The following is a 1,153,433-nucleotide window of genomic DNA, read 5'->3' on the forward strand; positions in this document are numbered from 1 at the left end:
CGAGGCAACAACTGGAACCGAGGGACAGGACGGGGTCAGCAAGGCCCCCCGATACAGTGGGACAACGATGGCGGAGAGGTCGGGGAATGAAACAGGTCCGATTCCCACCGGAGGAACATGGCGAACGCTCGACCAGGCGCAAGAATTACAGATGGTAAAACCAACTGACACACCAATCTTCAACCTGTCATCACAGGTTTTCAATGAAGATGAGCTCAGGATCTTGAGTAAGGGCTTATCCTTTGTCCCTACAACTCCTCCAAATTGTTTCAACACACTAATGGAACTTTCTACATTTTTCCGGAAAATAAGATTGCGATTTTTCTTTAAGAACAGACCACCACCTAAGACTATATCTGTAACCGGTTTCAAGGTACCTTCTACATTTGTACCCTCGTCCAATACAATGAGCCATCGAATACTGGCATATGAAAGTATCATCACTGAAGAGGTCAAGACAATCTTGAGTGAGAAGACCTATGTGAAATACAATATTCGCAAGAAGGAAAGAACAGCGCTTGACACTCTTAAATCCAATCACAATGTTGTGGTGAAGCCAGCGGATAAGGGCGGGGCCATCATAATACAAGATGTTTCTAAATACAAGGAAGAAATCTGGCGTCAATTGAATGATGGTGTGAGTTATAAAAGACTAGCATCCGACCCTACGAGAGACCTGGCTGTGGAAATCCAGAGGGTGACACAAGAAGGTGTCCAACAAGGTTTCCTCACTGATCATGAATACCAGTATCTCAATCAGAGCCATCCCCGCATACCAACTATATATACATTACCTAAGGTGCACAAAGATATACACAATCCCCCGGGACGACCTATCGTCTCCGGATGTGGGTCCATCCTTGAGCCTCTATGCCGATACGTGGACTTCTTTTTAAAACCATTAGCTGAAGCCACTTCCACTTATCTAAGAGACACCACACATACCATTACTTTGGTAGATGGAAAATCCTTCAATCCGGATGAGGAACTATTAGTAACTTGCGACATTGTGTGGCTTTACACGAGCATCCCCCAGGAGGAGGCTCTAATGGTGGCCACTGCAGCCCTTGACAGTCGGGAAGCACCGGTACAAGTACCCACTTCATTTATAATTCTTCTATTGAAGATCGCCATGATGAGAAACTTCTTCATGTTCCAGAATGTATTCTATCTGCAAACGAAGGGCGTGGCAATGGGGGCAGCCTTTGCCCCTGACTTGGCGATTCTGTTCATGGCCTTTTTTGAAAAGACTTTTGTCATTTGTGACCATAACCCTTTTCGGCACCAAATACAACTTTGGGTGCGTTATATCGATGATGTGCTGCTAATATGGAAGGGCAATGACATTGAACTTAAACATTTTCACTCCTGGTTGAATCTACAATCATCTGACATCCAATTTACGATGCAATCCAGTAACAAGAAGATTGATTTCCTCGACATCACGCTAGTAGCAGAGGAAGGCACTCTGTACACTACGCTATTCAGAAAATCTGCAGAACGGAATTCTTTGTTGCAGTATTCAAGCAACCACCCACGAAGCCTTCGAGACAATTTGCCCTATGGTCAGTTCCTTCGGGTTCGAAGGAACTGCAGTAAAAAAGAGGACTATATGCTACAATCTGACATCATGAAGGAACGTCTTATAGAGAGAGGCTACCCTAAACGTTTAATCAAACGCTCTAGGAAGAGAGCATGGTTCTGCCACCGCAAAACACTCCTGGAACCTTCCGCACGTAATCGCCATTCAGAAGAACGCATGATCTGCGTAACAACTTTCTCAACGAAGAGCCATTCCATTAAAAAGGCAATAAACAAACATTGGGGTCTGATTGCGAACGATCTAGAGATCAAAAATGTACCCTTGCACGCCTTCAAAAAGGCGAGGAATGTGAAAGACTATGTAGTTTCATCTTTCTTAGAATGTCCACCAGAACCTACCTTGGCCTCCTGCTGGAAACAACCACCTGTAGTTGGACATTTTAGATGCGGTAACTGGAAAGCTTGCCCTTCAACCATCCAATCCAAAGACTTTGTTTTCAAAAATCATCGACATACACATAAAAGCCACACTAATTGCAACACCAAGAATGTGATCTATGGCATAATTTGCCCATGTGATCTCATTTATGTAGGCCAAACGCAGCAGCGCGTTAAAGCACGATTCCTCTCACATTGTAGCCGAATCAGATGTAAGGTACCTGGGGCACCCCTGGTTGAACATTGCTCTAAACAAAACCATCTGCCTGAATCATTGAAATGGGTGGTTTTGGAACATGTCATACTAGGTCCAAGGGGTGGTGATCTACCCAGCATTCTAAATGTCAGAGAGCTAAAATGGATGCATATCTTCAACTCTGTAGCCGAAGGTCTAAATGAATCTGAGAACAGTTTTGTGCAACTAGCCAATATTTGATTTTCTTTTTCAGGGTCATATGTTGAACCATTTGCATCTTTTCCAACCACATAACAGTATAACTGACTGAATGTTTTGGTTCCTGTTTTATAATGACACTGTAAATGTACTGCTTGAGTTTTCACTATCCTATGAGATAAGTGCACTCTACTCTGAAGATACGATATCCTTTGATAACAGACCGTATAAATGTTTAGAAGTATAACACATTAGGAACGTAAAGTGCTCTGTGTTTCCATTTGATTTATTTTTATATAAAAACAAATTTCATTTATTTGTAAAAAATTATCTTTCCGAACCAGTAATCGTACGAGTCTACACTATCCTATGAGATAAGTGCACTCTACCGTTTAGATACAACATACATGGGCCATGAGGAATATATAATTTTTTTTTTTTTTTTAAAGAAATGTGTGTCCTGATAGATCATAATGTATGAGTTGATCACGTATGGCCTAATGGTGTAAAAATATCACTCTACATTTAACATGGTAAGGTTTGTTGAACTTAGCTCTCACAGAGCGAAGGGACTGGTATCCCACGAAGAGGTTGATCTCTAATCAAGTTCTAAATAAGATTGTATTTCAATAAGGGTCGACCTCTAGTTTCACCCGTGTGGTGCCATTGAACCCTTTTTTGGATTAATCTTACAAACTTGAGTAGGCTAGAGTAACCAGCCCAAATAATCTCATGATTATTTTTTACACTTTGTGAAGCTTTGAATATCACGTTTATAAAAAACACCAGATGGGCGGGTGTTTTTTCTATCTTCATGATCCCCAGCGGATGCCCCGCCCCCTTCCTACTGACCAGGAAGTTAACGTTTAGACGCGAGCGGTGGCTGAGCGAGGAGCATCTTGAACACGTCGGATTGATTCCGGAGTGGTTCTACATTTCCAAGGTAATTAGTTCATCCCGGTTTCTTTGTTTTACGAATTTTGACAACACAGTGAAATCACTGTTCGGTCTATCAACCCGTGGTTGCCCTACTGTTTTACAGGAGGCTGTACAAATCATTTCAGATGCGGTCTACCTCCAGATGAGTTTCCACCTGTGGAGGTAAGGTTTCTAACATAGTCGCCCCGTTCCGTATTTAGTAAAAAGCACCAACAACCTAAAAGGCGTTTCCCTTATGTTTTCAGGCTTAACACAATAAAAACCAAATTTCTGCAGACCGATGCTCCCAGAACCTGCAGCCCATGTGAGGCAATCTCGGAACCACTATAATTTACAGGCAAGTTTCCTCCCCTTTTTTTCCACATATGCCTAGGCAGTGGTTACAATAATTACAATTTGTCTCCTTTCCATGTCCCCCTTACGTAGGTGTCCTCTAATTAAATTCTGGTCGTAGTAGCAAAAAGGTTCTGAACACTTCAAAGTGCATAGTTTCACAGAATCCATCCTGATTGCTCTCCAATCGAATCATAGTGGTAAGCCGGACTTAATGCACTATCCCGGTTTTTCAGAGTAAATAGAAACATAATGCCTCATTGATTAAAAACTTCGTCTTCCTATTTCAAGGTGACCTAATCCACAATCCTTTAAGAACCTGTACTGCATTGTCAAGATGCCCCGAGAACCCTCAGAGACTAGAGGTGAATTACAGACCACGGGTAGTAGGTATTTACAATCCTGATTTAGTTGGATTATTTATCTAATCATGTAACTGTTCGTGAATACTAGAGAAATGCTATCTCTCTTTTTTTCCAATCTAAGATGAGTAAGACCGCTGATATCGAGTGCATTTTTAGATACTGTTCTCACATATTGGACAAGATGTCTGCAATCTGAGACATCGTAACCTCAGGGTGTTATTGACTAGGTAGCGCTGACCTGACAAGCCTTTTTGTATTTAGAATTCTTGTTTAAAAACTGGGAATCTTAACACGTTTAGATGAATAAACCCCTCTCTTTCCTCGTTATTTACAGTTAGAAAATATCACTTTGACCAGGGAGAATTCATCTTCTGTTGATCCAGCCCCTCTCGCCCCCAGCGATAGGTGAGCTATCGATCCATTCTATGTATTCCTCAACAATATGTGTATTGTGTTTTCGACACAATTTGACAACACGTTTGTAAGTGTTTTTCAAAAAATCCGCCCTCCTTGTAACAATTAATAGGACAGGAGTGGTCTAACTGATTCTTTTTTAACTATTACCCAGGAGGTTGCCCACCCACAACTCCCTTTGTCCTGATGAAGACCCACTTTGTAAGGAACACACTCCTACTGTGAATCCGGGTCGAAACGTAGACTACAACACCAACAACCAACTCCAACCCCAAGCAAGAAATTGACGGCTTCAGCGGAGTTAGGCGCTTGTTCATCAGTTAATTTTTTGGACTCTTTACGAGCCTCATGATGTGGCCTTTGGCTTAAGGGACCACGTTTACACAGTCTTCAAATTGAGAATAGGACTTGTCACTGAATGAATCAGAACATCCTTACCCTATCCTTGACACTTCCCTCACTTCACCCCTCCCCGTTGTGAATGTGGGCACGCACATTTATGAAAATGTATTAAGTGTATTATGAATTTCAACCATTGAATAGGATGTATATGCAAATCAGAATTAAACTTTTTTGCATTCAATAGCTTTGCTCTTTGAATTTATTGAATATAAACATGAAAAGTTTGAATCATTTTTTTTGTGTCTAGGACCCCTTCCTTCCATACCTATAAATGTGCAGGGCTGCATGTGTGCACTGATAAATTTGGGGGGATGGAAGTTTTTTGGTGCTCTGAGGGACTAAATCATTGCTATTTTTAACTGTGGGCCAGATGTAGGTGGCCAAATAGCGAGCGCTATTTGGCTGCGAGCAATGTAGGTGAGTTTAAACCTGCTAGCAAAATAAGGAATCGCAAAATTGTGATTCCTTATTTTGCTCTTGAATTTAAGGAATCGCAAATTGTGATTCCTTAAATGCAATGTAAGTAGCACAAAAGAAAGTGCACTTTAGCCTTAAGGAATCGCTAATTACCACCAACTTCAAGTTGGTGGTAATTAGCGATTTCCTTTAAAAAACACTTTTTTGCTTTTTTTGAAGTGCCATATGGCACACATTCATGCCTTTATGGCATGTATGGGAGTCACATGTGCACACATGCACATTTCAGGGGTGCAACAGGGTGTCCTTTTGACACCCTGGCACCCTTGAAATAGTACCCACTATTTGTGATTCTCTAATAGCGAATCGCAAAAGGAGGATATTTTCCCATTCATTCCTATGGGCCTCCTAGCCCTTAGGAATGAATGGGTACGTATTCCTTATTAGCAAATCTCAATTTGCGATTCACTATTAAGGAATATTAATGATTCCCTGATATTTTAGTGATTCCTACCTACATTCAATTTTGCGAGTCCTTAATAGCGAATCGGTAAAATTTGCTATTAAGGATTCGCAAATTTGATTTTACCTACATCTGGCCTACAAGTTTGCTTTCTCTGCTTTACCTTGACCTGTATAGTTCATTTTTGCCCGTCATCTTTAAAGTTAGCCGCCTAGTTCATTGTGGCTGCCAAATAGAAGTTCTATAAATGAGCAGAGCAGCCATCTGCTCCCATTTGCGCCCGACTGGGAGTAAGGGCCAGGAACCCTGCCCATTCTCTTTACTATTTAGACTTGGAGCATCCCAATTTAAAACAGATCAGTCCTTTCCTTGATTGAAAGGTTGAAGAGACCTTGTGGAGAGCAGACTCACTTAGAAACCCTCCCACTGTGGAGTGTTCTCCGGTCCCCACCCTACCTAGTTCTCCTCAGTGCAGCTCTCCTCTGTTTGCCCTCTTAACAATTCCTATCATTCCGTGCACATGGCGCTCCTCAATACCAGGTATGTTAGTAAGCATAGCATAGTACGGAAATCTACAACTTGCTGTGGGAGAACTCGCTAGACCTGCTCTGGCTTAGATAAATCTTGCTGGAGGAGTCATCAATGTCTGATATTTTGGAGGCTTTACCCTCTTAATATATCAAATTCAATTATGGCTCTCACAAGAGGGTGGGAGTTGCCATTATTGCCCACTGCACCCTTAACTCATCTGTTGTGATCTGCACCTTCGATTCCTCCAGTGGACATTATGTTTGTAAAAATGCCATTTCCCTCTTGCTGTCTAGTGTTCACGGTTGTGCCGCTGCACTGCATGCCCAACTTTACTGACTCCTTATTTCAAGTAATATGAAACCTGAACACCTCACCATCTGTTGGGGATTGTAACTATTGTTATAACAACCCTCCTGCAGAATTCCAAGGACAAAGAGTTATTTGACCTCATGTCTTTATTTTCCTTGCAACAGGTCCAATTATTCACCTATGCTGAGGGGTATATTTTGGATTTGGTATAGTAACACAATACACCTAACAAGAAAGTTTCGGTCCTCTCTCACATATGGTCAGATCACCTCCTCATTAAATGTTAAGCATTTCTGAGGACTAGCACTGCATTGTGTAACATGTGCCCAAACACCTTCCACAAATGGAGCAGGGTGAATATCCAGGAAAGGGCTAGTACACCCCACAAACACATGTCCTGTCCCCAACCCCTTTGTTGAACAGACTTCTGTGGGCTTTTTCACTGGCTACATCACACTTGTGATTTGCATGTCCCAGAATGTACTTGAATGATGCAGCCTCCTTCTAAACAAGCTCTGTGGTTCAATGATGAATTGAAAGCGGCAAAGTTCACGGTACGCCAACTTGAATGGCAGAGGTGTAAGGGCTATCGCAGTTTAGAAAGAGACGGTTTTAGTGAGAGTTTGGGTATGTATAAAAGCTTCTTCTTTGCCATCAAATCCTCTTTTTTATTTTAACAGCATTAATTTAGCAGCACAACAAAACTTTTAAGGTATTGTCCCAATGAGTAACCCGGGAGATCGAACTCTCCCAAGCTCTGTGGGACACACTCAACACTTTGCTCAGGAAGAAAATTAAATCAATCAAGGATAACATTCCGACCGCTTATCGGCCTCAACACCCTGGGGAGGAAGTGGACTCTGGTGCCATTAATTCTCACTCCTTGGTTCAGTTTCCCGAGTTCCATTACAAGACTCTTATTTCTCTCATAGAAAAGGTTAAATCTGGGTCCCCACTGGATCCCTCCCCCGTATGGAAGCTCTGTCTATTATAACATCCAACACTCTGTTTGACCTTTTGAACAAGTCACTTGCTCAGGGCATTGTCCCCAATTGGTTTAATTCTGCAGTAATACTTTCCTTGCTGAAGAAGCCGGGAGATGATCCTAAGCTGCTAAAAAATTATCACCCCATTTCACTTCTCGCATATGCAGCAAAATAGTTAGAAATGTTTGCTACTCAGGAGCTAAGCAGGTTCTATTATTCATCCAACTTTCTTCATCTATTACATGCCGATTTCCGCCCAGCCCACAGTACAGAAGTAATGTTACTTACTGTCCTTGATGATCTCTGCTGGAAGTTGGAGTTGCGACATGTGTCCTTACTAGTTCTAGATCTAACGCCTCCCTTTGAAATTGTTGATTACGCAACTCTGCTGAATCATCTGAAGGTGGTCAGTTTATCAGATCAGGTTCTAAGTTAGATATCCTCCTTCCTAGTGAGATGCACACAGTAAGTGCCGTTAAAGATGTTGCCCTCTTCTAAGATCCATGTCACCTGTGGGATCCCCTAGGGCTCAGCATTACCTCCTTTGCTGTTTAATGTTTACATCTGCTCCTTGATCTCTGCAGTGGCTAGGCCTGGTTGTAGATTCCACAACTACGCTGACGACTCACAGCTCATCTTCCTGCTTCCTGCACAATCCCATCAGGAATTTCAATCTACCCTGAAGTTCATTTTGTACTCGGTGAGCACCAACTCCCTCAAGCTAAATGCTGATAAGACTGAGCTGTTTATTCTCAATCCCAGGATGGATCCCAGGGCCAACAACTACTGGCCCTCTGAGCTTGGTTCTCCTCCTAGACCAGCAGCCTCTGCCAAGAGCCTGAATATTGTGGTAGACAAGTAACTGTCTATGATTACCCTGATCAAGGCAGTGATGGCAAAGTGCTATGGCCAATTGAAATCCATTAGGAAGAATGCTCCTCTGCTGTCACCCTGTCATGTGATCACGTTAAGCCCAGCCAGGAACATCACAATTTGACATGTTCACATTTAAAGTTGACATCTTTTCTTGAATGCCGACATTTGACACACATTTATTTGCTGCTTATAAGGATAATATTTTATGAAATGACTTTGCATACATTTACACATCTTCGTAGGCATATTATCAGAGCCTTGAACATCCTGTACGAAAGCTAACATTCACTGCGCCAAATTATGTTGTTTATTATTTTTCGTTCAGAAACAGCTTTGTCAGGATAGAATCAATAACGACAGCCTGACTGGGACTTCAGCATGGCAACATGGGTGAAGTTTATTATAAAAACAACATTACTCCTTTGTACTCCTAGTACTAAGTAAGCGTGATTAACTCCCAATATCGAACCAATAACATGGGTTTAGGTCGGTTGTCTATCTTTTTTTAAGTTTTCATCTTAGTTTCTTTTTTTGAGGACTAGACTGACCTGTCTCCTGTTTCAATTATGTTGTAGATCTTGTAATCGGAAGGCACCTGACGAAGGGTCAAAGACGACCCAAAATGAATTGGGAAGTATCATTGGAGTGATTACAATGTAAACTGTTGAATATTGTATACCACAATGGATACAGAATGACATGGAACATCACAGCTAATTAAATATGATGATTGATGATTGAAAATGTGTAACTCATTGGAAACATTTTGCAGAACATTTAAAGTCTGGTAGAAAAACATTCATGTTTTGATGCTAAATGTGACCAGCAGCTAGGGAGTGGTTTTTCCGCACCTGGCGAACATTTGCTCATTATACTTTACACCTCTCTTCAGACACAGTGCCACTAACTGGGACGCAGACTATGAAATTGATTGTATGAGAAGGTTTAACTGATAATGAGCAGGAGTGCACCACAGTAACATAAACTTTAATGTTTTGAGGTTGCACATACGACCTGTTACCTTGCTTGGTTAGGGGTGCAGATGGGGCACTCTGAGCTAACCAGGACTAAGGCCATCATATCCTTATGGTATGCGTAGAATCAGTCTTGCACAGTTTTGACATTTATGTTGTCCAACAAATGCACAATTTTACTGAGAAAGTATGAACCGTATGACAACCCAAGGCTTTGAAAGTGACTATTGCAGCACTAATTGCATCCAACTTGGACTATGCAAACTCCCTGTATTTGGGTCTGTCTGCAACTTCTTTACACAAACTACAAATCATTCAAAATACAGCCGCAATGATCATTTGTGTAGTGTGTAGACATGCTCATATCTCTCCTGCCTTACTGAAGCTTCACTGGCACTCGGCCAATAAAGAGCTCTTTTTAAAATTAATTGTATTATTTACAAATCCTTTCATGATAAGGCTCCAGCCTTTGTAGCAAGCAGAATTAAGAGATATGTTCCTACTCAAGCTCTCAGATACTCGCATGCCAATCAGTTGCGGATCCCTCGGTTCAATTGACAAAGATTGGGGGCAGAAGCTTCTCTGTACTGGCCCCCGTCTTATAGAGCTCTCTCACTTCCTCGGACAGGCTGGAACCTAAATCCCTTAGGATCATGAAGCTTTTGGAGCCCTGGCTGTTCACGAAAGCTTATGATTAGCCTGAGCTCTCTCTACTTTCCCTACAGGTTGTTACAGCACCAAGGAACCCTAAGGTGTACTTGTGCTCTATAAGATTTCCTAACATAACAGCTTTGCATGCCATTTGTTAAAATATTTTAAATGCTTTTTGAAGATGTTGCTGTGAATGCTTATACATGCTCATATGTGAGCATCCATCTAGGAAGGGTTAATAACCATTTTAAGATGACAATCTGCCGATGCTACGATGGGCAGCACACAAAGCGTCAGGGGCATGGAGGGCCAAGATAGCGATGAATGGGGCAAGAAAGAGGGGAGTGTTAGAGACAGAGGATGGGGTGGAGGGGAGCAGGAAGGGAAATCACATAATCCCTTACAGGTACTACAATGAAAGGTCTGATTATTAACAGTTGTAGAATATATCCTCCAATCAAAACTCTCTGATATCGAATTTCTCCTGGGCATGACAACAAAGCCATCCAATCATTGGCAAGGGACTAACCCAAAGCCCACTCTAAGTATATGTAATTTATTGAAAATAATAAGTCTCCAACAGATAGGTAAAGCAATCTATAGCCAAGAACTTAAAAGGGATATGTTTGTAGTAGAGTCAAGTGCAGTCCAGAAAGGTTTATGGAGATTGTATGAAATACAATTAGACCTCCAATATCTGAACACATTTGTTAACATACTTGTCATCACATTGGTGAACTCAGGCTTAATCATCAGGGTAGCAAATTGAAGTATGCATACAGAGTACAATCTTTTACAATTCTTACAATTCTTCCTGGACGTCGCCTGTGTTTCCACCACGCGCTGTGCTTGAGCCCCTTTGTAGCCCTAGCTAACTTTCTTTGTCATGATCATGATTCGCAGCTCTACCTTTGGAATGTGACACACATAACTTGATTTCATTGGAAAGTCTAAACTGCTGCATGACCTTTTTTTATAGGTTACCTAAGACAGCACAGGAAAAAAATTGATATATAACTATGCCAACCACCTCTTCTTGACCATAGAGCATCCTACCAGGCTTCAGATACATAAATGATATCAGCCTCCTCTGAGCAGCACACGTTGGCAAATATTTACTAATACATGATGCACAATAACAAGCTGTTGTGGAGCCCATAGGACCTCGGTCAACTGAATGACAAAATATTTCAAAGTGGGAATGCAGCAACAAATAACTGTATGCATTAGTCTGGCCTGTGATGAGTGCAGCTTGAGAGGGATGTTTCTGAGAAGCACATGCTGGCAAATATTTATTAATAAATTATTCATAATCACAAACTGCTGCAGAGCTCATAGGTAGTGCTTAAGTTGAGCCGGTGGTATCGGGTGCTCGGCAATGGCACTTAATTTTCAACATACATTAAACTACATTAAAAATTACTATTACCTGCCACCCAAGCCATTCTTATAACTTTGGGGGGCTGGAACAGTCTGAATTGACACACTTGTAGGAGTGTGATGGTTCGTAGTTGTGTTGCTATATCCATTGGCAGCATCGCAGGGGCAATATGTGGTGCAAGCTGCAGTGGCCCCCTGACAAGAGCCCGGGCACATGTTTTTTTTTACAAATTAAGCACTGCAGTCATATGAGCTCAGTGAATGGTGTGGCAAAGTGGTCTGCCTTAGTCTAACCAGTGATAAGTGATACAGGGCAGGGCCGGGATTTGATACTATGGCCGATCTGTGAGCAAGAATAATGGAAAAGTGGGCGAATTTCGCCGTGCTCACGTGCCCCAAATTCAGTTTTAAAAATATTAACAAGCTGTCCCGTGTGTAGATTTGAACCGGTGATACTGAATAAGATGGAGTCACTTCTAAAGTTTAAAATGTCATTCCTTCCATAACATAGAATGTCTGGAGGTGGTGTGGGAATAAGTTTATGTCAAAGTTTCGGCTCACTGCCGACTACTTTGTCTCAGCTACATTTATGGCAGCCATCTTGCGTTCCTGCACGTTTATGGCAGTCCACTAAAAGGAACCTGTCCTGGCGTTAAAAGTTCAATGAATCAGTCCATTTATTTCCACGTATTTTTTTCAGTTATTAAATGCTTTCCTCCCGTTAGTAGAGGTCGATTTCAAATTGAACACATACAGTTAAAATTGATAGCAGGTGCATAAACATGGAAACTCACTCTCTTTAGACTGTCACGCGTGGCACTAGGTTCTGGCCCTGCCCTTGCTAAACGAGGCCCAGCCACTGCAGCCAGACATGATATATCTTAGCAGGACGTTAAACTACCACCTGCACGGCAGACGTCTCCAGTACAGACACGTTTGATCAAAGACACGCACTCAGAAAAGTTCCCTCATTCACCATTGATTTGTGGCTGTCTGTACCTCGTCGTCGGAGCTCCGCCCACGCGCTTTAAAGTCTGACCTGAAAGTCTGGTCCCCGGCCCAGCGTTCACGATACGCCGCCATTAGCCATGGCCACACGTACTTATTTCTGTCAGCCCTGGCGACCTGTTTTCCTTTACATAAAGGATTCCTGCCTGAAAAGAGAGGTTTCATTTAGCTGCTATTACGAGTGGATGGAATTCTGAAATGCAAGGTTTATTGGCCTTTCTCTTTCTGATAACTTATAGAAGAATACAAATTATACATTGAAGTTCATGCATTTGAGTAGGACATTTGCTTTACAAATAGGCTAATATCAAGCGTTGCAGTTGTTACTCTTGACTATGAGCACATGAAATGACACGAGAGCTTACAAATATGCATTTTAACAGGAACTTGAGTTTCTCTTTATAACTCTTTAGTAAAATGTCACAAAAAAGTACAAAAATATGTTATTCTGTAATAGCCTGGCAAGACCTCATCAAGATAAGTACATCAATAATATATTTATTCATTTGACAGAAGAATACAAAACTAAATGATATATTGTATTACAATCTGATGCAAGTTGGATAGTTTGGGGCACAGATGTGGTCAGTACTTGACCTCCAGCACATGGTGAGTGCAGAAGTCATCTCTGCACATACAATGTTTAGGGATGCTTGAAGGCATCTTGGCAATCCAGAGCGTTGCAAAATACCGAGTGAGATTTTCCATTCAGAGGGACAATCTTTCAGTGGTATATCAATCATTTGGGGGGGAAGGAACAAAGGGCCAGATGTAGGTAGCTGACCGGTATTGGGTATTTGAGATGTAGGGGCCAAATTTAAGGATTCGGCAATTTACCGAATCGGTATTTTAAGGAATCTGTAAATTACTGATTCCTGAAAATACTGATTCGGTAAATTACCGAATCCATAATGTAGGGAGCACTCAAGTGAGTGCATTTCTGAGTTAAGGATTCGGTATTTACCACCAACTAAAAGCAAATGTGTGCTTTTCCAAAAGTGCCATGTGCACCCATGCCCTATTCAGGGGTGCAACAGGGTGTCAATGTGACACCCTTGTAAGTCTTCCCCTATTACCGATTCGGTATTTACCAAATCGGTAATTCACATTCATTCCTATGGGCCTCCAGGCAAATACTGAATCGGTAAATACCGAATATTACCGATTTGGTAAAATTTACTGAATCATTACCTACATCACATTTACCGATTCCTAAATACATAATCGGTAAAATTCGGTATTTATGAATTGGTAATATGTGATTACCTACATATGGCCCAGAGTCTTGACCTGGAGTTCTTGATCGGCCAGTGTGGTGTGGAGGAGTGCAGATGGGGTGGAGGATTGGGCCTGGTGCTTTGCATTGTGGATTGTGGCAGCTTGTGTGCCTCCCCCCACCCAGTAGTGCCTGGAGTGGGGCCCACGTTGAGAGGGTCCCTTACAACAGTGTGATTTGAGGAGCAGCGGCAGTGGGGGGCAGCCCCCCGTGGGACCGCTTTGTAGGCCTAGCTGAGGGACTGAGGCCTGTGGGTCTTTTGCTGCTGGGTGCAGGGGGCCTACCGTCGGCCCTTAAGTCGACGGGTGGTGGGGCCCTGATCTGAACTGTGCTTCGTGCTGCTGGTGAGGTCGAGAGGGCGTGCTGGGTTGGACTTTTGCCCTGCCCCGAATTTGGTGCTGTGTGCCCTGACAGTGCGGTGGGGAGCGGCAGTTGGTTGTGGACGGGCGCCCCCGAGCAGGGATAGCTGGGCAGAGCACGTGGCGGGGCCTTGATGGTGAGAGTCCTGAGATCGAGGGAGGGCGTGGGGGTGTCTCCCTCGCCCAGACTGTGTGCCTCATATTGCAAGGAGGGATCAGGCTCGCCTATGTCTTGAAAATCAAGTGGATCGACTGCTATTGAACTTTGGTATCTTTCTACTTTGTCCTGACTCTGGATCTGGAACCCGACGGGAGTGGGCATCGATATGGCTTCCTGGTGGGCTGATACCACTTTTGCCTGAGCCACGCGCCTCGGCGTACGGACCTGTGCCTTAGCCGCCATGTCTTCTTCCAGGAACAGGAAAGATAAACCTTTGAAAGATCTCTTGCAGAAACAGATGGGTCAGCCCACTTCTCACGCAGATGCCAAATCGCTGCAGCTGGGGGATAATGTCATGCCGGCGACCAAAGCCTTTATGCTTGAGTTATTGTCAGCAATCAAAGAAGATATCTTGGAGCTTCGCTCTCAGCTCTCCTTCGACTTATGAGAGGTATGGCGAGATGTAGATGCCATTGGCGAGCTGGTGGCAACCTTGAAGGAGCATGACTTGAGTCGGGAGAATGATCTCCACCAGCTTCAGCAGGACGTCATTTGCCTCATGGAACAAAACCTGGATCTCCAAGCCCACGCTGAGGACCTAGAAAACCGGTCATGGCGTAACAACATTAGGATCCGCGCAGTGCCATGGAAAGTGGAAGGAGACGACCTTCGTGAGTATATTTGTGGGCTCTTCCGGCAGATCCTGGGGGAAGGAGAGGACCTAGAAATACAGTTGGATCGGTCCCACCATGTCGGCTTATGGAGAGGCGCTAAAGCCCCCCCACCAGACATTCTGGTGTGTGTCCATGACTTCCAGCTTAAGGAGAGAATCCTTCGCTAGGCCCGCGACCTCAACCCTGTGCAATTCCGGGACCATCAACTGGCGCTCTTCCAGGATCTTGCTGCCTCCACCCTTGTCAAGCGAAGAGAATTTAAGCCCATTACCAATCATCTGCGTGAGAAAGGCATCCCCTAATCATGGGGCCACCCCTTCCGACTTATCTTCAAACACCAGGGCAAGCTTCTGCAGATCCGTTCTCTGTCCGCTGCATATGATGCCCTGGGATTGGAGCAGCTCTCTTCCCTGCCAGTGCACGTGGAATCCTCCCCCCCCACCCCCGAGACGGCGCTGACGCTCTACTGACTGGCAGCGGGTCAGGAGGTCTCCCTAGCCTTCGAAACCAGATCTGACCACTAGCCTGATGGAGAGAGAAGTGGCGGTTACATCTGTGGCACAGGTGACTGATAACAATGGCGTCCCTTGAGCTATGTTCGAATGGCACTCGGTGGGCTCTTTTTTTTGGCGCCGGAGGAGGAAACTGTTCTGTGGAGAAGTAGTATCATCCCTCAACCCTTGTATGTTGGATTTGCCCTGTATCAGGTGCGTTACGATGTTCAGAATGGTGCCTCGTTCCCATTATTGTTTGACACACAGAACAGTATGTTGTCCTTGGACAAAGCCTTTGATTCTTGCGCTTTGTTGTGCACTCCTGCAATATGATCTAGGGAAATGGGTTTTGTTGGGGTTTTGGGGTTGTTTTGGGGGCTCTTCGTCAGTTCTCCGATAGGTTTGGCAGATCTATGGTCCATGGTCACTGTTTTCTTGCCCATCTCCTGCCTCTGACTCTGGACGACGAGTTAGCTGTCACTCCTCCACTGGGTGCTATGGGTAGAGATTTAAAAGTTGTGAGTTTGAATGTCAGGGGATTAAATAGCCCGGTCAAGCGCTCGGCCATCCTTTCCCTCTTGGAGAATGCAGCGAGCGATGTGTTTCTGCTTCAGGAGACCCATCTTCTCCTTAAGGATACTAAGCGGATGAGAGATAAGCGCTTCCCATTGCAACTGTGGTCCTCAGGCCCGGCTAAGAAAAATGAGGTAGCAATCCTTTTTAGCACGCGTGCGCATTGTAAAGTGCTTTCCCAAGTGGCTGAGGTTAAGGGTAGGTACCTGGCGGTCCGGGTCCAATGGGGAGACACGCAGATCACACTAGGGTCGCTATATGCCCCGAATGAATGACAAGAAACCTTTCTGCGGGTGGCCCGCTCCGAGGTTCTGACATCTCCAGATGCTTCGATCCTGGTGGGGGGATATCTGAATGTGGTGATGGATCCTGGGATGGACAGGTCTGAGCAATGATCGCATCAGGCAGGTGGCTGCTTGATGGTGGATTGCACGATGTGTGGCGTGTGCAACACCCTACTGAGCGCGATTACACCAACTACTCCGCAGCATACAAAACATATGCCTGTCTTGACCACTTTTTAGCCACAAGTTCTCTACTACCCTACTTATCTGCAGCAAATATTACCCCGTGCTCCCTCTCGGACCATGCCCTCATCTCGGTTCAGATTACCTTTTGCGGCAGACGCCCAACGCCCCCTGGGTGGTGCCTCCACGACTCCCTGCTTCACTCGGAATCGGTTGTTACCCGGATACGGGATGTTATTACCAATTATTATAGAAATTATTATAGAAAATGACCGGGAGGGTACATCCTTAGCGGCGGTGTGGGAAGCCTTGAAATTAGTGGTAAGGGGTGAGTTCATCTCGCTGGCAGCATCATTTGCGTGACCACGCAAAGCCAAACGGGCGGAATTAGATGGGGAGGTGGGAGCCTTAGAAGCAGTGCATAAACGGACAGGGCTTCACGAGTTTGGAGGGAATTGGAGACATAACGGCGCATGTTAAAACACTTGGACTTAGATAGGGCAGAGTATGCCCTCTTACGCTTGTGGCATAAATTTTACCTTAGTGTGGATAAGGGGAGGATGCTGGCCTACAGACTGTGTGCACGGACGCAACTCGCGGCTGTTCAGTCCATTAGGGATGTGCAGGCAGTTGAGCACACCACGGATGCCCTTATTGTAGATTCCTTTCACCACTTCTACCACTGCCTATATAGTGGGGGGCGACAAGCGCGGATGGGTAGGTGGGTTACCTTAGAGACCTGTAACATCCAGCCGCTGGTTAAATTGTTGGCCGACAATTTGGATGCTGCAATCCGCATAGAGGAGGTCATATCAGCAATAGCGCGTTTAAAGTTCAACAAATCTCCGGGCCGGACGGCTTCTCCGCTCTGTTTTTTAAAACTTACTGTGTGGAGCTGGCTCCTCTTTTAACACGTCTTTTCAACTCTTTCCTTGATACCGGGGAGGTAACCCCCTCCATGTCGGAGGCATCGATTACAGTCATTCTTAAGCCTGGGAAAGATCTGAAAGACTGTGGCTCCTATTGGCCGATTTCCCTTTTAAACATCGATGCGAAGCTCTTCGCGAGCATCCTAGCGGCACGCCTTAGCCCTCTGATGGACGATATCATTGATCCAGACCAGTTCGGGTTTATTCTGACGCGGCGGGTGGGGGGCTACAATACTAAATGGATCCTTCACCGTATAGATCTTGTCCACCACTCTCAAACACAGGCCTTTCTCCTTTCCATCGACGCAGAGAAGGCCTTTGACCTGGTGGACTGGGACTATCTATTCACAGTCTTGTGGGACTATGGTTTAGGGAATAATTTTGTCCGATGGGTTCAATGTCTCTATGCGGCACCTAAGGCGGCGGTGAGAGTTAATGGGTGTCGCTCTGCCCTTTTCCCCATCTCCAGGGGGACGCGGCCAGGGTGCCCCTTGTCCCCATTACTCTTCGTGCTCTATATGGAGCCTTTTGCCCAACGCATTCGTTCATATCCGGATATAGCGGGAATTAAATTTGGCGCCGACACCCACAAAATTAGTATGTATGCAGACGACGTTATTCTATCGCTGACTCAACCTCACTCCACCTTACGGTATCTGGCGACTGAACTTCTGGAGTTCGGGAAGGTGGCAGGGTTTAAAGTGAATTTTTTGAAATCGCAAATTCTTAATGTCTCTATCCCTGAAAATGAGGTCCGGGATCTCCAACAAGATTTTGCCTTTCAGTGGGTGAACTCTGATATTACATATCTGGGTATTCGGCTGACTTCCACTATTGCAAAAACGATCTCCCTCAATTATACGCTATTGGTAGACCAACCTACCAAAGCGCTCTCTGACTGGTCTCGTCTAAATTTGGTGGCGGTGAAGATGACTGTGCTACTGCTTATCCTTTACCTGTTTCAGATGCTCCCATTGAGCCCACCGCCCGGCGTCCTCCGGAAGCTACAGGGGCTCCTTAATAAATTCTTGTGGAGCAACAAGAGGCCGAGGCTCGCACTGCCACTCATCACCGCGCCGAGGATGGTGGGAGGGATGGGCTTCCCCCTGTTGAGTGCTTATTATCAGGCGACCTGTCTCCACTTAATCACAGAGTGGAATAGACCTCTGTCCAGCAAGCACTGGAATTTTATGGATCAGACAGTGGCTGGCTTCAATATTTGGAGGGAACTCTGGCTTCCGCGCAAGCACAGAGCATCGGGCCTCTACTTGTCGCCTGTAACCTCCCAGACTCTCAAGGTGTGGGACCAGCTAGCGCTGCGCAGGGGTTGGACTACGTTTCCCTCCCCTATGATCCCTATTGTGGATAACCCTGAGTTTCCGCCGGGGCGCGCATCCCCCGTCTTTCAGCGCTGGAGAGAGGAAGGCTGTGATGAGGGTGGGCTCCCTGTTTGACCTAGAATGCTTGATCCCCTTTTCCCAGTTACGCCAGGAATATTTTCACTTACCGGAGTCAGACGCTTATCATAACTCGCAGCTGGCGCACTGGGTAACCCAGCCCGGCAATGTCGCCCTGATGTCCTGTCCCTTATCCACCTTCAAAAAATGGCTCGTTTGCAAAAAAGATGACAGTAAGCTCATATCTGAACTTTACGCAATGATCCTTAAGCGCCTCACGAAGCAGAGCAGGAAGGCACAGGTTCGGTGGGAGACTGAACTGTGGCATCCTTTGACGCCCAAAGAATGGGAACACATTTTCTATCGCGCTCATCACACGGCCTCTAATACCGCGGGTGCGGAATCTGCCTATAAGTTAGTCGCTTATTGGTACATTACATTAGCGCGCATCAAGTCCTGGGATAGAACTGCGTCAGGCCTCTGCTGGCGGGGGTGTGGCTCTTCTGGTACTCTCGTGCATCTGCTGTGGCACTGCCCGAAACTGGTGCGCTATTGGACTAAGATTTTGGACAACATTGATGAAGTCTTCCAAATTGCACTGCCCCGGCCCCTGAACACACATTGCTGGGACTCCCCCACCCCAAATCTTTCCCATTGCGCTCGCTGAGGGGTAGACAGATTGCGTTAGCTTTGCTGGCAGCGCGACAGGTCCTTTTAATGCAATGGGGTTCCTCGGCTGCACCTGATGCACGCAACTGGATCCAGAGACTTTGGCATATTCTCGAAATGGAGCGGCTTTCAATTAGCATGGATGGGAAGGGGGCAGAATACGCAAAGCTATGGGGCCCATTTCTGCAGCTCCTCTCCAAAGAAATGAGGGAGGTCACTTGCCCAAAATATCTACAAATTTTACAGTTTATTCCGCTGGAACCAGCTGGGGCCACAAATGTAGTTTGAGCTGCTTTGAGGGATGCCAGACGACAAGGGGATGGTAGGATAAGAATGTAGAGACTGATGCGGAGGGGGCGCGAAGAGGGGGGAGTATGGGGGGAAGAGGTGGGTGTTTGTCTGTTTTCTTGTTCTTTTCCTGCTATAAAAGTTAACTGTGTTAACTGTTAACTGTCGTATACTTGTAAAGCGCACAGCTGCCCCAGCAAAGGGGCGTCCCGGCGCTGTATACCGCTGGGGAACCCGTCCTGGCTTTCCCTGTGGGATGGTCCCTACTGGGAATCCCCAAGGTGGAGCCAGGCATCCCCGGCGTTGATGGGGCCGTTGTGGAGATTAGGCAAGCTAATGCCCAGAGTTGCCGAGTGGGACCCCAGGTTAGAGTAGGCACCGAGGCGAGAATTGTCAAGTCCGCTGACCCTGGTCCACGACCCTGCCGCGTCGGGAATTGAACCCTGGTCCCGGGCCGACTTCTGCTCTCGGGTCTACTGCCTCTAACCAGTGAGCCACACCACTCCACTCCACTCCACTAAAAGTGGTATCTTAACAGTCGTTGGCCATGCCCACTATGGACTGAAGCTCCTCTACGCGGGGTCGCCCTCCGGGTTGTAGACCTGTACGCTGTGTACTGACCATACCACTACGCTCTGCCGGCCGAAGTTATGTAGGCAGTTGACCTGTGTCTGTGTTCCTATACCACGTAATAAAAATGATTGATTCTAAAAAAAATGCAATTCCAGTCAGTGACATTATAGGAAGTAAGGTAGGGTGATGAAAAAGCTGATGATTGCAAACCTTGTAACAAACTACAGAGAAATGCCATTCTCATGATTAATGATATTCAAATCCGAAGAAAAAGCATGTGTAAGTCAATTTCGAAATAAGTAAATGTATTCTATAAATTGTTTTCTACCAAAATAGTAAATGCCATTACTATGAAATTTTCAAATAAACAGTTTAGGTGGATTAGTTTCTCAGTATCGGTAGTATTGGTTTTTCCTGTGAAATCATATACTACTGTGTGTATGTGTATATGCGTGTGCTGCAGCTATGAAGACGGGAAAAAGGATGTTTCAAGGTTTGTTACATTAACTCTGGTACATTGCATAGGTCTTTTGTATTTGTGTCATTATAATATCACAATAGTTGTATTTTAGTGCATGATGTCTTCCAAGGGGTCTCAGTACTGTTGACATGTAAGAGAAGTTTATTGCTACACAATAGTGCTGATGTGCTATCACTACAGGAACGCTTTCCCTTGCGTGTTCTCATTTCTGAATTCTAAGAGTATGTGTGCATTACTGCTAGCACTTTATTTTGCCTCCTCCCTCCTTGGTGCGTTCCTGCTCGGAGACAAGCTAGGCTCAATCTCTCCTCACCCTCCAAAGAATAGGTTACCTGGGTGTTCTGTGCCAGACATGGCCCTATACTTCTGTCCACTACTCATTAAGACACAGTGTTAGTTCTTTGATGTATTCACTTTTGTGGCACAATGACATCTGATTACTGATTTATGGTTGTTTGTTTAGAAAGTGGGTGCTGTGTTTATGCCTTAGCTTGTCATGAAGACTTAATAGCCTTCCTTACACGTTCATTGCCTTTTATTCATGTGGTTAGATGTAGGCTTTTTCTTTGTTCACAAAGTAAAGGCATGCAAGACATATGTTTTTTTAAAGATACAACAAAAAAAACGGTCCTTTTGTGCATGTCCTATTTTTATTGCCATTTGACAAAGTTAAGACAAGATTATAGAAAGGCTTTCTTAAAAATGCAAAAAAAAATCGTTTTATCTTCAACCCAGTACTGGAGCATGTTGTTCTTAAACAACCCCTAAAATACTCTTGCTAACAATAACTACTAAACGCTAATTACTAACAGCCACTCTGCTTTGAACAATTTGCTTTGAATACACACCATGCCTTTTCTACTAACACTAAATGTTTTAAAGCATACTAAATCATGCCCTCAATAATTTTGCACAAACTCCATTATAAAAAAAGTATTAGCATCCTATTACAACTAACACCCTAGCATTGCTACGTTATACATACATTATTAATGATTTGTGTATGTGCAAACATGCTTGCCTTATTGTATAATACAATTATAACTACCTATCCTCTTTCATAATACTTTTCTATTACCTTTTAGACTCTACCCCGTTATTTTAGAAAACGTTCTTTTACCAATAAAGCAATTAACAGTGATTCAGAAACTAAATTACATAAATGTACAAATAAAAAATAAAAACTTTCTTAAAATCAACTTTCTGCAGTATGTTAAAAGTTGCTTGAGCAACATAAATAATTAGCAACATTTATTTGCTTTTGTATTGTTATTCAATCTTTTTGTGATACATCAGATACTACATATTCCACTGTAGTTGTAGCCTACAAAATAATAGCAATTCTCTTCACCGACATGTAATTCACATTATAAATGAGTGCCTTTAAGTAGAATTTGTGGGCTTTTTTACAAGTGGCATTACATAATTCATGAATGTTGAGAACACATTTGCGAATAAAATATCTTGCCAAGAGACATTTTCTGCTCGAAATAGTCTTGCAATACATTTTTATGCGAAAAGTACACTTGTACTGAATCAAGCCAATCCGAGATACCAGTAAACCACTTTTTGCTCTTGATGGAGCATGGTTTCATACGTTAAGAGACTTGCTTGGATTCAATCCTCTCGAAATTAATATGTAATCTATTAATCAACATGTTTTGTATTACTAATAATTGCACCACACAAATTTTCTAGCATCTAGGGGAAGCTTGCCTATGTGCTTTAACTAACAGTAACCCCAGTGTCTAAAAATGGCTGCCGAAAATGCCAAAACTGGTGGTGTGACGTATCTATGCTTTAGTGGCAATTTCTTGCAGCTGCGCACAAGTATTAAAGATGGCTGCTTCATGTCTCACATACTAAAGCACATGCTCCTGCTTTTACTAAACATTGTTCATTCTGCTTAACTATTAATGCTATAGTTAAAATAAATTAATGGGAATAGAGTAGAAATAAGTGGTATACAGTGCATCCATTTATTTTCGCATTCTAATGTGTTTCTCTTTGACTTTATTATTAGCTCGTATTTGGGCCTGAAGGGTGCAGTAAACTCCATTTTGGAAATCCCTGGTCATGCGCAGTCCAACACACAGAGCCTTGAAGACATGGCTTTGACAAGCTACCAAGTCCTGACTTACTTGTAATATTCCTGGGAAGATGACCGCCTGACCCCACAAGAGGAAGAAAATATGAACTGATCAAATAAATTGTGTACAATAATGAAACATTTATTGCCGGGTGGAATAAAAGTATGTGGGAAAATAAATTATGGGCGGGAACATTGATCTAAATTACTGAATGGAAATTATCTCATACTGGTATGGTGTGATGACCTCTCCTCGCCTTTCGGACCAATCAAATCAAGGGAATACACAAATTCGCAACACTGGGGATGGTACATTGCTCTGGAAATGGTATAACTAAGGTAGGCTTAGTTAGTTAGATTGTCCGACTTGTCACAGACCTGTCGCTTACACAATGTATGCTGAGGAAGATCGAGAGCAGTGGTGCTAGTCGAGCACTCTGTCAGAAGAATCGATAATTGCTGTGGGAGAAGAATCGATGTCCCAGTCTGTGTCCCAGTATTAGCTGCAGAGAGAGAGAGGGGTGTGACGCCGGCGTTGCACTTAGCTGTGGGTACCTGTCCTGTCCTGACCTGCATCTGTCCTGTCCTGATCCTCATTTGTCCTGATCTGAATCTGCACCTGTCCTGTCCCATTGGCACCGGATTAATCGGGAGCCTGGTCTTTGCCTCAGTCCGTGGCCAGGGTTGGTCTTCACACCATTCTAGGTAAATATAATCTGTGTGGTATGTCGTCAGGGCCGTTTCTACCATTAGGCCAGACTAGGCAGCCGCCTAGGGCGGCAAAAGGGGGAGGGCGGCAAAAGGGGGAAATAATTTTTCATATAATAATCAGGGCTGTTAATCACTCATAGCGCGAACGCGCTACTTGTGACGGCCCTGCTTCTTGTTGCTGGCCTGCCCCAGGAAAGACTGAACTAATCAAATTACGAGGGGCAGGCCTGTCACCTTTCGATTAGCCTCTTGGCGCATAGCAGACTCGGAGTGTTGTGGAGCTGAGAGGAGGAGTCAGGAGCATCAAGGCAAGGACTGGTTGGCCGATCCTGCAGCCTGCTTCTGTTGCACGTGGTGTGAGAGACTTTAGGTGGCATCCGGTGTATTACGGACATGGTAGGATTCATTTAGTGGTCGAAATCATGTCCACTTTTCCTTCTCTGATGCTGTCAGTTGCCCGTCTCTCTTCCTCTTTCTCTTATTCCCTCTTTTGCTCTCTCGCTGCTCCTCACTGTGTGTGAGGGAGGTGCACACGTTGTAAATATTAACGGGCGAGGCCTTTCTTGGCCCACTTTCTTGACATGGAATCTGTAGTGAGACGTGCAAAGCCTACAGCCGCTCTCTGCTCACTCCCTATCTCTACAGCAATTGTTGTGAAATGCCACCCTTGTTGGTCGAGGTGCCGGCCCTGTCTGTACACCAACGGGATAAGGGCAAAAAGGAAAGTTGAACAGTTGTTTCATTTCACGTCTCTTCCTCCCCTGCAAGGAGGTCTGTCTGTACCCCCGTGGCTCTCACACTCCCGGCCTAAAAGCTGTGTAAAGAACGGCAGGAGCATGTCTTGGGATGGTGGGCGGGGGTGACAAAATCGCATCTGCAGTCTGATCTAAATGTGAGAAGATAGGCGCGAACATGTGAGGTGATTAGTGTAGGAAGGTAGATCCCTGACTATGGTTGTCCCCAACTTTTTGCCTGGTGTTTTTCTGGTTTTCTGACTTGGTTGACCTGGGGCCCTGCTATTCAGGACCCCAGGCCCACTGCTCTCTCTGTTAAAATGGATTCCATGTACCCTAGGTACATATCCAATTGGATACTGAGTCACCTTATCAGACCCTGTACAGTATACCTTAGGTATCCAGGGCATAGGTGTACCCAGGGCCTACCAGGGGCTGAAGCATGTATTATGCCACCCCTGGCTGGCCATCCAAAACTGACACAACTGGCTGCTTGACAGCTGGGGCAAGGTGGTGTAATCACCCCTTGCTTTAGATATAGTATACCTATATCTAACCCTAAAATGGACACACAGATCTCCTATCAGTCACTCCTATGGCAGGCCTTAACAATCCTGAAGGCAGAGTGCTTGGAATCGTGTGAGATGGTGCTCTGGCATGAGCTGAGCCTGTCTGCGGCTTTCGGGATCTATCCCTTAGCCGTTTCCATGATAACGCATACCATATACTCTTAAGTGCATTATAATCCTCGCGGTTATATGCCAACTCTGGTATCGCTTTATCAAAACATGTCAAGTAAGGTGTCATACGAATTGGAATACTAACCCCTCGCCAATTCTGGCGACGGGGTTAGCATTCCACCCTTCTAGAGGGACATGACATGTATATAACCTGTAACCCCGGTTAAAGTCAGACATAGCCTCAGCTCCACAAGATGGATGCTGCCACCGAGACACAAGTCTGCTCTCCTGCTGCTGGGAGTCCTCCCAGCACAGGAGGCAAGGACAAAGGGTTTCCTGCCAGGGGCGGTGCCAGCACCGTCCCAGGCAGGATTTTGTGTATCCTAGGTAGGCAGGGCTTTAGAGGAAGGTGACTGCAAGTGGCACCCCGGTGCTCACTGTGCATAGGCCGGCTTGAACCAGTTCCAGGGGCACTCCAGCCCCTGATCTGGGGAAAGCCCGCCAAAGGAGAGGGGTGTAACCACCCCCCTCCTAGTCCCACCCATAGGGCAGGACTTAGTCGCGTGCCAGCCCCCTTTTGCAGGATAAAGGTAGGAGCAGGCCCCCTTCCAAATTAGATCAATCTTTGAATCCTGAACTGACTTTCTACGAGAGGAACTCAAGACTCTTCCTAAGATTTCTCCCTTGTGACTAAGGAGTAGTCACCCTGCAGCAGTAGGCACCAACCAAGCATCGCGGTCTGCTGTAAGTCTCTCCTCCGGATCAAGACTGCCCAGCACGACGAGAACCGGCTTCCCTGGCACCTCTGACCTCAACCTACATCATCAGCCCAGCTGTGATCCGTGGGTGTGACGAGACCTCGAGGGACCGGCCATCTTTGAAGACTGCACGACGCTTGTCCAGCACGACCACCGAGTGACCCTCGACTGAGTGCTTTGGGGTAAGAGAAGCCCCGACCCTGAGCAGCTTCAGCACCGAAGTTCAGCCCCCCTGCATCCACGAGATCTGCGTGGGGCCCTTCTGCTCTTTGCTGCTCACCGCGTTGTCCAGGTCACTGGCCCGTTGGCTAGTGACCCTCTTACGACGCTCCACGACGACAAACACCGCTGGTCTGGTTGCTCCAGACTGGCCCTTGCTTCCTGTGGAAAAGTAAATTTTGCCATGTTGTATGTGCCTACGTGTTCCCCATCTTATGCTATATGTGCATGATCGATATGCATGTATTCCCCTCTGATCGATTAAAGACGCAATTACAAGTTGTGTCCATCTCTAGTATGCCAGTTTCCACTCCTTGTGAAAGCAACGAATATTAAGCTTATGTAAACCTACGTTGCCACATTTTACAGTGTGCACGTTAAATTCATTGAATTGTCCCGTTTCTAGGCCTCAAAAGGGCCCAGACTCAGATTCAGCTCCTGTCTCCTGAACCCTCTCCGAGGAGCGATACAGCCCCCACCTGCATCCCTGACCCCTAGCTTACTTTCATGCCTCGCAGTGCCCGGCCCGGCCTGGCTCTGCCTCCCAGTCTGCCAAGAGTATGTTATGATTCTAGTTATCAGTCCGGCTCTCCTTCTCTGCATTCCTAAGCTACTGAATCGCATCAATAGTTTCTGTAATGGTCTAGCCTTTATGTCTCCATGTAAAAGAAATACTGTATTAATATTCATAGAATATTCCTCGCACACGCAATACATGTAGAATTATGCATGCACCAGTCTTAGAGTCTATTAGCTTTTGCCCTGATAACTTTTGGATTCTATCAACATGTACTCTAAACACCAGATACCAGATATGCCTTGGGTACATGTCGCTCTGACACTCCAGACTTTAGTCTCCTCTTCTAGCACAGAAGTCATAGCCCCAGTTCTCTCTGGTAACACGTCATTGCCCGTTTGCGCGCACCACTAGGTTAAAGGTCCCAGCTGCTCAGGTAGCCCCCTCCATGTTTCCGCCCCGTTTATGACACTTCTGTTACGTTTACATCACATGTCTATGTATACGCCCTGTACACGCCTTCTTGTTACATCATTTTGCCCTTATCTTTCGCGACTGCTACGAGTCACGCCTACTGCTACGCCTACTGTATTGAATGTAATGCAATTGTTTTAATATATATGCTGTGTACTGTTACTGAAAGTGGCCAATAGCCAATTAGCCATCCTGACTTCCCTTGTCCCTTCCCTGGCAGCTGCCATCCCGTACTATTGCAGGCTGTCCTGTTCCTGTCCTTATGCCTGATTAAAGCCTGTCGACTCAAGATACCTCGAATCCTGACTCTTATTTATTGAGCTACCTGTTTTATTGATTATATGAAAAATCGTACCGGTAATTAATTATTTATTTACCACATAATGGCGCCCGAATAGGGACCTGCCCTTTCCCCACGCGCCGGCGAAGCCACGCAGGCCCCCTGATCCTCTGCAGCCGTGACGGAACCATACCGTGCACGTGCAGATATTTCTGCTTCAAGTATCCCTCAGTCCCACGGAGGAGACGGAGGTTGCGGTCCAGCATCCAGACGAGGTGGTGTGGAACGCGGCGAGTCCCGACCAGAGCCCAAGCCGAGAGTCCAAGGTCCGAGGTATCCGGAGGCCCACCTGTAACTGAAGTCCGAAGTTCGTAGTCTGTCGTCGTAGCAGTCCAGTCCAGTCCGAGGCCTTCCGTTCTTGCTGCCCGGTGAGTACCGTTGCTGGGGTAGTATCTAGACAGGGTCAATTAATTTGTCTCTGGTCCGTGGGTTTGGGTACACAGATCCAACACGAAGTGTTCACCTAGGTGGACGCGGGTCCTGACGTGTCTCTTTATTGGACCGGTAAGTTTCGTGCTGTTTTAGCAGTGCATCTAGTAATACTAGTAAGTTCCGTTCTCGAGAAATTCATGTGTTCTGTTCTCAGTATATCAGGTAATATTCTGTCCGAACTGTTATTTTAAATGTTATTCCATGTGTTTTCAATGTCGTGGTATGAGTGATTTGTTTTCCCAGTTATTATTGTGTTTATCGTGTATTGTATTGTGTCCAGACTCCAGCCTAAACTATGCCTCTATTCTCGAAGTTACGTCAGTTAAAAACCAGAAAAGGGTTATTAGAGGAAGCAGTTCCTGTCCCGCCTAGGAACAGTCCAGGTCATTTTATGTATCATAAGCATGGCTTAAGTGCCATATTATATCTAGACTTATGGGTGGAGTACACCAAGGAATTAGAGGAGAAATATAGATGGCCCGTATCAGGTACATGGGATGCCGAGTGCATCATGCGAATAGAAGAAGCATTATGGAAAAAGAAATCCAGACAGTCCCAGAAAGATGCCATCGAGTTATGGCGCAAAGAATCTCATAGAAGAACCGAAAAACAAATCAGAAAAACAGAATTAAGTAGAGAATCCTCGGAAAGAGCCCAAGAAAGGGAATTAATCGAAGTAGGTGAACGAGTTAAAGCCGAACAGTCAGACAGACAGAGAAATGCCCTTATTAAGGGTATGTATCCTCTTCTGGCCGAGGGCTTGCCGAGAGCAACCCCGGAAGCACCATGTAATTTTCCGCCGCCATTAGTTCCGATTAAGTTACGTCACAAACCGACCGCAGCTGATATTTTTCTCTCGTCCTATTTGGACGACACAGTCCCAGCATATGCAAATCCTGTTCCGCCAGCTCCCGTAAATAATGTAGTTCCTGTTCCTCCAGCCAACGGGGCACCCGTTACAGCACCTGTTACGGTACCCCCGGTCCAGCCTACAGTACATGTACCCGCTACATCAGTCACTCTCCCAGCACGTACAATACCCGTCGACGATTCTAGTCTAGGGGCCACGGGGGGAAGTCCTCCTGGAACCCCGCATCAACACAGACGTGTAACATTACTCGAGCTACATGCACGAGCGTTACAGCGTTCGCCCAAACTTCAGTCAGTCGCAGATATCAAGCGAGCACTTACCGAATGCCGTTATGATCCGGTCCCAGGCGATGATGATATGGTCCTGTATTCATTACGTGTAAGACGGGTGACCGAATATTTGGACACCCTACCGAATATGAAAGGTTATTTAGACAGAATATATTGTTTCATCCGTACAGGAGTAGATCCAGGAAGTATTGGCGATGCCATGGTTCAAAGGAAAGTCGAGATTCAACTCATGCTTTTAAAGTTTCTAATTAATTGTTTAATAAGGGAACAAGATTATCCGGATAAAGATCCGGAAGAAATGAAAGTCCTGACCAGGTGGAGTGACCATATAGCCGAGGGAAGACACAAGACACAGAACTGTATAGAGAGTATGTACAAGAAAATCCGTAAGGAAATAATAAAGATACACGAGAAACGAGAAGCAGCACAAGTAACCGAGAAAGAAGACAACTCTTCTACTGAAGAGGTAGACGACGAGAATCCCTCCAGAATAGCGTATGTAGGTAGAACTAGACTTCCCGACCGACATTCATGCCTAGATCACAAGAAAGTTTTCCCTCCTCCAGCACCAGAACAAGGTTCTCTTGAGCAAGTATTTCAAGCTACCGATCATATTCTGAAATCGCGAATCGGTTATAGTGAACTTAGTACCATGCATGAACAAGAACTAGCCCGATCAGCAGTCCGATGGACTACTGATTCTATCACTTTTCCAGACGAAATAGTGGCACAAATGTTTCTGAAACTGCCCCCAGCCGAGCAGCGACTGGTGGGTATGTATATGATCCAGCACCTCATTACACTGTATGAGGGACAGCATTCTGATCCAGGTCCGTTACATGATGTTCTGAACGAGTTACTCCAGTACAGATGGAGAGGTCTAGGTACCGATTTAATTAGTATCATTCTAGAACAGCGCCACAAATATCGAACGTTTTTGAATCCGCATTTTGTTCATGTCTCACCTCCAGAAAGTAAATCATTTTACATAGATAGACAGCATCCGTTACGAGAAGTACACCCAGTTAGGACAGCGGGTGGAGAACTAGAACGAGTATTTGTCTACACCCCTATCACAAAGATGGAACTCTTAGAGATGAAAAAGTTAATTCCCTGTCACGACAAAGATCCAGCAGGGTTCCATCGAGAATTAAAAGACATGCTCCGTATGGGAGAATACACTTATCCTGATATCATTAAAATGTTAAAGGTCCTGTTGCCCGCAGGGGTATATGAAAAACTCAAGGAAAAAGAATGGGAGGTGGGAGAGAAAAAGATAGATTGGACAGCTTTAGAAGCTGAAGATAAATCACGAGTACCAGGTACCGGTCTTGGGGGTAAAGTTAAAGAATTGCCCGAGTTATTGATACAGGTTTTGCCAAGGTTACTAGCCACGAAAAAGGAAGATTGGGATGCAATCTCAGCTTGTAAACAGAAACAGGATGAAGACACTAGCGATTTTTATTCTAGATTTGAAAAATGTTTTATTATTAACAGTGGTCTGAAAAGAAGTAGTGAATCGTACCCTCATCTTTTTGTTACCAAACTAGTCGAGAATTCAAGTCCACAAGTTAAAAATCGAGTATTGAAAGTCGAAAGTAGTTGGCAAGCTAATACTCCGTCACAAATGTTACAGATGCTCCAGTATCACCAGAATAGAATCAGGGAAGAGCAAGAACACGAAAGGAGACGTATGAAAGACACAAAAATGAAAGTATTAGTTGCACAATCTGTTCCACAAGACAGTCAGAAGAGGGGTCCGAATCAAGCCAGTCATCCTGCAGCTCCCATTAAAGGGACATGCAATTATTGTAAACAGCCAGGTCATTTTATAAACGAGTGTGCAGTTCTGAAACACAACATAGCTACTGGTAAGACTAAAGAAAGACCACGTCCGCCTAGACATGAACAAGTTTCACAGACTTCTCAGCCACCACAGAATGCACAACAGACAGTTCCAGCACCGCAGCCTATTGCTGCAACACAGCATGTTACACAGCAAATGTACCAGTATGCTCAGACAGAGTATCCAGATTATCAGCCTTATCCATGAAACAGCCTAGAGAGGGAGGTAGGCTTGCCTCTCATCGAGATACCTGTAGATCAAGAGGGTCCCTATGTACACAGTCAAGTATTAGGGAAAGACAGAAAGTTTTTGATTGATACAGGGGCAAGTAGGACTACTATCAGTCATGACGAGGTTCCAGGGGCTCCGCTCTCAGGCTCTAAAAATGTTTCCCTTGGATTTTCAGGAAAGCCGATTGTTAATGAAATTCGAAACCAGTTACTCTAGAAGTTGGTCCATTGTCCCGAACTACTGATTTGTTACTCACAAAATCATGTCCAGAAAATTTGTTAGGCATTAAGACACTAAAAGAATTAGGAGCGGTAATTTGCTGCTCCCCAGAAGGGGTCCGATTGTTCCTAAGAGACTTTAAAGGTCACTATGTATTACGTGATTTTGATCCAAGATTATTGAATGTACCACAGCATTTATGGGCGCAAGGTCCAACTGATGTAGGTTGTATGCATATCACACCCCATCGTGTGACTCTCAAACAAGGTGTAGTTTTGCCACGAATCAGACAGTACAGATTGCCACCTGAGGCTGTAGCAGCCTTATCCAAAATTATTGACGAACTTATTGCTCAAGGAGTGGTTGTAGAAACTGACTCCAATGTATGTAATTCTCCTATCATTCCAGTCTTGAAACGTACTGATCCAAATGCACCCCCAGTATATCGATTAGTGATTGACCTTCGAGAGCTTAATAAATGTATTATTCCTCAGTATCCAGTAGTCCCAGATATTTCTTCCCTATTGACAGCCATTGATTCTGAAGCTACATTTTTCACAGTTATCGATCTCAAGAACGCATTTTTCAGTGTCCCCATTCATCCAGACAGCCAGTACCTTTTCGGTTTTTGTTTAAATGGAAGGAGCTATAAATTCACACGAGCTCCTCAAGGTTTCACAGAAAGTCCTAGTATTTACAGTCAAGCACTTAAGAGACAACTAGACAATATTCACATGCCAACTGACACTGCCCTGCTCCAGTATGTCGATGATCTACTGATCACAGCCCGTTCTGAACGTGACTGCGAGCGTGCGTCACTTACAGTTCTGTATTTTCTGGCCGAGCAGGGGCACAAGGTGTCCCCTTCCAAATTACAATTCTGTGTCCAGCAAGTGGTATACTTAGGACACTTACTGTCCAAGTGGGGTAGGCAGTTGACACCAGACCGTATCCAGTTAATAGCGAGTCTTCCACAGCCCAAGACACAGAAGGAGGTACGAGCTTTTATTGGCCTCACTTCTTACTGCAGACAATGGATTCCACAGTATGCATTTCTAGCCAAGCCACTGATACAGTTAACGACACAGGAGGCAGCCGTATCGACTGTCCTCCCTTGGACCCAGGAACATACACTTGTATTCAATGAATTAAAGAAAGCCTTATGCCAAGCACCTGTTCTAGCGACACCGAACTACAGTAAGCCTTTTACACTTTTTGTCACAGAACGTGATGGTACTGCATTATCTGTTCTCACACAAGATCAAGCAGGACAGTACAAGCCCTGTGCTTATTTTTCGAGCACATTAGATCCAGTAGCCCAGGCTCTGCCCGCGTGCCTCAAGTCAGTTGCAGCCACAGCTCTAGCTATCAGACAAAGTGATTCCATAGTGTTAGGACACTCCCTGACAGTACAAGTTCCACACTCCGTGGAAGTTCTTTTAAACCGAACACAGACTCAGCACTTGACAATTGCACGTTTAACAGGTTATGAACTGACACTGTTCCAGCCACACATAGAAATCAGACGCTGCAATATTCTAAATCCTGCTACACTGTTACCGTCAGTTACTTCAAATCCTGCCACACATGACTGTGTGGAAGTTGTTAACACTATGACAAAACCAAGACAAGACCTGACAGACATTGCATTACCTAATCCTGACCTGACACTTTATGTGGATGGTTCATGTATGAGAACAAGTACAGGAGAACTAGTAGCCGCGTATGCAGTGACTACTGAAACCGAAGTTATAGAAACACATCGTATTGACACCTTGTCTGCTCAAGCAGCAGAGCTAGTAGCTCTGACCCAAGCCTGCATACGTGCCAAGGACCTGAAAGTAAACATATATACAGATTCACGTTACGCATTCGGAGTCGTACACGACTTTGGAGTGCTCTGGCAGGAGAGAGGTTTCATGACTTCTCATGGAACCAAGATTCAGCATGGTCTCCTCATTCAAGCTCTGTTAGATGCAATACATTTACCGACAGCTATCGCTATCATGAAGTGCAAGGCACATACGAAAGTTACTGACATCATTTCCCAAGGTAACGATCTAGCAGATCGAACAGCCAAGCTTACAGCTCAGACTCCAGACGTTCCAGTTAACACGACACAGACACTCACTCAAGATCAGACTACTTGTATGACAATTAAGGACCCTACACAAGATATCATAGACATACAGTTACATGCTACTCCCGAAGAAATCAAGAAATGGTCAGAACAAGGAGGGGTCCAGACAGATCAAGGATGGTTGACGAAGGGAAAGGCCACATGGTTTCTCCCCGACTCTATGGTTCAAGTTATTATTAATACCGCACATAGTCCAGCACATCTGGGAGAAAAAGCTATGTTAGACAGTATTCAGAACCTTTGGTTCAACAAACATTTACGAGCTGCAGCCAAGCAGAAAGTCCGTACCTGTATGATATGTTGTCAGTTCAATCCAGGTAAAGGTGTCCCGGTGGAACAAGGTGGATTCCAACCTCCTGACCACCCTTTTGAAGTCCTCCAGATGGATTATATTCAGATGGAGCGATGTCGAGGTTTCAAGTATGTTCTCGTAGTTGTATGCGCCTTGTCCAGCTGGACAGAAGCATATCCAGTTCCAGATTACACAGCCGCGACCACTGCCAGGCAGTTGGTTCGTGAATTCTTTCCCCGCTATGGACTCCCTAGGGTCGTGTATTCAGATAACGGCCAGCCATTCTCATCTGAGCTTATGAAACATTTTTCCCTTCTGTTAGGGTACCAGTGGAAGTTCCATTGTGTACGCCATCCTGAAGCAGCCGGTCTCGTAGAGAGACATAATCAGACTCTGAAAATGCGCATTGCAAAAGTATGTAAAGAGAAAGGTGTAGACTGGCTAGTAGCTCTGCCAGTTGCTTTATTCTATATGAGGATGGTTGCACATTCCAGATCAGGTCTGTCCCCGTATGAGGTCGTATTCGGCCGCCCCCCAAACATGTGGGGTACACCTAGACCCCGCAGCATTACAGATGTTTCCAGTAATATGCTGACAGATTACCTAGCTTCCTTGATGTCTGCCCTACACTCTTGTCGTTCACAGGTTGCCGCCGCATTTCCAGACAACACCGAGGTGAAACCGCATGAAGTCATCCCCGGTGACTTCGTATTCGTCCGAAATTTTGATCGTTCAAGTCCGCTGGAGCCCCGCTGGAAGGAGCCTCAGATGATCTTACTAACAACAAGGACCGCCGTAAAGCTCGAGGGCAGGAAGGGGTGGGTCCACCTGAGCCACATAAAGAAGTTCCATGGAATACGTAAACAGACTTTTGCTAAGGACTGCCTTATTCCGAAAGACTGCCTAAAAACAGACTCTGAACTTGACTCTGAACTCAAAGTTCCCCTGTTAGAGAAAACTCCGCAACAGGAGTATAAACAGAAGCTCCGGTCTAGTAAAATAAGTCAGCCAGTTTAATTGTCTAAGTCCCTCTCGGGTGAAACGGTTAGACAGGTTCCTGACATGTATGAGATAGACCCCCACAGTGAGAGAGTTAGTCAAAACTCTAAAATATGTATTATTGTTCTAAGTTTTCTAATATTTTTAAGTCTTATGGTTACCTGCACAAGTTATGCTTTACATTTATGTTTTCCAGTTTCACATGTACATATGTTTTCTAATGATACAGTAGAGCACACATTTAGTGATCTGCCTCCTCACGAGCTATCCTATCGTCTTGCTATGCGAAATAATACATTCATCCGAATGTTGCACTATTCACACCAGACCAGCAATGCCACTAATTGTTGGGTATGTGGTCGACTCCCCCCTTTCCAGACACCGAAGGGAGTTCTGCCACTCTTTCCCTATCCGTTTTCACATAATGGTTCGTGTGGAGCATGGTCCACTTTAACATCATCCTCAACTGATATGTCCCTTCTGAATAGAACATGTTTTCCAGACAAGCAAGGTCTCTCCCATAGAACAGGGTTAGATCTAGAAAATGAAGTATATGATTTAGGTAATTATTCTTCGAATTTCATGGTCCTGAATGTTCAGTCAGATACTACTCCAGATTTACCTGCTATTTCAGTAATACCAGTCAAAGGCGAATTATGTGTCAGAAAGAATGGTTCCGCACATGTAGGACATAGTGATTGTACTACTACTGTCGAGTATAGTGACAGTGGGAAATCTATTTTCAAAGCCTCACGTCATTCTTATTTTGTTTGTGGTCAGACCGCATATGTTCGTCTGCCTCTCGATTGGGATGGAACATGTTACATTGCCTTCCTACTGCCACCAGTTTTTCTAGCCCCATCTGATTATCACAGAAACACGCATCTAGTACACATTAGACATAGAAGGGAGATCGAGTCCCCGATTGTCGATCAAACTGAAACTACTCTAGAACAGTATCAAGACTTTAATAAAGGTTTCTTCTTTTTTATAGGACCTATCCAGAATAGTAAGTTAATACGTAGGTTAACCAGAACCCTTGAAGCAGTAGTGAATGAGACTACTTATGCTCTAGGTAACTTAACCGAAGAGCAATCTGCTATGCGTTTTGTCGTGCTCCAAAATCGTCTCGTTCTTGACGTCATACTGGCCGATAAAGGAGGAGCATGTAGAGTCATCGGATCTAGTTGCTGCATTTTCATTCCAAATAACGCGCCGTCTGTTTATTCAGCTATAACCAGACTTCATAAAATTGCCCATCAGTTGCACCAGAATCCAGGCACCTGGACATGGTCCGGTTGGCTCTGGAGTATTGTATCTGCCTGGGGATGGAAAGTACTGTCATTCCTGGGTATTGCAGTAATGATCATATTCAGTTGCTGCCTCTGTATACAATGTGGCCCTGCGATTTGCGGCATGTGCGCTACCTCTTGTATTCCTAGTCCTAAGTCCCGTTCCAAGACAATTCGAGACGAGCAAATGATGCTATATGAAATGATAGATGGTATCATGAATATTGATGTTTCCTGATGGAAACGTAGGGCACAAGGAGGGAATGTGGAAAAGTAAATTTTGCCATGTTGTATGTGCCTACGTGTTCCCCATCTTATGCTATATGTGCATGATCGATATGCATGTATTCCCCTCTGATCGATTAAAGACGCAATTACAAGTTGTGTCCATCTCTAGTATGCCAGTTTCCACTCCTTGTGAAAGCAACGAATATTAAGCTTATGTAAACCTACGTTGCCACATTTTACAGTGTGCACGTTAAATTCATTGAATTGTCCCCGTTTCTAGGCCTCAAAAGGGCCCAGACTCAGATTCAGCTCCTGTCTCCTGAACCCTCTCCGAGGAGCGATACAGCCCCCACCTGCATCCCTGACCCCTAGCTTACTTTCATGCCTCGCAGTGCCCGGCCCGGCCTGGCTCTGCCTCCCAGTCTGCCAAGAGTATGTTATGATTCTAGTTATCAGTCCGGCTCTCCTTCTCTGCATTCCTAAGCTACTGAATCGCATCAATAGTTTCTGTCATGGTCTAGCCTTTATGTCTCCATGTAAAAGAAATACTGTATTAATATTCATAGAATATTCCTCGCACACGCAATACATGTAGAATTATGCATGCACCAGTCTTAGAGTCTATTAGCTTTTGCCCTGATAACTTTTGGATACTATCAACATGTACTCTAAACACCAGATACCAGATATGCCTTGGGTACATGTCGCTCTGACACTCCAGACTTTAGTCTCCTCTTCTAGCACAGAAGTCATAGCCCCAGTTCTCTCTGGTAACACGTCATTGCCCGTTTGCGCGCACCACTAGGTTAAAGGTCCCAGCTGCTCAGGTAGCCCCCTCCATGTTTCCGCCCCGTTTATGACACTTCTGTTACGTTTACATCACATGTCTATGTATACGCCCTGTACACGCCTTCTTGTTACATCATTTTGCCCTTATCTTTCGCGACTGCTACGAGTCACGCCTACTGCTACGCCTACTGTATTGAATGTAATGCAATTGTTTTAATATATATACTGTGTACTGTTACTGAAAGTGGCCAATAGCCAATTAGCCATCCTGACTTCCCTTGTCCCTTCCCTGGCAGCTGCCATCCCGTACTATTGCAGGCTGTCCTGTTCCTGTCCTTATGCCTGATTAAAGCCTGTCGACTCAAGATACCTCGAATCCTGACTCTTATTTATTGAGCTACCTGTTTTATTGATTATATGAAAAATCGTACCGGTAATTAATTATTTATTTACCACATTCCCTCTATCAGAGAAGCACCCTGGACCCTCCTGGTCCACTCCAGACGCCATTTTAGGTCCACCGCGTGGGCCTTGCATTTGCCAAGACTTGTTGCCCCAATCCTGGGTCCAGCGACGTCGACAGCAGAAACCTTCGTGGGACAGCTCGCACCTCCATCCTGGTCGCCGACAACGCCTCCTGGTCCGAGAGACTGCAGAGCCCAGCAGCGCCCACTCACCTGGTCGAGGTGACTTCGTCCGGTGCCACCCTGGTGCCCACCTAAATCACTGGCTAGTGATTCAGAACTTGGTCCCCTCTGCTTTCAGGTCTTCTTCTTCCCTGATCCAGGCTTGGATCACCACGAACTCCTTCACTGGCCACCTGCCAGCAACTTCTTTCTTCAGGCTCCTGGTTTTTCAACGAGGGTTTCCGACGCAACTTGAACCCTATGCAGCCGCAGCCCCTGGGTTAGGTAAACCGAGTACTCTGGTGCTCCAGCATAGTCCAACACCCTAAGTGTTCGGATCCACTCTTGTTTTCGACCCACCTAGTCGGGCTCGCCCGAGAACAGTAACTTTGCAATTGCTAGTATCCATAGACTTGTTCCCGCATCACGCGTGAGAGTTCCCACTCTGCACACGGCGTCCCTAGGTCTCCTGCTTCTAATCCAAGGGTTCAGCATTGTAGGCCTAGCGTTTCTACAGTCTAGAAAAGTATTACTTACCTGCTAGTAATTTTGCATTCCACTTCTTGTGTATATGGTTTTTCGTGCCCCTCGGGTACTTGTGTAAATTGTGCGACTTTTAGTATTTTCATAAGAGTTTTGTTGTGTGCTTAGCTCCCTGTCTCATAAAGAGCCAGGGTAGTCTTGTTATAAATAAATATACTTTATTTTTGATAACAACTTGTGTGGTGTCCTTTCACTTGGTGTTCAAGGGGTAATGTGATGGTAAAACAGCTGGCTTAACACGCCCTCTAGAATCTTAGCCTTAGACTGCTCGTATCCATGCTACTAGGATAGCTGGTCTATAAGGTTGACTTACAACCAATCATCAATAAGGGTTGTTTGGACTGATACAAAGTGCTCACTAGAAAAGTGAACATTATATATCAGGCCAACTTCTCACATTGGTGAGAAGCGGGTGGGATTTGAGCTTGCTGTTGTTTTACCACACATATCCTAAGAATATCATTTGAAAGATCACATAAGTACTAAGGTACATATAACTTAGCTTAGAATACTCTGAGTTCTACTGAACCAGCTGTTGTAGCTCCTAGGGCTTAGCACACCCTAAACTACAACTCAAGCAAGGGATCAGTAGGCAAACATATAGTGTAGGTAAGTGCACCACTTACACCTCACTAGAAAAGCATGTCTACCCATGGAGAGTCTTCAGAGACTCCCCTAGTGGTTATTGACCCTCCACAGGTCAAATCAAGATATGCAGCTCTCAGTTTCCAGGAGATGAGACAAGTGTGTACCTCCAGGAAACTGAAACAGGGGTCTAACCCCACCATTCCCTTTCTGATAGGTCTCTCACAGACATATGATGCTAGAAAAGCTTCTCAGTTAGATGGGAATATGCCAGCCTTAGAGGGTACCATTGGAGATCCAGACCTCCTTGACACTGAGAATGCAGTTGGGGATGAGGATCTAGAGGAACTCTCTGAGGGTGAGGCAAACAAGGGTCCTGAGTTAGTCAGCAGACTCACTAGGGCCAACTTAGACCTACTTGGGCAAGGATCTGGGGGACCCCCAGTCCTGACCCTAATGAGGCCTAACCTTGGAGTTAGAAGAGGTAGATCTCCTTCTAGGGACTCCAGTATATCTCTGCACTCTAATGCCTCTTCTCAGAGGAGAAGGATTTCTCCCCAGAGGAGATTGACTTCCCCTCAGAGAAGAGAGCATGAAGCAAGGATGAAGCAGGCTAATCTGAGGATTGAAAGGGAAGAACCTGCCCTGGTCAAAGAAAAGCTTGCCTTTGCTAGAGAGCAGCAGATGAGTGGGACAGTTCCCACTGGTGGCAGCAATCTCCCAAGAGATAAAGAGAAGGGTTTAGATACTAAACACCTGACAAAGATAGTGCCCCCCTTTAAACAAGGGGATGACATCCAGAAATGGATGGCTGCTTTGGAGAGGGCCTGCACTGTACAGTGCATCCCCCAAAGTCAGTGGGCAGCTATACTGTGGCTCTCCTTTGATGGCAAAGGTAGAGATAAGCTCCTCACTACTAGAGTTGAGGATGCTAACAATTACCAAGTCCTGAAAATACACTGGTTGATGGGTTTGGCTTAACCACTGAGCAGTACAGGTTGCTGTTCAGGGATACCCAGAAAACTCAGTCTCAGGATTGGGCTGACTTAGTTGATTGTGCCACTAAGGCTTTGGAAGGCTGGCTACTGGGTAGCAAGGTTACTGACTTCACAGGATTGTATAATCTTATTATGAGAGCGCAAGTCTTAAATAATTGTCAGAACCAGTTATTACACCAGCACCTGGTAGACTCTGTTCTGACCTCTCCACAAGAATTGGGTAAGAGGGCAGACAAATGGGTCAGAACCAGGATTAGGCCTAAGAACCAAGGTGGTGACCAGAAAAAGGAATCAACCAAGCCTCAAGAGAAGGGTGGGAATAAATCTGCAGATCAAACCACATCAGGGCCCCAAAAATCCTCTGAGGGGGGTGGGTCCCAGAATCCTTCTAATAACCAGAAGAAACCTTATTGTTATCCCTGTAAACAGGTGGGTCATTTGAAAACTGACAGCAGTTGCCCAAAGAACAACAATAAGGAGAACATACCCCCAAGTAACATTCCCAAACCTCCTGTTACTACTAGTAGTAATCCCCCAGGTGGTGGGAGTGCCCCCAAGAATTTGGGTGCATTTACTTTGGGAGTTCCTGGGGACTCTGGCCTAACCAGGTCCCCAAACTTAGATACTCTTGTCTGTGAGACTGGCATGGGGTTTTCCAACTTCACAACTTGTCCCAACACTTTGGGCAAGTACAGACAGGAGCCCCTCATCAATGGTATAAAAGTTGAGGCCTATAGAGATACAGGGGCTAGCATCACTATGGTGACTGAGAGTCTAGTCCCCTCAAGGCAACTTTTACCTGGTGCCACATACCAGGTGACCAATATTGATGGAGTACAGAGAGATCATCCCATGGCAGTGGTCAATCTCAGCTGGGGAGGTGTCACTGGCCACAAAAGAGTGGCAAGGTCACCAAACTTGCCTGTAGATTGCCTACTGGGGAATGATTTAGAGCTCTCAGCCTGGGCTGAAGTAGAGCAAGAAACCCATTCTAAAATGGTAAACATCCATGGTAAGGTTAGTGGGGCAGTGATAGCCACAGCCCCAGTCCAAGATGTCCTCCCTGAACAGGTCAGGAGGGCTGTGCCAGTCACAGCCCAATCTCAGACAACTTCCTTCCCAGAACAGGTTGTCAAGGCTGTGATGGTCACAGCCCACACCCAAACTGAGCCCCCTCCTGAAAAGGTTGGGAGAGTTGTGATGGCCACAGCTCAAACTCAGACAGATGATAGTGTTGTGAAGCCTGAAACTATGGATCACTCCACTTAGACAGAGAGCATTGAGGAGGAAGAGAAATCTCCCTCCCACCAGACTTTAGGAAAGGGTCAGCCTCCTCAGGGAACTGATCTGACCCCTTGTGAAGAAACTGCCACAGAGGTAGTCAGGCCTAGCCTGGCAGAACCCCTGATGTCAGTGGACCCTTCCAAGGTGGGACCCAGTCTGGAGCAGGTAACCTGCCCCTCTCTACCCTGCCTCAGTCAGCCCAGGGCTGTAGAGGTCAGGGAGGCCAGTGTTGGACCCCAAAGGGCCCCCTGTCCAAAAGAATCCCCCAATCAGCAGATTAAGGGCACTGAAGCTAGCAGTCCTAGCCAAGTGAAAATAAAACAAACTCCTGAGGGATCCCCCTTAAATTTAGTTAGGGACCTCCCACAGATGGACACTGTTGGGCACAGCCAGACCTGGGACCTAAGGGCCCCAAACCGGACCTGTCCCTCCAGTAAGCCAAACAGAGGGACCCAGCCTCCAGCTGTAGGTAGCCAGAGACTGACCCTGAGAGCCCAAAACAACTCAGTCTTGGAAAGAAAGGCCTCTATGGTGGAAAATGATTGGAGGAAGCTGAGCCCAAAATTAGTGGAGACTCACTTCAGTACTCCATTTCAGCACCAGCCTTTTACTTTGCCAAAACACACCACAGGTAGAAATTCCCTATGGTGGAGACCCTCAGATACCCTTAGGGTGAGGGATTGCTTAGTGGACCATGAGATAGGGGGTAACCATGCCAGTGCTGGTACTCCCTTATATGGCCACTCAGGCAATATAGGCTTACCTGGCAAGGATAGCCTTATCTCCTTTCGTTTGGGGGGGGGGGGTTATGTAGGAAGGTAGATCCCTGACTATGGTTGCCCCCAACTTTTTGCCTGGTGTTTTGCTGGTTTTCTGACTTAGTTGACCTGGGGCCCTGCTATTCAGGACCCCAGGCCCACTGCTCTCTCTGTTAAAATGGATTCCATGTACCCTAGGTACATATCCAATTGGATACTGAGTCACCTTATCAGACCCGGTACAGTATACCTTAGGTATCCAGGGCATAGGTGTACCCAGGGCCTACCAGGGGCTGAAGCATGTATTATGCCACCCCTGGCTGGCCATCCAAAACTGACACAACTGGCTGCTTGACAGCTGGGGCAAGGTGGTGTAATCACCCCTTGCTTTAGATATAGTATACCTATATCTAACCCTAAAATGGACACACAGATCTCCTATCAGTCACTCCTATGGCAGGCCTTAACAATCCTGAAGGCAGAGTGCTTGGAATCGTGTGAGATGGTGCTCTGGCATGAGCTGAGCCTGTCTGCGGCTTTCGGGATCTATCCCTTAGCCGTTTCCATGATAACACATACCATATACTCTTAAGTGCATTATAATCCTCGCAGTTATATGCCAACTCTGGTATCGCTTTATCAAAACATGTCGAGTAAGGTGTCATACGAATTGGAATACTAACCCCTCGCCAATTCTGGCGACGGGGTTAGCATTCCACCCTTCTAGAGGGACACGACATGTATGTAACCTGTAACCCCGGTTAAAGTCAGACATAGCCTCAGCTCCACAAGATGGATGCTGCCACCGAGACACAAGTCTGCCCTCCTGCTGCTGGGAGTCCTCCCAGCACAGGAGGCAAGGACAAAGGGTTTCCTGCCAGGGGCGGTGCCAGCACCGTCCCAGACAGGTTTTTGTGTATCCTAGGTAGGCAGGGCTTTAGAGGAAGGTGACTGCAAGTGGCACCCCGGTGCTCACTGTGCATAGGCCGGCTTGAACCAGTTCCAGGGGCACTCCAGCCCCTGATCTGGGGAAAGCCCGCCAAAGGAGAGGGGTGTAACCACCCCCCTCCTAGTCCCACCCATAGGGCAGGACTTAGTCGCGTGCCAGCCCCCTTTTGCAGGATAAAGGTAGGAGCAGGCCCCCTTCCAAATTAGATCAATCTTTGAATCCTGAACCGACTTTCTACGAGAGGAACTCAAGACTCTTCCTAAGATTTCTCCCTTGTGACTAAGGAGTAGTCACCCTGCAGCAGCAGGCACCAACCAAGCATCGCGGCCTGCTGTAAGTCTCTCCTCCGGATCAAGACTGCCCAGCACGACGAGAACCGGCTTCCCTGGCACCTCTGACCTCAACCTACATCATCAGCCCAGCTGTGATCCGTGGGTGTGACGAGACCTCGAGGGACCGGCCATCTTTGAAGACTGCACGACGCTTGTCCAGCACGACCACCGAGTGACCCTCGACTGAGTGCTTTGGGGTAAGAGAAGCCCCGACCCTGAGCAGCTTCAGCACCGAAGTTCAGCCCCCCTGCATCCACGAGATCTGCATGGGGCCCTTCTGCTCTTTGCTGCTCACCGTGTTGTCCAGGTCACTGGCCCGTTGGCTAGTGACCCTCTTACGACGCTCCACGACGACAAACACCACTGGTCTGGTTGCTCCAGACTGGCCCTTGCTTCCCTCCATCAGAGAAGCACCCTGGACCCTCCTGGTCCACTCCAGACGCCATTTTAGGTCCACCGCGTGGGCCTTGCATTTGCCAAGACTTGTTGCCCCAATCCTGGGTCCAGCGACGTCGACAGCAGAAACCTTCGTGGGACAGCTCGCACCTCCATCCTGGTCGCCGACAATGCCTCCTGGTCCGAGAGACTGCACAACCCAGCAGCGCCCACTCACCTGGTCGAGGTGACTTTGTCCGGTGCCACCCTGGTGCCCACCTAAATCACTGGCTAGTGATTCAGAACTTGGTCCCCTCTGCTTTCAGGTCTTCTTCTTCCCTGATCCAGGCTTGGATCACCACGAACTCCTTCACTGGCCGCCTGCCAGCAACTTCTTTCTTCAGGCTCCTGGTTCTTCAACGAGGGTTTCCGACGCAACTTGAACCCTATGCAGCCGCAGCCCCTGGGCTAGGTAAACCGAGTACTCCGGTGCTCCAGCATAGTCCAACACCCTAAGTGTTCGGATCCACTCTTGTTTTCGACCCACCTAGTCGGGTTCGCCCGAGAACAGTAACTTTGCAATTGCTAGTATCCATAGACTTGTTCCCGCATTACGCGTGAGAGTTCCCACTCTGCACACGGCGTCCCTAGGCCTCCTGCTTCTAATCCAAGGGTTCAGCATTGTAGGCCTAGCGTTTCTACAGTCTAGAAAAGTATTACTTACCTGCTAGTAATTTCGCATTCCACTTCTTGTGTATATGGTTTTTCGTGCCCCTCGGGTACTTGTGTAAATTGTGCGACTTTTAGTATTTTCATAAGAGTTTTGTTGTGTGCTTAGCTCCCTGTCTCATAAAGAGCCAGGGTAGTCTTGTTATAAATAAATATACTTTATTTTTGATAACAACTTGTGTGGTGTCCTTTCACTTGGTGTTCAAGGGGTAATGTGATGGTAAAACAGCTGGCTTAACATGCCCTCTAGAGTCTTAGCCTTAGACTGCTCGTATCCATGCTACTAGGATAGCTGGTCTATAAGGTTGACTTACAACCAATCAACAATAAGGGTTGTTTGGACTGATACAAAGTGCTCACTAGAAAAGTGAACATTATATATCAGGCCAACTTCTCACAATTAGCTGTTGTAACAACGCATTTTTTAAGCTTAAGAGGCTGTGGTGGCACCAGGCTGGTCAGGCCGGGAGTAGTCAGTGTCTAAAATAACTTTGCATTCACCAGGATACAGCCCTGTAGGTTTTTTTCCTACCGCTGGGATTGGGGTGTGGACGCTCTCTTCAAAGAGAAAGGGAAAATGTCCTGTAAGGGAGTTGAAAGGAAACCGGGATGGAGCATCATCTCCTCGTCCACTCTCACTCCGACTGTCTGGAGTTTAAGGACAGATTTGCAATGCCAACAGCCCCAGTCATGTGGGTGTCCCTGAACGGTTCCTAGCGGCGGCACCTCCTTCAGACCAAAATGGACCCAGCTCTCATCCATCCACCCTCCTAACTGCCCCTTTCTGTGGAGCGGGTGGCTGTCTATCTGGTCCTCCCAGCGGGAACAAACAGACAGGGGCTGTCATGGCCCAGGAGGTTAAAATCACACACAGCGGGACTCTGCTTCCAAGAGTAGTTGAGACACTGCCTCGTTCCTTCTTCCGTGCTCTGGGGTCCGTAGGAGGAGCAAGGTTGATCAGACCTTACACCATAGGGAGCAACCATTCTGCATCTGTATAGGCCTCGCAGGAGCGCGGGTGCTTTTAAAAAACTTTTTGCAATATAAGCAAGACTTTCCCTTTCAAAGCTTGTGTAAGACATTTCTGCTGTCAATCAAATCGAAGGATGTTATGGGAATCAATGTTCTTCTAATACGGCTATAGGTGCAGTAGGCAGCCAAATGCAGGCGTGTGACAAACACCTGTGGTTCGTTTGCTTGCGTAGTTGGTTAGGCCTTCAGTTGCTTCCGTGGTTGGCATGTGAGGGTAGGTAGGGGTTATATTACTCTTGTGAATAATTAGTAGTAAAAGGGAGGGGGCGGCATTTTTCAATTCTCGCCTAGGGCAGCAAAACACCTAGAAACGGCCCTGTATGTCGTTGTACTGTTTCCCTTTCTCACCCTTCCCAGGTATTAATGTCTAAAAGAAATCTCGTAATATATCTACATATCATTGCATTAGTTATTATTTTCCTGATTGAAAAGGTTTTAACTGCTCTTGTATGGACTCTGACATTTAAGACTTCGCTTAGATAAAGTGTTTAAAACTTCACTGAGTCTGTGGTTATCTATGAAGGTAAATGTTTATATTCTACTTAATATTCTAACACCCTTTTATCCCTTAGGACTTTATGTACAGGTGACAAGGATTGGTAAGTTAAAGTGTACAGGTATAAGTCCTAAAATGAATAAAATCCTGATAGGCGGAAGGTAAATGCAGGATTACCTGTTCAAAGTTTGTATGTTTATGGGCCCAGGTGAGTATGGTAATTGAGCAGGTAACTCCGCGAGCCATCAGTACTTCTTGGTAGCAGCATGATGGTTAGGGTTTAGTTAAGATAGGTAGTTAGAGTTAGTAGTATATTGATTTTATGTATTAACCAAAACCCGTTTGTATTGTTAAATGTTGTCTGGAAGCCCCGGGGATATGGACTAGCAGGTGGTAAATGGAAGCCACACTGCAGGGAGGTTACTTGCCAGATGAAGTAAGTGCGTAAAGTTAGGTAGAACTTGAAGCACTAGTTAGGGATTTCTTGTGTAAAAGTGAGAATAAGTGACATCAAAAGAGTTTGCTGGTGAAACTTTGGCCTTATATCACCTAGTAAGGGTAAGCCTGAAGGAGTAATAGGTTCTTTGATGCTTGTGTGACGAGTAAGTGGAAGAAATTTACTCATAGTGAGTGAAGGGTAAACGGAAGGGATTTACTCGCAGTAAAATAAATTATCTTTCCTTTGAATTTAGTTAATCAGGCACAGTAGCGAATGTTTCTATGTTGTTAATTAATGAATTTTGGATTCAAAAGTAAAAAGAATTAAGTTTTCGTATTACCTTGTAAAGGAGGGAGTCAGTCGCGGTGCTGCGCTGACGTCACTGGGAGCCGCGCTGGTATTGGTTGAAACAGCGGGTGTATAGTTGAGGTAAATTTGTAAAGGAGGGGTGAGTGCAGGAGCGTGAGAACCTGTCTCACAGGAAAAGCTGTGCAACTATTGGTTGAATTTATTTGAAATCTAATTGTTGATTGGTTCTTGAAAAATAGGAAATGCGCCAGTATTGGAAAAGCATTTAAGTAAACAATTGAGTCTAACTGCAAATAAAAAATGTTGGTTCAAATTATTTGTGGCATTTAGATCCAGCAGTTATAGGAAATCGACCCAATAGGAGGTACTTAGGTTTGCACAAGAACAGTACATAAGGGGTAGACCTCATATTATATACGGAGTAAAGAGAACAATGTAGTTTTTCCAGAAAATAAAGAATTATTTCAAAAAGGATAAAACCATTAAGACAAGAGAAGGGATTATTATTCCACCACAGAATACGCCCACGTCATGCATGATGGTAGAAAGGGTCTACCACACCTGTGTGTGGTTAGAAAACTGGATAGAGTACACTAAGGAAGACGGTATTTTGGCATTTCCAGAAAATGGTACCTTTAATGGTAGAATTTTGTACAATTTGAGAACGCGCATGAATGAATTAGATTCCAGACCTAGATTAACGCAGTATGAAGCACTAGAAGAATGGGAAACCAAGGCATTTAAGCGAGACAGGCCCAGAAGTGACAGAAATTGGAGTAAATTTTATCCCAGATTTCCCAGAGAGACAAGAGATAGGCAAATGAAGAAATGGAGACAATCCATGTTAGTGGAAGGATTGTATCCTGTATTATCTTTGGAAGAACCTTTAGGAATTAAAAGTAGAGAGGAAAGAAAAATCTAATGACTAGTGGTGATTCAGAAGATGATTACCGTGAGGATTTATTAACGAAAAATCCGCCACCTTATCATGAAGAGACAAATAGAATCAACCCTAGTGCTCCATTTTTAAAGCCACCTTTGATTCCCCAATTGGTACATGAGACCACATTAAAAAAGGCATTACAAGAAAAAGAAAGAGAAGCAATAAATATACAGAGAAGTGAGTTAATTCAGAAAATTGCCCAGTTGAATACGAGTCCTGAAGCCCTAACAATACCGGTAAATATAGGTCCTGTTGTCCCCTTGTATGGGGATAAACAGCCCTGTCCTAAAACTCCAGTTTTAGGACAGCCTGTACGCCTGTAGTGCAAACAAGAAAGGAAAACTTAATAGTTGATGACCAGGCAAGTGAGTGTGAATCAGTGATTTCCCTGATGGAATTATCTATAAGGGAACCTGTGGGTGGTTCAATCAGGAAAAGCACTGCGGGAGGCTCTAGAGAAGTACAGATGGAAACCTCCACATGAATGAGACATGCCACTGAAGTAACCCCAGAAGAAATAGAAAGGTGGTCCCAGGAAATAGAAAATCCAAAATCACAGCCAAAAGTATTAGACATTTTTTAATTAAGAGTCGAATTAGAAGAAATGATTGCTGGAAATGTGGGAGTGGAAAGGTTAAATACATTCAGTGAAGAAAAGGTGTTATTCATATGCAGGAGTATCACTTGAAATAAAAATACATTTCATGAGAAATTGATGAATTTGGCCTCTGACATGGGAATTGACATGGGTAAATCTAAAGTGTTACAGAATTACCGAGCTGAATTTTCTGACAACAATTTAGAAAACAAGAATGCGTCAGGATGAAAATTGCAAATAAAAGAATTATTGTTGTTGTTACAAAAATGGGGAGATTTAGACAGATGGAAAGCTAGATGGACACAGAAAAAGGAGGTAGCTCATGCAAATCGAACTGCATCTGAGTACTTAATAAAAAAAGAACCAGAGAAAGTGGAATGATTGTGCCCAATGAGAGAAGTGCCAGGAGGAGGGTATGTACATGTCCCATGGTCCCGAAAGGATATTTTGTCATTCACCGATGACTTCCCAAAACTTAGAGAGAAACCTGTTGAATGGTACAGGCAAGTCGAAAGATTTGTAAAGGTTTCAAAGGTATTGTTAAAAGATTTAGATGGTTTGTTTGACATTGTCGTTCCTGCAGATTTGTGGACAGAATGTAAAATTACAGTAGATTGGCCAAATGATGAGTATCCTAGAGACCCAAAGACATGAGCTCCGGCAGATGACGTCATGAAAAAGTACCATCAAGTAATAACTTACTTGAAAGGAAAAGTATTCCCAAAAGAGACAGATTGGACAAGTTTAGACAGAACTACCCAAAACAAAGATGAATCAGTGCATGCATATTATGAACACTTTTGCAAGTATTCAAGCAGTACAGTGGATTAGAGAACATTGATACCAAAGACATGACACATTTTATTTATCGTTTCGTGTCAGGATTGAGACCAGAAATTTCACAAATGATTAGAGATCATAAAATATGATGGCAGGCAAAGCCTGTTGACGAAATTCTTAAGTATGCAAAATATTGTGGGGATGGAATCGACAAAAGACGAAAGAATTTAGAAGAAAATGTATTGTGGGCACAGTTAAAATTGGCAGAGCAACAGGAACTTCAGTTGAGTCAGCAGAGAAATAATCAAGGGAAAGGAGAAGCTCAAGGAGAAGGAAATAGGGGCAGACCAAGAGGAAGAATGAACAGGGAAGAGGCCAAAAAAAAGTTTACCTGTAATGGGTGTGGAAAATTGGGGCATTGGAAGAACGAGTGTAAGGCTGTACAAAGTAATAATGTCCAAAATGAAAATTTAAATCCACAGACGCAGAATGAGGTGTCAAGGAAACAGCAGCAACAGGTAATACAAAACCAGTTACCGCTTGCCTTGCCCCTATGCCAGATTTTAGGAGTCAAGCAAAATACAGTGTGGATACCACAAATTGGGAGGCAAATAGTAAGAAAAACCCAGTGACACCACAATTTATTTTGCACTATACATATTTAGAAGAAGACAGTTACTGATGGTACCTGAGAGGGGGGAAGAGGAATGCGTACTTGGTGCATCCTTGCCGGTAGATCAGTCAGGTCCATACATTGAGGGAAAAGTTGAGGGAAATGATGTTACCTTTTTGTTGGACACTGGTGCTACCCGTTCTACTGTGAGAACAGCAGACATTCCAATCCTTCCCCTCTCAGGAGAAGCGATCCAAGTAGTGGGCGTTTCAAATTAGGACCCCTGTTACAGAACCCATGGAAGTAAGAATCGGCAATTTTAAAGAAATGCATAAGTTTGTTGTGTGCGACTCTAGTCCAGTAAACTTATTAGGTAGGCACTTATTGTGTAAAATGAACTGCACAATCTTTTGCACCCCAAGTGGTGTTGAAATGCAGACTCCAGATGAAGATGGAATACATAAATTAATGTTAGCTAAACAAGTAGCTGAAATTAAAAAGATGACCCTAAAAGATTTACCAGAAGAGCTGCAAAATACTGTAAATCCCGATGTATGGGATTTTACCGGAAAAGAAGTAGGGTTAATGGCAAATGTCGATCCGATAAAAGTAACAGTGAAAGAAGGTGCAGTTTACCCAAATACTCAACAATACAAAATGAGCCCAGAAATAAAAGCAGGTTTTGCAGCAGAAATAGAGTGTTTGGTTGAGCAAGGCATTGTAAAAGAAATAATGAGCAGTCCATGTAAATCACCTATAATTGGCATAAAGAAACCGAGCGAAAAATATAGGGTTGTGCAAGACCTGCGCCAAATAAATAAAATTCTCATCCCATCCAACACGAGATGACTGCATTGTTGACACAATTGCATTATTGAATCATTTGGCTGAAGGAGGACATAAAGTGTCACCTGAAAAGCTACAATTTTGCACCACATCGGTGAAATATCTGGGGCACCAAATAGAAAGAGATGTAAGAAGAGTAACATCAGAAAGGATAACAATAATTAGAAACATGAATCTGCCACAAACACAGAAGGAAATCAGGATGTTTCTCGGAGTGGTAGGTTACTGCAGGCAGTGGATTGTGGGATTTGCAGTCCTAGCTAAGTCATTGATACAAATGACAAAGAAAAGCGCGAGAGACCCAGTAGAATGGGACAAAGAGAGTATGACTGCTTTTCTAAAGTTACGAAACTGTTTCTGTTCAGCTCCAGCCTGATTGCCTGATTATTTGAAAGAATTTGCACTGTTCTGTGATGCACGAGACAATTGTGAACTTTTGGAAAATTTTATTGTAAGTAACACAACAAACACAGGTCTCTTAACCTACATCCACAGGGGTGGCCGGTTTCCGTTGAATAGGATAAGTCATAATAATCAAGAGTATCAAGCAGTACGGTACACAGCATGTCGCCAACAACCACTACGGGCCGGCCGCGTCAGAGAATCAGTGAAGGATCACTAAGATGTAATAGGTAGTAGTAAAACAGTAACTAATAAAAGTCCTACATTTACATTCTGCGGGTGAAATATGCACTGCACTCCTCACCAACAAAGCATGAAATCTAATACCCGAGTGGGGTCACTCAAGGAAGAACACAGTGGAAGTAAGGGGAGAGGGGGGCACAGGAAAAAAGGGGCACAACAGCATGAGAGCACATTCACAAGCAGGGGTTCAATAGCTAACATTAACCAGGGGAGTCCGTAAGGTCGCTGGTGCCTAGCCCCAGCTGTGTGTGTTGAGCAATGGTTATAGAACCGGTGGGTCATGTACAGGGGATAGAAGGGGTGGGCCCTTACGAAAAGGAAGGGGGGTGAGCCGGTCAGGCTTTCTGCATCAGTATCTATTGTTCTGGCTGACAGATATGTTGTCAGAGGTGACCAAATGTCACGCGGCCGAGAGGAAGAAGGCAACAGTTCAGCATAGTTGGACAACTGTTCTTGCCAATAGGTCATGTCGGCTAGCCATTCCTTAAATTTGGGGGCTCTCCCCCTGCCCCATCGGCACGCCACTCGTCTCTTAGCCATTAATAACACCAATGCTATATATTTTCGAGACGCCAGAGGTACAGGCAGGACATAGCCCAGTAGAACCATTAGTGGGGTAGCGTCTAGTCGTGTCTCAGTCATCTGATGTAGAGCCTCAAAAACTTCCTCCCAGAAGGCATTGACCGTCGGATAACTCCAGGCCAGGTGTAGCATGTCTGCGTTAGGTGCATGACACCTGTCACAGGTATCAGTGTCTCGTAGGCGAAACCGATGCATTTTGGCTGGCGTGTAATATATCCTGTGAAGATATTTGTAGTGTATAATGCGCAACCTACTACTAGCTGAAATTCGCCCAGTTTGGAGACAACAAAACTCCCATTGGTCATCAGTGATCTCAACCCCCAGTTCTTCACTCCATCTCGATCGGGCCTGCGGAGTAGACTGCACCTAGTGCTCCTGGATAGTGCGGTACAGTAAGGAGACTAGCTTTGTAGGAGTTTCGCGCTGCAGCAGTAAGTGGAGAGGTGTAAGAGTGCGGGGCTCTGTTGGGAAGTCCCCATTCAGCACTCGGATTCCATGCCAAAGTCGCAAGTATAGGAAGCTGTCTAATGACGTGTGAGTCAAGTTACGAAAGAAGTCGTCTAGAGTTCGGAATTGCCCATTATTGTATAAGGTACCCCAAGTAGCAAGGACAGCCCTCTACTTAAGGTTATGAAAGATCTTTTCTCGTAGTAGCGGCATAGCAGGGTGGTAGGCAAGCGGTAAGAGTGGGGAATATAGTGAGTCTGCTCCCATTTGGGTCATTATGCGACGCCACGCAGTGACCGTGGCATTCACAGTGTTCCGAGTACGATCACCAGGCAAGATTTCAGCAAATAGCATCCCTTCTAGTGGAATCGGGTGTGCAAGCCAATATTCAGCGGCTATGTGGGGCATAAACTGGTGATGCCACACCCAATAATATAGAGTGTGGGCTTGTGCGCTAGTGTAGTACAGTTCCAGGTCCGGAATAGCAAACCCACCAGCGGCGTAGGGCCTGGTGAGTATCGACCACTGCAAACGAGCCCGTTTTCACTCCAAACCAGCCTAATCAACTCGATCTTCAACATCGCGAAGAAATGGCACCCTGGGTGGTAGGGAATGTTAAGGAAAAGATAGAGCAGTTGTGGAAGTATGACCATTTTGATCAAAGAGGCTCGTCCAGCCATTGACAGCGGGAGTCTAATCCAACGGGTTATCTTGTCGGTGATGCGGGTCAGCGCTACTCCATAATTAAGCCGGAGAGGCTCCTCCTTATCCCTGGTAATGCCAATCCCCGGATAGCGGAAGTCGTCATCGCACCATTCTAGTGGATAATCTAAAGGGAAGCGTTGCGTCGAGGCTGTAAGGGGAAAAAGGCACGATTTCCCCCAATTAATCTGGACCCCAGATATGCCGCCAAAAATAACAAATTCCCGGAGGAGCTCATTAAGGTTGGTGCCGGGTTCGCGAACATAGAGAGTAATATCGTCGGCGTACATAGAAACGAGGATTTGTCGTATATGACATCTCAGAGCCATATCGTTATGTCGCTGTCTTAGCCTAGCCGCCAGAGGCTCAGTGACCAATGCAAATAAAAGAGGCGACAGGGGACAACCCTGCCGGGTACCTCGGGCGATTGGGAAGGACGTGGACATATGACCATTGATCAGCACCTTAGCGCCTGGCTGACAATATAGGAGCTTGATCCAAGAAATAAATATGGGGGGGAAGCCCATCCTCTGCATGACCCCAAACAGATAGTCCCATTCGACAGAGTCAAACGCTTTGGTGGCGTCAAGAAAGACCGCCGCCAGGGGGAGGTCGGGGGAGACAGTGTCTAGGACAGTAAAGAGCGTGCGTAAATTATGAGAGGTGGATCTCCCGGGGACAAACCCAGATTGGTCCGGCAACACTAAGTGGTCGAGCAATAAAGTCAATCTGTTGGCAATGAGCTTAGCCAATATCTTAGCATCACAATTAAGTAAGGAAAGTGGTCGATAGGAGCCACACATATGGGGAGGTTTGTCAGGTTTCAGGAGGGAAATGATAAGCGCTTCTCTCATGGATGGCGGAAGGATCCCCACCTCAAGGGATTCTTCGAAAACTTCGCGCAGAATAGGTGCCATCAGGTCAATGTAAGTTTTATAGAATTCTATAGCAATCAGGTCTTGCCTGATTGCATGCCCATAATGGCATCGCGGACTTCATCGAGCTCAAATGGCGCACTCAAGAATTCAAGGTCTGCGTCACTAATCCAACCCAAGGCCACATCTCCTAGGTAGGAGTCCAAATCCAGATCGCGCTGGCCGACACTCGTGTATAGGGTGGTGTAGTGATTGGTAAATTCATCCAGGATATTGGCGGTATCCCAGTATCTCACGACGTCAAGCCGTTCTAAGTCAATGATGTAATTGGAGTTGAGCGGGTGCCTACTCACATCGGCAAGCGCCTTGCCAGGGCGTTCCCTCTCTCCATAGCGACGTGCCACCCAGTGTTTTCCACCAAAGCGCACCTCCCTGTCCGCTTCTGTCATATATTCCGTTAGTGTCTCCCTAAATTTGCTTTGAGTAGCCCCATCTGGGCAACTGGATAGGACAGCTTCCAGCCCACGAAGCTCCCGCTCTAGTCTCTGGAGAGTAGAAGTGATGCTCTTTAGTACACCCGCTCCCTTCGATATGCACACCCCTCTAATGGTAACCTTGAATGCTTCCCGAATCGTTTCCACACTGTCAACAGAACCTTTGTTGGTCTCAAAGAAGGCTTGGATCTCATCTTCCAGTTCCATTCGGAAGACCTCATCTAGCAGCATGCGCGCATTCAGCCGCCATGCACTACGCGGGTATTCAAAGGTCGAGGGGGAGAGAGTGAGTAGAACAGGCGCCTGATCGGAATATGTCCTGGCTAAGTGCTGTGTTGCATTAATTAGAGGGCCCATACCTCGGGATACGAGCCAGAAGTCTAGCCGCGCCCAGGAGGCAGCATGCGCAGTGAAGTGTGTACCCTCACGCCGAAGAGGATAGACGTGTCTCCAAGCATCTAATAAGCAGTTATCAGAGATAATATCATGAAATGTAGCGGCAGCTTTGGTGCGGTGGTGTGGTGCAGGGTGAGATCTGTCAGTAGCAGGATCATACGTGACATTAAAATCCCCTCCCCAAATAACGTTGGTCGACCCAATTTCACTTATTTTATCCCATAGGGAAGAAAAAAATTCAGGGGAGTCTGTGTTGGGACCATAACAGCATATTAGCGTCACCGATGTCAGCCCTAGTATTCCCCATGTGAGACAAAACCTTCCCTGGTCATCAACCAAGGAACCCACTACAGCAAAGGGCACATTGTTCTTAATCAGTATGGCAGTGCCCCTGGCATAGGTAGAATAAGAGGAAAATACTCTGTGCAATACTCTGTGCATTGACCAGCGGGAGGCAAAGGCAGGGGCGTGCAGGGGGTTAAGATGGGTTTCCTGTAGCATCGCAATGTGTATGTGATGGCGGTCTAAGTAGGCTATGATCTGTCGCCTCTTTCGTGGGTCCCCAAAGCCTCGAACGTTCCATGTAAGGACATTCAGCGGTGTCCCCTACACGCCATCGTGCATATGGAATATTAATTGGAGCATGTGCAGCCAGAGCAAAGGCACAGTATGTAAGAGCAAAGGAAAAGTCACCATGTGCAGGGTATGATTTGAAAAAACACTCAGTAAATGCAGGAGTAGAAACCAAGAATGCGCAGAAGAGCGCAGTTAACCATTTACCACAACATTCATGCAATCCCATTACCCCCCTACCTCCCCACCCACTGAAGCATCCCAATTATGCCAGTACCATGTTCCCACCCCCCCACACTCCCCCCACCCCCCCAACAAATAGAACACCAACATTTTGGGTCTCACTAAGCTCATGTAGTGGACCATATCGGGGTAATGCCCTTAGGGGGCCGTCAAAGGTGGCGACACAACCTAACCTCCGTCATGCCGGCCAAAAGCTAGGCCCCTAGCAGGCAGTCAGAGGTGCCAGGCGTCAAAGTAATTAGGCCCATACAAGGTCATCCAAGACACCCCATGTAAAACAGCAAATGAGCCAGTATGTTCGGGAACTCGTAGTACAAGCCCCCATGTGGGCAGGGATCAGGTGCTCCCATAATAGAGGACCGCATACCAAAGGGGCCAGGAAACCTGCCTCCCATTAAACCCATCAAGAGGAGAGCCAGATCGTGCATCAACCACATGAGATCAGAGCAGACCACATTGCATCACACACCCCAAACCAAGTCCAAAAGTGCTCCCAGTCCAAAATAAAATAGTGCATGAGTCCCATATCCGCATCAGCCATTGGGGGTTCTGAGGATCTTCTGTGTCCGCCGCCTGCCCCGTCGATCTTTTCAGGAGTTTCAAAAAATCCTCCACCTGCTGTGGCTTCGTAAAGAACCGCTGCTTCCCCTGATGAGTAATCCGCAGCTTCGCCGGGTAAAGCAACGCATAGTCAATCTGTGCTTTACGTAATTTAGCCTTGACATCTAAAAACTTACGGCGCTCCTCCTGCACCATAGGAGTGAAATCAGGGTATATGGAAAAAGCAACTCCTTTATAGGCCAGCTCCCGCCCGCTGCGTGCCGCTCGCAACGCCACATCACGGTCTCTGTAGTTCAGGAGGCATGCTATTATTGGACGAGGGTGTCTCCAGGCTTGGGTCGGGGCACCAGCGAGCGGTGCGCTCGCTCCACAATAAATTGGGCCGAGAAAGCGTTAGTACCCACAGCCTCCAAGAGCAGCTTTTCTACATAATCCTCCAAACGGCCCGTGTTGGTGGACTCCGGAATCCCAATAAGGCGAATGTTATTGCGCCGACTGCGCGCTTCCAAATCCTTATTTTTTGCCGCCATGGAGCATAAGATGTTGTCCATGCGAGACAGCTGGGACGTGTGGGTGGCAGAGACATCCTCAGTGTCAGAGATACGTTGTTCCGCTTCTTTAAGCCTCTCATCGTGGCCATCGAGCTTGTGGGCAATGGCGTCCATCCGGGACGATAGTCTGTCCACTTTGTCGACGATAGTGACGAATCCCTGCCGGACTTCTCTAAGGATCTCCTGGACTTCAGAAGCAGGGGCGGGTGCCACCGCATCCTCCACAGCGCGGCCAGGTGGTTCGCGATCTCCCTGGCTAGGTCGAGCTGCTTTTTTTGCTGCGTCAAACGTGATCTTGGGCTGGCGCGTATCCGGTTTGCCCATGGTGTCTGACGGGTTCGATAGGGACCCCTGTGTGCTCTCCTCACCAGTGTTCAAGGTGGCAAGGGTGTCCGCGGAGTCTATGGGGCACTCAGGTCGCAGTGCGGAGGGAGAGAACGCAGATCCAGGATATGATCTCCTTACAAGGTGCCTATGCAAAGGCCCAGCCCACTCCGCTAGGCCTCTGGTCTACCGCCACTCCGGAGGCCACCATACAGTGCTATGTTCCTGACCGTCACTGCCAACGGGAAGAGACAGCGCCACCAGCACCACGCACTATACAAGTAGTTCTACAAGTTACGCAGTTCTGCTACAGCACAGAATCCAAATTGGCGCTGATGTGTTCTACTCCTCCAGAAAGCGCCGTAACGTTCCGGCGCTTAACAGCTGTTCGCCGCACTTTGTCTCCGCTGCTCCGTAGGCCCCCAAGTCTGAAGATGGGAAGATTGTGGGGGCGGGGGGGCAGAGTACTGGCCTCGGATACCGTCGGACAATCAGCACTACCACGTTTAAAAAGTGCTCCAGTGATGTCGCTCTTAGCCCGGAGCCCGCGCTGTTCAAGGGCGTGCATACACCCCCCCCACAGGGTTCAAAGTGCCGTACAGAGGATTGAAGCGGCCGCACTTTAGGTCTCAGGTGATTATTTTCAAAAGACGCGCCACTCTGCAGATCGGTGTCGGCACCAGAGGTCTTCCGCGGCTCAGTGCCCTCGATGCAATGAGGCCAATGTCCGACCAGGCTCACCTCGGGTTAGAGCAGGCAGCAGTAGCAGCGTCGCGGCCAGTCTAATGCAGCCTCCGCGACCTCGAAGCAGAAGTGCGGTTGATGCGGCCCAGTCCGCCTCACCGCAGCCACAGTGTCGAGTAGTCGCCGAGACCGGTCTCTCCGTACCAGAGGGTCTGCTGTCCGGCGGGGCACGCACTCTTCTTGCCGGTTACTGGGTCAGTTGAGCACGGAAGTCGTCGAAACTCGGTCTGCAGATGCAGGGCATTGGTATCAATCAATCGTGGGTGTCAGATTCCACCAGTCAGGCAATTTAAAAGATATTTAGAAGGATTAATTACGCCGGGCGGCAGGAGCTCGCTACAGTGCGCCACCTAGCGCCCCCCGACAATTGTGAACTTTCAGTTCTGACCCAAACACATGGCTTAATGCGACGTCCTGTGGCATATTTTTCTGCTACACTGGATCCCGTGGCATCTGCACTGCCAGGATGCCTGAAATCGGTAACTGCAACCTGCATGAGTTTAGAGCAGAGTGAGTCTATCATAATGGGACATCCTATAACTGTGTATGTTCCACACTCAGTTGTAATTTTATTGACGAGAACACGCACTCAGTACCTGACTCCTAGTCGGCTGATTAAAGATGAACGAGTCATTCTAGGTGCAGAAAAGGTGACAATAGCCAGTTGTACTGTCCTGAACCCAGCAACATTGTTACCTGATTCACATTTTGAAGAAGTAAGGGAAGAAGTCGAACATGATTGTGTCGACCTCTCAGAATACTGTACTAAACCACGCCCAGATATACAGGAAGAGCCATTAAAAGATTCCGAGTATGAGCTATTTGTAGATGACTCATGCATGCGACATGAGGAAGGAGGATTGAGTGCTGCTTATGCTGTGTGCACATTGGGTGGTATAGTCGAAGCATCCTATTTGTCAGGAGTCAAGTCAGCACAAGTAGCTGAATTGATCGCTTTAATAAAAGCTTGCATAATTGGGAAGAACTGGAAAGTAACCATGTACACTGATAGCCAGTATGGTTACGGGGTTGTGCATGATTTTGGCCAACTCTGGATGCAAAGAGAGTTCATGACTTCTTCAGGGACTGCTGTTAAAAATGGACATTTTGTAGAAGAGTTGCTTGAAGCGATTCAATAGCCAAAAGAAGTGGCTGTGGTCAAGTGTGCTGTTCACCAATCTGGAAAAGACAAAGTGACAGCAGGTAACAGATATACTTGCCTAGTGACCCAACATTGTGCCAAATACAAAATGGCAGTAAACAAGAAAATTGATGCAAGTGGAATCAGCTACCAACTTCTGTTGCTTGAAGGTGTAAGAACGTGGGAGGAAGTGAGAGATTTACAAAATGAAGTAGAGCAAAAAGAAAAGGAAGAATGGGAGAAAATAGGTTGTCAGAGAAGGGCTGAAGATGGTGTTATTGTTTACTTGGATGGGAGACCTGTGTTACCAGACTGTATGCTTGCTCCTATGGCTAGGATGTACCATGGAGAGAGACACATAGGTAGAGACGCTATGATTAGATTGTTCAGACAAACATGGTTTAATGCGAGGTTCAGAAATATAGCAGAGAGTCTTTGCCAAAGATGCTTAATTTGTCAACGAAGGAATCCTGGTACGAAAACTGTAGTTTGCCCCGGAAAGATTGGAAAAGCAAAAGGCCCATTTATAAGACTACAAATTGATTTCATTCAACTACCTCCTTGTCGAGGATTGAAATATGTCCTTGTCATTGTCTGCCTGTTTTCAAAATGGGTGGAAGCATACCCCACAAGGAGGAACGATAGCCTAACTGTAGCCAAACTGATATTAAGAGAGCTCATTCCTCGTTTCGGTTTTCCAGTAACGATTGAATCAGACCGAGGGTCTCATTTTAATAATGAAATAATTTGTCTAATCTGTAAAGCATTCCAAATCGAGCAAAAGCTGCACTGTGCATAATGCCCAGAGGCTTCTGGAGTGGTAGAACAACTGAATGGCACAAACAAGTCAAGATTGGGAAAGATGTATTAATCTACCCGATTGGAGTGGCCTGATGCTTTTCCTCTTGTTCTGATTGGACTCAGAAGCATTCCAGACAAAAACAGAGGCTTGAGTCCCCATGAGATACTCATGGGAAGAGCAATGCGGCAAGCTTGGGTACAGGACACAAGCTGATAAATATAACTGATGATTTAGTGCTAGAGTACTGCAAAGAACTGGCTGATCAAGTGCGTTCTATCTCTCACCAGGTTGGGGAAGATGCTGTGGCCAGACAATCAACTCCGGCGCATGATCTGAATACAGGTGACTGGGTAGTGATAAAGGAACACACCCGAGACTCTTTCCTAGCACCACGGTAGGGAGAGCAACACCAAGTAATATTGGTTACCACCACCACAGCTGCAAAGTGCAAGGGAATTCCAAACTGGAATCCACACGTCAGCCACACTAAAAGAGTGGCAAAACCTGATGAAGTAGAAGCTGAAGGTTGTACAGCAGAAGGTTCCCAAGAAGTCGATCCTGAAGTAGCTGATGAGGAACAACCGAGCACCAGTCAGGATGAATGGATTCCAGTAGTCGACATACCTGCAGAAATTGTGAGAACCCGAAGTCAAACCTATCTAGATAGACATAGTGATAGTGAGGATGAAACAGGAATAGAAGAACACACTCAGATTACAGAAATCAAAGCCAATAGTAATTCTGAGGAGGACCAGATAAGGAAAGGTCAATATACTCAGACATCCGAAACAGCCACCAGAACTCCTTAGTCTGAGAAGGGACAGACAGGTTTTAGAGCAAAAGTTCAGGCGGAAGACAATCACGAGATTAAAAGACATTAGCAGGACCAGATAGGTGTAGAAAAGGTGTTCAGGAAGAAGAAGGCGAACAAAGTAAAAGTCAAAATCAAATTCAGCAAACTCCTGAACAAGGTCAGATTAGTCTAGAAGAATGCATTCAGGCAGGACTGACAAAAATAAGCCCTGGACATGGTCAGATAGAGAGTAATTCAGAAGACAACAAAGTACAAATTGCGCCACAACTGAATGAAAATAAAGGAAAATCTGAAGAAAATCAAAGTACAGTGCCAGCTAAAAGACTCAAAAATGGAGATAAGTGCCCTGGTTTTATCAAAAGACTAAAGTTTCGCCTTAAAACAATAAATGAAGAACCAGAACAAGTAAATGAAATATCAAGCCAAGCTGGACCATCCACAGATAACCCAAGAAAGAGGCGTCAACTATTGAAAATACTTACTAATAAATTCAAAGGCCCTGAATGGACCTATGACATCCTTTAAGACTTTGAAAACTTAGAAATAAGTGAGAAAAGTGATGACAAATTAATTGTTGCTCAGATTGACGAAGAAGTTAGACCAACCTGAAGGAAATTCACAGGTTATAGTCTGTGTAAAAGTTACAAAGAGGCGTTAAGTCTCCTTAGTCAGCAATGGCTGATTATAATGTTGTTGGAAAATCAAAAAGAAATTGTATAAAAACATGTTGTAGAATATGCACATGTAGTATATTGATAGTACTTATAGCATAGGCTTAGGACTGACAGTAGCTGTACCTTATGTAATGAGTGAGAATAGACAAAATGACACTAGCACACATGGTGAGGAAGATAAAGTTAAACAAAACAGAATTAGAAGCACCAGAAGAGGTAGAGCTACACTATAGTAGAGCTAAAAACAAAACAGATCTAAACACATTTGCTAATCTATTAGTACATTATGTAGAAGCGATAGAAATTAGTGACTGTTATGTGTGCATGAAATTGCCCACGTCAGTAGCAGAAGGGGTTACCTATCATCATTTACCCCTGACATATGGTATATCATGTAGTATTTTAGCTACTCTATTTTAGGGAACTGGAAAGTTGCAGTATTATTATTCCAATTTTTATGTCATTTTTTCTGAAGTTCCTTTACGTAGACATCTGAACCCTGTCTTTGGTACTAGAGATTCAACACATTTTATGGGTGAATATTTTCTAACAATGAAAGCAATAGATATAGCTGAAGCACACAAAGGCAATTTAACATGTAAGCTACATGAAAATGAGAAAGTATTTTTGAATTTAGTAGAGAAAAGGAGACAGGATTTTCATAGAAAAGCCACTGGATCGAAACGTAAGATTCCAAAGTGGGCTGAAAGTAGTGAATTTACCAAAAATGGCAAGACTAATGCTGCAATGTTGCTGGACTTCCAAAAGAAAGGGAAATCTGTCTCCATGGAGAGAAAACAGACTATTTCAATAATATATTCATTGGTTCCAGTGAATGTGAACACAATTTCAAAGTAATCTGGGTTGGGGTTTTAAAGATGGAACTGAATCAGTATTTACTGGAATTTATTATATTTGTGGGAACAAGACGTATTTTAAACTGCCTGATCACTGGTATGGGAGTTGCTATTTCGGAATAGTATTCCCGAAGGTATATCATGTAAAAAGAATCACTGGAAGCAATGAAGAAAATAATGGACTAACACGAAATAAAAGAGCTAGTTTTGCTGAAATTGTAGGTGATATATTTAGTGCATTGATACCTTCAGTGGGAGTGGTTCTGAATACTCAAAGAATTTGTAAATTGTCCACAGTGGTGGATCGCTTATCAACTGACACTGCTGGAGGATTTTTGATGATCTATACCGAGTTAGTTGCGGTAAGATCAATGGTTTTACAAAATTGACTTGCTCTTGATATATTATTGGCAAAAGAGGGTGGAGTCTGTAGAAGGCTGAAAATGTAACATTGTTGCACGTACATTCCTGATGAAAGTGTCGAAATTGGGAAGTATGCTACAAATATTATACATCTGAAAGAAGAATTGAAGCCACTGGAAGTTGATAGTGCATGGAAAAGGCTGACTAATGGTCTTTCCTCTGTAGGTAGTTGGTTTTCTAACGTAGAAAAAAGTATTGTAGGTAGAATACTAATGCCAATAATGGGAATAGCCCTACTGATTTTAGGGATAAATTCTTTGCTTAGTTAAAATGTTTAAAATTTCACTGAGTCTGTGGGTATTTATGAAGGTAAATATTTATATTCTACTTATTATTCTAACACCCTTTGATCCCTTGGGACTTTAGGTACAGGTGACAGGGATTGGTAAATCAAAGTGTACAGGTATAAGTCCTAAAATGAATAAAATCCTGATAGGCAGAAGGTAAATGCAGCATTAACTGTTCAAAGTCTGTATGTTTATAGGCCCAGGTGAGTATGGTAATTGAGCAGGTAACTCCGTGTGCCATCACTCTTTTGTTTTAACACACTTTATTAGCAACCACAATATGACAAATGCAGTAACAGGGTGATTCAGTCTGTACAGTCTTTTACAATTATAACAATCCCCATTAAGCAAACCACAACAATATTTCCTTTTCAGCATAATACATGTTGTCAGAAGATAATCAGGCCCCACCCAAGTAGAACCAACGTTGTCATTTGAAGAATAGATAATTTACACCCTTATTGTCAGTACAATGGTGTGCATTTTTATATGTCTGACAGGAACTTATACAAAGCCCTACACAGAGCGCGCGCCATCACTCTTAAGGTGTAATTTTATTAAATAAGTATGGATTTTCAAAGAAATCTGCTGTGTGATTTCACATATTCATATATTTTGTAACTACACTTTTACATTCACTACGTTTGGGTACCTCATTTTCAACGAAGAGTACAAAATTCCTTCCTTTGCTGGCAAACATTATCTCAGGTTGGGAATCGCACCAGATGGCAGTTCGAACAAACGTCTACTATCCAATGATTTGCCCTGACTCTTTTTTTACATTTACCTCTCACAAAATAAATGTCATCTTTTGACTGCTTCTTATAATAGTCTTCACTGTGGTAACAGTTGCCCCTCTGCCTCGAAAACATTTAACATAAAACAAATAGGTAAATGCGGTTGTTCTCGATCCATGGTATTCCTACACATAACACAGAACATACATGTAATGGCGTTTGTTTTATGGTTGACCGTCCAACTGGTGGTGGTGTTTGCTACTAGTGCTCATATATTCTCCCTGTTGTGTCATACACCGTCTTGCCCTAGCTTAATAATAAGTTCCTAAATACTGGTGGCCCATAATAAAAAATGAAAAAAACCTGTTTGTAAAGAACCCCCACCAGAAATACTTTTAGTTCTAAAACGGAACAAAAGTGGTACTGAAAATCTGAGAAAGAAACTGTCTCTTTGCCATCTGAGCTCGCCTGAAGGCAAAAGGTGGACCTAATTCACAAAGACATTTGAGGCCTAGGTTCAAGGTTACTGCATAATCTACCATGACCTTAGATAACAGGAGAGGCAGGAGTAAATTCCGATCAAGGGTGGGTATAGATTGTGGCCCTGATTGTGAACTCCACGGTTTGCAGCATAATTAATGTGCCATGTGTGTGTCCATTCATTACTTTCCAAAATTCATTAAAGAGGCCGTTAGGATGTGGTGTTTCCCACTTGAAACTGCTCAATAGCTAAACTAACACCCATTACCAATTCAATTCAATTCAATTTTATTGTTATAAGTTGATAAAAACCATCACAATATTTTCAAATGATACATGTTAAAAGAAAATAGTAAAATTCAAAACAGAAAATGTGTATTTTCCCAATTTCCAATATACGCTGTTCCAGTTCATCCCTTTCTCTCAGGCAAGGTTATTTACTATCAAATCCTGCAAATGTCTTCAAAGTCCGCTCCACACCTGCGACTTCTGGGGGCATTCATGCGTGAATACTAGCAAGGGCCCATACAGTCTGGTCACTTTCAATTTGCTTGACCCCTTGTTTGTTTTTTACTCCCTTTTCGTACGTCTTCTGCTCTTTTTACCAGTCAATAGCGCATTTTACCTGCTTTTTCCCTAAACGTGCAAAACGGACCTCAATAATCGACCAAAAGTTGTTGGCATTCTTTAAAGTCCAGTGACACTACATGTGTGAGGTCCTTAAGTGAACCTTCACATTGCATGGCGGATTCATTACCCTTACTATATTTTTCAATTCTAGTTCTCTCTCCTTAATTGTAGATTATGCAGGTGTAAATCATTTGAGGGCTGGTGCCTTCCCTCCTTCTAATCTTCAATAGCGATGGAGAATGGCTAGAGAGACCTTGCCTTGAATATCACCCCCTCCATTTTGAGTGAGTCCTGCCTGCTCATGAGAATCCTGCCTAAACCTGTGAAAATAACCTTTAACATAACTTAATGAAATGTGCCTTGTTCTTGGTCTGGTTGTTTCTCTCTTCATGTGTTCAAAAAATTCCTAGTGTACAGGAAAAAAAGTTATTGTTTTGGTAACACCCTGCTACCGCCCCCTGCCTATGTTTGACCTGTCCACTTATGGAACCACATCCCATTTGCAGTGCCCTCTCAGCAGGAGAGGAACTCATTCAGGGGTCATGCACACACAAGGAATCGTGCACCAAGGAACAAGTAACAATAATGGCGGTCTTTGACTCTTCCCACTTGTCCCCCTGCGGAATGCACCACTGTAATACTTTGTCACAGCTGTTCTCAGAATGGATGAAATTGACACGGGTTTTCATCATTCATCCATCTTGATGACTGAAGCTATTTCTTCTTTAGTTCATATTGTGATTTCCGCCTTATCTTAACTTTCATTTCCCCCCATCCTTAAATGTCTCCCATCTTCTTTAATGAGCTGATCCCAGCTCTTCAGGAGATTATCAAAGAAGACTGTACAGTCTCTGTGCATGGCATTAGCTGCAATAAACAATGGAATAAACAGTTGCTCTATAAATGCTACAACACTGGGTGACTGCTTTGCGGCACCAACAGACGGCACCAGATCACAGGAGAGTTCCTCGGAGATGGTGATGTTGCTTGGACAGGGGGATGACCCACATGGCAAACTGCAAATTTCCCTGGTCCTTGAAAAAGCTTTGCACTGATGCTGTAAGAAGTTGACTATTTTTTATTTATTTATCCTTCTAGAGTGCTCTTTCACAACCTCTGCCAAAATTAAAGAACGTTTATTGTTGTTGGTCTGTACATTGATGTGAGGCTTCTGATCCTGTATTTTACCTTCTGTAGTAAACACCTGCTCATGCAGTTCTGTCACTTTCATCTTCACTGAGAGCAAGCCACACCTGAAACCTTCCACCCTGATGTTGCCTTACCTATTTTAGGGCCATATGTATCAAGCTCCCTTTACGCGATTCTCAATTTGCAATTTTTCGCGAATCACATTTTGAGAATCGCAAAACGGTATGTATATAATAAATCACAAAAAAATAGCGATTCCGTAAAAATCGGTTTTCATTGCGACACCCCAAATTGCGATTCCTTATTTTAAAAAAAATCACAATTTAGTGAAATTCGCAAATCTGAGAATCGGAAACTCCGGTGCAGCTTGATGACATCACAACCAGGAATCTTGATTACCCACCTGAGATTCTGAAGCACAATCAGAGAGAAGGAGTGGAGGTGAGGGAACTCTGCAGTGCTACAAACAATGGAAGACACTGGAGACATGGCCAGCCATGACAAACAGCAGCAGGGGGAAACACAGAGGAAGAGAAAACAAACGTTTTCAGAAACTGAGCTGGAGGTTCTCATCCAGGAAATGGTGATAAGCCATGAGCAACTCTTTGGTAAAAAATCACTCCGGGTGAGACATGCAAGCAGCGGATTTTCGTCAGATATCCAGCGCAAAGTGAACGCTGTTGGTGTCACACAGAGAAGCGTGAAAGATTTGAGGAAGCGCTGGTACAATATGCGCCAGCGCTCCAAGGAGAAGGTGGCTGCCAGGTTGGAGCAGGCCAAGAAGACTGGTGGAGGGACCTCCACTGCCACTGACTCCACACATCTAGAGGAACTGGTTGAGGGGACCCTGCTTCCAGAGAGCATAATGGGCATGGCTGACCTGGACAGCTCCGACCCCCCGGTACCTGGACAAGGTAAGAAGCATGCCATCACACCCCTGATACCCCCCCCAACTATCCCCACACACCCAGGAGTGACCTAGGGGCAGGATAAAACTAAAAGTCCAGTGCAGGTACACAAGCACACACAGCAATGTATTATGGGAAATGTAGTCACATGCACAGTACAGAGGTGCAGTTACACCCAGCCGGTCCCCAACAGCATGTGCACATCTGGAAAGGCAAATACAAGACATATGTAATCCCAAACAGTGATATTTAATACATGACAAGTGCAAGTCAGAACAGAAAATTAATGTGTGCTTTTACGTCCACAGCACCATCTGTAACACAGGCAACACTCAATGGAAGACAGGACGATTCCCCTAACCCACAGGCAGCAGGGCAAGAGGAGGAAACAGAGGAGGAGGACAGCCCAGTAATCCCTCCAAAACGCAGCAGGCGGAATGTAGGGCCACCACTGCCCCCATTGGAGGATGAAGGCCAGGACACCGATGGCGATGTCCAACCAGTCCCAACACAGCCAGAGCCACAACACCGTGCACGTGCTGATCCGATCCCGCCAGTTCCAACCAGGCACAGGGCACGTGCATCCACCAGTGCAGCAGACCCAGGAGAGGACACAGTGTTCGCTGGACTGGAGGGGCAAATGTTGCAAATACAGCGCCTGCAGGCAAAAAAAATAAAATCACTACAGAGGCAAATCAGTGTTGGCTTCATGGGCCTGACGGGTGCCCTCGAGACACTCTGTACGGAACTAAAAGCAGATCGTGCTGCTAGGCGCAGGGAAATGCAGCGCCTAGATCTGTACACCCCGGCGGTGAACCGCCTATCCTCAGCAACAGATGTGCTATCAAGGCGCAGCATCTGTATGCAGCGCCTTGAGGTGCCACACAACAGCCAGGATGTGGCAAGGGCCTTGGTACAAGTCACATCTGCTGTAGATGAGCTTTGGGCAGCTCACACTACTGGGCCAGGAGTCCTAACTCCCACAGATGAGGATGCACAATCAGGCAGGAGCAGTATCACCCCACCGCCCCCCATGGATAGGCGCCGTAGTGGGCATAACAGTAGGCCTACTGGGACGAGTGAGAAGGGCTCCGACCCGACAGCGCCACATTTGAGGTGCACTAACATGGACCACTATATGGGTGCAGCAACCCACTTTACATGGACACTTGCTCCTGATCAAACAATTGCACTGTGACAGTAACATGTGCTGGACATTGGGAGATACATTGTGTGGTACCCAGGCTGTGTGTGGTCATTCACCCTGAAGTTAAGGAAATAAAACACAGTCTCACAACTGATATTTAGCATTGTGTTGAGGTTCTGTGAATTCTGAACCCGTGGGTTCCATTTTGTGTATGGCAGCCATTTTGTGGTTGCCCTCACATAGGCCGATGATTGTGGCTGAACTAGTCTTTTAAGGACATGTACACCTTAGCTCGAGTTCATGCTGACTCCTGTTTGACCTGAGTGAACTGACCCTGTTGCCTGAAGCTGACCTTGTTAAACCAGTTCCTGCCCTTTAGCTGATCAAGATTAAGGATCAGAGCACAGGACATCATAAAGTTTTACTGCACACAAACATGCCTTATCCTACTTCTATCTGTTTCTGTTTCTTCTTTTAGGGTCTATTCACGTTATGGGTTGTGGTCCTTTTTATTATGGGTTTGTCCGGCTTGTCTAAAGAAGAATGTTGGGTTTGTTCAATGATTGATTATGGGCCGGACAACTGTAAAATGGGTTTTTCGTCATGCAATACCTTGCGTAATAATACCTATGATTGGACAATTGTAAATAGTGGGTGTTTGTCCTATTGGCTAATGTTTATCAGACCTTGCATGTCCATGTTAGGCATTTTTGCATGCTTGCAAAAGCAAGGACTGTCCCTTACTTTTATGCTGAGTTTTGTAACCCTGAGCATATATAAGGCCTCTGTTCGCTGTACTCCTCAGACTACCTCATTCAGTTGCTACGGCTTCTGTGTGATGTGGCCTCACTTATTAAATTTAATAAAGATGTCTTTTCATATTTTCAGCTTCTGTGCCAAGTTCTTTTTTCTATTAGTAAGTATTCCCTGAGAATGAAGACTACAGTTCTTCAAATCGCACGGCCAACGTGGGCTTCATCAGAGAAGTGACTATTTGTGGGAGAGATCTTGTCAGAGGACTGAAATCTACTGAGGAGGACAGAACAGGATTCTACTAAGGAGGTACTCTGTGCACAGGGATTCTGGAGATTCTTTGTTTCTGCAGCCCAGTATATTTCTGATCTTCCTGATTTTGATCCTCCACATGATGTCACTCCTGACTGAGAACCTTTTTGGCGTGAGTATTCTAAAAAAGACCGTTAGGTCATGTAGAACTTGACAGTTAGAATTTGGATAACCTTTTGATTAGTAAGAATAAGGAGTACAAGTGGGTCGCTCCCACGACTTTGTTTGGTTTCTTGGTTTTGATTTGGTTATTGCAATTACCAAAGCCGAGGGGTTGGTTTCTTGGTTTTGATTTGGTTATTGCAATTACCAAAGCCGAGGGGCTCCTATATTTGCAAGTATATCGTTTTTGCTAACCCCTCTAAGTTTGAAGCTATATTAGTGAGCTATAAGATGCCTGGTCTTAGCAAATTTAGGACTGTAACTTTGGAATTTAGGAATTTGTGTTGGCCAACTTTAGATATGTTTTGGATTTTGGATATGCAAATTGCAATTTGTATATGCAGGTAATGATGAGATTTTTCTCTATTTGGTTTTGTTGAACGGTGCACGTACGAAAAGTACATTAAGCACTACTTTGATTATAATATTTGCATAATTCTGCAAATATTTTTGGCATGCCTGTTTTCTAAGCTCACATGGAAAAATGTGTTGCTTTTTCTTGGCGGTACCATAGTGTGATGTGAAATTAATTAGCCGGCTCTCCTAGAAGGAATACTTAAATAGGTTTAAGTATACAAACATATTTCTTCCTTGGTGATTTTGTATCCCCAGGGAATTAAAATACGACATAATACAAAACAAGGATCCTTTGTTCTGCGCAATTTTATAAATGAAGATATGCAGAGTGATTTTTTGGTGTTCTGCCAGCCAAAGCTAGTGAATTGAGTGTGTTTTGGCTTGTTGGATATGCAGCAGTGTGTTTTTGCAGTCTTTTGGAACACTATTCAGAAGCGTTTCTTGTAAATATGACTTACAACTAGTAATTGCAAATAGTTTGGTTTAAGTACAGTCTGTGGGCTGTCCTTTGTTTTTGTTCTGAGTATTGATTTGTGGGTTAAATGTGTGTTTAAATGTCTATGTGGTTTTCCCATTAGTGCAACTTCGGTAAGTACATAGCGATGGCGCTATTTATGAATCAATCAATCAATCAATGACACTTGTAAAGCGCGCTACATACCCGTAGGGTCTCAAGGCGCTGGGGGGGGGGGGGGTGCCGCTACTGCTCGAACAGCCAGGTCTTCAGCTTCCTCCTGAAGGAGAGGTGGTCTTGGGTCAGGCGCAGGTCGGTCGGGAGGGAGTTCCAGGTCTTGGCAGCCAGGTAGGAGAAGGACCTTCCTCCTGTAGTCGCTCTTCGGATGCGGGGGACGGCGGCGAGGGCGTGGTTGGCTGATCGAAGGTGGCGTTTGGGAGCGTAGAAGTTGACTCGGCTGTTGAGGTAGCTCGGGCCTTGGTCGTGTAGGGCTTTGTGTGCGTGGGTGAGGAGGCGGAAGGTGATTCTTTTGCTGACGGGGAGCCAGTGAAGGTCTCTGAGATGTCCGGAGATGTGACTGGTTCGTGGGATGTCGAGGATGAGTCTGGCTGAGGCGTTCTGGATCCGCTGGAGTCTCTTCTGGAGCTTGGCGGTGGTACCGGCGTAGAGGGCGTTGCCGTAGTCCAGTCGGCTGGTGACGAGGGCCTGGGTGACGGTCCTCCTGGTCTCGGTGGGGATCCACCAGAAGATCTTCCGTAGCATGCGTAGGGTGTTGAAGCACGCCGAGGAGACGTTGTTGACTTGCCTGGTCATGGAGAGGGAGGCGTCCAGGATGAAGCCCAGGTTGCGTGCATGGTCTGTTGGTTTGGGTGCGGAGCCCAGGGCGGGAGGCCACCAGGAGTCGTCCCAGGCGGAGGCATGAAATGCATGGCTAAAGCGCGCCGTATTGTGTGTCCTGAGTGTTTCACCCCTGCTTGTTTATGTCTGAAATGAGCTCAAATGTGTGTTTGTGGTTTTTTATGTTTTCAGTCTATTAAGCAAAATGTCTAAATGCTTAAAAAATAAAATTAAAATGTACATTCACTAGGAATAAAAAGGCCCCTAAAAACGAATGGTGTGTTTTTGTAGAAAAACCAACTTATAGCATTTCTTCATTATTTTGTATTACAGGAAGACATTTCAATTAAGGGTTTCCTCTCTTTAAGCATGTTTGCATGCATATTCTTGGGTCTGTTGCTAAATAAAAATTGTCCTTTTTAGAAAAGAAAAATGTGGCGCCAAATTTTGTCATGTTTTAAGTTAGGCTTCTGTGCTTAGGCTTATAAATGAATGCGTCTAAAAATGATAGGCAAGGGATGCAGCTTGCTTTTATATGTAGTATTATCAAAACTGATTGGGTTTATTAAAAATAATTATTAAATTATGAAAAATAATTATTAAAAATAAGTGCTACAAAATTTGTTTTTTACTATTCATGAAGCTTAATGCTCATACTGTGACCTCCTAGCATTATAATTTAATTTGAGTTGTGTTGCACTGCATAATGAGGACATTAGCATATGACATCTCACTTAGCGCAGGCGAAAAAAACTCATTTTTCTAAGGATTTACATGAGATATGTCTAATGTCTAATATCTGTAATGTGTAAAGAACATTCTGAGGATGATTAATATGTAACATACTTATAGGATATTTATTTTTAAGTGCCCCAAATATCAAAGTCGAATTTGGCTATTTTTGCCATTTATAATAGCTTTTAGGCTTCAGTGAATGCATACATTTAGGTATAATACAAATTTGCAGGCTGTCCTCATTTGGGGTTTGCTTTTAAATGGCCCGGTGAGATTCATTTAAGGTTGATGAAATAAGTACCGTTGCAACAAGCACTTGTTCTAAAACTGGTATGTGTGTTATTAGGTTCTGTGAATTATTCACAGTAAATGTTGGTAAATAATCTGGAAACAGAGATAATTATTTAGCGCCTAAAAAGGAGACATTATTTTTCAAAATAGAGTGAATTATTGCAGGTTAGGAGGAATTAGGAAGGCCTTTTGCCTTTGTCAGCCTCAGAATGAGCAGAGGGTGGGGGCTAGTACAGCTGCAGAGGCTTGCTCAAGTCGCGCTGAGGTGTTATCTTTAGTTTCCCTGTAAACAATGGAAGGAGGCTGTCATGTTGACATTTGTGACCTTTTAAATTAGGGCCTTGTCTCTGTGAAATGCAGAATGACCTTGCTAAACAGGCCTCTAAAGGGAGGGTTTTCTGGTTTCTCCATAAGAACAGTTGCTTTTATTTGACAGAAAATGAGGTATTGCATTAAGTTTTACACAGAAAATAAGAGGAAGCTCTTTATTCAAATTTTGAAGGCTACATGCCTAAGTGCGAACGATTTGCCAATTAAGAATTATTTTTCAAAGTGGAAATTGTGGCACAAAGCTAACATGGAGTGTCAGCGAAAGAATTTTAGTTTTAGCTTAATGTTGCAAGCTGACCGACAAGATGGTAACAGTTAAGTAATGGAAATTTATTTTTTTGTCTGTTAATGTGTATGATGCTTTGTCTTCTGATTACAAGTTATAAAGGATATTTGTTTGTTATGAGAAATGTCTCTCTTTTGTGTGTTGTATTTTTTTCTCTGCTTCGGCCCGCAGATCATTCATGGATTGTTCTGGGTGATTTTAAGGCTGACAAGACACGTGAGTTTGGTTGGTTGAAAAAGGGATGTGTTTTTGCGTAACTCCTTTGGAAAGGAATGTTCAGGTGTTTTTCATGTTTGTGTATTTGGTCCTACCATGACTTGTTCTTGATGGTCTTGTATGTCAGAAGTGACATAGTAGATTGTATTGCCAGCCGATCACGACTGACTAGTGATCAGCTGTCAAAAGGAGGGTAAGGAAAGTAAAAGTAAGTGTGAGAAAAGTAAGAGAAGGTGTATAAAAGAAAGTGTAATTATGATTTTAAACCTGACAAATTAAGAAGGCCTGAATAGCGGGTTTTGAGCTGCAGGTTCACAGTGCATAAAATACAGGACTTGAAGTGTGTGTGTCACCGCTCATTCACATATGCTATTGTTTGTTTATTTTTATTTTTTTGTGCTTGATATACAGCAAGTATATCTGATGGCTTGACATGTCCGTTTTGTGCGTTTTTTTTTGCATGTTTTTTGTTTTATGTTGCTGCTTATGATACTATTACGAATTTACCTGTGTTGTGAAGGGATATACATGACGATGTGTATCCTGTACAACAGCTGGGTGAATTTGCGCTAAATTTCACAGATATGATATTTTTTCATCCTGTGAGCAAGACAGACAACACTTCACCAGTGCATGTCAAATTTGGCTATAATGGTATTTGAACAAAAATAAAAAAGATATACAGGAAACAAGGTTTCACCTACAGTTAGTCACGTTACTGCCCCCTTCCCTTAAGGAACAGGCAGCCCTAAATTTATGTATCCTGATTGGACGTAAGGATAGATTATAGATTTGTGACTCTTGTACATGGTGACCTAATTTCTATATTACATTAGTCAGTTTTGTTCTGCTTCCTAAGTAGTGTATGGCTTTGTACCATAAAGGAAACAAGGTTTCATTTTTGTCCCTGAAGAAGGAACTGGAACATTAGCTTAGATTACCGTATATGGTGTAGAGGCCAGCGGTAGAGCTAACATTCGTGAACTATTTTGATTTTTGTGTATCACCCCCCCACTTTTGGTGTTGTGTCACATGCTTGACTATCACCCAAAAGAAATTTCTTGTTCTTCCTATAGATTTTTCTTTCGTCACTTCTCCCCTGATTGATGTTGCATCGTGCCTAGTAATTGGGGATTTTAGCTGTGTCCTAGTCCCATTTTCCCTTTTCCATATTCCTTTCACCAGTTAGCCTTCTTTTATTGTTATTATTGTATTAGGTTCACACTTCCAGATTGCAGTAATGTACTAGGAACCCCATATTATGTATAAATCCCTTTTGTATAACTAGACTGGTTTTTTAGAATTTTCTTTAGGCCTACCTCGATGTTTTCCAGTCTGACCATCATGGTAATGATGGACTGGGTAACTGACTCAATGCTATTATAAGACAAGTTTTCACATTTTGATCATTAGCCTGTGTATTGCATAGTGTACTTGATGCACAGTTATTAAAAGGGAGGTATCTACATGTCCCTGATAATCTGTATCATGTGATTTCTCTTTTGAGATGTTCTAGATCAGGAATTTAGGAACACCTAGACTTAATCATTGAGAGAGAAAATGTGTTTACCCCATTAGACGATGTCACTATGTGTGAGGACATCCATTTAGATAAAATTCTCATATAGTTATCTACCCTTAGATGGTAGAGGATATGCTCTCATATGGAAACCCAATTGAAGAAATTAGAGGCACTGTTTTGCTTATTGCCTTTGTCTTTGTATTCTATGAGAATGACAGTGTGTTCTAGACCAGAATTGTCTCATGGCGTATGGCCGCTCCCTCGCAGATTGCAGGCCACCTGCTTGCAATCCTCTTGTTAAAAACAAACAGTTTTTGTACTAAATTGAAGGAAAATAACAAATGTGTCCCATTTCCTACGTCACTAGGTTCTGCAGGATTAAGTCATAATAACCTGTGGACCTTTGATGAAAAGCTAATTCCCATCAGTGACAGTCTCAGCACCCAGAAAAGCAGCAAAGCTGGACAGTGATCACCAGAGCACCATCCATGGTATCTCCAAAGAATCATACTTGCTCCATCAGACAGCATTGGACATCACAGAACAAGTTTCAGTGCAAAAGAGCAAAAGAGAAGGATTTCTGTTGTTTTGAGGCTTCAGTTTTCTCACCTGTCATGTGCTGGTAACCTCTGACAGTAGGCAGTCTATTGAGCCCCTTGGCCTGAGTTTTGGCCACACACCCCTTTTCCTTTGCTCCAGCGGAAGTGCAGTGCACCGGAGGATCCAAGAGTGGCAAAAGGCACTACATTATGGTGCCCATGAAAGAGCAGCCTGAGCGTTCTCTGACACTGGGTAATGAGTGTTGGAGCCTGAGAATGTGGACCCGGATCTGCATAAGATGATCTGTGCCCTTGATCAATGAAGAGCACACTATCTGTAGTGCCTGCCGCAGAGGAGAGATATTGGTGCACTGCCTTGAGACATTGAGACTTTCAAATAAGCTGCGAGTGTTTGCCAGGAGGGCACTCCAACGGATACTGAGAAGGACCATTTTCATGAAAGGCCTGAATGAAGAGGCCCATGCGGAAGAAAACAACAGAAGAGGATTTGATGAACAATAGAAGCCTGCCGGAGAGGCTTGGACGGACTCTGGGTATTTTCCGTGTGATTGCATAAAATGGGTTTTAGGAGACTGATTCTTATTGTTTTGCTGGCATTGTTTTAAAGTAGTATTCTGTTTAGTAAAAGCAGAATAAAATCCATTCTCTGTGGAAGAGTACCCCCTTTTTCACCTCAGAGCATTGATGAGGATCACCACTGTTTCACCTGAACATATAATAAGTTACTGAAATGCAAAGGAGCCATAAAAAATGTTACTAGTTAATTTTAGGATTTGCTTTCTGCTTAGAGTTGTGAAACATGATAATTTTGTTTGTAATAGTGGTCATTACTTTCTCCTGTTGTCCATATGTTCTTAATAACATGTTTTCTAGTATTTTTAAGCATGACGTTGTCTTTTGTGGGTTGGATTGTTTTTGCTACCCAATTGACATCAGTACCCACCTCCCAACCTATGTCTCTTCCTACTACCACTTCTTTGCATTCTTTCCATACTTTACCTGAACATGAACTGGTTAGGAGGTCGGAGTTTACTAATAATTCCTTTGTACAGCTTCTGCATCAACACCAGTTAGTAATGAACACCACTAATTGTTGGGTGTGTGGTCTTATGCCACATACTACAGATAGAGGTATTCCCTATTTGGTTCTGTCATTTAGTTACAATGGGTCTGTATGGGCATATCAGACGATGTTTATTTATGCCAACGAAGTCTATCCCTTGCGTTCCATGAAAGATAACTCGAGTAATAATGCCTTAGTGAAGGGAATAATGGATAATATTGACATCGATTCAGATACAGACTGAGTGATTGCCTATGTAAGGGCAAAAGGAGGATCTGAGGTTCTGTGAATTCTGAACCCATGGGTTACATTTTGTGTATGGCAGCCATTTTGTGGTTGCCCTCACATAGGCCGATAATTGTGGCTGTACTAGTCTTTTAAGGACATGTACACCTTATCTCGAGTTCATGCTGACTCCTGTTTGACCTGACTGAACTGCCCCTGTTGCCTGAAGCTGACCTTGTTAAACCAGTTCCTGCCCTTTAGCTGATCAAGATTAAGGATCAGAGCACAGGACATCATAAAGTTTTACTGCACACAAACATGCCTTATCCTACTTCTATCTGTATCTGTTTCTTCTTTTATGGTCTATTTACGATATGGGTCGTGGTCCTTTTTATTATGGGTTTGTCCAGCTTGTCTAAAGAAGAATGTTGGGTTTGTTCAATGATTGATTATGGGCCGGACAACTGTAAAATGGGTTTGTCGTCATGCGATACCTTGCGTAATAATACCTATGATTGGACAATTGTAAATAGTGGGTGTTTGTCCTATTGGCTAATGTTTGGCAGACCTTGCATGTCCATATTAGGCATTTTTGCATGCTTGCAAAAGCAAGGACTGCCCCTTACTTTTATGCTGAGTTTTGTAACCCTGAGCATATATAAGGCCTCTGTTCTCTGTACTCCTCAGACTACCTCATTCAGTTGCTACGGCTTCTGTGTGACGTGGCCTCACTTATTAAATTTAATAAAGATGTCTTTTCATATTTTCAGCTGCTGTGCCAAGTTCTTTTTTCTATTAGTAAGTATTCCCTGAGAATGAAGACTACAGTTCTTCAGTGTCATATTTTCTTACCTAGAAATAGTTGCATGTTATCTCATCTCACCTCTGGCGCCCAGCAGCTGCACCAATTACACCGGCTGGCATGCGTCCTGGAGCTGGCCCCTCCTCATCTGATGAATCCAATTCACTGAGCTTCACCAGGGTGCCTTTCCTGGTGGCGATGTTGTGCAGCATGCCACATGCTACCACTATCTTGCAACTGGTCTGGGGGCTGTATTGTAGTGCCCCTCCACTCTTATGTAGGAATCTGAATTTGCTCTTGAGTATCCCGAAGGTCCGCTCAATGGTGCCTCTGGTTGCTATGTGGGTGCTGTTGTACCTCTGCTCCCCAGCGTTGGATGGATTCAGGTAGGGAGTCAGTATGAACTCACGGACCGCATACTCACTGTCACCTGTGGGGTGGGGGGAATATGGTTAAACAATGTCCTGCACATGCTATCCGTAACTAGTGTATACATTTACCTAGTAGGTATCCCTCACCAAACTCCCCACTTGTGAGTCGACGGTGTATCCCACTGCGGAAGATGAAAGCGATGTGCGTGCTGCCTGGGTATTTTGTGACAATGTCAGTGATGATGTGTTTGGCATTACACACCACCTGTATGTTCAGGCAATGGTAGGATTTGCGATTCCTGACACATACTCATTCTGGAAGGGGGGTATATGGCGACATGTGTCCCATCTATGCATCCAATGACGTGGGAAATTGTGCTATTTGATAGAACTCCTGCTTGGTCTGGTCTAGTGCCTGTGGGGTGCTGGGGAAGTGGATGTGGTGATGCAGCCTCTGTACCATGGCATCAAGGAACGCGTAGAAAAAGCGCGACAATGCATTCTGTGACACCCCTCCTGCTGAGGCTATTACTCCTTGGAAACTACCTGATGCCAAGAGGTGCAGTGAGCACAGGACCTGGATGTGGGTGGGGATGGTGTGTGTCCTGCGTGTGGGGTGTTCAAGCATAGGTTTGAGTTCCTCAATTAAATCAAGGATGCTCTCTTCATCCAGCCTGTAGTTTGTATGTATGTCCTCCTCATCCGCTGAAACAGGGTTTATGCGCGCACGGAAGATCCTTTCCTGGCGTCTCCTCCTCTGTGCAGCAGGTCTGAGTCGCAGCCTCCTGGCTATCACATAAAGCCCAGCCATTGTGGAAAAGATCTGTTGCATTGTGGGACTCCTTAAATAGTTTGCACCTGGTTACCACCAACTCACACTTGGTGGTAATTGCGATTATTTCATACATTTCATTGAGATTTCTTAAAATGCGATTTTACAATTTGCTATTTTCGCAAATTGAAAATCGCAGTTTTAGAATTCGCATGCATATAAGCAGAATTATTACTTCGCAACTTTGGGAATCGCTAATTTTGGGATTCCTCATGCTAGCATTGCAAACATGTCACATACATCTCGTTTTGCGAAATTTTAATCGTCAAACACTGTTTTTTGCGAATCGCAGCATTTGTGAGTAAAATATTGTTTCATACATATGGCCCTAAGTCTCTGGCCACCTGGAAGATTTCATCATTCTTTTCTGATATAAGGATCTTTCAAAGCGATACAAAAGGGGGTGGTGATGGACGGAGCATCTGAACCAATCAAACACTCACACCCAGTCAACAGATTTGGGTTTAATCCGTCACCGTTCTTTAGCACACTCTGCACCCCCAGTTCAGACATGGCCATATGCAAATCAGTCTGACCCTGTGCCTCATGGGAACAGTCCAGCCCGAACTGCCAAGCCATGCCTTCCTTGGACCGAAAACAAGCTTCCTAGGAACGGTTTCTGGCATTCCAGCAGTCTTCAGCCAGGCTTGCTTGAATCCAGTGGCAAAGTGAGCAAGGGACTCACGTCTGAGCATACCCTGCCAACTTATGGCGAAAAAAGTGGTACAAAAGGGGGTGGTGATGGACGGAGCATCTGAACCAATCAAACACTCACACCCAGTCAACAGATCTGGGTTTAATCCATCACCGTTCTTTAGCCCACTCTGCCACCCCAGTTCAGACATGGCCATATGCAAATGAGTCAGACCCTGTGCCTCATGGGAACAGTCCAGCATGAACTGCCAAGCCATGCCTTCCCTGGACCGAAAACAAGCTTCGTAGGACCGGTTTCTGGCATTCCAGCCGTCTTCAGCCAGGCTTGCTTGAATCCAGTGGCAAAGTGAGCAAGGGACTCACGTCTGAGCATACCCTGCCAACTTATGGCAAAAAAGCGGTACAAAAGGGGGTGGTGATGGACGGAGCATCTGAACCAATCAAACACTCACACCCAGTCAACAGATTTGGGTTTAATCCATCACCGTTCTTTAGCACATTCTGCACCCCCAGTTCAGACATGGCCATATGCAAATCAGTCTGACTCTGTGCCTCATGGGAACAGTCCAGCCCGAACTGCCAAGCCATGCCTTCCTTGGACCGAAAACAAGCTTCCTAGGAACGGTTTCTGGCATTCCAGCAGTCTTCAGCCAGGCTTGCTTGAATCCAGTGGCAAAGTGAGCAAGGGACTCACGTCTGAGCATACCCTGCCAACTTATGGCGAAAAAAGTGGTACAAAAGGGGGTGGTGATGGACGGAGCATCTGAACCAATCAAACACTCACACCCAGTCAACAGATCTGGGTTTAATCCATCACCGTTCTTTAGCCCACTCTGCCACCCCAGTTCAGACATGGCCATATGCAAATCAGTCTGACCCTGTGCGTCATGGGAACAGTCCAGCCCGAACTGCCAAGCCATGCCTTCCCTGGACCGAAAACAAGCTTCCTAGGACCGGTTTCTGGCATTCCAGCCGTCTTCAGCCAGGCTTGCTTGAATCCAGTGGCAAAGTGAGCAAGGGACTCACGTCTGAGCATACCCTGCCAACTTATGGCGAAAAAAGCGGTACAAAAGGGGGTAGTGAGGACGGAGCATCTGAACCAAACAAACACTCACACCCAGTCAACAGATCTGGGTTTAATCTATCACCGTTCTTTAGCCCACTCTGCCACCCCAGTTCAGACATGGCCATATGCAAATCAGTCTGGCTCTGTGCCTCATGGGAACAGTCCAGCCTGAACTTCCAAGCCATGCCTTCCCTGGACCGAAAACAAGCTTCCTAGGACCGGTTTCTGGCATTCCAGCCGTCTTCAGCCAGGCTTGCTTGAATCCAGTGGCAAAGTGAGCAAGGGAATCATGTCTGAGCATACCCTGCCAACTTGTGGCGAAAAAAGCGGTACAAAAGGGGGTGGTGATGGACGGAGCATCTGAACCAATCAAACACTCACACCCAGTCAACAGATCTGGGTTTAATCCATCACCGTTCTTTAGCCCACTCTGCCACCCCAGTTCAGACATGGCCATATGCAAATCAGTCTGACCCTGTGCCTCATGGGAACAGTCCAGCATGAACTGCCAAGCCATGCCTTCCTTGGACCGAAAACAAGCTTCCTATGAACGGTTTCTGGCATTCCAGTAGTCGTCAGCCAGGCTTGCTTGAATCCAGTGGCAAAGTGAGCAAGGGACTTACGTCTGAGCATATCCTGCCAACTTATGGCGAAAAAAGTGGTACAAAAGGGGGTGGTGATGGACGGAGCATCTGTACCAATCAAACACTCACACCCAGTCAACAGATCTGGGTTTAATCCATCACAGTTCTTTAGCCCACTCTGCCACCCCAGTTCAGACATGGCCATATGCAAATCAGTCTGACCCTGTGCCTCATGGGAACAGTCCATCATGAACTGCCAAGCCATGCCTTCCCTGGACCGAAAACAAGCTTCCTAGGACCGGTTTCTGGCATTCCAGCCGTCTTCAGCCAGGCTTGCTTGAATCCAGTGGCAAAGTGAGCAAGGGACTCACGTCTGAGCATACCCTGCCATTTTATGGCAAAAAAAGCGGTACAAAAGGGGGTGGTGATGGACTGAGCATCTGAACCAATCAAACACTCACACCCAGTCAACAGATCTGGGTTTAATCCATCACCGTTCTTTAGCCCACTCGGCCACCCCAGTTCAGACATGGCCATATGCAAATCAGTCTGACCCTGTGCGTCATGGGAACAGTCCAGCCCGAACTGCCAAGCCATGCCTTCCCTGGACCGAAAACAAGCTTCCTAGGACAGGTTTCTGCCATTCCAGCCGTCTTCAGCCAGACTTGCTTGAATCCAGTGGCAAAGTGAGCAAGGGACTCACGTCTGAGCATACCCTGCTAACTTATGGCGAAAAAAGCGGTACAAAAGGGGGTGGTGAGGACGGAGCATCTGAACCAAACAAACACTCACACCCAGTCAACAGATCTGGGTTTAATCTATCACCGTTCTTTAGCCCACTCTGCCACCCCAGTTCCGACATGGCCATATGCAAATCAGTCTGACCCTGTGCGTCAAGGGAACAGTCCAGCCCGAACTGTCAAGCGATGCCTTCCCTGGACCGAAAATAAGCTTCCGAGGACCGGTTTCTGGCATTCCAGCCGTCTTCAGCCAGGTTTGCTTGAATCCAGTGGCAAAGAGAGCAAGGGACTCACGTCTGAGCATACCCTGCCAATTTATGGCAAAAAAAGCGGTACAAAAGGGGGTGGTGATGGACGGAGCATCTGAACCAATCAAACACTCAAACCCAGTCACCCGATCTGGGTTTAATCCATCACCGTTCTTTAGCCCACTCTGCCACCCCAGTTCAGACATGGCCATATGCAAATCAGTCTGATCCTGTGCCTCATGGGAGCAGTCCAGCCCGAACTGCCAAGCCATGCCTTCCCTGGACCGAAAACAAACTTCCTAGGACCGGTTTCTGGCATTCCAGCCGTCTTCAGCCAGGCTTGCTTGAATCCAGTGGCAAAGTGAGCAAGGGACTCACATCTGAGCATACCCTGCCAACTTATGGCGATAAAACGTTAAAAAAGGGGGTGATGATGGACGGAGCATCTGAACCAATCAAACACTCACACCCAGTCAACAGATCTGGTTTTATTCCATTACCATTCTTTAGCCCACTCTGCCACCCCAGTTCAGACATGGCCAAATGCAAATCAGTCTGACCCTGTGGGGAAACAGCCTATACAACGAAGTTTAAACAAAGACTTACGTTTACAACGAAGTCTTAACAACGATCCATGACTTTTCAACGACATACCGAACCACAAAGTCTGGAATCACGAATCTTCACCGAAGTCAGGATCCATGTTGACGTGTTGTTTGTATCCGGAAAGAATGTTAGGTACGTCACTTCTTTCTGCCTAACTACACCTTATCTGCACTTTGATTCGCCAGACTCAGAGTATAACTTCACTCATCTCCGCCCCCCAACTCTTATGTATTGAACAGTATTGTAAATGTAAATGTCTCACATTATTTGGACGTGACACTATTTTTAACATAATATATATTTAACAACATCGATGTATTTTAAAACGCACTGCTGAAAACATTTAGGATGATTGAAAAAAGAGAGTCTTGATGCAGTTTGCATTTTTCATGTTTGGTGGCACGACGTGGGAAGAGCTTCTTTTGGGAATCTAATGGCATTGTCAGGTAGAGGAAGAGGAAGTGAGGCAAACTGGCTGGCAGGCAACGAGAGATGAAAAGGCATGGATAAATAAAGATTTCACACTTTCTAGACATGGTGATAGATCGATCAGTCTCAAGCTGTTCATACTGCCATAAGCCATCTGTGGCCTAGGGTGGAAGTTGCAGAGGTGACTTTTATGATGGGGGCTTTTGTGATCTCCTCGGTGCTCCAACAAGGGAGCTGGGTCCCTTATTGAAGTGAATAAGTTGTCTCAATGTTGCCCTCAGGTGATATATATATAGATATATATAGAAAATAATATGTGTATAATATAAAATATTTTGTAGTTCGTCAGGTTAAAAAAAAAAGACTATACATTAAAATATACATAGTATAAAATATCAAAGAAATGGGTAAAGAGCAATGTAAAAATAAACTGTGGAAGTATTGTTATAACAATACTGCCATCTATTGGCCAGTCACAAAGTGATACTTTTTGTTGTCAAGGAAGTCATTGTAAAAAAAGTAGTGGTTTAGCATAGCTCGTTGGAAAGCTTTCGTGGATCAGGAAGTCGTGGTTAAGGCTGTAGTTGTTTAGACATACAACCGACCCTGTGCCTCATGGGAACAGTCCAGCCCGAACTGCCAAGCCATGCCTTCCCTGGACCGAAAACAAGCTTCCTAGGACCAGTTTCTGGCAGTCCAGCCGTCTTCAGCCAGGCTTGCTTGAATCCAGTGGCAAAGTGAGCAAGGGACTCACGTCTGAGCATCCCCTGCCAACTTATGGCGAAAAAAGCGGTACAAAAGGATGTTTTAGGCAGAAATCCCAACATCTGGCTTGCAGTCCATGTTCTTTCCCTGCGGTTATGTGTTTTCTGCCTCATTTCAAGTGCTGCTTAGGGACAGTTTTATCAGCCTGCCAGAGCCCATGTGATGAACAAAAAGTTACAGCGGTAGAGAGGGTTTGGGTGTGCCCCTTTCAATCATTGGTTCTTTGGTTTGACCCCTTTCAGCCCTCCCATTACAAAAGCGCTATTCGCATGTTGGATCTGCCCACAGGAGGATTTTCTCTTTACCATCATTAGGTGTATTAGTCAGCCTAAACAATGTATATTGTTAAGTGCATGGATGGTGAAGTGTCCGTGCACTGCACTGGAGGTGCTTCCTACTGCTTAATCCTACCCTACTCTACCCCTTACTTCAAATACTCCTCCCATTCCTACCCTAGTCTTAATCATATCACTGTTCCTACTGGCATCCCTAACACACTTCCAGCTCTACTCCTATTCAACCCCCTACACATTTCCCCATCTGTCCTTACTTTAACTTCTACTTCATATCCCTACCCCTACAACTACCCCTTGTACTATTATCAACATTTCTACCCATTTTCTCTTACTTATTCCTATAATCTTAAAATCCACCTCATATGTACAAATGCCTGTTCTTACTACTAAGTTATCCTACTCCTATTTCTACTTAATCATGCTTACTGAGAGGTGCTTCTCTTTAATCCTTCTCTTACTTCTACTCATACTCATATGCTTACTCCTACACTTACTACTGCTAACTCCTAAAATTACTCCTATGTTAATACCTACGTACACCTACTCTTGTTCCTGCATACTCCCACTGTCATTCCTACTTGCTCCTGCTCTTCCTACTCCAACCTTTACTGCTACTCTGATTTCTTACAATGAAACTCATATTCCTTTCCTCCTTCTTCTCTCAGCTATACAGACATTGAGGCTAATCTTCTTAACCTATTGAGTAACTAGGGTATTAGATGTGAACTTCAGCTAGATTCCATTCAACATTTACATTCACAAAACTCATATGGGTGCAAAAGCTCTTCTGGAACACTTTACTTTAGTTTAGTTTAGACAAGGTGTACCAAAGTTAAAGGCTTGGACCTTGGACAACGGTAATGATAACGCCTTGACAACAAATGCGAACTATAGAAGGTATCCACCATTGTAATGAAATACCAGGTATATTTTGACAATAGTCAACTTACCCCCGAACATCATTTTACCTGTGTATGTAAATTCATAACTTTTTCCATTAAATGCGCACTTTCCATTTTGAATAAAGAAAAAACGTTTCTCCGAACAAAAGCATTTTCTTCTAAGCATGATACAGGCACCATGCACCCATAAATTGGTTGAAATAGACCCTGGGCTAGTGGATTACCCAGTAACCTTCTGTGGCTATTTGACTTCTGACCTGCTAAAAAATGTCCATGGTCAAAGGTGTCAAGGTCTGGTGCCAAGGTAGGCAAAGGAAAGACAATATTTGAATAGAGTTGCCTGTGATCATGCATGTAGTCTGAGGATAAAAGGGATCTGCTAGAAATTAGGTTTCTGGTTGACTAGTGTGCGCACCTAGCCAGTTAGAACCTACCACTCTAGTCAGAGCAAGTAAGTTACATGCCAAAGATAACCTGTACTCACCCTCTGGTTGCTTGGTGCAGACCAGGATGGCTTATCATCAGAGGCAATATGGAAAGAATTTGTACATGCACACACCGTAACACAGGGAACACACTACAGAAAGTACTAGACACTAGTTTAGAAAATGGGCTATATTTATCTGAGTAAAACAGCACTAAAATGACAAAAACCTAACATGCACAAATCATGTTATGGAGTTCTCAATATTAAGTAAAGTTCCTAGAAAACTATCGGGTGGCACTTAACCAAGACAAATCCACATGTTCAGTCTGACCATGAAGGAATGTGGACTGGATAAGGAGTCGAGAACACCCCACACAGTAACTTGGATATGCCAAATATCAACAATGATGCAAGGTGCAAGGTGCAGTGTAGGTGAGGAGTAGCGTAAGCAGTTGATGCATCAGGGTCTTACCGCTGTGCAGGATTGTTGGCACTCGGGGATGGTGCATTGCACAAAGGAGGTGAGGCATCACTGTAGCAAGTGAGACGTCAGTTCCTGTAGGCAGTGCAGGGTCATAGAGCCGCTAAAGCTGCGTTGATGTAGGGGAGGTGATGCATTGGTTGCAGGTGTGATACCTTGGTTCCTTACTGCTGTGCAGTATCGATGAAGTTGGGGATCAAGCCGTGAGGCTTTGGTGTCACACTGGGCCAAAGCTGTGGCGACGGAGCTCGAGCGGTGCATCACGGACGCTGGTGACACGGTGCTCAGGACTCCTGCACTGGTGTTTCTTCAGAGGTATTGGTTGTCATCGAAGCCTGTGTTGTTAGTCATGGTCATTGTGTCGATCGGGGACCACGACTTCCGTGCAGGCAGCGGCACAGCATCAGAATTACAGAAAGGTGCTGGTTACAAAGTTGCTTGGCATTGGTTTCTTCTTGCAGCATGTACACTCACTTCCAAGGGCCTATGACCTAGAAATGGCACAACTTGGCAAATAGGCCTCTCAGCAGATGACTCCAGGGAATACAAGTGAAGTTTTTGAGTGGTAATACGTATATGTTATTACACAACCATCGCTCCTTGTATGTTGTTTCACACATATTTTTTCTATGTCAGGTGACAGTGCACAGGCCCCGAGGCCATGGATCCTCACACCCCACCAGTCTCCCATGAGCACTTGTAGCAAACCCCAACAACCTACGTGAAAGGCAGTATAATATGGAGTATAGGTGAACCAGGTTGATGAACGAGTGGACATTTGGACTCCTCAAATCCCACTTTAAATGCCTGCACAAGAGTGGGGGGACATTGCTGTATGTGCCGGAGACTGCTTGCAAGATTGTGGCAACCTGTGCCATACTCCACAACATTACCTGCAGTAGAGGCTTACACATGGAGGTGATGGAATTGGAATCTGAGGATGAGGTTCTTGGCCAACAGCAGCCTAGTGAGGCAAGCAGAGCAGCTGAGGGGAGAAAGTACAGGGACTACAAAGCCAGACATTACTTTGCATGGTAAACACAATACTGTCAGAAAATGCCACTGCAAGTAAATGATTGCTCAAAAGTAAGCTCCCTTTAATGGCACGGTTCAGCAAACATTGACAGACAACCTGTCCATCACACAAAAGCATGTTTACATTGAGTGAACATGTTGGTCGGTTATATCGCAGCCAACTGAAAGGGGAGAACAGAAAAAGCAATGGTTGAATTTCCCCCAGCACTCATTTCTCTGCCCCACATCCAATATGATAGCTGGTGCCACAAGGAGGTGCTGAGGTGCACCTGCACTCCGTCGCAGCAAATGGGCATTGAGGACAGATACGCTGCTGTGGCTTGTCTGGGGCCTCAGCACCCACCCCGCTGGCAATGTGGGCAGTTTGGATGGCATCCATGGCTGCTGTCATCTGGGTTAGGCCCTATGAGACATCCCCACTGTTGGTGGCCTTCTCTACCTGTAGGGCCACTGTGCGCTTCAACACGGTAGTGGTAGTCTGTTAGAACTGGGGGTCCCTAGTTGGCAGAGGTAGGTACCTTGTCCAAATAGGAACCCTTGCTTCTAGTCAGGGTACGGCGATACACACTTTAGATAACCCCTGCTCACCCACTTGGTAGCTTGGCACAAGCAGACAGGTTTAGCCCAAAGGCAATGTGTAAAGTATATGTACTAACACTCACCGAAACACAGTGAAAACACCACACATGGACACCACACCAGTTTAGAAAAATAAAATATCTTTATCTAAACTAAACAAGACCAAAACGACAAAAATCCAACATATAGATACTCAGTAGAATGTCTTCAAATAGGTTTGTTGCAAAAATAAACTTGAAGATGGTAGATGCAACACTTTTCTCTCAAAGTACCTTAGATGTGCAACGCAGAACAAACAAAGGGGTCGCAGAGAAGGCGATGCATCAATCCTTCCTGCGCTCCGGTGGCGATGGGACAAAATGGCGCCTCGATGGCTTGCGACGATCCGGTGCGATGCGATAAAAGGGCGTCTCTGGTGCGATGCGACAATGTGGATGCGATGCCCGCAAGCCCGGCGGCCGTGCCGCGAAATCGGTGGTTTCTTGAGCCGCGACAGGCCCTGCGACACGCTTCTCTGGTGATGCGATGGTGAACAGCGGTGACACACTTCCTTGGTGAAGCGATGGCGGATGCTACAGCGGCGTCACGCTTCTCCCTCATTGCGTTGCGCTTCCAGCTCCCAGCAGCAAGGGCCTCACACAGTTACAGGCACCTCAGGGCAGTTCAGAACTTCCAGCAAGGAAGTCAAGGTAGCTGGGGGTGAAGTCCTTTTGTGCCTGGGACTTCAGAAACTGTAGGCCAGCTCCTCTCAGGCCCTTAGAGTCTTTTCCTCAGATGGACACGGCACACAGCAAAGTCCTTCTTCAAGCAGGGGTCTATTCTAACCCTGGGTGTAGTACTACGCTACGCCCACCGGGTGGGCATAGTGTTGCCTACTTCGCCATTTGTGAAGTAGGCGTAGCAGGCAACACTACGCCCACCCCACGGGCGTAGCGAAGTTGCCCGCCACCCGCCTCCCTCCCTAAATACGATTCTCGCGAGAAATGCGCATGCGTGGGCGGCCGCGCATGCTCATCACTATCCAAGACGACGGCGCGAATCGCGCGATGCCGAGAGGGAGCCCCGGGGACGCGGCGGACAAAGTAAGTGGTTTTTAATCATTTCTAAAATTTTATTTAAGTATTTAGGGAGGGCGGGAGGGAGGCGGGTGGCGCGTAGTGGGGCTACGCGAAATGCGTAGGTGGGCGTAGTTTCTCGCCCACTTTGCGTAGCTTCGCGAAGCCCCACTACGCCAAGGGTTAGTCTATTCAGCCTGGTGCTGACTCATCCAGATTCCTGGAGCCACCCCAGCTCCTGTCACTCTCAAACCCGACAATCTATCCACAAACAGGCAGAGGCACACAGAAAGGTTGAACAAGAAAATAGCCACTTTCTAAAAGTGCTAATTTCAAACACAGGATTTAAAAAACATCCATCCTAAAAGATGTGTTATTAAATTCTGAGTTCAGGGATACCAGACTCCAAGTTTCTATCTTGCTCCTATGGGAATATATGCAGGTAAACATGTTACACAGCATTCCCCATTCTGTCCTATGGGCAAGATAGCCTTTCAATAGTGAAAAACAAAATTGGCAGTAGTTCACTATCAGGACATGTTGCCTACACTAGTACATGTCCTACCTTTTACATACACTGCACCCTGCCCAGGTGGGTACCTTGGGCCTACCATAGGGGTGGCCTAGGTGTGAGAAAAGGGAAGATAAGGCCTGGCAAGTGTTTACACTGGCCAGGTCAACATGGCAGTTAGCATAGAACCCAGCGGTGCCAGGGACACACCCAAAGTCTTCGAGTTCACCTGTCTTGGTATACAGAGATACAGAATACTTCTGGGTGGCGTCAGAGATCAAATTTATTAGCTGAAGCTAGTAACAGTAAACCAAGCGATACAACACGGTGTACAACTCAGGAGACTGCTCAATTTTCGTAGAGCAAGACATCCCTTTTTATCCATAATTTACTCATTACAAATGCACACCCACTGTGGCAAATACTGACGAATGAAATACATTTTCCCACACATTATTACATTCCAAAAAGCTCACTTTACATCGTACCAACCCACAAGTAATGTCCCAAATTCAATTTCCACAAGCCGGACAAACCCATAATTGAAAGCACTATCCATGTAATGAAAAGTCGTAAGGAAAGGAACAATTCAGATGTTGAGTAGGATAAGATATGTGCAAGAAACTAAAGCTAATGATCTCCTGAACATTGATTGGTAATCTTAGACAGCGATCAGCCAGGAAAATTGGCCTCGCAAAAGGTCAGTTTCAAGTGATGGCGTCAGTGTCCTGCAATTCACTCGTAAGTCGAAAAGGGCCTGTTAATGCATACATGAATAACGAGGTCCATGGAACTTTGTTCGTTCGTTTACCTCTACGGCCTACGTGAGGGCAACACAAAATGGCGTCACGAACAACGCAAACAAAATGGAGTCCGGTCCCGAAAACCACGGAACCTCAGACCCTCCTTTTGCCATTACGTAGGCAATAACCTAAACTCATGTCAATCTGAATCCAGGTCTATGTCTATTCTCATCAGGTCATCAAGGTGTTGCTGTAACATCATCTTATTATCCTTCGCTTCTCTCGGGACGGGTCTTCTCACACAGATTGTAGCACAAAGGCTACAAATGGCAGGACCACACTGGATACATAAGCAACACGAGAAAAGGATTGCTAAAGCCATACCAAGAAACATCAGAATCTTCCATCCCCATTTGGACAGCAGTTCCCAAATCCATCCAATCAATGACCAGTTCCCTTCGTCTACATGTATAGACTCAGCGGACTTATGCAACTTCAAGATGGCTTGGTACACTAGACCCGATAAATTTACATACCCCACCTCTATCTGCAAGTATAATATCTAAAACAAAGCGGTTCTGTAATGTCATAAGGCGATCCGCTTGAAGCTCAGCTGTAATATTGCTAAGGGCACCTGCAGTCTCATTTATAGTGGCCTCGACCACTCTCGTAAGCTGACGAATATTCCTGCTGTTAGCCATAGGACCCCAAAAGGGCACAAAACCCTTAAAGAAGTCTCCAGCTTCTTGTGGGACAGTATCTTTCGCATCGATGACACCTCTACCATATCTTGTCTTATGGTAATTGAAAACAGCGGTGTATGTAGGGGGAAACAAAAATGCCACATAACATGTGCCTGAAAAATCAGAAGGCAACCATGTATATGCTCTGTCGTAACAAACAAAATATGTGCCTTTAGCTGGCACGAACAGTGGAGATTTCTGGGATGTATAGACATAGGTGTGCACACACACACTCTTACCAAGCTGAGCTCTCGGATTCTGACCTTTACATTGCAGACAAAAATGACCTCGGTGGGGTACAATCCAAATAGGCGGAGACCTTTTTCGTCTCTCCTTCTCTGTCAGACTAATGCTATATCCAGTCTTGTTCCAACCAATATATGCTTGTACCTCATCCTTAGGGATAGCATTATACGCATCAATATCTCTGATCATATCTACTATTCCCTGTATCAAGCATTATTACTCGCATTATCTTTGACGGAACGTACAGGAGATGCTTCATTCGCATAGATAAACATTGCTTGGAGTGCCCATACTGACCCATTAGGCGAAAAAGGCAAAACCAAATATGACATTCCCTTATCTGTTGTATGTGGCATAAGACCACAAACCCAACAATTCGTGGTATTTACGACTAGCTGATGCAACATCTGTATAAACGAATTGTTCACAAATTCTGATCTTCGTGTCTGTTCATGTTCAGGCAACGTATGAAACTCATGTGGGGAGACAGTAGAAAGAGAAAGAGTAGGTTGGGAGGTAGATGCAAGCGTCTGTTGTTTAACATAGACAATCCAACCACCACAAGCTAACGTAATATTCAAAAGCATTAAAAAACACAGTATTAAAAAACATTTGTTACGAATCAATGTACACATTTTCATTTTAAAATCAATTCTCTCAACACCCTTATCAGACTCAAAAGACTCCATCCTCTAAGGTGCTGCTCACGGCTATTACCTTCTTCACTTAAGTGTGCGTCAAGATCGTACTAACGACCATGAACCACAGACTCTATGTCAATACGCGGCTCACCCCTTAAGGTTGTACCGCGACCCTGCAGCTGAGTCCGGATGGTGACTCGAAAAAGGAAAAAAAGGAAAAAAAAAGTCTCTTGATCTGACAAGGTGTAATTTACTACATAAAAAATTCAATTTTTATTTGTCCATTGATTCATTCCTTCTCGGTCTTAGATTGTAGCGCTCTTTACCAGGCACAGTTTGCTCTTGAAAAAGGATTTCCGGATTTGTTGTGTCAAGTTTCAAAGGCAAAGGCACAGCAGCTTGCAGAATGTCATCCTCGCGTTCTGACTGAGTCCATGTCAAATGTGCTTCACTAAAAGGTACAAATCTAGGAATTCTTTCACATTCAGAGTCGGCTATACCATCCCTCACCCACTTATCATACAGTAGGGGCAAATGAACTTTTTTACAATGGGTGGCATGCACCCAGTTTTTTTTATCAGCTACCCTAACTGCAGTCCTAGTGACCAAAAGGACCAAATGTGGTCCAGTCCATCTCGGTTCCAAGTTCTTAGCTCGTTGAAAATTCTTCGTCAAGATGAAATCACCAGGTTGAATCGTATGGCCTGGATCTGCAGTAGCTGTCGGCAAACTGTCATAGACCTGTTGGTGGAGAACACATAATTTAGCAGTCAAGTCATGTAAGTAATCCACCAACTTAGGGTACTCGATGTCACTATACTTCTTAGGCCTTGGCACACCCCAAACATCGGCCAGACAACCAAAGACGATTTCGTATGGGCTAAGTCCCACACGAGAATGCACTGTCGTCCTTGTTGACAAAAGAGCCAACAGCAAGGCATCTGGCCATGTAAGACCAGTGCTCGCTTGTATCTTAGCTATCTTCAGCTTCAAGGTGCCATTATAGCACTCGACAAGTCCAGCAGACTGGGGGTGATTCGCAGCATGGAATTTCTGATTAATACCCAAACCCGCACATACTTTCTTCATGATCTGACCCACAAATTCACTCCCCTTGTCGCTCCATACAATTCTCGGTAAACCATACCTAGTGAAATACTCCTTGAGCAAAACCTTGGCTGTAGACAAGGCAGTATTATCCTTTAGGGGGTAAGCCTCTATCCATCTGGAAAAGGCGCAAACAACCGCAAGGACATACTTCAAATTATTGCATAACTCCATGTGAATGTAATCTAACTGTATCACTTCAAACGGATAAGTTGGTGGAGCAAAATGACCAGCTGGAGTTGGAGTTCCCTTTCCAGGATTGTACTTCAAACAAATCATACAATGGTTTACCACATTCTCAGCACATTTCAGAATTCCAGCATTCTGCTATACTGGAGCCAACAACTTGCATATTCCTTTCGAGCTAATGTGAGCCATTCCATGAGCCATAGTAACCACTGGGAGCCCATACGCATCAGGCAACAACCATCGCTGGTGTTCTGACAATTCAACCCAACAACCCGTCGGACCCAACATACCCGTCGTTTCTCTCCAAACACTCACTTCTTTTTCCGTAGCTTCAGCCTGAATCATCTTCACACTTTCTATTGTGTCTTCACACATTCCACCAGCCATAACCCAATTAGCAGGGCCTGCAACATACATACGGCTCATCATGTCTTTCGCCGTTTCCTTCACAACTTCATCCGCAAACGCATTTCCTCGACCTACATCATCCACAACTTTCTTATGCGCACTACACTTCACAATTGCAATCTGCTTTGGGAGAGTAAGTGATTCCAGAAGTTCATTCACTAACTGCCCATGCTGAATTTTCGTACCATGGGAAGTAAGAAATCCTCTCTCTCTCCACAAACGTCCGAAACTATGGGCAACACCAAACGCATACTGGCTATCAGTATAAACATTCACTCGCTTTCCCTCTGACAACACACACGCTCTAGTCAATGCAGTCAACTCTGCTGCTTGCGCAGAATTCTGTGCTATACGTGCTGTCTCAACAACTGTATATAAAGTTGTGACGGCATATGCCGCAGTCGTTTCACCATTCGGAAGCTTGAAACACGAACCATCTACCCATAGGGTACCATCAACATTTGTAGGAGGAGTATCTTTCAAATCAACTCTAGCCTTCGTTTCTTCCTCTGTCAGAAGAAAGCAATCATGCTGTTCTTGAGCATCTGTCTCTACAGAAATCGGCAACAACGTAGCTGGATTCAACACATTACATCTCTTAATGTGAACATGGCTAGCCAAAAGAGTCAGCTCATAACCTGACAGACGTGCACTAGTAAGGTGCTGAGTCTTAGTCCTATTCAATAAGGTATCCACTGCATGTGGGACCATCACAATCAACGTATTATCCAATACCAAACCAGCAGACTGTCGGATAGAAACAGCCACTGCCGCTGTAGCTCTCAAACAGCTCGGCAACGCTTTAGCTACCGGATCTAACGTCGCTGAAAAATATGCACATGGGCGCTGCTTGTCTCCAAATTGTTGCGTCAACACTGACAATGCACGTCCTTCTCTCTCGTGTACATACAATGTAAAAGGTTTACTGTAGTCCGGGGTACCCAACACCGGAGCAGAACACAATGCATCACGCAATTCAGAAAAACTTTTCTGACATTCATCAGACCAAGGGAGAGGATACGGAGTATCTTTAAGAGTCAGTGCTAACAGAGGTTTCGCTAGTAGGGAAAAGTTGGGGATCCACTGCCTACAATACGAGGTGATACCCAAAAAGGCACGCACTCCTCTCTGTGTGGATGGCACACTCATTTGCGCAATCACTTGAATTCGTTCTGGGGTCAACTTTCTTCCCTCCTTCGACAAGAGATGACCTAAATAGGTTACTTCTTTTCGGCAATACTGTAACTTTGAAGGTGACACTTTATGATGAAGGTCAGACAAATATCGTAACAAAGAAAGAGTAGCCTCTTTACAAATCTCTTCATTATCAGCAGCGACCAGCAGATCATCAACATACTGGATAAGAGTAGCACCAGAAGGCAACACAAAACCATCAAGCTGAGTTTTCAACGACTGACTATAGATGGAGGGACTTTCACAATAACCTTGAGGAGCTCTCTTAAACCGGAATCTGCGGCCTCCTAAAGAGAAGCCGAAAATATCTCTACTTTCCTCGGCAATTGGAATACTGAAGAAAGCATTCTTCAAGTCGATAACAGAAAACCAAGCAGCTGAAGCAGGGATCAGAGTCAACAAAGCAGTGATATCCGGGACAACAGGAAACTGTGGCACCACAATCTTATTCACTTCTCGAAGATCGATCACAAACCGGTACACAGGTGGCTGAGAAGCATCAGTACGCTTAAGGACAGGCAGAACAGGACTGTTACACACGTTACCTCTCGTTTCTTCAATTACACCCTTCTCAACCAAATCATAAATAATCGCTGGAAGAGCTCTCTCGCCATCGCTAGAGATGTTATATTGCGGAATACGAGGTAGCCTAGCATTTGACTTAAGGGTAACAACATAGGGTGGAATCTGCAAGAGACCAACATCATTGGGACCTGTAGCCCTAAGCGTATCAGGTAGCGATCGTAATTCCAGTGGAAGGCAATCTTTAGACAAATACATCGGGGAAATCACTTTCTTACCCACTGTAAGATGTACTCCCGAAGGAGAGCAATGTAATGTCGCGTGCAATCTTTTCAGCAAGTCCAAACCCAACAGATTCTCACCACAACCAGTCGTTAGAATAAGGGGAGCTTCCAATTCACAACGACCAATAGAAAGGTCAAAGGACTAGGAACCAGATTACAAACTGGGGGGTCAGAAAATCCTACTGAAACGTTGGTCAAGCCAGACAAAGGTGAGCCAGGAAGTTTCGAGTGCATAATACAACTCTTAGTCGCACCAGTATCCAAAAGAAAAGGTTCTGCCACACCTGATGTAATCACTGCAACATAAGGTCCACTCTGGTCTACTGGAACTGACACTACTACCTTACTTTGCCCATGGCTGTCCTAACTGTCATTATAACCAGTACTCTCACTCTCGACACAATAATCCTCAACATAGTACTGGGCAGACTGACCGCTCGGAACATTCTGTCTGTCAAAATATTTTGCAGAATTTTGAGGGGGAAAGGAACGCTCATTCTGGGGAAACACACCACATCCCCTACCCTTGGAGCTTGTTGGAAACCACCACGACCTCTTTGACCAGATACACCATTCTCACGTTGTAGTAAAACCGGACAACTATTCTTGAAATGACCTTCCTCTCTGCAGTAAGCACACTGATTAGGACCAGTAAAGAATCGCAAAGCATAAGGCTCAGGCTTCTGTAACAATCTCTGAAACTGTGGACGTTGCTGAAACTGAGGCTGATTCAGACGAGGCGGATAAGCCTGCTACAACAGAACTTTTGTCTTTAATTCTTTAGTCTTCTTCTCCACTTTATCCTTCTCATCTTTATCCCTATTCTCATAATATTGGGCAGTAGCCAATATCTGGGCCAACGAAGAAACAGCCCATGAACTCTCAGAGTCCTTTAACTTATTAGAAAGTTCGGGAAGTAAATTAAAGACAAATTTGTCCACGAACAACCGTTGACCACCTTCAGTTCTCATGTCCTGACCACTATGATCAATGAACATTTCCTCAAACCTAGTGAAGAAATCAGACACACTCTCGTCTTTCTTCTGTTTGCATGCTGCTAACTTGTCCTAATTCACTCGTAAAGGTGGCATCATAGTTTTCATTAAATTAATAATCCTACCAGGTAATTCTGCAACTAAGGGCTCAGGTTTGGCACCTCCTACCTGCCGACCATCTGCAGCAACAATATTAGCCCACGTATCTCCTAATTCTGCCGCATGATTCTCATGACGAATCTCCGCCCACAAAGGTTGAGGGACTACATTACCCATCAACATATCTATATCAGCTAAATTCATAATACACGCATCAACTGTCTGAGACAACTCCTTGTAATAACCGGCAGGATTCTTACGGGGGTCAGGCAAGGTCTGCTTAAGAGCCAAGACCTCTGCTCTCTTCCAAGGAACATGTACCCATACTCGCTGAAAATGAGCCGGTTCGGCCACAATACCCTGATTAGGATTAGCAACAACTGACTCTCTCCATACAGGGGGAACCTCTCTCATAGGGTACTGCTTCACTTTCCTCCTAACAGAGGAATCAGGTTCGTGCAATGTCTGAGGCGGTAGTCTAGACCTAAAAACAAGTATCGTCTCTACGGCGTCTGCAACATCAGACTCCACTATCGTCCCTTGAGCAAATTCGGACTGAACATCAAGCACTTCCTGCGGAATTGGACTCAACTCATTATCTTCCCATTCCTGATGGAGAAAAGAACACATTACATCAAAAACATACCTTTGCTTAGGCGGCTCCCACTGAAAGAAAACATCCATAACCGCTGGCAAATTATACCTGGAAGCATTTAAAATCCATCTACGAGCCAACAAATCCAACACTGTCTGTTCCTCGGAACTAGGAAGCGGACTACGACTCTGCTTACGTTCCTAAACAGGGGCCATACTCAGTGACCCAAACAATGGAGACAACAGATTAGCAACAGTCTCAGTCATTCGTTTTCGAGCAGAAGGAGAAGAAGCAGACATAAGAACAGGAGAATAAGTATTTTGAGGCAAAAGAGGTGTAGGTACAAGAGCAGTAGGAGTCGGAGATACAGGAATGGAAGGCAAAGGAGTTTGAGGCAAAGCTAGTAGCAAAGCTTGCGACCCTAGAGTGGGTTGCGCAATAGGAGGCAACACCATCTGTGGAGCACCGGGTGGCTGAACAACAGCAGGAGGTTGAACAACAAAGGGTGGAACAACCGGGGGTAATGGAGGTGCAGAAGAACCCTGCATATAAGGGGGTGGCAATCTCAGTAGATGAGAGATAAAAGGATCTTTTTCAAGATCTTCAATTACTTTCGGAGGAGAAGACGGCAAGGTCGGATAACATTTATCTATGGCCATGCAATGCTGTCTATCTGAGACTTCACTCACTCGATCTTCTTCATCTACTTTAAACTGCCTAGCAGCTTGTAGTACTGACATATTCTTATCTTTCCTATCTCTCTTTGCTTGCTTAATTTCTCGATGTTTGGCTCCCTTTCGCCAGAGGCGGAAAGAGTCAAACATTGCCGGCCGGGCTTTCTTCTTAAATAGCGCAACTTCTAAATTATCTAAAATATTTAATTCGAAACTACCATGTTGGGGCCATCGTAAAACACCATCTTTCCTTGTATAGCGGACCCACACTTCATTATAAGTAATAGGACCCAGTCCGTGTTTTGAATAGAGCTCATAAGTCGGAGTTCCAACCGGAGGTATCGGACAGGAATCCTCCAATCGGGAATCCCTGTTGCAACCACAGCTAAACCATTTCCTAATCTTGCTAAGACCAGGCATTTATAGCTCACTAATCTAGCTTCAAACTTCAAGGGGTTATCAACTATTGATACACTCGTAAATATACGAGCCCCTCGGCTTCGACTATTGCAATAACCGAATCAAAACCAAGAACCAAAACAAAGATCGTGGGAGCGACCCACTTATACTTAACCAAAGTATCTGTCACGCCACCAGAAGACCGTCTATCGTCTTGCTTCACAAAGGATCAATCAAGGGTCCAAGACAGGGCGACAGTCAGGGCAGCAGTCCTTCGTAGCCGTCGGAAAGTGGGAAGCCTCGCAGTAAAGACTTTCGGTCCATGTCGACTTGCAGGGGTCGATGAAGTGGCGGCCTTCCTCCAGAATTTCCTCACGTGGCTCCTCACGATCCTCGGGCTTGGACCGGTACCGCTGAAGTCGCCCCACGTTGGGCGCCAACTGAAGAACCGGGTTTTCTTAGAACCCAGCGGTGCCAGGGACACACCCGAAGTCTTCGAGTTCACCTGTCTTGGTATAGAGAGACACGGAATACTTCTGGGTGGCGTCAGAGATCAAATTTATTAGCTGCATCTAGTAACAGTAAACCAAGCGATACAACACGGTGTACAACTCAGGAGACTGCTCAATTTTCGTAGAGCAAGACATCCCTTTTTATCCATAATTTACTCATTACAAATGCACACCCACTGCGGCAAATACTGACGAATGAAATACATTTTCCCACACATTATTACATTCCAAAAAGCTCACTTTACATTGTACCAACCCACAAGTTAATTATTAGGAATGTCCCAAATTCAATTTCCACAAGCCGGACAAACCCATAATTGAAAGCACTATCCATGTAATGAAAAGTCGTAAGGAAAGGAACAATTCAAATGTTGAGTAGGATAAGATATGTGCAAGAAACTAAAGTTAACGATCTCCTGAACATTGATTGGCAATCTTAGACAACGATCAGCCAGGAAAATTGGCCTCGCAAAAGGTCAGTTTCAGGTGACGGGGGTCAGCGTCCTGCAATTCACTCGCAAGTCGAAAAGGGCCTTTTAATGCATACATGAACAACGAGGTCCATGCAACTTTGTTCGTTCGTTTACCTCTACGGCCTACGTGAGGGCAACACAAAATGGCGTCACGAACAACGCAAACAAAATGGAGTCCGGTCCCGAAAACCACGGAACCTCAAACTGCCAACCGGCACTGCGGTGGCATGCCTGAGTTATCTCTTTGGGGCTACTCATGTGGGTGGCACAATCGGAGCTGCAGGCCCACTAGTAGCATTTGAATTACAAGTCCTGGCACACTCAGTGCCCTTTACTAGGGACCTACTGGTAAAACAAATGTACCAATCATGGATAACCAATCACAATAACAATTTATACAGGGAGCACTTGCACTTTGGCACTGATCAGCAGTGGCAAAGTGCCCAAAGCATCTAAACCAGCAAAAACGAAATCCAGCACAGTGTCAAAAATACAGGGGGTAGAGGATAAAAGGCAGGGGAAACCACACCAAGGATGCCAGGTCTAACACAGCCTGTGCAAGCCTCCCTATGGCCCATGTCATGGCATCCATCCTGGCACCTCTGCTCCGCTCCCTTCGCCTTTGCAGGCTCCTGCCCTCTGAGAGGTAGGTGCAGAGTTGGCCAACGACACATTCATTTTGGAGTCCATGAATGCCTGATTGTCTGCCAACGGCTGTGTCAAGCTGCTGAATCCCAGTGCCAATTTCCAGGAAATCAACTGCATTTGTTTTTGCTGTCGGTGCTGAACCTGCAGCATCGCCTCCTCAAGCCCACCATACACTGCCTGTTGGTTGGACATCTCCTGGGACCCAAATGCCGGCCTTATCTGATAGTGCCTATGCCCATTTAGAGTGGAGCGCTGTTGTTGGACCCTGCTGACTGGATGACAGCTAGGAGTGTGTGGCAGTCTTGTACCCTGGCCCTCTACTGCTGCGGGCTGCTGGGGGATGGGCATAGTGCTGGACTGGCCATGTGATGTGGTAGGTACACTCTCAGGCACTCCACTTGGGTCTTTGTCCATCTGGCCTTGGTCTTCTCCCTCATCTGCCGACCCTTCAAGTACTTCCACAGGTGTATCTAATTGAATGATGGCAATATCAATAAAATGTTATGCGTGACAACTATCTCATTGGTCGTTCAACATTATTCTATAAATATCTGACACTGACTACATTGTTTAAGTCTATGACTACATTTCCCACAATGCACTGTGTGTTTTTTCTACATATACATGGACGATCCAGATATGTCTGTGTAAGGTTGTGTTACATGCATGTAGGCACCAGGTTTAAGGGCAGAGAAGGTGGCATAGTAGAAGTTTTGCTCTTGGGGATGGTGGATGGGCAGATGTGTCCAGGGACCCAAATACTGCTACAGCCTTTGGACCAGGGTCTTCTCCATCAGTGCCTCCGCTGTTGAGGGTGGGGGATGCAGTTGAGGGACCACCTCCTGTTGCCCGAGAGTCCCGCAGGAGTGTTGCCACCCTTTTCTTAGCACGAGCCACAGGTCATAACACCTCTTACTTTTTATCTCGCCTGAGCATTCTGCCACTCCATCAGCATTAATCCTCTGCTGCACGTCCTTCCATAATTTTCTTTTCTGTGACTCTGGCACAGTCATGAAGGCATGATCAAAAAGCTGGTCATGATTAATGCAGCACTCTTCCTTCAAAATTTCTAGTTCTCTTTCTGAGAACTTTAATTTACTTTTTCTCTGCCCTGCTTCCTGCTCTCCCTGTTGGCTGGCCATTTCTGGTAATGCTTTGGCTGCTTTTTGGCTCCTCAGCTCACTCTGGGTGTGCAGTAGGTCTGTCCTCCTTATTCTCCTCCTGCTCTACTTGCTTCTCCTGGGCCGCATTCCCTGTGTTTGGGGTTGTTCCTCTGACCCGGGAAGCAGAAAGGCAATTGTTTTACAATGCTGTCGCAAATTGCAAACCAATAGTTTGTGCATATTTGATAGTTTTCTGTAAATTAGCATGAAGTTCAATTTCATGCTATTTTACCCCTTCCAAATGGCGAATTCGCAATTAAAAAAAAATCATGCATTGCATTTAAGAAATCTGAAATTGCGATTTCTTAAATGCAATCGCAATTTTAGAAATCCCAACATGGTTGCGATTCCTAAAATTGCGAAAAGCATGATGAATTCCAAATTAGTCAATTGCATTCGCAAACGGCCGAAAATTGCGATTCGTACCATTTGCGAATGCAATTCTGTTTGATGCATCTAGGCAAAAATGTTGTAATTAGGAAGCCACAAAATCTGGCAATCATACATGTTGCCCAGTGTCCCGTGTAAAACAGAGAACTCCTCTTTTCTTTCGGCCAGTTAGATTCGGGTACAGGTCTATTAAAAGTGGATGGATAAGCAAGCAAGTCTTAGTTGTCAACAGTTTGTTGTCTACAGTCTGTAAATAACTTCTGCATAGCTTTTTTAAAGGCAGAGTAGTTGTATACAACTGGATCACTGGCCTCTGGTTTGCCATGGAATTACATAGTTATATACTTGCATGTATAATGGTTGTGGCACACAATAATACTAAGACTATAATATTCAGCAGTCAGCAGCAAATGGGAATTTATACCTCTTACATTCACGTAAGACATTTCTGCTATGAGGGTTGCCATCTACAGCACACTATGATGCCACCCCCCCAAAAAAAAACATCACCAAAGTAACAGGCATGGAGCAACTGATGAGATATGTCACATATTGCCGGACAATTTGGAGAACTTTAATAAAGTTCACCGCTGCAGATCTCAAATATACATTCAGTCTGACTGCTTCTTAAGACACTCGGATATGGGATGATAAAAATGCCCATCCCATTAGATCTCTCCACTACTCTCTCCTTCCAACCATGCCTGCGCAGGACTACAGCTATACACAACATCTCAGACTGGACAACTCAGTGTGCAGTAACCAGCTCAGCAGACTCTGGTATTCGAAATACCATAAAGGGACATTGAGAGCTGTTCAAAGCATACTAGATACCAGCATACCAGCATACTAAAACCCATAAAACTGTGCGTCTGTCTCTCACACTACATCATCGGCCACACTCCGTCCCATAAGATGAAAACCACATCTGGGGGGAGGGGTTCCCCACACACGACATGAAAGCATTTCTCATGGGATAAAAACAACACACTCTACACTGTATAGCGTGCTACCCAGGCAACAAGTGCTGTGTGCCCTACCTAGGGTTAGTAAGTGCTATATAAATGCTACGATTTAATACAATACATATATGTACCATACACAAGATAGTACAGATAGGATTAAGGTCACATCCCTTGTAATTCACAGCGACCCCTTAAAACAAGTCTGTGTTTTCTTCTTCTTTCTTAAAGGCTGCAAAGGGTTTTCGGGATGCTTGTTTAATAAATTTAGTATGGCAATGCTTGTTTTCCTAGTGATTAGTAGATGAAGAAATTAAAAACCATGGTACCATATTATTATCTATCCGATAGCTGCGATCCAGTCCAGGATGAGTGGGGTTGAACACAAACAATCGCAAGGCCAAAAAGTTATCCCTGAACAACAGCAGGTCACTTGTTACTCTGCAAATGTGAAGCAATGCTGCCATCTAGTGTTATTTGGACATTTCACATAGGAAAGTTCAGTACCAAAAAATCAGAATATACATTGCCTAAAACATAGATATGGCTTGTTCCAGTCATTGCGTGTTTACTAAAATAAAATACACCTTGGAGACACTAACCCTGTGATATGCGGCAGGCGTATACCCAACCATCAGTAAAATGTGTCCAACCGTAAGCAACGAGTGTCTTCTTTTTTCGGTAGTGTGGTCGAGTGGTGGAAATTTGTGTGCCTGCGTGTAACCGAAATAGTATATTTGTTATACCCACTTTATTTTATATAGTTGCATTTTATAACTGGCAGTCAGTCTGCCATTTGCTTCTGCTACATATTTCATTTAATATATAAGACAAGTATTATAAATTAAATTAACAAGTTTCCTCTCAGTATGTCCGTGATGTTCAGCCTCGGGTTATCGGAAACACGGGAAAGGGAGTATACTCTTGACCTGTTGGTGAGTGTGAGAAGTGCTGCTTCAAATGGGCGTGTATGGAAGAAAGTGGGTTATTTGTTGAGAGGAATTAAGTACCGACCTCAAGAAATAATCACATTTCGTGCCAGGGTGCACCACTAAGGCCACTAAACAAACCTGAGCCCAACCCCCTGGAAGCTATGGCACAGAGCAGACAGGCATAACTGAGAGGCAATGTTTAAAGTATATATGCATTACTATGACAATACAGTAATAAAGTTGAAATGCAAAACAATAAACATCCCAAAACAAAATAAAACATAGAGTAACCAAAATGGCACCAAAAATCCAATAAGGGGAATCAGAGATATGATTTTTTTACTTCTAAGTAGCGATAAAGCCAAGAAGCATAAAATGCCAATGCTAGTCAGTGGTCACTGTAGAACAGGACCTAGGTGCAATTTGACACTGCCATGGAGCATGGATCAGATACACAAACCAGATTTTCCCTGGTAAAAAAAAAATACCTTCTGATATTAGTTCTTTACGTCCCAATCCACCACAGGAGCACATAACTCTCAAGCCCTCAGTACCTTAGGGAAGACACTTAGAGACTCACGGGGCTCCTGGCAGAGGCCAACAGGAGGATCCATTCTAGGTCCAGTTGCCACTGGTCAGCTGGGCAGTTGCAAGAAGCCCCTAAGGTCCGACTCCATTTTATGGAGGCCCTTACTCCATCTTAGGCAATGGAGGTTGCCATCTTCTCAATGTTAGACAACGGAAGTCGCCATAGTCCCTAATTTCATATCTGCCATTAGGCACATATGTTGTTTGTATATCTTAGAACAGTAACAGCGTCAAGCCATTCGAATAATGAATAAGATGCAACACTTTTGTCTGGGTCAAATGTCTACTTTCCTTCATGTTAAGGTTAAATAAGAACAAATATAGCTGAAATAGCTTAGTCTGACTTGACGCCCTTCTACCTCATATGTTCATAAGGAAATATCTGGTACATACAACTTGGTGCAAATAATCTATGTCAGACATTCCTAAACTTATGTCAGAAATTCCAATTTCTGATAAGATTTAGTATATAAGGACTGCCATGTGACCACTTGTCAGGAGAGATCCTTCACCCAGATTATTACACAAGATTTTGCCAGAGAGAGTCTCACCTACTGCCAGCACACTTCGCAGATGCTACATCTTGCCTGAAGCCTTTAAGCCTATATAGCTCAAGACTGCAGTGTGTGTTTGCCCTTCAAATAGAATGTCTTCATGCCTCCATTAATAAATACAGCCTTTGCTATCAACAAGGGCAGCACGTCTCTGCCTCGTAAGAAGCTCTAGACTGCAATTTACTCTGCCTTCCATGCTGTCTTAGTGTAGCACATAGAAGTAGGCTTTAGGGTGTTAGGTTTTAAATGATAATTTGACCATGCTAGAAAGGTTCATTTTATTCTTATTATTCATACCACAGGCCTTCTTACTGTTTTTGTAATGTTCTGTGTAGTTGTTTTAGATGTACTGAGAAACAGATTGTTCTTGCAGTAATAAATACTTTTTACTTAAAAATGTTCATTTTTATAGGCACACTGTGTGTTTGATATTGCGAATAACAAAATAGGTTGTTATTGTTACCATGGTCTCCCTAATCCCTTCATAGGGATAGTTAGTAACCCAAAAGTAATAACTTTATTCCAATAACACATTGATAAGTGTTCTACAGGGCTACAATAACCTGTCTTTCACATTAATTTTTGGTGCATTGAACAAAGTTCACCTGTGTCACCCATCGGTGTGAAAGCACACCTTATAGAAATGTGCCAAAGTCATAGCTTATGCAACAGCAAACAGAGTCCACTTCTTTGTCCTGGGTACAGGAGAGAGAGCAGGTCCATTCTTCTAGGCTCTTTTCAAGCCCCCGACAGCAGGTTCACTCCTCTTTTGATCTTCTTTAGGACCTAGAGTGTTCTGAAGTGGGTGCCTGTAGGTGCCACCTTTATGCCTGGCACGAGCTAGTGGGTAATAATGACCCCTGGGGTGCCCTAACCGATGGGGTAAAGGTACCTAGGTTAACCCATCCTACTTTGAACATTTTCAATGTGGCTTAAGTCTTTGGCCACATCAAAGTTGGACTCTGGGGTCTGGGGTGTGCATGAGGAGTGTACTATGATAATCCAAGTGTACTCCCACATCTAACACCAAACTCCAGTTTTAGGCAATCTCTGTACTCACAGCAACCTCAGAGACAGACTTCTGGTAGGACAAAGCTGCGTTTTCAGCAACCAGACAATGGATACACACAAATTGTTTTGGCATTCTGTTTCCCTCCTTTAAAGGGCACCCCCTATAAAGGACTTTAACTATATGCCTAATGGAAAACAACAGCAGACCTGTGAAGCCGGTCTCAACACTCCAGAAGGATCAGACACTGTGCTGTCAATAAAATCCCCCCACCCCCTTGTGATAGAGGCCAGTTTGGCTGGAGGGAAATCAGAAGTGAGCAGGCCTGGGTGTTAGCTACAGCTGCTTGTGACAGTGTAGGCCTCTTTTAAGTTAATCAAGTCCTTGGGCCTAGCCCACAGGCCATCCTGTCAAGGGCACAACAACACCTCCCCATACCCAAGGTCTTTTTGTCGCTGTCTTGGAAGCAACTTCCCACCTTATTCACACCCACTTAATGCTAATTACTGGCTGGCAGACGGGAGAGAGCAAAATACAGAATAAGTTACCAGGGACTTCAGGCAGAGTGAAGGTAACTTTTTAAATGTTATCTTTCCAAAATATTTAAAACACACCTAACTTCATCAGTGAATGGAGCTTGTAATACATACATTAAAAAGTCCGAAAATGTTATTTTCAACAGTTTGTTAGGCGGAGATAACATTTATTAAACCTAATAATGTATCTCAATGCTTTCTAATGGAATAGCCAATCCTGCTACAATGAAAGTAGCTTTGAGGTGCTAGTCACTGTAAGGATATACTTTAACCTTTAAAATGTTGTGCTATTAAAAAAATACCATGTACCCTGCCTAATTGGCAGTAAGGCTTTCTTAAGGGTGACTTATAAATATTTAAAAGAAGGGTTTTAGGCATGTCCAATTTTCAGTTTTGACCTGCACAGGCAGGCTACTGGTGGCAGGCCTGCCCTCATGTTTGCATTGTCACTGCAGTGGGTGGCACAGTGAGTGCCAGAGCCCACTGGTGACATTTAACTTACAGGCCCGGAGTACACTATGGACACCATATACTAGAAACCCATAGGTAAGTGCAGTATACCAAATAGGTTATACCAATTTCATCATGTTAAAAAGAGGAGCATAAGCACTTTACCAATGTTTGGTAAGGATAAAGTACACCGAATTATACAGCCAGCAAAATTAGGGACCAGCAAGAAGGTACTAAAAAATCTGGGGTGACATTTCAGAAAGGGAACATTTCTAACCATGTCCATGAGTTCCTGATAGGATTGTGAAAAAAGACAACTCTAATGATGTAGGAGAGGTACTTTTATTCCATGCCACCAGTCTTTCATCCTGAAAAGCAAATGTCTGCTTCAGAAACGTAACTAGCATTCTTTCCCACTGCTAGAGGTGGTCTTCCCCCACACTGTTTGCCTTCCCCTCTCCTGGTTGCTGAATTCATTTTTGTTGGCCTTGAGACCCTGTGCACTTTACCACTGCAAATAAGTTCGAAAGGTGCTTGTGCTCACTCCCCAAAACATGGTAAAACTGACTAACATCTGATTGGCATATTTAATTTACTTACAAGTCCCTACTAAACTGTACCTAGGACTGGCAAATTAAATGCTACTACTGGGCCTGCAGCACTTATCGTGCCATCCACGTAACTAGCCTCTTAAAACATGACCAAGTTCTGCCATTGCTGCAAATGTGCAGTTTTAAATTGGCAATTAGAAATGGCAAAATATACCGCTTGCCAGGCATAAATCTTAATACATACTAGTCATCCCTAAGGTAGGCCCTAAACATCCCTCAGGGGAGGGTGCTGTGTACTTACAAAGTTGCACATGTACTTTTACGTTTTACATGTCGTGGTAGTGAAAAACTCACAAATTCATGTTTCACTACTGTGAGACCTACCACTCCCACAGGATAACATTGGGTTAGCTTGTTACATTTAATAACTGACAATTTTGTTTGGGAGCAGGTAAAAATTTATGTTTGGTGTCTAAGAATTGTAATTAAAACCCTCTTTAATTGTAAAGTAAGAATTTAAGTCACAATTCTGAAAATTTTACTTTCAGAAAGTTGGCATTTTCTTGTCCAAACCATTTGGTCCCTGCGGCCTGTTTCTGAGGTCACTTGACCAGATGTATTTGGCAGGTGGCCTGTGTGTATTCTTCCCAGACAGCCACTTAATAGAGGGATTGGGCATCAAGTAGATGGGCCATCCTTGCAAGATGAGTGGCGGAGCAGTGCAGAACCCCACTTGCACTTCAGAGACACTGCCTCAGGGCTCACACAAAGAATTTCACACTAGCGTACTGTGACTGCAGACGACCTGGAACTAGGGCAGAGAGGCAGAAAACTACAGAGGTTTGTACCACTTCAAAGCTGGCACCAGATATAATATTAGTATCCTTAGACCCACTCTTCCGTTCAATTTTGGACCTGTGGTAGGACTCTCACAGGAATGTCAACAGGGGTTATTTTGATAGGTCAAATTTGCAGTTTAAACCTGCACAGTCAAGGAACTTTTGGCAGTTTTGGCCTCGTGTTTGCATTGTCACTGCAGTGGGAGTAGTGGATCCCACTGGTGACATTTAACTTACAGGCCATAGGTACACAGTAGATACCATATACTAGGAGCTCATAGGCAAGTTAAATATGCCAATTCCATTAGACCAGTTTCATCAGATGGAAAGGACGAGCACGAGCACTTTACTCTTGGCTGGCAGGGAGAGCGTACACAGAGTTATATAGCCAGCAAGCATAGAGTTCAGCAAGAAGGTTAAAGAATCTGCCTCAGCTCATACACAAAGATTCACACTGGCTTATTTTGACTGCAAGCAGCCTGGGACCAGGGCAGGGAGGTAGGAAAACCAAGACACTTGTGTGGGGGGTAAACTCCAGACGTTTCTCCCACTTGAAAGCTGGCACTAGGTATAAAAATAGGACTCTCACACCCATGCTTCAGTTTACTTGTGGATCTGCTGAAGGACTCTTGCAGGACTGCCCTTTTTCCTGTGGCCTGCTGTGTACTTCAGAGGACTGTCCTGCCGCACCAAGAGGACTGCCCTGCTGACAGAAGCCCTCCTGTACTCTCAGAGGACTGCCCTGCTGCTTGAGACCTTTTTTCCTGCTTGAAAACAAGACTTCCAGAGTGACTCCAAGGGCTAGTTGGCTGGCCTCCAGATTAGATCTTCAGGGACAGAAAAGGCTCCAACATCTTGAACCTGCACCTAGACCCAGCCTGAGCGAGACCTGACCATCCAAGTGGTACTCCTCCAGTCCGGGACCCTTGGAAGTGGTGCTAACGTTACCTAGATATCCCAAATCCAAAACTTGGTACTCTGATAACCAAGAGGAGACCAGGACCTGCTTGCTCGCTGATCTGCCTAAGGTACAACACCAGCTGGCCTGACTTTGCTGCAGCTCCCACTACGTTTTTCTCTGCAGCAAAACATTCTGTTCAGCAGCTCCTCACAGAAAGAGTATCTGGCCTCATGTAGCTCTCATCGGCTACAGCCTCCAGCTTTGTCCCGCTGGAGATTTTTGACTTCCATAAAAAAGACCGAACATAGAAATCTTCAATGAGACTTCGTCCAGTGTCTCCCCGATGACGACGCCTCCCCCTTGGATGCCGCCAGCTGCCTTTCCCCACTGAACTTTACCTTCTCTGGCATTTTTATCCAGAAATTCTTGTCCGAAGGTAAGTTGAGACTGGGCCCAATCCACTTTGTGTATTGGAAACCCGCTCCATCACGGTCGACCTTAACTTTTTACTTCGCCCCAGTCTCGGGCTACTAGATGTCTGCGGTTGACGCTTTGATCTTTTAGGTGTTATTTTTCACTTTATCCTTTAAAAATTCAGAACATTGGTTCAACTGATCAGATTTTTGAAATTGTGGTATGAAATAACTTATTAAAGTTTGCTCTATTTTTCTAATTTGGTGTGGGATTTTTCTTTTGTTGTTTTTTGATGTATTACTGTTTAAAATGTTCATAAATACTTCACACATTGCCTCTAAGTTAAGCCTGACAGCTTTTGTGCCAAGCTAGCAGTCCAGTGGGTTAAGCACAGGTTAATTCAGTGACTTTTTGTAGTTCACCCTAACAAGGATTGTGGCTATAGCTTGAGTAGGTTTACTCCCTTCAACCAAACACCCACGTTCTCACAACCACCATTCCAGAACATAAAACTTGGAGTTCTATTAAACAATAACTACACACATACTCCTTACAAAATAACATTTCAGCAAAGATAAAAGATAACAAATTACTTGTCATAAATGTAGAAGCACTAGTACAATGGGAACGCACAGAGTTATAAAGCTAGCAAGCATAGAGTTAAGCAAGAAGGTAAACAACTCTGCCTCAGCTCACACACAAAGATTCTCACTGGCTTATTGTGACTGCAAACAGCCTGGGACCAGGGCAGGGAGGTAGGAAAAGAAAAAACATCAGGCAATACAGGCAAACAAGGAAAGGAAGCCAGAAGTATATGCAATGAGTCATAAACATAGTCCTGAAATTTAACCTGAAACATTATCCTTGAAACACACAGCCATGTTTTTTTTACCATTTGTAGCACAAACCATGGACAACCCTCACTACAACCCTTCTCCTGCTTCCCAACAAGAGAAACATTCAAGAGGAGCAACAGCAAACAACTCATTTATTTGCACAACACAGACAAACCAAAATCCCAACCTCTGCACCAATGTGGCTTTGTCAATGGGAACTACTGAAACCTTATTCTTGTTCCAGACTTGCACAACCACTACACAGTTTCTTACTTCTTTAACCAGCCAAGCGCAGAGAAACAACCACCCATTTCTTCACATGAACCGTTTTTTGATTCTTACCCAATCCCCAACATTCACAATGAAGATTCTTCTGGAAACATTACCAGCTTTGGGACATCCGATCAAAGACATGTGCACATCCGCCACATTCCCAATTTTCGCATAGTTGATCAGCTTACAATCCATTCTCTCCTAATTTATATTCGAACCAGCAACTCTGCCCCTCATTAGAGTAAAAAGACAAACACTTAAATGAATATTGTATTGTATTGTATTGTAATTGCATTTATATAGCGCTTATTTCCCCTGACGAGGCATCAAAGCGCTTTTTCGGCGAGTAGCACACTACTCCGGGACCCATAGAGGATTAGTGTTGAATTAGTATAGTGAAACATGCAAGTACATTTTTAGTGGTGGATAGGTTAGTCAGTTATTTGGATTTGGAATGATAGCAGAAGGATAGAGGAGGACAAAGGTTTGTATTTATATAGCGCTTGTTGACGCACGCTATTCAGGAAGCCTATAAAGGATTAGTGGTGAATTAATATGGTGAAATATGAAGTAATTTCAGTGGTGGATATTAGTCAGTTACTTTGAGTGAGAAGAATAGCAGAGGAATAAAAGGGGAAGAAAGATTTGCATTCATATAGAACTTGTTACCCGTGATGGGTGTTGAAGCGCTTTTCTGGCGAAAAGCACGCCACTCCGGAACTCATAATGGATTAGTGTTGAAAATTAATATAGTATAAATATGAAGTAATTTGAGAAGTGGATATGTTATTCAGTTATTTGGGTAGTATATTAGTATAGTTGAATATGGAATTTGAGAAGTGAACATGTTAGTCATTTAATTTTGATTGAAAAGGATAGTGGAGGGAAAAAAGAGTGAAGGATTTTATTTTTTTAGCTCGTAGCAGTAGGAGGATGCTTTTGGATGAGTAAAAATGAGTTTTGGAGGGGAGGGGTCAGAGAGAAGAGTTTAGAAAGGTTTGTTTTAGGGGATCGGTATAGTAAAAAGAGGTGTCAGATGATGCAAGGAGGGGTAGAGTAGGAGAGAGTCTAGAAAGGGTTATTTTGGCGATCATAGTAGTGGTATGGGGTTTGGGATAAATGAGAGAGTGGACGTAGAGGATGTATTGATAGATGTATAGGATGAGAGATAGGGTAGTGCATTGGAAGGAGTAGTAGAAAGAAGTTTGAGATGAGTCAGAAGGTTGGGATAGAAGATATATTGAGCGAAGTATAAGCTGAGAAATAGGGTAGTGCATTGGAAATGCTAAATTAGAAGAAAGCGATAAATATATAGATCCATAAGTACATTGAAAGTATATAGATACATAAAGGAGGTAAGTATATGTAGATTAAAGATATTGATAAGAGGCACAGGATGAGAAATAGGGTAGTGCATTGGATATGCTTTTTCAGGAGAAAAGTAACAGACACACAGATCCAAGTACATGGAAGGTACATAGATGCACATGGAAGTATGTACATGTAGACCAAAGATGATTTTTATGTATTTATTATTATTTTTTCTCTTAACAACATAATATTATTTTACATGTTTATACAAAGTAATACACAAAGATAGGTACATATCTATAGTGAAAACAAATGATTATATACAGAGGTATATGCTGTAAATTTCTGTTTGCGTATGGTGCTTATGTGGGGAAGAGCCAAATCTTGAGTAGTTTTCTGAAGATAAGGTGGTTTTTGGTAGACCTTATGTTGGCGGGTAAAGAGTTCCATAGTTTGGCTGCTTGAACAGAGAAGGATGTGCCACCCATGATTGTTTTCTTGTATGCTGGGATTTTGAGGCGAGATGCTCCTTTAGAGCGGAGGTTCCTTTGTTGAATGTGTTTGGTGATTTTATTCCTGATGAAGAGTGTTTCTATTCCATGTATTGCTTTGTGGGTGATACAAAGCAGCTTGAACGTGGATCTTCTGGCAACCGGTAACCAATGCAGGGCTTTCAAGTCAGGGGAGATGTGGTCTTGCGGTTTGATATGCAAGAGTAGTCTGGTAGCCGAGTTCTAAATCCGTTGTAGTCTTTTCATAGTCGTTAAAGGTGATCCGTGGTAGAGGATATTGGCGTAATCGAGTTTGGACAGAACAAGGGAGATGGTAGCTTGGACCTTATGTGGAAATCCCAAATGAGGGAAAATTCGTGGCAGCATTTTTATAGTAGCAAAGCTTGATCTTGCTAGTTTATCCACTTGGGCATTCATCGACAGCTTGGAGTCCATGGTCATTCCGAGGTTTCTTACTTCCTTCGATACTTTAGGCAGTGATCTGAGTTCATCAGGCCATGCGGCAATCGGGTTGTAATGTTTCCAATCGCCACACGTGAGTATTTCAGTTTTTGAAGCATTCAATTTGAGATGGCTCCAAGTCATCCACTGATCCACGGTTCTGAGACAGGTAAAAATTGGTGATTTTCCAATGTCTTTGGGGCATTCCAGTTGAAGGAGTATGTGCGTGTCATCTGCATAGTTATAGCACGTGAGGTGAAATTCATTGATCAGTACTGGTAATGACTTCATGTAGATGTTGAAAAGCATGGGCGAGATGATAGAACCTTGAGGGACCCCTGCTTTTGTGGAGTGCGGTTTGGACGAGAAAGGTGGGGTATGGATGACATTAGTTCTGTTTCGAAGGTAGGACGCGATCCAGTCTAGAGCAGTTCCCTCTATGCCGGCTTCATAAAGTCTTTGTTTCAGAGTGTCATGGTCAACCGTGTCAAATGCAGCTGAGAGGTCCAAGAGAAGTAGCGCAGCAATCCCATTGCGGTCAACTGCATTCTTTAGGTCATCCCAGATGGCAAGGAGGGCAAATTCATTGCCTCTTCTCAGACGGAATTCTGTTTGGAAGTCTGAAAGTATGTCATTCTCTTCAATGAAGTGTAACATCTGGGTGAACACTGCTCTTTCTATCAGTTTACCCAGGAAAGATCCATTTGTAATGGGTCTGTAGTTATCAGGGTTCAGCGGGTCCAAGTTTGTTTTCTTCAGTAAAGGGCGTATGTATGACTTTTTGAGTTCTTCTGGAAATATTTCAATAGTTAAGGAATCGTTGATTCTTCTTCTTACTGGAGTGACAGCAGAGGTTGTTAAAAGAATTGTCTTGAAATTTTGTGGCGGATAGGGGTCAGAAGGGCTGCCGGCAGGCCTGCTTGCTTTGACCAGGTCCATAAATTCATCGTGTGCGATGTGTTGGAAGGAATGGAGAGGCTTGATTAGAACATTCTTGGATTGTTGTTTTGTACAAGGGTTAGTGCTGGTGCTTTGTTTCTGTTTTAAGTAAGAGTCCAACATGTCTGCTTTATCCGTGTAATGATTTGCCAGTTTGTCTGTGAAATCTTGAGTAACAGAATGAGTTCCTTCTAGGCAATTTGGTTTGCGAAATTCATTGAGTTTTTTATAGAATTCTTTATTTGCACATTTAGCATTTTGAATTCTGTCTGAATAGTACCTTTTCTTAGCTTTTTTGATAGCCGACTTGTATAATCTGTTAATTTTCTGTAGGTGAAGTTTGTCTTGTTTGCCGTCTGTTTTGGGCCAGGTACGTTGCAGCTTTCTAATTTGTTGTTTTATGTCTTTTATTTCTATGTTTCTCCAAGGCGCTTTTTTTCTTTTGTTCTGTTGTGTGGTTTTGAGTGGTATCAGGATGTCAAAAGCTTCCTGTAGCCACTCAAATAGATTTTGAACAGAATTTATGGTTTCCAGATTTGTACTGGATGTTAGTTGTGTTTCCAAGTGTTCCAAATTGAGTTTGTTCCATGGCCGATAGGTGGATGGATGTAAGGTAGTTTTAGGTGAGTCGCTTAGCGTTGTTTTATGTTGGAAAGCAAGCAAGTGGTGGTCTGACCATGTGACTGGAGTTATAGTTTGAAAGGTAACTAGTTCAGTATTAGCAAAAATGACATCTAAGATATGTCCAGCGGTGTGTGTTGGATTGTGGACAATCTGATGCAGGTTCAATGCGTCTAGGCCTGTGATTATTGTTTTTGGATGGGTCATATTGGGTTTATCAAACCAAATATTAAGGTCACCCAGAATGCATAGGTTGGAGTGTATTGTTATCAGGTTTGAGACTGTGTCTAGAAGTGCTTCTGGGAATGTTGTCTTGCTAGATGGAGGTCTGTAAAGGAGCAGGAAGTTACAGGAGGAAGACGGTGTAGGATTGCATCTTGTTAGAAGAGCCTCACAATTATTTATGGAGATGTTGTCAATTTTAGTGATATGTATTGTTTGCCTGAATACAACAGCTAGTCCACTTCCTTTTTTGGCTATACGATGTTGGGTGATTATTTGATAGCCTAGAGGAATTGCTTCATGCAGGACTGGAGCCATATTATCTCCCAACCATGATTCGGTTATGAATAGTATGTCTGGTTTTGCATCGGTGAGAAGGTCGTAGATGTGATGCTTGTTTTTAGAGAGGAATCGAGCATTTATTAGTAGACAGTTTAGTGAGTGGCCTTAGGTGATAGTGGGACTTTGTTTTGTAGAAGAGTGATCAGTATTGTGTGGGTTTGTAGCAGGTGTGTTTTTAGTGCTGGTATTAGCTGTATTAGGATAGCAATCGTGTAGCTGTTCTGTATCGTGTTCCTCATCCAGCATGCTAAGAAGGCATTTTGATGAGTCTGCGTGTGTATGAGTTGGAGATGGTGTTTGAGAGTGAGTTGGAGTGCTGTGTTGCTTTTGTGGTGTAACATTGTTGTGAATTAGACATGGGGAAGCAAAGTTGTGAGGTGTGGCATGTTTCTTATATTTTTTGTGTGTGTTTAAGGCGGAAGGTGTATGAGTCAGGGGAGGTGGTGCAGCATGTGGGTCATGTAGTAATGTTCTAAATTGTCAAATGGATGAGAGGCGGTTAGAAGAGAGGTGCTGTATTGCTGTATTTGTGTTAGGTGTGGTGGAAGAGTGAAAGCTTGTCATTGGAGTTTGTTCCTTTGTGTGGTTTGAAAGGTGGGTAAATGTTTGTATTTTGTGATGGTAAGTATTATGAGGTATTGCGCTTTGAAGATCTTGTTGTGCTGGTGTGTGTGATATGTTTTTCTATTGAGGAGTAGTGAAAAGGGGTGCTGATGTATATGTTTCATGCAAAAGGATTTGGTTGTATAGTATTGTTTCTGAGAGGAGGTTGTGACGTAGAGGGGGTGGTGATGTGTTTATGAGTAAAGTGTATGTTGTGTGTGGGAGGGAATGAAGTAGAGGTGAGAGTGTTTATCTTAGACTGGTTTGTTGCAGGAGTGACAAAGTGTGGTGGTGTGTAGTGTGTGTGTTGTGCGTTAGTGTTATTATGGTAGAAGGGAGAGGAGAGTGTTTGTTGGACAAATGATGGAAGGATGATTATATGTTTGTTAGTGATAAAAGGTGGTCCGTTAGATGTAATTACAGCAGGGAGAGTGAATGGGATGTAGTTATGTATGGTGTTTATTGGGGTGTTAGTGATGAGTGTATTGGTTAGTGGTATAGGATAGGGTTGTGTACTTTTTGTAGGCGATGGTGGATATGTGTGGTAGTTGGGATAGTAGGGTGTGTAGATGTGGTTTGGTTGGGTTTGTGGTGCATGCTGGTTCATTAATCTGTGCATAGTGGTGTGCGTGGTGTACCTTTGGTGTGAGTGTGTTGCTCTGTTTGTGAATGTGGATGGTGTAGGCTGGGTATTGCTGAGTGGGAAAATGGGCAGTCTTTCTGGCCCTAGTCCCGACTACTCTTGAACAGGCTCAAACAGGTAACTGTCCTTGTCCTCTCTGCCCTTAACTGGCTCAAACAGGTAACTGCCCTTGTCCGCTCTGCCCTTAACCTCGAAGCCCGGGCTGAGACGCCCTAATCCTGGCCTTTTATAGCCCTAGTAATCAGGTGACCCCTTCAGCCAATGGGAACACTAGCCCTAACAGTATCCAATCACAACACTAGCCCTAAAATCTAGAACCAATAGGAGACCAGGACCTTACAGCCAATCTTAGCCCTAACCCAAGCACCCAATCAGTTCAAAAACCCTGATCTCTACGTCCAATAAAGGCCCTAGCCCTACCAGTAGTCCCAACCGAAGTCCAAGCAAACAATGTCACAGGTAGCCCTAGTCCCTACTTCCAATACAAAGCCTAACCCTACTCTTAGTTCCAAAACTAGTCGAGCAGCCAATCACACCAGAAGCCCTAGTCACTACTTCCAATTAAAGGTCTAACCCTAACCCTAGTCCCACCCTACTCCCAACAACCAATAACATAGGAAGCCCTAGTCCCTACTTCCAATAGAAATCCTAACCCTAGCCCTAGTCCCAACCCTTCAACGATTGAATCACAGACCCAGAAACCAATAAGAACCCTCAAATACCCAACCAATGAGGACATTAACCTTAATCCAATAGAAACACCAGATACAACCACCAATCAGTGTACACATGTACCAACCACTAGCAGCCCATATAATGTCCTAGACACCTCAGACAAGGTTTGCTGGCAAGGGAGTTGGAAGACTCCTTTTTCTGTTCAGAATCTCCTAGGAGACAGACCGGCTCAATCCACACTTTAGACTACAGCAGGTAAAGGCCTCACTAACTTGAAATCTAACAATACTGTTTGAATAAAACTTTACTCCCTCTGCTGGCCGAACAACAAACTGCACCGGCCATGGTAAACACAATTTAAACAGCTCACAGAAGCACCCTCTGATGTAGAATATCCCTGTTCCTGTGGGGGGACAGAGGGGCTGGGTTCACTGGCTTGTGAACACAAAATGGTGGCTGGGGTGCACTGTTTTAACATACAGGTCTTAGCACAGAGCAAAGGAGAAATTTGGAGGGAAAACAGATTTTTCACCAAGGAATTAGAGGGATAAACTACAGAGGTTGGACTTCAAATCCCACAATTCAACATGTTAAATGGGAGAAATCATGGGAACACTTCCAATTGATCCCATTAACTAAAGCCAGGTGCAATTGAGTCTTTAAAACATGGTTAACTCTTTCAACTAAACCATTACTTCTGAGATGGTAAAGTCAATATCTTATATGAGGAATCCTAGCTAATTCAAGTAAACTCCTCATTCCAGTTGACACAAATTGAATTATTTGTCACAAGTTTGTCCGAGTAACTCTTCTCTCATGAAAGCTTCTGATAAAAAATAAATTTTGACAAATAATCAAAACAAGAGTAAAGTTGGGTATACTATCCAAATCACCAAAAGTACCTGAAATGGCTGAGGAAAGTTTACTCCATGATATTGCTGGTAGGCCTGGGCGGTGAACTCCGGTCTGTTCGCTGAGTTTTCCGCACCCTGCGGAGCATGCGGAGTTCTAAAAAACTCCACTCTGCAATGCGGAATGGAGTTTTTTCCTCGCTCACTCGGGCAAGCATGAGCAGGTAAATTCCAATTCTAGACCACCTCCCAGTGAGGTTTCTTAACGCAGGAGGTCACGAACGCTCGCATTGAGAAACCATCCGTTCGCACTGAGGAAGCTGCCGCTCGAGTAGAAAATCTACTTGAGCAGCAGAAAGAAGCAGAGCCATATTGCACTGCGCATGGTGCAGTTCGCGCTAATTTTCCAGCGTGGGTCAAAAACCCAGTGCTAAAAATCATCGCAAATAGCACAACCTAATGTCCTCTGCCAAATGGTAGCCAAAGTAGCGCGGCAAAGTTTTTGGTCACTTCTGTGAACTCCGCCCAGGCCTAATTGCGAGAGCCTCCATGGGTGTGACAGGAGAAGGCACATAATGTGTGTTTTGTCACTAAGGACACATGCGCTACTATCCTTTATATGTAATTCCACAACTTTGTCTATCCCTGGACACCAAATGCCTTCTATCACCCTACATTTCAAAGCACAAATACCTCCATGACCTTCATTTGCAAGGAAAGGTACTTTGCTTTGCATCCTTATATGCACCACTAATAACAATATTGTCTCTAAGGGCCATTAACCTTAGTTAACCCACAAGCATCCCGCCTAAACCTGATCAATTCCTCACTTAGGGCCAGATGTAGGTAATTCCGATTTACCTACTCTTAAATACCGAATCATACCGATTCGGTATTTAGGAGTAGGTAAATTGGAAGTAGGCAGATGTAGGTAATTTTTATTTTTCAATTACCGAATCTGTAAGATTCGGTATTTACCGATTCTGTACATACCGAATCGGTATTTCCCATTGATTCCTATGGGCCTTGAAGCCCATAGGAATCAATGGGAAATACCGATTTGGTATTTACAGAATCGGTAAATACCGAATCCTGGCAGGGGGAACGGGGTGTCACTTTGACACCCTGTAGCACCCCAATTGCAGGCTTGTGTGCCACGTGGCACACATACATGCCCTAAGGGCATGTATGTGTGTCACATGGCATAGGTGTACATGCACAGATGTGCATGTACACAGGAATTCGGTATTTTACCACCCAATAGGATTAGGTGGTAAAATAAGAAATCCTAAGGGCCTGTGGCACTGCAAACTGTGCCACCTACATATGGATTAACAGAATCGGTATATTTACCGATTAGGAAAAATACCGAAGTGGTAAATTTACCGAATAGGTAAATATACCGATTCTGTAAATTCTGAGCCACCTACCTGTCAAAAGCCAAATATCGGTGGGTAACAGCCGAAATCGGCCGTTACCGACCGGTATTTGGCTATCTACATCTGGCCCTTAAATCCTTAGGAAGGAGAAGTGTTATTTGATGATGCTGGTTAGGCTTCACCATGCAATACTCTCACAATACCCCAGAAATGGCCCTTGGATTCATAATATTAAATCCTGAGCTCAGTCCTGGTATAGTGACCAAGAGCAGTCAGGCTTTATTAGAGGAACATCTGTTAAGCATTTCTTAGTACCAATATGGACTATAAGTAATTGACACGACTCAAAAGAAATCAGACACCAAGTTATAAAAATAAACCGGATTTCTATATACATTTAGACACCAAAATAAATTAAATCAGATAAGTACAACTAGAGGTAAGAATTTTAGAAGCAATAATAAATTACTGTAAAACTTTAGCATTGCGGTCAATGGTAAATAGCACTAGTGACAATCGATCACTTGCTGGTCGAATTGCGTGGAACCCAAGGAGGGAAAGATGATGCAGGTTCCAGGACTGAGCACCGAAAGACAGTTCGATTTTACCTGTCTTGGGAAGCCCGGCTGCAGAGCTGTCCTGGCTATCCTTGGTGCTGAAGAGGGAGCCTCGGGGGAGCTGGTTTTGCTTCTTACTTGGTGTTGGTGGGGAACCGGGAGCAAAACCTCAACCACAAAAGTCACTGCTCATGCCAAATGAAGGTTTTGTGGAGTTCCCTCAAGGTGCAGTGTTGAGTAATGGTGGTGGTTGCTGGACTGGCAACCAAGAATCATTGGCTGCGGTAAGCTCAGCAGAAGGTATTTCAACGTCCGCAGGTCTGGAGGAAAGTTTTAGCCACACATGGTGATGGTAAAGTCAAGTTTGAGCAGTTTGGACTGCTCCTGCAGGTTGCAGTGGCAGGCCTCCCATCAGTAGTTTACTTGGGTCACTCAGGCTGGCACAAACAGTACTTAAGGCCCCAGTGACCCCTTTTACACCCATGTCTTAGGTACCACTGGTACCATATACTAGGAACTTATAAAGGGGTTAATGTCATTGCCAATTGGCATTACCATTTCACATATATCAGTTTTAGGGAGACAGCACTGGCAGTAGGGTCTGGTTAGCAGACTTTGGTGCACCTAATAATCAAAATGGGAACAAAAATTGTTGGGACACCTGCAAAAAGGCCTGTTTTCTTACAAATTCTTCACAGGAGGCCATCCCTTCACCACAAATTCAATCACACTATGTAACACGTCATCCCCTCCACACTTTCTAGCCACACTCTTTCATTTAAATCTCTGTTCTGAACTGATTGTGATTTCCATAAAAACCGTACCAACATTGCCCATATCCCCAGCTACTCCACAGTCCTCAATGGCTATCTAGAAAAGCAATCAGCTGCAAAATTATTTGCATCAGTCACAAGTTCTAGTCTATAATGGAATTCCTGAAGAAGATATTGCCACTTGGCATTGTAAAGAGTTGCTCTTCATCACACGTGGGTGCTGAAAAAAATCAACTGGAGGTCTTTGATCTGTATGTGAATTTGCCTTCCCACACAAAGCTTTTTGAAGATTGAACTCTCCACCTCAATGCCGAGGCCACCTTTTCTGTGGTTCAGTAAGCGGATTCCGTACCTCGCAATGCTCTAAATAGAAATGCCGTTATATCTTCACTTCCATTGTATAGTTTTCATTAACCCTGTTGCCAAACCAAAATAGATAGCCTCAGTTATTACTATACTCCTATCACTGGTACTGAAGTATTTCAATGGTTGGATAGAGACAATATCTTATTTGATCTGGTCAAAAGCCACATCACACTCATCACACCAAACATATTTAAATTTCTTTCTCTGTAAGTTATGAAGCACAGCTATTTTGGACACATTTTCCCCTCATATATCCCTTCAATATCCTTCTCAGTCCAGATAACTAACTAACATATCCACCACTCAAATTAGTTTCATATTTCACTGTATTAATTCACCGCTAATCCATTATAGGTTCCTGAGTAGCGTGCTGCTTGTAGAAAATGCGCTTCGGCGCCTCCCCAGGGATAGTAAGCGCTATATAAATGCTAACTTTTTTTCCCTCTATCCCTCTACTATCCTTCTCAATCCAAATAGCTGACTAACATATCCACCTCTCAAATTACTTTCACATTTTCACTATACTAATTCACCGTTAATGCATTATGGGTTGCGGGGGTAGCGTGCTACTTGCATAAAAAGTGCTTTGACGCCTCGTATGGGTAGTAAGCGCCATATTAATGCAAACCTTTTTCCCTCTATTCCTCCACTATCCTTCTCAATACAAATAACTGGATCACTGACATAATATAGAATGACAAAATATAGACTTACCAAAATATAGTCACCAAAATATAGACTGCCAAAATATCGAATTCCTATCTACAAACAGGTAAGTACAAAAATATCGAATCCAAAATATAGTCTGTAAAAAATATAGTCAGTCAAAATATCGATTTTTTTTAAATGTCTTAAAAGTAATTTAAAATTAATGAAATAATAAATATAATTAACTAAAACATACTTAAAAATACTCAAATAACCTAAAAATTAAGATATAATTAATTTAAGTTATTAATAAAAAATTTACAATATTTTACCGTAGGATAGCAGGAGGGTAACATTTCATATTCCCACTCCAGTGAGTGCAACAGTAGGGAAAGCGTTGGATAGCGTAGGGGTAAAAAATACTATTCCCACTCCAGTGAGTGCAACAGTAGGGAAAGCGTTGGATAGCGTAAGGGTAAAAATACTATTCCCACTCCAGAGAGTGCAACAGTAGGGAAAGCGTTGGATAGCGTAGGGGTAAAAAATACTATTCCCACTCCAGAGAGTGCAACAGTAGGGAAAGCGTTGGATAGCGTAGGGGTAAAAATTACAATTCCCACTCCAGAGAGGGCAACAGTAGGGAAAGTGTTGGATAGCGTAGGGGTAAAAAATACTATTCCCACTCCAGTGAGTGCAACAGTAGGGAAAGCGTTGGATAGCATAAGGGTAAAAATTACTATTCCCACTCCAGAGAGTGCAACAGTAGGGAAAGCGTAGGATAGCGGGAGGGTAAAAATTACTATTCCAACTCCAGAGCGTGCAACAGTAGGGAAAGCGTTGGATAGCGTAGGGGTAAAAATTACTATTCCCACTCCAGAGAGTGCAACAGTAGGGAAAGCGTTGGATATTGGAAGGGTAAAAATTACTATTTCCACTCCAGAGAGTGCAACAGTAGGGAAAGCATTGGATAGCGTAGGGGTAAAAATTACTATTCCCACTCCAGAGAGTGCAACAGTAGGGAAAGCGTTGGATAGCATAGGGGTAAAAAATACTATTCCCACTCCAGAAAGTGCAACAGTAGGGAAAGCGTTGGATAGCGGGAGTGTGAAAATTACTATTCCCACTCCAGATAGTGCAACAGTAGGGAAAGCTTTGGATAGTGTAGGGGTAAAAATTACTATTCCCACTCCAGAGAGTGCAACAGTAGGGAAAGCGTTGGATAGCGTAGGGGTAAAAAATCCTATTCCCACTCCAGAGAGTGCAACAGTAGGGAAAGCGTTGGATAGCGGGAGGGTGAAAATTACTATTCCCACTCCAGTGAGTTTAACAGTAGGGAAAGTAATGATTTAATATATTATTAAAAATAAATTAAATATCAATACCAATAAAACATTAATTGAAATTAATAACCAATTTAATATTATGTAATAATTAATTATAAATACAACTACATATTAGTTATTAAAAATTAATAACCTATTCATAATTATTTAACCACTAATTAATTTTCAATAACAAAAACTAATTAATAATAAAAATTAATACCAATAAAAAATTAACAGTAAATTAATTATCAATACACAAAAAGTATTTTTAGTATGTAAATAATTACAATTACATTACTTCCCACCCTATTCCCCTATAAACCCACATCCCACTACAGAAAATACATTAATACAATTATCATAATTATCAAATATTTAATTATTACAAAATAATTACTGATTAATAAAAATTAATTGCCAATTAATAGAAATGAATTACCAATTAAAAATTAATTAACAATAAATTTAAAATCAATACCAATAAATGAAAAAAATTATTGACTTAATTACAATTAAATTACTTCCCACCCTACTCCCCTATAAACCCACAACCCGCTACAGAAAATAAATTTAGAAAATTAACATAATTAACAATTAATCAATTAATACAAATTAATTGGCAATTAATAAAAATTAATTACCAATTCAAAAATAACAATAAATTCAAAATGAATACCAATAAATAAATAAAAATATTTAATTAATTATAATTAAATTACTTCCCACCCTATTACCCTATAAACCCACAACCCGCTACAGAACTAGAAAGCAAAATTTAATTAAAAATTATTAATAATTGCTAAAAATTTATATTTAATTTAATATAATTAAATTACTTCCCACCCTATTCCCCTATAAACCCACAACCCGCTACAGAATTAAATTAGGCAAAAATTAAATAACATAAAATTCATTACTTAAAATACATTAAACATACATTACACAAATTTATATACACTTTTCACACATATACTAACATACAAAACACTTTAAAAAAATGATATTATTAAAAAATCGATATATTTAATGCCTATATTTTTAACCACTATATTGTGTCCATTCGATATTTTGTCCATTCTATATTTTTACTTCGATAATATGTCCATTCTATATTTTGGAATCGATATTATGACTGTTTACCCAAATAACTGACTAGCATATCACCACTAACATTACTTTCATATTGTTGGACTTGGCCCTTTTTGCAGGGTCATCCTCGAACTTTTTACCTTCCTCCTGTATTTTGTCTGACCTGTTTTTGTTGGTTTTATGACTCTGGGTACTTTACCACTGCTGATCAGTGCTAAAGTGCATATGCTCTCCCTATTGTAAATTGTTGTATGGATTAGTGATTTCATGATTGGCTGGTTTGGTTTACTTATCGGACTCTAGTACAGTGCACTGAGTGTGCCCAGAGCTTGTGAACCAAATGCTGCTAGTGGGCTTGCAACACTGGTTGTGCCACCCACAGAAGCAGTCTGTAAAAGTGTGTCTAAGGCCTACCATTGCAGAGCCTATGTGCAGTCTGTTACTGTCATGATGACTGGGCAAGTGCACCCACTTGCCAGTCCCTAAACCTTCCCTTTTCTTCTTATCAGACATCCCTATGGTAGGCCCAAGGGCAAAGTGCATTGTAAGTATAAAGTAGGACATTCACTGGTGTGTGTGGCATGTCCTAATAGTGAATTACAGCCATTTTCGTTGTTCACTATTGCAAGGCTAGCTGTTCTCCATAGGCCAGAATGGGCAGTTTGATTATTACATCGTACAATCCCTACTGACTCAAAGAAAATGTAGAAATTTGAGTTTAGTATGCCTGGACTCAGAATGATAACATGCATCTTTTAGTGAAGATGGTTTTAGCATTCTGTGTTTGAAAATACCACTTTTAGAAAGTAGGTATTTTCTTGTCTACTTATACAGACCTGCCTCTGCTAGGTTGTGTATTGCTGGCCTGCCTCTGCTAGGTTGTGTATTCCTTGCCTGGTGTTTTTGAGTGACAGGGCTGGGGGATTCCAAGAGACAGAATGAGTCAGCCCAGTGGTGAATAGAGAGATCTGCATCTAGATGGGAGGGAGGAGTTGCACCTGGGACCTGAATAGGACAGTGACTGCCCCCCAACGTGCTGGCTCCACCCCCTGTGGTGCGTCTGATGTCTCTGCCCTGCACTGTGAAAGGAGAGACAGAATCATGTCAACAAAGTGCTCCAGGGCTGTGCTTTCCCTCCCCAATGCTGGCTCCACCTCCTGTGGGGCGTCTGATGTTTCTGCCCTGCACTGTGAAAGGAAAGAAGGAGTCATGGAAAAAGAGTGCTCCAGAACTGGTTTGGACTGGGCAAATACCCCTCTGCCCTCAGAGGACAAAGGATTTTGGGGTATAAATATTGGGACCCTGATCCCAAGAAATGAGATCACTTTTGGACTACAAGAAGAAACCTCTGCTGAGGAGAGGAACCTGAAGAAACTGAGGAGAGACTATTCCTAAGCTGAAGTACTGCTTAAGGGATTGGCCTGCAGTGGTTGCCTTACTGCCAAAGAGAGGAGAAATAACTTTTTGTGCTTTACTTTCAACTTGTGAAGGATCTCCAAGGGCTTGGAAAAGAGCTTGCCTCCTGCTGAAGTCTCAGGGACAACAGACTTCACCCCCCCTCAGCTCCCCCGAGTTCTTTGGAAGTGCCTGCCGCTGTCTGAGGGACTGCCTGTTGCAAGGAGCTGGAAGCGCGACTCAAGGAGGAAGAAGCGTGTCGCCGTTGCTGCTGCTGCCATCGTATCTCTGAACACGGGTGTCGCCGCTGGAGCTGTCATATTGCACCGCATCGGGAGAAGCGTCTCACAACTAAGAGGAAGCGTGTCACCGTCGCTGCTGATGCCATCGTATTTCTGAACAAGGGTGTCGCCGGTGTAGCTGTCGTATTGCACCGCATCAAGAGAAGTGTCTTGCAGCGAGGAAGAAGCGTGTCGCCATTGCTGCTGCTGCCATCGCATTTCTGAACAAGGGTGTTGCCGCAGTAGCTGTCGAATTGCACCGCACTTATCTTGACTAGAGGCAAGGGTCCCTATTTGTCACAAATACCTACCTGTGCCAACTAGAGACCCCCAAATCTAACACATATTTTCACTATACTAATTCATTACTAATCCTTCATGACTTCCGTAGTAGCGTGCTACGTGCCAGAAAAGCACTTCAACAACTTATCAGGGGTAACAAGGGCTATATAAATGCAAACCCTTTTTCCTCTTCTATCCCTCCACTATCCTTCCCAATCCAAATAGCTAACTAACATGTCCACCACTCAAATTAATTTCATATTTGAATATACTAATTTATCGCTAATCCATTCTGGGTTGTGGAGAAGTGTGCTACTTGCAGAAAAAGTGCTTTGACACCTCGTATGGGGTAGTAAGTGCTTTTTAAATGCAATCTTTTTCCCTCTATCGCTCCACTATCCTTCTGAATCCAAATAACTGAATAACATATCCACCACTCAGGTTACTTTCAAATTTTCACTATACTAACTCACTACTAATCCTTTATGGGTTACTGAGTAAGGTGCTACTTGCCGAAAAAGCACTTCAACACCTTATCAGGGGTAGCAAGCGCTATATAAATTGAAACCTTTTTTCCTCTTCTACTGAAGAACCGGGTTATTTAAGACCCAGCGGCGCCAGGGGCACGCCCAAAGTCTTCGGGTTCACCTGTCTTAGAATACAGAGACACTGGATACTTCTTGGTGGGGTCACAGATCAAATTTATTGGCTGCAGCCAGTAACAGAAGTCCTAGAAATCATCATGGTATGAGTTCTCAGGAGACTGCTCAATTTTACAAAGCAAGTCATCCCTTTTTATGCCAAAAATCACATTCCAGACAAATACCTAACATTTACAAACTGTCCAATCACATGTACCTACACCAGAGGTATCGCATGACGGTAAAACCCACTTTTCAGTTGCCCAGCCCATGATCAATCATCGGTCAAACCCAACATTCTTCTTTAGACAGGTCGAACGAACCCATAATAAAAAAGGGCACAACCCAGTCGTAAATAGACCATAAAGAAAGGAGCAGAAACAGGTGAGAGTAAGATAAGGCATATTTGTGTGCAGTAAAAGTTTTATGATGTCCTGTGCTCTGATCCTTAATCTTGATTAGCTAAAGGGCAGGAACTGGTTTAACAAGGTCAGCTTCAGGCAACAGGGTCAGTTCACTCAGGTCAATCAGGAGTCAGCACAAACTCGAGCTAAGGTGTACATATCCTTAAAAGACCAGTTCAGCCACAGTCATCGGCCTATGTGAGGGCAACCACAAAATGGCTGCCAAACACAAAATGGAACCCAAGGGTTCAGAACGAAATACCTAAATACGTAGTGAATCCATCGTTCTAACATGATGAAAACACTCATACTTGCCGCACTAACTAGTTACGGTTCGCTAATATCAAATTCGTAACAAAACCATGACCTTTATGGAACGGGTTCAGAATTCACGGAACCTCAGACCCTCCTTTTGCCCTTACATAGGCAATAACCTAAACTCACGTCAATCTGAGTCCAGGTCTATATTCATCAGATCATCAAGATGTTGCTGGAGCATAATCCTATTACTTAGTACCTCTCTTGGGGCAGGCCTCCTTGCACACGTAGTAGCACAGAGGCCACATATAGCAGGAGAGGACTGCACACAAAGACAGAACAGGAAAAGAATCGCTAAAGCCATCCCAATGATCATCAGAATCTTCCATCCCCAAGTGGATAACAATCCCCAAAACCATCGAAATTGAAATTGAAATTAAAATATTTATAAAGCGCACATACACCTCACGGTTTCTTGGCGCTAGGACATAAAACCAAGGGGGGAGAGAAGAACCGGCCAACTAACATGGGAAAGCTTGGGTGAACAAAAATGTTTTTAAGGATTTGCGGAATTCTGAGTAATGGGTGGATAATCTAAGGGAGGGAGGAAGGGCGTTCCAAAAGGTAGGCGCAAGCGTAGAGAATTTTGCGCCACCTGACCTCTTCTTCTTGAAACGAGGGACAACCAGAAGAGATTGTGAAGAGGAACGCAACTCTCTGCTAGGACAGTATGCCTTGATCTCAGAGGAGATAAAGTGAGGGGCTGTCCCTGCCCTTGCCTGGAAGGTGATACAACCCATCTTAAACAAGGCACGCTCCCGGATAGGCAACCAGTGCAGAGCTTTGACAGCGGGGTAACATGATAGGACTTGGACAGATTGTAGACGAGTCGGGCTGCCTGATTCTGCACTAGTTGGAGTCTCCGAAGCTGGTAGGCGGGGACACCGTTATACAAGGCGTTGCCATAGTCCAAGCGGGAGATCACCATCGCAGACAGAATAAGTTTGAGGGCACAGAAAGAAAAGAAACGGGACACCATACGGATAGTGCGAAGAGTGAGGAAGCACGAAGAAACAACTGAACTGATCTGAGAGTGCAGTGAGAGGTGCGCATTGAGTTTAATCCCTAGGGTTTTAACCGAAAAAGAAGGGGTGGGAGGGGGACCCAGGGAAGAAGGCCAAAAAAAAGAGGACCAGGGACTGGAGGAGCCTCCCGTCAACACCAGCTCGGTTTTGTCGGGGTTAAGCTTCAGATGATTAAAGCTCATCCAGTCCCTGATAAACAACATAGTAGAGTGAAAATTGTGAATGGACTCAGGGGAGGAGGATAAATTAAAAACCAATTGGAGATCGTCAGCATAGTTGTAGATGGTGACGTCCATCTGCTGAAGTGCAAAAATAAGAGGGGAAATGTACAAATTAAACAATAAAGGAGACAAAGAAGAACCTTGCGGCACTCAGCAGTGGACCAATTGAAGGGGAGCAGAGAAATTGGCCAAATGAACGGCCTGAGTGCGGTCCTTTAAAAAGGATGAAAGCCAGGCCAGGGCGGACCCCCTGATGCCAACCGCCTCGACACGGGAGAGAATGATGGAATGATCCACCGTGTCGAAGGAGGCAGATAAATCGAGGAGGACCAAAGCCTGGGGCCGGCCAGCATCCATGCCCTCTCTGAGGTTGTCCAGCACTGAGAGGACAACAGACTCAGTAGAGTGCGCCGGGAGAAACCCAGCCTGCCGAGAGGCTAGGCAGCCGTTCTCCTCCACGAAGATACTGAGCGTTCTAGTGATATGACGCTCCAAACTTTTACCAAGGAAAGGGAGGAGGGAAATGGGGCGGTAATTAGTAAGTGAGGATGGGTCGGAACCAGGCTTCCCATCAACGACCAATCTCCTTCGTCCATGTGTACAGACTCAGAGATCTTATGTAGCTTGGAAATGGCCTGGTACACTGTAGAAGCATTGTCTGGAATGAAAATGCAGCAGCTCGATTGAATCAATTTACATACCCCTCCTCTGTCTGCAAGTATGACGTCTAACGCAACTCGATTCTGCAACGTCATAAGACGATCCGATTGGAGCTCAGCAGTCAAATAACTAAGGGCACCGGCAGTCTCAACTATGGTGGACTCAACCACTCTCGGCAATTGCCGTATGTTCCTACTATTAACCATAGGTCCCCAAAATGGCAGGAAACCCTTAAGAAAATCTCCCAATTCTTGTCCTGAAGTATCTTCCTTACTGGAGACACCTCTAACTACTCTAGTTCTGTGGTAATCTGCCGCTGCAGTATACGTAGGGGGCAACAGATACGAAACATAACATGTTCCCGAAAAATCAGGGGGCAACCATGTATATGCTCTATCATAGCACACAAAATACGTACCCTTAGCTGCTAAAAACGGTGGGGAAGTCTGGGACGCAAAGACATATGTCTCAGTACAAACACTCTTCCCTAACTGAGCTCTCGGATTCTTGCCATTACCTTGCAGACAAAAATGACCACGATGGGGCACGATCCAAATCGGGGATGATTTCTCCCTTCGCTGCTTTTCACTCAGACTAACACCATATCCAGTCACGTTCCAACCAATATAAGCTAGTGTCTCATATTTAGGGATAGTCTCATAGGAATCGATTCCTCTAATCATATCTACTATTCCTTTCACTAGAGCACTATTACTTGGATTATCTTTCATAGAACGCAGGGGGTAAACTTCATGGGCATAAATAAACATCGTCCTATATGCCCATACAGATCCATTATAGCTGAATGGCAGAACCAGGTAAAGAATACCCTTATCCGTGGTATGAGGCATAAGAACACACACCCAACAATTAGTGGTGTTCACTACTAACTGATGCTGATGCAGAAGCTGTACAAAGGAATTATTAACGAATCCAAATCTTCTGATAGATTCATGTTCAGGCAAAGGATGAAAAGAATGCGAAGAAGTAGTAGTAGTAGGAAAAGACATAGGTTGTATGGTGGGTGCAAAAGTCACTTGGAAAGAAAAAACAAGATATCCCACTAAAAACATCGTTATGCTAAGTAACATTAAAAGACATGTTATCAAAAAGCATTTGCTACTTATTAGTCTACACAGTCTCGTCTTAAAGTTCATTTCTACAACAGCTCTCTCGATCTCAAAAAACTCCATCCTCTAACCGTGCTGTTCACGGCGGTTGGTTTTCTTCTGCTAAAGAATGCTTCTGTCAGCCCAGGGAACTCCCTTAGACCAACCAGAACCGTCGACCTTGCGTCTTCGGCTGCACACCCTAGTCTTTACACCGTGACCCTACAGCTGAATCCGGATGGTGGTTCACAAAAATATACCAAAAAAGTTTCTTGGCTGAGAGAGTTCAGTTCCAAAAATCAAAAAGGAATTATTCACTTTATTAGTTCATTGTCCCTAGGTCGTAGATTATAACGGTTTTTTCCAGGCTTCGTTTGACTTTGGAATAAGAGTTCAGGTTCAGTAGTGTCCAATCTTAGAGACAAAGGCACAGCTTCTTGCAGAACATCGTCATCTTCTTTCTCGGAACCTCTCCATACCAACTCAGCATCGCTAAACGGTGCAAACTTCGGCACCCTTTCAGTCTCGGAATCTGCAATACCTTCACGGACCCACTGGTCGTACGGCAGAGGCAACGGTGCTCTCTTACAATGTACGCCGTGGATCCAGTTCTTTTTCCCGAAAACTTTCACTGAGGTCCTCGTAGACAACAAGACTTGGGGGCCGATTATGATGGCGGACGGACTTGAGTCCGTCCGCCACCATAGAGTAGGAGGGACCGTCCGCAGGGGCAGCGGCGGTCCCTCCATACAGATTAGGATGTGACCGCCAGGGTGGCGGTCACATCCTCTATTTTTAACATTGCGGCGGGTGGAGCTTCAAGCTGCACCCGCCGCAATGTTAAAAATGCATGCACAGCATTTGCGTGCACAGAGCGGCAGGCACCGCGCGGTGCCTGCCGCTTTGTGCACGCAAATGCAGGGGGGTACCATAGGTACCCCCCATGTGCATCCCCCAACCCCCCTTCACCCAGGGGGCCCGCAACGGGCCCCCGAAGTGAAGGTCCGTATGCTTTTCCACGGCGGAAAAGCCGCCGTGGAAAAGCATACTTTTTACTCCATCCTAGTATGCTGGCGGTGTCTGATAGACACCACCAGCCATGTTACAGCTTATCCGCCGCGGTTGTAAGTCAACTGCGGCGGAAAAGCGGCGGACTGAAACCAGGACCCACCAGCCATCCTAATGTGGCGGTGGGTCTTTGGTGGGTCCGCAGAGGATTTTCCGCATCCTCCGGACCGGCGGTGGCTTCCGCCGGCCCGGAGGATGCGGAAAATCCTCCATCATAATGAGCCCCTTGGTGTGGGCCGGTCCAGCGGGGCTGATCATTCTTGGTTCGCTGAAAGTTCTTCACCAAAATCCAGTCACCAGGATTGAGGGTGTGACCTGGATCCACAGACGCTGGAGGCAATTTATCATGAACCTGTTGATGCAAGACACGTAATTTAGTCGTTAAGTCATACAAGTAGTCCACTAGCATAGGATAATCGATGATACTGAACTTCGTTGGCCTCGGCACTCCCCACACATTTGCCGGACGGCCAAAAACTATCTCATAGGGACTAAGGCCTATTCGGGAAAGTACTGTAGTTCTAGTTGACAAAAGTGCCAACGGCAAAGCATCAGGCCATCGAAGACCAGAGCTCGCTTGAATCTTGGCCAGTTTCAGCTTTAGGGTGCCATTATAGCATTCCACTAAACCAGCCAATTGGGGATGATTCGCAGCGTGAAACTTCTGACGAATTCCCAACCCTTCACACACTCTTTTCATCACCTTCCCCACGAATTCACTTCCATTATCACTCCATACCATCCTTGGCAATCCAAATCTAGGGAAATATTCTTTGACCAGGACTTTGGCAGCGGACGAGGCAGTATTATCTTTTAGGGGGTATGCTTCTACCCATCTAGAAAAGGCACAAACAACTACAAGGACGTACTTTAAACTATTGCACCTTTCCATGTGGATGAAATCCAATTGCAAAACCTCGAACGGATACGTCGGAGGCGCAAAATGACCAGCTGGAGTTGGAGTTCCCTTGCCAGGGTTATACATCAAACACACCATGCAATTCTTTACCACATTTTCCGCACATTTGGAAATTCCAGCATTCTGCCATACTGGAGCCAACAACTTACAAATCCCTTTCACACTAATGTGCGACAAACCATGTGCCATCATAACCACCGCAAGCACATACGCATCTGGCAACATCCATCTTTGGTGTACTGACAATTCAACCCAACAGCCAGTCGAATCCAATCTACCCGTAGTTTCTCTCCAAACATTCTTCTCACTTTCTGTAGCTTCAGCCTGTATTGATTTCACACTCTCAATCGTATCTTCGCACATTCCAACATCACCAATACATCTCGCAGGGCCTTCAACAAAAATTCGGCTCATCAGATTTCTTGCTGTGTCTTTCGCAACTTCATCCGCAAACGCATTACCACGGCCAACATCATCCGTAACCTTCCGATGAGCACTACACTTCACAATCGCAACTTGCTTCGGCAAAGTAAGTGATTCGAGAAGCTCATTCACCAACTGTCCATGCTGAATCTTAGTCCCATGGGATGTCAAGAATCCCCTTTCTTTCCACAAGCGTCCAAAACTATGAGCAACACCAAACGCGTACTGGCTATCGGTATACACATTCACTCTCTTTCCTTCAGACAAAACACACGCTCTCGTTAATGCAATCAATTCCGCTGCTTGTGCTGAATTATAGCTCACTCGTGCAGTCTCAACAACTGTGCTTAATGTCGTGACGGCATATGCTGCAGTCGTATCACCATTCGGAAGCTTGTAGCATGAACCATCAACCCATAACGTACCATCAGGATCCGGAAGAGGAGAATCTTTCAAGTCAATCCTACCCTTCGTCTCCTCTTCCGTCCTCAAAAAACAATCATGCTGTTCCTGACCATTCTAGTGCTGGGTCTCATACATTGTTATTGAGACGTCTTGAGTACCAAGTTGTGATATAGTTTGTATTGATGCTGTGAGAATGAAAGGAGTGGTATGAGAGTTGTTATTAATGTGCATGAGTGAAGTGATCCAGGGTGATATAGGATTTTTTTATGTGGTTGTTTTAGGAACAGTATGAATTGTAAGAAAAATATGTATCAATGAACATATGCACTGTAGGACTGAAGTCTACATTCTGTCATTTTCTAAATGGATTTATTTCAAAAAAAGAAAGAAAAACAAAAAATAATGAATAACTTTTTGATATAAATAAAAATGTATTTTTGAAATAAACCTTAGTGGCTATAGGTGTACTTTTTGAATTAAATTGATAAATTATGTGAAGTAATTCTTGTATGTAAATAATATGGTCGATGAGGGAAATTTTTGATACTATTGTATGTTCTTTCTCCTCTTTTTCCCTGACCACACGGTCTCATAGAGGGGGTCCCCAAACATTGCACCTGACCATCTGTATCCACAGACGTCGGCAACAATGTTGCTGAATTCAATACATTGCATCGCTTGATATGCACATGACTAGCCAAAAGTGTCAACTCATAACCCGACAACCTCGCACTAGTAAGGTGCTGAGTCTTGGTACGATTTAACAAGGTATCCACTGCATGTGGAACCATCACAATTAACGTATTATCCATCACCAGTCCAGCAGACTGTCGGGTAGAAACAGCCGCTGCCGCTGTAGCTCTCAAGCAACTCGGCAACGCTCTAGCTACCGGATCTAAAGTTGACGAGAAATACGCACATGGACGCTGCTTATCACCAAATTGTTGAGTCAAAACTGACAATGCACAACCCTCTCTCTCGTGGACATAGAGTGTAAAAGGCTTACTGTAGTCAGGAGTACCCAACACTGGAGCAGAACACAATGCATCACGCAACTCAGAAAAACTTTTCTGACTATCGTCAGACCAAGGAAGAGGATTCGGTGTATCCTTACAAGTCAATGCCAATAGAGGTTTTGCCAATAGAGAGAAATTTGGAACCCACTGTCAACAACACGACGTGATACCCAAGAAAGCACGCACTTCTCTCTGCGTACTTGGCACAGTCATTCGAGCAATTGCTTGAATTCGTTCTGGGGTCAACCTTCTTCCCTCCTTTGACAAGAGATGACCTAAGTAGGTCACTTCTTGGCAACAATACTTCAACTTAGAAGGTGACACTTTATGATGCAAGTCCGACAAATGTCGCAACAAAGAAAGAGTAGCTTCTTTACAAGTTTTCTCATCATCAGCGGCCACTAACAGATCATCCACATACTGAATAGGAGCAGCACCAGCAGGCAACACAAGAGAATCAAGCTGAGTCTTCAAAGCCTGGCTATAAATAGAAGGACTTTCACAATAGCCATGGGGAGCTCTCTTAAACCGGAAGCTTCGGCCTCCTAAAGAGAAGCCAAAAATATCTCTACTCTCCTCAGCAATTGGAATACTGAAGAAAGCACTTTTTCAAGTCTATGACTGAAAACCAGGCAGCTGAAGCAGGAATCAAAGTCAACAAAGCAGTAATATCCGGAACAACTGGAAACTGTGGCACAACAATCTTGTTAATCTCTCTAAGATCGATCACAAACCTGTAAACAGGTGGCTGAGAAGAGTCAGTGCATTTCAGGACAGGCAAAACAGGACTGTTACACACATTACCTCTCGTTTCTTCAATCACACCTTTCTCAATCAAATCATAGATAATCGCTAAAAGCGCTCTTTCACCATCGCTAGAAATCCTATATTGGGGGATGCGCGGCAATTTAACATTCGCTTTAAGTGTTACAACGTAAGGTGGAATTTACAAAAGACCCACATCATTAGGACCAGTAGCCCAAAGAGTATCAGGGAGAGAACGCAATTCCGGTGGAAGCCGATCTTTAGACAAATACATCGGAGAGATCACTCTCTTACCCAATGTAAGCTGTACTCCCGAAGGAGAACAACGTAATGTTGCATGCAACCTTTTCAACAAATCCAAACCCAACAAATTCTCACCACAACCTGTCGTTAAAATGAGAGGTGCTTCCAACTCACAAGGCCCTATAGAAAGAGACAAGGGACTAGAAACTGGGTTACAAACTGGGGCGCCAGAGAATCCTACTGAAACATTAGTTAAGCCAGACAAAGGTGCGCTAGCGCTGCACCAGTATCCAAAAGAAAAGGCTCTACCACACCCGATGTGGCTACTGCAACATAAGGCCCACTCTGATCTACTGGAACCGACACTACTCCCTCTCTTTGTCTATGGCTGTCCTAGCAATCATTATAGTCAGCATTCTCACTCTCAACCTAATAGTCATCAGCATAGTACTGAGTCGACTGACCAGATGCAATTTTCTGTTGATCAAAGCAATTAATAGAACTCTGTGGGGGAAAGGAACGTTCGTTCTGAGGAAACGCACCACGTCCTCTACCCCTTGACACTTGCTGAAAACCACCACGGCCTCTCGGGGCCGGCATACCACTTGCGCGTTGTCGTAAAACAGGGCACACATTTTTATAATGACCTTCCTCCCTACAGTACGCACACTGATTCAAACCCAAGAGTGGTCTGGGAGGAAAATACCCAGCGTTCTGTTGCGGTCTCTGAAACTGTGGAGGTTGCTGAAACTGTGGGAGTTGCTGTGACTCTTGCTGATTCGAGCGAGGCGGATACGCCTGCTGTAAAAGAACCTTTGTCTTTAAGTCTTTTGTCTTTTTCTCTGCTTTTTCTTTCTCGTCCTTATCCCTATTCTCATAGTACTGTGCAGTCGCCAATATCTGGGCCGACGATGAAACAGCCCAAGAACTTTCAGAATCTTTCAACTTATTAGAAAGTTCAGGGAGCAAATTAAAGACAAATTTGTCCACAAATAATCTTTGCCCACCTTCCGTACTAATATCCTGACCACTATGATCTATAAATGTCTCTTCAAACCTAGTAAAGAAATCAGATACACTTTCGTCCTTCTTCTACTTACATGCTGCTAACTTGTCCCAATTTACTCGTAACGCTGGCATCATCGTTTTCATAAGATTTATAATTCTGCCAGGTAGATCTGCCACTAGAGCTTCAGGTTTAGCACCACCAACCTGTCTAGCGTCCGCAGCAGCAATATTGAGCCATGAGTCACCTAATTCAACTGCATGATCCTCATGATGAGTCTTTGCCCATAGAGGTTGAGGTACTACATTACCCAACAGCATATCTATGTCGGCTAAATTCATGATGCATGCGTCAACTGTCTGAGACAATTCTTTGTAATAGCCAGCTGGATTCTTACGGGGATCAGGTAAAGACTGTTTAAGGGCCAAAACTTCTACTCTCTTCCATGGCACATGTACCCATACTCTCTGAAAATGTGCTGGTATAGCTGGGGGAACATCATTCGCACCAGCAGCTACCTCATCGCGCCATACTGGAGGAACTTCTCTCATCGGATACTGTCTCACTTTCCTCCTAACTGCGGAATCAGGCTCAAACAGTCGCTGAGAAGGGAAATCGTTTCTAAACGCAAGTACCATCGCAACTGCTTCCTCAATTCCGGGACCCACTATCGTCCCTTTCGCAAACTCAGACTGGACATTTAGCAATTCTACAGGGACTGAACCCAAATCATTATCTTCCCATTCCTCACGAAGGAAAGTACACATAACTTCAAAAACATACCTTTGCTTGGGTGCTTCCCACTGCTGGAAAACATCCATAACTGACTCTAAGTTATACCTCGAAACATTCGAAACCCATCTGCGAGCCAAGAGATCTAACACTGCCCGTTCTTCGGGACCAGGTAGCTGACTATGCATTTATTTACGTGCAGAAACAGGGGTCATACTCAATGACCCAAAGAAAGGAGACAAGAGACCAGTAACAGTATCAGTCATTCGTTGTCGAGCAGAAGGAGAAGCTGTCATAAGGACAGGAGACAAAGTATTTTGAGGTGATAGAAGCGTAGGGTTAGTAGCAAGAGAAGTTGAAGGTACAGGAGAATAAGGCAAAGTAGTTCCAGACAAAACCGATAGCAAAGTCGGCGGCCCCAGAGGAGGCTGCGCCGTAGGAGGAAGAACCAGCTGAGGAGGAGCCGGTGGCGGAACAGCAACAAGAGGTTGTGCAACTGGAGGTTGCGGAGGTGCCATAGCACTCTGTGCATAAGGGGGTGGTAGTCTCAACAAATGTGACATCAAAGGATCCTTCTCAGGGTCCTTCGTTACATTCTCAAGAAGAGATGGCAAAGCTGGATAACATTTATCAATAGCCATATTATGTTGCCTATCTGACACCTCAATTGCTTTATCTTCTTCGTTTTCTTTAAACTGCCTAGCAGCTTGCATTATTGATACATCCTTTTCTCTTTTATCTCGTTTAGCTTGTTTAATTTCTCGTTCTCTGGCTTCTTTACGCCAAAGGCGAAAGGAGTCAACATTGCCGGCCGGGCTTTCTTCTTAAATAGTTTAACTTCCAAATTATCTAGAATCTCTGTGTTATAGCTACCATGATGTGGCCATTTTAAAACCCCGTCTTTCCTAGTGTATCGGACCCATACTTCATTGAACGTAATGGGACCCACGCCGTGTTTAGAATGAAGTTCATAAGTTGGAGTTCCAACTGGAGGTATCGGACATGAATCCTCCAATCGGGAATCCCTGTTACAACCACAACAGAATATTCTCCCAAGTTTGCTAAGACCAGGCATCTTCGCTCACTAATCTAGCTTCAAACTTCAAGGGATTATCTACAATGATAGTTTCGCAAATATACGAGTCCCTCGGCTTTGGAAATTGCAATTTTCAAATCAAAACTAAGGACCAAACAAACTAAGAACCAAAGAACCAAAAACTAAGGACTGGGAGCGGCCCACTTATACTTAACTGAGGTATCAGTGATGCCACCAGAAGACCCGTCTATCGTCTCGCCGTACAAAGCATCACAAATGGGTCCAAGACAGGGCGACAGTCAGGGCAGCAGTCCTTAGTAGCGTCAGGAAAGTGGGAAGCCTCGCAGAAAAGACCTTCAGTCCACGTTCAACATGCCGGGGTCGATGAAGTGGTGGCCGTCCTCCAGAATTTCCTCACGAAGCTCCTCACGATCTTCAGGCTTGGACCGGTACCGCTGAAGTCGCCCCACGTTGGGCGCCAACTGAAGAACCGGGTTATTTAAGACCCAGCGGTGCCAGCGGCACGCCCAAAGTCTTCGGGTTCACCTGTCTTAGAATACAGAGACACTGGATACTTCTTGGTGGCGTCACAGATCGAATTTATTGGCTACAGCTAGTAACAGAAGTCCTAGAAATCATCACGGTATGAGTTCTCAGGAGACTGCTCAATTTTACAAAGCAAGTCATCCCTTTTTATGCCAAAAATCACATTCCAGACAAATACCTAACATTTACAAACTGTCCAATCACATGTATCTACACCAGAGGTATCGCATGACGGTAAAACCCACTTTTCAGTTGCCCAGCCCATGATCAATCATCGGTCAAACCTAACATTCTTCTTTAGACAGGTCGAACGAACCCATAATAAAAAAGGGCACAACCCAATCGTAAATAGACCATTAAGAAAGGAGCAGAAACAGGTGAGAGTAGGATAAGGCATATTTGTGTGCAGTAAAAGTTTTATGATGTCCTGTGCTCTGATCCTTAATCTTGATCAGCCAAAGGGCAGGAACTGGTTTAACAAGGTCAGCTTCAGGCAACAGGGTCAGTTCACTCAGGTCAATCAGGAGTCAGCACGAACTCGAGCTAAGGTGTACATGTCCATAAAAGACCAGTTCAGCCACAGTCATCGGCCTATGTGAGGGCAACCACAAAATGGCTGCCAAACACAAAATGGAACCCAAGGGTTCAGAACGAACTCCCTAAATACGTAGTGAATCCATCGGTCTAACATGATGAAAACACTCATACTTGCCGCACTAACTTGTTACGGTTCGCTAATATCAAATTCGTAACGAAACCATGACCTTTATGGAATGGGTTCAGAATTCACGGAACCTCACTATCCCTCCACTATTCTTCTCAATCCAAATAACTAACTATCATATCCACCACTCAAATTACTTTCATATTTCACTGTACCAATCCACCCGTAATAAGTTATGGGTTCTGGAGTAGAGTGCTTCTCGCTGAAAAAGAGCTTTAACGCCATTAATGCAAACCACTTTCGCTCTACCCCTCCACTATCCTTCTCAATCCAAATAACTAATTCACATATCCACTGCTCAAATTACTTTCATATTTTCACTATACTAATTCACTACTAATCCTTTTTGGGTTCAGGAGTAGTGTACTACTCTCCAAAAAAGCACTTCAACACCTTATCAGGGGTAGCAAGCGCTTTATAAATGCAAACCTTTTTTCCTCTTCTAAACCCCCCACTATCCTTCTCAATCCAAATAACTAACTACCATATCCACCACCCAAAATGCTTTTATATTTCACTGTACTAATTCACCGCTAATGCTTTATGGGTTCCGGAGAAGCATGCTACTCGCAGAAAAAGTGTTTTGATGCCTCGTCACAGGTAGTAAGCGTTGTATAAATGCAAACCTTTTTACCACTATCCCTCCACTATCCTTCTCAATCCAAATAACTGACTAACATATCCACCACTCAAATTACTTTCATATTTTCACTATACTAATTCACTACTAATCCTTTATAGGTTCCAGAGTAGCATGCTATGTGCCGAAAAACCACTTCAACATCTTATCAGGGGTTGCAACCACTATATAAATGCAAATCTTTTTCCCTCTTTTATTTCTCCACTTTCCTTCTCAATCCAAATAACTAACATATACACCACTCAAATTACTTTCATATTTCACTATACAATTCACCACTAATCCTTTATGGGTTCGGGAGTAGCGTGATATTTGCAGAAAAAGTGCCACAACGCCTCATCAGTAGTGGTGTAACACAGTGGTGCGGGGGGGGGCCTCAGAACAGTACTCTGGCTGGAAAGCTCCAAATTGAGTCCATATGGGGGCCCTCCATGTGCCTTGCTTGGGGACCTTACGTGTTGTTACGCCAGTGCTTGTCCGGGTAGTAAGCACTCTATAAATGCAATTACAATACAATACAATGCCATGCAGTGATCAGTAGGAGTGAACAGGTTCTTGTTAACATGTGCCACTGGAATGAAGCTACAGGCTCACTCGTATTTTCAGGATTGCTGTAAAACAAAATGCATCTCAGCTGCTATTTACGGAGTGGGAATATGGGGGGGCATTATAATTCAGATACTCTTCAACGTATTAAAAACGGCTTTGCACATAGGCTGCGGGCTGCCCATAAAAATGTAGCAACTTTCATCTGCCATGAAGAAATGTGCATATCATTTTTAGGGGACCAAATAAAACTGGTGCTGCTTTTGCTCTGGTTGAAATGTTGGGTAAATCCTGTGGCGAGTTTGACAAGACAGTGAATAGCTGATTGTTGGTCCCAACAAAACATGTCCAAGAGGCCCTGGGTGGCATATGTAAAAACATGCTTTTCTAATCTAGGCATGGTGTACCCTCACTAACATGAAAGTGAATTCGTAGATTATGTATCAAGGTCATAATGTTCCATCCAAAATGTAATCAATAACGGTTCATTGTAGATAAAGTTGATTTGTCACAGCTTGCAAGGATCTGAAAAATATAAATCCCTGCTCGCCACCTTAATAAGTATCCCTTTTTCTCAAAAACAATAACGGAGCAAAATGGAATGCGTTGGCTGGATTGTGTCTAATTTGAACAAAGAATAAGAATAAATAGCATATTTGTGATATACACATTGGCTATGCGTTGGACTTTGATTTTTTGCTGGTGCACCCATCCATTCACTATTCATGAATTAGGCCACTGTCTAATGTTTCATGCATACAAACCAATCTAGAAAATCGAACTCAATAAGAAAACTCCATTGCAGCCTCCACCTAAGGATAGCCTAATTACCAGATGTCCATGCAATGCAGCTCCCTCCCACTGGATGGCAGCACCCTGCCAGAAATCCGCCAACGGAAATCAGCTCCTTCTCGGCTATCTACTCAGCTATCTCTCACGGTGCTACAGTCGGCTAAACATCTCAATTACCCTTTTCATGCACTCGGCCGGGTATTCTAGAAACATTTTCACGTTGTCTGCCTGAGACAGCAAGGCCCGCCCACTGTCTACCAGGGCCAGGGGCCTGGACAGAGCTCCGACAACAGATATACAGGGGGCACAGCAGGTGCAGCTCGAGCGTCAGTCAGACCCTACTGGGGCCATCCATATACCTGCCGCAACAGACAGTTTAAAACTAGCAACAACAAGGCTATCTACACGTACACCTTTTTGTCTTTCTTCAGAGGGCCGTTTTGCCACGTTAATGCGCACACACTTTTATCCAATCAGGTGTTGTGATGGGTGCCCGTGAGCGAACAGTTTAGTGGAGGCAGAGACAGGAGGGAGAAAATGCAGTCGGGACAGAGGGCTTAGAGTGGGAGGACTGGAGGACTGGAGGACAGAGGTGACGTGTTCCGAGGTGTGTGTGTGTGGGGGGTGGGGGGGTGGGGGGGGGGGTAAGGTGTAAAGAAATCGTGTGCCTGAAATGAGGCCCGTCCGTGAAAATAGTGCACCCAGAGCAAGATGCTGCTGTATATGCTAGTGCCGGGCTCAAGGTATACATACCTCTTCCACAGCACCACCCCAGCTCCTGCCAGTGCTTCCCAATGCAGTGGCAGGATTTCACACTTACTATCACACTTAAACAAGTGTGAGATTGAGGAATATTGCAGGTCATACCAGGCATGGAACTGCAGGTTTTATAATTTTTGTAATACTGTGTATTGCAAAATATTAGTTCTGTGTTGAAGAAGATAGACTGAGAGAGCCACCATGTGGTTAACTCTCTTAAACAAGTGCCTGTGTTTAAAATTAAGTGCCGGTGCCGAGCACCGGAAAACACCAATACAAATGAAGCACTGCAATTGTCTGTAGTACTAGAAGCCTAGATGTATTTACGCATTGGCAGAGCCAATATATTTTGTTTTCGTGCACTGAGGCAGTTTTCGCAAGCGTGTTGACTAGCAGGCATTCAACACCCCGGGCAAGCAGCAGTCCGCGCGCCTCCACAGACTGGACTCTAAAGGCATCTAACAGTGTCTACCTGTGGCCGACTCACTTCATTGATTATGTGTCCGTCTGCGACTAGTTTCAGCATCGAGATGCCACCGTGTGGGTACCGGCAGCTACAGTGACAGCTGCTCTCTCACATAGACGAGGCGCAATATAGTCAGCGTCAATGCAGGTTTACCTCACACACATGACAGACACAGCACTGCATGCTTCACCGACGCACACAGAGGCTCCTGCTTAGACAGAGCAGTGCCTGCTTTCCTCACACAGCCGGAGGAGCACAGGCAACAGAAGTTGCTCGTGTGAAGCTGGGTTCAAAAAGTGGCTTAAAATGTGTTTCCAGCTCAATAGTTGTGTGTGAGGATTTAGGATGCTAACAGTGAGGTGAGGGGGGTGGGGGCGGATTGGGGGTTTAAGGCCATTGCCAAGGAACCAGACTTAAAAGGGACAATAGCTAAAAGGACCGTGTTTATGTAGTTAGCAGTGTATTCACCCAGCCGCAAACATTTATACAAGTTTATTGTGAACCACCATATCCTTCTTGTGAATGACAGCCTCAGCAAATGTTAGGCGTATCATAAACCCTTTCCCCTACAAGATCAACAAAAGCTCTGGCAGATGCAGATCAGCCATACTGTTTTGGACACTTCCTAATGCATATTATAAATTCAAAATGAGGATAGCTAAACCTGGTTTTGTTGAAATAGCAGAAGGACATGAGTAGCACTTGCATTTATTGACGCATGCCTTATTACCAATGACCCGATAGTTATCTCATAAACAGAGTGCGAGGACCAGTTGGGCACATGTGTGAGCCCCATGTTTCTTTTAAACAACTACTGTGAAACTTCCGTGGGGGGTGGGGAGGCATTTTCTGACGAGTTCTGATGTCACTTTCAGTGACCATTTAACGGAGAAGGCACGTTGCCTACGAAGGGCAGGACATTCTGAGGTGGTTTACCAGGGCCATAAATTCACAAATGGTAAATGGGTCACCCATTACCCATTGCCCATTGTGGCCTTGAGCGTAAGTGGGAATGTTATTTGCTATCCCAAAGGGCAGCTAAAGCTCTCTCTGTTATCTAACGAAAACAATTAAAAAAAAAAAGCTTTGCACTGTACTACACAAAGCTTGGAAAGTTTAAATAAAAATATATGAAGTTGCAAGCCAGACACTTGACACTTTGCACAGACATACACTGAAAAAGTGTTAAAATACAGAGTTTGCTTCCAGTCCATTACTAGTTAAATAACCTAATGTGTTGGCAGGGGTGTTTTATGTAGTATATGTAGTATACGTTTACATGTGTAGCATGTGGTGTATGGAATCTAGGTGTTGTTGGTGGCCGTGTAGTGCTATGTGCAGGGTAAGTATTGCAGGCGATGATGTTGTTTACGGTTGTTGGTGATATACGCGATGTAGTGTATAGGAGGATTAGGTTAGGATTAAAGCTGTTTATAAGTGTAGGGTGATATAGAAATCAATTATGGGCGGTAGTGTAGGATGTGGATGGTACAGCATATAAATGGTGGTGTAGGCATAAACCACGAAGGTGCTGGTGAGGTGGCATAGAGCATATGTTGTGTAGGTCAGAGGTGGTGGTTTAGGCTGCATCTGGAATGCAGTGTAGGTGATGGTGGATGGTGGAGTGACCTGTCTTACTCCTCTGCTTTGATCTCACTCTCTCTTCTTGCCTCGCTAGGTTCCAATTTCCCTTCCTCCCTCTTTTCCCTGCCAATTTTCCTGCGCTCTTTCCAGACTTCTATCCCCTTTCTAGTTGTCAGTGAAAACACACACATATCTTGTAAAAAGGGACTGAACAAAGTGAAAAGCTGCCTTTCTTAAATATGTGTGAAGTGCTAACAAGGTGTGAGTCTTTGTTTCCCCTCTGCTGCATTTGCTTCTAGGTGTGAGGCTTCTGACTGCTCCCAGGCAGGAGACTCCAACAAAAGGAGGCCTGATGTCCCCTCAGATTCAGCCTTTGTTATGAGCCCAGCAGGAGTCTGAACTAAGAAAGCCCCCTACCCGCCTTCACGGTGTTGTAGATCGAAAGCAGACAACGTGCAGGCGCTGCTGAATGTGTACCAGTGTTTGCAAATTACACCAGGAGGATTTCAGCATATTTTTAAGTGGGGCCCAACTTCTAGGCAGGGTGGACAACGTTCACCCTGTGAAAACAGTGGGTGGACGCAGTCTGTCAAGCGTGAGCACAGCAAAAGGAGAGCCCAAAACACTTTTACCCCATACAATTTCCATAGAAAAAATTTGACATTGATGCAGAAAAACCACTGAACAGAAATACACCAAATTTGGCAGAAAGCTAGATTATCCAGAAAGTGTGCTTTTAGTGATTTTGTGTAATTCTGTTAAGCTGTTTTAGAGAAATTAAGGTTCAAAATGTATAGATATCTTTTGCCACTGGACTACCGCAGGAAAATAAATTCTGATTGACTGGAGCCGTGGGAGTCCCACAGGACCGAGCAATGTGTTTGACGGCATCAACATGAAGAAAAATACTGCAGCTGCTCAAAAGGGGCTTGTGGGACACTCTCCCCAACCAAAGTCAAAACATCTATTTCTGTTTTAGTTCATCAGGGAGGGAGTCTATGACCTGTCGACTGCTTATGGGGTGTCGACCGCCCACAAGAGGTTGGACGCAGGGCACAGAAATTCACCAGTTATGCATAATAGACAAAAGTATAGCTTGCACAGCTGTGATGCAACGTTTATGACCTCATATATTACATCACTGATGATATCTGTAATTGATAGCGGTGCACATTACACCTATGTCAGTTTCTTATAACTGGTGAATTTCAGTGGGTTCTTTTTGGTTTTTAAGCAGATTTTTTTTAATGTAAGTTAATTTTTTTCAACTTGGCGACAATGACAAATGTAAAAAAACAATTTGCTTAGGTGCTTCATGTTTCGGGTCTGGTCCGCACTTTTCAGATCCACATGATCTACACGATAGATGTTATCTTATTTGTATAAGTATGGCATGCAACCCACTTGGGTATCCTGGTGCTGAAGCAGGAGCTGTGTGGGCCGAGTCTTGGACGGGGTTTGATGAAGAGCCAGGTCCTCAGTTTCTTGTAAAATCCAAGAACTAACGATGTGCAGGGGTAGGCCATTCCAGATTCTAGGAGCTAGGTAGTAGAAGGCACGACCATCTGTTCTGGTTCTCTGTATATGGAGGTGTGCACAAGTAGGAATATGGCTGAGCGGAGTTGTCTGGTAGGTTTGTGGAAGCTTATGCAGTTGTTGAGGTACGTGGGGCCAAGTTGTATAAGGCTTTGTATGTGTAAAGTCTGAAGAGTGTTTGTTTGTGGGTTGGGAGCCAGTGGAGCTCTTTGAGGTTTGGTGTGATGTGACTGTGGGGTGGGGTGGGAGGTTGAGGGTGAGCAGAGCCATTGGGTTTTGTATGGCCTGCAGTGTTCCGGTCAGTTACGCATTGATTCTGGCATAGAGTTGAATAGCTGAAGTCCAGCTTGCTTGCGATGAGAGCTTAGGTGATGGTTTTGCGAGTGTTTTGGGGAGCCATTTGAGGGTCTTGAGTGTGTGGAACAAGAAATGGAGACTGCTCTAACATGGTTGATCATGGTGAGTTGGTTGTTGATTGCTATTCCGAGGTTCTGTTTTTGGTTTGCCGGGAGGGTTGAGTGTCAGAGTTCAAAAGACCATCAGATTGAGTTCAAGAGCGATTTGTACTAAAGTTACTACTACTGTTCTGTGCTTTAAAATGATACACACATTTCTGATTTTAGCGCATCGTGCTTCAATTTAAACAAAATATGACGATTTGTGCTATGTAACTCCATATGGCAAGGCCATGATTCACCAAGATTAGCACAACATCACTCTGTGCAGGTCTTCAACTTTGTATTGCAGAAAAGTCTCAAATTAGATATGCACCAAAGACCCTTCATCTAGTATAATTCTCTTGGGCAGAAATTCACTCAACTGTTACTCGTGCCCTAGAAGTCATGGACTGGCATTACATCGATCAACCATGGGCAATTCATGCTGGTTTCCCTTTGCCTATTGTTTGCACCTGTTTTAATTTAGCCACAGGGCACGCAAAGCCGGGCCATGCTACTTTGCATGACTTTAGTTGATCTGGATTTGCATGTAATCCGGGGAGGCTTTGCACTAATTTTGACACATTACACCAACGTTGCATAAATTATCAGGAGTTGGGCTTAATCCTTTCCAGATCCTTTTACACGCGAACGTTGATTTATGCTGATGTTGGCTCCGCTAAGCATCCCGTGGTGCCACATAGCATCTTGTGAGAGCCCGCGCTACAGCAAAGCAAATTTTGACTTAGATATTTTTCCTGTGGACTGCCCTTCAATAGGGATGTTTGATTTATTTTCTCACATTTATGAAAAGTGCAAAACAAATGAGTCATTCAGTCTCAAGCATGAAAATTAGCAGAGTTTATCCATCTGATTTAGATTTGCGAACATCAAATTTTCAGTTATTTTTTTGAGTGACTCTTAATTGTGGCAAATTCTTTTTTTTTGTTTCTTACGTGCAATTCATCTTTTTACACATTGCTTAAAGCACCACTCATTTGCACTGATTAAAAAAGTTTCCATACATAATGTAATGGTTTGCTTCTGGGTGTAGCTTGGTGCTGTGGGTTATACCCGTCATCATTGGCCCTCAGTTACTCCATTGTCTTCAAAGGAGCTCTCAACATTTCAGTTTTCTAATAATATGCACAAGTCCCTTTTTTATCACACGTTGTAGGTGCAATATTATTTATGTGGTACTCTATCTCCAGCGAGCTATGTGTTTTCTCTGTTTCACCAGTCTGCCTGTATTTACCGATCTTTTGTGAATGTGTTTATGTTCCCACCGTGGGTAATCAACCCGTTTGTGTTTCTGTTTACACACAGCAATGTTTTCCTAATCTGTGTATCAATTTCGTGTAAAACAGGTGGGCATGCTTCGAGTGAACTCTTGCCTCACCTTGACCGACTATTTGAAATATTCCACACGAGTGTTCAAGGTGTACTGCGCTAGAAGCACCTCCTTCATAGGAACACAACCCTTTCCTGACACACACAAATACACACACACCCTCACTTAGATACACACAACTCTTTCCTACTGCATATACACATACTTCTCCGCAGTCAGAGACACAAAACCCCTTCCCACATGCACACACTGCTCCTCACTCAGAAACACAGTATTTCCTACTGCATATAGGCACACTCCTCCTCTCTCAGATACACACAGTGCCTTCCTACTGGCTATACACACACCCCTCCTCACTCAGATACTCTCAGACCCTTCATACTGCATATAAACACACTATCCACCTCACTCAGATATTCACAGACCATTCCTGCTGCTTACACACACTCATTACTTAGATATGCACAGCCTCTTCCTTCTGCGTATTCACCCAAACCCCCCACTCATAGACACAGCCCCTTACTGTTGCATATACACACTCTCCCCCTCACTCAGATACTCACAGACCCTTCATACTGCATATAAACACACTCTCCACCTCACTCAGATACTCTCAGACCCTTCATACTGCATATAAACACACTCTCCACCTCACTCAGATACTCTCAGACCCTTCATACTGCATATAAACACACTATCCACCTCACTCAGATACTCTCAGACCCTTCATACTGCATATAAACACACTCTCCACCTCACTCAGATACTCTCAGACCCTTCATACTGCATATAAACACACTATCCACCTCACTCAGATACTCTCAGACCCTTCATACTGCATATAAACACACTATCCACCTCACTCAGATACTCTCAGACCCTTCATACTGCATATAAACACACTATCCACCTCACTCAGATACTCTCAGACCCTTCATACTGCATATAAACACACTCTCCCCCTCACTCAGATACTCACAGACCCTTCATACTGCATATAAACACACTATCCACCTCACTCAGATACTCTCAGACCCTTCATACTGCATATAAACACACTCTCCACCTCACTCAGATACTCTCAGACCCTTCATACTGCATATAAACACACTATCCACCTCACTCAGATACTCACAGACCATTCCTGCTGCTTACACACACTCATTACTTAGATATGCACAGCCTCTTCCTTCTGCGTATACACCCAAACCCCCCACTCATAGACACAGCCCCTTACTGTTGCATATACACACTCTCCCCCTCACTCAGATACTCACAGACCCTTCATACTGCATATAAACACACTCTCCACCTCACTCAGATACTCTCAGACCCTTCATACTGCATATAAACACACTATCCACCTCACTCAGATACTCTCAGACCCTTCATACTGCATATAAACACACTATCCACCTCACTCAGATACTCACAGACCATTCCTGCTGCTTACACACACTCATTACTTAGATATGCACAGCCTCTTCCTTCTGCGTATACACCCAAACCCCCCACTCATAGACACAGCCCCTTACTGTTGCATATACACACTCTCCCCCTCACTCAGATACTCTCAGACCCTTCATACTGCATATAAACACACTATCCACCTCACTCAGATACTCTCAGACCCTTCATACTGCATATATACACACTCTCCCCCTCACTCAGATACTCTCAGACCCTTCATACTGCATATAAACACACTATCCACCTCACTCAGATACTCTCAGACCCTTCATACTGCATATAAACACACTATCCACCTCACTCAGATACTCTCAGACCCTTCATACTGCATATAAACACACTATCCACCTCACTCAGATACTCTCAGACCCTTCATACTGCATATAAACACACTATCCACCTCACTCAGATACTCACAGACCATTCCTGCTGCTTACACACACTCATTACTTAGATATGCACAGCCTCTTCCTTCTGCGTATTCACCCAAACCCCCTCACTCATAGACACAGCCCCTTACTGTTGCATATACACACTCTGCCCCTCACTCAGATACTCTCAGACCCTTCATACTGCATATAAACACACTCTCCACCTCACTCAGATACTCTCAGACCCTTCATACTGCATATAAACACACTATCCACCTCACTCAGATACTCTCAGACCCTTCATACTGCATATAAACACACTCTCCACCTCACTCAGATACTCACAGACCATTCCTGCTGCTTACACACACTCATTACTTAGATATGCACAGCCTCTTCCTTCTGCGTATTCACCCAGACCCCCTCACTCATAGACACAGCCCCTTACTGTTGCATATACACACTCTGCCCCTCACTCAGATACTCACAGACCCTTCCTGCTGCTTACACACACTCATTACTTAGATATGCACAGCCTCTTCCTTCTGCGTATTCACCCAGACCCCCTCACTCATAGACACAGTCCCTTACTGTTGCATATACACACTCTCCTCCTCACTCAGATACTCACAGACCCTTCATACTGCATATAAACACACTCTCCACCTCACTCAGATACTCTCAGACCCTTCATACTGCATATAAACACACTATCCACCTCACTCAGATATTCACAGACCATTCCTGCTGCTTACACACACTCATTACTTAGATATGCACAGCCTCTTCCTTCTGCGTATACACCCAAACCCCCTCACTCATAGACACAGCCCCTTACTGTTGCATATACACACTCTCCCCCTCACTCAGATACTCACAGACCCTTCATACTGCATATAAACACACTATCCACCTCACTCAGATATTCACAGACCATTCCTGCTGCTTACACACACTCATTACTTAGATATGCACAGCCTCTTCCTTCTGCGTATTCACCCAAACCCCCCACTCATAGACACAGCCCCTTACTGTTGCATATACACACTCTCCCCCTCACTCAGATACTCACAGACCATTCCTGCTGCTTACACACACTCATTACTTAGATATGCACAGCCTCTTCCTTCTGCGTATTCACCCAGACCCCCTCACTCATAGACACAGTCCCTTACTGTTGCATATACACACTCTCCTCCTCACTCAGATACTCACAGACCCTTCATACTGCATATAAACACACTATCCACCTCACTCAGATATTCACAGACCATTCCTGCTGCTTACACACACTCATTACTTAGATATGCACAGCCTCTTCCTTCTGCGTATACACCCAAACCCCCTCACTCATAGACACAGCCCCTTACTGTTGCATATACACACTCTCCCCCTCACTCAGATACTCACAGACCCTTCATACTGCATATAAACACACTCTCCACCTCACTCAGATACTCACAGACCCTTCATACTGCATATAAACACACTCTCCCCCTCACTCAGATACTCTCAGACCCTTCATACTGCATATAAACACACTCTCCACCTCACTCAGATACTCACAGACCCTTCATACTGCATATAAACACACTCTCCACCTCACTCAGATACTCTCAGACCCTTCATACTGCATATAAACACACTATCCACCTCACTCAGATACTCTCAGACCCTTCATACTGCATATAAACACACTCTCCACCTCACTCAGATACTCTCAGACCCTTCATACTGCATATAAACACACTATCCACCTCACTCAGATACTCACAGACCCTTCATACTGCATATAAACACACTCTCCACCTCACTCAGATACTCTCAGACCCTTCATACTGCATATAAACACACTCTCCACCTCACTCAGATACTCACAGACCCTTCATACTGCATATAAACACATTTTCCCCCTCACTCAGATACTCACAGACCCTTCATACTGCATATAAACACACTCTCCACCTCACTCAGATATTCACAGACCATTCCTGCTGCTTACACACACTCATTACTTAGATATGCACAGCCTCTTCCTTCTGCGTATACACCCAAACCCCCTCACTCATAGACACAGTCCCTTACTGTTGCATATACACACTCTCCTCCTCACTCAGATACTCACAGACCCTTCCTGCTGCATTTACAGAGACTCCTCCTTACTTAGATAGACACAACCTCTTTTTGCTATATATACATACACTCTGACTCATATATATAGAGCCTCTTCCTGCTGCATATACAAAGACCTTCTAACTCAGAATCACGCAGCCCCTTCCTACTGCATATACACACACTCTTCCTCACTAAGAAACACACAGTCCCTTTGTACTGCATACATACACACTCCTCCTCACTCAGAAACACACACGGCCACCAACCATAGGCCGTGAGGGCTAGGGGGCAGTGCTTAATTTGAGCCAGTTGCTTCCGGTGCTCTGCACTGACACTTAATTGTCACGTGACAGCCCACCATATGGTGGCGCTGTTTGTCAAATCTTGAGATGAGCTTAACAACAGTGTTTATTAAGTCAATATTTATCATAATAAGAATAATACCTGCTGATAATGCCATTGTTATAGCACTGGGTGGCCTGGAATAGTTCGAATTGTTACACATTAGAAGTGTGATGATTGGTACTTGTGCTTGTACTGTCATTGGCAGAGCTGACAGGGGCAATGGGTGGTGTGGGATACAGTGGCCTCCTGACAAGGGCCCTGGCACTTATTTGTTCACAAATTAAGCACTGCTAGGGAGCCCTGCCAGGGGCCCCCAAAGTCACTTTCCGACAGTCTTTCCGTGTCAGACAGGCCGACGCGAAATTGCTGTTGGAAACTGACATTGTAATCCAGACGGTGAAAACGCCGTCGACAGGGGGACTGACAGGAATACTCCACAAATCAGTCCGAACTGTGTAGAATTCACTGGCAGTTTACGTTCCAACCGTGTACATCGTAATCGGGTGGTCAGACTGTACACCGACAGAGTTGGTCGGAAGAGCTCTGACGCGGAAGGAAGATTCCGGCTGTCGGGCGGAGGCTTTCCACCCAATATCGTAATGAGCCCTAAAATGTAGATACCTGTAAATGAACTGTACACATTCAGCAGTTAGGAAAGCAGAAATTAACCACATTTTTTATAATTCTAAAGTGACGGAAACAAAGATTTGAATAGGATCAAAACAAATCAAGATGCTTTACTTGGTGATGCACAAATGACAAATATTCACTGAGGTCCGATTTCCACACACAATAATTTGGGTGCAATACAGGTTTATCAGTAAAATTGTATGTATGTGCAAATTTAGAGGCCCTTTCAAGCAAAATGGACTGCCTGTAAATGACAGTGTACTACACACCAGATGCTTTCATTACAATAGAAAATTGTGCACTTCATGTACATTAAAGATAGGTGAGCCGTGAAAGTTTGTTTTTCCAAAAGGTTGAGCCGCATTACATTAATACATACAGACAGAGGCGCAACTAGAGCCAAATTTCGGGGGGGGGGCTAAGAAAAAATTTCAGGGGGGGCTGGATCTTTAAGCAACATCCAGAGTGGAGCTGCAGGGGTGAAACAACAGCAAGGCCTCCTTAACATGCAAATGGTCTTTTAAAGACCTGTGAAGTGCTGAGGTGCGGCTGTGTGTGTGCCCGGGAAGCTGTCCCATCCCGGGCTGCCACACACGACCGGGGGGGGGGGGGGGGGGATGGGGGGGAGGGCTGGAGCCCTTTGAGTCCAATGGGTGTTGCGCGCATGCATACAGACATAATCCCAGTCCCCACACCCATCCTAAATGCACAGTACCCATACAAATTTGCTACCTCAAAAGCAACATATTATGTGCCAACGCTCACACAAATTGGCATCTTCAATAGACACTTAGATATATACACTGTACATATTAATGCACAAATACACACAATCCTCAAACAGTTGTACACACAAACACATTCATACACTCGCTTAAGTAACTCACACAGAAATACAACCCTCTTAACCATGCATAAATTAATCAGACCCACACAATGATAAACAGACTCACCATTTCACATAAACATACAAAGAGCTATACACTTCCTGCCATCAAACACGCAGGTTACGATAGAAATCCCCATGCGCAGAAACTCATTCGTATGCTGGCCCTATGCCCAGGAGCATAGCTCCAGAGATAGGGTCTGGGGTGATACATGCCCCATAAAAATGTATTCTGTAGTAAATAATTGGGTACAAGTGCTTTCAGTCGGGTACTGTGAGGTGTCTGTCGGATTTCACCTGGGATTTTTACATGCCCACAGTAACAAAAACACACATACTCTCTCCTATGTGTTTTGAGGACCTTAAAAAAGGCGATTAGTTTGAAAAATATTGTTTTTTAAGTACCCCTAACAATACACACTTCTGTGTCTTTCCACTGCCCCTTAAGCTGCTCTCGTTTCCCTGCTTCTCAAAAAATGATTTAACAAGATGTTCCAGCGTGACTGCTGGAAACTTTGAATCTCAGTCCCACCCCCATCATTATATTGACCAAGGTACGCCGATTCCCATTCACCCTACATTCAGCAGACCGACGTTCGTACACACCTCACACACACAAACCCACAATCTTTCCTCACACAAACAGGCCGCCCCTCGTGCCACACACACACCCCTGCACGTCTGTGTGTCTCAAGAGTTTGAATCGGGTCAAGGGCCTCGGGACACCGGCAGGCCTGGGAGCTGCAGGGAGCTGTCAGGTGCGGGTTTGAGTAAGTGGCCGCCCCCCGCCCTTTTCCTCATACTTGGCCAGACGTTCCTGCTCTGTGTTTATGCACCAATGAAGTCTGCCCTGTCCGTGAGAGCGCGCGGCGCACACCCCTGGCGCGCTTTGTTTCTTGCTCATGCAATTAAAATTGGTTCATTTTCTACACACCCGACGAGGAGGACGCTTCCGCAGCTGGGCGTGACTGAGGGCGGGGGGGGGGGGGGGGGGGTGGGGGTTGAAGACCACCTTCTCCTCCGTGTGGCTACCGCATGCCACGTGCCGGGGAGCCATGCTGGGCAGTGTGCAGCCATCCACAACGGCCAAGCAAGGGGGTGCGACACTGGAGGGAGAGAGGGGGAAACAGAGAAGAGAAAGAAGCAGGGGGTGGAGAGAGAAAGAAAGATGATGACTGACAGATATACAAAGAGAGAATGAGAAGAAGGAGACAGGAAGAACCAGGCTGAGGGTAAAGTTGACAGATTCAATTAAAGAGAGGGATAGAGAGCGGAAAAAAGACAGATGGGTAGGGAGAGAGGAAAACAACAGGGAGCGAAATATAAGGGAGGCAGCAGTAGAACGATGGAGAGCAGGGGAGAGACAAGAAAAAGAAGGGAAATAGTGTATGGAGTGAGAGCTGCAGGAAGAGATAGAGAGTAATAAACAGGGAACATGAGGGAAGAAAATGAGAAAGAAAGAAGCCGGATTAGTAGAGTCTGCCATAAAACAAGGAGTGCAGAGGAGGGCTCAGGACAGATGGGACGGGGAGGCAATGCGATGGAAAGAGAGAGTGAGTAACAGATGAGAGTCGGACAGAGGGTGAAGACAGAACGACTCAGAAAGAGAAAGTGCAGTGGAAGGGGAGAAAGTATCCGAGCTAAAGGGGGAATACGGGAAGGAGGATGGGGGAGAGCCAATAGGGGGAAAAGGTAAGGCAGAGGAACGAGAGAGGGGTGGGGGAAACAAGAGGATGAAACAGGCGGCGAGGCATGTACATAGCGAAATGTGAGGGAGAGAGGAAAGTCAGAGGGAGGGGAGAAGGAGTGAAACAGAAAGGAAAGAGGAAAAGAGTGAGAGGCAGAGGGCGACAGGTACAACTCAAGGAAAGAGAGAGACTGAGTACTAAATAAAGAGGTACGGAGACAGAGGGAAGCTGAAGGGAGGCAAGGAGACAGACACGGCGAGGGGGTGGAGGCAGGGCCAGGGATCCTCCTACCTGCGCGCCCAGACTGCCAGATACGCCGAGTGTAACCTGGGGAAGTCAGACAAGTAAAAACACATTGGAAGTCAAGGCTGCCCGCGCTAGGTGAATGAGCTCAGGGCTGGCCGGCTCTCCCCTGCACTCACCGCTGACACCTCTCCTCCCCGCAGGCGGACACCAGCCCGGGCGCGCGCTGCCCGCTGCCCTCTGCCCGGGTCAGCGCCAGGGGTCAGTGTCCAGCAGGTTGATGTGCCCCCCTCGGCCAGCCGATGAGTTTCTGCGACTTTTATGGCTCCTTCCATCCTCTAGATCATGCACAGAAACTTCCGGCAGTGGATTTTCTACGTGTTTCTATGTTTTGGAGTCATCTACGTCAAGCTAGGGTAAGTGACACCGGCTGAGAGCACTGCGCGTGGTGGCATTTGTGTTTCTTGTGAGAAGGCACAGCCCCATCGATTTTTGTGGCTTGGGAATTTGATCATACATCCCATTAAAGCTAGTAAAAAACATTCCCCGTTGAAATGAAAGTGCCTCTAAAGTGCCCACAACCATGTGTTTATGGCGATTTACAGCAGGGCTCCTACTCATTGTCTTACTGATGCACGTGCCTGTGACCCGGATATTATGTTAAAGCAATGCAGGGATCTCATGGGATGGGACATTCACTGAGTCCGAGGCTTTATGGAGACAGCTCTCGAAGTGCTCGCAGGGCAAGGGCTGTTAAAGTGCTGCCATAGACTTACCTGTCACTATCCTGGCAAAGGGTTTGCTTTGAAAGTGCTGCTAGTTTATAGGTCAGAAAGTGCTGTCAGGGAGCATATTTGAAAGTTTTGCCAGGGTGTAGGTCTAAACGTGTTGGCAGTGGGCCATGTTGTCTTAAAGTGACACCAGTTGTTAGCCTTTAAAGTGCTGCCTGAAAGAAGTGTCGAGAGTCAAGCCAGTTTGGTAACTCTGAACGTGGTTCCAAAGGACTTGGTCATAAACTGCTGCCGGGGCTTAGGCCTCAAAGTATACTAGTAGGCATGCTTCGAGGTGCTGCCTTTGGTGTGGCTCGTAAAAACTCGTGGGAGGCACAGCTCTAAAAGTGCTGCAAATTGAGTCATAATCAAAGTGCTTCAAGCAGCAATGCTCTCAAAGTGCTATAAGATGGAGCAAATCTCAAAGTGTTGCCAAGGACAGCTTTCATTGGACTGAGAAAGGGGCATCTCTCAAAGATCTGCAGAGGCACAACCTTAATGTGGTGGCAGAAGGCCTTGCATTGAGTGCTGCCACAGAGGGCTCTGAGTACACAGCCTGCAAGGGCGACCTCAAAGTGAGAAAGTTCAGTTAGGGTGCATTTGCAAAGTGCTACCAGCAGGCAGTTCGAAGTCTTACCAGTGACTGCTTTCTAAGTGCGGCAGGGAGATGGGAGTGAACAGCTTTTGTTAGGGATTTAGCCCATAGAGCACCCCTGGAAACATCTCTCAAAGTATTCCAGAGAGATCATCTCTCAAAGTGCTGTGACATTTTTTCTCAGAAAGCTTCCAGATAGACAGCTCTGAGTGGGACAGTGGAGAGCGCTAACAAAGTGCTGCCAATGAGTGGCTCTCATATTGCTTCTATTCAGTTCTTTAGGTATTTTCAGAGGGAGCAGCCCTCGAAGTTCTGCTAGGGTACACTTCACCATAAAGTGCTGAAAGAGGGACATATCTAAAAAAAAAAAAAACAAGCTAAAGGGAGTTGCTGCTCTCTATATGCTGCCGGCCTACAAGTAGGCAGATCTCAAAGTGGTGGCAGACTGAGCTTTCAAAGTGCTGGTGGGAGGCCGGGGTCAAGTTTCAGATAAGTGCCAAAGGGATGGTTCTTAAAGTGCCAATAGAAGGACAATGCTCATAGTGCTGAAAGGGAAGTAAACACTATAGGTTCTCCGAGATTAACGTTTGCACCCATACCCTTTCAACACACAACTGAGACTCTGCAAGACCTCTGCTCCTGTAGATGCAACTGTTTTAAACATTAAAGCCCTGGGACACTGCAACGAAAGCTAATTATGTCAGACAGCAGGTAGGAGACTTGTCACAGACCAGTGAGTGTGGAAAACGGAATCAGTGAGGGAACACAGGTCTAAAGCACGTGTATGGAAAGAACCATATCTGCTGCAGTCCAGCCCACTGGGAAATTGCTTGAGGCCCGTGGAGTGCAAGAGTGCTACAGGATAACTCACTGCAGGAATGTCACAGGGTAACCACTGCAAGAGTGCTACAGGCCAACTCACCGCAAGAGTGCTATAGGATTATTAATTGGAACAATGGAACAAGGTGCACCACTGCAAGAGTGGAACAGGGTAAACGATTGCAAGAGTGCTAAAGGAAAACTCACTGCAAGAACGGCACAGGATATCTCACCGCAAGACTGCTACAGGAAAACTCACTGCAAGAATGCCACAGGATAACTCACTACAAGACTGCTACAGGAAAACTCACTGCAAGAATGCCGCAGGATAACTCACAGCAAGACTGCTACAGGAAAACTCACTGCAAGACTGCTACAGGAAAACTCACTGCAAGAATGCCGCAGGATAACTCACAGCAAGACTGCTACAGGAAAACTCACTGCAAGACTGCTACAGGAAAACTCACTGCAAGAATGCCACAGGATATCTCACCGCAAGACTGCTACAGGAAAACTCACTGCAAGAATGCCGCAGGATAACTCACAGCAAGACTGCTACAGGAAAACTCACTGCAAGACTGCTACAGGAAAACTCACTGCAAGAATGCCACAGGATAACTCACTGCAAGACTGCTACAGGAAAACTCACTGCAAGAATGCCGCAGGATAACTCACTGCAAGAATGCCGCAGGATAACTCACTACAAGACTGCTACAGGAAAACTCACTGCAAGACTGCTACAGGAAAACTCACTGCAAGAATGCCGCAGGATAACTCACTGTAAGACTGCTACAGGAAAACTCACTGCAAGACTGCTACAGGAAAACTCTCTGCAAAAATGCCACAGGATATCTCACTGCAAGAGTGGAACAGAATAAACCCCTGCAAGCGTGGAACAGGATAAACCACTGCAAGAGTGGAACAAGGCACACCACTGCAAGAGTGGAACAAGGCACACCACTGCAAGAGTGGAACAAGGTACACCACTGAAAGAGTGGAACAAGGTACACCACTGCAAGAGTGGAACAGGGTAAACCATTGCAAGCGTGGAACAAGGTACACCACTGCAAGAGTGGAACAAGGCACACCACTGCAAGAGTGGAACAGGGTAAACAACTGCAAGAGTGGAACAAGGTAAACCACTGTAAGAGTGGAACAAGGCACACCACTGCAAGAGTGGAACAGGGTAAACCACTGCAAGCGTGGAACGGGGTGAACCACTGCAGGAGTGCTACAGGATAATTCACTGTAAGAGTGGAACAAGGTAAACCACTGCAAGAGTGGAACAGAGCACACCACTGCAAGAGTGGAACAGGGTAAACCACTGCAAGTGTGGAAAAGGGTGAACCACTGCAAGAGTGCTACTGGATAACTCACTGTAAGAGTGGAACATGGTAAACCACTGCAAGAGTGCTACAGGATAACTTACCACAGGAGTGGAACAGGATAAATCACTGCAAGCGTGCAACAAGATAACTCACCGCGAGAGTGCTACAGGATAACTCACTGCAAGAGTGGAACAGGTACACCACTGCAAGAGTGGAACAAGGCACACCACTGCAAGAGTGGAACAAGGCACACCACTGCAAGAGTGGAACAAGGTACACCACTGCAAGAGTGGAACAAGGCACACCACTGCAAGAGTGGAACAAGGTAACACTGCAAGAGTGGAACAAGGCACACCACTGCAAGAGTGGAACAGGGTAAACAACTGCAAGCGTGGAACGGGGTGAACCACTGCAAGAGTGCTACAGGATAACTCACTGTAAGAGTGGAACAGGGTAAACCACTGCAAGAGTGGAACAAAGCACACCACTGCAAGAGTGGAACAGGGTAAACCACTGCAAGCGTGGAACAGGGTGTGGAACAGGGTGAACCACTGCAAGAGTGCTACAGGATAACTCACTGTAAGAGTGGAAAAGGGTAAACCACTGCAAGAGTGCTACAGGATAACTTACCACATGAGTGAAACAGGATAAATCACTGCAAGAGTGCAACAAGATAACTCACCGCAAGAGTGCTACAGGATAACTCGCAGCAAGAGTGGAACAGGGCAAACCACTGCAAAATTGCTACAGGATAACTCACTGCAAGAGAGGAACAGGGCAAACCACTGCAAGAGTGGAACAAGGTAAACCACTGTAAGCGTGCTACAGGGTAACTCACTGCAAGAGTGGCACAGAGTAAATGACGGCAAACGTGCTACAGGATAACTCACTGCAAAAGAGGTACGAAAAAAATCACTGCAAGAGTGCTACAGGAAACTCACTGCAAGAGTGGCACAGAGCAAATGACTGCAAGAGTGCTACAGGGTAACTCACTGCAAGAGTGGTACAAGGTAAATCACTGCAAGAGTGCTACAGGGTAACTCACTGCAAGAATCGTGCAAGGTAAATCACTTTAAGAGTGCTACAGTGTAACTCACTGCAAGAGTGCTACAAGGTAAACCACTGCAAGAGTGCTACAGGATAACCCACTGCATGAGTGCTACAGGATTACTCTCTGCAAGAGTGGAACAGGGTAAACGACTGCAAGAGTGCCCCAGGATAACACTGCCAGAGAGATACGAGGTAAACCACTGCAAGAGTGCTACAGGATAACTCACTGTAAGAGTGGAACAGGGTAAACCACTGCAAGAGTGGAACAAAGCACACCACTGCAAGAGTGGAACAGGGTAAACCACTGCAAGCGTGGAACAGGGTGTGGAACAGGGTGAACCACTGCAAGAGTGCTACAGGATAACTCACTGTAAGAGTGGAAAAGGGTAAACCACTGCAAGAGTGCTACAGGATAACTTACCACATGAGTGAAACAGGATAAATCACTGCAAGAGTGCAACAAGATAACTCACCGCAAGAGTGCTACAGGATAACTCGCAGCAAGAGTGGAACAGGGCAAACCACTGCAAAATTGCTACAGGATAACTCACTGCAAGAGAGGAACAGGGCAAACCACTGCAAGAGTGGAACAAGGTAAACCACTGTAAGCGTGCTACAGGGTAACTCACTGCAAGAGTGGCACAGAGTAAATGACGGCAAACGTGCTACAGGATAACTCACTGCAAAAGAGGTACGAAAAAAATCACTGCAAGAGTGCTACAGGAAACTCACTGCAAGAGTGGCACAGAGCAAATGACTGCAAGAGTGCTACAGGGTAACTCACTGCAAGAGTGGTACAAGGTAAATCACTGCAAGAGTGCTACAGGGTAACTCACTGCAAGAATCGTGCAAGGTAAATCACTTTAAGAGTGCTACAGTGTAACTCACTGCAAGAGTGCTACAAGGTAAACCACTGCAAGAGTGCTACAGGATAACCCACTGCATGAGTGCTACAGGATTACTCTCTGCAAGAGTGGAACAGGGTAAACGACTGCAAGAGTGCCCCAGGATAACACTGCAAGAGAGATACGAGGTAAACCACTGCAAGCGTGGTACAGGGTAACTCACTGGAAGAGTGGTACAAAGCAAACCACTGCAAGAGTGCTTTAGGATAACTCACTGGAAGAGTGGTACAAAGTAAACCACTGCAGGAGTGGTACAGGTCAACTCACTGCAAGGGTGTTCTAGGCAAATGTGCTGCAAAAGCAAAACAGATTAACTCACTGCAAGAGTGCTCAAGGGGAAATCACCTCAAGAGTGGAAAAGTTGAAACCACTGCAAAAGTGGTACAGGTCGATTCACTGCAAAGGTGCTCCAGGCCACCCCGTTGCAAGAGTAATACAGGTCAACTCACTGCAAGAATGCAGCTGGTCAACTTGCTGAAAGTGTAATACATACCAACTCACTGCAAGAATAACACAAATCACTTCACTGAAATAGTGCTACAGGTCAACTTACTGCAAGAGTAGCACAGATCAACTTACTGCAAGAGTGCCACAGGTTAACATACAACAAGGGGGTCAAAGCTAGACTGCTGTCTACACAAGGCTCTGCGTGTGACTGCGTCAGCTCCATGCCCCAGAGAAGAAGGCTGCCTCAGTTTAGTTTAGTGACTGACATCAGTAGGGTCTCTCTCTACAATATGAGCAATTGAATGATATAACACCTGTTTCAACCCAAGGCGCTGCAATATGTGAGCACTTTCAGTACCTCTTAACGGGTGCACATATCCGTATTCCGTCACAGCACCCGATGCTCATGAGGGAATCTCAACACTGTGTGTTCATGTGACTTCCACTGCAAAAATCAGTTGTGAGAGGGAGACTGCCGCATGCAGACCCCCAACATCTACAGTGAAATCTCTGGGCTCAGGAGTGCGCTGCCTCGTATGTATGTGGTATTTCTATAGCGCAAGCAAACAGAGCCAAAAGCAGTGGAGCACTGCACAGGGTCGAAGACAAGCATAAAGTCAGTGAGTGGTAGGAGAGGTGGCTGTTGTGTGGACGGTTAGTGCCGTGGGATGTAGTGTTCTTTAAAGAGGTGCGTCTTCAACTCTTGCTGAATCTGAGCAGTGCTCCAGGGGGCTATGGTACTGCTCTCCAAATGGATTGAAGACATCCATACTCGAGTATTGTATTGTGGTGCAATGCCGACTGCTGCCAGGCAACCATGGCAGGAAGACCTATTAACTGGTGGCGCCCAGTGCGACAACCATTTTTGGTGTCCTCACACCTCATAACCACCTCCTCGGATTCTATCACGACCACCGGGCAAACATGCTCCTCATCTCTCCAACCTGAAGTTATTGCTAAACACAGTGCCCCCCTCCAAAAGTCAGCGCTCAGTGCGGCCGCACCGGTCACACTGCCCTAAAACGGTTGTATGTTATTACAACGAATTCCATTGCAACGCATGCCTTTACCACGCATGCGTTACAACGGAATGCTATTTCAACGCATAACCTTTTCCTCTCTTTGTTCGTGGTGACGTCGTACGTCGTTAAGAGGAAACGGAAGTTTCTTTCCGTTTCCTTTTAAACGACGCCGAGTGACTTTAGGTGAGTTTCTCTTTTTTTGGGGGGGGGGAGACCTCCCCAAGCCCCTTTTTTAATGTTAGCCTTTACCACACATGCCTTTACTACGTACCTCGTAGTAAAGGTATGCGTGGTAAAGGCTTTCGTGGTAACCAACCTGTACCGCCCTTCATCATTTGGGACAAACATCTTAAGGCTCACTGGAAGTCGCTCAGTGTGCGAGCACGCACAATAGTGCTCTAGTCGTATTTCATTCCCCAATGGTTAACATTGTTGAGGAATAGGTAACAGGGGTTGCTCACAAGCAGTGCAAAAATGTGAAATTAAACAAATTAATTAGATACAAACGGTGGTGGTGCCATTAAAATGGGGTAAAGGAAGGAAAAACAGTTTAATAGGGACCTTCCCTTCCCAATATTAAAAAACAGTGGAAGAGAGGTAGCTTCAACAAAGGGCCCAGAGGTCACCTACTGCTTCTTCAGGACCTATTTCATTCTACTGCTTGTAGTGGAATCATTAAAGAAAATAAAGTGTAAACAATATCACCTTCTGCCCTCCTGGACTAATCTTAAGGAGAGTGACGCCTCACCTCACCCGGCATCAGCGCAAGTAGCAAGGAGCCCCGCTCTGCCCGTCGGTACTCCAGACGTCCTTCTGGGCTGTCTGTGGGAGGTTTACACTTTATTTTCTTTAATGATTCCACTACAAGCAGTAGAATGAAATAGGTCCTGAAGAAGCAGTAGGTGACCTCTGGGCCCAAGGTAAACACTGCAGAAACATGTCGACCATAAGAACTGTCACGGTAGTTATTTGTTGAAGCTACCTCTCTTCCACTGTTTTTTAATATTGGGAAGGGAAGGTCCCTATTAAACTGTTTTTCCTTCCTTTACCCCATTTTAATGGCACCACCACCGTTTGTATCTAATTAATTTGTTTAATTTCACATTTTTGCACTGCTTGTGAGCAACCCCTGTTACCTATTCCTCAACAATGTTAACCATTGGGGAATGAAATACGACTAGAGCACTATTGTGCGTGCTCGCACACTGAGCGACTTCCAGTGAGCCTTAAGATGTTTGTCCCAAATGATGAAGGGCGGTACAGGTCGGTTGCCTGATGGGAACACTATCAGTAGGTCTGAGAGTGTCCAGTGAACGACTCTGGCTAGTCAATCATTCACACCTTTATACACTTATTCCAATCTCTTCTTTTAAGATATTGACCAAAGGCTGCTCTGTTGTTGGTAAAAGTTAAGATAGAGGGCTGTAGCATTTTGGTCGTAAAAATTCCCTCAGACCCCCTTTCTGTATGTAGTGTTTCGTGGTAACCACGCATGCGTTGTAATGCATGCGTGGTTAATGTTTTCATGGAAACAGCCGCGTTGTAGTGGCCGTTTCCCCCCTAAAACCGGTCATGCTTATCTATAACAGTTTTTAAGAGTCTTAAACCACAATTCCTGCTAAGTGCTGTGCACAACAATTGTTACTATTTTCCAGTTTGAGACACTCAAATTTCTGACCTCGGAAAGTTGGGGTGCCATATAAGACTTGACGGGATTCAAACTTGTGTCCTCCTGCATTTTTCATCATTAAACTACAGTCTTCTATGTACGTTTACTATGACTATATGCTTTCTACAACACCTGAATTCAACACACATAAATGAGCTACTAATTTCCTTCTTTTATTAAGCCAGCATTTCAACTTCCAACTCTGTAAAATGTCATTAGAGTGAGCGTAAGATAACGTTTCACTGTTTGTCAAGCTTGCATTTCCCTTTCACATAGTGTTAGGTTATACTTATATAAAATATTCTATCTGACAACACGATAACCTGTACCGTTTGGAGATCACTTACATATCCTTCAAGGTGTCGTAACGCCGCTTAGCAATAGAAAATTAGGAAAAACCCTCACATAACTAAACAACACTCTTTACCTCCTGATTAAAAATCTTTTAATTTTTTTTCGAAAATAAGCGTGAGGTATAATCCATCTAAGCAGCTGAGGGTGAGCATTCAATGCATGTGTAGCAAGTACTTTGTGCTGAGGGTGAGCATTCCATGTATGTGTAGCAAGTACTTGGGGCTGAAGGTGAGCATTCCATGCATGTGTAGCAAGTACTCGGGCTGAGGGTGAGCATTCCATGCATGTGTAGCAAGTACTCGGGCTGAGGGTGAGCATTCCATGCACGTGTAGCAAGTACTTGGGGCTGAGGGTCAGCATTCCATGTACATGTAGCAACTACTTGCGGCTGAGGTTGAGCATTCCAAGCACGTGTAGCAAGTACTTGGGGCTGAGGGTGAGCATTCCATGCATGTGTAGCAAGTACTTGGGGCTGAGGGTGAGCATTCCATGCACGTGTAGCAAGTACTTGGGGCTGAGGGTGAGCATTCCATGCACATGTAGCAAGTCCTCGGGCTGCGGGTGAGCATTCCATGCACGTGTAGCAAGTACTTGGGGCTGAGGGTGAACATTCCATGCACGAGTAGCAAGTACTCGGGGCTGAGGGTGAGCATTCCATGCACGTGTAGCAAGTACTTGGGGCTGAGGGTGAGCATTCCATGTACATGTAGCAAGTACTTGCGGCTGAAGGTGAGCATTCCATGAACATGTAGCAAGTACCTGCGGCTGAGGGTGAGGATTCCATGCATGTGTAGCAAGTACTTGGGGCTGAGGGTGAGCATTCCATGCATGTGTATCAAGTACTCTGGCTGAGTGTGAGCATTCCATGCATGTGTAGCAAGTACTCGGGCTGAGGGTGAACATTCCATGCATGTGTAGCAAGTTCTCAGGGCTGCGGGTGAGCATTCCATGCATATGTAGCTAGTACTTGGGGCTGAGGGTGAGCATTCCTTGCACATGTAGCAGGTACTTGGGGCGGAGGGTGAGCATTCCATGCACGTGTAGCAAGTACTTGGGGCTGAGGGTGAGCGTTCCATGTACGTGTAGCAAGTACTTGCGGCTGAGGAGCATTCCATGCACATGTAGCACGTACTTGTGGCTGAGGGTGAGCATTCCATGCACATGTAGCAAGTACTTGGGGCTGAGGGTGAGCATTCCATGCATGTGTAACAAGTACTTGGGGCTTAGGGTGAGCATTCCATGCACGTGTAGCAAGTACTTGCGGCTCAGGGTGAGCATTCCATGCACATGTAGCAAGTACTTGCGGCTGAGGGCGAGCATTACATGCAAGTATAGCAAGTACTTTGGGGCTGAGGGTGAGCATTCCCTGCATGTGTAGCAAGTACTTGGGGGTGAGGGTGAGTATTACATGCATGTCTAGCACCTATTTAAAGAACTTTACTTCCTGCTTTCCTGTATTTTGTGAAAATGAAGAAGTTTTGAGAGCTACACTCGACTCCTCACTGGCACAAAGGTCGTATGTGTCCGTTTCAAGAAGAATCTTTCCTCTATGTACAATGCATAAGGCCTTGAATTGGATTTATTTTTACCTCTGCACGATCGGCGTGAAGGGAACGTCGGTGACGTAGATAGTCCAGGGGGGTAATGCAGAACCCACCTTTGTAGTCAATTTTAGACTGCGCTCACCTTTTGAAAATGGTTTATCGCTTTAAGATATCTAGAAGCACGTTATCAATTCACTTGAAACTAGTGCCACTATAGACAGACTACTTTTTATGATTAAGTCAATTTAGTTTTACAATAAAACAGGATCTGATCTCATTTGATGTAGAGGATCAAGTGTTATAATTTTAGTCCTTCAGTGATTTGATTTCAGACTCTTGTCACCCAGCCATTGTTATCAGACACGTCACAAATTTATAAAAAAATGAGCTGTGTAACATCAGAGTAATTGTAAATCGTGGTGTGAAAGGGGTCAATCACTGTAAGTGCCAGTAGACAGATACTGAACAGGAGTGGGGACAGTGCTGTCTCTTGAGGGGGTCTATACTATATCTAAGCGGATAAAAAGTCAACAGGGAGGCGGAGCAGCAATCTGCGCACAAGCTTTTAAAAATAATTGAATCCATTTTAGAAGTGTGCAGCTAATGCCTGCTGCCTTAAATCCAGTGGGCAGAGAATAGGTTGACACAGTGGATGACATTGCCATTGAATCTAATAAAACGAGGGCCCCAGACTGTCACCATTCATGTCCATACGCAGAGCCTTCCAGGTAAGAGGCTATCACAGAAAAATATTGAGAATATCGAAAATATTCTGTCCAAAACAGCGACTACCACAATATTATGAAGCTGAGTATAGTTACTAAAGTCTAGGTTTACGGTGTACTTTTCAGAGTATAGATTTACTATTGCAGTATTCCAGTTGTGCAGATGTGGAATAAAGAATAATACATCTATACTTACCTATATCTACTTACCTTCATGATATTACGTGACTCAATATTTTGATCACAATATTTTGGCAGGGCAATATTTTTCTCCTCAATATTGTGAAATACAATCTGGGGAGAGACAATGGCTGACTCTCTACAACCGAGCAGTTTAAAATGTGCTTTAATAAGGCCTGGGTGGAGTTCATGGAGTTTTACTCTGCAGAACTTCGCAGAGTGCCGGAAAATCTCTACTGCATTTCACCGAGTGCCACTAGCGGCTGAGTCTGTTAAGTCACGCTGCTCGTCCTGATTTTTAGTGCTGGGAGTTTGTTCAGCACTGGAAAATCAGCACAAATGGCACTACGCCTCGTGCCAGAGGGTTCTGCTGTTTTCGGCCGCTCAAGTAGACATTCTACTTGAGCAGCAGCTTTCTCAACACGAGGTGCAGATTTTTCAATGCGAGCGGTCGCGACATGCCACAACTGTCTGCGTTGAGAAATCTCGCCGGGAGAAGACCTAGCGTGCAATTTTTTCTCGCGAGCGGTTGCCAACTTATCGTTGGTGAGCTGCTTGGAAAAAAACCTCAGTTCCGCGTCAGTTCACTGAGTTTTTGGGAAATCCGCTTGGAGCCTGAAGTGGGTAAAACTCTGCAAACTCTACCGGCGGAGCAGAATTCTTCGCCCACCCCTTGTTTTTATTCCATTAAGTATGCCATTAGATTAAATAAATAGCAGGAGTTGGCTCACAAGCAGCAGGTTAGGCAATGGCAAAAACAAACATAAATGGGCTGGACCAGCGAGGGGTGTCTATAGCAGACGCCCTTGCAAAGGAAGCCATTTCCTAATTCCCATTGAATTGATAATATTCTTCTCTATGCATCTGAAAGTAACTCGGAATCTGAGGTTAATTTACGGTGATAGTTGACATGTTGCTCTACCCCAGTGATCCTATTCCTCCGAGATCCTGTTTATCCGCATTTCACTATCCGTCTTTTGTGATGAAATAGACGGCGATGGTCTCACAAAACCCCTGTGTTGGCCTAGGGGTTCTTAGGCTGCCCTGACGGTTCTTAATTCTCGCAGAATTGTCCACTGTTCCATTCGTTGGGGATGAGTTTCCTCTAATTGAATGTCTTTTATAATGTAATTACAATGAAACGCATGATGGAGTCTTGCATTAAGCTAATGCACTGATTCGTCCCCATTCCCAACCTTTGTGTACTCCGTTACTGGTGGTGGGACTGGAAAATGCTTCTGAAAACTGTTATTACAAAGCAAAACATGACTGACACTGCTCCTACGGATGTGGATCATTTGCGCCCACCTCTCCTTCAACCACCAAGGTGCACACCCTTGCCAGCTTCCTTTCTTTAGCGATCAGTGTGGGCTGAAAGATGCGCCACAATGCCAAGATGTGCATCTTGCAACTTCAAGCAATTTCTAAAAATGTTTTCGACATCATAAAGTGCAAAATTGGCGAAGTTTAAACAAAAGGGATAGAAAAATGGGGCTTGCTAACAGTGAAAAAGTGTTCTAGCGGCGGTTCAGAATTATAAGCGGGCTGGCACTGCTGCTTGTTAGCCGTGCTCTGCAGTGCCCCACAGCAGAAAGTCCAACTACGGTGCCCTTGAAACACTAGTGCCACAAAAAGAAGCCACAAAGGACAAGTTGTTCCTGCTCCACGGTGCCAGTCTCTGACACCAGCTTCCAGGTGCACAAGGGATACTGGAGGCACTGCGGGCAGCATAAGTATCAGTTGCCACTAAGGTCGCCCTCCGACTCTCCTGGCTTGTTGATCCAGGTGACAATTGTTCGCTTGGATCTTACTAGATCCTTCAAAACAGGACCTCTCCAGTACCAGATTTGCGCCTATAGTTTTCCTCCACCAAACTTCATTGTTATTGGTGGTTGCTGTTGGCTCTCCCATTGTCACAAATTCTTATTTGTTATTCAGAGCATCTCAGAATTCACCAATCACTCGCATGTGGTTAATACAGTACTGCAAGCTCCTGATGTAGTGGAGCTTTTTTTGCCAAACTATAGTGATTAGTAGTGGGAAGGAATTTACATTTCACCCGCAAAGCTATTGGAAATTTACCGACTTTACTCTTCACAAATGTTTCAGTTTTGTAAACCTTGCAAGGTTACGAAGAAAAAATTGCAAGGTTTGTGGAGAAAAAGCTTCACAACTCCTGATCGCGATCTCTTATCATGTCAAACATTGTTTTGCTTACTATGAGTGCAAATGAAAGAGCAGATATTTCGTACAAGCCTCCGGTTGCTCCTCCCTTCCCAGTTCATGCTCTCACCCAGGGCTCGAGTCAGGATACCACGCGTGCGGACGGCGTCCCACCACTTATTTTACAGGGAGCTCGATAAATGGAGCCACACATTCACTCTTTGGACTCTCTGGGGCGAGATCAGAGCTGATTAAGAACGCTGCTAACGCGCTGGCTTCTCTGATGCAATCGCATCTAAGGGGTGAGCAAGGGGAGGCGATGAGTCTGATGGTTCAAGCCATCAAAGTCCCCCCACTTCTTTTTTTAGGACTTGTGCCCTGCTCTCACCCATAATGGTTTCTGCACCTGAGGCTGTGAGGAGGACCCCACAGGCATTAACGCCATGTTCATATCCTTCTATCAAAGCAATGGTGGCCTTGGCTGTTCCACGTGAAGGCCCCCGGTGCTCAAGAAGAAACTGAAACTTTGGAAGAAAACTACAATAAGCCTACTTTGTCCAAATATCTGGACAATGAAAACAGCTTTTCCAAAAATCACTGACTTTACAGCTTGCAATATCCAGCTCAATAGTACGCGAGGTGAGAGCACCTGCCTGGATCAAAAACCTCTTCTTCTCACATGGACAAGGAATTCTACTGGTTCACATTTCTGCGGCTCAGATAGACTGGTGCCAACGCCATCATGATGTGGCACAAATGACACATGTTGGCTGCTATGTCTCTTTGCTCCCCAAACATGTCTGTGAAAGAGTATATGTTTATACTCAACCTCTGTAAGAAAGCCACTAAGTAACAGCTGGTGATCCCCAGAACACGATAGCGACTAATGGATGGTCCACCATCTCTTGTTTCTCCATCTGCTGAAAGCGTTGTTGGAGTTTCCAGATTTAATAACGGAGGCTCTGAACTGCGCAGTCCCTTCTAGCCATCATTTTATGGTAAAATCTATTCAATTCCTCAAAGTACCGGATGCAGTAACAGTACAAAATAGGCATGGAAATGGCAACATTTCCAAGCTCCAACTTAGTAGTACTGCTCGAAGACTAATCTTTCCATCAATCCACTGCTGTGTTTCAGTATTGTGGTTGTGGGTAGTACTTCCTCTCCCACCTTACAGTTCAAAAGTAGATGCTTCAGAGGAAGATCTAGCCGTGGCCAAAGGACCAGAAAAGGTCAAGAGGTCTAAATACACATCCAGAGAACCCCCACCAACATCTTTCGTCAGTGGACATTTACTGCTCTCGTGGGATGGTTTCTCCCTCTGTTAGCCCCACTGTGCCCAGATTACCAAGTGTTCCAGGATTCTCCCAGTGGCCTATGACGGCTCTTCCCTAGAGCTTAGAATAGAACAATGCGTAGATTATTCTCAGTCACCAGCAATAACTAGTAATTATTCTAATACATATCCCACCCTGTTATTGTTTACCACACTGTGCTACTACGGACCTGGACTAGGCCTTCACCCTATTCTAATAGGAATAGCCCAGCCCAAACAACCATCGCTCACCTCCTCCACGTAGGAGCAGAAGTAGCCCCTCACAAGCTTCTGCGTTGTTGGGCCTCCTCAGCATACTTGAATGTGAGTTCTATGGTACAATGATCCCAAGGTCCATGTTGGCTCTCTTTGCAGTCATGGTATTTCTCTAGAAAACAAAAAAGTGACAAACCGCGCTTCCAACCACCACCATTATGGCCACCTTGCCTCAGTCAGCGTTCCAGGTACCTCTCGAGAACATGGGCCGATGTCTCATTTTGGACCCGTAGTGGTTCTCCTACTTTCTGAGAAAGCAGTGAGCTACCACCATCACAGTGTTCTACTAAAAAAGGAAGGGTGTAAACTACCCCACACCACTTTTAAATAACCTAAACAAGTATATCCTCTGCAGATGTTAAAGTTGTTGACTATGACGCAGTCCTTATATCTGATCAGTACATTTACTTGAGCATTGCTGAATGCAAATCTTCTTGTGAACATCTACCAGAACCAAAGTGATTCATCTTCTTTATTTTACTCATTAATCTATCTAATACAGTGCTCCACTGAAAGACAAAAGTGTTTCCCACGGAACAGAGTGTGTGACCCTAAGCTGCAGATTGGTTGCACATGCTAATAGGAGGACTACAGTAGTGTGTTGATGAGCAGTGTCATGCAGGGAGGAGAGGAAGCCTACGACCATTATTTCCTGACAATCAGAAGTGATAGGTCCACTCTCAGATGAAGTGGAAGGTTATTCTGGAGGTTGAGTCATGGAACAAAAAGGCGGTTCTGCTTGTCTTCTCTTTTCTGGCTTTGTAGATCTGAAGTCTGATCCCGTCTCTTGTGTTTGCATGAATGAGGGATCCTACTTCTTCTAACCAGCGTTTTATCAGCTATGGTGGTGCTAGTGGAGTCATGCTCACAACCAAGACCACAAATTCCATGGGCATGACCTCCTTCCTTTCTCAGTTCTATTGCTTTCAGAGGACATCTTCTCACCTGAACGTGTTAGAGCAGCTCACCAGAGTCCAGATGTTTTCTGATTAATGCAGCAGCCATATTCCTGCCTGTCACGTAGAAAGTGGGCCACCGCTCCCTCATCATTCAAGCATTATGCTCTTGAAGGTTTTTCATGATGAGGCAATGCAAAATGTGGCCTGGCTGTCCTAAGGACACTTTGCCTTATTCGTTGACTGTGTTTTGATACATTTCTTCTCTTGCATATCCATGTGTTCTAGATGCGACCAACACATAGGTCGGGAACAGGGCAGAGCAAAGCAGTGCTTAATTGGAGCCGGTGGTTTCCAGCGCTCGGCACCAGCACTTAATTGTGAATACTGTTGCTTTTGTCAGTCTGCTCCAAGGTAGTGCTTTCTGGCTAATTCCGAGATGACCATAACAACAGTTAATTATTAATTCAATACACATTAAAAATGATTATTACCTGCTGCCCAAGCCATTCCTATAGCTTTGGGGTCTGAAATAGTACAAATTGTCCCACTTGTAGGAGTGCGATGGTTAGTAGTTGTGTTGTTACCATCATTGGCAGCATGGCAGGGGCAATGTGTGGTGCAAGCTGCCGTGGCCTCCTGATGAGAGCCCTGGCACTTATTGTTTTACAAATTAAGCACTGGAGAAAAGGAATGGAAGTAGAATAACGGCTTCTATTAGTGATTCAAGTTCCAAATTGTGAGCTTTATCCTAACACCCTCCTGCCTACACATCTGCATCAGACGTATAGCCTCCTTTATAATAAGGGAATTGATGAGGATTCTCATCACATGGCTAAGAGGTGTAATGCATGTCCAGGTGCATGGTACCAGTCGCACTGGGTCTGGTAATAACAGCTTTCAGAGCCAGTCTTTGACACCACCTCTAGGTCGCTGGGCACCCACGGGAGGGAATAGGGGAGAGCCAAGGGACCTACAGATCTAGGGTCAACATGAAGTTCCCTTTATGGATGTCTCCCTTTCAGGATTTTTCACACCTTGGCCTTAATTTGAAATGTAAAGTGATTGTTCTTCCCTATCTAGGAAAGGTGAGATGTTTTAGTTTGCAATAAAGCTAGAAAAGGCCACGTGCTCTTGATGTCAAACAATTAAAAGAAGATTTACTTGCCGCTTTTATAACTACATTGTGGACTGCAGCATTAACATGGTATGTAGTTCAGCGCTTTCCACTCCGCAATATTAATGAGTGAACTGCTCCTACATAAGCCACCGTGGGGTGCAGCATTAACATGGCATGTAGTACATCTCATTCCACTCCACAGTATTAACCTGTAATGTAACTCATTGGGATCTGCTGTCTTAAGATGGGTGGTGGTGAAACTTCATTTAAGTCTGCAGCATTACACAGTGGGTAGTACTACTGACCTGTACCAGTCCGTACCTTAAGCTCCTACTGCTAGTTTGTTCCTGTGTTGGGGGCATAAGAAAAGTAATAACGTGTGAATTTGCATATCGGGCTGCATTTTATCAATGAATAACTGAACACCATTTGCAATTACTCACTGAGGAAATATGGACCCTATAAAAAAACAACTTGACACACTGTTGTAGGACTGAAACAGTGCACGTGGTGCAGCTTGGGCTTTGACATTTGGACAGAGTCGTAACTCTAGACTGGTGAGGGACAGTGCTTCTAGGGTGCAGATTTACAGTGCCTTGTGTGAACTGGACTGGTACTTTCTATCTTACTGTAGTGTGGAGCGCTATGCGAGAACTGCTGCAGTGTATCTCACAGCCTAGAGCATTAACAGTGCTCTTTAAGTGGCCAATAGAGGGGGTTGTAACACCCCGAGCTGCTGCAAAGCAGGAATAACGTGGGCATCAGAGGTTTACAATCCAATTGAGAAGATAGACGAGAGGTTTGCAGCATTTTACAAATGGGAAAGGGGGTTGTAACACAATTCTAGGTGACCATTACACGTGGGAGATGTATAAGGACGCTTCAGTGGTGTCAAAATGTGAAGAGCAAGTGACACTTGACATGTTTAACATTCCAGGTGGGTTTGAGGATACCTCTAATTCTACTGATTGGCAATAAGGATGAGTTACGTTTTGATTTTAAAAAAGGAACTGTGAAGGCTAAATGGACAGCCGCCACATCTTAGCTGTCTGTGTCCGAGTCTCTGCAAGTGTGTTAGCAGCTCTCTATATTTCGGTGTCTCTGTGTGGGTCATTATGTCTATATGCCTGTGTATGTATGTCTCTGTGTGTATGCCGGTATGTGTTTGTTTCCATATCTGCACTCTTGTGCACTTTTTCTGCGCTCATACTTGTGAGTTTAAATATATGTAATTGTATGTTTTTGTGTCTGTGTTCATGTCAGCTCTCTCTCCATTTCTGTGTCAGTGCATCTGCGCTTCGCTGTCAGCATACATGTTTCTGTGTGTCCTTATCTAGGCAGCTTTATACTTGTCGGTCTATTTTTCTGTCCCTATGCGTGTGTATGCTTTTCCATGAGTATTTGTGTATATGCCTGTGTTTGTATGTTCATTTGTTGTGTCTCTGAGTGTACGACTGCATGTTTTTGTCTCTGTCTCAATTTATGAGTGCATGTGTGTTTGTTTAGTTCCGTGTCTGTGTGCTTGCATACCGCAGTGTCTGAATTCCAGTGTCTAAGTGACTCTGTGCCTGCGTAACAAATATTCTGCATTTGTCTCTCATGTGGGTGTCTGTGTGTTTATGCCTATTTATATATTTGTGGGTGTCTGTATGTATGTGTGCCTTTATGGGTGTATACATAAATAGTAATTTGCCTCGGTGTCGAGAGACAGTTTGCCTTTGTGTTTCTGTTTGTCTGTGCCTTTATTTTAGTTTTAGTGTGTCTGCGTGTATGTCTGTGCATGGCCATTTGACTTAACAACTGTGCCTCTGTTGCTCTTTGTAACGGTGGCACTATTTGTTTATATTGCTGTCTTTTTCGATGTGTTTTTCTCTGTGATTACCCGCCTGTGTGTGTGTCTGTCACTTTATATGTCTGTGCATATCTGTGGGTGTTTGTATGTCTGCGTCCGTGTGTGTGTGTGTGTGTGTGTCAGTATGCCTGTGCTTCTGTCATCATGTATGCTTAACGTGCAACTATATGTACTTATTTACCTTTGCGGGGATGTGTCTGTGTGTTTGTGTCTCTCGTGAGTGCAACTGCCTTGGTATATACCTCTCTGCGCACGTGTTTGTGTGTAACTGCATGTGCGTCTACTTGTGCATCCGTGTGTGTGCTTTTCTTGCTCTCTCCTCTTCTGTCTGTCTGTCTTTGTTGAAGTCTCGGTGTACCTCCCTTGACGTGACTCATCATATGTTTGTCGCCGTGTCTCACGGTGCCTGGTTATGTCTCTGCCTGCGTTTGTTGAGTGCCCCCCTCGTTGTGTTTGTGAGGCTGTGTGCGCGTGTGCCGGGGACATGCCTCTGTGTTGCTGCGTGTGCTTCGCCGTGAGGGTGTGTTTGTTCAGTGCCCCCCACCCCCCTTTGTTGTGTTTGTGAGGGTGTGTGCGCGTGTGCTGGGGAGATGCCTCTGTGTTGACTGCGTGTGCTTCGCCGTGAGGGTGTTTGTTCAGTGCCCCCCCCCCCCCTGTTGTGTTTGTGAGGGTGTGTGCGCGTGTGCTGGGGACATGCCTCCGTGTTGCTGTGTGTGCTTCTCTGTGAGGGTGTGTTTGTTCAGTGCCCTCCCTTGTTGTGTTTATGAGGGTGTGTGCGCGTGTGCAGGAGAGATGCCTCTGTATTGACTGCGGGTGCTTCGCTGGGTGTGTTTGTTGAGTGCCTCGGTCGTTGTGGTTGTGAGGCTGTGTGCGCGTGTGCCGGAGACATGCCTCTGTGTTGCTGCGTGTGCTTCGCCGTGAGGGTGTGTTTGTGTCTCCCGGGGTGTCAGCGGGCGGGGTGATGATGCGAGCCCCTCGGGCACATCTCGGCAGAGCCGGAATGCCAAGGCTGCTCCTGCTCCAGCTCCTGTTATTTGATCACGATGATCTGACTCGTTATACTATTTGTACCTGGGGTCGCTGCCAGGTTTTTTCCTCTCTTACCTTGTTGCCCTTATTAATATCGCTGCTTGAGGGAGGCCGAGCTGTATTTCCACATTCCTAAGCCCGGGCCGAGTTGTTGTTACCTGCTATGCAGAAATGCTTTTCTTTTTTGTTTTTTTTTGTTTTCTACCTGCGGGATTTTGTTAGAACTAGGAATGTGCTGATTGAGTTCGAGAAGCCCCGAAAACAACCTCACCGGAGGACTGCTGATGGACGAGGGAGAGGTGGTGTGCTACCGGAGACCTTCCTCAGTGGGGATGCGAGTGGGAGGCGCTCACTGAACAGTGGCGCCGAATCTTTACTCGCACTCAGACCTTAAGGCAGTAGTCTTCAAACTGTGTAATGCCGGGCGCCCCTCAGTAATTAGGGACCACCAGAACGACAAACTCATTCATCACAATTATTCTAGAAAGTGGGCTGCTCTAAATATAATTAACAATTCAAACAGTCACCCCATGGAAAATGCCATCCAATACTTGATTGGGCCGAAGTACACCGAACGTACCACAATTGACTCACCATAAGTGTGAAAAGAAGCGTTTTATTGACGACAGGTGCACCTTACACAAACATAACCTTGGCCTTTGCCTTACAAAACTACCTCTAACTATACAAAATACATCTATGTATCCACCTCCCCCACCCCTAATGTTTTCCCCAAACACAATTGCAATTTATTTAACATCCCCAATTTAATCAATAACTTTTGCCCCTTAAAAATCTTTATAACCTGCTTCTCAACCTATCTAAAGATCTACCTACTTGATCAACAACTGTTAACCCTTAAACCCTGTAACCTCTCCTCTAAGTATAACCTACCTAAACTCATTATTACCTACCTGTCCCCAACCAAAAATGAAACAGTAACAAACTGGCAAAAATAAGCATCCGACGCCACTTAGAAATAGTCCTTATGACATTTCTGACCCCCTCCTTCTAGGCCTTGTCTAGGATAACGTCTGATATCCAGTGCAGATTTTAAAACGTCCTTTATCTGAATCAAATAAAACTCCATCCTGAAGCGAGACAAATGTACTCTGTCATCCCTGAAAAAATGTTTGGCTGAATACGTGTGGTCTGGATCATCCTCCTCCACATATTTTAACTCTGGGTGCGTCACCCTCACAAACCTGCCTCTTTACAAAACACCCTCATCTCCCAGTTTATCTTCCTCCTGGCCTTATCAATGGCCACCGGCCACTCAGCCCCTCTCCAATGTCTCCTGGGAATAAACTCATCCCAAACTACATAACACCCAAACCACTGCCTCTTTATGTCCCTCAAATCCCTCTTGATCTGCTTCAACAGAGACAACCCTTTGCAAACCACCAACTCATTCTCCCCTAAGTGAAGAAACAGTATATCTGGGAAAATGTGACTTCGCAGTAACTTATTCAAAAGAGGGAAGAGCTCGTGCCACCACATGCCTCCCTTCCCCTGCCCAGTAACTTTGAACAAACCCGGGTCCAATCCCAAATTTACTCCTTTTCCTTTGTTACATTTGTGTCTCTCCGCCCACTTTACAAAGGAATGCCCAACAATCCAGATAGTGATTGCCTCTGACTCAAGCCCAGCCACTGCACATGCAAAGACACATGTGTGAGAAAAAGGTTTACATGCCTTCTACTCCCCCCTCCCCACTTTGACGTAGCGTTTATAACAATCTGATGACCAACGTCCCATTGCTTCAACCTCTCCGAGCCGCACCCCAAACTTACCGCGTCTGAAGTCACCCCAATCCTGAAAGAGTGAGTGCCAAAAGCCTCAGGCACGTCCACTATTAACTGTAACGCCCGCCTCATCACCCAAAGAAGCTGCGCTGTCATGACTTCCCACCCTTATGGCCTGTAGAAAACTGGCCCCACCTCCCTCCTTACAACACCCTGCAAAAGGCACCCCCATCTCACCGGGCAGGTCATCAGATCCCCTCTAGCCCACAACATCACCGACCTCCCCAACACCCTTTGATCTGTCTTCGAGCACCTCAAGAAGATGGAAACTGCATTACTCCATGTTTCACACCCCTGTACCTCCTCCCAATGCAGCCCTGGGACCCCTTTCCTTCCCAGCAATTCTGATATGCAGAAAGCTCCACCGTAAAGCCAAGACATTAGAATCGAAAACAGTAACACCTCCTGTCAATCGCAGCACACCTCTGGCAGCACTGCTATCAATCTGCCTAATAACTCAATGGTCACTGGCAACCTAACCCGCTGTCCTCTACCCGACCCCCTGGCCCAACCCTCCATCAACCTTTTCCCCAGCTCGTCTGCCATTGGAGAATAACCCCACAGTAGCTTGACCATGAAGGATATTGCTGCCAGCTAAGCCGCTATGGTAACCTTCGAAAAACCCTTACTAATCAAGTCCAAAAAGAACTGAGAAACGTCCTCTTCCCTGGCCCAAGTCTCACTTCTTCTCTTCACACCTCCTTGCAGAAACTCCTGCCACGCGAGCACGTTGGCCTTCCTCGTAGAAGGGGCTAAAGACCCTACCACTAGTTGCAGCATTCTTTTTCTTCTACGGACCACATCCTGTCAGGCACCAGCGTCCTGTGGGTTTCCACCTCCGTGGCTAGCCCATGTAACCTCTCCCACTGCAAACGAGACAAAGCATCCGCAATGTCATTGTCTACAACCGGTACGTGCTTTGCCCTGAACTGAATGTCGTACTTCAAGCAACCCAACATGAATAATAAATAATAAAATAATCATTTTGAGTGATTACACGTAGGGTAGCTCTGAAAAGAGCTTTTGGTTCTGTGGCTGTTTTAGGTACCTACAAGTATGTCCCACACACACCCACACGCACACAACCCCACACCTCCACACCCACACACTCCCCACACACACCTCACACACACACACCTCCACCTCCACCCACACCCAAACACCCCGCACCCCCACACCGACACCTTACACATCCACACCCACACCCACACATCCCACACACACTCACTCACACACACACCTCACCCCCCCAACACACACACACGCACACACAGATACCTCATAGACACACCTCAACACATCCCCCCCACACTCCCCCACACACACACACGCACACCTCACAGACACACCCACACATCCCACACATACACACACATCCTACACACATACCCCCACACCCACACACACCCCACACACACCTCACACACCCACACCCCCACCTACATCCAAACACCCCACACACCCACACCCACACACACACCTTACACATCCACATCCCCACCCACACCCACATACCCCACACACCTACACACACCTATACACCTCATCCCCCCTCAGACACACACACACACACCTCACAGACACACCCCACACATCCCCCACACACACCTCACCCCTTCCCCCCACACACACACCTCTGACACACACCTCACACACACACACACACATGCACACACACACACACCACACACACCTCACACACACACACACACTCCTCTCACACACACACCCTCACACCCCACCCACACACACACCCCACACACACACCCACACATCCTACACACACACACCCCACACACATACCCCCCCACACGCACACACCACACCACCCCCCCCCGCACACACACACCACACACACACTCATTATTTTTTTATTTTTTTGAGGGGGTGCCCCACACACATACCCCGACACACACACACACCCCCAGCCCCCCCCCCTCACAGCCCCCCCCACCATACCTCATACACCCACGCCTCCACCCACACCCAAACACCCCACACACCCACCATACACCCCCACACCCCCTCCTACACCCACACACCCCCACCCACACACACCTCACTCCCCCCCACACACACACACCTCACAGACACACCCCACACATCCCCCACACACACCTCACCCCCCCCACACACACACACCTCTGACAAACACCCCCCCCCACACACACACACACACATACACCCCACACACACACACCTCACACACACACACACCCACACCCACACACACATTCCTCACCCCACACACACCCACACACACCCCCACACACACACACACCCACACACGCACACCCCACACACACACCCACACATCCTACACACACACACCCCACACACATACCCCCCACACACACACCCCCCACCCACCCCCCCCACACACACACCACTCACACACACACTCATTATTATTTTTTCTTTTTTTGAGGGGGTGCGCGCCCCGGTACACGTATCGGTACACGTACCGGTACGCGTACCCTGGAGAAAAAAGAAAGACAGAGTTTTTTTTAAAATGTAGCATTTTTATATAAATTGGAGGTAGTTCTGAAAAGAACTGTTTTTTTATTCTTATTGTTGTTTTATATTTTTTTAATTGTTTTTTTGTACCCCGCGACTTTAAAAAAAAAAGAAAACATTATTTATTTTGCCTTGGGGGTCCTTGTGGGACCCCCTGAGCAGGCCTAGGGGGTCAGGGTGTTTCTACTCTGGCCCCTTTGTGAGTTTCACACCTTTGTTTCACTGCTTTCTTGTGCCTTGGTTCGAACAAGGCACAAGATGGCTGCCAGGGACACCCAGTATGCAAGGGGAATTAGTTCCCCCTCTTCAAACATGCACGGGGGCTGCATTGCAGAGAGGTGTAAAAAAGGCTGTGGCCTCATTACACCTCTGTGCAATGCAGCCATCTGGCGCATACTGGAGGCTCCTGGTGGGCTAGTTGGCCCCCAGGGACCCCCATTATGCAAGGTGAATTAGTTCCCCCTCTGCAAACGCGCCAGGCGGCTGCGTTGCAGATAGGTGTAACAAGGGGCATAGCCTCATTACACCTCTGCAATGCAGCCCCCTGGCGCATACTGGAGGTTCCAGGTGGGCTAGTTGGCCCTCAGGGGCCCCCCAGTATGCAGGGGGAATGAGTGGGCCGTGGCTTAATTATACCTCTCTGCAATGCAGTCCCCTGGTGCATACTGCAGATTCCTGGTGGGCTTTCAGGTCTTATATAGTTAGGAATTAGCATTAAAAAAAACTTTGAAATTCACTGAAAAAAACATAGGTTTCAGGCCTTATATAGTTAGGAATTAGCATTTAAAAAACCTTTGAAATTCACTGAAAAAACCATAGGTTTCAGGCCTTATATATTTAGGAATTAGCATTTAAAAAACCTTTTGAAATTCACTGAAAAAACCCTAGGTTTCAGGCCTTATATATTTAGGAATTAGCATTTAAAAAACCTTTGAAATTCACTGAAAAAACCATAGGTTTCAGGCCTTATATAGTTAGGAATTAGCATTTAAAAAAACCTTGCAAATTCACTGAAAAAACCATAGGTTTCAGGCCTTATATAGTTAGGAATTAGCATTTTAAAAACCTTGCACATTCAATGAAAAAACCATAGGTTTCAGGCCTTATATAGTTAGGAATTAGCATTTAAAAAACCTTGCAAATTCACTGAAAAAAACATAGGTTTTAGGCCTTATATAGTTAGGAATTAGGCACAAGAAAGCAGAAAAACAAACGTGTAGAACACAAAAAGGGGGCAGGGTAGGAACACCCTGACCCCCTAGGGCTGCTCAGGTGGTCCCACTAGGATATTAATATATTTAAACGTTATCCGCTAATAGAATTAGCATTTAAAAAACCTTTGAAATTCACTGAAAAAACCATAGGTTTCAGGCCTTATATAGTTAGGAATTAGCATTTAAAGACCTTTGATATTCACTGAAAAAAACATAGGTTGCAGACCTTATATAGTTAGGAATTAGCATTTAAAAAAACCTTTGAAATTCACTGAAAAAAACATAGGTTTCAGGCCTTATATAGTTAGGAATTAGCATTTAAAAAAACCTTTGAAATTCACTGAAAAAACCATAGGTTTCAGGAGTTATATAGTTAGGAATTAGCTTTTACAAAACCTTTAAAATGCACTCAAAAAACTATAAGTTTTAGTGGTGTTATAGTTAGCTGGACATTTTACTCATACAAAACCATTGAAATTGCTCCTATATAGTTAGTTGTACTAAGTATATATCGCGCACCCGCAATCCACTGCTGATGATGTCACATATTACATCATTCATGACATGGTCAGTGACATCACTGACGACATCTCAAATGACATCACTGATGACATCACTGATGACATCATCCAGTGAATGTGGTTTGCTTCGTTATTTAAATATGCATTATATATATAGCAATTTGCATTGAAGAATGAGTGGATATATAAATAAATATTTGGATGGAGGATTTAGTAGCAGTGTAATTGACTGTTTACTTGACCAATTTATAATGTCTCACTAAATATAGTGGATAGTGAATATTTTCTAGCCTCATCTCAGACATCCCATGTTTTTCCTCTAATTTCATTCATGTTCCCTGTTGTTCATAATTTCATTTCCGTTACAAAAAAATCATTATAAATGCACATATAGTTCTGCATCTGTGTTCAAACCATGTGGAATCTCTGTACCTATTAAGATGATCATTCTAGATTACACTCTCAAAAGATCTAGTTCCCTATTTCCCCTTCACATATTTTTTGCCACATGTTTTACTCCATAATATTTCATACAATTCATTTCACCATTATGTTCCTCCCAGATGTGCTTTGCCGTAGCATATTGGAAATCCTGATTTCTTGTCGCTCGCAAATGTTGTAAAATGCAGAGTTTGAGTTTATTAACAGTACTTCCCACATACTTTTTACCGCATGTGCATTCCAGGACGTACACCACCAAATCCGTTTCACGAGTGATCCTTTGCTTAATTTCATTCATACTTCCATATATTGTTCCAAATTCTGTGGCACTCAATCCATGTGCACAAACTTTGCATTTGGCGCTTCTCCAAAATCCCTTTTTCCTATTTTTGTTAGCCAATTCGTGCTGAAATTTGACTCCAGATGTTCAGTTTTCGTGTAACTGTTAGTTAACAAATCTCCCAATTATGTTGTTATTCTATATGTTATGTTGGGAGTCTCAGATAGTATACTTTTGAAATATTCATCCATTTTGAGGAACTTCCAATTTTGTTTTAACAGTTCTCTTGTATCTCGATTTGCCATATCATAATCTATGGTGTATCTGACGATATCATCATTATCGGCAGTCAAGGCTTCCTTTGGTGTAACTAACAGCAGTGTCTCACACTTCTTTGCTCTTTGCAGAGCATCAGACAATACACTATCTGGGTGTCCACATGTTTTGAACCTTTCATATATTTCTGGTACTTGTTGATCAAAGGTAGGTTCCTCTGATCAGCCCCACCTGGCTCTAAGGAACTCCCAATAGGGGACGCTCCATTTCAATGATTTTGGGTGTCTACTGTTGGCATGTAAAATTCTATTTGTACTAGAGTTTCCTATAAAACTTTGTGCAACATTTCTTATATTCAATGTAGATCCCAATATCCATGTAACTTGGTCTCTTTATCTTGAATATCAAAAGTGAATTTGATATTCAGATTTTTGTTATCCAATGATTTCAGAAAATGCTCCAAATCAGATTTATCACCTTCCCAAATTATAAATAGGTTGTCTATAAAACAAACTCACAGGACTATCTGGCCATCTTCAATTTGTTTCCCTCACTTTATGCTATCTCCGCCTCCCACCAATTCATTAGTAGATTAGCGTAGGTAGGTGCAAATGAAGTGCCCATGGCAGTTCCCTGCACCTAAAGCACTTGTTATTAAATAAGAAAACATTGTGGTGGAGGCAGAATTCAATTATTTCTGTTGCATTGCAGAGTGTTCCAGGAGTGAGGCAGAGTGAGTCTGCAGGAAATATTTACATGCCTCAATTCCATCAGTGTGTTGAAGGTATGTATGTAAGAAAACTACATCTGCAATTGCCGAGTGATAATTAGACTTCCATGGTAGATTATTTATTCTATTCAAGAAGTCTAATGAGTCACATAGATAATATGGAAGGTTTTCTTCATATGGGAACATAAATATGTCAATAAATCTTGAAGTGTTCTCAAGTAGGGAGCCTATCGAACTCACAATTGGTCTCCATGGAGGATCTGTGATGCTTTTGTGCACTTTCGGGAGAAAGTAAATCATGGGTATAAGAAGATGCGTTGTCTTCAAGTAGTAGCATTCATCTATATCTAGTAGATTTCTGTCATACCTGTTCTAACATCATCCAGAAAGTCTTTTTGTATCCCTGATTTCGATTCAATGGGAGCAACTTATGATGATCTTTATTTCGCCTCAGCCATGCATTTTTCACGCTAAGTATCACAACTTTGCCCCCTTTGTTGCTCGTTTTTATTATGATTCCACTGTCTTGTTGTGAATCTATAGTGCTTCCCACTCTTCTTTAGTCATATTTCAAGGCTGATCTTTCTTTTTTATTTTCTTCCTTAAGCCTTTCAAAATCATTCCATTAAAATCTTTGGTCATCAGCTCCTGAAAGAAATCAATTTTATTTCCTGCCGGAAGTTGGGGGCAAAATTTAGACTTCAATTTGCAACCTTTTCCTAATGTTCCATCCATAGTGACATCCAAAGGCTTATACATCTTTAGATCTGATATGTCCTACTTTGCAGCCATGTCTTACCCTGAGGCTTCCAATTCTAAGCTCAAAAGTGAACATAATAGGCTCAGTTCCCTTTCTGCTATTTCACTAGAACTGGTCTATTCTCCTCCTTCTTCCCTCTTTGTTGTTTCTGTACAAAGAATTTCTTTAATTTAATTTTTCGCTGGAACTTGAAGAGATCTATCCTTGCATTTACAAGATTAAATATGGATTTTGGACAGAAACGTAGTCCTTTATTTAGAAGTTTAACATGATGTTCGCTCAATATTTTCGATGAGAGATTCACTATTAGATGATTGCTCTTTTCTTCTCTTATTGATTTTTGCGTCTTACTCCTCTACCTCTTTTTGCTCCCCTTTGACTTTCTTGTTATAAGGGGAATTCTTGTTCTTTGTTCAATCTTCCTTTTCCATCTTGTCTGGTGCTCATTTGGTAAAGCCACATTTGTCCCGAAAAATCTAATCTGGGAAATTGAGTTACAGGGTCCTCGGCCCCCGAACTGATTTTGGAGCTCCCAACACTAGAAGCAGTTGCCATTGCTCCAACTTCCATTGCATCCACTTTTTGTCTTGTATAGAGGTGATCAAATTCTCTGGCAAAATATCAATCCTTCCTTCTGCATAGTCTTTCTTGTAATGATCACATTTCTCTGCCTTCTTCGATTCCAATTCCAGTTCATCTTTTTCTTCATGTTAATTAAGTAATTAATGCATTTTTGATATCTTCTGTCTTTTGCACATTTTCCAAAGTGTTCTCTAATTCTTTAATTCATTCTATGGCTTTTGATAACTTCCTTTCTGCATATTGAATAAGTGTGCATTTCAGTTTGTTGGGACATTCTGTTGTATCATCCTGCCATTGCTTCAAAAGATCAGGGTCTAAGTCACTTAAAGTTGGAAGCACAAATATTTGTAGACCTCTCTTGGTATCCTTTTACAATAAAGGTATTTCATCAGGGTCACCATCACCCACCATTTATTTATTTCAGTGATCTTTGTTTACGCTATCACTTTTACCAGTTTCAGGGGTATTGCATCAGCTACTCTCAAGCTTCTTATGGTTTCATCTGTGTCATTATCAAATAGCTCTTTAATCTTCCGCTCACTTCTTGTGTGTCTTTCAGCCATTTTTTATTTTATACTCTACTGATTTGTGAATCTCAATTTCAAACTTCTCCCCTCACCTTTTATTATTTTTCACTATTTCCTCTTTTAATTTCCAAAATTCCAATTTCTATAATAGAATGCCTTTTCTTACTATTCTTTATACTTTGGGAGCAGTCTTGTAGGCATACATACACATTGGTGACCTTTTAGTTTTTTAATTCTTTGCACATTACAATGAGGATATTTGGTACGGGAAAACCCATCCGGGATTTGCAGAAGCCCCACTTTTCATTTTGGAGTATTGTTTGTTGCGCATTCACACTCCAAGGGTTTCTGCTCCACTGAGGTATTACCTGGGGTTGCTCAATTATTCTGTTTCATGCACTGTGAGACTGGTGTTATCAGGAATCGGGAGAAAGAGCCTGTTGCCTCGTACGTCTTCTCTGAGGCGTTTGCAGTTACGTTCCTCCTCCCCCTTTTACACCAGTCCCTCTCTCATTATTAGCCTTAAAAAATGTATCGACATTATGACCCCAGGCAGAGACAGTGATCACAATACTCCTGCTCTTGAAAACGAGTTGCTGAAGTAATCTCTGTCTTGCGGGTGTGTGCCTGCTGTGTACGCTCCGGCCAGCGATTACAGATATCCTTTGATCACCTCCACACCATTTCCCTCTACTTGTTGCTGGCACTTGAGAAATGCACAACAGGAAGAAAGGAAGACGGCAGCACAGCACAGGTTCCCAATCCTTTTGTTTATTTTTCCCTAAGTTGCCAACAAAGTGACCAATGCTTTTTAGCCATAGCCTTCAACAGGGTCATAAAGTTACAATAGTGAAAGTTGTGTACTCCTTGATTTCACTTCAAATAAACAACAACTAGACTGCTACCTCTCCTTAAACCAGTGATATTCTTTAGTCCATTTTATATCAAGAAAGAATTAGTTCTTTAGCCAAAACTATGAATGGTGAGGATGCAAGTTATAGTTTCCTTAGGGCATGAGTTATAGTTTCACATAAGTATAACACCCCTTGCACCTTTGTTTATTTTGAGTGAATGAAAGCGATACCTAGCTATAACATCAATTTAGCCTTTGTTTTTTTCAGTAATTTTCTAGGGATTTTTTAACAAACAGAAATATTTTATTACCATACATAAAGTCATCCTCCCGCCGTGCACAGCCAGGGGTTTGGCTGCAAGGCCTGGCCTGAGGCTAAGCCTTGCAGCTGAAACCCCTCCTTACCCTGTGCACCCACCTCTCTATGTATAAAGCACATCTATCATCTTTCTCCAAAAAATTATAAATACATTCAATCTAATGTATATTTCAATAAGACAAACAATGCAATATTTATTAATGTGGATAATTCAAAAAATATTTAACAATGTTTTATTAAACTACCTATCTGTGACTCTTTCTTTTTTACATAGTTTTAATTATGACATTTTGGGGGTGAACATGTGGAAATAAATAGAGATATATATCATGTCTCCGAGTCAACCTTTTAACATTTTTCTCCCCAAAAAATACAATCATAAAAACAACCACAGAAAGGCCTTGTATCTGGTATGCATCTTCAGGCCGTATAAAATGCAACCATACAACCACCCCTAGGTTACAATACAGTCACAGCAGTAGAGCAAAAGTTCCAGGGTGGGAAATTATTTTAAAATATGGTAAATTCTCTTGAGGCATGGTTTCAATGGCCCAGGAGACTTATTGGCTTTTTTTCGAGTGTGGCTGGGGCCTGCAGCCTCCACACAACATTATAAAATGAAATGTGATGGTGTCCCTGCCCCTACTAGGGATGTCATCAAAAACAAAATATATGTAAATAGCCCTCCCATGGAAATTTGGGGGCACTCCTTGAAGGAGTAGTGAAGAATAAGTGAGCGTCTGTTGCTACTAATTTATTATTCACTTTTTTCCTACATATTACATGTTTTCTGGGTGTTCTAGTCCCACCCGGATCCACCCACTGTTTTTTTAATTAGGAGGCTGTGGGGGAGCTACAGGCGCCTGAAGTCCCGCTGGCTGCCTACAAGCAACCATATTGGGCCACGCAGGAGAAGGCATCTGTTTTTTAATTTATAGGATGCTCAGGTCCCAACCCAGTGCACCCCATACCATTATTCTATTCAAGGGCCATGGTGGAGTGCCAGGGACCCTGCAGCCCCGCTGGCTCCATGTTCCTGCAGGAGCCAGCATGTTGTTGTTTGAGGAAGGGTGCCACGGGGTCCACCTGGGGGACCCCACTGTTGCTCCTACGTTGGAGGGTGGGGGGAGGCCCAGGGCCTCCACAGCTCCTCAGGCATCATGGGTACAGCGAGAACCAGTATTGCTGCCAGCCTGAGGAAGCAGTTTTTACTTTGCTCCTTTTTTGGAAAGTTTAGTGGATATTGGTTAAACGGCTGCAAAGTTATTAGCAACACAAAAAAGTCATTTCCTATGTAAACACGATCCTAATTATAACCTGAATTTCTACACTATGGAGGGCTAGCCTGTCTTTCTTAAATCTAAGTTTTTATCAGGCTAGTTGTGTTGCCCTTAATATATCTCGCGAGAATGTGGGATCTACCCCAGGTGAATCGGTGTGATCAGCACATCTCTAGAATATTTTGTTGGGTCCTCATCTACAGGTCCCATTGTCTAGTGTCTGTGTTGAGTATATGCCAATTGCATTTGATGATTTTCTTGATAGTGTCAGGTGCAACGTTATATGTGGTCACACACACCAATCCCTCTGCCATAGTTTAAGGACTCGGTTACAAATGCTTTGAGCCCAACCACTCACCCTAGGTTATGGGCATGTGGGTAGGATGATGAAGAAGGCCACAGGTGGCACCTGTGGTTGAGGATCCAACAAAAGTTTTCCTAGAGATGCATATATATATATATATATATATATATATATATATATATATATATATATATATATATATATATATATATATATATATATATATATATATATATATATATATATGTGGAAATCAGTACTGGACCGCAGGATGAGTGTCCACGTATGATTACTGCATTTAGTAGTGAGGACAGGAAACTTAAAGCTATACTAAAAAAGAATTGGCCTATTGTTCTAAGTGATTCAGAAAAGGGGGTGGTGATGAACAGAGTGTCTGAATTAAGCAGACCACTCTTACCCAGTCCAAAGATCAGGGCTTGATCCATCACCGTTATTTAGCTCACTGCCCCATCCCAGCTCAGAACCTGGCTATATGCAAATTAGTCTGTCCCTGGCCCAGTGCATCATGGGAACAGGGCAGACCAAACTACCAAGCCAATTCTTCACCAGAAAGGAGACAAGCTACCGGGGACCGGTTTCTGGCATTTCAGCCTCGTCGGCCCGGCTTGCTAGAATCCTGATGGAGCAGTGAGCAAGGGACTCATGTCTGAGTATACCCTGCCACACCTATAGTGGCCAAAAACGATTCAGAAAAGGGGGTGGTGATGAACAGAGTGTCTGAATTAAGCAGACCACTCTTATCCAGTCCAAAGATCAGGGCTTGATCCATCACCGTTATTTAGCTCACTGCCCCATCCCAGCTCAGAACCTGGCTATATGAAAATTAGTCTGTCCCTGGCCCAGTGCATCATGGGAACAGGGCAGACCAAACTACCAAGCCAATTCTTCACCAGAAAGGAGACAAGCTACCGGGGACCGGTTTCTGGCATTTCAGCCTCGTCGGCCCGGCTTGCTTGAATCCTGATGGAGCAGTGAGCAAGGGACTCATGTCTGAGTATATCCTGCCACACCTATAGTGGCCAAAAACGATTCAGAAAAGGGGGTGGTGATGAACAGAGTGTCTGAATTAAGCAGACCACTCTTACCCAGTCCAAAGATCAGGGCTTGATCCATCACCGTTATTTAGCTCACTGCCCCATCCCAGCTCAGAACCTGGCTATATGCAAATTAGTCTGTCCCTGGCCCAGTGCATCATGGGAACAGGGCAGACCAAACTACCAACAAATAACTTTGAGGAAATGTTCCACTTTTTATAGAAGTGGAGAAACTTTCTGTTATTCTTTCCCTAGATCAGACTTGTGCACTACATTTTCTATTGACTCCCTCCTAGTTAGGTTTCCTATTTTGAGGTTGAGCTAGTGACCTGGCTATCTATTAGACTGTATCTGTCCTCCTACACCATATGTATTTCCTTTTGTAACTGGACTGCGTGTTTCAACACATGTATATATATTTATATGTATATTTTTATGTATATGTTTTTTATATACATGTATATATTTTCTCATTGAGTGATATATTTATGATGGCTCCTATTTATTCCTTTATATCTTTGTATTGACTGTATATTCATAGATAGGATGAATTTCTGACTATTTATTATCAACTTTTTTTATTATTATCCTTCTGGATATAATATTCATTGGTTGTTTTTGTATTTATTCATTATCCATGAATTCCATATTAGGTTGTGGGCTTTTAAACTTTTGATATTTTTTTTACTGTTCGGTTTTAAGAGATGGATTTTACTCATTGATATTATACAGTTTACTTATCTCAGGGAACTGAGAAGTTTCTTATGTCTCGATGATTTTATCTCTTGATGATTGACAGTATTGCACTTTTTTCTCGCGTGTTTTGCACATGCATTTGCACATTTATTTAGCACTTTATTATCTATTGCTGCTTTGGCTAAATTTTGCACACTACCAAGTTATGAATTATAACAAGTTTCTTGCACCATTGCTGTATCAGTAGGCACCATCAGTATTTGGGTCATTAAGCAAGACCAAATTAATGTATTTATACAGTTATCTTTTGACCTGATTGTATGAAATGTATTTATTTGTTTCTTATGACACCTTTTTCTGATGTTTATTGAATGTTTGGATTTATCCGGTGATATTCATGTGTGCAATTTAGGCTGCAAAACGCTTTGCAATAGTATCTTTTTACTTTTCATTAGTCACATGGTAGATGATGTCATGGTGAAGGGGTGCACACCCAACACTGCAAATGCATATAAAAAAAGCATTCGTCTATTTCACTGTTGCAGCGTGATCAAGGGCAAACTTGCCTGAAACGCGTAGCTGGTCTCTGTAAGGTTGAAATAAAAACAACTTATGCTGATTCTTGGTGGTCCGTCTCCCTCGTTTGCTGGCGTGCGCCGCTGCGGCTTGAGACGCTGACAAAGTCGAGGAGAAGCTATATATATATATATATATATATATATATATATATATATATATATATATATATATATATATATATATACGTGTCCATACACACACACACACACACACACATTACTCTGTGGCAATCGTCATGTGATCAACACCGGTGTTTGCCGAAATGCGTTAAGGTAGACAATCCCCAATAAACCACTATTCAGGCACATCAATGGTGGCTCGTGGTCGTTTCTCTCATTTATCAGGAGTAAGCAACAGAGGTGGAAATATATATATATAGATATATATATATATACGCATCCATACACACACACAATCGCACTATGTAGTTATTTGTAAGTTACAGTTTCCATAGGAAGAACGTTGTTTGGTTTGCTACTAACTCAGTGTAGTTTGACAAATGTTTACACAGCGCTAGAAAAAAAATCATCCACCTCAGTTCCTTCCTGAAAAGTTTTGGGGTGATCCGTCAAGCAGGGACTGAGTAATAAAGGCGGTTCCAAACACTTTTTCCCATGCATTTTCCATAAAACTCTGATACAGGAAAACGACTGACCAAACTAAATGACACCAAATTTGGCTTAAAGCTAGATATTTATTCAGAGAAACATGCTTTCTGTGATCTGGTGTATTTATATACAACCATTTTAAAGAAATTAAGGTATAAAATATATAGTTATCTGTTGCAGCGGGACTCCTGCTGGAAAAAAAGTGGTAAAACCGAAAGCAAACTGTTTTGGCTGCACTTATAGGATTCAGGGACATTAGGGGTAAGGATACTTGGACCCCCCCCACCACCCCTAACCCGGCCCAAAAGATCCAGCCTAAAAATTGTTCAAGTTCACAACAGTCCCACAGGACTCCTATGGGAGCCTGTGGGGCCCAAAAAATATATAAAATGAAAATGTGCGGTGTGAATCAATGGCCGAAGGTGTGCGCAGCAAATTGCCAAGTCCCCACCTTTGGGCGTGCGGAACAAGGGGTTGGCATGAAAACGTATCGTAATAAGACATTACTTTACGTTACGTTAGTAAAATCATAAAAATTGACAGAAAAAACACTAATTAAAGTGGAGTTATACATGAAAAAGTTAAAAGAATTTAACTCACAATAAAAAAACATAGAAATTCACTGAAAAAGCACTATTGTTTAAAAAACATAAAGCCGAGGAAATTCTCCAATTATACGAAAATGATATAAGTGTAACTAGCGCTGCTGTGATGCACTGCTTGTGACCTCATATATCACATCACTGTTGACATCTGAAATCTATGGTGGTGCAAGTTATACTTATGTTACGTATAACATGAAAGTGCATGGTCTAGTTGTCAATCATTAAAAGCGATCATTGAATATTTCTTTATTTATTTGTGTTGGAATTGAGAAAGAGAATCATGGTACAGTTGAAGGCTGTCAGATGAAACTCCTTGGCAATGTTGGGGCTCTTATTTTTGAACTTGTGTGTCATAATAAACATCAATGATTTTCTGAACCCCTGAAGTGCCTCTGCAGTTCCTGTTTCAATCTATAAAGGAAGATATGTGTATGATGGGCATGTGCCCGCATGCATAACAGAAGGCATGTCAATGTGAGAATCATGGACAGACAACACATTGGCACAATGTGAAGTTGATGGAAAGACCATAGTTCTCTGCTGGCAAAAACAGAAGGACAGAAAAACAGAAGCTGCAGGTATAGATGGGTTGGGCAGGTTGAGTATTGCTTCCAGGGATCCTGGAGGGAGCGTGGGGAGGGGATGATTTCTGCTTGACTCTATTGGGTTTTTCTGTTGTGCTCCATAAAAAGATGAAATGATCCAGCGTAGTTTGCCCCACAAGGATGTATGGATTGTTACATCTTTTAATTGATAAGAATGGATGAATTTTAATCATAATTTAGATCAGAGGAGCATTGTGAAATCATGGATGACATATCGGATGATGTCTGAGGAATACTTATAAGGCAAGCACTTGGAAGTTATAGAATAACAATAACGGAGCGCTGGAGTGGTTTTGGTTCTAGTTTATTTTAGGAAAATGGCGGACAGGCAAAATAATACAGTTGGCAGCACAAGATGTGTTTAATTACACATGACAGTCAAGTGAAATTAAAAGGAGTGAGATAACAGGAAAGAGAACACGAAGTCAAATAAAAAAATTAATTGGGAAAAGTACAAGAATGTAACTCATCGTGAAAGATGACTTTGCAGAGGAAATACTTTGAATGTGACTGAGTGCTCAAGGATTGATAATAATGCGTATGCCCCTGTTCAATGATGTGGATATGGATTTATTAGAGGGATTGAGAGGGCTCACTGAAGGATGCCCTATACGTTTGATGACAGCACTGGTCAAGCATGACAAATGTAAAATGTATATTCCGGCAAAAAAATAAAGGGTCTTCTGAAAGAGATGAAAGGTGTTGAAAAATCTCCTGGTGAAACTTGAGAAGACCATGGAAAATCATGAAGAAGAAAAGAACAGGAAATCACTGAAATTCAAATGTGACAGTTTAGATTATCAATAAGACGGAATTTATACTTTCTCCAGGAAATATTAGACACTAAGAGCAAGGCAAATGATTGATAAGAAATTGAGAAACAATTCACATAACAGTGACACTGACATTAGCTGGAATTCAGGCTTAGCTGAGGATGAGTATCCCCTGAAAAAACAAACTCTTTTAGAGGAGATGAAGATGGTCCATATGACTACAAGACAGGGTGCTGTGGAAAACAAGGAAGAGGAAATGCTGGATGAGGAAGAGGAAAAAGAGGGCAGACTAAAGAAAAATATAGAATCCATCACAGCATAAGTTGTTGCTGATTAATATCCCATCATATAAGCTGTCAGATACACAACTGAGTGGCCGATTTCGATCTTGCTCGGATGGGCTCCGAATGCGATCCGGACGGAAAAAGTAAGAGCCGGATGCGTGTTTTCCGACCAACCCATACAGCTGTACGAGCAAGCAAGTACGATGTGAGAAACGCGAAATCGCTGACCAAACGGTTTCCGGGTCCGAAACGCTCCGTACGTAAGCAAATCATGCCGTGCAATGGAGGCGATTTCCAACCTAGCCAGTACAACGCATGAGTCGGACAGCCGGATTGAGTTGGAGCTTCCGATACATAAAAGCTCCGGGAACCCGTAGTCGTACAAGTCGATCACAAGGGGGGAGCCAAGGGTCCCCCCAACACATGCATGAACGGTGCGGGTGGCACAAACGCGTCACCACTACATGGGGTGCCCTTGTGCGCAACATACCTTTTTCGTCAATGGGAGCCTATGTACGCGTCGTACAACAACAGGCTCCTATTGACTTCAAGCGACCCGTGTCCGCTACGTTTGCATCGTACTCGGGAGCTCGGAGACCGAGTCTGTGGGAAAGCACTCCGGAACCGAGTCGGACAGAGTCCTCTCCCAGCGAAATCGGAATCGGCCCCTAAGAGTTTAGAATAGTGGCCTATGTTTCTGCCCCCTACAAACCCTCATTTTGTCAACTCTAGGATTGAGTTGTACAAGAAAATTTAAATTGAAAATATACTTTGAAACTAAATCTGGAAGGTCAACAAACACTGCCCAATGAAACAAACATCTTGCTTCACTATTGTGACCTTCCCTGAGCTAGTGGAATTGGACGATTTGGTATCTAATGGAAACAATCAAGATGTAGGAAGCACTGTGGAGAATGCCAACAATGCAATGGAGATAATGGGATTTGAAACAGATTGTCTCCTTTCTAGCAACCTCAAACCTAAGAGTAAGTTCTGCCCGCAAGAATTGTGAGCTAACAAAATTGGTGTATTCTATGAATGTTGAGGATGCTACTAAAGCTTGGAAGAGATGGGACAAGAAAGTAAACATAAATACAAAAACAAAATGGAAATATTAACTTGACGAGACAGGAATGGTATGAGTTGAATCAACTAAGAATTAATGACTCCAATATAATAAAAACCTCAGCCAAAGGTGAAAACATGTTATAATGGACAGGTCCCAATACTTAATGGAAGCAAACAGACATTAAAGAATATGGAACATTATGAGGTTTTAAGAACTAATCCTCTTAAAAGCATTGAGAGAGAATATCATCAGATGTTATCTGTATGGAGGGATGAAGATCCCCTGGATAGGGAGGAATACATTTATTTGAGGAAAACTCATACAGTGACACCTACAATATACTTCCTCCCTAGAATCCATACATTTCTAGAGAATCCACCAAGAAAACGACTGTGGGCTTCATCAGGGCTCTATTCGAGAACACCTTCGATTATCTACATCTATTTTTGGCACAAAGTGTTCTGATATTGCCTTCCTTACGTTAGAGATACCTAGGATTTCCTGCAAAAAATACAATAGCATTTCATGGAAATCTACATACATCAAGGTAACGATTAATGTTACCTATCCTTATACTTCAATTGACCAAGAGTATCAAATCCATGTGTGTCAATATTTTTAATGAGCACGTCATAGAATTAACTCCAAATAGTCCTTGATTGACCGGCTTGCTGAGCTAGGAACAAGGGGTCTTACTCCCAGCTTTCTAAAATACTTCCTATCAGAAAGAGCACAACGTGCTGCCATGGGAGAATTAATTTCTGACCAGTTTTGCAAGCCATGTGGGGTGCCACAGGGCTCTGCATGGAGCACTAAGCTTTTCAATCTTTACCTCACAGCAATTGCAAGAATTATCAAATCATTTGGATTTTCTGTGGTATTATATGCCGATGATATTCAAATAGTGGTACTGGTATCCAGCAATCCAGAAGACACTGCCTCAAGATTTAGCTCCTGTATGTTTCAGATAGGTGGCTGGATGAGGCTAAATTGCTCAACTCTGGGTAAATGGAGGTCCTTCTCTTAGGGAAAGACAACTCATTTTGGCCACCAAATTGGTGGCTTCAGGAAATGGGGCACTGAAAGTGAAGAGTCTGGGGATTGTCTTTGACAATAAACCCAACTATGAAGATCAGGTTAATGCCCTTGTTTCATCAGTATTTTTTTACTTTGAGTTATCAGGAAAATGTGTCCCTTTATTCCATTAGACCCCAAAAAAAGAGTGGTTACCACTCTTGCTTTAGCCAATTTGGATTATGGCAATACCCTATTTATGGGCATCCAGTAAAGACTTCTCCATAAACTTCAGATGCTACAGAATGCATCAGCTCGGCTCCTGTTGGGAATTCGAAAATATCAGTCTGTACCACAGGTCTGATTGAGCTAAACTGGCTTTCAATGGCAAAAAAATATCATTTAAGGCTCTTTGAATAGCTTTTAAGGCACTGCATTACAATGGCCCAGTCTATCTTTAGGACAGATTTCTCTTTTACACCCCATCCAGGAAACTCAGATCCTCTGAAGCCAAGCGTCTTGTGCAGCCCAGGGCCAAACAAGAATCTTGGGGTGGTAGGACTTTCTTTCTGTGGTTGGCCAAACTATGGAACTCTCGCCACTTTAATCTAAAAAACTATCCAAACCTCTTCCCCTTCAGGAAATCTGTTAACACCTGGCTTTTTAGTCACTAGCCCAGCACCTTTCTACACCGTTTTCTACCCATTGCAGAAGCAGTACCGAGACACTCCAGGGCACTCAAGCGCTATACAAAATTAAAAATAAAATAAAATCATATTCAGGTTGGAACTATGGGGCCCATTAGGATATCAGGCAGGTCGCCACCGCCATGCGGGCGGTGGCGATCCGCCCGACATCCTGGTCCGCCCGCCACCCGCCCGCCACCCATTTCCCCCGCCATATTACTATGGCGGGGGGACCGCGGCGGATGGAACGACCGTCCACCGCTATTCCGCCCCTGTCGCCTTGCGACCAGGGTGGAAAAGGTTTAATATGGTGGCTGTTTCTATCAGACACCGCCGGCCATATTAGTATGGGCTTTGGGGAATGCCTTTCTGTGGCGGCAATACCGCCACGGAAAGGCAGGTGGTCTTCACTTTGGGGGCCCCTTGCGGGCCCCCATGGTGAAGGCGAGGTGGGGGTGCACATGGGGGGTACCTGTGATACCCCCCTGCATTTGCATACACAATGCGGCAGGCACCACACGGTGCCTGCCGCTTTGTGTATGCAAATGCATCACATGCATTTTTAGCATTGTGGCGGGCGGTGCTGAGAGCACCTCCCACCACAATGTTAAAAATGCAGTATGCGCCCGCCACTGTGGCGGGCGCATCCTAATCTGGAAAGCTCATACATCCTACACCCCAAACAATCTGGTTTCAGGTCGGGACATTCGATGGAATCAGTGCTGCTCCATACCTCTGACACCCTCAAGTTCGCATTAGATCAGGGAAAGGAGGCAGTACTGATTCTGTTGGATTTGTCTGCGGCCTTCGATACTGTCTCCCATCACATTTTGTTGGACAGATTGAAGCACGTCGGTATAAACAGTAAAGCCCTCGCCTGGATAACATCTTTCTTGGAACACAGAAACCAGATTGTCACTCTTGGTAGCTACAAATCTGAGGGTAAATTGCTTTCTTCTGGGGTCCCTCAGGGCTCTTCCCTGAGCCTGACCCTCTTTAACCTTTACATGTCCCCCCTTCTTTCACTAATTGATTCCTTCAATATTGAATCAATTGGGTATGCTGACGACACTCAATTGATCCTCACCCTAGATAAACATTCCACCGCAGCAGAAGAAAAATTCCATCTCTGCCTTTCCGCAGTTATGAAGTGGATGGAAGCAAATCATCTCCGATGTAACAGCTCCAAAACCGAAATCATGCGGTTTGAAAAATCTAATGATTTCAATCCTACACTCTGGTGGCCCTCAAATTCAGACCCCCCGCCCACCACGGTAGACAGCGCAAAAAACCTAGACATTAAATTCGACCCCACACTTTCCTTTCATAAAGAAGCACTCGGTGTGGCAGGTATGTGCTTTCAAACCATAAAAACTCTAAGAAAATTCTTCGATCTACTACCCCTGCATGCTAGGAAGACCGTGGCAGTGGCACTTGTCCTATCACGCTTCAACTACTGCAACAGCCTATATGCTGGAACAAAAAAGACAGTGGTAAAAAGACTGCACGTAGTCCAGAACTCCACCGCAAGGTTGGTACTTGGGCTCCCTAAGCACGCCCCTTCAGCTGAGGCACTAAAGGCCCTCCACTGGCTGCCCATCCATAAAAGGATCCTGTTCAAAGTCAGAACCATTACACATAAAGCCATAAATGATACTGGCCCACTATACCTGAGAGCCAACATTAGGCACTACAAAACCAAACGAATACTACGATCTACCTCAGAAAATCTCTTCATCACCCCCAACTTCAAATTGAAAACCCGGGGAGGTAAAACCCTGGCAGCACTTGGTACAAAGGCCTGGAACACCCTGACTTCACAACTTAGGCACACCCGCAACGAACCCGCTTTCAGGAAACTCCTAAAAACGTGGATCTTTGCCACCCCTGACAATCAGATATTGTCACTAATATGACACCAATATGACTCTCGCTACCTCCTTTTACCGCTCGCCTCCCCCCTCCTTTCTTTCTCCTCATCCCCCTGCAATTTTCTTTCTGTTGAAATCCGTAAGCGCCAAGATGCTCCTTGGAGTGAACTTCGCACTATACAAAAAAAGCCATCATTCATCATACCCCCCACGGGACGCCCACCCTTATGGCGGGTGGTCCCATAATCCGATAGGATGGCGGGCGGACTAAGTCTGCCCGCCATCCTAATGACCCCCTACGTGAGAGAATTGGTCAATATTGGACATTATTATATTTGTCCTTGATGTAATAGTGCTCAAGATAAAATCCATTGCATCTTAGAGTTTCTAGAATATTCCAAGCCGTATGTGGAGTTGGAATGTATATATTATCTGAATATGTGAAAATAAAACACCCGGGCAAACAAATATACACTGGCAAAGTAACAGAGAACAAATGAATAAAAATTGCAAGGCACTGAAATTAGCACAATAATTTTCAATTTTTCACATATTTCATTGCCCTGACCCAGGAACTGTATCCTTATCAGGGGGTCCTTGTTGTTTCACTAAAAATATATTATCTGAATATAACACTGTGGTGATAGAATGCCTGAATAAGTGAAGATTACTTTAACTGTTAAAGCCCTTTGCACCTTGCACGTTCAATGTGGGCATGGATTTAAAGTCAGAGGAATGCCTCTTCTATGAATTTATGAAACTGAGGATAGACATGTCATTATAATTAATCAAGTTACGGCCCAATTGAGGAGGTCAGTATTCTTACATTGCGATGATTCACAATGCACTAACACTTAATGTTCCCGAAATAGAGTAAGGTAGACAAGACTTTAGTAGTTGGTTGCATAATGCACTAACACTTTAATAATGGATATTAAGAAGGTCATTATAATTTGATAATAGACAAGTTATATGGATGTGATAGTTATGCATTCATAAGAATTGGATGAGACATTAGATTCTTGTAAATGTGATAATTGTATGGCTAAGTTGAATGGACTAACAATCTTAGCTAATGCAATTTTGAATTGCAATAGTTGTACAATGCACGGACACATTAACATTTTTACACATAGAGTGTAAATATATTATACTATAAAGTATGTTTAAAGTGAAAAAGACTGTAGTAGTTGGCTGCATAGACATTTTAATAATGGATGCCTCAAAGTCCACAACTATATCATCATGAGAAAGACATATAAATGTGGCAGCCATGTGTCCCTTGGAAGTTGGATATGATAGTTGTAATGACTATCAAGAATGGCAGCGTACTGCATTTTCATCTGAGGTCTCACATATTTACATATTAATGAATGTGCTCCATACTATGAAACACATTGAACTCAAGTAGAAACCTTAGCACATTGGCTAGATTGATATGGATAATTGGAAATCTTATAATAGAAAACAGACAATTTGTTATTTGTAGCATGTGCCACTTTATACAGTAACTGTTATGCATATGATATTTGGACACCATATCTATGAACAAGGCTGCTATATTTTAGGACAGTTGTTACTTAAATAGGAGGCACTATCGGAATAATGAAATAACATACAGCTGCAACATACACAGAGGCTTTAAGTTGACTATAATGATGTGAGCAAACAGGGTGAAAACCTGTATACTGTGAAATGTGTAGCGGTTGCTGTTTTAGGAATGGTTGAATTATAAATATGATTGAAACACCCACTCGCTCACCCATACAAAAACTCACACACCCACTCTCTCATGTATACTATCTTTGACATACCCACTCACTCCTCTATGCACCACTTACACACCCACTCACTCACCCATACAGGCACACCCACAGCTACTTAACTTGGTATATATGTTTAACACTTGGTAACATTTAGAAAACACTCACACTCACTGAATGATGTCACCAGTGACCTCATTTGTGGTGTGATTAGTGATGTCATCACTGATGCAATTTGGGATGCCACAAGTGATGTCATCCATGATATCATGGGCCATGTCATGAGTAATGTAATATGTGAGGTCATAAGCAGAGCATTGAGATGGCATAAGTTATACTTAGTTACTGCAGGAGTTCCCTGAGAGCTGTGATTGCTATAGTGCTAGGCTGAGTGTTCCCTCACACTCACTGCACAGACATCAAAGCGTTCTTTCACTGTTCTACATCACCCACCACCACCCACCTCAGCAAGTTATGTTCACCCGCAGCATGACTATGCCTTCACTCACACTCGATGCTCCACACCATTACCAGAGCTGCTTGCATCTGTCTGACGAATGAAACATCCCTTCTATTGTTCAAATAGCTATTGCTAGTGATTATTTCCTGTGTTACTACCTTCCGCATCTCAGTGATGGGTACGAGGCATAACGCAGGCCCCTGCAGCCCTTGCATCATAGGCGGGAGTTGCAATTCTTCAGGAGGCACCCATTCTGCCATGCCAATGAATATCTGTGAAATATGGGAGCCTCAGGGGCCCCTCATTACATTCTGCAGTGGGCCCAAACCTTTGTTTTACCCCACTGGGTTGTTAAACCTTTGCTATTGTGAGTCTAACGAGGCTCTTGCACATCCCCAGCTCCTAGATTGGCTGGAATATGTAACTGACTGTTGAGATGGTTACTAGGTTTTATCCTCTCTTATAGAAACTATCATTGTTTGGGCATAGAACCTGCCTACTTCTAAATGTTGTGTTCATGTGTCACTTGGACCTGCCAGTTCTTTTCTAATATCACACATTCACAGATGCCCACACTGGTATTGTAACTTGCGCACCAGAGAGACTCAGTGAAGGAAGGGAATATAAGAGACACAGGGAAACAGTAAACAGTGATTAGAACATTCCAGTGCTCGTCTTTCTGTTTCTCCCTTTGTAATTGAAAAAATCCAACCCTCAGTGGGTGGGATGTTCTAATAACCTTATAGCCGTTATGCCTCGGGCTATGCCAGTTGTAAAAGGCCCTCTCCATCATCATAAGAAGCCCTCGTCTGTGACTCGCATCTATAAATCCGTTCAGGACCATTACCAATCAGTATAGCCTTCAGCAGCGGCACGTGCACAGGCAGAAACACTCATCGCTAGCATCTAAATATGCACCATGTAGGAGAATGGTAATGTAAGGGGCAGTTAAGAAGGTCTAACTGTTGTCAACTCCATCCATTACTCTGTTGTGCCTGTCTCGAGAAGCGCACCCTTCCTCCTGACACAGAAAGACAACACCTGAGTAGTGTGCCTGGGGCCGGATTAACATTTTTACAGTGTATGAAGAGCAAAGCTCAGGGGCGTCACAACAACCGGGAACGTCTGAGCATGCTGCAGTTTTGCAATAGCCTCTCTGTAGACTCAACCTACTGAGAACGCCTCTGTAATTAACAAAAACGGAGGTGAGCCCGTAGGGCATTGCACCGCCTGCCCTACGAGGAGCAACCGCCAATGATGAAGCATGACACTCGCAAGAGTGTGTGAGGCCATTAATTCCAACAAATTGGATACCCAGGGTAGCCCTCCACAGAGCACTACCCTTTCTTCTTTCTCTCCCCTTTATTGACCGTACCCTTCTTCTTCCTCAGGAACAGCCGAGTCCGTTTTTGTTAATTATTGTACTTTGGGGCTCTGACTCTGGCTGGACCTTCCATTCCTCCTTCCTGGAGTGGTAATCTGAGCCTTAGGATCAACACTTGATCCGTCTTCACCCCTCCCTTGCTATATAACGCCTCTGTAAGCCACAGAACATTTATCAAATGCTTTTTCACATTTTTTATCTGACCTGACGGAATTATTCAGTAGTTTTGACTTTCCTCGCCCTAAAGTATAGATGGCTAAAAAAGTGACTTACGAGGATGTTTTTCTCATTGGGGCTCTGAGTGACATCATAGACAGCTCAAGCTTTCCTCTCATTGTCTATTTGACGTCAGTCAGAACCTCTTGGTGAAAAACATCCACGTAATTCACTGTTACCCACTTATTATTCTAGATGTTAAGTCACATCTATGTAGGCACAGCTGAAAAACGTTTTGGTCTGTATTGATTCCATTTAGCTTTCTCAATGCTGTAAACTGAAAATTGGATAATGTTCATTGGAATCAGGTTAAAATGCAATATATTACTAACTAAATGCTACCTAACATAGAGGTTTGTGCATGTGCTGTTAGTGTCTGGAAAGTTAACCCTCATCCCCAAATGTGAAAACACGGTTCACTGACACATCGATGTAAAAAATATTGATGTAACAATATCGAATAAAAAATCTAAACAGCAAAAATATTGACTCCTATACTTAAACAGGTAAGTACAAAAATATTGACAAAAAAATGTCGATGTAAAAAATATAGATGTATAAAATATCGACTTTTATATAAACATAAAATAAAATAATATATATTAAATATATTAAATATTAAATATAATTTTAACAAAATAAAATTAATTAAATATAAATTTTAATAAAATATGACAAATAATCTCATTGAAAAAATAAACAAACGTGATAATTTAAACATATATTTACTTTGAAACAATTAATGAACTATTATTTTTAATTTGTGTTAACATTTTAAAATAATATAAAATATAAACATTTATATTAATGATTTATAATATAGAAAAACTATAATCTATAATAAATTAAAACATTAAACTATTAAAACATATTTAAACTTACATTTCCCAATAAAGGAAAATATTGGATAGCAAAGGGGTAAAAATAACTATTACCACTACAGTGAGTACAACAGTAGGGTAAGTGTTGAATAGCGGAGGCATTTAATTTACTATTCCAACTCCAGTGAGTGCAACAGTAGAGAAAGTGTTGGATAGCGGAGGGGTAAAAGTTACTATTCCTACTCCAGTGATAGCAACAGTAGGGAAAGTGTTACATATCGGAGGGGCAAAAATTACTATTCCCCCTCCAGTGAGTGCAGCAGTAGGGAAAAAGTTGGATAGCGGAAAGGTAAAAATTACTATTCCCACTTCAAAAAGTGCAACAGCAGAGAAACTGTTGGATAGCGGAGGGTTAAAAATTACTATTCCCACTCCACTGAGTGCAACAGTAGGATAAGTGTTGGATAGCGTAGGGGTAAAATGTACTATTCCCACTCCACTGAGTGCAACAGTAGGGAAAGTGCTGGATAGCGAAGGGGTAAAAATGACTATTCCCACTCCATTGAGTGCAACAGTAGGGCAAGTGTAGGATAGAGGAGGGGTAAAAATTACTATTCCAACTCCAGTGAGTGCAACAGTAGGGAAAGTGTTGGATAGCGGAGAGACAAAAATTACTATTTACGGAAAAACAGTTAAAATATATATGTATATATTTTTTAAATCTGGAAAGTAAATAAACAATATTTAAAAAAATGAAAATTCTAATATATTAAATATATAAAAAGAAAACATATAATATTAAATACATATAACAAAAAACCTACAAATATTATATAACATAAAATAACTATTACATTTAAAAAAACAATTAACTACAAAATATTTACAAACAAAAAAATGTATTAATACATACATATATTTAATTTATTTTCTATCCTATTGCACCACAATTAGGATGGGGTCCAATGTGAGCAGATGCCAGTGTTTTTGAAGGCCATGTATTTTTTGTGATTATTTTGAGTTTATGCGGTGATTAATTAAATAGTTTCTTCTTTTCTTAGTGTTACAGTTTCGGCTTGCAATAACGAGTTTCTACTGAGCTTTGCTACTTCCACAAATGTTTTATCCAGAACTTTCCTATCATAGCCCTATATTAGCACCTGTATGAAACTTTGCTCACACCCACATTCCAAACCACTGAACAGAACACCACAAGACCTGGCATGAATGTGGAATTTTACTCAAAACGCATGCTTTTGTTGGGTTGGTCTTAATAGGGTCAGTTTTTTTAGGTATTTTCTCTAGACAAACGTGCCGGTGGGCATATAACGGTCAGACACTTAGGCGCCTATTATGATGGAGGGCGGACTTTGTCTGCCTGCCACCGTAACGGTAAACAGGGCAGACCGCCAGAGGTGCGGCGGTCCCACCATGGCAATTAGGATGCGACCGCCACCCTGGCGGTCGCCTTCAGCTCATTTTACATTGTGGTGGATGGTGCTGTCAGCAGCGCCCGCAGCAATGCAAATTATGCATGTTGTGCATTGGCATGCACAACGTGACAGGCACCGTGCGGTGCCTGCCACCTTGTGCATGCACCACGGGGTCCCGTAACGGGCCCCTGATGGCATTCTTTGCATGCCTTTCCATGGCGGAGTCTCTGCCATGGAAAGGCATGTCACCGCAGGCATGCTAATATGGATGGCCGTGCCTACAAGACACCACCACCATATTTACTGCTTTTTCCAACCGGCTGGCAATCCGACCGGCGGAAAGGATATTTGGCGGGAGGATTGATACCGCCAGGCTGGCGGTGGCCACCGCCGGCCCGGCGGTAGCGATCCGACAGATATCCTAATGGGCCCCTTAGTATGTTGAGCCTTCTTTCGTACAGATCTCATAAAGGGGGGCATTTCAAAAGGGGGGCAAACACGTTTATTTGCTAAGAATACTAGCACTGAGTGACAGATCTTCAAAAAAAGTGGCAAAAGCTTGGAAGGATTGGTTTTTTATTGGTTTGTTAAGTTTTGAGCCAATCCATTGTGGGTGGGCTAAAGTTAAAGGGGGAGCAATTACATTTTCATTCACTTATAACTTTAGTCCATTTTATGAATCTGCATCAAATATTAAAGAAAACAAGTTACTCTTAGTGCAGATGGGTCTAGTTTTTTACAGATTAAATGAGAGGGTAAAGCTTCAGTGGGAAGGGATCAAAACATTTTTGATTTCCTGTTACCTTTGGCACCATATGGTAGACATTCACATACTTTGGCTGAGATTTAGCATGGTTAGCCTACTCTTGGTATTTGTAAATTCATGGAGCTACATCAAGGGAAGTCAAATGTAAAAAAAAGAAAGGGGGTATTCCTTTGCTATTAATATGGCCACTGTGTGACAAATCTTTAAAATATTTTTTAGAAGGTTTGGTCTTCTATCGGTATATCATGCTTTGTGCCTGGACATGGGGGGAAGAGGAGGGGCTCAAAATTAAAGGGGAGCAATACAAATTTCCTTTGCTTATAACATTAGTGCTTTTTGATGAATCTGCATCAAATGTGACAGACATTTAGCAAGTTACTCTTAGGTTAGTTATATCAGGTTTGATACAGCTACAACGGGTGGGATCGATTTACAAATAACCTTTGCACTATTTGATGGAGCTGCACAAATTGCAGCAAATGCTTAGCATGTTTAGTTCTTGTTACATGCAGGTGAAAGTGGTACATCATAAAAAATATCCCATGACATTCACTGAAAAAACCATAGGTAAATATCAGTTATTGTGCGTTGAGCAAAGAAATAAACATGCACTGAAGTTTAACCATTATTTAGTACAAGGTACAATGTATGCCATAACTCACAAACCCTGCCATGCTTAGTACACCATTTAGCCAGTGGCTTGGAAAAAGAAAAGACTGTCTAAACATGGTGGGGGCATGAGAAATGGTACACATTGTGCATTGCATGCTATAACTAGCAAATTTCAGAGCTTATTTAGTTTTCTATTCACAGAAACATATTTTATATTCAACTGTATGTGCCCAAGCACCAATCGTAGGCCAAACATGCTGAGCCTGATTTATCAAAGTGTTGCTTTGCCCTTGTGTCATGCAAGATAACGCAGGAGCAACACAACATTTAAGTCAGATTCATCAAGCAATTGAAGCCCACCTTGCATGACCCTGCAGTGCTTGGCAAATCTGGAGTAAGGCAAGCCAGCACAAGTCATTGTCTTGTGTTACTATGCCCCAGGGAGGCATTCCATGGGTGAAGCATGGGTTTTCCCACACATCCATCCATGGATTTTGATGCGCTCCCAGATAAAGCTTCAGTGGTAGACCTAGGAATGCGTCAAAATGCTATGTCTTCCCAGGGCGGTGTAATGAGGTCCAGTTGGGTTCACTGGCCAGTCATTCCTATTGCCAGTGTCTCAAACTTGTACAAGCATATTCCACAAGTACATACAGGATCTGCCAATGCCAAACTTTCCAGGTCACTATATGGTGGTATCCTGAAGGTATCATGAGGGGAGAGTGGCATACAATGGCGCTGAGAGGTTGAGGATTCCCCCTTATCTGGATACTGAAGTTTCTGACAAGCTTGACTGGACTGTCCAGCCATACCTCAACCTCCCCCTGCCCCCAGTCTAGAGAAGAATCAACTGTTCAAGAATACAATGTGCCATTGGTTGGCTCGAAACTTAAAATGTAATATCAAGGAATATAACAATATCATATTCGTCAGAAGGTTTGAGTGGGTTGGTCCTTCTACAAAGAACTTAAAGGGGGACTGTAAAGTGATTAATTGCAGGCATCCGAGTTTGGCCCATCTTTTGATCTCGTGCAACGTGAGAAAGCATCCTCTGAATGGCTGCTTCAAAGTTCTTCCGCTAGAGCCTTTTTTTAAAACCTCTGCAACCCAAGTTGCAGTTCAGGCTCTAGTGGTTTCCACCAATGGTGTGTGAGTCTGTTAGACCTCCTGTTTTAACTTCAAACTGATTCCTCCCCCTGTTGGACTTTGAGTGTATAGATTGACAGTCAAAGGATTTTACCGAACCTAAAGATATAGTAATGTTTTGCCATGTCCCTGTTGGTCCCTCAACTACAAACTTGCCTTTTGAGCAAGGCCCTGCTAGGAGGCTTGTTTGTTTGAATAATGGGGATATTCACTCTGAACAGCAGGACCCAACTTGGATGGATTTTATTACAGAATTTCACCTTGTAATGTTGCAAGAAACCTGAACCCTAGAGGACATTATCTGGGTTAGTTTTGAGAGATTTATTTTTCCAGCCATTGCCTCCTCTGGGCAGAGAGCGCAGGGAGGTCTTGCTGTTATGATTCATATTTCTAAGCTCCTTAACATTGTCCCTGTACTATAAACATAAAGGGATCCAGATTTTGTGGAACAAGTTCAAATTTTTAGGTGTTATCAGTTTTAAAATCAAGGTCTTTAAGCCTTTTAAACAACTTCTATGTGTTATTAAGTGGAGATTTTAATTCTAAACTGGGCTTCAACTCTACAAAGGTCTGACTTAGTTTTGATGACTGACATGCATTTATGTAGCACATCATTTGATCACAGAGGTTTGAGTTTGTTTATAGCCTTGTGTAACTCAGGTCTATCCAACGTGGTGGATATTGTGGGTAACCCCTATAATCAGCCTCCTACCTTTGTTGGTTGGATCAAGGTTCAATCATAGATTATATTTTAATTTCTAAGACTATGGAACTGTTTGCTCACTCAGGGAGTGAAAACTGTTATAGTGACTATAAACCTATTGAGTTTATCCTTAATATTCCTGATGGCGGAAGCTCATCTGTTTCTGCTGGTATAACTAGCCAGCCTCAGAAGGATAATGGACTTAGGTTAGGATGGATGTGGAGAAGCGTGGCTCAGTGGTTAGAGGTGGCAGACCCGGAAGCTGAGATCGGCCGTGGACCAGGGTTCGATTCCCCGCCTCGGCGGGTCTCGGGCTCAAAATTCCACGGACTCGACAATTCTCGCTCCGGTGCCTACTCGACTCACGGGGTCACACTGTGCGACTCTGGGCAGTAGCTTGCTTAATCTCCACTACGGCCCCTCGCGGCGGGATGCCTGGCTTTCACCTTGTGGATACCCTGCCGGGGTATCTCACAGGGGAATACCAGGACGGGTTCCCTAAGCAAGCGTCTTGATACCTTCGGGTGATATGTGCGCTATATAAGTCGCAATACATACAATACATGGAGATTAATCCATATTCCAAAGTCCTACCTTGTTGCACTTACGTTTTGGGTCTAATTTTAATTTATTAGTCAGAAAGTAGTTATTTTACTATTCAAATTACTCCTAATAACTCTCTGTCAGGTCTTCTTATCTATCGTCCTCCGGAGGTATAAAACAATTCACAGGTTCCCTTCTTGATACTATGATAACTGCAGCGGCGTCTGCCCCTAATTTTATTATATTAGGTGATCTTAATCTACATTTTGATGACCTTGAGGATAAGGTAGCAGCCAACCTCAAGCTCGATCTTAAATCTTTCGAGTTGAGCCTTATAAATAAAGTGGCCACTCACTCTAAAGGACATTTACTTGACCCAATATTTTCTAATATTTCACAGTTGGAGTCTAGTCCCCCCCTCCCATTGCCATGGTCCGACAATCTTCTAGTACCGTTTAGATGGAAAACGCACTCAGACCTACCACGCGTTACACTATCTCGCACCTTAGAGAGGGCCTGGTCTAAGCTTTCTGTTGAGAGTCTGACCCGGATACTTGAACAAACAGCTCCCCTGCCGGAGACAGACCCATTAGTGGCGGATGCAAACTTCCGAAGTTGGCTGAATAACTCTTTAGATGTGGTACTACCTAAAAAAAATCAAACAAAGAAGAGTAGTGTCTTTAAATCACCTTGGTACACAATGGAGCTTAGAAACATTAGAAAAACATGCAAAAAATTAGAACGCTTATGGCGTAAAGACTGGGCGCTGAATGATAAAACGGTGTATCGTTCCGCCATGAGGCTCTACAAAGATGCCCGGAAAAAGGCCCAGGTGGCCTTCTTTGAAGAGAGAATTAAAACCTCCTCCAATTCTTCCGGGGAAGCATTCAAAATAGTCAAAGAACTTCTCAGGGTACCCTCTCCCCCAATTAGGCAGGAGAGCTCTGAATTAAGATGTAACCAATTAGCTGATTTTTTTTTACACTAAAATTAAAAAAATCTTAGAAAGTCTACCACATAGTGAGCCAATTCCAGATTCCTATGATCATGCTGCTTCTTTCTCGGTCCCCTCACTGGATTCTTTTACCCATATATCTAGGGAAGACTTCTGCGTAGCCCAGTCCTCTATGAAAAGTGGCTCCCCGGCTGATCCTGCGCCTATGTATATTCTTAAGCGGATCTCAGATGTAATCGCCCCTTTAGCTACTGAACTTGTAAATGCCTCCCTCACTCGTGGTGTGGCCCCCCCTAGTTAGAAACGGGCCAGGGTAAAGGCCCTCTTAAAAAAACCTGGGCTTGATCCTTCTGATCTGGCAAACTTCCGCCCAATATCGTTGTTACCAGGCCTCAGTAAAAACACAGAAAGAAAGGTCAATCAGCAGCTCTCCTCCTTTTTGGAAAATAACAAACTGCTACGTAATTCCCAAACAGGTTTTCACCCGGGCCAGGGCACTGACTCTGCCCTGATAGCGGTAGCGGAAGAGGTGCATCTTGGATTCAGGGGGATCTGCAGTTGCAATCCTCCTGGATATAAGTGCAGCATTCGAGACGGTGGACCATGGAATTCTAATTCAGCGCCTCGCTAAAGTTGGAGTTTCAGGCATGGCCCTGCAATGGCTCTCATCTTTTTTGAGCAATCGATCATTTCAAATCTGGGAAGGCAGTGCACTCTCTAAATCTGTCCCCTCCAGTGTGGAGTACCTCAGGGCTCTTGATTGAGCCCTACCCTTTTTAACGTTTATATGGCCCCACTGGAGGATGTGGTTAATCCCTTTGGGATTAAAATAGTTACCTACGCTGACGACACCCAACTAGTCGTCTCGCTATCCTAACAAGAGATGTGCTCGGAAAATCTATTTGCCTGTCTCTCGGGAATTTATTCCTGGATGACCAACTCCCGGCTCAAACTGAATGGTGCAAAAACAGAGCTAATGCTCTTGGGCCACCAATTAACATCTTTACCTAAGTCCATCTGGCCTCCCTGCATGGGTGAACTCCCTGCCCCTAAAGATGAAATTAAAAGTCTAGGGGTATGGTTTGAGCAAGACCTAACCTTCAGGACGCAAGCAAAGAAAACAGCAGGTATTTCCTATGGCCTACTTCGATCTGTGCGGAAGGTCCTTCCACTCTTGCCTTATCTGTCTAGGAAGCTGTTAATCCAGGGGCTTATATTATCTAGACTGGATTACAGCAATGCCCTGTTCCTGGTAGCACCTGAAGCCACTATCAACACGCTTCAACGTGTTCAGAATTCGGCAGCCAGGCTGCTTACCGGCTCCTCAATAAGATCTTCAGCCAAGCCGGCATTGAGATCTCTTCATTGGCTGCCGATCCGCGAAATAATTAAATTCAAATCCCTGTGTATAACCCACAAGTTGCTTCAGGGGAGGGGACCCCCTATCCTTAGGAATCTTATTCGCCCCTACAAGTCCTCTTGATCTCTCCGTTCTGATCTTGGAAACTTGGCCACTGTTCCCAGAGTGATGAAAGTGCGCTCTGGGGGACGTCGCTTTTCGGTCAATGTGGCTACACTTTGGAATACTCTTCCCGCAATGATTCGAACGGAATTTAACCATCTGAAGTTTCGAAAGCTCCTTAAAACTTTTCTTTTTCCCAATGAGCCCTAATTAATGGTATCCTCTTCAGTTGTTTTGCTCTTGGTTCTGTAGTGCTGGGATGCTCTCGGGCAGCCATGCGCTTTACAAATCAAATTTCATTTCATTTAATTTAATTTCATTAGTTAACTGCTTATTAAACGTTAATCCCTTGCCCACTGACCTTTTAGATGCTTATCAGGTTTTAAGTCAATCTACCAGAACCACCTTGTAAGATCTTGTGAGAGCTAGAGGGGTAATCAAACCTGGATGGTTTGAAAAGTATTGCAGAATTGCTAATTGGAGATTGCGTGCAACCCTTAATGCCAGGCACAGAAACCAACAGCATATTGTAGTAGCCAGGCAAGCTTCTAAACAGACGATTAAGAACAGGAATCTAGCCATCAAGGAGGAAACATGTGAACGCCTAATTAATCTGTGTAGAGTACAGGACACAGGGGATTTTGGGCAATTGTAAATGGAAGGCAGGCATCTTTACCTTTGTCTGATGGGTTTGGTTCAACCATTAGCCCGGATAGATAGATAATTTCAAACAGATTTACTGATTTGGCCATGGTTCTATGGCAATCCTTATAGAAGGGGTCTCTCAGTTCACCCTGGAAGTCATTTTTGAGCTTGATGAGACTACCGCTGCTATACTGGCTAGTCCATCAAATAAGGTATCGGGGCCAGATGGGGTGCCCATTGATCTTTATAAGGCAAATATTCAACTATGGGCCTCTGTAATCACTAATGTTTTTAATGCTGCAGTACCTGTTAAGATTCCTCCTTCTTGGAAGACTGCAACCATTGTGCCTGTGATAAAGACAGGACCCCTGCTGCTACCCACCAATATTGTTGTTGGATTCTGTGGGCAAGATCAATCAATCACAAGACTTGTAAAGCTCACTACTTACCCATGATGGTCTCAAGGCGCTGAGGGAGAGGAGGGGGGAGTTGCCTCTCCTGGTCGAATAGCCAGGTCTTGAGTAGTCTCCTGAAGGTCAACAGTTCTTTGGTCTGTCGTAGGTTGAGGGGGAGGGTGTTCTAGATCTTGACGGCGCTGTGGGAGAAGGATCTGCCTCTGGTGGTGGTTCTCTGGATGCGTGGGACTGTGGCCAGGGAGAGATCGGTGGAGTGGAGGTGACGGTTGGGAACGTAGAAGGAGAGTCGACTGTTGAGGTAGGCTGGCCCGGTCTTGTGGAGTGCCTTGTATGAGTGGATCAGGAGTTTGAAGGAGATTCCCTTGTCAACGGGGAGCCAGTGCAGGTTTTTCAGGTGGGGGGGTGATGTGGCTGTGGCATGGAATGTCGAGGATCAGGCGTGAAGAGGCATTTTGGATTCTTTGCAATAGTTTGATGAGCTTGGTCGGGGCTCCTGCGTAGAGGGCGTTTCCATAGTCGAGTCTGCTCTAATGAGGGCCTGGGTGACTGTTCTTCTCGTGTCTGTCGGATCCACCTGTAGATCTTGCGGAGCATGCGGAGGGTGTTGAAGCAGGAGGAGGAGACTGCGTTGAACGCCTCCTCGGCCCCCGACATCGCCATAGCCATCCCGGACGGCTACAAAATCACCCGGAAGGACCGCGGCAACCAAACCGGGGGAGGAATCGCCATCGTCTACAGGAACACCATCAACATCACGACCATCACCGAAGACACACTCCCCGCCTCCAAACGCCTACACTTCCAGATTCACATCGACCCCAAGACCACCCTTAGAGGAACACTCATCTACAGACCCCCGGGCCCACGCACGCAATTCAGTGAAACCATCGCCGACTTCATCAGCCCGCATGCCCTAGCCTCACCAGAATACATACTCCTAGGAGACCTTACCTTCCACCTGGAGTAAAACAGCGACAACAACACCACCACCCTACTCGCCAACCTCGCCAACCTCGGACTCAAACAACTGGTGAACACCCCAACCCACATCACTGGCTACACGCTCAACTCCATCTTTTCCGCCAGCAACCACGTCTCCTTCAGCCACTCCTCCGGACTACACTGGACCGACCACAGATACATCCACTTCACCTTCAAAAAGAATACATCCCACCACCACACGCAGCAAATCCCCCGCAGACACTGGAGCAAAATCACCACAGACCAGCTCCTCTCATCGCTGAGCCAGAACCCACCAACAAACACCCCACAACCTCGCACAGTGGATCACCAACTGCGCCGATGACCTCACACCTCTGAAGAACCCCCCAGGCATGACCGGCTACAGGAAAACTCCATGTTTCACAGACGCCCTCATAGAATCAAAGAAGTACAGCCGAACCCTCGAAAAAACCTGGCGCCACGAACAAACTACAGAAAACATGACAGCCCTCAAGACCGCCACCCGCAAACACCACCAGCTGATCCGCACCACCAAAAGGACATCATTCAAAGAGCGTCTAGACAACAACACCCACAACAGCAAGGAACTCTTCAACATTGTCAAAGCATTCAATCTTTATTTCGTCCGATTTGACCATCAAAGATATACAATGAGAACACATTTCAAACGTTATAAATCATCAGGAATAAACAACAAATACATATTGTACAATATAAAATCGTTCCATTCTAAACATTTAATACTACTAGAGTGAGAACAGATAAAAGACCGTACATTTAAAATTTCTTAGACTTAAAATTAGGTGGGAACCTGCGACTTTAGGATACGGGTGCGAGTATGCCAGACATTGGTAAGGAATTTAGCTAGTGCAAACACAGTTGGACTTGAAACATCAGTTTTTAAAATTCTATACATCGGGAGATACTCCCTACAACCAAGGTTTCTAATAAGTGGGAGGAGCCAGTATTTCCTAGCTGCCTTGTAAGTTGGACAAAACAAGACCACATGTAAATCGCTTTCTTCATCACAAGTACATGCCGGGCATTGCTTGGTAGAGGGCGGTGTTGACCAGGAGCTAGTATAGGATCGCAGAGGCAGTGTGCCATATCTCCATTGGAGAAATAGCTTCCTGGCCAGCACGGGGGACATGGCGTCCAGAACCCTCTCCAGCCTGTATGAGTCCTTGCTTTGTACAAATACAGATGTTAATGACCCCTCACCCTGACAGTCCAAAGCCATAGCTAATTTCTGCTCGTGATAAACATTGACCAGTGCTCTCCGTGAGGTCTTTAATGAGGCATTAGCTGGATCGGACCAGAGGTCAGGGAGCCCCAGTCTCACACAGGACTTTTGTATATGTTTTATCCAGGGGATCTGTAAAGCTTTGGGGTGGGTTAGAAGCTCCCTCAGTTCCGCCCTATAAGTAGAAAGTTCTTCGCTACTCCATAGCCTTCGCCAGAAGACTATGGGTCTGAGGCCTAATTCATCTGCTATTGGTCTCAGTCCCAGGTCCATCCTCAGGGGAAGGAGCGGGCTGCTGGGCGGAAGTGCAACTATCTGTCTAATAAAGTTGTTCTCGGTTATAGACAGACTGCGGGAAGTTGTGTGACCCCAAAGTTCCGCCCCATACATACTAGCACCCCTGGCCTGTGCCTTGTAGATCTGGATGAGCGGCCCCAGCGGACGATATGTGGAACACTTCATCATCCGAATAATGCCCCCAGTGGTCTGAACAAATTTAAGATCAGCCCTAGTCTGGTGTGATCCCCAGGACATGGTTTCATTCAACGTTACACCAAGATATTCAAAGGTGGAGACTCTCTCTAACCGTGAAGATCCCAATAGAGGATTCGGGCGTAATTTTTGGGTTGGGTTCAGGACCATAAACTTAGTTTTTGCAGCATTGATTTCTAAGCCCCTATCTGTGCAAAAGGCCACAAATGAGTCAAGGATCCTCTATATCCCCATGGGGGTTTTGGACAGCAGCAGGGTGTCATCTGCAAACATGATTGCAGGCACCCTGCTGCCGTTCAACCTTGGGGCGTCAGTGTATTCAGTGCCATTTAGGTGGGCGATTACCCCGTTGAAAAAGAGGCAGAACAGGGTCGGTGCCAATACGCAACCCTGTCTAACCCCCCTGTCAACGGGGAATCTGTCCGTCAGTTCCCCAAATTTCCCGCACCTGACCCGGGCATAGTTGTTATGATGCAGTCTCTGTAAAATTATCAGGATATCCGGGGGGACCCCCATTTCGGCCAAAACACTCCAAAGTTTCCCTCTGGGCACCAGGTCGAAGGCGGCCCTCAGATCCACAAATATTGTGTATAAGCTGCCGCCTTCGAATATCGCCGCCCTCCAGTAAATAATGTTCAAACGAAAGACCTGGTCCACTGTAGAGACTCCCTTTCTGAAGCCCGCCTGGTACGGACTAAGGGCACCTGTCTCTTCTGCCCAGTCCTGGAGCCGGTTCATCAGTATCCTACCAAACAGCTTCTGTGGCACATCAATTAAACTGATTGGCCTGTAATTGACTGGGAGCAGGGGCGAGCCCTTTTTAAATATGGGAACCACCTCTGCCCCCAGCCATGTACTCAGAATTTCCATGCCACGGAGGACTCCATTAAACAGAACAGCAAGGTAGGGGGCCCAAACATCGGGCTCCTGCTTGAACAGGTCCCCTGGTAGGCCATCCAATCCTGGCGCCTTTCCAGACGTCAGTCCCGCTATTGCTGCCTTGACCTCCCCCACTGTTATCAGATCCCCGTCGTACTCAGCCAATCCATTACCAATGTCAATCAGGGTTTCTCCCAGCTCAGAACTATAGAGAGACTGGAAGTGTGCCTGCCACACCCCTGCTGCAATATTGGGCTCTATTGCCGAGTGGAGGCTCCCGACCCCCCGTTAACTACTCTCCAAAACATTCGGTGGTCTCTTGTTGCGAGGGAATTAGTTAGCTCCTCCCATTGGTTCTCCTCCCATTCAGTTTTAGCATGGGCGACTAGTTTTTTGTATGCCCGTCTACTTTCTCGTAGCTTCTCTCCTCCTAGTCCCTCCTTGATGCTTCTGAGAAGTTCTCCCTTTGCCTTCCTGCAGGCTGAGTTATACCATGAGGATTTATATTGCTGCCCCCTCCTCGAATTCTGTACCTTACTAAAGAGGTTGGAGGCCGCTCCCTTTATGAGGTCCTCGTGGGCCTGGTGTAATTTATCATGGGAATCTTTATTGCCCACGCCATTAGCTAAATCTCCCACTCTTTCCAAAATAGGGATTAATCCTGCATAGAGCCTCGGGAGTTTCACTTGGCTTGTGACTAGTTTTTCCCACCTGATTCTTCTCCTGTTGTTACCCAGTAGAAGTTCAGGTTTGTTTTCCTCCTTGGTTGTTATAGAGGCTTGAAGGCCGGGGTGGATGAGATCAAGTTCAAGGGCGTTGTGGTCACTATCTAGTCTCTCAGTGACCCTAAAGTCCAGGATAGATGGCCAATTCGCTATCTGTACAAGGGCGTAATCCAAGCGGGACTCTCTTCCCACTCTATTATAGGTGGTTTTGCTTGGTACATCAGACGTAATACGCCCATTGCAGGCTCTAATTCCATGTTTTAGGGTGAGGGCAGTGATCTGCAGTGCTACAGGGGTCCATGCCTTCGGGGGGGGAGCAGATACCAAAGGTACTGACCACCTGGACTCTTCTTCCATGGGGAATCCCTCTAGGAGGCCAGGCAGCGGCTCAAAATGGGAGTTTAAATCCCCTCCCACTACATAGGGTAACTCTCTTGGCATTTCAGCTAAATAAAATGAAAGCTCATCTATGGTGGAAGATTCCCTAGAAGCTCCCACTGGCCTGGAATAGATGTTTATCAGGGCAAGTTTCGCTTGGTTCGGCCAGGCCAATAGAACCACCAGGATATCATCTGATGGTACCGGTAAGCGTGATACCTGGCAGCCTAGGTGGGATGCCACCCAGGTTGTGAGTCCACCTGAAGGGCGACCCTTCCCCTCCCACCTTGCTGAGATGGAAAATGACAGGTAGCCCTGGTGCCTATGTTCTTCCCTTGCCCAGGTCTCCTGAAACATGCAAACATCCCCAGACTCAATGTAAGTTGCCCAGTCTTGATTGACCAGCTTATTGGCTAGGCCGGCCACATTCCACCAGATTAGTCTCAGATGCGCCGGAGCCGTGGCGGGGGGGATACAGGGTTGGGAGTGATGGAGGAGCCGGTGCCAGATGCTACACCAATTCCTACATCCTGACCATTGTCGGCAATAAGTCCAGTTGGATCAGAAAGTCCACTGAGGCCGTAATCCGAGGTCACAAGATTGGAGTCAAAGTTTAAGGACAGTCAATCGACCCCATCCAGTCCACTCAGACAATTAAAACGATTGTAGTCCAAAAAACATGTCTCCGGGGGTTGATAACCTGGACGTGCAGCATGTCCCCTAAATCTGGGTCTCCGTTCTACCGTTGTCCAGTTACCTTGTGGCAGGTCATGGTACATGCGAATGGGGGGAAAGAAGAAAGAGACTGGCAAAGTCTGTATGGTGGATTCCAGTGATCTATTTGACCCAGCGCAAATATACTGTCCCAGGGTCACAGAAAGACACCATAATGCAGTCCCCTGTTATTGTTTTTCTCGTCTTCCCCAACCATGGTACCCTTCTCACCATAATGATCTTATTGTTGAGATGGGCTGGGAGAGGTCTGTTCCAGTTCAGCCATTTAATGACTTTCCTCTTGAGTGATTGGAAGTTTTCACTTTCGCCAATTTCGAGAGGGGGGGGCACCCGCCAGAACCACCATAAGGTTGTTAGCTTCCGGTGGCAAGTCGGGTCTCCGTGGTCTCGGAGCGGGCTTACCAGGGAGTAGGGGAAAAATACTTGCATTCGGTGGTAGCCCAGAATTTGTACCAGAAGCTAAACTGTGGGAAACTGGGACTACTGTCTGTGGAGGTAAGATGTTAGAATTGATGGATGGAGTTGGAGCTGGGTTGGCCATAAGTGGCTGCAATGGGAGGACAGCAACAGCACCCAGAGGGGGTCCCGTACTGGTGGAAGGGTTTTGTATATTGGGGAAGGTTCCTATTGGTGGATTGGACTCGGTGGATCTGGTCTGTTTACTGGCTGAGACTTTCAGGCTGGTTAGGGTTGCCTCTAGGATGGTGAGCCTGATCTCTACTTTCCTCAGACTCTCGCTAATGGGCAGCAGGAGTGATCTGAGTAGGAATTCTATGTTCCCCAAAGATGTGACAGGGGGTACTATGTTGGGTGGGTTGACCCCTTGGTCACTGGTGGAGGCAGCGGAGATAGTGTTAGTACCCTTAGGGGGGGTAGCATTGCGCGCATTCTCTTTAGGCCTGTCTGACATGGGTGCAGAGTTATGTTTTTTTCCGAAATCAGAATGGGGTATCTTGGTCTTCCCTTGGCCACCCCTCATCTTCCTTCTACGCTTGTTAGGCGGTGGGCCGTGCACCTCTGCCGCGACAATTTGCTTAGGCTTGTTTTTCTTTGTTATAACTACGCCATGTGTTTGGGTAACTAAATCAACAGCCATGCTACTTGAAATTGGGAGTGGGATGACCTCCGTAGTCTGTTCGGGGTATGAGCCGGGGTTAGGAATGCTATCCCGTAATAGTAGGGGGACGCCTTCTTGGGATAATAAATCCTGACTACCATTAAGGCTACCATTAAGGGGACTTTCCTCTTGGGAGATAGGATAGGGGATTATATCACTAAGGGGCCTATTTTTCATGTGTTCAATAAAGCGGCGGCGCTCTGCCCTGCGCTTCTCCAAAGAGCTTTCCTTTCCCCCATCACCCTTAGCCGATTTAAAGTAGTTATCCAGAGTCCCGGTGTTGCCTCCCCCCGCTTTCACTGGAGTTCCGCCAAGGGCAGATGAAGGCATGTTCAAAGCCTTATTCCGTAAGCCGACTGCAATCGGGGAAAAGCAGGCGAAAGAGAGTGGGCCCAGCCCAGCCTCCTTGGGCCCCTGACGGCCACAGACGGTCCCGCCCTTGTCCCGGGCTTCTCCCGGCGCGCTCCCGCTCGCTCCCGCGAGGCGGAGGCGGTGATTGCCTTTAAACTCTGGTGCTGCTAGCTAATAGGTTGAAGGACAGGGGGGTGTGGCCAGCGGGGAGAGCAGCCCAGGTGTGGTGAAATGGGCGCGCAGGGGCTCCTGGACACTGGAGTCCCTGCCGGTGTGCTCGCAGCCCCGCCGACGCTCTCACCTGCCCGCGCCTCCTCTGGAACACTCCCACACAACCAGCCGCCACTGGCAGGCAAAGCGCTGCGGGACCCGCGAAGCGGGTCCGGCTAGGTTTTTACACGCTTTCCGCCGCGGCGTCCTCAGATGCAGGGATTCCACTTGAATAAAGTCTGAGACCCGAGGGTCAGGTCTGCTCGCAAAAGGTCCCCATTGTCAAAGAACTCTCCAACCCCAGCACCAGCAACAACGACATCACAGCATCGCAAGACCTCTTTCAACACCTTCGCCACGTTCCTCCACTGAAAGATCGCAGATATACACGACAGCTTCGGACCCCAGACTCCGCCTCCAGTCACCGAACCAACGACCCCCACCACCACCCTCAGCGCCTGGACCCCCATCAGCACTGAAGAAACCACCAACGTCATGAACTCCATCCACTCCGGCTCCCCCTCGCACCCATGCCCCCATCATATCTTCAACAAAGCCGACACCATCATCGCACCCCATCTCCGGAACGTCATAAACATCTTGTTTGCGTCAGCCACCTTCCCCGAGAGCTGGAAGCACGCAGAAATCAACGCCCTTCTGAAGAAACCCACAGCGGACCCCAAGGACCTCAAGAACTTCCGCCCCATCTCCCTTCTTCCCTTTCCAGCCAAGGTCATCGAGAAGACCTTCAATAAACAGCTGACTGCTTTTCTCGAGACAAACAACTCGCTGGACCCTTCCCAGTCCGGTGTTCGAGCCAACCACAGCACCGAGACCGCCCTCATCGCAGCCACCAACGACATCAGGACCCTGATGGACAACGGAGAAACAGCCGCCCTCATCCTCCTGGACCTCTCGGCAGCCTTCGACACCGTATGCCATCACACCCTAATAACAAGCCTCTTCAACACTGGGATCCAAGGAAAGGCCCTGGACTGGATCACCTTGTTCCTCTCCGACAGAACCCAGAGAGTCCGCCTCCCTCCCTTCCGCTCAGAAGCCACCAAAATCATCTGCGGCGTACCCCAAGGATCCTCGTTCAGCCCAACGCTCTTCAATATCTACATGAGCCCCCTCGGCGCCATCGCATGCAAACATAACTTCAACATCATCTCCTACGCCGACGACACCCAGCTGATACTCTCCCTCACCAGAGACCCAGCCACCGCCAAAACCAACCTACAGGAAGGAATGAAAGACGTCGCAGAATGGATGAAGCTCAGCCGCCTGAAGCTGAACTCAGACAAGACGGAGGTCCTCATCCTCGGACAATCCCCCTCTGCCTGGGACGACTCCTGGTGGCCCTCAGCACTGGGCTCCACACCAACACCCTCGGACCACGCACGCAACCTGGAATTCATCCTGGAGTCCACCCTCACGATGACCAAGCAAGTCAATGCTGTCTCGTCATCATGCTTCAAAACCCTGCGCATGCTCCGAAAAATATTCCGGTGGATCCCCACCGAAACCAGAAAGATGGTCACCCATGCCCTCGTCACTAGCCGACTGGACTACGGTAACGCCCTATATGCAGGAACCACCGCCAAACTACAGAAATGACTACAACGCATACAGAATGGCTCCGCATGACTCATCCTCGACATCCCTCGCCATAGCCACATATCCGCCCACCTGAGAGACCTGCACTGGCTCCCCGTCAACAAGAGGATCACATTCAGGCTCCTCACCCATGCACACAAAGCTCTCCACAACATGGGCCCCGAATACCTCAACAACCGCCTCACATTCTACACTCCCACCCGCCGGCTCCGCTCCGCCAGCCTTGCCCTCGTCATTGTCCCACGGATCCGCAAAGCCACAGCCAGAAGAAGATCGTTCTCCTACCTAGCCGCCAAGACATGGAACTCCCTCCCCGCACACCTACGACTGATCCAGGACCATCTCACCTTCAGGAGGCACCTCAAGACCTGGCTATTCGAGCAGTAGCAGCACCCCCCTCCCTTCAGCGCCTTGAGACCCTCACGGGTGAGTAGCGCGCTCTATAAATGTTTTTGATTGAGTGATTGATTGACTTGCTTGGTCATGGTGAACATTGTCGAGGATGACTCCCAGGTTGCGTGTGTGGACGGTTGGTGTCAAGGGTGCCCTTAGTGACGAAGGCCACCAGGAGTCGTCCCAGGCTGATGGGTTGGAGCTGAGAATGTGGATCTCCGTCTTGTCTGTGTTCAGCTTAAGTCAGCTGCACTTCATTCAGTTGGCGACAGCTTTCATTCCTTCGTAGAGGTTGGATTTGGCGGTGAGGGGGTCCTTGGTGAGGGAGAGGATCAGTTGAGTGTTGTCGGCATAGGAGATTATGTTGAGGTCGTGCTGTCGGGTGATGTGTGCGAGTGGAGCCATGTAGATGTTGCACAATTCGGGCTGAGGGAAGATCCCTGTGGTACGCCGCAGATGATCTCGGAGGCTTCAGATCGGATTGGGGAAGGCGGACGCTCTGGGTTCTGCCGGAGAGGAAGGAGGTGGTCCAATCTAGGGCCTTGTCTCGGATCCCTGCGTCATGGAGGCGTGTGCCTAGTGCGGTGGCAGACAGTGTCGAAGGCGGCGAAGAGGTCCAGGAGGATGAGGGCCGCCGTCTCGCTGTTGTCCAGCAGGATCCTGATGTCGTCTGTGGCGGCGATGAGGGCAGTCTCGGTGCTGTGATTGCTGCGGAATCCCAACTGGGAGGGGTCCAGGATGCAGTTATCTTCGAGGTAGCGGGTGAGCTGACTGTTGACGATCTTCTCGATGACCTTAGCTGGGAATGGAAGCAGGGAGATGGGCCGGAAGTTCTTGAGGTCGCTTGGGTTCGCCTTGGGTTTTTTGAGTAGGGCGGTGATCTTGGCGTGTTTCCAGCTCTCTGGGAAGGTTGCGGTCTCGAAGGAGAGGTTGATGACATTACGCAGGTAGGGTGCGATGGAGCTGACGGCTTTGTTGAAGATGTGGTGTGGAAAAGGGCCTGATGGGGAGCCGGAGTGGATTGTGCCAATGGTCTTGATTGTGTCCTTGGTGTTCACGTTGACCCAGGCTGCCAGGGGGTCGTGGTGCTGCTGGTCTGATGTGTTGGCCCTGTTGGGTTCGTCCGGGAGTCGAAGTTGTGGTGGATGTCGGCGGTTTTGCGGTGAAAGAAGGTGGCGAGGGAATCACACAGGGCTTGCGTCGGGGGATGTCGTTGGCGTTGAAGCTGGGGTTGGAGAGTTCTTTCACGATGCTGAAGAGCTCTTTGCTGTTGTGTGTGTTGTCGAGGCGGTCTTTGAAGGAGGTCCTCTTGGTGGACCTGATGAGGTGATGGTGGTTGCGGATGGCGGATTTGTGGGCTGTGCGGCTGTCAGGCATCTTCTCGCTGTGCCATTTGTTCTCCAGTTACCTGCAGGTGTGCTTGGATGCTAGGAGTTCCAGGTTGAACCTGCTGGCTCTCTTGCTTGTGTTTTTGTAGGTTGGTTTTTTCAGCGGGGCTGCGGTGTTGGCGCAGTCGTTCATCCATCGTCTGAGATTGCGGGCGCCGTCGTCGGGGTTGGAGGGGTCGGTTGGTGGGCTGAGTGCGAGGTTTGTCTGAAGTTGGTCTACGGTGACTTTGCTCCAGTATTATTTTAAATCAAATTGAGAATTGGACCCAGCAAAATGGCATCCTCGGTCCTGTACAACATGGTTTTAGGGAAGGATTGGGGACTCAGGAACAGTGCCCGAATTTGCATCTTATCATAGGCAAATACATGATTGCACATATTTAGCTTTTATGGTCTACGGTGACTTTGTTCCAGTATTATTTTAAATCAAATTGAGGATTGGACCCAGCGAAATGGCATCCTCGGTCCTGTACAATATGGTTTTAGGGAAGAATTGGGGACCCAGGAACAGTGCCAGAATTTGCATCCTATTATAGGCAAATACGTGATTGCACATATTTAGCTTTTATGGATCTTAGCAGTGTATTTGACCGTGCCATTTGCTCCAAGTTGTGGAGCATTTTAATTAACGTTGGCCTGTCCCTTCGTTTAATTTTTTATGTGTTGGACATACTTGGGTTAGTGACTCTTTATATATGGATCTGGGGGAGGATGCACTGAATGTTTTGGTTTGTATCGTGGAGTTCGACAAGGCTGTGTTTTGGCTCCCATTTTATTTTTGTTGTATATTAATGGTTTGAATAAATTTTTTGTTTCAAGGGGAAGGACATGCTTAAGGTGAAATCAACTTTTATCCGAGCCCTTCTTTATGTGGATGATGCAGTCCTGCTCTCCCGCACACCAAATGGTAGGCCTTATTGATGCCATTGTTAAATTTATGGGCGATTTAGATTTAGACACTAACATTGCTAAGACTCATTATATGGTCTGTGGTAGACAGAGCTGCAAAATTAGGCCAGCCTAAATCAAGGATAAAAACATTGCATGGGTTAGGGAGTTTCCCCATTTAGGAATCAACTTTGACTCACAGATTTGCTGGTTATCCTGTCTTTCAAACCAATGTTTGTGTTTTAATTACTCATGTAGGGTATTGTTTGTGCTTGCAGCGAGTGTTGGCAGTAAGCCCATACTGCCTTTGTCGGAAGCATGCAAATTGAAGTGTCTTCCAGTTCTGACTCATGGGGCTACCATACTGGGGTACTGCGATTGCTCCGAATTGCAGCAGGAGCGGAAACCGTTTCTGCAGCAGATTGTTAGGTGAAGACCAACTCAGTTCTCACTTTTTTTGTCCACAAGAAACTGAGCATAGCTTATGAGCTTATGTGGAAGATCACATCCATCTCCTTCAATGGATCAGCACACTGCATTTAATTGTGGCGTGATTTTAGACTGTCTAGACTGTGATCGTGGCCATAAGATTCTATGGCTAGATTATGTAAGGAGAACAGAAGATGCATTGGGCAGGCCTGACCTGTACAGTTCTCGATACCTGAGGGAAAATGGTGACTGTGCAAAGGTCAAGGAACAGTTCATGAGGTATTTCTCAGATGTAAGAGAGAGCAGGGCTTTGGACAAATTAACGTTGATAGATTACCAAGTAAAAAATGAATGCTGGGCCTGAGCCTTATCTCTCCATGGTGAGTAATACTTGGGAAAGGTCATGCTTAACACTGTTTTGAGCAGGCTCAGTGAGAAGCCATCTTTGTTTTCCGGCCAGTTTGAGTCGAGATGTATACTGGCCTATCCTTGTGATAAGATTTCCTTGCAGACACTTGTGAGGTTTACTTTTTTTTGCAGCTTTATGAACCCTTTCAATGTAGATATTTGCTGCACAATATTAAAGCGCAAGTTTTTTTTGCTAATAGAGACTGGCATTTTATTTCCTTCTTATGCTGACAGAGTCGGTTGTTTGTCATTCTGTACTGGCCTTTCTAAAAAGTGCTATGGCGTAATATAATGGATCTTTAGATTTTGTGTTTTATAGATATATTATTCATTTTAAATGTGTTATTTATTAACTGGATTCCATTTGATGTTATCATGTATTACTCTGTTGTTCTTTTATGATTGATCAAAGATTTTAAATGACACAAAGGTTAAAGTAACATTAGGTAAATTTGTCAGTGACAACATTAAAGTTTTAGGCAAAAAATAAATAAATAGATATTCACCAGTAATAGTTAGCAGAGGTAACTATAACTTGTGTCCCCGCCGTGCACTGCTAATGACCAAACATATTATATATTTCACAACATGTTCTATGACGTCATTTATGAAATCACTGATGACATTTCAAATTACCTCAAACCCAACCGTCCAAATATCTATACTTTTTATTACCTTGATATAGCAAAACCTACTGAATGGATTTACATGAAATCACACAAAGCACAATCTGCAGACCACGATCTAGCTTCCTGCCAGATTTGATGTAATTCCGTTCAGTTTTTGCTGTAGCCCTTCTTAAAGAAGTCTATGAAAAATGCATTGGGTTTTTGCGTTTTGGGAGCTTCTTTTTTTCTCGTCCCCTGCTTAACAGGTCATCCTGAAACTTTCCATGTGCAAACTAGTCATAGCACCTTTTATGAAAGTTTTGTGGAGATTTGCCAAACTGTGCCAAATTTATTAGCAACAGAAAAAACAATTTTCCTATGGAACAGCAGATCTAACTATAACTACCAAGTGGTGACAGGACTGAGACCAAGTAAAAAAAATAATAATAATAAATATATATATATATATATATATATATCAAACAATTCCTTTCACAAGAAATCAGAGGCCGGAGGTAGGTTTAGGGAAACATCTCGCTTTATTCATCAAATGTCAGTGGCGGCGGATGCATTTCGGCAGGTGAGCCTTCGTCAGCGCCTCACACTGCAAATGTCTTTCACTTCTGGACCCCGCCTGCTATCAAATAAGTGCTTGCAGCCAAGACTCCTCCCTCTGGTGCTGTAGGCACACCTGTGCCAGTTCCCGCTGGATCCTAGGAACTGCACTGCCCAGAAAGCACTGTAACGGCAGAAACTGGGTTGATGGTATGGGGGAGGAGTGTCAGAAAAATCAATTTGTGCAAGCTGCCGGCGGGTAGTGAAAGGAACAATCCATCCGATCAAAGTCCACGGATGTTCCCCTTGCCCCCCTCGTACTGCTACTGCTGATTACCTCAGGTAGGTGGATGGGAAGGGACTGCCAAATGCGAGGCAACACGTCCTGTCGAGATAGAATATCTCCGTCTGCCCACGTCCGCCTGAGGGTCCTGGCAGCCTCCCGCTATATCGATAACTCGATCGTGTACATGCTGCGAGCAGCCAGGTGCCAGAAGTAGCTTGGGCTCTTGACGTAGCAGGGCCTTCTGTAATGCATCTCCGGCAGACGCAGAATATATGGCAAACAATTTCTTTCAGAAGAAATCAGATGCCGGAGGTAGGTTTAGGGAAACATCTCGCTTTATTCATCAAATGTCAGTGGCGGCGGATGCATTTCGGCGGGTGAGCCTTCACCAGCGCCTCACACTGCAAATGTCTTTCACTTCTGGACCCCGCCTGCTATCAAATAAGTGCTTGCAGCCAAAACTCCTCCCTCTGTTGCTGTAGGCACACCTGTGCCGGTTCCCGCTGAATCCTAGGAAATGCACTGCCCAGAAAGCACTGTAACAGCAGAAACTGGGTTGATGGTATGGGGGAGGAGTGTCAGAAAAATTAATTCGTGCAAGCTGCTGGCGGGTAGTGAAAGGAACCGTCCATCCGATCAAAGTCCACAGATGTTCCCCTTGGCCCCCTCGTACTGCTACTGCCGATTACCTCAGGTAGGTGGGTGGGAAGAGACTGCCAAATGCGAGGCAACACGTCCTGTCGAGATAGAATATCTCCGTCTGCCCACGTCCGCCTGAGGGTCCTGGCGGCCTCCCGCTATATCGATAACTCGATCTTGTACATGCTGCGAGCAGCTAGGTGCCAGAAGTAGCTTGGGCTCTTGAGGTAGCAGGGCCTTCTGTAATGCATCTCAGGCAGACGCAGAATATATGGCAAACAATTCCTTTCACAAGAAATCAGAGGCCGGAGGTAGGTTTAGGGAAACATCTCGCTTTATTCATCAAATGTCAGTGGCGGCGGATGCATTTCGGCGGGTGAGCCTTCGTCAGCGCCTCACACTGCAAATGTCTTTCACTTCTGGACCCCGCCTGCTATCAAATAAGTGCTTGCAGCCAAGACTCCTCCCTCTGTTGCTGTAGGCACACCTGTGCCGGTTCCCGCTGAATCCTAGGAACTACCTCGAGCCACGCACCGCATGTAAGAGCGCCGGTACTACCCGACTTCAAAAGGACAAACACTCCGTCTCTGCGCAAGCAACAGGGCAGATGGCAGCCGCCAAGGACCGGACTTTGGCAAGGCTCCTGACAACCTGAAAGTGGTATGCCAGGAAATTCACGTCATTTTTTAACAGCAGCAAAAAATGAAAGGCATCACCCACCTGAGGGTAACACCATCACGGCAACCAGCACACTACAAGATCCAGCATGCCATTAAGCTCAGTCAGCCCGTGGGGGTGGCCACTGGATGGCGAAGACAGCTTAAAGGAGCCGAGCTGAATAGTGGACTGTTAAGCCTGTGCAATGCCTGGTCTCTTTCCCTGACGAAGGTCGAAGTGTCGACCGAAATGCATTAGAACCCGGCCGTGCTGCAACATGGAAAATAAATGGTTTTAAAGTGACGAAATTGTGTGCGGCTCACCTCCTTTCTACTTGAAAGGCCTGTGTTTGATGTTTAGAGGCTGTCCTACCTCGAGCCACGCACCGCCTGTAAGAGCGCCGGTACTGCCCGACTTCAAAAGGACAAACACTCCGTCTCTGCGCAAGCAACAGGGCAGATGGCAGCCGCCAAGGACCGGACTTTGGCAAGGCTCCTGACAACCTGAAAGTGGTATGCCAGGAAATTCACGTCATTTTTTAATAGCAGCAAAAAATGAAAGGCATCACCCACCTGAGGGTAACACCATCACGGCAACCAGCACACTACAAGATCCAGCATGCCATTAAGCTCAGTCAGCCCGTGGGGGTGGCCACTGGATGGCGAAGACAGCTTAAAGGAGCCGAGCTGAATAGTGGACTGTTAAGCCTGTGCAATGCCTGGTCTCTTTCCCTGACGAAGGTCGAAGTGTCGACCGAAATGCATTGGAACCCGGCCGTGCTGCAACATGGAAAATAAATGGTTTTAAAGTGACGAAATTGTGTGCGGCTCACCTCCTTTCTACTTGAAAGGCCTGTGTTTGATTGATATATATATATATATATATATATATATATATATATATATATATATATATATATTAAACAATTCCTTTCACAAGAAATCAGAGGCCGGAGGTAGGTTTAGGGAAACATCTCGCTTTATTCATCAAATGTCAGTGGCGGCAGATGCATCTCGGCGGGTGAGCCTTCATCAGCGCCTCACACTGCAAATGTCTTTCACTTCTGGACCCCGCCTGCTATCAAATAAGTGCTTGCAGCCAAGACTCCTCCCTCTGGTGCTGTAGGCACACCTGTGCCGGTTCCCGCTGGAACCTAGGAACTGCACTGCCCAGAAAGTACTGTAACGGCAGAAACTGGGTTGATGGTATGGGGGAGGAGTGTCAGAAAAATCAATTCGTGCAAGCTGCCGGCGGGTAGTGAAAGGAACCATCCATCCGATCAAAGTCCACGGATGTTCCCCTTGGCCCCCTCGTACTGCTACTGCCGATTACCTCAGGTAGGTGGATGGGAAGGGACTGCCAAACGCGAGGCAACACGTCCTGTCAAGATAGAATATCTCCGTCTGCCCACGTCCACCTGAGGGTCCTGGCGGCCTCCCGCTATATCGATAACTCGATCATGTACATGCTGCGAGCAGCTAGGTGCCAGAAGTAGCTTGGGCTCTTGAGGTAGCAGGGCCTTCTGTAATGCATCTCAGGCAGACGCAGAATATATGGCACACAATTCCTTTCACAAGAAATCAGAGGCCGGAGGTAGGTTTAGGGAAACATCTCGCTTTATTCATCAAATGTCAGTGGCGGCGGATGCATTTTGGCGGGTGAGCCTTCGTCAGCGTCTCACACTGCAAATGTCTTTCACTTCTGGACCCTGCCTGCTATCAAATAGGTGCTTGCAGCCAAGACTCCTCCCTCTGTTGCTGTAGGCACACCTGTGGCGGTTCCCGCTGAATCCTAGGAACTACCTCGAGCCACGCACCGCATGTAAGAGCGCCGGTACTGCCCGACTTCAAAAGGACAAACACTCCGTCTCTGCGCAAGCAACAGGGCAGATGGCAGCCGCCAAGGACCGGACTTTGGCAAGGCTCCTGACAACCTGAAAGTGGTATGCCACGAAATTCACGTCATTTTTTAACAGCAGCAAAAAATGAAAGGCATCACCCACCTGAGGGTACCACCATCACGGCAACCAGCACACTACAAGATCCAGCATGCCATTAAGCTCAGTCAGCCCGTGGGGGTGGCCACTGGATGGCGAAGACAGCTTAAAGGAGCCGAGCTGAATAGTGGACTGTTAAGCCTGTGCAATGCCTGGTCTCTTTCCCTGACGAAGGTCGAAGTGTCGACCAAAATGCATTAGAACCCGGCCGTGCTGCAACATGGAAAATAAATGGTTTTAAAGTGACGAAATTGTGTGCGGCTCACCTCCTTTCTACTTGAAAGGCCTGTGTTTGATGTTTAGAGGCTGTCCTACCTCGAGCCACACACCGCCTGTAAGAGCGCCGGTACTGCCCGACTTCAAAAGGACAAACACTCCGTCTCTGCGCAAGCAACAGGGCAGATGGCAGCCGCCAAGGACCGGACTTTGGCAAGGCTCCTGACAACCTGAAATTGGTATGCCAGGAAATTCACGTCATTTTTTAACAGCAGCAAAAAATGAAAGGCATCACCCACCTGAGGGTAACACCATCACGGCAACCAGCACACTACAAGATCCAGCATGCCATTAAGCTCAGTCAGCCCGTGGGGGTGGCCACTGGATGGCGAAGACAGCTTAAAGGAGCCGAGCTGAATAGTGGACTGTTAAGCCTGTGCAATGCCTGGTCTCTTTCCCTGACGAAGGTCGAAGTGTCGACCGAAATGCATTGGAACCCGGCCGTGCTGCAACATGGAAAATAAATGGTTTTAAAGTGACGAAATTGTGTGCGGCTCACCTGCTTTCTACTTGAAAGGCCTGTGTTTGATTGATATATATATATATATATATTACCTACTGGCGGTCGCCAGTAGGTATATACAGTTAGGATTTTTTCTCTATGGGATTTTTGAAAATTCTATGTCGAATAACTTTGGCGTTTGAGGACGGAATTGGCTAATATTTTCAGGAAAATGGCACATTTTGTTTCGGAGCAGCCCCTGAACATTTGGGGGGGCTTCGTCAAGGGGGGGCCGAGAAAAAAGGGGGGTCCCAAAACGTGTTTTTCCCATGCAATTTTCCGTAGGGCTGTTGGCCTCACTTTTAGCTCGAACGGCTGAATGGATTTTCACGAAACTTGGCAAAATTGTAGGGACTGGTAGCCCGATGTGCCTTTGCTAGGTCTCAATATATGTGTTCCAGTGGATTTTGAGAAATTAACGTTCAAAAAAATATATATATCTGTAAGCGCGCTCCGGGCAGCGCCCCGGTTCGCGTACCTGATGCGTAACGGAACTTCGCGAAGCGAAGCTGATTGGCTCTTCGGTGTCTGTCAACATTCTAAACAGTCCGGAGCGGCCGCCATCTTGTCTCTCGGTAGGATCGAGAGACAAGAGGAGGCCAAAACAAAGGGGGAAATGACCATAAGGGGGCATAGTAGATCCTCCCTGACCCCCTAGGTTTGATGTGGAGGCTTTAAAAGGGCCCGCGGGGCAAAAAAATAATAATTTTGTTTTTGTTTTTTTTGCTTGGGGAGCGCCCGGTAAGCGCACCGGGAAGCGGTCTGGGGAGCGTACTATAAGGAAAAAAGAATGATAGACTATGATATTTTGAAATATTATATGTTTATTGATTGTTCTTTTTGTTGTTTTTTTTGTTTTTTTAAATTTAAGTAGCAGTATTTATGATTATTAAATATAAATTTATTTTTGTGATTGTGCACAGTATACTATAAGTCTGACTTTACATTATAATCAATTTGGTACTAGTTTATGAATTACATATAAAAATGATTAAAGACTCAAACAATTTTTTATTATTAAATATAATTTTACGTCTAACATTTGACTGTCCGATATGTCTTCTTTTTGACTGAACATAACTTCCCACATTTGACCGTCCTCATATTGAAGTAAGAAATCCACAGATTCTACACATTGTAGAAGTTCATGGTCTCGTGATTCATCCATGAATTCCAAGTCAATGGGTTCAATGATTTCCTCATTGTTCATGTCTAGGACAATTTCAAAGGAAACGTTCTGTTCTCCTTCCATTTTTGTGCTGAAATTTGCATAAAAAATAAATATACCAGTAGAGATAGGGCATTGTTGGGTTTAAGTTCAGACAGGTACTTTTGAGGCGTGAAGTAGTACTATTAAAAAGTGCCTGTGAAAAAGCCTAAGTAAATTCATAATTATACCACAGAAATCTAAATCAATCCATAATTATAATAAACAAGCCTTTCTCAATGTCTAACTCTTACAGAGGGATAGTATATAACTATCTGAAAATGTTTTCAAATTTATAAAATAACATCTTACCTTTTAAAAACAAGTTTAAGTTGTGAGTGAAAATGATCTTGCAATGTAGTTCAGGAAGTAGTAGTCAAAATGGCTGTGTTTCTCTCTTTCTTTATATATATTCAGGTACATAACCAATCAAATGTCAGGTAAAAAAAAGTAGAAAATGAAAGTAACATTTTAATTGGTTGTCAATTCATACACTTCAGATGTGTTTTGTGAAGTAATTTACCTCAGGGTATTTAGAGAGGTCTACAGGCTAAATGGCTAAATGGAATTTCAATCAAATTTGTGAAAATGGTAGGGATTGGTATGTAGTATGAGCTAATCTATATTTGGTGAAAGTGTCTCCAGTGGTTTTTCTGTGAATTACTTTACCACCTTTTTTGAGCGAGCGCTTCCCGGTGCGCGCCCCGGTACGCGAACCGGCAGCGTTACGGGAGTCCTCCATTTTGTGTTTCGGTAGAATTAAGATACAAGATGGAGGGCAAATAATGTTGAGAATGGGTAGAAGGGGGCACGGTAGATGTATCCTGACCCCCTAGGTTTTCTGAGGGTGGCTGAGGAGGCCCATATGTGCGGAAAAAAAACATTTTTTTTCAAATTTTCGCGCGGTTAGCGTCCGGTGCGCGTACCGGGTAGCGCTCCCGGGAGCGTACTATGGTGAAAATTAGTGAAAAAAGTTAGAGTAAAATAATAATTGTGAGTGATCAGATGTAGGGTAGCTCTGAAAAGAGCTTTTGGGTCCTGTGGCTGATGTAGGTACCTACAAGTAGGTACCAATGCACAGTCTTAAATTGAGGATGAAAATTCTGTTCCCCTCATCTGAGAAGTGAACTCCATCTGCTCTGTAGATATCTTGCATGTAGTAACGCAAGTTATTGTTTTAGATGGAGCCCATTCCATGGTCTCTCATGTAAGCTGAAACAGACTTATTTACATGCTTCCTCGATTTCTCAATTTGTGGACAAAATTCGTTTGACCACCTCCATTTCTGTCTTTGGCATATATTTGAATATACCAAGGCAGTTTGAGGAAATAGTGCCATCAATTGCTCAAAGGTGTCCTTTAAAAGCATTTCCAGACCTACCCCAGTCAAAGTACCCAAGTCATTTCCTCCACAGTGCACAATTAACAGGTCAGGTTTTGGCAAATGCAAAAAGGTTTTCACCAATGGTATCAATTGGTGACATCTTAATCCTCTGTGGCCAATCCAGTTGATTTCTACATTTTGTAAATTGAGGTTGTGTAAATTTCTGTTATCAGCAAACCTTTGAGCCCAGTGGATATAACTATGTCCAACAATCCAGACAGAAAACATGGTGAGAGGAGGTTCTGCTGCAGTCAGATGAAGTGTGGTAATGAAATGGCAGTTGAAACAGTAGGAGTACGTAATGAAAAAAACTGTGGAGTTTCTGTAGTAATTAATCAGTAGCAGTGATTGGTGGATTTTGATTGCTGAAAACAGAAAGTTAGGGTGCATGGATGAGTTCTTTGAAAGATGTAATTTGAATGGTCAAGAAAAAATCATTTTATGAAAGATTGCACTGGATACGCAGGTGAACTGAGAGTTCAGAGTTCAATTGAAACATTGTTGTGTGAACTTGCAAACATGAGAGGTCTTTCAGGAGGTGGTTGCTATGGAAAAAAGGCAGAAAGGGCAGAGGGGGGAAGGGTGTTGATTTGAAAAAAGTGAGGGAAGAGTTTTGATTGGGTGACATGAGAGATATGTGTGATGAATTACAGCATTTCTGTGCCATTGTTGGTTGCAGCTTCTGGAGTGCATACCTTTTGCTCTGCTAAAGAAAAATTGGTGTGTGTCTGAGACTGTTTTGAAACTCAAAAAGTATTTGCTAAGGTGAGAAAAGATTCATTTAATTTAAATAGAGAATAGTATGCTTTAAGGAGAAAATTATGAAGAAAGTTGTGTATTTAAAATGTTGCTTTGTGTCAAGTGTTTTACAAATAGATTTTGTTTCTTTGAGTTACATAGCCATGTTACATAGGCATGTTAAAAGTGACGCAAAAATGGTGCAAGGGCCTTAAAAAAATGCTTTCATGTGTCTTAGGGCATTTTAAGTCACTTCCCCATGAATGTAGGTATATAATTACTTTACATGATGTGTTTAAAAACGTTTTTTGAAATCAATTAGGTTTCTTGATATGTACTGCTAGAGTTTCATAGGTTGCTTGGGGCATATTTACAAGGCCTTTGAGTTCCTTTGATGTTATTTTTCCCATTTTAATTTAAGACATTTCCTTGTGGTGCAAGGTCCTTGTAAATACGCCCCCATGTGTGCTTTGCAAATTTAGATTTTGATTCTTTGAGTTACATAGCCATGTTAAAAGTGACGCAAAAATGGTGCAAGGGCCTTAAAAAAACGCTTTCATGTGTCTTAGGGCATTTTAAGTCACTTCCCCATGAATGTAGGTATATAATTGCTTTACATGATGTGTTTAAAAACGTTTTTTAAAATCAATTAGGTTTCTTGATATGTACTGCTAGAGTTTCATAGGTTGCTTGGGGCATATTTACAAGGCCTTTGAGTCTCTCTGATGTTATTTTTCCCATTTTAATTTAAGACATTTCCCCGTGGTGTAAGGTCCTTGTAAATACGCCCCCATATGTGCTTGGCAAATTTAGATTTTGATTCTTTGAGTTACATACCCATGTTTAAAGTGACGCAAAAATGGTGCAAGGGCCTTAAAAAAACGCTTTCATGTGTTTTAGGGCATTTTAAGTCACTTCCCCTTGAATGTAGGTATATAATTGATTTACATGATGTGTTTAAAAACGTTTTTTGAAATCAATTAGGTTTCTTGATATGTACTGCTAGAGTTTCATAGGTTGCTTGGGATATATTTAAAAGGCATTTGAGTCCCTTTGATGTTATTTTTCCCATTTTAATTTAAGACATTTCCCCGTGGTGGAAGGTCCTTGTAAATACGCCCCCATGTGTGCTTGGCAAATTTAGATTTTGATTCTTTGAGTTACATAGCCATGTTAAAAGTGACGCAAAAATGGTGCAAGGGCCTTAAAAAAACGCTTTCATGTGTCTTAGAGCATTTTAAGTCACTTCCCCATGAATGTAGGTATATAATTGCTTTACATGATGTGTTTAAAAACGTTTTTTGAAATCAATTAGGTTTCTTGATATGTACTGCTAGAGTTTCATAGGTTGCTTGGGGCATATTTACAAGGCCTTTGAGTCCCTTTGATGTTATTTTTCCCATTTTAATTTAAGACATTTCACCGTGGTGCAAGGTCCTTGTAAATACGCCCCATGTGTGCTTGGCAAATTTAGATTTTGATTCTTTGCGTTACATAGCCATGTTCCATACAGTGCTCACCTTCTGCGTAGTCTTTGATATGCTAGACTCCATCTGCACAATGAGGTATCTAAGCAAAGGAAACACAGGTGATGTGATTGTGAAATGAGCAAAAGAAATTCCCCATTTTTCAATTACATCACCTGTGTTTTCTAACATTACGAATCACATTGTGCAGATGAGGTTTAGGCCTGTCCAGGGACACAGAAGAGGTCTGGCCTTTGTTCAAGAGTGCAGTGGACATGACTCACTTCATTGGTAGGCCTGCACATGTATTATCTCCTCTGTACTCTTCAATAAGCCTAAATTTCATCTGCAACCCTGAGTAGGCCTCACCTCAAACAAATCTCTGGATAGGCCTCACCTTATCGTCATCCTGAATCAATCATTTAAAATGTTAGGGGCAGATTTATGATGGCCGTGTGCCTCTTTTGCGCCGCTGTGAGTCACTTTTGTGACGCAGCGGCGGTGCAAAAGATTTGCTATGTTGCGACATATTTACAACTTGATGCATATAGGCAGATGTGTCATGCTGTAAAGTCCTGTGCCACATGAAACCGATGCAGCAGTGATGCAAAAGATGCACCATGTTGCAAGACAGGCCTCACTTCATCTCCAACAAGATACCGTCAGTTTAAACTGTAAACATTTAGGACTGTGTAGGGGGCATGGAGAAGCTGAATCTTCTGTAAATGTCAAAATTGTTGTATACAGTGCTCAACTTCTGTGTACTCTTTGATATGCTAGACTCCATCTGCACAATGAGATACCTAAGCAAAGGAAACACAGGTGATGTGATTGTGAAATGAGGAAAAGAAATTCCACATTTTTCAATTACATCACCTGTGTTTCCTAACTTTACGAATCACATTGTGCAGATGAGGTTTAGGCCTGTCCACGGACACAGAAGAGGTCTGGCCTTTGTTCAAGAGTGAAGTGGACATGACTCACTTCATTGGTAGGCCTGCACATGTATTATCTCCTCTGTACTCTTCAACAAGCCTAAATTTCATCTGCAACCCTGAGTAGGCCTCACCTCAAACAAACCTCTGGATAGGCCACACCTTATCGTCATCCTGAATCAATCATTTAAAATGTTAGGGACAGATTTATGATAGCCGTGTGCCTCGTTTGCGCCACTGTGCGTCACTTTTGTGACGCAGCGGCGGTGCAAAAGATTTGCTATGTTGCGACATATTTACAACTTGATGCATCTAGGCAGATGTGTCATGCTGTAAAGTCCTGTGCCACATGAAACCAATGCAGCAGTGATGTAAAAGATGCACCATGTTGCAAGACAGGCCTCACTTCATCTCCAACAAGATACCGTCAGTTTAAACTGTAAACATTTAGGACTGTGTAGGGGGCATGGAGAAGCTGAATCTTCTGTAAATGTCAAAATTGTTGTATACAGTGCTCAACTTCTGTGTACTCTTTGATATGCTAGACTCCATCTGCACAATGAGATACCTAAGCAAAGGAAACACAGGTGATGTGATTGTGAAATGAGGAAAAGAAATTCCACATTTTTTAATTACATCACCTGTGTTTCCTAAATATTACGAATCACATTGTGCAGATGAGGTTTAGGCCTGTCCACGGACACAGAAGAGGTCTGGCCTTTGTTCAAGAGTGAAGTGGACATGACTCACTTCATTGGTAGGCCTGCACATGTATTATCTCCTCTGTACTCTTCAACAAGCCTAAATTTCATCTGCAACCCTGAGTAGGCCTCACCTCAAACAAACCTCTGGATAGGCCACACCTTATCGTCATCCTGAATCAATCATTTAAAATGTTAGGGACAGATTTATGATAGCCGTGTGCCTCTTTTGCGCCGCTGTGCGTCACTTTTGTGACGCAGTGGTGGTGCAAAAGATTTACTATGTTGCGACATATTTACAACTTGATGCATCTAGGCAGATGTGTCATGCTGTAAAGTCCTGTGCCACATGAAACCAATGCAGCAGTGATGCAAAAGATGCACCATGTTGCAAGACAGGCCTCACGTCATCTCCAACAAGATACCGTCAGTTTAAACTGTAAACATTTAGGACTGTGTAGGGGGCATGGAGAAGCTGAATCTTCTGTAAATGTCAAAATTGTTGTATACAGTGCTCAACTTCTGTGTACTCTTTGATATGCTAGACTCCATCTGCACTATGAGATACCTAAGCAAAGGAAACACAGGTGATGTGATTGTGAAATGAGGAAAAGAAATTCCACATTTTTCAATTACATCACCTGTGTTTCCTAACTTTACGAATGACATTGTGCAGATGAGGTTTAGGCCTGTCCACGGACACAGAAGAGGTCTGGCCTTTGTTCAAGAGTGAAGTGGACATGACTCACTTCATTGGTAGGCCTGCACATGTATTATCTCCTCTGTACTCTTCAACAAGCCTAAATTTCATCTGCAACCCTGAGTAGGCCTCACCTCAAACAAACCTCTGGATAGGCCACACCTTATCGTCATCCTGAATCAATCATTTAAAATGTTAGGGACAGATTTATGATAGCCGTGTGCCTCTTTTGCGCCGCTGTGAGTCACTTTTGTGACGCAGCGGTGGTGCAAAAGATTTGCTATGTTGCGACATATTTACAACTTGATGCATCTAGGCAGATGTGTCATCCTGTAAAGTCCTGTGCCACATGAAACCTGCGTCAGATTTCATGTGAGCGTTTTGTTGTAGGGTGGCCAGTCATTTGCATGAAAGCCCTGTAAAACTAACACAGTAAAATTAAGAAGATTTCACTGAGTCACATTTATGGCATTGCTGAATCAAATCCTTACGCCTGTTTGAAACAGCATCGCTGGACATGGTTAAATAATATCTGCAAAATGTTACTCTTGTTAAAAAAAATTACAATTATAGTCTCTGAGATTTGTCTCTTACTCTGCAACATCTCATTGTTGTTCTCTTTCTTTAAAGATAACTACAACATCAAGCATGAGTGATAATGAGCAATCTGTTGATCTCGATATTATTATTGAAATTGTGATTGAAACATCAGTGGAAGTAGATCCCTTGGATGATTTAAATCCTGAGGATGATGAAGAACATGATGAGGATGCCGATTTGTCAGAATTGTATGACATAGGGTGGGAAGCTGACCTGCTTGAGCCTATGGAACTATAAACATTTATTTTTAAAAGTTACTGGAAATGAAAAGTAAACATGTAAACCGTTTCATTTAAAATTAAACACAACTTCAAAAACAGGTTGTGTGTAGTGTCTTTAATAAAATAGTCAAATATGCTCATAAAATTAGTTCAGATTCACATATAAAACAGCACAGGTCAAATGTAGAAGCATTCCATTTCTTTGCTACTATTTGTGACTACTAAATTTGCCAATGCACTAAAACTTATTGTATGTAAAAATGACAAGTAGTGTGTTAAATTTTTGACGACTGTTATTGATTTACTGTTTGGTAATAGTTGTTAATAACATTTTTAATTATATTTTACCACAGATTCAACTGCAGATCATTTCAAAAGTACATAATGCCATCTAAAGAATGAAACCGAAAGGCTACAAAACGTCAAAGACAGCAGCTTACTAAATGCTTGCAGCAGTCCTCTACAATAAAAACTCGTCAAGTCACCAAGAAAGCTCCGGGTAAGACAACGAAATCATTCCTAAGAAACATTTGTAGAAAAAAAAGTAGTACTACAGAAAATGTTTTAGTCCAGAAAAAGAGAACCAATTTAAACGGAAAGGAAAGGCCAATCAAAAATGTTACTGCTAGAGCAGGAGATAACTCTGTGCATGGTAGTAGAAGGAAAAATCAGTTTAGGGACATTCATAGACGAATGTTCCGCAACAGGATAATTGGCAATTTGTTAAAAAATATAAAGAAAGTGGTTTTTTATAAGAGAAAAAAAAAGTTGAGAAAATTATTGATCAGGCATTTGAAATTAAGCGAAAGTTATTTATTTTGATAATCAATAGAATTAGGAAGCTAAACAAGGCAATTTATGATTTCAAAAGAAATAGTAGATGGAAGAGAACAGTTAATCGTAGTAATTTTTGTGAAGTTTTTTCAGGAGAATGGATGCATAGTTCAAGTTGTGAGGCATTTTTTAATGAGGAGAGTTATTTCCAGGATAATGATTTGGTGTATGCAGTTGACACCAGTGGTCGAGCTTATGAGGTGAAAGATGGTTGTCCAGTTGAAAAAGAAAAACTTGTGACAACAGAGGCAGAAGAGGTGTTAGGTAATGAGGTTTTAGGTAGACGTCCTAAGGGACCAGTGTATATGTGGAAGTGTAGTAGTATTTGCAGTTTTTGTATTTGTGATTTTGTACGGACATTTAATAAGAAAACTTTAAAACAGAAAATGAAGTTGTTGCAAGAATTAGATCCTTGCAGAGTGAGAGAAGTGACAGGTTTGCATGGTCATTCACTGGCTTGTCTTTCCAGGAGAGTATGCCAGAGTGTTTTTCATCATTTCAGGATGCTAGCAGTGCATCATAATAAAGTGAGGAAATTAGTTAGAATGTTGTATTATGCTAAGAGTCCAGCAATTATGCTTAAACAATTATGCACTGCTCTTTTGCATGGTTCTGAAGTAGATGTGAAGAATATTTGTGAAGAAATTGAGTTTTGTTACTTTGCAAGTAAAGAGGAGTATGTTGAAATTGACCCAGAAGAAGAAGGTAATGTGGAAGATAGTGTACAGGTTTCCAGTACAGATAATTTTCAGAAAGAAATTGCCACGTTTCAGGTGAAATCAAGTGAGAGGCCTAATTTTACTTGTGTGTGTTGTCGACGCACTTATTATAAGAATCAGACTAAGTTAGTGGATTTATATGCAAAAAGTGAAAGTGAAAATAATAGTGAATGGAAGGATTTTGCAACATACTTGATGGTAGAAAATTGTTTTGATTTGGGATTGGATCAACGTGTGTGTACTTATTGTTGTAACAAATTAAATCAAAACCGGATGCCTGCTAGAGCGGTTCATAATAATCTGGAATTGGTTGAGATTCCTTCTGAATTGGAGGATTTAAATACTTATGAATCTATTTTGATTCAAAGTATCCATCCCTTTCAGGCTATTGTACGAATGGAGCCAAAGATAGGGAAATTGCCTCCATCAGATTTACAGAGAGGATTAAAGGGAAGAGTTGTTTATTTGCCTCTAGATTTGAAGAAAAACATTAATACAATTGGAGTAGAGAAAGTGGAAGAGGAACCTCTGGTTATCTTAGTTAATGGGGTTCCGACAAAGAGTAAGAAAATCTGGCAAGATTTAGTGGATGTTAGGAAAGTCAAAAAGGCAACATTGTATTTGAAGAAAAACAATAAGTACTACAAGAATGTATATGTTGCAGAAGAGGAAGTAAGTGAAGAAGAGGATAGCGATTTGTGTACTGGTCAAATTGAGAAAGTAGAAGCCTCTAAAAATGAAGAAATATATGAACATTATAGTGTTCATCCTTTGCATTCCAAGGAAGTCATGGGGAATGCTATTGAGCTGTTTCAAATGAAACAAGCCAAAGGAAGTCCCATTAGTGTTTGGGAGGAAAGTTTGGAAGCTCGGTGTTTCCCACAGCTATTTCCAACAGGTCAAGGAGGAAGATATGATGAGCGACCTGATCAAATTCCTGCTTCTGAATACCGGACTTTACGATTGTATGCAGAAGATCCTAGGTTTCGTCAATGCATTCCCTATTTGTTTCATCTACTGTTTGAAAGCGATCTGTCTGGACTGTCATATGCAGTGAACCACATCTTGAAAAGTGGTGTACAGATGCAAAATATCTCGGCAAGTGACTTTATGGATAAAGTCAATGTGCAAGACAGTATTTTGGATTCTCACCTGATTAATCTCATGGCGTGTCAGCGTGGTACTAATGAGTACTGGTACCGTCGTCATGGTGATTTAAAATGTATGCTGAGGAACTTAGGAACTCCCACATGGTTCCTCACTCTCAGTTGTGCCGAGTATGGCTGGGAAGATTTACTTGAATTTCTACGAGAGGCAAATGGAAACATTGAAAATATCGAATTCAAGACACCCGGAGAACTGTGCTCCTTGGATCCAGTGAATGTATGCAGGTACTTCAATCATAGATTTGAAGCTATGATGTCTTTCATCATGAACAAGAAAAATCCACCTCTTGGAGAGGTGTTGGATTTCTTCTGGAGAAAGGAGTACCAAGCAAGAGGTGCTCCTCATATACATATGCTGCTGTGGATCAAAGATGCACCCAATTTTGGAACAGATCCGGATGACTTAGTGATGAGTTTCATAGAACAGTATTCTACATGTGCTGTTCCAAAGGCAAAGGAAGACAAAAGCCTAAGAGAACAAGTTTTACGCTTCCAAAGCCATCGTTGTGGAAAGTACTGTCGTCGTAAATTCAGAAACAAGGACAAGTTCTACACAAAATGTCGTTTCGCCTTTCCACGACCGGTGATTTCTAAAGGAAGAGTGAACAGTTTGATGTCTTCACTGTGACATAATGTGATGAAGAAATCACCCAAAAATACGTACAATTTGAAAAGGAACGAAGAGTCCAAGTACATCAACGACTACAACCCAGTGATTTTGTCCATGTGGAATGCTAACATGGATATACAGTTTGTGGCTGATAACTGTATGGCTGTGGCTCGGTATGTGACATCTTACATCACCAAAAAAGAAAAGACAGAATTGAAGGATATGTGGGAGGACATTTCCCATGAAAAGAGCCTCAGTAAGAAGTTGTACAGTTTCAGTCTGAAGATGTTGTCGCATCGAGAAATCGGAGCTTACGAATGTTCTGACCGGTTGTCTTCAGCAAGTCTCTATGCCAAATCCAGGAGTATCATTTGGGCGAGTCTTGGTCTTGCTGCAACGCGTAATCGAGTTCTGAAACCTGTATGGGAAATTGAGTATTTGGCGGAAAAGGAGCCAAACAGTACAGATATTTTGAAGACCAACATGTTGGATACATATTATCCAAATAGAAGCAGTCACCTCGAGAATGTTTGTCTGTATGAGGTTCTACAAAATTACATATTCAAGAGGAACATCAAAGAAGATATTGATAAAGGAGTGTATGCTGTAATTGGAAGTGAGGGATGTCTGGTCAAGCAAAGAAAATGCCACTTGGTAAACCATCGAAAATTGAGTGGCGAATCTCCTGAAAGAAAAGAGTTTTTCTATTTAGCACTTTTGCAACTTTTCAAGCCTTGGCGTGCAGAAGAGGAACTGCTTGGAGATTTCCTCTGTTACGAAGACTCTTTCAATGCCGCCAAGGAGACCATAGAATGTCCTGTTTTTCCCAAATATCTAGAAATGTTCAATGCGGAAATCGAGCAGGAAGCAACGATTGCAGCCGAGATTGCTAGAGACAGTTCTCAGGACAGTCAGAGTTCTGTTTCATTGAGTCAGCATCCACTAGGAGGACCAGTTATCGAAAATGAAGCTGCCACTGCCATGATTGAAGTGGAAAGAGCCATGGCACATGCTCAGGAGGATGCGGTTAACTTAGAAGACTTGGAAAGACAACTCAACGTTGAGCAGAGGAAAATATATGACGAAGTTACCAACCAAATAGATCATGGATTAAGTCATGAGAAGAAAGAGTGCTCATGTACGTCGTTGAAGCCTGTCCGACTGTACGTGAGTGGAGAAGCGGGAACTGGAAAAAGTTTCCTCATTAAAGCAATTTCATGTTATTTGCAGAAAAGGACTGAGTCATCGCTGTCTTGTGTTGTCACCGCTCCAACTGGACTGGCAGCACATAACATTAAAGGTATTACTTTGCATCGTCTACTGATGCTGCCAGTGGAGCATGATAACAAATTACAATACCACAAGTTATCTGGAGATGCTTGTTGTGAAGTTTCAAGAGTCTTGAGGAAAATGAAACTTCTTATCATTGACGAAGTAAGCATGGTTTCCAATGTCATGCTTGCCTTTGTGCATTTGAGAATGCAAGAAGTTCTCAAAACAGAGTATGATGTGTTATTTGGTGGCAAACACATCATTGTTTTCGGTGATCTTCTGCAGCTGACACCAGTGAAAGGACAACCTGTGTTCAAAATGCTCACGCATGAAGATACCAGGAAGTGCCTAGGGAGTATTGGCAACGTCAATATATGGTTAAACTTCAATTATGCTGAACTGCGTGAAAATATGCGTCAAGCTAAGGATGAAGATTATAAGAATATTCTACAAGATGTTAGAATCGGAAAAGTGACCGAGCATGGGAAAGAAGCTTTACATGCACGATTACTGTCAAATTTGTATCCAGAAGAAGACGTTGTGCCTGAGAATATTTTTCAGAAAATTACTGAGAAGAAATCTGGAATATGTTTGATGCCAACTCTTGCAGAATGTGCCATCTTCAATAACAAAATGTTGCATTTAGAAAACCAAGAGATTGGGAAACTGGAAGCTATTGACAGAGTAGAGCATATGGGAGCAACAATTATTTTGTCTGAGAATTTGAAATCAAAATTGGATTCATTAGAGAAGACTATATCTAAAACTGCTGGTTTTGAAAAGACTCTGAATGTGTGCTTAAATTGCCGTATAATTTTAAGAAGGAATTTACATGTTGAAAGAGGTCTGGTAAATGGATCAATGGGTAATGTTGTTGATTTTGAGAAATACAGAAATAGAGATGGAATTGAATTTTTACAAATTAAATTTGATGGCATTGAGGAAGTACAGCTAATTGGTCGTTGCTCTGCTAGGTTTTTGCTTGTAAAAGACTTATATGTTCGCCGTAAGCAGTTTCCTGTTTGCTTGGCATATGCGGTGACAATCCATAAATCGCAAGGTTTAAGTGTAGACAGTGCATTGGTGAATATTGGCAGTTCTGTGTTCAAGGAGGGTATGGCATATGTGGCATTGTCACGAGTCAGAACTTTATCGGGATTGTACTTGATTGAGTGTGATGTCACAAACATTTGTGCGGATCTAGATTGTGTTAAGGAATACAATAGGTTAAGAAGAGAGTATGCGCCACATTTGCCTCAATATCCTTTGTTTGAGAAACGTGTGGTAGGCCGGAAACGAAGAAATGTGACCAATAGTAGAGAGGTTGTAGCAAAAAGACGAAAAGTCGATGAACCAGAAATTATAAGCAGAAAGAAAAAGGATTTTGTTGAAGATGTTGTTGGTTTTCAATTTGAAAACAGTTCTGGTGTCAACTGCTATGCTAATGTAGTGGTTAATGTTTTGTTTTCTCTAGAAAATTTAAAAGAAGAGATTGTGGTCAATTCGGATCAAAGATTTTGCAGTTTGTTGAATTCTGTGTTAGAGAAATGTAGCACTGATAGAACAAAAATAGAAAGTGTGCCTGAAATTCGAAATCTGTTAGACAAATGTTCAGGTCAAACGCAATTCTCTCAAAATATTCAGCAAGATTGTCAGGAGTTTTTAATGTATATGCTTGATGTATTGCAAGATGAAGGTGTAGAAGTAGATCACCTGTTTGGCCTTTCTTATCAATGGCAACATGACTGCGAGAACTGTAGGGTATCAAGTACTACTAGTGTAGACTCAGAAAAATTTATATATTTAACTTTGCCAGACAGTAAATCAGTGTCCTTTAATAAGCTAGTAAAAGCAGCTGATCACAACATGGAGTGTAGCCAATGTAAGTCTGAAATGTTGTCCACATTATTTATACGAACATATGGCCAGTATGTCATTTTAATGTTCCAACGAAGTAGGCCTGATGGAACAAAATTGACAACTTTAATTAAAAATTTTGTGGCTTCGCAGTTGTCAATATCAGGAAGGACTTTTGTAACTGCAGCAATTATATATCATGACGGTCCTTCAACAACATCAGGACATTACACAGCTTATTTGAAGTCTAGAAACGGCTGGTCATTCTGCAATGATTCTGTTTTAACTTTCAAAAAAAAATTGCCTTTTGACCTTAAAAATTCTTACCTGATGTTTTTACAACCAAAAGTTTAGGGAAAGAATCTCGGGATTTGCTCTGAGGAATTTCAAGAGGTTCTAATGGCTCCTACACTATTTGGCCTTGAGGATAAGTGTAGTACAGAGTCAAAAGTTATTTTTCAGTTTTAACTACTTCCTGAAAAAAAAGAAGGTTTTTTTACAGAAAGTGGTGGGCACGGATTAGTTAAAGGACAACAGAGTATTTCCCAAAGCAAACGGTGTTCTTACCATAACACTTGACGTCATGGAAAAATAACTGCACTTTGAATGAGTTCAGAAAAACTGTTTCTTTTAATAAGCTAATTCAAGCAGCCAATCAAAACATGGAGTAGAGGTAATGTAAGTCTGCAATGCTGTCAACATATTTTGAACAAACTTTTGGTTATAATGTCATTTAAAAATTCCAACTATATAAACCTGATGAAAATAAGTTTTCAACTTTAATTTCAAATGTTGTGGCTACACACTCGTTGATTTTAGAAAAAAAATTCTAACTGCAGCTATTATATGACATGATGGTCCTTTGACAACATCCACTTATTACACATCTTATTAAAAATATTCTTACTTTCTGTTTTCAGAAGAAAGAATTTAGGGTAGGTAACTGGCCTATAATGATTCTAGGGGTTGATATAATTTTATGTACGGTTTTAAATTGCTTTGTGATTAAAAGTGATGTAGACAATTAAATAATTGTAGTAGTCATAGAGGTAGTGTAAGTCTGCTTCATAGTAAGCAGTATCAGTGTCATAGGAAATGTGGAACATGAGTGAGCAAGAAGGGTAAGATATTACTAGTACAGGATTGTGAAAGTGATCTTGAACGTTTTCTTTCTGAAAGTTGTGGAAAAAGAAAATGACGGGATTTTCTTAGAAGAATTCCAAGAGTTATAAATGGCTCTTACACGATTTGGCGTTGTGGAAAAGTGTGGTAGAGAGCGAGAAGTCATTTATTGTATGTAACATATTTGTCAAAACGATGGAGCTTTTCTTTCAGAAAGTGGCGGGCTGAAAATAATAACAGCACAACAGAGGTTAAGCTGTTCTTAGGATATCCTTCGACGTCATGGAAAGTAAGTTAATTTTAAGGAGTTCTGATTTTTGATTGGTTATGTTATATGTTTTTTTTAAACACAATCATTTTGATTGTGTTTTTTTCCCCCGCTGATATATGATGAATACCTTCATGTCACTGTTTTTAGTGAAATTTGATAAATTCTGAGAACAGCAAAAATAAACCATTTAACATGTATAATTAATTCTGTACTTTTTGTATTTATGATATACATTTAGAACTGTGTAGGAGGCATGGAGAAGCTGAGGCTTCTGTAAGTGTCAAAGTTGTTGCATACAGTGCTCACATTCTGCGTAGTCTTTCATATGATAGACTACATCTGCACAATGAGATACCTAAGCAAAGGAAACACAGGTGATGTGATTGTGGAATGAGCAAAAAAAATTGCACGTTTTTCAATTACATTACCTGTGTTTCCTAACATTACGCATCACATTGTGTAGATGAGGTTTAGGCCTGTTCCAGGAGACAGAGGAGGTCTGACATTTGTTCAAGAGTGCAGTGGAAATGACTCACTTCGTTGGAAGGCCTGCACTTGTATTATCTCCTCTGTACTCTTCAACAAGCCTAAATTTCATCTGCAACCCTGAGTAGGACTCACCTGAAACAAATCTGTGGATAGGCCACACCTTATCAGCATCTAGAAACAATCATTTAAAATGTTAAGGGCAGATTTATGATGGCCGTGCGCCTCTTTTGCGCCGCTGTTCCGTCACTTTTGTGACGCAGCAGCAGTGTAAAAGATGCACCATGTTGCAAGATAGGCCTCACTTCATCTCCAACAAGATACCGTCAGTTTAAAATGTATATAATTAGGACTGTGTAGGGGGCATGCAGAAGCTGAGGCTTCAGTAAGTGTCAAAGTTGTTGCATGCAGTGCTGCACTTCTGCGTACTCTTTCATATGCTGGACTACATCTGCACAATGAGATACCTAAGCAAAGGAAACACAAGTGATGTGATTGTGAAATGAGCAAAAGAAATTGCACGTTTTTCAATTACATCACCTGTGTTTCCTAACATTACGAATCACATTGTGCCGATCAGGTTTAGGCCTGTCCAGGGAGACAGAGGAGGTCTGGCCTTTGTTAAAGAGTGCAGTGGACATGACTCACTTCATTGGTAGGCATGGACATGTATTATCTCCTCTGTACTTTTCAACAAGTCTAAATTTCATCTGTAACCCTGAGTAGGCCTCACCTCAAACAAACCCCTGGATAGGCCACACCTTATCGGCATCCTGAATCAATCATTTAAAATGTTAGGGGCAGATTTATGATGGCCATGCGCCTCTTTTGTGCCGCTGTTGCATCACTTATGTGATGCAGCAGTGATGCAAAAGATGCACCATGTTGCAAGATAGGCCTCACTTCATCTGCAACCAGAGACTGTTAGTTTAAAATGTATATATTTAGGACTGTGTAGGGGGCATGGAGAAGCAGAGGCTTCTGTAAGTGTCAAAGTTGTTGAAAAACTGTTTGTCCTTCAATCTTTTCCCTTGTCTTTTCTAATTTTTAAATACATGTTTTAATATTTTTCACAATTTTTGTTCTTTCTTTCACAGATTGAAAGTATAAAAATAACAAGTGACTAAGTTAACGACAATTATAAGGTAAATGTTTTGTACTCTTTTCATTACATTTCTATCACATTTAACTTCTATTAGTTCCACTGCTTCATTTCTTTAACCCTCAGTTTCCTGCCTTTGCTACTTCTCTCATTCCTTTCTCTATTACTTACTTACTCTACTCCTTCCACTCCTTTTCTCAGTCTCTCTGTTCTCATAGTTCCTCACTCCTATTCACTCACTCCGTCTCTATTACTCTCACTGTCTCTGACTGATCACTCTTTCACTAATAGTTCATTATGCTTTCTCCCTGTAGTTCAAGCACACTAAGGGGCATATTATCAACACAGGCAATAAAATTATCGCTGCTTTTATTGGCAGAAAACTGCCGCAAAAGCGGCTTTAGCGGCAGATTTCTGCCGATAAAAGCAGTCATTATCGGCAGAAAACTGCCGCAAAAGCGGCTTTAGCGGCAGTTTTCTGCCGCAAAAGCGGCTTTAGCGGCAGATTTCTGCCGATAAAAGCAGCGATAATTTTATCACCTATGTTGATAATATGCCCCTATGTTATTTACATTTCTTTGCTGTTTCAATCATTCCTTTTCTGTTACTTCTTCTTTTCTGCTTTCTGTTTTTTCTCTCTGTTATTCCACATGTTTTAATCTTATTTTGAACATTCACTCACATTCTCTAAGAAACTCTTGTTTATTATTCTTCAACTCTCCTTTTTTTCTTTCACTTCCTTATCTATTTTGTTTTTCACTATTATACCCTCTTCCATCTTTTCTTCGGTAAATAGATCTATTAAACAGTATCTCTGTGTTACTCCCTATAGCTGTCTTTCTTTTAACATTACTCTCTGTTTCCTTCCCTTATACTTACTCATCTTTTTTTTTAAAAAAAAATTTTTGTTTCGCTTCCGGTTCGCGTACCGGCGAGCGAACCGGGAAGCGAACCAAAAGAAATAGAGGTTGCCAGAGTGCTAAACATTTCAGCAATTATTTTATAAAGGGGAGGTAGTTCTGAAAAGAACTTTTTTTTAAATTATTTTTGTTGTTTTATATTTGTTTATTATTTTTCTGAATTTTTTTTTACTTTTTTTGTATTTTTTGAACGGTTTTATATTTTTTTTGGTTTTTTGGGGGGGGAAACGAAAACGATTCATTGTAAAGGGCTCAACAGGAGCAACAAAAAAAAAAGAATTTATTCTCTGGGGCGTTTCGGACAATCATGATTATCAATTGCTAAGTTGATTACATTGATGCTACTTTCTCTGTAGCAAATCAACTGACCGCAACGCACGCACACTTGTTTGATTGTCCCGAACCTCATCTGTATATTTGGGACCATGTCCCTCGCCTCTGGTCCCGTCACTTCCTCCACATTTGATCTTCGGGCCACAGGAGGGGGGTTGTCCTGCATGTCACGTAGCTGCGCAGCACTGTAGTTGATAGGGTGCCACCTCTCCATATGGCGATGCATCGTATAATTGCCATAACTGTATTTTTTATTTGTCCCTCTGGACAGATCTTTCTTGCATATAAGGCAAGTTACATACCGGGCATTCACTTTTTTTTGGCCCCGGGGATATTTAAAAAATTGCCAAATGAAACTCTCTTTGACACGGGACGTCCTAGGCTCTTCTTCCAAAAACTGCCTCCTCTCTTGCTCCTCTTCCTCTTCTTCCTCTTCTTCCTCCTCTTGATTGAGGATTACCTGAGGAGGTGGTCCTCTCTTCCTAGGAGGTGGTGGTGGTGGTGGGGGTGCACTAGCTGAAGCTACAACACTTGCCATTGCTAAGTGATGAAAAAAGGTCTTCCTCTCACAAAGATGAAAGTCAGAGTGAGGAAACAAGGAGGGGTTTTCATCATTTGGGAAAAAAAATAGTTCTGAACCAATGAAAAGTGTTATTTTTAGGTCACATGACCTAGCCTTACATCATTAGGAAACCAAAAGTGAAATGAACCAATGAAAAGTGTTATTAACAAGTCACATGACCTGTTATGCTTACGTTACGTGCTCTGCGCCGCGTCCCGGATCGCTTCCGGGAAGCTGCGCTTCGCGCCTCGCTTCGCGTACCGGAGCACTTCCGGGTGCGCTAACGCGACGCGTCATATGACACATTACGCGACAACGCGATACTTCGCGATTACGCGACGCGTCACAATGTTGTTTTCTAACGCGGCAGTTGCGCAAAGGGAACGTTTACCGGTTCGCGGACCGGGTCGCGGCAAGAAATTGAGCTAACGGGAAGCTACCCGGTTCGCGGACCGGGAGCGAAACAAAAAAAAATATTTAAAAAAAATACATTAAAAAATTGTATTAAAACATATAAAATATATTTTTCGATTTAAAGAAGAATACATTTTAAAGCTTTTGATATTTGCTATTAAAAAACCATTGAAATTCACTGAAAAAAACCATAGGTTATAGACCATATATAGTTAGGAATTAGCGTTTACAAAACCTTGAAAATTCACTGAAAAAACCATAGGTTATAGACCATATATAGTTAGGAATTAGCATTTACAAAACCTTATTTTACTCACACAAAACCATTGAAATTCCATTTATAGTTATTTGCACTAACTATATATCGCGCACCCGCAATCCACTGCTGATGATGTCACATATTACATCATTCATGACATGGTCAGTGACATCACTGATGACATCACTGATGACATCTCAAATGACATCACTGATGACATCACTGATGACATCTCAAATGACATCACTGATGACATCTCATTTGACATTACTGATCACATCACTGATGACATCATTCATGTGATAATACGATGAACTTCTTCAGACTCTAATATAACCTTAGATACACTCAGTGTAAACACACTCACAGACTGTCACTCATCCATGAAGTTACACACACACCTAGTCAGTCATGCAAAGAATCAATCACACCTCCATTTTCTCAACTATACAGTTATACACACCTTACTTATTCAAACACATACTAACACATATTTACTCTCATATACAATCCCGGATACAAGTTCACAATGATCCATACAGCCACTCACACATTCACTGGCTCTTATGCACAGTAATTTATATATGTCAACTCTCACATGTACTGTGTTTTACATATGTACTTACTTTGACATGTAGCACTGAGATATCCATTCACTCACCAATACACTCATGCACACAGTCAACCGCCCATACAGCTGTTTCCACATGCACTTTTGAACCCATACATCTAGTGAATCAACTGCTCACACATCTATGCACAGAGTCATACACCTCCCAGACACCCACACACACACTCAGTCTCCCATACAAATACATGGGCAACCAATCAATAACCCATATAGTTACTCATATAGCTACTGATCAACACATGCAGCAGTTTACAGAACAAAAGATATAATGATGCAGAAATTAAGACAGTTTAGTCACTAACCCATGCACTCAGTGAGACACATTTAATCACTCACTCATACAGTCAGTCATGCACCTACTAAATCCTTCATCCAGACACTTATAAATCCACTCATTCTTTAATATGTAAGACATATTTTAACTTTACAGAAACATACAGTCACTGGATGTTGTCATCAGTGATGTCATTTGAGATGTCATCAGTGATGTCATCAGTGATGTCATTTGAGATGTCATCAGTGATGTCATTAGTGATGTCACTGACCATGTCATGAATGATGTAATATGTGACATCATCAGCAGTGGATTGCGGGTGCGCGATACATAGTTAGTGCAACTAACTATATATGGAATTTCAATGGTTTTGTGTGAGTAAAATAAGGTTTTGTAAATGCTAATTCCTAACTATATATGGTCTATAACCTATGGTTTTTTCAGTGAATATATATATATATATCAAACAATTCCTTTCACAAGAAATCAGAGGCCGGAGGTAGGTTTAGGGAAACATCTCGCTTTATTCATCAAATGTCAGTGGCGGCAGATGCATTTCGGCGGGTGAGCCTTCGTCAGCGCCTCACACTGCAAATGTCTTTCACTTCTGGACCCCGCCTGCTATCAAATAAGTGCTTGCAGCCAAGACTCCTCCCTCTGGTGCTGTAGGCACACCTGTGCCGGTTCCCGCTGGAACCTAGGAACTGCACTGCCCAGAAAGTACTGTAACGGCAGAAACTGGGTTGATGGTATGGGGGAGGAGTGTCAGAAAAATCAATTCGTGCAAGCTGCCGGCGGGTAGTGAAAGGAACCATCCATCCGATCAAAGTCCACGGATGTTCCCCTTGGCCCCCTCGTACTGCTACTGCCGATTACCTCAGGTAGGTGGATGGGAAGGGACTGCCAAATGCGAGGCAACACGTCCTGTCAAGATAGAATATCTCCGTCTGCCCACGTCTGCCTGAGGGTCCTGGCGGCCTCCCGCTATATCGATAACTCGATCGTGTACATGCTGCGAGCAGCTAGGTGCCAGAAGTAGCTTGGGCTCTTGAGGTAGCAGGGCCTTTTGTAATGCATCTCCGGCAGACGCAGAATATATGGCAAACAATTTATTTCAGAAGAAATCAGATGCCGGAGGTAGGTTTAGGGAAACATCTCGCTTTATTCATCAAATGTCAGTGGCGGCAGATGCATTTCGGCGGGTGAGCCTTCGCCAGCGCCTCACACTGCAAATGTCTTTCACTTCTGGACCCCGCCTGCTATCAAATAAGTGCTTGCAGCCAAGACTCCTCCCTCTGTTGCTGTAGGCACACCTGTGCAGGTTCCCGCTGAATCCTAGGAACTGCACTGCCCAGAAAGCACTGTAACAGCAGAAACTGGGTTGATGGTATTGGTGAGCAGTGTCAGAAAAATCAATTTGTGCAAGCTGCCGGCGGGTAGTGAAAGGAACCGTCCATCCGATCAAAGTCCACGGATGTTCCCCTTGGCCCCCTCGTACTGCTACTGCCGATTACCTCAGGTAGGTGGATGGGAAGGGACTGCCAAATGCGAGGCAACACGTCCTGTCGAGATAGAATATCTCCGTCTGCCCACGTCCGCCTGAGGGTCCTGGCGGCCTCCCACTATATCGATAACTCGATCTTGTACATGCTGCGAGCAGCTAGGTGCCAGAAGTAGCTTGGGCTCTTGAGGTAGCAGGGCCTTCTGTAATGCATCTCAGGCAGACGCAGAACATATGGCACACAATTCCTTTCACAAGAAATCAGAGGCCGGAGGTAGGTTTAGGGAAACATCTCGCTTTATTCATCAAATGTCAGTGGCGGCGGATGCATTTCGGCGGGTGAGCCTTCGTCAGCGTCTCACACTGCAAATGTCTTTCACTTCTGGACCCCGCCTGCTATCAAATAGGTGCTTGCAGCCAAGACTCCTCCCTCTGTTGCTGTAGGCACACCTGTGCCGGTTCCCGCTGAATCCTAGGAACTACCTCGAGCCACGCACCGCATGTAAGAGCGCCGGTACTGCCCGACTTCAAAAGGACAAACACTCAGTCTCTGCGCAAGCAACAGGGCAAATGGCAGCCGCCAAGGACCGGACTTTGGCAAGGCTCCTGACAACCTGAAAGTGGTATGCCAGGAAATTCACGTCATTTTTTAACAGCAGCAAAAAATGAAAGGCATCACCCACCTGAGGGTACCACCATCACGGCAACCAGCACACTACAAGATCCAGCATGCCATTAAGCTCAGTCAGCCCGTGGGGGTGGCCACTGGATGGCGAAGACAGCTTAAAGGAGCCGAGCTGAATAGTGGACTGTTAAGCCTGTGCAATGCCTGGTCTCTTTCCCTGACGAAGGTCGAAGTGTCGACCGAAATGCATTAGAACCCGGCCGTGCTGCAACATGGAAAATGAATGGTTTTAAAGTGACGAAATTGTGTGCGGCTCACCTCCTTTCTACTTGAAAGGCCTGTGTTTGATGTTTAGAGGCTGTCCTACCTCGAGCCACGCACCGCCTGTAAGAGCGCCGGTACTGCCCGACTTCAAAAGGACAAACACTCCGTCTCTGCGCAAGCAACAGGGCAGATGGCAGCCGCCAAGGACCGGACCTTAGCAAGGCTCCTGACAACCTGAAAGTGGTATGCCAGGAAATTCACGTCATTTTTTAACAGCAGCAAAAAATGAAAGGCATCACCCACCTGAGGGTAACACCATCACGGCAACCAGCACACTACAAGATCCAGCATGCCATTAAGCTCAGTCAGCCTGTGGGGGTGGCCACTGGATGGCGAAGACAGCTTAAAGGAGCCGAGCTGAATAGTGGACTGTTAAGCCTGTGCAATGCCTGGTCTCTTTCCCTGACGAAGGTCGAAGTGTCGACCGAAATGCATTGGAACCCGGCCGTGCTGCAACATGGAAAATAAATGGTTTTAAAGTGACGAAATTGTGTGCGGCTCACCTCCTTTCTACTTGAAAGGCCTGTGTTTGATTAATATATATATATATATATATATATATATATATATATACACATATACATATATATATATACATACATATATATATATATATATATATATATATATATATATATATATATATATATATATATATATATATATATATATATATCAAACAATTCCTTTGACAAGAAATCAGAGGCCGGAGGTAGGTTTAGGGAAACATCTCGCTTTATTCATCAAATGTCAGTGGCGGCAGATGCATTTCGGCGGGTGAGCCTTCGTCAGCGCATCACACTGCAAATGTCTTTCACTTCTGGACCCCGCCTGCTATCAAATAAGTGCTTGCAGCCAAGACTCCTCCCTCTGGTGCTGTAGGGACACCTGTGCCGGTTCCCGCTGGAACCTAGGAACTGCACTGCCCAGAAAGTACTGTAACGGCAGAAACTGGGTTGATGGTATGGGGGAGGAGTGTCAGAAAAATCAATTCGTGCAAGCTGCCGGCGGGTAGTGAAAAGAACCATCCATCCGATCAAAGTCCACGGATGTTCCCCTTGGCCCCCTCGTACTGCTACTGCCGATTACCTCAGGTAGGTGGATGGGAAGGGACTGCCAAATGCGAGGCAACACGTCCTGTCAAGATAGAATATCTCCGTCTGCCCACGTCTGCCTGAGGGTCCTGGCGGCCTCCCGCTATATCGATAACTCGATCGTGTACATGCTGCGAGCAGCTAGGTGCCAGAAGTAGCTTGGGCTCTTGAGGTAGCAGGGCCTTTTGTAATGCATCTCCGGCAGACGCAGAATATATGGCAAACAATTTATTTCATAAGAAATCAGATGCCGGAGGTAGGTTTAGGGAAACATCTCGCTTTATTCATCAAATGTCAGTGGCGGCGGATGCATTTCGGCGGGTGAGCCTTCGCCAGCGCCTCACACTGCAAATGTCTTTCACTTCTGGACCCTGCCTGCTATCAAATAAGTGCTTGCAGCCAAGACTCCTCCCTCTGTTGCTGTAGGCACACCTGTGCCGGTTCCCGCTGAATCCTAGGAACTGCATTGCTCAGAAAGCACTGTAACAGCAGAAACTGGGTTGATGGTATGGGTGAGCAGTGTCAGAAAAATCAATTTGTGCAAGCTGCCGGCGGGTAGTGAAAGGAACCGTCCATCCGATCAAAGTCCACGGATGTTCCCCTTGGCCCCCTCGTACTGCTATTGCCGATTACCTCAGGTAGGTGGATGGGAAGGGACTGCCAAATGCGAGGCAACACGTCCTGTCGAGATAGAATATCTCCGTCTGCCCACGTCCGCCTGAGGGTACTGGCGGCCTCCCACTATATCGATAACCCGATCTTGTACATGCTGCAAGCAGCTAGGTGCCAGAAGTAGCTTGGGCTCTTGAGGTAGCAGGGCCTTCTGTAATGCATCTCCGGCAGACGCAGAATATATGGCAAACAATTCCTTTCACAAGAAATCATATATATATATATATATATATATATATCAGCATTCACATCAAGGCTTGTTTGTGTGCCTGATGCGTTTCGGATCATCTCTTTCCTTGTTCACAGGCTCAAGTAAACCTTGCAATAATGTTTGAAAACACTCTTATCCACATGCTCATTAGTGAAGTCCCTGGCATCCAGTGGGACCTCTCAGGTGAGTTAATTTTATATGCATGCTGGGACTTTAAGTTATAAGGCACTAAAACTTAGTGATATCTGCTGTTGCGTAATGTTTGCAAAATATCACTGTATTCCACGTTATTTTACATTAGTACTTCATAACGGTACATAACGATGACAAGGTATTATGTGATTGGCTAATGTTTTCTTTTACAAAAGTTAAAGACAGCCATGTTTTTTAGGTATACTTTGGCTATGTGCTGTGTTTTGTATTTATATATAGGTAAGTATTAGGTTTGATATTTTTACCAGACCTATTCCTTTATTAAATTGGTAATAGGTAGGGAAAAATATTTATACATTTCTGTATATCTAAAAACAAAATGTACAAAGTACTGCGGTACTGCTTCTGGAGTTCTAGGGTGCCTAAAATAAACAAACAAAAAAAAATATATTGAACATTTAAATATATGCTGTACTACCCTGTATGTTACAAATATTTTGTAGTACATTATATATTTTTTCTACATATTTAAATCTTCACCAAAAAGTCCACACACTACTGCAGTAATATCTACAAATCATGCACTACTTATAGAGTTTTTTTTATGCACAGTTCTCGCTGAATTGCTGTCAAATAAATAGAAAATTATCATTTAATTACTCCCAACTATTGACATTTTAATAAAGTGCTAGTAGGTAGGGAACACTAATAAAACCTACTACTAACAGATATAGCTAAGACCCTAACGGTTAAGGCGCTCGACCTCGGACCTGGGGATCTGGGTTCGAGTCTCGGTAACGACGCCAAAAACCCCCTGTGATTCTGGGCAAATCACTTAATCTCCCCGTGCCTAAAAAAAAAAAAAAAAAAAAAAAAATGTAACGTAACTGGTGCTATGTAAAGCGCTCTGATAACTGATTCGGTTCGGTTCTAGTTCGCGCTATATAAAACTCTGCAAAAAAAAAAAAAAAACCCAGAACGCAGCAAAATGCAGAATGCAGCTAAACTGTGCTGATAACGACATGACTGCTTTTTACACAGGAGTGGCTGGTAGCCCTTGAAATTGGTGGAGTTAGAGAAGTACCCCACCACTTCCCCCAAAAATAAAAACAAAACACCTCCTCTCTCTAAATCCCCAAGAGTAAAATACCCCTCCTTTCAAATCCCCCAAAATAAAATACCCCCTCCCAGCTGGGTGGGAGCTTCAAAGTGCACAAGTCACTAAGGCCGTCGCAAAACAGTCTGCAAAAGTGACATGCGCACTTTGGTGCATCCAGTCAGCCCTCCTTCAGTCCTCCTGTGATGCCAATTGGAAGCAGAGGACATGCCCAGCATGTCTCTGGGTTCATGCTGGTATTGCTGCAAAGCACACTGCTCTGATAAAAATAAAATGGCAATCAAATCTTTTCATTGCCCTTGTTTTCCTGCAAAGCTCGCAGCTGGTGGGAGGCAACGCCCCCGCCGCCTTTAAAAAGAAACCGCCCCTGGTTTTAGGGTTGGTAAATACTGCCATTAGCCAATAACATACTGTCTTATCATGAGTATGTATCGCAGTATACTCCAAACTTACCATGCAGAATATATAACTACACATTTTAAAACATATACCTTTAATGCTATTTACACTATTTACACATACTACCAAATATTAACATTTGCACATAAAATTGTATTTTCCTGCCACATTACATCTACATCCGTACACACACTTTCATACTATGTCCATTTCAATTACCACATTCAACTATATGCAGCTCCATTCTATGCCACTGCATTCTATGTCATTCTATTCTACACTATTACACTGTACGCTATAACACTCTAAGCCTCTCCATCTTCTGACATTCCAGTATACGCCACTTCACTGCATGCTCCTCCACGCAATGCTACTCCACTGCACGCTATTCCACTTTATGCAACTCCATTCAACAACACTACACTCTGTGCTATTCTACTGCATGCCACTCCACTGTAGGCCACTTCAGCATATAACAATGGACTGTACGCCATTCCACAGTAATCCACTCAACTGTACGCCGCTCTACAGTGCGCTATTACACTGTACATCACTCCATTCTATGCCACTACTCTGTCACTCCACTCCGCGCCAAACTGCTGTAGACTACTACACTCTGCGCTATTCCACTGTACAACATTCCACACTACACTCTACACCAGTGTTATTCCACTCTATGCAACTCCACTGTACTCTACTTCACTGTATGCCACTCCACTGTATGCTACACCACTCTACGCTATTTCACTGTACACCACTCTGCTCTACAGTACTTCATGCCACTCCTCAGTATGCTATTACACTGTACACAACTATATTCTACACTACTGCTCTCTACCCTGCTCCACTGTACAACACTCCACTCTACAGTATTCCACTCAACAACACTCCACTCTATAACACTACAGAGTATGCCACTCCACTCTACACCACGTCTGTCTATGCTATTCCACCGTACGCCACTACACTGTACCTCATTATACTCTACACCATTCTACTGTATGCTACACTGTAGGCCACTCCATTCTATGTTATTCCACTCTATGCCACTTCACTCTATCCCACTCCAGTGCACACTATTCCACGATATGCCGTTGTGCTACTCCTCACTCTGCTCTACGCTCATCCATTCTATAACACTCCATTGTATGCCACTCCACTCTACGGTATTCCACTGTATGCCACTCCACTCTAACAAACTCCACTGTACTCCACTCCACTGTACACCACTCCAATGTACACTATTCCACTGTATGCTGCTCAACTGTATAACACTCTAGTCTATGCCACTACACTGTACAGCAATCCGCTCTACACTATTGCCCTGTATGCAACTCCACTGTGCGACACTTCACTCTATGCTATTCCACTCCCTGTTAGTTCAGTCTCTGCCATTCCACTGTATACCGCTCTCATATAAGCTATTCCACAGTACATCACTTCACTGTGGGCCACTCCACTATATGCTACTCCACTCTACACTACTCCACTGTAAGCCACTCCACTGTACACCACTCCACCAACTTCACTGTATGCTATTGTGCTATATGCAACTACACTGTCCCTCACTCCATTATACGCTGCTCCACTCTATGCCACTGCACTCTACGCAACACCACTGTACACTATTACATTCTAACACACTACACTCTATGCCACCCCACTCGTCGCCACTCAACTGAACACTATTCTACTGTACGCCACTCCAATCTACGTCAGTCTACTCTACAACACTCCACTGTGCACTGTTTGATTGTGCTTCACTCCACTTTACAGCATTCCAATGTCCGCCACTCCACAGTATGCCACCCCACTCTCTGCCACTTCACTATACACAATTTCCCTGCATACAACTACACTCTACACCACTCAACTCTACGCTATTCGACTCTATGCAACTCTACTCTACCTCACTTCAATGTGCGCTATTCCACTGTACACTATTCCATTATACCACACTCCACTATACGCCACTCCACTATACACCACTCCACTCTATGCCACTCCACTCTATGCCATTCTTATCTACTCCTCTCCTCTCTACAGCACTCTGGTGTATGCCACTCCACTCCTCTCTACTCTACTCCTTTGTACTTCATTTCAGTGTATGCTACTATACTGTACGCTATTTCACTGTATGTTACTCTACTCTTTGCCACTCACCTCTTCATCGCTGTACTCCACAGTATTCCATTGTATGCGACTCCAGTGTATGCCACTTCACTCTACACCATTCCACTGCACGCTATTCCACTGTATGCTACTCTACTCTAGGCAACTGCAGTCAACGCCTCTCTACTGTACACATTTACACTCTACTACTCTGTACTCTATGCTATTCCATTCTATGTAACTCCACCCTACCACACTCCACTTTATGCAATTCCACTATATGCTACTCCGCTCTGTGCCACTCCACTGCACACCACTCAACTGTAAGGTATTGCACTGTACACCACTCCACTCCACTCAACGCACTCCACTGTACATTACTGCATTCTATGCCACTCAATTCTACACTATTCAACTTTATCCCACTCCACTCTATCACACTCCACTGTAAGCCACTCTACAACGCCATTCCACTGTATGCTGCTTCACTATACCCCACTCCAGACCACTCCACTGTACTCACTCCACTTTATGCCACTCCACTGTACGCTATTCCAAGTCTATGCCACTCCACTCTATAGCACTCTAGGTACGCCATTCCACTCTATGCTACTTCACTCTACGCTATTTCGGTGCATACTTCTATTTTTTATGCCACTCCACTCTACACCTCTTACCTCTACACAACTCCACTCTCTCCCACTCCACTCCACTCCACTCCACACCACTGTACCCTATTGCGCTGTATTCCACTCTACGCCACTGCAGTAAGAACTTCAGTCCTTCAGCTACTTCAGTTTACAACACTGTACACCCCTCCACTATATGTTATTGCACTGTACGCCACACCATTCTACGCCACACCCCTCTGCCCATTTGCACTCTAAGCCACTTCCCTGTGCTCGGCTCAACAACACTATACTCCACCTCCACTGTAACTTGCTATCCTCCACTGTATAGCACTACACTGTACAACAATGTACTCCTCTCAATGTCACTCAGCACTCTACTCTATAGCACTTTACAACACTCTTCTCCATTCGATCACATTCTACACAACGCTCTCTATTGTGCTCCGCCCAGTTAATATACTCTATTTTATGAGACTCTACTCCACTATACACAACTCTACTCCACTACTGCACTCTATGCCACTCCACTGTATGCTACTCTATACTACTCAACTCTATGACAGTCTATCCCAATTCACTCTACCATACTGTACTGCATTGTACTATATACTATACTCCACGCCACTCCACTATAAACACTTTCATCAATTCTGTGACACTCTACCCTGGTCATCTTTAGGACACTTTCCGACAGTCTACAACACACTAGTCCACTCCACAGTACCACACAACACTTTACTCCACTGAAAATACACTACTCCATTCTACTTGACTCCACAATACTGTACTCAGAAACTCTATACTACACTACACCACTCCACTGGACCCTACTACACTCTATTCCACTGCACAACACTTTACTCCGCTCAATAGCACTGTACAACACTCCACTCTACACCGGCCCACTGTACCACACTCTACTCCACTCTATGCACCTCAACTGTACAAAACTTTGCTACACTCTGTGCCACTATACAACACTGTACTCCACTCCGTGCCCCTTCACTGCACTGTTCAACCCTCTACTCCACTGTATGCACCTACACCCCAGTGTACAGCACTCTACTCCACTCTGTGACACTTTCCAACACTCTGACACACAACTCCACTATAATGTACAAAACAACAATGCAATTTATAACAATTTCTTCAAATCTGCACTACACCTGTGCACTCTAGTCCCCTCCACACTACTGTACTAGGCAACATGCCTCTACACTGTACAGCAATTTGTTCCACAGTATATACAACTCAATAGCCACACTACAGTAACCATAACATCCCATTATGCCATGCACTCTGTTCTAGCAAATGAGCCGAGTTGTGATGCCATAATTGTTCTTGTAAATACTCTTGTTTTACGTGGTATAAGCAACATAATATAAAAGGTTATAAGCAGTGCATGGAGAAGGCGTGAGTTATATTTAATGTAGGGTGGCTGCCAAGTTGAATATACTGTGCATGGAGGTGCCCAAGTTATATATAATTTTGAGGTGTTGCAAAAAAGGTAAATTAAAGGTATAAGTATAAATTTAGAAATGCAAATTTTTGTGTAGTTTAAGTTTGGTTTGTAGATAAACAATAAATTAATTTATATTAATTTAAAGTTTGTGCGTAAATTATATATCAAGGTATGACTATAATTTAGGAATTTGTAATGTTTCTGTATTTTAGGTTTGATTTGTATAGTTAGAAAGAATAAATAAAGTTTTCCTAACTATAACAAAGATTTAACATTGGGTTTTTTCATTGAATATATATATACATTTTTTTTAGTGAGGGAAGGGGATATGACTCATAAGACGGCAAAGCCTTGAGTGGGTCATGATGGCCCTCCCTTCCCTCACCTTTGGTAATAAAATAAATAAAATTGCACACAACCAAAGTGCATCTCCACCTATGTGTAATGCCATGCATTTCTTCATTTGTATTTGTTTTGAATAAAAAGCTACTTAACCAAAACCAGGAAGCAACATGTTAAATCTGTGCATTACGATAAAGTCACATTAAAGGGGCCTTCTAAATATCACAATGTTTGTTTGCCTTATAAAAGAGATTCCCTTTGTAAACCTACTAGTCCCTGATGTGCATGGCCTTTGTCCTATGCCGAACCCACTGTGGGTGGCTTTCTCCCTCTCCACACAGCCGAAGGCCATTTGCACAGTGGGGGTTGGCCACTGTGCTTGGTCTTCATCGAGGCCATGTGCCCAACACACTGTGGGCACCATTCCTTGCTGCACACTGCCAAAGGCCATGCTGAGTGGTGCTGGTCGCACTGCCTCTCCCACAGCCAGGCCCTGTGGTGAACTCTCCATGGGTGGTGCAGCTTAAGACATTTGGCCTCTGCCAGATTTATCACAAGCAACCAAACCACACTACAACCACTGAAGGCTCTGGACAGCAGGATTAGGTGCAGGAAACACACCCAACCTGCCATGGATGACCACATTCAGCTATGCCCATCCTTTGGGCAGTTTTGGTGGGGTTTGGGGACCCTAGTTTGGGTTTGCGAACCCACACAACTTTGTGGACCCTAGTTGAGCCTCTTCCATACTCCGCAGATCCAGAACCATGACCACATACTATGAGGGAGTTCCAACATAGGACCAGGATACCTTGTCAGGGTTTGCAACCTTTTAACACTGTAATGAGGAGACCTTTAGAAATTGATTCCGTTTTTCACGCAAAAACGTGCACTGCTTTGAATGGCAACACGTGCATGTTTGGCAATTCCCTTGCAGGAGCGAACTTTGAAACCATCTGTTTGTAATTAACAGATGGTTCCTGCTCGCTCCCGCAAGGGAAACAGGAGCAGCCCCCCTCCTCTCTCCCCTCCCCCTGCTGCCTCCTCCCCTCCTTGTTAAACTTTTTTTTTTTACTTTCAGCGTGAGGGGCTGTTTGTTTTTTCTCTGAATGCGCTATTAGAAACCTACAGTGCTGGTCCAAGATGGAGTAAGTTGTAAGATGTGTGTTTGATATTACAAACCAGCTAAATAAGTTGCCATGTGGTGTTTTGCCACTTAATTTCATCTAAAGTTAGGATGTCACACACAGCCAGACTAGGCTACTTTAGGACATCTGAATTTGCAAGAAAGCCTATAGGTGTTATAACGCCTTGTTCCCACCCTGTTACTTTCCCTTGACAGAGGTTACATAGAGGGTGGCGCTCCACAGTGCTAAGATTTTGTGGAACAGCACTCAAGTAAAATTTCAGCGATAGCAGTTTACTTGCACAAAAGATGCTCAGGTTTGCACCCCGGCAGACATATCATAAATCCGCAGTTTAGGCACTGATATGGGAACTTTTAAAACACTGCTTAGATCTAGCGCAGCGATCACAAGTCACCCTTGCGGATCGCAGAGAACTCATGCAAGTTCTGAGGGGCGGAACAGCCGTCGTCAGCGTCTGCTACTAAAACACTGCTTAATAAATAGATACACACACTTAACTATAACAGAAAGGAATGTTGGGTTCTGCCATCGAACCTTAAAACATGTTTTACTCAACAACTTTCAGTGTAACGTGAAGTAATCCGGTAGACAGGATTAATGTAAAGAAGTAGTTTATTTCCAGTAAACAGCTTATACATCCACAGAGCACAGTCCAACTCCCTGATACAGAATGTTAAAGAACAGAGGAAACATCACAATTCTAAAAGAATCTTCTAACTGAGAATACTACATAACGTTTATAAAGTGGGGAGCTGGTATGCTCGGTCCGTGGTCACGAGAACACCTGTCACCCAGCCGAATACAGTTGCTGTGACCTTAGCTGTTGGATGGGCATTCTTTGTGGGCCGCGCGCCCCCACACCTGGCTCTGTCTTTCACAGGCTTAATGTTTATTTTAGCTGTTTAGTAGAGTGCAGGCCTAGCTGCAAGGGGTGATACCACACTTTACAGAGGATGTTACTATTAACAGGAGCATTTCAGACTGCAGATAGTGTGTGGATTAAAATTGCAAAAACAAGGAAGAGAGGGACAGGGGCATTTAATTAGATAACGCTAGTTAGATCATTATACAGTGCTTAATTTGTAAAAATAAAAAAGGGCCAGGGTCCAAGTTTGGCGGTCACTGAAGTTTGCCCCACTCATTGCCGGGTCTGGTGGCTCAGTGGACTAATGCATCTACTGCAGGGGCCTGTGTTCGACCTCATGGTCACAGGTTCAAATCCCAGAGGGTCCACTCAGCCTTTCATCCATCTGAGGTCGATAAAATGAGTACCATTGAGTTGGGTAACAACAGACATCTGTTATTCAGTGCCAAGATACCCGTAGTGGTGAACGTGCGCTTTACAAATACACGTGTTATGTTATGTTATGTTATTGTCCCAGCCATAGCTGCCAGTAACAGTACCAACACATGTAATAACCATCACACTCTTACAAGTATGACAAACTATTCCAAGCCCCCAGAATTGCCTGGGTGGCGGGTATTAGTCATTTTAAATCTGTATTGAATCAATAAACAGCTACTGTTGTGCTTGTCGCTAAATTAGACAACCAGTGCCACCACCTGGCAGCCTGATATAAGTGCAGTTGTTGACAATTAAGTGTTGGTGCCGAGCACCGGAAACCATTGGCTCCAATTAAGCACTGATTCATTAAGCAGTTTTATTACGTAACATACATTTTGACTTATACATTGGCATTACACAAATGAACAATTTGATGTACAGAGAGATAAAGTGATTCGCTGGGACTCACATGTGCTTTCTCAAGTGTGGAGCCAGGAATTATAAGCCAAGTCTCGGAGTTCAAAAATCATCAGTTTAGCTGCTGTGCATGCTCCACCCTAGACTGGGAGAAGATTAACTACTAGACCTGATCTCCTGCCATTTTTGGGAGCAATTTAGCTACAAGACCAGAACCTCTTGAAGACTGTGAGCAGATTAGCTATGGAACCAGGATTCTTCTCATGCTGTGAGCAAATTAGCCATTAGGCCATATCTCCTGCCAGGTGGTAAAGAGATTAACTACAGACAGAAACAAAATTATGGCCATCTCTCACAAAATAACTACCTACAACCAAAACATTGATTGTGTGGAACACTTTCAAGACTACAAGACCTTAACAACTATCAGAAGTAATAAAGCAGTTTATACTCAAACCATTTAAGATATTATTCTAGAACAGATCATCAAAACAAACTTTTGCCGCTTTTAAAAATCATTACACCTCTTTAGCAATAGATTTCGATCACACAGTATTTACCCTAACCCTCTAAAAACATGCGCCAGATCACCCCTACTTTGAACAAGCACTGGCATAGCCAATAGTTCTCGCCCTTGGGACCTTGTAAATAAAAATAAAATCCTGAAGTGAATTACTGCATCCTAAATACGAAGTAAATGTAAACGTGAAGTCTTATACTTCTGTTTATATTTTTTTTACTTATAAGGTCCCAAAAGCGAGACCTATTGGCTATGCCAATGCTTGTTTATTTTGATATCAGGGGATATCTTTGGAGCCTCCCATCTGAACCAAAGGCTCAAGGAACATTCCCCTTATTGCTCCCTCATTTAAGTGTTTCAGGGCTGATGGACCACGTCACTGAGTCTTGTAATGGCAACCGTTACAGATTTTTCTGTGTTGTGACCAGCCAAGGAGCTGGCTGGTCGATGGATGCCAATTTGGGTCTGTAGAACTGATGTATATAACAGACGTAACAGCTCCAATTTTGCTTATTTTATTAAATTTGGGTTCATATATCTCTAACCTTTCATTCCCACCTGAAAACACTTTTAAAATGCTATTTTCTTGAACACTGCGAAATTGATCTACAGAAAACCAAACCAAGGAACTTCTTTGACTAAAGTTCTAGTTTCATGCCTAATTAATTGTAAATCCATTCAGTATTTTTCTGTATCACTGAGCAAAAAGTCCTCTAGAAATGAAAACAGGAAAGTCATTTTTTCACACACCCATTTTTTGTGCCCTTCTACAACCTTATGGATCTGTACAGAACTTACCATGCTGAACCCGAATTGGATGAACTTTTCTGGGTAAGTGTCATGCACATTTGGTCACATGGGGGCAAAATTATTAGGAAAACAAAAAATGCTTTTTCAATGGCAAATTCAGACTCTCTCTCTCTATATATATATATATATAGAGAGAGAGAGAGAGAGAGAGTCTGAATTTGCCATTGAAAAAGCATTTTCAGTGATATATATATATCACTGATGCCGTCACAGTTCCAAACTCAAACAGACGAGAGCAGACCCGAATCTTAGTGCAATCTTTAAACTTTTATTTCGCTTCCCCACACCACCGCCATGACCCGTTTCAGCCTCCCACGAGGTCTTGATCACACGAACGCGCTGAGAAAAGTACATTGACATTTAAAGTGACAGTGCTCATTAGCTTACTTTCACGTTTGACGTACTGATGGACATAGAAGAGTTGTAACCATTTGTTTAGGAAAAGGTTTGACAACAATGTATACATGCCTATAAAGGACTCCCATCAAGTGAAAACAGGCACTGTGCAAATATAAGCAATAAATATATAAAACCCAATAAATACAATTATAAATAGAGTTTTAAAAAAAATTATACTAATGTTAAATACATGGAGTAATATGTAAAAGCCAGTCAAGGAGATTTAATGTACATTATCCTGACACAGTCCCTACAATATGTATGGTCTTCACAAAAATGTGTACACTAGATAACATCCTAAATCCAGATGTATATCAGTTCCAATCAGTATACATGTTGGTTGATAACACCCAATATATATATATATATATATATATATATATATATATATATATATATATATATATATATATATATATATATATATATATATATATATATATATATATATATATATATATATATATATATATATATATATATATATATACACACACACAAGGTCCTAACTATAACTACACTCACGCAGAAGGTCCTAACTATAACTACCTACTGGTGACCACCAGTGTGTGTGTGTGTGTGTGTGTGTATATACATATATATATATATATATATATATAAATATATACATACATATATATATATATATATATATATATATATATATATATATATATAATAACTCTCTCTCTCTCTCTCTCTCTCTCTATATATATATATATATATATGTATATATATATATATATATATATATATGTATATATATATATATATATATATATATATATATGTATATATATATATATATATATATATATATATATATATGCTCTTCCTATGAAAACTAGGTCCTAATTATAACAACTTAGATAGATATCGATATTATTACCTACTGGCGGTCACCAGTAGTTTGTTATAGTTAGGACCTAGTTTTCATAGGAAAAGCATTTTTTGACTTGCCTATATCTTTGGCTTCGTTTGACCAATCTTCATGAAATATTCCCCAAAAAGTTGTCAACTTAGATTCAGTGTGTCATTGAAAGTTTGGTGGTGATCAGTGAAGTGTGGCCCGAGAGATAGGATCACAAAATAAGGGGACATTTGTAATGTTAATTCCCCTAAGAATGTGTTGTCAAACCTACAGCCAGAACCGCTGGACAGAATTACACAAAATTTGGCAGAAAGGCAAATGCTTTTTTTTATTTGGTGCAAATCCGTTCAGTAGTTTTTATGAAATTAAATACGAACAATATAGTGATATATCTGGTCGAGGATATTTAGTGGCAGTTTCGCCGTGAAATTGCGACCTGTTTGAGGTCAATCGCGAAAGCAAGCCTGCGGGCATGCTCTGATTCGCTGGACGTAACCTGAACAGAAAGTTATTGCGGTTTCACGGTGATCGTGGCGAAATTACAACGTGCTCGATGTAAACCGCTAAAGCGCACAAGCGGGAATGCTGTGATTGACTGGACACGCCTGAAAAGAAAGTTGCGGCTGCCATTTTATCAATTGGAAATGGCTGAACATTTCCGTGAAACCTCAGATAAGGGGTCAGGGTGGCAATACTCTGACACCATGTTTGAGAAATGGGGTATTAGTGACACAAGTTAAGTGGCCAAAATGTATATTTTTGATCACATGTGATATTTGCAACAACACCCTGACCACCTGCACGGACCCCCATGACCATTTCAGGGACGTTGTGACTATTGTGATGACACGGCAAATATTGGTGGAAATATAAAACGTACATATCTGTATTGTATACACTCGTTGGTCACTGTCACAGACTCCTTTACACACTCACAAACACAATCAGACACTTATACACCTATTCACATACTCACTCATACACTAATAGATCCAGACACATGCCCACCTAGATACTCATGCAGCCACTCAAATTCCCATTAAGGTACTCATGCACCCACTTACAGACTCACTCAGAGAGTAGTGCACCCATGTACAGACCCACTCAGATACTCATTCACACAGTCTCATGCCCACTTAGAGACTCTAACACCCTCTCACAGACCCACTTAGGCAGTCATGTACCCACTTACAGACTGACTCAGATACTCATGCACCAACTTAGAGGCTCACTCGGAGAGTCACACACCCAATGTACAGACCCTCCCAGAGACTCACGCACCCACTTACACACCTACTCACACACACTTGTATGTACTTACAGACCCACTGAGGCACTCACACACCCACTTGCAGACCAACAGAAAAACTCATACACCCACTCATAGATCCACTCAGACACTCATACACCCACTCACACACCCCTACAGTCACTCATACACTCTGTTAAAGATCCTGTCAGAGAGATATATACTCAGTCACTCACTCATACACTCAGAGACTCACACACCCACTTATAGACTCACCCTGATGTACACACACCCACTCACTCTCCCACTTAAAGACTTATGCATCCACCCACAGATCCACCCAGACACTTGCCCTCCCAATCACAGACCCACACAGACATGCATGTACCCGTTCACTTACTCACTGAGAGACTTATGCTCTCACTCACATACCCACTGAGACACTCGAACATCCCCTCACAGATTCCCTCAGACACTCATGCACCCACTCACAGCACCACTCAGACAATCACATACCCATACAGACACTTCCATACCCACTCACAGACCCACTCAGAGACTTATGCACCAAGTCACTCTTACACTCAGGGACTAATTATCTAATCATATAATCAATATCTAATTATAGAAAAAAATTAAAGGTTGTTATAGTTATGAAATACATTTATTTATATTTTTTTAATTCACTGAAAAAACCCAAAGGTTACTGGGACGTTATAGTTAGGAATTAATATTTTAAAAAACATAGAAAGTAACTGAAAAAAAGAAATGTTACAGGGACGTTATAGTTAGGAAATAGAATTAAAAAACACCTTAGAAATATACTGAAAAAACTCAAAGGTTACAGAGACGTTATAGTTAGGCTTACATTTCACTCATACAAAAACCAGAGAAAATCAGCAGTTATAGTCACGCCCCCGCAATGCATTGTTTTTGACCGCACATATTACATCACTCATGATATCTGTTCAGTGACATCACTGATGGTATCTCAAATGACATCACTGATGACATCATCCACAGAATATCTGATGCACCCAATCGAACCCCAATATAACCATTTATACACCCACTTCAACTTCCGCACTACCATTATCAAAACCATTGGCTCACCCATACTAGTACTTACACACCCACTCAATGATTCATAGGTCTACACACACATCCACTCAGTAACCCTTACAGCCACTCATACACCCACTCAACAATACAGCCACTGATATATTCACTCATACACCTATATAGGCACTCACACTGTCAGTCATTTATAGAGATACTTAAACACCTACTCACTCACCTATAGAGTCAATCACACAGCCACATACTCACCCATACAGTTATACATGCACCCACTCACTTATTCATATAGGGCCAGATGTAGGTAAATAGCATTTACCATTTCGAAAATACCGAATTTTACCGATTCGGTATTTTCAAATCGGTAAATGCTATGTAGCAAATCATTCTGTAAAAATTACCGAATCTTTAAGAATCGGTATTAACCGAATCAATATTTACCGATTCGGTAATTGCCGTTCATTCCTATGGGCCTGGAGGCCCATAGGAATGAATGTCAATTACCGAATCGGTAAATACCGATTCGGTAAAAGGGGGAAAACATTGAAGGGTGGCAGGGTGTCACTTTGACACCCTGTTACACCCCTCAATTGTGTATGGGTGCACATGTTGCAGACATACATGCCCTAAGGGCATGTATGTTTGCAACATGGCTCTGAAGCAATTTGCATAAAATTGCTTTTTGGGGTGTTTTCGTTATTTACCACCAACTTGTAGTTGGTGGTAAATAACGAATCCTAACATGGGATAAACACTCATTTAAGTGCTCCCTACATTAGGAATTCGGTAATTTACCGAATCGGTATTTCAGAAATCGGTAATTTACCGAATCGTTAATTTTGGTCTCTATATCAGAAAAGCCTATTACCAGTCGGTAACGGCCGAAATTCGTTAATTTCGTCCGTTACCGACCGGTAATAGCCGTCCTACTTCTGGCCCATAGTTACTAGCACATATTCACTCACTTATATAGCCACTGGCCCAAGAACACACTCACCCATACGGCCACTATTGCAGTCTCTCACTCACACATACAGTCACTCATACACTCCAACACTCACCTATACTGCCTTTCATATATGCAGTTACTCAGCCATATACCAGTGACACATCGGTTCACTCACTGACACAGCCATACACACACCCAGTCACCTATACAGCCCCTCACTTACGCAGTCACTAACCCATACAGCCTCTGTCTCACCCACTCACTCATACATTCAGGTAGTCACACACCCTTTCACCCTCTCACCCACTCACACAGACACTCATACACCCATAGAGGTACTCAGACAACCAATCAATCACCCATACAGCCACTCATGACCAACTCACCAACCCATACATCCACTTAGACATGAACTGACAGACTTATAAAAACATTCTCACAACCTAGTCACCCATACATTCACTGACTCACCTAATCACTCACTTATACAGTCAGTCATACACCAGCTGATTCATCAATACACCTTGGTATATATATTTAACACTCATAAACGTTTTTAAAACACTTAACATCACTGGGTGTCATTTGAGCTGTCATTAGTGATGTAATTAGTGATGCAACCGACAATGTCGTGAGTGATGTAATATGTGAGGTCATAAACAGTGCATTGCGGGGGCAGAAGTTATAGTTAGCTCAGCTAACTATAGCTGCTGAATTTCCTTGGTTTTGTACGAGTGAAATTCAAGCCTAACTATAATGTCTCTGTATCCTTTGTTTTTTCCAGTGAAAGACTATTATATGTGTGTGTGCGTATATATATATATATATATATATATATATATATATATATATATATATACATACACCAAGAGCGCCGAATACTGCCCGAATTTGGACCAAACTCTGATGTTTGCATAGCTCAAAGGTCAGTCGCGCAGCCACCAAGGACTGGACCTTGGAATTGGTCCCCACAACCGGAAAAGTGGTGTGCGGGGATTCCGTGACATCAAACTTGCAGCGTAACAACAAACGGCACTAGTAACTCTGTACAACGGAACAGAGGACTACATTCAACAGCATACTTTGAGGGAGAGCTAACCTTGCGAGGACACCACTAGAGGGCAGAAACCCTCATTAACAACAAAAGTGCTGGTGCAGCTGTTTCACCTTAAACTGCCGGGACATCCTTCTCCTTTGAAAAAGGTCAGAGAAATGACCGAAATGCATTAGGAATGTGATCTCTGCAAGTAGCAAATAAAAGCTTTTAATCACGGAAGGCGAGCGACTCATTTCTCCTCTGACGAGGAACCTGCTTCATGTCACAAGGCGTGGCCCTACCTCGAGTTACGCTCCCCCACCAAGAGCGCCGAATACTGCCCGAATTTGGACCAAACTCTGATGTTTGCATAGCTCAAAGGGCAGTCGAGCAGCCTCCAAGGACTGGACCTTGGAATTGATCCCCACAACCGGAAAAGTGGTGTGTGGGGATTCCGTGACATCAAACTTGCAGCGTAACAACAAACGGCACTAGTAACTCTGTACAACGGAACAGCGGACAACATCCACCAGCATACTTTGAGGGAGAGCTAACCTTGTGAGGACACCACTAGAGGGCGGACACCCTCATTAACAACAAAAGTGCTGGTGCAGCTGTTTCACCTTAAACTGCCGGGACATCCTTCTCCTTTGAAAAAGGTCAGAGAAATGACCGAAATGCATTAGGAATGTGATCTCTGCAAGTAGCAAATAAATACTTTTTAATCACGGAAGGCGAGCGACTCATTTCTCCTCTGACGAGGAACCTGCTTCATGTCACAAGGCGTGGCCCTGCCTCGAGTTACGCTCCCCCACCAAGAGCGCCGAATACTGCCCGAATTTGGACCAAACTCTGTTGTTTGCATAGCTCAAAAGGCAGTCGAGCAGCCTCCAAGGACTGGACCTTGGAATTGGTCCCCACAACCGGAAAAGTGGTGTGCGGGAATTCCGTGACATCAAACTTGCAGCGTAACAACAAACGGCACTAGAAACTCTGTACAACGGAACAGCGGACAACATTCACCAGCATACTTTGAGGGAGAGCTAACCTTGCGAGGACACCACTAGAGGGCAGAAACCCTCATTAACAACAAAAGTGCTGGTGCAGCTGTTTCACCTTAAACTGCCGGGACATCCTTCTCCTTTGAAAAAGATCAGAGAAATGACCGAAATGCATTAGGAATGTGATCTCTGCAAGTAGCAAATAAATGCTTTTAATCACAGAAGGCGAGCGACTCATTTCTCCTCTGACGAGGAACCTGCTTCATATATACATATATATATATATATAATGTTTTATTTTGTTAAAAAAAATTCATTGAAAAAACCTAAGCTTACAGAGACATTATAGTTACAGGATAGAATTTAAAAATCTTAGAAATTCACTGAAGAAACTATAACATGTGCTGTAAGGTAACTATAACTCGCGCCCTAGCCATGCATAATTTTCTCATTAATAATTTTAAGGCAAATGTTGCAGTGATATTATCAGTGATGCCATAGAAGATGTCATGAGTGATGCAGTATGTGGGGTAATTAGAAGTGCATGGTGAAGGCACAAATGGGTTTACACCAAATCTGTGAAAGGGTTCTTTCAAGTCCAAGAACTAGCTTTGTGCCGAATTTGTTGTAATTCCGTTCAGCAATTCGGGCTGTAGGTGTGTCTTAAATCCTGTGGGGAATTGTAAGGGGAAAATATTTTTAAGACCCCTTTTTTCTCAGTCCCCACTTGACAATCGACCACGAAACTTTCTGTTGTACTAGTTTTTAAAATTTTGTGAATATTTATCAACAGCGCCAAAGTTATTAGCAAAACAAACAACTCTTCTTCTAAAACTAGATCCTAACTTTAAGTTCCCACTGGTGACTATATATAATATAGCCTTTAAACAGTTCAACGATCTGTGCGCTCTCAGTGAAAAACCAAGCTCAGTACGATTCAGCGTTCACCTTCAGTTTATTCACAACGCGTTTCGCTTTGAAAAGAAGCTTGATCACGTGAATGTGCAAACCAATGCGGACAATAGTTATATATATATATATATATATATATATATATATATATATTCCCTTTCACCTGGTGAAACTGTGGAAGGAAGTCTGACGGAAATATATATAAAACATATTACGTGTTCACTGTTGTGTAGTTATAGTTAGGTTAGAATTTCCATAGAAAGAGCTTTTTTTCGTTTAACGAATATGTTTGACATATTTCACTGATCTTCACGAACCTTCCCCAAAAAATGTTCCTCCACCTGAGCTCTTTCCCTGTATGTTTTAAGGACATCCATAAAGTGGGGCCTGGGAAAAAGGCGGTGGAGGTAAAATGCTCTTTCCCCCATGCAGTTTCCACAGGGGAAATTAGACGATACACAAAAAAATGCTGAATAGAATTTCAGAAAGCAAGATCTTTACCCAGAAAGTGTGCTTTTTGTGATTTGGTAGTAATCTGTACATCCATTTTTGGTCAAATAAGATTAACAAAATAGCGATATCTGGATGGCTAGTACTGTGAAACTCCCACGGGACTTCAAAAAAGAAAGCGTTTTGATCGATAGCAAGGGTTTTGTTTTTCTCAGTCAGCTGGTTCTGTCTTGCAGGACCGAACCAGAATCTTATTGGCTGGCGGCAACATGAAACAAATACATGTGGTTGCTAATGCAGGGCATGTCATGCTAGTATGCCATTTACTACCATTGTTGAGAGATGAGAAGGGCAGCATAACACACTCTAAACTATGTGTGTATATCAAGAAAGAAAGCCCTTACATGCACTGAAATCACAGAACTGCAAAAATGCCTATATTAATTGATGTCACTATATTATATTTAAATACCTGATTGTGAAACTTCTGGAAATGTGTTTGGTATGAATGTGTCGGGTTTGAGCAAAGGCCATTTAATCGACCAATGAAAGAGTTGTTGAACGATATAAGTGGCAGGAGAGGAGCAAGGGCTGCTGAAATTAAAGGATATTGGTATTTGTTGAATTACATTCATGCGTTAGACTTAGGGCCTGATTTAGATTTTGGCGGACGGGTTACTCTGTCAGAACGGATGATGGATATCCTGTCCACCGAAATATAAATCCTATAGGATATTATGGGATTTATATTTCGCAGACAGGATATCCGTCACTGTTTTGATGGAGTAACCAGTCTACAGAAATCTAAATCAAGCCCTAATTTTGATCCGCTAATTGGATTGCTTTCTTCACAACCGTTTAACATGATTTCCAAACTGACAGACAATTGGCTAAACTCAGACCCCAGAGCAATAGAAGTAACAAAGGGATTACCATGGCCATGATGGAATTTGAGTATCAAAATATGTGTTACACTTTATGCGGGGACTCACTCTGTTTGAAAGTATATCTTTTTTGACAGATTTAAAAACTGAGGTTCAAAGAAATAAAGTAACCTGCCTAGAATCACACGATGCAGTCAAGTTGAGAGCCATGATCAGAATTTATTACCCTGGTCTCATGGGTCCAAAGTTGGCAACTTCTCATTAGACCACAACACATAGTGCAGTCACATGGTTTATTTGAGGTCTTGTAGGTGCACAATTATTCCTTGAGCCACTTTTCAGAAGGCGATAGTATCCATGGCGATACCGCCATGGAAAGGCTTGCATGGATTTACTTTGGGGGCCTGTTGCGGGCCCCTGGAGGGCTGGGGGGCTGCACTTGGGGGGTACCCATGGTGCCCCCCTACATTGAAATGCACAAGGTGGCAAGCACCGTGCAGTGCCTGCCACGTTGAGCATGGCAATTCATAACATGGCCTTTTAACATTGCGGAGGGTGCTGCAGCCAGCAGCACCCGCCCCAATGTTGAAAAGCCTGATGCGACCACTGCGGTGGTGGTCGCATCATGATTGGGGTGTCAGAACCGCCAACTGAATCACCCTCATAGAATGCAAAAATATCGACTCTCTATACCTAACACGTAAGTACAAAAATATTGAGAGAAAAAATATCGCTATCAAACACATAGTTGTACAAAATATCAATTTTCACATATATATATATATATATATACATATATATATATATATATATGTATAAGAAACTTATACATATTAAATATATATATTTTTAATTTATTTTAAAAAATGAATTAGATTTAATATACATTTTAATAAATATAACAAATAAACGTAATTAAAGAAGGGTAAACACACATACAAAATAAGAATATATATATTTACTTTAAAACAATTAATAACCATTTCACTTTAATATATATATATTATCTACTGGCGATAGCCAGTAGGTATATATAGTTAGGATTGTTTTCCATAGGGAAATCGCAACATTCTATTGGGAATAACTTTGGCGCCGGTTGAGGAATCTTCCTGAAATTTTCCTTAACTTTGCCTCGCGGCGCTCCGCTCCTTCCCTGAAAGTTTGGGGGGGATTCATCAAGCGGGGGCCGAGATAAAAAGGGGGGTCCCAAAACGTGTTTTCCCCATGTTAATTTCCATAGGGCGGTTGGACTCACTTTTAGCCCGAACGGCTGAATGGTTTTCCACCAAACTTGGCAAAATTGTAGGGACTGGTAGCCCGATGTGCCTTTGCTATGTCTCAAGATATGTGCTCCAGTGGTTTTTACGAAAATTAACTTTGAAAAAATATATATTGGGCTACATTGGGCTATATATATGTTAGAGCCCAAATGTAGCCCAATGTAGCCCAATGTAGCCCAAAGATGGCCACCAGAGACAAAAAAAAACAAATGTAGCCCAAATATCAGCCAGATGTAGCCCAACTATAGCCCAATGACAGAATGTCCCAGAGTGTTCTAAAGAACAACTAGAGCGCTAACAGTCTTACTTATGACAAAAGTATGGCACACCTGAAGTCATCTTGATTGGAATAAAGTGTTAACACTTAAAACATTTAATTTGCAAAAGAACAAAATGAGGGGGTTCATTTTGCCATAGAAATTATGATTAGTGCTGAAGAAAGAAAAATTAGGGCACATTTGGAGTGACTTCTCAAATCCTCTTATATTTCATTAAAAAAATTCTGATATGCAGTCTCCCAAGATGGCCACCAGAGACAAAAGAGCCCAAATGAATCCCAAATATAAGCCAGATGTAGCCCAACTATAGCCCAATGACAGAATGTCCCAGAGTGTTCTAAAGAACAACTAGAACGCTAACAGTCTTACTTATGACAAAAGTATGGCACACCTGAAGTCATCTTGATTGGAATAAAGTGGTAACACTTAATACATTTAATTTGAAAAGGAACAAAATGAGGGGTTTCATTTTGCCATAGAAATTTTATATATATATATATTCACTGAACAAACCATAGGTTACACACCAGTTAGAGTTAGGAATTAGCATTTAAAAAACCTTTGAAATTCACAGAAAAAACCATAGGTTTCACACCAGTTATAGTTAGTTGGAAATTTTACTCGCATAAAACCATTGAAATTCCCACGTTATAGTTAGTTGGACTCACTATAACTTGCACGTCTGCAATGCACTGCTGATGACGTCACATATTACATCACTCATGCATATATTTAAATATTTAAACATTACTCGCTAATATATGTATTCTCTAAGATACACTTAATAAGCCAGTTAACCAATCATTTTTTTTTTTTAAACACTGAAAAAACCATAGGTTTCAGGCCTTATATAGTTACGAATCAGCATTTAAAAAACCTTTGAAATTCACTGAAAAAACCATAGGTTTCAGGCCTTATATAGTTAGGAATTAGCATTTAAAAAAACCTTTGAAATTCACTGAAAAAACCATAGGTTTCAGGAGTTATATAGTTAGGAATTCGTTTTTAAAAAACCCTTGAAATTCACTCAAAAAACTATAAGTTTTAGTGGTGTTATAGTTAGCTGGACATTTTACTCATACAAAACCAATGAATTTGCTCCTATATAGTTAGTTGTACTAACTATATTTCGCGCACCCGCAATCCACTGCTGATGATGTCACATATTAGATCATTCATGACATGGTCAGTGACATCACTGATGACATCTCAAATGACATCACTGATGACATCACTGATGACATCATCCACGTGACAATCACATACACTTTTTCATACACTATTACAATTTTTCATCACTGTTTGTAAAATACAGAGTATCATATTTAAATCCATTGTCACAGCAATACAAGTATCTAAAAATCCACTCAGTGATTCATAGATGTATACACACATCTAATCACTTACCTATGGATTCACTCATACATGCTGTCAATGAACAATAGAACACTATCAAAAATACTTAAACATCTATATCGACATTAAACAACAGCACGCATCCTATTCACATATGAAGTCATCCTACTCACTTATGCAAACAATGGATCATACTTACATATTTACTTAGTAAAACACTTATACAAACACCACTTCTTCTAATCATTTAGATAGTAAGTCATACATAGGGGTCCATTAGGATGACGGGCGGACTTTGTCCGCCCGCCATCCTGTCGTAGTAGGGGACCGCCCGCCCTAAGGGCAGGGGTCCCGTGTGCAGCATTAGGATGCGCCCGCCACGGTGGCGGGCGCATCCTGCATTCATTCCATTGTGGCGGGCGGTGCATTCAGCACCGCCCGCCACAATGCCAGGAAGGCATGTCGTGCACTTCCATGCACAGCATGGCAGGCACCGCGTGGTGCCTGCCATGCTGTGCATGGAACTGCTGGGGGGTACCATAGGTACCCCCCATGTGCACCCCCCACCACCCCCGAGTCCTTGGGGGCCCGTAGGGTGCTTATGGGTGCTTGTGCTTGGGGGGCACAAGCAATCACCGCATGCCTTTCCGTGGCGGCATTGCCGCCACGGAAAAGCAGCTGCAGACAGGCATCCTAATATGGATGGCGGTGTCTGATAGACACCGCCACCATATGGTCCCATTACCGCCCCTGCGGCAAGGCGACCGGGGCGGAAAAGCGGCGGACGGTCTTTCCGTCCGCCGCGGCCAACCATGCCATGTTAATATGGCGGGGGGTGTTTTTAGTCAGGATGGCGGGCGGATTGCCCCCGCCAGGCCGGCGGTGGCTACCGCCAGCCTGGCGGGGGCAATCCGCCCGCCATCCTAATGGACCCCTTAGTGAATTATAAAATCATTATTACAAGTATACAGTTATCCATACAGTCACTCACACAATCATTGTGTCTTATGTATACTTATTTATATACAACTGACACATACACTGCCTTTTATTTTTCTAGTTTGTTGGACCTGTACCTTTGAGAAATATATTTGCTCATCACCACACCCATAAAGAGATTCCCTCACCCAAACTGTTAAAACATGTAGTTGTAACTTCATATATCTACTGAATCAACTATTCACACATCTTTGGACAGTCACACACCCCCCACCGAACCACACACACTTTCACACTCCCATACAAATACTCAGTTAACTAATCAATAACTAATATAGACTTTCACATAGCTAGTAACCAACTGTAGAATCAGTTTACACAACAACTGACAAAGTGATACAGATATTCACACAGTTTAGTCACTATCCACTATATGTAGTGAGACATTATAAATTGGTCAAGTAAACAGTCAATTACACTGCTACTAAATCCTCCATCCAAATATTTATTTATATATATCCACTCATTCTTCAATGTAAATTGCTATATATATAATGCATATTTAAATAACGAAGCAAACCACATTCACTGGATGATGTCATCAGTGATGTCATCAGTGATGTCATTTGAGATGTCATCAGTGATGTCACTGACCATGTCATGAATGATCTAATATGTGACATCATCAGCAGTGGATTGCGGGTGCGCGAAATATAGTTAGTACAACTAACTATATAGGAGCAATTTCATTGGTTTTGTATGAGTAAAATGTCCAGCTAACTATGACACCACTAAAACTTATAGTTTTTTGAGTGAATTTCAAAGGATCTTTAAAAACTAATTCCTAACTATATAACTCCTGAAACCTATGGTTTTTTCAGTGAATATATATATATATATATATATATGAAGGCTCCTCGTTCAAAAGAACGCATCACACTCACGGAGGTTGTCAGGTCAGTGCTTTATTCACAGCGGCATGCACAATGGCTTCAGGCACAGGAGAGAGTCTCTGATAAATTCAGAGACCAAAGTTCGTCTTGTTTGTCATCCGACGCGTTTCAAAGGTCTTTGCCTTCTTCCTCAGGGAAAAGACGAGCAGTGCTTCGAATGAAGCAAATCCATTTTATATGACACGCCTATTATCGAGCTGGGCTTTATGCCGCAATGTCTCATGGAAGTTGTAGTTCCGCAATTATTTGCAAGCGGTGTCTCCCGTTGTTGCCCTCAGCCGCTGTCTTCAGGCACTCACAGGGCACCTCCTCGCCAACCACGAGGCATCCTGTTGACCGGAGTAAGGTGCGGATTATTCACACATTCTTAACAGCCTGGATGGCTGTCGTTTCACGGCTCCGTGTCAGGGTGTCTCAATGGCGGTGCTCGGCGTGTGCAGTACTGCTGCTAGGCTCCAGGGTCCACCAAAGCGCCTATGCACTCTTTGGGGCGGGTGCAGTGAAACGGCGGTGGGTCCGTTAAAATATGAAGGCTCCTCGTTCAAAAGAACGCATCACACTCACGGAGGTTGTCAGGTCAGTGCTTTATTCACAGCGGCATGCACAATGGCTTCAGGCACAGGAGAGAGTCTCTGATGGATTCAGAGACCAAAGTTCGTCTTGTTTGTCATCCGACGCGTTTCAAAGGTCTTTGCCTTCTTCCTCAGGGAAAAGACGAGCAGTGCTTCGAATGAAGCAAATCCATTTTATATGACACGCCTATTATCGGGCTGGGCTTTATGCCGCAATGTCTCATGGAAGTTGTAGTTCCGCAATTATTTGCAAGCGGTGTCTCCCGTTGTTGCCCTCAGCCGCTGTCTTCAGGCACTCACAGGGCACCTCCTCGCCAACCACGAGGCATCCTGTTGACCGGAGTAAGGTGCGGATTATTCACACATTCTTAACAGCCTGGATGGCTGTCGTTTCACGGCTCCGTGTCAGGGTGTCTCAATGGCGGTGCTCGGCGTGTGCAGTACTGCTGCTAGGCTCCAGGGTCCACCCAAGCGCCTATGCACTCTTTGGGGCGGGTGCGGTGAAACGGCGGTGGGTCCGTTAAAATATGAAGGCTCCTCGTTCAAAAGAACGCATCACACTCACGGAGGTTGTCAGGGCAGTGCTTTATTCACAGCGGCATGCACAATGGCTTCAGGCACAGGAGAGAGTCTCTGATGGATTCAGAGACCAAAGTTCGTCTTGTTTGTCATCCGACGCGTTTCAAAGGTCTTTGCCTTCTTCCTCAGGGAAAAGACGAGGAGTGCTTCGAATGAAGCAAATCCATTTTATATGACATGCCTATAATCGGGCTGGGCTTTATGCCGCAATGTCTCATGGAAGTTGTAGTTCCGCAATTATTTGCAAGCGGTGTCTCCCATTGTTGCCCTCTGCCGCTGTCTTCAGGCACTCACAGGGCACCTCCTCGCCAACCACGAGGCATCCTGTTGACCGGAGTAAGGTGCGGATTATTCACACATTCTTAACAGCCTGGATGGCTGTCGTTTCACGGCTCCGTGTCAGGGTGTCTCAATGGCGGTGCTCGGCGTGTGCAGTACTGCTGCTAGGCTCCAGGGTCCACCAAAGCGCCTATGCACTCTTTGGGGCGGGTGCGGTGAAACGGCGGTGGGTCTGTTAAAATATGAAGGCTCCTCGTTCAAAAGAACGCATCACACTCACGGAGGTTGTCAGGTCAGTGCTTTATTCACAGCGGCATGCACAATGGCTTCAGGCACAGGAGAGAGTCTCTGATGGATTCAGAGACCAAAGTTCGTCTTGTTTGTCATCCGACGCGTTTCAAAGGTCTTTGCCTTCTTCCTCAGGGAAAAGACGAGCAGTGCTTCGAATGAAGCAAATCCATTTTATATGACACGCCTATTATCGGGCTGGGCTTTATGCCGCAATGTCTCATGGAAGTTGTAGTTCCGCAATTATTTGCAAGCGGTGTCTCCCGTTGTTGCCCTCAGCCGCTGTCTTCAGGCACTCACAGGGCACCTCCTCGCCAACCACGAGGCATCCTGTTGACCGGAGTAAGGTGCGGATTATTCACACATTCTTAACAGCCTGGATGGCTGTCGTTTCACGGCTCCGTGTCAGGGTGTCTCAATGGCGGTGCTCGGCGTGTGCAGTACTGCTGCTAGGCTCCAGGGTCCACCAAAGCGCCTATGCACTCTTTGGGGCGGGTGCGGTGAAACGGCGGTGGGTCCGTTAAAATATGAAGGCTCCTCGTTCAAAAGAACGCATCACACTCACGGAGGTTGTCAGGTCAGTGCTTTATTCACAGCGGCATGCACAATGGCTTCAGGCACAGGAGAGAGTCTCTGATGGATTCAGAGACCAAAGTTCGTCTTGTTTGTCATCCGACGCGTTTCAAAGGTCTTTGCCTTCTTCCTCAGGGAAAAGACGAGCAGTGCTTCGATATATATATATACCAATAACATAAAACCTAAGAAAAAAATTCTATTATAAATTAAACATTAAACTAGCGAAAGTGTTGGATAGCGGAGGAGTAAAAATTACTATTCCCACTCCAGTGAGTGCAACAGTAGGGAAAGTGTTGGATAGCAGAGGGGTAAAAATGACAATTCCCACTCCAAAGAGTGCAACAGTAGGGAAAGCTTTGGATAATGAAAGGATAACAATTACTATTCTTACTCCAGTAAGTGCAACAGTAGGCGAAGCATTGGTAAGCAGAGGAACAAAATGTACTATTTCCACTCCAGTCAGTGTAACAGTGGGGAAAGTGTTGGATAGCGGAGGATTAAAAAGTACTATTCCCACTCCAGTGAGTGAAACAGTAGGGAAAGTGTTGGATAGCGGAGGAATAAAATGTACTATTCCCACTCCAGTCAGTCCAATAGTAGGAAAAGTGTTGGATAGGAGAGGGGTAAAAATTACTATTCCCACTCCAGTGAGTGCAACAGTAAGGAAAGTGCTGGATAGTGGCAGGATAAAAATTACTATTCCCACTCTAATCAGTGCAAAAGTAGGGAAAGTGTTAGATTGCAGAGGGGTGACAATTAATATTCCCACTGCAGTCAGTTCAAAATTAAAAACAAACAAAATATTAACAACACAAAAATCACAAAAAATATATAAATATGTTACAAATTAAAATATAAATAAATGTAGTATTACATTTTTTACCTATTAGAATGTTAAATACATAAGACAAATACCTACCTACAAATATTATATTAAATAAAATAATTCTTTTTTTAAAACAAACCAATATTTTTTATTAGAAAATATTTAGAAACAAAAACATTAATTATTACATATATTTTGTTTTTTATTTCCTAATCTATAACACCACATAATTCGGAAACCACATCTACATGTTTTTTAAATGCACCTCCATAATTAATTACCAGAAATATTAATTAAAAAAACAATTAAAACTCATAAACATTAATTAACTTCCCGTACTTTACCCCTATAATCCCCACAACCCACACCTAAAATTAAACTGTAAAAAAATGAATCACACAACTAAAAATCTAATAGTATTTAACAACTAATTAAAAATTAAGTATAATCAATGTACTCACAACCCTTTACCCCTATAAAAGTAAAACCTATCCACAAAAAAGAAACAATTACCCTAATTAAGTATCATTTAATAATTAATATTAATGATCAACTAATTATTAATTAATTAAATATAAATTACGTCACACCCTTTACCCCTATAAACTCCACAGCCCACACCTAAAATTAAATACAAAATTTCCATAATTAATTTTCAACCAATTAATTATCAATAAACAACTAATTATTAAGTAATCAAAAATAAATTACTTTCCTACCCTTTACATGTATAAATCCCACAACCCACACCTAAAAAGATTACAGAATTACCATAATTATTTACCAATTAATTAATTAATATTAATTAACAAGCAATTAATAATTAATTAATAATTATTTACTTCCTACAATTAACACTATAAAATCTCAATTAAATAAATATCAGTAAATACAAAATAATCATTATTTATTATAATTAAATTACTTCCCCCCCTATTCTTCTATAAACATACAACACGCTACGGAACTAAAAAATGCAAAATTTCATTAAAATAAAATTGATAACTACTAAAAATGTAACACATTTATTAAAAAATTCAAACAATTCTTATACAAAAAATACATCACATACATTTAAATTATATACTAAAATACATAACACTAATTAAAAAATCGATATTTTAACCAACTATATTTTTGCAAACAATATGAATGACTTTTATTCTATTAAAAAATTACATTTCTGACCTTAAAATCGATATTCTTGACTAGGATATTATTGCTGTCGAAATTTCTGACTCACAATATGTAAAACTCGATATTTCTGTAGTTCGACATTTCCAACTCTATATTTTTTATGCACACCCCTGATTTCATTAGTTGTGTGTCCTTCATTTTTGTAGTGTTACGCTTACATTGGATGTTGCTCTGGTGCTCACGGCTCAGTATTTTTATTGTTTGACTTGTCATCCCCACATAGTGCGGCTCACAGTGGAAGGGTATCATATAGATGGAGTTGGTAGAGTTAAAGTTTGTGTGTTTCCTAATGATCCACACTTTTCCTGGGACAGGTTTAGGGCCTGATTCTGAGGCGTTTTGGAAAGCTTCCCAACCGAATGGGTTTGGGAATGGTTTCCGACTGAATGGGATCAGGAGAGTCCAACTGAACGAGTACGATGCATCTGGATGCTTCCAGATATAATTTGGTTGGACTCCCATTGACTTCAATGGGAGCCTTTGTTCCGAACGAATGCATAGGCTCCCATTGAAGGAAGGGCTGGCTGGGGAAAATCGGGCACCCTGTGGTGGGCACCCACTGGGGCCTGCCACACTGTGCATGGCTGTTAAGGGGGGACCCATGGGTACCCCACTGGCCCGATTGGGAAGGCTCTGGGTGCAGAGGGGCCACTACGGGCCCCCAAAGTCTGATTCCCACTGCGGATTCGAGTCGGACGGCACGATTCAGAAAGGCTGTCCAAATCCAGCATCATACTCAGTCGTTCTGAAGCACAATCAGTAGAGACGTACGATTCGGCTCTGTACGGCTCAGTCATTATAAATGCCGTCAGGTTGAGATATTCCTAACGTCTAACTTGCATCATACTTGGTCGGTCGGAAACCTTTCCGTGTCGGTTGGAAAGACACGTTCCTGATCCGATTTGGATAGAGCATATCCTGTTAGGAGGCCTTCCTAACCGTATCAGAATCAGGTCCTTAGTGTTTGTGCCGTGGAAGTTAATCACAAACATTGCAGTTGCCGCATGCATAGTGTCCCACTACATCTGGAAGGCCCTAGTTGAGGAGGACCATAGTCCATGCTTCTATACATCTTTTGAGGTGGGTGGACACCAAGATGTCTTTCATACTTCTTGCTCTTTTAAAAAAAAACAATAGTTTCTCCCATTTGAGCTTCCCTCTCTGTAGAATGTGCCAGTCTTTATTGATCACCTTCTTAACTTGGGTAAATATAGTGTTGAAGGTAGTGACACATATAAGAGGGATTGTAGTGCCTGTGTGAGTGTGGTTGTCTAATAGGGCTTCTGTGTTTTGATTTTGGGCTTATTTGCAGTTTGTCTTTATAATCCTGTCTGGATAGTCACGCGCCCATAATTTTTCTGTGAGGGATTTGGCTTGGAGATTGAAGTCAGTGGAGTTGCTACAGTTACTCCTTAGTCTTAAAAATTGACCGTAAGTTAAATTCTCCCTCAAAGTTCTGGGGATGAAAACTGTCAAATGTTAACATGTGTTCTTGTCTAGGTTTTTTATAATGTTTTTATCTGTCGTTTGCAATGTTCCGCGAAGATAGTCACATTAAAAATGTGATCGATTTGCTGTTCACGGTACACGTATGCATGAACTTGAGGTTGTTATCACAACTGTTAATCCAGTCCAGAAATGGCATTGTCAATGTACTTTCCCCCTCCCAAATTATCAGGATGTTGTCTATGTACCGCTTCCATAGCACTATGTTGCTTTTGTAAGGGTTACTGCCATGTAAGATGTACTTAGATTCAAAGTTAAACACATACTGTCCTGCTACACTCTGGGCAGTTATTTACTGTTCACAAAATGGCTGCTGCGAAATGTCACCAGAACCCCAAGATGGCAATATCGGACCATATTACACATGCTACATTTTCTTTTATGTTGGATGTTTATTTCGTGGTAGTTAGATTTAAAAAACTGAATTTCCAAAATGTAGTTAGCAATGGACACTCACTTCAATTAGAATAATTAGATGTATTGTTCATTGATACATTATTGATAAAACAATGGACAACAGTGAGTACCAGATGATTTATGTGATTCTGTGGCTGCAGTATTTTCCAAATAAGTGCGGATTTACTGCATTTGCAACATAATTGTCCACATAGTTTGCAAAATTTACAGATTTCACAAAAACGTATTTCTTGCATGCATCGATTAAAATAATTCTGCCAAAGAATGTGATGCATAATTTGCATTTTTCCTGCATGATTTAGAAAGACTTGGGGCATAATTTGGCCTTCCCTGCCACATAATCCTAGTAACCCTGATAATATTAACGTTTTGCAGACTGGCTTGGAGGCTGTCATTAAGATAATGAAATCCGTATTTTGCCGGCTGCCATGAAATAGCTCAATGTTTCTTGGTTTGCTGTAAAGTGTGGATTTTTATCCCACTGCATTTTTATGCACTAAAACTAGAAAAACATGTATTACATATATATTTCTGTACACTATCAATGCAGATGTGCAGAGTAAAATATGCTATTAATTACCATTATTGAGTGTAGGAAGGGCCCATGACTCACAGAGAGGAAGCCTTGAGTGTTTCATGATACCACTCCCCACACTCAGGAAAGGTAATAAATAGCATATTACATTCTGTATATACACTATACAGATGCTTACTTCAGCAGAAAGGGGTGGTGAATAGCTACAACATGGCTTTCCTTACTTTTTTTAAATGGCGTGAGATACTGTATGACTTTAAAATATGAAAACGACTTATATAAAGGAGAAATTGTTGGTCTAACTAGTTTTTTTTTACATTGGACTAGTCACTAGAGCGAACATATGGGCGCTCTGGTTGCCTAGGGGCAAATATGTTCCTGCCAACAAATTAATTTAGAAATTATATTTGGATTCAATATAAAGTACGACCAGCGGCGGGTGGTGTAAGGCTTGCTTGACAAGAGGGCTGCATAGACCGGGAGGTCGCACTGCACGCGCTGCTTACCGGGGTAGCACTGCTGGTTTAAACCGGTAGCTGAGTTTCTTGTGAACTCACACAAGTTCTGTAACAAAATGCCGCCGCTGCCGGCCCCGGAGCAGAGCGCAGATGTGGAGCGCAGATCAGAGTCAGGCTATTGTCTGCCCCGAGGAGGCGGATTACAGCAGGCGATGCCCAATGGCAGCCCTGGGTCCGGCACAGAGAGAGGGGCGCTCCCTGCCATCCGCATCTCTCCACAGCATCCTCATTCGTGCCCGAGCAGCCGCGGCGTTAGAGCTCCGACCACCGAGACATGACAGGCAGCAACCCCGCGCCAGGAGCAGCCCCGGCAGCACATGCAGCAGGAGCCGAAGCCAAAGGCAACAAGGAGCCTCTGCCCGGGGAGCTGGGACCGCGAGCTCCGGCATCATCCACTTCAAGCAGGGGATAGAAGGCAGCAGCAGCCTCCTGAAGCGGAGCCTGCGGGGACAGCGGCCAGCGCGGAGGCGGCGCCCATCAAAGGTGCCCCGGGAGGACAGCAGCGCCTAGAGAGCAGGTTTGACGGAACTTCAGCGCGAGCCTTGAAGGAACCCGGGCACCCCTCATCAAAGGAGCAATAAAGGAACTCCCTCTCTCCAGTCAAAGGGAGCGTCAGCACCCATCAAAGGAGCATCAAAGAAACTCTAACAATCCAATCAAAGGGAGCTTCAGCACCCATCAAAGGAGCATCAAAGAAACTCTAACACTCCAATCAAAGGGAGCATCAGCACCCATCAAAGGACCATCAAAAAGACTCTAACACTCCAATCAAAGGGAGCTTCAGCACCCATCAAAGGAGCATCAAAGAAACTCTAACACTCCAATCAAAGGGGGCTTCAGTACACCAAAGGAGCATTAAAGGAACTCTCTCTCACACACACATCAAACAGAGCTTCAGTTCATCAAACCAGCATTAAAGGAACTCACACACTCCAATCAAAGGGAGTTTCAGTCCATCAAAAGAGCATTACAGGAACTCCCTCTGCAATCAAAGGGAGCTTCAGCACTCATTGATCTAGGATTAAAGGGACTCCTCTCTCCAATCAAAGGGATCTTCATCACTCATTGAGCTAGGATTAAAGAAACCCACCCGTTGATGCGAGGGAACGTCAGCACCCATCATTGGAGGATTAAAGAAACTCACTCAAGGTCAAAGGGAACTTCTGTACCTGTCAAAAGAGCATTGAGGAACCCAGGAGCCCAGGCACCTATCAAACAAGGATTAAAAAACCTCTCACACTCCCATCAAAGGGAACTTTTAGCAGAATCCCATTTATTAATCTACGATTAAAGGATCACGCGCACTGATCAAAGGGAAGCTCAGCACCCATCGAACAAGGACTAACAGAACCTAGACACTCATCAGAGGGAATTTCAGCACCCATCAAGCTAGCATTGAAGAAACTCACACACCCCAGTGAGGCCTCATCAAACGAAGAATAAAGAACCCCAGGCTCACATCCAAGGGCCCTCCAGCACCATCAGATAGAGGCTGGGTGGACTCCGGTGTCCCTCAGAGGAGCACCGATAGGCTTACCGCATCCATCAAAAGAGGCCTAACAAACACTTAGCATGCATCGAATGCAACTAAAGGAAATTCAGCATCCAGCAACCTAGGATTAAAAGAACCCACACACACAGCAAAGGGGGTGGATGAACCCCAGAGACCCATTAAAGGGGGGCTAAAGAAACTCCAGCACTCATCAAACTGAATGGACTGCAGCATCCTTCAAATGGAGCTTACTGGGGCGCCTTTACCCATCAAAGAAGGCTGAAGGGAACTGTAGCAGCCATCGAAGTGGGACTAAAGGAACTCCAGCCGCCATCAAAGACGACTCAGTGCACATCAACAAAGGATTCACATGACTTCAACTTGCATCAAAGAGGATTCACAGGACGTCAGTCAAAGGAGGATCCACAGACTTCAGTGCCTATTAAAAGAGGATTCACAGGTCTTCACTGTGCATCAAGAAGGATTCACAGAACGTCAGCACACATCAAAGGAGGATTCACAGGCCACTGCGCGTCAAAGGAGGATTCACAGGCCACTACGCATCAAACGTGGGTTCTCAGGCCACTGCGCGTCAAAGGAGGATTCACAGGCCACTGCGCATCGAAGGAGGATTCACAGGCCACTGCGCATCAAAGGAGGATTCGCAGGCCACTGGGCATCAAAGGAGGATTCACAGGCAACTGCGCGTCAAAGGAGGATTCACAGGCCACTGCGCATCAAAGGAGGGTTCACAGGCCACTGCGCGTCAAAGGGGGATTTACAGGCCACTGTGCATCAAAGGAGGATTCACAGGCCACTGCGCATCAAAGGAGGATTCACAGGGTCGCAGGATCCATCAAACGATTCGCAATACTGGAGCACACAACTAAAAAGGATTACCAGGATGCCAGTGTATATCAAATGAGGATCCACACGACGTCAGTCTCCATCAAAGGAGGATTCACAATACTGTAGCACACATCTAAAAAGTATTAAAAGTACGTCAGTTGGTTCTAAGGAGGATTCACAGCCATCTGTGTCCATCAAGGGAGGATCACACGATTTCAGGTGGATTTCAGGTGGATTGACAATGCCTTGGCTCTCTTCAAAAGAGTAACATCAAGAGTTCAGCACTAATCACACTTGCGCTGGGTTTCAAGGAACTTCTGGATGAGGCCTGATAGAACTTCAACACCAGTGGAAGGGGGACTCAAAGGACTTCGCACTCATCCGAAGGTGATTGGCAGTGCCCTAGAGTGTAACCAGGGAAGGGTGGCCTTGGTTCGTCGTTCACACCAGTAGGGTTTGCAGTGCTTCAGCATTTACTGAGAAGGACTGATATAGCTGGGTATTTAAAGTTCTTGCTCTAGGCCAAAACCGACGGGAAAGCAGTCCTCAGCTAGGAGGGAATGAGGAATCCAAAACCCATCTAGGGTTGACTGAGGGATCACAGACTCAGAACAGAGTGAAGAATCCAGCGACCCGCTAAAAGAGATTGGGAGGTCCACCACCTACACTGAGGTGCTCGAGTATTGCAGCAAGCACCCACAGGTAGTTGACTAATCCCTCGCCTAGATAGAGGGAGGGTTTCAGCACCCAAAGAGAGGAGACGGAGGAATTCAGAAACCTGAGGGAAGGGTAGGGCAAGGGTGCAGGGCGAGGCAGCCGAAGGGTGAAGAGGGGGGTTGAGGTCTCTAACTAGAAGGACAGAGTTTCACCACCCAGACAAAGTGAGTGAAACCGCAAACAGCTTGTGAGAGAGGAGTTGAGCAGTCAGCAGCTAGCTAGAGGGAAGTGATACTTTCACCACCTGGACAGGGGGGTTGATGGTTCTGGTACCCACACCGGAGGGGGCTGAGAATTGTTATCAATCAACTAGAGGGTGATTGAGCATCCTGGCTCCTAGCTCGAGGTGCCAGGAGTTCACATCTCATACAGAGGGAGCAAAGACCCCACCATCCAGACAGTGGGTGTTAAGGAATCCATCATCATACCAGAGGTGTTTAAGGAATCTAGCATCCACCTTGAAGGGAGTAGGGAACCCAGCAGCCAGCTTGAGGTGGTTGGACAATCTAGCACCCAGCCAGAGGTATCTAGCATCCAGCCAGAGGAATCTAGCACTCAGAGGAATCTAGCACCCAGCCAGAGGAATCGAGAACCCAGCCAGAGGTTCATGAGGTGCCCAGCACTCAGCTTAAGGATCTGGAGGAATCCAGCACCCAGCTTTAGGATCTTGAGGAATCCAGCACCCAGCCAAGGGGTGCTTGAGGAATCCAGCATCCAGCTTAAGGATCTTGAGCAATCCATCACCTAGCCAAGGGAGTTTGTGGAATCCGCCAAGGGGGCTTGAGGAATCTAGCACTCAGCCACAGAGGGATTTGGAAAATGCAGCACCTAGCTAGAGGAAACCGAGAGATTCACGCCCCTGGGAGAGGGGGTTGAGGAATTCAGCACCTAACCACAGCGGACAGACCTAAGCCCTTCAGCGGACCGCAACTTTCAGAACCCACCTGGGGTAGATCCCAAGATTACAGCAGGGTCAAGTCAATGAGGATTGCCAGGAGACCTGTGCCACCCGCGGGTGAATGACAGCTCCCCACCCCCAGTCAAGAGCGGGTTGACACCGAGCGGACACTGATCTGGGGGTCGCCGGGAGCCCAGCGCTCCCACCCTCAGAGGGATATTGTTTTTTGCTGGCTGATGGAAGGGGCTCTTGACGGATGAGTCCAGACGGCAGCGTGTGCGCGCGGGAGGCAGCCATGATTCTCTTCTCCTCGCGCAGTGTGGTGCTGTCGGTCTACTACCCGCAGATCTTCCTCATCCTCACGAGCGGCAGCTACCTGTGAGTACCCCGCGGCACTTCTCTACTCTCTGCAGGGGCTGGGGTGAGACGCGCGTCATGGGGTGAGATGATGAAAGCCAGCGGGGCAGGCGTGGGGAGGAGGGTGGCACACGGGAGATGCATGGCGGTGCGAGATAGGGGCATGGCGGAGAGAGGTAGGGGCATGGCAGTGAGAGGTATGGGCATGGCAGTGAGAGGTAGGGGCATGGCGGTGCGAGATAGGGGCATGGCGGTGAGAGGTATGGGCATGGCAGTGAGAGGTAAGGGCATGGCAGTGAGAGGTATGGGCATGGCAGTGAGAGGTAGGGGCATGGCGGTGCGAGATAGGTGCATGGCGGTGAGAGGTATGGGCATGGCAGTGAGAGGTATGGGCATGGCAGTGAGAGGTATGGGCATGGCAGTGAGAGGTAAGGGCATGGCAGTGAGAGGTGGGGCATGGCAGTGAGAGGTAAGGGCATGGCAGTGAGAGGTGGGGCATGGCAGTGAGAGGTAAGGGCATGGCAGTGAGAGGTAAGGGCATGGCAGTGAGAGGTAGGGGCATGGCAGTGAGAGGTAAGGGCATGGCAGTGAGAGGTGGGGCATGGCAGTGAGAGGTAAGGGCATGGCAGTGAGAGGTAAGGGCATGGCAGTGAGAGGTGGGGCATGGCAGTGAGAGGTAAGGGCATGGCAGTGAGAGGTAAGGGCATGGCAGTGAGAGGTAGGGGCATGGCAGTGAGAGGTAGGGGCATTGCAGTGAGAGGTAGGGGCATGGCAGTGAGAGGTAAGGGCATGGCAGTTAGAGGTAAGGGCATGGCAGTTAGAGGTAGGGGCATGGCAGTGCGAGGTAAGGGCATGGCAGTGAGAGGTAAGGGCTTGGCAGTGAGATGTAAATGCATGGCACTGGGAGGTAGAGGCGTGGCAGTGAGAGGTAAGGGCATGGCAGTGAAAGGTAAGGGCATGGCAGTGAGAGGTAGGAGCATGGCAGTGGGAGGTAAGGACATGGCACTGGGAGGTAAAGGCATGGCAGTGAGAGGTAAGGGCATGGCAGTGAGAGGTAAGGGCATGGCAGTGAGAGGTAAGGGCATGGGAGTGAGAGGTAAGGGCATGGCAGTGAGAGGTAAGGGCATGGCAGTGAGAGGTAAGGGCATGGGAGTGAGAGGTAAGGGCATGGCAGTGAAAGGTAAGGGCATGGCAGTGAGAGGTAGGGGCATGGCACTGGGAGGCAGCGGCATGGCAGTGAAAGGTAAGGGCAAGGCAGGGAGAGGTAAGGGCATGCATTGGGAGGCAGAGGCATGGCAGTGAAAGGTAAGGGCATGGCAGGGAGAGATAAGGGCATGGCATTGGGAGGTAGAGTATTGTGATGCAGGTGCTGGCAGGGCTTGTGATTGAGCCAGGGCGGTTCTAGGCAACCCATTGATGGGCAGGAGGCGAGGGACAGGGACTGGGGCAAAGGAGTGATAGGCAGTGTCCTGGCGAGAAAGGGTGGGACACATAGGGCAGTGAGATATCAGGCAGTGACACGCAGGGTTGTGATGGGCAGGGGAAGGACGAGAAAGGAGTGATAATGTTCAGCAGAGCAATGACCAGCAGGGCAGTAGAGTGCCAATCAGACAGTGCAAGGCACCGAAGTGAGAAGCATGGCAGTGAAGAATAGGGGAGTGAAAGGGTTAGATTCAGGGGATGCACAGCAGGGCAGTTATGGAGAGGACAGTGAAAGGCAGGGGTGAGTGGGAGAGTGAATAAGGAGAGGGTCAGAGGAAGGGAGTGTGCATCATGGCTGGGTAGAACAGAGCAGTGATGGACGGGGCAGTGGAGTGAGAGGCCTGGCAATGACGGGTGGGGGAGTGCAGCAGGGCAGTGACGAACTGGGTAGTGGAGTGTGAGACAAGGCAGTGGTGGATATGGCCAGGAGAGGCTGTGATGGGTAGGGCAGTGAAGAAAAGGGAGTGCAAGGCATGGGTGTTGTCGTGGGGCAGTGAAGTGAAAGGCAAAGGCATGCCTTGAATCACTGAGACACACAAGAGTGGGAAGCAGAGAAGTGGGGGAAGCGAGGGGCAAGGGGGTGAATGGCGGAGGGGGACACGGGAGTGGAAGACGGGCAGTGAGAGGCAGTGGTGGTGTGAAGAGGAAGAGCGGACAGAGAAGACTGGAGAGCGATAACAGAAGGTGTACACCCGAATGCGGTGTGCCGGTGGAAAGTGCAGGGTGGTGTGACCGAGGGGGCATTGACACTGACGGCTGCGGGGGCAGAGAGTGGCAGGGGGTGAGAGGCAGAAGAGGAAGTGTGGCACCGCCATAAGTGGGAAACAGGTGGGACCGGAGCCGGACCTGGGAGGACAGGAGTAGGAAAGGCGGGGTGGGTGAAGCGGCGAGGGGCAGAGCTGGCAGAGGCTGGGTGTATGAAGCGGCGAGGGGCAGAGCTGGCAAAGGCTGGGTGGGTGAAGTGGAGAGGGGCACTGATTCCAGAGGCAGGGTGGGTAAATGAGAGGTGGGGCTGAGCTGGCAGGGCCAGGGTGGGTACATCGGAGGTGGGGCACAGCTGGCAAAGGCAGGGTGGATGAAGCAGCAGAGAGGCAGATTTGGCAGAGGCGGGTGGGGTGGGCGAAGCAGTGTGAGGTTGAGCTGGCAGAGGATGGGTAGGGAAATCGAAGTTGAGGCAGAAGGGGCAGGGTGGTGAAGCAGCGAGATGTAGAGGTGGCAGAGGCAGTGTGGGTGAAGCAGCAGACAGGTAGAGGTGGCAGAAGCAGGATGGGTGAAGCAGCGAGGGGCACAACTGGCAGAGGCAGGGTGGATGAAGCAGCAGAGAGGCAGATTTGCCAGAGGCGGGTGGGGTCTGCGAAGCAGTGTGAGATGGGGTGGCAGAGGGTGGGTGGGTGAAGTAATGAAACGCAGATTTGGGAGAGGCAGGCTGGGTGACTCAGCAGAGAGGTAGAGGTTGCATTGGCTGGGTGGGTGAAGCAGCGAGGGGTGCGGCTGGCAGAGGTGGGGTGGGTGAAGCAGCGAGAGGTAGAGGTGGCAGAGGCTGGGTGGGTGAAGTAGCGAGGGGCACAGCTGGCAGAGGCAGGGTGGCTAATCAGCAGAGAGGCACAGCTGGCAGAGGCTGGGTGGGTGAAGCAGCGAGAGGTAGAGGTGACAAAGGCTGGGTGGGTGAAGCAGCGAGAGGTAGAGGTGGCAGAGGCAGGGTTGGTGAAGCAGCGAGGGGCACAGCTGGCAGGGTGGGTGATCAGCAGAGAGGCACAGCTGGCAGAGGCTGGGTGGGTGAAGCAGCCAGGGGCACAGCTGGCAGAGGCTTGGTGGGTGAAACAGCTTGGGGCACGGCTGGCAGAGGCAGGGTGGGTGAAGAGCAGAGAAGCACAGCTGGCCGAGGCTGGGTTGGTGAAGTAGCCTGGGGCACATTTGGCAGAGGCAGTGTAGGTGAAGCACTGAGAGGTAAAGGTGGCAGAGGCTGGGTGGGTGAAGCAGCGAGAGTTAGAGGCGGCAGAGGCAGGGTTGGTGAAACAGCAAGGGGCACAGCTGGCAGAGGCCGAGTGATCAGCAGAGAGGCACAGCTGGCAGAGGGTGGATGGGTGAAGCAGCCGGGGGCACAGCTGGCAGAGTCTTGGTGGGTGAAACAGCTTGGAGCACGGCTGGCAGATGCAGGGTGGGTGATCAGCAGAGAGGCACAGCTGGTAGAGGCTGGGTGGGTGAAGTAGCCAGGGGCACATTTGGCAGAGGCAGCGTGGGTGAAACAGTGAGAGGCACAGCTGGCAGAGGCCGGGTGGGTGAAGCAGCGAGAGGTAGAGGTGGCAGAGGCTGGGTGGGTGAAGCAGCCAGGGGCACGGCTGGCAGAGGCCGGGTGAGTGAAGCCGCCAGGGGTGAAGCGGAGGTGAGGCAGAAGGGGCAGAGCATGAGCGGGAGATGCAGGGATGGGAGAAGGCTTGAGGTGTAGGACAGGGAAGACACGAGTAGAACAAACGGAGGTAGGACAGCGTGTAGTGTGGCTACAGGTGAAATGTCAAGATAGAGGAAGAGGAGCGAGGCAGGCGGGACACAGCTAGGTGGGGAAAGCGAGAGAGCCCAGGAGGGCAGGAATGAGAGCCGGGTGTCAAAGGGGCAGGGGTTTTCAAAATTATTGTTGGAGGCAGTGGTCAGAGAGATATGGAGGGCAGGACTCCCTGTTCCAGGGCTGGGAGAGCAGGTTCCCACTCCTGTTTCAAAGGTGAGACAGGAAGTGGAGGCGGGACTGCGTTCGGCTTCTAGAAAGTCGCCTTCTGAGAGAAGCGCAAGGTTATGGGAGAGCACCGCTCCCAGCTACAGCCTCTACCGTGTGATCTGAGGAACGCCTGACAGCAGCTAGATTTACAAAGCGCAGCTTCCACACCCTTTCCCCGACGGACATGGCGGTCGGGTGACCAAAGGGCCACAGGAGCGTCGCATGGCATGTGCACCAGGAGCATTCCTCGCCTTAGTCGTAAATCAGGCGCGAGGACCTCTCGCCTCTGCCCCCAGCCCCCCTCCCACCCCCCCCCCACCCTGCTCCCGGCAGACTGTATTTAGTGCACGGCTAGTCAAGCTACTGTACTGCTCGCTTGCTGTTTTTTTTAACTGCACATTTGTAAATTAATGTCATGAGCCACTTCCCCTCACATTTGTCTGTTATTTAGGATATTCCACGTTTTAGTGGAACCTGTTACAAATTAGCATGCTTTCAGAGACAAAGAGTGAGAAAATATGTGAGACCACCTGTCTCTCTTAATAATAGCTTATTTATACGGCGCTTTACACCACAGTTCTGCTGTTTCTAAGCACGTTTAAATAACAAAGGTTACTATTACCCACTCATGGTACTCTATGCACCGACCTTCAGGAGAATGGAAGGTTGAGTTAGCCGAGCTAGGATTAAAAATCATATGATCTGCTGATCACCAGGTTGCTCCAGTGCCAGTGTTCAATTTATGGACCTCTCTCTTTCTTTCTCTATCTCCCTTTCACTCTCTCTCTCGAAAGCATTGCGAGTAACTGTGTAATACGCCCAATAGTGCAACTGAGGTGATGTAATCGTTATATATTGTTCATATTATATGTTTGTTTGGGAGTAGTTATCTTGAAAAATCGGTTTACTACAAAATGATGCTAACAACTGACTGATTGGAATTAGAATATTTAGTCTTTGTTTACCTTTTATAAATACGTTGTTGACAAAACAATGGACAATGGTGAGGGCCAATAAATTAACACAATCTGTGGCTATATATTTTACTGCATAAGTATGAATCTATTATATTTGTAACATAACTTAACACATTATTAGTACATTTCACAAAAAAAACGTTGTTTATAGCTCAAATGGATGATAATAATGTTGTCAGGGAATGTGGGGCATACTTTGCATTTTTGCTTAATATTTTAGATAACCATGCCACATAATTTAGTCCACTATACCGCACAGTCCTTTAGCCCTGACAATAGGTAAGGTTTGCAGAGTCGTTTGCGGCTGTCATTATGATGATAAAACCCGTATTTTCAGAGATAACCAGGAACTATTTCAATATTTCATGGTTTCCTGTGAAATACGTGTTATTATACCACTGCATTTGTGCAATAAATGCACCAAAGCATGTAACATGTACGCGTCTGTGCATGCGTCATTTCAATCAATCAATCAATCAGTGTTAGTTAAGCACGACTACTCACCCGTGAGGGTCTTATTTGCCCCCTTGAAAGCATTTAATGGCTGGGAGCCATATTTGACTATAGGATAAGGAAGCTGGCAAAGGGCTTTGCTATTAGGGTTGGAACAGGTTCTATGAGTCACCACCTATGCTTTCCACGGGGTCAATTTAGCACTTCGACTGTTTGAAATGTGAGAGTAAATACATTTAGGAAAAACAATTACTTTTGGACCGAAACAATCAGCACGATAACACAGGATAACAAACAATATAGAAATAGCACATATGGTACTTGATAAACAGCCAATGTTATGTTTAACGATAAAAGAGCAAGTTTCAGAATTTATTTGGATTGTTTTTATAATTTTTTTAGTATAAAGATTCTGATAACTATATTTCTAAATCTTAATTACAATTCAAAATGACTTGGAGAGTTCATTTAATCAAAATACACATTTACAGTATATAAACAACAGTCAATGATGTCATGGCTATACAATTTAATAGATCCACTTCTACTGTTTGCACATGTCCGTGCGATGGTATTTCTGATTAAACTCTTCACACTTTATTTTCTTCTGTAATTATGATGACTTTTTACCCAAAAAAGTCATCGCACATTTCCAGGAAATATAAATTCACATAGTGCAGAATGGCTCTTGGTTTTTACAAATGTTAAGCAACAAGGATGTGTGCTACAGAATAGGATGTTTTTTTAATCAGCTGTTTACTGTCGCAGTTGTATGATGTGTTAATTACTTTGAACTATTTTGCATTTATCTTGAGCCTTTATGATTGTCATCTGACACTCAGATAAAGATTGATTGATGATGATGAACACAGTAGGATCAACTGACAAACTATTTGGTCTGCTTAAGAGCTCCAGTGATCCTCATTTGGAGGGCCTGATTCTTTATTTCACCCCTATGTTATGTCTTGATGTGACAAACCTTTTTTCTGAGCCTCAAAAATAGCCATCGACTCTACTCCACTTTAACAAGAGCCTACTTACGTCTAGTTTTGGAAAGTTCTTGTACTTGCCATCTATAGTTATGCCTTTGTCTTGAAACAGTGGGGGCAAACTCTTTCAAAACTGAACATTACTCACTCTCTTGAAATTATGGACGGACTATTGTAGAAAGTACTAGTATTTATTTAATTTCCGGCTGCATACTCGTCAAAAACAACGTAGGACGGCAGCAGTTTAGCCTTCATGAGCCCACCTAACATAGTTAAATTTTAAGAAACGTGGTAATTACATTCAAAATGTCAAGGGTCTGAGCTACAGTAGTATTTTTATGTAAGATGGTCGGTATCCCAGTGGGAAATTTTGACTGGCCATTGTTGAAGAGGAATAACTCAGACTGACTCGTCACCTTGTTACATACCACCTGACACCACCGTGCGCAGAGAATTAGAAAATTACACGGGTGGATAAAGTTAGATACCTGTGGTTTGACAGAAAGTACATATAACCCCCACAAAACACCACACAACTATTCATCTTAAATTATACACCCAAGGAAGGTTATGATAAATGGAGTGGTTATTTTGACATCATAAACACGAATGTGATAGAATTCCATCATAAATGATAACCGATTAATGAGTAACTGGTGGCACTTTGCAAATTGATCAGTTCCTGATGGAACTTCATTGGCTCTCCTGGGTGGCCCGCACCCGCTCCAAAACCGACTGCATCATTTCCAAAGCCATCCGGACCACCACCTGTATTTATCTTGTAGACAGGCTCACAGTCTCTGGTGGTTCTCAGCACACACAGGGCCAGAATGCAATAGGCTGCAGATTAAGAACAACAGGCCTTTTTCATCTATGCATCTGGGATCTGGAATAATATCCCTGTGTGCCTCGGGACCTCCCCAACGCTGCTCCAGTGCAGGAAATAATTTAATACTCACTGCTTTGAAGAACACTACATCACAATGCAGTAACCACCCACAACCCAGCTACCTCTACTCTCACTTGTTGACTTTATGCTTCATGTTGAAGCTATAGAGCGCTCTGCTGCCTTTTGGCTAGGTTTGCTAGGTTCACTCTCTATAAATACAATATCCATACATATATAAATGTATATATACATTCATAAATTTTAAAGTACTTTCTGCTTTATTCTGTGAGATGCTTGTCTGTAGGTTGTGCAGCATTTGTCTCAGTTCATTTTGACACATCTTTCTCAATCAGTCATTGTCACCATTCTCAGGTCTTTTCCATGATTGGACAAAATTTGTCTAGGTGGACAACATTTGTCTAGGTGGGCAGCACACAGCAATGTCAGAATGAAGACAAAAAAACTGTTGTGAACTTTAGATTTTGCCAACTTCTCACAGACTACCAAAGTGTTGGGATGCCATACTAATTGTTAAGTGCCTTAGAAAGGGACACTCCAACTATCTCCGTTTTTGCCTGTGGTATGGGAAACTCCCTGGGGTAGCCATAGTGTTTTACTGTATTTACTGTATGGAAGAAAAAGTGTTTCATAGAAGAAGTTAAGAGCTAATGTGGCAAAAAACCTTTTGGCACACACTTATGTGGAATGTCAAAAGTTGAAGAATATACTAGATGCAGAACTGCCTTCATGAAAAGCTCAGCATGTGTGGATCATGCTATATAATTCTCTAGATGTTCTTGAAGGTGCTGGAAACCATGAGTAGAAAGACAAAAATGCTGAAGAGGAGGTGACAAACATGATGAAAGCAACTCACTGACTTCTACTGCACTATAACTTGGGTTCCATGCCATGCACTGTGCTATCAATGATGTAATTTCAGATGCAATTAGTGATGTTAGTTCAAAACATTTTGTTTAAACTGACATTGCCACCTACCTATAAAGCCCCTTTAACCTTTGTTTTTTTCAGTGTAGCTCAAACGTTGTTTTTACTGTAAAGTACAATGGTATTGCCATACCTAACTATTATGTCACTTCAAACTTGTTTATCATAAAGTCACCATAAAAATGCAGTCATTTTAATTAAGGTGGACTTACTGGCCCATCAGAAGTACAAAATAGAAAAGGCAGGCCTATTGGCTTTATCAGGGGGTCAGCACATAAACATATATGAAGCAGATCTATTGGCTTTGCCAATAAAACAACAAAATAATTTATCAATAACTATATTCCTATGTATTACTTTGTACATGGCTGTGATTATTAATTACTGTCACAAAATTATTTAATATAAAACATTTTTATTCAAAGCAACCAAATACTTGTTGAGTCTCTTTTTTCTCACTCACCAGGCCACAAAAGGCAGTTATAGAAACAGCAACACAGTGTCCAAACACTCCAGTTGAAGAGCATACAGCTCCAGCTCAGAGTGCTTTAAAAAAGATGACAAGCTGTCCTGCGGTCAGATATTCAATGAACAAGGAGACTCACTGGCAGGCATTTTTAACATGTTCTTAGAGGGGCTGCTGCACTACCTGCAGCCCCCACATCATAAAAAAAAATTGATGGTGCCCCTATCCATTCTCCGAGGCAACACCAGGATCAAAAGAATTAAAATAAAACGATCCTGCAGGGCATTATGGGGTGATCCCTGGCGGAAGTAGTGACTATGAAATGAGCGGCTACTCTACTCATTTCATATTCACTCCTGAGTTTTTTTTTAATGTCTTTTTTTGGTTGGGTGCCCAGGTCCCTCCTGGGGCACCTAACAACTTGAGGCAATGTTGAGGGCGGTGGGAGAGACTCATAGCCCCACATACTGGACGCTCCTCTGCCAGTACCAACTCTGGATGCCGGCAGGTGCTGGTTCCATTGGTTTGCTCCCACCTGGCAGGAGCAGCTTTTGTTTCTGCTCGCGCTAGGTGGGAGCAAACCTATATTCCATGCCCGGAAGGCACAGGCAGACATTTACATTTCTATTCCCTGCCTGCCCTCTCCTGGGCATGAAACAGTACAGTATCATGGTGGGATGAGGTCCTCTGGGACACTGGCAGGATTCAGGCCCTGGGAGATGGGGTTCCAGGGGCCATGTTATGCGAGGCGGGTCCGCACCCCTCTCCTCAAATATATATATATAAGGTGTACCCCAGGGGATGAGGTCCACAGGGCTGTTAAAAGGCATGGGGTGGGGTCACACGCATCCTCCCCTATATTTTTAAATGCGCCAACCCTCTAGGCCCTGGCCCGACCTGGGGGACTTAAAAATTAAAATGGCAGGGTTTTATTTTTAAACAGTGCAGCAGATCCACTGTAGTACTGCATGTCTGCGGTACTGTTTAAAATAAAAAGCTTTTTTGGTCCCCACCTGGCAGGCAATGGGGGGCGGAGGGAGTCAGGGTATCCCTACATTGCCCACCTATATGTTTTTTTAATACTTTTTTTATGACAGTGGCTGAGCCCCTGATTCCTAAAATGGTCATAACAAAATCTTAGTTGATGTCGCAGTCAGCCAATCAAATCTGATCTGTTGGGTCCACAGATCCTCCATGGCCTGAAATATACATACAGTTTGAACCTTAATTTCTCAAACACAACTGAACAGATTTACAACCAAATCATAAAAAGAGCACTTTCTCGGTAAAGATCTTCCTTTCTGCCAACTTTGGTGTAATTCCGATCAGCGTTTTAGCTGTAGCTGTTCCTATGGATAACTGCATGAGGAAAATGTATTTAGGACCCTCCTTTTTCAGAAGGCCTGCTTGATAGATCACCCCAAAACTTTCCAGGAAGGAGCTGATATGGAAAGCTTCGTCAAATGGTGGCAACATTATTAGCAAACTGAAGACTGAATTTGTATGGAAGTGTGCCTAGTCCTAACTACAGCTGCCCAATGAAGACTACCTGCTAGGTAAGATATATATACTGGGACACCAAAATGAGTAATAAATGAGCGACAGTAGCCACTCATTTATTATTCACTGGTATTTGAAGGAGCATCCCATAATGAATAAGGCCCTGAGACAGCTTTTTTCTTTAATTTTTTTTTTTTTAGCTTCGTGGTACCCCTAGAATAAGGGGCACCACGAAGCCCTTTTTAATGTTCTGAAGGTGATGCAGGAAAAGAAGCAGCCCCTCAGCAGCAAAAACAAATAGGAAGTCCCCAAGGCCATTAAAATCATGACTCAAGATGGACTTATCATATGTTTTTTAAAGCACTCCTAGCTGGAGCTCTATGGTCTTCAGCTGTAGTGCAAGGCGCTCTTTTTTATAATTTCATTTTGTGAGTTAAAAAATGTGAAAAGAATGACTCAGAGACATGTTTAGTGTTATTGAAAAAATGGTTTTGTTTCTGAATCTTTCTTTTTTCAGCTCACTAAATGCAATAAAAACTTTATTAAAATGAAGACTCAGATTTCTTTTAATAAAAACTTTATTAAACATTTTTATAATAATCAATATTATTAAACATTGCATTGTGTGAATTCTCTCAGAATCACCAATATTTTTAATCTAATGTATATTTCCACATCTGTCAGCTGTTGTTTCTAAATAATGTTTATTGAGAAACAACAGCTGACGGATGCGGAGTAGCACTACCATACTAAGCTTTAAGACCCTATCACATGAAGGGCATACAGGAACCCTGTGATATATCATTCAGGCCTTGGTAGGCAGCATTATATCAACATTGGAGGTTATCCCCTAATGGTGCTGGAGATTCCAAGACGAAAGAAGGACAGTGAGGATAGCTGTTGTTCAAATCTGCATTTCGTATTGATCCTTATACAAGGATTTAAAAAAATATATTTTCTGGTGTTGGGAGAAGCATTTTATATTCCCCGACAAGGAGTTTCAGGATAGATGTGACTTCTGCACTTTGGTCAAGCTACTTTTTAAGATATCATCAGAGAGTAATATTTTTAGTCTTGATAAAGATGGTTTAAATCAAGATAATGCCATTGAAACGCGTTGATGCAACAGAACCATAGATATTGATTGTCTTTTGTACATCAGGGTCCAACACCAACGTTACCTCATACAGTTATGGTACCTTTATGACAAAGTGTAGTGTCTTTTTAATACTCTCATCTAATTGTCTTTGTTATTGAGTCTGTTCATTTGTTTATTTATAGAGTATGTTTTTTGATTTTTAACATTAACTATGTATGATTAACTTTTTTAATTTGCTACAATTGTTTCATATGCTTTTAATAAATTGATACATAACATTTCAAATATTTTTCTTGTGTACTGGCACACTGCTTTTTCAATTGGTACTGTATCCCCCATGATTGAATGTGTGTGATTTAGGTGAGTAGATGAGTGAGAGTTCTCTCAGTATTTGCCAACCAAAGGATATATTGTTATTTTGCTAGCTTGAACCCTAGTCCTTTGGTGCACCAATGGTCTCTCTCATTTTTTCAAATGAATTACTTAAATATACATTAGATTAAAAATATTGGTGATTCTAGGAGAAAGATGATAGATATGCTTCATATATATTGATATGCTCAACTCTTGACAAAGCCAATAGGCTCACTTTTTATATTTTGTCATTGTGACTCTGACAAAGTCACTAAGTCTGCCCGTGTACAGCCAAGAACTGCAAGACCAATCGCATGCTGAGCATGCGAGAAGGCCATGCGTGGAATGTGGTTGCTTGCCTGTGAGGGATTGGACCTACAACCAATCTCATGCCAAAAGACTGTGCTTGGCGGGGCTGGCTGCCTGCGAGAGTGGTTGGATGCAGGGCCTGGCATTTGGCTAGGTCCAGCAGGCCAACCCCATGTTGGACACAGGCAAAGGCTGTGTGGCCTAGTGTTGCTTGCCTATGTGGTGCTGGACTTAGGGGCTACCTGGAGGCCATGCACAGGGCCATGATATAATGTGGCACTGTAGTCAATCCATTGTGCCAAAATAGCGTTTTTTAAACCAGTGTCACGTAAATATATGAAAAAAGTGTCACATTTCCAGGTGCATGCTGCTCAAATAAATCGCACAATGCATATGCTGTCACGCTTCTGCTTAATACTTGCAATGCGGCGTTCTCAGAGAGAGGAAGACCTCCTCTCTCCTCCCCCTTTCTCAACCCCAGCACCAAATCTCCATGGCAATCTGGTGGCTGGTGCAAGGTTAAGCGGGTCATGCCCCTCCGTCAACATCACAAAGTTCCATTTACCGGAGGCCCCCAACCCTGCAAGGGGGGCTCTGTATGCAGGAATGGAAATCCTGTAGAAATGAATTGCAGCAAGAGGTCAAAGCCACAACGTCAACTTGGTTGCAAGAAGACTTTATTCGTCTCGTGACACAGCATAGAAGTCCACTCAATCTCCTTACGCGTTTGTTATGTTATGTTATGTTATGTTATAAAGCTTTTGTATAGCGCACGGCTACTCGAAAAGAGTGTCCCGGCGCTTTCCACCTGCAACTCAAGATAAAAATAACACAACACAGCAAAAATAAGAAAAGATCTAAACAGAAAACGGTGAGAACAGCCTAAAGATTAAAAAGCCAGGTCTTCAGGCTCTTCCTGAACTGGAACAAATTGGCAGTGCTGCGAAGCGTGAGAGGGAGCGAATTCCACAGCTGAGGAGCTTTGCAGCTGAAAGAGCGACCTCCCGCGCGAGCCTTCCTCACCCGCGGGACCACCGCTTTATAAAGGGATTCTGAACGCAATGAGCGGACTGGTCGATAGAAGGCGAGTCTCCGGCGCAGGTATTCGGCCCCAGATCCATACAGGGTTTCCGAGGTGTACCGCCTTGATCACAGGTGAGTGTAGTTTATACCCAGTGGTCACATGGCCCTAACTTGCAACTACGGGCCCCAGAATGCACCGACACTGCCATTTGTTGATGTGGCACTGTAGTCAATCCATTGTGCCAAAATAGCGAGGATTCGTCAAACGACGTCAAAGTGATTGGAAAATGAGAAAACGCCTGTCCTATGGAAACTAGGTCCTAACTATACCCTATAACTACCTACTGGCGACTGTATGCTCCAAGCTTCCCAAGCTATGGGCTGCACTCCAATGCCTGCCAGAGACTTCAAGCCTTCGTTTGGTATGGACAGCAACGAACCTCTGACACCAAGCGGCAAGTTCGTCAGCTCCTGACGCGTTTCGAAGAGAAATCTTCTTTATCAAAGGTTACTGCTGGCAAAAAATTATGACGTGCCCCAGGTCTTCCTCCTAAGTACTGCTGGATGCCACGCCCCCAAATGGGCTGATTACATCACGTGTGGGGCATTATGGATATAGAAGTCCTGGTTCTTTGAGCCCGTTGCCGTTGGTCACAGTAAAACACCCTGTATGGGCCCCAGGGACAGTCGCTGTCCTTATTCGTAGCCGGCACATTCGAGGCTCGTAAAGATGAAATACCAAGCCTATGGGCCCCCTGGTATGGGGTGGTGCAAACCCGGTGGCAGGGAAGGCCGCCCGGTAAATTGTATGCTCCAAGCTTCCCAAGCTATGGGCTGCACTCCAATGCCTGCCAGAGACTTCAAGCCATCGTTTGGTATGGACAGCAACAAACCTCTGACACCAACCGGCAAGTTCGTCAGCTCCTGACGCGTTTCGAAGAGAAATCTTCTTTATCAAAGGTTACTGCTGGCGAAAAATTATGACGTGCCCCAGGTCTTCCTCCTAAGTACTGCCGTATGCCACGCCCCCAAATGGGCTGATTACATCACGTGTGGGGCATTATGGATATGGAAGTCCTGGTTCTTTGAGCCCGTTGCCGTTGCTCACAGTAAAACACCCTGTATGGGCCCCAGGGACAGTCGCTGTCCTCATCCGTAGCCGGCACATTCGAGGCACGGAAAGATGAAATACCAAGCCTATGGGCCCCCTGGTATGGGGTGGTGCAAACCCGGCGGCAGGGACGGCCACCCGATAAATTGTATGCTCCAAGCTTCCCAAAATATGGGCTGCACTCCAATGCCTGCCAGAGGCTTCAAGCCTTCGTTTGGTATGGATAGCAACGAACATCTGACACCAACCGGCAAGTTCGTCAGCTCCTGACGCGTTTCGAAGAGAAATCTTCTTTATCAAAGGTTACTGCTGGCGAAAAATTATGACGTGCCCCAGGTCTTCCTCATAAGTACTGCTGTATGCCATGCCCCCAAATGGGCTGATTACATCACGTGTGGGGCATTATGGATATAGAAGTCCTGGTTCTTTGAGCCCGTTGCCGTTGGTCACAGTAAAACACCCTGTGTGGGCCCCAGGGACAGTCGCTGTCCTTATCCGTAGCCGGCACATCCGAGGCTCAGAAAGATGAACTACCAAGCCTATGGGCCCCCTGGTATGGGTTGGTGCAAACCTGGCGGCAGGGACAGCCGCCCAATAAATTGTATGCTCCAAACTTCCCAAGCTATGGAGCTATATGTATCCAAAAACACGATTGCTGCATTTTAGATCAGCCGGCACTCCAAAGGGTAAGTCACTCAATTATTTATTCAAGTGATGATTACATCAACACGTTTCAAAAGCTTCTCGCTGCCTTGTTCACGATCTTTTTTTATGTTTGCTTTTGGCAGGTACTAGACATGCCAATAATTCTCACTGTTCTCAACAGTAAAAAGTGCAAGTGCTTATTAAGTGCAATTGTATCTCAAATTGCCTCTTTGTTTGCCTCAACAATTCTAGAAAGTGCGAGTGCTTATTATTTCACAGTACTAGATCTCATATTTTAATATCTTTTCTTAAAGTGCTAGTGCATTACAGTATATTATTCCTGTTTAAAAACCCAGAATATAATCATATAATAAAAAAGAGAAGAACTCCATATTTTTTCTCTCTCCCTTATAACAAAATTTAAATAAATATATCTTTATCACAAAATAAAAAAGTAAATATATAAATACCCTTCATTCTTAAAAATCAGTATATGGAGGGATTAATTTGCACTTTTACAATGTACTTTTTTAAACTTTCATCTTTGCTTCATGACTTGCCTGCTCCATCCCATGCCAACCTTCTATAATAACATTTAAAAACAAATTCTTCTTTCTCATGTGCAGCAATTTTACACGGTTTCCAATATCATCTTTCCTCTAATTCAGGCACGTATACAAATCTTCATCAATATTTAATCCATAGGGCTCTTTACTATTGAATTCCAAAATAAAATAGGTTTCGAGTCTCCTAAATTCCTTTTCCCTGTCTACCCCTCTCTTCTTTTTGAGATTTCTGCTATACAGCTATACTGCAAGCTAGAGGGATTACTTTCATGGAATGTTTCTAGTGCCTAGCCACCGGGTATGTTCTATCCTTGTTAATTGTAACAAATATACTACAAAACTAGACTTGCAAGTTAGATAGCCTTTTACCGCAATAGTTTTGTTAAAAAATGTTTTAAAACACGTGCGGTTCAGCCCATGTTGACACGCCTTACACTTAAGACATTTCTTAAAACCCATTTTTTGTTGGAGCCAAGTAGTATTTCCTTTCTTCCTTTCCTGAAACTCACTCCTCACCATCAGATCTTTCAATGATTTTGATTTTCCAAATGTTATGTCAGTGTGTTTATTCATTTTCTGGCCCAGGACCGGATCATCCCTTATCAGATACCAATGTTTGTTTAGGATTGATCTAATTTCCTTGTGTGTATATATATATATAGATATATATATATATATCTATATATATATATATATATATATATATATATATATATATATAGATATATATATATATATATAACAAGGTATTCCGCTTCAATTGCGTAGTCCTACGCAAGCAAACAGACGAATACGGACCACAGTTTGGTGCTTGATTTTTATTTTGTGCAAGAGGTCGCCATAACGCATTTCAGCCCCCCCCACGGGCCTTGATCGCATGACACAGTGCAATCCTATACATTGGTTTAAATAGTTTGGATATATATATATATATATATATATATATATATATATATATATATATGAGGTATGTTGGATTCCCAACACCAGCAAACGCAGCAAGGCAGCCACGCACGCAAGCAGGAACCAGCGAGACCCTTGAAGGTGCAAAATTTTCTTTATTTAAATATAGCCCAGCACCAGTCCACCATGACGCGTTTCGGCTAGGGATAGCCTTGATCACATGTCAGCGTCAAAGGGGCTGACCACCTATTTAAAGTGCAAAAGGTGCCATCACATGTCATGGAAATCAAAGAAATACTCTTGATTTCAACGCCTCTTAAAACAATAATCACGGCATAAATGCCCGCGTAAGCACATGTAATATATACAGCAAATGCAATCATAATATAATATCAGTAAAATACATATTACAAATTACAAACACAAATTGTAGAAACCTCAGTGAATAAAGATTAAGTTGAATAAATATTCATGGCAACGGCTCGAGAAAACGTCTAAAATTTATATAAAAGTTAAAAGCCGAATAAATATAAATAATCATATTAGTACTTAAAAATCCAAAAAGCCACAGTTATGTATATGAATTACGACAAATAACTGCGGAAGTTACACCAGAACATATCTCTAAATTACTGTTGTCATGGATTTAATGCCCTAAATAGGTTGAAAGCTCAAATGAGCTATTATATTGACACTGAGGTTAAAAAGTGCTAGCTGTAATGTGCAAATAAGCAAAGAGTGCAAAAAACTAATCTGTGTGGCATTAAAGTGCTACCAAAAACAGAAGTGCAAAAAGGTCATTTCATAGATCTAAAAGAAGATCAATATACGAACTTTTGAGTCAAGGAGGGTCCAGGATGCAAGTTTAAAATTTCATATCTCTGGTCCAACTACAGTGCAAACAAGGCAATCACAGTACTGATAAGAAAAAGTGCAAATGCAAAGCGCGCACCTGGCATTCAACAAAATACTACAGATATGTGTGACAATCCTCCCCGATATTAAGCCCCTGCGGTGACTTGGTGTCAAGTGTTATGATATAACGTGTCTCTAATCTGCGTAACAGGGACTCTCTATCTCCTCCCCTCCTCTGGGGAGGAACACAATCTATCACATAGTATTTCAAAAGGGAGGCATCTTTCCCATGTGTTTTCTCAAAGTGCCTGGCTACTGGATAAGCCGCATCTGCATTGGTGATAGCACGCAGATGTTGAAGAATTCGTTTGTGGACTTGTGGCCTAGTACTGCCCACATATCTAAGCCCACAAGGGCACTCTAAAACATACACAGCAAACTCGGATTTGCAGTTGAGTTTCTGCTTGATTTTGATAGGGAAAGGAGAAAGTGGTGTGTTAAACTCACTTTTACTAACGCCATGTTTACAAGCTTTACAGGTGGAACACCTAATGAATCCCTTGCTACTTTCCAACCAGGAACCCGTAGATACCTCTGGGCTGCTGGAGACCAAGCTGTCTTTCATTGAGCGTGCCTTGCGATAAGTAATGCTGGGATATTTGGGCATACTAGAACCAATAACAGGATCGCTGGCTATTAGGGACCAGTTATCCTTGATGATTTTTTGGATACTTTATTGCTGATTACTATATCCAATAATCAACCGTGTCTCTTCACATATACTATGGGCAAGTGGCTGCTCACGTGCTACTCCTGAGCCCAGGAGTGCAGATCTTTCCATTTTGTTAGCCCTGAGTGTAGCACTATCTATGATTTCAGGTTTATAACCTCTTTGAAGAAAGCGAGCCCTACAGTGGGATTGGGCCAAACGACATTCCTCATCATCGCTGCAAATTCTCCTGATACGGAGCATCTCCCCGTAGGGGATACTCCATATCAAGTGTGCTGGATGATGACTACCAGCATGCAGCAGTGTGTTACCCGCTGTGGGCTTTCGATACAACTTGGTGTGGAGGGTACCATTCTGAACAAAAATTTCCACATCTAGGAACACAATTGAATGCGCACTGGTATTGCTAGTGAAGTGAATATTAAGATTATTTTCATTCAATTCTTGTATGAACTCATTAACTTCACTCTCAGTGCCATCCCAAACTAAAAACAAATCATCAATATATCTATACCAGAGTTTCACCTTGGTGTTCATGGTGGCTGTGTGGTTCTTCATGAGGACCTGCTCCTCCCAGTACCCCATGTGCAAACATGCGTAACTTGGAGAGAAGCAGGCCCCCATTGCCACCCCCCTGGTCTGCAAAAATAACTGATTGGCAAATAGGAAAACATTGTTCTCTAAACATATGGAAATCATATCAAAAAGCATTTTCGAATGTTCATGAAATCACGCTTCTCTCATTCCTAGAAAATGTTGGGTTGCTTTCAAACCATCTTGATGAACAATACTGGTGTATAACGAAGTAACGTCCATAGACACCAGAATGTAGTTAGAATTCCATTCAAAGTCAATGAGTTTCCTAAGTAGATCACAAGTGTCCAGGATAAAAGAGGGCAAACCTTTTACATGGTCTTGTAGAAAGAAGTCGATGTACTTGCTCATATTTTCCAACAGACTGTTACATGCAGAGATGATAGGCCTCCCAGGCGGCTGCAGGTAGTCCTTGTGCACCTTAGGAATGAAATAAATTACAGGAGTGACAGGATGTTCTTTCTTTAGAAATTTATATTCATCCATAGTGAGCAGGCCTTTGCTCCTCCAGGCCGAAAGTTTGATGTAAATTTCATTCCTGGCTTTGAGAGCATCTTGCACAGTAATACGCCTGTAACAGTCTCTGTCATTAAGTTGTTTGAGCGCCTCTTCCATGTACATCTTACGTGGCCATAAGACCACGTTGCCCCCTTTGTCCGATTGCCTTACCACCAAATGTTTGTTGGCTTTAAGCTTCTTTATTAATTTGTGGTACTCATTATCCTTGTGATAGTAACGTTTGGTTGCATTTGCATTCCTGATCTGTAAGTGCTTTAATTGTGTAGTAACAAGTTCATGGAAGGTATCCACATTATCCTTGATCATCATAGGGTAAAATTTAGATTTGGGTTTGAACGGTGTTTTGCACAAAGGCGGTACTGGTTCACCTCCTAAAGCTGTCTGACTGTTCATGTGCCTAGGGGATTCTTCCTCTTGGAGCTCAAATAGCTCTTGTGTTAATGCCTCACCTCTAACACCTGCTGCATTATCAATACTCGAATTGGTGCAAGCAGGGGCAATAACGTCATGAGTAGTGATTGGATTGGACAGTTTGCGTGTTGCATGGAATTTACGCAATTTCAGTTTACGCACATATTTAAATATGTCAATATATATATATATATTTTCAATAAGCAGTGGCCAAGAATTAGGACTGATGCTATTTTGTGAGAGTGTTTACCTTCCAAACCCACATTGACTTTTAGATGGGCTAAATAAATGAAAAGTGCTCTAGTAAGGAGTAGTCCAGAGGTAGCACCCTGTAAATCTAAAACGAATTGGCTTACCTTAAAAAATGGCTTCTACAAGTGCAGATCTTGTAGAGCATGTACGTTTGGTATTAATACATTTGAGTATGTCTCTGCTTTCATCCCCAAATTTATAATGCTGAATGGTGTTTATAAATGCAGGACCAAATTTGTGGTATACGTTCTGACTTGCATCTGTGATCTCCGGTATGTTGGGAGCTCTATGCTACAGGTGCTTGTAAGAGTTCGCAGGCACTTGAGGGCAGTAGTCAACTCTGACACAACCTACCCTGTAGCCAGGCATTTTAAAATGGAACACAACAATGATCTTAGTTGTCTTAAATACTTTGTAATAGGAGCCGTGCCACCTATGAGAACAGGAGGCAATAGGAAAAATTACTTCGGCGTCTAGACTCCAAGTTCATTTTGGAATTAGATTCCAAATCATGGGGAGGATTTACACAACTTCCTGTAAGCCCTTACTTTTTAACGTGATCTGCAACGATTAATATCGATCCATTTGAGGACTTTTATTAAAACCCTCATGTTCATCCAATGTCTAGATAGTTTAATGCTGTAGAGTTAGATTTTTTTAGCCAGTTTTAAGCATGTGCTTAATGGCTGTGTTGATACAAGTAATACGTTCTTTTCCCTCATTTGTATTATATTGAATTTATACCACTATGTACCATGCACGTTATGATATTCCCACCAATGCATTTTCAATTGACTTTTCAGACAGATGTAGCAGCAAAATGGCTGAACGGATTTACATGACATTTGGTAGGAATATAGATTATGGTGTGGAAAGGGTCCTTTTTGACATTTGATCTGAATTTGTTCAGTTGTTTTTTCAGTAAAAGGGACAAAACCTACTGGTATACTAGGCCGCAGTGTACTGCTGTAACTTATTGGTATACCACGGTACATAGCGATAATGAAACACAATATTGTTGGTTAATCATAGCCAGTGCAAATTGAAAAGGCAGCCATATTGTTTACACCACACTTTCTATTTGTTCTGTGGTTTTACGTGAAATGTAGCTTACTACTCTTTCTGTAAAAGAGGAAGAATGAGGCAGTTTAGGAAGTCTGTAGCGTTAGGGAAAAGGATTTGTATTGCTTTACACATTGTAAAAAAGGTTTATGATGTACAGCGGTACTTTTGCAAAATTACCGAGAAAGTACAATGTACCTATTGAAATCTAAAAAAAACTAAAAAATAGATATGAAAAAAGACACTCTAGAACACACCATTCCTCTCCATTCTAAGACACGTCACTCCACTCTACTACATGCTATTGTACTCTCCTCTCCTCCACTACCCACTCCTCCACTCGAAGACACTCTATGACATGTCACATGTATGACATGCCACTCCACCCTATACCCCTCCACTATACAGCACTCTACTCCACTGTTATCCACTAAAATACATGCCCTCCATTCGGACACACCATTCCACTATATGACATTTTACTGCACTCTATGATACGCCACTCCACTCTACTCATTTTTACAATACTTTACTGAGATCAACAACTAATATAATAGTATATAGTACATAAAACATCTTTTAATAATGACATCTATAGACTCAAAACAGTTTCAGAAATGAGTTAAAAAATGTAAAATCATTATAACAAACAAATTGAATCAATCAAAGTGTTCCAATTAATTATATTATATTTAAAATCTAAAGGCAAAATATAGCGAGTGCGAGGTTATGCAATCGACGGACAAATAATTAAAACATGAGTTAATTCTTGGATCCCATAGGTCACAGAGACCGATCTCCACTTTCGATTAAGACCAGTGCCTTTTATATGCTTTCAAATGTAATATGCCTAACCTGAGTGCTAAGATAGTCTGCCTAACTCCATGATCAAGTGAAAATGAAAGATACTATTGAGGGAGCATAAACTCAAAAATATTTAGTACGGAGAAAAATAACTTTAATGATTTACATTTGTTACTATCCTCCATAAAACGAAGGGCCTGAGTTTGGCAGTGTAGGAGCAGGCCGCCACGCCTGCGTCCCGTTGCCACACCACCAAATTTCACTGCCGCCCACCCAGGCCCGGACTGGCCGTTGCAGGCACCGGGCAATCCCCCGGTGCGCCGCAAGGGTGGGGGCCGGTTTTGGGTCCCTGGGGGACGTTTTTGTTACAGGGCAGTTTTTTCAGCGTTGCTGCAAAAACGGCCCTGTAACAAATTCGGCCGAAAACCGGCCCCGGCAAAGAGTGCAGTCGCACCCCCACTCCCCCTGTGGGGTGGGGTAGGGGCTGCCGAGCACTTTGCCAGGGCCGGTTTTGGTTCCCAGTCCGGCCCTGCTCCCACCCCCCAGATTGGGGTGTCTCCTTGTCTGGCGGGTGGTGGTTTGGTGGTCCCAGGGGTGTGCCTTAGAAAGGCACTACAATATGAATGCCAAAGCCCATTCCTGCATGACAGGGGGTGCAGGCATACAGGGGGCACAAAATGTGCACCCCAGTATGCCTGCAACCCCGTTCCTGCACGACATGGACTGTGAAGTCCATGCCATGCAGGAACAGGGGGTGCAGGCATACAGGGGGGCACAACAGAAGCCCCCCTTCGTATATCTCCTGGCCAAGAGGCAACAGGGGGCCCTGTTTCCTCAATGCCACAGTTTTCATGGCAAGCTCACCACCAACATATTAGAGCCTCAAACCACTGTGCCTCCGCCGCAGGATTCTTGATCCCTGGCGGTTGCAGCAGGCCTGTGACGGTGAGACCGCCACACTCGCAATGCATCGGCTGGACTGCCTGTATGGCGGTTCCCGACACGCCATCGCGTTTAGTGGTCCAAACTCATTAACAGTCCCTAAATCTTTGGGCACCTTTTAAAAGAAATGCTTTTAAGTTGCCAAGGAGACCAAGTATAAAGATATTCTAACTTAAACTGTAATTTTTCTTAGGACAAACCGAAGGTTTCTAGTCAATGTAAAATTCGTACTAGAATTTAGAAAATACTCTTGTTTTATCAAATCTCTAAGTGTACCTTCCAAAGAATGACACAAACTGTAGGTCTAACGTACAATGCTAGCCATGGCAAATGTGACAGAACAAATTATTGCTAATTTGAGATGTGAAGCCTGGACTGGAATCGTCTGGCTAACAGTTGTGATTTACACAGGGCCTTCCCTTTGTACAGGTGTAGGGAGGACCATTTCTCAATAGGAGTATGCTCTAATGAGCAAGTGAGTGTAGGCAAAAGCTTAACTTTAAAACATTTCCTATAAAAAATTAAAATGTCTCCTGCAGGAAACTATATAGAAGTTATTTAAAACAATGACCTGTGCTAGAGCCCTACTAGCTAAATGAGAAGGATGGGATTTGCTATCAAGATTTTGGGAAAACACCATTCCAAGGTAAGTGTATGCTTTAACTATTTCGACATTGTTTCCTCTGACCTTCCAAGAATAGGGACAACATGATTTTCTACCCTTAAAAACTAGAACTATCGTTTTAGATATATTAATATTTAAAATATTCTGCCCAGTAATGCTTTCCAAGTTACTCACAAATAATTGCAGACAAACTGGGTTTAAATCAAATAAAACCACTTAGTCAGCGTACATTAGTACGTGAAGGTCACAGCGTAGGGGAAAGCTTCTTATGTCCAAAAATTGAGCTGGTAGGTCATGTAAGTAGAAAGAGAAAAGAAGAGGAGTGAGGAAACATCCCTTATTAATCTATTCCCAGTACAGATTTTTAGGGTGAGCTCTTTGTTCCCCCCATCAGTACTCTACACAATGTATAGGAATGGAGTGCTATTATCACTCTCAGCAGCTTCGGTGGAACTCCCAGCCCCAGTAATTTTTTCCAGAGTAGGCCTGTCCACTTTATCAAAGGCAATGAAGTCTTTAAATGCAGTAGAAAGAATTTGTGACTTTCCAATTACGTACTTATAGATTAAAGTTTGTATGATCGCAATATTGTCTGTAACAGAATGTATGGGATGAAATCTGCTTGTCTGCACAGTATATTCCTTTTTGCAAAAACCTCGTCCTGCAGTTGTTCTAAGATACAACCCACAAAGGTTTTCTCTGTTGCATCAAGTACAGCAATCTGACTGAAGTCACTGGGAAGGGATTGTGAGCCTTTCTTATGAAGGGGAATATGATGCTGCCTTTCCAAGTATTCAGATCTTGAAGAGTTATTAAGCAGTACATTAAAAGATGAGTTAGGAATTCCCTCCCATCCTTTTTTATAACAATTACTGGGCCCATAGCTGAAGAAACTCTTGCTATTTTTTATTTTTACAATCACCATATCTTATGTTGGTAGAAAGACCTCTGCTGAGTTGTTCATTGTGGTCTGAAAAGCAGGTCGATTAATTTCTGTGCGAAATAATCTATCGCAAACATGTGTGTTCCTGTTGTAGATTGCTTTACTTTTCTTCTGCAACTATCTACCTATGTCTTCCACAACCCATATGTAAAGCGCTCTGATACCCGCTAGATTCATGTTCGCGCTATACAAAACTTTAACTAAATGAATAAATGAATAAATAAATCCAGACTGGACTGAAGATAGAAACTGTAGATGGAGGTTGTTTGGAGCACGTTTGTGCAGCAATCAAAGACCAAAAAAGTTTGGCATTCTTAGTTGCAGCTGCCTCCAAATTTTATAAGCTATTCTCCGATTTATGGAAAGGCATGTCCTTTTCCTTTCTTTCCAATGCATTTAGATTTCTTTCTTTCTGCAGCGGAGTAGTTCAGCAATTGGAGAGGAGGGAGATAATGTATATCTAGAGAAAAGTTTCTTAATAATGGAATTCAATTGGATAAAAACTACTTTTTTATCGAATTGTTATAGTTTTTCAACTCACTTACCACTGCTGTTATAAGAGATTCTTATTGGTTACTTTGATTTGCCATTTGGGGATTCGTTGAGAAATAATAGTTGTATGTCATAACTAGCAATTATAAAATCAAAAATGGAAGCACCAGAATTTCCTCTTCTTGTGGGAGATGCTGGAAAGTCCATTCAACCCTCCCATTCATTACGAATGCATTTATTCTGGCGAGCGATTCTAGCAGGATTATCCCACACGTACCTGCTTTGTATTTTTGTGGGGGGGGGAGGCTTTGAGAATATTCCAGGCTTGTTCCAGATCTTTAACCCTGGTCGATTTAATAATGCGCTCAAGATCTTTGCGTTAAAATCCCCCAGCAAGAGAATATTGCAATTATTACCCCCTCAGGAATAGAGTCTACCAATCAATTTAAAATCTTGTTATTTTACAGTCCAGGAGGAATATAAACATTGAAAAGGAAAAGGTATTTATGCTGCTTACAAAGAGAATTAGGAAAAGTTATTCAGGCACACCTTGTACATTGTTAGAGGGCATAACAAGAATCCTGTATTCCCAGTAAAGGCTAGTAGATAACAGAATGGCAAGACCTCCTTGTGCACGTCCTTTGGTGACGGGTTCAATGGGACCATTTACTATAAAGAATGAATCTAAAGTAAGATTTCTTGTAAGCCAGGTTTCCTGAAGACAAATGATCAAAGGATTCAGGTTGGGAAGAGTGGCAGCTTTTCCTTCAGAGAAACCAACCATGTTCCAAGATAACATTTTGAGGCTATTGCTAAAATGTTTTAATTAATTGCTCTAGTAAGCCAAGACCAATAAACGCCCTCATTTCTAGTTAAAGCTGATTCTCTTCTTTAGTTTTTCATTTGTCTACCATTTGGGCTGATGTGCACAATCAGAGTAAATCTTATGGTATGGACAATAAAATGGAGTTACTAAAAAGGCATATTTAGAAAATTCAGTGTCAGTGGATGTGAGTTCAAAGTTCAATGTGAGTTCTTCAAAATTGAATGTGGGATACTACGAACTTCGAAGCCCTTTTTATGTAAAATGTCGCTGTTTATTTAGATTATTGAAGGAATCAAATTTGTTTAAAATTCTACTTGCTCTAAAATTGGTTTATTTTCCAGAATAATCAGACATTACCATTGTACGACATTCTATGCAACTCCGTCTATGCCACTCCATGACAATTTACTCCACTCTACTATGTGATACACTACTGATTTTTCATATTTATTTGTATAACTATATAACTATATATATATATATATATATATATATATATATATATATATATATATATATATATATATATATATATATATGTGTGTAAATATATATATATAAATATGCACACATATATATGGGTATATATAGATTTAAATATATATATATATATATATATATATAAACATCTTTGAGTGTAGTTTACTGATCTAATATATATTATATTGAATGGTATTGTGAAATATACTCACTCATTGGTATTTTAATATTTATTCATTTATGGACGAAATATTTTAAAAGCAGTAGTTAAATTATTTCGCTATTTTTAAGTATGTTTTCACTGTCTATGCCTGGGTGGGAAAAGCCTGTGTGGACTTTCTGCATTTAAACTTGTAGATCTTTGAATGCACTATGTGATCAAGACCGGGTCTCCCGACAACAAAACAGGAACAGACCACTCGGGTGCATTTCAAATAAAGGTGCTTTATTCCTCTTTACTCCGGCAGCATGCCGCGTTTCGACCGGGGCGACCCGGTCTTGATCACATAGTGCATTCAGAGATCAACAAGTGTAAGTGCAGAAAGTCTGCACATGCTTCTCATATATATATATATATATATATATATATATATATATATATATATATATATATACATATATATATATATATATATATATTTTATTTTTTTTGCCAAAATCCGGAGTACACCATCCTGGATATGGATATATATATATATATATATATATATATATATATATATATATATATATATATATATATATATATATAACACAAAAAGGGGTAGCCCCTGTGGAAAGGACGTCCAGCAGACTCGTAGTTCAGTTCTTTATTGGCAGAGGCTTGCACACAGTCTGCAGTGAAAGATCGAGCATCATAAAATAACTGCAAAGCCAGACGCGTTTCAAGACTTTCATCTCTTCTTCAATGGCATGCTTTGTGAATGAAAAGGACAGCATTTTCCTGCACGTTTAAATAATCCATTCAGAACCTGCCCCAGTGGGCGTGGCAACTCCCTTGGCCTTTTGGTTCCTGTAGTGCAGGCAAGTTCAAACCCCAGTGGGTGTGTCCTTTGTCAAACAAAATAAAGTCAATATTTCCCTGTTGGTTGATGTGAGCAAACGCTGCATCACTGATTTGTTTTTTAGCCTTTACCTCTGAAAGCTGCTTTCCGATAATCACTGACACCATCCAGGTGCTCAGCTCGGACCCGCACAATAGCGGTGGTTCCTTTCCGCGGCTGAGCTCAGCCGCTAAATACAACACAAAAAGGGGTAGCCCCTGTGGAAAGGACGTCCAGCAGACTCGTAGTTCAGTTCTTTATTGGCAGAGGCTTGCACACAGTCTGCAGTGAAAGATCGAGCATCATAAAATAACTGCAAAGCCAGACGCGTTTCAAGACTTTCATCTCTTCTTCAATGGCATGCTTTGTGAATGAAAAGGACAGCATTTTCCTGCACGTTTACATAATCCATTCAGAACCTGCCCCAGTGGGCGTGGCAACTCCCTTGGCCTTTTGGTTCCTGTAGTGCAGGCAACGTTCAAACCCCAGTGGGTGTGTCCTTTGTCAAACAAAATAAAGTCAATATTTCCCTGTTGGTTGATGTGAGCAAACGCTGCATCACTGATTCGTTTTTTAGCCTTTACCTCTGAAAGCTGCTTTCCGATAATCACTGACACCATCCAGGTGCTCAGCTCGGACCCGCACAATAGCGGTGGTTCCTTTCCGCGGCTGGGCTCAGCCGCTAAATACAACACAAAAAGGGGTAGCCCTGTGGAAAGGACGTCCAGCAGACTCGTAGTTCAGTTCTTTATTGGCAGAGGCTTGCACACAGTCTGCAGTGAAAGATCGAGCATCATAAAATAACTGCAAAGCCAGACGCGTTTCAAGACTTTCATCTCTTCTTCAATGGCATGCTTTGTGAATGAAAAGGACAGCATTTTCCTGCACGTTTAAATAATCCATTCAGAACCTGCCCCAGTGGGCGGGGCAACTCCCTTGGCCTTTTGGTTCCTGTAGTGCAGGCAACGTTCAAACCCCAGTGGGTGTGTCCTTTGTCAAACAAAATAAAGTCAATATTTCCCTGTTGGTTGATGTGAGCAAACGCTGCATCACTGATTCGTTTTTTAGCCTTTACCTCTGAAAGCTGCTTTCCGATAATCACTGACACCATCCAGGTGCTCAGCTCGGACCCGCACAATAGCGGTGGTTCCTTTACGCGGCTGGGCTCAACCGCTAAATACAACACAAAAAGGGGTAGCCCCTGTGGAAAGGACGTCCAGCAGACTCGTAGTTCAGTTCTTTATTGGCAGAGGCTTGCACACAGTCTGCAGTGAAAGATCGAGCATCATAAAATAACTGCAAAGCCAGACGCGTTTCAAGACTTTCATCTCTTCTTCAATGGCATGCTTTGTGAATGCAAAGGACAGCATTTTCCTGCACGCTTAAATAATCCATTCAGAACCTGCCCCAGTGGGCGTGGCAACTCCCTTGGCCTTTTGGTTCCTGTAGTGCAGGCAACGTTCAAACCCCAGTGGGTGTGTCCTTTGTCAAACAAAATAAAGTCAATATTTCCCTGTTGGTTGATGTGAGCAAACGCTGCATCACTGATTCGTTTTTTAGCCTTTACCTCTGAAAGCTGCTTTCCGATAATCACTGACACCATCCAGGTGCTCAGCTCGGACCCGCACAATAGCGGTGGTTCCTTTCCGCGGCTGGGCTCAGCCGCTAAATACAACACAAAAAGGGGTAGCCCCTGTGGAAAGGACGTCCAGCAGACTCGTAGTTCAGTTCTTTATTGGCAGAGGCTTGCACACAGTCTGCAGTGAAAGATCGAGCATCATAAAATAACTGCAAAGCCAGACGCGTTTCAAGACTTTCATCTCTTCTTCAATGGCATGCTTTGTGAATGAAAAGGACAGCATTTTCCTGCACGTTTAAATAATCCATTCAGAACCTGCCCCAGTGGGCGTGGCAACTCCCTTGGCCTTTTGGTTCCTGTAGTGCAGGCAACGTTCAAACCCCAGTGGGTGTGTCCTTTGTCAAACAAAATAAACTTAATATTTCCCTGTTGGTTGATGTGAGCAAACGCTGCATCACTGATTCGTTTTTTAGCCTTTACCTCTGAAAGCTGCTTTCCGATAATCACTGACACCATCCAGGTGCTCAGCTCGGACCCGCACAATAGCGGACGTCCTTTCCACAGGGGCTACCCTTTTTGTGTTGTATTTAGCGGCTGAGCCCAGCCGCGGAAAGGAACCACCGCTATTGTGCGGGTCCGAGCTGAGCACCTGGATGGTGTCAGTGATTATCGGAAAGCAGCTTTCAGAGGTAAAGGCTAAAAAACGAATCAGTGATGCAGCGTTTGCTCACATCAACCAACAGGGAAATATTGACTTTATTTTGTTTGACAAAGGACACACCCACTGGGGTTTGAACGTTGCCTGCACTACAGGAACCAAAAGGCCAAGGGAGTTGCCACGCCCACTGGGGCAGGTTCTGAATGGATTATTTAAACGTTCAGGAAAATGCTGTCCTTTTCATTCACAAAGCATGCCATTGAAGAAGAGATGAAAGTCTTGAAACGCGTCTGGCTTTGCAGTTATTTTATGATGCTCGATCTTTCACTGCAGACTGTGTGCAAGCCTCTGCCAATAAAGAACTGAACTACGAGTCTGCTGGACGTCCTTTCCACAGGGGCTACCCTTTTTGTGTTGTATTTAGCGGCTGAGCCCAGCCGCGGAAAGGAACCACCGCTATTGTGAGGGTCCGAGCTGAACACCTGGATGGTGTCAGTGATTATCGGAAAGCAGCTTTCAGAGGTAAAGGCTAATAAACGAATCAGTGATGCAGCGTTTGCTCACATCAACCAACAGGGAAATATTGACTTTATTTTGTTTGACAAAGGACACACCCACCGGGGTTTGAACGTTGCCTGCACTACAGGAACCAAAAGGCCAAGGGAGTTGCCACGCCCACTGGGGCAGGTTCTGAATGGATTATTTAAACGTGCAGGAAAATGCTGTCCTTTTCATTCACAAACCATGCCATTGAAGAAGAGATGAAAGTCTTGAAACGCGTCTGGCTTTGCAGTTATGTTATGATGCTCGATCTTTCACTGCAGACTGTGTGCAAGCCTCTGCCAATAAAGAACTGAACTACGAGTCTGCTGGACGTCCTTTCCACAGGGGCTACCCTTTTTGTGTTGTATTTAGCGGCTGAGCCCAGCCGCGGAAAGGAACCACCGCTATTGTGCGGGTCCGAGCTGAGCACCTGGATGGTGTCAGTGATTATCGGAAAGCAGCTTTCAGAGGTAAAGGCTAAAAAACGAATCAGTGATGCAGCGTTTGCTCACATCAACCAACAGGGAAATATTGACTTTATTTTGTTTGACAAAGGACACATCCACTGGGGTTTGAACGTTGCCTGCACTACAGGAACCAAATGGCCAAGGGAGTTGCCACGCCCACTGGGGCAGGTTCTGAATGGATTATTTAAACGTGCAGGAAAATGCTGTCCTTTTCATTCACAAAGCATGCCATTGAAGAAGAGATGAAAGTCTTGAAACGCGTCTGGCTTTGCAGTTATTTTATGATGCTCGATCTTTCACTGCAGACTGTGTGCAAGCCTCTGCCAATAAAGAACTGAACTACGAGTCTGCTGGACGTCCTTTCCACAGGGGCTACCCTTTTTGTGTTGTATTTAGCGGCTGAGCCCAGCCGCGGAAAGGAACCACCGCTATTGTGCGGGTCCGAGCTGAGCACCTGGATGGTGTCAGTGATTATCGGAAAGCAGCTTTCAGAGGTAAAGGCTAAAAAACGAATCAGTGATGCAGCGTTTGCTCACATCAACCAACAGGGAAATATTGACTTTATTTTGTTTGACAAAGGACACACCCACTGGGGTTTGAATGTTGCCTGCACTACAGGAACCAAAAGGCCAAGGGAGTTGCCACGCCCACTGGGGCAGGTTCTGAATGGATTATTTAAACGTGCAGGAAAATGCTTTCCTTTTCATTCACAAAGCATGCCATTGAAGAAGAGATGAAAGTCTTGAAACGCGTCTGGCTTTGCAGTTATTTTATGATGCTCGATCTTTCACTGCAGACTGTGTGCAAGCCTCTGCCAATAAAGAACTGAACTACGAGTCTGCTGGACGTCCTTTCCACAGGGGCTACCCTTTTTGTGTTGTATTTAGCGGCTGAGCCCAGCCGCGGAAAGGAACTACCGCTATTGTGCGGGTCCGAGCTGAGCACCTGGATGGTGTCAGTGATTATCGAAAAGCAGCTTTCAGAGGTAAAGGCTAAAAAACGAATCAGTGATGCAGCGTTTGCTCACATCAACCAACAGGGAAATATTGACTTTATTTTGTTTGACAAAGGACACACCCACTGGGGTTTGAACGTTGCCTGCACTACAGGAACCAAAAGGCCAAGGGAGTTGCCATGCCCACTGGGGCAGGTTCTGAATGGATTATTTAAACGTGCAGGAAAATGCTGTCCTTTTCATTCACAAAGCATGCCATTGAATAAGAGATGAAAGTCTTAAAACGCGTCTGGCTTTGCAGTTATTTTATGATGCTCGATCTTTCACTGCAGACTGTGTGCAAGCCTCTGCCAATAAAGAACTGAACTACGAGTCTGCTGGACGTCCTTTCCACAGGGGCTACCCTTTTTGTGTTGTATTTAGCGGCTGAGCCCAGCCGCGGAAAGGAACCACCGCTATTGTGCGGGTCCGAGCTGAGCACCTGGATGGTGTCAGTGATTATCGGAAAGCAGCTTTCAGAGGTAAAGGCTAAAAAACGAATCAGTGATGCAGCGTTTGCTCACATCAACCAACAGGGAAATATTGACTTTATTTTGTTTGACAAAGGACACACCCACTGGGGTTTGAACGTTGCCTGCACTACAGGAACCAAAAGGCCAAGGGAGTTGCCACGCCCACTAGGGCAGGTTCTGAATGGATTATTTAAACGTGCAGGAAAATGCTGTCCTTTTCATTCACAAAGCATGCCATTGAAGAAGAGATGAAAGTCTTGAAACGCGTCTGGCTTTGCAGTTATTTTATGATGCTCGATCTTTCACTGCAGACTGTGTGCAAGCCTCTGCCAATAAAGAACTGAACTACGAGTCTGCTGGACGTCCTTTCCACAGGGGCTACCCTTTTTGTGATATATATATATATATATATATATATATATATATATATATATATATATATATGTATGTATATATATATATCCATATCCAGGATGGTGTACTCCGGATTTTGGCAAAAAAACTTTGCCAGCTGAGCTTAAACATGTGCTTGCGTCTCAGCCCCTAAATGTCTTATAAAAAACATACCCATCAGGATAAATGACTAGTTACTTAAGAACAGGTATGCTTCCAGGAGGAGGAGGTGAAAGAAATAGCCTGGGGCAACTGCCTGACAACAGGGTCATTCAGGCCCTCGTGGAGCAGGAGTATGGTGCTCCTGGCAGTTTAACCAATTTAAGCAGAGGTTGCTGCATCGCCTTGGTTGACCTGAACTTCCCAATTCCATCTAATGGCTCTGTTATCCTAATGTTTTATGGCGCTTTAAGGTGATAGTTTTCCAATCTTTTCTTTTTTGGTACGATGTTTGTGATTTTCCATGTGCTGTGTGGGATTGTTATACAGAGTGCAATATGCGGATGTGTGTGTGTGTGTGTGTGTAAGGCTCGTAGACAGAGCAACCAGAGTCAGAAAGTGCATCCTGCCTGCCAATGACTGAACGTCTGGAGCCAGATTCATGCAAGGTGGAGGCGGAGGAGAATCGCCACACTGCTCAAAAGAAAAAAGAAAATGATAATAATGTATCGTTATTATCATTGAAGTCTGTGGCTTTCGGTGCGGGCTGGCCAGAGCAGGGGGAGGTTTGGTTTGCACTCCTTAAGTGTGCATTACTTCTTGGCTGACCGTCTTGGCTGGCAAAACAGTCATGTGCACTTTGCATGTTCCCCACCAGGCTGCATTACACAGCCTGGTGAAGAACATGCAAATCCTCCCAGTCCTCATCTGAGCGCCGAACGACCAATCACAATGCTGCAATGCAGTGTTGGGGTTGTCTGAGGGGAGCTGCCACTTCCTGCTACCATCGAACAAAGGGAAAAGGAAGAGGACTGATGAGAGACGGCGGCCGGTCGGCCAGCCCAGAGAAGTATTCTTTTCCATTACCTCCCCTGCTCTCGACCCATGCTCCAGTCTGGTAGCAGCTGCTACTGTGGGCTGCAGCTCTGCCTGGCTGTCGGGGTAAAATGGGATACCACTGGTGGTGTGTGAAACTTGCGAGCAGAGGTTTATGGGGGCTAGATGGGGGGGGTTTGAGGCTAGTGAAGGAAGGCACCGCTAGTTGCTGCGCTTGCTCACTTCTGTGTGTTCCTGATCTTTGGCCTAAAATTTTATGTGCTCCATCCACTCCGTATGCTATCTCTGGTTTAAAAGGAGAGAGAAAACACTTCCCAGACCGAACTCAAGAAGACTGAAAAGAATCATTATAATTTTAAACTCCGTACTGTAAGCAGTTTCTGTACCATGATACTCTGCTGAGTACCACTCAGTGTTTTTCTGCATCACGAGTATGGGACCTTTGAAGCTGGTGTAGTAATACTCCGTGGAATTTCACGGGGTTACTACAAAACTCCGTGAAATTCTGTGGAGTAACATGGCTGGTGGAGTCACATATCCACCCGTGCCCCTCCCGCCTCCCCCCTCTAAACCCCTAGCCTGCCTTTCCGCTAACATTCCCCGGCCACCCGCCCCTCCCCCGCTAAACCCTCTTTCTCCCGCCCCCCTTCTCCCACGTAGTGTAAGGCCTGCACTGCAGTAGTGCTGGCCAGGACACTTATCGTGGCTTCTTCCTAGCCCAAGGTGTCCTGCTCCTGCATACTCATGTGGCTTCACTTGTCTTCCGCTGCACTGCTCTGCCGCTCTGGAATTAATTAACAGGAAACCAGGAAGAACTACAGTAAAGTCAGGCATGCCTTCACGAAGTACGACATGCGCACTGCAGTTCTTCCTGGTTTCCTGTGAATTAATTCAACCAGAGAGGCAGAGCAGTGCAGCGGAAGGCAAGTGGAGCTGCAGGAGCAGGCAGGAGCAGGACACCAAAGGTAAGTGCTACTCCGCTCCGATATGATTGCAACGGAGTGCGGAGTTTTAAAAATCCACAAACATTGCTGGCAGAGCAGATTTATCCACCCAGCCTTAATAATTAGTACCGTGCTGCACCCGCACGCGGAACTCTGTAGAATTCCACAGAGTTTTTCAGCGGCCTCTGCCCGGGCCTAATATATGTATGCTAGAAGGCTCAGTTGAAGGTTAAGTCTGGCTCCTCAGCCATTAAGGTCTCAAGGCGCTTGCGGGGAGGGTGGGGGGGTTTACAGGTCAGATTCAGAGCCAGGACTTGAGATACTTCCTGAATTGTGTCAGAGACAGGGAGGTCTGAGGTGGGGGGACATGGTGTTCCAGGATTTGGCAGCAAGGTAGGAGAAATATCTTCCTCCGTTCTTTGTCTTGCAGATCTGAGGGATGGTGGTGTGGGCCAGTTGGGCTGAGAGGAGGTGCCTGGTGGGTACATGGGATGAGTAGGTGGTTCAGGTATGCCGGTCTGGCATTGTGGAGGGCTTTGTAGACATGTGTGAGGAGCTTGAACGTAACTATTGTTGACAGGAAGCCAGTGGAGTTCTTGCAGGTGTTTGTAGATGTGGCTGCAGATGTTGAGGACCAGTCTTGCAGCAGCGGTCTGCATGTTCTGAAGTTTCCTGAGGAGTTTCTGGGTGGTGCCTGCAAAGAGTGCGTTACCATAGTCAAGTCCGCTGCTAATGAGTGTGTGGCCTCAGTAGGGATCCATCTGAAGTTCTTCCAAAGCAGGCGAAGAGTGTGGAAGCATGAGGAGGCGACAGCGTTCATCTGGTGGTTCATGGTGAGTGAAGAGTCCAGTATGATGGTTTTGTACATGGACAGTGGATGTGGGGGAGTTCCTAGCTCGGTGGAACACCATGCGTCTTCCCAAGCGGAAGTGTTGGGACACAGGATGAGGACTTCGGTATTGTCTGATTTGAGCTTGAGGGCAGCTGTCTATTATCCAGGTGGCGACAGCCTTCATCCCGTTGTGAAAGTTGTTTCTGGCAGTGGTGGGCTCATTGGTGAGGGAGAGAATCAGCTGGGTGTCATCGGCTTAGGAAACGATGTTGAGTCTGTGGTTCCTGACGATGGCTGAGAGCGGCGGGCTCAAGGAGGAGCCCTCAGGCACTCTGCAGCTGGCCTGGTGATCATTAAATACATTTTCATCACTTTGCCTAACCAACCCCGGTGCGGATGATTCTGTGCTGTGTCACCACATCAGTAGTCATTGAGTAGGTCTCTGTGGATATATAATATATATATATATATTAACCCTGGGTATAGTACTACGCTACGCTAACGGAGCATACATAGTTTGTACTAATTCACATTCTGCAAATTGCACATAGCACAGTACAAAAACTGTGCTTAATCACGTAGCGTAGCAGCTAAAGTAACACCATCCTCAGATGCTTTGATAAAGCAATTTTACATGCTAAAAAACATATAAACAATACACAAAAGGGAACTTTTTTAATGAAAACATTAGGCAATGAGAGAGGTGATGATTTTGGGGTCCCCCCTAACCTAGGGGGAGGAGCAGGCAGATGCCTTGAACACAAAGAGCATAAACAAAAAGCACATCTTGTTGAACTTCGGTGGTGGTCCCATCCTCTTAGGACCACCCCTAGCACTTGGCAAAGACCAAAAAAAAATCCCAACGAAAGGCCCTGCAAAGCATTATGGGACGAGATTAGCAGTGGGCAGTGAATATTATAGTATCCAATATCAAAATAATTCTACAAAGAGCTGCAGTTCAACTAGTCGTTACTAGATGTCCCTCACAAGTCAAATGCAGAAGCATTGAAATTATTCTTACATCAAGCTGCAGTTCCACTAGTCATTACTAGATGTCCCTCATGAGTCAAATGCAAAAGCATTGAAACCCTTTCATGAAGCATTTGCATTTGACTCGTGAGGGACATCTAGTAACGACTAGTTGAACTGCAGCTCTTTGTAGAATTATTTTGATATTGGATACTATAATATTCACTGCCCACTGCTAATCTCATCCCATAATGTTTTGCAGGGCCTTTGGTTGGGACTGTTTTTTTGCCAATAACTGTGATTGGGGTGGTCCTAAGAGGATGGTACCACCACTGAATCGTTCAACAAGATGTGCTTTTTGTTTTTAAGGCATCTGCTTGGTTCTCTCCCTAGGTTAGGGAGGATCCCAAAGTCATAACCTCTGTCACTGCTTGCTAATTTTTCAGTTTCACTTTTGTGGAAGTACTATATGCTCTTTAGCATATAAAGATAGAGATACTTATTTTATTATAACTGGCACTGTGCAAGATGCCATTTGCAATTATTTCACAAGTATACTACGTGCAGCTACGTGTAGTGCTATTACGCAAACTACGCCAAGGGTTAATATATATCTATATATTTCTGTTTCTGTTTACTGACAGAATATTGACCACAAAAATATAGAATACAAAAAAATGGACTCCCTATACTTAAAAAGGTAAGTACAAAAATATTGAGAACAAAAATATTGTTTTCAATAATATAGTTGTATTAAATATTGATTTTAACATATAATTTAAAATAATAAAATAACTAAATTAGATTCTAACATTTATTTATAAAAAATATATATAATTAAATGTATATTTTAACTAATACAACAAATAAACTTCCTTTAAAAAAGTAAACACACACACATACATATATATCCAATTATACATATATAAAAAATATAAACTATGTTAATTAATTATATAATTTTACAAATCTTAAATAGCATAATATTATCAAAAATATATGTAAACATATTAAAATATACCAAAACCATAACATTTAAAAAGGGAATAAATTTAAAATAAAAATTAAACACGTATTTTACAATTTAATTACAAATAAGTTACTCCAAATTATAATATGATTATTATAATAAATCAACCATATAAATATATAAATTACATAAAATAATTTATTACAAATTAAAATAAAAACATATACATTTCCCACATTAAAAATAATTTTTTTGTACTAAATAAATATAAAAATAATTACTCCCACCTAACACAACAAAAGTAACAAAATATTTTAAACCACACAAAAATAAGATTTACTATTCTGACTACAATAAATATAAAATTGCATAAAGTCCATTACAAAATACTACAATTTACTATTCCCACTAAATTTAACACCACAATAAAATGTATAATTAAAAAAAGCAATTCTTACAATGTAACAGTAGGCAAAGTGTTGGATTACGGAGGGGTAAAATTTACTATTCCCACTCCAGTCAGTTCAACAGAAGGGAAAGCGGTGAATTGTGAAGGGGTAAAATGTATCATTCCCACTCCAGTCAGTGCAACAGTAGGAAACACATTGGATTACGGAGGGGTAAAATTTACTATTCCCACTCCAGGCAGTGCAACAGTAGGAAAGCACTGGATTGCGGTGGGGTAAAAATTACTATTTCCACTCCATTCAGTGCAATTTTAGTCAAATCATTGGATTGTGGAGGGGTAAAATTCACTATTCAAACTCCAGTAAATGCACCAGTAGGGAAATGGTTGGATAGTGGAGGCATAACATTTACTATCCCCACTCCAGTCAGTACAACAGTAGGGAAAGTGTTGGATTGCAGAGAGGTAAAAATTAGTATTCCCACTCAAGTGAGTGCAAAAGTAGGGAGATTGTTGGATAGCAGAGGGATAAAATATACTATTCCCAATCCAGTCAGCACAACAGTAGGGAAAAGTTGGATTGCAGAGGGATAAAATGTACTAGTCGCACTCCAATAAATGCAAAAGTAGGGAAAGTGTTGGATAGCGGAGTGGTAACATTTTCTATTCCCACTCCAGTCAGTTCGGCATTAAAATCAAATAAAATATTGTCAACAAAATACAAATATTGTAAGAACAGAGTAAATAAAATATATACATATGCTGAAAAAAATAAAAAATGTATATATTTTGTTTTAAACTAAAAAGATATGATATAATGTTAAATACATATCACAAATACAGACAAATATTATTATAAATAAAATACAAACATTATTTTCCTACAAATAAATATTTTTATTTAAAAATCATTTATTGACAAAAACATTAATTATTACATAAATGTACTTCAGTTACTTCCCACATTATAACCACAAAACTCAGAACCTGCACCTAAAAATGATTTACATTATTAATATAAATATTCATCAACAAATAAATTTTCATTATTTCAATATTTATTATTTAATTATAACTAATATACTTCCCACAACATACGTCCACAAAACAAACACAATTAATTATTAAATTGATAGTGATTTAGTTCCCACCCAATACCCCTACAAAACCCACAACCCACATCTAAAATGTAAAAAAAGGTATTTGCCCAATTTTCATAATTATGAATTCAACAAATATTATTAATTAAAAAATAAATTATAATTCATTAAAATTAAATAACTTCCCGCCCTTTACGCCTCTAATCCCTATAATCCACACCTACAATTGAACTTTAAAAACACCTAATTATAAATAATATAAAACATTTTTACTTCCCACCCTTACCCCTATCAATCGAAACCCACATCCAAAAAAATGTACTTAAACAATTAAAATAATTATTAATTAATATTCATTATCAACTCATTATTAATGAATTAAAAATAAATTACTTCCCACCCTTTACCCCTATAAACCCCACAACCCACACCTAGAAAAATTAGACAATTACCATAATTAATTATCAATTATTTATATTAATATTAATGAATGATTCATTGAAATTAAATTAAATTGCTTCCCACCCTTTCACATATTAACTCCATCAAGTGCACCTGAAGAAAATGACAATTACCATAATTATCAATTAATGTATTAATTTTAATTAACAATTATCAATTACTTAAAAATAAATTACTTCCCACCTTTTACCCTTATAAACGCCACAACCCACACATAAAATGTACCCCCAAAAAGTTAAAAGCACTATTAACACTATTAAATATCAGTTAAATAAATCTAATAAAATAAAAATAAAAATAATAATTTATTATAATTGAATGACTTCCCATCCTATTCCCCTCTAAATCCACAACCCACTACGGAACTAAAAGACGCAAAATTAAAATAAATTAAATGTAATAACCACTAAAAATTAAACACATATATTAAAAAACATAAACAATACTTATATGAAAAATATTACATCACATACTTTTAAAATATACACTACAATACATAACACTAATTGAAAAATTCGATATTTTAAACAACTATATTTTGGCACAGATAATATATATATATATATATATATATATATATATATATATATATATATTTATATATATATATATATATATATATATGTTCAAGAATCCAATCCAACTATGTTCAGTTTGTTTCACTTGGAATAAATTATTGAGACTGAATCGGTGTGCAGCTTCATCCTCCCAGCTGGATTGGATTCTTGAACATTTTCGAGGGTGTTGTCAACCCCAGCTGGCAATGACACTTCAAGGGCAGGCTACGTAATCATCTGGTGTTTCGATATATATATAAACATACACACACACACATATATATATATATATATATATATATATATATATATATATATATATATCGAGATGCACCGCTTCTGGGAGAAGGGTAAAAGTAACCTAGAGGCCTGAGAAAAGGTTGATGAAACACTAGTATGACCAGAAGGCCACACTGGTGGCGTTTCAGCCTGCCCAAAAGGTATAGGCCATGGAACCTGCAGAGTCCAAAGCTCTCCAGGACCGCTAGACTGGCCCATGTGAGTTCAAGGAGAGGAAGGCAGTACACCTACCTGGTGTACCTCCATACCCGTAGGTACCAGCTAATGGTTCTCCATGTGAAACAATTGAAGCCTCACTTTGAGAGGTCCGAAGCATGAGTTTTGGTCTTGTTGAGTTTATATAAAGATACTTTATTTTTCTAAACAGGTGTGGTATCCATTTGTGATGTTATCACTGTATTGCTGTGTGTTTTCAGTACAAATACTTTACATGTTGCTTTTGGGATAAGCCTGTCTGCTTGTGCCAAGCTACCAAGAGGGTGAGCAGGGGTTATCTAGAGTGTGTATCCCCATACCCTGACGAGAAGCAACGGGTCCCTACTTGGACAAAGGTATACCTATCCTGAATGTTTTGGGGCAACATTTTGTCCCAACCCAAAGGCACAGCTTGCTGCATACTTATGCCAGCTAGAGACACCCAGTCACATGCACTCTCATGGAATGCTATTTTAAAAAACAAAAAATTAAATTCTTTAATTGTGAACAGTGGAAGGATATAAGTTATCCAGAAGAAAAATATGATAAAGAGGGTATGCTCCAGGGAAAGGACAGACACGGGAAGAAGTTGAGAAGCCACTGAATAAGTTCAAGGAAATGAGATTGACAATAAATGCAACCCATGATAAGCAATGCGTGGGCTCCAAGACCACTGTACATTTTTGGTATGGTCCTCAAGCGGTGTTTTGAGAACAGACAGCTAATATTTGTCTGCCGCTGGCATCACTTCATTTATGACCCATGCTGAATTTTAAATAAAAGTAATGTATTCCGAAATATAAGCTTAACCCCTGTGTCAGTATGATTCTATTGAGTTGCAGCTGGTCTAGTTCGAGCTTAAATTGAGTGTGGGGTGAGAAAGGTCGGACTGGCTTATAGGCTAATCTGGCAGTCCCCAAAAAGGCTAGCCTGACAGATAATGTGTGTGCTGTTTTTTTGGCTGTTTGTGGGCCTGTTTTATGATCTGGTGGTCCAGTTGTTTATCCCACTGGAAAAAGCGTGCCAGCATAATTTTGACACATTTTACATATACACAGTGGCGGCTAGTGAACTTTTAAAGTAGTGAGGCGTACTGAATTTAGTTACACAGCTGAGGGAAGGGAATTCACCACAGCGCTCATGCGTGCACCAGGGCCCGGCGGAGGGGGCATGAGTTACTGCTTCAGATAATCCATAGTTTCCTAATCAGAGCAGAACCATCTCTGGAACACGTGAATCATTCACGTGTTCCAGAGATGGTTCTGCTCTGATTAGGAAACTATGAATTATTTGAAACAGTTATTCATGCACCCTCCATAGGGCCCTGACCCCACGGCCGGCTCCCATTATCAGAAATTAGCACTGCACTGACCCGAGCGGGGACTAGCATGGGCCCGGGACTGTCACGGCCAGCATGACGGGAAGGGATCGTGCAGGGAGGGGGTGGGTGGGGATTCATTTAATTTAAATAAATGAAAAAAATAAGAAAATCTGACCTTGCCTCCGGGCCGGACTCCTGTGTTGCGCCACCCGCTCTCTGAAAACACGAAGCAGTAACAGGCAGCCTCCCTCCTTCCCCTAAGCCAATCACAACGCTCCAATGGCAGCGTTGTGATTAGATAGGCCGCCGTCCTAACAGGCGTCTTAGGGGAGGCCGTTTTTTTCATGCAGGCACCTACATGAAGAAAGTGGAGAGTGCTATGACTGGTTTGGCCGGCCCCAGGGTCGGCCAAAGAGTCAGCGTCCATAACATTGGGCTAGCCACTCCTCTCTGAAACGCCCACCTGCCCTCCCACAACCCGGCAATCAGGCATACGCTTCTGCTTTCTCGAACTGCACAAAAGCAGTGGGGCAACGCCCTGACACCCATGTGGTGGAACCGCCACTGCATATACATATGTTCTCAAAAGAATCACAAAAACGTGATGTTCTGCTAAGGGAGAGAACAGGGAAATCCAGAAATGAATATCCAGTGACAGAAATACTTAGAACATACCACCTCAAAGACACCACACCTGCGCCCAATTCAATCAAGCACACTCATCCTTAAAGCAGGCATTGCTCACACCACGGGTGCTTGTGTGCTGCGCGGGCGTTCTGCAAAGGGTCCACCTCTGAGCAGTACTGCGACCCTCGTCTGCCAAGTGAACACTAGGCAGATTTTATTTCCAAACGACTTTAATATCTGAAACTTAAAAAAATACGAATAAATGTAGCCATATTTCTCCAAACCCAGTAGGAAATTGCTATGCTGAAAAAACTAATACTAAAAATAGAGCAGCTATTGAAACAAAAGTTTGAAACCACACAGCAGATGCCGGGATGCTGGCGGTTTCCCTCGCTGTGTGACATAATTATAAGTTAAGGAGGCAGAAGCTTTGGAAGCAGAGTAATATTCATGAAAAGGCAGAGGGGCTGAAGGGCATGATGGGAAACGAAAAACGAATTTATGAGTAAAGGCCTGCACACCCTGTGCCTGCTGATCGTTCAACCTGCCCCTGGCGAATAACAAGGAGGCCAGGCTGCAGGTGTCAGCCTGCACCTATCCAGCAGGGGGAAGATGACCAAAACGTTCTACATGTACAATAATGGATTTATGCTATATGCAAGAGAAATAATAATTTAGCCCTTATTACAATTTTTTTTTTGCTTTAGTGCAAACCATTTACCAAAAGATTTGGTTTTTCTGCTGTGTTTACCAAATAAGGTTTCAAAATATCATCATCAGGAGTTTATTTCGGATTCAAAGATCCTTTAAAACTACATACATACATAGACTAGGCACATTAAAAGAAATAGTGATGAGCAGCTTTAAAACATAACACGTTAATAACATTTTGGAGTTATTTGTACAAACACTAAAAAAATAAAAATACAAAAAGTAGTTTACATTGCATAAAACATGTAAAATAGATAAGTGTAAACAGTGAATGACATTATGATAACCCTTCAGTCGAAGACGACAACAAATATATAAAATGCGTTAGCTAGTACTGTCATAATCTCTCTAGTGGCACCATCATCATATCAACATGAAGAGACCTCTACCTTAGCAGCTTGTGCCAATGAGGGCCTTCTAATGCAACACGTTACTTACTAGAGCATCTCACCAACCCCTGAAAGTGCCTGAACAAGGAGTATTAGATTTAGTACTCCAGAATAGTGGGGCAAATGTGACCTGATCAAAATAGCTGCCTGTCCGCTAAACACTCATGGTCGGTTGCCTCACTATGGTCCTTTTATAGATCAGCCATGCAGAGGCCAGAAATTTTGAGACACCAATATAGATTATCTGATCAGCGTACAACCTCATCAATCTTAGTGCGTGGTTGATTTCCTGCATGCCCAGCAGAAGACACATAGGTTTAATCTATTTCCTGTGATCAAAGACATAGATAGGCTGGGCAGAAGAAGAAGAAATATAGGGCTCCATTAGGATGGCAGGCGGACCCTAACAGGATGCGGGGCCGTCCACCAGGGGTGCGGTGGTCCCGCTTTTCCGCCCGGTAGGCAAACGGGCAGATTGCCTACCGGGCGGAAAACCGGCAGACGGTCTTTCCATCCGCCTGGGTCCCCACCGCCATCGTAATATGGCAGGGGTAAATGTTAGGCGGGCACTGGAGAATGGCAGGCGGATCACCACCGCCATATGGGCGGTGGCGATCCGCCCGACCTCCTAATGGGCCCCATAGTGTTTTTTTCTTCATGATTGCAGACTGGACATTGGGTACTAGTGCAATAGTGAGTACCCCATCTGATGCATAAGCAAATTATTTGACAGTGTACAGCTCCCCAGTTTGGTTTTCCTAATCTTTTCTTCCCAGAGCAAAAATTTCAGTTTCTCTTTAAGAGTAGGCCTGGCGATTGTGGGTGCCGAATCGGGTGAATCCCAGAGAATGGCCAGGTTTAGTTTGTAGAGCATTTCCTTAATGTGGGTAAGCCATGGGATCTTTCTAACAAGGCTAGGACACATAAGGTCTCTCGAGGTGATTCTATAGTGAGCCTATTCCTCCCTGGACCACATTCTGTGCCAGTACATTACAGGCCTTATTTTACAGAGCAAGGCAATTGGGAGTAGACCTGCATCTATACATTTTGGAAGGTCAGGGGACCTCTGAGGAAGGTTCAGCACAGATGTTACAAATGTAATTTCTACTACAGAGAAATATTTCTCTGATTCTTGACCACAAAGCTCCACGCCATATACTGCTGTACTCTTGGCCTTTGCATTGTACACTTCCACAGCTGTATAAAGTGGCCTAGTTGTGGTCCTCTGGAGCATCCTAAGAATCACCTTTGACTCTTGCTGTAATTTTAGGGAGCTCCTAAGTATGTGTGCATGCTCTGAAAATGTATTAGTGGGTTTAGCCCCCAAATAGGCAAATTGCTGCACTTGTTCTAGTAAAATCTCCTGGGCACTTATGTTTCTAAATATAATTTCCCCACTGCTCAATCCTGTTCCATCCATAGATATTCAAAAGTGTAGTAGGGTACCCGAATGCAAATAAGGTTTGACATGTCATTAAGGTGTAAATTAAAGTATGGTACAATACAGTACTAACAAGCATTTGCAATGCAATAGGTCTTGCATTTACTCGAGTTTAAGCTATTGGCATTGTAAATTACAGTGCCTGGTATTTTTGTTTTGGTTTTTAAAAAATAAATAAAAGGCATTGTCATTTACAATGCAATACCAAAGGGATTGATGGACGGAGTGTTTAACATTGCAAGCACTCACACCCAGTCAACTGATCTGGGTTTAATCCATCATCATTCTTTAGCTCGCTCCGCCACACCATTTCAGACATGGCCATATGCAAATCAGTCTGACCCTGTGCCTCACCAATCAATCAATCACCGCATTTCTAAAGCGCGCTACATACCCGTGGGAGCTCAGCTCGTCATGAGCACCTGAGCACCGTGCCTCATGACGAGCTCCTCATGAGCACTTAAGGTGTTAACTAAATGTGAAGAGGAGTAGGATTGGCAAATGCCTTGTAGTGGCTTGATAGCACCGAGGACCGCATAAAGCCGATAAACTGTTGCTGGCCCGGACCGCACCCTGCTACACCAATGACCACAGGGCATCGGCCGCTTGTTTTATTCTGCTACCACTGCAAACAGTTAGGGGAAGAGAACTCGTTGGCAGGCTGGCTCGACCCACGAGAATCTATGGGTTTAATCAGAAACATGCGGGGTGTTAATCTTCTATGACGACCTAGTGTGATTGGATCCCGTGTAGCGATATACACAGAGAGCGACTAGCGCAGCGGTAGAAATAAAGTAAACCAAGCACGTGCTCCAGATTCAAGTTTGACACCCTTCTAGGCAGCGCACTGGCGTCGGTAGCCTCACACATCAGGGCAGAAGGGAAGCCCATCAAAAGCTTTTGCAATCAGCGATTATATTGTCATGAGACAAGGTCTGCCATCGACAGCACACCATGCTGGACACCCCAGTCACTGTTAATATTACAGGACAGAGAGCATGAGAATGCAATGTAGATACAATCTGAAGAAGAACACAGTACAACATCAAGGCACTACACCAGGTTTTGCCAACGTAGATTCTACGACTATTCAGACAGCATTCACTGAAAGTTGGGACTTTAACATGGTGTGGGAGGGGGGATGGGATCGTGTACGAGTACAGCCAGATCGAGTAATAACTGCACCCCAGTACTGTTTGTATGGGATGCACTTTGAGACAGCAGAGGTTACCTAGCCTGTCAGGTCACCCCTCAAGGACGGCAATTGCAGCATTCAGCGTGGCACTAACCTAGGCCAGACTACCATCGCTTGCAAAAGTAACAATTAAGGATGCTAGCTGCCAGAGAGCCCCACAAACAACATCAGCATCACGAACAGTGGGCGTTGGGAACAACTAATCCTAGCTGTACCTGTCACCTGAACCATAGCACTTCCGTCATCACTTTTGGTTATATCAAATCCACACGTTATACCTTCAAAATCCAAGCGAAATGATGCTTCTACTGAAGTGGCAGGTTGGCATATACGACATACTCCTACAGAGCAGCAAATCCCTTTAAGGGAAAAAACGGAACTGCCAACAGTATGCTACTTCTACCTGCATGGTAAAGTCGGAAATCTGGAGTGCGGAACACCTCCTCCGTATTTTAAACATGTTTTCCCCTGTGTGGTTTTATTAAGTGTGTATTTGATGAGTCGCCTGGCCATGCTTTGCTAAGAGGCAATGTATGATTTGGGGAGTAGAAGCAAATTACCCACGGGTAACCACTTGCATGCCAAGGATGCTTACACTTTTGACAATCCCTGAAGAACCAGTCCCAATCACCGAACGCAGCAGATCCCACCCCCGATGGCGATAAGGCTGACAATTTCCTGGGCCGTGGGGATGGTACCTTTGGGTGTCCCCTCTCCCAGAGTCCGCTGTTTGTCTAGAGAGGCCAGACTGTAAGTAGCACGGCCCGACCGCCGCCCAACAAAGTTTCCTGTGTCTAGACCCCGCCTCTTCCTGGAACTTACTGATTTGCAATCCTCTTGACACCCCGGGGGACTGTCGAAGGAGCAATTCTTTCATAACACAAAATGGGCGCCCCAGGGTTAGAATGAGATGATTTTGCTATTCGTACTATGCCCTAATATTTGGGTCCTTGGACTACAATACTAAGACGCCCCTTTCTTTCTTCAAGTATTGGAAGGCGCCATTGACGTGTGACGAGACAAGCCAATGCTGTTTCCGATCCTTTCCCATCCCCATTTGAAACTATAAGCACCAAGTTTTAAATAAGCATTTGCAGTGCAATTGGACTTGCATTTATGCGAGACCTATTGCATTGCAAATGGGAGTGCGGGCAGGCAGGGGGGCGAGAAGGCACGAACAACTGGAGTACGGGGGGAAGGCACAGGAAGAAAATAGTGCTCATGCAACACTCGAAGTAAAGGGGCCAGTAACCATGGAAGGATACAAATGGCATAATGGAAGTCATAAGGAGGGACTAACAAGCCTATAAATCAATCGGAATGCAGCATTTACAATGGACAAAGATACAAGCCAATGAAAAAGATGGGTGGGGGAGTGGGTGTGGCTTCTCTCCTGTACTCGACCTAAAAATGAGAAGGATAAAATTATGTTTGAGGCAACATCTATTTGCTTTGTTTTGTACTGAGCAAACAGCAAAACAGTGAAGACATTAACTCCCTTTGTCACACAAAACTACTGAAAGTCGATCACTTTAAATTTGTTTCCAACCGAATATCACACAAAAAGGGGTTGCAAAGTAAATGTTGGACAAAGTTCCACCTTGCAATAATTTTCTAACATCAAGCTTCCTGGGGGACAACTGATTATATGTCTGGGATATTGACCACTCTGAAGTAACTACAATGAGATACCCTGGGCCTGATTCTGAAACTACACTTTGTAGTGCGAATAATAGTACTACAAAATTTATTTTTTGCCTATACTTATGGGTGCGAATTTCTCCAACCGACTGCTTTGTCTCAGAACACGTAAGTATAGATGTTAGTAATAAATGTGGGAGGGACACAGTTAAGAGTTGGTGAGAAAAGGGGTAGGCTTACTATTAAAGGGGATGGAGGGACATCAACGACCCACACAAGAGTAAGCTAATTACCTTGCTCTGGATGTTGGGACATGTAACTGACACTTTTGTAGTAAGTTTACACTCGGGAATTTATGAATACCAAAAGTAGCAAACTTACTAAAAAAACGTGCATACTTCTTCAAAAGTTTAACTTATATTTGTGAATCAGCCAGATAGCGTGAAACAAAACTTCCAGATAAACAAATCAATAAAATGGTGAAAAATAGCTTTTTCTCCTTTCGAGACCAGTGCAAATAACCTTACCCAAGGCCTGCTGAGTCTTTCTAGAAGAGGCACATAAATTAATCTACAAAGGTAAAAGATTGATTATGCTAACCCATGTTTTGGTTGGTACTTGCTATTTTGAGAACTGCTTCCAACACTCACCTTGACATAGACACTAATCTCCTTAAATCCATTCTACTGCTGTATTCATCGCCTCTGGGTGCGTGGGAGAATTTAAAAGTGCAGACTTTAAATGCGTTTTAAGTGAAGAAAAAGTCAAAACATAAATGTCTAGTTGCATATATATACCATCCCTCCTCCTGCTATGGCTTTTCCAGGCCTCAGAGAATGTTAAGATACAGGCCATTTGTCAAGGAAACTACTGCTTTATATTTTGTACGTTACAAAATATGCGGAAAAATATTCAAATTGAATGTACCTGTTTGACTCATTTTTAAGGGAATCAGGCCTATATAATCTGATGGGAAGTATGGCTGGCCCTACAGGATTAGCTACTTCTTGCAAAGGCAGAGCGAAGAGATAGACTGAGCCTACAAAGTTGAGCGGTGTAAGGGAACTTTGCAAAGAAGTGTAAAGTTCTCCAACGTTACCTCAGAACTAGTTTCACCCTGCCTGAACCATTCCGTGCAGACGTGTGTCCCTGCCTGACTAACGGAGTATCTTAGAGGAAATATCGCCCTACGAAAAATATCATGCCCAAAACACTGGTGACCAATATATCACGAAGGTAAGTAATCATAGGTTTACTGTACCCACCTCCACATATATGCACACAAACAATATATATATACAATATGACGATGCAGAGTTAAGAATCGTAAATCTACAGGTACATATTGAAACTTATCCTTCACAATATGTAGGTTCCTGATATTTAGGTCACACTATTTTTGTAGGGCAAAATTTCAGTCCTCAATATTCTAACATACAACCAGATCTAGGGATATGTGTTTTTCCTGTTAGACTTGCTTTATTCATGCATGGTAGTGGGATAAGACTGCTGTTCACATCCTCGTTGCATCTTTATCCTACTGCTAGTAGACTGGCAGCGGGGGAAACGAGAAGTACTTGGCACAACTAAAAAGAATGGGAACATTCCAGTTGTCACTAAAGGCCTCTTTTTGCCCCTTTTTTTTACTTTGCCAGCGTTGTGGCTTGCAAAGTTGGTAACATTTAAAAAAGATTGAGAAGATACAAGGCCTAGAACTTCGCCACATTGCACACTATTATCCCTGCATGGTCAGCAAGGCCGGTTGTGCTTGTTCTGCACCACAAACGTTGCACTTTCGTTTCCCCTCCCTTTGCCATCATGGGTTTACACATTCTTCTGGAAAGCTGTTTAGTCCAAAGCCTGCTTCTTTCATACACTCATTTTATCAATCTACTTATGGGATTAATTTCTATGTTTTCGTTCTTTCCTTATATCATCTGTCCACCCTCAACAAGTCACACCTGTAAATCGCTCCTTAACCAAACAACATTTGATTTTGTCTTTGGATCTTTTCAGAAGCTCCTCTCAGAAGTACTCCTGTTATGCTCTCAGAAGTAACCCTTGCATAATTTCCACTATTACGATGTCCTGTTAATTAATTTACACATGGCCTCATGTATGCATGCCAAACAGGTGACAATGAATTTTAGTTGACATACAGCCTCTGTTAAATGTAGTTGCTTTTCTTGTGATTTTCATCAATTCTGGGCGATCCACCAATGGTGCCAGGATTTTCAGTGCTCCAACCCATATATAATTTTACATCTAATAGACTGAAAATGGGTTTTCTAGGCTTTGTGCTGTAATTTGATACCACCACTAAGTGGTGCCCAAAAGTTCTTGTCTTATGCCTCCTTTTTTGAGGAAATGCTTTTGAGCAACATTAAATAAGCCTAGGTTCCAGCCCTTGGCACTACCCTTCCACTTAGTTCATCTCTCTTAGATAACTTAGAAATGATAGCTGAAAATGCTTGCTGGGTCTACGTTGCTGTGCAGGGGCATCTGGCTCTTGGTCTTAGAGTGAGGCATGTCTTGCTATTACACTATCGCATATGTTGTTGATGATGAGGGCCAAAGGGGGCGCTTCCCCCTGTGACCACTGTTCTGCAAAGAGAAAGCAGGAGCTGATGCTGCTCTCCAAAGAACTATGATTGACACATTTTCCAGCTCAGTGATTAACCACAGGCAACAGCCTAAGATTTGCAAGCCCATTAGCCAGCTTTCTATCTAGTCTGTCTATCTATCAAATCTTTCTTGAAGTTGGAGAACATTGAACTGGGCATTTGCCCAAGATCTGACCCCCTGCTTTGAGTACAACGGGGCTCGATCTGATGAAGCTGGCATGGTCTCTCTGTGATGAAAGCCTAGTGCGGGTCTCCTGTGATACCCCTGTTTAAAGATATCTATTGCACAGCGATTTCCTTGACATGTGATTCCATTCAGTTTTTGTCCCAAAGTCCATACAGTGCTGACAGCTTACTCCTGTTCCTGCTTTGGTAGAGTTAACCTAGAGCAGTACATTCATGCTGTGAATTCACTCTGTGTCTAGTGAGTGACTATCACTTGTCTCGTGAGGGATAATCACTTGTCTCAAATTAGTGTCTCCCCGGTGCGGCTGCAGGCCTCTTTCTCTGAATACTTAGATTGCTCAAGGTGCACACCCACCGACCGTACTGGTTTAGGATTTGTTTCTCAATCAAGTCAATGTCTGTCTGCCTGTCTTTTCTAACCCCAGACCTACGCGTGTGTTTGCTGAGCTGCTCCATTTTTCTGGCATCACAAATATAGAAGAGGACTCACTCACTATTAAGGAATGTAAATATCTTTCAAAACGTTGGATCCTACTACTACTAGTTTGTGTTTTTATATATTATGTGATTGTGAAGATGTTTTGATTGCGATGATTTTTATTCATCACGCAATAAAGAATTTACTACTACTACTACTGCTCCTGCTACTTCCACTACTAATGCCACTACTACTAATAATAGCAATGATAACAATAATAATAGGAATACAATCCAATAAGAGAGTTTTTGGAATCTCAGAAAATACATTAACTTTGAATGCCCCTGTCAAGCAGCAGCTTGTTGAATTGATAGCTCATAGCATTGCTCTTTGGGTTCTTGCATTGGCTGCAGAAATCTGGCTGTTTCATGTACAGCACTGTTTCAGACCAACTACCCAAGCTTTGTGAAGGGGGTAGGTATGATCTGGTAGATAAGTGGTGCTCTCACAACAAAGAGGCCTGAGCCAGTTTCACCCATGCTTCCCACTTGACTAACTGTGTGATTCTGGACACCGCACTTTATTTGGGTATGCCTCTGTCGCTTTCCCTGAAATCCCAAAATAACTCGATTAACTCATTGGTGCAGACTGCAAGCACTTATATTATAAGGTTTGTTATGTAACAGTACACAAGTCTTGTCACTTATTCATTCATCCTCAAGTTTAAAAACAATGATCCGATAGAAAGACTCTGGGGTTACTGAGAGGTTGAGAGGTGAGAGATGCACTCGCTGGCATTGGGAGGATACATAATGGGGCAAGGGTGCCTGTGGAGTATGTTTTGTTCAGTACTTTCCCTTGCAGTGTCAGCAAATGTTTATGGAGAGAAGAGTGCTTAGATAACAAGCCTTGGCTAAGCCAACAGGTCTCGGCAATGCATGAGCTATTGGCTTTGTCAATGCCAATGTGTTTAGGCAGGCTGCCTGAAGTGTCCCTTTGCAGTTTCTCGCCTCTATGCCCACAACACTGACTACAATCTGAGTGTGCTCACCTGAAAGTAGTCTGGAAGAATCTGTAACCAAGCTATCTTCTTTAGCAGCCGTAACTCTAAAACACCAGAAAATCCGGCTGCTACTGCGTGGCGATAGAAAGAGGACAACAGGTCAGCATAGGCTTATGAAGAGGCAGCCGCCATATTGGATTAGTAGTTAAGTCCTTGTCCATTTCATAATTCCTCTAGCCATTTATGATATTTTTTCCAATAATATTTATAAGAATTGATGAATTATTATATTATGCATTCAGTGCATATTTTTTCAAAAAGTAAATGACATTTTATCATAGTTTCGACCATACTAAAAGTATACCCCTCAATAAAAATCAGTAAATATATGTTAAAATCTAAATTGTATTTCAGTTAGAATATCACTGTCCCATTGGTTCACCCCTCAAGTTTACATTGAAATGACCTCTTAGTTTTCATCCAAAGTGGAGGATGAGCTCCTGCTGCTGTACTTTTGGACAATCCTACGCTTGTAGTCTATTCATACCGAGCAAGCATCAACACCAATCGGTGTTGCAGAGTCTATGACTCATTCATGACACAATTTTGCGCAGATGCTGGTGCACAAATGAATGTCAGCCCTTTCCCTTAGAATGTCACATGATTGAGGAATAAAAAGGAGTACAGCACCCACAAGCCCATGCAAAAAAGTAGAAACAACAGCAAGAACGATATATCATTCATTGAACATAAAATTTATCATAATATTGAAACACTGGCATTTCCAGTTCAGTTAAAACAACCAGCGACAGGGAAAGTGAGACGGGGCAAGCAATGATGGACGGAGGGGGCAAGCAAGGAGGGGGACAGTATCGACGAGGGAGGGGGTAGAGGTATAGGTCAAGCAGCGAAGCGGGAGGGGTTTGTGGGACAGGCAAGCAACACCGGGACATTAATAAAAAAAAACCTCTCACTTTGAAGTCAGAGAAAGAAAAGTAAACAGGACTCCTCGGAAAACAGCATCTTATATTTGACCGGGTCTTTGAATGCACAGCAAATGTGACGAGATAAGAGCAAAATTTACAGGTCTGTCTACAGAAACGGAGCTCAGAGTGAGTGACAACAAGAGCGCTCATGTGAAGTGCCCTTAAACAAAAAAAAAATAGTTCCTAAAATAGTTCCTAAAATGGGAAAAGTGGATGGATAGTAGAAATTGGTCCATGTTCGCTGGGAAGGATAAACACATGAAGAGGCATGATGCATGCATGCCATGGGCAAATGTGGAGTAGGAATATGAGAGCGACAATGGAGCCAGTAAATGTGAAGCCTATGGGCAGGCTGAAGCACACATATTGAATATAACAGTCTCTGCGCGACAGTGTATGCTCTCTCTTGCTGAGACTTCAAAATGCATTTGGAATAACTAGGGCCCACTTTCCCAATTTTGGTGTGGACATTCAAACCCTTTTGCCCACCCTAAAAGTGAGAAATGTGTGGATAGCCACAAATGAATTCAGTGGAATTTTTAGACTTGGAGGAATACAGAAAATCATTCCTTGAAAAGGCGGGAATGTGTGCTCCCAGTGCAAGATAAAGAGTAAACCCATATTTGAAGATGGTGAAGGTGGAATTCTTCTACAGAGGGGAAAAATGTTTCCCTTAATTAAACTGAGTGCTGCGCTCATATCTTTCCTGCTCGCAAGACCCTAAAATTGCTTAGTGTCAAGGAACGATATCAGTTCAACATGTATCTTGCCCAGAAAGTGATGCACTGGGTAGCTGCCCGCTCGAATACTTGCCCTATATCTCCTAGCCGTGCCATACTTCCAGCAGCCTAAGGCCATCCAAACCCTATCTTCTATCTTCCCAGCCTCATAGACGCAAACATTTCCTTAATGTGCAAGATTCCTAAATGTAGAACAGGCAGCCAATGCATGTTATACTTGAAAAAAGCATTTCTTGATGTTTTGGAGAGGTCTGAAGGCTTACCTCTACTGTGCTGCCTTTGATTAGAACTGCACTTCAGCGTTGCACTCTTCAATCCTATGCTTTGCACCTCAATCTGATCACACATTCAAGACCAGATCTACCAAATAGTCATTTAAATAGTGGTGAAGACTTTTCTTAATCCTTCACAAGACTTTGTCATTACATTTCTGTGAGCTGAATAAAAGTTGCAATTCTACACAAAACATTCAAGTATATAAGTGCCCAACTTTTTCTGCTGTTTTAAAAGTTGTCTATGATTGAGTCCATATCTTCTGCTTAAACCTTGGGTACGAATAAAAGAGGAGGATTGTTCTAATCATGGGTATTGGAGACATGAAAGCTGACCAAGACGCCTGTGAGATTATTACACTCTTTCCATATTTCTCACCCCATCCCACGTATCTCCCTTGCCTTCCTTTTTTATCTCCACTCCCCCTTGTTGCTCTCTGCTCCTCTATCTACACACATCTTCCCCCTCCTTCTACACCTTGTTTTTCTACCTTCTCTCTTTATTCCTCTATGTGAAGTCTGGGGGTGAGCCTGGAGGAGCAAGAAAGCCTTCTTGCCTCTGCATGAACCAAATACCATCCAGAGGTACATCCCAAAACATGGACTGCAGTATGGCAATTAAACAAATAGGAAAACATCTGCGGCAACGGACGGTAGAAATGGACTTTTTTTGATCATCTGTGCTTCTTACAGTCCTTTATCCAGCTTATACTTTAGAGGATGTGGCCTAATGGCCAGAGCTGCTTACTTTGGAGCTGGGGAACCAGGTTCAACTCTCGGCATCGGCTCAACATCCTGTGATTCTGGGCAGTTCACTTTATCTCCCCATGTGTACCAAAAAAAAAAAAAAGAAGAAGAATGTGTCCTTGTGTAATGTAACTGGTGCTCATGTAATGTGCTCCAATGCCTTCAGGTCAAGTTTGCACTATATAAAACTGCCAAAAAAAGAAAAAGAAAGCAAGAGGCATGCAGCAGCTTTCATACATACGTTGCACTGTTAATTTCATGCTAGCTCCCCGATTAATTTCACAAATTCAGGGCAGTGGTATTTTAACTTTGATTTGATTGACCAAAGAGCGAAAACCACCAGAGCGTATGGCAAAGCTATAAATGCTCTGTCCTGAGAAAAAAACGAAAATATCAATTCTCACAACCGAGAGGCACACATTCAGAGTTTTTGTTGCACATTTAAAAAATATCCCCAGTAGTTTTAAGATAAGATTTCAAGATGGTCCAGTGAGCTTGGAGCTTTCTGTTGACTTTGGGGTGAAAGTGTCCCAAATTATCCATTCTCTCATCTCCTTCTATCATCCTAGGATATGCCTACACTCTGATAACCTATTCCTAACCTTTGTCCCTAAAACAAAAAGGGCTAGATATAACACCGCTGCACTGTGGAACACCCTCCCCCCTTCCCACCTTCGCTCAGTAGTAACCCAACATCTCTCCTTCTGGAAGCTCCTAAAAACCTGGCTGTTTCAGAATGCGTCCCGATAGCCACCTTTTCGGCTTTTCTGCCTGATGCTGCTAGCGCTGAGATGGCTCCGGGTAGCCAGGAGTTCAACAAATGCCGAATAATAATAACTTCTGTGCGCGACTTTCAGCCTATGCATTTGAACATGGTCGGCGACTGGCTGCCGCCCCCCCCCCCCACTCACCACACCAAACGCAGGATAGAGGCTCATGAAACATGGTTAACTTTTTGGAAGGCGGGGGGTCGCGAAACCCCCGGCCGTATTTATTAAGATATAAGATCATAAAATTTTTAATTGCATGATAAACGTTTTATACAAAAATCATCAAGACATTAGATACAATATTTGTCAACAAATGTGAGAGCCTAACCTTAACAGAGACTCTAATACAGCTTGTTTCCTAACCGAATCTAACATCCTCATCTAGATTTTTGTATACTACATTTTTGGCCATATGGCAAGGTCGCTAACCGGTGTCAGGTCCTACAAGCTGCGCCTAACCTAGAGATGTGCGCATGCGCAGCCGAGCCCGGTAATTACCCGGTCCACGCCGTGAACTCCATTTACCCACTAAAGGAGGGCCCTTACTCTGCGCCATACGGTGACATCATAAGTATGCGCGCGCGGGGTGGCTACCAGCCTAAGGAAAGCGTGACTACTCCAACCCGCGGCCCTTTGAAGCACCAGTTACCTTGCCCCTGAAGTTCTAGGAGGGGCCAATGGCCCCTCCCCCTGGGCGGGAACCTCCATGGGATGATGCCCGCCCCCTCAGACCTTAAAATTAGCTGCTCACCGGTCATGACCTTACCGCATGCCCTACACCTAATAAATACGACGACCTATAGGAAAAATTCTAATGGACAACTGCTCTCAGCTAAATCACATCCCGCATCAACGTACCTACAAAAGGAAAAAAGGCCTAGACATAATTGGAACAACAAAAACATATTTCAACACATATCCGAAAAAAGGGGAAAAAATTTCCTAAAGCAAGCGTCATCAGCAAAATATACAAAGCACATACAGTTCGCTATGCCTGGAAAATCGAAACAATCACCTACAATTTTACACCTAAATCAAACTAATACAGCATTGACCATTTTTGTTCCAGGGATGGTGGGAGGGAAAACAAGAAGCCCCCGAGCGCGGGGCACGACACGCTGTGGGGGAGCGTCCAGGGAACAAGAGGGTCTCCCGGGCGCTCCCTGCCTCTTTATTCCTAAGGGGCTCGAGGGGGGGGCGGCTACGCCCCCCACCCGGCCCCTCCTGCGGCCCGCCCCCCTGACCCGGAAGTCCTATAATGACATCCGGGCCAGGGAGGGTGCCACCCAATCGGCGGCGAGGAGCGCCCGGAAGGGCACGCCCCACCACCGAGAGCCTGGAGGGGGAGGCGGTCGCCGCGCCGCCATGCGGGCGGGGGGGCCAAGAGCCCCCCCTTTTCACATGGTCGGCAACTGGCTGCCGCCCCCCCCCCCACTCACCACACCAAACGCAGGATAGAGGCTCATGAAACATGGTTAACTTTTTGGAAGGCGGGGGGTCACGAAACCCCCTGGCCGTATTTATTAAGATATAAGATCATAACATTTTTAATTGCATGATAAACGTTTTATACAAAAATCATCAAGACATTAGATACAATATTTGTCAACAAATGTGAGAGCCTAACCTTAACAGAGACTCTAATACAGCTTGTTTCCTAACCGAATCTAACATCCTCATCTAGATTTTTGTATACTACATTTTTGGCCATATGGCAAGGTCGCTAACCGGTGTCAGGTCCTACAAGCTGCGCCTTACCTAGAGATATGCGCAGCCGAGCCCGGTAATTACCCGGTCCATGCCGTGAACTCCATTTACCCACTAAAGGAGGGCCCTTACTCTGCGCCATCCGGTGACGTCATAAGTATGCGCGCGCGGGGTGGCTACCAGCCTAAGGAAAGCGTGACTACTCCAACCCGTGGCCCTTTGAAGCACCAGTTACCTTGCCCCTGAAGTTCTAGGAGGGGCCAATGGCCCCTCCCCCTGGGCGGGAACCTCCATGGGATGATGCCCGCCCCCTCAGACCTTAAAATTAGCTGCTCACCGGTCATGACCTTACCGCCACAGGCCAGCATTGTTAACCGACGATCTGGCCTACCCCTGTCATGACTCCCCTAGAAAGTGCTCACCTAGCAAAACCTTCCAACCAGGCCCAGACATTATTAGACCACAGGACGTTCCCTGCTTCAGTCAAGTGTACCCCATCCCCCAGGTAGAATTGTGGTCCCCAGATACACCCATGTGGAATTGTCTGCAACCGGGGGGCTCGGAATAGTTTGTCCAACTGTGTGTTGATCCTCTTTACCGAGTGATTCAACGCCTTGACCGAGTCCCCCCCTCGCCACTGCCACCGAGGGATAAGTTGAGACCATACTACTGTGCAACCCGGGCAAGTCCGGGACACCCACCCTGCAGTGGAGATGATCTCTTCAATGAGGATGCGTCTCCCCAGTTTGGCCAGGTCATTCTCCCCTAGGTGAAGTATCACCACTGACGGGGAGTCGGGCTGCTTAGCTAAGTGTCCCTGAAAGAAGTTCCTGAACTGACCAAGGCACAGACTCCCCCTCCCTAAGAATGAGATGTCTAACCCCTTCAGCGCCGCCCTTCTCTTACGGTCTCCTGAAAGAAAAACATTTTGCACCCGCCTCACATAAGAGTGGCCCACAATCCAAATCTTCATTGTCCCGCGTCCAGCATGGTGCTTGTGCTGTGACGGTGTAGCTCCTTTCCTCCTGGTGGTGAGTTCCTCCCCTGCGTCACAGGTTTGAGAAACTGCAAGAACCAGAAAACATACCAAGCGTGAGACTCATCCTGTCATAACATGTCAATCCGTACATATCGTTTATAACAATCAGATGACCATCTCCCAATTTTCTTCACACTCTCAGCCGAGAGACCCCCTAGCGCTGCTTTAGTTGCCGCCCCTATCCTAAAGGAGTGCGTGCCAAATTCCTTGAGATCTAACCCAGCCTGTCTCACCGTCAGTTCCAGGACCCGCCTAAACTGGTACCTAGTCAATGGTGTCCCATCGGCATGACACAACAGTGCACCCCCCGCCGTGCCCTCCCGTTGCCTGTGGAAAACCTCCACATGAGAAACCGGGCAGCAGGGGTTGGTCCCGGCCCGGTGGAGCACTATGGTGTGACCCCGAGATTCCTGATCAGTTTTTGACCTCTGGATTGTCACCCACATAGTATCTTCTCTGATCCTAACACTAGCCAGTTGTAGGTCGCCCAACTTATCCCCTTTTGACCCTGCCACCAGTTCACCAATTCTTAGAGCCCCATAGAAAGCAAGGGAAAAGGCGGCTTTGAACAGATGTATCTCCCATTCTGAGCTACAAACCTCGTGCAATGCCAGCAGTAAGGCTGCCAGCCGTGCCAATCCTATGGGCCTTCTCGTATCCGCTGAGTGGCCCTGTAACCGGCGCCATCCCCTCATGGCCTTGCGCACCACAAAATTATTGGTGGGATCTCGCATGCCCTTAGCCTGTGCAAAGAAGGAGACCGCCGCCCTATGTCTGTTTGCGGCTGCCACTGATCTCCCTTCCCTGTGCATCCATTCTAAATAGTCCGCAAAGCTGTCCTCCTGTGCCCATCTAACCTCCCAATCCTGCCCTAAGAAAGCGTGGTAAGACAAAAACGCCCCTTCGTAAGCTGTCTTGGTCCTGGGGGCTAGGCTAGCAACCACGAGGTCCTGTAATCTAGGGCACCAATCTGCCAGAGTACTGCCGGGAATTGTGCTGGCGAGGGGTCTGCTGCCGGAAGATGTTCCCTGAAAACCTGCATTTTAAAGCGAGAAAGGGAGTCAGCTGCATTGTTGAGGACGCCTGGGACATGCTTGGCTCTGAAGATTACATTCCATTTTAAGCACTGCAGCACAATCTCTTTAATCAGGCGCAAGATGAAGCACTGTCGGGCAGCCTCTAAGGCCAGGTTGGAAGCAGGATTTCTTTTCCCCTTCAAGATCAATGACGAAATAACATCAGCCCAGTGCGAATGGGGACATGTGTTCCAGCTGACTTTGTGGCAAAGTCCAGAAAGCTTGGCATGGTTTACGGTGTGGGTAAAACCACCGAATAGTGGCAAATGCTCATGGCAGTTTGCCATGGAAAGGAAGCACCTAGGCCTGTTTATCATGACCAATTCAATGGAAACGAGGAGTACCACTTTAACTTGATTTGCATTTAACAGCCTTCTAAAATGAGGTCCTGGAATTGCGTTAAGCTATGGGCAGGGCCAATGTAATTATGCGGCAGAGGAGGACCAGGGAATGCGGCAAGAAAGGGCAAATTATGCAATGTGATGCAGCACATTTTGTGAAAGTATTCAAAATGTTTTCCTTTTTACACCGTAATACTGTCTGGGCAAAGGTTGTACCTCATTAGTACAAGTTTAACACCCAAGTATAGCAATAAGCAACTGAAAAATGATCAAACTTTGCTTACGGCCTTTCACTATACAGCAACATGTGTCGGCCCAATTTTAGTAGCTATGACCCGTTTGAGCTTGAAAAGCAACTTTTCTTTGTTAAAAGCGGCAGATTATACATATTATGTGGCAAATGGCGCAGATCCATAATTATGCAGCTCAGCTGCAGACTCGAAGAATCCAGTCTCCTGGCTATGGGTAATTTACGATTGTGAATAAATGTCTGGGTGCAAGTGCTTAGGAAGCGCTATCCACACCAGGGACAGAACCCGGTAAATTCAGTTTCACTTCTGCATCACCTCTGCTCGTACAGACCGATTGAATACACCCTTCACATGGAGCATTATTCCTTCAATCTTTACAATATAAACGCATCAGGAAATACACCCATGCTAATGGCTAAACAAGGTTTAGAAGTGGATTTATTGTTTCAACATTGTTGCTATCACTGAGGCGAGATAAGCTATTTAGTGCTACAACCATATTCATAACTTGACTTAATTGGATTTTAGATGCTATCACATAACTTGAATTCTGAGACATCAAATCTCCCTGAGATACCAACCTGTAGGGCACATTGTTTCATCTCCTTAATATCAATCCCCTCTTCCACTTGTGGCTGCATCGGCCGCTCGAGAGGTGCATTGTGAGAGTTTTGAGGGTAATTATGCTATTGACGGATCTGCTTTATTAATCTGGCAAGGAAGCGTATTAATAGAAGTCATGAAAAATGATATGAGCATAGTTGGTAAATGGAATGCTGGAGAAGGGGGTGGCTCCGTTTTTTGGCAAGTGATTGGAAGGGATTTCGAGTCCAGGTTGCCAAGATTCATAAAGTTAAGCCACATTACCAGGAAGCACAAGGCAACAGTTTCCAGGGATCTCTTTTTTGTCCCAAGTGTTGACAGTACCATTTTATTCAAAGTGAGCCCGTGCCCACGTCACACAAATATCACACTCTCCAGGGCTCCAGTGGGGGTACCACGCGGGTGGACGGCGTCCTCCCACTTATTTTACCGGGAGCTCGATAACTGGAGCAAATGGAGCCACACATTCACTCTTTGGCCTCTCTGGGGCGAGATCGGCGCTCATTCAGAACGCTGCTCACACGCTGGTGAAAGGGCGAGATTTTGATCGATACCTTATATCTATTGATCCAAACCTCGATCTGGTCGACTGAACCTTTATTGCCTGTCTTGGAAGGAAACGGTACACCTATCTGCAAATTAGTTCACCCAAGAAAGGACTCTACTCTTAAAGATCACGGACAACTTCTAGGTTTCAAAAGTTTATTGTAAAGATATAATGAGCTGCAAATACAAGCATCTCAGAATGAGATTCACGAGATACACAGGTCCAATTACATACATGTGCTCTCGAAAAGCCCTCAGACGAGCAACAGAAATCACTAACACAAGTTCTAAAAATAGCAAAGCTATCAGCATAGACGCATATCTCTCCTTCATTTAGGTTGGAGGAAAACAAACACAGGTTAGGCGTCCCTACCCTGTTCTAGATGGTATCCCTACTTAACCAAGTCCCAACCTAACAAAGGTGTCAGCAATGAATGACCCCCAAGGGAAGTCACCCACTCTAAGTCTCTTGGTGAAAACCTAAAGTTCTCCAGTCATGACCCCTCACTGCCTACCCATCCGCTCTCTAAAGGGTCCTCAGGTCTCTGCTCTAACTCCACCCAGGGGTGCTGTCCCTAATACAAACAGTCAACAACATTTGAGACGCCCCTTGCGAAACGCCTCTCACGTGGTGCAACTTCAGGCTTTTTCCATGATGCTTTGTATTGGGCCTCAGACGTTAGAGTTGACCTTGCTTCTCAGTCTCTTCTCCGGCCCGCTGATACCCCTTAAACATTCCAGAACCCTCCTCCATGTCTGGGCCGTCTACTGAACAGGCCTCTATTCATTCACTTATAATTGGATCCCCCCTTTCCTGTTGCAGACAGATATCTGCCGCCAAGAACCCAACTCTCATAGACTTCTAAAAAGGCTTGCAACATTTCTCAGCCCAGACATGTACGTGTAAATCAATGCTAAAACATTTCAGGCCTACAATATTTCACATTATGATTATAGCATTCAATTTCTTCATTTAATTAAAGCATGTTAAAACTCTTATTCTATTATTTAGAAAACATTACTCTAAATCATGGCCCATTAATGCAATGACCAAAAACGTTAAACAATCTGTGTCGTAAAAAGAAACACCTTCCCTTTTAGCTCCAGCTCTGGCCCTGAGGCCTACCACGTTCTGCGTTTTACCACAGACCATCTTATATGTTAACAGCTACAAGACATAGATTCAAAATAATCACATCTACTAAAATCATATAATGTCACACATTTCTGTATTAATTCCACTTCTACTTAAATCTCTATATTAGCTATACATTTAGAATATAATTTCAGATACTATTAGCACTCATGGCATTTCTCTTCATGAATTATGCTCTCTATAGGTAAGTGTGATGTACTCATATATTTATATCAGTTTGCGCTCTCTCAGTTCCCCCCTTTGATGACCTCTCGGGGTCATCACTAACATTTAAACTGCAGTTATTGCTGGCATTCTCTGCGCTTCCAGAGCTCTCAGGCTCCTGTACTGATTATCTTGTATGGCAGCCAATCTCTGCAACTGTTCTCTTTGGGCCCTTTCTGACCTTCTTGCTCTGTACCATTTGAATACCCTCACCAATCCCCACAATATTATCCCACAGATCAATATTATGATGATAGGCTTTAGGATATACCAAATAAAGCTTTTGCCTAAGGTGGAAAACCACCCTCCAACTGTACTCATTCCGTGGCCCACCTTTTCCCAGACATTTTCTCTACTCAAGTCTTCGATCTCTTTGTGTATATTAGTTATGTTCTTAATAACTTTCTCAAGGGGTTTTGAAAGGTCTGGAATGTAAGTGCAACATTCCTGAACCTTCAAAGCCTTACAGACTCCGCCCTCTTTTGCTAATAAGACATCTAATGCAAGCCGATTTTGAAGAACCATAGCCCTTATCGATTGCATCTCTCCTTCTACCAGCATTAAGGACTGAGCAGTGCTGGCAGACAACCTGTCGACAACTGTTGCCAATCGTCTAATTTTAACATCATTAAGGATTATTCCCAAAAGAGGGAACATAGCTCCAAAGACATCTCCAACCATTTCTGCATCGCCTAAATCCCTCCTTCCCCTCGATGATGTCTGGCCCTCAATGATCAATAAGTCTTGTGCATGATATATTTTGGGGAAGACAATTGCCAAGTAACATGATCCATACCAGTTGTCAGGTAGTCTCACGTAAGCATTTCTTCCACATACAAAATACACATTTGGAATCACTTGCATTCCCTTCAGGAAATCCTTAGTGTAGTACTCTAAATTAAAAGCATGTTCACAGTCAACTTCACCCACGTATACATTTTCATAATACGTTTTGGCTCGGTGAAGACATAACTTTCCTTTCTGTGCTTTATCTAAAGCTATTGGACCACTACTACCCTTTCTCTTATGTGACTTCTCTTCCTCGGTCCAATCTAATTTCCCTTGTCCTGATTTTTTCAAAATCTTTTGTCTCCTGTAACGATCATCCACCTGCCCTATGAATTTTTTCTCGACTTCGGACACCTTGCATGTCAGATTATTTCTACGGGCATGTGAAGTATCTAAGGTAATCCAAGGAATGAAGAATTTGGCCAATCTGTCTTCACTCTTCCAGTAATCCCATTTATTCATCTGCTTATAATTCGGGACTTCTGGCAACACAGAATCATAATTGGAGAAATAGTATTCAAAACTATCTCTCTCATAAAATATACTAAGCAATAAGCTACATGTAATGCCATATGTCAGAGGGAGGTGATGATATCGAATTCCTTCATCTACAGACGCAGGCAACTGCATGCAGACGTAGCAATCCTTAACCTCCATGGCATCCACGTATTCATACAAAAGTTTAGCATAAGCATTTGACCTAAAGTCTCCTTGGGACTCGTCTACATGTAACCTGCGGGCTTCTGCAGCCAATAACGCTTTCTCTTGAGTGTTTTCCCTTTTCTCACCTGCAACAGTGGGTGTAAGTGTTACTACAGAATTCGCATCAGTTACCTTTACCTCTTCCTCATGTCCCTTTACATAAGAAATTGTTACCACTAAAGCTATTAATATTATCACTCCTACTATTAGTGTACCTATTATACATTTAGCTCTGCGGTTCGGGGTGCCGGCCTCCATTTCGTCAGACTATATAGTTCTCTCTTTATCTCCGCAAAAAGTTCTTTTCCTCTCGTTCCTTTACAGTCTCTTTTCAATCCTTTTTGTCTTTAGAATCCACACAGTTGGAGGCTGACAGCCTTTTTCGCAAAAAGTCCTTTCACAGTTCAAAAAGACAACCCTAGCCCTTCTCCATCCACTCAAGGGGTTCCCTAAAATTCTCTGCTTCCTGGGCGCTAGGTAATCTTCTTTCCTTCTGCTTGCTTTATTTACAAAGTCCTTTAACAATCGACTATTAGATTTGTAGTTGCAGCTTCAATAGCATAGTTCAATATTTCCATGCGAAGAGTATGCTCTTCATGTGCTGTTATCGTGGTACCAAAGTCGGGGAATTTCAATTCTGTAAGAAACATGTGTTTTAACTTGCTGAGGCGGGGAGGTCTGGGGAGCACGAATGTTAGTGACCCTTCTTGTTCGACACCGGGTACCAACAGTTGTATTTCCACGGTGATAATGGGCTCAGAACTGGACACCACCACCGCTCGGATCCTCCCTGTCTCCGGTTTCACAGACATTTGTCGCCAGATATGTCCACTCAGGTGTGGAGTATCTTCTGTTAGGCACACGCACTCTTCTTGACCTTCTTCGGTCCGGTGCTTCAGCGCCCTGAGCACCTTCTTCTGGGTCTGAGTCTTCTGATATCGGAGGAAGGGTTGCTTCTGGAGTTGACCTCAGGCTAGAACTTCTTCTTTGCGGCCAATTTGCTTCTCCACGTGCCCTTCTACTCCTTCTCCTTCTGGTCTGTTCTCGCTCTCTTTCAGACCTGTCAGGGTCAGACTCGTACTCCCAGCTGTCTTCTCCTTCTGTAGCGTCTTCTGTTTCGCTGTTGTACTGACCGTCCTCAGCTTGGTCAGACTCGTTCCCTGCTTCCACTGGCACCTCTACAGCTTGGCTAGCCCCCTCTATGGCTTCTTGGTCCTCTGCTGGACGTCCATCCGAGAGAGGAGCTGTTTCCAGAGGTGCTGGAACCCTTTTCGTATGCGACGCGTGTATCCAGTTGGGCAGGCCTCCCACCTTTACAGCTGTACTTGTGATCAGGATGACCTGGTAGGGCCCACGCCAACGAATATCCAAGCAGCTTCTTCTCACATGTTTCTTCACCAGGACCCAGTCCCCAGGATACAGGTCATGGCAAGGGCCCTGGCACGCTGGAACCTCTGCAGCCTGCACCTGAAGGGACACAGAACGCATGGCGTCAGACAGCCCCTTACAATAGTCCAGGATCATATCATCTGTGATATTTAACAGTGCAGTAGCTGGAATAGATGGCAGTCTCATTGCTCTCCCCATTAACACCTCATGTGGTGACAACCCTGTTCTTCTGTCTGGGGTACTACGAAGGCTCATGAGTACTAATGGCAGGGCGTCAGGCCAATTCAGGGTCGTTGAGGAGCAAACTTTCGCTATTCTGGACTTGATCGTGCCATTAATTTGTTCCACAATTCCTGAGGCTTCTGGTCGGTAACTGCAATGGAGCTTCTGGTCAATATTCAGTGCAACACAAATCATCTTCACAAGCTCGCTGTTAAAATGTGTTCCCCTATCTGATTCCAAAAAGGCCGGCACCCCGAACCGAGGGATAAGTTCTCTAAGCAGTAACTTAGCCACTGTGAGGGTGTCGCACCTACGTGTAGGGTATGCCTCAACCCATCTGGAGAACACACAAACAACCACCAGGACATAGCGGAGGCGGTTGCATCTTGGCATTTCAATGAAATCTATCTGCATTCTGTTGAATGGACCTCCAGACCTTCCTATGTGACTTAGTGCAACTGGTGTTCTTTTCCCTACATTCAGCTGCTGGCAGGTCACACAACGCTGGCACACTGCTTCTGCTGCTATTCTAAACTTAGGATTGTACCAAGTCTGTCTAAACACTCTCAGCATAGCATCTCTCCCTAAGTGTACGGGACCATGTATGAGTCTAGCCATTGGACTCACCATCTCATTGGGCAACACTGCTCTGCCGTCTGCTGAGACCCAAAAATGAGTCTCACCCATTACACATCCTGCCTTTACCCATGTTTCCTTTTCTGAATCAGGAGCATTTTCTTGCATGGTTGACAATTCATCCCAAGTATCAACAGTTTCCAGTATCATGGCTAATTCAGTTCTTACATTTATTCCACCCACATCCACCTCTGTGAAAGAGTAACCTTGTTCTGCGCAATACCGCGCAACTTCATCAGCATATCTATTGCCTTTTGAAACAAAGTCCTCATTTTTGGTATGTGCGATGCACTTTACAACTGCGATACTTGCTGGACATTGCAATGCTTCTAACAACAAGCGCACAAACTCTCCATTGCGAATGGGAGAGCCTGAAGAAGTCATGAACCCTCTTTGAGACCATAACTGCCCGTAATCATGAACTACCCCAAACCCATATTGGCTGTCGGTGTAGATGGTGACTCGAATTTGATTGCCTGCTAAGCAAGCACGTGTTAGGGCAATAATCTCGGCTACCTGAGCGGAGTGTACTCCTTCCAGGCACCCTGCTTCCACAACTCCTTCAATTGTACAAACAGCATAAGCTGCTCTCAACTGCCCAACTTCGTCTCTTACACATGAGCCATCGACAAAGAAAACTTCATCTGGGTCGGTCAGTGGCTCATCTACGATGTCGGGTCTGGGTTTGGTGCATAGTTCAGTCACATCGAGACAGTCATGGTCTGTATATTCATCATCATCATCAATATCATTTGGAAGTGGCATTAAGGTAGCAGGGTTCAAAACAGAGCATCTCTTGAGGGTCACGTTCTCTGCAGCAAGAATAACTTGCTCATAGCGCGTGAGCCTGCTATTGGTCAGATGCTGTGTTTTGGTCCTGGTCATCAACAGTTCAACAGAATGTGGCACGCACACCTCTAACGGGTGCCCCATGACGATATTTTCACATCTCTCAATGCTGACACCCGTTGCAGCAACGGATTTGAGACATCCGGGCAACGCTGCGGCTACTGGGTCTAAAGTAGCCGAGAAATAAGCAACTGGTCTACGGGCATTCCCATGGATTTGGACCAACACAGACAACGCACAACCTTCTCTCTCACAACAGTAAAGAAAGAATTGTTTATTGTAATCAGGCATTCCCAATGCCGGAGCACGACACAGGTCCTCTCTCAGCTGTAAGAATGCCATCAAACAGTCTTTGTCCCATGGTACCGGATCACTCACCTCTTTGTGCGTCAGTTTTTGCAAAGGTTTTGCTTTCAGTGAAAAGTTCACGATCCACTGTCGGCAATAACCCACCATCCCTAGGAACATCCTGACCTCTCTCTGGGTCTGAGGCGCATTCATTTTCATGATCGCCTCTATCCTATCTGGTGACACTTTTCGTTTGCCTTTCTCAATTCTGTGTCCCAAGTACTGCACTTCTGTCAGGCAGTACTGCAATTTTCCCGGGGATACCTTATGCCCATTGGCAGCTAGGTGATTTAACAAAGCAATGGAGTCTTCCCTACAAGCTTCTTCTGTTTCTGACGCCACAAGGAGGTCGTCTATGTACTGGACCAGAACTGACTTCTGGGGCAGCACTAGACTTTCAAGATTTTTCTTCAGAAGCTGGTTAAAGATCGATGGACTCTCTGTATACCCCTGAGGGATACGACACCATGTTAGGACGCGATTTTCCAGCTTAAATGCGAAAAGAAAATGGCTATCTTCGTCCAAAGGGATCGAAAAGAAAGCCTGACAAAGATCTATCACAGTGAACCACTCAGCTTGGAATGGAATCTGAAACAGTATCACTGATGGATTCGGTACCACTGGACAACATGAAACGACTATGTTATTAATCTTTCGAAGGTCCTGCACTATCCGAAATTTCCCATTTGGTTTCTGCAGACCCATAATCGGGGAGTTACATGGACTACCCACGATTTCTTTCAGTATTCCCTGTTTAATCATGGACTCGATCACGGGTTTTATGCCTGCAATCGTTTCTGGAGTCAGTTTATACTGGGGTGTTCTTGGGAACTCAGCATGCGGTTTCACTACAATTTTCACTGGGTCCACCCCTTTGACCAATCCAATCTCTTCCCCAGTGAAATCCCATACCTCTGATGCCACTGTCTCTCTCAAATCCCAGGGAAGCTCGTCTACTGTCAAAGTAGGGTACAGCTCCACACATATTCTTGAGTTTGCAACTTTGAAATCTGCATCATCATCATTAGTCAATACCTCCACTCCCTGGGGTGTACAATATATAGTACAATTCAATTTGCACAACAGGTCTCTTCCTAGCAGACACACAGGGCTTGAATCGCAAACCACAAATTGGTGCTCATCGCTGTACTTCCCTATTTTCACCTGTACCGGTTCTGTCAATTGGCTGGTTATTCTCCTGTTTGCGACCCCTACCACCTGTATGGTCTCTCCAGACATGGGCAGGTCTGGAACTGCAGCTGATCTGATCGTGGATCTAGTGGCTCCTGTGTCCACCAGAAATGTCGTAGGGCACCCTGCTACTTCTGCTTCCACATAGGGTCCCCTCTGATCTACCTCTAAGGCTGCCCCAAGGGTGCAGTCTTCTCTTTCCACTCTCTGTCCGGTTAATGGGTCCACATAATAGCATTCTTCACCTTCCACAAACAGGGGCATTTGTCTATAGGTCTTACCCATACTCCCTACTCGAGGAGGTTGCGGGAACTGGGCTCGGGGAGGAGCCCCCCCCCCTTTGAGCACCTTTCCTTGGTATGGCGTCGCCCCTCTCATAGGTGCGCTCTGAACCTCTTCCTCCTCTATCTCTTGCTCTCCGATCTCCACATTGTAAGGGCACTCGCGTTTCCAATGCCCCAACTCGTTGCACTGGTGACACCTAGTCGTTTTCTTCAAGGTAGCTATGTCTACTCTGGGTCTAAAGGTAGTACTCTCCTCATTACCCTTGTTCTGACTGTACTGCTTCTTACCTCCTGTACCTGTCCCTTGCTGCTGTTGTTGCGGTCCCCCCTTTCCTGCTGCCTGCAATTGTACCACCATCAGCTTCTCTTTTAGTTTCTTAGCCTTGGAGTCTACCTCATCACAGCAGTACCTGGCATATCTCAGTATTTCATCTAGGGGTCTACTTTGCCAACAAATCGAGTGTTGCTGAATCATCAAACTAATATCCGGTCTCAGTCCCAGGACGAACTTGGACACGAATTGCCCTATGTCCTTTGGATCCATTACATCCAAGCCGCTATACTGTTTAAACGCCTTCAGCAATCTCTCGTAATATTCATGGACTGTCTCTTTGGGTTCCTGTCTCGTTCTGTCTATTCTGACCCAATCTATGTCTTGCATAGGCACTTTTTCTTTCAGCCAAGTCATCACTCTCTCGAATTTTGCCATCACGATCTCGGACGGCCCATTAGTCCTAGCATCTCTCTCTGGCTCCGTTGTGGGCCACTCAGCGCTAACCTTGCATGCTGTCCACAGATCTCCTGGTACTACAATGTCAAACAGCGTGTTCAGATCTATCCATAGGACTTTTGAGATCTTTACAAACCTCTCGACTTGCTTGTACCACTCCACGGGGCTCTCTCGTAACTTGGGGAAAGATGTGGTAAAAGCAGCTAAATCTCCCCTACTCCAAGGGACATGTACATAGCTCCCATTGGCAACTTCACGCAAAGGGTAAGCTTCTATTCCCTGCTGTCCTGGTGTTATACCAATCATGCTTCTTCTGCCGGTCCCTTTCTTGGACCACCTCTCTTCCCACTTATCTAGTGCCCTCCATGTCCTTATTCCAGTAATCAATTCCCTTATGTGTGTTTTCAGCCCAATCGTTCTCCTCTCATCTAGATCCCGATCTGAGTAATGTAGCCTGTGGTTACCCTGTAATGCTTTGGTTCTTGACAAGTCCACCATATATTTGCCTGCTAGTTCGACTAACTTCTCATGGACTGCTCTCGCCTTTCGTGTGATGTCCTTTGCCATATACAGTATTTCATCCTGTTCATACATTTCCATTCTTTCCAAAGGCAGGGTACCATCTACCATGTCATCCAGATCTGACCTTAAGCTGGAGACATCAAGTCTCTTGGCTTTTATCTCAGCTCGCAATATGTCTTTTGAAGGGGGCTCACTGGTCTCCCTACCATCCCAACTTCGAGCTCTGCGTTTGGGCTCGGGAGAATTAATGGGTGGCCTCCCTTGCTCCCATCTCTCCAAGTCCCATGCTCGGCCATCCGATCTTGGAAGGTGATGGAACACGGGCCTGTTATCCCTACTCTCTCTCTGCCCACTCTCGTCTTCCTCTCTCCTCTCACCGCACATCTCTCTGTTATTTTCCCTCTGGTCGCTACACTCCCTTTGCCTCGTATCGCTCAGTATCCGATACGATCCTTCCTGGTTCCCCATATTCCCTGGGCTGCGCTCATTTCTGTCATCACAGGGACTATGGTGCGACCTCTCACAACTCCCATTCTGTTCTCTGGTGCCAGGCACACAGTGTGGACACTTAAAGCTGTTCCTGTACTCTTGCGCTCTCCTCTCCCCTTCACTGAGTATTGGGCACGCCACCCCTCCATTCCCGGGGCCCCCGTTTTCCAGGTCTGTTCTACCTCCATTCCGGGCCCAATGGGTGACTCCCCTACTCCCTCTACAGTCCCACTCCGGGCTACTCTCCCCAGCCCCGCAGTGAGTTCGTGCTCTGCTGTCCTGACTTTCCCTTTCTGCTTCTGCAGCATTGATGCACTTTTGAGCCTTCACTGCCTCATCCCACTGCTTCATGTACTCATTTAGCTCTTGAAAGGATTTTCGTCCAGATCCCCTCAGATCCATTGGCCATCTAGGGCCCCCAGGATCTCCTCCTGGGTCCCCTGCTGTGTGCATCGGGGTGCTCCACTCTCTGGGTATCGGCATCTGACTTGGTGAATTAGTGGTATCGTTCCTCCTTGCCTGCTCTGCTCTTTCTCTGTCTTTCCGCTTCCGTTCTTCCCCTTTTGCTCTCTCTTGGTCATATATCGATATTATAGGACCTATGGTAACAGGTACCTGTAGTGCATCTGGTAATGGGTAGGATGTGGCGCTTTCCGTTTCCGGCGCTCTTTGTACCACAAACCTACCGACTACCTGTTGCACCTGACTAGGCTGGAGCAACTCTTTCTTTGGCTCAGGATCCCACTGTGAACTGGGAAGCGGTCTATGCTCTCCTGCAATGCCCCCCTTTTCTCCTTCAGTATTCTCGACCTCTCCCCCTGCTCTATTATACGGGGGTGGCCTGTCTGTCAGTAATCTGTTTATCAGGCTGTCCTCTGTTTCGCTCTCATCATCTTCTTCTAGGGGGCTTTTATTTACTGGCGCCTCTAACACTGGGTACAGTTTATTTATTTCCAAATTATGCACTCTCCATCTTTTAGCATCCGCATCCCACCTGGCATCCTGTACTGCCCTTACCGAGCGTTTCACCCTTTCTTGTCGTCTGTTCATATTCCTTTCATGCGCTGCCCTAAGCCATGCTTCAAGGGCTTCAAACTGGGTTGGTCTAGGCAAGGGTCTCTTTGAGGTCATGACTGATTTCAATCGATGTAACACCTCTAATCTGAACGTCCCGTACTTCGGGAACGTCAGTTCCTCGTTTCCTTCAGTAATCTTACTCCACTCTGATATCCAAAGGATCGTATGCAACCCAACATTTACTGCCATATAACGAGCTGGCGTACCCTCCGGCGGGGCTTCTTCCCCTTCATACGATCCTCGCCTCTCTTTCTTAAACAGCGCTTTCAACCATTTAAAACACTTCATAATTATGCGCACAAAATCCAGCCTCGCTACTCTGTTTACTTCCTGGTGACACTCCACCAATCCTGTCGCGGCTTTTCTAGCTTGGCCTATCACAGCGCGGTCTTTCTCCTGTTGGCCAATCACGTCGCGACCCTGTATGACGTGTTCGCTAGCTGGCCTATCACAGCGCGGTCTTTCTCCGGTCAGCCAATCACTGCGCGACACCACCTGACGTCTCTTTTCTCCGCTTCGCAGCAGCACCCCTCCTTTCTCAACTCGTCTCCCGGTTATGCATGCGTCCCATTCATACACTGAAAAATGACTACTTCCGACCAAGCGGTCACTTCTCTCGACTGTACGTCCACAGTCTATCTGTAATTGTCAACACAACTGACGAGATGTCTATCGTCTCTCTGATAGGTTACTTACACACACAGTAACTTCCGACCAGCGTCCGTTACTCACGCACTCACTCTTACGTTCCCCCTATCTCGGTCTCTCGGGCGATCAATGGTACCTCATGACCCCCTTCACTCTAGTTGACAATTACTCTGGGTGTCCGATACACCCGAACCACTTAAGCTCTCCTTGAACTTAAGATTTCCACCGGTTGCGCGCGCTCACAACCTGTTCCACAGTCACTCTACAAACATTCAACTCCGCCAGACATTACAACATAGATACAATACAAAAACACCGCAATCTAACACGCATAACCCTTTATACTCACTCTCAACCGATACTGCTGCTTTTTCTGTCTCACGTCATCCGGATCTTCATCTGCGGGCTGTTCTTCCGATCATCGATTTCTAGGGGCCTTGGGGTAAGCTAACCTGGCCTAGGTCACCGTCCTCAAGAAGGCAACCATCCTCTATAGCTACCAACTGAAAGGGCGAGATTTTGATCGATACCTTATATCTATTGATCCAAACCTCGATCTGGTCGACTGAACCTTTATTGCCTGTCTTGGAAGGAAACGGTACACCTATCTGCAAATTAGTTCACCCAAGAAAGGACTCTACTCTTAAAGATCACGGACAACTTCTAGGTTTCAAAAGTTTATTGTAAAGATATAATGAGCTGCAAATACAAGCATCTCAGAATGAGATTCACGAGATACACAGGTCCAATTACATACATGTGCTCTCGAAAAGCCCTCAGACGAGCAACAGAAATCACTAACACAAGTTCTAAAAATAGCAAAGCTATCAGCATAGACGCATATCTCTCCTTCATTTAGGTTGGAGGAAAACAAACACAGGTTAGGCGTCCCTACCCTGTTCTAGATGGTATCCCTACTTAACCAAGTCCCAACCTAACAAAGGTGTCAGCAATGAATGACCCCCAAGGGAAGTCACCCACTCTAAGTCTCTTGGTGAAAACCTAAAGTTCTCCAGTCATGACCCCTCACTGCCTACCCATCCGCTCTCTAAAGGGTCCTCAGGTCTCTGCTCTAACTCCACCCAGGGGTGCTGTCCCTAATACAAACAGTCAACAACATTTGAGACGCCCCTTGCGAAACGCCTCTCACGTGGTGCAACTTCAGGCTTTTTCCATGATGCTTTGTATTGGGCCTCAGACGTTAGAGTTGACCTTGCTTCTCAGTCTCTTCTCCGGCCCGCTGATACCCCTTAAACATTCCAGAACCCTCCTCCATGTCTGGGCCGTCTACTGAACAGGCCTCTATTCATTCACTTATAATTGGATCCCCCCTTTCCTGTTGCAGACAGATATCTGCCGCCAAGAACCCAACTCTCATAGACTTCTAAAAAGGCTTGCAACATTTCTCAGCCCAGACATGTACGTGTAAATCAATGCTAAAACATTTCAGGCCTACAATATTTCACATTATGATTATAGCATTCAATTTCTTCATTTAATTAAAGCATGTTAAAACTCTTATTCTATTATTTAGAAAACATTACTCTAAATCATGGCCCATTAATGCAATGACCAAAAACGTTAAACAATCTGTGTCGTAAAAAGAAACACCTTCCCTTTTAGCTCCAGCTCTGGCCCTGAGGCCTACCACGTTCTGCGTTTTACCACAGACCATCTTATATGTTAACAGCTACAAGACATAGATTCAAAATAATCACATCTACTAAAATCATATAATGTCACACATTTCTGTATTAATTCCACTTCTACTTAAATCTCTATATTAGCTATACATTTAGAATATAATTTCAGATACTATTAGCACTCATGGCATTTCTCTTCATGAATTATGCTCTCTATAGGTAAGTGTGATGTACTCATATATTTATATCAGTTTGCGCTCTCTCACTGGCTTCTCTGATGCAATTGCATCTAAGGGGTGAGCGAGGGGAGGCAATGAGTTTGATGGTGCGAGCCACCTTTCGTGACGTCACTTCCTATCGTGACATCAGCGTCCCCCCAATTCTTTATTTAGGACTTGTGCCCTGACACTCTCACACTCAGCAGTGAAGTTACCAATTTCAGAAAAGTGGCCAAAAAGGGAATGTGCTGGTGAGATAAAGCTGCCCATTGAGTGGTACCTCTGGAGGACAGGTTGAGGCATGTTTATGCATATGTAAAAATATGTATGAGATTCATTAAATGTGTACCTGGCTGTCAATGGTATAAAATATGAATCTAGCTACATGGAGCGCTGTACAGGAGTGTGGTACAAGGAACATTTGCGGTAGCGTGGGTGAGAGGGATTTACAGTAAGACGAGGGTGAAAGGAACAGGGAGGTGTCTAGCGAAGAGGGATAATCGGATTGCCCAGGGGTTGGGAGGAGTCACGCGTGAGGATGCTGTTAGGGACAGGGGAGGAGGCAGCACTTGAGTGGGATGAGGCACAGAGTTTACAAAACGTGTGAGGGTGAGGAGAAGGTAGGTAGGCTGCAGCATGGTGTGGGAAACAGTGGTTCAGAAGTGAAGATGTTAATGTTCCTGTGGCTGGTCGAGACCAGGGCTGTGCTGCGGTCAGGGTGGCGCTGACCCGACCATGTGGCCACGACTCGGTAGTATTCCTTGAGTTTAAATCCATGGTGGCCTATGTGACATTGCCCAGAAACGTCACAACATTGAACCCAACTGGAACGTGTCAAGCTCTTTTGCTTTTCTAGTGCTCTTTATGTAATATGCACGTAAGAGTGACTGCCCCAGTGGCGAGCTGTTCTAAACCGCAGGCAGCTTCCTCAGAACACACGCAAGCTAATAAACTGCTTTGTATGAGATCCAATTTTTCCCTAAGCGGATCCTATATCCAGTGACTCAGTAAGTCACACAGAGAGCGAGTCAAGATGGTGATCAATCATGGGTTTGTGCTGTTCATCATCCAAACAGAGGCCGTTTTCAGGCACATGCTCACTCCAATAGACGCGAAGCAGCCGCAGACTACGTTGCTTGGTTGGCTCAATGATTGGCCGTGTTGTTGGCTCGGCTCATCTGAGAAGTGCTGCTGTTAGTGAGTTCCCGAATGTCAATGGCTGGCATCTGAATTCCTCTGCTGATTTCAGTTTTAACTTAAGCAGAATCTATAGTTCCTGGATACCCTTGCAGGTGATTAGCCATGCATTATAAATCCTAATTGCTTGATTGAAATATCATAATATCGAATGTAGAACTCTGTCATGCATTAAGTCTACATCCAGAATACACGAAGACACAGTATATTAAATTAAAGTAGTCGTCTCTTTGTGCCTGTTATCTGCTCTGCTCTGCTCTTTGCAGCTTCCATCTCTGTTCTCTCAGACAGCTTCTGGCAGGGGTTGGCATATAGGAACTCTAAACTCCATCAAATTCACCACCCTGACTCTAAGCACAGGTCCTTCCTAAGCAACCCACCTCTGAGGTTTTGCTAACTATCTCTTTTTACAAGAACAGGGCTACATTCTTATCTTTGTGAAAGTGTTTGCACAAGGATCAATATTACAATGTTCTCTTAATAAATTCTGGCAGGTCAAACCCGTCAAAAGGTATGAGGATGAGGCCAGTAAAATGGCGAACATGCAGAATTCAGAGTGAGCAATACCAATTCTGCATGTTATGCCTCATTTGCAAGTTAAAACTACAAATAGGAGGTATTTAGCCCACATGACACATGCTATAGAAGTGCCCTATACGTTCATACATACGCACATACATGGTAAATACTTCACCTCATACCAAGGGTGGTAAATGTTTCAACCTGTTCCGTCTAACTTGTAATGAGGGCCTGAGTGTCCTTCCTGAAGGAGAGTGAAAGAGGGCCATCTCAATTCTCGACTGTTGTCCTTAATTTGCATCTATGTTTATTCTGACCCTTTCAATATTTTGATGACTAGATACTTTGGTTTTGATATCCTCATTATCTCGCGTCTTGGAATATTTCCTTACAACTGGTATGTACGACACATCCACATTTTCGGCATCTTTTAGATTTGGCTGGATATTTGTCAGTAATCCCGGATTCATAATAAATGTTACCACACCAGATATTTGGGGTGTTAACATAAATCTATCCCATAATAACATGTGGAATCAGCCTTTACGCTTATATGTCTAGATTTAAAGAAGGTATAATCTTGGCATTTGCTTTTTGTTGTAGCTACTGCACGCTGCTCTCTTGTGCTGTGATGTGGTATTACCACATTTGTTTTGTGGTCCTGCAACCTCACCTTAAATCTCAAAAGTCATGTTATGAAGTAATCATAAATAAACACATCGCACTGCCAAAACTCAGAAATAAGTAAATACACAAATTGTGCGGTAGTAGCTACTACTCGTATATTTAACCTTATTTTAGGTAATTCCAACTTTTCTCCAAACAGGGGTGCAACTAGACCCAAATTTGGGGGGGGGGGGGTAACTCTCCCAGCCAGGGCATGCCATAGCACTGGTCGCACACGGTGCAACAGTCTTTTTTGGTGCCCCTCCCCCATTTCCTCTTTCTCCCTGAATTCCCTCACTTCCACTCACCAACAATGTATCTCATCTCTCTATAGCTCTGTAGGAAAGTAGAATCTGCTTTCATGGTCACCCTCACTTTTTCCTGGTGTCAATGTTTTTCTGACTAGTTTGACTGCGATCCTGCTAATCAGGACCCCAGTCTCTGTACTTCCTCTCTAAATTGGACATCGTTAGTACTTGGGTAACCCCCATATTGGCTACTGATGTACCCTTGTAAGTCCCTAGGATATGGTACTAAGGTACCCAGGGCATAGATACACCTGGGGTCCCTCATGGGCTGAAGCATGTATCATGCCACCCGTGAGGGACCACTCAAATTGTATCTACAGGCCTGCCATTGCAGCTTGTGTAAGCTGGTACTACCACCACTTACAACAGATATAGGTTTATCTATATCTGAGGTCACTGCACTTAAAACCAATAAGTCACCCCTGAAGGCAGGCCTTACAATCCTGAAGGCAGGGTGCTCGATTCTAAGTGTGAGGGTGCTTCTGCTTGAGCAGGGCACCTCTACAACCTTCGGAGTCCATTCTCCTGGGTTGTGAGTGCATCAGCCATTCCGATACATAGAGTGGCCATGCATCATTATGTGGTGGCCATCTCTAACCTGGCTGTAACAAACCCTGTTGTGTTTGGTATCAAACATGTTGGAATCATACCTCAACACTTTAAACACATGTCAGGAGTATGATTCCATGCACTGTAAAGCTTCTCTGGGAGGCCCTCAGTGCCATTCGTACCAGTCTTCTACATTCGGCAGCAAGCTTTGGCTGCTGCCAACCAGAGACAAAATTCGGCCCTCCCTGCTGCTCTGCTGAGCTAGGGCCGAGCAGGGTAAGGCAGGGCATTAGGTTTCCTGTCACAAGGAGGTGTAACCACCTCCCAAACAGGATTTACTGTATTGGGACAGGCTGGGGGAGGGGGCTTGCCAGCACCACTGAGACTGCTTGATGGGCACATTTGATGCCCTCCTTGCATACTCCAGTTCAGAACAGCTCAAGGAGCCGTTGGCTCTCGCTCTGTCGTGAAATTTGACAAAGGACATGCCCCCTCCTCTGGGAGGGACCCCTGAATCTCTCCAACCCTCTCCTTAGGGTACTTAAATGCTTACCTGTGGGTGGGTCCCTCGATTCATCGTGGGACAAGATTCAGATCCAACTCCACTTCATCTTCGACTTTCTGGGCAGTCTGGACTTCGCATTGGGAAACAAGACTGCAACTGGGAAGACTCCTGCTGCTGATGGTCTCGTTGTTTTGCAAGTCTTCTGCAACATCTGTGCCCATGCTCCATGCAGGTTCTTCACAGGGCCTGTGGACATCCGAGACACCCGAAGGAATCTCCCTTGGAGTCAAGGAGTCACTCCCCTGCATATGCAGGCACCACAATGCAGCTGGCCGGTCTGCTGATCCTGGACTCAGAAAGGCTCAGAAACACAGGTGGTGGTTCTGCAACTCCCTCAAGGCCTGACCTGTCTTCACAGCATGTTTAAAGCCAGTATCCCTCATCAGAACCGCTGGAGCAGTACCCTTGTGCACCGCGTTGACATGCCCTTTCTGAAGCTTGTTGACTCTCCTGCAGAGATCTTCAGGCTCCAAGAAGCTCCAGCCTCAAGCATCTCCTGCAGCCAAGATCTTCGTCCTCACTGCATCCTCTGCACTGTGGCCCTTCATCCCTGGCAAGCTGTTAGAGGTCCACATGTGACTAATGTGCCTCCGGCCTGTGGGTTTCTCGAGGGTCTTCTATGGCTCTAGTGGGCTCCCCTGCTTACTTGGGGCCTGCTCTGACTAACCTGATGTGGTGAGTCACTTGAACCTTGCTGGACCCGACATTGAACCTTTTTCGAATACTGCGCCTGTTGCCGTTGCCAAGGCTTGTTGGTGCCCCCTGCAGACACTGACCTCCTGGCTCTCAATACCAGATGTGGGACAGCTTGTAACTGGCTCCTGGTCATCCTCAGCATCACCTGGTCTGCACAGCTGCAACTTCAACAACACCGCCAACTCTCCTGCATCTATCGACATTGGTGGGCATTCGCCTTCCATACCTTCTGGTCATTCCTTCGTGGCATCAGAGTGGCATAGACTCTGTCCCTTCTGCTAGCAGGTTCTTCTTGCCTTGAATCCACCTTTGGGTTCTACCGGACTCTTTCACCTTCTTCACCAGCGGCATCTTTACTTAAGTCCTCCATTGTTGTCTACGGCTGTTTCCATTGTCACTTCACACCTATGTACCCGGCTTCCCTGGTGTAGGTATCCTGTTTCCTGGGGTATCCACAGGTGGGATGACTCTCCAGCCTTCCATCTTATATGGGGGTTTCTTCAGGGTCCACTGGGAAGGGCCCTCCGTCATTAAAACTGCAACCGCGACTTACCCATTGACTTGTATTGAGCACACAGTTGTGTTCCCACTCTGCACACGACCTCCGTGGGGTCCCTAGATACTTACCTTGGGTGGTTCCTTGGGTCCCAACTCTTCTATGTCCTCTGAGTCAGTCTCAACTTAGGTTGTGGTTTGCATTCTACTATTTTAGCATATGGTTTACCCCCCCCCCCCCGTGGACCACTCTGTATTTGTACTACTTACCTGTTCTATTACTGAAGTATTGTGTGCATTGGGGTTATATCACCGGATAGAAGATATTGCAATGTTTTAGTGAGTGATTATAATATATACCTACTTTTGTAAGTACACTGCGTGGTTCTTTTATCACTTAGCTCACACCATAAGATTACGTACTGGTAAAACAAGCTGCTTTACACTCTTTCGAGACTAAGCATCAAGGCTGCCCTCCACAACTCCCACTTGAAAAGCTTTTTATGGTTGTCTAAAACCACTAAAATCACCATATGGGTTGTCTGGAATAGTGCAGGGTGCTACATTTACATAAGTGAGCACCATACACTAAGCCAGACTCCTACAAGCACCTTTCTGACAAACATTACATTTTTTTACAGCACTACTTATAGTTTACTCACACTCAGTTTTGTAATCTGCATGGTACACATTCTTTGCAGCAAGCATATTAACCCTCTGCGCTGTGTGGGTGGCAGGAGTGCCAATGTAAGTGCACGGTGAGCAATGCAACAGTGTGAGAGTAGGGTAAGAGAAGTGACTGCAGGGTGAGTGAGGTGATCATATCAATTTGGGTGCAGATGTAGGTGCAGAGAGGGACGAATGAATGCATGGTTAGTGATGGGCTTGTTTGAGTGAGATTGCAGATTGAGCAGTGAGGGGGAAAGGCGAGTGAAGTGTCACATGAGTTTTAGGGTGAGTAGTGTGCTTGTGTGATTGCAGGGTGAGGTACAGGGTGAACAGAGCAAGTGCATTGTGAGTGCAGAGTGACATCGGTGAGTGTAGGGTGAGCGGGTGAATGGTGTGAGTTCATGGTGATTGGTGTGATTGCATTGTGATAGCTGTAAGTGCAGTGTGAGCGTGAAAGTGAAGGTCGAGAAAGAGGAGTGAGTTATCTGAATGCAGGGTGTATTCCCAGACACTTGAACAAACTCAACATGTTATTGACAGCGGTGTAGGATTTACGATCTAATTTAAACTATTGCTAATATGGCATTAATCAGGGATTGAGGGTGGAGGAAATAAATAATGTGCTGATCCTGCAACAAACTTCCAGTCTTATAATTAGGGCTGCCAACTCATTATTTTGATGTCCCAGATGGTACAAAAGAAAGCAGTCACCTAAAGCCGTATTTTCAGCACTTATCTGTACCTACTTCAAACAGCAAATATAAATAGAAAGCACTTAAAATTGTATTCTAGGGCTGCCTGAATGATCCATTACTGATTATTAAAGGAAACAAAGACAGAAAAGTCGTATTACAAATGAATACATACTTTTTTATTTATAACCCCATTTAGTATTAAGACAAGGGCTTTGCAAGCTCTTTAAACAACACTTTATATACCTTGTCATACAATGCCTTCTCACACTACAGCAGAAAATGAAAAAAATACAAATGTAAGGAATAGGCAGAGTGGGGCCCATGGGGTACTGAAAACAGAAAAAAACGAAGCCTCTGTAACCAGTTTACAAAGATATGTAAATATGCCAATGGACTTCAAAGACCTGTGAACAACTCAGGCGTGCCAGAGATAAGACTCCAGACACTGCCCAGCCGAGCCCACAGCAGCTTGAGCTGCAGCAGCCTGGGCAGAGACAAACGACGGGGTGGGGGGGGGGGATGAAGCCCTTTTAGCCCTATGGGAGTTGAGCGCCTGTCTCCAAATGATGCAATTTGCATTGCCTGACAGTTCCATTCTGTACATGTCCCAGCAGCCCTATGTTTTGTGGAATTATCCTCCTTTTTAGGTCTCGGCCTGCGAAATACTGCGCACATGCGCAGTCAAGCTGGCGAGATTTAATGAGATTCAATAAGTTTCACTAGCGTGGTTAAGCCCCGCCCCTCGTTTCCATTGGCTGGCGTCGCCGTTCATGCTAAACGGTGGCCAGCCATTGGAGAAGAGGTCCCAGTGACGGTCTTCTTTCTCTTTTAGCCCCGTCCCTTTCAGACTGGGTTCCTTGACTTTCTGCTGTGGTAAAAGGTTTCTTATCTTCTTTATGGGGCCATCTGCCTTGCCCCATAAAGAAGATAAGAAAGCTTTTACCACAAACGTAAGTCAGGCCAAGCCAGTCTCAAAGGGATGGCAGAAAGAGAGAAAACTGTCTGTTATGGCGAGCGCTTATTTTCTCCAGTGAGAGAGAGGTTTCAGAGCCCGAATACCTTAATTCCCTTAATATTTGGTATGTATCCCGTGTGACAGTGTACCCATGCTTCTGTGTTTATGTGTTTGTGCGCACTCATGCGCGATTGTGTGGTTCATGTGCATAAACAGGTTTATTTTCCGTTCTGGCAATGTTGCCACTTTTCTGAAATATTCTTTTGACACCTGATCGTCTATGGTTTAGTTAAGCTGCTGAAAGTGGTAAATACAGCATATTATACTGCCTCTTTCTGAGAGGTGCTTGTGTGCCTAAAACAAGCCACAATTTGGGCTCTCTCCAGCGTTGGCTGAGAAAAGAGCGCTCCAAGCAGCTTGGCATGGATGCGGGCTCTGTCAGCTGGTGTCACTTGTGCATGGAGCAGTCTGGTGGCATTTCTTATCACCGCTGCCTGTGTCTTACACTTGCTTGAAAGTCTACTGCAGTGGAGCTTCTGCTGAGAGAGTGAATGTCTCGGCAGCCGCTGCGCCACATCCACAGATGCGGCTTCACTGTACTACGCACACGTCTGCAGTGAGTTCCCTCCTTACAAGACACGATGGTAGCACAGTTCCAAGATACTGTGATGCAGGCAGCGCCTTAGAACACCTGTGATGCGAGCAGTGCCCTTTTGAACGCCTAAAAGTGTGCACTTCGTGACTGCACCGTCCTATGATTGGCAGCACAGTCTCAGTCTGGCTGCCTGCCTGTGCCGAACGCGGGAGTGTTTCGGTGCCGAGAGCTGCATGGCTGACGAGACGGCTCACAGGGGTGGAGAGGGCATCGATCGGGGGCTGTGCCCATGGGTGGGCGCTCTCTCTCAGGGTGTGCGGTGGGGTGATGGAGCACACGGGGCGGTGGCACGCCTGCCGTGTCGAGGCTCCAGAGAGAGGTAAACGCTGCTGTGTGAGGCGGCGACATGTGAGACAGGGTGACACACAAAGCCGCCAGCTCCAATCTCGGGCAGGGCTGGCAGGGCGCGTGGTGCTTTGTGATAAACGGCACATGCTTGTAATTGGTTTTCGGCTGGGAGGGGAAATGGCGCGAGCCTCTTTGAATCTCAGCTTTTAATCATTTTTTTTACCTTTTACCAAGCTGGGGGCAAGCAAAGTCCGTTCAGAGTATTTATCACACTCACTGCGAGGGGTTGGGGTGCACAGTTCGTATTTGTATTTGCCCTTCCGGGGGCGGGGATGGGGGCTGGGTGGCTGGGTGTTACTATCATTTATTACACATACCTGTGAAGGAGAAACTGATCTGCTAAACCAGATATTTATTTAATTACATTCATTGCATCCAACTCTCTCTATCTAAATTTCGCTAGTGTCACATACAACCAGGGTCCCTCTGCACGTTTGGACCAGAGACCCATACAGACCCCCCACTGCTGCAGTGTGTAAGTCCAGCCGCCCTCCCGAGGACTGACTGGGTCTATCTCGACAACAGGCACAGCTCTTTAGCAGTGTTTCGGGTGTTCCGATTGGAGGCGACTGATTCAAACCATGGGGGCTAGAGATATCATGTCCCTGTCATAACCCCTTCTCCCCCAACCCCCGCCCCACACCGCTTTTGGACTTGCTCTGCATGCGAAAGACTGCAGCGTGAAGTTGCTTGAAATACACCTCCCCTTTGCATGCTGAGTCCTACCAACAATGTGCCTGCTGGGGTTTCTCACTATCCAGCACTGTTGATTAAAGCCTGCTAGGGTCCTCCCTGGAATGTACATGAAAGGGCTCTCCCTGGAAAATGTCTGATGAGATCCTCCCTGGAATATGCCTGCTGGTGCCCACCACCCGAATGTGCCGGTCGAGGCCCTCCCTGGAATGTGATTGCTAGTGGCCTCCCTGCAATTTGGCTGATGGTGGCCTTGCTGGAATGGGCCTGCAGAGCCCTCCCTGGAATGTAGTTTTAGAATCCTCCCTGGAATGTCTGGCGGGACCCTCCTTGGAATGTGGCTGCTGAGAAATGTCGTTGATAGGGTCCTCCTGCAATGTCGGATGGTGAGTGTGCCTGCAGTGTGCGTGAGAGAGACAGCAGTGAGAGATTAAGCTATTGGCATTCTAAATGACAACAATGCCATTTATTTATCTGTTTTCAAAACCAACATATAAATAAAAATGTTGTCATTAACAATGCCAATAGCTCGTTTCGTTTCAAAAACCTTTATTTCGGTCACTAGGACCATAAAAAGTATACACATTTCACAAAATAACAGACATACATGAGGAATTCATACCACTAGCTCTAACTTTTGAAAATGCGATAGTGTTGCATTGTAAATGCTTGTTTTATAGGATAACCGGCAAACCATGTGAGGTTATGGATCCCATTCCGAATGGCCACTTAAATCCGACGGGGCTACCTCGGAATCATGAGATCCATAGGAACAGTGCAGGGACGTTAAATTTCGGCTGAAAGCATCAACATTTCCTGCTGAAAGTCTGAGGCAAACTGAGGCATTCCTGGGTGATTCTGACTCGGTAGTACCAATTCCATGTTAATTCTTAATTTCTTAAAGGATGCTGACGATTCAACCCATAATTGGCTGGATGTTACCTGCCCCTAGAGTTACCGGTACCATCTGTATTGGGAACTCCGGGGGTTGGGAAATACTGCCTCATTTTCGGATCGTCTCTTAAAGAGGACCTATGTGTGTCCCTTAGTGATCTTTACTATGCACAACATGGGCACAATATGGAAAGAATACAAAAAGAACCTCATACATTTTCTGTGTAGGACAAGTCTTGACCATGCCCATCCACAAGATGGAGAAACATTTTACAAAATGGAGGAGAGAACGGAGGCGTAGTGTCCAATGGGGGTCCCCATACTGCCTCTTCTTTCATGAACTTGGGCGGGCCCTGTATCTTGCAAAACCAGTGAGCAGTGCAGCTGAGCTCTTAACACCTGTACAGATAAGCACACTTTTGATGCCCTTTTGCAGAGTAAGAAACTGTCACATTAAAAGAGATTTAAAAACATGGAATTATTTTCACCTGAGCTATGCAACATCATTCAAGAGAAGTAAAAGCAATGCTGGGGTTAGACTTTTATTGAATAAGAGTACAACCTATACTTTTGAGAGCTCTTGCTTTCCTAACTCATGCATGAATGCTCACTGTGAGGTCCCCTGGATAGACAGTGGTACAAGTGAAATCACAGGAGCTAGAAACGTGTGCCCTAAAGTCAGGGGTTCATTCTCAAGGAGCTTCGAACAAACACACACTTCTGAATACATTTTACAGATATGGTCATTAATGGGGAAAGATGGCATTTTGAAGGCAATGTGGATTAAATAATGTATAATGTGGATTAAATAATGCAAATATGATGTAGCTTTTTTAAACCAGTGGGTATATTGGATTTTTTTAACGTAAAGTAATTATTGCATGGTTCAGGCAGCCCTGAATTTGTGTATGGCTGACCAATGACCGGTTGCGAGGCTGGTTCCATGAATCTGTCGTAGACTCACTTGGCTCGCGCACGTCTTCCGTTTCCAATTCATATCCATTCTGCGCCCTCTAAGTGATTTGTCTCGTGGAAGCCCGAGAATGTTCCTTGAGAGCTGACCGCAGTAAATGCATGTTCAAGCACATTTCAAACATTTGTACCCTAAATGGGAAGGCACACTTGTAATTACGTAGCTGGGAAACTAATTATGGTCGAATTCCATTTAATGCTGCATACATAAAAATGTATTCGAGCCAGCATTCATTAATTTGGTTTTCTTTACTCTCCCTTATTCACCCACTCGAAACAGCAGAAACTGCAGGGGATCCAAATGCAATACCCTCACGTGCCATATTCTAGCCGCGACCACAGGCCCCTCCCTACCTTAAAAACCTCTGAACTGAATAAAAAATATGCAAGGCATACCCCTCTTCCAACCTTACCACTCCGGGCAAGAAGTGGAAAAACGAGCAGACACCTTGGAGTACTTGCCTCATACCTACCACTCCAGGCATAAGTAGGATATGCAAACACATCATCTACTAACACTTTTTTGGCATGTCAAGTCAGGCAGGCATTGCCAAAGCAAACACACTGAGTGCATCAAGTAGTCCAGAGATTACAGTAAAGTTCACTGCAGGTTCCAAGCCGCCCTTTCGGGGGTGTTGTTTTATGCTCTCCGCCTCAATTGCGTGCGTGCACAGACACATTTCCCGGCTTCCTTTGCCGTCCCACCTAGCACCCCAGCGACAGATGAGAGAAATTCTTCCCCACTGTGCTGGCAGCGAGTGGCGAGGTCGCTGTTCCATGTGTATATTGAAGGGCAGTGTAAAATGAAGCCATTTGTGGTTTCTTCTGATCTCGGGAAATGTAGGGAATCCAGGCCCGCTTTTTGCGCCCACCTGCCCCAGGTGTAAATGGGATAAAGGTGCGACCCTAAATGCAATTCTATGGGTGATGTCATGCTACCACTCTTAAAATGCAAGGGTGGTGTGCACTGCCGGCGTTCCTAGGAGCCGCTGCCAGTGGTGCAATGCCACCCGTGACGGGCAACCCAGGTGGGTTTATAGACCCCGTTACGAATCGCCACTGAATCCTGATGGGAGCTCATCGGAATTATGAGATCCATTGGAAATGTGCAGGAGTGTTACGTTTCGGCTGAAAGCATCGACATCTCCTGTTGAATGCCTGGGCAAAATGAGGTATTCCCTGGGTGAATCTAACTTGGAAGTACCAAGTCCATGGTCATTCTTAATTTCTTCAGGGATGCTTAGGGTCCAGCTAGAGGGCCTCGTTTACATGATGGAATACCCTAAGTTAAGGACTGATACCCGATCCCTCCCTGGACGTGTAATACACACCAGGATTATACACTCAATGGACGCAAAACAAGAAGCCTCACAGTAACAGAATGATACATCACAAACATCATCTACCATTAGGAAAACTTTTTTTTAATAAAAAGAGAACTAATAATGTGATTGGGTTTCTTTCGTAAAAACGTTACTGTGATTTAAATGTATGGTGACCGAAAGTGCTGCACTCATTCCTGTTTTTAAATGGATCTTAACTATAGCAACATTGTATATAAAATAATTAAGTAAATAGAAAAATCATTTTTTTAAATATCATTTTTGCCCCTCAATGATAAATACTGCCATTTTTTTTAGATTAATTTGTAATCCCGTTTGATTTTATTACCTGTTATCGCTTATTGGCCGTTTCATTTGTTGGTGTTGGAGTTTTAAAGTACAAATACAAAAACATGAATGAACGAATGAGATGATTTTTAAAGTGCAAACAGATGTATCACCGGGCGTCCCAGGGCTAGCCAAATAACTAAAGATATTATTAAAGCATTCAATTACACTGAGGTGAACAACCAAGTTTTCAGAAGCTTTTAAAAAGTATTCTCTGGTTTGATGGAATGAATAACGAGGAAGTTCATTCCAAGGTTTGGCTGCTTGGTAAGAGAATGACGTTCCTCCACTTCTTTACCGTTTAAACATTGGGATTTTAAATAATAAGGCCTTACTTGATCTTAGGAGTCTTCTTGGAGAATAAATAAGAAAGCTGCCCTGGAGGTAAGTTGGACCAATACCATAATATGCTGAGTAAACCAACATCAGTGCTTAAATTGAATGTGTTTAGCGATTGGTAACCAGTGAAGCTGTCTGAGATGATGTGACATGGAGAGCGCCGTGGCAGTCCAACCACCAAACGAGTAGCCAAATTATAGAGTCACCTGTAGTTGACTAAGGAAGACTTTATGGAGAATAAAGTACGGGCTGTTAGTGTAATCAAGTCTGGGCGTAATTAGAGCTTGTACCACTGATTTATTCACCTGCAGTGGGAGAATGTCAAATAATATTTTTTTAAGCATTCAGGATTAAAAAACATGTACCTGTAACTGCCAGCACTTGGGGACGAAAAGACAGCTCATTATCACATTTGAAACACAGATTTCTAGCTGTAGATACTGGAGGAGGTGGAGTATCCGTTTCTTCCAGCCACCAATCACTATGTGAGAAGGTGGAAAAATCGTCTCTAGGCTCTTTGTTTTATCTGAGTTGCATTTAATGAAGCTATTATGCATCTACTCAATGACATTTGTTAAACACATTTTAAAGGAAGCAACCAGAATGTTGGTGGAGCAGTCCATTGAAAAGAAATCAACTGAGCGTCATCGTCATTAAGTGTGGGCGAATTTAGCGAATTCGCGTTTCGCAAAAATTTTTTGTGAAATTGCGGATTTTTGGGCAATTGCACTATACTCGACTGGAGTACTTTCTAATCAGTAAGTGCTACCTCGTTGGGTAAATGTAACATGCTTTTCCGGCACTACAGCTGCTTAAAGGCCCAGAAGAGTTGTCTCCAGTGACCCCATGTGTCTGTAACTTTGCCACCGCAGCCATAGGCGCTGAGGTCCCTCGAGTGAGCTGTCCATCACAGTGGGGGGAAGGGCGGGAAGAGGTTGCATAGCCTAGTGTGTGTAGGGCCGGGCTTCTGTGCAAGTTCACATGCCTCTTGTTTATAAAGGGTCAGACACCGATCAGAGCAGCAGATGAGGAAAAAGCAGTAAGTGCTACCTCATTGGGTAAATGTATCGTGCTTTTCCGACACTACAGCTGCTTAAAGGCCCACCAGTGACCCCGTGTGTCTGTAACTTTGCCACCGCGCCCATAGGCGCCGAGGTCCCTCGAGTGAGCTGTCCATCACAGTGGGGGAAAGGGCGGGAAGAGGTTGCATAGCCTAGTGTGTGTAGGGCCGGGCTTCTGTGCGAGTTCACATGCCTCTTGTTTATAAAGGTCAGACACCGATCAGAGCAGCAGATGAGGAAAAAGCAGTAAGTGCTACCTCATTGGGTAAATGTATCGTGCTTTTCCAACACTACAGCTGCTTAAAGGCCCACCAGTGACCCCGTGTGTCTGTAACTTTGCCACCGCGCCCATAGGCGCTGAGGTCCCTCGAGTGAGCTGTCCATAACAGTGGGGAAAGGGCGGGAAGAGATTGCATAGCCTAGTGTGTGTGGGGCCGGGCTTCTGTGCAAGTTCACATGCCTCTCATTTATAAAGGGTCAGAGACCGATCAGAGCAGCAGATGAGGAAAAAGCAGTAAGTGCTACCTCGTTGGGTAAATGTATCGTGCTTTTCCAACACTACAGCTGCTTAAAGGCCGAGAAGAGTTGTGTTCAGTGACCACGTGTGTCTGTAACTTTGCCACTGCGCCCATAGGCGACGAGGTCCCTCGAGTGAGCTGTCCATCAAAGTGGGGGAAAGGGAGGGAAGAGGTTGCATAGCCTAGTGCGTGTGGGGCCGGGCTTCTGTGCGAGTTCACATGCCTCTTGTTTATAAAGGTCAGAGGCCGATCAGCGCAGCAGACGAGGAGAAAGCAGCCTCCTGGTCACTGAAAGTACAGGGGGATTGCGCTCGAGAAACTTGTGGATGCCTAGACCCCCATCACGGATTACAGTTAATTGTAGACGTTAGATCTGGGGAGAAAGCACACCTGCCTAGCATCGGTGCTCACTAGATTCTTGTATTTACAACAAGGGGTGGTGAGGGACAGAGTCTCTGAATTAAGCAGAATACTCTCACCCAGTCAAGAGATCAGGGCTAGATCCAACACCGTTTTTTAGCTCATTGCACCATCCCAGTTTCAGAACCTGGCTGTATGCAAATTAGTCTGTCCCTGGCCCAGTGCATCATGGGAACAGGGCAGACCAGACTACAAAAGCCAATTCTTACACTGGGAAGGAAACAAGCTTCCGGGGACCGGTTTCTGGCATTACAGCCATCTTCGGCCCGGCTTGCTTGAATCCTGATGGTGCAATGAGCAAGGGACTCATGTCTGAGTATACCCTTCCACGCTAAGGGTGGACAAAAATATTTACAACAAGGGGTGGTGAGGGACAGAGTCTCTGAATTAAGCAGAATACTCTCACCCAGTCAAGAGATCAGGGCTAGATCCAACACCGTTTTTTAGCTCATTGCACCATCCCAGTCTCAGAACCTGGCTGTATGCAGAGCAGCAGATGAGGAAAAAGCAGTAAGTGCTACCTCGTTGGGTAAATGTATCGTGCTTTTCCAACACTACAGCTGCTTAAAGGCCCACCAGTGACCCCGTGTGTCTGTAACTTTGCCACCGCGCCCATAGGCGCTGAGGTCCCTCGAGTGAGCTGTCCATAACAGTGGGGAAAGGGCGGGAAGAGATTGCATAGCCTAGTGTGTGTGGGGCCGGGCTTCTGTGCAAGTTCACATGCCTCTCATTTATAAAGGGTCAGAGACCGATCAGAGCAGCAGATGAGGAAAAAGCAGTAAGTGCTACCTCGTTGGGTAAATGTATCGTGCTTTTCCAACACTACAGCTGCTTAAAGGCCGAGAAGAGTTGTGTTCAGTGACCACGTGTGTCTGAAACTTTGCCACTGCGCCCATAGGCGACAAGGTCCCTCGAGTGAGCTGTCCATCAAAGTGGGGGAAAGGGAGGGAAGAGGTTGCATAGCCTAGTGCGTGTGGGGCCGGGCTTCTGTGCGAGTTCACATGCCTCTTGTTTATAAAGGTCAGAGGCCGATCAGCGCAGCAGACGAGGAGAAAGCAGCCTCCTGGTCACTGAAAGTACAGGGGGATTGCGCTCGAGAAACTTGTGGATGCCTAGACCCCCATCACGGATTACAGTTAATTGTAGACGGTAGATCTGGGGAGAAAGCACACCTGCCTAGCATCGGTGCTCACTAGATTCTTGGGCTGATTATAATGCGTTAATGAATTTTAGCTTCAACCCGGCCACCTGCTTTTCTTTATCTGTAAGTGCTTCCTGCTGAGGTTTAATTGTTGGGACAGGCGCCTCGTTGCCTAATTGTAACTAATCTCTGACCCTGCTTCGAGGGTCAGAGCAGGGTCAGAGAATAGTTGCAAGTAGGCAACGAGGCGCCTCAGGAAGCACTTACAGGGTTACAGTAGGTGGCCAAGTTGAAGTTAATTTCTTTGTAACCATTTTGTAAAGGGTTACAAAGAAATTAGCTTCAACTTGGGCACCTGCTATAACCCTGTAAGTGCTTCCTGAGCAAAATTTGTCCCGCTCGCGGATTTGGGGATTTTGCCGCGATTTCGCAAATCGCGAAATCGCGGAAAATCCACAAATTCCGTGAGTGGAACACATTTTCCGCCCATACTTAATCGTCATAAGAGACTGCTTTCATTCCAAATGATTTATTCAATGTCGCAAGAGGGGACACATAAACATTGTATAAAGTAGGACTCAGTGATGATCCCTGGGGAACACCACATTTGAGACAGTTGTTGCCTGAAGAGAGATTAGCTAAACTAACAGCTTGCTGTCTATCAGACAAAATGACTGAAACCATCAGAGCCCCATGCGGCAAACGCCCATCTCAGACAAGCGTTGAAGAAGTAAAGAATGAGATACGCTGTCAATAGCTGCAGACAAATCAAGAAAGAGTCCAGCCAGGTATTGAGAGTGATTTTGATGTAGTTAGAAACTTCCAGCAGTGCTAGTTCTGTGCTCTAATGCAATTTAAAGCGGGACTGTGAAGGATGCTGGAGACCCGCTTGTTCAAAGTAGTCAGATAGTTGGGCATTACTAATTTCACCAGCATCTTATAGGGGCTGGAGCCAAAGATATAGGGCAATATTTTGATAAAAGTTCTGGGTTGGCAGAAGGATTTTTTAAAAGGGGTGCCCTCTTGCCTGTTTTAAATAGCTTGGAGAGAAGCTGATTCTAATGAGATGTCGAGTAACCTATTCATCACAGGATTAATTATATCAATCGCTTTAGCCAACCCACTCAAGGGTAGGGATCTAACAGTGAACCTGATTTTCTGCTAATAATAGCAAGTTTTGGTTGTTGATGAGAAATTTAATTGAATTGATGAAATGAAGAGTTGAATGAAGAGACAGTGGACCAGGGAAGCGCCTCACTAAGAATGTCCTGAGTAATAGGGCTACATTTAGCTTACATTTCTAAACTGTTATTCTCAAAGAAATCCAAGAGAGCATTGCATTGCTCTGCCGAAGGTATAATAGCTAACTTGCAGGCTTTAGGCTGTAAATAATTTTGGCAATTTTAAAGATCGCACAAGGCTTATTACCAGGTGAATCAATATGTAAGGCAAAACATTCAGGCCGAGCACAGTTAATAGATTTCTGAATGCTCATTTAAGCTCAATTAACTTTTTCTTTATGTTTGGGTAAATCATTTTTAGCCCAAGGTCAAGAAATAAAAATCCCCTTTGGCAAAATCTATCACTTCACTCTCATACGTACATTCCATTGAGCAAACAATATCGCCAAACCATAAATTGAAATTAAAATGAGTAATAGATATACTCAGTGTGGGCCAAATTTCTTTCAAGGGTTTAAGTAAATTCTTTAAAAACACAATTCAAACAATTTCATTCCTAAAAGCAATAAGTGGTTGCATATAATTTAAAAAGGTATAAAAACATTTAATTTGACAAATCACATTACATAAACAATCAATGAACCTATAGTAGACAAACAACACAGCGGGAGAACACAATAGACAATTCTCTCATGTCATTAAAAAGACACTAGTCTGTAGATCATTTGTTAACAATTCGGAATATTTCATATACTTAATTATCTTTGACTAATAAAAGTCCCAAATATCTAGTGCAAAAAAGAGTTTGTATAGCGTTGACACGTTTCGGTCGATACTAGCATTTGACAGCCACCTTGTTCAGGAAAAGCGATATCTCCCAGCTACAATTTGTAATCTTAATTTTCTATGAGTAAAAACTCCTGGACAACCTTAAAGGAGTTTAGAGAACCCGGGGATGGAAATGGAGATTCAACCGTATATTTATATGTCTCCCTTCCAACCACTCCACAGAGACCTGTCTCTGTTGTGCAGACAACCCCTGTCACATGGGTGATGTAAAGAAAGATCCAGCACCTTCAGAATTGTTAGAAGAAAGAACCCCTCGGAAGAATTATCGATAGGGGAGGCCCTGTTTCCAAAGATTCCAATATGTAATAGACAACTCCTAACTCTCCAAGAGGCCACTGTTGCCTTTCTATTTTGGCAGAATAACGGGGTAGTAGCCTCCACATGGTTGCACAGGAGGTCAGCCACCTGACCCTTGGAGTCATTCAGGTAGCCTGAGATGAAGAGATAAGGTCCTGTCTTCCTTCTCAGAGAGTAGGCCAGTCCTCAAGCAGAAGGGCAGCCCTGTGGGGATCAAGGCAGTCCTCAAGCAGGTGATCAGTCCTTTGATAGCAGCAGGTCAGTCCTCTGATTAACAAGGCAGTCCTTCTGCTGTAATGTCTACAGGTCCAGGAGTGTACTTAAGAATGGCTCTGGAGGTCCAATATTTAATACTTGGTGCCAGCCTTTGAAATGGAGACAGTTCCTATATTCCCTCACATCTAGTTCCAGAAAGTTCTTCCCTTCCCCGTTTAAGTCATCAAGACGTCTGGGGTGACAAAAGACACTAGGCAGGTTCCTTTGTGTGAGCAGGGGCAACGCCCATTGAAATGCAAGTGGGGCTGGGTACATCTCCACCCCCAGCCATTCTGGAAGGATGGCTCATCCTGTCCTTACCTAGTTCCTTTTGTGTCGCTATCTGGGTGGAACACACAAACTCCAACAGCAGAGCCATTCATAGTAATGTGGCTCAGGACACTGGCAGAAGGCTCAAGTGGCATTTTCAAAATTGAGACTTGAAATCGAACATTACCATTAAAGGTGATTTTAAATTTACATTAAATTTAAACAATAATTCATTTGACTATAAAGTGTAAACACCGTATTACTGTCTGCTCCCAATCAAAAGTGATCACTTACTAAATGTAAAAACATAACCCTGTGTTAGTCAATGGGAGATACTGACCTTTACCGTAGTGAAACATTACTTTAGGAGTTTTTCATTGCTAGGGCATGTAAAACTTAAACTCACATGCCCTACTTTCTAAATACAATTCAGCCTGCCCTATGAGCCTTTACGGCTTAGTCTAATAGGTGACATATGTACAAAATGGATGTTTTAGGCCTGGAAAAGAGTTATCTTGCCAGGTCGAAATGGCAGGTTTAAACTGCACTCCAGGACTTCAAAAGGGTATTTTACTGGGTGGCACAATGAGTACTTCAGGCCCACTCACCGCATGTCATTTACAGGCCCTGGGTATATGTGATACCAATTTACTAGGGAACAGCACGTGAATTACATGTTCCAATTCGGTGTAGTCCAAATTTACCATTTTTTGGGGAGAGAGCACAATCACTTTAGCGCTGGTTAACAGTGGTAACAGCGGTAAAGTGCACAGAATATTAAAGCCAACAAAAATTAATTCAGCAAACAGAAGGAGTGAGTGAAAAAAGTTTGGAGGAATACCACGTCAACGATGCCAGGTACTTGGCATTTGAGATGGGAGATTGGACCTTAGCCTATGCCGACAGTGACTATAAACAATGTTATGTTCTCGAAAGATGGAGTTTAAATGGTAATGTGAAATAAACAATGAGATTTGTTTTAATACAAAATTACCAATAAAATTTGCTTTGCTTCATCTGCTTCCTCCTCCACCCCCATCATACACTATGTGAACTTTGTGACGCGCTCTTATTCCTCTTTTCCAGAATCCTTATACATTCCTAGCCTCTAACTTCTGCATCCTAATTCAGGCTGTATCCTATCTTAACCTGTTAATTTATGTTCAAAACAAGTTTCACCCATGAAATCATTATTTTTGTTTAAGCAAGAGGGTAATCATTAAAAAACTGTAGTGTAGATATTGCAAGAAGTTATCTTATTATATGGCGGAGGTGACTACCTACCTTAAGCAATAATCTCAACCCTTGACAGGGAACACCATTAAAGTCACTAAATTAAACTGAGTTTAACCCCACAGTAACAACGGCACAGACAGACGGCTTAACTTAGCGCAATATGTAAAGTATTTATGCAGGACCAAAACAGTAATAAAATTGAAATGCAAAAAAATAAAAATCCTAAACTGAAATTAAAAAAATACTGTAAAATTGAATGAACACAATGACAACAAAATGACTAAAATCCAATAAGGATAACCGGGAATATGAATTTTTAAACATACATTGGACTAGCACAAAGTGCCAATGATATTCAAAGGTTATGGTGGTCTGACACCTAGGCGCAATTGGTGCAAACTGCGATGAATCACGGGTTGGATATACCAACCACGTTTGTCTTGGTCAAAGATTTTACTTTCTGACTTAGAGGTTGTTTTATATGTTGGCGGAAAGTCTGTTGCTCTGGCAGGGGGACAGAGGAAATTACTCTGTCCCCCTGAAGGAGGGACCACCTGCCAAACTTATAAATGACTGCCAAGCTGGCAGTCATTTATAAACATTGGCAGGAATGACTGTCACAGCTGTGCTTGTCAATGCATATCACTATTTGGTGCAGGGTTGTGTCAACATGATGCAACCCTGCACCACATTTTTTTTTTCATTTTGAAAAAGAAAATCCCAAAATAGAATTTTCTTTTCCAAAATAAAAAAATAATGCTCCCGTCGCCATAGGAGTCATTTCCCCTGGCAAGAGGAGCACTATATACATTTTACTGCTCCTCACCACCAGGATTTGCCTAGCAGTGATGAACAGTAAAAAATGACCGCATGTCCACCCATCTCAATTGGATAGGCGGACATGTAGCCATATCTCAGATGCCCCTTACTCCACAGGGCCATCGAAGAGGTTTGGCCATGTGGAGAAGGAGCAGTCTTCGCCATAGTCAAGTATAAAGTCCACCCGCATAGAGATCAGGCGGACAGATCACTATGTTGGGAGGGAGGGAACTCCACTGCAGCTGCAAAAGAGTTCCCTTCAGACTAACATATAAATCAGCCTCTCAGTCCTCCTAGTCCAATCCACCACAGGAGTCCACTTCTAAAGCCTCCAAACATTATGGGAGGCAATCAGGGACTCGTAGGGTGTCCAGCAGAGGCCACCAGCAAGGTCAAGGACAGGTACAGTTGCCACTGATCAGCCTGGCACCTGCAAGAAAAGCCTCTTGTAGCTTGTTGTATCCCTGCAGCTTGAACAGTAGGTCAGCGTTATGACCCTGGTAATCCACTTCTTTTTGTCCTGGGTGCAAGAGAGATCAGGTTCATTCCTTTAGGCCTCTTCTCAGGTCACAGATAGCAGGTTCAATCCCCTTCTGGTCTTCCTTAGGTCCAAGGGTATTCTGAAGTGGGTACCTGGAGATGTCACATTTATGCTTGGCATGAGTTAGTGGGTGGGAATTTCTCCTGGGCATACCTTAACCAATTGAGTAAAGTTCCCAGAGCCAACACTACCCACTCTGAGTACTTTCAAGATCAACATGATGGAATCATTTGGCCACACTAAACTTGGGCTCTGAGGGTTCGGGTGTGTGTGTGGGCAGTGTACTAAGGTAATCTTAGTGCCCTACAACATTTAACACTAACTTCCAGTTTGGGGCAGTCACTGTACCCCGATGAAACACAGAGACAGAAGTCTGGTAGAACAATGTAGGGTGTTCTAACAACCAGGCAGTGGATCCACAAGAATTGTTTTGGCATCCTGTCTCCCTTTCTTTCCAGTGCATCCCCCAGTGTTATATGTAAAACCCAACAGACATATGAAGCAGGGTTTGATACAAAAGCAAGGTTTGACACTATAATGGCAAAAAGGATGCTCACATTACTCTCGCTGCATATAATGGCAAAAAGGATGCTCACATTACTCTCGCTGCATATGCATATTCTATCAGGTTCAGAGGAGTCATCTTGGCCCATTCAGGACAGCCTATTGTTTCCTAAAGGAAGGCACTTCTCATCTTTCAAATGCCAAATACTGGCTGGCAGAAGTGGGAGAGCATGTGCTCATTTAGTCTCCTGTAACTTCAAACAGGAAAAAGGTAATTTCTAAAAGGTATGTTTTCTTACTATTCATAAAAAAATCTGAATTCAACATTAAATTAGATGTTTTATAACAATTAAACATAGTTGTCTAATTATTTGTTTAGCTAGTCCCATTCTCAAGATATAGTACTGGGATTTTTAATAAGTACTCTGATTTTCTAGATAGGACAGCTAGGTCTGCAACAGTAAAAAATTGCTTTGGGTGCTATTCACTCGAAGGACGTGTTAACATTACATTTCTACATGTCCTTTTAAATATGATGCATCCTGTATACATACATATAGGTGACTTATTAATATTTAAGAGGGAGGGGTTTATTTTGACATGTTTAATCTGCCACAGTCAAGTTACGATGGTAGGCCTGAAACCATGATTTGCACTGGCACTGTAGTGGATGGCACAATAGGTGTTACAGTCTACTGGTGGCATTACATTTACAGGTCCTGAGTACATTTTGTATCATATACTAGGAACTTACAGGCAAGCTAAATATTTCAAATCGGAATATGCAGATTTAACCATGTTTAAAGGTGGGGCACAGGCACTTTAACACTGGTTAGCAGGGTTAAAGTGCACATAGTTCTAATGCAGCAAAAATACAGAGTCCAACAAAAGGCAAAAATATAGAGTGACCATGCAGTAAAGGTGGATTGACTACAGATATATCATAAGGATACCCCAAGCATATAAGTCCAGTGATACGTTCTTTTCAAATACAGTCCTTGTGTTCAGAATTTGAATAACCGAAGATTGTTCAACTTAAATGAATTGCTATGTTTACAATTGCATGTTTCTACTCTGTCCCTAATGTATTATGCCCAATGTATTTCAATGTTTGCCCTCATTTCTGACCTTATTGATTATTCTTTTCAAGCTATTATGGCTGAGGTTATGTCTGAAATATATATCATGATGTTGCTTTTTTAGAAATTGTTATTGGTTGCGGGTTAAGAGCATCCCTATTAAGTCTTTTTCACTTGCATTGTTATGTTGATGTTTACCAAACACAAAAGTTGCAACTACAAAATTCAGATTTGTTCATTGGGATTAAAAACGAACAGAAACAAGAAGTCCTAAAGGGTCAAGTCTCTAATCTTGCTCTAATGTAAATTGTAGCCAAAAATTAAAACGAAACGTCAGTTCTCAAGATATTTTGGGATAAAATCAAAGTAAATGGAGAAGTAACAACCCATAAATATCCATTCTAGTGTATGTAGAGCCTAGTTGGATGCAGCAGTGCCTACCTCAATGAGAGCAGAAATCTGCATATGAGTAACAAAAGAAACAGCGCAATAACAAAAAACTCCATAAGGAACACGATGGCTTTTTACTTGTTAAAGGCCATTAAAAATGTGGTATTAAATTGTTCTCTCAAGGGACGAACGTTTTTGTGAAGAGGCAGAGGTGGGGAAATATTCGTTTTCATGTTATTGGCTATGGAATGTTCTTGAGTTCTGTGTCCTTTGAACCTTAAAAGGGCTGCTGTGTGGGGCAGCAATAAAGGGATTTCTGCAAAATATTGTCATCTAGGTCTTGACATAAAATCTCAACTTCACTACTGTTAGACTGGATGCTCTAATTAGGCTCTATTTTAAAGCATGTTGGCATATGTCACAGAAGTGTGACCAATAAAACGTTCTAAAAGTAGAATCTCTTGAGCAATTGTCTGACCTAAGGAGTTCCTAAAATGTGGCATCAGTCAATTTAGTTCTAGAGACCACTGCCCATAAATGAACACTGAGTCCCCTCCTCACAAAGGAGGCTTCGAATTCGACGTTCAAAAACTTTCAAAAGCCATAAGAGAAAAGATTGTGCTTAATCAGTGAAAGTAATTGGAGTAACATATTTTCCCATTTCATTTACAAACCCGTCACCACATAAAAAGCCTTGAACACTCAAGATCTGAATCTGAGGTGGTTCGTCCATCGACTTTTGGGTACATTTTTATGAGTAAACCCCTGCTCTTCTATACAGCTTATTTTACCTAAAAACATAATGATCTCTGTGGTCAGTTTAACAGAATTATTTCCTGATTAATTGGTGTTCCCTCAACTTTAGTTTATTCAGCCAAGTCCAAAATGTTTAATAAATTGTTTACATGCATTCAGAAGATGTTTGTCAAACAAACCACGCTCTATTTATTCCTTTTTATAGAAAAGTTAAGCCAACTTAGATCAAGAGAGAGGGCTGATACGTCTTTGTTTAGTATGCCTGGCCTTGGACAATTAGTATTAAAGTATTATGGACCATCTTAGCAAAGTTCAAACAAAGCATCTCCTTTATCATCAGTGACCTCTACAGTCATATCACAATTTGCAATGTTCTCTTTGAGACAATATGAAGTGTTGTTTACTTTTTAGGTCTGGCGTTAGCCAACACTTTTTGATTTTACTAAAATAATATTTCAATATACTTACTAAAGGGGCTTTCAGTCAACTCTCTTCAACCATTGGTCTGTTGCTGTGTCATTCACATGTTGCTTCCTCCCACTATTGCATAGAGCATGGGGCGATGGGTCAGCATACTTAGGCCACTGGTTATCTTTACTTTGAGTGACTGCATTTTACTCATTCACAAGGAGCACATCCACACACAAGTAGTTCCCTTCAGTGCCAGAGTTCTTTTTGTTTTTGCTTTATAATTACTTTAGTGTTGCCTTTGTGTTTAGAGCCTAATGTGATAGCAGGATGCTTTTAATGTACCCAAGGCGCATTCCAGACTTATCAGTTCCTGTCTCCTGCCAATGGTGTTGTAAATTGCTTTCACAGTGCATTTTGTTTATCTGACTACTGCAATTTCATGACATAACAGATTGTGTCCATTTGAAACTGTTCTCTCTTAAGTTATGCCTTCTTACTTTATTTCTTGACTTCTTTCTCTTTTCCTTCTTTCTTTCCTTCCACTATTCCTTCCTTCCATCTTTTATTCTTTCTTTCCCTATTTCTATTTCTTTGTTTCATTCTTTCCTTCTTTCTTTCTTTTTCTCTTTGTTCTTTCTTCCTTCCTTTCTTTCCTTCTTTCGTGCATTCTTTCTTTCTCTTTCCCTTTCTTCCTTCTGTCCTACTATTCTTCTTTTGTTTGTCCTTTCCTTCTTTTTTACCTACTTTCTTTCCTTCTTTGATTCTTTTTGCCGCCTTTCTTTCTTTATTCCTTCAAGTTTTTTTCCTTCTTTCTTTCTTTCTTTCTTTACTTGCTTCCTTCTTTTTCCTTTCCTTATTTCTTGCCTACTTTCTCTCGTTTTCATGCCTTCTTTCTCGCATTCCTTTCTTTGATTGTTTTTCTTTTTTCCCTCATTACTTTTTTCCTTTCATTCTTGCCTTCTGTCTTTTTTCTTTCTTGCCTTTCTTTACTTCATGCCTGCCTTTTCATATGCAAGAGACTAGCAGCAAATGCCAGGCTGATAGGCTTTTTTAGGTCTGTGTTAGCCAAGACCCTTTGTTTTTGCTAATGTTTTGTATGTAGCATAGTTAACTATAGTGGTTTTCAGCCAGACTGAAAACCATCCATCTGTCTGTGGTTGGATCATTCACATTTGCCAAGGGGCAATCTATCAGCCCACTACAGCCATTGGCTGACTTCCCTGCAAGTTACAGCATGCTGCCCTATAACAAGGAGCACACCCACACACAAAGTAGTTCCCTTCAGTGTTAGGGAGCGCTATGGTGATGTATGCTTTTTTTGAGACCCAAAAACATTTGCCTTCAGCCAATGTTTAAATCTACATTGATGAGGGCCCATCAACTTCCTGAACAATAACGTTTTGCAAAAACCATGACAAAACAAAACTTGCCAAAAGGCTGGCAGGGTACACCAGACCTAATGGTTTTGCCAATGCTTATTTATTTTTAGCAGTCACAAACTACTGGAATCTTAAATTGTACTATATATCTTTTGTGGAAGTAGTATGCCCTTCATCTGAGTCTGTGGTTGTATGCACTAAGACAATACTAGAAAAAAAATCTTTTTCTCTGTCTTAAGGGGAGGCATTCTTAAATTTGGCTGCAAGACACAAACAATAAATCATGAAACACAACTAGTCCCACCTCCATCAGAGTAAGAAATACATGTTGCTGATCTGCCCTTACTCTGTGATGGCACATACTTTTTTTCTTTATGTTGTAAGCCATTGTGAATCAGTATGCAATACACCTAGTCCATTGATGATGTGGCTAGACTCAGAATAGGACTGATGCAGTTTGCTACCGCCAACAAGAAGGGTCTTTTATTGTATGCAACAGAGTCTGAGCTATTGATTAGTGGATCTCCAATATGGGCAGGGGTACCACCAAAATGTAAAAAAATTATTGCACAGGGCCACAGGGAGTGAGGCACCCCCCCCCGAAATAATTTATTAAAAGCAATCCTGTGGGTTCCTGGAGTGTACAAAACATGCCCCCAGGACCCATCTACAGTGTTTGTAAGCATTCACAGAGCTGTAGCTTTTGCTTTTCAGTTAAGAATTGCGGAGATCCCTTATGATTGGTCTTATGGCTGCATTATGTGGTCTGAGACTTGTAAAATAAAGACTCTGACAGTGGTTGCGGTTGTTAACAAAATTCAATATACTTGCTTCCATATATTGATGTGGGGACCCCTTCACAAAGCAATAGGCTTGCCTTTTATATTGATGTTGTTACCCCTTGACAAAGGCAATAGGCTTGCCCTCTTTTATGATGTGGTGACCCCTTGACGAAGCCAATAGTCTTGCCTTGTATGTTGATGTGGTGAACTGTGAGAAAACGAATAGGCGTGCCTTTTATATAATAATGCGGTGGCCCCTTGACAAAGCCAGTAGACCTGGCTTATTTAAAATAACATGCTTTTATATTGTGATGCGTACTCTCATTAGCTTGCCTTGCCTTGGAAATTCATTGAAAAAGCAAAGATTAATGTAAGGTTATAGTTAGGTCAGAATGCCGGTTAAACATACAATCTTATACAAAAAGAGCACCAATATTTGATGTGAATGTTATATGGCAACTCTTACCGTGGTCACCGAGCAAATTGAGTAAGTAGCATTTTCGTTGGCTATCACTACTCACTCTACTTTAATAGATTTTTAGGCTGAAGCCTGCCAGACAGCACAGATGTCTGGTTTGCTTACAACTTCTTGTGGACATTCTGAAAACTTCCCTGGGAATGCATTTCACTCATTGCTTACTATTGCCGTTGTGGTTTGTAACTCACAGTTGCCTGCTTTCTATTTGCTGGCTTTATTTGCTTTAGGCTTTGCTGCTTGAGTTGGTCCCTCCTGTAAGCGTCCCTTGTACACTAGGTCATTCCGAATCTTCAGTTTCTGTAGACAGGCATCATGCCTTTAAATTGTGTCCTTATCTTGTCACATTTGTTGAGCATTCAATGACAGAGTTCTAATGTCAGGCTCTGTCTTGCAATGGAGCTTGGTGATTATGTTTCTTTCCCTGACTTCAAAGTGAGAGAATATACTTGACAATCCTGCTGTGTACCCATGTGAGAGGAGAGGGTGTTATATTTTTCTAGCACACAAAAACATGAACCCTGTTGATGTTTCAGAATGCATAAGAATGATAAAAGTACAATTTTATGTAATTCTGAAGTGTGTTTAGGAATTTACTGCACCCTAATCTACCCCACCCCACTCTACCCCAATCTATTCTACCATAATCTACCCGACTCCATTTCAATCTACCCGATTCCATTTTAATCTACCCGACTCCATTTCAATCTACCCCACTCCACTTCAATCTACCCCACTCCACTTCAATCTACCCCACTCCACTTCAATCTAACCCACTCCACTTCAATCTAACCCACTCCACTTCAATCTAACCCACTCCACTTCAATCTAACCCACTCCACTTCAATCTAACCCACTCCTATTCATTTCTCTCCAATCTGTCAGAATGTACCCCACTCCCATCTACCATATCTTATCCCACTCCACCCAATTTACCCCACTCTAATCCACTCCAATCTATCCCACTCCACTCTACCTCAATCTACCCCACTCTACTGCACCCCAACCACTCCCACTCCTCTCTACCCTAATCTACCACACTCCAATCTACCCCAACCAATCTACCCCATTCAAATCAACAATAATCTACCAAATTCCAATCCACCCAGTCTACCCCACCCCACTCCGACCAATCCACCCCACTCCAACCAATCCAACCCACTCAACTCTATCCCAATCAACCCCACTCCACAATCTACCCCAAGCCACTCTAATCTACCTCAATTTACCCCACTCCATTCTACCCTATTCAACTTCAATACAATCTACCCCAATCTGCCCAACTCCAGTCTTGCTCACTCTACCCCATTTTATCCCACTCCAATGTCCCCCATTCTACCCCACTCCATCCCACTCTACTCTTCCATAATGTACCCCACTTAACTGAACCTTAATCTATCCCACACCACTCTACTCCAATCTACCCCATGCCCCCCACTCCAATCTAACGCACTCCGATCTACCTCAATCTACCCCACTCCAATGTACCCCAGGCCACTCCACACCACTAATTTATAGCTTTGCTGAATAGCTGTCACACGGGTGTACGCCATGGCTAAACACATTGCCCAAGCAAATAGCTCTCACATAGACAAGCCCTATTGGTTTTGCCAATGCTTGTTCTTCAAAGGTATCCTGGTAACTTGGTAAGTGTAATTTAATTTTCATCTTGAATGCTATTTACGTTACAGCAACACTAGGAGAATAACAGAAGCCAGTTCCCTTGCCACTGAATTGTATAACAAAGTTTGCAAACTGAGAAGTACCCTATAACACACAAAAATGCCCAAAATCAGTTCTCCCCGAAGGAGATTACCTACAGAGAGGAAAAGAGGATAAAGACTATCTGAGATTGGTTACAGATTAAAAAGTAATATGTGTAGACTAATTATTAGACCTGGCATCCTTGGCGTTTCTTCCCCGCTAAATGTTTGCCTACAAACCTCCTGTTTTGATGACCTTAGGACTCTGTGCACTTTACCACTGCTAACCAGTGTTATAGTGCGTTTACTTTCTCCTTAAAATCTGGTAGAATTGGCTTACACTTACTTGGCATATTAAAGTTGCGTGTAAGTCCCTAGTAAAGTGGCACTACCTGTGCCCAGGGCCTGTAAATTAAAAGCTACTAATGTGCCGGCAGCACTGATTGTGCCACCCACTTATGAAGCCGTTTAAACATTTCTTAGGTCTGCCATTTCAGCCTGTCTGTGCGTTAAACTGCCATCTCTATCTGGCAAGATATATCTTTTTCCAGGCCCAACCCTTCCTTTCTGGTGCATATAAGTCAACCCTTGGGTACACCCGGAAAAGCCCAGAGGGAAGGGAGGCGGTGTACCTACCTGTGATGGGAAATGGGGGGCACTTGACTCATTGGTTCGTGTCCTCACTCTGCCGACACACAGAAATTGACCTGACCCCCTGAAGCAACACTGGGAGGAAGCCTTAGGGAGAGTATTCACGGACAGGGAATGGTTGGCCGTCCGGGGAGGTCCGACACATATCCCACGTAACCAGCGCTTTAAACAAATAATTTTTTTTATATTGCACCGGGCATACCTCGCCCCATCCCAAATCAATAAGTACTTTGCTAGATCAGATGCAGCCTGCACTAGTTGCCGCCTATTGAACGCAGACATTCTTAACATGTTGTGGCACTGCCCGACATGCGTGAATACTGGGTTACTGTGATATCTACACTAGCTACCTGTACCTCTCGAGATATCTCCCTTCCCTGGGAGGCACACATACTGCATTTGTTCAGTAGGAGTAAGAAACACTGAGCAGCCACCCAGTTCCTTGATCTGGGGTTCATAACAGCTAAACGCCTAATCACCAAGAGGTGAAAGTCCCCAACGGTTCCTCACGCCATAGCCTGGTGCTGTTCCTTGCTTAACTGGGCTAGGGTGGAGGGGGTTGTATTACACTGGGAGGACTTGCTTAGGATCCGCAGGTTTCCTCTGGTGCATCACTGGGACGCTATGGTGTCAAGTTTGCAGGACATGGCTACTGTCATGGAGGAGGGCCCCAAGGCAGGGAACAAGATCAATAACTCTGAAATTAGCAATTGCTAGTAAATGCACACAGAACTGGCCTCACTTACTAACATATGATTCCACATTACGGTGATGCTGCCATTCGGCCCCAGCAAGGCCGCCCCCCACTTCTTAACACACACTGCAGCGGGCCTCAGCCAACTACCCTATCCCTCCTTTGGTTACTTTGTCCTCATTTTGTTGTACCCCAAGCCCACAGTTTGATTAAGTAACGCACCATGGCTAATTTAGCCAAGATGTAATATGTCACAAGTTCTGACATGGTACTGCCGCAGTCATTGCAAGGGCAATCCTCCGAGAACTATCACCAGTAAATCATTTGTTAACTTACCTGTTAATAAGCTGGATTGTATGCTGACCTGCATAACTTTGTCGTTGCAGCGCAGCATGCTAATGCACTGTTCATGTTGTTTGGAAATATGAAAATGGCAATAAAAAAGATTTAAACAAAAAATATTGGGAGGATGGAAGGATGGAGCTGTGCACAGCCATACTTACACTTGAATAGGCCGTGCCCTGCCTCCACAGAAAGGGCTGCATACCCCCCGGTAGTTAGTCTGGAGCCAGGGCAGGGGAGGTAGGCAACGTGCACTTCAAAGGCAAAACACTAAAAGCTTCTCCACTTCAAACGAAGCACCTGGTATAAAATATTGGACATTAGACACCAACTGTTGAGTACAATTCTGGACCTGCGGAGACGAAGCCAGGAAGAAAGACTGTTGTGCTGCTGAAAGGATTGCCACTCTGCTGGAATGATGCTGTGCTGGAGTACTGCGATACTGGACCGCTGCCTAGCTGGCTTGCTGCCCTGATGCCCTCCTGCCTGAGTCAGAAATATTGTACCTGCACCTGAACCCAGGACTCCCAGATCGACTCCAAGTTGTAGTCTGCTGGCCTACTGTTCCGAGCCAAGGGGACATAACAGCCTCCCAACTACCTGAACAAGCACCCATATCCAGCTGGAGTAAGCCACTGACCCCCAAGTGGTATTCCTCAATTCCTGGACCCTCGGTGTGGTGTCAGTGGAGATGAATTGAAGTTTTTGAGCTTGTCACTACTGGGAATGGACCTATTGGTGCCAAAACCTTATCACTCACACTGCCTGCCAACATGAAGCTCCGTCAACCCAACCCATCGCTCTACAGTATAGACCTCTCACGGGAGTGCCACCACAAAGCTTTGGCCCGACCGTCCATGATGACAACAGGATCTTCGTGCTGCGTTAACGACTGTCCAGAGCACCCAGCTTGCTCTTCGCACTAAAATCAGTGCCCATGGCGCTTCCCTGCTCCTCGCGGCTCCCTCCACTGCAAACAGTACCTTTTGCGCTGGACTAAAGAGGTAATTTTACTGTGGCAGTAAGCCTGCCTCTGTATCCGACCTGCACTCTATCATGATCTGACTGAACTTGTAACTTTCTCCTAATCTCACACGACAAGATAGCCGTGAGTGGCTTTGGGCGTTTGTTTACGTTATTTCCACTTATATCTTCAAAAGAAAACACGTTACATACCTGTATTCTAGTTCTCCAGTATTGGAAACTTTCATAGATTCACATGCTTGAATCATTTCCTGTCGTCAAGATGGGAATCCCCGGTATACATAAAAAAAAGCAATACAAACCATTACAAATCAGAAACTAGGCCTAGGCCCATTCTAGTTTTGTAACCTGTCCACCTCTTTTTGTAAAAGAGACCAAATAAAATCAACAACCAATCAGATCAGCCTCACCCTCTAGAACCCTCCTGAGGAAACCTCAGACCATCAGATTTTCATAGCTGTAGTGCCATAGGATAACCATAAAGATGCAGAAGGTCGAACTTTCCCAGGGGAGGAAGGAGAGTCGCATGTGAATCTATGAAAGTTTCCAATACTGGAGAACTAAAGTTACAGGTAAGTAACTTGTTTTATGACTCCAGTATTGGAACTTCCAAAGATTCCAATGCTTTAATCAGAGTAGCTAGCAGTCATGAGCCCATTTCTTTGTCTGTGTTACGTTAAACAGAGATCAATAATGCATCAATAAGATTAAAGAAAGAAATTAAACAGCATATTTAGCAGTTTGAGGTCACACACTTTTTTTTAAAAAGGCAGTGAAATAAAAGATATCACCAAAATTCAAATGCAAATAAAATACCCATTTATGCATACTGAAATAACTAGAAGCAATCGATTGTATCAAAGAATGTGCGAAGAAGTTATGAAGGAAAGGGAAGGAGGGGTGAGAGGAAAAGCTCACCACCTATTGAAAGAGGTTCGTCAGGACTGCTTGGCCCACTGCAGTGTCACTGCGCGACGACAAAAGCATTAATGTCTTCTGAAGGTTTGGGTACTCTTCCAGCTCGCTGCTCTGCAGATGTCCCGGACAGGTACCAAAGCAAACAGGGCAGCAGAAGAAGAGATAGCCCTCGTGGAGTGAGCATGGACTTTCCCTTCAAGAGGCTTCCCAGCTGCCTGATGACAATATTGGATAGAGCTGGAAATCCAACGTGCAATCCCCTGTTTGGAAAGGGGAAATCCTTTACAATGGGCGATGTAAGCCACAAAAAGCTAAGGTGACTTTCTAAAATCCTTAGTTCTCTGAACATAGAACTTGAGGCAACGCTGAATGTCCAGTGAGTGAAGTGACCTCTCAGCCGGAGTCGTAGGTTAAGGGAAAAACGTTTTAAGTACCACAGGTTAATTTAAATGAAAGTCCGAAGGAACCTTCGGGATGAACTATGGGTTGGTACGGTGTACTACGATTTCATTTTTAAATTGAAGCAAGGGCTCCTCAATGGTGAGTGCCTGTAATTCGCTGACCCTTCTAGCAGATGTCAAGGCTAGAAGAAGCGCCACCTTCCACAAGGGAAATTTAAAGTTCGCTTTATGTATAGGCTCGAAGGGATGTTTCATGAGTTGGGTCAAGACCAGATTAAGGTACCACAGTGGTGGAGGAGGCTTCACTGGAGGGAAGGCTCCAAAAAGACCTTTCATAAACTGTTTAATTATCCTTGCTGACCAGAGCGAAGGGCCTGAGGATGTCCTTCTGAAGCCAGATATGGCAGTGAGTTGAACCTTAATAGATGAATGAGCCAGGCCCGCCTTTGCCAAGGAAAGAATGCAAGGAAGGATTTCTTGCACAGAGGAAGAGAAAGGGTAAACTCCCGATTCTCTGCACCAGTGACAAAACCTCTTCCACTTCATCCAGAAGGTTTTGTTTGTACTTTGAGCACGAGCCTGAGAAAGGATATCTCTACATTCTGCAGAGAGCTTTAAGTCGAGAAACTCTCTGTGCTCAGGAGCTACGCATGCTGATAATTGCGGGGATCGGTGATCCGCATGCAGTACTTGGCCCTGGGACATTGTCAGTAGTGATGGAATCGGTTTCAAAGGAATCGGATGCTTCAAGGATAGGAGAAGAAGGTTTGTGAACCAGTACTGGCGAGGCCAAAACGGTGCTATTAGGATCATTTTCAGGGTTGCGCCTTTAAATTTCTGAGCAGTCTCAAGATCAGAGGAATGGGGGGAAAAGCGTAAACAAAGGCGCCTGACCATGCCATCGAAAACACATTCCCCGGGGACCCAGGATGGTGATGCCAGCTTGCGTAGAACCAGCATTTCTTGTTCTCCGGTGTAGCAAAGATATCTATGACCGGTCTGCCCTATAATCGAAAAATCTCCTCCAGAGTCCTCTGGTCCAGTTCCCATTCGTGGTTGACTGACTTTAGTCTGCTTAGTGTGGCTGCTGTCTCATTGACATTCCCTGGGAGATGCTCCGCCTTTAGTGAGCCTCCATGCAAGATCGCCCATTCCCAGACAGCTTGAGCTTCTGCCGACAGCACACGGGATCTTGTGCCGCCCTGCTTATTGATATAATGCATGGCCGTAGTGTTGTCTGTTTTTATTAAAACCAACATATCCTTTATTCTCGGGAGGAAAGCCTGTAGGGCTAGGCGAATTGCTCTGAATTCCAGCAGATTGATGTGCAACAGACGATGGTGGTGCAGCCATCAACCACTTATCTGGAGGTCCTGCAAGACCGCTCCCCAGCCCTCCAGAGATGCATCTGTTGAAAAATCTGAGGAGTTGGGGTGACCATGAAGGATAGACCTTGGGAAATGTTCTCCTCGCAAGTCCACCATGAAATGGCTTCTTTCATTGGCACAGTGATAGTGATCATGTCCTCGAAAGAACCTTCTTCTTGGCACTACTGTAAGTCCAGTTGTTCCTGAAGAGGACGCATTTGTAACCTGCAGTGAGGAATCAGAGGAATGCTGGACGAAATGGATCTGAGAAGGGCCTTGTAGAGGCGTAATGAAAGTGACCTTCTTTTTTGAAGTAGATGGGCCATCGACATCAGTTTGCCTTGTCTGTCTAATAAGGCTCCGAGGAATTTGGCATTCTTGGAAGGGCACACATTAGATTTTTCTTTGTTGAGGGTAAGACCCAGGCTTTTGAACAGCTTTGTACAAGCTGCCACTGACCTCTCGGCTGCAGTCTTGGTAGGAGCCTTTCGCAACCAGTCATCCAGGTAAGGATAAACCTAGTGCTGTTTTTTCCTTAGAAACGCTTCTATCGGAGCCTGTATCTTCGTAAAGACCCTTGGTGCCGTTCTGAGGCCAAAGGGGAGGACCCTGAATTGAAAGTGGCTCTTGGCTACTGTAAAGCGAAGGAACGTCCGGTGAGATGGATGGATGGGAACATGAAATATGCGTCCTCTAGGTTCAAAGTGCCCATGAAATCTCCTGAATTTAATAGTCGAATTATGTCCTGAAAGGAGACCATTCAGAATGACTGTTTGATGAGATAGTTGCTCGACGAGGTTTGCAACGGTGTCGTCGACGATGTAGTTGTCGCCATCGTCGGTATCGTCGCCGATACCATCGTCATTACTGTCGACGCTGTAGCCGTCGTCGTCTCTGTAGTCGCAATCGTCACCACGGCCATCATCATTCTTGTCGTCACTGTTGACCCTGCATCCATCGTCATCGCCGTCGACGATGAATGCTGCACCATGGACGATGAAGGCAAGGAAACTTGTCGACGATCCCGTCGTCTGAGTCAGAGAAGACTGAGGAGACCATACCTTTTCGCTGCACGTCGACAAAGACTATGATAGTTTCTTCATCGACGGTAGAATCTTCTTAGCATGGTTTCCCTCAGAAGGAACATAGGAGGGCTTTTTGACGTCCTTTCTTCTGTCAGGAGGAGAAGATGGAGGAACAGAGCTCGACTTCCTCACTGTAGACTCTCCTGTAGAAAGTCCTTCTCTCTCCTTTACACCTCGGTGAGGAGATTTGCTTGGACTTTGCCTGTAAGACCTACGAGAGGTCTTTTTAGAGGCTTTCCCAGGACGGTCTTCAGAAGAAAAGGTGTCAGATGGATTAGATACTTACCTGTAATCCTATATGTAGCTATATATATAGACACGTGAACAGGAGACTGTGAGGCAAGCCGGAAATGAACTGCAATCAGCCACAACACCCAAGAAGAAGGAGCGGACAGCTCTGAAACGCGTCGGTGAAAGGCTGTTAATCACGGATGAAATGCTACCTTCAACATAAAGCAATAAAGGTTGCGTGCATACCTGCTGTTGTGGAGTGCTTCTTTGCTGCAGAGCACCTTGAAATACAAAATTTACGCGACGGCTTCGGTCGCGAAAGGAGCACCGCCCAGCTAATTAGGAAGGAGCTTTGGAGGTTTGGGACCGTGTCAGCAGGAACTTTTCCAGTTGTAAAAACGGCGCAGCAGCGCTTTACACCATGAAGGCAGCAGGTCATACCGGGGCACACTGGAGTGCCTTAAAGCCACAATGAACTCACTAATCACTGTGGACCTTTTAAATATGATGGCGAGTTTGCGGCACCCACTGTGGGTTAATACCGGCAATTACTTAAACCACAAGTCCCATACTGCATAGCGCTACAAAGCGTATCACGACTACTTAAGACACGTGAACAGGAGACTGTGAGGCAAGCCGGAAATGAACTGCAATCAGCCACAACACCCAAGAAGAAGGAGCGGACAGCTCTGAAACGCGTCGGTGAAAGGCTGTTAATCACGGATGAAATGCTACCTTCAACATAAAACAATAAAGGTTGCGTGCATACATGCTGTTGTGGAGTGCTTCTTTGCTGCAGAGCACCTTGAAATACAATATATATATATATATATATATATATATATATATATATATATATATATATATATATATATATATATATATATATCCACATACATATATACATATATACACATACATATATACATATATACACATACATATATACATATATACACACATATATATATATATATATATATATATATATATATATATATATATATATATATATATATATATATATATATATATATATATATATATATGTATATATATATATACACACTAGCAGCCCGCCCCGGCGTTGCCCGGGGCAGAAGGGGGCTGGGGGCAGTATTTTTGCCTTTTGTGCAGTCCCGGCCGGGCCCCCGCCCGCCCCGACATTGCCTAGACCGCCTCCTGCCTCCCGCCCCCCGCCCGCCTGCCTCCCGCCCGCCTGCCTCCCGCCTCTGCCTTACCTGAGCCGCGCTCCGGACTTCACCGCCACTCCCGGGCCCCCGCCCGCCCCGACATCGCCCAGACCGCCTCCTGCCTCCCGCCTCGCCTTACCTGATGCGCCGCTCCTCCCCGAGCTCCGGACTTCACCGCCACTCCTCGCCGCTCGTCACCGCTCCTCCTCGCCTGTCGTCATCATGCACGTCTAGGTCGCGGTCAGCGCTACGTCGCGGCCAGCGCTAGTTTTAGAGGAGTACTTTGTTTGTAAATTTTAATTTTTTAATTTAGGTTTTATTTTTATTTTATGTCGCTTATGTCCATCTACACACCCTGAGGATTCCAACAATGTATTGGGTGTGTGGATTGGCGCTGTGATTCCTGAGTCTACCTTGCCAAAAGTTTTCTGTTCTCTCTTTATACTAGTAGTATAGATATATATATATTTACATATATACATACAATGCAGCCTTCCTTAGACATGCTGAACAATGCTGCAAGAGAAGTCTTTGCACATAAATGAAGCAGGGAGAAAGAAAGCCTTTGAAAACTGCTTTATTATACAGCAGAAAAGGTAATCCTGCAAGGAAAGTGAAAACATTGTCAGCACATAGGCTTCATTGTAGAGAAAACATCAGTGTGGAAAGCTGAAAAGCTAACCCACATAAACAGTAACAATAAACTGGCACCGTGCCTTTAAGGCAGCCATGACCCCTAGCTCCCATCATGCCTCAGGGGTGACAGTTAGGTCAGTTGTTCTTTCCGGCTCCTTCTGACAGTACCCTGGTTACTACGGCTCTACTTTTTTCTGATTTTTGTCAGAAAATACTTTCAATTTTGAGGTTAAACCTTTTTCCTTCGACATCTTTTCACTGTTGAAGTGCTTTTCAACTGTTTTTGAAGGGTTTGGGCATTGTTTTTCACCAGTAATGCCTTCCCTTTTTGATCCTTGCCCCTTCTGTGGCAAAAAAAAGGCAAAAACAGACTCTCATTCTGTCTGTATTTTATGCCTGCCTTCTGATCATGATCCACACACCTGCCAGCATTGCCAGCTACTTTCCAAAAGAACTTTGAAGGACAGAGAGAGGATTCGCCTCTATGGCCTGGCTGAGAGGAGAAGTTCTTCCTCCAGAGGCAGGTCACCGCTGAAGAAGAAGAAGGAGAGAGCATCCACAAGTAAGATTCCAGTGTGCTCTCCATCGGTGTTGGGCTCAGCGCCTCGAATCCGTTCTTCAGCGTCGAAAACGTCGACGAAAAGACCATCGGCGGCGGGCTCCCCGTTGAGAGAACACTGGTCGTCGTCAAAGATCACGGTACATCAATCCCTCCGCCGTTGTCAACCAGGCGACGATCAGCCTCGAGGCAACGATCTCCGTTGATGCGGGCTCGCCCAATGTCGAGAGACAGGTCTCCGTCGTCGCCGTTGAGGCGGCATTCGATGTCAAGACATGCTCCGTCGTCACGGCGTCACCGGCGATCGACGTCGAAGCGTAGCTCTCCGTCAGCGTCAACCAGGTGACTGTCGACATCTAGTCCAAACCAAGGGACATAGATTTAGATGTAACATACGCAAAAAATATAGACAACACATGTACTGCCGCAGGAATGACCGGATAGTATATGACTATTTAAATACAAAAAAACATTTCATATTGTCTAATATTTCTAAAATAAATATCGGCAATGCAATGTATATGACTGTATACAGAAAATCTAATGACACGCATTTATCCTTTGTTATGCATATAGAAAATATCCTATATCTGTCGAGTCCATGTGCAAAATATAGCAAAATTTTCTAAGTTACTGTGAACAAAACTGTGCAAAATAGCTTCTGAAAGTGCAAACCGTATGATAAATAACATCTATCAATCAATATCATCAACAACAATGAACCCAAATTTTGGATTAAAAATTGTTAAAAATATATAAATTGTGTTTTAAAACCTTATAACGGTAAAATGAGCGCAAAAAGGAGGTGAAATATATATAAAAAATGTATTTTGATTATTTACATATTATTTACTATCTAAACTGTAGAGAAATTGTTGCCAATAAAAACTCATCATAATTTATATTCTATTCTCATTTTGTTAAGTGCTATGATATTAGGAAACCTATATATCATGCGAAGAGATTCAACATACATCCCATAGCCAGCAGTCCATTGAGCTACGTAACTAATCTAGATGTTAAGGAGTAACAGTAAAACCAAAATATTTGGTAGATACCAGGGAACCTCAATATCTACAAGAAATTATGCAATTCTTCAGTATTATTTAACCCATTAGGTCACTTGCTGTCAAACTCTAATATCATCTTAGTCTCAAGTTGACACAACTGGCGCTCACGGTTTCCTCCCCTACACGGATTGGGGATAGCCACTACCACAAAGTACTTTAGGCAGGCCACATCATTATTGTGACATCTCTTAAAATGGCGTGCCACTGGGTAGGCTGGGTCAGTGTGCAGAATAGCACGAAGATGCTGCAAAATCCTGACGTGCACCTGTAGCTTGGTACTCCCAATGTAGTTCAATCCACAGGTGCACGTCAGGACATACACAGCATACGCCGTCCTGCAATCATAACTACCAGAAATTGCCACATCTTGAGTACTGAATGGAGTACGAAAATGAGTAGTGTTGACCCCAAACTTGCACGCTCTGCAGCTAGTGCATTTTCGAAACCCATGTGCCGGTTTAAGCCACATACTGTTTGAGATTGTTTCAGGACTATTTTTGTCTAGACTAGTCCCCATATTTCTTGCTCTTCTAAAAGTTACAGTAGGACTGCTAGACAATCTAGAACCAAGTACATTGTCAGTTAACAGAATTGGCCAGTTTTTCTTAACAATGGCCCGAATCTTTTTCTCCTCATTACTGAAAGACGTTATTAGTCTTGGACAATTCATTTTAACAATCTCTCCCCCTGTGGCTTCCTCAGATTCAGACACTGCAACCATAGGGTCTCTGTCATCAAAAAGGCTCTCTCTAGATCTTAATTCCGCCTTTTTTAATGCTTTTTGTAATAGCACATCAGAGTAACCGCGTGCTCTCAATCTATCAGTCATATCGCTGAGGCAACCTTCAAAGTCCATTTCAGTACTGCATATGCGATTTAATCATAAAATCTCTCCAAAGGGGATGCTGGCAATTAAATGTTTGAGGTGCAGACTAGTGGGGTGGAGAGTAGCATTTCCAGCCGTGGATTTCCTAAATAAAGTAGTTTCTATTCTCTCATTTTCGATGTAGATTTTCACATCTAAAAATTCCACACTAGTTTATTCAATGTGGGAAGTAAATTTCAAGTTGAGAGAATTTTGATTAATTTCATCCACAAAGACACGGACTTCTGATTCTTCTCCTTGCCATAAGATGAAAATATCATCAATATATCGGAGATAGCAGATGATTTTTTCTTGATACCATGTCTTATGCTTTATTTTTAGCACCTGTTCCTCCCACCAGCCAACGTGTAAACACGCGTAGCTGGGGGAGAAACGTATATATAGAGCTACATATATGGTTTTCACATATATGGTATATTTACCGGGGTCCCGCGCATGGGCGGGAATATTCATGTGCTTATGAATATTGATGAGGATCCCCTGGAAGAGAACTTGTCCTTTTCAGAGATCTCCTGGAAGACGAAGCTGATGAGGCTTCATCACTATCGTCACTGGCTATTGGATCCCTCCAGGACTTTAGCTTTTGGAGCCAGCTCAGGAGATGTCCCTCACGGTCTCTCAAGGTTTTGGTGGAAAAGGTACAGGAAACCTTGGAATCTTTGGCCTTGTTATCTGGATAGAGGCAATAGATGCAGTCCTTGTGAGGGTCATCCACGTAAAGCCTTTTTTTAGAGCAGGTGGCACAAGCTCTAAAAAGCCCTTTTTCCTCTTTCTCAGTCATGCTGAGACAAAGCTGAAGAAGCTGTTGAAGAAAAGCAGTTGAAAAAACTCTAGGAGTAAAAGTACCAAGGAAAAAAACAGAGCAGAGCTCAGTGGGGACTCCCTAGCACAACATGCGGTAGAAAATCTGATGGTCTGAGGTTCCCTCAGGAGGGTTTTAGAGGGTGAGGCTGATCGGATTGGTTGTTGATTTTATTTGGTCTCTTTTACAAAAAGAGGTAGATATGTTACAAAACTAGAATGGGCCAAGGCCTAGTTTCTGATTTGTAATGGTTATGATTGCTATTTTTTATATAAACCGGGGACTCCCATCTTGACGACGGGAATGATTTAAGCATGGGAATCTATGAAAGTTCCAATACTGGAGAAATTGCATATCTCCGGTTCTACTGGTCGGAGTTTTGTCATTTTGGTCTTGATTTATTTATAAAATGTTGCACTATTTTCCTAAATTGCTCTGGGATTATTCTTGTGTTGTTTTTTCACTCTATTATTGCTTGAAGTGATGCATAAATACCTTACCATTGCCTCTAAGTTAAGTCTTAATGCTCTGTTCCAGGCTATCAGAGGGTTGAGCACAGGTTAATTTGGGATTCGCTTGAAGCTCAGCCTGACAGGAATTGTTGCTACTGCTGGAGTAGGGTTTCATCCCTCTTAACCAGTAAACTAATTTCTCACACCAATCTTTAAGCAATATTATGATTTTAGTCATAATATAAGTATTTTTTGGCGGTGCCATACTAATTTTAAGAATTGTGGTGAGCTCTAGCGTGATTTCACTCTGTGAAAAATGATGATCATCTGCTGAGCTTTGATGAACATTGTTTGAGAAAAAATTTTGAGAAAAAAACAGCTGCAGCATTCGGTCAAGTCCTTACTCAGATTTCTGCTTACAGCTTCTCCACAGAATTCACTAGAATGGTAGACATCTGAATTCCATATTGTATTGCTCTGCTATGAGCTCTATAACGTGTTAAGGAGACTGCAGTAAATGACCAGAGGGAGGGGGTTAATTCAGTTGTATCTTCTCCTCTATATGAGAAAGAAAACTCATATGCTGAGTGAAATGTGTACTTGCCTAAGCAGTAGTCAGTCAGATGACTCCCCAGGTTTCTACAGTAAATACACCATAGAGTTCTAAAGAACAACTAGAACACTAACATTCTATATTCATAACAAAATGGATACCATGTTGATGGAATAGGAGATATTTATTTAAAGCCTTTACTATAGTGATACTGAAGTAAATTACCATTGAGTGGGTAATGTATATATGAAACCAGCTTTTTCAAAATGATGTCAGCCAAAATAAGAGTTTTTACTCATTTGTGGCATAATATCTTTTTAAAGGGCTAAAAGAGTTAAGGAGAGATCCCAACATAAGAACTCTCAGCACCCACTTTCCACATCTGTTTCCCTCACATTCTCCATTCTCTCAGTTGTGTAATTCTTCCTTACCTTTAAAGTAATAACATTTTGGTAGACATTTGAAAACAGGGAGTAATTTGTATTTTAGTGGTACCAGAAGCTATTTGAAGAGAGATTTTAACATGAATGTATCTAGTCTTCTCTGGGTAGTGAGACGCTCCAATTAAGCTGCTGTTTGGACATTTCATATTTCTTCTTATTCCTCCAACTTCCTTGTGCAGTGCCATTAAATCCCTTACTTTAATGTGAGTTAACCATAAGGACATTATGAAACGCGTTCAATAATATATATTGATTGTCTATAAAAATGTAACTCTGTATCTCTTATAAATGACTACATTCAAAAGCAACTGCGTAAAAATATTTTAATATTAACAATTAGACAGAACAATAAAGCAGCCTATTTAAAACGTAGTGAAAACTGTTAATGATGTTCACAGACTGAAAACATTTTATATAAGCATTTCAGCCACTGGAAAAAATAGTTTTGGGTGCTCAATTATTTAAAGAACTTTTCTTATTCTCTGTGGTTACCATTCACATTTTATGCACTAGATTATGATTTTGAAATAAGCATTTTAAAATACATGTCCTGTCTCTTAGTGACATCTCCGAGTGCGTTCTTGATTAATGAAAGAGGGTGTGGAGTTCCAATGTGTTACTGAACTCATCTTGTGGGAGTGATCATGACCAGAAAACACTTTCTACACAGTATTGCTCAGTGGGTTGTATATGGAGGGCAGTACACTGGATTTCTAATCCATATTGGCACATTGACCGAGTTCTTGCACTAAGAGGTTAGAACTCTGACCCCTGCAACCGTGGGGGAGGGGGGTTGGGTTGAGCACCCACAGAGAAAATATCATATACATATACAGCCTCCCGCGTGGCAAAGGGAGTGGTTCTATCTATATCTACTCAAGTAGCATGTCTCCCAGTGCAGTTTCATTCTGTAAGCTGGGCCAACATTCTAGTTCGTTGTTAGATCTTTGTGATGCTCCCAGGCAGTTGTAAGGGAAAGAAGGTGTAGCGATATGTGAGTCGATACTATAGTGATGCTTATCCTGGGTACTAGCTATGAATCTCCTGGGTAGATATCTACCAGCCTGGAGCAAATGAAATACATCATTCTGATAGGTACAACTGTCTCATGTACATAGTCTAGTATTAACAAACTAGCAACAGCTATCATTGCACACAAGAACTCCCTCCTACTCACCACTTCCAGCACAAATGACTCCTCATACCCCACGTAACACCTCTATTTCCTGAGCCAGACCAGCCTCAAGAACGACCCCGGCGTTGCAGCGCACGCAATGTAATTTGTTTTATTTATTTATTTAGTTACTTATCTTCGTGAGGCCATATGCCTTAGTTTACTACCCCCCACTCTGCCCATCTCCCGCCCGCCCCACCGCCCGCACCACTCCCTCCATGAGCCACTACTGCTTTCAAGTGGATCCCCCCAAAATCCAGAAAGACCGTCACCCATGCAACTCATAACTAGCAGACTGGACTATGGAAACGTCCTGTACGTCGGAATCAACAAATCCCTGCTCCGGAAACTCCCGACCATCCAGAACATTGTTGCCCGGCTCGTCCTCGGCATCCCACGGCACAAACACATCACCCAGCACCTACAAGACCTCCACTAGCTCCCCGTTGAGAAGAGTCACCTTCCAGCTACTCACTCAAGCCTACAAATCTCTCCAGAACACTGAACCCCAATACCTCAACGAAAGAGTCTTCCTCCATGCACCCTAGTGAAACCTCTGGTCCGCCGACCTCACCCTCGTCAAACCCCTGCGCATCCGCAGAGCCAGAATGAACAGAAGAGCCTACTCCTACATTGCAGCAAAGACTTGGAACAAACTCCTGCTCAGCATCAGACGTTCCCCCACTCTGCACACCTTGAGGAAAAGCCTCAAGACCTGGCTTTTGCTGATTCGGAGCTGCAGGGCCACCTCCTACCCCCACCCTCCACCCCAGCTCCTTGAGACCCTCAAAGGTGATAAGCGCGCTTCACATATCCCTGATTGATGGACTGAGGGTACATTATAAAAAGAAAAAAAACGTCAGTTCTAAGGTAATTTTGTGTTAGGGAATATTTTCATGCCTCTTAATTCTATAAATAAAATGAGTGGTAAACATAAATGACTTGAAGGATCTTCTGGCAACTAATGAACTGCACCCACACATTCCAGAGTAACAGGGCACTATAGAAAGCTCTTAAATAAATCAAATAAAAAATACACGATTTTCAATGTATTCTCTTTCAAATTCGTTTTCAATTGAAGTAGTTGCAATATTATTTTTATGTTGGCTTTTACATAATATAGAGTAAGCAACGCGTTTTTTGAATCTGTGCTACCTTTTCAGTGCCCTCCCACACTGCAGGCCTATCAGAGCTAGACTGTGTTTGTGAAGAGTCATTGCTCTACTGTCAAGCCAACTTTTTCACCACCATGCCTCATGATTCCTTTTGTTGTTACATGGGCAGATACTGTATTACGAAACATGCACATTTCCAACATTTGATTTTGGTTTAGTCTAAGTCCTCTAGTTCCGCAACGATGTGCCCTTGACATGTGGAGTAATACCACCTTCAGACGTTTGTGGGGGTAGGACCATTTGCTTACCCGGACAGATACAAGGAATAAGGAACACTATATGTGCAATTAGTTACATAGTTCAAGGTCAGATCAGTTGAGTTGCCCACGAGATTGCTAAGCCCCTTTAATTAGGGGAACCCTTCTTTTGTGGCGCTATACATCTAAGACCACGCGACTGATCCATCCATTGATTCATAATGCAGAGTTCCAAAGTAGAGGTTGTATTTTAAAACGTGCTTGCCTCTGCCTGTACACAAATAGTTCAGCATTCAGAGACGAGATAAAAAGTCAGTTGTCGGCATTGACAGGTGGTACATTTAGAGACACAGCATTCAGCGCATGGCTGAGAACCCGTGCCACCAGGGCCACCCTGGTGTATCTGCACTTGTCACCACCCTAAGGGGTGTTCCTCTGGAGTACAGGGAGAGGAAGGAGACAGTGAGATTCAAGAATACAGTGCTTGGTGAATGCTCTCAACCTTAGACTTCTTCTTTGCTTCGTAAATGAACACCATTTTCTCAAGAAGGCGGACATGGTCCAGCCTTCAAATGTGCCACTTTCAAGAATGTGTCTTAGGATCTCAATCCTAGATGACGTTTTCCTGTGATGTAATTTACTGTTCGAATCAAGCATAAAGGGGCAGATCTCAATCCAAGTTGAATTAGGTTCTACTCGCAGGTTGAAGTTAAGAGCCTTCTAGAGTCTTGGCCCTTGTGCCCCCTAGTGACCTCTGTTTTTCACCCACCTAAAGGATTATTGGTTTATCAGAGTGGCAGACCTAGAGAGAAGGTTCAAAGTAAATGAACCGAAAATAGGCGTGAACTGAAGCAGTGTTTAATTAGAGCCGGTGTTTGTTGGTGGAGCTGTATGTATGTTTGTACATTGAGCACATCAACAGACTATTTAATTAGTCTAAATACTTTAAAAGAAACATAATTCCAGCTTCTCAGGCCAACCTTATTGCTTTGGGGGCCTGTAATGGTCTGAATTATGTAGTTGTTTCGGAACAGGCCTCAGCAGCGTTGGCATGGGCAATGGCTGCTTTAAGATGGAATTGCCTCTTGAGAAGGGCCCTGGCACAAATTAAGCACTGAAATGCCTTTTTACTGATTAGGTGATCATTTTGCATATTTGCAAGATGTTAAAACTGCTCTCATGAATTTGCTCCCTGGTTATTATGCTTGCAGTTAACATATCTTCGTTCTAACCCTTGCTGTCCAATAAAAGGTGAATGCATGGATGTGAAAGGCTTCTCAACATCACATAAAGTGATCCCGGAAGCCGTTAACCTGGGCTGTAATGCCGTTAACTTGGGCTGCAATGATGCAAGTGGATTTTGAGAATTGCAGTATCAAGATGGCTCAACTCATGCCCGAGCTCTTAGAGCCAAGCTCTGGCTCGGATCTCTCTTTGATTTCCTGGCTCGCCCATCTCCAAGGTTGCTTAGCAGCCGGAACGAGAAGATCGACCTGCACAAGACATCATAAAATAACGGTTCTATGTTTGGGGCAACAGCAAATACAGTGCAATAGGTGATGAAGATGGCCCATGTATTCTGCCAATACTCTGAACATACCCAGCCTACTTTGAAATGTTCTCGCTAATGGCTTAATTAATGCCGTAGATATAGGGTAAAACAAAGAAACCAAAAGAAAAGTATGGATATGTGGCTAACAGGGGCGACTCCTCAGTAATGGTGGAAAAGTGCCCCCACTAAAAGATGAAAGATAAAATGATAATAAAAGCATTTTATTATAAGTTTATTTTTACCTGTCTGGCAGCTGACATGAGTATTCAGCAAGGTGGGGCCAGGCAATCCTGTGTGACAGGCATGGCAGTGGAAGGAGTGGTGGGCACTTTTAAGAGTGCCTGTCGGTTTGGCAGACTGTCTTATGCCAGCCAAACAGACATGTGCACTTAGGTTTCCCCAGCCCAGCTGTGGTGCACAGACAGGATGGAGAAACCCCACTGGATCCTAGGCAGTGACTGAACGGCAAACCTGGCCGCTCAGACCAATCCCAGCACTTCTCTCATACTGGGAACAGTATTTCCAGCATGAGAGAAGTTCCTTGATTGGTATCTGGGAGCCTATGCAGTGTGCAGCCGAGTCAAGGATTGGAAGAAAGTAGCAAGGCGTGGGCCGTCGGTGCGGCAGGTAAGTCCAATTTAAAGGTTTTAATTGTCTTCCTCCCCACCCCCTGAGCCACACCACTAAACAATGCGAGCAGCCACCACTGGTGGCTAACTAAGAAAACTGTGGAGGATCAACGTGCCATAAAGCAAATAAAGGAAGTTAGCTATCTATTGAGACAGGAATTGTACCTTTAATTTACTTTTTGAAGTATCCCTCAAATGAATCAGTTTTAGCTTAAATAGTAAGCAACAGACACATTAATTAAAACATTAAATAATTTCCAATATTTTCAGTATATCTGTAAATCACAACATAATAGATGCATGCATATTTAAAATATTCACCACTCTTCTGACATTGACATTTCAATTTGAGTCTTTTAGATGGATTGCAATACAACTGACGCAGACATAAAATATGCAGGTATCTTTGAACAAAAACAGCCATGCATTCCTGACTCCAAAGCATGTGCAATGACTGGCGGGAAACAGCTCAGCCATGATTCCAAGTTCCGCATTGCTGATGGGTTCTGCAGTTTGAGTTTAATTCTGTTCGTACACTGATTTATACGTACCTTATCCAAAGACATGTGCCCTTAAATGCACTTAAGCCAGTTACTAATAGGCTTGCAGAATACTCTGGATGCTTAGCTTGTTATGCAATTGGGGGAAAAGAACCTGGCACAAAATACACCATGGATTGACAAATCCATTAGGTATGGCCTTGGCAAACTGTTGCGATAATTAGGTTTTATGTTTTTTTTTATTGTAAGCAAATGCCACATAAATAAAAAGAAAAAAAAACACAAACATGGTGGCCAGATGCTTGCAATAGAAATTCTACATTAAAACAAGGTTTAACTAGTGCATACAATTATATAATAACAGTTGGTTTGCTTCCTAGCAGGCAGGTATACTTAGAACAGGTATGGAAACTGCTTCATATTTTTAATACACTCCAATGGAAAGTATGATTCTTACGGATGAAAAGAAATACCTTTTTGGGCTTGAATTACTGTAACATGAAGACCTACTTTAAATTTCCAAGGATGATTGATTACAATTAAAAAAGGATAACGAATGGAAACGTAAATAAAGCCTTGGCTTACCTGGCACAGATGTCCGCTTCCTTTTAGGGAACTGAGCTCATGTGATCAGGCTCACACATGTCTGTCACTCACTCACAGCACAAGACAGACAATGACTGAAGTTGACTGGCTAATTGTTCCATGCTGTATGCTGTTCTGGGCAGAAGCAAAATATGAAGGACAATTGAACAGACCAGTGGATGAAGAGACCTTACCAACAGCACCTCTATGCATAATATATATTTTGTATTGATCTTATACTACATGAGCTAAAGCTGTCTCCAGGCCAGACTTAAAAAACTATCATATGGAGATCTCTTTCAAAATCAAGCGTAAATAATGGATACTTATGTGCACGTTAACAGCACTGTCTCGTTAGTTGGGTGGTAAGAGTACCGTGTTTAATTTGAGCTAGTGGTTGCAAGTATGGTCCCTGGCACTTATTTTTGGAACCAACACGTATTTTACCTCGTTAGTCTGTGACCCAAAGAAAGAGAGAGAAAAAATGTGCAAGGGGCAAAACGGAGGAAGAGAAAATCGGAAAACCGTGTCAATGGATGTTGGACAGGCCACATGAAGGGCTCGCTCCCTCCCCGCAGGACAGGGCCCGGGCCACCGTCAGCACCATTGCCCGGCCCAGCCGCCATCTTGGACACGGCACCACGCGGCCGCGCGGCCTCAGCCCGACCCCAACCCTGGGCCTGGCCAGGCCCCGACATCCCGGCACCACCCTCCACCCAGGAGGTGAACGGACCACTTGGCAGGTCAATGGGAGTAAGAAGTGTCGATGGCTCTCCCCCGCCAGGTGCCGAGCACCCCCAGCCTCCTCGGGCGCTGGCTCCACCCCCCTGCTGGGTGTCTGGACTCCCTCATCCCAGACCTCCCGACCTCCAAGAGCGAGGGTCCGGACATCAAAGGGCGCCAGACCTATAACTGAGGCCGCCCCAGGACAGGAAGGCAGTTGTATCCTGGAGTCGAGAGACACCACGACGAACTCATCCTTGACGGACTGCTGGCGCTGCCACAGCCCTGCCTTGTGACCTATTTGTCCTGCCTGCTGGCGCTGCCGCGGCCCTCTGCAACCTTCATCCTCGTGGGACCTGCTGGCGCTGCCGCGGCCCTCTGCAACCTTCATCCTCGTGGGACCTGCTGGCGCTGCCGCGGCCCTCTGCAACCTTCATCCTCGTGGGACCTGCTGGCGCTGCCGCGGCCCGTTGTAACCTTCATCCTCGTGGGACCTGCTGGCGCTGCCGCGGCCCGTTGCAACCTGCATTCTCGTGGGACCTGCTGGCGCTGCCGCGGCCCGTTGTAACCTTCATCCTCGTTGGGACCTGCTGGCGCTGCCGCGGCCCGTTGCCACCTACGACCTCTTCGGGACCTGCCGGCGCTGCCGCGGTCTGACCCATCCGAACACCGAGCTCGGGGATTGTGAGCTATCACCGTTACACCTCAGTACCCGTGGGTACCAAGACTGTCCCGCTACCCCCTTCCCTTACTAGAGACTAGAATTGAGAGGATCATCGTGTCCTGATCGCCTTGTATCGTACCACTCTACTACCAGAAGTGCCTATAAAAGGTGTTACCCTGATCTTTGTGTGGTGTCCATCTGTGGGGGGGAAGTTACCTGTCTGTGCGATCACTGTGCTCGGCCGACCCTCCAGGTCCCCGTCTAACATTGGTGGCTAGCGGCGCGATCCGAACCAACGCGTACCGTACAGACAGTAACTCACCCTACGACTAAAACCCACAATGACGACCAAAGAGAGCGGATCGGCGGAGAAGTTCCAGATGGAAAAGCTGGAAGAATACAACCACCGAGAGCTTAAACAATTTTGCATGGACTTAGGCATTGCTACCACCGGGCTAAGCACAAAAGAAGACTTCAAAAACGCCCTAGAGGCCTGGACAGAGACAAATACCGCAACCCCCCGGGACCCCGCAGCCCCGGAAGTCAACACCACCCGGACGGAAGAACGGAGAACAGGCCCCTCCCGTGAAGAGATCCAAGAGCGGGAAAAAAATAGATTACACGAGTTAGACTTGGCACGACTCAGAGTAGACGGAGAATTGAAACTGGCGGAACAAAAAATAAACTTAGAACACTTACGGCTCAGAGAAGAGCGAGAGGAAAAACAGAGACAGAGAGACCTCGAAGAAAAAAGACTGGCATACGAGCACGAGTGCAAACTAGCGGAGATAGAAATACGCAAACTGAACAAAAACCTAGGGGTGCCCGAGCAACCGCACTCCCCGGGTCCTACCGAGCAGAAGGTCCACATCCCCAAGGATGTGGTCCGAGAATATCACCGGAACGACGACATACAGCAGTGGTTCAAGGCCTATGAGATTACCATGACCGCCCACCGGGTCGCTCGAAGTGACTGGGGAGCCGGTCTATGGGGGAGATTCGTCAACGAGGGTCGCGATGCCCTGCTGCAGCTTCCGGACCATCAAATGACGTCCTATGACCACATGAAGGCCGCCCTCCTCAGTCGATATGGGCTTACACCCGAAATGTATCGCCAGAGGTTCCGCAACTGCACCCGGATCCCAGGTACGACGTGGTTGGAATACGTGAACTATTTCAGCCGAGCCTTCGAGGGGTGGATCAAGGGTAACAACGTAACCACTTACGAACAACTCTTCAATCTCATTGTGTGGGAGCACCTCTCCAACAACTGCTTCGTCGAGCTCAGGCAGCACCTCCTCGACAGTAAATTGACTGAACCCCGGCAGCTCGCCACCGAGGCTGACCGGTGGGAGAGCACCCGAGTGGCCCGGAGTGGGCCGAATGAGCAGAACAGAACCAACCAAGGTCATCATCGTCCCCGAGGAGGAGGAGGAGGCCCGGGCCGGGGCCGAGACGCCGTCCCGGCCGCACCCACTAACGCCACCCCGGCCCCAGCAGGCCGGGGAAACCCCCCGATGCGCCCGGGGTTCCGAGCTAACGTGACGTGTCATCGATGCCAGCGAGTCGGCCACTATGCCAGTGACCCGACCTGCCCGAAGAACCAGGTCCCCGGGCCCGCCAGATGGCGGCCGCCGCCCTGGGAGAAGAACAAGTCTCCGAAGACACGGAGACCTATGAGTCGGAGCAGTTCGAGTGGGAACCCGCCGCCATGACCCTGGCATGCCTGGGAGGAAGAGACATGGTCCCGCGGACTCCCCTGCCCGCCAACACTCGGAAGCACAGCCAATGGGTGAGCATCAATGGGCGCAAGGCCGAGGCCCTGCGTGACACCGGGGCCAGTGTGACGGCCGTCCGTTGTCACCTGGTGACCCCAGAACAAATCCTACCAAACGTACTTTGCCCCGTCCGATCGGCAGATAACTCGGAGAGCCTGTGTCGGATGGCCTGCGTCCCCTTCGAATGGGGAGGAGTGTCCGGCATGCTGAAAGTAACTGTCCGCGACGATGCCCCCGTGGACTGCCTCCTGGGGAACGATCTCGAGAGCTCCCCGTGGGCCGCTGTGGAAAGAAGAGAGCATCTGGGGATGTTGGGTCTCCCGGACTGGGCGTGCGTAACCACCCGGTCCATGGCCACCCGCACCATCCCTAGACCAGAAGAACCAGAATGGGCAGCACCTCCGCCCTCGATCACTCCAGAAGAAGACTTCCTCCAGACCGACCACCCGGACCCCACCACAGAGGGGTCCACACAGCCCCCCGAGCTTCCCGACCTGGCTCAGTGGCGTCAAGAAGGGGGGCCCACCCAGGAACAATTCCGGCAGGAGCAAAAGACCTGCCCCTCCCTCGAGGGATTGCGACAGCAAGCGCTCGCCCAGAGCCAAGGAGACACCACCGGGGCCCACTGGGTTTATTGGGACAATGATCTCTTGTACAGCGAGCAGAAAATCGCAGAACTGGGGGCCGGACGAGTGCTGGTGGTGCCCCTCCACTTCAGAGACTTCCTGTTGAACCTAGCCCATGATGTCCCCCTGGCCGGGCACCTGGGCCAAGACAAGACCTACCACCGCCTGGTGACTCACTTTTTTTGGCCCAAAATGAGAAATGACGTCTCCAACCATTGCCGGTCCTGCCCGACCTGCCAGGCCAGCGGGAAGAGCGGCCGCAAACTCAAGGCACCCCTACAACCATTCCCCGTGGTGACCACCCCGTTCGAAAGGGTGGGAATAGACATTGTGGGGCCCCTGGACCCCCGAACAGCACCGGGGCATCGCTTCATCCTGGTCCTGGTGGACCACGCCACCCGCTATCCTGAGGCGGTCCCCCTTCGTACTATAACAGCCCCAGTAGTGGGTCGAGCCTTGATGGGGATCTTCTCTCGAGTGGGCTTCCCCCGGGAAGTCATCAGCGACAGGGGTACGAACTTTATTTCAAAGTATATGAAATCCCTCTGGCAGCAGTGCGGAGTCACTTACCGCTTCACCACCCCCTATCACCCCCAGGGGAACGGACTGGTCGAGCGGTTCAACCGCACCCTCAAGGGAATGATCATGGGGCTGGAAGAACCCCTACGCCGCCAGTGGGACGTGCTACTACCGTGCCTCCTCTTCGCCTACCGAGAAGTCCCCCAGAAGTCCCTCGGCTTCAGCCCCTTCGAACTCCTGTACGGACACCCCGTTCGCGGGCCTCTCAGCCTAGTGAAGGAGGAATGGGAAATGGCCCCCCTAAAGACCCCTCCGGACGTCTACAAATACCTCCTGACCCTCCGAAATCAGACCCGGAAATTCAGGGAGATCGCTAAAGCCAATCTGGAGGCCAGTCAAGAGGACATGAAGAAGTGGTACGACCAACATGCCTCCTCCATCGAGTTTGAACCGGGTCAGCAGGTATGGGTGATGTCCCCCATCGAACCGTGTGCCTTGCAAGACAAATGGACGGGGCCCTTCAAGGTGATCGAGCGCAGGAGTCCCGTCACCTATCTCATCGACCTGGAGTCCCCCCGGAACCCCCTCCGGGTCCTCCACGCCAACAGGCTCAAACCCCACTTCATGCGCTCAGAGCTCAGCCTGCTGATGGCGACCGACAGTGGCACAGAAGGAGACTCCGAGCCCCTCCCTGACCTACTGAGGACTCGGGAAAGAGATGGCTCGGTGGACGGGGTCCGACTCTCCGAGGCCCTGACCCCAGAGCAGCGCCAAGATTGCCGGGCCCTCCTGCTGCCGTTCGCAAACCTGTACTCCCTCGCACCCGGAGTCACCTCCTGGTGCCTGCACGACGTGGACACGGGGGACAGTCCTCCTGTCCGACACCGGGCGTACCGAGTACCGGATCGGGTACGTACATGCATCCAAGAAGAAGTCTCCAAGATGCTCGCCCTCGGGGTCATCGAGCCTTCGGACAGTCCCTGGGCCAGCCCGGTCGTCCTGGTCCCCAAGGCCGCGGCACCGGGCACCACGCCGGAGCTCCGATTCTGCATCGACTATCGGGGGCTGAACGCGGTCACCCGAACCGACGCTCACCCTATCCCCCGAGCAGATGAACTAGTCGACCGCATGGGGGCAGCCCGCTACCTAAGCATCTTTGACCTGACAGCGGGCTACTGGCAGATCGGCCTCACCCCCAGGGCCCAAGAACGTTCCGCTTTCTCCACCCCGGACGGGCACTACCATTTCAGAGTGATGCCCTTCGGCATGAAGAACGCTCCAGCCACCTTTCAAAGACTGGTGAACCAGGTATTGGCGGGCCTCGAAGAATTCAGCGCCGCCTACCTGGACGACATCGCGGTATACAGCCGCCACTGGGCAGACCACCTCCACCACCTCAGAGCGGTCCTGCAGGCCCTCCAACAGGCCGGCCTCACCATAAAGGCCAGCAAGTGCCAAATCGGCCAGGGGTCCGTGACCTACCTCGGACACCAAGTGGGGAGCGGTCTGGTGGCCCCCCTCCAACTCAAGGTAGCTGCCATCCAGTCCTGGCAACCCCCCGAAACACAAACAGAGGTCCGAGCCTTCCTGGGGCTCACCGGATACTACCGGCGGTTTGTGAGGGACTATGGCAGCATTGTGGGGCCCCTCACGGAACTCACGTCTAAGAACAACCCAAAACGAGTCAACTGGACTCCCGACTGTCACGCGGCCTTCGAGACGCTGAAGGCCGCCATGTGCACCGCTCCGGTGCTCCAGGCCCCCGACTACAGCCGCGAGTTCATCGTGCAGACCGATGCCTCCGACCATGGTATTGGGGCCGTCCTCTCCCAACTGAACCCCGAAGGAGTGGACCAACCCGTGGCCTTCATCAGCAGACGCCTACTGCCCCGAGAACAGCGCTGGAGCACCATTGAGCGAGAGGCCTTCGCAGTGGTATGGGCCCTCAAGAAGCTCCGGCCGTACCTCTTCGGAACCCATTTCCGGGTACAGACAGATCATCGGCCCCTGCAATGGCTCATGCAGATGCGGGGGGAGAACCCCAAACTATTGCGATGGTCCATCTCCCTGCAGGGGATGGACTTCACTGTGGAGCATCGCCCTGGCCAAGACCACGCCAACGCGGATGGCCTGTCCCGCTTTTTCCGCCTCGACGAGGAAAGTCCCCAAGAAGATGGGTGACTCTCCCCGCCTTCAGCTGGGGGGGACGCATGTTGGACAGGCCACATGAAGGGCTCGCTCCCTCCCCGCAGGACAGGGCCCGGGCCACCGTCAGCACCATTGCCCGGCCCAGCCGCCATCTTGGACACGGCACCACGCGGCCGCGCGGCCTCAGCCCGACCCCAACCCTGGGCCTGGCCAGGCCCCGACATCCCGGCACCACCCTCCACCCAGGAGGTGAACGGACCACTTGGCAGGTCAATGGGAGTAAGAAGTGTCGATGGCTCTCCCCCGCCAGGTGCCGAGCACCCCCAGCCTCCTCGGGCGCTGGCTCCACCCCCCTGCTGGGTGTCTGGACTCCCTCATCCCAGACCTCCCGACCTCCAAGAGCGAGGGTCCGGACATCAAAGGGCGCCAGACCTATAACTGAGGCCGCCCCAGGACAGGAAGGCAGTTGTATCCTGGAGTCGAGAGACACCGCGACGAACTCATCCTTGACGGACTGCTGGTGCTGCCACAGCCCTGCCTTGTGACCTATTTGTCCTGCCTGCTGGCGCTGCCGCGGCCCTCTGCAACCTTCATCCTCGTGGGACCTGCTGGCGCTGCCGCGGCCCTCTGCAACCTTCATCCTCGTGGGACCTGCTGGCGCTGCCGCGGCCCTCTGCAACCTTCATCCTCGTGGGACCTGCTGGCGCTGCCGCGGCCCGTTGTAACCTTCATCCTCGTGGGACCTGCTGGCGCTGCCGCGGCCCGTTGCAACCTGCATTCTCGTGGGACCTGCTGGCGCTGCCGCAGCCCGTTGTAACCTTCATCCTCGTTGGGACCTGCTGGCGCTGCCGCGGCCCGTTGCCACCTACGACCTCTTCGGGACCTGCCGGCGCTGCCGCGGTCTGACCCATCCGAACACCGAGCTCGGGGATTGTGAGCTATCACCGTTACACCTCAGTACCCGTGGGTACCAAGACTGTCCCGCTACCCCCTTCCCTTACTAGAGACTAGAATTGAGAGGATCATCGTGTCCTGATCGCCTTGTATCGTACCACTCTACTACCAGAAGTGCCTATAAAAGGTGTTACCCTGATCTTTGTGTGGTGTCCATCTGTGGGGGGGAAGTTACCTGTCTGTGCGATCACTGTGCTCGGCCGACCCTCCAGGTCCCCGTCTAACAATGGAAGAAAGCAGAACCCACAAAAGTGAGATGAATGGATAGAGGGCATAGGTACGAATGAAAGAAGCATGAGGAGGAGTGAAGATTATGCGGCATCTGCATTCCGTACATCTACATTCAATAGAACAGTTCATGGGCTTCTGAGCAACATTTCGAGCCCCAGCCTTTATTCTTTTATAAATGAAGGCTGCTACCCCACCACCCTGCTAGCAGCAGAAGGTGGTGCTGCCTTACATACAATGCAATGATACTTCTGCCAGAGGTCCATCATACCTATCTTTCATAATGCTGGGTTTAAAGGGACTAGAAATGCTCCACAGCACAAACCATAGTGCCAGCGTACCAGCTGCAGGTTTCCTTTTTCTCCACGTAGATATGGGCGGAGTTCCACTGGCAATGTCAGTTGGTCAGCCCCTAGACTAATAGGGCCTGATTCACGAATGGACTCCGCACTCATGGCAGAGGCTCCGCAGTCGTGGGGTAGTCTCCGCACTCGTGGCGGAGTCTATGCAAGAAGAATTCCCACTCCGGAGGTTCCACCCCAACTGCGGAGACTCCCCCATGACTGTGGGGCCTCCGCCACAAGTGCGTAGGCCGTTTGTGAATCAGGCCCATAGAGTCTAATCCTGAGTGTCAAAGACTGGATACAGAAAACATACCTATGATCATAACTATCCTTGTCCGAGGCAATGATGACTCCTTTCAACAAAATAAACTCACAAAGAAGTACCTCTGGTGTGTTCTACAAAGACAGGGGCAAGTATATCAAAACATGAACATGTGTCAGAACTACTGAGAAAGGAATCCTTTTTTAGGACGAGAATCCTCACTCACCCAAGGGTGACATGCTTCATCATGGGTTTCCTCCTCACACCTGAACTGCAAGGTCCATGGTGTGGGCTACAACTCTCCGAACGGAGAGGAGCTGAGGTGTTTCTTGATGAGTGATAGTATTTAGGTGAGTGAGGGGCTGAGTGCAAAAAATATACAATAGTGGTTAAAACTACCCCCAGGGTACCTGATAAACGTTATTCTGTGCCCCACTGGGGATAGGATTAAAAAGAGGACCAGGGTTGTTATAAAAAAATATATAACCCTTTCCATTGGTCAAAGGTCGACATGTTTCTGCCTTAAATAGTCCCAAAACTGGGATCCTTGGCATTCATCGATACCAAAACAGTTGATATTTTATAGTCACTCTGTGAAAACTGTTGAATAATAGAACACAAATGCATTGCTTTGCTGTGATCTCAAGCGCTAACTCCTTTATATAGGAAAAACACAGCAAGTGAAAAGTAGAGGATGAGGAAATGCATAATAGCTTCACTTTCTTAAATGACTGCAGCCATGTCGAACATATTGATTAGGCAGGTTATGCCAAGTCCCCCACCCCATCTCCAGCAGACTGGAGGATTCAAAGTTGGTTGCCACTGATGTGTTGCCCTCCAGCTCCCATGCCAGCCTCAGACACCTCTGCTGATCACTGGTGGGAAATGCCAGTAAACCAGGGCGTGCCCTTGACCACGAGGAAGGGCACAGCTGGGACAAAGGAGAGAGACGTAACTATAGATTCAACCACACAAGAAGAGAACAATGCAGCTGTGTTACTATAGCCACAAGCTGCCTGCTGCAGAGCATTACCATGTTAGCCCAACGAGACAGCAGTAGTACCGCAACCACAAGTTAGTGAGGGCAAGGGGCTGCCCCAAGCAAGTGCACACCACGAGCCTCCAGAGCTGGTCTGCCACCACTCCCCAAAGGCTTGATACTAGGGGTGTATCAGAAGGACCCTGTCACTGACATGTGCCCTGCCACTGCCTTAAGGTCTGATACTGGGGATGCATCAGGACCCTGTCCCTGACGTGTACCCTGCCACTGCCTGAAGGCCTGATACTGGGGATGTATCAGGAGGACCCTGTCCCTGGTATGTGCCCTGCCACTGCCTGAAGGCCAGATACTGGGGATATATCAGGAGGACCCTGTCCGTGACGAGTGCCCTGCCACTGCCTAAAGGCCTGATACTGGGGATGTATCAGGAGGACCCTGTCCCTGATATGTGCCCTGTCACTGCCTGAAGTCCTGATATTGGGGTGTATCAGGAGGACCCTGTCCGTGACATGTGCCCTGCCACTGCCTGAAGGCCAGATTCTGGGGATATATCAGGACCCTGTCCCTGACATGTGCCCTGCCACTGCCTGAAGGCCAGATACTGGGGATGTATCAGGAGGACGCTGTCCCTGATATGTGCCCTGCCACTGCCTAAAGGCCTGATACTGGGGATGTATCAGGAGGACCCTGTCCGTGACAAGTGCCCTGCCACAGCCTAAAGGCCTGATACTGGGGATGTATCAGGAGGACCCTGTCCGTGACATGTGCCCTGCCACTGCCTGAAGGCCTGATACCAGGGATACATCAGGACCGTGTCACTGACGTGTGCCCTGCCACTGCTTGAAGGCCAGATACTGGGGATGTATCAGGAGGACCCTGTCCCTGGTATGTGCCCTGCCACTGCCTGAAGGCCTGATACTGGGGATGTATCAGGAGGACCCTGTCCCTGATATGTGCCCTGCCACTGCCTGAAGGCCTGATACTGGGGATGTATCAGGAGGACCCTGTCCCTGATATGTGCCCTGCCACTGCCTGAAGGCCTGATACTGGGGATGTATCAGGAGGACCCTGTCCCTGGTATGTGCCCTGCCACTGCCTGAAGGCCAGATACTTGGGATATATCAGGACCCTGTCCCTGACATGTGCCCTGCCACTGCCTGAAGTCCTGATACTGGGGATGTATCGGGACCCTGTCCCTGACGTGTGCCCTGCCACTGTCTGAAGTCCTGATATTGGGGATGTATCGGGACCCTGTCCCTGACATGTGCTCTGCCACTGCCGGAAGTCCCGATACTGGGGATGTATCGGGTCCCTGACATGTGCCCTGCCACTGCCTGAAGTCCTGATACTGGGGATGTATCGGGTTCCTGACATGTGCCCTGCCACTGCCTGAAGTCCTGATACTGGGGATGTATCGGGACCCTGTCCCTGACGTGTGCCCTGCCACTGCCTGAAGGCCTGATGTTGGGGATGCATCGGGACCCTGTCCCTGACGAGTGCCCTGTCACTGCCTGAAGTCCTGATATTGGGGTGTATCAGGAGGACCCTGTCCCTGATATGTGCCCTGCCACTGCCTGAAGGCCAGATACTGGGGATATATCAGGACCCTGTCCCTGACATGTGCCCTGCCACTGCCTGAAGGCCAGATACTGGGGATGTATCAGGAGGACGCTGTCCCTGATATGTGCCCTGCCACTGCCTGAAGGCCAGATACTGGGGATATATCAGGACCCTGTCCCTGACATGTGCCCTGCCACTGCCTGAAGGCCAGATACTGGGGATATATCAGGACCCTGTCCCTGACATGTGCCCTGCCACTGCCTGAAGGCCAGATACTGGGGATATATCAGGACCCTGTCCCTGACATGTGCCCTGCCACTGCCTGAAGGCCAGATACTGGGGATATATCAGGACCCTGTCCCTGACATGTGCCCTGCCACTGCCTGAAGGCCAGATACTGGGGATGTATCAGGAGGACGCTGTCCCTGATATGTGCCCTGCCACTGCCTGAAGGCCAGATACTGGGGATATATCAGTACCCTGTCCCTGACATGTGCCCTGCCACTGCCTGAAGGCCAGATACTGGGGATATATCAGGACCCTGTCACTGACATGTGCCCTGCCACTGCCTGAAGTCCTGATACTGGGGATGTATCGGGACCCTGTCCCTGACGTGTGCCCTGCCACTGCCTGAAGTCCTGATATTGGGGTGTATCAGGAGGACCCTGTCCCTGATATCTGCCCTGCCACTGCCTAAAGGCCTGATACTGGGGATGTATCAGTACCCCGTCATTGACATGTGCCCTGCCATGCCCTAAAACATAGGTCCCCTGATCCACTGAAGACCTAAGGGCTCTACATCTTCCTTGTTGCTCTACGGTCATAACTTAAAGCATCACAATTGCTGTATGTCATTTCATGTGTTGATATCCAATATGCAGTCAGAGATCATCATTAATTAAAAATACTAAATATGAATACTAAAAATGTAACTACAGTACTGACCTTCCCTCTGTTTGCAGCTGGGTATTTATAGGTTTTTGTGAGAAAAAGTTGAATCTAAGGCGGCTGTTCCTCTGAGTGACTACTTTGTCATAGGTAGTACTTATTAAGGGAAGATATAACTCAATTACACCCCAGCCTTCGGATGCCCAGGCTTTGCAGCCCCCGACCCCTCCCCTCCGGCTGCCTTTCACATCATTTACATCGAGGTATAACCTATATTTTTGTTTTGTTTTACCCTGTTAATTGTCATACCTCGAAATCCGTATATTTTGCAACAAAATATGATGACTTAAGGTTCTCTTCCGGGTATTGGGGCCTTGAAAACCGTACTTGTCATCCAGTCTGAATTGAGATTCCCAAACCCTCAGTGCGTGCTTCAGTGTGTGAGGGAGCTGGCATTGGAACTTACTGGATGCCTTGCGCCTTTCAGTAGTTGCCTGAGAACAGCTCATCTCATCCTTGATTATGGACCAGGATGCTTTAGATGAGCCTCGACACCCAGTCATGGTCCAGAGTCCGGCCATCCTTCGTCTGAATACAGTGTGCGGGAGGAGTTGTGTGGAGATCCTTTCATTTTTTCAAAGAAAGAAAGCTGCACATATATTTGTAAAAACTGATCACCCTTGTTGTGTCTACGCATGAGACATCTCACACAGACAATCTCTGTTACACTAACTACACATACAGACTGCCAGGGTTTGTGAAGCCTTGCATAGCACATGTTACGCTCATCTGTGGTCTTTGAAATAGGGGTAGAATGATAATAATAACTTGACCAGTTGGTACCACAGTTCTACTACCTTGAAGTGGGACACAAGTCGTTTTCACGGAGGTTTCACCGTCAAGGCTGCACTTCATCTTACTTAGCCCACATCTCGCCGCACCCGCTCCGTGGGTGCCGCATCGCCCAGGAGTGTTGGGGCAACATCACAAGAGGAGAGGAACGGCAAGGCGGTACCGGGCAAGAGGCTCAGCGGGGCTGCGAGCGTGCGGGGACTCCATCAACCAGGAGTCCCTGCGAGACCGTTAGGCAGCATCCGGTCCGCTCTCCCTGCGGGCCCGCCCCCCGCCTACCACGTCCACTATATTAAAGCCTCAGACTCCCGCAGCACGGGACGCAGCTCGGGGCGAAGACCGGGCAAAGAGCGGGCCGTTTGAGGCCGTTCGAGGTCTAAGCGGTCTGGTCTGGGCCCCCCCTCTTTCGCCCCTTGCTCTGTTATCAGTACAGTCCACATTGCTTCCATCTATAGCTTATGCTGGTTGCCTATTGTGCTAACATGTGCACACGAGCGACCCGCAGTAGGGCTGCTAAGGGGGGTTTGATACTAAACGGCCCCATGGATGACTTTATTACACGCACAAACATTGCTATAGACAATGAAATTACCAAATTGCAAACTCGAGTCTCTTTAGATTTGGCTGCTGCTAGAAAGTTGCCACTGGAGTTTGCTAATTCTAAGAAATCATCCTTGGGTCATATAGCTTCTGCTATTACCCCGGAGCATCTGGAGAATCAGCGCTGCGTAATTACGCAGGCGGATGTCCATCACACTCCGGTCTCGCTTGTCTCACCGTTACCCCTGTGCCCCATACCCCCGCTTGTATGTCAGCACCCGCCCGTGGATATTCTTGACCAACAATTCACCACCATTTCCCATTCCCCGGATATTTCCGATGTATTCACATGTAATAGTACTAAGGGTAATTTACACAAAAGGAAACGTCTCCCAAGGTCTGCATACTTACGCAAAAAGGCTAAAATTGCTGGGGCACACCTATTCAATGTTGGTAATATCCCCGTGTCTAGCGCCAAAGGAGGGTATGCTACCCCGCCACAGGTCCCCCGGGGAAAAGTTAGTGATGGTTCAGCCTCTGCAACCACGAAAGATAATCTAATCGCAGAGGAAGTTGGCCCTCAATCAAAGGATCAGGAAGGGAGGGATGGGGAGTTTATGGGAATAGTTTGGGAAACCTTAAAAAAGCTCCTATCTCCCCTGGACCTAAGACTTTCTCGCATTGAGAACCATCTATTAGAGATGGAAAAGAGCATTATAGCCTTGGCCACTCTTGGCCTGCGAGGTCTAGAAAACCAAGGTCTCCTAGAGGATAATATAGTCCCACAGACTCCAATCCTTCCCCCTTTAGCACCAGCTATAATACAGCCAATCCCCAAACCTCGTACCAAGGGAGTTGATTATAAAATTCCCGATCTCCTGCCCAGGGCCCCAAAGCCAAAGGACCCCACTCCTCAAGTCCCCATACAAACTAATGCGGGTGCTCCTCCAAGGCAGAATACTACGCACCGTCACACTCAGGGCTCATATAATAAGAGCAACTTTAAAGGGGGGTATATCGATCTCCCCCCAGAGGCCAATGACTATGTGGTAGTGCTGACGGGTGTGCCGGAGGTTGTGAACGGCCAATACGAAAATCATTGGTCTCTAAAGAACAAAGTCATGCACTGGCTCAACGTGCATAGACCGATTCCAAATGGTCGGACAAGTGGAGTTAATATGGTGCGAAGAGTTCCCTGGGTGGGTCCCTCACGGAAATCTAGACCTGGCGATTGCATAGTCCTGACGTTTGAGGACCCAAACACGGCCCACCATATCTGCTCATGGTCTACTGGGGGTGAGGGTTCATCCATAGCACCTAGGCCACTAACCTTCTTCTATCCACCATGTAATGCACACACTTATGGGGGCAATTGGTCATGGCACACCATCAGTCCAGGAGGGGGTATTCTACTAAAGAGCAAATTCCACCCAGTCGCTGGTTCGGGGTATCAACCTCGAACAGGTACAGTTGTCTTGAAGAAGTAGATTGACTGCTCAAGTCTTTTGATCCCCCTCTGCCGTTAAAGATCTCCTTACTTCATGTGGAACCTGACTCCTCTCTTTTGCTAACTAACCCTGACGGGACTAGCTCCGCCCCACTTGTCCAACCTATGGCACATCCCTTGCTAGTGCAGGGAGCGTTGTACACCTCTAATACTAATACTAATAGAACCCATGCAATTGTGCACGAGATAGTTGCTCCACCAACGACTTCTATGCCATTCGACCAGCTGTCCTTGCCTCCTGGCAAACGAATTACCGTCCCCAGGGCTAATATCCAAATCCAGAAAGAGGCCATTCAAACACCAACCAGAGCCGCTGAAGTAGCGGCAGCGGCTGATTGTGGCCCAAGAGTAGGCCTTGGTTCCATCATTGATCCCCCTGCTTCTGCCTCCCTGACTAGATAGAGAACCATAGAAAACCCCCAGCTGAAGATCTTAAGTTGGAATGTGGCAGGGCTTGCACGCAATGTTGACAATCCTGATTGGAATTCCTTTGTCGATCCTTTCGGGATTTGTCTCCTGCAAGAAACATGGTGCTTGGAATCCCGACACAGGGTAGGGTACACAACTTACTTCGTGCCAGCATTGAAATCACAGGGCAGTAAAGGTCGCCCGTCGGGCGGCCTTCTCATTTGGGTCAGTATTGCTTTGGGTTTAAATATAAGGCATATTAACACACAATCTCCTGATCTTTTGAGACTCACAATAACGTGCCATGGGGGTAGGAAGCTAGAAGTGTTTAACCTCTACTTAAGGGGGTCCGGGGGGGGGAAGTCATTGTTATCCTCATCCGGAGTTGAAGAGGAGCTCAGAGCCTGTAATATCGATTCCTTTGTTGTCTTAGCAGGAGACTTCAACTGCTGTTTCGAACCCCTAGCCAGTGAAGACATCCTGGACACCGGGGTAGACGATGTTAAGAGAGGCATTCCCCTGCTCTCTCTAGATCCGATTAAAAAATGGTCCCAGAGTGCCATAGATATCAACTCACTTTGTTTGGAATACGACCTTAGAGCTACTAATGGTCGTTCTAAGTCAGATTCTGGGGGAACGCACACCTACAATAGGGTGGGACACACCTCTAGAATTGACTATGTACTGTTGAACTATAATTTATGGTCGTATCTCCATGATATGGAAGTCTTAGTGACATCCGACAGCGACCATAACCCTTTGGCCCTAACCCTTACCCCCCTGTGGCAAGGCGGGAATCCAACTACGTCTCCACCTATATGGAAGTCATCCCATGAATTTGTACAATTGAAAAATAACAACCTAGGCAACTAATATTTAAAATACCTTAATGGTAAGAAATGATGAATAGTTGGCTACAGCTGACTAAAAGACATGGTTTTTTATTTAGTAATTAAAACAGTTGACAATTCATTTACATAAAACAAAATTAGAGTTAAAAATTCACAATGTACATTATCATAAACACCATAACACAGAAGTTAACAAACAGTATAAAAGGATTCTTTATCTATAGTAGATAAGTGGCAGAAAAATGAGTCTCTACGCGCGTTTCGGCGGCCAGCGCCTTCTTCCTGGAGTAGCCACGTAATATCTATAGAATAAAAATGCATATAGAATACAAAATTATATCGTTTCAAAGTCACATACTTATACAGATTAAAAAAGTCTAACATCAAAAAGATTTTCGTTTTAGTAGCTGTAGTTTAATGAATTTGTTCCTTCAAACTGCGGCAGGCGACTAAAATGGGCTAAGGTTGCTGCGGACGAGGGAAAGATGGCTCAAGCTAAGACCATAATGACAGCTGCAAAGCTCCACTTAGATACATTGGAACCCATTAATTGTGATGCCCTCACGGCCCTCACAGAAACTGTCACAGCTCTAAGTGAATTGTTCATAGTCCCACAGAGTAGGGTAAGGGCTGCTAATAGAACTGCATCGAAGGGTAGAGATAAATGGTACTCCTCTGCATGTCGTGCGGCCAAAGGTGAACTTGTCCTAGCTGTGAAAGTGAAGGATCCAGCTCGAATTAGACTCGCTAGGAAAAGTTATAAAAAAGCTCTATCCGTGGCAAGGGAAGCGCACGAAACCAACTTTTGGAGAGATCTAATGGATGCGAGCTCCAAAAAGGACACAAAGGGGTTTTGGGACTTGCTCCGAGGTAGAGATAGGCCCGTTGACTCACAATTGACTTGCAACATTACAGGGGAGGCTTGGTTTGCACATTTTTCAAAGCTCTACTCCTTGCCATCAGGCGTACTAGAAACAAACAGGGGTCCTTTGCATAGAGTGCTGGCTGCTAATACAAGCAATGTCTACCCCTTTGCTGCTAAGGAAGTCGAAGGGGCAATGAGGTGCCTTGTTCCCAACAAGGCTGCAGGCCCAGATGGCCTCCCAGGTGACCTGTTGCGGGTTAATATAGAGGTTTGGAGCGGGCTTATTGCCTCACTTCTGAACGAGGCCGTGATGGGAGGTCACCTTCCGGACTCTTGGAGGGGTGCGGAGGTCGTCCCGATTTTTAAGAAAGGCTGTCGGGACGACCCTGCTAATTACCGTCCAATTAGCCTGCTCGATTCCACCCAAAAGGTAGCAGGCAAAGTAGTCCTAGGTAGGATTTTGCACTGGGCTGAAGAAAATCAGGTTTTGTCTGACTTTCAGGCCGGATTTAGATCCGGAACTGGCACCATTGAACAGACATTTCGCTTTTTAATGATCTATTGGAAAGTGGTTGTTCTGGGCAAAGGCAGTCTGTATCTCGCGTTTATAGACTTACGGACTGCCTTTGACCTGGTCCCACGTGACCAATTGTGGAATGTCTTAGAGGGTTTAGGTATCCCTCCGTATTTGTTGGGCTTGCTTATTAAGTTCCATGAAAGCAACTTTGCTCAAATCAGGTGGGGTGATCAGGGCCAGAAAACACCTCACATTCCTGTAGATAAAGGTGTCCGCCAGGGTTGTGTGCTAGCCCCCACTCTGTTTTCACTTTATGTTAACGGAGTGGTGGAGCATCTTCTTAAACATCCAGCAGATGCACCTTCCCTGGCGGGCAGGAAAATACCCACTCTCCTATTTGCAGATGACACCCTCCTGATTTCAAAAACCCCGATAGGCCTTCAAACGTTGCTTTCTAGGTTCAAGGACTTTTGTGATTCTAGGGGCCTAGTCATCAATATAAGCAAAACCAAATTCCTGGTCTTAAACCCCCCTAGGAAGTCAGTGATTCCCCCCACCCTAGACTCAGTCCCACTGGAAAGGGTAAGGGAATTTGATTATTTAGGCATCCGACTCTGTGACTCTATGAGTTGGAAGGCTCACCACCAAAAAGTCTTTCTGACTCATAAGAGGGTTACAGGGGCTTTGCTAAAAGAACATCGTGCCTCGTCGCTTAAACCCATTGGGGCGATACTAGACATTTATAGGGCTAGGGTTGTGAGTGCGGCGCTGTATGGGTCGGAATTGTGGGGCACCCAGAGAGTTGATACACTGACCCATCTTGAAAACAAATTTCACAAAGATCTTATGAGGCTACCACACAGCACTCCAACACTCCCTCTCTTATTAGATGCAGGTACACGCCCAATAAGCGAGCAAGTAAGGTTACGTCCCCTCCTATTGTGGGCTCGAATATGGAGCGTACCAGAATTGTCGAGTTACGCAGAAGCCTTGAGTGAACTTCTCTCATCCCCTGGCTGGCACAAGGTGGGTTGGCTCATGCAAGTAAAGCGGCTTCTCTGTGAACTGGGCCTTGGAGACGCTTGGGCCAACAGAACAGCTCCACCCAAACAGTTGTTAAAGAAATTGTACTGGTCATGGGTGGCTAATGAGAGAATGAGTAATTCTAAATTATGCAGATCTGCCGTTGAGTTTCTGTTAATCAAGGACCTCCCCCTTAGAGAACTTTATCTGGACATGATCCCCAACCCGATGGACAGGTCTTTGTACTTCAAATTCAGGGTGGGAGTTCTACCATTAGGTCTATGGACAGCAAGCTGGAAGCCACCGCTGCAAACTACATCGTACTGCCCTTTTTGCGAAAAAAGGGATGAGTCCATTGCCCATCTAATGTTTGAGTGCCCAGCATATGTAGCGCCTCGGTGCAGATGGCTGAAACCACTATGCTTGAGCCTTGGCACTCGATCGCACTTGGAGGCTCTACGTATCTTGAGATCTGATGCTCGCCCTTTGTTTGCCTGTTGCCTGGCAAAATTTCTGGGTTGGGTGTGGCGGATAAGATCCGCGAGGAAATTGATTCTCCAGTAAAAAGACCTGCATTGATTTAGCTTGTTTTAATAATTTTATGGCGAATAAATTCCCTCCTATGTTATTTTATTGATGGTTATAAAAAATTGCAGAATTGATGAAATGGCATAAATTAAATAGAGGTATGAATTGTTAAATTGTATTATATTTTTAACTGTTTTTTGTATTGGTTTTATGATATGATAAAAATATCGAAATAAAGCTATTCAACCAACCAACTACCTTGAAGTGCTGTAAGAACAAACAAGTTACTTACCTTTGGTAGCGCATTATTTGGTACAGACAATATCTAGCTGCAGATTCTTTACCTTTGACGCCTGGGAAATTCACAGGTAAGGAATCTGTAGCTAGAATTCTCTATCCGATAGGGGCTTCAATTAACCAATATAGGGATACTTAATTCATTAAACTGAGAAGGATGATAAGATGAGTTACCCATTCCAGGACTCAAACTTGTGATCTGCAGATTACATACATGTTAGCCAAATGTTTAAAATGATTGAGCTACCTTGCCGATAGACAGAGGGGACCACAAGGACCACTGCACAGCCAGGCGAGGTATAATCTTTCAATACTTCTTGGAGTTACAGGAATAGGTATGCATATGTTTCAGGCCCAAAGTGCCATGGGCTGGCCCTGGTGGTCTCGCCAGTGGATTAGGGCTCTTGTGGTGGATGCAGATTGTGTCTGTGGCAACGCTTAAGATATCCATATTGCATCGTAATTTAGCACTGGCAAATTTCAGACACTGCCTCAACTTGAACCCTGTATGTGGTTTATTGTTTGATGGTAATATTAATATTTGGGCAAGAAGAACAATAGATTGCCATAGATCATGCTTAATTTGTGCCAGTAGGTGCAGGAACTCATTTTTGGAGACCATGAATTATATTTCTTTATTAGACTTTCACCAACAGAAAGTGAGAGACTGTCAAATAAGTGAGAAAGAAGGTGGAAGAGGAATATAGGAAAACAGTGTCAGAGTTAGAAGACAAGAATGAAAAAGAATAAGGATGCATTAGCTAAAGAGACAGAAATAGATGGAAGACAAAACATTTTTGACTGAGCATGTCGCATACTTTTGGGGTAACTCTAGGTAGTGCTTGCTGCAAACAACTTTTACCACAGTAGTATCAAAGAGGATTCTGGAGGTGGTAATGCGTGTATTTATTGTGGTGGTGATGTTTTTTGCTCCTGTATTTTTGTGCTCCATTATTGGAATGTGATTTAATTGTGTTGCACTGCAGTTGTGTCCTCTTTTGACTGTTTTGCTGTGATGTGCCGTTCTATTTTAACTGTGTTGCTGTGTTACTTTGTGCATGTTACTGTGCTATGGAATGTTGTTTACCTTAGATATGTCATCAAATGCTGCTACATTTTCAGTCAAAAACAGCACACGCCTTGAAGGTTCCTGTGATAAGCAACTATTTACCGCTCTTTAAGTTGGTAAAATAGCTCTACTTTCCCTTGTGAAATACGTGAGACACTAGTTCAGTCCAAAACTGTGGAAGAAACTGTGTCTTAACTTAGCACTCTCAGCACTCACTTTATGTGCTACAGCTCCCTGCGTCTTCACTGGACGCTCTATCTGCACGCTTTAAGTTATGTGCCCAATGTTTAAGGGATGAATGAAAGAACTACGAGGTGGAATCAAGACTAGGCAACTTAGGTATTTGCACCCCCACAATTCGGAAGAGCCAACTGGAGATTCATTAGTAAGATTTTAGCCCCTATGTTTATTTTTTCAACACACTGAGCACTGTCTATGGCTGTGATTTCATTGGGGTTATGTGTGATAATTCGGGTTTGCTTGAACTAGCAATTGGTAAGGCAGGTGGTGAACATAGAATGTTTATAGCTGGAGTTTAAGGTCAAATAAAGGGTGTTTAATTTTGTGTGACTTGGATGACTACAAGCGGTGTGAAGTTCACGTGCTGGGTGGTACTAAGGTTTGACGGCTCTGCGATCTCTACATATTTAAAAACAAAGAAGCCGGTTCTTCTGTGGTCGCCTTCCTAAAGAAACGATAGGGTGCCTGGATCCTCAGAATGGGTGGCCTGTTCGTCACACACAGATTTGTCAGGTGACAGAGGTTCATCACACAACGCTGTCTCTTAACACAGTAGATTTGTGACAGGAGTAAATAGGGCTTGATTCGTGGGTGACCCCTGACCCTGTAATCCGACAGCATGTGCAGGGACTACTAGGACGCACAATGCTGATTAGATGCGGATCAGTACATGGGATGCACACCGGATTAAAGGTTCAAGGAAATTAAAACGTGGCCCCAAATAAGAAGACAATTCAGCATTTTTTTGGTGCTGGTGCTTAACGGCTATGTCCTGCTAGTGATTATTCCAATCCGTAATATAAATGGCCCCAACCACAAACAGTGACACCAAAAACTTGCCAGCAAAGATGACTGGTGCAAAAGGTGAATCCAAGTGTGTTGCTCCACAAACTTGTGATTTCTTTTTTGCCATTCCTTTTCACTTGAATCTAGTTTTTTTTTATCATTTCAAACTTTGAATTACATAGATTGCATTAGTGCAGATGCCATTTTGTACCAACCTTTCCGGATTACGTACATCGCACTAGTGCAAATAGAGCAAAAATGACATCCGCACCAACCTAGCCTTTCGAAACTGTAACTCTGTACTGGATTGTTGGTTCAAATGTTGGTGCAAAATTCCCTTGGCACCATTTCAAACCTTGCAACACAGAAAGATTGTTGCAAAATTATGTATGTACCACTGCATTATATGTAATGCATTAAGTCTGGCACAAGATTGTACTGGCAAGCCTTGAATCCAGCTCAGATTTTGCTTCGGATTGGTAGTTAGTAGCTTTTTCAAACTTTTCACTATACTGTCCCACAATATACGACTGTGCTTGAGGAAACCTGCTGCTAATACTTCAGTGACAATTACTATGAATTAACCAGTTAGCACTACCACTGGCAAACAGCATCAAAAGGTATGTTTTCAGGTGCCAAAGTTGCAGTGAATGCAGTTTTTTACAGATTTCTCTCCAAGGGCGTAGCTCATTCAGAGATATACACTGGGGTGGATGAGGGAATCTCAAATTTTCCAACTAAAATAGTAGTAGGCTGCAGGCTGGAGGGATGAGATGATCAAGATTCAGGGTTGACTATTCCAATGAGTAAGGACATCTGTCTGCAGTGGCACAGTGGGCAAAAACGAAGAGTTGTAATACCCACAGCGATTACCACTACTTAGACTATTTGCAAGCATTCATCCCATCACCTTTGTGGGTTTGGTTGTCAATAGCATACCTGGAAACCTGAAACAGGTGCAGCTTTCCAAGCTTACTCCCTCAATGTTTGTGAATTCCAAAAAGTAGTAAATTTGCATCATTCAAGGAGTGCTTCTATGGGTACAGATTGACTACTTTATTGGTAAACCAGAAAATATATATATTTAAGTTTTCACTCCAAAAAATGAAAAAGCTAAAAGCGGTTAGTGAAATGAGAATGACAAGAAAAACCAACAACATCATAGCAGACCCAACTCAGGGCCCCAAGACCGAATCACCAACCCAAGAATGCATTTGGGTCTTGTCACAAGTTAAACATTCTCTCTCGCCCTTGTACCTATGCCCCCACTCATCCCACCTGGGTAGGTTGTTCTCCCTGGAACTCATGACTATGTTTACCTACAGTAAAATGGATTGGAGTTTCTCCGCTGGGGTCACTTATTTTAAATGTATTTTCAGTTCACACATTCTGCTTCACTTCACTCAGCCAGACAAACACTCAAACCCATTTTTACCTCCAGTGACAGAATCACATTCAGCCACACCACAGAACTCGCCTGGACTGACCACACCTTTGTACACTTCACCATCACCGATGCCCAGCGTACTATCACCAGGCATCACATCTCCTCCCTTTGCAGCTGGACCGAGGTCACCGAAACTCAGTGGTCAAAAGCCCTCGCCACCTACCAACTCGAGGCTTCAAGAGACCTCAACCAGGTTGTCCAGAACTTCACTACCTGGATCACCAATAGCGCTGGCATAGTCACCCTACGGAAACCTACGAAATCCAACAAGACCTTCAAAGATGACAGCTGGTACACCCCAGAACTCAGGAACACAAAACACAACTTCCATCAACTGGAGAAACGATGGAGCACCACCAAGGACCCCGCTGACAGAGCAGCTCACAAAACAGTCCTCAGCAACTATCACCAACACAACAAACAAGTCAAAATAGCAGCCATCCCCACCCGCAGCTTCTCCGCGGGCAACTCACAAAGGAACTCCTCAAAGTAGTCAAAGAATTCTCCTACTCGACAGCCATAGAGAACACCATCCACCCCTCCCAGGAACTCTGCAACACCCTCTCAGACTACTTCCACAGCAAGATCACCAACATCTACAACAATTTCAACCTCCAATCCACCACCCTCAACCTCAATGACCTCAACTAACCAGCCTACATCAGCCAAGCTATTACCACCTGGTCACTGCTCACTGCCCTGTCCACCTCAGCCATCATGTCTTTCATCCAATCTGGGGCACCCACCTACCTGTGCTCCCACCACCTCTACAACCTCGCAACGAACACAATCTGCATGCAACTCACCAGCATTCTTAACACCTCCATCAACACAGCAACCTTCCCAGACAGATGGAAACACACACACGTCAGACCCCTCTTAAAGAATGCCTCTGTCGACCTCAATTATCGTCCGATCTCCCTGCTTCCCTCCCTGGCCAAAGTACTTGAGAAAGCCATCAACAAGCAGCTCACCCAAATCCTGGAACAAAACCACCTACGGGACAACTCACAATAAGGATTCCATGCCAACCACAGCACTGAGACTGCACTGATTGCTGCCACAGATGACATCAGAACACTCCTCGACCATGGACAAACTGTGCCCCCGATCCTCTTCGTCTCCTCCATGGCATTCAACACAGCCTCCCACAACACCCTCATCAACAGACTTTACAACATAGGCATACAGCAAGACGCCCTCAATTAAACGACTTTCTTTCTTAGAAGGACGCACACAGAGCATCCGACTGCCTCTCTTCACCTCTTCACCTCCGCACCCAAAGACCTCATATGCGGCGTACTACAGGGATCCTTCCTCAGCCCCACCCTGTTCAACATCTACATGACCTCCCTTGCAGACATCGTCAGATCCCACAGACTCAACATTATCTCCTACACAGACAACACTGAACTGAAAATCTAGGTGTATGTTATACGTTTTTACATTTTTAAATTCAGCCACCATATATATATCTCGGTCTTCCTCCCTCTCTTGTTTTACATCAAATAAAACTGCTTTGGCTTTTATTCTTGGACCAGGAAAAAAAACTGACACAGATATAGCAGACCCAACTACCAAACCAAGAATGCATTTATTTGGGGGTGTCACCCCAAACACCCTCCTTGAAGCTACGCCCCTGTTTCTCTCAGCAAGTTCAACTGATGTAAAATGTAATTTGCAGAGTGCTACTAATTAAGTAGGGGTTGCTGTTATAATATGGAATCAATACCAGTTTCACTGATTGTCCAAATTGTATGTTTCTAGGCAAACATTTTATTTCACAAAGCCTCCTTTTTAAATATTTTCACATATGAAGGCATTTTTAAAATACTTGAGTTCAGGATGTGCACTGTTCAAACACCTCTTATATTTGATGTAATAAGCTATAATGTTGCTCAATGTAGAATAAGAACATAGGCTACGTTTAGCCTTTGAGTGACTACTGACTTGCCTCTTAGCTCACTAATGGCATTGCCATTGGGAGGCAAGCCATTACTTTGTAAGCTCATGTTTTCACTTTTCATACATGCCTGTCTATACCAGGGTAACCATTATAGATAATGGGGTAGCCCTTAAAGTCAAGCCGGACCTGGGCGCAATACGGGAATGAAAACAGTGGTCCGTAACCAACAATTTATGAAACTCACAGTTTCTGTTGCATAGAAAATGTATACAACTCGGTTATCGAATAACCTCCAAGAAATATTACTGCATGTACAAAATACCTATTTATGCATCTACACCAGTTAATAGACCACACAAGAAACAAGTGCCAAATTCTGTAATCAATTATAAGATATTTATTTTAGAACAAATCAAAATTATTTTAGCAATGACCATAGGTTGCGTGCAAAAGGAGAGGTGAAAGGATGAGAGGATAGTGGTGTTGGGTAGTGAAAGTGTGAATCAAAGAGTATAAAGAGAGTCAGTTCGATATTTTACAAATACTGATAACAAAGATCAGTTAACGCAAGCCTGTCCATATACGATTTACAAGTATTCTGTAAATTTCAGTGTGCATTCAATGCAGTTTCCAATGGTAGGACACGATGAAGGTACAGGTCTTGATCAATAGGAATGCGTCGATGTTTCGACTCGACTGAGCAATGAGGGATTCAAACCTTTGCTGCGGGTCTTCATCAGGACTGTGTGTTTGCAACCTATGATGGAAATGTTGAGTTAGATAGAGGGCTGTAGTGTGTGTGGTCAAGTAAGGTAAAGTACTGGTGAATCTACTAACCTAAACCTGAAGCCAGGCCTGGCTACACAGGTAGGAAATCATATACGTGCCAACTGGCTCAAGATCGCCAAGGTACGAATGTTCGGGTGTGCTGATTTACATCACCAGATGTATATTCTCCAAACATCAGAAACATGGCACCTTTCCTGAAGGTGTAAAACAGAGGAATTGGTTACTATCCACAATTAAATAAGCCAAAATGGTCTAAAGTATCTCCAAAACTAGTGCCAGCAATTCGTCATATGTTATGTGTGGCCAGGTCTAATTGTACTTCCAAAACGATTCCCATCAGTAATACGTGATGAAAACGAGGGAAGTCTGAAACCAAGAGACTCATCGCCTACATCTGCATAGTAACATGAAAGTTGCCTGGTGCAAGCGGTGCGGCGAGTATTGTGGGGAGGCACGCCCATAAGGTGCACATGTCCGTATTAAATTACACCCATGCGTCTAAAGTCGCCAGGTCATATAATCATTCCAAAACGAATACCCCCGCGATTCCACTCACAGTTAAAAGTGGAACGCTAAAGGACGCAACTGCATAGTGATATAGAATTACATGATGCCTGCGGGTCCGTGTTTACCTTAGTCCGGAGGCCTAAGCGTCTCAGTCTCAGTCTCACGCTGCCGCTCCCTCGAGATGCTGGCAAGAACTGAGTGTTCCCTCGGGCCGGTATTTGCACAAGGGAGGGAGGGTGCGTAACGTGCAAGCTACCGTCTCCAGGTGAGCTTGAGCCCCGAGGCTGCGATCAAAGGAAGTCAAAAGAAGGGGAGGGCCGAGGCAGGATCCCCTCTTTGTCAGTTGCCATGGCGATGTGTATTTGTGTGTTCGGACACTACTTAAAGGTCGAATTACACAACATACTGTAATGATGTGTTTGCACCTCACAGAGATGTCAGAATCCTCAAATTATGACTCTGAGCCTGTGTACTGGATTCGTTTATCTTTAATAGCTCCGAGCGCCAGAGAGAGCGTCTGACGGGCTCGAAAGTCGCAGCTGTACAAAATGGCCGCACTTCCGGTTCCGCCCACGGCGCCCGCCCGGCAAACACTAGAACGTCACCACATATCTCCCCCCTTTAACACGTTCACAGTAAGTTCACCTATAACATGATAAAATTCTCAGTCCTGGTGAAAGAGTCTAATGAGGAAAAAAAAGGTACAGTCTTACTTGAATTCCATGGTGAAATCTTCGAATTTCTTGGGAGCTTTGATCTCTCTGCCTGACCTTGTTCTCACAGGCTCCTGGCTGGTGTTCTCGCTTTGGTCTCTGCCTGTGCTTCCATCCATCTTACGTGTTGTTATTCTCATTCCTCGGTTGTGTCCATCTTGTCCTTGGCTCCTCTGTGTTGGGGGGTTCGTCCTTCCATCTTCTCCACCTTCCTCCTGAAGTCCCTGGTCTTCATTGCCTTCCCAACGCAGTTGGTTTCCTGACTTGTCCTCTTCCGCTGCTACTTCCTGTCCCACTTCTTCGCCACTTTCCATGCCGAGCGGGTCAGCTTCATCTGGAACTTACCACTTTAGGATTTTGCTGCACTTTGCCATACTGTCGTGCGACCATACCTTTCCATCACTGAGCAGAGCCGATCTAGCATACGGTTCTATCACTTGCAACGGTGGTGTGAATTTGCTTTCACCCTTCTTCTTCAACACAGCCACCCACTCGCCCCTTTCTAGGGCCACATCTTGGACATTTTGTCGTTTGTTGTATTGTTCTGTATAAAAGGCTTGAGCTCTTTCAATGTTCCTCCGCACCACAGCCGGGGACCACTTGCTCTGGACTATTAGATGTTTCCACGCCAGATTGTCCTTTGTGAATGGGTCTCGCCTTCGCAGTATATGGAAAGGGCTATACCCCGTGCTGGCAGGAGTGATGCGGTACATGTTCGGGAGCTCCTTCTCCCAATCTTGTCCTGCACTTATCGCCGCTTGCACTGACGCCATTATCACTCTATTGAACCTCTCTGCCAATCCGCTCCCCGCTGGGTGGTAGATTGGAGTGTGTTTGACCTCGATTCCGTTGCGGGCCATGAAAGCATCCCACTTTGTGGACACGAACTGCGGTCCATTGTCACAGGTGATCACTTTCGGAATACCTTCCCTCACGAATGTGGAGGTTAGGAAAGAAAGCACGGCCTCCGTATCCAGGGTGTCACGCACTTCCACCTCCGGCCACTTGGAGTACTGGTCCACCAGTACTATGGCATATTTCGGCACTCAGTGGGTATCCAGGATGGGTCCTAAAATGTCCACCGATATCATCTCCCACGGGCTGGAGGGGACGGCGAATTTTCCCAGGGGTGGCCTCAGCAAGACCTGTGTCTTGTCCGTCATGCTGCATGGTTCGCACATCCGGAATGTCTTTCCACTTGGCTGTCCATGGCAGGCCACCAGTACGCCTGCTGCGCCCTGGTCTTGGTCTTCAGTATGCCAAGGTGTCCCTCATGGAGGATAGTTAGGAGGTGTTCCACCAAGGTCTGCGGGGGAACTACTTTGTCCCCTCTTAGTAAGAAGACTGGATTGTCTCCTATCGACAGTTCTTCTCGAACTTCCCAGAACTTCTTCAGCTGGCTGTCTAGGTGTCTCTTGTCCGGCCACCCGTGTGTCACATAGCCTTTCACGGCCTCCAAGGTCTCGTCTTGGGTGTACGCCTCTTCCCATTCCTTCTCGCTGATTACCATTTCATGGTCTTGCGTCAGCGCCGCCATGTAGCCTTCCCATCCTGAGGGTTCTTGGTCCATCGCCCGTTCCATAGCTGCCACTCTACTTAGAAAATCAGCCACTTTGTTCCTATTTCCTGGAATGTACTCCACCTCATATATGTAGTCCAGTAGTCTCAAGGTCATCTTCGCTATGCGGGGTGTCGCATGAGTGTGTCCACTGAAGGTGAGGACCTTTACTAGTGGTTTGTGGTCCGTGCAGAGCAAGAAACTAGAACCCCATATGAACTGTCTGAAGCGCTCCATGGCCCATACTGCTGCCAGCATCTCCTTTTCTATCACACTGAACTTTTCTTCGTTGGGTGCTAGCGACCTTGAGGCAAAGCTGACTGTGGTGACTTCACCTTCTTGTGACTTGCCACCAACCCTTTGTCGCTGGCGTCCGTGGTCAGTATGGACAAGGCAGCTTGGTCGAATCCCTTGAGGGGTACGGCATTGCAGATCTCTTGTTTCAAGGCATCAAACTCCATTTGCTCTTCGTTGGACCATTTGAACGTGTTCTTCTCTTTCAGGAGTTGCCGCAGATGATGGGTTTTGGACGTGAATTGCGGGATGAATTTGCTGTAAAATTCAGCCATGCCTAAAAACGAACGGATGACCTCCTTCCTCGTTGGTGTGGGTGCATCTTTAATGGCTGCCGCATTAGCTCTCTTCGGTTCTATTCCCTTCTCACTGATCTCGTGACCTAGGTATGTCACCAATCTTACGCCGAATTTGCATTTCGGCCATTCCGCTGTGAGCCCATTTTTTTCCAGTATGGCCAACACGGTGTGCAGTTTAGCATCGTGGTCATCTTTCGACTTCCCCATTATGAGGATATCGTCTTGGAAGTATTGTATTCCCTCTACCTTTAGTTTCTGAAATACCGCTGCCGCCGATGCTAGTCCAAACGGCATCCTCAGGAGTTTGTAGCATCCAAACGGTGTTATGAACGACGTTAGGTGACTGCAGGAAGGGTGTAAAGCGATTTGATGGTATGCGGATGAGAGATCCACGGTGGAAAACCACTTTATCCCTTTTGTCTTGGACAGCATCTCGTTGATCCGGGGTACTGCGAACTTGTCCATCCATATGTTCTTGTTCAGTTCCCTTAGGTCCACACACAGACGCAACTTCCCATTGGGTTTCTGCACGGCAACGAGGGGCGCGAGCCATTCTGCACTATCGATAGCCTCAATAATCCCGCAGTTTTCCAGGCTCAGTAGTTCCTCTTGTACTGCTTCCCTACTTCGGAATGGAATGTTGCGGACCTTGTGTCTCACTGGGCGCGCTCCCTCCTTTAAGCGTATTTTGTGCGTGAATTTGGTCATCCTACCTATGGTCCCCTTGAAGACCTCCAGGTACACTCTCTTCCACACCGCTTCATTGTATTCTTGTTCGGTGTCCCTCATCAGGACTTGGTTGATTCCTCCTGGGTTAAGTTGAATACCTAGGGCGCCTTGATCAATCCATCCCAGGACCGAGGGCCCCTTCTCGGCAACGTACAGTTTTCCGGCCGCCGTTCGCCCCTTGAATTCGAACGTGAGATGACAATATCCTACCATGGGTATAGGTTTGCCTGTATACGTAACAGAACGTATGTCCGGGGATGTTAGGCTTGCCTTAGTCTTTTGTTGAAAGTCTCTTTCCCACACTGTTCATTGGATTATCGTGTATGGGGAACCTGAGTCCCCCACTATGTCGATGTCTACTCCGCCGATCTTCATTTTCAATACCGGTTTCTTGGATCCTGCGCAGTTTATTCCCAGGACTTGGTCATCTATGCACAAGACTTCCTCTTCTTCTTCTTCTTCTTCTTCCTGTGTTTCTTCTTCCTCCTCACCGCCTTGGGCTATGTACTTCACTTCTGTCTTCCTGGGCCGGCATCGGCAAACCTTTTCGTAGTGGCCCATAATGCCACAGTACGAGCACTTGGCCCTGAAGGCTGGGCAGGCCTTGTCGTTGCCTATGTGCGTTGGGCTTCCGCACCGGTAACAATTTTCCTTGTTGTTCCATTTGGGCCTTTGCATCCCCCCTGCTATCTGGGGTATCTCTTTTGGGACCGTGTGTTGGATGGTGCTAAATGTGGGGTCTTGGCTGGTCTGTTCCCTTCTGAAACTTTGCAAACTGTCGTTTTGCTGATTGTCTCCTTCCTCGCTGCTTCCGCACACCTCTTTGATAGTTCCGCCTTCTTCACGAGCGCTAATACTTTTTTGAGTGGAGCGTCGCCGTTGACCAACAATTTCTCTTGGATGGCCGTGTTGGATGTATGCATTATGATCTGGTCCCTTATCAGTTCGTCATGCAGCGTTCCAAATTTGCAGGTCAATGCTAGTTTCTGCAGGGCCGCAACGTATTCGTCGATCGATTCTCCTGCGCCCTGTTTCCTCTGGAAGAAACTGCACCTGTCTATGGCTACACATATCACGGGCCGGTAGTGCGAGTCTAAATCTTCGATCGCATGTTGGAACTCATCTGTGTCCATGGGAAGTCTGGTCTTCTTCACTAGGTTATCATATACCCTGATTCCTGCTGGGCCTATTTTGTGCAGGAGTATCTTCTTCCTCCGGGAGCTCGAGTACGCCCCTTCGCTCTCTTCCTCCAGGGCCGATAGGTAATTCAGGAAATACCTCTTCCAGTCCTCCCATGGCATCGTTGGTTCCCCTCTCTTTGGTATGAATGGGACCAGGTTGGTGAGGGAGGATGATTGCGTGCTCATTCTCCCTGCATTGCGTTGGCCTGGGTTCTGCTGTGCGACGACGCTTGGCGGGCTTCCTTGTGCTTGTCTCTCTTCCTGTCTGTCTTCTTGTGCAGGGACTGGGCTTCTTTCCTCACTACCGGACATACCTGGGGAGTCCAGTGCTGCGTTCTGAAGCTCATAGTAGGGTTTAACTATATCCCTTCCACTGTTGACTGGTTCGTGGTGGGGCCTTCTGAGGATCCTCACAATCCTATACTCTTGCTCAATGCCCCCTTGTTGGTCTCCCCCTTATGGGTGCCGTAGATAGGTTGTCCTTTCCCTCTTGGTATGCCTTCACCCGTGTCTGCGGTGGTCTCTTCTCACTATGTCGCTCTGAGGCCTTCTCGTGCGTGGTGCCTCCCCTTTCCGGTGCTCAGCGCAGTGATCCGCCTTACCGGCTCTTGTCGCGCACAATTTTCACTCTCTGGTGGCCCGGTCTCGCTCCATGTGCCGTGCTCTTGCTGTGGGTGGGGCTTCGTTTTCTTCGGGCACACACTCGTCCCTCTGCCGCACTCGGACTGATGTGTGTGGTCGGTGACACAGCATGTGTTTCAGTGCTGCTAGACCAACCCATGCCTCGTCGCCATTGTAATGATGTGTTTGCATCTCACAGTGATGTCAGAATTCTCAAATTATGACTCTGAGCCTGTGTACTGGATTCGTTTATCTTTAATAGCTCCGAGCGCCAGGGAGAGCGTCCGACGTGCTCGAAAATCGCGGCTGTACAAAATGGCCACACTTCCGGTTCCGCCCGCGGCGCCCGCCAGGCAAACACTAGAACGTCACCACACATACAAGCATTACTGTACTGCATTGTGTCAGACAAATGTTCAATTAATACCAAAATGAGTTCTATTTACACAATTGCTATGTCAATACATAGGTGAGCAACCATACATATTTGAAGAGCTGGGTGAGACTATTTACATGTGCAGTCATAAAATCACAGTAACACAGAATTATTTACATAAACACAGAATTATTTACATAATTACATATATATAGAGAAAATGTGAATACATTTCCTAGCACTGTCCTGGCTTCATGATGTGAACGGCTCGCACCATACATTAGTCAAGGAGTGACTTCTAATGTGTATTCATTGAATGCGTAGGTTAGCAGCCTGGCAAGCAATTTCTTCATATTCATTCAAACCTTTCAATATAGTATTGAAGGTGTGTATCCATTTGCATTCTCGATAGTTTAGGTTGTGGCTGGTACACCTTCCCCGCTGGTTGACGTGTACCTTTTCGATCAACCACCATTTTAAACTTTCTGCAGCGTGGCCAAATTGCGTAAAATGCTCACTTAGTGTAGCACCCTGTGTTGCGCATCTTATTTTGCTACAATGTTGCAATATTCGGCACTTGACCTTTTGGGTAGTTTGGCCTATGTACAAGAAGTCACGGGGCATTGAATAGCATATATAACTCCAGCAGAATTGCAGTTGGTATGTTCTTTGTGGGTGTGGGTGTAGTCATTATGTGTGAATGATCGAATTTCGCTCGTTAATGGGCACGTCTTGCAACTCCCACATTTATAATGACACACAATCGGAGGCATGTTCCACAGATGGGTCTGGACATTCACTTTGTTTGAGGGAAGTAATGATTTAACTAATGTGTTCCTCAGGCTTTTACCTGTGCGAAACGCATGCATTGGAGGTTCTGACATATTCAAGTCGTCGGCAATCATATGCCAGCGTTTATTGATTGTTCTCTTAATCTGGTTACTTTTGGTGCAGTAGGTGGTAACACACGTGAGTCTGTTTGCTGGGTTGTTGCCAGCATCTCGAGGGAGCGGCAGCGTGAGACTGAGACTGAGAAGCTTAAGCCTCCGGACTAAGGTAACCACGGACCCGCAGGCATCATGTAATTCTATATCACTATGCAGTCGCGTCCTTTAGCGTTCCACTTTTAACTGTGAGTGGAATCGCGGGGGTATTCGTTTTGGAATGATTATATGACCTGGCCACTTTAGACGCATGGGTGTAATTTATTACAGACATGTCCACCTTATGGGCGTGCCTCCCCACAATACTCGCCGTTCCGCTTGCACCAGGCAACTTCCATGTTACTATGCAGATGTAGGCGATGGGTCTCTTGGTTTCATACTTCCCTCGTTTTTAGCACGTATTACTGATGGGAATCGTTTTGGAAGTACAATTAGACCTGGTCACACATAACATATGACGAATTGCTGGAACTCGTTTTGTATATACTTTAGACCATTTTGGCTTATTTAATTGTGGATAGTAACCAATTCCCCTGTTTTACACCTTCAGGAAAGGGGTCGTGTTTCTGATTTTTGGAGAATATACATCTGATGTGAATAAGTACACCAGAACATTCGTACAATAACGATCTTGAGCCAGTTGGCACGTATATGAATTCCTACCTGTGTAGCCAGGCCTGGTTTCAGGTTTAGGTTAGTAGATTCACCAGTACTTTACCTTACTGGACCACACACACTACAGCTCTCTATATAACTCAACATTTCCATCATAGGTTGCAAATACACAGTCCTGATGAAAACTTGCAGCAAAGGTTTGAATTCCTCTTTGCACAGTCGAGTCAAAACGTCAACGCATTCCTATTGATCAAGACCTGTACCTTCATCGTATCCTACCATTGGAAACTGCATTGAATGCACACTGAAATTTACAGAATACTTGTAAATCGTATATGGACAGGCGTGTGTTAACTGATCTTTGTTATCAGTATTTGTAAAATATCGAAGTGACTCTCTTTTTACTCATTGATTCACACTTTCACTACCCAACGCCACCATCCTCTCATCCTTTCACCTCTCTTTTTGCGCGCAACCTATGGTCATTGCTAAAATAATTTAGATTTTTTCTAAAATAAATATCTTGTAATTGATTACAGAATTTGGCACTTGTTTCTTGTGTGGTCTATTAACTGGTGTAGATGCATAAATAGGTATTTTGTACATGCAGTAATATTTCTTGGAGGTTATTCGATAACCTAGTTGTATACATTTTCTCTGCAACAGAAACTGTGAGTTTCTTAAATTGTTGGTCACGGACCACTGTTTTCATTCCTGTCTATACCAGGGGTCGTCAACTGGGGGGTGGGGCACCTTAGGGGGTCTCAATTGATCGTAGGATGGGGGGGGCACCAGGCTCTAGCCTAAAGAAGTTTTATGCTGATAACAGTGCTTTGTTTTTTAAGCGGAAAAAAGAGCAGCAGTAAGCTGCTCTGTAATGGGCCATCACTAACATCTTTTGCAATGTATATTCTAGCTGGGAGAAAGTGTCAAAAGGGAAGGGACTCAAAATATTCTTCAAACCCTCATTTCTAATAATTACAGTGTGAATATTTGTGTACATTAGTGAGGCCTGCCTGACCAGACTAGTATGTTTGGCAATCATTCCGTTGATTGCATTTTTAATACTGCAATTTTTTAATAATTCTAGACAGATTTAAACAACTGGTCTATGCAGTAATATATCTTGATGTATTAAGGTGAAATGTTTGTGCATGTTAAGGTGAAATGTTTGCGCATGTTGAAGAAATACACTTTTTTGAATTTTCAAGAGACTGTATCATATTTTTACATTATGTTTGTTGCATGCTATACATACCAAAGATGTTCCTGGCTTGGCTCGTGCATGGACTCTTAGGGCCATATAAGAGGCTGGTGGTCCTTAGACTGCCAGACTCGTGGTGGGGAGGTGGTGGCTTTTTTACGACTGCCACATTATGACCCGAGTGGTCGTGTCGCACTGGGACTGCTGAATCCGCCAGGTTCCCTGGCGATGGCACAGTGGTCCAGGGGCATCCATATGCTAAGTGGGATCGACGGGGCCCCAGCAAGCATAATACAAGTTTCCTCTCCGCTTGGGTTTTTATGCTAGTTTCTCCTCCATGAAAACCCTGGAAGAGAGGAAACAAATAGGGTCCCATTATGCCCCACACCCTGTGGATGCACACAGAGGGGGCACAACAAGTGCCCCCGTGTGCATGCACAGAAGCTCCAGCACAACATGAACTTTTTAGTCCATGCTGGAACTTATTTTTTTGGTGTTCCCATTGCAGTATCTATTTTATAGGCACCGCCGTGGGAACGCCAAAGGAATCGCCCACCAATGACAATAAAAGTCATATTTGGCGGGCAGTTCTCCTGCTGGTTTGGCAGTGCGGGGGAAAAACTGACACAGACATAGTGGACCCAACTACCAAGACAAGAATGCATTTATTTGGGGGGTGTCACACCCCAAACACCCTCCTTGAAGCTATGACCCTGTTTCTCTCAACTAGTTCATGTGGTGTAAAAGGTCATTTCCAGAGTGCTACTAATTAGTCCACTGTTGTTTCCAAGCACTTGACAACAGATAAGAAAGAGAAACTGAAATTAAAAGCAAAAGAGACAGAAGCCAAAATGCTATAAAGGGTAGTTGTGTTAGGTCAGGAGTTGTATAATGAAAGTGTCGCAAGGGTGCAATGGGTATTTCAGCCTGCTTTTTGCGCCCCAAGTACTTTTGTAAGACAATCTGGGTTGAAGCCACTATTGCAGCCCCCTACCACAATATGGATAGTGCCGGTGCACATTTTGCATCTGAATAGCCTGTAGGGGGTGAATCCTCATTGGCCTCAAACAAATGATGGAACTCCTACACCTCTGTGCCCATGTTGTATTGTGGAGGACAGCGCTTTGGCAACCTAACTCTTAAGAGGTGCACTAACTGGGTGCCACATACGACGTGACACACAATCAGTGCACCTCGAGTCAAACTTACATGGGAAGGTACAACTTCACACATCACCCACTTGCTGGAGAATCCTTGTCCCATCATCAAAGTCACTGCCTGCAGTGTAGGCGGACTACAGTCACTGCAGCACAACATTGGCTCTTGTGACTGTCTTTTTTAAATGCCTTTTTTCTTTAGTTAGTTTGCTTAGTAGTCCCTCCTTAATCCTTTCTTTTATAATCTTGTAACATCCCATAAGGACTGCCCCTCTTACATGTGCTCTTACTCTGTGTGTTTTGTTTACAATTGCAGAGCACTACTGTTTTAAGAAGCTGGTGGTGCAGGCATATAGCTACCACTTTCCGACTGCACTTCCCCGACCCTAATGGTATTTTTAATGTATTGTATTTATTTTGGTGTATTGTGTCATTATCGGGATTTTGCCCAAAAACAGAACTATATGCAGGATTGTAGATATTTATTTTAACTAACGTGCCCGAACATGCAGTATACTTGCCACAAAAAGCAGGAAAATGCATAGTACAAATACAGTCAGCATAGCACCTAGTCCATATGTCATGACGGGAGATGTCATCATGAAAAGACAATAGAGAAAAGACAATAGAGCCTAACCTCCCTTCCCTTGATAAGAAGCAGTATTATTATATATTAGAAGATCTCTGGGCTTTGTTAGCAGACCCCATACCTTATCCTATAGATGGCAGATCTACAGTATAGGTGCTGTCTCGTTCTTCTCCCTGGAATGGTCCCTCTCCAAGTGCATGATACCTATTAGTGTATCCTAATAAAAACCAAAGTACGTTGTCCAAACAACAGCTGCATCAGTATGTTTTGTCTAAGCTCTAAGGCATGACCAGAACAAAATAACAAGGGGCATTGTTTATCCACCTTGCTCACAATGTTCAAACTAAATCCCAGGAACCTGCAGAGAGTGAACACAGCAATGAGTTCTCATGTGAAAACCGCCATTAATTTTATTGCAAAAATAAAGTTGTGTGGTAACGTGCACTAAGCAACAGGCACCTGCAGCGTACTCATCGGCCATGTGACAGTGGCATGCCACGATTTAGCTTGAAGTATGGCAGACGCAACTTTCTTTTGTTGTACACGGTGCGGCTCACCCACCTCCATCTCTTACATAATACTTTTACTCTCAGTGCAACGCCCGTTTCACAAGTGCTGCACTTTATCTTTTGCTTGCAGCTTTGGCGCCGCATCTCCCCATGCGGTGCCATCCTTCCTTCCACAGAACAAAACCCTGCTTATTCTGCACTCCTCCCACACTTCAGATGCACTGCAGCCGCCATTTTTTTCTTTTGTTGCAGCATAGTACCTTATGTGGCCAAAAGAGTTCCCAAGAAACACTTAGTTTCTTGGGAACTTACCTGTGGTACTGCACCCTTTCACTGCTTCGTGCACAGTAAGAAAGTAAATGTTACTGTACCCACAATAATATAAGGCACAGCTAAATTCTTCTACGGTCCCAAAGGCGAGACCTATTGCATTGCAAATACTTGTTTTTTGGTTCAGCCAATAAGGGTGTGCTGTGAGCCACACCAAGACAGTGAGCCCAATACATAATCGGGCCTCCTGTGTGCCTTTAAAAGTTGGCAATGATTGCTGACAGTTTCGCCACGTCATCCTTAATGCATGTCTTTAGGTAAACATGGGTTCATCCTGCATGAATCCATCTGCGAAGGCTGCATAGATGATGTCCCATGTGATGCTGTCTTTTGGAATATGAGAGTCTGTCCTCAACGCTTTTTGAGGGGAGATAACCTGGAGTTTATAACTTGTATTAGTCTACATTACTACCGTAGCATCACTTTTGCTTTCCGTGTAGGATTCACATTTGTTATTGTTACCGAGGCATCTATTAGCATGCTGGAGCACTGACATGATAATTTTCATTTTTTAAATCTTTATTTTTTTTCTTTGTGCACTATGATATGTGCTCAGAAACATTGAACTTTCTTTCATTCAAGTTTTTTTTTTAAGGAATTCCTTTGGTACATGTCAGATAATTCTTCCCCATTTGAACTTCAAATAAAATAAAGACCTTGCATGCTCTCGTTATTTTTATTGTAATGGAATCGTTGATAAAACTGTGTGCCCTTTCATCATATTTTTCGCAACTGTACCTTCCCTTCTGCCGTTGCAATCGTTTCGCTTTTCGTGTCTTGCAATTATTTAAAAAAAATATGCTACTCGTCTCAAATCGATTACTTCGTTGTTGTCAGTGAGCAGACATAAAAACATAAGGCCCAAAGTTTAAACTCAATAGAATGAACTATTTTCCCCTTATACAATACACTTGTTCCTTTACCATAGACCATCTTTTTCGTTCCATGCACTTACATATTAGCAAATTCTTCAAAAAAGGGTTATTCCTTTCTTGCGGATTTTTTGGAAGCTACATTTTTCTACATCTTCAGATTTCAAGGTGCTAATAATTCTGACCTGAGCCTAAACTTCAACTACTTGCACAACCAATAGGTCACACACTTTGCAAAGCAAAAATCATCCTCCATTCACTAACTTTGAACAAAGTAGTCAAGGATTTAGTGGTACGCAGGATGGACAAAAACCTTACATCCTATGCATAAGACTCTCCATCGGGTTTAATAGAAGGAGACTGCTATGCTACCATGTGGTAGCAATTAGTCCTTCAAAACAGTAGTCTGTCATAAAAATGTTCTACTGAACAGTGCTTAATTATTATTTTTTTTAAGTGCATTGTACCACAACTTGGACAGGAACACGCTCTCAGTGCTGCTAAAAGCAGGATTGCCAAATATCAAGGTTGCCTACTGCTTATTCCATCTAATTTCTCATGCTTACACCATCTTAGATTTCCTGTCTCTTAAATTTACTATAGGAGGTTCCTTTTCATCTGTCCTTTCGCCCTTTGTCAGCTTTCCTATTGTTCACTCCCTCCTTATGTCTGCCTCTCTCTCTTGCTCTCAAAGTTCAATTGGTAAAAATAGGTCCTAGGTCCCAAAACAAGTGCAGGTGCCCACTACCTGCAACCACCTGTACAAAATAAGCATTGCCACCGAGTTCCCTTTGAGAAAAACTTTTGAATTTAGAAGGCAGAGGTTAGTATTCAAACTCAAATCAGATAACCAAACGAAAGTAAAATTAACGAATAATTAGCTCTTGTGGTGGCTTTGGCGGACGTTTAAAAGAAAAAAGCCCTGAAGCCAGTATTACCAATCCGTTATTGCTTAGAGGGTTGTTAACTTTGCAATAAACATCACTTATTTGTACACGCATGTGTGGATTCTATGGCCGTTTATTTTACAATAATGGTGCTTTTTAAATAATCATTCAATGACCAAATAGCTCGCTGTAATCAGAACGTGTGTGTATGTTTGTGTGAGTGTTCTAGTGACCTCTAACGTGTTTGACGTAAGCTATTGTTTTTATATGCAGGTTGTGAGTACAAATTCACTTATTTAAAAAAGCTATGGTGTCTTCAAATTCTTCCAATTTACACTGGCCCTTGAAACCCCAATACGGAAAGTGAGTGTGACAACTGGGCCTGGCAAGATGAGGTGACAGAAGGGGATCCTGCAGAGACCCCTGCATTCTCCACAGTAGTAATCTCTGCCTCACCTTTAAGGGACACATGCCGAGCTTAAAGGCTTAATACAAAAAAGGAGTGTGCCGAAATATCCCCAAATCGCCTGGGCTGTAACAACAAAAAGAAATGGACGGTAAACTTCAGGGATTGATTATGACCTTTTGTACTTTTTCATCAATGAATTTCAAAATTCTCATTGGAAACCTGACTGAATGAGAAATCGCATGTTGGTCAACATCATTTCTTTGCAGTGACAAACAATAAATATGTTGACTTTTTACCTCTGTCTCGGTATAATACAAAGCATACATTCACATATATTTGACCAACAAACAACATTATTTTTGTTCCAAAATCATTTTGTCCTTTGCCTCTTGCTGCAGTATTGCATAGTACATGTGTTTAACTTATAATTTAGGTAGTCATAATGGCAAGAAGTCAAACAAGGAGCCCTATGCTACTTACTGGCTCCTTGTGGTGAAGCTTAATTAGTTGATGTTAGAAATGGGGGTCTCTAGTTGGCAATAGTTTGCACCTTTGTCCAAATAGGGACCCTTGCTTCTAGTCAGGGAAAGGGGGATACAATCCTTAAATAATCCCTGCTCACCTCCTTGGTAGCTTGGCACGAGCAGACATGGCTTATTTCAGAGTCAGTGTGTAAAGCATTTTTGTTAACACATACAGTAATACAGTGAAGATACTTCAAATGGACACCATACCAATTTAGAAAAATAAGTAATCTTTATCACAAGACCAAACTGCAAAAATATACGATACATTATCAAAAATAGGCTCTTCAATGGTAGAAATAGTTCAGTTCAATGGAGTTTGTAAATGCGATATTTTTCCCACAAAGTACCCTAGATGCGTCACGCAAAACAAACAAAAGGGTCGCAGGGAAGGTGATGAATCAGTTCCTTGCTTCGGGGGAGGCAGAGCACCTGTTACTTACAGCAGTGTAGGAGAGGCGATGCGTCTGTTCCTTACCGGAGAGGAGGGAATGCATCTGTTTCTTACTACGTTCCGGTTACAATGTGACAAGATGGCGCCTCGATGCATGGCAACAATCTGGGGCAATGCGATAAAATGGTGGCTTGATGCGATGATCCGATGCGTGAATGTTTGCAGCCGCACGGCAGGTGCTGAGACGGTCTTCTCAGCGATGCGTCGGGACTCGGTGTGGATGAGGCGCGCTTCTTCTCCGGGGCTCAGCAATGCGTCGAGACCGTATGCGGCACACGTCTTGTCCGTGACTCTGCTATGCATCGGGAATCGGTGCGGATGCAACACACTTCTTCCTCATTGCATCGTTCTTCCAGCTCCCAACAACAAACTGTCTCTAGAGGTCCTAAACAGCAGCAGGCACCTCTTTGCAGGTTGGATTTCCCAGCAAGGGAATTCAGGGGAGCTGGGGTGAAGTCTTTGTGTCCCTGAGACTTCCGACAGGAGGCAAGGTCAATTTCAAGCCCTTGGAGATCTTCCTCAAGATGACCAACCAAACAGCAAAGTCCTTTTTCTCCTTTCCTTGGCAACGAGTAAACACTGCAGGCCAACCCCAAACAGCAAACAGCACAGGGGCAGTCATTTTCCTTCAGCTTCTCAGGTACTTCTACTTGGCAAGGGTTCCTCTTGATTTCCCAGAAGTGATCTAAGTTTCTGGGTTGTGGGTCCCCCTTTTTATACACACAAATCCTTTGTCTCTGAAGGCAGTCAGTGTCTGTACCCAGCCAAAACCAGTTCTGTCCTCACTGGTGCAGCTTTCTGGCAGGAGGTGGAGACAGCATTATTGAAAGCAGACCTGGCCCAGGCAGGTGAAAGCAAATCTCCTCCCCCTACTCTAAATTTAACCCAGGTCCCATTCCGCCCAGCCCTGACTCATCAGACTGCTGGAGCCGCTGCCCTCTCCCAGCTCCTGTCACTCACAAGCCACACATGCAATACACAAACCTAGCAGAGGCACACTGGATGGTTAGGCAAGAAAATACCTACTTTCTAAAAGTGGTATTTTCAAACACAGAATGTTACAATCACCAACACTAAAAGATGCCCTTTAACATTCTGAGTTCAGGCATACTAAACGTAATGTTCCCATCTTGTTCCCTAGGTCAGTTATGTTTAGAAGATGTTATAATTAAACTGCCCATTCTGGCCTATAAGAACAGATACGAAAACAACAATTGATGGACGGAATGTTGCACAATGGCAAAACATTCACCCCCAGTCACAGATCTGGATTTAATCCATCGTTATTTTGCTCACCACACCACCCCAGTTGAGACATGGCCATATGCAAATCAGTCTTGACCCTGTGCCTCATGGGAACCATCCAGCCCGAACTGCCAAGCCATGTCTTCCCTGGACCGGAATCAAGCATCCTAGGACCGGTTTCTGGCTATCTGGAATCAGTCCTGCATTGTCTAGATCTTGAGAAACCAAGGCTCCTTCTTAAAAAAAATGATGGGGGGAATAGTAAGCTCAATAAACTACAAAGTAGGAACAACCCTGACTAATGACATGAGAGCCGATGCAAATAACCATCGTGGATTGCCGATGTTGACCAGCAAGCTTTCGGAATCAGTCAGATTTCCAATGCGAATCATTCAATTCTTTGGTGAAAGAAGTACCACAGGTCCTAATCGATCCCCAAAGTTTGCTGTTCATTTTTGGGGGAGAGGTCAAAGGCTTGGGCTCGGATTACAAGTGATGCCAAATCTTGCTGCAAAAACCGGAGTTTGTGCAGGGATTGAGATTATGAATTGTGTGATAATGAGCCAGCCCTCGGCTTTCCATCTGACATAAAATATATTGGGGAACAATGCCTGAAAAAGGCAGAACTTGCAGATTTTCGTGCAATAAATACCATATCTGAATGTTATGCCTTATTCCTGTGGAACTTGAAACTCGTCGCAGGAGGTATTCACCACACCAGGCAAAAACCTTCCCCAAATGATACTTGTTAGATGTGGTAAATAGCTGGTGTTATCGCACAATTCAGAATGAGGACTTTGATTTTCCAGATAGTTAGGGATCAATAAGACAGCATCTGAAATAACAATGGGATGTCCATATTTTCAGATTGTAGACATGAGGTAAATTTACTTCCAGTTAATCTAAATGAAAATCATTTACATATACAGTGAGTATGCAGAGATTGTGGAATGGCGCTTGCATTTGGAGACCAACACTGGATACCCCTGAGTTAAAAATATAGATTCAAAACACCCAAACCAAGGAATTATAGAGATTGTTTTAAAAAATCTGAGTTAGGTATTCCAGATCTCTTCGTCATTCCAATCACAAATGATGCACTCCCGCAGCGGCCGGTGTAGGTCAGTGTGGTGGGGGGGTGGGGCAGGTCACTGCAGGGGCGGGGGGGAAATGTCAACAGATGACAGAATAGTAGTTATTTATTTATTTAAATTGCCCTATTCAATTGTCTGTCGACATGCCCCTCGCCCCACTCGACTGCGCTTACTTGCACCGGCCACTGCTGACGCACTCACTAAGGTTATAGAAGTACACGTTTATTTTGCCACTTTGCAATCAAAGTATCCCTTAAAGAGCTTCAGTGTGGCAAGCTTTTTTCTAATGCTATCTCCATCAAGCAATGAATGTGTAAGAAAACATTTTAAATACAATACTTATGCCTAGCTAATATGCCCTAAGTAGGTCTAGAACTTGATCAAGCTTAACATGTAATAAAGCGTGAATGTGGCTAAAAGTGTTAGTTTTTAAGAAGGAGCTTCAAGGCATACACAATTGTACTGGTATTACCACCACCACTCACTTAGGTAAATCAGTTGGGGCTAGTTTGCATTCATGTTGCACTTAGAAAGAGGGCTGTGGACCAGCACCCTTCTACATGAATATAAAATGAGATAATTAGCTAAGCTGTAGTTCTCATGTTCAGGTCCTCAGCATAGCCAATAATATCCTATCAATGACGGCTGGAAAGTGGTGGTGCTCTGCCCACTATGCCCAAATGCATGGGTGATCCTTGCCAGTAGCCAAATAATAGTTTCCCAATCTTTAGGGGTTCGTTTCAAAAAGAACATTTGCAAATGAGATATTTATAATCTGTTTGCATCTTTAGGAGTGTCACCAAGGTATCAATATATCTTTCAAATATTTCTACATTCTGTCACTTTGGAGATGATGAAATATAGCTTTAATAATTAGATAGTGATTTGGGGCTATTCAAAATTGTGCTAATAATTTCATCACCCAGACAAACTTAGAACTAGTGTGATTATTGGAGGGTTAAGAGTGATTGAAGGCCATCTGCTGGAAATGATCATCCTTTTGCATGGTATTCCCCCAGACATTTGCCTTCACTACCCTAATTTTTGCTGAACCCATTTTTGTTGGCTTTAGGACTCTGCACACTTTACTCCTGCTAACCAGTGGTAAAGTGCTCCCTTTCAAACATGGTACAATTGTTGAAACCCTGAATGGTATATTTAATTTACTTATAGTTCCCTAGTATATGGTACTGTATGTACCAAAGGCCTGTAAAATAAATGCTACCAGTGCGCTACATCACTCATTGGGTCTCCTACAATAGTAGCTCTGCTAAACAGAAAGCGCTCAATTTCTCAGAATGCTTAGAGAACGTGGCAAAATGGATGTCCAACCATTGCCTGAAATTAAATGGAAATAAGACAGAGGTGATGATAGTGGGTAAAACCCCAAACATATGGTCCTCTGCGTGGTGGCCAGAAATATTGGGTCTTGTACCCACACCAAAAACAGAGGTTAAAAATTTGGGAGTATGGCTAGACACTAAACTGTCTTTTGATGCCCAGATACGGAAGGTAGTGGGTAAATGCTTTGGCACCCTAAAACCTTTGAGTAAAATACTGGACCACCTTCCATCTAGCACTAGGAAAACCATAGTGCATGCTCTGGTAACCTCCCAATTAGATTATGGGAATGCATTATACCTGGGAGAACTAAAAAGGGGCTAGCCAAGCTACAGCGAGTGCAAAATGCGGCAGCTAGGTTGGTACTGAGCCTTCTCAAAAGAGCATCTGCAAAAAAAGCTTTGAAGGACTTACACTGGTTGCCGGTAGAAAAAAAGAGTACAATTTAAGTCACTGTGTTATTGCCATAAAATTCTTGCAAAAAAAGGACCACATTACCTGCACCCTTTAATAACACATTACATTCCTGGCCGCAATCTGCAATCAGAAGGAAGGGCGCTGGCAAAAATCCCCAGAATACAGACCACTAGAATGGGGGCAAGGTCCTTTAGATACCTTGTGGCAAAATCGTGGAACAAGCTCCCTGAAACTCTAAGAATGGAACAATGTGAAACCACATTTAGGAAAAAGCTGAAAACATGGCTCTTCTTCTCTGTATTGTGATGTCAATAATGGCAGCAATATCACCCCTGTATTAGATCTGGGAAGTGCCTGTACCAATCTCTCATTGAAGAGTCCACTTAGCGCGGGGACACGCCGGTTGGCGTAACCAGGCGCTTTAGAAATGAATAAATAAAATAATAAATAAACATGTCTCACACCTGCCGTTGTATCCTGTGTGTGCAGTTTTAAAACTGCCATTTCGACCTGGCAAAATAAACCTTTTGCTAGGCCTAAATCATCCTTTTTTACTTCAAATTCACCCCTAAGGTAGGCCTTATAGGCTCATAGGGCAAGGTGCATGGTATATAAAAAGTAAGACATGTCCTTCGGATTTACATGTCGTAACCGTGAAAAACACCCAAAGCCATTTTTCACTGTGGCAAGGCTAAGATTAACATTGGTTTACCTTATTACATTTATTAAGTGATCACATTAGTACAGGAGCAGCTAGAAAAATACATAATCCCCTCAATGTAATTGCAATTTACAATCCTCGTTAATGGTAAAGTTAGATTTTGAATTACTATTTTGAAAATACTATATTTAGAAATTTGGCATGTTCATGCATAAACCAAATGTGCCTTTCTCTCAGTGCCAGGGTCACATGATTGCTAAAGGCTCTCCTGTAGTTTGATGTGTATTCCTCCCAGAAATTTGAGGAGTAAGGGAACTGAGGGCCTTCCTGACAGAATGGTTGGAGAGGAATTGTGCCCCTGCCCTGATTGCACTTCTGAGGTTGGCCTGGTGGTTGTATCTAGCCCTTTCTGACTTCAGAAGATGCCTACCCTACCACTGACAAATATAGCTAACACCTGAGCCTTGGCTCAGGTGTGTGCCCTTTGTTCAGTAGACACACTGGAGTAAAACACAGCGGAAATGTAAGAATTGACCATTACCAGTTTTAGGATTTACCAAAGAGGTGTCCTCCATCTACGAGCTAGCATTGGGGATACAATTGGCACCCTTAGAACCTGAAATTAGAAATACTCCTGGACCTGAGAAGATTGAGAAGAAGTACTGTCCTGCTGTCTGAAGAAGGAAGACTGGACCTGTTTGCATTGAACCCAGGATCTTAGTAATGACTCCAAGGATCAGTTGGCTGACCTCGTGTTTGAGCTACAGAGACATGATATGCTTCTAGTGGCCTCTCCTGCTTGTGAAGTGCTGACCCCCAAGTGCTCTTTCACAAGTTCCTGAACCCTTGGCTGGAGTTAGAGTGTACTCCTCCCTGCTCAACTGAAGGTTTCACTGGATCTGATGCAGCACAGTGCAGAACTACACAAGGACTCCCATCGCAGCTCCTGATCAGCGGCCTCACCAGATCCTATGCAGAGAGGCACAGTACAACGCAGGGCTTCACAATGCAGCACTACACATCTACTCATTGTCGGCTCACATGATCCTACGCAGATCCTTGCATCGCAGGACTGCGCAGCCCCCTTATCAACAGCTCTACGGACCCAAAGTAGCACAACACAATCCTTACATCACAGCACCACACAGGTCCTGCACCAGGAACAAAAGGCACAATTCACAGTAGGCCACACCTGCCCCTGTACCTAAACGGCTCGCAATCGTGGTTGGCCTGAACTTTTGACTTTGTCCTTGTCTGGCGTGACCAGATACCAGCAGTTGGAGCTTTGTTCCTTTTTAGCCCATTTTTACCATAAGCTATAAAAACTCATAACTGTGATCCTACTGATTGGATTTTTGTCGTTTTGGTGTCATGAGATTATTCTTGTGTGGCGTTTTCACCTTATAACTGTTTAAGTGATACATAGATGCTATACGCATTAGCTCTGAATTAAGCATGTTTGCTTTTGTGCCATGCTAGTGTTAAGCACAGGTTTATTTATTGACAGTTTTGGTTCATCCCGACAATGACTGTGATTATTATTGAGTGGGGCTCTCACCCTTCTCAACTAATAATCCAATTTCTTACAGCGTTGTACACAAATGTATGGGTACACAACAGGCAAATTAGATTTTTCACAGGGAGCTCTGAATTCATCATGTCACACCCTATGATGTGGTGCAAGATGCATCACTTTACAAATGTATAGGCAGGTTCTGTATAAAACCTTCTATTAGGATAGCCAATTGCTTTGATGGCTGGGTAATTGCTGTTAGTTGCCGGTCCCAATTTTTTTATTGTAGCTGCATTATCTCTTTAATCAGTATTTTTGTATGTTGAATAAGAAATTTCCATTTCTTTTGGTGCACTCTGTTCAATATTTCAATAATGCTATTGTGTATAATCCAGAGCACCTTCTTAAAAACTATCAGTTTGCATATTTGTTTATTTAATGCTACAGCCATCAAGATTCAGTTGCAGCTGGTACTGAACGAGGGTGGGAGGATGGGGGGGTGGTTTAAAAAAAAATACCACTTAACTAGTAGACCGCTGGCTCTTCTCCATCATTGTCTCTCATCCGGTTCAGCCAGAACAGGAAGCATACAGGCTCCCCTAAGCCAATCACAACGCTGCTCTTTGCAGCGTTGTGACTGGTCTGAGCGCCATGGTTCAAGAGAAAGGGAGCCTGTGCATGTTTCCCACCAGGTTGTGCATTACAGTCTGGTGGGGAACATGCTAAGTGTGCATGGCTGTTTTGCTGGCCCAAGAGAGCCTGCCAAACAGTCATGCGCACTTAGGTGCACATATTTCCTCCTTCCCTGTTGGCTGTGATGACAACCAAGCCCCGCTACAAAACCTGCTTCAGCACAGAAATATAAAATGATAACCACATCATACTGTTATCATTTTATTTGTCATTCTTTGCACTGCCTAAAAGCAGTGGGGCGATGCTCCTCTGCCTTAGCGGAGGAGCCGCCACTCAAGATTACAATGTATTTTTATTAAACAATTATCATTTTGGAATGTTGTTTTACTTATCCATTGCTTGATGGAGATAGTACTAATCTAGTTCTACTCAATAAAATCTTTAATATGCTCTAGCAATCCATTTATTTAATTGGCACCAAACGGCATTCGCTTATCAAATGTAAATCTGTCATATTTTAATATACCAGGACTCTTCCAAGATCACTAATATCTAACCATCTATTTCCTATGTAGCGCTAACAGTGTACTATTTTCACAGGTTCCCATTTATCTGTGTTAAGTCTCCTATCATTTGTCCCTATCCAGCTTTCTAGACTTTCTAAACTGACTTGTTTTTTGACTTACATATGCAGTGTTTGGCATCTTCTCCAGTTCCCTATCACCAGCAACATTTAAAGAAAGTAACTCACAAACCCTCTAGATCACTTCGATCATAAATTATAATTTTAACATAAGGTTTGAGCTAGGTTTCCTAAACTTGCTTTATCACAAATTGAAACATGATTGCTTCAAAAAGCATTAATGTACCGTTTTGGAATATAAATACTTACAATATCTGGTGCTTTATGAGGGTTCAGCAGTATCCCTTCTACTGGAGCTTCCCACTTTCAAGCAAGAACGTTACCTCAATAGTCGTTGTTGGACTTGGCCCTTACAGCAAGGTCATCCCCAAACTTTTTGCCTTCATCGTCCTGTTTTCTGAACCCATTTTTGTTAGCATTTAGGACTCTGCGCACTTTAGCAGTGCTAAGCAGTGCTAAACTGCCTGTGGTCTCTCCTTAACACATGGCGGAATAGCCTACACCCAATTATTGTATTTAAATTACTTGTAGGTGCTAGTAAAGTAGCACTACCTGTTCCCAGGGCATGTAAATGAAATGCTACTAGTGGGTCTGCAGCATTGGTTGCACCACCTACTTAAGAAGCCCTTTAAACATGTCTAGGCCTGCCATTACAGCCTGTGTGTGCAGTTTTAAATAGACTTTTCGAGTTGGCAAAATAAACTTTTTGCCAGGCCAAACCTTCATTTTTAATACATATAAGTCATCACTATGGTAGACTCTGGACAGCCTAGAGGGCTGGGTACAATGTATTTAAAACTAGAACATGTGCTTGTAGGTTTTACATGTCCTGGTAGTGAAAAACTGTTACATTTATTTTTCACTATGGCAAGACCTGCCTCCCATAGAATGCCATTGGAATTAGCTTATTATATTTTATAAGTGTAATTTCCAAATAGGAACAGGTAATCAGTTAATGTTTGGTGTCTCTGTAATTGGAATGGAATTAAAAATCCTAACCTACGGAGAATTTGAATTTTAAATTACAATTATGAAAATGATACTTTTAGTAAGTTGGAATTTTCTTGACTTTGCAGCCTGTCTCGATGGATGGGTGTAGGCCCAGATCTTTGTACTGGGGGATGAGTAATTGACATTGTTTAGCATTCTGTCCATCAATTGTTGTTTTTGTATTTCTCACCCCAAATGGGATGGGGATGCCAAGACGTGTGTCCTGTGCTTATCATGCCACTGGATTCAGGCTATCCTGCCTAATGAGCGGTGATCCCTCCAAAGTGATCCTACGATGCTCGTTCCGGTCGGGGAAGGACCTGGTCTGGAGCATGAGGTTGCCTTTATTTTTCCGAACGTGAGTAGGTTGGAGAAAAGTAGTGACCGTTTTGGCATGATATCAGATGAGGAGTGGTTTGATGAAGTGGAAACGGATCACATGTTGGTGGAAGATCAAGAGTATGTGAGAAAAGATTAGCCCAATGAACATTAGGTATTAGCTGACCTTAAAGTTACTACAAAATACGAGAAGAAGTGGAAAATGAAAATAGCATTATAGTTGGTGAATACAATAATTTCTACTTTCAATTTAAGAATAAATTAATGAATTTTGCTCATGAGATCCATATGGGGATGTCTAACACTAGGAGATGTGCATGAACACTTCTGGTGGCCTGGTTAAGATCAAATTTTGATAAATAAGTGAGGTTGTGTAAAATATGTTCTGGCAGTGATCAGTCGGCTAAAACTATTGTAATTCTAGTCCTGTAGAATTTGCTGAAGGTCCATGGAGGAAGTCAGGCGTTAATATTGTTGGAACATTTTCTTGGAACAAGTGAATTGTTGCACAGTAGGCATGGACTATTTCTGTAAATGGCCAGTGGTTAGAATAGTTGGTAAAGTTATTAAGACTGTTGAAGAATTTTTAGATGGGTTGTTCTGAAGAGAAAGTAATCCAGAAGTCATTGTGTCAGACATTGGCCCACAATTTTTGACAACTCTGGTTAAGGATTTCTTTGCAAAATGTGGAATCAAGCATAGAAGGATCTCAGTCTTTCATCTTGAAGGCAATGGTCAAAGTTGAGCGTTTTAACATCGTGATAAAATAGTCCATTCAGTTAGAAAACAGGCTGGCATTATTTGGAAGAAAGCTTTGCAAAGTAACCTACATACTTACGTGACTATGCCAAATTCTGTCTCTTGTTTAACTCCATTAGAGCTCCATAGTGGATGCAATCCATGTTTGAGATTAGTGCCTTGGTGGTAAAAAGATAAGAGTGGGACAAATTCAGAAATTGATTGTTGCAGCAACAGGAATGCTGTGAAAACGTAGAAACACAAGATGAAAATGTCCTTAGTCAGCAAAAAGGCAATAGGTGTCAAATGATGTGTGAGAAAGGGAGATTGACTGCGGCTAAAACGTGCTACTCATATTCGGAAAAGATCAGCATGATTGCCTGATCCTGTGTAGATTTTGGAAGTGTTGAAGCATGCTGCAAGAGTATGTGGTGGTGCTCTAAGGAATTTCAGTAGGCTTCTATGGGCAGTGGAAGTGTGTATGCCTCCACAGGTTCCTCTTTGCAAAGAAGGGTTCAATGATGGTAAACATGATGGCAATTGTTTTTAGATCCATCCGAATTGGAAGTTCAAATTGAGTCTTCCTCAGCAGGGGGGAGTTCCAATGTCAACACTCAGTACTCTGTGTCTGGATTATCAAGGTGCCATTTCAAGGTTTCAGAACTCTCTGGTGATACACAAAATGTAAGGAAGAGTTATTGTAACCGTAAATAGCATTCAAGTTTAATGATTATATTTTGAGTTAAAGATCGGCAATTTTCTTTTGTGTTTATGTTCACTGAAAGTCTTGAATTCTTATTTTTGAATTTATTGTTATTCCGACTTTTGTAAATTGTTGTGCATTCGCACCAATCATCAATGTTTGTCTCTTTTATTGAGGGAATGTTGTGGCAACTTATGCATGTGATCCATCCCCCTCTGGGTTGTTATATTTTCTATTAGAGACATAAGTAGGTGGAAGGATATGAGGTGGTGACAGCTGGAGGGAGAGGATCTACTTTCATGGTCATCGCCATTTCAGAGGTTTGAGCTCCTGTTGTGTAATCCATTAAACGTGAACAAATGCAAATGTGTTCATACATGAGTCACTGGAGTACCTTTATCTTCACATGTTACAAGCACTTTCGTTGAAAATGATGTGTCATACGAGTGGAGTACTTTAAATAAGGTGGACAAGCCTCCGAGATGGTTGGCGCATGGGGCACCTTTATCAATTCAATGGGACCACAACCCCCGGGTGGGCTCTCTCCAGTGTCTAAATGAAACTGTTTTTGTTCTCCTTATCTTGTTATGCGGTCTACTAAAAGGTGTACTTCCCTCTCTAGGATATGCTTCACATATTCCCTTTACATAAGCCAAGTTTGGTTTGATTGTCTATGACACATGTTATCAGTACTGAATAGTCAGCTGTCCTGAATCTAAGCATTTTAACTATCATTTTTTGACAAACTTTAAACCTTTTTCCTACAGACACTGCAGTGTTATTACTGGATAATGCATTGTTTGTGTAGTAAAAATTGTGAGTGTACTATATGATGAAATATCACCAAAAGAGGTGCAGATTTACTTTTGTCACAACGTATTTTAAGCCCAAAAGTGTACCCTTACTAGAACATAAGCTGATGCTGTCAGCAGTACCAGCTCGCAGGTTTGATGGGAAGGCCCCTTGATTTGTTTTCCGAAAAAATACCTTTTTCTGATCTGTTCTAAAATATTCATCAGGTTTGTGTTCATCAGTGGAAAGTTGAAAGCTGGGCCAGCACTTCAGTGTCAAGGCAGGCTCAATACTACCTCTCTGGCAGGAGGCGAGCCCTTCTAGTGCTGGTGTCTTTATTCTGATGGTGAATCAGAAGAAATCGATATTAAGGAATAGACAGACCCGGACAAAGAATAGAACAGGATCCTGGAATTCCCCAAAAAAGTCTTGCGGAACCCTAAATTTTAGTTCAAACAACTCATGATGCTCCATAGAGCATCATGTTATGTTTTTTATTCTGAGCTGCCTTGATAAAGCGCCGGGACACTCTTCGGAGTAGCCGTGCGCTATAGAAATAAATATATAACATAACATAACATAACAGAGCGTATTTGACCCCGCGGCGTCTGCACACTATGTTTCCAGGCACGACGGATGAATGCCCGTGATGTCGGGCGCCACAGCTTACTGAACATGCTATGGTCCTGTCCTAAACTGGGACATTACTGGGAAAAAGTTTGTGTCAGTCTTGCGACGGTGGTCACGTCCCGCCCATATGATTCCCTCAAATATTGCATCCTGGGATTGGGCCCCCGTGCTAAGAAAAGGAATCCCTCCTCACGTTTTGTTAATCTTGCGCTTCTCCTGGCCAAACAAACGGTGGCCACCCACTGGAAATCGACTAGACCCCCATCCCCAATGGACTGGCATTCCGAGGTACTTCGCTGGGGGGGAGCAGAGGGAGCAGAGTTTAGCATAGAGGAATACAGGGGACTGAGACACACACCTATTTCATTGGAGTGGCATGCAGTACTGAATGATTTTGCTGCACTGGATGTTGGTGACTGAAGAGCACACCCCACCTTAGAGTGCGGGTTCCATGGAGTAAGTTTGAGCCAGCGGCGCACGCCTCCGATTCCATACCATGCATTTGGGTACTAGCAGTGACCACTGACAGACCATAGGAAAATGACTAATGTTGCCACCTCACTACATACACTCGTGAACGACAGGCGTTTGTACACATTGACACAGGCTAGGATCTGAGCACAGGGGTGGCTAGGGGAGGGGGGTAAAATGTTTCGTTGCTTTCTGTTATGATTTTAATTTTCAGACACTATAGATTGTATGCAGAGCCACTAGTCTGATAATTGATGGCTGTAATGGCGTAACGGCCCGGTATTTGTTCTGGAAGTGCATTGCTGTGATATAAATGCCCGGAATATAAATATGGACAAATGGACATTTCACCTAGCAAAAATATTGGTTTTTGGGGGGGGGGGTTTCACTGTACAATCTGCATAATGTAGGCCAGGTAGGGTGAGATTCTACTGGTTGCTACGATAGTAATGATGTCCTTCCATGGTATTGTAATGTCCAAGGTTTGTATTTTTAAAATTGAAAAAAAAAATGTCCCTCTAGCACTAAGGAAGGAAGTTGGAAAGGAACTAGTATTTGATTCAGGAAATATTGAACCTATTGTATCTTCCGACAGGATCTCTCCTTTAGTAGGAGAATAGCACAACAAAGGTAAAATCAGATTGTGTATCAACCTTTGCCATTTAAATCACAAAATAATGGATGGATGCTCACATAATCAAATAATAGAGACGCTGCCGGCTCTGACAACAGGAGCAAAGTGGCTTTCCACGGTTGACCTTCCCACTACTTCTCACCCGATTTCTTTACACAAAGAAAGCATGAAGTGCACAGGATTTATTTCACCTGTGGATTGTTTCCAGTAAAAACTTGTGTTGTTTGTGCTAGCCCCAGTAGCTGCAATTTTCCAAATATGAATGTTTGAATTACTTGGAAAAGGTGCAATGCACGAATAGCTTCCAGGATGACCTATTAATCTTTGGAAAGGATAAGAAAGCCCGACTGTTGAATATTCCAAACGCAAGTTTGTGGAAGCTTCAGTGACATTTTTGGGACATGTGTAAAATGTTAACAGAGTTACGTCGAATCCAATTTTAGTGGATTAAGCTGTAAAGGTGCATGTTCTCACATTTAAGGAAAAAATGTAATCTTGTGTATATCTTTCTGAATATTACTTAAAAGTACATGAAAGTATTACCAGAGACAACATTTCACATTCTCCAAATGTAAAAAAAAAAAATCATCTTGCATGGGAAAAAAAAAAGGAATAGACAGACCCTGGGGGCCTCATTTATGAGAAATGACGCATCGCTGCGTGAAAGCAGCGATGCGTCACTTCTCAGTGCGCACTCCTTGCGACATTCCTGATGCGTCATATTTAATGTATGATGCATCATATCGCAAGGAGTTACAGATACGTCAGTATTTCTGACGTATCTGTAAGCGCAAAAGTGACGCATTGCTGGAGTGTGTCACAAAAGTGACGCAACTCCAGCAATGCGTCCTTTCACATGGGGCAAGCCCCATGTGAAAGGGCCTGCGTCAGTCTTACGCCTGCTGTGAGGCAGGCGCATGATTTTGACGCAACAGCGTCCTAAAAGTGACGCAGTGAAATCTCATAGATTTCACTGCGTCACTTCTATGACCCTTCCTTGCGTCAATACGCCCCCCTTGCATACATTATACCTGGCGCAGGTATAATGTGGCGCAGGGGTTTACAAAGTGACGCATCTACCTAGATGCGTCACTTTGTAAATATGGCGCAAAAGGGCGCATTTTTTACGCCACGGGTGCGTCACAAAAAGTGACGCACCGGCAGCGTAAAAGTGACGCACAGCCTCATAAATGAGGCCCTGAGTCTCTAACTTCAGCTGATCATAACAATATCTGGGGACTCGAAACAAGTGTCATTTTTTAAGTAATTATTAAATCAGAGCAGAAAAATGAATCCATATTCTTTTAAACACAGTTTCCTGATACTTACTTAGATAGGGAACATATACTGTTGTATGTTTGAAACCCGTGTGTCCCAAGTCTAAGTAAAATTGTTTAGTCTATATCTGAAAGGCTTTAGTATCGAAATATTTTTCCCATCCCACTGTAAACTTGTAAGGCCCACCAGCTGCCCATCTTCCTTGGTCACCTATTAGGTCCAATGGCCATGTAATATAGTATCCTGCTATCATGTCTACTCGCTAGACCTGCCAGCCATCTTGTTAGCCTGGTAGTTCGCTGAGCTAACAGTTTACTCTACTTCTGACCTCCCTCCACGCCCCCACAAATTGGATTAACCACAGGTGAGCGTTTAATCCAACACGATCAGGCTCTAGACTGATAGAGCGCGCGAGGTCACCCAGCCAATGATTTCGCCGTTTCCGGCTTCAGGGCCCATATATTTTCAATTCACACTATTCATTGACAGGGCGACTTCACGAGCTGCTACCAATTGTGTGTGTGTTCCCTACTGTTATTACTCAGTGTACCCGACTTACCATCCACCGACACGGGTACCTATGACTTCAATGGATCAGGGGCCTAGCTGTAAAAGGAAAGGCAGCAAATGCAATTTCAAATGACATTCAATACTGTTGAAAATGACCACGGACAACTGGAAGTTTTAAAATGTTTATCTAAAGTTCGTTTTCATCAAGCATTAAACTTACAAGAATAAGGCAATCAATAACCCAGATAATGAAAAGTACATAACTATAGAGAAATAAAGTCAGGGTAATCATTTAAATGCAAATATGAGATGCAAAAGAAATATGCTATGCATTCAAGGCAAGGAATTTTCAGACAGTTTAAGTAAGGCCGTTCTAGACCATATCAGAAAATGACAAACTGCAATGCAAAATATGATTTCTAAAAGGTAGGGTAACATGGGAACATATCAAGAAAAATTATATGCAATTGACTTTATGATTCAATAGTTTGCGGCAAAAGCATGGAAAATTAACATACGCAAGATGTCTCTTTATTAAAGCAAAAGATAGAAATATAGAAAGGTGCAAGTTTAAAGAATTTCAGATCAGTATTTACCTAGACTGGTGTGGAAACCAAACCCTGGCCACGGGTCAGTTAAGGACAGGAAACCCTCAAGGAAGGATACCCTCAAAAGACAGCAGGTGCAGAATGGACACCCCGGACAGGACAGGATACCCTCAGATTAGAAATCAGGACAGGACCTCAGGACAGGACAGCAAACCCTCAGGACAGGACCGCTCAGGAAAGGACCGCACCCGCAGTTTGGAAGCAACGCCTGCGCTCCACCCTCTCTGCAGCTATCGATCAAGACCCCGATTGGGTCAGTGAACTCCCAGCAAAGTGCTTCGCCAGCACTTTAAGGTTCAGTAGAACCTTAGTCTATGGTCAATTTCGGACAGAGTGCTCCGCAGCGCTCTGTATCTTCAGTCACCTATTGAGTACGATGGGTCAGTGACAGGTCAGCTAAACCAGACAACTCGGACAATTTCCCTAGGTGAACCCAGGGTAGATATACAGTTTTGGGACAGGGTACCACCCCCCAAATGTTGCAAAGTGTCAGAATCCCCAATTTCGATTGGTCCTAAGGTAGGATTTGGGTAACACACCAATCATAACACACTATTTGGATGCCTAATTTACATCTCTGGGTACCGCCTAGCGAGATTGGGGTTCCCATGAGAAACTGCACAGAAATACAATGACAATTGTACAAAGTAACAGAATAGGGACACATGATTTCGTCCAGCCGAGTTTGCAGGTCAGTTCTCAGGAGCATCTTGCCCATCACTGCCAACTGGCGGAGTTCCATCAGCCAAGGTTGTCGGTGCCCCAGAAAATCGCACATGCGCAGAAGGGACCTCCAAGATGGCTTTCGGTATAGACAGACCCCCATTTCCCGCGGTACATGAAAAGTAAGCGAGAACAAATTAATACATAGAAATAACGTTATGAAAACACCTCACAGGGTTTATACTTTCAACTTATCACTAAGAAATATACTTATGCAGTTTAAATGTTAGCTACATGGATACATACACAAGAGCAGTGGCACGAGCAGTACCACGTTGTAGGCAAAGCTATGAATTACGCATGCGCATAAATTTCCCTCCACTTCTGCAGACCCGTCAGGACACGTGAGTGTGGCTGACGCATGCGCAGTAACTAAATACAAGCGGCGGCCATATTTTACGGACACGGATTAAATTCATTAGGAATACACATAGGCAAGCTTCTTAATCCTTATTCAAACTTAATATAAACGTTAGTAAGACGTACACTTATTACCTTGTTACACATAAACGAGGTTCATGAATACGGCAAGTCGCAAAATATGCGAAGCTTTGCTTCATCAAGACAATAGTCACAAAGCATGATCCTTCATATTCATGTCTGACTTTCTGGGAGCCTTTCCCTCTTTTCACTTCTGCCCATTGCTATCTGGAGCCGTCTGCAGTCCTCATAGGGCACACTCAGTGGTGGGCTTTCTGCCAGTCCCTTGCCTAAATGCCATTTCAGACTCTGCAGGGGGAAGGAAATCCATCCTCAAGACCTGTGTGCAGCAGTGACACAACCTGCTCTTTCAATAACCAGTTAGATGGCAGGAGCTCAAAGTTAAGTTCTGTTGTGCACATTTGCAGAGTGCATTATCACCTGGGAGGATATCCTGGCACAGCCAGTATGCCCTTCTCTCATCACCAACAGCCTTGGGGAAGCAGCGGCAGCTAACCCTTCCACAGTGTTCTCTTGGCTCCATAATCCATAAGCAACTGTGTACCTTTCGTTTTAGTATCAAGTAGTAACCTGCATCAACATATTGCGTAGCTGATACCACAAAGGTAAAAGAAACATTAATTGGTTATTTGACTGTGAATAAATAGGCACATTTTCCTAACTGGGTGAGAGTAAACTTATTTTTATAGCTGACCGATGGTTGGGAAATTTTCTCCCAATCTTAACCCACATATTAAATAATACTATAACAAGCCAGTTGTTTCTCTCTGTTTCCGCAACTCACAGCTGAAAAAGTTGGGAAATGAATAGCCCATTAGAGAAAATTCATCACTGGTGGGAACATCCCACCCCTAACCAATAAAGTGTAAATAAAATCTACGAATTTTAAAATTCTCAGTGTTCCTTGCATTAGATTCCCACATAGCTATTAAAATAACCTAAAATGTCATTTATTCGTTTTTCAACAGAAAGTACCACTTTTCAAAATGGCAAAGCGGCATTTTGAATACATCAGCTCCCTTTCAATCACTCTACTTTATCAAAATCATAAACTTTTAAAACCCTTTAACTTTGGCAACCTAAATATGATCTTTTGTTTCTTTTGTCAACTACAGAACATCTTCAGATGCTGATCTTGTTTAATTAGCAAAATGCCTTCATCGCCAACATTTATTAAAATAAATGAATGTTTGAAGCTTTCTTGCAAACAATCACAATATTTTTAAGAGTCCTAGAACACTTATAAATATAATACCTTTTATAATTTAACATTATTTTTAAATATAAAAATAAGTATATTCGGTTTTAAATGAACAATGCAAATGTTTTAACGCAAAAATGTTATCAATCCATTTGTAGCGGACAAGTCAAATTTTGTATTTACTTGGTAATTTGTCTACCAAACAATTCAAACATACATTTTATAATTTACTAATTAACAAATCCCCATTTAAAAAAAACAGAGGCAACTTTTTAAAACATTATAAAATTAAATAATTTTAACTCAACGATGTCACAGTTTGTAGTTGCAATAATATGGATAATAATAACAAGAATAACAATTAATTTTATTTGGCACTTATTGGTCTAAATCTGCTGTTGCTAAATTCTGTAAATAAGACATTTGATTTGCATAATCCAATTTTTAAGGTACTCAATTTATCAACCTCAGAGGGATGGAAGATTGTGCTGAACCTGCGTGGATTTTAAACTTATGGTCTGCAGATCACAGGCCTGCAGGTGTCAGCAGCGAGGACCTAACTCACTAAGTCAACTTGGCAGCAATTTAAAAAAAGCTGGATTTAGTACTAAAGCCATTTCTTAGGTATTGCGGGATTAAAATATTTACGAGTCTTTTGGTATTTATAAGATTCACAATCCCCTGAACATGTACAGGAAGAGACCTTTTCCTTCCCTCTTACACCGTACAGGACAGGAGCAAACCTCTCGCAATGGCAAATTTTCTCTGCTTTGAAGTTTAGGGGTAGGAAAAATCCTCAAACTGTGATTTTGTGAGTTAGAATTTGGGCATGTCAACCCTAAATACAACTTTGTTCAGTCTCAAGTGTTATTCCACATTTTGAGAATCAGTACGTTCATAGCCAGTAAGCAAGCATAAATGTCCTGAGAGAACCCATGACAAGGAGGGACGAGGATACTGTTTATGGGTGTCAAGTGACAAAGACAAAGATTTTAAGCACTTCTTTTTTGTTGAGGAATCCTTTCTATTTGTTAATGCTGCATCAGTAACACTGATGAAGTACAGTAATTGCACCAGGATTGTACAACTAGTAACACATTGTCTAAGTCACAGAATGAGGACTTATCTTGTGCTTGTGTGTAATTAGTATAGTTCAGAAACGCACCTTATTGGAATAGCAAAAGATTATTGAGAGTGTATCATTGCTCATTTATTTAGCACACTCTGTGGTCTTTTGATAATCCCTGCAGAAATGACACAATCACTGGATGCCTCATAAAACCTGGGGAATTCAGATATATTTATATGTTTACAGTTTATGTAGTGCACGCAAGAGCTAATGAATGTCAGAGAGTTAGCAAAAGATTAATTTTCATGGTTGTTTTATTTATTCTTTTGAACAGTTTCCCATTCATCAACACAGATTGGTACACTAGAACAGTTTATACGCAAGAGCAGTATTCAGGTACATACATAAGAGCAGTTATTCAGGTACATAGGGTGAATAGCACACACTTGTGCTTGTTGTCCAGTAAAGTTGTTATGTTGTGCTATAATGATTCCATAGCCTCACATGTCTCATGGTTGGAAAGACATTGTGTGAGCACAATCAGCAGGTTCCAACAAGGGCCATCATCCCTTTAAAAAGCATGGAAATTAGACACTGTCTGTGCCTTACACAAGCTGCTAGCGGGTGGGAAACCATGCAGTGATGGGAGTACACTGAGTAAACCATTAAAGATTCCAACAATTGGAGTTTGGTTCAATGATTTGAAGTAGCCTTTGGGAGGAACTTCCCACGAGGATAATGAGTGAAGTGTGGCAGTATTGCCGCTGGCCTATTTCCAATATGGCCGATAGCGGGTCTCGGAGGGTTACAGACAGAGGGGCACGATCTGTTGACCTATAGCTTATTCACTCGTTTCCATTGTGAGTCTTAATAAATTTGTTTGCATCAAAATATTAAATGTCATATGCTTAAAACATACTTTTGTGTTCGTTCATGTTTATCAGACCTTCAAACAGTAACCCAATAAAAATGTATTTGTCACTTGCTTAAATAACTACAAACGAGACAATCGACTCCTCACTCTGAGCGCCATATGAGCTTTGGCCCTCGGGCTGAGTTCAGGCTCGTGATGAGCAATGCAACTAACTGCATCATTATACATCAGTGCGCAGAAGCAATGCTTCAGGGGCCAGGCAGGAGTAAAGCTGCTGTGGTATGTGGAATACCTTCTATGGCTACGTCACGGAGGTCGCTGTGTTTGGGTAACCTCTTTGGAGGTGAAGGGATTGCATTAGGTTTAAGAATTGCTTGTCGTTCTTTTAGGAAGAGGTCCCTGTAAAAACACAAAAGTACTCCTGAAAAAGAGATAGAAATGTAATCATAAAACTGAAGATAATTTCCCCTTTATGGTAACAAATATATTATCAAGTTCATGATAAAATGATATAATTGATGTGTAATCATTTTATCACACGGATAATTAATTAAACTGATATAACATCTAATCTCGAGTGCACACGTTATTTGGGCTGGATTAAAAACAATAAATACTGTGGAATACCTTGCTTTGGCAATTTTCATTCGCTATTCACATCTGATATTGGCAATCAGCAGGGCTAAATAAATATTGCCCACTGATCTGCTTCATGTCCGCTCTTATTAATGCGTCTGGAGCAGCGTAAAGCATTGTACCAAAGGTCTCGTGAAATACCCCAATCACTTTTGGTTAATTCCCCTAGCCATGAAGGCGGACCCATCATCCCCTCTGCCCTGTTATCCAGATTGCAAAATTGCACTTTAGGATAAAGATGTGAGACAGTAATTTTTCAGTCCTTTCCTGAGTCAACTTTGTGTTCTTGTAACCATCGGTTGCTGTCCTCGCCGGCCTGAGAACAAATATTCGCTGAGCTCGATCAAAGATGGAATTCCAGGGCAGCTAGAATGCAAAGTGAGAATGGGTGGCAGCTTGGTAAGGCTACTGCCGGTGCTGGGGATACCCCGGCTACGGATGAATGCCTGGAGATCATGGCATCCCGCGGGCACCCCGCCCCCTGGCACTTCACTTGACAGATGAAGGAACTTGGCTTGTTCTTGAGAACAGTCTGAACCGACATTCAGCAGCGCATCTTAATGATGAATTCACAGGGAGAGGGCACAGTCAAACTTTCAGGCATCACATGAGCGCCCCTGCCCCGAGACCGTGGTTTGTCTGCACGGCAGTCATAACACGCTCCGCGAGACAGCATCAATACCGCTTCCTTCCCTGCTGCGGCCTGCACGAGAGGGGAGGCAACATTTCAACAAGTTCGACGCGTAGGCCACACACAAAAAAACTCAAAAAACTCAAAGGACCTCGGTTCTGTGATGTTGTGTTACTGTTGCCGTAGCAACAGAGATTACGGCGCCAATCATTATCGGTACATCATGAGATGTTCAAAGAGGGACAAGGCGAGCATCACCACCTCACGGTGACGCACGGCGCTAAGCCTGCACAAATGGAGCAGAAAGTGTCAACTCAGAGATACAAATGACGCATCTAAAATACTAGAACAGAGACGCTGTTGTGTCATCCCAAAGGCACCGCAAACTGCAAACAATCGTTATATTTCAAGAAGAGACTCACTATCCCTCTTGATACTTGAGGATTATTTTAGGCCCTTCATTATTCCACCGGCCCCGTGCTTTATGAAAGAGCCCATTCGTGCTACAACTTATTTAGTAATAGATTTTAAAGCAAATCCACTCTTTATATTAATGTTGTCAGTTAACATGGCTAGTAGTACTAGATCAGGGTTCTCCAAAGTCGGTCATGAAGGACAGGATCCATGCCAGACGTTTAGCATATCCCCATTCAGATAAATGTAGTTATCTGACAAATCCGGCATGGATCCGGCCCTCCAGGACAGACTTTGGAGAAACCTGACCTAGACGGGGCTGCATGCTGTCTGCCATGTATTCTCTTTCTTTACCGGAAGTATTTTGTAAACGTTGGAACAATTCCTCCTGCCATGAAGGGCCTCGTTTCAATTTGATAGCCTAGGGCAGTGGTTCCCAAACTTTTGACTCCCAAGGACCCCCATTGAATCACCACTGGAAGCCGGGGACCCCCAAGCAATTTGTATGAGTTACATTTCAAATATTAAAACAGTAATTTGAAAAAAATACACACGTGTGCACACAAGACAAATACTCAAAGTACTAAGGATTTTAGGGCCAGATGTACGACCATTTCATTTAGCGCCTCGCAATTGGCAACACATTGCGAGTGGCAAATTGCGAGTCGCTAAATGAAATGTACAACAGTGTGTTTAACACTGTTTGGGATACCCAATGGGGTCGCAAATTGCGAAGTTCATTAATATTAACGAGCCTCTCGCAATTTGCGAACCCATTGGGAATTGCAGCCCTCCCAGGTATAGTGGCCTGCTGGGCTCTGCATGTCACCATGTCTGGAACTACTTTTAAATAAAGCAGTTTAAAAAAAATGCAGCCCGTTTACCATGCATTTAAAAAAAAAAAAAATGAAACGTTTTCGTTTCATTTTCTAAGGGCAGGCAGAGGTGCCTGGGACCACTGCCTACCCTTAAAAAATAATTTTGCATGCATTTGCAAAGGGGAAGGGGTCCCCTAGGGACCCCTTCCCATTTGCGAATGCATTACCATCTACTTGAAGTAGGTGGTAACTGCGAGGGTTTTGTGACCGCAAAACATTTGTATATGGTTTTGAGACTTGCTATTTGGAAGGGAATGCCCCTTCCAAATAGCAAGTTGCAAAACCTGTTTAGCGAGTCGCAAACAAATTGCGACTCGCAAAATAGGCAATGTACATGGCCCAATAGGTTTTTGCATGCAAAAACGGGTTCGCAAACAAGTTCGAGCATATAAAAACAGATCGTACATCTGACTCTTAGTATTTTATATTGAAGTAATAGCCCCTCTGTCACATGTATTTCATTTTATTTTATAGCACCCCTCATACCATGGTAGGATGTCAGAGCACTTTACATCACACACATATAGAGACATTGAATCATACATGTAAATCAGTGTGAATATAAAATGTTTAAAGAGTGCTTGGTCTGAAAAAGCACAAACTCAGGATTCAGAACATAACACAGTGGCTAGCACTGACTTAAATATTAAAAATGTATTTCCACCCAAAGAAATCTTTCTAGCAGCATCAGTATAATGAATAATTGGGAAAAGACATAAGTTACTAACTGGTACCATGCAGTTTGCAAGCAGCTCTTTGATGACAGTTTATAGGTCCCTCTGCTATATTACGATTGTCACTTATGAAGTGCACAGTAACGAAAGAATCTCTGTGACAAAAGCAGTAACCACGAACCTATGCACATAAAATACTGCTTTTTAAAATGCATGTTACACGTTCTTTGCAGTAGCCACATTAACCCTCTGTGCTACATTAGTTAAGTTAAAGCTGCCACTGAACAAAACTCTCCTCACGCTCCAGCAGGTTAATTAATCACTGGTATTATCTTGACACTGTTATTGTTTCTGGAAAGCTGCTAATTATTCAAGAAACTTTTCTGTGCTTTTACAACTGTTTCCTACAGACCCCCTGGGAATGTGTCACGGACCCCTGGGGGTCCGCGGACCCCAGTTTGAGAAACACTGGCCTAGGGCATTGCAAACACTTCCCTGGAATCCCTTGTGTTACTACCAGGGTAACACTTTGCTTGTGCAGCATAAGTGGCACATCAGCAGGCCACAGCAGATTGTTAAGCCTCCCACACCCCAAAAATGTCATTGTTGCTCTTTGGGGTTGGAGCTATGGTGCTAGGTTAGAGTTTTGAAGTGTGCAACTTCAACGCTGCCATAAAATGTACTCGCTATCTAAGATGAATACACCTGACATGCCTTTGAATACAAAGCAATGGAAAGTGCTGTTGGCCACATGCATTCGCCTCAAAAATATGCTGGCTGGAAATTAAAGCAAGTGACAATTGATGAAATTCAGTTTTCTCTTCACTCTAGTGCCACACTGTTCTGTAGTTGTCTTCAAACTGGCATAGTTCTGGGCACCTTGGCCCTGGAACAATCCAGAAGTCACCTAGCTCTAAATAAAGGATTGTATTCTTAAGGAAGGGAAGCCAGGATCCTGCTACCTGGTTTGTCATGCCAACACTTGTTGGCCCTAATTCTGAGGCGGCAGCATTGGTATTATCAGCCCCCTTATTTTAAATTAGTGCTATAGCAGGTATTGATCATTTTGGAATGCTGTAATACCATGGTATTGCGATTTGTCTACTGATGCTATCCTTAGAAAAATCAATAGGATTCAGTGTAACTACGCCCAATTTCAAGAATAGTTCACACTTTTTAACCTGCATCCCACCCATAATTTCAGCAGCATCTAGCAGGTAAAATGTCTAGTGGGAATACCAGGGACGTGGCATTTCTATATTCTTTGAATTCCACAGCTTGCCTGAAAAGTCAATTTCCAGTGAAATGAGCTATTACTGGCCTTCGAAATGATAATTTAATATTAAAGCATTCGCAGGATATTTGGATAAATTACACCAGTAGAACAGGTCATAGAGGGACTAAATATTTGCGATAAATTGAGGTTGGGGAGAGGGTGAGGCTTTATGGCCAGAGCTACCGAATTTGGTACTGGGGAATCAGGTTTGAGTCTTGGCATTGGCTCAAAATGCTGCGATTCTGGGCAGGTGACTTAATACCCCCGAACCTAAAAATTGTTTAAAATAAATGAATGTGTCTTTATGCAATGTAACTGGTGCTCATGTAAAGCACTCCAATACCTTCGGGTCAAATTTGCGCTATATAAAAACAGCAACAACAAAAAACCCGTTTCGCTGTTCTTCTCTGGAGCTGTTTGATAAAACCTTTCCACACTGGGTTGTGGGTCTTGACCTTTGGTGTTTTTTCATTTCACCATAGATTTTACTATCAATCAATCATGATTTGTTAGGTGCAACTACTCACCCATAAGGGTCTCAAGGCGCTGGGGAGGAGGGGAGGTGCAGGTTCCAGTCCATCAAGGAGGGGGTCTCTCGAAGGGCCAAGTTTTGAGGTTTCTCGTGAAGATGGGGAGTGATGTTGTCTGTCTGATGTGGAGCGGTAGGGTATTCCAGGCTTTGGCCACGAGGAAGGAGAAGGAGCGGCCTCCCGATCTGGTCTTTCTGGTGTGGTGGACCACGGCGTAGGAGAGTTGGGCTGATCGTAGGGTCCTTTGGGGTGCGTGAAATTTGAGTCGGCTGTTCAGGTATGCTGCTCCGTTGTTGTGGAGGGCTTTGTGTGCGTGGGTGAGAATGTTGAAGATGATTCTAGCCTAGATGGGGAGGCAGTGTCTTGGCAGGTTGAAGATCAATCTTGCCGCAGCGTTCTGGATGTTTTGTAGCTTACGGGAGAGGTTTTTGTTTATTCTGGCGTAGAGTGCATTGCCGTAGTCGAGTCTGCTGGTGACGAGGGCGTGAGTGACAGTCTTTCTGTGCTCGAGGGGGATCCATTTGAAGGTCTTACGTAGGAGGCGGAGGGTAGTGAAAGCAGGAGGATGGATGATTGATTGATTGATTGATTGATTTAATATAAACCTATCACACTATCATTTTGTCTTCACAATGTATTCCTCACATAGAAGACAAAAGTAGTTGAAAGTATTGACGAGCCACAGCATTACCTTATTAATGGAGAATAGGTTTTTGCACTTTTTTTTCCACATTGACAATTAGATATCAAGGCATTCATAAATCTATGAATGACTTAATGTGTTTGTTAATGGAAGTTTCTATCATGCTGTAAGATCTGGGTCATCCTGAGTAGATGGACCCTATGAAAGCAATCCAATATTTTGGGACCAATGTCCCATGTCTATTTCTAAATACCTGCTCCCCTGTAAAGGTTTCAGGATTCAAGTGAAAAGAATTGAAATTCAAGTGTCACCGAAAAGTGCTCTTTAGACAAAATAGAGGTCTAAATATGCTCAAGAGTGAGAAAAGAGCATGTCTTGGGTTTACGTTTTTAAAGATCAGAACTAGAGTTCTGGAGAATAGAGGAAGCTTGAAAGTCCTGAACATGGAAATTCAGCACTTTATGTTGTGAGTTCTGAAACCAAACCCAGTATATTTAGAACTGGATCACACTAATTCACTTGTAAGCACACACTGATTAGTACAAGATGGCACTTGTATACTTTCTTTAAAACTTGCTCCCTGTCCTGGTCAATCACTTGTCAATTGGCTTCTACATTCAATAGTAAAAGCCTCTTTCCCTTCTGATAAAGTTGGCTGTTGTGCATAGTGGCATCTGTTGGGAAAAATGCACCGTTTTATGCAGATCACCCGTATAAAAACATAGAAATCATATGAAAGGTTTTGTGTGTCAGCTGGTGTAAACACAGTCCTGTGTGGTGACAGGTGGCCATTTTTCTGTCCCTTATACTAAATGTGATCATTATGCTTTAAGCAATGCCCAGTTAGGGACTTCATTTTGTAAGTGATTGTACCACTGCTGAAAAAATAAGGTGAAGATCTTACGATCTTAAAGAATGATCGCCCTATATCATTGTTCCCCAATCCCGCAAAAAATATTGATGCCCATATTGCTAGTGAAATCTACTTTCATATTCGAACATCAGACTATCCAGATCCCCTGCAAGAAGACGATCGATCAGGTCACACCACTGCATCAGTGAATCTGTTGGTGGTGGATGACTTAAGGTTGGACGGTGATTCAGGGTTGACCCCGGTACTGGTGCTTATCCGCAGCCTTTGATACAGTGGACCATATTTTGCTGAAGCATGCAAAGGCTAAGAAGTTTCAAGATAGAGCACAACATTGGATCAAATCCTCCTTGGGAGACCGAGTTCAAGCAGTACAGCATTAATATTTTTTTTAACAGTTATTCCAAATACTAACTTTGACCATGGATCTTCCTTATAGCCCCGTCTGTTTAACATCTACAACAGGTCACTGATTAAGGAGTTATCTGCAAGTGGCTGCAGATTATTCAGCCACGCAGACAACTCTCAAATGCTTCTTTGCCTGGATGGCTCAATGGTAGCTCAGACTGAATTCCAAAATACCATGTGCTAAACCTGGAATTGGATGAGCAATAACAAACTGAAAATGAATGCCAACAGAAGTAATCCTTAATATTACAGTCGACCTCTGACACAGGCATTTTCATCTACCTGTATCAAAATTTATATCTAAAAGTCTCGGGTTATCATAGATGGTCTGAATGCCAAACCACAGATTGGAGCAATCACATCCTGTATATATTTATTAAAAATGATAAAGAAGATAGCTCAATTTTTCTCCATGCAGGACTCGTCATGGCAATAATCATCTTTTTTAAAAATTATATAAATGACTTCATTGTCTATATATTTCATCTTCTTCTCTAGGTGCGTTTTTTTCACATTTTAACCCCACCCCCTCCTCCTCCCTGACCTCCCACCACCCCAACCCCTCCGAGAGACACTCAGACATGTGTCTGTGTGTGATGAGTGCATCGCATATACCCAAGAGCCCATGAACAAACCATAACCTTATTTAATATATGCTGTGTAACTGCTATAACCAACCCCCCTTCAAAACCTTCAGTGTGTTATTTTCCAAAAAACAACAAAAAAGAGGGGGAAGGAAGATATCCTTGAAAAAAGAGGGCTAAAGAAGGCATTTATTTTCAATATCAATATCTTTTCATCCTTCTCACACTGTTAAGCTATCCAGGTATTCCTTGGCTTTTATCTCAGACATAAAAAAACGTGTTTGCCCAATCCAAATAACATTTACCCTAGCAGGGTTGTTCAAAAAGGCCTCGACTTTTTTATCCTGGAATGATTTGATCATCTGCCTCAGCCTCCACCGTCTTTTGACAGTGGTATGGCAGAAATCTGGGCGAACAAAATAAGAGACCCCATCCCTGGTTCGCTTTGCCTCAGGTCTTGCCTTTTCAAAAACATCAGAAACAACAGAAAGCTACCAAAGTAAACCAAAACAGCTTGTGGCAATGCCCCTGCTCTTACTGGCTACTTTTGCACAAAGGGTACCCTATGCGCCCGCTGAAACTCTAATGACCAATTCCAGTCCCTGAGCTGTGGGAGCAACTCTCTAAACAAATAAATAACATATCTATGGGCATCCTTCCCCTCCACCCCCTCAGGAACACCCAGAATTCGTAAATTGTTCCGCCATTGGCGGTTCTCATGTTCTTCCAGTTTCCACTGGATATCGGGTATCTGTGCCTACTGCGATTTAGCCAGCTCCTGGGTACTTGCCAGATCTGTCTCTGTGGTACAGATCCTTGACTCCAGATCCGTCATCCGCTCGCCAAATGCACTACATATTTTGGACAACTTTAGAACCACTCCCTGTACTTTCCTCATTGCAGTCTGAGCCTTCCGCCCATCCTGTCGGGTCTCCTCGCAGTGAGCGGATATTGCCTGAAAGATGTCTCTAATGTTGGCGAGCTAGGCTCTCCTCCCTTTTCTCCCATTTCTTCATTTACTGAGGTGCCCGTAAGCTGGACGAGGGGGTATAGTCCCATGTAAGATCTTTTTCCCGTGTTTTTCTTCTCCTCTGGATAGACCCGGGCTTTCCACGCTCTGAGAGCTCAAGCTCTATGTCACTGTCACTTGCGTCAGGATTACTGCTGTCCGTAACCCCATCTGACCATTCTCCCCCATCCGAGACAGAAAAAAATCCAGCTCCTTCTCAGAATCCTTCTCGGGTTTCTTTCCCCCACCTGTACTTTCCTCTTCTTTTCTATTTCTACTTGCGATACTGGCTGGGGTAATACCACAACTGCGTAGGTTTCTCTGGAAACATTGTCAGTATTGTCAGCTCTATCAATAGTACTGTTTTCAGGAGAATTATCCTCAACAGGGAGAGTCCCTGTCTCCACATCGCTCAGTCCTACATCGGCTCCACCCCCCCTCCTCTCACTGAGGGTGCATGCTCACTTCCAAAATTAGTCTCAGAGGCCCTTCTCAATACCTGTCTGTCCGGTAACTCCTTCACAGTCTTCACCCCTCTGGTCTCTGACACCCCTGTTGTCTTGCTGCCATTGCCTCTCAGGAGATCCACTACTGTGGGGCCAGCCATTTTTTACCATTTCGCCCCCTTTCCTCTTCTCCGACAGTGACCCGGCTCCTGTACCGGCGCCTTCTCCTCGTGCGCCCGCGTGGGTGTAGCAGCCAGCTGATCAGTTTCTCCCACGACCGTGCTTGCCGCAGTAGGGGTCTTCAGGGCGAGCCTCGCCTTTGCTTTTGCCAATGCTGCCGCAGATTTTGGCGCCATCTCAGCTACCCCTTAATCTCCATGAATACTCCTGTGTCAAGATCTGCCACAAGCGGTAGACGCTCCTCCGATGCTGCTTCCGCCAGTACTGACACCGAATCCGCCACCAGGCAGAGACCCGCCTCTACTCCGGCGTGGCCAACGTGCTGAGTCAGGACCGCCAAAGCCGCTGAGAGTAGCGGGGACGCCGAAAATGTCTTCCTTAGGTTCTGGCAGTAGCTGAGCAGCGTCAGCCCGATACAAGCCGCCACCAGCTGAACAGATCGCCCCTGCCGAGTCTGCGGAGTTAATGTAGTACAGGTAAATTCCGCCTGCATAATCCTGTCTTTATGCCTTCTTTACCAGCAAAATCACAGCATATGCTTAGGTCACCATCGGGCTCTCGGTGTAGTGCGAGCTACGGCTTCAGTCGACCGCCATCTTGCCTCTCACACCCCGGCAATAATCATTTCAAGGCTTGACTATGCCATTTTAATCTATCTGAGCCTCCCCAATAATTCCATCCATTGACTACAAGTTGAGCAAAACAAAGCAGTTTGTGTGATTCATAAACTCCCATGGAATACACATGATACATTGATATTGAAACAGCTTTATTAGTTCGCCGTAAGAGAAAGGATACAGGTTAGAACCTATGCATCAGCTTTAAGGTCTTGAATGGCATGGCCCTCCCGTGTTTTGACTAAGAGGATCAATTGTTAAGATACTCCAAATTAAACAACTTGACAATCCGTAAATACAAAAAGAAAGGTATGGTAGCTTCTCTGTACAATCTTCTGATCCGTTGAACTCTCTACCGGATAACTTGCGCCATGAAAGCAATTTTATATAGTCTAGAAAACAAGTAAAAACCTAGCTTTTTAAGCAAACATTCCACTGCTGATCATTGATGTCTACTACATGATTCTCATTGATCCCCTGGCAACATAGTGCCAAGAAACCATTGGTGAATGGACGCCTAAGTCTAATTAAGATAGCACAACAAAGAAGTCAGCTTATGTAGACAGTACTCATGTCTGCTTGATATATCTAACCGTGTGAAGGAGAATGTGCCTGAATATAACAGGCTTTTTGAAGGCCTGGCTCTTACGTTTACCATTAGACCAGAAATCATATCCAATGAATGTCTGTGAAACAATGTGTGTGTCTGTGCATGCGTGTGTGCGTCATTTGTATTGGTTTCAAGATTCATGTGCATTTTGGGTGACGAATATCTGCAATTGTATTGTAGAATGTTTAGTCTGCTCAGTGAATGGGTTTCTTCCCATTCATTGAATGAAAGGAGTGGCATTTCTCATGCTGGGGTGTTCCCCTGAGTTTGTCTGTTGCAGACAGTGATGACAAATAATTTTCTCGGTATTCTTTTCCGTGCGTGTGTAGTAATAGTGGACGAAAAAGGACTATTGCGTCCAATAACTGCTGCAAAGACTCCAGTTTCACTATTGGATAGACCAGCCTTACGCAAAGCGTACATCTGTATCCATTTGCATTTTAAATGCTGGTCATACCAGTTTCCTGGTTTTGTATTTTTTACTGGACTGGTTTCCAGAAAATGCAAAATAAAGGAAACATTTGTATTTTTATCGCAGTTGCATTTTTTCCACATAAAACGCTTTGTAGACATAGCTATGCATATCTAAAATGTTACACATTGTGAATTCAGGAAAGACTCACTTGTGTAAAATGCCTACATTTTTATCACGTAATTCTTCTAACTCAAAAGAAAATTACAAAATAAAGAAACCCTATTTTATTCGAAATGGCTAGAACGTTAACAGGATGGCATCCACATATACACATTTACACAGCAGATTGTTAGATTTTTTTTACCTGTTCTGCCTTTCAAAGCGTACAGTTTTTATAATCTGACCACAAACTACGCTACACACCATCCTTTATTTGGCGTAAAAAAACGGATTACAAATAATATAGTATCTGTGGCAAGTATTACATTTGATAATAATTGACGAGTCTATGATACAATGATTTGCGTAATGTTGCACAAAAATCAACTATGTTTCTCATATGGTCAAAATATGTGCAGCATCGTACTTCCAATGTATTGTGATCTGAATATGTCATCAACCACTCTAATGCAAATGATGCTGTGCTCATGTGAGGCTAAACACGATTTAGTATTCCGCTACTGCACAAAGCTTGCTGAGCTGTGTCAGGTGACTTTTGTACTCAAGACATACCTTCATATACCGTTATCTTCATGCAGTAGCCATCCAAGGGTAGATTATGTAATATGCTTACTTTTCACTAGTGGTACTTGTTTGTGTCATTAAACAATTACGTAATGTTACCCACCCCAACTTTTTAGGTTTCGCCCTGGCGTTGCAACTGTTATCTTAATATTGAGGATTGAAAACGCCCCTTCTTCCATTGGCTAGCTCCATAAATGGAGGCTAGCCATTGGAAGAGATTGTCCGTCAATCACGTTTTCCAGAGAAAACGCGATTCGGGGGCGTTTCTGGGTCTTTTTTTAAGCCCCGCCCCTTGTTGCCGTGTGTCCCGGGCCGCGCTGTGATTGGCTGCAGGCCCAGGACACCCCAGTGACGTCATTTCCCGGCCCGCGCTGTGATTGGCTGCCGGCCCGGGACACCCCCGTGACGTCAGCCAATCACAGCACGGCCCGGGACCTGACTTGTTGTTTCTGTATTTCGTTTTGTTGATTACACGTTAGCGTTCTCTCACCCTGAGGGCACACAATTGACCGTATCTAGGGAAACTGACTCCTTGTAACTCTGACATCACACTGCATTCCTTCATAATGGTTGCTACCGAGAGTTATCACGTAAAAGAGTATTACATATACAACCTACACCCTTGTTCTTAATAAAATTCACAGTCTATGAAAATTTTAACTTTAAATAAGATTTGTACAGATATTACAACACTATACTACTAACATTTAAAAAATACTTTTTACGTGACCTTTCTTAGATATTTAGTCCTATTAAGGAACGAAAGCGCAAGGCGTTGCATTTCCACGAGAAACCATCTTCAGCATAATTTCGAAACAACATGGACGTCACGCCGACATTTGACCACGCCTCTTCTCACGACCGCCTCCTCAGCCAGTGACAGGTGCCTGTTTCGCGAGAAGACGCGAGAGGCAGCTGGTAGCAGAGGAGCAACAGCAGAAAGTGAGGGGTCGGACAGGACCCCCAGAGCCGCCGCTGCCATGGCGGCTCTGCTCCCCGTGGACAAGAGAGCCACTGCCGCCCAGCTCAAAGCAGAGCTCACACGGGGCGATTCGGGCTCCGCTGCGCGGCGGCTTCGGGAGCTGCTGGACTCTCTGCTGGGCGCTGGGCGGCTGCCGGCTGCGGGACAGGAGGACGTGCTGGAGTGGTGCCGCTGCCTTGTAGCTGACGGAGATAGTTTTGAGGTGTTCTGCCAGAGCGTGAGAGCCTACGACAGCGCTGCGCTCTGCGGCCTGGTCTGGACCGCCAACTTTGTGGCGTACCGGTGCCGGACTTGCGGCATCTCTCCCTGCATGTCCCTGTGCGCGGAGTGCTTCCACCAGGGCAAGCATGCCGGACACGACTTCAACATGTTCCGCAGCCAGGCAGGAGGCGCCTGTGACTGCGGAGACAGCAACGTCATGCGGGAGAGTGGGTGAGTGTCTACAGTCTAGCATTGTGCAGAATAGCCTAGAGCCTGCTCACTTGCGGCCAACACGTCCTGCACACACACCTGCGCTACCACCTTCTGCCTTTATTTGGCAATCCTATAACCTTTAGTGACAGCCTCTCCTGTTTGTCAGTCTCTCCTGGTTGTCAGTGACTGCTTACAATGCTATGCCATCCCTACGTGCCTATACTTCCCTCTCTATGTGTTCCAGCCGCTGCGCCTCAACTCCTTGCTGGGGAGTACCAGCACACCCTACACTTGTGTGCCTACTCTCTCATCGTGACAACACTCAATCGGCCATACGACCCACCAGTCTTCCTGCTACTGCCTGCTTCATTCCTTTGCTTTCTGTGCGCTTGTATCATCTTCTATCTAGTCTCTACATGCACTCCAAAGCTTCCTGCAGCAGGAGTTGTGGAATTTTATAAAATATATACTTGATTGCTTCCGAAATCTACTCATCACGTTAACAAAAAAAACAACTTTTGCCTTTTGGTGTCATGCAGAGGGAAGACGAGTGAATGATGAGTGAGTGGACCATGTCCAAAAAGACTGACACTCCAGTAGGGTAGTGTGGTGCTTTCAGCAAGCGTCACCTTAATGTGCCACCCCAGCACGGTTTCACCCCCTCAGCTGTCAATTGGCCGTCTGTCACGTGACACCTGCAGACCGGACTCTGAATTTCTTCAGTGAAATCCAGTAGGGTACAATAGGTCTTACATTTGCAAGAGATTAAGCTGTTGGCAATGTAAATGACAATGCCATTTATTTATCGGTTTTCAAAACCAACACATAAATAAAAATGTTGTCATTTACAATGCCAATAGCTCTAACTTTTGCAAAGGCGAAACCGTTGCATTGTAAATGCTTGTTCTCATTGTTTCTACCTATTGTCATTTGTTGTAATAATTCTGTGTAATGCTAGGTAACACTACTTTGCCTCACTTTAGTAAGCTTGGGTTTGTGCCGACTTTTCTGGGTATTTTGTGACATTTACACCTGGTAGATGCCACCCTTTTAGTGCTGCCTTTATATTACTTTTGAAACATAAACCTTTTATATGAGTGAGCTTAGCAGCATTACTTTTGTCATCGCTTTGCTTGCCTTTGTTTTGTGCGAGCTCCTGCAAAACATTCTAGTAAATCTGGGCTTACGATTTCAGTGATGGGAAACTTGCCTATCTCTTTGTGACTGTCAGTAACGTTTTCTAAAAACAAGCATTTGCAAAGTCAATAGGTCTTGCCTATGCAAGAGCTATTGGCTATGCCAACGTGTTTTAGCCATGTTGTATGCTAGCGTGGCTGCTTTTCAACATGGCTAAAAAGTTAGTGGCATACAGGAGAGTGGCGTGGTGTAGTGAGTGAAATGGTGAAGAGTGGAGTAAAGTTAGTAGCAAACAGGAGCGTGGCGTTGAGTGGAGTGGCTAGAAGTGGAGTAGAGTATTGTATAGTGGAGTGGCAGAGTGTTGTGTATTGCACTGGCATAGAGTGGAGTCACATAGAGTGGCATACAGTCGATTTGAATAGAGTGGACTGGTGTAGAGTGCATTGGCGAAGATAGTTGCAGAGTATAGTGGTGTGGAGTGCATTTGCAAACATTGCAGCGGCATAGAATTCAGTGGCATACAATGCTGTGTCCAGTGGCGTCACTTGGGGGGTGCGGACCGCACCGGGTGACACCATCACATGGGGTGATACAGTGACAGACTATTTGCGGTCACCGGAGGTTTTAATATGTATTTGTCATTTGGAGTGACTAGCGGGGAAGCCCGGCCTGGTTCAGCAGCGCTGTAAGGCTCTGAAAGCCACCCCCGTCACACCCCATCCGCTCCCGGGCTCTGCCCTCATGCAGCCGCACAGCAGCGCCGCCTGACCTCAGCACAGGAGAGGGGCTGCGTGCACGCGTGGAGGGTGGTCATGATTAAATGTGCAAATCTCCTCGGGGGTTTGTTCTGGGCGGAGCAGCAGCCGATGAATCAATTTAAGGTTCTGAACCTGGGAGCAGCCCGCTATTCTACAACCCTGACACAACCATACTTGGCACTGCCCAAGCACCAGGAGGCCACGGTACTCAGTATCATTCTGGTCCTTGTGACTAACACATCAGTCTTCTCCAAAGGCACAAAGGACTCTTGTGAGAGGTATGATTTCCAACCCTGGGCCCTGCCTAGCTACTTCTTTTTACTTAGACACTCTAACACCTCCCTACTCTCTAATATGCTATTGGGTGCAGATACACAAATGTTTTTGCACTACCAAAGAACTAATAGACAGGCATTATGCAGCGCATTAACTCATGCGAAACATTTAGCAGTAACCCAGGTTTCCATCTGTGCCCACATTGCTCCTCTTTGAGAGTTCAGGTACTGCAGTTGTCTTATGTTGAAAGATTTTGAAGTTATCCACTACATAAAATCTTATTGCGCGAGCAATTTAGCCACTTTTTTATGTTAGGGTGAAAAGGTTGATGTCACTCCCACTGAGATATCTGAAAGGTCAGGTGGCATGTTATGTCAATTAATGTGGCACTATGATTTTGCTGCAATGATACCTGCGCTCTGCTGTGCTTATCTGTACCTTTATAAGATGTATATTTACAAAGAGATATGGTTGTCCTGTGGATATGACTGAAGGATGGGGTAGAATTGGAAAGGGGATGTGATGAAGGAGTCAGCAATCTTTCCTTCTTGTTTAAGAATGTATGTTTTAGAGTAATCTTAAAAGTAGAGAAAGAGGAGATAAGCACAATAGAGTGGGGAGTTAGTTCAAGTGATGAGATCCAAGCAAAAGAACACACAGGACCCACAGGACCCTTTGCCACTCGATTCAAGATAGCCTGGCTGATAAAGGTTGTTACCCAGAAACCGGTCCCAGGATGCTTGTATCCGGTTCAGGGACGACCTGGCTTGGCAGTTCAGGCTGGACTGTTCCCATGAGGCATAGGGTCAAGACTGATTTGCGTATAACTGGGTCTGATCTGAGGTGGCTAAGTGAGCTAAAGAATGATGATTGATTCAACCCAGATCTGTGACTGGGGCAGAGTGTCTGAAAAGTTTCAGCGCTCCGTCCATCCTCTCCTTGTGTTTGCTCTGGATTTGTATTGTGCCCATTCTGTATGACATGTAAAAGAAAACATGTCCCATCGCAATAAACGTGTTCAGGGATAAAAAGTTATCCTCAGAAAGTGCTACAAATGACATGAACATATTAGGCAGTGACTCCTCATAAGGGCTGGAGTATCCTCTTTTGATAACGCATAGGTCTCAAATGCCAGGACATGTGTGGTGTCTTAGCGATGCTTGCTGTGCTCTTGCGTTGCACTGTAGGTAGGGTCCTAGGAGTAGTTTTAATCTACTGCAAGTATTGTCTAGAGTTTGAGTTGTCATTGCAGTGCTTAGAGTACCCATTTGAGGCGTCAGTTAATGGAACTCTGCTGCTAGCGTCTAAGTAGGTAGCAGGGGCTCCTCTCAAGACGTGGCGTGGGGCTCAGGGGAGAGTGCACTGACTGGTGCCCTCTGCGACGCCAGTCTATGGTCTTCAATGAAGGCTGCAGAGGAGTCTGTCATATCTTGCAACGCTGGTCTTTTAAAGGCAGTGCAACACTGCTGGAATCAGGCAACAAATGTGTGGCCCCACCACATGGGCAGGTCAGCTGATAATGTCATGTGGGCTCTAGGACCGCCCACATGAGGGCAGAGTCCCACCAAGGTGATTCTCCGGCGATAATATTTTGCCAGACAGTGGCTGCGGCCCCTAGTATCCATGTAACATCGCCTCCTCTTGACGCCTAGAAGTCTGTGTGGTGCTAAAAGTCGTGAGGGGGTGACACCATGAGTTACCCGCACTGGGTGACACCAACCCTAGTGACGCCACTGGCTGTGTCGTAGATTAGAGTGTTGCAAAGTAGAGTGCAGTGGCATAGAGTGCAGTGGTGCAGAGTGGAGTGGTGCAGAGTAGAGTAGAATGGCATGGAGTGCATTGGTGCAAAGTAGAGTGGCACAGAGTGCAGTGGTGTAGAGAGGTGCAAAGCAGAGTGATGTAGAGTGGTGCAGAGTAGAATATAGTGTCAGAGTGCAGAGGCGTAGAATGGATTGCTGCAGAGTGTAGTGGCATAGAGTGGAGTGATGCAGAGTAGAGTGACGTAGAGTAGACTGGCAGAGAGTGCAGTGGCGTAGAGTGGTGCAAAGTGGAGTAGTGTAGACTGCAGTGGTGTAAAGTGGAGTGACATACAGTGCAGTAGCATAGATCTGAGTGGCGCAGAGTGGAGTACAGTGACAGAGTATCATGGCATAGAGTAGATTGTTTCAGAGTAGAGCGAAGTGGTGTAGAGTGGAGTGGTGCTCGGTAGAATACAGTGGTGTAGAGTGTACTGGAGTAGAGTAAAGTCATGTAGAGTGCGGTAGCGTAGAGTTCAGTGGTGCAGAGTAAATTAGAGTGGCATACAGTGTACTGGCATAGAGTTGCGCGTTACAAAGTAAAGTGCATTGCATAGAGTGTATTGACATAAGAGTGCAATGGCTTAGAGTGCAGTGTTGCAGAGTGGCGTAGAATGGAGTGGTGTAGAGTGAAGTTGTGCAGAGTAGATTGGAGTGGCCTAGACTGGAGGTGTTTAGAGTGCAGTGCTGTAAAGTAGAGTGGTTTAGAGTGCATTGGTATAGAGTAGCATAGAAAGGCATAGAATGAAGTGGCATAGAGTGCAATGGCATAGAGTGCAGTGGCGTAGAGTGCCGTGGTACAGAGAGGAGTAGAGTGCAGTGCTGCAGAGTGCAGTGGCACGGATTGGTGTAAATTGGAGTGAGTAAGTGTAAAGTGCAGTGGCTTGAGTGGTGTAAGGTGGAGTGGTGTGGAGTATGCATGGGGTGGTAGCACACTGCCATTACAGACAACACATTTTCAATTGAAATGCCCATTAGATTTGCACAAACATTCAGATTTACTACTAAAACTGGACAATGCACAAACGATAATGTGTAGGAATGGCATCACCTAGTGAATTGATCTGTTTTGATCATATTAAAGTTTTTGTTTTCAACACACTTCAGATTTACCCAAAAAATTGCTTTGTATGTTTGCACTTTTTTATATATTCTGAAATGCTTGCACAGTTCATTTAAAAGTTGTTGTGTACTAGAAATAAAACATTTCCTACTCCCAGTATCCAGCACGATCGTCACAAATTCTCTCACTTTAAAGTCCGAGCAAGAAAAGTAAACACCAAGCCCATGGAAGATACAGCCTGACATTTAACCTCGGTCTTTCAATGAACAGCAAATGTGGCTCAATAAGAACAAGATTCATAGGCCTGGTTACAGAAAAGTGCACTGACGGACGAATATAAGGGGAGCTGGTGTGAAAAGGTTCTCACCTAACGTCTGCATGCCTCAGTGAATGCCTGCTTCATAAAATTGTCTTTTTTCAGCCATGCAGTTTCCTGCAACCTTCATTGCAACCCTACTGCATAGTTCTTACCTAAACATATTGAGCTGAGGCACAAAGCATTCATTAGTATGGTTTTACATACTCTCACATCTCTTTGTGAATTAGCCATGAAATGTCCAACTCCTCATTAGTAAAAGTGAAAAGAGGGCACAGTATTTTCTGTTTGTAGATCATATACAAATCTTCTCTCAATATTCCCATAGTACTCACATGTTAGATGTTCTGGGGCCATTTCACAAAGGCTTGTAAAAGACACAGAGTATTACCGGAGTACTATGTTACCTTCTCCAAAAAGTATTTGTGAATAATTCCCATCATCATGTTCCTCCTCTGTAGTGACACTCTACATTCCACTTTCCTTCCACTGCAATGCCCAGCCAGAAAATATGGAAAGGTGACATACCCCACAATTTAAACATGACAATCTACTGTGTGAAGTTTAGAGTTGACACTTTTTTCTCAGTTTCAAAATGCATAACACTTTGGGGTTCGATTCCGATTCGGGAATCGAATCTGTACGACGATTCGTATTCGTAGCCGTTTCCGTACGAATCGTACGAATCCATCTGAATCGCGTAGTACGATCCGTTCCGAGAAAATACATCCGAATGATTGCGAACCGTACAAAAATGATGGGTAAATCTGTACGACATCGGCCCGCACAGTGAACCGTACGATTCGTAAAAATGCCGTACGACCCGCCAAGTACGAACCGGACCGGGGAATGAGTACGCGATTCGTACGATAAACGTCGCGAATGAGCAATTCATACGGAGGGCAGCACTATCACATCCGCACCGTACCCCTAAAATCAAGGGGTGTACGCACGGGGTGTACGCACCGTACACCTACGACACTGGGGTGTACGAACCGTACCCCTACGGTCCGTACACCTACGATCATGGGGTGTACGTACGGGGTCATACGCACCGTACCCCTGAAATCCAGGGGTGTATGCACCATACCCCAGCGGTCATGGGTGTACGCACTGTACCCGGGGGGGGTCCATTTCGTAAGCATTTTGAGGCGAAATCTGCTTTTACAGACATTTAAAGCTCCCGTAGAAAAAGAGTCGAACGGAGTGTTGTCGATACGATTCGTACTTGCTGGGTTGGAAAATGCAGCTTCGATCCGTACGGACATCGCGTACTGCGCGTTCCAAATGAGATTCGTACGGATTAGTGAGTTGTACGGTTTTCGGTACGATTCGTATGGAGAACTGCTTTGGGTACACATCGTACTACATCGTACGTACGGGTACGGTTCTGCATACGATTTGAACGGGAAAAATGCTCCGTACGGCTATTTGGAGGGCATTTTACCGAATCGGAATCGACCCCTTTATGTGCTTCTCTGCTTTTTGGCTTGATTTGCACTATAGAAACACCATGCATATGCATTCTCTTTCGCGCGCAGGTAATTGAAAATGTTGGCAATTAGCCATATTTTATTTTTGTAATTTTCCTCCCTAAGTTCGAGTCGAATCAGAATGCCCGTTTGTAAAAGTCATTGGGTGTATGGTTGCTTCTCCTTTATTCATACTTCCTCACAATCTTTTTAGTTAGACTATATCATTTTAGTTGTCTCCATTTTACCTTTTTTCACATCCGAAGACATATGGTGAAGCGTCACTTGTGTTTATTGTAATATAGTTCTGACCCATAGCAACCTGTGCTTTGCAGCATACTATATAATGGGGTTTCTGTTTGGAAATGGCCTTCAAAGGGCTATTGGAATTAATTTAATTGCACAGCGTTCCACTACTTTTCAGCTGGGTTTGCCCTATACAAATCCCACATTTATATGTTTCTGATACTGAGATTTTCCCATTGTTGTCCTTTGCTGCCAATCACCACTGAGACTTTTGTAATAGGAAGTGCCCAAACAGTAATCACACTAAACCTGAACGTGTCAAAACACTAGAGCAGGTAAGGAAACATCCAAGGAACTACACTTACAGAAGAGAAAAAGTCCGTTTTTAAGTTGCATATGGAACACTGAGAGAGAGTTCCCAGAGCTGCAATATGTACAGGCAGAGTGTTACATAATTTAGTCGCCGCTACCAAAAAGGAGCGTCCACCCCACCTGGATTTGTGGAATCTGGGAACAGTCACTTTCCTGAGAGAGGATGATCTGAGCAGTCTTTTCGGGCTGTACCACTGGATCGCAGTTTTTGGGAGAGCATGGCGAGATGATGTAGGATGTCACTGAATGTCATTTGTCTCTTAATTTCTCGTGATTACCTGTTTATTAATACCTTTGTTAATCATGAAGCTGACTTGAATGTATTCAACAAGAAAGAAAAAAGCATTTCAGTTTTACATTATCCATGTCACTGTGGGTGGCCTGTTCTGTTACAAGCTAGCTACCTATTTCCCAATACCAGCATTCACCAAATAATTATTATCCGATTTACTCATTTTTTTATTGCATTTTCTAGCCAGGCATCACCATAAGTGGTCTCAACAGAGTAGATAAGCGTTTCATATCAGGCCCTTATGAAAAGTACAGCTTTTTAGTTTGAATGTGTTTGACCAGATTCCAATCTAATAACAGAAAAAGGGGTGGGCATTTGTGTTGGACTTGGCTCTTTTTACACGGTCACTCCCAACCCTTTTTGCCTTCACCCTCCTGTTTTCTGCCTCGTTTTTGTTGGCTTTTAGAACTCTTCGCAATTTACCACTGCTAAGAACTTCTGAAGTGCTTGTGCTCTCAACATTAAACATGATGAACATGGCTTACGCCCAATTGGCACATTTAATTTGCATGTAAGTCCATAGCAAAGTGGTGTTACATGTACCCAGGGCCTGTTATTTAAATGCTACTAGTGGGCCTGCAGCACTGATTGTGCCACCTAGTTAGGTAGCCCTTTAGACATATCTCAGGCCTGCCATTGCCGCTGGTGTGTGCAGTTTAAACTGCCATATCAACGTGGCAAAATAGACCTTTTCCCAAGCCTAAAGCTTCCATTTTTATACATATAAGTCACCTCTAGGGTAGGCCCTAAACAGCACATAGGTCAGGGTTCAGTATATTTAAAAAGTTGACAATGTACTTTTAACTTTTACATATCCTGGTAGTGAAAAACACCTAAATTCTTTTTTTCACTATTTCAAGGCCTACCTCTCCCATTGCATAACATTGGGTTGCCTTATTACATTTAAGGGCTAACTCTTTATTGGGAACAGGTGAACATTTCGTGTTTGGTGTCTGATAAATTGCAATAAAAAATTCTCTTTGATGGTAAACTCGGATTTTAAGTTACAATTTCGAAAATGCCACCTTTCGAAAGTTGAGTGGTCCCAAGACCATAGATACATTTCTAACCACACACCCACTGCGCTATCACATTTTTTAAATGTTTTTTATATTCAATTGAATAAATTGATCATTTGATGTACTTGTACATTGATTGTTATATCTGTGGTCTTAATACCACTGTTCTTTACGCATAAGCTTATCCAAAGTCCCGGGCGACACTCTGGTTCCCTTTTTACCTATAACCTCAACTTTTAGAAAATTGACATCTTCTTGCTTTAACTATTTGGTGCCTGTAGCCTGTCCTAGGTCACATGACTGGGTGTAGTTGGCAGTTGGACTTCATTTATTCCTACCAGACAGCCACACAATAGAGGGATTAAGTGTGCCTAGATGGGCTATCAACTGGTAGGATTGGGTGAACCCACTTGCAACTAAATATGCTGTGTTCTGCCTTCACAGAAAGGACTTTTCACCACAGCATTGTTTATGCAGCCTCCTTGGACCCAAGGCAGGACAGGCAGGAAACTTCAAGGGCAAGAAATTTCAAGAACGTCAAAGGAAATTCTCTAGAAACATCCGCTACTTTAAAGCTGGTGCCAAGTGTAAACATTTGACCCTTAAACCCAACAATTAAGTACACTCCTAGACCTGTAGATACCACAGAAAAAGGACAGCTGTGCTACTGTGCTACAAGAAGGACTGCTAAATTGCTGCTCTGCTGCTCTGCTGCCCAGCTACTGGCTGCCCTGCATGCTGAGACGGAAGACTGGACCTGCCCCATTAATCCCACGCTGACGTGACTTCATGGGTCAGCTGAGCTATAGTAACATAACAAGCCCCAGAGGCTCTCTGCAACTGCCCAGCTGACCAGCAACTAGACCTGCTTAAGCCCGGCTGACCTCTGCTGGAGTGAAATCCTGACCCCCAAGAGGTAGACCTCAGGTCCTGGACCCTTGTTGTGGCATCAGTTGAGGTCCTTTACAACGACAATGAGAAAGCCTAAAGTTTTGGGCTCTTTGCAAACGTGAATGGTCCTCTTTCCGCCAAGTTCTTGCTGCCCATCTCTTAAAGCCCTGACGAACTCATCTCTTCACACCATAATGACCACCTGTGATGGCCAGAAATGCAAGCTCTGCACTTCGTGCTACAGCAACGCAAAGCTCCTCAATGCCCGACAGGATCTTCGCGCTACAGCAATGACCATCCATAATGCCCGACCCTCTCTTCACTCTACAACAATGAACATCCACAATGCTCTCTCTGATCCTCGCGGCCCCTTCCACTGCAAATGAAACTCTTCGTTCTGAACTTCATAGGTAATGCTTGCAGTGGGCCTAACTTGGGGCCCTATTATGATGGCGGATGGACTTGCGTCCGTCCGCCCCCCTGTGTAAGAGGGACCGTCCGCATGGGCAGCGGCGGTCCCTCCATGGCAATTAGCATGTGACCTCCACCCTGGCGGTCAAATCCTGTATTTTTTATATTGCGGCGGGTGCTGCTTGAAGCAGCACCCGATGCAATGTAAAAAAATGAAAGCAGTGCATTTGCATGGACAAAGCGGCAGGCACCGCACGGTGCCTGCCGCTTCGTGCACGCAAAGGCAGGGGGTACCATAGGTACCCCCCATGTGCACCCCCCACCCCTCCTTCACCCAGGGGGCCTGCTATGGGCCCCCGAGGTGAAGATCCACATGCTTTTCCTCGGCGGAGAATCCGCCGCGGAAGAGCATGTTTGCACAGCCATCCTAATATGTCTGGCGGTGACTGAGAGACACCGCCACCATATTAGGCCTTTTCCGCCGCGGTTGTAAGCCAACCGCGTCGGAAAAGCGGCGGACAGAAACCAGGACCCACCAGCCATCCTAATGTGGCGGTGGGTCTTTGGTGGGTCCGCAGAGGATTTTCTGCATCCTCCGGGTCGGCGGTGGCTTCCGCCGGCCCGGAGGATGCGGAAAATCCTCCATTGTAATGTGCCCCTAGGTCCCTGAATCTGGCCTGCGCTCCATCGCTGTTGGCCTGAATTTGTAACTTTCACCCTGTCTCGCACGACCTGATAGCTGCGAGTGGCGCTTTGTGAATTTTGGGGCCATACTTACCTGAAATCTTTCAAATTGAATATCTCCAGTTCTACGGATTGGATTTTTGTCATTTTGGTGTCAAATAATGTATTCAATGTTACTCTATTGTTCTAAATTGGTGTGGGTTTTTTCTTGGGTTGTGTTTTTACTTTAATACTTTTTGAAGTGTTATATACATTCTTTGCACAATGCCTCTTAGTTGAGCCTGACTGCTTTTTGTGCCAAGCTACCACAGGGTTAAGCACAGGTTAATTTGGGGTTGCTTGTGACTTCACCATGACAGAAACTGTGGCTGCTGTTTGAGTAGGGTTCCACCCCCCTCAACCAGTAGCCCCATTTCCAACAATCTTCTTATTCGAGTATTCAATGCAATTCTCCTTACATTGATCTTCACTTTATCTAAGTGCTCTTTTTAATCTGCTTTCATATAAGCACACCTGTTTTTCTTAAAATGTATTCATTAATGGTACTACTATACAACCACCATATTGCTTAATGGACCAACGGAGAGCACTCATAGCGATCATTGTACTTTCAGCCTTCCTGTTTAACTTCACTCTCACTTCTAATGACTGGCCCTGTAGATCAATCAGCTGATGTGATATAGGATCATTATTTTGGATTTAATGCTAAACACGCATACCCAAGAAGGTTGGCTTGTAATGTAGCAGTTGATGTGTTGTGCCCATCAATCTGAATGGATTCCTTCTGTCAATGTGGGATAAGACAGGGGCTCCTGTCACTTGTTTAAAGTCTTTAATTGGCTTGCATCATAGGGCTTAATTTTATTAAGGAGGTGCAATAGCTCAGTTTAATTGCAATGAAAATTTGGCCATTCAGTTTTCCAACTTGTCTAGAAAAATCATCAGAATATGTGTTAAGTGTAGCTAAGTGTCATCTATATATCAGTGAATGGCTACATCTCTGTTGAGTGTGAGAGCTCCCAGAGTGTCAAAGCAGATAATGGTGAGCCTTGAAACACTCCACACAACAGTTGTAAAGGTCTCTGAGTTGAAAATATATAATGCTTCATCCTTGTCTGTGATATGCAAGGCATCCCTTCCCTAGTAGTGTGTCAGTCTCTCCTCAAGCAAGAATGAATACGCTGAAATTGTGATCCTGTAACTGGCCAGGAGCCTTTGGCTAGTAATATATATAGACGCTGGATTTTAGATACTCAACTAAGGTTCATTTTATTTTTAAGTTCAAGTCAGTTTTCTTCAAGAGAGGCGAGATTTGTTCAGTTTATGTGATGAGGAAAATACTGCCTGTCTTGAAAGGCATTAACTAGTATTTCCATGATGTGTTGGCTACACCGCTGTAGTATACTCTTTGATACATATTTTCTCCAGTGGGTCATCTGTGAGTGAGGCTTGTTCAATTTGAGGAAGGTGTTTCGAGATATTTCAGGTCATTCTTTTACAAAATTACTATTGTAATTGTATATCATAGATAATTCTTTAGTTGCTCTTTTCACCCCTGCAATGCGCGAATACATTTTTATGATTTTGTGTTTTTTGGTGATTATGTTTTCTGACTCTTGCACTGCTTTTAGCTGAAAGGGAGTTCTCTATTTTCTGGGGGAATAAACACTCGCCCACACTGAAGGGTTGGATGTACAGCATGACTTTTTGCAACACTAACTCAGAACTATACGCCCAGCTACAGCCCCCAGCGTCCCGCCCTCTTGATATACGGCAGCCTTTCAAATCTTACTTGTTGGCCCAAACATCAGTGAGCTCGTAAAGCAACTGGGAGCCCACCCACAGAGCTGTAATTTCGCATTGTTATACTGTCTTTGCTTTAAAATGTGTGTAATCAGAGACACAAGATGAAACATATTGTTATATCATGGCTGATGTGTTAAACTGTAGATTTCAAGATGTATTGATTGTCTTTGTTGGGAAAAGGTTTTTTTTAAAAAAATAATCTGACCTGGTGTATTGTTACTGGGACTTTTGTAAAGCACACCAGTACTTTGGGGTCAGTCAAGTTTGCGCTCTAAAAAAATGCCCCCCAAAATGAATCATTAACACTCATGTAAAATGATCCAAAATCTTCAGGTCGCTCAAGGTCACATTATATGAACAAGTGTCAGAAAAAATATGCCAGTAATTGCCCAAGCCTTGCCCTTAACTTTGCTGCAAGGTTGGGCTGCTGAAGGTCAGGTGACCGAGACTCTCTAAAGCAATAAGCAGCAAAGCAAGAGGAGAAATTCTAACACTTTCAAGTCAGAGAAAATAAAAGAGGCGCCCTCAAAAACAGCATCTGAAGTGCCTGACATTTCATCTCGATATTTGGGCGGGATGGGGAGATTAAGTGACGGGTGCCGAAGCTGAACTACAGAAGACAGGCAAACAGTAACCCGAACACGAATCAAAGAAAAAAATAGCCCCCCAAATAAACACATAAACACAGAAGCGTAATGCTAACAGCACTTGGGCTGTGCTCTGTGGAAGGAAACCAAACACAAAGGGGAAGGATTAACCACTAGCAGACAAGCATTTTTGAACGACAATCGCAGGGACACATAAAAAGGCAGTGGATGGGCTGCAAGCCTACAGAGTGAATACAGCATGTCGAGAAGAGACAGCGCATGTGCTGCCAGGTTTGAACTAAAAAAGGAAATAGTGTGTTTCTAGTCATAATTGCTACATTCCTTTCATTAAGTATATGCTTACTTCTTATTACTACACAAGAGAGGAAATGGAGCTAGTTACTCTGCATACTCCTGTGTAGTCTACATCAATCATATCCACCAATGCCTCAAGGGCTCATCCAAAGAATCAAGTGGCTCTGAGCATGGCTGCTTGCCTTGTAGCTGGGACCAAGCACTGGATGTCAGTAGCAGTCACACTCCGCCTCACTAGCCTCCAGTTCATGCTCTTGTGAATGTGTTTTAAATGAATCCAAAACTTGCTCACTTGCACCTTCAGAAAAGGATTAAAGCTTACCCTGCCCCGTACCTCCCCTATGATTATGTTCTCCTTCTAATGCCTCACACACACCTACTCTGTGTATATATGCTTACATTCTTATTTCATTTATCCTGCTACTTAATGTTATGCCCTAGAATCAGGTCATGGTCTTATAGCACACTGCTCTTCCAGCTTCTCTTGTTATCGAACTTTTTGCACGCATGTATTGTGTCTCATTGTCCTTTGCCTATGCTGATCTAGGGCCTGATTTCGATGTTGGTGATATGTATACTCCGTCACAACGGTGATCGAGTATACATACTGCCAGCAAAATGGTTCGACCACCAAATTTATATTTTGCTGCGGTGGTGACTACTCCATCACTGCTTTAGCCGAACCTCTCTGACTGCCCCACAAAGTACTGGTCATTGGAGAAATGACTGTATGTCTGCCCACCTAATCAGGATGAGCAGACATATAGCCATTTTGTTTACTGTCTGTCAGGCCCAAACCTTCCTTTTTATTACATGTATGTCACTCCTAAGGTAAACCCTAGGTAAGCCTGCAGGGGCAGTGTATTTAAAAGGCAGGACATGCGCTTATGAGTTTTACATGTCCTGGTAGTGAAAAATACATCTTTTAGTAAAGTTGATTTATAAATTGCAGGTCTGAAAATGCCACTTTTAGAAAGTTGGCCTTTTTTTACTTTAACCATTCTGTGCCTCTGCCTATCTCTGAATACACGTCTGGGTTAGGGTGAAAGCTGGGGTTTGAGCATTCCCTCTAGTCAGTCACACAAAGGGAGCTGGGGTGTGACATTTGCATCCAGGTGTCCCATCACCAGGATGATGGGCCCTCCTGAGGTAGATTATGATGGAGGAGCTGACACTTGAACCAAACCGAGCTCTGCTTGTCTCCACACAAATAACTGCATACCCCACTGTAGGAGGTCTGGAGCCAGGGCAGGAAACGCAGGGACCTTGTATTCTTCAAAGGCCTCTTTGAAGTCACCCCCTACTTCAAAGGCACATTTTGGGTATATGTACTGGACCCCTGACACCACCAATTCAGTTCACTTTGGGTCCTGAGGAGGCTCTGCGATGAAGAGCAGCTGTGCTGCCAGAAGGGACTGCCACTTTGCTACTTGCTTTGCTGAATTGGCCTGCTGCCTGCTAATTGCTGTGCTGCCAGGAGAGACTGTCACTATGCAACTTGCTCTGCTGTATTGGCCTGCTGCCTCTTGTAGTGAGTGAAGCCTGAACCTACCTGTTACAACCCTTAACACAAGAACTCTAAAGGCTTGTTGGCTTGCCCCTGCTCTTTTGGAATAGCAGAGTCATTTAAGATTCCCCCACTCCTCCCTTTACCCACTTTCCTCTGTGGGACTCTGCAACTGGTGAGTCTGGCAGCAGGGCTTTGGGACGATCAACGTGTGTCTGATCAACCGGTGATCTGAGGATCCCTCCAGTGCTTCGCTCTGCTCAGGACCGAGCGCTCGTTTTGGGGAAAAATTGAGTGCTGCACTAGAGAACAGCGTGTCCCTCTCCTGACTCATGCTGCACAGGCAGTTCATGCCGAGCCAACAACATTCCTCCCAGGATCAGTGTGTCCCTCTCCTGATTTCCGCCACAAAGGTAGCCATGCAGAATCGGGGAGCCATATTCTTGCAAAGATGTGTTGCTGAGGCAACGCGAAGACTCCTGCCGACATCAGCGCTGCCTCAGCTTACCCCCAGGAAACTCCAGAGTTCGACAACACAGACCCCGCTTCCGAGGCCCGCCGACACTTCTGCAAACCAACTCCCTCAGTGACACCCTGAGGGTCTATTTTTGGTTGCAGTGAGAGCTCTCTCACTGTGGCCCTGCCCATACAAAGGTACTGTGGGTATGGAGGGCCCATTTAAGGCAACCAAGCTGTCCCACGCTCCTTCGAGGGCGGCTCTAGTTACATTAAAACAGGGCTTCCCAACCTCTTCTAGGCACTGCACCCTTAGGAAATGTTTGATTAATCTATTCACCACCTACAAAAGTCTTGCCAGATTCTTATTATGCATTCAGTACATACTTTCTCTCTTTGTTGCAGCCCCTGAAATGCCATCTTGCACCCCCTGGGGTGCGGGCACACCAAGTTGGGAACCCCTGCATTAAGAGAAGCTGCCCGAATGGCCCCAGAGGTCTTCGGACATGCTGTAGATTGGGAGCATCACTTGTTCTGTGTATAAAGCTGTTTGGAGGACCCAGAGGAAAGCATGTATACCACATCAGTCTCATGTGACCACCTCAAAAGTCTAAACTGCCTGAACCGTAGTAACACTGTTTACCAACGCTCAGAGGATGCTCTTGTTGATTCCCAATCAGAATCATTGTATTTGCATTACCAGGTGGACCATAATGATCTAATAGAAACGAGGGAGTTTCTGGGCACGTGGTTTATTTAGTGCATGTAATGTGGTTCTTCGGAGCTGCAGAACTGGAAAAGTACTTATCTGGTTTTTATTGTTTCAATTTTGTAGTGTATATGGGTGTCATACACATGTCCGGTGACTCGGTTCACATAGAATTATGTGTCCATGATAACCAGGGCGCCACCTTTGTCCGCCTGTTGGATGGTGATTTTAGAATTGTTTGCCAAGTTTTGTAAGGTCCAAGCACAGGACATCATAGCATTATAAATACATTCTAAACCAATACATTCTAAACCCCAACATGTCAAGTCAATACAAACCCACTATATCACCTCCCCCCTTTTTAACAAACCCCAAATTCACCAAATCCACCCCACAATAACTGACCTGAAAATCAATATCTAACAAAATCTTTGAACCTAATTGGAGGTCTCCTAACCCGTCTACCAAATTCAGAGCTGGGCAAGCTTAAAGCCAAAGCATGCCCTCCAGACTCACTACTTCTCTGAACCACAATGTCGCCAGCCAATTTAGCCCCCTCTCCAACCTGCAGCCAATGAGTCCACCCATGATCCTGTTCCTTCAAAGAACCTTTCCTATGTCTAATTAGCTCAGCCTTTTCCTACGTCACCCTCACCAACCATCTTTTATTCCACCATCCTTTTCCATCCAAGAACACTGCTCTCTTGCTCACCGTGCAGACCTACACGACATCAGAAAACACTTGAGAGGTTTTTGAACATCACCCAGTCACCAACAGATATTTTTATGTCCCCCCCATCCCCGGTGACCTTTCTTGTCAAAATGTCCTTTTATTCGCCACTGTTTCTCTCTGACTCTGTCAGCAACACCACCTGCACCCACCCCACCCTCCCCAGTCACTGTCTTTTTGTCTTCAAGCCAGGAAGAAAATAAAGTTGTGTTTGACGTTCTCCCTCTTAGTAACTCAAACGGAGTAGTTTCAGTGGTACAGTGCGGTGAAGTGTTGAAATTCCACAGCTTCTCCTCCAAATAATTTCCCACATCTAAACCGTAAGTCAAAGCTGTCTAAATTCCTTCTTTTTGAACTTTATTACCACTCTCCACAAGTCCGTTAGACGCAGGTGAATACAGAGCCACTTTCAAGTACTTTAAATCCAGCATTTCCAAAACTTTGCAAATTTTTTAAGACACAAAATGTGTCCCGTTGTCTGTGATCAATGCTCTCTGAGCCCCTTCAAACAAAAATACTTTTTTCAAAAATCCGCGTAGCACTACGCGAACTGCGTAGTACCATGTTCGCACTGTGCAAGATGCCGTTTTCAATGATTGCACGGTGCGGACAAGCATCCGGCACTGTGCAATCTTTGAAAACCGCATCTTGCACAGTGCGAGCTGTAGCTTTCTGCCGCTCAAGGAGATTTTTACTCGAGCGGCAGCTTTCTCAACGTGGACTGGTAGTTTCTCATCGCGAGTGGTAGCGAACATACGCAACCACTCGCAATGAGAAACCAGACCTCCCCGCGTTGAGAATCTTGATGTTGCTGATCGCGAACGAGGAAAAAGTCTCGCCAGGATGTCATTTTGCTTGCTCGCGGTCGCCAACTTGACGTTGAGGACCGCGAGCAAGCAAAAAATTACCGCTGCACTACGCTACTCTACGCATGTTCGCACTGTGCTACGTGCAGTTCACATAGTGCGAAGTTGCACAAACTACGCGAGCATAGCGTAGTGCTTTGCCCAGGGTTAGTCTATAGCCAAAATCAGATACCTCATTTTATACAGCCACACAATATATGGCCAGAGAAATCCAGCTCAACCTTTTCCCAAGAAGTCCCCAGAAATAATGTTGGATGCAAAGGAATGTGGCACAATTTCCAGTGCTTGTCTGACAACAGATATTCCTCACAATCATCCACTAATCTCCTGACTTGAGCATCCAAGGCAGGCCACCAATAGTGCAGCTTTATCTACTTGCACGGTTTAGTAACTCCCAAGTGACCTCTGTGTTTTACCCTAATTATGGCGTCTCGTAATCCCGCAGGAGGATTTAACTTATCACCCCTCATCACCATGTCATCTTTCACAGGGAGCTTATTTGCCACTTGAGCAAAATTCTTTAACTCACCTGTCAAACTCCGTACCTCAGGCCATTTACACGGCGAACACTCAATCACCTTAACTAACACAGCATCCTTTTTATTTGCCTCCTTATACTCATTCTCTGACATGACTAAACCCCATTCATCAATAGCATCACAATAGCGGCCACTCCACCTCTTCCTCCACCAAATCTTCCTCATCATCCATCTCCGTCAACATCCTAGATAAACAATCAGCTTGATAATTGATACCCCTGGAATGTGTTTCATTTCAAAGTTATACTCTTGTAACTTAGATACCATTCTGGTCAACCTGGCCGACATGTTGTTACCTTTAATCTTGCTAAAAATGAAAGTAAGAAGCTTATGATCTGTATAAACTTCAAATTTGTGGCACCAAATATACATTCAAAATTTGTGAGCCGCCCAGACACAAGCCAAAGCCTCACACTCTCGATAGTACTGTAGTGTCTCTCAAACTGCTTCGGAGATCTAGAGGCAAACGCCACAGTCTGCTCCCTGCCATTCACCTTCTGACTGAGCACCTCCCCCAAACCTCTCATACTAGCATCCACGGTTATGACCGAGGTACAATCATCCCGAATCGCGTGAAGATATGAAACAAATAATTCATTTACCTTAGTAAATACTCCCTCCAGTTCCTCTGACCACACAAACTTGTGGCCCTTTTTAAACAAAGTGCGCAGAGGCTTCAAAATCTGAGCATAGCTACCTACAAATCTTGCATAATACTCTACCAGTCCTAAGAAAGAGTGGTGTGTCCTTATCACTGGGAGCCCTTGGCTCTGTAAGTGCTCTGATCACTGAGAACTTAGGCTTGATACCTTCTCCAGATACTGTGTGATCCAGGTATTCCAACTCTCTCACACCAAACTTGCATTTATCCACTCTTACAGTCACACCACGCTCCCCAAAATAGACAACACCTTCTTCAGTAGATTAAAATGTTCTTCCGAGCTCTTTGGAAAAATCAGGATATCATCCAAATAAGCTTGCACCCCTTTCATGTCCCAGAACAGCATATCCAGCATCCTCTGAAATACGGTGGCTGTGAGGCCAGACCAATGGGAAGTCTCAGGAACATGTTTGCTCCAAACGGTGTTACAAACTTAGGCAATTCCTGAGAATCCCTAGCCAACGGCACTTGGTGATAGGCTGACTTCATGTCAATTAGGGAGAATCACTTGGTTCCTCCCAAGTTCGCCAAAATTTCATGGATCTTAGGAAGGGGGTGGCAGATCACCATAATGTTTTTGTTTAGGTCTTTTTGCGAGCTACCATGATGGGGCGACCCATTGAGAAGACTCATTGGGTTGTATAATACCTTGAGTGTATAAACCATCCAGCATAGCCCTTAATCCTCTCTCACATTCAATGGCACAGGCTGGACTTTATGTACAACAGGCTGAGCTCCAGGCAATAGCCTGACTTTGTGTTCCACACAACCAACCTAATCACTAAACACAGATTGAAATTCCGTCAATAATTCTTAGTATCGATTTCCGACTCCATCACATTACACACCAAAATTTCCCTCACTCTAACAGGGTTGTCATCCCCAGGCACTAAGTACAGCCCCATTCGTGCAAGGTCCTTCCATCCCACAATGTTTTCTCCTTTGATGTTCACATACACTTTAGTGCATATTTACCAGTCCATAACTTTCACTTTGCCCGTGAAAACCACCAAAATGTCAATATCCTTTCCCCGAAAGCTTTGGGGTTCACATCTGTCTAAGATAAAGATACATTTTCACCCCATTTTTCAAAAAAGGTAGAATTTCGCAGAATGGTTATGGGTGAACCAGAATCCGCCATTATTTTGATCTCTATTCCATCAATTGTAGCATCACACAAAGGACCTTTAATTTCCACGTTTTTCTCCCTATAATCCAGAATTAATAGAACATTGTTAAGAGATTCTGTACAAAAATCCACTTTTACATCCACACTGCCCACTTTCACTGGCTTCCTTTGGCTTGTACTGACTTTCTGAAAATGTCCCATCTTCTTACCAGTGGAACATCTCTTACATACAGCCGGCAAAGTTACTAATATGGAACTTGGACCCACACCTATAACAGAAACGTTGATTTTTTTTAGTATGAATTTCTGAGTTTTGTCTTTATCTGTCACTCCAATACCATAAAACCCTTCTTCACTATACTCCTCTTCTGTAGAAACCATGTTAATTTTAAATGACAAACCTGTTTGTATAGCCTTCGTTGAAATCACTGACCTTTCAGTGCTTAGAGCTAGGTCTATTACCTTCGTTAGGGTGGATTTTTACCGCTTAGAATCCTTTCTTTGATCTTATGTGAGGCACAATTGAACAGAAATTGATCTCTGATGTAATCATCTAACAACGGTCCATATCCACGGGAAGTTGCCAGAACCCTTGTTGCTGAAATATACTCCTCTAATTTTTCTTCTTTCACTTGTTTACGCTTATAAAAATTATGCCTTTCCAACATTATGTTAGGAGTGTCTGAAAATTGCTTCTTCAATCTAGCAATTGCTTCTAAATAAACATTCCAGTGTCCGTCCCCAGACTGACCCGGTGGTGGGGGACTTAGGGGCAAGCTATCAAAAATACGATGCGCCGCCTGCCCAAACCTTCCAAAAAGCAAAGCAAATTTGCGAGCAGGAGAAAACTCTGACGCATTGATGGCAACCAAGTGATTTCCAAATAACCGAACCACTCTGACCACAACATGGATGGCTTACCCGATTCTCCTAAAAAAGGAGGTGGTTATGTGATTTGATGAGTAGTTGCCATTGCTTGTGTCGAAAATTGGCAAAGTTACTTTAAATAAAGTCTTCAAAATTAATGAATCCCCCACAAGTAAAAAATGCAATACCGCAATTTTTGAATTAGGAGAATGCACTGCTCAAAGGTGTGCGTGTCACCGGCAATAATGTGCCAAACTGCTTAATAGCTTCTTTTTAATATGTTCTCTGCACAGCTTAAAAGTGTGCGTGTCACAGTGGAGCTAAAGAACCATATGGCAAGAAGGTGTGCGTGCCTCCGTGACATGCTGCTTAACAGCTTCTTTGCAGGCCGTCAATTTCCTTTGGATGATGTGAACTTCCGTAGTGTACGTGTGTGCGTCACGGCGACATGCAAATAACAGGCTTACTGAATTAAAATTGATCGTCGTATAGAAAAGCCCAAGCCCGGTCCAGATCCTGTTTCAAAATGGCCACCCAGCTTCTCCACGTTGCGTAGCAGTTAAACACTATGCTTTGCGTTCCACAGTGCTTAGTGTGCATTAAGTGTGTGATGCTACTGAGGCTGCGCGAGGGCAGCGCGAGCCTCAAACTGTCACCGGTGCGCGCGGATGCGTAAAATCGGTGTCAAACCAGCCAAGACAAAAAGAAGGAGGTCCTACAAGGCCAGTGAACCACGAATAGAAATACTCCAATGTCCCTGCAGAGCTGAAATCGCCAACGCTGAACGTCTGACCGCAGGTCCTTGTCTTCCTTTAACCATACCGACGAGCTGACCTCACAGCGTGCAGTTCTTCGGCAGATGAAGCAAACCGAATTGTTGCCAAATGCGGTAAATGTAAATGTACCACTCAGAAGCCGATCTTCATGAAGTAAGTATTAAGTTTAAAGTATCTTCATCCGTGACAAGGAGCGTGTCACAGGCCAAGGGCTTGCTCCGTAACTTACACAGCAGAACAAACCAATCGACAGTGAACGCTCCAAGCACGGGATATCATAGCATCATAAATACAATCTAAACCAATACATTCTAAACCCCAACATGTCAACCCAATACAAACCCACTACATGTTCCAATGCCAAAATGCTTCACTTACCCAGAACCTAGCTCTGTTTGTTAAAGGAAGACTTACCAGACAAAACCAAATACTTGAGAAAGAGAAAGAGTGAGAGCAACACATAGTGCGCCCAGGCCTTCTTTAGCACAACTCGCTTAGTTGAAACGTCTCTGAGTCACAGTTATATTTGGAGGCTGTCGGGTAATTGAATGACTTATTAGTCACAGAGATTACATGAAGGTTTTTAGTTCTAGTGAAAGGCATGAAACATGCACATTAATAGTTTAGCAAACGGGTATCAAACAGGTTTATTCACCTGCGAATGGTGGGCCACAGTGTACCAAGCAAGAGGGAAGACAGTAAGGCATAGATGCATCAAGCAAATTTGCGCTCACAATCACTGCGAAACAGCGATCGCAAAAGCAACTTCCGCAATGTATCAAGTGGAAAAGCAACAATTAGCGAATTCACAAAACTAAGAATCGCAAAACCCGTAGAAACCCCCACTGCGATTCCTTAAAATCGAATCTCCACATATTCTGCGAATTAAATAGCGAATTCGCATTCAAATCGCGAATGCGAATTAGCAAACAAATCGCTATTCACATGCATCAGCAATCGCAAATAGCGAAAACACCATAATTCGCTAAATAAGAGTCGCAATTTAAGGAGAAGCTAAACCAGGTGGTAACCATGAAGTCAAAGTGGAAAAAAAAATCTTTGGAAATAACAAACAGGTGTTGGCTAAATCAAACACACTTAAGGAGACTCATTAGGAGCATGAGGAAAGTCACAATGGCAGGCCTATACATCGTTCCAAGGCGGCTGAGGCTCCAGGCTTGATTGGAGAACCTGACCTTATGGGCCAGGCGGCGCAGGGCACGCCTAAGATCTCCGAGTTCACCTGCCTCGACCAACAGAGAAACGAGACACTCTGTTAGGCGTAGAAAAGTAGTTTTATTAGCTGCAGCTAAGCACAGTTATCTAAAAAGTACCACACAGGTAGGTTCTCAAGAGACTGCCACTTCAATCCGTGGCGCACAGTCTTTTATACAACACAAGTTTACAATGACAACTCCCAATATACACAAAACTGACAAATAGGAATAGTTCGAAAACAAGCTATCGGATGTCTAAAACACACCCTCCTTTCAGACCCCGTGTGCTCTCCTCCCATCAGGTTAATCAACACTAGTGCCCGTAATTCAATTTGCAGGTGGCAAAACATATGTAGAATGCTTCAAAAGAAGGGCTATGTAACAAGAGAACACACGAAGAGAATAGTGAAGGCCAGTTAAATAAGGTAAGGTAGAGAAGAATGGTGGGACCCAAACAGTGGAGTAAGTCATGGATTAATAAGTCTAGACATGGCTTTGCGAACTCGACCAGACCCTGACATCAGTATCGCACACAAGGACAAAGATTGTTCATTAGCGAGAAAAACATGGAGCAGCTGAAAACGGCAGAAAGACCATTTTACCGCGTTAGCCGTGCTGCCTGAGAGAGGCAACATAAAATGGCGACTAAACACTAAATGGCGGCTATAGCGAAGCGGGGCCGAAAACTACGTAACCTCAGACCCTCCTTTTGCCATACTCAGGCAATGCACAAAGGAACCCATTTTAGTCTGAGTCGATATCAATGGTCATGAGGTCACTGAGATGTTGTTGCACCATCATCTTAATGTGTTCTGTCTGCTGTGCTACTGGTTTGGAGACACAGATCGTGGCACAGAGTCCACAAATGGCTGGACCACACTGTAGACAAAGACAACAAGAAAAGACGAGTGCTAAAATCATTCCGAGGAAAGTTAGCACTTTCCATCCCCAAGTGGACAGTAGTCCCCAAAACCATCCCATAACAGACCAATCTCCAGTATCTTGGTGAATAGACTCAGAGATGACATGTAGTTTAGAGATGGCTTTGTATACTGTAGGGGAAATGTCAGGAATATAAATGCAACAACTAGACCCAATCAGTTTACAAACAAGGATTATGTCTAAAACCATTCTATTCTGTAAAGTCATAAGTCGATCCGCCTGAAGCTCAGCAGTCAAATTCTTTAATGCTCCAGAAGTTACATTTATTGTGGCATCAGCCACACGGATCAACTGTCTGATACTCTTGCTATTGGCCATCGGACCCCAAAAGGGAAGAAACCCTTTCAGAAAATCCCCTCCTTCTTGCCCTGCTGTATCTTCCGAATCTACAACTCCTCTACGAACTCTCTTTCTGTGATAATCAGCAGGAGCAGTGTATGTAGGAGGAAGGAGAAAAGCTATATAACACGTTCCAGAGAAGTGTGTGGGAAGCCATGTATAAGCTTTGTCATAACAGATGAAATATGTACCCTGTGATGCCACCAATGGTGCGGGTGTAGAAGGAGTATAGACATAAGTATGGGAGCAGTTGCTCCTCTCATACTTAGTTTTGGTATTCTGGCCATTTATTTGTAAGCACAAACGACCTCTTTGGAGTAGTACCCAAATCGGAGTAGAACTCTGTTGCTTAAGCTTGTCGGTGAGGCTGAGAGTATAACGAGTTATATTCCACACATCGTATGCTCTCTTCTCGTCTTTGGGAATCTTGATAATGTCAGCAATCTTTGCCATCGTCACAATACCCTTTATCAAAGAACTGTGACTGAAATCCACTCCACCATTATAGGGTCAACCAGAAGGGTATCGAAGTAAGTTCTGGTATGCATTGGAAAACATAGCCAGATAGGCCCAAGCAGAACCCTCGTATGAGAAGGGGAGGACTAGATACGGCATCCCTCTTTGTGTATTATGTGGTATGAGACCACAAACCCAACAATCAGTAACATTTACTATCAATTGATGCTGGTGTAACAGTTGAATGAACGAATTGTTAAGATATTCCATTCTTCTCATTTGCTCGTGATCTGGGAGTGAGTAAAATTTATGTGGTGAAACAGTAGTAGATGGAGTTAGAGGGACAGACACGGGAACAGGTACTAACTGCAGGACGTGAATAAGCCATCCTATGCATGCTAATAAACTACATAAACATACTAAAATACATAGTGCTACGCCACAACGACCAAATAATAGTTTCTTATAATGAGCTCTCTTCATCATTTTAATATCACTTCCTTTCCCTGTACTATCCATTACTCTAAAGGCGTTGCTCACGATAATCTTCCTTAATCACTTGGCTGTGATTGTTAGCCGTCCTATGACACTGCAAATCCTGTTGACCTAGTCACTATTCAGGTCACAGCTCATGACTCCTACCGTGACCCTGCAACTTGATGGATAAGGGAAAGAAAAAGGAAAAAAAAAACGTTTCTTTATAAACAAAAATAAAAGGAAACCAGAATTAATTGTCTTTAGGCAATTTCTTTCTCAGATTGTATCGTCTCTTTCCAGGCGTTGTTTGGTCCTTGAACAAATGTTCGGGATCTGTGGTGTTAAGTATCAGATGAACAGGTTTCAGCTTCTTGTAAGACGTCATCATCCTCCTTCTCTGAGCTAGTCCAATCCAGGCGTGCACTGCTGAAAGGTACAAAACTGGGTACCTTCTCGCACTCACTATCACCGATACCCTCTCGGACCCACTGGTCATAAGGTAAAGGCAATGGTACCCTTTTGCAATGCACGCCGTGGATCCAGTTCTTCTTTCCCAGAACCTTGACAGCTGTACGAGTTGTGAGTAGTACTTGTCTTGGCGGCCCCCAGCGAGGTTCCAAGTTCTTTTTCCTCTGGAAGTTTTTAAGACACACCCAATCCCCAGGCTGGATGGAGTGTGCGGGATCTGAGGAGGCCTCCGGTAAAGCGTTTTGGACCTGTTGACGAATAACATGCACTTTAGTGGTGAGATCATGCAAATAGTCAACCAACAGCGGGTATGGGATATCTGAATACTTTTTGGGTCTGGGGACTCCCCAGACATTAGCTGGGCGTCGGAACACAATCTCGTATGGGCCAAGCCCCAAACGAGAATGAACAGTAGTTCTAGTAGAAAGGAGTGCTAAAGGCAAGGCATCAGGCCAAGAAAGGCCTGTGCTGGCTTGAATCTTTGCTAACTTAAGTTTGAGAGTGCCATTATAGCACTCTACCAGACCTGCTGACTGAGGATGGTTTGCCGCATGGAATTTCTGTCTAATGCCTAGACCCACACACACCTTTTGCATAATTTGACCTACAAATTCACTTCCATTGTCACTCTAGACAATGCGCGGCAAACCAAATCTCGGGAAGAATTCTTTCAAAAGTATTTTTGCAGTGGACAGGGCAGTGTTGTCCTTTAGGGGGTAGGCCTCTATCCATCTGGAAAAGGGACAAACCACCACCAGGACATACTTGAGATTATTGAAGCATTCCATATGGATATAGTCTATTTGCAGTACCTCGAATGGGTTCGTAGGGGGTGCAAAATGACCTGCTGGAGTTGGAGTTCCCTTTCCTGGATTGTGCATCAATCAAACAATGCAATGTTTCACCACATTTTCTGCACATTTAGGAATACCCTCATTCTGCCATACTGGAGCTAAAAGCTTACATATACCCCGTGCATTAACATGGGCTGGTCCATGGGCCATAGTAACTACAGGAAGGACATACGCATCTGGTAGCAACCATCGTTGATGTTCTGACAATTCCGTCCAACATCCCGTACTATCCAACATTCCCGTACTTTCTCTCCACGTACTTAATTCTTTCTCAGTGGCCTCCTTCTGGATCGCTTTCACACTTTCCACTGTCTTCACACATACCAGCTTCTGCAACCCATCTAGCAGGACCTGCAACATACATGCGACTTTCAACATTCCTCGCTGTCTCCTTCGCTATTTCATCGGCAAATGCATTTCCTTGACCGATGTCATCAGTAATCTTTTTATGTGCACTGCACTTTACAATCGCTATTTGAGTAGGCAAAGCAAGTGATTCAAGAAGGTCAGTTACCAACTGACCATGCTGTATCTTGGTGCCGTGGGAGGTAAAGAATCCTCTTTCCCTCCACAAACGACCAAAACTATGGGCAATGCCAAATGCATACTGGCTATCAGTATAGACAGTCACTCTTTTCCCTTTCGCCAACACACATGCTCTTGTCAACGCAATCAATTCTGCAGCTTGCGCTGAGTTATGCGGAATGCGTGCAGTTTCTACCACTGTGTACAAAGTCGTTACTGCATAAGCAGCTGTGGTTTCGCCATTAGGAAGCTTGAAACAAGACCCATCTACCCATAGGATCCCATCCGGATCCACAAGTGGTGTATCCTTCAGGTCTATTCGACCCTTTGTTTCTTCTTCAGTGCGAAGAAAACAATCATGCTGATCTTGTGCATGGTTCGCATCCAAAGTAGGCAACAATGTTGCTGGATTCAGAACATTACATCTTTTTATGTGTATATGGCTAGCTAGAAGTGTCAACTCATATCCAGACAAGCGAGCACTCGTTAAGTGCTGAGTTTTCGTCCTGTTAAGAAGAGTATCTACTGCATGTGGCACCATAACATTAAGAGTATGATCTAGCATTAGTGCAGCAGATTGACGAATAGAAATTGCCGCTGCTGCTGTTGCTCTAAGGCAACTAGGTAATGCATTAGCTACCGGATCTAATGTTGCAGAAAAATAGGCACACGGCCTTTGTTTGTCGCCGAATTGTTGCGTCAATACTGATAATGCGCAACCTTCTCTTTCATGGACATAGAGTGTGAAAGGTTTACTGTAATCTGGAGTACCCAAGACAGGAGCAGAACACAAGGCAGTACGTAAATCTGAAAAACTCTTTTGACATTCATCATCAGTCCAAGGCAGAGGCTGGGGCGTATCTTTAAGTGTAGGTGCCAATAGAGGTTTAGCAAGTAGGGAAAAATGTGGAATCCACTGTCTACAGTAAGAGGTAATGCCTAAGAAAGCACGCACTTCTCTTTGTGTGGACGGTACAGGCATCCGTGCAATTGCATGAATACGTTCTGGAGTCAATCGCCTTCGACAAGAGATGACCTAAATAGGTAACTTCTTGTCGGCAATATTGTAACTTGGAAGACGATACTTTATGATGTAAATCAGACAAATGTCGTAAGAGCGATGCAGTTGCTGTTTTACAAACATTTTCCGAATCAGCAGCGATCAACAAATCATCCACATATTGGATAAGGGTGGCACCGGAGGGTAAAGAAAAGGTGTCAAGCTGAGACTTTAAAACTTGACTATATATGGAAGGACTTTCACAATAGCCCTGAGGTGCACGCTTAAACCGGAAGCTTCGGCCTCCGAGAGAGAAGCCAAAGAGATCCCTACTTCCTTCAGCAATAGGAATGCTAAAGAAAGCCTTCTTAAGATCAATAACCGAGAACCAGACTGCTGAAGCATGAATCATAGTAAGCAAAGCTGTTATATCTGGCACAACAGGCAACTGAGGGACAACAATTTTGTTGACCTCTCGAAGATCAATTACAAAACGGTACACAGGTGGCTGAGAGGGATCAGTACGTTTAAGAACAGGCAAAACAGGGCTATTGCAAACATTCCCTCTAGTCTCTTCAACCACACCCTTCTGAACCAAATCATGAACAATGGCCAACGAGGCTCTCTCACCATCACTAGATATTTTATATTGAGGAACACGTGGCATCTTAACATTGTCTTTAACAGTAATCACATATGGTGGAATTTGCAATAAGCCAACATCATTTGGACCCACAGCCCAAAGTGTAGCAGGAAGTGAACGTAACTCGGGTGGTAGCTGTTCTTTAGATACATACATCGGAGAAGTTAGTTTATCACCCAAAGTGAGGTGCACACCAGAGGGTGAACAATACAGGGTAGCATGTAAACGTTTCAATAAGTCCAAACCCAATAAATTCTCTCCGCATCCTGTCGTTAAAAGGAGTGGAGCTTCCAAATCGTATGGACCAATAGAAATGGGCAAAGGGCTAGAAATAGGATTTGAAACTGGGGCGCCAGAGAATCCCACAGAAACATTTGTTAAGCCAGACAAAGATGCCCCAGAGAGTTTAGAATGCATTATGGAACTTCTCATAGCACCAGTATCCAAGAGAAATGGTTCTGTAACACCTAATGCCATAACATTAACATAAGGTCCTTCCTGATCTACTGGAACTGATACGACTCCCTTACTTTGCCTACGGCTGTCCTAGCTAGTATGAAAATCAACGTCCTCATTATCGAAACAATAGTCGTCATTGTAGTATTGTGCAGATTGAGAATTCTGCTGATCAAAATAATTTGTAGAGTCCTGAGGGGGAGAGGGACATCGTTCCTGAGTCGACGCACCACGACCCCTACCTCTGGATATGGATCGAGAATCACCACGACCCCGTGGCGCTAATGGTCCACCATACCGCTGTAATAAAATTGGACAAGTATTCTTAAAATGACCATCTTCCTTACAGTAAGCACACTGATTAGGGCCCAATGGAACTCGTGGAACTGAGGGTACTGGCTTCTGTAACGACCTCTGAAACTGTGGGGGCTGTGGAAATTGGGGCTGAGCAGAACGAGGGGGATAAGCCTGTTGCAGAAGGACCTTCGATTTTAAGTCTTTAGTCTTTTTCTCCGCTTTCTCCTTATCTTCCTTATCCCTATTCTCATAATATTGAGCAGTAGCCAATATCTGAGCAGTGGAAGAGACAGCCCACGAACTCTCCGATTGTTTTAATTTATGCGATAATTCTGGAAGTAAATTAAAAATAAATTTGTCTACGAATAATCGCTGTCCACCTTCAGTACTCATGTCTTGTCCACTATGGTTGATGAAAGTCTCCTCGAAACGAGTAAAGAAGTCGGAGACACTTTCATCCGTCTTTTGCTTACACGCCGCTAACTTATCCCAGTTAACGCGCACCGCAGGCATCATAGTTTTCATTAAATCTATTATTCTTCCAGGTAATTCCGTGATCAAGACATCTGGTTTGGCACCACCTACTTGTCCTGCATCTGCAGCTGTAATGGCAGCCCAATCACCACCTAAAGCTGCCGCATGATCCTGCCTACGAATCTTGGTCCATATTGCTTGTGGGACTATATTCCCCATAAGTAAGTCAATATCTGCCAAATTCATAATACAAGCATCAACAGTCTGAGACAGCTCTTTATAATACCCAGCAGGATGTTTACGGGGGTCCGGTAAAGACTGTTTAAGTGCCAGTACTTCTGACCTTTTCCAAGGGTCATGTACCCATATACGCTGAAAATGAGCAGGAATAGCAGCATTAGCACCTGCTTGAGGAACCTCATCTCTCCATATCGGAGGAACTTCTCGCATAGGATATTGTGCCGTCTTACGACAAACCGCGGGATCAGACTCAAGAGAACTTTGAGAGAAAAAGGTGGATCGAAAAGCAACAAGCTTCTGAACAGCATGCTCTACAGCAGGACCCACAATAAGTCCCTTATCAAATTGATCCTGTATTTCGAATAAATCCTGAGGAGGTGAGTCTAGATCTACGTCGCCCCATTCTTTAATCAGAGTATTGCACATAACATTAAATACATATCTCTGTGTGGGCGCGTTCCATTGAAGGAAAGTATCTAAAATATCACGTATACTATACTGTACACGACTCATGATCCAATTATAAGCAAGGGAATCTAATTTAGTCCGTTCTTCCAAATCCGGAAACTGACTACGGGATTGTGTCCTAGACGACGCAGGAGAAAAGAAAAGAGGTCCAAGAAAAGGCGACAAAAGACCTGAAACAGTGTCGACTAAACGTCGTCGAGCTGCAGGGGAATCTGAAACTAGAACAGGGGACAACGTATTCTGTAAAACAGAAGAAGAATCTGTAGCAAACGAAACGACAGATGGAGAAGGCTGAGGAACAGGAGACTGGGGTACAGATGTCGCTGGCAAAGGGGGCGGAGCTGGAATCACAGGAATAGGCAACTGTGCAGGAACTAAAGCAGCTGGATTAACAGCAGGTTGTAATGGCGGTGCATTAGCACCTAACACATAAGGTGGAGGTAATGTCAACAAATGGGACATAAAAGAATCGTCATCAGGAGTTTTACTCTTTGATACAGTGGGTAACACAGGATATCATCTATCTATTGCCATACGATGTTGTCTTTCCGATACCTCAATCACCTGATCAGCTTCGTCATTTTTAAATTGTTGGGCCGCCTGCAGAATCGAAATACTCTGCTCTTTCTTATCTTTCTTCATTGGCTTAATTTCTTTCTGTTTGGCTTCCTTACGCCATAGGCGAAAAGAGTCAAACATTGCCGGCCGGGCTTTTCTCTTAAATAGAATCGCATCCAAATTATCTAATATATCGGGCTCAAAAGAACCATTTTGTGGCCATTGCAAAACACCATCCTTCCTGATGTATCGGATCCATGTATCGTTAAAAACAATAGGACCCAGACCATGTTTCGAATACAGTTCATAGGTAGGAGTTCCAACTGGAGGAATCGGACAAGAATCCTCCAGTCGGGAATCCCTAGAACAACCAAAACAACAACATTTCTTGAACTTACTAAATCCAGGCATTTCGTAACAAACTGGATTTCCTTCCAAGCGTCAAGGGATTTTCAGACAATAGAGTCACAGCACAAACGTACTTACCCCTTGGCTTCGGTTAGCACGCTAATCGAATAACAAATACAAAAACAAAGAGAGTGGGCGCTACCCACAAATACTTAACTAAATGCTTTCCTCACGCCAACAGATGTCCGTCTATCGTCTCGCGATACCAATCATCACCAAAGGGCCAAGGCAGGGCCACAGTCAGGGCAGCAGTCGTCAGCAGCCGTCGGGAAGGAGTAGCCACGCTTCAAAAGACCTTCGGTCCACTTCGACATGCAGGGGTCGCTCACGTGGTTCGCGAAATCCTCCGGAATTTTCTTGCTAAGCTCCTCACGACTCTCGGGCAAAACTACTACCGCTGAAGTCGCCCACACGTTGGGCCGCCAATTGGAGAAGCTGACCTTATGGGCCAGGCGGCGCAGGGCACGCCTAAGATCTCCGAGTTCACCTGCCTCGACCGACAGAGACACGAGACACTCTGTTAGGCGTAGAAAAGTAGTTTTATTAGCTGCAGCTAAGCACAGTTATCTAAGAAGTACCACACAGGTAGGTTCTCAAGAGACTGCCACTTCAATCCGTGGCGCACAGTCTTTTATACAACACAAGTTTACAATGACAACTCCCAATATACACAAAACTGACAAATAGGAATAGTTCGAAAACAAGCTATCGGATGTCTAAAACACACCCTCCTTTCAGACCCCGTGTGCTCTCCTCCCATCAGGTTAATCAACACTCGTGCCCGTAATTCAATTTGCAGGTGGCAAAACATGTGTAGAATGCTTCAAAAGAAGGGCTATGTAACAAGAGAACACACAAAGAGAATAGTGAAGGCCAGTTAAATAAGATAAGGTAGAGAAGAATGGTGGGACCCAAACAGTGGAGTAAGTCATGGATTAATCAGTCTAGACATGGCTTTGCGAACTCGGCCAGACCCTGACATCAGTATCGCACACAAGGACAAAGATTGTTCTTTAGCGAGAAAAACATGGAGCAGCTGAAAATGGCAGAAAGAACATTTTACCGCGTTAGCCGTGCTGCCTGAGTGAGGCAACATAAAATGGCGACTAAACACTAAATGGCGGCTATAGCGAAGCGGGGCCGAAAACTACGTAACCTCAAGCTGCAGCCCAGAACAGACGCAGGATCCATGAACGCATCTACCGGCTGCGGATTACACTACTGGGACGGATTGAAGATGAGATCTACTCCAAATACAGGCTCAATGGGGCAATGATCCTGCAGCTCATCACAGACCTTGAGCCCCTGATGCAGCACCCAACACGGAGGACAAATGCCGCACCCACCGACGTCCAGGTCCTGTGCTGCCTGCACCTTCTGGCCTCCGGCAGCTTCCAGGGGATAGTCGCAGTTGCAGGGTGTGTATCCCAGAGTACACTTTCACGCTGCCTACACAGTTTCCTGGACGTCATGCTGAGCCAGATTCATCACAACATCACCTTCCCAACAACCCAACAGGCCTTAATGCAAACTAAACAGGACTGCCATTTCCCCCATGTAATTGGCTGCATCGACTTCACCCACATACACATCTGTCCACCCGCAGGGACCGAATACATGTACCGAAACCGCAAGTCATATCACTCCCTCAATATTCAGGTGGTCTGCAATGCGAAGACCATCATTACAGACATTGTGGCACAATACCCAGGGAGCACACATGATTAATTTATCTTCCGGCACAGCGACAGCATACACACCCGCTTGGTCAGGGGTGAATTTGGCGAGGGACATCTCCTAGGTAAGGACACATGCCCACATACAGTATGTTAAGACCATGTTGTCGTGCATAACAGCCACTGACCCTCTGCTCCTCCCTTCAGGTGACAGCGCCTAAACCCTCAGTGAATACCTCCTCACCCCATACCTCAACCCAGCAACACCACAGGTACGGAGGTACAATGGTGCGCATATACACATCAGAAATGTGATTGAGCGAACATTTGGCATGTTAAAGAGTAGATTCTGCATCCTCCACAAGACTAGTGAGGCCCTCAAATACCGGCCCGAGATCTGCTGCCGCATCGTGGCCGTGTGCGCCACGCTGCACAACATTGCCACCAAGCGGAGGATACCTGTTCAGGTGTCTGGTAGTGAGTCAGAGGGGGACGACCTGCCACCTGCACATGTGCATCATGCACACGGGGAGAATCCTGCTGAAGGTCACAGGCGCCGCGCGCACATTACAAATAACTATTTCTAGTGCATCCATACCCCTCACACAACACTGCACTCATGCAAGCCACATCAATGATTGACATGAGGATGATTTGTTGTCAAAATAAAGCTTTTGTTTATTTCACAAAGTCTCAATGTGCTTCCATCAGCAACAAACAAGGGTACGGCTTTTAAACATCCAAGGTCATGTAACCTGAGCTCGTGTGCATGGTTGCCTCACCACGGCACAGCCTGAAATGTCATGAAACTAGCGCCTCCTGCCGCGCGCACCCTGTCGCCTCTCACCCTCCACGTTAGGCTGGTCTGTCGGGATGCAGTGTTGGGCCGGGTACTGCGCCTCCTGTCTGTTTACACCGGACTAGACAGGGTGCTGAGGCTAGATGACTCTTCGCTGGCATCATCCTCCCCCCACCTTACATTGCTATGGTCTGCCGCCTGTTGGTGCTCCACAGCGTTGGTGACCTGCTCCAGGGCCCTTGCTGCGTCAGCACAGCATTGGACCATCTGGATTTGCATGGCCAATAATCTTCACGAGAGCTGGGATGTGGTGTTCCCGATCCGGTGATTGGAACGGGTGTAGGCTGACAGCCGTGTGAGCAGCTGCCTGTGGCGTCTGCGGGTGACGTCCTGCTGCGCTACCATCAGCTGGTTGCTCTCCTTCACCACCGTGGTCAGTTCCTGGGCACTCTCTGTGAGGAGACTGATGTTGCGTGCTGTTTTGTATAGCTGCAGCTGCATTGCTGCTATGTGCTGCGCCTGTTTGCGGTGCACACGCAGCATCTGAGCCTCAATGCACAGGCCCACGTTGTGTGCGTCTTGCTCCATGGCTGCTGTGGTGGGCACGGAGCGCTGCCTTGACCTGCTGCGGGCGTGGGCCCGCACACTTGATGTGATTCGTGTCTGTCTCCTGGGTGGGGGTCGGGTCTGCTCCACTTCCATGTGTTGATACGTGATTTTGTGCTCCACATGTAGCTGCAGGGGTGGCCCTGGGTGTCAGTGCAGGTGCAGGTGCAGGCTGTCTCTCTCCCTCCGTCTCTTCAGGTGTCTCCGCGATGTGGAGGATGTCACTGTCGGACGCGTCAGTATCCACAGCACCTGTGATGTGGAAGAGTCCATGATTACTGGTATGATTCACACACCTGGAATGTTGCAACATGCACGCAGGCTCGCTATTGGTTAATGTCTGCATTCCCTGGCTGGCTTTAGGGGTCTGTGTATCTTGACTATTCTGGCTGTGTGTGGCTATCAAGGCACATTTACACACTACAGATTCCACAATGCATTTGGGCGTTTGGGAGGAGCAGGGACTGGAATACTGTGGTCACAAATATGGATTGCACGGGGGCATGGGCATTGTTAGGGTACGGGATCGCAGTAGCATGCCTCTTACCTTGTGTTTGGTGTGTGGTGTGGGAGGTGTCCCGTTGGGTAATGCCCACGCAGGCTTCAGGGTGTATGGTGTCCTCCACTAGGTCCTCCATGGGGGTGTTTTCAGGGACTGTGGAGGGTCCCCCTCCCGTATTCCTTGCCTCCCCCAGTCTATCAGCTATTCGCTCCTTGGCACGGCCTCGGAGGTCGTACCACCTCTTTTTTAAATCATCGATGGACCGGTGGGTGACTCCCACCACATTCACCTTTGCCTTGATGCGCACACAGATGCGCCTCTTGGATGCCTCGGGCACTTTCTGGGACAGCTTCCCGAACAGTTGATCGTGGTCCCTGCTCACACCTTCAATCAGGTACTCAAGTTCTTTTTCACTGAACTTGAGTTTGCGCTTGCGGGGTTTTGCACTTGGTCCTGCAGCTTCCTGGGACATTGTGGTTTAATTTCAACTCCTGTATGGGAACTGCAGGGTGTGGCTCCTGGAGGTCAGTGCTCTGCCTCCTCCTGTGTCCAGCTCTGTGGTCTGAATGAAGCATGGAGCAGGCTACTTCCTGGTAGTGATGTCATCATTTTCTACAAATGCGACTTCCCGTTGTGATTTCGGTATTTGCGAAATCGGTAATTGCGGATTCGCAATTAGGGGGTTGGAAACAGCCGACTGTGCGATTTTGTAGGAATTTTTGCGGAGTCGCATTTGGCGATTGCGGGCGGGTGCGTTTTGCAGATATTTAGCGATTTGGATGATGCATCCCATTCTGCGATTTCTAAATAGCGATTCGTTATTTTTCGCTATTTAGGATTCGCAGAATGGATGCTTGATGCATCGGGTCAGGACAGTGACCGTCCTGACCCGTGCAGAAGCGGTCGCTCCCCTCACTCCCTCTCCTCCTGGGTATCGTAGCGCTTTACCTCTGCTAGTTGTGCTTTGTGCCTTAAAATTGTTCGTGCTGTGCTTTTAAATATCGTAGCGCTTTACCTCTGCTGGTTGTGCTTTTAAATATCATAGCGCTTTACCTCTGCTGGCTGTGCTTTTAAATATCGTAGCGCTATACCACTGCTGTTTGGACTTTAATATTACCCATAGCGCTCCATTGTTCGCACAGCTGTTACACTTTGGGCCCCAATCTCACCCTGCTTCGCTTTGTTATTATTGCTGCCATTTTGTTGTTGTGCCGTCCCAGCCCATCGCTCCACCACGCTCCCGCCTCCCAGCTGCCCCTCCCACCCACTGATAGTACAGACTGACCCCGTCCTCGTGGAGATCTGTGACCGTCCTGACCCGTGCAGAAGCGGTCGCTCCCCTCACTCCCTCTCCTCCTGGGTATCATAGCGCTTTACCTCTGCTAGTTGTGCTTTGTGCCTTAAAATTGTTCGTGCTGTGCTTTTAAATATCGTAGCGCTTTACCTCTGCTGGTTGTGCTTTTAAATATCATAGCGCTTTACCTCTGCTGGCTGTGCTTTTAAATATCGTAGCGCTATACCACTGCTGTTTGGACTTTAATATTACCCATAGCGCTCCATTGCTCGCACAGCTGTTACACTTTGGGCCCCAATCTCACCCTGCTTCGCTTTGTTATTATTGCTGCCATTTTGTTGTTGTGCCGTCCCAGCCCGTCCCTCCACCACGCTCCCGCCTCCCAGCTGCCCCTCCCACCCACTGATAGTACAGACTGACCCCGTCCTCGTGGAGAGCTGTGACCGTCCTGACCCGTGCAGAAGCGGTCGCTCCCCTCACTCCCTCTCCTCCTGGGTATCGTAGCGCTTTACCTCTGCTAGTTGTGCTTTGTGCCTTAAAATTGTTCGTGTTGTGCTTTTAAATATCGTAGCACTTTACCTCTGCTGGTTTTGCTTTTAAATATCGTAGCGCTTTACCTCTGCTGGCTGTGCTTTTAAATATCGTAGCGCTATACCACTGCTGTTTGGACTTTAATATTACCCATAGCGCTCCATTGCTCGCACAGCGGTTACACTTTGGGCCCCAATCTCACCCTGCTTCGCTTTGTTATTATTGCTGCCTTTTTGTTGTTGTGCCGTCCCAGCCCGTCCCTCCACCACGCTCCCGCCTCCCAGCTGCCCCTCCCACCCACTGATAGTACAGACTGACCCCGTCCTCGTGGAGAGCTGTGACCGTCCTGACCCGTGCAGAAGCGGTCGCTCCCCTCACTCCCTCTCCTCCTGGGTATCGTAGCGCTTTACCTCTGCTAGTTGTGCTTTGTGCCTTAAAATTGTTCGTGCTGTGCTTTTAAATATCGTAGCGCTTTACCTCTGCTGGTTGTGCTTTTAAATAACGTAGCACTATACCACTGCTGTTTGGACTTTAATATTACCCATAGCGCTCCATTGTTCGCACAGCTGTTACACTTTGGGCCCCAATCTCACCCTGCTTCGCTTTGTTATTATTGCTGCCATTTTGTTGTTGTGCCGTCCCAGATCGTCGCTCCACCACGCTCCCGCCTCCCAGCTGCCCCTCCCACCCACTGATAGTACAGACTGACCCCGTCCTCGTGGAGATCTGTGACCGTCCTGACCCGTGCAGAAGCGGTCGCTCCCCTCACTCCCTCTCCTCCTGGGTATCATAGCGCTTTACCTCTGCTAGTTGTGCTTTGTGCCTTAAAATTGTTCGTGCTGTGCTTTTAAATATCGTAGCGCTTTACCTCTGCTGGTTGTGCTTTTAAATATCATAGCGCTTTACCTCTGCTGGCTGTGCTTTTAAATATCGTAGCGCTATACCACTGCTGTTTGGACTTTAATATTACCCATAGCGCTCCATTGCTCGCACAGCTGTTACACTTTGGGCCCCAATCTCACCCTGCTTCGCTTTGTTATTATTGCTGCCATTTTGTTGTTGTGCCGTCCCAGCCCGTCCCTCCACCACGCTCCCGCCTCCCAGCTGCCCCTCCCACCCACTGATAGTACAGACTGACCCCGTCCTCGTGGAGAGCTGTGACCGTCCTGACCCGTGCAGAAGCGGTCGCTCCCCTCACTCCCTCTCCTCCTGGGTATCGTAGCGCTTTACCTCTGCTAGTTGTGCTTTGTGCCTTAAAATTGTTCGTGTTGTGCTTTTAAATATCGTAGCACTTTACCTCTGCTGGTTTTGCTTTTAAATATCGTAGCGCTTTACCTCTGCTGGCTGTGCTTTTAAATATCGTAGCGCTATACCACTGCTGTTTGGACTTTAATATTACCCATAGCGCTCCATTGCTCGCACAGCGGTTACACTTTGGGCCCCAATCTCACCCTGCTTCGCTTTGTTATTATTGCTGCCATTTTGTAGTTGTGCCGTCCCAGCCCGTCCCTCCACCACGCTCCCGCCTCCCAGCTGCCCCTCCCACCCACTGATAGTACAGACTGACCCCGTCCTCGTGGAGAGCTGTGACCGTCCTGACCCGTGCAGAAGCGGTCGCTCCCCTCACTCCCTCTCCTCCTGGGTTTCGTAGCGCTTTACCTCTGCTAGTTGTGCTTTGTGCCTTAAAATTGTTCGTGCTGTGCTTTTAAATATCGTAGCGCTTTACCTCTGCTGGTTGTGCTTTTAAATATCGTAGCGCTTTACCTCTGCTGGCTGTGCTTTTAAATATCGTAGCGCTATACCACTGCTGTTTGGACTTTAATATTACCCATAGCGCTCCATTGCTCGCACAGCTGTTACACTTTGGGCCCCAATCTCACCCTGCTTCGCTTTGTTATTATTGCTGCCTTTTTGTTGTTGTGCCGTCCCAGCCCGTCCCTCCACCATGCTCCCGCCTCCCAGCTGCCCCTCCCACGCTCCACCCCCCCCACTATCCTCTTATGTCAGAACAGCTGACGCGCAGCATTCACGCGCAGCGGACGCGCCCTATGCGCGCCGAAGGTGCGCCAAAGGTAAGCCCGTCTACGCCCGTCCACGCCTGGACCGCGCCCAGCGCCAAACCCCCTGGTCCCCGCAAATTCCACTCCTCCCGCATTACGTTCGATGGCGCTTCCCTTTCAGCACTCAACCCCGGCAGACACCCTAACTGCTACCAAGCCGCCCCAGGTCACACCCATGGACCCTTCACCTGCCACTCCTGCAAGTTCGACTGCATCAGGACCCACACCAAATTCACAGACTTCAATCAGAGCTCCGACACCAACCACCTGAAGTGCATCCTGCTCAACACCCGCTCGGTCCACTGCCACGCCACTGAACTCTGGAATTTACTCGACACTACATCGCCGGACGTCACCTTTCTCACAGAAACCTGGATGAACGCCTCGTCAACACCCGACATCGCAATAGCCATCCGGGACGGCTACAAGATTATCCGTAAGGACCGCACCAACCAAACGGGAGGCGGCATCGCCATTGTTCATAAGAACACCATCCACATCACGACCAGTTCCGATGATCACCTCGCAGCCGCCGAACACCTTCACTTCCAGATCCTCACCGACCCCAAGAGCACCCTCATCTACAGGCCACCAGGACCCCGCACACAATTCTGCGAAGACATCACTGACTTCGTCAGCCCACACGCCCTTCCCTCCGAGGACTACATTCTACTAGGCGACCTCAACTTCCACCTGGAAAAGAACAACGACAGCAACACCACCACCCTTTTGGACAACCTCACAAATCTTGGACTTAAACAACTTGTTGACACCCCCACCCACGTTCGACCCAATCTTCACCTCCAGCAAGTACATCTCCTTCATTCACACCACAGCTCTCCATTGGACAGACCACAGCTGCGTTCACTTCAACTACAAAAAGACTACGACCCACAACCTCCCACAACCTATTCCCCGCAGAAACTGGAACAAAATCACCATCGACCAGCTCTTCACATCGCTCCACCAAAACCCTCCCGCCAATTCATCAGACCCAAACCAAGCAGCCACTAACCTCGCACAATGGATCACCCGCAGCGCTGACGAATTAGCACCTCTGAAAAACAATCCAACCAAGTAAGGTAACAAAAAAGCCCCCTGGTTCAATGATGAACTTAAGAAATCCAAGAAGATCTGCCGCACCCTCGAGAAAGCCTGGAGAAAAAACCCAACCACTGAAAACCTAGCCACCTTCAAGTACGCCATCCGCAGACACCACCAAATGATCCGATCCACCAAGAAAGCAACTTTCAAGGATCAACTCAACAACAACGCCCACAGCAGCAAGGAACTATTCAACATCGTCAAAGAATTCACCAACCCCACAGCCGGCACCAACGACATCACTCCCTCCCAAGACCTCTGCGACTCCCTAGCCTCATTCTTCCACAACAAAATTGCTGACATACATAACAGCTTCGAAAACCAGTCCGGAGACCAGTACACCCCACCCACCTCCGAACTAAACCCCCCCCCCAACAACCTCTGCACCTGGAACCCAGTCACCACTGAAGACACCATCCGCCTGATGAACTCCATCCATTCAGGATCGCCAACCGACCCATGTCCCCACCACATTTTCAACAAAGCAGACTCCATTATCGCACCCCATCTTCGAGACGTCATCAACTGCTCCCTCTACTCCGCTACCTTCCCGGAAAGCTGGAAACACGCCGAACTCAGCGCCCTCTTGAAGAAACCCACAGCAGACCCCACTGAACTTGAGAACTACCGCCCCATCTCGCTCCTCCCATTCCCTGCCAAAGTCATTGAGAAAGCCGTCAACATTCAGCTCGCCGCCTTCCTCGAATCCAACAAATCCCTCGACCCATCACAATCCGGGTTCCGAGCCAAGCACAGCACAGAGACCGCCCTCATCGCAGCAACAGACGACATTCAAATACTACTAGACAACGGAGAAACAACTGCCCTCATCCTACTCGACCTCTCCGCAGCTTTCAACACAGTCTGTCATACACCCTTATACAACGCCTCAGCAACGTCGGAATACAAGGAAAAGCATTGGACTGGATCATATCGTTCCTTGCCGGAAGAACTCAAAGAGTCCGCCTCCCCCCTTTCAGATCCCACCGAAGTCATCTGCGGCGTACCACAACGTTCATCACTCAGTCCCACCCTCTTCAACGTCTACATGAGCCCCCTCGCATCCATCGCGCGCCAACACAACCTCAACATCATCTCCTACGCAGATGATACCCAGCTGATCCTCTCCCTCACCAAAGACCCAAACACCGCCAAAACCAACCTACACGAAGGGATGAAAGAAGTAGCCGAGTGGATGAAGAACAGCCATCTGAAACTGAACTCGGACAAAACGGAAGTCCTCATCTTAGGATGATCCCCCTCCGCCTGGGATGACTCATGGTGGCCACCGGCCCTGGGAAACGCTCCAACACCTACGGACCACGCACGTAACCTGGGCTTCATCCTGGACTCCTCCCTCTTGATGTCCAGACAAGTCAACGCCGTCTCATCATCATGCTTCAACATCCTACGTATGCTCAAAAAAATCTTCCGTTGGATCCCCACCGAAACAAGAAAAACGGTCACCCACGCACTGGTCACAAGCCGACTGGATTACGGAAACACCCTTTACGCCGGAACCACAGCCAAGCTACAGAAAAAACTCCAATGCATCCAAAACGCCTCAGCCAGACTCATTCTAGACGTCCCCCGCCAAGCTCACATTTCCGGTCACCTGAAAGACCTCCAGTGGCTCCCCGTCAACAAGAGAATAACGTTCTGTCTCCTCACCCACGCACACAAAGCCCTCTACGACCTAGGACCCGAATGCCTCAACACGCGCCTGTCCTTTTACACCCCCACCCGCCAACTTCGATCGTCCAATCAAGCCCTCGCCGCAATCCCACGCATCCACAGATCCACCATGGGGGGAAGATCCTTCTCCTACTTAGCGGCCAAAACCTGGAATTCTCTCCCCACCCACCTCCGCCTTACTCAGAACCACCTCCCCTTCAGAAAACAACTAAAAACCTGGATATTCGATAAATAAGTACCCCCCTCCCTCAAGCGCCTTGAGACCCTCTGGGTGAGTAGTGCGCTATATAAATGCTGAACTTGAACTTGAACTTATCTATGCCTCAGTTCTAGGTTCTAGATTCAAGCATCAAGAAGGGATTCTCCTGAGAAACGACGGGAAAAGTAAAATGACAGTAACATGCCAGAGCCAAAACATAATCTAAGAGCAAGGCCAGTATAGCAGCAGTAGGTCGGATGACTAAGGAACTGCAGAGTGGAAGATTTCACAAAGGTGCGGGACGGGAAACAGTGAGCGAACTATGCAGCAAGCAGAATGCCAATGCAACATGGGAAGTTGCCAGGCAGCGTCCGTAAGCCTTCATGCTGTTAAAATAGTGCCACTGCCTGTTGTGAACCGGAAGTCTCTCCCTTGTTCCAGGCTGGCCGGCTACTCATGGTGCTTCATCAGCCAAAGGTCAGTCTGCCACAGTCTTAAAGGAACATGTCTTCTTGTAGCAGCACTCAACTTTCAAAATTGCTAGCTGATTTCTAACAGCGTGGTCACAAATGATGCACCCTGCTATTCGACCACTCACTTGCCCATGTGCATACCCCTCCCCCGCTAGCCTTCCTGCTTTACTTATTTTATTATTTCTGCGATTGTCCTGAAGACGCACACAGATATTGGGCCTCCCTTTTGTTTCTTTTAGTGTCACAAGCATACATTTTTTGTTTTTGATTTGCCATTCAAAAATATCCATTGGCCATGTAAATAGTATACATTTTGAAATGGTAACACTATATCTTATTACTGACTACATAATAATGGCAATAAATTGGGTTGCTGGTTGAGGGGGCGTGAGGCTTTTTCAAGCAAAGCCACAATCCCTGTCAGGGTGAAACACAAAAGTCACTAAATTAACTGTGCATAAACCTTTGGTAGCTTGGCACAAAAGCAGTCAGAATTAACTTAGAGGCAATATGTAAAGTATGTATGCTGCACACAAACAGAGATAAAGTGAAAACACAACACAATAAAAATCCCACACCAATTTAGAAACAAAGTAACATTTGATAAATTAAATGACACTAGAACAACAAAAATTCAGTCAGGAAAACTGAAGACATGCAATTTCAAAGTCTTAAGTAAAAGTAGCACCAAAAAGTGCAAAACACTAACTGTGGTTATCTGGGTGACCGAACAGGGAAAAAGTCAGAAGTTCAAACCTGCTTTGTGCCTGTTTCAATGGGGCATCCGGTCAGGAGCTGGGAGGTGCTGCGTCAAGTTGTATTGCGCTGCATCGGTTCTGATGAGGGTGCCGATTAGGAGTTGATAAATGCTGTGATGTGAGATCCTTCATCAAGATACATCATGCTACGTTGGCTCGAATGAGTTTGCCGATCAGGAGCTGTGAGGTGTTGTGATTGTGAGGTCCTGCGTTGAGTTGTGCTCTGCGTTGGTTCCGATGAGGCCGCACATCAGGAGCTGCAAGGTGCTGCGATGTAAGGTATTGCGTCATGCTACATCCAGTTGCATCAGTTCTGATGGGACTGCTAATCAGGAACTGCAAGTTATTGCGTTGAGTCGCGTCGCACTACAACAGTTCTGATGAGGCCACCGATGAGGAGATATTAGGTTCTGCAATGCAAGGTCCTGTGTCAAGTTACGTCACCCTGCGACGGTTCTGAGGGAAACTACAGTTGGGCCGAGAGAAGTAAACTCTGATGCCAGACATGGGTCCAGGACCCAGGGGTACCTCTCAGGGATCAGGACTCACTGCAAGAGAGGCAAGGAGCAGGGCACATGCAGGTCCAGTTGAATCTGGACAGGTTGGCAGACGCAGGAGAGGCCTCTGGAGCTTGGTATGTCCCTGTAGCTCAGAAAAGGAGGCCAGTCAGCTATCCCTTGTAGTCCCTCTTGTGGTTCTTGGTTCAAGGAGCAGGTCAAGTCTTCCTTCCTCAGGCAGCCAGGCAGTCCTTCTTGCAGCAGGGCAGTCCTTTCAGCAGCAGGGTAGTAGAGTAGTCCTTCTTGTGAGTCTTCTACAGGTTCAGAAGTGGTCTGAAGAATTGACCTGAGGGACAAATATTTATATCTGGCGCCAGCTATGAAATGAATATTCTAGACTTCCCCTTCATCTGGTTCTAGAATTTCTTCCTTCCCCTGCCCTGGCTCCAGGGGGTTTGAGGTGACAATACACTAATGTGAGGTCCATTGTAAGTGTGCTGAGGCAGCCCCCTTGAAGTGCAAGTATGGTAGGTGACAGCAAGCCTCTCCCTTTAGGTCAGGATGACCCATCCTGCCAAAACCCAGTCTCCTTTCGTAATGTTGTGTGGGAGGAATAAAAAAATGCATACTGCCAACCACACCTAATCATGTTACCCTGGATACAGGCTGCAGGCACCAAATGGGTAGGACAAGAAAATGCCAACTTTCTAAAAAGGGCATTTTCAGAAATATGACTTCAAATCTGATCTTACCATTAAAAAGAATTTAAGACCAAACTTATCGTTTTTACCTCTCCCCAATCAAAAGTTAACGCTTATTAAATGTAATAGGTCCATCCAATGTTCTCCTATGGGAAAGGAAGGCCTTGCAGTACTGAAAAACTAATTTAGGAGTTTTTCACTACCAGGACATGAAAAATCTAGAAGTACATATCCAACTTTTTTAATACACTGCACCCTGCCTTATGGGCTGTTTAGGGCCTACCCAAGGGGTGACTTATATGTATGAAGAAGGAAGGCTTAGGCTTGGCAATAGGTTTATTTTGACTGGTCGAAATGGCAGTTTAAACCTGCACACATACTGCAATTGGAGGCCTGAGACATGTTTAAAAAGTCTACTTAAGTGGGCGGCACAATCAGTGCTGCAAGCCCACTAATAGAATTCAATTTACAGGCCCTGGGTACATTTACTGCCAATTTACTAGGGACTTCCAATTAAATTAAATGTACAAATTGGGTGTAAACCAGTTGTACCATAGTTTAGGGAAAAGCACATGTACTTTAGCGCTGTTAACAGTGGTAAAGTGCACAGAGTCCTAAAGCAAACAAAAATTAGATCAGCAAAAATGGAGCAGTAGGGCAAGCAGAATGGGGGAAGACCACCCTAGGGCTGACAGGACAAACAAATAACAGCACATATTCAAACAAATATTTAATAGTGGATTCATACTGCCTTTTTCACCATGTTAATGTAATCTCATCTGTAATTTTTTTCTGATATTTATCATTATATCTGTCACACATTAAGGGTGAGGTCAATGCATTTGCTTTTGGTGTGTGAGTTATGGTTCACACAACAGTAGCACGAGTTATGGATTGTACAGCTAGAATAAAGTTCTAATCGCAGTGCCTTCTAAGTTTTAGTTCATAGACATACCTGTACTTTAACTGCCTTTATAAGTGAACGAATATGCCCATACATGCAGTGCTAAACTTGTTCAAGTCAGGTTACAGGTTTTAGTGCATCCAATAGATAACAATGTACACCCTGAGGATGACCACCATTGTGCTGTGAAACGGTGAGAGCATGCAGCATAGCTCCTACTTGACCACTCTGCTGCATATGACATTGTGGATTACCAGGCCTTCACATAAGCTATTATTAACGAATGAATTAAATACTCCAAAAAGGTGATAAACTTAGTTGCCTTTTCCGAATTTGTGCAACATCCTCCCTCTTAGTGACTTTTTCTAGTTTGAACTGCATCTTCAATCAGAGGGTATTATGTTGGATTCCTGGGTCCAGGTGTCAGTTTCTGGGTTGAAATCTTTGAATCGAATAGAGCAGGTTATTAGCCTTGGTGTGGATCACGGACTAGGATGGGAGCCTCAAAATCTGCATCCTGTTGGCCACAAAGGGCGCAAGAGAAGTAAATGGGTTGTGGAATAGCCCTGTGCCTAGTAAATTAGCTCGCAGTCTGCACAGGAAGCACATTTCATTTTACTATTTTAACATGTAAATCGCTTTCCATACTCCTAGCTCTCTGGGTGGTCCGAATAGTGCTCTATAACACTGATAGGGTCGTGATACACTCCTAATGGTATTAAGTTCCTGTATTAGGTTCCAGTGCGCCCTTCGGGGAGCATAATTGAAACATTATTCTTTGAAGTTTGTGCAACATGATGAGACCATGAAGTGCCTGTGTTTGCTGCACATAAGCACGGGGTGTAGTAGAGAGTGCAGACACTTACCATCTTTAAAACGGGCTGTATCAAGTAGAAAACCTATTGCTGGTGCACATCAGTAGGATCCACTAGAGTGTCTTGAGTTCAACCACTGTTAGCAAAACACCCATCCAATTGGAAACACTGTTAAACCACCCACGGGGTGCTATATAGTCCCCTAAGGAGTTACTGTGGTGCCACACATTAGAGCTGTAACCCCAAGTAGGTAATATTTGAAGTTTACTCGTGAGTTACAGGGGTGCCCTGACTGGTGGCACTGTTAAACCACCAAGATAGTGCTATATTGAGTCCATCCAGACGTGACAGAGGTCTAACCCTTTAGGTGCACTGTTAAATCACCAAAGGAGTACTGTATGGAGAACACCAAGTAACAACAATGGCCCACCCTCTGGAGGTGCTCTTAAGCCTCCAATGGACTGCTAAATTGATTCCATCCAGACGCAACAGAGGGACAATCTATGTGAGCCAGTTTTAAACAACATAAAGAGTGCTTTATGGAGTCCACGAGGAGCAACAGAAAACCCACCCATTGGAGACACTGTTAAACCAACAGGAGAGTGCTGTATTAAGGCCAACAAGGAGTGAAAGAGGAATCACATGTTGGAGGCTCTATTAAACTACCAAAGGAGTATTATATTCAGTTCATCAAGGAACGACAGAGTAACTATTACCTGGAGGCAATGATGGATTCAACCCAGATCTGTGACTGAGGGTGAGTGTCTGAAAAGTTTCAGTGCTTCGTCCGTCATCTCCTTGTGTTTGCTTTGTTCGCCCTAAGTTGGCAGGGCATGCCCAGACGTGGGTCCCTTGCTCACTTTGCCACTGGATTCAAACTAGCCTGGCTAGTGAGGGGTGCTACTCCAAAACCGGTCCCAGGAAGCTTGTTTCCGGTTCAGGGAAGACCTGGCTTGGCAGTTCGGGCTGGATTCCATATAGCTGGGTCTGAACTGAGGTGGCGAAGTATGCTAAAGACCGATGATGGATTCAACCCAGATCTTTGACTGGGGATGAGTGTCTGAAAAGTTTCAGCGATCTGTCCATCTTCTCCTTGTGTTTGCTATTACCTAAAGGCACCCATAAATGAGTGGGATGAGGGGAGGAGTAAGGGGGTTGGGCTTAATACCCTCTGCAGACCCTAAGAGGTCCTAAAAGGAACATAATCTGGATGTGTGAGTAAAGGTACTTTATCTTGACACTGTAGTGGAAATGTTTAAAAAATGCCTTCAATTTCTGAAATGTTTATCCATGTGGTATAGGCGGCAAAGTGAGCTAAAGAAAGATGGTGGATTCAACCCAGATCTGTGACTGGGGTGAGTGTCTGAAATTTTTCAGTACTCCATCCATCATCTCCTTGTGTTTGCTTTGTTCGCCCTAAGTTGACACAGTATGCCCAGACGTGGGTCCCTTGCTCACTTTGCCTTGGATTGGGTGGCAAAGTGAGCTAAAGAACGATGATGGATTCAACCCAGATCTGCGATTGGGTGTGAGTGTCTGAAAAGTTTCAGCACTCCATCCATCATCTTCTTGTGTTTGCTTTGTTTACCCATACACCGCCTCATGAAGATTCTATCAATGAACAATATTGTACTGGCTGCAGTATTGTACGTTACCGATTTAAGCAATTGCAACAGAAATTAGAGATAAACAAGTTATCATTTTACAGGAATTTGTCTTCGGCCAGGGGACGCAGGTGCAGTGGGTTTGGGCTATCAGATTGATGTAAAAAATAAAAGTAGCCTCTCCAACAAATATACATATTTAAGTTATTAACTGATAAAATGACACAGTGAATTTTGGGCTACTGGAAGCTGGTGTGAGTAGCATGTCACAAATTCAAATCCTGGTAGACTAACTCAGACTTTGTCCTTCTGAGGTCCATAAATTGTGTGATTTAGGATTGCATGATAGAAAGACCTATGTACAGTGCTTGGTAATGGGGACCAGTACCAGAAAAAGGGGGCAATCCTATTCTGTCACTGCTGTGCTTTTAGAGAGAGGGGTGATAGTTCTTTCTTGAACCTGGCATAGTTACACTGATCTCCAATGTAGTGGTCTAGTTCATTGCCATGGTGTGGGCCCAACACTTTCAGAGATCGTCCTCTATATTGTATTTGTCTGGGTTAACTTTGGTAGAGATTAGCACCATTTTTGAACCACAGATTTCTTGTAGGTGGGAAGTGTGAAGCTAATTTTGCTGTCAGAGAGGATCTTTTCGGGAAGGACTTGATCATAGTACACAGTTCCTTGAACTGGATATTTTGCTGTAATGGATGACAGTCGAGGTCCTCATAACAGGGGTGACTGCATGTGGTTGTTTTTTTTAGATGTTGGTACCCTGTGACTGCCTAATTCTGTTTTTTGAAATTCTTACAATTGTGATTATCGAAAGCCTACAGCGAAAATGTTTCAGTAGCAGCCCAATATAGATGTGTTTACGGGTGAATTTATAAATTGGTGGTGTGCAGCAGCCACCAAAAACAGGTGGAGTACCTGCCCACCAGCCACACATTTTCTCCACCCTTCATGGATTGATTTACGTTTTTTGAAACGTAAAAAATTACTAAAAATTCATTAATGTATTATCAACAAAAGATGTTTACGACAACGGGACGCATTGTTTCTTGTCTTGACTGTATCCAGTGCTTAATTTGAGCCTGTGTGGCCTACCAGCACACCTTTTTGGAGACTGGCACCTCATTTTTCCTCATCGGACATTTCCCAAGGTAAAAAAAAGAGAGGGAAAAACACAGAGGGGAAAAACAGAGGGGGAGAAGGAGGAAGAGAACGACGGCGAAACGACAAGAAAGAGAGACAGCAGCAACTTGCTGGAGTGACATAGACAGGCAGGGAGTCTGGTGTTCGATTAGAGAGACCTGAGGTGGATTCAATTCTATGCAGCTTTGGTATTTGGCGCACCGACATGTAATAGCGTCCCCCGCGATTCTGTCCCGCGCTCTGGGCACCAGCATTTATAAATTACCCTGAGATAGGAACACATGACATCCTATAAAGCAAATGTAAACATGAATATGTCGAAAAGTAGGTGAATGCACCGCTCTTCCTTTTGAATTCCTTTTTGTTGGATCGTTAGGCGGCCTCATGGCCTGTCAGGATTACAGCCGCTCTCCCACGTTCTGAAACTGTTTTGACAACATCCTGGCATTCCTGAAGGAGGTTTAAGTACCTTATATTCCTGGATGGGACTGACAATGTGGCTGGTTGTTCGGAGACCCGTTTGATTTATTTCCTGCTAACAGTTGTTTAGAGAGCACGCGACTGTCTGGAATGTGCCGGTTCATGAGGCGCGCGGCTGCTATCGGCTGCCCTATCAGGAGGCTGAGACTTGCACGAGGGCTCCGATCCTTCTGTTTGGCATCGCTCACGAGGCGGATCAGCCTTCAGATTGCATAAGTGGCTGGGCGTGTAGGCACATGCGGGAAGGGCTGCTGTGCGTTCTGCTCGGCGGGGAACGAATCAAGGAACCACGCGGGCCAGTGTCTTGCAAGCGGAGTCGCTGAAGCCCCTGTGGGACTGGGGGACACTGGAAGCCAGGGGAGCCACTGTAGGCCCCGGAAGGCCAGTGGGGCCACTGAAGAACCTGTGGGCCACTGGAAGCCAGGGGAGCAAGCGGAGGCCACAGAAGGCCAGTGGAGCCACTGGAGGCCAGGGGAGCCCTTAAGATCCTGTGGACCACTGGAAGCCAGGGGAGCCGCTGGAAATAAGTGAGGCAGAGGAACCACTAGGCGCTGTACGACACATGCTTTACTGGAGGGTGTGAAGGCTACTTGAGGCAGCGGACTCACATGCAGCGGCTAGTGGCCTTGATTTTGTCATCACACATTCTACTTGGACTTTGTTGGACTTGGCCCTTTTTACAGGGTTATCCCAGAACTTTTTGCCTTCCTTCTGTATTTTTTCTGACCTGTTAATGGTGGTTCTCTGACTCTGGGGACTTTACCACTGCTGATCAGTGCTAAAGTGCAAGTTCTCTCTCTTGTAAACATCGTATGATTGGTCTACACCTGTTTAGCATATTTAATTTACCTGCAAGTCCCTTGTACAGTGGAATCCCATATACCCAGGGCCTGTAAATGTAATGCTACTAGTGGGCTTACAGCGCTGCTTACGCCACCCACTGAAGTAGCCTTTCAAACCTGTCTCAGGCCTCTGCCACTCCAGGGCCCACGCGTGCAGTGTACTGCCGCCGTAATATGGCATATAAAATGGCTGCCACGTCTGCAACTCCCCTTTTACTACATATACGTCACCCCTAAGGTAGGCCCTAGCTAGCCCATGGCCAGGGTGTAGGTAAAAGGTAGGACATGTGCCTTAACTTTGTGGCATGTCTAATTAGTGACAAACAGCCTATTTGGTTTCTCACTGCTGTGAGGCTGCCCTCTCATAGGTTTGCATTGGGAATTCCATGAGATGTGCTTCAGTGGTAATTTCTGATCTGAGAGGAGTAGCATGACCATGTTTGGTATGTTTGGAATCGTAGGATTAAATCCTGCTTATGAGTGAAAGTAGATTTATTATTACTATTTTAGAAATGCCACTTTTTTAAGTGGGCATTTCTGTGTGCTTATGTCTTTTTGCCCTGCCTGGATGTGTATTGACCGTCTGTTTTTGACTGACAGGAGATGTGCATTCACTCCAGCCCATCACAAGGGGAGTTGAGGTGTGTCCTGCCTTCCCTGGGTGACTCAGCACTAGCCTTAATACATCTTGGCTGAATTTTGAGTAGCAGGAGGATTTTTCCATGCACCTGAATAAGCCTGGTCTGCATTTGGAGTGGTGGGTGGAATTGCACCTGAACCTAAATAGGGTTGTGCCCACATTCTACAATGCTGGCTCCTCCCCCCTGTGGTGTGTCTGGGGCCTGGGCTTGAAAAGTGAATGGGGTTGTTGCTTCCCCATGGTGCCAGAACAAAGACATTGGCACTATAAGTACAGTGGCAATGACCCCATGAAAGGAGAGAAGTCACTGCGTGCTCTCCTGTGTGCCAGGAGGAACCGCCATTGGGGACTAAGCTGCAGACTGCTGGGTGGCTGAAGGGCCTGCCCCTCTGCTACGGGACCCAGCGGGCTGGCCTGCCTGGGCCCTGTCCTCTGCCCCAGTGATCTCTTAGGGCCTTGTGTCTTGCAATGTCTGAGTAGCACTGTGTTATTTACCACCTGTCTTTAAAGTCAGTGCGTGTTGAGCACTTTTAATACTTGACCCAGCGTGGTGAGGAGTGGAGATTCTGAAGTCACTCTGACCCATGACTCGTGTTTCAGGGAAGCACTCCCTGTGGGACAAAGAAAGAAAGTGGTGAGCGCTGTGGTGGTGAAAGCAGCACGTGTGGAGTACCGCCCGGCTCCTGGTGCTTGGGGCAGCTGGAGGGGAGAGCTTGAGTTTGAAAGTGCTCCCTCCCCTTTTCCTTTTGCTATACGCCACTGCCAGAAAGCCTAGGTTGGAGCTCCTGCATTGCTGTGCAACTAGGGTGAGACGTGGAGACAAAACGAAAGAACTCCACCGACTAATGATGAGAGGCGGAGCCTCCCAGGAATGCCATGCCTCAGTCCTGCAACGACCAGGAAGGTGCCGGACCGGACGAAGGAGTCCTGGGCGTGCAGCCTGAGACCAGTGGGGTCCCCTGGTATCCCTGGGACCCGCGCTACTCTGAGTGCTGCGGTAGTTAACGAGGCACTCCCGCCAGCAGGTGGAGTGGGCCCGCTAATTGTTTCTGGGCAAGGGAGGCCTGTTGGAAGAGATGAAGGGGCACCAGACTTGAGAAGTTTATTAGTTCTGGCTGGAGACTGGGTGTGTGCCTGTGCCTTGAGCCAGCTCATTGGTGGTATTAGTTTGGTGGCTGCTCCACACGATTGCGGCAGCTGCCTGACTGGACACCTTGTGGGGTACTTGCCTACATTGGGGGAACTAGGTTTTTGGGAGGAAGGATGGGGTGAGACCTCTACGGAGGCCCCCTGGTTCCTGGTGATGGAAGGAATCCCCAGGGACTACTGCATTCCCTTTGGTAAGCAGGCAGCTGGCCCCCGAAGCTTCCTAGGAAGGGAACAGAGTTGCCATATTATAGATAGTACGAGCGCAGGTGGCCTGCCTGGTATTTTGCATTGTTAGGGATGGTAATCTTGATATGCGGGCAGAACTTCCTATGTGTTGTGCCCTGATATAAGGTTACATTACCAGTAACAATATTACCATAACGTGTGCACTCTACTAGTACTTACTATAGTGCACTGCTGATGATGTGGGTTATGTCTAATGTTCCTTATGATAAGTGTAATCCTACCAGTAGTTACTGTGATGTTTATGACCATGGCCCGATTGGCCAAGAGATTTATGTAATCCCTGTGAAGTCATGACGAGTGCCTGGTGGCACAGTGTAATATATGGGATTGTGATCAAATGTGTTTTTAATGGATAATACAAAGGATATTTTTATATAACCTTGTATGGAGTTTCTTTTGTGGTGTGCCTAGTGTGTCACTGCTGTGTGCGTGTGTTGCACAAACGCTTTACACATTGCCTCAGGGATAAGCCTGACTGGTCTGCCAAGCTACCAAGAGGTTGAGCAGGGGTTATCTTCAGTGTGTAACTTCCTTGCCCTGACTAGAATGGTGGGTTATACCTGGCTAATGTACCCTAGCCATCCAGAAACCCCATTTCTAACAGACTTTAAGTGCAAAAGGTAGACAAGGATGCAAAAGACCCAATTTTCCTAAATTGCGTGCAAAAAACATGAATGGAGGTGATAACTTCCACTGCAAGAACATATCCGGTCCTTAAGCTGCAGCTGGTGTAAATGCTACAGGGTGACTCCTTAAGTAGTTCACTTTGCTTTATTGGCTCCCAGTCAGTGCTTTTAATGGGTAATTAATAATTACACTTCTTTAGTTTGAAAGGGAGAGTACCTGCACTTTCTCAGCACTGCTACAATTCACTTAATGGGAGACTGAAGGCTCTTTTCGGGATCTAACAGAGTGAGTACCTGCACTTCTACATTTCCATTTAAAGTACTGCTCCCAGTAAAAGAGAGAATACCTCTTCAAACCCGGACACATTTCTTACCAATCTGGTACCACTAGGCCTGACAAATACAGTTTGATGTTATTATTACGAGTTGTTCATGAATGTATGCTGTACTTGTGTTTTGCAAACCTTACCAAAGGCATCAGAGCTCTGTACAGTATCATAGGTAAAGATGCAGTCAATCAATGACTGGTGCAGAAAATGGGTTCCAATGTTGGAGGTGGCCCAGGGCCAGCTTTGGGCATGGGTGAACTGGGCCCAGGGCACTGAGATTTAGAGGGGCACATAGTGAGCTGTCATAGCCAACTGCGTTTTGTATTTTAGCCCACCCGTAACTGTTTATTTTCTCTATATATCCTCGCTCTCTTCGTTAGTCTCCCTCAATTTACCCTTTCTTCCTCTGCCCCTCACCCCCTCTCCATCACACAATCTTTCATTGCCAATTCAGCTTCCGAATAGGTGATTCTGGTGAAAGGGGGTGGGTTTGTGTTCACAGGCAGCTCATTGCTAAGGTCATCTGCCAGGTCCGACCTATGAACACAAAAGCCCTCCCCTACTAAGATCAGCTGTGTGAGGATGAAGACTGGAGGGGAGATGAGGTGAGTAGTAGTGAAGGTGGTAGGGAGCAGACCTTTAATGAAGCTCATCAATAGCCAGCACCATTGTCCCTTTTCTCCCTGTGTCGCTCCATGGCGTCCACTGCTAGGGATCTTTTGATAAAGTTAGTGGTTGCAGCTAGCAGCAGTTACTATTTTACTCAAGACTGATATTTGTAAAGCTTAGTTACCTGCAGGACGGTCTCTTGGCGCTATACAAACATAATGGGTACACAGACAACAGTGTCAGTCATGGGTATTATATGCAGCGCTCAGAAAAGGAAGAAGTGTTAAGATAGGGGTAATTTGAGGGGGGGTTTAAACGAAGGGGTGCCAGATTTGGTTTTGCCTGGGACATTATCTGGGTGAAGCCTGGCTCTGAGATGGCCTATTATTTTGTTGTGTTGATAGCCAGACAGAAAGTCATGGTCGGTACTGAGTGTGTGTGTATGAATTCTATTTTACGCATATTAGAAAAGTAGTTGAGTTGGAGTGAACAAATAGAAGGTTAATATTTGGTTTAAAGGTAAGGAGTAGCTTGGGCATAGCAATGAATACAGTTCTGACGAATATGACAGCTGTGCCATTGGTATTACTTTGTTCAGTCCACTACTACTGTATGGGGATTATTAAACACTTGAGCGCACTCTTTTCTACTGAAGTGAAGCTATAGGTAGGAATAAAAGAGAGGTCATCATTCTAGCCTCTATTGTATTGTAGTTTCATTTATATAGTACTTACTACCCCTGATGAGGCGTCAAAGCGCTTTTTCTGTGAGTAGCACGCTATTCCGGAACCCATAAGGGATTAGTGGTGAATTAGTATAGTAAAAATATAAAAGTAATTTGAGTGGTTGATACATTAGTCAGTTTCTTGTATTGAGAAGAATAGTGGAGGTATAGAGAAGGGAAATGTTTTGGATTTATATAGTGCTTGCTACCCTTGATGGGGCGTTGAAGTGCTTTTTCAGCGAGTAGCACACTACTCTGGATCCCATACAGTGTTAGTGATTAATTAGTATAGTGAAAATAGGAAAGTAATTTGAGTGATGCATATGTTAGTCAGTTATTTGGATTGAGAAGGATAGTGAAGGGATAGAGAAGGGAAAAGGTTTGCATTTATATAGATCTTGCTACCCTTGATGGGGTGTTGAAGTACTTTTTGGCGAGTAGCACGCTACTCTAGAACCCATAGTGTTAGTTGTGAATTAGTATAGAGAAACATAAAATTAATTTAGGTTACCAAAATAGGTCTTCTTCAGTTGCAAAACAGTCGAATACTGAGTCTTTGGTGTATATTGCATTTGGACAGCATTTTTTACAATCAGACCATGGTTCTTAATATTATTTGAAATTTAGGTGGTTTTCCCCTAAGTCTTAGCCTGGGACTCTTGCTGCTCTTGCACACAATGTTGACAAATGGTGAACTTTTGTGCCCCCACTTTGCATACTAAGGTGCAGAGAGACAAATGTATTTGTTCATATGTGCAAATGTAACTTGCAGAGACATACATACAAATTGTTCATATAAAAAGGTGATTTTGTCTCTGTGCCACGGACAGATTATGTTGTGGGTTGATCAAGGGCACACAAAATTCTCCATTCTCAATGTTGCAATGCCTAAAAAGTGTATTTTCGGGAATCCCAGAAAAATGGTGTTAATGTAAGTCGGCAGTGACTTGCCAATCTTACAGACACCACGTGAATGAATGCATTTTAGAAGGACGTGTGGCTTGGCACAGATGTCTCCTGGGGTGTAGTCAAAACTGCTGAATGTAAGTTGTGCCACAACCACGTGATGCCAAGTATAATCTTAGACAAGTCACATTCTTTCCCTGTGATTTGCTTCATCAACTGTAAATTGGGCATGCTTGAAAATGATTAATTAACATGGCATTGTGCGCTCTGTATACATGTTATTCCTTCATCTAAGATGCTGCCACTGCCCAGCCAATCAATGACGTGGTTTCTGTCGTGACTCACAGTGGAAAGAATTTCCATTCTGTTCCCTATCCCCACTGTCAAGTTTCAGAAATCTCACTCTTCGGGTCTAATCCGCAGTTCCCGTTTCCATTCTAAGGCTAAGGTTCAGCAATAGCTCTTTCCAGGGACGGTGGCTGTGCACAGGTAAAATCTTACTTGGCTCCTTCACCACGACCCCAGTCCTCCATACGCAGACTCACGGCAGGGATTGCCACACGTCCGTCCACGATTGAACACCTTTCCTTGATGTTTGTGTGGATTCGTTCAATTATGTCACACTGTCCTTTAGCATTGCCACAGTGTATTTATTACTGTAGCTGCCATTCTCCCACAGACCAGCAGGCGGCGTAACGGGAAAGTTAAGTCGCCAGATACGCCCCTTACCCCTGGTTAACCTGCATGCTCCGTAGCTGATTCTTGCTGCGCGTTCCTTTAATCCTGCAGGACAGTGATGAGAAGTGTCAACGCCAATCACACTTCAGAACATCTGGGGCAGTATCATGATTGGCTGCGCTAGCTCAGCTCAGAGCCCAGAACTTGTTTGCGCCCGCAGTGTGTAAAGTGAATTCATTTAACCTGCTATTTCTCCCGGGAAGGGCTTGGTTTTCAGACAGTGCAGCTCGGAAATAGTAGCAGGGTTTGTCTCTTTCTGAGCTGAGCTGTGCCGTCTAAAATAATGCACTAACTGGGAGAAACTGAGTTCATTGGTAGGACAGTCTGCTGGTTAATTTGACTAATACAGCTTTGGAAGTTCCTGAGCAGCTGGGATGACAGACACAATCTGAAAATGCATGGATCGGAGGTGCACTAGTGCTACATTGAAATTTGAAAGACTTGATTTGCAGGTTGTGTGCTAGTGAAATTACACTGTTGAGCCATCAGTGTGACAAATGCTTATACGTTCACGCAGGCACCATTTTACTGACGTGCATGCTTGCCCTTGCACTACAAAGGGGAAAATAAACAGCAGGAAGGGAGCCTTCTCCCCCTGCACACTACCCAGCTAGGTACTTTCCAGAACAACAGCTCCGCACTGTGTTGTTCATATAAAAGATTGTGAGGATAAAGGCACGAGATATAGTTTTTCTACAGTGCATGCTCGAAGAGGCACACAACATCCCACACACAAACACACGCAGGAAAAGTAACAGACACACATGCATCCATGCGCACACCTAACAGCACACCTACAGATAGCTATGCACACACAGGACAGCACACATACACAGCCATACACAGCCATCAAAGGTGCAGGTACCCATGCACACAGACCAACAGGCCTACATACCACAGTTAAAGCTCAAACATATGCACGACTCTGAGCACACAGAGCATTGAGAGCGCCAAAACTCGAAAACACTCAAATACCCGCACATACAGGAAGGTGCCTGTAGTAGATCAGTCCACGCTGGTAGGAGTATTGCAGGAGGATTTATTCATGTTGGTTACAGCTTAGTAGTACAGTAGATATAAGCTAGTACAAAACCCCACCAGGAGCACCCAGCTAGGAGCTCAGCCCATCTCCAACTGTGAGTTCCCACTCCCAACTTTCCATCTTGTATCACTCAGGCAGGGCTCCACTGGCACAGCATAAATCATAACAACCGAGGATACTACAGTGCCTGCTCACACTGCGCACATGCAGTCACACAGAACATAGGCAGGACTATAGTAATGCCGTAATGGACTGGATTATTGACAGATAAACAGGCAGGCAGATGCAGGATTTTTAGCCCCTCTGCTGCGGAAATACAATTTGCGGTAAAGAGGGGAGTTTAATACATATTCAATCTTCTGCCTATCTTCGATTGATGTGTGATTGCTTGCTTCAGTCATTATGTTGATTCCTTAGGTTTCGCCTACACAGCACTTGTGCTCAGCTTGCACATTCTTTTGCATTAAAAAAAAATCATAAAATGCACTTACAGCCCGCCCTTACTTTCCAATTCTTATTTTGCTTGTCACTCTGTTTTCTCTGCTTGCTGTTGGTTGCATCATGATATTTCCTGTTGAGTTCGTCTTTCTCTTTGGGTGTTTTGTTAACAATGGAGCTTGGACCAAGTACTCCCTATGAATTTTCCTCCTTTCCTTATCGCACTACTTTTTTCTTTGAGAATACGCGTTTGGCAATTGCACCACCTGAAGGTATTGGAGCAATTTACATCAGCACCAGCACTTTGCACAAAGACACATACATTTTTGTAGTCATGAGGAGATTACGTGATTTTCCCAGAATCAAGCCTGTTAAACTGACGCCAAAACTTAAACCTGGTTTCCCAGTTCCATAGTTGGCAGCTCTGGCCTTTACGCCATGTCCTCTCCCAAGAGGACTCCATATTGTCTCCCTAGCCTTGGCCTCAGTTCCACATTTTGTGATTATGGCCAAATCACTTAATCTCCCCTGTGGCAGCCCGCATTTGCTGTTGGCTGCCTGTCAACCTGCCGCCCGTTGCTGCTTGTGCCGCTGGACTACGTTTCAAAGATCCCCTTCTCCACCAACCTTGCTTTTCACATTTTTTTTGTTCAGTTTTATATAGCATCAACACCACCCAAAGGTATTGGTGGGCTTTTCATTAGCACCAGTTACTTTTTTTGTTCAGTGTTATATAGCACCAACACAAACCGAAGGTATTGTAGTGCTATGAATTAACACCAGTTACTTTTCACAAGGATGCTGTAAACGTAGGCAAATCACTTAGTCTCCCCACGACAGCCTGCATTTGCTGCTCGTTGCCCGTCAACCTCCCGCCCATTGCTGCTAGCCCACGCTGAACTCCTGTTGCAGAGATGCATTTTTTTCGAGATCTTTTCCTCCCCTGAATCTGCTTTACATATTTGTGTTGGAGCACTTTACATAAGCACCAGTTACCTTTTTTGTACTGTTTTATATAGCGCCAAACTCCACCCAAAGGTGTTTGACCGCTTTACATTAGAACCACTTACTGTACACAAGGACACATTTATTTTTATAGGCTCAGGGAGATTAAGTGATTTGCTCAGTCAAGCATGTGAAGCTATGCTGAAACTCACACCTGGTTTCCCCGCTCCATAGTCAGCAGCTCTGGCCCTTATGCCACATACTCTTCCAAGAGGACGCTACATCATCTCCCTAGCCTCAGCCTCAGTTCCACATTTTGCGATTAGGAACTAATCACTTATTCTCCCAGTGGCTGCCCGCATATGCGGTTGGTTGCCTGTCCACCTCCCGCCCATCACCGCTTGCCCCGCTGAACTCAGTTGCACAGATCCCTTCCTCCACCGAATCTATTTTACACCTTTTTGTTTGTGCAGTTTTATGTAGGGCCAACACAACCCAAAATTATTGGAGCACTTTACATAAGCACCAGTTACTTTTTTTTATGCAGTTGGCTATAGCGCCAACACCACCTGCGGGTATTGGAGCACTTTGCATTAGCACCAGTTACTTTAAACAAGACCATATTCATTTTTGTAAGCACAGAGTGATTAAGTGATTTGCCCAAAAGGAGGGATGTTAAGCAGATGCCGATACTCAAACCTGGTTTACTAGCTCCATAGTTGGCAGCTCCGGACCTTACGCCACATCCTCTCCCGAAAAAAAACGCCATATCATCTCCCTAGCTTCGGCCTCAGTTCCACGTTATTATTTAGGATAAATCAATTCATCTTTTTAATTCTAAACTCAAGCTTTGGCACAGCAAGAAGGTTTCACCTGTGTGAAATCTATTGTTTTTAGGTCTCGGCTACACAGTGCATGCGCTGTCTTGAAAAGATGTGTTGTGTGCTATCTGTAGGCTTACAGACCGCCCAGCTCCTACTATTGGTAAACTTCAGCATCGCTTTAATTTTCTTTGATGCCATTCATCATGGCATGCGGGCGTCATGCCCACTTCTTGTGTTTGGCCCTCCCATAGCACATGGACCAATTACTTGTTTCCTTACTCAGCTTCTGGTTTGCGCAGCTATTTTTCTTTGTTTTCAAGCACTCCATAAGATCAATTGTGTTTTCAGGCCGTCTCCCTGTACACATACACACATACCAATAAAATGCATGACCGTGTACATAAACAAATGTATTTTTTAAACAACCCATTTATTTTTTTTGCACGATTCGATGGTATTGGAGCGCTCACTCTATCCTCCATCCTGCCATAGCTCAAAACCCAAGCCGATGGTATTGGAGCACTTAAAGTGCTCACCAGTTACATTCTACAATAACACATTCACTTGTCGTTGCTTAGCCATCTACCCATCCCCTCCTGCTTCCCTATTTGAATTATCCCCCAGTACCTCCCTCGCCACTGCTGCTTTTATTCTTATTTTTTTTTTGTATGATCGCTGGTATTGGAGTGCTCGTTCCATCCTATCTTGCCGTAGTCTCCCTTGTACACATACACACATACCACTAAAATGCATGCTCGTGTTCATAAACAAATGCATTTCTTAAAAAGATGTTAAAACATGAATAGCACTTATATACTTTTTTTGCACGATCCAATTGTATTTGAGCTCTCGCTCCGACCTCCATCTTGCCATAGTGCGAACATAAGCTGATGGTATCGGAGCGCCTTACGTGCTCAACAGTTACATTCCACAATGACATTCATTTTTGTAGCTGGCCCTACTTCAATTAAGATATTTTTCCCCCTTCTTTGTTGCTTGCTCCCGCTCTCCCACCATCTCCCGTCATTGCTTGCCCATTGTGCCATCCCCTCCTGCCTCTCCATCCCCCACTACTTCCCTCGTCGCTGCTGCTTTTATTTAGTTATATTATTTGCACGATCCGATGGTATTGGAGCTCATGTTCCATCTTCCATCTTGCCATAGTGCGAACGGCAGCCGGTAGTATTGGAGCGCTTTAATTGCCCACCAGTTACATTACACAATGACAAATGTACGCAGGGGAAGCATAAGTTATTTGCCCAGGCTCACGAACTGTCCAGCTGACACCAAATTTCGAACCTGGTTCCCCAGTTCTCCTGTCTGCATCTGTAGCCGTTACTCCACATCCACACTTCACTTCAAAGCTCAACCTTTTCTCACCATCACTTCCACATATATTCATCAAGACCCCGTCAACACTAAACAAGCATTGGCAAACCCAATAGATCTTGGCAATGCCCAAGCTATTGGCCTTGTCAATATGAATGTTTTAGCCATATTGTCTAGCAGCTCATCTGCTGTTCAGCATGGCTGAATGTCAATGAAAAAAGTTTTCTGATGCGACCAGCACCAGCCATGTCATAACACTTACATGGGGTGCGCAGACACTCAGTGTCGGCTCAACATCCTGCGATTCTGGGCTTCCATTGACTTTCAGTCTTGCTGAACAGTAGATGTGCTGCTGGACAACATTGCTAAAGACATTCACATTGACAAGGCTAATAGATTGGGCATTGGCGAGACCTATTGACTTTGCCATCGCTTGTCATTAAAACAAGTCAGTGTCCTCTAACAAAATCTTTGGGTTATGTAAATATTCTTATAGGCAGTGCCACTTTAAATGTGACTTGGACAACAAAATTATACATCTCTTAAAGATGTTTATTAATGACTGACACATTTCACCCTATTTATTTTTTGTCTTTGGTATGTGATTGTTATTTGTTGATGGTAGCTCGATGGGGAGGAAGCTGATAGTAAAACACTTCCATGACACGGGGAGTAAAAACACGCATCAGCAAAGCTAAAGAGGTTTTAGCAAAACCTATTGACTTGGCAAAGCTTGTTGTTTTTGCAACAATTTATTACTAGGAATTTTCCATGTTTTCCAAAACAAAGAAAAATAGACTATAAAACAGTCAGTTATTTATGCATAGCAACCAGTTGAAAAACCAAGAACAAGAAAAGGGGGGTAAAAAATAGAGGCAACAAAAAAAGGGTGGGAGGTCACTGACAGCAGGTAGAATCCACAAGCAACTGAGATGACCACATTGAAGAACCGGGTTTTAGAACCCAGTGGCGCCAGGGACACGCCCAAAGTCTTCGGGTTCTCCTGTCTTGGCAAACAGAGACACGGAATACTTCTAGGTGGCGTCAGAGATCAAATTTATTAGCTGCAGCTAGTAACAGTAATCCCAGCAATACAACACGGTGTACAACTCAAGAAACTGTTCAAATTCATAGAGCAAGACATCACCTTTTATACACAATATTCTCATTATAAATGTACACCTACTGCGCAAAATTCTGACCAATAGGACACATTTTCTAACTGAGTATCACATTAACAAAAACCCAATTTACAGTAACCCAACACAAAAGTTAATTATTAGGACTGTCCCAAATTCAATCTTTGCAAGCCGGACAAATTTATAATTGAAAGCACTACCCATGTAATGAAAAGTCGTAAAGAAATAAACAATTCCGATGCTGATTACGATAAGATATGTGCAAGGAAACTCAAGGTTAACGAGGTCCTGAACATTGATTGGCAATCTCAGACAACGATCAGCCAGAGAAATTGGCTTCGTGAAGGGTCAGTTTCAGGTGAAGAGGTCAGCGTCCTGCAGTTCACTCACAAGTCAGAACATGGCCTGTTTAATGCATACATGAACAATGAGGCCCATGCAACTTTGTGCGTTCGATTACCTCCACGGCCTATGTGAGGGCAGCACAAAATGGCGTCACGAACAACGCAAACAAAATAGAGTCCGGTCCCGAAAACCATGGAACCCCAGACCCTCCTTTTGCCATTACGTAGGCAATGACCTAAACTCACGTCAATCTGAATCCAGGTCTATATCTATTCTCATCAGGTAATCAAGGTGTTGCTGTAACATCATCTTATTATCCTTCGCTTCTCTCTGGACTGGTCTCCTCACACAGATTGTAGCACAAAGACTACAAATGGCGGGACCACACTGGATGCATAAGCAACACGAGAAAAAGATCGCTTAAGTCATACCAAGGAACTTCAGAATCTTCCATCCCCATTTGGACAGCAGTTCCCAAAACCATTCTATCAATGACCAGTTCCCTTCGTCTACAAGTATAGACTCAGCGGACTTATGTAACCTCAAGATGGCTTGGTACACTGTCGGGGCGTTATCTGGTATGAAAACGCAGCAACTAGACCCGATCAATTTACATACTCCACCTCTATCTACAAGTATAATGTCTAAAGCAAAGCGGTTCTGTAATGTCATAAGGCGATCCGCTTGAAGCTCGGCTGTAATATTGATAAGGGCACCTGCAGTCTCATTTATAGTGGCCTCGACCACTCTCGTAAGCTGACAAATTGTCCTACCATTAGCCATAGGACCCCAATAGGGCAGGAAACCCTTAAAGAAGTCTCCAACTTCTTGTGCGGCAGTGTCTTTCGCATCGATAACACCTCTACCATATCTTGTGTTATGGTAGTTGAAAGCAGCTGTGCATGTAGGGGGAAGCAAAAATGCCACATAACATGTGCCTGAAAAGTCAGAAGGCAACCATGTATATGCTCTATCATAACAAACAAAATACGTGCCTTTAGTTGGCACGAACGGTGGAGATTTCTGGGACGTATAGACATAGGTGTGAACACACACACTCTTACCAAGCTGAGCTCTCGGATTCTGACCATTACCTTGCAGACAAAAATGACCTCGGCGGGGTACAACCCAAATAGGAGGAGACCTTTTCTGTCTCTCTTTATCTGTCAGACTAATGCTACATCTCGTCTTGTTCCAACCAACATATGCTCGTACCTCATCTTTAGGGATAGCATTATATGCATCAATATCTCTGACCATATCTACTATTCCTTGTATTGAGGCATTATTATACGCATTATCTTTGACAGAACGTACAGGAGATGCTTCATTCGCATAGATAAACATTGACTGGAGTGCCCATACTGACCCATTAGGCGAAAAAGGCAAAACCAAATATGTCATTCCCTTATCTATCGTATGCGGCATAAGACCACAAACCCAACAATTCGTGGTATTTACAACTAGCTGATGCTGATGTAACATCTGTATAAACGAATTGTTCACAAATTCTAATCTTCGTGTCTGTTCATGTTCAGGCAACGTATGAAACTCATGTGGGGAAACAGTAGAAAAAGAAAGAGTAGGTTGGGAGGTAGATGCAAGCGTCTGTTGTGATGCATAGAAAATCCAACCCACACAAACCAATGTAATGTTCAAAAGCATAAGAAAACACATTATTAAAAAACATTTGCTACGAACCAATTAACACATTTGCACTCTGAAATCAACTCTTAACACCCTTGTCGGACTCAAAAGACTCCATCCTCTAACAGTGCTGCTCACGGCAATTTTCCTTCTTCACTTAAGTGTGCGTCAAGATTGTACTAATGACCCTAAACCACAGACCTTGTGTCAATACGCGGCTCACCCCTTAAGAACTTATACCGTGACCCTGCAGCTGAGTCCGGATGGTGACTCGAAAAAGAAAAAGTAAAAAAGTCTCTTGATCTGACAAGGTGTAATTCACTACATAAAAAATTCCAATCTTTATTTGTCCATAGCAATAGGCTGTCTTGGCCTCAAATCGTAGCGCTCTTTACCAGGTACAGTCTGATCCTTAAAGAGGAGTTCCGGATTCGTCGTGTCGAGTCTCAGAGACGGAGGCACAGCAGCTTGCAGAACATCATCATCCTCGCGTTCCGACTGAGTCCATGTCAAATGTGCATCACTAAAAGGTATGAATCTAGGAACCCTTTCACACTCGGAGTCAGTTATTCCATCCCTCACCCACTTATACGGTAAGGGCAACAGAACTTTTTTCGTATGGGTGGCATGCACCCAGTTCTTTTTACCAGCTACTCTAACAGCAGTTCTAGTGACCAGCAATATCAAATAGGGACCAGTCCATCTCGGCTCCAAATTCTTGGATCGCTGAAAATTCTTCGTCAAGATAAAATCACCAGGTTGGATCGTGTGCCCGGGATCTGCAGTAGCTGTCGGCAAACTGTCATAGACCTGTTGGTGGAGAACACGTAATTTAGAAGTCAAGTCATGTAAGTAATCCACCAACATAGGGTACTCAAGGTCACTGTATTTCTTAGGACGAGGCACACCCCAAACATTCGCTGGACGACCAAAAACTATTTCGTATGGTCTAAGTCCCACACGAGAATGCACAGTCGTCCTTGTTGACAAAAGAGCCAACGGCAAGGCATCCGGCCATGTAAGACCAGTGCTCGCTTGAATCTTAGCGAGTTTCAGCTTTAATGTGCTGTTATAGCATTCGACAAGACCTGCTGACTGGGGGTGATTCGCAGCGTGGAACTTCTGATTTATCCCTAATCCAATACACACTTTCTTCATGACTCGACCCACAAATTCACTCCCATTGTCCGACCATACAATTCCCGGCAAACCAAATCTAGGGAAATACTCTTTGAGCAAAACCTTAGCTGTAGACAAGGCAGTATTATCCTTTAGGGGGTAGGCCTCTATCCATCTGGAAAAGGCGCAAACAACCACAAGGACATACTTCAGATTGTTGCATCTCTCCATGTGAATGTAATCTAGCTGTATCACTTCAAATGGATACGTCGGAGGAGCAAAATGACCAGCTGGAGTTGGAGTTCCCTTGCCAGGATTATACTTCAGACAAATCATGCAATGCTTCACAACATTTTCAGCACATTTCGGAATTCCAGCATTCTGCCATACTGGAGCCAACAACTTGCATATTCCCTTCGAACTAATGTAAGCCATTCCATGAGCCATAGTAACCACTGGGAGCACATACGCATCAGGCAACAACCATCGCTGGTATTCTGACAACTCAACCCAAGAACCCGTCGAATCCAACATACCCGTACTCTCTCTCCAAGTACTCACTTCTTTTTCCGTAACTTCAGCCCGAATCATCTTCACACTCTCTATTGTGTTTTCACACATTCCACTTTCCACAACCCATCTTGCAGGACCTGCCACATACATACGGCTCATCATGTCTCTCGCCGTTTCCTTGGCAACTTCTTCCGCAAACGCATTCCCTCGACCTACATCGTCCACAACTTTCTTATGCGCACTACACTTCACAATTGCAATCTGCTTTGGGAGAGCAAGAGATTCCAAAAGTTCATTCACTAACTGCCCATGCTGAATTTTTGTGCCATGGGAAGTAAGGAATCCTCTTTCTCTCCACAAACGTCCAAAACTATGGGCAACACCAAACGCATACTGGCTATCAGTATAAACATTCACTCGCTTTCCCTCTGACAATACACACGCTCTAGTCAATGCAATCAACTCTGCTGCTTGCGCAGAATTCTGTGCTATGCGTGCTGTCTCAACAACTGTATGTAAAGTTGTGACGGCATATTCTGCAGTTGTCTCACCATTCGGAAGCTTGAAACACAAACCATCTACCCATAAAGTACCATCAACATTCTCAAGAGGAGTATCTTTTAGGTCAACTCTAGCTTTCATTTCTTCCTCTGTACGAAGAAAACAATCATGCTGTTCTTGAGCATCTGACTCTACAGAAATCGGCAGCAACGTAGCTGGATTCAATACATTACATCTTTTAATGTGAACATGGCTAGCCAAAAGAGTCAACTCATAACCTGACAGACGTGCACTAGTAAGGTGCTGTGTCTTGGTCCTGTTCAATAAGGTATCCACTGCATGTGGGACCATCACAATCAACGTATTATCCAATACCAAACCAGCAGACTGTCGGATAGAAACAGCCGCTGCCGCTGTAGCTCTCAGACAACTCAATACGCACATGGGCGTTGCTTGTTTCCAAACTGTTGAGTCAACACTGACAATGCACAACCTTCTCTCTCGTGAAGGTACAACGTGAAAGGTTTACTGTAGTCAGGAGTACCCAATACCGGAGCTGAACACAATGCATCACGTAATTCAGAAAAACTTTTCTGACACTCATCAGACCAAGGGAGAGGATGCGGAGTATCTTTAAGAGTCAGCGCCAACAGAGGTTTCGCTAGCAGGGAAAAATTAGGGATCCATTGTCTACAATACGAGGTGATACCTAAGAAAGCACACACTTCTCTCTGTGTGGATGGTACACTCATTTGCGCAATCGTTTGAATTCGTTCTGGGGTCAACCTTCTTCCCTCCTTCGACAAGAGATGACCTAAGTAGGTTACTTCTTGTCGGCAATACTGTAACTTGGAAGGCGACACTTTATGATGGAGGTCAGACAAATATCGTAACAAAGAAAGAGTAGCCTCTTTACAAGTCTCTTCGTTATCAGCAGCAACCAGCAGATCATCAACATACTGGATAAGAGTAGCACCAGTAGGCAACACAAAGCTATCAAGCTGAGTTTTCAACGCCTGACTATAGATGGAGGGACTTTCACAATAACATTGGGGAGCTCTCTTAAACCGGAAGCTTCGACCTCCTAATGAGAAGCCGAAAATATCTCTACTCTCCTCAGCAATTGGAATGCTAAAGAAAGCATTCTTCAGGTCAATAACAGAAAACCAGGCTGCCGAAGCAGGAATCAGAGTCAACAAAGCAGCGATATCAGGGACAACAGGAAACTGTGGCACCACAATCTTGTTTACCTCTCGAAGGTCAATCACAAACCGGTACACAGGTGGCTGAGAAGCATCAGTACGCTTAAGGACAGGCAAAACCGGACTATTACACACATTACCTCTCGTTTCCTCAACTACACCCTTCTCAACCAGATCATAGACAATCGCTAATAGAGCTCTCTCGCCATCACTAGATATTTTATACTGTGGGATACGAGGTAGCCTAGCATTCGATTTAAGGGTGACAACATAAGGTGGAATCTGCAAAAGACCATCATCATTAGGACCTGTAGCCCAAAGCGTATCAGGAAGCGAACGCAATTCCAGTGGAAGACAATCTTTAGACAAATACATCGGAGAAATCACTTTCTTAACTAGGGTAAGATGTACTCCCGAAGGAGAACAATGTAGTGTTGCATACAATCTTTTCAGCAAGTCCAAACCCAACAGATTCTCATTACAACCAGTCGTCAAAATAAGAGGAGCTTCCAATTCACAAGGGCCAATAGAAAGGGGCAAAGGATTAGAAATCAGGTTACAAACTGGGGAGCCTGAAAATCCTACGGAAACATTGGTCAAGCCAGACAAAGGTGCGCCAGGAAGTTTAGAGTGCATAATAGAACTCTTTGTCGCACCAGTATCCAAGAGAAAAGGTTCTACCACACCTGATGTAATCACTTCAACATAAGGTCCACCCTGGTCTACTGGAACTGACACTACTCCCTCACTTTGTCCTTGGCTGTCCTAGTTATCATTATAACCAGCACTCTCACTCTCGACATAATAATAATCAACATAGTACTGTGCAGACTGACCACTCGGAACATTCTGTCTGTCAAAATAATTCGCAGAATTCTGAAGGGAAGAGGAATGCTCATTCTGGGATAACACACCACGTCCCCTACCCCTAGGAGTTTGCTGGAAACCACCACGACCTCTCTGACCAGATACACCATTCGCACACTGTAACAAAGCCGGGCAACTATTCTTAAAATGACCTTCCTCTCTGCAATAAGCACACTGATTAGGACCAGGAAAGAATCGCGGAGCATAAGGCTCAGGTTTCTGTAACAATCTCTGAAACTGTGGAGGTTGCTGAAACTGAGGCTGATTCTGACGAGGAGGATAAGCTTGCTGCAAAAGAACCTTCGTCTTTAAATCTTTCGTTTTCTTCTCTGCTTTATCCTTCTCATCTTTATCCCTATTCTCATAATATTGTGCAGTAGCCAATATCTGGGCCGACGAAGAAACAGCCCATGAACTCTCAGAGTCCTTTAACTTATTGGAAAGTTCGGGAAGCAAATTAAAGACAAATTTGTCCACGAACAACCTTCGACCACATTCCGTACTCATGTCCTGACCACAATGATCGATAAACGTTTCTTCAAACCTCGTGAAGAAATCAGACACACTCTCGTCTTTCTTTTGTTTGCATGCTGCTAACTTGTCCCAATTCACTCGTAAAGCAGGCATCATAGTTTTCATTAGATTAATAATCCTACCAGGTAATTCTGCAACTAAAGGCTCAGGTTTGGCACCTCCAACCTGTCGACCATCTGCAGCAACAATATTAGGCCACGTATCTCCTAATTCTGCCGCATGATTCTCATGACGAATCTTCGCCCACAAAGTTTGAGGAACTACATTACCCATTAACATATCTATGTCAGCTAAATTCACAATACACGCTTCAACTGTCTGGGACAACTCCTTGTAATAACCAGCAGGATTCTTACGAGGGTCAGTTAAGGTCTGCTTAAGAGCCAAGACCTCTGCTCTCTTCCAAGGGATATGTACCCACACTCGCTGAAAATGGGCCTCTACAGCCTGAATACCCTGATTAACATTAGCAGCAACTGCCTCTCTCCATACAGGGGGAACTTCTCTCATAGGATACTGCTTCAATTTCCTCCTAACAGAAGGATCAGGTTCGTACAATGGCTGAGACGGGAGTCTAGTTCCGAAGGCAAGTATCGTCTCTACAGCATCAGTAACATCAGATTCCACTATCGTCCCTTTAGCAAACTCTGACTGAACATCAAGCACTTCCTGCGGAATCTGACCCAACTCATTATCTTCCCATTCCTGCCACAGAAAAGCACACATTACATCAAAAACATACCTTTGCTTAGGCGGCTCCCACTGAAAGAAAACATCAATAACTGCTGGCAAATTATACCTGGAAGCATTTAAAATCCATCTACGAGCCAACAAATCCAACACTGCCCGTTCCTCGGAACTGGGAAACTGACTACGACTCTGCTTACGTTCCGAAACAGGGGTCATACTCAGTGGCCCAAACAATGGAGACAACAGATTAACAACGGTCTCTGTCATCCGTTTACGAGCAGAAGGAGAAGAAGTAGGCGTAAAAACAGGAAAGTTAAAATCTTGAGACAAAGTAGGAACAAGAGCAGTACGAGTCTGAGATGCAGAAGCAGAAGGCAAAGGAGTTTGAGGCAAAGCTTGCAACCCTAGAGTGGGTTGCGCAGTAGGAGGCAAAACCATCTGTGGAGCACCGGGTGGCTGAACAACAGCAGGAGGTTGAACAACAAAGGGTGGAACAACCGGGGGTAATGGAGGTGCAGTAGCACCCTGCACATAAGGGTGTGGCAATCTCAGTAAATGAGACATCAAAGGATCTTTTTCAGGGTCTTCCGTCACTTTCGGAGGAGAAGACGGCAAGGCCGGATAACATTTATCTATGGCCATGCAACGCTGTCTATCTGAAACTTCACACACTCGATCTTCCTCATCTGACTTAAACTGCCTAGCAGCTTGTAGTACTGACATATTCTTATCTTTCCTATCTCTCTTTGCTTGCTTAATTTCTCGCTGTTTGGCTTCCTTTGCCAAAGGCGGAAAGAGTCAAACATTGCCGGCCGGGCTTTCTTCTTAAATAGCGCAACTTCCAGATTATCTAAAATATTTAATTCAAAACTACCATGTTGGGGCCATCGTAAAACACCATCCTTTTTAGTATAGCGGACCCACACTTCATTATAAGTAATAGGACCCACTCCGTGTTTTGAAGAGAGCTCATAAGTCGGAGTTCCAACCGGAGGTATCGGACACAAATCCTCCAATCGGGAATCCCTGTTGCAACCACAACTAAACCATTTCCCAATCTTGCTAAGACCAGGCATCTTATAGCTCACTAATCTAGCTTCAAACTTCAAGGGGTTATCAACTATCGATACACTCGTAAATATACGAGCCCCTCGGCTTCGATTTTTGCAAAAATCATATCAAAACCAAGAACCAAAACAAAGTCGTGGGAGCGACCCACTTATACTTAACCAAATATCTCTCACGCCACCAGAAGACCGTCTATCGTCTCGCTTTACAAAGGATCAATCAAGGGTCCAAGACAGGGCGACAGTCAGGGCAGCAGTCCTTCGTAGCCGTCGGAAAGCGGGAAGCCTCGCAGAAAAGACCTTCGGTCCACGTCGACATGCAGGGGTCAATGAAGTCGCGGCCTTCCTCCAGAATTTCATCACGTGGCTCCTCACGATCCTCGGGCTTGGACCGGTACCGCTGAAGTCGCCCCACCGTTGGGCGCCAACTGAAGAAACGGGTTTTAGAACCCAGCAGCGCCAGGGACACGCCCAAAGTCTTCGGGTTCTCCTGTCTTGGCAAACAGAGACACGGAATACTTCTAGGTGGCGTCAGAGATCAAATTTATTAGCTGCAGCTAGTAACAGTAATCCCAGCAATACAACACGGTGTACAACTCAAGAAACTGTTCAAATTCATAGAGCAAGACATCACCTTTTATACACAATATTCTCATTATAAATGTACACCCACTGCGCAAAATTCTGACCAATAGGACACATTTTCTAACTGAGTATCACATTAACAAAAACCCAATTTACAGTAACCCAACCCAAAAGTTAATTATTAGGACTGTCCCAAATTCAATCTTTGCAAGCCGGACAAATTTATAATTGAAAGCACTACCCATGTAATGAAAAGTCGTAAAGAAAGAAACAATTCAGATGCTGATTGGGATAAGATATGTGCAAGGAAACTAAAGGTTAACGAGGTCCTGAACATTGATTGGCAATCTCAGACAACGATCAGCCAGAGAAATTGGCTTTGTGAAGGGTCAGTTTCAGGTGAAGAGGTCAGCGTCCTGCAGTTCACTCGCAAGTCAGAAAAGGGCCTATTTAATGCATACATGAACAATGAGGCCCATGCAACTTTGTTTGTTCGGTTACCTCCACGGCCTACGTGAGGGCAACACAAAATGGCGTCACGAACAACGCAAACAAAATGGAGTCCGGTCCCGAAAACCACGGAACCTCAACATGGGCCGAGGACTTGACCGCAGGTTTCTACTGGTGTCGGAAGTCAGCCTCCCCCTAGCGTGAGGGGCATAAAGTGCACTCCATCCTGTAGCCATGGCTAGGGAGGGGTTATGTGGATTCCAATGATTATATTGGCATGTGTGTTTTCAAAAAACACAGGACAGCGAATGCATATTACAGTCTCCTTACAGGAGTGGTAGTAGAAGAATACATTTAAATATTTCAAAACATTTTCTACAACGAAACTTGGGCTCAGTAATAATGACCTAAAAGTGAAGCCCATGGAGGGATGGCGTGTCGTGAACAGGCAGTAAAATGTGTATGCTAGATGGAACTAGGAGTCACTAAATTATGTTATTTCATAAGGTGTTTGAATAGAGACACAATAAAAACATAAATAATTCCAGATTTGTAAAATGCGACTTATCACCCCTAAGGGTTGGTGGGGGGCTGGAGTGTGCTGACATCAGCAGGTCAATGAATACATTTAATTTAATTTAATTTAATTGTGGGTTTATATAGCGCTAGGAATCGACTCCCGGAGGAGTATCTCCACGCTTCGACCGCTGGGGAACCCGTCCTGGCTCACCCTGAGAGATGGTCCCTGATGGGTATCTCTAAAGTGCGACCAAGCATCCCCGGCGGTCTGGGGGGCCGTTGTGAAAATGAGGCAAGCTGATGCCCAGAGTTGCCGAGTGTGGTTTCTGACTAGAGTAGGCACCGAGGCGAGAATTATCGAGTCCACTGACCCTGGTCCACGACCCTGCCGCGTCGGGAATCGAACCCTGGTCCCAGTCCGTTCTCTGCTTATGGGTCTGCCGCCTCTAACCAGTGAGCCACACTTCTCCATGTCTTATGACTCACAGCAGCCTATGCATAATGTAACCGGGCATTGGGCACACACATGCTACTTTATTACGCATGCAGTGTTCAGTGGGCATCCTTAACCAATCCGGAGCCAACTATTGCAGGGGTGTTCATTAGCGAGGAGCAGAATGTCTCTCGAAATGTGTGCTCCTAGTTTTGAGGATCAGGCTTATGATGTTTGACACATATGGATAGATCTGGCAATCCTATTTGCGCACCGAAATGTGCATGTATTATTTTACCAAATCTAATTTCCGACACTAAACAAACATTTGGTCTCACAGTCTGCTCCCAAAGGAATAAATATCTTTTAGCAGTTTGCAACAAATCAGATGAAACTATTTCACTTCACAGGGCTATCATGTATTTTCATGATGATATATTTTCAGTTTTTTGGCACTATGCAATAAATCATTATTTGTTGGCCATGAAGGATGGAAGAGAGCTTTCTTTGACATGCCTGCCTTATTACCATCCAGAGGCAAGTACACTGATGTGAAGTCAGGACACAATCTGGATTTAAGTTCCAAACCAGCGAAAACTGAAGAGGATGTTTGGAAGATGTGGTGCAGAAGGCCCAGGCCATTCCTGAAACATGACGCTGGCTGCTCACCAATTCCAAGGCCAGCAATTCCAAACAATTTATCCCTTATTCTTGTTTTGCCACACGTAAATGGTAACATACATTTAAAAAACCGATCCTAAAAATGTCAGAGGATAAACAATCCAAAAAGTAGTTTTACAGCGGAGATTAACCAGTTACCACTTCAGTATTCCTGTCAGTGTAGTTCACAGAGGTCTTAAAAGGTGGAAAGAGTCCATTTGAAATTGTCCTTCCATGTCTGTCAGTAGAAGCCCATCCAAAATCAACCCAGCTAGGGATGAGCTCTCAACCTGAAGGATCGTAGTGGTCCAGGCGAATCTTGTGATCGGCATATGCGGGATACATGTTGATGACCTCAGCTCAGCAAATGCACTGTACCCTATTGTGTGCAAGCATTAATCTCTACCTCAATGAACAGTCCATCTCCCAGAATCCCACCAATTAGGGTGCTCAATGCTGACAGTCTATGTCACCTTCCAAACATTATGACATACCCAAATGCAACCTGTTATTATATTAACCATTCGACTATCGTCCTGGAACTTTGCAGTACATTGACAACAGATCAATGGCATGCTAGTAGGCTGTTCGAAATATGCCTAATGTAAAAGAATTTGCAATTACATCTCTATGGATTATGCCACATATGTCATTATGGGAATGTACCAGATGTATGGTGGGTATGCAACAAGCACAAATTGATAATTGTTGGGTCACCAGTTATTCATGGGAATGGAATCCTACTCCAGTAACACCAGGATCACATATGGTAGCTTACAGTACCCATACATACATTGTCCAGAAATACTTGGTGCCTCATTTACAACAATTTGGCGCTGGCCAGTGCTGCAAAACTCCTTGCTGCGCTGTCCTGATTCAAAAGAAAAGGGGAAGAAACTGCTGTATCTATGAGATTGGTGCATTCTTTTCCTCTTTTACTGCACTCGTGCAGAACTGGCTGCCTTGCACCAACATAGGCACTCTTGCACCATGGTGCAAGGGTGTCTGCATTGTAGGAATTATTATTTTTGTGCATGAAGGTCCACCTTCCTACACAAAAACAATCAACAGATGTGTTTTTCTCTTTCTATGCATGCTACAGAACGCAACACAGAAAGCAAAGAGGAGGAAAGCAAAAGGAGAAAACAAGGGGTAACAAGGTTATTACACCTCATTACGCCACCCCTGGAGAGGCGCATGATTTTGATGCATTCCCAGATGTAAGCTATGTTGCAAATGTGGGAATGTGTCAAAATCTATGGGCGTTGTAGGAGAACACCCACCGCAATGCTCCTGGCACAACTCCCTGATGCAGTGTGAGACAAGGCAGCGACCTGCGCTGAGTTGCTTTACACCATCTCTACAAGGCTGTTAAGAGCCATGCAGGGTGACTTGGCATGGCTTCGTAGATATGTGTCTGCACTATGTGCTGCCGGAGTGTCAAAAAAAGTGACTCACTGGCAGCGCACAGGGCTTGTAAATAAGCCCTGTGGTTCCCACAATGAATGACAGTGAACCCAGGGCCTTTATTTATATTCTTGGGAACCACTTGGTGTGACTCCATCTTACGGTTTACAAATCCACTCTTTTTCTAATGGAAACTGCAGCACATAATGCATGGTGTGTGACACTAGAAACCAATAAAAAAAGACTTCAACTGTGGTTTTCTTGTTCTTATTTATTTAGTTGCAAGTTCAGACATAAGGTGTGCTTCAGTAGCCATTGCAAGTGAACAAAGAAATGAGGCTGGAAATGGGTCTCTGAGATCATTATTATAAAGTCGACTGGTAAGCTGCCTAAATAGCAGCCACACGCATTACTGTCCACAGAAGCGTGTCTCTGGAAAGTCACCCTGGTGCAAATTCCAGTTCACCAGTTACAAATCTTACTACTGGATGATTCCCGAGGTTGTCTCTAATAGACTGCTACTAAGACAATTCCAGGCAAGTACATTTGCATTTTGGATCTGTTTATTCAGCTGATATTTGAATGTAAACACTATTTGCAGGCAATGTCCAAACCAACACACCACAGCTGAATCCAGAACACGCCATTTGTAACTGGTGAGCTGGGATGGCCACCAGTGCAGAGTTTGCACACTCCAAGTTAGTGACAACATACATAAAGTGAGGAGCCTCCATGGAGAGTGTCTCCTTGTTTTCTTGCCGTAGACTGTTCCAGAAGGCCAAACTACAAGCATAGTAAGAGGGAAACTATAATCTGTAGGGAATTAGGCCTGGCCTGAGTTGCCCCAAAACTCTGCCGATCTACACGGAGTGCCACAAGCGGCGGAGAGCATTAGATGATGCAGTTCAAGATGATTTTTAGTGCGGGTGTTTGTCCGGCATCAGAAATGTAAATTTCACAGCCTCTCACAGCTGTCACCATATTTTGTATGGAGCGAGGACTTCTTCTGTGTCAAAGAGAGAGGCCACTCCCCTATCTGTCAATTTATTTTTCTAAATATATTATTTGGATATTTGGCAGCTTCTAAATTCTTTGATTGTTTTGGTACAGGTGTAACTTCATGTGTGCCAGTTTCAGTATATACACTTACAGTCGACACTGAATGAAAATAATTATATTTGAACAATTATGCGTTTTGACAAGAGCAGAAAGGTTTGCAGTCTTCGAAGGTGCTATTGACGTGTAAATGGCTGGTTTAGAAATCAAGAAATCCTGGGTTCCAAATGTTTTTACTTGTCTTTCTGAATCATTGTTTTAAGAAACATCAGCAACATACCAAATACAGTCTTTGTTGTTTTAGACAGACGAAATATGAAAACAGACTTTTTCAAAAAGCTAAGTAAATTGTTGAAAGGCTGTTATGCACAAAAAACAGAACGTTCTGCTGTTATTGTGCTTTCTGCTTCTTTTTAGGTTGAGAGTCCTCTAATGGCATCCTAGTTTGTTCTCAACACATGGATCCACAATATATTCCACAGTGGGACAAATTAGTCATTTGCATATGCGCTCCGGTGGCTGATGTCCAGTGAGGGGGGTATAGGGGAGCCCTTGCTTTATGGTAAACACTACTTTTACTTGCTGGCTCGTTCTTTGTAAGGCATGCTGAAATCAGTGCTTGAAGTGGAAAAATAGAAGTGCAGGTACTCTGTACCAGCCCATTTAAAGCACTGACTGAAATCCTGATTTGGGTGGAAGCAAGTTTCAGTTTTATCGGGATTACAAGTTGTGCACGAAAACTCACACATCGGGTACTACTGACTCTTCACATTCCACCAAGTAAACCGTGGTGGAATGGAAATGAGAGAGCTCTGAAAGAGGCAACACTTGAGGATATCGATGCACAAAACAGAGATTCCAAATGTTATGCCTCATTGTAAGTACAGGGAAAACTGTAATCATGTGGTAAATACTGCATCCCACAGCAGTACTAGAGTACTACGTACTGTAATACTGCGTTGACTTTTACCCGGACACTTATAATGGAGCCATTGGAGGAACACTCTTCAATTAGTAGAGAACTGGGGAACCAACCCGGTAACGCATAATAGAGTCGGTCTTTGGTTTCCTTGGTGCTTTTAATGTATTCCCAGACTATCGTTAGCGCGCAAATGGGTTTTGAGTGTTACCCCAGAGAGCTTGAGATAGAAAAAACTGTTCTTAATATTTTATGGGGAGTTTTGGTTTTTTAGAGAGAGCATTGCCTGTGAAATAGTGTTCACAAAAACGTGCAGGTTATTTAATTGGGATTTAAGAATTTACCAATACAATATACTTAATCATCACACAGCCTTTGGTCATCTGCAAGTCAATGGAGGACAAGCCTGTGTTGTGGTTGTATTGTGGAATACCTTACTTCACTGTTGGAAGCACGTCATTTCAGCCATAAAATCTACAAAGCAACAAACGAGAGAGAAGGGAGATTAAAACAAAAGATAAGTGTTTATGTACTTCGAAAACCACACGGAAGTGTTTGTACTTTGTATACATAAAGTATTTAATGTATTTGAAGTTACATGAAAAAGAAAGTGATTAAAACAAAATACAAAAGTATAGCAAAAGAGATGAAGAGTAGTAAAAACAGGTAAGTGAATATATAAATATATATGAATTATATATTGCAATGATTCTTATAGCCGCTACCTGGAGCTCATTTTCCAGTGAGAGAACATACATTGGAGTGATTATAACTTTTGCCTTCTCTGACCACCCTGAAAACTATTTTGAAAAGGCATGTTGAGAGAGAGTGGGCACATTCTTTTTCCAGGGAGAAACATGGCACACTAGAGGGAACTACGGGTGTACGCAAATTCAATGTTAACTTGTTAAACTCAGAGTGAATGGAAATGGCTCTCTTTGGTCCACTGACTAAATTTCCGATGTACTTGAATCCACACACTTCATTTCCGGTTCACTTGAATCCAGCAGCTTTCTCTGTTTCACAGATCCAGTCAAAACAAGCATTGGAAATGCAATAGGTCTCGCCTTCGTTTAAGTTAAAGCAATTCTTTTTGTAATTAGGTGGTTCCTTAGCTTTGCTTTTATTACTGTTTTTCAAACTTTCATGTACATAACATGCATATATGCATATATGTATATGTATGCATCTATTTATATAGATATGCAGATGTATACATATGTTTATATATGTATGTGTATATATATATATATATATATATATATATATATATATATACACATACATATATATATATAAATGCATATACATATATATGTGCATATGTGTGCGCAGAGAGAGGTAGAGAGGTAGAGGTAGATAGGTAGAGGTAGAGAGTAGTAGAGAGAGGTAGAGAATAGAGAGAAGAGAGTGAGTAGTAGAGAGTGAGTAGTAGACAGTGTGTAGTAGAGAGTGTAGTAGGGAGTGTGAAGTAGAGTAGTAGAGAGTAGTGAGTGTGTAGTAGAGAGTAGTAGAGTAGTAGAGAGTGTGTAGTAGAGTAGTAGTGTAGTAGAGTGTGTAGTAGTGTGTAGTAGAGTGAGTAGTAGAGAGTGAGTAGTACAGTAGTAGAGAGTGTAGTGGAGAGTGTGTAGTGGAGAGTGTGTAGTAGAGAGTGTGTAGTAGAGAATAGTAGAGACTAGTGAGTGTGTAGTAGTGAGTTTATAGTAGTGAGTGTGTAGTAGAGTGTGCAGTAGAGAGTAGGAGAGTGAGTAGTAGAGGGTGTAGTATAGAGTGAGTAGTGGAGAACAGTAGAGAGTAGGGAGTGTGTAACAGTGAGTGGTTGGGTGTGTGTGGTATGTGTGTGGTTGTGTGTGGTTGTGTGTGTGTATTGTGTTTGTGTGTGGTTATGTGGTGTTGTGTGGTTGTGTGGTTGTGTGTGGTTGTGTGTGTGGTGCATGCGTGTGTGTGGTTGTGTGTGTGTGGCGCATGTGTGGTTGTGTGTTTGGTTGTGTGTGTGGTTGTGTGTGTGATTGTGGTTGTGTGTGTGGTTTTGTGTGGTTGTGTGTGTGTTGTTTTGTGTGTGTGTGTGGTTGTGTGTGTGGTTGTGTGGTGTGTGTGGTTGTGGGTGTGTGTGTGGTTGTGTGTGTGGTTGGGCGTGTGGTGTGTGTGGTGTGTGTGGTGTGTGGTGTGTGTGTGGTTGTGTGTGGTTGTGTGTGGTTGTGTGTATTGTTGTGTGCGTGGTTATGTGGTGTTGTGTGGTTGTGTGTGTGAGGTTGTGTGTGTGTGGTTGTGTGTGTGGGCAGTGGTGCTGCTGCGAGGGGCAGCTGGTGTGAGCAATGCCCTGCTCTCAACACCATCTCCCAACACGCGGGCCCCAGATTAGAACCCAGGAAGCGGCAAAACCCTGAAAGGAATGCGCATAGGCGTCCGTTTTAAGCAGGTCTCACTCGTTTCAGCAACACAGGTTAAAAGCTACTATTGGGTGGTAGTAAGGTGTTACTGCGGGAGCCAGCGTCAAACTCTGCTGCGCATACATTCATCACTGGCACGTCTTGATAAGCTTTATGTCTGCCGCATACTGCTGCCGAGGCACGTCAGCTCTTTGGCACATGTGTAGCAGGCTAATGCATCCAATAATGCTTCTCTTACAGGGTATTTGTGCACAGCGCGGTGATCTCATGGCGCACTACTCGAGTACGAGGCCTCGAAATGCACTGGCACCAAGCAGCTTCGTGGGGGCTCAGAGCATACATCAAACACACCAGATGCCGGCCCGGCACTCCCTGCTGCAAGGACTCCGCTACTACAAGGATATCGAACCCGTCTTTTAAACGCTCGCAGAGGCCAGAGACGAGCGAAACTTGCGAAAGAAGAGGAAGGCTTCAATGTTTATGGCTCTGTTCTTATTGCACAATAATAAAAACGCAACTACAACAAATCAAGTTCCAACGCAAAGAAAATACATACACATCAGCGGATGTATGCACCCCACCCCCATTCTCCAAACTCTATTGTTAATACAACCCCGCTTATTGAAAACAAAAACAGATCCACTAAGCTTTCTCTTCCCTCCCACCCCCTCCAAATAAGGGCACGCCAGACAGAGACTTTACTCTTTTCGAAAAGGCCCACTTGGAAGTGCTCATCTGACTTCCTTTTGGTGTAAAAGGTTTATCTTTAAAGATAAGAAACCTTTTACGCCAAAAGTAAGTCAGACGAGCCAGTCCAAGTGGGCCATCTCAAAAAGAGAAACGTGTACGTCACACAAACCTTTTTCCCCAAAGGCCGGCCACCGTTTAGCATAAATGGTGACGCTGGCCAATGGGAAAGAGGGGCGGGGCATAAAACCCGCTAGTGAACTCTCCTGAAAACACTAAATCTCGCCAGCAAGACTGCGCATGTGCGCAGCTCTAGGATTCGACATAAAAAATTATGAGGTTGTACAACCATATTGTTCACAGGAAACGGCTGTTTGCCATGCCCTGTGTGCAAAAGTAGCAGCTTCTATTTGGCAGAGGCCTTTAGGCTGTGTAGGAGGCCCGTGAAGTAACCCAAAAACTCTGCTGCGCTACGTGTAGTTCTGCAAATGTTGATTTTCAGCACCAGGTGTTTGTCCCACACTGTAAAATCAGTGTGAACGGCACCATGCGCAGGGTAAGAGGGCGTGGTTTCTTTTCTTGTTGCTCAAGTAGATTTTCTACCTCAGTGGCAGCTTTCTCAACACGAACGGAAGGTTTCTCAATGTGAGCGGTCACAACGATCCACGACTGCCTGCATTGAAATCTCACTGACGGGTGGATTTGCATCAATCATGCTCGCCAACTTGACGTTGGCAAACAAGAAAAAACTCAGCTAAGCGGAGGGGAGTTTTTCAGAACTCTGTGTGCTCCGCAAAGCGTGGAGTGTGGAAAACTCCGCAAACTCTGCGAACGGAGCAGAGTTCACCACCCAGGCCTACTCTGAAGGGAAGATCATCTGAAAGACGATATATCATAAAAGATCTATTGTACACAAAAAACCCGTCATGTTTTATATTAATTTGCATTCTATTTATAGCTCTTAGATTATGCATAAGTAACATATCCTTTGTATCACAAAGGGGTGTATGGCTCAATTGCATGTGGTAACTTTTTGCGAAAAGAAAGCAAAAGATGAAAAAGAATTTCTGAACACAGATACGTTGTTGGGTGAAAGTTGCTGTCCATTTACTTTTCTGAGACTGTGGAATGTTTTAGTAAAATAAGCAATAAAACAGTCATACAGGATCTGACTTCCTACAGCTCTGTGATCCCTCTATGCTGACATTATAGACCCCATTCATCAAATGATGGGGCTGGTTTTCAGTGCAGGTGGATGCATCATCAGTTAGTGCCCAAATAAGGTCTAAAACCAATATATCTAAAGAGGAGATGGGCACTGTCAGATACCATTTGGTTTAAAGAAGTCCTTGTAATACCCAGAGGCATAATGTGGAGCTTGCCGTATTTCATATAACCATCAGCAAATGGCAACGGCGAATTCACCAGCATTTCTGACATTACGTCGAAAAGCTTGAACATTTTCGAGGAATTCATTGGCCTTTTACGTTTTATTCATTTAGCCAGTGTTTTCACAACCTGTGGCATTATTCCTCGATTCTTTTAAAAGAATATGTCCTTTTGTTGAAAAGATACCTCAGGTAAATATTTTCATTAAAAAAAATAAAAGACTACAAATGCCGAGTGGGCCGGAAGGGCTTGAACATTACTTACCAGAGTCAACTCTTGCTCAGCTAGCGCCCTGGGTGGAAATACATGTGGTGAACTTACTGCTGCTAATAAATAAAATGAGGTGGCAGGGCTCAAGTTTTGTGTTCACAGGTCAGTCCCTGGCTGATTACATCAGAGCAGTGATTGGCCTCTGAACAAAACCGTGCACCTTCCACAACTCACTGGCGCAAAGTGAGAGGGATGTCTGCATGGCCTTAATACAGAAAGGTCTGTGCGCCCCTCTGAAGATGGCCGCCCTGGTCCTACGCAGAGTATGCCCATTCCAAAGCTGGTCCTACCACTTACTACCGCTTCATTCCACCCACACAGCTTGCTTCCATGTGTATCATAGCCAGCACAGCACGCACCAATGGGCATGTCTGACCAGATTACATATATGACCGAATGGAATTTGGGTGAAAAGGTTGAATCACAGTTCAGCCACGAAAATTCAAATGGCATGACTAATGCTACTTGGCTATGATTCTACCTCATGCCTCTTTCTTCCACCTGCCTACAATTCCAATGATCATCCGTGCTTTCTCCCTTTGCTAATCCTTTCCTGCCTTTCTTGCCCAAGGGCCAAGTCACTCCTTGCCGCCTGCCCCTCCTGATCGCGCACGCCCCTGCTGCTGCCTCCTGCAGGGTTAGTTCCCCCTGAGCCCCGCCAGCGCTCTGCTTGTGGTTGTACATTGTTTGACATTGTTTTATTCAGCCTCTAATTTAGCTTACTGTTGCTCCTCTGCCTCTTTCGTTTTTTCCTTTCTGTAACTTATTTTTGGACCGGCCACCCCCCCACCACCCTCCTACTCCTGCCTTCTGTGCCCTGGTTTCTCCCGCCGCTTCCCTGTGGCCACGCCTCCTCGCCACCCCACTCCCACCTCTTAGCCACGCCTCCTCCCCCGCCTCATATGGGGACCGCCGCCCAGACGTGCAGCGGACGCGCCTAAGGCAAGCCCGTCTGCGCCCGTCCGCGCCCAGACCACGCCCAGCGGCAGAACCCCTGGACTCCGAAGCCACCACAAGACCAGACTGCACTACGACTCCAGCACCCTCCAAGCACTCAACACCGGACGTGACCACTCCTGCTACCGGGCCACCCCGAAGCACACCCAAGGGCCATTCACCTGCCGGAACTGCAGCTTTACCGGCATCCGGCCCACTAAACAATCAACGAGAGAACCCAACCACCTCCGATGCATCCTCCTCAACACCCGATCCGCACGCACCTCGGCACCAGACATCGCCATAGCAATCCCTGAGGGCTACAAGATCTCCCGCAGGGACCGCACCAACGGAGTGGGAGGGGGGATTGTCATCATCCACAAGGAAACCCTCATAATCTCGACCAACACCGAAGACACCCTCACCATCGCCGACCACATGCACTTCCAGATCCACACCACCCTCAGAGGAACACTCATCTACAGACCACCTGGACCCCGCCTCCACGGACTACATCCTCCTCGGGGACCTGAACTTCCACCTCGAGAACAACAACGACGCCAACTCCACCGCCCTGATCGCCAACCTCGCCAACCTCGGACTCAACCAGCTCGTGACGACACCCACCCACACCGCCGGACATACACTGGACCCCATCTTCTCCGCAAGTCCCCACGTCTCCTTCAACCACACCACCGAACCCCACTGGACCGACCACAGATGCGCCCACTTCACCTTCAGGAAACCCACCACACACCACCGCATCCAACAGTTGCCACGCCGCTGCTGGGGCAAAGCCACCAAGGACCAACTGACCACTCCCCTCGCCCTGAGACCACCCGCCGACCCCACCGACCCCGACACCGGCGCCACCAACCTCAACCAATGGATCAATGACTGCGCCAACACCCTCGCCCCACTCAAGACCTCCGCAACCAATCACACCAACAAGAAAGCCGCGTGGTTCACCGAGACCTCCAGACCTCCAAGCACACCTGTCGGAAGCTGGAGAAGAAATGGCTCTGCAACAGTTCACCAGGCAGCTACTCAGCCCACAAAAATGCCACCTGCAAACACCACCAACTCATCAGGACCGCCAAGAGGACCGCCTTCAAGGTCCTCCTAGACAACAACGCACACAACTCCAAAGAGCTCTTCAGCATCGTGAAAGAACTCTCCAACCCCAGCTCCAACACCAACGACATCCCACCTTCACAGGACCTATGCGACTCACTGGCCACCTTCTTTCACAGCAAGATCACCGACATCCACGACAGTTTCAACTCCGACACCCACACATCCACCGCCGAGACAACCACCTTTGCGACCTCCACCCGCACCAGTCGCCTGACCGCCTGGACCAACGTCAGTGACGGAAGACACCATCAAGGCCATGAACTCCATCCACTCCGGATTCCCATCTGACCCATGTTCTCACCACGTTTTCAACTAAGCCAGCGCAACCATCGCACCCCATCTACGAAAAACAATCAACTCCTCCTTCGAGACAGCAACCTTCCCGGAGAGCTGGAAGCATGCCGAGATCAACGCCCTACTGAAGAAACCCAAAGCGGACCCCCAAGGACCTCAAGAACTTCCGGCCCATCTCCCTGCTCCCCTTCCCGGCGAAAGTCACGGAGAACATCGTCAACAGACAGCTGACCCGCTACCTCAAAGACAACAACACCCTAGACCCATCCCAGTCCAGCTTCCGCAGCAACCACAGCACCGAGACCGCCCTCATCGCCGCCACCGACAATATCAGAATCCTGATGGACAAAGGAGAAACAGCCGCCCTCATCCTTCTGGACCTATCAGCAGCCTACGACACGGTCTGCCACCGCACATAACAGCGCGCCTCCATGACGCCGGAATCCAGGAGAATGCATGGCTTGGACCACATCCTTTCTCTACGGCAGAACCCAGAGCGTCCGCCTCCCACCCTTTTGCTCCAAGATCACCAAGATCATCTGCTGCGTCCCACAGGGATCCTCCCTCAGCCCGACGCTGTTCAACATCTACATGGCACCACTTGCCCGCGTCGCACGACAACATAACCTCAACATCATCTCCTATGCTGACGACACCCAGCTGATCATATCCCTCACCGAAGACCCACACACCGCCAAAGCCAACCTCCACAGAGGAATGAAGGCCGTTGCCGAATGGATGAAGCACAGCAGACTGAAGCTGAATTCAGACAAGATGGAGGTCCTCATCCTGGGCTCCACCCCCTCAGCCTGGGACGTCTCCTGGTGGCAAACATCACTAGGAACACCCCCAGAACCCACCGGCCATGCACGCAACCTGGGGATCATCCTAGACTCCACACTCTCCATGACCAAGCAAGTCAACGCAGTCTCTGCGTCCTGCTTCAACACCCTCCGAATGCTCAGCAGAATCTTCAAATGAATCCCCTCCGACACTAGAAAGACCGTCACCCATGCCCTCATCACCAGCAGACTGGACTACGGGAACACCCTCTATGCAGGAACAACAACCAAGCTCCTGAAGTGGCTGCAACGCATTCAGAACACCGTGGCACAACTGATCCTCGAGATCCCACGATGCAGCCACCTCACACCCCACCTAGGAGACCTGCACTGGCTCCCCGTCGACAAGAGTATCCCCTTCAAACGCCTCATCCACGCACACAAGGCCCTCCACAACGCCGGACCAGTATATTTCAATGACCGACTCACCTTCCACACCCCCACCCACAGCCTCTGCTCTGCCAACCTCGCCCTCGCCACAGTTCCTCGCATCCGGAAAACCACCGGCCGCGGCAGATCCTTCTCCTACCTCGCTGCCAAGACCTGGAACACTCTCCCCACCAACCTACGACAGGCCCAGGACCTGCTGGCCTTCAGGAGACTTCTCAAAACCTGGCTCTTCAATCAGTAGCAGCCCCCCCCTGTCCCCCACCCCCCCCCAGCGCCTTGAGACCCTCACGGGTATGTAGCGCGCTTTACAAATGTATTTTGTTGTTGTTGTTTCTCTTCTTCCTTCTTTTTCCCTTTTCAGTTTTTTTCTCTTGTATTTTGGGTGTAAGCCTGCCAATAAAATTAAGTTCCCGCCCTCAGCCTGCCAAGACACTGCCACATCTCCCAGGATCTGTGCACACTCCACTGGCTCCCCAAGAAAGCTAGAGTCACCTTCAAGATGCTCACAAGGCCCTCCATGACACCGGACCAGTATACCTGAACAGCCTACTCAAATTCCATGCACCCCAAAGGACCCTACGATCAGCCAACCTCTCCTACGCAGTGGTCCCCCGCACCAGAAAGACCAGCTCAGGTGGCCGCTCCTTCTCCTTCCTCGTGGCCATAGCCTGGACCGCCCTCCCTCTCCACCCCAGACAGACAACATCTCTCCACATCTTCACAAGAAACTTCAAAACTTGGCTCTTCCACAGACCCCCATCCTTGTTGGCCTGAAACCTGCAAAACCCTCCTGCCCCAGTGCCTTGAGACCCTCACGGGTGAGTAGTAGCGCTTAACAAACAAGTGATTGATTGATTAAAAAACGTGAGTCTGTGCCATCAACCAGAAACTACCTGTGCAAATTAAACAATGCAAGTTCTAGAATGCTGAAACTACAGTTTGCCAGAGGTTGGTATTGTGGAGTGAGATGTGGTCGAAGTCAGGTTTTGGGGGGAATAAGGTTTTCCTTTGTTTCTCCCCATCTGGCAAAAAAAACCAAGACATAATTAGGAGAGATTGAATAAATGGAACAGATTTACAAAACAAATGAAAATATAGAAGCTAGATATTACATACAATGACGTAAAAGAGGATATTTAAATTCAAACAGAAGTAATCTAAAAGAGATTAACACAGGTGAACAATATTGTGACACTGAGGGCGAACCTTGTAGTGAGTCTTTCTGCAATTGCAACCAAACAGAACATGATGAGGAAAGAACGAGAGTCTTCCAAACTTCCTACAGTTTGTCATATAGGTATATTCCATCCTCGGGTACAATGCAACTTGCTATATAACAAGCATTTGGAATGTTTTTAGGACCTTATATGTACTTAGCTATGCAGCACATTAGCCAGGGTGCTGAAACAGCTACTGTTCTTTAACATGGAGGGAAAGTAAGCACTAAGCTGCGGAAAACGCCAGGTATGGGAACCCATGGAGAGAAATATTGCCCAACAGTGGGAAATTTTATACTCTAAAGCTCTGTTTTTAATATAAAATCTGGGCCTTCTTCAGACCACTGTGCAAAACTCTTTCAAGCAAGCACTACCCTGTGGTGTAGAAGCTCCTGGTGTGCTGTGCTGCAAGGCCTCGTCGGGGGTATGAAGTGCTTCCAACCAAGCACTACCCTGTGGTGTAGCAGCTCTCGGTGTGCTGTGCTGCAAGGCCTCGTCAGGGGTATGAAGTGCTTCCAACCAAGCACTACCCTGTAGTGTAGCAGCTCCCACTGTACTGTGCTGCAGGGCCTTGTCAGGGGTATGAAGTAATTCAAACCCAGCACTACCCTGTGTGTAGCATGGTCTGATGTGCTACAGGGCCTTGTGGGGGCATAAAATGCCTCCAACAAAGCACTACCCCGTGGTGTAGCATGCTCTGGGGTGCTAATGTGATGCAGAGCCGTGTCGGGGAATGAAGTGCTTCCAAACAAGCACTTGACTGTGATGCAGCAGCTCCCGGTGTGCCGTGCTGCAGGGCCTCATCGGGGGTATGAAGTGCTTACAACCAAGCACTACTCTCCGGTGTAACAGCTCCTGGTGTGCTGTGCTACAGGGCCTTGTTGGGGGGTATGAAGTGCTGTGTAAGTGCCATTAAATCCATACAATCTTCTGACAGTATGATTGATGAGGTGAGTAGGTGAAAAACAATCACCTCTTTGTAAACAGCTTAAAAAGTACCATGCACTCAGGCTTTTACATGCTACTCTCTACCAAGCCTGATCTCGCTTGCAACCAGTATTCTTACTATTGTCCACCAGAGAAGTCTGTCCTCTAGTCTCATCCTCTCTTGGACGCCTTTTAGTCCAAATAACAATAACATATGCCTTCTTAATGTATCTATGAGTCAACGGTAAAAAGCACCCCAACTCATTTATGTAGCAACGGTCTGACTCAACTTCACGTTCATCCATGGTCTCCAGCTTGGTACAGAGTGCTCGCACCCTTGGTCTGCCACCGCCACCACCCTGACCAGTCTCGTCTCTCTTTAGGGAATGATGCAAATCACTCAGGTAGCGTAGGGTGCGGCAAAAACAGGTGAAAAGCTGGTTTGTCAGGCCGCCCCGCCCAAACATGCAGCGGGCAAGCAGTGCCTTGGTCAGGGTGTTAATAATGCTCTTCCTCAATGGCTCACCAACGTTCTCTTAGATTATGCCGCCATGTTACCGGAAAGCTACTTCTACTAGAAACTCGCGCATGTAACCAAGAGTGCAATGGTGCTACTTGGAGGAACATCAAAGGAGGAACATCAACAGATCAATGTCCATTTCTGGTGGACACTGGGCTCCCCCCTCACCTAACATGGCCAAACCTGCACTACCCATAGCGCCGTCTCTCACTCTCTCTCTGCCTCTCTCTCTCACTCTGTTCTCACCCCCCTCCTGTCCGTTCTCTCCAGTTACGGGTTAAGATTTACGGCCTCATTAAGCCAGAGCCACCACAGAAATCTCTCATATGGCGGCCATATTAAAGTGAGTGAGTTAACTGTTTAGCACACCAGTAAGTACTTACAATAAAATGCTATTGCACGCTATCCATTAAGAACCAATAGCCCACTACTGTGCAACTGTCAGGAATAAATTAGTTTCACAATGATAAGCATCACTTCATGAAACAACTCTACAAATTCTTAGGCTGTGCTTTCAGTGTTTCGATTTATCAATATTAAATACAACACGCTGGAAAAACAAGCATTTGCAAAGCAATAGGACTCATATTTACACAAGACCTATTGCATTGGAAACTGGAGTGCGGGTGGGCAAGATAGCATGAACAATGGGAGTAAGGAGGGGCCGAGAAGGCACGAACTGCGGGAGGGGTGGAGGCATAGGATGACAATAATGCTCAGTCTAAATAAAAAATACTGTGCAACACTCAAAGTAAAGGGGCCAGTAGCCATGGAGGGATACAAATGACGACATAGGCGTCATGAGGAGGGACTAACAAGCCGAAAACCAATCGAAAGGCAGCATTTAGGAAGTAAGCCAATGAAAAAGATGGGTGAAGAGTGGGCAGAGCTTCCCCGGAGCTTCCACTCGATAATGAATGCTGCATGCCTGCCAAAGTGAGCAGCGCATGCGCGCTGCCGCTATAGGCTCAACGTAAAAAACAGCAATTTGTAAATTCCTTATATTGGCGATGTTTAAAAAAGTGCCTTACAAGTACATCGGATTTAGCAGCATTTCGCTGGACCTAGGTTAATAGGAAATTGAGGATAATCCACTGCTGATGTGAACATGTTTAACGTATTAACATCCCTAGTACAGCTTCAAATCTTGACAGCCTCTTAAATCAAAGCTATGGTTACATTAATCCTAAAGGCTGAAGGATGTATGCACACAGAGTTGAAATCCCCTCATGTAAACCATGTTTGACATCTGATAGGCAGGGGAAATGTCTAGAGCAGTCCCCATCAGACACAGTCTTAAGGGATGGGAGCACTGGATGCCATTCATGAAAAGAGCAGAATTCTGGCCAAATTTTCACCGGTGTTGCAAAAGTGCCCAGTTTCAGGGAGAATGAGCAAAACTGTGTTTCTCTCAACTCCTCTTTAATCAATTGTGAATGACTGTGGTACTCAAATTTAAAACCAACATAACCATTATTCCCTTCTACTTTATCAAATGGATTGCTTCTAAAAAAGCAACATATAGGAAGTGTTTATGGTAATTGTTTTGTGAAATGCAGAAGTCATTTGATTTCCTCCCTGCACAACAGACCTCTACTTCACTTTCCTATCAAAACAGCAAAAGAGCAGCGTGAGCAAAGCGAGCCGAGAGTCAGTTTCACCCTGAACCTTTTGCACACTATTGGTGCACACATTGGAAAGAAGTCTATTGTAACTATCTGTGCAGAGATGGGTCATGCCTTATGCCACCTAGATAAAAACAAGTGAAGCCAGTTACAAACAAATTCTGTAGGCCCTCTGGGGTGTAAACCGGTCATATCAATCACCTGGGCAACATGTAACTAACAAGACTAGGCCTAACATATTTGGCTTTTCAGGAAGCTAAGGCACATTTTACTCTCAAATGCGTTGAAAGCAATAAAGGACTCAACATGCTATTATTTAGTTTTTGTCTAATACCCCTTAGTAATGCACTTAATAATGTCACAGCTTTGAAATATATGTTTAAACTTAAAATGATAAGAGCCATCAACACTGTTTTTAAACATGCTCCTTTATTTATACAGTTCAGCTGTTTATTAAATTGGCACATTGGTTAAGCATATAAGTAACTTGTTTCTAAATAACACGTCATACTACAGTTTTTTCATTCCTATGCTACTCAATTTATTGAACTCTGAAGGATGAAAGCCTATGTTCGTGTTGTCGGGACTGAAATTAATGAGTTTCCTGGCCAAAAGCAAGCACTTCAGAAGCACGACTGTAGCTAACCCTGGGGGAATGTTGCTTACGCTGGCGTAATCTCATGTGATTTTCAGCATTTGACATTTTGATTGCTAATGAAAAGCCAGAGATTACGCTACTATGCCACGTTGCGTAATCTAGCTTTATTACGGTAAAAATCCTGTTGTGGGAGCACAGGACCAATGAAAACAAATCGGACATGAGCAGCTGTTGTTCACGTCATGCTAGATTTTTAGATTTTGTTTTAGCAAGAAATACATCCTAATATCCAAAATGGATGCAAAGACGCATTTCTTACTGAAAAATAGCTCTAAATCGACAGCTACTGCTTTGTTTACTTCTAATATGAGTGGGATGGGCAATTGGTATTGCTTAATTCAAACACAAGACGTATCTCCTCTGGTCTCCAAGTTTTTGGAGAAGATCGCCTCGGAAACCCAGTGTGTTTTTTCCCACCAAGAATGGCAGAAAATATCAACCACAGCAAAGAAGACACTTAGAGCTGCCAATTACAAAAGAATGGCTTTCCTTTCACATTGGATGGCACTCCAACGGCTTTAAACAAAATGTATCCAGAGGTGGAAAATAGGTGCTTTCGCTGTTCTGCCAGATCGGAAGGGGGCTGGAGGCATATATTTTTCTTATGTCCCAAGTTGGAAGGGTTGGAAGAAACTATTTGGGTATATTAGCCAGGCGATTAAAAAACAGTTTGATCCAATAGCAGAAGCAGCCCTCTTCAGTACAACTAGAAGGGAGGTTTCACTGTCGAAGGCTGAAGGGCTTTTTCTTGCTTCTTCAATGTTGGTTGCTCGTTCTCAAACTCTACAAAATTGGAGATCACAGGAAGTACCGGTGTTTGAGAAATGGTTTAATAAAATGGTCCGTTCAAAAAAATTCGAAGAAGCATATGCAAAACAAACCGTGTCCTTGGGATGCCTTCTGGCAGGGACACTGAGAAAGCAGGCAAGTGGCCAGCATGGGGTCAGCAGTAGCCGGTCATCGCACTTGCAACCCGGGTCGGGCCTGACGGCCACCCACACAAATTGGCGGCAGCAAGGTTAGCCTGGAGGCCGCAAGTGCCTGGCACCAAAGGAGGGAGGCCGTCACACAAGGGGCTCCCTATTTCCTGGAAGGAAACTGTGGACATGTCCAGAGCAGTTTTTTCACGTTCCCATAGCACAGAGAGAGTTGAGTCAAGTCCTTGAGATGCAAGGCCATGACTCTGCTCTAAACTTACTGGCACGGGCACAGCTCCAGAAATATGCTGCATCTCTTCAGTGAGGTGGCAGGACTCTGCTTAGCAGGGCTAGGTGATAGCTTTAGAGACAGGCAAGCTGACTGAGGCCCGGAAGGACTAATCCCTCCCCTCCTGCTCCAGATCAGGGATTACCCATGGATTTGCAGTATCAGTGCGGATAAGGAGGTGAACTTTATCCACTCACGTTAGGCTCATGCAGGCATAGAGCCTGAAGTGAAGAAGGCGGAGGGAGTAGCAGCTACCTTACGACAAGCATTGGCAAAGGCAAAAGTTTCGACATTTGTGTATGATGAGTTTTGCACAGTCCTCGTTAATCACACAGAATAGGTACAGCAGCAGAAAAAAAACATATTTCGTGCACATACACACCGAGTACTGCCACTGTATTTCTGTAGTTCTTGTTGATGAACTATGACAGCCTTGTGCCTAAACTAACTTTTCTGAGGCAGTACTTTTGTTATTGTATTCACCATTAGTATGGATACTATCTAATGAGACTACAGAATTGACCTCTTGTGCCAGACTAAGGTTAACATCTATGAGTACTCGACGATTCCTCGCAGATGACATAGATGTGGTAGTAAGACCAAAACGAGGGCGCAAAGGTCACTTATTGATTTCTGGTTTTTATGATTCCTTGTGACCTGTTCATTTACTGCAAGGAGGTGATGTCCTAATGCAACCCTGTTGATGGTTTCAGTTCCAAAATGATCTATGCTTTCTGTAAAGGTATACCAAAGGAAGCGAGAGGACTGATTCAGGTATGGAATTGGCTTGAGGGGCACACTGACAAGAGTGGGTGCATATAGAATCCCTGAGAATTAATGGGGAGCACCTGCAAGGTGAAGAGACGAAAGTTGGAAGAGAAAATATCTGGTCAGGATCTGTACCATATGAACAGGCCCATCCAATGCCTTGTCCAACACACCTAAAACGGATGAGGAGAAGGTGGGGTGATGAATGTGCCAAAAGCTGCAGGCGGGTGCAGAAACATAAGGGGCACTGCTCAATTCCTGTAAACATGAGCCTGGATATTATTCCAGCTGATGGTAATTGATGGTTTCCTTTCACGTCAAGGGCAGCACCTGGCTTGGGAATGAGCTAGCTGCTTGTAGATCTCAATACATTCAGAGAGTAGCTTATAGATGCTTTTTCAGTCAGTTTGGCTAAGAAGCACCCTTTAGCAATGTGTGAGGAACTCTCAGGTTTCTTTATGTCAAGTGCACATTTCTTCAGGAAATTCTAGATATATTGAATGCCAAGTTGTCAGGAAAGTCTCCAGATTTGAAGTAGGTGGTAAGCGTGTTTCTTGCAGCCTCAGAGGAATGGGGGGCACTCAGGAGTTTCTTCAACGCAATTAGACTGCAGGGGTCTGCAGGCAACGTGGATTTATAATACTTTCCTCTATGCTTTATAAACAGAACAGGGTCAATTACTTTAAGGAAACCAAAGGCGCTGGTGCTTTGCTAAAGGAAGCAGTCAGAACTGTATTTAAACAATCCATACTTTCACTCTTGGATTAGGTTTATGTAAATCCTTTCCCGGATGCTCCGACTGCTGAATTGGTTTTCCAAGCCGAGTTGTGGAACGCACTGACCAGCAAAGTATACACATTAGAATGCAGAATTAAGGAAAATATACAATGTCTCTTATTTTAGAAATCTAATATTTCTTTGTTAAATATACTGGAATTGTCGTGTAAAAATATTTTCCTCTATAATTTATCTGTGGAATATTTTTAAAATACTTTCTTGTATTCCTAGTTCCATATTGCCAATTTAATCTTGCGCATTTTACCTTAATTTGAGTGGCTGGTGGCACTAAACAAATGTAAATATATTTATAATGATGCGGATTTCATGTACTGTGGCTATTGCCTGAGGTGATGGTCTCAGAGAAGTCATCGTAGGACTCGATTCAAATTTCTGTTATCTCAACTCATGTATTTGCTAGAAAAGTGCAATAGTCTGTCGAAGCGCTTGACGGCATTATCAGCAGTGAGCAGCTGAATTAAAACATTACTTGAAGGGAAGATGTCTGCGAGCACTATGATGCTCACAATAATAGAGAGGTGTGAATTAAAAATAAAGCTGCTGGCGGAGCAGTATATATAAACTAAAACATGCACAGCTTCGCTCCTGGGTAACATTTCGTACAAAGAAAGTTTTTTTGTGAATCGTCTCACAAACCGTGTAGGCAAGAGAATTATCAATTCACTTGCAAAAAGTTTTAAACATTTTACTCTCGCAAAACCTATTTTGTCATTTTTGTGCTGGTTTTTTCTTTCCGGTTAACAAAACATAACTATACTCTGCTGGTGTCAGTAATCTGAGGCTGTAGGATGAAAACAAGGGCATCATTATGGTTTGACATAGTGGCTCCGCTTCCTCCTTTACAGGTGTGGAAACCACTAAGTCAGCCGCGGTCACTGCAGGTAAGAGCAGTGGGGCCGGCTGGGGGGGATTTAGAGAGACGACCACGAGGGAAAATTAATTAGGCACTAGGTGTTTGAGGATGGTACCTCAGCTGATTCTGATGCCGAAAACCCTTGACCCGGCAGCCCAACTGTGACAGGGCACTGACCATTGCCGGCATGGGAACCCAAAGCCACCCTGCCAATTTTGTAGGACCAGCACCCTTCTCCCCCCTGGGAGGAGGGATGTACGAGGGGGCGGGGGGGGGGGGGTACAAGTGTAAAGCACTGCTGCTTTTGTTTCGGGGGGCCAATATTGCAACACCACTATAAAACTGGCCCCAGTAACAAAAATCGCCCCCCACCGCTGCAAAACCGTCCCCCACTCTTCCAGCCTCCTGGGGAAATGTTTGATCTACAGCCAGTCCAGCCCTGGCACTTAGTCACAGTAGTAGTAGTCTTGCCCTATTTAGGGATGGACTATTGCCACTGATTTTCCCTACCCAAAAAGAATAGCAGACCGGGGTAGGGAAAATAAACAATTGTTCCCATGCTCTTGCAGAAAACTCTGTGCACGTCAGGGCCATTATTTAATTTTGTTTTTCATAACCAAACACTTGCTTTGGGGATTTGTTTGAGAAAAGGCAAAAGGAATTCCATAAATGTCAATACAAGATGGCCGCATGCTTGTCATTCAACTTCAAGAAAAGTGCCTCTACCAGAGATGTTGGTGCATTTTCACCAAAGAGATCCCCACGAGAAAGGTAGAGATCTCCAAATCCAGTGGACAGTCCTCTGTTGCAGGCCAGAGACCAGGGCCTCCACTGACCTGGTAGACTTGCGGGTCACCTTCCCAGTCCTAAATGAGGACCATAGTCTGATCTACTTGTCCATTAATCCATGGCTTAGTGCACAAAGAGCCAATCAGGGACAGTGAAAGTAACATTGATCTCTACTGAACTAATTTCTTATGTCAGTGCCAATTTGTGAGTCCTTAATGGAGAGATGAAGAATTCGTTCATGTGTCGATAACAACTATTTAGTGATGTTGCAAAATGTCAATCTGTTGTCATCATTTCTGTCGTCATTATTTTTGTGGGTGTTATTCTTTTAAGTGCTCCTTCTGCCTTATTTTAAGGTGATTTCTCCTGGCAATTGCCCTCCACCATTTTCATGACCCATCTCCTCTTGGCAATCCATTTTTTAGGTCAAAGCCTACCAGTCTGGTTGCTAGACATCTTGGGGAAATTCAGAATGCTTCGCCGGGAATGCATTCCACCCGTTGCTTACCATTGGCTTTGTGGTTTATAACTCATATTTTCTGGCTTTCTATTTGCTGGATTTGTGAAAAGGTAAGGGCCGATGTTCGACCAAGAACCCTTCAGTATTTGCCCGGCGTTAGCCGCCTCTCATACCATTCGAGATTACCAAACAAAGAGGCAGGCGCTGGAGACAGAAGGCAGGAAACAGGAGTTTATTCCGACGGAGCAGAACTCGTCAAATCAGACAACAGGGTATCTTCTCGAGGTGCTCTAACCGCATCTCTGAGGCCTGGCCTCTTATACACAGGTTTATGGCTTTATTACATACACTGCATCCGTAATGTTTCTTTGAAGGACAGAAAAGACATCCTCGGAATCCCCGGTCCAGGCCCGTTCCCACACACATCTACAGTAGAGTTCCCACCGCGATCTCAGCATGTGGTGGTTATCGCGCAGCTGGACATTCCGCTGGGAACGGGGATGTGTGTGATCAGCCGGATCTTCGGGGTGCGAAAGCATTAATTAATCCCCGCTCCTTTGATGTGAGGCGAGGTCCTACTGTAGGGGGCAATAAACTGCATCTGTTGGGCTAGGTGATGGCCTGGGATCAGGCCGGACAATCGGGCAGGGAGGAAGAGTTTATCAAAAAGGGCCTGTTCTTTGAATGAGATGAAAGAGCGAGGGGGTTCAGCACGGGATGTGGCTCGGAGACAGGGTCGCGTTAGAGGTGCGTTTATGGCCAAAGCAGGAGAGACCGGGGGCTGTCGGGGCCGAGGGGGAATGCTTGCGAGGCCGGGGAGTGAGGGGGAGAGATGCGCAGGCTATTGGCAGTGGGCAGAGAGGCCTCGACACACAAAATGGCTGCCACTTACGTGCATGATGGGGCCTAAAAGGGACAAGATGGGGTGGCCACTGTTTCACGATTTTCACTTTACTTTCAACAGTGGCTGTGGTGAACATAAATGAACGCCGCTTATGTATACCTAACTTTAGTCATTTTCCACAGTCCCCAGTTTTTATCATAAGTTAGTTCATTCCTGTTCATGTCACAGGTGAGGATGTACAAGCTGACATTAGTTATACAATTCGCTTTGGTAGCCCATATGCATTACAGGCAGATGGAAATAATTCTGCTATCAATGCAGACAGAATCGTACATAACCATATGTAGTCAATGTGATGGGCGGGGAGACAGTGCATACAAAATTACATTAGCTGCGTCATACGTTAGACCTTGGAGGCGGGGCCATTACTTTAGACGATGTAGGAGATTCGCCCGAATACAAACATGATGTAATACAAAAAATGTTCTGGCAGGATAAGGGCTATTATCACTTGAGGTCTGGACTCCATGGGGGTCAAAACTTAGACAGCATGTTCATGTGCATAACTGGTGTTCTACAATCATCAAGATACAGAGTTAACGCCTTCTTAGTTATCCATGTACAGTTGAAAGTGACCGATGTAAGGTTTCGAAAGCTCAATTGGGTGGTAATCAATACAAAGCGGTTGGGAGAGGAATTCAACTTAATACAAGGGACAGTCAAGGGGTGACAATGTTCAAAAAAAGGTTCGTCTTTCCAGTGTCTTATTACAGCGAGCCATCACTGGTAGGCTCTCATTGTTTTTCTTCTTTCGTTGGCACTGTTGAGCACTGGCGGTGGAGCTATGCTTCCAGCTCGGATTCAGATTTCGCGTTGCAGGGTGTGGCCACTCTTTGCTCTCGGACCACAGTCCTGTTTGTCCTGTTACCTAACTAATCTACCATAGGTACTTTAGTCGGGGGAACCCGTATCCCGTTCTTCTTTCGGGACAAACCCTATTCTATCTTTTGTGCAGTGTTTCTTCTTTAAGTCAAGTTAAAAAACTCCATATGGAAAAAGGGGTGATGGGGGCGTGCTCTGGGAGGCCGAGGGAAAAGAGGGTGGAGTGGGATCAGGTCTGAAACGGACCAAGGAGGGCAGAAATTTCAAGCAAGTGGGCCCATCAATCGGGCACAATGGGCTGGGACTTTCGGCACAAGCTCATCAACATGTAGGGGCTTCTGGACAGCCCTTCTTTCCTTCACTTTCCACGTTGAGAATGATGCCTTGTCCCGCAACTCTTTGCTCTGTGGCTCCACCTTGGTCGAGGTCATAGATATTCCCCGATCTGCAGCCAGGCTGTGTGTCACGTCCGGCCCCTCTCCTCCGACGACCGCACGTTATCTTTAAATGAGTACAAAAAAAACAAGTCTTAGAGAACTGGCAGGGGAAGATGTTTACACACTTTAATTTCTCTCCCAACCCCAAGTAGTTGGGGAAAACGCTTATTGGTCACGATAGGGTGGATGCTTAGTAACCCTTACATCGGTGTATGCTGTTAACTCATGCATCATTGCTGTGGTGCAGGTCTGCAAGTATCTTTCTATTTTCAAACATCATGTCTGTCTGGTGTTTATTCCTGTTATATTCGCGAGCGTGGCAAGAAGTCTGATATCCAACAATTACATGGTTCATCGAATTCAAACCGGCTCCTCCAGTAGAGACTTGTGTTTTTCTAAAACAAATCCTGTTGAGCTATATTTTTCTTCAAGGTCTGCTAATTCATAAAAAGTGTGAAGTGCTTACTATCATGGGCTTACAGCTACTTTTTCCAGGGAAGGACATACGTTAAGCATTTTTTTCTCTTTTCTGACAGCAACGGCTAACTTTTATCAGTTTTAGGACGATTTATCTTTAAAAACAAGGTCATCAGCTACAGTCTTTAAGATTTTCTGGGATGGCTGGTTACAGAACTGGGACCATTCTGGAAAAACGGGGACGTTTCAGACATTCTACTTTTGTGCAATGGGCGGTGGTAATCCAAATGATGAGGGTGGTGTTACTAAAGCACTAAAACAAAAGCCACTGACATATAGTTCCCTTTTAAGGGTCAGATTAGGGGACATCAGTCGTCTTACCTGTCCTTTCTTTCTCAGCCAATTAAGTTCCATCATTTTACAGAAAGGAGAGGTAGTAATATGGCAAAACACGATCGTTTTGTTTCTGTCAATTTGTTCAAACACTGTCGTGTCTAAAGCCAATTATACCTGTGCCGGCGAGGTACAGTGTCGTCATTTATTCAAAAGGGAGCAAGGGAGCCCTCAGAGGGAGAGAGCGTCGTGTGCACCAAATAGGCTATTAGTACACGTACAACATAAAGAGAGAGAGAGAGAAACGTGTATAATAATAGGTTATTCAGTGCACACATATATAGAACAGTACGGGTCGGTTTCACGTATAAAACACAAGCTGAGGGAAAACATAAATTCATAGTTTACGTACACACAAATACCAGATAGGGTGCGACAGTACATACATCAAGTACGGAAACCTAAGACAGAACACAGAGCTATTTTGGGCAAAGGGCTTTGTCATGCATGTTGCGTTTTCTCAGTATTCCCTTTAATTCATTCTGGGGGTCGAGCTCTTTGTTCTCCTTCCTTCCTAATAGTAGACAATTTTTGTTGGTAACCTCGCTTCAAAAATACTTACTCCTTTTTAATTGGTCGGACACTAGTCCAGTCGCGCTTATACTCACGGTGGGGTCTTCCAACATCTAGCAAATGATGATCCAAGCTGAGGTAAAGGAGGGGTGTCAGTCGGACGTGCGGTGGTACAATTCTGACTTTTCTATGAGGGTGGAAGAAGAAGGGGTAAATCTAAAAATAACAATATCCCTAATATCTGGGCTGAGGGGGATTTTGGATGAACCCCAACCCGGGGTACTCTTAACTTTTCTTATTTAGTCAGCACATAAATTGACTCACTGGTGCGCATTATTTTGGGTGTACATTTGGGATATCGGTTGGGGTTGGGTTTGTCGTACTGAAATAAGCCTTCGAGTTTCTGGTGTAGGCCACTCTCCCATTCGCTAGCTCCAGAGAGAGTCGTTCCTAAGTAAGGTAAGTGCTATATTTTTATTCGTCTTTCACATGCAGGTACCATGTTCGGGCTTAATTTTCCTATCCCATTAACCGGTCGATCAACGCCTCAATCATACAAAAAGCATTCTTTTATTGACACAGACGTGCGCCACACATATGCATTCATACCGTACAAATCAGGGCCCATGCGCACATTCATACCATACAATTCTTCACGCTCCCAGAGATAGCTCCTACATATAATGTACCGTCTCACAGAGCTAGCCTATTTTCCTCACGTGGAACACGATGCGGTTTTAGGTCTTCTCCATACTTCAGCCGAAATTCCAATGTAACCTGCAAAAAGAAAAAGAGGGGGGGGCAGCATTCAAAGCCCATCAGCGCGCATAAACACGAAAATGTTTTTACCTACCACGTACTTGACTTGTTTCTCTGGGATGCAGTCCCTTATGTCTCGGCATTGAAGCCCAGAGGAACTGGTAGTGGGGCAAAGATAACCAATGGTAGTCTGTTCATTACATAGATCGCCCGAGGGCAGTAGTACAGACCGCGTGTAGGAGAGGGTCAAAGGCCAGGGGTATTCAGTATAAGGTGGGGGGTGACGGATTCATGTTTTCATTCGAGGAAAAGAAAAGGTTTACGGTGGTATAGGGTCGTTCCTGTTCGCAGAGCATGGTATTTAAAAAAACAACCCTATCAATCTAAATGACTGTTACGATGCTAGTTCCATATATTTTTCTTTTAAAACCTTGATTGTAAAAATGTCAGCATTCAAATACGGGCCTCCAACCATACAGGCCGGCCACGGGGCAGACGGGAAATGCATGAGGTAAGGAGAGATTACACTGTAGTATAGGAGTACGTAACGAGCGAGCCATTTAATTGGAAAAAACTAAACGTGACAAACGGTTGCAGGATCAGTGAAGGTTGATTTTATAATTGAAAGTATAACAGGATCAGTTACAATAAAATCGTCCATACGCACACCATGGGCGAGTATCATGAGTAACATTACTTCGGAGCTTTTAATAATACAATAATCAATAGTAAAAAACCCGACATCAATAGGGTTGTCCGCATGCCCAGTCAGTACACTTCCCCGCCCGCCATGCGCACAAAGACCGCATACATCCCCCATAACATCAAGGCTAAGTAACTAGAATCGTCATAAGGAGTTGCAAGTCCCGCCCATACTGGCGCCATTTTGATCGAGGCCAGGCGGGTCCAGAGTATAGTTCAAATGCCTCCAATAACTAGCGGCCGGACCAGAATCCCTTTCGGCAGTTCAAAAAAAGTTCCGTTAACGCCAGCAGAAGAGACAGGCAGCATGAACCGCGACTTAAAGGCGAGGAAGGCAAAATCTTCCCTACCGGGTCACGCTGAGGTCCCACCGGAACTGATCGAGTTGGCAGTCTACAGTGTCTCTTAGTCATTCGGACAAAAGCTGGTGTCAGCATGAGAGCATCACCATCTTGCAACGACGTTGTGGCCACTCCGGAGAGCGGGACAGCGGGCGTATCCCTCCACAGATGCGTTGAATCAGTCTTTCCTACGGCACCAGATGTGGATAAGGCGGCGGTCGCCCGGGGTAGCGGCATATCCATGGGGGATAGTCGAGCAACAGTGGCGGTTGCCCCCACCGGAAGCCCGCAGGAGTCGAGGGCCAACGACTCTCGTAGAATCTTTAAAACTGAGAGGACGCCTTCAAGAGTGGGGCTCATGCCCGAGCAGGCAAGCATCCGAGTTCCATGGTAGCCCAGGGCCATCCTAGTGGACCAGGTCGAAATCCGGGGTGCCGGCCGCCATCTTGAGAGCCCCCCCTCCCGCAGCTGTCCTTCACCACTGCCACCGGAGCGGGTCCCCCGGCCAGTCAACCGCGGGGGCTCGTTGAGTGGAACGCTAATGGCAGTCTTAGTGCGGGAGAGGAACCTCCACCTGGGGGGGGGGCGGGGGAGAGGGGGCCGTCCGCGCCGCCTCTCCGCGGGCGCCCCACGCCATCTGCGGGCGCCCCACGCCATCTCCTGGCGCAGGTATACAAGATGGCTGGACCAGGCAACAAAGGGGGGAGCCATCAGCAAGGCATCCCCCGCACACAACTTGCTGGACATCACCTCTGGATGATCCGTGGACGGGTCTCGGCGCGTTGGGTTGCCTCCGGCCTATTTGCACAACGGTCCTCCACCCCAGGCCGCCACCGACGCTACCTCGCCGGCTGATGGCTTTTGTAGACTTTCTATAGCCCAAAGCCAACTAAAAAGTAGCCCAAAGTAGCCCAACATTGCTACTTTAAGGAAGGAGGGACAGGAACACCGTCAAGCAGAGAATGCATTGGGATTGATGTTGCAGCCGTTTGCCATGTAAATAGTTGTTTAATAAAAAGTTTTAACATATTACTTTGCTGGAGTGTTGTATATATTTGTAATATTTGCATAGGGTTTGTCGTTATTTGGGCGGGGTGGGCGGCGGAGCCGAGCTGTCTTGCAGCCATCATGGCGTTGAGCTCGGTTCTTCTCACTAGTTTCATATTTCTCATGAGGGGTTGTTCCTAAGTTTCTATTTTAGCGGGGTCAAAAGATCCCATCAGTGGCCTACTGATTTTGCTCGATTCCTTTTGTTTTTCCTAACGATTTTTATGTTATAGTTTGCTAGCACGATACAGCGGCTAATCCGTATTTTTATATATATGTCCTTTTTATTAGGGGTGTCCTCCGGTGGAGCCGGATGATCTACCTCTAATAACGGTCCGGGCTGAACCAACTACTGAACAATGGGGAGAAGATAGGCATGACGGGTTACAATGGGGACAAAAGTCTGCACTACCTATCCTTCACTACTTTGCGGAGACTAGGCAGAATATTTCTATTCTACAGTATTCGCAAATAGGGAATACCCAAAGAGAGAACCAATTCCAAACAGTCAATGTTCGGACAAACAATCAATCAAATGAGGGATAAAAATAGGCACGACGGATTACAATGGGGGCAAAAGCCTGCGTTACCTATCCTTCACTATCTGCAAAGACTAAACACAGTATTGCGACTCTGTGCTTGTTTGCAAATAGAGAATCTCTCAGAAACAATCAAATGAGTAATACTAGTATTTTCAAACAATCAAACAATCAATTTGCAATTTGTCGTGTTACACGACCTTACCCGGACCGCATGGACAGTTTCTCGTCATCCGCTTCCAGCACCTGATCGTCCTCTATTCTCCGTAATTGCTGTGGCACTCCTGATGGTTTCCAGTCAGGACCGTAGATCACTCGAGAGAGGTCTGCTCGGAACCAGTGAAGTTCGGATGATCGGCTGCCAGACGAGGGTCTATCGGGCAGGTGCACTTCCCGATCGTTGCAGTCGTTCACTCTGTCGTTGGGACCTCTCCCACTGGATCCACGTGTCGTTGATGGGCCCCACGTTTGGGACGCCAATTGTGAAAAGGTAAGGGCCGATGTTCGACCAAGAACCCTTCAGTATTTGCCCGGCGTTAGCCGCCTCTCATACCATTCGAGATTACCAAACAAAGAGGCAGGCGCTGGAGACAGAAGGCAGGAAACAGGAGTTTATTCCGACGGAGCAGAACACGTCAAATCAGACAACAGGGTATCTTCTCGAGGTGCTCTAACCGCATCTCTGAGGCCTGGCCTCTTATACACAGGTTTATGGCTTTATTACATACACTGCATCCGTAATGTTTCTTTGAAGGACAGAAAAGACATCCTCGGAATCCCCGGTCCAGTCCCGTTCCCACACACATCTACAGTAGAGTTCCCACCCCGATCTCAGCATGTGGTGGTTATCGCGCAGCTGGACTTTCCGCTGGGAACGGGGATGTGTGTGATCAGTCGGATCTTCGGGGTGCGAAAGCATTGATTAATCCCCGCTCCTTTGATGTGAGGCGAGGTCCTACTGTAGGGGGCAATAAACTGCATCTGTTGGGCTAGGTGATGGCCTGGGATCAGGCCGGACAATCGGGCAGGGAGGAAGAGTTTATCAAAAAGGGCCTGTTCTTTGAATGAGATCAAAGAGCGAGGGGGTTCAGCACGGGATGTGGCTCGGAGACAGGGTCGCGTTAGAGGTGCGTTTATGGCCAAAGCAGGAGAGACCAGGGGCTGTCGGGGTGCGGGGGAATGCTTGCGAGGCCGGGGAGTGAGGGGGAGAGACGCGCAGGCTATTGGCAGTGGGCAGAGAGGCCTCGACACACAAAATGGCTGCCACTTACGTGCATGATGGGGCCTAAAAGGGACAAGATGGCGTGGCCACTGTTTCACGATTTTCACTTTACTTTCAACAGTGGCTGTGGTGAACATAAATGAACGCCGCTTATGTATACCTAATTTTAGTCATTTTCCACAGATTTATGTTTTAGGTTCTCCAATTTCAGTCCCACCCTGCCAAGGAGCAAAGCCTTTGCACACTCTCCTTGTATTCTTCCACGAGTGCTCATTTCTGTAAACAGGCCTGTAAATCTTTTTCTTATCTTGTCACATTTTTTGTGCATTCAAAGGCAGAGGTCAAATGTCAGGCGCTGTCTTCCCTAGAAGCTTAGTGTTTACTTTTCTTTCTCTGACTTCGTAGTGAGAGGGTTTATGCAACAATCTTGGTCGAGACTGGGGGCAGGAAAGGCTTTTTATTTCAGCACACAATAACATTTAAATGAACTGTGCAAGAATTTTCATAATAGATCAGAATTTGAACAGCACAAATGAAGCACATTGTTTGCAGTGGCTCTGGAACAATTTTCACAGTGAGGGTGCTGTCATTAATGCTGCATCACTGAAGTTGTGCTCGAAATAAAAGGGCCACACAAAAAAACAAGTGTAACAATTGAGTAATTTCCATTCATTAGGAGAGTTGGAAAGGGTGTAGTATGTAGCCATGGTGCATTTCGGAGCACACTGTCGCAAACATGCAACTTAAGAATGGTTTGGTAACACACTGTCATTTTCAGACAGCATATTTTCTATTAAGTATTTGTAAAGCGTGAACAACTACCCAAGGGTGTCAAGGCGCTGGGGGCCGTCGGGAAGATTAAGCGAGCTATTGCCTAGAGTCACATGGTGCTGGACTGATCTGTCGCAGGCACAGTGGATCGAACTGTGAGCCCCAGGGTTCCGGAGTCAGCCACCCTGGCCGCTGCCCCACACCTCTTCTCTATTGAAATGACCACTACATTTTCACATGCATGCAGTTTTAAAGATTAAATTCATTAGCACCCAAATGGCAATACGTGGAAATCGTGTTTCTGAGAATATTTCTCATTTGTGCATCACTGAGTAAAGTGTCTTGATTTGTTTTGATCCTATTAAAAATCTATTTTTAAGACAATTCAGTATTACAAAAAAGTGCTTCATTTGTGCTTTCTTAACTGCTTATTTATATTGAAATATTGTTACAGTACAATTACAGGTATTTACATTTTGTTTTGTTAACAAAAGTTGATATCCTACATCCTTTCCTTTCACAATCCCTGTACACCGGGAAGATTGCCACATAGTTCACTTTACAAAATCCTCTTACTTTGAAGTCAGAGAACGAAAGCAAACACCAATCTCCCTCTTAAGTGATTAAGGAACAATTTCTCAGTAGACAAAGTCTGACAGTTGGCCTCTTTCTTTGAATGCACAGCTAATGTAGCAAGATAAAGATACAATTTCAAGGCATCTGCATTGCTCATTGACCTTCTGAACTCTTGCTTGGTTATTTCTGGGGGTGCTACAGCACCCCAGCACCCTTACTTCCAGTGCCTATGATTTTTTTGTTAATTCTGAAGTGTGTTGGAAACAAATAGTTTAATATAACCTAAACAAATCAATACACTAGGTGATGCCATTTTTGACATTATCGTTTGTGCACTGTATATTTTTATTAGTAAAATTGTATATCTGTGCAAATGTAATGGTCATATCAATTAAACATGTGTTGCCTGTAATGGCAGTGTGTTACCACACCATGCACACATCAGCCCACAGCACTCTACTTTGCACCACTCCACACCACTGCATTCTTCACCAATGCACTCTACTCCACTCCACTCTGCACCACTCCACTGTATGCCACTGCACTCTACAGCACTTCCCTCAATGCCTCTCTACGCTACTCTGCGCCACTCTACTCTGCACCACTGCATTCTGCCACTCTACTCTACATTACTGCACTCTTCGTCACTGTAATCTACAGCACTCCAGTCTAGGCCACTCCACTTTACTCTGCACAACTCCACTCTACGCCACTCCATTCTACACCACTCCACTCTATGCCACTCTGCAACACTGCACTCTGCACCACTGCACTCTACTCCACTCAGCTTCAAACCACTGCACTCTACGCCAATGCATCCTATGCCTGTTACAAGTTGAAAGTATTATGTATTTCCAGGAAATACTAGCACAATACACAAAGAGAGACCCTGGGTATTCTCTCAGTACACCTTCTCTCTTTCCTGGTAGAGTTGCAAAGAGCAGACAGGATACTTAGAGGAATATGTGTTAAGCATTTCACATCATCAACATGACCAATAAGTCATTGACATGACTCGAGAGACATCCAAAACCAAGATATAACATTAACTCTGATTTCCATATACTTTTAGACACCAAAATTAAATCAATACATACAGAATGACTGCAGTTATCAATTTTCAAGAAATAAATAAATCAATTCTTTGCAATGTGGAAATTATTAAAGTTATAGTCACTGGGAAAAATACATAAATGCAATCGATACTTTAGAGGGTGAGTTCAACAGAACCTACTCAGAGTTAAGGTCGGGAGAGTCCTTAGACCAGTTCACAACAGCTAGCACAATTTTACCTGGCTCAGGGGAGCGGGGTGCAAAGGTGCACTTTCAGCTGTTAAAAGGAGCTGTCATTTGGGATTGTGTTGATATGATTACCTTAGCAAAAAGGTACTTGTGGGATGAGACGAACAAAACCCTTTGGAAGCAAACCAAGGAGCTGGCGCTGGCGCTGGCCCAGGAGGCAGATCTGTTCTACCAGGCTCAGGGGACTTGGGTGCAGAGCTGCTCTTGGCTATCTATCGTTGGTGCTGAACTGGTTCCGCGGCCAGAGGAGCTGGCAGGTTTGCCAAGAGAGGGTAAAAACAAATGCAAGATCTTTACGATGGATCCAGAAGAGTGGTTGGTCCATCGAGCAGATGAATCTCTTCTCTTGAAGAGTTGATTAAAGCCAGTAGCAGTTGGACTGATCACCAACAAGCCGTGGTGTCTGCAGTCACTCCGGTTGAGGAAATCTTTATCCAGAGGACCAGGGAAACGTTGTAGAAAGCTGAGCTCACTGAGGTTAGGGACTTCAGTCGCAGAAGCGACTTGCACAAGTCCTTGAGCAGCCACACAGGGCAGCTCGGGTGCAAGGCTTCAAGGTTGTGGTCTTTGGACTTTGTTTCAAACATTAAAGAAATTGGCCAGGCCATTGTGGAGCTAGATATATAGGTAATGGCATAACGGCAGCCTATGGTATCTTATGGACCCCTGTTCACTTGCTGTAGAATTATGATTGGAACCCTACCACAGGGCTGTATATGTTTGAACATATACTTCCATAGATAATATAATGCACCCTGCTTCCTGGGCTATAGGAGGCCTAACTTAGGGCTGACTGACATATGTTAAATGCAGTGAGGTGACTGTCACACATGGTGTGTGCTGGGTCGAACTGGAGTAGGCAAGCTGCTCATGCAGGGCTGACATTGCAGACGTCGATTTTACTCGGGTCACTCAGGGTGGCACAATAAGTGCTGCAGCCCTCGTACTCCTTTTACATCCCTTCCCGGGATACCACTGGTACCATATACTAGGGCCGTACAGTGGTGTAAAAGTACTTGCTAATTTGGTTTATCAATCTACATTTACAGTTTGAGGGGAAAAGCACTGTTGCTGGGCCTGGTTAGCACGACCCAGCACACTTCCAGATCAATTATCATAGCATATAACAACAAACAGTGGGGGAATGACCATCCAAAAATGGCACTATACAACAACGTAACTGCACTCTATGCCACTCCACTCTACTCTGCACAACTGTAGTCTATGCTACTACTAACTCTGACACTCTACTCTGCCGCACTGCACTCTCTGCCCCTGAGCTCTATGTCATTCTACTTTGCTGCACTCTATACCAATACACTCTATGTAACTCTACTTTACGTCACTGCACTTTATGCCATTGCACTTTATACCACTGCACTCTGCAACACCCCACTCTATGCTTCTGCACTCTATGCCACTAATACTCTACACCACTCTACACCACTACACTCTGTGCAGTGCACCATTCTGCATCACTGCACTCTATGCCATTCTATTCCACTCAACTCTACACCACTGCACTCTATGCCACTCTGCTCAGCACCACTCCACTCTACTCAAATGCACTTTACTATGCACCACTTTAATCTACACCACATAATTGTACGCTGCTGAATTCTATGCTGCTGCACTCTACAGCACTATATTCTGCAACATTTTGTCAATGAACTCTACATTAATCCACTCTACGCCACTGCACTCTACTCCATCACCACCCCTTGTTGTTAAATATTTTGTCCACCCTAAGCGTGGAAGGGTATACTCAGATGTGAGTCCCTTGCTCATTGCACCATCAGGATTCAAGCAAGCCGGGCCGACGACGGCTGAAATGCCAGAAACCGGTCCCCGGAAGCTTGTTTCCTTCCCAGTGTAAGAATTGGCTTGGTAGTTTGGTTTGCCCTGTTCCCATCATGCACTGGGAGGGGAACAGACTAATTTGCATATAGCCAGGTTCTGAACTGGGATGGTGCAGTGAGCTAAAAAACGGTGTTGGATCTAGCCCTGATCTCTTGACTGGGTGAGAGTATTCTGCTTAATTCAGAAACTCTGTCCATCACCACCCCTTGTTGTTAAATACTGCACTCTACTCAGCACCCCTGTACTCAGTGCCACTGGACTCTACGCCACTCTATGCCACTCTACTCTACATCACTGCAGTCCGCCAATGCACTCTATGCCACTGCACTCTCCAACACTCTACTCTGGAACACTGCACTGAACACCACTCTACTTTGCATCACACCACTCTACATCACTACACTCTACAGCATTATACTCTACTCGCGACCACTCTATGCCACTCTGCTCTGCACCACTCTTCGCCACTGCACTCTATGCCACACTACTCTTCACAATTTTATTCTACTCCACTCCACTCTACTTTGCACCACTGCACTCTATGCCACTGTACTCTATGCAACACTCTAATCCACACCACTGCATTCTATGTCGCTGCACAATACACCACTGAATTCTATAATGCTGCACTGACAATGCAAACATGTAAACATGCAGTCATGTAAACATGACTGCAGGCCTGCTGCCTCTAACCTGGCCATTCAGGTTTAAGCTGCATATTGGACCTGTCAGAATAACCCCTTTTGACAGTCCTAAACCTTCCATTTAAATATTTATAAGTGCCTACTAGGTAGGCCTTATGGCCCGTGAGGCATGGTGCATGGCTTTTAAAAGTAGTTCATATAAATGTTTAATGTTAACCATGTGCTTACAGTGAAAATGCTTTCAATGCTCTCAAAAACTATTTCCACTGTAACATGTTTGATTGTTTCATAGGAAAACACTGGGATGCAATATTAAAAAGTTACTTGGAAAAATGTATAATTATTTTTAATAGTTATTAAAAATCCAATTTAACAGTGAAGTCAGTTGTGTTCTAAATATAATGGAAAGGTAACTTCTAAAAAGTTACATTTGCCCTGCCCATAGCCCCAGGAAGCTAAATCTGTTTTTTGTTCTCTCACTTCGGTCAGCCAGTAATTAGCATTAAATAGGTGTGAATGAGATGTAAATTTGCTCCCAGGAGCAAAACAATAGATTGACCTAAACGGGCAGAGATGGCCGCTCTGAACCTCACAGAATATGCTAGGGGGTTAGTATGATCATTGTTTACATTAGTGCCAAGTCCTGCTTGAATGTCAAATTCTGCTTGAGAGGTCTGTTGGATATTTTGTTATGACACATGGGGTACACACTTCAAAGAGGCCTCCCATGTCATAGACAGATATTAGCTGGCGCCTGGATAGGGTCCTTCTATTGTTGTCTCAGTCAGTCAGGTCCAAATTACAGTGGGCTTCTTTTGACATTACAGTTTCACAACCTATTTGCCATGTCTGCTAGATTTGCATACATTATTTGTGGTGTACTTCACAGGAGAGAAACATAATGCCAAATGTTGTGTATCCACTGTCTGGTTGCTGAAAACTCAGCTTTTTCATACCAGACTTCTGTCTCTGAGGTTGTTGTGGGTACAAAGACCTCATCAAACTCGATTTGGAGGTGGCAGGACACTGGGATTACCATAGGGCACTCCCACACACACAGCCCTCAGGGCCCATGTTTAGTGTGGCTGAAGATTTCAGCCATCTGGAAAATGCCAAAACTGGGGAGGGTTAGCCCCAGGAACATTTTAACCCTTTGGCCAGGGTGTCCTCCAGGGTCATTCCCTTCCTCTAGCTCAAGTCAGGCATAAATTTAGCTTTTCCAGGCACTCATTTCAGAAAACTCCTAGATTTGAGGAAGATCAGAAGAGGCTTGAACCTTATGCCTGTCACCTGGAAGGATCTCTAGAAGACTAGACCTGTTCTTGCTCTTATACCCAGGACAAAGATGTGAACTTCAAGAGTCGTAAGGCTGACTTGTTAAAACTACAGGGACACAACAACCTACTAGATGCATTTTACTGCAACTGCCCAGCTGCCCAGTGGCAAATACACCTGGACTGCACCCTCCTTTTAACCGTGGTCAAATACCCTTTGAGTCTCTGTGCCTGCCCTGAGGTCCTGGGGGAGGGGTGCTTTATAAGTGTTCTCGTATGGTGGTTTGGGACTCAAAGGGCAAAAGTCAGAAGGTAAAAATGTTGACCAGGGTCCTTGTTAGTGTATCCAATGCATGCTCCATCGGGGTAAGTGTTAAATTGTGCCTAGGTTCTCTTCTACAGCAACTATTGACTATCATTTGTGCTTTGTGCTTCTTGGTGCTATTTCTACTAAAAACTTTTTTTAACATGCATCTCCGGTTCCCCTTTTTGGATTTTTGTCATTTTGGTATTAACTTTTACTCTAGTTTTCTAATTTATTTTTTATTTTTAGTGCTTTGCATTTTTACTTTATTACTGTTTTAGTACTACATAAATACTTTACACATGATCTCTAAGTTAAGCTTGTCTGCTTTGTCTGATAGCTACCATGTGGTTGAGCTCAGGTTACTCTAGTGGTTCACCCTGACAAGGATTGTAATTATTACTTGAGGTGGGTACCTACTCCCCTCAACTAAAAGCCTAATGTCTTACAAATCAAAATCAATTGCTCAGAGTTAAATAGAATTGTTATTTAGATTCAAAAATTAAGAATGTATATAGATATGGTTAAGGTGGTGTAATGGAAGCACCAGTCACTCGCATGACAGGATCATCACAGGATTTAGAACTTTGATAGCAGGCTCCCTTTCATTTGTTTTATTTGATGGGGAAGTAAAACAAGCCTTTACTCTTCTCAGTCTCTGTTATTTTCTACGGGTAGCTCCTACAGCTACTGAAGAGAGGCTCTGAGAGACACTCAAGGACCTTGGGGTGTATGAATGAATAGGGAATAGAGTGCTAAAGCTAGCAAAACCTGGGCACTAAATTTGTTAAACTGAAAGAGGATGTGACGAAATTGCAGCCAGACATGGTCGAGGTCCGACTGGGAATTCTGAAGACCCTGATGTATCAAATTAATTTTGGTAGGACATACCCATAACGTACCCCCACAAACTAACTCCAGCTTTCTTTAAAGTTTCGTTATTCGATGAGCCCCTCACCTTTCCCACCCTCTCCACCATCCACTACCACCCTCCTTCATTTGCCCCTTGCACTCATATGCATCCTGCTGCTCCAACCTACATTATGACTTTCTTCCCACAAATCTGGAGGTGGACATGTCTCCATGTATGGGGTTTGGTTCATGCCCAATGCTTGTAAGAGGGACAAAGTCAGAGGCATAGAGGAAACAAGCTTCTAGCTAGCACATAGACAATTAATAAATTAGAAGAAAGGTACTCCGCACATTGGGTGGGATATTTAGTGTGATTTCTCCTCTAGTTCCAGTTGACAGAGGATTAGCTATGGTTTTTCTAATCTTTTTTCCAGTGATATTCCAAAGAGATGTGCTCATTAAAATTAAAGTGAAAAGGAATTGCTTACCTCCTAAGGAATAAAAATCAATCCAAGCGGACTATTGAGGAGGTAGGAACCTTGTTAATGTGGTCACGAAAAATTCCTTCTGCATGGAGACAATTCCATTGGAGTACAAAGATGCATTACTTTATCTGGTAATCAGAAAACATGAAATCAGGTTTGTCTTGATGAAACATCAGTTGAAAAGAAAACAAGGTAGAGAAGTGTGTTTTTACCTGTTGTTTGCTATCAATCTGCCATAATAACTGAGTTCACAGTGATTGTCAATCCGCAAAAGAAATATCAATTCTGGCTGTTACCAGGATATTCTTAGATGTGTGCTGTGAGCCACTGTAGGAATCCTCACATAGTGGGTTGAAGAAGGACTTTATTGTTACAGAATTCATAAATTCAGAAGATACCATCATTCTTTATATATTTAGATGAACCTTCCTTCTATTACATTGGTACTTCATCCAGTCGGGGTTGCTTACATTATGCAAACTACATTGTGGTGTGATTGTTATTTACCACCTTAATTTTCATATGTATTGTGATCCTTAAGGTGCTTCACGGTAGTATCAGAATAACTAGTTATTGTTATGAACATTGGGAAGAGAGCCCAAAAATGTAAATCTCTCTTTATTCAGAAGACCAGATTAGAAACTGCTAATACCTACCCCTATTTAGGTATTCTTATTGATAATCATTTGTCCTGGAAACCTGCCATATCCAGCAAAAAACTGCAGTTTCAACGCACAACATCAGCACTGACTTCGTTCTCTAGGAAACTGGGTAAGCCCGCTCCTACTGTGCTTCTGAAGATCTACCAAGCTAAATGCATGAGCGTGGCTACATACGGGGCTGGAGTCTGGGGCTATGTGTCTGCAGACGAGCTACAAACCATAGAAAACTACTTTTTGAAATACATATTAGCCCTCCCCCGTAGTGCTCCTACTTACGGTGCCCATGTGGAACTCGGTTGGGAGTATCTGACTGACATCATCAGATACCAGCCGATTCTACTATGGCACCGCATATGGACCCAGGAGCAATGTCATCTAACTAGGTCATTAATATCTGACTGTCTCACTCTGTCCCACTGGAAAAAGATTCCTTGGTTGTTATATGTATCAAAATTTTTGACAGATTTGAACCATCCTGCATATTTCACCGACCCTGAATCTCTATTGGGCATATCTAGAAAATCATTGAAAAAGCTATGTGCTGATCACTTAAGCGATCTTCGCCTGTGTTCTGAACTAGTCAAAAAGTCAAATGTTCATCTAACGATGGTCCAAAGTTCTTATGGCATTCAACCTTATTTGTCTTTTTTTCTGTCAAACCATGAGAGATATGTTTTGACCAGATTTCGGTTTGATGTATTCTATCGCCTTGTCTCACTGCCGGTGCCCTTAGACTGGTCACGAGAATTAGCAAACTGCCCCTGTGACGGTCTTACTCGCCAGTCAACACTGCATGTAACCTTTTTCTGCGCTTTTTATAAATCCCCGCGGAAACGTTGGCTGGTTCCATTGCTCCGGCATTTAGGTTTGAGAAGATGTAGACCGGCTCTTTTGGCACTTCAATACTTAGACACCCCGTACGTTGCCAAAACTGTTGCCTGCTTCCTCAAAGCCTGTTTGAAAACTCATTCCCAGCTATTGGCAACTGTCTCCTAGGATTTTACTGACTACTGTGCTACTATTCTTGTATAAAGAGTGTTAGTGATTATTTGTAAAATACCTGCCTTTCTTAGCAGCAAATGAGCAAATTGAATTTTTATTGATTATTGTGCTATTATCCTTGTATATAGAGTGTTAGTGTTTACCTGTAAAATGCCTTCCTTAGAAGCCAATGTGCACATTGAATTTTTATAATGTTGTAAGTTTTTAAAACGTACTTTTTATGATTGTAAATTCAATCGAAATAAAGTTATCTTTTGACTGACTAGTTATTCATTTGTTGTGTTATTAAACACTCCCACAGACCACAGTATCACCATTTGCCATGGTGTATTAGGCAAAAGAATCCTGGACTATGAAACATACTATGTTGTGTAACATAGAGTTGAGTATGGCGCGTCTTTTGCCTACATACATTTTTTGTATCAAGAGTCTTCTTGTTGGGTGTTGCCCCGAAATATGTTATATAAAGAACGACTACTTGGTCTATTGATGATCTTTGGAGAGGATTTTGTGTGATGTCTGCATATGTCTGCCCTTCACTGTCCTGCATGAAGTAGTCCTACTTTGACGATCAGCTGTTACTGAAGTGACACTGGAACAATTTCTTGACTTGATTCTTCCTTTTCATTTTCTTTAGAGCTTTGTCATCAGTGGTAGCTTTAGGAGCGAACATAATCTGCAACAAGATTCCAGGCTTGGCTCCTCGGCAGCGAGCGATCTGCCAGAGCCGCCCTGATGCCATCATTGTGATCGGAGAAGGGGCACAGATGGGAATCAATGAATGCCAGTATCAGTTCCGGTATGGCAGATGGAACTGCTCAGCGCTCGGAGAGAGGACCGTCTTTGGACAAGAGCTTCGAGTAGGTAAGGGTTTATCTCTAAATCATCTGACGCTGGGGCATATGCTTTTGTAGCGACTAATCCTTATCAATGTACCCGAGTACAACATTGCACCAGCTATTATGAGAAGCAGCCTTTCACGTGCCAAAATGTGGGCAGACATGCGCACCTGCACACAACTCAATTCATAAACGGTATATCTCAAGTTTGCATGTGTATGTTGACAAATGCCATGCTGTGGCGGGGTGCACACTTGCTCCAATGATATTCATTAGGTGTGTCGTAGCAAGACACTGGAGGTAGTCCTGTGATAGCTAGTCTATATATCTGCCAATTCCAATCCCGGATATCATAAGGAAGTGATTTAACAGTCATTCTCAATAATACACCAGCTACACTTGAAAAAGATACTATAGAAAAGTTAAAATGAAGGCATTGGTCATTGGTTATTGGTTATTAAGCATCCCACTCTTGCATACTTTACTGAACACAGGTTAAACTGCCACCATTGGTGTCCACAAGAAGACACGCTTAGCGACTAATCCCTAACGTGAACCCGGAAACATTTGAAAAGACTTCCAGGTCTGGCTGGCTCCTCCTACTATAAGCCCATTGTGCAGCCAGTCCTGTTCTAGACTCCTACTTTGCATCCGAGAATGGCCAGCATGCTTAGTGAATGTGCTCACATGTTAACTCTGCAAGTACAAGGCCGATATGCGCGGCTTGGGAACCCTAACCGCGTGTGCGTTTTCTCCGTTTGTGTTTCATACTTGGTTCGCCCGGCAGGTGTGGAGACTCAACAATTCCCTGGACTTCACGTTAATAGCCCGAAAAAGTACACCGTGGTACTTACGTCTTTTGTTTTTAAAACTGCAGGGCTTAATTACAAGCCTCTTATGGTGCATCACTTTTAATATGGGAAAAAGTGTCGTGCCGCCGGCGCAAGGGGTTGTAAATAAGCCCCTGAGTGTTTTTGAGCCATTTAAGAAGGGCACGGTTTGATCCAGAGTCCAGGGGGTGTCAAAGCCTGATTTGAGGAGTGGTGCAAAATCCAGATTGTGATAGCAAACAGGGACTGAGGGCCGCATTCAAACTGACAGATCGCACCTCAGAATCTGCACCACCCACCCAGTGTAACCTGGACCTGCATTTCACAGTGTTCCTTTCTTCAATTGGTTAGTGTTGCTTTCACTGCTGTTTTCACAGACCACAGCGACTATAGTTTCCATAAATCCTATTTGAAAATTTGAGGGCAGATTTCATAGATTGCACAGTATCAAAAAACATGGTGCAGACATTTGAATTACATTTGGACTTGTCGATAAGTATAAACTGAGGGGCAGATTTACAAGGAACTGACACATCTGCATAGATGCGACCGTTTCCTTACGCCTCCATGGATGCACTGTATTTATAATACAGTGCTCCATGGCACAATGATTAACAGATGCATCAGAAATTGTGATGCATCTGTTGACCCAAAAGTGACGCATTGCTGGAGTTGCTCATGAAAGTGCCGCAATGCGCCACAATAGATAGGTGAGTCCCATTCAAAAAGCCCTGCGTCATTCCTTACGCCTGGTCTGAGCAGGCTTCAGGATTTTGAAGCAGTGAAGGCGTCGAGTGCCGCAGTGAAATGTTGTGAATTTTACTGCGTCAGTTCTACATAGCTTTTTGCTTGGGAACACCCACCTTGCTTAAATTATATCTGACGCAGGTATAATGTGACGCATGACGCATCTCCCTATATGCGCCACGTTGTAAATTGGCAGCATTGTTTGCACCGCCGTTGTGTCAAAAAAAGTGACACAATAGCACCGCAAGGAGGCGCAAGGGGCTTGTAAATCTGGCCCTTTGATTTTAGACATGTCAGATGATGTAAATATTGTCCTTTTGTTTAGCAGTCGGTGCAAATATTCACCGAAAAATGCTTATCCAGAGTGCAAACTACATGATCAGGAAATGTGGGTTCAAAATTGCACTGACACCCGTGCAATCTGTATGCTGATCAGCTTTTGTTTTATGTGAATTCGGTGCTGTGAGCAAGTTAATTTACACTTCACACGGGTAACAAATACCTGCCCCAGTTTCGCTTGAACTAAATTAGAATTTAAATATATTGACTGGATCTTCTAAGTTAAATAACATTAATCGACTGGACGTTTGAATTCCATCCAAGCCAGTGTAGTAACCCTACCAAACAAACCACTAGTTATTTGCTAAGACGTTAAGTTACTTAAAGAGAAAGTATGCCGCTGTTGTGAAATCAATGTCTTCCATAACTGTGTCCAAAAAAGACTCCCGTAATAATTGGTTACTATGGTACTATCTCTGAACCAATATATCAATGCACCCCAAGCATCACTAGATCATTCAGCTCAAAATCTACCACAAAAGCTGCATTCTTTGAAAGTTTGTAAATTGTATTTTTTAATTAACTGCTGAATGCAGGTGGTTTAGCCTATTTTAAGGGCCTACAAATTTGGAAGAAACTGAAGCAGAGGCACGTGGAGGGATGCCTTAACGATGGGCACAGATTCGTTCAATTCGGCAGGCTGGGCTTCATTCATTACACCACTGAATGTCACGGAAGGGCGCCATGTTGGAGAAAATGGTCTTAAACTGTTGTCGTTGCTAGTGGACAAGTGCGAAGATAACACAATGTCAATTTGCCCAAGGTTCCAAACATCTTTGCATCTGGGCTGATTGAAACTGTGGGTCTGTCGCCATTTTCCTTGTCAGGAGGTCGAACTTGGAGTTAGGAAAAAGTAGAGAAAACTGTTTCAACGGAAGTGTGACAGGCTTGAGGGAGGCAGGATTAAGGTAATGAAAAACAAGGGTGGGGCAGGAGTAAAACAGAGCAAAGGGGAGGGGACCAGGGAAAGAAATAAAAGGACGCAAAAGAGTGGGAAGGGACGGTATGCAGTGCAGAGCACATGGAAGGAATGAAGGCGAAACCTCAGGAGCGGGAACAGAAGGCGGGCGCATCAGTGCAATACCGCCTCAGCCTGCTTTAATAATGTATAAGTATAGGGGTGGCGAAAGCCAATATATTGCTGGGATCATCTGTGGAAAGATTTTTATCTATTGAAGACACCTGCCACCAATTTAGCGAAAAGTTGTGAATGAGGAAAATCTGATTGCACTTTCTCCGTGTTTCTTGGAAGGATCTGGGGAGCTGTGCTCTTTGGCAAGATCACAGAGCAATATTTGTGAAGATCAGGAACAGCAGCCTTGGTGGCCAGGGCAGTGCTGAAGATCGGAGCATACACTTCACACCTTCACTTTCACTTGGGCAGAGACGTCACCTGCCATTTTCGAGCTCTGTCCATTTTGTATTTCACATTAAGTTCATAATTCTTTCTCTCAAACAGGTTTAAAACTGGGTCCATACCATTTATGTATCGCTGTTGTTGTGCTTTCCTTCCGTGGGTTCCAGCCTGTCCTTCAGAAACTGATTAATACAGTAATGGCTGCCCTGGAATAGCACCACTGCCTGAAGCAGAGGGGAAAGTGGCCATGCCCAGCACTCTAGAATTTAAGCAGTATTTTAAGCAGTATATTGCCTTTCTGTGACTCTTTAGTATCTTAGGCAGTAGAATGTCTGCTAAATGTTTACTAAAACATACCATCCAGCCCATCCCTTTCGGACAGGACCGTCCTACAGGGAAAAGCAAGAGTGATTTCTCAGTTGGCCCTGTCTCTGATGGTTCAGGCGAGTAATTATCAACCAGTCCTGTTTGTCTGTGATGGTTCCGGCAAATAATTATCGATGCATTCAATTTGTCTGTGATGGTCCAACGAGTCCCATTTGTGATGGTGCTGGCAAATAATTACTAAGTCCCATTTGTCTGTGATAGAGAAAACAAGTAATTATCAACTTCCATTCATCACTTTTTTGTAGCCTATGGAAGTCCCTCCTGGCTCCGTGCTTAATTTGAGCCGGTGGTTTCTGGTGCTCGGCCCACCACTTAATTGTCAAATCCGGCACGTGTGACAGTCTGCCACAAAGTAGCTCTGTCTGGCCCATTTAGAGAGGACCACAATAACAGTTAATTATTAATTCGATGTATATAAAAAATTAGTATTACCTGCCGCAAAAGGCATTCTTATAGCTCTGGGGACCTGAAATAGTCCAAATTGTCCCACTTGTAGGAGTGTGATGGTTAGTGGATGGGTTGTTACTATCATTGGTAACGTTGCAAGAGCAATGTGTGGTGTAAGCTGCAGTCAGCCTGATGTGAACCCTGGCACTTAATATTTTTTTTACAAAATAAGCACTCTCCTGGCTTATGTCCTCACCAAAGGCATTACCAGTTTTAGCACCGGTCTCCTGTTTTGCACATACTCTTGGGACTTTCCTTCACTAGCCTTTAAGAAAAACACAAAATCTAGCCTATTATGGTGTTAACTGATGTGGCCTCTGCTTCAAGCAATGATATGCCATATTTAAACTTTTTAAGGGTCATAAATTATATAGTCAGATACTTCACAGAATATGACTAGTGCATGTCAGTGATGATGACTGATGCATGTCAGTGCCGATGACTTGTGCATGTCAGTGCCGATGACTTGTGCATGTCAGTGCCGATGACTTGTGCATGTCAGTGCCGACGACTTGTGCATGTCAGTGCCGACGACTTGTGCATGTCAGTGCCGACGACTTGTGCATGTCAGTGCCGACGATTTGTGCATGTCAGTGCCGACGATTTGTGCATGTCAGTGCCGACGATTTGTGCATGTCAGTGCCGACGATTTGTGCATGTCAGTGCCGACGATTTGTGCATGTCAGTGCCGATGACTAGTGGCTGCAACCCCTTTTGTACTGAATTGGTTTATGTTATGCTGTTAAAATCTACTTAGTGAGAAAATGACGCATGAAATAACTGATTTGAGTTCTTCTTTACACAGGCAAAAGTTATTCCCAAACAATCGGCATTTAGATCATATGGGGAGTTACACATAATCTATAATTTACAAGACTATATTTTCAATCAATCAATCAATCAGGGGATTGTAAGTGCGCTACTCACCCATGAGGGTCCCAAGGTGCGAGGGTGAGGGGGCAAGCTCCGTTCAGTCGATAAGCCAGGTCTTGTGTGTCTTCCTGAAGATGTTTAGGGAGGGGGCGTGTCTGATGTAGATCAGGAGTTCGTTCCAGGTCTTGGCCGCAATGTAGGAGAAGGCTCTTGCACCTGTTCTGGCTCTGCGTATGCACAGGGTTTCGGCGAAGGCGGCGGATCGGAGGTTTCCCTTGGGTGCGTGGAAGGAGATTCTCTTGTTGAGATATTGGGGGCCGGTGTTGTGGAGGCATTTGTAGGCGTGGGTGAGTATCTTGAAAGTGACTCTTCTCAATGGGGAGCCAGTAGAGGTTCTGCAGGTGTAGGGTGATGTGTTCGTGTCGAGGGTGAGTCTTGCTGCGGTGTTCCATATGGTCTGGAGTTTGTGGAGCAGAGACTTGTTGATCCCGGCATAGAGGGCATTTCTGTAGTCCAGTCTACTGGTTATGAGTGCGTGGGTGACAGTCTTGCTTGATTCGGGGGGGGGAGGGGATCCATTTGAAGGTCTTTCGGAGGGTGTTGAAGCAGCTGGAGGCAACAGCGTTTACCAGGCGGGTCATGGAGAGGGAGGACTCGAGTACGATTCTAAGATTTTGGGCATGGTCTGTGGGGGTGGGAGGGCTGCCGAGGGAGGTGTGCCACCAGGTGTTGTCCCATGCACAAGGGGAGGGTCCGAGCATAAGTACCTGTGTCTTCTCTGAGTTGAGCTTCAGGCAGCTGCTGCTCATCCAGGATGCAATGTGCTTCATTTCTTCCTGGAATTTGAGGCTGGTGTTGATGGGGTGCATGGTGAGGGAAAGTATGTGCTGGGTGTCGTCAGCATAGGATAATATGCTGAGTTAATGCTGTCTGACTATGGTTGCGAGGGGGGCCATGTAGATGTTAAAGAGCGTGGGGTGTAGCGATGATTCTTTTAGGACTCCATAGTTGATTTCCCTGGGTTCAGAGAGGAAAGGTGGTAGTCTGCCTCTTTAGGTTCTGCCGGTGAGGAAGGAGCAGATCCAGTCGAGAGTGGTTCCCTGTATGCCGGCGTTGTGGAGTCTGGCGGTGAGTGTGCGGTGGGAGGCAGTGTTGAATGCTGCAGAGAGGAGAGTAGGATCATGGCAGCAGTGTGTCCTTGGTTGAGGAGGGTGCGTATGTCGTCTGTGGTGGCGAGTAGAGCGGTCTCGGTGCTGTGGTTGCTGCGGAATCCTGGGATGGGGCGAGGATGGAGTTTTCTTCGATGAATTTTGTGAGCTGGGCATTGAAGGTCTTCTCGGTGTCTTTGGCCGCGAAGTTGAGAAGGCAGATGGGTCGATAGTTCTTGAGGTCCGAGGGATCTGCGGAGGGCTTCTTGAGCAAGGGTCTGACTTCTGCATCTTTCCAGTCAGGAAAGATGAGGGTTTTGAAGGTGGCTTTGATGGTGCGTCCTAGTTCTGGAGTGATGGCACTAGCGACTCTGTGGAAGATGTGCAGAGGGTAGGGGTCCATGGGGGCTTATCATGGTCAAAGTGATGTCTTCGGTGGTGACTGGGGTCCAGGAGGAGATGGTGAGCTGGCTGGTGTTGCTGGAGAAGGAAGCGGTTTTGGGGTCAGATGTCTGGTCATTGAAGTTGTCGTAGAGGCCTTTTATTTTCAGAAGGAAGTAGGATCCGGGTTTGTTGCAGAGGCCCTGGGAAGGGGTGATGACTGTGGTTTCGCTGGGGGCCTTGGAAAATTCCTGGATGATGTTGAAGAGTTCCTTGGCGTTGCTGAAGTTGGCGAGGATCTTGTTTTGGATGAAGGTCCTTTTGGTGGCTCTAATTCGTTGGTGGTGTTCCGTCATGGTGCTCTTGTAGGTGGTGCGATCTTCTGATGTTTTGCTGTTTCTCCAGTTCTTCTCGAGATGTCTGCAGGTGCCTCTGGATTCTTGGAGGTCAGTGGTGAACCCGGTGGCCTTCCTGGGGCACTGTCTGTGGGGGTTGGGTAGAGGTGCGAGATCGTCTGCGCAGTTGGAGATCCATTAGTGGAGTTCTTTGGCTGCGAGGTTGGTGTCGGTCGAGGTGGTGGGGGCGTCGCAGTTGAGGGTGGAGTTGAGTTTCTTCTCAGTGGCTTTGCTCCAGGTCCTTCGTAGACGGTGCGGTGCTGGTTTAGGCGGCGTGGGTTTGTCGACATGGAAGAGTACGCAGTGGTGGTCTGTCCATGGGGGTTGCGTGGTATGGCTGAAATGGATGTTGTTACCTCCTGCGAAGTCTTCTAAGTGATAATACTTAGTGAAAAGGTAGGGACTGCCAATGAAAATCTCTGAAAAGCAGAAAGAAGCCTTGTATCTAAATGTATACGTTGATACATTTTAGAGTGAAAACCTAGGCCAAAGGAATGGAGCCTAGAGGGATGGGCCCGGGATGATACAATCATTGGGTGAAGGTCTAATCCATCAAGTACTTTTGTCAGATTTTTAATGGATGGCGGGCACTGTAATGCATTGAACCACTTGAAGGTTTTGGGGGCTCACAAAAGTAAACTGTTTGTTATTGGATGAAATATAAATATCACACCTATGAAATAAATGGGGAGAAGAAAGATAAAGGCGCAAAAGATTGTCAAGCTGTTGCAGAAGTCGTCCTGTAAATGGAAATGTTTTAATTTCTTCAGAAAACTCAGCCAGGAGAGGGCAAGATAAAGATTTTTTTGACGCATGGGATTAACCAGAGTGCCAATGGGGTGCTTTACGCAAAATTCTAGATTGAATGAACCTTTTTTAGGAGGGAGAGTGCAGTACTACATCTCCCTCCCAACAGGTCTGCCTTTAACGCTGCAGCCTGCACTCAAAAAGGCACACCGCTCACCGTGAGTTGACGTGAGCACACCTCTTACCTTGCACTTATACAGACACACTCTTCACCCTGCAATCACATGATACCACCAGTGTGCTGCAGTCACTGGGAACATTGCTCACCTATCAATCACACTGGCACACTGCTCACCCTGCAGTCATAGAATCTAACCCCTCCCTGCAATCTCACATGCACCCAGCTCACCTTGTATTCACACAGGTGCAATTCTTCCCTCATACTCACACGACCATTAAGACTCCATTCACACAGGCACAACTCTCACACCTTGCAGTCAAACGAGCACACCGCTCAACCTGCAGTCATGGGCAACCACTCACTGTCCACTCACATTGGTACACGTTTTTATATATATATATATATATATATATATATATATATATATATGAACTCGCACAAGGAAGCAGCCGGACTCTGCTTTACTTTTCACGTCGTATTTTATTGAAGCAATCAGCAACCAGTGTCCTGTTTCATTTAAAGGCCTACGCGTTTCGGAACATTCTGTTCCTTGATCACGGGCGTTGCGTGCAAAAGCGGCAAAAACAATGAGGGTAAGTGGCTTGATGCTATTTAACATCCTCTGGTGGAAATCCCTCAAGTGGGCGTGTCTGACCGCTTGGTGCTCTGGGATTTGTAGTCCCTTCATTGTTTGCTGCATTCGCCTAGATTGGTGCAATTTCCTGGCTCTCCAGTGAGCTACAAGATACATGCCACCGATTCATTGTTGTCCCTCTGTTCCTTCTGCCAATTGTGCTATTGGTACAGTCCATGTGCACAAGGCAGTCCACTTTCCATTATTTTGGTGGCGTCGCAGTTCTCCGGACCGGACCGGACGGTAATTATTCACAAAATAGAGTTGCCCCAATTGAGAACGCGCACAAGGAAGCAGCCGGACTCCGCTTTACTTTTCACGTCGTATTTTATTGAAGCAATCAGCAACCAGTGTCCTGTTTCATTTAAAGCCCTACGCGTTTTGGAACATTCTGTTCCTTGATCACGGGCATTGCGTGCAAAAGTGGCAAAAACAATGAGGGTAAGTGGCTTGATGCTATTTAAAATCCTCTGGTGGAAAGCCCTCAAGTGGGCGTGTCTGACTGCTTGGTGGATTTGTAGTCCCTTCATTGTTTGCCGCATTCGCCTAGATTGATGCAATTTCCTGGCTCTCCAGTGAGCTACAAGATACATGCCGCAAGCCACTTACCCTCATTGTTTTTGCCGCTTTTGCACGCGGATTGCTTCAATAAAGGACAACGTGAAAAGTAAAGCGGAGTCCGACTGCTTCCTGCACATGGACTGAACCAATAGCACAATTGGCAGAAGGAACAGAGGGGCAACAATGAATCAGCGGCATGTATCTATGTATATGGTAATATCAGGGAAATCAGCAGTAAAGTCTGACACACCTGGCCATAAAACAGGTCAAAGGCCAGGCTGGGAACTCAAAGCAGCCCTGGCAATTCTGTCAGACCATCCCCGGGAAGGTGGTGGGGGGTGCAAGTGTGAAGAAGCACTGCTGCTTTTGTTACTGGGGGCCGGCATTGTAGCACCACTGAAAAACTGCCCCTCAGTAACAAAACCGGCCCCGTTTACTGTCAAAACTGGCCCCACCCTTCCCGCCTCCTGGGAAATGTCTGATGTCCTCTAGGGCCAGTTCAACCCTGAACAGGCCCTCAAATTGCTAAAAAAAAACTGCCCAATGCACTGATCTTTCAGTCCAGCCTGCCTGATTGCCCTACAGGCCGGTCTGACCCTGACTCACATTGGCACACTACTGACCCTGCACTCACACATGCAACTAATTCAGTCCACACTTGCACACTACTCACTTTGAACTCACATACTGCTCAATCAATCAATCAATCAATCAATCAATCAGGGGTTTATAAGCACGATACTCACCCGTGAGGGTCTCAAGGCACTCTGGGGGGAGTGGTGCAGCTCCGGATAAGTCGAAGAGCCAGGTCTTGAGGTCCTTTCTGAACGTGTGCAGGGACGGGGAGCATCTAATGTTTACAGGGAGCTTGTTCAACGTCTTGGCTGCAATGTAGGAGAAGGCTCTCCCGCCTGCTCTGTTTATGCGGATACGGGGGTACCTCTGCCAGGGCGAGGTCGGCGGAGCGGAGGTTTCTCTTGGGTACGTGAAAGGAGAATCTCGCGTTGTGGTATTTGGGTCCGATGTTGTTGAGGGATTTGTAGGCGTGGGTGAGGAGTTAGAAGGTAACCCTCTTCTCGACGGGGAGCCAGTGGAGGTCTTGTAGGTGTTGGGTCATGTGTTCGTGATGCGGTGTCCAGAGGACGAGTCTTGCCTCAGTGTTCTGGATGGTTTGGAGTTTGTGTAGAAGAGTTCTGTTGATTCTGCTCATCTTACACTTACAAACCACTCATCCTGCTCTCATATAGGTAGAAGTCTCACTGTGCACTTGTATAGACATCACTCACCCGCACTCACTCAGACAGACCACTTACTATGCACTCATATACTGCACACCCTGCACTTATAGAGATGCTCCCCTACCTTCACGCTCTTCTCAAACTGCCCTCACAAACTGCATACCACTCACACTGGATTTGTACAGACCCATCCTCAGACAATCGGACAGCTACTCAGTCTGCACTCTCACACCACTCACCCTGCACTCATAAGCCACTCATCCTCCACTCACATAGGCACACCTTGCACTTACACTGACCCACTTCTGCAGGTACACAGGAACAACTCTTATCCTGCACTCAAACTGACACACCGCTCACACAGGCACACCACGATACCTGCAGCCCTCCCACATTACTTACCTGGCACTCACATACTGCTCACCTTGCACTCACACATCTCTCACACACACTCACCCTGCACTCACACACCTCTCACACACACTCACTCTGCACTCAAACACAGCTCATTGTACACTCATACACTTCTTAAATAGCATCACTCTACAATTTCACACTGGTCACTCTGTGCTCATACACTGCTCACCATAGAATTGGCTCAGATGTAAAGAGTGTTTCCCTGTACCACCATGCAGACTTTACATGATCCGGATGATGTAATGGTCAATCAGAAGCTGTCAATGAGCAATATCTCAGTAATGGGCAAGTAAGCCATTGCCTTTGGGATATGGAATCTGTCCCAAGCTTGGCAGCAACACGGACCAACACTGCAGTGTATGTAACTTAACTTGACAGGCAGGTCAGCTAACTATCGAGGAGTGAATTCCTACCTCAAAGCTACTCCCAGTGAAAGGTACCAACAGATGCCTTAGAGAGCTGCCTCACCCTACTCTGCCAGCCCATTGCCACACCTACTATCACAGTCTCTGAGCTAGCCTGCACTTCATAAACATGAGCGCCACTGTAGGCAGAATACCGGTGTCCTTGGAGTGTCCTCGTGACCTGGGTTTGTCCATCACTCACTCTCACCACTCAAGGCTACCCAGGCTTCAAGCTGCTGCATCACCAATCTACCCTCAACCCCCTCTTTTCACATCAGAATGTAGGTGGGAACAGCATCAGAGAGTGCCAGGGCTAATACAGGCGGTTATGGCCCCACTCCAGGTCACTCCGCAGGACGTAACTAACTCACCTTGGGTCATCTGCCAACAAAATTCACCCATAGCAGGGCCATGACAATGTTTACAGACTGTAGCAGGACTTGTGGAATTCACAGCCAATAAGCATTTTGAAGTTTTATGCAGTGAACACTTCTAATGATTTGTTGGCAACTCACTATAAGTAAGTCTCAAGAAAAAAGACTTTCCACAAGTCTGGCGCAATCAAGGAGTAATCCATCTGTCAAAGGGGGAAGACCTCTTTTAGGACAAGAACCCTCTCTCACCTGAAGGTGACATGATTCATCATTGGTTCCCTCCTGACACCAAGGCCGCAAGGTCATTGGTTTGGGCTACAACTCTCCAGGCTTTGAAAAGGAACTGAGATTTTTTCAGGGGAGGATCTGAAAGAAACAGTGGTGAGGGCCAGAGTGTGAAAAAGAGGGCTATACAATAAAACGGTGTACCTTCATTTCACAGTCTTCTGGAGGGACTAGGGATTATCAGCAAATATACCCCTACAGTAGGTCAACATGTTTCTGCCCTTTAGTGACCCCGCTCGGGGTTCAGAGGCATTCTTCAGGACCAAGTAGCTTGTGTCTTTGCACCTTTTTTCTCGCCAGGACACCCACACCAGTTTAGACAAAGACTCCGTACAGCTGTGCAAATAGTGTTGTCACCAGCAAGGCCGGAGAGTGGACCCATTTCCCCTACAAACCAGGGCCATCGCTAAAACTGAGGCTACTGAATCCTGGTAGCCAGTATATTCACATACATATATATTCTTATGCAGAGTGACTAGCTAGATAGGGAGTAGTACGTTCTCTCTATTCAGGGCCTCACCCCTCGATCCCTAGTATGTTTTTGGATGATTAATTGGCAAACATTATCTGTTAAAAGTTCAATAGGGGTCAACATGCAGGATGAATGTATGGACAGTGTATGTAAGTAGCAGTGATATGACTACCTTAAGTCACACATACAGATGGACAGACCGCACTTTTGGCAGTTAGCTGAGGCAAAAGCAATAGTAGCACAGCCAGTACTAGGGTAGCATGATGCATATCACATTTCAATGCCGGAGCCAATTTAAGGTAATGGGAGACATACTCTTTCATGGTCCCATATACATCTTCCGCCCAATCAAATGCTGCACTCAAGATAGCTAACATTTGGTTGGACACAAATCTAATCTCTCAGTAGTGCTTCTTAAAGTACTTTTTCTGTTGATCTCATAAGTTCTGTAGACAAGGTGCACTGTCAAGCCTAACCTAAAGAGACAACCGCTTACTTCCGAAAACCAACTTTAGAACAACACGCCCAGTCTGTTATTTTGTCACATCTGCTCAGTTTTCTACCTGAAAATCATCCTCTTCGCTCTAACACTGAAAAAACTACACTGGTTCCACTTACACGCCCGCATCATCTACAAGACCTGCTGCATCGCCTGCAAAGCCATCAGAAATGCTACCCCAACTTACCTGGCCAAGAACCTAACCATTTTAAGTTGACAGAGCTGTACCAGAAGCTAGCACATCGCCATCCTGAAGGGCTAAATGTGTAGGAGAAAAAATCTCCAAAGGCATACTCCTTTGCACTGAGGATATAAACATCTCCACTGAAACCCCTACAATTCAGAAAGAAGCTGAAAACGCATCTCTCCAAAGAACACTACCATATTTACGTGTTATCTGCTCTCTGCAAATGAACATTAAATAATAACCCCTAAGCTGTGCCCTCATTCAGACACCCATTGCTTCCTTGTTAGGTTGCCACACTACAAATACATTAACATACATATATGCATACATTTCTCATTATTCCCAACTACTAATCCGTGTAGCCAAGGACTGTTTTAACACCTGTTCTGTCTTCCAGCATATGCTTCCTCACTTGCAATTACTGTACCAGTAGAATGTTGAAACCGGAAGTAGTATTCTAAGGCTAACTTAAATGAGAAAAAATGTTTGTTATTCTTTAAAAATAGCAGATCCTCCACATTTCGGGATGACAAAGGGTTTGACTGTTATTGACAATGTATCCCGTTCCATTAAAAGCCCTCTCAATCCTGACATTAGCTGGCAAGCTGCTGAGTATGTTTCTGTGGAAAAACAAGAACATCGAGCACAGTGTGTTTTACCTTAAAATGGCATGTTTACTCTAGACTAACAAAAAATGCATTTAATCTAAATATAAATTACTGATACACAATAAATATAAATATAAATGGTTTATTATTTTATCATTGAGTCTTATATTTTTTTTGTATAGAAAAATATTTGTTATAAATAATGTATACAAAATGATGAATGAATTTTACTAACTATAATATTCTAAGAACCACATCTATTCTCTTCCTTAGACAGTAGATACATTTCGACTTTCAATTCATTTGCATGCACATTATTCGTTTCCTTTTTTCTTTTTTTCAATTTACTAATTTGATCAAAAGTAGAAAACTCATGTATCACGAATAACTAAATGTACAGAGACTGGCGGCTTGTTGAAAAATGAAAACGCGTTTCGGCTAGGCCTCCATCAGGACAACGTCAGTGGTTACTAAACAAAAAATATAAACATGATTATAGTCTAGAATTGACATGCCCTTTTCAATAACTGAAAACATAAGTTAAAAATCAAGGCACCCAGTTGGTAAGAAGAACTGATCAAGATGTTTCTTTTCTCGAGTCAGTACACAAAGACGACAAAAATTGTGACAACTACGTGAAATTAAACGTTAAATTGCCAGCATTATCTAAAGCTCAGTTTACATGCTGTTAGCGTGATAATAGAGACCAATACCACAACTTGGAATTCATCCAGGTGTCAATAGTTAGTATTAGCAGTGGTTAGAACCAAACTTCCCGACATCAGTACATTAGGTGAATGAGATAGAAGAGAAGTTTCCTACTCGGATTTATTTTTAAGGTACCCTCACATGCTTGTGCAGTTGTCAAGTGAGCACAAAATGTTACATTTCATAAGCCTACCTTATGGGTGTCATGATGACACTGTCCACAAGTAGTTAAGAGATATGAATGATCTCTATCTTAGGTACACAATAACTGTATAAGGAAAGTGAGAGAGGCAACATTATAACCTCTTCGTATACTATTAAGTTCTGAGTTGCAGTATAATATCATGTAGACTTAATCTACTAGTGTAGCTTTTCTTAGGGCTCAAATTAAGCACTGACATAAGGTTAAAGACTTGGCCTAGCAGGGCATGAGTAGGAACTCCCAGCACCTTCTTAATTATTCCTCCCCCAATCAACCGATTTAACCATATTGACTGGTAGGTCAAATTGCTCTAAATATAATTAACCCTGTACAGCTGCCTGACTTGGTTTGAGCTATACAAAGACCACATGCATACAAATTACTATTATCATGCTGCCTAATTGTTGCCACATTTAGCAACGGTTTTGTATCGCTATTGAGTCACACAAGAAAATGCAGGGCAACGCAAAACCTAGCGTGGCCCTGCGTGGCTTTGTAAATCTGGAGTGATGCAAAGCAGCACAAGCCACTGCCTTGCATTACTCTGTCCCAGGGAGGTGTTTCATGGGTGGAGTATGGGTGTTCCCACGCATCCATCCCTGGATTTTGGCACATTCCCAGATTTTCCATGAGTGGTAGACCTGGGAATACATCAAAATGCTACGCCTTCCCAGGGGAGGTGTACCAAGGAGAAATATCTTTATTCTAGTTTTTTTCCTTTTTCTACGTGCGCTGTATTCTGCAGCACATGTAGAAAGAGTAGAAACCCTCAAAGGATTGTCCCTTCGTGCACTGAAAGAATCCTGCCTGCAAGGCAGGCACCCTTGCACAATTGTATAAGGGAGCCAAAGTCTGCCATTGCAAAGGAGAGTGCAGTAATGCAGCATATATTTACAGATATAGTGCATTCCTGCTCTCTCCATTTCATGCAGCACAGCACAGCAGGGTGTCTTGTTGAGCTATATCAAAAAATGATAAATATGCCCCTTTGTTTCAGGATAGTCTTTTTGAACTCCTTTGAGAGACTACACATAGTTCTGCTAGAACTGGGATGAAAATGCATCTTTCCTATAGCCAGAAACCTGTGTGGGCCTTTAGGCCAACGTACAATTACATCTCTGCATAACATTTATTTGGTTCCATGGAAGGGATCACAGTGCTCCAACAAAGCCAGTTGTGCATCCTCACTATTAGCATCCCCGTCATTTTAATTTCTTGGTGACCACAGTTATTTTTTCAGTTCATTTCCAAATGTAGGGCTGACTGTTACAAGCTGCTCAGAAAAACCACATATCTGAAATGCTGAAATGAAATCCAGCTTCCAAAACATTCTGTCTCGAAAGGCAAACATTGAACAGCACCCACCGGAAGTTGCAAATCTTTGCTACCAGGACACAGCCATGGAACTAAATGTGTGTTTCCCTTAGATGGGAGGACGGTGTGTATATAGGCGTGCAAGGAGGACCCCATGCTCATCTGGCAGGAAGATGTCAGATGAGACTGAGGTTCAGCCTAGACATGTGGAGGGAGGCTAGAGGGCAGCTTTGGAAGACAGGGCTGGGTTTGTGACTACTAGGGAGAGGCCCTCATTAGCTTACTGGAGCTGATCTTCTTGGAGCTTCCCATTAGTGAATGACCCTCGGATTCTGGTGTGCAAGTGAACACACTGCTAACTTGTGCAATGACATGCACTTTTTTTACCCACGCTCCACCCTTTTTTACCCACCCTCCAGAAAATGAGACAGAAAATAGGCCTGGGCACCAAAATAAAAGTGATCCACATGAGTGAATTCAAAAGCTAAAAAAGTGACCCGTGTTGGCAAATTAGGGCAGCTTTGGACTCATAAAGACATACTGTATAAGCGTTTTGCAAAATATGGAAGACGGCATGGATTTAAGCTTGCTACAGACATTGTTTTAATATCAGGGGAAATCTACAGTAAAAACAGGTCCAGCTGATCCATAAAACAGGCCAACAAACAGTCAAAATCTGACCCACACACTGACCTGTCAGACCAGCCCATTGGGCACTGTCTGATTGCACTATAGACCTGTCCGTCATTGCCTCCCCTCTTGCCGAAAGTATTGCAAGGCCTCAGCAAAAACCCTATCCGCAAACATTCTCATTCTGGAACTAGTATGGTAAACTGTTCTCTCCTCAAATGTTTGGCTTATTGCTATGCCTTTCTTCTGGTTTTGCAGGGATGCAAAAAACTATAGCTGTTTCCAGGATGCATGGACAAATATGGGAGCTTAAATGATGTAGGGCAACTTCAAGGGTGAGAACACCAAGTACAGCTCAATAGCTCATCTCAGAGCCAGGGCGAGACAGGGACCAGACCTTGTAGTCTGTTCATTCCATGGAGACTGACACCAGTCTGTGAGGAAGATTTATCTTAGAGCTCCTACTGAGTTCCAAAACTGCAGTCCTTTCCAGCATTCATTGTTAGAATAATTGTGATAAGAGAACAATTGATGGCCAGAATGCAGAACAATGTAATGCATTCACCCCAGTATAGAGATCTGGGCCTAAATCTGTTGTTTTTTGCTCACCATGCCATTCCAGTTTGGACCGAGCCATATGCATATCAGTCTTGACCCTGCACCCAATGAGAACAGTCGAGCCCGAACTGCCAGGCCAGGTTCTCCCTGGGCTGGAAACAAACATCCTAGGACCGGTTTTGGGCTTTCAGCCCTCGTCAGCCAGGATAGCTTGACTCCAGTGGCACGGAGAGCACGGGACCCACGTCTGGGCATACCTGTCCTACCCGGGTGACAAATGCAAAAAGAACAATTGATGGACAGAATGCAGAACAATGTCATATATTCATCACAGTATAGAGATCTGGGCCTAAATCCATCGTTCTTTTGCTCACCATGCCATTCCAGTTTGGACTCAGCCATATGCAAATCAGTCTTGACCCTGCGCCCAATAAGAACAGTCCAGCCCGAACTGCCAGGCCAGGTGCTACCTGGACTGAAAACAAGCATCCTAGGACCTGTTTCAGGCTTTCATCCCTCATCAGCCAGGATAGCTTGACTCCAGTGACATGGAGAGCACGGGACCCACGTCTGGGCATACCCGTCTCACTCTGGGAAACAAATTCAAAAAGAACAATTGATGGACATAATACAGAACAATGTCATACATTCACCCTAGTACAGAGCTCTGGGCCTAAATCAATGGTTTTGTTGCTCACCATGCCATTCCAGTCTGGACCCAGCCATATGCAAATCAGTCTTGACCCTGCGCCCAATGGGAACAGTCCAGCCCGAACTGCCAGGCCAGGTCATCCCTGGACTGGAAACAAGCATCCTATGACCGTTTTCGGAATTTCGGCCCTCATCAGCCAGGATAGCTTGACTCCAGTGGCTTGGAGAGCACAGGACCCACGTCTGGGCATACTCGTCCCTCTGGGGGTGACAAATACAAAAAGAACAATTGATGGACACAATGCAGAACAATGTCATACATTTAACCCAGTACAGAGATCTGGGCCGAAATCTATAGTTTTTTTGCTCACCTTGCCATTCCTGTTTGGACCCAGCCATATGCAAACCAGTCTTGACCCTGCGCCCAATCGGTAAAGTCCAGCTCGCACTGCCAGAATAATTGTGATGTCTCTGAGTTAGAAAAGGGGGTGGTGATGGACAGAGCATCTGAATTAAACAGAACACTCATACCCAGTCAAAAGATCAGGGCTTGATCCATCACCGTTTTTTAGCTCACTGCACCGTCCCAGTTCAGAACCTGGCTATATGCAAATTAGTCTGTCCCTGGCCCAGTGCATCATGGGAACAGGGCAGACCAAACTACCAAGCCAATTCTTTACTGGAAAGGAAACAAGCTTCCGGGGACCGGTTTCTGGCATTGTTCCCATGATGCACTGGGCCAGGGACAGACTAATTTGCATGTAGCCAGGTTCTGAACTGGGATGGTGCAGTGAGCTAAAAAACGGTGATGGATTAAGCCCTGATCTTTTGACTGGGTAGGAGTGTTCTGCCTAATTCAGATACTCTGTCCATTACCACCCCCCTTTTTGAATCGTTTTGGCCACCACAAGTGTGGAAGGGTATGCTCAGATGTGAGTCCCTTGCTCACTGCACCATCAGGATTCAAGCAAGCCGGGCCGAAGACGGCTGTAATGCCAGAAACTGGTCCCCGGAAGCTTGTTTCCTTTCCAGTAAAGAATTGGCTTGGTAGTTTGGTCTGCCCTGTTCCCATGATGCACTGGGCCAGGGACAGACTAATTTGCATGTAGTCAGGTTCTGAACTGGGATGGTGCAGTGAGCTAAAAAACGGTGATGGATTAAGCCTTGATCTTTTGACTGGGTAGGAGTGTTCTGCATAATTCAGATACTCTGTCCATCACCACCCCCCTTTTTGAATCGTTTTGGCCACCACAAGTGTGGCAGGGTATGCTCAGATGTGAGTCCCTTGCTCACTGCACCATCAGGATTCAAGCAAGCCGGGCTGAAGACGGCTGTAATGCCAGAAACCGGTCCCCGGAAGCTTGTTTCCTTTCCAGTAAAGAATTGGCTTGGTGATTTGGTCTGCCCTGTTCCCATGATGCACTGGGCCAGGGACAGACTAATTTGCATGTAGCCAGGTTCTGAACTGGGATGGTGCAGTGAGCTAAAAACGGTGATGGATTAAGCCCTGATCTTTTGACTGGGTAGGAGTGTTCTGCTTAATTCAGATACTCTGTCCATCACCACCCCCCTTTTTGAATCGTTTTGGCCACCACAAGTGTGGAAGGGTATGCTCAGATGTGAGTTCCTTGCTCACTGCACCATCAGGATTCAAGCAAGCCGGGCCGAAGACGGCTGTACTGCCAGAAACCGGTCCCCGGAAGCTTGTTTCCTTTCCAGTAAAGAATTGGCTTGGTAGTTTGGTCTGCCCTGTTCCCATGATGCACTGGGCCAGGGTCAGACTAATTTGCATATAGCCAGGTTCTGAACTGGGATGGTGCAGTGAGCTAAAAAACGGTGATGGATTAAGCCCTGATCTTTTGACTGGGTAGGAGTGTCCTGCTTAATTCAGATACTCTGTCCATCACCACCCCCCTTTTTGAATCGTTTTGGCCACCACAAGTGTGGAAGGGTATGCTCAGATGTGAGTCCCTTGCTCACTGCACCACCAGGATTCAAGCAAGCCGGGTCGAAGACGGCTGTAATGCCAGAAACCGGTCCCCGGAAGCTTGTTTCCTTTCCAGTAAAGAATTGGCTTGGTAGTTTGGTCTGCCCTGTTCCCATGATGCACTGGGCCAGGGACAGACTAATTTGCATGTAGCCAGGTTCTGAACTGGGATGGTGCAGTGAGCTAAAAAACGGTGATGGATTAAGCCCTGATCTTTTGACTGGGTAGGAGTGTTCTGCTTAATTCAGATACTCTGTCCATCACCACCCCCCTTTTTGAATTGTTTTGGCCACCACAAGTGTGGAAGGGTATGCTCAGATGTGAGTCCCTTGCTCACTGCACCATCAGGATTCAAGCAAGCCGTGCCGAAGACGGCTGTAATGCCAGAAACCGGTCCCCGGAAGCTTGTTTCCTTTCCAGTAAAGAATTGGCTTGGTAGTTTGGTCTGCCCTGTTCCCATGATGCACTGGGCAGGGACAGACTAATTTGCATGTAGCCAGGTTCTGAACTGGGATGGTGCAGTGAGCTAAAAAACGATGATGGATTAAGCCCTGATCTTTTGACTGGGTAGGAGTGTTCTGCTTAATTCAGATACTCTGTCCATCACCACCCCCCTTTTTGAATCGTTTTGGCCACCACAAGTGTGGAAGGGTATGCTCAGATGTGAGTCCCTTGCTCACTGCACCATCAGGATTCAAGCAAGCCGGGCCGAAGACGGCTGTAATGCCAGAAACCGGTCCCCAGAAGCTTGTTTCCTTTCCAGTAAAGAATTGGCTTGGTAGTTTGGTCTACCCTGTTCCCATGATGCACTGGGCCAGGGACAGACTAATTTGCATGTAGCCAGGTTCTGAACTGGGATGGTGCAGTGAGCTAAAAAACGGTGGTGGATTAAGCCCTGATCTTTTGACTGGGTGTTCTGCTTAATTCAGATACTTTGTCCATCACCACCCCCCTTTTTGAATCGCCTCTGTGAGTTAGCAAAGCCGCTGTAGACAGAGCAGCACAGAAGCCCTGAGCGGATCTGGTAATCTACCTTTTCACGATGCAGTTCTGTCTGCAGCTTCTACTCCAGGAATCGCAAACCTGTTCTGTAATAAGAGCTACTTAAGTTCAATAAAAACCATCCTGAGCTATTAACATTATCAATGTTGTAATGGCGAATCTATTTGATAAGATTACATAAGTGGGTCGCAATATGCAAGTTAACCAGCAGAGGTTACCTCAGTGCATCACGCACGTTTGCACTGAGGAAGGTAAAAAATGCTTTGTCACTGTGCAATGCCTCTACTTGAGCGCTACGTAACAACCGTAGCTGCAATGCCATGGCACCAATAATAATATCACCAATAATGCTCTCCGGCACGTACAAGGTCAAAGAATACACGGTACCAGGGAAAACAGAAAAGTGCCGATTACCAAACTCCTCAATTACAATTCAGACCACACAGTCTTCTGTTTGATCTGTCCGTGCGGCAAAAAATATGGGGAAGTACGATCCATCCCACCAAAAAAAGAATTCTTGATCATCTCAGGGCCATTAAGAATAAAGATCATAATGACCCTGTCGCATGTCACTTTGAGAAAGAACACAACAGTAACAGTAGCCTCCTTACCTTTTTCTGTTTGGATCAGATTGTTAAATCCGAAAGAGGAGGAGATAACATGAAAAAACTACGTACATTAGAGTCTAAATACATAATTAAATTGCAAACAAAGGTACTCAAAGGGCTTAATAACGAGGAAGAAATGTGGGTCCATGTGGGCTAAGTACTGCATATAATCTGAAGCTGAGATTTTGACCTTACACTGTATATTAGTTACGGAATTAGAGTTGGTCCTGACTCTCTGTGTAAGAAAAAGGAAATATAAATACTACATAATAGACAATATGTTTTCTTACAAACCAAATCTGTTTGCTGCTAACATCAGCCCATCCAGGGCGCAATTAAAGACCTAGCGGTCAACAAGTAGTCAGCTGTAGAACGATAATAGCTGATAGTGTAAATATGTATTTTTATTTTTCTGTATATATCAAATGCAGAAGATATCTATAATTTCATATATGGCATACATTGAAATCAATATGAATCATATGTGTGATCAAATTGCAAATGAATACTTTTTTGCCGTTTTATTAATTCATATATGATTTTAATATACGAATATGTAATCACAAAAACTAAATATTTTGGTTCGGATCTGATTGGGTTCACTGCATGATGGCCACCATGGTTAAGTCCATTGTTTATTTTGATTAAGTTGCACGCGACACTTTCTATGTCTATGATTTATGAGCACTGTTTTATTCAAACACCTATGAGTAAAGTTGTTGTTGACACTGACGAAGGAGGAAACGCTGAAACGCGTTTGTCAACTTTTGCAGAAACGCAATAAATTTAATTTCATGCTCTGACCCCCCCTTGATGGCTCTTGTGTGCACCCGATTGAAAGCGGTTCCTAGGATTGAGGACCGGTGTTGTGGAATATATATATATATAAATATATATATATATATCTCCAATTACCGCTCCGGTGCTTGAACCCACCAAAAGAGAACAAGCATTTGCAATGCAATAGGTCTCGCATTTACACAAGTTTGAGCTTTTGGCATTGTAAATGGCAATGCCTTTTATTTATGTTTTGGTTTTTAAAACATAAATAAAAGGCATTGTCATTTACAATGCTAATAGTTTAAACTTTAGCAAAAGTGAGACCTATTGCATTGCAAATGCTTGTTTAAAGGACGCCTCAGACACTACTTCCCCAACCTACCAACCTTCAGCGATAGGACAAAACTGCAAGATGCCAAAAGTAAGTCAAAAAATGTGATTCAAAAGCATCACAATGTTATATTCGTCTGGACTGTGTAAAACTTAAACCTCAATCAGAAGGTTTCTTAGTCCTTTAAAATTATCAAAATTGGTGAAATACAGACACTGGCCTGGACAATTTAAGTAGGCCTCTAGTGGCAGCAGAGTGCTTTTAACCACTAGGAATCTTAAAGATTTGCCGCGGAAGAGGTATATAGAACCTGGAGAGTTGAGAATTAATTGGAGAGCTGGAAAGAGGAAAGGCCATTTTAACGACACTCCGCAGGATGAACTGCAATTTAAAAGGAAAATTACGTATTTTCCTTAAACAAAGAAGGGATATTCTGGGAAAAGTAAAGGGCGAACCAGCACTTGCAAAAATTTGGCATACATCGCTATTTATAGTACTCCCCTCATGCCAAACTCGGCGCAGCCATTTGCTGTGTTGCAACGAATCTGAAGAATTCTGCGTTGGCAGGTGGTTCCACCAATACAAAAGACTGACATGGTGGAGTTACCAAATACTGACTGCACCACTGAGGTACGAGTACACAAAGGCTCGGCAGAGGTAAAAGGAGCAAGTTGTTAGTAGCATTTCAATCTAAAACATGCTGCTCAACAAAAATCTCTTAATAATGCAATGCCTTTAACACAGCTCCGATCAACTTGGCTTACAGCACTATTTTTTAGGAAAGACCAACATAGCGCACCAAAAGTGCAATTATCCCAACTCGAAAGTTCTAAGCGTTGGTATTGCTTTCACCTGCTTTGTAGAGAACGTAACTGACCAACACGATAATATAGCTGGGCCTCGCACTGTCATCAAAAACCGACACCTTCAAATAAACTTATGTAGGGAGGCCTTCGGGAGATCGTAATAGCATTGACTGGAAAAAGTATCACAATAACAGAACAACTATTAGTGTACCCAGTAGAATGAAGTACTTGTTACACTTAAGGCTCACATTGACAACGCAGGGTAATGATCCTATTAAGAGCAGTCGTCTTTTCAAAAGCTCCCTTTCAAAACAAGGGCTCAGCTGTTGGACCGAATGTTTCATGAATGATGACTGGGCACATAGGTAACATACTGCTAGGACCAGTTCTTCCTGTTACAGCTACAGTTTACAGAACACGTATTCAGCAAATCCTTTCAACATTTAAACCAGCGTGATCTGCGGCTCGCGCACTCGCTCACAAAGGTGATGCGCGCGTTCACAGCCCGTGTCTCCAAAAGTGCGCGAGCAGCCATTGTCTCCTATGTGCCGGAAGTCCCGCCTCCTCGAGCACCCGAGAAGGGAGAGGAAAAGTCCTCCCGCAGCCCGGGGCTCCCGTGAGCTGTGGAGAGCCCCGGAGCCGCCTGCGCAGAGGAGTAGCCTTTTGTCCCGCGGCCCCGAAGAAGAGCTGCAGAGGAGAGGAGTCACACCGGGAGAAAAGAGAAGTGCTGCGGAAAGAGCCCCGAGGAGCGGGAGCTCTCGTGTAGCCCCCGCCAGCAGAGCCCGGTGAGTGTCGTGAGGGGGGGAGGAGGGGGGAGAAGAGCTCCGGACCTTGCCACAGTGCCACCGAGCGGCCCCACCTGGTCAGCAGGGCCGCTCCAACGGGACCCCCAAGAAAACGCTGTATTGCCCTTGCAAGCCGGTCCTGGCCTGCAAGGCATTATGGGCTGCGCCGCATATTAAATGAGCGGCTCTCCTGCTGCTCCGGGAAGAGCCACGCTGGCGCTTTGCCGCTTCCTGGGCCCTAGGTGGGGGGTCCGGTGATTGACTGAATATAGAGACACGCCGCACGTTCAAGACGCGTTGACGCCAGCCCCTTTTAAGAAAAAAAAAACCCGAAACTGACGATGTAGCGCGCGCACCGCCAAGCAGCCAAGGCGCCAAAGCGCGCCCACGAGGTCAAATCTCCGCAGGAAGGCAGGAAAAGCGCGTGACAGTCAGCTGTCCACATTCCCCCAAAAGTGATAACATTAGTTGTCTCGCCCTAGACAGCAAAGCTTCGCTTTGCTTTCGTCTAGGCTCGACCTAAAAACGGACTCTTCAATCGCTTTCGTTCACTGCTGGCAACAGTGACTTTTATTAATCCATATACACACAATTCATGCGGACAAGATGACGCGTTTCGGCCAGCGGGGTGGCCTTGCTCACATACCCGCGTTGCTTGAAAAGTGAATTTAAATACACAAGTGACAAGTTCACGTGATTGAAAGAACTACCATCATAATGGACAGTGAAGAAATACTTGTTACAGGTAAAGACTACAAAAGTCGAACTAACATTCATGTTTGTTGCCAAATGAAATGGTTCAGAGCAGAAAAATGAATTGAATTATGCATGGCTATATATATATATATATATATATATATATATATATATATATATATATATATATATATATATATATATGTATATATATATATATATATATGTATATATATATATATATATATGTATATCGTCAAGGTATGTATATGTGGAGTTTAGAATAGTAAATCTATACTTACCAAATTGCACTTACTTTCTTGATATTTTGTCCTCAATATTTATTTTTGAAACAATATTCTGGCCACACAATAGTTTTGGTTTCAATGTTGTGTCAGTGATTCACAGAGATTCTACCTTTCCTGTAATGACTTATAGCATGGAAAAACAAATAAACACAGTGCCATACATATCTCCTTTCTGTTGAACATTTTAATTTTAACAAACATATCAGAAGTAGGAAAATGCAGTTCCCGTTTTCCTTGTTTAAACTGCAGCTGTCATTTTGCTGTTATCTGCCTTTTGTCCGAGTCACCAAGATGCTATGCGGAAGTCATCAAAAGAGCCAGTTGAATGATTAAACAAGAACTTATTTAAGTCTCATATAAAGAAAGACAAGCCCACGACTGCTGCTCACATCACCGGTATGTTCATGAAATGGATAGCTGTTCCACAGAATACCAACGATGGGAAGCACAGAATGTGAGGCTAATATCAAATAAACACATTCTGGTTCCCGTGGCCTGGCACGGGAGATATAGTAATAGATCTCACATATAACACTGAGCCTCTAGCATGGCAGCAGGCATTTGGACATAAGAACTCAGATGTAATAATTTATTGCATTTTAGCAGCTAGGTCATGCGATTAAATGTGTCACAAGTCACCTGTAATAAGGAAATTAGAGACGTGTTTTATAAAAGGATTTCAGGCTGCCATATTTTTAAAAGTTCTGTAAAAAAAGTAGCAGCAACCATTCTAATTGCGGTAGCGTCTCAAACTAAGAGCAACTTTATTAGTATATCTCAAACATTGCCAGTGGAAGCCTTTTCTGCCAGAATCACTAGGCTAATGGATAAATGGAGTTCCTTTGGAATCGTGAGATCCCACCTTGTATTGATATGTAAAGAAAAGTTTGGATTCAAAGCTATGATAATGCAGCCTAACATGCCTCTACCAGTTGTTCCCTTTCCTTCATTAATCGCTGCATCCGTTTTGGGTGTTCTAAGTAGAAACTAGAGTGCTGATTGCTTGTTCTTTCTCTATTTCTGTTTCTCTCACTCTGTCTCTCTCTTTACCTAGGGCTTCAGGGAATATTTAGTCTCCTCGTCACTCTTACCTGTTAGTCTGCTCAGTGTCACTACTGCTGGTATGTTACCCAACTTAATTCAATGTTCTAGACTCAGTTTCCATAACTTGCACATGCACATTTCCCTTGTTTTTGTGTTTCCCAAAACTTTTCTGCTTCTTTAATTTCTCAAAAATCGAAATGTTTCTTATAATTCATGGGCTGCCAATGTAGGTCTAGGATGCAGGATACATGCTAGATATTCAGCATATATACCTAATTGAAATGTATATACAAAGAACACCCATAAGAAGGGTATGAGATTGAGAAAATAAAATACAATGATAGGAGGCATTAGAAATTGTATAAAAAACACAGATAGCTGCACACTTAAAAATAGTGACACGGAAGTGGTAAAAGCCCATAATAATTGCTTCGAACCGAGATTGTTATGAAATTTGTCTCAAATTAGACTTGTAATGCATTCAAGAAACGCAGCATCTTTAGAATTGATTATCGGGGTGCTTAGTGATGAGAATGTAGCAAGCTCTTTTCGCCCGTTAAGTCACAAATATCCAAGACTGTTATCTTTGGTGAGGAAAGGTATATGTTAGGTGGTAATTGACTCCTGAGGAGCCATACCAGGTCCAATAGGAATCTCCCTACTATTGTTTTGTCCATGAAGAGCAACTTTTTATCTGAATCTCTTGCCCTCCATTCAACTATGACTCTCCAATCGGCGCCTTTTAGTCGGTCACTCAATCTTTATTCAGTTATAAGACAGTCATAAAAGAACATATAAACATCAAACAAGTTCCAGTAAAATATACCGTAAAATGTAGACCAAATACAAAACAAAATGTAGGTAATACAATAAATTTTAAAATCACAAACTAAAACATTATAAAATGCACATTCCTGATTCATATTTCTTTCTAACGGTAACGGCTCTCTTTAAAAAGTTTAAACGGCAAAAAAGATGTCTGGTATGTCTATTTTCTGGAGACTTATCAGAGCTAGGTTATATGACAATATGCTAGTCAGGTTAAGAATTGGGGAGTTGAATATGAAATGAAATGAAAGTAAATTTATAACGCGCAGACTAAGCCCAATGGGCATCAAGGCGCCTAACTCAGAATTATTTACATGTCCCAAGAGCTGATCACTGGTAGGCTTTCTTGAAACACCATGTTTTCAGGGCCTTTTTAAAAAGGGGCAGTGAGGATAAGGACTTAAGTTCTAATGGAAGTGCATTCCAAAGACGTGGGGCAACTGTAGAGAAGGCTCTTCCTCCCCATCTGGTCTTCTTAGTCCGAGGGATCACCAAAAGGTTCTGTTGTGATGAGCGTAAACATCTGCTGGGGACATAGCCGGAGAGAAGTGATCCCAGCCCCACAGATGTTCCAGCTTTCAGAGCCCTATGCACTAAACAGATGATTTTAAAGGAGATACGGTGCTCTATAGGAAGCCAATGTAGGCTCTTTCTGGCTAATGTCGCAGAGGAGGAGCGGGGAATATAAAGTGCAAAAAAGCATAAAGTGACGTGCTTTGACTAGAAAAGCCATCACATAGGGGGCAGTGTTCTAAAAAAGGCCCCTGAGTAGGAAATGCAGGAATAAAGTGCACTGTGCTCATCTTAAAACGAGATAAGAATAAATGCTGACTAGGTCTGGTTATAAGTGTTAAATAAGGTTCTAGTCCTGTGGTTGTGCAAATAGCAGAATATACAGGAATACCTGACATGGATGAGGCTCGTTCCCTTCTTTGCTCCATACAGCGATCTAAAAAGCGCTGTTTGTTTTTATCTTTACAGCAATCGACCAGGGGTTATCATACATTTCTGGGATTCCCCGATCGATAGAACATTCTCTTAGCATATGCCAGCCACGGGATATGTTGCACATTATCTAATAATAAACAGTCTGCTAGAAAAGCTCTGACTACGCCTCCTTCCTGCTTGGCCCAACAATTTATCCAAAGAATCTGCAGGGCTAGACTGGGCACGTCCGCAAAATAAGTTAGGCCTATTTCCTCATGTCCAGTGACAAAAGCAGTGCTTTTAGGTAGGGACAATATTCTACAGCTAAAGCTGTTCTCTGTGCGTTGGGGAGTGTCTGAGTTCGAGTAGCCCCAGATACCCGCCTCGTATTACCCCACAAGTAGACACTTGCTCTTATAGATAGTGATTATTTCTTTAACTGGTTTTTGGCACAGTTTATGTGCAAATCTAAACACTGCATCACTAGCTTTATTAAAATATTGGGTTCTTTGCATAATCATGGGTGACCAAGTCAGGGAGGAATTAAATAAGATCCCTAAGTAGTTAAGGGTATTCGTTTTGCCCAGCCTCGTCCCCTACAGCCAGTGGTTCCAAATTTTTGTTTAAGCTGAGCCACAGGTAATTACAAAAGATTTGGTATCGTTTACTTTTAGGTCCGGACTTTTCATAAGGACAAAAAGGAATTTAGTAAAATTTGAAGGGCATTCACCGTTCTTGTCAGTTCATAAATTATAAGATTGGGATAAAACGGTTTCCCATCTTCGGCATATCAATGACCGTTTCAAGTAAACGTTTGTTTAAGTTATTTATGTACAACAGAAAGAGGAAGGGTGCGATAATGCATCCTTGACGGACGCTTCTATGTGACCCAATAGGTGAGGTTAACTCTCCTTTAGCTCCGTATGGGATTAAGACTAATGTTTCAGCATGTAGGCTTTTTATTAATAATGGCAGATCTTAATCTATCTCCAATTGGTCTATTATGCCCCATAGCTTTGCCCGATTTACCAAATAGAATGCACTTGAGCGGCCATGACTGCTAAATGAAGTGTCCCCTTTTTTGCTAACATATTTTCCTGTCACCAGGTACACATTTAAACATTGTTCAATTGTGCCAATCCCATGGTGAAAGCCGAAATGACCTTCAGTAAGGATCTTAAGTTAATCAACCCATGCTTCGCGCCATGACAGGGTAACCTGTCTGAGAATCTTAGGATTTGAATCTAGTGATATTTCAGTATGTTTGGCCACACCAGTCCCCCTTTTGCTCTAGGGGCCACCAAATGTTGTTTTATAACTCGTGCTCCTCACCCATCCCAGATGTAATCTATTAGCTTTCTCTGATGCTTTTCTAGTTCATCGATAGGGATGGGCAGGGCCTGGTAAATATATAACAGACTGGGAAGCACATTCATTTTTAAGACATTGATTCACCCTATCTAGGATGTGTATTCATTTTACAATTGTCGGAGGTCTTCTAGGGTTTGATTTTGAAAAATGGGGCAGTTTGTTGTAGCCCAATTCAATATGTCAGTTGTATTCCTCAGTATTTAATTGAAGTGTGTGCTCATCTAAACAGGCCTTTGCCACCCATTTGTTTCTTCAATGTCTCTTTGATTGAGATATGCAACTTAATTGACTTAGATGCATTAATTTGAAATCCCAACACCTTTTCAAAGTGATTGAGTTCTTCCAACCTTAAAAATTCATGTGATCTGTTAGTATTCGCATGATGTAATCTGCAAAGAAATATATTTTGTGCTCTTCCAAATCAAATGGGATACATCTGATTTTTCGCTCTAGAGACTTTACTGGCAAAGCAAAAAGTAAGGGTGAAAGGGGGCAACCCTGTTGTGCTCCCCTTTGTAAGTAAAACTGTTTTGATTGTACCCCATTGATGCATACTGTTTCTATGAGGGGGCTTTATAAGTTAAAAAAAATCCAATTGCACATTGTGGTGCCAAGCCTAGTACGATTTAATGTTTCAAGATGGCCGACGGGAGAGGAGCTCACTAGGAGAGCTCCGCTAGCTTGGGATCACTATGCTGGATATCCCTGTTTAGCTCCATCAGATGACTAACCAAACTAAAGATAAGAGGAATTATTACTACAAGTAACAGGATTATATACATTGACTACCTCTACAACACTGGGGCAGTTTGCAAGGTCCGGAATCAGCGTGCGTCTCTCCATCTTGCATCACCACAGACCACGGAGCCCAGAGCCATCACTGTCGGTGCTGCTGCTGACGGTCCCCACCAGAGTGCTATTGCAGAACGCTGCATGCTGAGGGTGAGCCACTTTCAGGTGCTGAGTCGTCAGTTGTGTGGGAATCGAGGGAGCTCACTGAAGAATGGATTGCCCCCGCAGGATCGTAGTGCACGAAAACGGAGCGGTCGATGACTGCAGGCACCGGAGAGGGAGCTCACTGAAGTCCGGATCGCCCCCCGTAGGATTGAAGTGCACAAGAACGGAGTGGTCGCTGACTGCAGGTCCCGGATATTGAGCACTCTGAAGAACGAATTCGCCCCCCCCCGCAGGATCGAAGTACACAAAAACGGAGCGGTCGCTGACTGCAGGCACTGGAGAGAGAGCTCTCTGAAGACCCGATCACCCCCTGCAGGATTGAAGAGCACGACCTCTGAGCGATCTCGATTGCAGGCACCGGTCTGAGGAAGTCTGCGTCAGGTGCTACGACCCTTGGGCTAGATCCCTCCGTGATCCCCCTCTCATCGCGGAGTCCAGAGGAGAATATGAGGAGGAGGAGACGCTGGGAGGAGGCTGCCCGAAGGCCCCAGAGATCTCCCGGACTGGCACCCAGCCGCGATCCCCCCCTGCTCAACGTCGCTGGTCCTAGCACTGAGCTTGTGCCCCAGATCACGACATCGCCGGTTAGTTTCACAGCGCCCGCTATAATATAAACCTTTTTTCATGTCCACGCACCTGCCACATGATGCGTATGCAGCCAGAATATGTTTAAGGGGCCCAGGGGGGTCCCCCAAACCTCATCACTTAGACTGAGGACTGCATTACATTCCGTGCATTATCCTTATTCTATTCACTCTTGCCACATTGCTTCCGTTCACTCACAAGGTCACTTATACTACTCCTGACTGAAGGCATGCAGATCCTCCACAGCCTGATGGGTATAAACTAGGAATACTTACCAGCAATTCTAATACCTGGATAGGGGAAGAACATCAGCTGCCTTTACAGAATACACAAAATGGCCGCAATAAACAAAGAAAAAGGACTGCATCCCAAGAGGACCTTTAACGGAAAGAGATAAAGGACTACATTGCAAGTACTGATCTAGACAGTAAACATGGTGGCCATATTGGACTGATACATCCGTAATGGGTGGACATCCATAGAACACAGTCAACAGCCGCATATCACAACCTCATCTGCACATCAATCCTAGCAACACCCCCCCAGAGTGCAGCCTACTGCCAGCTCACCACACTGATCGTTCACCTCTTACAAAAAGGATCCTTTCTTGAAACTAATTCCTAACCTAGCTACACCTTCCCCCAAAAGGGCAGTACACCGCATGCACACCACCCCATCAGTCCCCCGCTAACAAGTGTTACCCCCCACTATGGAGCGCACCACAACCTTTCAAAAAAAGCAGCTAAAGGTATTAAACACAACTTTTTAAAATCTCACCCTGAAACCCCAATCTCTGATCCATACTTCTCAATAAATAAAGGGCGCATTACTAATGACATCATCTTCTATACTAAAAGAAGAGCTCAATGGAGAAAAGCCTTTCTCACTCTCTTTAAGGTCGCTAACATGAGGAAAACAGCACACGGATTCACGCTAGCTATCCTCTCATCCCTATTCTACAATGCAGCAGCCACTATCACTATCTATCTTAATGGTATCATCCTCATGCAATCATCTGACCGCAACTTAAATCTTCTAGATCACATCTTTCCGCTCATCAAGGAAAGAGTTATAAGAACACACTCCTTCTCACCAGTCAATCACAGCGAAATTATCAACTCCCAACCTTATCTCCAATTAAGTCAGGATACCCAGTTGTCCCCGTCCGCACTTACACCAACTCTAGACCTAACCGACACCCTGGCTAACACATCCCACCCTAAAACTGTCTCACACCTTAACACCACCAATACACACACCATCCCCCTCACCCTGCACTACCACCACCACCATCCCCCGCTCCATTACTCCCAGCACCCCACTCACACCCCTTAGCCTAGCCATCAACCATCCTCTTAGCGCCATTCATCTCCCCTATTCCTACTCCTCCCCCAACAACAACACTAATCATTCGGCTCTAACCTCACATATAACCACCACCTCCCATCAGCCCGACATCCCTACTGCCCCCTCTATCCTCACCTACACCACTACAGTAACTGATATAGCAGACTTTCAGACCCCTCCCCATGCAGCATCTTCACTCCCGACCTCCTTTGACATACACACAGAAAGAGATCAACTCAATGATCTCGACCACGACTCCCCCATAAACAGTACAAAAGGCGCAACCACTTCTCCTGCACCCACAATCCATCCATCTAATACGGCCACTCTCACTCCAGACTAGACATGATATTATCAGCCCTTCAGCAAGTCAAAGCTGACATCCAAACCCTACACGACCTGATTATACAGCAACCCAAGCTCACACGCACTAAACAGGAATACAGATCATTCCCACACATCAAAAGCTCTAGTCGCACCCAACATCTACTCGTTAGCTCCCAAGATCTTGTGTCCCCACGACGGAGCACAGTGCCTTTCCCCAATGCCTTATCCCACCCAATCTGGATGAAAAACCCCTTATCAGCTATAGAATTAGGGGTCCTACTTCACTCTTACGAGCTATCTCACCTCCCACATAGCGCTGCCCACCCAGGTAACCTACATACCGACTCCCTAAGCCAGTCTATCCCGATCAACACACACAGAGCCACTAGGCACAACTCCAGAGGCATAGTTCAAAATAACCTCACGAGAATCCCGCTCACAATCGAACCACCATAGTATCTAACAAGATGCAGCTAAAATGTATTCTCCTAAACTGCAGGTCCGCATCTAGACATGCTACCAATATAGCTGACTTACTACTCACTAACGTACCAGACATCCTAATCCTGAAGGAAACATGGCTAAATTAAGCATCTACTCCCATTATGGACATTCTGCTTCCCCCTAACTATGACATCGACAGAACTGATAGGCCAGGCGGTAGGATACCGTGCATAACTCAGAGCAATCTTACAGTGACCAACTCCAATGCCCCCGCTGCATCCTCCTGTGAATACCTCTGCTTAAACATCGCTAGTTTACCCTCCAGGAGATAACTGCAAATTCATAGAACACCTCATAGATATTCTAGCGACAAATGAAAATAAGCACATTTTCCTAGGGGACTTCAACCTTCAGTGGGATGACCTGAACAACCCTGGGGTAAAGAGCCTCAAAGCTTTCCTCTCAGACCTTAATCTTAACCAAATATGTAACAGCCCTACACATGACAAAGGCGTAACCCTCGACCTAGTAATTTCCAAAGCGTATTCCACACAGCTCGACTCAATCCTTCCATGCGATTGGTCTGACCATCACGTCATAACATTACAAGTCATGGAATCAGTTAACTTTCAACACAACCCCTGAGAACAAAGATCTGGAAGAGAAATCTGAAAAACGCCGGCTTCGACCTTCTAGCATCCTCTAATGCAAACTTACTATGTCCCCCGGAAGACCTAGCCGATATTCAAGGGGTGACCAGTCATTACTTTCACTCCATGAACAACCTACTAGACAAAATAGCCCCCTATAATTGAAAAGAACTACCACTAAAGACACAAAACCCTGGTATGATGGCAGGCTAAATGAGGACAGATGTTCACTTAGAGTAATTGAACGACATTGGAGATCCACACCCTCAGCAGACTACCTTAAGCTAGTAAGAACAACCAGAAACTCCTACTTTAGAAAGATCAGAAGATCTAAAACAGACTTCTTCAGGATTCAACTAGACCAAGCCAAAAACTGTCCCAAAAAACTATTCGATCTAATCAAAGCTCAAACCAAGAGCGCACCCATTCACCCCAAGGCTATCCCAGACCCTCGACCCAATTGTGAGGAATTAGCCTCCTTCTTCACCTCAAAAACAGAATCCATAAAAACAAACCTACTCAAGGACCTCCTATCTCTCTCCGACATGCAAAAGAACTCATCACTGCCCCCGGCAGGTGCCCAAGCTAACTACTCCACAAAATTCATTCTAAAAAATAAACGCAACTTGGTCCCACTTCAACACTTACATTGAAGATACCATAATAAAAACACTAACCGCTCTGAAACCCTCCAACCATTTCACAGGCCCGCTTCCCGCTAACTACCTAAAAGACCTAATTCCTCTGTTACTACCACTCTGGACCAAGATTGTAAATACCTCCCTCCTTCAAGAACCATTCCAGACATCCTGAAAACAGGTCATGTATCCCCCATCCTAATGAAACCTACAGCTGACCCATCGGAATTAAATAACTATCGTCCAATATCAAACATACCTATGCTAGCCAAGCTCTTGGAAAAATGTGTTCACATGCAGCTGATCAGCCACATCGAACAATTCAACCTGCTTAACCAATACCAGACTGACTTCCGAACAGGTCACAGTACTTAATCAGCCATGACACACAATTGACGGCACTCTATAAATCATGGACCAAAACGAAGCCTGTTTACTAATCTTACTCGACCCGTCATCAGTATTTGACACAGTCAAACACGGCAACTTGCTAGAGCGCCTGAAACACAGAATGGGATTATCCGGAGCTGTGTTTAACTGGTTCGCCTCCTTCCTCCAAATCACATCTCAAAGGTTCAAGGTCAATCAATCCTTGTCCAATCCCATGCCTGTCACATTAGGAGTTGCGCAAGGCTCCTCCCTCTCACCCACTCTTTTCAACCTATTCATGGAACCACTCACCGAACTTCTCAGTCTCTCCAAGATTCTCTTTCATATGTATGCAGACGACACCCAAATCTACATCAAGATCTCCTTTTGCTACGTTTGGAGGGTTGCTGTTGTTCTCGACTTCGCTGTTTGTTTGGCCTGTCTGGCCACTTTGCCATCTCTCGCGGCCCCCGCTTCGCGGGAGCCGCTCGCGGGTCACTGAACTTTGTTGTTGTGACCGTGCTGGGACCCAGAGGACCGTGGACCAGCTTGGAACCATTTGCTCCACTCACGGACAGAGGCGGGACTGCGAGGACCAGCCTGCCCAGCAGCGCTGATCGGCCGCAGCTGGTCCTCTTCCCACCCCCTCCTGCATTAAAGATCTTCCAGCGAGTGCATCAAGTGGGAGCCTCCTTTTGCCACGTTTGGAGGGTTGCTGTTGTTCTCGACTTCGCTGTTTGTTTGGCCTGTCCGGCCACTCTGCCACCTCTCGTGGCCCCCGCTTCGCGGGCGCCGCTCGCGGGTCACTGAACTTTGTTGTTGTGACCGTGCTGGGACCCAGAGGACCGTGGACCAGCTTGGAACCATTTGCTCCACTCACGGACAGAGGCGGGACTGCGAGGACCAGCCACCCCAGCGGCGCTGATCGGCCGCAGCTGGCCCTCTTCCCGCCCCTTCCTGTATCTTCCGCTTATTAGGAGAAACTACAACGCGCACGCGGGACGCGCGCGGGACAAAGCACGGGGCTAAGCCCGGGCCAAGGGCGGGCCCGTTGTAGCCCGTTAGAGACCGCTAAAGACTGGACCGCCCCCCCCCCCTAAAAACTTCTACTGCTCAGAACTGGCTTCTAAACTGTATGTACCTTCTTCCTGTTGTAATCCACTGTTAGGGTCATTTGTAATTCTTATTGCCTGTTTATATTGCAAGTTTAGTACACTTTAAACCCTTCACTATGTCAACACGAGGAAGCAGAAGCAAAACCGCTGCTGGGGAGGGTCAACTTATTGGTCCTCTAGATAGCTTCATTATTAGGGCTAACTCATTCATAGATCAGAGTATCTCTATCATGGAACGTAGAGTGTCCAAAGACCCAGCCCTCGCAAAAAGATCCTCCATGGGTCATCTGGCAGATGGAAGAACACCTGAGCAGCCTAGGAACCCTGGACGAAGCGAAGCTTGTGGTCAAAGGCATAGTCTACCAAATACAGTCGATTTATCGGCTTCACAGCTTTCTGACTTACAATTAAGTCTGGACCTAGAAAAGACTCCAGACTTAGTGATTCAAACTACCCCAGAAGAGATAAGGCAGTCAAGGGGGAGGCGAGAGGGTGCAATAAGGAAAAAAAAGAAACAAGCAGCAGGCCCAAAAACCCCTAAAACTAAAAAGACCAACAAAGTCTCTAGCAAGACAGGAGAGAAACGATTATGTACCCCGACGAGAGGAAATCAGGATGGCCATGTGGTGATTGTACATCACCACATGATATCCCGGGTACTATCAGTTCACAAATTCTGACTGATCCACCATCAAAAAACGAGCTAGATGATAATATTAACACCCAACTTCTAACGAAAATTGGGGACCTACTTAAGCTATTTTTTACACCATTAGAAGCCAGACTGTCCCAAATAGAAAAAGATCTAGCTCAACTGACAACTTCTGTAAAAGTCAAGCCAAATCAAGGGGCACAAAAGACTGGGGGAATTAAACAGAATTCCTGTAATTCCACTGCCCAGCAAATCAAAAAACCAGTACCCCTAGGACCAGTAGTTAAACCAACCCAAACCACAGTTGCAAAAAGTAATATAATAGAGAAGCCATTAAATCAAACCCTAAAAACCACTTCAAATAACAATCTGGAGGACAATAATACGGTCCTAAAAATACCAGCCATCCATCCCAATAGAGGGTGGAATAGGGGACCTTTTGACGGCAGACTTCCTGTCAATATGCCACCTGAAGCCAGTCCCTTCGTAGTCGTAATGACCGGAGTACCAGAACTGGCGGATCAAAATTCAGAACCTACTTGGTCTTTAAAGAACAAGGCCCAACACTGGCTTAGTACGAATCGGCCACTTCCGCCCTTTTGGCCAAGTAAGATCTTGACGGTACGAAGGCCCCCTTGGGTAGGGCATGGCAGGAAATCAATACAGGGAGACTGTGTCCTTATTACCTTTGAACACCCTAGTCCTACTGGTGGAATAGTACCAAAGCGTCTTTCTTTCTTTTACCCCCCGAGATATCGTAATGGCCCCCATTATGATGGATCCTGGCACACAGTGGGCCCTCGGCATCGGGGTGGAGATAGGGAAGAGTGGGGAGGACATCACCATAGGGAAGAGTGGGGAGGACATCACCAGAGGGACTATTACAGAGAGTCACTGTGTTGGGAGGGCTGGACTGGTATTCCAACGATGAATAGATACAGCTGTCTAGAGATGGTTGATTGACCACCACTGGTCGAAGACCCCTCTAGACCCCAGCCAGCGGAGCCAGACACTAAACCTCAAATAGTTGACGTTGTCAACAAGGACCTTCAAGCTCTAAGCGCTGTTTTTTGGAACATCGCCGGCCTTCGCCCCAAGATCGAGGATGGGAGCGCCATGAGCTTCCTGGGGAGACAACAAATTATTTGCCTCCAGGAGACATGGTCGTCGACGGAACTTCACCTCCTCGGATTTAGGACGTACTGTTCTCCAGCCCTGGTAGGAAGCATGGGTAGGCCTAAGGGAGGATTGACCATCTATATAGCGAATACCATCCAGAAAGTAAAAGTATTCATTGTTGAACTGGATGTAAATTTCCTGCTTCTCTCCCTCTCTTTTTCTAACAACGAGATCGTCCTCCTTGTTAACTTTTATAACAACCTAGAGGAAGGAGAATTCCTGAGGGTGATATCTAACCTCTATGAGAAACTCTCCCATTTCAGACAGGCTAAAGGAGAAAAAGGCACTGTGTACTTCCTATGGGGGGGGGGATTTCAATCTACATCCCTGCCCACATGATGGAAATAACTGTGGTGGGTTGGTGAATGAACATGATACCCCCCTCACTCGCTTTAGCCATACTAAATCGGGCACAGCCATGAATGATGTATTATCAGATTTGGACCTTCTAATAGTCAACAACCTGATCTCTAACACCATCCAACTACAACCAACATATTTGGGGAGGAAACACCAATCAACAGTGGACTATATCCTCCTATCGGACGGTCTGTCACATAGAGCTAAGCACTTTGAGGTACTAGTAAACATACTAAGTGACCATTCGGCCCTCAGGATAGAACATAATTTAATGCACCAACATTCCCTTACCCAAACCATAGCAAAAGCCCTGAGCCAGAACAAACTACATATAGCTCAGTCAAACGGGTACACTCTAAAATGGGGAAAGACAAACCCTGGGCAAATTACTGAAGAGCTGATAAAAGCAGCCTACCCCATATTATAAAATGCTTAGATCTAACAGCAACAGAGGAGGTAGTCCTAAGTAATTTCACTATAATACTAGCTACCATTAAGGGGCTTCTGACAGCAAAGCCGAAAGTAGAACAACAAGTAAGAAAGGCTGGTTCAACCATAGCTGTACTGTGGCACATTCTAAGCTAAAAGTGACACTGAATAACGAAGCTAGAGATCCACAGTTAATAGCCAGACTGAGAAAAGAGTACATGTCTGTACGCAAGCAGAGAAAGGCTGATTTAAAACAGGCCCTGTGGGATGAACTGCACAAAATTGCCTTAGACAAAAATAGCGAGGCCTTTTGGAGGGTAGTCAAATCCCCATTTCTAGCTGACAAAAATCTTCCTAAGATTGAAGTGGCCATTGAAGAAGAAGTTTGGGTGTCTCACTTCTCAAAATTTTTTCAGAAATCATCATGCACAACAGGGGTAGATGTAACCCACCCAGTGGTCGTATATCCTATTTCTATAGAATTCGACATTTCTGAGGTCCTCCTTGCCCTAAAAGTAAGCAAAAACGGTAAAGCGCCGGGACCTGACGGGGTCCCGGTGTATATTTTTAAATATAACGTGGATCTTTGGGCTCCCATACTTACTAGGGTTTGCATGGCGGTCACAAAAGAGGGGTTGTTGGATTCCTGGACCAAATCCATCATGGTCCCAATATTTAAAAAGGGGGACCGCCAGGAGGTTTCCTGTTATCGCCCTATCTCACTGCTGGACTCGCTGGGCAAGGTAGCCGGCAGGGTTATCCTTGAGCGACTCCAGCCGTGGGCGGAGGAAGGGGGTGTTCTGTCCGATTTGCAATTCGGCTTCCGGGAAGGCTTTGGCACAGTAGAACAGGCCCTAAACCTGTCCATGATGTTAGGCAAATATATCAATGCAAAACAGGACAAGCACTACATGGTTTACGTGGACCTGTCCGCTGCTTTTGATTGTGTGTCCCATTCAAAGCTTTGGTCAGTCCTGACACAAATGGGAGTGGATCCCCCTCTTTTAGATTTTTTTAGGGAGTTATACTCCAAAGCTTCCGCGAGAGTCCGCTTTGGTGTGAAGGGCGAGTTGTCTGCACCTTTTGTAGTAGAGCGTGGAGTTAGGCAAGGATTTGTCCTGGCCCCCTTCCTCTTCTCCTTGTATACAAACAGTTTGGAGGTGGAGTTGTTGAGGGGGGCCCAGGATCTCCCGCAAGTAAAACAACGCCTGATCCCCGCTCTGCTCTATGCAGACGACACCGTCATACTGGCGCGTACCCCGCGTGAACTACAGAAGGCTCTGTCCAGGTATGCAGATTATATGGGCAGTCTTGACCTTCATATAAACATTAAGAAGACCTTTGTAATGGTGGCAGGCAAAGGGAGAAAACGACCAAAGGATATATTCCTCAACAACCAAAAACTTGAAGTGACAGCCCATTACCCTTATCTAGGCATCACAATAGACGAAAAATTAAACTGGAAAGCAGCAGTCGAGGCCAGAAAACACCTTTTTAAGAGAGCTATAGCCGCCCTGATAAGCTTCTCACAAAAATTGGGCAAAAGGTCGCCTGTGGAACTACTAAAAATCTATAACGCTAAATGTCAGACAATAGCACTGTATGGGGCTGGCGTTTGGGGGCATGCAGATGTTAGTGCTCTACAGGTGGCAGAAAACTCCTTTCTAAGATTCCTCCTTGCAGCACCCAGACGAATTTCTACATATGCATGCCACACAGAATTAGGGATACCACATATAGAGGATTTGGCAAAAATTCAACCATTGCTACTTTGGAGGCGTATTTGGACTTCGGAAAAAAATATGCTGACCAAGGGAATCGTGGCAGACTCAATGGCATTAGATTACTCGGCGAAAATCAGATGGATTCTTTATATTAGAAACTTTCTCACTGACCTAGGCTTAGAGTCATACTACATAACACCAGCCAAGATCAGTGAGATATCTAAGAAGGATCTGAAAGTAATGGCCTTGAGCCATCTAGATGGACTAAGGCTTGCTAGTAAGATAGGCAAGGCCTCTGTCCTCCATGCAACCATGGTTCAGACTACCGTCATGATTCAGCCCTACTTAACACTTGATATTAGTATCTTTGATCGATTTCTACTAACGAGATTTAGATTAAATCTCTTTCATCGGTTAGTAGCTTTTCCAATGAGGAACACTTGGGAGCCAACTCTTGGACTTTGCCCCTGTGACGATACATCAGTACAGACCACCATGCATACTGTACTGTTCTGTAAGTTTTATCATGCCCATCGCACATTTTGGCTGCTATCCCTGTTAAAGTTGTGGGGCCTTAGACAGTGTCGCCCTGCAATGTTGCGTCTCCAGCTTTTAGAGTCTGAACGTACCTGTTATCATATTGTTAACTTCCTGAAATGTATCTTTAGGCATAGGAAAAACTTGTGAGGAATATGTCTAAATCATAGAATAATGATTTTAATGAAATGTACAGAGATTCACTTTTAATTATTTTTTATAGGAACTTAGTTTTATTGTGTAATTGACTCTCCATTCTGTAACAATATGGATAATGTTGCTTTTATGGATTTCTATTATGAAATACCAAATAAAGAAATTTATATATATACATCAAGATCTACTCACTTGAAGACATCAAATCTCTCAATGCAACACTACAAAAAACCCAAATATGGCTGGCCGAAAACCATCTGAAACTAAACGCCCTCAAAACTGAGTTCCTCTTAATCACTCCCCCTAACAAAGCATCCACTATCCGGGACTGTATGAAGCAACTAACAGCTCTCAAAGGACAACCTCCCATTGTCGAATCAGCAAAATCGCTAGGTGTGACTCTGAACAGTAACCTAAAGATACAGAAATATATCAGCGCTTCCACAAAAGGAACGAACTTCCACATGAAGACCCTGCGAAAACTGTAACCCTTTCTGCCAGCTTACGACTTCAAACAAGCAATTCAAGCCCTAGTAATCCCAATAGTGGAATATGGGGCTGTAAACCTTATGCGGCCTCCCAAGAACGTCGACAGCCCCACTGAGAGTCACAATCAACTCAGCTGCGAGACTCATCCCTGGCTCAAAGAGAACGTCTCACATCTCTCCAGACCTTAAAGCCCTCAACTGGCTACCGTTTGAAGCTAGAATTCAGCTGAAAATTGCATGCATGACGCACAAGGCCTTACACCAAAACTCTCCGAAATACCTAGCTCAGAAACTGGTGCTCTCTGCTGGTAATAGAGCCTCCAGGAGTGCCAAGACACTTTTTTTTTGTTTTTTTAGATCTTTATTAGGGCATCAGACATGGATACACAATATAGAGGAAAAAAAAACATATCCGATGACCCGATTTTTAAATTATTTTACACCCCCCAACCAAGTGGATCCCCACGGGAAAAAGAGAGAAAATAACAATAGAATTAAAGAGGAAATACTTTCAATCACACTAAAAGTTCATCCTTCTTTAACCATTTAGTTAAAGATCCCCATACCTTTCCCCCTTTCGCCCTGGCCCTACTTCCCCTTCTCCTAAACACAGAAATCTCCCAATTATACTCAAATAATAATTTGCTAAACCAAACATGTATCGATGGGGGATTCGGATCAAGCCAGACCGTGGCCAGTCAGAGCCGCAAAACAGCCATAGCTACAAAAACCATTTTGGGATCGGCTTCCTCCATGTCTTGGTTGGAATTCCCGAACATGATGACCTGGGGGGCAATAAAACTAGATATCCCAAAATGTGTTCTAACCACTGTTCAATTTTAGCTATCAGTTGGAACAAGCTAGAACAGGTGGCAAACATATGTGTACTGTCCGCAGCAAGCAATCCACAGCAAGGACAATTTATCCTGGAAGTCCCCCCCATCTGTAAATACGTGCCGGGGTTATATATAAGTTGCACCAGGTCTTAAAGCATTGTACCTGTAGATTTGCAGAAATATACGCCGTTTGACTAAACAGAAGGGAGTCTTCAGACTCGCTTTGCCCTGCTTGCAAAATCGTTTGCCACCTATCAAAATGTTTAGCTAAATCGTCACCCAACTTCTCATTTACCAGTTCATATAAAGAAGATGTTGTAGATTGACCCCCATTGATCAGATCAAGTAGCGGGATACGCACCCAGATAACAGATCATTTACTAAGGAAGTCCCTGATCTGTAGATATTTGAAATACTTGTTCTCGATCCCAACTCTTTCTTTAATAGCATCAAAGGTCATTATTCCAGCATCAGATATAAGATCCCCTATGCACTGAACCCTATTATCCATCCAATTTTTACAGTACATTTCTCGAAATATTTCCGGAAGTAGAGTATTCCTTACAAGGGGGGAATATAAATGTAGCCGCCCGATTTCAAACTTTTTTCTAACAGCTGTCCAGACCCTGTACTGTAAAGACACAGGTTAACCCAATAAGTCACTGGGACCTGGGTGATTAAGTGATACAAACAAAGTGGTCCCAGGTACTAAGGCAGATAGGCCCAGAATCAATAATATCTCAAATGGAATCAAAAGGATACAACAACATTGTTTTTAATCACAACGCGTACAGTAATATTCAATAAAACACTCATTTATAAAATACACATCATAATTGGTGCCCCTAATAGACAGAAAAGGGAAAGATAATAGTTGGGAAAATAGAAAGACTATACAGATGACAGAACAGTGGTCAGTACGACCTCAATAAAAAGTACTCCTGAATCGATAAAACTAAACTAATGATTACAATTCATAAATTAATATAGCAAACTCATGCCTCACAAGACAAAATCACAAATGATAAATCAGGGAAAAGGCTGAGGATAGGAAAAGAGTGTCAACGTTTCGACCCAAGTGATGCAGGCGTGCAGTGGAGCCTTGCTAGAGGGTATATCGGCCCGTATTCTGAAGCTAAAAAAATCCGTAGCTTGGACTATTTTGAATTTACCAGACCCCCCCGTTGAAGCTCCAACGCTACTTTTCCAGAGATTGGACCGACTTACTAACGCGGAGCAACAAGACGCTTCACAGACTCCCGAGACAGTTTGATAACTCCCCTTTTAAGAAATTGGATTTCTTGGCTGCCATCACTCTGACCCCTCCGCATTTGGTTAACCGGATCCCCTTGCAAGCTAAGGATTTTTCTAGCTTCAGAATACCGGCCGATATATCGTTAGAGATATCATCTCCTCTAAACACCCCCGCGGCCAGCGGCCCGACCGTTCATTACAGGATCCTGACTCAAGTGGCGCATTATCTAGCTACCATACGATCATGTTCGGCTGATGAGATTCATTGCCCCTTACACGTCCTTGTCCTGATGAAGACCCTCTAGCAAGGCTCCACTGCACGCCTGCATCACTTGGTACTGACCACTGTTCTGTCATCTGTATAGTCTTTCTATTTTCCCAACTATTATCTTTCCCTTTTCTGTCTATTAGGGGCACCAATTATGATGTGTATTTTATAAATGAGTGTTTTGTTGAATATTACTGTACACGTTGTGATTAAAAACAATGTTGTTGTATCCTTTTGATTCCATTTGAGATATTATTGATTCTGGGCCTATCTGCCTTAGTACCTGGGACCACTTTGTTTGTATCGTCCAGACCCTGTAGGCACTGAGCAAAACTTTGAATTTGACCCTCTCAAAATAAGCAAAATCTATATGGCGCAAAAGGAGTCCCCTAGCCTCTATCCCATAAATTAAATGATAAATCGATGTTTACAAACTACCCGAATTTCCCCCGTTTAATAATTCCCCTATCTATTTCAACACAATCACCCAATAATAAATTTGAAAGTTAGGGACGGACCACCCTCCCCTAGCTCTAGGAAGAGTCATAAATCTGAGAGCCCATCTTGGGCGTTGTCCCGCCCATAAAAACCATGAGACTAGCTGGTCCAGCTTTTGAAACCAAATTTTGTTATTCTCCAAGGGAATTGCTCTGAAACAGTATAACATTTTGGGGAGAAATATAATTTTGACAACATTACATCCACCAATCAATGTCAGATGTAAATTATTCATTCTGCGAGAGTCTAAGTTAATTGTTTGTAATAGTGGTTTAAAATTAATGTCAACAATTTCTTCGGATTTAGAACTAATTTCTATGCCGAAATATTTAGCATTTGATGCTATCCGCTGATCGACTAAAGTGACTTTATCGTTACAAACGATTTGAGTTTTACCATCATTTAGCTGATAACCAGAGATCTTACCATACTGTGAAGTTTAAATGTTTATTTCAGCTAAAGCCAGACGTGTAGTACCTGTTAGAATGGCTAAGTCATCCGCGTAACTCAAAATTTTGACATCTCCCCCTCTAGCAAGGATAGGTTGAATTATTTGATCATCCTGGATCTTCCTAATTAAAGGGTCAATGTAAATAGCAAATAACAAGGGGGAGCACGGACAACCTTGTCTTGTTCCTCGCATTACGTTAATTACACCAGACTGTGCTCCCATCACAGTAACTTACACGGTTGGGTCTTTATACATGCTTTGGATTGCTCTTATAAATCTTTCCCCTACACTGTAATTCTTCAGAACAGCCCATAAAAAAGGCCAGGAGACCCTATCGAATGCCTTTTCTGCATCCAGCAGAATTAGGGCCATAGGGTCTCCTGTAACCTTGGTATAATTGAACAATGTTATTGTCCAACGAATATGGTCAATAGTTTTCCGCTCTGGCACGAAACCATGTTGCTGGGGAGATACATTTTTTTGATGACTGATGCCTATCTATTTGCAAAGATCTTAGAGTACATTTTTATGTCACTATTTATCAAGGTGATAGGCCGATATGAGCCTGGATCGGTTGCCACCTTCCCTTTTTTTTTAAACGTAACAATCTTTGCTGTCCTCCAAGACTCTGGAGGTGTATCTCCGCTCTGAACTAAGCAAAACATCTCGAACATTATCGACGCCAGCTGAGCTTGAAAGATCTTATAGAATTCCCCTAGTAAAAGATCTGGCCCAACAGCTTTACCGGATGGAAGAGAATCTATGGCACCCAGGTTAATCGGAGCATCGAGCATATCCTGATCTACAGAAGTCAATTGATCCAATTCTATCTCTTTGAGATACCTTTGAATTTCGGCTTGAATCTCACAGTTGTCCCTTATATCCTCTAGATATAACTTTAGATAACATTTCTGAAAGGCCAAAAGAATTGCACCTTCATCAGTAACCAAACCAATATCTGTATCCACAATACTGGCGATCCGCGTTGATGCCTCTTTTTCCCTAGTCCGTACAGCTAACATATGGCCCACCCTTTCATTGCTTTCGTACAGCTTGGAACGCCAAGCTAAGTATTTACCCACAGATTTTGCTAAAGAAATTTCCGTCATGGCAGATTTTGCTATTGAGATCCTAGTTTGTGCTATTTCGGCCTCCCCACCCTCCGATAATACCTTGACAAGATTAGTCTCAGCATCCCGCAGTGATTTATACACCTCCAGAATCTTGCTCTTCACTTCCTTCTGAGTCTCCCACCCAAACTGCGTGGTCTCGCCCCTAATCCCTGCTTTGAGGGTATCCCATATGTTTTGTATACCGGTGCTACCCATATTCTCCTTTAAGAATCTAGTTATCCACATCGCCATATGTTCTATATATGAGTTATCCCTTAGCAGACCCCGGTTAAAAGTCCAGCTAGCCCGTTGTTTCTTGCTTTTGATATTTACTTCCAGAACGAGCAGGTTATGATCAGACATTACTCTGGGGAACTTGGTTATTTAAGTACCCTGTGCCAAACATTGAGAAATAAAGAAATAGTCCAATCTTGAATGTATTCTGTGCGGAGCAGAAAAATAGGTAAACCCAAGATCGTTGCCCTATGCTTGTGCCCACATATCAACAAGCCCATGTAGCTCCTTAGCTCCTTCAATTGGGCAAGAGACATACAAACATTCAGTTTCCGCCTTGATACCCTAGTTCCGGGTGATTAGCAACCACACAGTCCAGATTAATACTAAAATCACCGCATAGTATAATCGGAGATGGCCAACACACCAGCTCTAAACTAACCCAATTATACAATTCGGGGTCATCCAATACCGGCCCATAAATGGAACATTGTGTAAACATATTATTATCAATAGAACATTGTATACTAGCCCACCTGCCGTACTTATCGGCAGAAGAGCGAGTTATGTTGGCCAACCCCGACGTACAAATATGGCTGCACCTTTAGTCTTAACCTCCTGCTTTGTACATGAAATTAATTGAAACCCATTGAACTCCAAAATGTTATTTCTGCTAGCTTCAATATGTGTTTCTTGGAAGCAGATGCTATCTGCCTTCAAGATTCGAATATCTTCTCTTATCCTGCGCCTTTTTACTGGATCATTTAGTCTGCAAATATTGATAGAGGCTACCCTAATACCCCTCATTTTTTGTAACAGATAGCTCTAGATACATTAGATCCATAATAGTCAGAAAAAAAACTTCAAAAACACTCCCATTTAACATAGTATACAGCCATAGTAACATAAAGCCCACTTTTCCCCAGAAAGGATCCACCACCCTCATCCCCGCCTACCCTCCACATCCTTCACTAAGGCAAAAAGGTCCTCAGACCCTTGCGATGCCTCTCATGTTCCTTGTCACTCCCTGACCCCAGAAAAAAAACCACCAAGGAGAAAAAACCAGCCCCATTGAGGTTAGAAAACAGCCCAAAAGAGGAAAAATCACCGGTTTACTTAACCGCTCCTGAGGCGAAAAGCCGGGAGTTGCTACAGCCTGCATTTTTAATGATTGTTGTAATACTTTGTGATTTAAAAAACTTACTCACTTCACGAGAGCCTGCCTCTGCACCCATTGACACCCCGCCCAGCTGATCACTAGCTGTCGCGGGTGAGAGTCGATCAATTCCTGCCGCCATCCCGGGCCCAGCTGACACGCCCACTCGTGCTGGATACGCCCCCTTTCCTTGGCATTTAAACGCGCGCTGATCGAGAGCACAGCGTTTACTTAACCGCTCCTGAGGCGAAAAGCCGGGAGTTGCTACAGCCTGCATTTTTAATGATTGTTGTAATACTTTGGGATTTTAAAAACTTACTCACTTCACGAGAGCCTGCCTCTGCACCCATTGACACCCCGCCCAGCTGATCACTAGCTGTCACGGGTGAGAGTCGATCAATTCCTGCCACCATCCCGGGCCCAGCTGACACGCCCACTCGCGCTGGACACGCCCCCTTTTCCTCCTCCCCTTCTTCCTCCATATAACATGTGTGTTCACCGGAAGCGCAGCGGACGAGCGCAGCGGGCGCGACGATTGCGCGCCGAAGGCGCGCTTAAGGCAAGCTCGTCTGCGCTCGTCCGCGCCGAGACCGGGCCAGAGGCCAGTCCCCCTGATATCGACGTGCTGTACTCACTTCCTAAATCTTCTATTCTTACCTACACTTCCGAACAACTTCGTAATCTGAACTTTTCAACAGATGTGCTGCACCCCCTACCGCACCTACTTCACTCCGATCTCAATATAGGTCCTTTCAAATGTCCATCTTGCACCTCCCCCATGCACTCTTCTACCCCCACCCCCACGGTCTCAGCAGCACTTATTAATGTACGTTCAGTCCCCAAACATAAAGCCGAAATTCTGGACTTTATCGAGTCACACAATGTAGACCTCTTTTTCACTACCGAAACTTGGGGCGATGACTCTTCAGGCCCAGACTTCAAAGCAGCTATTCCCGAGAACTACTGCATCTGCAGATGTGACAGGAAAAAACGGAAGGGGGGAGGAATTGCCATTATATACAAAAACCACTACAAAGTCAAGTTTACCGACTCTAACCACAGCGACTGCGAGGCTTCCTCTTTCTCCATTGGCATTTCCGACACCCAATCATTCACAGGCATCCTAATTTATCGCCCCCCGGGGCCAAGATCGAAATTTCTTAACAACCTCAACCACCTAATCGAGGCCTCTGCAGGCGCAACACATTTCACCATACTGGGAGATTTTAATTTTCATCTTGAGGCCTCATCCGACCCTGACACCATGGCGCTATCCAATGATCTAGCAGCTGCCGGCCTACAGCAAATTGTCGCCCAGCCCAGTCATAAAGCCGGTCATACCCTTGACGGGCTATTCACCAGCAGCCCACATATTGCGGTGTCAAATGTGACCCCCCTCATATGGACGGACCATTCAGCAGTCCATTTTTCCCTAAAATTGACAACCTTACCTTCCCACACTTCTTCCCATTCTCCTATCACCATCAGAAATTGGAAAAATATTGACCCTCTTCACCTCTCTGCTTTACTGCTCGACAGTATCACTACCACTGAGCAGGACCCCTCTCTGGCTTCGGTCAACTACCTTCACAGCCGGGGGCGCTAGGGGGCGCACACGCAGAATGGCCGCACTGTAGTGAGGCTCCTGCTGCCTGTTTCATTGATCCGTTCATAATCCTCTACCACCGACACCAAAATCTTTGAAACTCTGCACAACTGCGTGGTGTACCGTTCTGCAGACTCGGTGAGATTTTTGGAGCGATCGGACATTCTGCCGCGGAGATACGGCCGTGGGAGTGCGGGACCGGGAGAGCTGCTGGAGCCTGCATGTCCGCGCTGCCTGGGACCTGTAACTACGCTGGCCCGGGGTGGACCACGAGGCGTGCAGGCCGCGGTGGATGGGACGCCAGCGCGCCTGAGATTCGCTGTGCGGCTGAACAGAGACACCGGCGCTGAGGCATATTCAATCAACGTCCAGCTCCTGAGCATCGGGTGGGGGTGAAGACGCGACCCCCCTGGACTGGTCGGAGCATCGCTGAGCGGTGTACCGGTGAGACACCGGGCCTGCGGGGGATCGTCCCGGGCTGGGGGACTCGCTGACTGGGTAGCAGGCCTGCTTCCCCCCCCCCCCCGACACCGCCATCGTAGGGGGCGAACTCTACCTGATGGACCCAGCTGCCCTGTGAGTAGCGGACGCCTCCATTGCGCGGCCTGTGTTCGCCTGCACCCATTGATCGCTGTTGGGCCGAGACGGAGTGGGGGTGACCTACGCTGCGGGATATTGCGCTATTTTCGACTGCATGCGCCCAATGTGAAATAGACTACCAGCACTTGCGTAAGGCTTGCTCGAGTGGAGCGGTGACTAAACACAGCACGGAGGCGACTCGTGATTTGGCAAGTACGCGGGCGGCAGGATATATGTTGTAGGCAGTGTGACTGTGCGTTGCGATTCTGGGACTGGAACTTACAGGCTGCAACCAGCGGAAAGCAACTGTGCAAGGCGGGAGTCCTATCTGTAGGGCCAGGGTGCGACTCCTCACAACACTGCATTTATTGGTCGGACTGCGTCACAAGGCGAGGCTAGACTTGTGAGAGTCCGGAGATCGCACGCTATCGGACTACTGCCCCTTATCGCCGTTCTTGGTGTCCCACTGGCCCGTCCCTGATACCGCGTTGCTGTGTGTTTATGTAGCTGATTGCCGGCTGGGATACCTGCTTCCTGTACACGAAGCTCCACTGAATCCTCCGCTTGCACATACCCCCCACATTTAGGCCTCCATTATCACCTGGAGCTGAGGACTAACGCATCAGAGGCCTCCTTGCTAGACACCCCTCAGGGCTACGCGACATTGATCTCACTTTGATGCCTGCAGAGTGCTGGGCCTCCCCTCCCGTCGACACGCAGCGGGGGGGCATTGTTTGATAGGGTTGGCGCTCCAGTGAAAGTGCGACCTACAGTTCTGCATTAGGCTCATGTGCGCCTACCTCTGATCTCTCTCTGATACACCCTTGATTTGTGCACCTCACTTGCCCAACGCACGATATTGCGTCTTACACAATGGGGAAACCTGACAATCGGCAATCGAAGCTGTCATTCGACTCAGCCGCCTCCAAAAAAGGTTTGCGCAATGGGCCGGACGCGGGGGGGGCCCACAGCCCAGTGAACTCCGGAGCAGGCTCTAGCTCCCCTCCAGCGGACATACAGCAATTAATGCAAGAGATGAGACAGGGATTTGCCACAATAGTAGACAAGGTGGATCGGATCTCGTCAAGAATGGACGCCATTGCACAGAAGATTGATGTCCATGAGGAGCGCATCACGGCAACGGAACGGAGAATATCTGGCAATGACGATACCACGGCCTCTCACACCGCACAGCTGTCACGGATGGACAACGTCCTCAGAATCATAGCTGCCAAAAATGAGGAGTTGGAAGCGCGCAGCCACCGCAACAACATCCGCGTCGTGGGAGTGCCCGAATCCACCAACACAGGGCGAATGGAAGAATATGTGGAGAGGATACTATTGGCAGCGGTTGGTCCCGACGCATTCTCCAAACAATTTATCGTTGAAAGAGCGCACAGATCACTTGGCCCTCAACCCCAACCTGGAGCCCCACCGAGACCAATTATTGCGCGGCTTTTAAACTATCGAGACCGGGATACTGCTCTGAAAGCGGCTCGCACCAACCAAAATCTATCGTGCGATGGTGTCAGCTTTTCCATTTACCCGGATTTCACGCCCATCGTGCAGGAACAGCAACGCAAATTCCTTGAAGTCAAGAAGAAACTAAGGGCACTCCAAATCGACTACGCACTGCTGTACCCTGCCAAGCTCAGAGTGACCCACCAGGCAAAGCAGCACTTCTTCACCAATCCGCAGCAGATGCAGGATTTTTTGAAAACTCTACGACATGCACGAGCTGGTCATAAAAGGAACGATGACGAAGAACAAGGTGAAGCACACTCGATGAATGGAGATGGCTAGGCATGAGATCTGCTTGGCGGAATGCATTTATGACTCGCTGGCACTGGCCGGAGGGCCAATACGAGTACTTCAATTTGACATGCTCGCTGCAGCTGATCGAGTGGACCATGGACACAGACTGTACTGTTGGTGGTAAAGTATTACAGGCACCTCCCCTTCCCTTGATTGTGCCCGCTTGAGGCTGCATAGGACGAAGGGCAAGGTGTGGGGGGTGGCTTCGTGTCTCCCTAGTTGACCCCTACAGGGTATACCCCTTTGGACATGTTTACTGCACTGCAGTTGTTGGGGTGGTTGCTAAATGTTGGGGGTGGAGGGTGGGATGGGAATTCTGGCACGTTGGGGTTGCTTCAGTGGGAGTTGGGTGGGGAAAGGGTGGTAATGATTGACCTGAGGCCTTCTGTTTCCAGCAGTGTTTTTATGGTATTACTGGCCAGTATGCGTGACTATGAATGGTCCTCAGTTGATGACTGTAACCTGTTAACCTATGGCCTTTGGGTACGCTCTTCGCAGGTTTCATTTGACAGGTTTACTCCTGATGACACTGCAATATCCCCTGTTTTGAGTGAGGTAGGACCTATTGTAGTATCACTTGGTATAGTACTTGAGCCTTCCCCCTTTACTATGTTGGGGTTGTTCAAGGGGCGGGGAGGGAGGGACTGTTTGTTTACGGACTGTGGTAAGCAGTTCATTGTTATGACTGTCAGAGAGTTGCTACACCTAGATCCGATGGGATTTCGTAAAAGAAATCTGTGGGAATGTATTCTCGCAAAGCATTTTGTACACACGATCATTGCGCTACGATGCTGTATTAGCATGTATGTTGGGTTAGAGACCAGAGTATTGGCTCCTGGGCCGGTACCGCATAGGACGCCTTGTGATAAACCAATGTATTGATTATGGGGGACACTGATTTGAATGTTTTGACGTGGAATGTGAGAGGTTTAGGAGACCATAGGAAGCAACGTCAGATATTGTCATATTTGGACCGCCATTCCGTGCACATAGCCTTTCTACAAGAAACCCACTTTAAGGTGCAGCCTTCCCAGACATTCGCCAAGAGATGGGCAATTCACACGGTATTTGCATCCTACTCTACATATGCTAGAGGCACAGCGATCCTGGTAAAGAGGGGTACGCCCTTTGCTCTGGTTGGAACCAAAATAGACCCCCAAGGGCGATACTGCATGATGTGGGGTAGACTAGGACATATTGCAGTAACGCTAGTGTGCTGCTACGGCCCCAACATTGACGATCCCCATTTCTTCACGGACCTATGGGCAGCAATTGTGGGAACTGGTCCGCAACATATCATTTGGGGGGGTGACTTGAACACTACACTAAACCAGATACTAGATCGATCACACCCTTCCCCTCACCATTACACGAAGGCAGGGGCAGCACTGCGTTTGGCGCTCACAGATCACAATCTGATAGACACCTGGAGGCACTTGCATGCTGACAAAGGCTGGAGGGTACACACTTCACGGCACAAGCACGTTCATGGGCACGGCTCGATTATATATTTCTGACACCGCAACTTTACACCTCCCTCGTTAACTCAAAGCATCTCCCCAGAACATATTCTGATCACTCCCCTGTAAAGATCACCCTGCGCGCGACAGATTTAGTCCCCCCTGCGACTGCTTGGCGTATGCAAGCTACCATGTTACTAGACACGGCCTTCCGGGAGGAACTACGAACTGAATGTTTAGATTTTTTTCAGAGGAATAAAGATTCGGTTAATGATGTAGAAACGATCTGGGACGCATTCAAGGTGACTTTGAGAGGATATTGCATTGCTAAGGGGTCCGGTGTTTTGAGGAGCATTATGACAAGATTGACGACATTGGAGGCGGAACTCACGCGCCTTGAAGCGTCTTTGGCTACAGGGCCGGATGATGCTACCCTATTGGCATTACGTGAAACAATCTCTGAATACACGGACGAAGCCGCTAGGGAAACGAAGTTTCGGGGCAAATATTGGAATGCTCGCCGCTATGGCGAGGGCGAGAGACCGGGAAAGGCTCTAGCCGCTACAATTAAACTGGCAAGGACGTCTAATGTCATTTTAGAACTTGAAAGTCCGGAGGGGACAATGTTGATAGACACTGCACATATCCTCAATTCATTTGTGCAACACTACAGCTTGTTATACACGTCCACCAGGGCAGGAGACCTCCACTTACAGGATTATCTGGCCGATGTTACACTTGGTTGGCTTAGTGATGCGCAAAGAGCGTTTCTGAGTGCCCCTTTCGAGCTGGACGAGGTGCGTGATACAATCATGAGCATGCAGTCTGGGAAAGCCACGGGGCTCGACAGGATCCTGATAGAATTTTATAAGACATACATAGAGTTCATGGCCCCTGTCCTGCGGGTAGTCTACGAAGACGCCCTTGAAGTGGGACACCTGCCACCCTCTATGCGGGTAGCACTGATTACTTCGCTACTTAAGCCAGGTAAACCAGCTAATAAATGTGATTCTTACCGGCCTCTCTCCCTGTTAAACTGTGATGTGAAAATACTTGCCAAATTGATTGCCACTCGCATCAGCCTCTTGCTTCCTACACTGATATTGCCCGACCAGTCAGGTTTCGTTCCGGGCAGAGCAACTTAACACAATTTGCGTACTTTTTTTTCTATCCTCAACTCGGTACACGATGATCAGCCAATGGCTGCCGTCTTCCTTGATGCCACTAAAGCCTTTGACTCCTTGGAATGGGACTATGTGTTCCGGGTCCTGGAGCGGATGGGCTTTCCCGCGATATTCATATCGTGGATACAGCTCCTGTATGAAAGACCTGTGGCTCGAGTGTTAATTAATGGCAAACTTTCTTCGGAATTTCCCCTTTCCAGAGGAACTAGACAGGGCTGCCCACTATCGCCACTTTTATTTGCTATAGCAACAAAACCCTTGGCTGCAAAATTGCGACAACATCACAGAGACAGTGCGCTGCGCTGCTTTCAGAGGCAGGTATTAATATCATTGTATGCAGATGACATCACTTTGTATGTGCGTGACCCGAGCGAGAATTTGAACCCAATTCTTAGAGAGTTTATACGCTTTGGTAGGCTCTCCGGAGTTCAAATCAATTGGGGTAAATCGTGCATATTTCCACTCACGGCATCCACTGCGAGGTTCGCGCTGGATTACCCCATCACTTGGTGCGAGGGGGATTTTAAATATTTAGGTATCAACATAGAGAGGGACAGAGATGAATTACTTAGGGCCAACTATGGCACCACGATGAATCGCATTACCGATAATATAACGAGATGGATCACGCTGCCACTCTCTATGGCTGGTAGGGCGTCCTTAATTAAGATGGTGACCCTCCCCCAACTGTTATACCTATTCCTGAATATCCCTTTCTACCCTGGCAGGTTTTTCTTTCAGCAGCTTAGGACGGAACTCATTAGACTTGTCTGGGGTGGGAAGACGCCTCGGCTACGGTGGGACACATTGACTAGACCCTATAATAAAGGCGGGTTTGGCATACCAGACTTCGAATTATATTACCAAGCGGCCCAAGCTCACTATGCATATTTTTGGGTGCATCAGCCCAGGTATATGCCTCAACTAGCGGCGGAGCACTGGCTCGCCCATCCGATCCCCATAGAGGGTGCATTTTAAGCCTTGATTCCAGGCAGGGATAAGACGCCCACGACAGTGATGAGCACGGTTACTGCGTGGTCCCGACTTGCCACTAAGATGGGAACAAGCATGATCTATGCACCTCTATTGCCTCTGGCCTACCACCCCAGTATGCCATTACTACAAGAAGCGGGATTTCGGAGGCTGATCCAAAGTATACGGGTTGCAACATGGGGAGACCTATACCATGAGGGGACGTTTCGCTCTATGGAGCACCTCTTTGAAGGCATACAGCCGTCTCCGCTGGATGTATTCCTGTATCTTAGACTGCGCCAAGGGCTGAGGGCCCTTACCCCTGACTTTCCACATGAACCCCCGACTCTCGCCCCGCTGAAACTCTTGCTGCAAAATGACAATCCTTGCAAACTGGTGTCGTCAATATATAGATCAGTACATACACACATTGACTACCAACCGCTTGCAGCTAGACTACGCTGGGACCAGGAATTAGAAACACCAATTTCGGACAGGCAATGGGACTTCTGTCTCCAGCAAACGGAGCGCATCTCTGCTAGCAGTAGATATAGAATAATACACTACAAATTCTTACACCGACTATACTACACCCCTGTGCGAATGTGTAGATTTAAACTACGTATCACCGATAACTGTGAGAGATGCCAGGCCCCGGGGGCTGATTTTCTGCATCTAGCTTGGGGGTGCGAAGAGGTCCGACGTTACTGGGACCAAGTATTTGCAGCATTATCCAGAATGATTCATGTTGAGTTGGACCCCTCCCCTACTCTAGCTCTTCTGGGATACGTGGAGCCCCTACAGGCGGCACACCGTAAATTTATTGCTTTGGCCCTTTTGGTAGCCAAAAGAAGGGTTGCGTGTAGGTGGGGCAGGGGCAGAGCCCCTAAATTCAAAGATTGGATCCACGACCTTGCTTATTGCCAGGAACAGTTAAATACATACTCTGAATGGTTACCAATAGCGTCACGGCCCAGGGATATAAGGGCCCCATTACAATGTTACCTACTACAAGGGAATGAGGATGCCACTGAGGAGGTGACCACTTAGAAGACCCATGGTCTGCCTTCATTGAGATGTCTTCCACTGCATGATTATGTCCTGAAGCAGCGCAGGAGAGCCTGAGTTGTGGAAGGGGGTCAGCGGCACTGTCCTGCCCGGAGAGGGATCCTACGTAGCTATACTGGCAGACACTGCTTTGACTGTTCTGATGATATGTATGCTTTGGAATGGATTACAATGAGCTATTCACCTCGATACCGCGCACTTGTAGATTGTCTCCTATAGTGGCAATGTGTTATTGATGCGAAATGTAGAAGAAATGCGTTACTTACCTGTAACTGCAGTTATCCAGTATTAGTGTATTTCATAGATTCACATGCCTGAATCATTCCCCGTCGTCGAGACGGGAGCCTCCGGTATATAAAAAGTAATGTCCTAAAGACATACATAGAAAAGAATAGGCCCAAAGGTCTCACCTTAGTAGCCTATCCACGTCCTTTTGTAGAAAGGACCAAACAGAGCAGGCCCCAAGGGTCCCACCTTGGTGGCCTATCTGTGTCCTTTTGTAAAAAGGACCAAATAAAGTACAACAGCCAATCAGCTACCACCTCCTTCTAGAACCTTCCTGCCAGGAGCCCAAGTCTCTCAGATTTTCGTACGCACCAAGCTAGTTAGGCGTAAACTCATTAGAGAGAAAGGTGAGCCCTGCCAGGGGAGGCGGGAGGGTGCATGTGAATCTATGAAAGACACTAATACTGGATAACTGCAGTTACAGGTAAGTAACGCATTTCTTATCCAGTATTTGGGTGTCTTTCATAGATTCACATGCCTGAATCAGAGTAGCGAGCAATACATTATACACATTCTGTATGAAGATCAGGTAAGAACATGTGGATAAAACATATCACATGACTACAAATCACAAAATGCAATGGCATATAAATACAGTAAGAGAATGTGCATACCCGTAAAGGATGGAGGGATGTAGTAGGGCTCACCTCACTGGAATAGATGGCGAAGCACTGCTCGGCCCACTGCTGCATCCTTCATCAGCTCAGTATCCAGGCAGTAGTGCCTGGTGAAGGTGTGCGGGGACTTCCATGTCGCCGCTCTGCAGATGTCCAATATCGGCACTCCAGCGAACAGCGCCGCAGACGTGGACATGGCTCTAGTCGAATGAGCTTTGACTGGTGAGTCTAAAGGCCGTCCGGTCTTGTCGTGACAAAAGGTGATCGCAGAAGAGATCCATCTTGAGATGCTCTGCTTTGTCAGGGGCATGCCCAGTCTTGGTCTACTAAAGGCAATGAAGAGCTGGGATGACTTTCGAAAGTGTCATGTCTTATCGATGTAGAATTTAAGACATCTCTTTAGATCTAGAGAATGTAGAGTTCTTTCAGCTGCCGTGGTAGGATTCGGAAAGAACGATCTAAGCACCACTGGTTCATTAAGATGGAAGTCCGAAGGGACTTTTGGAATGAAGCGAGGGTTAGTCCTCAGAATGACTCTGTCCTCTCTGAATTGAAGAAAAGGATCCTGGATGGATAGAGCCTGCAATTCACTGACCCTCCTGGCAGAGGTTAGTGCCAGGAGGAGGGCCGTTTTCCAAGAGAGGAACTTGATCTCAGCCTTATGGATGGGTTCGAAGGGATGATTCATTAGTTGATGAAGAACCACATTGAGGTGCCACGATGGAGGAATAGGCCGTGGTCGTGGAAAGGACCTGAATAGACCTTTTAGGAATTGTTTGATGAGCCTGTCCGCCCACAAAGATGGGCCTGTAGCCTTTCTTGTGAACCTTGAAATCGCCGCTAGATGCACTTTGATGGATGTATGCGCAAGACCTGACTGCGCAAGGTGTAACAGGTATGGTAGCAGCTGCTGTGGAGTGGCATGGAAGGGGTGCAAGCCTTGATCCACACACCAGGAACAGAATCGCTTCCATTTTAGTGAGTAGGTTTTGTTAGTGCTGACCGCTTTAGCGTTCGCAAGGACATCTCTGCAATCCTGTGGGATGTTCAGATGGCTGAATTCGCGGTATTCAGGAGCCAGGCTGATAACTTCAGAGAGCTCAGGTTCGGGTGGAGAACCTGCCCTTGAGACATCGTGATCAGGGCCGGAAACTGCTGCAGGCGAAGAGGGGCCCGGGCAGAGAGGCGATGAAGCTCCGTGAACCAGTGCTGCCTCGGCCAGGACGGAGCAATGAGGATCAGAGTGCAGGGTTCCGATTTCATCTTCCTGAGAACCCTGGGTATCAGTGGAAATGGCGGAAAGGCGTACGCAAAGACGTTGCGCCATGCGATGGAAAATGCATTCCCGAGGGTTCCTGAATGGTGATGCCTGCTTGCGAAGCTTGGGCATTTGCCGTTCTCTCTGGTGGCAAAGAGGTCTATGTTCGGGGTGCCCCACTCCTGGAAGATATGGTCCAGCACCTCCCTGTCCAGTTCCCATTCGTGGGAAGGAGACTTCTCCCTGCTCAGTGCGTCCGCCAAGACATTGTCCTTGCCCGGGACGTACTCCGCTTTTAACACTATGCCATGTGTCAGAAGCCAGTTCCAGATTCTTTGCGATTCTCGAGATAACGAGATGGAACGCGTCCCCCCCTGTTTGTTCAGGTAGTGCATCGTCGTGGTGTTGTCCGTCCTGACGAGCACTGGGGAGAGACGAATGCGTGGAAGAAACGCCTGTAGAGCCAGGAAAACCGCCCGTAACTCCAACAGATTGATATGGAGCCTGGTTTCCTGTGTTGTCCATTTGCCGTTGATCTGGAGGTCCTGGAGGACAGCTCCCCAGCCTTCCAGGGAAGCATCCGTAGTTATGACGTGTGGCTCTGCTGGGAGCAGGAACGGCAGACCCTTTGAGAGATGGTGGAGAGATGTCCACCATTGCAAATGATTGATAATGGGTCGAGTGACTCGTATGCGGTCCTCGAAAGAACCTGTGGCTTGAGTCCATTGCTTTGTCAGTGCCTCCTGGAGTGGACGCATTTTTAGGCGGCAGTGTGGAATGAGCAGTATGCATGAGGACATCATGCCTAGGAGAGACTTGAACGTGCGGACCGGAAGAGTCTTCCGCGAAGCCACTGCCTTGGCCAAGGAGATGAGCTTGATTTTTCTCTCCTGAGAGGGGAAAGCCTTGACACGGTCCGTGTCCAGAGTCGCTCCAAGGAATGTGATGACCTTGGTGGGTTCCAGAGTTGACTTGGCAGTGTTGAGGGTCAGTCCTAGGCGGTGGAAAATATCCAGACAGGCGCTGGAGGACGAGGCTGCGGCGGCTGCCGTCGGTGCCTTCACCAGCCAGTCGTCCAGGTATGGAAACAACTGGTGGCCTTGTTGACGAAGAAATGCTGCTACTGGTGATAGGCATTTGGTAAAGATCCTCGGGCCGATTTGAGGCCAAATGGAAGGACCCGAAATTGGTAGTGCTGTCCTGCCACCGCAAACCTGAGGAACTTCCTGTGCCCTTTGAGAATAGGGATATGATAGTAGGCGTCCTGGAGGTCTAAGGACGTCATGTAGTCCCCTTTTTCCAGCAGACCAAGGATTTCTTGCAGAGTCACCATACGAAACGATTGTTTCTTTAGGAACACGTTGAGTGCCCTGAGATCCAGGATTGGGCGCCATTTCTTTCCTTTTTGGTGGATTAGGAAGAAGTGAGAGTAGAAACCCTGATTCTTGTGGGTCCGTGGAACTCTCTCTATCGCTCCCTTCTGCAGCATGGAAGCTATTTCCTGAAGAAGCAATCGTAGGTGCCTGTGTGATCGCTGGCACGGTGGCGTAGTTGGGGGGATAGAGGTAAATTCTAGGGAATGTCCAAATCGAATGAGTTGGAGTACCCACCGATCCGTTGTTATAGTTTGCCAATTGCGATGGAAGTATTTCAGTTTCCCTCCAAGTTTTAAAGAATGTAGTGGTGGAGGGGCTAGCGAGGGAGACAAGTCATTGTCTGTTGCCAGCAGGTCGTTTTTGGCCTCTTCCTCGGTAATTGGACTTGCCGTAGGAAGACTGTCGGCCTTGTTGAGGTTGTCGCTGCTGAAACTGCGGCTTGGACTGCGAATATGTGTACGAAGACCTATTCTGATAGGAACCTTTGTATGCAGGCTGACCTCTTCCCCGGTTGCCACGAAAGGACTGGGTCCAGAATTGTAAAGTACCCAGAGCCTTGGCAGTATCCGTGTCCTTTTTTATGGTTGTAAGGGCTGCGTCAATCTGTTCCCCAAACAGATGCTGGCCATCGTAAGGCATATCTAATATCCTGGTTTGCACCTCCTGGCGGAAAGTGGCGGCCTTGAGCCAGCCCTGTCGCCTCAGGACTGCAGCTCCTGCCAGTTGCCGGAAACCAGTCATGGCGGCATCAATGGCACAATCGATGAGCTCTGAGGCAGAGGTCTGTCCTTCCAATAGAAGTGAATGTGCCTCCTCTCTGACATCCTCCGGCAGATCTGAAAGATATGGTGCAATGTCCGCCCAGAGTTGGCGATTGTAACGGCCCAGGAGGGCTATCGAATTAGCCACTTTGACCGTCATGGCTGAAGTGGTAGTAAAGCGTTTGCCAACGGCATCCAGTTTCCTGCCCTCCTTATCAGGTGGCGTCGATAGAGGCGAGGATGGATTTCGAGAGTTCTTCTGCGCCGCTTGAGTCACCACGGAATCTGGTTTGGGGTGACCTGTCAGGCATGCCGGTGCCGTGGAGGTGGCCTTGTATTTCTTATCAAGCCTGGGCACCACCACCTGTATAGAGGCAGGCGCTTGCATGATTTGTTTGCCCTGCTTCCAAATGTATTCAATTATGGGGATTGATCTTGAAGTCTTCCTAGTGGGCTCCTTGAAGTCATAAAGGAAGCATTCCGTTTCCTGAGTTTCCATGGACATATGGAACCTCTTGGCCGCCCGCTCAATGATGTTGTGGAATCCACCGATGTCTGCAGGTGGAGACTCCGAGGTCTGCGGATCCGGAGAGGCTGGAGAATGTGCCACATAATCTTGATCTGCATCCGGGTCCGACTGGTCGACATCGACTTCACCTTCCTCCTGTTCCCTCTCCTCATCGTCAGATGAGGGAGCGTCCTGAATCGGAACCTGTGTCTTCTCAATGACCAGGGGAGTTGGTCTGTGGCGAGATGAAGGAGCTGGCGTCTGTGCAGCTGGAGGTGCTGACGCAGAATGTTTCTCCGGGAACCTTTCCTTATAATCCTGTATGAGGAATTGTAGGTCCGAGACAATGGATGCGGGGAGACACATCATAGGAGTAACCTGTGTCTGGGGCGGAGGCTGGTCCTGTTGTTGTGGAAGGACTTCCTCCTCTTCAGGCTCCTCGTCTGTGGTTTGACATTTCAGGACTATGTCCGATGGACTAGTAGCCTGCGTAAAGGAGTCCATGTCCGACTCCTGACCTTGTAGTAGACAGGCCGGAGGAAGTTGTTGTATCCTACCGGGCGAGATCCGTTGCGGCGTAATAGGCCGTTTAGTAATTTTCACAGTGACATGGCTCACTTGTGGTGGAAAGGCATCCATGGCGTGGGAGAGGAGTGCAGACTCCTTCCAGGGTCCTGTCGACGTCTAAAGCGACGGTGCCGTGGTAGATATGGTCGTCGACGGTAATTTAGTCGTCGTCGACGGTGGTTGCGACGACGATGTCTTCTTCGACGTCATTTTCGTCGACGGTAAAGTCCCCACCGTCGACGGTGTACTCGTCGTCGACGGCTTTCCCACCGTCGACGGGATGATCCTCGTCGACGAGGTAGACTTCGTCGACGGCGCTGTTCTCGTCGACGGTGTCGTCGTCGTCGACGCCTTCGACGAGGGTCTCGTCGTCGACGACGAGATCTTCGTCGTCGATGGGAGTGACCGGGATGGTCGACGGCGTAGGTCTACTCGCCGACGATGAAGGCGTAGTCCTCGTCGACGAGGAGGAAGCCGATGAGGCCGTCGTCGTCGACACCGTCGTCGTCGACGTCGAGACGGTTTTCTGTGCTGAATGCACCATCGACGCCGTCGTCGTCGTCGCCGGGACCAGTGGCTGCTTCCCGGGGACAGGCAGGTCCTTGCCAGACACAGATGGCTTGCCCTCTGAGGACTTTTTAGAAGTCTTCATAGGAGGGGTGTCTGTGGGGCTAGGGGAAGAAACCCTTGGCCTCTTCAAGGAAAATTGCGACACTCCAGACACACTCTCACCTTCGGATACCAAGTCATCAGTCTTGGTCTTGAGCCTGTTGAGCCACAACAGAAGTCGACCTTCTCGGTCCTTGAGGGTCTTGTTGGAGAAGGTCCGACATATTTTGCAGTCCTTTGCCTGGTGGTGAGGGTAGAGGCAATATAAACATTTATCATGTTTATCCTCAATGTGAAGTCTTTTCTTGCTGCAGGAGGAACAAGCCCGGAAAAGACCTTTCTTCTGACTATCAGACATAACTTTAGAGAATAATTAAAGTTGTTTTTGAAGAAAAAGAGAAATTCCTGAGGAGAACTCAGGTGGAGACTCCCTAGCACAACGTGCGGTAGAAAATCTGAGAGACTTGGGCTCCTGGCAGGAAGGTTCTAGAAGGAGGTGGTAGCTGATTGGCTGTTGTACTTTATTTGGTCCTTTTTACAAAAGGACACAGATAGGCCACCAAGGTGGGACCCTTGGGGCCTGCTCTGTTTGGTCCTTCCTACAAAAGGACGTGGATAGGCTACTAAGGTGAGACCTTTGGGCCTATTCTTTTCTATGTATGTCTTTAGGACATTACTTTTTATATACCGGAGGCTCCCGTCTCGACGACGTGGAATGATTCAGGCATGTGAATCTATGAAAGACACCCAATACTGGATAAGACTGTATTGCGCACTATAGCCACCTGTGGTGCGGAGCTCAGTGAGCCCTCTAATGTGTTACGTACCTGATTCTGGTCACCTGACTTATGCATGTAATGTGGATTATGGATTAATGTGTGTACAAGTAAATGCACTCTTTGACACTGTACTGTATTTAAAAACTTCATAAATAAAGTTTAAAAAAAAAAAACTACCTTCACAGCCTAAACAAGGCCTGCCCCCCCCCAACTCCTCCGAAAACTTTGCATCGCACTAGACTTTCCCCTTCAGCCCCCTGGTTCACAGAATCCCTTCGACTACAGCGGCAACACTGTAGAAACCTTGAAAGACGCTGGCGCGCCACTACAACGAATCGGAAAAAATTAACTACAAAACTGCTCTCTCGATATACAAAGATCTCATTATTACTGAAGAATCATCCTACTACACCTCCCAAATAACCCAGGCAAAAAATTCATCTAAAGAATTGTTTCAGGTGGTCACTCACCTTTCCAACCCACCTTCCCCTTGCTTCAACGGAACTCAATCCCTTTGCGACTCTCTCGCACACTTCTTTGAAGAGAAAGTCACAGACATTTTCTCAGCCTTCACTCTTGTCCCCTCTGCTACCTCGTCCAATCTTCCTTCAAAACAATAACACACCCTGCCTCCCGTTTTTCGAAGCTGTTACGGAGGAACAAGTCCATCGACTCATCTTGGGCACCAAATCAGGATCACCTTTAGATCCTTGTCCCCCTGCCATTCTTAACCAGATCCCTGAAGCTATCTCCCCGGTCTTGACGTCCATCTGCAACGCCATGTTCACAACGGGCATTTACCCCTCAGTCTGGAAGGAGGCCATCATCAAGCCGCTCATAAAAAAAAACACTCTCGATCCCCAACTCCCTGCCAGTTATCGGCCCATCGCTTGTCTCCCCTTTCCAGCAAAAATTTTTGAAAAAGCAATGAACATGCAACTATGCAACTTCATTGACAAAAATAACTTACTGGATGAGACCCAATTCGGTTTTAGACAGGGCCATGGTACCGAGACCGCGCTTCTAAAAGCAGCAGATGAAATCAGAATAACCCGGGACAATGGAGGAGCCGCAGTATTGATACTACTGGATCTTTCTGCGGCTTTCGACACGGTCGATCACGCCATCTTGATCGACCGTGTCTCAGCCTTAGGAGTCAAAAACAAAGCGAAAGATCTCCTCGCATCCTTCCTAGCTGACCGCCCCCAAACAGTCAAAATGGCCCACTTCACTTCCCAGACTTTCATCCTTCCTTGTGGCGTCCCTCAGGGCTCCTCGCTAAGTCCGACACTATTCAACATTTATGTTTCGGACTTAGCGAGAGTAATAAAATCTCATGGAATTGCCCTGACAACCTACGCTGATGATACCCAACTTGTGCTTTCTGTACATAGTAACGGTACATCAGTGGCAGCAAACTTCCAAACTGCAATGAGGGCCATCAGCTCCTGGATGTCATCTAATTGTCTCAAACTAAACTCTGACAAAACAGAGGTGATGACATTCGGGAAGCTGGACCCCATCTGGTCCCCTCACTGGTGGCCATCAGAGTTAGGAGAACCCCCGCAACCGGTTACCAAGGTCCGCAACCTGGGAGTAATTTTTTATGACAAATTGACATTTCATCACCATGTCAATTCAGTGGTCTCTTCATCCTTCTACATCCTAAAAAGAATAAAAAAAACTGCTCCCCTATCTTCCATCATCAGCCGGCAGAACCCTGGTTAGTACCTTGGTCTTCTCCAAAACTGACTACTGTAATGCCCTTCTCTTGAATGCTCAGAAAAAAATCATTAACCAACTCCAACTAGTCCAGAATGCTGCGGCCAGAGTCCTTTTAAACGTCCCCAAATTCACTCCCATTTCTTGTCACATCCGCCAGCTTCACTGGCTACCAATCAGGAGCCGAACAGTATTCAAGGCCCTGTGTATCACCTACAAAGCAGTTAACAATGTGGGTCCACAGTTCCTTAGAGCAGCGTTTTGCCCACTCGAATACTCAAGAACACTCCGCTCCTTCTCTGAACATCTGCTAAAAGTCCCTCGAACAAAGAAGGTCAACTGGGGTGACAGGTGTTTCACTATCTCATCATCCAAACTTTGGAACACACTGCCCCTCCACATCAAAACTGCCCCGACCCTCCTCAGTTTCAGGAAAAAATGAAAAACATGGCTCTTCCCAGCATAACTTATCTCCTCAGCGATGGTTCTGTATTCAAGCGCCGAGACACCCCCGGGTATTTGCGCGCTTTAAAAATAGCACAAACATAAACATAAACATAAACATTATTCAGACCATAATCCTCATTATTACAATACAATACTGCCTTCCTGATTTAAGAGGACCAACAGAAGAACAGACACAAAAACAAGCCCAGAAGCAAACCCCTAAACTGTGAAGCTGCTGAAGTCTTTCAGCCACCGGTCAGTTCCTTTAGGTAGCTTTCTGCCTGAATCTCAGAGGTAAATACTCGAACCCTCCCTTGATAATTAACTTTCAGCCAGGCAGGGTTCATCAAGTACACTTCACATCCGCTTTTCTGAAAGCCGCTAATCAACTGCCAGAGCCGCCATCTTCTCTCCACTGTTGTGTGGCAGAAATCTGACCGTACAAAGAATGTCTGCCCCTCAGCTGATTTCTTTGCGTCTGGTCTTGCCTTCTCTAATATAGCCTGCCGCAACAGAAAGTTCCCCCAAGAAATTAAAATTGCTCGGGACTTTGAATTTGGGCCAGGATTGCTTTTTGCCATTAGGGGGAATCTGTGTACCCGCTGAATCTCAGTTTCCCAATTCCAGTATGACAATTCTGGAAAGGCAGATTTAATGAGTTTTAGCACGAACCCTCGAACATCATCCCCCTCAGCTTTTTCTTCGATGCCTAGCAAGCGTAAGTTATTTCTCCGCTGCCTATTTTTGGATTCTTCTAGTTTCCACAAAATATCTATCAATCTTGCATCATTTGCCGTTGTTTTCAGCTCGGTGCTTTCAAGACCAGCCTCCAATCCCACTACACATTCCTCTAGGGCAGTGGTTCTGGCTACTACCTCTGAGCAAGCTTTTGTTGTTTTGCGAATAGCACCCTGGATTTTCTTGGTCGCAAGTTGTGCTCTTTTATGCTCCTGACGAGCCTCTACTTGCATAGCTTTAAGTGTTGCATAAATTAGGCCGATTGAAGGGACCGGTTCAGGCTTACTGCCAGGAGCCCTTAGATCTTCCTCCTGAAATCCTAGCCCTGGCCTCCCCACCGCTGCCAGATTAGTAGTGGCATAGTTCCATTGAAGGTGGTCACTAGCCTCTGAGCGAGAGCTTTCTCGTCGTGAACCACCGAGGCTTTTCTTCCTAGATCTGCTGGATCGATTAGTAGCCCTTCTTAAGGTATCTGCTGTCGTCAGAGGGCTGTCACTATTGTCTCCAGAAGTGTCATCCGTATTATCAGGATCGCTAGTACTATTGAGCTCTGACTCCTCCGCTAGTGAAAAGAAATTCTCTCCATCTGGAGTACCTGGAGTGCCAAGACTCTTCTACTGAAACAACAACGTTTTGCCAAGAAGAAAACCTACAACCGATCCTTCTCTGGAATAGCTCCCAGGATCTGGAATGCTTTGCCCACGGAAACAAGACTGAATCCTTCCACTGCCTCCTTCAAAAATAGAAGTGAAAGTGATTCTCATCGCTAAACTCATGTCAACTTACTGACTCATTACTGTATTTTAATTACCAATCTGTTTTATTGAGCTTCGTATTTTAATCGCTAGTTTTTTATCTATATGAGTATCGTATATTTGAATCGCCTATAACTGTTTTCTATGTCTATGCTTGTAAAGAGCTCTAATACCCGGAAGGGTCTTGTTCGCGCAATATAAAACCTTCAAATAAATAAATAAAGAATGTTTCTCTCCGTTTTAGACTCGGCATCCTTGGTGTGGATCCCCTGACTTTTGCCTTCTGACCTCCTGTTTTGCTGACTTAATTTTTGCTGGCTTTAGGATTCTGGACACTTTCAACTGCTAACCTGTGCTAAAGTGCATATGCTCCGTACTCAAAACATGGTAACATTGGCTTAGTCATAGTTGGCATATTTAATTTACTTACAAGTCCCTAGTAAAGTACACCATATGTGCCCTGGGCCTGAAAATTAAACTCTACTACTGGGCCTGCAGCCTGCAGGACTGATTGTGACTCCCACTTCAGTAGCTCTTTAAACATGTCTCAGGCCTGCCACTGCAGAGCCACTGGGTGCAGTTTCAAACTGCCCTTTCGACCTGACAAGTTAATCTACTTGTCAGGCCCAAACCTTCACTTTTATTACATATGAGTCAGCCCTAAGGTAGGCCCTAGGCAGCCCTATGGGCAGGGTACAATGTATCTAAAAGGTAGAACATGTACTGTTGAGTTTTACATGTCCTGGTAGTGAAAAACCGGTAAATTCGTTTTTTGCTACTGTAAGGTCTATCACTCCCATAGATTATCATTGGGATAGCCTTAAAACAACTTTCAAGTGTAATTTCCAATTCAGGAAAATATAGAAATGTGGTGTTTGGTGTTTCTGGACTTCAAATCACATTATTATGGGGAAGGTGGATTCAAAATTGTCAGTCTGATAATGTCACTTTTAAAAAGTTGGCATTCACTTACTTTAACCAGTCTGTGCCCCTGCCTGTCTCTGAATACACATCTAGGTTGGATGACAGCTGGGCTTTGTGCATTCCCTCTAGACAGTCACACAAAGGGAGATGGGTTGTGACATTTGCATCCTGATGACCCATGACCAGGCTGACGGTCTTCCTTGTCACGTGGCTACTATATGCCTAGGAAGAAACACTGCCACTTTACATGCACACATTTAGTTAGTTCCCTTTGTTTTTGCACGATGACTTTTGACACACATTTGCTAGTGTGACAGTGCAAGATTAGCTTCTCTGAAACCACATTGCTTACAATTCCACCTCTTAAATACACTTTCACGACACCTTGAACGGTTATTACAAGGCCTGAACATACATTGTGCAAATGTTTGTAATTCGTCCATGAGGCAACATGGTTATCACAAGGGAATAAACAATGACAGCCTGGCTAAACCCTCGACACAGAAGAATGGATACTGTTAATATAAATAGACATATTTTCGTGTTCAAATCAGAGGAGAACTCTGCTGTCATTGTGAGATCGCTATGACTGAGTCTCAGCCTAGCTGATTCCTGCGAGGAGGAATGTCAAACTTGTGACCGAGATGAGGACCTGCATACACTTATCTTCAAGTAATTGAGAGTTAGATCATCCTGTAAGGGGTTTATGGCAGAACACCCTCCTAAGCACCTAGCTTAGGGAGCACATAGTAGCAGTACGCTATACACAGTAATTATATGGCAGCATATATACACTGATTGAGCACAATGGTGGAATTGTTTATCCTTTTCACTGTTCTTATATGGATGATCACTTTTGTCTGCTTCTGTCTATTAATCATTATAGTATATATATTTTATACAAGAATCACAATGGTTCATAAGGCAAGGTTCTGGGATCTTAGCATACGTGTTGACTGATAAGGCACCACCAGATCCTGCATGTAACGTGAGCCTGCTCCAGCTCTGGCTTTGAACACGGAGCACAGAGCTTTGAATTGAATACGCTTTGAAACTGTGAGCCAATGAAGCTCATAAAAAAGGCAACAGACCGAAGTGTGTTTCAGGAGCCGATACAAAATTCTAGCCACTGAGTTCTGAACTATCTGTAAGTGACGAATAGCTGTTTGATCTATACCTAGGTGAAGGATGTTACCGTAGTGTAATCCAGACAATATTAGGGCTTGGACCACAGTCCTTTGGGCTTTTTGGAAACTCATCCAGATGATCTTTTTTAACAATTTGAGCACAGAGAAACAGGTGGTGGTTACCCGGATCACATGAGGTGCCCGACTGTGGAAACCATACAACATGCCACTGTCAATTTTGGTAGATTGGGTTCTTAATGAATTAAGCGCCTGAGTAGGTCATTTTTGCATACTCAGAGACCCCCTACACACCCCCATCTCCTAACCGGAGATGTCTGTGGTGGCAGGGACTATACCCTTCAGCTAAGTAGGTAACGCCTTCCTATTGGCTGTTGATTAAGCTTGTACGTTTCATGGGATTTTCCCTTTGTATTACTCTTTCTGAATTCCATTTCTTACTATGTCAGGAACAGAAGAACTTAACATTACAGAGAACTGCAGACATGCATTCATTCAGAAGCTGCTACAACATGGTCTCACAGTTACGGGTGGAAATGTTACCTCTGTGGTGAAGGTTCACCAAAGATATAGGACAGAGGTATTGTATTCATGGGCTACATTCCCAGCAGCAGACGACACAACAAGGCTGTTCCACAACTACACACCAGCTGAAGTTCCAAAGAACTACACACCGTACAAAGAGATAGAAATTCCTTTAACTTACCAAGAATACAGAAATTGGTTTGATGATGCCCTATCACACACACAGAAAATGTTAGACTAGGTCCCATTAGCAACAAGGGAACAACATGGCCAGTCTTACCCGGATACACACCGCATTCTGATGTCGAGAATTTGACAGCAGTTCAGGTGCGTAGTCTATATAAAAATCTAGTAACAATATGTCTGACAGTTCGTTATGCGAACATTGGCATTAACTCCTGTGAGGACTGCTCAAGCTGCACAACCACAATTGACTACACCGGACAGCAATCCACAAACACTAAATGCGGTCATAGTTAAGATTCCCATCAAACGGGAGGAGATTCTGTTCTGGATTACACAAAAAACAATTCAGCTTGAAGTAGTGTTTCCCCATACAGGACCCCACTTATATTGAGGACACTGCTTCTAAATGGGGAGCAGGCGCTGGCCATGCCAGACACCACGGCTGAGGTCACAATAGTTCACTGGAACCCGATGTAGCGCTGAGTGACTACATCCAGGTGGAAACACCGGCTATACGGGTAAATGTCCAGCATCGCCTATGGGAAATGCAACTCCAGTTGGAGGGGGACATACAAAGACCATTAAAGTTTTCTTTTGGGAGAACCTGTCATTTGGCTATGACATCCTCTTGGCTGAAAAGGATTGGCCACCAGAGTTAGTCATGGACTGCCCAAATGGAAAACCAGTAATTTATCCTGCTTTCTTCAACCTTGTTCCAGAACACGTAAAACATTCATATGCCAAGGAGTAGGTGTTAGAGTAAGCTCCATAATCCCTTGTTTCCCGTGATGAAACCAGATTATTCACATCATCTAGTATGAGATTACAGACACTTAAACACAGCTACTCACACATTTGCAGTTCAAAACGCACATGATGCAGTGGAGAGGTGTGGCTCACTGGTTAGAGGCGGCAGACCTGTAAGCAGAGAACGGCCCGGGACCAGGGTTCAATTCCCGATGCGGCAGGGTCTTGGACCAGGGTCAACGGACTCGATAATTCTCGCCTCAGTGCCTACTCTAACCAGGGAACACACTCGGTAACTCTGGGCATTAAGCTTGCCTCATCTCTACAACGGCCCCCCACAGACGCCGGGGATGCCTGGTTTCACCCTGGAGATACCCAGAAAAGGGACCATCTCACAGGGAAAACCAGGACGGGTTCCCCAGCGGTCTACAGCGCCAGGACACTCGGGTAGAGTAACAGTGCGCTTTACAAGAATCCAACATTTACATTTACTAATGAACAACATAGTGAGGTATTAAATACAAAACCACTCTAGATATCACAAATTGATTTTACTGCCAAAATATGGCAGCTGGAAGCAGGAATTTGGCTGCATTTATTGTGCTGGGATCTCAGAGACAATTCTGTCTATTACCTCAAGAGTATAAAAATAGGCTTGGGCAGCTTTCAGCTTGAGTAACAGAACTTTTAGAACAATTTGATGTCCAGGCATTGTCCTATGTTGATGACATATATTTGATGGACGATGACCTTTCAATACACTTGACAAGAGTAGATCACATAGTTCTGGGATTTGCTCTCATGGGCTACATATTTAACTTTAAAAAATTGAAGCTTGCCCACTTCAATGTCCTGTTTCTGTGATATGAGTTGCCAAGTGGAGGCAAAAGCCTTGTGATGCATTTCTTTGAGAAATGTGTGCTTTTAAAACCTCCAACGGTATCATCAAATATTTACAACATTACAACATTTTCTTTCCTTTTGGACCTCCTACTATGGAGGGACGCGGAGTACTCTGAAGGACTGAATCATCATATCTGGAACCGCTAATACAGGCTATATTCACTAAATATTGTTGGACCACTCTGTGGGGGCATCGCCTCTTATGGTGGTTGACCACGCCTCTCACTTAGAGACCACATAAAAATAGAAGACATTAGACTCAGCAGCATACATAATTAAATTATTTGTGATTTTATCTCAGCCATGGCTCTGCATTGACCTACACAAGATATATTGAAGGGCATACGTACTCCGTTGTTCCGGTCTTGTACTTGGAATTTACATTACAAGAAACGTGTTACCCCTTTTTTAATTTGCCTGTGTGACACTGTGCCCAATTTGGACAAGGTCCTGAAGAAGGTGGTTCACGTCTTGTGTTAACCCACCGAAAAGCGTGTCGACCTTGTACATCCAGACCTTATTGTCGTGTTTTTCACATCTTGGTGGAAATGGCTTACATCTTGTGTTTTCCCCATAAAATCCAGATGTGTATAAGTGTCTTGTAAGGATGTAAACGATTGTGAGGAATGTATGAGTTGAATAGAAGGTTTGTTATTTAATTGGGGGCCAATAATATTGTATTTAATTTCGTATGATCAAATGTTTAAATGTATACACATTATTATAAAAAAGCAAAAAAAGTTGTTTTATCCATTTCAATTTTTTTAATTTAATACATTGAAGTAAAAAAGGAAAACATTGAAGTAAAAAAGGAAAGAAGAAGTTTGTGAACAAAATAAATATGACTTGATAAAATTAAATATGTTGTAATTTTATACATATTTGATGAATGGCACATTTTGATACCCATACCAGATTTAATCTCTTGTAAAAGAAATAAAGGTCATTGGGAAGTGTTTTTCTTGTTCATTTTGGTTGGTTTAGTTCCCCTCTTACTCCCAGAACTCATTCGCCCTTTAGAGGGGGTCCCTTACTTCGCTATTGTTTACAACCTCCAACTACATCGAAGAGGTAATAATTCATATTGGGATTCCGAAATGTTGGCAGAACCTACATTCCAGATCATGCAGAAGTGGTTAAATTGTTTTATGAACTGATTCATCCAGATTTCTCGAGGACATACTGGACCACTGAACATGCAAACATACTATGTTCAGTACAAACTGGCATGCTAGCTTCAAAGCAATTACACACACATGTAAACAAAACAAACCTGGTGATCCAATTAATTGCATTGGCTTCAGGGTACACCTACGTTACAGTAAATGCAGGTGATAATGTACCAATTACATGTAAATCGCATTAATACACCAATGCGGAAATGTGTTATGCACCAACAGAAACAATACTGACAGCGGTACAGACTGCTGTGGTGAAGGAGAGAGCCCTAGCTCAGGGGAAACTAATAATTGTCGTGACACCAATGCTGGTCTTAGAGTCCATCTCAAGAGCAAGCATTCTGAATGCAAAAGCATCACGTCCACGATGAATACAATGGGCTTACTCACTCACTGCAACAGATGTAGACTACAGATTTTATTCTACACAATAAACACAAGCTTTTCTGCAATACGAGCATGAATATCCTCTGCCTATGAAATAATGGCTCTAGATCAGTACGATTACATCATACATACTGATGGTTCTGCCCAGCCTGCCGTAGGGACAAAGCACCAATATTCAGCTGCATGCACCGCCATAAAAGGGCGCATGCATGATGCAGAATTACATGCTGAAAAACCTACACGCAGTCACATGGTGACTGCACTGCGCTGTTGGCCAGACTCAGGGCTCTAAGTTTGGCACTGGAGAATACGGATCACAGATTCCTCACACTGATAGCGTGTGATTTATATTATTGTGTCCAGTCTTATAATGAGTATCTACACTACTAGAAGAGCTGCTGTGTTGTAGGAGGTGCGGCCATTCTGCTAACTGCTTTGTTGTGTTGGACTACTGCCTGCTGAATGCTATGCTGCAGGAGGGACTGTCACTTTGCTACCTGCTTTGCTGGGTTGGTCTGCTGCCTGTTGCTTCTTGACTGGGAGTGAGAAGGACTGCACCGCGCGCAGGTGGACGCCTTCGCTTAGCCTGAGTCGTGCCGGAGTCCTGCCCGTCTGCGCCCGTCAGCGTCCCGGAGGCGGCGGGGCGGCGGAGAACTTTGGTCGGCCCAGGCGAGGGAGAGGATGATCCACTACACTTCGGCGATGTTACGCGCTATGCGTACTTCATTCTGCTCATGCCGCTCAGTATTCCCGGGGCGCCACAAGGGCAAACGACGCTGTCCCTCCTGTGGCTGGGCACCTACTGGGACCTCGGGTGGCGTCCATAGGCCAGCCGAGGCGGGTGTGAAACATCTCTGCCTGCTGCTCAATACGAGGTCAGTAGGAAGCCATGCCCAGCACATTCATGATCTACTTGTTAGGGAAAATCCTCTATGTCTCCTTTTGACCGAAACTTGGTTGGGAGAGGCATCCAACCCGGACATCTTTACTGCCATCCCTTCTACATATAACATCTTTCGGCAGGATAGAGCGAAGGGAAGGGGGGGTGGAGTGGCTGTGGTGGTGAAGAAGAGCGTTGTTTGCTCTGTTCTTCCTGTGAACCCCATCGAGGGCTCGGAGTCCCTTGCCTTTTTGCTCAGATTATCTCCGGGCCAGACGTTTAAGGGGCTGCTGGTGTATAGGCCACCCGGCCCTGTGGGTTCTTTTTGGGAGGGCCTACAGACAGCCATTTTAGAGTTGGCGCTGTCTGCGCAGCATTGTCTGCTGGCAGGCGATTTTAATTTCCATTTTGATGTCCCGGACAATCCGGATGTGATTAAATTGCTGGATATTACATCTCCGCTTGGTCTGACACCGTTTGTGTCAGGACCTACACATGAGAAAGGGCATACCATCGATCAAGTGTTCTCGTCAGTTCGAATTGCTGACATTGAAACGTTGCCGGTACTCTGGACGGATCATAGACTGATTAGGTTCTCAGTATTGGAGAATGGGCGGTCCGACAACTGCGCCCCCACGGTGCCTAGATCAGCCTCGAGAGCGTTGCATAGAGTGACGCCTGTTATGTTGGAACAGGCGCTCATGGAACATCCTTGTCATCTCTCGGGGGATCCGGAAAGAGACACTGAGGCTCTGCAGCGGTGGCTGACTGAGAGGCTAGATGATCTTGCCCCGAGGGCAATCCCCCGGTCCACGGCCATACGGCAATCTGCCCAGTGGTTTACGGAGGCGCTGCGCGTGGCTCGCAGCCAATGTAAGGTTGCTGAGCGGGCCTGGCGCCTTCAATATGACGGGGAGGCTAAACTTGCCTACAGGTCGGTTGTGAGGGCCTATCACCGCGACATTCTTGGTGCTAAGAGGGAATACCTTGCCAGGAGGATTGAGGCGTCGGCGAACTCCTGCAAGGAGATCTTCACAATAGTGAAGGAGTTCACGACCCCGAGCTCCTACTCACCCCCGCTAATACCATCAGATGCGTGGGCGTGTGACCTTGCCACTTTTTTCACCGACAAGATTAAGGCGATTCAGGCCTCCTTCTTGGAGAGCTCGCAGGAGGATTGTTGCGGCCCCGGGGCAGGACACGGAACATCGTCCACGCCGACGGCAGTGCTGGCAGACTTTCCACCGGTCTCCAGTGACGCGTCCCGGGTGCTGTTGGCCAGTCTTAAATCTGGTTCGCCACTTGACCCTTGCCCTGCCAAATTCTTGGCTGGGATGGCGGCGGTGGTGAACCCTCTGGTCAACCCGATCCTCAATGCCTCCTTGAGGGAGGGGAGTGTCCCACGCACCTGGAAAAGGGCGATGGTGATCCCCCTTCTGAAAAAGCCTGGTCTTGATGCCGAGGTTTTGGCCAATTACAGGCCAATTTCACTTCTCCCGGCTTTGGCGAAGATCACTGAGAAGCATGTTCATGGCGTCTTGTCGAGCTTCCTTGAATCCAACAATGTGCTCCATCCATCCCAATCCGGTTTCCGTCCTAATTTTAGCATGGAAACGGCGTTGGTGGAGGTCTCAGAGATCATCAGGGAGACCTTGAATGTGGGTGGCAAGGCCATGTTAATCATGCTGGACCTGTCGGCGGCCTTTGACACCGTCCCCCACGAGGCGCTGTTGGCTAGGCTTCATGACATCGGCCTAAGGGGGACGGTGCTCAAATGGTTTACATCTTTCTTGGATGGCCGCCGACAGACGATCTGGGTTTCCCAGAGCTCCGCCGAGATCCCGCCATTGGGAGTTGGGGTTTCACAGGGTTCTGTGTTGAGCCCGTCATTGTTTAACATCTTTATGTCCCCTCTGGCGGCTGCGGCGGAGGCTTACGGAGCCCAGATTGTGTCCTACGCCGATGACACGCAACTTCTCTTCACATGTGGCAAAGATCAGCCATTTGATGGAGAGAGAATTCGGGATTGCCTGGGTATGGTTTTTGGATGGTTCAAGCAGAACAGTCTGAAGGCCAACTCCAGCAAGTCGGAGGTTTTATTCTTTGGCTGTACCATCGACCCCGAGTGGCGGCAATGGTGGCCTCCCACTATGTGTCCTCCGGCACAATCCTCTTTGGTTGCAAAGAACCTTGGTGTGAAGCTGGACAACAAGCTCTCATTGAGAGCGCACGTTCTTGGTTTGTCCGGCACCTGTTTCGGCATTTTGAAGATGCTCCGCAAGTTTCTTCCTTTATTATCTGCGGAGCACAGGCGGATTACGGTTCAGGCGCTCATCGGATCCAGGCTAGATTATGCCAATGCACTTTTCTTAGGCCTCCCGGATTACTTGGTCCAGCGCCTGCAGGTGGTACAAAATTCCGCAGCCCGTGCGATTTTTGGTCTACACAGGCGAGCACGAGCCTCTGGGTTGCTGCAGTCGCTTCACTGGCTGCCGATCCGGAAGCGGATCATGTTTAAATCCCTGACATTGATGCACAAAGCATTGTTTGGCTCAGGTGCGGGATATCTGCAGAAGAGACTGATTTTCTATCGCCCTGCCCGCTCACTGCGCTCCGAATCCCTCTTTACTGCTGTGGTCCCGCGTGTGAGGAAAGCCCGCATTGGGGGGCGCTCATTTAGCCTTAAGGCCCCCCAGTTGTGGAATTCGCTTCCGCTGGCTCTACGCAGTACCCCCAATTTGCTTCATTTTAGGAAAAATTTGAAGACCTGGCTTTTTAATCTTTCTGTTTAGTGGCTGTCTTCTTCTCTTGAGTTAACTTTTTCTTGTTATGTTGTTCTACACTTGAGCTGTATGTGGAAAGCGCCGGGACACTCTGTTAGAGTAGCCGAGCGCTATATAAACACAATTTAACATAACATAACATAACATAACCTGCTCTCGACATCCTTGAATCCAAGTTCCCAAAGGGCTTGCTGGCTTGCCCCCTGTTCTTGAAGTCTCAGGGCCATCAGAGACTTCCTACAATTCTGTTTCAGCTGCCTGCTGAGCCTTGCCAAATGTGAGTCTTGCCCTTCCAAGAGTTGCCAATCAAGTTCTGGGCCTTGAAAAGCGATGCAGTGAAGACTTTGCGGCAATCGGAACGGACACAGTTCTCTACAATGCCGACGCAGTTCTGATTTGACGGTGACGCGGCCCGACTGTGAGGCTTGACAACGACAAAGCGCCGATCTGAAGACATCGCTGCGAGGCTCAATAACGACTGAGCACCGATCTGAAGACATTGCTGCGAGGCTTGATAATGACACAGCGCCGATCTGAAGACATCGCTGCGAGGCTCGACGACATTTAGTTCCTGCATCTTACGGGGCTCAACGATGACGCAGAACCTGACTGCAAGGCTCAACTGATGTATCGACCAGACTACATGAATTGGAACCAACGTATCAAATTTTCATCGGCGACGTTTCAACCATCCATCCTCCTGTAGCCAGCCTGCAAATCATCGAGTCGGCCTGAAACTTTGGATTTGCCCCAGGCCAGCGTGACCTCAAATAACACCTAAGCGCTATTGACTTTTGAGCACTGTAATCCAGATTATTCTTTAAAAAATCCTATCTTGAGTTCTACCTATTGGATTGTTGTCGTTTTGATCATGTTTTAATCAGGTAAATATTCCCTAAACATTTTGTGGTGTTTTCACTCTGTTACTGTAATTTAAGTGTCACACAAATACTTTACACTTTGCCTCTTAAATTAAGCCTGACTGCTCTGTGACAAGCTACCAGAGGGTGGGTACAGGTTAATTTATGTTGTGTATCTGACTTACCCTGATTAGGACGTGGGTCTCACTTGGATAGGGTGCATACCTATGCCAACTAGAGACCAAAGTTCTAACACGGGTGATCAGTGGTGAGGATAGGACTTGTGTTTGTGCAGTACCTTACAGTAATTTGGTGTACACTACTATCCACATATAGACTTATTTGAATCAATTGTCTCTGATCCCCATTGGCATTTTTTTATACTCTCTTTAATTTGCATTTTTAACTTTTCAATTCTCCCAGATTGGCATTTTTTTAACTTTTCTATAAATCATCTCTATGATTGGAGGTTCCATATCTGCATTTGGAAAACTGGGTTTTGAGTTGTCCAGTTTGGAACGGTACCCAGTGCAACAACTCAAGGATTTTTGCACAGAGTTGGGTCTTTCTACCAAAGGCTTGACCAAGAAGGTGGCACTGCAAAAGGCGCTGAGGGCCTACATAGAAGCCAGGATGCAGCACATGGGATACCTGAGGAGGATGAGGAGATAGAGGATGATTACGAGATGGACCAGGTTTCAACGGAGAATCTGGGATTGCCTGTGGGACAGGGGGCAACCAGCCTGCAAGGAGAGATGGTCCCTCCTACGGCAGTTAGCAGTGTGCCCTCTAAAGGTTTGTCCCCAGGGGAACTGAATAACAGGAGGGAGAAGAGGAAATTAAAATTGGCTAAACTTAAATAGGACAAAGGGAGAGCTTTAAAGGAGAGAAGTCTGGCTGTAGTGGAAAAGGAAAAGACAAAGAACGGCCGTGGAGGAGAAGAAAATAATGTTGCCTCAGGACCTGAGCCTGAGAGAGCTGGACATCAAAGCCAGAAGGGCTGAGTCCAGCCAAGATGTTGGCAGCATCACTTCAGTGCCTTCTGGCAGGTGGGTTTACATGGTAAAAGGTTTGATGTCTGATTTTGTAGTGGGAGTCGACATAGGCAGATGGTTATAGGTCAACAAATTTATTTCACAGAGCTATTCTGTGGAGACATATCTGTTGTGAGGGTCACGGGGGACTCTACTAGCCCCAGCAGTTAGTGACAGGATGAGGTATCACACCCATGAAAGAAGCCCTGATCAGGAAGTTTGGCTTGACCCCAAAAAAGTATAAACAAAAGTTCAGGGACAGTCAGAAGCTATCCCAACAAACCTGGGTGGATTGAGTCGATTTATTTTGCAAGGCAGTGGAAGGTTGGGTAAAGGGCACTGAGGTCAAAGAATATATGGGGCTGTATAATTTGTTTGCACTAGCATATGTTCAGTCTTTGCTTTCCAGATCTGCACCAACACCTTGTTGCTAGTAGGCTCACTGACCCCAGAGAGTTTGCAATGGAGCGGACTTCTGCATCAGCACCAGGGTCCACAGAAAGGTAGATGACGGTTCACCACAGGGTTGGACAGGGTCCTCTCTAGAATAGGGAAGGGGGACAAAAAGATTAAGAAGTTCTCTAGAGAACCCCAAACTAGTTCTGTAGGTCAGTGTTCCCTTCCCCCCTACTGAGAAGAAAGAGAAATGGTTCCCTGAGAGTAAGTCTGCAGGGAAGGCTCCAGTGAAGTGGTACGAGTGTCAGCAAGAAGGCCACCACCAATGGGATGCCAAGCGTCCCAAGCGGGCATAGCCCCCTCCAGTGGGCAGTCATTGGGTTTGGCTAATGTTGCTCTTGGGGAGGAGATTGCCCTAAATCGTTTTAAGGGGAGTGTAGAATTGACCCAAGTCTCCCTAGATAATGGAGGGATGGTACAGATACCTGCGAGTCCGTCCATGCCTGTGGATTGTCTGCTGGGCAATGACCTGGAGCATACCATCTGGGAGGAGGAGGAGCTCCGGTCACACTTGTTGATAATGGGGTTGTCTGAGTGGGTGCCCCTGACCATACGGTTCATGGTAGCTCAAGAGCATGATCAAAAGGGCATGGAGCCTGGATGAATGGCCCAGGTAGCTGCCAAAATTAGGAAGGGCAAGGGGTGTAAGAAACCTGCTTCTGAGATTCCCACGGTCAAGGAGAATCCGGAACCTGAAGGGGACACTGCCGTATCTACAGGGGAAGAAATAGCTGAACTGGGTAGTCTGCCTGAGCAGACAAACTGGCAGCAGGAAGGATATCCCACCAGGGAAGTGTTCTGCGTGGTGCAGAATGAGTGCCCTTTTCTTGTGGGTCTATGGCAGCAGGATGAGGCTCAGGCAGCTGTGATGCCTCTGGCAAGCGCCCGATCTACTGGGAGAATGATCTCCTGCATAGTGAGCCTAAAGGCTCCTGAGCCTGGGGCAATATGTGTGTTGGTGGTACCCTAGTGCTTCAGGTCCTTACGACTGGGTCTGGCTCATGACGTACCACAGGCAGGTCATTTGGGGGCAATAAAAGACCTTTGACAGGCCTGCCACGTCTGTTGGCCTCAAATGAGGAAGGCTTCAGAGGCGTTCCATAGGTCCTATCCTACCTGCAAGGTGGGAGGCAAGTCAGGGGGGACGTGCAAGGCCTCCTTACAACCTTTCCCTGGCATTAGAACCCCTTTTGAGTGGTTTGGCATTGACATTGTGTGGGCCTCTGGATCCCAAGACAGTAAAGGGCAACAGATTTGTTCTGGTTTTGCTGGACCATGCCACCCCGGTACCCTGAAGTAAGCCTTCTGAGGACAGTCAGTGCGCCCGTCATGGCAAGGGCACTGTTGGGGATATTTACCCGTGTGGGTTTCCCCAAAGAGGCGGTATCTGACAATTTTATAAATGCCATGTGCAAGGAGGGAGGAGTTACCACCACCAAACCAATGGGTTGGTTGAAAGGTTTAACCATACCCTCAAAGGCATGATTATGTGTTTACCTGAACCCATGAGACGCAACGGGGATGCCATGTCTTTTGTTCACCTACAGGGAGGGACCACAGAAGGGGCTTGGCTTCTGCCCTTTTGAACTTCTATGTGGTCACCCTGTAAGAGGACGTCTCAGTTTGGTTAAGCAAGGCTGGGAGCAAGATCCCAAGAAGCCACCTCAGGACATAGTTAGCTACATACTAGCATTCTGCAACCAGGCAGACCGCTTTCGGGAGCTCACACCTGGAAGCTAGCCATGAGGACATGAAACAATGGTACAACCAAATTACCACTCTGGTTGAGTTTCAGCCTGGTCAAAACGTGTGGGTAATTGAGCCAATGGAGCCCCAGCCATGAAAAACCATTGGTATGTGCCTTATGAGGTGAAAGAGTACAAGAGTGAAGTCATTTAGTTGGTGGACCTCAAGACTCCTAGGAACCCTTTGAGGGTCCTGCATGCGAACAGCCTCTAGTCCCACTTTGAGAGGTCTGAGATTACCATGCTCCTAGTCACTGATGATGGGGTGGAATCTGACCTCTTAACTTCCAAGGAGCAGGATGGGTCAGTGGAGGGTGTCAGCCTCTCCCCTACTCCGACTCTAGGTCAACAGACTGCAGCCAGTTGCCGGAGCAGTTTACCTCTCTGTTCTTCCTTACCCCACGACTCACTTCATGGTGTACCCATGATATTGGTACTGGGGACAGCAAACCTATTAAGAACAAAATGTACAAGTTGTCTGATAAGGGGATAACCAGCATTAAAGGAGAGATTTCCAAAATGCTGGTGTTAGGGGTTATAGAGAACTCAAACAGCCCTCGGTCCAGCCCAGTGGTGTTGGTTCCCTAGGCTACCCCTCCAGGTGCAACACCTGAACTTAGGTTGTGTGTGGACTACTATAGGCTCAATGCAGTCACCAGGACTGACGCACACCACCACTCCAAGAGCTGATGAGCTCTTTGATGTGCTTTGAGCTGCCAAGTTCCTCAGCACGTTTGACTTGACATCTGGGAACTGGCAGATTGCCTTGAGCGACGGGGCTAAAGAGAGGTCAACGTTCTCAACACCAGAAGGGCACTTCCAGTTCTGGGTCATACCTTTTGGTTATAAGAAGGCCGCTGCCACCTTCCAGAGGCTGGTAAATCAGGTCCAGGCTGGGTTGGAGAACTTCACTGGTGCCTACATAGGCAACATTGTGGTCTTCAGCTCTAGTTGGGAGGACCACTTGAACGACCTCCAGGAATGATTCGGGCTCTGCAGAGTGCAGGCCTGACTATCAAGGCCAGTAAATGCCAGATAGGGTGGGGTTATGTGGTCTACACCTTTTAAGTGTAATTTCCAATTGGAAAAAGATAGAAATTTGGAGTGTAGTGTCTCTGGACTCAATTTAAAATCACAACTCATGATGAAGTCGCATTTAAACTGAAGGTCTGAAAAGGCCACTTTAAGAAATTTGCCATTTTCTTACTTTACCATTCCGTGACACTGCCTGTCTCTGAATACATGTCTGGGTTGGGTGACAGCTAGGCTTTGTGCAGTCTCGCTAGGCAGTTACACAAAGGGAGCTCGGGTGTGACATTTGCATCCTGATGGCCCATCACCAGGCTAATGGGCCTACCTGGGATAGATTTGGATGGAAGAGCTGACACTTGCATCTGAATAAGGCTGTGCCAGTAATTATACTGGTTCCTGTGTTTCTCAGCGCCTCCAGCCTTTGCCCATTGATGGTGACTCTCTGCCTTGGAAGACATATAGACTTTTGGCACCATCTCCCTATTCCCTATCCCCTGCTCTCACTCCAAAGCTACAGGAGGCCACCTCCTCCCCAAGCACTGCACTCGCCAACCCAGGTGTCTGCCCACCGGTGTGGGGTTGTACACTCTTGGGACATTTGGTGTCTCCCTCCCATACTTGAAGCTCTCAATACACTGGGAGATGAGCCTCTGAGTGTATAAAAGGATCCCTTTCTTTTTGGCTCAGACTGGGACTGGTTACTATTGTTTCCTTGAAAAAAGGTTTGGGGTCTGTTAGATTTGGGGTTTCAATCTGGTGTAGGCCTTTAAGCATTTCCCTATGCCCCCTGCTTCTTCTTGAAGTTTATAGTTGTTGTCTGTTAGAGAACCCCATATTTTTATGTCCCCCCCCTCTTTCTTCTGGAAGGACCCTGGCAATCCTTCCAGTGATCCCCGCCTCCCAGGTACCTTTCTGGACACTCTGATGTTGATCCAAAGGTCCACCTCTTTAGCAAGCTCCCTGGGCTCAATGATCTTACTATCAACTAGGTGCTGGCACATCTCTGTAAACAAATATTGAACATGTATCAGATTAAACAACCCAGAAAAACCATCAACTTTGCTGCCCTGCACCCAACCATTTAGTGCCTTGCTGACATAATCCAGAAAATCCACCCAACGGGTTCTTCATTTTTGGCTATCCCTGAACCTAATGCAATACTTTTTGGGTGTAATCCAAGCAAGGTATCCTTCACCAACAGATGCATGGGTTTCCAGAGAGATGCCCCCCAAACTGTTCTGGGACCCAGTACATGTTAAGGGCCACATTATAGGCACAGACCATTTTTCTATGTCATCCCCTACCACATAATTGTGCACGAATCTTTGGGTATTCAAACTTTCTTGTTCCCTTCAGACACTGTGGGTATGCTGCCATGATGGTTGCTGGACTCTGCTTGTCTAGCTCTGATGTCCGACTCTCTTTCACTTAGCTAATGGGCCATTCTCCTCTCGTCCATGGCAAGTTTCTTTCCCTCCATCTTGAGCTTTGCCGTTTGCAACAAATTCCCTCTCTGCCTTCCTGCCTGCCAGCTTCTCTGGAGACAGGCTCTGTGAAGGCACACTGCTTGCTGCTGTCAGGGAGTTCCAACTCAGGATACGAGTCCTTCCCTCCTCTGAGTGCTGCCTCTCAGGGCAGGTATCCAGGTCCTGCTCCTGCTCATCCATATCATCTTCTTCACTACGATCCTCTGTTGCTGTCAGTAACTGGTGGTCCTCGGTCCAGGCCCATAGGGCTTTCTGAAGCTCCAATTGTTTGGTATGCAGTCCCCTCTCCTTACAGAATTATTTAAGCTCAACCACAGTGTAGCTATCCAGGCTAGGCAGCTTATGCTGTCAATGAGGAGCGTATGATGCAAAGTCATGTGTCAAAGATGCGTCATGCACCAGAGGTTTCAGTGAAGCTGTGGGGCTGTGATGCGGAGTCCTGCATCGTCATCGAGGATGCCATTGACGAGCTTGCAATGTCAAGGCCTGCCTCGAGGATGCATCGTAGATGTGTTGCACATCAGCGATTCCGACAAGACTGCAGGTTGCAATGCAAAGCCTGGCGCTGGAGATGCGTCACACTGTGGCAGTTCCATATCGGAGCTGCAAGGAGGTGTTGCACTCTGTCGGTTCTGCTCACAGGACCACAGCTGGGCTGGCAGAGCAACTTTCGGCCCACTTCCAAGGGTCCAGGGTGGCAGCACTTTGAGGGCAAGACTCACAGCAAGTAGAAGAACAATTGTTACTTACCTGTAAACAGGTGGTTCTCCAGTATTGGTGTCTTTCATAGATTCACATGCTTGAATATTCCCCGTCGTCGAAGTGGGAGTCCCACGGTATATAAAAATAGCAATAATGCTAAAATATAACATAAATGATAACATCATACATAATAAAATAGAGATAATACAGTCTGTAAAACCTCTACAATGGTAACTTCCATAGGAAGACATTATAAAGAGAAAAACTCATTTGTAACATATCAGTGTCATTATGTTAGTCCAAACTGCAGCCAATCAGGCTCAAGCACCCTCTAGAACCTTCTCCTCAGAAGCTCAATCCCTCAGATTTTCGTAGCACTAGCAATAATAGCGCCTGAGGAGAAGAGAGCCTCTGAGGGGAGGAAGGGTGGGTCGCATGTGAATCTATGAAAGACACCAATACTGGAGAACCACCTGTTTACAGGTAAGTAACAATTGTTCTTCTCCAGTATTAGGGGTGTCTTTCATAGATTCACATGCTTGAATAGAATAGATAGCAGTAACTCCTTAGAACTGGGATTGCTAATAGATTCTTAAAATGAAGGTAAACATAGAGCTTAAAAGCATATAGCAATCACAGAAAGAAAACGAGGAGGGAACAGAGGCTCACCTTATTTAAAGAGATGGCGAAGCACTGCTTGCCCCACTGCGGTATCCGCCTCGTTGATGGAATCCTTGCAAGTGTCTGTTTCGTCACTGAATGTCCCCTCCGCATCCTTCCATATGCCACAAAAAGTTGATCGGATTTGCGGAAAGGGGTAGTTCTTGAAATGTAAAACTTTAGACAACGACTGATGTCTAAAGAATGAAGTCGTTGTTCTGCCGGTGATTTTGGATTCGGGAAAAAAGTCTTTAAGAAGACAGGTTCGTTCAGATGGAAATCAGCAGGCACTTTTGCAAAAACGAGGGATTGGTACGAAGAGACACTCCATCGGGCTTAAATTGCAAATATGGAGGCTTGATTGTGAAAGCGTGAAGATCGCTTACGCGACGAGAAGATGTTAGGGCCAAAAGCAATACAACCTTCCAGGTAAGAAATTTGGTGTCTGCCCTGTGAATTGGCTCAAAAGGAGGCTTCATGAGCTGTGACAATACCACGTTGAGCTGCCATGCTGGAGGAGGGCGTCTAATAGGAGGAAACTTTCTGAAGAGACCCTTAAAGAATTGTCGGATTATTCTGGATGAGCAGAGAGACGTCGAACCATCGTGTCTAAAACGCGAAATAGCTGCCAGAAAGACTCTCAAGGTGGCATGAGAGAGACCAGACCGAGCAAGGCTCAGAAAGAAAGGCAAGAGCTGCTCCGGAGTAGAAGTGAGTGGATGGATATCTGATGCAGCGCACCAATGGCAAAAACGTTTCCACTTCAGTTTGTACGTTTTGATGGTTGATGAAGCTCGAGCAGAAGCCAGAATGTCTCTGCATTTCTGGGGCATATCTAAGTTTGCGAACTCGAGGTATTCAGGTTCCATGCCCATAACTGAAGCGTGGTCGGGTCTGGATGGCAAATTTGACCCTCGTCCATTGACAGGAGATCTGGACGTGGATGCAGATGAATGGGAGCGCATTGGGATTACAGAAGAAGTTCTGAGAACCAAGCCTGTCTGGGCCAACGAGGAGCGATCAGTATCAAGTGGCAGGGTTGCCTGCGCATCTTCCACAACGTTCTCGGTACCAACGGTATTGGAGGAAATGCATAGGCGAACAGGCCGCTCCAATCCATGAGAAGGGCATTTCCGCTGGACTCTGGATGGGGATGCCAGCTCGCAAAGGCGGGGCACTTCCGATTCAGTGGAGTGGCGAAAAGGTCTATCATGGGATGACCCCAACGGCGGAACACCATGTCCAGAGTAGGCTGATGAAGTTCCCACTCGTGGGTCGATGACGTGGACCTGCTCAACGAATCCACTAGGATGTTTGAAACCCCCGGCAGATGGACCGCCGTCAAGGAAATTTGATGACGAAGAGCCCAATTCCAGATCCTTTGAGCTAGCCGAGACAATGGCTGAGATCTTGTGCCGCCCTGTTTGTTCATGTAGTGCATGCTGGTTGTGTTGTCCGTTTGAACCAGCACGGACTCCCCTTGCACTACGGGTAAAAAGGATCTGAGAGCAAGGAAAATCGCCATCAACTCCAGTCTGTTGATATGCCAGGTTCGTTGTGTCGCCGTCCACTTGCCCTTGATTGAAAGGTCCAGGAGATGAGCACCCCAACCCTCCATGGACGCATCTGTAGTCAGTGTTAGATCCGGAGAATGGGCCAGAAACGAAACTCCTTCGTCCAGGTTGGATGGTTCTTTCCACCAAAGCAGACAGTCCTTCATGCGAGACGAGACTCGAACTAGGTCGTTGAAGGACCCTGACACTTGGCGCCATTGCAGGTCCAGTTCTTCCTGTATAGGACGAGTGCGGAGCCTGCAGTTCGGGAGCAGAGCGATGCAGGACGACGCCATCCCCAGAAATGACTTCAACGTCCGCACAGAAACTGACTGTTTTGAACGGATGATGGTGACCAGACGTTCTATCTTCCTCTGTCGTTCTTGGGAGATGAAGGCTTTTGATAGGCTCGTGTCTAGAATCGCTCCGAGGAAGTTTCTCCTTTGCAATGGTGCAAAATGTGACTTCTCCATGTTGATGGTCAACCCCAGTGACTCAAATGTCTGCAGGCAGAGACTTGTGTCGCGAGCCAGCTGTAGAGGGGATGGAGATTTTAGAAGGCAATCGTCTAGGTAAGGAAAGACTTGCACTCCCTGAAGTCGTAGATAAGCCATGACAGGGGCCAAGACCTTCGTGAAAACACGAGGTGCCGATCGCAGGCCAAAAGGCAGCACCTTGAACTGGTAATGCATGTTGCCCACTTTGAACCTCAGAAATTGGCGATGGTGTTGGAGAATCGGCACATGAAAATAGGCGTCTTGTAGATCTATTGTTGTTAGGAAATCTCCGCTGCAGAGAAGCCGCAAGACTTCCGATAACGTCAGCATGCGGAAAGATTGTTGTTTCAGAAAGAAATTGAGTGTCCTCAAATCCAGTATGGGCCGCCACTCTCCCGTCTTCTTGGCAATGAGGAAAAAACGTGAGTAGAAACCTGTCCCTTGTTAAAATATAGGAACCACTTCGACTGCACCTTTTAGTATTAGAAGACGAACTTGATGTTGCAATTCCCTGAAATGGGGAGGTGGCGGGCCTGATGGTGGAGAATGTGGAGGAAACTCTGTGAACTCCAAGGCATGACCCTTGCGAACAATGTCTAATACCCATTGGTCCGATGTTATTAGAGACCATTGGGAATAAAACTGCGAGATTCTCCCTCCAACTCCTTGCGCAACTTGAGAGTCATTGACGTTTGTTGGTGGAACCCCTATAATTTGACTTTCCTCTATAGGGTTTCGACTGTGGTTGGCGATTAGACTGTTGGTTGGAATAACGCTGATTTCCTTGATTGTACTGGCGATACTGAGTGTGTCCTCCTCGAAAAGTGGTTGAAGACGAGCCTCGTCCACGTGCGCCACGAAAGGGCTGCTTTTTAAATTGCAAGGATCCTAGCGATTTTGCGGTATCGGTGTCTTTCTTTATTGACTCAAGCGCTTCATCAATGTGAGCGCCGAAGAGAGACTCACCGTCATAAGGCATGTCGAGTATATTCGACTGGACCTCCTGCCGAATTGAAGTGGATTTAAGCCAACCCTGACGGCGGAGCGCCGCAGCACTGGCAAGGATTCGAAAACCAGTACTTGCCACGTCAATCGCACAGTCGATCATTTCTTCTGATGCCCTCATGCCATCCTGAAGGATCTGTTGCGCCTCTGCTCTGGACGTTTCCGGTATCAGCGAAACCAGTGCAGAAATATCCGACCACATTTGCCGGTCGAAACGACCCAAAATGGCCAGTGCATTTGCAGCACGAACGGACGTAGACGACATGGTTTAAAAATTTTTCCCAATTGCGTCCAAACGTCGACCCTCTCGATCAGGCGGAGCGGTGATAGGAGTCGCCGGGTTACGGGACCGTCGCTGCGCTGCCTGTGTGACCACTGAATCTGGCTTAGGATGCGAGAGCAAACAAGCGGGGGAACCAGCCGGAGCTTTATATTTCTTCTCCAGGCGAGGGACTTGTGCCGGCAAGGAGTTAGGAGCATGCATGATCTTTATACCCTCTTTCCATACGAATTCTATAATAGGTATGGTGTGAATTTGTTTGTATGGTTGGTTTTTGAAATCATAGAGAAAACAGTCTTCCTGTTGTTGTGCTCTCGGTAATTTAAAGCGGTCCGCCGCTTTATTCATCAGCACATGGAAGCTTGCGATGTCAACCGGAGGTGAATCACCCGCATCTGCTTGCTGAGGAGAGGGTGTCTGAATCCGATAGTCATCGAATTCCGCCATATTTGGGTCCTGTTCCTCATCAGTATCCTGGGGTACTTCCCCTTCTTCTCTGTCCGACTCCTCCTCCTCTTGCGCAACAGGTTGCGGATTCATGGGGATAGTAGGACGGGGTCTGTCTGGGTGAACAGTCTGCTCCAAAGAATGCTGATGGTTTGTAGGGCCTGGTGTGTCCGATGAAGCGGGGCCTGGTGTACCCTGAGGGGTTGGCGGAAATCTTCGATTGTAGTCGTCCAGCATATGCTGGAGGTTAGAAAACAAAGATACTGGAAATGATGCCATAGGAACCTGTACATATTGTTCGTCCTGGCGGTCAATTTCCTCCTCCTGCTCGTCCTCAGAACTTGTGTCCTGACATTTAATTATTAATTCCGAAGGACTATGTGCATCGTCAAGGACATCGTCCCCAATAGATTCCGTTTCGTGATCAGTAGCCATCATTGGTGATGGGAGCTGGAGAGTAGGAGGTGGCAAGTGGAGAGAAGACTCCTTGCCCGAGGCTAAGGAAGGCAGAGGCACTAGAGGCATAGTGGCGAAAGAACCCACTCCTGACGTGGATCCTGTACGTTCCTGCCTTGATCCCTGTGAAACTGCCGCAGCTGTAGCTGTCGCCGTCGACGAGGCAGTTGTTTCCACGGCGGGCGTCGACGATGTAGCAGTAGACCTCAACGAGCGTTTCGGCTCTACCGTCAACGGTGCCGTCGTCGACGGAATCTTCGTCGACGGAATCTTCGTCGACGGTACCTTCGTCGTCGGTACCTTCGTCGACGATACCTTCGTCGACGGTACCTTCGTCGACGGAATCTTCGTCGACGGATCCGTCGTCATCCTCTTCGTCGACGAAGCCGTCGTCGACGAGCTGGTCGACGGAGCGGTCAGCGTCGACGGGACCTTTGCCGACGATGAACTCTTCGACGTCGACGAGGATTTTTTCGTCGACGGTAATTTCGTCGCAGACGAGACAATCGGGATCGTCGACGAGACAGAGGAGATAGAAGCTCTCGTCGACGTAGAAGACGTCGACACAACCATCGTCGACGACGAGGAAGCAGACGTCGTCGTCACTGAAGTCGTCGACGAAAACACCACAGCCAATCTCGTCGATGGAATGGTCGTCGACGGGCCCGTCGACGACCGCAGTGTCAGAAGTGTTACAACACTTATAGTGGGTGGAAATGACGCCTGAGAGCCAGGTCTCGTGGGCGTAGACACAGAAACCATAGGAGCTGTTGGTTGAACTTGTGCCACTGTTAAAGCCAGCTTTTTCTTCTTCAAAAAAGGAGAAGGTAATCCCTGAACACTTCCACGCTTGGAAGCAACAGTAGAACAGCCTGACTGGAAACTTTCTGCGTCTGACAAAACATCCTCTTTATCCTGAAGGCGCTTCAACCATAGAAGAAGGCGACCTTCCCTGTCTCTGAGAGTCTTAGCTGGAAAAGCTCTACAGATTTTACAGTCATCCACCTTGTGTTCAGGATACAAACAGTAAATACACTTTTGGTGGGGATCCTTCTCAAACAAACGTAGCTTCCCACAGGAAGAGCAAGGTCTAAACAAAGACTTCTTACTTGACATCTTGTAGAAAAAACAACTGAAGTGAAATACTTGAAGAAAACTGAGCAGAGCTCAGGGAGACTCCCTTCACACGACGTGCGGTAGAAAATCTGAGGGCTTGAGCTTCTGAGGAGAAGGTTCTAGAGGGTGCTTGAGCCTGATTGGCTGCAGTTTGGACTAACATAATGACACTGATATGTTACAAATGAGTTTTTCTCTTTATAATGTCTTCCTATGGAAGTTACCATTGTAGAGGTTTTACAGACTGTATTATCTCTATTTTATTATGTTATCATTTATGTTATATTTTAGCATTATTGCTATTTTTATATACCGTGGGACTCCCACTTCGACGACGGGGAATATTCAAGCATGTGAATCTATGAAAGACACCCCTAATACTGGAGAATCCAGGTGCTGGGTTCAAGATGGTTGGAGCCTTTTCTGTCCCTAAGGCTCTGATAAGAAGGCCAGTCAACTAGCCCTCTGAGGCACTCTGGTGGTCCTGAGATCAAGATGTAATGTAATGTATGTATACTTGTAAAGCGCAATGTGACCTCGTTACGTGGCGTCCTGGCGCTGTATACCGCTGGGGAACCCGTCCTGACTTTCCCTGTGAGAGGGCACTCCAAGGTGAAGCCAGGCATCCCCGGCGTTGCTGGGGCCGTTGTGGAGATTAAGCAAGCTATTGCCCAGAGTTGCAAAGTGGGGCCCATGGTTAGCGTAGGCACCTAAGCGAGAATTATCGAGTCCGCGGCCATTGACCCAAGACCCTGCCGCGTCGGGAATTGAACCCTGGTCCCGGGCCGACCTCTGCTTCAGGGACTGCCGCTTCTAACCGGTGAGCCACACTTCTCCACACTCCAGATGCAGGTCCAGTCGTTCTTACTCAGGCAGCAGGGCAACAGGGTAGCAGTCCCTCTGGCAGAGAGGCACTGCAGTACTTCTAAGTCTATGCCAGGTCCAGAGGTGTACTGAAAGTTGGGTCTGAAGGTCCATTATACATACCTAGTGCCCACTTTGATGTAGGAGAGCGTTCTGGAGGTTTCCACCCTCAGAGGTGTTTGGAATTTCCTGCCTCCCTGCCATGGCCCCTGCTTGTCTGGGGCCACAACTGACTAGTGTCAAACCCTTTGTGAGTGTGCTCAGGCAGAGTTTTTCTGATGTGCAAGTGTGGTAGGTGCTACTCCTCCCCCTCATCAAGTCAGAGATGGCCCATCCTACAGAGCAATATGCAAAGACCAATTGCTAGATGCCCCTAGTCACATGATCCCGGAACAGACTGAAGGCACCAAATGGTTGAGACAAGAAAATGTCAACTTTCTAAAAAGGTCATTTTCAGAATTATAAATTAAAATCCAACTTTACCCTTAAAGAGGGTTTTAAATTACAATTCTTTATGCACCAAACTCATCTTTTCTATCTGCTCCCAATTTAAAATTATCACTCTATCTGCTCCCAATTTAAAATGATCACTTAAGAAATGTAATAATTAATCTAATGTTATCCAATGGGAGAGGTAGTCCTTGCAATAGTGAAAAACAAATGTAAGAGTTTTTCACTACCAGGACATGTAAAAGTTAGAAGTACCTTAAGGCGGCCTGGGAGGAAGATGTTGGTCCCCTGGACGAGGATGATTGGAGGGAGGCCCTGGAATCCCCACGAGGGACTGCAATTGCAATGCGGCTTAGGTTAATCCAATTCAAATTTCTCCATAGGGCCTATTACAACCCGAGAGCGGCTGTGGAAGGCGGGACTGATTGGGTCTCCGGAGTGTCTGCGCTGTGGGGCCGCAGCGGGTACGCTGCTGCATACCGTATGGTCGTGTGCTAGACTAGCTAGTTTCTGGAGAGGTGTGTGGGACTGCCTGTCTGAAGTCCTGGGATGGGATCTCCCCTGTACCCATCGGTTGGGGTTGCTCCATATACTGGAGGGTGTGGGTGGAAACATGTATAAGCGCCATCTACTGTTGTTGGGACTTGTTGTTGCTAAAAGGGACCTGGCCCGAGCGTGGAAGGGAGAACGAGCCCCCCCCCTTGTGTGCATGGAAGGCTGGCCTGGACTACTACATGGGACTTGAGAGACCGGTGTTTGAAGCGAGGGGATGCCCCCGTAAGCATTTTAAGATCTGGAAGAGGTGGGCTGATTATAGGGAACTGTCATTGGATCCCCCAGTGGAACGTGAGGAGGACATATAGACGAGATATGCCACATGGGCCTGGATCTGTGTCATACCTATCACACTACGCCTAAGTATTGTATGCATTTTATACACACGTGCGTGGGTTAGGGTGGGAATTGGGGGAGGTTGTGGGGTAGTGGGAGTTGGTGGGGATAGGGGTGGAAAACAGGGTTGTGCAAATTGGGGTTTTCTCCTGTTGTCGATTGGACATTGTATCTGCAATATAAACTGTGCCAAGGCTCTTGGTGGTGATCTCCTGGCTGTGGGGAGCCACATCTTTTATTCTGCTTCAATCGCTCAATAAAATTTGTTGTGAAAAAAAAGTTTAGAAGTACATGCCCAATTTTTTGAATACATTGCACCCTTCTCGTTGGGTTGTTTTGGGCCAACCCTAGAGGTTGGCAAAAGATTTAATTTACTCTCACAAATAGAAGAGGGATAATAACACTACATAAAGGTGGATGAGTGTGTGGGAATGCACCAAATTTATAAAACTGCCCTCAAAACAGCAAGCTGTGTCATGCTTCGCCATAGGGCTGCTAACACACTTCCGTGCCAGCCCAACGCTGTAGGTGGAGCAATAGGGATGGGAAGGCAATACAACATACAGTGTAAGATCACAGGTGAGAAATGGTGCAGAAAAAGTGATATAAAACTGGTATCAGGGAGTCCTTATCATGGTTTGGGGAGCTTATAATGAGACGCCAACCCCTCCACTCTGCAAAAGGTGTATTTTGTCAGGTCGAAATGGCTGTTCAAACTGCACACACAGGCTGCAATGGCAAACTTGATACATGTTTAGAAAGGCTACCTAAGTGGGGAGCCTTTCTAAACATTCAGTGCTGCAGGCTTACTAGTAGCATTCAATTTACAGGCCCTGGGTAGATGTAGTTCCACTTTACTAGGGATTTACAAGTACATGAAATATGCCAATATGGTGTAAGCCAATTTTATCATGTGCAAACCCCTCCTAAGTCCATAAAAACAAGATCAGCAAAAATTGAGGAATAAGGCAAAAGGTTTGGGGGCAGACCACCCTAAGACTGGCAGGTCTACCAGCTACACTCAGATGAAACCATCCTCTCAGACCCATTTGAACTTTCACTTGTGGATTCCTGTTTCATGCTACTGCAGAGAACGATAATAAGGACATTTTGCATAATAGTCATACTCCGGCTACTCCACAGTGTTGACATCTATATTCACTTAATGTATAAATATATCCCTGACTGCCATTACACAGTTATCGTTTTTTTCCTAACTTCAGCCATGCCATCAAGCTGACATGCAGATTAACACATCCATCACTGGTGCACATCATGCTTTCTTATCTGATATTTTGTTCTCCTTGCTGCAATTGCTATGTAAATATACAGGATAGAATGTCTCTTGAATGTCTTTATTTGAGGTTGGGTTACCTCACATCACCTTAAGGGCTCAACCTGTGTCCTGATAAGCTATCTCCTAAACCTGTTTTTCACATGGTGAATCATTCGTGGTGCTATCCTCCCTCTGGATGCATATTGTACTTCCAACACTAATTTAGAGTTTGGCAGATGGATAGTCCATCATAGATGTGACGGATATCCGTCCATCTAATTACAAATGCATTACGAGGGAATTCGAGCTCAGTAACATTCCCAGAAATTCACTTGGAAACCTGTGCTTGGCAAAGCTGTCCAGCTGCATTTGTGGGCCTGTTGGTGAGTCCTGGTAAAGTTCCGGTCGTGCATTTACATTTTTTTTGGTTTTGGTGAATTAGGCCCAAATAAATGTGAAAAATTAATGTGGCTCTTAAACGGAAATTATGGAGCACAAATTTGCTTACTAAAGAATACTTTTATGGTTTGTAGATTGAAAAGTCATTTCCAGTTTTGAGTGGGGCCACTGGTAATGTAAGGTTCTTCCGAACCCTACTTAAAAGATCTGCAGTGAAGGGATGTTGTATCTGTGAAATAAGCACTTTCATCTCCGTGTCTGGACTAAGGAGTATATTTATCAAAATTTTGCATCGTCCTTGCACCATTCAAGGTAACGCAAGGGCGATGCAAAATCTAGATGAAAATTACTAAGCCACCCAAGGCCAACCTTGCGTGGCCCTTCTTTGCTTGGTAAATCTGGGGTAACACAAGAAGGGTCAAGTCTCTACCTTGCAATTCTTTGCCCAAGGAGGCATTCCATAGTTGGAGCATGGGTGTTGTATGCCTCCATCCATGTATTCGGACACTATCCTAGATTAATCAACACTGGTAGGCCTGAGAATATGTCAGAATTGTATGCATTTCCACCAGAGAAACAATGAGGAGAAATATCTTTATTTCTCCATGTTGCTTCCTCTAAGTGTGCTGCATTTTTCATCACACTTACAAGGAGGAAACTGCCTCCTAGGATGGTTTTGGGCAGGAAGGTGCTCTTCCTGCGCAAAACCACTCCTCTCTACAATGCAGGCCCCACATCACAAAGGTGCCTGCATTGGTAGTAAACAGCATATTGAGCAGGAATGAGCTTTACAATGTTAAATATGGTGCATTCCTGCCCTCTCCATTTCATGCAGTGTAACGCAGCAAGGGGGTTTGCTGCATTGCAATGTGTGAATATTTTATAACTATGCCCCTAAGTTGGCATTCCACACAGGGTGTGGAAGTGTACAGCCAATGTGTGGTCTATCAAATGCTGGTATATTTAGAAACTTGCTTCGGATGGTAACCACATTGATGGAATTAGATGAGGTCATAGACTGATGTGTGAGAGAGCACATAAGATGATGAAGAGCAGTTGATGAAGATGGATGGGACCTTTATGTAAGGAATAAAACTACAAGTTCAACTACTCTGACTGGTGGATTTTATGTTGGAGCTACCTTGTTACACTGGTGACGAGCAAGTGATGCGTCTCACATGAGAAGAAGGAATTATTCCAAGGTCCCAACATTTTAACTGAATCGACGACCTTACTTATCTTGATTGATGTAAGGAATTACTGTTGTACAAATGAATAATGATGTAATGGAAGGTTAAGTTGCTTTTTTATTTTCATTTTTTATTTAATGCGATTTTATAGAGCGCGAACTTTACCCGAAGGTGTCAGAGCGCTTTACATAAGAACCAGTTGCAAAACATTTCGACTAAGGATTACATGCGTTACATAAAAGATACAAACAGAAAAAATTACAAATGTACAAGATGTAAAGTCACACAAGGAAGAGATACAAACAGAAAGAAAAATTACAAATGCACAAATAGTAAAGTCAAGGAAGAGATACGAATGGATATACTCTAAGAGTCACATAGGAATGGTAGAGAGTACAAAGGTCTACTGCATATACTAGTGATTAGAGTTATCTCTATATACATAGGGAAGGGATACGAATGGATATACTCTAAGAGTCACATAGGAATGGTAGAGAGTACAAAGGTCTACTGCATATACTAGTGATTAGAGTTATCTCTATATTCATAGGGAAGGGATACGAATGGATATACTCTAAGAGTCACATAGGAATTGTAGAGAGTACAAAGGTCTACTTCATATACTAGTGATTAGAGTTATCTTTATATACAGAAAAGCAGAGTTCCATTTAGTGGGGTCGGAGGGGGGATGCAGTCACAGCACCAAGGGAGGGTGAGAGGGATACACGGGTTTGGAGAGAAGGCAAATCAGAAAAGGGAAAAAACATTTGAGGATCATCAAGGGGGAAACCAGGGAAAAGGTTTAAAGGACGAGGGAATGGGCAAGATGGCGGGTCAGGGTCCAGAGAAAAGTGTCTGAGAGCAGCAGCAAAATGGCGGCTAGGACAAAAGAACAATTAAAGAAGTCCAGGAGAGTCTGTGGCATAGTTTCTTTCATTTGAATGTGGCTGCAGGGCTGCTGCCTGCATCTGGTGTTTTCACTGCATCTGGTGCTTGGACCAACCTACTACATAGGTTTCTATTTACTGGGATTTGTCAACTTGCTGGAAGGGGTGCCATAATTTCAAGTCTGGGAGGAATCGGATCTTTGCTGAAACAGAGTTCACTTTAATTTATGGAGTGCTGGTGATTTTGGACTAGCGGCATGAAGCAAATTGGGTGGCCCCTGTGTGAGCAAGCCTGCATTCAATTGGTTGTGCTACAAATTGCAATGGAGTCACAAATTGTGCTCGAACTTACCGGCAAACGGTAATGGCAATGGTCCTCAAGCTGGTAAGCCCCGCGGAACTGCTGTGTGGTCCCCGAGAAGCTCTTGTGCACCTTAGGAGCGAAGCTGGCATTCTTCAAACTGCGCTAGCATTCCTCGGTCATTGTCTTCCCGGCGTCCTTCTCAAGATCCAGCATTCTGCAAACTACGCCAGCATTCCTCTATTTGTGTCTTCCCCCAAGTTCCTCTTGACATTCTTTGAGGTGCTCTGGCGCCACGTCAGCATGTTTTGACGCAACACAACGTGGGTATCATTTTGATTTTTGAAAAATCAACTACTGCATTTCTCAAGGGCAGTGATACACAGACTTTTGCGTTGTACCGGCGTTTCCACGATCCTTATTTCTAAGGAAGCAGTGATGGGCGCACTTTGCGGCACATCTGCGTGTTCTTACTGAGCGTGACATGCACACGCTTTCAACTGCCTGCCTGATTGTAATTGAGGTGTCCAGGAAAGCAGTGAGACATTTTGTTGAGCGTGGCACGCACTCTTTATTGGGTTGTTAATCATTTGAAATGATATACATATTTTTTTTAAATATCTAATTTTCAGTTTTGTGCCTTTCTATGGTACAAATCTACAGTTTTCTGTGCTTTTGCAATTTGTTGGTTGTGAAGGGAGGTAGTTTTGTTTGGGACAAACTCATTGTTTAAAATATTTCCTATTTGCAGTAAATGTTTTATCGTACAATTTTGACGCAACATTCCTGTGGTAAGGGCCAGGTTTATATCACTCGCCATGCAAAATGTCACACCACCACCATTTTTCTTAACACAAGGGGAACCACTGAACAAATGGCAAAAACAGCGCAAGGTTTTTGAAAGGTATGCTGAAGTTTGTTGAACTTCTATAAGATCCGTAAGGACTACAGCACTACTATCACATTGCCTGGGGTCCGAGGGGCTGAAAGTTTTTGACCATCTTCCGGATATTGTAGGGGGAGCTTGCATAATGAAACGATTTACCAAAGGTTAGTTCTATTCGAGGACGCTGACATTTTGCCCCCAGGAATCAAAAGGAAGGGGAGTCTGTGGAGAATTATGTCACCATTTTAAGGAAATTGGCCTCTTCATGAAATTTGGTTCTTTGGTGGAAGAAAGAATAAGGGACCAATTTATGCTAGGATGCAATATTGAAAGAGCGAGGGTTGTTTTGTGGCAAAAGGACAAACCGTATTTGGATGAAGTCATTTTGATTGCTAAAAGAATAGAACACTCCTTGAAATGCCTTTCCAATAAGGAGGAATTAATGGAATGTCTCGAAATGGCAGAGTATTACAACAAATGTGTGAAAGGGTTTGCTGAAATATGTACAAACATGAGAGGTTTACTCCGTAAGGGGGCTGAGTTTATCTGGATGAAGGGAGGTAAGGCAGAGTTTAGGGAGGTGCAAAAATAATCAAGTAAAGCTCCCAAGTTGAGACATTTTGACCCTGGTACTAAATCTGTACTTATTATTGATGCTAACATGAAGGGTTTGTGTGCAGTTCTGCAGCAAGAGACTTGTGACTCTGAGAAGGTTATTTTGTTTCTCTCTCGTAATCACCAGGGGGAGCGGGGCAGAATTGCGGTACTCAGTTATTGAGAGGGAGGCACTGGCAGTCCATTGGGCTGTGGAGAAATTGAAGATTCTGTTGTGGGGTAGCAAGTGTGCGGTCCGCATGGATCATAAACTTTTATGTGAGATAATTTCTGAAAAAAAGGGAATCAATGCGGTGTCAGGCAGGATCCCGAAATTGGTTGTTGCTCTGCAGTTGTACGATTTTGAGGGTTAATACCTACCATATGTGAGAAATAGAGTAGCGGACAGACTCTCGCGACTGGTGCAAGTGGATGAGGAAAACCGGTCTGATTGCTGCGAAGAGGACAATGAGGTAGTGAGTGAGATTGAAAGTAGTAGTCTCACAGAAATTAAATAGCGCAATGCCAGTATTCTGGATAATGGAATGCAAGAATTGTTGTGCTTGATAAGAAAAGGCTGGCATTCTAGAGTGAGAGGTGATGAGGCCTCTGGGAAGTTTTGGGATGTAAGGGATGAGTTGTCAGGGAGAATGGACTGTTATTTAGAGGCACAAGATTGGTTTCACCAACATCCCTGAGGGAAGAGCTTATAGCATTTGCACACTCTGGTCACCAAGGCATGTCAAAGAACAGAGAAAGGCTCAGGTTGACATATTGGTGGCCAGGGGCGGATACCCAGGTAGTAAGGATGATTAAGGAATAAATGTTGTGGGCGATGAATGAGAAGGCGGTTAAACCAAGAGTACAACCCATAATGATTAGGGATCGCCCAAATAAACCTTGGGGAGAGGTTGCCTTAGACATCTTGGGATTAATTCATGTAGGTGGGTGTGAATCAAATATGGTTGTACTCATTGATATGTACTCAAGATGGTCAGAAATGAAAGTCTCTAGTGCACAGCTTTCCAAACTTCATGTTGGTGACACACTTTTTGGAGATGCATCATTTTGGGACACAGTAAGGCAGTGTAGACAGTGTGGTTTGTGGCCGAGGGCCGCACCTGTGGGGGCGGGGTCAGTGGGGAAGGGGCAGGGCTAGAACATAAAAAACTGTACCCATGAGACCCGGCATACACACATCTTTCTCGCTCTCTGTCTTCCTCTCTCTCTTTATCTCTCCCTTCGTCTCTGTCTCCCTCCCTCTCTTTCTCTCTCTCTCCTCTCTCTCTCACTCCCACCCTCCTTCCCTCCCTCCCTCCCTCCCTCTCTCTCCCTCCCTCTCTCCGTCTCTCTGCTTGCATCCCTCGCCCTCTCTCCCATCCTCTCTCTACCTCCCTCCCCCTCTGTCTGTCTCCCTCTCTGTCTCTGTCTCTGTCTCCCTCTGTCTCTGTCTCCCTCCCTGTCTCTATCTCTCCCTTCCTCCCTCAGTCTTCCTCCCTCTCTCTCTCTCGCTCCCGCCTCTCCCTCTCTCCCTATCTCTCCCTCCCACTCCCTATCTCTCTCCCTCCCTCCCCTCCCTATCTCTCTCTCTCTCCCTTCCCCTCTCTATCTCTCTCTCTCTCCCTCCCTATCTCTCTCCCTTCCTCCCTCCCTCTCCCTATCTCTCTCCCTCTGTCCGCTCATCAATGCAGTGAAAAGTGAAAGTCAACGGCAACCGAGCTGAGTGAAAAGAATTAAAAAACGCAGTTAAAAAACAGAGTGAGAACCTGGAGACTGCGACGTAATTGGTGATAGAGTACCCGAAAAATACAGTGCCTATGTGCCGACAGTGAGGCAGGTACTATGGTCAAAGATGTCTGGGCTCACGGTGCTCTAAAGCGTCAATCAGCCTTAAACAGCATGTGGTACCATCTCAATGAGAAACCAGTAAAGTAAAAAGTCACCCAAATGTCGGAAGGCGTTCATTAGCCTGCAGCAGCATGTGTGATTGTAAGATGGCGAGGCCCTGTTATCTCGGTGCAGGGGTCAAAGGTTGTGTTGTTCTAACAAATAAAAAGTGTATAACGTAGCTGTATAAATGCGTTCTTAGAACTGCCACAGAAAAGAAACAGAAGGCTGTGTAGGGGCCATGGATGCAACTAGCGCCAATTATATGAGCTCACAAATTAAAAGAAGCTCACATTGCTACGTAAAACCGTTGTTAAACCTGCCACAATAAAGAAACATAAAACTCTGTGTGGGCCATGGCTCCAGCTAGTGCAACTAATTATTTAAAGCTGACTCAAGTTGCTCTATACTCGTGTTGGTAAAATTGCCACAACAGAGAAGAACCATAAAGCTGCCAGCAAGCGCACCTGATTAATCTTACAATTTCAAAGTGGCTTAAGTTGCTCTTAACTAGCAGCAGTTATGTGCTAAGAGCGCTCATCCCGCGACACACCCACCACTTGCAGGCGACACAGTACTGTGTCGGGACACACAGTTTGGAAAGCTCTGCTCTAGTGAAATAGAAACCAAACATGACATACGTTTTCTTAAAGAGTTGTTTGGGAGGGAAAGCATACCCAATGTTATTCTTACAGAAAATGGGGTACAATTGGTATCAAGAGAAATGGAGGAGTGTTCTAAGTAGTATGGAATGAGGCACAAGAAGTACTCATTATACCACCCAGAAACCAATGGCATGGTAGAACGGTTTACCACACATTAAAAGAGACGATTGACATGGCGAAGGAGGATGGTTTGGATTAGAAAGAGGAGATTGCTAAAAAAGTTGGAGCATACAGAGTCTCTCCTTATGAAGTCACAATGAAGTCTCCTTTTGAACTGTTCGGGGGAAGGCATCTCAACACTTTGGTGGCACCTTCATTGGTGAATGATATGGAGTCAAGATCAGGTGTACTCAAAACTGATAAGAGTTGGGAGTCCAGAGAAGTGAGTAAAATAGAGGCTCACAAGAAAAACTTTGAAGCAAGGAAATCTGTAAAAATAGCAAAAGTCAAGGTTGGTGATTTGGTCATAGTCAGAAAACTACAAAAACCATGTAGGAGGGGGTGCAACAGGTTTCTATAAGCACCTGAGAGTTATCTAGGTCTTGACACATGCCATTAAGACTGAGGACTCCCGTATATGGAATCTTAATAGAATTGTCATTGTCAAAGAAAATGTCATTAGAGAAGATGCTGCGGTGACACCTACATCAAATCCACCAGAAAAAAGAAAACGCCTTTGTACATGAAGGATTATTATGTCAGATTAGGAATATTTATTATGCATTATTCTGCTGTATTATTTTGTATGTGCCTAATATTTGATGTAAAATTGTAAAAATGTCTTAAATTGTTTATTGTAAGTGTATTTTGAAACTAGCATCTGATGGTAACCAAGGTCATGGAATTAGGTGAGGTGTGATGTGTGTGAGAGCAAATGCGCGGAGAAGAGCAGTTGCTGAAGATGTATGGGACCTTTATATATGGAATAAACTACAATTTCAACTACTCTGTGACCTGACCTCGGTTGGAGCTACCTAGTTACACAATGTCTATACTTTGCACTGAGGAGATAAAGTGTCCCGCATGAGTAGACATATGTCTGTATCTGGAATCTAACCACAAATTGAGCAGTACCTGGTGACTTAGATTGAGCAGTACTTGGTGAATTGTTGTCATTGTGTAGACTTTGTCCCTACAGTTGTGGGAGATGTAGTGTATAAAACCAGGAGTAGGTGTTATGTAAAAGATGTAAGAAGGTATTGAGAATTCAGTTCACTCTTTGGTAAAAATATTCCATGGGTAGACTTTTTTTGAGTGCGTAACTGTTGCAGAAAGTGCTTGTTGGTGGGATATGTTGTTTGCTTCTAACTGGTGTCAAAATTCAAGAGAACCATGACTATTGTCTCTGTATTTGCATGACTCTGTGCCTCTTCAGCAATCTAAGTTTGGCACAAAACCCATGGTCAATGGGGTATTGAAGTTATAGGTCAGTGGTGGGGGGCACCTCTCTGATGGACATAAGAATTTTATTGGGGCTACTTCATTCATATGGCTGTGCGGTCCTTTGTCTGCCTCTGCTTTGCATTACTGCATGGGGTATTAATTACTGCTTTATAAGTGTAATAAACATTATAAATTACAATGTCACAGTATATGCTTTGAAATTATATTCTCTTATTTTGGTTTGCATTTGTATTCGCTGGTTTCAACACAAATTGATGATCCGTTGCTATTCTAAGTGTTGACGTTACCAGGATGTGTTCTTTCTGTACCCTAGTGATGCAATCCCCGCACAGTCACACTGGCCATTTGAACTACACTCCACTTGTCAGCGAGGTATTAAAGCCACTAACAGATGAATGCAATGGGAGTTAGTGTTTATGATGCAAAAGAAAAAAAACATGCCCTATGTGTGAAAACACATCATATGAAAATTGTCAATGGGGAGACAACGATATTCATGACGGTAGATCTTCAACCAGAATCTCATTATTCTTGCCTCATTGCACCATGCTGTAAGGTAGATTTAAGTCTTTGGGCCAGATGTAGGAAGCCTAATTCTGATCGGTAACGGACGAAATTACCGAATTTCGGCCGTTACCGACTGGAATTAAGCTTTTCAGATGTAGGTGGCCAAATAGTAGGATTCAGTAATTTACCGAATCGGTAATTTAAGGAATCGGTAAATTACCGAATTCTTAACATACCGATTCGGTAAATTACCGAATCCTTAATGTAGAGAGCACTCAAGTGAGTGCTTTTTACATTTAAGGATTCATTATTTACTACCAACTATTAGTTGATGGTAAATAACGAATACCTTTGAAAATGAAAATCTGTGCATTTTCAACAGTGCCATGTGGCAGACATACATGCCCTTAGGGCATGTATGTGTGCCACATGTGCACACAAGCACTTTTCAGGGGTGCAACAGGGTGTCAATGTGACACCCTGCCACCCTTGAATGTTTCCCTATTTTACCGAATCGGTATTTACTGATTCGGTAATTCCCATTCATTCCTATGGGCCACCAGGCCCATAGGAATGAATGGGAATTACCGAATCAGTAAATACCGATTCGGTAAATACCGAATAGTACCGATTTACCGACTTACCGAATTTTTATCTACATTGCATTTACCGATTCTAAAATACCGAATCGGTAAAATTCGGTATTTTAGAATCGGTACATTTTCATTACCTACATCTAGCTCAAAATATCTGTTCAAGCTTAATGATTCTAGACATTGAATATTTCCCAATTTGCAGACAAAATACTTTTGTTTGATTGTCTTTTGATTTACACAGATAAAACGTAGGTTGTAGCTACTTATAGGAATAAAGGAGAGCGGTAAAAGTCTATAAATAAATTTCAGTTATCCAAATGGTACTTTCAGTTTTTGAGCCTCACCATTTGTTAGGGAAATGATGAGAGCCCAACTATCTCCCTGGTGTCAGTCCCCTGTTCTTTCGAGATTCTTTGCACACTTATGCACTCTTCAGTGCCTATTGGTGCTAATTATTAGAGATCACAAACAACTCTAAACACAAGTCAAATAATTATAGTAAGGAATACATTTGGAATAAATCATGCACAAGCAACCTGCTTTACAGAGAGAGGAGTAACCAAAGGGAATGAATAAGCCGCTAGAAATATTTTTGGTGGACTGATTTGTAGGAGTTTTTCCTTTCCTGTTGTTGGTGGAAAGAGACTTTTGTGATTTTCTTTTCATTGTATAGTAAACACAGAGAACAGTAGTTTCCAGGCTGTAAACTGTAACTGCCACATTGAAAGGGACATCACCTCCGGGCATCGGAGTCCCATCCATGATGTGGGTACTACAGTAGAGGCTCCTAAACTGTGTGCAGTTTTGTAAGCCAAGCAAGATGTTTTACACTTTTCCCCAAATCGCCAAAAGTAGTTAAACCATGATCATCTACAGGTTGTATTGGGACGTTCGCGGCCCTACGGATGCTTTTGCTCATCATTTATCTTGCTGATCACATTGTAACCATCTTGCAGTGTTTATGTATAAATAATTTCGAGGATTTTGAGGATTAGAAAGGATAAATACTATTTCCGCCACAGAGCCATGAGGAAGGCTTTTAAACAAGACACAGCACGAGTTGGCTAGAGTGGCATGAAAAGAAATAAACAAGTATCAACTGCGACGAAGATTTGGACTCTTATTTTGATGCTGGAGGGTTTATGGTGTCATCTATAGTTCACCATGTCACGTCACCTGTTTTGTTTGTCTACCATCTCCTCACAGCTGTTTTCTCACTTCCCATTTCCTCTTTATTCTATGGGGGAGCCCATATTTTTCTAGGTAATTGTTACCATCTTAACCTTGGTACATTTATATTGTGACTTATCTTACGCTTTTTTACAAGTTATTATTAATTCCCTAATTTAATTTTTATTCAAACTCGTTTCACTGGTAACCCCTTCTCTATTCACCCCAAACCTTTCTCACTGAAAACCTCCACCATTCATACTTAAACCATTAAACCTTCAACCCTTCGCTCATCAACCCTTCACCTCTAAACAATTCATTTCTAACCCTTCACTCTTTACACTTAAAGCTGCATGTCTAAAAACATCATTCTTCCCCTTAAACTCCTTAATCCCTTAAACTCTTCACCGTTTACCATCCACTCACACTTAGACCCTTCATCCCCAACCACTTCACAATTCAATCGTATACCCTTCAGCAAGCATCCTTAATCCTTCACCCATCACTCTTAATCCCTTAACCCTTAAACGCGTCACCATCCACTTCTGAGACCTTCCCTTTTCAGCCATAAACACTCCATCCTTCACTCTTAAACACTGCAAACTTAAACCCTCCACTCATAAACCCTTCACCCCTAAACAGTGAATCCCTCACACTACACTATTCACCCATAAAAATTTCACTGTTTATCTTTAAACCTTTCACCCTTAAACCTTTCATCCTTAATTTATAAACCTTTCAACTTAAAACCCTTCCTAATTCATCCCTTAATCCTTCACCGCTAAATTCTAGACCCTTCAGTCCAAAACTCCTCACCCTTACACCCTTTACTTTAAAGTCTTTGTCCATAAGCATTCACCCCATAACCCTTCAACCCTTCATGCCTAAACACTTCACAATTCCCTCCTGAGTCCTTGAGGTGACGACATCAGTGTTAGTACAATTCATGATAGATTCCAGTACTGAGTAATGATTACTGAAAAAGAACTTCCTCCAACCTGAGCTTTAAGCGCTGTAGGAATTTTGAAACAGACAAGAAGATTGATATCTGAGGGAGCGAGAAGGACTATATTTTTCAAAATGACTCTGTAAATAAATAGATTGTTGGTCCTACAAGACCCTATTTTAATTGGTATGTAATTGTAGAGCACTTTACACCAACAGGACAGCCTTTTACTGTTGCTGCTGTTTAACAGCATTAAACATTACTGTCACATTTAAGAGAATGGGTGAATGAAAGCCTCAGTGTTAGAAACGGGACCCTGGCCGGCCAAGACTCGCGTCGAGGTCAGTCAGGGATCACCATTTCTAAGGTCAGGGCTAGGGAGTCACACACCAAGATAACCCCCGCTCACCCTCTAGGTAACGTGGCGCGAGCAGCAAGGCTAATCTCAGAGGCGATGTGTAAAGCGTTTGCGCGCGCACCCCAGCGACAACAACCAAAGGCCCACCACAAAGGAAACTCCACACAAGGTTATATCAAAAATAGCCTTTGTATTATAATAATAAAAACACATTAGATAACACACACACTTTACAATGTGCCAACAGGCACGGGCAAGATTTACAAGGGATTATGTACAGGACAGGGCCACCTGGACCACTGTCAGGGGTATGCACTTGTTAGAAATAATACTTGTAGGTATAACACTTTAGCACATAAACATACAATGACTGTAACACAGAAATAGTAAATGTAGCATACAACCAGTAACTACTGGTAAAGGGAAAATACCTCCTACGCCACCCTAGTCTCTGTAGGGAAATCACGCAGGGAGCTAGGACCTATGGAAGGAAAACCTATCACCTACTACGCCACCCTAGTCTCTGTAGGGAAATCACGCAGGGAGCTAGGACCTTATCATCAGGACCTATGGAAGGAAAACCTATCACCTCCTACGCCACCCTAGTCTCTGTAGGGAAATCACGCAGGGAGCTAGGACCTATGGAAGGAAAACCTATCACCTACTACGCCACCCTAGTCTCTGTAGGGAAATCACGCAGGGAGCTAGGACCTTATCATCAGGACCTATGGAAGGCAAACCTATCACCTCCTACGCCACCCTAGTCTCTGTAGGGAAATCACGCAGGGAGCTAGGACCTATGGAAGGAAAACCTATCACCTCCTACGCCACCCTAGTCTCTGTAGGGAAATCACGCAGGGGGAAGGAAACCTAAAATAATCACCTAGGCAAGTAACATTTAGCAAAGGCAATCAAACATCAACATTCCTCTAAGCAGGTTACTTTTAGCAAAGGGAAATAAAAGAACAAGGCATTACCTAAGCAGGTCACTTTTAGCAAAGGTAAATAAAAGAACAAGGCATTACCTAAGCAGGTCACTTTTAGCAAAGGTAAATAAAAGAACAAGGCATTACCTAAGCAGGTCACTTTTAGCAAAGGTAATGACACCAACAATCCTCTAAGCAGGTCACTTTTAGCAAAGGGGATAAACACATAAAGAATTACCTAGCAGGTCACTTTTAGCAAAGGTAATAATAAACAAGAATTGCACATGTAACATTAAAACACATTCAGAGGTGCAGGTTAGAACTTTTGCGCAAGAATCATATAGCAAAGAAATCACAATGCGCAGGGTGCATGTAGCACAACACTCAAAATGTCCCTCAGGCCAACTGGCCTCGAAAGGGGCGGAATGCCCTGAGTCTCAGTGTCAGGGAGGTCTGCGCAGGCAGCACAGACACAAAAGCCTAAACGTAGCAACTGTCCACTAAGTGCTGGACAGTTGTAAATAGCGAGTAGGCAACGTTGGAGCCCGGTGGGCTCAAGAACAATGGTGGGGAGACACAGCGTGGGAGCCTCGGGGCTACAACCAACTAACTGCCTGTGTCCCCCCTAGAGCCTCTGTGGCTCGCAAAGCAAATGGGCAATGTAGAGCTTCTGCGCTCTAGAACCATTAAATGCCCCCAGAACCTCCTGTGGGCTCTAACTAAATAGGGGCGAGAGCCTCGTGGGCTCAAAGAACAACTAGGGGCAATGAGCCTCGCCGGGCTCGCAGAACAGAATGCCCCCTCAGAGCCTCATGGCTCTCAAAAACGAATACTGCCCACGTTGGAGCGGCCCTCTGCCAACCGGGGCCGCTCAGAGAACCAAGGTAAGCTGCTTTGAAGCCCTCGTGGCTTCACTCCATCAAATGGCGCGAGATCGCGCTACCGGGGGGAGAGGGGGCGGACACCGACAATGTGTCCCGGCGCCCCTCCCTCCTGCCTCACTCACCGGCTATCTCAGGGCGGGCGGGGCTCCTCTCGTCCCGGGGCTCCTCTCTCCACTCGGGGAGCCTCGGGGACACGACCGGCCGCCTCGTTCGTCTCCCGCCTGGCCTTGTCTCCTTTCCCTCCGCCTGACTTCCGCCGGGGCCGCCAATGGCAGCGCGGCCCTGGGGGTCAGGAGGCGGGACTTCCGGGTCGCAACAGGCAGCGGCCCGGCAACGGATTTCAGGGCTCCCGGGCTGCGGCGGTGAACACGGGACAATGCGGCGTGGGCAGCCGCTCTTAAACAAATAAATACCACGGGGCAATGCCGGGTGGCACCGGCCTTCAAAATAAAGGTACAGCGAGGTAGGCACTCGCTATGCCTGACAAAGCGCGCCAAAGCGCTATAATCAAAATAAAGCGCACCCAGCGCTTAGGGGGAAAATAAAGCGCTCTTCAGCGCTAGGAGTAAAACGAAGCGCTCCCAGCGCTGGGGACAAGGGAGAGCGCTCCCCCAGCACAGCAAAGCTCCAGCAAGGTCTGGAGGCAGACAGGGGGGCAAGGCAGGGCCAGAGCCAGCACACTGGGTCTCCAGGCAGGGAGACAAGCCAAGTGGCGGTCCTCTTGGCCCCAGCAGCAGCAGCAGCCCCCTCTGGCAAGGATCCACAAGTAGAACCATTTCTGTGGGGACACAGCCCCATATTTATACAGAGAAATCCTTTGTTAGGAGGTGCAGGGTGGGGGGAAACCAGTTGCAGCTGGCTTGGGAGTACCCTTGATGGCCCAACCACCCCTTTCATTCACTGGGGAGGCTAGGGTCATTAGACAAACCACAGGGGGGCGGAGCCAGCATTGTGTGGGGAAAACCCAGCCCATCCAGGACACAGATCTACTCCTCCCACACATCACTCAGGCTGATCTCACACTCACCACCGGGCAGACCCATCCAGACTTCCTGGAGCCTGGCATGCCAGCCAGCTCCAGCCAATCACGCTCCACTATCCTCACTGCACACATACATCAATGTCCAGAAGTAGCACTTCCCTTCTAGACACACACAAGCCGCACATACCATTGCGCAGCATTCGCTCTCACGAGTTCATACATACTAAACTCGAGCCTGCACTCCCCACACATCAGGAACTACCAGGGCACACACATTCCCCATGCATTCCTATGGGAGAGCAGGCCAGCCATACTACACGCACGCACTTTCACTCTGGGACACAGGAAAAAAGTGCGCCAAGACCCAAAAATCACTACACAGGGTCACAAATAAAGGCAAAAAGATTCGGGGTGAACCTGCCCTAAGGCCCAAGTCTAACACGACCCCCTTCCAGCCAAAACGCAGGGCAGACCGATCACCACCGTGATGGACTTCCCTGCTTGGGGCGATAAAACAAGGACGCGGGCCCACAACTGCAGGGACACCTTCCTGTTTTACGCCACGGTGAACCCCTAGGGTTCCTTCTAAAACTACTGTAGGGACTAACTGGGGTACCCCACTGATACTCTCCAGCTGCCCTCGGCCAGGACCAGGCCCTAGGCCACCCAGGTACCACTGGATCCTGTATACTCACAAAGTGGGGGGTAGTAACCCCTGGCACATAATAGCCATGCTCCACTCTTCCTGTCTGTAAGACAGGGCTAGACTTCCACTGGTTCTCCAGCCTAGGGTCTACAACCTTAGGTGGACCAGGAGTCTCAGGGAAGGCTCTCCTCCCCTTACCTCTTCTCCTAGGGTTCCTCCTCCTCCTGCGAGGGGTCCCCTCTAAACAACATTCTCCCAACCTAGGGTTTAACCCCTCAGGTGGTACCGGGGTCAGAGGTGGGCTCTCCCACCCTCTGCACCCCCTTCCAGAGTCCTGCTCCCTCCCAACCGGGGCGGTACCTCTGGAGAAAGAACTGGTTAGGACACTGATTACAGTAGTCCCACCCTTCAGGTCAGGCTGATCCTGAACCTGGCCATCCAACCTCTGGTCTAAAACCTTCGGTGGAACCAATGCCTGGCACTCCAGGACTTCTGGGGACTCACACACCATCCCCCTGAGGCTAGCAAATGACACATATGTTGGGTGACTGTCTGCCTGGCGCAGATCTCCCGCCTCCTGTCCACCTGACAGTGCGCAAAGATCCCCCAGCACAGAAGTGGTGTCACCATGGTCACTACACGGGATCCTAGCCCCACTGGGTAGTCCCTGACCCCCTGGTTCTTCCACTGGGGAACTCCCCCAATCACTCCTCACGCTGGACTCCTGTACTCTCCCTACTGGAGCAGTACTGCCAGACTCTATAACCATGGAAGCTCCGCTTACAGATGCTCCAGGTTCTCTACCCACTAGGAGATCTCCCTCAAGTGAACTAACAGGCAAGCCTAGGTTCCCTTCCTGGTGTTCCCTAAAGAAACCATCCAGGCTCTGTGACAGGGCTTCGGGCGTCTGGGGACTCTCAGTCACACACTCACTCCCGCTCCACTGAGACAGGCAGTCAGCCCCTACACCCTTCTCACTAACCAAGGACCTAGCTGGGCTACTCTCACCCTCCTCCACCACACTGGGCTGGAAGACACCTGACCCACTATTGTTGGAATCACTCACTAGTGACTCAGAAGAACCTCTCGCACTGTCCCATCGCTCTGCTTCCGCTGCCAGCTCACATGCGCCAGACAATCCACACCCCAACAGGTGTGTGCGCAACCCTGGGGAACAACAACTGAGCAGGTGCTCTTTGACAATCAAATCAAAAAAGATGTCAAAATCATCTTCCGTGTGAACCTTTACCCAATCAAACAGTGTCCCACAACATTCGTCCTCAAAATCTTCCCAAGACTGGTGAGGCAGTTTTCTAAGATTCCTGAATCTCAACCTTAACTCCTCTTCTGGGAAAACAGGCACCATACTCGGGGAACTGAGAGTGGGACTGTCTACACTTATATTTAAAAAGCTGCCACCACTGGACTCCACCCTCTCTGGGGAATCCAGACAATTACAACTGTGCGCAGGGGAGAGTCTATCCTCTAGGGCTGCTCTCTCACGGATGATGGCCCTTCTCTCCACCTCTATCCTCTCCTGCGCTAAGAGTCTTTCGATCTCTAGCTGCGCCATAGCCTGGGCATGCTCTAACATGAGCTGTTCCATCGCTAACTGGTGCTCCCTTTCTTTCTCCCTATCTTCCCACTCTTCTGGGGACAGGACAAGGGATGGGGCGCTGGTACTGACACTGGGCCTAGCAAGGGACTCCCTATCTATGGGGTCCTCACTATCTGCTGGGGCCCAACCACTGTCATCATCCAACTCACATTCTTCATCAGAATCTTCAGGGCTCCCCACAGACTCACCACCCTCATGGCATGTGGCCTGGTCCCTTTCCTCGCTGCGCTCAAGATCCCTTTGATCCTTATACCATTGGATCAGGTGGTTCCTAAGTTGGTTCTCAGTATCTGACTCATCCACCCCTATGTCTCTCTCTCTACAGAACCTTTCCAACTCCTGCATACTGTACCAAACTAGATCACTGAGATCAAAAACAGGCTCCATTTTGGCAGACGTTCTAGAGACGAGATCACACAGGGAACCTGGGGGTCTGAGCTAAACAGGAGTACACAATTAACACAATTCAGCAAGATTCCTATCTCAGAACTTGCACTCCACTGTCCAGCGTAACACACACTCATTCACACACAACCCTCCCCTCGGACTGGTAAGGCAGTTTCTACCACCCCTGATTATCTCAACCTGACCACTAGCGACACAGGTACCAAACTCTGGGAGCAGGGCGGGGAACAAGGTACTGGACAAAATACAAATGACACCTTTCAGGAGAAGCAAAACTGAACTTCCCTAAAAAACAATAATCCCAAAAATGTGGTTATCTAAAATTGCAGAGTTTTGAAGTGTGGCCTGTCGCCACTGTGGTACAACGCAAACGCAAGTCCAATCCGCACCGCTAGCCACCAATGTTAGAAACGGGACCCTGGCCGGCCAAGACTCGCGTCGAGGTCAGTCAGGGATCACCATTTCTAAGGTCAGGGCTAGGGAGTCACACACCAAGATAACCCCCGCTCACCCTCTAGGTAACGTGGCGCGAGCAGCAAGGCTAATCTCAGAGGCGATGTGTAAAGCGTTTGCGCGCGCACCCCAGCGACAACAACCAAAGGCCCACCACAAAGGAAACTCCACACAAGGTTATATCAAAAATAGCCTTTGTATTATAATAATAAAAACACATTAGATAACACACACACTTTACAATGTGCCAACAGGCACGGGCAAGATTTACAAGGGATTATGTACAGGACAGGGCCACCTGGACCACTGTCAGGGGTATGCACTTGTTAGAAATAATACTTGTAGGTATAACACTTTAGCACATAAACATACAATGACTGTAACACAGAAATAGTAAATGTAGCATACAACCAGTAACTACTGGTAAAGGGAAAATACCTCCTACGCCACCCTAGTCTCTGTAGGGAAATCACGCAGGGAGCTAGGACCTATGGAAGGAAAACCTATCACCTACTACGCCACCCTAGTCTCTGTAGGGAAATCACGCAGGGAGCTAGGACCTTATCATCAGGACCTATGGAAGGAAAACCTATCACCTCCTACGCCACCCTAGTCTCTGTAGGGAAATCACGCAGGGAGCTAGGACCTATGGAAGGAAAACCTATCACCTACTACGCCACCCTAGTCTCTGTAGGGAAATCACGCAGGGAGCTAGGACCTTATCATCAGGACCTATGGAAGGCAAACCTATCACCTCCTACGCCACCCTAGTCTCTGTAGGGAAATCACGCAGGGAGCTAGGACCTATGGAAGGAAAACCTATCACCTCCTACGCCACCCTAGTCTCTGTAGGGAAATCACGCAGGGGGAAGGAAACCTAAAATAATCACCTAGGCAAGTAACATTTAGCAAAGGCAATCAAACATCAACATTCCTCTAAGCAGGTTACTTTTAGCAAAGGGAAATAAAAGAACAAGGCATTACCTAAGCAGGTCACTTTTAGCAAAGGTAAATAAAAGAACAAGGCATTACCTAAGCAGGTCACTTTTAGCAAAGGTAAATAAAAGAACAAGGCATTACCTAAGCAGGTCACTTTTAGCAAAGGTAATGACACCAACAATCCTCTAAGCAGGTCACTTTTAGCAAAGGGGATAAACACATAAAGAATTACCTAGCAGGTCACTTTTAGCAAAGGTAATAATAAACAAGAATTGCACATGTAACATTAAAACACATTCAGAGGTGCAGGTTAGAACTTTTGCGCAAGAATCATATAGCAAAGAAATCACAATGCGCAGGGTGCATGTAGCACAACACTCAAAATGTCCCTCAGGCCAACTGGCCTCGAAAGGGGCGGAATGCCCTGAGTCTCAGTGTCAGGGAGGTCTGCGCAGGCAGCACAGACACAAAAGCCTAAACGTAGCAACTGTCCACTAAGTGCTGGACAGTTGTAAATAGCGAGTAGGCAACGTTGGAGCCCGGTGGGCTCAAGAACAATGGTGGGGAGACACAGCGTGGGAGCCTCGGGGCTACAACCAACTAACTGCCTGTGTCCCCCCTAGAGCCTCTGTGGCTCGCAAAGCAAATGGGCAATGTAGAGCTTCTGCGCTCTAGAACCATTAAATGCCCCCAGAACCTCCTGTGGGCTCTAACTAAATAGGGGCGAGAGCCTCGTGGGCTCAAAGAACAACTAGGGGCAATGAGCCTCGCCGGGCTCGCAGAACAGAATGCCCCCTCAGAGCCTCATGGCTCTCAAAAACGAATACTGCCCACGTTGGAGCGGCCCTCTGCCAACCGGGGCCGCTCAGAGAACCAAGGTAAGCTGCTTTGAAGCCCTCGTGGCTTCACTCCATCAAATGGCGCGAGATCGCGCTACCGGGGGGAGAGGGGGCGGACACCGACAATGTGTCCCGGCGCCCCTCCCTCCTGCCTCACTCACCGGCTATCTCAGGGCGGGCGGGGCTCCTCTCGTCCCGGGGCTCCTCTCTCCACTCGGGGAGCCTCGGGGACACGACCGGCCGCCTCGTTCGTCTCCCGCCTGGCCTTGTCTCCTTTCCCTCCGCCTGACTTCCGCCGGGGCCGCCAATGGCAGCGCGGCCCTGGGGGTCAGGAGGCGGGACTTCCGGGTCGCAACAGGCAGCGGCCCGGCAACGGATTTCAGGGCTCCCGGGCTGCGGCGGTGAACACGGGACAATGCGGCGTGGGCAGCCGCTCTTAAACAAATAAATACCACGGGGCAATGCCGGGTGGCACCGGCCTTCAAAATAAAGGTACAGCGAGGTAGGCACTCGCTATGCCTGACAAAGCGCGCCAAAGCGCTATAATCAAAATAAAGCGCACCCAGCGCTTAGGGGGAAAATAAAGCGCTCTTCAGCGCTAGGAGTAAAACGAAGCGCTCCCAGCGCTGGGGACAAGGGAGAGCGCTCCCCCAGCACAGCAAAGCTCCAGCAAGGTCTGGAGGCAGACAGGGGGGCAAGGCAGGGCCAGAGCCAGCACACTGGGTCTCCAGGCAGGGAGACAAGCCAAGTGGCGGTCCTCTTGGCCCCAGCAGCAGCAGCAGCCCCCTCTGGCAAGGATCCACAAGTAGAACCATTTCTGTGGGGACACAGCCCCATATTTATACAGAGAAATCCTTTGTTAGGAGGTGCAGGGTGGGGGGAAACCAGTTGCAGCTGGCTTGGGAGTACCCTTGATGGCCCAACCACCCCTTTCATTCACTGGGGAGGCTAGGGTCATTAGACAAACCACAGGGGGGCGGAGCCAGCATTGTGTGGGGAAAACCCAGCCCATCCAGGACACAGATCTACTCCTCCCACACATCACTCAGGCTGATCTCACACTCACCACCGGGCAGACCCATCCAGACTTCCTGGAGCCTGGCATGCCAGCCAGCTCCAGCCAATCACGCTCCACTATCCTCACTGCACACATACATCAATGTCCAGAAGTAGCACTTCCCTTCTAGACACACACAAGCCGCACATACCATTGCGCAGCATTCGCTCTCACGAGTTCATACATACTAAACTCGAGCCTGCACTCCCCACACATCAGGAACTACCAGGGCACACACATTCCCCATGCATTCCTATGGGAGAGCAGGCCAGCCATACTACACGCACGCACTTTCACTCTGGGACACAGGAAAAAAGTGCGCCAAGACCCAAAAATCACTACACAGGGTCACAAATAAAGGCAAAAAGATTCGGGGTGAACCTGCCCTAAGGCCCAAGTCTAACACTCAGGATAGGGTTAAACTGAGTACTAGCCCCATTTTTAAGGTAGCCGTTTTTAAATAGTAACTAGCGCATGTGCTTTCTTCATGCTGGAGAGGCACTTCTTTTTTTAGAAATTCGTAGAGCACAACTCTTACCCTAAAATGTAGGTCCGCCTGCCTGATTTAGAGAAGAGTCACACAAGTCATGGGTAGACTTTATGGATTCATCAAGTAAGGCACTGGATGATGTGCTAAGCGTAATAAAGTAACTGATTATGATAGTTACACTTTGATCATAAAGGAGCACATACTGGGTAATTGAATTACAGAGTTATGCTAGCATCTAATTAATTCTAAGACCACTGTACCCAGAGAGCTTGGGAAGGAAGCTGACCTCTGAATCATCTCCAGAGTGTTGAATAACTTATCTTACAGTGACCTTAAAAAGGGTGGCTCAAGTCCCCCTCAGCAGAAGGAGGGGAGGATCTAAGTTAAAACAGAGAAGCTCCACAAATGACCAGAAGACTTTGGAGAGAAAGGGTTCTCATAACCCTTCTGAGGCCAAGGAGAACGTTCTGATGAAGCTCTGGTCACATGAAGTGACCAATGAACATTCTAATTTAATGCATGATCTCTGTGACAGGGTTGTACTGGCAGGAATCTTAAACAGATGGTTAGCTACAGCAGCAGGCCTTCACCACTTTAGACAGTGGTAAATGTTTTTGTCACTGGAGCTTTACAGGAATTTACTGGTTTAGCTGGAACTGTAGCAGCATTTATTGACAAGTTCTAAAGTAATTATAGACACAAAGGAAACAACATAACAGAATGCAAAATTAAAACATAATGAAAGAATAACAGGGCATAGCAGAACAGACCAGTCGAAACCGAATACAATACAACAACCACAATGTACCACAACAATACCACAGTGCAAACAAGTAACCACACAAAATCTTTTACACACATCACCAACCCCAGAAACATTCAACACAATTATGCACACATTTTCTTTTCACACATTACCCCTGCCGCAAATCTGTTTTAAAATACGGTGGTAAAATGTGTTTGCACTAAACACTACCTTACTTAGCACAACGATTTCATGGATGAGAGTCACCCCTCTATACCCAAGGGGACAGGGTGTGTTAGACCGCTCAACAAACTCCCCATTAGACTAATATTGGACCATAGAGTGTAAAATACCATATGCTGTCAAAGAATTGCACGTAATTCTAAATAGCTGTAGATTAAAAACAACCATATTTCTCATATTTACCAGAAATATACAATTTGTTGATAGAACAGACTCAACATGTTATTTCATAAAATACATTACTTTTAAAAGGCATCATGGCAAGCAATCACAACAGAACATCATAATAATATGGTATCGTATGTCTCTGTGTTGCTTTGCATCACTGTACATATCCTGAACTCTTTTTCATCCAATTAGGTATTCGTAGCGAGATTGGTGAGTATTAAAATATAAAATGCTGATTAAGCTACTCTTTTAGATTATTAGGAAAGTGAAGAAATTGAACATATTTGGTAGGCTTGAATCACTAACCTCCTAAGTTGAATTATCTAATATAATTAAACATTGATTAGTATCTGTTGAATTGCCTGTATTGATACATATACATTCGGTTATTTATGTAAGAGGGGTGAAAGTAGGTAAGAAGCTTCATTGACTTATTGGAATTCTAGTGCCTTAAAGTATGGACTTGCTAAGTGAAAGGTTTTGAATGATAGCTGTATTGTTCTTATCTAAAAGGAAGCTATTAAATAATCAGATATTTAGTATCCTTTTAAGTTAAGGCACTCTTAATTCAATAAAGATAGAATACTGAGTGGTGAAGAAGTAAGATATTTGAAGAGTAATTATGGTTTTGGACCACAAGATACCGGATGTTTGCACTGATTTATTTGAGAGTGTAATACAATGGTATTTTTCTATTTTGCATTTCAAGGTTTTGAACAATTGAGGATGAAAAGCATGTTTATGCTTTAAGGAAGTTCTTGTTATGTTTAGTCCTGAAGGGTGAACCTATAGATCCACTAAAATGCTACATCAACAGTTGTTTAGTTTCCTTACTGTTTTTAGATTGCACAACATGTGGTTGTTTGTAATGCACAGCTATTTGGAATGGCATGCAACTGTTCAGCAACATATGGTATTTTGCACTCTATGGTCCAATATTAGTTTAAAGGAGAGTTTGTTTGTTGAGTGGTTACTTGCCACCAAGCACATATAATAGTAACAGTCTTAAGTGGATATGGTCTCAGATTTATTATTTATATGTGATCACACAGCACTTTGAGGAGGCTTTGCAGCCTATACAGCAGTGCTTTTCAACTTTTGCGTGCAAAACCTTTCATGAACTGAAAGTTGACTCAACTGCAGGACCAATAATTCATCAGCCCTGCAAAGCATCTGCATACGGTAATTCATGAAACGAAAGGGTAATGGGGTGGGAACAGTGCAAACACCCATAGGTTTTTACGCAAAGCCATATCTACTAAAATAGTGTGGCACAACAATGGGGCTCATTATGATGCCGGTCAGACGAGCATCCGATGGACATCGTAGCGGAATTGGGACCAACCGACAAGTAGTCAGAGGTCCAACCAACCTAATTATGATGCAACCGCCATACAGGCGGTTGCAATCATAACTTTTTCCATTGCGGCTTGTGCTGCAGCTGCAGTATAAGCCACAATGGGAAAACTGATTTGTATTGCAAACATCCATGCCCTGTGTGCCAAGCACCACATGGTGCCTGGCACATATGGCATGGATGCTTGGGGGGGGGCACCATAGGTACCCCACTGCGTCCATGGCAGAGGCCCACGGGGACTTATCATGACAGTCGGGACACCATGAAAAGGCAGTTGAAATAAGCCATCGTAATCCCTACGGCATTGCCTGAATCGGCACTGCCTCATTGTAGGGCATTATGTTCCGACCAACGGTCGGGCGGGCTCCTTGAGACCGTTGTAAGTGCCAGTCGGTCTCTCCACCAGCTGCCTTCGACCGCCACATCATAATATGGTGATAGGACTGCGGCAGCAGACATTGGACACACTGCCACCGACAGGCCGTCAGTGGCGGCCTGTCCTACATCATAATCGAGACCATTGTGTGAAATTTTAATCCCAGACAGAAACCGGACACAAACAGGGGGGTGTGATATTACCACTCTTAAGATGTGTAAGTGTAGTGAATTTGTATATTTTAGCCGTTTACCTTGGCCAGCTGTCTTTGTGATCAGATTTGTACTGGACAGATTACCTTTAGTACATATATCAAACTAGGCATCTCTCAATAAATCTGGGGCTATTTGGCTCCTTAGCTTAATTCCTAGAAGCGTGCTTAAACATTCTTTTTAGAATGAGTGTGGATGCTGACCTCCTCAAAACATGATTCTTGTTTCTATCTTTATGCAATATTTTTATCATTCACACTGCAGATTTTCACACAACACTACTGTGGTAACTGAGTCCACGCAGATAGATGTAATTGAGGATGGGTATTAGTAGAAGGTTACAGGATATGTAGATAAATCCAGTACACGTCCTGAACTAGCTGCTCAGCCCCTCTCAACTGTGACTTTCCTCACAGACTCTCAACATTCCTAAGCGTATCATCACTGCAACATTCCACTGGCTGAACAGGAGGAGAAAATAGTATCCACATCTACACTCACAGGATACCAAGATACTACAACTACATTGCCTGAATGATAGATAATTTGGAACTAAATATGTACACTTTCAGCTATTGGCTTTTTGTGTGAAATTTAGTGCCAATTCAGAATATTGCATTTGAAGACAAGGCTAAGAAACTACATCTGTCCACTGATCAGACAGATCATGGTCAGTTTTAAGATGATCTCCCACACACTACCCTTGCAAAGGACCTAAGCCCTGATCAGCCATTGTTTCGTTTTCCTTGAGATCACCAACTATACAGCCAACATATTTCGCATAGATTCAGACTTAATGGTGGTTTGAGTAAAGAAGACTGCTGTTCATTGGGGTCTGTAGCCGAATAAACGCAAAGCACCAGGTAGCCTTACTGCAATGACCTTTGGGTGGTTACTCTGTTCTTTCTTTTCTGCTGATAACTCTGTCACCATTGGATGTTTAAATAAATATGACGATGGCTGCGACTATTCACCCAAAGGCGGTCACCATCAAGGATATATGCAAGTGCATACCATGCAAACAAGGTGCTCCCCAGAGATTCCACTCCCACAGAACTATGCCACCATGATGGCATGTTGGTGTCACCCAGTATAGAAATCAGTAATGGTGCCATAGGAAGCCTCTGCTGTTTGCGCAGTAGCTAATCCATAAGAAATATAACCATAGCAATGCACAACATCAAATACCTGAATCACTGCAGTAATCCCCTAGCATTAGTAGATGTCTCATTCTGTGAAAAGTGTGACATGTGATGATGTGGTGAAGAAAGGAACAGGATAAGTTGATCCATGGCAGCTTTGAAGCATCAATTAACAGTCTTAATCACACAAACAGTTGGAAATCCCTTGGTACAAAATGAAGCAAGGTTACAAATTGAAAGCACAAGGTCAAAGTGGCAGAGCCATAGCAAAGTCAAATACTGTGCTTCACCATTAGTGTGCGTTTTTCAAAGTGAGTGAAAACCCACAATACCTCCAAGGTATGTCAGCTGGGAGGTGGAATACGACAATTATTGTGCAATTTGATGGGGTACAGGACCGTTCATGTTTTCTTTTATACATTTATAGTCAATCTAGATGAATGCGCATGACTCATACTCTTGGCACCAGAGTACTGTAGTGAGAACAGTAAAAAAATAAATACTAACATGCACCCATCATCACACAATCCTTCAAGATAGATTGCGATATCAATTAACACAGCAACACAGAACTCATTACAGGTATATGCCTACAGTAAGACACATAGCAGTAAATACTGATCAATTTACAATGAGGTGATCTTTTTTCACTTGAACAATTAGTACAATTCCTAGTAACACAGCCACTTAGTATCTCAACAATACCCAGCTCACAAACTCCACAAAAGTCTGAAACACAAAGGTTTTTATTGTTTTCCCTGCGTCTAACAAAGCAGATCACAACATTCAGTGACATCAATTCACCAAAATGCTGCGGATATTGAAACACCCTTTGACTCCTGATGGGATCACAGGCCAAATGAGCTCGCATAGGCATCATGCTAGGAAACAGTAATTGATAGTAATTGCACCCAACTGCAAAATGTAGCAAAAGCCAAATGCATAGAAGGTCAAATTCATTGTCAGATCCAAAGGTTTCTATGAACGAAATGTATCACAAGCAGCAACATTGCAATAGATGCTGCTGCCTGTAGCTACCCCTAATTACAATACATAAGTCGCCATTTTCCGTGCTGATACTGTAGAAAATGCCTGCTTACTAGTTTTTGCTTTCTTAAAAAGAAGTGTTATCATTATCCCTGCCTTGTTTACTGATAGCCACATAGGGTATCTACAAGGAAATGGCCGAGCGCTACTCCCGTTGTGCCCCATTCTATTTGCTTTAATTCATTGCCATTAGGAATGTTGCAGGTCTGTCCAATGACTTTCAGTATGCAGCTATGAAAGGGTGATAGTCTCTGAACATCTGTGCAGCTGTACTATTCATGCTATTTCATCCTTTGTTCCCATACGTTCCCCTAGCCCTTTGCTTTTTGGCAAATATGTATTGCCCTGTGGGATCCCTCAAGTCATTTTGTGCAGGGGTGGCTCCTTCGTTTTGAGTGGAGGAGTTTCGTCCCACAAATAGAAATGCTCAAAAAAAGCCCCAGAGATAAAAAAATAAAATGGTAATAAATGTAATTTATTACCATTTTATTTTTCATTCCCCCATCCTGAACAGAGGGTCAGCATGGGGCCTGCTATGTGGCAGCAACAGGGAGGAGGGTAGGCTGACTGGGCAGATTAAAGTGTACATGTCCCTTTGACTAGCTAGCTTGCGACGGCCAGCCAGACATGCGCACTTTGAAACCTCTAACCAAGCTGTCTTAAGACAGCTGGGTTAGAGCAAGCGTAGGCCTCCAGTGCACTCGGGAGTGCTGAGAGAGGCAGCTCTCTCCAAACCTGGTGCTGCTCTCATACTGGTTAACAACATGAGATCAGCACCAGGATTGGTTAGGGGAGTTGTTGAGGGTCCCTTGCTGGAGGCAGAGCCGAGCAGAAGAAAACTGGACCGTAGTGACAAAGACTTTTGCGCAAGTAAGTGCTTTTTTATAATTATTTTCTTTATTAACTGTGTATATGCAGTCACCCACCCATTTGCCAGCCGCACCACTCTCTAGTCCTGCCTGGCACAACTGTTTTTGTGAGTTTGGTGAGGCCCTACACTGGTCTATCCAACCCGCCATCTTATGGGGATCACCCCTATGAACCACCTCTGTACATGTCCAGACTGGTGGGATCATTGAAGGTTTTGGGGTGCAGTAGCTGCATTCCTGGGTGAAGCCTACTGGTATCCTTAATTAAGTATGTAGCAATGGGGCATATTGGGAACTTTTTGTGTGAATTCTTTTGTCTGATTAGAAATGATCATACACTCTATGTGTGTAGGTTTTGAAATAATTATAAAGGAAATTAGATTGTGTCCCCATCAGAGATAGTTTGTAATAGCTATGATTGAACCTCTTGTCAGGGCTACCCTTAATAGATTCCGAACAATCTTTTTATTTTTGAGAATGGCATTTTTTAAGATCAAGGCTGAATGCAATTCACATAGAATGGGGAGAGGTTGTGGCCTTATGGCCAAAGCTGCTGACTTTGGAGCTGGGGAACCAGGTTTGAGCCTCGGCGTCGGCTCAGCTTCCTATGATTCTGGGCAAATAAGTTAATCTCCCCTTGCCTACCAAAAAATGAATGTGTCCTTGTGTAACGTAACTGGTGCTCATGTAAAGCTCCCCAATAGCTTCGGGTTGATTTCATGCTATATAAGTCTGCAACAAAAAAAGAAAAATCAAGAGGAGTTCTTCCCCTATTTCTTCTTCTTTTCCCATTGCTATCCATCTTTGACCTGTCTAGGGGTAATACATGAACATTACTACCAGAGCAGGCCCCAATGATTCATCTGACCAGCGGTCAGAGGGTAAAGAGTGCTCTTCCAAGAATCTTGATTAGATATGCGAACAGTAAAGGATGCACCAAGCTCCCAGGATTTGCAAATATAATTTAGAACGCTCCCCCCTGTCTTCTTGTGTATAGCCCTGCATGGACTCTGTTGCTGAGGGAATTCTAGATCATGACTCTAGGCGCTACCCTGTTCCTCTCGCCTGCGAACAAGCCTGAAGACCCTGCTGAAGCTCTGCTGCACTTCCATTCTGCTGACTGAGGATGTCTGAAAGACCCCAGTTGGCCCCCAGAATCCGAAGATGCAGACAGCACCAAGTGCTTAATTTGAGCAAGTGGTTACCTGTGGGGGGCTCCGGCACATGTTTTTGAGCCACCGAACTTAATTTTTCCCATCAAAGTTGGACCCATAGTACACAACACGGAGAAAAAAAAACGGAAAAAATAGGACGAATGGAGAAAGCAGCACCCCGTAAGAGAGAGATAAAGGGGCTGGGAGGGTCTGGTGATGGATTAAAGAGGCATGAGTTAGAATGCAGACAACACAGCCTTGGTATTCGGCACGCCAACATTAAATAGGTGTGCTGTGGGCTTCTGTGAAAATCTTTCGCCTCAGCACTTATTCTTTTACAGATGAAGCACTTGACAGCACCTAGAAGCCCCCTGTGTCCTTCATCAGAGACTGGAGGGGAACTGTCCAAGGTATTACTGCTACAAGTGCAGGTAATCGGAGTGGGGGCTTTGCCTAGTTAGGGACACTCCCTTACTGGACCACCTTTTGGTATTCTGCTTGCATGCTGGACCTAACAATGAATCGCTGGAATAAACTGCAAAGAGTTTTCTTCTTAGGAACCATCTGTGCATTTTTATAGCAATGTGACTCCTGTTTACATGGCTGTTACAAATAACTAGATAATGCTACAGAATAGGTTGTACAATTTCCCTATAATCAACTAATATTCTGCAAAATGTCACTTCCTTTCCTGCATAATTTGCCTTTCCTTGGTATATAATTCGATCACGCTTGCTACGTAATTTGATTGGTCCTAAGAACAAGATCACGCAACAGTAGAAATGTGTAGGAAAACATGGCGGCCGCTGGCTAGGGCGGTACGCGCGTCGCTAGCAGACCTCTCCTCTACCCTGAGGCAATGAGCGGCATCTCATCGGTATTCAGCTTTGTACCTGCAGTTTTTCCCTTTGCGAGTCCAACATCCGGCAGCCTTATTACGAAATAGCCCTCAGACGGGGTCTGCTATCCATTTGAATCGGCACCTTGAGGCGGCTTGGGAGGGAGGGGTGGGGGGGGGTGAGCAGACCAAGAGACCAAGTAGAGTGTGAAAAAGGCCGCTTTAATGAAACAGGTGCACATTTACACAACGTAACCTCGGCAAAAGCCTAACAATCTAAACCTTTACCAATTGATTGTATTGTTTTTCCAACCCCCAAAACACCCACCCCCGCCCCTCACCCTCCGTCAAACCCGCCCCCACCCGTACATACCCCATCACATATTAAAACCATACAACAGCCCCAATACAACATTATAACTTCAACAGGCCCCAAAACCATATCTCAAAACCCCACTTACAGCCAAAGCCCGACCAGATCCCCCAGTCTATGCCTCCAAACCCGAATTCCACCTGCACAACTTCCCCTGACAAAATCTAAATTCCAAAATATCAACTCCCCTCATGCCCAAAAGTGGCAAATCAAATTAATCCGCACCGCACCTGTTCCAAGCGACAAAGAAATAACAATAATAGACAAACCCCATGTCCACCTGTGACAAACAGCTGCGCCCGAATAAAGAACCAGAACAAAATAACAAAAACCCAGAAAAAACACCCATAAAATGGAAGAAGGGGGGACAAAAACATAAGGGGGGGAGGGAGGGACAAAATCTCACTATACTAACACCCGGCCACCAGGTCACCTAAGCCTAAAATGGTGGCCGGGAGGAGGAGCCCAAGACCCTTATAGGCTGGGCTCCTCCCGAAACTAAAAAGAAGCCCAAAACCAGCCCAAACAATAGCCTGCTCCAAAATGGCCCCCACCCGCCCCTCCCAAACAGCCCGGGGGGGGGGGACCTCCCGGGGGTCGGCTGCCCCCCCCAAGCCCCCCTTGGGAGGGAGGGGTGGGGGGGGTGAGCAGACCAAGAGACCAAGTAGAGTGTGAAAAAGGCCGCTTTAATGAAACAGGTGCACATTTACACAACGTAACCTCGGCAAAAGCCTAACAATCTATACCTTTACCAATTGATTGTATTGTTTTTCCAACCCCCAAAACACCCACCCCCGCCCCTCACCCTCCGTCAAACCCGCCCCCACCCGTACATACCCCATCACATATTAAAACCATACAACAGCCCCAATACAACATTATAACTTCAACAGGCCCCAAAACCATATCTCAAAACCCCACTTACAGCCAAAGCCCGACCAGATCCCCCAGTCTATGCCTCCAAACCCGAATTCCACCTGCACAACTTCCCCTGACAAAATCCAAATTCCAAAATATCAACTCCCCTCATGCCCAAAAGTGGCAAATCAAATTAATCCGCCACCCAGAAAGCAGTGGGGGAGGAACACCGAAACCCACCTTTCTGCCCCCCCAAAACCGCGCTTAAGACCTGGGGGAAAGAGGGGTAAAACTACACTAACCCAAGACACTTTGGACCTTCAAACAGCGGGACAGAACCTCCCGCAGTTCCAAAAGATACAAGTCCATCCCCATCCGGGACAAATGAACCCCGTCACTGTGGAAAAAAGCTACAGCATCATAACGGATGTCACTATGAACAATCCGACCAAACCCCAAATCTCGACAAAACCGAGACACCTCAAGATTAACCTTCCTGCGAGACTTGTCAATAGCTTTAGGTTTAACCGCATTTCGCCAACACCTCCTCGGGATCAATTCTGTCCACAGGACGTGACACCCAGCCCATTGTTGATGTAACAAAGAAAGATCCTTTTTCATGGTCCTAAGAAGAACAACACCTTTAACCGAACACAGGTCATTCTCTCCAAGATGTAAAACCAAAATATCAGGACAAACCCCATCCACTAACCACGAGTTAAGAGCTGGGATAAGATCCTTCCACAACATACCCCCCCTACCCTTCCAAACCACATTAAATAAACGTTCATTGAAGCCAAGCATAGCACCAAAGTAACTCAAACGAGCTTGAAGTTGAGCTCTTTTAACGAAGGAGTGTCCCACAATCCATATCGTCAGGAAAGCGGAACGAGGACCAGCCACAGAACCTGCAAGAAAAAGAAGTATCAGAAAGGCAAAACAGAAGAAGACGCGGGCGCATCCCCAACCTCACGTCGGACATAGCGCTGAAAGCAGTTAGAAGTCCAGCGCCCCAAATGCATTATGTCCTCCCTTGACCAACCCCTGTTAAAAGCCTCTGTCGCAGCTCCAATTCGAAAAGAATGTGTGTCATAACGAGACTCATCCAAGCCAAGCTGACGCAGCGCTTTCCGCAACACCATGCGCAGTTGATATGTAGTGACCACAGAACCATCCAGGTGTTGAAAAACATTATGCTCCAAAACCCCACCCGAAAGCTCCCACCAGCGTCGCGCCCAGCGCAAAGGGCAAGTCTCCAATGAAGAAACAGCGTCCAACCAAATACCCTTGCCTTGTTGCCTCTGATCTGTCTTTGAATGTGAAAGCCATATATGAACTCCTCTACCCGACAAACGAACATCACCCCACAAAACTCCTTTGTTAAACCGATTACCCAACAACTCAGACACCCTAAAGGCGCCATAAAACATCCAAACCATCAAGGTGGCAAACAGGCAAGCTTCATACCTATCCCTACAAACTTCCGGCAAAATTGACACTACACTTGCCAACCTCTGCCATGACAAAGGAGACCTCACCGCCTGAACACCACCCCGCTCCCGAGCCCACCCTTCCAACATTCTCCTACCCAATTCCCCCACAGACGGAGAGTAACCCCAGAACAACTTACCCATAAATGAAACTCCCGCCAACTTGCCAGCAATAGTAACTCTGGATAAACCCTTATCCATTAAACACAAAATAAACTGAACCACATCCTCTGACCTTTGCCACTGCAGTTCTCTCTTGATAGCTCCAGAAGCCAAAAATTCTTTCCACGCCAACTCATAAGCTGTTCTTGTAGAAGTTGCCAATGACCCTACCACCAGCTGAAAGACCCTGTGTTGCCTACCGTCCACAGATGCTCCGGCATGGGAGTCGGCGTCTCGTCTGCCTCCAAAGCTAGCCCACGGAATCTCTCCCACTGTGAACGAGACAAAGCATCCGCAATGTCATTGTCCACACCAGGAATGTGCAGGGCCCTAAAGCAAATATCAAATCTAAGGCATCCCAACACAAAGACCCTGAGCAATTTCAGAACTTGCACATCCCTCGCAGATTGTCTATTGATCGCCTGCACCACAGCCAGATTATCAATCCTGAAAAGAACCTTCTTGTGAGCCAAATCCCGGCCCCACAACGTAACTGCCACCACAACCGGAAAAAGTTCCAAAAAGGCAATGCTCCGGCCACCATTCTTCCAAGCCTCGGGCCACTGGTGAGCACACCATTTTCCTTGCCAATACAAGCCAAAACCCTCACTACCAGCCGCATCAGAAAAGATCTGCACATCCCAGATCCAATCAAACTCCCTGTATAGAGGAACACCATTGAAGGAATGCAGAAAGGTGACCCACATACGCAAATCCTCTTTGACACCCGCTGACAGACGAACCCGGTGATGTGGCAAGTAACGACCAGACAGAGCCCTGCCTAGACGCCTACAGAAAGTCCTGCCCGCCCTGACCACCCGACATGCAAAATTAAGGTGACCCAGTAAGACTTGAACCTCCCGCACCATGACTTTCTCTCTAGGTAACATTTTCTCCACCAACTCCAACATGTTCCGTTTCTTATCAAGGGGTAAACGGGCCTGCATGGACTGAGAGTCAATTTCTATGCCCAAAAAAGACATGGTCGCGCAAGGACCCATGGTCTTCTCCGGAGCCAAAGGAACACCCAAATGAACCATAAGTGTCTGGAATGTAACCAAAGTATTCTGGCAGTCTAAAGAATCAGCAGCACCCACAAAAAAGAAATCGTCCAGATAGTGTGTGACCAAAGTGTGTCCAGATTCCTGTGTGAAGAACCATTGTAAAAACGTACTGAACGTTTCAAACAACGCACATGACATGGAGCAGCCCATTGGCAATGCTTTGTCCACGTACCACTTCCCAAGGAAATGGATACCCAGAAGCGGCCAATCTTCAGGATGGACTGGAAGCAGTCTAAATGCGGATTTAATGTCGCATTTTGCCATTAAAGCAGAAGGGCCCGCAGCCACTACCAATGACATGGCCACATCAACAGAAGAATAGGAGACAGAAGCCGCTTCGTCATCAATAAAGTCATTCACTGAACCACCCTCTGGCCACGACAAGTGTTGGATGAGCCTAAACTGCCCCGGTTCTTTTTTGGGAACCACTCCAATGGGTGAAATCATTACGTTGTCCAAAGGCCAATCATCAAAAGGACCTGCCATTCTGCCTTCACACACTTCTTTGTTCAACTTCTCCTGGACTATATCCTTATGTTCACCCGCTGACTTAAGATTCTTCGACCACCGCCTCAAACGAGGCCCCACATAACCTAGATGAAAACCATCTCTGAAACCAGACACCAAAAACTCTCGCAACTCAGCTGACCCATAACCTTGTAGCGCTTCAGACAAATGTATCACATTAACCGGTGTATGAGCCTTTGGGCCCAACACCTGATGAAGATCTCCCTCCCCTGGGAGCCTGAGGTGTCTGTGGCGTGGCATGATGTGTTGAAGCCTGCTGTGACCACTGTTGCCCACCCGGAGGTCTAAGTCCCCAACATCTTGACAAAGGGTGGCTCTTTTTCCCACACTGCGAACATTCATGTCGGAACTTACAAAACTCTCTCGTGCATGTCCCTCTATTGAAATCCCAGCAGGTCCCAACATTAGCCTGTGCTGATGTACCCGTCCCCACCCCTCTCCGGGTGGGTCGCGCCTGAAAGGGGCGGTAAAGTAAAGGCAAACCACTGGCCGTAAAGATTGTTTTACCACTAGTGGACGCACCCATAGTGTGTTGCCAAAGGTCTGTGTCTAATTCCCCCCATTTCGCCTCAGGATCCCAAGCCATACGCGCCCTAAACTCTTCATCATATTGCGCCCATGCAAAGTCATTTCTCGTGAGTTGAGCTTTACGAATCACATCCATGTATTTAAACAGTGAAACGCAGCGCTCAGGGAACTTCTCACAGTATACACTGGCATATATCAAAAAGGCCACTGTCCAATTTTCGATGGTCAATGGGACTTTAGGGCGCTTAGCCAATTCGTATTCCTCCTCCTTGGAACCCTCTTTAGCACGCACTTCCCTATGTAATAACTTTAAGAGTTCCACAAACTCACCATTCCATATTTTTTCTTTAGTGCTCAACATTAAATGAGCTCCCAATGGCTTAGTGACGCCCATATAGGGCAACTTCTTGATTTTCAACTCTTTACTATGCAAAACCTTACCCATGTCAACTCCGACTGTAGAAGTCCCACTTCAACCTTAGCAGCCACAACCTTGGCAACCCCATCAGTACCCACACTCTGATCCTTAACATAGCGACCCTTGTGTAACCTACCCTCAGACCCCGTAGAGACTAAATCCTCCCCAGACCCCACAGACACCATTTTAACCCGAGGCTCCACATTCTCATCTGGACGTAACAAAGGAGGCTGACTCGGCTCCGCTCTCCACTCCACATGTGAAACGTCATCCGCCGTCCGAGGAGCCCTCACTGAGGGGCCGAGCGCTCGTGGTCCGGACAACTCCGCTCTAGCACGCACCACCGGTGCCTGTGAAGAACTAAGAGAGACATGAAAATGTCCCCCCCCAGACACAGTATCACGCACTTCACCCTCCTCAGGGCTATCCTCATCATAGTCAAGAATTAACGATTCATCCAACTGGGGAGGGGCAGGCACCTTCCGGACCCTTTCAAGGGTCTGCGAACGATCACGGGCCTTACCAACCCTGAAATGTGAGCGAGGCGGGGAAGCCGACTGTACTCGCCGGTACGCCCCACCACTATTACCACTCACAACACCTTTCTCCGTCAATACATTTTGAAGACCTTGCGGAGCAAGAGAAGTCGCGCCGGACCTGCTCTTGGAAACTGCGCTGTAATCCCTCGGTGGAGCCAGGGAGATCGCGCTTGACCTACTTACACCGGCTGCGCCGACATCCCTCGTTGGGGCCACTGAGGTCGCACCGAACCTGCTTTCACTGGCCACGACGGGATCCCTCGTTGTGACGGGACGTGCCGCGCAAGGCTCCACCCTCTTTTCACCTTGGCGCAAATGGGCTGCCTTCCGCCCTACCAAGTCCGCTGCTCCAGACCGCTCCCTATCCTGAAAAGAAAAAGGCCGGACTGATGTGCCGGGGTTCTTACCACATAAATAACCAGCAGCTGGGAACACGTCCACCGCCGCCCTACCAAAACTCTGTCCGCCCTCCTGAAAATCAACCGGCACAGGCCGTTTACCCTTAAGGACAGCGCTCAAACGAAGCGGAGGGGGAGAAGGGGCACAAACTTCCTCATCACTGCTGCATTCAAACATTTCTTGAACCATAACCGATGCTGGACCCTGTACCTGAGAACCCAGGGCCACGCCTTCCTGGTGCGCCCCCTCCAAAAAACCCGACGCCCTTTTCTGTCCACCAACCTGTAAACCCGGAAAATGCACAACACCAGACCTCGCACCCTCCTCACCCTGAGTCTCACCTGTTTCAAACTGTGCTGCATCACGCAGCCCTTCAGCCCAAGAGGGAAAAATATCCAGACCCCCCAAGACCGAACCCTAACCCCCGAGTGAGCCCCACCCACATTACCCACCACTGTAGAAGACCCCACCATCCCCTTGTCTGCTGCACCAGAAAAGGAAGGAACCTGAGAAAAAACAAACTCCTCACCACCTACACCTGATTGCAAAAGGGGGGAACCATCATGCCCCCCTGTCTGCGCCCACTCTCCCTCCCCCACAGAACCACTGCACACTGAAAAAACTTCCCCCCCAACAGATAACGGAGGAGAAAACAATAAGGGGCTAAAAGGCACCCTATCTGAACCTGCCACACCAACTCCCTCTGAAGAAGAACCGACCTCCTGTGCAGCTGTGAAAGAAACTCTATGGGACCGAGAAGGAGTTATTATAAACCCTCCCCTTGCCTCCCCCGGCGCTTGCAAAACAGCCTGTGTATGAACATCCTGCAAAGAAACCACTGCGTCATGCCCCTTTACAACATGCCCGCTCCGTATCGGCATATTAGACAGCGCCTCGCGCTCCGAAAAGGCCTCCACCCCTCCCCCCACAGCGACGTCACCAACCGCCACTGCAGAGGTTGAGGCAGAGCGCCGTGTACCCCCACGCTGCACAGAGGCCCGACGACCTTGCTGTGAAGGAGCTGAAGCGGCTCGCTTCCGAAAAGCCGACACCGGTACTTCAACCGGCGCAGCCCGCATGGGTTCACCACCCGCCGGCCCACCTGTTAAGCACACCCCTGAACCAACGGGCTCCGAGAGCCCCGAACCCCTCCCCCGCTGCGCCTTCACCGCCGGGGCCGCTCTGCGAGAACGAGAGCGGCCCGCTCACTTACCGCCTCATTACGACGACGCTTCGGCGATACACACGCCGCCACCACGGCTGACACTCCCGCCGACGCACGACGCTGGGGCCGCGGCTGCTCGACCTGCCGCTCCCCAATCACTAAATCCAGGCGGCCCGCCTTGCTAAGGAGGCGGATCACTTCCAGGACACGATAATCCTCGGCTGCCATCTGAAAATATAGACTAGGAATAAAACCTGACTATGACGCACCAAACAAAATCTCACTACTAACACCCGGCCACCAGGTCACCTAAGCCTAAAATGGTGGCCGGGAGGAGGAGCCCAAGACCCTTATAGGCTGGGCTCCTCCGAAACTAAAAAGAAGCCCAAAACCAGCCCAAACAATAGCCTGCTCCAAAATGGCCCCCACCCGCCCCTCCCAAACAGCCCGGGGGGGGGGGGACCTCCCGGGGGTCGGCTGCCCCCCCCAAGCCCCCCTTGTCGGGGACGGCTCACTTTTGTTTGGGGATTGGATCCGATGTGCTGAGGCCCGATTTCGACACTGCCCCCTGTCTCTCTCCCGCGGTGGAGGAAAGCAGCCGTGGAGCTTCGGAGGGGCCGCAGGGCGGCAGCGCGCAGTCTCCTGCGAGGGAGCGTCTGCATTTCGGGCGGGGAGAGAGAGTCTGGGACTGCACTGCAGACTGAGCTGAGGACTTCTTCGGCAGCAACTGCGGTAACGGCCTGTGGACCTCTTTCAGTGCCGGTTGACAATATCCCTGGAAGTAAGGAGACGGTACAGGGAGGGGGCAAACCTTTGAGCAGCTTAAACTTAAAAAACAATATTACTGGAAGGTGTGGAGGAAGGGGTAAAACACGAGGGAAAAGTGCCAGAGGAGGCTTTTCTGCAGCAGGGTCTGGCACACACGAATTGACCTCAGAAGGAGCAGGTGAGCCTGACACCAAAGTGAGGGCAGAGGCTGTGAATTTTGTGGGCAAAATTCAAGGATCCACTATAAGAGAGAGCCCTACCTGCCCCACATTAAGTACAAGTATCAGCGCCAGCTCGGGAACTCGACTAAGAGCTAAAAATAAATCTAAAGGGGCGTACAGGGGTGCAACACGAATAACGCCATCATTGTGCTCATATTTTAAAGCATTGCCCCAAGTCCTTGATATTATACAAAAAACAGAAGTGGTAGGTGGCAATATCATGAGTGACACTAACAAGCAGTCGGGAGTACTCCCCGCCTCAGCTAGCAATGAAGTGGCGCTTGTACCAATGCCTGCAGTAGATCAAGGGGTACCAAGCCTATTAACAGAAGGCGGTATTTGTACAAATGTTGGTCCCACTAGTGGCATAGAAAGTGGAGGCAACTCAGTGGAGGAACTTTTAACGGTAATGAGGGGAGAGATCAAAAATGGATTCGCCGAATCTAAGCTGAACCAAACTGAGATCAGGGCGGCGTGTGAGATCCTGGAAAAAAAATGGACGGCCTCTTTGAGAGAACTGAGTGTTTGGAAGGGTCAGTGGAGGTGTTAAAAGCTAGCTTGGAGTCCGCAGAAGTCAAAATCCAAGGTCTTAGGAGAGAAGGGGACGCAATAAAGGAAAAGGTTGAGTCCTTGGAGAATTATTCACGAAGGAACAACCTCAGGGTCTTAAAGATCCCAGAGGGGAAAGAAGGGGGAGATATCAAGGCATACGTGGTCTCTCTGCTGAAGAACGCCCTTAAACTGGACGGAGAAACAGAGGAGCTGGAAAAGGACATTCAGAGGATCCACAGAGACCCCTTTCGCCTTAACCCGGGTAGAGTGAAGCCGAGGAAGATCTTAGTGAACTTTCTCACCTACACCACAAAAGAAAAGATTTTGAACCTAGCTCTAAAATCAAAGTCGCTAAAGGCCCCCTGACTTCACTTTTGAAGTCCGCTCAGATCTGTCAAAAACTACACTAGATAGACAGTGGGAGCTGGGTCAGAAAATGAAGAACTTTAGGGCCTTAGGGGCAACTGTGCAGATGAGATTTCCCGCCTTCCTAAGGGTGATGTATAACAACAAAATGCATAACATCCGTTCCCCTTTAGAGGCTGACGAGTTACTAGCATCCATTAGTGATCACTCAAGGGGGGGTCACTAAGAGCATTAAGGTCTCTTTTCTTCCCTAGTTCTAACCCTTACATAAAGGGCACGGAATCTGTCACATTCAGTGTTATGCTTAAAAGAGGTTAAAAAAAACCAATAAAAAAAAAAACAATTTTGAGAGTAGTGCAAAACAAAAAAATCTTAAAAAACAATATATAAAAAACAAAAAAAAGGAAAATAATAAATACACATAACTAACTCAACAATTTGAGTGTGCTTGTTAGCTACACGGGGTTTTGAATTCTGTTAAAAATGTCACAATTAAGGATGGGTGGTGGGTTACCCCACCTCAAAAAAAAAACAAACACCTGCTTAACAACGATCTAGCAAACGAATGCCCGCGTCTAGCCGTATCTTAATTAGACACAGGGTTGGCGGGGAGGAGGAGAGGGTCTGTCTACAGACGCAAAGCTGGCTACCCATCTGGTCAGCGTAAATAGGGATGGGTTTTCCGAGGGGGGGGGAAGCTAAAATGTCCTTATACGCCGGTCCTCATCTTTAATACCTCGATCTGTAATTTTATTAAGCGCCCTATTAATATGGCAAGCCACACTGATAATTTATTAAACAATGTTTCTACAGGTGGGTGGGAAAAACGGAGAGGAAAAAGGAAATGATGGGGTTGCAGTTCCTGTCCTGGAATGTTAATGGGATGCGTGTCAGGAGTAGGAGACTCAGAATCTTACAATACTTAAGAGACTCCCCCGCACACGTCGTCATTATCCAGGAGACACATCTACTCAAAGATGAAGTCAATGAGATGTTGAAGAAGTTGAAGTGGGTGGATAAATATTTATGTACGGATCATAACGCTAACATACGGGGGATCCTGATTATTTTTAAAAAACAGGCAACGGTTCAAATCATAGATTATAAGGAGCATCACACTGGTAGATGGCTTCTCTCAAGTATTAGATTAGACGGCTGTCCTTTCACACTAATAGGGTATTATGGCCCAAACCTCGATGACCCTTCATACTTGAATAAAATCGAGAACCATTTGATCTCTTCCTCAGACCCAATAATATGGGTGGGAGACTTTAATATTGTTTTAAATCGAAAGTTGGATAAGACACCTAACTCCCGTGCGACGAAGCACTCAAAGTCTAGGCAAACCCTACTAGCAACAATGTCAACTCTGGGTCTAGTGGATATTTGGAGGGAGAGAACGGGGAACACCTTAGGAGTCTCCTTTTACAACTATAAATATAAACATAAATCAAGAATCGACTATGCCCTCCTCAGTTACTGTCTTAAAGACGTATTGAAGGAGTTAGTTTACCTCCCCTCGCATTTGTCAGATCACTCTGCCATCCTTTTTACCTTAAATCTTCTTCAACAATCAAAACACCCTTCCTCGTCTTTTGACCGATCAATCTTGCTGAAAGAAGAAGAGACAAACTTTCTCAAGACTGAGTCAGCCTCCTTTATGGAAATTAATGTGAACTCGGCCAAGACTGAGACTGTATGGGAAACCTTCAAGGCTTATTTAAGAGGGTGCATAACAAACCGCGCCTCTTACAGAGCAAAGGTCTATAGAGAAGCGCTCTCTAGTATAGAAAGCAAATTAGCTCTCTTGGATCGGGAGAGTAATTTTGTCACAGGACCTTCAGTCAACCAAGAGAGACGAGTGGAGTTAAAACTAAAACTAGAAAATTTACTCCAGGAAAGGGTGGCTAAGAAGTGGGCGGCAAGTAAACTCTCACATTTCGAATATGGGGAAGCAGCAGGTAAGGTTCTGGCATGGAAAATCAAATCAGACCAGGCTAAAAAATACATCAGAGAAATAAAAGTAGAAGGGGAAAATACATCTAGAACTTCCAACCCAGAAATTGGCAGTGCCTTCCACGAATTCTTCCGGAATATCTATAAAGAAGAGATTGTAGAGAATCAAATGGCTAGGGACCTGTGGTTAGACACAGTTAGTTTACCCACCCTCTCATTAGAACAGAGTAATAGTCTGGAGGAGGCTATAACTGAAGCTGAAGTCAATAACGTTATCAGTAAATTGAAGCGGGGGAAGGCTGCCGGACCAGACGGCCTTCCAGGGGAACTTTATCGAGCAATGGGTCCAGCTGTTAGCCCAACTTTGACTGCCCTTTTTAATGACATCTTTGTGAACGGAGGAGCAATTCCTGAGACGTGGAACGAGGGAACTATCGTTTTGATCCCTAAACCTGGCATAGGATCCGACTGATTGCGGATCCTATCGGCCTATCTCTCTCCTAAACATCGACTATAAGATCTTTGCTGCCATTTTGTCGGCACGGCTTGGGAGAGAGGTAGGCTCAATAATCCATCAAGACCAAAAGGGATTTATTAGGGGGCGCCAGATGGCAGAACTCACACATGACCTGATAGGTGCAATAGATATCGCCTCAGCTTTTGGTCTCTCTCTGGCCACCTTGACCTTGGACGCTACAAAAGCATTCAATAGGGTCAATTGGCCCTATCTGGGTGCAGTGATGAGAAAATTTCAGTTTGGAAGTAGGGTTTGCCGAACCATAAAACTTTTATATCAGGACCCTAGAGCCAAACTGTTGGTCATTGGTGCCCTTACGGAGTCTTTTCAAATTATGAGGGGTACGAGGCAGGGCTGCCCTCTTTCCCCGCTTCTATTCAACTTATATATTGAACCCTTTGTGCAAATATTGAGAGAAGAACACACCATCCCCCCTTTTAAATTTGGAGGTTGGGAAAAACGGGTAGGACTTTTCTGGTGTATACAATTGATCCAGATCAAACTTTCCCTGTAGTAGTAAAAAGGGCGGAGGAGTTCGGGCGTACCTCGGGGTACGAAATCAATGTAGGAAAAACCGAGATTATGACCTGGAACATTGATAATCCACAGCATGAAGTGACCCCATCCATGCGCTACTTGGGAATAAGGATCACTCAGGACATCAACACCCTGGTACAGACCAACTTGGATAAGGTCTTTAGAGAAAGCAGGGCATTGTTAAAATCTTGGTCCTTCCTCCCTTTGACTGTTCTCGAGAGAATAAGCTTGGTGAAAATGTCTATTCTTCCCAAGTTTACGTTTCTTTTTAATTCCATCCCATTAGCCTTCGACTCAAAGCAACTATACAAATGTCAGCAGGAAATAAACTCCTTCATTTGGTGCTACAAGACAACCAGGTTGGCATGGAAGAAATTAAGGAGGAGAAGGGAAAAGGGAGGACTTGCACTGCCAGACCTTGAATACTATGCTTGGGCATTCCTGCTGTCCCACTCAAGGATGCTGTTAAAAACTCCATCAGCCTCACCTAAAGGGAATATGTTTAAGGCTATGTTAAGAGGGGCGAACCTACTACTAGATGGATTTCTATTTAAATTCGGAGATCAGAAGTACTTCAAGAAGGTGAGGCTGAAGATCCTGCAATCCTTGGCGAAGGCCTGGGTACAAATTAAAAGTAAAGTAGGCTTAGCCTACTATTCAGCCCTTGCACCAATCTGGGATTCCCCAGGGCTTCCGTTGTGCTTAAGGGACAGGCTTGCGGTTCCCATAAAGGAGGCAGGAATTTTAACATGGGGGGAGTTACTAGTAGAAGGAGCACTGGTCAAATGGGAGGACTTATATGGGAAGGTTGGTCCTACCCTATCCAAATTTAAATATATACAACTTGTCAGTTGGTCTCGGGAGTTGATTAGGAAAAAGGCCCCAGTTGGGAGGAACAGCCCTTTAGAACAACAATTGGTAGAGAGGCAAGTGGGGGGCAAAGAGGTATCCTTTTGGTACTGGACTATCTTGGAGGAGGTAGATGGGGAGTTCACTCTCCCGGAAGAGCTATAGGGAGAAGCATTGGGGGTCCAGTGCGAAGATTTATGGATAAGATCATTTACTCACCTATTTAAAATAGTTAAGCCGGCTTGGTTGAGGCACAACCACTTGTTTACGTTACATCGCGCTTACCTCTCCCCACTTAGGCTATCCAAATTTCAATCCGGGAAGTGTTGTAACAAGTGTCTCCTCCCCGCAGCCTCCGACATCCACATGTTTTTGGAGTGTCCGCCCATCAAAGTGTTTTGGGAAGAAGTAAAGGGCACCCTGGACTTGATCCTTAAAACATCAATACATATTACCCTGTCCCTTATAATATTTGGGTTGGACGAAAAGATCATCGGGCCTGCAAGGACTCTATTATTCTACGCAATTCTCCTTGCGAGACGACAGATCTGTAAATTTTGGGTCGAACCAAATGCACCATCACATGCAGGCTGGTTAACATCTCTCTATGAAACATCAAGGGAGGATTTGGCCAGGTCCTGTAGCAAACGTAACCTCACCTTCTAGAACCTGTTGATCCAGCGGAGTTAGATTAGACCAATCGTTAGGTTCACCGGGGTTTCCCCCCCCCGATTAAGCTGACATACTGCTCAACCATGCATATGGCCTCACTCAGCTAAATGGGTCCAACAGGCTGTAAGATGCCTTGACAGAGCAAAGATTCCTGAAAGCTTCTCCCGCCACTCCGATATTGACAATTTGGCTTGCGATTATGGTGTCTACATTGTGCCAAATGTAACTCAAGGTGGTTGGCGCTTTCTATGGAACAAGAGTTCGGCAAATGAGGACAAAAATTCTTTTTTTTTTTTAAAACAAAAAAACTGTAGAAATGTGTAGCGATTGTTAATGGATCATCACAAATTAATCATTCACTAACCAATCCCAAGCCGAAAGGTCGAGTGGATTCGATTTTCAAACTGATACCAGCATACAGACGATTTAGAACACTGTGCGGCACAATTCGGGCCCGAGGTCTTTTTACATGAAATGCAACAGAATCTAATGTTGTAACCACGTACCCAGAGTTGCCCCACAAATGTTTAGAGCTTGGTTAGCGCGCTACACATGAATCTACACTACTGACACAATTAATAATATACTCTTTCACATTACTTCCTATCCTTCCGACTAAGCATGCCACAATCGCAATTTGAAGCATAAAAAGTCTTGATGTGGTTTGAAGACGTTCAGTGTAACAGCTGTTGGTAGTTCTGCTATACCTTATAGAAAAACTGTCACAAACACAGGGACACATGCACATACCACATACATGTATACACACTTACAACCCTTCCTTCTTTCAGGGATCAGAAATGCAGGGTGGAACAGTAACTGGGATTTCGAGAGATAAAAGTGTTCGTGAGAATGGATTGCCTTAAGGCCGGATATTTATATCGCTCGGATGCTATGACGTCATGAAAATTATCATGTTGACATGAATGGTTGACACTGTCAAGTTCCCTCATTTTATGGGACTGTTGCTATCATCAGGCTAATTTGATATACGCCCCCTTGGATATATACTGTATATTACAGTGTGCGGCTTCTGCATTGTGGAAATCACTCTTGGGCTTCTTAGTTTTTCTAATGTTATTTGAGAAAGTTGATGAAGTGTAGCCTTAATTTAATCCCTTTACGCGCTCATGACGAGCTCAGCTCGTCATGAGTGACAACGCTCGTACGCTCATGATGAGCTGAGCTCGTCATGTAACGCGTTTTTTTAACAAACTCAGCGCGCAGCGGGAAAACCGCTAGCGCGCATGCGGTTAAGGAAGCAGTGGTGAACTTTGGAAGCTGGTTATCTCGAATATGAGGTATTGTACCATTCAGCTTGTAGGATCTGTTTATGACAGAGATTACACAAATCAGGATGTAATAGTGAAGAGGGTGTGTATAAATGTGATATATATATATATCCCAGCTGCTGGGTAAAAAATCACCAGCACTCACGGGAGCAACATACCCAGTTGTTTATTGGGCATTCAGTACGTTTAGAAGCCTTTCGACTATCGCCTTTATCAATAACGAAACGGGCCGAAAAACAGCCCAATTAAATACACAAATGATCATTGAAAACAACTAAGAACAACTGACATTTTTCTGTACATAGGTGTCGGCCATCTTTAAACATGCAAATATGTCAATAAATGGAACAAAAGTAAATAGTAAAAGGTAAAGTACCATCGTAGTTCTCTCGCCCTGCAAAACAGCATGTCCTATGCACAGAAATCTTTAAGTGACGCAGTATACGTCAATCTACGGTTCTTCCTCAGCTCCCCCAACTAATCTGCAGGGGATAAAGAACAATCAACCTCCCTAGTTGCTCGGACATGGAGTTAATGGCGGGTGCTAGTCGTTATATATATATGTATATATATATATAGTCAAGTCAAAGTCAAAAAGATTTTATTTGTTTTGGTACTCAACTGAGGACCACAAATGTTACATAAAAAGACGGTTTTACAGAAAGAAAGAAAAAAGAAAAATAGATTCATTACTGGTTAATATAATATTAAAAAGGATTTTAAAAATTTATAAAAATCATAACATACAAATTCATTAGGTGGTTGTTTGCACACAAGTAACAATTCTTTTACAGTTGAAATTCTACATTTACGGTATATAGGATCAAGATATCTTGACCGTGCTGTTACTACGTTAGCATTTGGGCATGTAAATAAAAGGTGCTCAATGTTCTGATTTCCCCCCTGACAAAGAGTACATAATGGGGATCCACCTGTTGTCCATCTTGATGTGAAAGTTAACACAGGTAAAATACCTAATCGCAGCATAGTAATTGCCCTCCTTGCACCATGTGTAAGGCAAAACCCTAGGTATGACTGTACTTGCTTATACTCCAATGTCTCAACATAGAGTTTATACAAAGATAATTTACTGCAGTGGGCATGATCAAGATCAAAACTCAATTTAGGAGTAAAGCATTTTAGAAAAAGTTTTAGTTGCGAAGGTGACCAGGTTAACAAAATTTCAGCACTGATCTTAGCTATTTGAAATACCATGGTCATATTTCTAAAGAATATTTGATTAGAAGCGTCTCGATCAAAAGTCTCGATCCTTAACAAGGATCGTAGTGATCCTTCTTTTGCATGAAGAAGATTATAAGCCCACCTAATAACGTTAGCAACAGCAGTAGCATAAGAACTTGTGATAGAAAATTCAAGTCTTAGCGCTTGCACCGGTGTAGATTCAGAGACCTTCAAGAGTTTCTTCAATATATTCCCTTCTTTTTGGTCCATATAAGGCCACTGTTTTATTGGAATGTATTCTGTGGCATAGGATAGAACAGGGGGAATCTTTGCTCTATATACTTTTAGCATTGAGGAGAAATGCCTGTTCCCAGTGGCAGAATACAATCTCGAGAGGGCCCCGGCATGTAATTCGGATTTCCTTTTTAAATTGTTGATCTGCTTTATATTTTTCAGACTCTTTGAGAAGATCCTGCCGGGATAAGTGTATTCCTCGACCTCTTCTACTTTTTCTCCACCTAGCCTCCAACAATACTTAGCACTTTGTTTCCTACCAGAAAAGGAAACACCTTTTGTTTTAGTTAGGTTAGGGATTAAAAAGTTGTCTTTAGAGTAATTATATAAGATATCGAGAAGTTTTTGCAAACCGAAGGGCGTAAGGTCCAACATCACAATATCATCTGCGTATAGCAGGGCGTGTATGCTTTGTGCAGCGATCTTTGGGGGCAAACTTGAACCTTGTTGCAGATGGAGTGGTAGGTCACTAAGATACAATGAAAATAATATCGGTGCTAAAAGGCACCCTTGTTTGAGCCCATTGGCCGTGTGGATTATTTTAGTCAAACCTTTTTCACACCCCATTTGAACTTGACACCATGTCTTAGTATGAAGTTTCACTACAATCTGGAGCAGTTGTTCAGGGATGCCAAACCTCCTTAACTTGTTCCATAAAGTCGGTCTGTCAACACGATCAAAAGCAGTAGAATAATCAATAAATGCTGCGTATATTGACTGAGATTTCCCTACTGTATATTTATCAAGAATGGTCTGAAGTATTGAAATATTATCGGTGACAGAGTGGTGGGGTCTAAAACCTGCTTGAAACATTGGTATTAAACCCTGCGAAAATGCCCAGATTTTAAGTCGATCCAGTACTTCTGCGGCGAAGATTTTCCCTGTAGCGTCCATCAACGCTATTTGCCGATAGTTGCCAGCTGTGTTTCTGTTCCCCTTTTTAAAGATAGGAATAATGGTACTTCCCTGCCATGACTTTGGTATTTTTCCGGTTTTGAAAATGTAATTAAAGAGGGGTGAAAGCATCTGGCTCCACTCCTTGGGATCAGTTTGAAGGACCTTGATGGGTATTTGGTCAGGGCCTGACGCGCCAGTGCTTCTTGCTTTTCGAATATGCATAGCAATGGAGAATGCCGAGGTCTTAGTGATCGGGGTAGCATTTTTTACCAAAGTAGTATCGGAGTCCTTTCCTTCAGATTGAATTGGATTTGCTTTATATAAGTCACTCAGATAAGTTTCCCAGTCCTGAGGTGAGACTGGGATAGCTTGAAGTTTCTTTTTTGTTCCGGTCATTTTAGCGATTAAAGACCAATATTTTCGCTGTTTATGTTGTTTAGCAGCTATTTGAAGGTCTACCCAGTTGTAGTCCTGCAGCATTTTTTTATGCTTATATTTCTCTCTTCGTACTTGATTTTTTAGTTTATTAATTTCTGCCTTAGTTGTTATTGAGAAATTCGAGTATTGTGCTCTAATGAGTTTATTAAGCTTTTTTGAAGAAGATGAATTCCAGGTTTTGTTTTTATTGTTATTCTTGTTTTTTCCAGAAATGACCAGTTGTGACTTATTTACGAGAGCACACTTGAGATTATTAACTATATATTCGAAATTTGTTATTGGATCGTCTGAATATATGTTAGTTAGAAGTTGAGTATGTTCAATCAGTGCGGTTATATTATCCAAGTTGGATGAATTCCAGAAAAGCCGCCTCTGATTGGTATTGACTTCAATTGTGCTATTATGAAATATTATCTGACTTGTAGAGGAAGGGATGGCCGTCCACAGGGTGGTTAGATGTAAAAATGCATGATCGCTCTCATCTATAAAGTTGGTATGTAAATGCGTAACTGTCTCCAATAAATCCATTCCACAGATTATATAATCAATAGTTGAGAAAGTTCCGTTTCGCGTCTAGTATAAGATGCCGGTATATCTCCTTCCACATTACCATTCAGAATTGTCCCATTTAAACTTGGTAATAATGATATTAGCAATCTACCTCTCTTGTCCGAATTATTGCCTTTAGGGAATTTTGGGATGGACATTTCCAATGATTCTTCTTTGTATAAGTTTACCCATTTTCCAATTTCGATGTTTGAGATTTTTCCGTTCAGATCTCCCATGATTAAATATGGCATGTAGGATCGATATTCTAATATATGGATGATTGCTTCCATGATGTCCTCGAATAGGGCATCTTGGTTAGTACCGGGTGGGGCATATATGTTAAAGAGCAGAATTGCCTTTTGAGGAGCTGTAATGTGTGTTTTCAGTGACACCTTGATACACTGAAAGCTTTCGAAATTAGTCTCGACGATTTCTTGAGTCCATAAGTATTCCTCTCTTAACAGGATTGCCAATCCACCTTTTGCATGGCCCCGATTGGATTCTTTTGCAGGGATGTCGTAAACATAATAGCCTTTCTGGCAAAAGGTTTTTGCTGCCTACGTTTCCTGTAGAACCAGGATATCAGGATGATTTTTAGTTGCTTCGATCATTTTATTAGTAGTTTTCCCGGCCATATTCCATGAAATGATCTCCAAGCCATTGCTAAACAGTATATTGTTGGTGGTTGATGATTTTTTTACTGTTTAACGTCTCCGAAATCCAAGCCCAAGACTTTGTGGTTTTTTTGACTCCGTTTTCTTCTATGTCTTGGCTCCATACTACCCTTTCACCGTTATTCACTTGAATTTTTAAGGTGTCGTTTCCTAAACCATTTAATCCAGAATCTTCCAATTTGATAGTGTTTTTATACTGATATTTGCTTTGTATGACAGAATTTAGTCTTGAAGGGCCATTATACCTTTTATTAGATTTGTTTTCCCTTGTTTCAGGTCTTTCAATAACATCATAGCCACATTTGTGTAATATCTCCTTCTCTCTGAGAATAATCCCGGGAAGTACTGGTGACCAAAATGATACCAACGCTAGTTTGTTGTTTTCTTTTTTGGGAAAGATCACCAAGTCTATTTCATTACTTGTAAGAGACTGTAAAGACAATATTTGTTGGAGAAGATTGATTATTCTTCCTCGATTTAGTGGCACATTGTCAATGGGGAAGAGTTCTTCAATTAATAGGTATTTTGACGATGTTCCTTCCCTGCGTAAAGATATCTTATCATCATCTTCTCCTACTCCATTAATTCCCAGCCCTATTTTGGAGAGTAATGTGGCCGGGAGATATTCATCAGCTTTTGGATTCAAAGATTTTACATTCGGTGTGGTTTTTCTGACTCTAGTTGCCTCTAATGTGGTAGTATTGGGGGTAGTAGTGACATTTTGACCCTCTCGGATTTTTAGAGGAGTGATTAGTTTTTGAAATTTAAGTTTACGCACTTTCTTTTTATGAATTCTTTTTTGTGGCTTTCTTCTCCTTTTTTTCCCCCCTTCTTCCTGGGTTTCTTTTGTTTTAGAGATCTTCTCTCCTTGATCTGCATCAGGTACTTTTTTGATGATGGTTTCCTGATCATCTTTGTCGCACCCAGATTTATGTGGATCTATTTTTTTAATAGGGTTCGAAAAGATGGAGTACTGTTTGAGAGTATTTGATGGTTCTTCTCTGAAGAGTTTCTTCAGGGAATATATGGTAGAGTCTTTGTAGTTTTTCCGAGTTTCCTTTACTTTTCTTTCTATTGTTACTACTTCTGTTGTTTGTGTACTAATATCACATTTTACTGAAATCTGTGTATTTTTAGTGAAGTTTGTTATATGACTATTCTGATCTTGCATCATATCAGATGTTTGTTGTTTTTTCGTTAAATCAGCTGATTCTTTTTTTCTTTTTTCCTCTACTAGAAACTTGAGTATACCAATTTGTACATCAAGGGTTTGATCCAAGTTTGCTAGGATGTGACCTAAGAAAGTAAGGACTGATTCCAAAATTTCCTGTAGAGAAAAAAGAGCTTTTGACATAGGTGTTACAGGGTTTGTTGGGTGAGTATTAGGAAAAAAAGGGTCTGGAAAAGAATCTAATACTGGATCATGATCTAATAATTTTCCCGGAGAGCTAGTGAATAACTTCTCAGGGCTTGACTGTAGATCTGATTTATTATTCACTGACTTCATGTTGTTATCATAGGGATCCTCAATGCAGTCTTGGCTACTTAATCGTTTTATTGGAGTCAAAGATGTTGAATGAGACACCGCGTGATCCAAGGTTTGAAGATCCTCTGATGATGAGATTATCTTTTGATTATCTTCGAGATCTAGATCACTTAAGTTTTGAGTGGAGTGATGGATCGAAGAAGAGAGCTGTTTTTCCTCCTTAGTTTCCGAAAGATCAAGGATTTTTCCTTCTTCCAGGGCAAGGGTAGGTGATAAGGCAGAGAAATAATTATTTATTGCCGGGGTCCTAGTTATCCGGCCATGTTTTACTACTTTGTCCGAAGATTTCCTAACTGCGTCTTCAGTGCCCATTCGCTTCATAAATATTGTGCGGGATCTTAACTTTTTTAGTGCCATTGTACTTGCCTGGAATGGACCAGGTAGGTATGAGTTTGACTCCTTCTCCGATGATTTTTTTGAGGGATGTTTCTGTTAGAGTTTGTTTAGAATCTTCTTGAGGTATGGGTATGGATTTCTCAGGAATCGATGACAGCTCCAGTCTCCCATACCCGTGTCTTAATCTCAGTGATTCGACTAAAACTCTCCCCAACCTACCTTGCAAGTTAAGTACTTGACATCAAATTGCCCAGCACCAAGGATCCGAGATAGGAATGTAAATAAGGTGGCCCGTCCCGTCCTTGTACGTCCCCGGACGGCCACAGACTGTCCCGCCCTTGTCCCGGGCTGCTCCCGCGCGCTCCTGCGTGCGCGGGAACTACTTCCTGGTTATAGCGGGAGGGGGCGGGAAGAGGACCAGTTGCGGCGAGTCAAGAGAAGCAACGCCCGCTGGTCCTCGCAGTCCCGCAAGGGTGGGTGGCGTCTCCTGCAGCTCCTCTCAACGGGGGTGTGTCCCAAGTGTCGATGGCCTCGAGCGGCTCCCGCGGAGCGGGGGCCGCGAGGAGTGAGGTAGTGGAAACAGGTAGGGTTTGGCAGCCCACGAAGCACAAAGCACAGCAGCCACGAAGCACCTAGACCCTCTCTCGACAGCAAGCGCCGAGGTCCCTGCCCACAGTTCTTTTCTATCCAGGCGGGAGGGGGCGGGAAGAGGACCAGCTGCGGCGAGTCAAGAGAAGCAACGCCCGCTTGTCCTCGCAGTCCCGCAAGGGTGGGTGGCGTCTCCTGCAGCTCCTCTCAACGGGGGTGTGTCCCAAGTTTCGATGGCCTCGAGCGGCACCCGCGGAGCGGGGGCCGCGAGGAGTGAGGTAGTGGAAACAGGTAGGGTTCGGCAGCCCACGAAGCACAAAGCACAGCAGCCACGAAGCACCTAGACCCTCTCTCGACATATATATGTGTATATATATATATATATATATATATATATATATATATATATATATATATGTATATATATATATATATATATATATATATATATATATATAGTTCAGTTCAGTTCAAAGACCTTTATTCGAATTTCATAAAATTCATAAAAGTACCACAATATCGTTACAAATCATTACAAGTGTACATTATACAACATTTTTACAATTAATAAAATATATCTAAATTAAAAAAATCTCATACAGTTCAGCTCCAATAAAACTAATTTCTGGTTTCATGGGTTTTCCATTGTTTTACGCACTCGTGTGCTCAGTCTCAAAAAAGTGCTAGTGCGAAAGATTAGATCATCAGAATCCAAAGAAACTAACATTCTGTAAGACTCATTTAATGAGAGTGGTCTATATTTCTTAAAATAGGGAGTTATAAGCCATTTGATATATTTAAGATAGAATTTACAAAAGAATAGAAAATGCAGATCATCCTGTGAGCTGACACCATCACAGGGACATGAATTAAAGTCAATACTGTGGCGATGTCCCAATGGAAAAGACAACAAAAATTTCACTGTACCCGCTCTTAAACGGAACAAAAGTGATCTCTCCCAGCTAGTCATAGGTAGGGTGAGATACGGCGGGAGAGGTTGTCTACACAGTTCATTCCCTAGGTATTTTGCAACAGTTGATTTCTGGGATTCTCTGCTGGTTCGTTCAATATTGTAAAATGCGTAAAGTGCATTTTTAACCTCGACCTTATCCTTAAGTTCAATTACAGTAGGGTCGGTAAATAAAGTGCCCCTGTCCACTGAGCTCAGTGTTTTCGAAACTTCTTTGAGCCATGGAATCGCCATCCCATGATCACAATTTAGACAGTCTTTTATAATATTTTGTGTAAGGGAGGCAGCATCATTACTCCAGACTCTAATCCAAAAGAGTGCTGGTCTGGCTCTAATAAAATCACTGATATATGGCAGGTTTAATTCACTATGACAAATAAAATCAGAGGATGAAATCGGGGCACCCAATAATTTCCTGCAAAAACGACTTTCCTCCCGTTGTATACATTGGTTGCTTCCTGACCCCCAGACCTCCGCTCCATATGAGGCAACAGGTAAGCACTGTAATTAAAAAAAAATTAAAATGGCTTTAGTTGCACCGATTTTCTTTGGGCGAGGGAGACTCATTACAGAATTGATGGCTTTCGAGAACTTGCTCGTGGCGTGGGCTAAATGCCCACTCCACGAGCCGTTCGCAGCGAAAGTCAATCCTAAATAAGGAAATATAGGAACAGATTCGAGTTTATCTGTACCTATCTGTATAGTGTTGAGCTTCCTTTTGCCAGGGCCACAAGACATAATAAAAGATTTTTTAAAATTAACCCGTAAATCTAGACCCTCCATAAAATGTACAAAACTATGGATAAGGAGGCGAAGGGCATTGGGTGTGCGGGCCATAAGCACCGCATCATCTGCGTATAAAAGTGCTGGTAAGGGTTTCCCTAAAATTGTCGGGACATCCGTAGTGACTTTTTTCAGGCAGTTGGATAAGCCATTAATGTAAATGATAAACAACAGGGGTGCTAAAACGCACCCCTGTCTCACCCCCCTGCCTATATCAATGGGTCCTGAAACTTCACCACCAATCCCTATTCTGACACGTGCTTTCAGGTCAGTATGGAGGTAGGCGAGGAACCTGACTAGAGTGTTATCTAGCCCATTATCTGATAGGATTTTCCAGAGTTTGGATCTATTCACTAGATCGAAAGCGGATGAAAGATCCATAAAGGCGAGGTAGGTGGGAGATGATCGGGCAATGCTGTACTTATCAATTATTAATTTCAGGTTCAGACATTGCTCCACTGTTCCTACCCCGCTCCGGAATCCCATCTGACATGGGTCCAATAGGTCTATATCTACGGCCCATTCAAGCACTCTATTGTAAATTATGCGTCCCAAAATTTTCAAGGTATTGTCCAAAAGGGAGATGGGGCGGTAATTGGCTGGTTCCGACCTATCTCCCTTTTTAAAAATTGGGACGATAATACTAGTTGCCCATGTCACCGGCATAGCCGCTAACGGCAGGCTGTTAAAAACATTAAGCAGAATAGGAGCCCATAAATCAATGTTGTGTTTAATAATATCTATGGGCAGGCCATCAGGGCCAGGCGCCTTGTTTCCAAGGCTCTCTTTTATGGCTATTACAACTTCATGAACTTCAATCTGTAGACCAGCCTGATTTCCTAAATTAAAGTTAAAGTTAGAAGTGGGTTGCTCCTCTGGTGAGGCAGCGTACATTTTGGAGAAATGAGTCTCCCATGCGTTGCTGGTTATGTTGCAACTAATTGGGGAAAGCTTCTTACCCATTTCTCTTGTTTTTCGAACGGCGCACCAAAAAGGGCCACTGCCACCCAAATTTGCACTGATCATCAGCGATTCCCACTGTTCTGAAAGTAGTGATGCCTTTCTTTCTGCTAATTTGGTTTTGTACTGTTTCCTGGCTAACTGGATGGTCATTTTGCACCTAGGATTGGCATTAAGTGCCTTTCTTAATTCCTTGTTAGCCAAGGAGCAAACTGAGTCAAACCACCTTGGGTCTTTACCTTCCTTGGGTAGTGGAACCAACAAAAGTGTTTTTATAACAGAGCACAGCACTTCAAAATCTGCAATTATTTTGTCATGGTTAGCATTCATTGACAGACAAGAATTAAACAGATATGAATGTGAGGTTTGCACACTATCCAGAATTGCCCCACAGTCAACCCCCCTCCACTTTAATCGTAAACCATCAATTGATGGTGTGATATTCCTCGCACCATTCAATTTCATAAAAACTGGACTAGGTGCAAGGTTCAGGGTGATTGTGAGTGGGTTATGGTAACTAAATGTTGTCACCTTCACTGTAGACTTTACTATACAATCTAAAAAGTGTGGTGACATAAATATATAGTCAATGGTGGAGCTGCTGTCCCTACTTATAAACGTTGGGGCATGGGGGATGCTGGGACTGTGACCTATTCTCATGGCATCGTCAAGGGCAAATTCAGTTAATATATTGCCTAATTCAATGCCCCTGCGTTCCGCTTGATCGTGATAGATCCTATCCTCAATCCCATTTCTCTTTATAAGTTTTGCATTAAAGTCGCCCCCAATTAAAAATCCTGACTCTGTATCAGTTAATACGCTACTTTCCAGTTTTCTTAATACTTTTGACAGGGCCAGAAAATTCTTGTTCGGTACATGATAAAAATCATTATTATAAAAATGTATTAAATAAATCTTGGTCTTTGATTTTAACTTGTATTCAAGAATTTGAATATTCGGATTATCGCTAGACAGATCCCTAATTGAACCACCTGCCAAGATCTTAATCCCGATAAACAGGCCACCCACTGCTCGTCCAAAACTAGGTTTGGGTGATGTTATACTGAAGCAGTGGTAACCCTCAATATGAGTGTTTCCAACAGCCCATGTCTCCTGGAACATAAGGATATCCATACCATCAATTATCTCAGCCCATGCGGGGATTGAAAGCTTAGGTTCCAGCCCTGCCACATTCCAGCTGAGAATTGATAGGCCATGGGCACTACGATGCTTAGTGGGCTTACTCCCAACGCTCAACAATATGTCCCTGTTAGTATTAACTACAACAGGTGAAATACTATTAACATTCATATCAGTCACTGGGTTATTTAAACTGTTCTGATTTGTACATTCATCAACCAATAGTGGGTGCCCCTCATGTCTGTTATTTAGATCTCCACTATTGGTGATACTCTCAACCGCTTTAACCAGTCAATCCTGATCATCTAAATTGGAGAAGTATTCAAACCGGTTATGAGTAGGTATGTTAAACAGCGACCTAGTATCATTTGTTGGTATAGGTTGGTTGAAAGCCAGTCCCGGGTATGACCTTTCCCTATGATCATAGAGGGGCATGATATATATATATATATATCACACTCTACGTAAATATATATGAATTATATTACATTACACAAAAGTGAGAGCCACATCCACTTAGGCCCTAATTACCAACTCATTATAGAACTGTCTCACTTAGGATATAAATCAGGTAAAGGTTTATTCCCATAATATTATGGATGGAGGTATTGCCTTTTATCAATTGGCAGTATGCCTAATTTGGCATTCTTGTACCACCAGGGTCAACAGTAATATCAAGATATCAAGTTCCTATACACCTTGGTTGGTCTTTCTGATGTCTGGGCAGTGCTTATCCACCCCTAGATGGCTAAATCATAGGTTTAGAGGTTTTTTAGACACCAAGAGTTATGTGTACTCGTAAAGCACGCATCTCACCCGGGAGGGTATCTTGGCACTGATAAGGTGGTTGCTTGCCACCCTGTCTGGTTTCTGTGTGAAGAGGCAATTTTTTTCTGGATTCTAGAACGTAGCTGGCATCCCTAATGTGAAGGGGTTACATCCCAGGCTTCAGAAGCCAAGTACAAAATGGCACTGTTGTTCAAGTACGTGGGGCCTACATGTTGTTGTGCTTTGTATGTGTGCGTGAGTAATTTGACCTGTGCACGTTTGTGTATGTGGAGCCATTGGAGGTTTCCAAGGTGGGAGAGATGTAGGTGCCTATCAGGAGGCTGGGTGTGAGTCTAGCAGCTGTTTCTGAATGGTCTGGAACTCCTTGGTGAGTTGGGCAGAGGTCCCAACGTACTGTATTTCCATATGCTAGCTTGCTGGTGATGAGTGTTTGGGTAATTTTCGATGGGTATGAAGAGGAAGCCACCTGAAGATTAACATAACACACTTAACATAACAAAAGAAGAGGTGACTGCTATTTCATTTTGGCTCATGGATGTTTGTAGAATCTCGGCAAGTACCAGCTAGTGTCCGGACAAAGTCGAGATTGCTTTGGTGCTCGTTTCAACACGACTGTTGGATAGGAATGTTTTACTAGTAATAAAGCCTTGAAGCTCCAATCACGCCTCAGCTAACATCACAGGGACCTATCCACCTATGCCCGTTTGGTCTCCTGTGGATCAGGCATACTCCGTGCTCTTAAACATGTGCTCCATCAATGACAAATAATTGATTACTGTCCACACTTCTACCTTCCGGAATATCCGGGGGTGGGAAGTAGGGAAGCACTTCTCCAGGGGAACAGATATGGACCCTCCAGTTTTCCTCCACTTGCCCCAGTGATAACAACCAATGCAATCTTGAATGGCTAGAGTATAGCCTAGATCAGTACAATACGACCCAGGTGATGGAATTTTTTCCTGAATCTTGGCAGACGTGTCTCCTTATCTGTATGATGGCTCAGTGAGTTAACAGTTCACTGCTGACATATGATGGGATCTGAATGGATCCCAAGGTCACTCAAGCAATAGCTCACCACTGAGACTGAAGTAGGTGAAAACTGGATTGGGGTGCTTCTTTTCTGGTCTGGGGTACTTGGCCTGGCAATTTGGGCTGGGATGTTTAATTTGGAGCAGAACCAAGATTAATTTGCATGTGAAAGAATCTTTGCACTGTGTGGCATAGTGTGCAAAAAGGTGATCTCAAATGCGGTTTTTAGCGATCGCTGGTGGTTGAGTATAATTCAAATATTTGTTCCGTCATTCTCTTATTTGTTGCAGTATGCAACATATACAGCACGACTCAAAGTGAGACATACAAGATACAACTTACAAAGGGTTCCTTTTACAGAGCACAGTTTATACAGTCTTAGAAAAAAAAAATACTTTCGACATAACTCTGGACTTCTTCTTCAATAGATTCTAGTAAGGATGAATCCTCGTCTGTATCCTCAAATGTTTTGCATCTGCTGATATCCAGCAGTCATTTTGGGTAGGAAACCACTTTTCCTAAGGCTACACACCTCTTCGGTACTGTCCTTCTTCCCTTCAAGCAACGTGTGTTTATTGTATTTAAGGTATTTATATCTTAAGCGCACGGCATTAAGTGGGCCGGGTCCCACTGGTGCTGAGCACCGGCAGTTTTTTAAAGGGGGCCTGGAAACATGTCTCTATCGGGCTCTGTTTTTTTGCCCTGGCACAGGTGGTCCCTTTTTTTGTGGACTGCAGTGAAGCAGGCACGTCGATGTATGCGTGCTCACACTGCTCACTTCTCCGTAGTGCAGAAGTTACGGCAGGCATGAAGTCATGCCAGGTGAGCGTTGTAGCGTAAGGGAAATCCTTCAAAGAGTCATTTTCTCCATGGATTTCCCTTCTCATTTTGAATTTCAGGAGCAGCAACATTGTCGTGGTGTCACCAGGGCTTTAAGTGGAAGCTTTTTCAAAATTATATACTAGCCATAGTTGCTCTTATGCAACTAACAACCGTTGACAAAGGCAGTAGTCCTGACTTGTTGTATACTATACTTGTATCATATATATGGATGCAATGATAGAAAAAGCAAAGTACAAGTTGAGCAGCACACTACGCTAAGCACGGATTTTTAGCTGAGGTGTTTTTAAGCCACGCCCTTAATTACATTGGCCACACCCCTTTGAGCGACCTCCCCAGTTTTTTCATCACACTTAAGCCCTGGTTAAGCCCCATTTAGTGCTGTTCAGCTGACTCAAACTATTTGGGGGGCACGAAGAGGGTGGAAGGAGAAGACGTTCTGTAAAGCAGTTGGCAGAGCTCAAGGAGGAGCGTAGAGGAGCCGTTTCAAAGTTTAAACGCCAACCAATGCTGCACTGAGCAGCCTAATGAGTGGGGGAACTGGGGATGGAGGTGCCTCCTCCCAAAAAACCATTTTTAGAAAAAGAGCAAGATAATAATGAAACATAATAATGAAACATACAGTGCAGTGTTACAGATATATTGGCAAAAAGGTTTGCAGGCAGTTCTGGACCGAAGCTAATGAAACATTCTTATAGTTTTGGGACTTGCACAGTACTAAGGAGTCTTATTAGTTTACTATTGCAAATCATTTATGAGCATGTAAGAACATGTGCCACCTCCACTATAATGTTTTCAGGCATGAGTGGGCTGAGAAATCAGCCAATCCTTTCACGAGAGCAGCCGCTTACCTCACATCCTAGTTGGAGTTGCATAGACGTCCAACTTGGCCAGTCCATGCCTGGCAGATGGAGATGCAACCATACAAGATCAACCACACTGATAGAAAGAAATGACCGCCCAGTCCTCGGGAAGTCCTCTTTTCATATGTTGGTAAGTCTTTGAGGGAGAAGGTCTACCCAGCACCAGCAACATCCTGGATATTGTGCAAGTGGAAATGCAACATCCAAGGCAGTGTGAAAGTAACACACCATCCCAGAATGCAAGATTTTGTTTATATTTTAACTCCCTCTTATGACACTCACATCAGAACCCCATATAGCCTAACAAATCTGACACCATCCCAGAGTATAGTTGTGAGTATCAGATATTTTCTAAATATATTTGACAACGGGGGGCGTGGCCAAGCAGCATGGCAAACAGGACATGAGCTCCTTCGGCTCCCAACCAGCCAGCCACATAAATCCTGCAAAAATCCTTTTCACAGTGCTCGGGCCAGACCTGTGAGTGAGTCTGGGTCCCTACAAGTGGGGGGGAACACCCTGTAGGGAAGCAAGCCTGATTGGCGGCCTTGGATCGGACATCGAGACTCTGTGCCCATTAGACTGACGGCCAGAGCTGCGCGAGGCCGGGGATACGGCCTGTATCAGCACAAGTGGGGTCCGGAGATCAAGGCTACCGCACACCCGGCAGACTGAACTGGGCACCTTGCTGTTGCGGGGGAGGCACCCACTGTCATTGGGGGCCTCCCGTGGAGGGCTGAACCTCTACATCGCCACTGGCCCCCACGGGTGGACGGTGGACTGCGCGGGGTGCCGCGAGGTGCCCAGTGGCAAGCAATAACATATCTTCAGGCCGGAGCAGGCGATCCTCCTCTCGACCGCTCCTGGGATCCTTCCGGAGGTGTGGCGGAGAGTGAGTGGAGGCAGCGCCCTGTCTGGAGGCAGGCTGACTGACGGACGGGAACCCGGGGCCATAATTACGCAAGGTCAGGGATGCGGCCTGCATCAAGTGGGTGAGACGCGTAGGCCGGAGCTGGCGCTCTCCCGGTTGCTGCTCCTGAGCACTTGGCTGATGCGGGGGAGGTGCCCACTGTCATCAGGGGCTTCCCTGAGGGGTGCTGACTCCTGCTTTGCCCTGAACCTCCGGGGACTGTTGCTTGGCACTCGGTGCACGGTGGAGGCGCACCTGAGGGTCGGGGTCTGCGATTGCCCCCAAGAGAAGGCTTCGTCTGTGATCAGGGATTTCCTGGTGGGAGTGACACTGCGTGTACCAGGGAGACGGTGGCCTGCAGCGGAGGCCCCACAGTGAATGTGTTCTCCCCTATACTGTGGTGAATAAAGACGGAGGGGAGCAAAGGCTTCAAGCTGTGGTCGGACCCTGGCTCTTCCCCGGTGGAACTCCTGCAGTACTTCCTCTGGTTCGCCAGCGGGGCAGACATATTGTGGGGAGTGGTCCTGGGACGCTTCTGAACAGGTCAGTCCTTGCAGACCCCGGAGTGATCCTCACAAGCTAACACGATGGGTAAGGACAGGCTGCCCCGCGCCTCTCAACCCAACACCAACACGCAATATACCACACAACGCCTCCTCTCGCAGCGAATCACGTGTCAGACTGGCCTGGATGGGGAGAGCGATGTGGCCGACGAGCACTCTCGGGCAGAGCTCCTGCAGGCAATACAGGGGTCCCGCACCGCCCTGGAGAAACAAATAGAGACAGTCTCCATTGATGTAAACCTGTTGCAGGCGGATCTGAGGAAAGTAGCGGATAAAGTCTCTACTGATATCGTCCAGTTGCAGGGAGAAGTAGCTTCCCTGAAGAAAACGGTCTCGCAGCTCACCACCGCAACAGGAGCGCTGGAGCGCAGAGCGGAAGAGGCAGAAGGGAGGGCATGCCGCAGCAACATCAGGGTCCTGGGGTTTCCAGAGCGCTCGAAAATGGGTAATGCGGAACGATTCTTGGAGAACTGGCACAAAACTCTGCCCCACAGGTCTATTCGAGGTCTTCGTGATAGAAAGAGCCCACAGGGCGCTGGTCCCACCGTCACAGCAAGGGTGCTCCTCCAAGGGCCTTTATCACTAAAATCCTGAAATTTCGGAATAAAAACTGTAACCTGAAAGCGGCGAGAGAAGCGGCAAACCTCACCTTTGACAATGCCAAAGCATCTATCTACCCGGACTATACCCGCCAGATGCAGGAGCAGAGAAAATCCTTTCTTGCCGTCAAGCAGAAACTCCGGGAACTCAGCATGCAGTACATGTTACTCTACTGCACCAAACTTAAGGTCATATCCCAAAGAAAGGCACATTTCTTTGACACCCCGTAGGAGGTATGGGAGTGGCTTAAAATTAGGGGAGATGCCCTCCCGCAGGGTGAACGTTGGGGGGCCCAGAGTACATGGGGGTACCGACCGCTGAGAAGATGAGGCAACAGGCGCAGGAATCAATCAGCGGATGCCGCCCAGGGGGAGAGTCAGCTAATCACGGTGGGGGATGACGGCGCCTTCAACTTGGAGTCTTCAGAGACTGACGACCCCCCCCACACACTCTCTGTGACAGCGCCTCTGGATGAGGAACTGGTACCAGAAACTCTCCAGCCAACCACTGATACGGTTCCTGAAACCGTCATGGACTCACTTACAACCTCCTCGGTCCTGCCTTGAGGCTGATATCCTTCTTTCTTTCCTTACTCATACTGCTGTGGAAGGGGGGTCTGACATTTAAAGGCTGGGGTTTGTTAACCTGCAGGGAGGCTCGGAGTAGTCAAACCACCACAAATAACAAACGGGAAAAAAACAAAAGGGGGAGGTGTGCTGAAGTCCCAAGTCGGGGTGAACAATCCTCAATGCAATGCCCTGAGGGCTTCCTGTGTATACTCCTGGGCAATTCCAGACAGTGAGATACTCTTTAAGGCGGCTGGACTGAGTTGGGAGCTAGTCCTGGGGGGGTTTTACCTACAGTACATGCTCCTGTACCCTGCGAAGCTCAAGGTGCTCACAAATGGGAAGGCCCAAGCCATGGGCCCTTCTACGTCTGCTACGGTACCATCCTGCAGTTGATATCCTTTGTTTTTTATTTCCCACTGCTGGGGTGGGGGGGCTGATACTTAGACACCTGGCGATCTCTTTTTTTCCCTCACTGGGCTTTGGGGGCCTTGCCTGCGGTCCTTGGACTGCCGTTGTCACCATCAGTGGGGGTTGCTGGTTGCTCTTCCTTGGGAGTTCCCAGGACACTTACTCAAACAGGCCGAAACTCTGCATAATGACTTGGGGCAACTGGCATGTGTCGGGAGCTGGACTTGGGGGAAAGGGGTTCTCTTATCCACTTGTTGGGTAGTTCAGCCCGTTTGGGCTCATGGGTTGGCTGTGCACGTCCTGGCACCAGCATGGGAAGGGCATTTCTGCATGTTTTGTTGTTGTCAGTAAATTGCTCGTGGGAGGGTGTTCTTAGGGGGTGGGTTGTTGGTTTTTTCTAGGCATCGTATTTACTGCATTTTGGGCACGGGATCAGGGTGGCTACACGGGACGTGGAATACGACAAGACCGATCACTTCACCTCACATGGGGCATACATTTCTGAGCTGGAACGTGAGAGGGCTGGGTCCACGCACCAAGAGATATAGGGTCCTGTCCTCCCTTCGCAGGCATAAGGTCTCGATAGCATGCCTCCAAGAAACTCACCTCACGGACGAAGTGGCTCAGAAATTGGGGGGAAAATGGCGGGGACAGGTTTTCCACTCTTCGTTCTCCACATATGCCAGGGGGGTCCTAGTCTGGGTGGCCCCCGGGGTCCCGTTTGATGTCCAATATGTGGTACCTGCTCCTTAGAGCTAAACTAGATGGTAGGGATGTCGCCATACTGAACACCTATGCACCTAACACAAATGACCCAGACTTTTTTCAGTCCCTGCAGGAGGTCCTGGTCTCGGTGCTGGAGGTCCCGCTACTTTGGTTGGGGGACTTTAATTGTGTCCTGGACCCGATTCTTGACAGGTTCCCACCCCGTGCTGGCACGAAACCACGAATGACAGCGAAACTCCGGGAGGTAATGGGGAATATAGGAGCCCAGGATGTCTGGCGCCAGAGACACCCGACTCAGAAGGTATATACCTGTTTTTCCTCCACTCACAATACACATAGTCGCTTGGACAGGGTCTTATTTGCAAATCCAGAGGCCACCATGTCCCTTGAGGTAACCCATCAGGCGCGATTCCTCTCTGATCACTCCCCTGTGGCGTGTGTGGTGATTGGGGGGCCCATTGTGTCGGCCACGGACTTGGAGGTTACCAACAGAGATTCTTGAGGACCAGGTGGGGAAGCATCACCTGGAAACTGTCATAACTGACTACGTGGACTTTAACTGGGGTGGGAGGGATCTCTCACTGTCCACAAAATGGGATGCCCTAAAGGCGGTGGTGAGAGGGGCGTGTATGAGCCTAACCTACGGTGTTTGGAAGCAGCTCAAACGAGAGTGCAGGAGGCCGAAAGTCACCTCTTGGAACTACAGACCTCTGAGGCCCCTGACACTATGGCGAGGGAGGGGGAACATGACACTCGGACATGCATTCATGATATTCTGGACAGACTGAATAAATATACCCTCACACAATACAGGCAACGTCTTCATAGGGAAAGGGATAAATCTGATCGTTTTTTGGCCTGGATTCTTCTACAGGAAAGAGCCCCGGAAGGGATTGTGGCCCTACGGGAGCCTACGTGCGGCTTGGTCCACTCTGAAGTGGGACTGCTGCGGGTCCTTAAGTCTCAACTCCAGCGGGTGTATGCCGCGGACCCCGCCGTTTCCGAGGCGTCTTATCTCCCTTACCTTCGGGAACTGACCCTACTGTCTATCCCCAAGTCTGTGCAGGAGGACCTAGACGAAGCTCTAACGCTGGGCGAGGTACGCTCGGCCCTGCAGCGCCTACCGAGAATCAAGTCCCCGGGTAGTGACGGATTCCCTGCTGAGTTTTATCAGGCATTCGAGTGTACACTTCCCCGACTCCTATTACAGGTTTATCTTGAGATGTTTGAGTGCAGGACTTTCCCGCCGAGAAGGGCGCTGGGGGAAATATGCCTGATCCTGAAGCCGGGTGGGGACACCCACGAGCCTTCAGTGTATCACCTGATGACGATGATCAACACGGACGTTAAGATCTTGTGCAAGCTCCTGGCCTCATGCTTAGCGCCGTACATGACTCACTTGGCCAACGAGGACCAGTGCGGTTTCATACGGGGCGCAACACGGCTATGAATTTGCGGCGGTTGAATCACATTCTACATTAGGTGGGTGGTCGGGAGGAGCAAATGGTGTTGGTGTTTATTGACCTCTCCAAGGCGTTCGACACAGTCGATTGGGGTTATTTCCTCGAGGTCCTCCGCGCTGTGGGGCTAGGTCCCAATTTTTGTCGCTGGATTCGCATCTTGTATGCAGCCCCCCATGTCAGGGTGAAACTTGGGGGCGCACGGTCCAAGGAGTGGCGGCTGGGACAGGGTACACACCAAGGGTGTCCAATCTCGCCGTTACTATTTGCCCTAACGATAGAGCCCTTCGCTGTCCGGGTTCAGACAGATATGGAACATTGGGGTATCAGGGTGGGGGACACGTCCAACGTTATCTCCCTGTATGCTGACGATGCCTTTTTCTATTTGGCCTCTCCCCAGGACGCACTTCGGATACTGCTGCAACACTTAGACCGGTTTGGGGAGGTTTCTGGATTACGACTTAACTGCAGTAAGTCACTGATCTTTCCACTGGCGGGGCTGGATTAGGTGCCCTTGGGAGACCTACAAGATCTCGGGCTGCGCTGGGAACGGGAAGGGTTCCGTTACCTTGGAATACAGGTGGCTCAGATGGGCATGCAGGCGCTAGCCTGGAATGTGGATCGCATAATCACGTCCTTACAGCAGTCAGTTTCTTTTTGGAATTCTCTACCACTCTCGTTGATGGGACGGCTGGCCGTCGCCAAGATGGTAATGCTCCCTAGGACGTTATATGTCCACCAGAACTCACTATGTCCGCTCCCACCACAAGTTTTCAGCACTCTCAATACATTACTTACGTCCCTGCTATGGGCAGGCAAACGCAGTAGGAAAGCTCTTCACACCGTTGTCCGCAGCTACAGGGAGGGGGGCCTCAGAGCTCCACGCTTCGACCTATATTATTACGCGTCCCAGTTAAATTATGCGACCCGTTGGCTTACAGACACAGACAATTGGGAGACACGCCTCCTCTCTGGTAGGCTAGACATCCAGACGCTACAGGTCGGCCTGATGCAGGTTAGGGGGGCGGACAAGTCCCTTCCCTATGTTGTGCGACACACGGCCGGTATATGGCAGCGGATTGTTGAGAAGGTCTTACGGAGGGCACCTTTTCACAGGGAGCTCCCGATCTGGATACTGGCCCCCTTCATCAACATGTGGCATTCTATGTTCTTTCAATCTTGGAGGGAGGGTGGTTGCGAAGTTCTTGCAGACCTTTACCCTAACGAGACCTACCTTACCTACGACCTGGCGGAAGAGACCTTTGGCCTTGGACGGGACAATTTCTACACTTCCAGGGACTCCAGGATGTGGTGAAGGTCACCTGGCCCCAGTACCCAGACGTTCCACCACTGACCCACACCTTCGACAGTTCCTGCGGCAAGGGGTGTAAACTGATTTCTCTCCTGTACAAGGCCATGAAACAGGATTCAACCCCCCCGGTGCCACCATCCCATGCTGCCTGGGAGGTGGATCTCGACACTCCGCTGGAAGAGAGACAATGGGCATGCATAGGCTCCCTCAGGCGCAGGGTTTCGTGCAACACAAGGTTTAAACTGACGCACTTAAATTTTTTACACCGCACCTACCTAACCCCGGTATCCCTAAAGCGTATCTCTGGGGATAGGGGAGATGGATGCCCTAGATGTGACACTGAGAAAGCGTGCTTCCTACACTTAGCATGGGACTGCCCTTTGGTCAGGCAATTCTGGGTGAGGGTGGTGGAGCGAATAGTTGCAGCTACAGGCCTTCGAATGGCACTCGAAGCCCTGCATTGTCTGCTTGCATTACTCCAAGAAAAAGAAACTTTCGTATAAACTCCTACAATTAATGTTGGTACTAGCCAATGCGCAGGGTGGTGATAACTTGGATGGGCCAGAGAGCCCCAGAGGTACCCACTTAGCTAAGAGATGCCCGAGAGGGGTCCCTGGCTGAGTAAACCCACATGCAACTCACTCGGAGGGATGAGAATCTGCAGGACGACTTAATGGCTTGGTGCGGTATGTGTACGTCTGGGCTGGCAGAAGAGGAGCCCTCCCCACAGGGCACATTTGACAGTGCGGGCAGTGGGTTGGACATGTCCGTTGGGCCTAGGTCTGACGGGGAGCGAGAGGGTCGACCCCAATGATGTCACCGCCCGCATCAGTGCCATGCCTGGTTCCTTCCTCACGGTGCTTTAATGGTATGTTATTGTTTCCTTTCCCCATGGGTCCGTTCCCTCCCTGATGCCGCCTGTAGCCCTAAGTGCCACTAATAAGGTCGTCGATCTGCATGCATACACTGATTTGATGCCAGTTGTGTGTTATGGTTTATGATGTATAAACTGAAAATAAAGTTTAAAAAAAAAATATATATATATATATATTTGACAACATAAGAAATCTGAAATCTGCACCCACACATTTATTACCATACATGAGTGCAGATTTCTCTAAGCAATTCACAAAGGTCTCCATGAGCACTTGTGCAAACTCTGCGACAGCTCAAATTTCCAGGAGTAGTCTAGATAGGTTTTGTGGCTTCCCAACTGCGTTAGTGTGAAATACATTCCACATGAACAATTGTACATAGTGGGCCATATGTACGAACACATTTTTCCATAGACACAGAATGGATAAACCCCTTTGACACATCTGGCCCAATTTGCTCTTATACCTCAAACGACTAAATCACCAGCTATTTCATGGAAGAGAATGGCTCCTGGGGGAGATTTACTCATGGGAAAATCTTTTCATGAGGAAATCTTTTTAGGAGTGAAACATTATCTTTTGTGAATATCAACAGTGAATATATAGTTGTAAAAAAGGAATGCACAATTTTAGCCAAACTATCACCTAGAAAAAAACTTAGTGAATAAAGCCTTTTATCTTTCAGAATACTTAAAAATCATATGCTGGTCTTTTTTACCTGAGGTTTTGTGACACATACCGCACATGTATGTTTCAATGAGATATTTTTGCAGAAGTTTTAATCAATGGTTTGTGCCCTTCAGACAAACTTCTGAAGGTTGAATTGTCCCCATATGCTTTCGGAAAACGTGTTCAAAACCCGTACTGTACATTGTAGGCTAAGTTGCGTCGACCTCATAGGGCAGGAGCTGTTATTCCAAGTTGGGAAAATTGCTGTTCGGCTGGTTTTACGTGCAAGAGTGCATCAGTATTAAGGTCTCTACAGAGGCGTGCACTCTTCAGACAGGGACTGCAGCATGAGGAGGTGGGTAAACAGTGTGGGGTAAATAATGACGCTGAAGTTTTTAGAAGTATTGGGTAATGACAGAAGATGAACAGTGGCTTTCATACCCTCATTGAAAGTTTTCGGAAACGGTAACAGTTTGATGTTATTAATAACATTATCAGTGGATCGAATGTGTATACCATTTCTTTGCTTTGGTATGTGTTCTTATTTAATGATGTTGTGCTGTCAGGTGGACTTAGTTATTGGTATAAGTTTGATGAGGTCATAAGCATTGCATGTGTTCAGTTATGTGGACTTGGGAATTACCCATAATTTAAATCAGCTGAGTCCAGCAGAAGCCAATGGCACGGAATTCACCATTTTTGGAAGGGGCCATACTAGTAAAATCCAGTGATACATACATTGAAAAGAGCAGAGGGCAGCAGAAGCCAACCCACACACAGCAGCTAATGACAGGGACTTTGTCATCCATGGAAGCAACCATGACTATCATGTCAATGAATTGCACAAGCTTGGAAGAAGCAGAATCCAACAGAAGCCAATGACAGGGCATTAGCCATGCCTGGAAGGAGAGGCAGTCAGTGTGAGCCAATGACAGAAAATTAGCCATGCTTGGGAGGAGCTGTTGGCTAATGCTAAATGCTTAGAGACAGAATACTTGTGTGCATGCCAACATTTCAACTTAGCTAAGAGGATTTGTTCACAGCTCTGTGCCAGACCTCGCTGTGATCCAACAGGTTTTCACAGTAAATCTATCAGATAGTAATTATGTTCACAAGTCTATGGTAGTTTGTTCATTAGTACAGCATTCCAGACTTTTATGTCATTTTGCGTCATCTGCCAAATGTGTTACTTTTCAGTTTAATGTACAATGGCTCCTTGCTCCTCTTCTGTAAGAATGCAAACGTTAGACAGAAATTGTGCAAGGATAAAAAAAAATTCAGTGTTGGTTGTCATTAGATTCAGCATGGATGTTATGTTGTGGTAGTTAACGTAGCAGTCTTATTAAATTGGATATTTGTGATATGTTAATGACTGTTCAAGTGAAAGTAACCTCATGCAAATAGTAACAAAAAAGAGTTTAACAAACTTTAGATGATCCCTCCATCATTTCTTAACTCCATGTTGTAAGGGCCAGTCAAAGGTTTCAGCACTTTAAGCCTGAGCTCAGCCCCTGGTAGTTGTGGCACAGAGCAGACAGGTTTCACTTAGAGAAAAGTGTAAAGTATTTAGAAGCATATAAACAGTCAAAAAGTCGAAAACACAATAGAAATACCACTCTAATTTAAAAAAGGAGAAAAATAATAATAAGGAAAGGGGCATGAAAATTACAAAAATCTAATAAGGGGAACCAGCAATATAAATGTTTAAAGATTAAAGTGGGAAAAACGGCAAGAAGTGCAACGCGCCAATGTTAGTCAATGGTCACAGTAGAAGCGAGACCTAGGCACGTTTGGCAGCCGACTGCAATGGAGTGCGGGTCAAATATACCAAGTAAATTGGCCCCACGACTGCCCTGAAGCAGGAAGCTTGAAGTCGTGAAGCAGGAAGCTTGAAAACACTTCTAAGCCTTAATCTGAAATGGCAATATGTGTTTTTTTTAAGAAAAACTCTTGTCCACTTGGGACAATCCTGAAATTCAATCTGACGACGTGGAACTGCCAGTTGGCTATTGTCACAGTCAGTCTCCTTAAACCTGTGGAGCAAATGTTTTGAAAAAGTTCCAAAACTTATTTTGGTGCCCAGAATACAGTGTTTCTGTTGCAGCAGTAAATTACATTCTGTTTATACCTAACTTGAAGTTTATGGGAACTGCTGGTGTCCCCTGTCTTAAGACACAACCGGTAACTCGGTGATATTGTTAAATATTGCATCTAGGAGTTTTGGTGACATCATAAACCTCAAGGCTCAGTGTTTTATAAATGTTACCTGAACCCCAAGACGACAATTTAGGACCATATTACACATAATACCTGTTGTGTTTTATTATATACTATATACTATATATATATATATATATATCTCAAAAATCAATCCCAAAACTGAATCTCCAGTACACCGCTACATGCTCAAAGGAATTGTAGTGTAGAGATTTTATTTGTTGTCTACACCATGTCCATGAAGCGTTTTGGCCCCTAAAAATGGCCTTGCTCACATACGTGCTGCGTTGCTAACCAAATCATTATAAATTCTCAACCTGGGATTGACATGCAAAAACAATGGCAACTGAAAAAAGACTACTGATTTGTCGAACCCCCCCATTACTGATCACATAGGAACACCAGTAAAAATATACTGATCGACTATTAATGCATAATGCAATAATTAAAAGATTTTATATTAAAACACACCTATGTAAATCTGTTAAGGCTTGTGTCCTAGGCACATCAACCAATGTTATGAGAAGATCATAAATGATCATTCTTAACACGGTGCAATATCCGCAGGTAAAAATGTTTGATTGAGAAAAGGATCACAATTATATTCAATATATACATATATACTCATACCTGTTTACATGACAGATAGCTCATAGAAAAACGAGTCTAATTAAGCCCGTAGTGAGCTTACTATGCATACTCCAATGCAACTTCGGACTGTTTGAGACCATATTAGGAGCATCTGTTGTAATGCTCCTATTTTCAAGTGCTTCTGTAATACAAAATAGTCAATAACCATATGTTTGGCCAATATATTACTTATTCTATAAGGAAGTTCTTGTTTCATTGGACAAAGCCTGTAAATTAAACATATGTATATACAGAAGTCTAGAAACCATTGGTTACAAAGACAAATGCTTATTGCCAAAAAATGAAGTTCTGAGTGTTTAAAGTGCTCAGTGTTTGAAAGTGCATATTTGTAAAAGTGCAAAATCAGGGAAGTTACACAGCAGCTATATGTATATATGTGCTAAAACAATTATTGATTCATACCTAGATCTTACTAATCTTAAGAAATCTAGTGGATTTCAATATACTGTAACTATAATACTCAACTATAATTGTATCATATTTTTAGGAAATTATGGAGATCCGCTCTGGCATTGAGGTCTTTGGGCGCTTTAGAATCCAATTCTAGAAGGAAGCGGCTCTAATTGACCTAACAGATTTTCACAATTGCCTCCTCTTCTCAAAACAGGTATTGCGCCTATAACATAATTCTTCAAACACTTGAGTTTATTGTCATGCACTTGTTTGAAGTGACGCACCAAAGGGGTAGGTAGGGTCTGAATTAACAATTGCCCTCAGATGTTGTAAAATCCTCACATGCACTTGTAGCTTGGTGTTTCAAATGTACTGAAGCCCACACGTGCATTCTAAGACAAACAACACAATCTGTTCCACATGTATAGAGACCTCGTAACGCAACCTGTATAGGGCTAAATGCTGTGATGTCATTTGAAATATTGACCCAAACCAGCACGCTCTCCAAGAGCTACATTTAAAGAAACCCTTTCTAGAAGTAAGCGAGTTAGTATTTTCAATTAATACAGGGCTGTTCTTGACTAATGCATTCTTCATTGAAAAAGCACGACAAAATGTTACATTGGGTTTCTTAGGGATTATCAGGTCTATTATAGGATCAGTTAATACTATTGGCCATTGCCTGTTACAAATTGATCTGATTGATATTTCTTGTTTGCTGTGGGTAGAAATTAATCTGATGCCGAACTCATCATCTTGACTAGTCAAACTAGGATCTTGCCTGTGGTTATTGTTTGTTCTTGCTTCAGACAGAATGGATTCCCTAGTCCTATCATTTGCTGTTTTTCATCGCCCTTTCAATGGTGCTTCTGGTGTACCCTTGTTCTATAAATCTTTCTCTGGCCTCAAACTGGCATTGGGCTAAATTACTCTCTGAGCTACATTTCGAACATATTCTCAACATCTCCCCACATGAGATGCTGTTTTTCAAATGTTTGGAATGAAAACTAGATGCATGGAGTGTGGAATTGCCCGCCGTACCTTTACGGTGTAATTTGGATTCAAGTTTGTTATTGTTGGTGTAAATCTGCACATCTAAAAAATCAATAGCTTGTGCATTAATGCACAAGTTACTTAGCTTCTGTAACGATATATCTGTAAGAAACAGTATTTCGTGTGAGATTCCTTACCTTAGAATATCCCCAGGCATCTGCCTGGATCCAGAAAGTTTTTGTCAGCAGTACCCTTGCGCGTCGGTAGGCGTTGTCTGCGACTCCGTGTCCGTCATCGGCATCGCCGGGATGACGTTGGAGTACTTAGACGGCGCCCTTGCGCGCTGACATCAGTTCTGTACATAGCTTTCCGCGCCAGGAACGTAGAGCCCTGATAGAAACCGGCACTGGTGCCATGAAACTAGGGCCCTCAACTCAAAGGGAGATACCGTAACCCTAAATATCGGTTTGCAGAACGGGGAGGATGGGTGGGGCGATAAGAAATCTAACACTAACTACTGTTTCTTACAGATATATCGTTACCAAATGTAAGTAACTTTTGCATCTGAAAGAAACAGGTTAGTGTTAGATTCCTTACCTTAGAATAGGTACCCCAGCAATACCAACCCCGGTGGTGGGTCTGCGAACCAAGATCACACCAAAAAAGAACGGACCGGCTGAAAAAGCCATCTCTTCGGACTTGGCTGTCCAGGCAGTAGTGCCTAGCAAGCGTGTGCAGCGAGGCTCACGTAGCTGCCTGACAGATGTCCTGCAAGGGGACTCCCCGACCCAGGGCAGTAGTAGCCGTCGTGGACCAAGTGGAATGGGCGCGCAGCCCCACAGGAGGCTCCTTTTCGCCAAGGAATAGAAAACCTTGATGCACAAGACGACCCACCGAGATATGGTCCGCTTGTGCACCGTCGGTCCCTTCTTAACGCCCACGTAACCAACCAATGGTCGTCCACCCAGAACTGGCATGTGCGGTCTAGATAGGAGAGAGCACATTTTGGGTCCAGACGGTGGAGCCTCTCTTCCTCTTTCGAGGGATGTGGAGGCGGAAAGAAGGTGGGCAAGGTGATGGACTGCCCGATATGAAAGGCTGTAACCACCTTGGGCAGGAAAGACGGACGAGTCCTCAGAACAACCTTGTCCGGATGGACAGAGAGGAAAGGAGGTTTAGAAGATAGAGCCTGGAGCTCACTCACTCTCCCGGCAGAGGTGATGGCAACCAGAAATGCAGTTTTAAGAGTCAGAAGATGTAGAGGACAGTTATGAAGTGGCTCAAAGGGAGCGCACATCAGATAAGTCAGTACAAGGTTCAAGTCCCACTGAGGCATCACGAAAGGAACAGGAGGAAACGTGTGTGATGCCTTTTAAGAATCTATTTACAACAGGGGACTTGGAAAGAGAAGGCTGATCAGGAAGCCTCAAGAAGGCTGATATGGCAGAGAGGTAGCCCATGGTAGTGCCCAGAGCAGAGCCCTGCTGGGCAAGAGAAAGAAGAAAGAGGAGAACCTCTGAAAGGGGGGAAGAGAGTGGATCCACAGCCTTCGCTGTGCACCATGCCACAAATTTGTTCCACCTGCAGGCGAATACAGATTTTGTGGAGGGACGCCTGGCTGCCAGAATCACATCACAGACTTCAGGAGGCAAGTAAAATGGCCTCAACTGTCACCGCTCAATCTCCATGCATGTAGGTGGAGACTGGACAGGTTCGGGTGGAGGTCCGTCCCTTGCTGCTGCGTCAGAAGGTCCTCCTGAAGAGGCAGACGAATCAGGGGATCGACTGACATGCTGAGTAGCTCGGGTACCAGTATCTTCGTGCCCTGTCCGGAGCCACAAGGATGACTTGGGCCGGTCTCGCCTGATCTTCTTCAGCACTCTGGGCAGAAGTGGTATAGGCGGAAAGGCGTACAACAGACCGCAGCTCCACTTGCGACGAAAAGCGCCTCCGAGCGAGTACCGCCTTGGAAGTTCCAAGGCGCAGAACTGATGACAAGCTGTATGCTTTGTCGCCAAAGAGGCCATCGAAGGGCATGTCCATGAGCGTGGCCTGGACATCACCCGAGAAATTGGCGGACCTCAACCAGGCATGGCGGCGAACCGCCACAATCGTGGAAATCACCCTTCCCAGAGAGTCCGTGATATACTGTCCACACCTGATGGAATAACGCGCCGCATCCCGCACTTCTGCAAGGGCTTGGGCGAGCCTGGCCCGGGCCTCCTCCGGGCACTGGGGCAGCACGTCCGCAACCGTGTCTCACAAAGAGTGGGTATAACAGCCTAAAAGGCAAGCGGTGTTAATAGACCGCAACCCCAAACTCAATGAGGAGAACAGTTTCTTCCCAAACTGATCAAACCTTTTGGATTCCCGCTCCGGGGGAGCGGTCAGGAATGTGGTCTGGGACATAGAAGCCTGGATCACCAGGCTGTCGGGGGTGGGGTGGACGGACAGAAAGCTACGGTTGCCCGGAGCCGGGCGGTGGCGTCAGACATTGTTCCGATCCACAGGGGGCATTGCAGAGGGCTTGGACCAGGTGCCCAACAGAACGTCCGTGAGGGCCTCATTGAACGTGATGAAGCAAGTTGAAGAACAAAATTTTGTTCTAACTTGCGAAGTTAATCTCTCATAACCTTAATTGAATTAATAAGCTTGTGGTGAATTTATTAATCAACTTAGTTTAAAGAATACATTATCAGTACACGCGGGACAAACTAATGTGCTATTTTATATACAGATTTGTATATGGCCTGAGACATGAAATTGGTGAAATGATAAGAACTGGAATAGTTGGTTGGCAGTCAAATTCGGTAGATGAAATCTTGAGAAAAGCAAAATATTGTAGTGATGAAATAGATGCTAAACAAAAGAAGCTGAAAGAAAAAGCTATGTGGGCACAGGTAAAAGTGGCTGAACAGCAGATAACAACTTTAGGAAATAAAAATTTTGATCAGAATCAAGGGAAATTTAAAGGTAATTATGCTCTAAGATGGCTTGATTCATTCTTGCACAATAGATCCTTCCAGATCTTCGACGGGGACACAATATCAGCCAGGAAACCCCTGAACTGTGGAGTACCGCAGGGCTCCTCACTAAGCCCTGCGCTCTTCAATGTCTATATGCAACCACTGGCTGGGCTCGTCGAACCTTCGGGTATAAAAATTGTATCATATGCTGACGATACCCAGCTAGTGGTTTCAATGACCCAGGAAGGCGCCGGTCACACCTCAGGAAGTCTGATGAACTGCCTAGAGGACATTAAAAAGTGGATGACATGCTCCTCTTTGAAACTTAATGGAGACAAAACCGAGCTCATGCTCTTAGGCCCCGCATTACCCACGTCACTTCCCTCCATGTGGCCTGGGTGTCTGGGCACCCCTCCCACTCCCAAAGAAAGCGTAAAAAGCTTAGGAGTATGGCTGGACAAAAACCTCTCCTTCTCCACCCAGGCTACTAAACTATCCGCCATCTGTTTTGGCTTACTTAGAACTCTAAGGAAAGTCCTCCCCCTCCTCCCAATGGAAGCCAAACAAGTGGCAGTTCAGGGCCTGATTCAGTCCCGGCTGGATTCAAACAACGCCCTGTATGTGGGAGCCCCTGAGACGTCCATGCGAAAGCTACAGGTGGTCCAGAACTGCGCAGCCCGCGCCCTGCTTCAGATTCCAAGGACGCAGTCTGCTAAACCCGCATTGAGCAGCCTACACTGGCTCCCAGTGAGACAGAGAGTGGCTTTCAAGGCACTATGTATTGCCCACCGAGCTTTCTGGAAGTCGGGTCCAGCGATCATTAACAAACTGATCACTCAATACCACCCTAATAGAACCCTTCGGTCCACGGAGGCCTTTCTGGCCGTAGTCCCAAGAGTACGGAGAGCTAGGACCGGAGGAAGGATGTTTTCCTTAAAGGCCGCTAAAATGTGGAACTCACTCCCACTACAAATCCGGTCCAACCCTAACCTACTCTCATCCCGCAAACAACTAAAAACCTTTCTGTTTGCCAGGCCCACTTAAATCTCAGTCTCCGCCACCCTCAGCTCTGTTCTCCATGCTTAGCGCTTGGACGCCCATTGGGCAGCAATCGCGCTTTACAAATCACAATACAATACAATTATAATAAGCCAAATTTGATGGGAAATATAGAAGAGTTAAAACAGAAACTCCCATGTTTTAATTGTGGTGAAATTGGACACTGGAAGCGAGAATGTAAGAATCCGCCCAGAAATTTTAAAAATGCATCATTAAATCCACAGATGCAGAATGGGATAAATCAGCAGCAACAGCTACAGCGACAGGTAGTGAATCAGCAAAGTCAGATACCACAACTGCCACTTCCAAACTGTGTAAATGTGCAGAGATACAGTGCAGAAACAGGATTCAGCGGAGGTGACCAGGTAAACAGACCGCCAAGAGTGAATGTGTCGAATGTGTCACAACAATATTGGTTGAAAGAAGATGGTAGGAGTGAATCTGATGAATACTTCTGACGGTGCCTGAGAGAGGAGGAACAGTGTGTGCTTGGAGCCACTCTTGAGGTAGATCAATCTGGTCCATTTGTAAATGGTAAAGCGAATGATGTAGAAATTACTTTCCTAGTGGATACAGGTGCTACCCGTTCTACTGTTAGATCAGTGGAAATAGAAAAGCTACCTCTCTCTGGTGAAAAGATCCAAGTAGTAGGTGTAGCTAATCAGCAAATTAAAACAGATTTAACTGAACCAGTTGAAGTTGAAATAGGTAAATTTAAATACATGCATAAATTTGTAGTTTGTAATAGCAGTCCTGTAAATCCTTTGTAAGATGAATTGTAAAATATATTGCTCACCGGATGGTATTGAGCTACAAACTCCAGAAGAAGATGGGCTGTACAAATTAACAATGTCAATGGTTGAGGCAGAGGAAAGTAAATTATTTCCTGTGTTTGATAAGAATAATCTACCTGAAGAAGTAAAAGACACAGTGAATGTTAAAATTTGGGATTTCACTGGAGATGAAATGGGTTTGATGAAAAATGTAGATCCAGTAAAAATATCAGTTAAACAAGGAGCAGATTATCCAAACATTCCTCAGTATAGAATGAAAGCAGAAGTGAGTGAAGGAGTTACTCCTGTAATTGACAAGTTCATAAAACAAGGTGTTCTAAAAGAAATTGAGAGTAGCCCATGTAATTCACCGATTATGGGAATTAAAAAGCCAAACGGAACTTTCAGGATTGTTCAAGATCTGAGAAAGATTAACAAAATTGTTGTTCCATGTGGCCCAGTTGTACCAAACCCAGCGGTAATTCTATATCAGATTCCGCATCATGCAGAATGGTATACGGTTATCAATTTATGTAATGCATTCTTTACTGTTCCATTGCATCCAGAGAGCCAACAAATGTTTGCGTTCCGGTTCAAAGAGCGCATATTAGCATGGTGTCGTATCCCTCAAGGGTATTTTTAATCAATTGTTAAAGAAATCCTCGGAGAATCTAGATTTACCTGGAAAATCTACGTTAGTGCAGTGTATTGATGATCTCCTTGTGGCTGCAAAAACAAGAGATAATTGCGTAACAGATACTATTACTCTTTTAAATCATCTGGCAGATGAGGGACATAAAGTATCACCTGCAAAATTACAGTTTTGCAAACAAGAAGTAAAATATCTTGGTCACAGAATTGCAAAAGGAGTCAGACAAGTGACAACAGAAAGAATAAAAATGATTCAAGCAATGCAACCTCCAAAAACTCAAAGACAGGTTAGAATGTTTCTAGGAATGGTAGGTTATTGTCGCCAATGGATTAGTGGATTTTCACTAATTGCAAAGCCACTGCAGAGACTGACAAAAGCAGACATAAAGGACACGATTAGCCTAACAGAAACTGAATTAGAAGCTTTTGAACAGTTGAAGAGAAGTTTGTGTGAAGCTCCAGCATTGGGAATGCCGGACTATGAAAAAGAATTTGAGCTGTATTGCAGTGAAAGAGAAGGATGTGCATTATCAGTTCTGATTCAAAGACATGGAAGACTGAGAAAGCCAATAGCATATTTCTCAGCTGTTCTTGACCCTGTTGCAAAAGCATTACCAGGTTGCTTAAAAGCAGTAGCTGCAACAAGTGTAAGCTTGGAACAAAGTGAAGGAATAATAATGGGATTTCCTGTAAAAGTATATGTACCACACTCAGTTGATATTCTCCTCACAAGAAGCAGAACACAACACTTGACAAATAGTAGGTTAACTAAATATGAAAAGGTTATTCTTGGCTCAGACAATGTTTCAATGGCGAGATGTGTGAATTTAAATCTTTCCACATTACTACCTGATGGAACTGAGACAGAAATCAGGGATGAGGTTGATCATGAATGCCTGGATGTGTTAGAATATTGTTTGTTGATGGTTCATGCTTAAGAACAGATGAAGGTGTTCTGAATGCAGCATATTCTGTGTGTACAGTTGCAGATGTAATTGAAGCCTCCTGTCTCAAAGGAATTCGTTCAGCTCAAGTAGCAGAATTGATTGCTTTGATTCGTGCATGTGAATTGGGAAAAGAGCTAAAAGTTACCATAGTGACTGATAGTCAGTATGGATATGGTGTAGTCCATGACTATGGCCAGCTCTGGTCTCAAAGAGGTTATTTAACTTCTGCGGGATCACCAATCAGAAATGCACAGTTGATCAAAAGACTGATTGACGGAATTCAGTTACCAGAGAAAATTGCAGTTGTAAAGTGCACAGCACATAAAAAAAGAGAAGATTACATAACAAAGGGAAATTCATATGCTGACAATTGCAAAATTCTGTGCTAAAGAAAATATGGCAATCAATCGGGGAAAAAGAAAATGAACATGTTTTGAACTCACTTATGCTAATATCTGTAGTTGAGACTTGGTAGGGAGTAAAACAGTTGCAAGATGAAGCAGATGATGAAGAGAAAAACGCATGGTTAAAAGCAGGATGCAGACAGAGAGAAGAAGATGAGGTTTGGGTTTACAAAGATGACAGACCAGTAATGCCAGACAGTATGATTTCTGACATGGCACGCATGTACCATGGTACAGGACATATTGGAAGAGATTCAATGATTAGATTATTTAGACAGACATGGTACAATCCAAAATTCAGAATAATTGCAGAATCCCTTTGTCAGAGGTGCCTTATCTGTCAACAGATTAACCCAAATTAAAAAAACGTTGTGAGCTTGGGAACAATAGGGCGGGATGGTGGTCCATTTACCAGAATACAGCTAGACTTCATTGACATGCCACCTCACAACAAACTCAGATATGTCTTGGTGATAATCTGTCTGTTTTCAAGATGGGTAGAAGCATTCCCAACACGTCGCAATGATTCAATCACTGTGGCAAAATTGCTTTTGAGAGAAATCATACCAAGGTATGGATTTCCTGTGACGGTCGAGACAGATCGTGGCACACATTTTGAAAACAGATTGCTACAATTGGTTTGTGAGGCATTGGATATAAAACAAAAGTTACACTGTGCTTACAGACCAGAAGCATCAGGTGTTGTTGAACAAGTGAATGGTACAATAAAAAACAGAATAGCAAAAATGTGTTTAGCTACAGGAATGAAGTGGACTGATGCACTTCCACTTGTTTTGATGTCTTTGAGAAGCATTCCAGAATGAAAACAGGTTTGAGCTCTCATGAAATTTTAATGGGTAGGGTAATGAGGCAAGCATTTGTTCCAGTTGATAAACTGTTGAGCATTAATGATAGCATCATAATGGATTACTGCAAAAATCTATCTGATGTGGTGACTTCTGTGTTCCATCAGGTGGGTACTGAAGTCATTACAAAAGAGAAAGAACCAGCTCATGATCTGTTACCAGGTGACTGGGTGAGGACAAAAGTTCACCGAAGAAGAAACTGCCTAGTACCAAGGTGGCAGAAGGCAAGACAGGTGATATTAGTCACAACAAATGCAGTAAAGTGTAGGGGGTTGAAGAGATGGATTCATGCTAGCCACACTATTCGTGTGCCAGCTCCTGAGAATCCTCACGAAGGTGAAACAACAGCTGATTCAGATTCAGAAGAAGAACCTGAAAGAAATCCAGATCCTCAAGATCGACAAGAAAGTTGACTTTCTTCATTCAATGAGGCATTGAATGAAGAAAATGAAGAGATTGTGATACTAGATTCTGAAGAAAATGATGAAGATCTGCTGGATCAAGAAGCAGAAAAAGAGACTGAACAAGGAGTGATCCAAGATCAAGATCAGGAGAGTATTGAAAAGCAGATTGGGAGCTCTGGAAGAAGGAACGAAAATTCTGAAACTGGAAAATTGGAAGTAATTGAAGAAGAAGAAGAAAAAGAAATTCCAAGTACCAGCTATAAGGATGATGTTCCTAACAGAGTGAAACTGCCGAGTAAAAACGTTCCTGTATCTAAAAATCTGATTATTAATGAATCAGCTGACAACACAGAAAGTGAAACAGATGAAAGTGGAGATGAATCGAAAGAGGGGAGTATGTTCAAGTAATTTTTCCTTTTTCTTTTTTGAAAGGCTGTTGTTTGTAAGTTAAGATGCCTTCTTATAATAATAATTCGAGATGCTCAATTTTTAAAAGATGTTGCAAATTGTCTTCAATATGTGTAATCTTGATTATTTTAGTTTGGTTAATTTTAGCTGTCATTTTTCCTTTTGGAATAGATAAAGAGATGTATAAAACTAATATGACTAGTAAAGTTGTGGTTAATCATGATAAAGTTGATAAAACTGATAACATTATTGTGCATAGACCAGAGATTTATCAAGATAGATCTGTTGGAGATTTTTCTAGTAATACCTTTTCTAGACTTTTATCTGAATATGTTAAGGTGATGGATGCAAAAGATTGCTACATTTGTGTGAAATTACCTACTTCTGTCTTTGAAGGTGTAACATATAATCTGCTTCCTCTTACTTATGGCATAACCTGCAGTGTAATAGCTAGCTTGTTTTATCAAACTGGTCGTCTGGAATATTACTACTCTGATTTTGACGACATTTTTGCAAACTTAAAAGTTGTAGATAGCTTGAATAAAGTGAAATATGCTAAACAGATGAGGGAATTTTTCTTAGTAACCAATGAACTCACTTATGAGTATGCTTTTAGAAATAATTTAACATGTAAATTGAGATCAGAAGAAAAGACGTTCTTAAATATGGTGGAAGAGGGAAGGGCAATTTACAAACGAAATGAGATGATGAAACATACTAAGTCTAAATTTTGGCAGATGGAAGATGATAAGCTCAATGGTGGAAATGAAAATGTTGCAATTCACATAGATAAACCTGTTAGTGGAAAATTCTGCATTAGAAGAGATAATACTTTGTTTCATAATTATTTTGTAGGTGCAAATCAATTGAAGACACTTATCGTATTATAGGGGTTGGGGATTTAAAGGAGGCAAAGATCCAATTTTTCCTGGAATTTTATTTTATTTGTGGGAATAAAGCTTATTACAATCTCTCTGACCACTGGTATGGGACTTGTTATGTTGGTTTAGTTTTTCCAAAATGTTTTCATGTAAATAGAAATGCAAAAGGTCCATTTGAAATTGGCAATCACCTGAATAGATTTAGAAGGGAAAGCTTTTCAGAAATAATGGGTGACATATTTGGAGCAATAATACCTATGGTAGGAATAACCCTGAATGCAAATAAAATCAGAAAAATGTCTACAATTGTTGATAGATTGTCAACTGATACTGCAAGTGGATTTCAATTAGTGAATACAGAGCTTATTGCTATGAGAACAATGGTAATGCAGAATCGTCTTGCTCTAGACATTTTGCTAGCAAAAGAGGGTGGAGTCTGTGGAATTTTGCATGTTCAACATTGCTGTACTTTAATCCCTGACAAGAGTCGAAATATAGGAATGTACATTAGAAATATTACAGAATTACATGATGAGGTAGAACCTTTAGAAGATGATAGTTTTTCAGAACGTTTAAGTAAAAGATTTACAGCAATCAAACACTGGTTTCAAGAGATTGGTAGTTCAATTATAGGAAAAAGAGTTTTTCCTTTAATAGTCATAGCTATAGTGATACTTTTGTTAAAAATTAGTTGCATGATACACAAGAGAAGAAAACATGTAATGGAAAAGAAAAGAATTTGCAAACTTAGAAAGGAGAAAGAAAAAGAAATAGAATTAGAAGAGTTTCGGAGAACTCAATATGAGAGTTGCAGAAAAGTAAATGAATCTAAACTCTAGAAATACTAATATTAAGAAAGTCCAAAACATGTTCAAGGGTTGAAAAATGTATAAATGTTTGGGTATTGTTTGGTGATTTTTAAATCACCAGATGAGGGAGTTGATGAAGCAAGGTGAAGAACAAAATTTTGTTCTAACTTGCGAAGTTAATCTCTCATAACCATAATTGAATTAATAAGCTTGTGGTGAATTTATTAATCAACTTAGTTTAAAGAATACATTATCAGTACACGCGGGACAAACTAATGTGCTTTATGTCGCAAACTTAAAGAGAAAAATAATAAACTAACCTTGTCTATTGTCTTTGTCAGTATTAAATGCGGCTGTTTAACTAATGGCATGTGCTTATTTGTGTGCTTATGTTATGTCTTTCTGTGACAAAAGCATTAAAGAGTTCGTGTGGTTCCTGAAGGAAAGGTAGATATAATGCTGCTTATTTGTGCTTCAGCTAGGTAACATAATTAACAGGATTAATTAGCAAAGGGGGTGGGTAACAGAATGGGTCTCAATTATTTAATTAATTGATGTCTTGTGTTTGTTTAATAATAGTTTCCAAAGTGAGGCCTAAAGGCGGTTCAGAAAAATGGTTGCAGACGCTAAACTTGTCCAGAGTGGAGCCTTGCACATGCGCAGCTGTGAAGATTTTTACTGCATCGACATTAATAATTGAAAAAGCAGTTCTCTGGCTGAGTTGAACGTGCTCAGAAAGTAAAGGCTCAGGGACAGGAACTTAATGTGTCTGCCAAGGCTAGGAAGTGATATGTTCAAGACTCGGGAAAAGTATCAATCTGAGGAAGCTGAAAGACGTGGAAGTGAGAGACAATAGGGCTTATGTGAAGCCTGAACTTGGTTAAGAATTGGTTAAGAATTGGTGATGATTTAATTGTGGACTGACACAGGTCAACCAATGGGAAGCGTGGATTTCTTCGAAAGTATGCAAAATGTAGAAAGTTTAGTTAGAAAGAAAGGTATAAAACCTGACACCATGAGCAGGGAAAAATCCCTTGCTGCTTGCTGATCTGATTCCTGAATGACGTGACATGCTGTTGGACTTTGGCGCACGTAAGGACAGCAGACTTTAATGATTTTTTCCTTTCTAGGTGATGATGCTAATATTTCATGTTTCAGGTTTTGCTTTGAAAATGTCAGTTTATTAATTCATTTCCTCACTAAAATGCTGCTTTCTCATTTGCTTATAAAATAACGATTTTAAAACGGAAATGCTTTTTCCTTATGAATAATAAAGTTATTATTATTCATGATCTAGTTACCATCAGTTGATTCAATCGCCTTAGTGGCTTGTTTAATGATAAGAGATGTTTTAAAACCATGGTGAAAATAGTTAAACTGCAGTTGTATATAATAGTGTAAATAATTATGAGTAGTTTTCATTAATCAGGCCACATGATTCAGTCGCTCAAAAATTGTCTCATTGGTGTTATGGGCCTTTATATGTGTTTCATGATTAATGGTGAGTATTGAGGTGATAGATAGAGTTATTAAGACAGTTTTTCAAACGGAGCGCTGGATCAAACGGCAGTAGAGGCTCCGAGGAGCTTACTGGCAGCTGAAGCACCTCAGTGAAGAGGTTAGTCCTCGCGGTCGCAGCTGGGAGCTCAAGAGCCAAGGCCTTACACCCTCCTCCCTAGCCACGGAGGGAGGAGAGATGAATCCAGTGTCGGGGGATGTATCCAGACCACTAGCCTCCCCTAGCTTGTCTGCCCAGTCCTGGCTCAACTGGCACTACTGTGCCAGAGGGTCCTCAGACCCCTCCCAGTCCTCCCCTTCATCCGTGTCCTGGTAAACAGGCTGGAATGACGGAGCCGGGTCCTAAGTGAAGGCCTCACCGATTGATGCCTGAGATGGCGCCGAGCGGCGCCGTTCCGACGCCGGACCCGGACCGGGGCTGAAACTGGGGCCGACGTCATCCGAGGATGGTGCCGGGAGCGACACCATGGGGGTCGGCACCAGCGGAGGGGTCATGCAGTCAACTGGCGTCGACCGGGATCCAGGCACGGATTCCACAGGGGTCGGCGGAGTCAGGACCGAAGTAGACGATGGCGCCGGAGCCCCGGGCCGCCTAGGCCCCAAGTTGGGTCTGCGGTGCCCGAAGGCGCGCCAGCAGGCCTCAGTGGAGGGAAGTGAGTCCTCATGGCAATGAGGAAATCACGAATCTCCTGAGGCATCGCTCGCAGGCCAGGGACCGGAGGGTATGGGCCTGAGGCATCGCTCGCAGGCCAGGGACCGGAGGGTATGGGCCTGGAGGGTATGGGCTCTGATGGAGCCGCACGGGCAGTGTCGCCTGAACCCGCGCGAGAGGGGAGTCAGAAGAGCGATGTCACCTCTTCGACTTCTTCTTGGAGTGCCTCGACTTACATTTGATCTATCGATACTTGTGCATTGCTCTCCATATTCAAAGTGGTATCCATTTGTGTCTCAGGTTGAGTTTTGTTTGCATGGATTTTTGCCAATTTTAACTTCCTAATGTACTTATACAAATCAATGCGTACGTGAGTGTAATCGAAATGTGCTTCTGGGCAAAATGACAGTCCTTTATTTAAAAACAACAATGCAAGATCTCAAAAACATGTTTGACCTCATGTATGGAATGGAGGATGATGCAATGACTGAATTAGAAGTCTTAGAGCAATTGGAAATTGATACCAGCAAGCAAATGGACACTGGATTAAGAAGGAAATCCAGATACTTTCCTGCACTGTCACCAGGCAATAAAATCGATTTGTTCTCTGGTGCAATGATAGAGGAGCTCGAAAGGCTGCCCAAACAACGAAACATCAATCAAAGGGACAATCTAACAACAAAAGAAAGAGCCGTAGTCAAAAAATTGATGGAAAATGAATACATAACTATAAAACCCGCCGACAAAGGGGGAAATATCGTAATAATGGATACGAGTGACTATGTCGGAGAAGCCTTAAGACAACTAAACGATGGGAACAACTATTGCAGGTTGAAAACAAATCCAATGGAGAAAATGACTAAAGATCTAAAAGAAAAATACAAGGATGGTATGAGGAACAACTATTCAATGATGATGAATGCAAATTTTTGACAACTGAATTTCCAGTCACCCCATGTATTTATTTTCTCCCGAAAATACATAAGACCATGATCAATCCACCGGGAAGACCTATAGTATCTTCCTGCAATTCCCTATATGAAAATCTATCCAAATATGTGGACACATTTTTAGCTCCCATTGCTCAAAGTATGAGTTCATACCTGAAAGTTACGGGAGACTTCCTTAGGATATTAATGGGAATAACATGGGATCCGAACTTTCTCCTGGTTACCATCGATGTGGTATCATTAAACACATCCATCAGACATGATATCGGAATGACAGCGTGTGAATATTTCTTAAAACAACGGAGTATCACATTACTGAATCACACTAAAATGCTTCTTAACATGATTAATATTTGTCTTACAAACAATGTCTTCCTATTTAATACAGAATTGTTCAAACAGCTGTGTGGAACAGCAATGGGAATTTCATTTTCCCCTAACTATGCCAATATCACCATGGGGTGGTGGGAACGAACCATTGCTTGGGACACAAAATATCAACTTGAGATGGACAAGGTAATTTTATGGGTACGTTATATCGACGACCTATTCCTTATCTGGAATGGAACAGACAAAGATTTCCAGGAATATTTTGCTAAACTGAACCAAAATGAAGTGAGTTTACAGTTCAGATGCACTACCAGCAAGAAACAAATTGATTTCTTGGATACTAAAATCTTCATAGAGAACAACAAAATAGAGTCCACCTTGTTCAGAAAGAAAACCGCGACGAATGGTGTCCTACACGGGACGAGCTTTCACCCCAGGCAACTAGTGAATAGTATCCCCTATGGGGAGTTCATTCGAATAAAGAGAAACTGTTCAAAAGAAACTGATGCGGAAGACAAAATTCAAGAAAGTAAAAGCAGATTCAAAGCACGAGGATACAATGAACGGGTACTCAATAAATGTAAAAAGAGAGCTGATCAAAAAAACAGAACTGAAATACTAACGGAAAAACCAAAGGACACGACAGAGAAAAATCCTCCAAGATTCATAACAACTTATAGTAAAGAAAGTGGAAGCATAGTGAACAAGATGAGAAAGTATTGGCATTTGATCTCAGGGGATCCTGATATCGGAGAATTAGTAGGTAATAAACCAACTGTAACCTACCAAAAAAACACCTCACTAAAGGATATGCTAGTTAAAAGTCATCTTCAAACAAAACAGAAGACAGACTGGCTCACGAAGCAACAAAAAGGATTTAAAGCATGCAAATCTTGTAAGGCCTGCAAAATAGGCAAAAATATGACAAACATTCAAGAACCAAATGGCAAAATCATGGCAATTGAAGAGAACATAACATGCACATCAAAATTTGTCATCTACATGATAGAATGTAAGTGCGGTAAAAAATACATTGGAAGCACAACATGCATGTTAAAAAAGCGTATCTTGGAGCACATACGTGCAGTAAAGAATGCAAATATGGCATATGCTACAGCCAAACATATGATGATATGCCAAAAAGGTGATTGGAGAGCAATGTGCTTCTACGGAATCAAAATGGTACCAGAAGGTAACCGTGGAGGGGATCATGTCCGAAGGCTACGTCAAGCTGAATCACTACTCATCATTAAATTCAGAACTAAACAGCCGGCTGGTATCAATAATGATGAGGAACTTTATGTTCATTTGGAATAAGTGGTCTCAGAGAAAATATGAACTAAAATGAATGCGAGATGGGTACTACACCATCACTGAAGCAACAATGATAAAATGGAAGTATGATGCCGGGTACTAACCCAGAATACTCCGAAAAATGAACGACATTTAATACTATAAGACTCATTAAAAAGCGCAATTGTCTTTCTGTTGTGTGTAAAGTTTTGATAACTGTCAAACTACATATCCCACAATGCCACTTAAGGGCAGAGGTGGGTATATAAGTAGAAATTGAAGAAGGACTTACCAACCGTGAGCAAAGCCTTGTTGGCTGAAACACGTTGGTGGGGGAGAGCTTGCTATTAAAAGAAGCAAAAACCATTTGGTGTGCCACATCCTTTGTCCTGAATGATTTAAAAAACTGACCTGGACCCGGTCCCCATGACGAGCACCGGCTGTGGAGCGCCCCTGAGCGAAGGGGCACTTTGGAGGATATGGATATGGATATGGATATGGATATATATATATTTCTGCAGATCTGATGCTTTCAGCACGGCTTGCAACAAACAAATGACCTGAATACAATAAAAATAAAATAGTAGATTACCAAAATCGGAATAAATCATAGCATCTTTCCAACTATCTGTGCAATGGTCAAGTTTTTCTGAACAATGTTGTCCAGTTACAGTTAGAGAAGAGACTAATCCCCAGGTAATTGAACACACTTATTTTAGGATACAGTACAATGTTAATAATCTGTAAGCCATCGGTCTTGTACCTGAAATGATAACCTTAGATTTGGTAATGTTAACAATCAGTTCTGCTGCTTTGCATACATACTGAAGGACTTCCCATTAGTTCTTAAAATACCTAGTGCAGCGGAGGGGAGCCAGAGTGCGGGACCGGATAATGCGACACTTATGGCGGCGATCACCCAATCCAGAGACATGCTTGACGCCAAGATAGGTGCGGTTGGGGCGGATGTGACCTTGCTGTGCCAAGACCTTCGCAACGCGGTGACCCGCATCACGGAGGCGGAATCCAGGCTTTCGACAGTAGAGGATGATGTGGGGACCCTGAAACAGAAAGTGGCCGCGATGGAGAAGATTCAGAGGGGCCTGGCGCTACGGGTGGAAGATGCCGAAGGGCGGGCGCGCAGGAATAACCTCCGCTTTGTGGGATTTCCCGAGGGCTGCGAGAAGGGGAATATGGAAGGCTTCTTGTCCCAGTGGTTGGAGACATGGTTACCCCCTGACGCGCTGTCACGGTGCTTTGTGATAGAGCGCGCCCGTAGAGCCCCGACGCAGAAACCGCCAACAGGTGAGCGGCCCAGACCGGTGATTGCACGGATTTTGAACTTTCACGACAGGGACACCATCTTAAGGGAGGCGAGGGCGAAAGACACTGTCATGTTCGACAATCAGAAAATCATGATCTTCCCGGATTATACGAATATGGTGCAGCAGCAACGACACTCCTTCTTAGCGGCTAAAGCGAAGCTACGCGACCTGAAGCTCCAGTATTCTCTACTCTATCCGGCCCGCCTTCGAGTGATTTTCCAAACGCGGACCCACTTCTTTGACTCCCCGGAGGACGTCTTCAAGTGGACGGATGAGACGGTGAGGGTTCGGCCGCATGCTCAACCGGGCCTGAACCCGGGTCCATTCAGGAGCTCCTCACCGGAGCAGGCCGACCAACGTATCCGGGGAAAGAGACACAGAGTTCTAGGTCACGGCAGCACTCCTCTTCTCATGCTGGGGCGAGAGATTGTGCACCTACAGACTCGGACCAATCTAACAAGGACAATTGAAGGACGTTGGAGTGTAAGGTGACTTATTGCTGTGGTAGATCTTGGCAGTGTGTGGCTGATTAGTATGTCCTGCTGCTCAACTAGTTTTGGAACTGGATACCTTGACACTGTTCGCTATACATGTTGAGGATGATGTGGGGCTGCGGGGTGGGGTTCGGGGTGCTATATTTTAGGGGCTACATCCCTCCTTCATAGGCGGGGTTTGGTAAGGGGGGGTTTCCTAAGGGTTGAGTGGGTAGTTGGGATCCATTGGTATGGTCGGCTTTGGGCGCTCTGTTTTGGGCCCGAGGTCGCCCATGCCGCGACAGATACTTCTGTGTTCTATGAGGTATAGGGGTGGGGGGTGGGGATTGAGAGATGGGAAGTTCAGGGGGGTGTTTTGGGGGGTGCGGGTGGGGGGAGTGGGGGGGTGTTCAGTTAGTTGTGCACGTGATTTTCATGCTGAGCTGGTGCTACGTATAAGGGCCTGCTGTTGGGAGCTTTTGCTTTGTGTTCCCTGGGATCATGGTTGATGCACTGCCTCCGGGGCCCCATGGGGTGTCTATGCGCATATTGAGCTGGAATGTCAGGGGAATGCTGGATAAAATAAAGAGGGGTGACGTTCTGCGATGGGCAAAGAGGGAGGGAGCGGATGTCCTGCTCTTGCAAGAAACACATATGATGGGGACGAAAGCACTTTGCCTGCAAAGATTTGGCTACCACCAGGTTTTCCATGCCGGCTTTGAGGGGCTCTAGAGGGGTCGCCATCTTGATCCATAGACGACTTGCATATGTGCATGAGAGACTCTGGTTTGACCCGCAGGGCAGATATATTGTTGTGAAGGGAATGGTGGGTGCGGAGCCGGTTGTGTTTGGGAGTGTCTATGCCCCTCCCCCTCTGCAATGGTCTCTGGCTGAACGGCTGTTTGCGGTATGGGCGGAGGACCCGGAGTCCCTGGCTGTGCTTGGTGGAGATTGGAATGAGGTGCTAGATGCGACTGTGGACCGTCATCGGTTACGGGAGCGCCTGTGGTGGCCGCCCCCTCTCGATTGCGTGCGATGGTAGATGGCCTGGGCTGGGTGGATGCTTGGCGACATCTGCATGCTGAGGCCAGAAAGTATACGTATGTTTCGGCAGTGAATGTCTCCTTTTCACGGCTGGATTGTGTGTTTGTGCCCAGCGGGTACTTGAGCAGAGTGCGAGGGGCGGCCATTCTGCCTCGTGGGTTGTCCGACCACTTACCCAGTGGCTGTAGATGTTGAATTGTGCAGGCGGAGGCAACCATTCCGGTGGCGAATGTCCCCATGGCATCTCCAGCAAGCTGACTATGTCCATCATATGAGGGGGGTGATAGCCCACTATTGGCAGGAAAACCTCGGCAGGGACACTGAGGTGTCATTAGCTTGGGAAGCTATGAAGCCCACGCTTCGTGGAGTAGACATAGCGTGGTGCGCGGCGGCTCGCCGCCGACGCAGGGAGGCCATAGTTGCGGCGGCGGCGCGTGTAGAGGTCCTCGAGAGGCGGTGCCAAGGGAGGGAGGTGGCGAAGCTGTGCGGTTACTCCTGCAGGCGCAACAGGCCTATGCATATGTATTGCTTGATGAAGCTCGACAAGCATGGCTCGCCACCCGCAGTAGGATTTTTCAATGGGGGACAAGTCGTGCACTATGCTCCATCGACTGTGTCAGAATACCATGCAGCCAATTACGCTGCCTGGACTTACGGATGATGCTGGAGTTACTATGACGGATCCGGTAGAACTGGCGGCTAGCTTCGCGCGATATTACGCGGAACTTTATGCGCCGCAGGACTGCCTCCCGGCCGACGCAGCGGACAAGTTTATTGCTGACCTGCCCCCAAGGGCTGTCTCTGACGAGGCGCGGGCGATCTTGGACCTTCCGATTACAGGGGAGGAGTTGGGAGACGCACTGGCGCAACTCAACACGGGAAAGGCGCCCGGGCCGAGTGGTTTCCCGTGCGAATTCTACTAGAAGTTCCAGCTCCAACTGGGGACTCACTACAAGGCGGTCCTGGAGGCTGCACGCGAGTCGGGTCGGTTGCCCGCTGATTGGCGACATGCTGAGGTGGTGGTGTTCCAGAAACCGGGTAGGCCGCCTGCTAAGCACGACTCGTATCGCCCCATATCGCTGCTTAACATAGAGGCTAAACTACTGGCAAAAGTGCTGGCGAACCGGCTTCTCCCCTATGTAGCGGATCTGGTTCATCCGGACCAGGCAGGCTTTATGCCGCACAGGGCGACGCGACACAATGTTAGACGGGCACAGACAGCCATAGATGCGATGGGGGCCACGGGTGAGCGGGCTGCCCTGTTTCTAGCAGATATAGATAGGGCGTTCGACTCTGTGAGTTGGGCCTACTTGTTTGCGCTCCTGCCTCACCTTAATCTGGGCCCAGTCTTTATCTCATATGTTCGGCTGCTTTACACTGACATCACGGCAGCTGTGCGGGTCTCGGGTGCTGTTTCCGTGCGGTTTCCAATCGGACGGGGGACCCGTCAGGGCTGCCCACTGTCCCCTTACCTGTTTGCGCTAGCTATGGAACCCCTTGCCTCCTGGGTGCGCATTGATGCGCAGTTGTAAGGTTTCAGATGGGACGGGGGACGCACTGACAGGATTGCGCTGTATGCAGACGACGTCCTATTCTTCCTTACAGACCTGGATAGGTCAGGCCCGCGGGTATTAGACATTATGCGCATCTTCGGAGAAGTCTCGGGTCTGTACCTTAACCCGCGTAAGTCCACCCTATGGGTATTGGGCGATGGAGCGCGAGCGGGCCACTGGGCGTCGGCCCTGAAGGTGGCGGTTGGAGGCCTGTTGTACCTGGGTGTGTTCTTGTCCGAATCTGCGTCGATTTCTTGGGAGCGGAATGTGGTGCCGGTCTGGGATAAAGTTCAGTCGGACCTTAAAACGTGGGCGCGGATGCCCCTTACTATCTTTGGCAGGTCTGCGATATTTAAGATGGTTGCACTTCCGCGCCTTTTATATCAGCTACAGAATCACCCACATCCGATTGTACCCCGGTGGTTTCGGCAGGTTAACTCGGCATTGGGACGCTTCTTATGGGCTGGGGGCGCCGCCAAAGTGGCGCTGCGTACGTGTTTTCTATCCACTTACTGTGGTGGGCTTGCGACATCGGACGTACTGTCCTACTACCAGGCCTCCCACTTGTTAGTCCTAAACGAATGGTGGTACGGAGATAGAGGGGACCCAGCATACGCCTTGGAGCACTTGCTGATGGGGGACCACACCTTGCATACGATTCTATACTCGGCCACACTGCGGCGGCGGCTGCCCCGTGCCACACAGGTGGTATTTACGATATGGCGACAAGCGCTGTGCCGCATGGGTTGGTGGGGCAGACTGACGGCCGAGACTCCACTGTGGCATAATGGACAACTCCCCGCATTGGCCACGCTGTCGGGGTTTGACGGATGGGATTCAATTGGGATCTCATCGCTAGGTCACGTTGTGTCCGGCACGGCACTCAAGTCGTTTCAAGAGCTCAGAGTTGAGTATCATATGCCCAACACCCAATTTTTTAAATACCTTCAGCTCCGCCACGCGCTTGGACCTAGTTTGGTGGGCTTGGAGTCGCTGCCGGAGTTCAGCCCTCTAGAGGCGAAGGTTTTTATGGGAGACCTGGGCGATAAGAAAGTGTCCCGCATATACCAAACATTGGTCACTCACTGCTCCTCCCCCCTCCTTAAACTGAAGGAGGCCTGGGAGCGGGACATTTGCCCACTAGATGAGGATGATTGGAGGGAGGCTCTGGAGACCCCACGGGGTGCAGCTATAGCGGTGCACCTGCGGCTGATTCAGTTCAAATATCTACATAGGGCCTATTATACGCGAGAGCGATTGTGGAAGGCGAGCTTGATTGGGTCCCCGGAGTGTTTGCGATGTGGTACTGAAACGGGTACGCTGCTGCATACTGTGTGGTCCTGTACTGGTCTGTCCCGGTTCTGGCGGGGTGTATGGAGCTGTCTGTCGGAGGTACTGCCATGGGATCTTCCCCAGACTCATCGTCTGGCCCTTCTCCACATACTAGAGGGTGTTGGGGGAAACATTTATAAGCGTCATCTGTTGCTGCTGGGCCTTGTCGTTGCCAAGCGGGACTTGGCGCAGGCGTGGAAGAGTGAGCGGGCTCCCCCGTTGAGTGCTTGGAAGGCAAGGATTGATTATTGCATGTGGTTGGAGCGCCCGGTGTTTGAAGCAAGAGGGTGCCCCCCTAAACATTTCAAGATCTGGAAGAGGTGGGCGGAATATAGGGGTTTGACATTGGATCCCCCGGTGGAACCGGATGACGGAGAAACAGATTTGATGGCCGGGCAGCAGGCCTGAGGAGACGCTGGCTCTCTTACTAGATACGAACGATTATTGGTGACCGGTGATGAGTACGTGCACGGGGTTAGGGAGGGATAAGGGGTGGGTAGTGGGTTCGTTGGGGGGTGCTGGGTGGGGCTGTTTTTGAGTGGGGCTTGCATTTTGCTCCTGTATGCTTATCATTGTGGCAGGATTCTCCTGACTGTGGAGGACTGTATTTCTGCTTTACCTGATCGATAAAATCAATAAAAATTTGTTGTGAAAAAAAAATATACCTAGTGCATCATCTTCAAATGTTAATATCAGGACCATTTCGTGCTCCACTGGAGCGACAGCCACATTCAAAATCTAAACTTATAAGTCATACATGATCTCGGCCTTCATGCAGACCTTTCCATAGATGTGCTATGGAGAGAACAACCTCCCTTAGGGCAAAGCATCAATGAATCAAAATAAATCAACAGTCACATTAATGTCTTTAAACCCTGGGTAGAGTTTTCTCTTTATCCTCCTGTATGGTTCATAGTAACCAAATTAAGATACAGACATTACTTCAGAAGACCTCCTCTCTAATAATACCAGCTTGAGTGTGGTGGGATGATATCATTTTATTCTTTTCAGGACTTTAGTGGCTTAATTGTACACTTGCATTACCAATTGGGGAGGTCAGTCGGAGGTCAGTCTACAGCTGATTGTGCTATTAAGCTTGCTTTTTTTCCGAAAATCACATTTATGTTTATTCCTTACAAATAAGTGAAGTATCGTCAGTGCTAAGAATGGTATTTCATATACAAAGTAGTATTGCACCTCACCCCGTTGAATAAGACTTATACATGACTATTAAGCTTGCTTTTTTTTCCGAAAATCACATTTATGTTTATTCCTTACAAATAAGTGAAATATCGTCAGTGTTAAGAATCGTCAGTATACAAAGTAGTACTACACCTCACCCCGTTGAATAAGACTTATACATGTTGACAGAAAGCAAACCCAGTCCAGCAGTTTTGCGTGCTTTTAACTACTTGAAGAATCTAGAATGACTGCTATATTACGCAAGGGAATTGCAACAGGAAACGATCAAACTATGGCAGCTATAGCAACTGCTTGTGTCTGATTAAGACATTTATGTATCAGCTATGTATCAGCTATATATAATTTATGATTCTACTACTGAATATTGCCATGAAGAATATCGACATACATGAATATCGAGGCACAAAATATTGAAAGGTAAGTGTACAGGGAAATACAGCTTTATTATTTCTTAACTCCACATCTATATATGTACCACTTAGGGACATAAATGTGGAGTTAGGTATAGAAAATTTAGAGTTACTTATCAGTGAATATTTGTTTTCAATATTATTTCCCCTATATTTAGTATTCTTACTTCGATATTTAATATGCAAATAGTCACTAATATAGGAGTCAGTTACTTACCAAACTGACTGAATCCTGAGTGCAAAGGGGCTGCTTTAAACATAGAGTACAGCTTCACTTGCCTGATCTCACTTCTCGCGATTCGGAATTCAACCGCCAAATTTAGTATTATTCGACACTCAGGCTGAGCTCTCTGTGTCTTCGTAGGAGCCACTGGCATGACCGATCCTCAGAAGTCACTGAAGCTTTGCTGTGCGGGTGCTGTGTTCAAATCACCCACAGAACAAAGATTTTTATTTTTACAAAAAGAAATTCTCAAAGCATGAATGTGTTGAAAAACAAAGAGTATGGCATTGGGTGTTTTTTCTTACTGTTTGAGAGCCATTCCTATTTCCTGTTCAGGACCACCAGGCTTTCCCTAGCAGTCCAAAAAAAAAAGATGTCAGTACATCTGAACTCAATAGGACAGACAGTCTGGCGTCCATTGAATGCTGGCCCAATGTTAGTCACATCATAGGTCAAAGGTTTCCGCCCGCTAAGGTTCCACAAGCTGAAACACGGCAATTCCCTGACCTCTACATAGGGTGGGGAAACCCTTGACTTTGTCAGACAGGGTACTCTGTCATATTTGTGGCAGAGCATCCTGCCTGCCAACTTCCAAACAACCCTCTATGTCTGTAGAAACTCAATTTAGTATGTTGAACTGAGAAAGGGGCATGTGTAGATGGCTGCCCAGAGCCGAATTCAAGAAAAAAAGAAATGTTTGTCTATCAACCCCAAAAGATACAAGGAAAAATAATAAAGTGAAAGCATAGAAAAATAGAAATCAAGCTTCTAATGTGCCAAATGAATAAAGTAGCTTAGTAGAACCATTGAATAAAGTTACCTTTAAAATGAGGTGTAATATCAGAATATTGTTGTCGGAATATCATCTACAAAATAGTGGCTAATGGGCTGGTAATAACAGATATGTCCCCAAAGGGATGACTTTATTGCAAACGATACTTAGCACACAATATTCTTACATAGAATCTGGAATGGATCTTACCTGTAGAGGGTAGTGGTATAACAGTTGAATGGTAAAACTTGGGTTTATTCAGATAACATACATTTTTATTGTTACTACAAATTTTGATCAGTGATCAAACTTACAGACTAGGTTGCCAATAGCCTTGTTTAAGTGAGTTACTCCTGTTTACTGCTGGGAAGCAATATCCAGCAATAACATATAATAGTAACATAATTACTGCTGCTGGGCAATACTGCTCGGCTTAGAACTCAGTGATTCATGAGGTTCTGAGCCTTTTACACTTCAGCAGCAAAATGGGGACCCAGACTTCATCCAATAAGAGTTCTATGAGGTCAGATGTGCTGTTTGAATGATTAGGATGGAGAATCAACCAAAGATCAAAAAGATCTAGGTGGTCTTACTCATCCCTTAAGGACCAATGCAATGTCAGCTGATGTAATGTTGACTTTTCTCGTCAATTTTCTCTTTGTCACTTTTACAGAGCGTCTATTACTTTTGGGTATTTGATCTGCAGGCCTCCACTGGACAAAGCATGCAAATGCGTATGATGAATAGATTTGACAGAGTTCAAAACCTCCAGCTGAATTGTAAAACCTGGGGAGATTGGCCAAGTTCCATGATAACTGTAGGCACTTCTCCCTTCACAGGGCAGATGACACACAAAGAGATTCTTAAGATGTAGAAGCTTCTGCTGAAGTGTGTGACTACTTGGATCTCCTTGGGTCCAGCACCTACCTAGTCAAGGCATCAGGCTGAGTACCCAACTGGCTCCAGAGGAAAAGCAGTGCTGTCTGGTCTATCTCTGATTCCGTCCAATAGGGTGTCAGACACAAAAGAACAGGCTTTCTCTTCTTTTTTTAGGAATCAGGAAATGTGTCAACTGCTAGACTGGCTACAATTTTGAATGGTTCCCAGAAAGGCTCAATACGGGGAAGAGCTAAGATTCGTATTCATGCGTTTTATAATGTCTAAAGTGAACTTGTGAAAATGTGTCCCAAACCTTATTTATACCCCTGTTTACAAAATATTAAGTTCATCTTCATCGTGTAATAGTCCTATACATCACAACAATATGCTATTTGGGGCTAGTTTCATTCAAAGAATGGATAGCTTATAAGTAATTTCCAAGAGCTTCCCTGTTCCAGTGTTCCTGTTCTCCTGAGATCCCACATGGTGAGGCAGATGAGAAACTGGAAGCCCCTGCTTGGGTTGGAGTCACCAAGGCAGGTGCATTCCTCCTCCACCTAATCAGTGGAAATAGCTTTTGTGTGCGAAGACAAAGGCATCATGTACTCTCAGGGAGCATTATGAATATTCAATAATATCCGGCAGCCATTACTGAAGAATAAAAAATGGAAAAATATTTACATGCGCATTTGTTTATAAAATAAATATGTACATACACATTTGTTTATGATACTTTATTAATTTCTAATGCACATACAAATTAGTAAACAATTCACATTTTCTGTTATAGTTCTAAAGTTTTCAAAGTAAGCTCCAAGACTGGAATATGACCAACTCACACGACATGACACTTGAGCAGACCACCACAATTCACTTTTACAATGCTAATAACCTCGAACTAAAGATGCCTATGTGCCTCCATTTGTGCGGATCATTGTATCTGCAGACGAGATGAACAAGAGCCAGGAAGATCTCTCTTTGTCAGGCGCCTGCCACTCCTTCATCTGCTTGTCTCTGCTTTCTGCTCTGAAACTGAAACGGGTGCATGTTCCTTTGTTTATCCACTTCTGATTTGACCCCTGAACATGTACCTATGCTTCCTTTAACCAAACCCAAACTGTGTTCGAAACAGTTGGATATGCTCAGCAGGAATAGAAATGACTCACAACTGCATTATTAGAGGAAGCAATTAAAATACCCCCTTACTCCTCAATGGCACAGAAAATGTCACCCTTGACTTTGCAGCCACCACTCACTAATTATGATCCACATGAAATACTCAAAACATATTATATATTGGTAAAAAAACAAGGACACAATTGGCAAGAAAAAGCAAACACAAAACGGCTCCTCTGCCAACTAAAAAGCTGGGAAGGTCATGGCAGGGGTGGAAAATTGTTTCCTCAGACGTCTTCTTGCTCTCCCGCAGGGCACACCACTCCTCCCCTTAAGACTTGACCTGGGCCTCCCGTCAATTGCAGAGGACTTGCGGACGAAACCGGTGAAGTACTGGCATCGGTTATGGTCCACTGAGGAGCTGCACCACTATAGGCAGGACCTCATACATGTCTTGAGGCTGGATGTCAATGGTAAGATCCCTTGGCTGGCACTTATCAAATCGGAATGTTTCAGCCTGAATTTGCCAGACCTATGGGATGACCCAGCGCAGGGATGTAGAAGGATCTCGCGCAAAACCCTGGCACAGCTCTATAAGAACAAAACCCTTGCTGATATGGATAGTGCACATGACAGCGGCACCCTGACCGGATGTTTTATTGTATCCAAAAATTCTTATGCTTTTGAACCTTTTATGGATTTTATTTACCCTCTTTTGGCGAGGAAATTGTTCCTGCAATGGAGGTTTGGTACGCTCCCTACTAAAGTTTTTACCCACAAGTGGTCGCTAGGGGGCGATAAGCTTTGCCCATGCTGTAAAGTTAAGGAAGAAGATGACTTGCACATAATGTTCTGTTGCCATGTCTACAGGAGTCCGAGGAGGCGCTGGCTAGCCCCTCTATGTCGGAATCTTGGCTTCAGTAACTATTTACAAGCCTACAGGGTGCTGAAAACTAATACCCTGGGCCACATTGTGTTTGCGGTTTCCAAATTCCTAATGGCAGCATGGATAATAAGGAAGAAAATGTCTGGTTAACCTATTTTACCACGCTTCTTTAAACTCTGCAGGTTCAGTTGGTTTTACTGTATATATTGCCTTTTATCTGTATGTATTTTTATTGCTTCTTTTATGGTCCATGAGGCCGAAATAAAGAATTTTTGGATTGGATTGGAAAAGGCTGATTTCCAATATCATTTATGAGCATGTGAAGTATTCTTTTATATACACTTATATTTGTAAATTGGCCCTGAAATATCCGACTCCCTATTAGAAAAAGTGCAAAATGAACACCATCCTTTCTACTTGTACTAATGGTATATGGATATTCCCTAAATATTCACATTTTAGATGTTTTGCAGCTAATTCACAAAAACATTGAGGGGGTTCTACTTTACGTATTCCAAAACGCCTTCATGATAGAATCCAATGTTTTTCCTAATAGATGCGATCCCAAAACTTCCGATGTCAGGATTAAATTGTGCAACTCCTTTGTTGATCACTAATGGTCTATTTACATAACAAATGTGTACAGCTAAAAGATATTACAATCTATTCCAAAAAGGGTCAAAGGCAGTAAGAGAAAATGAAAAATATTTTCACTAGGGATATACTGATGTAAACCTCAAAATGTACTTCAACAAGTAAATGTTTAACCATTCATCGCAAAATCCCAGTTTTCTACAATCTACACGGTTTAGGCATCCAACTTCTGTAAAGGACAAGCATTTTTTTATTGCAACGTCCACCATATTGGGCAAATCGGAAGGGGTTAACTGGCACTGTGGTGTTAGGATGGCTCCAGAAGGTAAATAATAATGTTGCATAGTTTGATGCTCTTGAAAATGGTGACTTGTGATGATTGCTGGATCAACCTTACTGCATTTCCTCACTCTGAAGAAACACTGCCCCAGACTAATTATTTAAATATGTCGGAGGAAATGTGTTTTTTTACCTTAGTTAACCAAGCGTACTGAAAGATTTGAGAAGCATTCAGGTTACTCTCAATGAAATCATCTGGCCTTTAATGATGGTATAGGTTCATTGTCCTCTGTTTGCAAGATGAGATAGTTACAGAAGTCCATTCTGTGAATAGCAGTTATTTTGTGAAAATAGTACTCAAAGGCACTACACCATAATGCTGTCTGCAATGTGTCTCCCTGTAAGCTCCTCTTTAGCAGTATCCAACGGCGCAGTGTGGGTTGACAATGCCTGGGGCAAGGCAAGTATTGCGTGGTGCAATTGTACGTTTTCACCCCCAATTTTGTGCCCGAAGAGTTTTGTGCCCAGGGCAGCTGTCCCTGGGGTCCGTCCACTCTACGCCACTGTCAGTATCACCAAGCACACCATTGTTGCTAAACAACGGTGGGACTTAGTTAAAAAGTCATCCTACAAACGAAATCTCTTTTGTTCACATGCTCTTGAAAGCGCACAGCTTGGCAAATTCTCCCAGCATTACTGTATGTAACTTTGTTATTCTGAAATTGAAAAATGGTGGCATAAGTTAGCCACTGGATATTAGGCGTTACACCATCTAATGCAGTGAAAAGCTCAAATGAATTCTTAGCTCCTATGATAGCAAAAACCTCATAAAATATGGTGGTCATTACTTGGCTAATTTCTGTTGCTATGTTTTACCATTTATTGAGCCTTGCCTTGTTTCCTACCCATCAGTTTTTTAATTTTCTCCACAGGAAGTAGGGAAGCAGCTTTCACCTACGCCATAACTGCTGCCGGGGTCGCGCACGCTGTCACCTCTGCCTGCAGCCAGGGCAACCTAAGCAACTGTGGCTGCGACCGCGAGAAACAGGGCTACTACAACCAGGAGGAGGGATGGAAGTGGGGAGGCTGCTCCGCAGATGTCAAATATGGCATTGAATTTTCCAGGAGGTTTGTCGATGCTCGAGAAATCAGAAAGAATGCGCGGAGGCTGATGAACTTGCACAACAATGAAGCTGGAAGAAAGGTACACTAACAAAGGCGTGGATGCAATGTGGGTATTTGCAGGGACATTTGGAGTCATTTATTTTACATGAAATGCAACAGACGTAATGATAAAATGCATGCGGTTATCTAACTGTTCATATGCATGCCCCCTTTAGCCCTTGAAAATAAATTGTGGAGGGCCATAACAAAACATCTGTGTGTTCACTGCGAGGATCCATCAGCCTCGACTCCCCTAGACAATTTCAAACACTCCTAAGTAAAGGAGAAACACGGGTAAAAAATCCAAGTTTCTCTTGCATTCTAGGACAGATCAAAAAGTACAGAACGAGCTACTTTCATTGACTTTTTTTTTTTATTGATCAAATCCTACAGAACTGACCCTCGTCCTCCCCCCCCATCCTTCTCCCTCACCACCGGAAAGAACCGAAACTCCTTTGTGAGAAGCCGTATCCCACCTTGCTTTTCATGACTTGGCAGTTATGGTCTGCTTTGGAACCTGTACTCAGCCTACTCTTGAAGATAAACACAGAGTTCTGGCTAACTCCTGCTACACCTAAAAGGGATGCGATACAGTAAGATTGAGCAAACTATTGTGGAAAGGGAAAAATGCAAGTTAGGCCCGAATGCAGGTTGTTGTCTTCACAAACTGCACAAACATGTTTAAAACATTTATCTTTGTTGTGATGCATTGAAGAAAAAAGAATCAAGAGATTAAGCAAGGATATCTCCTAAAAATCAATACATTTTCAGTGTTACTTGGCTAATCGAGTGGACACGGAAGACGATCAGAAAAGATGAGTTTTCGTTATTTATCTGAAGAACAGGTGCTTTGTTTTGGTAAGGAAAGCAATTGGAGCTTTTTCTCAGTGTGTTCTGTGGATCTGAAGTAAGCTTTAATTGGTTGGAAGCATAAAAAATCTAGGGTTTTGTTTTGTTGCAAAGGGCATCCAGAGGTTGAAGATGTCCTAATGCCTATTTGTGCCAATTTTCTGGGGCATATTGTATTGTACTTCTGTAAAATACTGAACAATTTGCAGGTGTGATACTTAATGTTTTTGCATTCCTTTATTAAATTTGGGGTTCTTGGCATAGTTGGTTTAGGCACGGATTGTTCCTCCTGCTTCCAGATGGCCTCCTGGGAGGCTATAGAGGTGTGATGTGCAAACATCTGATTAAATGTGGGCAAGAGTAGGGATAATTAGGGCATAGCAGGTATTTTCAAGCCAAGTGTGACTCCTAGTCTTCTGGTGCTAAGCCTTGAAGTAGTTTACTATACTAACACTGGTAGAGAAGTTTAGTCTGGTGCTCTGCTTTGCACTGGGAAACAATAGGTTAACATTGAAGTAGTTTCAGAATGCTGCTTGCCTTTAATAAGTTGCTGATATATTTCTAGGCTTTGGTACCGGTCTTGCTTGCTGGTGATGTAGCTGGAGTTGGGTGATGTCAGTGGTGAACGTTGTCAAGGGTATTATTATCAATGATATTCACAACCGCGCAGAATAGCATGGTCAAAAGTTAGAGGTATGAGCTGACTATCAATGGACAACATGCAGGACATCATGAAGCTGAGCAAGACGGGTGCCTCATTTTCAGTTGCTATGATCAGCTAAATAAGGAATTCCTTAATATCAATGTGTGAACTGGTGGTTTATGCTGTTAAATGTTGTCCTATGTTCCTGATCTATAAGCATCAGGAAGCATGTCTTACCCTCAATAAGATACTTTGACAGCCTCTGTCAATTTTGAGCTGACCTGTTTTTGGTCCTCTCGCAAGAAACAAAGCCGGACTGCGGCAGATATGTTTGTTGAATTGACCTACAAGTGTGGATCCCACCTTTTTAAAGTAGGTTTGAATATTATGTGGAAGTTAGCAACAGTTTGTAGTTGTTGGTAGTGACCGCATTAAGGCTGTTGCTTTTTGAGCAGGGACATAATGATGTCTTAGTTGACATTACCCAGTAATGGTACATCTTTGAAGAATTGGTTACAAAATCTGTTGTGGGCAAGGATAAGGTTTTTTGACTTTTATTAAGGGGTTTGGTTAGTTCCTGTATAAAGTGTGAACTAGTCTGGGCATGTTCTTGGTGGTGTTTTCAGGGATTGTGTCAATGAGAAGGCATGGTTGGTAACTGGGAACCTCAGGGGCCTTTTGAATTTTGTCATGAATTGTATTGATTCCATGTATGACTATTTTATGCACGAGTCTTGGTGAGCTGCCAGTCGAGCTGTTTCATTAGCCTGGAAAGATGACCATCTAATAGGGTGGTACACCCAGAATCTCTTTGGTTATATAAACTGAACAGTGTGTATAACGGCATGGTCCAGTTCTAGAGTATCAACATTATGGGGCTTCTTTTAGCCCCAATCCAGTGGCGTCAGCTTTTCATTCAGCATTTGCATCTGCGCTTAATCCTTAATTATCTTTGCATCCTTATTTAATGCGCAATAATTCATCCTTTCTTTTTCTTTTTGAACTATCGTCATTCAAGGGACTGCGAATTTCCCAAGTTTCTCATGTTCTGGTGGGCCATCCGAACCTCTCTTCCCAAAAACACGTACTAAAGCAAGATTCATTTCAAGCGGTTTATTGTCACCAATGCATTTCGTGCCCGTCGGGTACTTCATCAGGGTAACTGTAAATAACAATAGGTTCTAGAGTATCCCAATAGAGGGATAGTTTTATCTTCCTCAAGAAAACCACCATGAAACGATCTGCCCCTTAATTTTTGCCCCTACTCAAACTGATGCTTCCTGGGAAATCTATTTTTTTAAATCAGTCACTATCCAGCTCCAGCTAATTATGGAGTAAAACAACTCACTCATTTTCATGCTGTGTTTAGACAAGAGGGGAGCTCAAAGACAATCATTTTTAAGCAATGGATAAAGTGGGACATGCAGTGGACCACAACTGTGTCAGAAACTTAATTTTGTTAGTAGTGTTGACAGAATAGGATACAGTGGATCATAAAATCCTGTTGCAGTGCATAACTTAGACTGGACTTGGAGAGATTGTAAAATAAAAATGTGTTCCTTTGCCCCATGCAACTTTTGATGTGTACTGTACATCAGAGTTTGTCACTGGCAGACTTCATTTCAGAATGATGTCCTCATTTCTTTACCTCTGCTGAGGATATCCAGATCCTGTTGTAACTGCTACAGTAGATCAACCTTCTCTATTGCTTAGTGGAGGTGAGCCTATGAATGCAGTAAAGTGTTATGAAGATCACTGGAGACAAATCTAAGGTGTTGATTATGGTCAGAAGCAAAGACTCTTGCACCAACGCCATATGTTGTAAGCTCTGGTCCAACTCTCGAACCAGTATCTGTTAAGAAAATCTGGTGTTCTCATGGGCAGTGAGTCGTATCTTTGACCACTGTGAAATGTGTGGAGAATACCCATTAATTTACAACTGAGAAGTCAGATGATGGTGTTATGAATTCCAAAGACATACAGAGCAAGCGCGGTCGCCTCTAATTTCTTCATGCTTGGACTGCAGCAATGGCCATTAGCTGGGCATCCCCAAATATTTAGCTGTCATAACTTCAAATAACTCGAAATATCACAGCCTATTTAATGACACGAACTCCTATTTGACACCATCTTTTTGAAGGTACTACATGGTGAAGTGTCTGCCTGGTGAATCTAGACTTTGTTTAAATGTCTTTCTGTAGCTCAAAGGCTTTCTATATGGCAACTCATTGCTCAGTCCATGCTTTTTTCCTTACATGACATATCCTTCTTCCACTTTGCAGTCAAATGTTAGAAGGGTCTCCCAATAATGCTTCTGTGGGAAATAATTTGAACAAGGTTGAAGGCGAATAGCTGAAGATTTGTTCAAGTAAAAAGGGTATGTACAGTAGCAAGGAGAAAACAAAGCATTCATAACAGACACTTCAAGCAACAGTCGCAACTAATCAGGCCATAGTCTACAATCTAAACATTACTCCACAACACGTGAACTATTTACAATCTACAACATCACATGAGCCACACAGCTACTGCTTGTGCAATGTAACACCTACCATACACCTTCACCCCATAAAAACACAAACAATATTATCACAATACAACCCATACAAACTATTCTAAAATAAAACCATTAACATTTTAAGTATGCTCCATCCATTGTCATCTGGGGCAGAACACCACCAGCAGCACCACCCATAGTACCATCACATTCATTACCGCTTCCAGCAACACAGTTTCAATTCCAATAGTACCGCCACCATTCTCGTCAAGCAACACATCATAAATGCATTGACCTTATTATTACTATTCCCATTGTTCCCAGGACTTAAAAAACCTCTTTAATATGAAATGTATCCCCATAGTCACAAACAAATCCTCACTAAATTCCAAACACAATGCCCTGAAGCCCTTACCATTTTGTTTAAACCCTCTCCAACCTTGATGACATTAGACTACAAAGATCCCACCTTTCTTGATACTCCTTGGTGACATAGTGCAGCCCAACATCCCACTTCCATCATAGTATCCCTGATCTTCCCTTTCTGATGATGCATGGACACTACCATAGATATTCCCTGAAAAAACAATGGTTAAAGTGACATTATTGTCAGGGGAAATTGTCAGTTTAAACTTAGCATTTTACACTAAAAAACACTGAAATGAACCAGTTGTAGTTACTTCAAGAAACTATAACTCAAACCCATGCCATGCAAAGTGTGTCATCAATGATGGCATTTCAAATGTCATAAGTGATGTTATCAATGATGTCATAGAACATGTCATGATTGATGTAATTTGAGAGGTGATATAAGCAGCGCATCCAATTACAGCATGCATATATTTACAGACACACACACACACACACACACACACACACACACACACACACACAATGGAAGTGACAAAAAGTAAATGTTACTTGGAACAGCAGCACTAATAAAAGCACATTAACAAATTTAGTCCTGTAGTGCAACCCAGTGCAAAGGTCAAATTTGACTTTATGACTAGATTGCATTTTAGAATTGCGTTACAGAGGAAAACTACTCTTCTAATATGCATGAGGTGTACTCAGTGAGATTTTACAATACTGCACAGATGTAACACCTTGCATTCAGGTTTTGGTTAAATAGCTTTTGAAAAAAAAGCAGACATTAAAAAATACCATGCCATAAACCATATGTGCAGATAAATCATAAGTGCAGATTTACAAACGTTTCTACTGGGTTAGGGCAAACCTGGAGTCTAGGTTTGGGGTGAGATTTACTAAACATAGCACACCAGGATTTGCATCGAAAAGTATCTCAAAATAACACAAAGTTGCACTATAGTTTACTCTGCACCACTTTGTGTCAATGAGGCATTCCATAGATGGTACTGGATTGTTTCCATGCAAGCACATATGGGTTTTGATGCAAATTCTTACCTACAAACATTGATAGACAGGCAATTGCACCAAAACTTTATGCCTCCTCAAGGCAGAAGTAAGGAAGATAATTTTTTTTATTTCTACAATTTTTTCTTCTACTTTGCGTGCATGCTGCATTGTGCAGCACACATACAAAGTAGGAAATGTATTAAAGGATAGTTTTTGTACTGCATGTACAAAACCTATGTTTTAGAAAATACGTATAACTTGCGCTATGGCGTAAGGGTATGATAGTTGGTGCATGGGAGCCAAAAGTGCTGCAGCCCTGGCGAAGGAGAAAAAATGCATCATGTGTTAGATATGGCATTTTTTCTCTTTCCCTTGACCAAGGCAACGCAGCAACTTTGCTTGCTGCATTGCCTTGAATCAAATATTATTAAATCTGGGCTCCAGGGCATAATATGCTACCTCGAAAATGTAGGGAAATATAGGAATGGCCATTCCAGATTTAGTGCACCTTCAGGTTCACTGTTTTGAAAGACACAACAAAGCATATTCAAGCATTCTGCAAAAATCTGATTCATTCAAAACAAAAAACATTCACCTGAACCCACCAAAGAATCGTACAGGTCTTTTTTTTGTTCAAAACAACTTTATGAAAAATTGTAAGTTAACAAAAGATTATGACAGTAGGATATAAAATAAAACCAGTACAGGGAGTGTATCTAAAATTTACTTTGTCCTGTGAAATAAACATACACACTCAGAAATAAAGTCAGAACTAAAAAAGATGTCATCTGGAGCAAAGAAAATCAAAGGAAAAAAGTAGTTGGATCAGCAGTTTAGTATCAAGGTCACTATGTCATATCTGAAGGAGGAATAGTTCCCAACCTGGAACAATCAAGAATGTTGATTATTGGAGTATTTCCTTATGTCACTATCTCTTAGGATACACCACAGCCGATTAAGCTTCAAGGTGGTTCTGTGCAAGCCATGAAGTTATCTAACGTGTACCAAATAGGTTTGCCACAGGCTCTCTAAGGAGAGACTTGTAAAGAGATGTTGTCTGCACCCCTAAAGAAAGAAATTACATTTTTCTATGTGACAAACCTAAGTTTTGGAGTGTTTATCCAGTTTATAAGGATTAGCTTATAAGCAAGAGTGATCAGGAGATCTAAGAGGTGTCTATCCCTCTCATGAAGAATGCATCTGTCGAGGGCGTCCTTGTTGAAAATGAAAGCAGATGGCAACCCGAGCAACCTGAACAAACCATGTAAAAATCTGAGGCAACGACCAATTCACTGTCACCTATGAATTTCGGTGCATCTCTATCTGATAGTGAACTGCACAACCCTTATGTGCGCAGATGTAATCTCACAGTAGGCCACAAGAAATAGCTCAGAAGCTGCCAGTCAGTGAATTTTTGGGCCCTGCACGAAAACCCAAATAAAGTAGCTAAATTAAATTCAAATAATCACAAGTGCCTCTGTAATTTGTTTTTTTCAGTTACACTGGCATCTGCTGCAGGCCTGTACTCAAAATGAAGAAAGTGAGGGCTCCTTGTACCATTGACGACACTCAAGTGCTCAATGGTTTTGGGATTAGCAACCTGTGGTTGACACTTAGGGCCTGATTAACATAGGTAAACTTTGAATTTTGTTTGATTTAAAGTTTTTTGTCATTCACAAACTACAAGTAGTTTACATAGTAGGTTTGGAACTGCAGAGACTCAGCAGTCAGAGCGGAGAACTCCACACAAAAAGATAAGACAGGCCTATCTTTTTATTTGAAGAGTTGTCCGCCCTGACTGTGGAGTTTGCTGAATTATATACTCACTTTTAACTCATAGTTTGTGAACACAAATTATTTATTTTACTTTCACAAAAGTAAGTTTGCCATTGTGAATCAGGCCCTCAAATCCTTGATGTTCATTGAGCAAATCTCAGTGATTGATTTAATAATGATTGTGTTGCTGTTAAATGAACAGGAAGTAGCAGACTTGTGTTGTGGGGTGAAAATACATAATTGAGGTTTGCAATGGGGCACAAGCCAGCAAGTTTAGCTAGGTCTTTGTGCCACAGTGACTTCAGTTTCTAACACCTATTGGCACAAATTCATATTGACATCGCTACACACTGCCACTGGGTGTCCTTTAACTCCCGGCTGTGGGTGGTTGATCAAGCAGCTGCTATTGATGGAAAAATCTTAGAAAATAGACATGCAATTTTCTACCAGTCTATCCCTAAAAATACAATGTATAAAGCCAAGTTAGTTTCTGACATGCTTCAGGCTAATAGAAGTGAACAGCTTGGCACATGGGATAAGATCCAGCAGAGAAATCCAAATAAATATATTCTCTTTCCCTATCCCAATTTTCATATTAGGACATATTACGTGGCCTCATACTAGCATATTTCAATAGTGTAATTCATATGCAGTTGGATGCTTAACATGGTATCTTTGAAAATGGTACACTGAAAACTTCACTGGTCAGTGAAGAAGAATGGGATGAATGGGATGAGACAAGGCAAAATGGGGTATGACAAAACTTTGACTACGACGGTATGCAATGTTCACAAGAATGCAAAGTTTGTCAACTTCACTAAAGTTTGCCTGCAGCCAAAATCACTTGCAAAAAAAGATGTGCCATACTTTCTGAGTGACAATCAAACTTTTTTAAATTTCAAAGAATTGTATAATCCTGGCAACCTGTGCCAGTTGTAGATTCTCAGCTATACATGCAAGCACAAATATTTTTGCATACAGAAATATCACGTGGATATATCTTCACACTTTGGGCCGTATTATTAAGGACGCTGCAGTAGTTTATCGCCGCTTTACCAGCAGGAAACTGCCGATAAAGCGGCGATAAACTACCGCAGCTTCATTGATAATATGGCCCTTTGTTTCTATTTTTATTTCTTTATTTCTTCTGCACCGAAAATATTTTCCCCCTAGAGAAACCCTTTTGATTATATTTCTTTCGGTTAGAGGAGAATGTCATACCTGCACTCACTTTAAAAATATATTTACTTTTGCCCGTACCAGAAGCAAATCTTTAATTATTTTCAGGCTGGAAAATTAATTTCAAAAGATTTGTGTATATCCCAAAACGTGTGAGTTTGTACCTGTTAAACCATCTTTCCGTGAGTTCCACATTTTAACAGTCACAAACCTGCCTCTTTGAGGTGATCTGCCCCTACAACTTCACATTTTATGAATAACTTTAGTGAATTTGCACTAGTAACTGAAGGCACTGGGCAGACAAAATGAACTTTTTAGGTGTTCCTCCAGTAAAACCCCCAAACTTACAGGCTTTGGGGTATTCGCATTTTTTTTTTTTGCAACAATTTTCCACTGTAAAAGTGAATGGCATGTATGATTGTCAGTGTCAGGGGAATAGTAAATCCCTTTTCAGAGCGGGGATAAGGAGGGAACGACCTCAAAAAGGGGGTTGGAAGCAATTTCTTCATAGTGTAAAATATTTTGCATGCGGAGAACAAAGAAAAACTAAGAAAAACTAAGAAAAACTCACAAGAAGAACAGCTGTAGGTACTGCTGTAAATCTGTGAGAATGTCTAGAAAAGTCATAAATGTACTCCAAATTTAAACTTATCCTACAAAGGCAACTATCTTACATTACGTGAAACATCCTTTTCGAGTTTATGTACATGTTATCATGCTGTTACCCTTGTCGAGGACTTTCAAAAAATGAAAAATACATTGATGCATTAATAATATTACTATTATTATTATCAGTAGTAGTAGTAGTACTGGTGTTGTGTTGTACTTGTTATTGTTAGATATGGGTTCTCAATTTTGCAGTGGTTTGCACCCTGTCCAAGTAGGGACAAACACTCTAGCCATGGTAAGTTTAGTATACACTAAGTTTACCTGTGATCACCCTCGAGTAGCTTGGCACAGAGCAGTCAAGCTAAACGAAAGAGTCAATGTTTAAAGTATTTGCACACACACACAGTAACACAGTGAAGACTCCACAAAATTAATACACAAGACTTTAAAACATAGCCAATATTTATCTGAGTAAAATAAGACCAAAATGATAAAAATCCAACATACACCATTCAAGATACGATTTTTTAAAGATCAAATGCAGTTAGAGCACTTAAAAGCACAAAACCTCCGGTCGTGGCTATCACAACGTGCTTGACGAAGTTGAATCCACAAGTTTGGAGCACGGGCAGGCTATAGAGTTGTACAGACCCCCCGCTACAGTACCTTGGAAACGATGACACAACTAAGAAACTGCGAAGCGCCAGAGGTGAGGCTACGCAGAGGCCGATGTAGCTTTGGTTCCTTACTGCTATACAGGTCGTTGGCATGTTGGCGCTCAGGTGGGTGCATCACTGCAGCCAGTTAGGCATTGGTTCCTGGAGGCGGTGTAGAGTTGTTGGACCGCGGACGCTCAGGGATATTGCAGGGTGCGCGGGAGGTGATGCGGCATTGGCGGCGAGGAATCAGCAGACAGCAGGCCAACACAGCAAAGCAAAGAGCAGAGTGGCAGTTCCTCCTAGTGGCCCAACAACTCTTCTTCCTGGCAGTGTCTCCTCACTCCAGAAGTGTTCTGAGTATATGGTGTCGTAGAGGTCCAGTCCTTATACCCATTTTAGCCTTTGAAGTAGGGAGACTTCAAAGAAAGGTTTTTGAAGGTGCAAACTGTCTTTGGCTCCAGACACACTACAGGGGAGGGGTATGCAGCTCTTTGTGTGCGGATAGGCACAGCCCTATTTGGTTGCAAGTGTCAACTCCTCCTACCACTCTAGCTCAGGATGACCAATCAGCCTGGTGATGTGCCATCAGGATATGCAGGGCACACCTCAGCTCCCTTTGTGTGTGGCTGTATAGAGTGACTTCACAAAGCCCAGCTGTCACCCTGACCTACACGTGTATTCTAGGGACATGTAGAGGCACAGAATGGTTAAAGCAAAATAAAATGCCAACTTTCTAAAAGTGGCATCTTCAGACCTGCAATTTAAAAACCAACATCACTAAGAGATGTGTTTTTAAATTGTGAGACCAGAGACACCAAACTCCAATTTTCTATCAGCTCCCAATTGGAATATACACTTGTATAGTGTTACAAGACAGCTCTAATGATAACTTATAGGAGAGATAGGCCATGCTGTAGTGAAAAACGAATTTAGAGGTCCAGCTCTGCAGTGGCTGGCCTAAGACAGGTTTGAAGAGCTACTCGTGTGGATGGCACAATCAGTGATGCAGGGCCACTATTAGCATTTGATTTACAGGCCCTCATCACATGTAATGCACTGTACTAGGGACTTAGTAGTAAGTCAAATATGCCAGTTGTGGAGAAACCAATCATACAATTTTTTAGGGGAGAGAGCATAGGCACTTTAGCACTGGTAAGTGGCTAGAGTCCTAGAGCCAACACATAATTTTTTTTAAATAGAAGGCAGGTTGGGATAACCCTGAAAAAAGGGCCAGGTCCAAAGGTTATTTAAAGTGTACTAATACCAACAATAGGAATAACAGTAGTAACAATTGTACCATCATTAGAATCATCATTAAGACGAGTGAATAGATTTTGACCCAATATAATGTGTTGGATATGAATAGCAACAGCCTTACAAGGTGTTCTTGTGAACGTATCATGAAAAAAGTGTAAAAAGATACAAGCCTTTAACGTGTTATGGACACCCTGAACATATTAATGCAACATCAATCATAGCGCTCTCTCTGCCTTCCTAGATATCTTAACATGGTCAATACTTTATTACTCTGCATTTATGAGGAAGTAAGTAAAGGCTTCCAGCAAATTTTGATTGTATGACTTGGCATCCTTGGCATGGTTTCCTCCTAACATTTTACCTCAAGTTTTTGCGGACTTAGTTTTTGCTTGCCTTGGGACTTTGCGCATTGCTAGCCAGTACTAAAAAGCTTGCTCTCTTTCCCTAAAACACAGTAATATTGGCTTATACCCAATTTGCATACCTAATTTACTTATAAGTCCCTAATAAAGTGTAATACTTGTGCCCAGGATCTGTAAATTACATGCTACCAGTGGGCTTGCAGCACTGATTGTGCCCCCCCACTTAAATTGCCTTTAAACATGTCTCAGGCTTCCCATTGCAGAGACTGTATGTGCAGTTTTAACCTGCCATATCGACCTGGCAAAATAAACTTTTTTCCAGGCCCAAACCTTTTTTAATACATACAAGTTACCCCCAAGGTAGGCTGCAAACCGCCCTAAGGGCAGGGTGCATTGTTTAAAAAAAGAAAAAGTTTAATATGTTTATTTATCTTGATTTTGAAGGTTTTAATAGCGTGGACATGACCCTTGCAGGTATCAGAGCGCTTTACAAGTAAGGTAGCTGAACAAAAACAACAATGTATTTCCAAAAGTGATGCACGTCTGTATGTACTTTTATGTTTTACATGTCCTGGTAGTAAAAAACTCTTCAATTCATTTTTCACTACTACAAGGTCTATCTCTCCCATAGAGTAACATTGGAGTTGCCTTAATACATTTTATAAGTGTAATTTCCGAATGGGAAGTGATACTGGTTCATGTTGGGTGTCTCTGGAATCCTAATTTAAAATCCTAACTCATGATTACGTTGGATTCTAAACTACAATTCTGAAAATGCCACTTTTAGATAGTTGCCATTTTCGTGCAGTAGCCTTTTGGTGCCAGAAGACTGTCTCTGGTCGCATGACTGGGTGTAGTTGGCAGTTGGGCTTTGTGTATTCCTCCAAGACAGCCACACGCAGTGGGAGCTTAGGAGTGACTAGATGGGCCATCACTGACAGGATGGGAGAAAGGAGCAGGGCCCAGCCTCACTTTACATCTGAATAGGCTGTATCCTGTCTCCACAATAAGGGCTGCATACCCCCTGTAGTTAGTCTGGAGGCAGGGATGGCAGTGAATCTGTGTACTTCAACGGCATGCCTCAAGAAGCTTCTCCCCACTTCAAAGGCACACTGTGTATAAAAGGGGGACCCTTAGACACCACCACTTCAATACACATTTGGATCTGTGGATACTCTGCCAGGAAAAAGGAATGTAGTGATGCTGAAGGAATGCTACTCTGCTAGACTGTTGCTCTGAAGGAATTGTTGCCCTGCTTTGCTGCCCTCTTGCCTGGATGAGAAGGACTGCACTTGCAACTCAAGACCTCAGATCCCAGAGTGACTTCAAGGCTTAGTTGGCTGGCCTCCTGATCTGAAGCCTCAGGGACATAATAGGTTTCCAACAACCTTCCACCATCTGTGAGTCTACCCTGACAAGTAGTGCCACCCCAGTCTTGAACCATTGAAGTGGGTCTCAGGTGCTTGCCAGAGGAACCAATGCATTTTCTCTGCTGAGCAGTGCATACCCGAGCAGAACCAATCCATCTTCTGTGCTGTTTGGCGCATCCCCAAGCAGACCTGATGCATCTCCCCTGCTAAGCACTGCATCCCCGAGCAGAAACTACGCATCGTCACTGCTGCGTGGAGTGGACTGTTTACAAAGACCCGCATTGCCACCACAGTCCTCGGAACAGACGCATTGCCCTTACAGCGGAGCATCCATGACCCAGCTCCTCACATCTCTGATCGACTGTAACCTCCACGACGGACTCTGCAACGCAGACTCGCAGCTTCTCGGAACCAACGCATCACCAGCGGTGTGCCGCATCCCAAACACTGGATTTCTCATAGCAAGCCCATTGAATGGCATCCTCCATGGCAATATAACAGGACCTCTCACTGCACCCTCCCCGCATCTTAGAACCAAAGCATCTCTTTGGCTGCGTGGCTCATCTTCGACAAGGATACACACATCTCTCCGCAACCAGGATTTAAGGCACTTTGTTCAACAGGCCTAACTGGGTGCCTGTATCCGGCCCGCGCTCCACCACAGTCGGCCTAAACTTGTGACTTTGTCCCGGTTCGACCAGATATCCACAGATGGCGCTGTGTTCTTTTTGGCACTATTTTGACCCTAAACATTACAATTGAATATCTCCAGTTCCACTAATTGGATTTTTGTCGTTTTGTTTTTGTTTTATTTTTTAAAGAAATCTCTATTTTTCTAACTTAGGGGCCGATTAGGATGGCGGTTTTTCCGCATCCTCCGGGCCGGCGGAAGTGTCCGCCGGCCTGGAGGATGCGGAAAAACCGCGGCGGAGACTCCAAAGACCCACCGCCAAATTAGGATGGCTGGTGGGTCTGGAATTCCGTCCGCCGCTTTTCCGCCGCGGTCGGCTTCCAACCGCGGCGGAAAAGCTATAACATGGGAGGCGGTGTCTATGAGACACCGTCCGCCATATTATGATGTTTGTGTAAATATGCTTTTCCACGGCGGCTTTTCCGCCATGGAAAAGCATACGGACATTCACTTTGGGGGCCCGTTGCGGGCCCCCTGGGTGAATGGGGGGTGGGGGGTGCACATGGGGGGTACCTATGGTACCCCCCAGCATTTGCGTACACAAAGCAGCAGGCACCGTGCGGTGCCTGCCGCTTTGTGCATGTAAATGCAACACATGCATTTTTAACATTGCAGCGGGTGCAGCTTGAAGCTGCACCCGCCGCAATGTTAATAATAGAGGATGTGACCGCCACCCTGGCGGTCACATCCTAATCGCCATGGAGGGACCGCCGCTGCCCATGCGGACGGTCCCTCCTACTCAGGGGTGGCGGACGGACGCAAGTCCGTCCGCCATCCTAATCGGCCCTATAGTGTGGGATTTTTTTTATGGTGTTATCACTGCTATACTGTATGAAGGGGTGCCCAAATACTTTACACATTGCCTTTAAGTTAAACCTGACTGCTCTGTGCCAAGCTACCATGGAGTTGAGCAAAGGTTAATTTGGGGTTTTGCTTCTTGCTCTGGCTAGGATTGTGGTTGTGACTTGGCCAGGGCTCACACCCCACTCAACCAGTAACCCTACTTCTAACATTGATAGTACAGTAGAATAAAGGCACAATGTCACATGGACTGTGTTGACTATGCGGTCAAGACATGGTGACAAAAATTACCACATATTTGAGGTGTCCTTTCTTGAAGTCTTTGGACTGAAAGATTATCTTCTACAAAGTGCCAGATCACCACTGACCACATGTGATTGCTCTATTAATTAAACCTACATGTTTTTGTTACAGAATAATTCATATTATGCACATGCACAGTAAAATGAGCACACGTGACAATCTATATAGTCCTTAGTTTTAATTCCACTTTTGATTTCAGTGCTTGCTTCAGTGCTTATATATGCATGAACAATGAATGAACATGATGACCAAAGTTTTAAAACAAAATTTTACAGATACATCCAGAAAAAAATATTGTTCACATTCAGTTAACAAATACATCAAGCAATGCTATGACAAGTGTACAAAGGATCCTTGCAAGCTCTTATGGTGATTAAAGGCCATTTTAAAAGGCTGTCTTTCTACAGTAAGGTGGCAATGAGGGGACACTGAGCACTCAAACTTTGATTAGATTTTCAAAGCTTTGGAACTAAATGGTCAAAAAAATTCTGGGATATCTGCAATTGCTTCAAAAGTGGAGCAGGCCAGACAGCACCCTCAATATTGCAGTAGCTACGGCTGGAATGTGAAACTTCCACCTCTGCTACCTCCTCATCTCCTGGATTAGTAGGATTCTATAATAAAGAATACGAACTACAGCATGCAGCAATGGAGCACCACTGAGATATCTTCCAGACATCAAGCTTACACTATCATCTTTGTCTTTGAAGGAATCTGCGTTCCAATGCCACGATGCTCTTGCCACAAAACCGGTGCTTCAGTACTGAAAACTTAACCCAGCTAAATTGAATAACTTCATGTATTCATTTAACAACTTAATCTAGCACTCGGGCATTAATGAAGCACTACAAGGGAGGTCTTCACCACCTTGAACAACAGATACAATAAAGCAAGATGTTTATACATAGATGGGTATGGGGTGGGAAAGTAGGGAAATAGAATGACACAAGGAGGATAGTCGATTTCAGGTACAACCAACACAGGAGAGCATTTAATGTTGTCTGAGTGACACGAGCAATGGTTTGGGCCTCATTCTGCAGGGAGAGAGAGCAAAAAGAAAAGTAAATTGCACCTCCTGAAGTGGTTTGGTGCTGGTCTTGGTCAGTTCAGAATCAAGGTTATTCAACAGGTATCATGTTCCTGCTCCTAAGTCATCTTTGATGACCCCACCAGCCACCATCTTTCTGGTGTCCATGTTTCTTTGTTCCAGCTGCAAGCCTAAAACGTGTATGCAGAAAAGTAAATTTGGGCGCTGCCTTCACATTAGTGATACTTCTGCGAAGAGGCACCCGTTATTCGAATTTTTTAATTGTCATTAATGATGTACAGGTAATGTCACTTTCGTTGCAGTTACAGAAGTTTATATTGCATAGCAATATTGGATAGCAAAATATGCTATTACTAATATGCTACTTGCAGCTGAAACAAAAATGCATTAGACAGGGATAAAACAATGCAGATTAGGCAAGAGTAAAGATGGTCACAGGAAACTGGACATTGGCAGCCGTAATCTGTCATCTTTTTTAATGGGTCAATGTTAAACAAAAAATAAAGCCATCCCGTATAGGACTTGATCGAACATTTTTATTAAGGCAAGACAAGGAGCAGGGCTTCCGCACTAACGAGAAAAGTAAATATTAGGCCTGGACGTAGTTCGCGTAGTAGCGCTACGCGTAGCTACGCAAAGTTCACTACGCGAGCTGCATAGTGCACTGTGCAATATGCTGTTCGCACTGATTACACAGTGCGGACAGGCATCCGGCACCGTGCAATCAGTGCAAACCGCATCTTGCACAGTGCAAGCGGTCGTTTTCTGCCCCTCGAGTAGATTTCTACTCGAGCTGCAGCTGTCTTAACGCGGACTGGTAGCACTCGCAATGAGAAACCTGACCTCCCCGCGAGGTTTATTTTCCACGCTCGCGATCGGCAACTTGATGTTGCTGATCACGAATTAGGAAAAAGTCTTGCTGGGAGGTCATTTTGCTTGCTCGCGGTCGCCAACTTGATGTTGAGGACCGCGAGCAAGCAAAAAATGACCGCGGCACTACGCTATGCTATGCATGTTTGCACTGTGATACGTGCAATTCGCGTAGTGCGAAGTACCGCAAACTTCGCAAACTACGCGAGCATAGCATAGTACTTCGCCCAGGGTTAGTAAATATGTTAGAGGCAGCGTAGTAGATTGCATTTTATCTACTATTGTGGCAGCTTCCCATAGCAAAAAAGGGTTGATCTTCATGGCCAGTGGAAAATAAAGTGGATTCAAAAACATGCATGAAAATTACCAAATAAGATATTCATTTATATCTCACGTCATTTTTCACAGACGACCTTGAAAATGAAATACCAAGCGTTAAAGCTGTAATGTCCTGCGAGACACGTTCTAGTGTGTCGACAGGCATAGAGTTAATAGCCACTCCCCTATGGGAGTGGGCACACTTGCACCCCACATGCATCCCTCACAGGCGTAACGAGTGGCGTGAGCCTATTAATAAAAGGGGCCCGAGTGCACGTGCTCGTGGCCAGTTGAATAATGATAGCCAGTGTGTCCGTGTCAGTTCTTCACTCAGCAAGTGGGCCTAGAGCCCACAACATTTGGCGATGAGGCGGATCTGACCCTGCGTGCCTGAGAAGGGGTAGACATCTCTGCCGGAGCGCTGCTGTAATCGCCTGCCTGTGGGAGGGGATCGGAGGCGCGGATGCCGCCGCAGCCTGCCCCAAGGACGTAGATCATTTGCCCAGCACAGGAAGTGGCCCCTGTTCCTCCCCCACTACTGCCTGGTGGCTGACGGTTTGGGTGGAGAATATAGCGCAGACACGAGACATGGTGATGAGCAGTGCCATCCTGAAGAGAATGCGCTCCACCCGACAGGTACAGCCAGGCACCAACTACGCTATGCCCTCCCAGATTAGGCATCCACAAGCGACCCTCACCGGACACCAGTGAGCCCCGGCAGTAGGAGCACCTCTCCCCAGGGTGGAACAGCCGTACCGTGATGTCTGTGAAGGGAACATAAAGGTGGCATTCCGCTAGCAGAAGTGGGATGAACAAGCCCACACTAAAAGGCAAGCTGCCTGACCGAATTGGCGTGAGGCGGCGCCCGTCACCGGCAGGGGCCGTGGAGAGGCTGTCACCCACCAGATTGGTGCACACCTGGCCAGCAGAAAATCGAGGTTGCGTTCGACCGGCACGAAGCCTGCCCCTTCATGAGCTGTGACGCAGAGAAATCCCGGCAGTAAGCTCTGTGCCCACCGCGCCTCTTTCACAGCCAGCTAGCTGCAAGAAGAGGCCCCAGTGATGCCGAGTGAGCAGAAGAGGGAAAAGAGAGTCGCCGGCACCTCCCCTACTGTGCCCCCTACCTTCATCGGGCGATTAATGAGGTCCGGAGGGTGGCGCGTGGCATTAGATGGTGATTGCCAGCAAACGTTTGGGCCCAGCGCCAGGTGCCGCCACAAAACGGCTCCCAACTCCAGGGGCCGATATGGAGAAGCGGGGCAGCCCAGTGGCCATCGGAAGTTAGCCACAGCTGCGCCGAGAGCCCCAGCCTGCAGTTTCAGCCCAGCGCGCGGTCTGCATTTGAGAGAGAGAGAGACCTCTGCACTGAAGTGACACGTGGGGGCAGCGGACAAGAAAGCCCTGCAGTCCAGCCAGGAGAACGCTCCACCTGCCTTCCCAGAGCACCTGCAGCAGCAAGGGTAGCCTTCCCACGTCACAGGCAAGAGCTGCATGTCCTTCAGGACAAAGAATGAATGCTAGGACCAGGAAAACAGACGCGCTGCACTGCCACATAGTGGCCACCAGTGGTACTGCAGCCACCCTAACCAAGCACATTACAATTGAGCGCCCCTGCACCGCACTTCAAGGGCATGATACGACATGCAATGCAAAGCACCGTCCTGCGAAGTATGGCTGGCCCTGCTGCCTGATACCAGCCACAAACCCACAGGGCCCACTTCCCCGCACAATAGCTTAGCACTGGTACCTGGCCGGAAGCTACCACTGCACAAGCCCTGCCTCCAATTGGAATAGGTACAGGAACAGTAGAGCTGTGCAGGCGCCAAGCGCTGCCCCACAGTAAACACAGGAAGACTGGGTGCATTGCGCGCCACCCCAATGGGCTGCATAGACTCTCCCTAGAGAAAGCCTGCCTACTCAAGTGCCGAGACGGACTGCACCTGGCACAGCAAGACGTGCCCTCAGGGAAGAAGGCTCATAGAGTGGCCCTCTGCAGGCGAGAGCAGCAAGGATACCTTCGAAGACAACAAAGTCTCCAAGTGGTTGCCACACTCAAGAGCCCTCGAGGTGCCCCAAGCTGCACGAGCACAAACCAACACCAGCAGCTCAAGGGAGCCATCCCCACGACAGCTCAAGAAAAGACTGGTGCAGAGCACACACCACACCTGGCTGTCCAAACGCCACTGCTGGGGAAGACATCGCATCCCCTGCCCCTGCTGGTGTACAGGCACAACCGCAAGCAATGCTACAGGCACACGAAGTGCCAGAAGGAAGAGTCCAAGAAGAAGACGGATCGCGCTAAGTCGGAGACGCGCGGAAGGCCGCACCAGCGCAGCTGGCAGCACGGGCAGGAAGGAGAGAGACATCTCCACGAAGAACCATGCACAGCCCGAAGTGCGTGACACACACGCCCAGAAGAATGTCAGTAGAGGTGAACACCCAGGTGAAAAAGAAACCTCTCTGAAGAAAGAAGCACTGCTGGAATCAGCAGGGAGATCCCTTACATCTCCACTGCAGCAACAGAGCCCCGAGTGGGCCAAACACAGCACAGTGTCCTCCCTCACACTGCCTCAAGACGGAGTTGCCGGTGACCCAAGTAAGGCAAGAGGATAGTCGCACACTCTAAGTGGCCAGCCACTATCACAGCTCCCAACTGCCCATGGAAGCCATTCCCAGAAGAGGGAACACCCGGAGTAGGAGCTTCAATAAGCTTCCTGAAGAAGGAGCACACAAGACAAGTGGCTGTTCGCCAAGCAGCAGAGAAGAGCGACAGAAGTCTCGCCTGTATAGTCAAGAGACCATTGAGGGTAATAGGCCCAGTTGGCCTTCGTGAACATGGTGCATTTCACTGCCCCCGGAGAAGAAGCAGAAGAAGAGAGGAAATCGTGTCGCCCAGAAGAGCTGGACAAACGCAGGTGTGTCAAAGACGAGAGGAGTAGCACGAGGACTCATAGCACCACAAGCCGAGAACACCTCCAAAGACACCAGCCAGCCACCAAGGCGGACCGACGGCCATGGCGACAGCACCAAGGGAGAACCACACGTAAGCCGCAGCAAGCGCAAAACATGTTGCTCCCATCGCTTCACAGTGAGGCCGGCCAGCCCGAGTGTCGGCAGTTGGAGTCGAATGGCATCCCTGCCATTGACCTCAAATGCCAGAGGTGCGAGAGAAGATTCAGAAGAGGCAGTCAAGTGGCTACGATGTTCATCCAGAAACCTCCTCTGCTAGATAATCATCGCCACCTGTCGTCCAGGCCCAATGGCAGCTACGTCATCAGTGCCATGTGCATGACACCGCACTCAGCAAGAAATGTGGAAGTGTAACCCGATGGGTCTACACCAAGAATCGGACAAACAACTGAAGTCAGAAGAGGAGGTCGTGAGTGGCAGGGCCGGACGATGAAGAAAACCCAAGCTACAACAGGAGTGAGTCTTGACACACCGGCAGCAAGGGAAAAGGGGATAACCCGAAAAGGAACTGGCAATCGCACAGCGGGAGTCAAGGGGTAAGCCGCACAGCCTGCACAAACTAAGCCTCATGCCTCACGTTTCTTAGCGTGTTCATCACTCCTCCGTCATCACAGTGTGGTAAATAAATAAATAATACCTCTCTTTTTGAATGCATAAATGAGTAACAGATAGCTCAATAAATAAGAGTCAAGATTCGAGGTAGTAGGAGTTTTGCAGGTTTAATACAGCATAAAGGACAGGAACAGGACAACCTGCAAGGGAACAGAATGGTAAGCCCTGGCAGCGCTGCCAGGATCTGGACAAGAAGGCTAGGAAGGATAACTTTTTAATAACAGTACATGAGCATATATACATAGCGCAAGCACATAGCATTACATTGCAATAGGCGTAGCAGTGGGTGGAGCAATAGGTGTGACGCGTAGCAGTCGCGAAAGATAAGGGTGAAAAGAGGTGTAACAGGGCGTATACATAGACATGTGATGCAAACGTAACAGAATATGTCATGAATGGGGCGGAAACCATGGAGGGGGCTACCTGAGGAGCCGGGACCTCTAACCTGATGGTGCGCGCAAACTGGCAATGACGTATCACTAGGAGAAGCTGGGGGCTATGAACTCTGTGCTAGGAGCAGAGACTGAAGTCTGGAGAGTCAGGGCGACATGTACCTAAACCCTATCTAGTATCTGATGTTTAGGGAACATGTTGATATAAACTAGAAGTCAGGAGGGGAAAAGCTAACAGATTCTAAGACTGGAGCATGCATTATTCTACATGTAGTGCGTGATGAAGAATATTAAATGACCATTAAATGCAGTATTTCTCTTACATGGAGACGTAAAGGCTAGACAATGACGGAAACTATTGATGCGATTCAGTAGCTTTAGGAATGCAGAGGAGGAGGGCTGAACTGATAACTGGGATCATAACATACTCTTGGCAGACTCAGAGGCAGAGCCAGGCTGAACCGGGCACTGCGAGGCAGGAAGTAAGTGAAGGGTCGAGGATACAGGTGGGGGCTGTATCGCTCCTCAGCGAGGCTTCAGGAGACAGGAGCTGAATCTGGTGTCCGGGCCCTTTTGAGGCCTAGAAACGGGGACTTTACAATGGAATAACGTGCACACTGAGAAACGTGGCAACGTAGCTTTACATAGGCCTGATATTCGTAGTATTCACGAGAACTGGAAACTGACATACTAGAGGTGGACACAACTGTAATTGCGTCATTAATCGAACATAGGGAATACATATGCATATTAATCATGCACAGATAACATATGATGGAGGACTCGTAGGGACACAGAACATGGCAAAATTTACTTTTCCACATTCCCTCCTTGTCACTACGTTTCCATCAGGAAACATCAATATTCATGATACCATCTATCATTTCATACAGTATCATTTGCTCGTCTCGAATTTTCTTGGAACGGGTTTTAGAACGGGGCTTGGGACTAGGAATACAAGAGGTAGCACAGATGCCGCAAATCGCAGGGCCACATTGTATACAGAGGCAGCAGCTAAATATGACCGCTACTGCAATACCTAGAAAGGACAAGACTTTCCATCCCCAGGCGGAAATTATATTCCAGAACCAACCGGACCATGTCCAGGTGCCTGGGTCTTGGTGTAACAGATGGGCAATTTTATGGAGTCTGGTTATAGCTGAATAAACAGACGGCGCGTTATTTGGAATGAAAATGCAGCAACTAGATCCGATGACTCTACAGGCCCCGCCCCTATCGGCCAATATGACGTCAAGGACGAGACGATTCTGGAGCACGACAATTCTCATAAAGGATTGTTCTTCGGTTAAATTACTTAGAGCAGAAGTAGTCTCAATTACTACTGCTTCGAGTGTTCTGGTTAATCTACGTATCAGTTTACTATTCACGACTGTACCTAAAAAAGGGAAGACACCTTTATTGATATCTATATATTGTTCTGGAGCAGTTTCAGTATAATCGACATTGGGGGACAGGATCTCCGTTCTATGTCTAATGTGTACTAGATGTGTGTTTCTATGATAATCAGATGGGGCTAGGAAAACAGGTGGCAGTAGGAAGGCAATGTAACAGGTTCCCTCCCAATCGAGGGGCAGACGAACATATGCAGTTTGACCACAAATAAAATAAGAATGACGTGAAGCTTTGAAAATAGATTTCCCACTGTCACTATACTTGACAATAGTAGTACAATCGCTATGTCCTACATGTACGGAACCATTATTTCGGACACATAATTCGCCTTTGACTGGTAGTACTGAAATAGCAGGTAAGTCTGGAGTGGAATCAGACTGAACATTCAGGATCATGAAATTCGAAGAATAATTTCCCAAATTGTACACTTCATTTTCTAGATCTGACCCTGTTCTGTGGGGAAGACCTTGCTTGTCTGGAAAACATGTACTGTTAAGAAAAGACATATCTGTTGAGGATGACGTTAACGTGGACCATGCTCCACACGAACCATTATGTGAAAAAGGGTAAGGAAAGAGTGGCAGAACTCCCTTCGGTGTCTGAAAAGGAGGGAGTCGACCACACACCCAACAATTAGTGGCATTGCTGGTCTGGTGTGAATAATGTAACATGCGGATGAAAGAATTATTTCGCATAGCGAGGCGGTAAGCGAGTTCATGAGGAGGCAGATCACTAAACGTGTGCTCTACTGTAGCATTGGCAGACTTATTTACATGAGAAACTGGAAAATACAAGTAGATTGCATAACTGGTGCAGGAAATCATAATGCTGAGAAATAATATGAAACTTAGAAAAACGATACATCGGATTGAGTTTTGACTAACTCTCTCACTATGGGGTTCTATTTTATACATGTCAGAAACAGTCTAACCGTTTCACCTAGGGGAGGACTTAGACAATCAAACTGGCTGACTTATTTTACTAGACCGGAGTTTCAACTTATACTCCTGCTGTGGAGTTTTCTCTAACAGGGAGGGTGCAGTATCATTGTTCTTTGCGGGACAGTCCTTGAGAATAGTACTTTGGTAATCCTTCAAATCCTGGGAAATGTTCTTTGAGACGGGTTTCAGTCCATAAAATTTCTTTACGTGCGAAAGGTGCACCCAGCCTTTGCGACCCTCCAACTTCACGGCTGTACGGGTGGCGAGGAGGACCTGTCGGGGCTCCTTCCAGCGTGGCTCCAGCGGACTTGAGCGGTCAAAATTTCGCACCAGGACCATGGATCCTGGAACGATTTCATGCGGTGCCACCTCGGTATTGTCTGGAAATGTGGCGGCAACCTGTGAACGACAAGAGTTGAGGGCAGACATCAAGGAAGCTAGGTAATCTGTCAGCATATTACTTGAAACATCGGTAATACTTCGGGGTCTAGGAGTACCCCACATGTTAGGGGGGCGGCCGAAAACGACCTCATACGGGGACAGACCTGATCTGGAATGTGCGACCATGCGCATATAGAACAAAGCGACTGGCAGAGCTACTAGCCAGTCCACACCTTTCTCTTTGCATACTTTGGCGATGCGGATTTTCAGGGTCTGGTTATGTCTCTCTACGAGACCTGCTGCTTCAGGATGGCGTACACAATGGAACTTCCACTGGTATCCTAACAAAAGGGAAACGTGCTTCATTAACTCTGATGAGAATGGCTGGCCGTTATCAGAATATACGACCCTAGGGAGTCCGTAACGGGGGAAGAATTCACGAACCAACTGCTTGGCAGTGGTCGTGGCTGTGTAATCTGGGACTGGATATGCTTCTGTCCACCTGGACAAAGCGCATACAACTACGAGGACATACTTGAAACCTCGACATCGCTCCATCTGAATATAATCCATCTGGAGGACTTCAAAAGGGTGGTCAGGGGGCTGGAATCCCCCTTGTTCCACCGGGACACTTTTACCTGGATTAAACTGACAACATATCATACAGGTACGGACTTTCTGCTTGGCTGCAGCTCGTAAATGCTTGTTGAACCAAATGTTCTGGATACTGTCTAACATAGCTTTTTCTCCTAAATGTGCTGGACTATGTGCAGTATTGATAATGACTTGAACCATAGAGTCGGGGAGAAACCATGTGGCTTTTCCCTTCGTCACCCATCCTTGATCTGTCTGGACCCCTCCTTGTTCGGACCATTTCTTGATTTCTTCGGGAGTAGCATGTAACTGGATATCTATGACATCTTGAGTAGGGTCCTTAACTGTCATACATGTAGTCGGATCTGGAGTGTGTGTCATGTTAACTGGAATGTCTGGAGTCTGAGCTGTAAGCTTGGCTGTGCGATCTGCTAGATCATTACCCTGGGAAATAATGTCAGTAACTTTCGTGTGTGCCTTGCATTTCATGATAGCAATGGATGTCGGTAAATGTATTGCATCTAACAGAGCTTGAATAAGGAGACCATGCTGAATCTTGGTTCCATGAGAAGTCATGAAACCTCTCTCCTGCCAGAGCACTCCAAAGTCGTGTACGACTCCAAATGCGTAGCGTGAATCTGTGTAAACATTAACTTTCCGGTTCTTAGCGTGTATGCAGGCTTGTGTCAGAGCAACTAGCTCTGCTGCTTGAGCGGACAGGGTGTCAATACGGTGTGTCTCAATAACTTCGGTGTCGGTAGTCACTGCATACGCGGCGACTAGTTCTCCTGTACTTGTTCTCATACATGAACCATCCACATAAAGTGTCAGGTCGGGATCTGGTAACGGAATATCTGTCAGATCTTGTCTTGGCTTGGTCGTGATGTTGACTACTTCCACACAGTCATGTGTGGCAGGATTTGGATTAGCTGATGGTAACAGTGTAGCAGGATTGAGAACGTTGCAGCGTCTGATTTCTATGTGTGGCTGAAACAGTGTCAATTCATAACCTGTTAAACGTGCAATTGTCAAGTGCTGAGTTTGTGTTCGGTTTAAAAGAACTTCCACGGAGTGTGGAACTTGTACTGTCAAGGAATGTCCTAATACTATGGAATCACTTTGTCTGATAGCTAGTGCTGTGGCTGCAACTGACTTGAGGCACGCAGGGAGAGCCTGGGCTACAGGATCTAATGTGCTCGAAAAATAAGCACAAGGCTTGTATTGTCCTGCTTGATCTTGTGTGAGAACAGATAATGCTGTACCTTCGCGTTCTGTGACGAAAAGTGTAAAAGACTTACTGTAGTTCGGTGTTGCTAGAACTGGAGCTTGACATAGGGCTTTCTTTAACTCATTGAAACTAAGTGTATGTTCAGATGTCCAAGGGAGGACAGTCGATACGGCTGCCTCCTGTGTCGTTAACTGTATCAGTGGCTTGGCTAGAAATGCATACTGAGGAATCCATTGTCTGCAATAAGAAGTGAGGCCAATAAAAGCACGTACCTCCTTCTGGGTCTTGGGCTGAGGAAGACTCGCTATTAACTGGATACGGTCTGGTGTCAACTGCCTACCCCTCTTGGACAGTAAGTGTCCTAAGTATACCACTTGCTGGACACAGAATTGAAGCTTCGAAGGGGACACCTTGTGCCCCATCTCGGCTAGGAAATACAGAACCGTCAGTGACGCTCGCTCGCAGTCACGTTCAAAACGGGCTGTGATCAGTAGATCATCGACATACTGGAGCAGGGCAGTGTCAGTTGGCATGTGAACATTATCAAGCTGTCTCTTAAGTGCTTGACTGTAAATACTAGGACTTTCTGTGAAACCTTGAGGAGCTCGTGTGAACATATAGCTCCTTCCATTTAAACAGAATCCGAAAAGAAACTGGCTGTCTGGATGAATGGGAACACTAAAAAATGCGTTCTTGAGGTCGATTACAGTAAAGAACGTGGCTTCGGAATCAATGGCTGTCAATAGGGAAGAGATATCTGGAACGACTGGGTACTGAGGAATAATACATTTATTAAGTTCTCGTAGGTCAATCACTAATCGATATACTGGGGGTGCATTTGGATCAGTCCGTTTCATGACTGGAATGATCGGAGAATTGCATACATTGGAGTCAGTTTCTACAACTACTCCTTGAGCGATGAGCTCGTCAATAATGTTGGATAAGGCTGCTACAGCCTCAGGTGGCAATCTGTACTGTCTGATTCGTGGTAACACTACACCTGGCTTGAGAGTCACACGATGGGGTGTGATTTGCATGTACCCTACATCAGTTGGACCTTGCGCCCATAAATGCTGCGGAACATTAGACAATCTGGGATCAAAATCTCGTAATACATAGTGACCCTTAAAGTCACGTAGGAACAGACGTATTCCCTCTGGGGAACAGCATATAACTGCACCTAACTCTTTCAGTGTTTTAATGCCTAATAGGTTTTCTGGACATGACTTAGTAAGTAACAGATCAGTAGTACGGGACAATGGACCTACTTCTAGAGTAACTGGCTTTGATATTTCATTTACGATAGGTTTTCCTGAAAATCCAAGGGAAACATTTCTTGAGCCTGAGAGCGGAGCCCCTGGAACTTCGGCGTGACTAATTGTGGTCCTACTTGCCCCTGTATCAATCAAAAACTTTCTGTCTTTCCCTAATACTCGACTGTGAACATAGGGACCTTCTTGATCTACAGGTATCTCGATGAGAGGCAAGCCTACCTCCCTCTCTAGGCTGTTTCATGAATATGGCTGATACTCTGGATACTCAGACTGTGCATACTGGTACATCTGCTGTGTAACGTGCTTTGTTGCAGCGATGGGCTGCGGTGCTGTAACTGTCTGTGGTGCATTCTGTGGCTGAGGAGTCTGTGAAACTTGTTCTTGTCTAGGTGTACGTGGTCTTTCTTTAGTCTTACCAGTAGCTATGTTGTGTTTCAGAACTGCACACTCGTTTATAAAATGACCTGGCTGTTTACAATAATTGCAGTTCCCTTTAACGGGAGCTGCAGGATGACTGGCTTGATTCGGACCCCTCTTCTGACTGTCTTGAGGAACAGATTGTGCAACTAGTACTTTCATTTTCGTGTCTTTCATACGCTTTCTCTCGTGTTCTTGTTCTTCCCTGATTCTATTCTGGTGGTATTGGAGCATCTGTAACATCTGGGACGGGGTATTAGCTTGCCAGGTACTTTCGACTTTCAAAACTCGATTTTTAATTGGTGGACTTGAATTCTCGACTAATTTAGTAACAAAAAGATGAGGGTATGACTCACTACTTGTCTTGAGGCCACTGTTGATGCTAAAACATTTCTCAAATCTAGAATAAAAATCACTAATGTCTTCGTCTTGTTTCTGTTTACAGGATCCCAGTCTTCCTTTTTCGTTGTTAACAATCTGGGTAAAACTTGAATCAATAATTCAGGTAATTCTTTACATTTCGCTCCAAGACCGGTACCTGGTACTCGTGCCTTATCTTCAGCTTCTAGAACTGCCCAATCTATCTTTTTCTCTCCCACCTCCCATTCTTCTTCCTTGAGCTTTTCATACACCCCTGCGGGCAGCAGAACCTTTAACATTTTGATTATATCTGGATACGTGTATTCTCCCATACGGAGCATGTCTTTTAATTCTCGATGGAACCCTGCTGGATCTTTATCATGACAGGGGATTAATTTTTTCATCTCTAAGAGTTCCATCTTTGTAATCGGAGTGTAAACAAACACTCGTTCTAGTTCGCCACCCGTTCCTCTAACTGGGTGGACTTCTCGTAACGGATTCTGTCTCTCCATGTAAAATGGTTTACTTTCTGGGGGTGAGACATGAACAAAATGCAGGTTCAAAAACGTTCTATATTTGTGACGCTGTTCTAGAATGACACTAATTAAATCGGTACCTAAACCTTTCCATCTATACTGGAGTAACTCGTTCAGGATATCATGTAACGGGCCTGGATCAGAGTGCTGACCCTCATACAATGTAATGAGGTGCTGAATCATATACATACCCGCCAGTCGTTGCTCGGCTGGGGGCATTTTCAGAAACATTTGTGCCACTATTTCGTCTGGAAAAGTGGTAGAATCAGTAGTCCATCGGACTGCTGATCGGGCTAGTTCTTGTTCATGCATAGTACTTAACTCACTGTAACCGATTCGTGATTTCAGAATGTGATCGGTAGCTTGAAACACTTGTTCTAGAGAACCTTGTTCTGGTGCTGGATGATGGAAAGTTGACTTGTGTTCTAGGCGTAAATGGTGATCTGGGAATCTAGATTTTCCTACATACGCTATTCTGGCGGGATTCTCGTCGTCTACCTCTTCAGTATCAGAGTTACTTTCTTTCTCGCTTACTTGTGCTGCTTTACGCTGCTCGTGTAACTTTATTATTTCTTTACGGATTTTCTTGTACATACTTTCCATAGCACTGATGGTCTTGTGCTTACCCTCGGCTATATTATCACTCCACTTTGTCAGGGTTCTCATTTCGGCTTGATCTTTGGACGGGTAATCTTGTTCTCTTATTAAACAATTAATCAAAAACTTTAGTATCATGAGCTGGATCTCGGCTTTCCTTTGAGACATGACTTCGCCAATGCTTTCTGGATCATCCCCTGTACGGATGAAACGATATATTCTGTCTAGATCTTCTTTCATATTCGGTAGGGTGACTAGATACTCGGCCACCTTTCTTACACGTAATGAATATAAAACCATATTATCCTCGCCTGGGACTGGATCATAGCCGCATTCATTAAGGGCTTTCCTTATTTCTGCAACAGACTGATATCTGGGCGTGCGCTGTGACGCTTGAGCATGTAATTCGACTAACGTTAAACGCTTGTGTGGCGGCGGGGTCTGAGGAGGACCTCCTCCTGCGGCCCCTAAACTAGAATCGTCTACTGATGCTCTTCGTCCTGGCAGAGTGGGAAATGGAAATGCAGACTGGACTTGTATGGCGGGCTGGACCTGGGGGACCGTAGCAGGTACTGCAAGGGGTACCCCGGTGTCTGGAGGAACGGGAAGTGCCTGATTTACGGGGACTGGCGGAGTAGTAACAGGATTTGCATATTCTGGGACTGTGTCGTCCAAATAGGACGAAATAAAAATATCAGCTGCGGTCGGTTTGTGACGTAGCTTGGTCGGAACTAATGGTGGCGGGAAATTACTGGATGCCTCTGGGGTCGCTTTTGGCAAGCCCTCGGCAAGAAGAGGATACATACCCCTAATAAGAGCATGCCTCTGTCTGTCTGACTGTTCGGCTTTAACTTGTTCACCTATCTCGATTAGTTCTTTTTCTTGTGCTCGTCTTAAGGATTCTCTACTTAATTCTGACTTTCTGATTTCTTTTTCGGTTCTTTTATGAGCTTCTTTGCACCATAACTCGATGGCATCTTTCTGTGACTGTCTGGCTTTCTTTTTCCATAATGCCTCTTCTACTCTCATGATGCACTCGGCATCCCACGTACCTGATACGGGCCACCTATACTTTTCCTCTAACTCTTTGGTATACTCTACCCATAAATCTAGATATAATATGGCACTTATGCCATGCTTCTGATACATAAAATGACCTGGACTGTCCCTAGGTGGAACTGGAACTGCTGCTTCCAGCAGACCCTTTCTATTTTTAACTGACGTAACTTAGAAAACAAGGGCATGACTGGACTGTAATCTAGACACAATACAATACACAATGAACACGATACTTATTCCCCATTCATACCACGACATTAAAATACATGAAGAACATTTAGAAATAACAGTTCGAACAGAATACTACCTGGAATACGGAACACAGAATACATGAATTTTCTCGAGAACAGAAATGACTGGAACAGAAACTAGATGCACTGCTGAAACAGTACGAAACTTACCGGTCTCATAAAGAGACACGTCAGGACCCGCATCCACCGAAGTGGACACTTCGTTTGTGGGTCTGTGTACCACCAACCCACAGACCAGAGTCAATCAGATTGACCCTGTCTAGATACTACCCCAGTAACGGTACTCACCGGGCAGCAAGAACGGAAGGCCTCTGACTGGACTGGACTGCTACGACGACGGACGACGAACTTCGGACTTCAGTTACGGGTGGACCTCCGGATACCTCGGACCTTGGACTCTCGGCTTGGGCTCTGGTCGGGACTCGCCGCGTTCCTCCACCGTCTCGTCTGGATGCTGGACCGCCTCCTCCGTCTCCTCCGTGGGCCTGAGGGATACTTGAAGCAGAAATATCTGCCGGTGCGCAGAAGAGTTCCGTCACGACTGCAGAGGGTCAAGGGGTCGGCGTGGCTTCACCGACGCGTGGGGAAAGGGCAAGTCCCTGTTCGGGCGCCATTATGTGGTAAATAAATAAATAATACCTCTCTTTTTGAATGCATAAATGAGTAACAGATAGCTCAATAAATAAGAGTCAAGATTCGAGGTAGTAGGAGTTTTGCAGGTTTAATACAGCATAAAGGACAGGAACAGGACAACCTGCACGGGAACAGAATGGTAAGCCCTGGCAGCGCTGCCAGGATCTGGACAAGAAGGCTAGGAAGGATAACTTTTTAATAACAGTACATGAGCATATATACATAGCGCAAGCACATAGCATTACATTGCAATAGGCGTAGCAGTGGGTGGAGCAATAGGTGTGACGCGTAGCAGTCGCGAAAGATAAGGGTGAAAAGAGGTGTAACAGGGCGTATACATAGACATGTGATGCAAACGTAACAGAATATGTCATGAATGGGGCGGAAACCATGGAGGGGGCTACCTGAGGAGCCGGGACCTCTAACCTGATGGTGCGCGCAAACTGGCAATGACGTATCACTAGGAGAAGCTGGGGGCTATGAACTCTGTGCTAGGAGCAGAGACTGAAGTCTGGAGAGTCAGGGCGACATGTACCTAAACCCTATCTAGTATCTGATGTTTAGGGAACATGTTGATATAAACTAGAAGTCAGGAGGGGAAAAGCTAACAGACTCTAAGACTGGAGCATGCATTATTCTACATGTAGTGCGTGATGAAGAATATTAAATGACCATTAAATGCAGTATTTCTCTTACATGGAGACGTAAAGGCTAGACAATGACGGAAACTATTGATGCGATTCAGTAGCTTTAGGAATGCAGAGGAGGAGGGCTGAACTGATAACTGGGATCATAACATACTCTTGGCAGACTCAGAGGCAGAGCCAGGCTGAACCGGGCACTGCGAGGCAGGAAATAAGTGAAGGGTCGAGGATACAGGTGGGGGCTGTATCGCTCCTCAGCGAGGCTTCAGGAGACAGGAGCTGAATCTGGTGTCCGGGCCCTTTTGAGGCCTAGAAACGGGGACTTTACAATGGAATAACATGCACACTGAGAAACGTGGCAACGTAGCTTTACATAGGCCTGATATTCGTAGTATTCACGAGAACTGGAAACTGACATACTAGAGGTGGACACAACTGTAATTGCGTCATTATTCGAACATAGGGAATACATATGCATATTAATCATGCACAGATAACATATGATGGAGGACTCGTAGGGACACAGAACATGGCAAAATTTACTTTTCCACAACAGTCCCGACAGCCCAAGAAGTCCAAGTACATGAATTCAAGTACCTCCCCAGAGATCATGGATGTACCTGGCCACTCCCGGCCTCAGGTGATCGACTCCATACTAAACGCCTGCAACCATCAAGGCAAGTCATCACCCCCCATCGTCCCAATTCACCATACGGCTGGCAATGCTACCATGCTAGTCCTCATCAAGTGCATCTACCGACACCATCTCGAATACACATGAATTGGAGTCCTACACTATTGCCAATAAGAAAGCTCAGAGACTACCTGCTAACCTGATCTGCACCTGAACTGTGGCAGCAAGAGCATGTCCTGACCAAGACCCATACACCCTTGAGGTTTGTGCAAGAGACTGGCTACTGGCACCTCGGCAGTTCGCAGCTGCCCCAGCCGGCAGACACGCAGCCGCATCACAGCCTACCAGCGGTCCCGTGACAAGCCGGACGAAGTGCCTCCCCGGGCGGGAGAGATGAAGAGACATTGCCTCACCGACAGGTAACCGGACACAGCAAGGCAGCCTAAGAGAGACTTCAGGTGATCTGGTAATAATCCACTGAACTTTCACAATGGACTCCCACCATGATCTTGACGCACCCAGTTAATGAACTATTGTTACCTACCACATACAATCATCTTGGTCAACGGACGGAAGTTACGTAGGACTAAAGGACATGCTTACACCAGAACGCTCCTTCTGCGTAGATTACATATTCAAGCAAGAGTTTGTGTCCTGAACTGATCAGATCAAATGATGAACACCTGCTGAGAGTGTCCTGCCACAGTCGAATTCACCAGTCCATGTCTGCCGTCTTCCCGATGCCGGACCCGAGAAACTGATGGACCCTGTGGTGTATATTTCGATACTGTTTATTCCTACAGGTTGAACTATGGGGCTTTTGTTTTATTAAAATTTGGGAGGAATGTAATGTCCTGCGAGACACGTTCTAGTGTCTCGACAGGCATAGAGTTGATAGCCAATCCCCTATGGGAGTGGGCACACTTGCACCCCACATGCATCCCTCACAGGCGCCATGAGTGATGTGAGCCTGTTAATAAAAAGGGGCCCGAGTGCACGTGCTTGTGGCCAGATGAATAACGATAGCCACTGTGTCCGTGTCAGTTCTTCATCAGCATGTGGGCCTAGAGCCAACAACACAACAAAAGCCACAAAGTTCAAAATGTTATTGGACTTGTTTTTCATTAGCAACTTTCCTATTTCCGTGCAAGCAGTATATTTACCTCTTTTTCAAAACTTACCCATATAATATACATACATTGTATATTGCTTATTAACATATTGGAATTTGACGTGTGATGAGGCATTACACTGTAACTAGGCCACATAGACCTCATTGTGTTTTTTCCCAAACTTTATGTTCTTTCCTAAACTACCTGCATAACTCCTTACCATTTCCTGGAGCAGCTAAATGCTACAGCCACATTACACATTTCTGCTAGTGGACTTGTTGGGAGCTGACAGGCATCTTTAACCTAATAGCATGCTTCAAACTCCATAACTGTCTTTAGTATACTGAGCATTGCATTTCAAAATCCTATGTGTACCCCTTTGTTTGCTAAATCCAGACACGTGTCCATTGTGTAAGGGTCTTCTATCTGGTTGCAAAGGTTGTTCTTAGCCTTTGTCCTTCCGAGGGAGATACATTCTCCAGGTTAATCACCTTTGACCACCTAGAGACTAACTTAAAATAGTTCCTTTACAACCAACCAAACACAGTCCCTTATGTTTCTGAGGATATAAGACCATCAAAAAAATTGATCTGTTGTAAATACTTCAACAACAAGGTTCCCGCTACAGAAAAGCTACTTTTTCGTTATTTACAAATGGGTAAAATATTTACTCCTAAACTTCTTAAAAGGGCTCTTGGAGTAAATACATTTTGAAGGGGTGCAACAGAGAGATTACACCACCATAAATCATAAGGGTTGTAGGAAAAGGGATTTCACCATGAGAAAAATAAAATTTCCTTGTGGAAAATAAAAAAAAATAAAGGGTCAGTTTTAGAGTTAACAAATGGGTTACTCCATCACAAGTATGTTGGATATCCCATCCACCTTATCACAAATGCAATATATGCTGTGGCACTTGCAATAAGGCTGACAGGATTTTCATCACTTTTGTGACGGAGTAACCCATCAGCCAAACTCTGAATCAGGCCTAAAGTTTTAAAATCAAGGACCTGTGGAAATGTACATCTATCATATTTCTTAAGCAGCAAAAGTGGCCTATTTACGTGTCATGGATGAACTTGATCAGATACCCAGGAGAACTTTTAAAAAATTCCCTAAAAGACAGAATCAGGCATTTATACAATAAACGGAGAATTTTAGAGGTATGATTGTTCCTTTTGTATTTCAGCCCAGTTAAATTTCAATGAGAAATAATCTGTTATAATTATATTTCGCTCATTAGAAAGTTAGTACTTAAAAGAAGCTACTTTGAGATGAAATGATAACTATACTTTCCCTTCTGGACACTCATGCTATATCATCCATTTAAATGTGTCCCTATATGTATATATTAACAAATAAATAGTTATTCCAATGTAGGAGCAAAGAAAGAATTCACACAGGTGTAGGACTCTACCCATCACTGATGCAAATTCATGTTAATTTTGCTAGGATGGAAAGGTAAGAGGGTGATCACTGATTTAATCATTGAATCCTGATGTCCAGGCTAGATCCCTTCTGTGGTCATAGGCTAAAATGGCCTGGCAAATCCAAGTATGTTGTGGGTTGGAAAACAGCTGCAGTTGGGGCAGGTAAGTGCAGTGGGGAGGTGCGTGGTGGGGATGTCCTCAGACAGAATGGGGAAAATTAAATAAATGAATAAATCCTATTTCGCCCTCTGTCAACATCCCCCAAACCGCCCACCCCTCCCAGAGCCCCACCGCGCTTACCTACACTGGTCGCTGCTGTTGCCAAACATACGTTTGAATGGTGGATACAATATGAAGATCAATCAAAGAAAGGTATGTTACCCTCCCCCAACACACACACACGAAGGCCCTGATCTTGAGGAACATGAGAGTTGAAGGCATGCAATGCAATGTTGCCTCAGGCAAAGCGAAGGCGAGCCAGAAAACGTTGCCTTACTTTATCAACGGGTCAAGATTCTGACATTCTTTCTGATTTTGATCTTGTGAGTCAAGATCAAAGACGGCAACATAACAGCAAATCCAGGGTTGTGGTTCTAGATCCACTCTGCTGCTTAAATTATCTATTCTGCTTTAGGTATGTGATTTACGTTAGTAATTTCTTCAGCCCAACTAATTTGTAATCTTTATTCACCTGACCTTCCTGTTGCCTGAGTCAGATATCCCCCCAGGCTGTCAAAAATAGGCAGAGCTATGCCTCTGCATGAGACTGACACCGATGGACCAGAGTTAAGCATTCTAGGCACAGAACTGCCCTATCTTTCCTTTTCAAGTAACACATTGTTTTTCAACTTAGGGAGATAGTCAAACAAGTATTGGAAGAGAAGAGGCTCACCTTTCTTCTTTGATCAAAGCCAGGACCATCAATCAATCAATCAATCAATATATTTGAATAGCGCGCTACTCACCCGGAGGGTCTCAATGCGCTTGGGGGAGGGGGGTCCGCTACTGCTCGAACAGCCAGGTCTTGAGATGCTTCCTGAAGGAGAGGTGGTCTTGGGTCTGACGGAGGTGGATGGGGAGGGAGTTCCAAGTATTGGCTGCCAGGTAGGAGAAGGATCTTCCTACCATGGTGGCTCTTCGGATGCGTGGAACGGCGGCGAGGGCGTGGCTGGTCGATCGAAGCTGGTGGGTGGGAGTGTAGAAGGTCAGGCGGTTGTTAAGGTACCTGGGGCCCAGGTCGTGGAGGGCCTTGTGTGCGTGGGTGAGGAGTCGGAACGTGATTCTCTTGCTGACGGGGAGCCAGTGCAGGTCTCTCAGGTGTCCGGAGATGTGGCTGTGTCGGGGGACGTCCAGGATGAGTCGTGCGGAGGCGTTCCGGATGCGCTGGAGTCTTTTCTGTAGTTTGGCTGTGGTTCCGGTGTAGAGGGCGTTTCCGTAGTCCAGTCGGCTGATGACGAGTGCCTGGGTGACCGTCTTCCTGGTTTCGATGGGGATCCATCTGAAGATCTTTTGGAGCATGCGTAGGATGTTGAAACATGATGATGAGACGGCGTTGACTTGTCTGGTCATCGAGAGGGAGGAGTCCAGGATGAAGCCCAGGTTGCGTGCGTGGTCCGTTGGTTTGGGTGCGCTGCCCCGGGCAGGGGGCCACCAGGAGTCGTCCCAGGCAGAGGGTGATGATCCGAGGATGAGGACCTCCGTCTTGTCCGAGTTCAGTTTCAGGCGGCTGTTCATCATCCACTTGGATACGTCTTTCATCCCTTCATGTAGGTTGGTTCTGGCGGTGGTTGGGTCGTTGGTGAGGGAGAGGATCAGCTGGGTGTCGTCGGCGTAGGAGATGATGTTGAGGTTGTGTTGGCGTGCGATGGCTGTGAGGGGGCTCATGTAGATGTTGAAGAGGGTGGGGCTGAGTGATGATCCTTGTGGTACTCCGCAGGATGAGGATCTAGCTACAAAAGAACAACCTGACCAGCTGCTGCAAGACAATTGCGAGATAGGCCACTTAGATGCTGAACTAGAGGTTCTGCACTATCAAACAGCACTACCACTACCCCAAGCATCCTGACTGTTCCCTCTCAAGCTTGTTTTGGTCTTTAGGCAGCTTATGCTTTAGACTAATACGTTTGAGAAGAAGTGGAGCAAGGGTATGCCACCAAATTATGAGTGCTTCTTCTACAATGAGGGGTGTAGGAATTCCAGTTTGCAAGGAACACAGTCTTTCTGAAAGACATTCAAGATATCCCAACCAATGAACTCATTATATGGATTCTGCAAAATGAGAGAAGTAAGGGATTTCATGCAATCCTTTTCCTCCAGTGATTAGTTTCTTATGAATCACCTGAGTAAATTCAAATGCTTTGTGTGGTCAATCTCCTTTATGGTGTAATCCAGTCAATTGACCATCTGACTGTTGTCTCCTGGGAAATTCCTATCATTGACAGGCCTGCAGGATGCCTGCTTCTATGCTATCATAAGGTGGTAACAAAGGTTTATCAGGTTCCTAATTTTTGACCAATAATACTAATTCACGATTCTTCTCCCATCATACCTCCTAGTTCCAAAAATATCATGATCTTCTGCATGTGGTTCAGAGCATTGGATGGGTGCTAAACAGGAAGAGATTGCACCTTGACCAAGGGAGAGACTGTTATCTCTCCAAAGGGCACTAATCCAAAGAATACGGCCTTGTCTCCAGGCACAAAAGTGTACTCCAATGACCTCATTCAAAGTCGCATTGGAAGATTGCACATTCTTTCTCACTGTTCGTTGTATTTTTGGTACTTAAATTCTCTGATTTTAATGTTGACAAACTCAAGAGCTGTAGTTGTAGCGGAATGAGTCAAGTCTCTCGACGGTTGTGCCACTGGGCTCTCCTTTTTTCCAAACAATGAACTGAGCCACCAACCCGAGCTGTGCCACACGATGTGTCAATATCGCTCTAACATGATTGCTGGTACAGGAACATGTACGATCAGGTTAGGGCAATAGAGTCCCTCATTCTAGTTACAGTGGCTTCTTGTTCTTTTTTCCTGTAGCCAGTGAGCCCAGAGGTCCTATCAAAGCTCTGGCTTGGGGGCACAGTATCTCATAGTTTCCACTCATCTGTCAGAGGGCTAAACAGAGGATTGGAAACCCCATCCGTTTGCCCTTGTTGTTTCTGGAACTTCTTAGCCACATTCTGCAGACACTGAGGGTGGTTATTGGACCATATGAATCACATTTTTATCTTGCGGGTTTTGTTTAGGAGTGTGGCAGCTGCTCCCCAGGGGTCTAGATGTCCTGAAATCAGGTTTTCATCCATTTTTGGTCTTCAGATAAGTTCATCCAGCCACTCTTGAGTATACTATAAATAGCCTCCTGTGAGAGCACAGCGTTCACCAGCCTCTGCCTTTTTGTCCCAGACAGTTATTCAGATTGATACACCTGTGGTGTATTAAAACAGATGTGGGTGTCAATTTGTCTGCACCCTTGGGACACTGTAATACTACAGAAGGCAGCGCAGATGCTTGAGCGTCCTCTTCTTTAAAAGTCAGAGCACACAGAGGGCTGGCACTGTCTTTAGGGGGCATTCCCTCATTAGAATGAGGGTGTGGCCACATGCTAATGAAGATAACACTTTCCTTTTGCAGTGGTGCTCTATTATGGAAGCAGGTACAGAGGCAAAGAAGTGGTCAGGAAGCGCAATGAGTGTGCGCTACAAAAGGTGGCACACAATCAGTGTACCCCCTTAGTGCGACCCCTGCAAGGGGTAAAAGAGTGTCCCATAAATCCCCTAGACAACTGCTTACAGGCGGGTGCAGTCACTCACTGCATCTGCCTGCAGGTAGGATCTCTATCCCCTATTTTAATTTGCAGGTAGCTGCCACGTGCAGAAAGACAGAGCAGCTGATTCAAACAGCCTCTCTATACTTCACTAATGTGCTGCCATTGGGGCAGCGCAGGTTAAGAGCTGGCCTGGGGGCACCGTAGTACTTGTAATAGGGCACACTGTTCCAGTTTGCGCTCGGCGCACCTGTTTGAAGGTGCGCAGTGCTGTAAACAGGGGCAGGGCACCTGTTATGTAGTACGCGCACTGGGGGAGTTTCGGAGGCAAAGGAATTGCAGCATATGACTCATGCATCTGCAAGAGGTTTCTAATATCCCATCCTTCTATGTGTTCCCCTTTTATGCCCTCCTGCAACCTGTATATGGTCTAGAGGACACTCAGAATTCTACCTTTGAGCCCCTGTCAGAGAAATCTTTGAGGTTCTGGCCTCAAAAAGCTTTTCTTTGTAGTGATTATTTCTGTATGGTAAGGTGGGAGGACTATAACGTCATATTATTCTCACAGCCATATTTATGTTCCAGCTAAGAGAAATTGTCAGGCGTTTTTTTCTAAGGTTTAATCAGTATTCCACTGTTAGGAGCTGATTCTACCATCTCAGGACCCTTCAGAGGTGTCATAGAGAGAAACATATTGCACCACCATGATGTTGAGGGGAAGGTAGGGTGGTCTATATGGAGTGGCCCACCTCTTTAAGAAGAGTAGGAGCCTAATTTAGAGGTTTGAGGATGGGATACTCTATCACAGCATGACGGATATCATGTTCGTCTTATAACACATGTATTATATCCTATGGCAATTGTAATATGACAGGTAGGATAGCCATCACATTTGTAACAGTATCCCATCCACTAATCTCTGAAACAGGCCATAGATCATTACATTTAAGTTCAGACTTTATTGGTTCTACAACCTAAACAGCTTTCTTTAGTTAATGAGCCAAGCAAAAGGAAATAGTGACTAAAGAGCAGAAAAAGTCTCCTTTATCATAGGTTATTTGGGACTGCTCCATGATTGGAAGAGTGAGTGATGAGCCAACTTTAGAGGGGTATGGATTTCAAGGATATCAAGGGCAGCAATATGGCCGATCACTAACATGTCATGTCGTTCTACTGGTCTTAGATCGGAGAATCACAGTTTTTAGAGTGGTTCTTAGCTAAAATTAAATATGGATTATAAACTGTGTACAGTATTTGTGTGTGTGTATGTATATATATATATATATATATATATATATATATATATATATATATATATATATATATATATAATATATCTATTCCAAAACTACTCCTCCCAGATGAAAAGAGCAGAGGCCACATCGGGGAACAGGGGCAACACCTTTATTTCAATTGGTTTGGCGAATGCATTTCTGCCTTGTCAGGCCTTCATCAGCGCCGTGATGTGTTAGGGGATTTCTGTCGCTGTGCATTTAAATGTACCTTTCCGCACTGCAATTGGTGCATAGTCCGCTCCACCCCTCAGCTGATGGACTCACTATACATGCACAGGCCCCAAATGACTTGAGGACTGCATTTCATAGGATGCACCTGACAGCTCCAAGGTTAGTGGTGTATGGAGTTGTGCTGAGAGTAGTCCGAGTACTAAGCGGAAGGCAGGATATACATCTATATACACACATATATATACACACACATATATATATAAATATATATCGATATATACATATATCTATGTATACATATCTATGTGTGTATTTACAAAATACTGATAGGCCTTGCATTTAATGCATTTCTGGAATCCATAGTTTTTCCCTAGTGCATTCTTCTGGGCTGCTTTTAACAAGTCCACCCTCATGGATCTTGCCCTTCTGAAGATAAATGCAGGTCTGCCAATTATCATCTGACTTATTTGTGGATCATTTCTTGTAATGTGCCAGTGTTTTCATGTTATTTTTCTCATCACCCATACTCTTCACTGCAGGTAGTGTCAATTATTGACTCATTTTAGCTGTTTTTCCTTTTTGAATTCCCTCTTTCTAAAAATCTTACTACTGGCCTCTTGCGCCATTTATTCTTGGTAACTCCTCTGTAGTAATGTTTCAGTCATTTTGGTTTGTGCTTTCTTGAATTCCTCCACTTCAGTACAGTTTCTACGTAATCTAAGATTTTCTCTGTTTGGTATACTTTATATGAACTTAGATGAGTGGAAACAACTCACATGTACAATTGTGTTCCCTGCCGTAGGATTTCTGTGCAGTTTAGTTTCCATCTTGTTGTCTTTAACGTCCACTACTAGGTCTGAGAAGATTACTTCAGTGAGACTTATGGGACTTGCAAAATGCAAGTTAAGATTAATATCATTGATCCTATTTACAAACATTCTAGCACTTTCAATTGACCCCTTCCATATATAACGAGGTCATTGATCTGTATCTGTAAATGTTGGATACTTGTAAAGCGCACTGTTACTCTACCCGAGTGTCCTGGCGCTGTAGACCGCTGGGGAACCCGTCCTGGTTTTCCCTGTGAGATGGTCCCTTTCTGGGTATCTCCAGGGTGAAACCAGGCATCCCCGGCGTCTGTGGGGGGCCGTTGTAGAGATGAGGCAAGCTTAATGCCCAGAGTTACCGAGTGTGTTCCCTGGTTAGAGTAGGCACTGAGGCGAGAATTATCGAGTCCGTTGACCATGGTCCAAGACCCTGCCGCGTCGGGAATTGAACCCTGGTCCCGGGCCGGTCTCTGCTTACAGGTCTGCTGCCTCTAACCAGTGAGCCACACCTCTCCACTATCTACCAGCCCATATTATTATATGCTCAGTACAATCATTGATATGCACATTTTGGAGCTACTGCTCCCCTCACCAACCCATATGCAAATGAGGAAAAGCAGGTGCCCAAAGTTTCCCCCCAATTGTTTGAACATTTCATAATTAAGCAGATGTATTTTATCTCTTGTGGCAACCAGGAGAAAACTATGTTCAGTCCACGTATAATGTAAACAGTGACTTGATTTCATAAAGTCTTAGTGCTTCAAAGTGCAAGGAGTGGTTGCCAATCACTCATCAGCAGGAAAAACTCCCCAAAAATTCAATATTGGCCCGCTGAGCACACTTCTCTTCCAGTCGTCCAAAAAGAAATCACAGTGTAATTCACTGAAAGCAGTCTACAACCTTCTTTTATACCTCCATTCTAGCCAACACGTGTTTTATCAATAACTGACTTTATCAGGGCTTCTTTGTTAGTATACAGGTCAGTTTCTAAAATCAAACTGTTATAAACACTGCCTGTTTATATGGGTGAACAGTCAAAATATCCACTCCAAAATATCGACTGGACATAATATCGACTGGACAGATTATAGACATCAAAAATATTGTTTTTAAGGTAAGTAAAGTAATATCGACTGTTAAAAATATAGACAGTTAAAATATTAAAGTATATAATATAGGTTATTAAAATTATCTAATTTTTTATAATATTGAATTTTTTATAGTTTTTTTAATGTTATTATATGTGTGAAAAGTGTGTATTTATGTTATAAATAATAATAATTAATGACATTTTTTTTTGTTTTTATTTTTGCGTTATTTAATTCTGTAGCGGGTTGTGGGTTTATAGGGGAAAAGGGTGGGAAGTAATTTAACAATAATTAATTAAATATGTAAATGTATTTATTGTTATTAATTTTTAATTACTTGTTAATTAATGTATAATTGGTAATTAATTAAAATTTAATTGGCAATTATTTTAAATTAATTGATTAATTGTTAATTATGTTAATTTTTCTAATTTATTTTCTGTAGCGGGTTGTGGGTTTATAGGGGAATTAGGTGGGAAGTAATTTATTTATAATTAATTAAATATGCAAACATATTTATTGGTATTGTTGTAGAATTAATTGTTAAATACTTTTTTATGGGTAATTAATTAAATTAGGATTGCTAATTAATTTTATTTAATTGATTAATTGCTAATTATGTAAATTTAATAATTTATTTTTTGTAGTGGGTTGTGTGTTTATAGGGGAATAGGATGGAAAGTAATGTATTTATAATTAATTAAATAAATCAAATTCAATTTATTGAATTTAATTTGAATTTATTGTAAATTTATTTTTTAATGTTAAATTATTATTTGTTAATTTGTAATTATTTTGTATTAATATTTAAACAATTGTAATAATTAAATTTAATTTGTAATTTTAATTGATTAATTATTATATTATATTAAATTCGTAATTACTTTATTTTTGATACATATTAATTTATATTTATTGATACAATATATGAAGTATTTAATTTCGCTACTGTTGCACTCTCTGGAGTGGGAATAGTAATTTTTACCCCTACACTATCCAACGCTTTCCCTACTGTTGCACTCTTTGGAGTGGGAATAGTAATTTTTACCCCTACGCTATCCAACGCTTTCCCTACTGTTGCACCCACTGGAGTGGGAATAGTAATTTTTACCCCTACGCTATCCAACACTTTCCATACTGTTGCACCGACTGGAGTGGGAATATTAATTTTTACCTCTACGCTATCCAATGCTTTCCCTACTGCTGCACTCTTTGGAGTGGGAATAGTAATTTAAACACCTACACTATCCAACGCTTTCCCTACTGTTGCACTCTTTGGAGTAGGAATAGTAATTTAAACCCCTACGCTATCCAACGATTTCCCTACTGTTGCACCCACTGGAGTGGGAATAGTAATTTAAACCCCTACGCTATCCAACGCTTTCCCTACTGTTGCACTCACTGGAGTGGGAATAGTAATTTTTACCCCTACGCTATCCAACACTTTCCCTACTGTTGCACTCACTGGAGTGGGAATAGTATTTTTAACCCCTACGCTATCCAACACTTTCCCTACTGTTGCACCCACTGGAGTGGGAATAGTAATTTAAACCCCTACACTATCCAAGGCTTTCCCTCCTGTTGCACTCTTTGGAGTGGGAATAGTAATTTAAACCCCTACGCTATCCAACACTTTCCCTACTGTTGCACTCATTGGAGTGGGAATAGTAATTTTAACCCCTACGCTATCCAACACTTTCCCTACTGTTGCACTCATTGGAGTGGGAATAGTAATTTTAACCCCTACGCTATCCAACGCTTTCCCTACTGTTGCACCCACTGGAGTGGGAATAGTAATTTTTACCCCTACGCTATCCAACGCTTTCCTTACTGTTGCACCCACTGGAGTGGGAATAGTAATTTTTACCTCTACGCTATCCAATGCTTTCCCTACTGCTGCACTCTTTGGAGTAGGTATAGTAATTTAAACCCCTACGCTATCCAACGCTTTCCCTACTGTTGCACTCTTTGGAGTGGGAATAGTAATTTTTACCCCTACGCTATCCAACGCTTTCCCTACTGTTGCACCCACTGGAGTGGAAATAGTATTTTTACCCCTACGCTATCCAACACTTTCTTCACTGTTGCACCCACTGGAGTGGGAATAGTATTTTTTACATTTTTCTATTGTACGTTAATAATATAGGATATTATTTAATTATATTATGTTAATATATATATATATGTGTTTTAACAAATATGATTGTAAACATTTTTGTTATAACTTTTATTAAATATTTAATTATTATAATTTAATTTAAGTATTTTTAAGTACATTTTAGTAATTAATTTTACATTTTAATTTAATTTAACACTGTTTTTAATAAAGTCGATATTTTTTAAAACTATATTTTTGTTAACGATATTTTGTACTCGATATTTTTGTACTTACCTGTTTGTACATACAAACTCGATATTTTGTCTGTAGATATTTTTTCCTCGATATTTTGGGTAGTCAATATTTTGTCAGTCGATATTATTTCAGTGATCCGTTTATATGAAATCGTGTAATATCTCAAGAGAACCAAAATTCATAATAGATGGGTGGAGCATATATTACGCTACACGCAAGGAACCTATAATATAGAAGTAGTCTGATTCCTCTGTGACGACATATCTGCCACTTTGCCCAGAATACCTGATACTTATGTCTTCACAGGGGAAGTTTTTTGAGGTAAACAATTAAGAGGAAGATGGAGGGAGGACCCCTATGGAACTCCCGACTGTAGTGTACTTGGTGTGGAAACATTTACTGATTTATTAAGCATATGACACTCATATTCACTGTTACTCTTTATGTGGAGTACTGGTTTGCTACTTTCAGCATTATAAATATTTACCAAGAAATTATAGAAAGTGTAGATTTGTTGCATTGGTAGACTTTTTTCCAACCAGGTAGAGAAGCTAAGTTGTTGACGCAAATGGCTAAATACTGCACTGCAGTCAAGACATCTGTAGGGCATCACTTGCAGCGTTTGAGCCTCTTTAGAGTACAAATTATTTTTTTCAATAAATTCATACTGCAGTTACAGGTATGCAATAGAATTAATTTTATATTATTTAATAACGGGAACACACTATCAATAGTATGCTTTTAATAATTATATTATGAATACTCTCGTTTTTCCCTGAATAGTAAACAAAAGTATCAGTTTTTTTCTTTGTTTTCAAGTGTGATCTCTTTGTAGTCTGTATGATAGACTGTTCTTTCAAGATGATGATAATTTTTACATACATATGTGAGTGGGTTCCAGAGCTGTTGCTATATTTGTCCAATAGCTGGATAGGACAACCTAGATTATTTTCCTGTCTGTCAAAATTAATCTCCTCTTCATTACTTATGAAGTCCTTTGAGATCTAGTTGATGGAGATTGTACAAGTGTACATTTACTTTTTTTCGTGACATCCTCTAGCAAATGTAGGAATATTCTACTACTTTAATGAAGAACCTGTTTATCTGAAAAACATATGAAAGCTGCCCTGGTGTGTACACCTTGACCCTAATGATAATATGCTGATAGAAAATTGCATGTTTCAATAGATATGTCTAATTGTAAGGTTCTTACGCATGAAAAATGCACAAATAATGGTATTGATACCAAGAACGGCCATATATTGGATTCTGTGCAACAATAAAAGGGGAAAAAAAGCCTTCCTGAAAATTTTCCCTCTAAACAACAATACAATGGACCAACCATGTTCTTTGGGAAGACAATTCCTAGTTGCCCAGAAAATCACTGTTGCCCATCACACCACAGACAACTTTGCTGTGATCTTTCAGAATGTAATCCCCCCAGTTTGCCTTTGTCACTGTAATCTACATGAGGCACATTTTTGGTGCATGTCGCGTCTGTTTTTCACGGTTTACACCAGTCGTGTGCCACTTTCATATACAATTCAACACATGCACCATGTATCCACTGTAAATGAAGAAAAAAAGTGGAATGATGGACCGCAGATGTCAGCCTGTAAAAATAAGCAGATGAACTGCATGTATTAAAAATATGTCAGCTGCGGGTTTATGCTTTTGAAGATAATTGATGTTTACATTTAAAACATGACATGAAAGTTGCTTGTGGTTCGAATGCGTGCCACTGCTTATCATGTGCAACCACAAATTGTAAGGCAGCTCTCGCAAACACTCTAGGAACTGATTCATAAAAAAATGTGTCACGCTATACATTTCAGACTTTTAATTTGTATAGACTTACCTATTATTGATGATTATTAACATGTTTTAATAGAAATGTATGGAAAATTAAGATTTCCAGTTGTTATAGTCCTATTACTCCCTGCAAACGTCTGATAAATGTGTGTATGCACTATTTCCAGAAATATGAATAGTTTAACTGTGAAAAATATATATATTTTCTTGGAATTTTTTCTCCATGGGTGTTAGACCTGGCATCCTTGGTGTGATTTCCCCCCTAACATTTTGCCTTTAACCCTCCTGTTTTGCTGACTTCGTTTTTGCTGGCCTTAGGACTTATGGTAACACTAGCTTATACCCAATTAGCATATTTAATATACTTATAAGTCCCTATTAAAGTGGCACTATCTGTGCCCAGGGCCTGTAAATTAAATGCTACTAGTGGGTCAGCAGCACGTATTGTGCCACCCATATAAGTAGCACTCTAAACATATCACAAGTCAGCCATTGAAGCCTGGGTGTGCAGCTTTTTAACTGCCATTTCAACCTAGTAAAATAACCCTTTGCCAGGCCCAAACCTTCCTTTTTTATACACATTAGACATCCTAGTGTAGGCCCTGGACAACCCAGAGGGTAGGGTGCAGTGTATTTAAAAGGTAGAACATGTACTTTAAAACTTTACATGTCCTGGTACTGAAAAACAAAAATTTTCATAATGCTAATCCCACTCATCAAATCAGGTGCACCTCCAGACCCCTGCCCCCCTAATATAATGCACATGATCCCTGATCAAATAGCAAAATATTTAGGGCAGATATTTAATAATATGTTTGCTGAAGGGCTGCTTCCCTCTTCCTGGAAACTAGCTTCCATTCTCTACTAAAAAAAGATAATCTGAACACCCAGGAGCCAAATAACTATCGTCCAATATCAAGACTCCCTTTTGCCGCCAAGTTGGTAGAAAAAGTAATAAACCAACACATTTTTAAATACTTAGAGGTAAACTCTCTGATGGATAACACACAACACAGTTTTAGAAAAAACCAAAGCACAGAGTCTGCCCTAGTGGTAGCAACGGAGGACACATGAGAAATACTGGATGGGGTGAAGGCAGCGGCTCTGATTCTGCTGGTCCTCTCAGCTGCTTTTGATATGGTCAGCCATGAGATCTTGGCTGACCGTATGCATTGTCTGGGGGTGGGGGGGGGGGGACAGCTTTTGATCTCCTGCAATCTTTCTTGGCAAAAAGACAAAACAATGTGACAATGGGCAACTTTATTACCAGGTTTTTTTCCTTGCCGTGCAGAGTCCCCCTAGGTTCGGCACTAAGTCCAACCCTATTTAACTAACCCTGGGCGGAGCTGGGCTACACTGAGGTCCACAGAGTTTTTTTTTTTTTGCAGAGTTTTATATAGCGCGAACTAGAACCGAACCGAATCAGTTATCAGAGTGCTTTACATAGCACCAGTTACGTTACATGAGGACACACTTTCATTTTAGGCACGGGGAGATTAAGTGATTTGCCCAGAATCACAGGAGGTTTTTGGCGTCGTTACTGAGACTCGAACCCAGATCCCCAGGTCCGAGGTCGAGCGCCTTAGGCGTTAGGCCAACCCCTCTCCCCAGAGTTGGGGACAAACTCCATGGAAATCCGCTCTGCCACCCGCCTCCACCCCCTCTGTAAAGAATTAATTAAAACTACATTAAAGATTTAAGAAAAAAAGACTTATCTTCACTGCGGCATCCCCGGGCTGCCGTCCTCCTCTTCCTTGCCGTCTCAGGGTGATCTGCGCATGCGAACACCCGCACATTTCTCGCAAGGAATGTGCATGCGCGTGTCCATGCGCAGATCACCCTGAGGCGGCGAGGAAAAGGAGGACGGCAGCCCGGGGACACTGCAGTGAAGGTAAGTCTTTTTTCTTTAATCCTTAATGTAGTTTTAAATAATTCTTAATAGGGGTTGGAAGCGGGGGCTGGTCAACTCCGCTCATTAGTGTGTGGCGATTTGCCTACTCTGTGTTCTCCGCGGAAGGTGGAGTAGGCAAATCTCCGCACACTCCACGAGCGGAGTTCTCCGCCCTTGGTTACATTTAACCTTTACAGTGCACCACTCGCGCAAATAAAAAATATTCTGTTTTCTTACTGGTGTCATATGCTGATGACACCCAAACTGTGGTTTCACTGGCAAATCCTGAAAGTAACCTAGGTGCGGAGTTCAGTTCTTGTATGAGCAATGTGAGTAACTGGATGGATTGCAATGGTCTCAAATTAAATGCCAAAAAACTGAGGTCATCATCTTTGGCAACATTCCTTCTTTCTGGACACCGGACTGGTGGCCACCAGAGTTGGACTCACTACCGGAACCCTCAAACAAAGTTAGAGACTTAGGTTTCCTGGTAGAGAAAGAATTAGAATTTAAGGACCAAGTAAACAAAATAACGTCTGCTTCTTTTTGCTCTCTAAGACTAATTTAAAAAAATAGAAACTTTTTTGCCCTCTGAACTTTTGAAAACAGTAAAAATGGCATTGGTTCTTACAAGGATTGATTACTGTAACAGTCTGTACCTTACTCTTGCAATGGGACTACTTAAAAGGCTTCAGACACTGCAGAACACCGGGGCCTGTTTTCTTTTTTAAATTCCGAAAAACGAGTTGGCCAGAGGTGCCATCAGGAAACTACACTGTCTGCCAGTTAAGCAACGTTGTTTTCTTCAAGGCCCTTTGTCTAGCGTATAAATCACAGCACGGACTTGGGCCAGACCATTTTTTTTAAAACAAATTTTATTTGGTTATTGTGCAATATGTGGGGGTCGCAGCCCCACCATGGCAAGAAAGTCATACAATTAGCTTGTGACAACAACCATATTTCTGACTTATAACAATACCCACCAAACATGTAGGTGACAAATGAAAAACTTGCAGACAGGTTCCGGTCTCCATATTCGTGCAAGCGGTGTATTCGTCATAGTGTGCAACATTAAACATGTCCATATACACATTTTAGAACTATAACAGCACTTAAAATGGTAACCAACCTTTACAACACAACTTTTACATCGCAGAGCCTTTACAACGCAACCATTACAACGCAAACTATTAGAACGCATTGCTCTGGGGGGCGCTCTAGGATAGGGAATAGGTTAATTTACTATCCAATAACCTTCCCTAGTGTCCACGGGGACTGTAGTTGGAATAGTAAATTAAACTATTCACTATCCAGCACCCCAAAGCACTATGCGTTGTAATGGACTGCGTTGTAATACTTGCGTTGTAAAGGCATGCGATGTAAAAGCATGCGTTGTAATGTCATACATCCCTTAAAATAGAACTGAGCCATTCTCAGGGGTCCAACTCTGGCAAGGGGGGGGGAGGAGGTCGATACCACAATAGTCTGCCTATCGAGTCCAGATTTTGCAATGTTTAGCGGGGCACCCTCGGGCCTCAAAAACAGCAATCTTGGCCCCCAAACATTTATCAAGGTCGTGAGATGTTGCCTTCCACATTTGCGCTATGTCCCTCTTGGCCACCGTGAGAGCCAAAAACAAAAGGTGTTGCTTATACCTGTCCCCCCCAATATCCTCTGTTGAATGTAACAAGAAAAGGCGAGGGTCAAGTGGGAGATCCCATGACAGCACTTGGTGGAGGCATGATCTGATTCTGCGCTAAAACGGCTGTAATGCCGAGCAGCTCCTGACTGTGTGTAGGAATGTCCCTTCCTCCCTATCACACCTCAGTCACATGGGAGACTGAATAACGCCCATCCGCCACAGGCGAACCCTAGTGAAATATGCGCAATGTATATATTTGAATTGGATAAGCCGAAAACGCATGGAAAATGCATCACCCCTAGGGCTTGCGATGGCTTCGGCCCAAACATCATCGGTGATTTCGGGTATATCTGCCTGCCATGCAAGCCGTGTCTTGTCCAGTGTGGTGGGTGTATGGGTTGTCAGTGTCTGGTAGACCTGTTTGATCTTGTGAGGTCCTAGCTCTTCTGTAAGCAACTGGCCCTTTAGGGACTGAAACTCTGGGAGGGATTTTAATGTAGGCATCTGGGGTAGATGTGCATGTCGGAGTTGAAGAAACTTATAAAATTGTGATTTGTGTAAATCGAAATCATCCTGTAGTTGTTGAAAAAAAATTCATTGTGGTGCCACGCATTACATCACCGAGAGTTGAGATCCTGACGCGGTCCTACCCTCTAAACCCCTTTAGCGTCGTCACGGATCGGAGGTATGCAACCTGCCATAAGGGAGTCATTTGAGTAAGTGTTCCCTGCCAGCCCATCTGTCGGGTCTTAGTCCACCCGAGTTGTATCACCACCCTGCCAGCCGGTGGCAGATGATTGAGACGAACGGAATTGTACAGTAGGTGGAGGAGCGGTTCCTGATCCATTGCAGCATATTCGCCGAATATGCTGGATCCGTTGGGGAGCTATACCACCATTCGTTTGTTACCAGAATATGGGACGTAACATAATAGACAAATATCTGCTGCAGCGATCCCTCCGCAATATGTAGATCGTGTACATGTACGGAGCTGCCACTCTGATCGCCCCACCGTTCCACATAAACTTATTTTGGATGGCTGCGACTTATGCGAACCGTGAGCGTGGAATGGGGTATGAGTAGTTCTGGAGGTGATACAGGATACGGGGCAGCGACACCATTATAAAAATGGCAAAGCGCCCATATAGGGAGAGAGGACCACACGGCGGTTTCGCTGCTAAGGCCAGCCAATAGCCGAGTAATATTGCATGCCCAGGAGACTTTCAGACACAGGGAGATATATATGCCGAGATATTTGAAGCCATCAGTCGCCCGGGAAAGTTGCGATGCCCAGGTGTCACGTCCCTGATACCCGCATAACGGGAATAATATAGATTTGGTGGAGTTAGCATGGAGGCCCGAGGTTCTCCCAAAAACCCTGAGAATTTCCAATATGTGGGGTTCCGAGTACTAAGGATCTGTCATGGAAAAGAGGACATCGTCCGCATATAAATCTATACGGTCCGAGCACGACCGGGACAAGTCGAAACCCCAAAGGACCGGGTCGCTGGGCCAGACCATTTAAAGGAAAAATGTTAATGGTATATTCCAGGAAGGACACTTTGTTCAGGCTCAGCTAGGAACCTGACTGTCCCCCTGGGGTGGAAAGAGCTTCTTTAGGGCCACCGCCATGCTATGGAACAGCCTTCCACTGACACTACAAGCTGCCCCCTCACTACTTTCCTTCAGAAAAGCCTTATAAACATGGCTTTTCACACAGGAGTAGAAGACACCAACGCCTGACCCGACTGGAATATTGCTGCGGCCTAAATCAGTTCACTACAGAGCCAAGACGCCTTAGGGTATGAGTTTCAGGTTCATAAGTTATATTTACATTACTACTACAAGGCCTACCTTTTCCATAGATTATAATCGAAGTTACTTTATTACTTTTGATAAGTGGAAAATTCCAAATGGGGGTCGGTAACCACTTCATGTTTGGTATCTTTGGAATTGTAATAAAAAATCCTCTCATGGTGAAGTCGGATTTTAAATTATAATTTTGAAAATACCACTTTTAGAAAGTTGCCATTGTCCTACCTTAGTTATATAGTGCCTGCAGCCTGTCTCTGGGTCAGATGACTAGGTGTAGCTGACAGTTGCACTTTGTGTATTTCTCCTAGACACCCACACACAGTACGGAGCATAGATGTGCCTGGATGTGCCAAAACTGGGAGGATGAGAGGGAGGAGCTGGGCACAGCCCTACTTACACTTGAATAAGCTATGTCCAGCCTCCACACAAAGAGCTGAATACCCCTGTAGTTTGCTTGGTGTCAAGGCAGGAAAAACAAGAAGCCTGTGGACTTCAAAGGGAAGCTAGAAGCTTCTCCCACTTCAAAGGAAGGCTGAGGTATAAATATTGAGCCCCAGACACCAACTCTTCAGGGCTCTTCTGGACCTGTGGAGACTCTGCCAAGAAAAAGGACTGATATGCTGCTGAAAGGACTGCCACTCTCCTGGACTGCTACCCTGCTGTTCTGACCTGCTGCCCTCTTGCATGAGTAAGAAGGACTGGACCTGCCTCTGTTAATCCCAGGATCCCAGAGTGACTCCAAAGGCCTGTTGGCTGGCCTCTCGACTACAGCCTCTGGGACAAAAGCTCAAACAACTTTGACCCAGCTCCTGGACTTTGACATCTGAGAGTCCTCCTTTGCCAAGTGGAGACCTCTCAGTCCTGACCACTTGGAAGTGGGTCTGAAGGTGCTCTGCCAGCTCATCTGTGGATCCAGCAGAATCAATGCATCTCCACTGCTGCGTGGAGCAAATCCGAGCCGAACCAAACCATCACCTCTATTCTGAGGGATCTCTCAGCAAAAGGACTCACATTGACCTTGCATCGGAACCACCGATGTGGGAAGCTTCACAGACGCAGGCCAGAACATCACAAATCTCTCAATGATGGTGCTTGTACTTGCATCACAACCTCACAGCTCTTCGGGAAACGATGCATCACCTTAGCTTCACAACGTATCCTCCATGCGGGACCTCGCAAAGCAACGCAACCAGGATTTAAGGTACTCAAGTCTGTGGTCGGCCCGTGCTCCATCGCAGTCAGCCTGTAATTGTGACTTTATCCCCATCGGTCTGACCAGATATGCACAGGTGACGCTTTTTGGCTCTATATTTACCGAAATCTTAAAATTTGCGTAGCTACAGTTCTACTGATTGGGTGGAGTTCATGAAGTTCTGCAACGCGAAACTAAGAGAAGTGCAGAAAAATCTCTGCTTGCTACGTGAAATTCTGCAAGCAGTGGAGTGTGGTAAATAACGCTTCTCATGCTGGATTTTAGTGCCGGTGTGTGTCCTGCACTGTACAATCAACACAAACAGCACCACGTGCAGCGCAAGAGGGAGCTGCTTCTTTCTGCTGCTCAAGTAGATGTTCTAGTCAAGCGGCAGCTTCCTCAACGCGAACGGAAGGTTTCTCAACGCGAGCTGTAGCGACCTGCTGTGACCCCCCAGGTTGAGAAATCTCACCAGGAGGTGTTCTTGAGTATGAATTTCATCACTCGAGCTTGCCAAATTAACACTGGCAAGCGTGTGAGAGGAAAAACTTCGCTCTGCGCCGCTACAAAGAGTCTGCGCCCTACGCGGAGCATGGAGTGGGCAAAATTCCTCAAACACCACAAGTGGGCGGAATTTTACTTCCAGGCCTAATTTTTGTTATTTTTCTCTTGTTTTTTTTTTAATTAAAATGTACTCTGTTTTTCTAAATTGGTGCATGATTTTTCTTGTATTGTCTCTTTATTACTCTTTGAAATGCTGCATAAATACTTTTCACATTGTCTCTAAATTAGGCCTGACTGCTCAGTGCCAAGCCACCAGAGGGTTGAGCACCGGTACATTGGGGTTTGCTTGTGCCTCACCCTGGCAAGGATTGTGGATGCTGTTTGAATTGGGTTTCACTCCCCTCAACCGGTAACCCAATTTCTCAGAATGGCAAACTTGTTTTCCCTATGAAGGACTCCCAAAGCGTCCTTAGTAAAGATGTGGGTGTGCCCTTTCATTTCAAGTTCTGGACACGCAATTTCTGCTGTCTTTTACTTGAGAACATTAGTTGGTGTTTCTGGGATGGCAAACTTCAAGCAAAATATTCTTAAATCCCCACCGACGTAAAGTTGTATTGATGTTCAGAGCATTCTGCGTTAGCCACTGTCACCATATAGCAGCCTCATTACCCTTCCTAAGCCCTGTACCTATAATTGCTGACAATACGTGGTATTGTAAGATTGTGAGCATTCAAAAACCAATGGACGAGTGAAAATATCCACGATTCTCATTATCTGAATCATAATAAGGAAAACTCTAATGTAGGTGAATTGTGAGCTGGCGTATTCTCCCATTTAATCTTTGGCCTCTGTGTTCAATTGAAATAGTGTCTTCTTTGTGAAGTGAAAATCTGCCCAAAATGAACAGGGATTTAAGATATCTTTTACAAAGGCTTTGAATAGCCCTTTCTAACAACGTTTGAAGCAGTTTATGACATCGGTGCGTTGGCTTTGACATAAGGGAAACTATGAAAATCTGCCTTCAATCCTTCCTTCAGTGATAATAGGAAAGGGTGTTTCAATCCAGTCTCTACTAGAAGTACTGCACAGAGGCAAACTATTATGCTTCTGTTTATTTGATGTGAGGGCTGATCTCAGGCAGATTGTTGATGGACGTGTAATTGAAGTCTGCTATTGCTTTTCCGCACTGCACTTCCAAACCAATACGGGTTCTGTTACAACCAACATCTGGTTCAAAAATGTGCATTTCCACAAAGGCCCAGGCCAGCGTCACAACCCAAAATAAATAAACCCAAAAATGTTTGCTATTATTTTGTGCATATTTCAGTCAGTTCTACAGCTTGCTCCGCACCCCCCTTAGATAAGTCCTTCTAACTGCAAGGCCAGATCGGGCTTTACACACACACAGCCCTAGCACGTGAACCTCTCGTTGCCCCTGCGGGTGCTCCACTCACTCTCTACCTCCTGCATAGTTAGATCAGTGTCGTAAGACCCCCTCGGTGTCACAAACCACTTGGCTGAATGTCACCAATCACCCAGCTGCTTGCTGGCTTCCTTTCTCTAGGTTGAAAAGAGGGAAACACTGGGTACAATCAGTAGATAATTAGCCAGACCCGTATCCTGAGACCATGGTACCACAAGCACAAAACCGCAGAAGTGATTGCGACCCGGGCTCTCATCCCCAGGTCCTCGCGGCCTGCCAACCGGTCAGCTTTTGTGGTTGGCTTATGGATATGCAAATCATTTCCCCCTTTTTTCAATTAGCATGTCATTTCATCTCATGAATATTCATGTTGGATTATCTGCAACCCCCTTGAGAAGAAGTTCCCTTTTAGTGAGCGAAAGAAGTTGGGCTAGACGTGATTAGTCCTTCATCACATGGTGCCTACTCGGCTTACACCATTGTTTTCTTTTACAAAACGGAGTGAATTTTACAAGTTCAGAACCAGTTCGGATCCTTAGAGCTTATAGTCTTCTGGTGAAGTACACTAGCCAAAGGAACAAAACATATCATGGAACTTGCAAGGTTGCCAGTATGCCAAGCCCCGGGCCTAACACTGAGGCGCACTGCGCCAAAGCTTTCGGTGACCCTGGAGGGTCGCATGCACTTTTGTCTGTCAAGAAAGGATTCCCACTTGTCAGTTTTTGTCTTTGTTAAACGCTACGGCAGCATTCCTCGTATTTGCCACACCGAATGTATTCACATTACCAGTCGAAGTCGTTTTCTAATCACATTTTCCCCCACATAATTACCATTAGCAGGGGTATTGGTAAATCAGAGCGGGATACTTCAGGATCTGGATTTTGGAGAATTGTATGTGCTGTAAGTGGTGATTCTGCACTAATTCCCACACGTGAAACTCCCTAGATTAGCGGATTTTCTTAGACTTATCATAGGAAGGGGGAATTAGAAATCTATTTGAGATACAATATTTAAAAACACTTCTGAAAGATGTATTTTCCAGAAAAACAGAAGTAAAAGGCATGACAAAACAAAAAAGCTCACACAGAGCTATGTGTTTATAACAATACCTGCGACATAAAGGGCTCAAGAGTATAATTCCCATATTGTATGACAACCCAAAGTGTCTAATTTTGAAATAACACATTCAATTAAATTTCACAGCAACCCTCACAGGAACAGAATTAGATGAGTTGCAGATTTCTACTTACATGTTCCTGCCTGTTCTTGTTGCTCTCACTCTCCTTTCTTGCTCATTGTGGGTTTATAAGAAAGCAGAAATATATTCAGGTGACTGACAGCTTCTGTAATCTAGAGAGGCCAATATTGCATGATAAGGTTAGCATATTGCAATGGCTCGTTGGTTTTAAAACAACATTTAGCTTTTAGATTTATATTGTGTGGTGTTTTCTATTGCCCCAAAACAGGTTGCCTTATGGCTGTTTCGTACTGCCTGCTTGTAACTGGTAAATACTGTTACTCAATACAGCTAGATAAGGTACAGGAATGGTGTACGGTTATCGAGGGCTCCAGTAAAAATAGCATTTTGCCTATTGCAGCACTTCCAATATACTGATAAATGGCAATTTGTCAAGATATTTTCTGGTAACTTGGCACCACCACTAGGTGGCGCTTCAAGGCTGTGTACACACTTTGCCATTTGTCAATTTCCAATTGGAGCTCCAGAGTGAAATAGTAGTGGTTGCTGTGTAAAGGTCGTTAGGTGTGCAGTGAAAGGAGAGGGTTGCACACCGTTTTCTCTATGGTGTTTGTAGTAAAAGGTAGGGTCAACTAGATGTTAAGCATTCACTGACTCTCAGCACTCACAGTTAAGCTGAAGTCTTAGTAGAAAATTACTATTTTCAGCTACTTTCTTGAAAAGAAGATAGTGTGGTTGTGCGCTTGATGACAAGCCGGTCAAAGTCAAAATCGCTTTACTTGAGCATTAATTAATGATCATAAGAGCAGATACATTACATTAAAAGTGCCAAAACAGTGCAAAAAATCACCCCAAAAATAGTCTTTGAGATCTTAGGACCCATTTCATCATTGATTCAGAAGGTCATGTGGTTTCACAAAGAGCATCTTTAAGAAATTATCTGACACTAAAACAGAATAGTGGTGAACTCCGTGCCTTTAAATACCAAAAGGCTGGTTTACTCTTTGTCAGCCCTGAGTCCCTCCAGACTGGGATTAAAAAACGCCTTGTAAGACTTAAATAAAATGTACAGAAGAAGACAAAATGCAGCATAGTCTGTGGAGCTCTTTTGTCACAAGGGCCGATACGGATGGGGGAAGAATCACATTGCCCACATGGTAAACATAGCTGCCATCTAACATACCGAAGCCTAAACCTAGTTAGCTGATTTCAACATCCAAATATGGCTCCAACTCTAAAGTAGTTTGAATTAAAATATAATCCTTGTAAACTAGTCCATGACTGGCTTGATCAAAACTGGGTCCATAGATCACCCGTGTCCATTTCTGATCATACTTGATGGAAAGTCTGTGAGTGCTTTTTTGGCATCAAGACAAAGGGGTGCTTATACGAAGTGCTTGATTTTGTCATCCCTTTTCTCAGATCACCCGTGAGTCTCAGTAGCAACCTTTGTAACAATTGCGGTCTGTCACTTTTTTTGAAGGTCTGTAACCAGAGTTATGTAAATAAGCTTAGGAAATGTCCCCATCAATTTCTGAACAAAGTTGTATTCAGTGTTTCATTTGTACACTAACCTAAGTGCAGGTGGCCAAAGTTTTTCTTAGGGGCCCACCATTGATGCTGCCTTGGGTACTGAATGCGAACACGGCCTAAATATGATTCCCTTTTATGCCTCTTAATTCCAACACTCTTTGTTGCCTCTTCACCCTACTCTAGATTTTATTTCATTGCTGCTTTTTACCCATTGTTGCTGTTTTCTATTTATCTCGTAATCTCTTTTTCACACTTTCATCCTTTTTCACTCTTTCTATGGATGAAAATATGATTATGGAAAATAAAACTTGATCTCCAAAAATGAGTGCAGATGCCAACCACTTGCAACAGCCCTCACATTTCAAGTATTGTTTATATCCCTCTTCTTTCACTTCAGGCGCACATATGGAAATGCCTGTCGAGTTCTGCCTCCCCATTCGTGACTTGGCTGGGCCAAAACTAGATCATACTGTGTGAATGTAATGGTTGACAATGGAATCAAACATTTCTGAACCAAGCAAGATCAAGGCTGTCTGAAAACAGCACCCTGCCGGGGAACTCTGAAATAAGGGGCCGAAGGTTTTACAAGCAGCTCGATAGTGCCCACAAATTGTAGTCATCACCTACATGGGCCCTCCTAGTTTATTTCTGGGAGGTCTCTACTCAGGCCCTCCTAGATTATTTCTGGGAGGTCTTCTCCTTAAATCGTCTTTTAACAATTCCCACCCAAACTTATTTTTCCTCTCTGTTGTAAGTCTTCTACAATGTCCTGTGGAAATCTATGGGGTAAATTGGGTCAATGCAGACCTCCGATGTATAACCACAAGCACACTCACTCCCTGCAATATTTATAACTTCTGGGCAGGTATGATTTTGCAAACCTGCCATTTAACTCAATATGGGATGACAATAAATATTCAATGCGGTTCAATGTGCTTTCAAATGCCTCCTGTTCTTTGCACAGATGACCCCGCAACTATCATTAATGAGATGCAGAGTAGGCGTTCCCGTGCAAAAAGCAGCGACACCACTCCGCAACATTCTCAACAACCAGCCAGATTGGCGATAAAACCACAAAACAGGCGATAAGGCGCGTTAGCAGCAGGAATTTAAAACCTGCTCTGACCTGGTGTAAAGTCGGACGACAACCTGCATCAGAACAGGGAGCCCAGCCCAGAGCCACACCTGAAGAACAACAGATGGCATGGAGCTACTGATCATGCAGCTCGGAGCCACAACAGGGCCCCAACACCCACCACCACCACCCCCAGGCCCACCATCCCAATCCCCGCCACACCCCCAGACCTCCCTCCCAACCCCCTCCCCCTGGACTACCACAGAGGCAGCGCAGGCAAAGACAGCACACCCTCAGAAAACGCACCAGCCTCACAGACATAACACCAGAGAATGTCATTGCCCACTACGGGCTTAAAAGGACAACCATCCTCTGTATCCTGAACATCATTGCCCACAGGCTGATGGTACCAGCACAGCGGACAACCAACATCCCTCCGCAGACAAAGCTGCTGACTGTGATGCACCTGTTGGCCTTCCAACCAACAACCGCCAGAGTCGGAGGAGTCTCACAGCCAGCCCGATCCAAGTTCCTCACACCTGTCCTGGATGCCATCATCAGCTTGGTGCCCCAGTACCTATACTTCCCCCAAACTGCGCAGGAACAGCTGGAGACCAAGCACGGCTTCTATGCCATAGCTGGCTTTGCTGACGTCTTTGGGGCAATTGACTGCACACATGTCCTACTTGTGCCCCCTGCCGACACTGCACACAATTACCGCAACAGAAAGCACACGCATTCTATCAATGTGCAGGCAATAGTGGACCACAGGGGACTCTTCACCAATGTCGTCGCCAACTACCTAGGCAGTGTGCATGATTCCTACATCTTCTGACAGTCCATCATCAACCAGCGCTTCCAAAATGGCACCTACGGAAATGCACTGCTCATTAGTAAGTACCAAATGAACACATCACACACATCAACTCCACAATCATGCAACTCACAACTCTGGGAATGCACATGTTACAAACTCCCATATAACATGCCAAACAACATGCCCACCTACAAGACAAGATAGCACAACTTACTGCGGTAACCTGGGCTAGCCATCAACGGCATGGCACCTCAGCCACACAATAGAAGACTGTGGGGAGAGGTGGGAACCAGGTATTTGCGGAGGAGGCAAGTGACCCATGAATGAGAAGGTACACAATGCCAAGTGTGGCTTGGATGTGCTGGACAGACTGCGGAATGTAGACCACACACATATCCATGTCGACATATACCGCTGGTGTATGGAGTGTAGTGGACAGTGGACCCAATCATGCCACCCCAGCCAGTGGGGAAGGTCGCAGAAATGTAGCTTGTTACATCCCCCTGTAAGCGTAAGCGGAGTGGGCTGGCCCGGCGTACGCCAGGCAGCGTAGGGGTGTGAATAAAAAGCACGTAACTCTGCACGTTGTCCTCTTCCGGAATGCCCAATGTCTTTGCCAGGGCGGCACCACTCACCCTGCCACGAGGCCGACGCTGTTACCATGAGTTGTGTTGCCTGCAATCCTGTGTGCCTGCTGCACCCCGTGCCACTGGTCCCCGAACCAGTCTTGCCCACCCCTGCACACACAGGCCTCACTGCTCACCTGCCAACACTAGCGGTGTCAGAGGGCCCACCACATAGCCAGTGCAAGCTCCAAGCCTGAGGCCCACGACCTTGGTAGCCTCCTCAGACCATCACAGCATCCGCAACACAGGCCCGCGGTACTCTATTCTTGTTGATGTACTCTACCGGCATACACAGCTGACAAGTTGGTCACACATTTGGAACCAAGTCTTGATTACACAATGGCAGAGTACATATTTATGGCTGAGTTTATATCACTATACTCCCTTCATTGTGGTGTCATCAACTCTGTGCGTAGCATTCCAACCACACGTGTCTGTGAGCCCTTGCTGAGTTCTGCCTTCGGCCTACACTTTTTTTTTTTTTTTTTTCGGCCTACACTTTGGCACAGCAGGCCTCACACTAATCCAATACAGCCCGTACCAGGCAGAACACGGCATCGTCGCAGGCTGCACTCCCGCTCAGCTCTGGTGCCTAGACCCCCGTCGACCACAAATCATCTCCACATGCCATTTCAATGTCGTGTGTTAGAGATCCAGGAGGAGCGGTTGATCCACGCTGACCGCTGCCTCCGGCCTGCACTGCGGTTGAGGTGGTCACACAATTGGAACAGAGTCTTTATCTCTTCATGGAGAGTTCATATCATTGTATAGGCCTCATCGAAATCTGCATCCCCTTCCAGCTCTGGTGCCACTGACTCTGTGCCACAAAGTCATGGGCACTTTGTGGTTGAACTTTGGTGGTGTCTGAGTCTATGGCCTGGGGATTGTCTTCATCATCATGTAGCTGATAGTGACATGGTGGTAAAAAGGAGACCGTAGCATTAAAATTCTCCATATTGCCTGTTTCTGCTTGCTTCTACACTCTGCATCATGCCCTAAATGGACAGTTTCCACAGGCTTGTGGATATGCGCAGACAGACATGGCAATGGTGTGCAGTAGGGGTGCAAGTGATGCAACGTGCTGCGCACACTAGTGAATAGGCTCAGGGGAGGGAGGAGCAGCAGTGAGGCTACATAATACACATTGAGACTGCTCATTTGCAACATGCAGTACATGTCATACAGGAAACACTGAGTCACACATTTCACACACCAATGTACCAGTGAGTGTGCCACCACATCATGCAGAATGAACTATTGACTCATGTCTCTCTGCACTGTCACAGGTGATCAAGGATATGCACTCTGCATTTGCATGATGACAACCCTATGAGTCTTGAACACACAGGCTCCGAGGCAGTACAATGCGGCCCACAAACGCACCAGGGGCATCAAGGAACGCACATTTGGCGTGTTGTAGTCACGCTTCAGGTACCTGAACATCAAAGCTGTAAGGCTCCTGTACAGCCCAGACATCGTGTGCAAGATGATCGTTGCATGTTGTGTGTTGCACAACATATGTGTGCGCAGCAATGCCCCATGGATACAAGTGCCAGATGCACCGGACAATGATGAGGAAGAGGAGGCAGGTGGACCACACCCTAGTGCAGCCGCAGCAGGAATAGCCCATAGGAACACCATCATTGCAATTTCTTCACATGAGCACATCACATTGTGACAGTCCTTAGCAATGATGGGACAGTACAAAATGACCACAGACAGCATGTGTAAATACATGCATTCCAAGACACATTCCCTGAGTGCATGTCACTGATCTGTACAAGTACATCCCTCAAGTGTGAGTGCGACATGTAGTGCTAACAATTGTATGATTTGTTAATAGATGGTGGTTGTGTCACCTCTATGTAGAGAGGCTCTTTAGGGTGTCACGTATTCGAAATGCCAGTTCTGTGCGTCACAGTTAGTACGGAATCCCACTCTTCGGCATTTCACATGTGTCCCAAATCATTCCATTTGTGACCTACAGTGACAACACAGCTCCTTTTGGGGTCATTTAGATACCACCATGATGCAGGGATGCACCCTGGGACTCAAGTCCCACAACATGGGCAAACATGTACGTAAGTGGGGGTCACTGCCCCTACATTCGTCCATGCTTTCATAATTGATTGGTCATGGCGTTGATTGTCCCTCTGCAATGTGAAGGGGAGATGCGCTTTCACAGTGTGTTCCATGTATGTTTCCGCGTTGGCGCAGTTTACATGCAGACTGCATGTCAATGTGCATTGTGACTGTTTGTGAGGAGATGCCTATTTGATGGGAGACAATGGTCATTTGTTCTTTGTCACGGATGTGGGGTTGTGCTCGTGCATTGTCATCTCATTGTTTTTTAACTCTGCTTTTCTGGTGCATTTTCCCGCATGATGCGCGGGAATTGCAGGCCTGTCGCTGGTTATCGCTGATTTTTGTATCGTAATTGGCCTCATCTCTACTATTTTAGTGTTCGTGTTTTTTTAGCGTCGCGTTAATTTTTACACAATCATTTGACGCGTTGGCGTGGCACTATCGCATGGTACCGCCATGTTGGGAATACAACGTTGACACAGCGTTATTTTCCCGCGATGGACTGCGATGTGAAGAGTTGCGTTAAGCTAATTGTGCGGTAATTATCACACGTTCTTGAGAATATGCCCCTCAAAGTTCTATTAGTCACCAACATGGCAGAGATTTCCTTCTACATGGCTTTTATTCACTTATGCCATATAATGATTATTTAGTCTTCTAATAACTCTGGATGGACAAATTGAATTATTTAAGGATCCCTTCAATTTCCTCAGGGGTAAATTCCTGAATGAGAATTTATCCTGCTGTTGAAAACAGCTCTGTGGGAACTTATTTATCCTTTACTCTAAATAGTTTCTTCTTTTTCTTGGCTGTTAATAATAATTTGTATCACAGGTGGCATTTTTACCCCAAAATTGGATTGCGTAATTTATTTGACATCATTCCTCAGCGGTGTGTCTTCTCATTAATATTGACAGAATCCACTTTCAACATTACAGTTTTAATTAGCTTACACATAGAATTACCTGTCTTGAACATTTTATTGGAAAACAAGTTCAGTTTTTAATTTCTTAATCCTTTTTGTTCTCTTTCTTTCAATAGTAACCGTTGATATTTCTGAATTTTCACTGGCAAATTTCTCACAGGCCCTGAGAAGCACTGCCTTTATTATTTCTTCTTACTTGGGCATATCAGTCACCACAGTAGGGTAGGTCATTGTTGTAGCAGTTAAGCAAGTAGGTCACCTCTGGATGGTGGCTTTTTAAGTACTCTTTCAGCTTTGTTGAGTTAAAACTTTATCATTTCTGCACTGCTCTTTTTTCTGGGTATGGTATTTAGATCTGACCTATCCAACTCCTGTTGTAACCTGATGGGATGGGATGTGTAATTTGCAATTGGGAGCTGCAGAGGATTTACCACTTGCTGAATGCCCGGATCTTCAAAAGTACTACAGACATCTGCTGTCTGAACATCCTTGCTGTTGGTAAACCAAAGATTTAGACTTAGATCTTTTGGGATTACCAGCACAGTAAGTGGCCACATTAGAAGCAGAACTGGCTCTAACAGGTTCAGTCAATCCCTCTGTATGAGTACAGGGTGGTATGTCCTGAGACGTTTTAAGGCATGGTCAAAGTCGGCAATTGTCAAAAGCTTATACTTATGTCCCCACTTTCCAGGGGCTTTCGTTTCTGAAAGCTTAAGATATAACTAAATATTGATTGTAATCATGAGGCCTTATATTTTCTTATAAGGGGTAATACATTGAAAAGCTGGTACTAACTGTGGGCACAAAATAGGTCTTGCTGAGGTCCACAAACATTCCTGAGTTGATGCTGGGTATATTCGCATGACGGAAAGCAGCTCTGTAGAAGATTCTAGGATTTTCACAACTGAGGTCTGAATTAAAAGAGCAAACCCAATGAGTTGATGGACGGAGCACTGAAACTGTTCAGACACTCATCCCCAGTCACAGATCTGGGTTGAATCCATCATCATTCTTCAGCTCGGTTTGCCACCTCATTTCAGACCCAGCTATATGCAAATCAGTCTTGACCCTGTGCCTAATGGGAACAGTCCAGCCCGACTGCCAAGCCAGGTCTTCCCTGAACCTGAAACAAGCATCCTGGGACTGGTTTCTGGGTAACACCCTTCATCAGCCAGGCTAGCTTGAATTCAGTGGCAAAGTGAGCAAGGGACCGCGTCTGGACATACCTTGTGTTTGCTTAATTAAAAGAGGCCAGGTGAGGGAAGAGTTATTTATTAGCCCAATGAGAACCACTAACCCAGGTTTATTTGCATCAGGTTTGAAAAATAACTGCTTCCACACACTATTGGCACCAAATACGCCTCTACCAGTGTTTACTGGATATTTTCACCCTGTACATTTCTGCAGGTTTAAGTGCCAAAATGCATGCAAGGGGGGGGAATTGTAGAGGATGCTGCAAGCACCACTACAATCATAATTCCAATCTTGGGTAAAAATGTGTTTATACAGGGACTGAAAAAACAGACCACTCATAATGAGGGCCTACATTTACAAAGGAGGAGAGGTTACCTATCACTCTGATTTGGCACTGTTCATTTATGGACTATCTCTATCTCACCTTCTTTACCACTGGCACCTGCCATCTCTCTGCGTACTCCTCTGGGATGGCACGGAGCAGGATGGGACCTGATCCTTCAACATGCCTGGCTTCTGTTTAAGTATCAATTCCACACATTTAATAGTTAGCCTATTATTTCTAGAAATGCTCAGTGCACTATTGATTGTGACTTTATTATTTGTTAGACCTGGCCCTTTTAGCTCGGTCTCGCTCAGATTTTTGCCTTCTCTTGGTGAATCTGCTTTTGGATCCATTAGGACTCTGTACACTTTTCCCCCTGCCAACCAGTGGTAAAGAGCTTGTGCTCCCGCCCTAAAATGAGGTACCGACGGTATTTACCCGATTGGCACATTTTAATTTACTTACAAGTCCTTAGTAAATTATACTACATAAACCCACGGCCTATGAATTAAATGCTACTAGTGGGCCTGCAGTACTCATTGTGCCACCCACCAAAGTACTTTCTATCATTTTCAAAACAGTTTAATTTTATCTCATTTTTTTGTGATTATTTTATCAAAATTACTTTACAGTGACATGGTAACATATGTGCAAATCATTTAAAATGCAAGAATAAATCATTCCTGAACATAACCCCTACAATACACAGATACAGTAATTTTCACTCTTACCTACATTCATACATAGTCTCTCTATCATTCTAGTGGTGCTAACATACCTAACACATTACACAACAGTGAGAACAAATGAAAAACAGGTAAAAATGTCCTCTGGTGGACTCCTCAAAATGTCGTTGAGACCAATTATATTTAGATCATTCTTTTTTTGTGTAAACGTTCTTGGTCTTTTTTGATCCTTTTATTTGTTTCTCCAAAGTCTGAATTGGTTTGTGCGTGAGGGTCTCTGGTGCGTACGGCCTACGTACGTTTCGGTGATATAGTTATTTCACTTCACCTTCTTCAGGGCCAACAAAAAGACCAGACAACAAACAGGTACATTCATACTCTTGAAACCAAGGGGTTCTCTTTGTCTGTAATGGGAACATATGTACCATAGTTATTTTCTGAGCATCTCTGAAACAGTGCTTAGTCCGACAATTTCAATAAATTTTAATAGATTTTAACGTGCTTATTGCTCTCCTGTGCCGTAGTCTAAAAAGTAGTCGAGTGGGGAAGTGCAATGTGAAGTTAGATACCTTAATATCCAGAGTCATACAAAGGCCTGTGAGAGAATACATAGAATGATGTGCTTCCCAGAGTATAAGGACAATAGGCAGAAAGAAGGCGAAAAGAAGATTTGGGACCTTATATGCTTGCTGACATGTGTATACATGCAAGACATGCATAGTGGTATAGTGTGAGCTGTCTGATAGTAAGTAAGATCAAGTTATAGCTACCTTTGTCTATGTCGAAGTTTTGGAAAAATAGTATCACTGGGCGCTATTTTGTGGTCCTATTAGCAAAAGTACAGACCTGCAATTAAAAGCACGTAGGAACCTAATTAGTTATTTTGCCTGTATGTCTTATATATTAGAATATGTTCTGTAAATGGTTGGATATATACCTAGGAAATAGTAATTCCTCAGTATAGGGTCAGTTTTTGATATATGACTGTAGTGCTTTCTCCGGCTCCATGCAGGTACTTTCTAATGACTGTAGGACCTGTAATTAAAAGAATTTGACTGAGTATCAAGACCTATCTTGTGTGCCCCATAGTCCTCCTATACTATCTTTTCCTCAATTCTTAAGGCTATGCAAGGCGTGACAGATGCGGCGCGGACCTGCGAGAGGGTATATGGTATAGGATTTAGAGATGTAAATGCTCTGAGCTGTGGCTGTTATAAATGACAGGCAGTATTTTTATTATCTCTCTCCTGGTGTTGCAGCAAAGCTATATAAATCACGCATGTAGTAAGCGTGTATGCGTGTGTCCACGCTGCGGATCTAGAAAGTCCTAGGTATATATCCAACCATTTACAGAACATATTCTAATATATAAGACATACTGGCAAAATAACTAATTAGGTTCCTACGTGCTTTTTATTGCAGGTCTGTACTTTTGCTAATAGGACCACAAAAATAGCGCCCAGTGATACTATTTTTCCAAAACTTCGACATAGACAAAGGTAGCTATAACTTGACCTTACTTACTATCAGACAGCTCACACTATACATGTCTTGCATGTATACACATGTCAGCAAGCATATAAGGTCCCAAATCTTCTTTTCGCCTTCTTTCTGCCTATTGTCCTTATACTCTGGGAAGCACATCATTCTATGTATTCTCTCACAGGCCTTTGTATGACTCTGGGTATTAAGGTATCTAACTTCACATTGCACTTCCCCACCCGACTACTTTTTAGACTACGGCACAGGAGAGCAATAGGCACGTTAAAATTTATTAAAATTTATTGAAATTGTCGGACTAAGCACTGTTTCAGAGATGCTCAGAAACTAACTATGGTACATTCCCATTACAGACAAAGAGAACCCCTTGGTTTCAAGAGTATGAATGTACCTGTTTGTTGTCTAGTCTTTTTGTTGGCCCTGAAGAAGGTGAAGTGAAATAACTATATCACCGAAACGTACGTAGGCCGTACGCACCAGAGACCCTCACGCACAAACCAATTCAGACTTTGGAGAAACAAATAAAAGGATCAAAAAAGACCAAGAACGTTTACACAAAAAAAGAATGATCTAAATATAATTGGTCTCAACGACATTTTGAGGAGTCCACCAGAGGACATTTTTACCTGTTTTTCATGTTTTCTCACTGTTGTGTAATGTGTTAGGTATGCTAGCACCACTAGAATGATAGAGAGACTATGTATGAATGTTGGTAAGAGTGAAAATGACTGTATCTGTGTATTGTAGGGGTTATGTTCAGGAATGATTTATTCTTGCATTTTAAATGATTTGCACATATGTTACCATGTCACTGTATAGTAATTTTGATCAAATAATCACAAAAAAATGAGATAAAATTAAACTGTTTTGAAAATGATTGAAAATAATTGAAAGAAATAAAATATCAAGACTAAGTCTAAGTGTATGTATTCATGTTTCTTGCAGCATCATGTATGTAATTTTGAAGTAATGTTTTTGCTCATGTATAAAGAAATATAGGTCACCATAGAGGTTTTTTCTTTGTTTGCTGCTGGTTTGCCACTCCCTCCTCTAGACCTAACATAATTCTAGGGAGTACCCTTTTTCCCTTGCTTTTGCCACCCACCAAAGTAGCCTTTTAAACAATGTCTCAAAACCTTCCACTGCACCCTGTAGTGCAGTTTTATACTGTCCTTTGGGTCTGGGAAAATGAACACTTTGCCAGGCCTAAACCTGCCTTTTTAATGCTAGTAGGTCACCCCTAAGATGGGCTCATAAGTCAGGGTGCTTTATATTTAAAAAGTAGGACATGTATACTTAGGTTTTATATGCCCTAGCCGTGAAAAAGTCCTAAAGTCATTTTTCACTGTTGTAACGCATATCTCTGTCATTGACTATAACTGGGTAACCATGTTACAATTATTAAATTGCTAACTTTGGATTGGGAGTATATAGAAATATGTTGTATACACTCAAATGAATTGTAATTTAAAATCCTCTTTAATAGTGAAGTAGGATATTAAGTTAGGATTCTGAAAATGCCACTGTCTTTATTATAAATTATTTTTTCCCGTTTTGCCAGTCGATCCATCATCCATCCATCCATCCTCCATCCATCCATCCACCATTGGCGTACAGCCGCTCAACAGCATTCCGTTTTTTAGGTATATAATTCAATTCCTTCCTGGACACACTGACTGTGGTGCATATTAAAGTAGACTTTAGCATGATTCATTTGTGTAATGATGATGATTATTATTCCATTCCCCCATGGACCTGATTGCCAGCAATAGGCGGTAGGAAAGTGGGTTTCTGTTGCAGTAACCACTCCCCACTTTTTGCCAGTCTACTGATGCACTTTGACTTGATGTGCCCTGGGTCCCTGCCAGTCAGGTTCCCAGGGCCTGTGTTCTTTTCCAAAACTGTACCTTTGTACCCCCAATTGCCACCTCTAAGGCCACATATACGTCCCATGTAAAAGGTACCATGGGTACCAAGGGCACTGTGACCAGGTAAGGCCTCTAAGGGCTGCAGCTCATATTGTGCCACCCTTAGAGGCCCTGTACCATAACACACACACTGCCATTGCAGGATTTGTGTTATGGTGTAGAGAAAAGTGAAGAGTCCACATGGCACGCATCCCTGGGTGCCATGCCTACAACCCACTGCCTATAGCATAGATCAGCCACCCCTCTAGCTGGGTGCACTATGCCAATGGTAAGGGTACAGGTGCATGAGCCCCGTGCCCCTACAGTGTCTAACTACATTCTTAGACATTGTAAGTGTAGGAACGCCATAAAGAGTATATAGCCCAGGAGTTTGTGATTACAGCCTCCACAGCACCATAATGGCTTTAATGAATTCTGGAAAGTTTGGTGTCAAACTTCTCAGCATAAACCCACACTAATGCCAGTGTGGGATTTATTATACAAAGCACTCAAAGGGCATCTTAGAGATGCCCCCTGAAAAACGACCAGCCTCTGGTGGGTTCCCTGACTGGTAAACACCAGTCCGCCACCACAAGACAAGTTTCTGGACCCCTGGGTAGTGAGCCTTCCATCCCTGAGCCCAGAAACAAGGCCTTTCCTGGGTGAAGGTGTTCACATCTCTCCCAGGTCAGGGAGAGCCATCTGTGGCAGGGGAGCTTCAAAGGCCTCTCTTCCTTTGTAAGGCACCCCCCAGCCTCTCCTGCTATCAGGTGCAGGCCCCCTTCCTGTCTCCCCTCCTTTTCGGTGGGAAGACAAGTGGGAAAAAGTAAAACCCCTCAGGTGGGAGAGGCGGGGTAAAGCCCACTCTTTAGTGGGCGCCATCTTGCAGATGGCATGCACTCTCCAATCAGGATTAGGGATTGTGCCCACTGCCCCAATTGGGGGAGCACAGCAAGGGTGTAGTCACTGAGACCCCTAAAACGCCTCAAATACAGTATGTAGGGGGCAGTCCTGAACCAAGAAGACAGATTCCCACAACCTATCAAGAAGGATGAAAGAAGACGCCCAGCAGAGGAGACTGCAGAGAAGAACTGACTTGGCCCCAGCCCTACCGGGCTGTCTGCAGTTTCCAGATATATTGCTCCAAAAGTCGCATTGTCCTATAGCAAGCAACCTCCAGAACCCCTGGGGGGACTGACTGCCTTCCACAATGACAGGATCTCCTGTGACCAGCAGCTCTGTTCAAAAGGTAAAATTCAACCTTAAAAGACAGTTCTGCATTCAATCGCCCTGAACCCGAGGTGCACCTATGTCCCCGAGCCCTACAACTTACCTGCCCAGCTGTTGGCTCCTCCCGAAAGTCTTTCTGGATCGAGCCTGCAGCCAAAATCCAAAACCAGCAACTCACATTCAAAACAACAGGGCACCCGATGCCAAAACGGCACCCGGTTGCCCCTGTATTGCTATGGATGCACCTTGTGTGCTAAACTGGATCCCCCTTTGACCTGAGCTTTGCTCCTACACAAACAACAAGAAACCTGTAAGTCGAAAAGTACAGAGAAAGATACGCTGGCATTGGAAGAATTGCACAGAGAGAGTAATTAAACTAGCTATCAACAAAAGCTGTTAAAGTCCTATCAGACCACCCAAATGGCGGAGCCTCATCACGTAGGACTCCTAGACCTTGGTTTGTGTGCAAGTGCCCAGACGTATTTTGGCATTGCATCACTCAGCCATGGTCTAGTCACCAAAGTTGTTCATGTGGATGGTGTGTCTGACATGTGCAGTGCAAAAAATCAAGTGGTGTGTATAAAATGGCTGAACAAGCAAACAAATAAACTTTAATGGCATTTGCCTGAACGTCAGGTTAAAAATTAGTGAGGTGACAGTGTGACAAAATCACTGTCTAACTTGCTTGGTAAAGATCAAAAATTAGGGCCAACATGTTTCTGCCATAACGTGAAAGTCCACTGGCATTCTTCAGGGCCAAGCTGGAATGCTACTGCAAGTACACTACTAATTGTGTTCTAATTAATTGTGTGAAAGAAAATTTTTCTACCAAAATCAAATCAAATTGGTCATACAAGACCGTCCTACCGCATCTTCTTATGTAGTCCACAAGATGCAGTTGGTCTTCCCTGAAAACAATATATAAAAGGAGAAACCATGTAAATACTATACACAGGTACTGTATGAACAAAACATAAATATTGCTGTCACTCTAATCAGCACTTAGGAGATAAGTGCTGCTACTGTGCAGAAACCAATGCCAGCTCACTAAACACTGAAACACGTCCATCACCGTTTAGCGATGGCCCCATAGGGGGTGCGCAACCTGGCGTCACCAACAGATAATCTGTGTGTCATTTGACATAAGTATGAACACTTACCCATCAATTTTTGGGAAGTGAGCCTCACCTCACCCGGCAACTGCTCGGAATGATAAGGCCCCGCTCTAAACATGTAAATAGAGACAGTTCCAGGTTAGATATCTGTCCCTAGGATGTTACTTCTACATCTTGTTAAAACCCAGTCATTTTCTTTTCTGTCTGAAGAAGGTCCCCCACCAAGGCAGAACCGGTGGACGCATAGGGCGACTGACACATCCAACCCTTGGAGACATATGCTCAATTATGATGTATATAAATGTGAATACTAAACCATAGTGCTATGCTGACCTTGGCCACCATTTTATGCATGTGGTCAGTCCATAATGTTTGGTAATAGTCTTAATCAAGGGTACTGTTGTCAAATATACTAGTAAAAACGAACTCACTAGTTGGCAAACATAGGACAAGGGGCTACCTTAATACCTATCTGCCCTTGGATTCCCAATTCGACTGTACGTAAGCAGCCAGCAAAACCCCAGTGGTCTGGACACCCAACCATGACTCAACCAAGGCCCCTGCTCCTACCTTACCTGTCCGTCGGTACCTCACGGCGGGAACTCGAGCCGAAGGGGAGGCACCGACGGACAGATCAAGCACGCTTTTATACTCCCGTTGAATATCCAGTAACGAGTCTGAATCGGTTCAGCTGTGCTCAAGCATAATCAGCAGCGCATGCGCGGCTCGAACATACTATACCTCGCGCCTGCGCAATGCAGTCAAGAGACCCTCTGCACAAACATTACCGACGGCCACTAAACGCGACGCATGCGTTATCATTCAACATGGAAGCAGCTTAGCGTCACACTCCCCAAGTGTAAACGCGCATGCCCGGTCACGCAGGCACTGCCAAACACACCCATGCATGCGCATCAGGCGTCTTGGACTCACGCTTAGCTGTGCGCATGCGCAAAGACCGGAACGCGCGTTGACACCGTTCGTGATCACCATTGAACGACCCCTGCCGGTTAGCCAAATATTTACATAATTATGAAGAACAGCAGTGAAATATGTCGTTCAGGGTCACGCCTACACACTAATCTATTTATTTAATGCAATTTGATTTATGCAATTTGGAGAACAGTCCCTGGCCCAACAGTGAACTGCAGTGTCTGTATAAATACTATTCAAGCAAGACTGTCAGTGTCAGCACAGTCCGCATCCTACAACATGGTGTGTTGTGATGGAGGATATAAACCCAGTAAGTGTCAAATAGAACTAATGTGCCCACCCATACTTGGGACTTAGCAAATATTGGGGAAATACCTCCCTTTCATAGGCAAAAAACCCCATCAAGAAGATCATCATGCCGTGGAGTGGAGTACAGTAACTGAATACTACGTATGGGAGTGATGTCTGACCCAAGTGATGGAAGGAGGCAACAGGTCCCATTGTTAATAAACCCACAGTGATGATCTGTGGAAATGGAAACATCCAAAGGATGCCCTCTGGACCAAGCCAGAGATTAACTGCTAGGGAGCCCCTGGAGGCCTCATTACATACGGATGTAGCAGAGGAGCACAAGATGGCAAATGCAGCACTCAGATCGATATCCATGAAATGTTGTCATTTAGCCCATTAATATCAGATTTCAGCTTAAAGATCCATCGCTGTTCTCTCACAAACAGAAAGTGCGAAACATCCGAGATATGTGGTGGGATGTGAGGCTTTTCTAGAACCACCCACATGAGTTCCTCTGCTTTATGTTTTGCCTCAAGGAAATGGTTCGTGAGCCCTGTCGCCTGTTTCTTGCAACGGATCGTGCTTTTATGTTCGCTGATGCGGGACTTGATCATTCTCGTTGTGTGGCCCACATACTGCTTCTTACAGGGACAGGTGATAAGGTAGATCAGTTTCTCCGAATTACAGTTGGTGTGTCGCATGAGCTTCCAGGGTCTGCTTGTCCCAATGTCGATTGTAAGGGTCTTGCGTGTCTGTGGGCAGGCTGCGCAACTGCCACATGGGTAGTGGCCCTGGACCGGGTTAGTATTCCACAGGGTGTTCGGAGTTTGTCTGTTCTCGCCCCGTGGTCTGGTATGGACCAGACTGTCCCGAATCGATGGTCCTCTCTTATAGGCAAACAGGGGGCGAGGTATAGTAGCCTCACCTACGTTCAAAATCTTCCAGTGTTTCAGTATGGTCTTCTTCACTGCATTGGAAGATGTGGTGAAAGTCTGCACCATGGTCATCCGATCATTGGTGTCAGTAGACCTCTTGTGCTGCAAGAGTGCCTCCCGGTTATTGTTGAAAGCCCTCTTGCGAGCACGGCGTACAAGATGATTCGGGTATTGTCGCTCTCTCAAATTGGTAGACAGTTCTTGAGCATGGTAGTTGTAGAGACTATTAGAGGAACAATTCCGTCTCAACCTCAGAAATTGGCCTACAGGTAGATTTTCACGCAATGATTGCGGGTGGAAACTCTGGAATGAAAGTAGCGAGTTCCGTGACATTGGCTTTTTGAAGAGTTCACTTTGCAGACCTCCCTCTGCTGGAAAAATGCGGAGGTCCAAGTACGCAAGTTCTTCTTTGCTGCTCTCCATAGTGAACTTGAGGAACCGATTCCTTGAGTTGAGCCATGTGTGGAAAGACGACACTTCCAGGGACGATCCTCTCCATATCACCAGGATGTCGTCAATATATCTTTTCCACAGTACCACCTGGTGGAAAAAGGGGTTACTGTGGTTCAGAACATGGTCTACCTCAAATTGGTGCATGTACAGATTCGCCAAACTGGGGGCAAAGACGCTCCCCATTGAGGTCCCTGAGACCTGGAGATAAAGCTCATTCTGGTATTGAAAAAAATTCTCCATCATAGCGATTCTTGCGCACTCCATTATGAAGGCAACTGGTGTTATTGTGTCCATCGGTTTAGCCTCTAAGAGGGTTCTAATGCAGTCTAGTGTTTCTTGCTGGGGGATAGAGGTGTACAGAGACTCAACGTCGAAACTAACCAATAGGTCTGTTTCTGTGTCGAACTCAGCATCCGCTAGTAGTCTGAGCACATCCCCGGTGTCCTGTAGGTACGTCGGTGTTTCCTTGACAAGAGGTTTCAGGAAGAAATCCACAAAAGTGGATAGAGGCTCGAGTAACGAGCCAATACCCGAAATTATGGGCCTTCCGGGAGGAGGTCTTTGGGCCTTGTGTATTTTGGGAAGGCAATAGAAATACGGGGTCACAGGATGCGTTGCAATCAGATACCTCGCTTCCTGGGGAGTGATCCACCCTTCTGATGATCCTTCTTCCACCAGACTCTTGATGTCATTAGAGATTCTCTGTGTCTGTGTCGGGTCCCCCCATGTATCCACCCAACCCGTCATTCTACTATGACCAGTCTTTTTTATGGCAAGGCCGAGGCAAGAACCGAGGCAAGAGGAGAGGCCAGCAAACTGTGAACTGGGCACCACAGACCAACAACAAGACAGGCCCAACAACAGGAGCAGCGACCTAGTGGTGAATCTGAGCACAAGGGTTATCACACCCATTGAAAATACAGTCCTGAACAAGGGGTTGGGCTTTGTCCCCACCTACTTGGGTGATCCCTTCAACTTGAGGTGTGAACTCGAAAGTTTTTTTAGGAAGATACGACTGCATTTCTTTTTCAGAACATCCCGTTCTAACGCGGAAGAGGCTGTTGTATTGGATCAAGGTGAACTGAACACTGGCTTAAAACCCAAATCCACTTTTACTCCCTTGAACCAACACATACCAGCCAACGTCCTAGCCTTCGAACAAGCAGTGACGCATGAGGTTCTGAATCACACTCAGCAACGCAAACACTTCTTCAATATGTCTACCTTAGAGAAACGAGCTCTGTCTATTCTAGCGAACGACAGGCTCATCACCATCAAGCCCGCTGATAAGGGCGGTGCGATAGTGTTGCAAGACACCAACGTCTACCATGAGGAGTGTCAGAGACAACTCAACGTTACCAGTGCCTATCGTCGCCTTAACGAAGACCCGACACAGAGAATCTCTAATGACATCAAGAGTCTGGTGGAAGAAGGATCATCAGAAGGGTGGATCACTCCCCAGGAAGCGAGGTATCTGATTGCAACGCATCCTGTGACCCCGTATTTCTATTGCCTTCCCAAAATACACAAGGCCCAAAGACCTCCTCCCGGAAGGCCCATAATTTCGGGTATTGGCTCGTTACTCGAGCCTCTATCCACTTTTGTGGATTTCTTCCTGAAACCTCTTGTCAAGGAAACACCGACGTACCTACAGGACACCGGGGATGTGCTCAGACTACTAGCGGATGCTGAGTTCGACACAGAAACAGACCTATTGGTTAGTTTCGACGTTGAGTCTCTGTACACCTCTATCCCCCAGCAAGAAACACTAGACTGCATTAGAACCCTCTTAGAGGCTAAACCGATGGACACAATAACACCAGTTGCCTTCATAATGGAGTGCGCAAGAATCGCTATGATGGAGAATTTTTTTCAATACCAGAATGAGCTTTATCTCCAGGTCTCAGGGACCTCAATGGGGAGCGTCTTTGCCCCCAGTTTGGCGAATCTGTACATGCACCAATTTGAGGTAGACCATGTTCTGAACCACAGTAACCCCTTTTTCCACCAGGTGGTACTGTGGAAAAGATATATTGACGACATCCTGGTGATATGGAGAGGATCGTCCCTGGAAGTGTCGTCTTTCCACACATGGCTCAACTCAAGGAATCGGTTCCTCAAGTTCACTATGGAGAGCAGCAAAGAAGAACTTGCGTACTTGGACCTCCGCATTTTTCCAGCAGAGGGAGGTCTGCAAAGTGAACTCTTCAAAAAGCCAATGTCACGGAACTCGCTACTTTCATTCCAGAGTTTCCACCCGCAATCATTGCATGAAAATCTACCTGTAGGCCAATTTCTGAGGTTGAGACGGAATTGTTCCTCTAATAGTCTCTACAACTACCATGCTCAAGAACTGTCTACCAATTTGAGAGAGCGACAATACCCGAATCATCTTGTACGCCGTGCTCGCAAGAGGGCTTTCAACAATAACCGGGAGGCACTCTTGCAGCACAAGAGGTCTACTGACACCAATGATCGGATGACCATGGTGCAGACTTTCACCACATCTTCCAATGCAGTGAAGAAGACCATACTGAAACACTGGAAGATTTTGAACGTAGGTGAGGCTACTATACCTCGCCCCCTGTTTGCCTATAAGAGAGGACCATCGATTCGGGACAGTCTGGTCCATACCAGACCACGGGGCGAGAACAGACAAACTCCGAACACCCTGTGGAATACTAACCCGGTCCAGGGCCACTACCCATGTGGCAGTTGCGCAGCCTGCCCACAGACACGCAAGACCCTTACAATCGACATTGGGACAAGCAGACCCTGGAAGCTCATGCGACACACCAACTGTAATTCGGAGAAACTGATCTACCTTATCACCTGTCCCTGTAAGAAGCAGTATGTGGGCCACACAACGAGAATGATCAAGTCCCGCATCAGCGAACATAAAAGCACGATCCGTTGCAAGAAACAGGCGACAGGGCTCACGAACCATTTCCTTGAGGCAAAACATAAAGCAGAGGAACTCATGTGGGTGGTTCTAGAAAAGCCTCACATCCCACCACATATCTCGGATGTTTCGCACTTTCTGTTTGTGAGAGAACAGCGATGGATCTTTAAGCTGAAATCTGATATTAATGGGCTAAATGACAACATTTCATGGATATCGATCTGAGTGCTGCATTTGCCATCTTGTGCTCCTCTGCTACATCCGTATGTAATGAGGCCTCCAGGGGCTCCCTAGCAGTTAATCTCTGGCTTGGTCCAGAGGGCATCCTTTGGATGTTTCCATTTCCACAGATCATCACTGTGGGTTTATTAACAATGGGACCTGTTGCCTCCTTCCATCACTTGGGTCAGACATCACTCCCATACGTAGTATTCAGTTACTGTACTCCACTCCACGGCATGATGATCTTCTTGATGGGGTTTTTTGCCTATGAAAGGGAGGTATTTCCCCAATATTTGCTAAGTCCCAAGTATGGGTGGGCACATTAGTTCTATTTGACACTTACTGGGTTTATATCCTCCATCACAACACACCATGTTGTAGGATGCGGACTGTGCTGACACTGACAGTCTTGCTTGAATAGTATTTATACAGACACTGCAGTTCACTGTTGGGCCAGGGACTGTTCTCCAAATTGCATAAATCAAATTGCATTAAGTAAATAGATTAGTGTGTAGGCGTGACCCTGAACGACATATTTCACTGCTGTTCTTCATAATTATGTAAATATTTGGCTAACCGGCAGGGGTCGTTCAATGGTGATCACGAACGGTGTCAACGCGCGTTCCGGTCTTTGCGCATGCGCACAGCTAAGCGTGAGTCCAAGACGCCTGATGCGCATGCATGGGTGTGTTTGGCAGTGCCTGCGTGACCGGGCATGCGCCTTTACACTTGGGGAGTGTGACGCTAAGCTGCTTCCATGTTGAATGATAACGCATGCGTCGCGTTTAGTGGCCGTCGGTAATGTTTGTGCAGAGGGTCTCTTGACTGCATTGCGCAGGCGCGAGGTATAGTATGTTCGAGCCGCGCATGCGCTGCTGATTATGCTTGAGCACAGCTGAACCGATTCAGACTCGTTACTGGATATTCAACGGGAGTATAAAAGCGTGCTTGATCTGTCCGTCGGTGCCTCCCCTTCGGCTCGAGTTCCCGCCGTGAGGTACCGACGGACAGGTAAGGTAGGAGCAGGGGCCTTGGTTGAGTCATGGTTGGGTGTCCAGACCACTGGGGTTTTGCTGGCTGCTTACGTACAGTCGAATTGGGAATCCAAGGGCAGATAGGTATTAAGGTAGCCCCTTGTCCTATGTTTGCCAACTAGTGAGTTCGTTTTTACTAGTATATTTGACAACAGTACCCTTGATTAAGACTATTACCAAACATTATGGACTGACCACATGCATAAAATGGTGGCCAAGGTCAGCATAGCACTATGGTTTAGTATTCACATTTATATACATCATAATTGAGCATATGTCTCCAAGGGTTGGATGTGTCAGTCGCCCTATGCGTCCACCGGTTCTGCCTTGGTGGGGGACCTTCTTCAGACAGAAAAGAAAATGACTGGGTTTTAACAAGATGTAGAAGTAACATCCTAGGGACAGATATCTAACCTGGAACTGTCTCTATTTACATGTTTAGAGCGGGGCCTTATCATTCCGAGCAGTTGCCGGGTGAGGTGAGGCTCACTTCCCAAAAATTGATGGGTAAGTGTTCATACTTATGTCAAATGACACACAGATTATCTGTTGGTGACGCCAGGTTGCGCACCCCCTATGGGGCCATCGCTAAACGGTGATGGACGTGTTTCAGTGTTTAGTGAGCTGGCATTGGTTTCTGCACAGTAGCAGCACTTATCTCCTAAGTGCTGATTAGAGTGACAGCAATATTTATGTTTTGTTCATACAGTACCTGTGTATAGTATTTACATGGTTTCTCCTTTTATATATTGTTTTCAGGGAAGACCAACTGCATCTTGTGGACTACATAAGAAGATGCGGTAGGACGGTCTTGTATGACCAATTTGATTTGATTTTGGTAGAAAAATTTTCTTTCACACAATTAATTAGAACACAATTAGTAGTGTACTTGCAGTAGCATTCCAGCTTGGCCCTGAAGAATGCCAGTGGACTTTCACGTTATGGCAGAAACATGTTGGCCCTAATTTTTGATCTTTACCAAGCAAGTTAGACAGTGATTTTGTCACACTGTCACCTCACTAATTTTTAACCTGACGTTCAGGCAAACGCCATTAAAGTTTATTTGTTTGCTTGTTCAGCCATTTTATACACACCACTTGATTTTTTGCACTGCACATGTCAGACACACCATCCACATGAACAACTTTGGTGACTAGACCATGGCTGAGTGATGCAATGCCAAAATACGTCTGGGCACTTGCACACAAACCAAGGTCTAGGAGTCCTACGTGATGAGGCTCCGCCATTTGGGTGGTCTGATAGGACTTTAACAGCTTTTGTTGATAGCTAGTTTAATTACTCTCTCTGTGCAATTCTTCCAATGCCAGCGTATCTTTCTCTGTACTTTTCGACTTACAGGTTTCTTGTTGTTTGTGCATTCATACTGGGGGTATTTACCTGTTTTGTCGTTAAATAATTTCCCTCTGACCCTCCCCTACGAGTAGTTGTTATAATGCTTTGCTCCTACAACCATGTAGCCTGCTCGTGGGCAGCCACCAACCTGAGGCCCCTTATCCCCGATTGGATAACATTGGGCCTCAGCACTCTGCACCAACCGCCCTAGTGCCACTGAGGGTGGTTCAAGAGTGCATATTTGACCCTGGGGGAACCCTGGTTCTAACCCCAGAATAGTAACTCCAAAACCTAGGTACTTACAGTTAAACAGAAAACACTGTTTTCTCCCAATAGGACAGCATTGACTGTTTTTCTATGAAAAATCTTCAAGTGTGGAATTGGTTTATATGAAACCTGAAGAAAACTGCAAATGTACAAAAACTTAATTACTTACCTTTTCTCTATGAAATGTCTGTGTGTGATATCTAGGCATATCACACCGAGTAGAAAAAGTAATTTAAAAAGTAGTCTGAAAAGTAATGTATAAAGTAATCTCAAAAGTAACCAAAGTAATTTTGACTGTTGACTCACCTGTAAACAGACCAATTGCTTCCAAGTGCATTACAATTGTATTTCAAATGCAATATATCTGCAAAGTAGTATTTCACTTAACTGCACCAGGCTTAGCTTGGTTCTAGAAATAAAATAACTAAATAATATTTTTGTACAAACAAATTAGTCTGAGTTTAGTCTTTGAGTGTGTGACTTCTTTTCTTGCCAGAGTGTCTACTATAAATGCTTAACACTACCTTCCGATAAAGCCTTACGGCTTTCCCACAGTACCACAAATAGAGAGTAAGGTATTATAAACTTTAGCCTCTGCCTGCATTTGGGGATCAACTGGACTCGGTGCACACAATACCTTATTTTGGTATAGTATATACAGAGCCAGCTTCCTACAGATTACCATTGAGACATTGTTGTATGATACTGTTAGAAAGTGGACATTTCTTTTCCCAACCTTTGAGCCTTCTGCCACTGTCCAAGGTCACATGGCTGGGAATGGCCCTGCTCTTTGAGTTTGTGTATTGCTTCCAGACAGTAACACAGAGGGTGAGCCATTCTGGCAGGATAACTGCAGAGGGGATGACTTCCACCCCACTTACACTTCAAAGGGCGTTGCCTCCTGCACACTCATGGAACCTGATACCATGCTTTCCCTGCCTTTTGTCATCCCCAGAAAATGTGGATCATTGACAGGGGAAATGAAAGAACTTTCCAGAACCAGATTTGGGGGGAGGGCAAAGAGAACACCAACACCAAGGCTAGCACCATGTATAAATACTGAACCTCTAGAGCTACTCATCAAAACACTCCTGGCCCTGTGAAAATTACAGAAGAATTACCACTTTGCTGTCAGGGGACTGCCCTGCTGCTTGGGTCTGCCTTACTGTCTAGGAAGAAAGACTGGACCTGCTTATACCTTCATTCCAGGCTTACCCAGAGGAACTCCAAGGGTCAATTGGATGACATGTGTGAGCTACAGGGGCACAACAAAGTTTAAAGACCTCTCAGCAACTGCCCAGCTGACCTCCTGCAAATGTACCTGATTGGGCTTTCAACTGGACCTGCCTGAGCACTGCTGGCTCCTGCTGGATTAGTCCTTGACCCCCAAGAGGCCCCTTTCCCAGGACAAGGACCACTGGCTGGCACCAGAGTTTATACTCTTCCTGAAGAAAAGATGATAATCTTGAAGCTTGGGCTCCTCGCGAACAGGCCTGTTCACACAAATAATCCGCCAGCCTCTACGACTGCCAGCGCAAAGCTTGAGTGAGTCCTGCTCTTCGTCGATGGCACCTGCCAGCAATGACCGACAACGCAAGACCGGGACTCGTGAACGGCCCGCAATTCCAGACCAACTCTTCAGCTACAGCGGTTACAGCCTGTGATGCCTGGCCTGCTATATATGCTACAGCGACAGTGGTAGAAGTGGGGGGATCGGAAGGGCATGGCGTGCCCCTACTTAAAAAAAATATTCTACTCCGTTCCCCTACTTCTGTCTTTCAAAAAAGCATCCCGGGACGGCAAGAATAGTTCTACTTTAAAACAATAACTTTTTCATTTAGTTTCCTGTTGCGGCTCGCACTTCTCTTGATTCCAGAGGCTGCAGCCGCCCATCCCTGAGCTCGCACAGGCTGTGGGGCAGGCCCATTGTAATTGCGATTGAGGCTGATTACCCCTTTTCGAATGACAATGCGCCCGTCGCCTGCCTCTAGCATATCATGTGCCAGTGAGATCGTAGTTAGTAATTTCCGAGTAGCTTTCCCTATATTCGTTTTTTTTGGGAGGAGGTGAGGATCTTGCAAACCTTTACTACTGGTAGCTGAGGAGCCAGCCTTGCTTGTAACTTTGTATGTAGTATATTGCTACACTCTGTAACAAGTCCAGTTTTAGTAAAAAACTAAATTAATTTTTTTACCCCAATAAAACATTGGGAAAATAAACGCCTCTGTGTGCCCCCGGTTTAAATAAAGGAGCAGCGGCAGGTGAAAAGGAGTGAGTTTCCAGGATCTAAATTTGGGGACAAGGTCTTTGAGTCCAAGTCTCCTGGCTCGACCGTCTGAAGCGTGGGCAGATGAACAACTTTATAAGCCTTTTCAACAAGTTGAATTGCTGCCTCTTCCTGCATTAACAATACTACTTTACACAGCACAAATAACTCTTGTTCACTATATTACTTAAAAAAACCTATCTATGTACCTGCCAGCCGCTTGGTTCAAAATGAGGTTTAAGAGGTGATCCGATTAAGTTTCAAGGGGAATTCAACACTTTTTTGGAGGGTGATATGGGTTTGAAAAGTTGGGGATTGCATTAATATTTACAGAGGCCCCTTTGCTTGCCAAGTGGATGCACATAATTAAAAAGCGGGTGAGTTGACAGGTGCCTGGTCCCTCTCGTGGCCCTCACATTTCTCGAATGCAAAAGTGTAAATAATAAAAACACGTAAAGTTAGACGAGAGGGCACAGGGTGACAGACAGAGACAGACAGAGGGAGACAGACAGATGGAGACAGAGGGATGGGGATGGAGGGAGGGAGACAGATAGGGAGGAGGGAGATCGACAGAGGGAGGAGGGAGACAAAGAGAGGGAGACAGGGGAGACAGAGGAAGGGAGGGGGAGACAGAGGAAGGCAAGGGGAGACAGAGGAAGGGAGAGGGAGACAGGGAGAGGGAGACAGAGGAAGGTAGATGGAGGAAGGGAGACAGAGGGAGTCAGGGGGCTACAGAGGAAGGGAGGGGGAGACAGAGGAAGGGAGAGGGATGGAGACAGAAGGAGGGAGACAGAGAGGGAGTGAGACAAAGGGAGACAGAGGGGGAGAGCCCCCACCCCCCCAACCAATAAGTCATTTTTTTTACATTAATGGACAGCTGAATTTGAGTGGAGTTCTTCGTAAGTGTCCACTGTGGCACTTGGTGCTATTGAGCTAGTGCAAGCCTGTATTAATATTACGGCCCTTTACCTTATAGGCTGTTTGATGTAAATAATATGAAGATCACAGGAACAGGTAAGCTGTATGAAAGCTTTATTGCAGCACAGATACAAGTAGGTCAACCCCTCATCCGACCAGAGCTCCAACTGCCAACAAGGCGAAGGAGAACTCCAGAATCAAGAACACACAAAGAGATCTAGAGTGCTGGGCCGAGAGAGGAGCAAAGCACTGTACAACATATCTTCCCTCTTTACAAGAAAAGAAAACACAAGAAAGGAAAAGGAAATACAGGAAAGGGAAAAGATTAATGTACATAGTCATTCAGATATACGGGTGGTCGGCGAGAGCGAGGGCTTCTCAACCTGACCTCAGAAGAGGAAGAGGAAGAAGAAGAAGTGGGAACAAGAGGGACAGGAGCAGAATCAACCGAAAAACCACTATGTGTACATAAAGATGTGGAAGCATCTCCACTACCCACCTCCCCCCGTCCAGTTGGCAAAAGGATGGGAGAAGAACTACTGCCAGAGGATAAAAGATAACCATTACAACCACCAAGCCCAGTAGCAAACAGGTCATCAGAAGAAGAATCTTTCCGCTTTTGGTAGAGTGCTACTCTCCTATAGTTCCAACTTTCCCCATTAGCCAGGACAATGAAATGTGGAAAAACTTTCTTAACTCTGTAGGGACCCCTAAATTTACTAAGTCCCTTAGCATGCCTACCTGGCTTAACCTTAACAAGGTCACCCACTGAGATGGGTAAGGGAGTGTTGTTTTGAGTTAGGGGTACCTCACTGCCAGAACCCTTCAGCCAAGCGGGGGTTAATTTAGACACAGGTGCACGCCCACGCATTAGTTCAAAGGGAGATTTTTCGCCATTCCTATGTGGTGTAGAGCGGTAAGCCCAGACAAGCTCTTGAACACGTTCATGAGAAAAACTACTAGACTCTATAAACATCTGGATCACCCCCTTTATGAGACGATTCACTCTTTCACAAAGGCCATTACCCTGTGGATTGTAAAGACTAGTCTTCTGATGCCTGATGCCACATTCGTGTACAAAGGAAGTCATTTTTGAGGATGTGAGCTGAGTCCCATTGTCTGAAATAAGGACAGAAGGATAACCCTCGTTAAGAAAAACACCCTTCAAGAAATTAATGGTGGTGTCAGTGTTAATTTCCTTTACTAATTGTACACAAAGCCATTTGGAAAAGCAATCAATTATGACAATGGCAAACCGCTGATCAAAAGGTAACTCGCTCATTGGACCTATGAAATCAATGCAGACAGTGTGCCAGGGAGCATTTTCAAAGCCTATTTTTTGTGGAGACTGAGAGCCCAAAACTTTCAAACGCTTCTCCCCTTCTTTGCAGAAGCAACACTTTAACACACAATCAACCGCATCACTGTCAATAGAGGGCCACCAAAAGTTCTGTTTGACACGACGTTGAGTGAGACTTTGACCTAAATGTCCCTCGTGGGCCAAGTCAAGAATCCTACTTCTTAAAGAACTAGGAGGGATAAAGCGGTCGTCTCGCAACAAAACATCTTTCCCTTCCAAAGAAAGTTCATCCAGGACCTTCAAGAAAGGTCTGACTAAAGGATCAACCGTACTCTCTCTTCTTGTCCCTTTTGAAACAAGATTGATAACAGCCTTTAAAGCTACATCCTCCTCCATGCCCTTCGACCACTCAATGTGGGAAAACGAACCACCTCCCACAAATAAAACATCTTCTATCACAGCAACAGGAAGATCATCTAACACAGCTTCAGGATCACAACTAGTGGAACGAACAGGAAGCCTTGACAAGCAGTCCGCTTGGATGTTCTTCCACCCATGAACAAACTCGATCTCACATTGATAGTCTTGTAAGCGAGAGGCCAGTCTCGCCAACCTTGGAGACCCTTTCCCAGCTCCACCTGGAGCTAAAACAATTAGGAGAGGTTTGTGGTCCGTACGTAGAACAAACTTGTACCCCCACAAGTAGGTTCTGAAGTAACTTGTGCCCCAGACAGCAGCAAGAGCTTCGCGCTCTATAACAGAGTAATTAGATTCAGAGGTAGATAGAGGCCTAGACGCAAATGCGATGGTTTTCTCCACGCTTCCATGTTTTTGTAAAAGAACTGCACCAAGACCTATGGCACTAGCGTCAACCATTAGAATAGAGGACCGGGCGGTGTCAAAAGGGGTAAGCACATTTGCAGATTTAAGTTCCCTTTTGATCACCTTAAAGCAAGATTCATGCTCAGTAGTCCAACTAAACTTGACACCTTTCTTTAGTAAGGACCTCAGGGAAGCAGTCTTTGAAGAAAAATCCCTCACAAATTTCGAGTAAAACTCGATCAAACCCATGAAGGACCGAAGTTGATCCTTGTCCACCGGGGAAGGTGCTAGCTCAATGGCCTCCAGTAGATTCTTCTTTGGTTTAATGCCCTCCTTCGACAAGCAAAAACCTAAATGCTCTATTTCTTTCAACAGAAAGGCACACTTTTCCTTTCTCAGGGTTAAACCAGCCTCATCTACTCTTAGCAAAACATCCTGTAAAATCCTATTGTGTTCATGTAAAGAATCACCATAGATCAAGATATCGTCTTGAAAGTACAACACCTTGTCGAGGCCCTTAAAGACTTCAGTGACAAGTCTCTGGAATACGCTAGCGGCAGAGACTAGCCCAAAGGGTAGCCTAGTGAATTGGAATGTTCCCTTGCTGGTGATGAATGCAGTTAAGTGTTTGGAGCTGTCATCTAGACAAATTTGATGGTATGCATGTTTAAGGTCCAACTTACTGAAAAACTTAGCTCCTTTGAGAGTCGAGACCAATTCACCGATGTTAGGTAAGGGGAACACATCAGCTACAACGCACTTATTTAAGGAACGAAGGTCTACACAGAACCTAATTTTATTGTCAGGTTTTTGTGAGATCACTACGGGCGAAACCCAAGGGGACGCTTCTATTGGTTCAATGATTCCTCCCTGGAGCATTTCTTCTAGGGTAGCCTTAACTTCGTTCCGCAAAGTAAAAGGAACTCTCCTCACTTTGTGTTGGACGGGGGAACTGCCCTCCTTGAGGATAATGCGATGTGAATAGCCTATAAGTTCTCCTAACTGATCTCTAAAAACATTCTTAAATTTTCCTAATATGTCTTCCAAAGATGAGGTTTCAACAATAGAGACTGGATTATCAGACCTAGGATCAACAACAATGTGCAGATCATATTGATGGTGACGACCGAGAATAGCCGGCCCATCAACTGAAACGTATATCTTACCATGTGCTGATCTACCTTTGAATTCAATCTTGGCTTCAAAGAAACCTAGCATGTCGATTTTCTCGCCTTGGTAACCAGACGGAAAAATGTCACATGCTTTCAGTGCTCTTTCACCCCACACCCTTTCCATTACTGAGGTAGGAATTATGGTCCACTTGGAACCAGTGTCCACCATGAGAGAAATGATTTTCCCATCAATCACAAAGTCATCCTTCAAAGGATTACCTCTCTGGTCACTACAAGAGCATACAGTATCAGAAAGAATCAATATTTTGTTCACATCACGTTTCACATCGTCACATTCATTAATAACAGTTACTCTTGCATTATTTCTATTTCTGCACATTTTTGCGAAGTGTCCCGCTTTACCACAACGCAGACACTCTTTGTTATTTCCAAAACAAAATTTCCCATCTGAAGTATGAGAAAACACCTAGAACACATCTTTTGATTATTCTTACTATAAGATGATTGCTGCACATTCTTCTTTTGAAGAACATAACCCTTTTTCCTAACAATTGCAATAGCTGTAGCTTCATCATCACTATTATCACTAACAATACTTTTATGGGAAATTTCTGCAATTTTTGTTTCTAGGCCACTCTTCTGCAACTCTCTTATGCACTTCTCGCTCTCTTCTACCACTTTAGCCAGTTCTATAGCAACTTTCAAAAGTTGGATTCTTCGCAGCCCACAGACGTTCTTGGACTTTCCTGTTGTTCGCTTGAACAACTAGCTGGTCTCTGATCAGTTCGTCCGCCATCTGTCCAAAGTTACATTTGACTGATAGTTCGCGTAGTCTAGCTACAAACTCATCAATGCTTTCGTCAGCCAATTGTTTGTTTTTGTAAAACTTATATCTTTGGAGAATAAGGTTTTCTTCTTTGCCAAAACGTGTTTCTAATCTTGCTACCGCCTCTTTAAATTCATCTAAATCAACTTGTGACCCTGAAGGTAGTACTTGTGGTAGGTATTTGAAAAGACGCTGTCCTTCTTTACCCAAGGTGGTCATTAAAAGAGCTTTTTTACGTTTGGGTGAATAATCCTCTCCATCAAGAGCTTCAATGTAATTGTTGAACATGACTATCCAGTCTTCCCATGCTATTGAAGGATTGCCTGGCTCAGGTAAGAATTGTGGTGGAAGAGCAACGTTAATTGATTGAGCCATGAGTCAGGAATCCTCTTTTATACACCACAAGGATGGGTAAATGACAAAATTGTAGCAATTACAAACTAGACAATACGGCAAAGATAAAGTTTTAAAATAGGCGCTTACTCGAACAGGGTAGCGAAGATCCGTTTGCTGTATGCGATGCTTTTCAGTTTCCCGGAGTGTAACCAAGGTAACTGTCAACAATGAAGAGAAACGCTTGCAAAATGGCCGACTACGTCGTGCGTGTACTTCGTTACATGTCAGACGTTCAAACTACAGCGTGAATCAGCGCGCATGAGAGATGCGCTTCAGTGACGCTGCTCACGTTGCTACACGACTCACCGGACAGAGGGAGTTCGCCTCGGTGACGCTGCCGCTTGTGTTGCGTTGCTATGTGACTCACCAGGATTCGTAGACGTAGATTGGTGACGTTGCCGCTTGCGATGTGTTGCTATGCGACGCGTTGCTGTGTGACTCACCAAAGTATCTAGACGTTGGTATGGATGACGTCACTCACTGCGCTACGAATAGGAAATCCGGCAAGGGAGTCCATAAAACTTTTTCCAAGGATGTCGCAGTCACTGATAAGACGGAAGGAGCAGTCCGCATTCACGCTGTGCATCACACGGGGTTCTCGAGGGAGTTGATGCGCTACTGCTCTGTAGAATCTTCTTAGGCTGCAGCATTAACTGGGAAGCAGTGGTCGGACACTTCGCCAGCCCAAGTCGCCAAATGATGTAAATAATATGAAGATCACAGGAACAGGTAAGCTGTATGAAAGCTTTATTGCAGCACAGATACAAGTAGGTCAACCCCTCATCCGACCAGAGCTCCAACTGCCAACAAGGCGAAGGAGAACTCCAGAATCAAGAACACACAAAGAGATCTAGAGTGCTGGCCGAGAGAGGAGCAAAGCACTGTACAACACTGTTCACCACATCTCTATTTAGCATACAGTTTGTAACTACCACCTGTAGGTCTACTATCCAGCTGGAGGGTACATTGCTTTGGCACTATATTCGAACTCCAAAAATATGCTCGTATGAGCACATGTAAGAAATGTAACAGTGCAAAATTACGCACTTTGTCTACCCACTTAACATGTAAAGGTCTTATAATACCATATTAACTCTGCCTTCCCATAAAACGGACGTTCTATTAAAAACCTGGTAGAGCACCTTCTTTTTCTCTTTCTGTTCTTGTGAGGCGGCGCCGGGAACCTCTGGAGTAGCGCCTTATAAAATGAAAATAACATTACATAACATTTGACCATTTGCTACAAAACTCCAAGCTCTGGGCTTATCACTTCATCATTTTGCAGACCTTTGCGTATTTCTACATTTTCTCTAGGTTCTCCTGACTGCTCATTTTCTCCAGAGTGTGTAAAAAGTCATAAGCTCCAACTCAGGTGTCTCAACGAAGCTCTTTGTCTCAGCGTTTTCTGTTTTAACTATCTTATGTGCGGCTTGCCGGCCTTCGTTACACCGTCGCCGAATGCAGAAAATGGCATTCCGCGCTGCTCAACGTCTACAGCTTACGTCAGTAAAAATCGAATCGTCTTTGCCCCCCTCTAGACTCGCGAGGCCTAAAGTCTCGCTCTGTCGCTCTGTCTCTGGTGCTTCAGTTGGCTCCCGGGAACTGTAGTTCCCAATCACGTCCCAAGAGAGTGGTGACGCAGTCGGTATGTTCTGCACAAGAAGGACTCTTGTGTAGGATGTCAATAACATACTTCTGTTCCAACGTGACAAACGTGAGGAATCTTACCTGAACGAACCTAAGACAACAAATGGGGCTTCTTTCAACAAGCTTTTCCTAATGGAAAAACACTTGCAATAAAAATATGATTTTTTTTGTCATACTTTGTGAGGAGGTTTTATAATTTTTGCAATCACAAAAGTATTATGACAAGTGCAGTCCTGCCAAGCGTCACGCAATTGGTGTGACACTCACGCATTTCAGTGCAGTGATCCGCATCACCGCACTGAATCCATTTGTCACGCATTTTTGCCACCTGTGCCAGCGCGCCAGCAGCTCCTGTGCCCAGGCTCTCTGAGAGTGCTGCTCTCAGCCCGAATGCCTAAACAGTTAACTTAGACTGCAGCTGAGCTCTCTGAGCTCGTGAGCGGCGCTGCGCTACAAATGTATCTCTCTGCTCTGCCAGTCCGACGGCCCGGGCTGCCAGGTATGTCGATTCAGCCTCAGAGCTGTCAATCACGTCGGTGGCGCACCACAGAGGCCAGGATTAATCCGGATGTGCCGGCCTGGGATAGGGCCGTCAATTCCGGAGGAAGCGCAGAAGCGGCGGGAGAGTGCAGGCTGCGGCGCACGAGCTGTCTCGCATCATGGCCACTCGCCACGGGCCCGACGTTAAACATAGCTGCATGCTGCAGTGCACCTTGACCCCCACTGTGGCAGCTCAGCTGAGCCGGCGACAGCTCTGGCCACCTCACCACCAGGAAAACTGCAAGCGCGGCCGCGCCGGGCCCGGGGGGCCGGCGCCGCCGCCCCACGGCGGCAGCAGAGCCCAGCCTAGCCCGAGGCGAGCCGAGTGAGTGTCCGTCGGCCGGTCGCGCGGGACAGAGTAGTGGACGACCATCGACCTGGGTGGGTGCCGTGGCCGAGGGGCAGCAGCATGTCACTACCAAGTAAGTGTAAGTTTCACTAGTGTCCACGCAGCGCTGCGCATGCGACGCCGCCGCTGTGGTAATGATTTTATTTATTTATTAGTTTGTTATGCATTTAGCGCGGACTTTACCCTGGGGCGTCAGAGCGCTTCACATAGGAACAGACAGTACTGAGACATGAGGAGAAAATTACAATACAACCAATATTACACAAAAGCAAACGTTAATTTATTACATGAGGCAAATATCTCACAAATCTTTTTTTCTTGAAAGACAGAAATCTAACACCTTTAATATGCCGCTGGGTGTTGTCCGGAAATAGAAATGCATTCCGAAATTCAAAGTCCGCTTTCGAGGCAGTGCCCGTGAAAAGTGACGTTTTATCAAACTGGGGTTATTAATTCCAACACGGAAGCTGCCCTTTTATTTCTGTGATTGAGTGGCCAGTAAAGTCACTGTTATATCTCACACAACATGATGTAGACTCTCCTTTGTTACAGTGGTTTCGCTATGTCCCGCGTAGCAGCAGCAATGTTCTTGATCACGCATGTTTCCAGGCACAGCCAGGTTCTTCTTGCATAATGTTGGCAGCATTACAAATGGTTGTCTACCAACAGGACTGTGGACACTGAGGGCCGCCCGCGCAGCGCAGCACAGGCATGTTCGATGATGCAGATGATCTCGGGCGCAAAGTAACTAGTCAGTGAGTCTGCACTCAGTTCAGTGTCTTGGAGCAGAAGACTGCTGCAGAGTGCATCATCACGCAGCGATGTAACTGCTGTGCGGCCCCGACCGGACTGGGACAACGACCACAGACAGCACTCTCAACTCGTCTAGGTCATTAAGTAAGTGTTGTTACAGTACTTACTTTGGCCAACGACTGCGTGCCAGGCAGAGCCGTGAATGACTTAATGTACTATACACACTTAGTTAATTGTCCTTGTGTCTGTCAGCGCTGCAGCATCATTCCTCAGAGGCCCCCTGTCGTTCTCATGATGATCACAGTTATCATTTACTTCCCAGCACGGAGCCCACCACGCATTGCAGATGGATGAGATTTGTTAATTGACACACAGTAAAATCTGCAGGCGCAGGGCTGGTCTCTCTCATCATCCTTGAGGTTTATGTGATCTGCAAGATCTGAGATTTCAAATTCAGACAGTCTCACAGTAATAATATCAGCACTGGCCGCAGGACTGCTCTGCCTTGTCATCCTTCTTGGGTACCAGTACTTATCAATTGAGGGTATTCTCGTCAGACTACAGGGTGCCGGTGCATGTTTTGCCACTAGGGCTCTCGGTGCTCGATCTGTTGCATCCAGTAAGTATTTTTGTATTTAATGTGCAAGTGCCAGCATGTACACAGAAGTTTAATGAAGTACTGCTACTGAAAAACTTGTTTAATATCATGGTTATGCATTCGTTGACAGTACAGTCAGGTTACAGGACGGAGCACTAGGGTTAGTGTCCTTCCATTTCTGGTGCTCTGCAGCAGTTTCAAGAAGTTCTAGGAGTTTCTTCTTGCTCAAATGGCTGTAATTTCTGATATTTAGAAGTTTCTCTCGTCTTAATTGCATGATTTTTGCTCGCGAGAAAGTGTCACTCCTAGTCCTTGAAATGTCACTCATAATTTCACTCAAATTATAAAAATGTCACACATGGCAATCTGAAACCTTGGCAGCTATGCAAGTGTTATTATTAAAGAAAGTTCTTCCTCCCTCAATATGCGCCAGCGCGTAAGCAAATATTGAAGGAAGCAATTAATGTATGAGTCCCAAACACATCCCACCTATGACTTAAATTCTCTTTGTAACTAAGCGTTAATTACTTTATTTATAGTTTTTATCATCATGTACGATCTACTCAATGGAGAAATTTCATGTACTATAGTAGACATTGAGAAATGCAACACTTAACACACAAGCACGTTTTCAAATTAAAAACATCAATAGAAGTAGACCTCTGATTTGCAGTAACTTGTCTAAAAAATACAGGCGCATTTCGCATATTGTACCCGCAAAGTTGGGCTACCTTCCTGTAAATAAACTTTAAATGAAGGCCACACATACCTTTTTGAAGTCAACAAGTGATACTCAAATGATTGTGCTTGTCAATTCACTGAACAATAAATGAATTAAAAAAATGTTTCTCTAATGGCAACTTTTTTTATCTAGTCCTTCAAATCACTCTTCTCCTATTTCTAAGCATCCTAAACAATACAATCCAGTTATGCTTAGAACAATATGCAAATATTTCCCCCCAAAAAATCATTATCTGTACATTTCACGCATCATTATTAATTGTGGATACCTTGAACACCAATAGTGTTTTTATTTAGTGATTTGACCAGCTGAGGACTAGTAAAACACATCAAGTGTACCAGATACAGTTTAGCTCTGGCTACTAATGCCAGTTTAAAATTAGGGGTGGGCGGAATTAACAGAAGTTCACTCTGTGGAATTTGGCGAAGTTACAGAAAAACTCTGCATGATTGCTTGGAATTCCGCCAACTGGCGCAAAATATGCAGCTAGTGCTGCAATTTAGCACCAGTAGCACAGGCGGCTCTGACTATCAGCGCGAATGGCACCATGCGTTGCACAAGAGTGCACCATTCAAGTTAATTTTGCTGCCGCTTGAGTAGAAAATCTACTAGAATTGCAGCCCTCTGACCGTGACTGCTCGCATTAGAAAATTGCGTTAGAAGATGCCAAACCTCGCTTGCCAGCTCACATATTCTAGAGCCTCACAGGAAAATATCCACCACACCGCGACTGTTGGAATTTGGCCTGAAATCCATGTTAAAGAGTAACATGGAGTGGGCAAAATTCGGTCAAATCTGCTGGCTCAACAGAATATTCTGCCGACCCCTATTAAAAATGGCAGAGAACTGAATATATGTAGACTTAGCGACAGTGAGTTCTACGTTAGCTTAGAATAACAATGCTACAGGTTTCTGCTTGCTGCTCCCATAAACTCCTTTCCATTTTTTGTGATTTAACCAGTCTACTGGGAATTGAAATTAATATTCCTTTAGCTTTTGATAACTTTAGTGCTTGGTACCTGGTATCAATCATGGCTTAATACCATGGTTCATTCAAGAGTTTTCAATTAGAATTATTTATTAAAACATTTGCAATGACCTGCTGTTTTGCCTTAAGACTTGTGATGCAAAAAGAACAATTGATGGACGGAATGCTGAGCAATGTCCACCACTTACCCCCCAGTACAGAGATCTGGGCCTAAATCCATAATGTTTAGCTCACCACACCACCACAGGTTGGACCCAGCCATGTGCATAGCTGTCTTGACCCTGGTCCCCCTGGGAACAGTCGAGCCCGAACTGCCAGGCCAGGTCCTCCCTAGAACAGAAACAAGCATCTTAGGGCCAGTTACGGGGTATCCCCCCTCATCAGCCAGGAATGCCTGAATCAAGGGGTGTGGTGAGCATGGGACCCACGTCTGGGCCTCCCATCCCATTTGGGGTGATGTCACTTCCTGTGATGGGTCAAAGGTTATCACTTGTACTGTCCCAATGCTTTTGATGACATTAAGCTGCTGGAAGGATATAGGCATGAGTCAGTACAAAAATAACATACTTTCCCAGGTTATACTCTTTGCGTTATTTTGCTATATTTGTAGTAGAATTTAAAGGTATATATGAAAACTACAAAAGAGCATAGGAACCACAGCTTAACAGCAAATATTTTGCACATAATGATCCCATCCCACACATTCTTTCCCCCAGGAGTAGTACCTGAAAATGCTGCCAAGAAATACTTAATTATCCCGATTGTTAAGGTTGTATGTGAAATACACCACAATACAAAGCCATAACACAAACTATTGCAACATACCATAGTCTAGTGTTTCCATGCCTAAGTGTGACAAATGGTATCAGGTATTGCTAATGCAAGTACTTCATTTATAATACAAGGAATGGCCTTTTCTACAAATGGTCTGATTCACTATGTTTGTTTTCCCACTGTAGACGCTGGAGGACAGAATGAAACTGGAGTGTAAATGTCACGGGGTTTCAGGCTCCTGTACGACGAAGACCTGTTGGACCACTCTTCCGAAATTCAGAGAGATTGGGTACATTTTAAAAGAAAAGTACAACGACGCGATTCATGTGGAAGTGGTGAGAGCAAACCGGCTGCGGCAGCCGACCTTCCTTACAGTCAAAAAGACCAGGAGCTACCAAAAGCCAATGGAAACAGATCTGGTGTACATTGAGCGCTCCCCCAACTACTGTGAGGAGGACTCCTCTACAGGGAGCGTGGGGACTCAGGGGCGGCTGTGCAACCGCACATCCCCACACGCAGACGGCTGTGATCTCTTGTGCTGTGGGCGGGGCTACAATACGCACCAATATACCAAGGTGTGGCAGTGTAACTGCAAATTTCACTGGTGTTGCTTTGTGAAATGTAACACGTGCAGTGAGCGGACTGAGGTGTTCACCTGCAAGTGAAGCACGTGGAGCGTAGAAGACTCCAGGAGACTATTCAAGAGCATGGAGTAAATAAATGAATAGAGCATCATTTGCACATCTTACCTTTTCTACTGGATCTGATTTGATTTTGCCCAAAATTATAGCCCCTGCCACCCACACACTATAATGATGTTTCTTGATTTGAGGTTGGACCTGCAATAGGAAACAGTTGAGGTGACGGTGAGCAAAAAAGGCCAGCGTTTTCTTCACTTTATTTGGTGGTTTGACTCATAGAAGAAGACCCCTGTTTGAATTTTGGCCCACAGTGGAGGACTTGACAGAAATGGCGGGTCAGTTACTGTTGAAAGGAATGTGACAGTTTTGGTAATTCTACAGGGAAAAACTAAACCTTCATCACACAAGTGGACTTCTGTATAGATAATGAAACTTCTATGGACGGTAAAAAACACTAAGAAAATAGTGGAACCCTGGATTCCACTTTTGTGGGAAATGTTGTTAGGGGGGATCAAATTTACAGTCTATATCAGCTGCCAGTCACACTGGAATGATTTTAAAGAACATTTAAGAAATATTATTTATGTTTAATAGCATCAAAAATCCTAAGCACTAACGGGTAGCTACGTCTTAATTCTGTACTAAGTGTAAACTTACTAGAACACAGTTTTTTTTTTAATATCGATGGTTATATCTAAGTATTTCAGTGCTACTGAGTCCTTAATAAAGAGGGCCTTATTTATATCACAACGTAGCAATAAGATCACATGAAAGTGTGGTTACCTGCTCCTGCTGCTGTAGCTATTCCCAGATTATATTAAATACAAATAATCTGTATTATTTTTTCGGAAATGTCACTGCTAAGCACTCTCCGTTTATAGAGTCGGTCTCATAAGCATAAAGCAATATGTTCTAGAATCACAGAGCACATCAGCGGGTTAGCAGGTATTAATCTCATAGATCCTAAATCCGAACCCAATGCCTTAACCACTAAACTATGGGATCCAGAACTGAGGAAGGAGGTCTGTTCATCTCTTTGCACCTTGATATTTTCATTAAACACTATTAATTTACAAATATTTAATAAGTGTGCAGGCTGTCAGAAAATGTCTGAATTCTCCTCATTCATCCAGATAAATTTCACAAGGTGGGTCAAATTGTGGCATTTCGCTGCTGTGCACTACATAAACGTGCCACAAACATTATGAAATGTGTGAATTTTTGGTAAAAAGAAGTCACAAAATATAGGATTTGCGGGGAGGGGGAAGATTTATCGAATCAAATTTGAGCCATTGGTTTTAAAATATTTTAGAGATTTTTACACAAAGAAAATATGAGTCACCCCTTTCAGATTTTTACGGCTTTTTTCTTAGGACGAGGCTGTCGAGCTGTTTGCTATTGCCGGTTTCGGCCGATTTTGTTACAGGGGGCCGATATTGCCGGCCACCAGGGAAATGCCCGGAGCCCGCTACGTCCAGACGGCCTTGGGCCTGCTTCTGTTTTTGTTTTTAATGTGACAACCTTCAGGATTGTAAGTAGTCCAAACCTAGGTGTGCTGGCTGAGGCGAAAGCACAGTCCTCTTGCATGGATAAAAAACCCAATGTAAGTGACACGGCATTGAACAAGAGAAGGCATTTTCACAAAAATACAATTTCATCCCCCATAGTTCATCCTTTATAACGTGATGAAACTTTGCAGATTATGGTCTGACCCCTAAATTTAGCACTTTCAGTCATTCAGGGGATATCACTAATTTGTTGGGTGCATCGAAACCCCAAGAAGGAATTAGATCCTCGACGGGCCATGGGAAGCGCTGCCAGGGCCGGCTCTAGGCTCACGGAGGCCCTGAGCAGGGAGTGTAGGTAGGGGGCCCGAGGCCGCCAAATCCCTGCCAGGGGCTGCCACGCAAATATGTATGTAAGGATATATATTGGCGTGGCGGCCCCTGGGGTTTGGCGGCCCTGTGCAGGTGCACAGCTTGCACATGCCTTAGGCCGGCCCTGGCGCTGCTTTTTTTTAGGTTTATAAAACGTCCCACCACATCACAAATAATTCAAGGTCTAGGTATGTTTTTAGCTTTACGATCAAAACACCACTGTCAAAAGCCATAGAGGCAACCTAAGAAAGCAAGTGTCAAGAGAAATAAATATGCTGGAGCGTCTCAAAACAGTATATGGTAGCCTTATAAGTAATACAAGATGACAGGCAGCATGTCTGAGAGTCCACTACCACCTTATAGCTGTGCAGTTCTACCACGATGTAAGATGTGATCTTTGTAAATTGATCTGTGCTAGAAATGAACATCTCATGTTCAGCAAAACACACAAAGGCTCATAACATAAACACACAATACATGTGGTTGCCCATAAAAAGCGCATTTGTAAATACATACCATTGCTTTGATCCTTGTGAGTGAAAATAGAATTGTAACTAATACTTTCTGGATAGCCTGAAGCACCAAGTAGCAGGGTCTTCCTAGATTCAGCATCTTGCCCCATGATACAAATAGGTGTTTTATTAACGTGGCTCTCAGTGAATGGGCTCTGTACTGAAGTTGTTACCAAGCACAATATTGAACCATGTTTTGCACCACTCACGTCCGCTGCGCTTTGTGTGGATGGAGTATCAGATTTAGCAAACTCTCAATGTGTATCAGTGCTGGAATTTTGTGAAAAGTGGCATTGAGAACTGTGTACGCCCACGGTAAACCAAATCTTCCTTTTGCAATTCAATGCACGATGAGTAGAGACATGTCAAATCACTAGAGTCCCATTTTTGCTAAATCTGGCCTTTTATGGGAAGATGAGGATTTTGGGCATATGACTAGGAACATCAAAAAACTCATTGATTTAAAATCTAGCTCATGCTTACATAACACCTGGCACTTACACTGGAATGATAGGAAAACTCAAATATTTCAGATATTATTTATGATATGATACTACAACACGTTGGTGTACAATTGGCAATGTTTTCAGTTTTTCATATTTTTTTTTACTGACTATGATGCTATTTGTTAGTTTCAAGGTTATCCTTGCTTCTAATGAAATATATTGTAGTAATGCCGAATTTGCACACTAAAGGACAGTGATGTAGTCTGAGGCTTCAAGTATTACCGATCACACGGGATTGGTGTATGGTCCATCGGAATAAACCAGCGCATCATTCCCATTAGCGCCCTGTACAATACTATTGTGATCCACTAACCTGAACAAAAGGATATCTTTGAAATTATCATTTCACCTTATCTTATGGAAGTAGTGTTTGTTGTTGTACGCTCAAATTATCTTGAACACCTCAGCTCAGAACACTACTATCAATAAGACAGTCTCTTGGGACCCATAGTTACACCTGGTATCTCTGCCTAAATTTCCTTTCAACAAATGTTCCATGACCAGAATGAACTTAACCCCATGACTGAGTACTTCTTTGTGCTGCTGGTAACACAATTGAGTAGTTAAGACCTGGAGATTTAACTAAAGCTACAAAAGCAGCTATTATTCATGTTATTTCAGTGCTTGGTAAATATATGAATGGACTCCTCCCTGGAGTAACAATTAAGACCTGCACTTTGTGTATATATTGACTGATCCGTGATCCCCCAATGCTCCACAAGAGGAAACCTTACGTTTATTAGCTATTTAATTAATGGTTTAATTAACGGCTCCTCGACAAATAAATGGGGATGGAATGGTTCACAGTCTATGACGTCTTTTCCTAAACGGACGAGTAGGAGAGTATTTTTTCTTTCTTCTGAAAGCTACTACTGGGAGACTCTTTGCAACCTAAACTATGCATTGCAAGGTAAGAGTGGGTGGGACTGGGACACCACAGCCGTCATGATAGTGCCATGGCCCACCCCTAACATGAACACCATTTCTGCCTCATGAAAACATTTATATTTTATAGTTAATTATTTTTGATACAATAAAATATAAAGACACCTTTGCTAGAAAAGTAAAGAAAAATGAATATTCCTCGATGCAGATGTCTCCTTGTGGCAGCAGAATCTCTAGTGATTAGTTTGAGGTGCTCTTTCCACACAAGAAAGGAGAAAAGCAAACTTAGCGGTTAAAATGCCAATGCAGTTGCGGACATTGCGCTTTACAAATACTACCTAACACAGCATAACATGCTGTTCTTCATAAAAACATGAGCTCCAAGTTTCCAACTTACGGATGTAGTTTTGTTCAATCAAATGCACTTCATTGTATATTAAAGAGACTTCACCTGAGCATTGAAAATCTGGCGTTTTCTTTTGGTAGGTGGACCTGCCGATACACTCTGTCCAACCATGTGTCACACAATGTCTGCTCTGCCCACACGGTCTGCAGGTGAGAAGCTGATATCACATGATGAAAGATAACATCAGCTGGAAAATCCTGTGTAGTGTGGGTTTCCAGCTCATGTTTGGAGGCTGGGCACTGCTAATGTTCATTGAGGGGTGGACGTGGTCTTGCAAACTCCCTATGACATTAGAAGCAGCCTTGGAAGCTTTAGTTTTGAAGGGGAAGGTGTCGGTTCCCTGTGCAAAGCCCACCCCCTCTCTATGAACCTGCCCCCTCATGACTTGTAAAAGCTATGGGCTTATACCCTGTCTTTCCACAGGCTCCCCCCCACCCCTCAAGCCTACATCTCCTCTCCCACAGTGAAATTAATCTGAAAGTATGCAGTTTTGTAGGTGTGTTGGATGATTTATGTCTAGTTGAAAACCCCAAACACTGCATTTTAGAGTTCCCAATGTAAGCACAGAATGTGGTAGCATTATTTAGATGTCATCAGAACACAAGTAATGTACAGCAAATGTGTACTGCCGGATTTAATGTGCATTTATAACTCACCCCTGGAACTGGAAGTGGTAGGTTACATTTATGAGTAATCTGTGTTCCACCTACTTGCTCATCATAAGGGGTATGCACAGCTTTAGAGCGTTCATACCAAGAAAAGTCAGATAAACTAAAAATAATGGGCCTCATTCTGAGATTGGACCAATACCTCCACCCCAGATTTACCACAAACAATGGCAACTGTAATCCTGGGAGGCGGGACAAGGTATTATTTGTGGGACCCAGAGGGTAATTCCAATACCAATTGCTCGAGTTATTCTTCAATTCTCCTCCTTCATAGAATTTAAGCCAGATAATCCATCTGCTTGTACCATGTGAAGTCTTCAGGCAAAAGCCAGATCTTTGGAGTTAACACAGATCTATCAGTGGCCCCATCGGAATTAAGAGGCAAGTAATGAAGGCCAAATAGTGATTTTAGAAGACAAAAACAGCATCAAATTTAAACCACATTACACTATTCTCACAGACAAGTTAATTGTCATGCCATGGAGCATGCCTTGCAGCTGTGATGTGCCTGCATCAGGGCTGGGCTGGGACCTAAAGTAGCCCTGGCAATTTTCTCGGACCAGCCCCTGGTGAAACACTGCCTGGCGTGGGAGGCTGGAAATGCTTGCTTGCTGCTTTAATTAGTGGGGGCTGATATTGCAGCACATCTGCAAAACTGGCTCCCAGTAACAAAACTGGCCCACCCTTCCAGCCTCCTGGGGAAAATGCCCGATGCCTTTACTGCCTGTCCGGCCCAGCATATGAGGATCAGCCCCTATAAAATTATATGGCATATATTACTTGTCCCTAACTGGTCAAAACAACTTTGCACCATTACATTATGTAATTGTGACACTTTTTTGATATAAAAATGAGAAGGGCTTCCCGTCTCAGCTTTCGCCCAATATGATTTGAAAGTTGTAGGCACCGGGTACCGAGTGCATCACTTTTCAGGGGTGGCTGCTCCATCACCTCCCATTGCTCAGCAGTAAGGTGGGTGTGATGCTACATGGGCAGTGTCACTCTCTGTAATATTTGAACACAATTTAGAATCTCATTGCAATGCTCAGCAGACGAGGTTCCCAATGGCGCTGCAGTAAAGCACACTGCATGAACAAGTAAAGTGGTTCTTTAGTCACTACTGATACACATGATTTCTAAATGTCTATAAAATTATCTGAATCAGGCTCTAACTGAGACAAAAAGTAGGCCTGCTCACCAAAATAAAAGTGGCCCTCACTAGCGAACCAGATAACAAAAAAATTGCTAATATCCGGGAAATCATCAATAAAACCGGCCCACAACTGCTAAAAAGCCACCCAAAATTCTGATCTCTCAGACCAGCCCAATGTCCAGTTTAACCCTGATCTGAGCTATTTGTGAACTAAACCGGGGGAAATGAGGACAACTGTACATGCTCCATTCCAGCAGGTCATAGAAGAGTGACAGCATTTCATCTATTGAGCAATTGGTTGAATGTGTTTGCTCTGGCATGCAGGAGGTCTTCAACAGCAGGCTTTGTGTTGGGTTGTCCAACAGGAGCAGGTGCCTTTGAAGGCGATGGCTCCCTGCGTGCAGCACCCTATACCACTACTGATTTTTCGCATTGACAGACAGTGCCTTTACATACAGGGCTGACTTATAAGCTATGCCAACCTCGTCACTGTGGTATTCATTAATGCAATAACCTTAACCATAACTTATTATTAGAAATTTAAAGTTGATCTGCTGAGTTCTGACCTGTGATCATTTGAAATGCTACCAGCAACAGAACCTTGTTTGCCAAACTTGCAGTCCATTTGGAAAACAGGATTCGAAATATGTTATTAAAGTATTTCAGCACACACTAATTGTTGTTTCTGTATTAAAATATTGCATGCTATGAATGATAGAAGTCTACACAGATGTACCCACTGAAACGTTGTTTTTTGTTTAGTGTTCTGCTACTTACAAAAATACTTTATAACCTTTGGATTAACCGCTGTGCATAAGTTCTTTTTTCGTGGTTTTCTGTACCATGTCTTGAAGGTGGTGTGGTGAGTACCTATGTTTTCAGGAGCTTTGGAAAATATACTATCCGAAGGATGCTGAGCACACAGAAGAGCAAGTCAAGAAGAGAAGCAGTAGCTGTAGCTTAGCTGCATGGACCCCCTCTGTGGATTGAAACATTTTAACAAAATTAAAGACCAGCCCTGCATTTAGAAAAGCTGGAACGCCACATCCAAGGGAGGGCTATCATTACACTGAAAGCTCCATCTACCGTTGGGGGTAGTGGCTTAGAGGGCTAATGCATCTACTGCAGGCATCCATATTTGACACTATCGTTAATATGTGGATTGTGGTCCGTAAACATTATCGGCGCCATCTTGTCCTTTTCAAATCCATACGTGCGCGTAAGCAGCAGCCATTTTGATTGCCATGGTCTCTCTGCCCACTGCCAATAGCCTGCACGTCTCTCTCCCCCTCACTCCCCGGCCTCGCAAGCACCCCCCGTGCCCCGACAGACCCCGGTCTCTCCTGCTTGGGCCATAAACGCACCTCCAGCGCGACCCTGTCCCCGGGCCACATCCCGTGCTGAACCCCCTCACTCTTTCATCTCATTCATAGAACAGGCCCTTTTGATAACCTCTTCCTCCCCGCCCGATTGTCCGGCCTGATCCCAGGCCATCATCTAGCCCAACAGATACGGTTTATTGCCCCCTCCAGTAAGACCTCGCCTCACATCAAAGGAGCGGGGATTAATCAATGCCTCCACACCCTTAGATCCGACAGATCGCCCGCATTCCTGTCCCCAGCGGAATGTCCAGCTGCGCGATAGCCAGCATGCTGAGATTTGGGTGGGGACCCCTACTGTAGATATGTGTGAGAACGGGCCTGAACCGGGGATTCCAGAGATGCCTTTTTCGTACTTCAAAGCAATACCACTGATGTCATACATGTAATAAAGCCATAAACTTGTGTATAAGAGGCCAGGCCTCAGAGATGCGGTTAGAGCACCTCGAGAAGATACCCTGTTGTCTGATTTGACGTGTTCTGCTCCGTCGGAATAAACTCCTGTTTCCTGCCTTCTGTCTCCAGCGCCTGCCTCTTTGTTTGGTAATATTGAATGGTATGAGAGGCAGCTAACGCCGGGCAAATACTGAAGGGTTCTTGGTCGAATTCGGCCCTACCTTTCTACAATTGGCGTCCCAAACGTGGGGCCCATCAGCGACACGTGGATCCAGTGGGAGAGGTCCCGACGACAGTGTGAACAACTGCAACGATCGGGAAGAGCTCTTGCCCAATAGACCCTCGTCTGGCAGCCGATCATCCGAACTTCACCGGTTCTGAGCAGACCTCTCTCGAGTGATCTACGGTCCTGACTGGGAACCATCAGGAGTGCCATGGCAATTACGGAGAATAGAGGATGATCGGGCGCTGGAAGCGGAAGACGAGAAACCGTCCATGCGTGTAACACGACGAATTGCGAATTGATTGTTTGAGTGTTTGAAAATACTAGTATTACTCATTTGATTGTTTCTGAGAGATTCTCTGTCTGCAAACAGGGAAGAATAGGAGTATTCTCTCCTTGCAGATAGTGAAGGGTAGGTAACGCAGGCCTTTGCCCCCATTGTAACCTGTCGTGCCTGCTTCCCTCTCCATTTGATTGATTGTTATCCAAGCATTTACTGTTTTGGAATTGGTTCTCTTTGGATCATTCTCTATTTGCAAACAAGCACAGAGTCGCAATACTCTGTTTAGTCTTTGCAGATAGTGAAGGATAGGTAACGCAGGCTTTTGCCCCCATTGTAATCCGTCGTGCCTATTTTTATCCCTCATTTGATTGATTGTTTATCCGAACATTGATCGTTCGGAATTGGTCCTCTTTGGGTTATTCTCTATTCACAAATAAGCACAGGGTCGCAATACTCTGTTTAGTCTTTGCGGATAGTGAAGGATAGGTAGTGCAGACTTTTGTCCCCTTTGTAACCCGTCATGCCTGTCTTCGCCCCGTTCGTTGGTAGTTGGTTCAGCCCGGACCGCTTATTAGAGGTGAACCATCCGGCTCCACTGGAGGGCACCCCTAATAAGGACTTGTTTACTAAATATGGACTAGTCGCCGTGGCTTATAGTAAGCTGTGGCATAAATACACGAGAAAGGATCGAGAAAATCAGTGGCCACTGATAGGATCCTTTGATAACGATAAAATAAACGCACTGGGAACAGCCCTTTATAACAATAAGACAACACCCACTATGCTCGATAGCTTCGGCATGTGGCGCAAAGAAACAGAACAGCGGAAAAAGAGAAATGAGGTCAGGTTAGAAAAGGAATTACGCAAAGCAGCTCACCTAGCCGCTAACAAATTGAAGGAAGAAATAAAAGAAAGAGAGGAAACCAAGCTAAAACAAGATTCCGAATCATCGGGCCAGTGTCCCGTCAGGACACCCACTCCACTTTACCCCGAGCTACCTTCGAAACAGCGAACGAACGATGATTTACTACTAGGTCCCCCCATCATCTACATGCCCCCTCCATATGCCCCTTCCCAACCCTTAGCACAGCACCCGCAACCCCCAACGACAGGCGAGAGTAGTGCCGGAGCCTCGGTCCTCACGGCCTCTGCGCCGACCGAACCCCTTGCACTCAGCGCAGCACAAGCAGCAACTTCAGGTGATCCCGAAGCGGGGAGGAAAGACCCCGCGAGATCGAATAGATTAAGTAAGGACGAACGAGCTGGGATCGATAAGATTGTAAAGACACTGGTGGTGCGAAAGGAAAGTGAGGATTATATAACGGATATGTACAATACATATGCCAATAGCCACAGACGACACTTTGTCGTACGCCTTTTTTACCACACCCTTAATGCCTACGAGGACCGATACCAAGGAAAAGGCCCTGAAAACCTAACGACTCTGTATAGGAAAATTGATGTCGGAGATGGAGGCGAGTGTGATGTGGCGAACCTCTTCACGCGTACGCGTGAAGTTTTCCGCCACCTCACGGAACTGAAACCAGAGACTAACACCACGACTCCTGCAGCGGCTGAAGCCAGAGTAGAAAAAATTGACACTATGATGCCCATAAAGGAGGCCGCTCCCTATTGGGTCCCCCCACGAGGACAGGGAACACACGACGATATTAACCACCAAGATGCGAGAGGGAGGGTAGTTTACAACTGGGTTTACCAACCATGGGATCGGCAAGACATCCTGACTTTCCGAAAGTCGTTGCCTTATCTGCGAAAGAACCCCACAGCCTTCTATACAGAATTAGCCACCGCTTTGGGTTCAACGATTATGACCCTAGCGGATATCGATTTGTTTTTCGGGTTATGTCTGCCAGCTGATGTGTGGAAGCAAATCCGGAAAGTCGACCACCTTGAGCTGTTCGGACATACCTGGATACAACTCGGTGATGTAGACAAACAGCGAGAGCCGGGACAGAAACCTATGAAAGCCATTCTAGACCTACCAGATAAGATCGTGCAGAAATTAAAAACCTTAGTCCCAGAAAGGAAGGTGGACTGGTCGGTAGTAACGGCCTGTCACCAGAAACCCCAGGAAGACGTATCAGAATACTTCTCCAGGTTTGAAACGGTGTTCTCCGATTACAGCGGCCAGGACATGACCACTGCAACCGGACATCACTTGTTTGTCCTGAACTATGTGAAAGGCCTGACACCAGAAGTCTCGCAGAAACTACAGACTAGCGAGAGTAGTTGGGCGGCCTCCAAGCCCGCAGCTATCCTTCAGATGGCTCAATACTATGAGCGACAAAAGAACGAGAACGATCAAGCTACTGAGAAAAAGAAAAAGGACTTGAAAGAGAGGGTAATGATTGCTCAGTTGCAAGGGGTGACTATAGGAAGGGAACAGTATAGAGGGAACTACCAGTCGCATGCTCCTAGAAATCCACCCCCTAGAGACCACACGACCGCACACCCGCACCCGGCGCTCCACGAACAGACCTCGATGAGAACCAGTGTGCGTTTTGCAAAGAATTTGGCCATTGGAAATCTCAATGTCCAGCGCTGCAAGAAGCACTCAGAAATAAAGCCACGAGAGACGTAGCGGACGGGCCGAGAAATAGAGGACAGGGACGAGGGCACTCAAACAACACCAACAATGACGGACCTGGCAGACCGAACATGTTTGACCGTCCCCGACAGAATCAGTGCCAACAGTCTGACTGCGACAATGCCCACGACTTTGCATAGAACTGCCAAGGGCAAGGAAGGGATCCAGTCGAGCTCTATGTTGACCAGCAAGGTCCTTATGTCACCGCTAAGGTCATAGGTACGAAGTCTCCATTTCTGGTAGATACTGGTGCAACACGTAGCGCGTTGTCTAAACGATTGATTCCCAGGGCACCCTTGTCTGGCTCACATGTGACATCAATAGGTTTTGATGGAACGCCCTCCACTAATCCCTTGTCCACACCGATCTCTTTTAACTTGGACAATAACACTACTAACACAACGTTTTTGCTCTCCTCCAACACCCCCGACGCTATTATGGGACTTGACTTGTTGAAACATTTTCGAGCTACTATTAGGTGTTCACAAGACGGAGTTCGAGTCATCCTGTACGACAACCCAACGCTGCTCAGATTTTGTCACACACAACGCATGTTTTCCATCACTGACGCTGACTCGTCCTTACTCGACACCCTACCTCTGTACATATGGGCAAAGACTGACTCGGACGTAGGACGCATGATGATAGACCCTGTACACATAACCGTTCGACAGGACGCAGTGCTCCCAAAACTCCCACAGTATCAGATATCGCCCGAAGGCGAGAAGGCATTGGTAAAAATCATCCAGTCCCTGGTAGACGCAGGAGTGGTAGAAGAAGTAGTTAGCAATGTTTGCAACAGCCCTATCCTACCCATTGTAAAGAAGCAGGGTGAGGGAGATGAAAAAGCGTACCGCTTCATCATCGACCTACGAGAAGTCAACAAAGTAGTCGTACCTCAGTACCCTGTAGTCTCAGACATCACCACCATTCTGACTCTGATTCCTTCCACTGCCACCACCTTAACGGTAATCGATCTCAAGAACGCATTTTTCTCCATCCCCATCCACTCAGACAGCCGCTACCTTTTCGGCTTCACTTTAAAATCCCGCTCATATAGATTTTGCAGAGCACCCCAGGGCTACACTGAAAGTCCAAGCATCTACAGTCAGGCCCTCAAGAGACAGCTGGATGCAGTCCAGTTGCCGGATGGAGTGGTGTTGATACAGTACGTCGATGATATCCTTTTGGCGGCCGACACCACTCCACTCGCAGTCACAGCCAACATCCAACTCCTGCACTTCCTCGCGGAAAACGGCCACAAGGTCTCCAAGAAGAAGTTGCAATTCTGCCAACCTCAAGTCACTTACCTAGGCCACCTCTTGTCCAAAGATGGGAGAAAACTCACACCCGATCGAATTCAGGCTATTCTAGAGACCCCTATCCCTAAAACCCCGAATCAAGTCCGCTCTTTGGTAGGCCTCACCTCCTTCTGTCGACAATGGTTACCAAATTTCAGCCTCATTGTGAAACCACTACTTTCCCTACTGGCTAAAGATGTCCCCTTCCCGCTCCCTTGGACCCCTGAATGCCAATCCTCCTTCAAGGAACTACGAGACGCCCTTTGTTCAGCACCAGTCCTAGGAACCCCTGATTATACAAAACCCTTCTCTCTCTACACTCACGAAAGGGAGGGATGCGCTTTGTCTGTCCTGACTCAGTCCATTGGCCCCAAACAACGACCATGTGCCTATTTCTCTGCCACTCTTGACCCTGTAGCAAGAGCTTTGCCTGCCTGCCTTCGAGCAGTAGCCGCTGCTGCTGTCTCTATCCGACAAAGTGAGGGAATCGTACTCTCGAATTCCCTCACGGTACTAGTGCCTCATGCTGTTGACACCCTCCTGAACCAGACCAAGACACAACACCTGACCAGCGCACGACTGACTGGATACGAACTGACACTGCTCGCACCTCACATCACGTTGAAACGATGCACCACACTGAACCCAGCCACCTTGCTGCCTCTGCCTGAAAACGATCCCGATGTGCCCCCAATACATGACTGTGTGACCCTCACGGACGAACAGACTAGGAGTAGAGTTGACCTCCGAGACACTGCCTTCCCAAACCCTGACGGAGAGCTATGGGTAGACGGCTCTTGCATTAAACTCCCCGACGGCACCACCTCAGCTGCCTATGCAGTTACCACAGCCCGAACTGTAGTTGAAACCGCCCGCATCACGCAACGATCCGCCCAGGCGGCAGAACTGATTGCCCTCACACGAGCATGTATCCTAGCAAAGGGGACGACAGCAAACATTTACACGGACAGCCAGTATGCCTTCGGGGTGGTTCATCATTTTGGGCTCTTATGGAAGGAGAGGGGATTTCTGACATCTCATGGCACACCCATCCTGCATGGAGATCTAGTCTCCGCTCTGACTGAAGCGGTTCTCCTCCCCAAACAACTTGCCGTAATCAAATGCCAAGCACACAAAAAGGTGACAGACATCATTGGACAGGGAAATGCACTGGCCGACATCACTGCCCGAACCACAGCTGAGAACAGGACGACGACTCGCATGTACGTGACTAGGTCACAAGCAGAAAAATGGACGGACGCTAGGGAAACTATTAGGGACATCCAAATGGCCAGCTCACCACAAGAATGGACTGAATGGGCACGGGTGGGATTAAAGGACGATGAAGGCTGCTGGCGGACAAAAGACACGAACAAATGGTTGCTACCCAACTCGTACCTGATCCCCATACTGACGATGGCTCATTCCCCTGCACACATAGGATCTGCCCCTATGACCGAACTTGTCTCCCGAGTCTGGCATAACGATAGAATTGCAGACTCAGCCAAACGATTAGTCCAGCAATGTCTAGTCTGCCTGCAACACAACCCTGGGAAAGGAACTGTCGTACCCCGGGGAGGGTTTGGGGTCCCCAACCATCCATTTGAAGTCCTACAGATGGACTATATCCAGTTAGAGAGATGTCAAGGGCTGAAGTATGTACTTGTTGTTGTATGCGCTTTTAGCAAATGGGTGGAAGCCTACCCGACGCGTGACAACACTGCCATTGCCACTGCAAAAGTACTACTGAAAGAGTTCTTCCCTCGCTACGGCCTTTGTCGCATTTTATGGAGTGACAATGGCCCCCATTTCGTAGCCGAGGTTATCCAGCTTATCCTGAAGGGGCTGGGGGTACGACAGAAGTTCCACGCAGTTTTTCACCCCCAATCAGCTGGTCTGGTCGAGCGACACAGCGCCACATTGAAACTAAAACTGGCAAAAATAGTGGCTACCACAGGACTAAAATGGCCAGACGCTCTTCCCCTGGTGTTGCTGTCAATGCATTCCACCCCCACCAAACACCACTTGACCCCTTACGAGGTTGTTTTTGGCCGACCCATGAGTATCTGGTCTGCACCCAAACCGACATCTATTCACGACGTCCCGGACGTCCTAATGTCTGACTAACTGTATAACCTAACTAAAACACTGTCTGTTATTCATCACCAGGTGCTGCAGGCCATCCCCGACGCTTCCAGGGGCCCCGGACATACCATCCAGCCTGGAGATTTTGTCCTGATTCGGAACTTCCAGCGGGAGAAGAGTCTGGAACCCCGCTGGACGGACCCCTGGCAAGTCCTGATCACCACCTGAACAGCTCTTCGAGTGGAGGGGAAGCGAAATTGGCTGCATGCACATCATTGCAAGAAAATCTCTCCAACCCTGACGTCGACCGAAGACATGACCACCCAAGAAGAACTCCTGAACAAAGGTCAACCATCCCTGAGCTGCTACTCTGAGACAGAGACACTCGAATTGGCGGAATTCCCTGATCCCACTGTGCCATCCAGAGAAGGGTATAACCTGCGACGAAAGAAGGGAGCTTCGGCTAAGCAGACCACTGACTAAGTTACAATTCTCAGACTGGTGGCCTAACACTACTAAGGCTGCCAGGAGAAAAGCCCAACGAAGTTTGTGGTTCTGCCCACTACCGAGCACCTTGAAGATGATGGAAGCGCCCGATACGAAGATGATGGAAGCAACCGGACATCCGAAGACCCACTACAGAAACCCAAAAACTGACAGGTTGCACAGCTCAAAGACTATTGCTCTTTTTATCGCTCTTCTCTTTTGCCTCCTCCTCATGACTACCTTCTGGATCGTGGAAGAGAACGCACCGGCTCATAAGACATTTCTAACGACTGCACAGCCTACCACCATGAAAGAACACTACCTGGTCTCTCTTTCACCTCAAATCCAAGAAAGGCGCAAGGAGTTCTGGAACAACTCCTTCGTACAGTTGCTGCACCAACACAACCTTGCTGCCAATGCCACGAATTGCTGGATCTGTGGGTTGATACCACATGCCACCGGACATTCCATCCCCTTCATCCCTTCACCTTTCTCTGTTCATGGTTCCTGCCTTGCTTGGCTGATCCTCTTGCGAGAGAGCTACAGAGACAATGCCACTTCCAGCAGAACTATGTCGCACTTTTATCATGGGGTCTGGCTGAACAAAACCGGAAGAACTGCTGCTCCCTTCTGCCCTCTATCCTCCAATGCTTCTGTTCACATGGACATCCCCGCCAAAGAAAGGGTGGAGATGCAAGTATTCAACAACCCAGCCAGACCCACCTTCTCCTACCTCCGGAAACAAACGGCTGCCACCCTGACTGTAGCCCTATCTGTCGTCAATGTCTCGGGCCTTGTATGCATCACAGGCCATGGGACACAACTGGTGGGCCACAGCTCTTGCCGCATCACCAGAACTTTGGACTCAACCGACTTGCCCTCTTTTGTCACCTCTCCAAACATGTACTTCGTCTGCAGTACAAAAGCCTACACCTGGTTCCCAAAGGGCTGGGGAGGTACCTGCTACATTGCCTTCATCCTTCCTCCGACCTATGTGGCTCCGGCAAACCACCACCGACAAAAACGAGCAAAGGACATTGAGCAGGCCGACTCCACTGGAGCACAATTCTTGGATGCAATAAAGGGACTTGTTCCACTTTGGGGTCCGATGGCGAACAGTCGCGCCATTCGGCATTTGTCCCAGGCAGTCGAAACAACGATGAACATTACAGCTGGTATCCTCACAAACAATACGGCCGAGCTTCAAGCGGTCCGTCTGGTGGCACTTCAAAACCGCCTTGTTCTAGATGGGGTTCTGGCGGACCGTGGAGGAGCATGCCGTATCATCGGGTCCAGCTGTTGTACCTACATACCAGACAATTCGCCATCAGTCTACAGAGCCATTGAACACCTCCACAGACTCTCCTCGGAAGTTCATCAGGAACAAGACGGATGGTCACTTGGGAGTTGGTTCTGGAGTGCTGTAAAAGACTGGGGATGGAGGTTGTTCATGATCATACTGATACCAATCGTCGTAATATGTGGACTCTGCCTGGGTATTCAATGCTTGCCACCTCTGTGCTCACTGTTTGCTAACTGTATTTGCCCTAAGACTCCGAACTTCGAAGCTGAACGCATGAAAGCTTTGTATGACATCGAAATACGTAATATAATGGGGATAGACATAAATTGACAAGCTGGATAGATATGTTGAAAAGGGAGGACTGTTAAAATCTGGATTGTGGCGTAAACATTATCGGCGCCATCTTGTCCTTTTCAAATCCATACGTGCGCGTAAGCAGCAGCCATTTTGATTGCCATGGTCTCTCTGCCCACTGCCAATAGCCTGCGCGTCTCTCTCCCCCTCACTCCCCGGCCTCGCAAGCACCCCCCGCGCCCCGACAGCCCCGGGTCTCTCCTGCTTGGGCCATAAACGCACCTCCAGCGCGACCGTCCCCGGGCCACATCCCATGCTGAACCCCCTCACTCTTTCATCTCATTCATAGAACAGGCCCTTTTGATAACCTCTCCCTCCCCGCCCGATTGTCCGGCCTGATCCCAGGCCATCACCTAGCCCAACAGATACGGTTTATTGCCCCCTCCAGTAAGACCTCGCCTCACATCAAAGGAGCGGGGATTAATCAATGCCTCCACACCCTTAGATCCGACCGATCGCCCGCATTCCTGTCCCCAGCGGAATGTCCAGCTGCGCGATAGCCATCATGCTGAGATTTGGGTGGGGACCCCTACTGTAGATATGTGTGAGAACGGGCCTGAACCGGGGATTCCAGAGATGCCTTTTTCGTACTTCAAAGCAATACCACTGATGTCATAAATGTAATAAAGCCATAAACTTGTGTATAAGAGGCCAGGCCTCAGAGATGCGGTAAGAGCACCTCGAGAAGATACCCTGTTGTCTGATTTGACGTGTTCTGCTCCGTCGGAATAAACTCCTGTTTCCTGCCTTCTGTCTCCAGCGCCTGCCTCTTTGTTTGGTAATATTGAATGGTATGAGAGGTGGCTAACGCCGGGCAAATACTGAAGGGTTCTTGGTCGAATTCGGCCCTACCTTTCTACACTATGGTCAAAGATTTGAATCTCTGAAGTCCACAATAAGAGGACCACTGAGGTGAGCAACAATCAACATCAATTATCTTCCAGTGCTTTCAATTACCCTCTTGGGGGGAATGTGCGCACAACAAATACATTTTATGTTATTGCAGACACAATGCAATTACATAAGCAAAGCTTTCTACATATTAAGCCTACACCCCATCCACTACGGTGTGTGTACAGTAAGCAACTAAAAATAAATCATTTGAGGGTTTCCCAACTGCTCAATAAGCAGTATTCTTGCATGTGAAGGAGTGATCATCTACACTCAGTGTGGCAGACCGTGTTGTGCTGAGAGGGCATGGTATACTCTGCCTCACACACAGCACTGGCACTGTTCCTTGTGAAGGCAATGGTACATGTTACAAAGTGCACATTAGCTGCAGAAGGCTGTCCTGACATATGCACCATTGTCTAGGTACACTTGGGTTATCCACCAGGTCAGCAGAGGCTCTGGCCCCAACTCCCCTGGCAGAGGACTGCTCTCCATATGTAGATATTCCCACTTTCATGTTGGAGATTTGTGTGATGAAACTGCATCCGCTATTGCAGCGGATGTGCTTTCATCACTGCTGATTCCTGGATGGTGCATGTTTTTATCGGGAAACATTCTTTACAACGCAACTTTTACCACGCAGTGCCTTTACGACGCAACTTTTACAACGCAAACCATTACAACGCATTGCGCTGGGGGGCGCTCTAGGATTGGGAATAGGTTTAATTTACTATCCAACATCTTCCCTACTATCCACGGGGACTGGAGTTGGAATAGTAAATTAAACTATTCACTATCCAGCGCCCCAAAGCACTATGCGTTGTAAAGGCATGTGTTGTAAATACCGCGTTGTAAAGGCATGCGTGGTAAAAGCATGCGTCGTAATGTCACATCCGTTTTTATCTACCCAGCTTTCATTTATGTTTTTCAGTAGCAAATAGCAAAAGGCTATTTCCTGAAAATTAAAATCCTGATGGCTGGCCATAACAAGCACTGAGTTTTCACGATATGTGTTGTCCTGGGCGGAGTTCCACTATGCAGATATTCCTCCTTCTGCACTGCTGTGGTGCCTTTGGTATGGAAGCAAGCCCGGGTAGTCCCTTTATTGAAGAAGCCTTCGCTGGACCCTAACAAACTGGAAAACTTTCGCCCCATATCTCTATTGCCTTGGGCAGCCAAAGTTGCCGAGCCCCACACCAAGAACGTCCTCTCAAGCTTTTTGAACAACACTAGCGTCTTGGACCACTCCCAGAATGGTTTCCGCCGTGGTTACAGCACTGAGACTGCGCTCTTGGCAGTGACCGAACATCTGTGGACCATTCTGGATGAGGACAGACAGCGGCCTTGATAAGGCTCGATCTAAGCGCTACTTTTGATACGCTCTCTCACCGAATCCTCCTACATCGCTTAGAGGAGGCCGGGGTGGTGGGTTTGGCCCTAGATTGGTTTCTATCTTTTCTGTCTGACAGAAAATTCCAGGTCACTGCCCCGCCCTTTTTCTCCCGTGTCCATTCCATCAAGCAGGGGGTCCCTCAAGGCTCGGCCTTGAGTCCTGTACTTTTCAATCTGTATGTGCAACCCCTGGTAGCAGTGGCAACAGATCATGGTTTGACCATGGTCTCGTATGCCGATGACACGCAGCTGGTGGTGGCGGCTCTCTCTGATGATCCCACGCATGGCGCTACCAAATTTAGGAACGGTCTGGCAGTGGTCGCACATTGGATGACCACCAACTGCCTTCAGCTTAATGCTAATAAGTCGGACGTGCTGTTGGTGGGTAGAGATAAGGGGCTTTGGAGCACACAATGGTGGCCGGTGACCCTGGGCACTGCTCCCACCCCGAAGTCGGTAGGGAAAAATCTTGGGGTATGGCTTGATCCCACTCTTGGGTTCCAGGAGTATACTAAGAGGGTGGCAGGCACCTATTTTGGTCTTCTTTGGGGTCTGAGGCCTATTCTGTTTTTTTTTTATCCACCCACTCGCCAAGTAATAGTCCAAGCGACTATCCTATCTAGGCTTGATTACTCTAACTCACTCATGCTAGGCGCCAATAAGGCAGAAGTGACTTATCTTCAGCGAGTCCAGAATGCAGCTGCCCGAGTTCTGTTGAGGCTCCCCAGAATGTGTTCCGCGACGGGTGAAATATACTGTCTGCTTTGGCTGCCGATAGCCAAAAGGATCGAATTCAAAACGCTATGCTTGGCCTTCAAAATATGAAAGCTTTCTTCCCCTGAGATCCTGTCCAATCTCCTGGCGCCATATGTTCCCACCCGACAGCTAAGCTCTGCCGAGCAACACCTGGCTGTGGTCCCTCATGTGAAGCGCCTTAGAGCGGGTGGCCGGTCTTTCCCGTATCTCACAGCGAAACTCTGGAACTCCCTCCCTGTTCAGATCCATCGTATGGATTGCTTACTGTCCTTTCGTAAGGCCACCAAAACTCACCTGTTCTCTCTGACTTAGCCCCTGCTCCTCCTCTGACACTGCTATCAGTGCCAGGACGCCTCTTCCCTGAGGCAGCTGTGCACTATGTAAGAATACTTAACATAACGTAACGGATGTATGTTGTTACAATGCATGCTTTTACTACGCATGCCTTTACAACGCAGGATTTACAACGCAAGTCGTTACAACGACTTGCGTTGGGGGTGCTGGATAGTGAATAGTTTAATTTACTATTCCAACTCCAGTCCCCGTGGATAGTAGGGAAGGTGTTGGATAGTAAATTAAACTATTACCTATCCTAGAGCGCCCCCCAGCGCAATTCGTTGTAATGAATTGCGTTGTAAATCCTGCGTTGTAAAGGCACTGCGTGGTAAAAGTTGCGTTGTAAAGGATGTTTCCCTAACGTAACATAACAGAACACCGCAAAATGACCCAAAAACTACTGTGCAATGTGGCATTCCACAGGCGGCAGAGTGCGTTAGGTCGCATCATTCATGCTGATTGTTTGTGCCGGGTATTTGTCCCATGCTGGAAAATCAGAGCCATCTGCACCATGCGGAGCGCAACAGGGCGCTGCTTCTTTCTGCTGCTCAAGTAGATGTTCTACTCGAGCGGCAGCTTCCTCAACGCAAACGGAAGGGTTCTCAACGTGAGTAGAAGTGGCCATCTGCAACCGCCCGAGTTGAGAAATCTTGCTGGGAGGTGATCTGGAATAAGATTTTCCTCAATCGCACTCGCCAACGTTAAGTGGGAGCAAGGAAAAAACTCCACTACATGGAGTAGAGTTTTTCAAAACTCCAGGTGCTACATGGAGAGCGGAGTGGGAAAAACTGTACAAACTCCGCGAGCGGAGCAGAATTTCACACCCAGTCCTAGATGTGTGTAGGGGCCTTGACTAATTTCTGTGCAGAGACCTACCATGCCTGGCAAAATCCATGGCAGTTGCCCTGCCCCTGATCCAGCGCGGCTCTCCAACAACTCCCAATACTTATTTTGCTTAACCGAGGAGGAAAATCTTTTTTTTTACTCATCGGTGGGGCCCATAACACTGCGAGTTACACACAATCACACATACCGTTACTCCTCAATCAGCGACAAAGAGGGCGCGCTGCTGGTTAGCGGGATACCTACGATTTAAACTTGATACATTTAAATACATATTTTTTAGTACTCAACTTATGCTAGCATGTTATCTGGAAAACTCTACATCAAGGTACTCCACTATTTGGTCAGTGGATCATCTAGTAGAAGTTAATTGATGGAGACTAGGACCAGCTTAATCACAGTTACCCTATAACTTTAGCAATTTTATTCTGTCATGACATTTAATAAATTAATACCCAAATCGAGTTTAGATTTAAATTGATTTCATCTACTTCATTTAAGAAAAAGGCTTTTAAAGATTTATTTAGACAAGCAAAATTAAAGCAATTTATGTTAAAGAAAATTAAAATTTTTAGAAAATTCATTACAAATTTGTGCTAAGAAAAATTAACAGAATCGCACAGGTTCCCAATCTGTCTCTCTATTTCTCCTCATTGCCTCCCTACCAAAACAAAAATCTGCATTCGATCGTTCTTCTTTGCTCCATCAAAAGTTAAAGTCCAAAAAATGTTCAAAGTCTCTAGCACCATAAAATAGTTCAAACCGACAGCATGTCGTGGTGCAAAATAAATCTGTGGAGCAAGCTTTTTTCTCCCTCTCAAACAAGCTCTTTTATACCACTTTTCTCCAACTAAACTTAAAATTGAAACTTTTAGGGTCCACAGTTCATTCTGATTGGTCCATTAGAGGGGTGGTGATGATCACCTCATTCATTCTGTGTTCATGCCAGTTTTTATATTTGCGAAGTCATCAACAATATATTTCCATAGCATTTATCTCCGATTTATGCTTGTCATTCTCCTTTTGTTGCAGAACTTGTTATTTTTTTCATTCTTGCTGTTCTTTTCACACGGTTTTAGATCCGGGCATCTTTTGGCATACTTCCATGCCCTAGGCCAAGCTGACCTTGCCATCACTCACTTCGCGTACAGGCCATTCCATTTACTCCGCATTGGTGAGCGCGCATGCATGGAGACCTTTTTTTTCAAACTGATGTCAATGCTTCAGTCACCAACCATTTTTCACCTGACAGGCTACATAGGCCTCAATGAGAACTGATGCGAAAACAAACAGAAAATTAGATTTTGAATTATAACCCTTCTGTTTACCTCCCACCATTCTAACATTCCCAGTTACTTTAAAGATGTTTTGAGCACACATGTTATCAGATTACAATTGTGAAATAAAACAATAGGCAATAATCAGTTGGGCTCTTGTTGTTCTTTCTCTTTTAATATCATCAGACTCCAATCCCTTATGCCAACGCATTTCGCCATGGTAGGGAAAACCACCGGCTTCCTCAGGGCTTAAAGCTTCTCATATGCAATTCCTCCTGAAAGGCATATGTCCAAATGATGTTCCTTCTCTTCCTCTTTACAATTTATATACGTGCCGCAATCTCTATTGTACCAATCTTCTAAACGTAAGTTCTGACGCGATGTGGTCCTAAAATAGATATGTCAATCTATAGTCTGCCAAATACTCTGCTCGATTTGCACAAAATCTGTTATTTCCACGTCTGATTTGCGATAAATCACACCTCCGCCTGCTCCGTTATGTCTTAATCACTTCCGATTCCATGTTCCTCCATGCATTGACACCCGACAGGCTACATAGGCCTCAATGAGAACTAATGCACAAACAAACAGAACATTTGATTTTGAATTATAGCCCTTCTGTTTACCTCCCACCATTCTAATATTCCCAGTTAGTTGTTACCTAGCATTAAGCAACACAGATAGCATTTTTTACTTACCAAGTGCATTTTCTTTCTTTTTGCCACAACATACAATTTCTCTATGAGAAGCATGAACACACATACTTGTTTGCGTATAAGTACATTATTATAGCACTATATTAATATGACTCGTTCACAATTATTATTATGTTATCTTTGCAAATAGCCATTAGTTTCCCACGTGTAATTTAAAATGTCTAAGTGCATTTCGTTGATTAATTTTTCATGCATCACACCATTAATTCTGTTAATTGTTATATGAAATTGATTTTACATGGGGTACACAAAGTTATTTGTCTCTCACCTGCTCCATCAACTTCCCCCTTTGATGATTTTATCACTACACAATAATCCCACTAAATTTCTTCAAGAACATGTTTCAGGCTCTTCAGTTTTTAGACTTTAATATCCTTCATAGTTTGAACTCTTGAATTTTGAACATATTCTCCTTTAACTCTTCAAGCTCAATTTCACCCAATTCACGTTCCCTTTGTTTACTTTTTCCTATATTCATTTTTATTTTTATTTCTGCTATTTTTATTTTAATACAGACACATCCTAATCTTATCATTAATGCTATTATTACTATTATTGTTACTGGTATTAATATTTCCCCAACTAATGAACTACTTATTTCAGGAAACCAATTCTTTACATTAAAAAAACTCTTACCAAGTTTCTCTAGAACACCATCAACCTCCAGTGGGATTATTTCTTTGTGTAATTCAGTAATAATTTTTAATATACTTCTGTATATTCTGACTTTTATCTGGAACAATGTTGCACTTTCAATATTCCACAGACTCCTCCTTCTTTTGCCAATAAGATATCAAGAGCAAGTCTATTTTGCATTACCATAGCTCTCATAGTAACCATTTCAGTGTTTACCATTACAAATCCTCCAGCTCTACTTGCAGATAAACAATCCACTATTGTTGACAATTTTCTAATTTTGTTTGCATTAAATGATATTCCCACTGCTGGTATCAGTGCACCAAAAATATCTCCTACTATTTCTAGAAAACTTTTCCTTCTCCTACTTGTTAAGGGTTTACCTATTTCATGAATTCCATTAGAACCTCTATCTACATGGAAAATTTGAGGAAAGACCAAACCTACATAACAGGTCCCGTACCAGTGGTCAGGCAATTTATAATAATCTTTGTTACCACAGATAAAGTACAATCCAGGAAATACAGGATCATTTCCCCCTTGAAATCCCCATCCCCATCCCCCCATAATTCTGTAAGTGTCTTTGCAATTACTTGCGCCCACAAAATAGTTATCATACACCGTAATATCTCTTCAAGTACAACATTTTCCCTGTTGGGGAAGATCTATTCCCAATGCAACATTAGTATCACTTTTTACAAAATTGGCTTAATTATAATTCAGTGAGGATGAGTTCAATGTACTTGCTGTAGGTTTTCTTTGATAAATTAGTCTCCTTTCTTCTGCCATTTCTAAAAACGCTTTGTCTGTTTCCTTCAATTTACATGTTCGATTGTTTTGTTTTGTATGCATATTCTATTGTCAATACATCAATTTCTAAGAAAAAATCCCCCACAACTTTAGCAGGTTTCTCTTTGTTCATGCTATGTACTGAGGCAACTTTAGCAAAAATGTCATAAACTAGCTATAATACTACAAGTCATTTCATAAATCAAAGGAAGGTGATGGTAGATTACCCCCTCTGATACAGATGCAGACAACTGCATACAGACGTAGCAGTCTTGTACATCCACAGTTTCTACATATTCTTTCAGCAATCTAGAAAAAACATTCTTTGAAAAATCATTAATAGATCTATCTTTGTGTAACTCAGTTTTATCTATTAGTTCTACATCATTCTTTGTATCATGTATTTTCTCACTCTTATTATCACCTTTATTTCTATATGAATGCTCAAAACTTGAATGAAATGGAATCATTATTGCTAAAATAGTCCATATAAGCATTAATAAAGCAGTAAATATTACACACATTCTACACCATTTGCATACCATTCCACATTTTGACTTATTAGCAGGCATTTTTTTTACATTGTCTCTTTTCTCCTTCCCATACAAAAATATGTGTCCTTCAAAAATGTGTTATTTAATTGTTTTCGTTTGACTCTTCGTTGGTTTGCCACCTTTACCTTTTCATATTTCAAAACATATTTTCCCTTTTTCTTTTTCTTTTGCCCTTTTCACTCACCAGAGTCACTTTGATTTTCTTGGTTTCTTTCAACTTCTGGTATGTCAGGTAAGGAGATGTACACCCACTCAGGTGATTTATACTTTTGATTTTGTCTCCTTACTCTATTGGGTCTTTGTAAAATGTCTTAATTCTTTTCTTTTTGACCATCCTGTCCAGATATTTAGTTTACTTGTTCCTGTGGTACTCTATTTACATTTATCAGTTTGAACTGTAGTCCTTTAATCTCTGCAGGCCAATTATCTTACTTTTTGGGCTTTTTAATCACTGGTTCAATTGTTTCACGTTCAACTCTCCACACCCTTTTTCTGAAACTCTTTCTTAGAGTAGTTTCTCTGTCAGTCAGTCAGTCAGTCAGTCAATCCACTTTATTCGATTAGTTAAAATCATAAAAGTACAAAAAACAAACCACAAACATAGACATTGCTACAACAAATAATGACATAATAATTTAAAATACACAAACATTGTTTCAATTCACTTGACTAAAAATACTAACACTAAAACATACCCCTTATCCCTTAAAATTACAGTGTGCATTACAATCTTACTTAAAAAGAAAACAACATTAAGTTTCTCTTATTCTTTAGCCTCAGCGGAGCTACCAAGAAGGATGCAATATTGAAAATATCCCAAGGGTTACACAAAGACTGTAGGAAGACCAATGCTGGTCTAACCTGGGTGAAGCCCCTGCCTCTCAGGATAGGAACCAGGAATCCCAAACGAATTTTGGAATAAAAGTCACAAAACATCAAGAAGTGCAAAGTGTCCCGGGGTGAAAAATTATCACAGGGGTTCAGGGTTCAGCATCATCAGGATTGCACCATTCCCGATAATCCCCCAATGTGAACTGAATTAAATTGAAGCGGAGCCGGGTTAGGAGCCAACGATGATAAGGCTAGTTAACTAATGATAAATAAGGTTCCAAATTAATTGATGTTTTTAACAAGTATTGGGCTCTAACTAAAGGTTTGCATAGCTCCTGTTCTTCTCGTTCCATCATCAAAACCTTATTAAAATTCAATTTACCCACAACACATCCTCCTTCTTGGTCTTATCTGGTTCCTCATACAGTTCTGGCTGTCCTATTTTAATAAACATACTTTTAACATACACCAGCCATTTGATTTTTTGAGACTTATCTAACTTCACACAGTCCCATAAAATCATATGATTCAGGGTTAAATCAGGGTTCAGCCAAGTTTTGAGCCAGCATAGCAACGGAGCTGTATTCAAAATATCAGTAACATAGCCTAGCCCTAACTCCTGGTGTATAGCATACGATGGGGTAGACTGTGGGACAGACAGGAGACTCCGTAGGAATTTGTTTTTAGCTATCTGAATCCCTACCTGTTCTCTAAAGCCCCAAATAGAGGATCCATAGGTCGCAATAGCCAGGTACTTGGCTTTATAAACCTTTAGAATATCCTCTATCGGTCTAGCCCCCAATCGCTGTGCAAACCCTATAAGAGATGAGGAAGCTCGTATAACTGCTTTCTTTTTAACATTTTGTTGCAGAACCCAGGATGACCTGTCATCAAATAGGACTCCCAGATAAGAGGAGGACACGGGGAGATTTCCACTCCATTACAATTAAATGTTTTTCTATCTCTACGGCCTACTGTCATAGTATGTGACTTTCCGTTATTCACGATTAAATCCAATGAGTGCATAAAAGTCCCGAAGGCGTTTAGGAGCCGCTGAAGGCCCACTGCAGTACAAGCTAAAAGTACTTCGTCATCCGCGTATAGGAGAACAGGGATTAAGCAATCTCCCACACGCGGATATCCAGAGCCGCCTCAACAAGCACTTTATCCAGATCATTGATGTAAAGGGTAAACAGCAGGGGTGCAAGAATACATCCCTGTCAGATACCCCTACCCGAATTAAAAGATCTAGTGCAGTCACCAGCCTGCGTTATCCTAACCGAGGTTGTAAGATCTTGGTGAAGGTTGGATAAAAAGTAGACTAAATAAGGGTCAAGACCCTTTTCCAGTAAGATATTCCAGAGCTTTGACCTGTTAACCAGGTCAAAAGCGCTGGATAGATCCATAAAAGCCATCCTCAGGTATCCCTCCTTGGCCATAGTATATTTTCCTATTAATAAGTGCAAATTTAAATACTGGTCCATGGTGCTCCTGCCGCATCTAAAGCCGTATTGCATATTAGATAAAATCCCCCTCTCATGTACCCAATCAGTGATTTTAGTTAGGATTACCTTTCCCAAGATTTAACATTTGTGAGGATTTTGGCCCAGAATTGGGGGTTACTTTTATAGAGATCTGCAGGAACGTCATCTGGTCCCGGTGCTTTATTACTAGCAGTGTCTCTTATGACTTTCTCAATTTCCCCCTCTTTAAACTCAAGCGGGGTAAATAGGAAAGCCATTGGGCTTCAGTAATATTACATTCCTGGACCTCATTATCCTCCCCTGAAAAAAAAGGGGTGTTTATGATAGTCCAGAACCTTGAACTATCTCTTAGCACCTCCACCACCAGCAATGAGTTCCACGCCTCATCCTTAATCTCCTTTTTCCAGCTGTGAAGTACTAACTTATATTCCTTCCTCCTCCCTGCTATCAAATCCCTCTCTCGTGGTTGTTTTTTCAGGGCTAAAATTAAAGACCGATGGGCTTGAGAGCATTTCTCATCGAAGCACTTAGGGCCACACTTAGGTCTCATTTTAGCTATTAAACACAGATCACCGCTTACTTGTGTACAAATTCCCTCAAAAGCTCCAAGAACCGCATGGTTGGAACTAAGAGGGTCAGTGCAAATAGCGATATGATCTGTGCATTTCTCAGATAGGCCCTAAAAAACTTTTCTGGGGTTACATTAGCCCATCTAAGCCTCCTCCCCTGAACACAGGGTAGCACCTTATTTGAAACCCAGTTCCTGCCACCTTTGCTCAAAATACCACAGGTAATGTCCAGGATTAGAATGACAGGATTATGATCACTCCAAAGGGATTCCTGGGCATTATAGAGGATCACCTTATTCAATAACGTGGGGGACATAAAAATGTAGTCTATAACGGTATTACTATCCTTGGCCTTAAATGTGGGGAACTGATCTTGAAGGTTTGCAAAACTGGCTTAAAAAGATCAGCATCCGTTAAAAGCAACTCAAGACCCTCACCCCGTGTGGTGTGCTCAAAATGTGGAGTCTTGGCAAAATTAAAACCATGCGGGTCCTTTAATGAACAATGTAAATCACACAAATGCGTATTACAATCACCCATTAATAAAACATTAAAAAAAGTGGATTGCTTTAACTTATAATCATTAAGAAAATTACTCAGAGTGCTTAAATGCTGGTTTACGTAGTCACACTCCCCCGAATTGTAAATATTCACTAGCAAGAGCTTAGAGCAATTTAGGCGAACCTTCACCTGTTCTCAGGCCAGGTCGCTCCCCCACCGCTCCAGCGCTCCCTGCTAGTGCTGTACCCTCCGCCTGCTGCCCCTCGCCGCTGCTGGAAGTTCGAGGCCCTCCTCCACCCGCAGGCTCCCGCCTGCGCCTCATCCCTGGTGGCCCAGTGGTGGGCGGTAAGTATTTAGTCTGACCTTTTTCCTCCGTCTGTTTTCTTTCTCCTTGATTTCCTTTTGTATCTTGCCACCTGCTTTTCTGCCTGTACTGTAGCTGTATTCTGCCTTTCTTCTTTGCTTTGTGTTTCTCTTTGCCTTGTTTTTCTCACTGCCTGTTTGTTTTCTAGCGCCCGTCTCTCCCTGCCTTTTTCTCCCCCCTCCCGCCCCCGCATCCCTTTCCCGCCGCTGCGTCCCCTGTGGCCCTGCCCCCATCCTCTCCCATTCGCCACCCGCCTCCCAGCTGCTCCTCTCTCCCTCCACCCTTCTTAATGCAGGCCGCTGTGCGGACGCGCTGATGGCACGCCAGTGGCATGCCAGAGGCAAGCCCGTCTGCACCCTTCCGCTCCTGGACCGCGCCCAGCACCAGAACCCCTGGCCCCCTTGCACCCCACCGGACCAGACCCAAACACAGCTACGACGCCGACTCCCTCCACGCTCTCAACACCGGCCAAGACCAACAATGCATCCAGGCCGCCCCGAAACGCACCCACGGACCCTTCTCCTGCCGCAAATGCAGCTTCACCTGCAACAGAACCACCAAACCATCAAGGACGAGACCCAATCACCTCTGCTGCATACTCCTCAACACCCGCTCCACACGCAAACACACCGTCGAACTCTGGGACCTACTCGACAACACCACCCCAGACGTAGCCTTCCTGACTGAGACGTGGTGGAACAACTCCTCAGCTCCAGACATCGCCATTGCCATCCCAGACGGCTACAAGATCACCCGCAGGGACCGCGCCAACGGAGTAGGAATTGCCATCGTCCACAAATCCACTCTCAAGGTCACCACCCACGCAGACGACACCCCAACACTGCCGAACACCTGCACTTCCCGATCCACACCGACCCCAACACCACCCTCAGAGGGACGCTCGTCTACAGACCCCCCGGACCCCAGGCCCAGTTCAGCGACTCCATCGCCGACCTCGCCAGCACCCACGCTCTCGCCTCCACGGACTACATCCTCCTCGGGGATCTGAACTTCCACCTTGAGAACAACAACGACGCCAACTCTGCCACACTGATCGACAACCTCGCCAACCTAGGCCTCAGACAACTCGTTACCACACCCACCCACGCCGCCGGCCACACGCTGGACGCTGTCTTCACCACAAGCACCCACGTCTCCTTCAACCACACCACCGAACCCCACTGGACAGACCACCGCTGCATTCACTTCACCTTCAAAAAACCTGCCACGCACCACCGCACCCAACAGCCGCCTCACCGCTGCTGGAGCAAAATCATCGAAGAACAGAGGACCATCACCCTCTCCCTGAACCAACCCACCGAGCCCACCAACCCGGACGCCGCAGCCCGCAACCTCAGACAGTGGATCGAACACATCAGCACCAACCTCCTGACCTCCTGGTCCAACGTCTGCGATGACGAGACACGCAAGGTCATGAACTCCATCCACTCAGGATCTCCGACGGACCCGTGCCCGCACCACATATTCAACAAGGCAGGCACAGCCATCGCACCCCAACTACGGAAGGTCATCAACATCTCCTTCGAAACCGCGACTTTCCCGGAAAGCTGGAAGCACACCAAAATCACCGCCCTCCTCAAGAAGCCCAAGGCGGACCCCAAGGACCTCAAAAACCTCAAACACCTTTTCCAGGGGTCAACTTTTGTATATCTGTATTGTCCTGAAGATGGTCTCTGAACTGAAAAGATAGAGACCGAAACATCGACCCACGCTTTCTCCTCTATTGATTTATGTATTTTATTCGTAAAGAGGAAAAGTGTTACAAAATGTTACAGTGAAGGTGTTTTTTGATTATATATGGTTTCCCTTCTTGTTACATTGTATATATACATCCTCAGTACCCTTTTCAAAAACATAAAGTGAATATATGTTTTATATACACCGGTTTCTGTGCTATTTTGTTTCAGTCAATTCATATTTATTGTAAATTTGTGAAGTGTTACGCTATTGTTTAGCTGGGGCTTAAATAATACAGGCCTAGGATTTATCTCTTATTAAAATTTGAGAACTAACTTTACTTAAATAAAATCCCTTGAAGGTCTCCTGGAGGGCAATTATATCATATTATTTTATGAAGGATAGCCAATTGGGATCGTCTCTCTTCGATCTCACACCCGAAATATTCCAGCTCAAGACTCCGCATTTGTTAGTGTGATCGCCAACTTGTTCAGCTCTACCCTGATTGACAGAACATGGGCCAGGAGAACGAGGAACACTGCCCGTAATAGTACCTCCAGATATGATGGGACGAGCCGACCCTGTACTTATCACCATCTGTCGACTTATCTCAGGCGGAGGGGAGATGGCGGATTGACTAGTAACTTCCTTTAACACTGGAGCATATACTGGTGGAAGTCAATCACAGGCATCTAAGCCTGACAGAGGGGCAAATTTATTGGCTAGTTCAAGATCAGGGGATCTCCCTAAGGGTCCATAAAATTCACCCCAACTTCTCCCCCCTAACTGGGGTGGCTGGTCGACTCTATAAAAAAACCCTAATGGTAAAAGGGAGATTTCCCCACGATAACACCCTTGCCTTCTATTCCCTAAGTGCTCCAGCAGAGATCTTTATTGAAATTGGCGATTACACAGTCCCCCCCATCCTTCCTAGAGTGACCAATCCAAGAAACCCGTCTTGCCATTATCATTTGATTACAGATATCCCAAACCCCCCCCCGCTAGCTTTAATTGGGCTGTAAACCAGTGCATGGTTTTGGCCATTAACTGGTCGGTTGATTCGGAATGCCCGACTTGTAAAGTCGGTACATTCCTCAATACCACTACCAAAGGAGCAGCGGCCGGTGGAAGATGTAATACCCCTTGACCATCCTTAACATAACTATGGGCCATACCATTCTGCGGGGCAGCAGGATTACGTCCGGGCTGTCCATTTGCTAGCATAGGTTTACTACCCATACCACAATTAGAACGATTATAAATATTGTGGCTTGCTAGACTACCCCGGGGTCTATTTCCCGCCTCCCTTGGGGAACTCGGTATTAACTGGGCAAATTCACTGGAGATAATCCCATCCTCACCCACTTGACCACCCTGAGCTGCCAGCCCCACTACAGAGACTAGACCTTCTCTATCAGTTCTACTGGAAAATGGAACCCCAGTGTTGGAAGTTGGTGTAGGCGGGGTGGGATCAGAATTTACTACATTACTCAACACATTTGATTGGGTTTCAAATGCCCAACCCGTTTTTAACAAAGAGGTTTCAAAACCATGAAGATTAGGTACCACGTTCAATTCAAAATTAGTTAGTCTTTCTTCAATACGAATTAATCTATCAATGATAGGATAAAGAGATGACTCAATTATGGCCCCCATATTCCCCAATAGGGCTTCCAGGGCTTCAGGGCGGACACCCAACTGATCAATATTCACAGTGCCTTTGGTAGATGTTATGGACTGCTGATCTAATATCAGTGAGGGTGTCACAGTCACTGTACCGCCGTTGTTTTTAATATTCTGAACTTTAGCTCTCTTCGCCTTTGCGGCCCCCTCCACTCTTCCTCTTTGTGGACGGCTCTGGCACAATTACCATGGATTCCTTAGGTTGCGATTTAGCTTTAGGCGCAGACCTAGTGACAACACGTGGCGGGGTGTCAGCAGATGTACCTTTACAAACCAGATCACCAACATGAGGGCCACCAGAGGCTTCCATTATAGCCAACAAATCTAGCAAAGCACTAGGGGACTGCGTGACAACTTCAACTAAACAGCAAGGATTAAGGCTTGCGGCCTCTGGGCGTTCTGGCATGCGTGCAGATATCAGACTGCCAAATGACGAACGTTTAATTTGTAAGACATCTAGGGAAAGACGCCGCTCAGTCAGGGCGATCTCATGAGCAAGAACAGAGCTAGCCCTGATTAAATATTGGTCCAAGGTCCCTGCGACGCTTCCCCCCGAAGGTGCAGGTCTAATCTTTCCTTCACGAGAATTCATGTCAGATTGAGTTCAAAAGAAACAGGGAGCCCAAAGTCCCGGATAAACTACAAGCAATGAACAAACAAGTAGACCTACTGTACCGCTGGTGTTAGAGGGGGGGCCCAGCCTGGCCTCCACCGGGCTCGAACGGGCTTAAACGGGCCCGCTCATGGCACGGCCTGCACCTTGCGCGTGCCCGCACGCGTTCCGCGAAGCGGAAGTAGTAATGCACTAAGTAGGCATTGGCAATGCGGGAATGCGGCTCAGGTGCGGGCGTGTCCTTTGGCCCCCTGGGACATGGAGTCCCAAAACAACAGTGCAGCGTCCAGGTCCTCTCTCTGCATCAGAAACGCAGCGGCTCCCGCGAAGCAGGTGCGGCAAGCCGCTAGGTAGGCAGTGGCAATGAGAGAATGCGGCTCAGGTGCGGGCGTGTCCTTTGGCCCCCTGGGACATGGAGTCTCACAACAACAGTGCAGCGTCCAGGTCCTCTCTCTGCGGCAGAAACACAGCGGCTCCCACAAAGCAGCTAAGTAGGCAGTGGCAATGAGGGCATGCGGCTCAGGTGCGGGCGTGTCCTTTGGCCCCCTGGGACATGGAGTCCCACAACAGCAGTGTAGCGTCCAGGTCCTCTCTCTGCGGCAGAAACGCAGCGGCTCGCGTGAAGCGGGAGCGGCAAGCCGCTAAGTAGGCAGTGGCAATGAGGGAATGCGGCTCAGGTGCGGGTGTGTCCTTAGGCCCCCTGGGACATGGAGTCCCACAACAACAGTGCAGCGTCCAGGTCCTCTCTCTGTGGCAGAAACGCAGCGGCTTCTCTGTCACTTTCATCAGACTCAGTTTCAGATGTATCTTTATTTCTTCTTTCTTCGTATGTTGAATTTTATTATTTCTGGTTCATCTTCTGAGTCTTGTCTTTCTCCAGCCAATTCAGTTCTTTCGCAAGGAATCTCTTTATCACTGGTACTTGGAATATCACCCTCATTGTGAGTTACTTCCTTTTCTCCAGTTTCTAGATCAATATTCCTTCTTTCAGAACCTTTTATTTGACTTTCAAATTTTCCCTCTTTACCAGTTTTATTCTGTTATTTTTCAGTGTCGAAACTGGTTTTCTCGTCTTCCAGATGTCGACTTACAGGTCGATCTTCAAGATCTGGAATTTCAATTATTTCAGTCTCTGTTTCTGATGTCAAACTTGTATCTGATATTTCCAGATGTCACCTCTCAGGTCGATCTCTCTTGTCTGGAACTTTATCAGCTGTCCCTTCTGTATCAGAATCTGAACTAGTATCTTCTTCCTCCCATTGCTGGTTCTCCGGCTCTGGTACTCGAATGGTGTGGCTTGCGTGCACCCACCTTTTAACTCCTGCACATTTCACTGCTGTAGTGCTCACCGGAATCACTTGTCTCGGTCAATCCCACCTAGGGACTATACCATTTCTCTTTCTGTGTACTTTTATTCAGACCCAGTCTCCAGGACTTAAATCATGGGCTGGATGCTTTTCCTTAGTACATGCATCAGTTCCAACCTGGTGAAACACATAATTTATTGTATCAGATAAGCCCTTGCAGTAATCCAATATGATATCATCATTTATGGCTAGTAGTTTGTTGACAGGTACTAATGAGTGTCTCATTACTCGTCCCATCAGTATCTCATGTGGACTTAAACCAGTCTTTTTGTCTGGAATGCTTTTTAAGGTCATTAAAACAAGTGGCAAAGCATCAGGCCATTTTAGTCCAGTGGCCAAACACATTTTTCCAAGTCTGTTTTTAATTGTTCCATTAACCTGCCCAACTACCCCAGAGGCCTCTGGTCTGTAGGCGCAATGTAATTTCTGTTGACTATACAGTGCCTCACAAATCAATTGTATCAATTCATTTTGAAAATGTCTCCCTCTGTCTGTTTCAATAGTTACTGGAAATCCATATCTCGGTGTCACTTCCCTTAACAAAAGTTTTGCTACAGTCACTCCATCATTCCTCCTGGTAGGGAAAGCCTCTATCCATCTTGAAAATAGACAGATGATCACCAATACCTAACGCAGTCTGTTGCATGGTGGCATTTCGATAAAATCCAATTGCATTTTTGTGAAAGGACCACCTTCCCATCCTATGGTTCCCTAACTCACAACAGTTTTTCTTCCTGGATTCAATTGCTGGCACGTCAAACAATATTGATACAAACTCTCGGCAATGACACGGAACTTGGAATTATACCAAGTTTTCTGAAACATTCTGATCATAGTGTCTTTGTCTATGTGTGCTTGACCATGGTACATTCGAGCCATATTCGAAATCATGCTATCAGGCATTACTGGTGTTTCATCTTTGTACACCCACATTTCATCTTCTTCTCTTTGTCTACAACCTGATTTTATTGACCTATCTTTTTCGCCATCATTTGCCTCATCCTGCAATTGTTTTACTTCCTTCCAAGTCTCAACAATGTTAGTAAGCATTAAAGGACTTGAAACAAGTTATTTTTCTCTGTCTTGATTTATTGAAGCAAACTTTTTTGGCACAATATTGAGCAATCGCATCTGCGAATCTATTGCCTTCAGTATTGTAATCATCTCCATTCTTATGTGCAGCACACTTCACTACTGCAATGCTTTTAGGGAGCTGTATCGCCTCAAGCAACATCTTCACAAATTCACCATTCTGATTGGTGATCCAGCAGAGGTCATATAACCTCTCTGAGAACACAGTTGCTCATAATCATGGACCACAGCCGAATCCATACTGACTGTCTGTCACTATGGTAATAATCATTTTAATCCTTTCTGAGGTCACTTTTCTCATTCCCTTTCCAATCTTATGACCTAGGTATTGAACTTCTTGTTGGCAGAACTGTAAGTTTGATGGGGACACTTTATGTCCTCCTTCTGCTAAATGGTTCAACAGTTCGATAGTATCTGAAATGCAACTTTCTTTTGTCTTTGATGCCACTAATAGGTCATCAATATATTGCACCAACTGATTTTCCTGGCATATTTAAACTTTCTAATGATTTTTTTAGCATCTGATTAAAAATTCAAGGACTTTCAGTATAACTTTGAGGAATTCGGCACCATGCCAAAATACGCTCTCCAAATCTAAATGCAAAAATCCGCCGGCTATCTGGATGCAATGGAACTGTAAAGAATGCATTGCACAAATCAATAACAGTTTACCATTCTGTGTCATGTGGGATTTGATATAATACCACTGCTGGATTTGGCTCAATTGGACAACATGGGAAAACTATTGCATTTACCTTTCTCAAATCCTGCACTAATCTAAATGTGCCATTTGGCTTTTTCAGCCCCATAATTGGTGGATTGCATGGACTACTCATTATTTCTTTCAGAATTCCTTGTTCAATCATTTTGTCAATCACTGGTATTACCCCTTCAATTATTTATGGTGTCAATTTATCTTGTGGGATAGTTGGCTATACAGCATTTTCTTTTACTGTGATCTTTACAGGACTTACTCCTTTCATTAACCCTATTTCTTCTCCTGTGAAATCCCACACTTCTTCTTTAACTGTTTCATTTAACTCTATTGTGATATTTTCTCTGTCCAATACTGGAAATGTTTCACTTCTTTCTGAATCAATTATTGACATGGTCATTTTATACAAACTGTCATCATCTGCTGTTGAAAAGCTATGCCATCTGGTGAACAGTAAATGGCACAATTCATTTTACATAATATGTCTTGTCCAAGTAAATTTACAGGACTACAGTCACATACCACAACGCGATGCATTTGTTTGTAATTGCCAATTTCTACTTCTACAGGTAGTGTCAAAGGAGTTTTAATTTGTCTGTTTGTCACACCTACAACTTGGATTTCATCTCTCGAGAGAGGAAGGTTTTGGATCTCTACTGATCTAACCGTAGAACGGGTAGCACCTGTGTCCACTAGGAAAGTAACATTTACACCATTCACTTTTCCATTCACAAAGGGACCAGATCTACCTCCAGAGTTGCGCCAAGCACGCACTCCACTTCCTCTCCTCGGCACCGTAAATAACTCTCATGTGATTCATTTCCATCTGATTTTAAACAAAACTGTGGAACAGCAATCACACGTGGTGACCTTTTTACCTGTTCTCCCCCTTGTAGAATCCTGTTTCTGCACTGTATTTCTGTAGATTAACACTCTGTGGAAGAGGTGGTAACGGCACCTGATTTTGCTGTGTTATTACCTGCTGCTGTAGTGGAGACTGTTGATTTACCTCATTCTGCACCTGTGGATTCAATGATTTATTTTCTAGATTAACCCTTTGGGGTAACTTATACTCATTCTTCCAATGCCCTATTATGACATGGCCATTTCTTTTCAGCCTCATCACTATTCATCTGTCCTTTTCCTTTATTCATATTTTTAAATTTTACTTGACTCCCATCATTTTCTGTTTAGTAATCTGTGCTTCTTGTTGTTCTGCGACCTTTACTTGTGCCTACATTGTCTTTTCTTTCAACTTACGCAGTCTAGCTTCAATATCATCACTATAGTACTTTGCATATCTCAAATCTTCATCTGCTGAACAGGACTGCCAACACATCACGTGGTGTCTCATCATGTCTCCTATTTCGGGTCGCAAACCAAACACAAATCTATATACAAAATGACTCATATCTATCTCACTTAGGTTTTCATACCCACTATATTGTTTAAAAACTAAGAGCAATCTTTCATAATATGCATGTACATATTCTTTAGGTTCTTGTGTAGTTCTATCAATTTTTAACCAATCAGTTTCTCTTGGCGGTATTTTATTCTTCAAAAACATTATTACTTGATCATATTTTCTCATTACTTCTGGCCCTGGTGCACCTGTTTTTACATCTCTTTGGTAGTCTTCTTTTGGCCAATCTATGGTAATTTTACATTCAGTCCATAAATCTGCTGGTACAACTATGTCAAACAACCCATCTAAATCCTCCCACAACACTTTTGATACTTTTACAAACCTATCTACTTGTCTATACCATTCTACTAGTTTTTCTCGTAGTCTCGGAAAATCATTAGTGAATGACAATATATCCTGTCTACTCCAAGGTACATGAGCATATCCTCTTCCTGGTATTTCTCTCTTAGGGTATTCTTTGTACTACTAGTTCTTTTTCCTTAACAGGGAATGCTAACAAGGTTTTATCACTGGTTTCTTCCTTTTTCTTTGTGCATCTAATTTTCCATCGATCTACATCTACCCATTTCCTCAGCAATACAATTAGTTCTTTTATTTGGGTCAACCTTCCTGCTCTGTTCATATTATCTATATCTTTTTCAGTGAAATCTACTCTGCATGGTTTCTGTAACATTTGTACCTTTGCAAATTCTATACCTAACTCATTTGCAAGTTCTTTCAAATCTGTCATGTAGATTTTTAGCTCTCCAAGATACACTTGTACTCATAAATATCAGCTCTTCATCTTGGTATGTTTTTAATCTTTCTGTTCCAATTGTTCCTATTATCAGTTCTTCCATATCTATCTTTAACCTAACCACATCGAAAACTTTAGGTTCTGTATCTTTTTTTGCTGTAAAGTCGTAATCCAATCATTTAATTCTTCAGCTGATGGTCCTACTGGAGTTTTGGTTAAATATATGTCAATCAAGCTTTTCTCCGGAGTTTCGGTTGCTGACTCTGGTCCCATGGGTATCTTATATATTGGACTCTGATTCATTGTCAAATTAGGTGGTGGTTTCATTTAGATATGGATAAATCTTTTCCCTGACTTTTTGCATACTTGAATTTAAAGGAATAGTTAATGAATGTTCATCTTTTTTCTGATTTTCAAAAACCGGTATTACAGGACCTATCATTACAGGTCCCGTTACAGCTTCCACATTTTTAGTTAATTCCTTAATTTTCTCGGTTAATTCTCTTGTTGAGCTCTCTAATTCTGATGTACTTGCTTTCTCAGCTTGCATACAATCCGACTTTTCATAAATATATTTTTCTTCTAAATGTCTTTTAGGGGTTTCTATCATATTATTCTCCATCGGCGGTGGAGGTCTTCTATTTAGAATGCTTTCCTGCACCTCATCCTCACTCACTCATTCTGCATCCACTTTTCTCCATAACTTGATTATTTTTCTTTTCAGTGCATTTTCTACCTACATTCTCTTCTACAGTTTGCATTGGATGCATACCATCCCACATATCAGCATTTCTCCATCTTCTCATTCTACTCTCATGAGTCGTACCCTACAATCCTCTTGTACTGCCTCTACTTTCTCTTACATCTTGGAATCTTTCTCTCTTTTTTTCATACATTTCATCCTCCCATTCCATTAGAGCCTCAAACTGTGTTGGTCTACGTTTCGGCTCAAGTTTCATCATTTTCTCTCTTAAATTGCTTAGTACTGCGATATTAAATGAACCTGTTTCTGGAAATGACAATACTCTGTCATCTTTAGTGTATTTTGCCCAGTTTTCTAACCATATGCAAGTGTGATAGCCATATTTCATCATCATGTATGATGCTGACAGTTTTGGTGGAGGAAGCAATTTTCCCACTCACGTCACTATTTTCTTGTCCTTTTTAAACAAATTCTTTATTTTCTTAAACTTGAAGGTTTTTCTCTGTCCTCTTCATAATAATAATCTATTTTTATAAATTCTCTGTCTTCAGAACGATTGTTTATTTCCGTTCAATCTTCTGCTGACCCCTCCTTTACTAAAATTTTCGGCACAATATATTTGTATTTTATACAACTTAAATCAGTTAGTTACGACACAAAACATTTCGATAGTCTGTTTCACTAAAACCAAAGTGATAGTTTGTCCGAAACTCGCAAGTATTCTATATTTCCAGTAGACAGCGCTTACCTCTTCTCTACCAAAGAATTTCAGTTTTGCCGTTAAAGTAGCACTTCCCTCTACCTTTACCCTTCTTTCAAGCTTAGGGGAAAACCTATCACTTTCTCATGGATAAGTTTTAGTCGGAGTACACAATTGACTCCTGTGCTTAAGGTCAAAATTTCACAGGTTTCCTTCGCTATACATTCACCACTTTCACATGGAAAAGTCCCTAACTATAACACACGACAATGCTGCCCCCTTGAAATCAGACCATGTAGAGTGTGACTTCTCTTGCCAAACATTTCCTCTGCCTGCAGACAGAATGACCAACTTCCTACCTCCCAGAAGCTTCAAAATTCCGACTACATATAACCTAATACAGACTCAACATATAGTGTTAAAACACAAGACATCAATAATCTCCAAACCAACCTATAGAAACCAGACCTCTGCTACAAAGAAATTTAATTCAGTGCGGCTCTCCAACAACCCCCAATACTCATTTAGCTTAACCCAGGAGCAATACATTACCACTTTGTGCTAAGAAAAATTAACAGAATCGCACAGGTTCCCAATCTGTCTCTCTGTTCTCCTCAATGCCTCCCTTCCAAAACAAAAATCTGCATTCGATCTTTCTTCTTTGCTCCATCAAAAGTTAAAGTCCAAAAAAATTTCAAAGTCTCTAGCACCATAAAATAGTTCAAACCGACAGCATGTTGTGGTGCAAAAGAAATCTGTGGAGCAAGCCTTTTTCTCCCTCTCGAACAAGCTCTTTTATACCCCTTTTCTCTAACTAACTAACTTAAAATGGAAACTTTTAGGGTCCACAGTTCATTCTGATTGGTCCATTAGAGGGGTGGTGATGATCACCTCATTCATTCCGTGTTCATAGCAGTTTGTATTTTTGCAAGGTCATCAACAAAATATTCCCATCGCATTCATCTCCGATTTATGCTTGTCATTCTCCTTTTGTTACAGACCTTGTTATTTTTTTCATCCTTGCTGTTCTTTTCACACCGTTGTAGATCCGGGCATCTTTTGGCATACTTCCGTGCCCTAGGCCAAGCTGACCTTGACATCACTCACTTCGCGTACAGGCCATACCATTTACTCCGCATTTGTGAGCGCTCATGCGTGGAGGCCTTTTCTTTCAAACCGATGTCAACGCTTCAGTCACCAACCATTTTTCACCCGACAGACTACATAGGCCTCAATGAGAACTAATGCGAAAACAAACAGAACATTTGATTTTGAATTATAGCCCTTCTGTTTACCTCCCACCATTGTAATATTCCCAGTTAGTTGTTACCTAGCATTAAGAAACACAGATAGCATTTTTTACTTACCAAGTGCATTTTCTTTCTTTTGCCACAACATACAATTTCTCTATGAGAAGCATGAACACACATACTTGTTTGCGTATAAGTACATTATTATAGCAATATATTAATATGACTGGTTCACAATTATTAGTATGTTATCTTTGCAAATAGCCATTAGTTTCCCTCGTGTAATTTAAAATGTCTAAGTGCATTTTGTTGATTATTTTTCATGCATCACACCATTAATTCTGTTACTGTTATATGAAATTGATTTTACAAGGGGTACACAAACATTTTTGTCTCTCCCCTGCTCCATCACCCCAAATAGGGTGAGGCAGCAATCACTGGGACCTGGCAGCCAGTGACAGGTTATCAGACAAAGGATTTCCAGTGACGGAAACAGATGAGGCTAAGCTGGCAGAAGCAAAGCAGTTCCCCCCATCTCTAAACAGAGTGTGGAGACTCAGATGTCGGTGTACAAGGCGTTGGCCATTGTTTGTACCATCTACCCTGCGCCTGCCAACCTCTAAATGCCCACTTAAGCCTTTGTTTTCCTTAATGCATTTAAACAGTAATGGGAGTAGCTTTTATTTATCACAGTCTACATCTAGTGATAGTGATCGCTAGAGACACAATAGGCTTTGCTGCAGTTTCATCATACCGCAGAGAACCACTGCAGATAAAACTGATGCCTCATAGACAGGGAAGCAGGAGGGAGAGGGGAATCTGTGCAAGGCACATTGCGGTTATATCAGATAAACAGAGAAGACATAGACCTGATCAGAGGTCAAAGCCAGCCATGCCGCCACCACCACTAGCAAAGAGACCTCAGAACTCTTGCTGTTCCTCAAACCTTTGTCACTATTTCTAACCCTTTGCCTATTAGGGTATCTATCTGCAGACCCTATACTTGCCAGGCCACTGTCTAGTTTTTACACCATAAGGATTATTTTCTATATGTAATTGTTGTATTTAACTATTCCTCTCCTTATGTACATATATTCGAAACTGGTATAAGTATTAAACAGTGTTTAAAGCATGTCTTGCAAAAAAGGTGCATTGTACCCTTGCATACCGTTTATTAAGTTATGGAATTATTTCACTAAATACCACTCTGAAGTGGCTCTTGGCTATTCTACAGCATACAGTACTAATTAGGAATCTATGGATCTAACATCATAACACTTATAGCATTGCACATTCATAGTAACTACCAAACTGAAGAAACAGCTGGTCACAAAGGTGTTAGGTTGTGGTAAGATTTAACATAAATGTGTATGTATATATGTATATTTATGTTTGGATACATGTTTGTAGTGGCATTGATCAAGTGTGAAGCTATCCATAAATAACAGAGCACTACACAGCAGGGTGATAATGATATGTGAGAGGAGCGCGAGTTAGGTAGGTAGGGTTGAGGAATGACAGATAGGGAACAGGAGGAACACAAATCTCTAGGGGCATATATATCAAATATCATGCAACTCAGCAAGCCACCTTGCTATGCTGTGTGAAAGAGAGAGGGCAGGAATACTCCATATTTAACATTATAAGGTGCATTCCTGCTCTCTGCCTGTGCTGACGCACAATGTGCTGCCTCATGCCAATGCAGGCACCCTTGCACCAGGTTGCCAGCATTGCAAACATGATTGCCTTTGTGCAGGAAGGGGAACCCTAATCCTCTGAGGCTTTTTTCTCTTTCTATGTGTGCTGCAAAATGCAGCACACATAGAAATAGGTAAAACGAGGAGAAATAAAACATTTATCCTCATTACCCCTCCCCTGGGGAAGCTTAGCATTTTGATGCATTCCCAGGTTTACCACCAACGGTAAATATGGGAATGTGCCAAAATAAATGAGTGGCTGCTTGGGAACACCCTCTTTCCACCCATGTAATGCCTCCCTGAGGTAGAGTAATGGAAGGCAGTGACTTGCGCTGCCTTGTGTTACTGCACATTTACCAAGCCATGCAGTGCCACAAAAGATGGCCTTGCATGGCTTGGTAAATATAATTCTAAGTTTTGTGTCACTCTTGCTCCCCCTTAAGTGACACAATAATGTATGATGGGATTCTGCATGCGTTTTTCATGCATGCCTTAGGAACTCCATCATTTGAACGAATGCGTTTTTAGCACGCATTTGGTTTTCTTACCAACTTGCCTAGTAGGGAAGGTGTTGGGCTTTAATTGGGCTTTAATTCCAACATCACTCCGCCATTGCGCCCCCCTAACACAAGTCGTTGCAACGATTTGCTTGCAGTACGACTGCTTGCTAAAGACGCATTCATTCTGCTGCTGGCGCTGTGAAGGCACAGCGTGATTGGGACTTCGTACTAAAGGAAGTTTCCGTGGCACAAGGGTGGTGCACATACATTGTAAATATGGTCCTTGATGTGGAAGCTTTTCTTCAGAGGTAATCCAGCATTTATGAGATGTGGATGCACAATTCTGTCATGTGATGCAAATGAAATAAATTGTATAGGAAATTCAAGCAAGCATTGCTCTTGTGTACAGCACTGATATTGCACTTTAAAGTCACAAATAGATACATCATGTAAGTCATCAAAACTGTTTTCAATATATGCACTGTGCTCACTAGCTTGTTTTCCAGCGCCTGGATCTTGCATTTTATTAAAAACAATAGTCGAAGGCAGCTTACTCATCGAAACCTTTGTCATTTCAGCTAAATCCTTTTTTAAAAGACATTTTCCCTGTTAAGTTAACAAAATTAATATACTAATGTTGCAAGATGGAGGTATTTGCCCATTTAGAGACGTACCTACCCCTCCAAGGTAGTTGTTCATTGTGTGATGGATTGAAAAAAGAACATGTTGTTCATCTGAAGTCAGACGTCAGGCAGGCAATATCATTTTAGTCCTGCAGTTGAAGAAGTGCATTAACAAGGTGTAATGAAAATGCAACTATGGTGAATAATAAGATAGTGTTACCTAGTAGCCTACTGGAAAAGCAGGGGGCAGCAATGGTTGAATAGGTCATAGAGAAAGAAGGCAATGTAGTTGCACCAAGATTAAACACCCATGAGGATACACCTTTTGGTTCTCGTACGTTTGCTAGGTGTCAACCATTCGTGGTCTCCCATATACCCAGACTTCCAGCGTGTCCTATTGTCTATCGCAGTGGAGTACTGGCCTTGCGTTATCTAAACAATGGCCCATTAAACAAATATAACTCACCACACTGTGGTTCACCAATACCCCAATCACACCTAAGTAAATGCACTTAAAGGTGCACAGTTCTCCCACATTTCCCCACCCTCAGTCAACAGCATTGATAAGAGTGTTGCCATTTGCTAGGATGGCTTAGTAAGTACCAAACAAGCCAGAAACATTTCAAAATTAATATATGGATGGAGGAGTCAAATGGCCTCAAAGGAGGAAAACGTTTTACTGAGCTCTCATTGGGCTTCACCTTCAGAGCTGCTCCCAGGCGCCGCTCCACCTTAATGGTAGAGTAGTGTTGCCCCACTGCTCAGAGTCAGCAGATGATAAAAATAATGATAATAAAACAAAGTTATTATCATTTTATTTACCACTGACTGAACTGATGGAGTCCGAGGCGGGGCCACGGCAGGGAGGAGGAAAGGTGGTGGGTGCTGTAAGTGCGCATGTAAGTTTGGCTGGCTGTCTTAGGACGGCCAAACCAACATACGCATTTATCAATCAATCAATATGAACTTTATTCAGGTACAAATGCATATCCATAATAATACAAACAGACAGCAACATATTCAAAGAAAACTCTAAAGATGAAAATAGTTAAAACATCTGATTAAAATTAAAATTATTCCTCCAGTAATACAATACACAAGCTGATAAAAAAAATCCAAATTCATTAGGATACATATAACTTACAGATTAAAAGCAGTGAAATAAAGTGCTATGATTCAGCAGGGGCACATAGAGTTACGGGTGCGCACCGCCGCCTTCAGGAAGGAGCCAACCCGAAAGGTTAGCTCATCGTCTTTCAAAGCAATGACCTTCCCATATGCTGCCTTGTAATCAATCTCAGGTAAGGCTTTAAAGTACGGAATCAAAAACCTTTTAGTGAGTGTTGACTAATAACAGCAGAAAAATAAAAAGTGCAGCATCGATTGTTTAAGTTGGCTGTTGCTTGGACATGGCAGAAGATCGAGGTTAGGGATTAACCCCGCGGGGAATGAGAGCATAAATTTCTTGGTGTCAGTCCTCAGCCGGAAAAGTAAACCCCTTTCCAATGACTAATTCGGTTTTAATAAATAGCTAGAAGGTGCGCATGAAACATTCTCAATACGCATATATCTAGCGACTGACGCTTTCTTGCGCTCTTTGTCAAGTCTAGCATTCCTATAGGATGCATAAAGGGCCGTCTGAATGGAGTTAATACTAATGGTACCAAGGTCTAAGGGATTTAAAAATAAGTATTCATAATTCACACTGGTTAAACTTTTATGTACCGCGGCCAGCCAAGGTATGTCCATCCCCTTATCACATTTCAGACAGTCTGATATTATCTCTCTAGTAAGTTGGACCCCGGGTTTTCTCCAAACATTCAGCCAAAATAATGCTGGGCAAACCTTAATGTAATCTTCGATATATGGCAAGTTAAGTTCACAGTGAGTAGCATATTTAGAAGAGGAAATGGGTGCACCCAGGATTTTGTGGCAGAATCTTTTCTCTTCATCCTGGATGCTGCCACTATTAGTATGATCCGAAACTTCAGCACCGTAGGTGGCAATTGGTATGCATTGGAGTCTAAAGAACAGTGGCAAATACCACCTCTGTGTTCCTCGGCTTTGGCAGCCCGAGTATCATATTAGTGGAGTTTGTGAACTTCCACCTGCAATAAGCCACATGGTCAGCCCCCAATCCATTTGAAACAAATACCAGTCCAAGATATGGGAAAGTGCGAGTGCTCAGTAAACTATTGGAATTTAAAACAATTGATGAGTTAAAATACTTCTTTGACCCACATGTCATTAAAAAGGATTTTATAAAGTTAGTACATAAATCCAGGGCGGCCATAAAATCTACAAAACCACGCACCAAAATACGGAGAGATTTTGGGGTAAGACCCATCAGCAGCGCATCGTCGGCATATAACAGGGCAGGGTGTTTATTACCGTTGATGTATGGGACGTCCTGGGTCAGTGTTGCCAGAAACGTATTCAGGTCATTGATATACAGGATGAATAAGAGAGGGGCCCGGACACAACCCTGCGTGACCCCTCTAGCAACTTCAATGACTTTAGAGACCTCACCATCCCTGCTAATGCGCACTCGGGCGTGTAGATCTTTATGCAAATAGCCTAAAAAGGATACGAGGGACTCGTCCAGGCCATAGTTTAGAAGAGTAGTCCACAGCCGAGACCTGTTAACAAAGTCAAAGGCTGACGTGAGATCCATGAATGCCAGATATATAGGTGTTTTCTTAGCTACATTGTATTTACCAATAATCAAGTTAAGGTTAAGACATTGTTCCACCGTGCCGATATTACTCCTGAACCCCAACTGACAAGGATGTAGGATCTGAAGCTCCTCAGCCCATGACCTGATCTTTTTATACAGGAATCTCCCCAGAATTTTCAACGTATTATCGATCAGGGAGATCGGCCTGTAACAACTCGGGTTTGAACGGCCCCCCTTTTACAAAATCAGCACAATAATACTGGAGGACCAAGTATGGGGTGTGGGGGAATTAATTAGGTTATTAAAAACTTTCAGTAATAGGGGCGCCCAAAAATCCGGGTGACTTTTAATGAGGTCAATGGGCAAACCATCAGGGGGCTTTGCATCCCAGACTCTGATCAATAGCCTCCTCTACCTCAGATAGGTCTATCGGAACCCTGGTAGTCATTGTGTACTCGTTAATAGTTGTAAGTGAGACTGGAGCAGAATAAATCTTACTAAAGTGAGCTTCCCAAGACTCGCTAGAAATATTACAGATAATTGTAGACATATGGTTTCCCAGGGACCTGATACCTTTAAAGGCCAACCGAAAATCCTTGCCATTTTTTAGCGAGGTAGCCCGTGCGAGATTGTCCCAGTGCTCTCTTGTAACTTCCTCCTTTATAGTTGCTATAGCTCTTTTATAGCGTAGTCTGAGTGATTTAATGAGGGAGCTGTCTCTGGGTTTATTAGCAAGCGCCCTACGCAGGGATCTATTAGCTGAGGAGCAATCAGCATTAAACCAACCTGGGTCCGGGTGAATTTTCTTGTTGGACCTAGACAGCAAAGTTTTGACGCCTGCGCAAAGCTGTGAGAAGGCGTCAACTACCTCCGGGTTATGTTCCTTAAAAGACAAACAAGTGTTGATCAAGTCAGGGTGAGTTCTTACCATCCTGCCAAATATAGCTTTGTTGTCTAAACCACACCAGACCAATCTGAGGTTGTCAGTAGAGGGGGACAAATCCCTAGTACCACACTCTTTATCGTAGGTCGGTCTAGATATGAATCTCAAGGTTAGATTAACAGGGTTATGATCCCCCTGTAGTGTGGAAATCACCTCAGCTTTTAGCACGCAATTTTCTAAGGGGGCAGTGATAAAAATATAATCAATGGTAGAGGTCGAGCCCCTGCCTCTATAAGTAGGTTCTATATGGCCGGCTCTTGTCGACACTGCAGCGAGCTCCATTACATCTGAGAAGTTATTAGTACTTAGGAGGTCTAGTAATTGGGCCCCCTATGACATAAAGGTGCCGTATTCGTAGGATGGATGGCAGAGTGAATACCCCCCGGAAGCTTGACATTAAAATCGGCCCCTAAGCAGATACCCTCAGGTTTAACACCACAATTAGCTGTCTGTAGGTTAGAAATGAAATTAAACAAATCAATAAAGTTCATATTGGGAACATTCTTAAAATCATTGTTATAATAATTAATTAAATAGAACGAAATCCCCCGTCTATATATTATGGCCAGAAATTTATCGTTTTTGGTGATAAGGGCCCTAGCATGGCCCCCGGCCCTAATTTTAATCCAGATTGAGAGGCCTCCTGCTTGCCTTCCAGAGTCTGGAGTGGGGGCTACGATATTAAAACATTCAAACTCCTCTAGGAATAGCTCCCGAATGGCCCAGGTCTCTTGGAACATTACACAATATCTTGTTTGTGAACTAACTCCAACCAGTCTGGCAAATTTAGTTTAGACGCGAGACCTGCGACATTCCAACTTAGTATTTTAAGAGTAGATTCTACATTGAGTATGGTCGGGATGTCGGGTTCGCAAGACGAAAATGCGATTAAGAGGGGGGGCTGGCTCTGCTAATTCTGGTTTTAGGAGGGGAGCACATTTATATATTTCTCCAACCCAACTGTGTTGCACAACCGGTGGAGAAAAGACACAGGCTTCCTGTACCTGAGTGAGCATCAGACCTGCCCGCTCTTTCTAATCCCGGCGCTTCTCTCATGCTATGAATAGCATTAGGGCAGCGTCTGGATTGGGTGGTGAGCCTGTGCTTTATGTCCCATTGACTGCCGGTAGGAGAGGAACACCAAGGTGGACATCATCGTCAGGTAAATTTTATTTATTTTTATTCCCTAAACCACCCTGCACTGCCTGACCACTTTAGAATGGTTTGAATGGCGTTCTGCTCGTATCGGTAAGATTTATTACATTGTCTCTCACTCACACGCCTTCACCAGCTGGCTTCTAAACACCCGAGTCCGGTTTTATATTTTCCCCGACACACCTTTCTTTCTGGTGGTGACTAGGCGCTTTTTTCACCTAACAGATCTTACTTCTGTTTTCCAATGTTTAACTTTCTATTGACTCTTTGTCAATGAGCTACATGAATCTCGTCCTCACCCCATTGTAAGACCATATTTGTATTTTGCTGTAATATGTTCCAAACTATGTTATATCGTTTATCCTAGATTCCCCTGATGAAGGGCTATTACTAATGCCCGAAATGCATTGGGATTTTTAATTGATTTACATTTGATATGTATATGGAATACTCTTTGCCTGGATCTTGTGAAAACTTGAACAATATCCATGAACTTTTTGATTTATCATAAAGACATTCAACTGAAAGCCTGAAGACTCTACGTCATCTATTTTGATTGCCTTTTCAATCGAGGTCATGCAATGATTTATATGTACTTTATTTGAATCATATTTACTACTGTTTACCACGTACACTCTTTCGAGTGACTTGAGCAGTGCATCAGGTTAACCAGATGATAATCTGGCGTTTTTCTTACTACTGGTTTTTCTTATTACTAGTGATGAACGACATCACTCCTTCCCAAGACCTTTGCGACTCCCTGGCCTCATTCTTCCACAACAAAATCGCCGACATACATAACAGCTTTGGAATCCAGTCCGAAGACCAGTCCACTCCACCCACCTCCGAACCAAAAACGCCCTCTAACAACCTTTGCGCCTTGAACCCAATCACCACTGAAGACACCGTCCGCCTGATGAACTCCATTCACTCGGGATCGCCAACCGACCCATGTCCCCATCACATTTTCAACAAAGCAGACTCCATTATCGCACCCCATCTCCGTGACGTCATCAACTGCTCCTTCAACTGCGCTACCTTCCCAGAAAGCTGGAAACATGCCGAACTCAGCGCCCTTCTGAAGAAACCCACAGCAGACCCCACTGAACTTAAGAACTACCGCCCCATCTCGCTCCTCCCATTCCCTGCCAAAGTCATTGAGAAAGCCGTCAACAGTCAGCTCGCTGCCTTCCTCGAATCCAACAAATCCCTCGACCCCTCACAGTCCGGCTTACGAGCCAAACACAGCACTGAAACCGCCCTCATCGCAGCAACAGACGACATTCGAACTCTACTGGACAACGGAGAAACAGCGGCCCTCATCCTACAAGACCTCTCCGCAGCCTTCGACACAGTCTGTCATAGCACCCTCATACAACGCCTTAACAACGTCGGAATACAAGGAAAAGCATTGGACTGGATCATCTCGTTCCTCGCCGGAAGAACCCAGACAGTCCGCCTCCCCCCTTTCAGATCATAGGCTACCGAAGTCATCTGCGGCGTACCACAAGGATCATCACTCAGTCCCACCCTCTTCAACATATACATGAGTCCCCTCGCATCCATCGCACGCCAACACAACCTCAACATCATCTCCTACGCAGACGACACCCAGCTGATCCTCTCCCTCACCAAAGACCCAAACACCGCCAAAACCAACTTACATGAAGGAATGAAAGATGTAGCCGAGAGGATGAAGAACAGCCGTTTAAAACTGAACTCGGACAAAACGGAAGTCCTCATCTTAGGCTCATCCCCCGCTGCCTGGGATGACTCATGGTGGCCACCGGCCCTGGGAACCGCACCCATACCTACGGACCACGCATGTAACCTGGGCTTCATCCTGGACTCCTCCCTCTCGATGACCAGACAAGTCAACGCCGTCTCATCATCATGCTTCAACACCCTACGCATGCTCCAAAAAATCTTCCGCTGGATCCCCACCGAAACAAGAAAGACGGTCACCCACGCACTGGTCACAAGCCGACTGGATTACGGAAACACCCTTTATGCCGGAACCGCAGCCAAACTACAGAAAAAACTCCAACGCATCCAAAACGCCTCAGCCAGACTCATACTAGACATCCCCCGTCAAGCTCACATTTCCGGTCACCTGAAAGACCTTCACTGGCTCCCCGTCAACAAGAGAATAACGTTCCGTCTCCTCACCCACGCACACAAAGCCCTCTACGACCTAGGACCCGAATGCCTCAACACGCGACTGTCCTTCTACACCCCCACCCGCCAACTACGATCGTCCAATCAAGCCCTCGCCGCAATTCCGCGCATCCATAGATCCACCATGGGGGGAAGATCCTTCTCCTACTTAGCGGCCAAAACCTGGAACTCTCTCCCCACCCACCTCCGCCTTACACAGAACCACCTCTCCTTCAGAAAGCAACTAAAAACTTGGATATTCGATAAGTAGTGCACCCCCGCTCCCCCAAGCGCCTTGAGACCCTCTGGGTGAGTAGTGCGCTATACAAATTTCTGAACTTGAACTTGAACTACTTTAGAATGGTGGCAACCACCACTCTGCTCCCACTATAAAAGGGTATCCAGGAGACTTTCAACTGTCGAAGTGGAGAGAAAAAGTATTAGGATGCTCAAGGTACCTTTTATCCTGATAGTGGGATTGCTATGAGGTGGTAAAAGGAGGAGTGTTTTGTTTCCCCGACACAAGAGTGAAGCCAAAAAAGTCAGTCTGTGTCCTATGTTGAGGTGAGTGTTGGCTTTCTGTGACCAAGGCTTGGTTGCATGAAGAGGGCTCATCAATTTATTGAGAACGCAAAATGGCACAAATAGAATTGAATGAGTGCAGCTTTGTGAATTAGGTCCAGGATTGTCTCACTGAGGGGACAGAATCAGATGCCCAATAAAGAGACAGTAGTGGAAATCCACTGAAAATGTTTTCTGGTTGCCACGAGGAGTCTACTGAGCCACTATCAGAGCCCTATAACATAATTCACTTGTAAGAGTGAATGAAAGTGGTTCTGCTTGAAGTAGGAAAAAAGTGAGTGTATTAATGGTTGAACTATTTAAAAAGGATTTGAATCCAAGGGCCTTTGGAGCATGCCTGGTGTAGTTCTCTCACATCCCAGAAATTGCACAATGTAAAAGTGTTGAAGTGCATAAACTGAAGGACCATACCCTCAGCTGGGGACAGAGGGTAATTTATGAGTCTTATGTATAATCACAATAAAGTTTACTGTTACCCTTGTAGTGCTAGACAGAAAGAGGGATTGTACGGAAAGCAATACTGTCAGATCTTATCGGTATTTTATAGAGACCTTACCCTCACTGCATAGACCACAAATCCTAAATAAGTTAACATTACTACGACTACTAAAATAGGTATCAAAAGATGAGATCTTAGGGCCTGGTTACGACCCTGGCGGTCCGGGTGACTGCTGTTGCTTTCTGGGTGGTCTTCCCGCCCGCTTCATTGGCGATCCAACTGCGGGATTACGAAGCAGATGGGGACACAATATTCTGACATACAACCACTCAACTGTGCATCAATAAGCAGCCAGACCACTATTTTATAACAGGTGGTCCCCATCTCCTGCCCATACAGTTAACAATTGATGTTTGGTGGTTGGTAAAGTTGATTATATTTTGTATTACAGAAAGTGCCAAGGGAGCGCAACAGGCATCTGCACTCACTTTGAGCACCCTTGTGGCTTTTTGATACTACAAATGGGGCCTCAGACTCCTGTGTGCCCCCCCCCCTTCTGCAATACAGATACAACTGGTGCGCATGTAGCATGGCCCCATGCAAATGAGGGAACTACTTTGCCTCTGCGCCCACTCATTATTACCAGCATGGGTGCAGGGGCTAACATGCCCTTAGGAGACATACTGACAGTGTGCCACAAAAAAGTGGGCACCCCTCTGAAGGAATAAAAGGGGGTCCTATGAACCCCCTAGACATACCCCCGGCAGGCAGGTGCCGTCACTCACTGTCTTAAAGGTACAGGTGGGTGTCACCTGCACAGAGTAACACGGACCAGATTTTAAACAGAGGGAGTTCGCCATTACCATGAGAACAGCGCATTCTTCCTAATAGGGCGGACTTTCCCTGTTTGCACCCGGCGCAGCAGCTAAAAGGTGCGCCATGGCATAATAAGGGTCCGTGGTGGGTTTTTGGTCGTGGTCTGAAAAATTAATTGCTTCCCCTATGGTTCTCCAATTGTTAGCCTTTCTATGATGCGAATTACGTGGCAGTATCGTTTGCACTCAGATGATAGTGCTTCTGAAAATATCTAGGTCTATCTGTTTCTCTTGGCATTCACTACTACAGACTTTACATGGGGACTGGGTACAGTTTAGGCTGACCTCATATAAATATGTCCTTTGCTTGCTGACATCCTGCGATGACTAAGCAAGTGTACCTGTGTGTCAACTGAAAGTATTCTTCTGGGTTAGCAAAAGGTCATCATGACTAAGAGCTCATAGAATGAATATGTACTATGAGAGTGAGAAGGTATTTGGAATGACAGCTGCATAGCTGACATGTAAGCTAATATGTGCCTATTAGGGAATTTGGGCTTTGTGGTTTAGCAGTGACTTAAAGGAGGTAAGAACGAGGAAGTGATTTTGTAGCATTTTTTCCTCTTGCCAGATATATACGATTAGTGTTGATTAAGTCTTACATTTCTGCAAAGTTAAGCTAAAACAAACAGATTAACGGGTGATGCTGTTATGTTCTTTATCTATACTACTCAATGGAAAAACGATGTGCTGACTGTACGTGAAATCACCACCTGTTCAGAAGCAGCATGACTGGATAAGAATAATCGTTCATGGATTCTTTTGTCCCTATTACACTTTTTTTAGTATAAATCTATTCCTTTTTCCATTTAATTTCACTCTAACTGGTATCAGGGTTAAAGGGAGAGGGCATAGGAGGCCTCATTCCCCAGGACCTACTTTTCAAGGCTGTCCTATCGCAAGATATGTTCATAGACGTAGAAAGCAAAGCCTGCTATGTGCATTACTCAGGGGGTAGGAGCAATGATCATACCTTTACATGGCATCAGATGCTGGAGCTGTCAGTTTTGTTCTTTCCCTGGAAGACCGTTTCTATTACTTAAAATTATATGCTTGTGCCTCCCGACAGGGCCCACTTTGATGCTTTTGACCCAGATCCGCAAAAACGACTGACTAGAATGACTGACATATTGTTAATGTAGTTTACCAAGTAGAGGTTGTGTATTTATTTTTCAGATTTCTATGGTAGGGAGGGACCTATGCAAACAATTTTATTTAGATGTAGATTTCCCCTTCTTGGTTAGGAATTTATAACTGTAAGAAAGACGCAAAAGCTAACACTGTGCACTGGCGGCTACTCCGCAATGGCAGAGGATCGTCGCCTCACTGCCTGGCTCAGAGCCAGCAAATGTAAAATAAAACAATGTTCTTGTGTCGTTTTATTTTAGATTTGCTGGCTCTTAGCCAGCGCTTTAGGGAGGGGCGGGGCCTGGGCATGTGAGTGGGGAGGAGGAGTGCTATGTACACTCCACTCCCCAAGTGTGCATATGTGTTTTGGCCAGCCACCTCAGGTTACCAAAACACACATGTGCACTTAGGTTATCTCCAGCCCAGCTGCAATGAACAGCCGGGCTGAAGAAACCCCACAAACTGAGCAGGGCGTCTTTCCTTCCTGCTTGGAGTCCGTCCCACATGAAGAGGCGAGGCGGCGCAACTCTGGCGGCGGTATTTACCCCCGACGCCTCCCACGCGACCCCACCGGCCCCACCACCCTTTGTATATGTCGTCCACCTTGGACACTGTGTAGTATTTCTTTGTTGCTAGCTTAGTCAACAGCGACATATCATGAACCAAGAATGTTGTAGAGGTGAGATAATTAAAATATAGGCCCTCCTTTACATTGGATGCAGACTTTCCTCAGTACTTAACCCGTTGGCAAGTTATGCAGAGGGAGATCTTGGTGGCTTTGGCAGAGCCACCATCACAGCAGCTCCACTGACGGTATTGACAATTTGTCAAACCAGCAACTTGTTTAATGCACTCGCTTAGCAAAGCTGTTGATTCTTCAAAAACAAAATGGGCAAAAAAAGAAATGTCACTGACAAGCCAGGAGTTTTGCTTATGTGGGATTTTTTTTACTGTCATAGCTGCTAGGCTTTACCTGGTGGTCCTGAAGAGGGAAAAAAGTAAGTCAGAAATTCTGCCTAAATAGGATAAACAAAGCAAAACCAAAGGGGATGATGGACGTAGTGTTGAATATTGTAAGCACTCACCCCCAGTCAACTGATCTGGGTTTGATCCATCATCATTCTTTAGCTCACTCCATCACCCCAGTTCAGGCATGGCCGTATGCAAATCAGTTGTAAGTAAGGCCCGTTATGTGCATATAAGCGTCTTCAAAACAGGGCTTTGCCTCTCTAGCTGAGAAAGAATGTATGTAGGATGACCACTAGGCAGACGGGATAGCAGAAAAACATAAAAAAGATCAAATTCCAAGCCACAAAAGTTCAGTAGAATCCACTGTGAATGAGAAGATACTCAAGAATATGGGTGTGTTTCGGAGAGAGGGGTTCGATTATCCTCTCTGACATTCTTAAAATTATGATTTTGTACCCAAGATAGTGGTAAACCTCTATCTTACATCAAAGCTCGGTGCTACATTATTCTGCTTAAAACAATATTTGCACCAGCACTCTCTGTAGGTTTACGATAGAACATTTTGAAAGTGTTAGCATAGGACCAACCTATCATTCTAATAATATCTTGTAAGCTACTAACCAATAGAAAATATTTAGAAGCCACACCACCATGGAGAGAGTGTGCTCCAAATTTACCTACATCCACACTAACCAACTGAAGTACTGTGTACATACCGCAGGCCACTGTCTTTACTGAGAACACTCAAAAGGGTTTTTGGAAAAAGATCAGCAACTGAGAGGAGGACCTAGGCAGCAGAGCTGGTGTGTCACATTTTCCTATATAAAAAGTGACACAACAGTGGCGCAAGGGGCTTGTAAATAAGCCACTTTTTCTAAGCCTGTAATTACTGAACACTCCATAATGTTGAGTTATCTAGAAGGGCCGGGAAAAACATGGAAAAAATGTGATTATTTATTTTGGATAGTTAGTAAGCACAAACTATTTCTATTTGGGATCTACTACTGTCCATCAAATTAAGGGAAGACCATCAGCCCAGTGGTCATCTCTGTACAGTGAAAGCTATCACCATCATAACAGTGCCTTTCAATGTACAAAATGATGTGTGCTTGGTGGATGAGCACCGTCGGCTTTGAATGCAGTTCACCAAACATTTCCAAAGGTTTGGTTTCTGACACAATCTTACAGATTGGGAGTTTGTTTCTGAAAAACAATGAAAACAATAAACTAATCACCCCCACACCATAGGAGTTTTCTACCAGGGTGTGGGGGGGCTATTATTTTTTTCTGTCCCTCAATGTCAGATATTTCCTAGCGGAGATGGAAGGGGAAAAAACACTACACCACCTACCCTAAATAGGGTGGGAAGTGTAATGTCTTTTCTCCAACATCCCCTACTCCATCTGGCATTGGAGAACGTTTTCCTATTGACAGAGCCAATGAGGCTTCATTGATGGAACATTTAAGGTCCTCCCATTTCTAAATGAGGGTTTGGCGGACACAGTAATCTGTCACTTTTTGTGACAGAGTACTCTGTCTGTCAAACTCAAATCACCCCCCAGGATTTGGAACACTGACTCGCTGAGAGTCAGCTACCTGTTAGGAACATGTTGGGATAAATATTTTTTAATTTTCTGGATTCTTTTTTGTAGTACACAAATGTTGTGCATGATACAGGATACTTTTCATATTATTCTTTTCTGTACTAGCAAACAATGCAATTGTTTAAGTAAATTTGGCACATAATAAAATTTTCTTAAAAGAAATAACACTTTTACATTAGCACTGTAAATGTTTTGAAGATGAAAACTAAATCTTTTGGTAAGCCTAGATTTATAGTATTCCTGTAATCCAAGCAGGAATGGACAGTACTCTAGGTGCCGATATTTTATGCAAGGTGGGCATGGATAGGAAGATGTGACATACTACATCAATAACAGAAGTTACAACTACTTTAGTATACAAGCTAGGTCTGAACCGGCTTGCGCAGTATGAATTAAGCCATTGTGCTTGAGTGTAGAGCATCTTGGAGGTGGGGGGTGGTGGGGGGTGGTGGTAATTTCCTTTAATTTAGAGACTAAAGGCAGCTGAGATATTGGTCTGTAATGATACGGTTAAAAGGGGTCCAGTGGCTATTTTCTCAAAAGAGGTTGGCCATCTGATTTTTTCAATTAATTTGTAACGTCTTCTGTTTTCAAGGAGGTGTTAATTATAGTTGTAATAATGAGAGTCAAGAAATCACACAGTTTACTAGATATTTTATTAACTAACCACTGCAAAGGAAACAGGTCAGCATTTTCCACTGCAGAGTTAGTTAAGGTTCTAACAATTTCAAAAATAACACTTTGAATGTTCTTAGCCAGAAGAATCTATTGTGAATAGAAGTTGTGTTTAATATTACTAAATAGTTATATTTATGCTTTTGCTTACTATACTTAAAATTTGTTTATTGATATTTCGGCCATTGTAGTAAATAAAAGAAATTGTACACTGAATTGGAAGATACAGTATTTACAGAACTCATGTCAGACGATATTTCTGTAGACAATATACTTACATGCAACTAAATAAATGAACTAGGATTTTCAATCTTGAGCATTACTTTAATGTCACACTTGCAAAACAGTTCTCAGAATGCCTGTCTGGACAATATCAAATTGCTAGTGTCTCAAAGAAATGAAGAGTGCCAATCAGAGATACGTTCGGCTAGGAAAGCTATCTTCCAACTCAGATATTAAGGCCAGAAGTGCCTCACAATATCAGCAAGTACCCTGGAATGGAGGCACCAAGAAAATTTAAATAATGGGCAGCTGAAAAAATGTTCATGCGCATGGCTATGTAATGGCTTACTCTGTCTAGTGCCAAACTCTCAATGGCACATGAACCAGCATGAAGCTTCTAGGCACAGATGTGCGGAGATCTCTCCTGAGAGGTCCATTTCTCGCCATTAGCTAAAGAGCAGCAACTAGCATACCAGCTTTTCTGCTATACAACTGTCTCTATAAATAAGTTGGGGGATGTGCCAAAAATTGCCCTGCCATTGGACACTAAAATGTGGGATCATTAAGAGAGAATCTCTTCATGGGTATTGGGTCGAAGGACAGGTGGTATGCATAAGAAAAACATTACAGAAGTTGGGTGCCTCTGGTGCTTTGAAAAGCTCGATAGTGAATCAAGCCTGACACTCTAGTTTTAATTTACGATGCGAGGAGTCCAAGAAAATGAGCCAGTTCGCTGAGAGAGAGATTAAGAAAATCATAAGGGCTTGTATAATGTTTTATCTGGTTTTGGAAAGTGTGACCAAGACGCCCAAGAACTCTACCTTTTGGTAAGGAACAATGGCCACCTTCTTGATGTTGACCAATAAAATTAACCTCAGAATGAAAGTGCTTGCCATGTACATATGATGGAGATTTCCTGATGAAACTAGGCCAGCATGAGAATATTGTTACAATAGACAAAAAAGATGCACCCAAAGAGCACCAAACCAGGTACACAATGAAGCACACTTAATTAGCAAAAACAAAGAGTTAAGAGATGCCAAAAGTAAGGTCGGGGGACTGCCCTTGTTTTCTGAGCCATAGAAACTTTAGGAGACGTTGATGGTGGGGCCGGATAGGAATAATAAGATATGCATCCTTGAGTTTCTACCTGGTACATCAGTTTCCTTCCAATTGAAACAATAGTAGACAGCCCAACATTTGACAACCTGGATATTGATGACAGGGCACCAGTAGGCATTGTCTTTCCTGTCAATAAGAAAGACAGAGGGTATTATATTAAACTAAATTAGTTACACTAATAAAACATACAAATACATTTAACTTAATGCTTAAAATGATTACAAATGTAACGTATATTTCATATTTTATTTAAAAATATTTTAATTACCTTTCTTGAAGTGAATCATTAATGTAACATCACTTTTTATTAAACCATAATTGCTTTACTTTTAATTAATTATATATATCACTTTTAATACTGTTTAATACACAATGAAAATATATACTTTTTAATTTAGGTGGAATTATTTTAAATTTAATATTCAGAAATATAATGTTAATTTAACATATTTAAATAATTATATTTTACATTCAAATGTAGGTTAAACTAACAGCACAGTAGTGCTTTTTCATTTTGTTCTAAATAAATATATAAAATTAATATTTAACATAAACATATTTGTACTCATTTTGTTAAGTTTAATAAAAACAAAATATTTTTCCTATAGAGTTCCACCGCAATGGCAGATTTGTTGATGAAAAATCCCATATGAATTAAAGCATTTATATTTATTTATTATGAACTAAAAGTTTCAAAAAGTTATGTATATAATTAAGTTAATAATTTATTTATTTTTAAATTAAAGTTACATTTGTTAAAGGTTATTAAAACATTTTGCCATAAAATAATATTTTGGAACTATGGTTACATATTTATTATCAAATTAATTTTGTATATATATTTAATTATTTCTTTTATATGGTCATATTACTTTTTAAGGGAAGATGTGCAGTCTCAGTGGGTGGCCATGTGTTGTCCTCAACTTACTACGGTGAATGACCAACATATTGAGGAAAAGATTGTGCTTGAAGAACATTGTGTCAAGAATATTGTTGTGTTAAGAATATCGTGGGACAGAATATCGAAGGAAAGTATATCATCTTTTAGGCATATAGGCCCTAATTACGATATTGGCCGGAGTTGCCTCCAACACACACCCTTTCAGTGAGGAAACTGCCAGGCCATAAGTCGGCGGTTGCGCACACCTGATCACAATGCGACATCTTGCAGTCGCAAACTCCCAATTCTCTATGGGAGCTTGTGCGGCGGGCAGAAACTGCCCACAGCACAAGCTCCCATTGAGAAATTAGAGTTTGTGATCATCCATGCACCATGTGGCAGGCACCACATAGTGCCTGCCACACAGTGCAGGGATTTTCAGGGGGGGCACCATAAGTGTCCCTCAGGCTCCTAAGAGGAGGGCCAGGGGAAAGGGTGCCGTGCTAGGAGCCCCCAATGTCGCATACTGACAGTCTTTTCATGTTGGAAGGGCCGACATGCAAAGGCTGTTGGAAACCGACATCATAATCCCGACGACAGAAACGCCGTCCCTAAGGGATTATGGTGAGCTTCCCACGGACTGCTGCCTCAGACCGCATGCAGCCTAATGTGATGGTGGGATCGCAGCAGTAGATGCGGCTCGGAACGCAATCAAAAAGCTGTCAGTTGTATTGTTGTACATAATGTAGTTTACTTTAAAAATGTTATTAAATGTTGTTTTTTCATTAATGTGATGTATATAAGTTAAATTACTTGTAGGTGTTTGAATTATAAGAATTGCTATTTATTTTTGTAATTTTGTAAATGTAATTTCTAAATACTTCTTTCCATTTAATTTATATTTTCTAATTTAGTTTCTGGTTGTTGCTTTTGCAGAGGATCAGGGTGGGAATTTATCTTAAATATAAATTATTATTTGTGTTAATTAAGTAATTAATTGGCAATTTAGTATTTAATTGATGCATTGTTATTTTATTTCTTTCAGTATAATTTGTATTTTTAAAGTTTAATTTAAAAAAATATGTTTCTAATTACAGTAGAGGGTTATAAGGTATTAGGGTAGGAAGTTATTTTAATTATAAATATTGCATTTATTTCTAATTACTTTCCTATGTTAATTAAATAATGCATTTAACAATATTCTTGTTAATTATTGAATTAAATAATTGTTATTTACATTTTTAGTACTATTTGTGATTTTTAATTTTTAATTTAAGTTTTGTACAGTTTAATTAGTAATTTTTAATTTAGTAGGGGGTTTTGAGGTTTGTAGGATATTAGGGTGGAAAATTGTGCAAAATAATATTTTTTGTGTTATTTATAACGCTGCACTCGGTTAATTAGAAGATTAGTTCATAACTAATTTGGTAAATTAATAAATTGGTTAATTTGTTTGGTAAATATTAGTTGTTGTTTAATCAGCTGTTAATTAGGCAATCAATGTATTTTACTCTACATTTTTAAAAAGTAGTTTTATGTTTAATATTTATTTTAATATCATTTAATTTGTTTTAATAGCTAATTCAAAATTAATAAAGTTTATTTATGTTTTATTTAATGTCTAGTGTTTTTTTTTTCAGGTAGTAGCTAAAGAAGTGAATTTTGTTGATCATGTTTGTATCATGAAAGGTGTTTTTCTGCATTACACTTAATTTTATTTATCTACTAGCTTACCCGTCGAGCGTTGCTGCGATCACAGAAGAAAGGAAATTCAAGGAAACTTGTTATGATAACATTCAATTTACAATGTGTCATTTTTATTGAAACTTATTCATTTTAATATGGAAAACATTTCAAAGTGTTGTTTTAATTCTATTTATTTATTCGAGTGCTTGTGGATACACAATATTTTTTGTTTTTCCGTCTGGTGCGTGCACGAATAAATCAGAAGGTTTCTGGCGCGTGAGCTGGCCACATACAGTTGTCCATGTGAGAAGCACGGATTCTCCAAATGGAGTCCACACACTTGCAGCGATTGTCCTTGTGCTTTGTTGATGGTCATTGCAAAAGCAAGTCGCACCGGAAACTGTAAACGTTTGAATTCAAATGGCATATCTGTTGGGATCATTGGAATACGTGGCAACAGTACATCTTCCTCCTTGTATTTCCCATTCACAATTGTAGCTTCGATGACATTGTTAATCATCTTTTTCACCGAAAGTCTTGTACCGTTGCAAAGCCGTGGTGGATTGATGTTTCAGAGAAGAATGATAGGCACACCAATTTTCACTGTCAAAATGTGCGGTGGCATACCGGGCAAATCCAGTGAATTCAAGAATTCCGTTGGGTAATTGACAACTTCGTCTTGATTCATCACAGTATCGATGGACTTATACGTTGTCGCTTTGCCTGGTATTCCGTTTTGAATGCTGAAATTGATGGCATTTACATCGTTGTTCGTAGCTGCTAATATAGCACGTACACTGAGCCACTGATGATTTTTGTAATTCCGAGCAATATTTGAGATTATGAGGGCCCTGGGGGGCCGATATTTAAAAAATGTTATGCCAGAAACCTTTGTGGGAGTGTACTCAACAACTTCCCAAAGTTTCATGGCGATCGGATGAATGGTGTGGTAATGCATAAAGGACAAACAGACAGACAGACAGACAGACAGACATTCGTTTTTATATATATAGATAATGCATACATTTATAATGTAAATATGTTAAAATATTTTTCTTTCTTAAGTATTGAAATATTGTTTTAAAAAATGTTTAACAATTGGAATGCTGTATCTACCCCCTTCAAAGTCCAAAACTTTCTGAACTTTTCATAAGGTTGGAGTGGAAATACTAAATCTAACTTCTTTAAAGTCCAACACTTTACCTGATTTTGCTTATGTTGGAGTGGGAATAGTACATCCATCTTGTCCAAAGCCCAACACTTTCCCTACTTTTGCTTAGGTTGGAAAGGGGATAGAAAATCTAACCCCTCTAAAGTCCAACTCTTTATGTGCTGTTGCTCAGATGGAATGGGAATAGTAAATGTAACTCCTTCAAAGGCCTATGCTTTCCCTCATTTTACTTACGTTGAAGAGGGAATAGCAAATCTAACCCCTTTAAAGTCCAACAGTTTCTTTACTGCTGATTACATTGGAGCGGAAATAGTATATCTCCCCCCTCCAAAGTCTTACACTTTCCCTGCTTTTGAGTATGTTCGAGTGGGAAGAGTAAATCTAAACCCACCAAAGACCAACACTTTCCTTATTTTTGCTTAATTTGACTTTAGAAAAGTAATTCTGGCTCAAGATACTATGGATTCACTTGCTCCTCCAAACTACTTCAGGCTTAATTATTTATTGTCTGGGCAAGCTTCATTAGATGTGGATCCTGTTGGCAAAGGTGTTGCTGTGGTTGCTAAAGCAGTTCTATAAATGTAATTCTCCCACTATCCTTGCATTTTTTTTTACCGTTCTCATATGTCTGTATAGACTTGTGCGTATTGTTGCACAATGATTGATGGGAAGATTAATTCAGCAGCTCTCGTGATGATGTACAGTGCTTCCAGAAAGAGCAGGTGGAATCAGAGAGGAAACCGACTTTGGCGCTAGAGTGACTGGCTAAGAGCTCTTTTGCCAGATAGTCTCGGACACAGTCTATGTGCACAATACTAGATTGAGCTGGTGGGCTGAGCGCAACCATCATGGACACTGTTTAATGTCCCTCCACAGAGAACAGCTGCAGATTTAGAAGAAGCTATACATGTTTCTCGCCCATATTGCAAATATTGCATGGTAACAGCTATGTAAGCTTACCTCAAACTAAATCAGTAAGTGTAACGAAGGTACAGCTACTATATGGACCCATATTGTGTAACACCTTTGAACAGGATAGACTTTTTTAGTAGTCAGCACTTTGTGACCAAAGATTTTGGCTTCAACATTATAAGTATGGGGGGTTGTGGCTTGGCACCAGCAAAGATGGCTGCACACTAGAGGAGCTCTGCCGCTATTACCTTAAATATCCCCTTCCATCCATCCAAATCTCTGGCTCTCTGGGTGTGCCATGGGGATCGCTAAATGAGCCAACAATCTTGGTGCCCATGAAGTGGCATTTTGTGCCCTCAAAAGCATCCAGAGATCTGTATGGGATGAGAGACCTGTGAGAGGTGCAGGCCATGCTACGGAGGCTGATCAACACAATGAGGAACATTGCTGCTGCACCTCTCTTCTATCCGAACCTGCCTGAGGTGAGGTGAACTGTCTGTGTGACACAGGGGCCGTAGCGGACTGTGTAGAAGTGACATTGCTTCTTCTGGAGAGCCGCACTCTACTTGCCATAGCCCTTATGATGTGCCCTGAGTAACGGGAGGTGGAGATAGAGGTGGGCAGCCGAGTGTTATGTTCTTGTTTTCATGTGTTGCTGTGGAATTTTAGTTCGTGTACTAAACATTATCTACGCCATCTTGCAGACTCACGTATGAGTATACACGACAGCCATTTTAGGTACCATGGTCTCCCTGTTCACGATCGCCCGTCAGCACACTTCCCTGAACCTTGCAAGCCTTCCCCGCGCACCCTGGCTGCCCCCGCACTCACACGCGCAAGTCATGAACCCTCCCCTCCCATGACTCTGTCTCAGGGAATCACACCCCGCGCCTGACCAACACCTCCTTTCCGTCCATGAATACCCCTCCTTTGATGACCCCTTCCTCTGAGCCCGACTGCCTGTACGAACCGCTGGTCATCCTTTAGCCCAAGGATACAGTTTATTGCCCATTACTGTATTCACTCGCCTTTCCTGAAAGGAGCCACTATTGATCACGACCTCCCCATCCCCTGAGATTCGATCAGGCGCACACATTCCAAAGGAATCGGCAGAACACTCAGCTGCGTGATAGCCCCTTCCAATCATATGAGGGGAAAGGGCCTCTACTGTTGTCATGTGTTGGAATGGGCCGGAACTGGGGGGGTGCCGGTGATGTCGTTCTCATACTTCACAATGTCCCTGTTGTAATAAAGGACGTTAACATGTCTTAAACCAGTGTATAAAAGACCAGGTCTCAGAGAGGTTGAGAGAGCACCTCGAGACGATACCTTGTTGTCTGATCTGATGTGTTCCACTCCGACGGAATAAACTTGTTTCCTGTCTTCCTGTCTCCAGCGCCTGCCTCTTTATTGAATAACTTCGTATGGTATTAGAGGAGTTTTACGCCGGGCAAATTTAACTTAGGAAACATCTACTGAAATCGCCTGACCATTTGAATTGATCTTTATCAATTGGCGTCCCAAACGCGGGGCCCATCAGCGACACGTGGATCCAGTGGGAGAGGTCCCGACGACAGAGTGAACAACTGCAACGATCGGAAGAGCTCCTGTCCGATAGACCCTTCTCTGACAGCCGATCATCTGAACTTCACTGATTCCGAGCAGACCTCTCCCGAGTGATCTACGGTCCTGGCTGGGAACCACCAGGAGTGCCGCGATAGCAACAAGAGAATAGAGGACAATCGGGCGCTGGAAGCGGAAGACGAGAAACTGTCCATGCGGTCCGGGTAAGGTCGTGACACACGACAAATTGCGAAATTGATTGATTGATTGTTTGAAAATACTAGTATTACTTATTGACTGTTTCTGAGAAATTCTCTATTTGCAAACAAGCACAGAATCGCCATACTCTGTTTAATCTTTGCAGATAGTGAAGGGTAGGCAACGCAAGCCTTTAACACGTCGTGCCTACTTTTCTCCTCATTGATTGATTGATTGAATCGAGCATTGAATTGTTCGAAGTTGGTTCTCTTAAGGATCTTCTCTGTCTGCAAACGGGGAAGAATAGGAATATTCTCTCTCCCTTTGCCGATAGTGAAGGGTAGGTAACGCAAACCTTTAACACGTCATACCTATGTCGTTCCTCATTGATTGATTGTTTGCCCGAACATTGACTGTTTTGGGAATTGGTTCTTTTCGGAGGTATTCTCTATTTGCAAATAGCGTAGAATAGAATATTCTGTCCAGTCTTTGCAAGTAGTGAAAAGATAGGTAGTGCAGGCTTTTGCCCCCCATTGTAATCCGTCATGCCTATCTTCTCCCCATTGGTTCATAGTTGGGTCAACCCGGACCGCTTATTAGAGATGAACCATCCAGCTCCACTGGAAGGCACCCCTAATAAGTGTAAATGTAAATGTAGTTGAGCTTATATAGCGCACAGCTACCCGCAGTGGGTTTCCCGGCGCTTGCTTAGGGAACCCTTCCTGGTATTCCCCTGTGAGATAGCAGGGTATCCACAAGGTGAAAATCAGGCATCCCGCCGCGAGGGGCCGTTGTGGAGATTAAGCAAGCTATTGCCCAGAGTCGCAGAGTGTGAACCCGTGAGTCGAGGAGGCACCGGGGCGAGAATTATCGAGTCCGTGGAATTTTTAGCCCAAGACCCGCCGAGGCGGGGAATTGAACCCTGGTCCAGGACCGATCTCAGCTTCCGGGTCTGCTGCCTCTAACCCCTGAGCCACACTTCTCCACGGGATAAGGACATGTTTACTAAGCAAGGACTAGTCGCTATAGCTTATAGTAAGTTATGGCATAAATATACAAAAAAGGATCCTAAAAATCAATGGCCACTGTTAGGTTCATTTGATAAAAATAAAATAAAAACACTAGAAGCAGCTGTAAAAATAAACAAGGCAACGCCCACTATGCTTGATAGTATTGGCATGTGGCGCAAAGAAGCAGAACATCGCAGGAAAAGAGAGGAAGCGAAAATAGTGAAAGAGTTACGAAAAAACGCCCATCTGGCCGCAAAAGAACTAGATGAAGAAATAAGAAGAAGAGAGGAAGTTAGACAAACGCAAGAATCAGGACTGGCAGGCCAATGCCCTGTCAGGACCATCTCTGCGCTCTACCCGGAGATACCCTCCAAACAGCGGGCAAATGACGAGTTACTGCTCGGACCTCCAATTATCTACATGCCTCCTCCTTATGCTCCCAGCCAGCCTCTAGCACAACACTCACCAGCTCAAAGTGCAGGTATGGGTGACCCTAGCGCTAGTGCCCCGGCTCTTACGGCCTTCGCACCAGCCGCATTGGTAACAACAGCAGATGAACATGAGACTAGCAGGCACCTAACAGCCAGACCAAATAGGTTGAGCAAAGATGAGCGGGATGGAATCGACAAGATAGCAAAAACATTGGTAGAACGGAAGGAGAGCGAAGAATATACGATGAATATGCACAATTCACATGCCGGTAGTCATAGACGGCATTTCATTTTACGGTTCAGCTACCACACCCTGAACGCATATGAGGATAGGTACCAGAATAAGGGTCCAACAAAATTGACGGCTCTATATAGAAGGGTCGATGTTGGAGATGGAACTGAGAGCGATGTGACGGACCTCTTCATGCAAACGCTTGAGGTCTTCCGCCACCTCGCGGAACAGAAACCAGAGGTCAAGATCACAGTCCCTGAGACGATTGAGCCCTCATTAGAAGCAGCCAACACGATGATGCCTATCAGAGAAGCCGCCCCCTATTGGGTTCCCCCAAGAGGTCAGGGAACAAACGATGATATCAACCACGCAGATGCAAAAGGGAGGGTTGTGTACAACTGGGTTTACCAACCATGGGATCGGCAAGATATTTTAACTTTTAGGCAAACCCTGCCCGATTTACGAAAAAACCCTACAGCATTTTATACAGAACTAGGCACAGCCTTGGGCTCAACCATAATGACTCTAGCGGACATTGATTTGTTTTTCGGGTTGTGTCTGCCGGCTGATGTGTGGAAGCAAATCCGGAAAGCCGACCACACGGACCTGTTCGGACACACCTGGAAACAACTCGATGACCTAGATAGGCAGCGAGAGCCCGGAAAGAAACCTGTAAAAGGCATACTGGAACTCCCCGACAAAATAGTGCAGAAGCTAAAGACGTTGATCCCAGAAAAGAAGGTAGACTGGTCGATAGTCACGGCTTGTCGCCAGAAACCTCAGGAAGATGTATCAGAATACTTCTCACGATTCGAAACAGTGTTCTCCGACTACAGTGGCCAAGATATGACCACCGCAACCGGACAACACCTATTCGTGCAAAACTACGTAAAGGGGCTAACGCAAGAGGTCTCCCAAAAGTTACAGACTAGCGAGAGTAGTTGGGGAGCCTCTAAACCTGCAGCTATCCTTCAGATGGCTCAGTATTACGAACACCAAAAGAACGAGAACGAAAGGGCAACTGAGAAAAAGAAAAAGGACTTAAAAGAACGAGTAATGATTGCTCAATTGCAGGGAGTGACTACAGGAAGGGAACGGTATAGGGGGAACTACCAGTCGAATGCCCCTAGGAATTCGGCCCCTAGAGACCGCAACCCCACACCTGGTGCTCCACGAACCGACCTCGATGAGAACCAGTGTGCATTTTGCAAAGAATTTGGGCATTGGAAGTCTCAATGCCTGGCCCTTCTTGAAATGATTAAAAATAAAGAAACAAGGGACATGACAAATGGCTCCAAAACTGGAGGGCAGGGACGAGGGCAGACCCGCGACACCACCAATGACCGATCTGACAGACCAAACACATTTGACCGCCCCCGACAGAATCAGTGCCAACAGTCTGACGGCAACAATGCTCACGACTCTGCATAGGACTGCCAGGGGCAAGGGAGGGATCCAGTCGAGCTCTGTGTTGACCAGCAAGGTCCTTACGTCACTGCTAAGGTCCTGGGTACAAAGTCTCCATTTTTGGTAGACACTGGAGCGACACGTAGTGTATTATCAAAGCGACTGATTCCAAGGGCACCCTTGTCTGGCTCACACATTACCTCGATAGGTTTCGATGGAACGCCCTCCACTAATCCCCTGTCTGTACCTATCTCCTTTGACCTAGGAAACAATCCCACTGACACAACATTTCTGCTCTCCTCCAACTCCCCTGACGCCATTATGGGTATTGATTTACTGAAACATTTCCGAGCTACTATTAGGTGTTCCCCGGATGGAGTCCGAGTCATCCTGTACGACAACCCGAGCATGTCCAGACCCTACCCCGCACGACATATGTACGCCATAACAGATGCTGACCTATCCTTGCTCGATACCCTACCCCTGTACCTATGGGCCAGAAACGACTCGGATGTAGGACGAATGATGATCGATCCTGTACACATAACTGTTCGACCAGATGCAATACTCCCGAAACTCCCACAGTACCGGATATCGCCCGAAGGCGAGAAAGCATTGGTAGCGATTATTCAGTCCTTGGTGGACGCAGGAGTGGTAGAGGAAGTGGTTAGTAATGTCTGCAATAGCCCTATCCTACCCATTGTCAAGAAACAAGGTGAGGGAGATGAGAAAGCATACCGCTTCATCATCGACCTGCGAGAAATCAACAAAGTGGTGGTGCCACAGTACCCCGTAGTCTCAGACATCGCCACCATCCTGACCCTCATCCCGTCCACTGCCACCACCTTCACCGTTATTGATCTTAAAAATGCATTTTTCTCTATCCCCATCCATCCAGACAGCCGTTATCTCTTCGGCTTCACTTTAAAAAACCGTTCGTACCGATTTTGTAGAGCTCCCCAGGGCTACACTGAAAGTCCCAGCATTTACAGCCAGGCCCTCAAAAGACAGCTGGACGCTGTCCAGCTACCAGATGGAGTGGTGTTAATCCAATATGTTGACGATATCCTTTTGGCGGCCGACACCACTCCACTTGCAATCACAGCCACTATCCAACTCTTGCACTTTCTTGCGGAGAATGGCCACAAAGTCTCCAAAAAGAAACTGCAGTTCTGTCAGCCCCAAGTAACATACCTAGGCCACCTCCTGTCCAAAGAAGGGAGGAAACTTACGCTCGACCGAATCCAAACCATCCTAGACACCCCCATTCCAAAAACGCAGAAGCAAGTCCGTTCATTAGTGGGCCTTACTTCTTTCTGCCGACAATGGTTACCAAATTTCAGTCTCATTATAAAACCCCTACTTTCCCTGTTGGCCAAAGATGTTCCGTTCCCACTCCCGTGGACTCCCGAATGCCAAGCATCCTTTAAGGAGTTGCGGGATGCCCTTTGCTCGGCACCCATTCTAGGAACACCAGATTACTCCAAGTCCTTCTCCCTCTTCACTCACGAAAGGGAGGGATGCGCATTGTCTGTTCTAACTCAGCCCATCGGCGCCAAACAACGCCCTTGTGCCTACTTCTCTGCCACTCTTGATCCAGTCGCCAGAGCTCTACCTGCCTGCCTTCGAGCAGTAACCGCTGCTGCTGTCTCTATCCGCCAGAGTGAGGGAATTGTGCTTTCAAACTCCCTCACGGTATTAGTGCCCCATGCAGTTGACACCCTTTTGAACCAGACTAAGACTCAACATCTGACTAGCGCACGACTAACAGGGTACGAATTGACTCTACTTGCACCCCACATCACCCTGAAGAGATGCACGACATTGAACCCTGCTACACTGTTACCCCTGCCCGAAAATGACCCCGATGTGCCCCCTATACACGACTGTGTGACCCTCACGGACGAACAAACCGGAGTAGAGTTGACCTCCGAGACATTGCTTTTACAGATCCTGATGGAGAACTATGGGTAGATGGCTCTTGTATCAAACTCCCAGACGGCACCACTTCTGCTGCCTATGCGGTGACGACAGCTCGAACAGTAGTTGAAACCGCTCGCATCACACAACGATCCGCACAGGCAGCAGAACTAATTGCCCTCACACGAGCATGTATCATAGCAGCAGGAACCACGGCAAACATTTACACGGACAGCCAGTACGCCTTCGGGGTGGTTCATCATTTTGGGCTCCTGTGGAGGGAAAGGGGATTCCTGACGTCCCACGGTATGCCCATCCTCCACGGAGATTTAGTCTCCGCCCTGATTGAAGCAGTTCTTCTCCCCAAACGATTAGCAGTAATCAAATGCCAGGCACACAAGAAGGTAACAGATTTAGTTGGACAGGGAAACGCACTAGCCGACATCACTGCTCGAACCACAGCTGAGAATAGGACAACGACACGCATGTATGTGACCAGGTCACAAGCGGAAAAATGGACTGACGCTAGGGAAACGATCAGGGACATCCAATCGGCCAGCACACCACACGAATTGACTGAGTGGGCACGGGTGGGTCTAAGGGACGATGAAGGCTGCTGGCGGACAAAAGACACGAACAAATGGTTGCTGCCTGATGCATATTTGATCCCCATACTGACAATGGCACATTCCCCTGCACACATAGGCTCTGCCCCCATGATTGAACTCATTTCCAAAGTTTGGCACAACAACAAGATCCCCGACTCGGCCAAACGCCTAGTCCAGCAGTGCCTTATCTGCTTACAACACAACCCCGGGAAAGGAACTGTGGTACCCCGGGGAGGGTTTGGGATCCCCGACCACCCCTTTGAGGTCCTCCAGATGGATTACATCCAATTAGAGAGGTGCCAGGGCTTGAAGTACGTATTAGTCATTGTATGTGCCTTCAGCAAATGGGTGGAAGCCTATCCGACCCGTGATAACACTGCCATGACTACTGCCAAAGTATTGCTGAAAGAGTTTTTCCCTCGCTACGTCCTTTGTCGAATTTTATGGAGCGACAATGGCCCCCACTTCATAGCTGAAGTTATCCAACTAATCCTGAAGGGGTTGGGGGTAAAACAAAGATTCCACGCAGTCTTCCACCCCCAATCTGCTGGCCTGGTCGAACGACACAACGCTACACTGAAACTGAAACTGTCGAAAATAGTGGCCACCACAGGACTTAAGTGGCCAGATGCCCTTCCACTGGCATTACTATCAATGCGCTCCACTCCCACTAAGCACCACTTGACCCCCTACGAAGTTGTGTTTGGCCGGCCTATGAACCTCTGGACTGCCCCCAAACCGACCTCCATTCACGACGTCCCCGACGTCCTGCTGTCAGATTATTTATGCAAATTAACTAAAACGTTGTCTGTCATTCATCAACAGGTGCAGCAGGCCCTCCCCGATGCTTCCAGGGGTCCCGGTCACGATATCCAACCGGGGGACTACATCCTAATCCGGAACTTTCAACGAGCGAAGAGTCTGGAACCCCGGTGGACGGGCCCCTGGCAAGTGCTGATCACCACTCGGACGGCTCTTCGAGTTGAGGGGAAGAAGAACTGGCTGCATGCACACCACTGCAAGAAGATTTCCTCGACCCTGGCCACGACAGACAACGTCAGCACCCAAGAAGAGCTCCTGAACAAAGACCGACCATCACTGAACTGCTATCCTGATACTGAGGCACTTGAACTTGCAAAACACTCTGATCCCACTGTGCCATCTCGAGAAGGGTATTTCCTGCGTCGAAAGGAGGGAGCTTCGGCTAAGTAGGCCACTGACTAAGTTAAAAATCTCAGAAAGGTGACCCAAAGCAACCAAGGGTTACCCGGAGAGAAGCTAAACAAAGTCTGTGGTTCTGCCCACTACCGAGCACCTTGAAGATGAAGATGATGGAAGCGCCAGATAAGAAGATGATGGAAGCGCCAGATAAGAAGACGTCGGAAGCAACAGGAAATACCCACTACAGGAACCCAAAGACTGACAATTTGCACAAATCAAAGACAATCGCTTTCTTCATTGTCTTCCTCTTTTGCCTCCTCCTCATGACTTCCTTCTGGATCTTGGAGGAAAGCACACCCGCTCACCAGATGTTGCCAACCACTGTCCAGCCAACCACGAAAGAACACCACCTGATCACCCTTTCACCTCAGCTCCGAGAAAGGCGTAGGGAGTTCTGGAACAATTCCTTCGTACAACTGTTGCACCAGCATAACCTTGCTGCAAATGCCACGAACTGCTGGATCTGTGGGTTGCTCCCACATGCTACCGGACACTCCATCCCCTTCATCCCTTCTCCTTTCTCAGTTCACGGCTCCTGCCTCGCCTGGTTGATCCTCATGCAAGAAAGCCACCAGGACAACGCCACTTCTGGTCAGACGGTGTCTCACTTCTACTATGGGTTCTGGCTGAACAAGACAGGAAAGCCCTTTTGTCCTGCAATTTCGGGTTCAACCTTCCTTACGAACATCCCTGCCAAAGAAAGGGTCGAAATGCAAATGCTCCACAATCCAGCCAGACCCACCTTCTCCCACCTGCGGAAACAAACGGCTGCCACCCTGACCATGGCCCTGTCTGTCATCAATGTCACAGGACTCGTATGCCTCGAAGGACAAGGAACGCAGCTGGTGGGTCACAGTTCTTGTCGCATCACCAAAACATTGGTCTTAGCTGACCCCCCCTCCTTTGTTGCTTCCCCGAATATGTTCTTTGTTTGTGGCACCAAAGCTTACACTTGGCTCCCAAGAGGCTGGAGGGGTACGTGCTACATCGCCTTCATTCTTCCTCCCACGTATGTGGCTCCAGCCAACCACCACCGGCAAAAGCGCGCCGGAGATGTTAAACAAGCCGACTCCACCGGAGCACAGTTCCTGGATGCAGCAAAGGGACTTGTTCCTCTGTGGGGACCAATGGCAAATAGCCGCGCTATCCAACACCTGACTCAGGCATTAGAAACAACCATTAACATCACCGCTGGCATCCTCGCCAACAACACGGCTGAGCTTCAGGCCGTCCGCCTGGTGGCTCTTCAAAACCGTCTTGTTCTAGATGTGGTTCTGGCCGACCGCGGAGGTGCATGCCGCATCATCGGCTCCAGCTGTTGCACCTACGTGCCAGATAACTCACCTTCAGTCTACAAAGCAATCGAACACCTCCACAGACTGTCCTCGGAGGTTCACCAGGAGCAGGAAGGATGGTCGCTTGGAGGCTGGTTCTGGGACACTTTGAAGAGCTGGGGATGGAGATTGTTCACGTTTTTATTGATACCAATCATGACACTGTGTGGGTGTTGCTTAGGTATTCAATGTTTACCATCTTTATGTGCACTCATTTCCAACTGTATGTGCCCAAAGACTTTGAACTTTAAAACTGAGCACATGAGTCCCCTATACGAAATAGAGGTGCGTGGTCTCATGGGGATCGATCCGAACTGACAAGCTGACGAGACATGTTAAAGGGAGGACTGTGGAATTTTAGTTCGTGTACTAAACATTATCTACGCCATCTTGCAGACTCACGTATGAGTATACACGACAGCCATTTTAGGTACCATGGTCTCCCTGTTTACGATCGCCCGTCAGCACACTTCCCTGAACCTTGCAAGCCTTCCCCGCGCACCCTGGCTGCCCCCGCACTCACAAGCGCAAGTCATGAACCCTCCCCTCCCATGACTCTGTCTCAGGGAATCACACCCCGCGCCTGACCAACACCTCCTTTCCGTCCATGAATACCCCTCCTTTGATGACCCCTTCCTCTGAGCCCGACTGCCTGTACGAACCGCTGGTCATCCTTTAGCCCGAGGATACAGTTTATTCCCCATTACTGTATTCACTCGCCTTTCCTGAAAGGAGCCACTATTGATCACGACCTCCCCATCCCCTGAGATTCGATCAGGCGCACACATTCCAAAGGAATCGGCAGAACACTCAGCTGCGTGATAGCCCCTTCCAATCATATGAGGGGAAAGGGACTCTACTGTTGTCATGTGTTGGAATGGGCCGGAACTGGGGGGGTGCCGGTGATGTCGTTCTCATACTTCACAATGTCCCTGTTGTAATAAAGGACGTTAACATGTCTTAAACCAGTGTATAAAAGACCAGGTCTCAGAGAGGTTGAGAGAGCACCTCGAGACGATACCTTGTTGTCTGATCTGATGTGTTCCACTCCGACGGAATAAACTTGTTTCCTGTCTTCCTGTCTCCAGCGCCTGCCTCTTTATTGAATAACTTCGTATGGTATTAGAGGCGTTTTACGCCGGGCAAATTTAACTTAGGAAACATCTACTGAAATCGCCTGACCATTTGAATTGATCTTTATCATTGCTTGGCAACACAGGAGATTCTGTATTAGAACCTAGTGCTAGAGTAGCGTCACTAGGAAAGGGACAGAGCAGAGATGCAGGACGTTGTTATTGGAAGCTCCAGACAATAAAGGAGTACACTTCAACCAGATGTTGTATTGTGTTGTGTACTTAACAATTGGTGATGATTTGTCTGGAGCAGGACCCACATGAAGCTTGGATACCGACACCCTAGTTCTTTACTGTTTTGAACTTTTTGGTCGTACTTCTCCCATGGCTCAACAGTTTTTGGTGCATGGATTATTAGAAGGAAAGTTCTGCACTACAGTATCACGCACGGGAACCTGGATTACTTAAGGAAAGGCCAAGACAAACGTCATTCTCTGCTGTCGCAGTCCCAAATCAACTGATGAGGACAACTTTATACTTAATTTTGTGGTTACGACGGACTCTGGCTGTGTGTCTTTATGACTGGTCACTACGGTTAGTTTTTTTGTTGTTACAACTGAGCATTGAAATTATGTGTTAGAACTTGCATCTAGGACGAGTTCACCTTCGAAGTTCAACCGTCGCTGGAGCATCCAACGTTTGTCCGCAGTGGAACCATTCAACAATGGATTTGCTGGACAAAGACGCTGAGTTCTAGTCGGAGCCGGGAGCTGGAACCTTGCCGTCACAATCTTCCGCTGGAGGGTATTACCGGAAGCTCAATCGTGTCAACTTGTAAGAGCACGGGGTCAATAAGCGCAATCCAACGTAACGCTTACATGACGCCATTTTGTTTCACGTACCTGATCGGAACTCCTCAGTATTTGTACTACTCATCGGAGTTCAAGTAATTGATCGGAACGTCTTAGGATTGAGTACACCATACTGCTCATCGGAATACAGGCAGCATGGTGCTGCGTACCCAATTTACAAGGACCACAAAGCGCACAATACTTAGGAGGTACATTCAATATTAATTAAGAGAGAGCGCTATATATGTTACCTTGAATTTTGTTTTTTCTTCTAGTACTATTACCACACCTGCAGCTTATATTAGTCTTACTATTGCATATCTTAGTTTTGAGAATCATTTGGAACAATGGCAACTCAGAATTTCTCCATTTCAACTCCTCATGCTTTCCTGCCGTCTGGAGTAAAGCCTACACTCAAATAGAGTGAATGGAAGGATTACTTTTTGAACTATATTGCAGCAATTGATGAATCAGAAAAAATGCCTACTGCTTAAAATAAAATAATTTTGCTACATTCATTGGGCCTGTATGGCTTACAAATCTATAACCAAATGTCTAAGACACCTGTTGTGGGGGATACTAAAGTTTTTCTTGCAGCTTTAAAAGACCTTGACAGTTACTTCGCACCTAAAGTATGTGTAGGTATAATTAGATATAAATCCTTCCAGCGTAAACAGTTGGAGGGAGAATCTGTCGACCAGTACGTGTCTGAATTGAGGAAACTCGCCTTGGATTGTAAGCTTGGAAACCTGTGGGATGATTTGATCAGGGATCAGCTAGTTATGCATACAAATAATCAAGCTGTTCAAGATCAGTTGTGGGCAAATTGAGACTCTCCTTTGGTTGATATAATTAGTATTGCACGTAAAGGGGAAATGTCCGGTAGGTGTGTAAAAGAGTTAACTGGAAAAAGCTAAAGTTTCGAAATGGTTGCTAAAGTTCACAGCAAAGTTATTCCTAACCAGTATAAGCCTCAAACAAGAGCAGGTACCGCAGGAAGAAACAGGTGTTACAGGTGTGATAGTAAGAATCATTTAGCCCACAGTAAATCCTGTCCTGCCATTAAACAGAAGTGCAGCAATTGTGGTAAATTCTGACATTTTGCCTAAGTGTGCAGAAAGTAAAGAGTTGGCGTGAAAAGTGTGCTAGAAGAGGAGAATCCCAATGAAGGTCAAGAGTTTGCGCATGGTAATGTCAATAATATTATGAATCTTTTCAATAAATTGATCCTTAATGTAGATGACAACGTCATCATGAATTAACCTGAATGCATGTTAAGTCCAGGTAAGGTGGAAATCAAATTTTTTGCTGATTCTGGCTCACCATACACTATCATAAACAAGGAATTATGAAAGAATAAGTTTGTTGATAAGGTGGGCGACAGTTTACATGATTCTGATATACATCCACAAGGGTATTCTGGAGAAACAATTGAAATGTTGGGGTAGAGGTGGTTTACATTCAGGTTTAAAGGGAGAAGCCCACGTGCCGAACTGTACATTGCCAAGAAAGGCCCACCAGTATTAGGTTGGATAGACCAAGGTAAATTGCACACTATTTTCCACCCAAACAGCAAGGAGCAGGTTAAAGTGGTGGATGATGGAACCCTTATGGCTAGCAGGATGTTAAATGTATTCCCTGAAGTGTTCAGTAAAGTATTAGGGAATTTAAAATGTTGTGAACATTGCATAGTTTTGAAGGAGAATGCTACTCCTAAGATCCATAAAGTTAGAAACATTCCCATCATGTTCAGTGAGGAAGTGTCTAATGAAATTAACAAATTAGTGGCTGCTAAAGTCATAGAGCCTAATGATGCTTCAGAGTTGTTTTCTCCCTTAATAGTTGCTCGACGCAGTATCAGCAAAATTAGGTTGTGTGTTGATTTACGCCATTTGAATGACAACATCGTAATTGATCGCTTTCCACTTCCAAAGATAAATGAAATGGTTAGTAGTTTAAAGGATGCTAAACTTTTTTCCACAATCGATTTATCAGCGGCCTATCACCAGATTTCTCTGTCATCCTATTCCAAGAAATTAACAGCTTTTATTACGCCCATTGAATGCTAACAATTTAGGAGAATGTCGTTTGGGTTGACATCAGCCGCTGCTGTATTTCAAAGGCTGATGTTCAACTTATTCAATAAGATTGAGGGCACTAGATTGTTTCAGGATGACATCCTTATTTTTGGGGAGATCAAGGAGGTTCATGACTCTAGGCTTAAGAATGTCATGATCACCTTGAGAGAAAATGGCCTTACTGTTGAATTGTCTAAATGTAAATTTGCTGCAGAGAAAGTATCATACTTGGGACATGAAATTAGTCCTGAGGGAGTGAAACCCAAACCTTCCTTGGTGGATGCCATCAAAGAGGCTCCAGCCCCTAGTTGCAAAGATGAGTTAAGGTCTTTTTTAGGACTAGTTGAATATTGCTCAAAATGTATTCCTCACTTTGCATCTAGAAGTTTTAAATGAGGTAATTGTTAAAAAATAAAGCAACATTTGAATGGTCACATGTGTGTCAGGAAGAATTCCAATCACTTACCTCAACCGTTGACAAAGTGCAGGCTTTGGAAGGGTTTGATACAAATTTGGATACTATTACCTCTGATGCAAGTGGAAAAGGGTTAGGAGCTGTACCTTCACAGAAGGATAGAAGTGGTAAAGAGTTAATAGTATCTTTTTACTCTACAGTCTTAACACCCACGGAGGAAAAGTATCCTGCAATAGAAAGAGAGGCAGTTGCTGCTGCTTGGGCACTTAATCATTTTAGAGCCTTTTGTGTGGGGTAAACCTGTTACAATTCTTTGGAACCACAAACCGTTAGTTAAGTTGCTGACAATGGAGAGCACTGTGGGAGCTTCTGCAAGAATTGCCAGACTGTCTATGCGCATGCAAGATTTTATCCACAAGGTTGTATACTTACCTGGCAAGGATAATCTACTTGCAGATTGTTTGGCTAGGCTACCACTTAAATTAGAATGTTGTCATGAGGATGCATGTGACAGTTTTTAAGTGGCATTTGTCCATGGCACTGGTGATTGTGCAGTGAGCAAGGAGGAGTGGTTGTTAGAGTGCTGGAAGGATGAAGTACTCAAACAAATTATAGAATGCATCCAGAATAATTGGGCTAATAAATCTAAGTGTGATGGGAAGCTAAGACCTTTTTGGTAAGTCAGGTCGCAATTGAGTATTAAAAATAATACAGTTTTGAGGGGTGAGAGAATGTTACCACCATCTTGTTTACGCAAAATGATTGTTCAGTTATGTCATGATGGTCATTTTGGAATTGTAAGAACTAACAATGTGGTAAGAGACTTCTTCTGGTGGCCAGGTGGCCAGGAGTGGATGCTGATGTGGAAAGGTATGTGAGGAATTGTAGGAATTGTAATACCTTGCAAACTTTGTGCCCTCTAATGTTGGAAATGTGTCCTCCTGAGTGTCCTTGGGATTCTGTCACTATTGATTTGTTTGGACCTGTTGGCATTGTCTTACTGGATCTTTTCTCTAGATGGCCTTTGGTGCAAGTTGTGGATGCTATCAATATGTCTGCTGTTCTGGAGTTTTTGAATAAGACCTTTGTGTCTGAAGGGTTACCAAGGGTTTGTAAAGAAAAGAGGTACCCCCGACTAATATTCCTAAACCGGTGTAAACAAATCAATTGTGAAAAAAGATATTTAGGAAAAGTTAATAAAACTTATGGGCCTAAACAGACAACACAATATGACTATCAGTAACAATATATATATATATATATATATATATATATATATATATATATATATATATATATATATATATATATATATATATATATATATATATATATATATATCTATCTAACAAAAATAATTTACAATGGACAACAATGAAATTTTATAATTTATTTATTTTCCGTTTATTGTGAGAATTGTTAAACAAAAATATACATGGACTAAAGATGTCCAGTACTAATGATAAAACTGTGCTTGAATTTTATGCTTAAATATCACAGTTCATAAAGTTCAATAATAACTTTCGGAATTTATCAAATCAAAGGACACATTTGGAAAAAAAAACAACAATCAATGATAACATGGCTGTAAATTCTAGTAGTTGCTAAGCGCGTTTCGGCTATCAGCCTTCATCAAGAAGCCATGAATTGAATTTCAAGAAAACCTTCAATTGACTGTCAGATACTGATTAAGTGAACCAAGATCAAAACGCTTTTGCCCGGACGAAGTTCCATTCGGAACGAAACGCGTTGGCTGATGTCCAAATTTTACATTGAAAATTTAATAAAGGATATATTTTGGAATACATTTGGAGCTCTCTGACTTCATCCTGGTGCACCGTCCTTCTTTTCATGTATGCAAGTGAGCATGCTGGGCTGCCAAAATCCTAAAAAAGTTCCCCTCGGACACAATTAAAACACGAAAGCAGACGGAAACTGTAGTTAGGCGTGCTGCTTCCGGAAAAAGTGACTAATCGCATCCCCAGCCAACCATAAGCCTGCTAAGAACAGCTATGCCACACTTAACCAAATGCAAGCGGCAGGAGAAATTACCCGGCAATAGGGGTAGTTTCACCCCTGAAACAGATTACTTGATGTCTCGGACCTAAAAATTACTGTGATGAAACCTGCTAGATTTGATGTTGGATATTTGGTTTGCATAAGGAAGCCTGGCAAAGTCAGGAAAGGTGAGAGCCAGTTTTTCGAGCCGGAGGAAGTTGTGGAAGTTTTGAACAATGCTGGCAGAGTCAGAAGTGGAATATGCTTTGGATTGCCTTATCCTCTAAGTTTCCTGGAGAAGCAGGTTCCATGCCAAATTTGGTTGGTGACTTTCATTGGTTGGATGTTGATTCTGCCAGTGAAGAAGAAGATAAGAAAGGGAACTGTGAGTGAATGATGGTCGAGGAGTTTGCAAATGGAAGCGTGGAGTGTGTAGGGCGCAGTGTGGACTCACAGCCCTGTAATGTAAGTGAGGAAAATAATGCGAGAGGTTTCGTAGAACAGAATGTTGTTCCTGAACGTTGTGTGGAAATTGATGAGTGTCGTTCCATAGAACAGAATGTTTTTTGGAAGAGGGTGATGGAAATACAATGGGTAGAACCAGGAAACCTCCTAAATGGTTGGAAGATTATGTATGTGATGATGTGAACACTTGGGTATATAAATAATTCTTGTATGATTTTGTTATTCTTTTTGTTTTGTTTTTATGTTGAATTATTCCCTATTTGTTTATGAGGTTAGTGTTTTTATTCTGTAATAGTTTAGTGCTTGTTGTATAAGAACGGGGATGTATTGTGTTCTTGTTTTCATATGTTGCTTAGCAACACAGGAGATTCTGTATTGGAACCTAGTGCTTGAGTAGCGTCACTAGGAAAGGGACAGAGTAGAGATGCAGGACGTTGTTACTGGAAGATCCAGACAATAAAGGAGTAACCTTCAGCCAGATGTTTTATTGTGTTGTGTACTTAAATCGAGGCCTTGGGAAGAGGTCCTCCGGGTCTGCAGTCACCCCCACTGTTCACAACAGGTTTGTATGCCAACTGCCCATAACGAAGTAAGTGCACTGGCAAGGGGATGAGAGAGTGAGGGGCCTCTGGTGGATTGGACTGGTGCTTGGCCCCTAAGAGATGCTGCAGGTGGGGCCTCTCCTCTTTTTCCCCGCCGCCCCCACTGAGAGACTTGCCAGCACTGCTCCATGTGGCCTGATAAGTTGATTGGTGTTGTGCTTTGAGCATTCTACCTGATGCGTTACCTATCAGGGCCGGTCCTAGAACTTCTAGGGCCCCGGGCAAAAAGGAAGATGTGAGCCCCTCTAATATGCATGTAACATCACAAGACATGACAGAAAGTGACATCGCAGGACTATTGATCTTATTTGGCATCACTGAAGAGACCTATGGTGGATATCAGTAACATGAACAAAAAGATAAATATACAAATGAAATAAGTCCATATATTTTAAAATTGTGCAGGTCTCACAAAGATGGATATTTTTTACTCCATGTTAACTGATTGTTTCCAGATGAGTGCATGATAAACATTCCAGTTCTGTCTCCTAAAGGGTAGAGATCTGTTGAGGTAATGAGGGGTGGGATCATTTAAAATAAAATGACACAAGAGAAAACCTCTTACACCATGGATATAATCGTAAATTTCAAAAAGCTCCCTTTTCTTTCAGTACCACCTTAGGATGACATTAATACTTAGTAATTTGTTTTAATGTAAATCCTCTCACCAGTATCCCACACGCACGCGCTAAGTGTCGTGGGACAATCTTTTTTGTGTGTGGGCTCTTTACTCGCCAGAATTATGTTAAGTGCAAAAACACAACACATATAATACAAAATTACAGGACACCATTGCAAATAAATAAAGATTTTACATACATAAAAAAGACTTAGAACAACCGAGACCACTGCTAAATCATACATTGACTTGAAGGTATGCTGCAGATTCAAGGGGGTTTCAAATCAACTCTTTTGATTACTGTTAGAACTGTTGGAAGTTGAAGTAACTCGCTTTAGTGCTCGTGGAGCCCTGTGCAGCAGTGTTTGTTGGTGCCACCCAATGAGTCTCTCTGCCACAGATTCCCTCACTAACACACTTTAACAGCCCCCTCAAGTCTTCATAGCCCAATTCTCACTCAGATGCATTTAATTTGATTTACAGCGCCACTTATACCAGTGTAGGGTGTCAGAGAACTTTATATCACAAACATTACACAGAGACAATCAAAAATACATGTGTAAATCACTGTATAGGAAATGTTACATAAGACAAAGGACTACCATGTGTATGAGTCCCATGACAATCATACTAGTAGGCAGAATAGTTTAATAGTGATTGGTCTGGAGAAACACAAACTCCGAATTTAAAATGTAATACCAGGGTTGGGGGTTCTCTTCATTAACCAGAAATGATTTCTATCCAAATAAACCTTTTTTGCAACATTAGGATAATCAAAGACTGGGGAATAAACTATAATGCTATAATTTATACCTTGCAGTTTGCATGCAGCTCTTAGATGACAGTTAATAGCTCACTGTTCTATGTTAGGATTTTGACTTATAAACTGCAAGTATCAAAAGCATCTCACTGACAAAAGCAGTAACCCACTGACTGAATTACATTATGTGCACTTTATGATCTGCATGGTACATGTTCTTTGCAGCAGGCACATTAACCCTCTGTGCGACCTTTACATGAGTCAAAACTTCCACTTGACAAAACTGCATCTCTCTATAGGAAGAACATTAATCACCAGAGTTATCATGACATTGTTATTGTTGCCTAAAATTGCTGGAGGCCAGGAAGGAGGCAGCAAGTGCTTTTAAAAAACATAACATACTTGCAAACATGACATGCACCCAAAGTCAGCGCTCTGTGCGATCTCACTGCTCGCACTGCCCTAGAGCCTCCCTGCTCAAGAGTCCTGTGACCTCAGTGATAGAGTCACTGTTGCTCTAAGATGTGTTGCTTCGTACACCTGCCCAAAAGACTGGAGGTGAGCTTCAATAGGAGTTGTGGTGGACAGGCCTTCAAATTTAACCCACACTTGCCACCGATAGGGTCCACCTGCTGGTGCTAAGACACCAGGGCTTCTAAGGTCTTGCCGTTCTTTCCAAGGTCTAGCATGGGAATATGCTCCCTCAGGAGAGTGGTCTGATAGACTGGTCATGAAGGCTGAACCCGGTTGTCCGGTTCGAAATTCGGCAGCTCTGACCATGGTGCCACATCCTCCCTCCGCCCTCTGAACATCATACTGCCCCACTCAGAGAAACTCGCACTGACTTCAACTACAACACAATTGTGCCCCGCTATAAACTCCTGGACGCGACTCAATTCAAATTATTCACAAGAGAAGAGCAATATGCTGCCAAAAAAAGTGACAACATCCTGGAAAAAGCAAACACTCATAGTGAATGCAAGATTAAGTAAAGCATTTGAAATGTAAGAAGGAACAAATCGGTTACCTTAACGCTTTTGCACTTATTAATCAAAAATCAATGAGTGTTTTTGCAAGAAGGACATTATTACAGGGCCAGAAGGGACTGCTTATATCCTTACAAAAATTAAGCTGTATGGTTTAAAAAGACCATATTTGTGAATACAGAGCCGCGGTATGCATTTTGTTTTCCAATCCACCCATCAGCCAGGTATTGCAGCACATCCAGGAATGGTGCACTTCCCCACCAGGGGAAAACAATGCTGTTCAGAGAAAAACTAGAAAACAAAAGTAGCGCTTCACTGGCAAACTCTGTAAAGTGGCGCTAATGTGTTTTGGGTGTGAAAAAAATCAATCTGGCCCCTTTTCGACCCACTCTGTCCTGCTTTATTAGTTATTTTCACAGTTTGAACCTTTTATTTCACTCTGAACCGAGGCTGCACTTTGGAAGTGAAAAATGTCTAAAAAAGACGTTCTTTCTAGCAAAAGTGTTTTTCTTTTTTGGATCCATTTCACAGGGGAACAAATAAAGGAAAGAGGGAGTAATGGCTTCCAGGCCCAGGGAAGGAGGCCCCCACACCCGGACGTGCAGCTTGCTCCAGTGCTTAGAGGCCCAGGGAAAGAAGTAATGAGGCATTTCACAAAACACTGCCCTACCACAGAAGTTCTACATACATTTTAAATGTGCATTTCCATCAAAAACTCTTTGCGATGGGTGATGCAAAAGTTAACAAAAGCCAGTTGATCGGGTTGCTCCCTCCTCCCCTCACCCACCTCCCCTTACCTGTGCCTGGCTGGTCCTGGAAACAAAGGGGCATTCTGTTGCCTAGAAACAAAATGGCTGATACTTAACCACCCCTGACACTGTGAGATAACATAATTGCTGGCCCAGTTGCTGTTGCATCCCATTCTGTTTGTCCCTCCACCTCCGCCCCCAGTAATGCCATCACGCCCTGACCAACAAGACCAAGACATCTGGAATTTGTAATGTGATTGTGTGGGGCAGGCTACCCTGGAGGAGCAGGTGGGCTAACTGTGAAAGTGTGGTATTTCACAGTGAAGCAGGCCCCCTGTTTTTTAACTGAGCGAGAAGCTCTGGGAAGCTGCCTACACTGCCCATGCCTAGCGCCTGTCCTGTTACCTATCTTGTCCTGCTGCCAATGTCAGCCCCGTATTGGATGCAGCTGGTGGTGTATGATCCTGGAGTAGTGATGCACGCCTGGTAAATAGGAGCTGGGCAACGCCAAAGAAGAGTAAAGGCATGCACTGAGCTGCTACAGGCTGACCGGAGATGGGACATGGTGGAGCTTGACTGCAGAGACCTATACCCCAGCTCCTCAATAGCACTGTCATGGGGTGCAGCACCTCCTGGGACCCTTGGCATGAATCAGGCTGGGGACTTGCATGTGCCCAGTGGAGGATTGATCGGGGGCCTGCGAAAGACCCTGACTAGGCGGCCTGACACAGGGACTCCTAAAGTATGTTTGCAGATCCTCGGAGGCCTGGGGCATCATAGGAGGAAGCAGCTGGACATCGCTCAATCACATGGTGCTCCCCAGGACCCATGGAAACAGTTGAATGTTGGGTTTGGCAAGTGCCTTGCGGAGGACCCTACAGGCATTATCCCTTGGGGCTGTGGTGAGACCCAAGGGGGTGGAGGACACACAGACCAACACAATGGATAACTATGGGGTATCCAAGCTGCCCCCTGATGCAGCGGGGCCAAGGACCGAACATCCAGAGACATCGGAGCCCTCCCTCAATGTCCTCATGACTCAATATATGACCTTAGGAGTACCATCGAACCAAAATTGGATGCAGTGACTGTGGATGTCACTCTTCTCAGGGCAGACTTTAAAAAGATTACCAAACAATTCACAGCAGCTGAATCACAAATGAACCTGCTACAATCTATATCCAAAAATCCAGAAGAACAAGTGCAATACCTCACAAAGCAAAATGCCGCACTGGCTGCCAAAGTCCCACATGGTCACATGAATAAATATATACAGAAAAAAAGTGAAAAGCATATTTACATTCTTACACATTCCCGAACCATCGATTTGTAAAACATTCATTTCGTACAACCCTTTGTTGTTACATACCTCACATACCAATCCACCAGATATATATGCCTTTGACATATTCCATAGCATCTTAATACACCAACCTTTAGCCCAGATTTTCCCACAATTTCACAAACTTCCTGTCTGACCATGATCTTAAAGCATATTTTCTTTCACATTCCTCAACCTCATATAATTTACAAAGCAAATGTTGAAAAGTTGGGATATCACTAGACCGACATCTTTGAAGAATTAGTGACCGAGCTACCAAAACCAAGATATATATTTGTTACTTTTGTGGCAGGTCAGCTAGTAGATCTGGAGAATATCCCAACAAAGTAGTCTGAATGTCAAGGGTCTGCTGGACTTTCAATTAATGCTTACAATACAAAGTAATTTCCTCCCAAAATCTGTTCAGCTTTTGGCATTCCCAGATGATATGTGCCCACTTTCCTCCTCTCTCCATATGACTTTGGAAGCAGTTTGCAGATATCTGGGGATTTATCTTATGTAAAAAGTCAGGCATTCTATATAGGAGGATAAGATTAAATGTATTAATCTAATCCCAGGCTAAGGTGGTAACCTGAAGCCCTTGCTCGAATTGGCATTTTTTCTGAGCTTTCAGATAAAGTTTACCTGCCTCCTGACTACGTATATGAGAGGCCCAACCACTGATCGTTTTACAGTTTTTGGGATCTAGAAGCTGCCCCGCAAGCTCCGTTGTTGCATTTATATGTATAGGATTAAGGTCCTACAGAAAATGTCTGATCCTTATAAAGGGTCATTGCCAAATTGGTTTACTAAGTTCAATTCTCGGGTCTTTTTCGGTCCAATTTTTCCAATTCCCGTTTAGAAAATCCCCAATTTTACTAAAACCATGGCTGCTCAATTTAGATATAACAATCTTGTCTAATAATTGTTCTTGGCCTATATATACGTCCGATAGCCATGTTTCACCATTGATAATGGGGATCGAATAATGGCCGAAAAGTTGTTTCTTGTGCTTGATACGCCACTGTAATATTTTGTATCTAACTTTTTAGGATTTTTCGTTAAATGCATGAAATCCTCAATATCATATTCTAGGTGGATTAGATCTAAAAAGAAATTATCATATCTGTTAGCGTTTAAAACTTTACTTGATCTATAGATGGTAGGTGCAAAATTTGCTAAGTAATATTCCCTTAAATCAGGGAGAGCTAAACCTCTTTCTTTCTTATGTCTATATAATACATTAATAGCTAATCATGATACACTATTTGCCCAGATAAATGTAGAAAACAGGCCTTGCATTTCCTTAAAAGATTTCATTTGAACAGCATTTGGAATAGCTGAAAATAAGAAATTACGGAAGGGTAAAATCATCATACAAAAAACTGCTACCCAGGTCAATTATTGGAGTAGGCAGGTCTTTCCATTTTGTAAATGTATCTTTTATCCTATTAAGTAAAGGAGCATAGTTTAAAATATATAAGTCAGTGATATTCTCTGTAACAAATATGCCAAGATACCTCTTAGGCCTATTATTAGCCAGTGGCCTCAGCTCTATTAATAATGATTGAGGAGCACAGCTACAGAGGAGAATTTCTGTCTTTGATTTATTTATTCTAAACTCTCCAATGGACTGATATTTCTGAAAAATATTAAATATTTGATTTTGCACTACTATGTTGGGTTTTAAAAAAGGGTCAATATCATCTGCACAGAGCTTAATATTTGTCATGCCTGCCTTTGGAGGTGTCGAACTACTAATAGAACGAATGGCTATCGCAAGGGGCTCCACAAAGCAAGCAAAAGGTAAAGGAGACATGGGACAACCCTGTCTCGTTCTCTAAGAACTTTGCAGCTTTCGATTTTATTTGTATTAATAATTTTTTGTGGCGTAGCCCCTCTATAAAAATTGGAATTTACACCAGTCAATTCAGAGGGAAAGCCAAACTCTGTCAAAATGTAAGGGACTCTCCCGGCACACAAGGTCAAAAGCCTTCTCACCGTCTAGTAGCATAATCTGCGCCTGGATTTTGTTTTGATTAAATCTAGAGCTTCAACTAAAAATGTGGAATTCAAAAATAATTGTCATCCTGCAACGAATCCACACTGGTCTGTGTGTATCGTTGACCCTACAGAGTTAATCATTCTATTTACCAGTAATTTAGCTAGGTCTATGCAAATTCAGATCTTCCTTATCTTCTTTTTTTTTTAAACTGACCAACACCGCCGTGCGGAAGGAGGATGATATCTCTCCGCCCTCCAGAATATGATTAGCCAACACCAATAATTCCAGATTTAATATTGATGATTTTTTTTGTATTCCACGGGCAGCTCATCCTCCCCACATGCTTTACTCTTGGCCGAAGATTGAACCACATCTTTCAATTTCTTTTAACATGACATTAGTGATCACACTTTTCCTTTGACTTGCGTTTCATTTTGGGAGTTGCAGTCTTCCAAGAAAATCTTTTAACTTCAGGTTGTCAACCTCATGTCTGACAGAAAAAACGGTTTCATAATGTTCTAAAAACGCCTTCTGTATTTGCTCTTCGTTTGAAAAAGGAATTTTAGTGATTTTGTGTGTCAGGGTGCGGATTCTATTCTGTGCCTGTCTATCTTTTATTTGCCAGGCTAAAAATGTACCTGTGAATTCGCTCTCCTCGCAAACCTTTGGAGATAAGAGGAATTAGCCATACATACTCTAGCATAATAGTAATCTTGAATTGGTCTTAAGCGCTCCCTAAAAAGCAAATATGTCTTTGTTTGTTTTCTCCCCTAGGATTTGCCCACTTGTGTGCCCAACTTCCAATTCCAAGTGTGCTCTTAAAGTTTTTTGCTTTAAGGATAATGGGGCGACCCGGTGTCCCTCAGAACCTGGGTACTGGTAATACAGAAAAACAATTGGTTCTGTCGGGCGATACAATTGCTCTCTTAGCTGTATTAAATACAAGAAAAAAGGTTTTTCACATTTCCTTTTTCACAATAAATGAAAAAATAATTGCAGTTTAAGAACACACCAAAATGAGTAGAGTTGATTTACCCTTATATTTTCCATAAAGTGTTTAATATTAAATGGCTGTCACAAAATACAAGTAAATTGCGAAAAGACAAGGGTGACTATTGTAAAAAGGTGACATGTGAAGTGAACAATACACTATATACAAAACATACATATTTGACATAAATAAAATAATTTAGAATTATTGTCCTATCTCCTTATTCAATACATGGAATGCAAGACCTAATACTAATTGATTATTGGTCAAGAAAACTATGTAGACATGTGTGATGGGAAAGTGTTGACGTTTCGACCCTGGACACGGCGCTGAATGGTAAGCGTCACGCCGGGTCTTCCTCAGGACTATGAAAGCAGGAGTCGACAGCCACAAAGACAGGAGCCCCAATCAATGAAAATGCACGAAAGAGCGATTTTTTTTAAAGATCAAAAGGTCAGGACGTGTTGGGGATCCAAAAGTGGTCTCCAAAATGTGAGTTCAATTCAATCGCAGTGCATCACTTGACAATTTCTTCCTACATTGCAATTCTCCACCATCACGTTGGAGCCTATCGTGGGTGATGCCACAGCAACACAAGACATCCACCAGCCAATTGGAGTCCTGTGTTAAAGCCTTTTCTTCATGAAAGCAGCCAAGAAATAAAGTTGAGTGCTTGAGAACAACGTGCTACATCGGTTCTTCCTTCAAGGGTTTGCCTCTCCCTAGTCCTGATATTTCTAGCTTGACTAAGGCATGATGTGAGGATCTATTCTGTATATACCTGCAATCAACCAAACTTAGGGCCCATCGCCACAGTATCCGAAAACGGGACCGACCGCCAGAGGTGCGGCGGTCCCGCGAGGCCAATTAGGATGCGACCGCCACCCTGGCGGTCGCATCCAGCATATTTAACACATATTTAACACTGCTACGGGCGGTGCTGTAAGCAGCACCCGCCGCAATGTTAAAGTGGCATGTTGTGCATTGCCATGCACAATGTGACAGGCACGGCGCGGTGCCTGCCACCTTGTGCATGGCAATGAAGGTGCAGTAACCCATCCCCCAACCCCCCGGGGTCCAGCAACAGGCCCCCAAAGTGATATACCATATGCCCGAAAGGCATACCCACTGCTAGCATCATATTATGGATGGCGGCACCATATTGTGGGCCTTTTCCGCCCGGCTGAAAATCATGCTGCTTGCCGACCGGCGGAAAAGCGGCAGACGGCCTTTCCGTCCACCGCAGTACCCCCACCATGGTAATATGGCAGGGTTAAATGGCAGGCGGGCGGGTGGGGAGTTATGGCGGGCGGATCACTACCGCCGGACGGGGTGGCGATCCGCCTGCCATCTTAATGGCCCCCTTAGTTGTTTAGGGATTAGAAAATAATCCAATCTAGCAGCTGTTTTCTATTTGGCAGGAATATTCTTCTTTTATAGGAAATTTTACCCGCCAACTGTCTATCATATCTAATTTTTCCATACATTCCAATAAACTTAACCCATACGTGGTTTATTCTGTTTCTGTGCCCCAGAAGATTAGTCCAATGCAGGATTCTGTAAGAAGTTAAAGTCGCCCCCTATTATTACCATTCCAGGAAATAACAATAATGCCTGATAAGGATTCAGCAGAGTTCTGGGATTGTCTTCAACTGGAGCATATATTGTAGCTATGGTTAATCTTTTATTATTAATTAAACCATTTACTAACCCCCCACCTCCCCTCTTTAACCTCGTGGGAATGTAAGACCTGGAAGGGAGAACATTTATGCGAAACAATTGCTACCCCCGTTTGGGCCGGACTTGCTGCCGAAAAATATCTACTATCTGCCCATTGTTGAAACAATATTAAATGGAAATTTCTTACTATACACATAATTCATTTCCTGAATCAGTATTATGGCTGTGTATTTCCTTTCAACCACTTTTCAATAGCCCAGGCTTTTATCTTATTATTCAGACCATCTGGATTAAAAGAAAGAATTCTTTCAGAGTCCTTAAATATCTGCTGTTGTGGAGCCATCAATGGAAAGGGATCATATTTAAAGTGCCTCGTGCCTGTATATCTATACATTTTTTTAAAACGCTGTATTCCTTTTATAATACATAGCTGAATTTAGGTGTTTGTACATAAGAAAAAAAAGAATAAAGTGACAGTTCAGTGCTACTATCGCAATCTCATGTAAAGTGCATAACAGTTTACAAATTCAAATACCGGTTTCTTGAAAGATTAAACACATTTTCCGCTAATAAACCTTTATACTCTTATGATGGTTCATCATTTTTATCCTTGTCTTATGGGTATGCCGGCATGTAGCAAAAAGATACTCATTTTATAGTACATAATAAAGTGACATTGTAGTGCAAACATTGCCATCATCATTTAAAGTGCATAATAGTTTACAGTACAGATACCGGCTTCTTGAAAGATTGAGCAAATTTTGTGCCAATAAACCTTTCTACTCATATGGGTGTGCCAGCAAAATAGATGAACTATCCCATTTTTCCTCCTGCTGAGCCGCCCTTCCCTGTGTTGAACCCATACTGAAACTTTAAACCTCCCCCCTATTGGACAACCCGACCCACACCCTTTTCCCCTGAATGTGGGAGAATAGCCCACATCTCCTCCTAACCCCCATACAGAACTCTGGGTGCCATTTAGCAGCACCCCCTCATGCGCCTTCCCTCTACCGGAGGTTAAAATACTTCTGGGTCTCCGATCCCCTCTTCCCGGATAACTTAAGTGCTCTTACATTGATTCATTGACATCATGTCCACAACAGTGGAAAGAAGAGAAAGAAAAGAAGCAGAAAAGAGAGAAAAAGCAAAAGAATTGTTTTTTTTTTATATTTCAAGCCTAACATTGGTTATATAACTAGTTATCATGCATTCTTATAACATTGCGATGGACTGGGAATCTGCTGTAGTAATTCTTGTGTTTTGGCCGCACTGACCAGAAAATAGAGTTTGCCATTTGCCAAGAGGAGAAAAAAAGGAAGCAGAAAAAGGAGAGCAAAAAGAGAGAGAACTTTGTTTTTATATTTCAAGCCTAGCATTGGTTATATAACTCGTCTTGTTATCATGCATTTTTGTAGCACTACTATGGTCCTGAGATCTGCTGTAGTAATTCTTGTGCTTTAACCACATTGTCCAGCAAATGGAATTTTCCACTTGCCAAGACCCTTAGTTACGATTGCTGAACAATGGTTGCCTGTGCATCCTTTGATTTAAAGGAGTAAATCATTCTCACAAATTCTCGGCACCTATTTGCTGCCACTGCGGACATGTCTGAAAAGATTTTAAAATGTGGCACTCTTGTGTTGACAATGTTCTTTTTTCAATGGCCTTAGAAAGAATCTTTTCTTTTACTCGAAAATCTGCAAAGTTCATTAAGATGGTGCAAGGGTATTTTCCATTCATTGGATGCTGGAAGGGAACTCTATGGGCTCTAGTGATCGTTAAGTCGCCTTCTAGTTCAGGGATTGCTTACCTCAATAATGATTCACCTGGGCTCCTTCGATTGCCTCTGATACACCTACTAACCATAGATTAGATCTTCTGTTATAATTTTCCATATCCTGTAACTTGGACTCAAGACCCTCAGTGTTTTGTCTAATTTGTGATATTTTGTGTACAAAAGTCATTGCTTTGTCCTATAGGCTAGATACACGTTCTTCTGCTCCAATTAGGCGTTCCGGGATTTTACCCATAAAATCCTCAATTTGTGATAACCTAGCATGTAGTGAAGCAATTTGCTGTGTTTGTATTGCCCATAGCTCTTTAATTTCTGAAAGGATTCATTCAAACATACTTTGCACTGTTGGATCAGATTCTTTCCCATTCCCCAAATCCTGAGGGACTGACCCATTGCTGTTCTCAGCTATTCATAGCGGTGGAGCATGAGCTGTTGGCTCCTCTGTTTCTTTAAAATGCAGTGCAGAGGGGGGTGCAGGAGATGGGAGAACATGAATTAACAATGAATCTGTAGGCTGACTATAGGTGGCTGTGATTGCCCAATTAGAATTGGAAAACAGGGGGTACCGCTTACAGCAAACAGGAGTGGAGTAGATTTCCAGGCTAAACAGTTTCTGGGGGACCACTACTTCCGTATTAATGTCTACATCTTCAGCTCTTGTCTCTCCCCCCTGTGTCCTTGTGAATTCTTTGTTGTGTTTTACGTAAAACATGTGTATTACCTGTTGTTTTCTCCATGCCTGTCTTATTGTGATGCCTTTGAGTGAGGGTTGGCTGACTGCCGGGCAGATTACCAGACAAAAGGCTTGTATTCAAAGGCTTGCGCTTAATTGTGCGCATACTGCTAGAATCTCCTTTACTGTCCACTTCTCTCTGTCTCGCATTCCTTCTTCCACTCTTCCTTCAAAAAGCAGACAGAGGGCAGAGTCAGTGTTGCCCTATATTAACTTCAGCTTCAAGTGCAGCATTTCACACAGCTGCGGCATGAGTAGTTGGACTATCGAGCTTAAGGGAATTCCCAATGCAACATCACACCTGTGGCATGCCAGTCAATCGCCCTTGCAGCATGCCGCTGTAGCGTGTGTGCATGTATTTTGCACCTCACAAGATAAAAGACTGACCGAGCTCTCTCAGGGAGAGGGACTAGGATTCCGCACATCACAGCTTACGGTGGTTGTTCACCCTTGCCTTCAACTGGTGAGCCACCGACTGCTGCCTTAGTGCCATCTTCCTGGGGGCTTCCGTGTTGCTTAAATGGTAATTCCTAAATAGCGGCCACCAAATGTCCATATGCAGCTGTAGGACTCCGATCTTGGCACTGAATGCATTGGGCCATATAAAACGAGCTTTCCAGAGCAGGCGCTGAGCTTCAAAGATTCCACAGCTCTGATACACTCCCTCCTCCGTCTGCTGCTTTCACTTCTGCCTTTACTTCTGGGGGAGGGGCATAGCCATGAGAAACGCTCTAGCAGCGATGGTTGTGGTAAGCATCCTGCCATGGCTGCCAAACTTGAAGATAAGCAAGGCAAAGAACACAGAAATAATATCAGTGTGGTGAGGCTTTCCAAGGGAGCCGAGGGCCCAGTGTAGACCTATCCCTTGAGATCCTCATAGTTAATACCCTCTGCCCGAGCAACTCTCAAACTTCTTTTCCATCAAGCGTGCACACAGAGCACCCATCCCACAGTCAAAACCGGGACCACCCCCTACGAATGATCATTACCAGTGTATTCAATTACCAAGATAGAGGTGCTATACTGCAAGCAGCCCTTGTGAAGTAATTCATGAGAATGTCACAATACGCTTCTTTCCAGACTTCACCTTTCAGGTGCAGCTTTGATTAAGTTAAAAAAATACTAAGAGCTAAACTTAAATACATGATGCTCTGTCCAGCGAGGCTTCTAGTCATGGCAGATGGCAAATCCTGGCAGTTTTCGACCCCAGAGGAGGCGTGGGATTGGCTTGAGCACTGGTGCATTCCTGGCAATCGGACACAACGAGAGGCAATGAAGGGGCACCTGGTCGGAAAGCTGGGGGATGAATGACTTGAATACAACAAGGAGCAGACTGAGGATGGAACTCCAAGAGACTCTTGATTGCTGGACCTGATTGCCTTGCAGGTGCGGTACACCACAAATGGGTGGTGACCTATCGGAGATAAAAGATGAGGTTGGACACTGTTAGTGAAACATACTTTCTGGTATTTTAGGACTGAGCATGCCTAGCTAGGGGTGGGATGCAATCAATCCTTGGGAAGATGGAGGGGGGCATAGAAAGTGTGGACATGTGGACATGGAAAACAAAGATATGCTAATGGAGTGCAGTAACATGTTTGCATTTGTTTGGCCCATCGAGATGGTACCAGCCAACTGCAGACAGTTTACATGATATCGTTAGGGTGCCAGGTGCTCTGCATGTTTGGGAGGTGGGCAGTTTTGAGCCCAGAGTGCAGGGTAGCAGGGTGGGGAGAGTTCTATTGTTGGGGATGACAGTATTATTGTATTTGAGATGTCATCAGTGATGTCATGAGTGATGTCACTGATCATGTCATGAGTGATATAATATGTGACGTCATCAGCAGTACATTGCGGGCGCGTGAGTTATAGTTAGCTGAACTAACTATAACGGGGGGGATTTCAAAGGTTTTGTATGAGTGAAATGCCCAGCTAACTATAGCATGTGTGAAACCTATGTTTTTTTCCGTGAATTGTTAAGGTTTGTTTAATGCTAATTCCTAACTATAACGTGCCTGAAACCTATGGTTTATTCAGTGAATTTCAAAGGTTTTTTAAATGCTAATTCCTAACTATAACATGTGTGAAACTTATGTTTTTTTCAGTGAATTTCTAAGGTTTTTTAAATGCTAATGCCTAACTATAACGAGGCTAAAACCTATGGTTTTTTTCAGTGAATGTATATATATATATATATATATATATATATATATATATATATATATATATATATATATATATATACTCCACCTATAATGGGCGTGGCCACCCCAGTGGCCTGTGGTACTTGTGGTGTGTTGATAACCTCAAGTGAGTTGCCGTTTTAGTCCTTAATAAAATTCAATATTATCCCATTATAGGCGGAGTATTTGGGATTAATAAGGTGCTGAAGAACTTTGCCATTCAGTTCCTGGATTGAGCCTGAGCCCCTGATGAAGCGAGAATTCGTGAAACGCGTTGGGAGGGCTTTGTGATATCAGAGGGTTTGGCTGTCCCCCGCATCGCTTCCTTCAATAAAAAACGAGGCAAATATTTACCCGACGGTGGTATATTCCTTTTTGCAGGCACCTTGTTGGAATATATATATATATATATATATGCACTGGAAAACTAGACACCCACTTCCCATACAAAGAAATGGAAAGTTTGCATCTCTGCAGCCTCTCTAATTTTTCACCTTATTCATTTTCCGCTCAATCAACACATCATCCACACATACACACAACTACTTGCTGCATACATTAGCTGTGATTATCAACTATTCTTCTATTTCATATACCTACTCAAAGTGCAGGCCTTTATCGAACATTTTTATTTTAACAAGTACCCCAGCCGAAGACATTGTAAATGTGCACACTTGCTCCCTTTCTTGGCTGGGATTATAATTATTCTTCAATTTCATATTCTGATTCAAACTCAAGGCCTTTCATCGAGCCTTTTTGTTGTAACTACTGTTGCAGGAATTCTGCTCCTACACAGAACTGTGCATTAAGACTTAGGACCTCAGTGAATTACGGTGTACCAAAACCCACCTTAGTACCCAAACCCCCTACCAGACTAGCAATCAGTGACTCATTGGTTCTTCGTCCTATAGCAAAAACACCAATGACTAGTCAACCCAGAACATGCGACTTAGATTACCTCGAGTAAGGTAGACAAAAAACCACTCTTTTGTTATAATCTTACACCAGTCATAAACAAGGAGTAAATAAAGACACGTGGAAGTTTGAAATGTTTATTTCTAACGCACATACCTTAGATAATACAACCAAACATATTATCAGAAACAAGGTTGTCAGCATTGTCACTATTCCATAAAATACAAATTGAGAAAGCATCTTATATTGCTAACGGGAAACAGGTTTAAAATATACGTAGATTTCACCCTCCCTACCTACCAGGTTCGTTTATAACTACAGAAGGTCTTATAGGATTACATGGACGGTCCCATACCTCTGGTACTCAGCAGTAGTGGATCACAATGAGTTCTGCACAAACTGTCAGGATACCAATGTTCTCCAACTGTGTCTAATTATGCCTCCACAATGCATTATTAAACGAGCCAGTATCAGACGTGGCCACACCTGCATATGTGTTATAGGTCGAACGTGCAACGATCATTCCAAATAGCAGACACAGTATCCAAGATAACCTTGATGTTCCATGCTCTCACTATACACAATAAACTAGCGAGGCAGTCTAGAAATGTAGCATGACAAATTATTCTCATGTGAAACAAAATACCCTGCCTTCTCTAAACAATATCAAAATTGCGTGTAGTTTGCAAAGCAGAGCAAGAAAGCAAAAATGGCATTTAAGCTTCTAATGAACCCATGCTAACTTAACACGGTGTGAGTGCAAGGCTCAGCCCACGACACCCTCCCTCGATAGAACCACATGATATAAACGTGGGCGAACTAGGATCGCAGAGTCCAAGCCTGAAAGGCAGAGCCAAGTTAGAATTTGCATAAAAAATTATTCGCTGTTTGATAGAAAACAGTAACTAAATAATAAAGAATAGGTAGAAAATCAAAGAGTCTTAATCCAACAGCATATAAGCACAGTATGTAGCAACAGCCTCCAAGAGGAAGTCATTTTTCTCATCTGTAAACATTTCAGCCATCCAAGTCAATAGTGAGAATGAACATACATGTTCCTCAACGACCGGAGCCTCTATCACCATCGGAGGAAAACTCGGGTCATCTTCAATGTAACTGCGTGCCAAGAAGTCATGCGCCGCTGCAAAAACATTCCAACATCCCATTATTCCATGTATCGCTGCTAAGGCCATAATCCTGCACCCAGAACAGAGCAAGTCATGAACCACTAAGGGGCTCATCAGCTGGTCATAATCCGCGTTGGGAGACACCGTACTGCAGAGACACAAATCCAGGGCCCAGTCGAAATCGCAGCTCAGGCAATGGAAGACAGGCTGAACGCATGTAAAAAAGGAGAATCAAAACGATAATCCATAAGCTGCACTCAATGTAGCCAGAGGCAGCGCTCCGTAATAACTAAGCATTCGGTTGCGCAGCAGCAACAGCCGGGACATATTGTCGGGTGCTGGAGGATGTGCATCCATATTTAAGTAAACAAATTAATAGAAGCACACCGGCAACTAATGCAACTATTAAGGGGAATCCACCAAAGATGCTGGAAAACATTGAATGAAAAAATGCAGAAAAGACACCAATTATAGTTTGAAAAGAACCACTGCTTCTAACTTTAAAAAAGTAAGAACCCCGTAGTCAAAGACGCATTAAAGATACTCTGAATTAACTCCCCAAAATACAAAGGCATGTCTGTATTTAAAAAATCATACACTTCTGTGCGGGTGTTTACTACATGAAGGACAAATGTTTCTCTAGCAGATGTAAGAGCGACCTCTTTTTGAGACAATAGCGCTCTTATACGGCTCACTTGGTTGACTCTGCTTTCAAGGTCGGAATCGTCGGACAGATGGAAACATCCAGCTTCCCATGCAGAGGAGTAAACACAACTTTTTTTTAGCAAAGCACACGCTCAGTTACCGTAATCATGTAACCGATGCCTGGTAACATTGCACAACAATCTGCATTATTTCAAATTAAATAACTCATGTTTCCAGTAAACTGAACATTGGCATGATAGCAGGTGTCGCAGTGTCTTTAAAAACTCACACCAAATTAGGCGCATCTTGATTACAAGAGCCATGCAATTGTATGTGTCTACAAATTAAGGAGTGATGTGGCGCTATTCTGCAATCCTCGCCATTCACATAGACTTCTTTTCCCTCCCTCAGACACCTATATGTAAATGATAATAACCAAGCTTAATGGAGATAAGCGCTGCCTAAACATCCATATCTTCCTATACCATAGTATTACATGCAAACCTCAAACTTAAACAGGTTAAAAAGTAACGTTATGATACCGTGGATAAGCCACACAGCTGAATCGGATCTCCAATGACTCACCACTTCTAACCATTCTCATAGCGCGCCCTGTGCTCTGATTTCACAGTGAGAGAGTGATCGTACCATAGTTTGTACTGCTCTCACCACACGCTACGAATACGCTTTCACGTTATGCGTCGCATCAAAGCTTCCGTGTGACATAATGTACGGCGCCCGGTACGCAAAGACGCAAATGTTTTTAATTGTTTAAAAATATATATTTATGTATTTTTTGAACATACTAACAGAACACATTATCTAGGATAATTATGAAAAAAAAAAATTTAAGTTCCAATAATCCTACATTACTATTAAAAGCAATTACACCAATCGCGGTGAAAAGTCATGCGTACTCACATCCTAAGAACACCGTAATAACAGTGTAACCGTACGCAAAGCCATGTGACTTTAAAAGAAGAAATTTCATTGGTTCATAACACTTCCTATTACAACTGTTGAAACTTCCGTCCCATTTTAAAAATCATACTTTGACTTTCTAAAAAGAAACATCTCTTCTGAAAATCTTGTCAAATAGAACACAGTTTACCATATTAACAGCAATGGACTCATCTTCCAGCCATTCTTCAGAAGAATATTTCATTCATAAAGAAACTCCAAAGAAGAGGAAAGTAGATCTAATTTGGCAGTTTTTTACTTTTCCACAAGGGCAAAAAAAGGTTAATGCTCCAAAAGTAACCTGTAAAATTTTCCAAACTCTTTCAAGGGGTGATCCATCTAAAAAATACTCCTTTAGCACAGCAAATATGGAGCGACACGTAAACAACTTACACCCCAACAACTTTGCTCGAGCTGCAACACAGAGGTTGAAGGACAACCCACCTGCTACTGCACCAAGCACATCAACTGCTGCACCAGCATTTTCAGCAAACAGTCCACGCACACAAATTCATCCTGATTTTGCTCAAGTAAAAATTCTATACATTTATTGCAATAAACTTTTGTGTTATGGGAAACAGTCTATTGACCTGATGAAACGCAGGAAGCAGGAGCATCACTGTCCTCGACATTACTTTTTTTTCATTCTTTTTTTTTTGTTGGACACTACCAAGCCCCCCATTATAAAAAAGAAATTGCCCCCGGGATTTGGCCCCCCTTCGGGAGCTAATTAGGAATAAAACGAACTTCGTTTTCTTTCTTTTTCCACCGCGTACAAGTACAATACGCGTACAACGCGTTTTTAAAATTTTTATTTAAAAAAAATAAATTTGCGCCTAAACATCCATGTGAGACCCCCTGAACAGGCTTAGAGGGTCAACATGTTTCTGCCCTACCCCCTTTCCTTATTTTTCAACTTTGTTTGACTGTTTTCTTGTGACTCGGTGCTACCGAGGCGCAAGATGGATGCCAACACTTCCTGGTTTGGAGTGTTGACAGACAGTTGACATCCAATCAGCATGCAGCTCGTGCTCGTAATTGTACGGATTTCCGTACGCGTGCTGTAATTTGTCTCTAGATATCGCTATGATTTTCTCAGGAACTAGTGAACAGATTTACACCACCGTTCGGGCTGTAGCCCTGGCTAAAGGTCCCTATGGAAAATTGCATGGGGAAAACACCTTTTGGGACCCCCCCTTTTTTCTCGGCCCCCGCTTGACGAATCGCCCCAAACTTTAAGGGAAGGAGCGGAATGGGGCAGGACATTTTCTTGGAGAAATTCGCGAAGATTCATCCACCAGCGCCAAAGTTATTCCAAATAGAATGTTGTGGATTTCATATGGAAAGTTGGTCCTAACTATAACTACCTACTGGCGACCGCCAGTAGGATATATATATATATATATATATATATATATATATATATATATATATATATATATATATATATATATATATATATATTCACTGAAAAAAACATAGGTTTCAGCCACGTTATTGTTAGGAATTAGCATTTAAAAAACCTTCAGAAATTCACTGGAGTTTTAGCACAGTAAATGGATTAGTCATCATCAAAGCTTTATTCGATATACAGAATATCATAAAACCACATAAAAATATAAAATCACAATTCATTAACAATACATTTTAAAAATATTATAGTAAAAGACCTTTTGTGAATGGATTAGTACATACTGCTGAATGGGTCACTACAACAGTGCAACAGCAGTGACAGAGTGCTTGGTAGAAGTATAAGGATACAGACTGGGGAATTGAAGGTATAAAAGACAAGTGTGCAGGTAGATACAAGACTGCATGCATACTGTATAAGGGTTTGAAGCAATCCATGTCTTAAGGCATACTTTGCTGCATAATTACTGGCTACTGACTGAATCAATAGAATACTGTAAAGAAAGTGTCTGAGTGAATCTATAAGTGCTTGCGTTTTAATACAGTGAATGGATTAGTACATAGTGCTCAATGCTTTATTATTATTAAACAATAAAATTATTCTTCAGACATCTCATATTTTAACACAGCTTCTAAAAGGAGTTCATTTGGTACTTTTTCGAGATCATACTGCTGATTTGCCATTTCAGAGTTTATAGCTTCCAGTAACTCTACGTGATCCAGTGCTTCCAAAAAATCAGAATCATTGCTTTCATTTTCAAAATCACAGGTGATATCTGCAGTACTGATGTCCTCTAATTCAGTCTTGCTGCCTGTTATAGGTAGATTTTGTACTTCGATTAAACTGTTGCTCATTTTCAATGTGTCTTCGGTAATATTCTCCTCTTTATCCTTAACAAATCTGTTATGTTCTAGGTCCATGTACAAAAACATAAATACTTCACTTTAACAGTTTTCTTAGTACCTAATACAAAAGTAGGTTTATCAACTATTTTGGCCCAAAAAAATATTATGTAAATACCATTGTCTAATAACATTCCAACACTACAGTTTAAGTACTTCATAAGGTTATATAAATATAATTGCTTATAAACATATCCTGTTCTTAAGTTTTCGTAAAATTCAAAACCAGTTACTGCTTATGACTATGGAAAATGACTAAGGCTCTTATACTAAAATACAGTACTAAAAAATGTAGAATATGTCTATTCACCTTACCCCTTACAAACTAGTAAATGTATTTTAGTAAAATGCAAAGGATACTGTTGCTTGTCTAGAATACCACTGTGAATCTGTGTGTATTTAGGTACCATTCTCACACTAGTTTTTGAATACTTCATGTGTTTTCACACACATCAATCCCTAAACACCTATCTAATACTCACCTTTTAACATAATTAGAAATTAGTCATTGCTTATATAAGTTGAAAATACGCACAGCAACAGCTATAGAATGCCCCTTCAACACAAAGTATTGTGCATAATGAGGCCATATTTACATTTAGAAGAAAAGCTACACACAGTAACTTATCCTGTCCTTCTAAATATGAAAAAGTATTTGAAAACACACTCTGTGACGTATTTTATATTAAGCAATTTGGTCTCTTTTAATCCTGAACGTCCCTGGTCTCTACTAGCCAAGCATGTCTTTCTATTTAATACCATACAGGTGTGTTGCAGAGACCTGTTCTCAAGCCATGTCCCATTTGATACACTATGACATATTAGCCTACCACTATCTCACTGTGAGTAATACCTTGATCAATCTTCCCAACGCCTCAAGCGCCAGCACACCTTTCCGAGGGTAGCTTTACAATTTACAAATGTTAGCATTTTTTTAATTAAGAAGCATAGTAATAACAAATATTAATCAGTTTTTTTCTTCTATTGTAAACAATATGTTTTTATGTCTTCTATTTAGATGTTTTTAATCATGAGAATGCAAAAAACACAGTTTACCTAGTAACACTTTTTAAACTCTCCAACGTATGTAGATAATAATGACCTTATACGTGTTACTATGGAAATCGAAACCTTTACTGCTTCACAGTTTGTAACTTTTCCCAACACGTGCAGAAGTAAAACAGTTAAAAAGTCAGCACGTGTAAACTGTAGAACGTGACATCTACATAGGCGGAGCAAATCTTCCTTCCATAGACTATTAAAGAACCAAAAGCTATATAAACCACACCTACTGTGCAATTAGTTTCATTTTCGCGAGTTATTTCTGAGTCGCCAATCTGTGATGCAGGTTCCCTTTTCTAGCATCGGATTCTTCTTTTGCGTCAACAAACATATTCCAGAGTTGTAAGTTGTTTCAATATGGCATAGGCAGAGTAGTTATAATTTGTGGCTATTTGTCAATATTTAAACATTTCTATCTAGAAAAAAATTTTATTGCATGTTTTTAGCATTTTTTCTGTAGCATCAGCAGCTTGTTTTCAGAAACAGATAGATTACAACAAACATTGCTCCTTTTCTGGCTCCTTTCAGCTTATATATTGTGACTTTCTATATTATAATGTTGACACTGTACTTCGCTTGAGATGTGTTGGTGACCTGTTAGCGTAAACCCTAAACATTTACAATCAACGTCACCATCTTCCAGTTGTTACTGTGTTTTCCCCTAGAGATCATATACTGTTAATATGTATATTATAACATTAACAGTTATGCTGATCCCAGTGGAGTTCATGATACGTCGGCACAAAGAGTAAAGATATACAAGCAACGTCACCGGCTTTTGGTTTTTAGTCCTTTCCCCCCTTGTGATCATATACTGTGAAAATATATATATATTATAATTCTCACAGTCATTGATCTCAGAGGAGTTTATGACCCGTCGCCACGAAGATCAAACTTGTTCACCTCCCGGAGAAAAGAAGTTCAGTAAATAATTACCGCTTAAAAGTATTTCATTATGGATGTTCTGTTAAATAGATAACTTTATTTTCCTTTTCTTTTTACTGTAACAATGGTATCAATCATTATATTGTAAAAGATTGTCCTATTGTTACAGAGGAGGAATAGATTTTTCAGCGCTATCTGTAATATATATCTGTATATAATTATTTTTCAAGAAACATGTTTTACAAAATTGCAGAATAAAAAAATATAGCTTTAATATATACTTTGTTACTTTAAATATTTAATAAACCCTACATTTCTGAATGTTATTTTCTAATTTCTATTCTTATTTGTGGTTCCTATTCACCTTCTCCCTAAAGAATATATAGACCTCAGATAATGTAGTGCGGGAGTGTTTGCTGTAGCACTTCGATTCTACTTTATCTAAAAGTAACTGATGCCCTCTTACATTATCAACAATATGGGCAACATTTTTACAAACTGTAGCAGAAAAAAGGAGGGTGTGGCCACGCTTAACTGATATTTTATGAAATTCTATTTTCAACTCTCACCCCTTTCACATATACAGTGACAGTTTCTGAAGAACGTTTATTTGTATTTGCTTAATAAAAACTGTTTGAAACCTAGATTGAATTTTTGGCTGTGCAACCACACCTCCCCATCAGAAAAGTAAACACCACATTATAAGTAAATAGTACTCCTAAAAAGTATGTCACCCGCAAACTTGATTAAAAAAAACAGCGCAAGACACTGTCATTTTTCCGTCGGGTTTTATACACCACACGGCGGTTATATAAATGACCCTTGAAACATATAAAAACAATTTTTTCCCTCATAATCCCTCTCCACCACCACCTTATAAGTACAGAATTAATAGTCTTCCGAACCTGCCCTCTACTACTTTCTTTTCCCATACTCCTATGGAAGTGCGTCACAAAATCACTCACAACAGTGAACGTTCCCACCCAATAAGGAGCAAACTTGTGCTCGGAACACTTTAGCCAATAAAATGTCCATGTTGTTCCACAGAGGAGGAGGGAATGACTGCCAAGACCTCTACTTTTAATACTTCACAGACAATGAACATTAAGCTTCGTAAGGCCCCGCTTGGAACACGTTACCCTAATACTCCGCGAACAGGAAGGAATCGCTAATAACACTTTCACTTTCAACAGTTTACAGCCAATAAACATAAAGCTTAGGAAAGTCCTCCTTAAAACACGTCAGCCAATCAGATGTCCCTCCTACTCCGCAGAGCGGAAATGAATGGCTGACAACACTTCTACTTTCAATAGTTCGCAACCAACCAACATAATGCTCAGGAAAGTCCTCCATACAACATGAAAGCCAATTACATGTCCTTGCAACTCTCCGGAGCACAAGTGAATTACAGAAAATACTTCTACTTTCAATAGTTCACACCCAAATGAACATTAAGATTGTTGTTAGAGCACGTTAGCCAATTAAATGTTAAATTTGTATCATGCACACATACAGAACACTCCGTCCTACATATTAATAAATTGCCTGTAACAAAGTGACTGTATCTGAAACAAGAGTGAACACTGCCTAATAAATAAACATTATTCCACATTATATTAAAGAAAAGACGCAATACGTCGCATTGTTGTTTTCCCGATATAATTTCCACAGCCTACTGCATCCCCTTCCAACATGAGGGAAACCCCGGGACTTTGAGGGCCCCAGCGAACCCCTGCTATTTTTTTTATTATAAATTCCACTGACTTCTACGACTAACGGTTCCTATGGAAAAAACTTAAAACTCCACCAAGTAACTATTTCTATTAGCAACCTAGTGTGGTGAACTTTAACCCATGTGCTCACTAAACTGTTACATGAACTGTTACTATGGTAACAGGCAGAAAGCCTTTTGGTGGTAGAGTTGAAAGGTAACAGCTGTACAAAAACTGTTATATTTACCGTGGATCCTCTACAAGACAGAAAGGAAAGCAAAGTAAAACAAAACACTGCGTTTCAGATTTGCAACCCCCTTGTGCCACTTTCGCGTCCAAGGCCCCCCCCTACAAAACACTTTAATATTAAAAAGAGTTTAAATAAAGCATTTTAGAAATTATACGAAAGTTAAAAAGTATAGAAAGAGGCGAGCTTACATAAACACTTGAAGCACTAAAACAGTGCAAATGAGAACGCCTGTCAACTGAAAAACGTGACTTAAAAGTGGGAGGAGTGAGGGAGTGTTTGTCGTAGCACTTCTATTCTACTTTATCTGAAAGCAAATAAAGCCCAAACATTAAAAAAAAATGATGGGACAACACTTATATAATGTAAACTTAAGAAATGACTGCTTATGATAAAATAAAATAAATGTGGTCCAACGCGTGATACCAATGAATGAAAAATCAAAATTTGCATTTCACCCATATGATGAATATAAAAGACTCGATAAAAATATTTTGAAAACTTGTGCATATTTTTAAATACCTTTACAGTCAACAAACTCGTAAGCAGACTACACACTTTAAGTTAAAAACACCCTACCACAACTAGTTTTTGAAACGCATTGTAAAATAAAGTGTGTCACAAAATGGGCTACATACATGGTGAGTGTATCATAACGTCACATAGAAAAAAAAAGCCAATCAAAATTACAATGAGGAAGGTACACGTAACCACACAACAGCCAATCAATTTTTTTTCAAAATCTGCGCAAGGAAAGGGATTGGTCGCTAATACATCTTCTTACAATGCTTCACAACCAATCAAAAAGAGGTGTTGAAAGTATCTTTTTTTAACATATGAGCAAATCAGATAACCTTGCAAGTACACACAGCGAGAAGCAATTATTAAAGATGACTTGCTTTCACAAGACCCCGAAAGACTTCTTCCAGAATAACTACGCACTTCACTGCCAGACCCCATTTAATGATTATCCAGGCTCTCAAGCCTAAACACGTCACAAATCATCTCTCATCACTTTCTCTTCTTTTTTAGTGTATTATGTGAGGCAGACTGCGTGTCCCTATGCCTAGAGCCCTCGAAGGCCCTGGAGACTGCCACGCCCCAGGGCCAGCTTCTGCAGTGTCCTGGAGCCACAAGGCCCACTCCCAACATATAAAAGCCCCGGGGGGTGGTGGTAAATTAATCGAGGCTGAATACGTTAGTACAGCCCACTCCGCTTACACTACCAGGAAAACACAACAACACTACATGGCCCAGATTTCCATTGTAGTGATTTCTTAGTTCCAGGTCTAGTTGTCAGATCGGCACACACACTCCCTCATGGCTGGTATACACCCACACCACACCCATCCAGCACATACGTCACTACACACGTGACCCTACCCATACAAAAGCACGTGCTGTACGCCATTTTAGAGTTGCTCCCATCGCAAGCACTGTGATGGCCCGTCCTAATGGTTCGCACGCTTCATGTAGACCCAAACTACCGAACAAAGTGGACCACGTGCATGGCCTCTTTGGTCACTGAGTTAGTGGTACCCGAAGCACTGAGCGAGTGAAGAACCTACGATGATGATGATAGAGCACGAGTATGTCGTTAGCCATAGAGATATCAAGACTCGGCACCACATGTGAGACTTCTTAGTGGTAGAGCGGGACTGCATGATGTAGAAGGTGACCTGTCCATGAAAAGGTGAGCAGTGAGGCCTGGGTACGCATCAGAGGGAGTCGAAGGGCTGTAGCAGACTGGATAGAAAAAAGCAACGCAGTGATTTAGAAAAACGCAGTCTTATATAGTGTATCAAATTAGATGTATATAATTTTTTGCCAATAACAGGAACGTTTTTATAATCGCTCAAACGTCCGGAATATAAACTATACAAATAGTTCTTATAAATGTGAGAAGGAACATGTGTGAAAGGGCGATGTTATGCAAATCCACATTAAGATAGTAACAATGACCAATCATAACATCCTTCTTTTACTATCTTTTAGATGTAGAGCTTCAGGGTGCATTATGTCCCAGCACATGGTGAAAAACACACTGGTGACAGAAAGTTGAGCTACAAATATTCTTTGCAGTCACTCTGTCACTTCCTCTCTCCTTTGATAAAAAAATTACACACAATGTTAACTTCCTTTTTATCTTACAGGTTGTGTTTCAAAAATTGGCGTCCCCCCCAACACTTCTAAAACTCAATGTTCGGGGATTCTGCGATGATGCGTGGCCATCGTAACAACTTCTTAGAAAGCTGCTTCGACACGTAGTGCACCCTCTTTGAATCACTCCAATGGCACAAGGTGAGCAAAGAAGCTTGTTTCCGAAATGATGACGTCATCAGTCAAAGGAGAAAGTGGGACTATACTATTACTAACTCTTTATACTATCGTTCAGATCACTAAATTGGAGGGTGCACTATGAACTACCACGTGCTTGGACACAACGGAGGCAAAAGGTGAGCTATGAGTATTTTCTCCAGTATTAACTATTCCATTTATAACTTTCTCTCTCCCATGTTTTAATGTCGTTTTTTCTCTCTTTTTTTTCTCACTTTCTCTCACATGATTCCTCTTTCTCTTTTAAAGTTATGGTCGCTGCTGTCTACTCTGCCGTGTACAACCTTACCTAAGTACAAGTAGTGAACTCTTGGCCACAGTGAAGCCTGCTTCGACACTAGTGCACCCTCATTGAATCACGCCAATGGCACTAGGTGAGCAAATAAGCTTGTTCCCGAAACAATAACAAGTTATCTGTGAAAGGAGAGAGTGGGCAGTGTCCAGCACATTCACTACGTAGAAATATACAATTACCTCCGAGCAGTGAGAATAGATAGGTTACAACAGTCTGACTAACAGATCTACAAGCTTCTTGAGCCACTTTTGTGTCACTTTTAACATGGGAAAAGTAGCGCAAGGAGCTTGTAAATCTGCCTCTGACTTATCTATAAAAACACTCACCTCCAGACTCTGCGAGTCAATGAGATGCAACAGTCTAGGTACGCAGGGGCAGATCTACAAGAAAGTGCCGCAGCGTGGCACCGTAAGCCCTTTGGCTGCACCACGCTACGGCACTTTCAGAGCGTAGGAAAGTGACATATTTACAAGAATATGTTGCATTCCTGTGCTCTCCCCTCCGCTGGTGCACAAACAGTTGCCCTGCGCCGGTGCAGGCACCGTTGCACCATGGTGCAAGAATGCCTGAGCCAAGGGGAGATTGTTTTTGTGAACGAAGAGGCACTCTCCTGCACAAAAAATATCACTAAAGGCTTTTTTCCTCTTTCAATGCGTGTGTAGAATGCAGCACGCATTGAAAGAGGAGAAGAAACTAGGACAAATGAAAACATTTGTCCTCGTTGCGTCTTGCTATGCCACCTCTAGGGTGACATAGCATTCAGACGCATCTCCAGATTGACGATTTCTCGTAAATCTGGACAATGTATCTTGTTCCATGGTTGTTGAGTGGGAACACCCACAGCAACACCCATGAAACGCCCCTTCACCGCAAAGTGCTGCTTGTGAAGGGGCCATATTTACAAGGAGAGGAAAAGTCGCGCAGGTGGCTTTTCCTCTCGTAAATATAGAGGAGTCCCCTGCACCACCAGTGCATGACAAAAAGTGACGTACTGGTGGCACAGGGAGCTTGAAAACTGCCCTGCAATATCGAGAACTCGCCGCTCTGCAGTGGGAGTGTATGTAATATACTACTTTGGAAGAAAAACAGCGCACAAACACCTCCTTACAGTGGAAGTTAAAAAAATACATTATCCTGAGTATACAAATAAATAAAGCGAAAATATATGTGTGCAGTTGTTTGTACTATGCTATTACAAAGTCTATATTCTATCTTTCAGATCACTAAACTGGAGGGTGCACTATGAACCAGCACGTGCTTAGACACACAACTGAGGCAAAAGGTGAGCTACTAATATTTTCTCCAGTACTAACAGCTCCATTTATAACTTTCTCTCTCCCATCTTTTAATGTCGTTTTTTCTCTCTTTCTCTTTCTCTCTCACATAATTTCTCTTCCTCTTTTAAAGTTATGGATGCTGCTGTCTACTCTGACGTGTAGAACCAAAGCTAAGTTGAAGTTGTGAATTCTGCTGGCCACAGTGTTTAGACACGGTAAGCAGAGCGGCCTAGATATACAATACCTCAGATTAAGTGCATTACAAATAAAAGAGCTTATTTACAAGCCCCTTGCACCACTTTTGCGTCACTTTCAACATGAAAAAAGTAACACAAAAGTGGCGCAAGACTCTTGTAAATAAGCCCTAAAGAATATTGTCCTGCACAATGACTTGATCTCTCAACTAATTCTGTCTCATCTCTGAATCATTTTAAAGACCTGTCGATCTGTAATTTAAATCTGACGCAGTAGGCACTTCCATACAGACACCGCTCCAACGCGGGCCTATAATACAAGTGAAATGTACCAGGCACACTGCACAAGTAAAATCCTAGTGTTACCTTGACTTGTAATGTTTGACCTCATTTAGTCACATCGGTCTAATTTTAAACACTAATTTTCTTTTTTATTTTGCAGATTACCTACCGTACGTCTATTGGAGTCCACATCACATTTTGTTTATTATATTGTTTATTAAAGTTATGTTTCTAGTTCTTTATTGTATTGTTATCTTTAAGTTACGTTTCCAGTTATTTATTGTTGTTTTAATAAAAGTTCATTAAAAAAATATATACGTCTTTTTTTTTCGGGGGGGTAGCAGTCCCCAACAGAAATTATATTTATAGTATAATTCTGTTTGAAGTATAATTCTGAGACTAACTCTTGATCAGATCTGTACCAGAGTCTATAGCTACAACTAACGGTTCCAATCCAAAACTTTAAAAGTACAACGCCATTAACAACATAGTGTGGTGAACTTCTAACCTCTGTGCTCACATAAGTGTTCCATGAACTGTTACTATGGTAACAGGCAGGAAGCCGTTTGGGGGTAGGGTTGAAAGGTACTGGCTGTAAAAAAACTATGATATTTACCCTGGACCCTCTACAAGACAGAAAGTAAAGCATAGTAAAACAACACACTATACCAGATTTACAACCCCCTTGCTCCACTTTCGCGTCCAAGGCCCCCGCCCCCTACAAAATTAAAAGTGTGTGGGCCTCAATGACGCCCCTCAAACCCCGGAAACAACCACCCCCCCAGAGATTTCTGTATTGTGTGAAGGGGGCTGCGTGGCCCTCTGCCTGGTGCCCTCGAGAGCCCTGGAGACCGCCAAGCCCAGAGCCGGTTCTTGCAGTATCCCGGGGTGCCTACCCCTGGTACACTGCTGTTTGCTATGAGAGGGCGGAAGTCTCCCGGCTCCCGCCCTCCCATAACAATCTTAGTTTGAATTTTGAAAGACAGAGCAGTGAAATCTGTTCTCACTTTCAAAATCCAAACAAGATTGCATTTCCACGTGCAAGTTAGCATCTCCCCATGTGTAAAAGCAATGCCGGCTCCCAAAGAACGCGGAAAGCCAGCCGGACCGTGGGGGCATAGTGGCTCCCCTCACGGTCCCCAACATTTCTTTATAAGAACCGGGGGATACGATCCCCAGGAATATTAGAAAGATCTGATAGGAGGTATTTTTTTAACAGAAAAAGTAAAAGTTGCGCACCCAGCTCAGTGCGGCCCCCTGTTGTGCACGCCCTGGATGCACAATTCATAATCTGTATAAAGCGCAACTCCAGCACCTTTGGTATACAACTTCTACGCATTTGGGAGCCGGCATTACTTGTCCAGAGCAGGAACTACTAACATGCACCTCCCCATGTAGAAAAGCAATCTGATTTAGATTCTGAAAGACAAAACATATTTCCTTGCTATGGGAGGGCGAGATGGGCACCCCGGAACACTGCAAAATCCGGCCCTCCCACAATACATAAATCCCCGGGCAGAGGTGGTCCGCGGGGCTTTGAAGAGCATACCATTTTACCGTAAAAAAAAAAAATAGCCCCTATCACTAATTTCTATTATCCCCGGGGACCCCATTCCCGGGGCTTACAAGAAACGTTGGGGGCCATAGAGGGATTCCTAATGCCCCCACGGTCCCAGTCAGCTCCCTGCATCCTCGGGAGCCGGCATTGCTTTTCCTCAGGAAGAACAACTAACATGCTGCTCCCCCTGAGAAAAAGCAATCTGCTTTCCTATTTGGGACAGAGAGCAGTTTAACCTGCTCTCTCTTCCTAATAGGAAAGCAGTTTCCAATGACAGGGTGGGAACCATGAGGCCCCCACCCTGACATTGCAAACGGCAGTGTCCCAGGGAAGTGCACCCCGGGACACTGCAGGAGCTGGCCCTGGGGGGTGGCAGTCCACAGGTTCATCTTGGGCTCCAGGAGGGGGGCCACGCGGCCCCCTCTGACACTTTCAAGTGGCGGACCCCGGAGCTGGGGGGGCCTCAGAGCCCCCCTCAATTAATATTTTAAATCCCCGGCGGGTGTCGCTCCCCGGGACTGGGGGGGCCTTAGACCCCACCTCAATTAATATTTTAAAGCCCCGGGCTGTGCCGGTTCCCGGGGCTGGGGGGTCCTTAGAGCCCCCCTTAATTAATATTTTAAAGCCCCGAAAGGTGGGAGTGGAGGTCCCCGGGGCTAGGGGGACCTAAGAGCCCCCTCACACATATACATTTACATTTACTACGGGGGGCGATAAGCCCCAACCGCACATCTATTTAAAAAAAGCACCAGGGATAGCGGTCCCTGGGGCTGGGGGGCTCCTCTGGGCCCCCATTATAATAAACTACATTGCCCCTGGGACTTCGCCCCCCCCGGCGGCTAATTAGCACTAAAGCGGGCTTCAGGTTTTCTTTTTTTTCCACGCCATACGCGTATCCTACGCGCACCCCGCGATTTAAAAAAAATAACAATATTTTTTTTAGGCTTTGGGGGTCCTTGTGGGACACCCTGAGCAGGCCTAGGGGGTCAGGGTGTTTCTATCCTGCCCCATTTGCATCTTTTGCGCACTTGTCGTTCCAGTTTTTTTGTGCCTCGGTTCTACCGAGACAGAAGATGGCTGCCAACACTTCCTGGTTTGGAGTGTTGACAGACAGTTGACAGCCAATTAGCATGCAGCACGTGCTCGTAAGGATACGCGTATAATCCTCGTACAGTACTTTGTCCATAGATATATCTATGATTTTATTTTTGATTTTCTGAGGAACTACTGCACGGATTTACACCATTTAACAAAAAGCGTCATCTGCGAACCAAACTCTACCTTTTTGCCAAATTTGGTGTAATTCCGTTCAGAAGTTCGGGTTGTAGCCCGTCTTAAAGGTCCCTATGTAAAATTGCATGGGGAAAACACATTACGGGACCCCCTTTTTTCTTGGCCCCCGCATCACCAATCACCCCCAAACTTTCGGGGAAGGACCGGGGTAGAGCAGGCCATCTTCATGGAGAATTTCGCCAAGATTCGTCCACTGGCACCAACGTTATACCAAATAGAATGTTGCGGATTTCCTATGGAAACTAGGTCCTAACTATAACTACCTACTGGCGACCGCCAGTAGGTAATATATATATATATATAGATATAGATATAGATACATAGATATATATATTATTGCAGGGATTCTGCACATATACAGAACTACGTGCAAGAAACCAGGACATCGGTGTACAGTGGTGTACCAACCGCCCACCTTAGTGCCGAGAACCCCAATCCGACTAGCTATAGTGTCTCATTCGTTCTCCGTACTACAGCGAAGCTACCAATGATTAGACATTCTAGAACATGTAACTCAGACTCTCTCAGTAATCGCAGGAGCAAGAACACCCTTTCATCAACTCACTCATTCTTGTCCACAACGTGAGACACAGTATAGTTTAAAATGTTTATTTTAACTAACATGCTCTATAATGCAGTACACAGGCCAATACTAGCAGCAAAATGTATAAACTCAATATAGTGAGCATTGTTACAATTCCATAAAATATGAACGGGGATATCATTTTATAAAGCTAGTGGAAAAAAGTTATACCGTGCCTGCCGGTCTGCCGGTCCCGTTCCCGCGCCTCCTGATCGCGGCCCCGCCCCCTCGCCAGACGATTGGGCAACCCTTCCCGCCTCCCAGCTGACCCGCCCTCCCTGCTCCCCTCTTATGACGCCCCCTGAGCGACCGCGCAGCGGACGCGCGCAGCGGGAGCACCGAATGAGCGCCGAAGGTGCGCCAAAGGTAAGCCCGCCTGCGCCCGTCCACGCCTGGACCGCGCCCAGTGCCAGGACCCCTGGCCCCCACCGCCGAAAGCCGACCAGACGGACCTACGACGCCACCGAACTCAACGCACTCAACACCGGCCGAACCCCGGGTTGCCACCGAGCCACACCGAGACGCACCCACGGACCCTTCAGCTGCCACTCCTGCAAGTTCACCTGCAACCGGACCCACGCCACACCAGCTCCCACCAAGCCGATTGCCAGCAGCATCCTGCTCAACACCCGCTCCGTCCACAGACACGCCGTCGAGCTCTGGAACCTGCTCGACACCACAGACCCAGACGTCGCCTTCCTCACGGAAACCTGGATGAACGCCTCTTCCGCGCCCGACATCGCCATCGCCATCCCAGAGGGTTACAAGATCACCCGGAGAGACCGCGCCAACCAGACAGGAGGAGGCATCGCCATCATCCACAGGAACACCATCCGCATCACGACCAACACCGACGACACCCTCGCACCCGCCGAACACCTGCACTTCCAGATCCACGTCAACCCCAAGACCACCCTCAGAGGCACCCTCATCTACAGACCCCCGGGACCACGCACACAATTCAGCGAGGACATCGCCGACTTCGTCAGCCCGCACGCCCTCCCCTCCGCTGACTACATCCTCCTCGGGGACCTCAACTTCCACCTGGAGAGCAATAACGACCGCAACACCACCACCCTGCTGGACAACCTCGCCAACCTCGGACTCAAGCAACTGGTGACCACCCCCACACACTACGCCGGACACACGCTCGACCCGATCTTCTCTTCCAGCAAGGACATCGCCTTCAGCCACGCCACGGGACTCCACTGGACGGACCACAGCTGCGTCCACTTCAGCTTCAGAAGGACCACGCTCCACCATCACCAGCAACAGGCTCCCCGCAGAAGCTGGAACAAGATCACTGCAGACCAGCTCGCGACTTCCCTGAGCAAGAACCCCCCCACCAGCACTACTAACCCCAGCCAAGCAGCCACCAACCTCACGAAATGGATCAGCGACTGCGCAGACGACCTCGCCCCGCTGAAGACCCCGCCGAGCAGACCCGGCAGCAAGAAAGCCCCATGGTTTAACGACGAACTCAAGAGCTCCAAGAAGAACTGCAGAGCACTCGAGAAAAACTGGCGCAGAGACCCAACACCGGACAACATGACTGCCCTCAAGCTCGCCACCTGAAAACACCACCAGCTGATCCACGCCACCAAGAAAACCGCATTCAAGGAACGACTGGACAACAACGCACACAACAGCAAGGAACTCTTCAACATCGTGAAAGAGCTCTCCAACCCCAACGCCGGAAACAACGACATCACCCCTTCGCAAGACCTCTGCTACTCCCTCGCCTCCTACTTCCACAACAAGATCGCGGACATACACAACAGCTTCAACACTCAACCGACGCACGCCACGACCGAACCACCGCCCCCCACCACCACCCTCCGCGCCTGGACTCCGATCAGCACCGAAGACACCATCCGCACGATGAACTCCATCCACTCCGGATCTCCGACAGACCCCTGCCCTCACCACGTCTTCAACAAGGCCGACGCTGTCATCGCACCCCACCTGCGGGACATCATCAACACCTCCTTCGACATCACCACCTTCCCGGAGAGCTTCCCGGAGAGCTGGAAGCATGCCGAACTCAGTGCTCTACTCAAGAAACCATCAGCAGACCCAACCGACCTCAAGAACTACCGCCCCATCTCGCTGCTCCCGTTTCCGGCCAAAGTCATCGAGAAGACAGTCAACAAGCAACTGGCCGCCTTCCTCGAGACGAACGGCTCCCTCGACCACTCACAGTCTGGCTTCCGGGCCAACCACAGCACCGAGACCGCCCTGATGGCAGCAACCGATGACATCCGAGCCCTGCTCGACAACGGAGAAACAGCGGCCCTCATCCTCCTGGACCTCTCGGCGGCCTTCGACACTGTCTGCCACCGTACCCTAGTACAGCGCCTCAGAAACGTCGGAATCCAGGAGAAGGCACTGGAATGGATCACCTCCTTCCTCGCTGGAAGGACACAGAGGGTCCGCCTCCCCCCGTTCAGATCAGAGGCCACCGAAGTCATCTGCGGCGTTCCTCAAGGCTCCTCGCTCAGTCCAACCCTCTTCAACGTCTACATGAGCCCCCTCGCAGCCATCGCACGCCAGCACAACCTGAACATCATCTCCTACGCCGACGACACCCAGCTGATCCTCTCCCTCACTAACGACCCCGCCACCGCCAGAGCCAACCTGCACGAAGGGATGACAGACGTAGCCAACTGGATGTCGAACAGCCGCCTGAAACTGAACTCGGACAAGACGGAAGTCCTCATCCTGGGATGCTCACCCTCCGCCCTGGGCAGCGCACCCAAACCAACCGACCACGCACGCAACCTGGGCTTCATCCTGGACTCCTCCCTCTCCATGACCAGACAAGTCAACGCCGTCTCCTCGTCGTGCTTCAACATCCTGCGCATGCTACGCAAGATCTTCCGATGGATCCCCACCGAGACCAGGAAGACGGTCACCCAGGCCCTCGTCACCAGCCGTCTGGACTACGGCAACTCCCTCTACGCCGGAACCACCGCCAAATTCCAGAAAAGACTCCAGCGGATCCAGAACACCTCGGCACGACTCATCCTGGACATCCCCCGCCGTAGCCACATCTCCGGACACCTGAGAGACCTGCACTGGCTCCCGGTCAACAAGAGGATCACCTTCCGGCTCCTCACCCACACACACAAAGCCCTACACAACCAAGGACCAGAATACCTCAACAGCCGCCTCAACTTCTACGCTCCCAAACGCCAGCTTCGATCGACCAGCCACGCCCTCGCCGCCGTCCCCCGCATCCGAAGAGCCACCACAGGAGGAAGGTCCTTCTCCTACCTGGCCGCCAAGACTTGGAACTCCCTTCCGACCCACCTCCGCCTGACCCAGGACCACCTCGCCTTCAGGAAGCAGCTCAAGACCTGGCTGTTCGAGCAGTAGCGGACCCCCTCCCCCCAGCGCCTTGAGACCCTCCGGGTGAGTAGTGCGCTATATAAATGCTTTGATTGATTGATTGATTGATTGATTGCCTTACCACCCTCCCCGTGCTTGACACACGTTTATCATAACTATAGAAGACCTCTGGGCTTTGTCAGGGGGACCCCATACCTCCAGGTTCAGATGTAAGGGATTACATTTCTGGACAAACACAGTTCTTCTCTTCAGAAGGATTTTCTTCAAGTGTCTTAACATGCCAAAAATACAATATTAAAAGCACCCGATTTTCAGAAGTGCACCTGTAGCAGTATTATGTCTAACATGCATGGGACTGACCAACAGCAGATTAACGGAGCACATTGTTTTTTTAACTTGAATATGCTGTGCAGACAGAGCCTCAGAGCACAAGAGAAGTGAAGGGTAGACGGTTCTCATGTGAGAGAGCACAGGCAGAGGAGTTATCCAAAAGAAAGGCATGTAGAAACGTGTGCAAAAAGAGGTAACATGGCAGCCAAGCTTATACTAACTTATGCTAATTTAGCAATTTAGGTAGTGTACCCATAACATCACTACAATATATATAGTAATTCCTTACAATCATGCTATAAAAAACTAATGTTAACATACATTTTGACCTTTTTTAAATTACTAACTTATGAAATAGTACTCTTCATGAAAATGTCGTAAAGCATACCTGCCATGTAATGACTTTCAATGTAAACTCATCAATGTAATGAAAGCATACCCTTTTAAATATCTCAAGTTTGAGTATATGACTTGGAAAATGATGTAATTTAGGACAATCTGATAGGAGCTCTGACAGAGAAACGGGATCCAGATTTTTTGTTGATGTAGTGCGCTATTGAAGATGATTATGCTTCGGGGATTATTATATTATTTTACCAAACTCCCTGTGGTAGTACCATCACTTGCTTTTAAAGACTTAGAGTCACATTTGCTAAACTTTCACACAACGCAGGGCCCTAAGCAATGCTTCGCTGCGTTGTGTTAATGGGAGAGAGCAGAAATGCTCCATATTTACAAACACATAGAACATTTTTGCGCTCTCCGTACGCTGGCGCATTGTGTGCAGCCTGGCACCAACACAGGCACCATTGCGCAAGGGTGGTAGCTTTACAGGCAAGATAGTTTTTATGCAGGAAGGGACACCTTCCTGCACAAAAACAATCCTAAGAGGCATTTTCCTCTTTCTATACGTGCTGCAGAATGCAACACACGTGCAATAGAGGAATAAGGAGGAGAAATAAAGATATTGCTCCTTGTTGTGCTTCACTTGGGAAGGCCTAGGATTTTGACACATTCGCAGATTTACTAGTGTTCATAGATGAATGCACTGGGATATCCATGCTCCACCCATGGAATGCCTCCCAAGTGCAAATGTAGAGTAATGCAGCCCAAGTAGCTGCGTTACGTTTCCTTACAAGGCCAAGCAAATCAACTCTTGCATCTCTTTGACAATATTACTGAAGCCTTTGTGTTGTCCTTGCATCGCCTTGCACAAGTAAATATAGGCCCTTCTGCTAGCTTTCATATGGGAAAATATTAGAAGAAGAATGCCAAAGGAAGATAACAGTGCCACTCTGTGAATGTGAACTAAAGGTTCCAGACATTAAGAGCTACTACCTAGCTACTGAGTTGGTGTGGATTTCTAGAGAGATGGCCCGAGGCATGAAAAGTCAATCTCAATATCCACGTTCTGGTGCATGTTACACAATACTCTTGGAGGAGAATTCTTATGTAGTATGTGTCCCTTTTGTTATATCTTTCTTTCTTTCCTTCATTCTTTCTTTCTTTCTCTATTCCTTTCTTTCCTTCCTTCTTTCTTTTTCTTTCTTTGTTTCTTTGTTTCTTTGTTTGTTTGTTTGTTTGTTTGTTTCTTTCTTGCACCTGCATCCATTAAGGGCACCTTCCGAGCTGAGAAAGAGAACTCTGCTACCAGCTTAGGGTAATAGGTGGACTTTGAGCGGTTTCTTAAAGTTTAGGTGACTCAGCTCTGTTATTTGTGCAGTAAAGGGGAGAAGATTCCTTAGTTTAGGGTCACCATGTTAGAAAGCATGACCACTCATTCTTGTATATGAAAGAGGAGCATGGAAGAGGAGGGGTAAGCCTAGCCTTGGTAGAAACTCGTTTCAGAGAATGTTTCCTAAAGGCCTGATCTATTGAGGTCACTGTATGATTTGTGCATAATGCCCAAGACTTTGGAAGAAACTTTGCTTCACTCAAGCCTATGTAGATCTTCCCAGGCTCAGATTGGATGGAATTTCTTAAACCCTGTAGTAGCTCTGATGGCCATGATTTGAATCTGTTAGAGTATGTTTAGTTACCCCTCAGTGACTCCTAAGTACAGGCTGTTGCAATAATTTGGTCGGAGCAAGACACATACAGATAGAGATTAAGCATGCAGAGCTTTAAGAAGGAAAGGGAGAACATGCATTCTTAAGCACAAGTAGGAACAAGAATGCCTCAAAATTGTGGCCCTTAATTAGTTACGCTTCCAGCGTAACAACTTATAGTTCACGGCCAACCAAATAAAAATACTGCATGGTGTTTCGAGTACCTGGAACCGCCGAGACAAGTGGCTTTGCCCACACTCCTGACATTAGGCAAGGGGAGGAAATCTGTGACCCAGCTGTGCTCCATTCAGAGGGTCTCAGAGTGTTGAGGGTGGAGTGAGGGTAGGATATGTAGGGAGGGTGACATTGGTATGGAGTTCTCTGTTTAAGATTCAGATAAGAGAAAGCATAAGCAGTTAAAGTGTCCAGAAAATCCCACTTTAAACTATTACAATGTGAAATTGTTACAGTTTAATTATCTCCATTACGCCTATCTTATCCCCAGACATCTTAGTAAAATATAAAGGCGTGTCCAATACTTGCCAAGGATATCATGGCGCAGACGTCTAATTTTACTGCATGGTTTGTATTTGCTGTGAGACACTACTCATTATGAAGAGTGAGGCAGAAAATCATTGTCTATAACAAGCATAACTGGCCTTTATAAGCCTAACAGCTTCCTGATACCTATCCAGCCTAGAACTAAGAAGGTGTGAGATGAATGGTTATTTTTAGGTCTAGTAATGGATATTGATAAGTGGTAGATAGCCATGGCCAGGAAGGAGGTGATTGCTCCTTGCGCTGAGTTGAGTGGGCATCACTTCTAAATGGGTAAGTAGTAGCAGTGTGGTGTGTGGCAACGGTTGTTAATTTGTGAAACAATAAGTGCCAGGGCCCTCATCAGGAGGAAACAGCAGCCTGTACAGATATGGTACGTTCATTAGGGCACTTGGGCTATGCCCCACTACTCAAAACAAGCATTGCACATGCACCGTCACTCACTCACAATCACATTCACAATCCTATTCGACCCCAGATGGGCTGGCCGACCACCTGACCACGCCCGCACGAGGCAGTCGGCTCAGAAGGGGGGCGGGGCAGCAGGAGTTCAATTAGTGAAAGTGAAGTGATGACATCGTCGTCAGGTGGTCGACGGAGCATACAGCAAGAGTGCCCGAACATGCGCACTACGCTGCTCATTAGAAGAGCACGGGTTGTTCCATGCCGCAGCCCCCGGTCTCCTAATGAGCGGCAAGTATCACTGCTCAAGCCAATCCTGACACACATGGTACTTGCCAGCCAGCCAGGAGGGAGTCTGACGTCGGAGCCTCCTCGAGGCAGACACACCTCGTCGTGTTCACTGCGACAGGATGGCTGCTGATGTCGAAGACGCCCTGGCAGTAAGTGAACATACCACCACTGTTGCGCATCCAGCCACCCTGGCCACATGTAGTGCATGCACCGAGCCCATATCGGCCCGTATGCTGGCATCCTACGAGCTTGGGCAACACGCTCACGACAGCACCTGGCACAGAGGGCAGGCCATCCACAAGGGGCACCCTGGCTCACATCGAAGTACCTGCAGGCCCTTGTGTGCTCCAAAAAGATTGCATTCTGTATGGTGTCAAGCCTTTCCGCTCGGTATCCGGCGTCAACCCGTAGCGAACCTTTGTGGTTACATTAGACTCGGCACTTAAGCAGCGGCACATGGGTGTAGCGCAGCACTTCCTGCCTTTGGCAGTTTGCCACTGGGGCAGAACAACCCCCTGACTCCTGGCCCCCAACAGCTGATCACCCTCCGAAGCCACCTGCGCCACCACTGACTGGACCCGGCTCTCCAGCACCATCGATCCGTGGCACCCGCGGGCATCCAGAGCCGTGGCGGGTCATCCTTTGCGTGGACCTGCCAGAGCCACTGGAACACCAGCTCGCCAGTAACTACCGTCCAGCCATCTCCGGTGGCAGCAAGGAAGCAATAAACAGCAGCCCAAGTAGGAATGTTTTCATGTCTCAGCAGCTGGGCTTTGGGACGAGAGAGGGCAACCCGGCAGTGACAGGCTTCTGCACTCGCTGCTAACCCTGGGCTTAAAACTACGCTACGCTAACGGAACATGCAAAGTTTGTACTAATTCGTACTTTGCAAATTGCACGTAGTACAGTACCAAAATTGTGCTTAATCACGTAGTGTAGCATCTAAATCAACAATATCCTCAGATGCTTTGAAAAAACAATTTTACATGCTTAACAGCATATAACCAATTCACAAAAATGAACTTTTACAATGAAAACATTAGGCAATGAGAGAGCTGACGATTTTGGGGTCCCCCCCTAACCTAGGGGGAGGACCAAGCAGATGCCTTGAACAGAAAGAGCATAAACAAAAAGCACATTTTGTTGAACTTCAGTGGTGGTCCCATCATTTTAGGACCACCCCAAGCATAGTTATTGGCAAAAAAACAATCCCAACCAAAGGCCCTGCAAAGCATTATGGGACGAGATTAGCAGTGGGCAGTGAATATTATAGTATCCAATATCAAAATAATTCTACAAAGAGCTGCAGTTCACCTAGTTGTTACTAGATGTCCCTCACGAGTCAAATGCAAAGCATTGAAATTATTCTTACATCAAGCTGCAGTTCCACAAGTCGTTACTAGATGTCCCTCACGAGTCAAATGCAAAACCATTGAAACCCTTTCATCAAGCATTTGCATTTGACTTGTGAGGGACATCTAGTAACCACCAGGGTATGTAACGTTTACAACGAAATTTTTACAACGCACTACCATTACAACGCAGGCATTACCACGCATACCATTACAATGCATTGCGCTGGGGGGCGCTCTAGGATAGGTAATAAGTTTAATTTTCTATCCAACACCTTCCCTAGTGTCCACGGGGACTGGAGTTGGAATAGAAAATTATACTTACCACTATCCAGCACCTCTAAGCGCTATGCGTTGTAATGGTATGCGTGGTAAAAACCGCGTTGTAAAGGTATGCGTGGTAAAAGTATGCGTTGTAACGTCATACATCCAACCACCAGTTGAACTGCAGCTCTTTGTAGAAATCTTTTGAAATTGTATACTATATAATATTCACTTCCCACTGCTAATCTCATCCCATAATGCTTTGCAGGGCCTTTGGTTGGGAATGTTTTTTTGCCAATAACTGTGTTTGGGTTGGTCCTAAGAGGATGGGAACACCACTAAATTGTTCAATAAGATGTGCTTTTTTATTGTGCTAAGGTATGCGTGGTAAAAGTATGCGTTGTAACGTCATACATCCAACCACCAGTTGAACTGCAGCTCTTTGTAGAAATCTTTTGATATTGCATACTATATAATATTCACTTCCCACTGCTAATCTCATCCCATAATGCTTTGCAGGGCCTTTGGTTGGGAATGTTTTTTTGCCAATAACTGTGTTTGGGTTGGTCCTAAGAGGATGGGAACACCACTAAATCGTTCAATAAGATGTGCTTTTTTATTTTCAAGGCATCTGTTTGGTACTCTCCCTAGGTTAGGGAGGATCCCAAAATCATCACATCTCCCACTGCTTGTACTATGTAAATGTAAATGTAGTTGAGCTTATATAGCGCACAGCTACCCGCAGTGGGTTTCCCGGCGCTTGCTTAGGGAACCCTTCCTGGTATTCCCCTGTGAGATAGCAGGGTATCCACAAGGTGAAAGTCAGGCATCCCGCCGCGAGGGGCCGTTGTGGAGATTAAGCAAGCTATTGCCCAGAGTCGCAGAGTGTGAACCCGTGAGTCGAGGAGGCACCGGGGCGAGAATTATCGAGTCCGTGGAATTTTTAGCCCAAGACCCCACCGAGGCGGGGAATTGAACCCTGGTCCAGGACCGATCTCAGCTTCCGGGTCTGCTGCCTCTAACCCCTGAGCCACACTTCTCCACACTACTCCACTCTACTATATGCACTTTATCATATAAAGATAGAGACACTTATTTTATCATATCTGGTCCTGTACAGGAAGCCATTTGCAATTATTTTGCAATTTTTTCACAGTGCAGACAAGTACACAGTGTCCTCAGCTACGCTACGCAGACTACATGTACTACGCGAAGTTCAAAGTATATTACGTGAAGCTACGTGTAGTGCTGCTACAGTGGGCATTGTGCCATGCCAGTGGTCTGTGTAGTGCTGTTAGTGACCGCAGTTTATGCTTTCATATATTGTATTTTATAACATATCCGAGCGCTAAGAAGAAGCATAAAGCAGCACGCAGGCGCTTTTTAAAACACCCAAATGACGAGATATGAAAATAGAACAGACGGTCTGCCTCACCTTGCTATCCCGTGCCAGCTGAACTGTCTCCTTTATTAAACACAGAAGTTTAAGCGTAGGACGCGGTAGTCATGACTGGCAGGGTGTCCTCAGTGCCTCAGGGCCCTCCAAAGATACCAGGATGGCAGCAAGTCATGCATGCTGTCCTGACACTGGGAGTTCGGAAGCACGGCGCCCTTGGTACCATGGTGGAACAGATGCTGCGGTTGGCACATGAGAGGGTGATGGGGCCTGAACTGTTAAACCTCCACCTGATACCCCTGGTCTCCAACCAATAAAGCAAGAACGTTTGCTTGAAAATGCACCATTTGTCCACTCTTTTTAAAAAAAATTCTCAGGGGGAGAAACCCCTGGAACCCCTTGTCCATTGTTCAGTCTCGCTCCCTACGCTCACTTGCCACAGAGCAGTACGATTATTGATTTACGCTCCACCAATTTTAAATGTCACCAGCCGCCTTTGAGCCTGCACCATCCATTGCCCCTTCCAGTGCTGCCAATTACAGTACCAACACAACTACTAACCATCACACGCCTACAACTGTGACAGTTCATACTATTCAAGTCCCCATGTGGCAGGAACAGTAATTGCTGCAACTTTGTAAGCAATGCTGGATAGAAGCCTGGTTTGCCTTTCACATAATTGAACTATTAATAAGGCTGCAGTATCTGGTCTCCCCTCCTTCCCCGTTGGGTTTAGTTTCCTGGTAGTGAGGCCCTTGGATCCCTAAAGGCCATAAATGTTTATGATACCTGGCCCTGGAACATGGCTTAGTATACTTTAAAGCAGAATTTGGGATATTGCTTATCAACCATATTGTGCATGATTGGAACAACCAGAATGGTCACCGATTGTTATTGTTTTCTTTTGTTATCTTCATATAGAATCAGACTCAAAAACATGACTTTATAAGAACTCATACACACATGTAACGGAAATGTAAGACGGAGTGTATTAGACATGTGGGAAATGGTGTACTTTGTTAATGTGAAATTTCGTGGAATTCCATAAAAGGTTCTATGACAATTATGCTTTTAGAGTTAATTGTGGTTTGCAGGTTTCACGATTGATTCTTTACTTGTAAACTCACACTTTACTTAGCTCTTGTGAGCTACCGGCAGGAGACTGGTTCAAGCACAACTGCCTCTCAGTGGGATATTTTCCCTTTGAACGAGCCTCGCAGACGCAAAAAAGTACATCACCTTGTGTAATGAGATATTGCAAGAAATTTCTAAGAATATGAAGTTGCGATTTTCATCAGAATAATTTACATTTCACCCAGGCTTACAAGAATTGTCTTTTACTTGTTAGTATTTCATTTGATAATTTAACTAACACATTAACAAAACTTAAAACATATTTAACACCGTTATCTAATCTCAAAGAGATAAATATATGAGCAACACTCAACAAACTCAACAGTGTACAGACTAAAATGTACATTTCAACCAAAACTAATCTCACTAACGTGCGACATGCAGTAGTTGGCTGTATAAATATTGTCCTATAACACTGGCCTTTAAGAGAAAGTGTACATCCTCTGAAAGAGACCCAAACAGTGGCCTAAATCTAACATTCTATTACTGTTCACCAGATCTAGAAGAGAGTACATATTGCCTATGCAATCTGCCAAAGGGAACTTTATGCAAAACCAAATCAACACTTCCTCCAACTCTGCCCATTCACTCACTCGTCTGCGTAATTCTTCACTAACTTTACTAACATGTTTTATATTTATTAGAGGCAATATCGTACCTCATACCTACACAAGTGGCTCTCTTCAAATAATAATTTCAAAGCATTAGAATACCTTCTCTAACAAAAGCAAGATGGAATTGTATGCCATTGCCAAACAAATAAAACCCATTCAATGACTGCTGACAGCACAAAGACACAGCATAAAAATCAATGAGTTCACTTAGTACACCAGTATCTAGATCAGTATCTCAAGAAATGTTTCCAGATTCTTCAAAACCAGGGCAAATCACACTTCTCAGAAAACCCAGTCTTGACCCCAGCCTACTTTCTATCTGGTACCAAATTTCACCTGAAGCAAGTTATTATTGACAGAGAACAACTACCTACATACTACCAATCCGATATCCACAATGGGTGCAATATTGAAACAGCAACTCTGGAAATCCAGAATGATGGCCATCATATATTGAATGAAGGGAACTCCTGCTTACTCTTTTTTCTGGATCTGTATATGCCTTCAAAATGGTTGATAAGGGCAGGCTTATGTGTACCCAGAAACACTTAATGGGTTTTTGTGGCAGTCTAGTAAAATCTTACTCATTTATTCACAACAACTAACAACCAGTGGTGTTGATGGGGAGTTTTGTCTCAGGAAAGCCTGCAATGTTTTTGGTATCGCCAAGCCTGGTTTTCCTGTAACCTGAATATGGAACCAATGGTTTTAATCTTTGAAGATACAGGTCTGCCCATTCATCAAGATAGCAATCATGTGCAGTTGTATTTAAAATGGTCTCATCTCTGTGACATCCTGACCCTCCACTCATATCCAGTAAAAGTCCACACATGCATGTCACAACATTTTTTAAACCTTAACCCGCATATGATAGATTTACTCATCCCATCCAAGTACAGAACCAAATTTGCCCCCTTTCTTTTGAAAGTACTGGCAATGTAAGGCTTCTCATCATCACTCTCACCCTGAATAATATTATTGTGTCTTACCTTAGACTCTACCTTTACTGTTATGTTTCACATCCACTAGATTACCAAGTTTACAAAGTCCTTCCTTCAAAGACTCAAAAAAAATCAAGCATCTTCTTGGGAGGGGAATGACCCATGCATGGTAAATGGGTATGTACCTGTGCCTTCTGCTCCTTACTACATGTGAAACTGATATGCTGACTTTGTGTTTGGCCCCAGCATCATGTTAATCCAGTGGGCTAGTGTTGTATCCCTTAAACTTGTGTGTTCTTTATCTGTGTTTTGTCTCCAAGGTGCTGCTGTTGACCGGTGGCATTCTTACCCAAAGACTTAACCGGACAACAGCTTCACTCGAGATCTGTGATGTCGTGACACAAAAAGAGATAAAGCAGATGAAGGTAGGAGATGTTTAATCTACAGACCTCATCCAACAGTGGTGGGGCAGTAACTGTCAACTCGTGGAATTCTCTCACACGAATGTCTTCCAAAACGTAATGACAGTCACCTCATAACAATTGGCATGCTATGACACATTTCTCCATCCCATACAACAGAGTACATAAAAAAACATTATAAACAAATGAATGAAGAATGAATGAAAAATGTTTAAAGAAAAAAAATAACAGAGAGCAAAAATGTAGATCTCAAACAACATAAGCAAATAAATTCAGCATGTGAAACATATCACACCACAAAATCCTTGAGATAAGCGGGCTTCCTGCTATCCCTAATGCTTCTTCTGGGAACAGAAGGAGCACTACTAAATGACTTTCGCAAACCTGAAATACAGAATCCACTTACTCTAGGTTGTGATTTTAAAGTTGTGTTGTCAGAAGATTTAGACATCTGCCTTATAACAGAAACTCTACTCTTGTTCCATATGCGACCATCATGTGTCTTGACAGCATTTTTGAAACATTTGATCACTTGTAACTCCCTAGTGAATTTTGACAAAATCACCCACTCTGATGCCATTGTCAACATTTCTCACACACAGAAACAAAGTCTTCTTTTCTCTTGCATTGAATAACAATTTCTTTCTCTCTCCACAAAACAGGAGTATTGTCAACACAGCCTTTGTCCCAACACATCCATCCAGGACACACAAAGGTATCTACCTGTGAATAATTCAAAAGGAGTCTTACCAGTAGAGCCATGGGGTGAGAACCGATAACCCAGAAGTCTATTAGACAATTCTTTCTTCCAATCCAGGCCATTCACTCCTGCCAGTTGTATGCCTTCCTTTAAAGTTTTGATGACTCTCTCAATGGCACCATTGGTCTCTGGATGATAAAGTGCCGATTTTATGTGAACAAGCACTACACTCCTGCAAAAACGACTCCATCTCAAGAGAACAGAATTGCACTCCATTGTCTGTAAGTAAAACCTGGGAAAACTCTCTTTTCTAAATACAACCTCAGGAAACCTGATAACTGCAGCAGAAGAAATGCCCTGCACGCATGAAACTTCAACCCACCTGAAATATAGGTCTATGAGAAGGATGACATAAGGTGTGGCATGTTCACCTCTTATTGGCCCAAGAATATCCATTGCTACCTCTTCCCAAGGTTATTTGGACAGAGATCTGGAAACCATAGGTAGCTGATTGGTTTTAAGCCCCTTGTCACAAACTACACACTCAATGCAATCTCTAATTAAACACTCAACATCACGATCCAGTGAAGGCCACCAAAAATCTCTCAGAAGCCTCCCTCTTAACAATATCCATGTGACCTTCATGTGCTTAACATAATATTTTGCCTCTCAACTTTTCAGGAGGAATTAATCTTGTGCCTCTCAACAAAAACCCTCTGTCAACAGGAAGTTCGTTCATTATCCTCTCTGAGCTTCCTGCACACTCCTTGAGTTGAGATTTACACCTCATACCTGAACTGACAATATCTCTGATTTTGCACAAAGTCACATCCTAGTGAAGTTCATCCAATAACTCTTCTTCACCAATAGATCCTTCAGTCACCTCACACACACTCACACCCTCCTCATGATCCAGTTCATCACTGTTATCAGACTGGGTAACATCCATGTCAACAAGTCTAGATAAGCAGTCAGCAGAAAAGTTGCTTGCACCTGGAACATACTAGACAGTGAAGGAGAAGTCCTGCAAACCTACCACCCATCTCCATATAAAGGATGAAATGGAATCAAGTCCCTTCTTAGCAAATACTTCCCCTAAGGGTTTATGATCACTTTGCACACCAAATTTGATGCCCCAGAGAAATTGCTTAAACCTCATTATGGACCAGAACACAGCCAGCGACTCTGGTTCAATTACAGAATAGTTATGTTGTGCATCCCTGAGAGTTCTTGATATACATGCAATAAGATTTTCCTTTCCATTCCTGGTTTGAATAAGTAGAGCACCTAATACTTTACCACTTGCATCACAGACAATCTTGGTCTCAGACAAAGCCTCAAAAGAATGCAACGAAGGAGCGTTGCTTAACTCCTGCTTTATATTTGTGAATTTCTTGTTACATTCTACACACCACACAAAATCATTGTTCTTTTTTAACATATGATAAGTTCTACTTGCAAAATCTTTTATGAAAAGACAATAATATTCAACCGTTCCCAAAAAAGATGATTGTTCTTCTTTTGTCTTGGGTTCCTTCAAAGCTTGTATCGTATCCACAAGTTTATTCTTAGGTCTACATTCCTGTAGAAGTAACTTTATTGCCCAAATAGCTTACTTCATTGAAGCCAAATTTTTATTTTTCTGCTTTGAGTGTTAGATCAGCGTCCTGAAGCATCTGTAACACCTCAAAAACGCACTGGTCATGCTCTTCACTATTGGAACCATAAATAATTATGATGTCCTGATAACACTTTACACAAGGCTGATATTTCAAAATAACAGACATAATCCTCTGGAAAACTGCAGCAGCAGAAATGAATCCAAATGGCATCCTTTTAAAACGAAAGATGAGAAAAGGAGCTGTGAAGGCTGTAAAATCCTGAGAGCTCTTATGTAATTCGACCTGGTGGTAGGCCGACATCAGATCTAATGTACTAAATACTTTTGTACCGGAAAAGGTCGTGATAATTTCCTCTATATTGGGTAACAGGAATCTGTCAAACGCAACCTCTTTATTTAATGCCCTCAAGTACAAACAAAGGCGTGTGTCTCCATTGCCCTTGCGTGCAACGACAAAAGGAGCCAACCAGTCCGTAGCTTCAACCTCTTCGATGACTCCACACCCTGCCAACCTCTTGAGTTCGCTGTCAACCACTGCTTGCAAATGTATGGGAATCCTCCTCACCTTCGCCACAACAGGAGTGGCACAGTCTCTTAGTCGTATCTTGTGTTTATAACCAACTAACTTACCAGGTTTGTTTTTGAACAAATCACTGAATTCCTTGACAAACTTGTTATCATTACAATCAACCTGGTCAACTTGTATCTGTGGGTTTTTCCCTAGGTGTAAACTAACACCCAACTACTTCTGATGACACCAACCCAAAAGATCATCATCTTTGCAAGAAACGTAAATCTTTCCACGCGTACCTTTCCCACACACACCAATAGTTGCAACAAAATACCCCCAACACATCAATCTTGCTCCCACCATACCCTCCTGGTTGTATATCCATTTCAGTGAGAGACTTATTTTCTGGAAACAAACTCAATAGTGTTTGCCTAGAGATAATGGTGATGCGGGAACAAGAATCTAATTTCATCATGGTTTTCTTCCCATCAATACTAACTATTTATGATGGGCAATTGCTCCTGGACTCACTAACTTGCAACATAATCTCCTAGCAAGGTTCCTTGTTCCTGTCCTTATTATATCTTTTGTTTCTGTTCCTACAACACTTACTAAAATGTCATTTGATACCACAGGAGTTACAAACTTGGGACAAAGCAGGACATCATTTATCATTGGCTCTAGGTTCACCATAACCACACCTAAAACAAGTAACATTGAGATTCTGTTCCTTGCTCCTGGTGCCTCTAACCACAGAGAACTGTTTCACTTCTGGAACGTTTTGAGATTTGTCACAGTGTGCTTTGACCGCATTAACTTCTGTAGAATTATCTATATCAGAAGCACTAGAGGTACGTACCTCTTTTCCAGCCTTACGCTCACCAACATACTTCATCATATGCTCCACTTGCTTTGCAACAATAAGAACCTCTTCAAGAGGTGGCTCATCCTTCATCCAAAGTTCCTCGCATAACTTGTCACTGTTGCAGCGCAACACAAACTGATCTCTAATCCTGTCTTCTGTCGCACCCCCAAATTTGCACTTAGATGCCAATTTCCTCAAAGCAGTAACAAACTCTTCCACAAACTCATCCTTAACTTGACATCTTAAACCAAAATGATATCTTTCTAAAATTGTACTTACACATGGTAAATAATGACAATGTAACTTTGCAATCATATTTATTTAAGTCACGTGCCTCTGCGTGCGGAAGATCAGGTACGTTTTCTAATACATCTTGCCCCTCCACTCTTAAACAATGCAACAACAAAGCATGTTTGCCTTCAGCACTTAGATTTGGTCCACAGAATCTTGAATAGTTTACAAATACTTTTTTTCCACTTTGACCACCCTATAGATGGTTCCCCAGGTGAAGGAAGAAAAAAAGGGGGTGACGTTACATTCTGCATTTTCCTCTTTTGTTTAGAGTATCTGAACTGCACAATTTTCCATAAACAAAATTGATGTCACTTTTAGTATTTATAAAGTAGTTGTAAACTCATGTGCCAACTAATTACATAAAAAATACATGCTTATGTAACGTTAATACATTTCGTTAGTTTTTTTAACAATATAGGCCGGCCACTCAGATCATCAGCTAGTTTGTCCCATTTTTCAGAATGACATTGGTTAACTAAAAGCTGGAGGGTGAATTCATTGTTCCTCTGTGCTACCAATTATCCAAAATACTGAACATGAAATTCTTTTGAGATAAATTGCACTTTCCACAAATGAGTTGGAGGGCGAAGAGTAATTCCTCCGAACTAGACTCTGAGCACTCCAAATCTTAAATAAATCAATGCTATATCACTTCCTGTTGCTTGTGCGCACTAGTTGTTATATCAAAACAAACGATCGCCTTCCTGAAACATTAACGCATGTGCACATCGACTATAATGGCTACAGGCTCGGAGGGAGAAGAGTGGTTCCTCCGAACGCCCAAAGCAATGCAGGAATGAGCTAGATTGCGAATAGTCGTACCTTGAGGTGCTCTACGTCAAATGCACCATCACTAACGCTTGGGGTGAAAGAACTTACCAGTCCCCACTGCAGCGTTTTGAACAAAAGACGCGCCGACTCTTAACAGGGAGAGTGTCTCAAAGTCAGAGACACGCCAGGAAATCATTTCGCCAAAGATCCCTGACCAAAACAGAAGTGGAGGAATGCTCCGGTTGTTCACTTGCTTCGAGGTCCGCCAGAAAAAAATGACCAACACAGCATCTCACACCGCACAGCTGCGACAACGAGTTGCCACTCGCCTTGTTGAGGTGTACAACGATGAAGAACACAGCATGACAACGTGTCCCATCCAGCGTCGCCAAAATTGTGATGTCGTGACACAAAAAGAGTAGAAGCAAATGAAGGTAGGAGATGTTTAATCTATACACCTCATTCAATAGCGGTGGTGCAGTAACTGTCAACTCATGGAATTCTCCCACACAAGAGTCTTCCAAAGCGTAATGACATGGACCTCATAACAATTGGCATTCTATGCCACAAGATTCCCCTGTACTCCGTGGGTTCCTTCCCTGGAATTAACTACAGAGAAATTCCTTCTTAAATTCCACACGTCGTCGTTTATTGTTGTGTGTCCTATATAACAATTATTTGGCGACGAGCGGTTTCTATTTCAGATCCACTGGAAGAACCTGCTCACCGGAGGGAACATTTTAATCTAAACGAACTTTCAGCTGGGAATAGTGCAAAGAAAAATATGTTCTTGTGCACTTCTTCAAACAGTGAAGACTTCATTCTTAAAGAAACTTTCTGTACCTGTTTAAGCCTTCAGTAAGCCGTTGGTTGCACTACCTAGCCTCCGCATTTTTCAAGTAACAGCAGTGGCCCACTGCACGTGAAGAGTCTGGCAGGAGACAACGATCGACGTGTGCAGATTTGGCCGTCACGCGTCATCACGCGAGGGCACACAACGTGACCTTGCATGGCGGCCATATTGTTTGCACTCTGTTGCCGGGTAACTACCGGAATCAAGCAGTCAGCTGTAGACTGCCACCATATTTACTTCAGCGATTCATTTGCAACATTATGGAACAGATTTAACGCTAACGAACAGGTGAGGAAGTTGTGTGTCAGTTTTCTTTTACTATTTTTACCAGAAGGAGTAACATTTTATTAGTACATTTTCAGGGCCAGTAACTTTAAGTAGTTGTTGGTACATTTTCGGGGCCAGTTGTTTTTTTTCAATCTTATCAGCCTGAAAGACGTGAGCGAGCCAGTTATTCTCTTCTTCATTATTCACTCAACAGGCCAATTATATTATTATTTATTTAATTTACCATCGATTTCACATTATGGCTTATCAAATTCAACCTTATCAGATTATTCAATGTTTACAGAATCCTGGAAAACCTCCAGTAAAATGGCAACAATGGTACAAGTCTTTTGAAAGTTAAATTATTGCTATATATGGTAAAGCCTATTCTAATGAGCACAAGAAGGCTGTTCTTTATGGTTTATTAGGAGATGCAGGCAGAGAAATGTTTGATAACTTTCCAGAAATTGAACCTCCTCCAGGACAGTTTATACCCTGGGATGTTTTCACAGAAGCTAAAAAAAGGCTAGAAAAAAGATTAATTGAACAGCCAAACATTATGGTGGAAAGACATGAATTTAAACAACTATCCTAAGAAAGTATAGAAGATTATATTACTAATTTACGCATTTTAGCAGCCAGATGTGAATTTGGAGATATGTTGGACATTTATCTACGTAATCAGCTTACTTTTAATTATTATTCTAAACGGTACAAGAACGTCTGATAGCTTGCAGAAATCCGGCATTAACTGAAGTTTTGAACATTGCTATAAGCATTGAACGTTCATCTGTTTTAAGCAAAGTGATCACAGGTTCTGACAGCAATTCTGAATCTGTTTGTGCAGTGTCCAGCAAATCTAAAATTTCAGAAGCAACAAGATTTAGACCTAATCCTGTTCTACGAAATAAGTTTGTATGCTTTCGATGTCGCTCAAAAACACATATTGGAAATAATCCCATTTGCCCTGCTATTTGTTGGATGTGTATACCAAGTGCAAGAAGCAAGGGCATTTTGAGAGCGTAGGAAGATCTATTGTCAAGAACAGTAGTACTATTCCTAAGAGGGTGAATGCAGTAGAGGAACTTTAAGACGATATGATTAATAATTTGATATTAAATTTTTACCTCAATGATTCAGAGGTATCTTTTAAAGCACCTCTAGGTCAAGCTTGCATTGGAAATGTTTATCTTGAAGTCATGGCAGATTCAGGTTCACCAATTACTATAATGTCTGATTTGACCTATTATAAATTGTATTTTCCAAATAAACTCTTTCTTTCAGATGTTAATCCTAAAGCGTTTGGCGGAAAGGACATAGACATGGTAGGTTATTTCCATGAAACAGTGAAACTTTTGGGTAGATCTATAGGCACTAAAGTGTATGTAGCTAAAAAGGGATATGACATTATTGGATGGTGTGATCTGGGAAAAATGGGTATCATATTCAAACAAGGTATTGATACTCTCATAATTCAAGGAGACAGTCTCATCGCTTCAGTCAATGTTTGTACAAATAATAATTCACAAGATTTGGATAGAATTCTTAATAAGTACAAAGATGTTTTTGAGAACAAAATTGATTGTGTCAAGTAGGTAGTACATGACATTAAGTTATAAAAAGGTGCAATACCTGTTAAGCATAACGTTAGGAGTGTACCACTCAGTGTTAGGAAGGAGTTACAGGATCTTTTACATTGTTTGTGCAAAGACAACATCATTAAACCTACTGATTCTTCATTCACAGTGGGTTTCGGCTGTGGTCTTAGCTAAAATAAAATGGAAATTTGCGTCTATGTGCAGGCTTACGATCATTGAATAAGAATATTGTTGTGGATTACCACCCTTTGCCACTTATTCAATAAATATTAATGGCAATTGGTCAAGCTACTCATTTTTCGCTTATTGATCTTAAATCAGCGTATCACCAAGTTGCACTTTCTGAAAGATCTCAAGATTTAACTACATTTGTCACCCCTTTTGGCGCTTTGAAATATATGAGACCTCCTTTTGGAACAACTTCTGCAGCTAGCATATTTCAGTACAGTATTGTTTGGAAGTGTCAAAGGGGTTCAAGCGTTTCAGGATGATATCTTGATATTTGGTAATGGTATTGATGAACATAATACTGTTTTAGAACTTTTTTTGCAGAATTTACATGATAAAGGTATGACCATTTTCAAAGAAAAAATGTGTTTTCTTGTGAAAGAATTGGAATATTTAGGTCATTCCATCACCTCTGAAGGTATTAAGCCAAAGAAAAACGTAATTGATGCCATTATTAATGCTCCAGCACCTGTGGATAAAGATTCTCTGAGATATTTTTTGGGACTCAGTGAATATTATGCACGTTTTGTGCATGATTATGCCTTATGTGTTGAGCCTCTTAAATGTTTAACCCATGAAAGTGAAAAATGTATTTGGAAACAATGTCATGAAGATGCTTTTATTAACGTTAAGAACATGATTAAAAATGCGCCTGCCTTACAACCATTTACTATGGTTTAAAATGTACTTTCACTGTGGATGCAAGTTCTGTCAGACTAGGAGCTGTTCTTACTCAGTCACATAAAAGGAAATAATGTACTATTGCATTCATCTCTAGATCTTTGAGTGAAGCTGAGTCTAATTACAGCACTATAGAAAGGGAAGCCCTTGCTTGCACATGGGCTGTTGAAAAATTCAAGAGTTATCTATAGGGTAATGCTTTTGATCTGTTAACCAATCACAAACCCTTCATCTATTTAATGAATAGCAATGGTACGGGTTTGGCACCATCTAGGTTGGTTAGGCTCATATAGAGATTGCAAGAATACAACTTTGAGATTAAACATATATCTGGTGGGTCTAGTTTTAGAGCAGATTGTTTGTCTCGTTTTCCACTTAAAGCCACTTTATACATCTCTGAGCATGTTGGTGACGAATGTGTTGTCTCAGCCATTGATGATTCAGAATGCACTCTTGGGGTTATTTCTGAGAAGGATTGGATTCAACATTATGAAACTAATGAAGTCCTCAACAGGGTTATCAAGTACATTGTCAATGGTTGGCCACCAGTTAGAAATTTAGAAAAATGTTTAGTTCCTTATCAACAAGTGTGTTCTGAATTAAGTATTGAAAACAATTTAATCACTAGACATGGTTTATTTGTTCCACCACAGAAACGCTTTGAACCTTTGATCAAAGCTGCACATATTGGTCATCCATGTATGTCAGGCACAAACATATTACTTTGTAAGTCTTATTGGTGGCCAGGTATGGATGTTTTTGTAGAGCAATTCATTAACAAGTGTCCTGAGTTCTTATTATACGATAAGCATTGGAAAACAAACAACGTTTCTACTTGTGTTAATAGTTTGCCAAATAAACCTTAGGAAAAATTAGCCATAGATTTTTCAGGACCCTATTATGTTTTGTGTAGTGATATGAAATATTTTATTGTACTCACCGATTATTACTCAAAATGGGTTACTTATGATTTTGTTCCTTTTCCTACTACTGACTGTGATTGATTTTTTGGAGAAAAAAAGAAAAAAGAATTGCACTGAAGGTTTTCCAAAAAACGTAGTGTCATACAACGCTACACATTTCACATCTGAGAAAATGGTTGATTTCCTAAACAAATATTGTATTAAACTCGAAAAAACACCTTTGTATTTTCCAACTGCCAATGCTTTTGTTGAGAGATCTAATAAAAGTTTTTTAAAAGGCATTCAGACTGCGTTAGCATCTGGATTAGATGTGCATGAGTATTTAAGAGAGAAAGTTTGGAGTTATATTAGCACTCCACATTCTATTACAGGCTTTTCTCCTTTCTTTTTGCTGAAAGGTAGAGATGCAAAATCTATTTTAAATCCTGTTTTTGATAACAAAATGGAATCAATTTCAAAAGATGTTGAGTTGAACTCTCACAGATCTGTTGTTGAATGTGTTAGAGGAAATTTTTAACACAGATACAAATCCTGTAATGAATTCCCTTGTAAGGGACAGAAGGAATTTGTTGTTGGTGATTGAGTCATTGTTAAAAAACCTAAGAAAATCAACAGCGGTGAATCTAAGTATTCTAGTCGTCAACAAATTGTTAGAGTAGCACGTTCTCCTATTGAACAATCGTGGGTGGGTGGTGGAACAGAAGTGCTGTTGTAAAGATTTACACATAGATTCATCAAAGTGCCATTCTGCGATTCTCAAATTGCGAAAAATAGCGAATCGCAATTTGAAAATCGCAGAATGGCATTCATGAAGAAAAGCAATTGAAAAATGCGAATTGCAATCGGCCGCAATTACCGATTGCGATTTTGCCACAAGCGCGTAAAATTTGCAGATTCGCCCGTTTCCCATGTTGAAATTGCGATCTCGCAATTAGCGAAATCGCAATTTGCGATCTCGCTAACTGTGAGATCGCAAAAACGGGAAGTCGCATTTCGAGCCCATTGATGACATCACAACCAGGAAGTAGGCTTTTCCCTCCCACAAACAGATCACTGAGCCAGCCAGTGGAAGCAGCATTGTGAAGAGCTGAACTACAGTGATTTTGCAGCACCCCAGCAGGACACATACCACCAACATGTCCCAGGAAGCAGCAGGGAGCAGTGTCCAAGGCAGGAAGAGAAAAATGAAGTTCTCAGAAGAAGAACTTGAGCACCTGATAGAGGGGGTCTGCAATGACCATGTACGCCTTTTCGGCAATGACTCCCGGAGGATGCCAGAGGCAGACAAGCGCCGGATCTGGCTGCGCATCCGCGCGAAAGTGAATGCAGTCGGGGTGACCCAGCGGTCAATCGACGACTTAAAGAAGCGCTGGTACGACCTGAGAGGTCGGGCAAAGGAGCGCATTGCGGAGAGGCTTGGGGAGCAAGTTGCCACCGGCGGAGGGGATCCAATTGCCACACCCAACACTCCATTGGAGGACCGTGTCGAGGACACCCTCACACCAGAAGCCTGCGTCAGTGTAACTCAGTTGGACTCGTCCCGACCCAGCAAACAATCACAAGGTAAGTGCCATGCGACTGGGACCCCCTGCCCTAACAATGGCCATGACTCCTGTGCTAGCAATATGACATCCCCAGTAATGCAGGCCATGCATACCTGAAATGCCCCCAATGCATTGTGGTAGTTGTAGTGTAATCATAATTCCCCAGATATCCCAACACAGCCAGACCTGTCAAATCAAAGTCATTCCAAAAGCCAGTCAGGGAAAGCAAGCCTGCTTGCATGCATGTAGCAACATCTCATGTGCAAGATACATATCATTAATCATGCACCCTTTCACATCACAGGTGCTGCCGACCAACCCAGCACTGACAGCGAGGCCCTGCATATCGAGGAGTTACCGGAGGACACTGAGGGTGAGGGCCAATCTGACCACCAACCAGGTCCATCCCAGCCACCTGCAGTGATTCCACCACCGCCACCACCCCGTGTAGACAGGGCCACCCCTGCAGCCACAGGTGTCCAGCCACCGCCCCAGCAGACACCCACGTCAGTTGTACAGGCCACACCACCAGCGGCTAGGAGGCAGACGAGGCACACCGCCGGAGTAAGATCCCAGTCCAGTGGACTGAGGCGCCAGCAGCGTCAAGACTCAACAGGCTCGGGCAGGGCACTCCATCTACCTGATCCTGGCCCTGGCCATTGAACGCCGCATGCTGGCGGTACACCAAACCCAGGCGCGTCACCTGGCAGCGATAAATCTTCAGCTGCAGAAGACTGCCAACAATGTCGGACAGATGACCGCAGCTGTCCGTGAAAAATAGTCAGCTGCTGGTAGCCCAGCAGGACATGACCCGCCGCCGCCGCCGCCACCACCAACTACTGGCCCGCCTGTCGGCCTACACCAGGTCAAACCACGTAGTAGGCAATGCTACCTCACAACTATCCCGCAGATAACTTGCCATGCAACGGCAAATGGTACAGTGTTGCCTGGATGTGGCTAGGTCACTGGAACAGCTGACAGCAGCAGTGCTCAGCATGCAGCCCACAGCCCATGGTGAACCAGGGGGGGCTGACGATGTCAGCGAGGTTGCGTCCACCAACAGCAGCATGTCCTTGCCGGCGGTGCCCGAACACCGCCACAGCAGCAGGCCCACAGCAGGATCACGGGCCAACACTGTCCCACAGTACTCTGACAGACAACTCGGTGCGTCTGCACGTAGGCGCTAGTGACATTCTGAACACTGTGTGTAGGGCCATGCTGGACACCTAAGCAAGCCCTCTACCCCTGCATGGGGAGGTATGAAGCAATACTGTCCTCATGTGACAACAAGGAAATCAAAGGCCACATTATTGTGCATTAACAATAAAAATTTATGGTCTCACTTAACTCCAACTCATGTCATTATTACATTTGTCATGCATGAGTGCAGTGTTGTATGAGGGGAATGGGTGCACTAGAAACAGTTAATAGTGATGTGGCTGCGGCACCTGTGTCCTTCAGCAGGATTTTCCCCACATGCATGACGCACATGTGGAGGTGGGCGGTTGTCCCCTTCCGACTCACTGCCCGATATCTCCACTAGTATCCTGCGCTTGGTAGCAATGTAGTGGAGTATTGCACACACAGCCACGATGCGGCAGCGGACCTCAGGCGTGTATTTGATGGCCCCACCAGTCTTGTGAAGTATGCAGAAACGGCTCTTCAAAAGGCCAAATGTCCTCTCAATGCAATTTCTTGAGCGTATGTGTGCAGCATTGTAACGCTGTTGCTGTGGTGTGGCAGGGTTGAGGTATGGGGTGAGGAGGTACTCACGGAGACAGTAGGCGCTGTCACCTGAAGGAAAGGAGCACAGGGTGAGTGCCTGTTCTGCGCAGATACATGATCACAGTGTACTATTTGGGGGCATGTGTACTTACCTAGTAGGTGTCCTTCGCCAAAATCTCCCCTGGCCAGTGGTGTGTGCATGCCGCTGTGCTGGAATATGAAGAAATCATGTGTGCTCCCCGGATATTGTGCCACTATGTCCGTGATGATTGTCTTGGCGTTGCACACCATCTGAATATTGAGGGAGTGGTATGACTTAAGGTTGCGGTACATGTATTCTGTTTGTGCTGGTGGGCAGATGTGGATGTGGGTACAGTCAATGCATCCTATTACATGTGGGAATTGCGCGATGTTGTAGAACTGTAGCTTGGTGTCATTCAAGTCCTGTTGGGTGGTCGGGAATGAGATGTAGTGGTGTAGCCGGCTCAGCATTGCCTCCAGGGAACTCTTTAGGCAGCGGGACATGGTGGGGTGGATTATCCCCCCTGCAACAGCGGCTATCCCCTGGAAGCTTCCGGAGGCCAGTAGGTGCAGGCTGCACAAGATCTGGACATGGGTGGGCACGGCATTGGTCCTCCTTGTTGTGTGCTGCATCAGGGGGTCTAGGTCCCGGATCAGCTTGATCATCATTGCCCCATTCCGGCAGTACTTAGAGTAAATGTGCTCATCAGTTTGGCCCAGAAGGGTGACCGGCTGGCGGAATATTCGCTCCTGGATCCTGCATCTGTTCCCTGCTGCTCGCTGTAGCCTTCGCCGCCTGACCACCATGTAGAGTCCTGGCATTGTGAGAGTCCTCATGCTCCAGCTGGGTATCCTTAAGTGTGTTTGGTCAGGCCTGCACCTGTTGGTAATTTGTTAAAGTTTTTTTTTTTTTTCCTTTTTCCTTAACCTTAATGGTTACCACCTGGTTTGGGTTCTCCTTAAATTGCGCGGCGCTAAAAGCGATTTTTGGGTTTTCCGCAATTTGCGATTTTTCTTGAATAGGGATAGCGATTATTTTGCGATTTCGCAAATCAATTCGCAGAATCCATGGTTTCTCGCTATTTCCGATTCGCTAATGGCCTTCTTCCTGGATTCTGCGAATTACTTTGCCAAATCGCAATTTTTATTTTGCGATATCGCAATTTGTGAGTTTTCACTGTCATGAATTTCTTTTCTTCAATTTGCGATCGCAATTGCTGATTCGCAGCGATTGCGATCGCAATTTGGCTTCATGAATCTGGTTGTTAACCTTTTCAAAAGGACATTATTATATAAAGAAAATGCTTGACAAAGAGAATGCTTTGGATTGTTCATTTTGGGATTTTGGGAATGTTATCTCTGATCAGAATCACATTGTTAAGCAAAATGATTCAATTTTTCCAAATCCTATTTCCTCCAACTCTGATGTAAATTCAAATTGTTCAAATGAAGATGTGTCTGATAATTGCACTAATGGCTGTACTAATGTTTGTATTGACAAGTCTTTAATTCCAGATTAATCTTCTGTTGTTGGAAAGAGAATCATTGTTATCCTTGCACAGTTTAATGATTATTATTTGTATTGAGCTATTATTTCATTTTCATTTTTGATTTATGAAGGGCGATGTTGTATCCCTTTAACTTGTTTGTTCTTTATCTGTGTTCTGCCTCCATGGTGCTGCTGCTGTCCAGTGGCATTCTTAACCCAAAGACTAGACCGGACAACTGCTTCACTGGAGATTCCCCTGTACTTCCCTGGAATTAACTACAAATAAATTCCTTCTTCAATTCCACACGTCTTCGCTTATTGTTGTGTGCCCTATACAACAGCTAGGCATGTCCTTGGTAATGCGAGGTCCAGAACCTTTTCTTTGACTTGGTGGAGTGCAACAAGTGCGACCTCATAATGGGCATAGAACTACTGTCAATGCCCGAGGTGAGACACATATAGCGGTGCTGGCAGTATATGTATTCTGTGAATCGTTAGTGTGGACGGACCTTTTTCTCTGTGTCTGTAAGAGTGCAGTCTACTGGCCCTTCTCGTGTAAGTTCTGCTGTTATCTAAACCACCAGAACCTTTGGGTTGAGATCCCATTTCTATGTTGAGTGCCGGTATGTAGTGAATGTGCGATGTATATATACGGTAGTGAGATTCTAGGGGCAGATTTAATCATTTGTATTGCGCAAGAGCACAGCAACTAAATTTGCTGCACTGTATCGCTCAAGAGGGAAAAACATAGCGCAGAACAACATCTGTTAAGATAGCCTGCTGCTGGGCACATCCCTTGAACAAGGTCTCTAAGTGGCTGCCTATCTTTATGCACAGCATCACAGAGATCAGTGAGCACTGTCTATCATAGTATTTGAACTGAAAGCATGTCCTTCCAGCACAAATTCCTATATCTAGAGAAACATAGAAAATTTCGATGCGCTGAATGTGTGCTTTGCACTTTAGCACACAGGCAATGTTGGGTTTTTTGGACATAAAAACTGTTTTCCTTGTTAGCACCTGCATCAAGGAGGCATTATTGGTTGATGCGAAGCCCAGTCTGGCTATTTTAGTTGAGTACAGAGAAACAAAATTTTAGGTGAAGCAGAACTTTGCAGGTATCCCCGCTCTTCTTTATAGGAGGTAAAGTGCTTGTGCAAGAGAAGTGGGGGTAGAAAGCAAACTATTAGGGTGCGGTACAAAGTGCAAAAAAGTATAAAATGCACGGTGGATTGGGAGGAGGCAGCATCCCATGGGCAGCATAGAAGAGAGCTAAAGCAGTTGCCTACCAAAGGAAAGGCAACTAGGAAATGGGCTGTCTTTAACCTTAACTTGGTCAAATAACATCTATGCTCAGGATTAATGACCTGGGTTAAGTAGGGTTTCATGCCTGAGGTGGTAAAAATGTGCATGTATCTAATAACTGAGCCCATGTCAAGTGATCTCTCAATTCCAGGCTCCTCCCTGTGTGATGCAAATCTTTTTTTTTGTTTTGTTTCAAATCTTTTTTTTTTCAAGCATAAACAGAATATAGGTCTAATTGTACACAGCGTTAAGCCCACAACCCTACATAGGGCCGGCCGCGTAAGTTGATATTTCACAGGTGACATTAGGATTCACCAGAGGGAGCAAATTGGAACACAGCATTTCGCCTACAACCCCTGAGGGGCCGGCTGCGTAACATGATGCATATGGTTATACCATCTAGGTGTGGGATTGAGCAAGACCTCTGAGGAACCATAACTGTATCAGACAGGCAACAAGCCCAAAGACAGAAGGCAGACTTAGACAGGAACGGAAACCTTAAAGGTGAGAAGAATAAGAAAAGAGATAAGACAGAACAGCAAGGATAAGAGTAGTGTGTGGGCGGGAGGAGAGCGTGTGTCGACCCATAGGCAAACGAGGTCTGGTTTTTTAGGGGTTGGCATAATCAAGCAAGCAAGGAGGCTACGTGAGCAATCTACCAGAGTCCGACGGAACAATAGCATCCTCGAAGAGGCGCAACACTCTAATTTTGGGAGGCATGTGGCGCACACGCTCGACTGAACAAATATATTTAATCAGAGGATGCCAGACAGCCTTGAAACGGGTATCTTGTGCTTGTAGTCGCACTGTGAAAAGTTCCATAGCAATAACATGCCACAAACGAACAAACCAAGCAGCGACTGGAGGGGCATCCATTTTTTTCCAGTATAACGCTATGAGCTGCTTAGCCGCCCCTAGCATTTGTAGCACCAGAATCCAGTCACTACGAGTGAGCACCTTCAGGCTGGTAGGCTTGATGCCCAAAAGGATCATGCTCGTGGTCTCAGGCAGAAGGAACCCCAATACCCCTTTGATGTGGCTAAGGACCTCCTTCCAGTACATGGTCATAGATGAACACTCCCACCAAATATGGATGAAATCCCCAGATGCAGTCAGACACCTCCAACACAAGGGAGAAGACCCAGGAAATATCTTGTGCAAGCGCATGGGCGTATAATGCCATTGAGTCATAATTTTATACGCAGTCTCCTGCTGCGGGATACTGCGATAGACTTTGGGGATATCCTGCCACAACCGGCACCACTGTGTGGGCGAAAGTTCCACATTGGATGTTGTCTCCCATTGCCGTTAGTACATGTGAGAGGGTACTGCAGGCGGGTGCTGTAGGATCTGATAGATCCGAGATATTAGCCCTTTGGATTCATGGAAAGGACGGACCAGCCGCACAAAAGGGGTGAAGGCGCGGGTAGCCGCCTGTTGCATCTCTCGCCCGGATACCCAGTGCTGCAGCTGGGCATACTGCAGTCCCGTCTCCATAGGGACCCGAAACTCCTCTCTACACTGATCAAATGTCTTTAGTGTGCCCCCCTCGTACAGGTCACAGATCACACTGCATGCTCCCTGCGCCCATTTAGCAAAGGCGCGTGTGCGATGGGCTGGCGGAAACAGCAGATTCCCCTCCAGTGGGGTATGGGGCGAAGGGAACGTCATAAGACCCCTACGCTCTGCCACCTTATCCTATATATCCAGAACCGTTCTAGTGGGCACCGCCATATAAGCACTTCTAGAGTGTGCCGCCCGGTGGAGCCACATAAGGTCCCAGATGGTTCGCCCAGTCACCACCCGGTCCATATGCAGCCATACCTTCTCACTCGCAGTCGTCGTCCATTCCACCGCACAGCGAAGGTGAGAGGCCCAATAGTAATCTACGAGGTTGGGATAAGCCAGCCCTCCCCTGTCTCGCGGTGACATAAGAAGCTTTTGAGAGAACCGTGGTCAACTCCCGCCCCATCTAAATGCCGTGAGTTCACGTTGGATGCCTTGTATGTGATGCAGTGGAATAGGTGTGGGGAGGCATTGAAATAAATATAAAATTTTAGGGAGGATCGACATCTTAATGGCATTGAGCCTGCCCAACCAGGACACCGCCAAGGGTTTCCACCTCCGTAACTCTTCTAAGGCAGCCTTCCTGCACTCCCGCCAGTTTACTTGAGCAAATATTTTTTTGACCATATCTTTAGTTTGGGGACCTATCCATTCGGGAGAACCAAAAAGAGGACTCAAACCCAAGTTATTCACTTTTTTTTAACTTATGCCAGCCATGGAATAATGGTCATGTTATCTAAATTTAGGCAATTCTCCAACACTTGCCTCGAACAATCAGCATTAGGATTACTCCATAGCTTCAACCATAGTAAGAGAGGGGCCATAGCAACTTGATCCTCCGAAAAGCCCATACCCAGTTCCAAATGCGAGATAAGGCTTGGGGTAGTTTTGGGGATAGCTAGAAGCCTACACAGAAATGTATTTTCGGCTACCTGCAGTTTCCCTGGAACAGCATGACCCCAAACTCCCACTCCATGAATGCCAACTGAAAGGCACTTGCTCCTTAAGACATTCTTAATTAATGGAACCCAAAAGTCTACTTCGTGCTTGAGCAAATCTATTGTAACCACATCCGGACCTGGCGCCTTCTAACTGGCTGCACTCAAGAGGGCTTTGGTGACAGATGCAAAATCTATGAGATTAGCTAACCAACATTCATTGAAAAGATGGGAGTCTGCTTAAATACCCTTTTCATACTCCCCTCCCTCATTACCTTGATTAAAGATGAGGGAGAAGTGATCAATCCAGTCCTGTTCAGGAATTTGGCATTCTACAACAGTGCCTGAACTATCTGTAAAGAAAGGCCAATTTACTATTTCCCAGAAAAGTCTATCGTCCTATAGACAAGCCACTTTTTCCAAGACTTCCCAAGCCTTGATTCTAATTTCATGCATCCTGTTGTCTATGAATTGCTTATAACTGTTTCTAGCTTCCCTAATGTCAGCAGTATTAAGTGGGGTCTTATTGGTGGCCTTTTTTAGGCGCTGCAGTGCTATCGGAACTGAACCATGAGTGGGTAGAACGCTTTTTTAATGGCTTATTTATATATTACCTGTGTGAAACAATTCCACAAATATCTGTGAAGCTGTCCCAGATTTTATTTGGGCCGGCGTCCAATGAAAGACAACAGGTAATGTAATTAAAAAGTCACAGTAATCAGATTATTAACAAACTCCTTTGGATTAACATTACTTCAATTCGGAGGCGTGGCCAGCAGCATGACGAGCTAAGTCGTGCTTCTCCGGAGCTCCTGCTGGATGCCTCGTAATCCGACCTACTAAACTACCCACACGGCATCAAAACCGAAATCGGAGCTGCCCCTGCCTGCCCTGACCTTGGCGGGCAACGAATCCGGTCACGGTGGACGGAGCAGCGCTGGCCGGACAGTGACCCCCCTGGCGCCCCGGCGATTCGCAAGATGGCGGCGTGACGGCAGGGCCGCGAGTGGAGCTGACCGGGACCTCCCCCTGGACACGCGGACATCCTGCAGGTCGGTGGCGCGGCTCCCCAGTGTGCCCGAGGGGGTGCACGCACGGAGCTGACCCCCGTCGGAGGCCACAGGAGGGAACAGGGAGCCCCGTGGAATATACCGATACTTCACCAAGATGGCGGCTGCTCCGGAGACGGGAGACTAAAATTGTCCCGGAGCTCGCCGAAAGCCCTCACCCTGCGACAATCCTGAGGCGCGGAAGAGGAGGGGCTGGGCGGCGACCGGAGCCCGCAGACACTGAGGTGGTGGACCCCTCTGACTGCCCTGGTGATCGCCGACCTTACTAACATGGCGGCCATCCACATCAGGTAGTGTGGCCCCTCGGCGGCTGCTGCCCAGACGAAGTCCCTGCCGCAATCGAGGGGACCTACACTCATTGCGCGGAGGGGAACATATTGTTACCGAGTGGAGGCGCTGGGAGAGTCCAAGAACCGGGCGGAGGACGCCTTGGGGGGCGCGGAGGGAGAGCGACCGAAGACACTGGACAGACCTACTTGGTGCATCACTGCCCCGCGTGAGTGAGGGCTCCTGGTTCCCGAGGTGACTCTCTGGGGGTGGCACGCCGGCCCGTCCTCGTGCTTTGTCTGGCTTCCGTGTCCTGCAGTTGGGCCACCGACCGAAGACGCTGTAGACGGCCAGTCCTTCAGGCTGTGGCCGGCCGCCTGACTTTCCTGAGGGGGTGAGACACCAACGATACCACCCCCGGTGGCCGGGTGGGACCTGCGACTGGTGGGGCCCCGGGAACCTCTCAGGTTATTCGACCGGACCCGGCGAACCATGGGGAAAAGAGACATACCACCTAAAGTGCCCAAGCAGGGGACAATGGACAGCTTCACAGCTCCACGTACGGCCGCAGTAGGCCCCAGCGACACGTCTGGTGCGCGCTCCGACACCGCGCTACTAATGGAGGCCATTCAAGCATCCCAAACAGACATTCAGGAATCGAGGGCCGCACTGGAAGTGAAAATAGGGGAGGTATTCTCGGAGGTGACACTTCTGCGGCAGGACTTTCGGAACCTTTCTGACAGGGTCAGCTCTGCTGAGACGCGAGTAGGTGAGGCGGAGGACTCCATCACCACCCTACGCAAGGACATGGCGGAACTGAAATCGTCTCACAGCCAACTACTGTGGAAGGTTGATGATGCTGAAAATAGAGCACGACGGAACAACTTCCGCTTCGTCGGCTTTAGGGAAGGGATCGAGAAAATGGACATGGTGTCCTTCCTACGCACGTGGCTCCTGGAGACCTTCCCTGCGGTGCAATTCTCCCCCTGCTTCATCATTGAGAGGGCGCATAGGGCTCTTCTGGCGAAACCCCCAGAGGGAGCTCGACCACGACCAGTCATTGCACGCTTTCTTAACTTCGCCGACAGCGACCTCATCCTCAGAGAGGCGAGAAAGATGGGAGAGATACGATTGGAAAATGCTCATATTATGGTCTTCCCGGACTACAGCCAGGAGGTGCAAAAACAACGCCGCGCCTTCGACTCCGTCAAAGCGAAGCTCAGAGATCTACGGATCACGTATATGCTCCTTTTCCCAGCCAAGCTCAAGGTGATCTATAAAGACCAGTCGCTTTTCTTCACTCACCCGGAAGACGCATGGCAATGGCTGGAGGAACGCCCGATTCTGAACAGCAGGGAAAGAGCCAGCAGAGACGTATCGGAGAGATCCCAACATGGCGCAGCCCAATGGGACCTTCCTAAGGCGGAAAGACAGAGAATTGCGAGGAAGTCGAGGAGGCAATTTCAGTCGACGCCCTACCATGGCCGGGATGTGGGACCCACGAGAAGAGGACGCTCGGCCTCGCCGGTGGGAACGGCCAGGACAGACTCCCTATCTGCGAGGCTACGATCACATGCCCGATCGGAGGACGGTGAGGAGGACGACCTGGCAGGTCACACGTCTGCAGAAGAGGACCCGGGGGGGAGGAAGCTTATCCGCGCATCCGCTTGTGGAGGAGATTCGTGTGATGGAACAGGACATCTCTGGACAATTGAGCGCACCGGAATCGGAGACACAGGACTCTAAATCGTGAACCACAGGGACACGAAACATTGATTGCCACTAGTGAGGCGCAGACGTCCCCTATCTGCCAAGTCCTTTGAACAATGCTGTATACGGGTCGTGGGATTGGCATCTAGCCAGAGGAGTGGAGAGCACGCAAGTTGACACGCTTCTTTATTACACAAGTTTACTAGTTATTTGACTCTTTGTTCCCTGGGTACTTGACAGGGAGGGTGTTTGTGGGTGGGCGACAGGCCTACTCCTGCGGAAAGTCATGTCCTGTATAGGGATAGTACTGGAAGGGGAGGGAGGTGGGGAGGGGGGGAAGAAAGGGAGTTCTCTTGTTTGTTGGGACGAAGGTCCAGGGGGGAAAGTTGGGGGAAACACGTTTTCACTGAACGCAGCCAGCAGCACGCACTGAACACACGCTTCACCTACACATGCCGGGGTCCAGGCGGTGGTAGATCCCATGCGTTCCAATGGCGAGTACCGTAGTCACTCCACCAGGGGGTGATAGGAGATTGAGCATCCTGACGTGGAATGTCAATGGTTTGGGCTCCAAAATCAAAAGAGGCCTAGTGAATGCCTACATTAAAAGGGTGGACCCAGACTTCACTTTTTTGCAAGAAACTCACCTCAAGGGCACTCAGTGTGCTTTTATCGCGCGGGGGAGGCACAGGGTGTTAGCGCATGCGGGATACACTTCGGACTCTAGAGGGGTGGCAGTCATAGCTAAAAAATCATCCCCATTCTGCGTCACACGCACATGGCTAGACCCCCAGGGAACTTACGCGGGAGTGCAGGGTACTTGGAACAGACGTACCTTTACGCTTATCTCGGTCTATGCACCGCCCAAACTACAACCCCGTACACTCACGGCGCTTACACATATACTCCTAGAAACCTCTGACACGGTACAAATAGTGGGAGGGGACTTCAACGATGTCATGCACACTGGTAGCGACAGATATGGTGCTGTGGCGAGGAGCGGACACCAAACTACACTCTGCAGCAAGATGTCAGCCATAGGTCTCACGGACGTCTGGCGGTGGCTCCATCCAACACAACAGGCGTACTCATACTACTCTGGGGCACATGGGGTGTTTTCGAGACTTGACTACGTCTTTATGTCCCGTCAATACCTGAAAGCGGACGACATTGCAGAATACAGAGCCAGGGGTATATCGGATCACTCTCCCCTGTACGTTGGGGTGGGACAGGCCCAGGGTAGGCATCCTGGATCGTGGCGCCTGGCGGCGTGGGACTTACAGAACACGAACATACTCAGAGGCATACGGGCCGACATTAAGGTATACCTGGCCGAAAGCATGGGCACGATGGATTCCAGCGTTACCCTATGGGAAGCCATGAAGCCGGTACTTAGGGACAGGATAAACGCCAGGTTAGGTGAGGAAAGACGGAAACTTCAGGTTGATGTGGCCGCATTGGAACAGGACATTCTAGAGAGGGAAAGAGACCACTTGGCGCGGGCAAACACCGAGACCCTTAGGAGGCTTCTAGACGTACAGAAACAATACAGGGAACTAGTGACGGACGAAGCAAAGACCCAATCCCTCGCCACGCTACACAGATTATATGACGTGGGGGACAAGTCAGGGAAGCTACTGGCTTGGCTTAGCAGGAAAGAAAGTGCGGAGAGATGGATAGATAGTGTTAGAACCCTGGGGGCGACAAGGTCAACACTGACACGGAGATAGCCGAAACTTTTGCTACACATTTCGAGGCATTCTATGCAGCCCGCGACCTCGCGACTCTAGAAGAGGCGCTCCGGTATCTCGATGGAACGCTCCTACCGACCCTGCCACCCGGATCCAAGGACGCCCTGGAGGCGGACATTTCGGTGGATGACATTGCAGAGGCTCTCGCTAGAGTGAGGCCAGGGAAAACCCCGGGCCCCAATGGTTTCCCGGCGGAATTATTTAAGCGTACGGCGGACCTACTAACGCGGCACCTTAAGAGCCTCTTTGTTGGTGCCCTTGGAGAAGGAGAACTCCCCCCAGACTTAACTAGGGCCACCATTGTCCCGATCTATAAAGACGGCAGACCTCGGGATGAATGCGCCTCATACCGACCGATTTCCCTCCTGAATACGGAGGTGAAGGTCCTAGCCACCATCTTGGCAGCCCGCCTGAGGACAGTTATTACGGGTCTGGTACATATGGACCAGTCGGGTTTCCTACCTGACAGAGCCACTAAATTGAATCTCAGACGGACCCATAATTGGCTCCAGGAAATCAGAGGCCGTAGTGACCCTCACTGGTTCCTTTCCCTGGACTCTGAAAAGGCGTTCGACGCAGTACATTGGCCCTTCCTCTTTGCAGTTCTATGTCGGTTTGGCTTTGGGCCGAATTTCATCCAATGGGTGCGACTCCTCTACACTGCCCCGAAAGCCAGGGTACGGGTGAACGGGACGCTCTCACGCAAGTTCCAGATTCAGAGAGGCACTCGACAAGGATGCCCCCTGTCCCCCCTCTTGTTTACCCTTACGATAGAGGTGCTTGCCGCCAGGGTGCAGCATAACGAGGCAATTCACGGCTTTATGGGCAGTGCCACGGACCCGCAGTCTGAAAAAATCTCATTGTACGCAGACGATGTTCTACTTTATATCACCGAGCCGGACACCTCAATCCCGGAGCTCTTCCGAGAAATAGAACGCTATGGTAATATGGCGGGGAACAAAATAAACTAGCATAAATCGGTACTCTACGACCTGAGGGGCCTGAACCACTGGGGCCCTATACCTGCCGCTCTCCAGACAACCTCGGAGGGCTTCCAATATCTCGGGATCTATATAACTGCGGATGAGCCTCTTTCCTTCAGTAGGAATTTAGAACGGATCATACATGCGGCGGATATGAATCGGTGGAGGCAGCTCCCGTTGACACTCCTAGGCAGGGTGGCCATGTTTAAAATGGTCACACTGCCGAAATACCTATATGCTCTGCAAAATGAATGGCCTGTAGCGACGCTACAGAGGCATCAATACAGTGAGGGGATCTCACTTCCCAATCTAGAGGCTTACTACTGGGCTGAACATCTCATACCGATAAATGATTGGCTCCATGCCCCAGCGGATCACCCAACCTACGCTCTGGAAAGAGCGAAACTGTCACCGAAACACTTACTCTCATATCTATATGGACCCTCTCGTAGCACCTCACTCCTCCCGGCGACAGCCTTAACTATAGCGGCCTGGACGAAGGCCAACTGTCGTATGGGATGGGATAAAAGGCCTACACGACAGACTCCACTGTGGCACTGCCAGTGGCTAGTGGAACTCAACAAATTACGGGGCTTCCAGAGATGGGACGACATAGGCATTTCCACGATAGGGGACGTAATTGCCAGGGGAGAGCTCAAATCGTTCCAGGAACTTAAGGCGGAATTTGGGCTCCATAACACGCAACACTTTAAATATATACAACTACGCCACGCATGGAATGCCCAACACATTCCACTCACAGACATTCCCGAGTACGCCCCTCTGGAAGGGCGGCTCCTTCAGGAACAGATGTCGGAAAAGGCGGTCTCCCTGACATATAAAACACTAACCAACCATATGTTGGGGGACTTAGCAAAGTTGAGGGCTACTTGGGAGGCAGATGTGTGAATGATGGAGGATCTGGACTGGGCTTCGGACCTTGCTGATTTTTTTACGAGCAAGATCCAACTTATACAGGATTCCTTTCCAGTGGCTGTATCTACGGGCCATATTAATTCTGAGGCCATCTTGTTCCCGCGGGCTTCGCCAGGTCTGACGCTGGATGTGTTTCCTCCGATCTCTGCCCCTGTCTCTTTAGCTCTCATGGGCAATCTTAAATCGGGCTCGCCTTTGGACCCTTGCCCTGCTAAATTTCTGGCGAAAGTTGCAGAGGTGATCAATCCGCTGGCGAATCCGCTGTTGAACCTTTCGCTGAGCCAGGGAGTGGTCCCGCAGGCCTGGAAGCAGGCGATGGTGATTCCGCTGCTCAAGAAGCCAGGCCTGGACCCGAAGGCCCCTGCCAGTTATAGGCCTATTTCGCTGCTGCCGGCTCTCACGAAGATTGTGGAAAAGCACGTTCAGGTGGTGCTCTCCAATTTTCTTGAGACCAATGAGATCCTGCGCGCCACCCAGTCGGGCTTTCGTCCCCATCTCAGCACAGAGACTGCGCTCCTTGAGGTCTCAGAAACCATTAAAGGAGTTCGGGACTCGGGGGGCAAAGCCATGCTGGTGATGTTGGACTTGTCGGCGGCTTTCGACACCGTCCCCCATGATGGCCTGCTCGCTAGACTCTATGAGATAGGTCTGCGGGGGACGGTGTTCGGCTGGTTTTCCTCCTTTCTAGCTGGCCGCCGGCAAACGGTCTGGGCCTCGCCAGATTCCGCCGCGATGCCGCCTCTGGGAGTCGGGGTCCCACAGGGCTCTATTTTGAGCCCGACCCTTTTTAACATCTTCATGACCCCTTTGGCGGCGTTGGCGGAATCGTATGGGGCCCAGATCATATCCTACGCCGACGACACCCAGCTCCTCTTCTCGTGCAAGAGAGGAGGAGACTTTGACGGGGAGAGTATCCGGGATTGCCTTGGGGCTGTTTTTCAATGGTTCCAACTGAACAGCCTCAAATGCAATTCCGATAAGTCAGAGGTACTCTTCTTTGGGTGTGATACAGAGCCAGACTGGCAGGCTTGGTGGCCCCTCAATATGTTCCCTCCGTCTTGTTCTTCCAAAATTGCTAAGAATTTTGGGGTCAAGATGGATAAGGAACTAACGTTGAAATCCCAGATCCTCGGGGTGTCGGGCATGTGCTTTGGCCTCCTGAGGATGCTGCGGAGGTTCCTCCCCCTGTTGTCTGAGGATCATAGGAAGCTGACGGTGCAGGCTCTAATCGGGTCCAGGTTAGATTATGCCAACATTCTTTACCTGGGCCTGCCAGAGTATCTGCTGCAGCGGCTCCAAGTGGTGCAAAATGCTGCCGCGAGAGCTATCTTTGGATTTAACAGACGGACCAGTGCAGTGGGTCTGTTGAAGACCCTGCACTGGCTTCCAATCCGGAAGCGGATTGCCTTTAAGGCTTTGACTCTGGCCTATAAGGCCCTCCACGCGGTGGGAGCAAAGTATCTCCAAAAGAGACTGGCCTTTTATCACCCGACTCGCTCTTTGAGGTCGGAAGCTCTGTTCCTGGCGGTTGTCCCGCGAGTGAAGAGAGCTCGCCTGGGTGGCCGCTCTTTCGGACTAATAGCGCCACAGTTGTGGAACTCTCTGCCGCTCACTCTGCGGGGTGCTACCAGCCTTCTTGCCTTTAGAAAAGGCCTTAAAACCTGGCTGTTCTCCCAGTAGTCCGCTTTTTGTGTGTTCGCTCGGCCTTCTGTCTTTTTTTCTATTTTAACTGAGTTATGTTATTATGATGCAGCCCTCCTTACTAAAAGCGAAAGGACACTCTTTCTGAGTAGCCGTGCGCTATACAAAAGATAAATAACATAACATAACATAACATAACATAACATAACATAACATAACTGGGAAACGGTTCTGATGCATCCCCGGGAGGTGGCGGTCAAGTCCCGGTTACGTCTGATTCAGTTCAATGTACTCCATAGAACTTACTACGACAGACAACGGCTTTGTAGAATGGGGAAAATAGAGGATCCAGGGTGTCTTAGGTGTCAAGGCCAGGTGGGCGACTTCTTTTTACACGATATGGTCCTGTAGTGTCATACAAACATATTGGTCCCAGATATTCAAAGAACTGGAGGAGGTCCTAGAGGCCCCAATCTTACACGACCCCAAGTTAGCGCTATTGGGCATGACCAATGAGGTAGATCTGACGCGCCCCCTCCTCATTTTCCTGGTCCTAGCATTGGTGGTGGCGAAACGGGACATCGCAAAACACTGGGGGGCGCCGGACTCACCGACCCTTGAGGAATGGAGGAGAGGGCTTGACCTCTACATGGCAGCTGAAAGGGAGACTTATAAGGCCAGGGGCTGTCCCAAAAAATTCCGCAGAGTTTGGTCCAAATGGAGACAATACCACGGGTTGGATGGGGGGTTGTGAGGGTGGGCCTTCTTTGCCGGGAACGGGATGGGCCACTGGGGTACACAGGACATCAACATTGGCAAGCTGCAATTCATTATTGTGTTAATGGGCCGGCAGGGGGCAAGGGAGACTTGTCACGTGGAACAATGTAGTGTGCTAGTGGCGTGGGTGAGAGGGGGAGCGGGTGGGATGGGGCAGCTGCTGCACGGTTCTAGGTTCATAATCTGAAGGAAGGTTAAAACGTGTTTTCTTGCTGTTTAAGGGGGGGAGGGGGGAGTTTAGTTCACGAAAAAAGCAGAGGCTTGGAATGCTCTTTGATTGCTCAGAAATGTATGGGGGGCATGTCAGTGACAACTTATCAAACTTTGCCGCCCAACCTCGGGGATGTGGGCTGAATGGCCGTGTGTCCACATTACGATGGCGTGAGGCACTACGTGTGTCGCCCGTCGGAAATATCTGAGTGTTAGTCACCAATTTACAGTGAATCTGCAATAAAAACAAATAAAAAAAAAAAAACATTACTTCAATTCATTTGGACCCCTTTATTTGTGGATTAACAGACAGACAGCTTGGTCATACCTGGTGTACCAGAATGAAAAGAAATTAAAAGGTGTGAAATAATAGGGTTAAAATGGCTGTAAGGAAGGGGGCACACCTCATAACATGCAAGATTCTGTGCCAAGTCTGTCGACAAGAGCACAAAATCTATTGTACTAGCCTTACCTCTTACTATAAAAGTGGGAGGATTTGCATTGCCCTGTCATGAATGTCTGAGGAGAAGGTCAAATTATGTGATAGGACTATCTGGTTTAAAGCTTCACCATAGGTCGAACGTATACAATGACTAATGTTAGCCCCTAGGCCATTAGAAAACCTGCATAACGCGATTCCCACCATAAGTACATTTGGTGATATTAAAATCCCCCACCTATATAATTGAGATATGGTTTCCCGGCATGCCTCTAGTGAATTTATGGTGCTCCAGTGCACAATTGGCCCCTGCATGCAGTCAGGAAAGCTTGGGGATAAAGTCCCACCCCAGTGAGTATGGCTTGCAGGACTGGCCAAAGTCCTGCATCAGGCGAGGCATAAAGTGCATTTTGAGCTAGAATGTAAATACTATGCACCACTTTGTGTCACAAATCATCCCTTTTGTGCTGCTTTGCGCTGTGGCAGGACCTTAATAACTCTGGACCTGTATGTGGTTTGAGTCTCAGAACTGGGAGCAGTGGTATGCATTTTGGATGCCTTGGTTGAGCATTATTGAAGATGGTTTAGCATTGAGAAAGATGGAGGATGATGATAGCTTCCCAAAACATTGCACTTGTGCGAGTGTAGAGTATGAGCCCAGACAATGAAAAGAGGAGGATTAAAACAGGACTTCCTTTAGTACATTTTGGGGCGCTACCTGCACTCAAGATCAATTGGTAGGTCAAAATCGGAAATATTTCCGTTGCTGGATGCTACATTCCAGGCACCCTTGGACTTCCCTCTCCGCAGGTGCTTGGATCACCCTCGATATCTTGGTGTTTATTTACACCGGCAAAGATCTGAGATCATAACATTGAATTATGGCCCTGCTATGGATAAGCTCAACACATTGGTTGAAAAGTGGATTAAATTCCCCTTATCCATGGCTGGCAGAATTGCAATAATAAAAACGGTGGCACTCGTTCGGTTTTTATATTTGAAAAGGGGGGGCTCTTGGCCCCGCCGCACGCATGGCGGTGCGGCGACCGCCCCCCTCCATCAAGGCTTCTCGGTGGTGGGGCGTGCCCTCAGGGGCGCGCCCTGCCACCGATTGGCGGGCGCCCTCCCTGACCCGGATGCCATTGAGCAACTTCCGGGTCGGGGGGGGCGGGCTCTGGGGTCAATAAAGAGGCGGGGAGCGCCCAGGGGACTCCTTGTTGCCTGTACGCTCCCCCCCATACCGGTGGTGCCCCGCGCTCGGGGCTTTTTGTTTTCCAGTAATTTTGCCGTTTTCTTTTCCAGGTTGCAGACAGCATCTACGGAGGCGGCAGCTGAGGCGTTCACATTGCGTTGCCATCGTCTTGAGAGCATCCAGAGGAGGTCGGCTCGAGCTCGGGGAGAAACGGGGAGAAACGAAGCGCCGCCTGAGTGTCCCCAGCGTGTGTGTTCCGTGGCCCCTGATTTAAAGTATTTTGTCGGGGCGGGGGCGGACGAGGCCGAGTAGCGCTGCCTGACACGAAAGGAGGCGTCGATTCAGGCTGTCCCCGGCGGGATTGTTCCTCGACCGCAAATTCAGGATTATTGTCGGGGCGGGGTGCGGACAAGGCCGAACAGCGCTGCCTGCGGCCATAGCCATAAGTTCCTGTCCGCGGAGGGCTCCAGAAGTCATTCGGTAGGGCCCCGAAGTGATCTGCAGGCCAAGCCACAATAAATGCAGGGGTTTTAACACGTAGGAAGTGAGTTGTGGGACTTTGCCTCGATTCGGGCGTTTGTTGTCTTAGCGGTCAGGTTGGCTAGGCATCCCTGGAGACCTTTCTTCTCGTGGGGGGGCAAAACAGGGGCAATTAGGGCAGCGCCTGGGGTGGGTGACTGAGGAGAATACTGCATTTAGGGACAAATATTTAATGACGTATGTACTGTGGGGTAGTTCAAAGGGGTAGCCAGGTTTAGGCATTGGGATTTGGTTGGATGCTACAACCAGGTTTAACATAGGGGTGATTTATAAAGGTTGGATCAATTCCCCATCCCTTTTGGGAAATTAATTTTGGTCCCTGTGTGTTGTCAGTTGATTTCCAGCAACTACTTGAGTTAGCCACTCCCAGGTATTAATAATTTTTCTATTACAGGCAATCACTATTGTGTGTCCCCAAGTTAAGCTACAGCAGCTTCTACGCGGTGAGCTCGGAGTGGGGGACGGCGGACGTGGCCACACACCCAGTACCGGCTGTGGAGGACACAGCAGTGGATCTGTAAGAGGAGAGTGGGGGGCTTGCATTTCATTGCTTCTGGTAGCCGCCGGGTGGGTCTACGTTAGAGTTTACTCACCCCTGACAAACCGGGCAAGCCGGGGCGTTGCGGTTACGGTTGCATGGTGCTCATAGCCCCCTGTACATCCTCCAGCAGGTGAAGGTACAAAGCACACGGTCACCTGAATTGTAACACTAGGAGTGTAGGGCAGGGGGCGAAAACATGCCGGGGCCAAAGGGTGGTAAAAGAGGGCCTAGCATGGAGGTTATGATGCACGCCATGATGCGGGAGATGGGTGAAAATAATAAGAGGCTGGGGAAAGTGGATAAATTGGAGGCCCGCATGAATGAGAGGTTTGCTGATCCACCAGGCCCATCAGGCAGGCCCGTGCGGCAGAGAATTGCACCCTTGCCGAGGGGTGATTTTGTTACCCCACCAAAGAAATCTAAGGCCAAGAAACCACGGTACAATGCCCCAGCCCTCGTGCCTCTAGTACCGGTCCCGAATACACCCGCACCTGTGGTATCGGTTCCTCTGGCACCTCTGCCAGTTGCCCCTGTGCCCGCGACGCCGGTGCCGGACATGACGCTGCCCCCCCCCTGCGGGGATTAACCCCCCGCTCGTGGTACCGCTGGCAGTCCCGAGTGTGCCGCCAACCCCCGCTCTCTTGGCTATCGCGCCAGTGCCACCGGACATGCCACTTGAGGTCCCAGTTGTGACAGGGGGCAACCTGGACCCGGTCCCTGTTGAGTTGGTATCTCAAATAGCCGCCTTACTACCTTGGTTGCAAAAGGGTGGCGTATTTCCTGCCTCATCAGATCATGCAGCAGAAGCGGCGAAATTGGTAGAAAAGATTAAAGCTGCAACTGCGGCTGACAATATTGCATTGCCATCATCTTCTTCACTTACAGGTTCCAGTCCCGCTCAACCGAAGGGAGACGAGGGCTTACCGGTTCAGCCGCCCGTCAATGGTAAGGAGATGGCTCTGCCCCTCTTGGGGGACGGCTCAGTGCCATCCAGGAGTGAAAATTTGGCACAACATGTGTCACAGGCAGTTAAAGAGTTGATATGGGCGGGCAAATATGTTTACATTTTTTCATTGTTGCTAGACAATAGGGAAATGGAGCAGGCCAAGTTATTGAAGGAATGGATGCATCCGAGTGAATGGAGGGCACAGTGCTCCAGGTAAAGGGTAGACGAGACTTTGAAGAATTGAATCAGGGCCTTTTCCGTCCTTACGGCTATTACGGCCGAACGCCCCCCTAATGTGCAGGCAGCAATGGCTTGCTACCAAAGCAGGATTGTGGGGTGGAGCGATCAATACACTGGGGATGCGTGGAAGGAGTATGATGTGAATTTCAGAAAAGCAAAGGAATTTGACTCATCACTGGCATGGGACAGAGTAGATTCGATGTCTTGGCATAAGCAGTTCTCAGGGGACATAGCCCCATCCCAGGCCACTAATGCAGTCAGGGTGTTCCCCGCCAGACCGCAACAGCCCTTTCGGTCAACCCAGGGGAGTGAGGTCCCGGGGAAGAATAGGGGGGGGGTCGGAGAGGAAAGGGGTATGCTGGGACTTTAATAAGCGCTCCTGCACAAGGGCCCAGGGCACCTGTAGATTTAGACATGCATGTGCAGTCTGTGGTCACCCATCCCACCCCGAGACAACTTGTAGGTCCAAGCAAGGCAACAACGGTCAGAGGGGAAGGGGGAAGCCAGAATAGTGCAGACGATTCGGGCCCTCCCACACCGATAGACGTTTTGGCAATGATCCCATGGTTGAATAGATACCCGGACCATACAGCGGCCACTCTCCTCCAGGAAGGTTTCTCACATGGTTTTAGGATCCCGGCGGTGGGGTACACAGGTAGCGCACGTTGCAGGAACCAACTGTCAGTAAAGCATAACCCTGAAGTGGTGGGGGCAAAGATTATCAAGGAACTGTCACTGGGCAGGATAGCGGGCCCCTTCCAAGAGGTGCCTGTTCCCAATTTTGTGTGTTCTCCGCTGGGAGTAGTACCTAAGAAAGAGAGAGGCGAGTTTAGACTGATTCACAACCTGTCGGCACCAAGAGGAGCATCTTTGAATGATGCGATTGATGAGGGGATTTGTCGTGTAAAATATGCCTCATTTGACCAGGCTGTTGATTTATTGCGAGCTCTGGGGCCAGGGGCATTGATGGCAAAATCCGACATAGAATCTGCTTTCCGCCTCCTTCCAGTCCATCCTTTGGATCACCACCTCCTAGGTTTCAATTTCGAGGGCAAGTTTTACATGGACAAATGCATGCCCATGGGCTGTTCCATTTCATGTGCTTACTTTGAGACGTTTAGCTCGTTTCTAGAGTGGGTCATGAGACAAGCGACGGGCCATCAGCAGGTCATGCATTACCTGGATGATTTCCTTTTCTTGGGTGCGGCGGGCTCTCAGGAGTGTGCCTGGGCATTGCAGGAATTTTGCGTGCTCATGCGGGCTTTTGGGGTCCCGCTAGCTCCAGGGAAGACGGTCGGCCCGTCCACCTGCTTGGAGTTCCTTGGTATTGAGATTGACTCGGTGGAGGGATGCTTCAGGTTGCCCAGGGACAAAGTGTCTAGATTTAGAGCAGCGCTTTGTCAATGCCTACGCAAAGACAAAGTGTCCTTGCAACAGCTACAGGAAGTAGTGGGGCAACTGAATTTTGCTCTGCGGGTTATCCCAATGGCACGCCCGTTTTCACGCTCCATTGCGCAGGCTATGAGAGGTCTACGTGAGAAGCATCACCGCACGAGACTGTCATCTGAGGTTCGCCAGGATATGCATATATGGATGGCATTCCTGGAGGATTTTAATGGCAGGATAGTGTGGCCCGGTCCCACCGCCACATCAGCAGACTTGGGTTTATGGACTGACGCTGCTGGTAGTGTGGGCTTCGGCGCCATTCTAGGGTCCAAATGGGTCGCCCAGCGGTGGCCGGAGGAATGGAAAGCGTGGGGTTTGACCGCCAATATTGGCTTCCTGGAACTCTTCCCAATATGGGTGGCCTTGAAGGTCTGGCCAGAACACCTGTGTAATCAAGCAGTGGTGTTCTGGTCGGATAACATGACAGTGGTGGAATGTATAAATCAACAGGGGGCACGCTGCCCCTTCATACTCCGCCTGATAAAGGAGATTGTGTTACAGTGCTTAAAATGGAATGTGGTCTTCAGAGCTAAGCATGTCCCAGGTATCCTCAACAATGCAGCTGATTCCCTTTCTCGCTTCAAAATGCAGGTATTCAGGGAGCATCTTCCTGCAGCAGACCCCTCGCCAGCCCACTTCCCGGCAGTACTTTGGCAGATTGGTGCCCCAGACTACAGGACCTCGTGGTTGCTAGCCTAGCCCCCAGGACCAAGACAGCTTACGAAGGGGCGTTTTTTTCTTACCGGGCTATCTTGGGGCTGGAATGGGAGGCTAGGTGGGCGCAGGAGGACAGCTTTGCGGCCTACCTGGAATCAATGCACAGGGAAGGGCACTCAGTGGCGGCGGCGAGTAGACATAGGGCGGCGGTTTCCTTTTTCGCGCAGGCTAAGGGCATGCGGGATCCTACTAACACCTTTATGGTACGCAAGGCGTTGAGGGGTTGGCGCCGTCTACAAGGTCACACACCAGATGGAAGAAGGCCCATTGGGCTAGCTCGCCTGACAGCCTTATTGGGTGCACTCCACAGTGTCTGTAGCTCCGAGTGGGAGGTACTTCTGTTTAAAGCTGCGTTTTCCCTGGATTTCTATGGGGCTCTGAGAATTGGTGAATTAGTCGCAGGGTCAAAAGGAGACAAGATGGGCGGCCTGCAGCGGACTTGTGTAAAGATCAGAGAGGATACTATGTGGGTGACAATTCAGAGGTCAAACACTGACCAGGAGTCTCGGGGTCACACCATAGTGCTCCACCGGGCACGGGCCAACCCTTGCTGCCCGGTTGCCCACGTGGAGTTCCTCCACGGGCAGCGAGAGGGCACGACGGGGGGTGCACTGTTGTGTCACGCCGATGGCACGCCCTTGACCAGGTACCAGTTTAGGCGAGTCTTGGAGCGGACAGTTAGACAGGCAGGTTTTGACCCCAAGGAGTTTGGCACTCACTCATTTAGGATTGGGGCAGCAACTGAAGCAGTAGCAAGGGGTCTCCCGGTTGAGAATGTAAAGAAAATAGGGAGATGGTCGTCGGAATGTTACAAACGATATGTGCGAATTGACTTGTTGTGACAGGATGGTGGTCACGCCTGGTGTCTTTCTGGTTTTTTGCAGTTTCTCAAACCTGTGACGCAGGGGAGGAACTCGCCGGCGGGCGTCAACGATCAACACCATCGCAGCACAAGCAACAGGAGGGACACGTGAAACTGGTGACTTGGATTGTGGGCCACTCTTATGTAAGGCGTGCGGAACATGTTTTTCTTGCAGGAGACCGTAAGAAAAGGGCCGCGCAGAAAGGGTTTCATATCTCCTTTTTCGGTAGAGGGGGTCTGTGCCTCAGCCAGTTTAGGAGCTTCTTCCAGGGACTCTTGGCGCAGCAGCCTGCCCCCGTCAGTGGTGATACTTCACCTGGGGGAGAATGATTTGGCCAGATTAGGGAGACGCATCCTGATTGAGGAAATCATCTCCACTGCTGGGTGGGTCACGAGGATTTGCCCGGGCTGCACAGTAGTATGGTCGCAACTTATCCCCCGGTGGCAGTGGCGAGGGGGGACTCTGTCAGGGCGTTGAATCACTCGGTAAAGAGGATCAACACACAGTTGGACAAACTATTCCGAGCCCCCCGGTTGCAGACGATTCCACACAGGTGTATCTGGGGTAAGTAGTTCTATCTGGGGGACGGGGTACACCTGACTGAGGCGGGGAATGTCCTGTGGTCTAATAATCTCTGGGCGTGGTTAGAGGGATTCGCTAAGTAAGTCAGTGCATGTAAGGGTTAGGAAGGGGGAGGCCAGATCGTCGGTAAACAATGCTGGCCTGTGGCGGTAAGGTCATGACCGGTGAGCAGCTATTTTAAGGTCTGAGGGGGCGGGCATCATCCTATGGAGGTTCCCGCCCAGGGGGAGGGGCCATTGGCCCTTCCTAGAACTTCAGGGGCAAGGTAACTGGTGCTTCAAAGGGGCGCGGGTTGGAGGAGTCACGCTTTCCCTAGGCTGGTAGCCACCCCGCGCGCGCATACTTATGTCGTCAACAGATGGCGCTGAGTAAGGGCCCTCCTTAAGTGGGTAAATGGAGTTCACGGCGTGGACCGGGTAATTACCGGACCCGGCTGCGCATGCGCACATCTTGTGGTGAGGCGCAGCTAGTAGGACCTGACACCGGTTAGCGACCTTGCCATATGGCCAGAAATGTTAGTATACTAAATTTCAGATGAGGATGTTAGATTCGGTTAGGAAACAATCTGTATTAGAGTTTTTGTTAACTCCTTTAGTGCTAAGGCACTTGAAGGATTTTACTGTAATTTCCATTGAAATGAATGGGCAGTCCATGACAAGTTACCCTTGTCATTAGCATCCAAGTGTTAAGGATAGTCTATCACACCTGTTGACAATCATGTATCTAATGTCCTGCTGATTTTTGTATGAACTGCTTATCGTACAATTACATTTTTTTGTTGTTTTTATATCTTAATAAATACGGCCGGGGGGTCTCGCGACCCCCCGCCTTCCAAAGATAACCATGTTTGAATGTCTTTGTTTCTGGGTTGTTGGTGTGGTCATAGGGTGGGGCGGCAGCCAATCACTGACCATGTGAAAAGGGGGCCTCTTGGCCCCCCCCGCACGCATGGCGGTGCGGCAACCGCCCCCCTCCATCAAGGCTTCTCGGTGGTGGGGCGTGCCCTCAGGGGCGTGCCCTGCCACCGATTGGCGGGCGCCCTCCCTGACCCGGATGCCATTGAGCGACTTCCGGGTCGGGGGGCGGGCTCTGGGGTCAATAAAGAGGCGGGGAGCGCCCAGGGGACTCCTTGTTGCCTGGACGCTCCCCCCCATACCGGTGGTGCCCGGCGCTCGGGGCTTTTTGTTTCCCCACCCACCATCCCTGGAACATTGCGGTATTGTATGCATTATTAGTCAATTTCTGTCGATGATTTGTATATAATGTTTGTTAGGCCAATTTTTTCCTAGGTTTAGAAGTTATTTGGTATTTTGATTATTATGCTTTCTCTTAGGCATCTTTTCCCCTTTTTTAGCGAATAGTACTGTGTATGTTATTGGTTGCATTGTTATGTTAGACCTTTTTTCCCGTTTTCGCTTTACGGTGTTATGCGTGATGTTTATTTAGTCAGGGTAGATGTACATTAGAATTTTTTTCCTTAGGTCGTCGTATTTATTAGGTATGGGGCATGCGGTAAGGTCATGACCGGTGAGCAGCTATTTTAAGGTCTGAGGGGGCGGGCATCATCCTATGGAGGTTCCCGCCCAGGGGGAGGGGCCATTGGCCCTTCCTCGAACTTCAGGGGCAAGGTAACTGGTGCTTCAAAGGGGCGTGGGTTGGAGGAGTCACGCTTTCCTTAGGCTGGTAGCCACCCCGCGCGCGCATACTTATGACGTCAACAGATGGCGCTGAGTAAGGGCCCTCCTTAAGTGGGTAAATGGAGTTCACGGCGTGGACCGGGTAATTACCGGACCCGGCTGCACATGCGCACATCTTGTGGTGAGGCGCAGCTAGTAGGACCTGACACCGGTTAGCGACCTTGCCATATGGCCAGAAATGTTAGTATACTAAATTTCAGATGAGGATGTTAGATTCGGTTAGGAAACAATCTGTATTAGAGTTTTTGTTAAGGATAGTCTATCACACCTGTTGACAATCATGTATCTAATGTCCTGCTGATTTTTGTATAAACTGCTTATCGTACAATTAAAAAATGTTGTTGTTTTTATATCTTAATAAATACGGCGGGGGGTCTCGCGACCCCCCGCCTTCCAAAGATAACCATGTTTGAATGTCTTTGTTTCCGGGGGTTGGTGTGGTCATAGGGAGGGGGCGGCAGCCAATCACTGACCATGTGTTTCTAAATATCCCCTATTGTACTCACTAAAGCCTTTTTTCATAGCCTCTGCAGCGCACTTATCCGGCTGATATGGGCAGGAAGACATCCCAGGATTGGTTGGTCCACCTTAATATTACCATATCAACGCAGTGGCTTGGGAGTCCCGGATTTGTATCTTTACTATCTAGTTGCGCAAGTACATTTATCTTACCACTGGTACCACCCTGAGCGCGGCTCTAATTTCTTAAGCCAGAAAGCTTGCAGGTTCACCCTTAACTACTGGTAACACGTCTGCCGCAAGCGTTACCCAGAAACATATCAGAAATTCAGACAATTGCAGCAGGTTTGGCGTGGAAAAAGCTGCAACGGTATCTTGGTACTGAGCATATCTATTACCCGCGCATCCCAATAGCAAACCACCCGTGGTTACCTGTCACAACGGAAGCATTGACTCAAAAAACACTCCACACCGGTCATATACAAATAATCAGAGACTTTTTAAGGAGGTTAAGTTGCGTTCGGTTGTATCACTCCACGAGAAAAGCAACATCACACAGATGGACAGATTTTAAAAAATAGGCTTCAGAGTGCACGACGCTCGGCGATCCCCACTGCCCTCTTGAACCGTCTGACTTTCCATTACTTACACAGGTAATCACAACTCCTGAGTGAAAGCACTCATTTGGTAACCATGCAGCCATTAGCAGGAAACCCATCACTGACCGGGGATCGAGGGCTGCTTGGGAGAGAGACTTAGGTTACCCCTGATAAAACATGGTTCTACTGTTGTGAACAAACCAAATTAGTCTCCAATAACCATCGACATAAACTAATACATTTTAAATATGTACTTTGCTCATATCACCCTCCACAGCTTCTTTTTAAACTTGCGGTACAAAAGGGGGTGGTGATGGACGGAGCATCTGAACCAATCAAACACTCACACCCAGTCAAAAGATCTGGGTTTAATCCATCACCGTTCTTTAGCCCACTCTGCCACCCCAGTTCAGACATGGCTATATGCAAATCAGTCTGACCCTGTGCCTCAGGGGAACAGTCCAGCCCGAACTGCCAAGCCATGTCTTCCCTGGACCGGAAACAAGCTTGCGAGGACCGGTTACTGGCATTCCAGCCGTCTTCAGCACGGCTTGCTTGAATCCAGTGGCAAAGTGAGCAAGGGACTCACATCTGAGCATACCCTGCCACACTTATGGCGGCCATAATTGATTCTCCTTACTCAGCACGAGCGGGTAATGGTTTAAGCTCATGTCACCACACAATGCAATGGACACTAAATAGGGCTGTGTGGTAAATTGAGCAATCAGAAGGTATGCGAGTACCAGAGATAAACTAAGTAAAGTGGAGATACAGGGTTATATATTCATTGTAAGCTTAATATGAGAAACATCAATGCATTCTTGTCTTTGTGAGACTAGTTTTATCTTTTGTTGTTGAATGTTGATTTCCAAAAATGCTGAACATATGACACAAATAAAAACATTCTACCTTCCTTTAAAAATTCACTAAGGTCTTTGTTAGAAAACACCTGACTAGGTCTGCCTTGGCACTGTTATTTGGTAGATTGTACGGATGAGGAGTGGGGTTGCAGCTTCTTGTGTTTAAAGTGAGAAATGTTCTAGGCAGGGTCAGATGACAGGCAGGTGCAGATCTCACATTTAAATTTGCCCTTGTTTTGGATATTCCTGCTTGGAGTCAAGCTAATTGTTACTTGTATTGAGAGCCATCACTTATGGCGGCCATAAGTGTGGCAGGGTATGCTCAAACGTGAGCCCCTTGCTCACTTTGCCACTGGATTCAAGCAAGCCGGGCTGAAGACGGCTGGAATGCCAGAAACCGGTCCTCGCAAGCTTGTTTACGGTCCAGGGAAGGCATGGCTTGGCAGTTCGGGCTGGACTGTTCCCATGAGGCACAGGGTCAGACTGATTTGCATATAGCCATGTCTGAATTGGGGTGGCATAGTGGGCTAAAGAACGGTGATGGATTAAACCCCGATCGTTTGACTGGGTGTGAGTGTTTGATTGATTCAGATGCCAGTCCATCACCACCCCCTTTTGTACCGTCTTTTTAAACTTGAGCCTGCCAAACCCCACAACAGTCCTAGGTGCGCTACATAATATTCAGACTTTTCACATTTAGCCTGGAATTGTATGCCCATACTGTGATATTGGGAGGAGGTGTTCCATATTTTATCCTTGATGATAGAGACCACTATCGAACCCTCTCCATTTATAGCCCTACTGGGATATAAGTCCTCCCATTACCGAAGGGAGTCTGGGGATATATTGCTATTGCTCTGCTACTGGCTAAGCGCAAAGTATCTCTCCACTGGGAACGCCCTCCCATCCAACAACCAAACACTGGATACGGGACCTGGTTGACTGTGATACCACCAGTGACATATACTAATTCACTTCAACCCCCTGCCTCCAGGCCAAGAAATATCTGGCAACTGCTGAGAACATATCTGGAAACATTCCCAACTGAAGGTGGGGTCCTCCACTCTGGATTAGATGATTTGCACGATGTCAGATGGATACCATAATCACATTGGGATTATACACTTCTGGTTCACACAGGGAAGGGGGCACACACATTGATTCTCCTTACTCAGCACGAGCGGGTAATGGTTTAAGCTCATGTCACCACACAATGCAATGGACACTAAATAGGGCTGTGTGATAGATTGAGCAATCAGAAGGTATGCGAGTACCAGAGATAAACTAAGTAAAGTGGAGATACAGGGTTATATATTCATTGTAAGCTTAATATGAGAAACATCAATGCATTCTTGTCTTTGTGAGACTAGTTTTATCTTTTGTTGTTGAATGTTGATTTCCAAAAATGCTGAACATATGACACAAATAAAAACATTCTACCTTCCTTTAAAAATTCACTAAGGTCTTTGTTAGAAAACACCTGACTAGGTCTGCCTTGGCACTGTTATTTGGTAGATTGTACGGATGAGGAGTGGGGTTGCAGCTTCTTGTGTTTAAAGTGAGAAATGTTCTAGGCAGGGTCAGATGACAGGCAGGTGCAGATCTCACATTTAAATTTGCCCTTGTTTTGGATATTCCTGCTTGGAGTCAAGCTAATTGTTACTTGTAGTGAGAGCCATCACTTATGGCGGCCATAAGTGTGGCAGGGTATGCTCAGACGTGAGTCCCTTGCTCACTTTGCCACTGGATTCAAGCAAGCCGGGCTGAAGACGGCTGGAATGCCAGAAACCGGTCCTCGCAAGCTTGTTTCCGGTCCAGGGAAGGCATGGCTTGGCAGTTCGGGCTGGACTGTTCCCATGAGGCACAGGGTAAGACTGATTTGCATATAGCCATGTCTGAACTGGGGTGGCAGAGTGGGCTAAAGAACGGTGATGGATTAAACCCAGATCTTTTGACTGGGTGTGAGTGTTTGATTGATTCAGATGCTCCGTCCATCACCACCCCCTTTTGTACCGTCTTTTTAAACTTGAGCCTACCAAACCCCACAACAGTCCTAGGTGCGCTACATAATATTCAGACTTTTCACATTTAGCCTGGAATTGTATGCCCATACTGTGATATTGGGAGGAGGTGTTCCATATTTTATCCTTGATGATAGAGACCACTATCGAACCCTCTCCATTTATAGCCCTACTGGGATATAAGTCCTCCCATTACCGAAGGGAGTCTGGGGATATATTGCTATAGCTCTGCTACAGGCTACGCGCAAAGTATCTCTCCACTGGGAACGCCCTCCCATCCAACAACCAAACACTGGATACGGGACCTGGTTGACTGTGATACCACCAGTGACATATACTAATTCACTTCAACCCCCTGCCTCCAGGCCAAGAAATATCTGGCAACTGCTGAGAACATATCTGGAAACGTTCCCAACTGAAGGTGGGGCCCTCCACTCTGGATTAGATGATTTGCACGATGTCAGATGGAAACCATAATCACATTGGGATTATACACTTCTAGTTCACACAGGGAAGGTGGCACAAACATTGATTCTCCTTACTCAGCACGAGCGGGTAATGGTTTAAGCTCATGTCACCACACAATGCAATGGACACTAAATAGGGCTGTGTGGTAAATTGAGCAATCAGAAGGTATGCGAGTACCAGAGATAAACTAAGTAAAGTGGAGATACAGGGTTATATATTCATTGTAAGCTTATTATGAGAAACATCAATGCATTCTTGTCTTTGTGAGACTAGTTTTATCTTTTGTTGTTGAATGTTGATTTCCAAAAATGCTGAACATATGACACAAATAAAAACATTCTACCTTCCTTTAAAAATTCACTAAGGTCTTTGTTAGAAAACACCTGACTAGGTCTGCCTTGGCACTGTTATTTGGTAGATTGTACGGATGAGGAGTGGGGTTGCAGCTTCTTGTGTTTAAAGTGAGAAATGTTTTAGGCAGGGTCAGATGACAGGCAGGTGCAGATCTCACATTTAAATTTGCCCTTGTTTTGGATATTCCTGCTTGGAGTCAAGCTAATTGTTACTTGTAGTGAGAGCCATCCCTTATGGCGGCCATAAGTGTGGCAGGGTATGCTCAGACGTGAGTCCCTTGCTCACTTTGCCACTGGATTCAAGCAAGCCGGGCTGAAGACGGCTGGAATGCCAGAAACCGGTCCTCGCAAGCTTGTTTCCGGTCCAGGGAAGGCATGGCTTGGCAGTTCGGGCTGGACTGTTCCCATGAGGCACAGGGTCAGACTGATTTGCATATAGCCATGTCTGAACTGGGGTGGCAGAGTGGGCTAAAGAACGGTGATAGATTAAACCCAGATCTTTTGACTGGGTGTGAGTGTTTGATTGATTCAGATGCTCCGTCCATCACCACCCCCTTTTGTACCGTCTTTTTAAACTTGAGCCTACCAAACCCCACAACAGTCCTAGGTGCGCTACATAATATTCAGACTTTTCACATTTAGCCTGGAATTGTATGCCCATACTGTGATATTGGGAGGAGGTGTTCCATATTTTATCCTTGATGATAGAGACCACTATCGAACCCTCTCCATTTATAGCCCTACTGGGATATAAGTCCTCCCATTACCGAAGGGAGTCTGGGGATATATTGCTATTGCTCTGCTACAGGCTAAGCGCAAAGTATCTCTCCACTGGGAACGCCCTCCCATCCAACAACCAAACTCTGGATACAGGACCTGGTTGACTGTGATACCACCAGTGACATATACTAATTCACTTCAACCCCCTGCCTCCAGGCCAAGAAATATCTGGCAACTGCTGAGAACATATCTGGAAACGTTCCCAACTGAAGGTGGGGCCCTCCACTCTGGATTAGATGATTTGAACGATGTCAGATGGAAACCATAATCACATTGGGATTATACACTTCTGGTTCACACAGGGAAGGTGGCACAAACATTGATTCTCCTTACTCAGCACGAGCGGGTAATGGTTTAAGCTCATGTCACCACACAATGCATTGGACACTAAATAGGTCTGTGTGGTAGATTGAGCAATCAGAAGGCATGCGAGTACCAGAGATAAACTAAGTAAAGTGGAGATACAGGGTTATATATTCATTGTAAGCTTAATATGAGAAACATCAATGCATTCTTGTCTTTGTGAGATTAGTTTTATCTTTTGTTGTTGAATGTTGATTTCCAAAAATGCTGAACATATGACACAAATAAAAACATTCTACCTTCCTTTAAAAATTCACTAAGGTCTTTGTTAGAAAACACCTGACTAGGTCTGCCTTGGCACTGTTATTTGGTAGATTGTACGGATGAGGAGTGAGGTTGCAGCTTCTTGTGTTTAAAGTGAGAAATGTTCTAGGCAGGGTCAGATGACAGGCAGGTGCAGATCTCACATTTAAATTTGCCCTTGTTTTGGATATTCCTGCTTGGAGTCAAGCTAATTGTTACTTGTATTGAGAGCCATCACTTATGGCGGCCATAAGTGTGGCAGGGTATGCTCAAACGTGTGTCCCTTGCTCACTTTGCCACTGGATTCAAGCAAGCCGGGCTGAAGACGGCTGGAATGCCAGAAACCGGTCCTCGCAAGCTTGTTTACGGTCCAGGGAAGGCATGGCTTGGCAGTTCGGGCTGGACTGTTCCCATGAGGCACAGGGTCAGACTGATTTGCATATAGCCATGTCTGAATTGGGGTGGCAGAGTGGGCTAAAGAACGGTGATGGATTAAACCCCGATCGTTTGACTGGGTGTGAGTGTTTGATTGATTCAGATGCCAGTCCATCACCACCCCCTTTTGTACCGTCTTTTTAAACTTGAGCCTACCAAACCCCACAACAGTCCTAGGTGCGCTACATAATATTCAGACTTTTCACATTTAGCCTGGAATTGTATGCCCATACTGTGATATTGGGAGGAGGTGTTCCATATTTTATCCTTGATGATAGAGACCACTATCGAACCCTCTCCATTTATAGCCCTACTGGGATATAAGTCCTCCCATTACCGAAGGGAGTCTGGGGATATATTGCTATTGCTCTGCTACTGGCTAAGCGCAAAGTATCTCTCCACTGGGAACGCCCTCCCATCCAACAACCAAACACTGGATACGGGACCTGGTTGACTGTGATACCACCAGTGACATATACTAATTCACTTCAACCCCCTGCCTCCAGGCCAAGAAATATCTGGCAACTGCTGAGAACATATCTGGAAACGTTCCCAACTGAAGGTGGGGTCCTCCACTCTGGATTAGATGATTTGCACGATGTCAGATGGATACCATAATCACATTGGGATTATACACTTCTGGTTCACACAGGGAAGGTGGCACACACATTGATTCTCCTTACTCAGCACGAGCGGGTAATGGTTTAAGCTCATGTCACCACACAATGCAATGGACACTAAATAGGGCTGTGTGGTAGATTGAGCAATCAGAAGGTATGCGAGTACCAGAGATAAACTAAGTAAAGTGGAGATACAGGGTTATATATTCATTGTAAGCTTAATACGAGAAACATCAATGCATTCTTGTCTTTGTGAGACTAGTTTTATCTTTTGTTGTTGAATGTTGATTTCCAAAAATGCTGAACATATGACACAAAAAAAAACATTCTACCTTCCTTTAAAAATTCACTAAGGTCTTTGTTAGAAAACACCTGACTAGGTCTGCCTTGGCACTGTTATTTGGTAGATTGTACGGATGAGGAGTGGGGTTGCAGCTTCTTGTGTTTAAAGTGAGAAATGTTCTAGGCAGGGTCAGATGACAGGCAGGTGCAGATCTCACATTTAAATTTGCCCTTGTTTTGGATATTTCTGCTTGGAGTCAAGCTAATTGTTACTTGTAGTGAGAGCCATCACTTATGGCGGCCATAAGTGTGGCAGGGTATGCTCAGACGTGAGTCCCTTGCTCACTTTGCCACTGGATTCAAGCAAGCCGGGCTGAAGACGGCTGGAATGCCAGAAACCGGTCCTCGCAAGCTTGTTTCCGGTCCAGGGAAGGCATGGCTTGGCAGTTCGGGCTGGACTGTTCCCATGAGGCACAGGGTCAGACTGATTTGCATATAGCCATGTCTGAACTGGGGTGGCAGAGTGGGCTAAAGAACGGTGATGGATTAAACCCAGATCTTTTGACTGGGTGTGAGTGTTTGATTGATTCAGATGCTCCGTCCATCACCATCCCCTTTTGTACCGTCTTTTTAAACTTGAGCCTACCAAACCCCACAACAGTCCTAGGTGCGCTACATAATATTCAGACTTTTCACATTTAGCCTGGAATTGTATGCCCATACTGTGATATTGGGAGGAGGTGTTCCATATTTTATCCTTGATGATAGAGACCACTATCGAACCCTCTCCATTTATAGCCCTACTGGGATATAAGTCCTCCCATTACCGAAGGGAGTCTGGGGATATATTGCTATTGCTCTGCTACAGGCTAAGCGCAAAGTATCTCTCCACTGGGAACGCCCTCCCATCCAACAACCAAACACTGGATACGGGACCTGGTTGACTGTGATACCACCAGTGACATATACTAATTCACTTCAACCCCCTGCCTCCAGGCCAAGAAATATCTGGCAACTGCTGAGAACATATCTGGAAACGTTCCCAACTGAAGGTGGGGCCCTCCACTCTGGATTAGATGATTTGCACGATGTCAGGTGGAAACCATAATCACATTGGGATTATACACTTCTGGTTCACACAGGGAAGGTGGCACAAACATTGATTCTCCTTACTCAGCACGAGCGGGTAATGGTTTAAGCTCATGTCACCACACAATGCAATGGACACTAAATAGGGCTGTGTGGTAGATTGAGCAATCAGAAGGTATGCGAGTACCAGAGATAAACTAAGTAAAGTGGAGATACAGGGTTATATATTCATTGTAAGCTTAATATGAGAAACATCAATGCAGTCTTGTCTTTGTGAGATTAGTTTTATCTTTTGTTATTGAATGTTGATTTCCAAAAATGCTGAACATATGACACAAATAAAAACATTCTACCTTCCTTTAAAAATTCACTAAGGTCTTTGTTAGAAAACACCTGACTAGGTCTGCCTTGGCACTGTTATTTGGTAGATTGTACGGATGAGGAGTGGGGTTGCAGCTTCTTGTGTTTAAAGTGAGAAATGTTCTAGGCAGGGTCAGATGACAGGCAGGTGCAGATCTCACATTTAAATGTGCCACTGTTTTGGATATTCCTGCTTGGAGTCAAGCTAATTGTTACTTGTAGTGAGAGCCATCACTTATGGCGGCCATAAGTGTGGCAGGGTATGCTCAGACGTGAGTCCCTTGCTCACTTTGCCACTGGATTCAAGCAAGCCGGGCTGAAGACGGCTGGAATGCCAGAAACCGGTCCTCGCAAGCTTGTTTACGGTCCAGGGAAGGCATGGCTTGGCAGTTCGGGCTGGACTGTTCCCATGAGGCACAGGGTCAGACTGATTTGCATATAGCCATGTCTGAATTGGGGTGGCAGAGTGGGCTAAAGAACGGTGATGGATTAAACCCCGATCTTTTGACTGGGTGTGAGTGTTTGATTGATTCAGATGCCAGTCCATCACCACCCCCTTTTGTACCGTCTTTTTAAACTTGAGCCTACCAAACCCCACAACAGTCCTAGGTGCGCTACATAATATTCAGACTTTTCACATTTAGCCTGGAATTGTATGCCCATACTGTGATTTTGGGAGGAGGTGTTCCATATTTTATCCTTGATGATAGAGACCACTATCGAACCCTCTCCATTTATAGCCCTACTGGGATATAAGTCCTCCCATTACCGAAGGGAGTCTGGGGATATATTGCTATTGCTCTGCTACTGGCTAAGCGCAAAGTATCTCTCCACTGGGAACGCCCTCCCATCCAACAACCAAACACTGGATACGGGACCTGGTTGACTGTGATACCACCAGTGACATATACTAATTCACTTCAACCCCCTGCCTCCAGGCCAAGAAATATCTGGCAACTGCTGAGAACATATCTGGAAACGTTCCCAACTGAAGGTGGGGTCCTCCACTCTGGATTAGATGATTTGCACGATGTCAGATGGATACCATAATCACATTGGGATTATACACTTCTGGTTCACACAGGGAAGGTGGCACACACATTGATTCTCCTTACTCAGCACGAGCGGGTAATGGTTTAAGCTCATGTCACCACACAATGCAATGGACACTAAATAGGGCTGTGTGGTAGATTGAGCAATCAGAAGGTATGCGAGTACCAGAGATAAACTAAGTAAAGTGGAGATACAGGGTTATATATTCATTGTAAGCTTAATATGAGAAACATCAATGCATTCTTGTCTTTGTGAGATTAGTTTTATCTTTTGTTGTTGAATGTTGATTTCCAAAAATGCTGAACATATGACACAAATAAAAACATTCTACCTTCCTTTAAAAATTCACTAAGGTCTTTGTTAGAAAACACCTGACTAGGTCTGCCTTGGCACTGTTATTTGGTAGATTGTACGGATGAGGAGTGGGGTTGCAGCTTCTTGTATTTAAAGTGAGAAATGTTCTAGGCAGGGTCAGATGACAGGCAGGTGCAGATCTCACATTTAAATTTGCCACTGTTTTGGATATTCCTGCTTGGAGTCAAGCTAATTGTTACTTGTAGTGAGAGCCATCACTTATGGCGGCCATAAGTGTGGCAGGGTATGCTCAGACGTGAGTCCCTTGCTCACTTTGCCACTGGATTCAAGCAAGCCGGGCTGAAGACGGCTGGAATGCCAGAAACCGGTCCTCGCAAGCTTGTTTACGGTCCAGGGAAGGCATGGCTTGGCAGTTCGGGCTGGACTGTTCCCATGAGGCACAGGGTCAGACTGATTTGCATATAGCCATGTCTGAATTGGGGTGGCAGAGTGGGCTAAAGAACGGTGATGGATTAAACCCCGATCTTTTGACTGGGTGTGAGTGTTTGATTGATTCAGATGCCAGTCCATCACCACCCACTTTTGTACCGTCTTTTTAAACTTGAGCCTACCAAACCCCACAGCAGTCCTAGGTGCGCTACATAATATTCAGACTTTTCACATTTAGCCTGGAATTGTATGCCCATACTGTGATATTGGGAGGAGGTGTTCCATATTTTATCCTTGATGATAGAGACCACTATCGAACCCTCTCCATTTATAGCCCTACTGGGATATAAGTCCTCCCATTACCGAAGGGAGTCTGGGGATATATTGCTATTGCTCTGCTACAGGCTAAGCGCAAAGTATCTCTCCACTGGGAACGCCCTCCCATCCAACAACCAAACACTGGATACGGGACCTGGTTGACTGTGATACCACCAGTGACATATACTAATTCACTTCAACCCCCTGCCTCCAGGCCAAGAAATATCTGGCAACTGCTGAGAACATATCTGGAAACGTTCCCAACTGAAGGTGGGGCCCTCCACTCTGGATTAGATGATTTGAACGATGTCAGATGGAAACCATAATCACATTGGGATTATACACTTCTGGTTCACACAGGGAAGGTGGCACAAACATTGATTCTCCTTACTCAGCACGAGCGGGTAATGGTTTAAGCTCATGTCACCACACAATGCATTGGACACTAAATAGGTCTGTGTGGTAGATTGAGCAATCAGAAGGTATGCGAGTACCAGAGATAAACTAAGTAAAGTGGAGATACAGGGTTATATATTCATTGTAAGCTTAATATGAGAAACATCAATGCATTCTTGTCTTTGTGAGATTAGTTTTATCTTTTGTTGTTGAATGTTGATTTCCAAAAATGCTGAACATATGACACAAATAAAAACATTCTACCTTCCTTTAAAAATTCACTAAGGTCTTTGTTAGAAAACACCTGACTAGGTCTGCCTTGGCACTGTTATTTGGTAGATTGTACGGATGAGGAGTGAGGTTGCAGCTTCTTGTGTTTAAAGTGAGAAATGTTCTAGGCAGGGTCAGATGACAGGCAGGTGCAGATCTCACATTTAAATTTGCCCTTGTTTTGGATATTCCTGCTTGGAGTCAAGCTAATTGTTACTTGTATTGAGAGCCATCACTTATGGCGGCCATAAGTGTGGCAGGGTATGCTCAAACGTGTGTCCCTTGCTCACTTTGCCACTGGATTCAAGCAAGCCGGGCTGAAGACGGCTGGAATGCCAGAAACCGGTCCTCGCAAGCTTGTTTACGGTCCAGGGAAGGCATGGCTTGGCAGTTCGGGCTGGACTGTTCCCATGAGGCACAGGGTCAGACTGATTTGCATATAGCCATGTCTGAATTGGGGTGGCAGAGTGGGCTAAAGAACGGTGATGGATTAAACCCCGATCGTTTGACTGGGTGTGAGTGTTTGATTGATTCAGATGCCAGTCCATCACCACCCCCTTTTGTACCGTCTTTTTAAACTTGAGCCTACCAAACCCCACAACAGTCCTAGGTGCGCTACATAATATTCAGACTTTTCACATTTAGCCTGGAATTGTATGCCCATACTGTGATATTGGGAGGAGGTGTTCCATATTTTATCCTTGATGATAGAGACCACTATCGAACCCTCTCCATTTATAGCCCTACTGGGATATAAGTCCTCCCATTACCGAAGGGAGTCTGGGGATATATTGCTATTGCTCTGCTACTGGCTAAGCGCAAAGTATCTCTCCACTGGGAACGCCCTCCCATCCAACAACCAAACACTGGATACGGGACCTGGTTGACTGTGATACCACTAGTGACATATACTAATTCACTTCAACCCCCTGCCTCCAGGCCAAGAAATATCTGGCAACTGCTGAGAACATATCTGGAAACGTTCCCAACTGAAGGTGGGGTCCTCCACTCTGGATTAGATGATTTGCACGATGTCAGATGGATACCATAATCACATTGGGATTATACACTTCTGGTTCACACAGGGAAGGTGGCACACACATTGATTCTCCTTACTCAGCACGAGCGGGTAATGGTTTAAGCTCATGTCACCACACAATGCAATGGACACTAAATAGGGCTGTGTGGTAGATTGAGCAATCAGAAGGTATGCGAGTACCAGAGATAAACTAAGTAAAGTGGAGATACAGGGTTATATATTCATTGTAAGCTTAATACGAGAAACATCAATGCATTCTTGTCTTTGTGAGACTAGTTTTATCTTTTGTTGTTGAATGTTGATTTCCAAAAATGCTGAACATATGACACAAAAAAAAACATTCTACCTTCCTTTAAAAATTCACTAAGGTCTTTGTTAGAAAACACCTGACTAGGTCTGCCTTGGCACTGTTATTTGGTAGATTGTACGGATGAGGAGTGGGGTTGCAGCTTCTTGTGTTTAAAGTGAGAAATGTTCTAGGCAGGGTCAGATGACAGGCAGGTGCAGATCTCACATTTAAATTTGCCCTTGTTTTGGATATTTCTGCTTGGAGTCAAGCTAATTGTTACTTGTAGTGAGAGCCATCACTTATGGCGGCCATAAGTGTGGCAGGGTATGCTCAGACGTGAGTCCCTTGCTCACTTTGCCACTGGATTCAAGCAAGCCGGGCTGAAGACGGCTGGAATGCCAGAAACCGGTCCTCGCAAGCTTGTTTCCGGTCCAGGGAAGGCATGGCTTGGCAGTTCGGGCTGGACTGTTCCCATGAGGCACAGGGTCAGACTGATTTGCATATAGCCATGTCTGAACTGGGGTGGCAGAGTGGGCTAAAGAACGGTGATGGATTAAACCCAGATCTTTTGACTGGGTGTGAGTGTTTGATTGATTCAGATGCTCCGTCCATCACCATCCCCTTTTGTACCGTCTTTTTAAACTTGAGCCTACCAAACCCCACAACAGTCCTAGGTGCGCTACATAATATTCAGACTTTTCACATTTAGCCTGGAATTGTATGCCCATACTGTGATATTGGGAGGAGGTGTTCCATATTTTATCCTTGATGATAGAGACCACTATCGAACCCTCTCCATTTATAGCCCTACTGGGATATAAGTCCTCCCATTACCGAAGGGAGTCTGGGGATATATTGCTATTGCTCTGCTACAGGCTAAGCGCAAAGTATCTCTCCACTGGGAACGCCCTCCCATCCAACAACCAAACACTGGATACGGGACCTGGTTGACTGTGATACCACCAGTGACATATACTAATTCACTTCAACCCCCTGCCTCCAGGCCAAGAAATATCTGGCAACTGCTGAGAACATATCTGGAAACGTTCCCAACTGAAGGTGGGGCCCTCCACTCTGGATTAGATGATTTGCACGATGTCAGATGGAAACCATAATCACATTGGGATTATACACTTCTGGTTCACACAGGGAAGGTGGCACAAACATTGATTCTCCTTACTCAGCACGAGCGGGTAATGGTTTAAGCTCATGTCACCACACAATGCAATGGACACTAAATAGGGCTGTGTGGTAGATTGAGCAATCAGAAGGTATGCGAGTACCAGAGATAAACTAAGTAAAGTGGAGATACAGGGTTATATATTCATTGTAAGCTTAATATGAGAAACATCAATGCATTCTTGTCTTTGTGAGATTAGTTTTATCTTTTGTTATTGAATGTTGATTTCCAAAAATGCTGAACATATGACACAAATAAAAACATTCTACCTTCCTTTAAAAATTCACTAAGGTCTTTGTTAGAAAACACCTGACTAGGTCTGCCTTGGCACTGTTATTTGGTAGATTGTACGGATGAGGAGTGGGGTTGCAGCTTCTTGTGTTTAAAGTGAGAAATGTTCTAGGCAGGGTCAGATGACAGGCAGGTGCAGATCTCACATTTAAATGTGCCACTGTTTTGGATATTCCTGCTTGGAGTCAAGCTAATTGTTACTTGTAGTGAGAGCCATCACTTATGGCGGCCATAAGTGTGGCAGGGTATGCTCAGACGTGAGTCCCTTGCTCACTTTGCCACTGGATTCAAGCAAGCCGGGCTGAAGACGGCTGGAATGCCAGAAACCGGTCCTCGCAAGCTTGTTTACGGTCCAGGGAAGGCATGGCTTGGCAGTTCGGGCTGGACTGTTCCCATGAGGCACAGGGTCAGACTGATTTGCATATAGCCATGTCTGAATTGGGGTGGCAGAGTGGGCTAAAGAACGGTGATGGATTAAACCCCGATCTTTTGACTGGGTGTGAGTGTTTGATTGATTCAGATGCCAGTCCATCACCACCCCCTTTTGTACCGTCTTTTTAAACTTGAGCCTACCAAACCCCACAACAGTCCTAGGTGCGCTACATAATATTCAGACTTTTCACATTTAGCCTGGAATTGTATGCCCATACTGTGATTTTGGGAGGAGGTGTTCCATATTTTATCCTTGATGATAGAGACCACTATCGAACCCTCTCCATTTATAGCCCTACTGGGATATAAGTCCTCCCATTACCGAAGGGAGTCTGGGGATATATTGCTATTGCTCTGCTACTGGCTAAGCGCAAAGTATCTCTCCACTGGGAACGCCCTCCCATCCAACAACCAAACACTGGATACGGGACCTGGTTGACTGTGATACCACCAGTGACATATACTAATTCACTTCAACCCCCTGCCTCCAGGCCAAGAAATATCTGGCAACTGCTGAGAACATATCTGGAAACGTTCCCAACTGAAGGTGGGGTCCTCCACTCTGGATTAGATGATTTGCACGATGTCGGATGGATACCATAATCACATTGGGATTATACACTTCTGGTTCACACAGGGAAGGTGGCACACACATTGATTCTCCTTACTCAGCACGAGCGGGTAATGGTTTAAGCTCATGTCACCACACAATGCAATGGACACTAAATAGGGCTGTGTGGTAGATTGAGCAATCAGAAGGTATGCGAGTACCAGAGATAAACTAAGTAAAGTGGAGATACAGGGTTATATATTCATTGTAAGCTTAATATGAGAAACATCAATGCATTCTTGTCTTTGTGAGATTAGTTTTATCTTTTGTTGTTGAATGTTGATTTCCAAAAATGCTGAACATATGACACAAATAAAAACATTCTACCTTCCTTTAAAAATTCACTAAGGTCTTTGTTAGAAAACACCTGACTAGGTCTGCCTTGGCACTGTTATTTGGTAGATTGTACGGATGAGGAGTGGGGTTGCAGCTTCTTGTGTTTAAAGTGAGAAATGTTCTAGGCAGGGTCAGATGACAGGCAGGTGCAGATCTCACATTTAAATTTGCCACTGTTTTGGATATTCCTGCTTGGAGTCAAGCTAATTGTTACTTGTAGTGAGAGCCATCACTTATGGCGGCCATAAGTGTGGCAGGGTATGCTCAGACGTGAGTCCCTTGCTCACTTTGCCACTGGATTCAAGCAAGCCGGGCTGAAGACGGCTGGAATGCCAGAAACCGGTCCTCGCAAGCTTGTTTACGGTCCAGGGAAGGCATGGCTTGGCAGTTCGGGCTGGACTGTTCCCATGAGGCACAGGGTCAGACTGATTTGCATATAGCCATGTCTGAATTGGGGTGGCAGAGTGGGCTAAAGAACGGTGATGGATTAAACCCCGATAGTTTGACTGGGTGTGAGTGTTTGATTGATTCAGATGCCAGTCCATCACCACCCCCTTTTGTACCGTCTTTTTAAACTTGAGCCTACCAAACCCCACAACAGTCCTAGGTGCGCTACATAATATTCAGACTTTTCACATTTAGCCTGGAATTGTATGCCCATACTGTGATATTGGGAGGAGGTGTTCCATATTTTATCTTTGATGATAGAGACCACTATCGAACCCTCTCCATTTATAGCCCTACTGGGATATAAGTCCTCCCATTACCGAAGGGAGTCTGGGGATATATTGCTATTGCTCTGCTACTGGCTAAGCGCAAAGTATCTCTCCACTGGGAACGCCCTCCCATCCAACAACCAAACACTGGATACGGGACCTGGTTGACTGTGATACCACCAGTGACATATACTAATTCACTTCAACCCCCTGCCTCCAGGCCAAGAAATATCTGGCAACTGCTGAGAACATATCTGGAAACGTTCCCAACTGAAGGTGGGGTCCTCCACTCTGGATTAGATGATTTGCACGATGTCAGATGGATACCATAATCACATTGGGATTATACACTTCTGGTTCACACAGGGAAGGTGGCACACACATTGATTCTCCTTACTCAGCACGAGCGGGTAATGGTTTAAGCTCATGTCACCACACAATGCAATGGACACTAAATAGGGCTGTGTGGTAGATTGAGCAATCAGAAGGTATGCGAGTACCAGAGATAAACTAAGTAAAGTGGAGATACAGGGTTATATATTCATTGTAAGCTTAATACGAGAAACATCAATGCATTCTTGTCTTTGTGAGACTAGTTTTATCTTTTGTTGTTGAATGTTGATTTCCAAAAATGCTGAACATATGACACAAAAAAAAACATTCTACCTTCCTTTAAAAATTCACTAAGGTCTTTGTTAGAAAACACCTGACTAGGTCTGCCTTGGCACTGTTATTTGGTAGATTGTACGGATGAGGAGTGGGGTTGCAGCTTCTTGTGTTTAAAGTGAGAAATGTTCTAGGCAGGGTCAGATGACAGGCAGGTGCAGATCTCACATTTAAATTTGCCCTTGTTTTGGATATTTCTGCTTGGAGTCAAGCTAATTGTTACTTGTAGTGAGAGCCATCACTTATGGCGGCCATAAGTGTGGCAGGGTATGCTCAGACGTGAGTCCCTTGCTCACTTTGCCACTGGATTCAAGCAAGCCGGGCTGAAGACGGCTGGAATGCCAGAAACCGGTCCTCGCAAGCTTGTTTCCGGTCCAGGGAAGGCATGGCTTGGCAGTTCGGGCTGGACTGTTCCCATGAGGCACAGGGTCAGACTGATTTGCATATAGCCATGTCTGAACTGGGGTGGCAGAGTGGGCTAAAGAACGGTGATGGATTAAACCCAGATCTTTTGACTGGGTGTGAGTGTTTGATTGATTCAGATGCTCCGTCCATCACCATCCCCTTTTGTACCGTCTTTTTAAACTTGAGCCTACCAAACCCCACAACAGTCCTAGGTGCGCTACATAATATTCAGACTTTTCACATTTAGCCTGGAATTGTATGCCCATACTGTGATATTGGGAGGAGGTGTTCCATATTTTATCCTTGATGATAGAGACCACTATCGAACCCTCTCCATTTATAGCCCTACTGGGATATAAGTCCTCCCATTACCGAAGGGAGTCTGGGGATATATTGCTATTGCTCTGCTACAGGCTAAGCGCAAAGTATCTCTCCACTGGGAACGCCCTCCCATCCAACAACCAAACACTGGATACGGGACCTGGTTGACTGTGATACCACCAGTGACATATACTAATTCACTTCAACCCCCTGCCTCCAGGCCAAGAAATATCTGGCAACTGCTGAGAACATATCTGGAAACGTTCCCAACTGAAGGTGGGGCCCTCCACTCTGGATTAGATGATTTGCACGATGTCAGATGGAAACCATAATCACATTGGGATTATACACTTCTGGTTCACACAGGGAAGGTGGCACAAACATTGATTCTCCTTACTCAGCACGAGCGGGTAATGGTTTAAGCTCATGTCACCACACAATGCAATGGACACTAAATAGGGCTGTGTGGTAGATTGAGCAATCAGAAGGTATGCGAGTACCAGAGATAAACTAAGTAAAGTGGAGATACAGGGTTATATATTCATTGTAAGCCTAATATGAGAAACATCAATGCATTCTTGTCTTTGTGAGATTAGTTTTATCTTTTGTTATTGAATGTTGATTTCCAAAAATGCTGAACATATGACACAAATAAAAACATTCTACCTTCCTTTAAAAATTCACTAAGGTCTTTGTTAGAAAACACCTGACTAGGTCTGCCTTGGCACTGTTATTTGGTAGATTGTACGGATGAGGAGTGGGGTTGCAGCTTCTTGTGTTTAAAGTGAGAAATGTTCTAGGCAGGGTCAGATGACAGGCAGGTGCAGATCTCACATTTAAATGTGCCACTGTTTTGGATATTCCTGCTTGGAGTCAAGCTAATTGTTACTTGTAGTGAGAGCCATCACTTATGGCGGCCATAAGTGTGGCAGGGTATGCTCAGACGTGAGTCCCTTGCTCACTTTGCCACTGGATTCAAGCAAGCCGGGCTGAAGACGGCTGGAATGCCAGAAACCGGTCCTCGCAAGCTTGTTTACGGTCCAGGGAAGGCATGGCTTGGCAGTTCGGGCTGGACTGTTCCCATGAGGCACAGGGTCAGACTGATTTGCATATAGCCATGTCTGAATTGGGGTGGCAGAGTGGGCTAAAGAACGGTGATGGATTAAACCCCGATCTTTTGACTGGGTGTGAGTGTTTGATTGATTCAGATGCCAGTCCATCACCACCCCCTTTTGTACCGTCTTTTTAAACTTGAGCCTACCAAACCCCACAACAGTCCTAGGTGCGCTACATAATATTCAGACTTTTCACATTTAGCCTGGAATTGTATGCCCATACTGTGATTTTGGGAGGAGGTGTTCCATATTTTATCCTTGATGATAGAGACCACTATCGAACCCTCTCCATTTATAGCCCTACTGGGATATAAGTCCTCCCATTACCGAAGGGAGTCTGGGGATATATTGCTATTGCTCTGCTACTGGCTAAGCGCAAAGTATCTCTCCACTGGGAACGCCCTCCCATCCAACAACCAAACACTGGATACGGGACCTGGTTGACTGTGATACCACCAGTGACATATACTAATTCACTTCAACCCCCTGCCTCCAGGCCAAGAAATATCTGGCAACTGCTGAGAACATATCTGGAAACGTTCCCAACTGAAGGTGGGGTCCTCCACTCTGGATTAGATGATTTGCACGATGTCAGATGGATACCATAATCACATTGGGATTATACACTTCTGGTTCACACAGGGAAGGTGGCACACACATTGATTCTCCTTACTCAGCACGAGCGGGTAATGGTTTAAGCTCATGTCACCACACAATGCAATGGACACTAAATAGGGCTGTGTGGTAGATTGAGCAATCAGAAGGTATGCGAGTACCAGAGATAAACTAAGTAAAGTGGAGATACAGGGTTATATATTCATTGTAAGCTTAATATGAGAAACATCAATGCATTCTTGTCTTTGTGAGATTAGTTTTATCTTTTGTTGTTGAATGTTGATTTCCAAAAATGCTGAACATATGACACAAATAAAAACATTCTACCTTCCTTTAAAAATTCACTAAGGTCTTTGTTAGAAAACACCTGACTAGGTCTGCCTTGGCACTGTTATTTGGTAGATTGTACGGATGAGGAGTGGGGTTGCAGCTTCTTGTGTTTAAAGTGAGAAATGTTCTAGGCAGGGTCAGATGACAGGCAGGTGCAGATCTCACATTTAAATTTGCCACTGTTTTGGATATTCCTGCTTGGAGTCAAGCTAATTGTTACTTGTAGTGAGAGCCATCACTTATGGCGGCCATAAGTGTGGCAGGGTATGCTCAGACGTGAGTCCCTTGCTCACTTTGCCACTGGATTCAAGCAAGCCGGGCTGAAGACGGCTGGAATGCCAGAAACCGGTCCTCGCAAGCTTGTTTACGGTCCAGGGAAGGCATGGCTTGGCAGTTCGGGCTGGACTGTTCCCATGAGGCACAGGGTCAGACTGATTTGCATATAGCCATGTCTGAATTGGGGTGGCAGAGTGGGCTAAAGAACGGTGATGGATTAAACCCCGATCTTTTGACTGGGTGTGAGTGTTTGATTGATTCAGATGCCAGTCCATCACCACCCCCTTTTGTACCGTCTTTTTAAACTTGAGCCTACCAAACCCCACAGCAGTCCTAGGTGCGCTACATAATATTCAGACTTTTCACATTTAGCCTGGAATTGTATGCCCATACTGTGATATTGGGAGGAGGTGTTCCATATTTTATCCTTGATGATAGAGACCACTATCGAACCCTCTCCATTTATAGCCCTACTGGGATATAAGTCCTCCCATTACCGAAGGGAGTCTGGGGATATATTGCTATTGCTCTGCTACAGGCTAAGCGCAAAGTATCTCTCCACTGGGAACGCCCTCCCATCCAACAACCAAACACTGGATACGGGACCTGGTTGACTGTGATACCACCAGTGACATATACTAATTCACTTCAACCCCCTGCCTCCAGGCCAAGAAATATCTGGCAACTGCTGAGAACATATCTGGAAACGTTCCCAACTGAAGGTGGGGCCCTCCACTCTGGATTAGATGATTTGAACGATGTCAGATGGAAACCATAATCACATTGGGATTATACACTTCTGGTTCACACAGGGAAGGTGGCACAAACATTGATTCTCCTTACTCAGCACGAGCGGGTAATGGTTTAAGCTCATGTCACCACACAATGCATTGGACACTAAATAGGTCTGTGTGGTAGATTGAGCAATCAGAAGGTATGCGAGTACCAGAGATAAACTAAGTAAAGTGGAGATACAGGGTTATATATTCATTGTAAGCTTAATACGAGAAACATCAATGCATTCTTGTCTTTGTGAGACTAGTTTTATCTTTTGTTGTTGAATGTTGATTTCCAAAAATGCTGAACATATGACACAAAAAAAAACATTCTACCTTCCTTTAAAAATTCACTAAGGTCTTTGTTAGAAAACACCTGACTAGGTCTGCCTTGGCACTGTTATTTGGTAGATTGTACGGATGAGGAGTGGGGTTGCAGCTTCTTGTGTTTAAAGTGAGAAATGTTCTAGGCAGGGTCAGATGACAGGCAGGTGCAGATCTCACATTTAAATTTGCCCTTGTTTTGGATATTTCTGCTTGGAGTCAAGCTAATTGTTACTTGTAGTGAGAGCCATCACTTATGGCGGCCATAAGTGTGGCAGGGTATGCTCAGACGTGAGTCCCTTGCTCACTTTGCCACTGGATTCAAGCAAGCCGGGCTGAAGACGGCTGGAATGCCAGAAACCGGTCCTCGCAAGCTTGTTTCCGGTCCAGGGAAGGCATGGCTTGGCAGTTCGGGCTGGACTGTTCCCATGAGGCACAGGGTCAGACTGATTTGCATATAGCCATGTCTGAACTGGGGTGGCAGAGTGGGCTAAAGAACGGTGATGGATTAAACCCAGATCTTTTGACTGGGTGTGAGTGTTTGATTGATTCAGATGCTCCGTCCATCACCATCCCCTTTTGTACCGTCTTTTTAAACTTGAGCCTACCAAACCCCACAACAGTCCTAGGTGCGCTACATAATATTCAGACTTTTCACATTTAGCCTGGAATTGTATGCCCATACTGTGATATTGGGAGGAGGTGTTCCATATTTTATCCTTGATGATAGAGACCACTATCGAACCCTCTCCATTTATAGCCCTACTGGGATATAAGTCCTCCCATTACCGAAGGTTAGTCTGGGGATATATTGCTATTGCTCTGCTACAGGCTAAGCGCAAAGTATCTCTCCACTGGGAACGCCCTCCCATCCAACAACCAAACACTGGATACGGGACCTGGTTGACTGTGATACCACCAGTGACATATACTAATTCACTTCAACCCCCTGCCTCCAGGCCAAGAAATATCTGGCAACTGCTGAGAACATATCTGGAAACGTTCCCAACTGAAGGTGGGGCCCTCCACTCTGGATTAGATGATTTGCACGATGTCAGATGGAAACCATAATCACATTGGGATTATACACTTCTGGTTCACACAGGGAAGGTGGCACAAACATTGATTCTCCTTACTCAGCACGAGCGGGTAATGGTTTAAGCTCATGTCACCACACAATGCAATGGACACTAAATAGGGCTGTGTGGTAGATTGAGCAATCAGAAGGTATGCGAGTACCAGAGATAAACTAAGTAAAGTGGAGATACAGGGTTATATATTCATTGTAAGCTTAATATGAGAAACATCAATGCATTCTTGTCTTTGTGAGATTAGTTTTATCTTTTGTTATTGAATGTTGATTTCCAAAAATGCTGAACATATGACACAAATAAAAACATTCTACCTTCCTTTAAAAATTCACTAAGGTCTTTGTTAGAAAACACCTGACTAGGTCTGCCTTGGCACTGTTATTTGGTAGATTGTACGGATGAGGAGTGGGGTTGCAGCTTCTTGTGTTTAAAGTGAGAAATGTTCTAGGCAGGGTCAGATGACAGGCAGGTGCAGATCTCACATTTAAATGTGCCACTGTTTTGGATATTCCTGCTTGGAGTCAAGCTAATTGTTACTTGTAGTGAGAGCCATCACTTATGGCGGCCATAAGTGTGGCAGGGTATGCTCAGACGTGAGTCCCTTGCTCACTTTGCCACTGGATTCAAGCAAGCCGGGCTGAAGACGGCTGGAATGCCAGAAACCGGTCCTCGCAAGCTTGTTTACGGTCCAGGGAAGGCATGGCTTGGCAGTTCGGGCTGGACTGTTCCCATGAGGCACAGGGTCAGACTGATTTGCATATAGCCATGTCTGAATTGGGGTGGCAGAGTGGGCTAAAGAACGGTGATGGATTAAACCCCGATCTTTTGACTGGGTGTGAGTGTTTGATTGATTCAGATGCCAGTCCATCACCACCCCCTTTTGTACCGTCTTTTTAAACTTGAGCCTACCAAACCCCACAACAGTCCTAGGTGCGCTACATAATATTCAGACTTTTCACATTTAGCCTGGAATTGTATGCCCATACTGTGATTTTGGGAGGAGGTGTTCCATATTTTATCCTTGATGATAGAGACCACTATCGAACCCTCTCCATTTATAGCCCTACTGGGATATAAGTCCTCCCATTACCGAAGGGAGTCTGGGGATATATTGCTATTGCTCTGCTACTGGCTAAGCGCAAAGTATCTCTCCACTGGGAACGCCCTCCCATCCAACAACCAAACACTGGATACGGGACCTGGTTGACTGTGATACCACCAGTGACATATACTAATTCACTTCAACCCCCTGCCTCCAGGCCAAGAAATATCTGGCAACTGCTGAGAACATATCTGGAAACGTTCCCAACTGAAGGTGGGGTCCTCCACTCTGGATTAGATGATTTGCACGATGTCAGATGGATACCATAATCACATTGGGATTATACACTTCTGGTTCACACAGGGAAGGTGGCACACACATTGATTCTCCTTACTCAGCACGAGCGGGTAATGGTTTAAGCTCATGTCACCACACAATGCAATGGACACTAAATAGGGCTCTGTGGTAGATTGAGCAATCAGAAGGTATGCGAGTACCAGAGATAAACTAAGTAAAGTGGAGATACAGGGTTATATATTCATTGTAAGCTTAATATGAGAAACATCAATGCATTCTTGTCTTTGTGAGATTAGTTTTATCTTTTGTTGTTGAATGTTGATTTCCAAAAATGCTGAACATATGACACAAATAAAAACATTCTACCTTCCTTTAAAAATTCACTAAGGTCTTTGTTAGAAAACACCTGACTAGGTCTGCCTTGGCACTGTTATTTGGTAGATTGTACGGATGAGGAGTGGGGTTGCAGCTTCTTGTGTTTAAAGTGAGAAATGTTCTAGGCAGGGTCAGATGACAGGCAGGTGCAGATCTCACATTTAAATTTGCCACTGTTTTGGATATTCCTGCTTGGAGTCAAGCTAATTGTTACTTGTAGTGAGAGCCATCACTTATGGCGGCCATAAGTGTGGCAGGGTATGCTCAGACGTGAGTCCCTTGCTCACTTTGCCACTGGATTCAAGCAAGCCGGGCTGAAGACGGCTGGAATGCCAGAAACCGGTCCTCGCAAGCTTGTTTACGGTCCAGGGAAGGCATGGCTTGGCAGTTCGGGCTGGACTGTTCCCATGAGGCACAGGGTCAGACTGATTTGCATATAGCCATGTCTGAATTGGGGTGGCAGAGTGGGCTAAAGAACGGTGATGGATTAAACCCCGATCTTTTGACTGGGTGTGAGTGTTTGATTGATTCAGATGCCAGTCCATCACCACCCCCTTTTGTACCGTCTTTTTAAACTTGAGCCTACCAAACCCCACAGCAGTCCTAGGTGCGCTACATAATATTCAGACTTTTCACATTTAGCCTGGAATTGTATGCCCATACTGTGATATTGGGAGGAGGTGTTCCATATTTTATCCTTGATGATAGAGACCACTATCGAACCCTCTCCATTTATAGCCCTACTGGGATATAAGTCCTCCCATTACCGAAGGGAGTCTGGGGATATATTGCTATTGCTCTGCTACAGGCTAAGCGCAAAGTATCTCTCCACTGGGAACGCCCTCCCATCCAACAACCAAACACTGGATACGGGACCTGGTTGACTGTGATACCACCAGTGACATATACTAATTCACTTCAACCCCCTGCCTCCAGGCCAAGAAATATCTGGCAACTGCTGAGAACATATCTGGAAACGTTCCCAACTGAAGGTGGGGCCCTCCACTCTGGATTAGATGATTTGAACGATGTCAGATGGAAACCATAATCACATTGGGATTATACACTTCTGGTTCACACAGGGAAGGTGGCACAAACATTGATTCTCCTTACTCAGCACGAGCGGGTAATGGTTTAAGCTCATGTCACCACACAATGCATTGGACACTAAATAGGTCTGTGTGGTAGATTGAGCAATCAGAAGGTATGCGAGTACCAGAGATAAACTAAGTAAAGTGGAGATACAGGGTTATATATTCATTGTAAGCTTAATACGAGAAACATCAATGCATTCTTGTCTTTGTGAGACTAGTTTTATCTTTTGTTGTTGAATGTTGATTTCCAAAAATGCTGAACATATGACACAAAAAAAAACATTCTACCTTCCTTTAAAAATTCACTAAGGTCTTTGTTAGAAAACACCTGACTAGGTCTGCCTTGGCACTGTTATTTGGTAGATTGTACGGATGAGGAGTGGGGTTGCAGCTTCTTGTGTTTAAAGTGAGAAATGTTCTAGGCAGGGTCAGATGACAGGCAGGTGCAGATCTCACATTTAAATTTGCCCTTGTTTTGGATATTTCTGCTTGGAGTCAAGCTAATTGTTACTTGTAGTGAGAGCCATCACTTATGGCGGCCATAAGTGTGGCAGGGTATGCTCAGACGTGAGTCCCTTGCTCACTTTGCCACTGGATTCAAGCAAGCCGGGCTGAAGACGGCTGGAATGCCAGAAACCGGTCCTCGCAAGCTTGTTTCCGGTCCAGGGAAGGCATGGCTTGGCAGTTCGGGCTGGACTGTTCCCATGAGGCACAGGGTCAGACTGATTTGCATATAGCCATGTCTGAACTGGGGTGGCAGAGTGGGCTAAAGAACGGTGATGGATTAAACCCAGATCTTTTGACTGGGTGTGAGTGTTTGATTGATTCAGATGCTCCGTCCATCACCATCCCCTTTTGTACCGTCTTTTTAAACTTGAGCCTACCAAACCCCACAACAGTCCTAGGTGCGCTACATAATATTCAGACTTTTCACATTTAGCCTGGAATTGTATGCCCATACTGTGATATTGGGAGGAGGTGTTCCATATTTTATCCTTGATGATAGAGACCACTATCGAACCCTCTCCATTTATAGCCCTACTGGGATATAAGTCCTCCCATTACCGAAGGGAGTCTGGGGATATATTGCTATTGCTCTGCTACAGGCTAAGCGCAAAGTATCTCTCCACTGGGAACGCCCTCCCATCCAACAACCAAACACTGGATACGGGACCTGGTTGACTGTGATACCACCAGTGACATATACTAATTCACTTCAACCCCCTGCCTCCAGGCCAAGAAATATCTGGCAACTGCTGAGAACATATCTGGAAACGTTCCCAACTGAAGGTGGGGCCCTCCACTCTGGATTAGATGATTTGCACGATGTCAGATGGAAACCATAATCACATTGGGATTATACACTTCTGGTTCACACAGGGAAGGTGGCACAAACATTGATTCTCCTTACTCAGCACGAGCGGGTAATGGTTTAAGCTCATGTCACCACACAATGCAATGGACACTAAATAGGGCTGTGTGGTAGATTGAGCAATCAGAAGGTATGCGAGTACCAGAGATAAACTAAGTAAAGTGGAGATACAGGGTTATATATTCATTGTAAGCTTAATATGAGAAACATCAATGCATTCTTGTCTTTGTGAGATTAGTTTTATCTTTTGTTATTGAATGTTGATTTCCAAAAATGCTGAACATATGACACAAATAAAAACATTCTACCTTCCTTTAAAAATTCACTAAGGTCTTTGTTAGAAAACACCTGACTAGGTCTGCCTTGGCACTGTTATTTGGTAGATTGTACGGATGAGGAGTGGGGTTGCAGCTTCTTGTGTTTAAAGTGAGAAATGTTCTAGGCAGGGTCAGATGACAGGCAGGTGCAGATCTCACATTTAAATGTGCCACTGTTTTGGATATTCCTGCTTGGAGTCAAGCTAATTGTTACTTGTAGTGAGAGCCATCACTTATGGCGGCCATAAGTGTGGCAGGGTATGCTCAGACGTGAGTCCCTTGCTCACTTTGCCACTGGATTCAAGCAAGCCGGGCTGAAGACGGCTGGAATGCCAGAAACCGGTCCTCGCAAGCTTGTTTACGGTCCAGGGAAGGCATGGCTTGGCAGTTCGGGCTGGACTGTTCCCATGAGGCACAGGGTCAGACTGATTTGCATATAGCCATGTCTGAATTGGGGTGGCAGAGTGGGCTAAAGAACGGTGATGGATTAAACCCCGATCTTTTGACTGGGTGTGAGTGTTTGATTGATTCAGATGCCAGTCCATCACCACCCCCTTTTGTACCGTCTTTTTAAACTTGAGCCTACCAAACCCCACAACAGTCCTAGGTGCGCTACATAATATTCAGACTTTTCACATTTAGCCTGGAATTGTATGCCCATACTGTGATTTTGGGAGGAGGTGTTCCATATTTTATCCTTGATGATAGAGACCACTATCGAACCCTCTCCATTTATAGCCCTACTGGGATATAAGTCCTCCCATTACCGAAGGGAGTCTGGGGATATATTGCTATTGCTCTGCTACTGGCTAAGCGCAAAGTATCTCTCCACTGGGAACGCCCTCCCATCCAACAACCAAACACTGGATACGGGACCTGGTTGACTGTGATACCACCAGTGACATATACTAATTCACTTCAACCCCCTGCCTCCAGGCCAAGAAATATCTGGCAACTGCTGAGAACATATCTGGAAACGTTCCCAACTGAAGGTGGGGTCCTCCACTCTGGATTAGATGATTTGCACGATGTCAGATGGATACCATAATCACATTGGGATTATACACTTCTGGTTCACACAGGGAAGGTGGCACACACATTGATTCTCCTTACTCAGCACGAGCGGGTAATGGTTTAAGCTCATGTCACCACACAATGCAATGGACACTAAATAGGGCTGTGTGGTAGATTGAGCAATCAGAAGGTATGCGAGTACCAGAGATAAACTAAGTAAAGTGGAGATACAGGGTTATATATTCATTGTAAGCTTAATATGAGAAACATCAATGCATTCTTGTCTTTGTGAGATTAGTTTTATCTTTTGTTGTTGAATGTTGATTTCCAAAAATGCTGAACATATGACACAAATAAAAACATTCTACCTTCCTTTAAAAATTCACTAAGGTCTTTGTTAGAAAACACCTGACTAGGTCTGCCTTGGCACTGTTATTTGGTAGATTGTACGGATGAGGAGTGGGGTTGCAGCTTCTTGTGTTTAAAGTGAGAAATGTTCTAGGCAGGGTCAGATGACAGGCAGGTGCAGATCTCACATTTAAATTTGCCACTGTTTTGGATATTCCTGCTTGGAGTCAAGCTAATTGTTACTTGTAGTGAGAGCCATCACTTATGGCGGCCATAAGTGTGGCAGGGTATGCTCAGACGTGAGTCCCTTGCTCACTTTGCCACTGGATTCAAGCAAGCCGGGCTGAAGACGGCTGGAATGCCAGAAACCGGTCCTCGCAAGCTTGTTTACGGTCCAGGGAAGGCATGGCTTGGCAGTTCGGGCTGGACTGTTCCCATGAGGCACAGGGTCAGACTGATTTGCATATAGCCATGTCTGAATTGGGGTGGCAGAGTGGGCTAAAGAACGGTGATGGATTAAACCCCGATCTTTTGACTGGGTGTGAGTGTTTGATTGATTCAGATGCCAGTCCATCACCACCCCCTTTTGTACCGTCTTTTTAAACTTGAGCCTACCAAACCCCACAGCAGTCCTAGGTGCGCTACATAATATTCAGACTTTTCACATTTAGCCTGGAATTGTATGCCCATACTGTGATATTGGGAGGAGGTGTTCCATATTTTATCCTTGATGATAGAGACCACTATCGAACCCTCTCCATTTATAGCCCTACTGGGATATAAGTCCTCCCATTACCGAAGGGAGTCTGGGGATATATTGCTATTGCTCTGCTACAGGCTAAGCGCAAAGTATCTCTCCACTGGGAACGCCCTCCCATCCAACAACCAAACACTGGATACGGGACCTGGTTGACTGTGATACCACCAGTGACATATACTAATTCACTTCAACCCCCTGCCTCCAGGCCAAGAAATATCTGGCAACTGCTGAGAACATATCTGGAAACGTTCCCAACTGAAGGTGGGGCCCTCCACTCTGGATTAGATGATTTGAACGATGTCAGATGGAAACCATAATCACATTGGGATTATACACTTCTGGTTCACACAGGGAAGGTGGCACAAACATTGATTCTCCTTACTCAGCACGAGCGGGTAATGGTTTAAGCTCATGTCACCACACAATGCATTGGACACTAAATAGGTCTGTGTGGTAGATTGAGCAATCAGAAGGTATGCGAGTACCAGAGATAAACTAAGTAAAGTGGAGATACAGGGTTATATATTCATTGTAAGCTTAATACGAGAAACATCAATGCATTCTTGTCTTTGTGAGACTAGTTTTATCTTTTGTTGTTGAATGTTGATTTCCAAAAATGCTGAACATATGACACAAAAAAAAACATTCTACCTTCCTTTAAAAATTCACTAAGGTCTTTGTTAGAAAACACCTGACTAGGTCTGCCTTGGCACTGTTATTTGGTAGATTGTACGGATGAGGAGTGGGGTTGCAGCTTCTTGTGTTTAAAGTGAGAAATGTTCTAGGCAGGGTCAGATGACAGGCAGGTGCAGATCTCACATTTAAATTTGCCCTTGTTTTGGATATTTCTGCTTGGAGTCAAGCTAATTGTTACTTGTAGTGAGAGCCATCACTTATGGCGGCCATAAGTGTGGCAGGGTATGCTCAGACGTGAGTCCCTTGCTCACTTTGCCACTGGATTCAAGCAAGCCGGGCTGAAGACGGCTGGAATGCCAGAAACCGGTCCTCGCAAGCTTGTTTCCGGTCCAGGGAAGGCATGGCTTGGCAGTTCGGGCTGGACTGTTCCCATGAGGCACAGGGTCAGACTGATTTGCATATAGCCATGTCTGAACTGGGGTGGCAGAGTGGGCTAAAGAACGGTGATGGATTAAACCCAGATCTTTTGACTGGGTGTGAGTGTTTGATTGATTCAGATGCTCCGTCCATCACCATCCCCTTTTGTACCGTCTTTTTAAACTTGAGCCTACCAAACCCCACAACAGTCCTAGGTGCGCTACATAATATTCAGACTTTTCACATTTAGCCTGGAATTGTATGCCCATACTGTGATATTGGGAGGAGGTGTTCCATATTTTATCCTTGATGATAGAGACCACTATCGAACCCTCTCCATTTATAGCCCTACTGGGATATAAGTCCTCCCATTACCGAAGGGAGTCTGGGGATATATTGCTATTGCTCTGCTACAGGCTAAGCGCAAAGTATCTCTCCACTGGGAACGCCCTCCCATCCAACAACCAAACACTGGATACGGGACCTGGTTGACTGTGATACCACCAGTGACATATACTAATTCACTTCAACCCCCTGCCTCCAGGCCAAGAAATATCTGGCAACTGCTGAGAACATATCTGGAAACGTTCCCAACTGAAGGTGGGGCCCTCCACTCTGGATTAGATGATTTGCACGATGTCAGATGGAAACCATAATCACATTGGGATTATACACTTCTGGTTCACACAGGGAAGGTGGCACAAACATTGATTCTCCTTACTCAGCACGAGCGGGTAATGGTTTAAGCTCATGTCACCACACAATGCAATGGACACTAAATAGGGCTGTGTGGTAGATTGAGCAATCAGAAGGTATGCGAGTACCAGAGATAAACTAAGTAAAGTGGAGATACAGGGTTATATATTCATTGTAAGCTTAATATGAGAAACATCAATGCATTCTTGTCTTTGTGAGATTAGTTTTATCTTTTGTTATTGAATGTTGATTTCCAAAAATGCTGAACATATGACACAAATAAAAACATTCTACCTTCCTTTAAAAATTCACTAAGGTCTTTGTTAGAAAACACCTGACTAGGTCTGCCTTGGCACTGTTATTTGGTAGATTGTACGGATGAGGAGTGGGGTTGCAGCTTCTTGTGTTTAAAGTGAGAAATGTTCTAGGCAGGGTCAGATGACAGGCAGGTGCAGATCTCACATTTAAATGTGCCACTGTTTTGGATATTCCTGCTTGGAGTCAAGCTAATTGTTACTTGTAGTGAGAGCCATCACTTATGGCGGCCATAAGTGTGGCAGGGTATGCTCAGACGTGAGTCCCTTGCTCACTTTGCCACTGGATTCAAGCAAGCCGGGCTGAAGACGGCTGGAATGCCAGAAACCGGTCCTCGCAAGCTTGTTTACGGTCCAGGGAAGGCATGGCTTGGCAGTTCGGGCTGGACTGTTCCCATGAGGCACAGGGTCAGACTGATTTGCATATAGCCATGTCTGAATTGGGGTGGCAGAGTGGGCTAAAGAACGGTGATGGATTAAACCCCGATCTTTTGACTGGGTGTGAGTGTTTGATTGATTCAGATGCCAGTCCATCACCACCCCCTTTTGTACCGTCTTTTTAAACTTGAGCCTACCAAACCCCACAACAGTCCTAGGTGCGCTACATAATATTCAGACTTTTCACATTTAGCCTGGAATTGTATGCCCATACTGTGATTTTGGGAGGAGGTGTTCCATATTTTATCCTTGATGATAGAGACCACTATCGAACCCTCTCCATTTATAGCCCTACTGGGATATAAGTCCTCCCATTACCGAAGGGAGTCTGGGGATATATTGCTATTGCTCTGCTACTGGCTAAGCGCAAAGTATCTCTCCACTGGGAACGCCCTCCCATCCAACAACCAAACACTGGATACGGGACCTGGTTGACTGTGATACCACCAGTGACATATACTAATTCACTTCAACCCCCTGCCTCCAGGCCAAGAAATATCTGGCAACTGCTGAGAACATATCTGTTAACGTTCCCAACTGAAGGTGGGGTCCTCCACTCTGGATTAGATGATTTGCACGATGTCAGATGGATACCATAATCACATTGGGATTATACACTTCTGGTTCACACAGGGAAGGTGGCACACACATTGATTCTCCTTACTCAGCACGAGCGGGTAATGGTTTAAGCTCATGTCACCACACAATGCAATGGACACTAAATAGGGCTGTGTGGTAGATTGAGCAATCAGAAGGTATGCGAGTACCAGAGATAAACTAAGTAAAGTGGAGATACAGGGTTATATATTCATTGTAAGCTTAATATGAGAAACATCAATGCATTCTTGTCTTTGTGAGATTAGTTTTATCTTTTGTTGTTGAATGTTGATTTCCAAAAATGCTGAACATATGACACAAATAAAAACATTCTACCTTCCTTTAAAAATTCACTAAGGTCTTTGTTAGAAAACACCTGACTAGGTCTGCCTTGGCACTGTTATTTGGTAGATTGTACGGATGAGGAGTGGGGTTGCAGCTTCTTGTGTTTAAAGTGAGAAATGTTCTAGGCAGGGTCAGATGACAGGCAGGTGCAGATCTCACATTTAAATTTGCCACTGTTTTGGATATTCCTGCTTGGAGTCAAGCTAATTGTTACTTGTAGTGAGAGCCATCACTTATGGCGGCCATAAGTGTGGCAGGGTATGCTCAGACGTGAGTCCCTTGCTCACTTTGCCACTGGATTCAAGCAAGCCGGGCTGAAGACGGCTGGAATGCCAGAAACCGGTCCTCGCAAGCTTGTTTACGGTCCAGGGAAGGCATGGCTTGGCAGTTCGGGCTGGACTGTTCCCATGAGGCACAGGGTCAGACTGATTTGCATATAGCCATGTCTGAATTGGGGTGGCAGAGTGGGCTAAAGAACGGTGATGGATTAAACCCCGATCTTTTGACTGGGTGTGAGTGTTTGATTGATTCAGATGCCAGTCCATCACCACCCCCTTTTGTACCGTCTTTTTAAACTTGAGCCTACCAAACCCCACAGCAGTCCTAGGTGCGCTACATAATATTCAGACTTTTCACATTTAGCCTGGAATTGTATGCCCATACTGTGATATTGGGAGGAGGTGTTCCATATTTTATCCTTGATGATAGAGACCACTATCGAACCCTCTCCATTTATAGCCCTACTGGGATATAAGTCCTCCCATTACCGAAGGGAGTCTGGGGATATATTGCTATTGCTCTGCTACAGGCTAAGCGCAAAGTATCTCTCCACTGGGAACGCCCTCCCATCCAACAACCAAACACTGGATACGGGACCTGGTTGACTGTGATACCACCAGTGACATATACTAATTCACTTCAACCCCCTGCCTCCAGGCCAAGAAATATCTGGCAACTGCTGAGAACATATCTGGAAACGTTCCCAACTGAAGGTGGGGCCCTCCACTCTGGATTAGATGATTTGAACGATGTCAGATGGAAACCATAATCACATTGGGATTATACACTTCTGGTTCACACAGGGAAGGTGGCACAAACATTGATTCTCCTTACTCAGCACGAGCGGGTAATGGTTTAAGCTCATGTCACCACACAATGCATTGGACACTAAATAGGTCTGTGTGGTAGATTGAGCAATCAGAAGGTATGCGAGTACCAGAGATAAACTAAGTAAAGTGGAGATACAGGGTTATATATTCATTGTAAGCTTAATATGAGAAACATCAATGCATTCTTGTCTTTGTGAGATTAGTTTTATCTTTTGTTGTTGAATGTTGATTTCCAAAAATGCTGAACATATGACACAAATAAAAACATTCTACCTTCCTTTAAAAATTCACTAAGGTCTTTGTTAGAAAACACCTGACTAGGTCTGCCTTGGCACTGTTATTTGGTAGATTGTACGGATGAGGAGTGAGGTTGCAGCTTCTTGTGTTTAAAGTGAGAAATGTTCTAGGCAGGGTCAGATGACAGGCAGGTGCAGATCTCACATTTAAATTTGCCCTTGTTTTGGATATTCCTGCTTGGAGTCAAGCTAATTGTTACTTGTATTGAGAGCCATCACTTATGGCGGCCATAAGTGTGGCAGGGTATGCTCAAACGTGTGTCCCTTGCTCACTTTGCCACTGGATTCAAGCAAGCCGGGCTGAAGACGGCTGGAATGCCAGAAACCGGTCCTCGCAAGCTTGTTTACGGTCCAGGGAAGGCATGGCTTGGCAGTTCGGGCTGGACTGTTCCCATGAGGCACAGGGTCAGACTGATTTGCATATAGCCATGTCTGAATTGGGGTGGCAGAGTGGGCTAAAGAACGGTGATGGATTAAACCCCGATAGTTTGACTGGGTGTGAGTGTTTGATTGATTCAGATGCCAGTCCATCACCACCCCCTTTTGTACCGTCTTTTTAAACTTGAGCCTACCAAACCCCACAACAGTCCTAGGTGCGCTACATAATATTCAGACTTTTCACATTTAGCCTGGAATTGTATGCCCATACTGTGATATTGGGAGGAGGTGTTCCATATTTTATCTTTGATGATAGAGACCACTATCGAACCCTCTCCATTTATAGCCCTACTGGGATATAAGTCCTCCCATTACCGAAGGGAGTCTGGGGATATATTGCTATTGCTCTGCTACTGGCTAAGCGCAAAGTATCTCTCCACTGGGAACGCCCTCCCATCCAACAACCAAACACTGGATACGGGACCTGGTTGACTGTGATACCACCAGTGACATATACTAATTCACTTCAACCCCCTGCCTCCAGGCCAAGAAATATCTGGCAACTGCTGAGAACATATCTGGAAACGTTCCCAACTGAAGGTGGGGTCCTCCACTCTGGATTAGATGATTTGCACGATGTCAGATGGATACCATAATCACATTGGGATTATACACTTCTGGTTCACACAGGGAAGGTGGCACACACATTGATTCTCCTTACTCAGCACGAGCGGGTAATGGTTTAAGCTCATGTCACCACACAATGCAATGGACACTAAATAGGGCTGTGTGGTAGATTGAGCAATCAGAAGGTATGCGAGTACCAGAGATAAACTAAGTAAAGTGGAGATACAGGGTTATATATTCATTGTAAGCTTAATACGAGAAACATCAATGCATTCTTGTCTTTGTGAGACTAGTTTTATCTTTTGTTGTTGAATGTTGATTTCCAAAAATGCTGAACATATGACACAAAAAAAAACATTCTACCTTCCTTTAAAAATTCACTAAGGTCTTTGTTAGAAAACACCTGACTAGGTCTGCCTTGGCACTGTTATTTGGTAGATTGTACGGATGAGGAGTGGGGTTGCAGCTTCTTGTGTTTAAAGTGAGAAATGTTCTAGGCAGGGTCAGATGACAGGCAGGTGCAGATCTCACATTTAAATTTGCCCTTGTTTTGGATATTTCTGCTTGGAGTCAAGCTAATTGTTACTTGTAGTGAGAGCCATCACTTATGGCGGCCATAAGTGTGGCAGGGTATGCTCAGACGTGAGTCCCTTGCTCACTTTGCCACTGGATTCAAGCAAGCCGGGCTGAAGACGGCTGGAATGCCAGAAACCGGTCCTCGCAAGCTTGTTTCCGGTCCAGGGAAGGCATGGCTTGGCAGTTCGGGCTGGACTGTTCCCATGAGGCACAGGGTCAGACTGATTTGCATATAGCCATGTCTGAACTGGGGTGGCAGAGTGGGCTAAAGAACGGTGATGGATTAAACCCAGATCTTTTGACTGGGTGTGAGTGTTTGATTGATTCAGATGCTCCGTCCATCACCATCCCCTTTTGTACCGTCTTTTTAAACTTGAGCCTACCAAACCCCACAACAGTCCTAGGTGCGCTACATAATATTCAGACTTTTCACATTTAGCCTGGAATTGTATGCCCATACTGTGATATTGGGAGGAGGTGTTCCATATTTTATCCTTGATGATAGAGACCACTATCGAACCCTCTCCATTTATAGCCCTACTGGGATATAAGTCCTCCCATTACCGAAGGGAGTCTGGGGATATATTGCTATTGCTCTGCTACAGGCTAAGCGCAAAGTATCTCTCCACTGGGAACGCCCTCCCATCCAACAACCAAACACTGGATACGGGACCTGGTTGACTGTGATACCACCAGTGACATATACTAATTCACTTCAACCCCCTGCCTCCAGGCCAAGAAATATCTGGCAACTGCTGAGAACATATCTGGAAACGTTCCCAACTGAAGGTGGGGCCCTCCACTCTGGATTAGATGATTTGCACGATGTCAGATGGAAACCATAATCACATTGGGATTATACACTTCTGGTTCACACAGGGAAGGTGGCACAAACATTGATTCTCCTTACTCAGCACGAGCGGGTAATGGTTTAAGCTCATGTCACCACACAATGCAATGGACACTAAATAGGGCTGTGTGGTAGATTGAGCAATCAGAAGGTATGCGAGTACCAGAGATAAACTAAGTAAAGTGGAGATACAGGGTTATATATTCATTGTAAGCTTAATATGAGAAACATCAATGCATTCTTGTCTTTGTGAGATTAGTTTTATCTTTTGTTATTGAATGTTGATTTCCAAAAATGCTGAACATATGACACAAATAAAAACATTCTACCTTCCTTTAAAAATTCACTAAGGTCTTTGTTAGAAAACACCTGACTAGGTCTGCCTTGGCACTGTTATTTGGTAGATTGTACGGATGAGGAGTGGGGTTGCAGCTTCTTGTGTTTAAAGTGAGAAATGTTCTAGGCAGGGTCAGATGACAGGCAGGTGCAGATCTCACATTTAAATGTGCCACTGTTTTGGATATTCCTGCTTGGAGTCAAGCTAATTGTTACTTGTAGTGAGAGCCATCACTTATGGCGGCCATAAGTGTGGCAGGGTATGCTCAGACGTGAGTCCCTTGCTCACTTTGCCACTGGATTCAAGCAAGCCGGGCTGAAGACGGCTGGAATGCCAGAAACCGGTCCTCGCAAGCTTGTTTACGGTCCAGGGAAGGCATGGCTTGGCAGTTCGGGCTGGACTGTTCCCATGAGGCACAGGGTCAGACTGATTTGCATATAGCCATGTCTGAATTGGGGTGGCAGAGTGGGCTAAAGAACGGTGATGGATTAAACCCCGATCTTTTGACTGGGTGTGAGTGTTTGATTGATTCAGATGCCAGTCCATCACCACCCCCTTTTGTACCGTCTTTTTAAACTTGAGCCTACCAAACCCCACAACAGTCCTAGGTGCGCTACATAATATTCAGACTTTTCACATTTAGCCTGGAATTGTATGCCCATACTGTGATTTTGGGAGGAGGTGTTCCATATTTTATCCTTGATGATAGAGACCACTATCAAACCCTCTCCATTTATAGCCCTACTGGGATATAAGTCCTCCCATTACCGAAGGGAGTCTGGGGATATATTGCTATTGCTCTGCTACTGGCTAAGCGCAAAGTATCTCTCCACTGGGAACGCCCTCCCATCCAACAACCAAACACTGGATACGGGACCTGGTTGACTGTGATACCACCAGTGACATATACTAATTCACTTCAACCCCCTGCCTCCAGGCCAAGAAATATCTGGCAACTGCTGAGAACATATCTGGAAACGTTCCCAACTGAAGGTGGGGTCCTCCACTCTGGATTAGATGATTTGCACGATGTCAGATGGATACCATAATCACATTGGGATTATACACTTCTGGTTCACACAGGGAAGGTGGCACACACATTGATTCTCCTTACTCAGCACGAGCGGGTAATGGTTTAAGCTCATGTCACCACACAATGCAATGGACACTAAATAGGGCTGTGTGGTAGATTGAGCAATCAGAAGGTATGCGAGTACCAGAGATAAACTAAGTAAAGTGGAGATACAGGGTTATATATTCATTGTAAGCTTAATATGAGAAACATCAATGCATTCTTGTCTTTGTGAGATTAGTTTTATCTTTTGTTGTTGAATGTTGATTTCCAAAAATGCTGAACATATGACACAAATAAAAACATTCTACCTTCCTTTAAAAATTCACTAAGGTCTTTGTTAGAAAACACCTGACTAGGTCTGCCTTGGCACTGTTATTTGGTAGATTGTACGGATGAGGAGTGGGGTTGCAGCTTCTTGTGTTTAAAGTGAGAAATGTTCTAGGCAGGGTCAGATGACAGGCAGGTGCAGATCTCACATTTAAATTTGCCACTGTTTTGGATATTCCTGCTTGGAGTCAAGCTAATTGTTACTTGTAGTGAGAGCCATCACTTATGGCGGCCATAAGTGTGGCAGGGTATGCTCAGACGTGAGTCCCTTGCTCACTTTGCCACTGGATTCAAGCAAGCCGGGCTGAAGACGGCTGGAATGCCAGAAACCGGTCCTCGCAAGCTTGTTTACGGTCCAGGGAAGGCATGGCTTGGCAGTTCGGGCTGGACTGTTCCCATGAGGCACAGGGTCAGACTGATTTGCATATAGCCATGTCTGAATTGGGGTGGCAGAGTGGGCTAAAGAACGGTGATGGATTAAACCCCGATCTTTTGACTGGGTGTGAGTGTTTGATTGATTCAGATGCCAGTCCATCACCACCCCCTTTTGTACCGTCTTTTTAAACTTGAGCCTACCAAACCCCACAGCAGTCCTAGGTGCGCTACATAATATTCAGACTTTTCACATTTAGCCTGGAATTAAATGCCCATACTGTGATATTGGGAGGAGGTGTTCCATATTTTATCCTTGATGATAGAGACCACTATCGAACCCTCTCCATTTATAGCCCTACTGGGATATAAGTCCTCCCATTACCGAAGGGAGTCTGGGGATATATTGCTATTGCTCTGCTACAGGCTAAGCGCAAAGTATCTCTCCACTGGGAACGCCCTCCCATCCAACAACCAAACACTGGATACGGGACCTGGTTGACTGTGATACCACCAGTGACATATACTAATTCACTTCAACCCCCTGCCTCCAGGCCAAGAAATATCTGGCAACTGCTGAGAACATATCTGGAAACGTTCCCAACTGAAGGTGGGGCCCTCCACTCTGGATTAGATGATTTGAACGATGTCAGATGGAAACCATAATCACATTGGGATTATACACTTCTGGTTCACACAGGGAAGGTGGCACAAACATTGATTCTCCTTACTCAGCACGAGCGGGTAATGGTTTAAGCTCATGTCACCACACAATGCATTGGACACTAAATAGGTCTGTGTGGTAGATTGAGCAATCAGAAGGTATGCGAGTACCAGAGATAAACTAAGTAAAGTGGAGATACAGGGTTATATATTCATTGTAAGCTTAATATGAGAAACAACAATGCATTCTTGTCTTTGTGAGATTAGTTTTATCTTTTGTTGTTGAATGTTGATTTCCAAAAATGCTGAACATATGACACAAATAAAAACATTCTACCTTCCTTTAAAAATTCACTAAGGTCTTTGTTAGAAAACACCTGACTAGGTCTGCCTTGGCACTGTTATTTGGTAGATTGTACGGATGAGGAGTGAGGTTGCAGCTTCTTGTGTTTAAAGTGAGAAATGTTCTAGGCAGGGTCAGATGACAGGCAGGTGCAGATCTCACATTTAAATTTGCCCTTGTTTTGGATATTCCTGCTTGGAGTCAAGCTAATTGTTACTTGTATTGAGAGCCATCACTTATGGCGGCCATAAGTGTGGCAGGGTATGCTCAAACGTGTGTCCCTTGCTCACTTTGCCACTGGATTCAAGCAAGCCGGGCTGAAGACGGCTGGAATGCCAGAAACCGGTCCTCGCAAGCTTGTTTACGGTCCAGGGAAGGCATGGCTTGGCAGTTCGGGCTGGACTGTTCCCATGAGGCACAGGGTCAGACTGATTTGCATATAGCCATGTCTGAATTGGGGTGGCAGAGTGGGCTAAAGAACGGTGATGGATTAAACCCCGATCGTTTGACTGGGTGTGAGTGTTTGATTGATTCAGATGCCAGTCCATCACCACCCCCTTTTGTACCGTCTTTTTAAACTTGAGCCTACCAAACCCCACAACAGTCCTAGGTGCGCTACATAATATTCAGACTTTTCACATTTAGCCTGGAATTGTATGCCCATACTGTGATATTGGGAGGAGGTGTTCCATATTTTATCCTTGATGATAGAGACCACTATCGAACCCTCTCCATTTATAGCCCTACTGGGATATAAGTCCTCCCATTACCGAAGGGAGTCTGGGGATATATTGCTATTGCTCTGCTACTGGCTACGCGCAAAGTATCTCTCCACTGGGAACGCCCTCCCATCCAACAACCAAACACTGGATACGGGACCTGGTTGACTGTGATACCACCAGTGACATGTACTAATTCACTTCAACCCCCTGCCTCCAGGCCAAGAAATATCTGGCAACTGCTGAGAACATATCTGGAAACGTTCCCAACTGAAGGTGGGGTCCTCCACTCTGGATTAGATGATTTGCACGATGTCAGATGGATACCATAATCACATTGGGATTATACACTTCTGGTTCACACAGGGAAGGTGGCACACACATTGATTCTCCTTACTCAGCACGAGCGGGTAATGGTTTAAGCTCATGTCACCACACAATGCAATGGACACTAAATAGGGCTGTGTGGTAGATTGAGCAATCAGAAGGTATGCGAGTACCAGAGATAAACTAAGTAAAGTGGAGATACAGGGTTATATATTCATTGTAAGCTTAATACGAGAAACATCAATGCATTCTTGTCTTTGTGAGACTAGTTTTATCTTTTGTTGTTGAATGTTGATTTCCAAAAATGCTGAACATATGACACAAAAAAAAACATTCTACCTTCCTTTAAAAATTCACTAAGGTCTTTGTTAGAAAACACCTGACTAGGTCTGCCTTGGCACTGTTATTTGGTAGATTGTACGGATGAGGAGTGGGGTTGCAGCTTCTTGTGTTTAAAGTGAGAAATGTTCTAGGCAGGGTCAGATGACAGGCAGGTGCAGATCTCACATTTAAATTTGCCCTTGTTTTGGATATTTCTGCTTGGAGTCAAGCTAATTGTTACTTGTAGTGAGAGCCATCACTTATGGCGGCCATAAGTGTGGCAGGGTATGCTCAGACGTGAGTCCCTTGCTCACTTTGCCACTGGATTCAAGCAAGCCGGGCTGAAGACGGCTGGAATGCCAGAAACCGGTCCTCGCAAGCTTGTTTCCGGTCCAGGGAAGGCATGGCTTGGCAGTTCGGGCTGGACTGTTCCCATGAGGCACAGGGTCAGACTGATTTGCATATAGCCATGTCTGAACTGGGGTGGCAGAGTGGGCTAAAGAACGGTGATGGATTAAACCCAGATCTTTTGACTGGGTGTGAGTGTTTGATTGATTCAGATGCTCCGTCCATCACCATCCCCTTTTGTACCGTCTTTTTAAACTTGAGCCTACCAAACCCCACAACAGTCCTAGGTGCGCTACATAATATTCAGACTTTTCACATTTAGCCTGGAATTGTATGCCCATACTGTGATATTGGGAGGAGGTGTTCCATATTTTATCCTTGATGATAGAGACCACTATCGAACCCTCTCCATTTATAGCCCTACTGGGATATAAGTCCTCCCATTACCGAAGGGAGTCTGGGGATATATTGCTATTGCTCTGCTACAGGCTAAGCGCAAAGTATCTCTCCACTGGGAACGCCCTCCCATCCAACAACCAAACACTGGATACGGGACCTGGTTGACTGTGATACCACCAGTGACATATACTAATTCACTTCAACCCCCTGCCTCCAGGCCAAGAAATATCTGGCAACTGCTGAGAACATATCTGGAAACGTTCCCAACTGAAGGTGGGGCCCTCCACTCTGGATTAGATGATTTGCACGATGTCAGATGGAAACCATAATCACATTGGGATTATACACTTCTGGTTCACACAGGGAAGGTGGCACAAACATTGATTCTCCTTACTCAGCACGAGCGGGTAATGGTTTAAGCTCATGTCACCACACAATGCAATGGACACTAAATAGGGCTGTGTGGTAGATTGAGCAATCAGAAGGTATGCGAGTACCAGAGATAAACTAAGTAAAGTGGAGATACAGGGTTATATATTCATTGTAAGCTTAATATGAGAAACATCAATGCATTCTTGTCTTTGTGAGATTAGTTTTATCTTTTGTTATTGAATGTTGATTTCCAAAAATGCTGAACATATGACACAAATAAAAACATTCTACCTTCCTTTAAAAATTCACTAAGGTCTTTGTTAGAAAACACCTGACTAGGTCTGCCTTGGCACTGTTATTTGGTAGATTGTACGGATGAGGAGTGGGGTTGCAGCTTCTTGTGTTTAAAGTGAGAAATGTTCTAGGCAGGGTCAGATGACAGGCAGGTGCAGATCTCACATTTAAATGTGCCACTGTTTTGGATATTCCTGCTTGGAGTCAAGCTAATTGTTACTTGTAGTGAGAGCCATCACTTATGGCGGCCATAAGTGTGGCAGGGTATGCTCAGACGTGAGTCCCTTGCTCACTTTGCCACTGGATTCAAGCAAGCCGGGCTGAAGACGGCTGGAATGCCAGAAACCGGTCCTCGCAAGCTTGTTTACGGTCCAGGGAAGGCATGGCTTGGCAGTTCGGGCTGGACTGTTCCCATGAGGCACAGGGTCAGACTGATTTGCATATAGCCATGTCTGAATTGGGGTGGCAGAGTGGGCTAAAGAACGGTGATGGATTAAACCCCGATCTTTTGACTGGGTGTGAGTGTTTGATTGATTCAGATGCCAGTCCATCACCACCCCCTTTTGTACCGTCTTTTTAAACTTGAGCCTACCAAACCCCACAACAGTCCTAGGTGCGCTACATAATATTCAGACTTTTCACATTTAGCCTGGAATTGTATGCCCATACTGTGATTTTGGGAGGAGGTGTTCCATATTTTATCCTTGATGATAGAGACCACTATCGAACCCTCTCCATTTATAGCCCTACTGGGATATAAGTCCTCCCATTACCGAAGGGAGTCTGGGGATATATTGCTATTGCTCTGCTACTGGCTAAGCGCAAAGTATCTCTCCACTGGGAACGCCCTCCCATCCAACAACCAAACACTGGATACGGGACCTGGTTGACTGTGATACCACCAGTGACATATACTAATTCACTTCAACCCCCTGCCTCCAGGCCAAGAAATATCTGGCAACTGCTGAGAACATATCTGGAAACGTTCCCAACTGAAGGTGGGGTCCTCCACTCTGGATTAGATGATTTGCACGATGTCAGATGGATACCATAATCACATTGGGATTATACACTTCTGGTTCACACAGGGAAGGTGGCACACACATTGATTCTCCTTACTCAGCACGAGCGGGTAATGGTTTAAGCTCATGTCACCACACAATGCAATGGACACTAAATAGGGCTGTGTGGTAGATTGAGCAATCAGAAGGTATGCGAGTACCAGAGATAAACTAAGTAAAGTGGAGATACAGGGTTATATATTCATTGTAAGCTTAATATGAGAAACATCAATGCATTCTTGTCTTTGTGAGATTAGTTTTATCTTTTGTTGTTGAATGTTGATTTCCAAAAATGCTGAACATATGACACAAATAAAAACATTCTACCTTCCTTTAAAAATTCACTAAGGTCTTTGTTAGAAAACACCTGACTAGGTCTGCCTTGGCACTGTTATTTGGTAGATTGTACGGATGAGGAGTGGGGTTGCAGCTTCTTGTGTTTAAAGTGAGAAATGTTCTAGGCAGGGTCAGATGACAGGCAGGTGCAGATCTCACATTTAAATTTGCCACTGTTTTGGATATTCCTGCTTGGAGTCAAGCTAATTGTTACTTGTAGTGAGAGCCATCACTTATGGCGGCCATAAGTGTGGCAGGGTATGCTCAGACGTGAGTCCCTTGCTCACTTTGCCACTGGATTCAAGCAAGCCGGGCTGAAGACGGCTGGAATGCCAGAAACCGGTCCTCGCAAGCTTGTTTACGGTCCAGGGAAGGCATGGCTTGGCAGTTCGGGCTGGACTGTTCCCATGAGGCACAGGGTCAGACTGATTTGCATATAGCCATGTCTGAATTGGGGTGGCAGAGTGGGCTAAAGAACGGTGATGGATTAAACCCCGATCTTTTGACTGGGTGTGAGTGTTTGATTGATTCAGATGCCAGTCCATCACCACCCCCTTTTGTACCGTCTTTTTAAACTTGAGCCTACCAAACCCCACAACAGTCCTAGGTGCGCTACATAATATTCAGACTTTTCACATTTAGCCTGGAATTGTATGCCCATACTGTGATATTGGGAGGAGGTGTTCCATATTTTATCCTTGATGATAGAGACCACTATCGAACCCTCTCCATTTATAGCCCTACTGGGATATAAGTCCTCCCATTACCGAAGGGAGTCTGGGGATATATTGCTATTGTTCTGCTACTGGCTAAGCGCAAAGTATCTCTCCACTGGGAACGCCCTCCCATCCAACAACCAAACACTGGATACGGGACCTGGTTGACTGTGATACCACCAGTGACATATACTAATTCACTTCAACCCCCTGCCTCCAGGCCAAGAAATATCTGGCAACTGCTGAGAACATATCTGGAAACGTTCCCAACTGAAGGTGGGGTCCTCCACTCTGGATTAGATGATTTGCACGATGTCAGATGGATACCCTAATCACATTGGGATTATACACTTCTGGTTCACACAGGGAAGGTGGCACACACATTGATTCTCCTTACTCAGCACGAGCGGGTAATGGTTTAAGCTCATGTCACCACACAATGCAATGGACACTAAATAGGGCTGTGTGGTAGATTGAGCAATCAGAAGGTATGCGAGTACCAGAGATAAACTAAGTAAAGTGGAGATACAGGGTTATATATTCATTGTAAGCTTAATATGAGAAACATCAATGCATTCTTGTCTTTGTGAGACTAGTTTTATCTTTTGTTGTTGAATGTTGATTTCCAAAAATGCTGAACATATGACACAAATAAAAACATTCTACCTTCCTTTAAAAATTCACTAAGGTCTTTGTTAGAAAACACCTGACTAGGTCTGCCTTGGCACTGTTATTTGGTAGATTGTACGGATGAGGAGTGGGGCTGCAGCTTCTTGTGTTTAAAGTGAGAAATTTTCTAGGCAGGGTCAGATGACAGGCAGGTGCAGATCTCACACTTAATTCTGCCCTTGTTTTGGATATTCCTGCTTGGAGTCAAGCTAATTGTTACCTGTAGGGAGAGCCATCACTGTGCACAAAGATTGTGTCAGAGGAACAGCCATAAAATGACATTTGAAACAGAACCCAAACTGGTTCTGAAGCTTAAGACAGTGGATCCACAGCCTTTCTGGAAAATGTGTATAAAAGTCTTAGTACCACGTTCTTCTTAACCAAGTAATGGAGTGCTCTGCTGAGTACCTGAAGAACTGCAGTGTAACCAGGGCTGGTGGGGATATGTGAAGTAATATACAGCTGGGCTATGCTCACAGCATATTGAGGACTGTAGTCATGATATGTCTCATATACCAGGGAGTGAGAATACCATTAAGGGGGATGTAGCACCTTAATGAGAATTGTAATTTAGGTTAAAACCATGTAATTGCATTCTGATTCAACTGTGTACTATTAAGATTTTACTATTAGACTAATGTACTTTTGCATAAAAGATAGTCGCTGGATTGGACAATGTATTATTGCTTCTGTTGGTTGACTGTTGAGTTTTGAGGTCTTGTCACCCCCATTACCTTCTTAGAAAGCTTTGTTCTGCTTGCACTCCCTTCCCTGAGCCTCAAGCACAGAAAGGGTTGTACTTGAGCGCTGCTTGCATAGTCATAGTAGGACAACCATCAAAGTGGGATGCCTGTAGCCTGTGTCGTCCCTCCCAACACCCTGCTCCCTGAATGAGGTCTGAGGCATTTAATGTTCCTGAGCCAAAAGAGAACTACCTATGATCTCTAGGCAAGACTTACAAAATGTGACTTTAGTGAGTGCCGCTAAAGCCTTACACACTAAGTAAAGCCTGAAAAGGGCCTTATTTAAAAGTAACATTCTGGTGGCGATATCCCCTTGTAAATATGCCCCCTATACTTGCTTACATATACTCACCTTCACGATGTTTTGGAACTTAATAATTAGGTTTTAATATTTTGGCTCATGCAATATTGTACGCGATTTCTGGTGGAATCGCTGCATGGGAAAGTACTCCAAATATTCACAACTTAAAATGCGACAAAGCCCACCCCCACCCTTCCTTAACAGCGACATAAAAAAGAAAGACAGTTAGGTCTAAATAAATCACCAAAACACAACTTCTAACAAACCTTTAATTAAGCTCGGGCGCTTTTTTTTCGAGCAAGGTAGTCTCAATGGGTTGTGAGTATTGCACATAAGTTTATTTTTCTTTCGCTTATGATTTTCAAATAATTACCACTCGCAGGAGACAGGTTCGAGTACAAAATGTCTTCCTGTAACTGTTCCTCTGGATGTTCCTCACCTCCATGCACTGCACTGTCAACGTTCAGCACCTGACTTCAGAAACTGTCTAGAAAATACGCTCAGCAGGTATCTGGAGGGGCTTTGATATGTGTTCTTCGCGTATAATTTTTAGGCGGATGACTAACCAAGCATGTTCGCGTAAAACACATAACATTTGTGCATATGATATGTAATATAGGAGAAAGAAATGCCACCCACTCCTGCCTATCTTCAAAGCATTATGCTTCAATATTACAATTTCAAGGCGGCAAAGAGAAAAGTTTCAATTGGCAGCAGAAAATACGTGTGTAGGAATGTTAATGATGACGTCTGTGTGTTCCATATAGAACGTTTATGGCAATAAATTGCTCGCAGGTCTGTGATGAACAGAATTATTTTTCTCACCATCCCCCCTCCCCTCCCACTGTCCCCCCCCCCCTCCCCGCCCCCCCACCAAATGCCTTCGGTTGATGTAAAGCAATGCAATAGATCTAATCCAGGCTAACTATGTGATGCAAGGGCTGATATGGTGCCAACTTATCGCTACACAATTAAACGAAATTGTGAGGTGATTTTAGTCAAATGTGCTAATTAATGATTCCCTTTGCTCTTGCCGCCGCTCCTCTGCCCCCCACGAGCACATGTTTCTCTTTGTGTTTTAATAACTGGCAGCCATTTCTAATCTTCCATTTGGGAGTCTGCAACAAGGACACTGCAGGAAAGCAGCTGGAAGATCTTGGGGAGAGGGGCTTATAATGCCAGTTTCCTCCCATCCCAAGCCGGTCGAGAATTCCTGACTGAATAGAGCCCTTTGTCATTCTAATGAGTCTGGGTTTGTGAATGGCAGTGCCAAGCTGTAGCACAAAACCTGATCTCCAGGGTGGCATTGAAGGGGAGGGGGTGAAATGGATGCCCGCTCCCGGAGTTAACAATGCTAATCATGGCGCTGGGTGCATTTGGAGCCTTTCACCCGAAAAAGACCCATAACCTCCTCTCTAGTGGCCCATTCTAATCAGAGATTTTCAGCAGCCTCCAGACCTCTGTATGGCACCAATTTTCGGTTCTCAGACGCTGCTAGAAAGGGAAGGTGGGCTGAATGCACCGCTTTGATAGTTTCACTATTTGCAAGTTAAATCCGGAAATTAAATCCTTAATATCCACAGTGCACGATTCCGCAATTCATCCAGCGTTTAAAAGTGTAATGGCCGAGTTCTAGATTCATGTAAGTATTCATTAATATGCTAATTCGAAGAGCCAGTCCAACGTGGAGACCAGAAGGTGACCTGTTACTGTTTTAGTGTCCACAGAATTAAAATATAAACAAGTGGAACACGTGAATTTAAATCATGCAGCAAAATAAAATATTGTAGCACCATATTTGACACCTTACCCACTAAGGGGGCCTTAAATAATGCGGGAGGGGAAGGTGGCTGGGATGGGGCGTCAGGCTTTGGTTAAAAGAAGCAGCATCCTGATAGCAGTACTTTGTTTTAAGCTGCAAAACACGATCAGCAGTAAGCCACTCTGTAATTGGCCATTACTAACATATTTTATCACTTATATCTGGCTGGGAGTATGTCTCAACAGGGAAGGGACTCCAAATATTCTTCAAACTTTCCCGCCCCAATTTCGGATAATCACACCTTGGATACTTTAACTCATTAGTAAAGCTTAGCTAACCAGAATGGCAGTCATGTATTTGGTTGCATTTTAAAAACTTTTAACATAACTGTAATGTTTAAACAAGTCTAGACATATTTAAAGATTGCCAATGTAATACAATTATTGAGAAAAATCCTGGGGGTCCATAACGATTTGTTTTATACTGGTGGGCACGGCATAAAACATTTGAAGACCACTGCCTTCACATAAACCTTCCATTTCTTACATGCTGATACAATGAGGAAAACTACTTCAGGTAAGAAGTCTTCTTTATTATCCTACTCCTCTCTCCACCAGTTGTCAGCAGCTTCCGTGACAAAGAACTGCCTCTCTCAGCATTCTAAGGTAGCCTCCTCAGAACAAAGGATTGTACCAAAGGAATGGGGGTGGGAACAAGGGGAACATACCATCAAGTAACTTATATGTAATTGGCAAAGGCAACTTTACAAAGGAGAGAAAAATGTGCATCAGCAAAAATACACGTTGTAACACATCTTCCCCCTAATGCCAAAATATGAATTATTTGCACTTACAAAGGCGAGAAAATATACATCAGCAAGATACACGTTGTAACACATCTTCCCCCTAATGCAAAATAAGAATTATTTGTGCATAACAAAGTCTTTATGCCACCCAGGAGTCTTGCGGGTTCTTTGAATAGTAGGTAAGTTGTTTGGGTCTTGACTATGGGACTCTATGGTGCGCCCATGATCAGATGATTGGCTGCATGTGTGTTGTGATTTAGCTAGCCTGTCCATACTCCACAATTGGTCATTGTCCAAAATGGCTGTGTTGTTTCTCACTGCTGTTATGCGCATAGGTTTTGAAAATTTAGTCTCAGGATCGCTTCTTCTAGGATTCCTAAAGCATACCCAGTCTCCCACTTTCCATTGTGGAATCTTAGTACCATGTTTGGTGTCATAGTGAGTTTTATATTTGGTTTGATGAGATTGTATTTTGTCTTTAGAAGCTTGGATATCATTCGTGATGTTGGACCCCCCACCTAACCAATTCGGAAAGAATTTGGTACCAGGTTTTCTTCCTCTTAAATCGGAGAAAGGGGAGATGCCAGTAATCAGGTTAGGAGTGGTGTGATAAGCCCACAGCATTTCTTGTAATGCTTGTTCTGTGGGAATTCTGTTGGCAATGGCTAATTGTATGCAACCTTTGACTATACGGTTCACCCTTTCTACTAGGCCATTGGCCCTGGGACAGTAGAGTGGTGTTCTCAAATTGAATATGTTAAGTTTACTAAGGAATTCTGACATTGCATGGGAAGTAAATTGGACTCCATTATCTGTGATTATGGAGGAAGGTATGCCTTCTATGACAAATGTGTCCTTAAGAAATTGAATAACAAACACAGTTGTTATTTGGTTGACCATCTTGACTACTGTCCAATGTGAATGGTAGTCTACTAAGACTAGTGCAAACTGTTTTACTATACCCCTGAGGTTGAAGTAACCCATTATGTCTAATCCAACCTTTTCCCATGGTTTATCTGGTACAGATATTGGGGAGATGGGAGTTTTTCTGGTTGTCTTGAAATGAAATGAAAAGAACATTTATAGAGCACGGTAGCTACCCTGGGACGTCCTAGCGCTGTGGACAAACGCAAGAGAGGGGACAGAGGGAGCCTATTCTAGTTGTTAAACAGCTGAGTTTTAAGCTTTTTCCTGAAGGCCAACAGGTTGTGTTCTGCACGTAGGTGAAGGAGTAGGGAGTTCCAGAGTTTGGCCGCGTTGAGGGAGAAGGATCGTCCTCCACATCTGACTTTCTTAATTATGGGTATTGTAAGAAGGTGTGAGGAGGTGGACCTAAGCTGTCTGTTTGGTTGGTAGGGAGTGACCAGGGTGTGGTTGATGGTGGCGCCAGATTTACAGAAGGCTCTGTGTGCAATGCACAGGCTCTTGAATACAATTCTGTCTTGGACAGGGAGCCAATGAAGCTTTTTGAGTTCTGTTTGAACTGAGGTCCGACGTGGAATCTGGAGCAGGGTGCATGCTGCGCAGTTCTGAATCACCTGTAGCTTGTTCAAGGTGGACTGTGGAGCCCCTAGATAGAGGGCATTTCCAAAGTCCAGACATGATAGGATTAGGCCTTGGATCATGATCCGTCTGGCATTAAAGGGAAGGAGGGGCATGATTTTTCAAATGAGCCTGAGTAGGCCGAAGCAGGTGGCTGATAACTTTGCTGCTTGGTAGTTGAAATTGAGGGACTTGTCCAGACAGATGCCAAGGCTCTTGATTGTGTCTTTGGTGTAGGGGGGGTCCGAGACAAGTGGGCCAGAGGTGATTAATATTGAGATGGGGCGGTGACCTAGTAGCATTAGCTCGGTTTTGTCTCCGTTTAGTTTGAGACAGGAAGATGTCATCCAGGAGGTCACTAGACTTCTCACTGCCAGCGCATATTAAACAATTCTTCACTTTGGTTTCCACCATTGAATCCATACCGGGGAGCCAGTATCGTTCACGTAGTCTGGCTTTGGTTAAGCTTCTGCCTAAGTGACCCTCATGAACAAGGTCAATTATCTTATTTCTAAGAGCTTCAGGAGGAATTATTTTGTTGTTCCTGAACAAAATACCTTGATTCATACTGAGTTCATGACGTACTTCCCAGAATTTCTTTACGTCTGCACTCATATGGACAGGAGAATTGGGCCAACCATGTATAGTGTAGGAAATTAGTTGTGTCATGTTATTATCTGTGCCCATGCAATCTAACCATTCTTGAGATGTGATGGTAGAGAGATTGAGTTGGACGATGGGGTACTCAGAGATTTCAAATAGTTCTTCTTTATGAATGGGACTCCTGGAAAGAAAATCAGCTGCAGAATTTTGAATGCCTGGAACATATTTGATTCTAAAACAGAAACCCTCCAACCCCAGTACCCACATAGCTATACGAGGAGTGTTGCAAGAGTTATTTTTCGGGTTGAAAATAAAAATCAGGGGTTTGTGATCTGTACGTATACAAAACTGAATGCCCCAAAGAAAGAATTTAAAATGTTTCACCCCCCAAAAACAAACTAACGCTTTTCTTTCCACCACAGAATAGTTCATTTCTGGTTTAGTAAGTGATCGTGAGGCAAACGCAACAATTCTCTCTTACCCATCAATAACCTGTGAGAGGGTAGCCCCTAAACCTTTTCTGCTTGCATCTGTAGTCAGAATGGTTTTACGGTTGTGTTCAAAGTTACACAAGTATAGAGCTGAGAGAAAACCTTCTTTTACTCTTGAGAACAATAACTGATGTTCATCTGACCATTGGAATTGAGTGTTTTTTTCGTGAGCTCTCTGAGGTTGGCGGTCAAGTCAGCAAAATGATTGACGTACTTTGCCATATACTCTGCCAATCCCAGGAATGACTTGAGTTCATCTTTATTGGCAGGTGCAGGGGCATCTCTTACTGCTTCGGTTAGGCAAAGTTTTGGTTTGAATCGTTCCCTTGAAATGCAATGTCTTAAGTATTCTACAGACTCCACACCTAGCTGGCACTTCCCTTTTTTAAGTGTGAGTCCAGCGTCTTTGAATTTAGAAGGAACTTGTCTTAATATGTTGTCATGTTCATTAATGTTGGCACCGTAGATTAAAACATCATCTTGGAAGCATAGCGTTTTAGGTATTTTCTCTAAGATACGTTGCATAATTTTCTGAAATACTGCCGCCGCAGCGGCCAACCCGAATAGCATGCAACAGAACATGTATGTTCCCATAGGCATAGCGAATGCAGTGAGTCTTCTAGATTCAGGGTGTAACCCCACCTGATGGTACGCCATGGAGAATCCAGAACACTGAAATGAGTTGCCTCCCCCATAGTGCTCGGTATCACATGGATACGGGGTCGTAGCACACCTCAGCCCGCAGCGGGTTGAGATGGACCCAATGATGAAGCATGTCACCGTGGGGAAACCCCGGTGAGTGAGGGGACTCAAGAAAGGAAAGCTTTCCTTCCTTAAGATTTTCTAGCTGATACTGAGTGAGAATCTACATCCCAGCTAGGTCCCTATCCGGTCATACCAGATTTGTAGGTTCTCTATTGTAACATGAGGGTGGACCTAGCTTATCCCTATCCATCCCCCTCATTTTTTGAATTCACTGCATTTATTGCCAGCAATGTTTCCTCCAAACTAAAGTGAAGGTGATTAATAGTTGGATTAAACACTGATATTACAGTACAAGGTGTTTCTACCACTTGTGCATCTGCGTAGAGGCTAGAAAAATGGTCCTCCCAAGTTTTAGCATTAAGGAAAAGGTCCTTGTCATCCCCACCTGTCTTTCTGCCCTTTGCTACTAAACACCAAAAACCTACATGATCTTTGGACTTGGCCGCTTCAATTAAGTCTGGTCAAATATTATCATCCCAGCCTTTTTGTTTTACATAGGCAAGAGTTTGCTTATAATTAATTCTTTTCTCCCTTGTAACTGATATATTATTCTCTTTTATTGCCAATATAAGGCCAGCCTTTGCCTCGCAACACTCCCTATTATACCATGGGGTTAGCTCCTGTTTTTATGCCTGTTCCACTATGCTACCTTGGTAGTTAACTCCATACTGGTACTAATGCATCCAGTAAGGCTTGATGTACAACCATTATAGATAATTCTACTTCTGTTGTATCTAAATGAAGCGAAACAGTATCGGCAAAGGTATTATAAATCTGTGTCATGGATTCAGCGTTTCCTAGTATATACGGCCAGTTTACAGCTCGGCGTTATTACTAACTATATTGTCGTCAGTAGAGGTGTTAATTACCTCGTTGTCCAGAATTTTACAAATGAAAGGGTCCGGTGTTAATGACAAATGTAGAGGACGATAATCGCAATCAGTCCTATTGTCTATTTTCAGATCAGATACATTTGGCCAAAACTCATCGAATACCAATATATAATTGATACTACTCTTGTAGTTACCTCTATAAACGGTTGGTATATTCGGTATATCCAAAGGTAATCGGCCATTACAAGCTCTAAGACCTTGCCCTGTTGTTAATTTCATGATTTGTGCCACTGCCGTGGTGCAGGGCACTGTCGGACTACTTTCTAGATCGGGGATATTGTTCATTGTATCTCCATCTTCAAAGAGATTGTCGAACCCCACCACCGGTTCAAATTTACAATTAAAATCGCCCCCTATATTTACCATTGCACCAGCCTCTAATATGTTAAAAAATGAATCAAGTTGATCTATTATTAAAGATTCTTTTGAAGCTGGGCTTGACCTGCTGTAAATGTTAACTTTTTTACCCTGCGTTTTAATTTTTACACCAACCAAATCCTGGGACAGTATATACAGTATAGCTTTAGTCACATCTTGGAACAGGACAAGCAGCATCTTAGAAGGACTGAAACCCTAGAGAAAATGACAGCACTATCCCTGATGTCATGGCTGCTGTAGAGAAGAAGTTGAAAACGAACCTAAGGAAATTTCATTCTGCCTACTTGGGCCTCAAAACAGAGACACTACAGTAGGATACTGCTAGGAGTAAAAAATAGCAAAGATACGCCTACTTGTTGGTGGAACATTACCAACAACCTCAACACCCAAACAGTCATGATTAAAATTACTATCAGTGGTACTGGGGTGGCTAAAAAAAGCAATCACTAAAATTCCCAATGTTTTCAACTGACTCGGTAGGTGATCAGGACACACGGTTGTGCTTCAGTACAGCGTTCACCTACTAATTACAAATAAATTAATCCAGCACCGCAAAATTGTTTAGGCAGAGGGGGCTGAAAAAGAAGAGGATGGGGCAAGTAGTGTAACCAGTACTAGCCAGTACAAAGACACACATGCAGAAAATATTGGTAAAATGTACTTAGCCCTCATTTGGAGCGCCCGGCTGGGAATGCGATAATTATCTCACCTTTTAGAATCTGATACCACAGGGATCATAATTTACAAGGTGTGATAATTATCGCCTATTACAAGTTGTGTCCTTTAAAATGTGGCATAACATGAGGAACCACGATTTAACATACCTAATTCCATGTTTTGCCTTTTTACAGGCATTTTCCCCGAATAGTGTGGCCTTCCTGAATTTATCAGTGTGTGAAAATTAACACAACTCAAATTCATGTGCAAACACAAGTATGAACAGGGATTGGAATTTAGCCGAGCACTTGTAATCTGGCCTTTAAAGTAATCCAATGAATACTGAATCACTGATCAGTCAATCTTTTCTCTGATCCTAGCTCTACGAGTTAGTTTTCTATCCGTAGCAGGGCACTCAGCTTTGTTTTGAAAGAACAAAATTAGTTTTAAAGATAAATAATTAGGTTTTCTAGCTCATTAGGATTAAATTGCATTTTGTTTGGTCATCAATGCCTATGAAGATAAAAATAATGTGACAGACTGTGGGCACCTTAAATGTTAAGTACTAGCACACAGCATAAGCCTGTGAGATTCCCACTTTTGAAAAAATAGCGATGGATGAGATAGACAATGTAAAATACAAGTGACTATATTCCTTATAATATATCAAAGACATTCTTCAGGAGCAAAGAATACGTTGACGCAGACAGAAGTGGAGATCCTTTGTTGCTACCCTACATGCCAGTCAGCATAACAGCAAGAAGTAAGTAGTAATGCATCAAAGACAGACACTCATGGATTGGAAGAACAGATGTGATGTCTTCAAACCTGCCAATGACAGACAGAACAATAACGACCCAGGCTACAAGCCAATACAAATTAAGAACTTGTGAGACAACTTTCACAAGTGGCCCACTAATTTAGCCTTCCTAATGAACCCCTTAAAAGACTAATGACAGAAATACTGACTGTTAGAAATTGAGTTAACCTGTGCTCATCATTTTAGTGAAAATAGTGCCAAATCTGGATATCTGCTCGCACTGGAACAGGAGAAAGTCACAAGTTCAGGCCAACTGCGATGGAGGGCGGGCTGGCTACAAGGACCCAGTTAGGCCCATTAAACAAAGTACTTTCAATCCTGCTTTGTAGAGCGTTGCGTGGATCCGTGTCAAAGATGCATCGTACAGCCGAAGCGATGCATCGGTTCCAAGATGAATCAAGGCTGCAGTGCGAGGTCCTGTTTCATTAGCGTCAAAGATCCCATCAACAAGGGTTTACGATGCAGAGTCAACAGTCGGGGAGGCGTTGTGTAGTCAGGGCAATGCATCAGCTCTAATGCAGATTCTGGCATAGTCTGCAAGGCTGAGTCAATGAGGGATGAGAGGGCCTATACCAAGAATGTGTTGCACAGCAGCTGTTCCGATATGGCATCGGGCTGCAATGGGATGTGGATCTTTGCGGCGGTTCCTATCCATGCAATACAGCAATGGGGTGGGTCCGCTTGGGTTTGTGGGCACAGCAGAGGAGATACGTCAGTTCCACTAGATCCACAGAGACTGGCAGAGCACCTTAGGTCCACTGCCAAGGACTGAGACGGCATCACTTAGCAGTGTAGACTAACAAAAGGCAGATTCCAAGTGGAGCTGCAAGGTTGTTGGAGCCTTCTGTCCCTGAGGCTCAAGTCAGGAGGCCAGCCAATTGGCAGGAGGGCAGCAGGCAGCAGGTCAGCAGGTCAGCACTGCAAGTCAGCGGCACAGGAAGGTAGTAGTCTAGCAGGGTACTGTCCAGCAGAATGTCAGTCCTTCTTCCTGGCAGAGTATCTATAGGCCCAGAAGTGTACTAAAGAGTTGGTATCTGAGGTCCAGTATTTCTACCCAGTTGTGCCTTTGAAGTAGGGGAGACGCTTCTAGGGTTTTCCCTAGGCATCCTGCTGGCCCTGCCCTGGCTCCAGACTAACTACTGGGGGTAAGCTGCCCTTTATGTGGAGGCAGGTCACAGTCTACTTAAGTGCAAGTGGGGCTGTGCCCAGCTCTCCCCTCATCCTGCCAGTGATGACCGATCCAGACATACCTAAGTTCCCTATTGTGTGTGGCTGTCTAGGAGGAACTGTCAGCTACACCCTGTCATTTAGCAGTGGTAAAATGCGCAGAATCCTAAGGCCAGCAAAATAGAGATCACCAAAATGGATGAGAAAGTCAAAATGTTTGGGAGATGACCAACCTAAGGCTGACAGGTCTAACACTGACTTACTCACAGAACATCCCTTAGCAAGTTACATTATTTAATCTACTTGAATTCACTTTCCTAAGTAAACCACACCCAAAAACGCCTGCTCTGAGCAGCATCCCCAAAATTCACAAGAATGCAACCAATTTGGCAATCACATATTTGGGTATGCCTGAAACTTCAACCTCCTTATCCATACATAGTTGTGAATCTCCACTGTATCTGGCCACCATATGGTCAGAGCAGGGCTTTAATTTGACAACTTCAGAAAGGTTCCACCAAATTCCTTCCTCCACTTATACAGCATTACCCTTGATGTTCAGAACACAGATAGATTTAACAAACTTCTTTTACCTCTCTTTATGTGAATAGGAGACTTGATCCTGACCATGTCTCCAGAAACCAAAAGAATAACTTTGGCACCCACTTTCTTATCATACCATTCCTTTTTTTTCCTCTTGTGACAGACACACGTTTCTCTTCATGATGGACATCAGCTGTTTGACATCAGAATCTGTTTTAGGCCACTTGGACATCAAACCTGGCCTAAAAGACCTTAGTGAAAGAATGGGGAGAAGTTCTGTGAAACTATATCATGCTATTCAAGTCACTGCACACATCATGATTGCACGCTTTTGTCCACCTCACACACACACCTACAACCCTGCTCATCCTCTCCACAATGCCAATAGTTTGCGAGTGATATAACGAGCTTTTGAGATGAGTGATGCCACAATTCTCAAAGAAAACACGCATCTCATGGCTCACAAATTGAGTACCATTATCAGTAATAATTACCTCAAGAAACCCTTCCCTCATAAAACCTCATTACTACATTACTGCCACTGGGCTTCCTCACCAGGATGACTTCAGGCCACTAGCAGGCATAATCCATGAGGACAAGAATATACCGGCAACCTCCAGGCAGAGAGTCATATGGTCCCATCACATCCATGCCAAGTTTAACCTATGTAATTACAAAAAGGGGGTGGTGATGGACAGAGTATCTGAGTTAATCAGAACACTCCTACCCAGTCAACAGATCAGGGCTTGATCCATCACCGTTTTTTAGCTCACTGCACCATCCCAGTTCAGAACCTGGCTATATGCAAATTAGTCTGTCCCTGGCCCAGTGCATCATGGGAACAGGGCAGACCAAACTACCAAGCCAATTCTTCACTGGAAAGGAAACAAGCTTCCGGGGACCGGTTTCTGGCATTACAGCCGTCTTCGGCCCGGCTTGCTTGAATCCTGATGGTGCAATGAACAAGGGACTCATGTCTGAGCATACCCTTCCACACTCATGGTGGCCAAAATAATTACAAAAAGGGGGTGATATAACGAGCTTTTGAGATGAGTGATGCCACAATTCTCAAAGAAAACACGCATCTCATGGCTCACAAATTGAGTACCATTATCAGTAATAATTACCTCAAGAAACCCTTCCCTCATAAAACCTCATTACTACATTACTGCCACTGGGCTTCCTCACCAGGATGACTTCAGGCCACTAGCAGGCATAATCCATGAGGACAAGAATATACCGGCAACCTCCAGGCAGAGAGTCATATGGTCCCATCACATCCATGCCAAGTTTAACCTATGGTCCCTCGGGGCACTCAATAGGTATGAGAGGAGGAGTCATCATCTTCAAACTCTAGTGAACCGAACAGTTAGCTACCACATTATCAATCTCAGCGTCCATGCCTGGCCATCAGAAAGTCTCCAGGACGCAGCGTTTAGTTAAGGTGGCCCTCAAATGACAGTCATGTGCCTTATTGATAATGACATGTCTGGGACAATGAGGTGGTATGAGTTTATCTGATCGAAGCAACAAACCATCGTCTAAGGAAATCTCACTCTTAACCTTGCAGTAGAGCTGCATTAGGAGAGACAGAACCTTCTCTCTGGGCCACCCAGTCTTGAATAACTCACACGCATCCTGTAGAACTTGATCATTATTAAAAGCACGTAACCAATCCTTTTCTGAGTCAAAATTTAGTTCCTGTATCTCTGAAGCAGCAATCAAGCAATCCTCAGAATCTTCATCAAGGAGGTCACACAACTGGGCATCATGGTGATCATTTATTTCAAGAGGGAAACAGGACAAAAATATCTGCTTGTCCATTCTTACCTCCTGAAATATGGATTACATCAAACTGATACTGTAACAGTTTTATAGCCATTCTATGCATCATTTGTTCACACCACCACCAACAATGCTGACTAAAAGCTTATGGCCAGTCTGTAACAAAAAAAACGCCTACTCCACACATATAGTCGAAGTTTTTCAAAAGCCCACAAACATAGCAGTAATTCCTTTTTGATCACTGAGTATTGTAGTTCTGCATCTCTGAACACTTTTAAAGCAAAAACGACAGTCTGCTCCACATTTTCGATCCTCTGTGTCAAAGCAGCTCCTTGCCCCACCTGGCTGGCATCAACAGTAATACAACATGGAAAATTTGGATAGAAAGGCTTGAGGACCTTATTGCTCACCAGCATAGACTTGAATGAATCAAGAGTTCCTTGACACTCCTCGCACCATGCAAATTTGACTCCTTTCTAAGTAATTTGCTGATTGGACGTACTTCAGCTGCAAAATCTGGGATAAACCTAAAGTAATACACCAGTTCTGTCCTGTGGAGGAGGAGCATTAACAATGGCCTCTGCCAGCACAGGTAGGGGGCTGATACCATCTTCAGGAATTAGATGATCCAAATATTCAACATCACAACAGAAAATCTTATACTTCTCTTTATTGAGCACAACTCCCTTCTTCTCAAAAATACCGAGAATGTTCTCTGTGATCGTGTCATGTGATGTACTTCCCTTAGGAAAAATTAAAACGTCATCCTCAAAGATCAGGACACCTTCCACATCCTTAAGGAGGTTGGACATTACTCTTCATAAAACAATCCTGCCGTAGCCAACCCAAATTGCATGCAACGGAATTGGAATGTAACTAATGGAGAAGGGAACACCATGAGTTGCCGTGACTCAGGTTGTAGCTCAATCTGATTAAATGCATTGGCAAAGTCCAATTTACTGAAAAACTTTGCACCCTTTATACTAGCAAACAAATCAGATATTTTTAGCAAAGGACGAGAGTAAACCCACATTTGTTTTTTGAGGGATCTCAAATCAACACAAAAATATACTTGCCCACTTCTCTTACGTGCTACAACTAGAGGGAAAGCCATAATGAGGACTCGGTATACTCCTTGATACCCTTGGCACACAAACTCTTTATCTTGTTGTTTAAGTTCCCTCTAACGCTGAAAGGCAGCCCTTTGAGTTTGTGTTTCATGGGGAGAGCACTTTCATTCAGAATGATTCTGTGTTTGAACCCGTGAATTCTACCTAATTCATACCCAAAAACGGTGGGCACTTACTCTTCCATCTCTGCCCATTATCATCACAGTCAACTATGAGAACCTGTTCTCTAGCTCTGGTTGTAAAATCATTCCAAAAAGCCCCTGCTGAAACCACCCTAGATGTTGAAGCCTTCTACAGCAACATAGAACTTCCCTTTAAACTTTCTGCCCTTGAATTCCAACTCATCTTCAAATTTAATTTTACGACCTTCATAAAACACAGGAGAGCAATCAGAAGACAACAACTGCATCTCACCCCACGTTTCCTCAAAAAGTTTTTGGGGGGTTTTCAAACTGATTATGGCTCCCGAATCTACCAATAAGTTCAAAGTTTTGCCCCCAACAGAAACTTCTACAATGGGATCTACACAACAAGTCGGGTCACCCTCAAGTGGCCCGTGCTCAGAACCATCCTCTTGGAGAGAGACCACTTTCTCATCCATCACAACAGAGATCACCTCAGAGTCAGATTCTTTGTCAGACTCACGTACACATGCAACATTTCTGTTGTAGGATTTTTTTTAAGGAAACCTTCGCGAAATGTCCTACATTTTTAAAGTAATTTCATCTAACTTTGACAGTAGGACAACTTCCACCCTTGTTGTGAGGCAAATTCCCACAACCAATGCACATATTGCCAATCACATTGCTAGTGCTGTCACTGATAAAAAGTTTAGGGTTTGTTTATTTTAATGTTGCTCCAGCCTTTTTGTTTATACTTGAAACCCCCAACCACACTCACACTTTCTATGGGTTTATCATCTAGTTCCTTTTAGGAGACACACAAGATCTCGATGCTTTTGGCAACCTTGATCGTCTCATCTACAGTGGGATTGCCCCTACTCAACAACATTTGCCTGATCTGTGTCTTTGCAGTGGCACACATATTGGTCTCTGATCAATTGAGCAGTAAATGGCTCAAAATGATAGTCAGCTGCCAATCTACGTAGCACTGATATGTAAGCATCAACATCTTCGCTATCATTTTGATTTCTTTTGAAGAATTTATGTCTAGGGACTATCAAGCTGGGTTGCTTGTCATATCTATAACTTGAGGACGGTCTTGTGATATTCATCAACATCACCCGCATATTGTTGTGGTAAATCAGGTAAATGTTTAGAGATAGATCTCCCTTCAAATCCAAGTGAGTGAAAAACTAAACACTTCTTTTTTTCAGCCCCTAATCTGAGAGCTCCAATTGCTCCCAGATAAGTTTCAAAAGCATTGTGCCAAATTTCCCACCTTACAGGTGGTTCCCACCGATAGTCAAGAAAAGCAGGAGGATTGACCCCTTGCATGGTACACATGGCTCAGGCAAAAAAAAAGAAAAATAAACACAGAAAGATGGAGCTTAAATATGCTAAGTGACCAGTAAACAGGTGAGGAGCTGCTGGAGAAATACAAACTGTACTTGACCAAATACGAAAACGTACATACACACCATCCCTAATGTGCATAAACTCTCCCTTGAGCAAAACAAATAAATGCATAAATGAAAAAGGTGGGGGGGCGTGGCCAAGATGGCGGGCTGACTAGACGCTCTTGCCGTGAGCTCCTGAGACCCCGGAGCCCCTGAACCGTCCTGCGCCGCTGATCTCCCCCGGATTCAGCGGAAAGGAGACCGGACACGGCTGTGAGCGTGGTGTGCGCTGCTTGGAGCCTCCGGCGGTGCGGATAGTATAGCGCGCCGCCTCGCCCCGCAGGCCCCTGGAGCGGGTGGAGACGGCGACTCAGACGCGGTCCCGGGTGACGGAGGCCGCGGCCAGCCCACGGAGCCCTTAGACCGTGGAGAGTCTCCGGCCCACCAATCATCGGGGATTCGGAGATATACCCCTCCCGGAACGTCGGAGCGCTTTGAGAGTGGAAGGGGCGGTCGCGGCGGCGACGCGCCTAGCGGAGCGGACCGGGGGTGGAGCCGGCGTAGTGTCGCTACGCGACCCCGGGGATTGGAAGAGCCACGAGGCCTAGCAGGCCGGAGAAGCAGACTGACTCCTTCCAGTGCTCTCAGCTGTGCGGTAAGCCGGGTGAAGCCCCCAAGGCCGTCTCTGAGTGCCGGCCGGACCCGCTTGCAGAGGGGAGGACCCGGGAGACGAGACCGGGCGACAGCCGCGACGGGCCTGGGCAGAGGAGCCGCCTGGCGAGTCGGCGGTCCCGCCCCCCGCCGAGCCACCGGGACCCCGGGCCTGCGCTGAGACACCGCATCACGGGAGGGCCCTTCGGACCCCAGGGCCGCCCAGGGCCCTACAGACATCGGTCCGGCTGCTGAGGTGGCACGATCCGGCCAGGAGGGGGCCTATCCCGTACTGCTTCTCCTTGTGAGGTGGCGGTGCTCCTCTAGGACCCTTGCGGAGGAGCTGCGTCCCGGCCATCAGCCTGGAGCCAGCGAGGTGGTGCGCTCCTGAGCTGGAAGGGTGCACTCTATGACTGTTGCTGTTGGCCACTGGTTGTTGGCCCTCTACCGGGTGCCTTGCAGTCGAGCGTGGGCTACTGCGTCCGTGTGTGGGCCGCTGCCCTGGGCCCTGGCATGCCACGGATCTGACCTGCAGCGGAGGCGCCCCGAGCGAGGAACGTAGCTCCATTATCATTCCGACGGCCTTCCACCACCAGCGACGCGCCCCGCTTCTGTGATGTCGGGCAACAGAGGGGGCAAGAAAGGAGAGCGCACATTGCCCGAAATGCTGGGCAGAAATGCCACACAATAGGACAGATCCCAGCCAGCCCCGAGCCCTCCAACTAGCTCTCGAGGAGCGGAGGGGGGTGAACCTCCAGTCACCAGATCTTTTCTGGAATCGTTGTTTAGCACCCTCAGGGAGGACTTCCAGACGCTGAAGCAGGAAGTGGCTGGCGAGGTCCGTGAGGTGAGGAGGGAAGTCCACTCACTCGGAGAGCGTGTCTCCACCATGGAGGACGCTAATCACACCCGGGACGAAGAAATCGTGCACCTGCAACAGGAGGTGCTGCGGCTCAGGGACCAACAGATTGACCTTCAGGCCCACGCAGAGGATCTCGAGAATAGGTCCAGGCGCAACAACATCAGAGTCAGGGGCGTTCCATCTAAAGAAGAGGGGGAGGACACAGCAGCCTACCTGAGAGACCTGTTTCGCGACATACTGGGCGAACCCGGAGACTTTCCGGTGAGAATCGACAGGGCACATAGAGTGGGGCTTCCGCGCCGCGCCTCAGCGCCGCCCCCGGACATCTTGGCCTTCCTGCCGGATTTTCCTCTGAAGGAGCGGATCTTGCGCGAGGCGCGCCGCAAACACCCGGTGAGCTTCCGAGGCCAGCAACTAGCCTTGTTTCAGGACTTATCCACGATCACGTTGCAGAAACGCAAGTCCTTTAAGATTGCCACGGACTTTCTGCGAGAGCACGACACGCAGTATTCTTGGGGCCACCCCTTTAGGCTTATTTTCCGCTGAAACGGAACGCTGCATCAACTTCGGTCCCTCCAAGACATTTGCGGAGTGCTGGGTATCACTGCAGCGGATGACACTGCATCGACGCCTCGCCGCCGTAACTCCAGGGACGGCTGGCAAACGATTCGACGGCGACGACCTACGCCCCTGCCTCCTCGACCGGACTCTCCCACGATCAGAGCGGAAATGATCAGCGCCATACGAGAGGTGTCTAGAGACACGTCGTCAGGAGACACGGCCTTGACGGCATGAGCAACCTCCGGGGGGAGATCGTCTTGGCATCACCGACATTGCAGGTTCGAGGGTTCTGGGGGAGAGGGGGGTTCCGGGAGGGCTACGGTGGTGGCTGGACATCCACTCGAATACCTTTCCACGGACTTGTCCACTAGGGACTGGACTGGGACAATGGAGTTTTCTACACAGTTAGGGCCGGGGCTGCGGGGGGGGAGGGGGGAGGTGGGTGGGGCTCAGGAAGGGGGTTGGGGATCCAGGGAGTTGGGAAGTTTGGGGTCTGTTTGGGGAGTTGGAGGGAGGGTGGTACGGGGTTTGGGATGTGCTACATTTGACTGCTGCCGCGCTTGTTATGTCCTCATGTCACTATATCGGGGCTGGTTGAGGCCTACTCAAGGGAGGATCCAGACTCCGCGTTGGATTGATGTCATTGTTCTTTGTTGCTGCTCTTGCCCTGTCCTTCCTTTGCAGGAACAGAGTGTGAAATGCTGTGCTGGATGTATGAGGCTTTTGTTGCGACCTGCACTGCCGATTTGTACGGGACTCCCTGTTACTCCCGGCCCATTCAGCGCCACTCTTACGATGTTTCCTCATGGCTCTTAAGATTGTCACTCTTAATGTCAAGGGGTTAAATAACCCGGTCAAACGCAGGGCAATACTGTCCCTCCTCGAGAGTACCCAGGCGGACATATGCCTTTTGCAGGAAACTCACTTGCTGGCCCGAGACTGTCCCAGGATGCGGTCTCCAAAGTTCCCGGTGCAGCTCTTTTCCTCTGGGGCCACTAAAACAGCGGGGGTGGCTATTCTGGTCTGTAGGAGGTTTAAGGGGGAGGTACTGCACAAGGTCGTAGAGCAAAAGGGGAGGCTCCTGGTTTACAGGGTTAAGATGGGAAGCTTTCTATTCACGGTGGGCTCCATATATAGCACCAATGACCATCAGGATCTGTTTTTACAAACTGCACTAGCAGACATAGCGACTACCCCAGACAGACACATAATCATTGGGGGCGACCTGAATATGGTCTTTAATTCGTCCTTAGACAGATCCATACAGCGCCACCCACACACCGGGGAATTTTCGCAGTTGAGTAACTCCCACCTAGGGGATCTGGACATGCATGATCTCTGGAGACGCTTACACCCCACTACACAGACCTATTCCTACTACTCCCACGCACACAGGACATACGCGAGGCTGGATTATCTCCTGGTTACGGGGCCGATGGCGGAATTGGCGATCGCTTCTGATATAGGGGTACTCGCGTTGTCTGATCACGCTCCGGTGACGGGCTCTTTCCAGCTGCCGCCGGAGTCTCCGTCTCGCGGAGTCTGGCGCCTGCGAGATACCCTGTTACATAGACCAGCGGTACTGCAACAGGTACGCGCAGCGATTACTGAGTTTCGGGTACACAATGAGAACGAAGACACCTCCCGGGCGACGCAATGGGCAGCCCTGAAAACGGTGCTCCGGGGCGAGTTTATCGCTATCTCCTCAGCGGAGAATAGGGACCGGCAGCGGAAAAGGGGCGAACTTACTGACACCATACGGGAGCTGGAACAAATGCATCGGAGGACGGGGGCCCCAGAGTCTGGAGGCAGCTCAAAGCGGCCCGGAAGCTCCTTTCCGCGCTCGACATGGATAGGGCAGAATATGCGGCACTGCGCATGAAACACGCTTACTACACAGGCGGTGACCGATGCGGCCGACTGCTGGCGAATAAGCTTCGGGTGCAGCATCTGCGCCAACGTGTCACGGGGCTATCCGGCCCTGGTGGTACATTGTCCACGGAGGACCACCGGATCGCGGACGGTTTCCGTCGCTTTTACGCCGACTTATACGCGGGCGAGTCCCCCTCCGCCTCGGCTGAGGCCAATTACCTCGCGTCGGTGGACCTTCCTGTTCTTACATCAGAGCAGGCGGAACACTTGGAACGGGACATTCGACCGGAGGAGGTGATTGGCGCTATCTCCCACCTGAAGCATGGGAGGGCCCCGGGACCTGACGGTTACACCCCGCTTTTCTATAAAACATTCTGTACAGAGCTGGTGCCGCTGTTGACACGACTCTTTAACTCCTTTGCCGAGCCTGGGGCCATCCCTCCGGACCTCCTACGGGCCACAGTGTCGGTTATCCCTAAGCCAGGGAAGGACCGGACCGACTGTGCCTCCTACCGGCCGATCTCGCTACTCAATGTAGACCTCAAGCTCTACACTGGGATTCTGGCGGCACGTCTAGCACCACACTTGCCGGGACTTGTGGACCCGGATCAGGCCGGGTTTGTTCCCGGCCGACAGACGGTGGATAACACTAAAAGGGTGGTACACATCCTGGAGAAGGCCTCCCGTATCCCCGGTGAGCGCATGCTGCTCTCGGTCGACGCGGAGAAGGCGTTCGACCGGGTGCATTGGCCTTACCTAGAGATGGTGCTTTGTAAATTGGGTATGGGAGAGAAGTTCCGCACCCTCATATTTAATTGTTACAAATCTCCTACTGCGATAGTGAGAGTGAATGGCTGCGACTCTGACCGATTCGTGATTGAGAGAGGGACCAGACAGGGGTGTCCACTTTCCCCACTGCTTTTCGCTCTTTACATGGAGCCATTTGCTCAGAGGATTAGGCAAAACCCGGAGGTGACTGGAGTCCGGATGGGGGGATACATTCACACCATCAGCTTGTATGCGGATGATGTGATTTTTATGCTTGACAACCCGAAGGAGTCACTTCCCGCTTGCATTGCTGAGCTGGACGCCTTCGCCGCGGTGGCGGGTTTTAAAATGAACATGAGAAAGTCGGCGGCCCTTGACATCTCACTTGCCTCTGCCACACGGCTTGCGCTGCAGGGACAGTTCCCCATGCGATGGTCTGGTGAGCTGATCCCCTACCTTGGGGTACTACTGGTGCCCTCTCTGCCTGCCATGGTTACTGCTAACTACGCAGCCCTGAGCAAGAAAATGAAGGAGGAACTGCTGCGGTGGAGCAAGGGCACGCTATCATTACTGGGACGGGTCGCCGCGGTGAAGATGACCCTCCTGCCGCAGGTACTGTATCTGTTCCGGGCCTTGCCACTCCAGCCGCCGAAAGGGTGGATACGTCAGGCTCAGACCGATATCGCGCGGTTTGTCTGGCAGGGCCGTAAACCCAGACTCAGGAGAGCCCTGTCCACGCTGGCACCCGAATCCGGTGGTCTTGGGATTCCGGATCTCCACAAGTATTTTCAGGCAGCGCAGCTGAGATACCTGGTGGAATGGAGCAAATGGGAGTCAGACAAGCACTGGCTGTTCCAGGACCAAGCGGTGGCGGGCAGGACTCTACAAGAGATACCCTTCCTTCGCAAAGGTCACAGACCCCCCAATCTCTATGCGTCCTTTGTCACACAGGTCCCGCTCTGTGTTTGGGATGCGGTGAATATTAAACATGACCTTACCACCTTCCCGTCACCGCTTACACCACTGGTGGGGAACCCCGACTTCCAACCCGGAACGGAGCCTCGAGCGTTCTCACTCTGGCAGGCAGCCAGATGCTGCGCACTGTACCATATCTACGGCCCGGAAGGCGCCGTGCCATTCGAAGACCTTCGCCGGGAATACCACTTGCCTGAGACCGAGCGTATGCGATACCTGCAAATACGCCATTGGGCGCTTCAGCCGCAGGTAAGGGAGTTGGCTGATCGGAAGCTTACTCCGTACGAGATGTGGCTGGCAACTCGTTCCTCAGACGCCAAGCTCATTTCGGACATGTATCGACTGTTGCAACCCCCCCCTACCACATCCATAGCCCCGGGAGAGCTCGCTGGGAACGAGAGTTGGGGAGGGAACTGAGTCATAAAGAATGGGACGACATCTCCTACCGAGCGCGTCACTCCGCATATCACACCGGGCTCACGGAGACCTTCACCAAGATATCCACATACTGGTACTATACTCCACAGAGGTTGCACGAAATGAACCATCACATCTCGGACACCTGCTGGCGGGAATGTGGGCAGGTGGGAACGCTTACGCACATTTTGTGGGATTGTCCGCTGCTGGGTCCGTACTGGAAAGAGGTTTTAGACGAGATAGACCAGTGCTTTAACATCGAATTACCTCGCCTCCCTGCCTATGTCCTGTTGGGGTTGCCCAATGGCTTGATGTACCCTCTGCGCTCCAGGCGAGGCAGACAGATTGCGATCGCCTTAGGCTCGGCGATCCAGAACATACTCATATACTGGCGAACCACCACCCTTCCTCATTCCGTAGGCTGGCTACACAGGTTATGGCACGTTCTGGGAATGGAGAAGCTGTCCCTCACAGTGGCGGGGGAGGTGGACAGGTTTGATGACCTGTGGCAGCCTTTTCTCACCCTGTTGCAGTCGGAGTTCAAGGAGATTACATGTCCCCGATATCTTAGACTGCTGCGACTGACATCCCCAGTTACGCCACCAACATAGAAGGGGGGTGCATTGGAGGATGTGGCTCCTTTGAGGAAGAACAGGATGTATAGGGCATTTGCACAAGCACAGAGGGGAAGGGAAGGGAGGGGGGGTTCGGGAGGGGGGGTACGGGAGGGGGGAGTTGGGGGGGTTGTTGGTTCCGGAATCTGTCGTCATGATCCCTTTGCCCACAATCAGACTCTGCGAATGCATGGCTAACAATATGTGATTTTCAGACGGCGTTACAGGAGAAAGTCTTTGCAGTACTTAAGCACGACGACTGCATTCCTTGTTTGTACTGTTTTTCTCTTTGTTTCTGAAACTGCAATAAAATACTTTAAACCTAAATGAAAAAGGTGTGCACCTTAATACAATAAATTGTGAGTGTGCACAATTATATTTTGGAGCATGAATGCATTGAATACTCTGACTACCTATAGACAGGACTTATGACCCTGGATGTACACCAATACGATATGAAGCATAGGTCTGCACATCACCATGAGTTGACGAGCAAGGGTGATATTATTGCACAACATACAAAGATCAGAAAAAAAAATGTCATAAAGTTTAATGGATGTGCATGTCACCCTGCATGCACAAGATTCCTGAATGTAGAGATGCTATGGGCAGCATAGACTAATTAACGCCTACCGCTTTGGTCCAGTTCGGGCTGGGTCTGATGGCTAAAAACAAATGAGCAATGTAAATGAGCCACTGGCGAACAGACCAATCTGCCTTGCCAGGGATCAGATCGGCGTTCAAGACGTAATGTGAACGTGTACACCTAATATGGTGGGGTTGTCCGTCACGTTAAATGCTGAAGCATGGAGCATCGTAAAGGAGGCCGCTGAGGAACAGAACAATCCGCTGTGCGAGGGATCAGATTGGCGTTTTGAGGGTTTAGATTGGCCTCCACCGCCAATATGGCGGTGTAGGCATGTCACATTAAACGGTGGAGCGATAAGACAAAGAATATGACGTAGCAGGAGTACCGTCACAGACGTATTAACAATGAAATCCTTCCTGGCTGATGCATAGCTACTTCATCACTGACAACCGTGCTCGAGGGCAAGGCGTGCAGGTTCTTCCATGTGGTTCCCAGGAGTGTCACTAAAAACTTGAACAAAGTACTCTGAGGCAGTAAAGATGACTTCAGGAGATTTAATGTAGCAGAACCACACGGTTGAGTTGCCACAGTACAAGCTCCTCTGCCATACACCTTCAACTACTTCATTTCAAACATAATGTTCCATGTATGCTGTCTAGGTTACTACCATGGAACTCACAATTTTATACATAACACATAGAATGAAAGGAAGAAGCTGAAACTACAGCGCTGTAACAAGTAAACAATACTGAATGAAACATATATACATATAATGCAAAACCAACATTCTACAAAGATCCACTTCGTTAGTATGGTGTTTTTTTTCTTTGAAGCTAATTTTTTCCTAAAACACGCATATGTTTGGGAGAGCACTGACTTTATTAACAGCATTAGGGAATCCGGCTTTGATGTTATTATAGAAATTAACTACTGCAATATCATAGAAAAGTAAAAATACATGGCAACAAAATGAATGCTGACCCTACACCAAGAGAGAAATTCATTGTTCTTATACATAAATCACCATCCTTAGCCAATTCCTATTTCAGGGAGCTAATTGCAGGTCCATGTAAGATTTTTGCAAAGAATCTGATTATGTACGTGATAAATTGATGCCTCCTTCTGAAAAAAAGCCAGAAAAAAAAGTCCTGGTTCCGCACACGAGAGGCGGTTCTTTCCTCTAAGAATAGAGAAAGGAATAACAGACATATGTTTGTGGGTATCTTCACATTAACTAGTAACCACAGCATTTAAGATGTTGGCATATACTTCCTAATGTAACACCTAGCCGATCACTGCTTGCATTCAACAGAATAAAGACATCAGTGACCATGATGTACGTGCAAGCCATGAGAAGAATATTAGTGAATACATAACTGCAAGGGGCTTACTATCAACACTTAAAGATCTCAAAGATTGTGAACCTCTGTCAGCATCGAAGGCAGGACATGACGTAAAACACCTAGGGCCAGATATAGGTAACTCATTTTTAGCGACTCTAAAATACCGATTTTTACCGAATCTGTATTTTAGAAAAGGGAAATGAGATGTAGGTAAAAAATCGGTAAAAAATACCGAATCGGCAAAATTCGGGAACCCCGACTCGGTATTTACCGATTCGGTGTTTACCGATACGGCAAATACCGAATCGGTAATTCACATGCAATCCTATGGGCCCGGAGGCCCATAGGAATGCATTGAATCTACCGAATCGGTAAATACCGAATCGGTAAATACCGAGTCGGGGATACAAAATATCAGGCAGTTGATGTTACAACCAATCACGTGCCTCAACTCTGCCCCTCAGCCAACCAACAGAGCAATAGACCAATCCTGTGCATCCACCCCACCCCACAACCAGGAAGTGGCCACACCCATGCAGGTGCAGTGTACCTGATCACACAGGAGAGCAGTTACACAGAGACAGGCCGGTGTGAAGCAGACCCCTGCAGGACATAGAAATGGATCCCCAAGACTCTCAGAGGGAAGGTGCAGAGAGGAAGAGGAAGATGAAGTTCAGCACTGGTGAACTTCAGGTGCTGGTGGAGGAGGTCGTCAAGCACTACCCCAAAATCTTTGGGAAGCAGTCCCTGCAGGTACCAGAGGCTGTCAAGAGGAACACCTGGCTGGGGATCCAGACCAAAGTACACGCTATAGGAGTGACCACCAGAGAAGTGGACGATCTCAAGAAGCGATGGTACGATGTAAGGATCGTTACCAAGAAAAAACTGGCTGCAAGAAGTAAGGAGGCCAATGCTACAGGAGGAGGGAAGAACAGGGCACCTGCTCTCATGGACCTGGAAGAGCTTGTGGAGTCCACACTGGAGCCAGAGTGCGTTGTGGGGATTAGTGATGCAGACAGCTCAGCCCAAGCTGCAGCTAAGAAAGGTAAGGGACATTTCCATCATCCCACACCCCCTGCCTGTGTCCCTCCCCCAATGTGGCTATGAGTTGAGGAAGTCCAGTACTGACTTCAGTATTCACCTGCAATGCATTATGGGAGTGGTAGTCATGAGAATAGCCATATGAGCAGTCTACATGAAATTTTGTCAGGCATGCCACACAATACAATCAGAGACATGGGAGGAGCAGGAAATACTGAAATAATAATGTGATTTAATAGTGATTTACACGGTGAAAGCACCACTAAGACACTGTCCATATCTGTTCACAGGGGAGACATCACGCAAGTCACTGCAGGTGAGGGAGAAGACACATCCCCAAAGGGATCGGAGTGAGCAAGAAGGCAGGGTTGCAGGGCCCAGCACAGCAAGACCTATAGCACCCTGCACACAAGCAGCTGACACACCAGAGGCAGACGACACCATGCACCTTGAAGCATCTCCAGTGCTCCTAGACTCACCACAAGATAAGTCACAACAACCACACACACCAACAGACACAGAGGTGTCAGACATCTGCAGGCCTGTGAGGCATGAGGGTCCCCCGCAAAGGATCCTACAAACATCCTCCGATGAGGAAAGGGAGTGTGAGGAGTCAATACAGCCAATGGCAGGAAGTGCACCATGTCATACATCCACTCCTCTCAGGCAATCCGGTGGGACAAGACGTCGTAGGGCCCGGGAGTCGAACTTCAGTGGCCGTGATGCGGATGTCTTCCAAGGCCTTGAGACCACAATGGTCAAGGTGCAGCGCCTGCAGGCAAAAGGAATAAGTGCAGTTCACAGACAAATGCGCCTTTTGAACACCAATTTCACTGACATGAACAAGGGAATAGCATCAATGGCAGACAGCATGAGGGACATGGCAGATGGAGTCAGGGACATGTCTCAGTGTGTGATGACACTCTGTGAGGAACTACGAGAGGACCGTGCACAAAGGCGCAGGGAGAGCCATCGTACGCACCAGCAGACAAGGGGAATGCGCCAACTTGCAACTGCAACTTCACTGATGTGTCGCCGTTCAGTTGCGATGCAGGAGGGGCTGGTGCACTGCTGTACTGATCTCTCCCGGGGGATGGGGAGAGTCACTACGGCACTTGAAGTGCTGCTGACAAACCAGTCAGCCACCACAGGAGCAGAAGTTGTCGGGGACACAGATACCCCTAGTAGCAGGAGCAGCACCCCTGTCCCTGAAGTAAGGAGGAGCAGCAGACACCAGAGTGCCGGCGCTGGCACATCAGACTCGGAACTTATCCAACCTCAGGCATCACGCGTGGCTGTTCATGGGCGCAAGCAGTGAGTCTGCCATATGCAGATGGACATGTGAGGGTGAGGTAACCCCCGTCCACACAGTAGTGCTAGGCACACTAGTATGTGTGTTTTGTGGCTTTGTGGCTTATGTCATTTCAACGTAGTGCAAAATAAACTACGTGCATTGAAGTACAACACATGCTTTGTCTCTAAACTTACTCAGAAGTAGTTGCGTGTGATTTCTGCCCGTCTCTGTCTCCCGTCTGTGGGTGTTGGTACTCCTACTGTGCTGGCTGCTGGTAGTGCCTGCTCATCGTCATGGTCTTCATAGTCCTCCAATGCCACCTCTGTGCCCCTCTTAGTTGCGAGGTTGTGCAACATTGCACAGGTAGCAATTATCTTACAGCATGTTACAGGTGAGTACTGCCGTGCCCCCCCACTTTTGTGGAGGCAGCGGAACCGGCTCTTCAGAAGCCCAAAGGTGCGCTCAATGATGTTGCGGGTGGATTTATGTTCCACGTTGTAACGTCTCTGGCTGGGGGTTGTGGGGTTGAGGTAGGGTGTCAGGACGAAGGAACGGAGTGCATATGCACTATCCCCTAATGTGAAAGAAAAAAGATACATTACTCAGAGGCACACATTGACATACGTCTGCTTCATCTATCAAGGGAGTGTCACCCATTTATTTACCTAGCAGGTATCCTTCCCCGAATTCACCCACTGTCAGGCAGGTATAGATCCCACTATTTTGGAATATGTATGAATCGTGGGTGCTTCCTGGGTATCTGGCCACTATATCGGTGATAATGTACTTGGCATCACAGATTGCTTGTACATTGATTGTGTGTGAGGACTTCCTGTTCCTGTATATGTGCTCAGTGGCAGCTGGGGGGCAAATGGGGATGTGGGTCCCATCAATGCAGCCAATCACGTGTGGCAAATTTGCCATGAGGTAAAAGTCAGTCTTGGTCCTGAGCAAGTCCGCATCAGTGTCTGGGAAGTGGATGTAATGCTCCATTCTTTGCATCATGGCATCCAGGAACTTTCTGAATAAACGCGACAGGCAGCTCTGGGACACCCCACCTACCACAGCAACAACACTCTGGTATCTCCCAGATGCAAGCAGGTGTATGCTACAGAGCACCTGCACATGGGGTGGGATGGCATGGGCCCTTGGTCTTGGGTGGTCAAGGAGTGGGTGCAGGTCCCTGATCAGGTCCATGATGGTTTGGGGGTGCAGTCTGTATCTTTGCAGTATCTCTGGCTCTGTCAATTGGAAGAGTGTAAACCTCTGCCTGTAGACCTGCTCCTCCCTTCTCCATTCCCTCTCACCTGCTGCCTGTAGCCTTAGCCGTCTTGCTATGATGTAGAAAGCCGCCATTCTGGTTCCAGTGTTGCATTTTGGGGCCCTTTTTTATAGGCTGCACCTGATTACCACCTGCTTACAATCCATGTTAAATACAGATTCATAAATACCGAATTTTGGTGAAATTCTGTAAATTATGGCTCACCTACATCTCGATGGTGTTGTTTTTTCCATTTCTTAATTTCCGATTCGTTAATTTTACCGATTCGGAACATTTACCGACTCGGTATATTTTCCGAATCGGTAATTCTACCGATTCGAAACATTTACCGACTTGGTATATTTTCCGAATCGGTAATTTTACCGATTCGGTAATATTACCGATTCGGATTATTTACCGAGCCTGTAATCTACCGATTCGAAAATGTTTCCGATTCTGTAAAATTTGGGCGTGTTACATCTCAATGTCGAAATACCGGTCGGTAACGGCCGAAATTACCGATTTTCGGCCGTTACCGACCGGTATTTGGCTACCTACATCTGGCCCCTAATGACTCTTTGTTGATGCCTCTGCTGATTATATTGAATGGCAAGGGGTTTTGAAATACTATAAGGAGACGGGACTGCACATTTTTGCCAACAATGCCTCTAGGCAGAAATCTGATGTATCAGACAGTGGGTGCCGAGCACTTTTCTTTCTCCTACACAATTCTGTACACAAGCTACACTCATCCAACATTCACACTGCATACAAAAAATATACACTGGTTTGAACAGCCTCTTTCCTCCTCTTCTGATTTATTCATTTATTAATTTAATTGATTTTTTTTCCACAGTGTCATTAGCAAAGGGCAAACATAAGAAAAAATCCAACACTAATAATAAAAACAGAAAATACAGTTAGCAAACCATCTTGTCCTCTTCCCATTTCCTGACCCTCAGCAAAAATCTTAGGGCCTTTTTCCAACTTTAGTGGTTTTCCAATGGGACTGCCACTGTGGCTGTCTCAAGAAGACTGCCATGGTTGAGGTGATCTCGCCTGCCGGACTAAGAGTTTAATCCAGGGCAAGCGGGTGGTGCAGCGGTGGTCACGCTGCGTCGGGTGTGTTAGGCTCATAGGAGAGCCTTAACAGCATACGACCGCTGTGAGAGTGCCTGCAACACGTACCTGCACGGTGTGGCATGCACCATGTCATGCATGCCACAACATGCAGGAACCAGTCTTGTACTATAACTATAAAATGGCACTAGGATGTGATATACTAAGAATCTGAGATCTATAGAATTATTTGGTTTTTACTATAGTTAATCAGTCTTTGTCACGAATTAATGAAGTCACAGTACAAGAAAGTTTTCCCGAGGTGAATATATGTATGCTAGAAGTTTTGAATTATTATTTTTTTAAAATATGTTCTAAATGTTTGCCAACATAATTGTAAATAATTGTTTTGTATATCGTTATAGCCCTGAGGAGGATGTATGATGTTACAACGCATGCTTTTACCACGCATGCTGTTACAACGCGGTTTTTACAACGCAAACCTTTACAACGCATAGCGCTTTGGGGTGCTGGATAGTGAATAGTTTAATTTACTATTCCAACTCCAGTCCCCGTGGAGAATAGGGAAGGTGTTGGATAGTAAATTAAATCTATTCCCTATCCTAGAGCGCCCCCCAGCGCAATGCGTTGTAATGGTTTTCGTTGTAAAACCTGCGTTGTAAAAGCACTGCGTTGTAAAAGTTTAGTTGTAAAGGATGTTTCCCCCCTGAGGAAGTCCGATAACGGACGAAACGCGCTGGCTATTTCATTGACAAGAAATTTGAATAAAGAATACGTTTTAACTTCAAGAGCCTTTGATTGACTTCACTTTGGGAAAACAAACGTACATCATTGCATCTTTATAGAGCCATGTGGTTTTTTCCTCTAATGGTCAATTTATATCCCGAGATGGCCGCCGGGTAAGGAGCTCCGGCTGGGAGATCCATCCTCCAACTGGGGAATGCCTTTGGACTGCTTTTGGCATTTGTCCCTGGAATTTCTCCCCACTTCTACCACCTGCACCTGCAGGGATCTATGGACTAGATTCCAGCGCTTCCTCCCACCCCCAAGCAAATTTCATTGTCCTGCTACTCACCCTCAGAGTTTCCCGATGGAAGCTAGTGGAGCCAATTCCATCATGGCCATTGCTACGGTTGAGCTGCCTTCTCAACTGAGAGGAGATGAGCTTGCGGATCACCTCTTTGGCCATCACCTACCTTCTGGGCTTGTCCTTGGTTGCTTGGCATCCCACAAAACCTACCAGGACTGCTGCTGGGTTGCACAAAGTCTTGTACCACCGACATAGCAGTAACGTGATTACCGCTCCTGAGCTTGTCTTTCCACTGCAAATCCAAGTGAGCACACTCTCCTGACCCCGGGCTGCCTTTCTTCTTCCTGGGCTGCTGCCACGGTGCCTGAGCTGATTTCCCCTGTCTCCACAGCATGTTGGATTGGGATTCTGCTCCAGAGTGCTTTTCTCTCGTGACGACACGAACGATATTGGCGATTTACAGCCTTCCTTCCTCCCGATCCTGTGGCTGCCTCCCCCATCCAGTCCTGTGCCTTGAGGTTGGTTTTTCTCACAGATCTTGGTTTGGGTTTTTGTGGATCTGTGGGCCCGCCATTTTGTGCTGAGGTTGTTGGGGAATGTAATTGTGGATCCTCCATCTTGACTGCTTCAACCGATTCTTCGATTGCATCTTGCCGCTGGTCCACACCTTGTTTCGCCTGCCTGTTCCATTGCTTCAAGTTGACCCCCCCCCTTGGGACGTCTACACCCCTCCAGTCTTTAATGGTCACTGTGAGGCACCTTTATTCACCCCCCCCTGCGTCCTACTCCAGTGCCAAGGTGATCCAATGCAGTGAGAAATCTGGAACTGGATTTTGTGACTACGTGACCACAACTGGTGTGTGGGCTCATTTACCTCTGACTTTTGTGGGCACCCTGATGTAATTTGCTTACTTTGCTGGTCTGCCAGACCTGATCCGCTTCCCGGCCCATTAACTCTACCCCCCTTCCCCACTTCCGTCTATGCTCTATGTGGACTTGTTTCTTTTTCTATGTTATGCTATGCTCCAGTAACTAATGTAACAATGCAAAACTGTATTTCATGTAAAGCGCTCTGATACCTCTGGGTCTAGCCAGCGCTATATAAAACATTTAAAATAAATAAAAGGGTGTTTCTTCACAATTTAATGACCAGCAAAGTTTCTGGGGAAGGGAGGGGTCCAGTTTACCTCCATAGAGAAAGTCAACACGCCTTGCCTAGCCCACCTTTCGGATGCAAAGGTAGGGGGGTCCCTGTATCATACCACCATTCATTAAGAATTTGTTAGTGGGTTTCTCTGTAGTAAGATAGAAAATTGGGGCAACTATTCTTCTTTGTAAGGGGATTCATTTAGAAAGAGCAATTCTGGGAATCCCATATTCCATAAAACCCTGCTGAGTGTCGAATTTATGCTTTTTGAAGAAAGAGCCGGGGAAAGTCTAGGGAAAATATGTAGCTGACAAATCATGAATGACACGACCACCCTCCTAAATATGCCGGATCTACCCTTTAGGGAGAGTGAAAGCATAGTTTAAAATTTCATGAGCCAAGCAGGAGCTACTAGGCCCAGCCGTGGGGGCTGAGGCCTCTTACTCCTGATGTCGAAGGCCCGACTTACTATGGTCCTGAGCAGCAGTTGGGCCAAGTACCCCTTCAGCACTTGACTCTCAGTGGTAGCGCAAGTCAGAAATTCAAAGGCTTCCCAGAAGGGAGTTAGATGCAGGGGGTAAACAGGTTCGCAAATCAACATACATTCAACAGCACTGATAAATGATTGTCTAGTCAAATACTTGTTTTTATGAAAAAAGGAATATTTACGAACAAACGAAAATGAAAATATGGCATACAAAAAGAATACACATAGTTCCCTGAGGTCAGTACTCTAGTGTTCAATAGGCAGGTCCATGAGCCTCACTTCTCTGTCTATCTAAGGGTAACAGTTATTCCCCATTCACAATAGCTGACATTCAGGTTGGGCCCCACTCATAGTCTGAGTCTCAGGAGTCCCACTCCGACTCTTCCAAAGTCAAAAAAGTTCCAGGACATAAAGTTCTATTTGGCAGTAAAGGTTCCCTCAGACTCCTTAGTCCTGCGATCAGTCTTACCCGATCCTGCAGGAGTTGCTCTCCCAGAGTCCCTAGGAGCATTCCATACTTGGGTGTTGCAGAGGTTTGCAGCAACTACCAGCAATGATCAGGGTTGTCAACATTAATCTGCTCTTGGGCGATGTCCCGATGGGCATGGCATTAATTTAAATCTTCAGGGTGCCCAACCCCACTTACATAGGGGCTCACCAACTTTACTCCGTACATGGGCAATGGCCTGATCAGCAAAGCAGTAATGCAATCTTCATGGCCTAGGAGGTGGCCAACGTTACTCTGCACAGAGGCGACAGCCCGAACGGTGCAGGAATGGAAGTCTTGCAAAGCTTCTCCTCCTCAACATAGAACCGGACTGGCTGCTTGGTGGTTGATAATGTAAGGGGCCTCTAGCTCCCCTTTTTGTAGACCATTTCCAGACACAAAATGTGATTAAGCACCTTTGAAGTTTGTGTTGGGGATCTGCTTCATTTTGAAGTGCCCACTCCTTTGCACTGTCTTACCTCCAGAAAACAGTTCTTACCAGCAAAAGTGACTCCAAATCTCATACCCCACAAAACAGACCATGGAATTTACTAGATGTTCACACCTGAATGTCAGCCACAGTGGTATGTGCATAAAAGGCTTATCCAATGGTCCCAGCCCTACCCTTTAGGGTTCTCTTATCGGCCCATCACCTCTAAAATATGCCCAGAACCCTACCCATTGACCTTTCTCGTAATCAAAGAGCACTCTCTGAAGTGTACTGCAGAGCCTGGGTCTTCCTTCCTCCGGTGTGTCCCTCCCTGCTCTCAGGAATGCAGCAATTCACAAGACTGTCTGGGGGGAATCCTCTATACCCTCCTTTTCATCCTGTGCACTCTGGGTCTCACAAAAAGGAACCCAGAGTCATCCAAGTATTCTACCTTTCAGGGGCACACATTCTCCCAGCACATGCATGCAACACATGTGTACTGAACATCGCTACATATTAACTTGACGTAGGCCAAAGGTGAGCTAAGCACACAGCAGCAGAACTTTACATGAAGGGACCTGGAGGCATCACTCCAGGGACAAACATAAAAAGGCCTATTCACTCCTACTGATCATTACACAGTATGCTGCCATCCCCACGCTTGTGCTGCTTAACTGCTGGTAAAGACAGCCACCTTTCACCATCATGTGAGTAGTGCTTTGGGAGCACCTCCTGGTCCAGCAAGACCACAATCCATGAGAAATGCCTCTGCCATGGTGCATACCCATGATCCGTGCTTGCCCATGACTACAAAAATCAGCACCAGGGATCCAGATATCTTTACAGCTAGGATACTCAGAACAGGGGTACACATCCGCCACCATGTGAAAGACTTTTCATTCCCAGCAGCCGCACATCCCAGATCAGACTATCCTGAACCAACTCCTAACCTGGAGCGGTTTGGTGGTCAGATTGGTAAAACCCTCATGAAAGTCCATCAGCAGCAGGCTCTGTGCTCCACTAAATACTCTAATACTTATAGAGAAATAGACCATCTCAACAACTTGGGATTGTCTCCCTTCCTAGCCATTAACCACTGCAATTTCTTGTGATTTGTTTGCACCACAAACATGGTGCCAAACAAATAAGGGCAGAACTTAAACAGGGACTAAACTATGGCAAATCACTCTTTCTCAATTGCACCCAGTTTTGTTCTATGGGCAGTAACCTCCTACTAATAAAGGGTATTTGAAGCTTTCTACCCTTATCATCCAGTTGAGCTAACACTGTCCCAACCCCTGTGTCAGAGGCACCCACCTGTAAAAAAGAAAGGCTGACTGTAGTCGTGCTTTCAGCACCTATGCATTGCAATGTGCCTTTTCAATTCCTCAAATGTTTTTTGGCATTCTTAAGTCCAGATCACATTCCTGGGCTGCTTCTTGCATGGCAAAGGAGTCAATTGGTTAATTATACTTCCATAGTTCACTACAAAATTCTGATAGTGCTGGGGAGTCCTAGAAAAGCCCTAATTTCAGTCTGGGTAGAATGCTCCCACTCTATCACAGACCAAATCTTGGCGTCCAACAGGAGAATCTTTCCATTCCTCTCCTCATGCCCAAGGTAGACTACGCACCATGCAAGTGACTTTTCTCTCCGAACACCCTCCATGACCACCTGTAGGTCTCAAGTCCAATAAAAATGTTGTGGTTGGTTACAGTACATCCCCATATAATGCCACTTTCGCATATTCTCCTATCACTCATTCAAAGCCTTTCACTTGAGCATCTATACATAGCATTCTGCCAGTGGTTTTATTGTAATGGCAAAGAGCAACAAGGAAAGAGGACACCCCTGTCTGGTACCCCTTTGAATTGGAAAAAAGTCTGAGACCCTTGATTCCACCTGGACCCTTGCCGAAAGGTCTGTGTAAAGCAGCATGATATATTTGAGAATCTTGGGACCCAAATAAAGCCTTTGCAACAAAGCCAATGGAAATCCCCACCTCATTGTGTGTAACTCCTTCCCATAATCAACAGGGAGCAGTGCAGTGGGATCTGCTAGTCTGCTAATGTGTAGAATGAATGAAGGATACATTCCCCTGAATAAGTCTGGTTGTCCCTTGTGACCCCCGGTTGAATCCTGAATGAAACACCCATGAATTCCCAACAAGCCTGAAATGGAGATGTATTGCAAGTGGGTTTCCTGAAAAAACAGAACATCAACATGAAGTCCTTTCACATATTTAAGTACAGCCCCCCACATTTTACCTTGTCCAAAAGACCATTAATATTCTAAGACAGAATTTTTTCAAAGGTGGCATTGCGATCGGTACCACATTATGGCGTATGTAGAAAGTAATTCAGGGTCTAGTCACAAATGTGTCAGGTCTTGCGGTTACATCTGACAAGGTGCAAATAAAAACCAGAAGCCCTTAACACCATCAAAAATACTTCTCAAACATGAAGCATCTGTCGTGGGATAGGTCAATGAACTGCGCCAATAGGGTGACCACAATAATGTGAGTCATAAACACATAGCCCAACAATCCCTAAAGAAATTGGTACATTAACCAAAAGTGATCCAATGCCCACTAAAACCAAACTGAAGTAAAGAAGGAGGAGACATTTGTCTTGTATTGCCCAGTCCTCATGGTCCCCATGCATGGTGCATCTAGACACAGTGATAAGCAGCAGTCCCCAATTCATGAACTTTTACAGTGTGCCACCCTTAGCCATCAGGGAAGATATGAAAAGTCCTTCCAGATGCCCAGGAGAAGTTTGGGACGTAGTCTACAGACCATCTAAATGGGCAGGGCATCCCCCCACTTGCCTCCCTTGCCTCTGCACCCAGTTCATCAGTCCCTTCTGTCAATGATGTGGCATTGGGACAGCGAGAGGCAGGCGACCCATGAAGGGCAAAGCAGCTATGAAATTTGTGGCGACCATGCTCATGCTGTTTTTGGATAAGCTAGAGCACTCCTGTAGTCACGGGACCCCCCAAATGATGGCTGATCATTCGCCCGCAGAGAGCGTCTCTCAAATGCTCACTCCCGGGCTGCCTCCAAAGTCGGTCCAGCGTCCAGTCTTTATATATTATTTTAAGTTTGGTCAGGTAGAGGAGCAAATACCTGATGTTCATAGTGTGGAGGTTCGTTTCGGCCTCTAAGAAGGATTTCCACTGTTGCTGTACTGTCCACTGTAGTCAAGGAAGAGCCCTATCTTATAAGAATCATACATCAGAGTCTCTTTCGTGCAAACAAACTTACACATCTCGTCCCTGTCTTTATAATTCAAAAAAACATGCAATCACGGGGCGTGACGTTTAATTAAACCAAAAATCTTTTCTTTGTATCTTTTGTTTCTTACATTTTTATTCCATTTTTTTATTATAAATTGTTTTTTCCCATTTTGCCCAGTCGATCCATCATCCATACATCCATTCATCCACCATAGGCGTACAGCCACTCAACAGCATTCCGTTTTTTAGGTATATAATTAAATTAGTAGACTTTAGCATCATTAATTTGTGTAATGATGATGATTATTATTCCATTCCCCCTGGACCACATTGCCTGCCATAGGCTCACACTAACTTCCATTTTTTAAAAGATTTCTATTCCATTTACCCATATAGTTCCCTGAGTCCCGCGGGTGTCTCCTTTAGAATATATGAACATAAAGGAAAGCGCCTGTTTGCTTTTAGGTGCATAAGAGAAGATATATCACCCATGTAACAGCCAAACAGAAGGCCTGTGCAGTCACACCTCAGTCCTTCAATTACTTCCGCTTGTGCAGCTTGGTGCAACTGCCAACTGAGAGCTTTAAGATGGCCCCAAATAAAGATGCTTCCAAGAAGGTGGTCAGTGAGAAGAAGCAGCTTCTCACCAGTGGCATGCTGCTCCAAACCTTTTTTGGACCACCACGCTTTGTGCCTGCTGCACCTGCCTCCAGCAAGCAAGTTGGGAGCAGCGCTCCTGCATCATCAGCACCACCCCAACCTAAGCCAGTACCATGCCTGTCAGTGAGGCAGACCCTGCAATTATGTTGATGCTGACGAGTAGCGACATTGAATTGAATTTGACTTTTCTAAAGTAGTACACAATCATTTCAGGAAACAAAGCAAAGTGGACATCAACCACAGCCAGCAATAGTAAATTTTCCTGATGTTGGAGAAGAACAGGAGGTTGAGCTTCCTTCCGAGCAAGTACCTCCTCTTTGAGAATCTTTGGCTCTCTGGTCTCCAGCAAGGAAAAGGAAGGGTACCACTCCACCATCTTCTCCAAGCACCACTTCTGATGATGATGATGATAGGGACATGGAGTAGACCCTGGCAGAGTCTAGTACACAACAGGAGAGGCAAGGGAAAAGAAAAGTTCTTGAAAGAATACGTCTTATGGAAGGGGATGATGAGGAGGATGATGACGACGAGGCAGTAATTGTGGAATGTGACATTGCTATTCAACCTGCTCTGAGGGATGTAGCCCAGGTAGCACCGCAAGCTCCCATATTTAAAAAGCCCCAGCTGAGACCTGCACCAGCCCCTACCTCAGGAGAAGCAGAGAAGCAATAGACAACAGGCCAACCTGCTTGCAATTCTTCTTCAGGCAATGGCATTGGCGCAGCAAAAAAGTTAATTTCAGTTGTTTGGGACTTTTTTTTTACAGTTAGCAAACAGTAAGAGCACAGTCCAGTATTCAGCATTTGCCACACAAATGTTTGTCGAGGTAAGCCTGGTACACATTATAGTACTGAAGGCGAAATAACCCATATGAAAAAAAACACACAATCACGTGGGAGGAGCACCTTAAAATAAACTGCTGAACATTGTCGTGGTGGTGTGAGGAGAGCCAGGGAACAGCAGCTACAAGTCCAATCATGGTGGAAGTGATGATGAGGAAGAAGAAGGTGACATCTTTAAGCAAAGCAGATGGAGACACCACGGCATACAGTGACTGCTCCACCACGATGCACATTGAGTCTACCACCACCATCTACTTCTCAAAATATGCTTGTGTCAGTGACACCAGAAAAGAAGAAAATCCACGTTAGTACTACAGGTATGTTTAGGCAGGAGGGTCCCTATGAGCTGAACTACCCAACCGCACATTTGTACAATGGGAAGCTGGCAAAAATGTTAGCGCTGGACCTTCTCCCTTTTTCTTTTGTGGGGGAGTGGCATTCTTAGAATTTGTGGCAGCCAACTGCCCAAAATGGAAGGTTCCAAATCGAACCTATTTTGCCAGAGTTCCTGTTCCAGCATTGCATCAGGATGTGCTGCAGTTGGTTGGATAAGCTTTGCAGGAAAGTGTTGTTTACACTATCCACCTGACGACAGACATGTGCACCCGTTGTGACTGGTTACTTGTGCATCACTGCACACTGGAACTCTTTGCGGGGGTAAAGCAAAAGATATCTGCAGGTCTTGGCCTGAAGAAAGTTTCAAGATCATTCTGCGGCATGCAACAGTAGCTATGTTCGCCATGGAGAAATCACATACTGCTTTAAACATCTTGGACACATTTTACAGCAAGGTGTATGAATGGCTGCGACCCAGAGGTATTAGAATTGTGTTTTTTTGCCAGGGATAAAAGCAGTGACATAGTCAAGGCCATATCAGATGGAGGCAATTTCAGGGTCCTGTGTTTGGCCCATTGCATCAACTTGGTGGTGCAAGACTTTCTAAAAAAAGAAAACATAATTAGCAATATACTGACAACCTGCAGAAGAATCTGCACTCATTTCAGCCATTTTTTTAAAGTCTGGAAGCAGTTCCGCATTATTTCGCATCATAATAGAGCACCAGTTAAAGCTCTGATGCAGGAGGTGCCAACACGTTGGAACTCGAACTATTACATGTTGCAACGTTTCTTTAAGCAGTACAAACAGATCAATGACTACGTCATTCTAAGAGGAGGGGATGCAGTTGGGAAAGCTATGACCATGTATGCAGACAAATGGGAACTAGTCAAATGCCTGACACAGATGCTACTTCCTTTTGAGGTTTTTGCATGGGAAGTTAGCAAAGAGGACAATACGATGGGTCAAGCTATCCCGTTGTTGTATCTGCTACAGGCCCAAGTAAAGGTGTCTGAAAGGTGTACCCCAGCAGGTGTGTATGAAAACACAGAAGCGCATGCTGTGGTTGAGAGCGTAATCCTTCGCTAGGCTTGTAATTAACCGTGGGGAAAGTTTACGCAGCCGCGATACGCAAAGCTGCACAAAAACCCATCAATGCTACTTGGAGTAACACAAGCATGCGGAATTGCTTGTTTCCACATGCTCGCGTGTGCTCGCGAGATGTTTTTGATGTTTGGCAACGCGGATTACGTGTTTGGGGGAAATATCCCGCAAACTTCACCACGCGGTCACCAATGGGCGCTGCCATCTTGTTTTCCTATTCTTTGCATGGTTCTGGGGCCTGTTTTTCAATCTCTCTCTAATCTTTTCAATCCTTTGTTTTTTTACGCTGTTTTTCTGATCTTTTATATTTATTATCGCTCCCTCTCTTTCCCTAAGTGTATATTTTGCTTTTTATTTCTACTTTTACTGTGTTCTTTTTTATTTTTACTTCTGTTTTATTTTACTTCCTTTTTTACTCTCCTACTTCTTCTCCTGACTTTATTGTTTACTGCAACATTTTCTTTTCTGCCCCACCCACCTCAGAACCATGGCTAAAGATACCATCTCCAAAGGAAAGGCGCCTTCGCCCAAGAAGAGCCGCCTTCCTTGCGGCAGACTGCGCTCAGAAGGAGTGCAGGCCCAGTCCCTTTTTAACGAGGTGGAGGTGGCCGCCCTTGTTTTTTTGTGCAGCGCCACCTCTCCTTGACCTTGGCAGCAGGTGATAGGTTTGATCCGGGTACGCTACCCAGGAGCATCACCTTCGGTGGGCGAGGGTGCGCCGGGCAGTGTTTCGCTGCTCTGGTGCACCCATAACCAGCTGACCCACCGGTGGTCAGACATCTTGGACCGGAAGCAGGACCTGCTGGACCTGCTAGGTGTTGAGGTCCTGGGGTTTGATGAGTAGCTAATACTAGTAGCATTGTGTGTTCTCTAGACTGTGTTACTGTAGTGTTATTGCAAAAATAATCTTTTCCGAATAGCAAGAATGCTGCTACTTACATTGCAAGTGAATTACATTTAAAAATCTTCTGTGATTGTTATCCTTCTAGACACAGGTGCTCGGCGCTACTAATCTTACTTGTTTGCAACTTTACGCTCACTTGGGCTGATTATGTTAGTGAGTGTACTTTAGAGAACTTAAGTTAGGTAATGCTAGAGTGACTCTGGTCCTTCCTTTGTCCTCCTTTCACTAAGATAGTGGTTTATGACAAATGTCGAATAAAGCTTTGAAATTGATAGTGGTTGATTAATAGGTAGTTTAGTTACTTAGTATTAGTTGGTAATTTTTTAGCTGTCTGAGTGACGCATCTTCTGTCACGTCACATGCTGCTGAGTGCTGCTTACTCCAGTCCTTAGTAGAACCTTTTGTAGTTTGCTAGTGAGTGATTAATAGGCTTAGCAGAACTTAAGCAGCAACCAACCAACAATTTGGTGTACGCAAAAATGTATGCATGCGTCCTCCATCTATGCATTTTGAGGACTAAAATAAATGGAAATGCAGACTTAGTGAACAATTGGCCAATCTGGAATGGGAGGGCTAGGTCAGGTGGTACTTAGGATCTGGAATCTGAATGGAACACTGGATTAGTGTTCATAAATAATAACTAGAAGGTCTGCATATCCTGCTATTCTACTAGTCGATCCGACTAGATAAGGCAATTTTATTGCAATTGTTCTTTCCCAAAATATTTTTTTGAGCGTTTAAAAAAATATTTTATTTGTTTCACACCAATCATCAATGTGTGTCTCTTTCTTGGATGTATGACATTACAACGCATGCTTTTACATCGCATGCCTTTACAACGCAAGTATTACAACGCAGTCCATTACAACGCATAGTACTTTGGGGTGCTGGATAGTGAATAGTTTAATTTACTATTCCAACTCCTGTCCCCGTAGACACTAGGGAAGGTTATTGGATAGTAAATTAACCTATTCCCTATCCTAGAGCGCCCCCCAGAGCAATGCGTTGTAATAGTTTGCGTTTTAATGGTTGCGTTGTAAAGGCTCTGCGATGTAAAAGTTGCGTTGTAAAGGTTGTTTACCCTCTTTCTTTATTATATCTTACATGATCAGCACCCAGCGGCAAGAAGACGGGGTCAGAGTTGGCGGGAACTGGACAACAACAAGATGCCTCCCGGGGGAAGGATCGCTCCTCTACCGAGGGCTCTGCTGCTGGCCCCAGTAAGTCCTCCAATTGGTAATATTAATAATGATATTTACCTAACTTTTACTGCACCTTATTTTTCCAAACTATTATTTCCGTTTCCTAATTCTATTTTTTACCAAACCTTTTTTAATCTAGACTATCTTTTTCTAAATTCTTGTTATCCCTGCCTCTAACTGCCTCTGCTCTGACTCTCTGTACTACTATTATATTAGTCTGTCTGTACCTAAGCTTGTCGAGTTGGCCACTCTTAATTTTTATTTAAAAGGTTTTAAAACTCAGATTCACCAATAGCTCTAGCCACTGAGTCCAGTCTTTTGGGTTCTCCTCGTCTAGTCTTCTTAATCTTGAGAGTCTTTTCAACAATTGCAACCAACAAATGCCCAACCAGATATTTTACTATTTTTGATAGGATAGGACATACTACTACTAGTGTCTACTCTAGTACCTGATTTGCATTAGTGATGTATGTGGTATATGTATGTATTTTAACTTTTTTTTAAATCTTGCTAGTGAAAAAGAATAAATAGGGGGAGGTTCGTATGGCGTCTAAAAATGTGTAATGTTTTTTCTAGGCGTACAAACGCGATGCCAGCCAGGAGGGAGCAGTGCATGCGGCAGCTGCCACAGGGGTGGGTGTGCCAGCAGGAGTGGCCGGCGGTGGTAAGTTATACTTATATTCCTTACTTATTGACAATAGTTGCACACTCGCCGCAACGGTGTACACTGTATGTTGAGAGAGACTAAGTTGTTGTGAAAAACAGTTAAAGAAGACACCCTTTACTTAGCATTAGAGCAATAGCATTAGCGGCGGAAGTAGTAGTTGAGTAACTAATAGCCTCTTCTATCTGACTTCAACTGAGCTGGGAAAGTTTTATGGAGAAGACTTAGAGTTAGATGACCTTGATGGATGGATTGAACAAAACCTGTTAAGTTTCCTCCTGCGTTGATTGAGTACTACTTTGCGATAACGATAAGTCCATTTCAACATCACTGCTCGTTGGCGTTTTTGTGATTAGACTGGCTGCCTCTGCAACACTCATGGGCTTGGGCCTAGGTTGGTGGGGTAGGCTCTCTGATGTGGAGGTGTCGCTCCCAGTCTGCTCCCTGGAAACAGTTGCTGCAGGCTTAATTTTTTGTTTCCCAAAAAACATCCTGGGCGGTACATCTGTCTTGGGAAGAGGCACTTCTTCCTTCTTCTGTTCCTTCTTCTCACTGGCAACTTTCTTGGTACTGGAGGACCAGGTACCTTTCTTTGGGGCCATCTTCTTCAGATGTCAGCAGAACCCAGTTGCACAAGTTGCAGAGATGTCTGTGGTCACACATCATGTGACGTTGTGCGCAGCAGGACTTCTGCCTGGCAGTACAACAGGTGATGATGATGACACCTCATCCTCAGTCTTTTGTGCACCTAAAATTAACGAAGCCAGTAGAACATCAGCGAAATGTGGCATTTGTTATTGTGGTTCAATTACTACTAGAACAAACAAACAATTATAATATATAACTAAGTGTGTGGTGGTCACACTTGTTAGTGTTATATTATTAAATGTTATTAACTCAGTTATTAAAAAAACATAACAACAGTGTATCCCTTTGTGAGACTTTGACAACAAGGGCTTTCATGATATACTGTGTACACTCAGGAAGGATAGGAAAGAAGAAGAACAAAAAGAAAAATACAAATGTAATGGAAGGGGAACCTGTTTGGCATTAATTTACGCAACTTGTCATTCAGGGAGCTGCTGCAGGCCTATATGGCATAAACATCACACTACTAAACTACCACCCAAAAAATGGCCACCAGCCACATGGTCACTCACAGTCACAACAAGCAGCAGGCCTGGAAAACCATGAACTCAAGCAGGCCTATAATATGGTCAGACAAAGGAGGCATGCTAAACAACACAGCTTTAATGTAAAAACGAAAATACACAGGGCTAAAAAAAAGGTTGGAAAGTTACACAACACACCACACACACATCCAACAAAAGCATTTATTTAACACACATACAAAAAAGTTAAATATCCCCCAAAAAACCTTTTGCAATTCAATCCAATGCCATCCATGCCCTAAATGATGTTTAAATTCAACAAACACCACAGAAACAGGTGTTTCATGCACCCATGAGTAGCTCTGGGCTTACTGGCTGAAAGCCTATTGGCAGACTAGGCCACAAGCTTGCAGGCCTATGGCAAAAGCACCCTGCCTGGCTTCACAAAATGGCCACCAGCCACATGCTAGGCGACAACAACAAGAAGCATTTGCCAAGAAGAACAAAGGAAAGACATGCAGGCCGATATGGCAAAAGCACATTGCGTAGCTTCACAAAATGGCCACCAGCCACATGGCCAGGCCACAACAACAAGAAGCATAAGCCAAGAGGAACAAAGGAAAGACATGCAGGCCTATATGGCAAAAGCAGCACACTACTAAAATACCACCACAAAATGGCCCCCAGCCACATGGTCACTCACAGTCACAACAAGCAGGAAGCCTGGAAAACAATGTACTCAAGGAGGCCTACATGGCCAGACAAAGGAGGCACGCTAAACAACACAACTTTAATGCAAAATTGCAAAAACGAACAATTCACAGGGCTAAAAAATGTTTGCAAGTTACACTACAACCAAACCACACACATACATACAACAAAGGCATTTATTTAACAAACACCAAAAAAGTGAAATACCCCAAACAAAACACATTTTGCAATTCAATTCAATGCCATCAATGCCAAAAACAATGTTTAAATTCAACAGCCACCACAGAAACAGGTCTTTCATGCACCCATGAGTAGGTGTGGGCCTACTGACTGAAAGGCCTATTGGACCAGACTACTGGGCTAGTAAATTAATTAATATTGCAAATTGATGGCAAAAGTTGACGAAAATATAGTGAACTTTGCAACATGTTTCCTAAAGAAACAAAACTAGTAAAAAAAATTACATGCAAAGAAAAACAACGAGGCCCCTACTGAAACTACAGGCCACCCACAACAATATATTTTAAAAAAAATTATGAAAAGTACAAAAAAATGTAGGTGCAATGCCCCAATCAAACAAACAACACCAAAGTTACCTGTAAAATCTCAAATCCAAAAGTCCTCAAATCCAATGATATATGATGCAGCAGGGACAACGAGTGATCCTTCCAGCTCCAAATCTAAATGAAAAGTGAAAAGGACATGGACAAAGCACTGGGAGTAGCCTGCTGGACAGGAACAGGAAGTTGGAGACTCTGGGCCTTCCTCTTAAAAAAAAGTAAAAAAAGAAAAAGGACTCCTTGCACAAAAAAGTACAGCTAAATGTCAATCTGATGAGTTTTTTTCATCCAAATCATCATTTTGGATAAGGTTTTATGCTGCTCGAGAGATATTCTTCTCCGGAGAGCAAATTGTACGTGTTCGGCATCGCGATGTTCACAGAACTTCTGCCGGATGTCCGATGACGCATCCCAATGACGTGTTTGTGATCGCACACTCTAGCGGGACCGTGCACCCGGCTACCAAATCTTGTGGCGCATGCGAACGGATAGGAAATCTCGTTGGCGAACGCAGGGATCCTGGTAAGTCTCTACTGCGCGTGTGAAGCGCATTTTTAAAACGCAAAGAAGAAAAAAACTCAGCTCCGCTGCAGAGTGCGGAGTTTTCAGTAACTCCACACTCTACTCAGAACGCAAAGTTGCCAAAAATCCGCAAACTCCGTGAGCGGAGCGGATTTTAACTCCCTGGGTTACTTGTAATACAAGGCTGCAACATGACATCATTGTGTCCAAAGAGTGAATCTGTGCCACATTACTTGATCCACGGTCCCAAAAAATTCTGCCCACTTTCATTCTTTTTTTAGAAGGGGATGTTTCAAAATACAAGAGGTGGATTGTAGAGCAAGCTGGAGACCTGTAAGATGAACAGCTGGAACTTAGAGTCTCACCTGCAGTTCTGGGCTGCCGCCTTCAACTTCCAGAGAGGGCCTCTTGTCTCACAGCAGCCAACAACACCATTAACCAGAACACTGGTAACAACAGAAGGACCGGACCCAATCCCTGTATTGTATTTATTTCAATCAGCAGAGGAGCTTAAGTCCAGTGCAAAGGTGATGGCAAAAGAGGTTGAGTAAGAAGCAATACCAATGACAGGTTTAAGATATCCCTATTTCCTATCACAATTTCGCAAGAGCACTTTTGTAACATATTTTAACTATTTTCCTCACTTTATTCACTTTGAGGTCCTGATGAATGCCCGTAAGTCCTAACTGAAGGCTGTCGAGGCAGAAACATGTCGACCATTTTTTAACTCACAATTCTCATTCTTTAGATACTCTGAGTGCATCCGTTACTCATAATCAGTGCCATACTATGCACTAGTCCAGAGTTTACCAGTCCCGAATACAGAAATAATAAAACGAATATCTGACTTTTGGGATTTTTTATTATTTCCCTCAATTTTTTCATTTTTTATTCACTGGCTCACTACTGTATCAACCTTGGGTAAGAACCTCCTGGTGGAGGCTGCATAACCACACTGACCTAATGATTATGCACACACGTGATTAAAAGCGGAAAATCAAGATATACCACTAGATTTACCACCATACCCATCACGTGCATGAGGGTCTTTTATTTGGGACACCCCACGCTCCTCCTGCATACCAAAGGTTGTGCAGGACAAGTGATCCTTCCCCACTTGATTAGTATATATATATATCCAGGAAACTGAATGGATCAGTCTTTCTACCTCCCTCTTATGATTAGAGAAGATTTAACAACATAACCATGGCAAAAAAGAGGACAAAGATAGAATACAGAAAGCCATAGTTGACTACATCGCGGTAAACGATATTCCCGACACAGATCCAAAATGCCTATGGGATGCCCTGAAAGCAACCATCAGAGGGACACTAATAGAAATCAAAGCCAGGAGAGACAGAGAAGCAAAAGCGCAACTAAACCTACTAGAATAAGACATCAAAGAACTGGAAAGGAAACACATTAATGACACCTCGAACACAGCCCCACTGGTAGAGCTCACAGGAAAAAATACGATTTCAACAGAATTGTGAGCGAACGGGCAGGTCTGTGGATCAGGAAATACAAACAAATCAACCTATGTGAGGCTAGCAAAGCGGGCAAATCGCTGACATCATCCCTCAAGTGCAAACAAAGAAGGCATAGTATTTCAACAATCACAGACATAAATAACAGGTCACACACCAGGAATAAGGAAATCATACACACATTCAAAGAATTCTACAAAGAGCTCTACAAAAAAGATGACAATCTGGAACAGGACGGGTGCTCAGCCTATCTAAATAGACTCAACCTACCCAAGGTGACAGAAAAAGAAGTCAAGGCGTTAGGTCAGGACATAAAAACCAGCGAGATCACTTCAGCCATAAGAGCCCTAAAAGGCGGCAAAGCACCTGGACCGGACGGCTACACCGCACCCTTTTACAAAACATTCCAAGACCCACTTTGCCCAGTGCTGAGTAAAGTTTTTAACCACAGTGCAGAGGAGGGGCCAGTCACCGAATCCATGGCCCAAGCCAATATAATAGTCATACCCAAGGAAAACAAGGACCCACAATGGCCCAAAAACTACAGCACTATTTCTCTCATAAACCTAGATTGCAAGCTATATTCCAAAATTCTGGCCACAAGACTAAATAAAGTGCTCCCTCAGCTAATGGTAAATTCACAGGTAGGCTATCTAAAAACTTGCATGTCCCACGACAACACGAGACTCCTCTGCCAGTCATAGAACACTCCTCCAAAACTACTGAACCTACGGTAGCCATCACATTAGACGCAGAAAAAGTCTTCGATAGGGTATCTTGGCACTTCTTAGAGAAAAGCATGCAAGCACACAACCTAGGTGAGAGCTTCATACGGAAAGTCATAGCTCTATACAAATCCCCCAAAGCCCAGATAGCAATCAATGGAGCGACCTCAGCCCCCTTTAATCTCGAAGGAGGGACGAGACAGGGATGTCCTTTATCTCCTCTGCTGTTCCTCCTCACCCTGAAACCTCTGATCAGAGATATCACAGACAATAACAGTATAGCGGGGGTAAACATAAATGGCACCACAGCCAAACTAGCTGCCTACGCAGAGGACCTGCTCATAATAACGGAGAAACCCACTCACTCTATACCTGCACGCATGCACACTATCAACCTTTACGCAAAACACTCAGGATACAAACTCAACAGGGACATATCAGAATGCATGCCCCTCATTATATACACAACTGAAGAAGTAGTGGGCTCCACTGGACTAGCCTGGGAACCTAGCTCTGTCAAATACCTGGGTATCCACTTCTGCAGGACGCTAAGATTGACCCTAGAACAGAACGAGAAAACCACTTTAGAAAAGATAAAAGGCCTGCTAGACACCAGGTCACCCAAGTTCATCACCTGGTGGGGCAGAGTAGACACTGTGAAGATGATGATCACTCCCATAGTCAATTATCTAGCTGGAATGCTCCCCCTAGCTTTCACAGACGATTTCCACAAAAAGATCGACCGGATGCTAAACAAGTTTATATGGCACGATAAAAAACCCAGAATCAGCCTCCAGAAACTCAGACTAGGTAAAAAGCTAGGGGGACTTAACGTGGCGGACCTGAGAACCTTCCAAACAGCCTTCATAGCCAGACAAGGAATGCACTGGGTACTACCGAAACAGCCCTAGACACCAACCTGGCTCTATATAGAGAAAGCCATCTTAGACAACACTGACACCCTAACTCTCCTCACAGCCAACAAGCAAGCGTACAAGAGCAACCCGATCTTCAAGATCACTAGACAGGCGCTGCTCAAAGTAGATAGAAAACTCAAAGTCAGCATCAGAAACTCACCCTGGGAATCACTCTGGGATAACCCCAAGATTAAGTACAGAGGGAAGACCCTCGATATGCACACATGGAAAAAAACAGGTCTCTCATGCCCAGCCCAGCTGGAGGAGGAAGGATCACCCATAACCTTCAACAATCTGAGAATAGACACAACCTCCCCGAAGTAGAACTCTAGAACTTCCTAGCCATCAAGACAGCCCTAACGAAATCTAAACTAACAAAAGATAAGCCCTCAATCTTCAGGTACATAGAGAACATAAACAAGACAGGACACCAGGTCTCGCAATTATGCAAGCTCCGCCGCCCAAGTACCTCCAAACTAAACATAAAGAACAACACCTACTGGGTAACCCAACTGGGCTCCAATCTCACAGAACAAGAACTACAAATGTTCTGGGAGGCCCCATCTAGAAACATGATATCCCCAGTGCTAGCACAAACAAAATTCTGGCTCTTACACCAAGCATTCTGGACACCAGCCAGACTAGCGGCATTAGGCCTTAAAGATAACGACAGCTGCTGGAACTGCGGTGCTGTAGGAGGAGACCTCGCACACCTCACCTTCCAATGTAGTAAGGTTAGCAAATTCTGGGAGAAGGTGCTGGACTTTATCAGCGCTGTCCTAAGATGCACTCTACAACACTCATTCGCCACAACTATCACCGCTCACATCACAGCAGATCTAGCCACACAGCATGACAGGTACCTACTAGACTTCCTCCTGACAACAGTAGTAAAAACAGTGCTAACCAAGTGGAAAGACACCACCAAAGCCACATTCAGGGGATTCAAGGGATGGTTGAATTGGGTCACATTCTTAAGAGGGGCAGACATCACGGCACTAAGACAAACACCATGGAAAAACCCTGACCGTGTAATGTGGTCAACACTAGACAAATCCCTCCGCTCTTACAAACCTCCATAAATCAACCATACACGCCGACCAACTGCTGATAACCCAACGAAGGGAGTGTAATCTAACACTAAACAGCCGCCAAACACATCTTTATGTTGTCTTCAATACGCATCATACGAACACACGCAATAACGTATATGTTCAATGTTAAATGTTTTAAGGCCGTTAAGACACAAATGTAAACAATATAACCCTACTAGCCCCCGTATAACTGCCTATTCGTTATGTGTCACATCGTTTTATTTTTTTATATTCTTGTATTGTGAAAATACCAATAAAAATATATATTAAAAAAAAGAGTTTATATGGATCAAAATCCATTGATGTAATGGCTTGCGCCAATGGGCAGAGCTCAGCAGGCTGACAATTAAGTATCTATCTTGTCCTGTAGCCAGTGTGTCTGCTAAGTGTGTGTTCAGTGCAGCAGCTGTGGGTGTTACAGTGAGAAGGACTAGTCTCTCTCCTCATAATGGGGAGAGATTGACTATGATCAAAAGGAAGCAACTTTTCATACTATACAATTACACCATTCCAGAAACAGCACAGGAGGAGGTTGATTGGTCAGAATCAAGTGTGTTAGCTGACCAACTTCTGGGTGAACTATCTGAGTATGAAGATGAACACAGCTTCCCGGACTAAGTGTGCTAGTGCCCCATAGATCATTTTAATTAATTCTCATTGAACTTCTATCTTTGCAACAAAAAAGTAGCTAGTGGAACATTATTATTTTTGTGTCACATTTATGCTGCCCCACCATTTTATAGTGACATGTATTGCTGGATTGCAGTTGTACCAGTGTGCATTGAAGAAGCCCCATCAATTCCTTCATGATATAGGAGACAATGTCTACCCCCTTGCATGCCTACTGCCTATCCCTTTTTGCATCAATTGGCACTAGCAGGTCTGCCTCAGAAGATCGTTGATTTACAACAGTGCCAATACCAAATTTCATTGTGTTACCTGCATCAAAGATGAATACTTAATACCTAAACTACCCGTACTTGGATTGAAAGAGGTAACTACAAATATTGCAATGGTGAGTGAGTGATTGTGTGAGTGATGATGCTTGAAGACTCATGTGATGGCCGACAGTGAGGGAGGGTGTTGAACTGTAATGTGGGAACTTGCTTGAGATGATTAATTTCCAATGTTTGGGGCCTAAGTGATGGGCTATTGTTTTTTCCTGTAGGTAATTGGCCTTTACAGACTTGCTTATCGAAAATTAATGAACCTGTACGGTCCACTGCTATGATCCTTTTTTTCATCATTTAAGATGGCTGCCCCAGACAATTGTTTGATTTACAAGCCTGCCAAATTCCAATCTGGTGCTTGTATCAAAGGGGGAATAGTGTACCTACCAATGTGCCTGGATTGGAACAAGTAACCATTGCACCAGTGAGTGATCTGATTATCGAGTGACAGTGAGTGATGATTGATGATTCATGTGGTGGCAGACAGTGAGGGAGGGTGATGAACTGTAATGTGGGAGCTTGCTTGAGATGATTGATTTCCAATATTTGAGGCATGAGTGATGGGCTATCATCTTTTTTCCTGGAGGTGATTGCCCTTTACAAACGTACTGAGCAAAAATTAATTAACCTGTACGGTCCACTCCTATGATCCTTATGTTTTTTTCATGATCTAGGATGGCTACCCCAGACTATCATTTGATTTATAAGACTGGGAACTTGCTTGAGATGATTGGTTTGCAATGCTTGGGGCCAGAGTGATGGGTAATCATTTTCCCCTGTTGTTGATGTGCCCATTCACACTTAGCCAAATTTACTTGCAGGGTCCTCTCCTTTTTTTGGTTCTTCAGAGACCAGAACAGTCACTTTAACAAACAAAAACCTAAGCAAAATACTGCAATTCTGTTTCTCCACTTGTTGTTCATCAGCAGTGCACTGCATGTCTATCTTGATTTGGTCATCATGACTGGCCTGGGATGGAGTTACTTGGAGTCAGGAGGAGGATGGAAGAACTTGGGGTGGGAGCTGGTGGACCACCCATTAACAGCTAGAAGCAAGAAGTTATCGACTTCAGTTCAAAGGTAAACCAAGAGTCTGAGGCTTAATACTCATCTATGTGGAATGGAGAGAGGTGCCTTTATTTGTGAAATGCTGCTGTTTGTGCGTGTGTGTGTGTGTGTTGCACTTGTGTCTGAAGTGAAACTCTGAGTTCCCCTCTTGTTTTATTTTGCTCTGCCACTGAGTCTGCTTGATACACTCCTCATGAAGCTTACCTTTCTTTTGTCCTTCTCCTTGACTCTAAATTACAGTTTCTGTTTTACAATCTGCAGACCTTCAAGTCTCCTGCATGAACAAAAGATGAAATCTGAGCTCAACACTCCTGCTTACCTACGGTTCTGTCCAGACAGGCACCCAAGAGTGATGGACATTCCCAAGGAAAATGCAGATGCACCACCTAATTTTGCAACACAGTATCATTTTTTCTTTTTAACAATCATATTTGGAGAACTGAGTGGGTGGGTTCACTCCCAACCTAGAAGAAAGAACATTTAGATATCTGATAAGTTGGGTCTCAGGGGCAGAAGGACTGTTTGCAAAGCATTTAACTGTACTATGTCATACTTTTGTATTTGTTTCTTTCCACAACAGATTGATGACGAATGATCTTCTGCTCATGTTATGTTATGTTATGGTATGTTAAAAAAAATTCTAAAGCGCACTTACACCAAGCGGTTTCATGGCGTTAATACAGAAGAAATGTGGGAGTGAGAGGTGATAGATATTTATTTGTATGCTTGTGTGAACAGGAAGAGTTCTGAATTGGGAGTAGTGTGTTGTAGATCTCAACTCATTGGGGAGGGAGTTCCAGAAACGAGGGGCTAGAAAGGAGAACCTCAGTCCACCATGCTTTTTTCGTTTAAAGGTAGGAACAGTAAGCAGGTGAAGATGAGAGGACCGAAGATTCCGAAGGGGGACATAGCGTTGGATTCTGGTAGAGATGAAAACAGAGCCTTGGCCCACAAGGGTCTTGAAGATGGTACAGCCCAACTTGAATATACACTGTTTAGCGACTGGGAGCCAGTGAAGGCTCTTCATCAGAGGTCTAACATGTTGATTGGTGGAAAATGAGCCTGGCTGCCTGATTTTGAACCAGCTGTAGGCGATGCAGTTGGTATGCTGGGATGCCCACATAGAGAGCATTCGCATAATCAATGTGAGAGGTAATCATGGCCAGGGTGACAAGGATGAGGGCTTCCCTGGTCAGAAACCTACAGATTTTTTGGATATTAAGCAGATGAAAGAAACAGGAGGAAACTACCGCATTGATTTGGGGTTTCAGGGACAAGTCACTGCAGATGGTAACAGCAAGGCTCTTTACAGAGTTGACTGGGCGGGGGGGAGTCCCCAGAGAAGGAGGCCAGAAGCTGGAGTTCCAGGGGTTGGAGGACCCCTCTGTAAGGACGTGCTCAGTTTTATCGGGGTTGAGCTTCAGTTGTCTGGAGTACATCCATTCACTGATGGTAGTCATAGTAGATTAGAAATTACTAATGGAAGTGGAAGAAGAGTCTATATTGAATATCAACTGAAGGTCATCAGCGTAATTGAAAGTAGTGACAGGGCTATTATGCAGGGACACCATCAAGGGTTGCATATATAGGTTGAAAAGGAGGGGTGATAGAGCCGAGCCCTGAGGAACCCCGCAGGTCAACTTTGTGTTCTCTGCTACGAAGTTGTCCAACCTGACAGCCTGGGAGCGACCGTGTAAAAAGGAGGTGATCCACTTAAGGGCCAGGCCCCTGATACCAGCGTTAGTGACACAGTCGATCAAGAGTTCGTGATCGACCGTGTCAAAAGCCGCTGATAGATCTAAAAGCACCAGGGCCTGGGTGTTGTTCTTGTCAGCACCTCTCCTAAGTTTGTCCATGACAGCCAAGATGACCGAGTCCGTGGAGTGGGCAGGCCTGAAACCCGCCTGCTGGGAGTCAAGAAACTTGGAATGCTCAATAAATGAGCTAAGGCAACTCGTGACATGTCCTTACAGAATTTTGCTAAGGTAAGGGAGCAGCGAGATAGGGCAAAAGTTGCTAGGCACTGAGGGGTCAGCATTAGGTTTCTCTAGTATCGGGACCACTACAGCACATTTAAACGTGTCTGGGACGATGCCTGTTTTAAGGGAGTTGTTAAGGAGTGAGAGCGGTGGATCGGGGCAGGTGAGAAAAGCCTCTTTTATGATATGGGGAGGGCAGCGGTCATTTGGAGAGCCAGATCCCACTTTGTTCAGTAAGGTTAAGAATTCTTCTCTGGAGATCGGAGGGATTTGGTCGAGTGAAAAAGGATTTTTACAAGTTACGGGGAGGGTGGGAGGGGAAAAGGGGGTGGGGATATTCTCCTTAATCAGGGTAATTTTATCAATGAAAAATGAGTTCAAGGAGTCGCAAAGAGTTTGTGATGGGGTGGGTTTAGTAGTAGGCTGTGCAAGCTCATTGACAATGGAGAAGATATCTTTAGCCTTGGTGGATGAGTTCATGATTTTTTGGGAGAAATAAGCAGATTTAGTTTGAAGGATGGAAGCTTTATATTTTCTTAACATGGCTACATAAGCCGCTCTCTCCTCAGGGGTGTAGGCACCCCGCCAGAGGCGCTCTGCTTGTCTCAGCGCTAGGTTTTCTTTCTTTAGGTCATCGGAAAACCAGCGTAGAGCGCCATGGGGGCGCTTAAGTCGAATCTTCTTCAGAGGGGCCACCTTGTCGCTAGCTACTTCTAGCCAGGGATCAAGGTTGGCGGCCTGAAGGGAGATGAGGGCCGGTTCGTTAGGAGAACTGGCTATTAGGGATGCATGAAAGTCATCCATGTTGGCCTGTTTCCAGTTCCTGGCTACAAAGTTGCCAGCCGGAGGCACCGAGGTGAAAGGCATGTACGCCATAGTGAAGGAGATAAAAGCATGGTCGGACCACGAACATGGGGAGACTAGAGGGGGTGAGATTTCAATATTCGAGGTCCAGATCTGATCCAGAATGTCCCCCTTGGTATGAGTGGCCATATGCACATGTTGAGTGAAGTTCAGCCCTGAAAGAAGGTCTGTGAACTCAACCGAGGTGGCACTCTCATGGGCATCAGTAGGCCAATAGTTAAAATCGCCAAGAATGATGATCCTTGCATGATTTATGGCTAGCTGAGAGGTGAGTTCCCCAAAGAGTTGGGGGAACAGGGGCATATGGTCGGGGGGTCGATAGAAAAGAGCACAGATAAAAGAAAATCTGGGAGAGTCAAATTTTACGATGAGGCTGTCAATGTGAGGAGGGCTGTTAATCTGTAGGGAGGTGAATTTGTGTTTATGCAGGATAATGGCTGCTACACCGCCACCAGATTTACCCGGTGCCCTGTTTGCATAAAGAATATAATAGCCAGTAGGTATTGCTGCCAGGATATCAGAGTTAGAGTCAGCAGTTAGCCAAGTTTCAGACAGAAGTAAGATATCGGGTTTCTCGGCATCAAGCAGTTGAAAGATTTCAAGCTGATGCTTTACCAGGGAGCACGTATTTAGGTAAATAACGGCCAAGCGGCCTGTTGCCTTAGTAGGAGAGGTAGTAAGGACCGATGGTTCATTATACGAGGTTGAAGGTCCGGGCCCCGTGTCCTGAGAGAGGTGTTTGAGGTGTGGGCCACTAGGATGCAAGATCCCTTCTTTATTCACGGCTAGCTTGACGTTGGGGCTGATATCCCAGTTTCCCCGTAATTTGAGAAGTTCACGCGAGGTGTAGGAGATCAAATGAGCATTACGGCTGGCCCCTGGTCCCGGACGGGTGGGACGGGCGCAGACGGGCTTGCCTTTGGCGCGCCTACCGCCCAGATGAATGTTGTCCTTGTGTAGTGTTTGTCTATATGAAACCTTTCCCTAAAACCCCTTTCCCTTCCATTCATTAAACCCCTAACTCTCTTCTCCCTGTGTGATTTATTGAGGTAAGGCTTAATTTACACCATCAACGGATCACACACTTGGTGGGGCGGATGTGGTGAAAGAAACACCAACTCACTGCAGGATTTTCTAAGCAATAGCCCATACTGGCCCCATTTACCCAACCGCGCATCAAATGTGATCCATATTTTAGATATAGAAGGAAGAACATCAGTAGTCAGCATCATCATTCAGGTCTTATGTTGCATAACCTTGAACGCCTAAGCTAAGCTTTTTTCATTTTTAATGACTCAAGGATTTCATAAGTTACTAGTAGCTCCCTATTAACCAAATTACTACTATTGCTATTTTTTGTTATTTTATTATGATCAGGAATCCCTATTTTATCATCATGTAGTAGTCTGGTGTAAATTATTTGTAAAGCTTTGATATAACCCACTAACTCAGTGTACTTATTTCCATTTTGGTGCCTGCAATGGATAATCCTCTCAATTAATCCTACAGTTGGAGCTCATCTGGGTGGAAGTCGGACCTTGCTTGTGAAGTTGTAATGCCTTCCTTGTTATTGCTTCATCTATATTCAGGTAAGACAACTATGGAGTGCAGTAAAGTAGTTAAGTTAGTGAATAAGTAGCTAGCTGCTCTTACAAGTAATCATTTCTCTAGGTTGTTGTAGACAATATAGGTTATGGCATCATCCCCCCTTATGGTCAAGATAGTTAGAGAGGTATAAGTCCAGGACTAAGTGGTACACTATCTCTTACAAGCACATAAAGAGGCTGCATAAAAACTGGAGGCAGCAGTGCAAAGTAAAAGTAAAACAAACAACTTCAGGCATACATTTCTATCAAATACTGTTTCCCTTTTATGTTTTATACAAAGAAACCCACCCTCTCCGCCCCCGCAACATGCCCACCCCTCTCTCCAAACAAACTGACCCAAGCCCCAATGTCCCAAAATCTGAAATGTCCAAAGAAACCTGGGCCCAGCTCCCTTCCCACCCTATTCACCCAGCCACAATAAGTTCCTCCCAACATAACAATATTTTTTAAAAAGGGCTAAAAGAGGCCATTCTTGATTTGGGCCCGGAGCTGGCCCAGACTCTGCTCCATCGTGGTGAGCTGGCTCTCTATGGTGTCCAGCCGCTGCAGGATGAGTTTTTGTTAATGGGGGAGGGGTGGCAGTAGTTGATGTCAGCTGACGGGGGCATCGGCGATTAAATGGCCGAGAGGCTGGAGGCTGAAGGGGACCCGCTGCACTGGGACCTGGCTGAGAGGCATCCCTTTGATCCTCCTCCTCTTCCAGGACCACCAGTCACCGTATTCTTGTTGTATGTGGTTCAACCTCTGCCGTCGCAGACAGGTGACTAGCTCCTGCATGTTGGGTCCTATGGGTGGACCAGCAGGAGTACCTATATGGAGGAAAGGAAAAAGAAAAAAGACAAATTATAAATAATGCTCTGAGGAAACAATTGTTTTAAATTAGTGGGTGGCACATTAGCACTACATTGTATCTCCCCTAGGGCCATTGGATTATGATTTGATTAGGAGAGTCACAAGGCCAATTTTGTTTTACCCAAACATACCTTGATTAAAATCACTGACTGTGTGGCAGAAAAGTATCATGGCAGAATAACACTGGATTAAAAAACATTGATTTGTTTTTTTCTTCTAAAGGCTTTTCAAGTAACTATAAACAGACACTTTGAGGGGAAAAATACGGTATCCCTCCCCCTTAATGAGTACCCCATTATGCACTATGGAGTACAAGTTGTGTGTTGTGCTAAAATAATGATGCTCATTGCTAGCCAGTGCATCGGATATTTTGCTACTGTCTGCAGCTGGCGCAGCTGTAGTTGACAATTATCTATTTTTAAATCCAATGGCCCTGCTCTTCTCCAAATGCATTTCTCTTTGTACCATGACTCCAAAGATACAGATGAATAATTAATAAGATACTATGTCGCACACCTCACATATTAAATGTGGATATTATACTGTCTGCCGTAAGTAGATATTGGGTAAAATGATTGACTGCACTACAGGGAAAGGAATGGGCTATGTAGATTGTATTTGGCATTTTCATCACAGTGTATCCTATATGCCAAACTTGACAGAAAATCATGCACTTACTCCTACTTTACTCACTGGCCTCCCCCATGACCACATATTATTTCCACCAAATTAGTAAGTATGCACAGGAAACTTGACTTACTCTCCTGCAGGGTAGAGTAGAGGGATTAGGCAGATAAGGTAGAGCGTTTGTTATAGAACAGAGGGGTTACTATAGTGATTATCCATTCATCATCTTTGGCTTATTAGGTCACTGTACTAGTCAACAGAAGTCAAATGAGATAAATCTGAACAGTAAATCTGTTATTTGAAACCATGAAATATATTCTGTAATCACTTCACATAGTTATAAAATAAAATGTGGTAGATGCCATGAATGGATATTCAATTTTTTGGGTAGGCTGGGATGGAAGAACTTAGGAAAAAATAAAGGGATGAAGTACTAAGAGGTGATTGAGTGGGCGAAGGGAAACACACGTTGTGTGTTTGGTTTGTAATTCATTGAAAACTTGGTGAATGCTGCATTAACTGAGGCAGACGGACATTGTACAGCCAACACTACAGTCAAAAATTGAACCATACTGCACTTCAGTCATAAGTGGCAAAATGCCATGGGTAGGCAGGGGTGATGAATGGTGGGCGGGATGCATCTGGCTCACTTAAAAATACAGTGAGTCAGGGGAGTAAAACAGAAAATAAAGAATACCCCCACTTCGAACCATAGCTTTGCTAACCCTACATAAACAGAGTAAGAGAAGTAGGTGAGCAGCATTCCCCTTTCCATGAGAAGAGCTGCTTTGCTTATTTATCTGAACAATTCATTCATCCTTTCCTTCTAATTCACCCATAGCCACCATAATTAACCTTTACTTTCTCTCATACAGCCTCTCACCAAGATTTCCAGTACATTATCCATCCATTCAATATCCACCTTTTCTTGCAACCATCCTTTTGCCCATCCATCCCACACACCTTTCACTCACCCACCCTTCACTTATATACTATTTTCTTTTCTTTTATCCTTCTGCTTCTTTCATGTTTCCCTCAGGCCATCAATGCTCATTATGTGAGCGTTTAGTGAGTTGCTGATAGAAGAGGCCATAATAACTCAACCACTGCTGCAGCTGGTAGAGCTGGGTGTTCACGGTCCCGAGTTGACAACACCCTGGTACCAGCTAGCTAGTGTGATAGTAATTATCAATGAGCATGCAATTATGTGACTTACCAGTGCCCATCCCTGCCGCTGCTTCTCCCCCTCCAACTGACTCTTCTTATACCAGGGCACTGGAGCTAGCATCACTGGCGGTCTGTGTGGCTAGAAAAAAACACTATACTTATTTTTGAAACCAGATACACTGTCCCTTAATTTTTCAATTTAAAAATACAACCGCAATACATTACTATAGTTTGGTTAGCACCGCAGTATCTTCTAACAAAAATATCACTCTGGGTATTTGGTTGGTTCACAATGTTAGACAAGCAAGCCATGGAATAATTGTCAATGAAAGACATATGGTGTTGGTGGAAAACACAATGAGAGTGGGACCTCATAATTTTATTCCAACCATGCTGCACAGTCAGGGAAAACTGCTAGCATACTGTATAATTGAATGAGACAGCACACAACATTGAGGGGGTGTCCATGACCATGGACACTCTCTTATGAACTCAACTGTTAGAGCATGAGCAGGTAAAAGAAAGCCTTCTCAACAAACATAAATGGTGAATATTATTAATACTACTAGCTTACTTGGACCTGCAATATTCATGGTAGACATTAGAGCACCAATATGTGTTATTCTTTGTCTTACTCTTACAGTGCCACAAGATATATAGCAGAGAGGGAAAGATTGCCAGCAAAGAAGAAGATAAGTGAACTAAAGACTAGAGACCAGAAAAAGTCAGCTACCAAAAAAGAAAACCATTCAGAGTTAAAAAGTGGGTTCGCCAGGTGGAAGGAAGATGGCAGGTAAGGGTGTCAGAGAAACTGTATTTCTCACCAGCAACACCAGCCTTCAGGCAACAACTCCCACCCTGGAACCCAGCACAAACATTCTAATGCCCAAAGATTCTACCCTAAGCCCACAACAATCATAAAGCCCAACATAAGGGAAATAATATTAATCATAAATATTAGGACTTACTGGGGTTAGCAGAGCCCTCGACAGTGGTGCTGGTGGTCAGCGCCTCCTGCTGATCATCTACAGTCGGACCATCTACAACATCCCTCTTCTTGCTCTTGGGTGCTAATGTTAGAAATGAAGAAGGTAAAAAAACACAGGTTAGTGATTCAGTTAATCGCCACAAAATTATCATGACAGGCAAATGCAGTCACATAATTGTACTTCTCTCAAACTGATCACATATAGTACTAGATTCAAGTCTATGGACTATTGTTGAGTTGCCCATACTAATTCTAAAATCCTTATTCTAAAATTACTTAACAAAAACTACATTTTGCTTTAATGCATTGCAGTGAATGATCTTTGATTCGATTCTCATTTCTCAACTCTTCTGATGGACCAACTCAGTCTCCCTTTTTGCAATGCATAGATGCATACTACACAGCTCTGTGAAATAGCTTGAAACTGTACGAGCTACGTAAACAAAGTTAGAGAGAGAACATGCTACTCACTGATATCACTGATTCACTAGATTGAAAGGAGGACAGTCTACAATGGCTTCTTAATTAATCAGCCAAAGTGAGCGCCAATGATGAGTAAGATTAGCTAGCGCTGAGCACCTGCCTAGCAGAAACTAGAAACTGGATCACATAATAATATTCCAATGTAAATTAAACGTAACTTACCTCTGAGCGTGAGCAGCTTGCAATTCAGAATTTTTTTAAAGCATTGTAGAATACAAACACAACAAATAATTAATACTCACTGAGCCCCAGAATCTTGATGCCTGTCAGGTAGAGCAGGTTCTGTTCCCGATCTAAGATATCTGCCCAGCTGTGTGTCAGCTGCTGAACGGTGCGCCGAACCTGGCTTGTGCACCGCACACACAGCGTACCCTCCTCCAGCGTGGCCGACGTGCCTGCAAGGAGTATCCGCTGCCGGGCCTGCCACCTGCTGCCAACATGGAGCAGAGGTAGTGCTGCTCAAAAACACACTAGTGCTGCCACCTCCTCCTCCCTAAAGATCGCACGGGGCTACACACCTTGGCGACAGCATGCTTGATTTCCAACACTGCCAGGGCGTGTTCGCCCTCTCTGGGTTTACTAATCTTTAGGATCAGAACATGAATTTTAGAGGTTGAGCGAAGGGTTTAAGTTGGAGTCTAGTTAGTGGAAATAACTCTAATCCAATCCAATCCAAAAATCTTTATTTCGGCCAATTAGGCCATAAAAGATGCATAAAAAGACATACAGACATTTAAAATTCAAACATACAAGTATCAGCATTTCAATACATTTAAAAACAAGTATATAAAATGCATAAGAGGAACAAACAACTACATTCCATGTCATTGAGGATGGAATAGACAGTGTGATGGGAGACATTATCAGCGGGAGCCAGAGGTTGCAATGACACAGTGGTGAAGGCATTCATCCTATAATGGTTTTGCCTTAATCAACTTGGACCTAATACGCCACATGGCCAAGAGATATTTTGCGACTGCGAAAACAATGTGGGGGGAGGAATCAGTTTTCAGTATTCTGAAAGATGTTGCACAGTTCCTTATTGCCATATTCCTACATAGGGGGACCAGCCAATATTTCCTGGGCGACTTGTAGGTAGGGCAAAAAAACAGAACATGGATTTCCTCCTCATCACAGGAATTACAGCCAGGGCATATTTTATCCCCTCCATTGGTCCATTTACTAGTGAAGGATTTGATAGGTAGGGTGCCAAACCGCCACTGTATAAATAGCTTCCTTGCCATGATCGGGTAAATAAAATCCATAAAAGTTTCAAACTTATAAGAATTTTTGGATTCAGTAAAACAATGAGTTAAAGTGCCGATGCTGGGTGCAGTCATGTGAGAGACAAGGTTTTGTTCCTTGTAAGCTTCCACAAGTCTTTTCCGAGGGACCCTATTACAGCCTGTTTCTGGGGCCACCCACAGCTCATTAAAACCAAGCCGGAACAATTCTTTTTTAACGAAGGCTAACCAAGGAATCTTATCATTGTGATTTAGATTCATAACATGCACAAGATCTTGCCTGTAGTGACTGAGCTCCTTTGTTGACCAAAGTCTGTGCCAAAATCTTAAAGGTTTGGATTCAAGGTCCTCCCTAATGGACGGTAAACCCAAATCAAGACGTAAGGGAAACAGAGGAGTTGCAATTGGGAGGGCCAGAAGACGCCTCATAAAGTTATTTTCAACACGTACCAACTCAGATGCAGCTTGATGTCCCCATAGTTCACTACCGTAAAGTGCAGCTGATTTCGCTTGTGTTTTGTACATCTCAACTGCAGGAGCTATGGGTTTATATGTTGAGGTGTTCGTGGCCTTTAAAATAGCCCCAGAGAGTTGAGAAAGCCTTATTCGCGAACTTGAAATGTGTGGTCCCCAGGATAGGTTCTCTTGTAGGGTTACGCCCAGGTACTGGAATGTTTTAACCCTCTCTAAGACCGTGGAATTTAGGGATGGGTTAGGTCTAGTTGTGGGAGAGGGGTTAAAAACCATGAACTTGGTCTTCCCTGTGTTAATCTCAAGGCCATACTGCCTGCAGAAAAGACCAAATCCGTCTAGGATTCGCTGAATTCCCATGGGTGATTTGGAAAGCAGGAGGGTGTCATCAGCAAACATAATTGCCGGCACCCTCCTGCCTGCCAAGACCGGGGCGTCATTGTCCCTAACGTTAACTAAGTGTAAAATGACACTGTTCACGTATAGACAGAAAAGAGTAGGGGCAAGGACGCAACCCTGCCTAACCCCCCGGGAAACAGGAAACCTTTTTGACAATACTCCACCCCGCCCACATCGTACCTGGGCAAAGTTGCCCTGATGGAGTCTTATTATAGCCTGGAGTAGGTTAGTGGGCACTCCCATCTCCTTCAGGACCTCCCAGAGTTTTTTCTGTGGTACCAAATCGAATGCTGACTTCAGGTCTACGAACACCATGTACAATCTCCCTCCCTCGATGCTCACCGATTTCCAAAAAAGGAGGACGAGGCGGAAGATTTGATCCATGGTGGACGTATTTTTCCTGAAGCCAGCCTGGAGGGGACTTAAAATTTCATTTTCCTCCATCCAGTCCAAGAGTTGGTCCAATAAAAGTCGAGAATAAATCTTTTGGGGGACATCTATGAGGCTGATCGGCCTGTAGTTGGACGGGAGCAGAGGACAGCCCTTCTTGAAGATTGGGACTATCTCTGCCCCCAACCAAGTACAGGGGATCGCCATTCCACCTGCAAGTGAATTGAAAAGAATGTGAATATAAGGCGCCCAAATCTCTGGTTGGGACCTAAAAAGGTCACCTGGTAATTTATCAAGGCCCGGGGCCTTTCCCAACGCTAGACCATCTATTGCGCTGACCACTTCCCCTAGCGTGAACTCCAAGGTGTCTCCAGGAAGGGAAAGGAGTGTTGCAACAACAGCATCAGTATTCTCTAGGGTATCTGCATAAAGTTTACTAAAATGATCTTCCCATATATGTGCTGCTATATTGGGTTCAACTGCAGGTTTGGGTTCCCCTGAGCCAATGGTCACGAGTGACCAGAATCTTCTTAAGTCCTTAGTTGTTAGGGCTGCTGAAAGGTCTTGCCATCTATCCCAGTCCCAGTCTGATCTCGCACGGGCCATTGTGTCCTTATACTGACGCCGCAGAGCGGCCACCCTGGTATGAGCTACGCCCTCTCTGACTGCAGTAATAAGGTCTGATTTGGCCTTTCTGCAATCAGAGCTGTACCAGGTGGAGGTTCTAGTTTTGTACTTGGGCTTTGGCACCTCTGGGTAGAGAACCTCTCCTAGAACTCCACTAGGTCTTCGTGTATAAAAGGTAAAGTTTGATGTAAATCTTGGGAACTGGATTGACTAATTAGTTCATGCAGGGCCTCGAATTTAGGCAGCACCATATCATAGATTTTCCCAATATTTTCTGTTGACTTGGAGAATTTCTGCCATCTCACCCTACGCCTATTAGAGGTTAGTACCAGGTTTCCCCGTTCATCTCTATCCTCAAGTGATTCTGATCCGGGATATACTGGAAAATAGGCCAGGGAGAGTAGGAGAGCATTGTGTTCACTATCTGTGCCGGGGATTATTTTAAAATCCTCTACCTTTGGCCAAAGACTGGTATCTATAAGAATGTAGTCCAGTCGTGACTCATGATTTTTTCTGGTAAATGTACATTTTGAGGGAGTGTCTGAGGGTGTACGTCCGTTGCAAGCTCTTAGCGCAAAGTTAAGGGTTAGTGACATAATTTGGACCGCAAGTGGAGACCAGGATCTGGGATGGGGCGATTGGCACACTGGAATACCCCAGAAGTCATCTTCTGCCGTAAGGGCCCCTTCCCTCAAGCCCTCTAACTCTAATCACTTTGTTCCCGTAAGATTCCTGTACCATGTTGATTTTGTTAAAGGCCACCGATAGCCAATTAGACTTCACTGGGTATAGGTAATACAACCCTGTTTCTTCAGACTGCGAGCTGTGAAACTGAAAGTCCTTGCTCTGGTCCCTGTCACCCTTCTTCTGGTCCAGTTTGGGGACATCTCCTCTGTTTCCTAACAGTGACTTAACATTCTCAAGAATATTGGTGGTGTCTACTTGGATGTATTAGTCTCCAGCAGTGCCCTATTCTCTTTGCAATTGGATCTTCATCCAAAGTATACGTCCCTCCATAGCAAAGGGTGGCTGATGCTTCTACACAGAAGGTGACTCAACCTGGAGCAGAGGGTGGTTGCGGCATCTTCACATACTGCACCTCAACCACAGCAGAGGTGAGCTGCTGGGCACGATTGGAGGTAGTACTTTGGTGCAACAGGGCCACATTTTTTATTTTGTATATATCTGGGTTAAGGTGCCCACTGACTCTCTGATCATCATTTTGTTTTCCACTGGAACTCATTACAACAGTCAAAGGAGCAATGCTGATCAGAGTTTAAACTGCTAGATGAGCAGTTTCTTTAGCTTCTTCCAAACAAATTATTTTTCAGATTCAAAGTCAGAGCATACATTTATTCAATCAAATTTACTAATGATACATACAGAGAAAAAGGCCAAGTGTTACAAACGCGAGAGTAAGACAGCAAGACAGCATGCTGTTAAAGTTACTCAGACACATTAAAACCCAGGGCCACACTTTCATTAACGCGATCCAGTGTGGATGATAAATGCATCTACATAAATTCAATAAGATTCAGAGCTACTGTATTATTTTGAAGCTTTGAGGGGTAATCTAATTTACTCAACAATACATTAACTAATGTGTATCCTTAACAAAGAGTTTCAGAGTTTAAATTGTATTTTCGCAATTTATACAGGTGTCAATTGCTTTGATGTCACTTTTGCTGAAACCACTTCAGCGGACCTATTTCCTGTGAGGCGAAAGAACACAGACTGTTCTTTATTCCCCTCTGTAAGGTTTGTACTGAGACATACAGAAATTGGGCTACCACTGTGAACATTACAAGTGAGGATTCTTCGGTGTGTATCATAATAATTTAAAGAGTGGTGTGAACTGATGGTATCAATAAGCATCTGTGTGCCATCAGTATGGAGCGAGAGGAAAGCAGAAGATTTAGAATAGCTTACAAGATGTAGAACTGACAGAGTTTTGGAATTGGATATTCCATTCTAGCAGTTCCTTGTACATTTGGGCACAAAGGCAATGTGGGTAGTGTAGTAGGTGCAACTTAAACTCAGTGAATAACACACTGGGCATCGTAACAGAATTTTTAAAGTGGTGAGAGAAGCAGAGCCCCCAGAGCAGAGGTTATATCTGGTTAAATCATTATTAGAAACTATGGGCCAGATGTAGGTCTCCCAATACCGGCCGGTAACGTACGAAATTACCGAATTTCGGCCGTTACCGACCGGTATTCGGCATCTGAGATGTAGGGGCCATATTTAAGGATTCGGTAATTTACCGAATCAGTAATTTAAGGAATCAGTAAATTACCGAATTCTTAAAATACCGATTCGGTAAATTACCGAATCCTTCATGTAGGGAGCACTCAAGTGAGTGCATTTGTCATTTAAGGATTCGTTATTTACCACCAACTACAAGTTGGTGGTAAATACCGAATACCTTTAAAAAAGCAATTCTATGCTTAAGTGCCATGTGGCAGACATACATGCCCTTAGGGCATGTATGTCTGCCACATGTGCACCCATGCACTATTCAGGGGTGCAACAGGGTGTCAATGTGACACCCTGCCACCCTTGTAAATGGTCACCCTATTACCGATTCGGTAAATATCGAATCGGTATTTACCGATTCGGTATTTACCGAATCGGTAATTCCCATTCATTCCTATGGGCCTCCAGGCCCAGGGGAATGAATGGGAATTACCGATTCGGTAAATACCGAATCGGTAATACCCAATATGACCGAGTCGGTAAAATGTACCGAATCTTCATCTACATCCCATTTACCGATTCTGAAATGCCGAATCGGTAAAATTCGGTATTTTAGAATTGGTAAATGGGAGTTACCTACATCTGGCCCATAGTGCCTTATTACAATGCTGGTCATATCTTTGCAGGATTGGAACCAGCCGACAGGTAGTCGGTGGTCCCGCCTGCCAACTTATCATTTGACTGCTGTGTAGGTGGTCAGAAACATGCCTTTTGCCACTGAGGCTTGTAGAGCAGCCTGAAAAAGGGCTACAGCACAAGCCCCAGTGGCAAAAGGCATGTTTGCAAACACCCCTGCACCGTGTGCCAGGCACCATATGGTGCCTGGCACTGGGTAAATGGGTATTTGGAGGGCACCACATGTGCCCCCCAGGCTAATAGTGGAGGCCCAGGGGAGCACCAAAGTCCCTTTCCATCTGCCTTTTTATTTTGTCAGACCACCATGAAAAGGCAGAGGGAAATGGACATCGTAATCCCGATGGTGGTGCCAGCGCAGGCAAAGCTGACATTAAGGGATTACTAGACTGACAGCCTCCCCGACGGGATCCCCGCAGGTAGCAGGTTCCTAAAAAGAGGTCTTTCACGCCGCAGATACGGCTACACTGCACTGCTCATGGGTAGCTGCTTCCTAAAAAGAGATCTCTCACACTTCTGTTGTCTGCAAGTTACTTGCTTCTAGTAAATAAGCCTCTCCAGGACCTTCAGGGACTTTGCTCTCCCACTCCTGCACCGAAGGGGCCTGGTGATTGATCCTGATGGGTACCGTTGCTTGCACAGATCAATAACCGTATCACATGTAGTAGGCCCACAGGGACTCTGGCGGCCTACATCTTATACCTACATATAATTATTACACTAGGGTTCAGAAAGATTACCATAATCCCGTTCATAGGTGCGTAGGCATTCTTGTGCCTACATAGTCTGATTGTTTCTGAGGTATTTATGGTGATATTTTGTGATTTCTGTACTAATGGTGATATTTGGAGATTTCTGTGTTTTTTCGTCTAACCAAACTGCTGCATTTCATGCACTAATGATCTAATGTATGATGTTGTTGCTGTGAATAGTACAGGATAATGATTACTATTTCAGTTGTTGCATAGTATGCACAGTATTTATGATTCATGCCGTGCTGGTCAAATGTACGCTATATGTTTTCTTTAATTCTGTGTGGAGTCACTTTTGTTGTGTTTTCATTGTGTTGCCATGTGAGTGTGTTGGACAAATGCTTTACACATTGCCTCTAATGATAAGCCTGACTGCTCTCCTCTGTGACAAGCTACTAGAGGGTGAGCACAGGTTATCTTTGGTGTGTAGCTTACTTGCCCTGACAAGAGTGGTGGGTTCTGCCTGGCTGAGGTGTATTCCCAAGCCAACCAGAAACCCCATTTCTAACATTCGTGATCAGCGGTAAGGATACAACTTGAATTCTCGTGATACCACAGTAACTTGTTGTTGCACGCAAAATCTGCATTTAGGCCATTAAATGTTTTGTCTACTCCTGTTCTGTCACTTTGGTCATTTTTATTGTTTACTCTTACTTAAGCTTGGGACTCTTGTTGTTTGCACCAGTAGTTAGGGCCTTGCCAAAATGGCATCTAGCTTTGACCTAGATGACCTGTGGTGTTACCGTTTTATGAAGTTGAAGGTGTTCTGCAGGGAGAAGGGACTGGCTGTGAGGGAGACATCCACTCTGTGGGACCTTGAAGTGGCACCCTGGGGGAAAGCATCAACAGAAAAACCAGGAGGGTGGTGGTTTTAAGGAACACTCTCAGGATGACCCTGAGACTCCCAATCCACAACCCTAGAGGTCTGAGGCCTTGAAGAGTTATTTATTTATTAATGCGATTTTCTATAGCGCGAACGTTACCCGAAGGTGTCAGAGCGCTTTACATAAGCACCAGTTGAAAAACATAAGGACTTAGGATTACATGCGTTACAAAGAGGATACACACGGAAAAAATTGCAAATGTACAAGATGTAAAGTCACACAAGGAGGAGATACAAGTGGATATACTCTAAGAGTCACATATGAATGAAGATAGTATAAAGGTCTACTGCATATACTAGTGATTAGAGTTATCTCTATATACATAGGGAAGGGATACGAGTGGATATACTCTAAGAGTCACATAGAAATGGAAGAGAGCACAACGGTCTACTGCATATACTAGTGATTAGAGTTATCTCTATATACATAGGGAAGGTATATGACTGGGTATACTCTAAGAGTCACATAGGAACGGTAGATGGTACAAAGGTCTACTGAATATACTAGTGATTAGAGTTTTCCCTATATACATGTATATACACACATAGTAGATTTCCTCAGGCAGAGTTCCCTTAAGTGGGGTCGTAGGGGGGACGTGGTCACAATACCAAGGGAGGGTGGGAGGGAATCAAGGGTAAGAAGAGAAGGCAAGGCAGAAAAGGGAAGAAACATTTGAGGAACATCAAGGGGGAAATGAGGGAAAAGGGTAAAAGACGAGGGAATGGACAAGACGACAGGCCGGGGACTAGAGAAAAACGGCAGAGAACAGCAGCAAAATGGTGGGCAGGACAGAAGGAAAAGTAAAGAAGTCCATGAGAGTCTGTGGTCCATAAATGCAGTGCCTCAAGTGATACCCGTATCGGGGTCTGTAATTATGATCATCCGACTCTCCGATGCGTCTTATAGGAGTGCCCCTGGCCAAAATGAAGGTGCCCTGTCTGGCCTGATTCCTGCTTGTAGTTGTGCACTCTGGTGCTACATGGAGTCGAGCTCACCGTGTGTGGTCTCGGACATTTTGGAATCAGGCAGACCTCGTGTCATCTGCCTTTGAGCCTCTGGTGTCCCCCCTTGTAGTGCTTTGTCAATCCTCAGGGTGACCACTGGCGCTGGCTTCTTGCTGTGCGTGACCTCCGCTTCAATCTGTCAGTATTCAGCCCAGTATTCAGCCCAAGGGTGCCTTTGTTGCGATGTCAGCCGCCGCCCGCCATCTTAAAGTCAGGCATTGTGTGGGGGCACTGCTCCGGTGTCCCGGGCCGCCCTGCAGCTGCCCTCCAAGACTGGCTCACCGCTACA

At 44.9% G+C, this 1,153,433-nt stretch overlaps 1 protein-coding gene and 1 long non-coding RNA gene across 4 annotated transcripts; one reads left to right on the top strand and one right to left on the bottom strand.

Moving 5' to 3' along the window:
• Nucleotides 1-153,182: 153,182 nt before the first annotated feature.
• Nucleotides 153,183-885,054, top strand: WNT7B (Wnt family member 7B). Of its 2 annotated transcripts, none has more exons than XM_078673825.1 (4): nt 153,183-153,481; nt 594,508-594,734; nt 785,688-785,959; nt 878,625-885,054. In XM_078673825.1, exons 1-4 carry the CDS (start codon nt 153,411-153,413, stop codon nt 879,102-879,104), a joined length of 1,050 nt encoding a protein of 349 aa, XP_078529951.1. In that variant the 5' UTR covers nt 153,183-153,410; the 3' UTR covers nt 879,105-885,054. The 2 variants fall into 2 exon arrangements, with proteins under 2 accessions (XP_078529951.1, XP_078529950.1); XM_078673824.1 differs by lacking the exon at nt 153,183-153,481 and adding an exon at nt 286,271-287,310.
• LOC144769788 (uncharacterized) lies at nt 398,284-530,893 on the bottom strand. Of its 2 annotated transcripts, none has more exons than XR_013598756.1 (3): nt 530,705-530,893; nt 408,889-409,018; nt 398,284-399,226 (listed from the first exon to the last, which is right to left on the bottom strand). It is a non-coding gene; the product is annotated as an uncharacterized LOC144769788 (long non-coding RNA). The 2 variants fall into 2 exon arrangements; XR_013598755.1 differs by having other exon boundaries at nt 408,889-409,023.
• Nucleotides 885,055-1,153,433: the final 268,379 nt, after the last annotated feature.

The sequence above is a fragment of the Lissotriton helveticus genome, chromosome 1_1 (assembly GCF_964261635.1).
Source record: "Lissotriton helveticus chromosome 1_1, aLisHel1.1, whole genome shotgun sequence".
In the NCBI taxonomy this organism is placed as follows: domain Eukaryota; kingdom Metazoa; phylum Chordata; class Amphibia; order Caudata; family Salamandridae; genus Lissotriton; species Lissotriton helveticus.

Bases quoted from the DNA above. Each gene is read 5' to 3' on its own strand.
- WNT7B (XM_078673824.1), top strand. From the start codon at position 287,189: ATGAGTCCAGACGGCAGCGTGTGCGCGCGGGAGGCAGCCATGATTCTC. The intron at 287,311-594,507 runs GTGAGTACCCCG...CATTTTCTTTAG, and splicing joins CTCACGAGCGGCAGCTACCT to AGCTTTGTCATCAGTGGTAG. The intron at 785,960-878,624 runs GTACACTAACAA...TTCCCACTGTAG, and splicing joins ACAATGAAGCTGGAAGAAAG to ACGCTGGAGGACAGAATGAA.